The sequence below is a fragment of the Camelus ferus genome, chromosome 5, assembly GCF_009834535.1.
Source record: "Camelus ferus isolate YT-003-E chromosome 5, BCGSAC_Cfer_1.0, whole genome shotgun sequence".
Lineage (NCBI taxonomy): Eukaryota > Metazoa > Chordata > Mammalia > Artiodactyla > Camelidae > Camelus > Camelus ferus.
In genome coordinates this window covers 12,851,160-14,004,592 of record NC_045700.1, presented here as the reverse complement: position 1 = coordinate 14,004,592, position 1,153,433 = coordinate 12,851,160, and the positions used below count along the sequence as shown (strand labels likewise).

At 36.5% G+C, this 1,153,433-nt stretch overlaps 1 protein-coding gene, 5 long non-coding RNA genes and 1 other non-coding gene across 7 annotated transcripts; 2 read left to right on the top strand and 5 right to left on the bottom strand.

Annotated features, from left to right (window-relative positions):
* Window positions 1-75,210: 75,210 nt before the first annotated feature.
* LOC116663581 lies at window positions 75,211-87,559 on the bottom strand. The gene is made up of 3 exons (XR_004319786.1): window positions 87,335-87,559; window positions 86,544-86,549; window positions 75,211-75,221 (listed from the first exon to the last, which is right to left on the bottom strand). It is a non-coding gene; the product is annotated as an uncharacterized LOC116663581 (long non-coding RNA).
* A 39,938-nt stretch (window positions 87,560-127,497) lies between these two features.
* LOC116663860 lies at window positions 127,498-134,372 on the bottom strand. The gene is made up of 3 exons (XR_004320225.1): window positions 134,251-134,372; window positions 132,909-132,914; window positions 127,498-127,512 (listed from the first exon to the last, which is right to left on the bottom strand). It is a non-coding gene; the product is annotated as an uncharacterized LOC116663860 (long non-coding RNA).
* A 62,753-nt stretch (window positions 134,373-197,125) lies between these two features.
* TRNAV-AAC lies at window positions 197,126-197,197 on the bottom strand. The gene has a single exon. It is a non-coding gene; the product is annotated as a tRNA-Val (tRNA).
* A 344,162-nt stretch (window positions 197,198-541,359) lies between these two features.
* DPP10 (dipeptidyl peptidase like 10) lies at window positions 541,360-1,099,812 on the top strand. The gene is made up of 26 exons (XM_032479324.1): window positions 541,360-542,592; window positions 660,930-661,044; window positions 685,186-685,281; window positions 820,240-820,334; window positions 838,822-838,896; window positions 977,149-977,201; window positions 977,302-977,383; window positions 1,006,733-1,006,853; window positions 1,016,881-1,017,035; window positions 1,023,945-1,024,042; window positions 1,031,003-1,031,126; window positions 1,034,271-1,034,309; window positions 1,039,204-1,039,311; window positions 1,049,418-1,049,509; window positions 1,049,928-1,049,975; window positions 1,053,075-1,053,196; window positions 1,054,552-1,054,599; window positions 1,060,187-1,060,285; window positions 1,060,393-1,060,462; window positions 1,078,583-1,078,777; window positions 1,079,469-1,079,523; window positions 1,091,566-1,091,665; window positions 1,091,915-1,091,973; window positions 1,092,086-1,092,158; window positions 1,095,797-1,095,870; window positions 1,097,416-1,099,812. Exons 1-26 carry the CDS (start codon window positions 542,521-542,523, stop codon window positions 1,097,548-1,097,550), a joined length of 2,403 nt encoding a protein of 800 aa, XP_032335215.1. The 5' UTR covers window positions 541,360-542,520; the 3' UTR covers window positions 1,097,551-1,099,812.
* On the top strand, window positions 640,354-657,884 carry LOC116663580. The gene is made up of 3 exons (XR_004319785.1): window positions 640,354-640,489; window positions 654,948-654,951; window positions 657,875-657,884. It is a non-coding gene; the product is annotated as an uncharacterized LOC116663580 (long non-coding RNA).
* LOC116663579 lies at window positions 688,261-746,921 on the bottom strand. The gene is made up of 3 exons (XR_004319784.1): window positions 746,866-746,921; window positions 743,435-743,517; window positions 688,261-688,433 (listed from the first exon to the last, which is right to left on the bottom strand). It is a non-coding gene; the product is annotated as an uncharacterized LOC116663579 (long non-coding RNA).
* LOC116663578 lies at window positions 723,969-736,643 on the bottom strand. The gene is made up of 4 exons (XR_004319783.1): window positions 736,512-736,643; window positions 729,840-729,849; window positions 725,440-725,445; window positions 723,969-723,979 (listed from the first exon to the last, which is right to left on the bottom strand). It is a non-coding gene; the product is annotated as an uncharacterized LOC116663578 (long non-coding RNA).
* Window positions 1,099,813-1,153,433: the final 53,621 nt, after the last annotated feature.

Below are 1,153,433 nucleotides of genomic sequence, written 5' to 3'. Positions count from 1 at the left end.
CGCCACTTTCCTCACAGAACACTGAACAATCCCCCATTTCCCTCACATTCACTAATGCCCACTTCAGACCTTCTCTGTATTACAGCAGAGTGATCTTTAAGTGCAAACATGACCATGTCACTTCCCTGATGTGAACTCTTCAAAGATGTCTTGTTGCTCTTAAGATAGAAATAACTCTGATGTGGCCCTCCAGCCTATACGATCTGGCCCGTCTGTGTCTCCGTGGTTACTTTTATCTCACTTGCTGGGCCCCAGTATTGTTGCCCTTTTGCACATCATTGAAATTGCCAGGTGATCTCCTTCTTTGAGCACCTTCCTGAATTCTCTCCTCGCCTCAGAACTTCCTCTCTCTTTTCTCACTGCACCCCATCCCTACCCTGCAATTTTACATTAAAGGTTTTATTCTCAGGGGAAGCTTCATTCCACTTTTGCCAAAGGAATGTGATCTTTCAGTTAATAGAACACATGTTTAGAACCTTGGTCTGTATGTTTGCTTCAAAGCATTTCTCATAGAGTATCCCGTATGTGTGTAATTGTGTTTTTTATGTGAAACAGGTTGGAGGGTTTTTTTTTGGAGGGTGGGGAGGAGAATGTTCAGTGTGTTATTTCTCATCATTTGCTCCATAGCACTTTGCACAGTTCCTGGCACATGATTGCCGTTTTATAAATATTTACTGGATGAATAATAAAAAGGAAGTATCACTAGCTAAAGCCAACCAGAATAACAGAAACAGAAATAAAACAAAGGCCATATGAGTGAGGCAGCAACAACAGTGGAAGTAGCCTCCTATGATTATTACCAAAATGTCTGTTGTGAGTTAAACTGAAAACTTACTTGAGGAGTTTGGGAATAAACATAGCCCATAGTCAGAGAAAAGGGGCTCATTCAAAAACATTTAGCTGCTCTCAGGTCAATGGCAGGTCTTGAATTCCATTTTTCATGAGCGTCTGCAATAAAACCTCAGAGCACAAGCCAATAACTCAACTACTCAAATCCCCTCCAGGGTTTCTTCCAAGTCACTCTGCTGACCTCAGCTCATCACTTTCATATGATGATTGCTGCAGAAGCATCCGTGGAAGTTCTGTCTTCAATTAGATAGTCAAAGGAAAAAAACCCATTAGGGGCATAATTAGAGTATTAATTCTAAATTTTGTAGAATCAACAAAACAAGAGAAATACTCTTTGGAGTCATCACATTTAGCTATACGGTGAGAAAACCACCGATGGCAAGTGGGAGCAACGGGGGAATCTGTATTATTCATTTCTACATTATGCGACTATCTATTCCAGAATAATTTACTTATGTCAGTTAGTAAAAGAGCAGACATGATTTAATTGAAACCTCATTATAGAAACTCTTTTCATTCAGTAATTCTGGGAAGCAGGGGACAAAGATAGTCCACAGGGGAAGCAGGAAGGCAGCTACAGTAACAGAGCAGACTTCCTGCCGCAGACTGAAATGCCTTTTCCTTACACATCCAGCCATTCAATGCTTATTGACCTCCTATTGTATTCTAAGCATGGTACTTGTCTTTGAGGAGGGAAGATAAATAAACCATGATACTTGCATGAAGAGAACAACCACACCCTACTTTCCTTCATGGACTCAACTCACTCTTGGGAGCCTTCCCTAAATCCTCTGCCTTCAGAAATCCCTATGAAGACTTCTATAATGTTCTGTTTATGTCACACATTACCTCTTTTTTGATGATGGTGACCAAAATAAGTATTTATTATATTATATAAAATAGAAGCAAATAGAGGTTCATGGAGGGTCAGTGGGGTCCAAAAGTGAAGGCCTTTAAAAAGTACATGGTGTTTATTTTTACTTTTACAGATTATGATACATGTTACATAGATAGTGTATAAAACATATACACAATTTATAAATAATAAAGCAACCACTTATCCATCCACTATTGAGCTTAAGAACTAGAATATGGCCAGCGTTTCAGAAGCCTCCTGGGTGCCTCTCCTTGACTGCATATTCTCATTCCACCCTCCAAAAGTACTCACTACCCTGACTTTTGGAAATTATTTCCTTGCTTCATTTGTCATATTGTCCCCAGTGTAAATATCTGCCAATAAAATACAGATTGTTTTTGAAATTTGAGTAGCTGTGTGAAGAAAAGGCAATATTGCCACTATTACCTGAAGGCTCTCAAGAGAAGATACATGGAATGGAATCTGACTAATCATGTGGCTTCACCTTTACTGAATGTTCACCTGAGTCTCCTCTGCAGGGCCTGTGGCAGGGTTAAGGCGTGGACCAGGTACTAGATGTCCTGCAGGAACCTAACTAGGGGAGCGGGTGACTCTATATTAGTTTCTACTTCTGAAGCCTCATGCCCTACTGCCGCTCTTAGGAGTGGGTCAAAGATGAACATTTCTGTGAAGCAAAATGAGTGTCTTCAGCTGATCCAGGACATATGGCAGTGTGAAGAGCAGAAAATTTACCAGCATATTGTCAGAGCAAACCAAAACCAGCTATCAGTAGTGGTCAGGCTTACGCAGGCATTTTATTCTCTTATAAAAAGTAGGGAAGATGGCACTGGCATCTTAGCGAAAATAGGCCTCATGTGCCTGTCTTTTGGGGTGCATTGGTCTATGCCCTTCAGGTGGCCCTTCAAATCTACTGCACAGTTGTCCTATGGAAGTTAACATTTTTTGATTCCCTAGTGGATTCTCTCATCCATTCCCCTATGTGGGTTGACCTATTTTCCATGTTGTCATCTCCTTCCCCTTCTCCTTCTTCTCCTCCTCCTTCTATTTTTGGTGTGAGATGGAACTCATACTCCAGTAACTTAATGAAGAAGGATGAGAGGGAAGTATATTTTTTAACCTTGCATGCTTGAAAATATCTTTATTATAGCAACATAGTAATTTCTGACTTGCTTGGATATGGATTTTAGATTAGACATAACTTTCCTTCACAGTGTTAAAGACATTTTCCCCAATGTTGTTTGCTTTCAGGGTCATTGCTGAGAAACCTGAAGTCACTTCAATCCTCTATTCTTTTTCTAAGTTTATTCTTTCCTCCTTTTTTGAAGTTTGTACAAATTTGTGGTTCCACTGTGCTGGGCACTGATGAGGCCTTTAAATCTGAAAACTCTTGTCATCCATTTCCAGAATTTTTTCTTGAATTATTTTTCTTGATTGTTTTCTCCCTTCTGTTGTGTGATCTTTTTTTTCCAGAACATCTATTATTTGGATGTAATCAACCAATTCTCTACTTTTCTGTTTTACATCTCTTCTTTTCCTCTACTTCATAGTATATTTCCTTTATCTTATAACTCTTCTATTGAGATTTCTCTTTTATTTTCTGTTTTAAGTTTTGAATTTCTAAGAACTCTTAAGTTATATGATTTTTTTTTGTATTTTATCTCTGTGTTTCTTTCCTGTCTGTATTACCTTTCTGAGAATATGAATGTTTCCTGTTCTTTTTCTTTTGGCATTACCTCTGTTTTCTTCCAGTTGCTTCTATATTGTTTGCCACTTTGACGTCTGTACTGCATGTGAGAAGGTCTTCTCTAACTTAGAAGCTTTCCTTCAACCCTGATGTCTGGTAAACCTAGTAGCCTATTTGTAATTGAGAATGGGATCCTAAGAAGGTTGTGTGAATCTGGTTGCCTGGCAGGTCATCACCTTTGAGATCCTGCCTAGGAGAACTCTCAGTATCTTTGGGCCTTCCTTCTTGTGTTATTCAGATTTCCCAGAAAGCACTCTCCCACTCTTCTTCTGGAGCAGTGGGGGTCTGACTTCCAGGGCTCAGGATGCTGACTTGGGGATGCAACAGTCAGCATTCTTGTGCATAGTCACATATCTCCTGTGGTTTTTAGGATGCGATCCACACTCTTAACTGTGTCTGCTGTCCCCAGAGACACTGTGCTTTACTTTTTACCTTTTTTTTTTTTAAAGGGAATATGCTCCAAGAATTTTATGGTTTGGCAGAAATCTCTGAGGATCATGGGGCTGGGGAGAATGAGAACTAGTGATTTACCTGAGTCTCAAACCACTTCACCCATCCCTCTTCTTTACTTTATCCTCTTCTTGTTCCCTCACTGCCTTCCTCCCTACCCTGCAGTTTTCAGATTGCCTGGGACTGGCATGTTTTGACCCTCTTGAGGATCCCATGATATAACTTCTGTTGTTTCTCAGTTTTCCACAATACTGACTTAGGAGCCAACTTTCTCAGTTCTGCTAAGTTACCTCTTGCTCATCTGCTTTGCAGCTTCTAAAATTTTGCTGCTATTATCTTTTTTCCTCTTGTCCCTGTTTGTGTGGGTTTAAGGCTTTACAGACAAAATTTATGGACTATAAATTTAGTGGGTTTCATGAGAGAACATCATTAAAGGCATGTGCTTAATCTGCCATCTTAACCTGTAACCCAGATGGTGTAATTTTCATGTTAAGCCTTTACCTATTCAACAACTATTTCCTGATTTCTACTAAGTGAAGAGTAACATCATCTTGCTTCCATAAATTCTAAGACAAATTTTTTGTACCGTTAAGATACCCTTCCCTTATTACATTTAGGACAGTCAAGCTTTCTAGCACTGAAACTGCTAAGTAAAAATGGGGAATGCTAGCTAAACTGGGGAAAGCAGGTCATCTCTCTACTTCTTAATTTCCTTTGTATCTTGGTAGTTTCCCCCTCGCTGTAGCATTAGACTATGATGTAAACAAAATATGCTCTAAACGAATCATTATTTTCCCCTCCCATGTTAAAAGAGTTACTAAGCCAGGGATTTGTCCTTAATCACTTACTATCTTGCCACTCCCCAACCCAATCATTCACCAAATTTAGATGCTTTTACCTCCTGAGTATCTCCTGCATTTGTTATGTCAAAGGATGAAACCAGAAAGACTCCGTTATGAGACTGATGTTCTTTATTCAAGGGAAAACAATCCATTCATTGGCGAGTACATTTTCTCCTAAATAGTGGAGTGCGCCTCCTGATGGGTCTTGGGTAAAAGCGAGTTTTACAGACTGTTACAGGAGGTGATATGGAAACAGAGAATGACTGGCTAGAAAGTCAGGGATTTCTTTAAAAGGTCAGCAGGCCCTATTTTCTGTTAGCCAAAGCTGAGTTGGAGAACCGTGATTGGTGTTAGATTTCCTTGACAATGAGGTATTTCCCTTTAAGTGCAGGCTGACAAGGGTTTAGATTTGTGACGTGGGTGGGCCCCTGGGGCACCCCTCCTTTATGAACCCCAAAGTATAAATTAATTTTATCAGTTCTTTTTGTATTTTCATTGCTGCCCACCCCTCAAATTCATCCACTTCCTTTCTGCCAGACTGAATTTTCTGAAATACAAATAGGACCACACCCTGTTCTGTTGTAAAGCACTCAAATGAATCCTTACTGCTTTAATCAAGTCCAAACTTAGCAGCAGCAAGCAGAGTGCGGAAGGATATGCCTCACACAGTCTCTCAATCTGTTTTTTCACGTTGGCCTTCCTGGCACATGGTACTTCAGTGAGATCACACACATTTGTGTATTTGTGTATTTGTGCCCATTCTTTTCTGGAGACATCCTTCAAGACCAGCTTGGGTACCTCCAGGAATCTTTCATCAGCCCTCCCAAAGCTGGGCTTGGAGTTTCTTTCGCACTCTTTCCGCATTCCCTGCCCCAGCGTGTGGTCTCCACCTGTACTGACATGCGTTTCCTGCACTTCTGCACCCTATTAGAGCTGCCCTATTTTTCTCTCCCACGTGTCCCACATATAGCCTCACACATAGTAGAATGTTCCTTGCTATGACAGTATTGAAACTGAGAGCTGCCTACAGATGATCTTTTTTTTTTTTTTCCCCTTAAGGGGATATTTACCCATTTCTATAATTATTTGAGCCATTTTGATTTAAAATTCATTTACTGACCTGGGATTGAAGCAACTTTGGTTTATTCCTAATTAACTCTTTAACCTCTTTGAACTACAGTTGTGTCATTTTTATAGTTATTTGATTAGATCTCTATAATTCAACTCTAAAATTTCCATTTTCTTTATAATATCTTTGTCCTTTTCTGCCATCCCCCTCCCCCCACACCCCCTTATCTTGTGTCTCCAGGTTGAAACTTGCCCTCAGCTTCAGGGCATTAAGTCCATCCAGAGTTTTAGCTAATAATTTCAGATACACTCTCAAACGTATTTGCATTACTAGACAGGAATCTGGATGTCTGAAAAGTCTTATAACCCCAAAGAGTGAAACTTCCTAAGGAAAGAAGATTTTGCAGTGTCTATTAAATTAGGGTATTGCACTCTACAAGATACCCCTCCCCTCCCATCACCTCATTGACCTCATAGCATGCCTTAGGTGTGTGCTTGTGTTATGGACCATTGTCTCCAACTCCTTTTGCTTGTTTCAAACATTTATTTCAACCAGTGCCCCTTGGGATGAGAATTGGGTAGAAACAGTCGACTAGACTCCCATGAGATCTGAGGAATAGATACTTACTTTAGCGAGTTTATTCAGTGAACAGCAGATACCCAGGAAGGTAAAATGATTACAGAAATAAAGAAATTCATATATATTCAAAAAGAAAAAAAACCTAGTTGTTTCTTTCTATATAAGGAAAGCCCTCATCCGTGGAAATAGGTTGTTTACATTTTCAAGTCAGCAAACTCCCGTCACCACCACATCATGCATCAAAGAGAGAAGGGAGAAGGGAGGCTTTGGGGATGCTTTTTGTTTTTATTTTTTGGTCCCCAATGTGCGCAAGGAAGATCCCTGGAGATGAATGATCTTGGAGCAGGGGAGATCATGATGGCAAGAATAACAGCAATGCATCAATGATTCTCAAATGCATCTGTGGGGCAGCATATGCCTTTCAAAAGACATTCACTTCCCTTCCATCTCATTTGATCATTATGACAACCCCAGGAGGTACATCAGGTAGGTTTTAGTATCACGATTCAACACTGAGAATTCTGAGGCATGGAGGTGGTAGAGTTATTTGTGGAGAATCACAGAGCTAGTTAGTGGCAGCTTTGGAGACAGAGCCCAGACTTTCTGAGAAACGTTGTCACATAAATGGATTGTATGCACTTCCTGCACACAGAAACATCCAGGATAGGGAGGAAGCCCGAACCTCCCTCTCACTTGGGAGTCCAAATCAGTGGCTCTGAAGCTTTTTAGATTCACCTGGCAGTTCCCAGAAGAGGACAGAAATGCACGCTGGGAAATTCCTTAGCAGTAGTTTAGCAACACCTGTGACCCTCTTAGCTAGAAGAATCAGTGCCTTTCTTTTCCTGCATTAGCTACTGGGCTTGTAAATCTCCAGAGAGAAATTAAGGATTTGTGTGATGGCTTTAGAAGAATTCTGAATTGGCTTCTTTCTTTATGCAAAGAACATCCAGGAGAATTAGTGGCCTGGCTCCCTGGGCCATTAATCTGTTGACCCGGTATCTCAAGAATCTACTTATTTGCCAGATGAAAGAAGAGAAAGGGAAAGTGTTGTCCAGATTTTCGAGCTGCCGGTAACTCCCCTGCATTTCTATCCCATCAACTTAGAATCCTGGGTTGTCAGTTTTGGAGCTAGAGTACACATTCCTCATTCTGTTGGGCAGGAAATTGAGATTCAAAAAGCTGAAGTGGTCACCCAAAGTCCAAAGAGTTATTTAGTAACAGAGCCAAGACTAGAATCAAAAGAGACCAGAATCAAATCAATAATAATAGTTTCTAGCTCCCCTTTTCTTAGCATCTACTATGTCCTTGCTACTGTGATATGCACTTACATAGCCATTAATTTCTTGACTCGCAACACCTGTAAAATTGGGGCCTCTTATCCCCATGTTTTTGTCCGGGTAAGTTAGGCCAGCTTGAGGTAACAAAGTAGTGCTGAAATCTTTGAGTCATTAACATAACACAGATTTCTTTCTTGTTCATTCTACTGCCTGGTGTGGGTTAGTGGGTGACTGAGTAGGTGGATGGGAGGCATCTCTTCTCCTCATAGTCACTAAAGACCCAGAATGAGGGAGTCTCCAGCTTCCAGCACACACCTCCATTCTTGCTGGGGTAGGAGAGGAGAACCCACAGAGAAGTCACACCCATCGCTGTACTTGGGCCCCTAAGTGCTTCACATCACTTTGGGCCATGGCACCTCCACCAGATAGATCAGTCACATGTACCAACCGAAGTGCAGCAGAGCTGGGTAGTGACTGTCTTCCTTGTCCTTCAAAGGAGAAGAAAACAGATATTGATGAGCATGAGAGATGACTACCACCCTGAACTACTTCTCTTCCCCTTCTTCAATCTGCATGTAGCAGCTAGAGTGATGCTCTAAAACACCCATCTTGTTATTTCACACCTCTGATGGAAACCCTTTATTTCCTTCCCCTCACCTTAAAATAAAGTCCAAGATGTTCCTTTAGACCTTGTTTAATCCTGCCATTTCCATTCTCATGCCACTGTCCCCGGAAATCACTTTTCTTTATCACATGTGCACTCTTCCAGTTCTTGAATATGTCAAGCACCTTCTTTGCTCAGGATCTGTCCACATGCTGTTCCCTCTCCCTGTTTGCCCCTCTGCTTTTTCTTTGCTTGGCTAATTCTTAGATAACTTTCATGCTTCAGCTTCAGTGACCAACTCTTAAGTTCCTTGTGTGTAGAGATCATGGCTGTTTTGTTCTCATTATATACTCAGTACATCACACAGTGCCTGGCACAAAGAAGATACTCAGTAAATATCTGCAAGTTGATTACATGCAAGAATGAATGGACTGAGGCCTCCCACATACAATACTACTATTAATCTCCAAAAGCACAGTGATATAGGCACAGCAGATAAACCACTTAGAACAGTAACTGTGCATATTAAGTTTTCAGTAATATTATTGTGATAATGATGCCTATTTTGCAGGTAATGATAGTTCCAAGTATTTCTAACTCATTACCTGCCTACTGCATATTGTCAACATATAATGTATTTTTTTTGAACATTAAAGTACATAATAGGGGTGGAAACCTAAGGTTTGAATGACAGAGGGAAAGGCAGATACCACCAATTCAGCTTTTTTTTTCCATAAAAATTGATGGAGTGATAATATTTTTCAAATCAAAAATCAAATATCATCTGACAAAGGATTTTTGTCATTTCCAAGTGTGGAGAATCATCTAATAAACGGAGTTCTGACACCATCATATTGACATATCTAGGACAATTTGATGGTTTGGAAGGACGATGACATGGAATATATGTAATTAGAACTGTCATGGAAATTCCAAGACAGATGGTTGTCATCTAGTCAGAACTCAACAGAAAAAAAAAAGTCATTGGAAGTTTGTTATGCCTTTTTAAAAAGGTTACCAGCGAATGATGCATCAGTAGCAATAACAATTCAGTATATATACATATATTTATATACATATACATATACATATATATACACATATATATGTACCTGGAATAAACTTGTATAAACTTGATAAAGCTAATAAGTCCTCACTAAAAGCATTTTGAAAATTCTTTAAGTAGTACTGGCCATAATTTTAAAATCATTTAGAGAAGTCATTTCATTGGAATAATTAAACCAAAACTCATTATTGAGCTTCCTTAGCAATATAACATTCAGATGGAGTCATACTAAATATTTCCCTGTGCCTCACAGCCATCTCCTTAATAACATTTGTCAGCATATATTGCACACTAAAATTATTTATGATATTTTGTTATTGCTGACTTTGATTTAATTACATTGGGATTTAAAAGGAAAGGGGTATAAACTGAGAGGCTTTACAAACACTTTGTTATATACCAGTCCTGTGAGCGGGCGTCCAATCTGCCCCTGCCCGCCTCCCCACTCCTAAAACTGGACATGAAATAGGACTGTCCAGTCTCTTCTTAATCTGATCTTCAGAAAAGGCTGTGGACTGCCTTCAGAAATTTGCTCCTGAAACTCGCACAGCCTCTCAGTTACAGCTTAACCCTAATCTCTTTGGATTTTTTAATACTGCATCTCCTCTGTATATTTTAAGAGGTGAATCCTTCCTTCAGAATGTTTCAGATTAGAACTCAGAACCTTCTTAAAGGAACGTTTTGCTCATTTGGAAAATACTTTCCCTGGTGGATAATATGACTTCCGGTGGAGACTGAGTCACAGTTTTTCCCAACTGCTGTATTTTGCTTTTTTTTTAATATGTGGGAATCGACTTAGTCACCTCTCCTAAAATTTAGAATTAGCCTTATACTCCCTGGACATGCTCAAGAGGTCCGGACAGTCTTGCGGTTGACTCGTTTGTGTTCCGTTCAGTGATTGTGTGCGGGTGCAGTCCCGATGGTCAGCGCTGTGAGGCGGCCTTTGCTGGCTGAGCCTCTCCTCTCAGTACCACCTGCCTCTTCATGGGAGCCTCACTCTCCAACTGCCAGGCGCTCCACACCCTCCCGTTTCACACCCACCCCCTTTAAAGCGCACTTCCAAGAAAACACGTGACAAATTCTTTCTCTGAACACACAGATGGATCATCAGATTTTATATTCCAGTCTTCCTAAGGCATTTGAGTAATTGCAGAATGATAAGCTTTAAGTCAAAGGAATTAATCTTTGTCATTTCTAATCAGAAAAAATGGAAACAATTTAAATGACTAACATTTAGGGAATTAAGTAAATTACAGCATATACATGATGGTGTGTTACCTAGATATTAAAATTACATTTACAAATTTTTCAATTTTTCATATGTAATTATTAAACATTTTAAACATAAAATTTTAATGGCAAGAAAATACTTGTCATTTGTTGAGCAAACAGCAGGAAACAATACAGTATGAGAAAAACTATTTAAAATATCACAGGGAAAGACTAAAAGTGAATAGTTGCCTTTGCGTGATAATAGTTTTTATTTTAATTATTGAATTATTCCTCTATTGTTTTTGCTGCGAGGAAAAGTAAGTGTAAAAAGAAGAAAGAAATGAATTGCCAATGGGAGATTTTTAACAACCAATTTCTTTGTGTGTGTGTGTGTGTGTGTGTGTGTGTGTGTGTGTGTGTGTCTGGATATCTTTACTTACTGCCACCTTCACTGCAAGTCTCCCACAAGCCATCCCTGGGGAAGGCTTACTTCGCCTTTCTATGAGGTTGATTCTGGATAAAGCGCTCGGAGATTTGGACCTGGGCTTACGTATAAGTCTTACCTTACTAATGCATGGAGGCTTTTAGATTTCAGCCTTCCCAGCACCCTCTGTGTTGCTGAGGAATACAGTTTCTGGCCCTCTTATCTCTTCATGTAGAGGGAAAAAAAAAGCTTTGGCATCAAATTGGTTGCAGTTGCAGTGGATCCCACTGATAACTAGCTGTGTGGCCCTGGGCTGTCTACCTCGGCCAGAAAGCAATGGCTTTCTCATCTGTTAAGTGCCAGTGACCACGTCTTGTTCTTGTAGGATAAAAATGAGGAAACTTATATAAAAAAAAAATCTTAGCATAAGTTCTCAAAAATGGATAGTTACTTTATTTCTCTTGACTCATGATGGCACTATGGTTCCAAAACTGAGCATCCTGATAGTGTGGGTTTTACCAAAAGTAGATGTAGTCAGCCACTCATTTCTTAGGCTGACTTTTTTCTTAGGAGTCTCTTTGGCTCCACTAAATATGTCTGAAACCTTGAATAAGCAAAGTTCCAGTTTTATTCAAATAAGCCCTTGTTTGGCTCAGAATAGTGGGGTTTCTTTTCCAAGTTAATAGAACAAATTTGCACATGTGTTTTCTCCACAAAGACCAGGTTAATTCTGCTAGAGGCTTTTTCCATTTCCTGCTGGGAGGTCTCTAAGGAGACCGTGAACATGTTAATAATAGTACTAATTGTTAAAATCCACTTGTTACAAAAACAAAGTTTTGATTTTCTTACTATTATCATTTTTCTTTTATAAAAATAAAATCACTTAAATCATTTAGCTCCCCTTTTTGCTTCCTGCTTTTTGGCATCTCTAAGTTTGGCGTCATCTTGTTTCAGTGTTCAGCTAAGTGCAAATCTAAGCTCTCACCAAAGCCTTTTGCCAAGTTGCTAATTTCTATTATTCTCCACCCCAGTTAAACCCCATACTATCAGCATCCTCAGTCTCCCTCAGCCCCTGAGCCAACGTTGACAAATAAGTAGAAGACAGTCGGAGGTAAAAGGTAACCTACTCCATTTCTTTCTAAGTAGATGTATTCCTTAATGGAAATGAGTTGAGAGTGATTGTCTTTTTTTTTTTTCCCTTTCATACTAATGCTCCACTCTGCCTCCTGGTGGTTGAATAAGACTATATATATATATATTTTTTTTTTCTGTCCATTGAAAATATTGCTCATGGCTCCTGTGGGCTGTAGGAGCAGGGAGTCTACAAAAGGTAAGGTCTCAAATCTCTTTGAAGACTTCCCATGCTTGCTTTTCTGCCAAGTCATTAAGCAAGGCAAACTCCTCTCCCATATGGGCTGTTAACTTTTATTTGTTCAGTGCTGGTCTTAAACATGGCTGGCCTGAACTCTGGTTTCTTTCTGGATTGAGAAGAGAGTACCCAGCATCTGCTTTGTTTACTGCAGGCTCTAGTCTGCTGGCCTGTCTCAGATGAGCCATGAGATGTTGCTTCATCCCTTTGACCTCACTCATCTTTCATGAATTCATTTTTTTAATTCAGCAAATTTATTTGGACCATTCTAAGTGATAGGGATATATTAGTTGAATACAGCAGATAAAAAAATCTTCACCTTTCCAGAGGGTATTATCTAGTCAGGGGAGAGGGTGGAGAGTATGTATAATCTACAAATTACTGTGTATAGTATATTAGGATGTGATAAGTGCTTTGGGGATAAAATAAAACAGTGTGTGGGAGAGCAGAAAGTGAAAGTGGAAAGGTTTACAGTTTTAAATAAAGTGATCAGTGTGGATTCTATTAAGAAGTGATACGTGAGTCAAGATCTAAAAGAAGACAAATTTTAGGGATATTATATTCAATTTCTTGTAATAACATATCATGAAAAAGAATCTGGAAAAAAATATGTATGCATATGTATAACTGAATCTCTTTGTTGTACACCTGAAACTAACATTGTAAATCAAATACATTTCAATAAAAATTTTTCAAAAATTAAAAGTGACAAAAAAGGAGCCAAAAACCCATTTGGAGAAAAGATGTTCCAGGCCAGGGCAGAAGTCTTGTGGTGGAAAAAGTCAAGATACACTTATGAAAAAATTTCATATTTTTAGCAGATACAGAGATGAATCAAATATGTTTCTTGTTTCCAAGAAGCTGGTATTCTAGTATAAGAAACAGATGCAAAATAGGCAATCTCAATATATCATAGTTACTGATAAAACAGAGCTATGGATGCTATCAGATGCTTATAGGATGCTATGAAAATGCTATAGGAGCATAAAAAAGATTTGGGGACGGTAACACTGCTAATCATTTCTCTTTGCCAGTATCTGCTAAAGAAGATTGGATAAAGTATAGACCACTAATTACAGAAAAAGATAATATTTTCATGATGGAAAAAAGGATTCAGAATTGTTCAGGAAGGTCTTTATAAAACATCCCATTTTTGTAGGTTCTTTCCAAAAAAAATAGTTTATTAAAGGATCTGAGATACTCTCATTAAAGAAAGTATTGCACTTAGCTTTATGATCTTCCCAAACTTATTGATCAATGGACTCCTTGGGAAAGGCTGCTCTAAATCAAGTTCAATTATGGTCATGATGAGGCAGATGTCAAGGTAACCCAGCCTGAGATGAGTGAACTTGAATTCAACCTGTATGCATCCTCTCTTCACTCCCCATTTCTTTCATCCATCAAATGAGAAGTTTTCCCTAAATGGTCTCTAAAAACCATCATGGTCTTGATCAGATTGAGTGCGTTGAATTCTTTTCTCCAGGCCGTGTGACAGACCCAACATAGATTGATTTGCTCCATAATCTTTATTCTGTAAGTATGTATTGAGCATCTGCTATGTGCTGTGCACAGTTCTAGATTCTGGGACTACAGCAGTGAACGGTACAGGCAGTGCCCCTTTGGGGGAGTACAGTCTATTAGGGGAGTCAGATAATGAATGTGTAAATGTGTGAGATAATTGCAGGGAGTGATAGGTGCCGTGAAGAAGCAACAACAAGCTACATGGGAACGGGTGGGAGAGTAAATGGACGAATAGGGAAGAACCATGTTAGATTGAATGGTAAGGGGAAGGAGCTGAGATGAGACCTGAGCAGAGAGAAGGAGCCAGACATGCAGTGTGTGAACGATGTTCCAGACAGAGGAAAGGATGGAAGCAAAACTTCTGCGGTGAAAAGAGGGATTAGCTTTGGGTTCAGGAAGAAAGTCAGCATAGTGGGAAGGCAGAGGACAGAGGTGGAAGGGTCTGCCCAGGTTTGGCAAACTTTTCTCTATAAAGGATAAGATGGGAGCTGGTTTAGGCTTTGTGGTCCACACTGGTCTTTCTGACAACTGCTCAACTCTGCCACGGTATCCATACAGGTCCAGAACGTCCAGTTGGGTGTGGTTGTGTCCCAACAATAGGTTATTCACAAAAACAGACTGGATCAGATCTGGAGCCATATTTGGCAGAGCCCTGCAGAGGACATTGGGTTTCAGTGACAGATCACATAGAGCCTTGTAGGTTAGAGAGAGGAGCTTCTGTTTCCTCCTAAACATTGGAGGCTTTCAGAAGTTTTTTTAACAGTATAGTGACATGATCAGGTCATGCAAAAGGTGACACTAGTGGTGTCTGGAGAATGGATTGAAGGGCCAAGAGTCCAAGCAGGAATAAAAGTCCATGTGATGGTTATTAAAGCACAATAAGTGTGATTCCTGCCTTCAGCTAGCTCACCATTTATGTGGAGAGACATGGTAGGCAGTAACTATTTAAATCAGCGTATTAAAGGCTCTGAAAAGTCGTGCTGAAAAGAAATTCTTTAAGCTGCATTTATCATAGTGCAGGTGTGTATTGTGAGTCTCCAAGTAGGGACTGCAGTGTGTGTGTGTGTGTGTGTGTGTGTGTGTGTGTGAGTGTGTGAGTGATCAGTCCATTGATATAACCCTCTTTTCTTTCATTTGGGCAGAGTAGCTCTTGCGATTTGCTTTTATTACAGCATTGATTGGGGAGTGTTGTGTAGGGTTAAAACTGGGGATAAGAAAATTTAAAGAGTCTTGAATACCAGACTCATTTTAAAGTTGTGGTAATGTGTGTTTCTTCTCTCTACTGCCCTACTCTTTGTTCCCTGTAAATCTTGCTAGTAGTTCACAGTGACATTTAGTCATTTGTTCATTCATTCACTCATTCATTACATAGGAATGTATATTTTCCCCTTTCCTTTAAAGGGTTTTCACTTATTAGTCTTTTCTGAAGCAGTTAATTTTCTTTCTTATTTTTAAAAAAATGTGTGTTTCATCCAGAATTGTACCAAAGTGATTAAAATGAATTTTCTACTGGGGCTATAGCTCATCAGATCAGAAAAAAAAAGGTTTTTTTGTTTTTTTTTTTTCAGTAAACCACAAAAATAAAACCAAAAGAGAACATCAACAATCAAAAATAATCCCCAGATATTCAGGACAAAAAATAAAGTATTTATTGATCTATCACAGCGAGACACAGATGACAAAGAGATGGGTGGGGCAGGCCAGGGTGAGGAGGGGTGCTCTGAACTACAGTGATGCTCTGAAGTACAGTGGCTTGAGGTAGGGACGGGGGATACAGTACTGCACTGGGGGAGACCCAGGTTGGAGGGAGATTTCTGCTGCCCCAGCTGGCACAGCCTCTCACACCCTGGGCTCCGGGCCTCTCCATAGGGGTGTGTGTGGTGGGCGGAGGCAGAGACATTTATGAATACATATTCATAAACTATATGCATGGCACTGGCCAGGTCACTGATCAGACCAAAAAAAGGACACACATTCTCTTCTCCATGAGCTTCCGGACATAAAGAGCTACCTTGGAATCCATCCATGACTAGGCAGAAGAGAGGGTACCTAAATCCTTGTTGATTGATGGAATGGATTTTAATGCTTAAGAAAGAGTTTAGGCCTGCATCATCCAATATGACAGCCACCAACCAACTGTGGATGTAGAGCTCTTGAGATGTGACTCATCCTAACTTAGATGTACTGTAAATATAAAATATCCTCTGGATTTCAAAGACTTCATAAAATTAATGACAAATGTTAATAATTCAACAATTTTTATTACATGTTAAAATGACAGTATTTTGGATATAGGTTAAATAAGATATATTCTAAAATGAATTCCAACTCTTTATTTTAGCTTTTTTAAAATGTAGCTACTAAAAAAATTAGATTACACATGTGGCTCACATCACCTTTCTAACGGACAGTACTGGTCTAGATTCACTAAGCTGGATGTCTGGTTTCATGGCTCCTTAGCTCTTGGCATGCCAGTTGAAACTAGTCTTAAGGAGACTTCCATTCTGGAACCAGGTAAGGGAATTTTCAGCTTCAGATTTCAAGACAACTCAGTCTTAGGCATTTATCAACTGAGGGACCCCTGGGTTCTCTCTGGCTGAGATCCCCTCACACCAGTGATGGAGACTATTGAGACAAAGCTGAGTTCACCGAGATCAACAGCAAATGTCCTACAAACTGCCTTACCTTGTTCTTAAAAACCAATTGAGTGCAGGGAATTGAGATAAATTGTTTTAAATTTTCTTTCTGTGTGATCACTTAGTAAGGACATGCATTTATGTGACTCTTCATTCTTGTTGCAAAAAAAAAAAAAAAAAAGAAAAAGAAAAAAAAATCTCAAATCTTCCCTACTCCTTAAAGTCCATTTTCTCTTCTTCAGCTTCTCATAGGATTCGTTTCTCGTTCAATACATGCTAAGTGCAGCTGCTGTTTATTTTTTGTGAAATGGTTCTGGTCTTACCTGCAAAGAAAACTCAGTCCTGTCGTAGATTTACTTGTGCCTCCATGCATGGAGCAAATCTGACAAGTGCAAGTCTCTTGATGAAGGTTTTGTTTCTATGCTTCCACCTTGTTATCTGGACACTTGCGCTTTGTACTATGTATGGAAAAACGCACGAAGAATTTCTACTCTGAGACAGATTCCTGGCTTGTAAACTCACACTGGGTCTTTATTTCTTTCCTCGGGAGCAACCCCCACCCACAATGAACAGCACCACCACTCCATTCTTGAGAGTCAGAATTCAGTGTTAGCCAGGCAGCCGAAGACCCTTTCAGTCAAACTCCCTGCGCTGTGCTGAAAGCACTAAAATGTTTTTCCAGTCAGTTGATTTTGAGTTTTCCCTGGACTAGTACTTCCACCTCCAGCAAGAACGATCAAGTGCACTATTCAATTTTAAAACGGTCGGTGACGTCCACATCTCCTAAGATGTGCCACCTCCTCAGGGCACATGCACTTCGTGGAGCCTCAGTGTGTGTCAGATGCTGAGATTAGAAGTAGAAATGACACTAGAAACGTTGTCTGGCTCAACTCTGTTATCTCAACTATAAAGGAAAACTACCCTCCTTCTTTGGCTAACAAAATGGAGATGTAGGGGGGTTCTAGGATTGGGAAATTAAGAATGTGATCTGTCCTGGTTCATGCTCATTCTGACCCCATACTCTCACTATGGTGAGGCTTCCTTTGTTGGCTTCAGAAGGCGCTGTGATTCCATGGGATAGAGCATGGGTTTTAGGGTCAGATATGCTGCAAGTTCTGGCTCTGTCATACACATCAGACATCCATGTCAAGAGCCAGCATCTTGACTTTATAATAGCACAGGACTCCATCAAAAGGGTGCTCTGCTCTTGAGGTTGGATGCCCTGTGGTTGCCATCTTGAAATTCCTAGTAATTTTATCTTTGGATTTGTGTTTTGTAAGTGAACTCCACAGCTCTCTGGCCTTCTCACCTCCTGCCATATACCACCCCCCCAGGGCACTACTTTGTCACTCCTCTGCTCCTGCTCAGTGACTGCTGCTGTCTTGTGCCCCTTCAGAGCCCTGGAGGCAGGCATGGGAAGGACTAAAGTTGGAATCATATGGCTGGCAATGCCAACTTGTAGGGCTGGGCCGCAGGAGCCATGAGGGGCCGTAACTGCTCCTAGGGAGTGTGACATTAAATAGCAAATAACATAAACACCATGACAGGTCAAGAAAGACCACAGAAGGAAGGAAAGAAATTATTTTATTCTTTTTAAATAGGGATCTGCGTTTTCATTTTGCAACAGGCCCTGCAGATTTTGTAGCTGGCTCTGGCTGGGTGACTGCAGGAAAGTTCTTTAACCAATTGATCCTCTGTGTATCAGTCAGGATCATGGTTCAACCAGAAAAGTACTAGTAGTGTGTGTGTGTGTGTGTATATTTATGAGTATATGTATATTTATATGTGTATACACACACACACACACACATATGCATGTAAGTTTGATGCTTACATAAATGACAAAGATACCAGCCTTTAGAGGATGTTTGACTGCTTCCCACCATAGTGGTCCACCTGTACCAGCAGTTCTGTAGCCATCAGAAGCTGAAATTGCTGAAGCTGTCACTATAGAAGAGGACCCCTGCACAGAAGCTATCACCTCTTCTGGGTAGCATAGACAGTCATGCTTTGATCCAGCTGGGCAAGGGAGCTGGTGACCACATTTGCTGACCTCTCCTGTTCACTCATCTCCTCTTGGTGTCTTCCTCTTGCCAAAACAGACCAGAAGCCACACTGCAGGGACCACTGTGATGTGGTCCAGAGATTGGCCTCCCAGGGCCAAAGCAGGGTGGCAAGGAAGAGGGGAGGGGCAAATGAGAATGCCTAGTGGGACTTCAGTACAGGTGCTCTGAGAGTTACGTAAGCTAAAGGAAGTAAAATACCTTATAACTGTAAAGTATCATTTAATCGAGGCAGAGATACTTATTTTCGGTATTCACGTGATTTGTTTCTCAGGAGGAACCAGAGCAAGTTGGAATTCAGTAGTGGGGTTGGTAAAGTGAGACGAGTCTTGCTGCTTTCCTGATTCTGTCACACCACCATGCTCAGAAGTGATGATGTTATATAAGGCACAAGCAAGATGATTCCAAGATCCCAAGTGGTGATGTTATATAAGGTACAAAACAGATTCCACTTGAGGCATAGCCTCAAATCTGCAATACAGAGCTCAAGGTGGTGGGGACCCTTGAGTTCTAATCCCAGCCCTGACATGTTTCTGTAGGACAGCTGAGCAAGTCACTTACCTCCTCTAATCCTCCCCGTACTCATCTTTGAAATGGGATGATTAATGGCCGGCTAAGGATAAGAAATAACAAGAAACTGCCTTCCTACACATGCTTCTCTTCCTGGTATAAGCCTGGAGATCTAGGTTGGTGAGTCTCTGAAGCAGTGGGTTGTTTCTAACCATCTCCTTCACTTCTGGAGCTGTTTTTCAAGTGGTGCTGAAAACACATAGAATTGGTGGCTGTGAGGTCTTTGAGTTCTGGGACTTAGGAAGGTAGCGACCTCCAAGAGGTAGAATGAAATGACATCACTTCTCTCCATGCCTGAATGTTCTTTGGTACCATGTGCTTGTAATGGAGTAAAAAAAAATTGCACTAATTTCTCTGGTGGCATATATGTGAAAGTTGACTCTAAGGAAGGGAGGTTGTCATGTGAAACATTTTGTTTAGTTTTAGTTAAAGAGAGTTAAAAATACTCTGATGTGTGGCTTTAAAAGGGAATAGCTATTAAACAGAAGAACATTAAAATACAGAAGTACAAATCAAAGCAGGTAACATATTTCATTTCCTCACTGACTAAATTCACCTCGTGTTAGCAGCGGAGGGAGAAGAGGAGGATTGAGAAAGCATTAAGATTTCATTTGGGTCACTCTTTTGGCCTCCAGGGAACATTCAGTTCTCAGTGTACACGTGCATGGAAGGAGTGGGCGGATTTGGGGGAGAAGTAAATCATTCTCCTTGGCCCAGATTCACTCGCTGACTCTTCACCGGTGTCTCACGGCAGGGAGGGAATCCACAGCAGGGGATGCAACTCCGCTTAGCCATTGGCAACACTTATGCCCCATCTCTGTGTACCTTGCTTGTTAGCTTGAGAAGAGACAACCAATTTAAAGCCTGTTTCTAAGCAGACCATTGAAAATGTGTCTATATAAACAGGAAGTGAGAGTGGCTACCACAATACTGGCCAGAGAGACAGCTGGGCTCATCCTGTACTTTCGAATCACTCATAATTCACAAGGGCTCTTAGAGCAAGAAGGACCAATTAGGGATCACATCCTGGAAAGCATTCATCTGACAAATAGGGAAACAGCCCAGGAGTGGTGAGGAGTAGAAGGGAAGGCCAGGGATCACAGCGAAGCATTTTACCTTCTTTAGAAATCATCACATCACCAAGCCTAAAACTTAGAGAGGATCTCAGCCTTCATCCATTTAGTCACCTCATGCCGTGTATTCCACTCTCAGTAGCTTTCCAACACATTGTGTTCTCTCCAACTGCTATTGCCTTAGCTTCTGGCCTGCACTATTTCTCACTTAAATTACTAGAAATCTCCTCCTCTAACTTCCTAAAATGCTGGTCCAGAGATTTCACTGTATTAATTAAACCCCCTCAACATCCCTGCCTCATTCTCAACATAACTTCCTATCTCCTCAACATAATACAAAAGGACACCCACAATCAGAGTTTGTTTTGAGTCCAGTCATCCCACATGATATATTTGCCAGGTACCATACTAAGTTCCTTACAAATATTGACTCATTTAATCCTCATAACAATCCTGTGAGACATGTGTTACTATTGTCCCTATTTTGCAGATGGGAAAACTGAGGCACAGAGAGGTTAAATAACTTTTCCAAGATCTCACAGCTGGCAAGACTTAGACTAGACACCTGCTTTCAGAGTCTATGCCCGTAGCCCCTACAACCTGCTGCTGCGCGGTTCCCTCTATGAGCCAGTCTTTCTCACCGCTGGGGTGATAGGCAGGCAATTTCCTCATCCTGAAGCAGCCCTTCCTCCTTCCTTTGCCTGTACATCTTCTATTTATTTATTATTTTCATAGACTTTATTTTTAGAGTAGTTTTAGATCTGCAGCAAAATTGAGCAGAGGTACTAAGATTTCCATATGCCCCCTACCCTGCCACATGCATAGCCTCTTCCATTATCAACATTGCCCACCTTCAGTGATCTATCATTATCATCCAAGGTCCACACTTTACCTTAGGGCCCACCCTTGGTGTTGTACATTCTGTGAGTTTGGACAAATGCAGAATGACATGTGTCCATCATTATAGTATCATACAAGTGGTTTCACTGCCTTGAAAGTCCTCTGTGCTCTGCCTATTCATCCTTCATCCTTCCCTTCCCACTAACCCCTGGTAAACACTGATTTTTTTTTTCACTGTCTCCAGGTTTGCCTTATCCAGAATGTCCTGTAGTTGGAATCATATAGCGTGTAGTCATTTCACATTGGCTTCTTTCTCTTAGTAATATGCATTTAAGCTTCCTCCACATCTTTTCGTGGCTTGATAACTCATTTCTTTTTAGTGCTGAACAATATTCCATTGTCTGTATGTATCACAGTTCATTTATCCATTAACCTACTGAAGGACATCTTGGTTGTTTCCAATTTGGGGCAATTATGAATAAAGCTGCTCTAAACATTTACGTGTAGGTTTTTGTGTGAACATAAGTTTTCAACTCCTTCGGAGAAGTACCGAGGAGCACCATTGCTAGACCGTATAATAAGAATACATTAAGTTTTGTAAGAAGTTGCCAAACTGTCTTCCAAAGTGTCTGTACCATGTTGTATTTGTGCCAGCAACGTATGAAAGTTCCTGTTGCTCTGCATTCTAGCCAGCACATGGTGTTGTCAGTGTTCTGGATTTTAGCTATTTAATAGGTGAGTGGTATCTTATTACTGTTTTAGTTTGTATTTCCTTGAGGCCATATGATGTGGAACATCTTTTCATGTGCTTATTTGCTACATGTTTGTCTTTTTTGGTAAGTTGTCCATTAAGGTATTTGGCCTATTTTTAAATTAGATTTTTTGTCTTCTTAATTTTTAGAAGTACTTTTTGGTTTCTTGAATAATAGCCCCTTACCAGGTGTGTCTTTTGTAAATATTTTCTCCCAGTCTATGGCTTGTCTTCTATTTATTTTTTTAAGACTCACTTCAAGTATCATACAGGGTCTTTTATAAACCAAGACCTGACTGAATTGGTTGCCCTGACACATTATCCCAGATTGAAACCCCTGATTAATTTATCTTGTCCCCCATAGACAAGCTGTGTGCTCCTTGAGGTCAGGGAAAGGTATCTATCTTTATCTGTTTTGCATCTGACCCTTGTAAACACTGGAATAAAGAATGGTATAAATGATCTTTCAGTTTCTGGCTCTGACTCTTACCTGTTGGAGGAATCACTTACCTCTGAGTTTTTCTTTATAATAGGGATACACAGAGTACTTCCTTTAACACAGTTACTGTGAGAGTCAAGTTAAATGATGATTGTAAACCTGTAGCCCCGGGATGTTATGTAGTAGGTGCACCTGTCTAAGTCAGTCTGGTACCCTTGCAACTCAGCCTCCCCTACCTCCATCTTCTCTAGGCTCATTTAACCATTGAGACGCTTGTTCTCCACTAAAGATTTTGCCCTTTTCTGCATCATGATTGCCTCAAGGTCTACCTGTTCCACAAAGTTTTTCTTAACTAAGTAGCTTGCTTTGATCTTTCTTTATTTCCTAAACCATGCTCTCAGGGTCACCGTCTCTGGAATAGTTCCCACTTCCCTTTAAAAATTGACAGGGTTTGTTTCTCTTATATCCTTAGTGAGACTGTACACCCTTAAGTGGTCAAGGCTATGATTTTTTGTTCTTTACTTGATTCACCACTTGAGCAGAATGGCACGTGTTCACCAAATAATAAATACTTCCAGAACTAAAGAGTTAATTGAAGAGTGTTCCCTTACCAGGTGCTTTGCTGCCTCCTAGCGTTGTGGCAGGGCTCTAGGCTGGGAGAAGTTTCCTCTGAGCTTCAGCTCAGTCAGCAACCTCCTGACTAGAGAACAGAGTTGCAAACAATACACTCGGGACAGCCAAGCGCTGCTGGGGACAGATTCGCGTGGAGATGCTACTTACTGCAACAGAGTCCTCTGTAGTCCTGTATCCTAGACTGGCTTCCTTAGGGAAGCCCCTCCTGCTTTGTCCCTGTGCTCTCTGTGGGACTTCCATGGAGAGTTTTTAGAGATTTCCTTCCTTATCTCAGATACCTCCCTCCTTCCCCTCTGTCATCCCCTGACCTGACTGTTCTTTGGAGTTTTTAATTCATTCTTCAATCTTAAGGCTGCAGTGCAGTACATGCCAATATTCAAATGCTCTTGAGAAGAATAAAATATGCGCTGTCCCCACCTCCAGTTTTCCAACTTGTAAACATACTGCTAATCCTGCCAGCAAAGATTTGAAAGCTACCTGTTTTCAGAGAAGGTAAAATGGGGTCACATCTGTGGGGCATAAAATCACAAGAAAGGGGGAGCCTCTGTACTTTATAGATTTGCCAGGCATTGTTGGCCCTAAGCACCCTCAGACATAATACGTAGTGAAAAGAACACAGATTTGGAGCAAATGCTGGGTTCAAACCCCAGCTTCTTTGATTGTTGTCTCTGTGATGTGTGTAAATATCTCAGGTCCTTGGTTTTGTGGCCACTGTGGTGGGGGACAGCAATGCATAGCTCATAGAGTCTTGTGAAGACATGACAGAATACATGCGAGATCAATTAAGGGGTTATTGTTCTTGAAATACAACAAGCGTAGCTTTGCTTAGGAGTAATAGGAATGCACTGATTCCCATTACAAAGTTTATTCGTGTATTTTTCAGCTGCCTTGTCTGTCCCTGGAACTTAATCTCTTGCAGGGAAGAGATGATGTCTTTAATCTTCTTCTATTGATTAGCACAGTGCCTGGCACTTAGGTTTTTTAAGAGTATTTATTGAAGGAATGTAATGCCTGTAGCTAAAGATGCTGACACTTTTTGAGTTTTCATTATACATTCTTAAAATTCTCAGCCTTCATCTTTAATACTTTAGAGTTGGAGATTAATTACTCCCTACATCATTGGGGTCCCATACATACACTTCCCCATGTTCCACCTTTCCTTTGATTTTTTTTCATTCAAAGCACAATCCAGTCTTCATATCCTCCTGCTGCTTAGACCTCTCACCACCTCTCAGTGAAAGCTCCTAGATGCAGCTTTCATTGCATCTGACGTTCTGTAATTTCACTTGTCTTTCCTATAATCATGTCAAGCCACTTATTTGTTAATAGGCTGTTTGGTGGCTTTGCAGTTGGAATTACTGTACATCACATTTCATTTCCACAAGGACATCCTTTATTCTGGTTTCCATGTGTATCATTTGTCTTTTCTTCTTGCTAGGCTGAGCCAGCTTCTCCCACTGTTCCTCCCAAATCAGCTGTCATTTTCCCCCTGCGGTTGTCACTGATAATTTCCAGGTTAAATCTTCTAAGTGGAAATTGGATCCACAGCTGGAGTTGAAACGCAGCCCCTTAGAGTTATTACCATAGTCTGATCCTGGGTAGGTGGAAAAGTTGAAGATGATGGATTTCCAGTGCCTCGGAATCATAATGCCATCCATCCGACAGTAACTACGGTGGGGATTGCTTCCCCCTGGGGAGAGCAATATTATTATTTTTTGACTCTGGGTCTGTAGCAGGGGAATTCAAGAGAGGCGAGTGGTTTTCAGTGGTTTCCTGTCATTTCATGAGAGATGACTTAGGTAAAGTGATCATGAGGGCTGGACAACAGGTGAGTTGTAAATGACTGACCAGCCATCTCAAATCAGCTATCTCAAATTTAGGGAATCCTTTTTTCAGAGTAGAGACATTTGATTTCTTAGATTTAAACAGTAGAAGTTAGAGAAGATCAAATAATAGATTTGTTCTTTCTGAAAATATTTCTGAAAAATATTTATTTCAGGATTCTGTGGTACCAAAGCCCATGCTGTACCTTTGACTTACTCAGCGTTAATTAATACAAATATTAATTATTGCCTATCGCTATTCCAGGACTGAGAATACAAGGTCAATAGAATATACGATTCCTGATTCTCATGGATCTGGCCTTTTAATGAACAAGGCTGATAATAACAAGAAAACAGACAAAATAGATGATTTTCAATGGACTAGGGAGAAAAATAAAACAGGAAAATGTGAGACCATCTTGGATTGGATGGTCACGAAAAACTTCTTATAGGGGGTTGATGTTTGTGAGTCCATAAGTAAGGAAGGATATTTGGGTGCTTTGATGGATCCTGAGTTGGGTCCCAGTCTGTCCATACCCCTGTTTCTTTTATGTCCAGCCCATGCTTTCTTCTCTGACCCACTCCTGCTCCAGTAACCATCCTGAGATCAGGAACCCCAGGACACTTTCTCTTTGAAATGTCAACGACATCCATTGCGGCCTCAGTAAAAGGTGCCCAAACTTGCCCCAGATGTAGGGAATGGTGAGAACTAAACTCTGAGCTGCAAGGAAATCTGGCTTCTGGTCTGGCCTGCCACCAAGGCTGCATCATCTTGGGCAGGTTTGTCCCCTCTCTGGGCCTCAGCTCCTCATTTGTGGGGTCAGTTGGATGAGATGCTCTATGAAGCTCCACATGTAGGAGGCATTGGAAACAAAGAGTCCATGTGGGAGGGAAAAGGGAACAAAGATTGGCGTGAGGGATCCAAATCCCTCACCTGTGACCTGGGTCCATGGAGGGAGAGTCTCTGATACAGATACACTATCACATAAGTAGTGTGATGACATATCCTCAGGTCTCCTTCTTACTGTCCACCTCAGGGCTTTATACCTCCTCCCTTCCCCAGACATTACTTTGACTCTTCAAAGGTTTTAAATCTCCCTCACAGGCTGGGTGTCCTCTGTTTCCTTGGATATTGGAGCAGTCATATAAATTTGCTTGTATGATTTACCCCTTTTCCATCACTCTCAGGTGAAAGCAGTACAGGTATGAAAAATGACTCAATGAAGTGTGTTCATAAAGAGAGAAAATTAGGGACTAGGAGCACAGTTGGCACCCATAGCCACTGCCCATAGCCAGGCAGTCAACAGACATGTGGACCTGGGCTTCAGGGCTGAGAGAACAAGGAGAAAGGAAAGCAGAAGTGCCTATGACTAATTCAGTCATCGTCAGCATCTCCTGGAATTGGTCCTGGGTGTAGATCAGAGACTCAGCCAATTCCTACCTCACCTAGAATATAGTGCACAGTGTATACACTGTGCTGTTTATGCTCAGAGTATAGGAGCAGTGTGCTTCTACGTGCAGAGGACTCCAGCCCTGGGCTATCCAGAGCAGCTCCCACTGGATGTGTCAGCTTCTCTTGGTTGTGCCAGTAATCAAGACTAGTCAGACCAAGAGTATGTACTGAGCAGCTACCATATGCCAAGCACTATTCTCAGCAATAGGGGCTCAACACTGAACAAAACCAGCAAAATCCCCTGCCTTCAAGGGGCTTGAATTCTAGGTGGAGAGACAGGAAACAAACACATGGGCAAATAAAAGCAAATAAATCAATAGGCAATTTATGATATTGATGAGTACTCTGAAGGATATGATAGAGATAATAGGTATCTGTGTTGCTTTTGATCTCCGAGGGATAGAATATTTGAGTTCATTCATTCAGCATGGATTAGTGTGTACTTTCTATGCTCCAGGCTCTTACCTAGGCTGAAAGGATTCATCAGTGAATCAACTAAACAGCCCCATGTACAGCTTCTTCTTGCTATAAGAGGAGCAAAGAAAAAATAAGTTCAAGGTGTAATTATTTTACAATAGGTGTAATAAACTATGTAAATATTTAGTGATTTATATCATTGATATATGTACATTATAATTATTCTTATTGTTTTACTTTACAATAAGTAGATGAATAAGTGTAATTGGAACTCAAATGATGGGAGGGCAGGTCACATGAGGATTTGGGAGAAGTTCATCCCAAGGAGAAGAGGCAGAAGCCCAAGGCTCTGGGAGAAGGATGAGCGGGGCACAGGAGACACCCTTTGTGACTGAAGCATAGGGAAGTGTGGATGGGATATGAGGTTGGAGAGAAGGACTGATCAATTTCAGGGGAGAGAAGATAGGGAACCTTTTAAACAAGAGGAGCAGAGTGGTGACATCTGCTTCAAGGTTTAGAAAATTCTCTTCAGCAGCTGTTGGGGTATTGACTTAGAGGCAAGAAGGGAGGCAGGAAGATTGACAAGGGAGTGGCTGCAGAGGTCTGGGAGAGAGATGGTGATGGTTTGGACTAGGGCTGTAGCAGGAGAAATGCTGGGAGATATATTTATGATGTAGAGCTGCATGCACACATATGTACGTATGATGATATATGATGTAGACCGCACTGTAGGATGGAAGGAAAGAGGGAAAGTAAGGCTGTTCCCTAAGTTTGACCTAAAGAGTTGTGTGGATGTTGGCACAATTTACTGAGAAAGAGGGGGCTTTGGGAGTAGTGAGGAGCAAAGTTAGTGGGGAGAGATAAAGAAATAGCTGAGTGTATCAGCCTTTCAAAGTTTGACTTTCCAATGCACAAGTGTGGGTGTGAAGCCAATAGATGAGAGACTAGAATTTCGAGGAGAGGGGCCTATGGGAGGCATCTGTGTGAAGAGGGTAAGGGTGAGATCAGCAGAAGAAATTGTATAAACAGAGAAGAGAAGGTGTTTGAGGACTGAGCTCTGGGACATTTTAGGAGCTGGAGGTTTCCTGGATGAGTCCCAGCAAGGGAGAGTGAGAAGAGTGGTCTTTGGAGTAGGAGGAAATCTGAATGAGTGTAGCATAGCAACATTCTAGACTCATGTTAAATGATGCTGGGAAGCTAAGTAAGATGACAGGGAATTAGACATTTTTCTGGAGCAGGAATATGGTTATTGGTGGCATTAAAGAGTGGGTATGAGAGGGTGGCACAAAAACCAATGTGAGCAAGTTGAGGAGAAAAACTGAAAGTAAGAGAGTGTCAACAGACAGTATAAACAAGTCTTTTTTTCTCAAAGAATTTTGCTGAGAAGAGAGATACAGAAAAGAGGTATTTATTGGATCTCTATTCAGGGTCTAGAATAAAAATAGATTCTGTGAGGGATACGTAATGGTGAGAAAAGTGGGGGCTGGATTCTGGGGTTATTTTTCTCTCTAGAGCTGGTCCCTAGATTAGTCTGCAATGAAATTGAGCCAGGAGAGTTGGGGGAGGCTTCCCTCAGCAAGCTGATGGGCTAAAACTTTCCTGGCTTGCCTTCTACTCAGCAAAGTGAGGAAGATGGTTGTTCCTCAGGTGAAACGTGGCTTTCCCAACAGCCTCTTCTCTGCAGCCTTAGAGAGTAGATGAGGGTAGGCAGGAGCATAATAGAAATAAAGCATTTAAAAGTGTCCTGACTGTGACTTGGGGCATGGGAGAGTCAAACTCAAAGTAGAAGTGAGATGAACACAGACATCTCTCCATGTAAGTAGGTTCAGGAAGCTGTAGATCCAGAGAGGGTTTACCCTTCTGAGTCTCATCTCTCCTTCTAGCTAACAAGTCAGCAAGCAAGGTCCAGCTTGTATATTCAGTTAGTAACAATGGGTAGTATTCACTATATATATATAATTTATAGTATATTAATATTAACAATATTAACATCAAGTAATTAATATTAATAAACATTAATATTTATATATTAATATCATATATATGCCTAGGAGGGGGTTGGGGAATTGAGAACTAGTGCTCAGTCTCTTGTGAGTAGAAATTGATCAATCATATGGAGAAAATAACCATTATAATGCACATGTATATCAAATGTGCCTTGTTTCTGAGGGTTAGTTCTAGATCATCTGAAAAAATGAAAGCCAGGAGTGTGGATAATTGCCAAGTAGCTGATCTATTTGAGGCTCATTCAGACCACAGTCGTGACAGTCTCCTAATAAGAACCTTATCTCTAAGCCACATTTTCTGGAGAAATTCTTAACGGGGTATGCACTTTTGATCTTGATTATCATTTTGAACTCTCTTTCAGAATGTCCATTCTTCTCCCTCTGTGCATCACTCAGCACCAGATCTTATCGCTATGTGCACAGCATCTCTCTTAGCAGTCTTTTCCATACTCCAGTTGGAGAATTAAAAAAATTCATGAGCATGGCTGGAAATAAAACATTAGGGAACTACTTACTGCTCAGGAGAAGCTCAAAAATAGTAAATATCTCCCCATAGTGTTTATTGACCTCTGATTTGATGTCCCATATGAAGACAGAGTGATGTGAAGTACTAATATTCAGTGTTTGTAATTAGCTGAGAGATCTTTAGAAATACTCTCACTGAGGAGCTGATTCACTTTAAGTCAACCATGAATAATTTTTAAAATGTATAGCTATCTCCTACCCCAGCTTTCTTCCAGACAAATGGCCCCCTTTTTTCACATTAGGCCTTTATGTGGTCTCAGGGCCTTTGCTTTCTGCTCCCTTTGCTCAAAGGCTCTGCCCTAAGCCCATGCACAGTTGGTATTTTCCCATCTTCTGGCATCAATTCAAATGTCATCCTCTCCGAAGGACTGTTCCTGAACAATCAACTTAAAACAATCAAAGGAATCCCACCCATGCCGCTTTGATTTCCTTTATAATATCTACCTCAACTTGTTTACTTCTTGGTTCATTTTTGTGTCTCCTGCATCAGACTATAAGCTCTTTTCAAAGCAGGAATTTCCATCCTCCCTGCTGTATGCTGAATGTCCACCATAATGCTGGACACACATTTGAAGCTCAATAAATGTTTTTTAAACAAAATGGCAAATGCAAGTGCTTTAGAGAATATTATAAGTTTAAAGATACCTTTCCAAGATGTATGCTGACTTTCTCAACATGCTCTCCTTCCATGCCATGAGCTCCTTGGGGACAGGGACCACATGTTCTTCCCACCCATTCCTCTTCTCATCACAGTGTCTAACACATAGCAGACACTTATTTGTGAAGTCAATGGGTGATTCCAAGTTAATTTGTATTTGGCATTTCAGTATAGCCAGGAGTACATCTCATGTCAAAAAAAAAAAGAAAAACCATGTTTCTGTGCACATAGCTTAGTGTGGAAAGCAGAATAATGTCCCCTCCCCCAAAGATGTCCAGTCCTAATCTCTGAAACTGGTGTATGTTACCGTGTATGGCAAATGGGAGTTTGCTTATGTGATTAAGTTAAGAATCTTGAGATGGGGAGATTACCTGCATTATACAGTTAGACCCAATGTCGAGGCAGATGACAGAAGCAGAGGTCAGAACGATGCAACTGCTGTTTGGGGGTCACAGTGGAAGGAATATGGGAGCCCCTAGAAATTGGAAAAGGCAAGGAAATGGATCCTTAGAGCTTCCTGGAAGAATGTAGTCTTACCAACACTTTGATCTTAGCTCAATGAAATACGTTTTGAACTTCTGACCTGCAGAATGGTAAGATATTATATGTGTGTTATTTTAAGTCATTGATTTTGTGGTAATTTGTCACAGCAGCAGTAGGACCTCCCATCAAACCCACCCACTCTATCTCTCTCCATCCTTGTCCCCTTTTAGGTAGGTTCCATATTTGACACAGGTGGCATTTCAAGAAAGGGAGTTCTGGATTGTGGGATTATTTTACCAATCTGTGAGGAAGTAGATCTGAGGTTTATGGAAGACCATCAGTGATTGGAGTTGGTAATACGATTGCATAAAACTTAGAGATGAGAAGTTATTCCGCTCCCAGTTTGGTGAAGAATGAACTTCCTGGAGCATCACAGATAATGTCATAAATTACAAAGGGAAAAGAAAAGAAAAAATAGAGGAAGAGAGAAAGGAAAGAAGGAAGGAGAATATTGTGTTTATGTTATGTCTTTCTCTGATACGTACCCTCAGCCTCTTCAAGCCTGTACTCACTTTCTGTGCCACATGCTAATGCTGTAGACTGACTTCCTCTTTTAGTGCTAACCTGATTTGATTCTGTCATCACAGGTTTTCCTTTTAGGATAAACTTTGGTTCCAATGATTTAGAATAATATGCATCTGACCTTAGAAGTCATCTCATCGGGACTCCGACTGACATGGTGACAGGGCTGTTACTGGTGAAGCACGGGCTATTTTGTGTGAAGTGGGAGGAGGAAGAGGGCAGTGAAGGAGGAGCATGTGTAGGTGAATTGAAGGTTTTCACGTACATCATTAGAAGATACAGTGATGTTAACAGAAAAAGCTTAATCCTTGGGACTAAAGGAATCGTCTAGAACATATGTCAACAAACTATGGCTTACCAGCCATAGATGAAGCTTCATGAGAACACAGCCTCACATATTCATTTATATATTGTCTGTGACTGCCTTCTTGCTCCAAAGACAGGGTGGAACGGCTGTGACAGAGTCTGTACGGCCCAGAAAGCTTAAAATGTTTACTATCTGCTCCTTTGCACAAATATTTGCCAATACCTGACCTAGAAGAATATAATACACATTGGTCAGTGTGGTACAGTCTAAAGAACATGAGAACAAATCATAAATCTACCACTGATGAAGTCTGGGACTGCTGGTTGTTCCATCCTACCCTCTGAGCTTTATTTAGATCCTCATCAATAAAATAAGGTGAATAATCTTAAAGAATTTAAGTTCAATAAGGGCAAGGCTTTAACCTTTTCGCTGTGTACTCCTGTCTCTAGCACAATGCTTGGTGCTTTGTAGGCATTCAGCAGATTCTTCTGAAGTAAATTGCCATCCACCTCATAGGGCTGCTGTGCCGCTAGGCTTGTAAATAATATATGTAAGTCATTTAACATAATTTCTGGTTTATAGGAGCTCAAAGTAACTGGTACTAAATATTTAGACACACATTTTGAAAACATTCAGGTAGCAACATGTAGTAGCATATGAATATATGGAAACGCGAGAGAAATTTTTGGACCTGAAAATACAGAAATAGATATAGTATACTTAGAGGTAATAGACAAAAATCCCAAGAGGAGAAGGATTCTTGAGACAGCAATTTATCTGGGGCATAATTAGGGTTGGGTGCATGCTATTCAAGGATCCCAGGGTATCACATACCCAGGATCTTCTTAGCAAGACCTAGGATATCAGACCAATGGAAATCAAAGATCTGGGGGGAAGAAGTAGATTTAGTCTAGTGTCAGGTAGGAAGATCTTTGCTGGCAGAAAGACAGGACATATACACCCTGTATTGATGTAGGCTTAACACTGGTGCAGGAGGAGAAGGGAGTGAGGCCAGTGATGGGTCAGGGCAGGGATCCCTCCAGTGATGGTATGTACCCTCCCATGTATTCTGTTTTCTTCCACCACCTGTGATCATGTGCTAATGCAGGCCCTCTCTGATGCCTCCCATAAATGTGTTCAGTGTTTGGAAAGCACTTATTTGATTCATCCTATTTAACTACTTTTCCTCACTGACTCTTTGATGAAGAGCCTTACACTTTAGGTAACGGTACCATTTACCAGCTGTCCTCTGGCTCCCTTTTCTTTATGGACAACATCTGTGGTCTCATAGCCTCCCCTTCCCCATCAGGGAATCCTAAGGAAGCCCAGAGAAGATTCACAGCATCTCCTTTCTCTGGCTGTGGGGTTTCCCACTGGCCTAAACCAGCTCTGTCTGTTCTTCTGGGCCTCGGATATTCTTCACCAGACCCATAGGCTCTGCCTCCCTCCTGCCACCTATGCCCCTGTCCCCAGTCACATGACTGACCTCTCCAATTAGATTCCTGATTCCGGTGGCTGCAGGACATCTCAGCTCAATTGCTCTCTGTATGCCATTGGAACAAGGAGAAGGGGGATTCTGTGTACTTGTTGGTTTGTTTTTAAGGCAGAAAAAGGAAAGAACTCTCTCCAAAGTAAGACACACACACACCTTTTGGCTATAGATATGTCATTCCTTTAGCAACTATTTCTCACTTTTGAGACTACTCCTCCCCACTCCCAATTAGAGAGAAGGAGTTTTCCAGTTTGCTTTTAGGGAAGGAAGAAACATTCTCCTTTAGCATCTATTCATCACTTGTGAGGCGATTTTTTTTTCCAATTAGAAGGAAGGAACTTCTAAGTCTACATTAGAGAAGAAATAAATATTTTCCTTCCCCAAATGGATTTTCAGCCAAAATACACCAGCTGGGGTATGTTAGAAATTGTACTAGCTTTATCTTTATTAACTACCTAAACTACATCTGTTATAAATGGCTTCTGACACAAACTGTTCTAGAAATATGTGAAACATTGAACTAAGAATTTTGGACTACAGACTGAAGCATATTTCATCACATTGTGCATTACAGACAAAGAGCTAAAGGAAGTTTAATTAAGAGCATAAACCTCATTTAACCTTGCAAATGAATAACCTTGACTAGCAGAAGATGAAGTGTTAGCCTGGAGGAGAGCAGCATACTCCATGGCTTGGTCCTTCCTTGATTGGACCATGAGGCTCAACACTGGGTTGGCTTGGGAATTAAGTTATTAATGAAGTTAACCCAAATTATAGGTACATTTTTAAGAATGAGTCAGCTGAATGTTGGAGGACAGTCTGTTTGGGATTCAGAGAAAATAAACAAACCTCTTCACCTCTACTCTAAGTTGCCTTTCTCTTTTGAGAGAAGAAGCCTCTAAATCTCTATGCTTTTGCAAAGAACATTCACTGTCATTTAAATGTGTCCCTTCAATTCCAGCCTATTTGGAAAGCATCTTCCTCCCACCACTCTGCTTTAGCAAATATTTATACCCCAACCATCTCAAGTCCATTGGACTCCATCACATGTGTGTTTCAATTATTTAAAATCAGGATAACATCTCCTGGGCAGCTAATGAAGTCTCAATAGATATACAGTATTGAAGCATATTGTTATTTATTCCCCTAATAAATCAAGCCTATTGGGGAGAGTAGATGCAATTCAAGCTCTAGGAATGAGGAATAATGATGGCATAGATCATTTCTGAATCACTCTAGCCCATTTTACAGCCTGCAAAATACACTGAATTCCATAAAAGTGACAAATGACACAACATTGTAATAAATAGCTATAGTTTGTGCATTGTGTATTGGAGCTTAGATTCATATTGAAGCTCTCTGTCAAAGCGGTGGCTGATGAATTAAGTATTGAAATCATACTCTGTAAAAAGGAATTACATATTTTCCATTTATCTTGATTTATTATATGACATCATGTGTTTAAGCATTCGTAACCTTTCCAGATTGAGTTGGTTTAATATTAAGGAAAAATTGTTATGAAGGAAAATTTGGTATGTTTGGAATTCTTTATTTCCCCACTATATTTTTATAAGGCTTTTAAATGCTCCATGGATGCTTAATCATATTAAATTTTTTTGAGTTGAATTCTCAGAAATAGGCAATACCACTTACAGGGCTTACTAAAAATGAATGTGCTATATCACAATTATTTTTACTGTTTCTCATTCAAATTAAAATGTTTGCATATCAAGAATATAGAAAATGTTCAATTAAATATTTAAATATAAATTAACAGAGCCACTCCACTCTGAAGGGTGAATTTATGCTTTCAAAATGATGGACCGAGGAACGAATATGCCTTGAATTTATTCAAATTTCCAGAAACTTAAGTGAAAGGTCTACCACTATCTTTATTATTGGAAAATCATTATTAGAGAGTAAGAAAATACAAACAGTATTATATTGAACTCTGCTATTTCTTCTGCACCTTAGGAATACGGCCATTAAATGGTTAAGAAAAGGAGCAACCCTAAGCTTGTTTCATTAGTTCCTGAGGAGATTATTTGGTTTTTCCTGGTTATGGGGCCCTGGCTTCATTCATTCATTCATTCATTCAGTTAGTTTGCTTTGAAATGGAATCTAAACAAGCAAGGCTCAACATTAGCCAGCAGGGAAGTCGAGGGACAGAGCCAAGCAAAGCGCTGCATCATCAGTATTCTCCACTTTTCTCATTGCCCATTTAACACGACCCCTTCCTTCTGCCCTCTGCTTTACTTGTGAGCCTCTTTGCTGCATTCTCAAAACCTTTCTCTGTGAATTGGCTAATTGGTAGGCTCTCAGGGGATCTGCCATGGGATAGAAAGAGAACCAGGATTGAAATACCAAGACCCAGCGTTTGCCACTAAGTTCTATGACTTTAGACAGTTTTCCTTTCTGTGCTCCAGTTTTTCCAAATATATAAAGCAGGTCCAGTGCTGCAGTCCTGTGCGGATTAAGTGAGGCAATCACACAGTTTTGAGATGATACCCTAATGTGAGGTACTATTTTACGAACAGCTTTTACATCTTATTGTCCCAGCTAAAAACGTAAATTTTCTGGTTTGAATTCCATCAGTAGGCACTATGGACTGAGCCCCTTCTGGAGGTTATGCTAGGTCACCTTATACACCATGTTTAATTAATGTCCACAAGAGCGGGGAGGTAAATAAATATATTCTCTTTCTTTAACTAATGAAGGAAGTTGCCCACAGAGATTAAGGGGGATTTCTCAGACCACTACAACAGTGGTAGGGGAGTTGTTCTCATTAATGACTATTACTTATTTAGAAACTCTATATTATGTGATATAAAGTACCGAGCATATCACAGGATCTTGTGCAAGTTTTATTTTATCTTTTTATTTAAATTTTTATTATTATTGAAGTATAATCAGTTACAATGTGTCAATTTCTGATGTACAGCATAATGTCCCAGTCATACATAGATATACATATATTTGTTTTCATAATCTTTTTTATGAAAGGTTATTACAAGATGTTGAATATAGTTCCCTGTGCTATACAGAAGAAATTTGCTTTTTATCTATTTTTACATATAGTGGTTAACATTTGCAAATCTCAAACTCCCAAATTTATCCCACTCCTTTCCCCTCAGTAACCATAAGGTTGTTTACTATGTCTGCAAGTCTGTTTCTGTTTGGTAGATGAGTTCTTTAGTGTCCTCTTTTCTCTCTCTCTCTTTTTTTTTTTTAGATTCCACCTATGAGTGATATGGTATTTTAATTTCTCTTTCTGGCTTACTTCACTTAGAATGGCATTCCCCAGGTCCATCCATGTTGCTGCAAATGGCATTATTTTACTCTTTTTTATGGCTGAGTAGTATTCCATGGTGTAAATATACCACAACTGCTTTATCCAGTCATCTTGTCAATGGACATTTAGGTTTCTTTCATGTCTTGGCTATTGTTTACAGTACTGCTCCTCATACAAGTTTTAAATGAAGAAATCAGTCATTAAGGACATCAATTTTGCTCCAGATATCCTGGGGTCTCACTTGGCACTAACATAGGACCTTGTTGTACACAGTAGGTGGGAGAGAGGAGAAAGGGAAAAGTGGGGGAATACAAAGAGAGAAATGATGTGGAAAGAATGAGAAAAGGCAAAGGAAGGAATGAGGAAGGATTCCACAGGGATGATTTTTGTTCCATCCTATGAAAGACTTGTGCTGATATTTTACTGCTTTTCTGCTTTGGAGCACTGTTTTTATCACAATGAAGAAAAGAGTGATTAAAGACCTCCGCTCACCGGATAATCTTTCTGTCCTTTCACCCATTAATGATTTTATTCACTTTCCATCACTTAGAGCAGCATGGAACAAAGATGCTTTTACTGCCTTCAAGGAAAGTTGCCTGCGTCGGTATGAAAGGAGTTACATAAACAATACATTCAAGTGCATCTTGGGTGTTCTCCTCTGAACTCAGTTGTGCCTCGTGGAGTTTCCAGCAAGAAGGCACATGAGCCTCTGACTGTGGAGGGGCTCATCTGCTTGGCTGCTCCTGCTGGATCCTTGTCCCGCTGAGACAGGGACTCTGACCCTGCCGTCTTTACCATAGTGGGTGAGTAAGAACATGAGGTCTTGTGTTTTCTTCTGTGTGGCAGATTCTGCTCTTCTCTTGCAGTCTGTAAAATGCCTAGCATAGTGCAGGGTATGAATCGTGTCTTTGGTGAGTACTCATTGGATTGGATTGAGTTGGATAAATAGGAAGGAATGCAGTCATCGCTCTGTTACCACCCTGTCTGTCTGATCTGGTCTCTTGTCCCCAGTACTTAAAGTGTTCTTATTGAGTTAGGGTGACAAGCCACTGTCTTTGGATATGGCTTCTTGAAATGGATTTTAGTTAAGTTTAGTACCAGTGGCCATTAGGAATCCAGCAGTATAAATGCTGTGTACTTGGCAGTTTATTTAGTGTGATCAACTGTGGCTCCCATGGCATGAGGAATCAGGGTGTGCGAGATGCCTGCCCCAGACGTCCCAGACCTGCTGCCTGTGAGCCGTGTGACTTGGTGTGCAATCTGATCTCCTTGTGCCATACACTCCTTGTGTTTCAAATGGATGTTGGTCTAAGATCTGCTGTGGGTCAGGCCCTATGCTGAGTACACATGAATCACAAAACTTGCAGGTAATTACAATCATTCTTTCATTCTTTCCTTTATTCAACAAATATTTATGAAGTGCTTTATTCTGATTGCTAGGGATACTGGCGCTTCCAGAAGGAATGCAGCTTCCAGATTGTAAATTAATATATTTGTAGGGTTTTTTAAAGCCAAGTTTGGGATAATTTTTTACTTTGGCACTAGGAAACTAACATGTCCTGGAGATTAAAAAAGGTGTCCAGTATTGCATAGCTGATTGGTGGTGCAATTTAGATTTGAACTCAGGCAGCTCATATCCAGAACCTGCATTTATAATCTTTAGGCCATGCTGCTTCATGGAGGTTAAAAGTGTTGTCCATGCAGGTTTCTTGTGAAGCCCGAGGAGCTACATGGAAAATACAGTGCTCTGTACACATGAAGATTATCCAATACCATTCTTAACGTGAATGCAGTGGTCTACAGTGTTAGTGAGCTAGTTCACTCAGTGTATCTCCACCCTGCCTCACTCCTCACCCATCCTGACTGCCTCAAACCTGAGTCCAGCACCTTCATGCTCAGATCTGACCTGTTTGACTCCTAAACAAGGGTAATAAGAATGACAATGACAAAAATAATCTCATGCAACTATATAGTGACTTAGACCATTCAAGATTGCTTACAGAGACATGATCTTGTTTAATTTTGAACCCAATGCCCTTGAGAGTGAGATAAAGAGGGAGTCACTGACCCTAGCTCTGGGGGTGTCTGTCCCTTTCTCTGTCTTCACCTTGTCTCTCCTCTGCCTTTGCATTCTGTGCATTCTCATGTGTCTGTCTCTACATCCCTGAGTCTATGCCTTTCTCCCCACCCCAGCCTTTTTCTTGCTTTTGCAGAGGTTGGAGCAAAGCTGTAATATTCATTGTCCTTTGATGTAGAAATAGAATTTATATGTGTCCTTTGATAAACATCAGAGCAGGGCAGGAGGAGGTATTTCATGTTTCTTAAAACTCCAAACAAAGAAGCACAACCAAGTTGGCTTTTTAAAATTTGCTATTCAACAGTTTTTTCTCGTATTACGTATTAATAAATCCTGGTATAGAAAGTACCCCCAAGGAGAAAAGGATGTGCAGGAACAGAGTAACTTAGGCACAGAGGCTTGGTTTCCATGTGCTGACTTGTGACGGTGACTGAGAAAGTCTCTTAGAGGTACTTAAGATGGAAGTGCAGATTTTGGTTCCTAATTCACCTTTTCTCCTTGTTATCCATATGAAGAGGTGGTAACAAGACAGATCCTGTGAAAGTGGGGAGAAGTACCTACTTTTCTATACTTTTCTATTTGTTCTACATTTGGGTTTAAATTGTTGCCAAGTTATTCCCAGAGGGAATTCTGGAGTAACAGCAAGTTACAAATAAATACTCCCAACTTTGCTTTCCACAACGTCAGCATTTTCAGCCCCATAAGAGATGCTCTGAACAAGCAAATGTGCTTTTAACTTATCTCTAAAATATGTCCTGATATGTGGGAGCTATTTTTAAGACAACAGCCAGGACCTGACAGACTGCTATTTGCTGGAACGCATATCGCTTCACATCTCTTCTGACCTCATCCTACAATGAGGCCCATCAAGGCTTTATTGTCCCTGGGGAAATATACTTTGCATTGTTCTGGGCATCACTGCTCCCCCTAAAGATATGGTCATTTTAAAGCTGTTTGATGGAGAAGAGAAAGTGGGTGGCAAAACAAAAGAGTGGGGAAATAACAAGGGCCCTGAGTCGAAAGGGGAAAAAAAGTTGCAAAATGAAACAAGAGCAACAGAGAAAGAGAACTAGAACTAGAGTGTTAATCACACACACACACACACACACACACACTTCTTTCTTTTGATTGAAGTATAGTCGATTTACAATGTTGTGTTAATTTTTGGTATACAGCATAGTGATTCACTTTGTGTGTGTGTATGTGTGTATGTGTGTGTGTGTGTATTCCTTTTAATATTATTTTTCATTATAGGCTATTATAAAGTATTGAATATAATTCCCTGTGCTATACAGTAGGCTTTGTTTTTTTTTATCTTTTTTATATATAGTTGTTAGTATCTGCAAATACTGAACTCCCAGTTTATCCCTCCACCCTCCCTTCCCGCTGGTAACCATAAGTTTATTTTCTATGTCTCTGAGTCTCTTTCTCTTTTATAAATAAATTCATTTGTGTCCTTTCTTTTTTTTTTTTTTTTTTTAGATTCCACATATAAGTGATATCATGGTATTTTTCTTTCTCTTTCTGGCTTACTTCAGTTAGAATGACAATCTTCAGGTCCATCCATGTTTCTGCAATTGGCATTATTTTTATTATTTTTTATGACTTAGTAGTATTCCACTGTATATATACCACAGCTTCTTTATCCAGTCATCTGTCCATAGACATTTAGGTTGCTTCCATGTCTTGGCTATTGTAAACAGTGCTCCTATGAATCTTTTTGAATTAGAATTTCCTCTGTATATATGCCCAGCAGTGGGATTGCTGGGTCATAGAGTGATTTTCACACACAGACTCTTTTTTTCTATCAACCTATCACCTATCACTCTATCAATTATCTAGCTGTCTATCAACTGTCTATCATCTTTCTATTGATTGTTGATCTATCCATGGATCTATCCATTGATCTATCTATTATGTAGGAGCCAGGAGGAAGAATTACATATTTGAATTAAAACAGATCAAAATAGGAAACCTAATTTTTGTATTTCTTTAGTCAAAGAGGGTAAATATGCCCCGATAGTCTAGTTGGGATGGGAGGTTTGTCTCCTCTCCTTCGTTACTCTCAGCAACCTCTCTCCCCACTTCATGTCCTCATATTACACACTGAAAAGCAAAACAAATGTGAACCAGAAGTCAGGGAACCCGGGGTGTAGCCTGGGAATTATACCTCACTCAAAGGTAGACAGGAAAGAAAGGTTCTTCAACTTCAGTATCTCTGTGAGACACTAAGTCCAACCAGCACACCTGAGAAGCCAACCAACTGGATGTTCAGATATAAGCCAACAGAATCCACAGATGAGGGGACCTTGGCAGTAGGTCCAAAGGAGATAGAATGATGAAAAAACTTGAAACTAGGACATAATGAATAGATGAAGGAATTAGAGATATTTAAGCTGGAATAGGAAAGACTCCTTGATGGATGGGCTATATACATATGTGAAAATGTGAAAGGCTTTCACAGACCAAAAGACTTAAATCTGTTCCATTCTACTCTATGCTGGTGGTTCTGACACTTTTCAGCAGGACTCATCTGGTGGACAATATTTACATCGATAAGTAAAGGTGGTTACTGCTTAGATAAGAAAGGTTTGGGATAATGTGTAAGCTTAGCCCTACTTGTCACCCCACCTCACTTCTCTCCCAGGGGTGTGCCACTCAGAGGGGTGGAGGACACACCGAGGACTGATGGAGGGAACCAGAAGGCAGGAGATTGCATTTCTACAGAAAAATAAACTTCCTACTGATGAAAGTCCTTATAACGAATTGATTTGCCTTGCAGGGAGTGAGCTTCCTGTGAGTCAAAGTGTTCAAGCAGAGATTTGATGATTTCACAGCAGGAAGAGGGGCTCTGCTTCTATTTCTAAGTTCCCAGCATTTTATAATTCTTCTGGACAAAAGATACCAAACTCTGTGAAAAACTTTCTTTGATTTAGTAAGCATTCAGAAAAAACAAGGTGTAAGTATTTTGTGATGTGGGCTGACAGAGGAGCTTGGTTTCAGGCTAGGTACAAATAAGAGTGGGCACAGGGACAGTCAGGGCTGAGCTGCACACGTGGCTCAAGAAATCAGCCGAATACGAGGTGCACTTGAAAATCCTGTCCTGAGCATGGAAAACAAGGACAGTGTAATTTTCAGGTTAAAAAAAAATCACAGGTAAATTTTGTAATGAAAAAAATTCTGCATTGTGCCCAAGAGGGAATTAGTTTTATTGAAAGACAGGCAGTGTGCTGAGCATTTTACACACACACACACACACACACACACACACACACACACACACACCCTGATTCTTAAAATTGTTACAACCACTTTGTGAGATGAGTTACTCATTAAGGGAGGGTCAAAGCCAGAATTCAAACCTCAGTCAGTGAGATCCTGAAAAATACTCCCTTTGTCCATTCCCTGCTGGTCCCCTACCACTCTGCACGCTTTCATTGATCGTAGCCTATGGCACATTGTACTGTAATTTTATACTATTCTCATTGGTTTCTTTACCCATCTCTTCCTTGCTTGAGGACAAGCCATCTTAAGTCACCCATACGTCTCACTGATCCCAGCAGACATTTGATGTTCCATAAATGTTTATTGACTGAGTAGGGGGATAAAAGAGGCAGACACACTCGAACCAAATTTAGAAGGCAGAAGTGAAAGACATTTCCTGGGAGACCAGAAAAATTATTTTAATACTGATGACATTGACATCATCAAATCATGTACAGATAGCTCTTAGGCTCACTCTGTTGTCCAACAGATTGGCCACTAGTCACATGTGGCTATTTACATTTACATGATTTCTAATAAAGTAAAATTGAACATTTATTTCCGTAGTCACACTATTCACACTTTAAATGATAAAAAAAAATCACAGGTGGCAAGTGGTTATTTTATTGAATAATGCAGACATAGAATGTCTTCATCAGCACAGTGATTTCTATAGGACAGTTCTGAAAGAGAACAAAAAAGTAGCTAAGTATTTCAGAAGAACTAAGGATAAATTGTAAAAGAAAAAAAACCCCCACAAATTTTGCATGTGCTAAAATACAGCAGGAGAAAAAGAACCAGGTATGAGCAAGACACACACAGGGAATAGACCTTGCAGAGAAAACAAAACAAAACAAAACAAATCTATTGGCTCCAGAGGAACCAGACTTATCTGAGATGCCCCAATTCGAACATTTATTAAACTCTGCTAACCCTAAAATCCATCTATCCTGCTCCTAGGCTTTGCTCCTGGCCTCCAGAGCTCTCCAATATAATCACTCTTTCCCTGACATCTCCACTCCTTTTTAAATCATCATAGTTTTCAGCAAAGCCACTACTCTGCACACATCCAACCCTTCTGGTCTTTGTACCTGAACCCATGCTGCCAAGTGTGGTTGGAGAAAAGCCCGCCATCACTGGCTGCACCCACAACACTAACAAGCAATCAAGTCATATTTCTGTTGGCTGTTCATCCTCCTTTTCCTAGGTGACATTTTAAACCTACTCTCCAACACCTCTTCCCTCACCCTCACAGAGCTGGTGGCCTGGCTTCCTATTTTGCTGGGACATCGCAGACAATCAGCAGAGAACTCCCTCTCCCTCTCCCATCACACCTACTTACAGCACCTGTGCCCACGTCCTCTCCTCTCCCTGCTGTCTGAGGCCAGACCTCTACCCGAGCACTGGGTCTGTTTCCTCTCGGCTACTCAAGTTGATCACTCCACTAACTGTCCCATTTCTCCTCTGCACCATCAATTTCTCCCTTTTCTCATCAACAGATAAACATTCTGTAATTTCTTCCATCTTAAAAAAGTCCTCTCTCCATCCATTACCAGCTTTCCTGCGTAGAAAGTCTCCTTGAAAAAACTGCATATATTTTCTTTCTCTCCTTCCACTGTCTCATTATAGTCATCAGAGCTTCCCTTCTGCTGCTGTTCTCCAAAGTGCCATGTCAAGGATACCAATAACCTCGGTAGTTAAATGTAATGACGAGTCTTAACCCTTGTCTCTTTTAATCTGTCGGCAACAATTGGTGCAGTGGATCAATTCCTTCCTTCTTGAAGCGCCTCTTTCCCCCATGTTACTTTCAGGACACTGCATCCTCCTGGTCTTGTACTTCTTGATTACTCTGTTTCAGTCTCGGTTGCTGATTTCTCCTTTCCTCTCAGACCTGGTTCTCGTGGCTCTCATTACTATCTGGAGGCTGACAACTCCCAGTACTGACCACCATCCTGTCATCTCCCTCATCCTCCAGACTCAGACACCCTGCCACCTTCTCTGCTCCACCCAGACTTGTGGTAGTTATGCACCTGCAAATGTATTCTCACTGCATCTTCCCTCTTCAGTTTTTGGCATCTTCTCAACATGCTGGATTTCTCTGTCTCTCCTCTGTCTCACACACCTCACAACCTGTCTGTAAATCCTATTGGCTCTCCCCTCAACATGTTCCCACAGTCTGAACCCTTCTCACCACGTCCATCCCTCCTACCTGGGTGGCAGCCAGCATTATCTCTCACGCACATAATTACGAGCTCTTTCCAACAGTTCTCCCTGCTTTCATGCTTTGTCTCTATGAGCAGGTTACCTGGCAGCCATAATAGTACCAGGAAAACGAGGACAGATCAGGCTCGTGAAATTTCTCTACTCATTAAGCTCCGATAGCTTTCATCTCACTCAGTACAAGCCCAAATCCTTACAGTGGCTACACAGCCCTACAGACTCTTCACTCTTCTGTAAATCTAAACACCCTTATTATTCTTGTCTCACACTTCTCTCCTCTACACTTTGTACATGTCAGAAAAACTGACAGCCTGGTTGTTCCTTAAACTTGCCAGGCTTGCTCTCAACTCAGGGCTTGTGTAGTTTTTCTTGTCTCTGCCTGGGACAATCATTTCCCCCTGATATTAACATGCCTCAATTTTTTTCATTTCAGATATTTATTAAAATGTTGCTTAGTATGGGATTCTGAGAAAAGACCAAATGTGATTTTTTCTCCCAAGCAACTATGGTGAGCACGTTATAGACATGGATAGCTGTTAAAGATATGGGTCTGTAGAAGAAGGAAACCAGAGACAGAATTCCCATTTAACAGTCATTGTGTAGATTTTGAACATGTAAGATATCTTAATTAGCTTATGAATCATAATAAGCCTTAGATCATTTATATTATGTTATAGTATAGTATAATATATACACTCCATGTCTAGAATAAATACTCTATAATGTTATGTATCATATCATACCATAGAAATGGACAACCATTACCACTCAGCTCTCTCTGATGCATCACACACACACACACACACACACACACACGGAAGGTGATCAACTCTGTTATTTCTTTTTTCGCTACAAAAAGAAGCACTATCATTTGTAAATAATTTTGTAAAACTAATATAATTAGAAGTAACCAAATTGTTACTCTTTGGTTAAATACTCTGAACTGATCTGCTCATACAGAATTTAAGGTGCTTATTTAGATAAATATGCTAACAGTCTGGAACAAACTCAACAAAACATGACGTGGACCAGTAGACATGAGGCAGTTTGTCTCTAGGAAATAAAATAGATGGTAAAATCGAAGACAAAGTAGTACCTATCAGTCTGTAATAACCAAAATTAATTCCTCAAAATCTCAGAGTTTGTCGTGGCATGAAGAAGAAGATAAATTCCTATTAGAAGATGAAAGGTTTAGAAATATAAGAAAAAATGATCAGAAAAAGGAGACCTCTCCACCCCATTCAATCTATCCAACTTGTGACACGTGCTACTAAAGTAGATCTAGAACATGATCTAGATGGGTCACAGAAAGGATTAAAACCACAGGGAATGATAAACCACTGGGGATGTCTCCTGATATTTGAGTTTAATGAAGAAGAAGTAGGAAGAAAACTAACATTTGTTGAGAGGACACATTGTGACAGGCTTTTAAAGTGTGACAATCCTCAAAACTGCAGTGGGTAATGTTATCTCCTCTTACCGATGAACAGACTGGAGTTTTGTGGTTTTGCTGAGATTAATGTCACCCATTGCCAGATACAAAGTCCATGCTGCCTCTGTTCTCCCATCCTGGAGAATATAGTAACAAACTGAAACCATAACACTGAAAACGAGAAAAATTCCAATCGCAAATAAACGAATTTTTATGTTAGGAGTGAAGGATATCTGAGAAATAATTAAAAAATTAGGCCAAGTGCAAATAAAATCATTGCCTGTGGGCATTTGAGAGTGTGGAAGAAGAAAAGAAGGCACTAATAGGCTTACGTAATAAGAAGGGGTTTGGAAAGATGACCCTGAAAGAAGAATTGTGGGCAATGGAGGAGTTCTTTATAGGGGAACAAGTAAGTTCAAGGAAAGAAGCAAGGGCATGGTCAAAATCTCTCAGAGAGAGAAGCAGAAAATAATCCCAAAGCAGGCTTCTCAGCTCAGGAGACCAAGAGCATGAACAATCCCTTGAAAAGGCAATTTGTTGTGGGTGTGCTGACCTAGTTCCTGAGTTCTGAGGGTGCGTGGAGAACTGCTGGGAAAATTGTCTTTATCTTAGACCACTAACCAAGGGAGAAAGCAGTCTCACACATGGAGGGAGTGCAAGGAATAGTTCTTGGCTGACTGACTGATAGTGTCAACAGGGATGAGAAGGAGGGTGAGCAGTCACTGAGAGTAACTAAAAAGCAATTGCAGTATTTGTTTTGGGAGTCTTCTGCAAAACCAGCATTATTCAAAGTGGTTGGAAAGAGAGGATTCTTTGCTGGGAAATCTCCACTTCTGCAGGGGATAGAGGAACCGAAGAATGATTATTACATTTGATTATGTAACAGTGCGTAACAGGAAATCACAACGAATGCCAAAAGATGGTGTAACAGATAAAGTGATGGAAAAAGTGTGACATTTTGTTCCAAGTAGACCCCCAAACCCACTGCTTAATGCATTGATGGGGAAGGCTTTTAAAAGTCTCAGGACATTTTGGGGCTGAGAACAGCAGTGTCTAAGAAGCATCAGACACAAGGGATCTGTCTGTCTGTCTGTCTGTCTATCTGTGAAAGCTGATAACAACTGTTAATCCCCTACTGTTTGCTATTTCCTTCACGTGCATTATTTTATTTCTTCTTTACTATTAATTTGTGTTATGCTCATAAGATTGATGGAAAATTCATATTTTGTTCATAATTGCAGTGCTTATATACTCATAATGCTCATAATAGCTGAACATCTGATTCCAAGTCTGGCTGGTTGGCTGACTATTGTCCCTACTCCTTCCACTGACCCAGTTGCCTTCACAAATAACAGGTTTAAAGATGAAGACAAGAAAAAAGGGAAAGCAGGGTTCAAGGGTATCTGAGATATATGATAACATAATAAGAGAGGAGCTGGTGGGTGTGATTAAAAGCAGAGTTTTTATCATAAGTGGGTGTTGAACTTTAATGAATGCTCTGTCTGCATCTATTGATATGATCATGTGATTTTTGTCCTTTCTCTTGTTGATGTGGTGTATCACACTGATTGATTTGCCTATGTTGAACCATCCTTGTGTCCCTGGGATGAACCCAACTTGATCATGGTGTATAATCTTTTTATATGTTCTTGGATTCTGTTTGCTAATATTTTGTTGAGGATTTTTGCATCTATGTTTAGCAACAATATTGGCCTATAGTTTTCTTTTTTTGGTAGTGTCTTTGGCTTTGGTATCAGGGTGATGGTGGCTTCATAGAATGAGTTTGAGAGTATTCCCTTCTCTTCAGTCTTTTGAAAGAGGTTAAGAAGGATTGGTATGAGATCTTTGTTTGATGGAATTCCCCTGTGAAGCCATCTGCTCCTAAAATTCTTCTGGATATAAATGAAGTGGTATAAAGTAGAAATTACATATCAACAATGTACTGGTTACACTTGTGTGATGTTCTTGGGGGAGAGATGGCAGTCCCAGGATGGTGGTGCCAGGGGAAGTGGCAGTGCCAGGATGATCAAAGTCCTAGCAGTAAAGAAATGGCACACTTAGTGGGTGTAGGTGAAGAGAGTTTTAATGAGTGGACTGTCTGCAGAGATGTGAGAGGGGTTAAAGGATAATGAAACTCCCAGGGAGCCACAGTGGAAGTCCCCTGATTTTTTAAGGAATGGATACATTGAAGAATGATAACCTGTATCTGTAGCAATGCAGTTGGCTTTGGTGGCCTAAACATCAGTTATATGAATATGGAGAATGTGCAAATACACTTTATAATAACCTCTGAGGATCAAAATGAGATACCATATGTGATGGCACTTTGCAAGCTGTGTACTGTTCAGATCAAGGCATTAATTTTATTGTCATCACTATTTCTTTATTTGTATAGGTAGCTTCTTTTTATTGTTATATTGAACATTTCTCACTTATATGGTCCATTTCTTTTCATTTCATTATATCCTGGATTAATAGCATATATGTTTATTTTCTTTTAGGAAACTGAGCCCCTCCCCTTTTTTTCTTGATTATTCTAGTATCTTTTGCAACTGTCATTTAAATGCAAAGTCTTTTTGTTGTTGTTGTTTGGGGAGTATAATTAGGCTTATTTACTTTTTAATGGAGGTACTGGGGATTGAACCCAGGACCTTGTGCATGCTAAGCATGCGCTCTACCACTGAGCTAGACCCTCCTCTGCAAAGTAAAGTCTTGGCACTGGATTGCTCAAGTAGGTAACTCCAACTAAACAGCTCTTTAACAAAAGAACTTAAATTGTCAGCATGTTGATTACAAACCAGTTGAGACAATGTTGTGGGTTCTTCAGTCATATTTGGCAGGTACCCCCAGTAACCTTTGACTCCTTCTTCCTTTGGCTGCTAATATGAATTGCCCTCTCCAATCATAACCTGCTCCCAGGCTGACATGTATCCAATACCCTTCTGTTTCATTCATCTATCTCTCTTTTTTTTTTTTTTTTTTTTTTTTTGCAGAACATAAAAATAGGGGGAAAAACACATGTGTTTTGAGTTTCTGCATCTTACTCAGGACTCAGATATTAAAGCACTCATTTGATTCATGTGAAAATGAAAACTGCATCTGACATAGGTGTCAAAACCTCTGCTTTTCTTGACCCTTACCTCCCCCTCTTCCTTACTCTCAAATGTGGTCACTCTGCCCTGGAGATGAATGGTCTGCAAGTTAGTTCATCCAACCAAAATGTATGGAGCCCCTATCATTTTTCTTGTACCGTGTGGGAGCTATAGAGAAGATGAGGCTACTCAGTAAGTTTAACATTTGGTGGATTTACATTTACTGCTTTGATCAATGACTGAGCACACGGGTTCCCCAGATGCAATACTATGCGATGCTATGGAGACACTGACGTGGCGTGTGCACTGCTGGGCTGAGTGGGAGCCCCTTCCCTGTGTCCCCGTGAGGGAGTGGGCTTGACTGCTCAGCGCCCACAGCTCAATGACTTGATTGTTTTCATTTTGCCGCCACAACCTTGACTCTCACCAATTTTTAATTTCCTGAATTTTATAGGGAGAAATAATGTACTGTAATGACAATCACTGAGAATCTTAAAGTATATCTCTCAAAAATGACAAACCTCATCTCTCCATGTACAATATAATAAAAGCTTATAATCCAAATTAGGAGTTAAGAAATAAGTGCCTCCACATTTTTAACCCCTAAAATAATCTCTTTTCCCCCGTTCCTTAATTTTCTAAAGAACTGACGATTTATAACTAACCAAACATCAAATTACTTATCAAACAGCTATGCAGGAACTGCTGTGCTTGGAAAGTGACTTAACACCATATTAGACCTGGCTGTTCTTTTCAAAGAGTTTATAATCTGGTTGGGGAAATGAAACAGGTTTCTTTTCATGGCACCAACACAAGTCAAGGGAGCAGAGGATGATAAGCAACAAATGAATAGTTCCCCGTGTGCCTTATTCATTATCAGGAGGCTTCAGAGCCAGCCTCTGCGTCTAATCACCACCACAAAACACCTTCTTTCCTAGAGCTTTAGAACTGGGAGCCTCTAAGAGGGTCACCTGACAGAGTGAACTTATCAGCTGAGAAACAGGATGACAAGGACAGAGGCTGGGGTTGCAATTTGAAATGTGAATTTGTTTTCTAAAAAAACTTTCATTAACAAAATGTTTGTGCACTCAAAGGGCAGTGACAGAACTCACCTACTTCCTTCCCTTGTGGGTCAGGTAACATTTAAGAGCTTTACATTTCTAACAGACTTGAAATCACTCAAACCGGGCAAGGGAGATTAAAATCACGTTCTATGATGACAGAAAGTAGTGTGACCACTGAAGCCCCAGCCCTCCTGCCAGCAGAAGAAAAGGTGTTTTCTCCATGTGAAAGGGTTTCCTTCTGGCCCCCACCCTTCCCAGGTATTTGGTTGTGATGGGGGTTTGGTTTGACTGATTCATTTTAGTTCTGTTTCACAGGAGGTAAACAGTGATGAATTGATATATTAAAGATGTGATTAATGGTTACTTTCTATTCAGTGTAATTATCAGGTGATAGTTTCAATGAAAAATGCTAGAAAATGAAACTTTTCACTCCAGATAACTATCCACCCTGTCTGGGAAGAAAAATGGGTCTCTGTTTTCAACATATTACTGTAGAACAAGGCCACGAGAGAGAGTGAGCACACTGCTTTTGTGAGTTTTGTAGAATAAAATGGATTTGGGTGAGTGCTTGTCTCCAAAGAAATTTGTAGGAAATCTCTGGATAAGAAAACTTTAAATTTTACCTTAATCCTGGATGATTTTACCAGTTCCTACCTAGTCTTTTCAATCATTTCTGGCATTTGATCCATTTTAGAGATTGCTTTAGATTGGTATCCCTAAAGCCTGGCATTAATCATACACACCTTTTTCCAGAAACCCCCAACAACTCAGCATTAACATAATAGGAATCACAAAATCATCAGCATGACACTTAACACCCTTTGACAAAGGACAAATACTGTTTGTTTCAATTCCCCTCTACTTTTTCAAGACTTACCACCTCATGGTCATCTCCAAGGGCCATGATCCTGTGGGGTCAACCTTTGCCTTGCCCTTTTTTCCCCATGTGTTTTTAACTGTAAGGAAAAGTTAATATGAACCAAACATTATTAGGCTTCTTCAGGAGTGAAGCTGTGTACTGTGTGGAGCACGTCCTCTAAATTATCTGATTCTGTAGGGTTTGTGTACTTCATTGTCTTGGAGCTATTATACAGCTTTGTAGAATTAGAAGTTAACTTGTAAAAACCTGATAGTAACACAAATAATTCTTTTCTATATACATCTAGATAAATTCTGCCCTCTGGACATTCAATTGACTTTCCCTCTTCTTTGTGGAAAAAAACCTGTTTGCCTCTGGTAAGCAAATTCATTTCAGCATTCCCGATGGCCATGTATGTTTGCTCTTTGGATTCTCCTTTGAATTTATTACAATATTTGTTTCTAATTCCCTTACCAACTGGTGAGTTAAATAAAAATTTTGACAGTTTGTTTTATATTTGTATCAACTCTTCTGATTCACCTTTTTTGAAAATTATCCTATAATATCATCTATCAATTATTCTTAATAGACTTTATATTTTAGAAGAGTTTTAGGTTCACACTAAAATGAGTGGGAATTACAGAGAGTTCCCATGTACCCCCTACCCCCACACAAGCCCAACCTCCCCCACTATCAACATCTAGCACCTAGTGGTACATTTGTTTCAGTTGATGAACCAGCGTTAGGATTCACTCTTGGTTTTGTACATTTGGTGGATTTCAGTAAATGTATGATATGAATTCACCATTATAGTACCATGCCCTGTTTTGTGTGTGTGTGTGTGTGTGTGTGTGTGTATGTGTGTTTTACCACAATTAAAAAATAAGAAAGAATAGATTTACTGCCTTGAAAGTCCTCTGTGCTCCATCTATTCATCCCTCCCTTCCCCACAAATACTGTTAACCATTGATCTTTTTACTGTCTCCATAATATTGCCTTTTCCAGAATGTCATATAATTGGAATCGTACAGTATGTAGCTTTTTCACATTAGCTTCTCTCACTTGGTAATATGCATTTAAGCTTCCTACCTGTCTTTTCATGGCTGGATGACTCATTTCTCTTTGGAGTAATAATCCATCATATGGGTATGCCATGGTTTATTTATTCATTCGCCTACTGAAGGACATCTTGCTTGCTTCCAAGTTTTGGCAATTATGAATAAAGCTGCCATAAACATTCCAAGCACAGGTTTTGTATGAACATGTTTTCAACTCATTTGATAAATACCAATGAGCACAAATTGTAGGATCATATTGTCAGAATATGTTTACTCTTGTAAGAAACTTCCAAACTGTCTTCCAAAATGGCTACACCATTTTGTTCCCTACCAGCAATGAATGAAAGTTTCTGTCAGTATTGGTATTGTCAGTGTTCTAGATTTTGACCATTTTAATAAATGTATAGTGGTATCGTACTGTTTTAATTTGCAGTTCCCTGATGACATATGATGTGGAGCATCTTTTCATATGTTTATTTGCCATCTGTATATCTTCTTGGATGACATATCTTTACCTCGTTCACCCATTTATTAATCAAGTTTTCATTTTCTTATGGTTGAGTTTTAATTTTTAATGTTTAACTTGGTGTTTTCAGTCTTGGATGTACATTAGAATCTCCTCTAGAACTTTCAAACAGTAGAGGTATGATTTATCTACCTCCTTACTCTAGATCAATGAGTCACAAATTTTGTAAGCAACAGAATCACTGGAGGATCTGTTACAACCCAGATTCCTGGGTTCCATCTCCATAATTTCTGATTTAGTAGACTGGGGAGGGCCTAAGAATCTGCATTCTAACATGTTCTGGGGTGATGGTACCACACTTGCAGAAGCATTGCTCTAGGCCAAGTAAATTATTTATTCTGAGAGAGCCAGCCAGGTATAGGCATTTTTGAAACTTTCTGTAGGTGATTCTTCCGTGTAGACAGTGTTGAGATGTACTAGAAGACTGACCTCATAAGGTCTTCTTCATTTGATATAGATTAGGTAAATCTCTTTAGCCTCTTTTTTCTCTATATTACCCTACTTTAACATCAATTTTATGTCATATATTGTTTATAATTACTTTTACAAGGGCATATGTTTGTAATCATAACTTGAAATGGTATTTTCTAGGTTAGTTTTCAAAAAGATATATATTTCTTACTATATTCATACTTTATATTTTTGTTATTAGACCGCTACCAGATGGACAGTGATGCCTGGATTATAATTTTGTCATCTTTAAATCTTATTCTTCCAAAAATTTAATTAAGAAGGTAAAACTCAACAATTTCTACTCAGTTTTACTATTATCCTTTTCAACAGAACTTTTTGTTACAACATTTGGACACAAAATTCAACAAAAGATCATAGATTTGCCAGCAGGGTTATAGTCTATTTATTAAACACAGAATAAAATATGTATATACTCAGACTTTAAAATGAATTTAGGTCTGCCTAACCTAAAATGTAGATGAGTCTGCCTCTTTCTAAAATTTAAAATCAACCTCTTGCAGAGAAATCTGAGGATATTTAAATGAACCTTTGACTTCTTAAATTGGACTTCTCTGAGGTATCAGTTGACAATATTAAAGGTGGGTTTATTACACCATAAGTCTTTGAGTCCTTTCACTGGAGGAGGAAATTATCTGCTATTTTAAATAAATCCAGAACAACAGATCTGCAAAGCTGAATAAAGTCTATTTTCTCATGTATAATATAACATATTTCAAAAGATGATGAGATATGGAGTAACCTCTAGATAGCATTTGGTTCCCTTCTCATTGATGTTCAACTGTTATGAATCACAGTTTAATATAATTCACCTTCTCCTTCTAGGCTTTTCTTTTATCTACCTATAAAATTTTTTTGAAAGCAAATATTATTCTGAAGTGCACAGATATATAAAAGCCCTGGTATGTTATGACTTTAAAATATTTGTCTGGTAAAGAGGGACTAAGGGCAAATACCAAACAAAAAGAAAGAAGGCAATCATGAAGGCTTCAAATGAGTAATCCTCATTTATTTATTTTGAAAACTATCAAGTTGCCACCTTCCCAGTCCCAGTTAGCATTCTGAGTGTGTATTTGCCTCTTTTTTGCATGTTACTTTGATTTTTGCTTTGAGACAAAGACTGAAAAGGAAGCATAGTGTATGTATACCTGTGTGTATGTATATGTTTTCTTTTTTCTGGTTAGCAAACAGAATTCACAGGTAATGATAGGCCTTTTAAAACCGAACTTAAATGTAGGATTTTCTGTGGGTGAACTTTTTTTTTTTTTTTTTTTGCCTGGAATTGACAATCTCAGGTCATGTGATTTTTTTTTTTAATTGAAAGGTCACTTTGAATATCTACAATAGGTGAGCAGTGACTTGAGTAGAAAGACTGCATCAGAACTTGCTGTGGCCTGACAACTGTAGGTCTTAAGCTTTATCCCTGGACATGAAGAGCAGTTTGTTTTTGTGAAGGAAAAATGGAGACTCAATAGGAATGATGAAAGAGTATAGCATAGAACCCTAACCTCATTGTGAAGACTTGAAGGTTTATGGGAGAGGGGAGGTTCTGGACCTTAGTATGAGTCACGCTAGAAGCCCCTCAGGACCAAGCATTGGGACTGTGGAGAAAAATCCTCAGCCTTAGCATGTGAGTAAAAGAACTTGTATTTGTTTTCTATTGCTGTGTAACAAATACCACACGTTTAGCAGCATAACACAATGTGCGATTATTACCTCACTGTCTAGTATTTCATAGCTCAGTTCTCTATTCAGGATATAACAAAGCTGAAATCAGGGTGTTGGCTTCTCTGGAGGCTCTGGAGAAGAGGCCACATCCAAGCCCATTCAGGGTGTTGATAGAATCTAGTTTCTTGGGGTTGTAAGATGGAGTTCCCCAGTTCCCTACTGGCTGTCAAAGAGGGCTGCTCTCAGCTTCTCAAGGCTGCCTGCATTCTGTTCCATTATCTTTCCCACCTTCGTCTCCCTCCTGCTGAATTTCTTATTCTTCTAGTAATCACTTTGACTTACTTGTCTCTGACCGCTAGACTCAGACTTAACAGGACTCATGTGATTAGTCCGGCTCTACACAAAGTATCTTTCAATCTTATAAGTTGTCTGAGAACTTTAATTACATCTGCAGCATCCCTTCACAGCAACACCTAGATTAGTGTTTAATAACAGAGTAGGTGTAGATACATCAGGGGCCAGGAATTTGGGGAACAATTTAGAGTTCTGCCTACCAGTATGCAATAACCTCACTCAAAGGAGACACAACCCTGTCAACCTGGCAGACTTTCAGATAAACAAAACACCACTGCAGAGTGGACATTTATGGACAAATAGAAAATCATACCATTTCAACAGCAACAGAGTGTACCAATTAGAGACAAAGCCAGTGATTCAGAATTGGGTTTTCTCTTAGCTTTGTGTTCCTTTAAGGTCTGAACACTTTGGGATAGAGTATGCCTTCAACATTTGGGGGAAATCCAAAGTTGGTAGGACTTCTGGAGGTGATAGTGGGCTTCCCACCAAAAGGACACATAGAAACCTGAAAATCATGTGAGTATTTGTCATGCAAAGACATGCAGAAGGTCACAGAATTTAAACATTGTTTTATGAACTTGCTGTAAGATCTTGCCCCATATCCACTCTTGACATCTGCTATATAATCTATAGGAGACAACCTAGTATAATGGTTAAGAACATAGTGGGGTTTGAAATCCCCACTTCACTGCATGATTTGGGCAAATTAATCCTAAGCCTTAGGTGGTTTTTTTTGTATAAATTGGGAAACATAGTTGTACTAACCATGTAAAGTAGTTACGAATAGTAAATGAAATACAACGTGTAAAGAGCTGATAAGAGACTTCAGTTAAGTTCTTGATAAATGCTCCTTAAGTCCAGTATAATTTGTCTAGTTCCTAAGCCACATAGCTCTTTGGCCATTTTTTGAAACAATTTTCCATCATAGAGAATACAGTTCAAGTTGATTCATTCATTTACAATCCATTTGTTCATCCAATTATCCAATCTATGTTTATTAAATTGCAAACTAAGTAGTGGAGACACCAATTTAAATGAGAAATAAATCCCCAGTCCTTGAGGAGTTTACAGTTTTTAGAGATTCTAAAGGGAATCATTTGTGCTCTCACCCGACTTCATTCCCACTCAGATTTAAAGAAAAACTTAGAGAGGACATAATGCAGTTTCAAAATAGAGCAATAAAGCAATTTTTCCCTCTTCTCCAAAACACTGTAAACTCTTGGAGATTAGGAACATTATTTTACACATTTTTGATTCCACCAGAATTTGGCATGGTGGGAAAGTACATATTTAGTGAACTGATTTAACCTAAAAATATTAGAAACAGGTGTTGTCTTTAGACAATAAGCTGTAATACTTGCCAGTACCAGTGTCTAATGATTAAATATTGTTTTCCATGAGAAACGTATTGATTTATTACATCAAGATTATGGATGTAAAACACAAGTCAGAATAAAGCAACATTTATTGCAATCTATGCTTTTATGTAATGCCTCTAAACAGGGCCCCAGGTGTTTTAGAAGCTGTGCTATTTTAGCACAAATAATATACTGCTGACTTTCATTCCTTCTAAAACTATATGGTTGTGTTTCTACTTTTGTCTCATTTACTGAACAAATCAAAATCCCTAGATTTGATGAGCCAGTAAATAAGACCCATTTTAAAGAGGAGGCTGATAGTCTATCCTAACAAAATAATTTGAGAGGATGGCAGATATTTATGTACAAAGATGTTACTCACAAAATTATTAGCATTTGTGAAAAATTGTAATTTTCCTATATGATTTCCTATATGGTTAGCAAAAGAGAGGCAGTTAAGTATAGTAAAGGACAGTTATAATATGGCATAGTAAGTAGCCTTTGCCAACGTTTTTGAAGAATTTTTTTTGGTATAGTGAAAAACTGATGACACAATGTTAAGTGAAAATAAAAACAGAATGCAAAATGCATGCAACATTTTCAATGATCATAGTCATATTTTAAAACTTTTTTTCTAGGTAAGAGGCTATTGGTTATTTTATTTCAGCCAAACATCACTTTGGGTAAAAACAACTGCTATAGTGGTTGGTTGCATGGTGGTACCATTTGAAGGATGGAGTCTTCATAACCATCTGGCTGAGAGCAGAATTGTACAGTTAGGGATTTTTGTTGTTCATTGTTGGTTGAAATCAGCATCCAACCTATCTCTTTCTTGTCTTTGTGTTTTCTTGTTCTATAGAAGTGGGAAATATAAAAACTCACGTTTCCCGTTCTTCCTTGAAGCCATGACTCTAGATGTGAATTCGATTCTGCCAGTTAGATATAACTCTGTGCTATTTGGAAGTAAGGCAGGGGTCATTTCCCTGTGTCTTTTCGCTGTTTACAGAAACTGGAGATGTCAAATTTTATAATAGCCCTTTCTAGTGAGCATTCTGTAAATTTTGTGGGTTTGGAGGGTGGTGGCAGTTTCTCGGTCCAGGCATCTCTATAAGTCTAACTGTAGTGGGGGAAAGTCCCTCAAGTAGGTCAGTTCTATGAAATTCTGTGTCATTCCTGAGGACCCACCCTATGAAATGCCCCTGTCCTGTGCCCAATGACGCTATAAGCGCCTGAAGCTCTTTGTTAATTCCCTTTCTACTAAATACCAAGAGTGGTTTCTATTTTCTGTCCTAAATCAGAAGAGGGCAAATACAAGTATAAAGTGAATTCTGCAATTAAAGGGAATATTTTATAATTTGAGTGAACTTATTGATTATGTTTTGGCATGCACATGTTTTCAGTTCTTTTCCCTAAGAAAGTACCAGTGTTAGGTGTATATAGTATTTTGACCTGTAGGGTTTGGGGGAATGGGTGGAGAACAAGCTTGAGGATGATATAACTGCATGTCCTACAGACTCTGAAAGCAGTTTTCAACTGATCAGACCAATATGTTGTATTCATTGGGTCTTCTGGTGATGCACTTTTCAAATATAAAGTTCATAAAAGAATTATAGGTATGTATTCTGGAACGTTGATGCTTTGGTCAACACCCCTCTAATTAGACAGGATAATTAGTCTATGGCTCCCTGGTCACCTTGGACCAGCTGAGAAAGATGCCAATCTCTCTGAGGTTGGAGAGGTTCTGTCAATCTAAATAGTTGAGAATACTATCCTCCTTTTAACTCAAGTCAACAAGCATTTATCAGATACCTATTGGGTATCTGACAGGTGCTGAAGACCTGATGATTATTCAGATACAATCCTAACTCTTAAAAAGCAAAAAAACAAAAAACAAACAAAAACAGAACCTTCTAGTCTCTCAGGGTAGTAGGCACACGAGGTAGTGTACTAGTAAATGTTTAGCAACCAGTTTCCTAGGAGGAAAAAAAAGTATGAATGTAAGCATGTACATAATCTTATTATAAATATTATGAATTTAATGACAGTATCACACATAATTTACAAAAAATAATAACAAAATGTATAATGTTTTTTATTTTAAATTTTATGTAACTAATTGCTCCTCAAAGAATACCTTCATTGGTTTTAGGCTGAACTCTTGTATCTTGTAGCCAACTGATGGTTGCAATTGACAAGTAAGTATAGTTCTAACATGAATAACAACTGATGTTTTTGTTTACATTAACAAATAAGATGAAAGGGAAACCACAAAGATGTGTGTCAGTACTTCCCTTATTCATCAATGACATGGCAATGTCTTTTCTCAATTGGTTAGCAATTTTCAAATCCTGAAAGAATATTTTTTCAAGTTTTTATGTTATTCATAATGTAACATCTAGGAACACAGTGAATTTTAAATTTAATCTTTATTATTAACTTTTTCTCAACCATTCCCATCATGTTGGTTTCTACTAACTATAACAGGAAAGATACTAACAGAATGTCACTAATCAGGGAGATGGAAAGGAATTCACAGTGGCATGTCATTTATAGTATTTCCAACATACATATAAAGTAGAAATAAAAAATTTCAAAACATACATGACAGTAAAATGTAGTAAAATTTCTAAGAAGTGATGAGCTTTGAGCATTTCTTAATTTAGTTTTAATATAATTTATTTTATAAGTGCAATTTTATATACATTTTCTTTTTAATAATGTGTTTAACAATTGGCTCTTAAAATCCCTTAAAATTTAAGAGTCAGCTCCTGTGCTCAGCCTACAGTTGGGCAAAACAGCTAACACAAAGGCTATTTTATAATAAAGTGTTGAATGGCTCATGTAATTTATTGAATACTGTACTGAAAGTGAAAAATAGAATGGTCCTGTGGGTACGGAATGGCTGTAAGTGTTTACCCTTGTGATCCCTTGGCAGATTGGGAGCTGTGGCTGCTGCCTCGCCCAGCATCATGAGAGAGCATCCTACTGCGTATCACTAGCCTGGGAAAAGATCACAATTCAAAACTCAGGGTAGAGTTTCTACTGATAAGTTTGGTCTTTGTACATCATAAAGTCAAAAAATCCTAAGTCAAACTATCATAAGTTGAGACTGTCTGTGCTTGTCTTTGGTCAGCAGATCCTCCTTTACTTTTAGTGACTCTTTCAAATTTGGTTATCTCCTCAGCAAATCCCAGATCCACTCCCAAACAAATGAGGAATTTTTCTGTCTGCCCACCCAGACCAAGGATGCTCAAAAGGGTCCCAACCTCTTTTTAATCTATGGGGACTTTAGAGAGCTATGGCCAAAGAGAGGTTGTTAACTAAAGCATCACTTTACCTACCAATTTGAAAGAGAACTCAAATCAGGCAATATCTGTTGATGTTATTAGGAAAAGTGGTACTAGATACTTTAAAAATACTCCCATTAATGACATGCACCAGATTGTGTCGAGAAACCTAATCAGAGATAATGGGAAATTTATTTTAATTATTTGAGATGCATGTTGGGCAAACATGTACTCACCTTTTGTAATAGAATAGGTTTTCTTTTTAGGCCGCCAGCCCCTTGCTTTCTTTTTATGACACTGAAATTAAAGATGAAGGACTTGTGCCTCTGCTGACAGAAAGGAGACTGCAAGTAGCCCTGCCTGGGGCACTTTCCAGATTATGACTCGGGGCTGCCGGTCCCGGCCTGTGCTCAGACATCGGTCCCCTCTGGTTTGTCTCTTGTTTTCCCTTTATTTTATATAAGGGAATATGCATCACTGGTATTGGAGGAAACTGCTGGGTCACCTGAATTTATTTGGGGGAGGTCAGCATTTCTAGATAATTTTGGTGTCTAGATGCTGTAACAAAAGCAAGAAAGTCAGGACTGGGCTTTTGACTTGAAAATAACTGAATTCAGTCCTTCATCTTAATAAAGGTATTGCTTCTCGGGTGCGGGATTCCATGAGGAATATGGTTATGGAGCTGAGGAACGTTGGAGACATCACATTCAGAGCTGAAACAAACCGTCCAATCAACCGTATCAAAAAGCTGTCACTAAAAGGCAGGAACATGGCAAATGATAAAAAAAGAGAGGCTTGGGGAGCCTGTGATGAGGGCACTCAAACAACTGGTGCCTCAAGAGGGGCATTTTTACTGTACTATATTCTGTTCTGATTAATCTTGATTATGTTAATGACAGATGGATTTGATTTTTAGTAATATTTTTGTCATCAGAAAATATGAAAAGCTAACCCAGATGGTCTAAGGTAGAGGCGGCGGGGGGTGGTAAGGGGGAGCCAGCCATTGATCTAGTGACCTTTCAGAGTCACAGATGAGAGAACTCCTAGATGCTGGGGCATGCATTCCAAATGAACCTCAGGGAAAATGCTTCTGTGTAGAGCTGAGACGTTGTAGCCTGAATAAATAGCTTTTCTATGTCCCAAGAAGAATCAGGTTTACTGCCTCAGACACCTAGAGCGATGGATGTCCTGTGCGTCCCCCACAGGATCCTGGATGGTTATCTGTACTTCCAACTAGAGTTTGATACAAAGAGGAGATTTAATCAGTGAATAGGCCCAGAACGGGTTGCCAAGGCTTGCTATTAGTGGGGAATCAATACAGAAATGTCATCTGAGGATGAAACTCCTTGGCATTCTTACGCCTACGCACAAAGCGGAGACGTACCCCACCACCAGCCCTTCAGAAACAGCTCCTGCATCACCCAGTTTCTGCTGCATGTTTGAGGCATACATACAACAATCACCTGAGAATCAAACCCAACTTGAAATTATGCAAATTTTTTTAAATGACTTCTTTCTCTCTAAGCTACTTCTTAAAAATTGTGGAGACATTGCTACTTCTTGTTGGGCCATTTACATGATTTATGCATCCTTTTATATCTATTTTACATTTGTCTATCTTCCCTCCTTCGAGCAGTTCCATAGTTAAGACTTCACATAACTATGTTTATGGTGACATTATGGCCGCCTTCCATCTTTTGGTTGTCTAAAGGAAGTGGACATTTCCAAGGTCTTTGAAACGAGAGAAACTAGGCATCCTTTATTCTAGATTTTTAGAGGCTGGGGTAGCCACTAAATCTACTGTAACAACCTCAAGTAAACATAAATACGTGGGCATTGAGAGCTTGGTGATAAGAAAATCACATGGATTTCTTTTTTCATGTGTGTACCATGCATCCTCTGAGTATTTCCTGTCTGCTTGGGGGTGTTAATTTTGTAGTAGTACAAATATTAACAGCTATAGCTTGAGTGTTCACTATACGACAAAAAATATGCCATGCATTTTACACAAATCGTTTCATTTCTTTACAATTTTTCCTGAGTATTATTATCTCCACTTACCTGTTTTTTCCCCCACATGATAAAACTGAGGCTGAGAGAAGTTCAGTAACTTTCCAGAGTCACAAAATCAGTAAGTCATGATTTGATACAAATATACCAAATTATCAACTTGGGCCTTTTTGCCGTTTTTCTCTGCTGTTGCCAGGTTCTCCTAAACCCACAGGTTCTCTTGAACCTGTTGACCATATCATTTCAATGAAATTCTACCCACACTTACTGAGCACTTGATATATGTAGCCATTGTCCTAGTCACTGAGCATGTGCAGTGACACCTAGTGGTGAAATTGCAGAGAATAAAAACAAGAATAATGGTACTGTTGAACCATAATGTGTAGGTTAATGATGGGGCTGAGGCTAAAAGGTGATTGGGTAGCAAAAAGAAAAAAACAAAAAACTTACCATTCAGCCTTATAGGTTTGAATTTCTTTCTGTATTCACAAAGACCCATTTGAGGACTTTTAAACATGGGAATGATTAGAACAAGTCAAATCCAGAGTAATTATAGGGCAGCTATTTGTTTCCCAAGAAACTATTTTAGTAGTTTTTGTTATATTTTGTTTTACTGGCAAGAACATATTTAGCAGAGTTCTCTTTTATCTCAGTTGGTATCTCTTAGGAATGAAGAGTTCTATCTGGATTTGAAAAATTTGATAAAGATATCCTACCTATCAAGTATATAAAATTTTTGTTCAACATTCTAATTACATAAATAATGGAAATTGGCTCCTCCCCAAAAATACCACTTCCTCTGAGGCCCTCTTGGCTACAGTCTCCATTTTTCTGCACTACTCATGTTTTCAAGCCAGGGGAAAATATTTGTATTTCCAAGGAAACCATATATGTCCTTTTGAAGTTCACAGCCCTCAAGTTAGTCCACTTTTTCCCTCAATGTCTTTGTCATCCGTCCATATCCCATTTACTATCCAATATTTAGAGAAGACTGTGGAACTTGGGCCAGGACCCTAAATTCCCACCATGATTTCTGGCCACTTCAATGTCTTTGTATGCAAGCCCATACAATACAATAATCCGGGGGTTTGTGCAAGGAAGAGGATACTTCTGAATTTGGCAATACGGGAAAGTTTCAAGGAAGATATGTCGTGTCACTCTGCTCTTGAAAAGGTAAGGGAACCTGTAATGATCAAAAATTGGGATCTAGGGAGATTTCCTAGATGGAAGAAACAGCACAAGTAATGGCACAATGTAAAAAGGATGACAGCAAAAATGAGCAGAAGACCCAAATAGACATTTCTTCAAAGAAGACATACAGATGGCCAATAAGCACATGGAAAGATGCTCAACATTGCTAAATATTAGAGAAATGCGAATCAGAACTACAATGAAGTATCACTTCACACTGGTCAGAGTAGCCATCATCAGAAAGTCTACAAATAATAAATGCTGGAGAGGGTGTGCAGAAAGGGAACTCTCATAAACTGTTGATGGGAATGTAAATTGGTGCAGCCACTATGGAGAACAGTATGTAGATTCCTTAAAAAACTGAAAATAGAGTCACCATATGATCCAGAAATCCCAGTCCTGAGCATTATCTCCAGAGAAAACTCTAAATTGAAAAGATACACGCACCCAAGTGCTCATAGCAGCACTATTTACAATAGCCAAGCCATGGAAGCAACCTAAATGTCTATTGACAGATGCCTGGATGAAGATGGTGTGGTATATATACACAGTGGCCATAAAAAGAATGAAATTATGCCATATGCAGCAACATGGATGGATCCAGAGATTATACTAAATGAAGTAGTCAGACAGAGAAAGACAAATATCATATGATATCACTTATATGTGGAATCTAAAATATGATAGAAATGAAGTTATTTACAAAACAGAAGCAGATTCCCAGACACAGAAAACAAATTTATGGTTACTAAAGGAGGGAGGAGGGAGGGATAAATCAGGAGTCTGAGATTAGCAGATACTAACTACTATATATAAAATAGATAAACAACAACGTCCTACTGTATAGCACAAGGAATTATATTCAATATTTTGTAATAAACTACAATGGAAAAGATATGAAACAAAATACATATACACACATATATATAACTGAATATAACTCAGTCACTTTGATGTACACCGGAAACTAACACAACATTGTAAATTAACTATACTTCAGTTTAAAAAAGAAAGAAAACCAGGAATGAATTACAATGAAAATAGCTGCTGTGTTTAAGCTTTTCTTATACACACAAACCAGTTTAATGTTCTTGACTGTCACTTTTCAATAAATAATGAGATTATTATGAGGGAAAAAAAGGATGGCAGAAAGGCACAGAAACCCATGTAATTGAATCACAGATGATAGAAAAAAGGGGCAGTGTGATACAGGGCTAAGAGAAGTGACCTGTTTCTACATTTTGGAAGTTCTTGTTTTGAGATCAAGAGGAAGAATCATTCGGCTGACTGTGAGAAGGGGAGGGTTGAAGACGTTTTAGAAGAGAAGTACAGTGATCAAAACTGCTTTAAGAAAGTGAAGAAATCATCTTTCTTTAGGATGGGGAAGAGGATGGAGGGAGGGATAAACCCTTTTGTTTACAGACCTGTGTATGGATAAGATTATCTACTAGGGACAGGGAACACAGTAGGAGCACACCGTCTGTGTCTGCGTCTCAAGGAATGCTAACAGCTACTGAATAGGCTTGGCTGAGTACTCAAGTGAGTTTGGGAAGGAGTGGTCGGAGAAGGAGGGAAACCAGGAGGACACTTCATATGTGAAAAGGAGTAAAGGGAGTAGAGTTTAAGTAGAAAAAAGTCACCAGTGCTACATGCAGACAAGAGGTCAAATCAAATGTGGGCTAGAGCATAATAACTATCAGCTTTGGTAACAGGGGAGTCATTGATGATCTTAGCCAGATATTTGCTTATTTGTTTGCTACTTTGAGGGCACAATCCAGGTTAAATTTTGTTGAGGGTAGTTCTTTCAAGTGGGAGAGACATGAGGGGGATTTGGTTATAAATACCAACTGTAATAATTAGGCAGTGAGCAGGAATTGAAATGCTGATTCCCAACTGACTATTTGTGACTTGATTTCTTTGAATCTTAGTTTCCTCACAGTAGATAAGGAAATAAAACCAGTGGGTTTGTATACAAAATATGAGATTATAAGTGAATTCCTGGATGAAAAGAGCTTTACCTGTGCTTGGTCTGAGTCCTCAAAAATGATGGCAGTTATATTATTTGAATTTGGAAAAATGGTGAAATAGTGAAGGAAGGGGTAACAGATATAAAAGTAACTTAAGAGTTTTGTTTTGACTGAGAATAAAGCTGCCATTAAGATAAATGGGAAAGTCAGGAGAGGATAATGTGACTTAAGGGAGAAGAAGATGAGTTTGATTTGTATTTCTTTTTCTTTTGTAAAAATTGAGATAAAATATACACACAGTAAAATGCACAAATATTTTGCAATTTTGTAAGTTTTGACAAATGCTTATATCTCTGCAATTCAAAACCCTTAAAACATAGCCTACTTCTGCTACTTAAGTAAGTCTCCTCATCTTCTTTGTAGTCAATCCTTCTGTCACCACACCCAGAGGCAGCTACTATTTGATTTCTATAACCACAGATTATTTTTTCCTATTCTAAAATTTCTGGAGTTAGATGGTACATACTTTTTTGTGTGTACCTGGCTTCTTTTAGCATAAATTTTTTGGGATTTACCTATGTGATTTTGTTCCCTGTTTTTCTTTTTTACTGTTAGATCTGAATATATTGAATATAACACCATTTTGTTTGTTTGTTTTAAAATCTATCTGCCTGTTCATGAATAATTTTTTTGGGTGCCCTGTTTTAGGCTATTATGAATAAAGTTTCCATGAACATTCTTGTGCAAGGCTTCTTCTGTAAGAAATCTTTACATATTCAAGGCATGTGAAAATTTAAAAATTTTTTAAAAGCTTTAGTTTAACTTTTATGTTTAGTCTTTTATTCATTATAGATTTAATTATTGTGTGTAGTTATAGTTAGGTGTAGACGGTCATTTTTTTCTATATGAATATCAGAAGAGATTTTTTCCTCTATTGAATTGCTCTAGGATTTTTTTTTCTTTTTCTTTGTTTTTTAAGAGTCTGACTATGATGTATCTAGATGTAATTTTCTTTATGTTTAGCCTGATGGAGTTTCATTCAGTTTCCTCTAGGGATTGATGTTTTAAAATCAAATTTGGAAAAAAAATTAAGCCACCATTTCTTTAAATATGTTTTTCTTTGACAACCTTTTTCTTCTGAGATTCCAATTACACATCTATTAGAGCTATATAATATTGTCCCACAAATCACTTAGGCTCTATTCATTTTTAACCTTTTTTTCTCCTCTCTGTTCTTTAATTTTATAATTTCTATTTCCCTCTCCTGACAGTCACTGATTGTTTCTTCTCCAGTTACCAGTCTTATGTTAAGCTCATAAAATAATTTTATATTTCAGATATAATATTTTTCAGTTCTAGAATTTCCATAAGATTCATTAATATAAATTCCCTTAATTTTCTGAGAATCCCTATCTGCTTATTCATTGTATTTATCTTTTCAAAATCCTTGAGCATATTTGTAATAGCTGTTTTAAAGTCTTTCCCTGCTAATTCCAGTATCTGTGATTTGTCTGGACCTATTAGTTGTTTTTCCTTTTGGTTTTGAAAGAAACCAAAGAATTTTATTGTCATGGAATCATGATGTAAATTTTATCTCAGTTTGACTTGACACAGTTGTAAGCAATTTGATCTGCCTCAGCATAATTAATTTATTTCAACTTACTGTTTAATATACTAATAATACTTCTAGCCTAAATTAGAGAAGGATAGAAACCTCAGCTATTATATAGGGAGATAGAAAAATATGATTACACATGATAATGAAAAGCATGGATGCCTGATTATTTACATGTAAATTCTGCTTTATCTTACTAAATTGAGAGTACTAGATTAAAACAACAATACTACATTGAATAAATGCTACTTTGACAGAACTTATTGAACCTGTATGTTTAGAAGTAGAAAAAGGGAGAAAGAAGCAGGGACACTTTAAAAGAGTTCCTACCAAAGACAGATGCCTAAGCCAAGAAAATAAAATGCTCTTCTCTGTTCTCTTCCTCTTCCAGCTTACCTTTGTACATTAGAAGACTTTGTGCAGGTAGCAGATAACTTTGGTTCTCTTCGTAGAGCCTGTTGAAAACTTTTTCAGAACAGTTAGTCACCATGGAAGGACTTGACTGTTTTTATATAGCATCTATTTGCTGATTCATTCAGTACGCACTAGATAACTGACATGTGCTTGACACCCCAACAGACATTGCTATAGGTGGAGATATGTTTCCTACCTTCATGGAGTTTAGAGGTTAGTTAGTATAAATATGTTTTTTTGGAAGGGGTAATTAGGTTTTATTTATTTAGTGAGTTAGTTGTTTGCTTTAATAGAGGTACTGGGGATTGAGCCCAGGACCTTGTGCATGCTGTGCATGCTAAGCATGCACTCTACCACTGAGCTATCCCCACCCCCAGTATATTCTTTTGTGCTGTTAATTTGGCATTTTTGTAGGTACCACCAAATGCTCTAATGAACCACCTTAGGTTCCTGATTCTTAGACCAAAGCTCCTGACAGATACATCTGTTTCTTATACTTGACATCCATTATCTCACAATCTTATGTTTTCCTCGTTAAGGAATGAGGATGGAGAAGGCATTCTATAAACATTATAGTATTCTGGATGTACCTTTGCAATTGTTTTATTCTTCTGTTTTAAAAAGATTGGGGAGAAGGGTGGGTCTTATCAGGTATTCCAAACATGTAAATACTATAGATTCCATTTCAAGTTTTAATGATAGAATAAGCAATATATTGAAAGACAGCAGGTAACATTCATCTCTTTAAATAAGTATGCTGCAGGGCTGAAATAACTCTGGCTTTATTGCTTTTAAACTTCATGAAGCCTGGGTTAAGCTCTTGGCTATGTTACATCTGAGAAATACAGACCTCATTTCACCTGTTCCACACTACAGCTGCAGTTTTACTTGGAAAATTGATGAGGGCTTTAAGTTCTGAACTTGTGTTGATTCTAATATAAATAAATGGCATCATTACTTCATAGTTGGGAGTGCCATTAATCCAGACCTTAAAATTAAGGGTTATTTTGTTGATTGGGGGGAAATTAAGGCAATCAACTTTCAAGGCTTTAATAAATGAAATTGAGCACTTAAAAATCATTTTCAACCTGGCTTTAAAAGTAGATGACTAGAAAATCAATAGCAATAATACATGCCCATGGAAATAGAATGGGCTATATTTATTTTTAAGAATGTTTTCTTCTGTTGTTTCAGCTGAGTTTATTAATATGGAGCTTAAAAGTAATCATATAAAGTACTGGGCATATTTTAATAGGGGAATACACACTGTACGTTTGGTAGTAGTTAGTAGAAGTAGAGCCATAAAAAGTTGAATTTCCCAGAACAAAACCCCGATAATATAGGCTCAGTACACCTAATGTAAATTCATGAAATCAAAGGTTTTTCTAGAAAGGTAAAGGCACAGAGGACTCAGTTCTATGCCTGCGTATAATGTGTGTGTGTGTGTGTGTGTGTGTGTGTGTGTGTGAGGTGTGTGTATGTGTGTGCTGTGTAGGGTTTTTTTGACTATCAAATATTAATAGATTGACCTTAGAAACTATCTCACCTTTTGTGCAGTGCTGGGATATACATTATTCCTTCTCTAATCACCACCATCATCACCATTCCAGCTCACATTTATGGAGTCTTATTGTGTGCTAGAGAGATGTACTGAGTGCTATGTAGCACAAAGTCAGCTTTCAGTAAACATTTATGAACTAAACTTTGTGTTATTCCACACTGTGTGTCCAGCAGTGATCTGAACAAAATCAGTGGGATGTGTTTGGAAGTGTTAAGAGCAGAAGTCAAATGTGTGCTCTCACATACATTTAGGAACGTTTATTGTTCACCTCCTTGGATAGAGTAGAGTATGGGAGACTATTTGTAAAGATTTTTCACGCGTCAGTATGTACCCGGGAACACAAACCTGGCCACTCCAAGACAATGCTTCTGGTAGCTTTCACTGTTGCTTTAACTGTTAGGTTTGGGGCAGATTTGTCAGGTACTTCAGAAACAGTAGAAGAAGGTGAGATTTGCGTATCATGAGTTTGGAATTGATTCAAATAAAATTTTCAACACTCATCAGATGCATATTTGGTGAGATACATACTTTTGAGTGTGCTTTGTTGTAAACGTGAAAAAAAAGTGTTAGAACAGTATGCCCGAGATAGTTCTTATTGTCTGCCTTGCTATGTCCAGCTCGTGAGGCCCTGGACAGAGCAGCCGCAGGAGTCCTGAGCCACACAGATTTCTGCTGAAAGTGTAATCACAGTCATAGGAATAGTAAAAATTCTTCTCATTTATTTCAAGTTTACTACATACCACATCCTATATTACTTACTAAGCATACGTATCTTACTGTATTTTAATAAAAACTTGGTTAGATATTTATCTACAACATTCAGATTTAAAAAAATACATTGAGGCTAAAGACTTGAAAATGAGGGCAATGTAATATAATGGAAAGAACACACAAGTTGGAATCAGATAGACTTGGACAGGAATCAATTTCAAGTCACTGGGTGATCTTGGGAAAATTACATTAATCTTTCTGCATCCCAGATTCTTAAAATGTACCAAAGGATTACTAGTGCCTCCCTGTTATGATAAGTTACTATGTATATAAAACCCCAAACAGCACCTAGGACCTAGGAGGGCATTTATGAGTATTGGTCCTTTCCTTTCTCTCTTCCTGGGACCTGCCTCCATAACTACAATTAATATTGACCTGAGCAGTGTTCACTCTGGCTTGCATGAAGGAAGGAGGAACAGTGGCCAAGGATTCTTTATAGAACTTAGAGTAGTTAATCTCAGTGTACTTAAGTAACCATACTAGGGAAATTTGTTGGGAAGACTTAGGCCAGAATACAAATTTTTCTATCTTGAATGGGGATTCTGTAGAATCAACTTAATGTATTAGAAGTAAGTTCATGGAAAGAGTCACAATATATAGGCAGTCTCAGTCCAATTAGAGAGACTCCTTGCTATTACGACCCCCTGGAGCAGTAGTAAGCACAGTGGAGTTCTAAACAAGGGGGTCACTACCATAGTGCGTTTCAGAAGCCTGAGCTGTGTTAGTCATGATGGCCAACTACTTCAAGCCAGCAATGTTTAACAATAAGTGTAAATCTGTACAAGTGATCAAGACCCAAGAAACTGTATCTAGTCATCAAATCAACATTTATGAGTGAGAAGAAAGGTAGAACTCAAGGTATATTGGGATGGACGTATTCAGGAATGAAGCAGCCAGTGAGGGGCAGAGTCAAAGACAATTGTTTTACCAAGAACAGGGCTTGGGTCTCCACTTTTCATATCTAAGTGTAGCGTACTATACCAGAGGTTCTTCTCTCTGGCTTGGATGTAAATGTGTGGCTTGTCTGTTTCAAAGCCACTGTTTATCATGAATAAGGCTTAACTCATTCAGGTTTCATTCACTTTCTCACAAACTTTGAAATAATCATTGGGAAAGGAGAGTTAGTTTTATAGAGACATCCCACTATAAAAGATATTTAGTATTGAATAAAGCTTCCAGTCCCTTCCTTTAATGTTGTATCTTAATATATTGATTCGGGTTTCATTGGAAATCTGAGACACTGGTTCCATGATCTATGCACTTAATAAACCTTTAAATAATGAAACAGGATATACTGGAAGGGCCAGCTGTCTTGGCTTCTGTTTTATGCTTGCACTTTTATGAGCTTGATGGTTAGGACTCAGGCTGGCCCTTGGCAATGTTGTACAATTAGCAGAGGTCTTTCTAGCCCTCTCCTGACTTCTCCTTTTTATCACTCTTGCTACATGTGAATTCTTTCTTCAGCTGCCTGATGCTACCATGCTGCTAGGATTATAATATCTGCCTTAAAGGATTTGCCTGCTCCAGGGCCATCCCATATACAAGATCAGGATTTAACAATGTTTTGGGAGTCATTTGTTAAATTTTTGATTTTTCATTCCTTGTAAAGGAAGATCTCATCCATCAACTCATGCATTTGAACCAATCTAGGGTATGGTGAATGGAAGTGGTGATCTGGAAGAGAAGATCACAGACGCAATGCCCGCTGTTTCCCAGAAAACTTGTGCACATATAGTTGGAGCCAACTCCCCCGCATCAGCAGCACAGCGGGGAGACTCTCTCACATACTTTTCCTCTTCACATACCTTTCAGGAGGCATGCTACACATTACAAATTCTGTCCCTCTTCAGAGTAGTTTTTGATGTTCACTTCAACCTGGAGTCTCTTATCTAAGTGCCATAACTGGGAAGGACAGAAAATTTTATCAGGCAATTAAGACTTAGTCTGGCTAAGAAACTAGATAAGGGTAATTTGTCAGAAAGATGGGGTCATGATCTATAAATCCTGAGAATGGTCATGGGCTCTGTGTTCCCCAGCCCAGAATGTCTAAGACGGTGTCCTAAAATGCAAAGAACCATCATAGCTCTGGAGTGGCGCTGACAGAATGATGGAAACTTCCAAATAATGTAGGTTGTGGCAGGTGGTTTTGGTCATGAGGTCTTTTCATTTAAAGCCTTCTTCTTAGATTTATTCTTACAAACTTTGTCTTTCTTTCAAAATACAAGTACCCTAAGATGGGCCAAATAAAGAACAGAGTTCTTAGTGGCTCTTACAGAGGAGGCAAAATATCCCTCGGAATGATAGGTCCAGGAGGTACCCAGTTATCCATGCTGGAAGCAGAAGTTAACAAAAGGGAAAGAAAAAGTGTATCCAAGGAATAAACTACTCTTCCTGTTTTGATGAGTAAGTATAGGTGAGGGAATAAATCCCTTGTAACTGGGAGGAGAAGCCACACTGTATGTGTGTATATGTGCTTGTGTGACAAGAGGGACCTTGGGTTATCATGGGCTGGACTTGCGTATGAATCATGCCTATCTCCATATAACTGTCCATCCACGAGCCTTAGAGCTTGCACTTAAGGATGATAAGAAATCCCATGCAATTCACGCAAAAGCCCCCCTTGTATATTTCTTAGTGTTGTCATCATTCATTCTCTTGCTGAACCTCTCTTCATCATTTCACCTTATTGGTCAACAAATTCCTATGGAGCACTTACTGAGCCAAGAACTCTGCCTGGCCCTGGGCTACTGCTGTGAACTAGGCACTTTCTGTTAAGCAAGGTAAGCCACTCCTATACACATCAATCTTGAGCAGGGAGGTATCTTCCCCTCTTCACCTTGTGTTCTCTTCTTCTTCCTGAGAAGATGCTGTAATGCTGTTCTTTCATCTGATTCTGTTTCTTTATAGAGACTTCCAAACTCTTTATAGGTGATTTGGACACAATGTCAGTCTGAATGCCAACTCAACCCACAGACTATGGTTCCATTGGACCTGTCATGGTCTTTTCCTCCAGGAAGACTTCTGTCCATCCAGTGCACTGATTGAGGGATTAGGGAAGAATGTTACTTGGTCATAGTTTATGGACCTGCAAGTCTGTAAGCTGGTCATGTCCCCCAGAGTGTTCACCAACTGTCTATCTCATGAGGCTCTCAGCCGTCTATGTAAATAGCACCATTTCCCCTAAAACCTTGGCCATTATTCTCAAACTCTCCAAATATAAGTATTTACTGTCTCTAAGGGAGCTGATTTGTGGAGGGTCTAAATGAGGTGATAGCCCTTATGCATAGTGAGTTACAGTCTTTTGAGCAAACGCTTAAGAAACCATAAAAGACTAATAATTACCATATAGTTTAGATAATTAGTGTCATTTAAATCCTTGTTCAAAGTAGTCATACTACTACTAAACGCATATTTGTTCTCCAAATTCAGAAAAAAAGACAAACAAAAACAAAAACCCAACTAACAACCATAAATGATGGCCAGAAAATCTGGAGAGGTGTAGGAGAGGGGTCAGAGGAAGTAGTGAGGATGATATACAGCCATATCGTGCAGCCTGAGAAATACAAATCAGGATATAATAAGATGATGATAGTGTAACATTGATTGAATTCTATTTCTAACACACTTCTATGAACTATCGAATTTTATCTCCACATCAATTCTAAGAATAAATATTATGTGTCTTAGCATAAGGTTCCCCAGAATGTAGAACTGCAGAGATTTTATGGACCATTACTGTAACTGAGGGACAAGAGAGAGGATGCAAAAACAAAAACAAACAAAAAAAAAAAAAAAAGAAGAGAAAGAAAAAAGAAAAAAAGAAACCAGAGAAGGAGGAAAAGCCAAGATGCAGATGCTTTATCAAGGTAGTCATGACCAAGTGTTACAGATTTCCTGATCAAGAGTACAGTCCCAGAACATGAAAATGAATATATGTGTGTATATGCATGACTGGGACACTGTGCTGTACACCAGAAATTGACAAATTGTAACTGACTGTACTTCAGTTAAAAACAAAGAAGAGTACAGTCCCCGCTAACCCCAGAAGCTCTCCAACTTGTGTCTCAGAACTCTCTTCAAAGGAGAAGAGGGAGGATGACTTCATCCACGGCGTGTGTCTCCCTTGGCCAGAGACTGTCTTCTTGGTCTTAACTTCCATCCCCAACAGCCGTTCTCGCTCCCTGGGCCCTGGAGCCATGGCTGCGAGCAGGGAAGCCTCAGTGTGGAAGGTGAGAGGCCCACGGTGCTGGCAGCCTGTGGGAAGCTGGCCTGACACCACTCGGATATGCTTAGACCATGACGGGCAAGGCCAACAGGACTTGAAATGATGCAGACCTGGTATCTAGTTCCTTAGTTTTCCCCATTTGATGGGTGAAGAAAACTGAGGTTCAGAAAGAAAACCAGGTAATTTGTCCAAAGTTCAAATCTAGTGAGTGATAGGGAGGAAAATTGAACACGGAGAGATTCTCAGCTACTCTATCCAAGCTCCCAATTACTAATTACTGGTAGAGAGGACTCCCCCCACCTTGCCTTAAAAACTTCCAGAAATTAACCCATGAGGTGACACAGACTGAAATTGCAGGGTGTCAAAAAGAATTTTAGGAAATCTGTGAATGAGAAACTCTTACTAAGGTACCCTGGGACAATGGGAAGTAACAGGTATGTCTCTAACCTGGAAAACATTTAACTAGGACCTTCCCACCCGTCAATCCCAATGCCCGATGCCCTCACCTCTCAGACACAATAGAATGTTAGCATTCTTAGGTGCACTTGACCATATTTCAGAAGAATGGTAAAGCAGGGCTCCTGTTTGTTTAGTAACGTGTTCATGTGAGCGACTATGCTAAGTATGTCACATGAGTAGCACTGAAAGGTAGTAATAGTATTTCCATCTTCCGGATGATAAAACTTAGGCTTGGATAGGGAAGAGTGCTCTTTTCTAATCAAAATTGTCCCTGTGGTATACATAACAGCTGCATACTTGGATTTTTATCTATATTTGCCTTCTACATTAATGTTCTAGAGGAGGGGTGGTAAGCCTTGGCTGGCCATCACGATAGTTAAGAAGCTTGTCAAAATGGTAGGACCCCAAGCCCCATCTCAAACCTGCTGCATTGAATCTTCCAGAGCGACAGGATCAGATGTCTGTAATGTGACTGTGTTTCACAGGGGATCTGATGGGAAGCTATAAAAGGGCAGACTGAACAGAGTGAATGTGTTCTTAAACTGCATGAAATAGATAAGCAATATTCAGAACCAAGGTTTAGAAAGAAGATAGTCATGCTCTTTTTTGCACAAATCACATCGGAGGTGTTTTATATTTGGAGTCGCTTATTTGAAGGGCCAGGTCAGGAGAGAAGGACTGTGCCGAGGGTGAGGGACAGTGTCCAGGTGACTCAAGACAAAACAAGACACAGCCCAAGAGGCTGGCAACTGGGGAAGCCTGGTGAGGGCAATTCTCTCCTGCACTATAAACCGACCGACCAGCCAACTAACCAGCCAACCAACCAACGTGCAAACAAGCAAACAGCTTCTCCCAGCTGGATCTCTGTTCTCAGCAGCCCGCAGCCTGCATGGTTTCTAGAACGGTCTCTGCTCCCTCTCCCCCTACGTATCCCTGCCCAGCCTCGCCAGCAGCTCAGTCTGCACCTGGGTTGTGCACCCCGCCCCCCCGTTAATCCGCAGCTCCCCACAACTAACACGCAGGTTGTGTTTGTAGCAAGGCAGCTATTTTCTGGCGTTGGGCACTGAGCGATCATAATCAGATACAATTTCCCGACCACACAGTTGCCCTGCTCCTGCAGCCACAGGTGTAATTATGAAGGCTGGCCCAGCACCCGCCGCCTACACTGTACTTAACTGGGAGGGACGGCCTCTCATTCTCTATTAAATGTTTTGAAAGAAACCCTGCAGGCATGACAAGGTTCAGGCACCAGGTAGAGATGGGCACTGGAGTGTCCTTATGCTGATAGGCATGTGCACATTTTGATTATCTACTCATCCAGGATTTAAAGTTTTTCATTTTGTTATAAAAAGCTGAGAATGCTGACGACCTGAGTTCTTGTGCACGCAGGGAATAAGATTGCTGGAGAACCTAGTCCACCCTTCAGTCACTGCCACTTTTCCCCTTTTCCCCTTATTTTTAACTTGGTAAAGTTCAATTTTTCTCATTCCATGCATAATAAATACAGAATATATGGAAAATCTAGAAATTCATAAAGATGAACAATTGGTGGTTCCACAGTTTAGATACAACTTCTAATGATATTTTTATACATTTCCATCCAATCTCTTATTCATTCATGCACAGAAAGATGAAATATTCAAGGTTGTATCATAGCAGCTTTATTTTCTGACTTTTTGTTTTATGTTACATTATGAGAAAATACTTATTCAAGCCATTGAATAGATTTAAATAATGACTTTTCTAATAGCTTTATAATATTTCAAGTTATGGACAAGTCCTCATTTATTTCCCCTTATTTTTCTATTGTTGGATATTTCAATTATTCCCTGTTCTTTGCTAATTTCTTATAAATCAATAAATCACCCAAGAAATTGATCAAGCTCATCTTACGGGTAGAGAGTTTTTGATGACAGCACAGGGTAAGGAGTTGGTGCACAGGCTTTGGGGACAGAAAACTGAGATTGACCCTAATTCTAATGCTAGCTCAGAGGGTTTTCTCATCTGTAAAATGGAGTGCATGCTAACTGCTTGGCATATTTTTCCAATTTTTCTCCCTCCTTTCTCTAGTACAAAGCAATGTAAGCTATTCCTTTCCACTCACACCCTGGCTGATGCGGCTTTTCCAGCCTTGCCACTGCACCTACACTCACACACTTCCGTTTTAAACTTGACTTAATTGTCAAGGTCAAATCCGAATCCTGTTCAACTTCTCCCTCTGCTTGTTCTGCTTCTTCTCTGGCCCTTCCTTTGCTGGCCTGACATGGGTTTGGCATCAAGGTGATTCTTTAACCATCAACTGTGGTCCTTCAACCACCCCTTACCATACGCCTGCCTTTGGGCTCTTCCCTTTCCTGGAACCCTGTCCTCACATCCCCACCTCCCTTTTCATCCAGCTCCTCCTCATGCTGGAGAGCTCATCTCCAGCCTCAACTCCTCTGGAGGGTGTTCCAACCCCAGACCATACATGGGGCCGAGCAACCATCCTTGATGATTCTGTAGCCTGAAACCACGTTACTCTAAGTGACAGAGATGTTCTACTTCAAACTTTTTGCATTTGAATGTCTGGTGATTTTTTCTCTCATTGTTTCAACAAAATTGCAGTAATATTTCAGTCTTTTCTTTCTTTTTTCCTCGCTGTGTCTTTAGATATTTCTTCTAGCTGCTCTTGGTCAGAGGATAGACATCCCTTTAAAGGAAAATTCATCGTAAATGTGATTAGTCTACGATATCTACTGAGGGAGTATGAATGAGTCTGTGAGACTTGATCTGTAATATTAGAGAACAAACAGAAACAACCCCAAAAGCCTTATAGGACATGCCTGCAAAAGGCAAAGTAGTTGGTAGTGGGTAAGATAAAGCCAGAGTTCAATTTTCAGCTCAGTCTCTTACAAGATATGTGGTGCCTCTAAGCCATATAATCTTCATTCATTTACATGGAAACAATGTTTGCTAATTCTTACAGTCATGCTGATTCAATAATGACATACAGCAATCACTTAATAAAGAACTTTGATTATTAAAAATATTCTTAGCTATCTGTTTACAAAAGAATTACATTAAAGGATTCTATTGAAAACTTATGACTATACACCATATGTAGTTATATATATATATATATATATAATATTCACTTTTTAAAACATTTTTTATTGAGTTATAATCATTTTATAATGCTGTCTCAAATTCCAGTGCAGAGCACAATTTTTCAGTCATACATGAACATATATATATTCATTATCACATTTTCTTCTCCATGAGCTACCATAAGATCTTGTGTATATTTCCCTGTGCTTTACAGTATAATCCCGTCCATCTATTCTACATTTTGAAATCCCAGTCTGTCCCCTCCCACCCTCTGCCCCCTTGGCAACCACAAGTTTGTATTCTGTGTCTATGAGTCTGTTTCTGTTTTGTATTTATGTTTTGTTTTGTTTTGTTTTGTTTTAGATTCCACATATGAGCAATCTCATATGGTATTTTTCCTTCTCTTTCTGGCTTACTTCACTTAGAATGACATTCTCCAGGAACATCCATGTCGCTGCAAATGGTGTTATGTTGTTGGTTTTTATGGCTGAATAGTATTCTTTTGTATAAATATACCACATCTTCTTTATTCAGTCATCTGTTGATGGACATTTAGGCTGTTTCTATGTCTTGGCTATTGTAAATAGTGCTGCTATGAACATTGGGGTGCAGGTGTCACCAAAGTATCTAATCACGAAAATTATTATTAATAATGAAAGAGATGCCAGGGAACGTGGCATTTATCTCCAAATCTCTAGCACCCAGCACAGTTTCTGACACATGTTCAGCTCCCAGAAAATATATTAAGTTGAATTTACGGTGGAATAAATCTTTAGCGGTTTTGACATTTTATTTATTAAGCATCCGATTATATACACATGTTAGCATTTTTATATGACATTGAAAATATTGGAGAAAACAATTATTAGATTATGGACATTCAATTATTGGAGGAGGCATGAAAGATCAAATAATCTAGATAGATGTTGTCTTTTAGAAGGAGATACTGAGGACCAAAGATGTTTCATGAATTGCCAGGACATAGAGTTTGAGAGGAAACAGGGCTGGGATTAGAATCCAAACCCCAGCCTTTGCCTCTGCACCCCACGGAGGGTTTCTTCATACTTCACCAGACTGCCTTACCTACTCTTATCATTGGAGCTTTCTGCATCTTTCAAACTTCTATTTATGTATCTAGGATAAAAATAAGTTTTAATTTCAATTTTATGTTAAGCATTGTTGAAATTTCCAAAAAGCCTCCGAGTAATTTTATTGTTCTTATTAATTTTCTCTGTCCCCGTCTAGCCTCCCACTGACCTCCACCCTATCCCAATTCCTAAAACTTGGTCTTTTTAAAAATAACTCTCTTTTTATATAAATAAATCCTAGTGAGTTTTTATGTTGTATGTCAAACTCCCTTGTGAATCTATCTGAAACCTCTGAGGAATAAATCCCAGGGCAGGAGATCTTGTATTCATGCATCTAATTAACCTTTGATTGTTTATGTGACTGCCTTGCAGTTCAACACTTGCTTGATTTTTATTATCCGCCTAATTAGTGTGGTTTAAGTGGCTTTTTATGTCAGATTTTATTATATCGGTTTGCTCACACAATTTCGGGACATTCTGGGGAGTTCCAATATTGTAATGCTTAAGTGCTATATATCTACTTGTTGTTTGTTTGATTTTTCTCTTCAGAAAAAAAAGTGCTTTGACCAATTTTTCCCACTAGGGTGTATAAGTAGTCTATGAAATGCCATAATGATGGTAAAAGCCTTTCTGTTAATAGTGTATAAATTATCAACACAACCAGTCAAGTCTAATTAATCATTTTTCTACCCAATAAGCCTGCAGAGGGGCAGACTTGATCCTCGAAACAAAGGAGATAGTGAAAGAAACCCCTCAAAATACTTCAATTTAGGACATGCTAACAAATATGCACATATTTATAGATCAGATTCTATAGTCATGCAAATATAATCTGTTACTGAAATCTATGCATTGTAGTTACATGATTGTCTATATGGGATGGTTAAGATTTAAAATAAATCTAAAATCTAAAATAATTCTAAAATCAATTAGATGTACAGATCTTATTCTTTAACACTGATCTGTATTTCTTCTTCTTTTGGCATGCCAGTTTTATTTCTAAATGAACAATAAATTTGCTTTCAATCATACCATTTACATTTTCACATATTAGTGTACTTTTCTTATTCCATGAAAATAATTAGAATTCACTAATTAGAATTCTTTCTAATTGCTGAAAATGAATATGAATGCCTTCTTTTTTTTTATTGAAGTACAATTACAATGTGTCAATTTCTGGTGTACAGCACAATGTCCCAGTCATGCATATACATATGTATATTTGTTTAATATGAATGCATTCTAATTCTGTCCATATAGCACTGTATGGTTGTCTCTAATACTAACTGTGATTCTAGTTTCCCTTAGCCTCCCTGAGATCTTGCTTTATTTTCTTTGTCTCTTTTCCCTTGGCTTTAAAACAGAATAAGCAGTTTGACTTATTTCCAGATCTCTCTCTCTCTCTTAAAAAGTATAAAAGATCTACTGCTTAGCACAGAGCTCAATTTATTACTAATAGTCAAAATATTCAGTGGCAATTGCCTTATGTATGGAAACAATGGTACAGTAGAGAATGAAAGCGCTGAGGGCATGCTGTGTGATGCACAGCAAAGGAACCAAAAGCATTGGGTTCTGTTCCCTACTCTGTCTTTCATTTACTCCTCAACCTTGGGCATGTCATACTTCTTATCTTTCAATGTCTTATTTTTTTCCATCGAGAAACAAATTGTACTTGTAGGTGAGGGAAAAGGAAAACATGTCATGCATTTCTCTGGATGGAAATTATTTGTAAATTCAAAGAATTATTCTGAAATTAACTCACCCCACATTTACTGGACATCTTCCATGTTCTAATGATTGTGCAGGGCACCAGGGATACCAAGACAAGTTGGACATTACTTTGCTGCTCATTATCTGACAGGGGGTGGAAGAGAGATCTAGACTCAAATGTGTTTGAAACAGTATCTGGAATCTCATCTTAAATCCAATTGAATTACAGTATAAGGATAGTATGTCTTTTAATACATTGAAGAAGGATGGTGAATAAATAAGTTTATTTTGGTAGATTGGATTATTGTTTGCAACTTGTTACTTCCCATTGTGGAAGAATTATATACTAATTTCCTTTGCCATGTGACTTTGTAGTGCCTCCCATTAAAGTTAGCAGAGTGCACATCTCTCTCTTATCCATTGACTGGTTTTGGGAAGGTGACTTGCTTTACCCAGTGGAATATGGAACAGAAGAGACACTGTGCCAGTTCTGAGCTAAGCTTTAAAGAGTCATGGGTGTTTCTGCCAGGCTGTTTGGACTTCCTACTCTTTGCCAGGAAAAGACCATGCCCCCAAGTAACTGTTTCTCCTTAGTCTATGCCAAGAACAAAGCAAGATGGACCGGACTAAACTCCATCCAAGCCAGGATTCCAGTCCAACCCAGCTGATTCCAGTCTGGACCAACTGACCTTCAGACACACCTAGGAACACAAAATAAATGTTGATGTAAGTCTTGGAGACATGGGGGCCATTTGTTACACAACATTACCATGGTTAAACAGAAAACAGGCTAGTAAAACACCTTTTTGTAAGCTTGATTGAAATTATTAAGTGAGGAAGTGATCGTCAGTGAATGATAAAGCTGTTAGATGAAAGATGAATGGGAACCTGAGTAAGTACATAATATCAGATTATGACTCCACATATTTCTTGCTGAGCATAAGAGAACAAACACAACTTCTGTGGAGAGATCAAGCTTCCACTACCTTAGTGTAGTGCATCACAAATTATGGGACAACCAGACACCTTAACACATCGCATCAGGTGACACTAAACTCACCACAGCCTATGAAGTGTTTTTACCAAAGTGACTAGCTTGAATTTAGTAAACCCCTACGTCCAACTTTTTCTTTGCAGAAAATACTAAGTACAGAGGTAGAAGTTAAACAATACCACGAGTTAACGTCAGAAAAATTCAGCACAATACATTCTATAGGCAACTGGCTGGTTTGTTCAACAAGCTGATGTTGGAGAAAGAAAAAGTGAAAAGGAGGCAGAAAAAATATAACAACCAAATGCAGTGTGTGGTTCTAGTGTGTTTCCCAGTTTGAAAAAAATTAGCTATAAAAAACATTTGAAGACAGTGGGGAAATTTTAAATATAGACTGACTATCAGAGCTTATTCAGAAATTATTATTAATTTTATTTAGTTTAGTAATGGTATTGTAGTTAGAAAAATGTCTCAACTTTTAGAGATATATACAGAATTATTTAGAGTTTGTAGCACATTTGTGATTAACTGACTTGAAATTACTTCAAAAATAGATTTTACAATTATGGCAAAATGTAAATGCCTGTTAACTTTGAAGGGAAAAGATAAACATGTCTGTGATTTTATTCTTTTAAAATTTTTATATATTTGAAATTCTTTAATTAAAAAAAGACCAGTGACAATGCACTTAGGACCCAGAGTAAAAGCATTTAGGATGTCATTTTGTATGCAGTCTGGTCCTAAATTTCATGGTTTTTTAGTGTTCTCTAATTTATTTTACCTACTTACAACCTGTACCCAAAAGAGGTCAGTAAGCTACATGAAGATCAGTACCACATTTCATACTTGTTTTTACTTAGCCCAGGCACTCAGTGGCTTTTTGCATAAATACACATTAGCCATTCCATTAAAGACTATATAGAGAATTTTCTTTTCCTTATTGATTATTACATTAGTGACTGTGTATTGCACTCCTTTGTCCTCATCAGTGGAAGCAAAGCCTGTGATTGTGTGGCTTCTCACCCTAGGAATTAGTTGATTGAATCAGTCTAAGCAGCCAACTACTAGAGAAGCCAGTCAACCAGCTGGTTAAAGCTAGTTAGCTATCAGCCACTGCAGCTGTTTGATATTGCTCTAAATGTCAGGTAATATGGAGAACAAGGGAATAGACGGTGTGTTTAAATGCATAATGGGGCTACACAATTTCATTTCCTAGGTCTCTATTATGGGCCAAATGTGTTTTGGAAGGACAATTATATACTAAGATACTCACAATGCTATTTTCTATAATAATAATATGCCCAACACATTAATATCAACAAATTTGTTGTACCACTTTTTTAAAGTCTCTATCAGTTATCCCATACTTGCCATGTAATTGGCAAGGTATTGGAACTGATTGGCAGATTTTGTATATTTCTCAAGCATGATTTTTTTTTTTAAATAAAGGTACTGGAGATTGAACCCAGGACCTTGTGCATACTAGGCATGTACTGTACCACTGAGCTATACCCTCTCCACAAGCATAATTTTTAAAAAAGGAAATGCATAGTAATTTCAATATAATGATTAACCATACATATTCAACCATCAATGTCAAATATACAGGTTTCTCTTTTGTAGTAATACAGAGCTCAGAACAGAGATATTTTTTTGAAAAAGATGAAAAGTGGTGGTTATCTTATCTTTCAAAATATTAGTAATAAAAATGATGATACATTCATTTATTTTGAACCAGCCATGTCCCAGGAAACACACTAGATTTTCTAGGCATATTATTTATAATCTCATTAAAACCCTACCTGATCAAAAAACTATTTCATGTTATTTTTACAGATGAGAAAATTAAAGTAGAATGGAAAATAAATTCTGAAAGGCCATCAATTAATACAAAAGTTAGTCAGAACCTAACCTCATGTTTCCTTGAATCTAAGCAATGTATTCTTCCCACTGCTCCAGATAGTCTCACAATGCTAGAAATACTAAATGAATACAGTACTAATAATGTTATCAGAACTAATAAATGAATTCACTAAAGTTGTAGGATGCACAATTAATGTACAGAAATCTGTTGTGTTTCTATACACTAATAGGGAGCTATATACAAATAACAAATAAAACAGAAATTAAGAAAACAATCTCATTTACAATTGCATCAAAAAGAATGAAATACATAGGAATAAATCTATCCGAAGTGGTAAAAACTTTACTCTGAAAACTGTAAGACATTGATGAAATAAACTGAAGACAGCACAAACAAATGGAAAGGTACACTGTGCACATGGATTGGAAGAATTAATATTGTTAAAATGGCCATAATGCACAAGGTGATTTACAGATCCAATGCAATCCCTATCAAAATACCAATGGCACTTTTCACAAAATTAAAACAAATGATTCTAAAATCTGTGTGGAAACAAAAGACCTCAAATAGCCAAAGTAATCCTGAGAAATAAGAACAAATCTGGAAGTATCACTCACCCTTATTTCAAACTATACCACAAAGCTACAATAATCAAAACAGAATGGTACTGGCACAAAAATAGGCACATAAATCAATGGACCAGATTAAGGGGCCCAGAAATAAACCCATGCTTTATATGGTCAATTAATCTATGACAAAGAAGACAAAAATACATGATGGAGAAAAGATGGCCTCTTCAATAAATGTTGTTGAGAAAACTGGACAGAAATATATGAAAGAATCCAAATGGACTATTTCCTTATAGCATATACAAAAATGCACTTAAAATGGATAAAGGACTTGAATGTAAGACCTGAAATCATAAAACTCCTAGAAGGAAACATAAACTGTACACACTTTGACATTGGTCTTAGTGTTTTTTGGGTATGTCTTTTCAGGAAAGGTCAACAAAAGCAAAAATAAACAAACAGTACTACTTTAAACTTAAAACCTTTTGTACAGCAAAGGAAACTATCAACAAAATGAAAAGACCACCTACTCAATGGGACACGATATTTACAAACAATATTTCTAATAAGGTGTTAATATCCAAAATATACAAAGAACTCATGAACTTACCATCAAAAAAATCTAGAAACAACCCAATTGAAAACTGGGCAGATAGTTTTCCAAAGAATATGTACAGGTCACCAGCAAGCACATGAAAAGATGCTCAGCATCACTAATCATCAGGCAAATACAAATCAAAACCTCGTATCTGTCAGGATGGCTATCATCAAAAAGATAACAAAGAACAGTGTTGGTAAGGATATACAGAAAAGGGAATCCTCATGCCCTTTTTTGGGATTTTAAATTGGTGAAGCCATGATAGCAAACAATTTGAAGTTCATTAAAAAATTAAAAATAGAACTACTATATGATCCAGCAATTCTACTTCTAGGTATTTACCAGATTAAAAACAAAAACACTAATTTGAAAAGATATACGCAAATTAGTGTTCGTTGTAGCATTATTTACAATGGCCAAGATACAGAAGCAACCTTACTGTCTATTGATAGATAAATAGTTAAAGAAATGTGGTGTACACACACACACACACACACACACACACTCACAGTCACACTGAAATATTACTCAGCCATTAAAAATGAAAAATTTCCCATTTGTCACACCATGGATGGATATAGAGTGTATTATGCTAAGTGAAATGTCAGACAGAGAAAGACAAGTACTGTATGCTATCACTTATATGGAATTTAAAACAAAAACAAACAAATCAAAACAAAAACAGAATTATAGACACAAAAGACAAATGGGTAGTTGCTAGAGCATAGGTAGTAGTGGGGGCAGGGTTGGGGGGATGAAATAGGTGAAGAGGATTAAGAGCTACACATATCCAGTTATAAAATAAATAAGCCAAGGGAATGTAATATACAGCATAAGGAATATGTTAATAATACTGCAATAACTGAATGGGGCAGACTTTGATTAGACTTACCATGGTGACCATTTTATAATGTTCCCAAATGTCAAATCACTATGTTGAATACCTGAAACTAACATTACATTGTACATCAATTATATTTCAATTAAAAAGAAGCATCCAGGGAGGTAATATGTATAAATATTATCTTTATCATGACATCAACACTAGCACCCTCATCACTACCAGCACCACCCCTATATTCCTCTTGCTAGTAATACTATGGCCATGTAGCTTACTTTTTCTATTTAAACCAGCTTTCCCCTGTTCTTTTCCATTTGGCCAAAAATGAAATGCTTATATAAATTAAATTAACCTCTGTTAGGACCATTCACCAATTATTTTTAAGTGTCCCAAAAGTCTTAGTTTATGTTCAAGTTGGGGCTCCTTCTATAATAGCATATATATATATACATATATAAAATTGAAGTATAGTTGTGTACAATATTGTGTTAGTTTCAGGTGTACAGCAAAGTGATTCAGATATATATATATATTTTTTTCCATTTCCATTATAGGTTATAACAAGTTATTGAATATAGTTCCGTGTGCTATATGGTAGCTCCTTGCTGTCTATCTATTGTATAAAAAGTAGTGTGTATCTGTTAATCCCATACTCCTAATTTATCCCTCCCCTAGTTTCCCCTTTGGTAACCATTAACTTGTTTTCTATGTCTGTGCTTCTGTTTCTGTTTCTACAATATTTTATTAAATTTAGTTGTTACACTTATTTTTTTCTAGAGACGATGGCATTTCAATGATGGAAATTATGTTTTGTCGGTTTTTCTTCCTCAGTGCTCAGTTGATATTTAAGAAAGTATGTTATGTAAATGGACAAGTCATCAACAACCATTTATATACAAAAACTTGAAAATACAAGATAGAAAATATAACCTCTGCCTTCAAAGATTTTTCAGTGTAGTGGTGGGAAAGCAACATTTATACACAGTAAGGCAAAAGAATTGGATGTGCACCAGGACCTATAGGAGCCAGGAGGGGAGGAGGGACTCACTTTGTAGGACCATTTGAGAATCAGCTACAGCAAGAAATAAAGAAGAAACTTGAGGCAAGGAAAATAAAGGAACCCAAGTGGCCTTGGGTGTGCATTTTCAGAGAATAACACTGAGTGGACTAGTTTGTCTAAAATGAAACCTCTGAATTAGCATGTGCAGAGGAGGGAGTTGAGGGGCTGTTAGAATGATGCTTCTTAGGCTGTTAATTATTGTGTTATTTGAAATCTTCATTTTTCCTATTCAGTACATTAACTGATCATAATGGACTGACATTAAAGGTTCAACAATAATATCTAGTATATAATTAAGGTTGAAAAAATCAATTACAGAGTGTTTAAAAATGACCTGTATGTACTCAACATCTTTATCCCCCAAACTACCTGGAAACTCCTTTCCAAATGACAGATTTTGAAAATCCCATTTTTCCTACAGTATCTAATTCTATTTCTATGTTTTAAAGAGCATATTCAGAAGATTTCAGAGGAAGGCACTAGGCCAACTAAGGAGCAAAAACCTCTTGTATCTATTCTTATAATGGAATCATCATCATAGCTAAACAACCATTGAGAACCTTGGTGACTTATGCATGATTTTCCCATTCCTTTCTCTATGTGTATCAGTGTATATCTTAGAAGCTTTGTTCCTGGCAATAACTACATGATGTTCCCCAAATCTGATGCAGTTGGTAAAATAAGAATCTAGTATCTCTACCAAGAAAGTATCAGTGACTGAACCTCATTTTTCAATTTTAAGTCATTTTTACGGTCCTAGGTAAAGCCAAGCCAAAATGTGGAGACAGAGAAGAAACTCTGTGGGGTTCTAAGAAAAGAGATTACCCTGGTCCCAACTGTCATCTGGTTTATCTCTCCACTGAGAATGAAACCAGTGGAAATAGGGTTTAAAGTTTAAAAAGAATCGGCTATGGACTCACCCAGCTGGATAGCAGGCAAATGCTCATTGTGCACAGTGTTCACTTTTCCCAAGACTAGGGAGACAGTTGTAATGCTTAGATATTGAATTACTCTAATTCAAACCTAATCCCATTTATGCTTTCAATCTTCCCGAATAACATGACAATAAATCTTATCTTTGCTAATCCTTACCTTTTTCTCAACTATGTGTGAAGAAGGCTTTTATCTTCATTCTCACATTCCCATATAGATCCCTCACCACAGACTATAAGGCTTAAAAACAGTTACGTGATTTGCCTGAGTTTATGCCGATTCTAAATGATGACCATGGGGCTCCGTCTAGGTCTGCTGCCAAAATCTAACCTCTTAATGTTTATTTTACCTACTACTGAAGTGTCAAGTATCCATTTTAAATTCTAGTGTCTTTTGGATGCAAGTAATCCTATTGCATATGACAACAATCCATTGGAACTAGAACAAAAGGCATTTGGACCATCCTTATAGTTTCAGCAGGGTGATGCTAAACGTCTCTCCCTATACCTCCTAAAATTTCCTCTGCTCCCTAAGTAAATAAGTACATGCGTAAAGGCTCTTTCATTTTATAGGCACAGCTTTCCCCAGTTAATCATTTCAATATTTGTTACCTTTTCTCCTTGTGCATGCTTCCCTGTGTGCCACCCAATGATCTCACAATGTGACTTGACCCCACAGGCAGTCCAAAGATGCATCTCTTACTCTGTGCAGAGTGTGTGACTAGTCCTGGACTGAGTGCTGGGGCAGGGCACTAAGAACTGATCTTTGCTCATAAGGAGCTTGAAAACTAGTTGATAAGACAAGGTATTTGCATATCTAGCATATGAAGGTGGTACTGCCTGTGAACAATTAAGTGCTAAATTGTGTAATGGACTCTGATATAACCAGGATTCAGGGGGGACAGATGAAAAGACAAGAATAGTGGAGGACGATTTCCTATGAGATGAACCTATCCTTAGTCTTGAAGAAAACTACCTTTTGTTGTGTGCCTACTATTTGGCAAGCAATGTGGTATGTGGCAAATACTTTCCTTATTCTTGCTCATTTGATCTTCATAAAATAGACATTATTGCTTTTCACCTTTTACAGAGAAGGAAACCAAAGTTCAAAAGAAATTGACTGGCTAAAACCACATTCTAAGTCTTTGAATTGGACATTATCCTCAAGTAATCTGAATCAATATTTGTTGCTTTGTGCACTACCAGACAGTTGTCTCAGTGATTGCTGTATCTTGTATAGGTTTCCCAGAATCCACTACCTTTTTGGTGACAGCTCTTCTACATTTCTTTGGAGAGACCACCTCACCCATACTCTGTGTGCATCCTTCAGGTAGTGCTGCCATGTTTCCATCAGCAGTAGGGTTGGGCAAGTGACCCAGGTCTGGACAATCAGAAAAATCAGTTTCCTAGATCAATTAATTGGTTCAACTGGTATTACTGGCCAGGCATATATTGGGATAGAAAGGAGATAGAAAGGTCTGTTTTCTTTTAGGGACTTAAGCTCTGAAGATAGGAGTTCATGGTTTTCAGTTGCCATCTTGCTCCCAAAAGTGAGAGGGTATTTGACAAGTACCCCTTTAGATAAGAAAGCAAGGATCAAGTAAAAGGAACAGAAAAATTTGGGCACCAGAATTTGCTTGCCTGGGCCTGCATGGATTAACTTTTCTTTTTTTCTCAACTGGTTGAGTTTAAAGTTCTATATAAAACCAAATGAACCCAGACATAAATGGAAGTTATTACAACAGTGGTTGACAATTTGGAGGTGGCAGGAGGAAACTAGGTTGGCGTGGGGAACGTGGCATGTTTTAAATAAAGGAATTGAGAACATAAGGCTAAAATGTAGTGGAGGTGTTATACAGGAGACATTAGGCATGAAGCCCCTTTTCATGAGCTTCTGCCTCTCACAGAAAATAATTTGACTGACCTAGGCTGATGGCATACTGACATTTAAAACAACACAGCAAAAATGCACCAGTGTTAAAATGCACTGTAGAAATAATGTGTATCATATATCTGTGATAAAAAGAAAAGATATAGCTGAAGTCACACCATCACAAAGAGAAAATCTCTTGTGAAATGTACTTACAGAAACATGCAATGTTTTGTGTGTATTAAAACATTTTCCAAATGATACAATTGCCAGCAGCACCATAGGTCATTTTAAAAGACAAATACATTCTAAAAATAAAATAGATAAACTAGAAAACACATTGTTCGTTCAAATTGTATTTAGAGGTCAACCAAGATACACTCCTGGTTCCCTGCAATTCGAGGTATTTTATAAAACTGATTTTCAGTTGAGATTCTGAGGAACACTAAGGCTGGTCAAAATCTTTTGTGATCTTATTTAACCAAAAAGTGGCAGCAATTTAAAAAAAAACTTTTGTAAAAAGCCTCACAACAGCAAAAATAACCAAGCAAATGGTTCAACTGAAGAGCTCCATGGCACAAATAATTACTTTTGTTTTCTCCTGAGAAAAATCAAAGTTTCAATCTATTCTAACAGATGGAGCTAAATTAGAACAGTTAATTCAATCTAAACTTTTTTTCCACTAAAAATTGCTGTTGAGAAGTAGCTTTGTTTTAAATAAATTATTAAAACCTCCAAGACAATCCAGTTCAACAAATAGTTACTAATTACTATGTGACTTGCACTATTTGATATCTAAAATACAAAGAAAAATAAAATTAATCCAACCCATCAAGGAAGGGCCTCAGTTTCCTCATCTGTCAAACAGGGATGGTAGTGGTATTTACCTCATAGGATTGTTGGGATGAGTAAATTAGTTTATTATGGATAAAGCACTTAGAAGAGTGACTGGTGCTTGATAAATATTCTATAAATGGTAGTTATTATTATACTGTGAAAAATACATTGTTTGAATGTATGTTCTGTGAATAAGTTTATTCACAAAACCATGGAAGCATTGGAAAGGGAATGGCTAGCTCCACCTTGGGACTAGAGAAGTCTTCACCAAGAAAGGATGATTTTATGTAGATTATTAAGGATGGAGAGCGTTTAACTAAATGGAAAAATGTAGCTAGGATTTCTAGGGAAAGACGGGTTGGTCAAAATTCTGGAATCATAGGAGCGCTTGGTAAGCTTAGGGAATGGTGAGCAGGACATATTAGGTTTGAAGGGTGCTTAAATTTCATCCCCTGGGGAATGCAGGGTAATTGAATTTTTTTCTTCGCAGACTGGTGGTATAATATGGTTTAGTTACAAAATTGCCCCTGAATTATCATGTGAATATTAAACTCTAAGAGTAGCATGGTATGGAATCAGAATTGTCTGGTTCTAGGCCCCATCTGCCTTTTAGTGATTTCTTCTTTTGGAAATGTAAGTAATAATTCTTATCTCAGAGAGTTAACTCTGAGATATTTATAGACTCCCATATGTATTAGGTACTATGCTGTGCTTCCCTATACGCGTGGTGATAAGTAAATAAGATATATGCATTATCAAAGCGTTATACAAATTATTAATATGTTGATGTTCATTTTAAAAGTTGTTGGCTTAATTAATGAATATGAGGCTTTGCTGAACTCTTTAATGAAAGAAAATTTTGAGCGTAACAAAAATAAAATAGAATGAAAATAGTATAATGAACGCCCATCATCCAATCTTCAACTCATGCCAATCTTATTTCATCTATACCTCTACTCACTCCCCCTGCTCCCTGGATTAGTTTGAAGCAAATTTCAAAGAAACGGAATTTCATTTGTAAATAATTAAATATGCATCTCCAACAGTAAAGGACTCCTTAAAAAAAAAAACGTATCCCAATACCTTTACCATATCTAACAGAAAAATAGCAGTAATTCTGTAATATTTTCAAATATCCACGTTTTGTTCACAATTATGTTCAATTCACTTGCTTGAATCAGAATTCAAATACGATTTATTTTGTAGTTTAAAAAATTTTCTCACATCTTTTTGATCTGTTCATCTTTTTTTTTAACATTTTTATTGATTTATAATCATTTTACAATGTTGTGTCAAATTCCAGTGTAGAGCATAATTTTTCAGTTATACATGAACATATATATATATTCATTGTCACATTTTTTCTCTCTGAGCTACCATAAGATCTTGTATATATTTCATTGTGCTATACAGTATAATCTTGTTTATCTATTCTACAATTTTGAAATCCCAATCTGTACCTTCCCACCTCCCGCCCCCTTGGCGACCACAAGTTTGTATTCTATGTCTATGAGTCTATTTCTGTTTTGTATTTATGCTTTGTTTGTTTGTTTTTTTTTAAGATTCCACATATGAGCGATCTCATATGGTATTTTTCTTTCTCTTTCTGGCTTACTTCACTTAGAATGACATTCTCCAGGAACATCCATGTTGCTGCAAATAGTGTTATGTTGTCAGTTTTTGTGGCTGAATACTATTCCATTGTAGAAATATACCACATCTTCTTTACCCAGTCATCTGTCGATGGACATTTAGGCTGCTTCCATGTCTTGGCTATTGTAAATAGTGCTGCTATGAACACTGGGGTACAGGTGTCATTTTGAAGTAGGGTTCCTTCTGGATATATGCCCAGGAGCGGGATTCCTGGGTCATATGGTAAGTCTATTCCTAGTCTTTTGAGGAATCACCATACTGTTTTCCACAGTGGCTGCATTCCCACCAGCAGTGTAGGAGGGTTCCCTTTTCTGTTCATCTTTTTGTTTCTTTGCGATTGCTATTTTGTTCTGTTGTTGAAGACACCAGGTTGTGTGTGCTGTAGTTTCCCACTTGATGGATTTTTGCTTCTTGCATCTGGGAGGTATCTTTAACAGGATCTTCTGGCCCTGGTATTTTCTGTCAGTTGTTGGTTAGATCTAGAGACTGGATGAGATTTATATATGTCCTTTCAGGCCAGATTGTTTCATAGGCAGTACATTTTCAAGAGGTACGTTATGTTGTTTTGTCTTTCATTTTGTAATATTATCAGCTATTGATAACCATTGCTTGCAAAATGGCAGTAATCAATTCTATCATTCCTTCTTCATTTCAACTGAGATAATTCTGTTAATAGAAACCTCTCCTTATCAACCATTTGGTTACCCTAAGGTGCAGTAGGATAAATGCTTGATGCTTTTTATTTACCAGCTTTCAAAATCATGAGTTAATACCTTAATAGTCTCCAAAGATAATCAATGGGTCTTTAAAAATATCATTATGAACTAATGGATTGAGGAACATTTCATGTGTTTCATATCATTGCACTTGCTAACAGTACTGAAGCTCAGATTTCCCCAACTTTGAGCATGGAAGCTAGATCCAGTTAGCGCTGAAACACTTTGGGGGGCTTCCTTTTGAATATATAAGCTGCTCCAACTTCGTTTCATGTATTTCCTGGTGCAGACCTGGAATTTGCCAGTTCTCTCAGAAGCCCTGATTCCTTTTAGTAGAAAATAGAAGTTCTCTAGTGATTAAGATTTAGGAATTAAGAATGTTTATTGCTTTAGGGTTGGTCATTATTTCTAGGTCATTTCATTGGCAGAAAAAAGAGATATAAAAATGCATTTGAGTTTATACTGATGATTCTAATTTAAGTTCAAGTTTGTAAAATTTTGCTTCATTCTCGTCAATCTTTCATTTTCTTACTCCTATGTCAAAAATTCTGGTCCTCGACATGATTGTAATTATTCATTTGCTTTAACCCACAGTACATGAAAAATGCACACCAGAAATCTACAAACAGCAACATGATTAGCCAAAAACAATTTATGATTTATTGTTTTCAAAGTTCATTTTGTCCTTAGGACATATATCACTACAGAACTATAGTGAAGATACTGTGTTTTATGATCATTTGGAGTAGTTCTTCCTTCTGTAGGAATGCTGCCAGTTGGATAAGCCATTAGGTTTATTTATTTCCTTTTACTTTACAAATGTATAGATTTTTTAAAAACATTTTAAATTGTATTTTATAATTATGTAGACTACACACATGACTTCAAAGTCAAATCTACAAACAAAGTATATTTAAGACAACAGGCTATTGAGACATGTGATGTGTTGTTTGAGCTTCCTGCTTTCACCAGAAGAATTTGAAGGGAGGTTGCTGGATGCATACTTCCTTGAAATTTGTAGTTTCAGAAAAGACAGAGGGGTCATCCATCTAGAACGAAGTCTCATCTGGGCACCAAGGGAGTTGGCTGGCAAAGAGCACCAGGGCAAGTGGCAATGATGAAAACACTTCTGAAACTGCTCAGATTTCTCTTCCTGGAAGAAAAAGTACACTCAGTATCAAGTTATATTATGAAGAGTTTGGAAATTAAATAAAAATATCATTCACAATCTCCTTCTACCTTTGTGATATTTTATGTATCTTTTTCACAGAGCTGACATTAAGAGCTTGCCTTTTATTTGCCATTCTGCACTTTTACTTGGCCTTCTGTCATAAACATTTTCCATGTTGTAGCATATTCTTCCTATTATTTTAATGGCTGCACACTATTCCATCTAATGGACAGACCATAATTTAATTAGCTTTTGCACCAGTGTAGAACATTTAGGCAGGTTCTGATTGTCTTGTTGTTCTAATAATCTTGCAATGAACACAAGATGCTCTTTGAAAATAATCTAAGCATTGTCTTCAGCTGTAGCAGCCGTAGCAAGTCATACTTTTGATCATCTGGGTGCATAATACTTTAGCAGGTCTTGTTCACCAATTAGATTCAATATTTGACGATTAGAATGCAAGGGAGAGTAAAAGCATTAACTATTTATTTTTAACTAGCTTCTAAGAGAGCAGATGGAATCCAGTAGTATCTGAAACATTGCCCTGAAGTTGCCCTCTGTGACCATATCAGTCTGTATTCAAGATATGTTTTCCATGTATTCACTTGTTTTGTGAAAAATGTACTTTCATCTTTCTCTTTTGCAGATTATACTGTGTGCTACCTTACTAAATCACCCCCTGCCAGAGAAGTACAACTTAATCTTCCTGTTGATCTAGGTTTCCATAAGGGTCAACTAAACCTGGCAAACAAGCTGCTAAAGTCATTAGCCACAGCAATGAACTCCAAGAGAGCCCTGTGGTCTTATGTGATAACTGTGCAAAAAACATGAAGGTAAATAGAGGGAATAAACTGGGAGTATTTGGGGGATGGAAGTAAGAGTACAGTCAGAAGAAAACATGGGATAATATGGCTAACTGGATAGAAGTCAGATACCTCAAAGGACATTGGATATAAGGGTTGGAGTGTTGCAGTATCCTTGAGTGATCATGCCCTGGGATCTCCCTATGTGGCATTCAGAAATTTAATTTAAGTCAGATTTCAGCATTTGTGCAAATTTAAGACTGTTACGGATCAGGACTAAGAATATCTTGGGAACAGAGTTGATGAACCATATGCAGAGCTGCGAAGGAGAATGCCTGTCAGAAGATGGGGCATGATGGCCTCAGAGAGTCAGTTTCTGGGTAGTTTCAGGCTTGTCTGGAATGGGGTGCTTTCAGCATCCCTATAGATGTTGCCATGGTTGGTTGGAACTTGGATCTTGCAGATCACTCGTGAAGAGAATTTTGGAGATATAAGTGAGTGGAGGCAGGCAATAAGACTTGTGAGTCATGTCTATCACTTGAAGTCTGAGAGGCATTTTTGAGGTTCTAGGGAGTTATAATGCAAGTCTGTGACAGGTGACATTCATCTTCTTACATTGGAACTTGAACTAGATTAATTAAATGACTATGATTTCAGATGGGGAGAGGCTAATATTTTTCTAAATAGTAAGATTGTGGTTTTTGGATGTTTTATACTTCAGAGGTTTAATTCTTGCCAGATTAATTTCTTTATAAACCAGAAAAGTGTCTCTACTTTGAACTAGACATTCATATTATTATGAAGGAGGCATTTTTTCACCAAAGACAATTCCTGCTGAGATTAAATGGGTACAGCCCTAGTTACATGAAACATGAAACAAGTCTAACTGTCCCATTATTTGATTGGAATATCACTTTATTTAAAATTTTACCGACTTCATCAAGACATGAAGACTAAGAAAGAAAGAGCAATTCAACTAAAATAATTAGTTAGAATTTTTCATTTGTGATGTCTTTTGCCAGCCTTCATCATTAACCTGGCCTTTGACAACTTGTACCTTCTTACTGACAGCCTGGCTCTTATCTTGAACTCGCCAATCCAACTAAAATTCTCCCTTGAGAGAATCTATACACTGCCTCTTCAACCATCTGAGCTGCAGGGGAGATCTCAGACAAAGAGAGTAGCAGTGATGTTGAGATATATTGAGAGATGCATAAAGGGGTGTCCTTGACTAATTCTGGAAGCTCAGGAAGCCACCTTATCCTTCTGTGGAACCATCTCTTAATATCACGCTTTGGAATCCAAGGGAAAGTTGGCAAGACAAAGGATGGAGACTTGGGGGTCTTTTTATTTCCTTGTCTTTGTGGCAAATACATTTCACTTTTTCCAAGACCCCTGAGAAGGACAGCTCAGAAAAAAAACAAGAGTTTATTTAGGATAGCGATTTACAATTCCTTTATCATGTCCCACAAGGCAGATGGTAGAGCGTGTGCTGCCTCCTCCCATGGGTTATTTTAAATAGCTCCTCAAGTGTTTGGGATTTGCAGTCAAATTTGAGAACAACTGGGCAGTGTAAAGAAGATGGCATGAGGGTCATAAGGCTAGGCCCTGACGACAACAAACTGTATGATCTGACACCTCTGGTTTAAACTTTCACAACCCTGAATTCATATATCCCTGTTTATAAAATAAAAGCTTTACAGTAGAAGATTGCTAATGTTTCTTTTTGTTTTCCTGAAATTTTCTCTATTTCTGTTTCCTCTAAGATCAGTCATCAGCCTGTCTCTCTGCCCTTGCTGAATTATGTAACAACCTGTCAGTGGTTAACTGGGCCTGATTGATTGCAGGGAAACTTTTAGAGCATTCAAAATCAAAGTGATCACATATTTGAAAAAGTGTTTATTGTACACTTTTAACAATGACTCTAATAAAAAGTTTGGTTAAGATTTTTAAGATGCAAAGGACTCTCATAAACCAATAAGAAAAAGGGCTTGGGTTGTGAATGGACAATTAATAAAAAATGACAATGGATGATAACATGTGAAAAGAAGTTTAACCCTATTAATAATAAAATAAATAGAATTCGAAATAATAATGGCATAGCATCATATGTTGGATCCCATTACGTGGACCAAAGTAAAAGAATGTTAGATGGTGACACTTTTGCAGGGGTCGTATCAATTGTTACTGCCACCCTGAGGGAAGATTCATGAACATGACGTGAACTTAAATTCTTAAAAATGTGCAAACTCACTGAAGCAGCATTTCTAAGAATTAGAGTCAGAAAATATAGTCAAGTATTCAGAAATGCTTATACAAGGCCATTCAGGGTAATATTGTTTTTAATATTCAAAAATCTAAAAACTACCTCAGTGGGCACCAGTTAATAAATTTTCAAATACCCTTTCAAAAGACTTTTCTATTGCCACGGAAAATAATAATGTGGATGTACGTTTATCTATATAAATAGAAGTTTGATATACAGAATTAAGTAAAAAGATACTGTAAACCATGTATATGTACATATATAAACAACTGATAAAATTTGAAAGATTATAAAAGAACACTTTAGTTCTCTTATAATAGTTCTCTTTGAGGTGATTCTATATCCCCTCTTTGAGTCTCTATATTTCATGATTGGGTTTTAAATTTTAAAGTACATTGCTAATTAAATTTTTAATAATTCAAAATTGCTCTAATTTAGACAAACTAAGAAAGTATGCTGATTCAAAATGTGCTGGTGACCTCTTAAAGGTTTATTTCAAGTTCTTTGAAAGTCTTAGAAAGACAGCTGGAACTACTGACTGGGGCCAGATTTTTTTATAGTGTCTAGTTCAGGCCAATACTAACAAAACTAAAATAATTCCAAAGTTACAGGGCAAGTAGACTCTTAACTTGGAAAGATCATTTCATTAAACAAAAGCCTAGTTAGTGTCCATTTTCCTGCCTCCTCATCCCATTCCACTTTTAATTTGGTCATTTAAAATTATATGAAAGGAAAAATATATCATTATCAAAAGGATGTTATAAGGGATCTTCCTGTCTCTGACTTGGTTTAAACCAAAGAGAGGCCTGTGGTGCCAGATCACCAAAGCAGAACTTGCCAAGGTTTCCAAGAGCCGTTTTTTTTTGTTGTTGTTGTTTGTTTGTTTGTTTGTTTGTTTGGAATTCTTAGGTGACCAAGCACCTCTGGTCTTGTAAAGAGATTTGAGAGGTTGAGAGAATTTGTTGTAGATTAAAACACAGTTTTTCTTTATGTATTTATTTTTTAAATAAATGAAGCCTTTTATTACTTCAAGTGTTAATGATTCTAAAAAAGTTTCAGGCCAGCTGTTGCATTTTAAAAAGTGTAACTACATCCTCTATTTCTAGCTTCGTACGCAGGTGAACGTGATGTTTTTGATGTAACAGTAGAACGTTGTACAGTACATCTTAGGAAGACCCATAAATTAAAGAACTGTTGATTTAAAATGAGTGATTATGAAACAAATACACATTCATAGTTTTAGCTTCTTTTTTTGTTTTGTTTTGTTTTTCCTCCACTGTCAAGTGCTCCATCCATTTTACGTTTCTGTGATGAAGGTTTTGGTCCTCTTTTCTTTATCTTTGCCTTCTCCTTTCCTTCAAGTTCTGTGTTTTCTCTTTTGATCAAGGTAGTTAAGGTGTCACACCTCCCTTAGTGCTCCATGACAGTTCTGGACTTAGGACACCAGACAAATCTGAACTGAGGAGGCTGTGAATACACTGTCACAATTCATCATGAATATTTTCTCTGTCAAATTCAAGCTTGTGAAGCATACAGATCAGAAAACGATCCTTAAAAGAGAGTTTTTAGAAAATGTTTATCAGACTACTGTGTGCTTCCCCTGCCATGTCCCCACCCCTCTCTACTGTGGAGGAGAGATGGAGAAGCTTTCTCCTAATTTCAAGTCTAAAGAAAGAGGTTTCCATGGAGCTATTTTTTGAAAACTTGACTTGTGTTTCTTAGAGCTGGGATGCTGGTGCATTGGTGTCCCTTTGATGCCTGAGAGATAGAGAAAAAAGCCGGAGATTGTGACTGGCTAGTTGCTCTCATATGGAGCACAGATTTGCTGCAATAAAAACTGCCTGAATGCCCAGACTTTATCAGGACACTGTTTATGCTTTCCAGGGACCAAATGTGGGCAGGCTGAGGGAGAGAAACAAAGAGAGGGGTGGCGGGTGAAGAACACAGAGCAAGATTGATTGATTCCGGAATTGCCTTATAGAGGGCGTGAGAAAATCTCAATATAAAGAGAGAGATGGGCCGAGGGAGGAGTGAGGAGCCAGAAGAGATGCATTTGCCAGCAAGGGGAAAATTGCAGATGAGATGGTGGGGTTTCTGACAAACCCACACATGTGCCCCCGCTGAGAGTTAACTTTGAAAGCTTGTGTGCTCAAAGGTAAGATCACATGTTGAAAGGCAGCTTTTCTCCACTGCCTCAACATGATCGCCTGTCTGCCTCTTACCTGGATAAACTGGGAATGAGGGAGGAGTTGAATGGGAAAAAATTAGAAGAATCTCCTCAGACTCTCCTTTCCATGCCCAAGGGTGGTCTGAGATAGAGGGGAGATGGCTTCACCTTCAAATATGTTGGAAGTTTTGATTCCTCCAACTGTTACAGAAGTGAAAGTATCTTTGGGACTAAAGTAACTGGAAGACTTTTTATAATACAACAATGACCAGGGCCTGCCTGAGTGTTCATACAGTGTCAAGGAAACAGACTAGCATATGATCCAACAATTCCATTCCTGGGTATATATCGAAAAACTGCCAAACTCTAATTTGAAAAGATACCTGCATCCCAGTATTCATAGCAGCATTATTTAAAATTGCTAAGATATGGAAACAACCTAAGTGTCCATCCACACATGAATGGATAAAGAAGATGTGGTGTGTGTATTCATACACACACACACACAATGGAATATTATTCAGCCATAAAAAAGCATGAAATTTTGCCATTTGCAACAACACAGATGGATTTGGAGGATATTATGCTAAGTGAAATAAGTCAGACAAAGAAGGACAAGTACTGTATGATATCACTTACATGTGGAATATAAAAAATAAAGCAAACTAGTGAACATAACAAAGAAAGAAACAGACTCAGATATAGAGAACAAACTAGTGGTTACCAGTGGGGAGAGGGTATGGGGAGGGGCAAGATAAGGATAGGAAATTAAGAAGTACAAAGACTATGTATAAAATAAATAAGCTATAAGGATATATTGTACAGCACAAGGAATATAGCCAATATTTTAACAACTATAAATGGAGTATAACCTTTAAAATTGTGAATCACCATGCTGTACACCTGTTCACTATATATAGTATTGTACATCAACTATACTTCAATAAAAAAGTAAAGTAAATTTTAAAAAGACTAGCATGATTTGCCATATATTTTTTTCTGTCTCTGTCTCTCCCCATTTTCCTTTTTCATTTGAAATAAATTGTAGACATCAAGACATATACATATTATGCTCAGTTTCTAAGAATAAGAACAATTGCTTTTAGGACCACACTACCACTATCAGGACCAAGAAAATTACTTATCCACAATTCCATACCATCTAATATCTAGTTCACATGCAAATTTTTGTTGCAGGAATGTTCTGTAGCTGTTGTTTATTTCTTTATTTTTTAAACAGTATGCAGTCTGGCTTTACACATTTGTAATTGTATCTCTTTAGTTTCTTTCAGTCTAGTATACTCCCTCCATTGCTTTTTATAATACTGCGTTTTGAACAATCTATGACATTTGTATAGAATGTCTCACAGTCTGGATTTGGCTGATCGTTTCATCTCACCACGTTTCAACATTTTCCTCTCTTCTCTGTATTTTCTATAAGTTTAGGTAGATTAGCTTCAGGTTAAACTTTTCTTCTCTCCCTCTGTCTCTGTAAGATGAAAGTATATAAAATATTATATATCTGCCCCCAGTTCTTGGCACAGAGCTCCTAAATCCCTTTAATTTCCTAAGTGATCAAAGTACTAGGATAGGGTACTTTGCGTTTGCAGCCCCACCCAACATTTTCCTGGGAAGGAGAGGAGCTGCAAATGGAATGAATGGTTGATCATGCCTACTTGAGGAAGCTCCATACAGTCCCAGTAATTGGGTTTCAGAGCTTCCAGGTGAGTGAAAACATCCATGTGGAGGGTGATGCACCCTAGCTCCATGGAAACAGAAGTTCCTGCACTTGGGACCCTCCCAGACCTGGCCCTATGCATCTCTTCATCTGATTGTGTATTTGTACTCTTTACATATCCTTTAATAAACTGGTCAGTATAAGTTAAGTGTCCCCCTGAGTTCTGTGAGCTGCTCTAGAAAATTAATTGGTAGTGAGGAGGAAGTCGTGGGAAGCTTAGACTGTGGCCAAATAAGATTGACGCTGTGGGTAACCTGGGGACCTACTGCTTGTGGTCGGCATCTCAAGTGGGGTGGGAGCAGTCTGGTGGAACTGAGCCTTTAACCTGTGGTGTCTCCAAGTAGACACTGTTAGAATCGAGTTAAACAGTAGAATACTTGGCTAGTGTCAGTTAATTGCTTGTTGATGTTGGGGGGTAAAACTCCAATATTTGGTGATTGGAAGTATCAGAAGTGACATGTTCTGTATGAGTAGTAAAGGAGACACACAGGAGAGAATTGGGTTTTTCTCTGCACAGGAGGTGAACTGAGCTAAGTTTTTCATTTCTCTCTCTCTCTTTTTTTTGCAGGAATAGTTCATAGGTGGCACTCTGTATTCCTTATTATTATGTCATATCAGATTGTCCTACTATTAGAGATTCTGAATTTAATCACTAAGCCAATACAGTGACTGTTACATTACGATGTTCCAATTTCCCTTTGTAATTAGTAAGAAATTGTGACTCCTCTGCTCCAGCCACTTATCAACTAGTAGTTTTAGCATTTATTAGTGATATATTTTGTAATCAATGACAATATTATGGATTTGCAAAATGGTAATGTTGTAAATATATTTTTCTTTCTATGTTTAATAGCTTTCTTCTGTTAACAAAGCTTTTAAAAAATGTTCTCTCTTTCTCTTTCTTTTGTATGAGCATCACTACAGATGTAGGGATTTTAATTTACATTAATGGATTACAATTAATTACTGTTACACTTCTTTTTGCCATTACATTTATTCCAAATTGGAAAATGGATGCTCTTTCAAGCTGGCTGCTTTATCCATTTCTGACATGACTCCAATTGATACCTGACCACTTCCTTATGCCAAGATTCTCTAGTACTTTCCAAACCTCAGATTTGGAATCAGACATTTCTCTGAATAGCTCTGGTTCTTTTCTATGGGGATGGTAATTAGAAAGCAAAATCGAGGTGGTAAGTGTGCTTACGGCTACTCAGATGTCATTGTTTCTGGATCTTTTTAGTGCACAGAGACAAAAGATACATTGAAAAGGAAATTAAGTACTTTGCGTTATTTCCATTACAAATTTAACTATATAGATTTTTTTAAACTTGCTTTATATTTTCTTTTTTTTTAACACTGAACCTTGGGCCTTAAGGTTTTTTTTTGTGGATTTTAATTTATATTTAATGGGTTGTAATTTACTTTATCCTAACACAATTGTATGTGTATGTGTGTGTTTTGTTATTAAATTAAGTAAGTGAAATTTAGATACAACTTCTATTTGGTGGATATACTTTGTAGATATACTTTAAAAAGATATCCCACTAAGAAAATACAGAAGTTATAATACTGTTTTCAACAGTTATTCTTGAATCTGCATGGTTTCATCATCAACTAAATTTGGTTCTAAGTGTGTTAAATTTTAGCATCTGCTATTTTTATATTGTTCTATTTTTCAAATATACTAAAATTTACATGATTCAAACGTTAAAACAATGTAAAAAATTATGTTCAGAGAAAGCTCACTCTGATCTGTCCTTCTCACCCCACTGCCTACGCCCACAGGGAGCCATTTTCTTTAGTTTCTTATTTGTCCATCCCTATTCCTGCATCATGGATTGGTCACTGTGGCAGGGGACTTATTTGCCAAATACATTGACCACGGAGTGATGGAGCCGTAAATCAAAGTGAGGCATTCTGTCTGCTGAGACAGAACACTCAGCTACTTTACAAAGGCGCTAGCAAAGTACTTGGTGGGAAAAACAGGCTTTGAAATCAGCGTGTTCTGCCACTTCATTATCTGTGTGACTTTGGGCAAGTTCTTTGACTTCTCTGAGCTTCATTTTTCTCAGTAATGAATTAGGGATAATAATGCCTACTTTGCAGAAATGTGACAAAGTTTAGAGATAATGTGTACAAAGTAATTAGTAGACTGCTAGGCACATAGTAATTACTGAATATTACCCATTGTTACAAGTAGTGAAACCACAGTCATATGTCATACAGAGGAACACTAGGCAGTTTTGCTGTTGAGTTTATCAAGTGTATGGTGACCTGATTACATGCCAATTCTATTTAATAAAATTGAAATTTTCTAAGAATTAATGAAAAGTGGAGTTATTTGGCTCAAAACAGCAGAAAAAGGAAACAAGCCTGGGACTGGTAATTCATGATTTCAAAAAGGTTAAAAGAATCTCAGGGGATTGTGCTGACATTGTTTCCTTTTCCAAATGAAAGATTTTACTATTTTAGTGGAAAAGACAGTTCTACTACCACTGACAGGAATATAGAAACAATAAGGTAATTTCTGGCTGAAGTGAGTCTTGCTTAAATTTTGTGTTATTTCCTCATTGTCGTCCTTCTCTGTTTGCAATATAAGATATTCTTATGCTCTTTATGTTTTAAAGAATTTTCATCCTGTGTTTAACACAAAGAAGTTGAACCATGCAGAGGTGGAATTTAATTTGTATAAATCCTCTTAATAGCATGGTCTAATTAAGATACCCATTAAATTCATGTAATGCTAATTTAATTTGGAGGCAAATGTAATTGAGCACTATTGGATTTCTTTTAACATAAAATTAATTCAGTGGACATAAAATGGATGTGTTAATTGGATATTGTTATCAGAAATATTACATGAATAAAAATCATGAGTGCTATCTTGATGGAATTTTTTTTTTTTTTACAGAATAAGACATACTGAGCTTACTAGGTTTACTAGCATAATTTATATGAAGCTGTATGAGGAAAACTGTTAGTGACTGCTTCTCTGAAGACAAAGGTCACTGAATAGCTTTTTTCTGACATTTGGCTTGGCCTCTGCCTTAGAGAATTTGTTATATTGCTGAACTTTATAATGGTAGATTGAACACATTGACTTGCATTAAGGCAATAAACTTCAAACTTTTTGATCTCAAGACTCTTTCACACTCTTAAATTAAAACTATGTCTAGGACTTTAAGTAGCTTTCACTAATATGGGTTTATATCTATTGCATTCATAAAGAATTAAAATTCAAAAAAGTTCCTCATTAATTCACTTAAAATATGAAATATATAACACATATTTCTCCAAAAAATTCTGAAATAAAGTGGCATTATTTTACATTTTTGCAAACCTCTTTGAAGTCTGGCTTCATAGAAGATCTCCAGTTTCTACACTCTTTCTCTGCTTTAAACTTGTACTATGTGGTCTTAGTTGATGTATATGAAGAAAATGTAGCCTCACTTAGATATATAGTTGGAAAGTGAAGAATATTTTAGTAACCTTTTCAGATAATTTTTGGATATTTTTCTCAACTCTACTAGTGGCAGTTTCTTAAAAAGCAGTTGCTGTGCAATAGCTGAAACTGCATCAAGGACGTTTTCATGCTCTGTTACACCCTGATCAACGTCTTTATTCATGCATGATCTTATAACATCATGCATTTGGTCATTTGAAAAATATTGGGTTCCTGAGTTGTGTGGATCTTCCAAATGTTGACAGATTTCATTATATGATGTAAGAAAATTACATTTGTTAATATCACACTGTTCTCATCAGAGAACTCTGTAAGTACTGAGCGGCTGTCAATGTCTGGGTGGCAGATAACATATTTTTCAGAATTTGAAATTTTACTTAAAAGCTGTCAGTTGTTTTCTTTGAAGTGACAGATTCGCTAGTTCATTTTTGAGAAACTGTCTGCTAAGTACCTAGGTCTCAACAATTATGGCTTTTGATCATTCTTTCAAGTGAGAATCCTGTTAAATGGCAAAAAAAAAAAAAAAAAAAAAAAAAGCCAGTTAATCTCACAAAATTACACAAGTTCTTTCCTTTGAAATAACCACTTTTCTTCAGTATGTAGTAGAATTGTTTCATACAAACTTTCCAATTCTCAGAAGATAAGAAAAAGATGTGTAATCAAAGGCTGTAAATAAAATTAACAATTTTGACAGCTTCAACAAAGATATTCTTAAATATAATTAGCATTTTTTTTCCCCTGCAAGTGAGTGGCTTTGAAAAATACAGTGATTACTAGTACAGTTTGGTGCTACACCTTGACTCATCCTAAGGCATCAGCAGTTTTACCCACAACTGCTTTTTACATCATTAGTACAAATTCAACACAATGAAAAGGCTAAGTAATGTCTTAGAATTACTATGGAACTAGTTTTGAGCATGAGAACCACCAAAAAGTGTCTCAGGAATCCCCAGGGGTGTGTGGACCATACTTTAAGAACACTATAGTGTGCCCAGATGCCCTTGAATCAAGGCAGAGGTAACATTTTCAAAGCAAGGTGGGCCCATTTCTGTGATGCCATCCGTGCAGCGAGCTCTCTGGGCAGTCTAGGAATGTCAGCCCTTGACCATCCTAGGCCCTTTTCCTCTTCTCCCTTTTTGCCTCCACACCTCAACCACCACCAAACAGATGAATAAATACAACAGAGAATATCTAAATAAAATATTTTTCCCAGATTATTTGGGGGAGGTGGATAAATTGCAATAGATTGCAAACATTTTTTAAACTTTAGAACAAGCGAGTGCTCTTGTGAGTAGATCTTCAGATGAAGCCAAACTGAGTGATCAAGTGGATTAGTCTCCGCTCTCTGGGAGTGGTGGACCCTAGGGCTATATGTAAAACTTAACACAGGTGTCATGAATGTATAGCCCCATCAACTCTGTTTTGAAGAGCTGTCTTGATAAAAGGGCATTGCTACGGAGAATTATTTCCAGTTCCAGTATCCCAGGTGCCCAAGCCAGAACAGTACAGTTAGAAGTTGTTATGAAGATATATCAGATGGTCCTGCTGCCTTCTTAAGGACTGACTCATTCGTTCAAGACAGAAACAAAGTCTTCTGCAGACATTAAAACCTGTACCTCAGTCAGTCTTCCATTCCCATTTTCAAAATACTATTAAGTTACATGTTGCCTAGAAATAAATTAGAAATACAGATTACTTTCTATGTCCCTTGAGAATAGGAGAATTCATATAAGCTTTGGCAGGAAGACCAAAAACTTTCCTAGCCCCAAATATATACAGTGTACCTCCTTTGTTGACTTTTGATATAAGATTTAGGTCAACAATTGTCCAAAAAGAGGACTTCGCTTCAAAAAATTGGAGCATGAGGAAGTGAGGATGAATAAAATCATTTGGGAAGTTCAAATCATGTATTGATGGAACTTTTGCTTTTGCCACATACTTACAAATACTGACTGGAGATAAATATTTGGGAAGAACCACTGGCAAATTGATATACATACTGTACTTTGCTTAAGTCCTTGGTTTTTATTATTTATCACTTAAAGAATGTTGTTTTTCTTTGACTAGTTTGGGAAGGATATTTGCTAAGGGGTGAAATTTTAATTTTTCTAAATTTCAAGATCCTTAAACAAGCAAGAAGGTTTTATTTAAAATATTTAGCCTTGAACTAAAAGGCTAAGAAAATGCATAATTTTGGTAATTGTGATTTTAATGCTTTTTGTTATATAGATGACAATTACCAGGGGAAAGAGAATTTTTATTTAGAGCAAAATTTATATAACATTAAAGGCTTTGAGAAGATCACCTGATCGGTTTCCTCACTACTGTCCTCCAATCCATACACGGGTTGGTAAGCATAATGCAGAACAGGCTGTCAAAAGAAAGATCATTGCCAATAGCCCATAGAAACTGCATTTGAGATTGTATTTCATAAAACAAACAGACAGTTCATTAATCTGCAAAGAATATTTCAGGTTTGAGCCTATATTTCTGTCTTCAGCTCTTCTAAAGATATTCAGTTTTTTTCAAGTTATCCTATCACTGTTTTCTTACTTGCAAAATATTTACTTGCAAATATTTCTCCTTGAGGAAAAATGAGATTTCCAATGGACTTCTACTGATATTAGTTAACACCTAGAGTAAAAACACAGCTGAAGGTACTATGATTTAGTCTTCCAAAGCTTTTTGGACAATCCTGTTCTCCACTGTTTCTAAAGGAATTATGGAGAGAATGAGAATAAATGACTGAGGGGAATGGGACGAATACAGTGTAGTTATCAGAACACTGGATTTTCTAGAATGGGACTTGGATTCTGCTTCTATTTCTGTCAGTAGCACATTGTGACCACAGGAAGTGTTTAGAATAATAATAGACAAGTGGCCCCCTAATTCAAGCTTCTCTGAGGACAAGTGGAGGACTGGAAACAAAGTCTGAGAGTAGTTCAGGTGGATGACAGACTCACTTCCTGAATCATGTGTCAGTGTGCCTTGGAGAGCTGCGTAGAGTCTAAAGGTGATCAGAGAATGTCACACCTTACTTGGCACCCACTGGTGTAACCTCAGAATCATGTCTTCCCTTATTCTGAGAGCTTATCTTTCTTGCTTATTTTACTAGATACCAAGCTGATCTGATTTTTTAACCTCTAATTAACTACTTCCTGTGAATCAGAAATAACTTACATCAACTCTTGTGTATGCAGCCATATCTCTGATTCTTCTATAGTGTATTTGAAGAGCACTAAAGAAGACACACCCAGTCATGTCTTAATTCAGCAATCTAGCTTCGTCTACAGCCCTGATGGCCATCCGATTGTGACTGTCATTACCTGGTCCCTCCTGTCTCCATCCTCCCTTTCCTTTCACCTTCAAGGTGATCTCTTTCTCCACTGGACACCTATGGTAGCCCCAGCCTTGAAGGTATTTCCACCAGTCAACCACATACAGAATGAGGGTAAGAGCTTATCTTTCAGAATCCATCGGTTCCATGGCTCTTTGCATCACTTTAACTTTCCTTCTTGAGGGAGCAGAAGACAAGTATCAAGTCAACTTGGTATTGGAAGAAAGGGGAGGGAGGTGCCTCTCTATCCTAATGATACCCCTGAAGAGCCAAGCATTATAGCTTCCTCAACTGGCAAGATCTGTTTGGAACTTTCCACACCTCTATGGAGGTTTCTTTCATTCTCTGACTTTAATTTTCTGTCCATCTTAAAGAAGAGAAAGCCAGAAGAGATTAAATATATCATAAACACCCACTCTATTTCACGTAAATCAGCTCATTTCATTCTCACAACAATCCTAGAAGAAAGTTGCCATTATCCCTATTTAACATAACAAAATGATGGCTCAGAGAAGGCAATTTTCCCTAGGTGTCGTTCCTAGTAAGTCTAAATCCAAATTTGTTTTCATTCTTTCTTTCTTACATATCATGCTACTTTCCAGCTACCCTATTTCCTTCATTTCTCAGTTACTTTTTAACTCAGACCTTTCTTTTGTTCCCTGATAGGTCACTTGGTTCTTGGCACTGCTCTCCGTATTCATGACTGGGAGTGTCCTTCCCAGCTGCGTGAGGCAATGAAGAACTTTCTCTGATGGGATTTCCCAGTAGAGAAGTCATGAATGGCACTGAGTACAGAGGCCACCTCCAAAGGAGCCACACTTGGGTTAATAGCAGATGAAATAACCTGGCAGAGGCTGCCAAAATGGGTTCTACATAAAAAGTATTTGAAAAAATATCATCCTAAATTTTAAAATGATCTCAGGGTCTTGCTTTTTAATGTGAAGTCAGTGCCATTTAGCTGTCTTATAAGGATTTCTGGCCACAACTAGAGTCTATTTTAAACTGATTAGTGGTCTCTAACGAGGAACTTTATAAAGTCCCAATAAAAGCCCACAATCCAGGAGTTAGAATAATTCAGTGAAATTAACCATGTAAATGCTCAATGAAGCAAATGATTAAAAAAGGAATGGATTAAAAAAAAAGAAGATTCAAATGGGTGAAATTATATTTTGTCTTTTTTGGTACCACTCATAGGTCATAATTAAATTGTAATGGCTCAAAAGTATAAAACCAACCTCATCACTCACCAGGTGTGGAAAATAATGTAGACGTGTTTTTTGAGTTTTGGGGTGACTAAGAAGATCCTATTTTTTCACTTAAAAAAAAAACCTCAAGGCATTTTTTTAAAAATTTGTTTTCTTAATGATCACTAAATGTAGTTACTGTTTCGATTTGGGGTAATTTTAAGCCTTTGCCTTGCTGATAACCTCAGATGCAGGCCAGCAGCCAGAACTGAAATATTTTTGTAGTGAGAGTCCTGCTGTCTTCTCCAATGTGGGCAATATTTGGGTGTGTAGGAAATAATCATATCTATAAATTGAGGTTTAAAAAAATGCTCTCAGCGTTCTCTTTAGTTTATTGAGCTCCTTAACCTGTAAGACCTCTTTTGTTAAATAATTAAACAGTTGTGAAAGGAAGCTAGTATAGGTAGCGTCATCCTCATTTTACAAGAGAACAAACTCAAGATCAAAGTAAAGGGCCTTTCTTAATTCCTTGACTAGAGATTTTGAAGGAAACTGAAATTCAAATCCAGATGGGTTGACTTCAAAGCCCAAGTGTTTTTATCTAGACTGCAACGCTTCCCACGAGTTGAATTAAACAAAATCAAATTAAGTCAAGAACCAAGTAGGATTATATTTTCAAACATGTCCTTTTTATATCATGAAGCAGCTACTAGGTACCCACACTACTCCCAGCAGGCACTGTGCAGACAGGTGAGTAAGATACCGTGTGTGCCCTCCGGCTGTAGGCATGTCAGCATCTATGGAAACCACAGTAAAATAAATGGCTGTCATAGGAACAGCGGGAACAAGTCCCCAGGGGAGCACAGTGAGGAAGTCAAAACCGTACCTTCAGGAATTCCACCTAGCCTAGGAGGAAACACCCCCTCACTTCCAACGTGTTTCCTAACCAAACAGCTGCTTAACGCAGATTGAAACCATTGTTGCTTTGTTGTAGACACCAGTATTTGTGTGTGTGAGTCTGAAAACACAACCCAGATCTCATGACTCCAAGCAGGTACTCTGCTTGGATCACTGGTGGAAGTAATCACCATGGGCTAATTATGTTTTCATATTTCCCTTTATTTCTATCTCATTTCCAGTGCTATTGGTAGGCCCACTGGTCACTGGTAGCCTCATGTGGGATTTTATATTTGTTCCTGCTAAAGGATGAGTCTGTGAAGATAGATGCTATAGTATGAACCCCCAATCTCTTAGTCTAACCATATTCTTCTTTAAAAACATCAAGCTGCTTCTAGGACACATAGGACTCATGGAAGAGAGCCCCATTCTGTCGTCACTGTGCTGCCAGAGTATCAGCCATGCTGCTGTTCTAACTGGTCTCACTTCCTGGCCACCTTCATGGAAGGTCTTTCAAAGTCCTTAATGGTAGCCAGGAGCAAGAGGGCACTTCAGAAGTCAAGGTGACAGCATCCCCAGTTGCTAAAATCTGTTATCCTCTCTCCTATAAAGCAATGTCACTTTGTAGAACAAAAGGGGTGATTTAGATTCAGACTTAGTTTACTCACCCTGGTTTTGTCTCTGACAGTGTAAGACAGGGCAGGCTGCTACCATTCCTAAGGCTCTTCCAAGCATGCAGGACACTGATAAGCTTTTTATTTACGATCCAAGATTTATCCCATATGCACTTGTACTTTATCTCCTGCTTAAGCCTTCTAAAGCGCCATCACAAGCCTTGCTCTAGGTGAAGTTCACCAGACAATACATCATTCCTTCTCGGACTACTATTTCTTTCATGTGCCTGTGACTTTTCTCAGATAACATTATTAGTCTGAGGAGGGGGGCGGTCACTGTAGTCAGGACAACAAGCATTGGTTTCTGTACTGCTGAGTAATAAGGAGATCCTCTGTTACTCTTGCTTAAATTTCATCTGGATTCTGGGTTTTTCCTCTTTTTTGAAAGACTCATGCTCTTTGCCCTTCTTACCGTCTTACTTATATGTTAATAACCAAAGCCACTCCTTCTAAACTCATTTAGTATATTCTATATCTACTTACATTATATGCATGATTTTCTCCATCATATATAGCTATATAATCATGCCTGCACAGTTTTAAATCATACATATAAACATATATATATATATACACACATAGGGTGTACACACACAAAACACTGGTGATTTGCCAACAGTTATATGTTTTTTCTAAATATCCTATTTCCCTATAAAAGAGCTTCTTCCCTCCTAATTGTTATACCTTTCAACTTGGCATCTCAAGTCCCTTGAATTAGGGCTGATAATTAATTCATTGCCTATCAGTCTAAGTCTGTGAATCAGTGTTTCCTTGGTCATATCAAAGTCTCTGGGTTCAGGGCACTGAAATCAGTATTTCCTAAAAGTTGTGCAGATGGTTTTAATATGAAGCCAGGTTCACACTTTCAGCCTTCTGGAAGGACTAGTTGATTTGACTCAAAGAATGCTGGGCTGGAAAAATTGCCTGTGTTTGTCATTTATTTAGTCAGTATTTATTGGCAACAATTATTTGATAAGCAACTTAAATGAAATGCCCTGCCTAATGTGTGGTGACAATGGTGGCTCTGAAGGTAGTGGACGTGCTGCTTGTTGTATCATCTCAGATCCTCCTGATTGAGTGGGATGGAAAACGGGGCAGTTTTAGTTGCTCTTTTCCTGATTCTCTAAGTGTAGGCGTACAAGGACACCTTCTATTTCTTCCTAGTGAAATTCAGTCATCACAAACGCAAATCAAGGCCCTAACCTATGCTGAAAAATCTCTTCGGGTAAAGCAGTAAAAATGAGAGACAGAGCCTACCTTGCCAAATTAGGACATGTAGCAAATGTCGTAAGTGCAATGAGTGACTTGAAGGAGAAGCTCAGGACACTCAGTCCATCTACCAAGTGGACTAAGCTGGCTTTGAATGTGCCAGAGTATATTCCTCTTTCCTTCTAAGTGAACTATGCCAGTGTACTTTTGGTTGAAAAAAACCCTCTTAAAATCCCAAGCCTATTGATTGCTCCCTCTATGGTGGACTAGTATTTCCTATCCATCTATTATTTTCACAGCTGAATTAGGCCCTAAGGAAAATGAATTGGCCTGATCCACAGACCAAGACAGTTAAAGACAATCTGAGGTGACAGGATGTGGATTTTTGAGAAAGTGTTCATGGAAATCTATTTTTTGGGACTTTCCTCCATCAGTGGTTCTCACGCTGGTTATAGCGTGAGAACTGACGGCATATCACACTTCTCTTACAGTATGAATAGCACATTCTGCTCAACTTTTTCTATATATATACACCAGTTCGAATGTTTCCAGGTTGATTTTGAGGTTGTCTTTGACATTTTGGACATATTGTTATAACCTGTTGTGTCTGAGTTCTTTGTCCTCACTGGTCCAGGGCATTAGGAACAGAAGACTCTACCCTGTAGGTGCTCCTGGCCGAGCCTGGGCCACCCTTCCTGTTTACACACTGTTCTTCACACTAGACTAAAGTTCATCAGGGCAGAGCTCTGCATATGGAAATTCTTTCCTTTCCAAAGCCGCAGCTTTTATGCCATCTCTGGAACAAATCAATGTCTCTTCTTAATTCCAAAGCCAGGCATTCCCAGAAAAGCTGAAGAAGGGATTAAAGGAGGGTGAAAGACTCTGATTTTACATCCATTCAGAGCCACTTGTGGGCAGTGGAGTGTCAAGGCTGCCCTTAGTGGTGCAAGACCCTCCAATTATACCAGGTGTGTTTCCCACCCTCCCTTCCTTTTGAATATGAATGAGATAAATTGAATGGAGAAAACACTTAACTAAAATGAGAATTTGGAACAGAAGAGGTCAAAATGGCAGGAGTGTATATATGAGGTGAGATGTTTCACCTGCTTTTCCTTAGTGGGGAGGGACCTGAGGCAGACGGTGCAGGTATGAGTCATGGGGCATTATTGTTGCTGCTTACTCTCCTCGATCTCGGTTAACCGTCTCCCTGCTCCTGTACTTCAGAAGAGCTCCCCAAGAACAAATTAATCTAGTGGTTTCTGCCCTAGACATGGCTCCATCTCCACATTATCTGTCACTTAGTTCCCTTCCAAAGGATATAAATGAACAAGAGGAGATGGCACTAAACACTATTCATCTCCAATGAAGCATGTGTGTGTTATTTCCCAGCATGCTTTGTGTGGACTCCCTTTCAAGATTCTGTGTCTAAATCTCTGAATCAGTCTCTTTAGGACCCCAAGGGAGTGTTCCTTTATTATATGAAATTAAACCTGACTTCTTGAAGACTTATGGCTCCAGGTGTGTGAGTGTGTGTGTGTGTGTGTGTGTGTGTGGCAGGCAGAGGGGGTCATTGTTGGTTTTCCATTAGAAGAAATTTTTCAAAAAATAATAGAATATTAGTGGTGAAAGGGACTAAGGAGATTTTTATTGCAGTGTTTATTAAACTCATTTGGGCAGAGGAGTCCTTACCTAAAATTGTGTCTTAGAGATATATTAAATATGTAAACTGATGCCACCCGAGCTGGTTGAAGCGAAAGCTGAGGCCTGGTTTCTTGATCTTTCTCTCCAACCCATTCCCCTACCCTCCATCAAGTTATCCTTAAAGGTTCTCCTTGGAATTGTCCCCCTTCCCAGATAGATGTTTTAAACATCATAAACCTACTGAACTGCCGGGAAGAAAGTTCACACACTGGACTCCAAGTGCAGTCACTTTCTGTTGCCCTGTGACATCATCTTTCAGTCAGCTGTGGTCATTGCCCCACAGTCTGTCCCGTAGCATCCTGAGGAAAGCAAGCTGCATGCATCTCCAAATCAGCAAGGGCGGCTGTGAATAAGAAGAAAGTTCGTGGAAACCTTATGGGATGTTCCAGGTGTCCAACTTCATGCACTTTTGTCACTTTTTCTTGTCACTTTTTCTGTCTCAGGAGGTCCGTTTCCCGTTCGCTGCCCCTCAGGGTGAGCAGATATTGTGTCTAATTTAGATTTTCTTCAGGTTCCTTGACTTGCAATCAGCACATCTTTGTACAGTATCTCTCCAGCTGTTCTTTGGGTAAAGCTGAACTAACCAAGACTGCTGGAAATGCCGGAGCCATTTAATGTCAAGGTATTTACCCCACAGCTGCAACATTCTTAAAGTGATTAGTTTAATTGGAGTTGTATGGCACCAGATAATAACCATATCCTTTCTCTATGTTCTTAGGGGGTTAAACACCTATAAAGCAGTCCATAATGAAAAGGAAAGTAGAAGTATATTTGGAAAGCAAATCCACTGACTATCTGTGCAGGAGATAAAAAATGTGGCATCCTCACTAATGTCTTAACTTTGGTTTTACCCTCAGGGACCTATGAGTCTGGTTATAAGGTCTGGACATCAGATTTAAAGGGACAGAGGAAAGTCCCATTGAATCCTTGATTTACAGAATATTACTCTAACTCGGGACCAAATCCCTTAGTCATCTGTCATGGAAAACTGGGACTCTAATGTGGACTTCTAATTTTATTTACTGTGATTAATTTTTTGGGTTCCTAGTCTTATTCCTACTGTTTCCTGGGGTTCTTTCTGCTGTCCCCTTTTTCCTTGAGCTGGGGGTAATTTGCCATGGTATTTCTGTACATCTTTTGACTCTTTCTAAGAATGTTGCTATAGCAAACATCCTTGGAAGATAGAGGTATTCTCTCCCTTCAGGGCAGAGGGCAATATAATAATGATACTGCCTCCATGAGGGAAAGACTTGGACAGGTCTGCTTGCAAACCCCATCACAGATTGATTTCTAACCTTAGGGTTCCTCAGCTGTAGTTCAAACTTCCCATCTCCCAAGCCCAGCTCTACATGACCCCTACCCATCCTCTTCATGGGACTGAGGGACAAATACAGCTGATGGAATGAAGCTCATGTTGCTTCCTGTTCTCTCGGTAGTAGAGTCCTTTTTCTCTGATCCAGGAGTCTCATATCTGCATTGAGCATCTATGTAAGTAGCAGGCTAACTTGTAAATCTCAGATTTATAAATCTCAGACTTTTCTGAGTTCATGACATCTGGTTTCTTGTTTTAGAAGCCTTTTAGATCCAGAGTATTAATACTTGCTGCATAGTCTTTGCACCAGCATCCTTCTCCTGTTTCAGAGGTTCAGCTGGTACTTCTGGTACATTTTCCCACTGGGTTATCCCTCTTTCTGTATTCACAACAAAATAGAAAATTCCTATAGGTATATTTCAACTTATATGCCAATTCTAATTTTTGATAGTGACAGCCTGGAGTTTATGGTAGAAAGATTCAAAAGTTATGTCAAGAAAGATTCAGAAGTTATGTTGAAGCTCACGGTAAAAGGATTGCATGATCCTTGGGACTAGGAAGGAGAAAGGGTCCAGATATTTAAAGCCCAAAGCATCTGTATTAGGGCTCTGGTGTCAGCTACTTAGTGCTAAATGACATGGAGAATTGGTGAACAGAGCAGTGCATATCCATAACATGACATGAGCTATTTTTGATGATGGTGAAGCCACTGTCCATCCAAACAGATAACTACTCTGGCTATTTACAGAAGGTAAATAGACTGAGTTCATTACAGTCCTTTCCCTGACTCCTCCATGGCCAGGCAATTAGGATCCTTCTGTTGACTATTAAGGGTGGAAAAGCACAACTAGCAAGACTTGAGTGGTTTAAAGCCACTGGCTTTAGAATGCACTATTAATAGAACAGGCTTATAGAATGCACTATTAATTTATGAAGTTTTTAAATGGACACCACATATTTTTCAACACAAGGAAAATCGGTAAATCTATTGAACATTTGGCCTTTTAAATTTTTTGATATATTTTTATTGAAATATAGTCAGTTTACAATGTTGTGTCAGTTTCTGGTGTACAGCACAATACTTCAGTCACATAGGAACATACATATATTTGTTTTCATATTCTTCTTCACCATAAGTTACCATAAGATATTAAATATAGTTCCCTGTGCTATACAGTATAAATTTGTTGTTTATCTATTTTATATATATTAGTATCTGCAAATCTCAAACTCCCAATGTATCCCTATGTTTCTATGTCTGTGAGTCTGTTTCTGTTTTATAAATAAGTTTGTTTATCTTTTTTTTTTAGATTCCACATATAAGTGATATCGTATAGTATTTTTCTTTCTCTGTCTGGCTTACTTCACTTAGAATGACATTATCCAGGTCCATACATGTTGCTGCAAATACCATTATTTTATTATTTTTCTGGCTGTGTAGTATTCCATTGTATAAAATATAACACAATTTCTTTATCCAGTCATCTGTTGATGGACATTTAGGTTGTTTCCACGTCTTGGCTATTGTAAATAGTGCTGCTATGAACATTGAGGTGCACGTGTCTTTTTGAATTAAGTTTCCCTCTAGATACATGCCTAAGAGTGGGATTGCTGGATCACATGGTAAGTGTATTTTAAGTTTTTGGAGGACTCTCCATACTGCTTTCCGTAATGGCTGCATTTTGTTATTTATTAAATGATTCTTTGCTTTGACTGCTAGGAAGCTCAGAAACACGTTCCTCTACTAAACAGCAATGGATATCGAACTTTGCTACATACTGGAAACCAGAGAAGCTTTAAAAATACTGATGCCTAAGTCCTACCCTCATAGATTTTTACTTAATTGGTGATATGCTAGACCCTGGCATTTTAAAAAAGATTACCATATTATGTAATAGGCAGCAACAATGTGAAAGAATCTATTTTACAGGATTTTCCACTTTGCACTTTAAACTAGAGTTCAGTTTTGGACTGGGACATAATAGGATTCTTTTATTTTATGTTCCCAAATAGCCAATTTTTCTAACATTATTTATGAAATCTCCTGTTTTTAAATTAATTTTTTTTCTTACTGATTTTTTTTAATTTTTCAAAAATTAAAAACAATTTATACATTTTTAAAGGTTACACTCCACTTACAGTTATTACAAAACACTGGCTATGTTCCCTGTGTTGTACAATATACCCTTAAGCCTATCTTACACCTGATTACATCTGCTACTCTGCCACCTTCTATACTCACCTTCCCTCCTGCACCAGTAACCACTAGCTTGTTTTCTATATCTGTGAGTGTTCTTCTTTTTTGTTATATTCACTAGACTGTTGTATTTTTTACATTCCACATATAAGTGATATAATTCAATATTTGTATTTCTCTGCCTGACTTATTTCACTTAGCATAATGCCCTCCAATTTTCCATGTTGCTACAAATGGCAACATTTTCTTCTTTTTTATGGCTGAGTAGTATTCCATTGTATATATACCATATTTTCTTTATCCACTCATCTGCTGATGGACACTTAGGTTGCTTTCACATCTTAGTAGTTGTAAATAGTGCTGCTATGAACAGTCGGGTTCATGTGTCTTTTTGAATTAGTGTTTTTGGTTTTTTGGGTATATATTCAGGAGTAGAATTGCTGGGTCATATGGTATTTCTATTTTCAGTTTTTTGAGAAACATCCATATTGTTTTCCACAGTGGCTTCACCAATTTTTATTTTCACCAATAGCATACAAGGGTTTCCTTTTCTCCACGTCCTCACCAACATTTTGTTATTTGTGTTCTTTTTGATGATAGCCATTCTGACAGGCATGAGGTGCTATCTCATTGTGGTTTTGATTTGCATTTTCCTGATGATTAACAATGTTGAGCATCTTTCCTTACTGATTTTTAAGTGATATCTTTACAAATATAAATTTCATATGTCTGGTTCTGTTACTGGATTCCCTATGCTATTCCATTGGTCTATTTAACTATTTCTTAACCAAGTATTACACCATTTAAATTACTAAAGAGTTGTAGGGTGTTATGATAGTTAGAAGGACAAGTTCTGCCTCATTGTACTACTTTAAAAATATTCTTGGCTATGTTATACATTTTATTTTTCAGAAAACTTTTAGAATAAACTCATAAGGTCCCATAATCTGGTGTTTTGTGCAGTTCAGAATCAGGTAATCCCTGTGATCAGGGAAATACAATATTTTGATGGGCCAGGCCTGAGTTCCATGCTCTAATCTTGGAGTGTTATCTGAGAGCACTTAATTTGAGAACCAGGAAAGGGATTTTGGTAGATGGAGTGTGGTGTCAGGACTGTAGGGTAGAAAGAAATTACGGTCCTCTTAATCCAAAGGGTAGAAATGGCTTTGAAGCATCAAAAATATCAAATGCCCACTACATTTTATTTCCTTCTTGTGGCTTTTATGGCACTGGGAATCAGCCCAAGATGTGATTCTAAATGATAGTCCTCCAAAGAGGAAGCTATATGTACAAACAAGGAACACTACACACTCTTAATTAAGTTTGTTTTTCAACACTGCATTACTGTAGCAACCTTCAAGTTTGTGTTGTAGCATAAAATTTCCCTACTTTCAATTTTTTAGTTATTCAGAGCATCCCACTAGTTTACATTAGAAGAAAGGAATTAGAAAGATGGACAAGGAATAAAGTGAGCTTTAAAAGTTGGAAGAATCCTATTAAGTACAATGGAAAAGAGAGTCTTGTAGAATTAAATTGGAATTTCAAGGTCACATGTCCTATCAGTCTGCCCTCTGTATAATCAGCTTTGCGTCATCCTGACCAATGAGCACTCGGACTTTGCATCCTAAATGATTGCTTCATGGAGATTCTATTTGGGAGTCTGTTGAAGATTCCATGATTTTCCTGTTTTGAGGCCTTTGTTCATGCCTCTTCAGTACCTGAAAGTTTCTCTGTCCTCCTCTTTCCCTTCATCTAGCTAGCTGCAACTCAAACACAAAATAATTTCCTGGTGTTTTTAGAAATACCTTAATGGCTTATAGTGACATTCAAGATCCTCCAGAGTTTAACTACCACCCATTTATTTTATTGTTTGGCCTGTCTCTTAACAAACCACCCTTGTTGCACACACATCCTCTCCCCTCCTCTTATTTATGCTTGTGTCACCTGCATACATTTCCTCTTTCTGTAGAAATTCTTCCACTCAGAAGTAATCTTTTTTTTTTTTCTGCTCACTCACATGTACTTTGCTTATATTTAGTCACATTCTGACTAGAATTATAAGGATCTGAAAGCTCAGGTTGTGTTTGGGTCTGTCTGTATGTTCAAAGTGTTTCCTCCAAGTAAATTTTTGTTACTCTGGGATAAGGACGAGACTTTGTTCATTTGTGTACCTTACATAGAACTTTGAATGAGTGGCAAGAGATACTCAATGGTAGTGTTTCTCAGACTTCAGCCCTTATCAAAATCACTGGGAGGCCATATTAAAACACAGCTTGTTGGGCCCACCTCCAGAGATTTTGGTTCAGAAAGCCTGGCTCAAAACTAAAGAATATGCATTTTTAACAAGTTTGGGTGATGCTGATACGACTGACTCTGGAGCCACACTTTGAAACCAACAGTCTGTGAGAGTGTTCTCAAGTGGGGTTGCACATTAGAATTTCTTGGGAGGAAAAAAAAAAAAAGGCTGTGCCTGGACCCCACCCCAGTCAAACTAAATTAAGATCTCTGAGGGTGGGACTTGTCTGATGAAAAAAAAAAAAAAGGAAAGTAACTACTCAAGTGATTTTAATGTGCAGCTAGGTTTGAAATCCACTATTGTCCACAAATAACAAGTGAAGAAGTGGAGTCTTGAACAAGAGAGCATGCTTGCTGGGAGACCAGTCTACAGCAAGTGTATAACGTAGTAAGCACATCTTAGTAAGTAAGTTGGGGAGCACATCTCACACTTTAATGTGCTTGTAATTAAGATGTGGATGGTAAATCTGGAGTGTGTTGAGGGGCTGCTGGTCTAAACAAGCTCCCAAGAGATTACAATCCATGAGCCACATTCTGATTAGCAAAGAGTTCCATGAAGGCACCTATGAAGAAATGGGGTCAAGGCAAGCAAGGGGTGAGAGAGCCAGGTGCATGGATGAGGAGGAAAGTGAAACAAGGCTGGAGGACCCACATCCAGTAATTCTTTAGGAATTCAAAAGTAGGAAGGAAGGGGAAGTGCTGGCAGAATCTTCTGCACAGGAAATTACTTGAAAGCAGTAGGCTTAAGACTTCAAGTGAATTTTTAGAGAAAGTGTACAATCTTGACAAGACTGGCCCAGGCTAAATATATAATTTATACCTGGTTGAGGAGGCAGGCATGTGAGCAAAAAGGCAAATGCAGCTTCTAGAGGTGTATCTTAACAAAGCCCCAAAGAGATTTTATTAAAGCCCATTTGCTTTCTCCACCTTCTCGGTTACCTTAGTTGAGAAGGTTATTTCCATTGCAAAAAAAAAAAAAAAAAGATTCCACTTTATCCCCAGTAGTTGGCATTAAATTTTTCCTATAGAACATGTTTAGGGACAAAGATGATGGGCAGAGATTGTCTAAGCAGCAGTTGCATCAGATTCAGTTTATCATTTAACCACACACCCTGCACATATTTCAACTTTCTTAGTCGGTTTGATTTTTATTGGCAAAACACGTCTGAAGGTGTGTCACAATGGATGTCTAATTTATGATTCCTGTTGGATTTTATGCTCTATAGAAGCCAAGTATGGTCTTCCCTGATGCATTTTTCCAAATGGAGAGTGGAGCATGTGAAAGAAGTTTAATTCTTTACAGTTTCTAAGCAAGACCCACTCTCTCACAGATTTTAGAGTTCATGTTCAGAGTGGGGAGGAGAAATATATAGTCTTCAGTCTCAGCCTAAGTCCACTGTCCCATTGGTGACACCCTACCCCCAAAAGATATTTCCACATCTTGGAACTGGTGATTATGTCCTTATTTGGAAAAAAAGGATCTTTACAGATATAATTTATTTAAAGATCTTGAGATGAGATTATCCTAGATTATCTGGGTAGGTCCTAAATTCAACGCTAAATGTCCTTAGAAGAGGATAAGACCCGGAGGAGGAGGAGGCAAGGTAAAGATGGAGGCAGAGATTGGAGTGATGCGGTCACAAGTTAAGGAATGTCTGAAGTCACCAGGTGCTCAGAGGGAATGTCCCCTGGAGCCTCTGGAGGACGCTGACCCTATGGACACCTTGATCTTTGGATTGCTGCCCTCCAGATTTATGACAAACTAAGTTTCTGGTTTTTTAAGCCATTCTGTTTGAGGTAATTTGTTTTGACAGCCCTAGAAAACTAGTGCACACCTAGTAACCCGGGCACATGGGAGGAGAGAGGAGAGAACGAAACCAAGTGTCCAGGCCCCCTAAAGGTCATGTGGTTTACACTTTGTTTCCCTGCATATATGTTGTGTCCTCCAGACAGACTTTCGCCGACAACAGGTTGTCAAAAAACCTTCAACAAGGCAGAGCTTTTCTTTCTTTCTATCCTAACTTTGAATCCAAGTACAGATTAGTGAGGCCTGAAGCTAAGGGAATTCTCTGCAGGTGTCATGGGGAATTGTGTGTTTGTGTGGCTGCAGCCAAAGTCTTCAGGTTAAAACAGACTTCTGTGGACTAAATGAAATGCTTGAGATTTAAAAGAACATTCTCTGTGGGAATCCCTGTACACCAGGCCCCCTGGGTAGTGAATACTGTCTTATTTCTCTCACAAAATAAGCAGCTTGAAAGGAACTGAATTTCCCAGGGGGGACCCACACCTTGCCAGGTGTATTTCCAAAAGTCTAGTTGATGTTATTAATATTCAGAGCACCTCTTCTCATTGGTGTTCAGTCTCACTGTGGAATCATTAGTTTCTAGCTCTCAAATATTACTTGGAAATTCATGAAAAAGAAGTTTCAAGTCTGGCCCATTTTTTCCTGCCCTTCCTATCCCATTGCTATTCAGACAAAGACCCACCACTCTCTATATGCAAGTCAACTGTGCTTGATATGGGATTCTAGGTGTTTCAGCTGCTACTTGGGTTCCCAGACAGGTAGGCAGCCTAACTAGACTGCAGATGAGCTACCTGAGTTTAAATGACTCACCTAATCATGTGACATTTGATTCCTTGCTAAACTTCTCTATGGCTTCAGTAAAAAATTATGTTCCATTTTCACAGCATGTAAGAGGCAGTTAAGGCAAGAAAAGTGAGTTTAGAAGTTTGAAGAGTACAAATGTCTGATGGGCTGAAAAATAAAATTAACCCTTCACCGACTAGTGCTCCTTTTTCCTGTCAGGATAAATTCTTTAGGGAAAAGAGTCACAATGGCTTGTGGAAGCCAAAAAGTGATGTGTCCTGTTTGTTTTTTATTTGTCTTTCACCTTCAGGTCCGTTTCATTATCAAGTGTAACTTCTTTTCCTAGTCAATCCTTTCCTAGTCAACCTGGTACCTGGCATAGAAACTTTTTGGTAAGATTGTTCTTAAAGTATTCAGTTTACATAATTAGGTATGGTTTTATGATTACCTTTTATATCCCAAGGTAAGGACCTCCATAGGATCTAATTATTCTTTTCCATTGAAAAGATGTTTCAGAGAAAGAAGCTATAGATCAGGACTCATTACAAAGGCATCTCATTATTTTTAATGAGCAATTCCATTATTCCTGACTCTGCTGAGAACGAGACTTAATTCTGTCAAGGAAAGAAGCTTGTTAAAATTTGGTGGTCAGAAACATATGACTTCTAGTCAAATTCTGCAGTACCGATTATAGAGTTTAAAGACAATCTTGTGTATTTATGTAGGCTTCAGAAAGGTGCATTGACACTGAAGGCATGCTTCCTTTGAAGGAATAATTAGATATGTTGTGATTCTGTGTTATTTGTATGTCTTTGAAATTCCTCTGAAAATGCTGGACATTTTTAGCAAACATTCTCAGTAGTTGAAACCACTGAACTAGTCCAAGTTTTCTATTGCAAAAACATTGGTCAAATCAGCTGATAACTCTAAGATTTGGTCCCCAGTTTCTTCCTGACTTTTGGGATGGATCTCTTGTTAAAATGTAGCTAGGCAATGAGTTTGTTCAAATTTTCTTTGGAACAAGACCAACAGAATGGAGAAAACAAAAAAGGGTCATATATTTATATAGCAGAGGAAAGAAAAATTTGCAGAAGATAAGAAGGAAAATAAAGGAGAGAAAGGGAAAATAAAGTCCCATAAATTGTTTTTTACAGATATCATGGAAATAAGCCATCTTGTAGCAAATACCTTCGGTCTCTTGCTCCCATAGTCTTCAAAGAGAAAAAGAGGCACAGGCGTGTAATTTCACATTGTTACAGGGTATTGTGCTTGGTGATAAGAATATGTAGCAAATAAGACAAGATGTCTGTTTAAGACTGAAGAGTGGGTTTGTGTGTAAGTTTGTGGTGGTGGAGGGCGAGTCAGGTTTGTAGAAGAATGATGAGGAGTGAGTAGTTGAGAAAGTAGTTGTCAATCCAAGTTAAGAGAAAACAAAAACTTAAAAGAAAAAAAAAAGATAAAACCAAGTATATAAGCACCATTTTTGTTCCAAAATCTTAGTGATAAAGCATGGGAAGAAGGACTCTGAACGTGGGAAGACCATAAACCTTGACTTCTTGAGCATCTGAAGAGCACGTAAGGTTGGTGCTAGACGGCTTTCCCAGGCTCAATTTCCTGGTAATTCATCATAGGCCCAGAGCTAAACCTTTTAAGATCAAAAAGATATGATAAAAAGTTTTTTAGTTTGTAATATAACCAATTCTATTTCTATTTCCATATTCTTTCTTTTTATTCCTGGTTGGTGGTCATTAACAGCCATTTAAGAGAAATGGATTTTGTTAGATTTAAACTCAACTTTAAATGACCAGAAATAGGCATGTTTACCCCTATTATTTTTTAAATGACAACCCTTTGGTGCATCCTTTCCTAATGAGTTATAATTTAGCTTGATAACTTAAATTAAAATTAGTCATAGTCGATATTATTTGAATTTTATATTCTTGTTTAAATAAATCCAGCTTGTCAAATCTATATACTAATCTCTCTAATTTAAAAATCATAAAGTAAAAATAATTTTGTTCTTTATACACAATTTAAGAATAACTTATTGTGAGAAGGCAAGGTATAATTATTATTCAATATGTTTATTTTTGCCAAATAACATGTTACTAAATTTGATAAAACTTCTTTGTATGATATGTGAGACCATCTTATTAAGCAATGCCTTGATCAGATGTGTTACCAAGTGAAAAACTGGTTAAGCTTGTTGGTGTTTTCTGAAATTCAAGCACAATTTTATTCATGTATATCTGGTGTTGGCTTAAAAACTCATGTGTTTATTTGCTCTGTAAATATTTCTTAAACCCTTCTTATGTGCGAGATATTATACTAACTTCTGTAAAGTTTATCAAGATGAGTCAGGTTTCAACTTCTTCCCTTAAATGTTACAGTCTATCATATGTGTATGTATATATGCATATATGACCGTAAAGCACTTACAAAAAGTAAAAAAGAAAAGCAGACTTTTATAACAGGTGTAAGGGGATACATTAAGCATCATTCTCCAGATGTATCCCATAGTTTGTGCCATGTATACCCTGTGTTGGTGCCTGCCTTTGCATGGAATTATTATATGTGAGCAATTAGAATTGTGAACAATTAGGAATTATTAGAATGTGAGCAAACACTGATTGATGTTAGACATCTTGGAATGTCTCTGCCCAAGAAATGTATGTATCATGAGGGTCTCAGTGCGCCTGTCAGATAAACATATATGAGAAGAAACTATGGATAGCTTAAATTCCCTAGTAAATAAAAATTTAAAACACAAAATTCAAAAGTAGACGTTCCAGTGAATTGTTAAGAAGGCTGATGGCAGAGCCCATTCACCAGGGACTATTGCCTGATGTCTGCAGTGGCTATGTGGCCTGACACATTAAAGATGATATCTTATTTCTGACTTAAAAAAAAAATCCATATACCAAGCCAGGTAATAGGGTTTGGTATTAGATCTAGCTATTTTGTAAAAAAGGTTTTCTAAGTTGGCTGAACATTTATAATTAGTTCAGAAAACAATCATCCAAGAGCATATCCATTATTTCCTGAGCTGTCTTTATTAAAAATAATATGTTTGGGAGCTGTAGTGTGTTGAATTGTTTCCTCCCAAAAGACATGTTGAAGTCCAAACCTCCAATACTTCTGAATGTGACCTTATTTGGTAATAGAGATTTTTCAGATGTAAACTAAGTAAAAATAAGATTACACTGGATTAGGGTAGACCTTAAATCTAATGACTGGTATCCTTATAAAGACCAGGAAATTTGGAGACACAGAAACATACATCCACAGAGGGAAGAAGGTCATGTGAGAACAGAGGGAGAAACTGGAGTAATGCAGCTACAAGCCAAGAATCACCAAGTATTGCCAGAAACCCCCAGAAACTAGCAAAGACATGTGAAGCAGATTCTCCATTTCAGATTCTCTCTTCAGAGACAAGATGGCCCCACTAACACCTGGGTTTCAGACCTCTAGTCTCCAGAACTGTGAGAGAATTTCTGTTGTTTTAAGCCATTCAGTTTTTGGTGCTTTGTTATAGCATCCCTAGGAAATGAGGACACAAAGAAATGGAAAAGGAAATGGTGGCTCAAGTAATGCTCCTGCCTGACCACTTATCTCCAATAAATGGATGTTTATGTTAAGGGAGTTTGTTAAAAAAAAAAAAAAAAAAAAAAAAGCTTGATATTAACAGCCTGCATGTGTCAGTGTGAGAAAGTTATGATACTGTTTCCTAAAAAAAATTAGACTCTCTCATTGACCTCTCCTTAGATCTTCTGGAAATAGACACCCATGAGAGCACTGTCTTACTGAAAGTCAGTGACCACACAGGAGACCCAGTGTCACCTACTGCCCTTGATCTTGGGCTTGAGATCTTGGACTTGAGATACCAGGAGGATTCACTCAGTATCTAGTATGGCTTGGCCAAGTATTTCTTAGAAAGTGCAAAGGACTCAGAAACAGTAGACCATAATTTGATTCCTAACTTTGTTAACTTATTCAAAAGTGACCTTATACGTGCTGAGGAAACTCTCTAGACCTCATCAGTAATACGAGGGTTTGGTAGGCAGTGAGCTTAATGTTCCTTTCAGCTCTATATTTCAATGATTTAGTAGATGAAATACTTATAAAGAATCTGAGTGATGCAACTGGAATTTATAGTTTACCCACCTGGAAGTACAGGCTTTCCAATAATTTTAATTAGTTCCTGTTGAATTATGAAGTTTATTTTATTTCTATTTTTGTTACAAATGAACGGTACCTCTTATCCTTAGATGATTTTTGCTAAGAATAAAGGGAAAGGAAGTAATTTGAATTTCAAATTGCTAGCCCATCAAATATGAAATGAATATTTAAAGATGAACAATAAAATTAGGCTTACATTTTTTAAAATGTTTCTGCTTGCTAAAGTCAGAATTATACAGCCATGACCTTTAAAATAAAATGCAGAGATTCAGATAAATCTCAGTTGTAGATTATAGTTTCTGGAGAATTCTGCCCAAAGTGATATATGCCCATTCATCTTTCCTTTTAAGGAACAAAAAATTTTTTTCTTTAAGTCAGGTAAGTGTTCTAGAATACTAAAATAATATGAATGGCTTCCCCTTTTCCATCTTAATATGGATTTCACCTACCCCCCCTCAAAGGTTTATAATCTTTGACGTCCAATCATGCTTGACTTGGCATTTGAAAACTCTCCAGTGCATTTGCATCAGAATATGATTAACTCCTGGGGAGTCTGTAAAGAACTTGGTTTTTGCTTTCTCTTCAAATCGCATGTTACACTGAGTGGTCTCTCAGTAGCAGAATCAAGGTAAATGATGCATGAGGTTCCCAGAGCAAGTCTGATTTTGCTTGAGATATTATAATACATGTACATAATATGCATGACAGTTACTCCACAGATCAGGGCGTATGTTAATGTTGCAAGAGCATCAATGGAAAAGAACCTGAATTTTGTAATATAATAGTATTGGAGGGAGTTGTCACATAATTTGTATAATAAGGCACAAGGGAGGCGGGTCTCAGGAAGGTTCACATAATACAATTCAACACATAGCACTTCTCCGTCTTAGTCATCTTCTCTCACCTCCACTTCACCCACATTCTTTAACTAAGTAACTCAGGGCTCCCTGTTTCCTTGTTGTGTATACTCTATTCTGCCACTCCACATGGAGTGCAAATCAATCTTTGACTGATATAACAAAAATATGAGAGAGATACAGGGCATTTATACTCTACTGTAGACTCCTTGGCATTTGGGCACTCAGCAGCGTCCGCATAGTACTTTGAGTAGATGTGCACAGCGGTAAGATTTCTCACTAGGTGTATTCTGGCAACAGTATGAGGACATCTCCTGCTGAATGAAGTAATGACATAGTAATGAAAATTCCTGCTGCGTAATGAGCTCAAAGGTTAACAAAGGAACTTAATCGTGAAGAGCTTTGGTTCTGTAGAGCCACAGTACCTGGATTTACCCAGGTCTGCCATTTACTAGCTGTGTGACCTTGGACAATTTACTTAATCTCTCTGTAGATTAAATGCCATGAAAAGTGAAATGGGAATGATAAGAGGACCTTTCTCTGAGGACTGAGTTAACACATGCGAAGTACTTGGAGTAATGAGTACCCCTTCACATAATAAACACTTGACAAATCATAGCCATTATTATTAATGACAGTTTAAGAATGTGTAACTCGAGAGGCAATTTTGATAGAGGAGTATAAGTGGGCATCATCTGCAAATATCCCAAGAAGCTATTGTGTAAGATTCTCCAGTTGAATCTGGCAGTTTGAATATTTTAAGCTTTGAGTACCAGGTTTAAGATTCTCATTGTGGTTGATCAACCCAGAGCACAGTAAATTGAATTTTGATTATATTTTTGTGCTCACAGCCAGAGCTCAGAGCTGATCTGTGGAACTCAGGCAGCATAGAGACATTGAACTCTAAACTTAGCTCTTTTCTTCTCTCTCACTGAAGAAGCATGTGGATAAACATAAAGGTAGCAGAAGGTCATAACCACTTTGAGACACTCAAGAGTTGAGTAGGAAATGGTCATCTCATTGGCAGTATCTATAGCCCCAGCCACAATATGGGGAAGGAGAAGAAGAGTAACACAGAGCAGACAAAGGATGATATGTGTGCTGCAGAAGGGGGTCTGGAGTGCCCTGAAATAGCATGGGTCTCCTGTAAATTCATAGGTCCTTTGTATCCTAACATATTAGTCAAGGAAAAATGTAGTCTGAAAAGTGTATTTGAATGTTGCCACAGCATTTTGCCCTCTCGAACCTAGCCTTATGCGTGGACTCCAGGAACCAGAGCAACTACCACCACGTTAAGAAGGGTGTTGTCCTCTTGTCTGAGATATGACAATGGATCTATCATTCATGAACCACCTACCCAACAGCCTTTCTACATCCCTGCCCTTCCTTCTCTTCACCTGTACATTATCTCAGACAAAAGGGAAAGGTGCTGGTTCTTTTCATGCACCTTTTTTCTTCTGTAGGATTGTGTGGCTTGGGAAGCTGCCCATGACTGCTACGAGTGATAATACGACTCTTCTCTAGACTCAAAGCTGCTGTGTGTGCTGCCACTTCCTTGCTTCTGAGCAACAGTGGAGGCAACCCATTCCTTCTTCACATGTGTCAAAGAAGGAAGGGCAGCTATCTTTTGAAATGACAGGACTAAAATTTTGTAGAACAGAACTTGCAGAAAATCCTTCTTATCATCAGATTGTAAAGGAATTAGTTTGGAAGTTGTCTAAATAGTAGGGACACTGATATCCTTATTGTGAGCTGCAATCCCTAGAAACACAAGCGCTGTGCTCACAGGTGACCCCAAGAGAATGTGCTTGTTCCAGTGGACAAGACTCAGGAAGACTAATAGATTAGAGGAATGACGTGGCCCAAATACCCTATTGGTAGCAATTACTCTGTTCATATAGAAATATATTTTTAAATATTGTGGAGTGCAGAGTTTAGGAGAATTACTTTTGTTTGAGTAGCCTAAGCAGAATATTATAAATTCATGTTCCTAGCCATCAAAGATTGTATGTATCACTAAGCTTGAGCATAATTAGAGATCTTAATATACAGCTGATCAGGTCAGAACATAGTGGGACTTATTTTTTGCCTTCAGGGTTTAAAGTTTTAATTATCACTGAGCGTCATCATCAAAGTGTAATATCTATATTCCTGTGTTTCTATCTCTCTTCTCTGTGTTTCCGTCCTTAATGCATAGCTTAGTGCTAGACACATATTAGGCATTCAGCATTTTTTTTTTACAAATGAATAAATGAATATAAAATTAGTGCTCTACTTATATAAACATTTTAGTGAGCAAATTAAAAATGTAAAAAGCGAAACATGCTGTGATTTTTCCATTACATTTAATTTCTAAAGTTGATATTATTTGACTATTAGCAAAAAGAATGCCTAAAGGAAGAAAATGTAACATTATCTCCTTTTAGCAGAGCTGAACAGGGCTCATTTCTTTTGAATGTGAAAGCATGAAGACCTAGACCTGCCAGTCGGAGCTGCATGATGGGTGGTCAGCAAAGACCCAGTGTCTTCCATTTTTGCCTGTAAGAGAATTTTGAACCTGGTCTCTCAACTGCCCTCAGATATGTTAGAATTAAACAAATGAGCATATTTGCAACCTCTAAAGTTGCATGTATGTGAAAGATCATGGAAAGGAGACAGAACCAGAAAAAGTCAGAATTGGAAACACCCTGTAGTTTCTTGGATCTGCTTATCTCCCAAATGTGAAAACCAAGGTTGATGAGGGGCAGTCACACAATATAACAACACAACAGGATACTGTTGCAGCTTTTAGAGTAGGAATGAAGACTGGAGTTCATCATGGAAAAAGGTGTATGGTATAGGAAATAAAAAATAAAATACTAAATTTTCTATATGCTTTAGTTGCAATTATGCAAAATTATGCTCCTAAAAAAGATGGCTTTTTTTTTTTTTCTGTTTTCAAGCATTCTCCTTTGCAAGTGTTAGTAAACATTTTCTATAAAGTGCCAAATAATCACTTATTTCAGCTTTGCATTCCAAGAGGCCATATACTCTGCCTTTATGGCATGAAAGTAGCCATAGGCATTATATGAATGCATTAGCATGGCATTGCACAAGGGCCATGCAAATAAAGGATGGTTGGACTTGGTCCAGTGGCCACAGTTCAACATCTATGCATCATTCTTTCAACAAAGTTTGTTTATCAAACAAGTATTATGTACCAGGCACTGTGTTATATACTGGGATACAAAGGTGAATAAAACCTGATCCATTTGGCCAAATGTGTCCCAGTCCAAACTATGGCCATTTGCCCTATAGTTTTCATTAAAAAGTCATCTGTGAATGATTTTTCTCTTTGTCTTGTGGACATCTTTCTAGTTGACGTAACCTAAGGGATAAACTTCTTCCAACATGCCTTAAGAACCTAGGGAAGGGGGAAATGCAAATGAGTAAGGTATGTTTGAGCCTCTATGAATCATAATTCCCCACTGAATATAAATTACCCTCATAATATGGGGTTAGTATTATCACTTAGTTCTGCAAAGTTAGGAGAGAACTCAGTGTTTATGTTGAAATTCGCCTTCAAAGGCAATGGAGTCAGTGAACTACAGAATCCTTGAGATCCTTGATGGAATATTCATGTTTGGCAAATCCCACTCTGTGTACTATTATTGCTCAAAGAGAGCTCAGGGGATATTGAGTAAATGCTGCCAGAGAGGAGATAAGACTTCAGAAAAGAAGAGCGCAAACAGAAATGCAAACTTTTACAAAGAACTAAATTGTGTGAGTGCTAATGAGAATGCAATCTAAGTTTAATCAGGAGCGCCTCGTAGAAATGGGGTAAAGCACAAACCTGAAACACTCTAATGGCTTTGCCAGAGGATGTTCTACATGCTGGAATTGGGACAAACTCTTCTTATCAAATAATGTGAGCTTAGAAAATAGTCCATGAGTAACACTGATTATCTTTTGTGTCCTTAAGTCGGTGACCTCTTAAGGTTTGAAGGAGAGAAAAAATACTTCTTGTTTAAGAGATGGCCCAGAGGGAATTTAGAAATATGACTTATAAAATGTTGGTCATGACTTTCCTTTTCTTCACACAGAAATTTTGTTAGCTCTCCAGTTCAGATGAGACTAAGAGGAAGGGGGAAAAAAAACAACCTCAAAAATCCTTTCCATCTCACAAGAAATAATCTGGAAAATAAACAGTATATTGTAGAAATACCCGCATTCAGAGACACAACTGGTTCTCAAAAGGCAGGTAAGCTTAAGGGTCTTTCAAGATGATTAAAAGATTAAGCTGTCGGTCCTGTGATGTTTTACAGCTAGACACATTCTTCTCCTGCTTAATGACTTACACTGTGCTTGCCAACCTATAAAAGTCTAGCATTGATAAGTTTATCTTTGGCCAAGGAGCCCCTACCTAATCCGCTCTCACTACTCACTTTATTTTGTTGCTTCTAAGGAGCACTGCAGAGGATAGAAATCTGAGCTGCATCCCAAATTCCCAGATTTGTGACCTTGGACATATCCTTGAAGCTCTCTATGGCTTGTTTTCTTTCCCTCTAATAGTGGATAAAAATTGTTCCTACTTTATGGAGTTGCTAGAGGAAAGGAAGGTAAAGCACTTGAATTACCTGGCAGAGTATCTTTTCATAAAAATTAGGAGCTCTTAATTAGAATTCTAATAAAGTACATATTTATGGTTTACAACTAAAGTTTAAGCAACAATTAGATCCTTTGCTTATTCTGAAACAATTTCCAAACTTTTCCTGAATTACCAGCAGGCTAATAGGGCATTGGATTAAGAATCCTAAAACCAAAAACTTAGACATTTTTATTTTTTAAAAAATGTATTCTGTCATTTAATTATTTTGTCTTAAAATAACCTAACTTCTTTTGTAGTTGTTGAATAGCATGAAGATAACAATATAAATTAAATACTTAAATGTTCATCCCAAACTCAGCAAGCATGAGTAGTAGACTAGGGTAGAATCTGATGCTTGTTCCTGGTTCTCACCATCGGTGGTTGGTGTGGGCACAACTCATGCATTTTGCTATATAGAGCACAGCTTTATTTCTATGTGTGAAAGTAAATAAGCTGGCAGTTCACTAGAAGGGAGGCTTCTTGCTTTAATACTATAGAGTGGGTTACACAGAAAATTCAACCCATGTGAAGTGACTTGTTCAGAAGATTGAAAGAATATGACCTGTCCAAGAGGTGCTCAATTTCAGATGTGTCTGTGCCGAACTGAAAACCAGGGATTTAAAAGGCAGGGAGAATTTGTGTTGACTTTTTTTTTTTTTTTTTTTCTTTATTGAGTGATTCTTAACCACTCTTCTCTGATAGAAGAAATCTTATTGTATTTCAGGTTTTGAAAGTCATGTCTTTCATTACCTGATCCCTCCCTCGTTTATGTTTATGTTTCTGTCTTCCATCAGTCTGTGTCCAGGACAAGGCCATGGCTTAACTTTCCTTGTATCTGAACATCCATTTAGTGTTACTTAACACAGTCATTATCTCAAGATATGTTGACAACAAAATATATTATCAAAAAAAGTTAAGATCACATCCACTTTCTGATTGTAACTGCCCTACCAATTTTTTATAATGATGGTCATTTTTAATTCAGATTAATTTATAATATCCAAAATTTCATAGACCCTGGAGTGATAATTGGACTCTAGTGACTATAGCTTGAGACAAAAACAGTATCAAATGCTATTCTGATTACAGTAATGCTTTTTTAAAAACATATATGCGAAAAGCATTTGTATAATTTAATAAAACCGGTAATACATGTATGTGTGAGAACTATTGTTCAGCCTCTAGTAGTTGGTGTGTATATATGTTAGAAATCTGATAATAAATGTATTTCTCCTAAAGCGGCCTTTGGTATGTGGGTGGGGGCCTATTGATTTATGTCAGTAAAGGAGTTACATCTATTTACAGAAACTTTTCTCTTTCCCATGACAGAGCATCAGATTCAGTGTTAGGTTGATGACACTCTAAAATCAAATAGCAATTTCCACATGAAAGATTTTATAAAATACTTCCTTCTTTTCTACTTATGACCTACACAGAAGAACAATTCAGTTCAAGTACTTAAAATAACATATTTTAAATTATTTAGTGATTTGTCATTTAGGCCACCTTTAAGCCATCAATATTTTTGGTAAGTGAAACTGGCATTCTCCCATAAAAAGGACATTTTTTTTAAGATGATGAAGAACAGAGTGTATTTCAGGGGAAAAAACATGTTTAAAACATCTCTTTTTGTCAACATTAGGCTTTTTCTAATCATAGCCCCCACTTAAATTCTACAGAATTTAAAGTGTGTCTTTAAGCATAAAATCTACACACACCAACATAGAGAACAGGTTGCATGTCTGCTTCAAGGGAAAATTGTGTTTACCCTATTACCTACCATCATAATACCTGTCTGAATTGTTGTTGCAAGTCATTCATCATCTTAGAAGTAAGTAATTTTCTTGATATGTTGTAGGGAAAATACATCAATACGGAAAATGATGATGGTGTGATTATAGTAATTATCACATGAAACACGGATAGTTACTACCATTTAATTCTGTTCTAATTCATTATAGAGCTAGTAAAAGTCACATTAGAGAGAATATACACGATGAACCAACATTAAGGAATTTTTGTTCACTGAAAATGAGATGAATAAAAGGCTTTGAAGTAGGTTTGATTTACAGTTTTTTTCTAGCTATCCTCCAGGGCAAATTTTAATTACCTATATTATAGTGTTGAGAGGGATTAAAATAACTTTCAACAGGAAACAGTATTATAAATATCATCTAAAAGATGAGAAAGTAAAGAAGATAACAGATTTTTTAAATATTCTATGTTCCAAAAATTATGATAATCTTTGTTGTTGATTATCATTGTCTTTTACTAGACCCAGGATTTTTCAAAGGCAAAAATGCACAAAAATCAAGCCAGAATGAAAAAGACTCAAAACAGTAAACACTAAGTCAAGAGGTCAAGAATCCTTCAAAAAACAGAAAAAAACTCCTAAGACATCAAAAGGACCTGATTCTATGAAGATATTAAAGCAAAAATGCAAGCAAATATAGAAGAACGTGGCTCTCTTCCTAAAGCGGAAGCCAAGGTTATACATTATGTGAAGAACTGCTTCCTGATGACTGACCGGGAGGCTATTCAAAAGCTCTGGGCATGGAGGAACTCTCTTAAAGAAAATATTTTAAATAGAGGAAATTTTCCACCTTATTTTATTTCTGTAACAGTTGATATACAGTTACCTTTGTTTTATAATGCAGAGAACTCTGTCTTGTCTGATAAATGCTATTCAGGTGTCATTGTCAAGACTGTGTTGTCCAAAATGCCTGTTTTTAAAGACGGAACTCCACCCTTTGCTTGGTTTTAAGTATGTATGAAATGTTATAACAGGAGGGGTGGTCAGACAAAAGGAAATGCTGGGGAGACAAAAATAAATTTTTATATTTAATGTCTTCCCAGTAGAACTAGATCCTTTTGGTGTCTCAAGAGGTTTTTCTGTTTTTTGACTGATTCTTGATCTTTTGACTTGGTGTTAATGGTGTTGAGTCTTTTTCATTCTGGTTGGATTTTTGTGCATTTTTGCCTTTGAATAATCTCAGGTCTAGTAAAATATACGTGTGAAGTAAACTCAGTATTTTAATAAAGTCAGAAAGAAAGAAATAATTTGAGGGTTAAGTAACTTGCTCAATGAGGGTGTGTGTGTGTGTGTATCATAAATAGAAGTAATACTGCTCACCATGCAGTAATATAATGGAGGTTACATATCACAACTCCCAAAATACAAGGGATTGAATAATTGGGATTTGATATTTTTATAAATCAAAAACAGGTCTCAGTTATTTCATATGCACTTTTGTAAGTTAGATCTTTTTTAAAAATTTGTACAATATCTTTTTTTCTTCTTTAACATTGCTTTAATGCACATTAAAATTTATCTACATTAACTGGGAACAGAAAAACAAAAATAGGTATTTCTTTGTGTTTCATAAATAACTACTCTCCATAGTTGAGAAAATCTCAAACCATTATTTTACCTTTGTAAATGTAATAGATACAAAATTTTTCTGAAATAATAAAGGTCAGCAAATTAAGCATATTGAGATTAACATAACCACATACAATTACTGTTCTACTGGCCCAAGTTCCAAACAAAAACAAAGAACTTCTTATCAGGATGCTCTGGGTTTCCTTTTGTTAGTGTTAGGGATTCAGAATTATAATTTTGCCGGTAATAATTTACAGGTTCAAGTTGACTGTCTACAAGTAAAAGTATCACTGGCTCTGAGTTGTGAGTTCTGGATTTGACACTGACACTGATGACACTGTGTGGGAGAGGAGCGTGACAAATATTTGAAGAGGGAAAGAAGGAAAGAGAAATAAAGAAAATTAGAAAGAAGAAAGAATACAGAAGATATTAGAATTTTATTCAATAAAACCATTTGTCAGTATATCTGTACCTATCCCGCCCAATTCCTGTTTACCACTTTCATTGGTGGCTTATACAACAAAAACTAATGTTCTTGAAATTTGACTGAAGGCATTGAAAACTTGAGATGTTTTACTGTACAATACATTTACTACAATTTAAGTGTGTGATGTGTATTAGTACATGGAAGTCCTTTGACAGTGGTAGTTTGTTTAGACTATATTTTTAGGACCACTTAAATACTTTTTTATCTATTTGTATAGATAGCTAACTAATTTTAAAAGCAATACATGTCACAGGACTGTAACCTTACGAAATAGCCTGAATTACCAAGAAGACCACGCCTTGAGTGCTTACGAGATAAAGAGATCTATCTAACCACTAGTCTGTATAGAATTGGTGGCCTGGAGGCATCATGACGCCATTCTAAGTCTTCTGATGAGAAAATGATTCTGTTGTTTTCAATGCTTTATTGTTTGAGCTATGGCTATATAACCACCCCACCCCACCCCCAAGGTGGGTTCACAGTTTTGAAGGCACTAGCCTGCTGTGAGTCCCCTTTGCCTGGCAAAGTAATAAAGCTGCCTCTTTTCTTCTAAGCTACAAAAAAGGAAAAAAAAAAAAAAAGCAATACATGTCTCTTGTCAAAAAAAATCCTAACCATACTGGTTTAAAATAGCTGTGTATCAAGAACAACACATGTAAATATTAATTGGAAATAAATCAAATCACACTGTGCAACCAGTTCTGATGAATGCATTTCAAACTAGCAAACAAGCCATGCTTATCTTTCCACTGAATGCAGAGAGATCCATTTCATATCTTATTTTCACATATGTTCCAGTCTATGGATGAATCAAAGTAGACTAAATCAATCTCTTACTTTCTTTTTTCTTCCAGTTTTGTTGAGATATAATTGACATACAGCAGTGTATAAGTTTAAGGCATACAGCATAATGATTCGATTTACAAGCATCACTAAGGAAATCAATCTATAGAAATCTCTTACTTTTGACTTTCATGAATAGTGTGTTGCCGAAAGATTGGCCCCATCCCTGACAAGCCAAATAACGCAGAGACAGGGTCTTGTAGCTTAGAAGAAAAGAGGCAGCTTTATTGCTTTGCTGGGCAAAGGGAACTCACAGCAGGCTAGTGCCTTCAAAACTGTGAACCCACCTTGGGGGTGGAGTGGGGTGGTTATATAGCCATAGCTCAAACAATAAAGCATTGAAAACAATCAACAGAATCATTTTCTCATCAGAAGACTTAGAATGGCGTCATGATGCCTCCAGGCAACCAATTCTATAGAGGCCAGTGGTTAGATCTCTTTATCTTGTAAGCACTCAAGGCGTGGTCTCCTTGGTAATCCAGACTATTTTTGAAAGGTTGCAGTCCTGTGACCTTCTTGGACCAGAGACCAAGCATGATTATTACTTTCAATCACTGCTCTAAGTAGAAACCATAAGATCAATGGCTTTAGTTTTAACAATGGGCCTGGAGCTGTAAGTAGCAACCCATTGGTCAAGTTTGTTGACAGTTATAAGGGCAAACATAAGAATAAGCAATCTGTTAGCCTAAATGTGGCCATTTCATTATTCCTCCTTCAAGTGCAGCCATGAACATTCATGTGTGTATATACATTTGTGTGTATTTATATATATTTTGTATGTATATATGTAGTTTACATTCATATTTATACATACACACTGGATTACATATACAGCCACAAATATTATTTTCATACATGGGTAAGTATTTTTATATGATGAAATCTTAGAGTTGGAAATGCTAGGCAAATGAGATTTTCCATCTCATATTTGGCCAGATACGACTCAACTGCTCTTAAAGAGGTGGTGCTAATTTATACTTTGTCCAGAAGAGTGTTTGAAACCCTCATATTGAAAAAAAAAACTTCATAAATCATCTCTGGGATATTTGAAAGTTTGATATATGGAAAAAAACTCTTTAATTTGCAATAATTGATTATTAATGAGGCTGACCATCTCCACATATATTTGTTGCTTTTTAACCTTTTTTGTCAACATTTCCTCTAATTTTTTTTGCTCATCTTCCTGTTGGGTTGTAAGGAAACTGTTTTCTTTTTAAATATATCTTTCTGTCAGTATGTTACAAATAAATGTTGACAATTTTTGTTTTTATTTTCTTTTCTCTATAGCGCTTTTTTGCTAGGCTAGCATTTAAAAATTTTATGTAGTGAAATCTGTCAATATTTTCTTTAAAGTGTTATATAACATGCAAATCTACATTTTGCTGCTTTCCAAAAATTTATATGTTTTTATATTTAAATCTTTGATCTTTCTGGAATTTATTTTGGTGAAATGAGTGAACACTGATTTATTTATCACCGAATAACTGGAAGTTATCCCCAAACTTTGTGACTAATCCATTTTTCCCTTGTCTATTTGAAATACTTCCTTTTTTTATATTCTAATTGTCAGTGTGTCTTAGGTATATTTAAACTTTCAAAATGTATTTTCCAGTGATTTATTCTAGTCCTGTACCTACATCATTTGGTTATAAATTTAGTTGTTTTATTATACATTTTGATGTTATTTAGTACGGTCCTCTTTCCCTACCCTTTTTTTCTGTGCAATTTTCCTGGCTATTCTTAAAAATTTCCTCTAAGTATATTTTAAAATATCTTGACACATTACAAACTTAAACACAGAGAGATAGACAGACAGACAATATACACAGTATTTTCATTGAGCATACACTAAATATATTGAGTGGTTTAGGGAGAACTAATGTGATACAAAAATTAAACTCCTGTATCCAAGAATGATAGGTTTCTACCATCTATTTGAACCTCTTGCTTTGACAAAGTTTTGTCATTTTATTAATATGAATTTTGCATATTTATAGTTATTTTCTAGATTATTTTTGTCATTGCTATTGTGAATGGGATATTTTTTAAAATTATGTTTTCTTACCTGCTATTATTTAATTAGTATAGAGGTATTTTTTATATTTATTTTTAACTTTGCCACTATTTTAAATTCTTTAATATTTCTAATAACCTTTTATTGATCTCTGCTGGTTTTTTCATTTTTGCTATTGATTTCCACATATTATGTATTAAATACTTTATATCTTTCTCTATCTAATGATATTGGCAAGCAATTCCAAAATAGTAACAGGAAAAGCAGATATCTGTAACTTAAACCTGACGTTGATGGCAAGGCTGTTAGATTTCACCAGTAAACAGGATGTGTATGGACTGGTGTCATGTGTCATTTGAGGTACAAAATTCACCAGCTCCTACATTCCTTTTTTTTTTAATTTAGTAAGCATTTATTACAACTTTCCATATGTTTCCCCCCACTATTTTTATAGGATAATAATTGCATTTCTAATTAAATTGATGTGTTATCTCTGTTGGTTACATTCTACTGTTCTTTTAATATTGACTTGCTAATATTTTGTTTAGAATTTTTGAAGATAAATGTAAGTGGGAGATATTTGTAATTTTCTTCCTCTTTCCTATCTTCTAAGTTTTACTAATGGTACTATCATAATTTTGTAAAAACAACTGGAAATATTTTTGTTTTTTTAGTGATTTACAACCCTGGCTGCACATTAGAATTTTTAAAACCATAACATTTAAAAATTACTAAGACCTGGGCCCCACCCCAGATTATTTGCACGGAGGTGGGGGTGTCAGTGATTTCAATATTATATGGTCTCAAGTTCCTCTGTCTTCACCTTGTGTTGAACATGTGTGCCAATTTGACTCATTTTCCCGCTGAGCAGAGTAAGGGATATGACATAGATCAGTAGGCAAACCAAGCATCTTCCGTCTTCCTCTGGAATGGAATTAGGAAAGGTTACTCAAGATACTGTCCCTTGGGGACTTTTGTAAGGTGTCTATGACCCTTCTGTAAACAGAACAGTTAATAATACCAAAGTATGAGGACCTTGGCGGATAGCAGATTCTGCTCTCTGAATATCTGACTCTGAACCCATTGTTTCCCAGCCACCTCTTTGTCTGTAGACCTCATTTCTTCTGTGTTCCTTTATCAACTCCTCTCTTCCCTAGATCTTTCCTGCTTGAATTTCCTCTCTCTTTGTGGTAACAAATTTGCTCTCCTTCAAGAGCCTCTTTCTTACTGCTCTTATGTTCTATTTCCCTGTTCATATTGCAGAGTTCCCTCCTCTGCAAGCTGTGACCACACCATATTGTCTGTTGTGTCTCAGAATTCTTCCCTCCAGGGCAACCTTCCCACTCAGTTACTGCTCCTCTGTCCCCAAGAGAGCTTCCAGGCTCTCTTTGGATGCCCCTGTTTTTTGGATAGGTGCAGAAAAACCAATCTCTTGCACAATTTTCACAACTTTTCTTATTCTTGCAAAAGCACTATCATCTGGTTAAGAGCTGACTTCAAATTCTCTTGGAAAAAAATCATAGCCAAGTAAACTGGCTATTCTTAACATCCCTGTTACCCTTGGACACTCTGCAAGATGTAAGTCTCTAGGGTCATCCATGGTTTGTGTGTTCACATTTACCACTATGGTATCCATTCTGGTTACCACCATATCTCCTCTGGACTGCTGCAGTGGTCCCCTGCTAGTCTGCCAGCTCCACTTTTACTCCTCTGCTTTTCTGAGAGACTAAGTCAGATCATATCCCTTGTAACCCTTCATTGGCTTCCTGTTGCAAATATGACATCTCAAATCTTAAAAAATCCTGTAAAATTTATTCCCTGCCAGCCTCTAAGTTCCCATGTCTTATCTCTCTGCCTTAATCACTACACTTCAGTTACATGAATCTTCTTATCTTCTTCGTTTGAAGATGCCAAGCTTAGTCCAGCTAAGGATTTTGTACTTTTTATTCCTCCTGCTTAAACACTTTTCTTAGATCTATGACTTCCTCTTTTGCATTTTTTAGATTTTAGTTCAAATAACCTTCTCAGCAGGTTCTGTTAAAATACTCTCCAAACACTCTCTTTGCAACAAGTAGTTTTTGTTTACTTACATAGTTTTAACCCTTGTTTAAAACTTGTTTTTTCTTGTTTACATATTTAGGTTGCTTACTTATCTCTGTGCCTCCCACTAGACCATAAGGTTCATGGGATCAAGAGTATTTTCTGCCTCTTTTGTCACAGTATCCTCAGCCTTAGAAGAATGTCCAGAATATAAAACATTCCATTAAATATTTACTAAAAAAAAGAACATGAGAGAGAAAAACTAGTGCCATGAGCCAATGCTTTCTCCCTATCCTTTGCCCTCTTTCCTTCACTCCCATGAGTAGTTTAGACTTTCTGGCTCTTCATTTCACTTTTTTCTCTCCTATATGGGATTCCTTGAGATATGACTACTTTCACCCATTGGCAAATTCCCAAGGTTAATCCAGGATTCAGTTCTCTCTCCTGCCTGCACCTAGCCTGCAGAGCACAGCTGAGGGACACGTGGCTGAACCATGTTCTTGCTGTTCATGATAACAAATGCCTTGCATCTGCCTCTGCTCCTTCCTTTCATCCTTTCCTCCTATGATGGAAGAGATGTCCTTTCTTCTATATAAGGATAATACCTCTAGTCTTCTCTGGATCTCATTTTCTCCAGCCTATTCAGAGCCCTGCACCATTATGTATCACCTCTCTCAGCTGTTCCCTCTTTGCTGGCAATTCTTAATAAACATTTGGACTTACTTAGATCTCTGTCATTGCTTATCCCTACTTTGGCAGGACTATACCACTGTTTATTTCCATTTTCTCCCCATGCTGCTCCATCTTGCACAAAGCAGCTGCCCTGAACACCACGTTTATCATATAATTCCCCTTGTATAGAAAAATCTTTTATGCGTCCCCATCTATTGAATGAAGTCCAGATCTTTGCCTGTCCTTCATTTACATTATGCATCCATTTTTTCTTCCATTTGTTCTTTTTCCCTCTTTCTCTGCCTAACATTTTTCTTTCTTCTATTTATTTACTCAACAATGCTTCTTAAGTGTCTGTCATGTAATTACTATTCATATTTGAAAATAATTACCTAGGACCAACTAGACACATTCTTTTGGGAGGGAAAAAGAAGACATACACGGCCATCATCACCAAAGTACCATTTGGTCACTACCTCTAATGCATCCTCTCAAGAGGTATTAATTGTTATCAATTAGTGTGAATCCTTTTACTCACATATTCACTTGTAGAAAATACTTAGTATGATTTATGTTGTGTTTTGTTTTCCTTTTTACATAAATTAAATTATTATGTAAGAATTTTTCAGCAGCTTGCTTTTTTCCCCAAACAGTAGATTGTGGAAAGTTGTTAATATTGGTATGCATATAAATCTATCATTTTAAGCAGCTACATAGCATTCAACAATTAATATAAAATGGCTTATTTATTCCCCATGAGGAGGCATTCAGGTTATTTTTCTTTAGTTTTCATTTTTTTTTTGCTGTTTATTTTGCTGACACAGTGAACATTGTTACATCTAGCTCCTGGGCTTATGTCTCAAATGTTTCTAGGGTAGATAGGCAGAAGTGTGATTTCAGTGACACAGGGTGTGTAGAATTTAAACTTAACAGATACTACCAAATTGTCCTCCATATTGTCTATATTAATTTATACTTTCATCATAATATGAGTTGACTCTCTGAGTATTCTTACTTGCCAAAATTTGTTTTAATGAATTTGTAAATTTGCCATTCTGATAGGTAAAACACTTTTTAAAAAGATATCTTTTGTAAAAGTTTTTCACATTAGGTTCACTGGAAAGGTAGAACAGTTTTAGATGTTTTATTGGTGATTTATATTTCATGTTATATAAGACTTTATATCCTTTGCTTTTTAAAACTGAACTGTTGTGTCTTTTTAAATTATTCATAAGAATTCTTAATTTTTAAGATAATAATCTTGTTATAGATACTGAAAATGCTTTCAACCATCTCTCACTTAAATTTTAGCTATGTTGCTTTATCTGTCACATTTCACTTTCTAATATGGACATCACCTTCTGAACTTTAAAACTTCGACTACTGTGTAAGACGTTCATGTATTTTACTATGACTTTAATATCTATATAGAGGATTTTAGAGGCTATTTCAGAAATTTGACTTGTAATTTATTCTGTACAATTATTTTTGTGTATTTTTTACCAGCTTTATAAAGATATAAGACTTATAACATTGTGGAAATTTAAGGTGTACAATATGATGATTTGCTATACATACATATTGTGAAATAATTACTACAATAAGGTCAGTTAACATACCCATCTTATCACATAACTACTTTTTTTTTTTGTAGTGAGACTATTTAAAATCTGTTCTCTTAGTAACTTGAAGTATATAATACAATATTGTTAACTATAGTTATCCCACTGTACATTAGATCCCCAGAATGTATTCATCTTATAACTGGAAGTTTATGATCTTTGACCAACTTCTTCTCATTTTCCCGACTCACTGGTCTCTAGCAATCACCTTTCTATATATTTCTATATGTTCACCTTTTAAAACATTCTATGTATAAGTAAGATCATATGGTATTTGTCTTTCTCTGTCTCACTTATTTCACTTAGCATAATACTTTCAAGGTCCATCTGTCTCAAATGGCTTGACTTCCTTTTTATGACTGAATAATATTTCATTATATATATATACATATATCTTATCTCATATTTTCTTTATCAGTTCATCCACTGATAGACACTTAGGTTGTTTCCATGTCTTATATGCTGCAATGAACATTGGAGTGCTGACCTCTCTTCAAGATAGTGATTTCATATTCTGAATATATGGGTATACATATATAATGGGATTGCTGGATCATATGATAGTTATATACTTAATTTTTTGAGGAAATGTGGTATATCACATTTATTGATTAGTATATGTTGAACCATCTTTGACTGCCAGGGATAAATACTACTTGATCATGGTGTATGATCTTTTTAATGTGCTACTTAATTCAGCCTACTATTATTTGTTGAGAATTTTTGCATCTATATTCATAAGAAATATTGGCCTATAGCTTTCTTTTCTTGTAGATGCTTGTCTGGCTTTGGTATCAGGGTAATGCTTGTCTTTTAAAATGAATTTGGAAGTGTTCTGTCCCTCCTCAATATTTTGGAAGAGTATGAGAAGGATTGACATTAATTCTTCTTTAAATATTTGGTAGAATTCACTAGAGAAACGATCTGTTTCTGAGCTTTCGTTTTGGGGGAAATTTTTGATAATTGTTTCAATTTCCTTAGTTGTTGGTCTGCTTAGATTTTCTATTTCCTTATGATTCTTGTATAGCTTGTATGTTTCTAGCAATTTATTCATTTGTTATATTATACAATTTATTGGCATGTAGTTGTTCACAGTAGCCTCTTATAATTCTTTGTTATTTGTGTAGTGTCCATTGTAATGTCTCCTCTTTCATTTATTTGAGTCCTCTCTTTTCTTGGTTAGTCCAGCTACAAGTTTGTTAATTTTTTTAAAGCTCTTTGTTCTACTGATTTCTTTTATTGTGTTTCTAGTCTTTATTTTATTTGTTTCTGCTCTAAATAGGTATTATTATCCTCCTTTTGCTACTTTTGGGCTTAGATTATTCTTCTTTTCCTGTATCTTGAGGTGTAAGGTTAGATTGTTTATTTTAGATCTTTTCTCTAAATGTAGGTGTTTATTGCTATACATTTGTCTCTTAGAACTACTTTCCATTCATCCCATAAGTTGTGATATGTTGTATTTTTATTTTCATTTGTCTCATGATACTTCCTTATTTCACTTTTGATTCTTTGGCCCTTGGTTGTTCAAAATTGTATTGTTTAATTTCCAGGTACTTGTGAATGTTTCCATTTTCCCCTTTTATTGATTTCTAGTTTCATACCATTGTGGTCAAAAAAAGATACTTGATACAATTTCAGTTGTTCTTAAATGTTTTAAGACTTGCTTTGTGGCCCATCAATGATCTATCCTAGAGAATGTTCCATATGCACTGGAGAAGAATAAGTATTCTGGTACTGTTGGATGAAGTGTTTTGTATATGTCTGTTGGGTCCATTTGGTCTGTAGTGTTATTGAAGTCCACTGTATCCTAACTAATTTTCTGTCTGAACAATTTATCCAATGTTGAGAATGGAATAGTGAAATCCCCTAGTATTATTATATCAGTGTCTATTTTTTTTCTTTCAGTTTTGTTAATATTTACTCTAAAATTTAGGTGTTCCAATGTTGGGGGCGTTTATATTTACAACTTTATGTTCTCTTAATGATTTGACCCCTTTATCACTGTATAGTGACCATCTTTTTTCTTGTGACTGAATTTGACTAAAAGTCTATTTTATCTGAAAAAAGTATAGCCACTTCTGCTCTCTTTTGGTTACCATTTGCATGAAATATTTTTTCCATGCCTTCACTTTCAGCCTATGTGTACCCTTAAAGCTAAAGTGAGTTTCTTATAGGAAGCATATTATTGGATCTTGTGTTTATAATTCATTCATTTTGTCTTTTGATTGGAGAATTTAGTCCATTTAATTTAAAGTAATTATTGAAAGGTAAGGACTTATTGCCATTTGGTTCATTTCTTATTGTTCATTTCCTTTGCTTTTTATTGCTCTTTGTTTTCTTCCTTTGTAATGTATTTTATAGTGTTTATGCTTTAAGTCCTTTCTTTTAATCCTTGGTTTATCTATTATAGGTTTTTTCTTTGTGGTCATCATGAGGCTTACACAAAACATTTTATAAATATAGCAGTCTGTTTTAAGCTGGTAACAACTTACCTTCAATCACATACAAAAACTACTTACTTCTCACACATTTTATGCTAGTCATGCCATACTTCACATCTTTTTATAATGTTCATCCATTAAAGTATTTTAGCTATAGCTATTTTAACATAGCTTTTACCATACTTACTAGATATAAAACTGATTTACACATCATCTTTACAATATTAGGGTTTTCTGAATTTAACTATATATATTTATCATTGAGTTTTATAGTTGTATATATTTTCATGTTGTTGCTTATTGTCCTTCCACTTCAACTAGATAAAAAAAACCCCTTTATCATTTCTTGTTAGGCAGGTCTAATAATAATGAACTCCCTTAGGTTTTGTTCATCTCATAATGTCTTTATTTCTCCTTCATTTCTGATGTAAAATTTTACTGAGTATAATATTCTTTGTTGCCAGGTGCTCTTTTTTTTTCCCCCCTTTTAGCAGTTTGTATATATCATCCTACTCCCTCCTGGCCTGCAAGAAATCTTCTGATAGTCTAATGGTGGTTCCCTTTTATGTGACGAGTAATTTTTTTTTCTTGCTGCTTTCAAAATTTTCTATTTGTAATTGCTTTTTAACATTTTGATCATACTATGTTCTAAAGTAATCTTTTTTGGGTTGATCTTACTTGGGGTTGTTTGAGCTTTCTGCAACTGGTTGTCCCTGTCTCTTCCAAGATACGGGAAGTTTTCAGCTATTATTTTCATAAATAAGTTTTCTGCCCCTTTCTCTCTTCTCCTTCTGGGACTCCCATGATGCAAATGTTCATTTGTTTGGTGGTATCCTGTAATTCATGTAAACTTTTACTTCATTCTTTCTTTTTTGTTTCTTTTTGTTCCTCTAACTGGCTAATTTCAAATGATCTGTCTTTGATTTTGCTGATTTTGAGTCCTGCATGTTAAATATGTTGTTGAAGCTCTATGTTGAATATTTCAGTTCTCTTCTTGCATTCTTCAGCTCCAGGATTTTTGTTTGGTTCTTTTTAAAATATTTCTATTTCCTTATTAAATTTTTCAGTTTCTTCATGCATTGTTTTCCTGATTTTATTTAGTTGTCTGTGTTCTCTTGAATTTCACTGAGTTTCTTTAAGATGTTTATGTTGAATTCTTTGTCAGGAAAATCACAAATCTCTATTTATTTGGGGTCAGTTACTAGACCTTTATTAACTGGAGTGTTATATTTGACAAATTCATTGTGATTCATGTAGTCTGTGCATTTGGACTGGAAAACATCTTTTCCAGTCTTTAGAGACTCGTTTCAGCAGGTAGGTAAACATCTTCTCCTGTTAGTTTGCTGGGCTGATGGGATTGCTACTAGAATTTTAGTCATGCTGGTTGGAGGCTGCCACTGGGTCTCCATTTGGGTCCACGGCTAGTGTGCTTTTCATGAAGGGCTCAGGTGGGTCTGGATTCCATCTCTTCTTTGGGTGGATGGGACTTCCTCCAGTATCTTCTTCAGTAGGGTGGCCCCTGGACAAGTTTCCATTTCAGGGTCCACAGTTGGATACTCATTCAGTGGGCCTATTACCACATGTCTGGATGGGTGTGGCTCCTAGAAGTTCCCTGGGAGGATTTCTGCCTGGTCACTGGATGGGTTCCTGGATGGGCAGGACTAGCCATCACTGAAAGGGGCTGGAACAGAGCCCCAGGAATATTTTAGTTTCCACAGCCAAGTCTGAGGTTTGCACACTGGGCAGTGGAGGCAAGGATGGGTCCCTGGGTGGTCCGAATTTCCCCACGACTGTGCATGGAGATACTGTAGCTGAGTATAGGGCCCTTTCTGGATCTTTTGATATACAGACAGGAGTGTCCCTGTGCCAGCAGGACTGTTTACAGACTGTGTCTGGGAGGGCCTTGAACTGACTACAGGGCCCTTCTGGATCTCTGAGATTGCATATATGATTGTCTCCTCCTGGATTCCTGGATTGGCAGAACTAATGGCGGACTTTGACTGCGATGGGGGTAAGACTGAATATAGGGCCCTTTCAGGACTTTCAGGTCACAGTTAAGTATCTCCTGCCAGGTCCCTGTGCCAGCAGAAATGTTCATAGACTGAGACTGTCCCTGTTATGGGGCCCTTTCAGAATCTACAGTCTTACCTGCGTTTGTGGGCTCACCTCCTGAGGCTACTGGACACAGGGGCTGAAGCTGAGTCACAGGTCTCTTCAGAGTCTACAGCTGGACCAAGTTCTGAATTCCTGTTATCCAATACACACACATGAGTGGGTGTGACTCCTTCCAGGCCCTTTGGCATATCTTGCTGGTGACAGGACCAAGACAAATGTGGCTGTAACCAAGTCCTCAAGGGCACAGAACTATTTCTGAATATGTATCTCAAACCATGATCATCAAGTCAGCCATCAGGGCGCAAACCTGACTTCTCAAAGTGACTCTTCTTGGACTTGAACTGCACTGGATTTTCAGTCTCTTACCTGTGTCGCAAAGCTCCTAGGAAGACACTGTTGTCTGTTGATGGGTGCCAAATTGTTGTTGTTCATAGGGATACAAGATGGGGACATCTTATTTGGCCACCTTGCTGAAGTCACTCTATTTTTGTATATTTTGTGTGGTGAATGAAAAATATTCAAGCTTATTTTTATTTTCCAAAGAGATATCTTACTGTTTCAGTATCATTTATAGAAAATTTTACCCCTTATGTACTTTATATTTATTGGGACCATGATCACATTCAAATAAGACACACAGAAAGGCACTTGGAAGAAAAATGGGGTTAATGGAAATGATAACATTTTATATTTTTTTCTAGAATCCATGTTTTGTCTTTCTCAGTCTTCCTCCCTACTTCTCTCTCCCGTTTTCCCTACACAGATATGTTTGATAAATAAATTAACTGTTCTTTGCATGAGTGACTTGTTTGCATTGATGCTCAGTGATTGCACATTTATGTCAACACTTTCTGATTATGTTAACATTTGTAAAATTTGAAATCACAAGCTCAATCCCCACTTCAGGAGATAACAGGTGAAAAATGAGGACAAGGAAATGGGGAGGATGTCATGCTGATTGCTTTCTGGAAGACTCAATCTGTAAGCTAGTGGGAACTCGTATCTTTCCCAGTTGACCTTTCTTGTTACACTTTCTGTACTCTTTTTCCTCTAACACAGATATTATCATGGGAATTCGTGGAAGATTGTTTGATTCTCAGAACTGCATATGTTACTTTGTAGAATTTATAGCGGCTTTCCACAAATAATGTATCAGTGCTTGTTGTTAAACACCCTGTGAAATATCTCCACACTCTCGCCATTCATACTCTCACAAAAATATTGAGACCTCTCCTCCTCCATATGAAGATACTTTCTTGATTACATTTAACTCTCGTACTTGGATATTCCTAAAAGTGATGTCAAGGAAGATGGTGCCAGCCTTTCCCTGTGTTCTGTGGTCCCCCCAGCTCCAACAACATCTTTCTGTTGTATTACCTGCTGTTCAGTGAATTATTAGCCATCTGCTACTGGCTTAGTACTGTGATTTAAGTATTGCATCAGATGGCTACAAAGGGTAAGAAGATCGATGGTAAACATTCTCTTCCTCAGCATGACACTTAATTTGCTTGACATATTACACCTTGTAAATTCTTGTGTGTCAGCACACCCTCTTTACCCCTAACCTAACTTGCACAACAAGTCTATGGTATGTTGTTGATTTAAATCTTTGTCCCTCCCATAAGTCCATACAGTATCTGGGATGAACAAACAGTTTCTAATTCACATGTTGATTCAGTTGACAGGAAATAGTAACTGACTGTGCTAGGAAAAACCCAGTGCCATCCATTTGCTATTCAGAGCTCTTCCAACAGGGAAGATTTGGTGACTGGTGGTTTGGTTTCTATTTTTGTTCTTTTTCTGGTGTCATATTAAAAACTTAAATTTTCATACATATAACATTTTCCCATTCTTTGACATACACTCTTTTAGTTATAACAAGTCTAGATCATTTTTTTAAATCTTCATTAAAAGCAAGTTCATTAGTAAATTTATAGCATACCAGTACTAAAATCTATGGATGCTTGAATCTGAATTTTTTAAATTTATTTTTATTTTTTAAAATTTTTTTGGGGGAAGAGGCAATTAGTTGTTCTTTGTTTTTTTGGGATCAAACCCAGGACCTTGTGCATGCTAAGCACACACTTTACCACTGAGCTGTAATCTCCCCTCTGAAACTGAATTTCTTGAATCTTACTTACTTTCTGCTGTAAGATGTCAAGAAACAAGGAATCTTGATGAACTAGACTTACAAGACTGAGAGAACAAAAGGTGTCTTGCTTTAGTTTGAACTTAAACTTGAAAGTCTTATTTTTCTAATAATTGAAGTTTTTCATGGAATATATTAGAAAACTTGAAAAGCATAGAAAATATTTTAAATATTTTAAATTAAAGAAAAGTGCCTTTTATGATTCTGTCCTCACTATTAAAATTTTTGTATACATTGTTGCATTTTTGTTACATATGTTACAATTTTATAATGCAGTATAAAACTATACTGAATAAATAATGTATATCCTGTTTCACCTATCACCAAAACATAAGCATTGTCTGATATTTGAAAACTATTCATAGCATTATTTTTTATGGATTCATAATATTCCATTAACTGAATGTGTTTATTTCACTGAAGCATTCCTTATAATATGCGCTTTCATTGATTTCTCCTTTTTACTACAATTAACAATGTCTCCATGAGTGAAGAATATTTTAGATTAAATGAATTTCAGATTATTTTATTTTACTAGAAGTTAAATCCTTGGAGCAGAAGGAAAAATATTTTAAGATCATTACTACAAAACCTTTTTTAGAATAAACAAGTGAATATAACAAGTTACATCTGTGCAGTGTAGCTTTTCAATTGTGTTATCTTCCTAAATAAATGAGTCATGCAAGGTAATGGCAATGAAGAGTCTATCCTAGAAGTTTACGAGTTTTTAAGTGACAGTGATTCTGGCTTGGATGCACTTTTGGGATCTCTTGTGATAGGTACGATGGAGGAGAAAAACATACGGAATTTTACATAAAACTGTAAAATAAAACTGCATTTTTATTTTCATAGGATAGTTGATCCAGTTTTAAAATGTAGCATCAAACTTCAGACTACACGTTGCATAGTATGCTTATTGAAATTTCTTCTAGAAAAGATGAAAATAAAATTTATAAGAATAATTTATTTAACTTTATAGTCTATAAACTTTAGGTTATAGTTGCAACTATGTATGATCATTGACTGACAAAAAAATTCAAATTTTCAGTCTATATTTCTAAGTTCAAAGTTACCCTTCATTCTGTGGATGGCTTTTGCAGCATGTTCATAGAAAGGGTCCTGTCTACAGAAATCATCCAGTACATCAGTAGTTTTCCCAAGGGTCTCTCCTAACGTTTTGAAATTCAAATGGTTTTTTTTGAACTGTCTTTCCATTATCCCCCACATCAGTTTCCTGATCTCTTCTTGCTACTTGGTCTGGCTCAGTCATTGTCAGTGGCTTTGCATGTGGTTCTTCAATATCAGTTTTACAAAATCCTGGACCATTTGCAGAAATGTGAAGTTCCATGATTCAATCCCATTGCACTTGTATTTTAGATATATGATGTGTGCGTGTGTGTGCATGACAAAGTGAGAAGAGATAGATATCAGTGGTAAGAAGGAAAAATGGTTGACTGAGGATTGATTTGATAAATTGTCAATTAATTATCAATATTTTTGTACCAGGAATCCTGGCCAATAGCATAACTTCAGGATTGAGGCTAACGAATGTTTGGATACAAAGGGCCACGTGTATGTTCTGGCCCTTCTGCTCAATCCATTCTTCCAAACTAGTGTCACAGTTTATGTTTCACTATCAGGAAGTTCTTCACACTAACCATGAGGCTTAGCTTTGTTGAAAACAATGGTTCTCAACATTGGCTTCATGTTAAAATTGCATGGGGAGCTTTTAAGAAATGCCAATGCCCAAAGCACACTCAGATAACCTAAAGTAGAATTTCTGAGGGTGGGACCCAGTCATTAGCATTTTTAAGGGTCCTTTTAAAAGGGAAATATGCGTATATATTCCCTATCTTCTGTATCCACAATTCCTAAGAATTCTTATGAATTGTATTTGAGTATTTGGTGCCTGAGACTGCATTTAAAAGTAGTCCCTAAATGATTGTGATACAACTTGTCTTGGAAAACATTTTAAGACAATGCTGCTCAGCATAGACAAATAGTGATATATAAAGGGGTGGATTGATCTTATCATGGGGAATGACAATATTATTTAACTTGAATTTTTACTTTGTATTTTTCAATTAATATCATCAAACATTATTTTTGACTCTCTGTTAAGACAGTGGCTACTTCTGTAAAACTAAACGACTAAACATACCAATTTACTCGTTTTATGGTAAGCAGTGTTGGTTATAAAGGATTTCGATTCAGCTAATCAAATATTGGAGCATTGGTACAAGATATTTTCTATACATATACTTATTTACACACATACACACACTGTCATAGCCATAACTTGTGGAACAAGTATCATTAAAATTAGGAGTCTGGGATTAACAGATACACACTACTATATATAAAATAGATAAACAACAGGGACCTACTGTATAGCACAGAGAACTATATTCAATTTCTTATGATAACCTATAATCAAAAAGAATCTGAAAAAAAAGTATATATATGTATTACTGAATGGCTTTGCTGTACACCTGAAACTAACATTGTAAATCAACTACACTTTGATAAAAAATTTTTTTAAAAAGTCTCTATCAGTGCTTCTATAACTTGGCTTTGCATCCATATTGTCTGAGGATCTTGCTAAAATTCCTGTTTAGATTCTGATTCATGTGACAGAAATGAGACCTAAGATTTAGCATTTCTAACAAGATCCAGTTTTTGCTAATGCTGCTAAACTTTGACTAAAATTTGAGTAAGTAGGCTCTAGGCCAAGATCTCTCTCCATATAAGATCTATATATGGTCAAGATATATATAGATCTATATATAGTCTCAAAGGACTAAATCTTACAGGATGGACCATTCTTTTGAAATTGACCCCTTATAATCTCCCCATAATTAAATGCAATTGAAAATAAACTTACCTAATATTTATTAATGACCTCCCATGGGCGGAGCACTTTAAATATCAGACATCAAATCCATGATGATCAAATCCATCATACCCACTTATGAGTCTCAGAGACAAAAAATACTTTGTGCAAGTTCACACAGTGTGAACTGGCAGGACCAGAGTTTAAACCCACTTTCCTGGGATCCCAGAGTCTATAATCTTACTACTGAACAGTGTTACCCTGCTCTGGCTGGCCCTCTCCTCACCACCTGCCCTTTTAACATTTTTTTTTTTTTTTTTTTTGGTAATGATCAAAGATGAATGTTTGACCTTCCTCACAAGCTACATTGCACCATGAAGAGGGCTGTAGGAAACACTGTTACTAACATCGCTGTGGAATATAAAAAAGCAAAATATACAGTGGTTATTGCACATTTGGGTAGTGTCTCCGTCCTGTACTCAAGTCCTATTTATACTTTCTCGATTTGGAATTCTCATCAGGAAGTTGACATTATACCCTCACCTTTATTTTTGTATGAGAAAATGGAGGAAATAGATCATCAGTTACTTGGGGGCTAAAATGGATCTTATAGCATCTCCTCTAGTGGAAAAATAATTAATTTATTGATCTCCTAGTCTGTGTTCGGTGTTGTGCTACTTACTTCATGCATAGATTATCCCATTCAGTCCTTCCCAGCCACAAAATTGTTATCTTCTACATCTTACAGATGAAGAAACTGAAAATCGAGGGTTAAAAATTTGCAGATAACAGCTGCTAAATAATGGTGTGATGTCTCTCTTCTTAGTGAATCAATATAGTTAAAAGAATATAGTATTTGTTTCCATATAAACTGCAGAAAACAATTCCGAATGCATTAGATGAATTTATAATACATTGTGCTGAAATAGATCTGTTTTTATTTTAGAACAAATGAAAGCATGTTTAATCTGATGATCACTGCAATAACTCTAGCCTAATTGAGATTCATGAGTGTGGTTATTTATGTGAGGAAGATAAAGTAACATTTTTACAAAAGGCACACCCAACCACCAATCTTCTTATATGTGATTTATAAAGTGAAAGCTTCCTGAAGTGAAATACATGGCGTGTTTTATTTCTTGTATTTTAACCTTTGTAATAAACCGTAATGTGATAAATGAATAAGGTTATGTTGACTAGGTTTTTACTGCAGTCAGTTACCATTTTATTTTCTAAACTCTTATGCCTCAGAGTGGGAATTAAACAAATGGTTTAATTACAATTCCACTTGTACAATTCTTTTTCAATTCCAGCTAGTAGCCATGAAGATAAAGAAAAAAGAGCAGATGTTTCAGGGATGACTAACTTCTAGTATACGATAAAACCATGACTATATCATAAAGCCCGCGTTTGGTTTGCTATGTCTCTATTAGGTCAATATTCTCGATACTTGATTGTTTCTTTTTTGTTGTTGTTAATTGTTTTGTTTTGTTTTCCCTGAAAATTATTCACGTTAACCCTGTATTCCCATAGGAGTTATATGTTCCAATTATGGGAGATGTTTGCAACTTTACTGATGCTGGCTTCCCTTATTCACCAACTGATGATGAGTTAGTTTATAAAAGTCTGTCCTCCAGAATGCTTTTCTTATCCCCCTCCCCACCTTTATTTCATTTCTGCATACACTGTAATTATTATTTACAAAAGTTCTCTACTAGATATAAGCCCTGAGGGCAGTATCTTTTTTTTTTTTTAATATTTGAAACTTCAGGCATAACACAATGATGAGCATTCAGTAAGTTCAGTAAATATTGATGGAATTAAATTATGAAATACTCGTGCAGAACATTGATTGAATATTATTAACAAACTGTCTCTAATTTGGGTTAGGTACTTAGCTCAATAGTAAATTGTAAAAAGGTAATTCCCTTTTATTCTATACTTTTGCTCCCAAATTTCTCATCATGATGTTACGATTTCTATGGAAATTAACTGTGCAGAATAGAAGTAGTCATTTTAAGGATAATTCCTTATATTTTCACTTGGATCAGGCACATGGATACACCTCTTTAAAAGAAGTCTTTTCTCAGCAGGGTATTGCTGACTAGAAATCCGTTTGTGTCCTCAATTTGAGACCTTCATTTTGCTTTAGAGTGCAGCTTTTCTGAGTAGCGGTGGCCATGGTAATATTGTACACAGAGCTTGAACGTGATTTTCAAACAAGGTCTGATTATACCCCAATGGTTTATGAAATTCTGATGCAGGGCAGTTGTTTCAAAGCATTTTATTTGTGAACACCTCAAATGAGATTTCTAAATTTTATTTGCTTGGAGCCCGGATTGAAATACAGGGAGGTGGAGCTGAGATCTGTTGTTGTAATGTGAAAACGCATCTTTGCTTGCAATGCAGAGAACATTTCCAGGGAGAACCATACATGGTCCATGGAATTATCCCTTCTCTACCTAGTATAATAGTAGAATAATTGTTTTCTAAAAGTCCCTGTTTTTATTGTAATGGCACTAACTGGTATTCTTTAGGCCTCTCTTGTTTATATAATAATATTTATTTAGGACTAAATATTAGAGGACTTTTGGGCCAAAGAGGCAATCCAGGATGTGAGTTGCCTGCATGCTTTGTCTGGTTAGTTTCCTAGACAGCTAAAAAAGGATATTTTTAAAAAAGCTTATTCTGTACTAGGAAGAACCTGGTTTTTGAAGAAAAAGATTCTGGAATCAAATCACAGCTGCTCCGTATACAAATCACATATCATTAGGTAATTTTTATAAACTCTTTGGGCCTCTGCTTATGTATCTATAATTTGGAGATAGCAGTAGTTCAATAAGTGATTGTGATGATTTTTAAAAATGTATATACCCAACATGGCCTACTCATACCTTGTACATTGAACTATTATAAATTTTACTCTTCTAAGGCCAGACACTGTGTGCCATCAATGGTATAATATTAAGGGATATTTACTGCAACTCATTGCCAAAGTTAGATTAAAAATAACACCCTAAGGGTTCCTAGTACGGAAATCTGTTTGCATTATTTTAATTAAGACATACTCAGTTCTGACAGTAAGTGATCAGGAATTCCTGATGCAGTATAGCACTTAGACGAAAGGTCAAGGGTAAGCAAACTTTGTCTGTAGAGGGCCACAGATAGAAAATTATTTTAGACTTTGTAAGTCATGCGGTCTTAGTCTCAGCTGCTCAATTCTGTCATTATAACAGCATGAGAGAAGCCCATAGATACTGTGTAAACACGTGAGTGCAGCCTTAACTCCGAATTTGCCACCTGATCCTTGCAATGTAGGTAGTGTAGCTAGTAATTATGAAGTATTAGGTAGTATTGCAAAAATGAAAGCACTACTTACCGTTGGGTTGATGAAGGGATGTGTGTGAGTGTGTGTATGTGTGTGTGTGTGTTTCCTTTCTGAGTGGGTGAGAGTGAAGAAGAGAAAGCTGTCAGCCCTACTTCCAATGATGGTTAAGATGACAGGAGGAATTTAGATAATGTATCATTAATTACTTCTTGGAGATACGTCTGCTAGAATATCTTTTTAAGATGGATTATGAAATTTTACCTTACGCTTCTCTAGCTGATTACAAGAATGTTTCAAACTCTACTGTGGTGCAATCCTAAAATTTTTAAGAATTGAGATGGCAAATCTTGTTCTATTGCACTGTCTTTTATGGAGCAAGGGCCAAGCTCCAGTATAGATCACCTCTAGCCAAGTAAGTTCAATGCACTGAAATATGTTGACAAAGTGCAGGATCTAGGAGACAATTCTGTACTTCATGACAGGTTTCTCAACAAAAAATTCTTTTTAAAATGAGCAACTGTTCTAGGATATTTTAAATAGGATGTAATTGATGAAAATCAATCTGCAGTCTGATGTAGAACACATCTGTTGGCACATCTGTACTTTATATTTTCATGGATTTGTCTCTTGAATTTTCTATATTTGAGGACATCTTCTAAATATTGTAGCATCAATATACAGGTAAAAGACATTATGAAGAACATCTACATTTAAAAAGAGGGAAAGAGCTAGCATGCAGGTTTTAATAAAATCTCTTGATGTTTCTGCTGCTGATTTCCCTTCTGGGGAAATTTGTGCAACATTATTTATAATTTTCATGACTTTGTAATCACTCCAGCCCTCAGGATGACTTTCTTGATCTCCTCTGTGTTTATTATCAGAATCACCTTACACACTTTTGTAAACCTGGGTTCTGTATTATAAGAGCTTGAAAGGAAGATTGAAATAATGAGTTCTCTCATTAGTCTGGTTGCACATTGTCCATCCTGCCTTAGAATTATAGTTTTATTCTCTAAATTTTTACTTTTTAAAAATTAATTATTTTGCCTTTCTTCTTTAAAAGCTTATTGTGTATCTCTTCAAACCTTATAGTAAGTTGTCAATTGAATAAAAATGTGTGTTAAAAATGTTAGTGCAAACCTGTTGTTTAGAGGTTACATGAATGCACTGAAATGATTCTCCCTAAGTAGAGAGTGCAAAAGTATAAGGAACCATGAACACTGTCCTGAAAAAAAATAATGGAGCAAACTGATTTTTCAAAACTCTAGAAAGTCCATCCCCATCAAGATTGATTACGTAGGCTAAAATATATATTTGGTAGGCGTTCAGTCAACCTGCATTTTCATTAAACTAAAATGATGGCCCAGGCACTGTGCTAAGCCCTAGAAAAAGCAGATATGACTAAGACATGGTCCTGGCCTTAGAGGAACTTCCTTGGAAAGGAGATGAATTTTGACTACTACATAGTAGAGTCCTTTCATGTAAGGGGATGTTACTCCATGTTTTCTGATTCTAGGATTCAGTTTCTTTCCATATTGTCTGTATTATAAATTACACTCCATATTGTTCTGTACTTAGATCATAATACTCATCCCGAATTAAGCTATTTCTGTCTCCAAATGCCCATTCCAATCCTGCCAAAATTATTTCAGTCCTACCCAATTTACAAGTCTCAGCTGAAATCTTACTTTATCTCAGAAGTCTTTTTTCCAATGTACAGTCATATCAGCCAACCATGTTACTTTCTTTGAATTGCTCTAAAACAGTTTGTGTGTGTGTGTGTGTATATGTGTTGAAAACATCATTATTCTGCCCATTCCTAGTTCAAAGTATGTGTATGTCTTGCTTTACTAACGGCTCTCTTTATTCATTTATTATTATTATTTTTATTGAACTATAGTCCATTACAATGTGTCAGTTTCTGGTGCACAACATAATGTCCCAGTCATGCATATATCATATGTATATATGCATATATTTGTTTTCATGTTCGTTTTCATTAAAGGTTGTTATAAGATATTCAGTATGGTTACTGGGGAAAGGGGGTGGGAAGGGATACATTTGGGAGTTTGAGATTTTCAAACATTAATGACTATATATAAAAATAGATAAAAAACAAATTTCTTCTGTATAGCACAGGAAACTATATCTTAATTCATTTTGATTCTTCCACACCAAGAGTCTGGGAATTAGTAGAAACTCTGTCACGCTATAATCACTTGCAAATTCTATTTGCATTTACTTATGGATATGATAAGTCTTCTCCTCTGATTCTCTACTCTTAAAATAACATGGGAACCAGATAGAGTCCTAAATTAATATGAGGGAAAAAACAACAGTTACTTTCCATTAGTTCATCCAGTAACATCTAGTTCAGGAATGCTTACTGCTATAGCTGTATTCATTATTTCCAAAAGACCCTTTAAAATATTTACCCCCAGGAATAAATGGAGGCTCTGTGTGGGCTGACTCAGTTATGCAACAGCAGAGAATATCTGTGCATTAACAAAAACAAATGTTTTGAAAGAATGCATTTTATGAAGCCTATGGTAGAACAGAGTAGAGTGAGCATGACTCAATGTTAGACTTTTAAAATTGCTTTGGGAAGAAGACAGCCTGTTTATTATTTATCACCTGACGTTGTTATCATGTGAAACACTTAATTTGCTGTATTTTATGTATTATAATCTGTACTGTGAGACAGAGCTGTGGCATTCCGCTGCAGTGACAGGATGAGATAAACAGCACTACAGTGCTCGGGAAGAGAACATTATTTCTGACTATGGACAGCCTGGAAAATTAGCAATTAGTTGACCTTGTTTCTGGATGGTAGCAAAGCTTAGAAGAGATGACTTAAAGCATTATCAGTTGTCCAGTCCCATGTCTTCAGTGGACCTGCTGGAAACTAAGACTCAAGTACTAGGCTCTGTGTACTGATTTCCAGAATGGTATAATTGACATTTCCTAGAACCATCAACAGGACTGTTAGATTGGTTTTTTTTATCTCTCTCTCTCTCTTTCTCTCTTACTCTTGCTTTCACTCTTGGTCTCTCTCCTTCTCTCTGTCTGAAGAGTAAGATCTCTTCTAAACTATTCCTGCGTCTAGCTGAATTTAAATCTTTAGAACTTCAAACTGGCAAACAGCTTTTAAGGATACAGGAGCCAGCTGGAGTTTGGAAACATGGTTGTAGAGACTCATTCAACTCTGAGATTCTGTGGTTCCATGATAGTTTATCTTGATCTTTCCATATTTTTTTCTTTGAAGTCCAATAATATTTCTGGTGTGCAATAGTCACTATCAACTATTGTAAAACATTATTTTCTTATGCTTTGCGTAAGCCCGCAGTTCCAGATGTTTATCCAACAACCAATTCTAAATGGCAATTGTCAGGTTATTACTATTTTATTAATAGTAGGCTTTCAAATAATACTGAATAGGCTCTTAAAATTAGGTATCCTTTTTTCTCTTACTTTTTAAGGTAAAAGCCTGTGTAGATATTTAAGCTGGGTCATTTTCACCTTCCTTATGATACCATCTTCCCAAAGGATGGAGATATAGATGATACAGATAGAAACATAGATATAATTTGGGAAATTCGCAAAGTGCAAAAAGCATGCACCTCTGCTCAACCTTGTAGTGAAACCTCCACTCTCCAGATGATGTATGACTAATATATTTTAATCAATTCTTGCATTTGGTAAGCTAAAAGATCCTGTATTTCTAAAGCTTTTGTTAAATCACTGCAGTAGCGAACATTTATTGAATATGTCATATGGACTAAACATACTGATAAGCACAATTATATATGTTCTTTCTCCTTGAATCTTCTCAGACATTCTTTATTGAGGTCCAATATTTTTTTCCATTTTGTAGAAGAGGAAACTGAGATGATGAGATGTTAAGCAACTGATTCTATGTAAGATATTCTTCCAACCTTATTTTTCTCCTTTATTTCTTTTCTTTCATTTATTCAACAAATACTGTATTTGGTCTCTATCATGTACCACGTACTGTAATAAGCTCTAGGAATATAGGGATGGGCAAAATCAGAACTGATTCCTGTTTTCATGGAGCAATTTAATAGGTAATGATGGAAATCGCACCCTCACCCTCACTCACTCTACTCCAGCAATGAACTCTTCACCATCAAGGTTTTTTTTTTTTTTCCTTTCTGCATCACAATTAAGAATGTATTAGGGATAGTGAGTTTAAAAGAAGATCTAACTAGTGTCTAGTTGACTGACTGACTTCTGTACCTCGAGGACAATGCAGCTCTTCTGTCTTAGAATCCCTGCCCCTGCTACCCTGGCCTGCAGAGAATTCAGAACACTGGATCCTTATCATAGTGACAGCCTGTCTTTCAAAATTTCTCTCCTGGATCTTGAAGATTTTCTCACTGTCCAAAATCCCCTCTGTGTTCAAACCCACTGTCTAGGTGAAAGGTGACCAGTGCTACTGTTTCCATATCATGGCAGAAATACAAAATGCTTTTATTTGTATAACACCATGGCGAGATGAGGGGAAACCAAAGCTACATGTGGCCTGTGATGATAAGTTCAAGGGTTCCGGCTGCCCTAGACCTCTTCTGGCTGTCCTGGGCAGGGAGAGTTCTTGTCCCAGAACCCTGGAAGCCAGCCATAACATTCTAGGTAGGGAAGATTTGTCTTAGCCATTTCCAGGTTAGGTTGGCTTTAATGGGTTTCATTTTTTCAGGTGACTCAGAGTCAAGCCCTGTAAGAGTTGGAAGCCAAGTGGTCCCTCCTGAGAGTTCCCTAGAGAGACAGCTCTGAGGAATCTTCTCTTTCACCTTCTGACCACTTGATGAGAAATGGAAGTTAAAGGAGTTGATTTCACTCTGCCTCTCACTGTAGCTCCCAATGTGACATTTTCAGACGATGTTCAAAGGTTAGAAAGAAGTGAATCCTGCAGTACAGAGAGAAATAGAAAAGGCAGAAGCAAAGGCAAAGACAAAACGGGGAAGGACAGGACGAAGTTAGCACATGAAAGGGTCTTCTTTCTCTCCTGGGCTGGTTTCACAGCGCTAACACACCAGGGTGCCTGCCTCCTTCAGTACTTTGTTAAAGGTCTCTGATTGGGTTAGAAACTCGACTGTACTAAAGGACATCAAACATCCAGCAAAGCTTTGGTCTTACCCGGTTGCCAACAGCTAGGTCCTGTGCTGCTGATCTCCCATTCACCACATTTTGCCAGAGGAGCCCAGTTTGCTTCAGACACTCACTTACCTGTTCCACAAAAGAAAGAGGTTGGTGGATGAAAAACTATCCTCATTTTTAGTAGATAAAAGCAAAGAGGACCTACCCTCTCTTTTATTATGAGATACCAGTTGGCATATGTAATTCATGTGCAAAGGTATGTTTTTACTAATTTCTGTTCTGTTTTCACTATGCGTAATACTGTGTTTGTAAAACTGAGCAGATTCTACCTAAAGAAACCCATTATGTGGCCGTGGTTAACTGTGATTGAATTCTCAACTACTTAGTGAACATCTCCTAACTAAGTGGGATAGATCTATCAAGGTCAATAGAATTTGCCACTGTCTGAATTGAAAGGATGTATTTTATCTTTGTTTTTACATGAATTGTCTGCCTTGTCTGACACAGATCATTATTCCCTCTTAGCAGTTACCCTGCTTTTCCTCTTTCTAAATTTCTGGTCGCCCTTTCTCAAACTCTTTCTTGGATCCCTCGCCTTCTGTTTAGTTGTAAAATATTGTTACTTACTAAGTTATTTCTCACTTCACTCTTCTTACCTCCTCACTCTGCCGACTTGCCTTCTGATTTCCTTCGTCCCATAACTCATAAGATAAAACCAAGATTTTGTGTGTTAAACCATTCCCTTTGCTTATATAGGTTTACATATTTCACTGTTGACTCAAGAATCACCACCTGGTCACTGCTACCCTAGACTCTTCCTGTTCCTGTTTTGCCAATAATTAAATAATTAACTTTTGGCTATAGAGAAGCATAAGCATAAGACCTACTTTTACCCCAAAACAGGCTTCACTTTTTAGGCTGTAACTAAGGGCTCCCAACACTCTGTCTTGACCGTGAGACAATTCTCTGGAACTCCAGAACCAGCTATCTGCTTGCTAGGATTTTCTATTTGATACCCTATAATCAAAAGTACAAAATTAAACCAGTCCTTTCTTTTATGAAAGGATTTTGATCTAAAATGGAAACAAAGGATTTGAAATGGAGAATCTTATGCATAGACCCTCAGAGGAACAGATCTCAAGAACTGAGAGACTGATATCCCATACATGCTTGATTTACCAAAGATGAGACCTGTCTCCTGACCAATGTACATCTACCAAGAGTCTCTCCCCATCCTCAAGCCAGCGAACTCACTGCTTGGACTCTGGCTGGATTTCTCCATCTTTGAGCTCCTTGCCCATAAATATGGCTCAAACACTCAACAGACACCTGTAGCTTGCTATAGCATGCATTTCCTAAATAAATTCAATTTGGGGTAATTTGAATTTGCCTAGGTTTACTTCCTTACCTAGGCTGTCACTTTACCCTGCACTAGCCATCACTCCTATATTCCCATGTTCAGTGAATAGTAGCATTATCTATATACTTGCTCAAAGAGAAATACGGAAGTCATTTCTGATTTGTTTTCTTCTTCTTACATTTCTAATACCCAGTGATTTGGTTCTGAATAATTAGTTTACTGTGTTCACATTAGTTCAGACACCACCTTATTTCTACCTTTGTTTGGATTCTGTTATTTTTAGTCCACATGACCATAGAGGTCTCTTATCTAGTCTCGCTGTATTGTTACCTTCTTCCGAAGTGTTGTCCTCACTGCTGCCAAAGTTGTTTTTTTCTAAAGCATAAGTGTGGTCTCTTTCTCCCTAGCTTACGTTCTTTAGTATTGTCCCCATCAACTGCTCATACAGCCACCCCTACCAGAGCACTCTGTCTTCTTCCTTGAGTGCTACTTACAATTCCCAGAATAGGACATGAACCTGTGTCTCTTCCCACCTGGAACACTTAAATGGGCATTGCTCCCCTTCTCTGCCTCATCAACCCCTGGTCATCTTCAGAAGACAAGGAAGTTTAGGGAAAAGACTTGCACTCTGAGCATAGTTTTACTTGTCATCTCAGTTCTAAAACTTCTGAGCCTACTGACTTTGGAAAATTACCTCGCTTTGCTGAGTAACAATTTCCATACCTGTTTTACAGATTTAAAAAAATTATGAAAATAGCTACTTTAAAAAATTGTGAGGGTTAAGATACATATGTAAAGTTCTCTATCATTTGGATTTTAAGCAGCAACAAATAAACTCCAACAGACCAAAACAAGAAAGAGTAATTTATTAGTAAAAGTCTAAGATACCTCACAAAATCAAAGAAAAGAATACCAAAACAAGGATAGAACCATAGAAATGAAGAGCTAAAAATGAGGCCCTAGGCTTTTTCATAATCCTAGGATTTCTTCTTCTTCTCTCATTGTTGCTTATCTCTGTTTCTCTCGAAGTTGCCTTCAATTCTTAGTCTCCATGATTCCAAAAGATAGCATTTACCCCATTTACCTATGGGACTAATTCCCATCAGAAAAACTGGGGTGCTAGATCTGACTGGCTTGGGTTATGAGTCTAACATTAGATTTATCCTTGTGGTTGATTGTATGAGGGACTTCAGTTAGCTCATATCAAGTCATATGCTCACCCGTGTGGTAGGAGGCATGAGCAGGGGAAGAATGCAGCTACAATAGTCAAATTCTTGTTGGCCCCATATACAACACATATCTCCCCACCCCAAAAGCATTCTGACAGCTCTCTGTCTAATATAATTCATTATCACACGTGCACTAACGCTCTTCCAAGTAGTGGGCAATTCAAAGTCATGTCCAACTGCTACAACCAGCACTAAATTTAGGGTTTATCCATGACTTCATCCTTTGAATAATATATGGATTTGACACTTATTAGCTTGCAGTATATGAGCAAAAACATATATTTAGCTACTTCTCAGTAGGAAAGGGGGGCAGAGGAATCTCTATACATCTGTCCCTGGTAGAAGGAACTGTTGTGTACTACTGGACTAACCCTGTAAGTAAGGGGTAGCTACAGGATGGCTCAAGCCCTTCCAATTGCATGATTTCCTGGTAATCCTTTCTGGCTCCCCCATATGCTTTCTATGGTACTTCTCTTGAACATGGTTCTATGGGGCCACACCTGAGAGGAACTTTAGAAAGGATTACCTGAGAACTGTGCTTCTTTAGTGATCCTTTTCTGATAGGTCACAGGGGTAGTAGTTGTTTTAGAAGTTAAATATTAACAAGTGTCTCTTTGAAACTTGCTGGATTTCTTCAGTCATTCAATTCCTTAAAAACCAAACTGGCCACTCAACTGGGGTGTTTTTATTCAGGTATATCCCTTTCACTTAAAAAACCAATGATAGAATTCTTACTCAGTTGTAATCTTTATATCTGAACCCTGACTTTGAAAATGTTGCCTTTAATAATAGTCTACAAGTTTTGCCCACTCTTCTAAGACTTATTTTAATAGATTCAAACCTGCTCCTGTCTCAAAATTCTAGGCTGGGTAGTAAGGCAGAATTAACAACAGCCCTGACCCTGTCCAAAGAGAAGACCCTGTTATGCAATTCTATTTTATTTTCTACAGCACCTAGTTCAAGGTTGAATATTAATTAATTCACTCCATATTTATGCATCTATCAGAAATCATTTATTGTATACATATTATTCACCTGATACTATTATGATAGAGCCTTGTGACAGAAATATTAGAAACACGATACTTGAACTCAAGGGTTTACAGTTTAGTGGGTAGGATGGCGAATGGGCTAGAGAAATATAGTAAACATAGATAATGCTGGCTGTACACACAAGGCACTAAGAGAATCCTGAGAGATCTACACAAATAAGCAAAGAAGACCTTAGAAGGCTTTGTGGAAGAGGTGGTATTTGATCTAGAATGAGAAGGGCTAATAAAAACTAGTCAAGTGGCAAAGAGGGTAGGGCCTAGCATGTGGAGAGTCACAGAGGCACAGTGCATTAAAAGTTCTACACACAATCAGCAGAATCAGAGCAATTACTCTCCTTTATTTTTTCTACCTAGTTGCACCCGAGGATTAGAACATACTCCCTTCTGCTGCCTTGTGCAATGACTCACAAAGTGGTGATTCAGCCAAGAGAGGTAGAGGAGGCCACATGCTCTTGGAGGAAATGCAGCAAAAACACCAAGCCTGTGCTTGGTTGGAAAAGCCTCCCAGGTGATTCTGATGCTTGGTCCTAGGAAATAGTGCTTCTCCTTTCTACTTGAGAACCACTAGGCTACATGACTGGAGTTGTGTGGAAAGCTGGGGAAAAGTGTACACCTATGATGAGCTTCTCTTGTATTCTGGGCACAGAGACGTGACAAGCTGTAGTCTTCGTGTGTGTGTGATCCACAGTCCAGGGCTGACAAATGCACATGGGAAGACAGGGCACGTCAAAGAGATGGGCACAGGGTGCTGTGGGGCAGAGAAGAGAAATAAAGTAAGGCTTCCTGGAGGAGGTCATGCTGGGCTGAATTTAATAAGGATGCTGTACCATTATCAACAAAACTAGAGAGATAGAATTATAGGAGGACATATATTCGTATGTGTTCTTACATCAGAAACCCGGATGGTGTTTGGGATCATCAAGAACACGATCTGGGAAGTTCAGCTGAGAGTATCTTTACTGGAAAACCTGAAACCATCAACTCAACTGTTGTCCTATCTCGGTTGGTTTGCTGAAATATGTATGTGTATGAAATATAGTTTTGAAAGCATTCTAGGGAGGCTAAGAAAGCTACTAGATGTCTAATGGGAAAGAAAAAGAAGTTCCACTGACCAGGAATAAAGGGTCATGTCTAGGATTTTGGAAGTTTCTGAGGTGAAGTTTGTTTTCCTTATAATTTTGACTTGAGCCAGATTTACTCTTGGTTAAAATAAAAATAGTGACTGTAAAAAATATTTTATTAAAATATTATCAGCCTGGAGTGCCTCTGTTTGATTTTGATGACAATTATTTTTAGCAAAGAGCAGTATTGTGGGAGAATGGACTCTGGATGAATCAGTCATGTGGAGGTGATGGATTAGAGAGTGGGCTTTGGGGGAGAGAGTGAAGGAAGAGGTGTCTGGTCAGCCAGGTACATCCAGTTACACTGATCTCACCAGGGACCATGATAAAAAAGAAGTGAATTAGGCAAAATTTGCCATCATCTATGTTAGTTTCTCCAGAGAACAGACACTAAGACATAGACAACAGTAATTAAATGTGAAGAAGTGTGTGATTGTGCATGCATGCATGTGCACACATGTGTTTTTAGAGTAATGGAAATAATGAGCAATTAGAAAGGGTGGGAAAAACTCAGATATGTTTTTTCCTAATGTTGGTGTTCCTGGATCATGTTGGTGCCCTAGAGTAACAAGCAGGACGAGTTAAATTCATTTCGTTATCCATGGTATTGATTTCAACATTTTATTGGTTCAGTTCTCTTGAAACATGTTGAAATTTGGGATTTTTTTTGCATTATTTATAAGTCAATATGTGGGTGAGCTTGTTTTCTATTAGCATTGTACAATGTGAAATATTTATATAACGTATTTGCAATGGGATGACATTTGCGCGGGAGGCATCTGCCCTCCTTTAAATGAGGCTAACATGCCTCCTCCCAAAATGTTATTAACATTCCAGGGTGACACTCCTTGGTCCATCTCTGTTTTTTGTTTGTTTGCTTGTTTTCAATTCCTGAGATGGCTTCATTTTTTTTCAGGAGATATTTTATAATTTATAGGCAAAACAAATTCTAATGCTTAGTAGATAGTATCTTTTTCTTTCAGCATCATTTTTTTTTTAATTTTTAAAATTTTTACATAATTTTAAAGATTACTTTCCATCTACAGATGGAAATATTACAAAATATTGGCTATATTCCCCACGTTTTACAATACATCCTTGAGCCCATCTTATACCCGGTAGTTTGTACCTCCCACTCCTGGACCCCTATGTTGCTCCTCCCACCTCTCCCTAGTTTTTTCTCTGTATCTGTGAGTCTGCTTCTTATTCCAGTGCTTAACAAATAACATTTAAAGAAAGATATCTACTGCATAGTTTAGAAATTCTGAGAGTGTTTGTATTTCTATGTGTATGTCTGGATATGATGAAGTCAAGACAATTATATTCTAAAATAAGGTCTAAGTAATATTGCTTTCTTTAGGTTTTCCTCTCAATGCAGAGCCCAATAAAGGAGTATTAGGCATATTTCAAACAATAGAACATGCACTTTGGAGTAAGAGACTTAAATCCTAGCATTGCCACTTACAATCTGTGCAACCTTGGGAAAGTTACCTAACTTTCTTTGAACTCACCTTGTTAATTTTTAAAATGAGAATAATGAAAGTACCCTCCTCATAGGACAATTGTGAGCATTAAGAGGGTTATGAATATAAAACATGTCGCAGGGCGAAGTACATGGTATGACCTCAAGGAATTTTATTTCATTGATTATAAGGTACACATTTTCCCCCTACATTTTACTGTCTCTGTAGAGGAGATATGTTTTACCATGTATGATGTCTTATAGTCAATCTTACAGTTGACAAAGCATAGTATTATCATTTAAATATATGATTAATTATGGAAACATAGCATTTAGTTAAAATTTTTAGAAATCAACATTATGGAATCAGATACCAGCTATCCAATTGGTCATAGTTTGCAGTGAAGGATAACAACTTCACTGTAAATTAGGATGGAATTAATAATTCCACCCTCCACCCTAGTAATAATAATAAGAATAGTTAAATCTCTCTATATTGAGTTTATTCATTTATTTATTCCACAAACATTTCTTTGTTGAATTGATAGCCATATGCCAGGTTGTGTGGAGTTTAAAGATCTAAACATGATCTTTATCCCTAAAGATCTAACAGATGTCTCATGGAAGACAGCAAAACCATATAAATATGATATCAGACATAACCACCTAAGCTAAGAGTTTACATAAGAAAGGGATTTAATTCATAGGAGAGGAGAGGGTGAGGAAAGGCATAATAGAAGATATGATTCCTGAATCCTCAACAGTCTAGTAGAGTAGGTCAGACAACAGGTGAGCATATTATAGAAAGGGGAAGCATTAAAAAGGACTTAGGGGAGGAAGAGAGAATGGTCTTTCTGTCTCAGGGAACTGCATGAGGTTTCATCTGAATGAAGTATATGAGGGAGGAGTGAAAAATCAAAGCTAGAAAGGTAAGAAAGTTGAACTTATGAAGGACCCTGCATAATCACACAGATGTGCCTGGACTGCATCATGACTTAAATGTAAATATTCTGAGTTTAAACAGCAGAGACAGTACGTTTATGATTTTATTTCCAAGATGCTTCTTAGAATGAATTCAAGTTGACAAAGTTGGAGACAAGTAGACCAGTTAGGAACTCACTGTGATCATTTTCAGTATTGGTATTGGGTAGATTTGAGAGATCATTAAGGAGATGGAATCTATGGGACTGTGGTAATTGGATGTGGACTAGAGATAGAAGTCATGTTTGGACGAACACATCTCAGTTCTTTGGACTAGTTTATACACCATTTGCATGACCCATGGTGCCTTACACAGTGCTGGGTTCACAATAAACATTTGGTAAACAGTTGTACGTTGGCTGATCATCCATTTATCTGGAAATTTTTTGTGTATATTGTAGACAGATGACCAAAGTGAATTCAAGAGAAAAAAATATCCCTGAGTCAACATTTTAGAAGTGTTCAATTGTCTAGAGTAGATTTCTAGTTGTCATTTTCCATAACAACATGGTGACTTGGAATTCAACATGACACCAAGAAATAGCAAAATAGAAAAGAATCTTTGAAAAAGTTCCTTTTTCTCTTACCTTATTCTTAACAGCATTTCTCTGGTCTAATTCTTTTTTGGTTTTGAGGAGAATTACATTTCAAATTCTGTAATTGCGTGGGAGAATTGGAGTCTTGTAAAAATTTAGAGTATTCTGTTCAAAGGCAATTTTTATTATCAACTGAACCTATATTGTGATGCAGCCAAAGACATTGTTTAGAGCATCGCTAAAAGAACCCTTTTAAACATGACTGTTTTCTCTTGAAAAAAATGTAGCACACTCTTATTTAATATTGCAATATTACTACAATAGACTATATATTTGTTGAAAGTCTTACAGTATAGTATTTAAGGTATTGAACCACCACAAAATATACATGAACTTTATCAGTTTTCATTTTCCTTTACAAACCAAGAACAATATTAAATGACATTTTATGACATTTGATAGGTATTTAAAATTTGTTATTGCAGCTGTTCAGTGAACCATAAAATACAAGCATAGCAGAATGACTGTGCTTCCATTATAAGAAATGCAGGTGAGAAGCAATGAAATCAGCATCCTATAATATGTGCCCATTTTCCATCAGTGTCTTGCTCCTGACCCTTGCCAAGTTCATTATCTCCTCTGTGCCTGAATTTGTCCATATTAGGACAAAATTAGGAGAAAAGAAAAGCTAAATTAATACTTGCCTCTAGAATGATCTGAAATCCAGGTATGGAAAACCTTCACCACTTTAAAAGACCCACTCATTAACCAGTGTCCTTATTTGTTTGAATCCACCACAATGTTCTGTGGGAAAATAGCTGAGAGGCAGAGGTAATAGTCCTTTTCACACCTTCCATCCATAAAGAGGGTTCTTTTATTTGCATCCAGAGCTATTCTATCTTGAGCCTATGGCTGTTTGGCGCTTTTAAAGATTGGAATTTTAAAGGAGAAACAGCAAGTAAAGCGTGCAAAAGTCCTCTGGGACATTATTTTATTACTATATGACCCTTATCATTTAGCAAACTAGATAGAGTATGAAAAATTCAAGCAGTTTGTTTTGTGGCTAGTTGGCAAAGAACCAAATAACAGGTACTGAAAAAAATAATACTTAGCGAACTTACGGTGTGTGTGTGTTTGTGTGCGTGTGTGTGTGTGTGTGTGTGTGTACAGATGCCACAAGCCAAGTTGAAGTGGTAAATAAAAAAAGTCATCAGAGGACCAGCAAAAGCCATTTGGCCTGAAAAAGCAGCGTGGTGTCATGAAGGAAGAATGGGTTTTGGAGGGTGGCAAGCTTGGGTTTGGATTATGGCATTTCTAGGGCATTCTTAATTTTTTTAAACACCTTTATTGTGGTATGATGCCTGTACATTAAACTGCACATATTTTACATATACAGTTTGATGAATTTTGATTGATGTACCCACCCATGAAACCACCTCCACAATCAAGGTAGTTCACATTTCCATCCTCCCCGAGAGGTGCAAATTTCAAGCTCCCAATTTATCTCTTCTCACCCCGTTGATCCCCTGATAACCATAAGTTTGTTCTCTATGTCTCTGAGTCTCTTTCTGTTTTGTAGATAAGTTCATTTGTGTCCTTTTTTTTTAGACTCCACACATAAGCAGTATCATATGGTATTTTTCTTTCTCTTTCTGACTCTTGTACAGTTTTTTTTACCAGTTTAAAATTTACATATATGTACTGTTCATTGTTTCTAAGAACAGTTTAGAGCTTTAGCTTTTTTAAACTTACATGGTTATCAAAGGAATAAAGCCAACCACAAAATAAGAATCAACAGATGATAAGTTATGCAGGTAAAAGAGATCATATATATAATTAACTAAACAGGGAGGAGACGGCAAAGAGACTCGCTGAAGTCAATCGGCAATTATTTTGCAGGAAGTTCCACCTGAATAGACCTCTTTGCTCTCTATTAACTGGATGTCACATTCCAGCCCTTAAAGCAGAGACAGTAGTAGACCTTTCCAAAATATTCTTCTTACACTTCTATTTTATAGATTTTGGATTATTCTATTTGATGAAAAGTTTCCTGGGTAACTTGATAAGGATTGCATTAAATCTGTCTGATTGCTTTGGCTAGGACTTCCAATACTATGTTGTATAGAAGCGGTGAGAGTGGGCATCCTTGACTTGTTCCAGATTTTAGTGGGAAGGCTTTCAACTTTTCACTGTTGGCTGTGGACTTGTCCTAAATATTTTATTTTGTTGAGATATATTCCCTCTGTGCTCACTGTGGTAAGAATTTTCGTCTTTCGATGTATTTTATGTTCTATCAAAGTGCGTATCCTCCTTTGGAAGTTCATATTGTATGTGGGGACATCTGGATTTTCTTTTTGCCCCCAGGGAGCCAGCTCATATACATATGTAGTAGTCCCCGGTTATCCTCCATTTGTATTCCATGGTTTCAGTTATGTGTGGTCAACTATGATTTGAAAATATTAAATGGAACATCCCAGAAATAAACAGTTCATAAGTTTTAAATTGTGTGCCCTTCTGAGTAGCATGATGAAATCGCACCACATTATCCTTCTTTGTCCTGCCAACCATTAACATCATCTGCCCTTAACATTCAACCATCGACATCATCCTGGCTTCACCATCCTCCTTCTGACTACTGTCAGAAGATCAGTTGTAGCCTAAGGCTGTGTCACAATAGTCTACGGCCATACCATCCGGAACCCGCCCAAGCTCCTGTAAGGCTATGTCACAATGCCCATGCCGTTCACCTCACTTCATCTCATCACTTAGGCATTTTATCATCTCACATCATCACAAGATGAAGAAGGATGATTACAGTACAAATTATATTGTGAGAGAGGGAGACCACATATACACAACTTTTATTACAGTATACTGTTACAATTATTTTATTTTATTAGTAGAAATTGTTGTTAATCTCTTACTGTGCCAAATTTATAAATTAAACTTTATTGTAGTTATGTATGTGTATAGGGAAAAAACATGGTATATATAGGGTTTGGTAGTATCCTCGGTTTCAGGTATCCACTGGAGGTCTTGGAATGGATCCCCTGTGGATAAGGGGAGACTACTGTATACATCTATTACTCTTCATCTTCTAGTTTTGAGGCTTTTTATTTTTAAAAAGATATTACTACTTGCTGTTCCTTTGTCATGCATTTTATATTCAAGAATTCTGGATCCTAGCAGATTTTCTTATAGCCCTAAAGGTAGTATATTTATAGTTCAAACAAAGCGTTTTTATTTATTATTTTATTTATGTGTATTTACATCATTTTCTCACAAAAGTGTGCTATAGTTGGGTTGGAAAATACCAAAATAGAGGAAGAAGAAAGTTTCAGAACTCATAGCAGATGATCTTATACTTCTAAAGCACTTTAGATGTGTCACTTATAGTATAATTCACATGACTTCCTTATCACAGCTCCTTTTTTAACCATTACGTAATGCATTTGAAAGTTCAAAATTTTGCTTTTTGTGAAGAGAGCAGTTTTTTACTCAAATCCACCATGGTGTTTAGAAAACATGGACACATATTTTCATGTATGTGTTGATATTATTGCAGGACAAACACATTTTAGAGATATTCATTCTCAACCCATCAAAGGGTAATGGGAGTTGGATAAAGGCTGTGTGGAAGGAGCCCTTAACCCACTGAGAGTGTGTAGTCACCAGCTTCCTGGAAAGCTCTCAATGATCCCCACTTCTGAGGACTGCATCCTCTTATATTCCCTTTCCACATTATACTAAAATTGGTCTGTACGGCCAAAAGAAGTGAGGGGATGTTACTTCCAATATTAGGTTTAAAAGACACTGCAGCTTTCCTCTCTCTCCCTCTCTCTCTCTCTCTCTCCCTCCCTCTCTCTCTTTCCCTCATTGCTCTTTGTGAGGGAAGCCAGCTACCATGTCACTAAAAGAGGCCCATATGGAAAGAAACTGAGGCCTTGTGCCAATAGCTCTGTGAGTAACCCATCTTGGAAATGGACCCTCCAGCCCCAGTCAAGCCTTCAGATGACTGCAGCCCCATCCAACATCTTGACTGCAACCTCATGAGAGACCCTAAGCCATAATTACTCAGCTAACACTCTTCTGGATACCTGATCTCAGAAATTGTGTGAGATAAACATTTGCTATTTGCAGCTGCTAACTTTTGAAGTAGTTGGAGTAGTTTAGATGCATCAATAAAGAATACAGAAAGATCAAGGGATCAGGTGCTTCTTTCTATATTTACAACATATACAGTCAGAAAGTACATAACAGTCCCTCTAAAAGAAGGTTTAATTAAATCTAAGTCAGGAGAATAAGACTAGTAAAGAAACCTTACAAAGGGGGTGAAAGTTTGGAGAGTTGAGACCAAGGCATTTAAGAGGGACCTATGGCCTGAATGAATTCCAGAGACCAAGTGCAACTACCTACCTAGATTTCTGCATGTTCTCGATATGACTTTGCAAATATGAGCTTAGTGTGTTCAAATGAATGAAGGCAAGAAGGGCATAATATATTCTGAATACTTGTTTGCATAAGACAGGGATGTTTTCCAGAGTGATAATTGTCCCCCATATGCTAAACTTCCTGATTGCTGTCTTATGTTTATGATTTTTGTGTCACATTACCTTAAACTATAACTTCCATTGGTCTGGAATAGACAATTCCCATTTTTAAATGTTCTCATGATGTGTTCAGTAATTTTAGGTCTTACTTGCCAGACATTATGCTTTTTTGTAGACAAATAAGTTTTTTTTAAACAACTAGAGAAGCTGGATCTTATGATCCACTTTAAACGTATGTTTTATGATTTGGTGAGTATACAGACTGCTCTAAGTAGGGTGACATAAAACTACAAATCATTAAATAGTGATAAATCTAAAACACCCTATGAGAAATGTCTTATAGACAGTGAAATTCAGAAGAACATACTATATTCACATTGGTATACCATGGAGCAATGGTTCAAGTTGTATGAATATCTATCTACCTATCATCGACCTATCTATCTATCTACCTGTCTACCTACCTACCTACCTATTATCTATCTATCTATCCATCCATCTATCGAGAAAGAAAGAGAGAGATCTGTCACAAGAACAAATTATGTTAAATAAATTCCAGGCATAAAAAATAAAATGTGGCTGTAGGAGACTTCCACATGCCCATTTATTAAGAATATTGCTCCCTAGTTATCTGTGAAAAACACAAATATGATATGTTATATCTCTCCTTAAAATCCTTCAGTAGCTTCCCAACATATAAAGCACGTACTCCTAGCCTGAATTTATGGATTTTTTGCAAGTTCTGTGGTGTATGGGGAAGGCTCTGATCACACTGCACACACAATTATGGTAGAATGAATTTTTTCCCCCCATCCCCATATCCCTATTAGAGATTTTTTCACTCCCTCTGGGTGTCTTGGCTCATATTTAAGTAGGAAGAAGGTAACCTTAGCAGTCTTTGATAGACAGAGCAAAGAGGCAGAGGATGTTATCATTGTAAACCCTAGAGTTGTGTGTGTTTTTTTTTAAATAATTGACACATAACATTGTATAAGTTTGAGGTGTACAAAGTGTTGGTTTGATACATTTATATGTTGCAGTATGATTACTACAGTAGCACTAGTTCACCCATTTATCACATCACATAATTATCATGTCTTTCCTGTATGTGTTGACAATTAAGATCTAGTCTCTTAGTAACTTCAAAGTTTATAATACAGTATTGTTGCCTATGATCACTATACTGTACATTAGTTCTCCAGAACTTATTTATCTACTAGTTACAAATTTATAGAGTTATGTTTTAAAAGGAAGTTAGTATTAGCAAAAGTAAGGTTTGTTTATTATGACAAACAAATAAAACAACTGAGAAAATGCAGGACCTGAAGGCTTCTGGATACCCTCCCAGCTCCATCAAGGAGAATAGAATTAAGTAACTGAAAGCTGAGACTACACAGTGGGGGAGGAGCAGAGGGACCAAGAGGGAGAGGGATGAGGGAGACAGTACAAAGGAAGCACTGTGTTGGACTCTGTATGGACAAAAAAGAGAGTATATATCATGTTTTGCAATGTATTATTTAGGGTGCTATTGGATATAATCAATCAAGATTGAATTCAGATTTGTTTAACCACAAAAAGGACTTAGTGGTATTGCCGGAGAATAGGTTCTTGTTACGTGCAGGAAAGAATTCAAGAGTGTGGCATAGTAAAGTGAAAGTTAAGTTTATTCAGGAAGATACACACTCCATAGACAGAGTGCGGGCCATCTCAGAAGGGAGAGAGACAGACGGATAGACCATGAGGTGCAGAGTTGTTAGTTTTTATGGGTTCAGTAATTTAATATACTAATGAGTTAGGAGGATTATTCCAACTACTTTGGGGAAGGGGCGGGAATTTCCGGGAATCAAGCCTCTGTCCACTTTTGGACCTTTTATGGTCTACCTAGGAACTGTCATGGCACCCAAGGGTGTGCCACGAAGCTCAAGGTCTACTAGAAGTTGAATATTCCACCATCTTGGTTGGAACCGGTTTGTCCTGTCCTCGGTTGCTGTGTCATTTCTTCAGTAGTTGTGCCCTGCTCCCTTTCCTCCTGTCTCAGTGGCTGCTATAAAAAGAGGGCTCAGTGGTATGTGGACTTCAGAGCTATATTGATTCTGTGACTCAGAAGTATCAGTAAGAGCCATGTTCCTTTTCACCTCTTCATTCCACCTTCTATGGCACCAGCTTAATTCTAAAGCCTGGCTCCCCGTCAAAGTCACAGAATACAGCTGGCAGTAACTCCTGCAGCCACTATCTCCTTAACCATATAGATAAAGAAATTCTGCAATTTGCTTCTGGAATCCCTCCCAGAAAAATCAAGGATGCTTATTTCCCAGAAGCCTTCAGTAAACTTTTTCGGTAAATTTCTTGGTCAAATATATGTTTTGTGCCCTCCCCTAAATCAATAACTGTGGTCAAAGAATAGTATTTTGATGATTAGTTTAAGCTGGAACCAAAAGTCATACCCCTTGATTCAAAAGATTGAGTCAGTTTCTCTTAAAGCGCTTTTATGTTATATGGAGGAGATGTAGCTATTGAAGTACAAACAAACAAATAAAGCAAACAAACAAAAAGCTGCTGATATTGGAGTACTGTAACCACACCCATTACTATTTTGTCCTGTGAAGACTCCATATGCTTGTCTGATAGACTGAATTTTTTTTCCTTGCTAGGGAATCTATTTCCCATCTCTTCCAATATTAAGTATATTTTATAAAAATGTGTATGTGTATCTTTTTCCAAAGAGAGGGTACATAACATTCCCTGGAAACTGAAAGAAACTTGTGATCCCAAAATGTCAGGAATCACTGAACTTAAAGTCAAGTTTCTAGATAAGCTGGTCTTGCTTCTCTTCTCTTACTTACATCCACACCACCAGCATAAAAACAACTCCGTCCTTTCCCTTTGTCATCCTGGGCCATTCCATGCCTCAGGTTCTTTGATGTCATTTCCTCTTCTATCTTTTCTGCCTGATAAACCCTCACTCTGCATTTAAGACTAATGTGAAGTACAGCCTCTCCAGTAGAGGGTTTTTTTTTATTTCTCTCTGTTTGTGAACAGAGCTGATCCATCTCATGTGCACCCTAAATGCCCCGTATCAGTAAGTACATACTCCATGATAGTGGTGTTCTTTATTTGCACATTCCACTCCCAAAGGAGACCATGAACAATTTAAGCACAAGATTTGTCTTTCTTTCTTTACATTAGCTCTCCTGGCTTGTTAAGCCCTTGTTCAGTGAACACACAGCCATTGCAGGCTTACTTGTCACCCAAGTGGCAACAGAGGATGTGCAGGAGCTTTGTGATGCTGCAGTATTACAATTATTAACTTCAGAGAGCCTTTCCTTATTCCTGTATCTCCAAGACAATAAAGTAAAAATAGATCTTTGGATAAATGATGTGATCCTACTTAAGATCTTATGAATTCACACACTATGCCCCTACATCTACATAATGAATATGAGTCTTAACAGTTGACATTTATTGAGTGCTTTCTGTATGCTGGGCACTGTGCCAAATACTCTACAAACATTAATTTATTTTACTTTTACAAAAATCTCAGGAGGTGAGTTCTATTATTATTGTTTTTGTTTTATTTATGGGAATGTTTAGATTTGCAGAGGGTATGTGCCCACTTCCTGTAAGTAGAAGAGAGAGGATTTGAATTCAGGTCTCTTGAGCTATTAATTAAACCCTTGAAGATCAGTTAGAGATCATGCTTTAAGGCTCTTTGTGTGTTAGATAGTTTATTATGAAATGTATCTATTTTTCAATCTTATAACAAACTCCTGCAATGTGGGAGTCATTATTCTTGTTTTAAATATGGGGAAACTCAGGTTTAATGAAGATAACTAAAGTTTACCAAAAGAGCATAATCTAAAAATGGCAGAGCCACCTTTGAACACTAATGTACCTGACTCCCCCATGCACACAGGCGCTTTTCAATCAAAACCCAGAAAAATAGAGTGTTGGCTACAGACAAGGAACTGTTTGTGTGCCTGGAAAGCTGAGGCTGTTATGAAAAGAAGTCTCTGCCTCGCAGGGATTTATAGCTCTGTCAAAATGGCAAAATATAGTATTATAAAATCTCGGAGTTGAAATGGCTATTTGAGGTCATCTACAAAAAGAATGTGAAGACTTAAATACCATTAAATACCAATGAAAACTGTCAACGGCAATTCACCACAAGCTAGAGAGATATCTCTGCATAGAAGGTGATTAATTTTCTATTAGATGAGTAATTATAAATCTGGGTATTTGAGGGAGGAGGATTTGAACTCAAGCTTCACCCACTTAGAGGAAGCCACTCCTTGGAAAGTCTCTAAGTGGCTTCACTGTGGTGTAATATGATTCTCAGTTTCTTTCAGACTGTAAATTACATGAGGGCAAGTGAGAACCATGTATTATATTTTTGTTCCCTGAATTCCACCCAATTAGTAGTACTTGATAGGTAATCAGTAAAAATGTATTGCACAAATGCACTATCACTCTAACTGGAAGATATGGTCAGGAAAACCACCACAGAGGGTGCAAGTTTTGAAGGGAGGAAAAGTTATTGATAGATTATGATGATGTGGGAAGGTATGCTGGGAGGACAAAATGCTGTGAGCCACTTCATGGTGTCAGGAGAGAATCACAGTGGATGCTGTCTGCTCCTGGCACCTTCCTGGTCCACTGGCGGTGGGTGGCCATCTGGGAATGGCTCTGCAGTTGGAGCACAGACACCAGAGAATGTCACAGGTGAGAGGGATTCCAGAGGGGTTCATCACAACTCCAGGGTTGCTATGAGGTCCCCTGGGAAGTACCCTACAGGAATAATCAAGACTTGTGCTCTTCGCTGAGCTGATAATTATATGATACTAGATAAGCCATTTAACTTTTCTGAGCTTCAAATTATATGATAGTAGAATAGGCATTATTATACAGTTTAAGACATTTGGCCTTGATCTTGAATCATTAAATCCCACCCTGTTTCCTAATATGCGTGGCTTTGCCTCCCTGGATTATAAAGCCACTTCAAGACAAATGCCCATTTCCTTGCTAACTGGAACCACGGCCTTACGTTCTTGCGTCATATTTAAGCCCAATGATGTGACCTACTCACGTGTGAACCATAGGAACCTTTCTGGTGTTCAACAGGCTTAAACAGCTGGATTCCTCCCTTATTTCCTTGGACCCATCTTGGATTCTCCCTCCATAAGAGCAGGGTGCAGCTCTAAAGTGGACGGCAGCCCCAGACCGATCAGCTGCATGGGTGGAAAGAAACAAAATCAACCCAAAGGAAAACCCTAGAAGATACTTGACAAAGAAGCTGGAGCCTCTTGCATCTGTGCTCTTCTAACCACAATCTCCACTGCCTTTGTGCCTTGAGCAGTTTGAAGCCTGTTTTGTCTTTGAGCCGTATCCAAGTCCCTCTGCACTGGGGTGAGTAGGGTGGACAAATGAGGTAGGGATGTGCATGGGCAGAGAGATGAGCCTCTCTTGGAGGTTGAAGTGTGTCACCAAACATGTCATTCCATTGCTGGTGAGATCAAATCATTAAAGCATATGTGAAGTCACTTTGAAACAATGCTTTGCAGAAAGGTAGATGGTTTTATTAATATACGGGTTTTACATTAAGGAATCATTTCTAAACACAAACAAACAAAAAGCTTGTCTAAGTCTCTTTCTTCTTAAGAGTTATGCTCTTCATTCTGGAAAAAGCAAATAAACCATAAAAAAAAGAGAAAACAAACGAACAAAAACCCCAGAAAATCATAAATAGGTACACAGAGCTGCTAAACACACATTAGATCACAACTGTGATTTTACAATATGTCTTAATAAAAAGGATAAATTACTTTTCATTCTCACAGACATAAGTTTCTTTCTAGATTTGCCCAAGTGGATTGATACACTTGTTTGAATGTGATTTCCATTCACCTTTATATTAAAATGAATGGAAGTGAAAAGGTCAGGTTTATTCAGAAAATTATTGGCTATCATGGGGAAAAAAATAATTCAGCATGTGTGAGTTTAATCAATTTTCATTCATTGTTAAAGTTCACAGAAAGTTTAGCTTGATGTCCATGGGAAATAGAAATGGTGATGGGTTTTATAGGCACAATAAATATACCTGAATCTAAAACCCTCTAGACAATATTGTTAGTATAAAGCATATTTGTCTGACTCCATAAAATAGAAATGTTTAAATTAGAAGAGCTGCTTGCTTAGATGCTAGGTTAATAGGAGCATTTTCAGTTCTCAATCTTCATTATTTATAATGCCAAGAAGGAAAATTGACTGGATCACACTGTCTGGGCTGTAAATCAAAGTAGTTACATGATGTCTGGGGAACAGACACAGGGGAAGAACTTGGAGGTGGGAGACCTCTAAAGAGAGTCTTCAGCCTTTTGCCTACTGCCTACTGCTGTCCCAGAGTGGGGCTACACCACAGCTTTTTCCAAATTTTCAATTACCTCCCCACATGGTACTCGGGACCATGAGGGCACCAGGGCAAATCTTGGTCCTTTTAAGGTGTGATGAGGATAGGAATAGGGTGACACTCAGAATGATGTAGTGGAGACAATAATTCATGTGCATAATTACAAAACATAAAGATAGGATTAGGCACTGGAGCTGTAAGAGTGCTTGTGAGAGACGTGCTGGTGACAGAGGATCAACGCTGGAAAGGATCTGCGTGGCCTGGAAGAGTGTAAAAGGATTAAGGGAGGAAGAGGTCTTAGTGGAACTGTACAGTAGGTGGAGAATTTGAATAGGCTGACTGAGCTGGAATGGTCATTCCAGGCCATAGAAAACAAGGCCTGAAGAAGAGAGGCAGGGATTAAGGATGCTGAGTGATGGAGTTGTGTAGATACTAGCTTCATCCACTATGGGTGTGTGTGTGCTGGGAAATTTGATTAACTATGGCATGTTGGACCTGAATATATAAACCAAACTAATAATGGCTATCTCAACATAAGATATTGACTGGTTTCAGCCATTTTCAGGGTCTTTCTGACTAAATAGTTGGAAAAGTACTGTCTTTTGTAATTTTTTTTTTATTGAAGTATAGTCAGTTTACAATGTTGTGTCAATTTCTGGTGTACCACATAATAGCTCAGTCATATATATATACACATACATATATATTAAGATCCCTTCTTTCCTGGTAGGTACAGATGATGGATTTCAAACATATAACATACCTGCAAGATGAAGAAGTGTAGTTTACAAACAAGAAAAGTGGTGTTAGGTACTACAGTGTGTCCCTCCCAAGTCCATATGTTGAAGTCCTGACTCCTGATGTAACAGTATTTGGAGATAGAACCTTTACAGAGGTAACTAAGGTTGAATGAGGTCATAAGAGTGAAGCCCTAATCAGTAGGACTGGTATCCTTATAAGAAGAAGAGACACCGGCAGTGCACACATTAAAAGAAAAGGCCGTGTGAAGACAAAGAGATAGGTGTTACTGAAAACCAACCGTACCAGCACCTCGATCTTGGATTTCTGTCCTGTAGAACTGTGAGAAAATACATTTCTGCTGTTTAAGCCGCCCAGTATGTGGTGTCTTGTTATGGCAGACCAAACACACTAATACACGGGGTTATGGTCCAATAGCAATTACACAACGACAGAAAATCAAAAGGCAAATTGAGTTTGATTCCTTCACAGACTCAGCTGGAGGACTGTGACTTTGTCAGGAGAATGGGAAAGTTTAAATATTGGCCTGATATCATTTTTCCAGTACCTTTTAAATAGCCTTATTATACCAGGTACACTCTAAATATATGTTAAACTCATCATTTTAGAGGCAGGTATTCTAACCTCACGTTTTCCTAACCTTCCAAGAAAAAAGTAGCAGGATATACACATAAGAACATTGTTCTGTCTTAACTTTTCTATAAATAATTTCTGACTAATGTCTTTCTTGCTTTACTTGTTTTAAATCATGATGAAGTCTATCATTTGGCAAAGGAAATTGGAAACGCCAACATATCTTACTATGTTTAACAAAATTCTAGCAAATTTGCTGAAAATAATACACTTAATAATACACTTAAATAATACACTTAAAAAAACAGGGAGTATAAAGGGAGTATACAACAATGATTTAATAACTATTGAATTTATAAGTGAAAAAAAAAAGAAAAAGAGACAGAGAGGGTGAGAAAAAGAGAGAAGAGAATACACCAGCTAGGATATTTTCAGTGGCAAGTAATAAAATATACAGTACAATCAGACTTAAATGGCAAGATTTCTTATATTCTAGTTACTGAGAAAATTGAAAATAACATGCTTCAGGTGTGGTTTGATCAGGGTGCCAACTCTATTTTTGTTATATTCTTGGATACATGTGTCAGTTTTTCTCATGGTAGCAAAATGTCTATGTTATTTCCAAGGCTTCACATGAATATCCCACTTAAATTTATATTTTTGGGCAGTGTGAGCTCAAACATGTTTTATTGTTAAGAAAACACAACTTACAAAGTTTGGGAGGTCACTGGTTTAATGGAAATAACTGCACTTCTTGGGATCCAATAGCTCTTTTTGAGAATCTCTGGGGGAAAAAAAAATGGGTCATGAGAGCATGACTAGCCTTTTGGGTAGCTGGAAAACAGAACCACAGCTCAGCAGCCCAGGGTAGGTCAGAAATTCAGTGCCAGGCTTGGTGTGCTAACCTGTTAACCAGTGTCAGTCAAGCAGAGCAAAGGTCAGAGTGGTAGACTCACAGATTCTATTCATGTGATATTTCACCGTCTCTGCTTCTAATGTTCCTCCCCCACCCCCAGCATGGGCACCTATTAAAGGACACTATGGAGACAGAAGACTGAGTGGCCTGCTCTTCCTAGAGGCAGGGCTCCTGAGGACCAGCATCTGTAGTTGCATTGCACCTATGACTCAGCTGTGCATAATTGTAAAAGAAGGAAGGAAGGAAGGAAGGAAAGGCAAGAAAATGGAAAAGGGAGAATTTGAAGCTGATGCTGTGTGGTGTGAGACTCTGAGCAGTGTTCCTCTCCAACTCACTTAGTCAGCAAATACTGAGCAATCCCTATGTGCAGGTTGGGGGCAGTGCAGATATCAACAAGGTGTGTGTGGTTTCCCAAGCCTCTGGGAGTTTATGGTCAGTGTCAATGTATTTCTTCCTATCTGTCCTCTCACCTTTTCCTTTTGTACTGGCTCAGGCATGTTTGCCCTTACATTCATTTCTTCCTCTTTCTCTATTCTCTCCTTTATCACAGGAAGCTGGCCCTTCAGGCTCACTTGCTTTACACCTGGGTCAACCAAGAGGAGGCATTTGTGGCAGATTGGAAAGTGGAAGGAAGGGAGTATCCAGGGCACTTTCTCCCTCTCTCTAAGCCTTAGGGGCAGCTCAGCACTGACTGCTTCTACTCTGTGATCCCCCAGTCAGACCCATCCTGATCCCTTTGGGCTCTGGTAACATGACCTCTTTCCTCTTTAGCTGGTCAACTTCTTCATGACCTATATAAACAATGTCCTGCCTTGAATATCCTCTATTTAAGTACAACTGCGAGTTTCTGTTTCCCTGGATGGACACTAATATACCTTTTCAATTAGAAGTAAATAGGTGATCATTATTGAAATATTATACTTTAGTACTTAGTTGCATGGTGTTTTGCACCAGCCTATGATTTTATTTTCAGCCAAGATATTTTTCCCTTTGCCTTAGGAAATTGCCAAGAACGAATTTCATTTTTGATATGAATCAAAATTAAAGGGATTAAAGGGATATTTTATGAAAAGAGATGGAATTGATTGGTGAAACAAAATCTAAGTTTATAATTGGAGAGTTGCAGATCAATCTATATGATGGAGATAGGTCCTAATAAGATTTTTTCCCCTCATTTCCTCTTTGAAGAGAGATCCTGGAAAGCCCATTATCTTTGATAGGAAATTTTTGTTTATTATCTTGTAAAAGTTTGGAAGGATGAGAGCTGGAAGGGGAAATTGAGAAGATGTGATTAGGGAAAGATTTCATGTAGCGAAAGAAAGACTATAAAATAAACTACAGTAAGGGCTTTGCATATGCAAACGGAGCATTTGATCTGTTTTCTGGAGGCTGCATTCTCTTGGGTTTTTTCCAGTAATGGGGAAGGTTTTATTGATAAATTCATTCTTTCTTCTTGCCAAATCTACTCTTTGATATGTACTAAGAATGTAATGTGAGCACTGCAGAGTGGGGTGTGGTAAGTTAGCAAACCACTGTGGGCTGTGGACCAAATCTAGTCCAGGGACTGTTTTGTAAATAAAGTTTTATTAGCACAGAGCCATGCTTATTCATTCACTTGTTGTCTGTAGCTGCTTCCATGCTGCAAAGGCAGAGTTAACTAGTTACGACGGAGGATGTGGCCGGCAAAGCTGAAATGCTTACGATCTATCCCTTTATGGAAAGATTTGCCAAACTCTGCTGTAGGATAATGTCAGCCGAGGGAGGCTGATGTGGGGTTTTAGGAGGTGAGCGGCCCAAACGAAAAAATGCACGAGGAGTTGCCATACTGCTGGACAGACTTCAGCCGGAGACACCATGGGGTTAACAACACTTTATTGCCACAGGGAGGTGCGCGCCTATGATGCACCTGTGCTGCTTTTATCTGTTTTTTCTGTCAGCACATGCGCGGTCTGAGTTTTTTTGTTTATTAGGCTTACAGAATATCTTTAGCACGTGCGTACTTCTATTTTCTTTGTTTTAAATCTTACATAATTGACGCAGGTGTGGAGCAATTATTTACTGCACACTACAAACATGCTCTGTAGTCGTGGCCTTGGGTCCCACAGCCTTAACTTATCTCAAGGCTCTGGCCATGGCCTTGGGTACCACGGCCTTAACTCGTCTCAAGGCCAGCTTACAGATAAGTTGTGTGTTCTCATGAAGGTCATTTTAACCTTCTCTTCAAAAACATGCCTGGAGTGCCTACTATGCATCAGGTACTGTGCTAGATGCTATGCAGAATAAAAGCACAGTTAAGAAATGGTCCGTGTAGTTAAGGAATTCATCAGGTAGCAGGAGGAAGATGATACCTGCGCACATAGGTTGGACGAGGAAATAAAATGGCTGCTGGCAGAGAAGCAGACGAGGACCATTCCAGGAGAGAAAGAAATTGCTTCCAACTCTGATGGAGGCCAAACATCAAGGGGATTTTACTTTCTTTTCAAACTGTCAAACCAGGAAGGCATAAGGCCTCTTGGGGAAAACAAAAACAAAAACAAAAAAAAGACACTGTTACTCGTGCTTTAAGTTCAGCTTATTGGACCTCACATACTTCCAAGGAAAGCAGGACCAAAAAAAAAAAAAAAAAAAAAAAAACAAAGATTAAAATCAAAGGGGAAAAATAAAACACATTATGAACTCATATACAAAACCAGAAACAGACTCACAGACATAGTAAACACTCTTATGGTTACCGGGGAAAAGGGGTGAGAGGGGATAAATTTGGGAGTTTGAGATTTACAAATGTTAGTCACTATATATAAAAATAGATTTAAAAAAGCTTCATCTCTATAGCACATGGAACTATGTTCAGTATCTTGTAATAACCTTTAATGAAAAAAATATGAAAATGAAAAAGATATCAAGGGAAAACAATTTTGGATTATCAATTCCATTCACCGATTTACTCCCCAATATTTGTATACCCCCTCTTCCAGGCACTGTACTATGTGCTGGAAAATAGACAATAACCATGGCAGAAAAGGTTGCTGCCACCAGTGGGTGGGTATTATACACACTCCCAGCTCAGCAGACTGGCAAGGATTCCCATATGAATCCAGTGAAAACTTTAAGGGGAATTTTCGAATTAAGACACAGGAGTATGTGTAACAGTGTTGGTGACTGAGGAGAGCCGAAAGGTGGAGAACACTGGTTCAACGGATTTAAACTGCCCAGGGTTGCATTACATTGCCCTTTATCAGCTGTGTGACCATGGGGAAGTTATTGAATACCTCTGGGTCTCAGATCCTTCATCTTTAAAGTGGGGATGGTAATAAGAGTCTATCATGAGATTGTCGTAAGGGCTAAAAGAAGGCATGTTTGCAAAGTACTTTGGGTATTTGGCACATAGTGCTCTTTGGGGTTTATTCATTAGAAGAATCCAATCCACTTGCTTGTACTCTGAAACTGCCCACATTTTGATTATTTTATTTTATTTACCTTTGGCGATATCTCTGATGGAATGAGTGAACAAATCTGAGAAGTGTTTTGCTCTTTATTTATATTTTAAATGAAAGTACTTGAGGGTTAGAAAATCAAGCTAGCATGAAGTTATAATTTTATTAGCATACTGTGCTGTCTCTACTTTATTTGGAATAATTCACTCCATATACTCAGAACTTCTGCTTTTCAAGTCTCCCAAAAATGTTTCCTTTGAAAATATGCAGTTTTCCATTGAAACATGAAGAACAGCAAAATCACATTTTAATTATCATTTGTCTTCTGACATTTACTACATACCAGTCATACAAGTTGGTCTAATATATTTATTCACTACTTTTACTACTCATAGAAAAATTCCATAAGGCTAATGTTTATATCCCCATTTTTCAAATGAAAAAGCTCAGGTGTGCAGAGAGCTAAGGTAATATTCACAAGTCACATGTGAGGCGTGGCCCGGAACAAGGAGTCCTTGCTACGAAAACTTGATTCCAATGTGTGTGGTCTTTCTCTTATGTGATGTGGTCTAAAGGATACATGAACTGAAAAGTTGACATCTAGAACACGTAACATATCTTCTTTTAATAATAGGGTGTTAGTAAGCCAAGTTATATTTTTCTATCATTTATCAATTATAAAAGCATTATATATTTACTATAGAAATTTTGAAAAATTCAGAGAATTATGAATAAGATACATATCAACCATAATCCTACCCATCAGAAATATTCATTATTTAATTAGTATGTTTTAATATATTTTTTAAACTTGTCCCTCTGTTTTTCTACATACACACATACTTCTAAATAGTTTTTAATGTATTATATCTTCAGATTTTTTAAATTTAATATGTCATTGAGTTTTATGTGTCACAGTTTACTTAAAAAATCATTTCAGTATCTGCATAGTATATTTGTATGCCTGTAGTACCATGACATTTAACCAGATGCTTTGAATGCTTTCAGCTATAAATATTAGTGAAATTTTGATGTGGTCTTTGACCCTCTGATTTCTTCCTTATAATAAAATGGCTGGGTGAAAGGGTAAAATTGTTTCAAGATTACAGATGTGTATAGATAAATCATCTTCTAGAAAAACCACAGTTAAGTCAATGTCAATTTTTCTATAGAGTTTTTCTACCTTAACCATCAAGAAGAAACATCTATAGAGTTTTTCCACCTTAACCATCAAGAAGATTATTAATTTTCAGGTTATACTTGCTACTAAACTGAACAATACAAAAATATCTAAGACAGCATGCTACCCACCTTACAAAAACATTTAATCCAAGATAGACTCCTTCAGTTAATAAATATCTTTTCAGTATCTACGATTTCCAAAAATAAATACGATAAGGCTAGGTGCTAAAGGTAAAACTGGTAGGTTCTGTGTGTGTTTTTGAGCGTGAGTGCGTGTAAGTGTGTATATGTGTGTGTCTTGAGGGAAGGTTGTGACATGGAGAGTTTCCAGAAGTTTCCAAAAATCTTACAGTGTCTATGGATATGACAAGAATTTAAAGTAGATTAGAATCTCCAGCGGTACAGTGGTAGCCAAAGTTTTGTTGTTCTTGTTTGGTTTTTGTTTTTGCCTAAAACACAGAAGTGAATCTCAAAGCAACATTTCACAATCTTATGCTTTATTAAATTAATACTTATACCTAGGAAATATATAATCACATTCTGGATTTACAGCCTGGATGGATACCCTAGTCAGAGCTGATGATACCAGAGATGAGCCTTTGACTTCATGATACCCAAAATAGGCAAGGAGAGATGCAGAGGACCAGAGAGCAATTCATTGATGGTTGAGCACCAGAGAAAAGCCAAAATGATGCCCTTAAGAAGGAAGTGATGAGCTTTCTTCACACAGAGGCTTCACTTGGCTCCTGGAAAGTTCTTGAACTGTGTTCTAATTTTTTTAAAGCTCAGGCAGGATTTGGTTCTTTCCCTGGGGATATTTTTAAGGTTGTCTCAGGGTTTCTTTCAGACCTAGATTACAGTAAATCTCCATTATTTGGAGAAAGTATTATATCCATTATTTAACGCAACCTGAATAAGACTCTGTTTCATGTTATAAAAGTAAAATAATAAAGCAAAATGTTTTCCAAAGGGTCTGAAATATCAAGCTTTTCCATATTCCACGTGCCATCAGTGATATTTAGGAAGACAGAACCAAGAAACAAACACACAGTAACTAAGCATAAGGAAGGAAAAATACTGATCTTATTCCACTGTAACTTTACACTCTCCCTGGAAAAAGAGACGTCATTTGTAAGAATCCCTTTCAATGTAAAAATTATGAATGTATTAATATTATAGTACATCTTCTAATCTCTACCTATCTGAGCTCCTGAGGAGCAGGTAGAGATTTGATAGCAAAAAAAAAAAAAAAAAGGATATATAGAACTATTTGTTATTTGTGATCAGAAAATGGGCTCTATGAAAAGGATTGCAAGAGACACTGATCCCACTTGAAATTAAGACAGTAATCAAGCACCAAAATAGTGACAACAATTGAGAAGAAAAACGTTCCCTAGTGGAAAATCCTCAGTAATTCAATTTGTATTGACGTAAATAATCTTCTGCAACTTTCTTTTGAATGATGTATAATCTCTTAATGGTCATGTTGTCAGTGGGAGGAAAATGAATGCTTTATTCATTGAAGAGGTTCACATAAGAAAGGATCATCCTCCTTGGTTAAAAGTGCAAAGATAATTCAACATTGATATGATTAAGACATTCTTTGAAATAACTTTGAATGTCTCATGAAAGACAAATATTTTACTCTGCCAGCAAAAATGTTTAAGATCTTTACTAATAATCTGAAAAATGTTAGACCCTAGATATTACTCACTTTATAGTGAACTTCCTAATATAAAAAATACATGTTAGAAATTAAAATGAAAGCTAATTATTAGAGCAAAGTTATTATTGACTGGAATGCAACTAATCAAAATTTTGGTTAACTTAGTAAATTACTTTATTCTCATATAAAAAGAGTGAATACACACAATCACATATACACACAAAGGCACACACACAAAAATAAGACTGGTATATTAATTGATGAATGACTTAATATATCACTAAATATCCATATAGATCACTCAGTACTCAATACAAACAACAGTTTAAAGAGAATATTCCATCTTTGTAGTATGATCATGGAAATGATAAATATGAATGATAAAATAAGAAAATAATTCAGGATGCTACCAGATTACCAAATTATTGGTAGGAATGTCCTATTTCCATACTGGACTGGAGAAACATTAAGTAAAACTACGTTAATATTAGCAAAATTCTTAATGAAAATGATTGTCTTAAAAAAAATAAAAGCACTAAGGCTCTAACTAAAACTTTGCTCTTTTCACTCTGTTGGTCCCCAAAATATTTAAGGAAAAAAACCAAAGTTCAAACTAGGTTATCTTGATTGTGGTAGTGGTTTTATTGGTGTCTACATCTATCAAAATTCATCAAAGTATTCACCTGATATGTGTAGTTTACTGTATAGGAACCATACCACAATAAGGTGTTAAAAAAAAAAAAAGACACCTAAAGCACAAGGATTCACTAAGGGTAAAATGAAGAAATGGTAAATCTATGCTAGGCAAAAATCAAATAAGAACTAATATTTTGGCAATGAAAAAGTCATGAAGTACTGATAAAAGCTATAATGTGGATAACCTTCAAAAACATTATGTTCAGTGAAAGAAACCATACAGGTCATACGATCCCATTTAAATGAAATGTCTAAAGAAAGGGAAACAATTTGAGGCAGAAACTACATTGTTGTCGCTCAGGGCTGGGGATAGGGAGGGGAAAGGCTTGCATGAGGATTCTTTTTAGGATGATGGGAATGTATTAAAGTCAGATTTTGATGATGGTTGCACAACTTGATAAATATACTACAATTCATTAAAAACTGGAAAAAAAAAACCAAAAAAACTAGTTTGCTAGACCTTGTCTACCAAAGTGTGTTTGACATAAGAACCAATGTTTTGGTTATGTGTGACTGGGTGAAGGAAGTTCTTTTGGCATAAAAAGGGAATACACTCATGAAGACGTGGAACTAGAATGGGTCCTGGTGACACACTGGATCATCTCCCCCCTAAACTTCCACACCTAAACCCAAGGCAATGATCCTGAGAGCCTAAGTTGCCTTTCCTCATCCAACTGAGTTTTATCCCTACACCAAATTGTGCATAGGAAATAAGACTTGGAAAAATACACGATGTAGGAATAGGGACCACACCTCGGATGTAGAGCAGTTTCAGCTAACTGGGAAATCCCTCTTCTCAAGCATTCTGATTTAGCAGTGTCTCACTGTATAAAAATAAAATTGTAATCTTGATTATGCCCCAAGCTAGTTTATCTTCCTTATTCAAAAGATAATGGGTAAAGTGGATAATTTGTAAAGTGTCAAAATGATAATATTTCTGAAGTGTAAAGATCCATTAGTTAGGGAAGGGTGGGAATTAGCATCATTAATCCCATTTTATAGGTGATGCGATATATTGAAGAGACTTGTCCAAAATAATGGCTATCATATTTATTCAAATATAAGGCACATTTAAAAACATGAAAACACAGCAACAACCACCTGCCAGTGTAGAAACAGAAAAGAGATTGCAACAGAACCATTGGCCCCCAGACCTACATGAATAAGCATGCCTGGAGGGCTCATCCAGTCATCAACATGGTTCATTTTCCTGGTACCACAGACAAGTCTGTCTTAACTTATTTTTATATTCTTACGTTTCCGCTAAGGTTTCTCTACAAAATTTCATGAGAAGACCACTTTGCAATGAAAAGTTCCTGCATATGAAACAGGCAGCATACCACATGCTGAGCAGAGCAGTTAAAGGCAGTGGAAAGTGCTTGCTCCTTCAGAGTAAGTCTGAGAATTCTCAAAGACCATATTGTGTTTGATCCATGTGCCGTAAAAGACCATCTCTTAGTCACAAAGTATCTCGCTGTCAAAAGCATCTTGCTGCTCTTCTAGAAAAGCCATTTAACATAACTTTTCAAAATACATAATTCAATCAAAGAAAAATAAATGAAAGTAAAGTTAAGCAAATAGAAAATGAAGATGAAATTCTGATAACATTCAATCATACCATCACTTCTAAAAGGGGTTGAAGAAGCTGAGATCCTGAGTTTGGGGAATAAAACACAGCTTTCCCCTATGAAGCTTTACAGACCCATGCTTTACAAAATCATCTATGAGATTTGTTAGACTGTACATGTGGAGAAGCTTTTGACACATGAATGTTGCTACTAAAAAATGTAAAAGTAGAAGCCTATGTAATGAGTGCCATAATCAGTAAGCTAAAAAAATTGTTTTCCCCCACCACTACCTTCACTATCCCAAAGCTGTTATTAAATTGATGGTGAAATTTCCATTAAATGGTAATTTGGAGTTAAAATAGTGATTGATGGTAAAAATGGAACTAAAAATTCAGAGCTCCAAATTATATCCAGTTAACTACTAAAGACTTTTTATCTATTCATTTGGCCTGCTCCTGTCTTTTACAAAGAACCTTATGTAAATATCTCAGATCTCTGATGAGACATATAGTAAGAGGTCATGGCCTTTTTTTTTTTCCCTCAAGGAAGTTTTGATATTTGCTTAGGTGCCTTAGTTACTATTCTGACACACAGAACTAGAATCTGAGAAATTATCAATCTTTTTCCCTACTTGTGGAAAGGCCTGCATCATCCAAGAATAGACTGGTACCTACCTAAAATCTAAAAAGAGGAGTCCACAGTTCCACATGAAAATTAAAGTCAGTGATTTTCAAATACTAAAGTATGCATCAGAATGGTATCGTTACCTCTTGATTTTCTTTCTGTCATTCACATCATAGACGTCTCCAGTACTATGCTGTTCAATACGGTAGCCATTAGCCTCATGGGACTGTTCACATTTAAATTAAATGAAAGAGACCCAGAATTGAAAAAGCAATATTGAATAAAAGGAATGAAGCTGGAGGAATAACCCTCACAGACAATACTACAGAGCTACAGTAATCAAAATGGCATAGTATTGGCATAGAAACAGACATATGGATCAATGGAACAGAATAGAGAGCCCAGAAATAAACCCACAGACCTAAGGTCAATTAATCTTTGACAAAGAAGGCAAGAATATACAGCAGAGTAAAGACAGTCTCTTCAGCAAGTGGTGTTGCAATAACTGGACAGCTGCACGTAAATCAATGAAGTTAGAATACTCCCTTACACTATATACAAAAATAAACTCAAAATGCTTAAAGACTTCAACATACGACAAGTCACTATAAACCTCTTAGAAGAAAACACAGGCAAAACATTATCTGGCATAAATCTTAGCAATGTTCTCCTAGGGCAGTCTACCCAGGCAATAGAAATAAAAGCAAAAATTAACAAATGGGACCTAATTAAACTTATAACCTTTTACACAGCAAAGGAAACCACAAGTAAAACAAAACAACAACCTATGGAATGGGAAAAAATATTTGCAAATGATGTGACTAACAAGGTTTTAATTTCTAGAATATATAAACAGCTCGTATGACTTAATGATAAAAAAACAAACAACCCAATCTAAAAATGGGCAGAAGACCTAAATAAGCAATTCTTCAATGAAGACATACAAGTGGCTAATTGGCACATGAATAAAAAAGTTCAATATTGCTAATTATCACAGAAATACAAATCAATACCACAATGAGGTATCACCTCACACCAGTCAGAATGGCCATCATTCAAAAGTCCATAAATGATAAATGCTGGAGAGGGTGCAGAGAAAAGGGAACCCCCCCACACACTGTTAGTGGGAATGTAGTTTAGTGCGACTATTATGGAAAACAGTATGGAGATTCCTCAAAAAACTAAAAATAGACTTACCCTATGAGCTAGCAATCCCACTCCTGGGCATATATCCAGAGGGAACTCTAATTTGAAAAGATCCATGCACCCCAATTTTCACAGCAGCACTATTTACAATAGCCAAGACACGGAAACAGCCTAAATGTCCATGGACAGAAGACTGGGAAAAAAAATTGTGGTGTATTTATACAGTGTAGTCTACTCAGCCATAAAAAAGAATAAAATAATGCCATTTGCAGCAACATGGGTGGACATAGAGATTGTCTTTCTAAGTGAAGTAAGCCAGAAAGAGAAGTAAAAATACCATATGATATCACTCATATGTGGAATCTAAAAATAAGGAAAAAGAGTACACTAATGAACTCACATACAAAGCAGAAACAGATTTGCAGACATAGTAAATAATCTTACAGTTACCAGGGGGAAGAGGGTGGGAAGGGATAAATTTGGGAGTTTGAGATTTGCATTAGCCACTATGTATAAAAATAGATTAAGAAAAACAAGTTTCTTCTGTATAGCACAGGGAATTATATTCAAGATCTTACAATAACCTTTAATGAAAAAGAGTATGAAAATGAATATATGTATGTATATGTATGACTGGAGCATTGTGCTGTACACCAGAAATTGACACATTGTAACCGACTGTACTTCAAAAAGATTAATTAATTAATTAAATGAGAGAGTAAAATTTCAGTTCCTCTGCTGCACTAGCTGCATTTTAAGTGTGTAATTGTCATGTGTGGCCAGAGGCTATATTGTGTTAGACAGATACAGAATGTTTCCATCAGCACAGGAAGTTCTACTGGATGGTGCTGCAGTTTAGTTAAAAACAAAATCTCTCCGAGGATACGTGGATACTATTTAAAATGAACATCGAGGAAAATGATCTTGCTTCAGGTTGTAATCAGTAGATGCAGACATTTGCATGCTAAATGTGTAAGGTGAGCTAGTCATAGAATTTTACAGCTCTAAGGACCGTAGGAGATAATTCAATATAACTCCTCTTACTTTACTGTTGTGGAAACTGAGGTGCAGAGAGGTTAAGTGTTTTGTGTCATGTGAAATAAAGGGTGTAAAATGAATTCCTGCACTGAAACCAAGTAGAGTCCCCACTTTGGCAGACCCCACCTGGCTCATGCACCCCCAAGAGACCAAATTCAAAGTTCCGGCCTGAGAATTGTTGATTTGTAATTTTTATCCAGTCACTCTAAGTATTCTAACGTTTGGTTGATTCAATCGGGAATGCTAAGTATGCTGTCAAATACTTTATTTGGGTTTAGCAAAATATTTTACTTTTGTGCAGTGTCTGTTAAGCTAGACCTGTTACTGGTTGAGGGTTGAGGATCTACTGAGTGAACGTTGATGACTGATGGGAAGAGACCACTAAGTTCCAGCCTTGGTGTTGCTTCTTCAGGGTTCCTCATTTAGCTTGATACTGAGGTGGCAGACAACTTCACATTTGAATCTCACATGAACATTTACTAGCATTGTCCTCAGTCTGTCTGGGCTGCTTTAACAAAATGCCACAGTCTGGGTGGCTTGTAGATAACAGAGACTTCCTGCTGACAGTTTGGGAGACTGAAAGACTGAGATAAAGGTGCTGGCATGGTCAAATGAGGGCTCTCTTCCTGGCTGCAGACTTACTGTATCTTCATATGGTGGAAGGGGCTGGGGAGTTCTGTAGGATCTCTTTTATAAGAGCACACATCCCATTCAAAAAGGCTCTACTCTTGTAACCTAGGAATATCCCAAAGGCTCTGCCTACTTATACCATCACTTTTGAGGGTTAGAGTTCAACACATAAGTTTTGGTGGGGGACACAAACATGTAGACCCTAGCAGTGACCTTGCACAAGATTAGGCATATCCATGACTGCCTTCCCACTTGCCCCTGTACTGTAGAGGCTCCCCTGTCCTTGCTCCTGCTAAGTCAGGCTGTGCATGTTCACTGCTTCTCCAGTGTCTTTAACCAGGGCACGGGTGCATTGATGCGTGCTTAGGCGGATACCTGATCCAAAGGCAGCTGATCTGTAAGTGGGCCAGTAAGATGCAACTTGCATGGCCTAGTTCACGAGAATAAGCCAGGCATATGGTATTTTGAAATTGGCAACAAGGATGTTGAAAGACAACAGCAGTTAGTAGCAAGGGGAATGGCCATTACTGAGGGTTGCCATGATGCAGAGAGAACTGGTGACTGATTCTGATCTATGTATAAGCAGAAATAATGAAGTGTTCAGAAACTGAAAGCAGAGGTAGTTGGCCCATGGCAGGTGATGGAGGACAGGTATGTGGAGAGAGACTGAAGGAAAGGGACCAGTTGCTTCAGAGAAGGTGAAAGTTGCTCACAGGAGACAGGGCAGCCGTGGAGTGAGTAGCTCCAAATTCTGAGCGAGGCTTGATTCTGGTTTGTCTGAAGTTTGTGTTTCTGATGACATTTCCTATTTGAGTTTCCTATTTGAGCTCTGAATCTCTTTAATTTAATGTCTCCTTTTAGTTCTTTTTTTTAACCTAACATCATTTATTAATTTTATGTAATTTGCAATTAAAGCATTCCTATTTCAATCTGGGGTAGCAGTGCCAATTCCAATAACTTTGTTGTAAGATTTAAAAGGAAAAATAAAGTTGGTATCCCCTGGTAACTCAGTCATTTTTTAAGGTAGTCAATTATATTTGGAAGGAATGAGGTTAAATCAAACAAGTTATTTCCCTAAAATTAATGACAAAAAAGTTTAGAGATGATAACATTAGAGTTTTCAGAAATTTCCAGTTAGTCTTCTTCAGTTTCCAGCATCCATTACAAATAACACCCAGAAGCCATGTCCTAGTAGAAAGAGGCCATAAAGAAATGTTAGTTTGGACCACTTCTTCAGCAGAGATCACTGTTGCCCAGCCATGTCTGATTCTCCTCCACTTTCTGGATATATGGAATACTGCATTTTCCAGATCCTTGCTCAAAACAGTATTATTAGTTCCAGCCAATAAACTGGGCAGAATTTACAAGTCTTTTCTGAGCAGGGACCATGGCTAGCCCTGACAACCTGTCAGCTTTCTTTATCTGTCACAGTGTTTCCAAAAGGCGCATGTGGAAATGATGAAGCCACAAGGTAGAAAACTGCAAAGGTCTATAAGTGTGTTAGAAGAAAGTCATATCTTGGAAGAGAACTGCCCTGGTGAACTGCCCGAATAGCCACAGAATTATATAAGCAAGGAGTATTTTTAAAGGCTACTGTGATGTTGGGGCTTACATGTTACAGGGCATATGCTATCCTATCCTGACTATGACAATTTGCAATGCCTAAGTGAAGTCGTCACTGCTTTTCCTTGTACTCTGATTTCCGGAAGCATCTACAAGAAGAAGTTAGGCTAGATTGCCTCCAAAGACTCTTCTAGGGTGTACCCTCATTCTATAATTCTTCTCTAATGCCTGCCCTACTTATCGTGCCGATTTACTCAGAAGATGCTTTGAAAAGGAACGAGGGCCTTACTAACACATTCTTATAAACAAAAGATGTTGCTGTCAAAGCTGACAAAGCTGACAGCTTCCAAAAGAGATCTTGCTATTTCTGAATTAAGCATTCAGAATGACGTCAATTTTAATTTTTAATTTAGCTATGTGCAAGTTTTTATCCTTTTCATTGGGGATATTTGAATAGACTCCCCCCCACCACTGTTTTGGCATTTTTGAAAGCACGGTTTTGAGAGTGCGAAGAACTGTCACTTTCTGAGCCAGTCTAACTTCTCTGTGGCTCTTCTTAGCCTGTTTTTCTCCATCACTCAATTGTAAATCTTACCTCTGGTGTCCTCAGCTGGTTCTCCGATTCTATAGGTCAGCCCCACCCAAAGGAGCCTAAGAGAACATTGCCTTGACTTACAGAAGCATGCTTATCTAATACACAAATATGGTCTTGATAGGGAAGGACCTGCTAATTCATTCGTACTCAGTAGCACATGACAATCCCAGAGAGAAACTCAAGATCAAAATATCACCTTGGAAATCCAGTAACTCTCAGCTTAGTAAACAACTGTGGGATGAAGAGAATAACCAATGATTTGCATTCAGAAAAACTTCTCCAGTTCTGAATCTGTCTCTCCCTAGCTGCGTGACTTTTTTGTAAGTTACTTCATTTCTTAAAACCTCATCTCTCTCCTTTGAGAAATGAGTTAATAACAACTACTTTACAGTACAGTTGAGAAAGTAAAATAAGACAGCTTATGCAAAGTACAAAGAATAATGCGTGGCTCTGTAAATAACTACAAATACCAGTTCTGTCTTTTCCCTTACATAGGAAAGGAAAGAAAGACTGTAGATGGTACCACCCAGAGAAAGGCTGGATAGAGAGAATTGTACAGTGAGGACATCATAAAGACCCTGAACTTGGAGAGGAGGGGTCAGCAAGAGAATTCATAATTCTGTCCTGAACTGGCACTACACTATTTTTATCAAGAATAATAATTAAAAATCCCTTACATCGGCATGATGATTTTTGTGGATGTTTCCTAATTGAATTTTAAGGAGAGGAGATCTCAGGATCTGATGGATAGAAAGAATATCACCCCATTTTACACATAGGCCGTCAGGAGTCTGGAAACTTTTTGGTCATTCAACTAGTTAGTATCCAAACCAAAAGGAAAACTCAGGTTTTAAAACAACAAAGTAAGAGGACTATTCCTACTAACTGTTAAGGCCTCTTTTCTACATACTGTGTTATGTTGACCAGAAGATTCATGGAAAATAACAATGTAGTTCCTGCCCTCAAGGGGATAAAATTCTGATGAGGAAGAAAATGAAACAACCAATTCTAGCTCAACACAGTAAGTGCTACACCGGAGATAAGCAAAGGTCATTAGTGAAACTCACACACTGGGCGACTAAACCAAAAGGGGTGGGAGTGTTTGTATGCACGTTTGTGGGACAGGGTGGGGAATCAGCATGTTCCTGGTGGGGATGTTCCCTCGCCCTTCAGGCGGGTTGGTTGGTTGTTTGGTGGGTATGTATGTATGTATGTATTTCCTTTTTCAGTTTTACTAGGTAGAATTATTAAAGTTTGACTGCACATATACATTATATTGCCTGTAAATACATATATACAGTATACTGCACATATTTTTAGTTTACATATATGTACAAATTATTATTTCAGATTAGATCTTTAGCTTTTTAAACTTACATAGTTATCAAAGGAATAAAGCCAACCACATAATAAGAATCAACAGAATGCGGTAATCCAATCATAAAGGACAGCCAAGTGTGCTTACACATATTCAGGAAATCAATCATCTAAATTATAAATAATAAGTTTTAATGTTAAGCAGCTTCCCACAGGATGTGGGCAGGATTTCTGATCATTGAAACTTCCAGCCTCCATCATGAAAGATAAAACATTGGGCAAGACCTTCAAGGCAAACAGTCTGTTCTTCGAGGATTAGAATTCCTTTGAACCTTAGAAGTTTTCATTTTTAAGAGAACTTTGGAGGGCAGGAGGGTATAGCTCAGCGATAATGTGCATGCTTACTTAGCATGTACGTGGTCCTGGGTTCAATCCCTAGTACTTCCTTTTAAATAAATAAATGAATAAATAAATAAGACCTAATTGCCTCCCTTCCAAATTTTTTTTTTTTAAAAAGAGAGAACTTTGCTAAAATGCAGATTCCTGGCAAATGTTTGATTTTATCAGCTAGCACCTTTTGGGAAATTAGTGAGCCTTGCTGAAGGTCTGGAGATAAAGAGTTAAGATAAAGGTTGATGGGTGATAGTTGGAGAGATGCCTGGCAGCAAAGACACATGGCAATGACTTACATATTTTTTTTAACTGAAGTCTAGTCAGCTTCAATGTGTCAATTTCTGGTGTACAGCATAATGTCCTAGTCATACTTATTTATATATACATCTATTTATTTTTATATTCTTTTTCATGAAAAGTTATTACAAGTTATTGAATACAGTTCCCTGTGCTATAGAGAACTGTGTCTTTTAATCTATTTTTATATATAGTAGTTAATATCTGCAAATCTCGAGCTCCCAAATTTATCCCTTCCCACCTCTGCAGTGACTTTATTTGGACCAAGGCTGGACAAGGCTCTGTCAGCCAGTTCAGTGAACCTTTAGGTTCCCAAATGTGAAGTGAGAACAGTAAAGAGTCCATTAGCTCAGAGTAAGGTGGCCGAGAGAATTGAAGCACACCGATCTATTTTCCTGTTTGATAGCAGTCATGGTCGAAGGTTTGTGGGGCAATGACTGTGTCCTTATTGATCCCAGCTGACAGGCTGGACCTGCTCTTACTACTCCTCACTCTTTGATGTATATTCCCTTTTTTTCCTTTGACTGCCTTTTCATTTGTTCAATTCTCCATCTTTCGAACAAGGAATTTACAAAGCCTTGGGAAAAGAACTACAACCTCATTTACAATAGTTAATGACTTAATGTGTCATGTCCAAATAAATAAATTGCTAATGACTTAAGCCAACACAACAGTAATGGTAGTCATTTGCATGCTAGAAGCAACAGGCTTTAGCCCATAGACAAATCTTCCCTTTGCGTATTTATGTCGTCTAATGGGCCCAACAAAAGTGATTGATCTAGACAGTGTAAAGGGATCATGGCCACTGGATGTGAGGAATATGGGTTGTACTCTCTGCATGGATTGACAGAGGGCTCTACTATCTACCAAGTCGTGTAAGCTGGAAGCCAGGTTATCTCAACTTCTTTATCTGATACAGGCAAAAAAAGGTGGAGCGAGAGAATGGTCGTGTCTCAGGTCTGGGTTGAGTGCCTGGGATGCGCCCCACCAAATGTGGGTCCTTAGCTTGGAGTAAGAAAGAATTCAGGAGTGAGCCACAGTTAAGGTAGATTTATTCAGAGAGATACATACCCCATAGTGCCGTCCATCCCACTCAGAAGGGAGAGATGCCACAGGGTGTGGGGATTGTTAGTTTTTAATGAGCTCGGTTATTTTATATGCTAACAAGTAGAAGGATTCTTCCAACTACTTTGGGGAAGGGGCCGAGATTCCCAGGAATTGAGCCACTGCCCACTTTTAGACCTTTTATGGTCAGCCTTGGAGCTGTGATGGCGTCTGTGGGAGTGTCATTTACCATGCTAATATATTACAATGAGTGGATAATGAAGCTCAAGGTCTACTGGAAGTCAAATCTCCACTATCTTGGGCCTCAAGGTCTACTGGGAGTTGAATCTTCAACCGTCTTGGTGTTAACTGCCGTGTCATTCCTTGAATGTCTGTGCCCTGCCCTCTTCTTTCTAATTTCACATCCATCTCATTGTCCACATTCCAGACTTATACTAACTTCTTCCAGTTTCCTTTTTTGTTGTTGTTGTTTTGCTTTTTGTTTTTTATTTTTCTTTCTTACTTTCTTTTTTTTTTTTTTTCTTTGTTGGGGTGGGTAGGTAATTAAGTTTACTTATTTATTTTTTTATTTAATGGAGGTACTGGGTTTTGAACCCAGGACCTCATGCATGTTAAGCATGTGCTCTACCACTGAGCTATACCCTCCCCCCAAATTTGCATTTTGAATACTTCTTAAATCCATTTCTCACTCCTTTCCATCCCCACAGCTTCTGCTTTCCATCAAACTCTCTCCTGCTCAAATTAGTAGAATAGTCTCCTATGTAATCTCCCTGCCTCCCATCTTGCCCTCTTTGAATCCATCTTCCACACATTTTTCAGGATCCAAAAGCTGTATCTAATGAATGATCTTTCAGTAACTCCACATCTCCTATAGAAGAAAGTCTGAGCTCCTTTCCATGACATCTAAAGTCTTGGATGATAGGATGAAAATGAAGACGGTAAAGATGGCTAACTTTTGCTGAGCATTACCATGTAATAGATCTACTACACTAGATATTCTTATGTATGTTACTTAAGAAACTACTTTCAAGATTTGTTTGCCTGGCTAGTAAATGTTGGAGAAGAGGTTTTATCCAAGGTCAGTCATTTCCCAGAGTATGTGCTCATAACTACTACATTACACTTCCTTGCCTCTCCTAAACCCAAAATGTCAGACAAGAAGATAGTCTTCTTTTTATCTTGTAGGAAGTCCAGTGTGTAATTAAACAAACATGATTGCTGCAAAATCCGACAATTCATTTGGAAACAGCTAAACTAGCCAGCCAAGTGGCTCAGATAGGACAATGATTCCTTGAATCAATAGTCAGGCCCCCAGGACAAGCAGCAGGAGGGAGTGGTTTGTGCTTGTTAATACTGACTTCCTCAACTTTTTATAGGATGCACACTTTTCTCTGTTTTGGATGATATTTTTAACCCCTCTTTTGTAGGCCAAATGCAGGTTTCCAAAAGGCACTGGTGAATAAAGATTTTTAAGTCTGACCTGGTGGCACTGCCTTCCAGTCAGTAGTTCTATTTCATCGTTATCTCCGTTTTTGTCTGTACTAAAATACTTGTTTCTGGAACTACTGGGAACTTACACTTTGCTTTATTTTTTTGCTCTGAATTATTTTTAATTTCAACTCTAGAAAAATAGAAAATAAATGTACTGAAACATTTTTGTTTCAGAACCAACAATGGAAATCATTAGGCCTTCAATAGCAATGCTTTATTTAGCCTCAGCTGGGCATGCTTTAGATGCAAGCAATTTTTCTGTGTTTTGAATAATGGAGCAAAAAGAAAAAATTCAAGAGTATACTCATATTCCTGGAAATATTTCATGAAAAGATGGCCTGAAATATCAAAGTATGATTAGTATTCCCTAATGTTATAAGCTCTGGAAATGGAAACCCTCCTTTGAACATAGACAACTTTCAAGATTTGTTTGCCTGGCTAGTAAATGTTGGACAAATACAGTTTGAATAATGCATGATCCATCTTTACGTGTATTTTCAGAAAGATGTTATTTCCTATTACAGAGGACATATATGACTCTCCAGGCTTCCTGCCTGAACAAGGAAGGGACTCAAATGTTTGAACCCCCATTTTCCCAGCGTCATCCTTGTCACTTACTCACTCAGTCAAATGGTTTGTTTTTCATCCCTAATAGCAACAGTGTGCTGTGAGCCTGGTGCTTGATTTGCTTTGGACCCAGTAGGCAGGGTCCTCTCTGGGGGAGACTGATTAAGCAGGAATTCAGGGAACAGGTGGATGGCTGGGATTGCTGGTGGAAGGGAGCCTGCAATGAAGGCAGCATCAGCAAACAGCTTATCCCACCTCTGGTGACAAGGTCTTCAGAGACCCTTCCTCCAGGCTGGGTTTGCAGCTGGGAACATCAATCTCCCTCCTGACCAGGGGCTTATTAACATTCTGAGTATCACTTTCAATTAAATTTCTCGAATACTCATTTAGTTTCTAGTTAATAAGGCAGGATTAGATGTCATGTATGATCCAGCAGGTTGTTTTTAAAGGATAAAAATAAAAGGAGCCCTGGGATAAGTTAAATGGCAGGCGTGTTCCTGTGCCAACATGGTGCCCCGAACCACTGGCCACTGTTGCTTTGCAAATGGACAAAGAGCATTTTCAAGGCTTTTTTTTTTTTTTTCCTAATGGAAGATTTCAATCAAACATTCACTCTTAGGAAAACCAATATATTTTTCCCCGCAGGCTGTACAAATTCATTTAGCTTTTTTAGTCCAAATTATTCAGGGTTTCCATAGTAAAGTGCTCCTGCAGATAGGGGCCAGAGGTAGTTGTAAGATGGTACTGTGGATAGGATAAGTCAGGCTAGGAACACCTTTTTTTTGAGCTAATAATGCTAATAAAAATAATTGCAGTGAGAATTGCTATTTACTGTCTATTATCATCTATCGCTGTGGTTAACACTTCAAGTAAAAACCTTCATCTATTTTTTTTAATGTTTTTTGTGTTCATGTTTTTTAGGTGTACTTTCTTTGTTTTATTGAGTATGGTTGATTTATAATATTATATTCATTTCAAGTACACAACAGAGTGATTTAATATTTTTATAGATTCTATTCCATTTGAAGTTATTATAAAATACTGTCTACATTTCCTTTGCTGGACAATATATCCCTGGAGCTTATTTATTTTTAACACAACATCTTGTGTTAATCCCCTACACCTGTCCTTTCCCTCCCCACTTCCATCTTGCCACTGGTAACCATGAGTTTGGTTTCTGTATCTGCGAGTCTGTTTCTGTTTTGTTATATTTACTCATTTGTTTTATTTTTTAGATTCCACATATAAGTGATAACATATAGCATTTATCTTTTTCTGTCTGACTTATTTTACTAAGCATGATACCTTCTAAGTCCATCCTTGTTGTTGTAAATGGCAGAATTTAATATTTTTTATGGCTAAGTAATATTCCATTGTATATGTATGTATGTGTGCATATGTATACATCTTCTTTATCCATTCATTAGAGAAATGCAAATCAAAGCCACAGTGAAAGTTCACCTCACACCTGTCAGAATGGTTATCATCAAAAAGTCTACAAATAATGAATTTTGGCAAGAAGGTAGAGAAAGGGAAACTTTGTAACTATCATTGGGAATATAAATTGATGCAGCCATTATGGAAAACAGTATGGAGATTCCTCAAAAAACTGAAACTAGAACTACCATGTGATCCAGAAATCCCACTTCTGGGTATACATCCAAGGAAAACAAAAGCCCTAATTCAAAAAGATAAAACTCTTATTTAATTATTGCACCAATCCTATGAGAAAAGTATAACACCCAGTTTCAGATGGTGAAACTGAGACACAGAGTTTAATTTGCTCACTACCAAAGAGCTAGTTTGTGCTAATAGAGAAGTGGCAATTATATATATAGAAATCACTCATCCATCTTCAGTCTTCTTTCTTTCTCTCTTCTCCATCCCCTACTTGAAAGTTGAGACCACAACGTGGGACAGGCTTAGCACTCAGTGACTCTTGATAGACTTACTGGCTAACAGTCTGGCGACATGGAGGAGTAATGAGGTGGAAGGCAGGGAGAAAGATCATGGTGCCCTTATCACATGGAAGAGTCATGAGGACAAGATGCAGGACATCATCACTTTTTCCTCGAGAACCTGTGTTTACACCCTACCTACACTTCTAACCCAGGGCAGTGGAAGAATTGTGAAAGCTCCAGAGCTTTGGAGTCAAAATCTAGTCTGAGCTCCACCAATGGCTTTTTCTAGTGATGTGAACCCAGGAGACCTACTTTATCCTGAGCCTCAGTTATTTCTAAGGTGTGACTTTCCCGCCACGTGTTTAAACATCTTGAGCCCTGGTCACAGGTGTAGGCATATGAACCAGGCTTGGTCAGTCATAGTGTCCCATTCTCTTGGACAAGGAAATGGTCCAGAGATGGCGTCGGGAATCCTGTTGTCCAGGTCTGTGCAGGGAAGTGGACTGTGTTTGAAAAGACTGTCTCTGAATATGCATTACTTTGAGTTAACATTTGACCTTTCTCTATATGGTAAAATGATAGGACTGGGCTAGATTAGCTTCTCTCTACTTCTAGCAAGCTCTGTTAGTCTGTCACTCCATCTGAAAAAACAAAAACAAAAACAAAAAAACACGCTCTTGGCTTTTATTTAATATAGTTGTGTTCTATAAAATATCAGATATGGAGGGGATGTTTTGAGGCGAAATCTGTTAGGTGGCTATGAATAGCTAAAACAAAGGGATTTTTTAAAAGAGTTTTACAAAAAGACTTTGCGCCCTAGGAGTTTGGAAGTCTGTTTTTGAAATAGTCTTCAGAAGCCAACCCACTTATAAGAAGCTTTGTAATCTTTGGCACGTGATTTTAGACCCATAAAGGGAGGGAGGTTTCCCTGGGACGGACTTTATAAAATGCTGAGGGTCTGTGATTACAGCACAAGAGTTTTGTATAGAAATGTGCTAACAGGAAACAATAAGAGGCATTTGAAATAGGAAACCCAAGGGAAAAAAAGAATGCATGAAGAAAAGAATGTTAAAATAAATACTTGCTGAGTATATAACACATTCAAAGAGCAACGCTTTTTAATGTATATTTTCAATTGAAAAGCAGAAGGTGGCAGCACTGCTTACTGAATAGACTCAGATGTCAGTTCCAAGGAAACCTGCAGAGAATAAGCCATTTTGTAGCTTATAAGCAGCAATAGACACTTATTGCTAAAAATTAAATGATCATTAGTAAAATGCACCTCTGAAACATCCAATCATCTTTGGGGGTTTGGGATACTGCCCCTGGTAATGGATAGGATGCAATCAATGAAGCCAGTAACTTAACAGAACTAGGAGGGAAGCTCTGGACCATTTCTGGCCTTTGACTCGATTTCTTTCCATCAAAAATCTAAAAAATCAAGGCCCAAAGTATGGTCCCAAGATCTGCAGCATCAAAGTCACCTGGTCATTTGTAGGAAATGCCCATTTTCCAACCCTGCCTCAGACCTACCGATCAGAAGTTCTAGATGTTGGTTCCAGAAATCAGGGTTTTCTAAGACTTCTAGTTATTCTGGTGCATGCTCAACTTTGAGAAGTAAGAGGTGTAGGTTTTGAAAATATTGTTATTATTCATATTTCAAAATGTGAAGCAAGTTCTCAAACAATACCTTGTTGTAGGATTTACCAATTATGTGGTCTTATTTATGGCTTAAATAATAAGATTGGTCAAAGAAGGGTAACCCAAAAGAAAGCAATCCCCTAAAAATGGAATGAAACAATTAGTGAGCAATTTAGGAAGAAACAAGTGTTTTTCCCTTCCACCATTTGAAGTTCTGTATACTCGTAAATAGCACAGAAATCTTCAGAAAAATAACTACATTTAAAGGAATTTTCTCTATCAGAAATATTTGCAGAAATACAACGAGAAAGAACATTTTGAAAATGATTTTTAATTGTTCTCAGAGAAAATACATGCATCATAAAAATATAATATGAGCTGACAGTCCAAAAAAAAAGCTGCGGGTGAAAAGTCGATTACACTTAAAAAGCATAAAGACACTTGGAAGAAGTCATTTTGCCACTTTAAGGGGCATCGACTACAATCTAGTTCAGAAAAATTCATTTCTGTTTTATTAGTTAATTGTGTGGTTTTATAGCAGATGGTAGATAATGGGGCCATTATTCCATTAGATAAAATAGCGCAACCACGGAGAGCAAGACCACAGACAAAACACCCAAAGCAGTGGTGGAGCACTCTCAGCGTGCCTGAGGGAGGGGCGGTATTTGATGTGGCCACACATTTCCAAGGTGTCGTCTTACTTCTGCAGATCCATGGAGTTCATCCTGGCATCTCGTCCAGACTTGCTCAACCCCTTACAGATGGGCTCTTTTTAAGCAAACCCATAACAAATTCACATCAATAGCACCTACCATGCCTTTTTTTTTTCAATTTGCTATGAGCCAGCCAGAGAGTCTGTTACGTGATCCACACATAGTCTTCCTGGTGAATCCAACGAATCCAAATGGAGAGTTAAATTAAAATCAGAAATGTGGTTGGTGAACATAATATCAGGTTGTAAGAAAGTAGCTGGAGATTTTAATATCCTGATGCCCTCATCTCTTCTGTGGAGACAGACTTGTCAAACAAACCTGCTATTCGGGGTTTTGAGTGGCAGCATCACCACCTCTGGGCAGGATGTATCCTGCTTCTCTGACTGATTCATCCATGTTTTATGCTAAGCGTCCTCTCTCAGTTGATTTTTTTTTTGTTTCAAATCTTGGGGTCTTTTTGGTGGAGGGAGTGCTGTAATTACGTTTATTTCTTTCTTTATTTTAGAGGAGGTCCTGGGGATTGAACCCAGGACCTCATGCATGCTAAGCATGTGCTCTGCCACTTGAGCTTTCTTTCCTCTCCCCTTGACACTTTCTTTTTTGAGGTATCTTAGTACACTTCTTAGGATTTAGTTAAGGACAATCACATTTCCAAAAATACCTTTGTCCTTTGTCTTTTTATTTATATATTTGCGTATTTTATTATATAAGTTTCATGTGTACCGCATTAGAATTTGACATCTGTGTTCACTACAGAGTGATCACTGCCGTGAGTCCAGTCCCCCTCCATCACCATCCAGATGACCTCCTTCACCCGTTTCACTCCCCCTGCCAATTCCCCCCAACCACAAATCTGACCTCTGTATGTATGTTTGTTTTTGTTTTATTTTGTTTGTTTGTTTATCTTTAGATTCCACATATGAGTGAAATCATATGGTATTTGTCTTTTGGTCCGTTGTCTTTTTGTCACTGATTAACAGCACTGCTGTACTGTTCTTCCTAATAATAGCTGTCATGGGTGAGGGTCCCTTGGAATGCCAGAGTGCTTGGTCCTAGACCTGCTGAGGTTTACATTCCAACTGAGAAAGCATCCAGGTAACAGGCAACTACAACTCAGTAGTGGAGGACATGCAGTGAGAGGGGAAGTAGGGGCTATGGTGCATGAAAGGGACAGGAACCATAATACTGAGGTCAGGGAAGGCTCCGTCAGCTACTTCCGTCTCTACACTGTGTCCTAGGCTGAGGGAGCGGGAGAGGGAGGGAGAAGGGTCCGAGGCAAAGTCAGTGACAGATGTTAAACTTCAGAAGGAAAGCAGAACACAAAAAGCTCTCATGAACCAAATGGATTAATGTGGCTCCTGCACAGAAGGAATGGAGGGGAGTGAAACGGGGAAAGATCCTGTTAGAGACTTAAGCTGGGGCCAGATTGAGAAGGATTTGTTTACGTTACAAAGAAGTTTGTTATTTATGTTGATGGTGAGGATGAACCAATGAATGGTTTCAGTAGAAGAGTGACAGTATAATTTGTACTTTAGAAAGCTCATTCTGGCTCCTCCTGTATATCCTTATCCTATGCATTGAAAAGGGGCAAAGCTTGAAGGAAGAATGCCTGAAGTTTTCTTATTTTGTTTCTTTTTCAGTATAGTCCTATATGGTAGCTAATAATAAGTTTCTTATCTGCCAAGCATTTTACATGAATTCTAGTTAATGTTTATAATAATGCTATAAGGTAGGTTATCCTAGTATTAACCTAACTGCACAGACAAGAAAATTTACTGTTAGGAAGTTTACGCAACGTGCCCAGTGTCACTCAACTGGTAAGAGTTACAATCAGAATCTGAACTCAGTTTGTGCTCTTACCTGTGTACCACTGTTTCCACTAGAGAAGATGATCTGAACTAGTTAGTGGCAGCAGGAAAACAGAGAAGGCCATGCATCTGAAAGTGATTAAGGCAGAAAGGGCAGGTCTTGGTGATTTCTTGAAGGTTAGGTGGTGGGGTGGGGTAAGGAGATGGTATAAAGAAGTCATGAGGTTGGCTCACGGTCACTACAAATTTTGCTCCCAAATTCATTTGGACCCTCTGTATCCTTGGACAGTCTACTCACTTGTTCTCTGGCCCTATCTCTTTTGCCTCAAAGCAACCATCTCTAATCCTCTCCATTCTTCTGCAGACACAGTGCTGTTCCATCTCTCCTCAACCTCAGTGGTTGCTTACAATTCCTACTTGTTTTTGGATCTTTGGCTAAGATTGGTGATAATATCCTTCTTTTTGTCTGGTCCAAATTAATTAACTGGTTCTTTATCAAAACATTTATAACATAATAGGAAGAGACAGAAGTCAGTGAAAAACAACATCTCTTTATTTTCTCCTCATAATAATATCAAATAATAGCATCTATTTCCAGCCAAGATTTCTCAGCCTTTTGCTAGAGAGGTTTTGTTCTTTTGTTTCAAATGTCTGAGCTGATAAGACTTCTAGCCTCAGGAGGGACAGACAGGGAGGTAAAAAAACAGTGCATCCACAGTAGAGCTTTGCACATATGATGTGGCCACTCCTTTCTCCAGAAATTGCAGGAGGCTGTCTGACCCTCTCCTTTACATTTTTGGTAATTCATAGTAATGACATCCAATAACAACATTTATTTTCTCATTTAGGTCCAGAGAAGCTAGCTTTTGCTCTTTTCCAATAGAATTGCTATGGAGTAGCAAACATCATCATCCCAGAGAATGATCTAAGTGCTTCCGCTTCCTTTCATAGAAAGAACTTATGTAAATTATTAAATAAATGGATAAAATGGACAAGGCCTTGTGCTACCACACTTTAGGAATATTAGTTTATTTAGCCGATCTCTTCTCAGATGCAAGACACTGTCACAGGAAACGTCTAAGAAGATCTTCGAAAACATGTTACCTCTCAATTCTTGCTGTTCTTTGGAGCAGATGGAAATACCCATCTTTGTGGGGTGGCATGCGCATGACTTTGCTGGAGCTGTCATCATAAGATAGCGTAGACTGTGTGGCTTAAACAATAGAAATTTATGTTCTCACATTTCTGCAGGATGGAAGTCCAAGATCAATACATGAGCAGGTCTGGTTTCTTCTGTGGCCTCTCTCCATGGCCTGCAGAGGGTTGTCTTCTCCCTTTGTCCTCACATGGCCTTTCTTGTGTGCGTGCCAGCCCCAGGGATCTCTTCCTCTCTTTATAAGGACACCAGTTAGATTGGACGTACATTCTGAGTTACTAGGGGTTAAGACTACAACATATAGACTTTGAAAAGATGCAATTCACTTCATAAAGTACATCATTGCATTTATTTTTATTACTATCCAAAAATAGTAACACTAAACAGAAAAGAAAGAGCCCCCTAAAAATATAGAACCATTACAATTATGACATCCAGTTTGACCACATTTCCAAGCTTGGAGACCAGAGAGTTTTCAGTACTTGCAAAAGGCAGAGGTGAATTTCTTCCTATTGGGCTAGCCTTATTTTGGATTCCTTAGAATAAGCAAGGTTCCAGAAGTTTCAAGACTCTAGGAAATATAAAAATCTTTCAGAAAGTTTTCACACATTTTGCCTTCTCTATTCTGAGAGATAATAAACATACTGATTATCATCTACATTGGTTCCATCCCTCTGCTTGTGAGTTTTTTTTTAATTAATGTTCAAGCAAATCAGCTTTTTGTGAGGGTGACAGAGGATTTGCTTATAACCAAGGATCACCATTGAAGGGGGAAATATCCTGTCTCTTTCACAGTTGTTCATGAGAGCTTCCTGGAGGAACTCTACAGGCATTTGAGTTGCCAAATATAAAATCTGAATTTCTGAGAAAGGAGCACACAAATCTCGCTCATAAGTTATAGTGTGCCAATTCATTCTTTTTTTCTCAGATAGATTAAAAAAAAATATTGACTAAAGAGTTTATTAAGTTCCCTTAAGTCTTAAAAGGGGAATTTCCTCAAGGTTTACTCCCACCTTGAGTATATGGCCTTCTCCCAAAACCTTTCTAGTTCTACTCATATATTTATTTCTCCCCTTTAAGTGTGGGAAGAAGTACGTCAGGTCCTTCCCAAATTTCCTTCAGCTATTCTCAGGTCTACCACTTCCTCTGGGATTTTGCATTTTCAGCTATCTCCTCTCTAAGCAATGTTACACACCTTCCTCCTCCTCCTACAAGCATGTTTATGCCTCCTCTCAATTACATAATGTTATAATAAGTCTATCTACATGCCTGGCCAAACTCTGAATGTCTCAGTTGCACAAACAGCTATGTTTTCCTGTGTCCCCACTGCCTAGCATGGTTCCTCACTTATTTTCATTCTTCAAAACATCTGATGAATGAATGAATAAATGAATGAATGAATGAATGAATGAGCATTATACAGGGCAAAACATCCAGGCAAAAGCCGAATAGTCAGTTGAACATATTTGAATGATGACAGTTAATTGGATACTGTTTAGAAAAATAAAATAAAATTGAATGTTTGATTTCCTGAAGGTTGAAGTCTATAACATCAGAGAAGTTAATTGTTTGGATAATGAAATTTCTAAAAACAGCCAAGGTGATGATTCAAGTCAAGCTTACTCTCCCCTTCATTTACCTGGACAGAATTGAGGACCTAAATAATTTGCAATGATCATCCAGTTTTCCTTTTGCTTTGGGCTTATGTGCTACATGGTACAAACTGAGAAATAAAGCCTAAACATTTTAATGAATTTTGTTTATGTTTTTGATCATCTAGATTTTTGTCATGCTTTAGAAACAGTCCAAACTTGAGAGACTCTCCTAGAATTTTCAGGATTATATTTAATGATAACTCAGGCTGGATAACTGTCTGTGAGTCAATCTTTCAATCAATAAGTGTTTGCTGAGCTCTTGCTAAATGCACAGGAACTGTAAATATACATTACAAAGAATATGGAAACATGTATGAATGTACTTTGCGTAAATGCTTCCATCTACATTGATTAACAAAAGCAAGAAATGTGAAATAAACAGGAAATAATAGAAAAGAAAGAAATGGGTATAGTCTTTGGGAACTGTTGCAAACTGAAGAAATAAAACAAAAGATTATTATTATTTTCTGCTCACAGTGGTAAATAGGATGCGTACTTAAAATATGCTAGATGTTTGTTGTTTTCTCTTATCTAACTCAACTCATTGGCATTGAATCAGACAAGTCTCTAAGGAGCATGGACAATTCAGTAAGACCTTGTCCTCACCTGACCTAGATGGACAGACTTGAACTGTGATCTGAACTTGGGTCTGATTGAAGAACGTGTACAGATGTCTCCTCCATCAGTCTGGTCCCAGAAGACATCTTTCAGTTTACTACAAGTTTTTAAGGAAGGATGCAGTGGTCTGTGAAAAGGCTAACATTTCTACAGTAGAGAGAAATCTGCCTGACAGATTAACATCCCTCCAGCCTTTCCTGAGCCCTATTTGTAAAGAAAACTTGTTGGAAAAGGGAATCTGTAAGACTTCAAGGAGAAACAGTCGAGAGCTAGAATCAATAGGAGGCATCCTTATTCCCAGCTCAGGAAATCCAGAGATCAGTGTGTTCTTATTTCAGAAGGCTGGCATCCAACAAAGTCACATGGTGACTTGCAATTACTGAAGCCCCAAAGGACAGCACAGGGCAATGCTAAAGGCATGAGACTAGGAATCAAGTGACTGTGGGTTCTGCTCTCAGCCGTGTCAAGGACTAGCTATGTGACCTTGGGCAAGGCACTTAAGCCCTAGCCGTTAGCTATATTAGCTATATGATGCAGATTGCTTTATTCACCTGACAAAGCTTTTGTGAGAATAGAATGAGATAAAATATGTAAAAGCACTCCACACAGTGCTTGGCACTCAGTAAGAATTAAAGCCACAATAGTAGCTAAAGACCTTTTCTCATGCATGAGTGAGCTGCCTGCAGGGATGATTGTAGGAAGACTGGGAAGCCCCCAGCCCACTGCTGTGGTACACCCCCAAAGCACATAGCTTCTCAGCTGATGGCTGTAATGTCTTAATGAGGGACAAACTATTTATTTTACTCCTAGTGGGAAAAAATAAAGACTGAGATCAGTGTGGTTATAGAGCACAGAGTTCAAAGGGGAACATGAGCTAGATGATCTGTGCTGGAATCCCTGCTCAACAATTCCTTAGCTGTGTGGACAGAGGGGTGAGTTCATTTTTTTGAAACTGTTTCTGTATTTGTAAAATGAAGAAGGTAGATATGTGGGGTAGAACATTTGATAGGTACTAAGATGGAAAAGGAGAAGGACAAGTACTGCACATTGACCCCTGGCCCTTTCTGTGGATGCTATACCCATGAATCATACATCTACAACCCCTGATGGGGAGGTGCAGACTCATTAGTGCTTGTAATGATCACCCTGGAATCTCTCCACTATTCCTTTCTCTCTTCCCTTCTGAGTCCGGTCTTCCTTCCATATGTGTGAGATGGTCGGGGTGCCTTGTGGAAGCCTAGGAGCTCACACCTGAAGCCCTCACCTATCCCGGTGTAAGACAGGGATCTCCTACCTTCCTCCTGTCCTTAGAAATGCAGTCTCCTCTCCAGTGCATCCCCAGTTTAGTTTCCTCTTTCCTCGTTTGAAGTTTCAGGATCTCAGTTTGCCAGCGGGATTAAAACATCTAAGTTAATTCTTTGTTGGTATCTGATCAATGCTTGCCATGCTATAAAAGGTTTTCTGTGTGTTAGGAAAATGTAGACCAATCAAAATAAAGGACTCTTCATAGGAGAAACTCTCTGACAAATTTGGGTGTAGGAGTCTTTTTTTCCTAACATCTCTTTCACTCCCTCTTCCACCTATTCGTAAGTCCTTTTAGAAAAAAGGAAAGCCATCATTCATTCAGTTGGTACCATTAATCATATGAATGACATTGAAAGTCAAGGTAACTCTGTTCTTAAAATGATAACACAGTAAACATCTGCCCATTTTACCTCCCAGGCGTTCATTTATGTTCCTCTACTGAAAACACTTAGTTGTCCTTGGGGAACTTTGCTCTAGCGTACGCAGTCCTATTGAGACTGTCAAACTAAGGTCTTCATTCCTTAGATAAGGAGTGGGAGGTGCTAGCTCAATCAGGTTATCTCTGCTCAAAATATGTGTCTTGAGCCAAAATGTCCTCAGATTTTTTAAGCATTATGAAGGCTTGGATGTACATCTCTTCCTGCTGCCCAGCTATTCAGCGAGATCATGTTCCTCTCCTTTCTATGATCCGGTTGTCCAACAAATCTTCTGATTCTGTGGGCTACCCTCCTCCTTTCAATAAATGTTCTTATCGTCTAAGTCAGAAGGCATTTCTATTGCCTAAAACCAAATAATCAAAATGATAAATCTAAGGAAAATACAGCATATTTTTGAAGGCATGATGTTAGAGGCAGAGACAGATGACAACAACAAGCTTGTCACAAATTCATTAGAGCCTTTATCAAAGGAGTAATCAGGTCAGGTTGTTTTCCAAAAGTTTGGTCCTAGATCAGTCATTTAAAGATCCATTTCCTTCGTGGGCTGGTTCTGCAGTATATACTATACCTGCACTGTGGACACCGTGACACTATGGAATCTGATCACCTCACATAATTCAAATTTGGAAAAACTGTTCAGAGTTCCAAATTTTTTTTTAATTATGCGGATTTCAAATTAAAAAGTTAATTTGCTAAGGGACACCTGGATACCAGGAGCTTTATAAATTGTGGCATTTTTATCCTTACAATAATTCTATAAGTTCATTTTATCTTTATTTTTATGTTATAAAGAATTGAAGCTCAAATAGGCAAGAATTATTGAGCTTATAAATAGAGGACTTGGATAGGAATCTAATTTTCCTAGATCATAAAGCCTGCATTCCTCGGTCTACTGACGGAAGCTACTTCCCAGGCATCTGTAACTTTTTTAACCAGACCCAAGCACAACAGAAGGGCATCTGGTTATCAGAAGGAATAAAGATAACCTGAGTCCCTTTCCGTAATTATTCTTGCAGTCCTAGGTGATTTCTGAGGAGTGGCAAAGGCCAGGTGAGAAAGACAGGTGGAGCGCGGGATTGGTGTTGAAGGCTGTGAAAAGGAGTGGTAACAATGAGGGTCTCTTGCTTAAAGTTCCTGGAGGACAGTCCCCCCTCTGTCCTTCACCGTGGCCTACGGGAGTAGGAAAAAAGAGGGGAGAGGTTTCTACACCTTTGTTATATGTCAAATTATGCCCTGTACCAAAAATATATACAGTATATTGAAATCGTAATTCCCAGGACCTGTGAATGAGACCTTAGTGGGAAACAGAGTCTTTGCAGATGCAGTCAAGTTCAGCTTGATTAGGGTGTACTCAAATCAACACGGCTCCTGTTCATGTGAAAAGAGAGGGACACCATGTGAAGACACAGGGAAAAGAGGGTCATGTGAAGACAGAGGCAGAGATGGGAGTGATGCTCCCAGAGCCAGGGAATGTCTGGGGCCACCGGAAAAGGAAGGGACAAGGAAGGATGCTCCCCTAGAGGCTCGAAGAAGAGCCTGGACTTGCCAACTCTTTGACTTCGGCCATCTATCCTCCAGAATTGTGACAGAATAACATTTCTGTTGTTTTAAGCCAACCAGTCTGTACCCCTTTGTTACAGCAACACTAGGAAACTGATACACCCCCTCCTCAGCATCCCTTTCTACCCATTATTAATTCTGGACCCATCTCTGTACCTACTGAAGTATTAAGAGAGAGTCTGAGGCATAGGCAGCCCAAGGCCAAAGGGAAAGAGAAATCTAGCCACCACCAAAGGGTAAGATTCTTTTGCTCCTTGAAATAATACCTAGAACCCAGCTTACTCAGTCCCATGACACACAAATCAAGGTAAACATGCTGATTCTTCAAGTGGATTTTTGGGAGCTTTTTCTTGTGGTGTCTCTGCTGAAGCATGACACATCAAATACAGATGAGTTAATACTGCCCCAAACCTAAGCATATTTCTGTTTAGAAACATGGCAAAACTCAACCCACGTTTAGAGATGGTTTCTAGTGCTTCCCTAGCCCTCTCCAGGAAAAGAGCAATACCATAGATGAATAGCAGGGGGCCATAGAAAAGTGGAATTTGCTTTATTGTTAAAAAGGTTTTTTTTTTTTTAATAGCTAAACCTGGAGATTGGATGAAAATGGAAAAACTTAACTTGTAAAATTAAGAATAGGAGTAAAGACAGGCAAGGTGGGATTTTTAAATCTTGGGTGGGAGGGAATGTTATTTTATTAATGATCAAGTAGAAACTGTAGAACACATTGTAGTTTTCAACAATATTCTATTCCTGGGGGTTTTGTTTCTGAACAAATATACTCAATACCAAAAACATCATAATTCTGACCAGGGAGATATTAATACATAGATGCAATGATTACAACCTTTGTAAGTGAAAAGAAGCGAGATACGTTCCAAATTCTGGCAACCGTAAATCCTGTGAAAGTGTACTGAGAGATGGTCCAGTGCAGCAGCTAAGGGCTCAGGCTCCCAAGCTTTCCTGGTGGGTTTGGACGTCAGCCCCTGCGATCAGCTAACCGTGTGATCTCTCTGTGCCCACGCTCCTCATCTATAAAATAAATATTATACAGTCAATTGGGTTTGCTTATATGTAAAAATGTGGCTTTAAGGATTAAATGATTTAATACTTATAAAATGTTTAGATAGGGAGTTTTATTGTACCATATAGAAGGTGCTTGATAAATATTTGCTCCGAGAATGACGTCTCTTATGAGTAGGATTGTCAGTCCAGGTCTTGGTGATGGTGGTGATGGGGTTTTGATCTTGTCCTTGGGTAGTTTAGGACTGAAGGTTATATGTATTTTAGACTAGAGATAGAGGAAAGGTCTTCCTCTGGCTGACGGAAACCTAGGCTGCTTCCTGGAGACTGTAGCATCTGAACTGGTCTTGAGGCAAACTGAGATTTAACCAGAGTTTAGGATTCATAGAGGGACTGGCACAATCAAACCACAGAACAGTGTAAAGATCACAGGTTGGCTGAGCATAGGATACACAGAGGTCCATAACTGGAATATGCACATAGCTGGAAAGGTCTGATGACAGCCATGTCTTGCTGATGAATCCAAACATTACTTCTCTGGGCAATAGAGAGTCATAGAAAATGTTTGAACAGAGTGACAAGATTATAGCTTCACTTGTAAAAATATATCAGTCTACCTAAGTAGGCAGTATTGGAGGCACAGGAGGTTACAGAAGAGAGACCCATTATTGAAAATAGAGAAGCTATTTTCAACCATCAAAAGAGACAAAATCAGTGAAGACTAAATTGCAGTTAAATCTGGCATTGGAAGGAATCATGATTTGCAAGTTGTCAGAAGTGGGAATGGCCTGTACTAAGACTGGCACATAACGATCAGGAAGGGTGCCATTCTGAGCAGGAAGTAGAAGAAAATGTTAAAAAGAACTGTCTACACTGGAAAATAAATTTAAAACAGAAGCAGCTATCCAGAGAATACAGGCTAAGAAAAGACGTCTCATGTAGGGGAGGGGTTGGCTAACTGTAGCCTATTGGCCAAATCCTCTTTGACGGCTGTTTCTGAGAAGTTCTTTTGGAACGTAGTCACTCATCATTTTGTCTGTAGTTGCTTTTGGGTTGTAAGGGCAGAGCTGAGCAGCTCAACCGTACGGATACAAAATCTAAAATAGTCACTCTCTGGACCAAACATCTGCTGAGCCCTGCTCAAGATTATCTGATATGGAGGCAAATTTCTGACATTGAATTAACTCACTTTGCTATCCCTTTTTGGGGTATATTAGAAACAGCTCCTGAAATTTCAGATACTTTCGTTAGAGGCTTGGGAACCAGCATTTTTAAAAGAAAAAACATGGAGGGAAGATAAATCTGTTTCATAACAGCACTTTCTACTTTACTGACCACAGGCTGCCACATAAAAATGCACTAATAGATTTGGTTTTGTTCCACTAGAGAGAGGAAAAGAAAAGGAAGCTATGACCAGATGATTTTAATTCAATCACAGGACGTTTTAATCAGACCTGAACTCTAGTCTGTGTAGGTGAGTGCTCATAGAACCGAAAGACACACATGGCCTGGTGACTGCTTTTGAGGGCTTTTTAAATCTCCATAAGCAAATGTCCATATAAGAAAAACAAATGAAAACAATATAAGGCAATATTGACTATATGGACAGAGAATTAATTTACATTTTTCTTTCCTTTTTTTCCCTTTTTCTTTACAGTTAGTGACAAAGTCCAGTGTCCATAGAAACAAAATAATGTCTTGAAAATCAGGAATTTCTAAATAAAAATCCTGATATGGGATTCCTCTTGAAATATCAGATCTGACAACACTGGGCTCGCTGACCTAGCTCTTTGGAGGCCCCCGGAGCCAGTTGGTGGCCATCTCTTCACACGGGAAATATGCGTTCCTGTTCACGCAATTCCTATCGTTGCTCCTAGCCTCATGCTGAGCCAGCTTCACTTATTTATATTACCTACTGGTCCTTCAAAGCAATTGATTTGCAGTCCTTGATTTGGAAGCACTGTGGACATCTTCTTGGTGACTAGCAGGAGAGAAGGGAGCCCCTGACAATGTGCCTTGCTGTCTTTGACTCCTTTGTTCTTTGACTACTTCTGTGCTATCTCCCACTGGCCTCTCCTTTTATCTTTCCTTTACTTTATTTCTGCCCCTTGTTTTCCACCAGCAGGAAATTGACCAAAGAGAGCTAGACAACTTTCTCTCTTCTCCAGTCTCTATTTCTTTTCTCTTTCCTTCTCTCTCACCCTATTTTATCCTGTTCTGATCCTTTACCCAAATGTCTTGTGAAATGCCAATAAAAATAACCATGATGACACATAGCTCGATAGATGTTCCAGGGGTTCAAAGAGCAGAGTCCTCTTTGGCTTTATCTACTGGCTTCTATTTCTGCTGAGCCAGGTACATTTAATTCACTCATTCATTTGCTCTGACCCCATTTTCAGTCTTTTTATCCCCTCCTTCTTTTGCTTCTAGAGCAGAAATGTGTATATATATATTTTATATATATTATAAAAATATCTATTTTATATATATTAAAGTAATCTTTAAAGATAATTTTATAATAGTCAAAAAAATGAGGAAACAAAGCCCCAAATGGATGTGTGATCTGCCCATAGCTACAGAATTTAGCTACAAGCAGTCTGTGCTCAGTGGAGAGAAGCCTGTGGGAATGGACTTGCTGTCTCTGGAGCCTGGGCTGCGGCAGAGAAGACCAAGGCTTCCAAGGGGCTGGGCCTGAGAATGACGCTAGAGAAAGTGTCCTGAGTTCTGTCCTCCTCCTCTGTATCTAGTGTGCAAACCACAAAGGAGCCAGGAGAGACATTGCTGTTTAGAACCTTGAATAAGGAATCAAAGCAAACTGCCCTAGGAATTTTCTAATGACAAAATAAAAATGGGAATGTGTATAAGGGTCACAGAGAATAAGGTGCCCTTATCTTTCTCCAGCTGCATCATCATTTAAGCATAAAATGGGTAAAAATTAGAAAAGCAAAGCTGAACTCACCAGTGAAACATCATTTCTGAAACTTAAGTTGAAACATAAAAGAGACGCTAATCCCAATATGTATGTGTTTATATGCATATGTGTATATATTCTTAGTGAGAATACTTTCTAAATATCATATAATTAGTTCTGATACTGGATGATCCAGCAATTCCACTTCTAGGTATTTTTCTGAAGAAAACAAAAACACAAGCTTGCAAAGATATATAGACTCCTATGTTCATGGCAGCATTATTTACAACAACCAAGGCAGAGAAGCAACATAAGTGTCCATTGATAGATGACTGGATAAAGAAGATGTGGTGTATAGATATACAATGGAATATTACTCAGTCATAAAAAAGAAGATTGAAATCTTGCCATAAGACAACATGGATGAACCTAGAGGGTATATGCTAAGTGAAATAAATTAGACAGAAAAGGACAAATTTCATGTGATTTCACTTATATGGGGCATTGAAAAATCAGAACAGATAAACAAACCTAACAAAACAGAAGCAGACTCATAGATACAGTGAACAAACAGGTGATTGCCAGAGGGGAGGGGGCTCAGGGATAAGTGAAATGGATGAAGGGGATTAAGAGGTGCAGATTTCCCCTTACAAAATAAATGAGTCACTGAGCTAAAACGTACAGCATGGGGAATATAGTCAGTAATATTGTACTATCTTTGTATAGGTACCAAGGGTAACCAGATTTATCATGCTGATCAGTTTGTAATGTGTAGAAATATCAAATCACTATGTTGTAGGCAGGTAGGGTATAACTCAGTGGTAGAGTGTGTGCTCAGCATACACAAGGTCATGGGTTCAGTCCCCAGTATGTTTAGAATTTTAAAATTTTTTAATTAAAAAATAAATAAATAAAACCTAATTTCCTACCCACTGCCAATAGATAAATAAAAGTAAAACTCATCTCAAAAAAAAAAAAACCCAAGAAAAAAAATTTTTTAATCACTATGTTGTGCACCTAAAACTAACAAAGTGTTGTAGGTCAATTGTACTTCAATTTAAAAAAGTATAGAAAATAAATATTATATACTTAATTCTTTAGTTCTGAGTGATTTGCTGTCCCACGTTAGAGTAAAGGTTCTGTGAAAGAGGGTTCCCTCTTTCATTAAGCGACTGAGATGTAAATAAGAGAGGGATGGTGGGAGGGTGATAAAAACACCCCTTCCCATCCCCTGTCCCTGGCATTTAGATGTTAGTCACATGCACACAGTATTATTCCTTTAGGATGCATCTTACCTGGCAACTTTCCTTTAAGAATAAAAAACTATGTCCTTCACTAGTAATGCATCTTTGGTTTGTCTTTGTTTTTATCAGTCCTTTATCCTTTGTAAGGGCAATAAGAATGAGATCCTTCATTTAAGGGCTGTTGAAAGGAATTTTAGACACAAATACTATACATTTTGAATATGAATGTACCAAAGTCACCTGCAGTGTACATTTTCCTTCACTTAGCTGCATTCAATTGTGTGGCTATAGAAGCACTGGTCACTTACAGTCTTGTAGCAAGTGATAGCATATAGGTGTAGCATTTTTTAATTATATGATATATGGACAGAGCTACATAAAACTTATGAGTACATTTTTTTTAATATGAATACATTTTAATACATGATTCTAAGGTGGAAATCTGTAACACCATTTCTAGGTCAAGAAATGACATTTTTGGAAAAATACAGAACGCTTCATGAGTTCATGTGCACCGCTGCGCACTGTTGTGCTCTCTTCTTTGGATCATTGCAATTGCAGATCATGTACTTCCCAGCCCTGCACGCTTTTAGTATTGTTCCTGTTTTAATTTTTATTTTTATCATTTTTTAATTGAAGTGTGGTTGATTTACAATGTTGTGTTAGTTTCTGCTATACAGCATAGTGATTCAGTTATATATACATTATGTACATATTCTTTACTATTGTTCTTGAATACAACATTCCCTCCGGGTTTTTCCACTGTTCCCAGAAATACTTACTTTGACTTTGCACTTCTCTCACAGCTTTTCTAGGAAACTTTTTTTTCCCCACTCAAACACTGGATTATCCCGTTTAGCTAATGCATCTCCTGGAGCATTTGCCCTAAACCAGTGCCACTCAAATTATGGTCCATCAGTGCTGAGCTGTAAACTGTTAGTTACTAGCCTGCTATGAAATTGAGTATAGAGATTGAGAGAGCGCTCTTAAAATATTTATGGCAATTTGTCAAAGGAATTTTATGACTCTTGAATCTAGTAATAAAAAAAATGGGCCTTGTATTTTGTATGTCATTTTTATTTCATTTTTCTAGAAATTCATTTTTATACTATTTTCCAAAAGTATATATCCATGAGAAATTGGAAGTAAAACAAAATGAAACAAGCAAAAGTCTGGCCCTCCACCAAGGATAGTTTGGGAAGCACTGCTCTAAAGGAACAGAAACTGCTTGAAAAAGGCTACTTTTCACTCGGTGGCTCCTGTAAGGAATAGATAACTTGAGCATCTAAAATTCTCCCATTCGGACAAGGGGAATTTTCCAATCTGAGCAGAAGACCTTGGCATTGAAACCATGTCTTCTTGGAAGACTCAGCGTCCAGAAAGAATGGACTTGGATTGGAATGGAATGGATTATTTGTTTTTACCAGTGTCCTCTCTACCCCATGACCACCAACCCATCAGTGGTGGTTAAGAATGTTGAGATTTATATTGATATATAAACAACAACACTAGTCCCAGCACTGTTTTTAATAGCAAGCATAATTAAAGATACATAAACAGCAAAGGACAAGGAATTAGCATAGTAAAGTATGGCGCCTACTATGATGGTACACCTCCAGTGATTCGAAGTACTGGTGGAAAAAGAATTATTATTTGTCATGAACATGCTACATAACACTGTGCTAGGGAGAAAAATAAAGTACAAAGGAGTGTATTTAATATGAAAAAGTTTAGTGAAGAAAACGTGTTTATACGTAGAAAGACACATCCATAAAATTGTTCTCCATAATTATCCTTGGGTAGCAGGGTTTTTATTTTTCAGAATTGCAGAAGCTGTTTAAAAGAAAAAGAAAAGATGGCTGGGCTCCACATCAGACCAGACAAATTTGTATTTTTGAGGGACAGGCAGACATCAGTAGTTTTAACACCTCCACAGGTTGATTCCAGTGGGCCACCAAGTCTTCAGAGCCATAATATGCCAGTTCACCAGTTGTACCAAATTAGTCCATGGTGGCCAGCTGGCTTTCAGGAATAGATGGTGCATTATTCCAAAGCACAGGCTAAGACTAGACGTAAGCGATTTCCCTTTCGCAAAAGCTTTCTCCCCTTGGCACTGGTGGCATACGGCTGAGGATTATATGTGTGTGATTACAAATTTTGGAAACACCAGCTGAAAGAATCTAAGCATTCTGAATATGAAAAGGTAATTCTTTAATGAGATAAAGCTATGATCTGGAAGTTGAATGGAGTGATTGCCTTGGGGTACACAGAGCTGTGTCTAAGTGAATCCTCCTGAAAACGTTAATTAGCACCAAACCAAGAACAATGGAGGATGTTTGCTTTCTTCCTTGGAGACCAGGATTGGGACAATCATTTTGCACGTGAACAGGATGTGGAAATGGCAAAGAGATTTAAATAATGAATTGTAATAGGTTTCATCCCACTGGGAGAGACACTTTTGATTATCTATGACCTATACCAATTATCACGCTTCTCCCCACTGGCTGACCATAATTTTAATAACTAATCAAACTCAGCCTGCAGGTTCTGTGAAATGCCACACATGAACAAGCACGTCTGCTAGTTACAAAGCTCCTACTTGCTACCTGACCTTTTCCCAATTTCTCCAACTACTTAGTCACACTCCAGCCACATGTTTAAATGTTCAGCGTTGAGTTGGTCCTTATTGATCCGAGTCCGCTACCCCAACTGACCTTCTGTGGACATCTAGGGAGGCCTGCCCTGCTGTGAGAAGAATTCCAAAGGAAGCTGGGTTGAAAATTTGATGCAGATGTGAAAAAGGGGCTAATGAAGGTTCATGTCATGGAATAAGATGAAGTAAGTCTCCAGGGTGGTCTGGATCCAAGCAAGGACCTGGCACAGCAGGGTAAACAGTGAGCGAGCGTGCGGCAGTGAGAACAGCTAAATGGCCGTAGACGCCCCAGGCTTCTACACCGCTCCCTCTCCCCAGGTTTCAATCCATTTCTTTACTCCAGCCTCACTCCCCGCTTTGTAACTTCAGTATTTGCAACTTAGGCTGAAAACCTCATTAAAATCCGGTTCACTTCTAGTGTTCCGTGATTCAGCCTTTGCATCCTTGATTTTCCACCAGTACTTCTAAAACTTTAATGCACCTTACCAACCATCTCAAGGTTTAGTTAAAATGCAGATTGTGGAGAGGTCAGTCCGTCTGGTGTGGGGCCCAAGATCTGAATTTCTAAAAAGCTCCCAGGTGATGCCGGTGCTGTTGTACTGGACCGTGCTCAGGGTAGCAAGGCCCCAGAAGTGGTTCTCAAACATAAGTGTGCATCCAAACTACCTGACAGAATTTGTTAAAACTCAAGACTGCTGGATCCCACCTCCAGAGCTTGTGATTCAGCAGTCTGGGATAGGATCGGGAATTTGTGTTTTTAAAAAGTTTCCCAAATGACGCTGATGTTTGGGGTCCACACATTGAGAACCACTAACGTAGCCTACGCTGCTCACAACGGAATTCAGCTGTGACTGCAGGATGGGTTGCCGCCCCGTCCCCAGAACGCGTGCTGGTCCCTCCTCCTCTTTTAGCCATTTATTCAGGGATGCTAACAAAAGATAATAATCTTACTCTTCAGGTATCTGTAATATAGAAAGGAAAAGAAGCCTTCCAACCTTTTAGACCCGAAATGCTATAGCAATAGAGAAGAAAACTAAAAGCAAACAAAGCACAATAAAATCATGCAGCCCCTCTGATCAGAGCCTGGAAGGAAAAAACTGAGAGATGTATGTCTCTAAGTGCTGTAATCTCTCAGTCTGTACCATCAGTGCTGACTCAGTGGTCATCCTGTACCCACTGGTACCTGCTGCAGCTGCGCAGTAAGGAACGTCATTTTGTTACCTCCCATCACGGAGCCTAAGGAGACAGGACTCAAGCGCTGTCCATAGCAGTGCTTCTCATCCTGTTGCAGGTGTCAGAATCGTCTGGAGGGCTATTCAAGGACAGGTGATTGGTCTGGGGTGGGGACTGAGAGCATGTATTCCTAAACAGTTCCCAGATGTTACTAAAGCTGCAAGTCCCAGACCACACTTAGGGAACCACTGTTTTAAGGGAGCAAATGAAAAGACACTCCTGTTTTACTCACTTCTGTTTTTCTACCCATTGAGAAAAGACATGAAAAGAAATGCTGTCTGATGTTCCTTTTGCTGATGCAGCTGATATTGGTGATTGTGACATCAGCATAAGTTAACGATGGCTTTCTTAAGGCTGAGTCCCAGAATTAGATAGATGTTTGCACCCATTCACAAGCAGGGCTGAACTCCACAAGCATCCCTACATGGAGACCTGTCCCAGGAACACTGATGATGTGGAGAAGCAGAGTGAAATGCATGTTCCCTGCAGGTAGCTGGTTCCTGGAGGAAATGAAAGGAGAGAGGGACAGAGGGGAGCCAGCTCAGTTCCTTCTGACAGGCTCATCGATCAGGTAAATCCGTCTTCGCTCCCAACGAAAGCAGGAAATGAAGAAATAGAAAGGAATCAGGGATGATAAGCTAATGAGCATCCTTCCTCTGGAAACAGAAGTGGGCAATGAATCAGTAACCCCCTAAAAAGAAAGGCTCAAGCTTGCCAACCCATTCTCACCTGAAATATCAGGCTGACATTCCCTCCGCCATGCGTGACTCCTGAGATGACTAAACTGAGTTTAACTTCTCTCTTAACTTAGGCTAGTTACATAACCTCTCTGAGCCTCAGTTTTACATCCACATGATGGAGAATATAAATCAAATCTCCAAAGATGACTGTGAAACTCAAAGTAACATATTACTTAATCCTTTATCGGGATTCTCTCTATAGCAATTTCCCTTCTCTTCCTTCCTTCTTCATTTCTTAGCCTTGTGACTTAATACCATGAAATATTTTGTATTGTTCTTGACTATGGAGAACTTGTAATCTTAAGGAAGAGGGCACACATATGAAAATGTTAAATACCATATAAGGCAATATATAGATGAGCTAAAAAGAGATTACTATAAAGACTAAAGGAAATAATCCATGAAGTGTTTCTTAGCTCAAGATTTAAATACATATATTTAAATATATATATATATATATATATATATATATATATATATATATACACATACATACATATGTGTGTGTGTGTATGTGTGTGTGTGTGTTTACAGTTCAGGCTACAGAATGGGGAAGGAGCTAGAGCTGCCCTGGGTGGTTCCACTGGAGCATCGTGGCTTTGGTGGGCTGCAGGAGGAAAGACGGGTTGTTAATAGCAGGAGCGGGGGAAAGGCACTTTAGGGATGGAGGATGACATGGGCAGAAACTGAGCACAGAGGTTCAGGGCCAGTGAGACAGGCACCCAGACTTGGATGGGTGATCCTTTGCTCTGCTCACAACCAGTTCCAGTCCTGAGCCAATCACCAGACTTCACAGGTCCCCCAGCTCCAGTCTTCTATACCCATCGCCCATTGAGGTTGCCAGCACCAAGAGCACAAGTAGCAGTAATTTCTCTGCCTTCTGTGTATAATGGCTCGATTGATTTGAATGTCAGAGCAACTCTCAAAGTCTGGAGAGCAGGCAGTCCATTCTCCGCTTGAGTATGTTTTTCTTACTTTAAATCATTGATTCTCAACCTCGGCTGCACATGAAAATCACCCAGGAACATTAAAAATAGTAGACATCCCTTGGCTCCACTCCACATCAATGAAATTCAAATCTCAGAGGATGGAGCCTGGCATTGGTACTGTTTTTGAAAGCTCCCTGGATGATTCTAATTTGCAGCCTGGGTTAGGAAAGTCTTCTAGAGGCCATGGTAGCCTGCTCCCTGGTAAAGAGATGCCATTTCTCTCATCGTTTTTTCTCGGGAGTGACTTTGAAACAATTAACAACAGTTAACCAGACTGTGAGTATCCTATAGATAAGAAGGATACCTTTATGAGATTATAAACTAAAGCGACAAATGAAAACATATTTTTCAAATACAAACTGGGATTCTGAGTTGAGTGCAAATTAAATGGCCCCCAAAGAAAGTGACTGTGTTTAAATGAATACTTACATTCAGTGTTAGTAAATTGTACAAGTCATTTTGCAAAAAAAGAGCCTGGGTATAGAGTAAAAATGTAAAAACGTCGATGGGATGATTTGAGTTTGGATTAGGTCATTTAATGCAGATTTTTATCTTTTTTAAAAAATGATGAACAGCTCACTTGAATGTTTTTGTTGCTAAAGTGTTAAGTTTTTTAAATATATATATTGGAGGAGAAATCTTATTTCAGTTAGCAGGACTGGGAAATGAATCTGTATTAGTGTCCAGACTCTTCTTTTCCATTCATTCTTTCATTTACTCCTTCTTTCATTCATTCCACAAGTATTTATTGAATCCCCCTCCTTTGGGTACCTAAAACCAGACTAGGAAATGGTTATATTGAGGTCTATTTTTTCTTTTTTTAACTGGAGGTACTGGGGATTGAACCCAGGACATCATGTATGCTGAGCACGTGCTCTACCACTGAGCTATACATACCCTCCCCTTATATTGTGATATATTTTGATTTGATTTCTGACCTCTTGGTATTTACAATCTAATGGAAGAAAGATGGTAAATAAGGAAACAAATGATAGGTCCTACTAAGTGCAATGAAGTAAGCAAACATGATTTAATGATTGTGTTGGGGGAGGGGGAGAGGAGTCCCTAGTCCTAGACTCTCAAGGTGCTCTCCACCCTTCTGAGCCAAAATGGCAGGATGAGGTGGATCCAACTGTCAAACAGGAGGAGCTGCGAGGCAGAGGGTGCTGAGACAAGGAAGAACTCAGGATGTCCAAGGCTCTGGAGAAATACGTCTCACAAACATGCATTTATTATTATTTCTTTTATTTTCCAGCTGTATCCTTTGCATCTTTCGTGTGCCTTTTCTTCCCCTTTTAGACTGATTGAAGTTAATATTTATTGAATATTTCCCACATGGCAGGAGTTAAGATAGACTGTGAGAATGCAAGGAGAAAAAAAATCTTGTAGGAAGAAGAATTATGATATAAGAGAGGTACTTCATGCACATCAGGAAGGTATGTTGGTTCAGAAAAAGGCAAAGTAAGGTGTCTAACATTACTTGGGTGTCTGGAGAATGAGGCAAGGACTCATCCATGAGAAGGGCCTGGTAGACTAGGGAATCAGGGTGATGGTCTGAGGTTGTTTGGTTGGCAACAGTTGAAGTTGGAGGGGAGAAACACATGCTTTTACATTAAAAAAAAAAAAAAAAATGTTTACCCCTAGTAAGAAAATTGGAGAACCAGCTCAGTTTAGCTCTCCATATTTGTCACCCAACATGAGTGCTTCTAGGAACAGTTCACAGTCAGAACTGATTTCATAGTGGTTCTCAGTTCTGGGTGCATGTTAGGGTAACGTGGGAGCTTCGTCAAAGCCCTGGGGTCTAAGCTCCACCGTAGACACATAAACTGAATTTCTATGAGGTTACGGACAGGGAAGACCCTGGCTATCAGGAACCCATCTAAGAAAGATTATAAATCACCATCCCTGCCCTCTCAGGGCTTCAGTCTTCATAAAGTGTCAACCCAATGTGTCAATTTGGCAAGAACACAATGTCTCCCTCAAGCTCTCTTTTCCTTAGCTCCTTCCATCTCAACCGTCAGATGTTCCGAAATTGCTAAGCATATTCTTATGAAGTCATTTTTCTTGCCTGAAACACCATTATTTTTTCCTAACTGGAAAAATTCTACTCATCCTTTAAGAAGCAGTTCAAATATTATCTCTTAAGTGAAACATTTATGCACACTTCTGGGAAAAATTCATTACTCCTTGGCAAACAGTGTGAAGAAAGTTCTGTTGAAGTACCTCTCATGCTGGTCATCATGGGCCGACTTTACAGATCAGATTATAAACTTCTCAAGGGCTTAGTCTTATTAAAAGGCGTAGCACCTGGCCTGGTGTCTACAGTGTTTTAAGTCTGGACTACAGTGAGGAGGGAAGGAGGGAGGGGAAGAGGGAAGAAGGTCACCCATAAATAAGAAGGAATAAAGTAGTTCGCACACCTGGGTGTCTTTGGCATTCAGGGGTGCTTGGGTACCAGAGACTTCAGAGAAAGGGTGTACAAAGGGAAAACAGAGGTGCCAGAGAGTCTTTACTAGTGTGAGTATTTGCAACATTTTTAACTTACTGCTTGATCTTTTTAGATTTAGAATACTCGTTTAAAGATAAACTCTTACTAAGCGACCCAGGATATGTAATAGAATTGGGTGGCTTTCCAAGTGTGATCGATCCCCAGACCAACAGCATCTTGAAACTTGTTAGCAATGCTGATTATTCAGAACTACTGAATCAGCTGAATCAGCAGATCTGGGGCTGGGACCCAGCATTCTGATTGTACAGGCTTTTCCAGGTGTTGCTGATGGGTGCTCAGGTTTGAGAACTGCTGGCATAGATAGAGGTAGAGTTACTTTGGTTAAAAAGTGGGTGATCAAGCTGACAACCCCCACACCCTATCCAGGCCACACGCCCTAAGTACAGGGACCCTCTCTACAGAGTCCCTAGGTTCTCACAGAGTAAAACATAACAAGCTGGCCTTGAAGGTTTGGGTCCCTTCTGTGTTAAACACAATTCTCAGTATTGCCTGATTCCAGAATTCCCATGGCTCCCTGCACGTGTACTTTAAGAGTTAATTCTATTGATTGGTTTTAGACCCAGGCTTTTGCTTTCACACAACTATATATACAATAATTCCCAGAACTTTTGCCTGAAAAAAAATGGGTAAAGCAGTTGCTGGTTTGATGTGTGCAGCTGATTCAACCCTGTACACTTTCCACCAAACAATTTCTTTGTAACATCGTAACCTTCATAGGTGGCCATCCTCATTTCTGCAGGTGCCATGGACATAGCCAGCAATGAACACGTCCCCAAGCTACCATTTCAGTAAATCATATATTAGACAGTTGAAGTCCTTATTCTGAGAAGCAGTCTATTCCGAGAGGCTTTTTTCCTCCTCTACTTAAGAATTCATAGCTGTGTTAATTTAGCTTCCTTCCTCATTACATAGCTTCTGAGTAAGTTATATAGTAATGATGAATGATAAATCAGATGGCCAGGCCTATATTACCCATGGCATTTTAATAGTATTAATCTAGGCTGGCTTTTAATTGTCCGTTCTACAGTCTTTAATGCTAAGAAAATATAGATGTTTCCATTATTCTAATTGTATTTCAAATAAATGTATGGGCTCACATTTTCCCTCCAACCCTATAAAAAAATAAGGTTAAATTAGAGATGTCTCTATGCATGAAAAATGGATTATTTTACAGCAAAACCTTGATTAATTGCACTGGAAAATAGCAGGAACCTCAATTAACTGTACTTTGCCTGCACTTAACTTGTCAGAAAATGACATAAAGGGTAGAAAATAAAGTTTCATCACGAAATTTAAAAAAATTTCAAAAAACACTCAAAACCACCGCCTACGCCTTTCATATCTGTATTCTAGTTAAGTGAAAACTGATGTTTAGATAACCTTGTAGTCCAGTAAGATTTTGAGTTACAAAGCAAAGTTATTTTCAAAGGCTCCGTTTGCAGGACAAGAAATGGACTAATGTGTTTACAAAGGATTTTCACCAGGACTATTGAGACTAATTGGGTTAATTTTGAAGTTATCGAAAAGACTATTTTCCAAGTGTTCTACTTAATCTACTTTTATTACAGTAACTGTACATATTGATCATATTTAGGAGAAAGAGGGAGTTGCCCAGAAAAGTAAAGTTTCTAGATAATTGATGCTTTCCATATTAAGTACCAAAATACTTGTATATTAACCATGTTTTCTGTGGTCAGACTGTTTGTAGCCTGATTAAACAGGACAAGGACAGTCTTTAAATATTCCTGATGGCACTGACATTCATAAAAGCACAGTTAATATTGTAGTAACTAGACTATAAAAACATTCTTATCCTCAGACAGTGAATCTCAGCATATTTCTTTGTTTCTACACTAGATAGTCCCAGACTGATGGTCTGTGAATCTTTAACACACACACACACACACACACACACAGACACGGAAAACTCTTCAGTGTATCTTCTCCTCCTGCCATCTCTGAGCACCACGATGGTGTGGAGTAAGATTTTTCTACAAAGTTATTTGAGTCCTAGCATGAAAGTGATTCTGCCCATCCTGCTTCGAAAACAGAAAGCTGTGGGGACAAGCAAGTAATCTGGACCAGAAAAGCAGAGCACAGAAGATTTATAAGTGTCTAGGTGGCTGTAGGTCAGAGGCCAGGGAAATGAGTTGAGATCCAGGGTGCAAAATGAGGTCTCAAAAGGCTGGGAAATTAGACATTGCCTGGGAAGTCACCAAGGATTGGAGGGTCAGGAGAATATGAAGTAAGAGTGCCAGGCAAAATAGTTAGCAACTAGGAGATTTATGGAAATAGAAGCAGATGGAAGAATTTGAAAAGGAGAAACAATATTTGGAACCAGATGAAAGGAAAGGACAGCAACAGAGAGGCAACTGATATATCTTAGCTTCAACATTCATTATTCTTTTTCTTTTTTCTTTAAATTGAAGTATAGTCAGTTTACAACGTGCCAATTTCTGGTGTACAGACTAATGTTTCAGTCATATATATATATATATATATATATACCTTTTCATATTCTTTGTCATTATAGGTTGCTACAAGATATTGAATATAGTTCCCTGTGCTATACAGTAGACACTTGTTTATCTATTTTATATATTGTGGTTTGTATCTGCAAATCTCGAACTTCTGATTTATGAACATTCGTTATTTTTAAATCCTGCCACCACTCACTTCTCACCATCTGCACCGCCGCCCCGCTAACCTGAGCTACATACCTCTTCCATAAATTTGACCTCTTTGTAATCTCTGTATCTGGCCTCCCCATGCAGGGGTGCTACTGTTGGCCCACCCAGACCCTCCTTACCAGACAGCTGCGCCACCTCCAGCAGCTGTGAGCATTGGCTGCTACCGGTCTGCAGTCCATCCTTCAGCTAAGACTTGTCCTCCGCACATAGGAGAAACACCTGGGAGAGTGCACCTCCCCTCTGACTGTGTCCTGCAGCCGAGACCGAACTGATACTAACATGCAAAAGGCACCTTGCCTTGAGGTGAGATAAAGCTATGAATGGATGCCCACTCCAGAGTTTCCTGTGGGTCAGATTTTGGTTGCATTTCTAATCTGGCAGTGTTCCAGTTTCCTCAGTTCCTTACAGGTTGTCCTTCTGGGCTGTCTCCCACTTGTACAAGTCCCTTCTTCTCAGGCCCTGCTTCTGGGAAACCTGTTGTAAGATACACTGACGACACAAGTAAATATATGTAGCTGTTTAACTTAGGATAATGACATGATTTGCCAAAATTCTATTTTTAATTTCATTCTGGAGAGAAGAAATCTCATATCATTAAAATGAGTGAAATTTATATGAAAAAGGAAAAAAGGACACAACTCAATTTCTGACTTCATAGAGATTGACTGTTATCTTGTTTCTTCCTGGATCTATTTGAAAAATATGTGAGGAATTCTGAAAATGAACAAATACATAAAACTGACAAAATGAAGATGTTTTCAGAACAATTTTTTTTAAAGAAGTAAAGCAGGAAAATGAGAAATTCTTGTTGGCTATTTTGACTTTATTGGGTATTCACACGCATATGTAAATTGTTACAGTATTTCAGAGTTTTTCTGTTATTTTCACCATGTGACAGCTGAAAGCATTGAGGCTTGTATGGCTTAAGAAACTTGCTGCAGATCTCATATTAGTATGTCTTAAATTGTCCTTTGAAACAAGATATCTGTTTCCCAACCTTTTGTTTGATCCTCCACCAGTGTATTACAAAGGGCATTAGAAGGAGCATTCATTGAGAAGAAAAAAAATAAAGGACGATGGCTAATTTTAGTGATTTAAGTGGATCTGGAAAATACTACATATTACAGCCCTGTTGGGAGACAATGCTCCCTGAATCGCTCATGTTTTTATACAGTCTTCCAAGCAAAGCCATTTTAAGAATTTAAGAATGTAAATCTGAGGATATTTGTATAAGGAGACAGTCCAGGATAATAAAGTAGAAATGCTTCCCTCACACCCTGGAGAGATTCACTTGTCTTCCTGAGTAATAAAGATAATGCGTCTTCCCGGAGGGGAGATAGATGGGTTTGCCAACAGTCTTCTTATAAGATTGGGGATTTCCTAAGCTCAGTGTTCCTCAGATGTGACACAGATTCCCGGGTCCTCTGTGATTGACAGCCATGGGACTTGAGAGGCAAGTCTCCACGGAACTGGAACACAGGGATCTCGTGTTGCCCGCTGTGATGTATTACTAAACTCTCTAATCCATTGGAGCGCATTGTTTCCTTACTACCGAGTCTGTGGAAATCTGAACGCCCACCTAGCCCCATCCCACCATGCTGCTGCTTAGGAACTGCATGACCGCTGGACAGTCCCCCTCCTGGGAATTTAGAACTCAGAGAACGAGCTCTAAGTCTTCTCACGAGGAAACGCATTCATTTTCTGTTTTACCTAGTGAGACTAGTTTTTCTCTGTCACACATTGGTGTGGGATGCAGCCCCACAGTGACAGCAAGGCAGTTAGCAGAGCAGGTGTCGGGGCTCAGAAAGCACACTCTGCTACCTGCTTCTTTCTGTCTCACTTGAAGGTTGATTCTCCCGTTTCCAAGCACAAACAGAACAGTCCATGAGGCAGTTGCTACGCCTCCTCTGAGTTACTGCTTTCATTTGCTTTTCCCATATCAGCCACCTTCCTGGCTTTAATTACGTGGATTGGCACATTCTTGAAGTCAGGATAAATTCATAACAGAGATTTTTCTCCTCTTAAACAGCAGCTCTGGAGGAAACCCTAACATTAGATCAAGAATCCATTTGTATGTCTCTGCTTCTACATCTTTTCGTCTGCTTTACTCTCTTGCTATGCAAGACTATCTAACCTCTAAAAGGGAATCTGACTTTTTTCTCCTCCCATTGCATCCCTGGGTATAATGGTCTAAACAACTAAGAAGCTGAAATAATGTGAAGTGAGCTCTTCTCAAAGCCTGTCTGAGAATTCTGTGAGAGGAACTACCAAGTAATAAAAAAGAACTCAGCTGGAAATATACATTGGAAAAATAAATTGGAAGATGGCTTTAAATGCTTCTGAGCGGTCCCAAGGAATATAAAAAGAAGCAGAATAAAGAAAATGATAAACAAAACTTTCAGGGCTGACTCAATAAGTAGATCTCAAAATAGCTGTGAGTTTCCCTCCTAATGCCCAGCAGGCTGCCAATAACCAGACAGACAAATCGAACAATTAGATGCTATGAGGCAGCATCAGAACAAATCCATAACATAACATTCTGAGTGGAGCCTCAACTGTTGTCTGAATAAAAATGGTACCAGGAGCAAGAGATTATTTCTGACCTGGACAGAATAGTAGAAAAACTCTGTGAAATGTATTCCTTTATTGAGCATCTCTGATGTATCTGATGGTCTGGTGTATACAAGAGATGCCGAGACTCGAGACATAGACTTTTCCAAAATCTAGAGGAGGACACAGATGAGTCAAATAGTAAAATATGGTTTGGTAAGGGTTATGAAATCAATATATGTGTGCCATTGGGAGTTCAGGGAGAAAGGCACTTCACCCAGACGTGGGGTATGTGAAGAGGCTGAGTCCTGATGCCAGTCTTTTTGGATTAGTACAATTTTTCCACGTTAAAAAAAAAAAAAAGTCAGGAAATTGAGATCCTAGGAGGAGGTAGTGGTAAGTTCAAGGGCAGCAGGCTATGAAAGGGCTGGTGCTTTTGGAGATACTGTGGGATGATCTGGCTGTGTTCAAAACAGATGAGGATAGACTGAGAAATGAATCTGGAGTTCAGGAAGAGGAAAAACCATGCAAGGTCTTTTGTGTGATGCTAAGGGACTTGGATTTCATCCTGAGAGTTGAGAAGAAACTGCTGACATAATTTGCAGTCAGGAAGTAAGATATCACTCTTTTTCTTTCTTTCTTTCTTTCTTTCTTTCTTTCTTTCTTTCTTTCTTTCTTTCTTTCTTTCTTTCTTTTTTTTCCTTCCTTCCTTCCTTCCTTCCTTCCTTTCTTCCTTCCTTCTTTCCTTCCTTCCTTCCCTTTTCTTTTTCTTTCTTTTCTTTTCTTTTTTTTCTTTTCTTTTCTTTTCTTTTCTTTTCTTTTCTTTCCTTCTTTCAGCCTTCAGGGGGCTCTAACACTGGTTGGTTGAATGGCCAATTCAGAATTTGTAGATCAAAGTATGCAATTCTGATAAATCCTAAAGTTGGTTGAATTCTTTTCTGAATATACTGTTTCTCTATCCTGATATAATGGATATTTTTCTTGGTATTTAAATTATGTTTCTAGAAGTGGAGATAATAGTTTTATATTAAAAATTTTTTTTAATTGAATGAAAGAAGATTGCATGACCAGTTACATATGATAAGTTCTGATCAGGAGAAACTTGGTAGTGTTAATAGAGACTCCTGAAAACCAAAGAAAGGATCATATTTAATTGGCACAAATATAATGCCACACATCCCAGTGACAATGGGAATGGGAAAGAGAAAAAGGCAGCAGATGCCTGTGAATTTGGCATATGTGAATGCCAGCCTTAGGCAAACTAATGAATTTCAGCCAAGTTGGAGTATGGCGGCACCGGCAACTCCTTCCTTCTCCATCTCCTGGAGATGGTTCTTCCAGGTGGTCTCATCATTGTCACTTCTCTGATAAGATCTTGGATCCTGTCTACTATTTGAGTCCAGTGTCCTCTTTCCTTTTTATTGTCTCTATAGACCTGGCTCTTTTACAGAAAGACATTAAAAAAAAATATCTGGAACACTCTCCAGAGCATATCAGATAGTAAAAACTGTGTTTTGTGAGGATCAAAAGCTTGCTTCTGTATGCAGCTTCTTTTGGTAAATACTGCTTAAATAGTTACTTGGCTGCCTCAAACTATATTACTAAATGGTATTGCAGTCAACATCAAAAAAAAAAAAATAGAAGGATAGTTCATTTAATCTGAAAAACTGCGTATTTTTATATTATTTATACTGCAGTGCTTGACGTATCTCACTGTTTTTCATTTCCTTGCAATTGCCAGCCTCTTAAATTGCTACTTTTTTTTTTTATCATGATTCTATTACTTTCAGATTTCTTTCTAGTCAAGTTATTCTGAGGGAAAATCAAACACAATTTTGATTTGAATTTTACTGGCATTAAAAAACTTAAAGTTTGTGCCTAGAGAGGATAGAGTTCTTTCAGCCTTTTTATAGAACCAAATTTCCTCAAGTCTGAACCATTGCTTAAATCTGTCACCCAACTAATGTATATTAGATCACTGAATTAGAAGTGCTAACATTTCTGTTTGTGATGTCAAGGCTTATTTAATTAATGATGGTTGTCTCCATGGAGGTCAACAAGGCATCAAAATTACCAAAAGAAATATCAAGATGATGAGCTTATAGTATTTATTTTGCCTTTTTTTGTTTGTTTGTTTATGTATATGATTCTAGAGAAGAAAAGATTTCATTATGTTGACTATAACAAGGATATTGGAAGGGAAAAAAAGCTATCTTCTGTGACCCTGAGGGGTTAGGCTTTTGTAAATACAACAAATGCACTGGCTAGACTGTAGAGGTACCAGTATGATTGTAACTTTTGAATGAACATAGTTTCAAATGATTTGTCTCTGTTGGGTTAGTCATTTCAATCAGGAACCACCAACTCTGTATATTCAGAAGGTTCGTGGCCTGTAACACGGCACATTTTCATTATTTTCTTTCAATTTTTATTGTCTCACAGGTAGGCTAACCTCAGACCATCAAAAGCTTTTAAAAATTATACTTTACAGTTTTGATCTATTTTTACCGTATAATAATTGTATTGTTGTTACAGTAAAATAGTGTAGAAATGTGTGTCGAGGGGTATATGTTTAAAAGTTTGATGTTAAAAACATCATAGCTTCCCTCAGTTTTTTTGGAGGGAACTTTTCTAAGAAAAAGGCTGTTTGAATATGATCCTGGTACACTGTCAAGAGGTTATGAATTGAGTCAGTTATCTACATTTTTTGTCAATTTATTCATTCTTTTGTGTATTCATTAAGTAAATGTTACGTGAATAACAAAGCGCTACTAAGGGCAACCATAACAAATACGAGAAATGGAGTCAAGGCCATGTGCTTCTGGCTATACAGCAGAAGACATCCCCAGAAAAGTCTCCCTGTTAGAGCTTAAAATCTTAGATCAATTAGAACAAACATGTATTTCACTAAATTTCTAAAATTTCTAGAGAAAAAGGGAATTCTCCAGTGGCCTAAACACACTCAGACCCACAATAATTAGTCAAAATTAAAAAAAAAAAAAAAAGAAGAAGAAATGTAGGAATCCCAGTTTTCTTCAGGGCATTTATGCGGTAAGTGCTGAAATGGACTCTAACATGGGACTGTCACTTACAATGCTTCAGGTGAAGCCAGAACAGCTGCACTTGGTTCAGACCTTCAAAGAGGGCCCATGGGATCCCTGGGCAGTGTCCTCTGGTTTCCAGCATGAGCAGTCCGAATCCCACCTGGAAGTTTGGGGATGCAGGGTCATAGCTCAGCAGGAGAGGGCATGCTTAGCATGCATAAGGTCCTGGGTTCTATCCCTAGTACCTCCATCAAAAAGAAAAACAAAAAAATTCCACCTGGAAGAAATCTCCATTTTGGGCTCTCAGGAATCATACAAATTAAATTCAATCAAATGTGAGCTCACAACCTAAATCAGAGTAATAAACATATAAGAAATAAACTACCACCATTGAGAGTCTGCAGAAATAATGAAAATGTATCTAGATTTCCAAGGGTTAAACTGAATAATATAGAATGTAAAATAATACATATGAAATGGTTCAACAAATAAAAGCTGAGCACAAAAATAAGCATGGAATAAGATATTATTGTAAATAATTTAAAAAATGCAGAAAAGACCCAAAGAGAATTGTTAGAACTCATCATCACTGAATTTAAAAACTCTATAGTCACTATACACCTATTAGAGCAGATAAAATAAAAAATAGTGATAACACCAAATGCTTGCAAAGATGCAGAGAGACTGGATTTCTCAGACATTTCTGGTGGGAATTTAATGCATTAAAGACAAGACCAAATCAGAATTACATATTAGACACATCTCTCTGCCTGCCAGAGAGAGAATGGGTTGAAGGTGGAAATCTAGAAGACAGAATTAAGAAATTTAGTTTGAAAGCTTAGAGTAGATTAAATGAAAGTGAGGGTCCCATGAGAAGCCAGAGGTGTGGCAGAATACAACCCAGGAGACAGAATCAGAAAACTTGATTTGGATTAGTGGTTGTTTTGCAGTGGGTACTGCTTGTTACATATTCAGGAATTCTGTGAGCTGATTGTTAGACTGTTGGCATTTTGAAATCAGCTCCAATAGAAATATTTACACTAGGAAATCCTCAAATGCCCATCCCCGAGCCCCTCCCATCTTGCTTTCCAATGGCAGGATTCCCAGCATATCAGGGGTAGAATGATGTTTTAAAAGCCTCATCTTTTAAACAGGGGAATGAATATCATTGCTCCTCTCTTCATAAAGTTGTTTTAAGGCTCAAGGTGAAAAGGAGGTTTTATGCATGAAGAAGCATGCTGGGCATAAGTTGTTAAACTTTGTTTTGATGCTTTTGCAGTCGGAGAAAATGAATATTTCTAGTAGGATCCTATGAGCAGAACATAGGTCAAATTTTATGTCACTAATAATTTTCAGTAGCTCAAACGTGTTCTCATTACTAGAGTATGATTCATTTGGCTAATTACCAGTAGAAATATAAATACCTATGTGAAACAGCACGTTTCCTCGTATGCAAATACACACACACACACACACACACACACACACACACACAGGGGGTTAAGGAAACTTACAAACTTCTCTTGATCTTCAAACTTTACATTCAATTAAGAAGAGATTGGAAAAGAAAGAGAGATTGGGATGATAAAGTCAGTGTTCTTCTGATAAACTAATCGGGAAATAAGGCTTTTGACCTTTGGCCAAAGGAGTTAGCTCACTCTTTCCCTGAATTAGACCAAAACAACCACCTGATCTAAAGGGTGGTGTTTCCTCAAAAGGTAAGGACCCCAGTTCCTGTCATACCCCAAAGATAAATTTATAGTCAGGAGACGATGCATTGTGTAGCGAAAGATTTTAAAAGGAAAGAAAAAGTGGGGTGAATGGGAGGTGGGCTGATCCAAGGAGGAAAAGCGGCAGTTTTTGCCTCTCCTTTTATCTTACACCCTTGCTTGGAGGTAGTCACTTGATTGATTGACAGCTCTTGTCCTTGGAGTGCTTAGTCATATTTGGCCCCTTTTGCACATGTCCTTACCCATGGTGTACACGGAAAAACCCATGGGGGTTGGGGGGGGGAGGGTCTAAACCGCAATGTTAATTACAATACAATGAGCACTGAGTCCTTTCCGATTAGGTTGTTTCCGCTACCGCGCAATGGTGGCTGTCGGGTTCTTGTTGGCGCTCATTTAGAAGTAAAGTCCCTTTATACTGGAGGCAGGCATGACGCCATCTTCCAGACCATCCTCCCTCTCCTCCACCTGTCTGCCCGGTGCCCCCACTTATCTAACTGCCTAACAGTAGGTGACGCTGGAAAACGGCAGTCCTCCCCAAGAGGAGCAAAGCCTTCCACCATGTGCAGAGTGCAGTGGCCTGTCTTCATTAGCAGCCTGGTTCTAATAGGCAGAGTGCAAAAATATCACAACACTCAAGCCAGATTCCTTCCCCCGAAGTCAGCAGATCCAGGGGAAAGTAGTCCTGGTTCCCTGGGGAGGAGTGGCTGAAGGAGAGGAGAGGAGAGCGGTCTGGTGCAGGGGTAAGTGTGAGCTTTCAGGGTCTCAAACTCCTAGGAGGCACCCCATAGTAGAGAAAAGGAGCAGTTTATATTATGGAGGGAAAATATCCCAGCAATATTATTGTACGGCAATTTGAATTTATTTTTAGGGATGACATTGCATTTTGTGTTAGCATAGGAATTTACATACCTGTTGGTCATGATAATTCACGGATAGATGAGATATGAGAAACAACATTCAGACGATGTTGGTAAGCATATGGATTGGTCCCAACTTTGCAAAGGAGAAATAGCTGTATATTTAATAACCAGAAAAGTGCTTTCCCCTTGATTTAGTCATGTCACGTAAAGGAATTTAATTTATATTTAATTGGCAAATAAGCAGTAAAGGAAGACATAGTACTTTCAAGTTTGTGTAATTGGGAGAAGGAGTGGGTACGTGGACTGTAAAAGATAAGAAAATCTTTTAGGTTAAGTTTAACGTTGGCCTTGAATAGCTATGTCATTTCTCTGCTCTGAATTACATTTACAACCTGGGCAGCATATTGAAATTCTTCTGTTTTTCTTTCATCTGTAGGTCATTTTTCTACAAGGAATAATCAGGGTTTCCAGGAACTACTCACAAATTCAAAAAATCTGAAAAAAAAAGTTCTGTCTCAGCATTATCTCCTTGTTGGGCTTTAGCCAGAAATAGTTATAAAATCAAATTTAAAAAAAAGATTGCAATGGGGGAAAATATTTTAGCGTTAGAGATAGTAGAGACCTGTGGATGTCAATGTTATATTTAATTTACATAGTCATCTAAACACTTAGCAATGATGTTGTGATTGTAGCTGGCCTTCAGAGCTAATTTCAAGTCGAATATGTTCTGGAAAAAATCTGTAAGCAGCAGAACTCTTGAACTTTTGTCAGAGAATTGGCTCCACATACCTTATGTATTAACCGAGAGAAAGCTGACAACTTGTTACATCCTGAACTTGTTTCAGTGTAGGTTTTTGTCACACAGGACATTCGGTCCAACTGCAAGGGATGTGCATAGTGGCCGACTCACACCATGCTCAGGTTGTCATGAGTCCCTGCTCAGAAGTAGGTCCTTCCTCACCTGGACTGAGCCACCTGAGTACCCCTCATTGTTTTGTTGGTCTGGTCCATCATTTGCTTCCTGATGGAGCGGCCAGAGTCACTAGAGAGTTTATCCTCATAAGAACAAATGACTTGAGAAAGTCAAAGTCAGTGTGTGGCTTCTTCTTCAAAGAATGCAGGCAATTTTGTGAAGGTAATATCTTGGATTAAAAAAAATATTTCTGAAAAGACCTCATTTTACCTTCAGTGATAGCCTCCACATGTCAGTAGAGGAAAGGAGGCAGCTTCCTTGAGCAGGGGAAACTCACTTGTTTAATACCACTTGACCTTCTGAGTTGAACCCAGAAAGAGAACATGTGATTTTTAATCCTTAGAATATTCCCAAGAATTGCATATTTCCATAGACATGCATAATGTTAATCTGATTTAAGGCTAATAAAATATTAAACACTTCTAACTTCAAAAAAATGTAGAAGTCTCACGGCCTGAATGTGGAGCAAGCACATAAGAAATGCTTGAGATACTTCCAAGGAGTCAGATTCCTTCTTATAACACCCTCATCCTCAGGCCAGTGTAATAAGGTCAGTGATAGTTATCAAGTAAGATTAACTGTTGAAGAAAACTCTTCATCCTAGAGTTTGAATGCTTTTTCCAGGTAGAATTTTTTCTCCCCAGTTTTCACAGTATATCAGGATTACCCTCATCTTCTCTACTGTGATGTAAACTCATTTTTTAGAGAAGAGGGACGTAAAAGAAAAGTATGTTGCCCCAAATCTTTGTCACATATATTATAGTTTCTTTAAAAAACAAAAGAAAATATGTATTTTGCTTAGGCTGTGATCAGACAGAGGAGTTCCTGTACCCGGGCTAGTAATAGTGATGCCATCCTCATTCACAGTATTAGAGGCTTCTCTGTAAATATTGTACTGTGTAGATGAATTTTGCCCATCTCTGTGTGTGTTTCTTGAGTTTTCCACCATATTTTCAGCTAAAGCAAGCATTGTGGTACTGATTCAATCACATTTTTAGAGGAAAGGTGGACCAGAGCTTTAGAAACGCCCGAAGTGGCTAATGATTAATTGCTTTCCTTGTCAATTTTTAAGCACCTGTTGACCTGGATGCTCACATGCTAGAACCAGGTCTATTCAGTGACCTTTCCATTTTTGCTCTAATATTCCATCATTAACTGGATGTGAGCAGATACCTAAATAATAAAATTTGATTTAACCAAAAGTATCATCCTCTTTAGGTATGGGATCAAAACCTGGGTAGATTGCATAAACTCTCTAAGCCTTCATTTTCTTCTCTTTGTAGATAATAAATAACAACACCTACCTCATAGGGTTCTAGTAGTAATTAAATGAGAACATACGCTGAAAGAAGTCAGACAAAAAGATACATGCTGTATAATTTGTTCAGGAATGTGACATTCCTGAAAAGGCAGATTTTTTAGGCACAAATCAGATAGATGGTGGCTGTACAGATAGGAAGTTGACTGGAAAAGGGTCAAGGAAAATTTGGGGGATGATATATTTGCTGTCTATCTCAATTGTTGTGGTTACAAAACTATACACATTTGTCAAACCTCATCATGGTCTTTTACTTTACGTAAATTATAGCTCAACAAACCTGATTCTTTTTTTAATGAACATATGTAATGGGTTTCGCACTTAATGCAGGATCAATAAACATTAGTTCTTTCCACATCCTCTCCCTAAGGGAGCTAAGCATAACAGGTCTTAAATTAATGTCCTTCATCTTGCAAAGTATAATTGGAAACCGAAGCAAGCATTTGCATTCTTAACACATTTCTAAGGCCTTTGCATTCCCATAAAGAAGCAATGCAGTCTCGCGATCTGATTTTAGGAATCTGAACTTACCAAGGTCCCTTGAAAATCACTACAAAAGCCTAAACATAAGATACACAGAAATCCATATACAAATAACTCATGGAGTGATTCATATGGATATGATCCACATTTTTTATTGCTTGTTCTTCAAATAGTCATCTGCCAGTGCACCAAAAAAAAAAAAAAGTCAATTGAAAAGTGAACATCAGTAACCCAGTGACTAAGAAGCATCAAGTATTTATATTTATTTATATTTATTCATTCCACATATCCACGGTGGGTCACATTCTGTGCCAGGAGCTAGGGAAGCCAAGGATGATTAAATAGGATTTCTATCCTCAAGAAACTCATACTTAATAATGATCAAGAGACACGTAAGGTGAAATTGACACTCTTATGTGAGCCTGAGGAGTTTCTAGGCAAGCGAATGTTCTTCAGGCACTGCATCCTATAGCCAACCTGGCATCTCAGTAAGTGGGGCCTCGAGGCTTTGCTTTTATCACCATGTTTGTGAAAGAGCAGCATATTTGGACGTCTGAAAGGGGAAAAAATGTAATCTCAAGGCATGCTTGCTCATTAGAGAAAGACATTGAATAAAGAATCAGGATGTTTTGGGAGACTCTGTTATCAAATAATTTTTTTATTGAAGTACAGTCAGTTACAATGTGTGAATTTCTGGTGTACAGTACAGTGTCCCAGTCATGCATATACACACATATATTCATTTTCATATACTTTTTCATTAAAGGTTATTACAAGATATTGAATATAGTTCCCTGTACTATACCAAATAAATTTTTGAATATATTTTTATATATAGTGGCTAAAATTTGCCACTATAAATCTCAAACTCCCAAATTTATACCTTCCCACCCCCTTTCCCCTAGTAACCATAAGATTATTTACTATATCTGCAAGTCTGTTTCTGTTTTGTATGTGAGTTCATTAGTGTCCCCTTTCTTTCTTTTTCTTTCTTTCTTTCTTTCTTTCTTTCTTTCTTTCTTTCTTTCTTTCTTTCTTTCTTTCTTTCTTTCTATTAAGATTCCACATATGAGTGATATCATATGGTATTTCTATTTCTGATTCTGGCTTACTTCAGTTAGAATGACATTCTCCAGGGACATCCATTTTGCCGCAAATGGCATTATTTTATTCTTTTTATGGCTGAGTAGTATTCCATTGTATAAATATGCCACAACTTCTTTTTCCAGTCATCTGTCCATGGACATTTACGTTGTTTCCATGTCTTGGCTATTGTATATAGTGCTGCTATGAACATTGAGGTGCATGTATCTTTTAAAATTAGAATTCCCTCCAGATATATGCCCAGGTGTGGGATTACTGAATCATACAGTAAGTCATTTTTAGTTTTTTGAGGAATCTTCACACTGTTTTCTATAATGGCTGCACTAAATTACATTCCCATCAACAGTGTAGGAGGGTTCCCTTTTCTCCACAGCCTCTTCAGCATATATTTTTTGTGGACTTCTGAATGATGGCTATTCTGACTGGTGTGAGGTGATACCTCATTGTAGTTTTGATTTGCATTTTTCTGATAATTAGCAATATTGAGCATTTTTTCATGTGCCTATTGGCCATTTGTATATCTTTATTGGAGAATTGTTTATTTAGGTCTTCTGCCCATTTTTGGATTGGGTTGTGTTTTTTTTTTGTTGTTGTTATTAAGTTGTATGAGCTATTTATATATTCTGGAAATTAAACCTTTGTCAGTTGCATCATTTGCAAATATTTTTTTCTTATTCCATAGGTTATCGTTTTATTTTGCTTATGGTTTCCTTTGCTGTGCAAAAGCTTGTAAGTTTAATTAGCTCCGATTTGTTAATTTTTGCTTTTATTCCTATTGCCTGGGTAGACTGCCCTAGGAGAATGTTGCTGAGATATATGTCAGATATGTTTTTCCTATGTCTTCTCCTAGGAGATTTATTGTGCCTTGTCTTATGTTTAAGTCTTTAAGCTACTTTGAGTTTATTTTTGTGTATAGTGTGAGAGAGTATTTTAACTTTATTGATTTACATGCAACTGTCCAGTTACCCCAATACCACATGCTGAAGAGACTGTCTTTGCTCCATTGTGTATTCTTGCTTCCTTTGTCAAAGATTAGTTGACCATAGATCTGTGGGTTTATTTCTGGAGTCTCTGTGCTGTTCCACTGATTCATATGTCTGTTTTTATACCAATATCATGCTGTAGTATTGTCTGAAGTTTGGAAGGGTTATTCTAACCAGCTTCATTCTTTTCCTTCAGTATTGTTTTGGCAATTATGGGTCTTTTGTGATTCCATATAAATTTTAGGATTATTTGTTCCAGTTCTGTGAAAAATGTCCTAGGTAATTTGACAGGGATTGCATTAAATCTGTACACTGCCTTGGGCAGTATGGCCATTTTAACAATGTTAATTCTTCCAATCCAAGAGCATGGGATATTTTTCCATTTAAGTCATCTTTAATTTCCTTAATCAATGTTTTGTAGTTCTCCATGTATAATTCTTTCACCTCCTTGGTCAGATTTATTTCTAAGTATTTTATTGTTTTGGATGAGATTTTAAAAGGGATGAACATAGTTGCAAAAATCCTCAACAGAATATCAGGAAACAGAATCCAACAGCACATAAGAAAGATCATACACCATGATCAAGTTGGATTCATCCCAGGGACACAAGGATGGTTCAACATACACAAATCAATCAATGTGATACATCACATCAACAAAAGAAAGGACAAAAACCATATGATCATCTCAATAGATGCAGAAAAAAAAAGCATTTTTTGAAATTCAACACCCATTTATGATAAAAGCTCTTACCAAAGTAGGTATGGAGGGAACATATCTCAACATAATAAAAGCTATTTATGACAAACCCACAGCCAGCATAATACTCAATGGTGAAAAATTGAAAGCCTTCCCACTAAAATCTGGAACAAGACAGGGATGCCCACTCTCACCACTTCTATTCAACATAGTCTTGGAATTCCTAGCCACAGCAATCAGACAAGGAAAATAAATAAAAGGGATCTAAATTGGAATAGAAGTGGTAAATTTTTCACTATATATAGAAAACTTTAAAAGCTCCACACGAAAACTACTAGAGCGAATAAAAGAATTTGGCAAGGTAGCAGGTTACAAGATTAACATACAGAAGTCAGTGGCATTTATTTACACTAACAATGAAATAGCAGGAAAAGAAAGTAAAGAATCAAGTAATTTTATATTTAAGGAAAACAAATGTATACCCTAATACCAGCTTAAAATTTTTACAAGAAAATTGAAACTTTTACAAAATGCCGAATATAGATTTGAAGTTCAGAGAGTAATTGTGAAGCAAAAGTGACTATATTTATCATGATTGCAAATAGTGATATGTGCTCAGTAAGTTCACTGGGATGTTCACCAACGGACTAGTCATGAATCAGCAATAGTAGCGGCCAAGTAACATCAGTAACATTAGAGAATTTTAGAAATGTCGTAGGAGCCCTGCAGGGGTTAACTTCTTATCCTGGAGGATGAAATTCACTTACCGCTTTGATCAAATGCTAACCTATCACTTAAATTCATCTCCTGTTAATTACGGTCCAGACCCTGTTTTAAACGCGTCATATCATGTAATTATATTCTGTCTGCAATTCTTTTTCTTCTTCTGTCTCTTCTTCTTCTTTTTCTTCTTCTTCTTCCCCTTCTTCCCTTTCTTCTCCATCTTCTTCCCCTTCCGCTTCTTCTCCTCCTTCTTCTTCCCCTTCCCCTTCTTCATCCTTCTTCTTTCTCCTCCTTCTCCTCCTCCTCCTCCTTCCCCTTCTCCTTCTCCTTCCCATTTCAGGGATGGGAAATCTGAAGCCCAGATAGATCAAGTGACTTACCTAAAGTGACACAATCAGAAGGGGGAGGTGTAGCTCAAAGTGGTAGAATACATGCTTAGCATGCACGATGTCTTGGGTTCAATCCCCAGTACCTCCTCTAAAATAAATAAATAAACCTAATTACCTCCCTCCCCCCACCAAAAAAAAAAAAAACCCAAAAAACTAAAGTGACACAATCAGCATGTAGGAGACATGGAATTTGAACTCAATCAGCTTGAGTCCTGATCCTCATCTTTGACTCCATAAGACACAAGTGATACAATGAGAGCTTGGATAGAGATACGACTAGAGGTCGTACACTGTATATATATAGAGGGCAGACACTATATATGCCTCATCTTGTTTAGTCCTCAGAGTAACCCTACAATTTATATGTTATTATAGTTCCAATGGCAGCTACAGGCCATAACATGTCTAAAGAAAGATTATTAATAAGTGGCATATAATAGAAGAAACTGTCTCTAGAGTCTAAGCCAGTATATTGCACAAGTTGATATGTGAGATGTCTTTTCCAGCCCTGAAATTCACTAATTTTAAAAAGAAGTTTCTGGTTTCTGTAGCTGGTCGGGGTAGACTTATGTTGGTGCCAAGTTTATAAATGTCCTAAAGCCAAACACAGAAATTCAAGGATCAGAATATCTGTCTATCCCCAACATATCTATGCTTCTGAGAATCATGGAAATCCTTCCTTCTTCCTTCGTATCAACCTCCCTTTAATACTGCTTGACTGAGCTTACACTGGATTGGTTTCAGCCTGAGGGGAAGTTCTAGCTGGCTGAAAGGGGCTAGTAAGTCTTCATTCTCTAAGTGATATTAGTATTGTTGCTGGAGAATAGAGTCTTGCCTTTCAAAGGAAAGAATTCAAGAGAGAAGTGTAGTAAAGTGAAAGGAAGTTTATTTAGAGAGATACACACTCCATAGACAGTGTGGTCCAGCTCACTCAGAACGGGAAAGCAGCTTAGGAGAAAAAGAGAAGATCAACAAATCATGTTGAATCCGTGTGATTCTGTGCCACAGGCAATACTGTCCTGTGCCACAGGCGGCTTTCTTCCTGCTCCAGCTCTCCCTAGGAATTTCCATGGGTAACACCCTACAAATCATGATCATTAGAGATCTCTGTAGAGACTTCTGGTGTAGCTATTCAGGCTGCTATAACTAAAATAACATAGACCAGATGGTTTAAACATTTATTTCATAGTTCTGGTGGGTGGATCAAGATCAAGGTGCCAATAGATTCCATGTCTGGTGAGAACCCACTTCCTGGTTCATAGACTGCTACCTTCTCCTTGTGTCCTCACATGGCAGATGGAGGCAGACAGCTCCCTGGGGTCTCTTGATGGGTAGTTGCTAATCTCCTTCATGAAGGCTTCACCCTCATCCCCAATCACCTCCCCAAAGCCCAACTTCCAAATACTGTCACATTGAGGATTAGGTGTCTACACATGAATATGGGGAAGGAGGGTGGGGGAAGACAAACATTCAAGCTGTAGCATTCTAGCCCAGGCTTCTAAAAATTCATGTTGTTCTCACATGCAAAATACATCATTCCTACCTAATAACCTCAAAGTCTTAACTTGTTCCAGCATCAACTTTAAAATCAAAGTGCAAAGCCTCATCTAAATATCATCTGAATCAGATATAGGTGAAACTCTAGGTACAGTTCATCTTGAGGCAAATCCTTCTCCAGCAGTGAACCTGTGAAACAGAACAAGTTATGTGTTTCTAAAATACAATGGTGGGAGGGGCATAGGATAGACATTCCCATTCCAAAAGAGAGAAATAGGAAAGAAGAAAGGGGTAATGGATTCTGAGTCAGTCAAAAACTTAAGAGGCAAACAAAATTTAACCTTACTGCTCTAGAAGAATGCTCATTGACTTGATGCTCTGAATTCCAGGCCCACTGGGTGGACAATGGCATTCCCCTTAATGGGGGGAACCTCAGAGCAGCTCTCTGTCTTGGCTGACATCCTGCACTTGTGACTTTCCTAGACTGAGGTCACAGCCCTGTAGCTTTGGGCAGTCCTGTTCTTTGAAATCTAGCTGGAAGCAGACATGCCTCTGGAATCCTGTGCACTCTGAGTATGATGTGTGGCCACTCTGATTACCTCTGAATCTCCTTAGGGTCATTCTTCCATTGTCTTGAAAAACTGCCTGACCTCTGTTGAGATGGCTTATGCATACTGATCTCCAATTCAACCGTCTCCTGACCACATCCTTAGTGTTCTCATTTTTTGCAACATGGATAGGCTGAGAATTTTTCAGGTTTTTTAAGTTCTGCTTCCTTTGTGCTTAATAATTCCATCTTTAAGTCATTTCTCTCCAACATTTTAGTAGAGTCAGAAGAAGCCAAGCCACTATTTCAAGATACTGCTCGGTAATCTCCTCAGTTAAATACCTAATTTCATCCTTTGAAGATACACTTTCTAAAAACACTAGAACACAATCACAATTCAGCCAAGTTCTTTGCTACTTTATAACAGGGATGGCCTTTCCTCTAGTTTCCAATAACATGTTCTTCATTTCTGTCTGAGACCTTATCAAAATGGACTTTACCATCCATATTTCTACCAATATTATGTTCGTGATTAGGTAAGTGTTCTCTAAGACAAAAACTTTCTTTACAGTTCACCTTTTTTCTTTCTGAGTTCTCACCACAATCACCTTGAAGGGTCCATTCATAGCCTAGGCTTTTCTGGCATACATCTCAAAACACCCCCAGCTTCTACCCATTACCTCATTCCAAAGCTTCCTCCACATTCTTAGGTATTTATTACAGCGGCATTCCACTTCTCAGTACCAATTTCTGTTTTAGTTTTTTTCAGGCTGTATAACAAAAATATCATAGACTGGGTGGCTTAAACAGCAAGTGTTTATTTCCCCCAGTTCTAGGAAGTCTAACATCAAAGTGCTGGTGGACTTGGTGTCTAGTGAGGGCCCAGTCCCTGGTTCACAGACAACCATCTTTTCACTGTGTCCTCCATGGAGGAAGGCAGAGAAGAGCTCTGGGTTCTATTTTATTAGGCCCTAGTCTCATTCATGAGGGCTCCACCTTCATATCCTAATCACCTCCCAAAGGTCCGACCTCCAAATACCATCACATTGGGGATTAGGTTTTTAACGTAAATTTGAGGGGGATACAAACATTCAGTGTAGAGCAGTTTTTCATATTCTTTTTTTGAGTATTGCATTTCAATATATTATTCCTACCGAACTATATTTCTTCTAGAAAAAGCTTTGGAAACTTGGCAATTGTCCCATTTCAGTCTCTGATATTAAGCTATATGTTACAGTCATTGACAGCAGGTAGAGAAAGGTGTTTGACCAGGTGCAACTGGCTGTGGAGGCCCAGCCATTTCAGAAAGGCTGAATGCCTCGTGCTGAAGTTCTTTATGACAGAGCTTGAGAAATGAATGTAGAGTAGTGCTTAAATCCTCATCTCAAAGCTACCATCAGTAATAAATATGAGGCCAAAAGCAGTAAATATTTATATGACAACTTTACATCTCTTAAATGCAGTATAATGTCCTGGCTATACGGTAATGACATCATTAAACAAAAATGCTTCATCTGCAGTACCCACATGTTTTATAGGAACTTCTGAAAAGCGGCATACACCTCGTGCTCCCTGCCCTTTAAGTACACTCACGCATACACACAATTTGGTAACAGGTTCTGCCCCCCCCAAAAATGTTAAAAACAAAACAAAACTGCAGGGAACTGGCAAAGTATGGACTTTAGAGTAAATAATCTGAAGGTCTGAATCTGAATTTTTTTCTGTCTTTTATTATTATATAACATTTTCTGGGTTTCAGTTGCAATACCTTTAAAATAGGAATAAGAGTGTTCATCCTGAATATTTTTGAGAGTAAGATGATTTAAGTAAGTAGATTATTTATAAGGATGATACATTCATTAAAATGTTATTATGTCATCGTCATTATCATAATCATCATCATATTTGATATTTTCAGGGGTTATGTTTGTAACAGTAGACTAGGTCTGATTCTTGGGTTTAATCATAGTGGATTTTCTTTTTTTGTTTGTTTTTTTGTTTTTTGTTTTTTAATTTTTTACTTTTAAAATTCATTAATGTTTTTGCATTCTTTATTGAAGTCTAGTCAGTTTACAATGTTGTGTCAGTTTCTGGTGTACAACATAATGTTTCAGTCATACATATACATACATATATTCATTTTCATATTCTTTTTCATTATAGATTACTACAAGATATTGAATATAGTTCCCTGTACTATACAGTATAAACTTGTTTATCTGTTTTATATATAGTAGTTAGTATATTCAAATCTCCAACTCCCAATTTATTCCTTCCCATCTCCTTCTGCTGCTGGTAACCGTAAGTTTGTTTTCTGTATCTATGAGTCTGTTTCTGTTTTGTAAATAAGTTCATGAATGTCTTTTTTTAGATTCCATATATAAGCAATATCATATGGTATTTTTCCTTTCTCTTTCTGTCTTACTTCCATAGTGAATTTTCGAAATACAAAACACTAAATGCATTATTATATATTCAAAAAATTCATCTTATTAAAATGCAAGTGTCATTGGTCATGGTTGGGACCTTCACTTTCACAGAATGTGATTTGATCAGATAAATCATGTTCAAAAACATCTATTCAGTCATACAGCATTAGTTGCAGTGGATAAATCTATAACAACCCCAAGCATTGGTGGCTTAATGCAATAAAGATTTATTTCCTCTTTGTGTTATATGATCTATTTCTGTTGAATAGGGAGGAAGGTTGTTTCTGCTCCATGCGGTTAGTTAGGATTCCAGGTTTATTGTGTCTGATGGCTTTGTTAAGCTTTAGAGTGTTGGAGTGTTTCACTGGACCTGCATTAATCAAACTAGGAGATGAAAAAAGAATCATACAAAATCACATGTGAGAATACATGAGCCAGGCCTGGGGGTGGTATATTCCACTTTCATGCAAATTCTGTTGGTCTAAATTTGGTCATATGACAGCACCTAATCCCAGAGTAGACGGGAACATACTGTTCATCTATTTGCTCCGATAAAAGATAAAATGGAGCTTTGAGTCTTGCCAGTCTCTGCCATAGAGTTTTAGCATATTAAAACCAATCATGAATTTAATTGAACGAAAGACGATTAACAATTTAATACCATCATACTCACTTAAGGCATATACAAAAATAATGTATAATCTATTCTCCTCTTTCTTAGACATGTTACTGTAAAATTTAGCAGTGCTTTGGTTAATTCAATGGCAAACAGCAGCTGTCTTAGAATCCATGCATGTGCCTGGTCTCTGCCTGGTCTCTGCCTTTGGTCCAATGGAGTTGGTACCTCAGGATGATGGTCTTCTAATTAGTATATTCCCCTGTGGAACTGCTAGACAAGACTTGGGTTTTTCTCCTGAGTATGAATGTGAGGACTAAGTGTTCTTCAGAAGAAGGCCGAAATCTTTGTTTCATAAAGATTAAGCTAAGTACTCACAAGAAAAATCATTTAGGCAACCAGACTCTTCTGAGGACCACTCCATATAGATACAAATATAGACGTAGATACTTGGGCATGACTGAGTATTAACAAAATAAAAGTCCTCTCCTTGGGAACTAACCACAGTCCTAAACAGTTTCTCAGTAGTAATATCATATCTCAGGCATCAGAGGGCTCCCAGGTTATTTTTAGAGGACCTGCTGCTTTCATATCTTATACAACTTGAACTCATGATTGAATCCTTCTAAACACGCTGCTGATTTTGACCGTGTTCAATCTGACAGATCAGTTCACTCTTTATATCCTAGCAGAAACCTAGCTTGACCTTATGTTTCATTTGATTCCACGGCCTGCCCATGACATGCCCTGACCTGTGATAACTCCTCCCTTACCATATTCTGGCATTAGGGATGCCCAGAACTGCACTAAAATCGTCTGACAGCACCTTAGAATTCTGCCAGTTTTGTTATTTAATCAAGTGGGATTTAGCCATTCACGCTTATGTGATTGTAGTTGTCAAGAATTCCAAAACTGTTTTCTCGTGAGGATAACATGAGAAAGAGAAAGGAAGAGAGGGAAGAAAGGAAAGAAGGAGGAAGGGAGGGAAGGAGGGAGCAAAGATGATTGGCCCTGCCTCCCTCATTTATATAAATGCATATATAACTCACATACATCGTGCAGGTAATACTGTCGTGATCATGTAGGATGCTGTTGGCATCTAACTCCATCAACCATTATTATAGTTTTGCTTTGAGAAAATAGGCAAGTGACAACTTATCATACTTTATTTTTTTCCCCATGGAACCTCCTTTATATGTGAACTATAGGTTCTTGGAGAATCTAAAAGACTAATAATTAGTCAATGTAAGCACAACTATCAGTCTGATTTCAGAAGTTTGAATCACTGTCTTAATGCCTTAGGGTACAGGAGAGATTTGAATTTAAGATATACTAAAATGCAATGTGTTTATATATTAAAACAAAACTTAGCCAGTTATCATTAAATGCCATTTAATTTTCAGTGTTCAACTACTGTTATCTTAACACACCATTAAATTATGAATCTGCTTATTTAGATTCTACATGCCTCAAGAAAGAAGCTTTTGAAAGGTATTATTATTATTAATAATAATTATTATTATTTACATTTTTGTTAAATTATATTCACATAAGATGTCTTAAATGTTTACAGAATTGATTGGTTAATTTACTGACATAAGAAGAGGGCATTTTAAATTAGTTAACTACCTAGTTAAATTATTTTAATAAATTCTTATTATGAGTGAGAATTTTCCACGTTTAGGATGGATATGAGACCTTCTTTAAGTCAGGAACATTTCAGTGTTATGGGAAAGATTATTCTGCTGAGTGCCATTTGTCAGTTACTAAGAATAAAATGGTGAAGGAAACATTTGCATGTGTTTATCCTGTCTCTCCTAGTAGGATATACATTTAAGTTTCAGAAGACAAGAAGTATATTTAACATCTTTTTTCCCCTTTTTGACCACTCAGATTCTCACAATGTGATATGTATTTGCAGTCTAAAAATAGCTGAATAAAATGAAAAAAAATACAGAAATAAACAAAAAATAATGTTTTACAGAGAGGGCATTATAAGGTCAAGAAATTTCCCATTCAACCAGTGAAATCTCTTTACACATACAGCTTAGAGGCAGAACATTCTGGTTTTTCTAAATCTCCTCGTTGCATCACTGTTATCAATTTGCCATATAAGTGATTAGAAAAGCTCACAGAGGTGAGGTGCTTTCAGCTGTGAACCTCCAAATACTTGAACATTTCCAAATGAAGTCAAAATGCTGTTTAAAATGTCAGTAAGTGATCAGCCATGGATTGTGGGATCCGTGACTCAGTATTCATTTATGCATTTATTCATTTATTTTTTGTGCAAAGGGTCACAGGTGGAGCCCATTCTTGGTCACTCACAGTGCAGACATGTGAAAAGATTCATTGATCACAATTTCAGAGCAGATGATACAGAAGCTTATATTGTTTTTCCATCAAAAGATATGCTGGAACCAGCAGAGCTTGACAGGCTAGGAAAAGCACCCAGGTAGAGGCAACCCATTACCATGGTAGTCTACATATGTCGAAAAAGGGAAGCAGGGCAGATCTAGGAAAACAGAATAATGTTAGCATCCTGAAGAGAAACTGATCTTTTAAAAAAAAAAAAAGAGTCAAAGCTTAGCCTCTGGCATCTTCCATTCTCTCAGATTCGCACAGCCAGCTTCCTGATCAACTAATGAAGGGAAGGAGAGAGGGAGTGTCCCAGGAAGGATGTCACATTTGTCTCTCCTCCCTTGCCTCTTCCATAATCATCACACGGCACTTTCTTATTTAGGAAACATACATAGTTTGTGTTTTTATAAGGCACATTAAATGTTGTATGATGCTTTTTATTCTTTAGATCCCTTTTAAAAATGCATTATCCTATTTTATCCTTAAAGGGGTATTATCCTGATTTAACTGAGGAAATGAGATAAAGTGACCCCAATTCATTCAGTTCTTCAAAGTCAGCTCCTGTAACAAAGCCACAGCCTCCTAAATCACAGATGTGTCTGTGTATGTGCATGTGCCTTCTACGTGTTTCAAGGAATCTTTATGCTAACTATGGGAGTCACTAGTATTCTTTTTTTCTCTCCATTTTGTGGATGAGGAAAGATGAAAGTTAAGGTGTGTGTCTGTGTGTATATAGTTAAATACATATTTTTACATTTGGCTAATATTTATGTTTTCATTTGGCCTTTTAAAAAAATTTGGAGGGTAGGTAATTAGATTTGTTTGTTTGTTTCTTTATTTGATGAGGATTGAACCGAGGACCTTGTGCAGGCTAGGCTTACACTCTACCACTGAATTATACCCTATCCCCTTCATTTGGCTTTTGTAAAAGTCAGAGAGAAAATTCCTTAGGATTACAACACTGGGTTTATGGAATCTGACAGCCCCCATTTGAGTGGAGGAGAAAACTAAAAGTCACACTGACTGCTCTGAGGGGACACGGAAACCAAACGGTCAATTGAGTGTAGTCGTCGTCAAGACCAGTTTAACATCTCTTTTCATTTTATCGTCACATTTACAGATTTAGACCCTTCAGAGCCATGGTAAACAGATTATGCAAAAGTAAGTTTAATTAAGTGGGTAGTGATTCTAGCAGCATTTTATGTTAAGTGCATCTGTAAAATAAATGTTACCATATCCCAGCATTTCTTGAGAATAATGTCGGTGATTTCAAATGAGTTTGTTTCAGTAATTTCACACGGTGCACTCCACACAGTGGAGTGAAAAGAACACAGCAGGAGGACCAGCGGACCTCAGTTTGAAAACACTCCTCAGCTTTCTGGTCTCAAGAAGAGGAAGGCAGTGTAGTTCTGGAGACCCTATGATTTCTACCACCCAGTGTCCGCATGATGATGGAATGAGACAACCTTGATAACTTATGTGAATCCAAAAACATGAAGTATTTCTGTTACAAGGAAAATTAAAGCACAGATTGGAAACAAAAAAGATCTATGAGCAAAATCATTAAAATTAAAAGCTAGTTTAGTAAGGATTTAAAGAAAGTTAATGATATAACATAAAAGCCAAATTAAAACATCTAAAAGTAAACAAAATTTGAAAAGACCCTTAACTCAGTTATTAAAAGTATAAGATTGCATCTAAGCAAAAATGTTAAAAAACTGAGTTAATTAAAAAAGGGAAGGTATTTAAGAGAAGGAATTTTAAATACAGTGATTAAAGCCCACTAAAATGATAGCAAAAACAAGCATTTCAGAACTAAAATACACTCACCAAAAATTCATAGTTGAAATAGGAAGAAAACTATTTTTGTTCTTTCATTTATTCAACAAATATTGACTGGGAACAGGTGTGAAAAGAGTAAATTAAAATCGGGGGAGGGTATATAGCTCAGTGGTGGAGCGTGTACTTAGCATATGTGAGATCCTGGGTTCAATCCCCAGTATCTCCATTTAAAAGTAAAAATAAATAAATAAACCTAATTACCCCCCAAATGAATAAATAAATAACAAAGAAAAAGAAAATGATAATGGTTAATTTAAAAAACTTTAAGAAGAGTAAGAAAATAATTTGCGTGCTCTCATAGAACTTACTTTTTTAGAGACAGGAAACAGTTATTAAATAACTAAACACAGAAACATTAAATGTGTACATCTGCCATTTCTTTCATGACACTTAGAATACTCCCATCCCTCCCTCTTACTCCAGTCCCTGTTGTAGTGACCAGTTGTGCGAAGACTTCTACCAGTCACTTTCAAGGGCAAACTGACACACCTTACCCTGGTACCGGCACCATCCCAGAGCAAGGGAGTTGATGCCTGTGGGGCCATCCTTGACCAGTGGTGGTCTGGAGTTGATGGGGAAATTCTGATATATTAGGTGAGGATTCTCAGAAGGTCCATTAAGATCTCCTGTAGAAGCTCCTGTAGTGACAGCCAACCTGATCACGTAGCAATATTTAGGCTTGCTCTCCCATTCTTTCCGACTCCCTCTTCTATCACTCACTTCGCAGATAAGAATCATCAGGGATCAAAGAGCTTACATAGTATACTCAAAGTTAGTCTGTTTTTAAGGCACAAAACCACCTGTCTTAACCGTTTGTCTTCAGAATGTAAACCAGTTTTTAAGTGTTTTCTTCTTTTACTTGTTCTTAAAGTTGCCTTCTCTTTTCCCCTTTCCTCTAGTGACTTTGAGATACTCATGACCCTTCTCATGTGAAGATTTCAGTAGTGTTTGCCTGCTATAACCTACTCAAGATCGAAAACTATTATTCCAGAGGGCACCATGTTAAGCCAAAGGAGCTAATCTCTAATAATAGAATTCTAGGCATCTTCACTCCTGAAACTGGTCAGATCTTTCTTTCCCCAGATCCATAACCACAGTATGTAGATGGCCAATCAGGTAGTTCCACACAGGAACTCCCTGGTAATAAAAATGAAGAATAATAGTCACTCCTATCTTGGATTGGTTTCAAGTACATCAATAGAACAACTTATAGAACTGTCATATTGTAGGGAAAATTGCAGAAAGCAGTGTTTCCAGTCATTTGCTAACTGAGCCAGAAATTATAATGGCATGCCAAATTAGACTGAGCTGTAAAAGGAAGATATTCAACATTATTCTTTTCTGCCCTTATGACATGCATAAGAAGATGAAAAAGCCAGTAATTTGGAGGTGGGGAGGGGACTTGCTAAACTCTTTCAAATCTTTCCACTCTGAAAGTTGTACTTTTGCTTCATTTATTTTTCCTTGCATCCAATCACCTAGCAGCTGGTGATCCCCTAGGGAAAGTGGGGTGAGGCTCCTTCCTGATCACTGAATATTTGAAGGAAATACACAACTGAATTCTATACCCAAACCCATCCCTCCCCTTGTTGTGTTTTTGAGTCCTGTGTGTTTTATAGAATTCATAAAGACAGAGAGCATGCCACTCGTTTGACCGAGGCAAAGGAAGAGGCAATTTATAGGGCCCGGGGAATTCAGCAATGAATTAAATGGAGTCCCACCCTTCGAAGATTACTGTGTACAGAGCTAAAGAATTCATAAACTGGATTTGAAATTCAGAATGCATTTTGCTTTATTAATACCATTAGGTTTGGAGTCTAGTTTTTCCGTGTTAACCTATCAAAGTTGCCTTAAACTATAAAGAAATTTAATAAACCACTATGGGGAATCTAGGTCTAAATTCCAGATTCTGGCAGCAATAAAAAGGGAGGATGGGAGGTAATCTGATTTTCTGTTCCTGAACTCCAGACCAAGATGTAAAATGATAGTTTGTTTCAGCACACGATGCTCCACTTTCATTTCACCTGCTCTCTTCCTTCTTTCTTATGCTAATGCCCTGTGCCCAGGCGCTCTTACTTGGAAAGCACAAACCGTAGCTTCATGATATAAAATTACTGTTCTCATTCTTTCTAGCAAAGCTTCCATTCCCACAGAGTAGCTAGTTCCACCTGAGTAGTAAGGGGAAAATAAGCCAAACTGTATCACTTCATTATATGAATGACTGAGGTAACTTTGGTTCTTCTAGAGATACTAGCAATTTAAATATAAATCCTTCATTTCAGTTTTTACTCCAGGGATTCTCAAACTTGTATTTGGTGCTTCATACCCCTTTAAAAGGAAGCACATTTTCAAGGACTCCTGAAAACACATCTATGCACCTTTAAGGGTGAGAGAATCATAGTTGGAGAGACACTGTTCTGCTTCAGTGATTCTCAGGCTGAAGGAGTGAGGAGCAGGAAGAAGATGTCGGCCCAGATGGTGAGACGTGTTGAAATTGGGCCAGGGTGTATTTGGAAAAGAATTAAAGTGATTAAAGTGTGTCATCATGTTTAGAAAATGAAAAAAAAGAGTACATTTTTATTTTAATAATCATTGAAAGTATGTAAAAAATACAGTAATTCTCAAGCAGAGAAATGTCTCTTTAGGGGTTTATTCCAGAACCTCCAGATGTTTGATTGTATTGAAAATCATGCAAACCAGTGTTGAGCATCCTTCTGGTTACTGGTAATTTAGTTGATATCCAAGTGAAGTGAAACAAACAAACAAACAAAATTAGAGGAACCATACAGAAGTATAGTGTTTGGTCAAGAAATCCACCCAAACTAGCTTGGGCTGAGACTCTGTAGATAGTTGGGATCTTGGGCTGTCCGTCTTTTCACAGCTGCTCCCCTCAGCCCTTCTAATGATACACAGGAAACAATCCAGACCGCTCCCTTGGTGGCTGTGACATTTATTCAACATTAGATTGGAGCACTTATGTGCCAGGCATACTTCTAGGAACTGGGGATACATCCTACTCTCATGCAGTTCACTGATGAAAAGGAATATCAGATGGTGATAAGTACTGTGACTGTGATGTAAACTACTCAGAAAAAAAGTACAATAGAATACTACTCAGCCATAAAAAAGAGTAAAATAATGCCATTTGCAGCAACATGGGTGGACCTGGAGATCATCATTCTAAGTGAAGTAAGCCAGAAAGAGAAAGAAAAATACCATATGATGTTACTCATATGTGGAATCTTAAAAAAAAGGACACTATGAACTCAATTACAAAACAGAAGCAGACTTGCAGACATAGTAAACAATCTTATGGTTACCAGGGGAAAGGGAGTGGGAGGTGATAAATTTACAAGCTTGAGATTTGCAAATGTTAGCCATGATATATAAAAATAGGTTTTACAAAAACAAGTTTCTTCTGTATAGCACAGGGAACTATATTCAATATCTTGTAATAACCTTTAATGAAAAAGAATATGAAAATGAATATATATATATATGTATATGCATGACTGGGACACTGTGCTGGACACCAGAAATTGACACATTGTAACTGACTATACTTCAATTAAAAAAAAATAAACTGATACAATAGAAAATGACTGGGGTAAGAGTAGGAGGTTATTTTTCTTTGGCTGGTAGTTAGGGAAGTCTAAGCAGGTGATACGGGAGCCCAGATTGAATGACAAGGACATAGCCCTGCAAAGAACAGGAGAAAGAATATCCCTGCTGGAAAAAGCAGCCAGGCACAAAGGCATAGGGGCAGGAATGAGTTTGGTGGGTTGTAGAAATAGAGAGAAAGCCAGTGCGAATGATGGAGAGTGGCATTGGCGAGACAGGAAAAACCTGGAGTCTTTAAAGCCTGGTAGATCCCAGGAAGGAATGTCATTTTTGTTCTAAATGCAGTGGGAAACCATTTGAGAGTTTTCAGGTGGGGAATGACAAGAGTTTATTTTTTGTGAGCACCCCTTTATAATAAATTAAATGCTCATCTGTCAATGACTGCTTAAATATTATACGGATTCCTTGGGAAAATGCATGCCTGCAGAACAGGACCATCTTACTGTTCTCTAAAATAGTGAAGCCTGTGGAAAACTCAGCTTTACTCTTTGGGCCACTGTCACCCGGCCACCCTTTGCATGATTTAAGCTACTTTGTGCATGAATGGCTAAGACTTCTGAGGTTGAAAACTCTCTCTACCTATTTAGCATGCACAATGCCATTTCTCTGAACTATCTTGTGGGCTACCTGCTTTGCTGTGATCTTCTTTTGGAGTGTTTTAATGGATTTTAGAAGAGTGTTAACTCTCTGCTTTGTAAAGCCTTATTCCTATCCTCAAATTATCTTAATTCATTACCTTCTTGCTATGATAGTTTAATTGAGTGTGGGATATAAAGCTAATTTATTTCACATTTTTGCTCTTAATAGTTCTCAGTTTCTTTATTGAAAAAGTAATTACTGAATTCCAGTACAATAACTGGAAATTACTTTTTCTGATAACACATATTATCATGTCACCATCTGCAGAAAATACTTTGAAGTACCCTCAATTTGGGGTTACTGGAAGTGAGCTTCAAATTCTTAACGCAAAAAAAAAATTGCTAATGCGTTAGCTCAACACTGAACTTTTCATTTATTTATTTTGAAATTACACATTTGTGCAGGTTCATTGAGAGAAAAATTACAAAATACAGAAAAGGAAAAAGTAAAAATAATCCCAACACTCAGATATAAGTACTATTAGCATTTGGCTGAAAGTCTTCCATATATGTTTTCTGTGTGCATATATACATATATATTTGCATTTTAATGCCATACTAGTATTCTATTATTTATAGGTACTATATTATTGTTAAATTGTAGTGCCTTTTTTTAGGTCATAGTTGACCAAGTACCAATTATTTCAGTATACTTCAACACAGTAATGTAACAATTTCCATATTTTTAATTATTTTATTTATTTTTAAGTTTTCAATACCTCAAGAAATGCCATATATACATATCCCTGTGTTTATCTAAATATGTGTACGTAAATTATATTTGCACATTCGCCTAATAATTTCTTTAGGATAAATTGTCAGTAGTTGAACTGGTGGGCGTGGAAAAGGGCACACACATTTCTAATGCATTTAATATATATTTCAAATTTCCCTTAAACTTCTTTAAACACCAGCCATATATAAGGTTGCTAGTATCCTCAGCAATACTGAGTATTATTCTGTTATTGGAAGTCTTATTGGTAGAGAGGAAAAAAAAAAACCCTTTTCATTTGCATTTTCTTGACTTACTAATGAAAAGAGTTAAGCATTTTTCATAAGGCTTTTTTCACCACCCTGGCTCTAATCATTTTTTAATAGTGTCTTTCCATAGGCTGCCATGGATCCTTGCACTTTGTTCCAATAGCATAGTTTTTCCAGGCAGAGTCATGCCTCAAATAAGAAAGTAGGACTAAGTAGGTACCATGGGACAGCAAGATAAACTGTGGGGGTCGGGGGAATTCACCACTATATGTTTGGAAAATTAGCTGTGTGTGATCTGAGGGTCACTAAAAATCGACCAGCTGATAATACAGATTTCATCAAGCTCTTGTCTAAAAGCGCCTTGGAGATTTTCCAGAAATGGGATTTTCACCAGGTTAAGACATTAGAATATCTGGGTTAAGAGCCACCAGATATAAATATTTGAAAATAGTTTATCTGAAAAACTCATGATTCTCTGCCTAAAAGTAAGGACTTGGAAATGTTACTTTCTTACCAGAGTAACAGAGGAATATATTTTTGCCTGACTGGAGCTTTAGAGGTTTAGTGGGAAGAAGGACAAGGAAGATTATGGTAACTTGTTTACTGAGCAAAATGAGAAAACATGAATGTATGAATGGTTTACAATGTGGTGTTAGTTTCTGGTGTACAGCATAGTGATTCAGTTATACATATATATTCTTTTTCATATTCTTTTTCATTATAGGTTATTACAAGATATTAAAAATTGTCCCCTGTGCTATACAGTAGGACTATGTTGTTTGTCCGTTTTATATTTGGTTGTGTGTATCTGCTAATCCCAAACTCCTGATTTATCCCTCCCCTACCTTTCCCTTTTGGTAACCATAAGTTTGTTCTCTATGTCTGTGAGTCTATTTCTGTTTTGTAAAGATGTTCATTTGTATCATTTTTTTGGTTCCACTTACAAGTGATATCATACGATATTTGTCTTTCTCTGACTTACTTCACTTAGTATGATCATCTCTAGGTCCATCCATGTTGCTGAAAATAGCATTATTTCATTCTTTTTTATAGCTGAGTAATATTCAGATGTATATATACCACATCTTCTTTATCCATTCATCTGTTGATGGACATTTAGGTTGCTTCTGTGTCTTGGCTATTGTAAATAGTGCTGCTATGAGCACTGGGGTGCATGTACCTTTTTGAATTAGAGTTTTCCCCAGATATATGCTCAGGAATGGGATTGCTGGGTTATATGCTAACTCTATTTTAAGTTTTTTAAGGAATCTCCATACTGTTTTCCAATGGCTGCACCAAATTACATTCCCACCAACAGTGTAGGAGGGTTCCCTTTAAAATGAGAAAACATTGGCACATTGGGATTTATTCTCATGACTCATCCATGGATCAAGCCCTCAGTTCCCCTCACGCAGTCAAGATAATAACTGAGGGTGGAGGGTAGAGGATCAATTCTAGATTTTCTGAGAACCTTATTACTCAAAGTGAGATCCCTCGATCAGCAGCGTGTCATCCCCTGGAAGTTTGTCACACGTGCAGAATCTCTGGACATGCTTTGGACCTGCTGATTCAGAATCTGCATTCTAACAGGATCCTGGGGAATTCATACGTATCTTAAAATGTGAGAAGCCCTGAATTAGCAGATAAAGTTTGCAGAACCCGGTGGTAGGTGACAGATGGAAAATGAGAGAGACCATGGGAAAAGAAACCACCCAGTTCCTCCTGATAAATAAATGTATTGTTTAATATACAGGTGGCTGGAGACAAGAGGTTAGATAATGGTGCAGGGTAGCCTGACTACAGCAGGTGAGTGTGTGGTCTACACACCTTGTGATGCAGAACTTTGGAGAAGGGCAAGTGCCTGTGAATTGGATTAGTTTCTTTGTGATGCATTCTGAAGTGTTTAATTTTCTTGACATCATTAAATGAAACAATGCATTTCAAGTGCTTACAAGGATGTCTGGCACATACTATGCAGACCACCAATGTTACCTGTTATTATGGTTATTATCCTTGTCATCATCTGCATTGTTTGCCAAGTGGAGGCAACTGCACATATCGGAGAGCAATATAGTGTTGAGAGGATGTGGTCTGGTTATATAGGCCACCTTAATTACTAAAAAAGGAAAGAATGGGAAGAAAAGAAAAAAAAAGTTGTCAATTTTAAAAAGCTCAGCAACAGAATATCTCACATCAGCACTTAGTGGATAAGCTTGCAATTAAAACCATGGTGTGGAATTCCTGATTACTCAGCTTTTGCAAATTGAAGAGATAATAAATAGCACAGAAAGGAAAATGGTTACTTCTTCAAAGATGTGTAGAAACAAACATCTAATTTTTGTGTTATGCTTGTTTAATTAGGTAATTTACTGTAATATATATTTATCAGACAAGAGTACAGATAAGGGAGGCTCTTTTTTTCTCTTATATCATTTTATGAGTATTAATTTATACTACATGAAGGACTTGCTGATTCTCACATAATGATGCTGGTGGTTGAAATTTATAGACAAAAGACATAAGCAGAGAATAGAATATAAGGGGAAAAAAAGAAGGTGAGAAAAAATATCTTTAAGGAAAATAAAGAGTAACATGAAGAAACATGAAAACAGCTTTGGTATAGTAGCCAATTCGTGTCCTGGGAGTAAAAAAAAATGTTACTGAATGAAAGTTTGTGTGACCCATGGATAGTGAGGCCAAACAAACCAAAACATTGGCATTTAGAGCAGGGAAAGGTTTATTGCAGGGCCGAGCAAGGAGAACAGGTGGCTCATGTTAGAGAAGCCCAAACTCCCTGATGGTTTGGGGGAAAAGTTTTCATATGCAAAATCGGGGGTGAGAGCTGCAGCGTGTGTGCAAGCTTTCTTCTGATTGATTGGTGGTGAGGAAACAAGGCAGTGCTCCAGGAATCTTGTGTTCAACCTGAAGTTGCCATCCTCCACTTGGGTGTGAGCATTAGTTCCTGCAGAAGAACTCAAAGATATTGTTATGTATGTTCCCTGAGGAGGAACCAGGACCCTGCCCCAAGGTTGCACTATTGTTCCTTAACTGTTCCTCCCTCATGTCTGTATTCCCTCCCTTCCCTGAGCTTCCTGCTCAGTTTCAGAACAAACTCAAGTGTGAGATCACACCCAGCAAAGGAGTCTTGTCCCAGAGAGGTTACGTTACACAGATCACTTTACTCCATCCCTGAATGGAGAAACTGGAATCATCAAATCACCTCAGAAACAGTACCATCCGTCCAATATTGTCATATTCTGTTTTGGAGTCAGGGCGACTGTAATCTGGTCTGTTCACTGAACTAGGCTCTGTGACCATGATCAGATGACCATCTTTGCATATTAACAAATGAATATCAAAATAGTAGAATAGATAAACAAGATTATACTGTATAGCACAGGGAAATATATACAAGATCTTGAGGTAGCTCACAGTGAAAAAAAATGTGACAATGAATATATATACGTTTATGTATAACTGAAAAAATTGTGCTCTACACTGGAATTTGACACAACATTTGTAAAGTGATTATAAATCAATAAAAAATGTTTTAAAAATGTAGAATAAATAAACAAGAATATACTGTATAGCACAGGGAAATATATACAAGATCTTGAGGTAGCTCACATTGAAAAAAAATGTGACAATGAATATATATGTTCATGTATAACTGAAAAATTGTGCTCTACACTGGAATTTGACACAACATTATAAATGATTATAACTCAATAAAAATGTTAAAGACAAAAACAAAAACAAATGAATAAATGCTAGAACCCAAGCAGAGTCAGCAGTGCTCAGATGATTGTTTAGAAGGCTGTCATTGACACTTAGAAGATGCTGGGAGAAGAAAGTGTATGAGGAAGGAAGTACAGTGTTGGGCCTCCCTATTTTTTGATCCTCAGCACCTCTGATTTCTACTTTTTATCTGGACTTCCAAGTGAGCGTTTCTTTAGTAGTAGATTTCCAGTGGGAAGTGGGAGACGGTTTGAAAACTCCAGTACCCATTTTAATGTCCTATGCAAGAAAATAGCCCAGGTCCTCAACTCTTGAACGTGCTCACCGTCTGTTCATTGAGAAACCAATGATTATAGATTATTGAGTGGACATTATAGCTCATGTTAATGACCAATGAACACGGTCAACAGGGAATAAAAAAGGGCAGTAGTCAAGTGGAGGGAAAACACTAGGAATTTGCTGCAACGTTCAAATATGTATAATGTCAGGCATATTTACTGTAAAATGCAAACGTGTTGACTTAGTATTATATATTTACTATTATAAGTATTACTTAGAGTGTTAGAAAACAGTTCCTCTGAGAAAATGCTCAACTATGGCTCTCTAAATACTTATATCATTGAATTTATATGTTCGATTTTATCTGGCATTTGATGATACCCAATCATGTCTTCAATTCATCCTGCCTCTGCTGATTCTTTATGAGAGTTAAGTGTCAGTGAAAGAAATCGACGGTTTTAAATCGACATAGCCTATTTCCTGGGCATTGTAGGCAACTTTGCATTTATTGGTAATTGAGAACTATTCTCAGTTTATGTTTTGTTTTCACTATATACTGTAAAAGAATAACAGTGATTATGAAATTGTGAATAAATAGACCAATCAGATCTTTAGGATTTTACTTCAGTGTGAGAATACAATGCATGGAACACCATTTCAACTTGAGGTACATTAGCAACAAACATGAGGATTTGTAATAGGTGGTGATGGAGACGTGCAAGGACTCATAAATAAGGCACTTCTCTGAAGTGTGCTCACACTGAAAAGTTACACACAGTCAAATTAATTAGGAAACTACCATGTTTCTCTTTCGAGTTGTCATTTATACACAAAATCAGATGTTCCCCAAAGGGAAATATGTAAAATGATTGTGCAGAAAAGACTTAATATAGCAGGCCTGTGTCTGCTATTCTTAGACTTGCTTGCAAGAATGGTCCTTGACCAACATCTGGGAATGTGGATTTTGAGATGGTTATTCTCTGGTAAGAACAGCTCACTGTCCTTAGATTATTTATGCCAACAGTATGGTTTATGTTGAGCACTTGCTTTCCTTCTGGGCAGATGCTAAGTAGAGGATGCCTATGTGACCAGCCCTCAACCAAAACCCCAGGAACTGGGTGTCTAATAAGAGTCCCTGGTAGATAACATTTCACACGTGATGACACAACTCACTGCTGGAAGAATTAAGTGTGTCCCATGTGACTCCAATGACAGAGGATTCTTAGAAGCTAGCACTTAATTTCCTCCAGGCTTCCATCCATGTGTCTTTTCCCTTTGTTGACTTTGTTTTTTATCCTTTCACTGTGACAAATCACAGCTGTAAGCCTGACTAGAGTCCTGTGAGTTCTTTTGGCATAACATTGACCTCCAATGCAACTATAGTATTGTGGGGTTTTTTTTTTTCCCTACTCATTTAAAGAACAGATGTTAATCAATTGCCTACTATATGTCAGATTCTATTCTGGCTACTGGAGATACAGAGGTGTTCAAAAGAAAAAATGCCCAACAAAAACTAAAAGATGTTATAAATTACCTTAGAAAAATGCTGGGATGTCCTACACATTGATTATTTGGGTTCTAAATGTCTACTTCGTCCATCTACAAATTATAAATTAGTAATCAAATTAACAGAATGATTCCTGAAATAATACATCACATGATGCACTCATAGACACAACTTTCACATCTGATACCATGCTAATTCCCTCATTCTCCATCGTTTTGGGGCCAATTCATTTTGACCAAACCATGTAATTTTTTCTAGATTGTTTTGTAATTATTCTCCAGTGCTTCATGTGGGTATGTTTCATCACTCTAGTAAGTTGAGAGCAAACACAATGTAATTTTTCTTTGTTTTTTCTTTTTTTTTTTTTTGCTCCTAAGTTTGCTCAGTTTTTTTTTCCTCCTGTTTTCTCAGTCCGGTGTCCTGCAGATAAAGTGCATTTTAGAAGCATTTAATAATTTTTAAAATGTTTCGAATGCACTAAAACCATGGCTGCACTTCTACTTTTGAACTTACTTTTAATCTCACACCACAAAAAGTTCATACTGCATTTTACTTTTGGATTTTCCCAACAGAACTGCGACTGAAAGATGGCATATTCCCCTAGGGCTCTGTCTAAATTCTCCATGACTGGTAATTCCAGCCTTTGTCCAGCTGTGACCTTTGATCCAGTCCCTGAGCTGCCACCAATCCATGCATCTGTAACAATGCACAAGGCTCAGAGAATTTCTCACTTCAGTCACATGGCCGTGAAGGAGAACTGTTGATACTTGGCCCTAAAGAAAGTTGAGGCAAAATTAATAAGCACAACCACGCTCACACAGATTTCAGAGAATTTAAAGGTTCAGTGAAAGGGACAGTGTCTGTGCCATTGTTGTTTCTTGTTTATACCCCACTCTACCCCAAAATAATTTTAGGCTGAAAAATCCAAAAGACAGCAGTGAGTGGCAGGGGCATTTCGGAAGTGAAGGTCTGGAGAGGAAGTTTAGACTTTCAGTCACTTTTCAACCTGATTTGGACAAGTTCTGTACCCAAATTAATGGGTAAAGTATGTCTTGGTCAATACTTAAATAATCTATTTCTCTTACCACAGTAATCAATCCCCAAACAAAAGATTATGATTTCAGATACCTCCTCCCTTTTTCCAGTAATTCCATGTCATTGAGTGAGAAATGAGATGAGTGTATTTTAGAACAGGACATATAAATCGATCAATGCTTTCCTGGGCTACATTCATAAACACATTCTCAGTTTCAAGTCAAAATTATAGTTTTTAATTACCTTTTCATTGGCATCATTAAACATTATGTGGCTTCAGAATGATGAAATGGATTAATTATATGTCAAAGAATGACAGTACAAGTTCTAAGTATATTGCTTGAGGCATATATCACTATTAATAATCTGGAGTTGTGTAGACTACTCATTAACATTTTTATTTTTATGGTACTGGCCAAGTATTATGTATACCACTCAATTATGTATCTTTTACTTGCCTGATCCTGGTTTGAAAGTTTTTTAAATTTATTTTTAAAAAATTGTTTTGGTGTTTATGGATTTAATAAAAATTAGTTCCACAATCGTTAAAATACAGAGTTTTTCTCTCTTGGGTAAGAAATCTTTATTCAGATTTCTGAGTGAACCACTAAGAGTATGGTAAAGAATTACCGTCTAAATATGACAGAAGTCCTTTGTGTTGATTTAAGCAGAGTTCACTGTTCTAAATTTGCAAGTCATCAGAGGGAAATATTCCTACTGTGCCCCTCGAGTTCTTGTAGCTGGACTAATAATAAGTTGCCGCAGGACCGATCAACAAGAGAAAAAGAAACAAATTTTAATTCCTACATACAGAGGTCACATAGAAATTGGACCTAAGAGGTGACCAAAGCAGGAAGCTTTTATACATTTTGGACAAAGAAATTTGTCAGGAACTGACCTAACAAAAAACTTAGGCTTTGGGTGCTTAGTTAGTGAGGAATCTAAATAAAGTTTGGGCTTAGAGTAGGTTCATTAAAGAAGGAACAACGTTTGTTTATACAAGCTTCTTGGCCCCAAATTTTCAATCTCTGGTGATAAAGGTGTCTTTCCACCTCCAGATGCAGGGAGTACACTTTTCATATGAGAGATTTATTTCCTGCTTTCAGGGAGACAGAAAGGAGGATGGAAGTGTCCCTTTTACATTGGCTGTTCCTTAAGTAATTTTAATTCTAAATAATCAATATGTCATAGAAACACATTTTGGGGTGACTGGCCCTGGGCCCCACACAAGTGTGCCGTTAGTTGCCCATTTTGGACATTTTATATACTTACCCCAATATGAGCAATTTGCTCCTGAAGTTAGGAAAAACATTTTGACTGTTATAAATGTCTGTTTCCTGGGTACGAGTGATGGATTTCCTTATGACTATTTATACTGCCGCAGTTTGGCCAAGCTGACTTGAGGTGGAATGCTTTGGCCAGCTAAAAGCGATACCTATTTCAATGTGTAAATGATGGACCAGAGTCTCTGGCTGGTTACCTCCTGAAAGTTAATAACCCTTCTCTTGACTAGAGAAGCTATAGCGGTGGCAGAAATAGGCAAAGGCTTAGCTGGTTTGATAATAGAACTCTATCTGAAGAGATACATAGCTAAACTATCCTGATACCTAAAACCATAAAGCAAAAGAGAAACCAAAAGCAAGTCAATATTAGTTTTCCATGACCCCAACATGCCCCTAAGAATCCCAAACTAGCACAGAGCCCAGAGCTTCCCCAGTTCCTTAATTGACTTTAACTTTCATGATGAATGTACCACCAGGGACAGAGCAGCCTCCGTTCTCTTCCCAGAGGCTCCAAGGCCGGAGAGCTGTTTCTGAGCCCACTAGCTGCTGTTTCCTGGTGAAGTTCTCCCTACACGGGGTCTGGCCTCTCGTTCGCACTAATTAACTTGTGAGGCAGGTGGTGTATTGCCAAGAATGTAGGGCCTTGGGCGTCACAGTTTCTGTGTTTACACGTTAGTTCTATTGTTTACTTCCTGGTGATCTTGAGCAAGTTACTAAATCATTCTGCACCTCAATTCTGTTTCTAAAATGAGAGTCGGCATTCCCAGGTGATGTTGGAATATTTAAAAGAACACCTGTGCCTGGAAGTAAGAGAACAGTCAATAAATACATAAATAAATAAATATGTAAAGAAGAGTGGTTGCACGACAGAGGGACATAGGAACCAACCTGAACGGACCCCCAAAGGCTAAAACTGGAATGATTTGAGCAACAAAATTAGTGACATGGCACAAGATTACAAACCAAAGTATAAAATCAATGTACATGAGTTCATAGTGATATAAACAAATGTTAATAGATAAGGGGAAAGTGACAAATCTAAACAATTCTAAGCAATAACATAGGTAGATAGTGTCCCCTCCAGGAACGTGGAATGTAATTCCCATGCCTTATGCCTCCTTGAGTAGGGTCTGGATTAGTGATTCACATTCAAAGAATGCAGAAGAAAGGGAGGGAAAGTGTTTTCAGAGTGGAAAAACTGGGCAGCTGCTACTGTAACCACAGTGATCAGGGTAACATCACCAGTGTAAGTCATGTTGGTGTCATGTCCTCCCTGATAAGATGGGAAGAAAAGAACGGGTGATGGGCTTCCTCTGCAAACCCATAACCTGAGTCCAGTCACAAGAAAAACACCACACAAATCCACATTGACAAATGTCTACAAAATATTTGACCAGTATTCTTCAATGTGCCAAAGTATTGAAAAGCAAGGGAAGATTAAGGAACTGTCATCGACCACTGGAATCTCCAGAGACACGATGACTAAGTGCGGTGTGGTATTCTGGATGGGATCCTAGAACAAGAAAAGAAAAAATCCTTAGTGGAAATCTAGTGAAATATGAATGAAATCTGAAGTTTAGTAAAAGTCACGTACCAGTGTTGGTTTCTTGGTTTTGACAAATGTATCCAAAATGTTAATTAGCATTAGGAAAAATTGGTGGGTGTTATAGGGGAAATCTCTGTACAACTTTTACAATTTTTGGGTAAATCTTAATTTATTTCAAGATAAAAAGTTTATTGAAATGGGAAGAGGGAGAGGAAAAGGTAGAAAAAAAAGTCGATTGTTTTATTCTCCTTTTTCCTTAGTCATACTGAGAATAAGGGCTCTCAGATGCCAGTGACATACTGTGTGATCGCGTTGACAGAGGTCAAGAACAAGCAAAGCTACAGGGCGGTGTTGGAAGTCAGGATGACTACTGGCCTTGAGGAGGGTGAGAGTGACCAGAAGTGGCATGAGGAGACTACCAGGGCTCTGGGAATCTCCTGTTTCTTGCTCTGGGAGCTGATTACATGGATGGGCTCACTTTGTGAGAACTTACCTAATCGGACAAAATTAGGTTTGTCCACTTTTCTGTTTGTGTTACATTTGAATTATTTTTTTTAAGTTTATATTGAAGAATAAATACCAGAGGAAAATGGAGAGTACACGTTCAGAGTTCACTTAAGTGTCGGACCATCTCTTTCCTCTAAGTTTCATTGCATTGAAATGCCAACCTCTCCTCAGGGTGATCTATATTACAGCCTGGACAGGCTGCTCTTCAAATCCTAGTAGAAAACAGAATTCACAGTGGCCACCTCATTTCCTGGATCACATCTCAAATATTCAGGAACTGACAGTGCATTCTGATCCCCTCAGTTAACATGAGAGAACAGAATTCAGACAAGACCCACTCATGCGCAGTAAAGACATGGTTCCTGGTAACTCTGGGCCGTGTCCACCTGCATGGATCATGTTTCCTTTCAAGCCTCAGTCGTTTTAAAATTCTCAATCTTAGACTGGCAACAGTCAGAGAATAGGCATTTCCTTCTTCCTGAGCAATTCAGTTAGAGAATGGGGTACTCATCTTTTAATGTAATCTGGAGTTTTCTGAGCTCTGTCTGTTAGCAGTGGCAGGCAACTCGAAAACACTGCTCTTACCCAGGGAAAACTATGGAAGTAGTTTTTGACTCAAAGGCACTACTCACTTAGAGCAGGCTCTCCCACGAGAAATACCCATCAAGTATCTGTAAAATAAATTAGAAAAAGAAGTAGAAAAATATCGAGGGAAAAGACGAGTGAATGAAGAGTCAGCAAATGGGCAGGTTTCCATCTGAAATTTAAATTGGCAGCTGGCACTATTTGAATCATTCTGCATTTAATATAATTTGAATGGGGTAGATGATAGCCTTGCATTTTGAAGAGGCAACGCAAAACCTTGAATATGAGGAATGTACAAACCTCTGTTATTTTGCTCAGCTCAATTTGATACACTTCCCTTCACCGTGTTCAGAAGAAAATGAGGTGTAGGTGTTTTGGTTGTTTACTCCTCGTCAGCACAATGCGTGGACTATGTAAGTGCAAGATGCAAATCACGTGACTTGTGGCTCTAAACTATTAAATGAATTATGAAATAAGCTATGAGCATATATTGTACAACGTGGGGAATATAACAAATATTTTATAATAACTAAAGATGGAATGTATACTTTAAAAACTGTGAACCTCTGCATTGTACACCTATACTTATATTATACATTAACTATACCTCAATAAAAAAGAAAAGAAAAGAAAACTGATTTATGAACACCAGAAAAAATGAAATTATTGAAACAAGGGGCAAAATCGAAACCTTGAACTTGTGATAGATCATAAGGGAAATATCCATAATACAGATAGTAAACTGGGCTTAAAAGATCATCATTAACAATAAAGATATCATATTAGAAAAGGTTAATCAGCTAGGAATGATATGCAGAAGAGAAAATTTAATTAACAACGGAAATATATAAATTACTTTTTATAGATCCAAGAAAATGTGCTTTATTTCACCAGAGCACTAATTTTGTACACTTAATTCAATTAACTTTCTGAATACACACATCACACCCAAGGAGTATTAAAATTAGAATGGAACAAAATAAGAAAACAAAGAGATCAGCACAAAAGAATTTTATGAGCAGGACATTCTAACAGGCATATGAAAATACAGTGTCTTAGACACATCGTATCTGTTTTATCACGCCACATATGAGAGATACTAGTTTTTGTTCTAGAGAGAACAGGCATTTGCCTGTATGGTGACATTTTATCTTCATGATGCTGAGAGATATGTGTTGCCATTCCAGTTTTATACAAGCAATAACTGCAGCTTGGAAAAGTAAGTAACTTTCAGTCCAGGTTAGAGAAACCATTAGAGTTTGAGCAAAGTCCTTCTATGAGCCAGAAGCTACTACTTTTTGTCCAACATTTTGCTGACCCTATGTTTTCTCAGTGGCTACCAGTGAAAATGCAGGAACTGGAAAAAATACCTTAGGGGAATTGTAGTACTTGCTTAGGGTATGAGAAAGAAATGGGGGATTTTTTCATTGCATCCTTTTCCTGAAAAGGCTTATGATGGATACAGAGGACAAAACAAGCAAATGTTGAAGGACACTAGGGGGTGCAATTGATCCTCAAAGAGTGGGCACTGCAGGCCATCAGGTTGGGACCCCAACTTTCTTCCTCCTTCAGGGGCATCTTTGGGATGTAAAGAAACACACTAATCTTGAAATCATCCTACTTCCATTTTGGAGTCTAACTTGACATCACTATTTGTATGAATTTGTGTCAACCTGTCTGTTTCAGTTTGTTTGTTTGTTTAATAGACTTTGTCTTTTTAGAGCAGTTTCAGGTTTATAGCAGAATTGAGCAGAAAATACAGAGTTTGCACATAGCCCTCCCCACCCACACATCTATACTCCCCTACCCTCATCATCCCTCATCAATGCGGCATATTTGGTACAATCGATGAACCAACATAGGCACATTATTATTAACCAAAGTCCATAGTTTACATTAGGGTTCACTCTTGATGTACATTCTATGGTCTTTGACAAATGCATAATGACATAGCCACCACTATAGTATCATAGAGAATAATTTCATTGCCCTAAGAATCCCTTGTGCCCCATCTGTTCATTCCTCCCTCCCTACCTCCCTCTCTCCAAACCCCTGGAAACCACCATCTTTTTATTGTTTCTGTAGCTGTGCCTTTTCCAGAATGTTATTTGGTTGGAATCGTAGTTTGTAGCCTTTTCAGACTGGCTTCTTTCATTTAGTAATGTCTTTTAAGTTTCTTCCATATCTTTCATGGCTTGATAGCTCATTTTTTTTTCACTGCACATATGTTTTTAAATTTACATATATGTACTGTTCATTGTTTCTGAGAATGTTTAGAGCTTTAGCTTTTTTTTTTTAACATTTTTTATTGATTTATAATCATTTTACAATGTTGTGTCAAATTCCAGTGTAGAGCACAATTTTTCAGTTATACATGAACATATACATATATTCATTGTCACATTTTTTTCTCTGTGAGTTACCATAAGATCTTAGAGCTTTAGCTTTTAAACTTACATAGTTATTGAAGGAATAAAGCCAACCACAAAATAAAAATTAATTCAAAAAGATACATACACCTTGCTATTAATAGCAACATTATTTATAATTGCCAAGATATGGAAGCATCCTAAGCGCACATCGATGGTTGAATAGATAATGAAGATACAGCATATATATATGTAATGGAATACAATTCACCCATGAGAAAGAAGGATACTTTGCCATTTGCAGCCCTTTATTCACTTTTTTTTTCACTTCAAAAACTAGAATTTTTATAACCAGCAGAAACATTTCCATTACATCAAAAACAACAAAATACCTAGAAATAAACTTAACCAAGGAGGTTACCTATACTCTGAAAGCCGGAATGACACAAAGGAATGGAAAGATTTCTTGTGCTCTTGGATTGGAATTTATGAAGTGGGGAGAGATTAGTCTCCACATCATTGGAGTTCACTGTGAGATTAAATAAGGTGATATGTATAAAGGACTGAAATGAGTACCTGGACTGCATTAGGCACTTGAATGTTATTTCCTCCTCATTTCATAAACCTTCTCTTCAATAGAATGAAGGACAATGACAGCAAAGGACGGGGTTACTTGCACTGCTACAAGCAAAGAAGAATTGTGAAATCCTATCAGTGATTCAGCATCATGTAAATCAAATGTATAGATCTTGATTCTATTCTTTTTTTTTTTTCTTTTCTGTCCAGATGGTTGGATACATGTACATGGTGCTTAAGGACCGAAGGCTGAAATATTCAAAGTGGAGTTGTTTATCCTTGTAGATTCGGTTCACCAGTTTCTAAATTTCAACTTTGCTGTGTGAATGAGATCCTTGTGGAAATGTCTCCAGGTGTCTGCAGTTCACTTAATTTCCCTAATACTAGGTATAATATGGTGTTAGAAATAGGAGAAAAAATAAGCTCAATAATCAGGCCAGTATTACTCACTTCTCATTTAAGGTGTCAGCCAGGCGAAGACAAATATTTTATGTAAATTCAACAAGAAGTGGAAGGATATAAATTATCGAGTAACCAATATCTTAAATACATAAACTGAGAGTATAATCAGGCATGAGGTTCTAGGAAGGGTGTTTTCACAGTTGTGCATAATTTAAAAGGAGAGGGCGAGTATAAATATAGGTAATAAGGGCTGAAGGTATTTAAACTTTTAAAATATTTAAATGCAATTTGATTACATCCGAAAATAACTTTTTCTGCCCTGTTGCCTGGTATGACTAAATATAGCCTTGCATTCTGGTAGATCAGAGATGTAGCTACTCAGTAGATAATTAGTCTCTTGTATTAAAAATAAAACTTATAAATATCACCTCATTAGTAGCATTATATCCTAACTATTACCTGCTGTCTTCATGATCTGTAAAAACCCGCAAAACAGAAATCTAATGTCCAGAAAGCAATATCCAAGGCTGGGTTTCAGGGCTATTGAGTGTCGTGGGTCAATAATTAAAAGTAACTGCTCCTGGATTTTAGATTAATGGACTCTGAAAGGAAATGAGTGAAATAAGAAGACCTTGGGATTGGGAGATTTGCTGGTTGTCTCAGTTTTACTTTCTGTATATTCTTCCTTGTATATTAAAGAGCTGTGGTCTCATCAAGAAGCTAATGATGAATATTTGAATCTTAGTTCTTTCCTTTCAAGTGAGTCTATAACTCTGTCAAAGGAAATTATAAGACCATAATCCAGTTAGTCTAATCATCAACTGTCATTGGGTTCACACGTGCTCACATTAACATAAGTGTTCATAGTATGACAGTCCTCAATCACTGAGGACTTTTACTGTTTCCCTCAGGTGTTTCAGGAGTTATGAAGAACATGTCCAATTGTATATTGCTCATCTCCTAGTCTTTTCCTGCATTTCATGAGAACTTAGGGTCATTGCATCTGAAGGGCCAAGCATTCTTCTGCCTTCTCCTCTGGGCATAATATTATTCTTCTGTACCATTCTGATGCTCAAAGTTACCAATGCAGTAGTATGCACTTTGCAGTGGGAATGAGACTTTGGGTAACTCCTCCTCTTAACTCGAGTACTCTTGATTACCTGTATCCTGAAGCAGATGCTTGGCTCAGTCACATACAAAATCTAACATGAACAAACTCCTTTGGTCCCTGCTTTAAGCCCTTTTCTCATGTATCTGTCAAGACTGGCTAAGTTAGGCTACTCCCAAATCTCAGTGACTTAAAACCATTGTGTTTCTTTTTTTCTCCCATGAGATGTCTATCAAAGATCAGGAAGGGACCTCTGCTTCTTGGAGGCACTCAGAGACTAAGGTAGGATGATTATCCCCCATCTTAAATTCCGCCCACCCCTTTTAAATAAACAATGAAATGCTGGATCAGAGAGTGGCACGTGTCACTTTCGCTTACAACTTATTGGTCATAACTGTCACATGACCCCACAGAGGGAGGGGTGAGGTCCAAGAAATGCAGTCCTGCCACGTACCCTGATGGAAATATTTGGAACTGGAAATATTTGTTGAACAGTGCTACCAAATTGTAAATGAACTCAAAACCAAGCTAAGTGAGGACCACTGAAGGCTTGTTGTCTGTATTATTCACCACTACTTCCACCTTCTTCCCCAAATCTATGCTCAAGTACCTCTATACCAGACCACTCCTTCTTCAGGCAATAAACAAAATCACCCATCTGTCTCAAAAAATCAATTAATGCAAACAGACATCTTCAGTTTCCCCATGATCTAGGTTCACTGACTAATCTAATTTGGATTCAGCTTGGAGACCTGAGTATAGCACAGCCTGATTTCTGAAAGATGCTCACATTACATGCTATTCTAAAAGCTGATTTTACTCTCAAGAAAACGTTTCAGATTCAAGTAAGCCCATTTGACAGTATGAAGCTAAGTCACAGAAAGGTTGTGTGGCTTAATGGCAGAGTGCAGTTTATAATTTTTGAGTTCAGGCTTAAGTATCATTTTCTTTCTGAACCATTTTAATTCCTTCTCAAAAAAAATGGAATAAGTGGAATTACATCATAGGGGTGATAGAGGTTTTTTTTTTTTTTAACAATTATTTTAGGTATATTGCCTGCTTTTCAAAGTAACTGGGAATGATAGGTGGAAGTTTGAGTAAAATAAATTGTTCTTAAAACTTAATGAATTATCATGAAGGTATTATTTGTGTGATAAACTTAGTAAGTGGTCACCAGACTTTCAAATTTACCTGTTTACTGATCTCAAAAGCACATATTAAAAATACTAGGCATATTACAATAAAACTAAATGCTAGTTGGTAATATTAAAGTGCATATTAATTTCAGTTAATACCATCACAATCCAACCAATTATTCAAGTAAAAACTACATCATCTTTCCTCTTTTGTACTCTCTTAGCCCCTTCTGATCCAGCAGGAAATTTTATTTCAAAATATATTAAAACCAGCCTCCCCTCACCATCTGCACAGCCAGTCCAAGCCACCAGCATCTCTCTCATGGAGTGTAGAAACAGTCTGGCAACTTATTTTCCTGCTTCCCCACTTGCTTTCTGGAGTCATTTTTCACCTAGAAGACAGAATAATTTTGTAATCACTTTTGTATTATGTAATATAATGCACTTATAGAAAAGTGCATAGAACATAAACATGGCATTTAACCAAATATTGTAAGGAGGACACATGTAGTTACCAATGTGATTAAGAAATAGAAGTTTATCAGCAGATGGGCAGAGCTCAGTGGTAGAGCACATGCTTAGCATGCACAAGGTTCTGGGTTCAATCCCTGGCACCTCTTAAAAAAAAAAACAACATTATCTGCATGCGGAAGCATCAGAGCTAGATATCCCTCATCAAAACTGTTTTTCTCTCCCTTAAATGCAGTATTTATCTTGAATTTAGGTAACCACTTCCTTGCTTTGTTAAGTAATACACATTTTCTAGCCTCTTTTTGAATTTTATATACACTGAGTCATATAATTTGTATTATATTTGCATCGAGCTTCTTTTATGATCTGTTTACGCATGTTGCTTATGTGTCTGTGGTTTCTTGATGGAGGTGGTTCCAGTTCTCTGTTGTTGTATAACAGACCGGTCCCACTGGCACTCCAGAGTGACATAAAACAAATAACTACTTTACTATGCTCATAGATTCTGTGGGTCAGAATTCACATGAGGCACTGGTTGGAGATTTCTCTCTATCACATAGTGTTAGGGTCTCAGCTGGAAACACCTCAGGTCTGGGGACTGGCATCATCTGAAGGCTTCTTCATATACAAATCTGGCAGCTGGGCCAAGATGACTCAACTGACACTACAGGGCAGAGTGCCTATGAGTGTTCTCTCAATGTGACTTGGGCTTCCCTACCGCATGGTGGTGTCAGGCCAGACAACTGTCTTCCCTGGCAGCTGAGGACTCCAAGAGCGAGTGTTCCAGCAGCTCTAGGCAGAAATGTAGGCCTTTGGATGACCTAGACTCTGAAGACACATGGCATTTCCACTAAATTCTTTTGTTCAGAGTTGTCGCAAGCCCAACCATATTCAAAGGGAGGACCCACGGGCCCCACCTCTTGACTGGAGAAATGTCAAATAATTTCTGGCCCTGTTTTAATACATTAGTAGTCCATTAGATGAATATACTATAATTTATTCATCCACTCCAGCCTGAATAAATATTTGAGTTGTTTCTGTCTTGGATATTACGAACAATGCTTCTATAAACATTCTTGGGTGTGTATTCTGGTACAAATCAGCATGCATTTCTAGAAGAAATATATATATAGGAGTAGAATTTCTGGGTCTTGGGGTCGGCAATATTCAGCTTTACTAGATGCTGTCAATGTGTTTATTAAAGTGATCATACCAATTTACATTGACCCCAAGCGTACAAGTAGAGACGCTCTTGCCAACATAGAGTGATCTATTTAAAATGTAATACCTTTTGCTTTAATACCTTACAGAAATTCCAACAGCACTTAACATAAAAATTAAACTATTTGACATGTCCTACAAGGGCCTGTATGACTTCGTCTCTGCACATTTCTGTGACCCCCTCAGGTAGCACAGGACCTTTCCTATAAAGCACCACCCCTTCTGGTCTTCTTTCTAGTTCTACAGCAAGACAAACTCATTCCCTACATAGGACCATTGCACCTGCTGTTTCCTCTGCCTGAAAAGCTCATAACCCTCAGTTCAAATACCTGTTCCTCAGCAAAGACTCATCTGGCCACCAATCTAAATTGCATTCCACCCCCCAATCCTAGTTTCTCTTCTTCCTCGTATTCTGTTTTCATCAGATCACATACCACATAAAATCACCTTTTATTTATGTATTTACCTATTTATGTATTTACTTTTTATCTTTCATCACTAGGATTCACAGTGAAGAAAAGATTATTTTTTCTAATTAATTAAATAACTGATTGAGCAGACTCTAGGTGTTTGAAAATAGGAGCTATGTTTTACATTCTTCTTACATTTGTCTTGTGTCTGTTTACATCTTAAGTCTTATTTATGTCTAGTCCAGTACTTGGGACAAGTAGATGTTCAGTGATATTAATCATTTGGATAATTTGTCTAAAATGAATGTTGAAATGGAATGAAATCCCGTGGTCTAGGTTGGCTCTCGAAATTTTGAGTTGATCACCCTGGGGTCTGATGCCCATTCCTGAGTGTAAAAAGGCAGTTTAAAGAATAGAACCCACAGTCAGCCATCATTATCAAAATTTTTGATTTAATCTCTTCAGTTTCTTTCCTTTGTCTCTCTCCCCCACCCTTTGATAGGTAATGCTCAGTCCTCTGCTGCAGGCTATTAAAATGCTGAAATTTGACTCCAATATTTTTGAAACAGTGATAAAAGTAGCAGATGCTGGAGAAACTGTCTTTTCAACACAACAAGCAGCTCTTTGTTTTACACTAAGTGGAGACTTAAAAAAGATTTTAGTGCAAATTGTCCCTGTCTGTGTGACCATCACATGAATGGGTCAGTTAATTATGTGAATTTAAAACTCATGAAATGAAAATGGTTGGGACGCTGTGTATGAAGAAACCGCACTGCTCGGGGGAAAGAAAGAAACGGTCATCTTAGTCGAAGGCAGTCACATCTCAGCTGATGGTGCTTCTTTCTCAAGCTTTAGCTGCATCGGGCTTGTTAAAATACAGATTGCTGGGCCCCATGCCCTGAGTTGGTCCAAGGGAGGTGAGGCTTGTCTAACGAGTTCAGGGGTGATGCTTGTGCTGCTGGTCTGGGTGCCACACTCAGAGAATCACCACTTCCCATTCTTTCTTCCCCAAGAATCTGAATTCTTGCTCTTTGATCCTTCCCTGAGATTACAAAGGCCTATACTAAAATAATTCAAATTTTAACCCCAGTCTTTTGGAATGCAACTCTATTTCTGAATGACCGGTAGATGTTTCTAACCGGATGAGATTTCAACAGTTCAGACTTGTTGACCTTGGGACTATCCCCTAAATTCCAGCTCCACCCCCTCCTTTCTTATTTTGGTAAATAATTGCCCTTGTCCCTCATATTACCTGGATTTAAATCTTTTTTCCACATATCTTACTTCCTCTTGGTCTTTACTTTTGATTTGCCTGATTATCATAAATATGAAGAGTGATTTCTAGCTAGGATAAGTTACCTCTGGCAGATAAATTTATCATTGTGGACAAAACACCTACATCAGCTCTTTCGGAATTCCAGTGGGCTACGTGAGAGCTTCCTGAAGGAGTGTGAAAGTGAAACAAAGATTCACAGGCCTCACCCCAGGTTTACGATCTTGAATTAGAAATTGGAAGTTGGTGCCCAAGAATCAGCATTTTTTTAAAGTAGGGCTTGGACCGACCTTTGCAATCTACTAATTTAGATGGTGGTATAGGGTATTTCAGTGTCATTTCCTCAAGTCTGGACTAACCCAAGCTGTTTCAACCTTTAAGGACTAAGTCGAGAGTCAGATTTTCCAGCCATATCAGTATTTCCAACCCTTCTTCATCCAGCATTCCCTTGGTGTGTGTACAGATAGATGTTAGTTTTATGTTGCTGCATTGGTTTTACTTTCTTTATTCCCTGCTGGTACCCACTTTGGAACTCTGCATGCAAAAAACATGGATAATGATGTGACACAGAGAAGGGTGCTCACCTCTGGTTTCCCTCTGAGCCTCTTCTGCTAGCATTCTTCACGTTTGCCAGAGCAGTTTATTCACGTAATTGATCTTATCTTTACTGTCAATGAAACTAGCCCAGAGGTTTTCCCCAGAAGACTTTTCTGATAACACAGAGGCACAACAGAAAGGGCATCAGGTTAAAAATAGAATAAATAATATTTTCTAGGCAAAATGATTGTCCCTGCTTGTTGACATCTTTCAAATCCCTGAGTTTCTCCTGTGCATGCATTTGTTGTTGTTGTTGTTGTTTTGTTTTTGTTTTTATTTTTTCTGGAGATTTCTTCCAGGGCAGAACCAGCAGGGAGGAAAACAAGCCACTGTTCTGCATTCAATTCTAGGATTTTATGGCTCAGAAGAGGTTGGGAGGACATTTCTGCCTCTTCTCAGTAACAATGACAACAACAAAACAGCATCTCGTATTCAGATTTCAATCAGCCACAGTGGGGGAAACATACATTCTACAAATGATGCAATTTAGTCATTGAAGTGTAACATTTCAAAAAGCCTAAATTAACGTGGCAAAGGAGGAGGTATTTCAGGGAATGAATAACTAGGGAACAATTGAAGTTTTTCTGTAGAATCCTCATTGTCCCATCTCTACATACACTTTTCTTGCTCTGTACCTTTTTCTAGCATTACAGCCTCCACCACCTCTATCATTACCGCAGTCACCTCTGCCACTGCCACTGCTGCCACCACACTATCACCCTTCCCATCATCATCACCTCCACCACCATCACCTCCACCATGGCAATAACTTCCAATTCCTGTTCCATCATTATCACTCCTCACCCTACCACCACTACCCCACCAACCTCAGCTTTCCACTTCCTTCCTGCTCACTTCCCCTTCTCCCTTCTGAGGAAAAGATCTCATCAATACTATAGTTTAAAGATGGATGAGGTCTGACCCATGTTCTCCCTCTACAACTGTGTAAAAGAGATCCATTTTTTTTCTAGGCCCACATGAGTGATTCAGATTCCCCATTTTCGTCAGGCCAGGCTTTCAAGAACAAACACTGTCAATAGGAGAGGCCATCCAGAGACCTAGCATGTCTGTTCTACATTTCCAACCTGTGTGGGAACTGTTCCGGGCTCCGCTCAGCTTTGCTTGGGTTCCTCTCCTCAAGTTTCCAAATGAAAATCAGATCTGTTCAAAAGCAAATCAAAGCCTCTGTGGAGGCACAGTATCAAAGAATGCTCCCCCCCCCCCAAAGATAGCACCTGCACTCAATTTTTTAATATTTTATAGAAAAACATGTTAATCTACATACTATGGGATTGTTGTTTTCAGAAACCACGGGTCAGCATCAAGGGAAATTGAAGTTAGAAAGCCTCAAGACCTCAGTTTGTTGTCTTTGAAAAGCTTCAGTTTTTCTCAAAATGATAGTATCTTTCTGTCAAGAATCAGAGTTTAGAAAACCAGATAGCATCAATATCTTTGTTCTCCATTCCTGCAACTTCCTCCACCCCCATGCCCACCAACTTCAGTTTTTTTTTTTCTTCTTACTGTTGTAAGTATTCTGAGGTGAAAAACTGGGTGACTGTCACAAAAATGAAAAGTTCACAGCTCTGCTCTCGCAAATATATGGTTGGGGGGGTTACAGAGGCCAAATCTCCAGTTTCTAGGACAAAGCAATGGAGTGCATTGCTCGGCTGATGCCCCAGGGTAGCATGCCACCTGTGTTATTCTGGTTCCTCCGTGGTGCTGTGGCTCCCCGGACCATCAGTGTGGAGTCCTGTACATGCAGTGTGCAGCCTGCAGTGTATTACTCATGCACAAGTGGGCCTCACAAAAACTGACGTCCATACAAAAAGCTACTCACTGAGTCCTTCCTTCTACATGGGTCATAATCACCATCCAAATAGTCTGGACACTGACCACAGCAATCCCTGAAAGGATTCTGACCTGTGGATTTCTTAGGACAAGCAAAGAGATGCGTTGATCATAAGAGAAGAAACACTCTGGAAGGAGAAAGATATACAATTTTCTACAAGGAATCATGAACAACAACAAAAACTTATCTATGCAAAGGAAGAAACTATGCAGACTACTCATGGACATATTTGGTTATAAATCCTAACCAAATGCAAGAGAGATATGTAAACCCTGATGGGTTGGTTTCTCAGAGTTTCACTTGCTGAATCTGTAAAGTGGGAATAAAAATACCTAAATTATAGACCATGTTTACAAAGTGCTCAGATCCACACATAGTACTCACTCAGTAAGCCGCATCTCCACATACTCTGGGTTCTGCTGTGGGTCGTCAGTCCCACCTCTGTGACACTATGCCTGATGGGTGTGGGACTGCTAGTTGGCATCTGCTGTACTGAATAGTCTGTCCTATTCATTTTGCTTCAAAGCCCTTACACTTCATTCTGGTTTTGCATCTTTGTGCAGGGCATGGCTGAATGGTGCTGTAACTCTCCAAGTCTCCAGTCCACGCATTTATTCTCACCAGCCTCTTTGGAAGCAGTGTGTCTGTAGGATCCACATTATTCTTTGCTAGAAGGCTCACAAGGCTCTAAGGTGGGAAGGTGGGGAAACTACTTTCAGTGGAAAGAGGTTTTCTTAGCTTGGAGTAGAAAATGAACACGGAGTCTGTATCGGGAATAGGGCTGTCAGGGCACTGTGTATTGTTATTAAGTATGTCCCTAGCAATGATAGCTGGGGAGGAAGGAGTCATGTTGTGTGGCTTATACAGGCAAAGATGCATAAACACACATACACACACATACACAAACACACACACACATGTGCACAGATCATGCTAGCCATTAACTCAATAACCCTCTATTCTATAACTCTACTCCTCTTCTTGTTTTAATTAATCATTTGAGTAATATTTATTGAGTGCTTCTGTGCATCGTTGTTTTGGTAGACACTGTAATGAGTTAAGAAAAATATTAAGGCATAGTCCTTGCTTTTAAAGAGCTTTCAGAGTTTTAGGGGGAGCAAAACGGGATCATTTGATACCGATTAAGGACAAGTCATGGTTTGGATGGTGCTGATTCTCAGTGATGTGAGCTTTCAGCAGGTATCAGTGGGGTAATGTATTAGTCCCTTTGGAAAAGAGAATTAATGGATTAATGACATGCGGAGTCTTTTCTATGTTCACACTGGGAAATTGGGTGAGGACTTTTTATCTTTATTATGGTTACAGCCTATTTCTTCACCTCTCTGAATTTCCAGCTTTTATTTTTTTCCCTCTAGAACAGCACTATACAATGTCACAGATGTAATATGTAACTTAACTTTTTCTAGTAACTGTTTAAAAAATAAGCAAGTGGAATTAATTTTAATGATATATTTTATTTAAACCAGGATATCCAAAATAAGATTATTTTAACATGTCACCCTAGTACTTTTTAAGTGTTCAGTAATCACACATGGCTGGTGGCCAGTGGATTAGATACAACATCTCTAGAGAATCACCATCAGATGACCTTGAGGGGACCTGAGCATCACCACACCCCTTATTACAAATCAGGCTGACTTCTTTGATGGAGGTTCTGCTTTGTGGCAGCAAGAAGGACATGCTCCTAACAAGGGACTTCGTCTTTTCCTTACTCTTCCTCTGTGTGTCCACAGTGGTCCAGGTGAGAATCTTGTCATAATTCTCAACTAACCTTCCTTCATCCTTCCTTCCTTCCTTCCTTCCTTCCTCCATTTGATGCTACTAGTTTCCAGCTGAAGAAGAGGCAGAGCCATGCCTCAAAGGAGTCAGCACAGGCTTTGTAGCCTCGAGCTTTGGGCACAGGACCTCCAGGGGGACCTGGCAGGTGTTTAAGTAGAATCATGGATGAGGCAGAGAGGAAAGCAGTGGCAGAAAAAGGTGGCAAACTGAACAGAAGGATCCTCCCGCCCTTCTGCTCCCTCTCGCTTCAGTGCTCGATTAATATGATCTGCCAAATCCCACATCCTCGCACGGGGACAGTACTGGCAGGTGGCAGGGTCAGAGAGTCAAGAGAAAAGAAAGAGTCTGATTTGGGCATTTTCAATTACACTGCATAATTTTATTCACACTTTGCATGCAAGTTTAGAGTCAAAGAAAATTCTATTTTGATGTTTGATCTGTGATTATTTGTAGCCAAGACATTCTATTACTTCAAAAAAAAAAAAATCGGCTCAGTATCTGAAGCTTGCAAGGGCTGAGGATACAAGGACAGGTCGGAGCTGGTCCCTCTTCTCAAGGGTATCAGTCACATACTGGCCACAAAGTTTGGGGCTGTCATCAAACTGAAACTTTTCCAAAAACCTCTGTGTTCAGGGCAGAAGAGCTGTAATCACTCATGCCTTATGTTTTTATAGAAATGCAGTGCACTTCTTTAATTGCTCTTCAGAAGAGTTAGTACCTAAATGAACAAAGTGAATGGGAACAATTATTCTGTAACCTAAGTGGAGCTGACGAATGGTCGACCTTCTAATAGTGAAATTTCAGGGATCACTAAACACACACAAGATGCATTCAGGGGGAGGCTGTCTTTCTACCCCCCGAATGATATCAGTGCTATCTGTGCGAGCAACCGAGGTGTGCAGGCTTGGAAATCACGTCTCTCTTCTCTCACGTGGTCGTCAGCCTCTTGGATTTGGGCAGGTCTAAGCTTAGACACTTGCCTTTTGATCTCTGACTAGTCATTTAAATCCCCTCAGTTTAATTTTTTTCTCCCCTCTAAAATGAGATCAATTATTTTACCTTGCTAGATATCTATTAGGAGAAAATAAGATTAAAAAACTATATATGAAAACACATCTGGAACATGTTTAGCACCGGGAAAGTAAACATAGATTACTGCACTCTCAGATAGAAATCAGAAACGTCTCCATTCCCCCTGTGGAATGAAATCCAGTCTGCTCCTTATGCTCTGGGCTGCACAGCCCAGACGTGGTTTCCACCCACTCCTCCCTCACGTGCTGCCATCTGATCACATGGGACCTCCAAACTTGTTCCTGTCTTAAAGCCTTTGAAATAGTCCTTGTCTGTCTTTGTAGTCTTCTTCCCCAAGACCAAAGTTCAACAGACTTTCACTGTAGAAGGTCAGATAGTAAATATTTTCACCTTTGGGAGCCACATAGTCTCTGTTGCAACTACTCAAGTCTGCTAGCGTAGTGGAAAAGTGGCCATGATAACTTAAACAAATGAGCATCACTCTGCTCCTCTGTTCCAATAAAACGTTATTTAAAATTACAGGTGATGAGCCAGATTTGGTTCACAGGCCTCCATAGTCTGCTGACCTTTTCCCTAGATCTTTCCAGATCTGGCTTTTTCTGGTCACTTTGATCTCAGATTGAGTGAGATCTGAGGCTTTTCTTGACCACTCTATACAAAGTCTTTCTGCCCTATCTCTTGATTATATTGTCCTGTTTCATTTTCTTCCTAGAGTGCATTTGTATCTTAAATTATCTAATTAGTTTGTCAATGTATTGTACATGTCCATTTTCCATACCATCATAATCCCAGTTGCTGGAGCAAGGGCTAGAACAGGGTAATGGGAGGTGCCCAATAAATATTCTTTTACACATGGGAATAAATAATTCACCCAAAGGAATAAAATTCTAGATGGAAAATTCCCAATTTTAGTGGTAGGAAATCAAAATCCTTTGGGGACAATCACAGACACAGAAGACCACGGATTCCTGCAAATTGTGAATCCCTCCACATAATCCCTTTCACAAATAAGACTTCTAAAACTCCAGACCTATGTGAAACAAAGTAATTTTTTAAACTGTTGGTATCTGGACACAATATAAACTGTGACTATCACTATTTTTTTCCTGGCTGTGAAATAAATGCATTGGACATCACAGTCCAAATCAAAAGCATGAGTAATTCTAGCTCATTAGCAGCCTGTGTGTGTGCTGAAATGGTTTTGATGAAGGCTTTTGAAGGCAGCTTTTAATAAGACAAGACAGTCTATACCCTGTGATATCAATCAGCATTCTCAATCAAATGCCAGTTACATGGCTGTCCAGTGAATACTGAGGATGCTAGCAAAGTGAAGCAGCCTTTGCCTTCTCTGCCATTAAGATCAATTATTGTTCACAGGAGACAGAAATTAGATACGTGGTGATAGCAGCATATCAGTTAGCATCCTGGCAAGAAACAAAGGACTGACAGAAAAGTTTAACCAAGGAGAAGTTAAAAATCTATCACAGTGTTATACACAGAGGTGAGGATAAAGCAAAAGAAACCATCTGGGAAATGGAGGCATTCAGGAGCTAGCAACAACTGGAAGTCATTCTAACCATTTGGCCAGAAGAAAGGAGGGAAGAAAATTATATTATCAGAATCCAGTGAGAGCTGGGGCCTGGAGGAGAAGCCAGCCAACAGAATTGTGACTCTTGTAGGAACCTCAGCAAGATTTCTCACCTTCTTCTCTGTCAAACCCGACAGGAATCCGGAGGGTAGGAGAGCCAAGATATGTATTCTGGGGAAGCCAGGTTTCCTGGACACCAAGTAGGACTGGGAATGGATCTTGCATTGAGAGCTGAGGAGAACAAATGAAAAATAACTAGCTTGGCAGGTAGGAGTAGGTAAGCTAGCTGACAAGAGACTGTATCTTGGAAATCTACGTTTATTCTATGATTTTATTAAGTCTACGATAAGTGAAGGCAATAGAATAAAGGAATCAAAGAAGCTTTTAGGGTGTATATTTTTACCTAAATACTTAAGAAGTAGGTCAAAATAGTTCCAGGATTACTGGCAGGGTTTATCCAACTCAAGCCAATCTGTAGGCAGGCAACCAGAGTCTTGCGGTATTAGGAAGTATCTTTTTACCCTGATGACAGTGGAAGAAACATTCAGAACTAAGTATAATCTTGTGCCTGAGAAGAGGAAACCATAGAATAAAATCCTCCATCACCAGGACAACACAATCCTCATTATTACCAAAAACAGAAAAGAGAGTGATCTAACATATTCCTGTTAATGAAGGTTAATCACTTAAAAGCAGTATTTCCCTTTTTTGTTGTTTGTATTTTTGGACTATTGTCAAGCAAAATGAAATCTCTTTTTAGTCTGCCAAAACAAAAATTGTAAAACCAGGTCCTGTTACAGGTCATATTATAGATCTTTGAAACCAGTCTTTTAGGATTACGATCTCTAACACAAGGTCATTTAGCTTTAACGTCTACTGGCATGAATACGGATTAGATGCTGGTCCATCTCTTTTACAGATTATATGCTGGTCTAGAGGATGAATGTCATGCTATTTCTAAGAGTCTTTTCTACCATGTGCACCCACCCTTACCAACCTTCATTATTATCCAATGCCCTTCCTTAATAAGTAACAGTATGATATTTTGCATAATTGGCACCAAATTTCTTTAAGTATATTTTGAGCTATTATCAAATTATAAATTTGACTTCCCCAAAGAACTAGCTGCTTTTTGAATTGACTTGAGTGGCATGTTGCCTAATCTTGTTGCAAAGTCTTGGTCCAAGTGGCTGCTGGAGGGAAGGAAATGGACATTTCCTTAGGAGATTTCAGGAACACAGCTCTTGAATACCAAGGTGTATATAATTCTTGATATTTATAGCGGTCTTCAGATGATCCAAGCAACATGTTTTGTAATTCCCTCATCATAGATACTTTAAGTTCTTTCTTAAAGAGAAATTTAGAAGAAAACGGAATCTGTATGAAATTATTTCAATGGCTGTCTATTTGTAATTCAAGTTGATTGCAGCGTTATTCTGGCTTAGTCACTAACTCTGTGACCTTAGACCAGCCACTTACCCTCTATGGTCCTCAGTTTTCTCATCTATAGAATGAGAAGGATGGGCTAAGAGGTCCCTAAAGCTCTTCATAATTCTAATAGACTGTGATTATGAGTCGATGTTATCCCTGGAAATATCATGAAAAATAAAAATAAAACTGATTGAGTTGAAAATGGTCCAATAGTTACAAAGAAATATTTGACATTGTAATCATGAACTCACATCAGTGAGTCTTTTGGCTCTTTAATTTGGGAAGCAGATGCTTGATTGCCTGTTTAAAGCCTGTATAAAAAGCCCAGCCCAGCCTTGTGAAAGCTCAAAATATTCTTAAGTAGGGATGTCAATTACATAATTTTCTAGACCTGGCAGTTGGATGGAATTAACCCACAGCATATTTGAAAGCCTTAATCTTTTGTGTGAGCATCTAGCATGTTTCCTATTGCTCTCCTCCTGGGTATCCATTTGTTATCAAAACCAGAAGCACAGTGTGGCATCCAAATTGAAGTTCAGTGTCAGCAGAGGTTACATTTGTACATTTCCCAGAAAAAGAACAACTATTGTCATGGGAGAGGATTAATGTGCCACCATTTTGAGTCCTTATTATAATCTTTTCTTTAAGAATGAGGGATTGGAATGTTAATGCATTCAGTAATCTATGAATTATAAAGGTATGCTATATTACTTTGACCTTTTCAACATTTGATAATTTTGACTGAGTGGCCATTCTGAGCCTTAAAAAAAAAATCAGCTCTGTTATTCTGTGGGAAAGAGGAAGGCTAGCCAGATTCTGAAAATACATTCATCTTGAAGCAAGAGTAGTTGGATTTAGTTCAGTGTACCAGAGACAGTGCTGGGCGTTTTATATAATTTTCTCATGTAATCCTCACAAAATCACTTATGAGGTAGTATTATTATCAGATGAAACAAATTGAGGGTCAGAGAATTGGCCGTAATATCTCAAAGGTAGGAGGAAGAGGAGGCAATAATCCGAAGACGCCATGATACAAAAGACTATGCACTTTCCAGAATATCACAGTCTTTAAGTTTTGAAAGTTGTAAATATACCTAGTGTACAGTAAACACAAGTAAACATTCTATAATGTTTTCTTATTGTAGACTGAACTTTCCGCATTGATATCTTTTAAGTACCTATTAGGTATTGGGTATTCTTCTGTGGCTGGTAGAGACAGACAGACAGACAAGACCAAAATCCCTGCCCTCAATGAGTTTATGGGTGGGACTGTATCAACTCAGGGGTAAGGGAACTCACGCTGGATGATGAAACACCCAGAGAGAAGCAATTTGGGGACATTTGTAGCTAAGCCCTCTGCCCAGATTTAATGGATAAGAGAATAAAACAATGTTACTGGAGTAATAAAAATTGGAACAGTGGATGAGGGGCTACCTAGGAAGAAGCATATTTCTGGAGAGCTTAGCAACTTTAAAAAAATGGGATGCTATGACCAGAAGGGAGGGAAGAAGAAATACTCCATCTTCTCTTTCTCATCTTCTGTTCTTCTGATAGTGCCACCCATTAGCTGAATCCAACCTGATATCAGCCATCACAAAAACCCAGGCTGCAAAGGTCAGCCTGTGGTGAGTCAGCAGAGCAAGAAATGGTGGAAAACAGACTGGGGGTGGGTACAGGGCAAGGGAGGGGCATGTAGCATAGCAACAAGATGGCTTCCCAAAACAAAGGAAGATGTTTCTCACACATCATGAAGTCTTTTCTCCATTTCTTTCAAAATAAAGTAGCCGCCTGCAGTTTTTAATTGACTTCTTTTGCCAGCTTCCACACAGCAAAACTCTTCCATGGAGTTTTAGCTACAGCAGCCTATGATGTGTAGAATGCTGAGGGGAGAAAATGGTACTTGGGATAATAGGATGAACTCAAATCAATCTGTGTTTATGACCTAGGTGTTAAGAGTGAGAAATAAAAGAAATACTGTCCTTTCTTATTTTGGTGTAGAGACTTTACTCCTACACTCCTCTTCAATTACTGAGATAATAGCATATAACTGGTGATGAACTGGTAGATAACGTCGGGCGCTGTGTGCCTTTGAAAGATTGAGAGAAAGACTCATAATATTGATAGTCCATCAAAACTGAAGATGAGATTTCCAAATGACAGTGGTAATGAGGATTCTTTATTGGCTCCAATCTTGATTCAGTTCTATAGAAAGCAAGGAAATAAATACATGATTCCCTTGAGTGAAGTTTAGGTGGGAGCTGATTCTGTGACATTGGCAGATAGCTTTCAGAGTCAGTGCATTCAGTAAGTTTTGTTCTTTTCAGATATTTGGTAAATGATAGTTGTATGTTAGTTTTTATTCTTTCATGTGAAGAATTAATGGCTAGGAAAAAAGCTTACTTAGAATATTGGACAAAGGAAAGAAGATTAGGAAATTATGTCATTGCCAAGCAGCCTCTGGAAATATCATAAATAGGTTAAAAAGTGAGTCATTGTGTAAAGAACCTTGACTTTTAGCACTCATAATCCCAAATGCCAGAAAAATACGTAAAAAGGCTTGTTTAATAAAATTTCAGAAGACCAGGAGAAAATAGCCTTATGAGGTAACTCTATAGCCTCTCTACTAGAGAGTCTGTTGTAGATAAAGAAGAGATATTCTCCAGTTATAAGCAGAGTGAAATTTTGGTAACCCTTCTGAAGTGGTATCTTCCAGCAAATACATCCGAGAGTAGGTTTTGGTTTGATTCACTCAACAAGTATTCTTTGAGAATCTTCTCTGTGCAGTGCTGTAGAAGGCATACCAATTCAATGGTAGACCAGGGAAGAGGAATGCAGTTATCAAAAACACACTTTTTACCGGGAGATTTGGTAACCTCATCTGTTGGCATGAAATCTATTGGGGTCTTCCCAGGAAGCTCCCCAGGGGTGATGATGTGTCTCTCCCTCCCAAGTCTTTTATCCAGGAATAAAATTCATTTAACATTTATCTGGGACTTCCTCACATGCAGAAAGTGCCATGAAAGAGGAGAGTACTTGGAGCCAGGAAGGGAATGATATAAAAGTTGAAAAGGGTGCAAAGGTCTGCTTTGCCACTGGTGTGAATTATATGCCTGCAAGTTCTATTTCCTTTACTTTCACAAGCTGACTGACTGAGTCATTGACCGACTGGGACCCAGGGTGACCACTCAAGCAGGTATACTTGTTTCATTTTTGTGTATAATTGTCCTAGGATTTTCTTGAGGGTATGACATTCTTCCTTAACATATAGAAGATAGTCACCTCTTTTGTTTCTTCTCTGAAGTGTTACTTTCTTATCATCTTAGGCATCAATGAAAGGGATGCTCAATCATTTGTTACCTAAAATAATGATTCATTGAAGCATTCTGTGAATTTCATGCTCCCACCACCCCACATACATGCCCAGGGTTTGAGATAAGTAGATGTATGCCGTTTAATATGATTTGCCTTTTTAAAATAGGTGATGAGCCTGAAGAAAAAGATACTCAGTTTAGTGACCTTAAAGTATGTAGTGGCAAATACAGTTTGCATGTGACTCTGTATAGCCTAAACAATGGAGGGTATAGGAAGGTAAAAATAGCAAAATTGCTATCACTTCTACTAGTGAGAAAAGGAGATAATTTATAGTGTAGCAATGAAATTATCATGGTGTTTCTGTTTATCTATAAAGCGGTTTTGGCTTTCGAATTAAAAGTTACTCTTTCTTCTCAGAAAAAGTGGTGTATAAACACCTTTCAATTGCTGTAGTAATTCAAACAAACTTCAGAGCGTATGGAAATAAGCAGGTCAAAATCCTGTCTCGAAACATAGAGAAAAGCACATTTTTAGTGAATAAATATCTGCTGGCCAGCATTATTGCAGCATATGTAAGGTATACAGTGAAATTTATGCACTAATTAAGAAGAGAGGTTGCAAAGGCTGTAGAAATTGTAACTCAAACTTAAGTGTTTAAAGTCTGAACTTGGTGAAATCACAGCCAAGAGACTGAGAAGTCTCTCCCAGTGGCAAGACATGTGATCAAATATGGCTACAGCCATCCCAGAAAAATAAATTAGGTGAACCTAGATAATAAAATAAGTGAATTAGGCTTGGATAATATGGAATGGAAATGGAAAGCAATTCATTTAGTTATGGTGTTGACAAATGTTGTTTCAGAGCTTTTAATAGGCATGTGAAATGTTACAACAGAGATCAATGTGTAGGAGTGCCCATATTTAATAAGACTAGCGAGTGTTTCTCCTTAAGGAATAAGTGCTTTTGTATATATGATTTTGGAAATGTTTTCTAGGATGGATACCTGACTTGGGTAAACACTAACTGGCATTCCTTCCAGAAATATAACACGTTTGAGTCACAAGGTGAGCAAGTTTAATTAAACTGACTGGGCTCTAGAAACTTGATCTTCATTGAAGTCATTGAAGCAAAATAATTATAAAATTATTATGAAGATTATTATAATTATTATAAAAAAATTATGAAATAAATAAAAAGTAGGTGTTCATCAAAGTCGAAACTATGGAAAGATGGCAGAGAGCAGGAATGGGACCAGAACGTGGTCATCTGGAGATGCGTGTATCACAACTGTTGTGGAATTAGCCCACCCCAACCGTAATCAATGCCAGTCAGGTGATTGGAGATGCCTTCTGCAGAATGACTCAGCAATATCCAATTGCTGAAGCTCTACGTAAGAGACGAGTAAATTGTAGATACTGATTGGTCTATGGATGTATTGAAGAAATTGAGGCACTGGCTAGTGTTCCTGGTCAGTGGGGACAAGGCCACAATTGCAGCTCAATATCTAATTAAAGCTAAATAGAGGCTATCAGCTGGTTAATAATTGTCTACATCCAGTAAATATGTTTACTATTCCTGGATTGTGAGTAGTCTCCTCAAACCACCTTTTCTTTGCCTACTTCATTGTTAATTTAATATGTGTACCTTTATTAATGTCACTTAGCGTATAAAACTTTTTTTTTTTTTTTTTGTAGAAAGGTACATACCTCTTTGGTGGGATGGGGGGGGTGCCCAGGTGCTTAGAACAAGCAAAGTTGACAACCCAAAGCACTCAACATGCCTTTCAAAGGCCAACATGCAACTTTACTTCCCTCCTCTGGCAATAGTGTTTTTAGCTATAAAAAAAAATTTTTTTTTTACCTTGCATGTCACCATTTCTTATTTTACAATATTGAAAAGCAGATTGTTACTCACACATAGAGATGGCTTTATTTTTCTCACTTTGTAGGAAAAAGCTGCATTTATTTATTTATTCGTCTTTTTCTTTTGTCACAGTCAAAATGAAATTTGCTTTTTCCATGTACTTTGACATTTCAATGCCTACGTGCTGTTTCTAAGGAAAAACAACTGGCATAACTCTATGCCCAATTCTTTCAAAGACGAAGGAGAGAAAACACGGAGCATAGTGCAAGTTTCATTCTTTGAGAGCAGTCAGATATTCTCAAAAGGCTAGTTATGTGGAAAAGCTTGATTTCAGAGAAAGAAAACAAACATTTTATATACAATTGTATAATTCCACAGAAGATTAATGATAACTTATTTTTATTAGCACTTCTTTCTGTCCCTGTTACTTATAGAAATTTACAGTGATATAATTAATACGTATACAGTGATAGCTACATAAATAGATTCAAGATAAACTGAGACATACTAAAAATTTTAAAAGTTTATTTGAGCAAAATTGATCTAACCAGGTAGCCTAAAATCTAGCAGATAGAAAGGTGCCCCATGAAGCTGTACAAAATAAAAGACTTTTGTAGGCAGAAGGGAACAGGAACAAGAAAATAATACTCAGCAAAGCAGCGGGTGGGTTATCGCGAGGTTACTTTTCTTTAGGGGATGGCAGGAATCTGTCTGGCAGATAACCTAGTGCTGATCAGGAGATTCCTGACTGACTGGTTTTAGATTCCATTTCCGGGAGAGCTGAAACTATAATCAGGTTAAGCCTCTATTGGGTGACATGAAGCTTAGCATGAGCGACTTCATTTTGGGCCTATTGTCTAATTTTTAACAATCTATATATTCATTTATACCTACACACAACACATATATGTACATGCACACACATAGGGAGTCAGTATTTATCGAGCCTACTACCTTGCTTACGGTGGGACTACAGAGGTGTGCTATCCCTGTTTTGTCTCTCAAAGATCTTGTGGTTGTCGATGGAGGTGACTCAAAATACACATAGAACTGCCTTCCATAAACAAGGCACTCAGTGAATATTCGTGGAATAAATAAATGCATAAAACAGCACAAGTACAAAGGAATATGCACAGTCTAGTGAGCTAAAAACACACTAGAAAGTTTGAAAGTTAAAAAAAAAAGTGGAAGAACGCTTAAGACTGACACAACCATTGGAGACTTAGCAGGGAAGTTAGCCATGGAAATGGCTGAGGTCAGGCAGACTAGGTGGGATGGAATGCACTTGTGTAAGCAGGGCCAGTGAGAACGACCAAAGAGGGAGAGAGAAGAGGGGTTTGCTGTTGTTGTTGTTATTGTTGTTATTTTAAGAGAGAGAAAAAATGAGCAAATAATCCAGGGCATAGAAACTTTTGTGCAGAGGGTGGAAAAAAGCATGTTTAAGGGAGAACAAAAAAAAAAAACAAAAGGACTTAAAAAGGACAGAAAGTTTGTAAATGAGGGGAAATCAGAATATAAAAATGTGTAGAAATAGACTAATTACTAATGAGTACAGTTATTTGCAAATTGATACCTAGGAAGACATAAGAAAATAAGTCAAGATATATGTCTTCTGAAATAGAGAAATCTATTTTATTTGCATCACAATTTTCAGTATTTCTTAAAAGTCTCTTAAATAGCTGAGGTTTCACATTTCCTAAAACCTATTAAAAATACTGAAATAACAATTACGAATTTCCTCAATAAACACATCCATTTTAGAGTCTACATAATCCCTTCTTCCTTTCCCAACTCCTGTTTCTAGTTGCAATCTAATGTCGAGTTGAGTTCAAGCTACTATTGCAGTCTGTCTTAAATTTACCCATTTTTGTCTTGTTCCCACTGTTTTTGGTCTATTAACAGCTACCTCTCACTGCCTTTGACTGTCATCCTCTCCTGGGATGTCTCTTGAAAATGCCTCCTTTGCCATCTCTGGGCCCAGCTAGGTCTCTCCTACCTCCAGTTTAATTTTCACAACCCTATCAGAATTTTCTTTATAAATGCTGGTATGACTACATAATGTCCCATGTTAGAAGCCGTTAGTCATCCTTTATTGCCCAGAAGATAATGCCAAACTCTCTAATACGGTATTTATAACCCTCATAATGTGGCCATCCATCACCCTGCTTACACTCTTCCCCATTCATTTATCCCGTTTAAACTGAGATTCAGTCAACCTGCTTTGCATTTTCCAAATACTCCACGTGATTTCTAACCTCTGTGCTGTTTAGTCATGCTTTTTTTCCCTAGAATATTCGTCCTTGTTTCCTTCTTTTGTCTGGAAAATTCCTATCCACCTCTCAGGACTCAGGTTAATTGTCACATTTTATTTAATGACTCATTGGAAAATACTATAACTTCTTAGCTTTTCTTTGTCTATTTCTATACCACCTACTCTTAAATACCACCTACTGCACTGAATTATTTACGTTAACATGCCTCCCCGCCTTCTTCTTATGTCCAGCACTCAGGATGCCTGGCACACAGTACCTTCTTGTCAACTGCTGAATGGGATTGTTTTAAAATTGAGGCAGATACACCAATCTCTTGTTTTTTAAGGCCACTTTCTCCTTTTGCCAATTTCTTAATCCTCATGGATATTTTCCTGTATCTCTGCCACATACAGAAGAAAGTTGATACATGACTTCTTCATTGGGTTTAATAGAGAACTGTTTTTGATTATAGTAAACATAGAAACAAACTCAAACAACTTGTTGAATTAAATAGGTGACTGATTTGAGCATTAACTCTTTAGATTGCGTTAACCAACTTGGTTAGTCAGTTTTAAATTTATAGTCAGTAATTAAAAAAAATCACTAACATTGCTCAAGTCAATCTGCAGAGCTTTTAATGACATGTTTTATTTTTCAACCTGCAGTGGAAAACTTAGACATCCATGCAGACATTTTTTGCTGTATTTTACAGGGGCATCAGAATTGTTTTGTTAAAACATAGATGATACAGAAATGAAAGCATATTTTATGTGGTAGGGAAAGAAACAGGGAAAATAAAAAGTATTAATGTTATAATTATAGCACTCCATTGTCTCTGCTTTCTCAAATTTTTATACTAAAAGTTCTTCAATAGGCTATACCTCTAAAAATAGTTCTCCTTACAGTGGGTTCATGTATTTGTGTTCCATATTTCACTATAGGGGTTATTTGTAATATATTTTTGGAATGAGAAACTGGTCAAATATCCAGCAGTTCAGTATTTCACATTTATGAACAGAGCCACCAAGCTGAAAATTAGCTTTGGGTGTTTCATAACCTAGGACCAACTCAGAAATACAGGTCTTTGGAAAGCAAATAATTATGACCCAATTTACAGAAACTATGTTTTTTTTTTATGGTAGAGAAGCGTTCTCTAAGTTTTAATTACAAGCATTGAATGTCTCTAGCCAAAACTGTCAGTCTCAGGTGTTTTAGCATGAAAGATCATTTGGAAAAGCTGGATTTGCAAAAAAGGCATGAGAGAAAAAGACATAAGTTGTATAGAGCTAGATATTTTGCACATAATTTGCAAAATCTAAAGCTCATCAAAGGAAGAGATCAAAATTCTATTTAATTGAATTTGAAATTAAGTTGCAAAGAAGTACAGTTTCTCTGAAATATCATTGATACTTCAAATAGTTTGTCAGAAAGAAGACTTTAAAAAAGACTAGTTATGTCTTCAGACAAGGTTTGTTTTTCCTTTTCTCTTTAAGAAAGAAATTTCTAAATATACATGTGACTTTAACCAAGACGAAATAAAAGAGACTGCCTTGTTGATGCTGTCTGACCTGGCACCCCCTTCTCTCTCCTTTACTAAACATAAATTTATAGTTAACATGTTCTTATCATTTCAGGATTTAAATTTCTTCAGAACCTCATTTGGATCCATTTAAATGAGTAGCATCTTTTGCTTACATTTTTTCCATTTTTTTTAATTGAAGTATAGTCAATTTACAATGTTGTGTCTGTTTCTTTTGTACAGCATAATGTTTCAGTCATACATTTATATATACATATATTCCTTTGCATTATTTTTCATTATAGATTATTACAAGATATTGAATATAGCTCCCTGTGCTATATAGTAGGACCTTGTTGTTTATCTTTTTTATATATAGTAGTTAGTATCTGCAAATCTTGAACCAATTTATCCCTTCCCGCTATGGTAACCATACGTTTGTTTTCTATGTCTGTGAGTCTGTTTCTGTTTTGTAAATAATTTCATTTGTGTTTTATTAAAGATTCTACATCTAAGTGATATCATATGGTATTTTTCTTTCTGTTTCTGGCTTACTTCACTTAGAATGACGATCTTCATGTCCATCTGTGTTGCTGAAAATGGTATTATTTTATTCTTTTTTATGGCTGAATAGCATTCCATTGTATATATATATCATAACTTCTTTATCCAGTTGATGGACATTTAGGTTGCTTCCATGTCTTGGCTATTGTAAATGGCGCTGCTATGAGCATTGGGGTGCATGTGTCTTTTCAAATCAGAGTTCCATCGGGATATATGCTTACGTTTGTTTTTGATGGTCTTTTTCCCCCTTTTTTTCCCTCACTTTTCAAAGTTGAATTGGTCTTAGGTTATGAAACGCTCAAAATAGAGCCCTTTGAAATAGCTTTTTATTTCACAGTTAAAGTTAAGTCACATAAAGGTGTATTCTTAAACAGGATAGAACTTTCTCAGATCTTGCTGAGAGTAAAACTTTAAGAATGTACCACATCACCCCATCATTGCCAACGTATCTGGAAAAAGAGGCTAGAAAAGATATTTCCAGATGTTTTCCCACTTAGTGCTTGGAGTAAAGCCAATCAGTTCTAATAGGAACCTTACCCAACAATAGCTAACATTATTTCTTCCCTCTTTGGTCTGTGAGTCTGCCCAAGGGTGACTTGGTTTTAGACAGACAATCCTAACAATAAATTTACCCTCAAATTAGTGATACCATTTTAGATAGATATACAATCTTTTGCCAAAATTGCAAAGAACCTTCATATATAAATGGCTTAGGGTAAATGAGGAAATACTATTTTTCCTAATTACAGAGACATCTAGGAACTTAAGCAAATATTTGAAATTAAAGTTATAATCCAATGTATGTATGATGAATGGATAAACAGGGAGTAATCTGGAGGAGTTCTGAAATGCCGTGTCTGTACACCTTTTGCCAAAAAAAAAGTGACACAAATTAAGACTACCCAAGCATGTTTCTATTTTTTAAGAAATTTCAAGTGATCTAGACATTTATACTTTGAATAACTGTGACTGCCTTTTAAAAATGAAATGTAGCTTCAAAAACAGTATGTATCTATACTATGTGTATGTGTATACATATATATGTGTGCACAAACACACTCATATATGTATACACAGTGATTATAATCTTAGAAAATATATTTTCATTTCAATTTTCAACTAAAATTAAAATAACTAAAATTCACATATTCAAAGTTACAGAAACTGGAAAATGATTTCTTAGACTTATTGATGAAAATCTTGGCATTCTCTTCCTCCAGCTGGATTTTTCTATGGCATATTCATTTGGCATAATTTTCTATAAATCTTACAATAATAGATTAGATACATGATTTGTCCATTGAAAGAAACTGTAGATACCCTTTGGGGAAGAGATAATCTATGATGCAATGATTGTGTTTATACACTCAAAATAAGTTTTAACTATTTAAATGAATCAAGCTAAAGAAAAAAACAAAAACCAGCACCCACGTGCCTGAAAATTTTGAATTTTTTCGATTAAATTATCTAGATACTTCCCAGATTTCAGTTTATATCTTTTCCATAATAAAAAAAAAAAAGAAAGGAAAAGAAAAAATCTTTTATCTCATAACATTCTCTCTCTTGAATCCCAAAACATCTTTTTAGTGGTGAGACCTACCCCACCCCCTCAAATAAGAACAACTTGAAAACGGTGAGCATAGTTCTTTCTCTTCCATGCATACAGGTAGAGTGTGTGCAGTAACAGGGAGAATTCTGGGACATGACAATTTGGGGCACTGAACTGGGGCTGCTTATGTTCTGCTCTTCGGAGTCAGGCAGCTCGAGGTTTGCATCCTGATGCTGCCAGCTGATCTCGCTGAGCCTCAGTCTCCACATCAGTAGATGTGACCACTGTTCCTTATCTCATGACGCTGCTATGAGGATTCCATGAACTGAGCTGCTGCGTGTAACACACTGAGCTCAAAGCCTGACACATAATAAATACCCAGTAAGTGGCATCTCTAGCTAGAACGAGAGAAGGACAAGGATTCGTATACTCAGATTCACGAATCCTCTTTTGTCCCATGGAAGCCCACAGGCAAGAAATTTATGTGCCACGTGGTAGCACTTTTCCCTTTATTTATTATAAGGGACTCAAAACCAACCTGTCAGAGAACAATGATTGAGTTTGCAGAACTGTTGCTGGGAGCTATATATGTATACATATAAAGACATATACGTGTACACATATATATGTAGATTGTTGGTGTGTATATATGCAAGTGTATGTCTATGTATATATATGTTTACTGTTTTTTTTTCACTTGAGTTTGTCATCAAATCATATTAATGACACAATAAATAGGCGATTGTTTCATTACTCGTTTGCTTAGTTCTTGCCAGAACCTTCTGGCTTTTCTAGTGGCAGGCTGATCACTTTCTCCATAAATCCATCTAATCCAGTCTGTTCCTGGAGCAATTCAGGCCTGTTCTCAGCTGAGGTCAAGATCTTGTTTCCCAGTCACTAGGAGTAAATCTTAGTGACTAGAGCATAAGAACAGATTTACTTTTACTTGCCAAGACTAAAAATCAGCTCCAGAACCACTTGTGAAAATCCTTGTCAACCTGACAAAAGCAAATACCTGTCAAGTCCCCAGTAGGCTATGAAACTGTAGGAGAAAAAAATGTGGCCTCAGTCCCTGAGTTTACAACCCTATCAGAGGGAGAGAGAGAAAAAAAAGAGGCTGTACATAATTAGCACTCAGTTGTCTGATTAACCATATAACCAGAACTCCCTCTAATTTGAATTGAGAAAACTGAGAAAACCCTATTGACTGAGTGACTAGTGGTTTTATCCCCTTTTGTCTTGTATCCCCCTTTCATGATTTATCAATCACTTGTGGGGTTTGGATACTTGTGGGGTGATATTGGGGCTCTTACCTCAGATGCTCTCCTTCCAGCATGCCCCTGACTATCCTTCAACTCTCTGAAGTTCCATGGAGGTCCACCTAAACTGCTCCTTCCCCAGTAAAGAGTCTCCTGAATCCTCACCTAGAAATAACCCCTCTCTCCCCTGCCTTCCACACCACAGCATGGCGCTGCACTATTTGTGACACATGGTACAGTCTGTGACAGTTAATTCATAACTATATTACAGTTCTCAGGTTGTCCTTCTCAAGGGCAAGTTTCTTATCTGTCACGGCAGGTAGCAGAGACCTGAAGATAGCAAGTAGTTAAAAAGTATCAGTGAACCCACGAATGCATGTCAATAATTTGGGTACTTCCATCTGGAATGTTTACTACTTTACTTGCGTAATGAAACCCTCCATTTTCTACCAAAAGGTGTGTCAATCTTGAAAAACAAGTGGGGAAAATAGAGAAACGGCTAAGTAGCTGGATGTTAGTTAAATGAGGCTAATCTGTGTGGTGGCAACAAGAAACCCCTAAACCTTGATGGTCATGAATATTTATTTCTCACATGATCTGCCACCCATGTTATTGCCAAAGACAATCTTACCATGAAATATTTATCATTTCCTGGTCTCTGATACCAGTTTCCTCATCCCCCATTGCTCAATCCCTAAAAGGATATCACTTGCTTTAGGTTTTGAATATACTAGCAATCCCTGTATGGTATCAATTTATGTTTTAGTCCAAATACAGTAAGCAAAGTTGCAATAACAGATACATGCTAAAATCTCACCGGCATAGCAAATTAAAGGTTATTATTTTTTTTTTTTAACTCCTGCAAATCTAATGTGAGTGAACCAGTGGCTCTACCTGGTGGCTGTGCCATCTGAAAATGTGCCCTGAAGCTCACCACACTTGGAATGAAAGCACTGAAAGACCACATGGAGGGTTTTGAAGGACTGGGCTTCTAGGCAGCCATAATATTTCCACCAAGTCCATTGGCATGCACCCAGTCACCTGCATCCTAACTTCCAGGAAAGCAAGAGGAGAGATGAAGACCCGGTGACCAATAACAGCATCGGCCACAAGATGCGACAGTGGCATCAGAGCTTCACCTAATTCCAAAGACAAGGCTGATTTTAAAAATTACTGAAAGGTGCCGGCAGTTTCTCCCCAAGACCGTGCCTTTTGTCAGTCCAGCAGATCCTAAAGGCATACTTTAAGGATGACCTTGCATCTGATCCCGGCAGATTTCTTCTGATTTCTGGAACGTCTCTCACCCCCATCCATGTAGATTGGTTCACCCTCTTCATACCAGTGATCTCTCTGGGCTTGGGTAGACAAGATAGGTGTGCTTTATCTGGTATAGTCCTAGCCTTTCTTTGTGTCTCTTTATTTAGACAAAGTTTTATGTTTTAACAAATACTTTGAGAATATTTTTGTTAATGTTAATTATATCTTAGAACCACACTCTGATTTTTAAAATATTTAATATTATTTAATAATATTTACTATTTAATAATATTTTATATATTTTACTGATTCAATGTGACCTCAACTCTCAGAACAGAATTTTGGCAAGTATAGTATTTAAAAAATCATCCTTATTAACAGAGATACTACTTCATTTCACTGCAATTTAATCATTGCTTACCTTATCTTAGCAATTATATCTGGGATGGTAAAATTGTATAATTTGTGTTGCCACGTGGGGAATTATATAGATAAATGGCGATTAAGTACTTCCTATTAAAATATGGTGTGAGAGAGATGGATTCAAGTTGGAAAATAGCTTCCTTGTGACCTTAGAGAGTTTTTAGATTGATAATCATATAGTCCTACAACAGAACCCACAGAGGTATTAATTTAAGGGAGTTCAATCAGCTAAACATATATATAATATTTCCATAAGTTACTCTGTATATCAAATTTTATTAATGATTATCAACAAAAGTTATTAAGACAAAAATATTAAAGTCATTTGAAAAATAATTATCATTTTTTCAGAGACTAGTACTATGGAGAAAATGAAATCTGCCAACTTCATGATTTTTGTTAATTAACCAAAGATTTTCCTTTCATATTTTCCAAGAAAATTCTGATGCTTATCAACTGTCATACATATTAACTTTCTTCTAAAGCTACTTTATTCTGCTTTCATTCTGCAATTTTGTTTCCAAAGTTGTTCCATCTCTTCCCACTCATTTTTGTTCTCTTCTCTTTGTAAGTAGCTAGATTGAAAGAAAGTCAATTTTAGGATAGTGAAGCTGAAAGGGAGAAATCTAAAAGACTCAAAGTCCTTATTTATAGGAAGTATTTCACAAACATGAAAAGGATGTAAAATTCTAATCAAGTAAGAAGACTCAGAGAAGATATAGGATTTTAAGAATTACTTTTAATAAACAATTGGGTAGCATTGCATACTCAGGACACACACAAAAAAATGGGGGCAATTTTATGCAGAAAAAATGCAAGAGATTTGCTGGTCTACATCGTGTTTCAGGAGGTGTGGTGCTTCTCTCCAAATTTATGTAAAAGTGAATTCAGAGTAATATCTTTCCTTTGTATAAAAATCCCTTTTAGGAACTCACGTAAGTCTGTTAATTAGCAAACCAATGTAAATAAGTCAGTACCCAGTACTAGTTTTAATGAAATCTTTGGAAAACATTCCTAAGGCATACATGCAACCTGTGAGTTGGCCCTTGCTGAGTGACTAGGGATTGACCAGGTGGAGGGAAGTGTTTGGTTTGGGTTGGTTTGGGTTGTGTTGTGTTGGTTTGGCTTGGTTTTCCCCAACAGGAAAGATTAGTAAGGACAACTTTTGAAAGGAAAGAGGAATACCATCAATAAAGAGGGAAAAGTAAGGGAATCTATTGCTCAAAGAAGAGGTATGCATACCAAGGGCAAGAGGGATTATGTCCCTCCAGTTGTCTGGGACAGGTTGTAGAATTTGCGTCACAGAGCTGGAAATCAAGTTTAGATTTCCTGACTCTGACCCATGTTCTTTTTACTATGCTCCTCTGCAGCTAACTGAATAGATCTCAGACTTTAAAATAAATTCAAATCCTCCGAAACTTAACAAATGCACTCCTCTTTCATCCACTTAAAATAGGGAAGTAAGTGAAAAGAAAATCTTCTTTAAAATTCCAGCATTCAAAGCCTTCCGCTTAATTTAATAGATTTATTCAAAAACAGTTGTCACTCTGTTTAGAGGCTGACTGTTGTCTTGCATCCTCTAACTGAATTTGATGCCAGAAGTCACTGAGTATTTATGTTCTTTGGTTATTCCCCACCTCCACTAATCAACATAAGGGAAAGGAATTTTATTGTCACACTATTAAACAACTTCCTTGACAAGTTTATGTTTTTACTGTGATTATTCATAAGCCTTACAAGTGACTCATTGAATTATGACTGGAATCCTGGGCAGATGGACTTTTCTGCTCCGTATCTGCATCTGCTCCATGGGCATACAAAACCAGCCTTACGTATGCAAAATATGTTAAACTAAACAAGCAATTCTACCAAACTGGATGCTTCTGGGGAGAGGGTACGCATCATGTTTATTTCTGCATCTCACCCTGAGCCTAACCTAGAACCACACAATAGAGATTCAATAGTAAGTTTTGAACACATACTGTGTTTTTTAAACCACATTGAATTTAATAATTGCTTATTATGAAACAATAACTATTAACTAATTGCATACCAAGAAAAGAAAAACAATCAAAACAATTGTGTAACTAAATTAAATTTCTAACATTTTTCCCCTTCAAATGGGTTTTCAGATTTATTATCAGACTAAATATGATTGAGATTGGGCAAGCTTTAGTTTGGCAAGGTGGATCATTGACCTTATGGGGCTGGTAGCCAAAAATAACAATAGTAATCGATACCAAGTAAGACTAGGGAATCTAGGAACCCCTAGTGAGGTTGGCTTTAGAAGTTTGGTAGTTCCTTGTGGTCTGAGGCAAACATCCATTGGACAAAACCAACTTTGACATAATCTAGTCAATGAATGCCTCCAGGAGATTGAGTTCAGCAAATGATATTAGTTTATTTCAAATGGAGGTTCAATGTGAAAGTCAAAGATGGGTAATGAATTGAGTTGGTAGTTTTCATATGGAGTCAAGTGATGGATTGGCATTTCTCCCAGGAATATAGGTGCTAGCTGGCATTCAGTCAACTTCCAGAATTGAATAAAAAAATGTTAGACCATTAAACAGATCTACCAAAAAATTTGGAATCAAAGTGAAAATTTAATCTTCTGGACTGAACCAGCAGAGATTGTAAACATGGGAAGCCATGAATTGGAGCTACACAGAAATCTAGGAATTGCTTTGGTGCATCAGCTGAGATTCTGTATGAGAGTAAAGGAGTCTTGGGTAGGTGGAAAGAATTAGAGAAACCCAGCACACATGTTGGAGCACACCAAGTTAAGAGGGGAATGGCTTCAGTCCAAGACTGACTCAGTGTTGAGGAATAATACAGTTAGCTAATTTCCTTAGGCATTGCATATGAACTGGACTAGAATTAGAATGATCACATAATTTATTTTCCACACCAGTCCACTTTTGATGGTGGAAGGAGGCCCTTAATGATTATGCTAGAACCCCATATGAAAGCTTGGATTTTCTTAGACAGGTTAGGCAATATTGTCACCTTAAATAGAACAGAATAGATAGAATATGCTGGGAATTGAATTTCACAGACTTTTCTGGGAGGAGTGGAGGTGATGGAAGTATGAGAAACTGGGTTAGCTTTGGCAACAATTATATCTTACCTACATGTGAGGATTATTTGGTTTTCCTTGGCAGAAGGCACCAATGAGCAGACTAGATGGGATGGAGCTAATGATACTCCCACAATGGTGTCCTGGAGGTGTGTAGTGGGCCCATGGGTGGAGTGCTGGCAGGAAACTCTTCATGGCTGTATCTTTTGGGATTTCTGAATCAATCATGAATTAGGTGGCCAGGAGATGACTGACTGAGCCTACAAGATAAGAAGAAAGAGACCAGTCAAGGTGTAGAGGAACTCGCATGAAACCAATGCACATAGATGAGGATACAGTAGATAGAGGTCTTCTCTTCCCCAAGAACATCTCTGAAGTGTCTCTGCAAGAACACATCTTTTTCATGTTTGAGGGATATACATTTGGGGCAATGACATTTATGGATTACCTGTCATTGCTAATCAATCCACATAATTGGGTAAAAGGATCAATTTTATTTTATCATTTATCTTATTTACTGGACGATTCATAGAAGGCTAATAACTTGTGTTTTCAAGCAATATGGCAGACTGCTAAAAAAAAAAAAAGGAAAACTAGAAATATGCTGAGTCAGATAACACAAACATCCTTTAAATGCAATTCTAAACTACTAATCTGCAGAGAGAAAAATAAAGAGACAATGGAAAACTCGAGGCACACAGTGACAGCTGAGTAACCCTAGAGCAAGGGAAAGGAGAGACACAGGTGGGAAGGCAGAGCTTTGAAAGAGTGACGTGCCCAGTAATAGGGTGGGACTTGACAAAATCTGCCCATCTCAGGGTGATAAAAAGGATGTCTGGACACTGGAGTACAAAAATTTGAACAAAAATTGTTTGAGGCTCAAGTCATGAATATGCCCTCACTGCATTTGTGCTTTAATTTCCACCAGTCCCTTGCATGGCTCTGAACCCCTCAAGATGATTAGTGAATTTTAAAATAATCCCAGGAGGGTAACACTCACCAGACTCTTGGCCAAAACCTTGTTGGAGGAACCAAGTCCCTAGGACTTTTAATCAAATGTACATAGGACTTATGTTTCTATCATTGGTCCTCTGGAGAAAGAAATGTGCAGCCTCAGGAATCTTTTATATGCTATTTTAATTCTGGTTTGAATCTTTGTCTTTTTTCACAATAATACATAGGGTTTTTGACTCTCTGCCTTCCTATGCTATGATTGTTTCACAAAATAAAGATAATTTAGGAGTGGGCAGAGTATGTGGGGCTTCCCGAACAAAAACAGTCATTTTCTCTCCACTGCTTATTTTTAGAATGTGTCCTTAAATTTCAGTGTTTGTCATTGTTGTTGGCAAAGCTTATCTATATTGACCTTTACTATCCTTTTTAACATCTTAAAAGCTTCAATCATATCTCTGCTCTTCGATGTTTTTTCTGCAACTATTGTAATCTTGGGTTGTCTAGCTCTCCAAAGTAATATAACCTCCTCTCTCATTTATCATTCTGGTCCCGTCAATCCCTTCTGCCTCCTCAATGTCTTTCCTGCAACATTATTTCTTTTCCTACAGAGGGAGATTGTCTCAAATGGTAAGTCACTGAGTGTATTTAATCAGCCACCATTACAGTGTCTGGCTTCCCAAGACATGTTTGTAGCCTATTTCATAAATTTATTGTTCTTAAAAGCAAACCTAATTTTGCAATGAAACTACCCAATCTCCTTTTCATCAAAAACCAGGGTAAAATATGTCTTTGGTGTAAACAATACTGTTCAGCTACAGTGATATAATTGGGATTAGTTTACACTGCCTGTTCTCTAAAATCATTCCTCCTGGACTTCTTATTAGAGGGATTGCTTTGATCCCCTTTCAGGCCCCTTTTGTCCTCTATTTCTTCTTTTGTCTTTCCTTCACTCCTGAGAGTGGGCACATTCCTAAAGCTGGTTGTTACCCACTGCCCCTGGTTTATTGCATAGACAATCTTTGTATGGTGTTTGCGTGTTTTACACTTGATTCTTGGACCAACTCTGTGAAAGAGGCAGCATGACTACTAACACCCAAAAGAGGAAGCTTCTTCAAAGGCTGAATGCCTTGCCTAAGATTAGATAAGAGGTTACACAGGAGCCAAAATCAGAGGACTGATCTCCCCACTCCTACTTTTCCCACTAAACCAGTAACCTGAAAACTAGAAATATTTTTGACATCTGAGTCTAGTTTGGGGATATTACAAGGTTCTTGGTAAGTTGAGAGAGTACCCTTATGAGACTACAGGAGCAACTAGATTTGCATATATTTACATAATCATGTCAAAGGACCCACTAGTCATGTACCCAAGTTGAAATGTATGTAGTGAAGGTAGTGAGTGGGCATGATTCTCCTAAGAGCTGCCTTTGGGGGTGTCCAAGAACTCATTGTCTGAAGCTCAGATGATCCAATTTCTACTTTCTCCATCATCCTCCTTTATCAATCTCCCTTTCTTTATTATCCCAGCTTCAGTGATAGATGCTATCCATTTATATATTTATACATTTAAACTGAATACTTAGACAAGATAAAAGTACGTGAATTCCAGGAAAGAATTGCTATAAAATTAATGTTGAATAGAGTCAGGGGTGGGAGGGAGCAACAGGAGGGAGAGGATGGTGCCTAAGTTACTTTGCAAAGTGTACTGGTCACATCACATGCACTTCTCCATAGACACATACTCTTATAACACTCCTCATGCCATGCAGTGATATTTTACCTAGTTTAAAGAATCAAAAAGAAGCTCTGAAGAGTACATGAAATCATTAATAAATTAAAGGAGAAGGCTGATTTCAAAGTTAATGCCTTATGCACTGTATTAAGCTGCTTCATGGGATAAAGTTCCTCCTCATGTGACATCATCTCAAAGTCCTATAAAGCTTTGGCGTCTAGATCAGTCAACCTAAGCACGTCAGGCTCCCCCCACGAATGGGAGGCTGAGAAGAGCAACACGTAATTTTCCTAATTAGGAAAACTATCGTCTCATTAGGAAAATAAGAATAGCAGATACAAAATGATAAAAAAAAAAAAAAACAGTGCATAATCACTAAATAATATGCGTATATGGGGACAGGGAGCTCTCTGTACCTTCCACCCAATTCTGCTGTGAAATTAAAACTGCTCTAAAAATAAGGTTGATTGGTTTAAAAGAAAAAATCAGAGTTAAGGATTCCTTGGAATTCTTATAGTTCCCAGAATAAGGTCCTATTGGAATCACTAATTCAACCCTGAAGCATATAAAACATCTCTGTAAGGCAGAGAGGGCCACCAAGAACAGACCTGGGATCTAAGCAATTTTTAACAGGAGTTGAGTCGTTTCTCAGCAGCTTCTCTGTCAGTGAGTTCCCCCAGAGTGTTGCCTCACTCAGCCGGATGGTATGTGAACCACAAAATGAATTGCAGCAGCTTTGCAGGTTGACGTGTGCAAAAGGTGTGAAGAAATATCATGGGTCGTCAAGGGGTGTGAAAAATCTAGTCCTCAGAATATTGCCAGTCACTTCAAAATGGACACTTTTTCAGGAAGCACGTTTCCTTTCTTGTTTCTTACTCTCTCTCGTGGCAGGGCTGATACATCGTTGTTTAAGGTGTTGGAAGAGGTAGACTCCATCTGAACCTGTTTATTTCCCTGGCTGAGATTTTGAAGAATAGACCATGAGAAGCCTGGGGAGACAACTGCTGTTTTTTTTTTTAAATCATCACATCTTCCTTCTGACTCACTGCAGATATTTTTTTTCTCATACAAATATATTTTTATATATTAGATCTCACTGAGAACAAACTTCAGGAACATACTGTGCTGACTTAACCAAGCTAGGGCCCATCACAATTCAGTGTTCTACTATTAACTTCAGTATAATATATTATAGGCATACTGTGCCTCTGGTGTATTAATAAAATCAATCTATTTAAAAAAATTTTTTAATATGTTTATCTTGAATTGAGGCTAAGAACCCGCTTTCTCTAATTCTATCTCATTCCTCTGACCTATTATATTGGGAAATCAAAATACCATGCCATGCCATTCTGATTGTTTCCAAGAATTTAAATATGCTGATGAATTACTCAACAAATATCCTAGGAGAAGGCTGTGAGGATCTACTTGAATTACAAAGTATCAGAAATATTGGTCTTTAAGAAACAAAAAATCATCTTTCGAATGCAAAACAGATCTGCATTGTCCCTGACAGAGTAATTTGCAGGGAACTTACTTATGTCCCTATTTATTCCTTCTCTTTCACAATTTAGAAACAAATTCATGAAGTGCAGTTTTACTGTTTCCTAAATATAAGCTCCACACTCAGATTCTGATTTTTCCATCTTAAAACAAGGATTCAAGAAGGTTAAAGTTGTAGTCTGGTTACAACTCTGTACCAGCTTGGACCCGACTGTGGGTGAGACCTCATGAACAGAGCCCAATTTCACCAAGCACTGCATTCTCCACCAGTAGCCTTCAAGTTCAGAGCTGTTTGTAGAAAAGTAAAGGAGAAGAAATAGCTTTATTGACCACCCTTGTGAATTCTGGCTACGTTGTCTTACACTTGTGCTTAATGGGGTGACCATTAAGATGAAGAAAGGAATTATATGGTGCATGCATATGGTCTGGTATTTAGGTCTGATTGTCATAGGAGGTAAAAATTCTTTCTAAAACATAAAGTCTAATTGTACAGTCCTCTGCCTAATTTTTCTATTAGCATTGCTACCCCCATTTGCTTTCCAAAACTTAGTGTGATTTGGTCCCTAATTACTTTCAGTACCTTGGATCTGGCTGGGCTTTGCCTCAAACTCTGCACCTAGCACACCAGTTTCTAACAGCTCCGTTTTCTACAGATTCCTTTATAATTTCACACCTGGACTACCTACCTCTCTATTCCCCGCCTCCAAACACTGGTCACCCTGAGCCACTCCTGCACATTTACTTTAAGTTCCTGTGCTGGGATGATGGCTGATTTCTTGAGCTCTAGCCACTTCCTTCCTCCTTGTGTCTGAAATGCTGTCTTTGATCTTTGAATCTATAGCATTTAGTTTGTAAATTCCTTGAGAAGAGGGACACATTCTTAGTGATCTCTGTACTTCCAACCCCTACAACCGTGCCTAATGCAACTGAGGCTATGGATAAATATTTCCAGAAAGACTTCTCTAATAAATGAATAGCAAAGAAGGAGTTCATCTCTACAAAACAGATATTATGTGAGTGCATCCAGAGACAGCCTATTGGCATAAGTGAAATAAGCAACTACCTCCTTTATTTACACTGTGTGACTTAATATTCTTGGGAAAAGTTATGTGCATAAAAGTTATCTCCTAATGGGTCTGCTGCAATAATCACTCCTTTATGTAAAGGGGTTGGTTTCACTAGCCAAAACGCACAAAGTAAATGGTAGGCCAATGCTATAGTTAGAAAAAAATACTCAACCATGGCTTAGGTAACAGGGCAAATGAATCTTGCATATATCCATTGACATTAATGCATAATAATGATATAATAATAATAGTAGTAGTAACAAAAATAACAGCATCTGAAAGAGTTTAAAGACAATGAGAAGGAAATCGATGTGTTGTGATAAAATCTGTCTCAAAGTAGTTAACTTCACTTATGCTGCCAGAAAGTTATCAGACCTGAGAAGTAGCCTTATATGTCTAGAACATATAAAACAACAACAACAACAAAAAACAAGGGAGCCAAGACACCTGACTTTGCATCCAGGTGATATGGGGAGCTGGCACCAATTTGGGATGTTCAAAAGATAGCTCAGGTCCATGGAACAGAACCTCGATGAACTTGGCCAGCAGCTAGAAGATTGCAAGGAAGCTTGCTGTCTATCCATTGTTTGTGGAGAAGAAATTTTGCCATAAGAAACTGAAAACTGATGTCTGGTTCTGTGCATGGTAATGAAGTCAGTTTACTCAACACTAGTCAAAGCTAAGAATACATACAGTATCGATATGGATCCAAGATTCATGAAACCTTCGGGGTCTAACAGAGGAAATGTAAAACTATTCTACAGGGACACTTTCACATTCCAGGGCACATAGCACTCAAAGCATAAAAAAGAACTCCAACCCAAAATGAATTCTAAGAAAAATTACAGTCCTCTTGAGGAAGTAAGTAACAATAAGGGAGAGTCAGAAGATGCAAACGATGAAAAAATGATGCCCCAAGGACTGTAAGTAAGGGAACATTATTTGTTATTAAGTTTTTGAGATTCAAATACATGAGGTCACAGAGATACCAGTGGGATCTCTATTGAAGACCACCTTGCTGTAAAGTTGAAGAATAAGTCATTGTGATAAATATCATGCCACAATGACTTCATAAGTCTAGTCTTACTGTGTCTCATCTTGTCTGTTGATTTGAGGAGAATTGAGAAGGCTTATGTTTTAGGGGAAAGTGAATTTAAAGATCAGCAAGTTTTTATAGCAAAAGGGCCTATTAATGAATAGACTTCAAAGACATCTTAAAATAATAGCTATAGAATATTAGATCCAGTGAATATCTCTTGGTGCTCATTTTATGTTGCCCAGTTGGTCCTAAATTGGTTGGTTCCAACTTCAGTCTGATTCTTCATGTATACATTTACTCAGACTACCATACTTTTATTTCTTGATTTCCATGTGGCTGAGTGATGCCCCAGCCCTCAGCCTCTCTGAAATAATCATTCTGGGTCTTTGTTCTCTTTGCTTTAGTGTCTTCTGTCAGGTTTTTGGTATGTAGGGCAGGGCAGGAAGATTTATAAACACCTTTTATGTAAAGTCACTTCTTAAAAGAGATCCATGTTCCACAGAAAATTGAGTATCAAAACACAAATAAATATTTTTCCCACTAGCAATAGCCAAGGGTTAGTTCAGGAACAGCAGTGTGTAATCACAACATACCCGAAGTAATCTAGGTAACACGCCGTTTTTATCTTACCATTCTTGACCCTAATTCCAGACACTTCTTTATTTTTAGGGAATCCTTTGCCTTAGTCTAACATTTTTGAAGAAAATTATATCAATATTCACCTAAAAATAAGAGAGGCCTTAAAAGACTATTAAAAGAACATTCTTTCCTTTTATAGAGCAGAATCCCTTCATATGAATAATGAATATTGAGAATTAATAAATTACTGCTTGTTATTTTCAAAAGTTGCACTGCTTGACACAAATCATTTTTAAAATCATAATCATCATACCTTATGAAAAGGCATTTTTTGGCCTCAGTAATAATTCATTTATCTTACACTGGTAAAAGTCTCAGTACAGATCCTGGAGACTTGGAGGATGGAGATGGGTAAGACCTTTCTAGAAGATGCTCAAGCCATCTCTCCACAGTTTATGCTTCCAGACTTAAGAATGGGAGGTCTACTTCTCTCAGTAGACACCACAGAGGTTCAGAAGGAGAAAGCACACACTGGGAAGGGGCTCCCTCCCCCTAAGGTGACAGTTGTAGAAACTCACCTGCCAGATGCTTCATCCTACCGTTTATTGCATTTAGTCTTAAAGACCTTTTTTTTCCTGCACTGTAAGCAGCAATGTTACGTGTGTGTATTTTTTTCCATATTTTTTTTTCAGTTGGAAACCTTCCAGAGACTCTTCTGTTTAGAACACTTTGTAGGAAAAGAACTTCTACCATTTATAACACTTAGAATCAGAAATGTTTTTGCGATGTGAATGAATTCTCTAGACAGAATTTTATATAACGGCTTCATTTTGATTTAGTACCTTGACTCATTTTTCCCTCATTATTTTTTTATTAGAGAGAGGATAAAAGGCCGGTGAAGAGAAGATCAAAAGCTAATTAAAAGTAATCAAAAACTTTTCTTTTTAACATTTATTTCTGACAGCAATTTTGGCTCCTATCATTTGTAACATTTTTAAAATCAATGTTTGGAAAATTATTACCCTGATCCTTATTCAAGGTTTAATGATTTTCTTATAGATATTGTTAGACAGGAGTTTATGTGTGTTATTGAAGGCAAGGCTAATACAATTAACAGCTGCCATGTACTGAATACTTATTCTGTATCATGAAGATCCAAGTATGTTCAATCTATAGTTTACTTGGACTTAACCCTCACTGCAACACTGTGGTTATTAACACCCTCACTCTCCAGGAGCTGTATTTTGGGTTACTAATTTCATGCACTCAGCAAATGTTGAGAACCAAATACATACCAGACACTGTGCTGGGTTTTAGGAGTTTAAGTCAAAATAAGTAAAATTCCTATTCTTAATGCCATCAGTTTATTACCAAAGCAACCAGATATGATTTAGGTATTATAAAATATCTAAATTGTTTGGTAAAAAACAATAGGGCTAAGTAACACAGTAATTTACATAATTCTATATTTGGACGCAGCCTACATTAATGATCCGTTAATGCAGTGGTTTTCAACTATGTAGATCATAAACCTCAGCTCTGGGAAGGCATATCCCCAACCCCCAGATGCATACACCTGTGACTAATACAATTGCACATGCAATGTCAGGAGACTTGGGGACCTCTAAAATGCCATCTGGGGGCTCTTAGGATTCAGGTGTAGCTGTAAAAATTTCTGTCAGACGTGAGAGTTGTGCTGCAGCCTTTCCCAGGGTAGACACATGATCCCAGTCAGTGCCATCTGCAGGTAACCGTGTAACCCAGGGTGACTTTACTGCATTCTGTGCCCACTACCAGAGCAAGAGTCTAGACCTTTATTATGTCTCTTTTACATCATTATTTACCTCCTTGTTGACCCTCGTGCTCCCATTTTCTCCTTTTTTTTTTAACTCAGTAACTAACTTGCTGCTGGAGTTATTTTCATGCAAGTCTGATCTAGCTACTTCCTATCTTAAAACCTTTAATGGCTCTAGGTAGCCAACAACCTCCAGATGGCTCGTAACCATGGGGCACACAGGGATTCGTGATCTGGACACCACTCACCCTCTCAGCCTCATTTTCTTCCCTCATCGTTCCACCCATGCCATCTCGCAAATATGATATGTATATAATTTTCTGAAAATTTTTATAGCTACTGCATCCTGTCTTTTAGTATGACCTCTTGTTTCCATGTTGGGCACCTGGTGACTCATTTGGTGCCTCCAGAGCGTAGTTCAAACATCACGTCTCTGGCCCTTGCAGACAGCTGGGTCTCCTGCTCTTGGTCTACTTGCCTGCCTGAGAGCTTCTGTAACATTGTGTTATCATCCTCTCAGAGTCAGTAGGCTGGAGCTGCTTTTGATTACAAACGGTGCCTACTGATGTTTATATTCCAATCGTGTCTTTCAATGCCTGGCACATCAGAAGAACACAGTAAATATTTATTTAATGCATTGATATAAACAAAGCTCTCCATCTGAAAAACTTCCAGATGTTTACTCTAGCTCCCAAATATGCTGCTTGTCATGCTACTTTCAGGAAGTAACACCTGATCCCTTAGAAGCTGAGCTTTTTGTGATAAGAATTCCAAACACCTGTACAGGCTGTATTTTGATCAGATGACCTTCTGTCCAGACTTAGAGTAACCATCCACTATACTTAAAAGAAAGACAATATGGAGCTAAAGAAGCCGTATTAATAAACATTCATGGTATGATTCTATGTAAATGAAGTTTAAAAACAGGCAAAACTAATCTATGGCGATAAAGGTCAGAATAGTGTTTTTTGGGGGGATGGAGGGGTCTAAGGGGTGTGAGAGGCTTTCTAGGGTATTGGAAATGTTCTCTAGCTTGATCTAGGTGGTTGTTCCATGGATGTAAACATTTGTGAAAGTTCAGTGTAGCCAGAAATAGCTAAGGAAATGCTATTTCTGCTACAACTACTAGCAATAATTTTATAAGGCTGGCTCTGAGACTTTTAATACAATCAATATCAGCAAGACCACCGTTCCCACTCAGCACTGAAAAGGGAGCACAGTGGGTATTTTAAAAGGCTTGGAACTCATTTTTGCAAAATTTCAAAGGCTTTAAGAGCCTACTAAACTCAACCCAAGTCTCAACCTATTAATAGTTATAGACGGTGAAATAGGTTAAAACTAGGTCCATAGACCAAATTCTTTGATATGCCACCCCTCAAGAGTAGGGCTTAATTTCCCTCTACTTAAGTGTGGGCTATACTTAGTAACTTGCTTCTTTGCATAGAGAAAAGCTAGTGAGAAATGAGAAAAGTGCAATTTTGGAGTCTTGGTTACACAAAGGCAGGGCGGCTTCTGTCTCTCGTTCACTCCCTCTGGGATCACTTACTGTGGACAAAGCCAGCTGCCCTGTCATGAAGGGATCTCTGGAGAAGGTCACTTGGTGAGGAACTGAAGCCTCCATAGCACCTGGTGAGGAACTGAAACAGTCTTTCCACCACCATGTGAATGAGCTCAGATGTAGATTCCTCAGCCCAGGTCAAGCCTTCAGATCCCTGCCAACATCTCACCTATAACCTCTTCAGAGACCCTGAGCCAGGACCACCCAGCTAAGCTACTCTTGGACTCCGGATTCCCGGAACCCTATAAGATAATACAAAATTGTTGTTTTCAGATACTAAGTTTTGAGATAAGTATTATTTTATTTTTTTTTAATTGAAGCCTAGTCAGTTTACAGTGTTGTCTCCATTTCTGGTGTACAGCATAACAGTTCAGTCATACATGTACATACATATATTCATTTTCACATTCTTTTTCATTATAAGTTATCACAAAATATTGAATATAATTTCCTAATTATTTATCATAAATTAAATCAATTGTTTATTTTGGGATAATTAATCAAGTACACAGCAGTAGATTGCTAAGATCTTTACGAAACTAAGGTTAAGTGGCTTGTGAGCGATCACACATGGGGACTGTCATAATCAAGATTAGATTCCAGATTCCTCTCTTATGTCACCAAATCCTAGAGCTTCCGTGAATCTGAGAAGAGATATTTTTGTAAAGCATTTAGCATGGTTTTGACACAACATGAGTTGTCAACAATGTTAGCTTTAATTATTATTATCCTTCACAATTGACCTCTTCTAATTATAATCCACTATAAAGTAAATGTTAGAGCTTACATCTTCACCTTAACTCAATTGCCATTAAGTATTTTGCATAGAAAGGTGGATATAGAGATCTTCCATCTGCAGTGCGCTGAATGAATGAATTCTGATTGAAAACATAAAGCCTCTCTCTGGGAGAGAGGTCTGTCAGTGCTCAGAAGCTTCAAGAAGACTTCACAATCTCAGACGAACAAGAATAAGTGTCATAGTCAGAGGGCAGATGTGACCTTGAGTGGTAAAGAAACAAGGTTTGAAGAAGCTCTCAAAAAAGAAAAGCTTCTCCTTTCCTTTATTATGGAAATTGTAAAGACTTGAAGGATAAGCTTCTTCAGTATTGCTACTGAGTAGTCAAAAAGTAGAATTAGGTGTTGGCTTACCCATGGAGGAATCAGATATCCGGCACCTTTATTTCTTTTATGTTCTTTAATTTGGCATTGAAAAATCATTCAGATTTTGCCTTATTTAACTTGAGCGGCAGAAGTTTGGGAGTGAATATCTGTATGATAGTGTTAAAATTGTACAAATATCAAAATGTTTCATGTTTCCTCCATTTGCAGACCAAGGTGATCCCGTTATCCTGTGTGCATATGACATGCAAAGCTGAGCAGAGACAAGTAGAGACTCCTACTCAACCAGATCAGCCCTTTAGACCATAAAAATAATTTATAAGAGGAAATTTTAAAATCCTGTAAGTCTATGAAATTTATGAATTCTATTTTTTTTTTCTGAGTAATTCTAATTTTCTATGGACTTTATTTTAGTACATAGCCCCGGATGGGATGCTCTATTATCTTCAATCTGATGCAAATACACTCCAGACAATTCCTTGAATATTAGTGTTGCAAAGAGCATTTGACAAAGGTCACATTTTCAGGCATTTCTGAGGCTAGAGGAAATGCCATAGAGCAAACTGGTAATGTTTTCCCTCAATCTGCAAATTATTGGTATCGTGAATATATAAAAATTTTAATAAAACAGCAAGAAAAAGGAAAAAAAAAAGAAGAAAAATAAGAAAAAATTTGAATACTTCAACAGGCACTTTCCATAAGAAAATATTGAAATGGGGAATAAATATATTAAAAGGACCTCAACTTAACTAATTATTAGTGAAATGCCAATTAAAATCCCATAAGATATCATTAGACACTTGACATGGATTACTTGTTAAAACAGTTGAAAATAACAAGTGTTGGTGACAATAGAGAGAAATAGGAATCTAATAATATGTGGGTAGGAGGGTAAATGGGAAGAAATTCCTTTTAAAAATTGTCTTGTAGCATTTCCTAAAATTAAATACACACACACCCTTGACCAGCATGAAATTCCTAAGTCTGTGTAGAATAGACTGTGTAAATGTGTCACCAGAGACAAGAAGGGCAATTTTCAAGGCCACATTATTTGTAGATAGCTAAACACTGAAAGTATTTCAGATGTTCATTAATAGCGTGAATATTCATTAAAATAAAACACTATATAGGAATGAAAGTGAACAAACCACTGTTATACTCAATAGCATAGACCTCACGAGTGTAATATTTTGTGGAAAAAATTACATAAAAAGAAGATTTCTACAAACTTCTTTGTAGAAATTTCAAATACATGCAAAAGTAATCTCTGGTATTAAAAATCAGAATTGTGATTTCATCTGTGTAGGCAGGGAAGACGCAAGAGAGTTGATTCTATTTGTATGGAAGTGGTGGTTATATGAATGTTGACTGTGTGATAACTCATCTAGCTGTACACTTGTGATTTGTGTACTTTTTATACTGCAAACAATAAAACTCAGTGGACAATGATAGTAATAAAGTAATGATTACTATTTTTGAGTGCTTTATGCCTTTCCATTGGAATAAATACAATATAGTGGTTGACTCTTAAGATAATTTTTTAGATGCAAATTATTTTTCCCTTTTGTAAGTAAAGATACTGAGGGTCAAAGAGGGGATGTAACCATCTAGAATCTCCCAGAGCTAGAAATCAGCAGGACCAAAATTCTAACTTTGGTCCATTGGAATCTAAAATTTTTCCTTCTACATCTGCCTGATTTTTAGTAGACATGAATTTAGTTTCTAGTTCATTCAGTAGGGCATCTAGATTGCTACAAGATCCATTTTAACAGCATGTAAAAATATTGCATCCATTTCACTACTTAGTCTGGAAAAGAAAAATGCCCCTGGTTGCTCTGTTTGTTTTTGTTTTTTTGTGAAAGATAGCTCTCTTTCCATCCCAGTGGGAAAGTTTGGGGATAGCTGTGTCCCTTTCAGAGTCTGTCTTCTCACCTGCTGGCCGGCCTCTTGCACGCTCAAGCTTACTAATCAGCAGGGACCTGCATCCTCTAAGAATGCTGTTGCACATAAGATTCCCTGTATCTATTGTCCCAGCCCTGTGGATGAATGCTTAGGCAGATTGTCTGCGGGGATGTTTTTCTTCCAGTTTTTGTCCTCCTTTTTGGATGTTGGCTCCGTGTGTTCTGGAGTTTAGTTCCTTTGCCTCCACTCAATCATCCCAGGCCCTGGAATCCTCCTTGGGCTTTTCTAGCAGGGGCTTTGGGATGAATATTAGTAGTAGGGCTCACGTTATGAAGACTCACAGGTAGGAAGAAGGGAGCTGTGAGAAAAAAGTAAGATGCCTGATTGACATAAGTCCATAAAGAAACTTAGGGATGAAATTTGACGACCAGCTTCTAAGAAGCAGTTGCCTGGGTTAATTAATTAGCATTAATCAGCATTCACTGGGTTAATATCCACCTTAGATTAATAACTCCTTCCTGAGCTTTTGAGGCAGGTGTAGGGTAGTGAGCAATACCTGTCTATTGTCCACATAACCTTGAGAAAATTACTGGGCTTTCTGAGCCTCAGTTTTCTCATAGATAAAATTAGGATGCAGATATCTAACTCACAGCTCTGTGACAATTTAATGAGGCAAAGTACGTAAATACACTTGTGACTTACAGAAAACTCTAAAAATATAGGCATTAAATTCATATTATTGTTTAGTTTTTAAATCTGCTCCTCATCCCTGAAATTCTAGGATATACTGATACTTTTTAAGGACTCTTTGTAGCCTCACTTCTTTTCCTATTGTATTATTTTCAAAAATAATAATCTGGGGTTTTGTGTTTCTATGAGTTAATTCACCATAATCTGTTAAGTGAAGTTGACTGTATTATCTCCTGTCCAATAGATTACTAATTACATGTACATCAGTTGTACTAGGGATGAGCATGTTCTTAAAAAGAGCTTTGCAAAAATTGAGGAAATCCTTCATACTTCACTTAGAGCAGTAACTGAAACTTGTGCACTATCTAGTTGAAACTCTGAAAGCGATCAGATTATTTCATTAGTGTTACAGTTGTGAGTCCCAGCTAAGATTTTAATAAGATGTAAAATAAGACTAGAATTGTTACTGTACCTACCGTTCATAGGATATTTACGATGTACTCCATGAGCGCCCTTTTGTCTCCAAACAACCCACAAAGTGCCTTTTAATAGTCTCATTTTATGCAAATGGAGAATTTTGGAAACCTGCTCGAGGGACTTTAGGAAACTGGATAGTTTCTAAGAGGCAGATTTGAAATTTATATTGAGTTTGTGTGACTCCAAATTCTTTTGTCCCCATATAGAGTGGGGACACACAAAGCCTATCCTTTGTTCATTCGAAGTTTCTACAGGAGTGGTATCTGAAGATTTGTCTTTTGTTTACATAATGCCAGAATAGCTAATTGAGAAATGAAGCATTTGGTGAATCAGTAAGTTATTAAATATACATGTGACCAAACTATATTTTTGCTAGATCTCATACTTTAATGGAAAGTGGGTTCAAATTTATATCCTAATAACCAATTTATTTCATCAGATTATGCAAGAGAAGAAATAATCAAACTAGTTATTTGATTTAAAAATAGATGTAATACATTTGATTCAACATAGAACTTACATCTTCTAAAATTAGTGCAATACTTTTTTTCACAGAACAGGGGCATGTGTGTGTGTGTGTGTGTGTGTCTGTTTGTGTCTCACTATGGCTCTCTGTATCTATTGTCTGTCTTTTCATCCATCCATCCACCTAACTAGGCTCTCTGCCTCATAAGTGATTTGGGGCATTTTTCATTTCTTAGTCAGTTGTTTGACATAACCTTATTGATTTTGAACTGAATTCCTGGTGTTTATTTATTGTTTTGTCATCATTTACCAAAATTTCAGGGTTAGTCTATACCAGGGCTTCTAAAAAATTTTAGATGTTTATGCACCTGAATCATCTGGGATCTTGTTAAAATGCAGCTTCTGGTTCAGTGGATCTAGGCTGGGGCTTCTGCGTTTCTAAGAAAGCCATATTGATGCTTTGCTGATGGTCTTCGGACCACACTTGGCCAAGCAAGGGTCTGGGTATATGGTGTTGAGTAACAGATTGTTTCATTGGAATCAAGTTGGTTGTTAGGAATCCTGGCTTCTCATCTCAGCTCTCATAGGAATTAATTGCATGAGTGATCAAGTCACAACTTCTCTAGGTTTTGATTTAAATTTAACCATGGTTGTATGACTCCATGATTGTTCCTATCTTGGCCACTTTTACTGCTCTGACATAGAATCATGATATTCAATATAACACGACCACCAGTTACACTAACTACTTAGCATTTGCCATGTGCCAGACCTTGCATTAGAAGCTATACATATGTTATTTCACTCTTATCTTGATAGAAACTCAATAAAATAGATACAGCAGACTCGTTTTTGGATAGAAATATTGAGGATTGCAGAATAAATACTTTTTCCAAGGCCACAGGGTGATTCATGCTCGAGCTAAGATTTTATTTTCATAATTTATAGCTTTCTGTTCAAAATTATATTTTATATAATTTTGTAGGGTTTGCATAGACCTATTTTATAGAAGCATTTGTTCTTAGTGGCACTTATTTTTTGTTAACACCTCGAATGTTATTTTTTTGATTAAAAAAGCTGAAAATCAGGGATACAAATGAAGTTTTCAAATTCTAACTTTGGCTCCATACTGAAGCAGGGAAGATAGGCTTCATTATTTAGAGACAAAATTATTGATATTATTATTTTCTCTTTACTGTAGCTGATCTCTTTATTTTTTCCCTATTGTTTTTATTTTGTTTATGGTAATACATCCTCATGATTCAAAACTCAAAGCGCATTAAAAGGTTTCTGATGAGAAGTATCCCTCTAGGTTCTGAGCCACTGGGTTCTCCTTCCCCGAGGCAGTGAACATTTGACTTGTAAATTCATCCGGAGATGTCCTTATATAAGCAAGCCTTTTTTCTTATTTTTTCTAATTAATTCATTGTATTTTAAATTTTCCGCATGTGGAGCTAGGGGTTAAACCCAGGTCTCTCTGAATCAAAAGCCCATGCTTTCAAACTATACAACATACCACCTTGTGCATGATTTGAGTGTAAGTGTTTTATTACAAAAGCAAAATGTTTAGGTACAAAGTGTCCCTGACTTGAACTAGATTCCTTCCTTAGATCCTGCATCGCAGGGAATCACAGCCCTGATGGAGGCAGAGGCAGGCTCCATCCCTCTTTTATTAGCAAGCTTCCCCTGGTCAAACTCCCCACATTCCACGCATCACAGAGTCTGCCAGAGCAGATGCTACAAAACTCAAGGATGTGATTCCACCATTCTCTCACATGATGGGGACACCTAACCTTGAATATTACATGGTCAATAGTCCATAGTCAATAGTCCGTACCATGAGGACTACACCAAACACATAGAAGTTCTTTTCTAACTAAAGTTAAGAATTTGGTTCTCAATTAACTGAAAGGTAATGATATGTTTTCAAAACAACCACCACAAGAATCCAATTCGATTTACCAATAAATACATAAAATATTATTATCATGGATGCTAACTTATTTTTCACTTTAGTGTCAAAGATAAGTTGTAATAATAATAATAATAATGTAATAATAATAAGTGTAAACAAGTTGACTCTTGAGCTAAACTCAGCAACAGTTTTAAGCCAGTAGCACATGGAAACATGGTCCAGATAAGGCTGAATGAAAAAGCTGGCCGGCTGACTTGTCCAGCTTCCAGAGCCAGTGGCTTTATTCACCCCATCCTTTGTGAGTTTAATACTCCTTACTGAGCAGGGTCTGATTTGTATAGTTCTTATTTTTCCTAACGTAGGCTCTTCCACAAAATCGCTAAGTAACTCTGAGCAACATTCTTTCTGTGTTCATTTTTTGAATCATCTATTCAGTAAGGTGTTTGAACTAGATACCTGTAATTTGTTTTGAAGGCACTAGAAAGTTTACTCTTCGGTACTTAGAGATAGGGCTTAGGAAAAATATATGCAGAGATGAATGTCCTTTACTAGGAAGTGAGATATTCTGAGAGGACAGAGATCGTATTTTCCCCCCAAAAAGCAAACCAACTAGCTGATAATTTTTTTTTAAAAAAATCAATGAATGCAAATAGTTTATGTGCATGTAGCACAAAACCAAGGGTGTAATATTTTCTTTCCAGGCGCAGTGACCTTTGCATCTATAAAAAAAATAACTACAAATCCACAGACAGTCAAGTCCAGAATTTCATTACTCATTTGAAAATTCCTCTTCTCCATATAGTATCATTGCAGACAGTAGCAGCAGACACAGATTGCAAAGTCCGAGAGAACAAAGGCGAAACAAAATGGACTTCTAAAACTCTGCAGATACAACTTCATCTGGAAAGCTATCACATACAACTGGCCAAGTGGAAAAAAAATAAAAAAGGACTCACTGCTCATGTAAGATAAAAAGTATTTCTTTCTCCAGCATAAGATGATGGAATTGCATTTTGCTATTTTCTCCCCAACGTTAGAACAGTGTGATACGATATTGGCAATGCGTTTGCTAGCAGAGTGGAAAAACCTAAATCTCACACTCGGGAACCAGATGCTGACAACCTTTTTGGCAGATGGACTGTGATTTTCTCTCCTGTGAAATCAAACATTCCAATTAAAATTGTTCTCTGATTTGGGGGCAATGATAGAAGAAAAAAGAAGCTACAGGAGTTGCAAACAGAAAAGCCAAAAAAGAAAAAAAAAAGCAAAATGGAAAGAGAGGAAAAGACAGGTGAGAAAAATATATGAGAAACAAATGTGAAAGCTATAAAGCAGCCTTTCAGCTAGGAAAGCAGAAAAGGAAAATTTAGGCTGAAGATTATTTGAAAAGGAACAATGTAGAAGCAGCAATGATATTTGACGAACGTCAGGCTATGATGCAGGAAGTTTATTTACTCTTTGTCATAAACAAATTTCTCATTTTACTGACTGCTTTAAGCCCAGTCATTTGGTACTATATGTCGAGAGTGTTGATTTTAGGACAAAAAAAAAAAACACACTCACTTTTATTTTATAGATTTGTTGTGTTCCCTCAGTCTTTTTTCTTTTTTAATGGAGGTACTGGTGATTGAACCCAGGACCTCGTACCTGCTAAGTACGCCCTCTACCATGAGGTATACCCACCCCCAACCTCAGTCATTTAATAAACACGAATTAAGCGTCTTATTTGTGCCAAATGGTCTGTGGTTGGATTTATGGTAGGTGGATTTACCAATGACTCTGTGTGTGTGTGTGTGTGTGTGTGCGCACACTCATGCGCGCAGGCATCTAAAGAGCATCTCAAGATCAACAAGGCTGTCTTAACTTTCTGGGTTACCTAGGTGTCTTCAGTGCTTCATGTGTTCCCTTGAAACAGATATTCCTTGCCTTGATGGCTACCAACTCTCAACTGACCAGCTTCCCTCATAAATAACAAGGGGTAGGTTAGCTAGAATCTCTTCCTCCTGAGTGTACTGGGTTGTTCTCTTGTCACCCTGGTTATGCTGGGAACTACATTTCTGCAGTTTCCTTTCCTGTGTTAGAGTTGATTGAAAGTAAAGTTGCATGAAACTGGGGAGGCAAAGTATAGCAGCCATCAGGTTCTCAAGATCTCTCTTAGCGGTGGTGACAGACAGACAGGGTGGTGCTGGTGGATTCTGGTTTATTGTCAGTCTTTCCTGATCCACTCCCAGCCACTTTTCCCAATTACCGTCCCTGCTGAACAACACTCATCAAATTCAGTTTCAACACCAGACACATGGCTGCAAAACTCACACAGCACCAAAACCTGTCATAGATTTCTTCATTAGCCCCATTCACGATCCTAATGGTACGTGTGTTTTTCCTGCCAGCTCCATCTTGTTCAACACAATCAAGGCTGGTTATTGATTTTGCTCCCTTACTTGGACCTCTACTTCCCCAGCTCCTCCCACAACTGTGTAAGATCTAATTACTAAAATAAATTCATAATTTTGTAGGTGGTTCTGCTTCCCTGAATTAACCCTGATGAATACAGGCAGGCTGACCTACACTTCTGTACCATTTGAGACAGGGCAAAATTAAGTTGAGTTCAATTCCTTTAGACACTGGAAGGATATGGCCATGGTTGAAGACACTATATTTACATTTCCATTTGTTTATAATTAAAAGGAGACAGTATTGTTTTTCTTAGCAGTACAAGCCCCCCTTCCCTGCCAACATTATCCTTGTGCCTGTCCTTTGCACACAGGAAGGTGTACATGATTAAGGGGAAGATGTAGATGAATAATCTGATACATTTCCTGAGGCTGGTGGCTCATCTGCCATCTAGGGAGTGTTAGTTTAGTTAATTGAAGGACTTTTATTTTGTTGGGGAGACAACTTGGGGGCAGAGCCAAAATGCTAAGACAATAGAGGATATTGAAAATATTATTTTAGCAAAATAGACTAAAAAGAAATAAAGAGCTAAGGCTAAAAGAGATATATAAAAGAACAGAAGATCCAACAGAGATTTTCATTAGGTTGCTTGCAGTAGTCTATGAGAGATAAACCCTCTCTTTCATTTTTCTGTGGAAGCCAAAAAAATTGACATCTCACTCTTTTGTAGCATAGATTGACTTTATCAATGAGATATTTGCAGCAAACACAACAATGGATGAACAGTTCTTGAATGCTTATCCAGGCACTGCTCTAGCAGGGGGAATAGACTTTGACCAAGAGAATCACCTCCCCTCCTGACCAGCCCTACCATCATCAAGACTAAGGATAGGGGGTTGTTTATAGCTTAGAGGTAGAGTGCATGCTTAGTATGCATGGGGTCCCGGATTTGTTCCCCAGTACCTCCATTAAAAAAATATTTTTTTTTTAAAAAGACTAAGGGTAGGAACATTATTAGCAACTCACAGTCTGGGCATAAAACATGAGTTACTAAAAAAAACAGGGAAAAAGATCAAGAAAATGCACATAGTCCCCCAAGCTCTAAACAGCTTTTGAGAAGTGTGCTTAAATTTATCATAGCTAGACACTCCATGGATTGTGCTCCTCGAGAGGGAACCCATCCCTGTGCTGCTTTACTCATCAATAGGGAACTTGGGAGGAGACAGGGGGCATACAGTCAACCAACGGTGTGAGAACAAGAGCCATCTGGTCTGAGAAACACCTTGCTGGGAAGACCACTATCCAGGATGGCGAGTGACACCAGTGGGGTGCCACCTAGGAGACTTGTGGCTGCTAATCCAGCTTGTTGCTAAAGGTGGAAGAGAGGTAGTCACAGGGCACATTCAGCATGACAGACTTGCCTCTCCTCTGCAGGTCTTTTCTAAGAAGTACTCACTTGGATAGTTAGAGAAGTGAAGGATAAACCACTACTAGCATTCAGCTAACTCACAAAACCGCTGGACGCCTTTGTTTATCAAACAGGATTCCCAGCGTAAATTGGCTGAAATCATTCCTGTGACCTGGGTGGATGTATCCTAATCGATTTTTAGCATTTCAAATGTAAAATTCCGAAGATTGGGATCAAGATGCCAACACTGGAAAGAATGCTCAGAACAATTTCAAAGAGGTTCATTCCAGTTAAATTCAGAGAGATACATTATGGTGTCTAACTTCAAAGGGACCCATCTCCCAGGTGTTCATGAAAATCCTCTTTATTAACCACTGGAATTTGGCTTGAGAAGAACCTAGACAGCTGCCATGAGACTACAATGACACTTATTTTCTCTTATGTCACATATTAATTAGGCCAAGTAGAAGTTATAACAATATTCTGTTTTGTAAAGAGGTGTACCTCATGTCACTTGTTAAGTAAGTGGATGACTAAAATACACTGAAAAGCCCTATTTAAGTGGCAAATACCTGGCACTTAATTTAAAATCCATTACCTTGGAGCATTTTTAAGCGCCTCAAAATGAGATTACCAATTACAAATGTTCTCACACACAACACACACACGTACCCACGTATATTCTGTGTTATAAGCTTGTTAGTCTTATTTATGCATATTTTATTCTTCTATGTGAGAAGCATCTAACTCACCTAATATATCTCATTTTTTATTAAATTCCTTAGAAATATCAACTGAAAAATAAACAGCAGGTCTCTAGATTCGCTTTCCTAAGGATAACTTCTTGCCCTAATCTTCACAAAACATGTCTCAGGTTTCTCTTGGGAGGCAACTGGTCATCCTAAGAAATAATGTAAGAGGATTCTTTTTCTATAGAAAAGAAAGGTTTCTTTCTAATGTAAGAGGTCATTCTAAGAAATAATAAAATCTGGGGCAGTATACAAAGAACAATAATTCAACCTAGACCCGAGAAGTGGGGATGGAAACTTTTTATATTTATTCTAATTGTAAGCAAAAGTTACTGAGTATCTGATACTATGGAAACAGGAAACAGTGACAGATGCTATTAAAGTTGTGCTGTGATTATAAATTATATTTTCGTATTGAGGACCTTACACATCTTGGGAGGGTGCAGGTCCACTTCAGGAGTCTCAGAAGTAGGGTGAAGCATTAAGCCCTGAATATCTTAGTTATCCATATTAATTGGTCTGAAAATGACAGCTATGTGAAAATTGCAGGGTCAAAGATCTGCATTATTTACTGGTGGAACAAGCTTTCAATTCTTTAAGTAGAACGAAGAAATAAATATTTGCTGCGTGACTCGCTTGCAGAAAAGGTGAGATAAATTCATTAAAAAAAAATCTGTTACAAAGACTGACTGAAAACTAATGGTCTCCTTTACACATTAGGACTTAAAATGCAGCACTCAATAATAGGAAAGGCATTCTTAATCTCTTCACTGTTATTTAATTTAACATGTTGAGCAACAAGTTCATTAATCATTTCATATTAATATTCAAGTGAGAGGGAAGTTGCTGGGACACGTTCTATTCCATTTGGCTGGGTGTTGTCTTAGGCATGATGGGGAGGAGACAGGAAGGAAGATTAACTTTTCTGATACACTTATTTCTGCTTCATTATTCTGAAAGTCTTTTCTGAACCATTAGGAAAACTTAACGAGAGGACAGCCAGTCTTGACATCTGCCCAGTTCTAATAAATAAAACCTCTTTTAAATTCATAAGTTTACATTTGTTTATTCAAAATATAATCACCCCTATAAATCATGACAGGGGAAGAATAATCATTAATTTCATTCTAGATTTTCACTCACCTTTGGGGCATATGGTAGCTAATGAGGAAGGAAAAAGACAGCAACAACTTATTGAGATCTTGTGCTGGGCTCTGTACTCAACATTTAACATTCTTTTCTAATAAATTAATGTGCATGTGAGAAATCCTCTGTGTTCTATACACTGTGCAAAGTAATTATATGGGGAAAGGGTAATGTAAGAAAGACACTATGTAATTTACAGTATTTAGGCTGCCTATTGAACAATTAAATAGATTGTTATTAGTAAATATGAGCTGTATGAAATATTAATGATAATGTGTTGAAAGCATTAGAAACTCGATCTTATTTAGTGCTCACAATGACCCTAGAAGTGAATACTTTCATCCCTGTGTAATAGTCACGGCAACTGAGATTTAGCGATGTGAAGCAACTTGCCCAAGGTCACACAATGAAAAGCAAAATTGAAAGCCTGTACTGTAGTCAGATATGCAAGAAATGGAAGAGTGGCTCATTCAGGAAATTCATCACCCAGCATTTAGTAGGCTGGGACCTAAAGAAAGGGTAAAATCTGCAGCACTACAAGTCTAGGACTTTCCCTTGACCTCTTTGGTTATAAGTGAAGACTGGAGCCTCCCCTAAGTGTATACAGGCTCATTCATAGCCCAGACGTAATCACACTCACAAACGCAGACTCTGTTCTCCTGGTTTGCTCATATTCACTTTGAGCATCTCTCTAGGTTAGGGGAGGTTGTCACTGGTTTCCTCCTTGACCTGACATGTAACTCATTCATTTCCATGAGGAATCATGTGTTCTGTGTTAGTGAATAAGGTACAAAAGAGAAATGTAAGCATCATTACATTTCTTTGTTTTCTTCAAGCTCTTAGTTTACTTCTGCTTGAAATCAAAGTGAATTGTTTTTCCAGGTCTTGGTGCCATCTCTAAAACAAGGTGATTCTTTGCAGGGCTCAAGCATATAGTTAGAAACCTGGGTTAGACTGTCTCTTTAGCTCACTCCTGCTTCTCATTTCCATCACAGAAGACCTTCACCTTTTGAATGATCTCATTCAATACAATTTGCGTGGTGGGAACTGTTTAATTACCCTTTCTGGAACCCTTTGTTCAAAAATCTTCATTCTAGTTTTCAAAGGATAATGCAATAGAAACTAGACTTATTGGATATTAGACATCATCCTGAATCCCTTCTTATGAAGAACACAAATACCAGTTATGCTTTTTAGCTTCTTTTGCCCTCTGGGCAGAAAATGTCATCCAATTATGTTGCTACAAGTTTCCTTATGCCTCTTTCCTTATAAGTTAGAATCTCATTAGATTTTATGAAAAGTTTCAATAATATGCAGCGTATTGCAATTATGAGCTTTGGCATCTGTCATAATATGATCTTGCACAAACTTTGAGAGTATTTATTTATGGCTGTATGTCTCATTATGCACCCAGCTACAGCTTGCTAAAACTGAAACCATTTTTATGCCTACACTATGCCATGGAAGGAAGGAGGGCTCTCCTTTACAGATTGCTCTTTTCCCTTATGAACAAGTCCAAGAGCACAGCATGCTGTTGCTGAAGGCGTCCAGAGGAAACTGAGGTCAGGGTGTGACCAGTCAAGGCCCTAGAATCGCATCCTCTCAGGCTTCACAACTGACCCTCAGCTCCCCAGGCTCAGAAGCTCTATCTTGTCGGGAGTGTCCTGGGACTGATTAGATCTAAACACTGCGTTGAATTAGAACAGTTCTCATAAAAAGATATTCAAAACAAGAATGACCAGGTATTAATTAGCAATTACATAGATGACTGTTAAAGGAAACAGACGTATCTCCTGGTCAGTATTCTTTCCTTGGGACCCAGTGTATTTAAGCCAAGTTACAGTCAAAGTTGCTTAGCATTAAATCAGGATGAATTCATTATGCTTTGAATATTCAAAAGCCTCAAGATATTTTAGCTTGATGCATTTATCTAAAGAACTACTTGCTACCCAGACCATACAGGTTGAGTTTTGACTAGGGTCCCTTCCCCTAGGTACCGCTTGAACAGCGCCAGGATTTGTCTCTGTCTCCTTACTATCATCATGTTCTATTATTCACCAATCCATTTTTGTGATAGACACTTGATTAAAAAGAGAGAGAGAGAGAGAGCACAAGAACTTCTGATGTGGTCACAGTTAAATATGGCTGGCCTTGGGACCATTGTACCTTAAGAGGTTTTTGTAAAAAGGACCATTATATCTTAAGATGATTCTGACTTCATCCATAAGGTGTTTGATTTATAGTTTAATCCTCCAAAGGCAATCTTATTTTCCCCATTGTACCACCTTCACCTTCAATTTGGTCCATGATGGAGTACAGGAAATGGTCAGTTTATCACAGAGGAGTCATGAGGCCAACTCCAAGAGACAAGGAGCAAGCCAAAGGCATATCCGTGCTGTGGGCAGACAAATGGCAGAGTGTTTAGATCTAGAACACCTTAAATTAAGTTGATACGGTTCCTAGGATCCAAGGTAGATCTGGAAGATGATCTCCCTAGGAAAAACGAAACAAAACAAAACAAAAATCTAGACCTGGATCTTAACAGGAACTTCAGGGGCACTTGATCTAGAACTCAAGATAAACTTTAATATAGACGTAAGCCAAAAAGAATTGTTAAATGATTCTTGAGCAGTGTTTATTATGATTGTGAATTTTAGGGTCAGTCAGAGCTGGCTCTGCCACTTTTTAGCTGTGAATTTGGTTAACTTATCCTGTCCAAGTGACTGTTTCTTCACTTGGGAAATTGGGGAAATAATAACACCTACCTCTCAGGGCTCAGACAGTTTGTGAGAAAATTTAGTTCCGTGCCCATACCATAGAGAATACTCAGTAAATGAAAGCTGTTATATTTACCAGATTTAAGTGTTGATTTTATTTTATTTGAGAAGGCTTGTCAATTGATGGCTTAAGAGGAACACTGCGCTTTATTTATAAAGTAAGTATATGTAATAAGGAATGAATTTAGGCTTTTACTGGGGGATGAGTTGCTGTATATAAAATCCATACTTAATTAAAAATCCAGACATATCTTCTGTAACCGATATGCAAGACTAGCTATCACAAACGTATATGCCACAGAGATGAAACCAGTCAGGGTACAGGCTCTGCAGACCAAATGTCCGGCTTCCAACGCTGGCTTCTTTCCCTGCCTGACGTATAGACTTGGCCATGTTATGTACCATCCTTCTAAGTACAAAATAGGAATAATGACTGTAATTTTCTAAAGATTGTGGGAACTAAGTGAATTAACTCTAAAATACCACAAAGAATACCTGGATCATCATGAACATCCCATAAGTGAACCTAGTATTATGTAGCTGGTTTTAGTTAAACATGACAATATGTAGACATTGGTGTTTAGATAAATTAATCTCCCATTATACTTCCTACTCTCGAGTCTCATTTTCTCTTCTATCCAAAGCAGAATTATGCATTTGTCTTCCTGCAGTTTCCTTAGGACTTTTCCAAGTTGCTTTTCATATAAGACCCTACTATCATATGCAGAGAGGCAGTCAAGTGTGAACTCAGTCTCCAGGAGGCAACCCCTAACACATCTTTACCTCTGCAGGAGCCTATTTTTTGTGTCTAAAGAAAAGAAAAAAAGAAAGAAGGAAGAGTGAGAAAGAACAAGCAAACAAATGGAAAATCAATCACCACATTCCAGGGCTGATAACTAGCTATTTCTGTGGGTTCATTAGTTGGGAACATCGGGGGAGGATGCGCTAATATCAGTGATAGTTACTCATTTATTCATTCATTCATTCAACAGATATATACTGACCACCCTCCAGAGCTGGCATTAGTTGTCTGGTGAATGATAGATAAAAGCCACTGTCCTTTCCTCAGAGATGCTCCTAGTCTGGTGGAGTGACCAATTTTTAGTTTGTTGGGGCTGTCTTAAGAAAGTGCCATAGGCTGTGAAGCTTAAACAGCAGAAATTTATTTTCTCACAATTCCAGATGTTAGAAGTCCAAAATCAAGGTGTCTGCAAGGCTAGGTTCTTTTGAGGCCTCCATCCTTGACTCAGAGATGGCTACTTCTCTGCAGCTTTACATAGTCTCCCCTCTGTGTCCAAATTCCTCTTTCTTGTAAGGACACCAGCCATGTTCGATGAGGGCCCATCCTAATGATCCCATTTTAACTTAATTACCTCTTTAAAGAACTTATCTCTAAATACAGTCACATTCTGAGGTATTGGAGGGGGGTTAGGATTTCAAGAAATGAATTTTTAGAGGACACAAATCAATCCATAACACTAATATATGGGTGATTTTCATATGGTGTGTGATGAGTAGGGAGATAGAGTAAGTGTATGATCATATGGGAACTTAACACTGATTGGGGTGTGGGGGTGAGAAGTGGGGAAGGAGAGGGTGAGGGAGGATAGAAACCCTAGAACCTTCTGCTAGTTCCTCACTTCAGGGGCACTTTGAGTCCAAGGGTCCCCAGATCACCACCCAGACTATTCTCTTCTCCCACTTCCAGGACTTTCTTCTCCAAAGATCAGAAATTGACTGACCTGACTTCCTTGCCCCTTCACATACTGCCTTTAGAGAGTGATCCCTAGGTTTTTTACAACTGCAGAAAGGCAATGCGGTTTTTCTTATACAACTTCTCCCAGCTCTGCTGAATAAAGCACACAGCTGTTTGAAGGTTTTTTTTCAGTTCTTATTTTTTATTGAAGTGTAGTCAATTTACAGTGTCAGTTTCAGGTGTACAGTACCCACTAAAAAAATAAATAAATAAACCTAATCTCCCCTTCCCCTCCAAAAAAAAAAAAAAAAAGAAAAAGAAAAAAGAAAAACACTGAATATATTCTTGAGCCAGAAAAAGAAAACATTTAATTAATTCTGTTTCTTATTTTAGTGCAGAACACACAACAGTGATCTACAAAGGAATGAGAATGTTGAAATATGTGGTTTAAAGTTTTTATTCCGTATAGTCATAGAATATTTCACAGAGCAACAAAATTCTATTATTTGGGCAACAGAAGCTATAGAGAGTAGGAAAGTAGAAGGGGAACTCTTGACTGGAGTAAATATACCAAAGGTTGATGAGGCTTTAAAAGGTGGAGATGTCTCCCCAGGTTAAGTGTTACAAAATCTGAAGAAAATAAGATTTTAATAATTATCATAACAAAGGATGGGTTTTCATCTTTGCTAAAAATGGACTTCAGGTGAAGATAGCTCTTAGGAATAATGAAACATCTTTATTAACTCATGAAACTAATGCAAAGTTCATTTTTTAAATCTCAGATGAAATGCCTGTTTTGAATCCATTTTCTCTTAAAATAGGACATTCGTCAGGATCCTTCCATGAATGTCTAGCAGGGTGGGGTGGAGGTGGAATGAGACATTGAGCACAGCTCAGGAGCTTGGTATGTTCTGTTGTGGAACTTGTTGGTTAAATGATTGAACGCCCTCAAAGGGCAGAGGCAGCATCCCCATAGGATCAGAGAGAAGACTAATGTCAGCATCATCCACTCTCCTTTCCTTTTCTTTTCTCTCTCTCTCTCTCTTTCTTTCTTTCCCCCACCTGCTTTTCTTTGTCTCATTAATTGCCTTATAGAAGATGATAAACATATCGCTTCCCTAGTTAGGGTCATTGATGCTCCCTAGAAGACTGATATTTACCCTCCAGAATTCCATATTTGGATCATGTCAAATAGTCACCTCACGCCACCTAGCTCTTTCCCTTCTTTGGAGAGTTTGCTGCCATTAGTTCCTTCAGAAAAAAAAAAATCCATCACCCCTTATAATAGGGAAGGAATTTGAAGAAACAAAACTTACGCCTATGAAACAGTTACAAAGAAATTCCAGATATTGTAAAAATTCCAAAGCACCCTCATTTTTTTTTCCAGTCAAAATGTGCTATATTCATTAGGAATAGGAAAAATTAAAGTGGGTGGAAGAGTCCCAAGGAAGATCTCATAAAGTAAGCAGAGTTTACTTTGAACATTGAAAGATAAAATAGCTAACTCAGCATACTAAACTAGTAAGAGCTATCATGTACTGAGTTCTTAGTATGTGTCTGGAACTGTACTCAGCACTTGTTTCTAAATTTTGGAAATCACAACACCTCCCTGAGACATATTCTATCCTCACCTGTATTTCACAGGTGAGGAAACTGAGACTTAGTACTGTCAACTTGTTGACTGCCACACAGCTTGTCAGTGGAGGAGCAGGCTTTTCATCGTGGACACTTTGACTCAGGAACATCTGTTACTAACCTCTCCCTTGTGCTACTAGAGGTGAGGCAGATGGTTCCGCTGCTATTCAGAGATGCCAGGTCAAACAGCCCCCAGTGTCACTTCTTCATAAAACAAGAGCAAAAGAACAAAAACATTGAGCCACGATCAGCCTGTAATCAGAGTGGGGAGTCTTATTCTTCCATGAGAGTACTGTCAGGCTGGCTCTGTGATATAAATTGGAAATGTGTAGTTTGCCTTTAAGTCATACTAATCTCAATGATTCTAAGTCAGAAGAAGTAATTATCGAAGCTTTGGGAGTTATTTGCGCCAGTGATGTAATGGTTTTCTTCACTATTCATTTATTTATTAGACATTTATTGAGACTCTCCAATGGGTGAGATATTCACTAAAAAGGAGAGGAGACACAGCAAAAGGGGTAAGACACAGCTCTTACTCACAAGGACCTCACAGCCTGCTTGGAGAGCAGACACGTAAGTGTATAAATTACTTCATCACCTCGTGAACGTTGTAATGAAAGTTACTAGATTTTTTTTCTAACTTCAGCTTATTGCAGAACTAAAACTAATATCTTTATTTGGGCTCTGACTTGGAATAAATCTTACTTTGCCTCCTGAGACATTGAAAGCTCTGTTGAGAAACTAATAAGTTCAGCCCAAATTCTCAGCAGTGTGCTTGCTGAGAAATAACATATTTTGAGAAGAAGAAAAGGAATAAGGCAGTTCAGCTTCCTAGAACTTGATTCTAATATTCAGAGGAAAATTCAGGCTCTAGTTATCTAAAGAAGCAGGTGGAGACAGTTAAGAAATTAGCATAAGTTAAATAATGAAACATTCACAATTACACAATTGAATTATTGAAATCCCTGGCATAAACACATTTCTGTGTCATATGCTATTTTATTATTGCTAGTAGAAGGGAGTCATGTATAACTTAAAGAGATACTTTAATTAGAATATCAATTATTTTCAATATATATACATAAAAGAAAAAATAGACAAGAGGCATATTTAAAGCTATAAATTTCAGCATCGCTTGTCTAGTGGAATATGATGTTTTAGAATGAGGTTTCAGAATTTCCAATACATTTATATACTTTGAATTTTTATAGAGTAGAAAATGTCTTGGTCATTTTTTAGGGTTTTGATACTATATTCAGTATTCTGGCAAACTACAGATAAAGTAAATGTCTGTTCAAATATTTGACAAGGAGTTTATAAAGAAAAATATAAATGATATAAAATACAGACTATAATATAATGAAAAGGCACAGCAAATACTTTCTGTTTTATACACTCATATTTCTCAATCTTTGTAACTATCTGCTAAGGTATTATGCAATATTGGGAGATAGATGAATTGACAAGACATAGTGAAAGGGATTTTCATTATTGGCATCACCAGCAGAGCAGGGAAAATCCAGGATCAGAGCAGAAAAAGTCACAAAATTCTTTACTCTGTTCAACCGGCTTCCATTTACAATTTGCTCTGTGGTTTGTAGGTGAGACTCATTCAGCCTGCTGGTTCCCTCTTGGCCAGTAGGACACGCTGCCTTTGAAATTCAAAGACTTTGGATATTAACTATGGCTCTGCCTTATATTAGCTTCAAGACTTTTGACAACCAGTTTTATCCTTCTTTTATAAAATGTGAAAAATCATATACATTTCATATCATGGTTGTAAGGGTTAAATTAGATGATATATGTCATCCACGGTTTCCGCCTATTTACCTGTTACTGAAACCCTCAGCTAGCTGTCCTCACCTTTGAGCAATGCTCTTACGTAATCCATTGGAAAGAGTTACAGAGTTTGTTAACTTGGCCTCCAGGACAAATCTTGAATGTGTGTACTTTTCTACATCTTCCCTGATTACCCTCTAGACCAGGAATTAGTAACACTGGAAACCAGGGTCAGCTATGTAATTTGCAGGGCTCAGCTAATGTTTCTGTCATTAGAGACATTTTTGTTGTTATTGCACAAAAGCATACTAGCCTGAAAACGTTTAGGGTCAAATTCTAGGTTTTGCCACTTACTAGCCATTATCATTTGGACCAGGTCCCTCTCTGGGTTTCACTCCTTCATCTTTAAACATGGTCTAATTCTTTAAAATTCTGTAGGTCCTAAAATTCTGTAGCATTAAAAAAAATTTATAAGGATTGTTTTAGAGTAAGAACATTAACAAAATTATCAAGAAGATGCCACAATAGATAAATAACAGGACATATTCTCTAGTAATCTATTTGCTTTATGAAATGCACTAGGGTTGGTACATAATCTTCAGAAATTGAACCTTTGGGAAACTCTCTCAAAGAACATGTACCCTAAATGAAAACATTCATTCCAATACATCAAATGTGTCAGAGTTAAAGCAAATTAATTGACTTAAAAAATAATTTCCTTCTTGGATAAATTGGGAGTTTGAGATTTGCAGATACTAACTAATATATATAAAATAAACAACAAGTTTCTACTGTATAGCACAGGGAACTATATTCAATATCTTGTAGTAACTTATGATGAAAAAGGATGTGAAAATGAATATATGTATGTTCCTATATGACTGAAGCATTGTGCTATGCACCAGAAACCGACACATTGTAAACTGACTATACTTCAATAAAAAAAATATATAAAATAATAATAATAATCAAGTACTGAGTGTCTACAAAAAAAATCATTTCCAACTTAATGACCTGCCATTGTTAAGAAAGGCCTTGTGGAAAGGACTGATCTTGCTAAAGTCAACTCTGAAAATAGGACAGATAAAACCTTACCTGCGGTACAGTTTTCCAGTTTCTGTGTACATGGAGGGGGAGGGGAGTTTATATACAAATGGATTCCTTCAACCCTTAATGAAGACAAGATGTAGTGCTCGCCCTTGGCAAAATTGTGGTTGACCATTCATCTTGGTGGTGTTCTGTCAATTCTCCATCACCCCAATCTAACTTCCATTCACCCACCATCAATTTCTGCTTCTCTGCTGAGGGAAAAGATTTATAATTGTCAGAAGCCAAGCAGCCTCTTCAAGGTACTGCAGGGCCGTAGCTGTCATGTAAGTAGGGGCTGCAGAGGACAGAAGGAGGTGATGGGCATTGTTTGAGTTTGCCCTCCTGGTCATTTCACTCTGCTCTCCCCTCCCCCGATGTGCACCTGGTTCTGTTATCAGCATCGTGCAGGAATGACTGGTGTGAAAAGCCTCTGGTGAACCATTGCTGAGTCTTCACAAACACCTATGATCACCCGTTGCAGCCTCTTTCCCCTTTGCCTCCGTGGTCGCTGATGTAACTGCTGACTGCTTGGGGGTTGTTGATAGGGCCAGAAGTGCCCCTAGTTGCTGTGCTTTCTATTCGCAGAGGTTCTCTGGTACTTGTCATAGTAGATTCACGACTTTACAGTTGGACAGCAGTTTAGAGTTCATTTTTCCAAAGTCTTACCCACTGCAGAAATTCTCTCCATTATATCTCCAAAAGATCATCTGTCTTTTAGTTTCTGCTTGAACCACATTCTGTGCTAGGGAACTCACTAGTTTCATTTTTTGTTTTTTGATTTTTGGTTTTTTCGACAATTCATTCTTCTGCTAGACACATCTAATTGGTAGAAAGTAACTTCTGGTCCTGACTCAAACTAGACTTTCCTCTGACTTCTACTCATTGATCTCAGTTCTATCCCATCGAAACAACACATAATAAAGTTACTTTTCCCCTCCTAAGTGTCAGGTTAGCTCTCATGTTTCCTTAAGTCAGGGGTTCAAAACTTGTGTTGTGCAGCCTGAATGAAATTCATAATTATACTTTTTTTGGCTTACACAATGATGTCCCTCCTCTGTGTTTTAAAATTTAATTGGCTTATTTTTATGTTGCTATCATTTTATAGTGCTTAATGTCTGCCATTTCAAAAATGGTCTACAAATATTAACTCATTCTCTACTCTTAGCAGCCCTATGAAGTATAGTTTTTTATTCTATTATTACCCCCTTTTTAATAATGAGAAAGCAGAGGCACAGGGGAGCAAGTCAGTAGTGGAGCTGGGATTCAAACCCAGGCACACTGGTCATAGAGTCCATGCCCTTCTTGGACAAAATGCTGTGCTGCACCCTTTAAAATACTAACATTTTATTGGGTAATCCCAATGTCTGCTTTCCCTTGAAATGTGAGATATTTTATTTATACTGACCTCTCAAAACCGTAAGGCAAAAAACCACATTTAGATGGGAAAATGAGCTGTCAGTTTGCCTCACTTTGAAAGCATTCTTCTACTTCCCTAACCTACACGCTTGTTTACGCTTCCCACCTATTTTCGCTAAGTATTTATGACATTGGAGCCAAAGTTTATCTTTTCCATGTTATATATATTTTCTTCAATTATATTTCATGGGCTCAGAGTTCAAAGTTCTTGAATGAAGAGAGACAGTGGAAAACAGTATAGACAAAGACAGGTTTGGGGAAGCCCACTTGTACTTCCTTTTTGTGTGCTGGTATGAGGAGTCTTAAGGAGAAAAAAAAAAAGTTTACCTGATAATAAAATACTTCCTAAAGGTCATGGTATGTGAAAGAATTTGAGGCCAAGTAGAATTAAAATGTTTGAAGGCATTTTAATAATGTCAGTGATTTGAGATCCTGTGGGAACATGGCACTGTGAGTATGGCAAAGATTACTGGCTAGACTTTCTATCTATCCCAGGTAGGAGTTATTCTATGATTTTACTCCTTTGAATGGGTGTCTTTGTCACTGAGAATAAGGGAAGAAACAGCAAAAGGTGCCTTTAAACATATTAGATAAAGAAATGACTAACTCACATGTGAAATCAACCAATCAAACATATGTATGACTACTTAATATTGACAAGAGAATAGTGAACTAAAAGGGAGGGGGAATCAGAAACGGCCTTGTTTAAATATAGACAATAAACTTACAATTACCAGAGGGGAAAGGGGATGGGAAGGGATAAACTGGAACTTCGAGATTTGCAGACACGAGGTACTATATTTAAAATAAAATAAACAGCAAGTTTCTTCTGTATAGCACAGGGAACTATATTCAATATCTTGGAGTAATCTATAATGAAAAAGAATATGGAAAGGAATATATGTATGTATACGTATGGCTGAAACATTATGCTGTACACCAGAAATTGACACAATATTGTAAACTGACTAGACTTCAACCAAAAAAAGACCAAAAAAAGACAACTTTCAGAATAAATACATTATGAAACATACAACTTTAGCCTTAAGAACCCATTATAATTTTGTTTAAATAATTCTAGAAAAAAAGTGGATTATTTATATATAATGGATTTATGTATAAAACTTGCTTTCATATATTCTTCCTTTGATTTATACAACAAGCCTTTAGGTACCCTCATTGTGTTATGTGCGTTTTGCTTTACCCTTCTCTTAAAAACCCATTTCCTTACAACCACAGTTTTGCCATGTATACAAAGCATTCCAAGTAGCTGAATTCAGACGCATGAAATTCTTCCAGATCCAGATTTCTTTCTGCTTTCCCCAAACCTCTTAATGAACTGACACCCTCCTTTCTCAAATTCCTTCAGTTCTAAATCTTTGACTCACTTCTTTAGCCCATATAAATGAAAATTCAGCATCTAGACTACTGGCGTTGAATCCTCACCAGTCCCCGACTTGGCAGTCACATCAGACAGTAAACCCAATGAAACCCATTCAGCCCAAGGTCTCAGTCCCAGTTTAACAAGGTAAGGATCAGACAGTATAAAAGAAAATCAAACAGGTTAAGTCACTGGGCCATCATCAGTACTGTAATGGCACATTTATAATTATAGTTGTAGCTCTTAAGTTTGGCTACAAGTAACAGAAAAACTGCAAATCACAGTAGCTTACACATGAGAGAAATGCCCAGAGATTATTCATTCAAGGATAGTTAGCTAGGCACAGAGTTCGGGAGCTGGGCCCCTTCTGCCTTATGGTTCTGTTGCCCCTGTTCTCATTCCCGTCTTACCTCGGAGTCCAACATGGCAGCAGGAGCTCCAGTCATTTCATTTGCACTTTTAGCTTATAGAACAGAAAAGAGGATCAAGAAGGCTAGGGCCTTTCCACTTAAGATCACTTCTGAAGCCTTGCAGTCATCTGAGTTTGAATCCTGGACCCTTCAGCTGTGTGTCCTGGGTGAGTCATTTAACCCCTGTGAACTCTGCCTTCCATATCTGTAAAATCTGGATATGATTTCACTGAGCTAATGAGAGTTTTGTGACCTATACATTAAATGATCAATTTAAGGTATGTGGAATTACCTGTGCCTGACCCAGGAAATTATCATCATTATCATCATCATCAACAAAATCAGTATAATTATTAATGATGATGATTATTAGTTGATGAGTTGTAAAAATTACCTTAAACCTCAGACTTTTGGAATTGTCATCTCTGTTCTTTGTGTGTTAGTTAACGTGTGTTTAAGAGTTACTATAGTTTACTTGCCTGATAACAAGTTTAACAAAATCAGGTTCACTCCTTTAATGCCTATTTAATGACTAGGTGTTTCCTTTCCCTCCTCCTTTGTATGTATTTGCAAGTATTTTTGTCTTAACTCTCTCCCTACCCGTATTTGCTCATATGTATCTCTGACCCAAGGTGATATTTAAGGAGGAAAGCATTACAGCTCCAAGGTCTACTTGGCCATATTTAATAGTGAAATAACGAATGATCTGAAAAGAGAAGGCTGCTGGTTATCTTTATATCCCACCCCCGTCCCTGCTTGTGCCCAGATGAGGAAATAAAATGAAGACGACGTTGCTAAGAAACATTAAGGATAAGCAAAAAATTAAGTCTTTCATAAATCAATCAATAAAGACTTCAGAATAGGAAACAACACTGAAATGATTTTAAAATGACTTAGGCAGACATTTGCCAAGTGGGAAAAAAAAGTCACTCAAACTGATTGATTAGCTGGATCCACTTAAGACAAGTGAACTTATCTCTTTGTAGACAGAATCCAAAAGATCTGCTGTATGCCCACTCCTTTAAGGATAAAATATACTTGGCCATTTGGTCCTTTATTTGTATCGTGTATGCCTGGCATTTCCACGTGGATGGAACAGGATTTACCAGGAAGTTGTGTGATTCTCTTTTCCAGGAGCTGGTGGCAGTTTGGCAAGTAATTTTATTGTCTAGAATGGTGAATTACTTGTATCATTTGGATTTGAAAGATGATTCAAATAATAAATGGGGTTTTATGGGTAAATTGTTTTTATCATTTTTTTCTATATCTGTCTCTTTCCCTACTTCTTCTCTGACAATTAAACAGAAGTTAACACATATTTATTGACCACTTAACCACAGCACAGGCAGGGCATGTGTGCTAAATGTTTTATGAGATGTAGTTCCTGCCCTCAAGGAATGTACTATCTAGCAATGATTAATGGTTTTGTTACTTCACTAGTTTGCTGCTCAATGAACTGTCTGCTCTTATCACTGTTGTTATTATCATTGTCTCATGAATTTCCTCTTCTGTTAACATTTCACTTTAAAGCTATCTGACCAATTGATCTAAACTCCTAAAAATATTTAACCAGCAGTTTCCAAGGACTATTAGGAATGGAAAAGAAGAAAAAATGGTATCTTTATATTTGCAATGTACCTTTTCTCTCACCAAAAAGAAAAGAAAAGAAAAGAAAAACCCAGATTGCAGAATTCTTAAATGATTTCAAACTGCAAATGGGAAAGCTGCAACTGTAGTGAGGAAAAAAAAAAATTGGAACATAATTCCAAATATTGTAACTCAACAGGGAATGGGTGGGTGGGAGGGTGTCTTTGTGATACCTGAAATATTTGACAGGGAAAAAAAACAAACAAACAGAAAATGTAGTTTAGAATTAATTTAAGAGGATGAATACCTCAAGAGGACTTCTAAATAATTTTCCATACAAGGTTGTGGATTATGGTGACCATGTCTTCTCTTTGGCAGGAAGTTCTCTGTGCTGTCTATGCATTTCTCCTGTGTTTTTAAGATGCTGGGATCTTTTGAATTAGGCAGAAGGGGCCATACTCAGTAACTTCAACAGTTTAGCACTAATAAAGACGAAGATGATTGTATATAATAGGATTTCAGGATTTTAGCAACCCCAGTTTGGATGACAAATACTATCGTGTCAAGTATTTTATGACATATGAGATTATGCTTATTCCCTAAGGGGTGTTTTTCACTTCCATTTTACCTGGTCTTAGGATCTGTACTGAATGGCTGAAGTAGTTAAAGCTGTGAAATTTGATTCCTTCCGAACACTGAGGGGAAAATGTTGAATAAATCTGCATAAAAGTCATCCACAACATAAAGTCTAGGAGCCTAGCGTATGTGTTCATCATTGCTTTGTGCTGTTTGCAAACAACCACCAAATTTGGCCCAAGACAAAATCAAGAATATTGCCTCATTAACAAATTTGGCAGTACTGTAGTGACAGTAATCGCATTTCTATTCTATTTTCATATTCAAGACTTCAAAGAAGCTTAAAAAATATTCATTAACGAAGCAGGTCGCAGCATGCCAAGGAGCTGCATCAGCACTGTTGGATAGAATTTTGTGAGCATTATCTGGGAGGGCAGAGTTTAGTTTTTGCTGCAGGAAATACACACACAAAAACATGCCAGATAAGATAAATGAAAGTGTTCTCTTAAAAATAAATGAAATACATATAACTGAATCCCTATGCTATACACCAGAAATGAACACATTGTAATTCGACTATACTTCAGTTAAAAAAATAAAAAATAAAAATAAATAAATAGAGTTTCTCCATAAAAGGGAAAAAATCCTACAGTGCAATTTGTTGTTTGGATTTTGAGTACAATGGTCAGTCATGAATGAACAATATCATTTAAAGAACTTTTCAAACACTGAACTTCCACTACATACAATTAAGTTATATAAGATAGCTAGAAAATATACCAAATATGCCAAGTTTTTCAACCTTACTCAAAAAGTATATGAGTCAAGTAAATTGAAGGATTTGTTTGTAAAAGTAGAAGATGCAGCGATATGAATGAGACAGGAAAATCAGTTTCAATACCACATGTAAGGTAAATGTTGTAGAATTTCAGGTAATCATATTGAAAAGGGAACGAAAGTGAGAAAATCAGAAACTCTGGTTTCTCTAAGAAGATTGTGGGAAGGGCCAGACTGGAGGAGAAACATGCTGGGACAGGGCATTCCTTGCTTGTCTTCGTGATGTGGTGTGCCTGCAGTTCTGACACAGGTTTTACCTTAGTTTTATTTCACAGTTGATCATCGATGTTGGAAAGGGAGCTGATATTACCTGTATATTTTGTGGATGGTTCACGTGTCTATAATTATAGCAATAAAGATCCTAGAAAATAATTTATCTTGACTTTGAAACTAAATCAGAAACCTCAGTATAGAGAAGGAAGAGGAGTGGCTAAGGTGATGGGTAATTGCCTAACTTACATGTCTAGTGTTTGACTGGAGTGATGGGAGAAATTGTGGCCCCTCGTCTGCTATATCTAGTAGATATCAAGTTTACAATTTCTAGAAGGAAGTTTAGGCTTCTTCATAGGATATTTGGATTCCAGAAAATCATGATCCTTTTGTACATTTGCTCTAGTTCATTGTATTGAACCAGCTTTGAGCTATTTGCACAGGTTTATCTATCATCCATCCATCTATCTATCTATCTACCTACCTACCTATTATCTATCTATCTACTATCTATCATCTATCATCTATCTATCTGAGAACTAATAGGTACAATTAATGAGGCAAATTTAATAGAGTAAAACGTAATTAAATGACCTAGGCTATGGCTAAATTAAATTATAGACATTATGAAACCAGTCCTTTGGTCATTGGATATTATGTCAGTTTGTCCAGGGAATATTCTTTCTTCAGAGAAACTCAGAGAGGTATCAGGGTGCCTCCATAGCATATTAATAGTCCAGAGCACAAATTGGGTTGGTGTACATAAACCCAAAGATTGACCACCACAATAGGTCATGGTATCTTAAAGCTGGATCACACACGTGGCCTCTTCTTTCTCCTGCAACAAGGATGTGTTTATATAAATGTTTGTTGTAAAAAATGCATTTACTTTTTCCCATACAAAATTTGAGGTCATTTAGAAATAATGCATATAATGAGATGAAATAAACAATAAAATAGGATAAAAAGGAATATATCTAAAAATCAAGACTAGGAAACTATGAATTATAGTAAAAAGCTAAGTAGAAGAAAAGAGAACATATAAAACTTATTCAAGAGTGTCAAATCCACACAGTTGCTGGAGTTTGCTTTCCTGATAGATGAAGCTAAAAGAGAAGAATGAGCCAATCCAAGTCTTCTCTTTAAGTATAGAGAATGAAATGGCTGCTGTTCCAGTTAATAAACTTTATCTGTGCTGTTTAGTTCTAAAATGCTAAATTTCATTTTCATATCACTCCTTGAGACCAGGAAGGGAAGTTCTTACTTCCCAATCTGTAAGTAATAAAAAAAAATGCAGGCACAGAAAAATTAGATGCCAAATCAAGAATCACACGATTACTTACTGAAAGCTTTGGATTTAAGACCAAGTATATTGGCTTCTGGTCAAGTGTACTTTTCCTAACATCCCAAGTTCATCCCTTGCTTGAGGACCAGATGGAGAGCAGCCACACCTTGTCTGGGGTTAGAGGAGCCTGATTTTGCTTCTTAAGGGTCAAGTGACACAGAGATAGATAAGTATACAGTATCCCATATAGTCACAGAGGATAATAGGGGCCCCAAAAGTATTGGTTGATTAATTAAATACAGTTTCCCTCCTATAGCATTCATAATTTCCAATACGACTTAGGAGGGTACAATACTATGAAAGGATATCACTCTTCCCATGAGTAGCTAAAATTTCATTCTCAGTGAACTAGGAGTAAATATGAATAAATACATTGTTAACTGTTTAAAAACCCTCATTTCAGTTTGTTTGGCCATATCCTGGCTCATTTTATTTGGCTTCTTTGAATACATTTGTAAAATCCTTCCTTATTCACTTGATCAATGATAGAGCATTCCTAAGACCAGTATTTTGATGGAAAATACAAAATAGATGTGTATCTATGGTGCTAAACCTGTCATTATAAAGCAGCTGAGCATCAAATGATGCTTAAGATGTTCCAAAAGCCATCCTGATCTCACCTAGGCTTAAGATGGGGTCTCAGTTGTCCTCATTCACATGTTTAGCATTTGGTTGCGATAACCGGAGCAACTGGAACCCCAGGTCTCAAACATCTAACTGATAGTTTGGGTTTCTTCATGTGGCATTTGGATTCCAAAAAAATCTGAAGCATAAAAATCAAAAAGTAAAACAAAATCAAGTATTTTACAAGCCTCTGCATGCATAACGTTTGTTAATAAGAGGAATTCGAATTACTGGGGCCTTTTTTTTTCAGTGTTCTACAATGCTAGCTTGATTTCAGTTTTTTCTCATTACCTTGTAAAATACAAACAAGTTGTTAAATTGACTTGACTCTCTTTCTTGTTATCGTATTAAAAATATCTCATAAATCAGCTGAATAAGACTATACTGTGGAGCTGTTGTATTTAGGGCAGTACATTAGATGTTAGGAGGGAGTTAAAAGGGCCCCTCCGTGATTCAGTTTGTTACACTTGGTGTTCTCCTTGACTGGATCATGAGATCGCTGTCAGTGTTTTAAATTTTTTTTTACATGTTGGACAGATTCTGTAGAACAGAAACTCTGCTGCTTCTAACTCTTCTTTTGGAACTGGAAAATCACTACTCATAGAAGGAGCAAAGCAACAAAATGTTGACGACTCATTGCTATAAACCATTGCTACTGTTAGAGACGGGTGGAGGCTAGGATCAATGAGAGACAAATATTCCCTACCTGTGGCCACCCCTTCACTCATATTTTTAACATTTAGTGGGCATGAAAAGAAACTAATTTTCTATTAGAAATATCTTTATCCTTATTAAAATACAAAGGATTTATTATCCACACACAGTGTAATGTGACCTTTTTTTACATTCTTTTTTATTGACGTATACTCAGTTTACAATTTGTGTCAATTTCTGGTGTACAGCATAGTGTTTCAGCCATATATATACATACACATATTCCTTTTCATTATAGGTTACTACAAGATATTGAATACAGTTCCCCATACTATACAGTATAAACTTGTTGTTTATCTATTTTATACATAGTAGTTAATATCTGCAAATCTCAAACTCCCAGTTTATCTCTTCCCACTCTCCTGAGTGGTAACCATAGTTTGTTTACTATGTCTGTGAGTCATTTTCTGTTTTGTAAATAGATTCATTTGTGTCTTTTTAAAAAAAATTCCACATATAAGCCATATCATATAGTATTTTTCTTTCTCTTTCTGGCTTACCTTACTTAGAATGAGAATCTCTAGGTCCATCCATGTTGCTGCAAATGGCATTATTTTATTTTTTATGGCTGAGTAGTACTCCACTGTGTGTGTGTGTGTGTGTGTGTGTGTGTGTGTGTGTGTGTGTACACATACATACATACACACCACATCTTCTTTATCCATTATCTGTTGATGGACATTTAGGTTGTTTCCATATGGTGGCTATTGTAAATAGTGCTGCTGTGAATATTGGCATAGGTCTTTTAAAATTATAGTTTTCTCTGGGTATATGTGCAAGAGTGAGATTGCTGGATCCTATGATAACTCTATTTTTAGTTTTATAAGTACTCTTCTTACTGACCTCTATAGTGGCTGCACCAATTTACATTCCCACCGACAGGGTAGGAGGGTTCCTTTTTCTCCACACCCTCTCCAGCATATATTATTTGTAAACTTTATGATGGCCATTCTGACCAGTGTGAGGTGATACCTCATTGTAGTTTTGATTTGCATTTCTCTAACAATTAGTGATGTTGGGCATCTTTTCATGTGCCTGTTGGCCATCTGGATGTCTTCTTTGGAGAGATGTCTATTTAGGTCTTCTGCCTATTTTTTGTTTAGGTTGTTTGGGGCTTTTGGTTTTTTTGTTTTGTTTTGTTTTGTTTTATGAAGCTGTATGTGCTGTTTGTTATTTTGGAAATTAGTCCCTTGTCGGTTGCATCATTTGCAAATTTTTCTCCCATTCTGTAAGTTGTCTCTTTGTTTTGTTGATGGTATTCTTAGCTGTGAAGAAGTTCTTAGTTTAATTAATTCCCTTTTGTTTATTTTTGCATTTATTTCCACTGCTGTAGGAGCTGATTCAAAAAATATTGCTGCAATTTATGTCAAAGAGTGTTCTGCCTTTGCTTTCCCCTAGGAGTTTCATAGTATCCAATCTTACATTTAGGTCTTTAATCCATTTTGAATTTATTTTTGTATATGGTGTTAGAGAATGTTCTAATTTCATTTTTTTTTTTACAGGCAGCTGTCCAGTTTTCCCAACACCACTTACTGAAGAGACTGTCTTGTCTCCATTGTATATTCTTGCCTCCTTTTTCATAGATTAATTGACCATAAGTGCATGGGTTTATTTCTGGACTGTCTATCCTGTTCCATTGATCTGTGTGTCTGTTTTAATGCCAGTAACATGCTGTTTGATTACTGTAGCTTTGTAGTATAGTCTGAAATCAGGGAGCATGATTCCGCCAGCTTCATTCTTCATTATCAAGATTGTTTTGGCTATTTGGTGTCTTTTGTGTTTCCATACAGATTTTAACATCTTTTGTTCCAGTTCAGTGAAAAATGTCATTGGTAATTTGATAGAGATTGCATTGAATCTGTATATTGCCTTGGGTAGTATGGCCATTTTAATAATATTGACTCTTCCAATCCAAGAACACAGTATATTTTTCTATCTGTTTCTGTCATCTTCAGTTTCTTTCATCAGTGTCATAGTTTTCAGAGTATAGGTTCTTTGCCTCCTTAGGGTTTATTCCTAGGTATTTTATTCTTTTTGATGTGATGGTAAGTGGGATTGTTTCCTTAATTTATTTTTCTGATATTTCATTGTCAGTGTATAGAAATGCAACTGATTTCTGTATATTAATTTTGTATCCTGCAACTTTAACACATTCATTGATGAGCTCTAGTTGTTTTCTGGTAGCATCTTTAGGATTTCTATGTACAGTATCATGTCACCTGCAAACAGTGATAGTTTTACTTCTTTTCCAGTTTGTATTCCTTTTATTTCTTTTTCTTCTCTGATTCCTGTAGCTAGGACTTTTAAAACTATGTTGGAAAAAAAAATGGTGAGAGGGAGCATCCTTGTCTTGTTCCTGATCTTAGAGGAAATGCTTTCAGTTTTTCATATATGGGTTTGTCATATATGGCCTTTGTTATATTGAGGTATGTTCCATATATGCCCACTTTCTGAAGAGTTTTTATTGTAAATGGATGTTGAATTTTATCAAATTATTTTTCTACATCTATTGAGGTGATCATATGGTTTTTATTATTCAGTTTGTTAATGTGGTGCATCACATTGATTGATTTGCGGATACTGAAAAATCTCTGCATCCCTAGGATAAATCCCACTTGATCATGGTGTATGGTCTTTTTAATGCATTGTTGGAGTCGATGTGCTACTATTTTGTTGAGGATTTTTGCATCTATATTAATAAGTGATATTGGCCTGTAATTTTCTTTTTTTTGTTGTTGTTGCTATCTTTGGTTTTGGCATTAGGGTGATGGTGGCCTCATAGAACGAGTTTGAAAGCTCCTTCCTCTGCAATTTTTTGGAACAGTTTCAGAAGGATAGGTGTTAACTCTTCTCTAAATGTATTGTAGAATTTGCCTGTGAGGCCATCTGATCCTGGACTTCTGTTGGTTGGGAGTCCTTTCATTACTGATTTGATTTCAGTACTGGTAATTGGTATTAATATTTTCTATTTCTTTCTGGTTCAGTCTTGGCAAATTATACTTTTCTAAGAAATGTCCATTTCTTCTACATTGTCCTTTTTGTTGGAGTGTAGTTGCTCATGGTAGCCTCATGATCCCTTGTATTATCAATTTTATTTAGCTTTTCAAAGAATAAGCTTTTAATTTCATTGAACTTCTCTATTTTTTTAACTTATTTGTGTTTGCTTTCACTGTACTGTTTTTCTATTGCTCATGAATTGATGGTGTACATTACTGATATTCTAGATGATCTCAAGACACTTGAATCCATCAGAAAAAAATAGAGATATTAAAGTATATCCAGGGGTACCTTAGAAATGAAGACTGTAGAGAGCTGTGGTTTAGGAAATGTAATATGGAGTTGAGTCCTTAGCCATAATTTTAGCTCTTCCACTTGCTATCAGTGTCACACAAGCAACTTATTTAACATTTTTAAGCATCAGATTCCTCATGTGAAAAATAAGGATGATAATTTCAACCTCAAATTATTGAAATTAGAATTAAGGAAACATAAAAATATTTTAATATATATTCAGTACTCAATAAATTAGAGCTATTATCTTAAGTGTTATTCATAACAGTGTCCTGGCCATTATAAAGTTACATATCTTTAAGTCTATACATTTAATAAAATGATTTTTGCCTGTGCACAAAAAGCAACACTGAGAGAGATAAAATGATATTTCTAGAAGAATGTACACTTTTATTTTAAAGCCATGCTTTATATTAAAAATATTTAGGAACACTATTCTTAAATCTGGATAAATATAAATGTAGTGGATTTACAATGTTGTTTCAGGTGTACAACAAAGTGGTTCAGTTATACATACACATACATTTTTTTTTCAGATTTTATTCCATTATATGCTATTATAAGATATCAAATATAGTTCCCTGTTCTATACTGTAGGTCCTTGTTGTGTATCTACTTTACATATAGTAATGTATACCTGGATAAATGTGTTTCTGAGACTATCCTGAAGTCTAGACTCCTGCCTTCAATTTTTTTGACTTTTTAGAGAGAATTTTTAGGTTTACAACAAAAATGGGAGTAAGGAAGAGAGATTTCCCATATATCCTTTGCCTCCCTCATTGTCAACATCACTTATCAGAATGGTACTTTTTTTTTAACCAAAGATGAACCTACATTAACACATCATAACAACCCAAAGTCCATAATTGACCTTAGGGTTTACTGTTGATGTTGTATATTCAATGTTTGGACAAATATATAACATGTATCCATCACTATAATATACTATATAATACACAGTATTTTTTTATCTCCCAAATCCTCTGTGCTCTATGTATTCATCTCTTCCCCTTTCATCCCTGGCAACCACTAATCTTTTTATTATCTCCATAGTTTTGCTTTTTCCGGAAGGTCATATAGTTAAAATCATACATATTTTTTCCATATTGGTGTCTTTTGCTTAGTAGTATGCATTTAAGTTTCCTCCATGACTTTGTATGATTTGATAGCTCATTTCTTTTTGGGGCTGAGTAATATTCCATTGTTTGGTTATACCACAGTTTATTTATCTGTTCACCTACCGGAGGACATCTTAATTGTTTCTAAGTTTTGGCAATTATGAATAAAGCTGCTGTGAACATCTACGTGCAGATTTTTTCATGGACATACATTTTCATCTTTTTTGAGTAAATATCAAGGAGAATGTATGGTGAGTCTGTATTTATTTGTGTAAGAAACCACCAAACTGTCTTCCAGAGTGGTTGTGCCGTTTTGTATTCCCACCAGCAATGTGTGAAAATTCCATATCTTTACCAGAATTTGGTGTCAGTGTTTCAAATTTTGGACATTCTAATAGGGGCATGGAAGTATCTCATAATTGTTTTGATTTATATTTCCTGATGACATACAATGTGGAACATCTTTTCATGTGTTTATTTTCTGTCTGTGTATTTTCTTTGGTGAGATGTTTGTCTCTTAAGGCCTTTGGCCCATGTTTTAATCAGGTTGTTAGTTTTCTCATTGTGAAGTGTTAAGAGTTTTTTATACGTTTTGGATAACAGTCCTCTATCAGATGTGTTTTTTGCAAATATTCTCTTCCAACCTGTGGCTTGTCTTATTCTCTTGATACTGTCTTTCACAGAACAGAAATTTTTAATCTTAATGAAGTCCAGGTTATCAATTATTTCTTTCATGGATCATATCTTTTGTGTTGCATCTAAAAAGGAATCATCAAACCAAAGGTCATCTAGGTTTTCTTTTATGTCGTCTTCTATGAGTTTTGTAGTTTTGTGTTTTATATTTAGGTCTATGATCCATTCTGAGTTAATTTTTATAAAGTGTATAAGGTCTGTGTCTAGATTCTTTTCTTTTTTTGCACGTGGATGTCCACTTGTTCCAGAACCATTCGTTAGAGACTATCTTTCTTCCATTGTATTGCCTTTTCTCCTTTGTCAAATACCAGTTGACTGTATTTATGTAGGTTGATTTCTGAGCTCTCACTTCCCTTCCATTGATCTACCAATACCACACTGTCTTGATTACTGTAGCCTTTCAGTAAGCCTTGAAGACAGAGCATTCACTACACCAATTTCAGTCTTCTTCTTTAACCTGTCTTCAATTTAACTCTTTTTCACCTCTCATGAGTGAAAAAGCAATTCATCCTAGATATCCTCTTTTTTTTAATATAACACTAGCAAGAAAACTTTTTCTAAACTCTTGACATTTTATCATATAAAAATTTGAATCTTAGATTGCCACTGAACATCACTTTTTAAAAAATTTATTGAAGTATAGTCAGTTACAATGGGTCAATTTCTGGTGTGCAGCATGTTTCAGGCATACATATACATACCCATATTCATTTTCATATTCTTTTCTATTATAGGTTACTACAAGATATTGAGTATAGTTCTTTGTGCTATACAGAAGAAAATTTTAAGTCTATTTTATATATAGTAGTTGGTATTAGCAATTCTCTAAGTCCCAATTTACCCCCTTCCCATCCCTTTCCCTCCTGATTACTATAGATTTGTTTACTATATCTGTGAGTCTGTTTCTTGAACATCACATATTTTTTATTAGTATAATGACATAGAACCCCATAATAGTGCCTACACAATAGATTAACTTTCTCATGGAGACTGTCTCTATAGCAGTTTATATTCTAAAAAAAATATGATCTACAAGTTAAAGTAACTTTGTCTGGCAGTGATTGTAAAAATATTTACCTATTGAAGATATAAGCTTAGATATATCTGTTGCATCTGTGTTAGCATCTACTGTTTCCTTCCATTTTAAAATATTATTTTATTGACTCAAATTATGAAAAGTCTGCATGTGTATATTTTGTGTACATGTATGACAATTCCTCTTGGGAATCTTAGGGACTGCTTTTCTTCCTTTTGTTGTGCAATGCAAATTCCACGGTCATGTACCCAGATGCCTTGCCCTGGGTGTACTGTCAAGCAATATACGAAGAGTTGTTGAGGTGTGCATATTACTGAGCTATTCAATGAATGGTTTCTCAGCTTTCTTCTTCCCCTTATGCCACGTGCCGTTTCCTCTAGTCTGTCATTCCTAGGTTTGCCTCATTTTTTTCTCATACTCTCTCCATTAGTGTGGGTTGTTTATTTGATTTAGATTTAATTGTCATTTATAATGGTCTCTTTCTCTCTCTCCTCCCTGGCTTCTTCCTTTATCTCTTCATTATTTCCACCCATTTCTCAAGTCTCTCCTCATATACATATTCTCAGAGCTCTCCCTTACTTTGCTAGAGCACTTGAGTTAGTTTCCTTTAAACTTTCAGTCTCTTCAGTAATGACATTACCTGTGAACACATTGAGTATTGGGCTTTCATATTAAAGGAGATTTATTCCATGATTACAAATAAATGTATTAGTTCAAAGAACTGAATTAGTGACTCAGTGAAGACTAACATGTAGGTTACTCAAAGAGGCTCAAGGGCAAGAGATATAAACCTAACTTTAAAAAAGAAATTGCTCTAAGATTATGTCTTTTTAGAACATGTTCACTTTTTCTTCCAGGGCACCATTTCAATGCATGTGGAGTTTTTCTAGTCTTCTAGATTTACAATTCTCCAATTAATTTAAAACTAGTTAAGAGCCAGGTTAATGTCTTATACTGAGAAGACCACTAAAAGTCTTGGAGTTTGTTTCTTCTTCTGTCTTTCAACGCTTGTGCCATCCTGGGTCACAGGTTGCTCACTTCCTCTGAAGTGGAAATATTTCATCTGTAAAATGGTGATAATTATATTTACTTCAAGAGAAGCTTCTGAGGATCAGAGCATCAATATCAGGGGACAACCACAAATGTTATTGTCTTCCTTGTTTCAGCATTTGGAGAAAAATATTGCATGGCATATTGGAAAGCATAGGTGTTGGTGTCAGGGAAAGCTTGAGTTGAGTATTAGCTCATGGGACATACTAGTGTCCTGACCTTACCTGTGTCACTTATGCATGTGACTAGTCCTCTTGTCTAGAAAATGAGTATCGTAATAGTTATCTCCGTATTATAAGACATCAATACCAGTGCTCAGCATAGAGTGGCATCCTCTAATTCTTCTTTTGGGTATAGTTTTCCAGCACAGTGTAGAACCCACCATGTGTTAATTGATTGATCCCTGTATCTTTGAATACATCATTTAGAAAAACACTAAGTCATTAGATAGTAGTAGATAAAAGAAGATACATTTAATGGAGATGTTGACACAAAATGACAAGTCTCAGAAATATTCATGGATCTGTATAATGATAATGATTAAAGAGCATCTTACTTTGAAAACTAAGTTTAGTAACTCTATTTAACAGAAAATAAAAGATGATCAAGGGAGTTCTAGTTAACAGAGATGATTTAAAGTTAAAATTGGTTTGTTGCTAGAACATAAAGTTTATTTGGGGAGTGATTGAAGATTAGATTAAGATCCTTGAGATGGAGCTTAAAGAATGACAACTTCCCTGCTTATAAAAATTATTGGCTGAATTGTATCCCTCCCCTCTAAATTCTTACGTTGAAATCTTAACCCTCAGTACCTTAAAATGTGACTATATTTGGAGAGAGTCTTTAAAGGGTATAAAGAAGTAATTAGGATGGACTTTAATCCAATATTACAGGTGTTCTTATAAGAAGAGAAGATTAGAACACAAACATACACAGAGGGGAGAGTATGTGAAGTTATCAGAAGACAAAGACCATCTACAAGCCAAACAGAGTCCTCCAGAGAAATCAACCTTGCTGACACCTTCATCTCAGACTTCTAGCCTCAGGAATTATGAGAAAATTAATTTCTCTTGTTTAAGAGTCCAGTCTATGGTGTTATGACAGCCCTGGTAAAATTAATGCATCCCTGGTCATACTGTTTCTAGCTCTGGATTTAGAAAAATTTCCCATATTATAATTATATTCCCTAATCCATTCAATCTGAAAAGTGATATTCAGATCTAGATTTGTATGATTCTAACTAAACTTCAAATTTTTTTCACATAGTTTTATATCTGTGTTGCTAATAATAAACCTATGATTTGAACTTAGGACCACATCATTATCGTTTTATTCATAATATAACTTTAAGCTTGAATGTACAATAATTTTTTTTAATTCCTATATAACATTGCAAGCAGTTAAATTTGTAGAGCAGTTTTATAGGGCTATTCTTTTTATTTTCCTGCATAGCATTTGAGTTTTTATGGAAAGCCCAAAGGAAATTATTATTTTAGGAAAAAAATGGTTTTCTCAACTTGTCTCTGTGTAAGTTGAGATATATATAACTGATGAATGACGTCATCACAATGTTACTTTCAGACATCTGGAAATTTGACAGATGATTGTCAAAATTTTTCCCCTTTTTATTCATATTTTGCACTCAAAAGTAAGAATGCCTAATATCTTAATTGAAAGGCATTTGGCAAAAAGATGTTCTAGACATCTTTATTGAATCTCTTCAAATGTTCTTAAAGTCAGCATATATTTGCGAAAGTCAAATTCCGCAAGCCCATCCTGGGAAGACTGTGGAAACAATTCCATGAGGGTTTATCGGGCTGCCATCAGGTATGGATATATACACATGAGCACACCAAGACTCCGTCACTCCAGGATTTCAGTCTGGTGAGAGAGGCAAATGTGGCTGAATGTCACTTAGTATGGTGTGTACTAGCAGAGGCACCTGTATATTCCAGAGCTGATCAAGATGCTAGGAAAAGTGATCTCAGTCGACGGACGCATTAGCACATAGCAAAATGAAGTTGAGGCAGGAGCACATTTTCTAAAAGATTTTTGTGCGCTACAAGGCAAAGAGAAAACATGTTTTACAAGACATAAGATATAGTTGGAAAAAGGCAATTTGATTGTGAGAGACACAGAAGCAATCTTGAGGGGAAAATGGAGAAAGGAAATAAAATATAACACACACTCCCATGAAGGCAGAGAGGAAGAGCATTGGAAAGAAGAGGGTTTAAAATGAAACACACACAAAAGAGGAAAAAAAAATTGAATTTGGTTCAAATGCAGAACAGCTTTCAGTAATTCCAAGCCAACTTCTCAAAATGTTATAAAAGTCAACCACATTTAGAGCAATTAGAGCAATGGATGTCGCAGCCAGCATTTGGAGACTTATCAGCATCATTCATTCCTCAAGCACTTACTGGATGCTTACTATGTTCCAATAATTCAATGCCAAATGAAATCGAGTCTGGAGCCAAGTGAGGCATTGACAATGCATATCAACTTAGAAATAATAATATCTTAACTCCTCCTATTTAGTGAGTCTATTCAATATGTAGAGCACTGGAGCAGGGGACAATATGGACAAACAATGTCACCGTGTTCAAGAAAACACAGCAAGTTACAGCTGGTCCTTGTTTCCAGCTGCCAGTAGTTCTGGAAAATCACGTCCTGATGAAAGATGCTACTGTGTAAAATCAAAACTAACTTTTTTTTAAAAGAGACAGAGGGATAAAATAAGCCTTAGACAGATTCCAAGGCCTAAAGAAATGCTTATCCCAACTAGTTCTTGGGGAAGAAAACCTGTCAAGAGTGGTTGGGCGCCAAGTGTCCAAATAGCTGTGTGATGGTGACACGAGCTGAGTGTGGAGAGAGGTGAGTGTCACAAGCAGGAGATATTCCAAAGGCATGTTATAGTAGAAAAAAGAGCATAACAGGGTCATAGAATAAGCCTTGTCACAAATTAGGTGGCAAAGGCTGTTTGCCACATGTACTTAATGCACAACTAGAAATCTAATTCTGTTTCTCTTTCCCTCTCAAGGCCATTATGAGTTTGATGTGGCACACAGGTGTTAAAGTACCTTAAAAATGTTAAACACCAGATAAATGGAATGGTTTATTATTAAAAATTAAGCTTAACTGCATCGAGAAATGCCACCAATAGCCAGTCGGGCAGAAGGGTTGTCCTTAAGTACGTGGCTATGGGGAAATGAACCAAGGACGAAACATCACTCTTGTATGTGCTCACATATAAAGCCATTGCCACCAGCAGTGCTTTTATCAAAAAGGAGCAATAATCAGTCATTAGCAAACAATTTCAAATCACCGCAAGAGAATCACGTTACCTTGCTAAAGTGTCATTTTGCAACACTTTTAAATGTATTTTTTCCTGGTGGATGATTAAATAGGCTGTTAATCTCTTTTTGCTGTGAGTGATTGAAGGACACCGAGTCAAAATGACAATTTAGACAAGAGGAAATCTGCACTTACCGTTCAATATCACATGATATGTTAAATGATGATGTATATTCCAGTCCTTCTTGGCAGGATGTCATCCTCCTGCTGAGGAAGTCTCTCTGTCTATAGAAATAACATGTGCCTCTTTGTCTGGAGCTAGCACCAGCTCTGCATGAGGCAGAATCCTTCACCTCCCTTAGAACTAGAACCTACCGTATCTCTGGGTTGGAAACCAATAAGCCCACCAAAATCGTCAGAGGTGGCTGGAAGGCTTTCCCTGCAGTTAAAGTCGTAAACATTTCACGTTCATCTAACAAGTATTCATTAATCACCTGCTCTCTTTGCTAAGTACCAGAGACCACATACCACACAAAGATAAACCTTAAAGAATTTACCAGCTAATAGGGAGATAATTCATATATATCAGTATGTTAAGATAATATTATGTATTAACCGTCCATCTGGTCAGTTTGACTTAAAATATCAATTACTTTGGAGGGAAATTCTCAAAGGAGAACAAAGGATACACAAAGTGAAATTCTTGATTCTTAAATAATATGATCCATTAAGTTATTAGAGAAAATAAAGAAAAGAAAAGGGAAAAAAAAGGAAAGGAAAGAGAAAAAAAGATCTATGACCTAATTTTTGTTATCTCCCAACCAAAACTAGACAAAGGATCTAGAGGCTGGGTAAGAAGATGTGGCCACTGACCACACAAACTCGTATGGAGTCAATAAGGACAATTCTCTGAGCTCTGTTCCAGGGACACAGTTAGTAACCAGCTTCAGAGAGCCAGAGAGAGAACCACACATCTTCATACAGATTGCCTGTGACAAGGAGTCATCTTAGTTGTTCTTTTCCTTACCATTTGAGGAAGACTGCCAACCCATCACAGCATTGTAGTAGCTTTTTTAATCACTCAGATTGCTCATACCCCTTCCCCTCACCTATCTTATCTTAGACAAAACCCGGGATAGAGGATGGAGCCCTGAACACCAAGAGAAATGGCAATGACAGGAAGAAAGAAGTCCCCACAACTTGGGAAGATGGGATTTAGAGAGCAAACTAAAGATCTTCTACTGAGCTGAAGCAGTGGTAAAACCAATGCCCACTGAACACAAATGTTTTCTTAAGCGTGTTCTGTGGAACATGAATATATTAAAAGATAAATGGTCCTTATTATTAAAACATTCATTTCTTAGTTAAGCTTTCAAACAATTTATATTCTACATAACTCCTTGAATGTCTCAGCACCAAGCAATGTTCACTAGGGAAAAATGACAATTTTCCAAATTTAAATGATCATAGAATTCTTTTTCAAAAAACACACCAGTCTCGCAGTACACTAATGCTTAATGTAATGCAGTTTGCAGAACATATATTCATCATCAAACATATCACACATGTACTGCGTGTTATAGGTATCTAAAATAATAAGCTAGAAAGCAGTGTGAGCCTTAACAGAGATGCAGATCAAATCATTCAAAGGAAACAAATCTCATTCCAACCAAGGCAGTCTGAGGAGGTTTCAAGAACCTGGCATTTAGGCTGTGTCTGGAAAATCAGGCAGCTTTTGAACCTCTGGAGGAGTGTCGGGCAGAGAGAATGCTAGGATGAGGAAATAGCACAAGAAGAGGCACATCCATGGGAAGAAAGCCAGCAGGAGGAACAGTAAGTAGCTTGTCTTGGCTAGAGAATGGCAAACTCGCACAGAGCAACAGGGACATCAAGGAAGAAGAGTCTGGTTGGAACCAAATGTGGAGAGTCACGAGTCCTTCCAGAATAATAGTAAGAAGTTTGATTTTCACTTGGTAGAAAACCCACTCCAAGTTTATAAGCGAATTAGTAACTCCTTTAAACCTTAAACTTCATTTCATCAAATTAACATATTAATGATAAAAATATTCTCATGTTGTGTTCATGTAATATAAAGCCAACTTTCCAGTTAAAACTGTGAAACAGAACAGAAGCTATTTTTAGCACTGCCCTTGGCTCCTGCTCTGTACAAACAGCCAGGGTTAGCTCTGGCTCTGTTCTCCAACCACATACTAATTTAGCCCTCTGCCACCTAAGAATCTAAGCTACCATTATTACACTTCCCCATGAATATCTTCCATTTTCCTCACCTCTCTCTGATAATCTCCATGCACCTTTCTACTTTTCATTTATCCCACCTATTTAAACAAACTCCCATGACAGAAGACTGTCCAGCTGGGGCACTTTATTTAATAATTGCTGATATTTGTGTAATGCATGCTGCTATGTGGCAGTTTTTTGCATACATTCATTTTATCCTTATAAGACCTCTATGAAGTGCACATTAATTATTTCCACTGTGCAGGTGAGGAAGGTAAAAAGTTAAAGTCCTCTGTACAGTGTAACGTAGGGATTCCAACCCATACCTGCCAGATCATAAAGGCTGTGCACATTTTTAATACTCTGGGAACATTTTACTTCTGGGTGTCCGGAGACAATGTTGTTTAACCCTCAATCATTCTAGTTAAATGTGGACTCTTAAAAAAAGAGACAAATGAACTTATTTACAAAACAGAAAGAGACTCACAGACATAGAAAACAAACTTGGGGTTACCAAAAAGAAAAGGCAGGGGGTGTAAATTAGGAGTTTGGGATTAGCAGATACAAACTACTGTGTATAAAATAAACAACAAGGTCCTACTATACAGCACAGGGAACCATATTCAATACTTGTAATAGCTTATATGAAAAATAATAAGAAAAGGAATATATATATATATATATATATATATATATATATAATTGAATCACTATGCTGTACACCAGAAACTAATACAACATTGTAAATTGAGTATACTTCAATTTAAAAAATAAAGCAACAACAATAAAGTTTAAAGGAGGTTAAGGATGTAAATTTAGCCTTGGAAAGTCCACAGGCCATCAAATATTGGCCTATTCCCTCCATGCGAAAGACTACTCTATTTAATAACTTTGGAATTAATTTAAAATCCACCCTATTGACCAATATCCACTGAAAAATATTACATGTTCCTTTTTTTGTCTAACAGATATTTATAACATACACCATATTGAAACAACAGAATAGTAACTGCAAGAGTGTTTTTCACAGTAACACTCAGCACATGTAATTTTTCTTAACAATTGTTAAACAGATTTTTTAATTCCTGACTTCATAAGGTGAGCACAATTTACTTAATAAGAAATTAGCCAAGTTTAAAACCTACCCACAATTTACTGGAATAAACTTACTAATAAATATGTGTTTACGTGTCAAATTATTTTTTTAATTTGAATTAGGCCTTCATAGAAAGACGTAAAGACAAAATAAATGAGTAAGTAATGCTATGTAAAAGATGGGTAAGTACATAGTTTATGACAAAGAGAGGTTAAATATAGAAAAGAAATAGTGTGATGCCAATTAAGTAGAGTGAAAATCCAGTTGTTTCTTGTTGCACTTACTAGAAATGCAACAATGAGCAATCTGTTTAAACTCTGTACCTGTTTCCTAGTCTACAAAACGAGAAGACGATGATTTCTACTTTATATATAGTGGTTGAGAAGTTAAAACTAGTTAGTTAAGTTTAACTTGTAAAGGATGGACAAATGCTTAGCATGCAGTAAGAGCCACGCAAGTATTGTCTACTATCATCACTAAAGGACCTGAAAATGAGGGCTGTGACTATTTAGCATATTGCTTGAAAATAAAATACTGAAGTGTGAATGCTAAAATATCAAACGTGCAAAATCCACAATCAGTGAAAAAATTTGCAAATGTGGCTGGCCATTTATGGTAATAAAAGACACTACGGTAATAAATAGAAACTCAGCAGAGCCTTTCCTCTTTTCCATGGGTACATAGTAGAATTCTATTTCTCAGCCTTACTACAGTTAGGTGAAGCCAGGTGGCTGTGTTCTGGCCAATGGAATAGGAACAAGAGATTTGTATTCCATTTCCAAATGTAAAATGTCAAACTCACAAAACTCTCAATGCTCCTTCTCATTCTTCATATCCTGGACAGATGCCAAAGGATTCAGTGGAAGATTTCATAGGCATTGCAGAGCTAGGAGCTAGAGGAAGCCTGAATCCCATAATGACTATGGACTGTACAGCCCCCATTCCTCAACCTGGCATCCAAAACGCTGTATTATAAAACAGGAGCATTGATTGTTTCAAGCCACTTAGATATTGAAGTTGTTTTCTGAAAGAGTTCGCCTACTGTAACGGACACTGTAACAAAAAATTATTCAAACAGGATTTAGGACACCTGTGTCCAAACTGTACCACTAATCTTCACTAGGTGTGTAACTTAGGGTAATTTATTTAAACTCTTTATTTTTTTCTTTTCTTTGTTGTAAAACTCCCATCATTAAAGTTATAAGAATTAAAGACTATAGTTATAGAGCTTGGAAAAGTAGGGACCCTCCAAATGATAGTTAAATGTAGATTTAACGATACCCTAGTCAATATTTACATAGCACTGAGGTATCTATACTACATGGAAAAATTGGTTAAATCAGACTTTTAATAATAATACATCTGTTTAGTTGGAAGAAGGTTTTACTTTTCAGTAGTGTGTGTTGATTTCACATAGAGGCAGCATCTTCATTTACATGGTATCAGCATTCTGAAGAAAAGACGGGGTTTTATTTTCTGCCTGCTGTCGCTGCACCAATTTATCCAATCTCTTCTCTAATAGAGTAGCCTGTATTTAATATGCACAAAAACTGCACATCATTAATTCTCTAAGTCTCTCCTAAATCAATCCTCTGGGTATAGACTAGAATCTTAATGTAGTTTTGGTAATTGGGAATCTCATCTAATTTATTAAACAGAGAGAGGTATGACACAGGAGAAATGTATATTAACTGTTAGGATGAATATTTTTATTTCTTTAAAGAATATGTCTTTTCCAAAACCATCATACATAAATACCTACTTAAGGAAGACTATACATAGTAGTTTAATTAATAGAGAAATTCTATATATGATTATACTTTTTATGCATGCATACATTCTATAGTTAGTTTTCATCTATTTTTTAGAGTCAGCTAGACAGTGGTTAAAAACAAGTTTACTTTTTATCTTAAGCTCTTTTATTGAGAAATAAAATATGCAACCAGAAAAAAATGCGTTAAACATTGATGTAAAGCTTAGCGGTTTGCTATTAAATAAGATAGTGTGCAACTACTGCATAGACCAAGAAATACAACAGTGCCAGCACCTCAGAGCCCTCTGTGAAAACTCCTCCTGCTCCCCTAGATGAAATCACCATCCTGACTTTTGTGGTAATGGATTCCTCACTTTCATTTTACTTTTACCACCAAACTAAGCATCTTTAAGCACCATAGTTTAATTTTTTTATAGATTTTTGAAGCTTCTGTAATGGAATCATCACTATTATGTTCTTCTGATTTTCTTCTTTAACCCAACAATACATTTATATGATGCATCCACGTTAACGCATATGGACATACTTCATGCATTTTCATTGCTGAAGATGTCACATTTTTTATATCTGTTTTACTATTGATGACCATTTGTGTTGTTTCAGTTTGGGGCTATAACTGTTGTGTTGCCATTAACATTTCGTACATGTCTCCTTGTGGCCATGTGTACACCTTCTATACCTAGAAGTAGACTTGTTGGCTCAGAAGTCTGTCATTTACATTCCTACCAAGCACCAATGACTCACCTCTTTACCAACACATGGTATTGTCAACCTTTTTAATTTGGCAGTGTGGTTAGTGTGTTGTGTTATCTTTTTGTGGTTTTAATTATCACTCGCCTCATTATTAATGACATTGATCACATTTTTTCATGTTTATTAACAATTTAGAATTCCTCATTTGTGAAGTACCTATTCAAATTTTTGCTCCTTTTCAACTGGTTGGCTTATCTTTCTCTTTATATATTTGTGTCAGTGCAATGTTTATTTTGGATACAGTCTTTTGATCATGTACATGTTGCAATTTTTTTTCTCATTCTATGTCTTGTATTTTCATTCTTCTATGTTTCATTTGATCAGCAGAATTCCCTGATTTTAATATATAACTTATCAACCTTTCTTTGTATGGCTATTACTTTCTGAGATCTATTTAAGATGTCTTTTTTAACTTGAAAGTATAAGATTATTCTCTTATATAATCTGGAAGCTTTGTAGCAAAATGCTTTTTAAATTTAGATCCATGATACACTTGAAGTTAATGTATTAATATGATATGATGGATATCCAATTGAAAAGAACTGTCCTATTGCCACTGCTCTGCAGTGGCACCTTTGTCATAAATCAAGTGTCTACAAATGATGTGCTTCTGGACTGTATAACTATTCACTTGTCTCTTTTCAATCCTTGTTCTAATACCACATTTTCTTGATCGCTATTTCTTTAAAATAACTCTTGACATAAAGAGAAACTCCCATGTTCTTCTTTTTAAAAGTTTTTGCTATTTTTGGCCTGTTGTTTTCCTGTAAACTTGAGAATCAACTTGTTAAGTTCTGTGCCATTCCCAGATAAAAAGCATGCTTATGTTTTAAACTGGACTACGGCAAATCTCTACATGGATTTGTAGAGAATTGTGATCTTTATAATATTGAAGCATCTAATCAATGAACATATGCTATGGACAGAATCGTATCCTCAAAATTCCTATATTGAAGCCCTAACCTCTAATGTGACCATATTTGAAGACAGAATCTTTAGGAGGTAATTAAGGTTAAGTGAAGTCATTAGAGGGGGCCCTAAATCAGTAGGAGAGACCTTATAAGAAGGAGAGAGAGCTCTCTATCTCCACATACATGCACTGAAGAAAGGCCATGTGAAGACACTGTGAAAAGGAGGCCACAAATAAACCAAGAGGAGAGGTTTCAGAATGAAACCTACCTTATTGGTCCCTTGATCTTGGACTCCCCAGCCCTGAGAGCTGTGAAAAAAATTTTTTTCTATTGTTTAAGCCCCCTCCCAGTCAATAATATTTTTGTTATGGCAGCCTAAGCTGACTAATACGGATTTTGGTACCAGAATTGAGATGCTGCTGTGACAAATACCTAAAATTGTGGAAGTAGCTTTGGAACTGGGTAATGGGTAGCAGCTGGAGGAGCTTTAAGGTATATGCTACTAATATGGACATTAAAAAATCCGTTCTGATGATATCTCAAATGGAAATGAAAATGTGTTATTGGAAACTGGAGGAAAGGTGATACTTTGTTATGAAGTGGCAAAAAACTTGGATAAATTGTGACTGTGTTCTGCTATTTTGTGGAAATCGTCAGCAATGAAAACAATGGATATTTTAGCTGAGGAGAGTTCTAAGCAGAGTGTTGAAGGAGCAGTATGGTTTTTCCTGACTGCTTATAGTAAAATGCAAGAAGAGAGAGATTAATTGAAGAACACATTGTTAAGCAGAAAGGAATCAGAACTTGAAGATTTGAAAAATTCTCAGCCTATCTATATTACAAAAAATGAGAAAGCATGTTCTGAGGGCAATATTAAAGGTGTGGTTCGACGATCACTCAATAAAGAACTTATGGGATTATATGAGCAGAAACACTGCCAGTTCGATTGAAGAGGGTGGAGATGGGAGGACATGAAGGAAAACTCTTAAACTTGTTAGATTTACAGGACTAGCTGATAGAGCTATTTGTGAAATATGCATTCTTCAAGAAGAGGGGAAAATGACCCCAGAGGTGATTCAGATATCACCAGGGCTACCTCCTCAGATTCAACAGACCAGATGACCTCTTCCTGGAGTCTTGGGATCACCCAGCAGAGTCAGGGGTTTCTATTTCCAGATCTATAATATCTTTATCTTATTGTAAATAACCTATGTAGTGAAATTTTATTTCTTATTTATTGCTGGAATTATAGAAGTGGAATTTTATGTTGATTTTGTATCCAGCAAACTTGACAAATTTTCTTATTGATTATAGCAATTTATCTGAGGCTGTTTTATATTTCATACCCAAATAATTTTATCTTCTTACAATAGCAACTAGTTTCATTTTTTTTTCATTTCTTTTTATGGCTTTACCATTCTGACAAAGGTTTCCAGTACAATTTTGAAAAATAAGTAGTGACAGAGCTTTTGTTTCTGCTTTTTTAAAAATAAGACTTCAACATTTCATCAGGTATGTTGTTTGCTTTGTTGTTGTCTTTTTTACAAAAACATTTATCAAATCTCTTTATATTTTTAAACAATTTTATTTAGCTATAATTCACCTACTATATAATTTACACATTTAACATGTAAAATTTAGTGTTTTATAGGTATGTTCATAGAGTTGAGAAACCATCCAAATAATCTAATTTTACACCATTTTAGGCTTCCGCAAAGCAACCTCATACCCATGAGCATTCATTTCCCCTCTCACCCTAAGCATCCACACATCTAAATTCTATCACTGCACTATAGATTTGCTTATTCTGGACATTTCTTAGAACCATACAATATTCTGTTTTTTATGATTGGCTTTTTCACTTAACAATGTTTTCAATGTTCATCTATTTTGTAGAAAATATCTCTACTTCATTCTTTTCTTTTATTGCTGAATAATATTCAGTTTTATGGATAGACCAGATTTACTTATCCATTCATCAAGGTAGGCATTTGGGTTGATTCCATTCTGGCTATTTTTAACTTTATTGGTATGAATATTTGTGTACAAGATATTTGTAAAGATAAAGGTTTTTATTTTTCTTGGGTACCTAACAAAGGAACATAGTTTGGGCATCAAATAATAGCTCTATAATTTTGAAGAACTGCCAAACTATATTCCAAAGAGGTTGTACCTGTTTGCATTTCCTCCAGTATTCTATGAGTGTTCAAATTTTTCTACATCCTCACCAATACTTGCTATTCTCTGTCTTTTGTTCTATTAGCATCCTAGAAATTGTGAAATAGTGTATCATCATGGTCTTGATACACAGTTTCCTAATGACTAGTGATTTTGAGCATCGATTCATGTATTTACTGTATATTTGTATATCTTTGGAGAAATGCAGATACTTTACATGCAGTATCACATTTTTGGTTAAAGAAGTATACACATCTTTACTTTGGTTGTGTTTGTTCCTAAGTGGTTTTTTTGTTTGTTTTGATGCTGTTGTAAATATAATTATTTTAATTTTGTATTGTTTATTTTAGTGTATAGATATATGATTGATTTTTATATATTGATCTGATATCCTGCAATCTTGTTAAATTTATTTATTAGTTCTAACAGGTAGGATTTTCCACTTATAAGATGATGTTATCTGCAGTACAGAGTTTGCTTCTATTTTTTCCTATTTGAAATTATCTTATTTTGTTTACTTGCCATACTTTTCTCTTTAGATTCTCCAGTACAATGTTAAAAAAATTAGTGAAACTGAACATCCTTGTCTTCCTCTCAATAATATTGGAAAAGCATTTACTCCACAATTTAAGCATAATGTATTACCTAGTGTTTTCATAGATGCCTTTTGTTAGGCTAAGTTCTCTTCTATTTCTAGTTCATGGATTATGTTTGTTATGAAGAGGTGTTGAATTTTGTCAGATTATTTTTCTTTGTTCAGATGATCATGTGGTTTTTGTCCTTTATTTATTAATATGGAATTACATTAATTGATTTTTGGCTGCATCCCTGGAATATGTCCCACTTGGTCATGGTATGTAAATATATATAGTTTGTGTGTGTGTGTGTATATATATGTATAATATATATAAATATATACATATAAATACATATATTATCCCTAGAAATACTTTTTGTTTTAAAGTCAATTTTGTCTGAAATTAGTATTAGACACTCCAGCTTTCTTATGGTTGCTGTTTGCATGATATTCTTTTTTCTATGTTTTTTACCACCTAGTTGGATCTTTGAATCTAAGTGTGTCTCTTATATAAAGCACATAACTGTATTTTGATTTTTTAATTCAGTCTAGGAATCTAGTCACTTTGGATTATTTCGTAAGTTCTCTTTTACTGTTTTTTTTTTTTAAATTTGTATTGACATATAGTCAGTTTACAATGTTGTGTCAATTTCTGGTGTACAGCATAATGCTTCAGTCATACAGAAGCATACATACATTCATTTTCATATTCTTTTTCACCATAAGTTACTACAAGATATTGCATATAGTCCCCTGTGCTATACAGTATAAACTTGTTGTTTATCTATTTTATATATATTAGTTAGTATCTGCAAATCTTGAACTCCCAATTTACCCTTTTCCACCCCTCTTTGGCCGCTGGTAACCATAAGTTTTTTTCTATGTCTGTGAGTCTGTTTCTGTTTTGTAAATAAGTTTGTTTGGGTTTTTTTTAGATTCCACATATAAGTGATATCATATGGTATTTTTCTTTCTCTTCCTGGCTTACTTAACTTAGAATGAGAATCTCTAGGTCCATTCATGTTGCTGCAAATGGCACTATTTTATTACTTACTGTTATTAGTGGTATTATTAAATTTACATCTGCTAGTTTTCTTTTACTTTTCTATATGCTTATCTCTTTTTGTTCTTCTGTTCCTTTTTTACTGTTTTCTTTTTTATTCAATGAATATTTTCCAGTATAACATTTTAATTCTTTTAATGATTTTAAACTTTATTTTCAGTTATTTTCTTAGTAATTGCTCTAGGGCTTACAATATACATCTTAATTATCAAAATCTACTTCAGTTTTATGAAATCTTAATTTCATGAGATAAATTTTAATCCTATAAAACTCTATTCCTTCCCCTTTTTTGGTGCTACACTGTTCAACATTTTTCGACTATGCTGTTTCTATCAAGTTTTTTCCTTTGGTAGATGAACATATTGGTAAATTTCATTGTATTTTATTTTAATCAGGATGGATATTAAATTTTACTTTTTCTACATCTATTTAAATGATGATATAATTTTATCCTTTATTTGATTAATATAGTCAATTATCTTGCTATATATTCCTTTGCTAAATCAACCTTGCGTTTCTAGAATAAATCTACATTAATTATGATGTATTATTATTTTTATATAATGTTGGAATCAGTCAAGTAGTAATATTTAGCTCAAGATTTTGTATCTACATTTGTAAGTGAATTTGGTTGAATGATTCTTGTCATATTTTAATATTAAATTCATGTTAACACCAAGTCAAGGTTTTTTTTTTTAACAGTTTCTTAAAGTATATTTATGAGCATAGTGTTATTCCTTTTTAAATCTTTGAAAGAATTCTCTAGTGCTTAAAACTATTTTTAAATAACATATTTAGTGGTTTTTAATAGTTTGCTACTCCTTCATGCATCCATTTCAGTTGTATATTTCTAGGAATAGGACCATTTTATGTAAGTTTTCAAATTTACCTTTCACATTTTAAAAATGTCTTAGTATAATGCTTTTTTCTTAATAAAATAAGAAAATATATTGTAGTAAAACAGACCTGAGTCGAAATCTGGTTCTAGGCACCTATCAGTTATGAGAACTTGGAAAATTTAATTTATTTGTCTGGCCCTCAATTTCCTAATCATTAATGTGTAGATATTTAATAGTACCTACCACATATCTGATGGAATGTTATCTATCTAAAGCATCCCTGATGGTATAGATTATCTAAAACTCTGGATAAAAATGTATAAATAATTGTTGAGCTGGAAGGAAAGTCAGAAAAATCCTCATTCTCACACATCTGGAATACAGAGATAGCTTCGATCTGCAGGCATCTTTGAATAACTGGTGGTTTGGAAATTGGGCAAAGTCTGAGACCTAGAATGTTAAAAACTCAGGTCACAGACCCCATAAAAATTCAGGTTTCCCCAAAAACAGTACTATTGATAGAATCCTAGGAAGAAATCATGCCACATAGAGAAAGCTTATGGAAATACATATCTTTCTCAGTTTAGATCCTGGGAAAGGTAGGAAAAAAGGTTCCTCTAAGAAGGCTTAACTCTAAGCCAGCAATCATTGAATTGGGGTAGAATTCAGATTATTTTTGTGTCTCAGAAAAGGAAAAAAAAACTTAAAGTCATAATTTGTATTTAAAGTTGTTCTGAATTGTCAGTGTACCAGTTATCTGGAAGAAACAAATACAAAACCTTTTTGTAGGGGAAGACTTTCAAGGCCTAAATTAGACTTTCAGGCCTAAATGATTTTATACAGAGAAAATTCTAAAGAACATAAATTTACACACACACACACACACACACACACACACACCCCCAAACACACACACAACATCTGAGGAAATAAAACCATGATCAAGAGTCAGCAGACAAAGCAAACTACAGAATCAGAACCACGGACTGCAGAGACTACAGAAACCAGAACTTAGTAGAACCATCTAATAGTGAATATAAAATATATTACATACTTAGAGGATTAAAATACTATACAAGGGAGCGAGAATCATGCTATAATTTTGGTGGGCCACTAGGCACTTACTTTTGCCTTTGAAGTCTCTCTTCTCTGTGTGTGTGTGTGTGTGTGCGTGCACATATATAAACACATATTCATATATAAATTTATACTTTATGACTGTGCTATATAAAGACAAATTTATTAATATTTTATATCAAAACATTTTATTTGACCTAAAAGCATTTCTTTTTCCTTCTGATTTTAAAATAAAGTGAAGAATCTTTGTAAGTCTCTAAAAGCATTCGTAAGTCTTAGACACTCTACCTACTGTGTCTAATGGATAATCTGGCTCTGGAGGAAGCAACAGGAACCTGTCAACAGCCAGATTTGGAAAAGAACAGAACAGGACTTGTAGATTTTAAAAATGTTCAATTACAAATATTAAAATCCCAATTGATGGATTAATAGTAAATTAGAAGCAACTGAAGAAACAATCACTATAGTCAACCAAGAGGAAGATTTTTTTTTTAACACCTAAAATGCAGCAGAAGGCGGGGGGGTGCAGTGGAAAGAAAATGTGAGTAGGAAATTATAAGACACAGAGGAACGAGTGAGAATATCTAACCTACATCTAAACAAATTTCCAAAGAGTGGATTAGAGGGGATAGGGCTAGACAATGGCTGGGAAGTCTTCAGAATTAATTAAATGATTGAACCCCTATATTGAGGAATTTCAATGGATCCGTCAGATAGACTTCAATTAAGATAGACACAATGGCAAGCTGAATTATTTAAAATTTAACAAATGACTAATTAGGGGAGGGGAATAGCTCAGTGGTAGAGCACATGCTTAGCATACACGAGGTCCTGGGTTCAATCCCCAGTACCTCCATTAAATAAATAAATAAACCTAATTACCTCTCCCTCCCAAGAATTTTTAAAAAATTAAAATTAAAAAAAGAAGTAATGAAAAATTGAAAACAAAGTATGTTCTTATTATTCTCAGGGTCACGAAACTGAAGCGCAAGTGGCCAGAACTAAAAATGCAATTTGATAATCTGTTGGTCAAGTAAATAAAGAATCCATTATATTTAGAATTAAAGATTCAACATGGCACAATTTATTGAATAATTACTTATTGATAATAAGCAGGAGCCACATGTAACCTAAGAAGGTACTGACCACAGACTTTAGAGAAAGTGAGACATTTTAACTATGATTTATTTGTATGAAAATTGAGATGATCTATTTTGCCAGGTTGTCCTGTCTATCAAAATTTCGGTGTTTAGCATGGGCTTGAGTCATGTTATTTTTCTTGGAAGAAGTAGTTTCAATGTATTTTTATTTGTTGCTTATTTGGAATGGTGCAAAGCTCTGCTTTGCTTACAGCATCTCTTCAGATTTACTAAAGCCTCTGAGAAAACTGCCTGCCCTTTATTCTGGAATTAATACTTTGTTGTTATTCTTAGCAGAGAGCATCTGCCTTGCATCTCTGCATTCCTTGGCCTTTTGTCAATTACTAAGGCTTCAAAGAGCCATATTTTCTCGTTGAAAATTGATAATTTCTTTCAAAGTTGAAAGTTTTCAGAGAATCCCCTGCCTTTCAGCATGTTCTTACCTATTTGCAGGATTTTAAATCTGGAAGAGACCACAGGAATAATTTAGTTTATCCTTCTTATTTTACATCTGATAAATGTGAACGATGAGGCCATTTCTTCAAGGTGACAGTGTTTCAAGGGCATGCCCAAGCTTAAAACACATTTTCTTATTTCCCGCTTAATAATATTTCTACTGTATCTTTTTCCTGGCCTATTTGTAGTCAGCAGTCACTTATTTTGTCCTTAGAACTGTGCTGTGTAATATGATGGGACACAAAAGAAAAGAGACAGATGTATAGGTAAGTAGGCAGGTAGGTAGAGAGAGACAGAGAGAGAGAGAGAGATAGATATGAAAATGACAGATTCTTGGTTTGGAAATCCTAAAAAGCTTTGTGCCTAAAAAACCTTTAAAAACAGACTTTAAATATTTATCCTTTAAAATATAGTGGTTCATGCTCAAAAACAATCTAATACTCTATAGGACTGAAACATTAATAAGTTTATTCAACTTTGTTCTCTAAAGTATATCTAGAAAATCATTTTCTTTGATCTTCTTTTGCTCATGAGAGGAAGTAGGGCTGTGAAGAATTTTATGCCTTTTTCTTATTTCTTAACATTCAAATGCAGCTACTGTCCAAACTATAGACAAGCACCTTGCATTTCTGTATATATGCCTCATTCAGTAGATATTAAGCTCTTACAAATCAACAAAGAAATTTAATATGATCTCCATTCTTTCAAGTGACTACTGTAAGTCTAAACACATGCTTTCAAAGTTTGAAGTCATAGATTTCCCTTTGTCCCTTGCTGATAGAAAATTCTTATTCACCTTTGAATTAAAATTTTCTGATTTTTTTATGATTTTTTACTTCACTTGAATTTATATTCATAAGAATTGTCTTGGATGTCCTCTCTGTGTCATGGTGACAAGTAATAACCTCCAAGAGGACATAGAGTCTGTGTTTGAATGATTTTTGTGGATGGTCCCAATGAATCCATATTTTTATCTATTCTATTCTTCAGTAGAAATTTATGAAACACCCACTCTCTGCCAGGTATGCTGCTGAACATTAAGAATAAAACATTAAATAAGACAAAAATGGTCTCTGTCCTCTTGGATCATAGAGGGGGAAGTAAACAGCAAGCAAGTAACACGTAGAACAAATTGAACCATAATCGTGAAGGTGATAATGTATTGAGTGTTGTGATGGAGAATAGGAGCATGGTGTCCTTGCTAGGACAGTGCCATTACCTGATGTCCAGGTGAAGAGAAGAAGCCAGCAACGTCAGAGTCTGCAAGGGAGAGCCCAGCAGAAGTGGTGGCAACACCACAGGCCCTGGGTGAGGGGTAAGCTTTGTGATCAAGGAACTGAGAGAAGGCTAGATCACTCTGGCCTTTGTGAGCCATAGTAAGTGTGTCAGATTTATTCTACTACGGTGGGAAACCTCTAAAGTGTTTTTGTTGTAGTTTTTTTTTTATTGAAGTAGAGTTGATTTACAATGTTGTCTTAGTTTCTGGTGCACAGCATAGTGATTCAGTTATATATATTCTTTTTCATATTCTTACATGTTCATTATAGGTTATTACATTATAGTTTCATTATATTATAGATTATACCTCATTATATTACATATACATTATATTTCATTATACATTATCATAAGCTGTTGAATATAGTTCCCTGTGCTATACAGTAGGACCTTGTTCATTTATTTTGTATATAGTATTTTGTATCTGCTAATCCCAAACTTGTAATCTGTCCCTCCTTCTTCTCCTTTAGTAACCATAAATTTGTTCTCTATGTCTATGAATCTGTTTTTGTTTTGTAAATAAGTTCATTTGTCTCATTTTTTAAAAATTCCACATATAAGTGATATAAAATGGTATTTTTCTTTTTCTTTCTGGCTTACTTCACTTAGTGTGATGATCTCCAGGTCCATCCTTGTTACAGCAAAAGACATTATTTCATTTTTTATGGCTGAGTAATATTCCACTGTGTGTGTGTCTCTGTGTGTGTGTGTGTATGTACTGCAGCTTCTTTATCCAGTCATCTGTTGATGGACGTTTAGGTTGCTTCCATGTCTTAGCTATTGTAAACAGTGCTGCTGTAAACATTGGGGTGCATGTATCTTTTTCGAATTAGAGTTTCCTACAGATAGATGCCCAGGAGTGGGATTCCTGGATCATATGATAACTATTTTTAGTTTCTTAAGGAATCTCCAAGTAGGTGAGTGACAGTGAGATTTATGTTTAAATCACTCAAGCTTGCTGCTCCTTGGAGAGTGGATAAGAGAAGGCAGCAGGTAAGCAGGGAGATGACTTAGGAGGTTGTGGGAGCAGCCTCAGTGAGGGATGGAAGGGATGGTTGTAGCTTCAACTAGGTGTGGAGCTTTAGGAAAAATATTTTATGTTTCTGTATGGTTGGGACTTTCTGAGCAAATTTTACTAAAACTTGGGAACTGGCTTTGAAAAAAACAGGTTTTAGAAATTAAATTATAATTGATTATGTACTGATAGACAATCCAGAAAGATTTATCTGCTCAGAGGTGTGATTTACTTTGTAAGAGGAGGGGCAAATGAGGCCCTGGGGCTATGGAGATAACCCTATGCTATAATGTTGGATATGCTCATCTTATCTTTGCCCTGTCAGTATATATTTATATTTTGAGGAGTAAGAATCAAGGATCCTTCCCAGGTTGAATTTGTTTATACAAGGAAACAAAAGGTTTCTCTCCATCTTTATCTCATAGGAGAAGAGTCAGATGGCTTTATCATTCTTATATAACCATCCAGATTCATACATTCAGGATTCTTCACTTACTCTAAAGATCCTGTAGACATCCAGCTCTTCAAGAATTGGGGTAAATGAGATACAGTGAAGTCATTTCTATAAATAAGTAACAGCTAACCTGCGCATATTCCAGGAAAGCTCATGTTTTCATTCAGGATGATATTGATAAATATAGATATTGAGAACTTAATACTAGGTTAGTCGAGATAAAGAAAAGTAGATGGACTTAAAATATATTTTGAAGTTACAGATTTACTTTCTGATGATTAAATGAGGGTTGGAGAAGGAAAGGGAAGAGTCAAGGATGGCTCCAAGTTTCATTTAAGGAACTGAGTGAAGAGGTGTCAGCCGAGGGAGGCTGGAGAGGGATCTGAGGAGGTGAGCTGCCCAACAGGAAGAAGGTGTGAGGAGCCAACGTGGAGCAAAACAGCACTTTATTGCAGCACGAGGGCTGGCATGCAGTGCTCAGGTGTACGCACTTGTCCTTTTATTATGCCCACGTATGCGTATTGTTCATAATGCTTACTCATGTTACTAGCGCATGCCTACATTTACTTCTTACCTCATCCATATGCAAGTTATTGTGAACTTTGACCTCGGTCCCACGACCTACTCACTTAAGACTGCCGGCAAGAGTGGTGTTATTTATTGAGACGAGGCAGACTAAGTAGGACCAGGATGTTGGCTAAGCAATGAAATTCTATTTTGGCCAATTTAAATCTGAGATATGTAGAAGACATACAAAGACCTGTAAAATTATGTAGTTGTACATACATATCTATGGGTAGGAAAAACAATATGTTATAGTTTTAAGAAAACTTGAAATCACACAGTCACACTTCTTTCTGACAAAAGTCTAGTTATTCACAAGCAAGGTATAATTCCTCAAAGAGATACAGTTGAGTGACTACTTCACTAGCTTAATGTGACCAAAGAGATCTGAAACAATAAACAGAATTCCACAGACTAGCCCACAAACCAGTCTTTTGGCTTTGAAGCTGCTGAATTAGAAACTAGTTAACATCTTGATCAACTCTATAATTCTGTAATTCTATAATTCTTATTAGTTTTATGAATTTCTCATTACTGAATGCATGTTGGTGATTCCAGTTGCAACTATATCTATAATTTTCCTATAAGGTTAGACCCAACTCATTAGACTTTCTTCTTAACAGGAGATAATAGAACCAGATCTTGCAAAAATCACCAGTTGTGGTTAACTACTACTTCAAAAAAAAAAAAAAAAAGCCTAAAATTCACTGTTTTTAAATAACTTATAATCATTAGAAGTCTACTGGCATAGCTTGGTAGTTTGTATTTGATTTCTTGTGTAGTTGCAGTCAGATCTTTTTTGGGCTGGAGTCTTCTGAAGATAAATTCAATCACATTTTCAGTGCCTGGGCTGAGATGGTGTGATACTGTGATGTATAAGAAGGAATATATATTTGGTCTTTGTTCCTGTTTCTGGCAAGAGCTTCTAAAACCCTTAGAATTTCCTGTGTGAGGAGAGCAATCAAAGCTGTCTTTGTTATGTTAATGATGTGACTTTTGGAAAGCACCTAAGGATGGGGGCTGATTGCCCTGAGAATGAACCATGTGATTAGAGGATTGGAACTTTCATTCCCACCCCAGACTCTGGGGAGGGGAGAAGGGCTGGAGGTTGAATCAGTCACCAAAGGTCAATGATTTAATCAAACATACCTATGTAGTGGAGCCTCCACAAAAACCCAAAAGGCCTGGGTTTGGAGAGCTTCCAGGTTGGTGAACACATTGAGATGTGGGGAGAGTGGTGCGCTTAGAGAACATGGAAGTTCCCTGCCTTTTCCCCATCTTTGCCCCATACTTCTCTCCTTGTTCCTGAGTTAGCCTTTTGTAATAAACCAGTAACTGAGTAACTAAAATGTCTCTGAGTTCTGTGAGCAGTCTAGTAAATTAATCAAACCTGGGAGGTGATCTTTGGAAGCTCCACTATCAGAAGCACAGGTGAGAATCTGAGCTTGCAATTGGCATCTGATGTTAGGAGAAAGACAGTCCTGTAGGACTGATTCCCTTAACCTGTGGGGTCTGACTGTCTCCAGGTAGAGAGGGTCAAAACTGAGTTGAACTGTGTTCCATTTTTTCCACATCCTCACTAAAACTTGTGCTTGTCTTCCTTTTTGATTATGGCCATCCTACTGGATTTGTGCTTTTGATTTGTATTTTCCTAATAATTAGTGATGCTGAGTATACTTTCCTATCCTTATTGTTCTTATTGTCACCTTCTTTGGAGGAATAAATGTCTAGTCAAATCCTTTACTCATTTTCTTAATTTGATTATATATCTTTTTATTAAGTTGTGAGAGTTTCTTTTATATTCTGGATACAAGCCACGGATCAGCTATATGACCTGAAACATATTCTCCCATCTTTGGATTGTTTTCACTGTCTTAGTGGCTTAGTTTGTACCACACACACACACAAAAAATGGATGCAGTCCAAATTACCTATTTTTTCTATTAACACTTTTGCTTTTGGTGTCATATCTAAGTACACTATTTGATTTTTTAATTAGCCTTGTTGAAAATCGATATAAATCACTGCCATCTTAATTCACTTGCATTGAGTGGCTCCCCTCACTTACAACGGCAAATGCTGTAGACTTCCCCAGACCTTTAGCTGGACCTGCCATGTGTTTTCTCTAAAACAAGTCCAAAGTCCTTAATAGAGCTGGGCTCACCTTAATCCCTTTCCCTCTGCTGAATTGAGAGGTACAGGCACTTTGTGAAAGGATTTTTGCTTAAAAAAAAAAAAAAGGAGAGAGAAAAAAAGTGCAAAAGAGAAAAAAAAAAAAAAACAACTTAGAAGATAAAAGCTAAGAGTCTTATCAAGCGAAGAATACATATTTTAAGATAAAACCCAGAGAGAGACGTTAGAGAGAATAGTGTGGGGAAAGGAAATCAGCTTAGCCTGGTGGAAGAGACACCAGCTGTTGGGGGTCGCGCTCCCTTATCATCCTTGGAATGGGTTCTCAATTGATCAAATGTATTCCGACCCCTCAGGGTAACAACAACAACAACAACAAAAACACAGCAGAAAAACAAAGCAACAGGAGTGAAATTCATTGAAATCATTTGGTTAGGAAGAGCCGTGCTTCTCAGACTTTACTGTATATACCAAACACCTGTTAAAAACTCAGGTTCTGATTGCGCAGGTAGTGGGTGGGGCCTTGAAAGCCTTCGTTTGTTACAAGCTACGCGAGATTCTGACGTTGCTTTCCGGGACCGCGGTTTGACTACCGAAGCTATAAAAGCCAGAGGCGAACAAGGCGTTAATTGACTTCAGACTGAGAGGAAGCTGCGCTTTTCAGTCAGGCTCTGTTTATCGAGATAATCTTTCCTGTATGTGTTCAAATTTAAAGGTCAGATATGTTTTCTTCTCAGTAGCTGCATGGGAATTGCTCATCATGGAGTTCCTGTGTGGGGTTTGATTCGTACATGGAGCAGAAAGCCACAAAAAACCGTGGAGAACAGCTCTTTCAACAGAGTACAGCGCTCAAGGATTCAAACCAACTCTTAATAGGCAAGTTTGCAAAGGCAACTTTGAATGGCGTCTCTGGTCCGCTTGAGAAATGGGAGCCTACAACTGCCTCCTCCCAGAGTCCTGTGAGTCCTGTGTGTGAGTGGTGGGGAGGGAAGGTAGATTTTAGACCCAGCTAAAATTTTAAAGCTCCCTCTAAGGAGAGGGCTGTTCTCGAGTGTTCCACGAGAAGCATCCACAGGTCAATTGTAAAATCAAAGAGGTCTGTCTTAGGTAACTACTCAGGCAGACAAACAGCCTGACAAACGGTCCTGAATGTCTAGCACAGACTAAGCACTCCGTTGATGTCCTGAGGGCAGAGATGGACGGGTTTCTACTCTCAACAGTGCGCAGCTTGATGGAGCGAGAGACTGACAAATAGACAATTGCAACATAGAAATTAAGGTGGTAGAGTTACCCACAGATTGAAGGGATGTCCAGCTGAGCCTCTGGAGGCCGAAAGTTTAGGAGTCATTTCTCAGAAGGTGTGATGCTTGAACTTGACTCTTGCTTTCTCACTTTCCTCCCAAGTGCTTTTATGCAGCCCAAGAACTCTCCTGCCGAGAAAAGGGGGTCCAAGGAAACTCTTTTAGCTGGTATTATTGATGGGGGCATATCCTCTGACGCTTGGTCCAATAATGGACCCTCATTTCCAAAAATTTTTACTACGGCAAGTTATTTTTAAAAGCAAAGAATGAATTGATAATAATAGAACGTCACCTGTTGGAACGAGAGTCTATTCTAGAACTCTTAAAATCCCACACCACTGGGATGACCGCTGATACTTACCACAAGCCAGAGCAGACCACAAAAGCCTTTCCCTGCAGCAGAGGCCTTCTCCAGGGCTGAGCTCTTTTACCTGCCCTGGCCTTGGATTTGGGGATTGGAAACAGGCACCAGGGCGATGTTAACCGCCTGCTGCCCTGGCCGACTACAAAAGAACAATTTGCAGAAGTGACGGGTACTTTCCTCCTCTGGGAATGAAAGGTAAGCCCTGTGTTTCCTGCATAAACTCTTTGGCAGATGACTTAATTCGGAATTGCATCCCTAGAGGAGACTGGCGAACAAAGGTCAGGTCTGAAAGGCAGCGGGGTCTTGGGAGCTTAAAGCAGCACTGAGTCATAGATTGTTTTTTTTCTTCATTGTGGGGAAGATAAATTTCTAAGTAGCATCTGAGGTTAAAGTGTGAATGTTTGAAGGCAATAAACCACGCAATGCTGGATTAGCAGCCCTGGGAACTGAGGGAGTCTTTCCCTTAGGACTGGGCAGCTGGGTAGCAGGAAAGGGAGGATGGTTGGAGTAAGAGAAATAGGGGCCGTTTGGGGCGGGATACAGCTTTGTGGTGGAGCTCATGCTTAGCATGAGTGAGGTCCTGGGTTCAATCCCCAGTACCTGCACTAAAAGGAAAAAAAAAAAAAGGAACGAAATAGGGGCCGTAATCAGGTAGACTGAAGCTGAGTATTTGCTGCAGCTGTTATTAACTGTATGCCCTTGGGGGGTAACGTAATCAAACTGCACGCCAGGTGTCTTCTATATCAGAATACTCGGTAAAATACTGGCTACCTGGTTCAGTTTGAATTTCAGATAAACAACAAGTAATTTTTTTTTTTTTTTTTAGCATAAGTATGTTCCAAAAATCACGGGATGGAGGGGAGGGCAAAGTTACACTAAAATCTATTCATTGTCTGCCTGAAATTCAAACTTAACTGAGCCTTCTGTAGCTTTATTTATTAAATGTGACAATCTGAGACTCAGGGGAGTCTAGTTTAGGCTGTAGTACATTTAATTCTAAAATCTCAAGGTGAATTCCATTAAGCCATTTTGGGTTTTTTTAAGTGTGGGCCTCGATTGTTTTCCGCTAAAAATAATCCCCATGCCAAATTGATATACTGAGGGTCCTTGGCTTTGTGCAGGAAAGAATTCAAGAGTGAGCCATAGTAGAGTGAAGGTAGATTTACTCAGATACACGCTGCATAGAGTGCAGGCATCTCAGAAGGCAAGAGAGCAACCACAAGGTGTCGGGTTGTCAGTTTTTTATGGGGTTGTTTTTATGGGCTCGGTAATTTCATATGCTAACCTGTGGGAGGATTAGTCCAACTAATTTGGGGAAGGGGCTGGGATTACCAGGAATTGGGCCACTGCCCACTTTGCCACTTTTTTTTGGTCAGCCTCAGAACTGTCATGGTGCCTTTGGGTGTGTCATTTCTCATGCTAATGTATTAAATGAGTATATATTGAAGCTCGAGGTTTACTGGGAGTTGAATCGTGCGAATTGCTGTGTCATTATTTTAATGGTTGTGCCCTGCCCCCTCCTCTCCTGTCTCAGCATGAAAACTACAATTGCCCAAGCCTGTGTTTAGAGGAGGGTATTGAGATTCTCAGGTGTATTAGGAACTGAATGCAGAATTGAGAGTAACCGGGCAAGCAGAAGAAAGGCTAACAAAGCTTAACATTCACTGCTGAGAAAGCACATAATGTAGCCAAGTATTCTGGAGAATTGACTAAATTTGCTCGAATGGCGTCTGTAGAAATGTGAGGGCAAACAGACAACAAAAGATAACAAAGAGTGAGGGCTACAGGATAGAAACTAGGAGGAAGAATACCAAACACCTGGAATAGAGGTTCTCAAACTTGATTCTGCATTACCTGGAGCTACTTACCCAGGTGGCTGGGCCCTAGAGTTTGAGTGAGTAGATCCAGACAAGGGCCCGAGACTGTGCATTTTTGCTAATTCTCTGGTTATGCTGATTCTGTGAGATCTTGGACACACTTTGAGAACCACTAACCTAGAAGAGGAATGTGTAAAATCAAGCTTCTTTCTCTTTCCTCCTCCTTGGAGCAAGCTGATCATTCTCAGACAGGAAACTTAAATCTTGTAAAGTGTGTTGCAGTGAAGGAACTTGAAATCCTTTTATTTCTAGACGTAACTATTCATTTTCCTCAGCATCACTTTAAAAATAATTTTAGTTATTCTAATTTGTACACAAATTAGAAAAGGAAAATAATAATTACCTTGGTTCTTAGTCACCTGGAAAAAAAGATTTTTGATGAAAGACACAAAGTGTGATATAAACAAGATTTTTAGTAGTGAAGTAAAAAAAAAGTAAAAGTACACTCCTGAGAATTGGGAGTGGGCCAATCCAAGAGAGGAAAAATGGCACCGTTCCCACGTTTTTTCCTGTTTTTAATCCTGGTTTCGTGATTGTGATTAATTGATTAATTTGATTAATCAACTAATTGATTGATTGACAGCCCAGGTTCCTTGTGTTCTGGATTGTTCCTTGCCCCACCCTCTCCCCCTGCCCGGTGCGCATTCCTATCTAAACTACCTAATACTACCATTATTGTATACTGAATTTTTTCTACAGATTTTTTTTTCTCCGCTTGCTACTTTGCGTAATTGCTCTGTCATTCTACTCTGACACCCATTTCACACCGTTTAAGTGATTTCAAATCCATCATGATTGTGACTACCATTAAGGACAAACTGTGCCTTATTTCTCTTTTGTAATAAATTTAAACAATTTATGCTAAGCTTAAGATGCTACTGACAATGAAAGAAAATGAAAGGTGAGCCCAAAATAGATGAAATCCATAACAAAATTCAACTCATATCCAACCGTATTTAATCTAATTCACACTCTCATTTTAATTTGGAAGAAAAGTATTCTTTCTCCTAATCATATTATACACACACCTTGGAACTTGTGTTTAGTTATCTTAGGCTAAATTCTGTGATTTTGTCCATTTTGCATCTTCTCTGCTTAGGAGGTAACTGTTGACTTTACAAAATACTTAATTTATATCTATGTAACTATTTACCTAAAACAAATAGACTACAAGTTATTTCTCGAGAAAAAAAAAAGTTTCATTTGGCATCAGCAGATAATTGAAATTTGAGGTCTAAAACCACGGCAGTTACCCTCAAGTCCCTGTGTGGCTAGGGAAAGCCAATTTTTCTATAGAGGACAGAAGAAATCTGGGAGGGCTAGAGAAAAATCCTCGGCTTTTCATTGGCTGAGTAGCTGCCAGGAGAGAAAAGGAGTATTTCTTCTTCCTGTTGGGCTCCGCCTTGGGTGTGGGGTGTGAGAGCTCCCCCTTCTCATCTCCTGACTCTATTTAATTGAGGTTTCTGTTCAATAATTTCTTACAGCTCATACCAGATGTACTAGACCTCTCCGGCTGCCCTAACAAAATACCACAGACTGGTGGCTTAAAATAATAGAAATTTATTTTCTCTCAGCTCTGGAGGTCCATGATCAGGATGCCAGTGTGGTTGGTTCCCGGTGAGAGTTCTCTTCCTGGGCCTTACCTGGTGTTTCCTCGGTGAGTTTGTAACGAGAGAAAGAGTGAGAGAGCTCCCTGGTGTCTTGTCTTAAATGGCACTAGTCCTATAAAATCAGAACCTCAACTTAGGATCTCATTTAACTTTAATTACTTCCTTAGAGGCCCCATCTCTGAACACAGCCACCCTGAAGGTTAAGGATTCAGCATATGAGTGTGGGGGGAGGCACAAACATTTAGGCCATAACTTTAGATAATTCTTAGGGAAATCAATATTTTACTTTATATACAAAATGTAGTTAGTAGTAAATTTTTCTTGAATGCATTATTTTACAAACTGAGGCATGTGGGTCTAAAGTGGATCACAGAATAGATATCCAGAGCAGTCTAATGGGCCTCCACAGTGAGAGACTCACCAGTGGTCTCTTGTGACATATAATCATTCACGTCGCTGATATATTCTGCCAATTTAAGCTTATTTTAATCTCTGGCAGTTGGGTGAACATTCCTAACATATGTGCAAACAATTACTTCTGAAATGCCTTCCTTCCAGAAGCATGAATAATCAAAAGGTTAATGCACATCCTAATATTGGCCTTTCAGGATCAAGCCTGCAACTGTTACACTGTGAAATTCTCAGAAATTGATCTCTTCCACCAAAAGGCTTAAATTGCTCTGTGACACATAACTCTTTGGATCATCTGACTATCTTGCAATGTTCCAGTTGATAAAATAATCAGTTAGAGTCCAGACACATGTTTTATTATAAGAGCAAACAGAGTGCATCTGCTCTGGGGATCAGGGAGAGAGAAAAATACGAGATTGGACAGCCATAAACGCATAAGAACAGACTGGCCCGAAATGAAAAATTTTTGTGAGCTCGAGCAGTTAGTGTTGTGACAGTCAGTTTACATCTAAATATCAGAATCTCCACCAGAGACCACTCAAAAAAAAAAAGAAAAAAAGTTGTGTTTTAATAAGATTCTCACATGATTGTGTTGGTTCAGCCAGGAAGCAGCATAGCACACCCCAGATCAAGGTATGAAACTTTGTCTTTACCTTGTGTTAAGGGAATATCAATTAGGTAGAAGAGAAATGAAGATGTCAGACCTTGATAATATAGCATTAAATGATCAAGTGAACTGCCAGGGGAGCGAAGCCATTATGTTAACAGTATCGTGCGTTACTGTGACTTGTGTTTACTTCTGTGCCATACATGTTTTATTCTGCCCTTGCCTGGTACTCTCCGGCCTCATAACATGATTAAAAGCTGTAATTTTTCCTTAAATATATCTCCTAAGTCACTAATTACATTCTGTAGACTCTTACATCCTTATTCATATGACCATTGTTTGTATTTTGCCATGAGACTATTGTCAGGGCAACGATCTAGCTGTAATGCCCAGCCACACACTTTCAATGCTAAAGTTACATTCCTAAGTACTTGTTTCTTGCAACTTCTTTTATTGACCATTTGAAAAAGATTTAATTGTAAAGGTGCTAAGGGTGAGTCCAAAGAATGTGTACCTTTTTTGTAAGCTAATTTAGAGGTTCTTTGCTTAAAAGCAAGCCTGTGTGGTAGCAAAGAATACCTAGATACTCCTCAAATCTCTATGGGTGGCACCTGTCTTAGGCAGTAATCCTGTGGTGAACTGTTCACTCCCAGGGTATTAGCTGAAAGGTTCAGATTTTCTTTAATGACTCTGAGTTCCCGTTTCCTTTTGCCTCAATTAGATATTACTCGGTTCTAAGACCTAAGCATCAAACAGCTACCCCCAGTGTCTTCTCCCTGAGCAATTGCTTTTAATTCCATAAGTGAACCAAATGTTCCCAGGATATTAGTTATTCCTTGGTTATTAGAAGTTAGGGAAAAGTTGTTTACTAGGGATTACATTATAGGGGATAACACTAGTCATAAGCATAATAATTATATTATTTCAAATGTCTAGAGCATTTTGTGATTCCCCAGATAATTCCTGATCTTTGTCTTACAGGGAGTCTATGATTTAAGGGTCCTAAAAGTTGCTGTATGGTCTTACAGCAGATGCTGAATTCTTGAGATTAAGTCAGTGTCATGAAAATACCCTCTTAACAACTGACAAAATGCTGTCATTCGCTTACATCTGTACCAAGTCATAGACTCGATGTTGATAAACACACCTTGAGCCGCCTGATAGGGCGCGTCCTTGGCTGCCGTTCCTTATTGAGTTTTTGTTCGTTCTGTCACCCAATGATGACCTCCATGGGGGGACCTGAGAAATGTGAGATGTGAACTTTAGGGAGACCCATACAAAAAGGCTTTGGGGACAAAATGGAATCAATAGAGAAATGTAGCTGAGATGAGCTTGGTTCTGGACATTTTCTCAGTTCAGAGTTCAGAATATCACCTTGCTATTAAATATTTTGACAAGTTGGCCAGTTCTATATTGGAAGGTTGGTTGGAGAACTGGGACCAAGAGAAATGAGCCAGATCTGTCTTTTGATGTAACTGGTTAATGATATTTCAAAACTGTTGTTTTGCTGGTTGGATGCACCTCTGTAGTTAGCTTAGGCCCTGCTGCTATGGTCAACCTGCTCTCTGCTGTCCCAGCCTCAGTGTTATTTTTCACAAATAGTTACAAATTAATCGATTAATTATGAAACTCATACAGTTTCAACACCTATTGTTCTTGTGTTCCTTTTTATTACAAATATCTGCGTACATTGCACCCTGGTCTGTGTAGCACAAATTATAGGATAAAGAGCAAGGTCCTTATTGGCATTTATTTTGAAACATTGTAAGTCATTGTTTTCTAAAAGTTAGTAAGATAATTGAGTTAAATGGAAGTCATCATTTTCTTTCACTCTTTGTAAAATAAACTTTTCTAACCGTCATTCAAATCATGAGTATAATAGAAAATATAGACATTCCGAGAAATAGTTTAGAAATCAGCCATCACTCCAGAGAAAACCACCACTAAGATGTTTCTGTATTTATTTTCACTGTTTTAAAAAATTATTGAGCCTATCATCTGTGGAAACTTTCCTCACTGCAGTTACATGAAAGTTTATAGCACAGATACTTTCCCTTGTAATTATTTTGCTTTCAACATTAGATGTTATAACTGCACAATACTCCATTGTGTTCATATGTCATGATTCATTTGCTATCGTGATATAGTTGCATAATAAGCATGTTAGGATAAAATATTTACTAATTTCAGTTTCTGTGTAGTAGTTTTCATAAGCAAAACACCATGTTTTTGTACAGTAAAAACATTCTTGGACACAGGGTGACAATTTGCTTTCCCTGGGTATATGAATTTAGGAAAATGATTAGTTTCTTAGTTTTCTTAATAATGCAACCTATTATATTTCTCAATACCATATTATTAATAATGTGATTCATTGTCACACCAGTATCATGATGTGTATATGGTGGTGGTTATGGATTCTAATTCCACTTCAACTCTTACCAGCTTTGGACAACTTGTCTAGTTGACAGAGTAATGATACTCCATTTCATAAGCATTTCATAAGATGTCATTGAATTTGCCCCATGATATTGTTTGTTAAACATTGATGTCTCATTTTTTAATCGTTTCCCTCTTCTACTTTTTACGTACATTTTAGGCATTCCTTTCCTTACTAGGTCTTTTACATTTTTTTTTTTTCTTACCCAACTGTGGGAAATATCTGGGCATAATTCTTGGTATCAGGAATCATTTACTTCATTACCTGAAGCTTTCTTGAGCTTTCAGCGGTGTTACAGAAGCTTCACCTTCCACTGGAATAGTGTAATGTAATAATGACGACTGCTCTCGGTGCAGTCAGGCAGTTTTACCAGGTGCTTTCCAAATACCATCTTGTTTAGGCTTCCACACTGCATTTCTCAGTTGAGGCTGGATGAAGTTTAATGACTACTGGATATTTTGTTAGATTTGTGTTTTTGTAATGTTCTTACCCAGTTTTCAAATCAGGGATCTATTAGCTTATTTAAGTGATTAGAAACATTTTTCCTGTTTGTATAGCTTTTCTCCTTTGTATTGTTAATATAGTGAATGGCATTGATGGATTTTTGAGTGTTAAATGAATCTTAAATTCCTGGAATACATCCATGTTTTATTTATCATTTTGTGTATGGATGGATTTAGTTTGCTAATATTTGTTTAGGTGTTTTGTTTGCATCTGTATTAGCAAGATATAGGAGATTGTCGCTTCATTTTTTAGGGGTCTATCAGGGTTTGTTCTAGGCTTTTCTCTGGCCTTATCCATTGTGTTGGCAGGCATTTTTTTCCTCTTCCTTTTGCTGTAAGGGTGATGTACACTTGGCATTATTTCTTTCTTAACCGTTTAGAAGATTTTTCCAATGACAACTTATGAGTTTGTAGTTTTCTGAGAATATATTTAAATGTAAATTAAATTTCTTAAATAAATCTAGGAATGTTCAGATTTTCTATTTCTTGTGCCAATACATTTCATCTAAATATTCAAATATTGCTTATTTTTGTCAATTTAAACACTTCCTCAGAGTATCAAAATATTCAAGTGAACTTTATAAAAAAAATTCTATTTCTTTTAGTTCATTAGTTGTTGCTTTATATATTTCAAGGCTACTCTTAGTGACCTGTGTATATTTTCATTATTCGTCTTTTTTTACTTTATCTTTTTATTGAAGTATAGTTGTAGTCTTCCTTTTTTACATATATTTTCCAGTTTTATTGAGAAGTATTTGGCATACAGCACTGTTTAAAGTGTACAGCATGATGGTTTAATTTATATATGCTGTGAAATGATTACCACAGTAGGTCCACCTAACATCTATCTTCTCATATAGATACAGTAAAAAGAAAGGGAAGAAAAAAATTTTTCTTATGATGAGAACCAACAGGATTTATTCTCTTAAAAACATACCGATAGCTATGCATTAGCATTGGCTATAGCCATGGTGTCATACATTTCATCTCTAATACTCATTTATATTAAATTGGAAGTTTGTACCTTTGGTCACCTTCCTACAATTTCTCCTCTTGCCACCCTTTGCCTCTGGTAACCCTAAGTCTGATCATTTTTTTCTGAGTTGATTTTTGCTTGTTTTGCTTGTGTTTGCTTCAGATTCCCCATATCAGTGAGATCAGACAATATTTGTCTTTCTCTGGCTGACTTCTTTTACTTAGCCTAAGGCCTTCAAGATTCATCCATGTTGTTACAAATGATAGGATTTCCTCATTTTTTGTGGCTGAATAGTATTCCATTGTGTGTGTGTGTGTTTGTACCACAACTTCTTTATTCATTGATGGACACTTAGGTTATTTCCATGTCTTGACGACTGTAAATAATGCTACTGTGAACGTCGGTGTGCAGAATTCATGTCAACTTAGTATTTCTGTTTCTTTTAGATACAGTAACAGAAATGGAATTGCTGGATCATATAGTAGTTCTATTTTTTATTTTTTTTAGGATCTTCCATATTGTTTTCATAGTGGCTGTACCAGTTGACAATCCCATCCTCAGTGCATGTGTTTTCTTTTCTCGATATCTATGCCAGCATTGGTTATCTCCTATCATTTTATGATGGCTATTCTAATAGGCATGAGGTGATAGCTCACTGTGATTTTAATTTGCATGTCCCTAATGACTAATGATGTTGAACATCTTTCCTGTACTTACTGGCCTTTTGCATATCATCTTTGGAGAAATGTCTGTGCAGGTCCTTTGCCCATTTTTTAGTTGTGTTATTTGTTGTTTGTTTTGCTACTGAATTTTATGTTTTTATACATTTAGGATATTAATCACTTACCAGATATATGGTTTGCAAATATGTTTTTCCCATTTCGTAAGTTATCATTTCACTTTGTTGTTCAGTTGTGCAGAAAGTTTTTAGTTTGATGTAGTCCCACTGCTTGTTTTTTTTTTTTTTTTTTTTTTTTTTTTAATTTTGTTGCTTCTGCTTTAGCTGTCATATCTGAAAAATCATCACCAAGGCCCAGAGCCAGGAGATTTTCCTATGTTTTCTTATAGGGATTTCATGGTGTTCAGTCTTATATTTAAGTCTTTAATTTATTTGGAGTTAATTTTTGTGAGTGGTATAAGTAATGGACCCAGTTTCATTCTTTTACATGTGAATATCTAATTAGCCCAGTGCCATATTTGGAAAAAAACTAACTTTTCTTCATTGAGTATTCTTGACTCAAACCAAAAAGATAAGGGGTAGGGGAGAAAGACTTGTAATCATACTAACTTACATTTATTAACATCCAAAGCCAAAAGAAAATTCTAACAGCTTCCTGAGGGAAAAAGTTTATGTCTAAGAAGTATATGTCAGAAAAAAACTTTGAAGAAAAATGTATGTCTATCAGAATTACCAGTTTTAAAAAATAAAGAGGTTTTCTAAGTTATAAATATTCAGAAACTTCATCTGATTAGAATCCCTTTTGAAAGGCTTTTTCAAGAAATTACTGCAGTGAAAAGCAAAGAAATATGGGGAATATAAAGTAAATAGCTTATGAAATTTTAATGTTAACCAAAGCAATGACAAAAAGAAGATATCCAACAAAACTTGTTTTAGGATGGAGTTGGCAGAGAGGAAGGAGGACAAGTGGTGAAAAATGCACAAGAACCCTCCTTGTTTGGAAAGAAAAAGCTGAAAAGTAGCTGTGTAGTAGATACATATATATGTGTGTATGTGTATATGCAGATATAGATATATAATTTTTTTTCTTTTTACTAATTTTATATTTGATCATTTCACTCAGAATTCTGTCTACTCCTTTTTCAGTATGCTATGCACATGTGTATAATCTATTAGAAACCTTATTTGGTATAACTGCATTTTTGGTATATAGAAGTTGTTTTATTTTTATACTGTTGCACAGGAGACATACAATCTATATTTCCTAGAGTGAAATATGTAAATTATTCACAGTAAAAAATTAATAACAGAAAGCTTCATACAAAGGAGCTATTTAAAACTGTATGCCTAATTTTGAATTGGTGTTTTTAGCAGTATACATGACTAGCTTTATAAATCTGAATGAATGTGATGATACACATTTCCTTATTTGGAAGGAAAAAGCTGAAAGATAGGTGGTAGATATAGATGTACAGATATAGATAGATAACATTTATAATAAGATTAGGAAAAATAAATGTGGGCCTATAAAAGTTGAGAGAAAAAGAGGAGGATAAAAGAATATAGAAATTAAAACTGAGGAAAATTTATTTTAATCAAGAAAATATAGAGAAGGTACAAATGAAATAAAACCAAAGCATAGAAAATAGAATACTCGAAATAAGCTAACAGAAATAAACATGAATATGCAATTAGAACTGAAATGCCAACTTAAATTATAAAGATCAGCCCTCAGATAATGTCATAAAAAATCCATTAAAGTGATAATACCAAAAGATTAATTGATAAAAACGTGTATCAGGTCAATATTATGGAAGAAAATGCTAGGTTATCAACTTTCTTATCAGGAAAAACCAAAAACGAAGAGTTGGTTCCTTGAGAAGAAAAAATTCACAAACATTTACCTACACAAATCAAGGATACAAGAGAAAGGAACCAAATCAACAAGATTATAAATGAAAAATTAGATGTTACACAGAAAAGAAGAGCATGAAAATGCAGTTTTTGCTTTATATTTCTAATACTGCTACTTTTCTCTGTAAGAATATATCTCATGCATCTGGTGATTTTAGGAAAAGAATTAAGCAGTATAAGACAGAGCCTGGAATATCAGAGTGTGAGCTGAACCACTTCCATGGTTTCCCCTCCACCTATCCTTGACCATCTTTTACCCTAGGGTTTTTTTCTTTTTTTTTTTTTAACGACTGTATCAGATACTACTGTTATTTCTGTGGAGACAGTTTTGCTGGAAGCATACCTGTAGCTGTTGTTAATCACTTCCCACCTGAGCTGGGCTTTAGGGTTTCGGAAACTTGAGTGTTTATCAGAAGTACCTGGAAGGCTTATTACTTATTTCCCCCACCCTCAGAGGTTTCGATTCATAAAGGCCCAAGTGGTCGGGGCCCATATGTTCGCTTTCTGATGTATTACCCTAGAGTCTCTGGTTTGACTGGGGCTAGCCCTGCTCTTTTTGTTTCTGTTTGCTTTCTGTCTTTCAGTGCTAATGACAGAGGCATTGATTCACCAAGTGCAACTTGGTGTCTGGGAGAAACGGTGTGAGAATTCCGCCCCACCCTCAGCTCTGGACCACTAGATGGTTTCTCCCAGATTGACGCTCAACTAGTTGTCTTTAATCTCCCCAAAGCGCTTTTCACACTTTTAATGTGAGTGTCTGTGATCCACCAGATTCCCTCTTTTTGTGGCATCTCCCTTTAGAATAGATTTCAGGGTAGGGAGCCAGCAGTCTATGTTGGTTCATCATCATTTCAGAAATCAGAAGGTTCATTATAGTATAAAGAAAATCCTGAAAAAGCCATTGAACACTGTTTATATATCCATACACCACTCAGGAACTTTGGTACTCACTTGAATTTAAAAGGATCTGTCTTAACTATCCAGAATTAAAATAATGTGAATTCAACCTTACCTTGTCTACACCGAACAATGTATTTCAATGTATTTCCTTCGACACCCTTAGAAGCCTTTTGTCATTAATATCAAATAGCCAATATGACAGCTTTATGTGGGCCAAGAAGTGATGATTTTAATTTTTTTGACTATAACACTTTCAGTAATTTTCAGATTCTAACATCTGTACTACTGAGAAAACCTCTGAGTTTTCTATCCACAGAATGTGTACATAGCACCCTGTTTATTTACCGAGTTTCTAAAGGGACAGTATTAACAAAAGAGAGATCTGTATTTCTAGAGCCTGGAAGATTTTGCTAAATCGGGTGATAGGGTTTCAAAAATTGAAAAATGTTGGAGTCTTTTCAAAGACTGGAAAACAAATGACATAGAAAAACAATACATGACAATGAGACAGATGTGAGCCCATATCTGGTAATGAGAGCCCATAGACCACTTATTCGGTGGGTTGGACTAACATTTACATTTACATCAATTCTATGGATTATAAGGAAAGCGTCTCTTATTGGGGAGACAATAACAAGATACAATGCTAGAATGAAATCTAATTGTTATTAGCTGTTGCACTGGAATCTCAATGAGGGGCTGCTTTGTTGAAAAGCTGGCATTGGCAAAGTTATTAAACTGGTTGGTTCATCAGGGAATACAGCCCATTAGTGAGCTATTTAGCCATACTGAGTGTGTGTATCAGAAAGCATGCCTTCATAAGTTTCCAAATCAAGGTAAGATTTAGTACACAACACTCACAGTACGAGGGAACTGTATATTTTGCAAGGTTTAGCTCAAGTAAGCTAAACCTTCAATCATATTTGCATTAATATTTTATTTTCATAATTTGCTTTATGATGTTGTCAGGTTTATTATATTTGATTCTTGCACGAGAAGGTTTTTCAGGCATGTGAACCTAGTAACTGAGTGATCAAAGGCAATCCCTGCATATTTTGAGTTTCCTCTCTGCTTAGTAAATAAATTGTACTTTTCTGACTTTTAATTATATCTGCTTAAAAAGTGATCATAATCAGCCAACTTTGCATTTATTTCCCAGGGTGCTTCCATAAATAATTACTCTACATTATTAGAAGTAAATCTACGTATTATAAAAAACCCTAAAGCTAGACTGAAAATGAAGGTTTTTAATAATGAGAGGACAGAAATTTTTTAAGTAATAAAATATGAACTTTATTTTCTTAAACTCTTTCAGCAAAAATACTTTCTTCTGTTATGAAGTCTTCTCTGATCGTCCCAGTCAGAATTATTATCGCTCGTTTGGTTTTATTTTGCTTTACATTTGTTAGTGCTTTTAACTCATTTGGCTCCTATTAGTTTTTCACATAACCCTCTCCTTTACTGTGCTGTTTGCTTGTTGAGAGTAGGATGCATACCTGATTAATTTGAATGCCACCTTCCCTTTCCTCTAATTACACTAAGAGATATTTAAAGTCTCTATACACTTTGTAGGTAGATTCATAGTTATCTGATATTGAATATAGGACTGAATAAAATTTTATCAAATGCATGTTTTGGCTTAGCAATACTTATTATATTAGAACTATATTGCTTAAATATTAACTGATGTAAGTAGTTTACTATGATTAGTGATATAAACATTAGTTGTCAAACTAATATACTAACATCTCAATAAAATATATTTTGGGGGAATTATAAAATATATATTATATATATATGTATATATAAAATAATCCCCCCAAATAATCAGAATACCTTGTCTATGATAAAGTTCTCATGGATGCATTTGTAAATACAAGTGCATATATAAAAATTGCATTATTACACAAGCACATATACATATATGGAAATAATAGAAATATATTCACAAGAAACACCCATACACAAAGCAAACATTTTCTATACCCAGCAATATACTTCTCGGCAAACACATGTAAACACACCATTTGTGTATTTTCATGATAAAATACGAACATGTTAAAGACAGTGTGATATGTTAATGCAATAACCATAAGATTTGAGAACTGAGTTCCAGTCTCAGCTATGACGGTCATTTAGAAAGTAACCTGTTTTCTCTGGTGTTAGATATCCTGCCTTTACAATTAATGAATGAATCTCTCTGAGTCTGTAAAATATCTGTGCCAAATGGAAGGGCTGGTCTGACCCTAAATATGTCTCTAAGCCTACTGTGTTCTTAGCACTGTGCTGGAAGGTCTTGGTGTCTGGCTGTGTCTGGACACGTGTGTGAGGGCAGCAGGGGAAAGGGCACAGTGAGATAGGAAATACACACAAGGCACACTCTGTCCTTAGGAACTGCGAGTTTGCTGGTGTACGCCTAGGTGCATACTACTTGCACAACAGATGGTTGGGATATGCCTGGGGTTTAGATTCTCTGGTCAAGCCTTTTGAGGATGTGTCTGCCACCTGAACTGAAACCTAAAGGGTAGAAGTAATTATTCCTGGGCTCCAGGTCAAGCCCTTCTAGCAAATAAAACAAACTACACGTATATGAGGCAGGAGAGACTTGCTGGGGCTTTTTGTTGTTATCTTGTCCTATGTCTCTGTAGTTAATTGGGAGAGAATGCATCAGGCCCAGTAATCCAAAAATCTTTTATAAATAACATTAAAGTGCCAAATACCTTATGCAGACTTTAAAAAGACATTTAAGACATTGCAATCTTGCTTAAGCTAATAAAACAATAGAATTTTTGTTCTGTAAGGAATCTGTGCATAACAGTAGCCTAGTGGTTTTCAAAGTCTATACTATGGAACCCTTCAGCTCAGTGTAGCAATCCCATAAAGCATTTAATTAAAAATTAAATTAATATGATCTATCTTTTTAAAGTTACATTTAATTGTAATTTATAAGAGGCACAACTTAAAGTAAATTAAAACACACATTTTAACATATTGGACACCAGCAATATGTTGCTGCAATTTGACTTTTATTTTGTTGAGTATGAGAACTTCAGAATAAAGCTTTTCCTGCTCTCCCATCTGTGTGCATGTGTGTGCATCCACGTGTCTAGTTGTGTTCAGTACTAATTTTTATTTAGGAAGGTTGCAAGTTGGTATTGAATCAAAGCCTAAACATGTCTACTCCCATAAACTAATGAAGAGAAATAACCTTTTATAGCATACACCTGTTTTTTCAATTGAATTCTAGGCAAAGTTTGGACACAAATTTTTGGCATGTGCTATAATTACAATTAATAATAAATGGTTCAACAAGTATATATAAGACATTGATCATCTTAAGATTATCAGAAAGCTTTAATGTTTATTATTTGATATACCTTGATTCAAATTTTGTGTTTATGATAATGCGATTTTTTTTTGAAATTTAGAAGCAACAAAACTTTCAAATTCTAGAATCATTTAATTGAAAAGGTATACTACAAATCAAATACTTAAGCTTATTGTTTAATTGAATTTTTTTGAATGTTTTAAAATAAATGCAATGAATTTGACATTAGGAGATTAACTTGTAGTTTTAAAATGTTGCTTTTCTGTTTTACATATTTGAGTTTCATAGAAGGAATGCTTTTTAAAATTTGCACAATCTAAAAAGTTTATAAATCACTGAGCTAGACCACCCTACTCCTCAAATGATGTTAGAGGTAAAGCAACTGTTGTTCAGAGGGGGAAAAAGACTCATACTTCTACAAACCAACTTCTAGTTGGCTTGCTTTTAATTTAGCGGGTTAGGTAATTATTTTTAACAATTTTATTTAGATATGATTCGTATCCCATACAGTTCACCCATCTGAAGTGTACCATCCAATTGTTCTTAGTATATTCACAGTCACTAATCTATATTCTGCCTCTATGAAATTGCCTATTCTGGATATTTCAAATAAATGAAATCCCACAATATATGACTTTCATACCTGGTTTCCCTTCGCTTAGCATGATATTGTTAAGGTTCTTCGTGTAGCACATATCAATACTTCATTCCCATTTATTGCCAAATGATATTCCATTGTTACTATATACCATATTCTGTTTTTCTACTTACCGGTTGATGGGTATTTTGAGTTGTTTCCACTTTGGGGCTATTATAAATAATGCTGCTATTAAAATGTTTGTATACATTTTATTTGGACATAGATAGTTTTTTCTCTTGGGTGTAAACCTAGAAGCAGAATTGCTAGGTCTTATGGTACTTCTACATTTAACATTTTGAGAAACTGGCAAATTATTTCGCAAACTGGCTGCTACATTTTATATATTCGCACTGACTATGAAGATTCCATTTTCTCCACATCTACATCAACACGTATTCTCCATTTCTTATTATAAGCATCCTAAGGGGTGTGTACTGGTGTGCCATCATGGCTTTGATATGAATTCTCCAATTACTGATGATATTCCAATAGTTTTCACGTGCTTATTGGTCATTTGTATATCTTCCTTGCAGAAATGTTTATTCAGATCTTTTGCTTATTTTAAAATCAGATTATTTATCTTTATATTATTGGGTTGCCAGACCAGCAGTATATGAGGGTTCTACAGAGCAGTTTAAACCATGATCATCATTTTGTGTAACATGTGTACCCCATTTCTGATTAGGAAAAAATTAGCCAGCCCTCTGGTGCTAAGAAATATTCATCATATGTGTGCTACCCAGCAAGGATATTCCAATGGCTGATACTACTATTTGGAGAGATACAAAACTTCATAGCTTATCAAATTGCCGGCTGGTATTTTAGTGCCTTCCAAAAGGCAAGGTAATTACTGTTTTGTGAATTTTCACTCCAAAAAAGAAGGAAGTTGAAACAAAGATGTTGCTACTATGGTTCTCATTCACAAAAGCCTATTTCCCAAAGAAAATGTTTGTAGCAGATGATAGAGGAGTATGCATTTAGGAAAAACCTCCAGTGTATCTGGATGTGCAGCGTGTATTTTGTTCATATGCACTTTAGTTGGATGGGATGTGATGAGCTATCTGTGAGTGTTAACTCATGGAAAACTAAGATATTGGAAAATTCTTTGTAAAGTTAATATTTTTTACATTTATTTTACTTATTTAAGAAAATTTAAACAATTTTATCAGAGATTTATTTCAAGTAGCTGGACCATGAGAAATCTAAAATATGATTTTGCATTTTTAGCTTGTACAGGTAGAATCACATTCTCTAACCTCAAGACCACTTAAGTGAAAAACTGGGTTCAATCGTAATAATGCTTCACACAGTGGTGATGGGTTATATCCATACAGTTTCTGCTCCAGTGAAATCCCATTTTAAGAAAATACCATATGATATTGACTCACTGGACATTCATTGTAATAGAATGTCATTTGTATAACCAATATGAATTGTAATCTTCTGGTAAGTGGCCATATGTTGAAGTATAGGTGATTTAGAAAGATTCTGTACGTGGTAGCCAACTTGTTTTGCTGGCTACACAACTCACATGAATTTACTGGGTAGCAATGGTTGACACCCTATCAAAAACTGACAAGAATAAACTCTAAAGGTTTGTCTAGACTTCATCTAGTTTTATCTAGATTTTATTTTATTCTTTTTATGGCTGAGTAGTATTTCATTGTATAAATATACCACAACTTCTTTATCTGGTTATCTGTCAATGGACATTTAGGTTGTTTCCATGTCTTGGCTATTGTAAATAGTGTTGCTATGAACATTGGGGTGCAGGTATCATTTTGCAAAGCATATTTAAGTATAAATTCAAAGTTCAATATCATACATCACAAACAACTTCAATTGTTTTTGGAGTCTGTGATAACAAACTCCTTTCATGATTACATTGATTTATCTAGATTTATATTTATCTAGATTTAAGTGGACAGTATTGAAATGCCAAAAAAAAAAAAAAAAAAAAGTGACCTTTGCCAAACAGTGGCCTCCTGTGTGCTCTTCTAACACCTTATAAAATGTAACCAGGGCACTTAGCACACTGTATTTGTATCTCTGTATGTTTGTGTGTTTGAGTATATGTGTGTCTGTGTATTTCATAAAAACCAGAGAAATAAGGATATGGAATGTGTGGTTTATTTGCCAGCACCTAGTACACTGTCTGGCATATAAAAGATGCTCAATTTTAGTCCAGGAGTTGACTACTAAGCCTCCTGTTGTTAGAGGGGCTGTTGCTGCTGCTGCTAGCATTTTTCCTACCACTGGTAACTTATTTTTTTGAGTGCTGATCATATACTGTGATCTTTGTACTTTATCTCAGTTAATCCTCACATGTATGTATAATATCAGTTCTCTTGTGATCCAGATTTTATCAGTGAAAAAAATGGAGCCAGGGAAAATCATGGTGGAAGAGGTTAAATAGCCTTTTGTCAGGGTAGATTTTTAGTGTGTGTGTGTGTATGTATTGATTTGTGTGTGTGCTTTGCATATACAGTTTTTTTTTTTTTTTTTTTTAGAAAATGTGGAAATAAGGAATTAGGATCCAGCATAAGTTTCAAGAATAAGTTAATTACAGTGATTTCACCACATGGGGATTTACTCTATTTCTCGTGTGTGTCTTTAGGGGAAGGATAAGAGGTGTATGATTTTTCAGGTCAAGTATCTAAGAGGAAAGATCATGTCCTCTTCTTGTGTTCGCCTTTCTGCTCCAAAGCCACATCACAAAGCTCGTCCAGAATGAGTACTCACTAAATATTATTGATAGGCAGTCTACCTGCCACACACCACCTTTGTTAAGTGAATCATAATGAAAATACTTTGGGTTATGATGTCTGTCCTCTAAGAGAAAGAGAATGTAAAGTAACCACAGCCCATTTCAGCTTGCTGGAGATATGAATCTCTTGGCACCTATTAGCATAATCTACTTATGGAAGAGACATAAACGTGGAGCGAAAGGCCTGCAGAATGATTTCCTGGGCACTATTGTTGAGTCCTAATTTAAATCACTTGGTTTTCTCAATTATTATTCCAAAGCCTCATCTGAATCCTTCTGATGCTAAATGTACTTTATAGGGACAATATATTTCCATAACTTACAAAATCTTTAATGTAAGATTTATATATCTTTCAGTGAGATGGATGAGAATTATTACGTTGAGCCTTGTTAACTTCCTTTGAGCAATGCTGTTACAAATTTGTATAATAGAAAGAATTAAAATGTCACAAGATATATTTCCAAGGATACCAACCTCACCATTTTAAAACATTCTTAAGCACAGTATTTTTTGAAAACAAAATCCATAGATTGTCTTTGCATATATTTACACATGATGACTGTATGGTTTTCCTGAAATTGTTAACACCTGATATTACTGAGACCCAGATTGTATATTCATTTTCAACGTGATTACCTGATTCAGAAGCAAACATTTTATCATAGTCATAAGGGCACTGAATATAGTTTTAAACAAAGGTGAAATCATGCCATCAGTCTCTGGGTAAAGTTGACGAGAAAGGATGCAATTTTTTGTATCTGGCAAAAGAAACCCAATTCAAAATGCATGTCCTAATAACTTTTAGTTGAAGCAATCTTTTACTCAAAAGAGAAAATTTAACATCAAAGAAAGGCTCTCTTTAAATGGTATCCTTCTCTAAATAGATGCTTAGACTTACATGCCAGGAAAGAGGTACTAGTTCCATAATATAGCATAAATGCATTTTACAATGGGAAATGCAAGTGGAACCAGAAACTCTCCTGGGTGCTTCACTGAATATTCAGAGGCTTGCCGAGCCATCATCTTTAGAAACACATAATTTGTTATGCCTGATGGCAGTCTCATTTCACTTTAACTTAAAAATCCATTAATTTATTTATAGCATATTTATGAAGTACCTACAGTGCTCAGCACTGATCTAGGATCTGAGGGTGCAGCACTGAACAAAAAAAAATAGAGATCCCTGCCCTTCCAGAGCCTGTGTTCTAGCAAGGGAGACAAGACAAACAGGTAAATCATAATCCAGCATTAGGCCTTGACTCCCAGTGCGATAAGCAGACACTGATGAACAGAGGAGTGACGCAGTGTGACTTGGTTCTAATAGATATTCTCGGACTGTTTTGTGGACTACAGACCAAAAGAGAAAGCAGGAGGCTACTGTAGTAATTCAGGTGAGGAGAAGATGGTGGCTGGGACCAGGGTGGTAACACAGCAAGCGGCGAGAAGCAAATCAAGTTGTTTCTATGCTTGGAGAGTAGAAGTAATAAACCCAAGTGTGGATCAGACCAGTTGTGCAAAGACTCCAGGGAGAAATATGCTTGCTTCATTTTCAACTTCCTTGATAGAGAATCTCTCTTTACATTTTTCAGTGTGTCTTATTTTATTTAATAAGACAAAGCTCAAGCTATGTATTCTGCTCGATAGGTGTCTGGGTAGTCTGATATGTGTGCGTTCTCACTTGCTCTCTTCAGCTTACATCTAACTGTTGTAAATTGGGAGAACAAACATGATTTTGCACATGGCTTTGCAGATTACAGCCATTTTCTCATACTAGCAGGAAAATGCTTTGAGTCGTGCGTAGAGTATGTATTTTCAAAAAAAAGATGTAAGCATGTTTGGGAAGGCATATTTTTCTTCTCAAATTAAGGAAGAATGGTCAGGATTATTGTGCAGGTTAAGTCTGTTTCAGATTAGATAGGCTGGTGGGCTAATGATTCGGCTGCAACTATATCTAAAGGCATTGTGTGCAACGTTGCTCTGAAAGAAGGACCCTCTGGCAGCTCATGGGTTGTCATGGCACCTACACAATAAAAGAAGGGGAACTCAACAGATTTCTGCCCCTGTAGAGGTGAAACAAGCTTTCATTACATAGTTCCCTGAAGGAAATTGAGTCTGTAGCAGGATCAGGGTCCAGGAGCATGTGAGATTAAATGTTGAGCAAGATGAGAGAAAGCCTATGCAAGATTAACTTTGACTCTTGACCACTCTTTGGAGTTATAGTAGTAAGAAAAATGGAGAATGAGCGATTGTAATTTACACGACTGTTCCAAATTGAAAGGACTAGTTTTGCCAATATTTAAATATAAAAGTAGTAGCTTTTCATACATTAGTAAAACCTATTTGTTTTAAATGCAAAAGATTTTCCTAAGTTCATTCATTCATTCATTTGTTCATTTTATTTCCTCTAAAGGAAAAGACTAAAGAAAATAACCCTGATTCAAAACAGTGGTCTTTTTAGGAAGAATTCAACTTTAGAAAATGAGTAAAATCTATGTAGCATTTATTCTTTCAGCAGAATCAGATTTGTGATGCAATGCTGGACCACTCCGTATTCAATCAGAGAAGCAGAACCACTAAGATTTTATTTTTATCTACATATAAACATATATACACATATATGGATTATATATATATGGATATATAGAGGTTATATATATGGAATCTATGTTTGGAAGCTGTATATGGAATATATATATATATATCTGCAGAAGCTCAAGTTCTTTATGACAGCCTAAGCTTAGACCTGGCCAGTGGGTGGAAAAGCTTAAAGATTCGGGAGAAGGTGGAGCAGTTGCGGGTCCAACCACTGCCTCCCCTCGAAAAGGTGAACAGCAGGTCAGGACAATGTGCGTGCTCTGCAGTGCGATTGCTCCTTCACTTCTGCTCTTCAATCTGCCACCAAAATCCCTCTAGTGGCCCCTTCTAACTGAAGACACATGGGAAAGAGAATTCTGGAAAATGTAGTTCAGCCTAGTCACCACAAATATAGTTCTTGAGCATGTGGGATCCAGAACAGAAAAATGACTAGTCACAGCCCTGTCACTAAATGTAGAACTGCCTACAGGCATATAAACACTCTGTGTTTATTTCCTTAATCTGTAAAATCTGGTTAATAATGAATAGTTGTGAAGATTAATGCAGACGCTGTGTGTTAAGCACATTAAAAACAGTATCTGACTGATTCTGACAAGTACAAATGTTGATTTGATTTATTCAATTCCTATTAAAAAGCAATGGACATAATTTACTTCTTAGTTAACTTTTTAATAGTAAAATAACATTTTTTCCCTAACAATGCATAAACTGGAGTTAAAATAGTCCTAAGACTCCTAAAATATCTCAGTTAAAAAAAGTTTTTTATTAGTAAAATTAAAACATCAAAGAGAAGTTTTCAAAGTATAAATAATTTCCAAACTATTTTAGTAAATAGTATTTAAAACCACAATTTAGAAGCAAAAGAAAGAATCCAGATTTATCATCTGTTTTGAACAAAAGAAGAAAGATAATTTGTTAGAAAACACCTAAGGGAAAAAGAGAAAAACCACAAATTCAATCAAGACCGAATGTACAAGTAGTGGGGGAAAAAGTTTATGACACACATACAACCAGAGATGTAAAATTTATATGCGGCACTAAAACACCACGATATAGATTCTTTTCTCTCCATTACCAGGCTGATGTCTGTGTCAACGTAAATACCCTGTTATTAACGCTCCTGGTGCAGTAAGAAGCAAAAAAAAAAAAAAGGATTCAGAGTTAATGTTGGCCTCAGCTCTCCCCGCGGCTGCCTCAGCAGGAGTTAGGCTGAGCTTGAGGGTCTGCAGGACTGACCTGAGACTTCCCAGAAGGCAGTGAAGGGCGGTTTCACCCAGACAGTCTGGTCACAAGAGATTCACTGAAGATCAAATCTTGAGGAGCCAGCAGAGCTGAACCAGGGTGGGGGTTTTCAGTGGTGGAACCTGCAGGTAGCCCTTTGTTGTAGTCTGTTCAGGCTGCCATAACAAAATACCGCAGACTGGGTGGCTTGCAAATGAGGGATGTATTTCTCATCGTCCTGGAGGTTGAGAAGTCCAAGGTCAAGGTGCTGGTAGATTCTATGTCTAGTGAAGGCCCTCTTCCTGATTCGTAGATGGCAGTCTTTTTGCTGAGTTTCATGCTCCATGGAAGGAGAACCAGCTGAGTGTCCAGGCACAGGGGCACTGGAGATGGGTATGGTGGGGAGAGCCCTCTCTGCTGAGTGGTCTTAGGTTCTCAGTGAGGCTGGGATAAGGCTGATACTGAGGGTCTAAGGACACAGCAGATAGTGTGAGAGTGAGAGAAAGAACAGGCTAGAACACAGTATGATTGCCAGACTGTAGTATGGACCTAGTGGAGGTGAGTAATGGTAAGTTAAAATGTCCGAATTGTCACTGCTTTGTGCTTGTCTTCAGTTAACTGTTTTCACCTGTGAAATGCAAATAATGAATCGTTAGGGGGGCTGAGTTTAAGTTTTATATATCAAAATAGGTACAATGATGTATTCAATATCTTGTAATAACATACAATAGAAAATATATACATATAACTGAATTACTTTACTGTACACCTGAAATTAACACTGCATTGTAAATCAACTGTTAAAAAAAAAAGCATCTCACATGCAGGTAGTCCTTGATATTAACTAGGGAATACACTTTGAACGTTATGGCTCATGCATTTGATTGGCCATTAATTTTCAGTCATTCAGTACGTTTATGCTGTAATGTGGTATGAGAAGTAATTAAGTCACATTTATAAAGCAAAAGATAAACAATGAGTGCAATGGAATATGGGGCTGTGGGCAAGGCAATGAGGATACGTGCAAAGGAATGATTAGGACTGATCATTTAAGCCGAATAAGATGGAAAATGAGAGGTGAAGGGAGGGAAAGTGAGGATGAAGGAGAGTGAAAAGCTGAGAGACTTGTGCATCCCAGTTAGGTGGGAAGGATTTTCTGTTTTCAAAGCTCCTTATTGAACCTGAGACCCACCAGCTTTAGTTATTCCATCTGCTAAAATACCTTCAGTTTCCTTTTATCCTTATTGCCACTGCCTTAGTTCAGGTAATCATTATTCTTCCTGGGGCATTTTCCTTGCCTCCAGTCCAGTACTCATCAAAGTATGGTTCACAGACCAGCATAAGCATCACTTGGGAGCTTACTGCAAATGCAGATTTTATGGCCTCCACGTAGGTACACTGACTGAGACTCTTGAGGAGTGGGGCTCACATGATTCTTCACGCACAAAACATGGCCTTTGCTGCAATCCATTCTTGTCCAGCTACCCAAGGGATTTTCCAAAAAAAAAAGCCTCATTATGTTACGCTGCCTCTCAAAAGTTTTCATGGGGTCCTCTTTACCTAAAGCACAGCATCTTAAATTCTTTACCTACCCTATTCCCTTACCCTGGCCTTTCACTCTGGTTTTGTTTTTTCGTAGTTTCATGCCTTAACCTCTGCTACTCTGCTCTGATTGGTCTTGCTACACAGACAAAGGAACTCTATTACTCACTCTTGGTACTTAGGCTGAGACCTTCCTGATTCCCCTAGGTTGGCTTTAGGTGACCATCCTTCTTTGCTTCCTTTGAATCATATAGATTTTTAATAGACATCTCATAATCTCATATTTTTTTTTTTTTTGCATTTAGTACTTTCCACTAGAAGGAAGGATTCTTGATTCCTTGATGGTGAGGATATTTGTCTTTTATCTTTGTAGTCCAGTTATTTTGCATTCACTATATACTCTTGGAGGATGAGTGACTGAATACATTATTCCAGAGTAAAATGGTTTCTGAATTTAGATGCTTCGCCATCACCAAATGTGATTCACAATTTAGAACGTGTTGTACTCAGCCAGAAATAATGAAAAATCTATTTTATAGAATACATTTCTTTGTACTGGGTCACTTATGACCAAATTAAATAATAAAATGTTAAATACTTTCTGTCTTCATATGGTAAAACCAAACATTTACTAATTTTTCAATAGGACACTGTGATTTGAGTAAATTACTTTCCTTGAACTATGTGGAATTGTTTCCAAGTATTCAGATTATTTCCCTAAGAGTACCCTTTGGGTCTCTAGAAATATTTGCCTATTACCCTGCCAGGGCAATACAACTAGTCTTGTGGGATTTTGTCCAATTTGAACAACGACTGAAGCCTTGGTAATGATCTCACAAATTTCAGGTCTGGAAAACTAAGCCAGCCAGGCCCATTCAGATTTGTTATGTGGTTCATTTCTTGGAACCATTACTAAGCAAACACTTTACAGTTAATCTCCAACAGCTGGACCAACTGATACTTTTAAACAAATGATAAGATGTTCTTGCACAATGGAGTTATAAAATGACAGAATGATTAATTTTGGGGTCTCTATCCAAAAGCATTAGCTTTATGGTTGGTGGATAAACAAAATCATCCCACAGGTGAACCACCAAAGATTTTGATTTCACTTAAACACTTCTGCCTCATGGAATATACTTTTTAAACAGTAATGTAAATTCTTATTAGCTTTGTATTACAGCAAATGTGTGACCCCTTTAAGAAATCAAACTACATAATACTAATGTTTTAGGATGTACGTAAATTATCGGACAATCACTTGTGTTGTAAGTGTATTGCAAATCATCTAAAGGGATTCACATAGCTTCCATAAGTAGTATTTTTACAACATAAGTTCATTGTTTAAGTTTTGGTTTTCTTTATTTGTACAGAGATTGCAACCAGGATATACACACATCCACACTAAATTGAATGAGCTTGGGGAGGATCCTTTTACAAAGTTACATACCCCTGAGGTTGATAATTCTGAGTATTATCTGCTTGACTTTTTGCGATATCACTGTTGGTGGATTATGTCAGTACTGACAGATTGTGTCCTCTCCCTTCCTGGGCACAAGCTCGAGCACTTTTTCCAGCACCCTTACAGTAATGTGTGGCCATGTGGGTGAGGTCTAGTCAATGCGGTATGAGTGCAAGTGAAATGTGCTTCTTCCGGGCAAGGCATCTGTAGCTTTCTTTTCCTGTTACCTGGCTGGATGTACAGGGCTCCCAGGACCTAGGGGAAACCCCTGGCTCTGAACTGTTTCCATGGAACAAAATCAGCTCATCCTCCAGTCCCCATCAACCCTCACTGAATTGCAATGTGGTTTTGAAATTGGAATTGTTTTAAGCCACTCAGATTTCAGGTTTTATCCTTAATAGAAGCTAGTATTATTTGCCTTCACCTACTAGAATCTACTCTCTGTGGCCAAAAGTCAGTCTTCTCCCAGCCTTCAGTCTTCCTCAGGTAGAGATGAATGTACAGGCTCTGCTTGGCAAAGATGATTTAGACAATAAGAGAGCAAACCTGGAAACTTCGGCAGGGTCAAGGCAGAGTATGGCCAGGCTGAGCCTGGAGCGTCCCCAGGCTTCCAACATGATTGGTGTCTGGCTTAGTCATAGCCTTAGGGTGAAATGAGTGGAGGGTTAAAATGGGGAAATAAATCAGGGCTTCAGAATCTAGATATGGCTTAGATGAAGGTGAAGTTGGAGGAAAAAACCACTTCTCTACTTAGAACACTCTGACACCAAGTGTGTGGAGTTTTCTCCCATATTAAGCAATTCTGACACTACCCAGAGTTAGCCAGACCCCATGGGTTAAGGGATCAGTCCTACAAGACTGTCCCTCCACTTCAGATGCCAATGGCAAGTAGAGGGTTCCAAGGTTACCCACACTTCTGTCCAGTTTGGCTATGAATCTGCGCTTCCCATGACTCCCTCTGAGGTTTGATTTCATGGGAACATGGCTCCTAGAACTCAGGGACACACTTAACTTACTACCACTGTTATACTATTATATAGGATATTATAAAGGATACAAATAAGCAGCCAGAGGAAGAGGTAGATGGGATGAGGTCTAGAGGTTTCCAATGAGCAGGAGTTTAGGGTACACAACCCTCCTGGCGTGTGTGGATGTGTTCACCAGCCCAGAGCTCCTCACTCCTTTGTTTGGGTTTTGATGGAGGTTTCATCACATACACATGGTTGATTAAACCAATGGCCATTGATAATTGCCTCCAGCCTCTCTCCCACCCCCAGAGTTCTGCGGGTGGAGGTGAAAGATGCAACCCTCTCATCTCAGTTTGTTCCCTCTTGCAACCAGCCCCCATCCTGAAGCTACTAAAGAGCCCACCAAGAGCCACCTCTTGAAACTCAGAACAGGGTTTATTATCAATAACAAAAGATGCCCCCCTCTCCCTTATCACTTGGTAAATTACAAGGGTTTTGGGAGCTCTGTGCTAGGAACTGGGGACAAAACCAAATATGTATTTCTTATTAAATCACAGTATCACAGAGGCAATGATGGAAACTTTTTTCTAGAGGTTCTGTACTGCAGGGATTTACTGATGAAAGCAATATTTAGTAGCTCAGACTCTGGAGCTCAACAATATTTTAAAAGCCTTCCCTTATAAGGGTGAAAACTGTCTCCTATATTAGTAGTGTTCTCATTTCTTAAACTCTTCCAATATGCGTTTGATGAAACTTACATGCTGTCTTGACACACTGAAGACAAAATAGCAGTAAGGGACAGGTCATTGGCAGGCCAGATGGTGGCTGATCTTCTAGTACCATCATCAGATTATTTTCTCAGGATAAGGGATAAAGTCCAGGCATCTGAGTTTTGCCTAAAACCATAGCAATTAAACAGAACTCCTCATATTGAACTGTTTTTTTTTTTTTCTCTCCTAACTGTTTATATTAGCAAATATTTGGTTCTTAGCAACAATGTGTAAATGCAGCTTTGTTTACTTCACACCAGATTAAATTAAGAGTTAGCAATAAATTGGTTCAGTTTGTTTATTCCTTCATCCAATCCCCAAATTATTGATGTCTGGTAACCGGATCCCAGCCCTCAAGGGACTCAAAACTTAATGGAGTAGACGGGGAAGTGATGGATGACTGAGTTAAGCACAGGCTATTAAGATCCCACATAGGATGCTCATCTAACTCAGACCAGGAAGTTGAAGGGTAGCAAAGGGAATGATTTGTTTACGAGATCATTAGCATACAAAGACAGCCCAACCAGATAATTCAGACAAATGCATTTTGCAAATGTAACCCAGACTTTGTGGCTCAATACATACTCATTTTAAAATAAAAGAGTGGAATTTGCACATGTTTGACTCAGACATTGTGTTCCATGTTTTACTTGTAGGAACACATTTAGAGCTCACAGCAATTCCACAAAGTTGACATTCAATCTGAAAGATAGGGAAACTGATTTAAATTTTGAGTCATATTTGGACACCGTAATTTATGGTATGCTAGCCCCTCTAACAGCCTGATTCACAATTTAGTACATGAATTTTTACAGCCACAATTTAACTTGCTAGCTTTATCTATTTACCCATTGTTTGGCAAAGAGATCTAGATCTATAAACTAGATTGTAATCATATGTTAGCATTATACGTCCCCTGGAAAAGGGATTTCTTACCTTCTTAAAACCACTACCGTGTGCTCACTTGTAATCTGAATCTGCATTAGAAGGCAAGGCTTTCCTTTTATTATTAGATGTGTGACTTCAGGTGTAAAATCACCATTGGAAGAAGTGACACATTAAAAATTGATTCACATAGAGATAAATGTCAACCTTCATTTAATTTGCTGTGGCATAAACAAAATTACACTTTAGTTATGTTGTGACTAAAAAGTTAAAGTTGGAGAGAGCAAGCAGACATCAAAGAAACAGAGAAAGATAGTATGAAGTTTTATAGGAAACAGGGAAAAAGAGGCAAGGAGCAGTGAATAAAAATCTGAGACTACTTCCCATTTTCCCTAAGGGACAACCTGTTGAGATGTTTAATCTTTCATTGTTAAAGACAATAACCAAGCTTTAAACATCATTGTTTTTCTAGGTTATTTTTATATCTGTTTTTTTATATTGAGACAATCAAGTTTTGCCCATTCACCTCCATGCTAATAATCTGCAGAAGTAAAATGACTGAAAGGCATTCTCTGGTTTAATCAGGGACCACTATGAAAATCAGTCCAGCAAACTTGAATTCACTGGTACCACTCATTATAAGAACAGAATTAAAAACCAAGCTAGACTATTATGAATAAGTTGGCTTTCCACAATTTATTCACTGTTTTGTTAAAATTCCATTTAGAAGGAGGTTGATTTAGATGGTAATCACAACTAATTGCTAATTGCTAGTCACTCTTTGGGTTTTGGTTTTTATTACTGTCCTGGAGAGTCATCAGCTTTGAACTTGTTCTAATTAATTTTCATAACTAGTGTTAGTTTGCGTAGAAATGGTTAGGTCCACACTCACAACCAACTTGACTGAATTAATTCGAAGTTAGGGAAACATCTGATGAGTGTAAACCTCTGAATTTCACAGATTTAGGGCTTGGTTTTGAAGATTCACAATGATTGAAGCTCCATGGACTGAAAAGTTTGTGATCATACTCAGGCATAAATTTGATTATTGCATGTTACTTATGTAGTGAGATGGACTGATGTTCCTGACTAATAAGTGACGGTGTCAGTGAGCATGTTTTAGGTATCCTACTGACACAACTTCACACACAAAAAGACTTATTTGCTCACCTAACAGGAATCTGGAAATACGGGAAGCCATAGGGTTGGTGGCTTCATTGAATCAATTCCATTAAAGATTGACCACATTTCTCCCATGGTGCCAGTTTCTTCCTATATTGATCTTTCTCATGAAGGATGGTTACTATTAGCGACTAGGGCTATATGTTTCCTTGCATATATCAAAAGGTTGAGGGAAAATGTTCCTGTCCAGTATTTTAATTAAGGAGTTCTATGATGTGACCTGATTGGATTGCCTAAGTCACATGTCTGCACTTAATAGTGACTGTGGTTAAGGGAATGAATTTGCTGATTATATTCCTCTGAAGCTCATGAGCTCCATGAAAGAAGAGGAGAGGTCTCAGTGTTCTTTTGGAAGGAGGGAGGTGCCAACTTGTGCTAATCAATCACACAACTAAAAGTATCCACTATCGGCTGTTGCCCAGCATCCCAAATTCAATTAGGCTTTGCTTTTCATTGCATTTTTCTTTTGTTATGTGATTTTATTTACTTGTTTTTAATTTCATAGTCAATGAATAGCAATATAATATTAGTGAATATATATAGTAGTATATCATATATGGTAACAAAATATAGTAATTAAATGATACTTATCATAGATAAAGTAATGAAATATATTACTGAATATATAAACACTGTGGTTTTTTTAGTGAATATAATTTCCAGCCTCTTTCTGTGTATATATGCATATAGAAGAATGACTAACTAGTTAGATACATGTATAATGAAAAATAGAACAAAGAAGTAATTAAGAATGAGGTCACACTTTACATGTTATATTTCGTAAGGAGTGCAGTGGAGGCTTTCTCGTAGACATCCATTTAACTGTCTATGGGCTAATAGATGCTCGTTGTCAGTGTGTCTCCAGTATAACTATACCCGTAGGTTCCTACCAGTTGAGCTATATGATTAAGTGTCAGACTAGTTTGTTCCTAAACCTGTTTATGCAGGTTATACTATTTTTTTCAATTTAATATTTTAACAAAATATTTTATAAGCTGATGAAACATGAAGTTGAAAAAATGAGTTGTACTTACGTAAACTAAGTGGAATGTTTTGAAAGACTTCAGTTTTTTTGCAAAATTAGTATTACAGAAGCAACTGTAAAACATTGGGATAAGATTTAAGAAAAAAAATCTAGAAAGATTTGCAATCAGACTGTTTTGCAAACATTTTCAATGTGAATGGCTTGCTCTTTAAAGAAAATGAAACTGAAAATTGTAGAAAATACGTTGTGGTATGATTATTCTGAAAGAAAATTTGAATTTAAATTAGTGGACGTGTACTCAAAGAAGAAACATTTATCCTAACATGAAATAACTATTGAACAGAGACTAGTGAAGGTGTCTTTTAGGTTAACGTAAAAATATGTATATGCTTTTTATTCCTTTTTTAATTTAGTGGTTTTAAATTCAGTGGCCAGTTTAAATGAGAGTACTTTCAACTTTAAATTAGAACGTTTAAATAAATTTATAATAGACCAAGCAAATTCTACTTCATTTTAGTGGAAGGAAAATAATTTGGAGAAAAACTGAAAATTTGCTGAACTTTACATAAATGCTTTTTATTACAAAAAAATGAAAAATTGCTTAGAAAATTTAATTATGAAAATTAACATCAATTTAAGCTACACATTTCATTTTCAGTGTCAGTTGATTCTTTGCTGTGAAAGATACAATTATTAGCACTTTTTCTTCCCCTATTTCTTTCACCTTTTCTTCTAATTTTGTTGCTTTATTCACCATTTATATACTATTCTATATCAGTAATTTTCCTACTGTTTTGTCTAAGTGTTTTATTTAAATAAACTCAAGGCTTACCACTAGCTCTTCTGCCATGGTGTATCCATTTTTCAGTAATTTTTTAATTTATCTTCTAACTGAATTTCACCATTGGGCAGTTTTTTGTTTTTGTTTGTTTTTTAGGAAGAACATGAGTGCAATATTTCTTACAGTCTTTTTCTGTTCACATTTGAGCTGAATATTTGAATATTCCCTGTTGCCTTTTTGCTTGAATGACAATATAGTTGGAAATAACACAGAATTATTGAATTATACTTTGCTTTTTGAGCTTTTGGATAGTTTTACATTGTCTTTTAGCATACAATATTTCATTGGAGAAGGCTGAAAACAGTCTTTTTCTCCTTTGACTTTTTTTTGTGTTTTTAGAACAGTAAAATTTCTTTATCCTTGAAGTTCAGCAATTAACTATGATATATGTACATACTAGTTGTTCAGTTATAAATTTTTCTAGTATTTTATTTATTGTGCCTGTTTAGTCTACAGGTTCAATGCTCCCTCATTTCAGGAAATTTTTCCTTTTATTGCTTTGTTGAGTACTATTTTCCATTCTCTGAGTTTCTGCTTTGAGAACATCAGGGATCTTTGTCAGTCTTCTTTGTCCACTTTCATATCTACCATCTTCTAATTGTTTTGATGTCTCTGTCTCTTCCTTTGCATTCACTTTGTCTCCCTCTGTGTTTTCCTTGGTTGCCACTTTTAAATGTTTATGTTTATTTGCTGCTGGCAAATCTTGACAATTTCTTTTTGAGTGGTTTTGTCCCTTGTTTTTTGCTAATTTGGGAGAGAGAAATTTTGTAATACTGCTTCGTTTTGGCACCTTGACCCAAAATCCTCTGGTTCCTAAAGTAATAGTGATCATGAAAAAAATGAAAGAGAAGAAAGTAGAAAACTGAGGGTCTTGGAAGTTTTGGAATAATTGAAGGTAGCATTATAAATTCAGCATGAATTTGGAACATTGCCATCATAGGTGATGTTATCCAATAGAAATCTCTGATTGTGAAAATGTTCTTTATCTTTACTCTCTAGTACGATAGCCACTAGTCAAATGTGGCTGATGAAGCACTTGAAATGTGACTAGTGTAACTGAAGTGCTGAGTTATTCTATCCTATTTTAATTAATTTAAATTTAAATCTAAATATCCTGTGTGGCTTGTGGCTACCATATTGCAGAGCTCAGCTGGTGGTTCTCACAGTTTAGCATGCATAACACATCTGTTTGCATGAATTCTTGAGCTCCAAAATCTGTGATACTGTTCAGTAGATCTGGGATATGGCCAGTGATGCTGATGCTGCCTGTCTGGGGCACCACATTTGGAAAAGCACTGCTATGGATAACCAGACTTTTCTTTACAGACTAAGAACACACCATTCGTAAAACTGTCACAGGGAAAGTATCAGTTGGTGCAAAATAGTGGTATTTTGCTGCATAGAGATTCTCAAGACTCTCAGAACATACCTTCCAGTAAAAGATAAAACACTACTCTTTGTTCTTTCCTCATAGGAAATAACCACCTTGACTGTTTCCCAGCTCTTTCAAGTTTTACCTAGTATCATGTGATAATAGTCTTAATCTTCCAAGTCCTGTTTTGAGTCTTAGAAGAACTTTGAAAATAAGAATTGGGTTCATTTTTAAAGAGAAACTAATGATACTAATATTTTAATAAGGATATATATTTAAATGATTCCTCCATGACTTTGCTAGGTCTTTTATCGGTAATAAGAAGCAAATCTTTTGAGAATGGGGATCCGTTTATTTCGTATATGCCCATCATCATCAACAATGTGGAGATTGTAATTATTTCCTCCCCTCACATCTACCTCTAATACAGTGTTGACATTTCCATGTGGCTGGATCATATAGTTCAGTATGGTTCATCTCACAGAAATCAGGACACTTTGTCATGTTCATACACAGAGAAACACACAGCTCTGTATTTTCTAGATATATAGAATTGGCAGCTTTATTTTTTCATTGACATAATCTCATCATGTATTTTTATTGGTCCAACAGATTATTACTTTTCATTAATCTGTTGGATTTTGGAACTGTTTTTCAGTAGTGTTTTGCAGAGATTCACTCCAATTCTAATATTTAAAGTAGGAAATTCCTTTATCTGACCTTATTAAAATGTTAGCAGTGCACATGGGGAAAGAGAAGATGATCAGGAAAGCTATTATGAATGTTTCATTCAGGAATTTTTATTTTTAATTATATGGCATATCTCATAAGTTCTTTCCATCAGTTTTGATATTTCTTCTCACCTGGGTTATTGTTTTGTTTCCTATCATATTATATTTGAGTTAACTGTTTAGTAGGCTTTCCCTAGTCTACCTATGGATTTGTACAGTTATCTTAGATTTCTATCACTAGTTGAGTGAAGGTACTTGATATTTACCAGTGATTACTGACCAGCCTCTCATACTTAATAATGTGTACATACTGTGAATATATAATTTCATAATTTGAAAACCTTTTATTACAATTGATACACCTTTAGCCCTAAAAGGAGACATCAGGTGAGATTTACTTAGGGCTCATTCTAAATTTTTGTATGCACAAACTATAATAAAGAAAAAAAATGATAACAAATAACAAATAAATGAAATAAAATTGTGGTTACCAGTTGGGGGAAGAGGAGGGGTGGAAGGATAAATTGAGACGGTGGGATTTGCAGATACTAACTACTATATATAAAATAGATAAACAGCGAGATCCTACTATATACCACAGGGAACGATATTCAATATCTTGTAATAGCCTATAATGAAAAAGAATATGAAATGGAATATATATATGTATAACTGAATCACTATGCTGTACACCAGAAATTAACAAATTATAAACCAACTATACTTCAATAAAAACAATTTTAAAAAGAATAACAGAAGAAATGATAAATAATAAAATTAATTGGCTACATTCATAACCATATTAGATAATTGATGGCAAAGGATCACTTAAAACTTGTAAAATATAATTGTAATGATATAAAGTGTGTGTTTAGATACATTTCTTTTATGATACAGGTGGGCACAATCCAAACATATTAATTTCCTGCCTTCTGGCACAAATATCACTTGGTTTCTTCCTAAGAACATTTTGTCAGTTTCTGTAGGCTTTTATAATCATGTTATACAACCTAAAGAGTTTTTTGTGTGTGCTGAATCCATTAACCGACTCTAATGAGGATAATCTCCCATAGGGTTTTTGTTTGTTTTTTAAGTAACTTTTTTTTTTTTTTTTTTTACTTCCTATCATTCTTCCTTCAATCAGACCACCCCTCTGAGGGCAGTGATAGGAAGGCATTGTGTGTCTGTATGTCTGTTTCATGGCTTTATCCTCAGTATCTAGGAAAACACATGGAGGCAAGTGGAAAAAATAACATTATATGAATAACAATGAATCTGATCTTAGTTATCTTTCAATAATTAATATGTTCACAAATCTTATGCTTATTAAATTGATTATATTTGTCATATTAAGAAAATATCAATAACATGCAGCAAGCTTTTCTTTGCATGAGAGGATACTATATTAATTTAAATTATTAATGTTTCTTTAAGCATTATAACTAAAATAGATTTTAATTTATACCATTGTAGGTCATTAACATTTTCTATTGCTCTATTTCAACCAATTAGGCCAAATTATTTTAGAGATTCTTCAACTCTTCTTTCTCAACACAAAATTTATAGTGATCTGTAAAAATCCCACAGAAATAGAGCCAATAAATTGTGATAAAACCCTTTATAACCTTCCTAAAGTACTAATCCCACACATTTGTTGTTGTAGTGGTAGGACTGGTTGTAATAAAACAGTGACTAACTGTAATAAGTACAAGCCTTTTTTTTTTTTTTTAAATGAATGAAGTTTCAGCAAAATAATGAGATAATAAAAAAAATCAGAATTATTTTTTACTTCAAACATAATTTTTCAAATTAAACTTTCAAATCTGAAAGATTATTTGTATTACTTAAGCATTACTGTCCTACTAAAATATTTCTATATATTAACTATCCTCCAGTAATTTCAGTTTTGATATTAAAACCCATTTTCTTTGAAACAATATTAATGACACTATTCAGGGCTAATGATGCATTATACATTTGATTATTAATTTTGTGTTTGTTTTAAGTAAATGTGAAAATTGGATATGAAGAAAATGCCAGTGGTCTTCACTGTTGCAGAAATTTCCTTTCCATGATTTTAAATCAGAATTACCAGATGATGCAATTTCTCCCTAGAAAGATTTAATTAGTTAGATTTGTTAAAAAGTTTGACATAGTCCCTGGATGCTTTATATTTAAGACTATTTTATAATTAAATGTCATATTACAAAAGCTTTTCTTGCTTCTGAGTTAACTTATTAATGGATATTGAATTAAAAATCATAAAACTTCATGCTAACTGGTGAATATTTCTTCAATCTTGACTAATAAACAGTTGGCATATGAACATTCTCGTTGAAGTATAGGACATTTTTGCTGGTGAATACAATTTTCTATTTAAAAGTTTTTATGCTGATATAATATAATTGGTTCCATTAAGCCATTATAATATAAATTGCATTCCCCTAAGGTCATTTTAGCCTTTACACATGGTTAAAGGCTTTCTTCCATTATATAAAATTGAGTGCTGTCAAAGAATTTTACTATTGGGTAGGGGCCTGCCCAGTAGACCGAATAACTAAAAAACTGGAGAAAAAGCAACATAATGCCAAAAGTAGATAACACTTATATTGAGTTTACAACAGTCATGCGCTTTAAAATTGCCTCACTCATATTAAATCATTTAATTCTCATAACAGTCTAAGGATTTGATCCTATGACTATGCCCATATTAGAGTTGAAGAAACCCAGGCCCAGAGAGCCTAGGTAATTTACCCAATGTCATACAGGTAGTAAGAAATAAAGCTAGTGTTTGAGCCCAGGGAGCATAGCTCAGCAGGCCATGCTCTGGTTTAACCATCAGGCTACACAGCCTCTCCATACAAATTATATTTAGGGGACTGAAATAGATACTTGGAATCAAGTGACATATAAAGCTAAAGACACATATGGGCCCTATATTTCATAACTTTAATTTGCTACCACAAACCCGTTTGCCAGTCCTTGGAATTCTGGTTCCTCTACTTATTTAATGCATTAATAGACCACACCCGTAAATCTGATTTGCTCCCACTCAGTATTAAACTCTAAAGAGATGTAGTTGGTTGCTTCTAAATTCCTGCCAGACAATTAATGCTGAAAAGGATAAACCTTCTCATCAAGAATCACAGATGCGTAGCCCTATTGTTCTCATCATTTTGCTAGAGTATGTATATTTCATTTAAACTACATCCTTGGGTTGTGGAGTGGGGTGAGTCTGCACATTTGTAATTGCTGCTTTGGGGTTCAAAAAGTCAGATTGAACGAGGAGGAATATTACCTAAGGTGACTGCAGTTTGTAACACATTTGAGCAAAAAGAAAAAGGAAGAAACAAAGGAAAGGAAATTGTCACAGTTATAAGTCAGAGTGTGTCAATCTCATAGGCACGTTAAGAATAAAAACAGGAAAATTACTAGTAAAAACCCCAAAAGTTCGCAGATAAAAATATGTGTTAATCATAACAAAAAGACCTCCTCTATTTGTCAGTAATAGCAAATCCATTTAAAATAACTTTTGTCCAATGTGTATTTTTCTGCTAATATTCTTCTCTAGGAGCAAAACATAAACGGGTAAGAAAGAAAAAAACAAAACAAAAAATCATCAGGTACCATTGCTCTTGTCGAAAACCTCATATTATCTTAGTTCCTTCTTTCCCTCCTTTTCCTACTCTGTCATGGGAGTCATTTAGGAAGCCCTGAGGTTCACCATGAAAAGAAAGTTAGAATGTAGCCACCTCTCGGTTTTCCTTCCCCATTGTCATGATCCTCTCTTGCCTAGACCCAGACCAAGGATGCTGCTGGCTGTGGATTTCCATGACTTCCACTTGGGCCCTCCCCCAAGTCCTGCTCCGTGATACACTCTGGAGAATTTTAAATTAGAAATGAAATTCTATCACTCCTCTGCTTAAAACCTATTTTAGTGGGGGGAAAAAAAGGAAAGAAAAGAAAAATCAATGCATTCCCATAGATACTAGAATAAAATCTAAATTCCTTTTCAAGGCCCAGTGAGTCTGAATAATTTTGTCTTTTTCTAGCCCTGTCTCACTTTTTCCTCACACTTCCCCTCCCTGCCCCATGCTGACTTATTTACAGGCATACTGTTCTCCTAGTTCTCCATGGAGCCCCTGCTCTCTCTTACTTCACAGTCTTTGCACATTTTCCCCCTTCTCTCTGGAATGCTCTTCCCAAGCCCGTCCAATGCCTCGCTCAATCCCAGCCTGATCTCTGCTCAGTATTACCTCCTCAGAGAAAGCTTTGCTGTGTGGCTCTTGGAAAGAAGTCCCCTAAATTACTTCCTATCTCATCACCCTATCAGTTTATTTTCTTCATAGCGATTGCAAATAGCCTAAATTATCCTGTTTACTTATTTAGTTACATACCTGTCATCTGTTCCACCAGACTGACTGTAAAACTTACCAGAGCAGGGACCCATTCTGCCTGCTTTGGGCTGTGCTGAGTGAAACCCCCAGCTTAGAGTGGACATGTGGGAAATGTCCACTGAATGAATCAAACTGGTGGTGAAGTAGGTCAAGGGTAATAGCCCAGGACTGAGACCATGGGTGATGAACGTGTTCTTTACGTGTTTGTTAAAGAAGAGAGACAGGCTAGAGGAAGTCACATTGGACCTAACCCCCTAAATGTATTAGGTGATGAAGACATAGACAGTCAAAGAATAACTGTTTTACATATATATATATATGTAACAGTGTAGGCATATAATATGTAGTTTTATCCATTCATGAAAATGCATTGTATTTGATAGTGTTCAAATGTAATTATAACATGGCAATAATTAAAATAGGGAAATAGATTTATAAAATTAGTTTAAAAAATACACACTCTTCTGAGTGTTCAGAAGTTGCAAAATTTAAATAGGATGCCTTGATCCCTATTGTCAGGTTATACTAAAGATATACTCTGCGACATGGCTGTCAAATTACATGGTTAAGTAGCCTTTGTAATTGAAATGCTTGCATGTAATTCATGTATCATAGTTTGAGACCAAAAACCTTCAGTAGCCATTGAAATAATTTTGATGAAAAGTGAACCAGTCTTTTTAGAAGTTAAAATGATTGAGTAGTAAAATATGACAATTTAATAAATGTCATGTTTATTTTATTTTCCTTTAATTTAAAGTCCAGTAAACCTATTCCAGAAACCTTTAAAAGCATTGAAATGTGTAATAAATTGACATCAAAATGGCTATTATCTGTAAGTGTAGGTTTTCTTTTCAATTTGGGCTGGGACTTAAGTTTATGGTAATTACCACAAAACTTAATTAAGACTTAGGAAGCTTTTAAGGAGGAGGTCATTGCATTCATGTTCTTTCCAGAATTCTCAGCAATATCATTTTCGCCTCCTTCCCTGAGGTTCCATCTCATAAACCCCTTCTGGATATAATTATGTAGGGAGTATAAGAATCTTTGCAAATTACTCTAAGAGCATGATCGTGATTTTATTTTAACCAGCACAACCAATCAGATCTAAAGAGCAACTTATTTAATAAATACAAGTCCATAAAAATAATTAAATCACCAAGCTTATTGTTTAATAGCAGAAAGGTAAATAATACAAACAAATAGCGTAATTAAGTAGTAAGAGGTAATAAGAATCTAGACATTTAAGAATATCTGCAAGTCTAAAGATGACTTACAATGCATTGCTGTAGGGTAGATTTTCTAAATGCTTTTAAGATCTTTGAAAAAAATTACATGTCAAAAACTCATTGAAGTGTACACTTATCTGGATGGATTTTATGATATGCAAATTATACTTCAGTAAACTTGCTAGAAATGTTATATACCACAACTTTTTTTCCAGCTCCATCTGTACTCCACATCGTCCGTTCCTTTCACTCTATGTCATAGAAACTTTCTCCTATACTCATCCTGCTTTCATTTCCCAATCTTCCCCGAACCCAAATTTCATCACCTGTTTAAATAATTCATTCTTCTGGGGCCTTATACTTGCTATAATCTCTCTGCTACTGAGCAATCTTTTTCTAAGTTTTTATAACTTTGTAAAACTTCACTTCTTGATTTCTCTCTCCTCTCCTCATCTCTCCTTTCTTCTTTCCATTTTGTGTTTTATTTCTGGCTGTATAATCCATTCCTTCCATCAGTGTGTTATCCTTTCTAATGTTGTGAAAGGCTGTACTTTGAAGTTGCCCTCCCTTTGGAGTGGAAATCAGAGTTATTAAGCACTTTCTTATGCTGTGATTAGTAGAAACTGCCACTAATCTTGCTCATGTAAAGTCAGAAATATCTTGGATATTATTAGGATGTTATCTCTTGCTACTTGTCCAAGGCTGGTTCTTGAGTGAAGAAGCTGGGTCTTAATCATTTTCACAGCCATCTCATATAATTGAATGCCTGGTATGACACTCAGAAAAGAATCTTCACCAAACTGAACAGCTCCAGAGTAATTTTTGGTTTTTAAGTTTGCAGGGGTTCATTGAAACAATCATGCCAAATAGGAGTGTATAACCCCATCTCTTAATCCAGTTCCGTAGCTAAGGAGGCATGTATCTGTGGTATCAAATGGCCCTTTTGTATATAATATTAGTATATCTGTCCTTTTACCAAGACGAGTAAATAGGCTGGTAGTCTATATGTGAGAAAAAGGAAATGGCAAAAAGTGAAGACTGTCTTTTCTTCTAGAACCAAGGTCCCAGATACTTCAGGACCTTATATCAGAAATTATCCTTTTTTTCCGTACACTCTTACTTGATCTATCTTTTAAGCATGTATTCATACTTCTAAACCCTGCTTCTTAATTAAAAAAAAAAACACACACACACACACTTCCCGTAGCCCCTTTCCCCATGACACAGCTCTTTTTATTTTCTTTATCAATAACAACATACCACCAACATTATCTATACTTTCTCAACTATTAGCTTCAGGCTGGCTTTATTCTACATCACTGTTATGAAACTTCTTGTGAAAAGGTCACATATGACCTCTTAATGATAAAATTACTTGTATGGTTTGTCATCAGCCCTTCTATCTACCAGAATACTTTTATTTCTCACATTTTGTTTGAACCACATAAATACTTAGAATTTGTAATAAATGCAATACAGTTAAAGTCTCTGACGTTTATCAAATTTGCTTAGCTTCAATGGCAAGGAAACTTTAGCCTGAGTTGACAGTGGATTAGTCAATTCAAATCCAAAAATATTTACTAACCACCTGCTCTATAAAAGGTGGAGAGGAAATAAAACTGTAAACCAATAAAACAAACCGTAGTTTCCCTTGGAAAATGATTATGTAGTGGTAAAGATAAACATAAACTAAATTGCATTACAAACCGGACTGTAATGACAGAAGACACTAGAGCCATGTATCAGAGGGGAGGGTTATTCTGACTAGGGGGTTTGGTGGCGCCAGTGTGTGTTTTATATTTCTTTTTCTCCTTTATTTTTCTTTTTCAACATTACTGAGTTTTGAGTTAATCCCATTTCTCAGTTTATGGAGCATTATCAACCTGGATCTATGCAAGGCTCATACTTTGTATATTTATTTACTCCCTGTAACTTCACTCTCCCCTGAGGAAGATTTTATAGAGGATATCATATATGACTTGGACCTGGGTGGATGGAGTAGAAGTCTGCAGCCAGAGGAAGTGTAGGATGCTCCTAGAAGGAGAGAGAAGAAGAACGTCGGAACTAAGAATGGACTGTTGCTTAAATTTGGGGTTGTGATAGCATATGTGTCTGGAAAGATTATTGTAGCCAAGTTGTAAAGGACTTAGTCTCTTGTGTTAATTCAACCAATAGCATCATCAAAGAATTTTGAGCAGATGACTTGTTACTAGATCAGATCCTCTTAAGATCATTCTAACTGAGGTATAGAAAATCTGTTTGAGAAACTGAACAAGGGAGAGTAGTTTGGAGGTGGTCCATTATTGAAATCATAGTCACAATTGCAACTTAAGATAGTGTTTCCCCTTGGTACAGTGTTTAAAATCGAGTGGAGGTCCACTTGCAATTAATCTTTTCTCGCATGCTGTTATCATAGGCTTTACACTAAAAGTTTGGGGGGAGGGTATAGCTCAAGTGATAGAGTGCATGGTTAGCATGCATGAAGTCCTGGGTTCAATCCCCAGTATCTCCTCCAAGAATAAATAAATAAACCTGTTATCTCCCCCTACAAAAAACAAAAACAAAAAATCAAACATAGAATTAATTAAATTTTTTTAAATGCTCACATTTAAAAAAAAAGTACTAGGGTTTTTGGTTGCCTTCAGAAATAGAAGAATGAAGTTTATCAGTTTATTCATTCCTCGTGTTAAACTGTAATGGATCAATTTGTAATGTAGAAGATTCCACTTCCTTAACTTGTCATGTATCTTCTGCCTTGTTTCCTTTCGTCCACCTCCCCCTTCCCTTCCCCTACTCTTCCTCCTCATTTTTCATTTCTTCGAAATGTTTCTCTGGTATTTGTTTTCTTATAAACAGTATTTTTTTCCCTTCCTTTCTGTGAATTAGTTGCTGTCAAGGTGAATATCTGAACAAACTGGCATTAATTATTAATGCGTCTTGTACCAAAGCTAATTAGTTTTCTTTTGTTGCACAATTTAAATAGACTGAAGTCTTATAAAAAGAGATAGCTTCTTCCTTGTGAAACTGAACAGACCATCCCAGTTTGAACATACCAACAATGCAGTTTTCAACACAATGATATAGAGAAATGGAAGCAGGGAGAAACTAAATCTTCTGTGATGAGATCCTATTAAAATCCAATTTGATACGTGAGAAAAAACTACTTGAATACCTGTGTCTGTCTCTCTGTATATCTATCTACCTATCCGCCTATCTACTGTCTCTTTTCAGCGCTACATCTTCTGTCCTACTTTACTGCCTTCCTGACTTTAAATTTATTTATGAGTCTCCAGTTTCCCTTTTCCTATTTGTTATACTTATCAACAGCTGTGATTTGGGACTTGAACTTCTCTGATTTCTTTATTATTCTGAATATAATCTTTTTATGCCCAATAGTTACCTGATAACTTCCTTCTATCCTTTCCCCATTCAAGTATTTAAAGGAATATCCTTTTCATTTTTTCCTCTTTGCATTTTTCTGTGAAAAAGTCTTGACTGCTTTTGACTTGGGAATCTTTCTGGTCATAGTTCAGACATCCCTTTGAAGTTAATATCTTCTTTTTTTCTTTTTTTTCTCTAAAGATAATGTCAACTTCTTCCTTGTATTGCTTGACCTCAGACCAGCCTTCAAGAGTGCGTTACGTTTGCTTTTTCTTGTGCTGCTTCTGCTGATAGTCCATTGCCTTTTCTTTTGCTCTGTGGGGACTCAAACTTTTAGTTATTCTCAAAACACTTTAGTAGGCTTTTATTAGCACTTAATACTATAAACAGCAAACAACCAATGACACTTCTCTTGCATGTGCTATGCAATAAATAAACTTTCTAAACATTGAAGGATACAGTTATTACAGGCTAAACTTTTATGATAGATCTAATAAATATGTAACAGTTAAGAGCAAATCACAGTTATACAAACTGTGTATATTTAGAAATACTTAGATTATCTAGAAACTGAAATGTTTCATATTTTTATCAGTAAATATAGACTTGGTTATACTGCAGAAAAATATCAACCCCTAAATGTCAGTGTCCTAAAGCAAGAAAATGTTTCTCCCCTAAGTCTTCTATAGATACAGCCAGCTGTCCGAGGTAGGGTCGTGGATCAGCAGCCTGGACTCCATGGTCATCAGGAGTGAAGTGGAGAGTTCTAGGTATTCGCACCAGTAATTTAAGACATTGGCCTATAAATGATAAAAGTTGCTTCCTCTGAAAAGCCATTAGCCGAAATTATTTACAGGTTTTCACTTAAAAGCCACAAAAGAACAAGGAAGAAGAATTTCCTTGAGTGGCCACAGAAATTGAGAATTAGGTATGGGTGATGACTAGGAATTTTTACCATATGATACAGTGGACCTCTGTCTTACTGCTAACACGGTATCAGCTTTGTTTGACTCCATGGCTACAAACCCAGGAGGTAGACTGAATTATTAGCAAGGGGCAAAAGAGAAAAATTATTATGGCCAAGGCATTCCAAGCTTGATGAATTTAAATAAATTATATGGGACTAGAATAAATAATGGAAATACAAGGAAAACAAAGAGGATATATCAACGGGAGGGCAGGAATCATTTCAACAGCTTTTTGGGGAAAAGTATGAAAGGAGTAGAGGAAAAAGTAACAGACAGGAGAAATTGTATGGAGGCTTGGATGTAAGTATTGAAAACATCAAAAGACAGTATCTGAACATTCTCATCTTCAGGCAAGTTTTCAAATGGGCAGGGACCTGGCTGGAGCAGAAATAGGGAATGCGCTGTGGAGGTATAGAGGAACAGACCATGAGCATCTGTGTGGAGTGAAAACCAAGTCAGGTATAACAGTTAAGAATCCAAAATCAATGGCCAGAAAGCTGACTCAGGCCCCATAGCGCTATTGCAGAAGCTGGGGTGACTATGGAATCATGGTTGAGGAAATGAAGACAGGTCCAGAAGGAGGAACTTGCTGAGGTCCTCGTAGGACCACTACAAGTGCTCAGAGTGAAACTAAATTCTTCTCCACACCTTCTTTACAGTTTCATCTGGCTTTTCTTGCTTATAGTCAATAAAATTTTAGGCATCTGCCTGGTTCACAAGATAGCTACCCTTGACTCCTTGTTACAGCTCCCCAGTGGGAAGTTGTTGGACCTGAGACACATTAATGTTAGCATCCTGCAGAGAAAGTCTCCAAACTCCTGCTCCTGTGGCTTCTAGACCCAGCCTAGCTCCTGCCTTACACCAGGTTGGTGTTTAACACCCATTCTGATGTATTACTTCCAATGAATTCTTTTTTGGATTATGTTAGCCAGAAGCAGTCTCTCTTGCTTGCAACCAAAGAACCAGAAGTCAGACTGTCCTCCATGCCCCGCAAACAGCTGAAATCTCTGCACCTGGGTAACTGAGAAGCATCTAAAAGTAAATTAGTAGGTTTCAGGTCCTAGACTAGACAGCAGATCCAAGAGTCATTTTAAGGATGGGTTAATGAGTAGATTGTTTCAGTGGGGCAAACAATTTTAAAAAGCAAAAGTGCTAAAAAGAGTCTTAAAACTGAGGGCGTCAGAAGACTGTGATACCATCAATAATTACAGAGCGTTAGCTTGTGAACATTAGTGAATAGTCAGTGGTACCCACTCGTGAATATTTAGCCCATAAACTTGGGTCTTGATAATTCCACCAGGAAGAAGGGGAGTCTGGTTCCTTTCCCTCTCCTCTATTGCTTATCCTCATGGTCACTATTCCAAGTACACCCAGCTCTTAGCAGTTCTCTGACGATGTCAGGTTTTTTAACAGGCACGTATTCATGCCCAAGCTATTTCTCCTTTGTTAGGGTATCTTTTTCTCCTTTGTTGGAGTGTTTCTCTCTCCCTTGTTTGTACTTTACTTTTTAGATCAGTTGTCACTCTGTGAGACATCAGAATCAACACCAAGAACAGCTGCAGAAATAATTGCTCACTGCTTTCTTGCTATAGTTCTTGGAATCTGCTCCTAATATCCCGTTTGTCAAACTGTAGTCTACCATCTATTCTCTCTACTCCACAGTGAGTTCCTGGAGGTGGGCTGTAACTTACTATGCAATGCAACCCTGTTATTTAGTATCGGTATTTGGTATAGTCAGTGTGCGTAGTATTTTTAAAACAAATATATTATTACATGGATCAATGAATAAATCAGTGATCTACCCTTGAGGTTATTCCACATCAAAATCTGATAACATGTACATACACATTTTTAAACCTTTAAAAAAGCAAGTTTAAGTAAAATCAATACTGTCCTATTATATTTAGGCTGTAAATTCAGGGTAGATATTGGATGATTTCTTATTGTGTATTTAGACAATGAGATTAATGCTTTAATATAAAGATCCATTTATTTTTACATAAACCAAATTTTATCCTATGCTTATAGTTTGCATGGAATGCATGCACTTGAAAATAATTCCTGTTACCTCCCTTTAATCTACTTGAAGGTTGAATAACAGTTTGACCATGTGTACGTATGCATGTGGGTTTACACATTTGAGTGGATTTTAAGCAGTTGTGAAACACAGTGAAGTCCAAATTGACTCTCCCAGTGTTTCCATGGCAACCGAATGATCAATCTCACCAGTTCCTCCTTAATTAGCCTTATCCCTCATTCGTAGCCTCTCAGGTATTACCCCATGTTCCTGATCTGCACTTTTATTCCCTCATCTTCTCTCCATTAAGTGTACTCTTCGTGAGGCTAACTTAGGCTTTATTTTAGGACAGTGATTTTTATGTTCATTAAACCAAGCTGGAAAATCCAACTGTAAATATGCTGGGTTTTGTTGTTGTTGCCGTTAACTTCTGGTTTTGTCTTGGCTCTGCACAATCTAGTGGTTAGCATACATGTATGCAATATAAAAGCCATTTTAAATGCTTTTGAAAAAGTGCATTAAAACTCTCAGTCGAAGAGGTGCGGTAAGTGTAATTATTACGTAGAGTAGCACAATACTCCCAAAATTGTAGGAAAAAATGACCCAGGGAAAAAGCCTTTGTATGTATTTTTAATTTAAAATGACCATGATAAGAACTAAATCTCAAAAATACTGGGACGTCCAATATATTGGACGCTTCCAAGTTTGCCGTTTTACATCCATCCCTCCCCTTTCATGTACCTCAAGCCCTCTGGGTATCTCACGCCTCCCTCTCTCCCCACTTCCCCCATTAAAACCTACCCTAAGGAGACTTACCCATCACGGAAATGTGCATTCTGCAGGTACCTTCTTCAGGGCCTGGCTCCCAATTTCCTGTCTCAGATCCTCGACTGCCACTCTTCAGCAGTCATGCTATCCTTGCCACCCACATCTGCACTTGACATATTATCATATGCTGTCCCTGGAGTTCCACTTACCCATTATATTCTTCCCATATAATGACTTTCTACATATTTGCCATATTGAAATGCCCTTATCACCCCCGGGGTCCTGGAACATGATCCTTTGCCTTTAAATCTCAGATCTTCTGAGATGACCTGCTCCAGAGAGACTTTTCTGATGATACAGTAGATTTACAAGTCAGACTACATGTATCGTCTACCTTAGTGATACTAATATTGTACTTGCCACACTGCATTAATTTATGAATGCAGTTTTTGTGTTAGATTGAAAAAATGTTGGATTGAAATGCATTACCCACCCCCGCCAGTTTCATTTTGCAAAGTGTCCACTTGACTTTGAGCTTGACCATGGGATCCACTTTAGCCAATGCAACATTGGCAAATATGATGCAAGCAGAGGCTTATCTGCTCTTGCCTTTTGCCGTCACCATGAGCACCTGCCCGGATGAGCCTGGAGGATGAAAGACACGGAGCAGAACTAGGTTGTCACAGTTATTTTAGCCCCGGCTGTCTCGGACCAACTGACCACCAGCTGCTCAGCAGATAAGCTTGTTACATAACGTTATTGTGGCAAACGTAACCAGTATGATTACTTGGACTCCACTCTGAAATACTAGGGAGTGAGGACTCTGTGCCTTGATTCATTGTTTCTTCCATATGTAGAACAGCATATATGTTTTGTTGGAACTTGATAAAAGCTATCATCTTCCTTTTCTCAAAGGAAGTGATATAGATTATTTATAATAGGTAAAGAAAAAAACTTAGCCTTCTGCTTAAAAAGATTCTAAACAAAAATGAAGTTGTCGGGAAGAGAATTGTATACTCTTCCCTAAAGTAATTGACATGTGCAGGTTACTAATTCACCTAACCCTGTAGCCAATCTTTTTTTTTTTTTAATTGAAGTATAGTCAGTTTACAAGGTTGTGTCAATTTTTAGTGTACAGCTTAATAGTTCAGTCATACATATACATACGTATATTTGTTTTCATACTCTTTTACATTATAGGTGACTACAAGACATTGAATATCGTGCTCTGTGCTGTACGATAGAAACTTGTTGTTTATGTACAATAGTTAGTATCTGCAATATAGCCGATCTTAAGCTTCTCAAAGAGACTCAACGTGTCATATTTTTCCTGCGTGGTCTCCATGTAATGTTCTGCGTTTCTCTAACACTGACTGTGGTTAGGGAGGGAGGCAAGACAAACTTTGGAAACATCGTCAGTGTTCTTTTTTCCTCTTTCCTCTAGTGAACAGATGAGGCTCTGTCCGTTTTCAGTGTAAACTGCATGTACAAATTGTCCCTCCTGATTCATGTGCTTGATAAGGTACTATTTTTCATAAACATATTTAGAATAAAAATTAGTTGTAAATTTACAAGTCTGGCAGGTATAACCAAATACGTAAATCTCTCTCTTTCATGTAAATAATAAATGAATATGAATGTCGAAAGATTTAGAATTCTAGGATTTAGCTCTTTGGAAAGATTGCCCTAACCCCCCTCACAGAGGACTTCTCTTTCAAGCTTTGAAAGCATCAGTCTGTGAGGATATTTCTCTAAGCTGTTAGTGACAAAGTAATAAACATTGAGCTATGGACGGGTTTGGAAACTGAATGGTTTTGCTTTTCTTCTAGGGATTTAATTTATTTTTAATATCACAGGTGGCTTGAGGCGAGCTGTAATCGTCTGTCACTCTTCAGTTAAATGATATCCCCTCACTTCTGAAATACTCCTTGATCTCCCTACCTGTAAATCACATTCCACTTTCTTTGTCATAGAATGCAGTGTATAGATATAATAATGGTATTATAAATTGCTCAGGCAGGTGGGGAGTATATCCATTTAAAAGATGATTGGGAGAAAAAACGCATACAAACATCAACCCCGACATTCGCATTTTTTGTTTTTTTCTTCTTACTTCTGTCACCAGAAAATAGAAACTGTATGAAATACAGATTGAAGACAGTTTTTAATTTCTTTAGTTTAAAAGACACCAGTTATTTTCTTTTTGCTGGCTTTATGTGTTAATATTAGCAACCCAGTGCTCAAACTCAAATCTATGTAGAGGACAAGTAGGGGCCCTGAAACCAGAATCCAGTAGGTTCACATCCTTGCTTGTTCACTTCACTGCCTCAGATGAGCACAGTAGCTTAAATCACTGAGCCTCGGCACCCCCATCTGTTTTTTAAAAAGTCATCGTAATCCTTGTGTTAGTTTCCTATTACCACTGTGAAATAATTCTCACAAATTGAGTGGCATAATCAAAATAAATGCCGTGTCCTGAAGGTCAGAAGTCCAGTGCAGGTCTCAACAGGCTAAAATCCACATGCTGGCAAGACTGCATCTCCTGGAGACTCTAGAGGAGAATCCATTTCCTCTTCACTCAGTTCTTGGCCAAATGAGTTCCATGTGGTTGTTGAACTGAAGTCTCAGTTTTCTTGCTAGCTGTCAGCTTGGGATGTTCCTAGAGCCCTTTCTTTGGTCCTAACACATAGCCCCCGACGTCTCAGAACAAGCAACAGAAATCTTTCTCCAGCTACCATTTCTCAGTCCTTTCTTCTCTTGTCACATCTGTATCTCTGACCACAACTGGGAAAAGTTCTCCACTTTTAAGGGGTCATGTGGTTGCCCTGGGCCCACATGGACAACCCAGGATAATCTCACCATCTCAATATCTTTAACTTAATTACATCTGCAAAGTCACTTTTGTCATGTAATACATTAACTGATGATACAGTATGTAATACAGTCATATCAACATGTAATATCATAACTGAATATGTAACATATGAACTGATTCTGGGCATTAGGATGTGGACATCCTTGAGGCATTATTCTGGCTATCTCAGTTCTGAATTTATTACATCGTTATAAGGTTCCAATGAGACAACACATGTAAAATATTCGGGATAGCGCTTTGCAAAATATAGATCGTTAGTAAAGCCTTGAAACTCTGACAGTACATGTAATGTCATAAGTAAAAAATCAGTTACCTATACGGTATAATTTCAAGAAAGTCAAGTTCTTTTTGTGTGTGTGTTTGATCCCAAATATCTCACCCTTTGTCTTAGTGCTGAAATGCCATCAAAAGTCACGTTTTCCTGTAGGTCCTGCAATAACTAAGCACAGAAGCAGACATTCTGTAAAGTGTGAGGAAGTTGTACTGTAAAGATACCTCAGCCTCCATAAGGGCAGAGACTGACTGACCGCTGTGTCCTTGGTGTTTATAAACGGAGCCAAATAGATACTCATTGAATGAATGAATGAATGAATGAATGTGTGAATGAACCAGCGGGGAGAGCAGCCTGGAAAGAAGAGATGTGCTGCTTGGGGGAGCATGAGGCAGGCAGGCTTCACCAGTACAGCCACTGCCGCTTTTAGAGGCTCCCATCTCCCTCCCAGATTGCTTCTAAGTGTCCCTTCAAGTTCTGAAGTGTCCTCCTTTCCAGTCGGTTCCTCATTTTACATCTGGAGTAAAATTCCTTTCTTCAAATCTCATCACTCACTAACCTGGTTAAATGCCCAGAGGGATTTCCTTTTGCCTGTTGAATAAGTGAAAACGAAGTTCCTGCAGCACCCTGGAACAGCTCGCACTGGCCACCGCTGTCCTCATACTGGCTCTGGGGCTGCGTGAAAAGTTAGCTCTTTCCGGGCTCACCGGGTGTCGCGACGTAACTTGAGACCTTTGTTTGTGTCAGTTCCTCTGCTCTATGTGCTCTTCCCTCCGTCTCAGGACTCCCTTTTCTACATCTTGTTTTCGTTTTAATACTCAACACAAGCTCTACATCCTCCAAGTTCCCTCCCCTACTAGTGGGGCTCCGGCTTTTTTTCTTTTCAAAGGAAATAGCATGTTAAATTCAGATTATTTTTTAAAATTTATTTTGCTGTTTAATAGTTACTGCCTGGCAACGCATTTAAGAGTTTAATATAATTTTTTAGTTGTTATGGTTTATGGGTAGGTTAAGGTTGATGCTAAGACATTTGTTGGGTGACTTGGTCTAAAATGAACCGCCTTCGAAAAGGACCATAAAAAAGAAAGAGTGGGAGCGTGGCCAATGGTATGCAGTGAGCAGCACCAGAGTGCACAGTCTGCTTTGGTTTGTGTTTCTATACAGATTTGGGACTAAAGGTGCCAGGACAGTTCTCAGATTGCAATGTCAGGAGCTTAGTCAAATGCCACATCCTCCAGCAAGCTCCCCTAACACCTGAATTCCAAGGTTGCTCCTGTAGCACCCTCTCTAAGTTTTTTTTTCCTGTCACAGAGGATGCTGCATGTAGTTACTTGGTACTCTCTCCCATCAACTCCTGTGGGGACAAAACTTTATTTAATTTTTTTTTGCATTCCTTTTGTTCCTTTGCACTCAGCACGTAATGAGTCTAAATAAAAAATGAGCTAAAAACTACCAAACTGCAAATATCCTATTTTGCACACACAGTTATTAAGAGAGGCAGACATTAAAAATATAAGAACTTAAAAGGCACATTTCTGCTTTGAGATTGCATACCGGTGCCCCCAGCATACAGACATGAAGAAAAAGTGACAAAGATAAGTTTATCCTCCCTGCTTTGCGATTTTGTGAGACACCCACTAGCTGTGCTTAACCTCCAGCTTCTTTGTCTTTGATATATGTAAGGTGTTCCTCAGGAAGAAAAAAAGGGTCTAGTAATAAATATTTCTTCTCTCCTCTCTCCCAGTATTCAGTACCATTTCCCTTGTTGGGGAGAACCCTGAAGGGCTCCCGTAAAATCAGAAAATTTGACAGCCAAAGTTAGAGGAAGCCTGTTCTAAAAAGCACAATATATAGTCTGAGATCCTTAAACACAGACAATGATTCTTGTCCCTCTCTGTTGCCCCAGGGGCTAACCTATGCCTGGTAAATATGCTGAGCTTCGGTATTCTCACTTGCCAAATAACACTAATATCTAACTACATAGAATTATGTGATTAGATTATATGAGACAACAGCTAAGAAGTCCTGTTTTAAGTGTTACTGAACATGGCCCCACTGCTCGCAGCTCAAAAATCAATACTCGAGAGGCAATGTTGATAGGTAGGAAAATTGCTTTTATTTACTTATGTATTTTTTATTGATGATAAACTTTTGTTTATTTTTTTATCGAAGTATAGTCAGTTTACAGTGTGTTAATTTCTGGTGTACAGCATAGTGATTCAGTTACATGTATATTCCTTTTCATATTCTTCTTCATTACAGGCTGTTACAAGGTATTGAATATAGTTCCCTGTGCTATACAGTAGGACCTTCTTGCTTATCTATTTTATGTGTAGTAGTTTGTTGCTTTTAATCAAAATGCTGGCAATCTGGGGAGATGGTAGACTCTGTTCCCTCAGACAATCTCCAGAGATTCTGCTCAGCCGTGAAAATTTTAAAGGGAAAAGGGGAAGTGATCTCAGTTCATCATTGAGATAGGAGGTCAGAGCCATCACCACCCTCCACTGCGTGCAGGCTTGTAGACTTCTTGTGATCTTTCTTCAGATGTTGTCTTGTTCACACAGTTTATTTGCAAGATGACTGAAGGGGAAGCTAAGGAAGAGATCTGGTCATTTGTTAATTACTTATTCTCCATTTCTACTTCTTTGATCTAGGAAAGAACCAACATATTAGACACGGTATTGTGTGATCAGAAGAAAGGCACTAGGGTGCCTGGTTTGTTACTGGCAAGACAAAAGGGGCCTCCTGCAGAGAGCTTTCCTGCCAAAAGCTGCTTACATAACTGTTAGCTTCATATAATATGCCTATAGTTCGTGAAATTTATTTTAAGCAGCAGATTCACAAATGAGTAAATGAAAAATAGACAATTCTACAAAATAATTCTCAATCCTACTGGTCAGTAAAATTGTAAGTTAAAGCAAATATGAGATTCTTTTTTTTGTCTCCTTCAGATTGTCAAATTTTTTGAAGGTTGGTATCATCTGGTGCTACTGAAAATAATTACACCCAAAACAGATATTTATTGCTGATGAGAAACGTTATTGCAATATGTCTAAAAAAAAAAAGCAAGCTTTCCAAAATTTTATTTGAAGACTCTGATACTTAAAATTTTAAGATATGCAAAGTTATTATCATGGGAAGTCAGAGTTGTGTTGGATTTTCTTACATTTTTGTATTATTAGTTTTGTTTTCACTTAAATTACATGTGTGGCAGTAAAGGAAACTATAATATTTTCAGTGCTTAGAGTCCAAAGTCTCTTTAGCTTTGGGTAAAAATGTAAGTTGCTATAACCTGGGAAAATCAGTAATCATTAGAACAGGTACAGAATGTCTTATCCACATTTTCCAATTGAAAATTATATTAGGGAAATACAAGCATAAATAAATAATTTTATGTAAAAGATATTTGCTGTCATATTACTTGAGGACAAAAATCTGAAATCAAGCATATTTCATCAATGACAAAAATCTGACAAATGAGGGTTGGTACATCTGATTAAAGGAATGAGATTGCTTGAGCATTGATCTGGAGAGCTGTCCCTGTTGTGCAATTGAGGGAAATGGGAAAGTAAAAAAAAAAGCAAGTTGCAGAGACATGTAAGTGGTGATACCACATTTAAAGAAGTACAAACTGTATATACGTGACACGTGTTTAAATAAATACAGAGATAGGTTTGGAAAATTATACATAACACACTTCTAATTTGGATTACCTCAGTGGGTAAGCTTAAGAGTAGAATGTTAGAGGAAATACTATTAACTTAAAAATACAGTTATGCTGTATTTTCCAATTTCAAAAGCATATATTCTTGATTTAAAAAAATCTAAGCTTAAAAATGAAATTTAAAGTCGTAAAGCTCAGTATAGGTAGGAGTATTGACTGAAATGGGGAATGAAAAAAATCGTAAGGGTGACATAAGTGTTGTTTGTCTCAGTTGTGGTAGAAGTTACATGGGTGCATATATTTAGCAAAACTCATCAAAATGTACCTTTAAAATGGGTGCATTTATTGAAATATAATATATATATTTAATTCTATTATATATAATATTACATAATTATTATATAACAATAAATATACATTTAATGACATATACAACATACTTTATATTTATTATATAATTTATAATACATATAATATTTAATATATTTATTACATATAATACTTTATATTTCTATAATGTACACTAAATATATAATAATAAATATATACTAAACATATTTATTATATATAATACTTCAATAATTTAAAAAATGAAATAAGGAGGACTTATAGAACTTATTTTTTTCTAACCCTCCACCCTCACACTCTCAAGTGCTCCCAAGAATTCTTCTCTTGGCTTTGAACTGTTTCAATGCTGGCAAAAGTGTGAACAAAAGGGTATAAGGTATTTATTACTCTTCCTACCAATTTAGTCCAATTCTCTGAGGACGTGCTACATAGGCACTTACGCATGCATGTATTTTTCCTGTTATTTTAAACAACAAGATTTTTTTTTTTTTTTTTTTTGGTAATTAGTCCCCTTTCCCCCCTGGAAAGCTCAGAATCATATTTCCAGTCCAATAACATTGAATCTAGTGTATTTTATGGTCTTCACATGTGTGTTTTCTCTTCTAACTTCTCCATTTCCCCTATTCAAGAAACTAACATTGAGTCCTCTAATTAGATTTTTTTCCTAATTTTATGTATCTATTGTTTCTGTCCTTTCTGAAAAATAAATTGCCTAAAATAATTTGTAGAAAAATAAGGGCACACAATTTAAAAAATCGAATTCATCAGGCTTTCATTTAATGCTTTTTGTACATCAAGGACTGCTTGGGACACAGAAATACACACCTGCACGTAAATTAGGAGATACAAGTCCTAGGGTTGAGGATTTTTACTATAAACATTTTACCTTTTTTGAGGATTAACAGCTCCAGAAAAAACAAAACAACAGAAACAAAAGCTTCCAAAAGAGCCATGTTCTGTAATGTAGGAAAAATATATTTATGGTTAATTCTTTTGAAAGATTTTTTAGTACCTGGAGTTAATAAATTTGTATCTTTTATGTTGGTTCCTTTTGTCACTACAGTCAACAGCCTCGAATGGTTATAACCCACTCTGTTGCTCTTAAAACTAGTTTGATCTGTGTTTATCACTTGCCCTATAAGTAGCTCTTCATTTCTGTTTGTTGCTACCATGGTTATAAAATATACTACCGTGACAGTTCTTACATGCACACTAGCACTATAAAACAGTATTTTTGATGGATATATAAACAGTTTTAATTTTTGATTCAAAATAATTTCCTACCCACATGTTAAATGCTTCAAAAAGCTATGAAAAAACTAAAACCCTCATACCTGAAAAAAAATCCCAATTCTTATCATTTTATTCTTATCATTCTTATTTAGGCTTATCTTTTTATTTAGGCTTATCATTTTATTTAGGCTTACAAGTGTTTGCAAAACTGCTCAAATCATCTCAGTTCCACAAGAAGAAAATAATTAATGTGTAGTCACTTTCTTTGCTATACTTTGTTTCAGAGCTGAGAAAATGAATATGCATTTCAGATCTTGGTTTTGTGACATATTTGACTTTTGAGGAGCAAGACAATAAGTAGAACCTGTCAAACTTTAAGATGCGTTAATTTGTCACACTAACATTTTCCATAGAACTCAGTTAACATTCTTTGTATTGTTACATCAATAAAAATGTTATTTCTATTAATATTCAATATCTGCCTTTCCTCATTTTCAATGCTAACCATCAACATCTAAATAGCTAAGGTTAGATTTTGACATTTTGACTTATTTTGAATAATTTTTAAAATGTCATTATGAAGTGAATATGTGAAATCTTTATTTTGTAAGCTAAATGTTTAACATAAGAATATGGAACGTTTTAGAGCAATGACATCATTGCTGTAATAAGAGTAACTCAAAAACTTCAAACATACTTAATTTTCAAAACAGCCACACATTATAAAAGTAATACATAAAAGTAAACATTTTATATCCACGTAGATATTCACCAACATTTTTTCTTTTTGCAGGAATTAGTGAATAAACTTAGAACAGATTTTACATAGCAATTGTAGATCTTCCCAAAAATACAGACTTGATTCGTTACATTATTATAATAATATTATATTATTAATATATTACATATTAATAGTTTATTCATCAATCCAACAAGTAGTTGCTTTACCCTTACTACCTGTATGTGATTGTGCTATGTGCTAAGGGTATAAAACTTAGCAAAGTCAGTTGTGGCCCTCCAGGAATTTTAAGAAAATTAAGTATTTAGAATGTAGCCTGTTTAGTCTGGTAGTAGGTGGTAGGTCTTCCAAAATTTCCCAGTTTGCCATCTACTTGATTTTGTTAAAATAAAATGGAGTTGAATATCTTTGTGTTTTTCTTGGTAATGTTGCCATTCATAGTTGATTTTTGCAAGTATATAACTTTGATTTTCACAATCTTATTTTTAAACGTCTCTGCGCAGTCAAGTAAAGATAATTCAGGAACCCAAGCACCAAGCTTGTATCAGTGTGGTGACAACACTGTGAAAATGTGTACATGTGAATGTAACAACAGAATCAGGTTGTAACTCATTCCTGCCGGCAGATAATAACTGGAAGTCAGGCAGACTGATGTGCAGTAGCTGTTCATGCAGCTGCACATTGTCTGCGAGTAAGCACAGTACATGAGACCTTCTTTGTGCCTCATTAAATAAGTTAATCATGTAAATCAGAGGGGAAATTTTTAGAAAATACTGGTATACATTTAGACATAACTGATGCATTTTTCATTGCTGAGAATAAAAACAGATGTGCCAATGCCCAGGTGTCAGTCACGAAACGTGATCATTCTTTAGTATCTAATGTGAATGAAGAAGACATTAAAAGGTCAAAGTGATAATATCCTGCTGTTTGTAGAACATAGTCACCAATATAAATCATTCTGCATAATTGAAATAAGTCTAAAGGGCTCCAATGATAAGAATTGAAAATGAGATGCATATCATTTCTGCAAATTGTATTGAGAGACCTTTTCAACAGAAGCTCCAAAAATCCATCATTTAGTCAATGTAAAATCTATTAATATATATTTAGTGAGTTCATGGCAGTAAACTCGACATAGCTGAATCTTTTTATTTTTTCCAGCCCCTCAATGTTCCACATGCCTTTCTACTCTTATCAGGAACAGTAGCCAGACAGGAGAGGCAACACCTAAAAAAATTGATGGAGAAAAAGAGAATGAGTGGAGAGGAAAATGTAGAAATGGTCATTAAGGTGCATAATTAATGTAATGTCCCTGGAGACAAATAATGGACCTGACTTAATGGGTCTATATTTTCATTTTCAGTCAGTTCAAGATATTTCCAAATTTCCCTCTTGATTTCTTACTTAATTAACAGGTTATTTAGACAGCTTTTATTTGGTTTCAAGTATTTGGGGATTTTCTGCTTATATTCTGTTACTAATTTCTAATTTAATCCTGTCATGATCAGAGATCATCATAGTATAATTTTGAACATACCAAATTTATTGAGAGATTTGTATTGTGGCTCAGAATATGGTCTATCATGGTAAATGTTTTTTGTACACTTATGTGGGAGCCTGTGATTGGGTTAACAAATTGTAACAGACCCCAGCTGCTTCTCACCTTTAAGAAGAACAAATGTGCTTAGTAACTGCCTTGCTAGCAGGCACCTGTGCATCCGCACTCCTGTCTCCTTGCAGTAAAAAGCAGAGACAATGCCTTGCTTGCATAGTTGAGGTTTTAGATAGCTCTCTGCTCCTTGCAAAGCAAGGACCTAGGCCCTCAGCTATAAACGCTGGGCGTGCCTGCTGTTTAGATAGTCGATTATCCCCAAGACAAGGAACTGGCTAGTCGGGTGGTCTGCTTTGTAATTAACATATCTAAAGAATGTACCTTGTCCCTGTCTCCCCATGACTTCCCTAAAGATAAATGAAGCATTTGTACTCATTGTGGATTCTACAATTTTGATCCCATCCTGTCTTTCCCTAAATTCCTGCATTCCATCTTACAACTGTTAGTGATTTTTCCTTTGATTGTACACAATAGATGTGGGATGATTTGAGAAGCTCTTGGAGTTGGTCCCCGACTCCCTCTCACTCTCTTGACTTTCCAGAGTCTTGAGTAATTCATTCCGTCTCAGTGGGACTTCTGCTGGTCAGAACCCACACACTTAGAGACTTGCATTCTGCTTTTGAACAGTGTTCTATAAATGACAATTAAGGCACAATGATTGATAGTGTTATTCTTATCTTTTATATTCTTACTATTTTTCTCTCTATTCTGTCAGTTATTAAGAACAAAGTCTTAATTGCCAACTATAATTGAAAATTTATCTATTTCTCATACTTATTTTTTGCTTTGTGTGTTTTGCTTCATTATTAAGCATATAAACATTCAGGACTGTTATGCTCTCCTGATAAAGTGGCTTTCTGAAACTGCTAATATGCTTTGCTCTGAAATCCACTTTGTCTAATATTTAGTTCTTCCAACTTTCTTTGGTTTAGTGTTAGGATGAAATGTCATTTTTTGTTATCTTTAAGCCTACTTGCATATTTACATTTCAGATGGATCTCTTGTTGACAGTATATAGTTGAGCCTCAGTTTTAATCTGATATGACAATCTTATCTTCAGTTGGGATTTTTAGTTCATTTACATATGTAACTTTTTATTATTTTATAATTGAAGTATAGTCAATTTATAATGTGTTAATTTCTGGTGTACAGCACAGTGACTCAATTATACACACATTTATTGTTTTTCATACTCTTTAATTATAGATTATTATAAGATAGTGAGTATAGTTCCCTGTATTATACAGTGAGACTTTCTTATTTTATATATAGTAGTTTGTATCTGTTAATTGCAAACTTCTAATTTATCCCTCTCCATCTCATTTTCCCTTTTGGTAATCGTAAGTTTGTTTTCTATGTCATGAGTCTGTTTCTGTTTTGTAAATAAGTTAATTTGTATCTTTTTTTAGTTTCCACATATAAGTGATATCATATGATATTTATCTTCCTCTATCTGACTTACTTCATTTAGTATGATAATCTCTAGGTCCATTCATGTTGCTGCAATAACATTATTTCATTCTTTTTTATGGCTGAATTGTATTCTTTGTGTGTGTGTGTATGTGTGTATTATATATAAAAAATTCTTTATCCAGTCATCTGTCTATGGACATTTAGTTTCTTTCCATGCCTTGACTATTGTACATAGTGCTGTTGTGAACATTGGGGTGCATGTATTTTTTTCAAGTTAGTTTTCTCTGGATCATATGATGTAACTTAATATGCTTGCTATTTGCTTTCTATTTATTATGATTTTTTTTTCTTTTTTCCTGTTTTCTTCTCTGCCGTCTTTTGGATTAAATGATTTTTTAATGGTTTGGATTTATCTTCTTTTTTGGTTTATAAGAAATTAATTTTTGGTTTATTAATATTTTGTGATTGCTTTAGGGTTTATAGTATTCATAATTGTTAATTAAATGATATACCTATTCACGTATAGTATAAGAATATTCCAAAATTATGCTTCTATATATACCATCCCAGCCCGCGTTATCATTGTTGTACATTTTATTCTGACAATATTTTAAACTCATCAAATGTTGTTGCTACTTTAGTTTGAATAGCTGATTGCCTTTTGCATAGAATTAAATCATTTAAAAAATGCTTTGTATTTGCTCACATACTTACCATTTTGGGGGTGTTTTTCTTTTTTTAATGCAGATCCAGGTTTTCCTCTCGTATCACTTTTCTTCTGTCCAAAGGGCTTCCTCCGGTATTTCTTGTAGTACAGTCTGCTGGTTATGAAATTCAGCTTTGATATGTGCTAAACATACCTTTTATTTCACCTTAAATTTTGAAAAATATTTTCACTTGATCTAGAGCTCTAGGTTGACAGTATTTTAAAGGTATTACTCAGCTGCCTTCTGACGTGCATTGTTCTGCCAAGAGGTTGGCTGTCATTCTTTGTTCTGCTCTGCATATTGTATTGTTTTACTCTGGATGCTTTTAGGATTTTATATTTATCAATTGTTTTAAGCAATTTGATTGTAACATGACTTGGTATACTGTTCTTCATACTTTGTTTGGAGTACTTTGAAACTCTTGGATATGTGGCTTTAGTATTTAAAGTTTTGGCCACTATTTCTTTAAATAGTTTTTGCTGCATCTAGCTGTCTCTCCTCCAGGGACTCAGATTACATATATATTAGGCTACTTGTGTTTGTCTCACAGTTCACTGATGCTTTGCTCATTTTTTCCTAATCTTTTTCCCTCTGTAGTTCATTTTGAATAGTCTCTATTTGTCTTTATGTTTGCTAATCTATTTTTTCTATAGAATTAATCAGCTTTTAATCCTCTCCAGTATTTTTCGTCTCAAATTATTTTAATATTCTTGTGTACTATTCTATCACACTGTCATTTCTGGGAAGGTTTCAATTGATTTTTCTTCTCTTTATGAGTCATTATTTTCCTGCTTCTTTGAATGTCTAGGGTTTTTTTGTTTTTGTTTTTTTAATTGTATGCCTGAGATTGTGAATGTTATCTATATGGGGTGCTGGATATTTTTGCATTCATATAAATATGATTAAACTTTGTCCTGAGATGCAGTTAAAGTTATTTGGAAATAGTTTAATCCCTTTGCTTCTTGCCTTTAAGCTTTATTTGACAGACAAGAGCAGTGTTTATTCTAGGTCTAAATTTGCCCCATTATTGAGGCAAAATCCGCCAAGTATTCCACCCAGTGCCCTATTTATTATGAGGAGTGGTTCTTTTCCTGACTCAGGTAGTTTCTTTAGCTGAAAGCTTAAAGAGACCCTCTGCAAGTCTCTGGAGTGCTCTTTTATACAGTCCTCATCTTTGAATGACTCTTACCTTTTTGATAATAGCCATTCTAACAGATTTGAGGTGATATCTCATTGTGGTTTTAATTTGCGTTTCCCTAATATTTAGTCTTGTTAAACATCTTTTTTTTAAGTGCCTGTTGGCTATGTGTATGTATTCTTTGGAAAAATGTTTATTCAGATCATCTGTCTTTTTTTTAAATTGGATTGTCTGTTTTTTGTTATTGTTGAGTTGTATGAGGTTTTTTAAAAATATACTTTGGATATTAACCCTTTATTAGATAGATAATGTGCAAATATATTCTCCCATTTGGTAGGCTATTGTTTTGTTCTGTTCATGGTTTCCTTTGTTTTGCAGAAGCTTCTTATAGAAGTTTGATAGTGTCCCATTTGCTTAGTTTTGCTTTTGTTTCCCTTGCCTGAGGAGACATATCCACCAGAAAGATATTGCTAAGAACCATGTCAAAGATGATACTGCCTGTGTTTTCTTCTAGGAATTTTATAGTTTCAGGTCTTACATTTAAGGTTTTAATCCATTTTGAGTTAATTTGTGCATATGGTATAAGATAGTGGTCTAGTTTAATTCTTGTGCATATGGCTGTCCGGTTATCCTAACATTTAGCTTTTACCCATTGTATGTTCTTTGCTCCTTTGTCATAAATTGTCCATAAATTTATATGCTTACATTTTTTTCTGGGCTCTCAATTCTGTTCCATTGATCTATGTTTGTTTTACTGCCAGTACCATGATATTTTGATTACTGTAGTTTTGTAGTATAATTTGAAATCAGGGCATGTGATACTTCCAGCTTTGTCCTTTCTCGAGATTACTTTGGTTATCTAGGATCTTCAGTAGTTTGGACAAATTTTAGAACTTTTCTGCTTTATTTCTATAAAAAATGACAGTGGGGATTTCAATAGGGATTGCATTGAATCTGTAGATTGCTTTAAGTAATATGGTCATTTTAACAATGTTAATTTTTCTAATCCTTGAGTAAAGAATATCTTTCCATTTGTGTCTTCTTCAGTTTCTTTCAACAATGTCTTATAGTTTTCAGCATACAGGTCTTTTGCCTCCTTGCTTAAATTGATTCGCAGATTCTTTTTGTTGCAATTCTAAATAGGATCATTTTCTTAATTTCTCTTTTTGCTAGTTCATTGTTGGTGTATAGAAACACAACAGATTTAGTATATTGAATTTGTACCCTGCGACTTTCTGTATTCATTTTTATTTTTAGAATTCTTTGGTGAAGTTTTTAGGGTTTTCTATATGTAAAATCATGTCATCTGCAAATAGTGACAATATTACTTCTTTGTTAATTTGGAGAACTTTTATTTCTTTTTTCTTACCTAATTGCTATGGCTAGGATTTCTAACACTATGTTGAATAAGAGTGGTGAAAGTGGGCATCCTTGTCTTATTCCTGATCTTAGAGGGATAGCCTTCAGTTTTTCACCATTGAGTATGTTAGCTGTGGGTTTGTCATATATCACCTATATTTTGTTGATGTACATTCCTTCTATACCCAATTTATTGAGACTTTTTATCATAAATAGGTGATTATAAATTTTAATAGTTATATCTTATTTAGTTTGTACTTCTTGAATATTATTATTTATCCATAATGAAGAACTAGAGAGTTAGGAAGGAAAGAGACAAATAATAAATATTACAAAGTTATTATGGAAGATCTTTGCAGTGGTCACATATATTACATACACATGCATATGACAAAAAAATTTTTTTTTTTGCTTTCCATCCACATTCTTAAATTTCAGGGGAATTACTAGCTCACTTATTTTTCATCCTTGTTTTATAAAATGAATATACATTTAGCAGCCACTCAGGTCCAGGGGATATGCTAGGCAAGAAAAACTAAAGGCAAATATAAGACTCCTTCAGGAGGTTTGCATTTATTGTTCAGTGATTTTCAAAGTGTTGTCCTTAGACCACTTACATGAGAAGTAACTTAGATATTTGTTAACTGTGTAGCTGTCAGATGCCATTCCAAATTATAATTTCTGTGAATGGGTTTCCAAAGTCTGTATTTATAACAGGTACCCCAGTTTGATTCTTTTGCTCTTCAAAATTTGCACAATCAACTACTGCACTTCAGAATTTCCCATCCCCATACCTTCTGAATTAAAGCCTGCATTTTAACTTGTCTTCAAGGGCTTTTTAAGTCTGAGAACACTGCTATGGTTTATATGATTTCTGAAGCCAACTGTATAATAAAGCTATGTGATATGATTGAAGAATGATGTGGGAGACACTAACTAAAATGTTCTCTAGAACTCAAATTCCACTATTACATATTATTCTATTTTTAACATTTCTCAGGTGAATCTGCTTATTACACTTTACTTGCGTTTCTTGTTTGTTAATTTCCAACAGACACTGAAAATTAGAGTAGTGATATACTGCTTAGGCTGATCAGTTAGTGTCTGGATACTCATTATCAGCCTGATGCAGGGGCATGTGGACTATGAATATAGCTAGAAAATCAGTATTAGAAAAATAATAGAAATAGCAGAAGTCAAAGTTACTGCAACCTGTCTTCAATCATCCATTCATTCATTTTATTCAACACATATTTTATTAAGCTTTTCTTATGAGACACGGATTTAAATAGCATTTAAAATATTAAGTAAAGCAATTCTCTATAGAATATTTTTATAGTGTTTCAATGACTCTTCTTAACTGTCACATGTGTTACCACATTTGATTGTCATAATCCTATAATGGAGTGACTGTGATTTCTCTGGTCTAGAGATCAGCTCTCTGATCAGGAAGCTGAAACCTACAAATATGAATAACTTGCTTGAAGCCACCCAGCTACATAAATTGTATTTGGAACTTAAATCCACCTCTTTCCACAGAGCCCTTCCCTTTTTAACCTCTATGCTATATTACTGCACAAGATGCCAGGAATTAGATCATCAAAGTTCTTAGACACGAAGGTGAAAAAATAATGACACTCCTGCTATATTTGAGGCATCCTAGAGGTTCGGTGGAAGCACAGGAGGAAATAAGAATGCATGGGGTCTACCTATAGGAGTCAGAAGGTCAGAGGATGCTTCCTTGGTATGTGCATGGAGAAGGGGGAGCAGCATTCTGGGTATATGGAGTGCTATGTACAATAGCACAAAATATTAGACAACGAGCCATGTTTAGGCAATTAAAAATTTCTTGGTTTTGTTGAAGTGTAAGTTTTGAGATTGGAGAGAAGTGGTAAATGATGGACAGACTAGTAAGGGCCAGATACTGAAGGGAATTGTATGTCATGACAAGAATCTCAGATGTATTTTATAGAAGATGCAAATCTATTGAATTGTTTTGAAGAGATAAGCCATTAGATTTCACTTTAGAGAAATTTCATTACCATTCTTTAAAAATTATAGTATGAACTTTTAGATAATAATAAATCAAATGTTTTGTTGCTATTCTTTTTAGTCTTCTGAGGGGCAATGCTGAGAGAGTCTGTTGGCATTCTGGCCCCCGGGAAAGGGTAAGAATAACATGATTTCTTACGTGATAGGCAAGACCTTCCCAGCAGTTTTTGACCTGGCAAATTATGTGTGCACATGTTTTTCTCATGAGTTAGTGCACTGAGTTACTCTTGCAGGTCAAGTGCATTAAAAATTATTTTGTATTTACCTTCATAAGCATGATTAATTTCTAAATCATCTTTCTTTTTTCTTTTTCTTTTTTTTGCAGGGGGTTGATACCTAGGTTGTTTGATACTTTGACCCTAGAGGCTACATATTATTGGACACAATAATTAGTAGTGCCAGACTGAGGGACAAATATTCATACCCATTGGCAAGTGTCTATAGGGCAATTTTCAAGCAATGTCTTACTAAAAACACCAATTTCTAGTTACAAACCTTTATCTGATAAAGCCATCTGACGAACCATTTATAGATCATATAAATATCAACATGGTCTGATGCTAGAATCCTGTTTTTTCAACCTGACTCAGGTTCATTCAAGCCACAAATGCATTTTTTAAAGAAAAATAAATCCTTTTAAAGTTTTTGATTTCAACTTGATTTCTAAATGGACTAACTTTACAATTGACTATTTTTTTTTTACCTGGGTAAATTTAGTCACAATTTCAGGTATAAACTGAAGTGAAAACTTTAGCAACACCACATGGTCATAGATACAGCAGATACTCACCCTTTACTTTTGGTATTTTGTGATCAGCTGGCAAATGGAATAAAATTACTTACTGATGTAATCTATTTCCACTAAGTAAATTTCAAGGAATGCCAGTTCTTCTCCCACTGATACGATTTTCAGTATCCGGCACTTTTAATATACGTGACAAATAATCATTGATTTCTTCCTTTGAGTTTGGCCTGGCATTCACCCAGGAATGAAGGGTTTTTCATCATTCTTCCTCACCATGAGATGCTGCTTATGTGATAGGATAAAACAGAGAAGATCTCCAGCTTACTGATTTTTATGACCTATGTCAGGATATGAACTTAGGAACCTCTGCCTTTATGCATTATTGAGACATATTCTTTATACATATTTCACAGGAACAGTGATATTTTTTGTTTTTCTTGCTGTTTCTCTACTTCCCCCCATTTTCTACCTCAGTGAAACTCCTTCACTCTGTCTCTTCCACACAGTATATCTTTCTAGGTCGCACCCTTTCTGCCTCAAGAATTTTAACAAGAGTTATAAATCTACAGTGTCCACATACCTGGAAATCTCCACTGACCTTATCCTTCATCATTTTCGAATGAGGATTTGTTGTGACTTTGAGAAATGCTGTATTTTAAGAAAACATGTTATCATAAATAGGTAGTGCCCTATGGTACACAAAGAGGGTGCTGTGAGACTACTGACCCTCTGTCAATATGCTTTCCTGTTGCTTGTTGCTTTTCCATCAGTAGAGTTGTCATTATGAAGCTCCTACTTCCTTTTTTCATAATTAAGTTGTGTTTTTCTTGCCATCTTATCACTTCTCAATCAAGAATGTGTGACTTAGCTGAGAGAGCATCTAAAATCAAGAAAAGGCAGATATGAATTCTGGCTTGGTTACCTACCTGCTAAGTGATTCTCAGGTCCCTATCTGTGAAGTGGAGAAAATAAAGCTAACCCCAAAGGGTTGCACTAAGTTTTAAATTAGGCAATACAAGTAATGTTTTATCTTTCATAGAATAAATTCTCATAGATGCTTAGTATTGTTGCTATTGCAATATTCTGAACACAATTCAGTTCTGAACACAATTCAAAAAATCTTGATTGTTGGCACATGGAGTGTTAGATCTGAAACATTTCTCAATTTTGGTCCCTCATGTTGCAGATTAAGAAAACATGATGCAGAAAGGATGTTGTTGTTCAAAGACCAGGGAATAAAAATCATACCAGCTCTTCCCAAACTATCATGAGCTTTCAGTGTCAAATCAAGCCATAGTCTATATTTTCCCCAGGTTGATGTTTTCCTACCAATAGTATTATTCGTCTTCTCGCTTCAAAGCATGTCCTTGTGCACCATTTTGAAATTGAACATAATAATCAAGTACTCTGTCTAATATATTAGTTTCTGTCTAATGTTTCATGTGAAACCCTTGGACTTTGTGATAATTTGCATGTAATAATTTCATAATTTTAAGTTTATTTTAATCATGACATATACAAAATTAATTCACTGAGGAAACACAGCAAGTTTCCCTGGCTCAGTGTGCTGGAATATATTTAAGCCTTGCTAGCCAAACTAATTAAAATATTTTGTTTAAGGTGTTCTGAGTGCCAAACTATTTTTTGAATCTCTGACACTTTATGGACTAGTAGAGGAAAAAATATTGTCTATTCTTCTTTCTCCTTAAAATATAATGTGATGTTGCATGATTGGTTTAGCCAGTCTTGATAATTAGAAAATGATGTATAATCATACAAATCTTGGAAAGCTCAGATTTAGTTGAAAAATCAGTTGATTTGGTTTTAATGAACTCACTTTCCAAGATCACAAAATTTGAGACCTCATGGATTTGCTAAGCTGTCATTTGTAAGAGTCTTTATCACAATATGTAGACCTATAAATATTAAAAAATTGTATACTTACTCATTTAAAATTTCTTCTTCCAAGGAAAGCACAATAAGCTTCATAACTTTAAGTTTCTAATACTTATCGTATCTGACTACCAGGAATAATGTAGTGAATTCTTGATTATTCAGGGGTCAACTAGTCACTTGGTACATTAACCAGGCTCTTGATTTTTCCTTTTCTCTCCTTGCTGCATGTCTTGTGGTCACATCAGTATTCACTAGCAATTCAATTAGAATGAAGAAAAGAAACTAAAGGAAATCCAAATTTATATATTATCTTTTTATTAGAAAATTATCTTTTTAATTTAAAAATTAGAGAGAAAATATTTAAAACATTGGCTTTTATTTGAAGTTTTGAGACTATCTTTATATTTAATATATTAAAATTCTTCCTCTTCAGTATTTCTGTGGTGTTCAAGGATATATTTTGGCTGGATAAAAAATGGATGTAGGTGATAATTTTGATTTAGCAATTCTGTTTTTCTTTTGTTTCATTTTATTCCTTTTACTAATTTGATGGGTGATTTTCTTAAGTCTTTGCACAAGAGAGACATTTGGTGGGTGCTGAGAGACTGTGTGTGTATGTGTGTGTGTGTTGCTTAATATTAAATAAATTGGGAATATTGGTAATTTTGGATTGACCAACTCTTTTCATATAAAAGCAATGATAATAGACATTTGTTTTGGTGAGAGAAAAAACTTAAGGTCTAGCAATTAATCAAGGTGTAAGCAACTTTAAATTATATAGGAAATAGCTAGCAAATACTTTGTAAATGCTGAAGAGCCAAAATGTTCAGTTGTCAGAGAGAAGGACATCTCCAGATATAATTGATTTCAAACATACAATTGCACTATATTTGTTGAAAAATATGTTATTATTTCTCTAGTTCTTTTCAATCTCTGCATAAATTTACTATATGTGGATTTTTATTTTTATTTATACTTTGTTTTTTGTCTCCTGTGATTTTTTTTTTTAAAATCAGGATTGCCATTTTTAAACTATTATTACAGATTCAAATGTGTGGCTATATTTTGTATTTTAATTTTGTTTTTGTTTTATAAGCTCCATCAGCAAAACACTACCTGATACATATTAAACATGAGCCATATCTTCATTTAATATGGTTGATGGTTAGAACCAAAGTTGAAGAGATGTCCCTCTATATTATTTTTCAATCATTTTTTATTTACTAGTATTTGAGAATTAATAATTTTAATAGTAGTAATGTGTGTGTCATTCCATTAAACAATTAAGGTAAACCTTGATCCATAAAACATGCTGAAAACTTTATGAATTATAAATATGCTGAGTAGATAAGAGACGTTCATGCCAATGTTAAATAAACCAAATGTATTATTCTATTGATTCTTCTAAGCAGTTATCAGATTTCTACTTATATATTTATCCTGCACTCTTTTAAGTTCATCCATAATATCATTGCTGTTTGCCAGCAATATTAAATGTTAATTAAAATTTCACTATGTCAGTTATATTGCAATTGGAAAAATACTTGTATTCACTCTGATTTTAATGTTTCTCAACTTTGGAAAATATTTGTCTATGGTCATATATTTTATTTGTAACAATTATTTCCAACCAGATTTTAACCATTTCTTTTATTTTTTTAATTCAGTAAAACTTTCATATTTTTCCTCATTTATTTTATGAGTTTAAATGTTGTAGGATATGTGATTCATATACGCATTTTAAAATTTAAGGAAAGGGGTAGCAACCTTGACATCAAGCAATAAGTTAATAATGAAAGAATATTTCGTATGAAAAGAAACACTCACTTGTATCTTTCAAATAAGAGAATAAAAACATGAACGCTTAATAAGAACAATTTCTAAAATAAGAAAATCTGAAAGTAATACATATTATAAATATCAGTAACTAAACAGAGGCTAAAATATTTCTTGCTGATCTTCGCCTATCAGAAATATTCCCTACCATCCCCCAATAAATTTCTTTATTCTTCGACTACCTCCCACCTGCTTACCCAAATCTTACTTTTTACTCACCAGATAAAATTTGGACAATACCAACATTATTTTTATGACAAAAGTAGTCAGCAAAATAAGAATATAATGGAATCTTTTCATCTGGATAAAGGGCATTTATGAAAAGCCCACAGCTAACTTCACACTAATGGTAAAAGGTCGAAAGCTTTTACACTAACATCAGGAACAAGCCAAGGGTGTCTGCTCTTACCACTTTTATTCAACATTTACTGAAAATTCTAGCGAGACAAACTAGATAAGGAAAACATATAAAAGGCATCCAGTTTGAAAAGTGAGAAGCAAAACTATCTCTATTCACAGAAGACATTATCTTATATGTAGAAAATCTTAAATAATCCATAAAAATACCTATTGGAGCTAATAAATGAGTTCAGCAAAGTTGCAGGATACAGTATTAATATACAAAACTCAGTTGTACTTCTATACACTTAGTTTCATTTTTGAATTATTTATTCTAAGAAAACATTTCCATATATAATGGCATTACAAAGAAAACATTTATGAATAAATTTAATGAAGGAAGTGAAAAAATTTGGACACTGAAAACCACAAATTGTTGAAATAAAGATCTAAATAAATCAAAAGACATCTTACATTTATGGATTGCAAGATAAAATATTGTTAAGATGGCAATACTCTCCAAACTGATCTACAGATTCAATGCAGTCTCTATCAAACTCCCACCTTCCTTTTACCAGAAATGAATAAATTTATTCTAAAATGAATATATATTTGAAGAAAACACCAAATAGTCCAAACAATCCTGAAAACGAACCAAATTGGAGGATTGAGTTCCTGATTTCAAAAACTTCAAAGCTACAGTAATCAAAATAGTGTGGTACTGACTAAAAAATAGATATATAGATCAATGAAACAGAATTGAGAGTCTACAAATAAATCCATATATCCATGGCTAATTGATTATCAGCAAGGGTGCCAAGACCACTCAATGGGGAAAGAATAATTAATAGTGTAATGAGAGATAATATTTGCCACTAGTATATCTGATAAGACTCTAGTATTCAGAATATGTAAAGAAATCTCACAAGTCAGCAACAAAAGATAACACAATTGAAAAATTGGCAATTGATCTGAATAGCTATTTCTCCAAAGAAGATGTCCAAATGGCCAATAAACACATAAAAAGATGTTCAGCAGCATTAGTCATTAGGGAAATGCAAATCAAAACTGCAGTGAGATACACTTCACACCCACTAGAAGGCTATAAAAAAACAAACAAAAAAGCAATGGGAAATAGTAGGTGTTACTAAGGTGCAGAAACTAGAGTCCTTGTACATTGTTGGTGGTAGCATGAAATGGTACAGGCACCATGGTAGAACAGTTTGACAGTTCCTCCAAAACTTAAACATAGAGTTATCATTAAGACCCAGTCATTCCACTCCTAGATATAACAAAGAGAATTGAAGATAAATATTTGCACAAAAACTTGTACATGAATGTTTATAGGCAACATTATATACAACACACAAAGGTAGAGACAACCTCGAGTCCATGAACTGACAAAGGGGTAAAGAGTAAGTGGTAGGTCCAGGCAGTGGAATATTATTCAGCTGTAAGAGGGAGACAGTGACAATACATACCTGGAACCTGAAAACATGCTAAATGAAAGAAAACAGACACAAAACACCATATAATATTCCATTAATATGAAATATCCAAAATAAAGACGCAAATTCATGAAGACATAAAGTATATTATTACTGGTTGCAAGGGGCTGTGGGCTGGAGAGAATGGGTGGTGCCTGCTTAAAGATTATGGTTTTCTTTAGGGGGTTGATACAAATATTCTAGAATTAGTGGTGACAGACAATATTGTGATTTTACTGAAAATGACTGAATTGTACATTTTAAAACAGTTAAAATGATAAACTTTATTTGAAATTTTAGAAATTAAAGAATTTCTAATAGAAATTTTCAAAATGAATACAAATGTGGAAAATGTAGTATATCTCACGGCCTATTGTGCATTCAGTATAAGGTTCAATTGAATGAAATGCCATTTTTTAGACTTTTTCTCTGATATTTGTAGGTTGTTATATTAGGGCTCCAGTATGTGTCAGGAGAATATGGTAGAGTGAGTAAAATTTCCTACTAGACTACATGCACTTTGAGGGGAGAAACCATTTTTTTGTTTAACTTAGTTTACTGTTGGCAACTGGTTTAGTTGCTTATAGCTGATGGATGTTTCAGTAAATAGTTGTTGAATGACTTAATTAATATTCTGGCTTAGGAGAAGGAAGCTATATATTATCATTGGCTAGTACCTTGCCTAATTCTTGCTTTCAGGTTCAGGTGAGAAAAACATGATTTCTTGTCATAGCTACAAACTGGGATGGAACAGCCATCCCGTGTTAGGTTCATGGAGATCATTCAGTTGATGACCATAATACTAAAAAGTGGGTCAACTTAATTGTCTGGGACATTACCATATGTAAAAAATATAATTTTTGAAAACTTTTTTTATGTAGTATGATCGGCTATTACTGCCTTTGGTTCCAGTACTAAGTGCTCTGTGACCCACTAAAAGTTCTAAAATAATGTAAAAGAAGATAGAAAAGTGATCCGTTTTCTACTCACTGAGAATTTCAAGCTTTTTCATAATTGACACTGATGAATGTTATTATATCTGACTCTTGTTTCCTAATGGCAGTTTTTAAAAGCATAAGACTGTTGAGCTCAGCTTTAACTTTATTTCCCATACATGATACTTCATTGCAAGTAACATGGTGGACTGTCTCTTCAATAATATTCTTGGGAAAAAAATGCACTATTGAGTTCATTTTTGTAGTTTCTTGTAGTAACCTAAGTTAAACTAAAGGTTTTAACTAAACAACTAAAGTTAAAACTACTTTCCAAATTTGCTTTTGGTCTATGATATTCTCATGCTTGATCTTTATTAGGAATATGTATCATACTCGTTCTACACAATTTCTTTTCAAAATACCGTGTGTTTGGCTTCCACCTTTTACTGTATTTCTTTGCTAACATACTATTATTTCAGCATTCCTTTTTGAATTGCCCACTCTCCTTCAATATCAATGCTACTATTTATTTTTGTCGTGCTTGAAATGAAGCGGTGCTATTGGTCTGCCTCTTCTGCCATTTCTCATCCAGCTTGCTTTCTTCCAGTGAGTCTAGCTTTTCTTAAACCTAAAAGTTTCCTGACACAAACTACTAATGTCTAGACTATTCCAGGCCCCTGTAAACTTTGCTTTCCATTATTCTCTTGATTTTCCATGCAGCCTGTCCTGGTTTTAATCTGTGTTTTATAAGCTGTTAAGCCATGAAATTCAACACAGGAAGTAATATAAGTAAAACTTACTCTAGAACTACCACTGGATATTATTTGTTGTTTTCAAACTTATTGTAAGGGATCAATATAACAGGATTCCCAGTGACTTATCAATGGCATGATCGGAAAAGTGGTTTTCTTTTTTCAATGACGGTAGAACCCACTTTCTTTGACAGAGTTTGGTAGAAAATAAAACAGCAAGCTAAAAACCATTTAAGCAAGTAACTGTTAAGGAGCTTTTCAAACTTGAAATGCTATTATTCTCTCAAGTTCATAATTTGTATACCAAGTCTCAAAAATATAATGGGTATTTGTTCAAAACTACAATGAGGTATCACCTCACACCAGTCAGAATGGCCATCACTCAAAAATCCACAAATGACAAATGTTGGAAAGGCTGTGGAGAAAAGGGAACCCTCCTACACTGCTGGTGGGAATACAGTTTGGTGCAGCCACTGTGGAAAGCAGTATGGAGATTCCTCAAAAGACTAGGAATAGACTTACCGTATGGCCCAGGAATCCCGCTCCTGGGCATATATCCAGAAGGAACCCTACTTCAGGATGACACCTGCACCCCAGTGTTCATAGCAGCACTATTTACAATAGCCAAGACATGGAGACAGCCTAAATGTCCATCAACAGATGACAGGATAAGGAAGATGTGGTATATTTACACAATGGAAAACTATTCAGCCATAAAAAACCTGACAACATAACACCATTTGCAGCAACATGGATGCTCCTGGAGAATGTCATTCTAAGTGAAGTAAGCCAGAAAGAGAAAGAAAAATACCATATGAGATTGCTCATATGTGGAATCTAAAAAACAAACAGACAAAACATAAATACAAAACAGAAACAGACTGATAGATATAGAATACAAACTTGTGGTTGCCAAGGGGGAGAGGGGTGGGAAGGGACAGACTGGGATTTCAAAATGTAGAATAGATAAACAAGATTATACTGTATAGCACAGGGAAATATATACAAGATCTTATGGTAGCTCACAGAGAAAAAAATGTGACAATGAATATATATATGTTCAAGTACAACTGAAAAATTGTGCTCTACACTGGAATTTGACACAACATTGTAAAATGATTACAGATCAATAAAAAATGTTTAAAAAAAAGATGGCAAACAAATGAAAAAAAAGTATAGTGGGTATTTGTGATGCACAAACTATCTCAAAATGTTTCTTTTCAGCCAGTTGTCAAAGAGTGATCTGAAGGTGATGCTTTACAATTGCTGGTAGAACAAGTGTAATTTGTTTGCCACCCACTCCTAGAATGGAGGGCTTACTCTATCTTGTTGCATCCAAGCCACTGTAGGGGAAATTTGGCTCATAGTTACATATTGTAACATTCTATACATTTTACTCTCATATATATTTGCCATTGTTTGGTCTTTCCTGTCATATAAACTGTAGGATTTTGTTGCTATAATACTAAAAATGTGTCGTATTTGTCTCACTCTTTTAAAAAGTAATGCATCAAGCAGCATTTAAGACATTTAGAATTTGTAAAGAATACAATGAATATTCATATCTGCTACCCAGCTTACTAAATAGAATGTTGTTAAGTCATATTTCTTTTGTTTCTCACTTCCTGAACATCTCCTTCAGAAGTAAACATGATTCTATATATGACTTTCTTGAATTTCCCTAGATGTCTACTGTATAGATAGATAGATCTGTAAACAACAGATTTAGGTTTGGAGGGTGGGGCATAGAAACTACAATTTACAGAAAGAATATATGAGGCAAGGACACTGTGGTATGGAGATGAGCATCAGCAAAATAGATCTAAGTTGCTATCAAGATACTATTATAAGGGGAAGGGTACAGCTCAAGTGGTAGAGTACATACTTAGCAAGCACAAGGTCCTGGGTTCAATCTCCAGTACCTCAATTAAAAGGATTAAATAAATAAATCTAATTGCCTCTCCCCTTTGCCCCAAAAAAGAAAAGAAAAAAAAAAAAAAAAAAGAATGAAGTCTAAAAAAAAAAAAAGATACTGTTATGCCCAGAGTCTGAAAAACATGGTTCACTGAGGAGCTCTGTGGTTATTAGGTCCTCGATAACTAAGAACCATGTAAACGTACAAAGAACTATGTAAGTATAAGTCCAGTCTCCATATCTTCTCTCTCCAAATGGTTCAAAATGGAGGGAAAGGGATGGGACTCCAAGATAGAAGAGGGTGAATGGGAGAAAGAGGAGAAACAGAAGGAGCCAAATGGGGACCTCACCTCACAGTCATGCCTGCCTTTCCAACAGCCCTGCCCACGGAAGTAGGCTTTATCCCTTTGCCTCAACAGATTTTGCCTACAACAGTTTGTAACCAACAGTAGGGAATGGATTTTTATTTCTTTACTTACCACTATGGCGTCTAACGTATGTGTCCACAAATGAATGCAGATTGATAAGAGAAACCACTTCAATCACAAGCTTCATTTTCTCAATGTAACTTTAAAAGAAGAAAACCACCCCCAAAACAACAGCAATAAAACTGACTCTTTTTTATAATTCAGTGCTTTTTAATACATTCAGAATTATGCAACCATCACCACAATCAACTTTAGAACATTTCATTACCCCCAAAACAAACCCCATTCCCATTAGCAATCTCCCTCTCCATTTCCCCTAGCCTTTTCCACCCCTAGTCCTCATATCTCTGTCTGTATAGATTTGCCCTTCTGAACATTTCATATGAATGGATTCAAGCAATACAGTCTTTTGTGAGTGGCTTCTTTTACTTTGCATAATGTTTTCAAAGTTTATTCCTTATATTCCATTGTATGACTACATCACTTTTTATTTATTCATCAGTTGATGGACATTTGGGTTGTTTCTACTTTGAGACTAGTCTGAATAATGCTGCAGTGAACATTTGTGCACAGGTTTTTGTATGAACATATGTTTTCAAGTCTTCTATGTATATAAGTGGGAGTGAAATCATATCCTAACTCTGTGGTTGACATTTTTTAGGAACACCTAGACTGCTATGCAAGGTGGTTGCATCACCAGCAGTGAGTGAGAGTTCCAATTTCTCCACTTCCTCACTAATACTTGCTATTAATGTCTCTTTGGTCATGGTATCCTACAGATACTAGTGGATGGAAATAGTATCTCATTTCGATTTCAGTTCCCATTTTCCTAATGGCTTATGACATTAGCATCTCTTCATGTGCTTATTAGCACATCTGATTTGGAAACACATCTATTTAAATCCTTTGTTTTTTAATTGAGTTATTTATTTTATTTTTGAGTTGAAAGGGTTTTTATGTAACTGGATACATGTCCCTTATGAGATGAAGGATTTGCAAATACTTTCTCCCATTCTGTGGATTGTCTTTTAACTTTTATGAGGCTATCTTTTGAAATACAAAAGTTTCTAAATATGACGAAATATATTTTATCTCTTTTCTTTTGTTGCTTGTGCTGTTGGACTTGTATTTTAGAAGCCTTTGCCCAATCCAAGCTCAATTAAGATTTATTCCTGTATTTTCTTCTAAGAGTTTTATAGTTTTAGCTTTTATATTTAGGTTTCTGAGCCAACCTCATTCATCTGCATGTGGATATCCAGTTCTGCAAGCATGCTTTGATGAAAAAAATCTATTTTGTCCCTCACATGCTTTTTCTTGTCACCTTGCTGAAAATTAATTGATCATAAATGTGAATGTTTATTTCTGGACTCTCTTTTCTAATCCATTGATCTACAGATTTATATTTATGCCAGCATCATACTGTCTTATTTACTATAGCTCTCTGATAAGTTTTAAAATCAGGAAGTCTGGGTCCTCAGATTTGGGTTTTTTTTAATTCAAAATTGGGTTGGTTATTCTGGCTTACTTGCATTTTCATATGCATTTTAAAGAATCAGGTTGTCAACTTTTTTAAAGTCAGTTGGAATTTTTATAGGAATTATATTGAAGCTGTAAATTAATTTGGGAAATGTGGGCATCTTAACAATACGAAGTCTTCTGGTCTGTAAGCATGGGATATCTTTTATTTGGCTCTTAAATTTCTTTCTACAATGTTAACTGCATCTCTTTAAAATGTTTTCACTAACACTCATTCTGGAAAGATTTTGACAACTGAAACTTCTATTTATTGATTCCCTTAAACATGAGATAAAAGAAATTATTATAGGACACCACCTTATCCCAGTGGTGGGATACCTACTCTATGTGCCAATCTATTTGTTCTGCTGTCTGAGATGGGAATGGAGTTTTGACTGCAAAATATCCCTTCTTGCATTTGTTATACATGAGAAAAAATATTTTAGAGTTGAATAGTGAAATGGAGGAATTATAAAAACAAACCCTTACAATTAACAAAGGATTTATAAGTTCCTTTTTTTAATATATATATTCAACATTACAACTACAAATGTAGGCAGATGTCCCAGACCCATTTTTAAGATAAGGTAACCAGGAGTCAGTGACTTCCTAAGAAAGTTCAGAGTTGCTATTTTTATTGAGTGAAATTATCTTTCTATAGAAGAAGACAGAAGGGACAGAGGTTTTACTTTGTCCATTTAATTTTGATTTTTAGTAAATGTGCATGCATTTGCAAAGAACAAAACGGCAAGAAAGCAAGGACGTGGTAAATTATTCACTATGACTTCAAAGAGCTTCTGCTTTATAGAGAGCAACCTCATAGATATACCTAGTTAATGGACATAAGAGTCAGAATTTAGGATTTGGACCAAGCTCTTGAGATCATTCAGAGCAACCCCTCCCAAGGGATGATTCTGTCCCAGCATCTCCTAGAAAAGATGTTTGAGCCTGGGGGAGAATTTTCACTTGGATTTGGTGAAAGTTGTTTTCTCTTTAGTTTATTCACAAAGCAGCTAATAAGCAATGCAAAATCTATGCAGGATTTAAGAATGTTTGGGATGTCTTGAACTTCTCAACTGTGGTCTCACTGGGGCAATGTTCTCTTACCCGCACCTGCTCTAGAGGGCTTAGGAGAGTTCTTATTTTGTTCAGTCAGGGTTTTTTATGGGCAGACTTGTTGAACATGACCAAACACAAGAAATAACCCGAATTCTGTGAGAACATCCCCAAATGGGTAGCTGAACATTGTTGTGTTTTGTCTTACCGTTTGGGAAATACAATTGTCAGTCTTTCTTCTGCAGATTTCATGTTGAAATCAAGGCTGGGTTTGAACCTTAAAGTGGTAAGAAATGTATTCATCAATGACTGCTCTGAGAGCAGCCTCTCCCTTTCATGGAGACAGGAAAGTCATTTCTTAAGTTTCCAACTCTTTATCCCATTTTTCAGTCTGAAGCAGCACAGAAAAAGTCACTCTTTTTTGCCAGACCGCCTTCCAGATATTTTAATAAATTACCTCCCCTCCACAGCCACTCTGAACCTTGGTCTTAATCTTTGTCGTTCTAGCCCCCAAATTCTGGTACCTCTCCTCTTAGAAGATACATTCTTTTGCCTTTGTGCATGCTCACCAGAGCATCCTCCAATACATCACATGCGACATTAAAATGTAAATGATCTAGCAGGCTTCAGTCATTCTCTACCAGGGATTCATTCATATCTAGATTGGACATCCTCTCCTGTCAATCATTCCACTGAGTGCTCCATTTAACAGTGGTAACAAAAGAGGGAGGAAGGGAAGAGAGGGAGGGAGGAAGAGGAGAGGGGGCGTGAGAGAGAAAAAGAAGAAAGGGAGGTAGAGAAAGAACTCCCCTAAAAAAATTAGAAAGTGAGTCTGCTGTGTTCTGTTACATTCTTAAATTCATACAAATATTAAGGAGTTTCCTTCTTTGATCTTCTAAGGAGAGCTTAGGAGACTAACAATTTGTTAAATACTGCAATAGGTGTTTGTTTTTTGCCTACTAATATCCATCCTTTCTTTTCTAATAACAATGCCCCAATTTCCCAATGGACCCATACCCCCTCACTTCCAGGGCAAGTGCTTCGGGAGAGCACTGTCTAATGTGAACTTCAGTAGAACACATGAGAGACTCTGGTCTGAACAATCAGGGCACTTTAGTCCTCCACCCATGATGACTGTTTCAGAGATGGGTGTCTGACCCATTCAGAGCCAATCAGAACTCACCCCAGAATTTTTATGAAGAATACCAGAAAATAAATTATCTTTCAACAAGATTTGGAAGAAAGCTTGGGGCTACGAGAGGCTCCAGTAGGAAAAAAGTAGAGGTGGAAATAGATGCCAAGGCAAAAAGGAGCCAGGGGATGGAAACAGTGTCCCGATTGCCTGAAAATACAGGCCAAACACCTTGCTAGAAGTCAGCTTTACCTGTGAACTTTTCAGTTCCTGACTACTTTTTAAACCATTTTCAGCTCGGTTCCTTTTATCTGAGGCAGAATGAGGCATGATTAATAACATTTATTTTCCCCAGGTAGACATTGAAATTTACTAGAGTTTCCAAAATCAGTGCTTTCCAAAGTAAAAGATGAGGATCATGTGTGCACATCTTTTGCACTAATCATTTTTCTAATCATTTACCCTGAATGTAATTTATTAATCGTCTAATTGTTTAGCAGCTCTCTCCTCCAAAATTGTAAGCTACATGAGAGCAAGCAGCATCATATAAGACAACTTATATGTCTAGCACCGTAGAATGCATTCAGTTAACAAACCATAAATACTAAGATAGATGATAAATATAAATAAATATAGAGAGATAGAGGATAGAAATTATTAAACCAACATTCTGTCAACTCTCCCATTCTCTGCAAGTCTTCAGAGTTTGGTGGCATATGCTTTGGGAATTCATTCACAACATCTTGTATTATTCTAATGGGTTTCATCTTCTGATCACATGCTCTCCTGAAATCTTTTTCTCCCTTCTGACTTCATCCTGGATTTTAATTGTCAAATCTAAGGAAGGTTCATCTGATGCTAGTAATAAGCTGAGTTCAGAGAGGTGGTTTTCAAAACCTTTAAGCCTGGTTCCTGGTAATGCATGGAGATGGTGCTCATCCCCAATGGGAGAACAGATAAAGCATTTTCACAACCAGACATTTGATCGTCTCTTTGAGGGGCCTTGCTTCCTGCTGCATCTCAAGACAAATTAGAAATTCCTTGTGATGACTTACTCCCTTTTAAACAATCAGGATCATTTTGATTACTTTGGAGACTCTTTTAAGACTGTAAAAATCCTGTTTGTCTTCTCCCTAGCCACTACAGCTACAAGGCTATGAATTATCACAATTAAGAATATTTTTAAATGCCAGCAATCATTACTCAGCCTCACAAAAAAATAGAAGAGCAAACACAGAGATTTCCCTATTTATGTACTTATTTTGGAAGCATCTGACCTCTGCAGGAGCTTCTGGGAAAACTTTTATGCTTTGTCTATTTGTCATTAAAAATTCATAGATAAATGCAGGTAAAATGACTCATTTACTTTTGTAAAGTCGTGCCAAAATTAGCTAAATGGCTTTAGAAGTGGATAACTTTCACTTTTTGCAATGAACAAGTGCTACCACTTTATGGAGGGGAGCATTATGGTGGTATCTAATAATGCAATTTAGGTAACAATTTATACACAGATAACACTTTGATTACCCTCTCTGTAAAAGTTAAGTCATTTACAATTTGCAAGTATAGACTCACATTGATTTCAAACTTAAGATTTGCAGATACTAACTAATACATATAAAATAAATAAACAACAAGTTTATACTGTTTAGCTCAGGGAACCATGTTCAATATCTTGCAGTAACCTATGGTGAAGAAGAATATAAGAACGAACGTATGTTTCTATACGACTGAAGTACTGTGCTGTACACCAGAAATTGACACGACATTGTAAACTGACTGTACTTCAATAAAAATTTATTAAAAATTTTTTAATGCATGCTAATTTAAATAAAACACATACTATCTATGAGTGGGAAACAGTAATAATGATGACAGTAGTGATGATGTGATAGCTAGAAAGCACTTACAAAACTGCTTTTGAGTTTTACAAGGGTGCCAAGGCACCCTTTTAAATGCTTTATTCAAATTAATCCATTTAATCTTCTGAAACACCATTTGAGGCAGGTAGTGTGATTATCCTAGGTGAGAATTGAGAAAAATATGCAGATTAGGTAGTAAACAGCAAGTGCCAAGGGTCTGAGGTGAGAATGAGCACAGTGTGTTGGAGAACCCAAAAGAAGGTCAGATGCTGATAATTATCTGTCACTTAATAATACTTCATAATTTCAGGTTTCATTTCATTCTAGCTCAAGAGTTATTTTAAAATATATTAAAATTTCCAGGCAAAAAGATATTTGTCATTTTTATTGGCTATTTCTGGCTGTTCCTTTTTTTTTCTTTAGTAACTTTTTTTTTTTACTGAGTTATAGTCAGTTTACAATGTTGTGTCAAATTCCAGTGCAGAGCACAATTTTTCAGTTATACATGAACATACATATATTCATTGTCGCATTCTTTTTCGCTGTGAGCTACCGCAAGATCTTGTATATACTTCCCTGTGCTATACAGTATAATCTTGTTTGTCTATGCTAACATATGCCTGTCAGTATCTACAAATTTCGAACTCCCAGTCTGTCTCTTTCCACCCTCCACCCCCTTGGCAACCACAAGTTTGTATTCTGTATCTATTTTCTTTTTAAGTATTTTGTTCGGAGGGTGTGGCCTTCTGTTAAACAATTTGTTCTGATTTTTATTTGTGATGTATTACATGAAAATTTTAAATATTCTTTCATGAGTATTTGAAAAAATGTATTAAGAGTGCAGCTCTCTTTTCCTCTTTCTCTATACATATATATAGAATATATATGCATTGTACACATGTAATACATATATACATATATTATTTACATATATTATATATTTATACATTATATATAGAATATATATACAACATAATGTATAACTGTTAAATAAAATTGTTAGTTGTGTAGATTTCACTATTTCTCTTTATTTTGAATTTAGTATCATCATCAAATATATTTGAAGTGAAGTATCTTAAAGGCTTTAACATTTAAGGATTAGTAAATATTTCCTTGTATTTTTATCAGCTTAGTTTTATATATGTAGCTGGGTAATATATTTTAGGCATATAAAGCTTTGAGATTTTACTTTTACCAATAAGACATATTTTTAGCCTGTCCTATTCATCATTGTGTTTTCTGCTATTGTAATTGGCTTCACAGCACTGGTGAAATGTGTGGTTTGGTTTTTGTTATGAAAATTTGCCCTACATACTTCTTCCGTTATTTGATTGTCATACTTTATGTTACCATGTTTTTAACTCTCTCACTCTCATAAGCATATAGCTTGATTTGGGATTGTTGTTAATCTGGCTTCTTTCTTTTATCATTTATTTATTTATTGCTTTCCTTATGTTACGGACTTTGTTTTATATTAAGGAAATAAAACTTATTTGTGTTTATTGTACTTACTAGCTTGTTAGCATTCCTCAGGTCAGGCCCCCCAGAAGGGAGAGCAGAGGCAAAGGCTTATGTGCTTCTGCTACATTTAAGTGTGTGATCCCAGGGGAACTAGTGAGATCAAGTGGAGGGAAGAAGGAAGAGTCAGTGGAGAATGTTCCTTCAGCTGATGTTGACCTTCAGAACCACTCTCCCAGAAACTGTATGACTCAGAACAGTATGCCCTATGGAGGACGGAGTGAGAATGCATCCACTCACTCCTGTGCCCACTACTCAAAATTCGGGCTGATGGGCTATCAGTTTCCTGTTACCTTGTATTCTGGCTGGACATCGATGGGCACTGAACAAAAACCCTTAGCTTCCTGCACTTATATATGAAACTCAAAATGCTGGGAACAGGAGCCATGAATGAGGCACCAGGCATGGGCGTTGATGTGCTGTGAGGTCACACCTGCACAAGCTGCTCTGAGTCCACTCAGAGCCCACCATCACAGAGGTGGCTGAGAGAAGAGCAGGTGGGTCTGAGAAGGCAAATGATGCGCATACGAGGTTTCTACCATGGTCTTTGGCCTGACATCTGTTTGGGTGTCTTTCATTTTATTTTACTGGATTGAATTGTCTTTGCCCATTTTTTCTAGTTTTAAGTATTGTGTATCATAAACAGTTACTCACAACTTTTTAGTCCACATATTCATACTATCATTTTTGAAGGATAATTTAAGTTAGTATCTATTTAGGAAATGACCATGACATCCTTTCACCATCCCTCTACCTGTGTGCTCCATCTCCACCAGTCACCCTCTGTTGACATTCTATGGGTTTAAGTTAATAACTAATAAAATTTTTACAATACTCCTGGATAATTACACCAAAACTGTATTACATATTTATTTTCTGAATTCTTGGGGGCAAAAAAAGTCTGTTTGAGCTCAATAGTTTCTTTAATAGCTCTATCCACTTCTCCATTCACTCCATTAATTGAGTTTTCTATTTTATGTCAATTGAAAGTTAAATTAATGGCAACTGCTTGGTATAAGTCGAGACGACGAGGAAGGAGGGGTCCATCTACTCCAATCATCACCCTGATGAATGACCAGGTGGTCCTTCCCTGGCTTAGCGTCCACCGACTCTGACCATGGAGGTCTCCCAGACTGCTGCAACTTTAGCCGAGGTGTGATACAGATGTTGGAGCTCAGAGTTTTTATGTTTGTTTTATTATCTTCATAGTTTATTTTAGTCTCCTTTCTAAATCCCAGGGGTTCCTCAAAATTTCTAGTTCACTAACAGCACTCTTCAGTTGTCTAGTGCTCATTTTGAAGGGGTGTGTGTGCGCGCGCGCGCGCGCCGCAGACTCTTCTCCCAGTGGTACACCCTCCCTCTCATTCTCATCTTATTCCTCTTTCTCTCCATCATTCAGCTTTGCTCTCTGGCTTTTACTCATTATATGAGATTTTGAGAAATAGCAGAGTAGAATTTTGTACTCAGTCTACTCTTTGGTCCAATCTTCAATACACTTTCTAGTTAAGTATATATTTTTGTTACTCTTAGTTTTCATTAAAACATATTTACCCCCTCCCCCAAAAAGCTAGATAATTGAGTTAATATATCTGAGTTTATTTAGTGGATAATTTAAAAATTTTAGATAGTGTTAACCTTCCTGCAGTGGATTCAGTTTCTGAATCAGAGTAATACTTAAGTGATATATTAAATAATCAACAAAGTATTTGGCCCTACCATCATTTTAAGTTACATAAATTGACAAATTGCATGTTATTGCTTAAGGTATATGATAGACTTAAACATTAGAAGGTATAAATTGTTTTTATTAGTCTGATCTAGTGAAGACATCACAAATAAATATTAATTTATACATATAAATGTCTCATTCTTTGTCAATTATGTTATAGATTATATGCTATTAGAATTGAATACTAGTTGTATTTTTGTCACAGACATGGCTGCATGTGTGCATATTTATATATTATGCACATGTATACATGTTTGTATATTATTTCAGTACTAGGGAGAATTCAAGGATTTTCAAAATATTTGAAAAATAAAAATATGAAAGGAGCTAATGTGGTTATTTGCACAATGTAAATATAGAATTACAGCATGTTTTAGGGATCTGATGGGGTCCTGGGATCTATTACATGGCACGGATGGTTTAAAATGATAATATCTCACAAATTTTACATTAAAAGTTACCTTCAACTTAAAGCAAATGGTAATGACAACACGTTACAGTAACATATGGCACTAACCAGTTGATTCTAAATGACCACCTGCTCTGAATATTTACGATTTATTCAACAGATAATTATTGGGTACCTACTGCTGAGCACTGTGGTCGACACTAAGCATATGAAGATGATTAAAAGAACAAAAATAATAACTCAGAATGATTCTTATTGTTGCCTTTCTCAAAAATTCCAGCAAATTGTGGCATCACTGCAGACCTACCTCACTGTGTTGTAACAGGGCAAATGCAGTAGAACGTATCGGGTGATGTGTGTCTGATCCTGGGTTCTTGTCTCCCCCCCCATTGCTGCTCACCTCCAGTTACTGTATTTGTCTGGACTTTGTAGGACTTCACAAGTAGCTGATTTGGTGATTGCTAGGTGGCCTAGTTTGTGTAAATATAAAATGTGGTCTTCTCCATGTTCTTTGGGGTTTTATTAGTTACAAACTTCTTTTTATATTGAGAAAAACAGGCAAAGCATCTTCAACAAAAGGTTCTGCACCAGGCAGAAGACTCTGCAACATAAGCTTGGGGGCCCTTCTTCTTGAAGTGGGGGTCTTGAAGCCCAGTTTCTTTTGAGTTCCCCTTCCTCTATTTCCTATTTTGAACAAGATCTTCTGTCCTAAAAACTAGATTCCTACTCCTCCATTTCCCCCTTCACACCGCACCCCAGAGAATAGCCATATGCCTATACATTTAATTTGTGGGGTGTCTGCAATTGTTAAATGATTTGTGCAGAAACCCTGAAGAAGCTAAGAACTGTCCATCCCTTGTTCTTAATCTTCTGAGTCAAGACCATTCTTTGATGTGATTAATGCCAAAGAGATGGCTGTCTTCGAATGGATTAAACCTACTTTAATCTCTAATCCTAGGGTAGAGAGAGAAGCAGTGAGGGGGGCTTTCCATGTAGAAATTGGGGTCGGGAGACCAAGAAAGGGAAAATAAATGTATATCCAAGTCACTCAAAACTTTTATGCAGATGCAAGAAACTTATGTCACAGTGGCCGCAAGATTGTTTAATAGGAGACAGACGAATGTAACTCCATGTTTACTGCTAGAAACCAAAACTTTGTGTGAAATCTTGAATTTATGGGGAGGGAGGGTAGGAAAGCATGTACCTGTCTGTTCTTTCCCTCATCCATTCCCCTCTTTCCTAAACTGTGGGAGACTAAGCCCCTGGTCTTTGGCAATCCCATCTGGGGAGTGTTTATTTGACGGTTGATTTTGCTGTGCTGTGTGTACTTCCTCTCCCATTTGCTATCATTCTGTAGTGCACATGCCGACCCTTTTTCCCTTCCCTTCTCTTTTCCCTGGGGAAATACAATGAATAAAGACTTAATTGGTACTGAAAACAAAACAAAAATCAAACAATAAAAAAGAATGCCAGCAAATTAAAAACGAATAGTACTAGTAGTAGTGTGATTTTGTTAAACATTGGGTTAAGCAATCCAAATAAAATAAGAAGCTATCAGAGTAACTGATGGATGTCTAAAGCAAGGTCCAGGAATCTTAGGGGTCTGTGAAAATCATAACGGGTGTCCTCCAGACTGTTAAATCATTTCCTTAGAGAAATCAGTGTTTTATTCTTGGTAACTTTGATAAGGTATCAAAGACTGAGGGATCAGTACTTCGCTTTTGTTGGAAATGTATGGACTCAGTCTTTACCCAGTTTAGCATAGTGATAAGTGCACAAAGGCTTTGATATGACTCAAATCTAGATTTTAGTTCTGGCCTTTCGAATTACATGCTGGAGAAATTACTTAATGTCTTTGCAAATCTTTTCCTTTTTTCTCACTTGGCAAATAAGCATACTAATCAGAGCACCCTAATGATTATTTTGAGCAATAGGTATATGTACACATATACATACATATATATGACTACAGATAGAGGAATACATATTCTAAATATGGTTATTTTATGCTGAATAACATATCTATATTTATATAATTCACCATAAAATAACCATAATTACCAGTAATATAAGTGTTCAATGTGGTGTTTGTTATACCTACTGTGTGTGTTTATACAGTATCCAAATGTAAATAAAATAGAATTGAGCTTAATACCCTGGTAGATAGATTTATATCATTGTAATCTATTAAGTTAATATGTGGATGCTCTAAAATAAACACAATGAAACCCCACAGGCTCATAAAAGTATAATGAGAAATACATTATGTGGTGATAAGAGATCATGCATCATGCAAATGTGGCATTGCATATCTCTTTGTGTTTAGGAATATGGTTATCAGCTATGCCAGTGCTAACCATTATTTCTTAACGTACTCTGGTTCTTAAGCAGCACACAGAAGCAAGTTCTGTATTTCACTCGTTTAGTACATTATCACATTGTAATTTTTTAGATAGCACTAAAAAGAATTAGATCACACTAGCATCTTTGATCAATGTTCAGAACTAATATATGGCAGACAATTATTAAACAGCACACTCTTTCCAGAGGGCAATAGATTATTCAGTACCATGTCAAATCACATAAGCTAATTCAGATGTGATAAATTACAGTACAAAAGCAAGCTAATGTTTTGTCCCTCAATCCTATTAATGAGTGTAAAACAGTGTTAACTATAATTAATCAGACATTTATTAGCATGCTAACTCACCGATTACTACAATATTGGCTACCAGACAGGTAACAGTAGATGATTATAAAAAAGATAGAAACATTATTTACAGTATATGGGTTCATTTATTCTAGGAATAATATAAAGATAAGTGTAGAAATACTAATTTGTTAATTAAATGTGTTTTAAGTTCACAATTGTTGACACTTACTGGCTGCTTCCCTTTGCCTCCCTGAATTTTAAATTTAAAAAAATCTGAAATAACTTAGAATTTTCAATTCATTTACCAATGCACTTAGCCTCCACTAGTAAAAATGTGTATTTGGCTTCAGGCATGAAATTTCCCAGATAGTCCAAAACAGATCTGTCAAATAGATGCCAATAATTTTCTAAGTATTTTGAAAATTAATATTTATAAAGGACGAAAGGTTACTTTCCTAACTTTGCAATTAAATGACTATTTTCTCTTCATAAACAGAAATTAATGAATCAATGTTTATGCAACTGTCTGCTTGCCAATTAAACACTTATCTTAGAATTCATAACTGTCCTTGTTCTTCAAGGAGTCAGCAATAGAGAATTCTTCCTTTTCTTCCTTTTTTTGTTTAATACTCTCCTGTCAGCTTTGCTTTAATTCATCTCTGACTGTTTTGGCTCATCCTCTTTGTTTTATACTCCTTGTTCTTTCCTTTTCTTCCCCCTCCTCCACCTCCCACGCAGTGAGGGGCTAATGATAGTGTCATATTAAGCTCTGTGGGAAGAAGTGGGTGAGGGCATGGCCGAGGCAGAGTGAAACAAGGTTCAAAAGCTCAGTCAGAGGAGTGAGTATAGCTGAGGGGTATGCTGAGCATGCACAGGGTCCTGGGTTCAATCCTCAGTACCTCCGTTACAAAAAATTAATGGGAAAAAAAAAAAAAAGTAAAAAAGCTCTATCACTTTGCTTATAAGCTAAGTGGTGGAAGTTTCCTGGTCCCTCATCTCGGGACTCAAATTTGTTTTTCCATTACATTTTTCTCAAATGAATAGAAGATTACATGTTCGGATTGTTCAATGTCATTGGCAGTGATGCCGAGGCAAGACCAGAGAGCGAAGAACTAGAAAGAATAAGAACCATGAGGAGGAATTGTCCAGGGGTGCACGCGAGAGAAGTTCAGCCCAAAGTTGAGCTAATGAGAGTGGATCTGGGACAGACAGGAACCATCGAGGGAATATAAGGAAGAAAGATGCTGGAGGATTCAGCATTCAGTTGGAGAAAGGACAAAATGAGTCACAGATTGGAAATTGAATAAATGCACATTTATGCGTTCTTTCCCAGCTGTTTTTTAAAAAAGCACGTATATCATCTGATGGTTATCTGATTGGGAGCCCCGCTGAAGAGGATGACAATCAGACAAAGCCAAGCAGACAAGTAACTCTGCTACAGGGAACAGTCCTAGAAACAGGTTTTACGATTTAGCATAGATATGTCTTTTTTCTTAAAAGAAACAATCTTGGCTTATATTTTATTCATAGAAGCCATTCTTTACTCTATTGCCTTGAGTGATTTTGGCAGTGAGTAGATGTGAGTGTCGTAGCTTTAAATTCACCTGTGCCCTTGAAACAGCTGCCTGTAGTGCATTCAACATTGTTACCCTGTTGCTTTTCTGCCTTCTTTGTGAGTCTTCTATGAATCTCTTCTTTTCAGAAAATTGTATTCTGGTGCTATTACTGAATTAACACTTTGCTTAAATGTACACACACACACATCTTGAAAGGAATGTGTAAATAATTCAAGAACAGCAAAAAGGCATAGTCTCTATGAACAGCATTTAAAGTGTCTAAAATGTCCTGTTTAGTTGCAAAGGGGAGGTGGGTACTTAATAATGAGTGGACGTGGTGTATATTAAAGAGAAAGTCAAAGTATATGTGGTTTTTTCAGATAGAAATGTAAGCATACTGTTCCTTATTCTGCCTCCCACGTTACATAGTTGTCTGTGTAAAACTTAATATTCATTTGTACATCACATTTTTAAAATAATGATGCATTCCTTAAAAAAATTTTGAGCGGTGCTTCCCAACATTATCTGCACGTTGGAATCCTCTGGAGGGTGGTAAAACTACTGAAACCTGAATTCTGCCCTGAGAAAATCTGATTTTTAAAATTCTCCCTAGTCAATCTTATGCATAGCCAAGGTGGAGAATCACTGTATTAGGGTCTGCCTGTGGCTGAAAAAAAAAAAAAAAAAAAAAACCTCTTCTACCTATTTAACAATAGAATAGGATGTTGCAGGAAAGTTCCTTCTGAACTTTAGATAGGAAATCAGTCTCATTCAGTTTACAGTTTTGTCACTGAATTATACCTGGGTCACCTCTTCTTTGAGAGAAAGAATAACGAGGATTTTGAAATCAGGGGCTTCAGCTGGAGTGTTGGCGCTGCCATTTTTACCTGCTGAGATACTTTGGAAAGTGACAATCTTTTGTAACATCAGTTTTCTCATCTGTGAAATAGAGGAGGTTAAAAAATATACTCAACCACCCAGAGGCTGGTCAAATTAAATGAAGGATAATATGTATAAATATTTTAGCACATAGGAAATATTCAGCATGTGAGTTCCTTCTCCTTTACTACTGAGTTGTAACCTTTCATACTCTCTGGTGCTACTTTAGGATAAAATAGTCAAATGAAATTGATCAAAATCAAGTAGCCTATTTATTGCTTAGACAATATTTCTGTAAAGACTGGGGAGAAGGTTGGCACTTTTATGGAAATGATTTTTTAAAAAACACACAAAGCAGATTTTTTTGTCTTATAGTACTAACTTAACATAGTTGGCTATAAGAACTATGTGATATTGCAAAGATGCTGCTCCTGCCGTTAAAAAAAATCATAAGCACATATGTGAAACTCTTTTCCAGAATTTCCTGCACATAAGGCAGGATGACAATGTAATGCGATTACAGAGTCCTGGGGATACGAACTTGAGAAAAACAAGCTAAACAAGTTTCCTAACTCCCTGGTTTACCTTTTAGAGGATGGTAGGTTTTGATCAAGTAATCCTATAAATAGCTGAAGCAAATAAAATGCTACAGATAGGAGGGAAGCAAATGTGGCTAGGGCAGACCATTTACCAGGTAATGGAAACTGTACAGGTGAGAGAGATGATGGTATTCTGGGTGGATGGTGAAGGCAGAGAACAGTTGATTCGTGTGAACTGTTTGGGAGAGAGAACCAACAGCATGTGCATATAGGGAGGATTTATTTGTGTACTATTTTAAAGGTAAAATCTGTAGGATTTGAAAGAGAAGGTTGTGCGTGATACCTATAAATTTGACTCAAGCAGCCAGATGAACAATGCTACTATTCAATAAAATTGGGTGTACTAAATAAATCTCTCCTTTAGGGTGGAAGATCATGTTCTGATCACGTTGAGTTTGAGATTCTTTTGGGGTATCCATGATGGAGATGCTAATAAACAGTTGGAGAGATGTCTCCATCTCATAGAGGAGGGAGATGGGAAGCAGATAGACATCTATTGGTCGTCAGCTGTAGACAATCAGGTGGCAACTGAAGTTATGAGTGTGGGAGATCGTATTCAGATGAAGCGCACAGTGAGAAGAGTGCATGCATTTGTATTTAGGGCGTACTATAATAATGCTGACTGCCACTCATGCTGGTGCTTTGCATACAGTAGCATATTCTAATGCATAGGTCCTCTTCTGTAGGAGTTGTTTACAAATGCAAACAAAGCTGCTTTTCAGGAAATACCTCTTGCATATGCAGTTGACCCTTGAACAACGTGCATTTGAACTGTGGGAGTCCGCTTAATGTTCAGATTTTTTCAGTAGTAAATACTACAGTACTGTACCATTCAAGGTTGGTTGAATCCAGGGGTGTGAAACCATGAATTCGGAGGAAACGTAGATACAGAGGAACTGTGGGTATGGAGGGCCAACTATAAGTGATACACAGATTTTCGACTACATGGTTTTGGTGCCCCTAATCCTCATGTTGTTCAAGAATGAACTGTCCCTGGGAGCCTGAGCAAGAAAAGCCACAGTTTCCAAATGGCCCTTTGATACAGCCATTGTGTAGAGTCATCCAGTAGAAATCCCAGATTAAGAACTTTGATGACTGTTGGCCATTTCATTTTAGAATCCAGTCCACAATCCCAAGATTGTTTTTAGTCCCTGAAGTAATCATTACCCATAGAGGTGTTGCCAAAATAGTCTCCTTTAAAAAATAATTCTCATGTTCATCAGCTGCAGTATGTAATCTAAAATTTAATTAGGAATTCTAAATCTCTCTTGAATTTCTAATAATCTTAGCAGCTTTAAAGACGCTCAGAGCTTGCTAGTTCTGCCCATCCTTACTGCAGGGAAAAGAGTGAGAAAGCAAAGATGAAGGATTTTTCCTGTGGTACGCAACTCCCTCTACTCCATAATGCAGAGAAACACCTACTTTGTAGTTAATATCCTATTTCTATCCACCTTAGGCAAAGCGGTTGAATTCTTACTGTTTGGGGACAGTGAATTTAAAACTCTAACAAGTAAGATTTAGTGTACCATTTCTTAAATGTAATCTTACCTTTTAGGATCAAGGGTGCTTTGATAATTTGGGTTCCCAAATACAGTGCAGGAAGCACTTAAGCAATTAAGAGAGGTGATGCTGTGATCATGCACTGCACTCAGAATTGAAAGACCCGCATTTCTACTTACCCAGGCCAGTCCACAGGATGTGTTGTGAACTGAACTCAGTGGCAACAGAGACATTTGCTCACTCACCTAACTCCTTATCTTCCCTAGAAAGATTTGGTCTTCTTTGTTGTTTCTCTTTTGGTTGGAGTTTTAAATTTTATTGTGGAATATTTCAGACATTCGGGTAAGAATGAGGTGTTAGAAAAAGTACAAGAATCAACGTGAGGTTTCATTAAGTGTTAAATTAGGAAATAATTATTTCTGATTTTTTAACAGAAATTATACACGTTAATTAAAGATACAGTTGAGGTTCCTTTTCTACCTTCCCCCTGTATCATTTCATTCCCTTTCTCCTTCACTATTAGAAATTCAGTGCTCTTAAAAAGAATGTTTTTGTTTGTAGGGACTGAAGGTCTCCCTTACCTGCGTCCATACAGAGAAGCGATCAGAGAGTGTACTAATCCGTAGGTACTGGCCAGCATATATTAAAACCATAACAATTTCTATATGTGTTGTATTCCATATTTTCATTATATAGTTATGTATTCAAAAACTTCCATATGTACTTTTCAGTTTTTGTTATCTTTCTTCGACTGGTATTATGCGACATGCAACATTGCACACTTTGCTCTTACTTGATATTTTGTTACGAGTTTTATCTGTGTTGGTAGAGGTAACTCTCATTGATTCCAACTGGTACATAATGCAGAGGATGAGGACACGACACCCCAAAATATGGCACCTTGCTATACTGAATATCTGAGTTTGAGGAAATGGCAGAAGCAGGAAGATCACTCTGACTACCTGCCCCCACCCCTGCCCTACAACCCCGGCTCCCCTAAAGTCCTTCTGTACCTGGAGAAAAGGAGCATTATTTCCCTGAAGGCAAGGGGATGTAAAGCAGTAACCAAACAAACATCCTTTGCTAAATTCCCTCCAGTTTGCTTAGCGTGCACGAGGTCCTGAGGACTCCCCCCGTATTCTTTGACCTATCATATTTCTCCACCACTGTCCACTCTTCTTTAAACCTAGCCTACATTACTCAACTTTAACCATTTCTTTGAAGTTTTGTTTCCTTATAATGGAATGTCTCGTGAAACCTATACTAAATAAATATGTATGCTTTTCTCTTGTTAGTTTGTCTTTATCAGTTTCATTTTCCGACTCAGCTAGGAACGCCAAGAGGGTCGAGGAAATCTCTTCTCTCCCATACAGTAGTATTCCATATAAGAATAGAGCACAATGTGTTCTTCCATGTTCCCATGGATGAAAGTTAGGGTGTTTACAATTCTATTACTATAAATAATGAAGCACTGAGCATTACTGTTCTGCTACATGCCTTCTTGTGTTTAAATGTGAGGGTTTTATGCGTTAGGTATTTATTGTTTGATATGGATAATAAAATTGTTAAACTTTAGGGCATATTGCTCAATTGCTCTCTGAAGTGGTTGTAAAAATATATACTCCCAGTAGCAGTTGGAAGTCCTCATTTCTTTTTTTTTTTAAATTATTTATTTATTTTTTAATGGAGGTAACAGGGATTGAACCCAGGACCTCATGCATGCTAAGCATGTGCTCTGCTAGTGAGCTATATCCACCCTCCATCATTTCCTCATTTCTTTACCAACACGTAGTATCTTTGTTTTTTGCGTTCTCTCAATTTTATCTCAGACTTTCCTGGCTGAGTCTATGAAAAGTCTTGGTACCACCACCATTGTCATTATAGCCTTTCCATTAACACTACCAGCTCTCGGATTTTTTCACATAAGCAGTTCTTAAACATTCATGTACAGTGGAATGAGCCAAAGCCTTTGTGAGGTAATCGGCTGTTGTAATCGCACATATAACCATGCCTAATCAAAACAAAAGGAGTAGAATCTTTCATCTAGTACGTTCACCATACGTGAGCTAGTGACAGTGAGAACAATTTTAATTCTGACCTAATAACAGAAAGTAAAAGGATTACACAATCATTGATGACAACACCCTGGATTCACCGTGAACTTCAAGGAGAGAGGCTCAAAATCCTGCTCGTGCTTGGGTTGGGTACATGGCCTCTTACCTCTCCGGTAAACTAGGAAATTGGTCAAATTATCAAATCATTCTTTAGCTCCCTGTAGTCCCTATTCAAAATAAACTTACATCGTTTTAGAATTAAAAAGAATCTACTACAATTTGGCCCAAGCTCCTTATTTAAACTTTTCAAAGGAATATTTTTTCCAAATTTTGAGGCCCGGAGAAGTGAGACACCTTGATCAAGTCACATGACCTTTGACCTTTTTTACCTGACTGTTTGCAACCCAGGGTCCCACAGTGCGGAGATCTGCCCAAACATGCTGCCCATAAAGAACAACTCCAATGATCAAGATTTTACTGGCCCACTTATTTACTCCAACCTTTCACCTATTTCTTTTCTATTATTTCAGGAATTTCCTCCTTGCTAACCAAACTGGTAAACTTGTTAACAAGCACCAATAGTGGGTTAGTGTCCTATCCACCCTAGAAGACATTCACCCTAATTCACCCTTTTCCGTCTGTTTCCTTTTAGGTCTCTCAAAATATTACTCTTCTAAGCATCAGCCTAAGCTTCTTAAATGTAGTAGGAGGACAAAACCGATCTTAGACTCTTTTATTTTAATTCACGTAGGTTCCCTTAAGAAAATTCCTGTACCATCATGCACCTACCCCATAAAAGCCCCAGACAATTATACTTATCATTTAAATTCAAAGCCATAAGCACAGCGTGCTAAGGGAACCAAGGCAAATATGTAGGTAACAGTTTATTTTTAATGGCTATTAAATATTGTTCAATTATAATGAAACATATAAGAAAATATATGTGACATTCAAACGAACACCAAATGATTTCATTTCACACTAGTCAATATTAAATTAACTCCACATTACATGAAAATGTTAAACATTACTGAAATAAGCAATAAAAGAAAATCATGCTCTAATCTCACACATGTATCATGGTTGCAAATTTGTTATTAAGAAAAAAAGAGTAGGGCTAATATTGTAGAACTACTTTAAAGTCATTTATTTTTTCAATAATTGAGGGCAAATAACATCACACCGGTAGTTCCATTATGTGTTTTAAATCAGTGAGCAAATGAAGCACACTAAAATGTTGGCAGACATAAACAAATTGCTATTTGTACTATGCAATACCTACTGAAAGTTATTTTAAGTAGTATACCAGAAATCTAAAAAGCACATAGGGTCTATAAATGCTAACTTGTAGAATTATGTTTCAAAATTAAAAGTTGATGTAGCTGACTGAAGAAACTGCTAACCTAAACAGCCTTGAATTTGTAATATGCACATATAAATTGGTCAACTGACAGGAACGTTTAAATTATTTCAAATTATGGGCTTGATAAAAAGAAGTTTCATTTGTCTTTATACCCATTTCCATTATTTCCACATATTCACTTGAATCAAACATATTTGAATACTATCGAAAATTTAAATTGCTCAAGTGATTAGTAAAATTGCTGAAAGAGTAACACCATAATTACTATACAATAATATTTTGATTAATTTGACCTCTTTATAATCATACTCAATAGATATTTATGGGTTACTTGATTAATGGGTGATTTTGATTTAGATTAAGGCTATGGTTAACTTAAGGTTATCCAGTTTGGATGGGTTTTGTGGTTATTATTCGTGGTTTTGCTTCATCCAATAATGCGTTAAAATACCCACACACTTAATCAAGCACCCACTCTACAGCATGCTGGGAAACAGAAACAAGAGATCCTCAAAGAAATCATAGCTAAATGTGGAAGACAGACAAGAACTTGCTGTGTGGCTTGCTGAGTTGGGGGACATTATGAGAGCACTCTGGGAGAGCAGAGAAATGATGCAGGCTGAATTTGGGGCACCATCACTTTCTGGGGGAAGCATTGCCTGGGTTGAGTCTGAGGAAGCTAGACAGAGTGGGGATGAACAGGATAGTAAAATGAGCCCAGGTAACCGCACAACAGCAGCCAGCACACCATCCTTGGGAGACTGTGGTCCTCCAGTTAAGTGGTGAGATGGGCTTCGATTAGGGGAAGAGAAGTGGCTGGGAAGAAAAGGTAAACACCAGATCACAAGGGCCCTTGTGCCATTGTGAGCAACCTGGGTGTAATGAACAGAGAAGTCCTTCAAAATGTAAACAGGGAAGTGGCATTATCAGGTTTTCCTTGCAGAAAGCTCATTCTAGCTGCCTCCTTGTTGTGTGTTTCCTACAATTAGAGGAGTTAAGTGGACAGAAGCAGCTGTTTGATGATCTCCCAGGGCTTTTCCTGTGGCTGTGGAAGGAGGGGTCAGAGCCTGTCCCCAAAGTATGAGTACTGACCATAGATGTGTTAAACTACAACAGGGAAGGAAAGGATGTGAATGTCCTTAGTTTCTTCCTCCTCAGCATGGAGGTAACTCCAAAGAGCTCAAGAATAGAGCTGCAAGTTCACTTAAGGGAGGGATGTGCAAACTATGACCCGCAGGCCACATTCAACCCGCTGACACCTCCTATAAACAGAGTTGTACTGGAGTCACATTCTCATCCTTTCATATATTGTCCTTGGTTCTTTTTTGCACCACAACAGCAGCATAGTCACAAAAGGGAGCATCTGGTGTGCAAAGCCTGAAATACCTCCCTGGGCCCTGTAGGTGAATAGGAAAAGTCTGTCAACCCCTGATTGAACGAGGTCACTCAGACCCAAAGATGAATATTTTCCACATAGTTCCATGTTCTTTATTCTTTATTCTCTCCTATACTCAGACCTACCAGGGATGATTTTCCTTCTGCCAGAAGTACAACTTTTAGATTTTCTTAAGTGAAAGTCTGCCATGATGATCCCCTCTCTCACCTTTGACTGAAAATACCTTTTTCACCAACATTCAGGAAATGTTTTACACATTGAAGAGATCATTCCTCCATTTTACTTGTGTGTGTGTGGGAGGGGGTGGGGTTAACATTTTTTATTGAGTTATAGTCAGTTTACAATGTTGTGTCAATTTCCAGTGTAGAGCACAATTTTTCAGTTATACATGAACATACATATATTGTCACATTCTTTTTTGCCGTGAGCTACCACAAGATCTTGTATATATTTCCCTGTGCTAAACAGTATAATCTTGTTTATCTATTCTACATATGCCTGTCAGTATCTACAAATTTCAAACTCCCACTATGTCCCTTCCCACCCCCCTCCTCCTTGGCAACCACAACTTTGTATTCTATGTTCTTTTTTTTTTTTTTTTTGAGATTCCACATATGAGCGATCTCATATGGTATTTTTCTTTCTCTTTCTGGCTTATTTCACTTAGAACGACATTCTCCAAGGATATCATGTCGCTGCAAATAGCATCATGTTGTCGTTTTTTATGGCTGAATAGTATTCCATTGTATAAATATATCACATCATCTTTATCCAGTCATCTGTTGATGGACATTTAGGCTGTTTCCATGTCTTGGCTATTGTAAATAGTGCTGCTATGAACATTGGGGTGCAGGTGTCTTTTTGAAGCAGGATTCCTTCTGGATATATGCCCAGGAGTGGGATTCTGGGTCAAAAGAAAAAAGCAAGAGTAAACAAATGGGACCTAATTAAGCTTACAAGCTTCTGCACAGCAAAGGAAACCATAAACTAAACAAAATGACAACCTACAGAATGGGAGAAAATTTTTGCAAGATTTGATCTCCAGAATATATAAGCATCTCATATGACTTAATAAGAAAAAAACAAACAACCCAATCCAAAAATGGGCAGAAGACCTAAACAAGCAATTCTCCAAGGAAGAAATACAAATGATCAATAGGCACATGAATAAATGCTCAGTATCACTAATTATCAGAGAAGTGCAAATCAAAACTACAATGAAGTATCACCTCACACCAGCCAGAATGGCCATCATTCAAAAGTCCACAAATGACAAATGCTGGAGAGGCTGTAGGAGAAAAGGAAACCCTCTTATACTGCTGGTAGGAATGTAGTGTGGTGCAGCCACTGTGGAAGACAGCATGGAGATTCCTCAAAAGACTAGGAATAGACTTGCCATTTGACCTAGTAATCGCACTCCTGGGCATATATCCAGAAGAACCTTACTTCATTTTACTTTGTTGCTGTTAAGAAATAAACTGTCAGTCTAACTCTTGCTCCTTTGAAGATAATCTTTCCTTTTTGTTTGCCTATGGCCTCTCAAGATTTTTCTTAGTTTTTTTTTCCCCTCTACAGTTTCAATATAATGTATTTAGTTACTGATTTCTCTTTAATTATCCTGCATGAGATTTGTGGGATTCTTGAATCTGCCGATAACTGTCTTTCAGAATAGAAAAATTCTGACCATTATCTCTTCACATCTATCCGCTATCTCTCCCTCTAGGACTCTTGATTACATCCGACCTTATGTATGGTTTAAGTGTCTCATGTCCTCTTTTGACCTTTCTGGATTGAACTCTAGATAATGCTTTATAACCTATCTCCGTATAGACAGAATCTATCTTTAGCTCTCCTTGTTTGTTTTTAAGTCCACTCACAGAAATTTTAATTTCTATTATGTATTTTTTCCAGAAATTTCACCCATTTCTTTTCAAGCCTGCCATTTCACTATTTACAGTTCCCACCCCTCTGCAGACATCTTCAAGTTGGTTGTTTTTTATTTAAACATTATCCACACAGTTGTTCTATAGTTGATGACTAATTATCTTAACATCTGATGTCTTTGCCTTTTTGTTGTGTTTCTAATTTCCTTTTCTGCCTTTTCTGTTTATCCTCATAGAATCTAGCATATCTACCTAATTATCATTTTGGATGTGATAAACATTCTATTTGAAAAAATGTTTTAGGACTAATTCAACAAAGAGTTTTTCAAAGACAAAATCCATCACTGCATCGAGCTCAAGACTTGATATGAATAATTCCATAGATGACTATAATTCTTTGCGGACTCTGCCCTTTCTGGTTCACCTTCCCCTGTGGCCTGAGAGTAAACTCTTTAGGGTCCCTGGAATAAAGAGTCCTATTAGACTTCTCATTTTAGTTGAATTCTGGGCTTTGATTTTAGTCGCCTTCTCAGAAGACCAGTGCCAGGAAGTCTACAGGGCAAAATTAGTTTCTGTGCTGGCATAAATCTCTGGGTTTTGGTCTGATAATTTCTTCCTGTCCTGTTGTCTGTGTGATGCTTGGAAGAAGCTCTTTTGTGGTATTTTATCCAGCTTTTTCAGTTGTTTACAACAGGATATATGCCCATAACCTAGCCCTCCCATTCCTAGAAATAAGAAGTCTTTTGAACATGCGTTTTCAAGGTGAGGATATTAGGTTAAATGAGGTCTTAATTTTCTGCTACGGAGAACACTTCCTCTGCTGTCTTGGTAAAATAGGGGGGAGTTTGTCATTTTTTAACATTCCATGAACTTGAGGGCTATCGCAAAACTTCGTGCTCTTTCTGTCCCGACATAAAAATCTCATGCTAAAATAACTACTTGAGGCCACTTTTATCCATAAAGGGCTGTGGCTCTGGCAGATAACCAGAATTCCAAGAACTCTTTGCTGGGGGCTGTGATAAACTGAGAAAATGACAATTCATTCAAGTTTTCCTATCAAGATGTAGAGTGTATTTCTCCACACTTTGAGCTGCTTTGTATCTTACTCTGGTAGACACAGTGCTATAGAAAGGATGTTATATGTGTTCTGAGCAGGGTTTCAGTAATCTTTGAGTACCCCCACTCTTACTTTTGAAACCCTGTGAACTTCACATGAGCAAGCCAGGGATGGACTACTGGAGGATTTGAGACCATGTGGAAAGATGCCCCCACTCACTCAAGCCAGGGAAGCTAGCGGCTGACTACTGACTGGTGAGATCAGTCAAGTCTGGCCCAGACTAGAGGAACCACTCAGCCAAGCCCAGCCAAGATTGCCAACCTGTGGATTCATGAGCTAAATAACTAGTTGTTTTAAGTGACTAAATCTAGAAGAGATTTTTTATTTTTGCAGAGAAAGCAAACTCATATGGCTTATAACTCATATATTACTTTATTAAAAGTATTATTTTAAAGTCACTGATAACCTCTTAATGTTCAAATCAATGAGCATTTTTCAGTTCTTATCTAACAAGACCATTTTGCATCATCTAACAGTGTTGATTACTACTTAAAAACATGGACTCTCTTGATTTCTGTGACACTGTAACTCTTTGCTTCTATTAGAATCCTGTACTGTTCTTTCTCTATTTCTCTTGTAAAAAAATGTTTTATGTTAACATTTGCCAGGTTTCAGTCTTCTCCCAACTTCTCCATCCACAGACTCCCATGTTGCCTCTCCAATTCTTTTTTCAACTAGCACCTGTATGGTTATGATAATATAATCTGTATCTTCATATAAAAAAAACCTCTTCCCACATTATAGACTTGAATATGTAATCTGACAGCTGACAGTGAGAGATATGTCCCAGACCAGGCCCTAAGATTCAACATATCCCAGATTATTTAATCATGTCCTTCTCTGCTGTCTGCTGGCTGGCTGGCCTCCATGTCGCATAGGGTCGTAACTCATCATCCATCCAGCAGCCTGCTCGAGCATCCTCGGCATCACACTGGACTCTGCGAGATGCCACCCTCATCTTATTCATGTTCTCTCTAGTCCTATCTTACTTACCACCCTGGTTCAGGGCTTTCTTTTCTCTCTCCTGAAACACTAACAGCTTCTTGACTAATCTCCCTAACCCCGTCCCATTCTCTTACAGCCATCTCAAACTTTATCTGCCAGAATAAGTTATTGAAAACAAACCAAAAAAACTTTTAGAGGCTTCATATTTACTGTAAGAGATTTGGCAAACCATAAGCACATATGCTACCACAATTATTTTCTCTGCCTCTGACAGTCATCACTAAGTGGTTTTTACATTATTTCCATGTTCAACCTAGAGTCCAACTCTACACAGATAGCCATTACTGTTGGATAGGAGGTAGCTTTAAGGCTGAAATCTACTTGCCTTAGATGGTCAAAGATCAACAAAACTGGACACTAGTGAAAGTGGTAAGGGCAGATTTTAATTGGTTAATATACTATTGCAACAGGGGGTCTAACATGAACTAAACTCAATTTCGATTAGTACAGAAGTAACGGGGCATTTTAAAGGGAGGATGAGGGCAGAGGAAGGGGGTGAACAGGGGCTCAGTAGAATCAGGGAAGTGAACACTTAGAAAGGATTGGTCAATGTAAATGCAGAGTAGGCCAGCCGTGTCTGCTAGCTGGGAAACCCGGAAGTTAGGCTTCCACCCTCCTCATTTCAAAGGAATGGCTTTCAAGTCCTTGGGGAAGATATTCCTGATTTGTAGCAGATACATACACATCTCAAACGGATAGAGGAATGATTCACATCCGAAAACGTCTTTCAGTAAGTGTGCTAAGAAAGGGTTTTGGGGGCCTATCTTTGGTTGTTGAATAGAATAAACAGTAAATTCTTTGGGGAGCCTTGAGTTTTCTCTTAGGCAGGCACTTTAAGGGAGGCTGGAGTCATCCAAAGGATGAGGCCTTGAGCTCTAGATTTAATGGGGAGCTGGAGAGTGGACAAAATCATTCGTGTGTAGTTTTTATAGGCAAAGTTGAAACCAGGACAAAAGAGGACTCAGGGGAGCCTGGCGAGAGTTTGGTCAAGGAGAGAATCTTTGTCAGGATCAGAGTCTACACACCGTAACGTTATATTTTAAGAACAGGGTAAGCACTCAGTAAAGATGTAATGATTGTCCCAGTTAATTACATTGCTGCGTAGCAAATACCCTATCAGCTCAATGGCCTGGAGCCACAATAATAACTTACCTCACTCAAAATTATAAAGGGGAAGGCTCATCGCTGCTCCATACAGCACTAATTGGGGCAGCTTAATTGGGGCTGGTGGATTTGTTTCCAAAATGGGTCGCTCACCTGCCTGGCAAGACGGTGCTGGCTGGATAGTCCAGGATCTCAGCTGTAGGCGAGGAACGTCTGTTTCTCTCTGTGACGCTCTGCATGGGGCTGCTTGTGCTTCCTCATAGCATGGCGGCTAGATCTTAAGAGCAAGAATTCTGAGGGGACCAGGCTGTAAAACAGTTTTTAGGACACAATCTGGGAAGTCCCAGAAGATCACTTTCATTATATTTTATTGACTAAGCAAGTGTTAAGACCAGCCCAGATCCAAGAGGAAGGGCTTTTAGCTGTTAGTGGGAAGAATGTCAAAGAATGTGCATCTATTTTAATCTCCTATGCTGAGTACTTGAATGAATGGAGTCAACGAAAGATTCTTTGTTAGCTGTCCTCTGAATCTTCTGAATCAATTTATTTTCATCCCTCTTGAACACTGGATGCACAAATAAACAAACAAAAATCTAACCCCTGTTGCCCTTCTCTTACATCCTCCTTCCCTTGTCTCTGTGTCTCTATGGATGCTGTGTCTGCAACCCAGAATGTCCGTCCATTCTCCTACTATTCACTCTGTACATCACTACACCTCTTTTAACATTTGACTCAGTTTTGTTCCAGGTATCCTTTTATGAGCCATCTGGATGTTCCTCCTTTGTGATTATGTCCAACCCTGTATGGATTCCTATGAATATACCTGCCATACGATTTTGCAGGTTTCTGATGATGCATCCATTTACCTCATTAGAACTCTGTGAAGCCAAGGACTGTATCTTAAATGTCCTTATATCCCCCACATTCAGCACAGTTCCTAATAATGACAGCCACTCAGTGGTTTTTAAAAAAATCTTAAAACAATGACCTCTCCAAACTCCAACAATACTAGTGGACTCAATGTCATCTGAGTATTGATCATTCAGGCAGGATTATGATTCCAAAATAATGAAGGACTATAGGCAACCTTTTCTCTTATCTTCAAGAAATTCCAAGGAGTCCTATTCTTTGAAGACAAGTGTTGTTTGACGAAAGGTTGTGAAATCAGGCTCACTGCTGTCTCCGATTGTGCCTGGTCCTATGATCCCGGTGCCTGAGCAGCTTGAATTTCCTGGGCAAGGGTACACGATGCTGTAATAATTCAGAAGCTGTTTTTTCTTCTTGAAACATATGGTGCTAGCTCAGATTTATCTTGGGAAAAGCTGGTCAGGAAGAGAAACTGCTGAAGAGCTGAAATCTCTCCCAGCAGCTAAGGAAACGATGGAGGGGTACTGGCGTCCTTCCTCGGAGAGTCAGGCTCCCTGCCAGTTTGTGGTCCATCTGCTGAACCCAGAGAGCCGCTTCAGTTCTAGCAGCGATTGCCTCAAGTTGCGTGGTGCTGACATTCCCCTAGAGGGCTTGCAGTTTCAAGCATACTTAAATGCACTCTGCTAGAAAACATAGCCTCAGAAAAATGGATTAGCACTTATAAGAAGAGAGTTTATTTTTATTCTTCCCGCTTGCAGAGTTACAAGTTCGCTTGTTCAGAAAGAGTTCTCTTTTTGTGCCACACTGATGTTCAGTTGGGTGCAACATTTTTTTCTGGGGAGATTACAGAACCCAGAAGGTGGCGATAGAGAAAATACTGTCTCTTGGCTTACCTCTTGTAGAGAGGTTTGCAGTAAGTCTAAAACTACCTGAAATGCGTAGCATCTTCAGTCTGTATTCACCCCGTGATTTCTTACTTCATTATAATAGACTGAATTTGAGCCAGTAGTTTGCTCAGGACATTTTTTTTTTTAAATCTTACTTGATTTGTTTTGTATACTCTTTAGAAATACTTGCTTAATCTACTCAAGCAATCCCTTTCCCCACTCTCCCTCCCCTGCCCTCCCCCTCCCCTGCTCTCCTCTTCCTTCTTATTCTCTTCCTATATATGTATGTGTGTTTGTACAGGTTAAACATATGGTTATATGTATATAATATATAAATATGCACCATTTGTATATATGCGTATGCAATATAAATCAGACTGTCTGGTTGCATAAATACAATCTTATGACTTGAGTATTACACATTTAGATTCCTTCCAGACAGAAGAGTAAAGGTTAGTTTCCTAGCAGAGAAAGATAGGTTAGTAAACATAATATGTACCCAGGGGAAAAAGTTTTAAGAAAATATTGGCAATAGTAAAAGACATATAGAAAATTGGGGAGAACACCAAATTAAAAAAGGACAAAAAGGTTTTGCTAAATTTTTATTAGGAGGAATAGTGTTATAAGAATATTGCATCTTTAGTTATAATAATGGATTAACAATGGAGAAAAGTTGGAAAAAGAAAATATTTTGATTAAATATTGGAAGTTTTTTAAAGTAGTTTTATTCTAATATGGATAGATCATATTTAATAAAAGAGGCTGACAGAGTATAAAGACTAGTTTTAATACATTCATAACACTAATTGGTACTTGAATTCTTGGGGGATACATATTCTGGATTGGATACCCTGGTTTCTTCTGTATAGAATACAATTTGGGTGTGGGTGTACGTTCACATTCATTCTGTTATGATAACTGAAAGCATGCCATTTGTTGCTGGTTAAATATTTAATGTTTAATATTCAAACATTAATATGCTTAGAAAACTCTTTCAGAAAGCATAAAAGTGGTCATTTCAACTCAGTTTCCCCAAATTATGATAAATTACTCTAATCCGAATAAATGAATTTGAAGTACTATTTTAGGGAAAAAAAATAGTTAAACGGCAGCATTCTACTAAAACGAAACCTTACAAAAAGCCATATTTCAAACTAAAAAATCGGAAATAGATGTAACCTGAATATTTGGCCAATGCCATTACAATATAGGTTAGGAAATCTCAGAGTTCCCCACCCTCCACCTCCTTCAAAAAGAAAAAAATTTCTCCAAAAAAATTAAATCAGACTCCTTATAATGCTTTATTTATATTTTATAAAACATGTTGTAAACAGCTAAAATATCTTAACTTATACTATATAAATAAATGTACAGATATTATACATCTGTGACCCCCACCCCCAGCTATCTTCCAAATGTGCTTTCAGCTCCGGAGAAGAAGCCTGCAGGGTGTATAGCCTGTTGTAATTCCAGTCACAGGACGCATGTTCTCCGCCAATAAGCACTTTGTGCGTTCCAAGTTGAGTGCATTCTTTCATGTATTTTCTTTACTTTGCTGCACTCTCTTTTGGTGCCTACATTTATCTTATTTTATAGTAAACAGTTTTGATCCATAATGGTTCAGAGAAACTGAATCTGCCAAACTGATGCTCCGAGCTGAATACACTGGATGTTAAAATAGCAGTGTTAGGATGTCTGTATGTACAGTCAAGCAATGGTTGAAATTGGTGGAAATATTTTAACGGCTTTAGGATGTCAGAAACATCACTTGATCAGTGAGGATAAATCACGTGTAGAGCAGTGGTCCTTAAACTCGAGCATGCGTCAGAATTACATAGCGGTCTGGCTGACTGTCCATTGCTGGCCCCACCTTTAGAGTTTCTGTTCCGTAAATCTAGGAGAAGGCTTGAGAATGCTCCTTTCTAACAAATTCCCAGGTGGTGCTGAGGCTCTTAGCGGGGAAGCACACTTAGAGAACCATTCTTCTAAAATAACACCTGGAGAGTTCTTCAGTCCGAATTTATCAGAATTACTAAAATATTATTTGGGAATTGTTTGAGAACAACAAAAATGGTGCTACTTACATAACTTCCACACAAGGAATAAAAAACAACTTAAAAATATATATAGTGAGGTTTATATTAAGTCCATATTCCTTTTTCACAGATAATTAGTGAAATACTGAATGAACTTTTAAATTTAACTAAGAAAAAAAAAAAAAAAAACAAACCTCAGTTCCAGCATAGTCCAAATTTCCAAAGCAGCCAACTTCCACAATTTTTTTAGAGTCCATAAGACCTCACACTTTATTTAAATTGATCATAAAACATGTTGAAATATGGCAAAAATGTACACAAGTCTTCCAATCAGTCTTTCCATGTTGGTAGTATACTGCACATCCTGTAAGTGACTGTAAGAACTGTAGTTAGAGAATCCACGAGCAATTGATGGAACTGATTGGTTCACCTTTTAATTCACTTCTAAATGCTGTATATATTGTTCAAATATTATGCTCTTCACCATGTTAGATGCTCGACTTCCACATTTTTAACTACCCTCCCATTTCGGCTACTCACCCCTAGGGTAACGTCTTGGAAAACTGTCATCATCCAAACCTGTTCCACCTCCTACATCTTAAAATCTGACACGTCACCCTCTTACAACCTCCTTGGTTCTGATTGCCTCTTTTTTCCCCCCTCTTTTCTTAGTTTCTCAGTTCATTCTCATCTGCCTTCTTGTTTTCTGAACACAGATCTCAAAACCAATCATCACAATCATCAAGAAATGGCCATTTCTTTCTACTATTAGACACATGCTTGTTCCCTTGTCATTCTTCTCCACTTGGCCAAAATGATCCAGTCTAGTCACATTTCCCCCTTTGACTTCCACATTACTGATCATCACTAAAAAAATTAATGGTAAAACCACCCAGTGAATTTGCAGCTGAAATTGTGTGCGCACCAGTGTTAGTATGACAGCACTCTTACATATCCCCAATTAGTGCTCTCTGCCATTTTCCATGATCTCTATTTCAGATTCTCATCCCTGAAGTCCCTTTCTTACCATCTTCTCCATCACACTCTGGAAAAAAAAATTTTCTTCCCATAACACAATAATAGTAATAAATGATGGCCATCAATCAGATTTCCCCCTCGACTTCCTTCGCCCTTGCCTATGCTGGTGCTCGTGTCTTCAGTCATCTGTGCCTCGTTGCTTCCTTCTTCAGAGGAAAACAAGAGCAGAAGCAAGAGATGGCAGGCAGGTAGTGCTGGATAAGTACCCCATCTCACTCTGCATTTCTTATCAGCAGAGTGGTGCCCAGGGGAAAACAGGCAACACTTAAATCTTGAGAAACAAGGCCCATGCATCACAGTCTGCACTTTGATTTACCATTAAAAACAAAAGCTGAAATCAAACCTCACTCTATGGAAATCATTTCTTTCCTGGCTTGTCTCCTAAACTAGGCTGTGAGTGTTTTATTCCCTGTATCTCCTGCCTTTCACCTCTGTCTCCAACAACTTGCTCAGCACCCACAACATCACAGGGAAGGCTCCCTCAGTGAGTCAGTGGGTCATTTCTCTTTTTTTCATAGTCTCATTTCTGCTGATCCTCACTTTGAGCTCCTTAGTTACTCTCCGCTTATACTTTTCTCTTCTTGGCTATTCCTTTTTGTATTTTCTTTCATTTGCTTATCCATTGCCAAATGTTCACATCTCGTTTTTCAAAATATAAGTAAGACATAAAAGCACAAAGAAAAATCCCGCTCACCCAGAGGTCACCTTTGCTGGCATTTGTTAAATGATACTCTGAATGTAGCTCTATGCGTATTTAAATTTTGCAGTCTCTTTGTCTTCTTTGGGTTTCTTTTGATTATTACATCTGTGTCATTGGTGGGTGGTGGAGTAGTGGTGAATTCTACCCAGGCTGCTATTTGAAAGTGAATAGAGTGGGACTTGTCTGGGAACAACCTAAAACTTTGTTGTTTCAAAACCTGGTATGTCTTCTGTTGACTAAAATAAATGTGCAGCCTAAAAGTTGAGTTCTATTTTATTTGGCAGGGAGGACTCGAGCTGGGATGACAGCCTCTCAGATTGCTCTGAGGTGCTGCTCCGAAGAGGTAGGGGAGGAGCTAGGATACATAGGAGCTTTACAACAAAGACCAGGTAGTTGGAACAATAAAAGATTGTTTGTTATCTAAAGAAAACCAGGCATCTCAAGTTAAAGAATTTAGCGCTTTTCTATGTATGGGAGGAAGCAAACATTTGGGCTCATTGAATTCATTCTTTTGACAAGCATCTAGCTCTCTGGGGCCAGTATCCTGTCCTTTCTTATTCTGAGTCCTCTCGGAGTGCACCATTGTGAGTGGCTGCAGAGGCCGGCCTGCAGGCCTGTCCTCACTGCGGGGTGGTGGCAGGCGCTGATGACTTGGTTTCAGCATTCTTTGTTTACTGATACGGTTGCAGTATTTTCGTTCACACTTCCAACTTCAGAGCATCTCTCTTCAGCGCTTGACTTCCGGGGCGAGAATGCAGTTCACAGTGAAGTCCTGTAATATGATCAGATGATATTTGCTTCCCTTCCCTCTTCCTTGTCTATATCCCACCATCTCCCTGTGCTGAGAAACAGGATGGGAGACAATAAGGTGGCCCCTCGGCAGGCAGGATCCACTTCAGGGGCCTCTCTCCTGTTCTGCCCTGTAGATTGGGTTCTGCACAGAAGTCATTTTCCCTTCCTCCCTCAGACCATGCCCACTTCTGTACCTTGTTAACACTCTCCACAGGTAATACGGAACCATCTGTGATACAGGAAAATGGGGCACAAAAGGATGGCCATGTCCCAGGTCCCAGTCGAGTCCCTGGGGTATAAGTGAGGGTCCTTGGCTTTGTGCCAGAAAAAAATTAACAGTGAATCATAGCTGAGTAAAAGTAGATTTATTTAAGAGATGTACACTCCATAGACAGAGTGCCGGCATCTCAGAAGGCAAAAGACAGCCAGAACCTCAAGGTGTGGTGTTGCTAGTTTTTCCTATGCTAACAAGTGAGAGTATTATTCCAACTACTTTGGAGAAGGGGCAGAGATTTCCAGGATTTGGGCCGCCACCTACTTTTTGACCTTTTATGGTCAACCTTGAAACTGTCCTGGCACCTGTGGGACTGCCATTTAACCTGCTATTGTATTTCAATGAGTGTATATTAAAGTTCATTGTTGAATCTTGGGAGTTGAATCTTCCGCAGTCTTGGTGCTAATTGCTGTGTCATTCTCTTAATGGTTGTGCCCTGCCCTCTCCCCTCCTGTCTCATCTGTAGTTACCCAAAGTCTGAGGAGATAAATATCAGCTTTATGAACTTTACTCATTTTTGTCTAAATTTTAGTATGTGATAGGGTTTTTTTTTTTTTGTATTTTTTTTGGTATGCACTTAGGGTCCTTCCTTGCCACATTGAAACTAATTTGCACCCCCCACCCCGTGTGTGTGTGTGTGTGTGTGTGTGTGTGTGTGTGTGTGTGTGTATGTTCAGTGAGGCTTAAGGGGCAAGGGTAGAATAAAAATGGCTTTATTCTATAATCTTTCATTGGAAGCCCCACCAATTTACTTTGAAATTGTCTTTATGAACAGTGTACTAGAGGAGCAAGTTAACAAAGAAAAAAAAACCTGTTTGTAGCTGTACTTTGCTCTGGGAAAGGCTTCACAATGTTACTCTGATACTTTCTGGGCAAGTCTGTTATATAGTCATCCTGACTCTGGCAATGGGACATCACTGTTACTACCGAGCAGTAATAATTGAGTGTGTGTGACTTGCCAGGCACCCGGCTAAGGGCTCCTATCCATTGTAATTCCTTCAGCAGCCTAGAACTTGTCTGCTATAGCCACATTTCTAAAATAAAGATGCTGAACCTCAGAAAGCTTACATAATTTGTGCTACTTCATCACAAATATAGGTGGGAGATGCTCTCTGATCTATATTCTTAACATGCTACAAACTCACACCAAAAAACTCGCTGTCCAAACAATTTGTATCCACTATCATGTGACTCACACATCAGCACCTCATTCATTTGTTCATTTTGTTGCTCATTTCCAGAATGATTTTGCCACTCCTTTTAACGTAAAACATCCTGTCCAGTTTATAGGTCATCTTGCATCTTATCTTTCCCCTGATTATCCCAGCAGGAAGTAATGTTGCTTCTTCTGTGCTGCTCAGATGTATTTGTTGCTGACACTTAATGAATCAGTTCATGTTAGAAATGCATGCATCACTTTTTGGTCTGAGAGTTGTATTTTACATCTCCCACCCTATCTGGTACAAGACTTTTTAAAACATTTTTGTTTTCAGTACTTGATATCAAAAAATAGTGTGAAATGTGGAGCCATGATAAAATGAAAAAACAAATGTAGCATTTAATATAAGAAGACTAAAGTCCAATTCTAGCATTTACTAGTTGTGTGATATTAAAAAATGCATTGAGGGCCACTGGACTTCATTACTGTCATCCAGAAAAATGGTAATAATGATAAAATCACTTGTTGCCTTTTCCATTGAGTTTTTAAGAGAGAATCAAGCACAGTAATAGATGTGGAAGTATTTTATAACTCATAGAGTGCTACGGAACTGTATTTTATCATTGCTAATAAAAAAAAGTAGTTGATTGATTGTTTAATTGACTTTTAGGCAAGTATATGGTGGGCAGTTAAAAAAAAAAATTCAAAGCTGAGACTATGATCCTAAAATACAGTTGTAGAAGCTGTCAACGCTGTCTTTCCTTCAGCCAAAGTTATCTGGTTCTGCATTGCCTAGGGGCTTTTTCACTCCCCATTAAGATAAAAGGATAGATGATAAAAACCAGAAAAAAAAAATTGTAGAAGTAGGCAAAAGTGTAGCTAGAATTCAATGAAGCAAACCAAGATAAGTAAAGACTCATCTTGAGGTAGGGTAGAAGATTTATAAAATTGTTAAAATAACTACATAGAGAAATAGAGCTGCTCAAAACTTGAAATATGGGTACTCCTGTTGAATCAGCTCAGCTGATTCAATATGAGTCACATATTCAGAGTCATATGCATCACGGAACAACATTCTAAGTATCAACAATGAGCTATCTGTTGATTTGACTAATGTAAGGAATATACCATAGTGATAAAAGACAGTCATAAAAGACAGTTAAAATTTAAAAAGAAATTTTGTTTTTAATCCAGACTTTAAAATAAATAGTGATAAGTTTATTTTGCTTTGGAGGGAAACTGAATTGGTAGAAATAACAATAATCTTGTGTCACATAAAGTCTAGGAGATGGTACATACATAATTTTAGTTGAATCCATCAGTGAACAGTAGTCACTGGCATATAAGCTTAACAGCCTTTCTGCATTAAAGACAAGGCTGAAACAATGATTCTTTTTGGCTCATAAGTACTGAGACACTAATTACGTATTTGAAAAATAGAATTATAAAAAAATTTAAACTTCGGGGAGATGCACAGAGTGTCACTTAATATTTTCATTGTTCTACTAAATGAATTTGTTGTCACTTGTGAGAGTGTAATTATTGCATGTTTGTCTCTGTGCAGACACATTTGTGACCCACTTTAATCATCTTTTCCTTTTTTAACTTTCCAACAGTGAAGAAATTTTTTTATGTCCATGAAATACACAGTTTTTTAAAATATTTTATGAAATTGGATGGGTAATTTAGGCATAAAAGTATTATGTGTCAAAGTGTGATTTAAAACTGAGTGCAGGGGGGCGGGGTATAGCTCACTGGAAGAGTGCAGTGCTTAGCATGCACAAGGTGTCCCTGGTTCAAGCCCTGGTACCTCTATTTAAAAAAATAATTATAAATAAATGACTAAATAAGCCTAATTACCTCTCCCCCCCAAAAAATGAGTGAGAGGTATTTAAGATTCACCTACTGTTTTGTAAGGTGTAATCAAGTAACTTAGAGGTATGGACTAGTGAATTGAGAGTAACAGTTCATGTTTATGTTAACTGTAAAGAGAAAAACATTCATATAGTAGGTATAATGTTCATATAGTAGATTCACTTATTTTACATAGGGATGTGCAAATTAAAATCAAGAACATGTTATTTAAATAGGTTTATTCTATTTAGAGTTAAAAATATGACAGCAGCTGACCTTTATTGTTACGCTTTCCTGCAACAAAAGCTTTTTGGATTTTACTCAATTTCAAGTGTGAATTGACTGAAAGTGATCAAAGAAGTCAAATATCTAGACTGGGGTGTACATTTTGGGAGGTAGAAAAAGTACTTTCTTACCTTCAGCAAAAGCCCTCATTGACCATAAGAGTCAAAAGTCAATCCTCAGTCCTCTAACTTACAATTATAGTACATAAAATGTACTACTTCAATAGTGATCCATAAATGAAATGTAAAAGTGATATTCTGTGAGTAAAATGAGGAGATTCTACTGAACTGTGAGCCCCTTGTCTTACTAATTTTTATATTTCCTGAACCTAGCATACCTATTTTGAAATAGAAGCCCCATGACTGTTTATTGATGTTAACAGAATTTAATTATCTAAATTTAAATGTAGTTGAATTACATAAGCAATTCATTTAGCTTAAGTAGCTTTATTTTGCTGACAGTGACAAAGATAGCATTAAAATCAGCATAGAAATAAGTATACCAGAGTTTTGCAAGCATTTTCTGTAAAAGGCCAGATAATAAATATTTTAAGCTTAGAGTATCAAAAAGCAAAATTGAGAATATTATGTGGTACTTACATACCTATTTAAAGTGTATATAAGTACATTTAAAATATAAATATATAGTAGAAATACAAAACTATAAAAGCCATTTTTAATTCATAGCCCATAAAAGAGAGGCGTTGGGCACATTTGGTCCATAAGTTATAGTTTGCCAAACCCAGGAGACACTTGTGCAGTGGATTGGAAGACTTTTTCACGTAGTTAACCAAGTATTTTGGTAGATTTGGTCCTTCATGCTGCAGATTTATAGATAAAATGATAGATGATGGATTGAAATCAATTTCTTGTGAACTTAAAGTAGACAATTGACACAAAGGGTTTAGTTATGCCTTTATTTTGCCACCTAAGTTAGCAAACTCTGGGAGCCAAGTGGGCGATGCAGACAACAGGGCCGAAGTAAGTGGAGATTCGACTGAGAACGATGTTGTCAGGAGGAAACGTCAGTGGGGTGTCAAGTGCACCTTAGAAAAAGGAAGGGGTTGGATACCGGGAAAATGTCCTTCCTGGCGGTGAGAGAATGTTGCTAAGGGAATGGGCTTTGGGAACGATGTGAGGGTGGGTCAGCTGGAGCCAGGGTATCTGCTCGCTCTGCAAACATGTCAGGCCACTGTCCTCGAGGTCTGACTTGACGTAGGAGCATCTAGTACTGGGAACGTTAGACACGAGTGAGATCAATTTGGGAAACCTTGCTTTCCTTTGCCGGAAGGAATTATGCACCTCTAACAGGATAAACTGTGCAATAAAACACACAGGAGTCATGGAAACCAACTGCAATCAATTAATTTCTGTATTTTAAATGAGGTGAGACTATGGTCCATTGGTCTTCCATTTTAAAAGGAGCCACATGCCATTTTCCAAACTGTAAATTATCTTACATATAGTGCCTTTGAGCAGCATCACAGTAAAATTTAAAAGAAAAACTGAAAAATTATGAAGACAGGCAAGGCCCTTAACCTCTCTGAGCCTTAGCTTCCTCATGGGTCTGGTGAAGAGACTTTACCTAATGATTACTTATGACTTAACTTTTCAAATTTCAGAAGGCATGACTCTTCTCTAAGTCAAGTATCTAACATGCAAAATTACTGAATCACCCAAGGAACAAGGCTGTGCACATATGCACTAATTTAACACCTAGACCCATAGTGTCCAAACTGAGTGTCAGAGCGCCCTGGGGCACCACAGTCAGACACTGTGTAAACTACCAGGTGCAGATAGATCAGTTTCAACTTGTTCCTTTTAAACATGTCACATCTTTCAGGAACTGGCTCTTTGGCAGTTGCTGTGACAAACAGCAGTTACCTTGTGAAAATCAGTGTGAAACAGCGAATGAGAGTGTTAGTGTACAATCTGATGCCAAGCATTGAGAAGTTGCACAATCACCAACAGGTTGTAAGGACAGACACAATTATTGCTTTTTTTGACATAACTACATAATAATAAGAAATTAGATATTTCATTTGTCCTGGTGGCATCATGAAAATATTACAAAGTGAGCTGTGAACCAAGAAAGTTTGGGAACCTCTGAGATTATCTATAAATCATTTCTGGGTCATGTCTTTCTAGGACATTTGATTTTTCTAAAGCTGATAAACCTAAATATTACATAAATCTGTCATACAAATTGTGATTCAAAAACTCAGTGACATTTGTCTTTAATCTGTACTTTTCCAACCACAGTCCCACGCTGACTTACTAAACAGCTCCTGACTCATGAGAGGTTAGCGTTCTTAGAGAAACCTGTGCATCACTAAAACACAACTTTTCATAATAAGAAGTTAATAGTGGAGTGGAAAGAGGAGGGGATTGCAGCCATCCTCAGAGACATTACACTTATTAAAATCTTTTTTTAATATTATACTATATTTCCAAATATTCCTATGATCCAATGAGAATTTACATTCTACAGTAATTTTGCAGGTCCTCTACACATTCGAGTGAAGTCATATTAATGACTGTGATTCCTGGGTCAGGAGGTCATTAAGCTGAGAAAACAGATGTGATCAGGGAGTAAACTGGCCTTTCCATGAAGGTATGGGCAGTGTTTTCAAAGAAAGGAAAACGTTAGACTTGTCTTAAAGTTGTCAAAAGTGAGCTTGAGCCTCCCAGTGGAGAAAAATCGAACATCAGAAATCACTGGACCCAGTATACATGGGAAACTAAACTCAGCCCAAATTAACATAGGGACCAAGGTAACAAATACAAACAAACAAAAGGGTCCTGGCTTTTCTAAGTAGACGTAGGAAAATCTCTTCAGCGGCATGGTGTGTAATGCAGTGGACAGGGGCAAAGGGGCAGACCATGATAAGCCACAGAAACAGAAAGTCAACAGAAAAGCTGCTGTTAAAAGTTGATCTTAACTGTGTGCAGGAAGAGTCAGGGGAGCCCGACAGGAGGTAGATTTCTAGGGCATTTATACGAGTAGAAACACCCAGTCCAGAGAGGACAAGCAGATCCAAGGAAAGGTTAATATAAATCAAGCTTCCAAATCCAAATGCCATGTGTTCACAGGATGGGTGACGAAACTGAGTGGACATGGATTGTGTGCAGAGCAGTGAACTAGACTGTTGCTTAGTCACAAGGTGTCAAGAACTGTCCCGTGTTTTGAATGATTGTCAGGTGGGAAAGAAGTAGTAGTCTCGTCAGATCTTCTAACTTTCTGTAAGCCAGATATTAGATTTTTATGTGAAATCAAACAGTCTTAGTATCTTGGCACCTAACGAAAAAGGAAATTTTGAAGACTACAGGGATCAAGCAAACACGAACCAAAGTGAAATTTTGGTTTTGCATACGTTTTGCTATAAAAGTCTTCCTTAAAACTAGTAGGGAAAGATGAGTGGTTATTTGATATACAGGTTTCTTATTACATAAAATATAGGGGGGGTGTGAGTGTGTGTGTGTGGAGAGAGAGCAAGAGATGGAGAGAAAATGAGTCCACTACTTCTTCATCACTAATAACTCACTTTTTTAGCCTATTTGGGTTGCTGTAACAAAATACCACAAACTGGGTAGCTTATAAACAACAGAAATTTATTTCCTACACTTTTGGAGGCCGGAAGTTCAAGATGAGGGTGCCAACACAGTCCGGTTCTGCTGAGGGCCCTCTTCCGGGTTGCAGGGTGCCGACATTTTGCTCTGTCCTCGGCTGTGGGATCCCACTCAGAAGGAATCCAGCCCGATGATCTGATCACCTCACAAAGGCCCCATCTCCTACTACCATCACCTTGGGCGCTGGAGTTTCAACATAGGAGTTTTGCGAGAATGCAGACATTCAAACCACAGCACTTAACAAAGTTTTAGTTTTCCCAATGTCTTCCAAGTTACCTGTGAGAAAGAGAGCCGTGAACCTGGACCAACTCCTGCCTGAGAATTCTTGGTGACCTAATCAAATTAAGTTGCATTGAAACTGAACACTGACTGAGGAAGGCTTTCATAGAGGCACTGTATATTTTTGCTTTAGACACAACCCGAATGCTATTTTAAATGTAATTTTTCAGCCAATACCTAGGAGCAGAAAATTAGAAGGGAAAGTAAAATCTCAGGATTTTGCTAAACAGAGAATTTAGAAAGATCTATTTGACCATTTAGTTGAGGGGCAACTGTTCCCTACAATTATACTTATCAATAAGCCCTGAACACACTGTTCTATTGAAGCCTCTATAAATAACAATGAAGAATTACAAAGCTATTCATCAACATGAGTCTAGTTATAATTGACATATTCTATATGGGAAGACAGGATAAAATGCCAGAGAATAGTGAAAAATGTCTACCATAAGTATTTCCAAGTTTTCATCGATTGGTATTTGAAGTCTCAGAAAACATTTTATTTGTCTTTTCCTTTATGGTTTATTACAGGATAGTGACTATAGTTCCCTGTGCTATACAGTAGGACCTTGTTTATCTATGTTATATGCAGTAGTTTGTATCTGCTAATCCTTAACTCCTGATTCATCCCTCCCCAACCCCGTTTCCCCTTTGGTAACCATAAGTTTGTTTCTATGTCTATGAGTCTGTCTCTGTTGTGTAAGTAAATTCATCTGTGTCATATTTTAGGTTTCACATGTAAGTGATACCACATGGTATTTGTCGTTCTCTTTCTGACTTACCTCAGTATGATAATCTCTAGGTCCATTCTTGTTGGTGCAAATGGCATTATTTCATTCTTTTTTATGGGTGAGTAGTACTCCATTGTGTGTATGTATGTGTACACACATACACAGACACATATATATATATATCACGTCTTCTTTATCCATTCATCTGTTGATGGATATTTAGTTTGTTTCCATGTCTTGGCTATTGTAAATAATGCTGCTATGATCATTGGGGTGCATGTATATTTTCAAATTAGAGTTTTTTCCAGATAAATGCCCAGTAATGAAATTTCTGGATCATATGACAACTCTATTTTTAGTTTTGTAAGGAATCTTGTACTGTTTTCAGTAGTGGCTACACCAATTTACACTGCCACCAGCAGTGTAGGAAGGTTTCCTTTTCTCCGCACCCTCTCCAACATTTATTATTTGTGGACTTTTTAATGATGGCCCTTCTGACCAGTGTGAGGTGCTACCTCATTGATTTGTATTTCTCTTACGATTAGCGATGTTGAGTATCTTTTCATGTGCCCGTTGGCTATCTGTATGTTTTCTGTAGAGAAATGTCTGTTTAGGTCTTCTGCCCATTTTTGGATTGGGTTGTTTGCTTTTTTGTTATTGAGTTGTATGCACTGATTTTATATTTTGGAAATTAAGCCCTTGTCGGTCACATTGTTTGCAAATATTTTCTCCCAGCCTGTAGGTTTTCTTTTCATTTTGTTAATGGTTTCCTTTGCTGTGCAAATGCTTATTAGTTTGATAAGGTACATTTGTTTATTTTTGCTTTTATTTCTATTGCCTTGGGAGACTGACCTCAGAAAACATTGGTCTGATTTATGTCAGAAAATGTTTTGCCTATGTTCTCTTCTAGGAGTTTTATGGTGTCATGTCTTATATTTAAATCTTTAAGCATTTTGAGTTTATTTTTGTGTGTGGTTTGATAGTGTGTTCCTACTTCATTGATTTACATGTGGCTGTCCAGCTTTTGTAACACCACTTGCTGAGTTTCATTATTGGTGAATAAGATAGAATGAAAAGCAGATATTTAAGTGGAGAATGGAGAGAAGGAAAACGGTAGGCACATTAGAGATACCCTGGGTCAACAATAAGGAAGACCACTAGTCAGAGCAAACAGCTTAGTAAGTTCAGTGCATATATATATATATGTGTGTATATATATATATACACACACACATACATATATACATGTAAGTATGTATGTGTATGTATACTTATTATATATGTACCAATATATTTACATATTTATAAATATATTGATATAGATATAAATTATATAAAATATAAAATATCTTATATTTTGTTTATATAATTATTATATACATTATAAATGTTTGTTTTTATATCTATAATGTGTATTATGTTGATATTTATAGATACACACTTGTATACATGTATGTATTAATGTCAGTTTGTCTAAGAAACATTGCTAGCAAATTCATTCTTCGTTTGTGTCAATGGCTCATTTCACATATGATAGATACCTAGTTTATATTACTCTGAAACTTGTATTTAGGAGAAATAAGTCAATGAATGTCCATTTTAAACCTATTTCTCAAGTTTAAACTCATTCCCTTGGTGCTAGCTCTCAAATAGTAATAAAAGGTGTTGCTCAAGCTGAATGCCTGCCCAATCTAGACATTACACTCTTGTGAAAATAACCACTTTTGATAGTAAGGAGATAGCCAGGCTGCTAGAGATTAAATTCAGACAGCTATGTAACTGTGGGGCTGACATTCAGTAAGCAACCTTATCAAGACCCAAGACATTGCAACACAGTTTTCATATAATTAAAGGTGATACTAGTAATAAGGCTGTTGCAATCTGACTCGCAGAGGCCCTCAAAAAAAAAAAAAAAAAAAAAACTTCCACTTAAGAAATATTTTTCTAACTTCATGTTAAAAAATTGTGTCTCTGATCCCTGTTAAGGATCAAATTTTTAAAATATAGGTACTTCAGATCTGTGTCTGTATTGAATTCTAACGTGAAGATCTTTGCTACAATGCTTTGAAAGAGATTAGAAATATTGATTCTCATTTAAGTACTCTTAGATCACCGAAATCTCACTAATGAAGAATTTCTTTACATAATGAGCCCTGTCGGCTAGTTAACAAACTACATCATGAACGTGTAATACATTAATCCCTCAAACATGACCTGAAATCTCTAAATGAGATGCACTTAGCGGCCGGGCGCTGCGCGTGGCGCCCCCTCTCGGAAGCTGTGTCTGCTCCATCTTCACCTGTGAGCTGCAAGCCTGGACCTCCCCGCTATCAAAAACTTTGATCTTGGCCGCTGCCGCCTCCTCGACGCCACCTGCCCTCCGCACCGGCGGCCGCCCAGTAGATGACTAAGTTTATGGAAGTTTTTGTAATACAATTCTTTCAGGAACTTAGTAGGTATATTACCTATTTTATTTCATCCATGTTTCATGTACTTGTAATCACATCCAGTTTTTCCTGGGCATATTTCTCAAGCCTGATTGATTTCCTTAATTGCTAACCTTCATACTTTGTGTATCTCAGTTAATGGTGATGATTTGGGGGCTTTCTGGCGTAACAGTTTTGAGTGAGATGGCCACAGCCTTAATCTGATCTTTGCTTCAGGGCTGCACGTGAATTGTCCTTTATCATTCAAAATACCTTGTCCTCTTACCTGCTACTGTTAGTGGTCTAAATATAAGTTTTGATAACCGTTTGGCACTCTCAAATCTGGACTCGTTAATTCATTTTTATTTCTTTTGACAATTCAGCCAATTCTTTCCCATATATGCTTTTTATTATATTACTATCTCAATGCACACAATTACTCTTACCCTTTCCAACCGTTTTCTCAAGAGATACAGGCTTTGTAGGTTTACTAAGAGTCTACTTCCCAAGTTACTGTAGACAACCATTTTACTAAATGGTTTAAAACTACATAATATGTGTCCCAGTCTAGACTGTTTCCAGTATCAGTGCCCTTGCTGCTTGCTCCCCAAACTAAGCCACTGCAGCACATTTTAGATGTATAAAAGGACCTTACTTTCTGGTACCAAAATCTCTGTTTTGGGCTTGTCAACAGTACTTCTCACTATCAGAAATAATCATTTTTATTTCTTACTTTTGCTTATTACCTACTCATTCTTACACATGCACTTTATGAGTTTCTGGTTTGTCTTTCATCACTTTACCTTCTGCATCTAGGACACTGTCTGACTCACAGCACACACTCAATATATAACTGTTTAATGTATGAATAAACAGTTTGTTCTGCTCTGTCTCATAGCCAGGATGTTATTTCTAAACCTAATGTAAATGTCTTACATGATCATAGTATGAGACCTTGAAACTGTAAGTATACACACACATACCCTAGCAATCTGTAGTATCATTAGTAACAATACATATGATCTCCCTGGTACTTCACACTAAGTCAAGTCTCATCAGGGTGATTAAGAGGTAGTCTTCTTTTTTTTCCTTTGCCAATAATTCAGTGAGAGACCAATGCCTTCGAACATTTTTAAATAACACCAAAAATATCTGATTAACTAAGTAAAAAATTTACTCAATCTTATCTCTTGTTAGAAAAAAAATCTGTTAATAAAATGATCGTCTGCATGAATTGACTGCATTTCCCCATAGTTACAAGGAAGGAATCTAGTTTGACAGAAAAGACTTAGAATTGATTTTATATTTTACGATTTGTCTTTAGCACTCGTTCAGGCCTAGCTCTGCTTTTCAATTGATTGTGCTTGCTTTTAATTTTTCTCTTAGAGGGCCACTTTGTGATTGTAAAAATCCATCTGATTCAACACATCAAAATGGGTTATAGAAATTTATATTTTTTAACAAAATATGTACTGCAGTTAAGCACACTCGTCTGATGAAGGAACTCATTCACCCTTCTGTTTGTTGTTTCTTTTTAATTACACACATTTTCAGTGATTATATTGAAAAATACTCAGGCAAAGACACCAAAGAAACAAGTAAAAATCCTTGGAAGAGATATTACATACTGATGGCAATACAAAGATTTTAATTTTTATTGTCTTTTGTGACTTTGTTGATTTCAAACCACGGGTCAGATTAACTCCTGACATAACGCAGTTTTTTAAACTTGGTTTCCTAGTTCTAAAGACATGAACATACATATAATTTCCATCACCTAAAGCTATCTTGGCATTCTTGTGATGGCCTACTGTACTTCTGCAAATTACTTTATCTTTCTTACTGCTCCGTGATTCTTGCTGTCAATGCCACGTCTCTGATAATGTCACTCTGAACAGTGATTGTGTGAATGCTTGGAATTACTGATAACTTCCACAGACAGCATCTTCCGGTAAAGGAGTGAGGGGATATGTTTCTATTCTGTGCAAGTGTCTTACAGTGACTGATTTCCTACAACATGGCTTTTTTGGCATCCAAGTGCTGGGACTCTAATCCTGAGAGAGAACTGTATGCACAAATTAGAAATGGATGAAAATTTCTTAAAATAGAACTGCATTGGAAGATGCATTCTCTCTTAAGAAACTCCTGAATTTTTATAATCTCTAATTCACAGAGATGATCATAATTCCAAACACAGAATTTTCTGAGGTAGCAGACATGTCTTTTGTCTTGATAATTTTTATATTACTTTATTGGTTTGTTATAATTTGAAGAGAATAGAAATTCCTTTCAATAGAAACTACCTTTTTGACAATCTATTGCTTAGTCTAATTAAATGTTTACAAAGCTGAATTTCCTTAAAATACTAAAACTCTTTACGTTTAAAAGTAAATTAGTAAGAGAAAGGGGAAACAAGGGAGCTGATGGAAAATATAACAAAGAAAGAGCAATAAAAAAAATGGGTTGGGATTGGTTACAGCTTTGTTAATTTTTATCTTATTCCATTTCTAAGGGCTATTTTAACCTTATTTTTTATGATGTTGACTATATGTCAGATAGCTAGAAACTTCAAGTCTATACGTTTAAAGCCAGGCCCATAAATTTGGACAGATAATATTTTAACAGTGACTCAGATTAGCTAGACAGGTGGATAGAAAAATAGATAGACAGACAGACACATATATATGTTATATATATACAGTGCAACACTTTTTTCAATTTAAGTTAAAATGCTCTTATGCATTACAGTTTGATCATAAACTCAGAATGTGCTCTAAAATGCTAATTTCTAAAAAAATATAATGCCTAAGGCAATTTTACAGTACTTGTGATTTGTGCCATTACTGTCTTACTTATTATAATTTCAAAAGATTTATGGAACATTTCTATTCAGTCTTTTTATGAAAACCTGAACATGCAAAATTTAAAATAAGACATTCTCTTTTAAAAAGAATATATTCACATATTTTCATCTCTGTGTGGAGGGGAAAAGAAATTGAAGCACATTTATTTCATTGAAAATTATTGAACGTGCACATATCTTGGTCAACATAAGCTTTTGAGATTACTTCATACAAGATGAATCTTCTCATAATTATTGTTAATCTGATCGTTCAAGAGAACATTGATTCACCCATTGGTTTTCAAGGTCCTAGTTTTCTCTTTTAACAGGCTATTTCTCAGGATGATACATGTGCCCTCTGAATATTTACCCCTGGAAAAAAATAATCTGTGCATTCCCAATATGTACGTATGTGAACTAGTGCAGATAAAATATGCAGAAGGAAATGGCAGATGTGTGAATCTGGAATACGATCAATGGATCACAGCACTTAGAGACTAGAGTTTTCAAACTTAAATGTCAACAGAGGCTTGATGGGCAATATAAATGGGTTGAACAGGCAGGTATAATCTGGTAGACTGCAGTGAACTTGAAAGCCTATGCCCCCTCCAAAAGAAAGATCTACAAAGGTCAGGCAGCTGTTTTCTTGTTAAAATGTGGACTAGACAGTACAGCACAGGAAGAGAAGTGAGAAATCCACTTTTTTCTCTAAATATCAAATCTCAGTGAAATGTAATTTATTGAAGATTGAAATCATTGAAGATTGAAATTCATTGAGATTGAAATCTAATTCAAATTATTGGACAGTATATAAACCAAACAAAATATAGCTCCATGGACTATCAACATCCAGTTTTAAACCGCTGTCTAGACCTCGTGTACAAATGACAAACTTGCTGTAACAGGAAGTGTGCAAAATTGTTTAACTGAATTTTAATATTTTTCAACACTAGTTAGTCATGGGTCCTATCACTTCTTATTATCTCATACCTGTCAGCTTTATTAATGTCTTTGCTTCCAGACCATTGAATACCCTTGAGATTATAACCAAGTTGGTCTAAAAATTTCTGTCAACGTCAGGGTGACCACTCATGAGTGGAAGAGAGGGTGGGTGTATGGTTGAGAAATGGGAGTGAGAGATTTGGGAGACTGGTTGACAGGTTGTGTCAGAGAACTGAGGCAATTCCTCTTCTCTACCAAGAGTGATACCTCTTCATCCATTTGCATATCACTAGCTATATGGAAAAACATGAATTCATGTCACTAAGGGTGTTTTGTATTGAAACATCAATAGAATTCTGATCTAAAATCCCAGTACTGGGAAATTAAAAAACAAACAAAAAAAGAATTGAAACCACATACAAAATTTTGAAGGCAATAATTAGCAGAACAGACAAATGAAAATTGGCTAGAAAATTATTGTAGATAGACTATGGCTACTGGTGGAACTATTTTTGCTCCCCCATTTATCCCCAAAACACCCCCATCTGCAGACAAGCTCTGCTTCTTGTTAACTTGTAGAGTAAATTAAGATGGTTTCAGGATAGGAAAAACAAAAACAAAAACAAAAAAACCCTACTGAGAGGCTAATCCTGACATGGCTACAAAAGGTCACCTCTCCACAGAAGATCAAGTTTTGGCTTTATATCTAGTCCACCTCTGCACCCTTGAACCCACCTTGTTAATGGTGAGCCATTGCTCAGTCACTGGGGCTGTTCTTGGAGACAAGTTGGCGTCTCATAAATCCAAACCTTTGGGAGACAGTTTTAAACAGTTTCTGTGCCCTGGGCAATGAGTCTCATCACCCTGGTTTCTCATTTAGAATCGCTCACTCCAGTAAGTGATGCCTTGGCCATGTTAATACTCAGCTGGCATGTCAGTCATGTCCTATGCTGACAAATGCATAGATGTTAGTAACTGAATACCTTTTTTTTTTACTTCTGGCCCGAGGGCCCAACCAAGCCCACTTAGAAGATTGTGAATATTAGCAACCTTTGGTGTCATTGAATGAAAGGACATCATTTTTTTTTAATTCAGTTATAGATTTACAATGTATATTCCACATAGGTTTGTTTCTAGTTGAAATTATATTTTAGGTTAAATGCAGCATCTTAATTCTGTTGTAAATGTCAGAGACATCAAAACATTGGCATTCATTTTTGTGTTTTGTTTTGTTCATGTTATAATGTCAAATGAGAAACAAATCTGGATCTAGGTGAAGAGAAACTTTATTTGAAGATATTATTGCAGAGGAATCAGGGGATGGACTTCTACAACAGCAAGAGGGGTATCTCAATAGGAAAAACAAAGGGCTGCTGGCTTCTTAACGGTTAGTGGGAAAGGTTCTTCTCTTCATAAGGAGAAGTAAACAAAGCTACAAAAAACCAGGTTTGAGGAAGTGGATGAGCAAGGGTGAGGTGGAGGGACAGTAGATCAGAGAATGTTTTACATTGCCTTCTGACTATTCTCAGAATGGGACCTTAAGGAGGGGTTGTATGCAGGCTCAGACTAAGGATGGATCAAAATCTAGAAGGCTGGGAGAAGGAGAGAAACTTAACAAAAGTTTGGTTATAAAGCATTTTGTTTTGATTGATCTGTAGGGACCCAATCATTCATCTGATCACTTACAAGGCAAAGAAAGAGACTTTGGAGAGTGGGCATCAGGTCCTGTAAGAGGTAAACAAGGGAACCATCTGTAGTCTTACCTAAGTCATATGGGGAGGGGTGGTTTCTTGCAGCAACACTTTTCTTCAACCCAAAGGGATGAAGGGATTGCTTATCCACTGCTGCTTTCCAGAATCCCAGGGCTCAGGTACAATTAAACATTTCCAAGAATTTCCCAGTAAGTACAAGAGAAAACTGAAGAGAATCTAAGCTTAAGAAACTAGAATTCCACTGGCGGAATGTTCCTAATCTAGTTGAAGAAGATAGTCCATACCAGTAGGGCAGTGGTTCTCACCTGGGGTTGATCTCTTCACCCCATCCCCTGCAGAAATATTTTTGGTTGTCCAGAAGGAGTAAGGATGCTAGTGGCATCCAGTGGGTAGAAGCTAGAGAGGCTGGTAAACATCCTACAATACACAGGACAGCTCCACAAGAAAGATCTATCTAGACCAAGCTTTCAGTAATGCTGAGGTTGAGAAACTCTACTTAGGGGAAAAAATGAAAAATAAAAACACAAGTTAGGAGAACTGGATAATTCTCTGCCACTGTCTGGCTGTGTGGACTCTCATAAGTCAGTTAGCTAGTTTGACTTTCATTTTCTTTATATGTTAACTGGGAACAACGCTATTTATTTCATAGAGATTATTGTGAGGGTGATTGAGGTGCATATCTGTATAAGTACCTACTACAGTGCCTGGGAAATAAAAGTCAGGTAGAAAATATTAATGTTTTATCCATTTCCCAATTTTACTTCCATCTACTTGTATTCATTTCTCACACTGACCCCTGGACTAATTTATTTTTGCTTGCCACTCGTTTCCCAGTGTCGGGCAGAAAGGCTATCCTCAAGAATCTGGGCTTAGGAGGACAGAGAACAGAACTCTGGTACCACCAGCATCAGTTTTACGGCCTTAAGCAAAGTGACTTACTCTCTCTGTGTTTTAGTTTTCTTACCTGTCAAAAGGATAAAAAGACATTTTCCCTTACTGGTCTCAGGGATGAAAATAAATAAATTAATAGGGAAAGCAATGTCTTGCCCAGAAGAAGTGATCAATAAATGATTTTTGATTCAGCAACATGTGAAAACACTTTCAGAAGTTATAAGCATTATTGAAATTGAGGAATTTAAGTGGCCATTAAAATGTATTTCACTATAATTTATTTACCATCCTTTTGACGATAAGGGTGCTCTTTAATTTTTAAAGCTATAATTTACATTAAATAACCATCTACAAAATGTTTAAAAATATGTATGGATAAATCTCCAGTGAAGAGTACAAAATTGCTCACCTACTCAGATCCATTTCTACACTGGATAGTTAATTTCTTTTCATAATTTCTTTGGTTTATTTCATTGGGTAGTTTCTATATTTTAAATGAATGTTTTGATTTTTCCTGATTTATTAATATAGACAGTATTATTTGATTCCACTCTTCAAAGGATTAATCATATAGTGACTTACCTAACTCTCTGTGTACGTCTCTCCTCCTTCCTCTCCTAAAGTTCATTGTTTATATTATAATTTTAAAGTTTGAAAATTTACAAACTTCACATTTGATATGCAACTTGGTGTGTTGTAGTTTTACTTTGGGTTGATTCCAAAAATACAAGTGTGAAAGACAACATTTACAGTTTTTTAATTATGTAAATATTTTAAATTATGTAACTGTGGAACCCAAAGCCTCAAATTAAAACTGTAGAGCAGGAAATGCAAGCCTCCGATACTGAGATTTGAATGCTCGAAGGAGAGTATCCCAAGCATCTACATCTACTGATGTTTCCTTTGTTCTGAGTTTACATTTTTTCCTATATATCTTCAGTGACCCCCTAACTCATCATCATCTTGTCATTTTCTTTCTTAAATGCTTTAAAAACAAAACAAGACAAAACAAAAACCTCTTTGGTAGGTTTCTGTTGCAGGTTGATTCCCCAAGTAGCAGACTCCGAGATAGATTTGTTTTCAGAAAGTGGATTGAACCTTGCTTCTAAGGATTGACTGTGTGTGAGATGGGAGGAAGGGGGGGTGGGTTGAAAAGCAGGATTGGGTGAAAGGAAGGGCTGGGCTGTGAAGCAGTCATAACTCAGCTGATTCCAGGAGGAGCTCTTGAGCTGAGACGCTCCTTCATAATTGTCCCAAATTGGGCCAGTGGAGTAGGCACTGGTGTGGGTTACAGCAAGAACGAGGCACGATGCTGGGCACGGAGGGTGGTTCTCATCAGCAGGACAGTACAGGGGTGGTGGGTGGGGAAGAAGTCAGCTGCAAACTGTCTGACACCAGTAACCCCAGCAGCTGGGGGAAGGCATGCTTCAGACCTGAAAGGGATGACAGCCAGAGGAGGCACAGGGGCAGCACACCATGGAACCCAAGACCACCATCATTTTTCATATGAGGTCCTTGAACACTTGAAACCTGGATTTGTCTTTTTCTTTATGCTTCAGTGATAATTTGCCGAAGGAGATATTTTCCTCAAGTTGTTTCTTCATTGTCTTCACATGCAGAGTCCAGAGGAGAAGTCTGTCTGCCAAGCAGATAGTTGCTGTATTTTGTACCTTTTTTTTCCCCTCTGTGGAAGATTGAGGAATTTCTCTTCATCCCAAAAGTTCTGAAACTTCCCAGGATATGGGTCTTTTTTCACTCTAATTAGCATTTCTAAGCGTTTATAATAGGAAGATATATCTTTTTCTTTAGCAAAAGAAAATCATTGTAAAAAATCATTTATTTTATTGTTTCTTTCCATTTGTCATTACAGTTCTTTACATTTGCAACACTTACTCAATAAGATCTAGAAATCTGGATCTTTCATGGAAAGAATCTTTCTTCTGAGTATATACTTCCCTTTGTCTTTGCTCTTTTTGTCTTCTGGGGCATTTATTCAGTTTTTCTCTTTCAGATCATCAGCTAGATTCTTAGCTTTATTTTACTTCCCAGTCCATATGCTGCCTTTTAAAAATATCTAGGTATTTACAAAAAGTACTCTTTGTTTTTGAAGTATAGTCAGTTACAGTATGTCAATTTCTGATGTACAGCCTAATGTTTCACTCATATATATACATACATATATTTTTTCGTATTGTTTTTCATTATAGATTACTACAAGGTGTAGAATATAGTTCCCTGTGCTATACAGGAGAAATTTATTTTTTATCTATTTTATATATAGTAGTTAGTCTTCTTTTTGAAAGCTGTCTCTTTGATAAATGAAATAAATGCTCTTTTCCTCTGAATACACTAAATCTATTATGTAGATGTTCTTTCCTTCTCTGCATCATTTCTATTTCTGCCAAGTCAGCTGTTTGTTTCCTTACACTGGTATTTGCTTTAATATTTTGTTCATATGTTTGGTGATTCATGGTTCATTGTTTCATGAATAAAAGCATAACTAATTTGATTAGTATAAGTAGTTTCATAAGTTTACTCTGCAGATACATATAAATCTGTTTCCTTAAGTGACTAAATTATGTATGCATGGTGTGTGTGCGTGCCACTGTGGACTAAATTGTATATATATACACACATATATAAAGTATATATTTATACATGATATATTTAATATATACTTATATATTCTATATTAAATAGTTTCATGCATTCAACATTTTATACATGTTGATATGTATTATATACGCTACATTTTATCTTTTGTTTTATGTTTTACATGTTATATATGATATATAGATATTTATATATGCTTATGTATAGTGTATATATATACACACACACATGTTATGTGTGTGTCCTTTTTTTTAAAATCTAAACTCTCTAAATTTTTTTTGCCACCTCTATTAGCCTCAATTTCTCATTATTTTCAATATTTTCATAAGATATATTTTTGGTCCTGTTTTCTGCTCTTTATTTCCCACAGTCTAGCTTTTATGCCTCATCCTCAGTACACCTTGGCCCAGGGAAGACACTTTCTAACTGATTAGTCAGCAATCGAGCAGTAATTAAGTCCATCTCACTAAAGTGGAGTATGCACTAAATCACACACACATGTCTTCTCTCTGTTCCTCTCCTGTGTCTTTTCTGTCTCTGTGGTGCTTAAATGTAGGTGGTGGAGTTCACCAATGGCTAGTTTTCCAGAACCAGCCATCTCATGCTCATCACCTCTCTGTTCCTTTATCAATGTGACAATCAATGTGGTACGTTCTTGAGGTAAAGGTCTTGGGGCAAAATATAACATATTCCACATAGGCTGCTCAAAACTAGACTCTACCAGAGCTGTGAACTAAAGCATCAAGCTTTTCTGCAGCCCTTACAGCTGTGTTTTGGTTCTTATGTAGCTATTATTCCTTTTGTGTATCGCCCTCCTGAAAACATAGACCCAAGAAAGTATGATGGGCAGGCATCTGACTGAATGAAAAACACACCCAACTTCCTAGAAGTACCCATTCATTCTACATAGTAGACATAGAATTAATTAAAATTAGAATATTAATGAAGAATAAAACCCATTTATCATTCAGCATCCAGCAATGCTTTTTTTTCCTCAAAGGATTCTATTCACAATCTAGACCCTCTTCATGTGCTGCCAGACTCCCCACCTTTGCTCCCCAACCTGCTCAGGAGGCTGCATTTTAACTGTAAGTCTACTCATTTCACTCCAACTTGGTAGAGATAAAAGCACTATCTATACAAATGGGTGTTTTTTTATACCAATATACTTTGAAGAAAGTCTTGTTTAAATAATAAAATTCCCTTCACAAAACTTTTGCATTATCTAATATGAGTAACTATTACTAGAATTAATGGCATTACTTTTGACATGCCTCTCTCCTTGTTGGAGCAGATCATTGAGAGAACATGACAGCTGGTTGGCCCTTGGAGCCAGACCCAGGCAGTGGGAGGCTCCTTTCACCCTCCCCTGTCCTCAGAATATACCTTCCGCCGTGTTCCTGTGCTAGGAGCTACTTCAAAGATGCAGTCCTGAGAGACTAATATGTCATTAAGACCATATGGACTGTATACATAACTGAACCCCATTAAGGCTTCTATATAAACTCTTCAGATACTAGTGGGCAGATGTGGACCTCCACTTGAGGCCACCCAAAATAAGACTCATGTAAGTTCCTTTGCTTATAAAAACTGCCACCTATCCTTCTGGAGTGGTCTGCCTCTTTCTTTGGTCTCTCCTTGGCCGCTGTGTACAGGGGTCAGTTTTGAATTTAACTTGAGGAATTCCAGAGATTTAGGAAAACACTTTTGATTATGACATACCTATACATTTCTGCTTTGAGACTTAGGAGTGTAGCATTCACATATTGGCATAGAGTAATTATTTGATTTAACAAGAAAACTCAAAGGTAGCAGGATATAAATGGTTTGTTAACAAAAAAAAGAGTATCTATCTGTCCCTCTGAATCACTGTGCTGTATGACAGAAACTAATACAACATTGTAAATCAACTCTACTTCAATTAAAAAAGAAAAAGAATATAAGGATGATCCAAAACACTCCATTACCTACAAAGGGTACGCTGACTTGCCTGTGTATATGGTTGTGTGTGTGCATTAGAGACCTGGGATCGGGGATGCAGATTTGTAAGGGATGCTATAGAAGACTGTTCTTCTTCACAATTTTGCTGAGAGCTTTTGCTGCCCCCTGACGTCACTGTGTTCAGAGGTAGTGAAACTGTAGAGCCTTGTTTGTGTAAATGACAGCCCTGGAAAAAGGGTAAATGACCTGAAGACAGAAAAGTGTGAAGATGCTCGCCTGGGCTTCAGAGTCTGTCGCTCCGTTGCTGAGGCAACCATCGCTAGCGTAAAAATAAGATCCATGGTTACCTCTCTGGTTGTGTTGAGTTGTTGGGGAAAAATTAGAAAAGAATTTGGATCATCCAGTCCCGGGAGACCCATTTGAATCATCGAAGCGTAGTGTCATTTGTCTGTATCTCTTTCAACTATGCATTCCACATGCCAATTTGCTTAAATTGTGGGTGCACATGCCCAATCTAATTATCCCTTATCTCACAAAGTCATTAATCATTCCCATCCATTATTCATTGACTACCAATAGCTACTCCAATCTTTAGTACGTGAAACTTCAATATGCATCAGAATACCATATTTATAAGTGGCATTTATCTCTGAAATGTGTGGCTTGGCATTTCTTAGTTAGATGAAACATTTTTGGCATGAAAACCGGTGGTGTGTTTTATGTTGCTCTTGTAATAATCTATAGAAATAATACAATAAAAACAGTATGCTGGAGACAATTGTGACGCTGCCAGTGATTATTCATTATGATGTTAATTAGCGCAGTAGAGTGAAGATGTTGTGTGACCTAAATAGTATCCAAGAATCTCAAAGCACATTGAAAAGAGATGATAAGTTACCAGAAGCATCAGGGGGTGAATGATGTGAGGGGAATATTTACCTAATTAAAATTTTAAAATAATATGAAATGGGACATTCTCAAGCTGTTCAGCATCCTCAATTGCTGCATTCTACCCAGCTCACATTGCCCCATATGTATTTTGACTTCTTAATTTTCCTCCAAAATTTTTGAGTGATATTGAAATAGATGTAAACAATGATCAAGTTAAAAACTCACTTTTTTGTGATCACTTAGTCTCTTGCACAGCACAGATTTGAACTCAAAATTTCATGACTTGCAACCCATGGAGATTTAACCCATGGATAGTAAGGGATATAATTAAAAAATTTTTTTTCAGTGCCTCCTACATAACCAGTGACTATAGTCAGCACCATTACACATGATTTTTACTGTTAAGAAGACTAATTATTTATCTGTATCATATCTATACTTCCATCTGTAACATCTATCTGTTGGCTATCTATCTACCTATGGAGATACATAAATATCCTTTGATGAGGAAATAAAAGCTCAACAAGCTTGAGTGTCTTGCCCAAGTTTCTTAGATAACAAATGGATATGTCAAGATTTGAATCCTGGTCTGTCATGTTTAAACTGTAATGTGCCTATTTCCAAACACTCTACCTTTCCGTTAGTTTCGTATAACGTGGGGCAAGGAAAAAGAACTTACTCTTTCTTTATCATAAAAGATAATGGTAAATTTCAAAGATTCTGCAGAGAGCACTTAATACAATTTCTCTGTTTTAAAGGTGAGAAAACCAAGGTCCAACAAAGGTTATTTTGCACATATACATAATTATTATTATTTCCTAACTTTTAATCTTGTTGATATATTTGCTATGCCACAATACTTTCGTCTTGAGCTGTTCATGATTAGAATATCATACCATCTTTTTCTTTCATTTTTCTCCCCTTCTAGCTGAAATTTGTACATATTATAAGACTGAGCTCAAATCTTCACCTTCCTTAAATTCTTACCAAATTTCTAATGCATAATTTTTTTTTCTTTTCTTGGAACCAAGAGAACATATACACACTATAATTAATCTTTTTTACTTACCATATCTTTTTATTTTGTAATTTCTGATTTGTAATCATTCCTCTTTTCTAAACCACGTTCATATCTTATCTCACCAGCTAGACAAAGTTCTGTGAGTAACTCGTCCACTTTTTTTGTAGCTCCTTACACTTCAATGTCAATGAAGTGCATTGACTTTGCCATTTTAGGCACTTAATCAGTATTTTAAAAAAATTTTTTTTATTGAAGTATGGTTGATTTACAGTGTTGTGTTAATTTCTGGTGTACAGCATAGTGATTCAGTTATATATATACGCACACACACACACATACACACATGTATATACATATATACATTTTAATATTCTTTTTCATTATAGGCCATTACAAGGTATTGAATACAGTTCCCTGTGCTGTACAGTAGGACCTTGTTTTCAATCAGTACTTAGTCATTCCTTGATTGATATTTAGTCATGAAAGAGAGCACACTTGTTTATTTCATTTACAAGGTACAGTGAGTCAAATACTATGAACTTTTCGCATTGAAAAAGGAAAAGCAAATTAGAGGCTGGAAATTCATTGCCTGCTACCATGAAGGTGGAAGGTAAAAATAGAAATCTTGCCCACCAGCTTTTTCTTTTGTGTGCTTCTAGGCCAATGAACTCAGTATTTTAACATGGATTGTCTAAATATAACTGCCAGTGTCTATTTCAAAATGTGCCCATATTTCCCACACCTTTGGAGCACCAACTTGCGCATTGATTCCTGAAAAGCTTTTGTAAGCTCAACGTATATGATGTTGAAGACTGACCCGATCATGCTGAAAACATTGGTGGACATGTGCAAATAGATACAATTAGACAAGGGAGCTAGAGGTGAGGGGGTAGGGAAGTAACTCAAATGCCTCCTTTCCCTTTTGGTCCTCTCCTCCCTGTACTGATTGCCTCAAACCCCTTTAGAGTGACCATGTTGTGGGGAGGGTAGAGAACATGGAGGGGAGAGGAAATACTAGAATGTTAAGTAAGTCAGACTCCTGAGTGCAAGGATCCTCTAGGGTAGCTTTTCAGAAAGTATTTTCCAGGATAATAACTTTTATAAAAAATTGAACTGTAATCAGTTACAATCTGTCAATTTCTGATGTACAGCATAATGTCCTAGGAATGCGCATGCACACACACATACACACACAAACACAAACACGTTCATTTTCATTTTTTTATAAAGGTTATTACAAGGTACTGAGTATAGTTCCCTGTGCTATACAGAAGACCTTTGTTTTTTATCTATTTTTATATATAGTGGTTAACATTTGCAAATCTCAAACTCCCAAATTTACCCCTTCCCATCCCCTTTGCTCAGGTAACCATAAGATTGTTTACTATGTCTCCAAGACATGGAAGCAACCTAAATGTCCATCGACAGATGACTGGATAAAGAAGTTGTGGTATATTTATGCAATGGAATACTACTCAGTGATAAAGAATAAAATAAAGCCATTTGCAGCAACATGGAGGGACCTAGACATCATCATTGTAAGTGAAGTAAGCCAGAAAGAGAAAGAAGAATACTGTATGGAATCTTAAAAAAAAAAAAAAAAAAAAAAAAAAGACACTAATGAACTCATCTACAAAACAGAAACAGACTTGCAGAAATAGTAAACAATCTTATGATAATAACTTTTACCTTGGCAAAAGCCTTCTTCACTAGACTTGTACTCTTCTCTGGAATAAATGGACACCATCATGTACCCAGTTGCCCAAGCCCCAAACCTAGATGGTACCCTTTATCCTTTTCTCTCCCTCACCTACTGCATATAATCAACCACCAATTGCTGTTGATTCTATTTCCTAAATAACCCTTGATTTTTTTCCACTTCTCTTCAGTCTGTTACTATCACAATAGCCTGAATCAACACTACCTCTTACCTAGACTATTGACTCCTTCAAACTAATTTCCATCCCTCTCTAACATCAAGTAAATATAGAGGTTAAGATTGCTAGCTTTCAAGTCAGACTGCTCACTGATTAGGCATGTAACGTCGGGCAGATTGCTTAAGGTTTTTGTAAAGTGGACGTAACAATGTTTTCCACCTCACTGAGTTGTTCTGATTTTAGTATGTGAATGCATGTAATATCCCAAAAGAGACCTGGTGTGTAAGAGGTCCTCAGCAAACATTGGTCATTATTACTGCATTCAACAGACCTTGTGATATATAAAATGAATATCTGATCTTTCCCTTTTCTAGCTTAAAACCATTTAGTGACTTCACATTATTTTGGGTATGAATTCCCAAATTCTTAATATGACTTCAATTGAGTTTGATTGATTCAGACCTACCCATCTCTCCAGCCACATCTTTGCTATTCCTGTGTTCATTATCAGATCTCTAGCAACGGTGTTTTAATTTGAATTTCTTAGACATGCAGGATTCATCTTGGTTTAAGCCTTCACATGTGCAGCTTTCTTTGACCTTCCTTGGGCTGGATCATCTCTTGTCTTCCCTTAACTCCTGATGTTCTTTCAGAATCCAGCTTAAAGAGCACTTCCTTGGGGATATTTATTATGTGACATTATCGTGTGACTTATTGAGACTAGATTAAATCCCCTTTATATGCAATTTCATAATACCTAGAATTATAACTAATTACTTGTGTAATTATATGTTATTGTTCCTTTCTATCATGTAAATTTCATTACATTAAATTTGTAGTGAAACAGAGAGTGTCTGGTAACCATTGTATCACTGGTGTCTCAAGCAGTGCCTGATGTCTAGCTGTTTAATAAATTTTTACTAAATCAATCAATCAATCAAAGGATTAGAAAAATAATTGTAGAGCTTGATTCTGTTCCTTGACTTTCTAGGGGCTTCATCCTGGATCTGCTGCCCAGGAAGAGAGCCAGGGATGTCTTAGAGATAATTCGTCCTGACATCCCATTTTACAGATAAACCCACCAAGGCCATGCAGCAACAGGAAAAGTCCCTCTCCACTTTTCTCTTGTCAAAAGTTCATTGCTTTCCTGTTTACTGTCACTGTGGAAAAAAAAAATCCCAAATATCAATCTGAACATTGGTGGAGATTAGTTGGCCAATTTATAAAGTTGTGCGTTGTTAAGAGTGCTAATCCAAAGGTCTAAAATTCAAATGGTAGAAGTAATGAGATCAGTAAAATACTAGGGTAAAAACCAAAAAGTCCAGGGACCATAAACAAGTATTCCTCCTACTTCATCTGATTAAAATCATCCCTGGGTATGAAATATAAACTGTGATAGATATTCTTAAAGATTTCTCACATTAATTTTAAACAGGAAACTCACAGTAAAGGGTAAAAACTTAGATCTTGGCAGGTGCCTTAAAACCTGATCTGTTTTGTTCTTGCCAATGTGGGAAAAAAATGACATTTCCAATCTGAAGAAAACCAAACACATAAAACACAAACTTGGAAATCAGAATAATTGGAAGTCAATTATAAGTTTTAAAAATAGATTTTATTTGTCTGTTTCTTCAAATAGCCTGTTAAAGGCAATAGATCAATAGTTTGATTTTCTAAATATTTCAATAAAACTTTTTAAAAAGTCCTATTATTAGGCTCAATAAAAGGTACTGTTTCATGAGTGGAATTGTATCTATATTTTCACGATGAACAAATACAAAGTTTTGTTGGAAGAGCTCCGTTCGTGGAATATTTCTGCCTTATAATTTTGTTCTAGTCTACACCGTCATTGCTATTGACTAAAATTATAGGGCACTGCAGACATTTCAAGTTATTTTGTGTTTTCTTTCTGTGCTTCGGCAATCTTGACTGAATATGAATGCTCTCTTTTTTTGTCAATCTGGAGTAGTTGAAGTATATTTATTTAAAAGCTATATTAATTATATAAATAGATGAAAGTATAGTATCACCTGGATAGGAATTTTCAGGTAACAGGAAAGTTTATACTTGAAGTGGAGAAAATAGTATATATACTATTATATTGGAGAAAATATAATATGTATATGCATATGGTATATAAAATATATATACCATATTTTCTCCACTTCAAATATATATGTGTGTGTGTTTATATCAGTTGGTTTTTACACTTAAAGCTCAACTGTTGTCTTTGTTCTTGTTTTTCAGATAATCTCTCTCTCGTCCCTTTTTGTGTGTCACAGACATTTCTATTTCTATTTTCTTAACCTAATCTTTCCCTGATTACAGACATTGTGCTAATTACTCACTGCAGTACCAGGTTTCAACACAGCCTACTTTGTTTCCGCTTCCACAGAGGCACACAGCTGCATCAGTGTTCAGCAGGGAGTTCTTGAGAATAACCTAAGTGGCGCTTGGGAATAGATCTTCCTCCAGTGGGTAAATACCTATTCAGATCAACAAAATAGACATCCAGTAAGCATACTTCTGAAGTGTTACACTTCCCAGATGAATCTTTTTACAATGAAAGAGTCATAATATGCTAATACAGACGTAAACATTGTGCCAGGTCACATCCAAGGGTGGAAAAGTCTAGTTAAGTCAAAATGCCCTTGACCCCTGGGTCTCCAAGATTTTCTGCCAGGGAGGATGTATGGTAATGGCACTTCCTGCCTGTAAAGAAGCAGGACGTTTTGTGGCTGTTGTTTTGTTTATTCTGTGGGACTGTATAAGCAAAAGACTCAAACTGTAGAGCCTTGAGGGTGTTTTGGTTCGCTACTCAATGCTGACCATTGTTAAAATGCTTAATGAATTCCTGTTTTTAAAAACATCGAGAAATACCACACAAGTACTGGATTTCTGTCTTCTCCTGAAAACCATGAAGATCTGCAGACTGGGGACCCCAGTTCTGCTTGGTAGCTACAGCTGAGTGGTACCTGTCCCCTCAGCGGGAGGTGGGCTCCTCAGTTCGGCATCCTTCATCATCTGCCTAGAGTCAGGTACCGTGTACCTAGTGTTTTCCTAACACTAGTAGTAAAAAATAAAAATTTCCTTATACCTCTGTTTCCATCAAGTGTGGTAAAATGAAAAATGGACCCGGATGCTTGTATGTTTCAAATTAAAGGAAGGAGCTAGTACATTTCTTTGTGGAAGCAAAGAGCATTCCGTATATTAAAATTGTGATGACGTCTGTTCGAAACTCTTCATCTTCAGCACCTCATCCACTCTCCCCTGCCACCCACATTTACATTAACTTACTTGCCTCTTAGGAGTTTCGTTTACAGCCGCGATGACAGAGCGTGCTCTGACTTTTGCAAAACGAAGTGTGTGAACAACACTCAGGAAAAATTGGCAAAGGAGACTCCCAATGTCGACTACACAATGTCTGGTCAGTGGGGTTGTGAGTGATTTTAGCTCTCCTCTCTTTACTTTCTGTACATTATGAATTTTTCACTAGGTGCTTGTATTATTTGCAAAAACAAAAACAACAGTGACTTTTTTTTTTTTTTAATTAAAGAAGCGGTTTGATCAGAATGCTAAAGACATATTCCCTGTCTGTTCCCCCTCTGGATGTAATTAATGCATATTTCAATCATCACAGAACCTAACGCAAAATGCAAGGGTCTTTATAATCAGCCTGGCCAAATTGATTTTCACTCAATCAAAACCCTCCTCTCCAGGGCATATTGATTTTCTCATTGTTGTTTAAACACACCTGAACCCTGAACTGTTTCCTCCTCTATGTTTTTATTTATTCTGTTAACCCTCTCCACTTGCATCCCAATCCAGAATATCTTATTTTGTCAGTGCTCAGGATACTCACATCATTCAGTGCCACCATTCACCCACCTCCTCATGAATGCCTTCCCTAGATTTCTGAAGTCATCCCTGGCTTCTCTAATTGCAATTGCACTAAACCAACTACATCAAACAGTTTAATCTTTTCCATATTCCTCTATTTGTCCTCTGAGAAATACTAAGTTCTTGAGATAGTAATAGTTTTATGATATAAAAATTTTCAGTGGTTTAAAAACAAAATAAAAACTTAAGAAACTTTTGGCTTAAACAAAGTTAAGCAGATTTATTTACTGCAGCAATTCCCGGAACCATTAAAATGTGCGTGCTCTCCTATTTATATCAAAGAAAACACCATTCTAACATAAGGTATTTTACAAACTCTTATCAGCATCAAACTCATTTTTTGGTGATATTTTCTAGTAGAATTTCTATGGAATACTCTTCTGTGCAAGACTATTGGGGTGATGCTGGTTTATGCTATAGTTTTATGTTTATGCCTTTCTTCCTAACCAGTTAGAAAATTTCTAAAGGCACTGAACTTGCTCTTACCAGTATTTTTGTGCTTCAGAGTCCTTGGACCCCTGTGAGCACGTAGTATGTGCACAACAAAGAGGGAGATAAGAATGACACCAGCAATGCATTGTCCCTTGGCTAAGATAGTGGAGCAACAGCAAAGGGGATGGGGAGGATGGTCCCGATTCTGTAAACAGAAGGAAATGCCTCTTTTAGCACTAGTTAATCTCTGTCCGTCTACCATTATTTCCTCCTTCATGACACCTGCTCTTTGTATCTCTTCTGTCTGGATCAAATAGTTCCAAACTCATGCTCCATGTGGCTCTCCACTGTAAGGATGCTTAAAAAGATAGGATCATTTCCATTCAGAGTGCAACGTCATTTTTCCCTCCACTGTTCACAAATTGATAGGAGCTTTCCACCTGTCATGTCTTCTTTTAAAGATGGACATAGGGAAGGTGGATGATAACACATTCGGTATTTATTCAATTTCAAGATGAATGGCAAGGTGAGAATCCTTCATGCAGCCTCAACCCAAAGAAATTATTTCAAAAAAATATTAGACCTGTCTACCTACCATCTCTAACAGGTTTCAACCATTGTTTTTTGTTTGTTTGTTTGTTTTGTTTTTCTGAAGTACTTACGTGCCTACGTATTCATTACTATTATTTTTGTTTATGTTTTCTTGTACAGAGCATGATATCCTTAAACTAGCCAAGTCTGGACTTAACGTACCTTGTTCTATATGCTCTGTAAAGGAGAGGCATGTGCAAATTAAATGAGAATTTAGTACATTTTTAATGAATACATGAACTCCATGTAAAATGCATTTTTGTTGTTCCTCTTTACCATGTTTAACCACCTTGTTTTCTGTCTTTCATCAAACTATATTCTTATTTTGCACATATTCGGATTACACCCCAAAACCCATTTGCCTCAGTCCTCCACTTCCCTCTGTCCTTGTTTCTCAAAGAGTAATCAGAGAACCAGTAGCATTGGCAAACCCTGACAGCTTATTCGAAATGCAGAACCTTAGGTCCAATCCCAGGCACAGTGAATCAGAAGGTTCCTATTAACAAAACCTCTTGGTAGTTCCTAAGGTCATTAAAATTTGAGGATTTTTTTTTTTTTTAAAGTTTCTTCTGGATTTCCACTATGGTCCCAGATAACCTGGCTGACAGACCTCTTTTTCTCTCATTGTTCTTGTTACTTCTGGGATATTGCTTAAACTTTTCTCTCCTTTTTTTTTTTTTTTTTTTTGTAGCAAGTCAGCTTGTTTGGGACTCACTTAACCACCTTTCCAATTCATTTTCTGCCCAAACTCTCCCATCCATAGATCCTCCACTCCCACTCCAAAAAAAAAAAAAAAAAAAAAAAAAAAAGTTATAGAACCTGCCTTCCTTATAGCCAGCTGACTCTGACAGAGTTTTCTTCTCTTTCAAGATCCTCTGAAGAGGAGACTGCTCCACTGTACAGGCATTTGTAGGCTCATTGTCTGCCTTTCTGCTCCACAACTCTCCTTCAAGCTCCATAAAGTCACAATTACCTTAAATTTCTGAAGGTATTGAGCATTTCCCAAACTTCAGTTGGTGCTTTACTCCTAAGAGCTCTTGTTTCCCCTCAGCTTCTGTGGCCTGCTCTTCTTATGATTCTACAGAGACTCCAATCTTTCATTCTCGTTTTCCCACCTCTGCTTCCATATTAAATATGGCGTCTACGGTCCTCCACCCTCAGCTTTGCTTTTTTGTTTCCCTACCCATTTTCTGTAAGTGACGTTACCTGCTCTCGAGGCTAGAATTACCAAATTCAGTGCTACTGGCTTCTTTTATTTATGGCCATGCCTTCTCCTGGGCTCCAGACTCCTCTCTCTCTCTGCATGTTAGATATCTCTCCTGGTTTTTATGCCCCAAATTAAACCTATTTTCTCCTCCCTCATTGCATTCTGTGTTCCTCAGCTGGTTGGTAGAGCTGAAATGCCCTTTTCAATTCCTCCTTCCCGTTACTCTCCGCATCCAATTTTCTCTGAGTTCTGCCAATTCCACTGTCCTAAATCTCAGCTCTGTCTTCCCTCTCTCATCACATTGTAACTGACCGAGTCCCAGCATCTCTTTGTCATTTCTTACTGGCACCATAATAATTGTTTTCTACTAGGCTTTCTTGCTCCTCACCTGCAGAGCTCTTTCTAATTAATCTTTCTCACTTCCTCCAGAGTGAAAAAGCTTCCTTCCTCAAACTAGTCCCCTCAATGGGTTTCTCCTTGCACGTCCAGAAAAGGCAAGGAAGGTCTCCCGAGATGACAGCAATACGAATGGGCCAGGAAGGTAAACAGCCCAAGTGAGATGTCACTTGTTAGGCAACGTTTCCATCTAACTCCGTGTAAACTGAAAATAAAGCAAAGGTTTAATTTGATTCTGGGTCAAGAACATGATTGCAAATTGTTTGTAAGACTTCTTATCTGAGTCTTCAGCTAGTGATTCTCAAAATAAACCTCACTAATTGCCCATCCAATTTAGGTGTGCTTCATGTGTGTGAAACCTCTTCCCCTTTTACGTCTTTGACTTATATCTAAAGACTCTGCTTAGGGATGGCCTCTCATTCCCAGTTTTTCCACCATCAATTTTCTTTTTCTTTTCCCAAACCTACTTCTTCTGAAAGGGAGTCTGGAAACTATCTTATAGCTTGAATTCATGGGCTAAGATCAGGAAAAAGGAATTATTGCCAGAGTTTGTGAGCGATTCCAAAATCTGAACAGAGAGAAACCTTCAAAATCACCATTGTACTAGCCCAAGATGGGGATTAGAATTACTAAAAAAGATCCTTTATGACCTCAGTACCAAAGCTAAGTTCTTTGAAACCAGAAATTCAAGATCCTGGAAGACAAGAGCATGGACAGGGAGAAAAATTAGAGGCAAGAGCTCATAATTACTTTGCAACATTGTTGAGAAGGAGGGCAGCTGTCTGAGACTGGCATTCACAGTGAAGCACTTGGTGGGTGCAGGGGTCAACCTGCCATGTTTACACCACCTGAATCAGGCAGGCGCCATCCCCTATAGCTTTGCTCTGTGGAGCAGATGCCTTTTCTTACTGCTGCATGCTTTGGTCTACGCTGGAAATGTGAGAAAGCCCGACCTAAATAAGGATGTCCAGGGGTTCTCCAGGTTCTTAATGAAGGTGACAGAGATTCCAGACAGAGGGCCTGGGAGCTCTCTGAGTTCAAGAACTATCTTATTCGCATGCATTCCTGAAGCTGTCATATAGTAGGCTCTCTCAATGCATTAAAATGTGAGTCTGTCATTTGTAATGACCAATTCTACGTGTCTGCAGTTAGCAAGTACCAAACGTGGGATATGTGCTGAAACCAACACAAATGACCATATAGTTGAAACAAATAGAACAAAGATGACACTTATGTAGATTTATCTGTAGTTACTGTGCCCGTATTCATTTGGTTGACAGAGCGTCCATGGGTCACAAATATTGTGTCACTGGATGCCATTTCTTAAATGGGAAAATTTATAAATGCAACTGTGAAATACATCCCCAATAGAAGAATTAGTAGGCAAGCCTGAAATTTCATTACCTGACTACATGAACTGTTAGAAACATTCTATCTTATCAAACCAGTAGATCATCAGATTTTTTTTTTAATTGAAGTATGGTCAGTTGCAATGTGTCAATTTATGATGTACAGCATAATGTTTCAGTCATATGTATACATATATATATTCATTTTCATATTCTTTTTCATTATAGGTTACTACAAGATATTGAATATAGTTCACTATATAGAAGAAATTTATTTTTTATCTATTTTACATATAGTAGTATTTGCACATCTCGAACTCCCAATTCATCCCTTCCCACCCCATTTCCCCCCAGTAACACTAACCTCATTTACTATGTCTGTGAGTCTGTTTCTTTTTTGTAAAGTTCATTAGTGTTTTTTCTTTTTCTTTTTTTCTTTCTTTTTTCTTTTTTAGATTCCACTTATGAGTGGTCTCATATGGTATTTTTCTTTCTCTTTCTGGCTTATTTCACTTAGAATGACAATCTCCAGATCCATCCATGTTGCTGCAAATGCAAGTTTTATTCTTTTTTATGGCTGAGTAGTATTCCATTATATAAATACGCCACAACTTCTTTATCCAGTTATCTGTCAGTAGGCATTTAGATTGTTTCCATGTCTTGGCTATTATATATTGTCTTGCTATGAACCTTGGGGTTCATGCATCTTTTCGAATTTGAATTCCCTCCAGATATATGCCCTGGAGTGGGATTGCTAGATCACATGGCAACTCTATTTTTAGTTTTTTAAGGAATCTCGTACTGTTTTCCATAGTGGTTGCACCAGTTTACATTCCCACCAGCAGTGTAGGAGGGTTTCCTTTTCTCCACACCCTCTCCAGCATTTATTTTTGTAGACTTTTAAATGATAGCTATTCTGACCAGTGTGAGTTGCTACCTCATTGTAGTTTTGATTTGCATTTCTCTTACAATTAGCAATGTTGAGTATATTTTCATGTGCCCATTGGCCATCTGTGTTTTCTTTGGAGAAATGTCTGTTTAGGTCTTCTGCCCATTTTTGGATTGGGTTGTTTGTTTTTTTGTTATTGAGTTATTTGTGCTGTTTTTATATTTTGGAAATTAAGCCCTTGTCGGTCACATCATTTGCAAATATTTTCTCCCAGTCTGTAGGTTGCCTTTTATGTTGTTGATGGTTACCTTTGCTTTATAAAAGCTTATTAGTTTGATTGGGTCCCATTTGTTTATTTTTGCCTTTATTTCTGTTGCCTGGGTAGACTGCCCTAGGAGAACATTGCTAAGATTTGTGTCAGAAAATATTTTGCATATGTTTTCTTCTAGGAGATTTATAGTGTCTTGTCATATATTTAAGTCTTTAAACCATTTTGAGTTTGTTTTTGTCTGTGGTGTGAGGGAGTGTTCTAACTTCACTGATTTATATGCAGCTGTTCAGTTTTCTCAACACCACTTGCTGAAGAGACTGTCTTTTCTCCATTGTATATTCGTGCCTCCTTTGTTGAAGATTAATTGACCATAGGTCTGTGGGTTTATTTCTGGTCTCTCTATTCTGTTCCGTTGATCCATATGTCTGTTTTTATGCCAATACCATGCTGTTTTCATTACTGTAGCTCTGTAGTATTGTTTGAAGTCTAGGAGGGTTATTCCTCCAGCTTTGTTTTATTCCTTTAGTATTGTTTTGGCAATTCTGGGTCTTTAGTGATTCCATATAAATTCTAGGATTATTTGTTCTAGTTCTGTGAAAAATGTCCTGGGTAATTTGATAGGGATTGCATTAGATCTGTAGATTGCTTTGGGTAGTATGGCCACTATAACAATATTGATTCTCCCAATCCAAGTGCATGGGATATCTTTCCATTTCATTAAGTCATCCTTAATTTCCTTAATCAGTGTATTGTAGTTCCCCACATACATGTCTTTCACCTCCTTGGTCAGATTTATTTCTAAGTATTTTATTGTTTTGGGTATGATTTTAAAAGGAATTGTTTAGAAAAAGAAATAAAAGGGATCCAATTGGAAGAGAAGAGGTAAAATTGTCACTATATGAAGATGACATCATACTGTATATAGAAAACCCTAAAAGCTCCACACAAAAACTACTACAGCTGGTAAAATAATTGGGCCAAGGTAGCAGGATACTAGATTAACATACAGAAATCAGTTATTTCTTTACATTAACAATGAAATCAGAAAAAGAAAGTAAAGAAACCATCAGGTATTTTTAATATGCACTCCTTAAAGCCTTTCACATGGACAGCTTTTGGGACATGTTCAAAATAGCATGAGTCAGAAGAGCCAGAAGCTTCATTAAGGAATCCCAGTATCCTTTCCACAAAAGGAAATTTGCAGTGCACTGCTTTTTTTGTTTTCAAATACAGAAACCAATATACAGTCCATGAATGCTTTAGTTTGCTTTCCTCAGTGCCAACATGTCAACCTAAGTTCATACGTGAAAAGTGGTATTAACAGATAATCCTTGAAAATTCAGATTGCCAAGGGACAATTCTCTTTCGGAACTTGAAGATCAGGGAACTGAATTAACGTGGAGCACTTACTAGATTCCAAGATCTATTGTTCATGGGCATTTAGATAGGTTTTCTCACTTGATGTTCATAAAAACTCTAAATTGTTGTTACCAATAGAGAAAAACGAACGAGGGAATATGAACGAAAAGAGCAGCAGCTGAGTACTACTGAATGCTGAGAACTTCATTAGGCATGTGGGTATCTATTAGCTGAAGCTGTTTGCTGATGAAGGACTCCGCTCAGAGGTGGTGACTTGCATACAGAAATACCACTGTTAAATGGTAAAGGGGGACTGTGACATTTTGCCTGCTTGACTTCAACCTCTGAGCTGCTTTCATAAGCACCTGCCATTGTTAAGCTAGGTGAAGACCATTTTGGAAACAAGTGAACGCAACTGAGTATCTATTTGTTCCTTAATCAGGGCTGTCTGCAAAAATGTCCACCAGCTATTTCGTATTCATCCACACTGCCTAGCACTGTGTTTTGCTGAACTTGACAATCAATAAATGCTTGCTGCCTTGATGGATGCTCTTTAGTGCACAGTTAAGGACCACTCCTCAAACTCCAGGAACCGTGTGCCCCCATCTTAAACAATGGATTGTGATGAACCTTTTAAAGAAAATTACATTTTTCTCCTCCCAAAACACAGGCATTTAGTAAAAATGAGAATTATATTATTATGTGATATGTTTCTAAGGATATTGATCTTAAATTCAGTGAAATAGCTAGTGGGAGGGGAATAGGATTATGAAAAAAATTCCTTTCTGAGACAGGATAAAGAATAATGATTATTTGATATGTAGATTTAAGTACAAATTCACAGAAATCCTTATTGAAAAAGTAACTGATTTACTGCCCTATGCTAAAGTAAACGATAAAATGTCAATAGATAATGTAATATATATGCGACTCGTAAGGGTACCTAAATAAGTGTAGTAATGTGGGCCCTCCGCTCTAGACATGAGGAAAGGAGATGGCATTTATTATGTTTACTCTGCATTGGCTGGCTGGCTGGACAGTACACATGGACTTCCTAAAGTTGATGTTCAAAACAATCAGCTGAAATGTATGCTATTATAGTTGCAGTCAATGGGGGAAACTAAGTCAGGAAGACTAGATAGCTGCCCGACTCACACACCTTACCTGTCAAGGCCAGAGTTTAAACCTGCCTGTCTGTCATCAAAGTCTGTATCTCCTCCTCTTAAGGGATGTTAACTGCAATAACACCAAATACAAGGAAGAGACAGTGATGCAAATAGAGCCTTCATCCAAAAGGATCAGAGTAAAAGGGTAATGGATAATAAAATATTTACAATATCTGCAGGGTCAAGAATAAGTGCATTTTTGGACCAAAAAAAAAAAAAAAAAGACTGGAAGGAAACACACCGCAATGTGAACAGTGGTTTCACTGCATTATGTTCCATTCTGTTATTTCAGTAGTGGAAAAATGTAAACTCACAATGAAGTAGGATGAATGCATTGTAGGACAAGGCTTTACATCAAATTAAGGAAGAATTCTGGGACAGGAAGCTTTTGAGGCCATCCTATAGCCTGGGCAGGGGGAAGGAAACTTCTGAGCTATTGCTCTGAGTAAACACAGACCAGAGCAATTAGCACGAATTTTTGAAATTACACTTTCATTTCAAGCCAGGTTGAGAGCAGTAGTCATGGCTGGGTGAGGACGCTGAGGAAGAGGACAGTGGTGAAGACTTCTACTTACCACCTCGTGTAGGCAGGCAGGTACCAGACTGAGGATGCAGGCAGTAGGCTGGATGCTGGAGACGGAAGGATGAAATCATGTAGGGAGGTCCAGGATGCTGTGAGGCAGATGCCCCCACTCCCCCAGGGTCCTACTTCTTTTCAGCTCCCCTGGAAAGGGGCCCTTGGGCTACATCTCAGTGTATTCACATGCCTTCTCACCTGGGCTGCATCTCAGTGTTGGTGATGACATACTAGGAGAGATCGTGACTAGGAGAGATCGTGGCTAGGAGAGCAGACTGGTAATGAGAGCAAATAGAACTTAGTTTTATTCTTCCTTTTGCATAACTTTTACCCTTTCCTTTCTTCCTTCCTCCCTTCCCATTATGTGAGCCCTGCCAGAATTCCCCACTGACCTCCTTGCAGACTGATCAGTTTTGGAGAATGTATTGATTGTGGCCTTCTTTAACAGTGGCACCCAACTCGTCTGTTTTACTTAAAAAAAGAACAAAACTCAGGCTTTTATTCCATTTTTAAGGCCCCCCAAAGAAGAAGGCACCAGCATTGTCAGGGCACTGCTAGATCGAATCACCTACTCGTTGAAACACTGTTCATGATTTAAAACAGAAAATTTTAAAACTCTGTGATATCATTTCAAGTCCCCAGACCAATGAACTTTTGTTCTCTCTCCTCCTGAGGAGGTTGACCTGCACATTACTAAATTAGGGATCTTTTTAGTTCTCCAAATGAATGTGAGTGGTGTTATCCAGCCAGCAGTCCAGCCCAGGAGATGATTTTCTATGAGTCTTTGAGGCTGGGTATCCAATCATTACTGTTTTACCCATAATCCCAGACTCCTCAGCCAAAAGGCTTCTTGACTTCCACTGTCGTGATCACAGGGAAGTTTTCTCAGTTTGCCATTCTTAGGCCATAAGTGAATGTGTGGGAAAGTCACAACGTTTCTCTCACTTCCCTGTTTAACCTGAGCAGTCAGGCCTGCTAAGTTGACCTCCTGCTGTCATTCAGAATCTTCCACCAGGAGAGTTTTTGAAGAAGCATGAGGCAGAGCACTTAGGCACGGAAGAGTGTTTTAATTATTTATTTTTCAGGGGTGGAAATAACAGTAAAAAAAAAAAAAAAAGAGAGAGAGAGAGAGATGCCTTGTGTCTTTGAGGAGTCTTTCAGAGATGAGAAACTTTTGGGTACAAAACAGCAGCTACTTGGTTTATCCTGAAAAGAAAAAAGATGTGAACACAAATGCGGCAAAAACTTAGAGGTGAATTCTGTACACACCCAGATTCCTCCAAGCATATCTCTGTGTTTGAGATTCTTGATTGGAGAAAGTGTGTTGGAGTTTATGGCAGGAAGGGTGCACTGTTGTCAGTTCTGTCTGTATTTCTGTGACAGTGTAGATGTGCCATGAAGACCTTTGGAACAAATGGCCATGTTTTTATTGCTTTTGTGTATTTTCGTCGTATGCAGGGACATGTCAACTGGGCGGAGTTGGAGCTATGAGTAAGCGAGTAAGGCCATAATATTTCAAAAATTATTCTACCCAAAAGCTCATGTATATATCCTCAGAGAGATGTTCCCAGGCGCTAAGTCACAACCAACTTATTTTTATGTGCTGACCTCTTCTACCAAACATGGCTACCTCATCTCCCAGGTCTAAACAGATTAAAGGAGGAAATGCTGCTAGCCATCGGCCAAGGCAACACATGGCAAAGGATAGATGGAAAAACCATCAAGCAGACACAGAGATTTACAGAGCCAAGTAATGTGAGGATACCTATTTTAGGAGCCAACAATTACATCTACACTAATCATCTTCGGGGGCATCGCACAGAAACTGATGTTCTGAATGTTGACCAAGGTCATCATATTTAAAACCCCCAGGGTAAGTAAGCAGAGAACAATGTAATACTTGTAGAAATCTGTCCATCCAAAATAGATGTATCAATATTGTCACTGAAAGAGAACATTTCCATTACCACTGATACGGGATAAATTTGGTCTGAGATTCAGTTAATTCAGTGTTTTCAGTGTTAGGTGCACTGGTGGCTATTCCCTTACATGGCCCAGAGGACTTCACTGTCTTTCAACAAGACAGTGCCAGAGCAGTTAGCGTGTGTACAAATCATATGGGAGTGAGGGATGAGGCGGGGCAGGGAGGGAGGAGTGAGCGGGAAGAAGGGGTAATCTGTACTAATGGAAAATAAACTCAAAAGGCATAGCCGGCATCTCTTTGTATGTGAGAGGCATCTATTTGGGTTTTCATTTTCTGATAGGGAGTGATAGAATTACAGCTAATACAATAAATAAATAGAGCTTTGGGAAGTGCAACAAAAAACACCCCAGCCCTGGCCAGTGATTTGATTTGCTCTAGTGCATCTATCTGACTGAGCCATCTGGCAGGGAACCAGGGTTGCGGCACAGCCATGGGTGTAGCCTGGAGGCAGGCTAGCCCCTTAGCAATCAGGCTGGGGAGAAAGCACAAGATGTGGCAGGACTAAGGCTGGCTGACTACTCATGCTGCAGAGGTGATCAGCACAGGAGAGGAAAAGGGGTCATGCTGCTTTGTCCAGGCTGTTTGGCCAGGCCAGGTGTGGAAGATAACTGGGTTCACCATCAAGGAGTGTCTAACAGCAGGAGGCAAGGAGGGGGAGTCATTCTTGCTAAGAAGACACGGACTAGCACTGTAGTTTGGAGAGAAGTCCATTCACAATGAGGGGGAAGGGGGCACCACAGGAGGCAGAAACTCTTCCCAACGGAAAAGAGGTTGGTGGGACTCCTACTAAGAAAGTCTCTCAAGGGACTGGAGAGCGGGGCAAGTAAATAAAGCAGGGCCCAGAGAATGTTGTGATTTAGAGCCTGTACAGCCAACTACATTCCAGACACAACTGCTCTCAAAATAAGACAAAGAACTCGTTCACAGTGTTGCCGTAGGATAGGTTCTTGCTTATAGAGTTCAAGAGCGAGGCATAATAAAGTGAAAGTCAGTTTATTTAGAGAGACACACACTCCATGGACAGAGTGCAGGCCATCTCAGAAGGCGAGAGAGACAAGGACCAGGAAGTGTGGGGTTGTTAGTTTCTATGGGCTTGATCATTTCACATGCTAATGAGTAGGAGGATTATTCCAACTATGTTGGGGAAGAGGTGAGGATTTCCAGGAGTTGGACCCCACACCCCGCCACTTTTTGGCCTTTTATGGTCAACCTGGGAACTGTCATGGCACCTGAGGGTGTGCCATGAGGCTCAAGATCTACTGGCAGTTGAATTTTCTGCCATCTCGGTTCTAACCAGTTTGTCCTGCCCTCCGTTGCTGTATCATTCCTTCAGTGGTTGTGCCCTGCCTCTTTTCCCCCGTCTCAGAAGGTCTATTTACCTATGGGACTGAGACTGCCAGTACTTTCTGTAACATCACATGTGGTTAGGCCAGTCTTACACTGAGAAATGAAGGTCATTAGTACAGAGATACAAATGTTCAAAGCTTAAGAATAAAAAAATGGAGGATATGATGCAGGGGCTGGCCGAGGCACTAGTCTGCATTACGTTGTGTTAAGTTGAACCTCACAGAACCGGAACAAATAGGTTTTTTAATTCTAATTTGTTTTTCCAAAAGTTACACACATGAACACTTGCCACACTTCACTTCCCCTGTACATGGGGGGCTAGGGTGGCTATCTGGAGGACAGAGAAGGATTATCAATTTTTTTCTTTTTTTAGTATCCTATTGAACACATCACTGCATTTTAATCTGGGACAGAGGGTGGAAAATGGCATCTGGTTAATCAGGTTCATAGATTATTTGGTGATACAACTTAACTGTTGATGATGAAATGAAAAATTGTGTGTCTTCCCTAGAGCAGCATTTTAAAGCATTCTGCTGGGTACTTAAAATTGATTGTGCATTATATTGGTTAAAGAGTGGCATTTTGAAAATAAAATTAGGGCTGATTTGCATTTGTGTTGAAATAGTTGCACATGCATGTAATAAGAATACTATTTTTCTTCTGGAACACATTTACAGTGTGCATTAATTTACATTAACTCAGTGTTTTTACTCAACATTGTTCTAAAAGATAAGATGAATATGGATATGATCACTCATAAGGCCAGTTACTCTTATGAGTCAGATTGGTTGCTCTATATTTCACTTGGAAAAATAAAACGCAAATGTACTCTTCATTAATTAGAGCACAAGCAATATCGCAGTAAAGATACCAAGGTGATTTAATTTTTTTAATTGACAGTTTCATAAAGCAGTGGGAAGCATTCTGTACTCCTGCCTTTCACATCTGGAGTTGCATTTGTAGATGCTATCAGAATCCTCGATCAATATCCGTTTATTAGGATTTAAGCTCCTTGACTTTGTTGCATTATGTTTAATTTATGTGTGTTTCCTTGATTCACAATCTACAGTAAATTCTTATTGCTTAGATCTGGGCAAAAATGTCTTTAAAATTATCAATAACTTCCAGGTAGTAGAAAAAATGAATTTCATATTGATGGTAAAGGAAAACAAACTACTACCTACATGTGATGCACACAGATTTATTAGCTAAGTAAGTCTTTATTCCTTCTTCAGATCTCATTGCGAGTTATAGTCTTTGTAGAAAATTTCATTTTCCAAGAGGGTATTTGCAAAGACACCAGAGTAGCAATTAAAATAGCAACTATTCCAGTAATTATAACAGAGAACTTGAAGATATACGCAAAAAGAACAGGACAACTATCTTATTCAACTTATGGTGCATCACATTATATTTGAAAAGGAACTCAAGAGACTTGGTGTTCAAAAATTTTAATCACATAAATGAAAAATATATTGCTGTTGTAAAATTTGTGTTATAAAATGGTGTCAGAGACCAAAATAATAGGGAAGTTCATAGATTGTGTTATCAATTTTTAAGTCATTTAGTGTAAATCATTAAAGGGCTGTAGGAAGACATTTTCAATTTTTCCACCTCTCTTTCTCTCTCTCTCTCACACACCCCTACCTTAAAAGCTTCACATTTTTAAAGGCCAGGCAAATACTACTAAGACAGTGAAATATATAGTCAGCATCTGGTTGTAAATTTAAGCATAATCATCTAGAAAGATGAGTTATAAAATGGACATTTTGAGCAGAGTATCAAAGGTTTAATAAATTAAGCTTTGTGAGGCAGGAGAGGGAATTGAGTTTCAAAGCAGCCCAGTAAAAAAGCAAGTATCGATAGATACATCTTGGGACCCCCAACAGAATAGCCAATAATTAGAAACTAAATCTGAGACAATAATAAACAAGATCTTAAGATGGTATTGTTATAAAAGAACTGGGTGATTCTGTGTTAATGATACATTAATCAGTCTCTGACCATCAAGACTCTGACCTTGGTCAGTGAATGGGCTCTAATGTGAATCTCTTTGCCCCAAACACATGATTTTAGGCCAGAAAATCTAAGCTCCAGGACACAAGATCCCAATGGGAAAGGCAAGGCATTCATGCATCATGATGTATATCTATTAAATGCCTGGTACATGGTAGACCCTATGCTGGTTACCTAGGGCGTGGAAGTGAGCAAAATAGACAAAGACCTTGAGGTATGAGCTTTGTTAGACCAGGAGAAGAGAGGTCATAAGCAAATAAACACATTTCAGATGGTGATGGGTTTTTTAATCAAAATAATGAATTAGAGTAAGTAACAGAGAGAGTAACAGGGGTGCTATTTTGGAGAAGGTAGTCAGGAAAGATCTTCCTGGCGGACCAGCATTTGACAGAGACTGGAAGGAAGTGAACAGTGAGCTCGGTGGGTGCTGGAAGATGTGTGCTCCTGGCAAACGACACAACAGGGAAGTCCAGGTCCTGTTCAAGGAACAGCAAGGTGGTCGGTGAGGCTGCAGAGGCAGAATGATGGGAGGCGGTGGTTCAGAAGTAGTGATGCAGAAGAGAGCCTTTCAAGGCCACTGTAAGAACTTTGGCTTTTGCTTTCACTGACATAAGAGAATGTTGAACAGTTTTGAGTAGAAGAATGGCATGATCTGGCTTCTCTTTTAAATAGCTCATTGTGACCAGTCTGAGGAAACTGAGGGGAAGTGAGGTTGTAGGAAGGGATAACAGTAAGCTTTTGCAACCATCCCGACAAAAGATAACAGCTTGGACCAAGTTTCTAGCATCGTAAGTAGTCAGAAGTGAAGGAATCCAGGATCTATTTTGAGGGTCCACAGGACTTAAGGATGGATTGGATTGTGGGAAGAGAGAGGAGTGATGGATGACTCCAGGTTTTCTAATCCAAGTAATTAGAGGAATGAAGCTACCAAGTACTGCAATGGTGTAGATTATGGGAGGGAGATAAGTCTGTAGTTGGGTGTGATAGTTTTGAGGTGTCTATTGGACATTCAAACACAGAGGAGAAAAAGTGAAGTACTTATCTTTGAAAGTAGAGAATGAATGGAATAGAGGAATATTTTAGGTAGTCCTGAAAATCCACCAGAGATTGTGAATTTCCCCAAGGGATTCTCATGTTCAGCCAAGAATGAAAACTGTTGAGTAGGATAAGAAGGTATGGCATAGAGGTGTTGTTCAAAAAAAAAAAAAAAAAAGAAAGAAAGAAAGAAGGAAAAAAAGGAAAAAAGGCATGGGTGTTAGATGAAGTGGTCAAGGCTATCAGACTTGGAAATATTTTGCCATCTACACATTATACTGTGATTGGGGTGGGGGTGGGGAGGGGCTGGAAAGTGGGTAGCTTGGACAAGTTCCTTAGTTGATTCTCATAGCTCCTTCCCAATGTGGAAATCACAACATAAATCAGAAGAGAATTTTATTTCTAGCTTCTTTCAGGAGCATTCTCAAACTAACACCCAGATATTTGAAATTTATGAAAGGAGGCAAAGGAAAATCTGCAGAAGGCATGTTACGTCCCAGACACTGTATCTGCTGCTTTATGTCTATTGCCTGAGCTGATCCTTCCCACATACTGCTGAGATGGAGACTCAGCTCTATTTTAGGGATGAGGAGAGTAAGGTTAAATATTAGACCTAGGTGACATAGCTAGACTGGGATGGTGCTAAGATTTTGTATTACCTACTGTCATTTCTGTCTGAAAAAGCTGAAAAGATGCTTCCAAGTATTTTGTTATAAGATAGGGGTTGAATAATTTTTTAAAATGCATATTATCTGTACAATATATTAGACTCTGGAAAGAAACACTTTAAGGACTGTAAGCTTGACAAGGATAGAGTCTACGGTGTACTGCATACAAGTGTTCTTGTATTTCTTTATTCATCCAACACTCATTTAGTGCTTATGATGGGTAAGGAGCTATGTACCCCATAGCTAAAAAAGACACAATTCTTGTTCTCAAGGATTTCCTATTCTATCACGAGAGTCAGATAATAGCACACTGTTCCTGCTTTAAAGGCTGTACTCCTCTTCCCTGTTTAATATTCATCAACTGCCTATAATCCTGGGCTTTGCAGAAATCATTTACTGCTTTCTGCAGTGATCAGTTAATCAAGCAGGGCCACAAAGGGACTCAAGCAGGGGTGGCAGAAATCTAGATTCTGCAATTCAGGACAAGCCTCTGCTAGTCAGAGCCCAAGGTTCTAAATACAGATAAAAGTCAGAGGCCAGAAACAGAGAGGTGTGTGCTCATTGGTAACCTGAAGCCAGGGGATCAGCTAGAGTGACAGGAAGCAGATGGAAGCCAACACTGCTGGTTTCAATAGAAGCAGAGCGAGTTTAGAAATTCTAGCTCAGAAGGTCAACTGTTTCAAAGAGGAGAGTTATGGCTGAAACATATAAACTAAAAAGCAGGGCTCAGATTCTCCCAGAGAAAGACAGCTGACCCGGCACCCTGCTGCGGGTCCGCTTAGGTCTGAGACCCTTCCGAATGGGCTCTACCACTTTCTTTACGAGCACTCAGGGAAAGAGGGGTGCTTCCTGGGAGTAGTGGCTGCGGCACCAGAGGAAACACAGCTACAGTCCCCTAGGTCCCTAGCCCCAGAGTTCCTCGAGAGTCCCCGGCCCACTTCAGCAGACGAACACTGGGCAAAGGGCTGCATCGTTTATACTTAGTAGGATAGCTTTCTGCTAGCACACGCCTGCGTAGATAAACTTAGCTCCTTTCAAAAACTGGAGGTTGAGGCATTAGTTCTGAAATTAAAGAATGTATATATGAGGCAGCTGGAAGTGGTAGTTCGTTATGATTATTAAAACAAAAACAGCAGTGACACTTTCCAGGCTAAGGAGATATTGAAGGTATTGTAGGATGCCTGGGAAGAACTTGCTTAGAAGACCTGAAGACTCATAAAATATGAGGTGCCCTCATTCAGCTGCAAGAAAATCTACCACAAACTGAGCAAGCTCAGAAGCAGAATTCTCCCTAGTCCAGCCCCCAGAACACAACCCAGACAGCATCTTGATTTTTGCGTTGTGCCATCTTAAGCTGAGGACCCAGCTAAATCATGCCTGGATCCCTAATATGTGAAAACTGTGGGATAATAAATGTGTTTTAAGCCCTTAAGTTTGTACTCATTTGTCACACACCATGGAAAGCTAATAGGGGGTTTAAAACTGTTCTTGAAAAAACACTGTTCTTGAAATTTGAGTATTGTAAGGGAAATCAGGGAATGGTTTTCTGATCAGGACACTCAGGAATAAGATGAAATGTGCAGACATCAGAGGTTACCAAGGAGGACTGATTCTGAGTCAGAATTATACTGGCAAGTTACCAATAGGGACTCTTGGAAATGACTTCAGTCCAGAAGTAGTGATTGAAGAAGTTCAGTTATAAGAGGAGATGGAGTATTAGGGTGTGGTCTATGAGATTAAATTGGCCTAGATTTTTTTTTTTAATTAAAACTCATCAGGGGGAAGAATGATAATAGAAAAAAATAAATTTTGACTGTATGTAAGGAAAATAATAAAATTCCATTGCAAGAAAGTTAGGACATTGATGAGTATCTAAGAGACAAGCTAATATTTTGAAGGACTATTATAGGCCAGAAATATTGTTAAGCACTTCATAGATCAGCACTGACCAATAGAAATATAATGTGAGCCAAATGTATCATTAAGAAAAATTAAGAGCCACACTAAAAAAGTAAAAAGGTATGAAGTTTCAGTAATATATTTTATTTAATCCAACATTATCCTTTCAATTACAAATCAGTATAAAATGGATTAGCGAGATAGGTTCCTTTCTCTTTTTGGGGGGTTGGGGGGGGCTAAGTCTTCAAAATCCAGTTGTGTATTTTTCACCCAGAACATTGTCTTAATTCAAAACTAATATTCTGTTTTTGATTTCATGTTTTCATATTTAGCTACACAAATAACCTCTTCTTTTTATCTTATTTTGTTTTGTAATTACTGAGTTTATTTTTAAAAGCAGTTTTAGGTTTAAAGATGAATTGAGTTGAAAGTACAGAGAGTTCCCATATACCCCCTCACCTGCCCTTTAGATGTACGTCCCCTCATGATTAATATTTTGCATTAATGTGGTACATTTTTTTTTTTTTACAATTGATGAGCCAAATTCATGTATTATTAGTAGTAGCTAATTGCCATAGTTGGTATTAGGGTTTTCTCTGTGTTGTATATACTATGGGTTTTGACAAACGTATATGTCCACTACTATAGCATCATACAGAATAGTTTCATTGCCCTAAACATCCCAGTTGTCCCACCTATTCATTCCTGTCTGTCTTCTCCTGAACCCCTAAAAAAACAGTGATCTTTTTATAAACTCCATTGTTTTGCCTTTTCTAGAATGCCATGTAGTTGGAATTATATATGGAATTATAGACTTTCCAGGCTGGCTTATTTCACTTAGCAATATGCTTTTATGGTTCCTCAGTGTGTGTTCATGGCTTGATAGCTCATCTCTTTTTGTCACTGAATAATATTCCATTGTATGAATGTACCACAGTTAATCCATCCATTTGCCTACTGAATAGCATCTTGGTTGTTTGCGAGTTTGGCCAATTATGAATAAAGCTGCTATAAATATCTGGGTGCAGGTTTTAGCGTGGACATAAGTTTTCAACTCTTTTGAGTAAGTAGCAGGGAGTGTGATTGCTGGATCATACGGTAAGAGTATATTTAATTCTGAAAGAATCAGTACATTATCATACAAGGATGACTCAAAATCCTAATAAAAGTTTTAATATTTTGTTTCATCTTGCTTCAGGTATTTCCCTTTGAAGCATATTTACAAAAATACAATTATTTATATAAAATAAATCATACTGGAAACAACGAGAGAATATCTTAAATGTAATTGAATAAGTGGTTCACTGTGTCTTCTGATTAAAGAATACATAAACTCTTTCCCCCCTGCCAATTTCCAAGATTGTATCTGATAATTTCTATGAAAGATTCTTATTATTAGTATAAGCACTTGGGTACAGATCATAAGATCCATGTCTTCTCACTTAGATACAGATTTTAAAATAATATATCTGAATGAGGAAGACTGAATAAAACTAAAAGTTATAATTAGGATCATGGGGAACCTAGATGCAATTTTGACAATAGGGGGGAAAAAAAGCAAGTCCTGTTGAACAATTACTATGCATCCATCTGTGCTAGGTAAATTGAACAAAGATCAAACAAAATGCTTCTAGTGTTATGGTAAATTTATTTAACTATATGTTTATTTATTGTCTTTTTATCGGGGATATATACATATATATAAATACACACACACATACACATATATATGCACATGTATGTAAAGTTTATATTATATTAAACAGCAATTTCACACCAGGCAAAAATTCACATAGCAAGTAGTCTATGAAGTCTTACGGATTAAAGAGACACTTAGTCTTTGTGGCTTTTGATCCAAGACAAGACATTATTAAAGATACTTGCAATAGGATTACTTGTGTTCAAATCCTTGTTATGCTTTTACATAGATTGGTAACCTTGGATATCATCTTTTAAGACTTGAATCACATTTTTCTAAATGGAGGTAGAGAGAGAATCTACCCTGTAGAGTTGTTGCATTAAAATCATTAGACGGTGCCTGGTTCACATTAAGCAGTCAATAAATGTGAGTTATTATTTTCTCTGTTATTATTATTCACAGGGAAAAAAGATTCAAAAATGGGAAGGGACTCAATGGAGTCCTAGAGTGGAAAGTGTGTTAGAATGCTAGTGTGATAGCTAATGGTATAAGGGGATAAATGATATGTGACAAATTTACGACGTAGAAACTAAGTGCTCTAGGAATGGAAAACAGAGGAAATCACTTCTCCCGGGAGTGGGCAGGGATGGCTTCTCTAAGAAGTCTAAATGAATTTGCAAATGTTTTTAAGTGGAGAAAATGTGCATTGGGAGGGAGTGTCTTTTCAGGGATGTACAAATTCAGAGATTTTAGCACTTCATCACAGATGGAAGACCCTCCATCTTGGACCCTCAGACACAGCCCGCTGTGCCAAGGTGTGGCAGTGGAAACAGAGATAGTCCCAAGGCAGGTGCTACGTAAGAAAGAAGCTTGGACACACGTGAGGAGAAGGCACCTTTCTAATACTGATTGAAGCTCAGCTCGAATAGCAACTGCACACCCATTTGTAGCTAGAAAATTGCCAGCTGAGAACAAAATAGCCCTTTACACAAGCATGACACTGAGTTTGGGAAGGGAAGACGCATAGACACCTGAAGCCACAAACCCTGTTCAGAGGAGCATTAATGGTGCTCTGTGTACACGCCTGCAGTCAGTGAGAAAGAGTGGGCTAGCACTGAGACTCACTGCTTTTTCCACCTAAATCTGGAATTGAACACATAGACCTCGACCTCCAATTTTCTCCGTAGTATCAATTGCTAGCCAAGTTGATACAGTATTTAAATATGCAAATGAGCTGATGGCCTTGCAGTGAAGATCCCAATGAGGATGCCCAGGAAAAGAGAAGGTGCCTTTCCCCTAACAACCTCTTTTGTCTATCCCGGTGTTGGCTAACTCCGAGGAGTTCTAAAAGCATAAACAAAGTTAGCATTCCATTTCCAATGCTGTAAACACATTTTGGAAAGACAGGAGCAATTTTGTAGCCATATCTCCATTGAAGACAGAGCATGACACTGAGAGTTCCAGGTTTATCACCACTTACGGATAACAAAAAGCTTTGGAAGGAATCATTCTAGATGCTGTCCCTACCTTTTATTTTATATTCTTTAATAGCTACCTTTTATTGAGTGTTTACTAAGAGCCAAGAATGCTATTAGACATTTTTAAAACCTTTATTTTAAAATAAAACACAAATAGAGGAAATCACACAAAATTATTATAAAGCAAATACTATTTTAACCACCAGCCATGTCAAAGAATAAAGCATCACTAGCTACCCAGAGGCCTCTCCCTCCAAGAGTGAACTGTGTTGACTTTTATACTAATCATTTCCTGAAGTTTCTTTATGGTTTATCACTTAAGTGTGCATCCTGGCGCACTGTAGCTTAGTCATTCATTTTCAAATCAATACTTTTTTTTTAAACTCCATTTTAATTAAGAAGTATCCCTTTCCCCTCCCCCACAACCAAACACCTCCTTTTCTCTTCCTTAAAATGTATCTGTTGATGGACTTGGGCCACTTCCCTTGTTGAGGTCGCTCTAGGGTGAAGTTGCAAATTGTATACTCATAGTGCAGCTTTCTTGTTCTCTCCTCTCTATTTCCTGGATTGACTGATATAAAATGCACAACCTAAAAGCTGAGAGTTATGTTTTATCTGGCAATTTCCTGAGGACTCGAGCCCGGGATACAGCCTCTCACATCACTCTAAGAGACTGTTTCCAAAGTGGCAAGGTGGAAGCCAGGATATATGAGTTTTTGCAACAAAGAACAGGTAGTTGGAACATGAAGATACTACTGTTAACTAAAGAAAACCGATATCTCAAGTTAAGGAATTTAGTGCTTTTCTATGTATGGGAAGGGGCAAATGTCTGGGCTCATTGTAATCGTTCCTTTGCTGTGCATCTAACTATCTGGGGCCAGTATCCTGTTCTTTCAGATCCTGAATTCCCTCAGGGTGCATGGTTGGGGGTGGCTGCAGTCTGGGCTGCCTGCTTGTCTGCATCCTGAGTTCCATCCACTCACTGTCGGGGGTGGCTGTAGCAGCTGGTGACTTGATGACCACAGCATCCTTTGTTTATTGATATGGCTGGCAGTGTTTTTCATTCGCACATGCAAATGGGCAGCAGAACCCTTGGTCAAACTCAGTTTTGATGTCTTTGGCAAGACCATAGGTGGTGCTGTGTTTATCCAGAGGCACACTGATGATTGCTTAGCACATCAATCCATTGTTTCATTAGAGATGCCAAAATGGTTCTGTCCATTATTTTCATACATTAGCTTGGATAATTTTATGTACAAAGAGATGCTTCCTCTTATCTACAGTTTGGTTACCCAGTGTGACAGTTCCAAAAAAGGCAGAATCAGTGTGTGGTGCTTTTCTTTCACCTAGTTTTCATGATGATAAAAATGAGTTCCCTGTCATCCTCAGAAGAGGACAAATAAAGATTTAAATATATCTGGTGGTTTTCATCCACTATAATTTCTATCTTTATCAAAGTTTTCTTTGACTAAGTAGAGTCATTTTAAAGTTGGCTTTGAATTCCTCTTAACATTATCCTAATAGTCTTTGATAGCTTCCAGAGGAGTTGTAGTCAAAGTGTTCTAGGTTTATCTGGTACATTTCTTATCCCAGATTCAGATGCAGATGTTTCTCTAAGAAGCCCTGATTTCTTTTAGGATCACAATCTGGATGTAGGTAATAATCATTGCTATTAGGGCTGCTAGATTTAGCAAATGAAAATACAGGGCATTCAGTTAAATTTCAGTTTCAAATTAACACAAAACGCATTATAGTGCAAGTATATCCCAAATACCTACATAGGACAACTTATACGAAAAAAAATTTATTGTTTGTCTGAAATCCAAAGTTAATTGGGCACCCTACATTTTATCTGACAACTGATCACAATGAGGTAGGTCAGTTATAGACTATATTACTCCAGGTCCTCTGAGAAGCAGGTGTGATTAGACACGGAAGAGAGTTATTGGAGGAAATGCCTGTGAGGGAACAGAGGGCGGGGTTTGAAAAGGCAGGGAGGGCTCTCAGAGGGTGATGCAGGCTTGACTGCCGTGAAAGGCAGAGAGAAGAAAGGAGAGTAAGAGAAGCACCATCTCAAATTATAGTCTAAGAAATATAAGTATTTATAAACAAAAATCCCTGGCTCACATTTTATTTTCTTGGATATCTTAAATATGTAACTTTATTTTTTTCCCCCTAAGATAAACTGTTACTGTGGAAAAAAATTGATGGTAATATAATATTAGTTATGTTTCAAGTCAAGTGTTTTTTATTTTTTTCCTAGATGCCTCAATATTTTTTTTCTTTAACCTAATTTTACTTTATATTGATTGTATTGTGTTAATAATCTCAGGCACACTATGTGAGTTTCCAATGAATAGTTTAAGCTAGTTTTTATTTTTTTATTTTATTTTATTTTATTTTTATTTTGGGATCATTGTTTTTAGTATCTGTTGGCTGCCATCACCCTTTTGATTTGTTCTCACATCCAGAAACTCCCATAATCTGTATGTTGGTCCTTCTTTTCTGTCTACATATTTGTTACTTTCCCTTGGACGTCTTTATTTCTTTCTTCATTTCTTTTTGTTTTTCAACATTTTTTTCCTTCCCACCTTGATCTTCCTTAGATTATCATTTGTTGTGCTTACTATTATATTACTCCTAGATTAGTCTTTATTTCTAATGACATTTTAAACAATTTCTAATTCTTTGAGTTCTGTCCCTTTACTTCTGAGTTTTTCTAATTAATTTTTTTCATGTATAATTTTCTTAATCTCCTTTAGCTCATTTTGCAATAGTATATTAAAGTTTTGAAAGTTTTTGAGCATGATTTTTTGGTAAGCTTTCTTTGTCAATAGCAGAAATTGGCAAAGGGGTAAGTAAATAATTTATGCTTGACAGGCCATTTATTCTCTGTCACAATACTTAACACTACCCTTGCAGCTTGAAAACAATCATAGGCAATATGTAAATGATTACGCATGGCTCTATTCCAATAAAACCTTATAAAACTGGAAGTAGGCTGGATTTGGCCTGTGAGCTCTAGTTTGCCTGGTCTGTTGAGATATTATTCTCTTTCTTTCTTGTAGGAAGTTTGTTTTTAAGGCAAAACTTTATATGGAATTTGACTGTGATGCTTTTCTGTTGCTCATTTTTATATGTGAATTTAGTTTTCTTGAACTTTTATATAGTTAAAAGTTCAGGTAGGCTTTCTAACTTCAAATAAATCTTTTTTGTTTTCATGCAGTGTTAAAAAAAAATGTACTGGTTTATGCTCTTAGATTTCCTGGACCTGATCACCTTTTGTCTATATTTTCTCTTTCCTTCATCTCTATTATTTTTAATCTGACCAATTTTGATTCCACTTGTAGTAGCTTTTCCTCAGTGTGGGATCCTGGGTTGGGAAGAATCTGCAGCAGGTCAATTTCAAAAGTCTGTAGGATCTAGACTGTTCTAGCCACCTGAGTCTTTGACATTGGCCTTTAAAGAGCTATGAAGTATCTGAAATTTTTCAAGGCTTACAAGCTAACAAGTTAACATACCAGTTTTATGGGTATTTTCAAAAAATAGGAGACTCTTGGGTCGGAAATGAAGAACTTTACTACTTGTAGTGCAGCAAATAGCTTAAACATCATCATTTGTGTGTACACTCTGTCCCCAAGTCCCACGGAGTGAATGATTGGGCCCTGGCAGAGGGATGCCTGTTCACATGGTGGGTTGCAATTTGGAAGAGGAGCCCTGAGCTTAAGAGAGTCAAATCTTTTTCAATGGGAAGTAAGGATGCTTTCCCTTTGCTCCAGGAGGAGACACTAGTCCCTCTTAACAGAATAACTGCTATACAAATATTCTTTAAAAGATATTCTGAAACAAAAGACCATTTCTTGCTAGTAAAACATGCAGAAGTGGGAGAGATCAATGGGAAACTGACTCCCAACAGGGTAACTTCAACTCCCTTTTTAAATGCACCAAACCTCTCCTAGTCCTATTAGTCATTGATTCGCTGTGCTTTCTGGTGAATATCCACTGACTATTTTGGGTTCTCTCGTTGAATATTTTGGGGTTGTCAGGTCTGTCATCTGCCCTACTGCTTCCCTCTGCTTTCTCCCACAGACACCCAGGGCGCTCAGGCTGTGTGGCTTTTGGTATTTAGGGATTAGTGGAGGTAATTTGTCATCAAGATTTGTTGTAAATCTTGTGCTTTTGGTTTTGATAACTAGTTCTCATCTATCCTAAACCCATGCTGGCCTCACCATAGTCTTCCCCAAATAACCCTGTCTTTTAAAGAAAATATGCTGAATCTGATTTTACTTTTTTTTGAAGTCCTTGTTTTGCACATCAAGTGTACTATGCTATAATACAGTTGTACTCTTAAGATCTTGCTGATGTGCATTGGGATGTTTGCTTCTCTTCCCCTCCCCCTACAGTAAATGATACTAAATTGTTCTATTACTTTAAGTGGAGATCCAATCTGTTTTCTTTTTATAAGATTATCTATTTTCCCTTCTTGCTATTATTGCTGTATCTCACCGGACAGCAATTCCTCTTACACTCTTTTTGAATATGTGGCCCAAAGACTAATAAATCTAACAAACAAGCTTATTTAAAATGTGTGCAGAGGATGCAAAGCAAAAATAAAAATGCTCTGCAACTGGACATAATCCTAAAAGAGTCTATTAACCTTGTGATAATTTTGGCAGTGTATGAGCAGGCTACAGAAATTTAAGCTATATTAAGATAATAAAACATTGTATACAGCATCAACATTTCTTCATCATTTTACCCAGTATAACTTCTCCTCCCTCAAATTTAGTATAAAATTTATATACCAGGAGGACAGTTAGAATACCTTAAGAGTGGCATTACCAACATAACAGTTATCTCCAAATTCATTTTCCTTGTGAGTTCTCAGCACTGTATCTTACAACACATAGTATCTGCTCACAAGCAGTGGAAAATTCCAAGTTTATCTGGATTTCACTGGATGTTTTGAAACCCAGCAATATCTCATGAACCTTTACCCATACCTAACATCAGTAGATAAGAGGAATATGAAGATTATATAATTCCTACATGCTGAGTAGAAAAAAATAAAATATGAGACAATAGAGAGACAGAGAAAAGATATATTTCCCGGGTAACACTGTTCCTTAAATTAAATTTTAAAAAGTTCATAGGAGATTCGGAGAGGGCTTAATATTGAGGGCATAAGGAGAAGTTTTTTTTTTTTTTTTCCCAAGATACATTGCCTCCAAGACTTCCTTTACTTAAGCAAGGAGACTGATAATAGACTCCCACCCACAACCCCTGAGCACATACAGGTTGTAATTCTGTCTCCCTAACAGGTTTTCTCTCCCCCCACCCCAGTTACAGCTTAGTAGGAAAGAAGATACCACTTACGACAATTAGAGTGCTGAGCAAGCTAGTACAGAATAAAGGCAGACACTGGCTAGGGAGATATTCACTAGAAGAAGAGTTAAGGCAGAGAGTTTCTGTGCACTTGAGTTAGGGGAGGGTGAGAGAGGAGCTGGGTCCCAATGTATCAGTCACATTTGGGAAGAGAGAAAAGTGAGTAGATGGCTTCTCTGCAGGGAGGGGAACACGGAAGAGGCTTCGCATCCATCCTGTGAGGCTATTTGCATGTTCTAGCAAGCAGGATTAAACACTTATATAGACACTGCTGACTGAATCAAATAGCTAATTAAATGCTATTTCTCTAGTCATTGATTTGTATAAACTGTGATATTTGTTATAGATCCTCTCCACCTCCTCCACTGATGCTTACCATCAGTTGTTAAGTACAAAAATGATAAAGCATTACAAGAAAATAAAAGCTTGAGATTGACTGAAAAATATCAAATATAAGTCAACTAGAGAGGAATACAGAAATGAAAATTTGGACTATGCTTTCTAAAATTAAATGAGTTCACAGAATATAACCAATGGCAGGAGTTACACTTAGGATCTAACCAAAAGGAATTAAGCTTTTTTCACAATCCTTATGAGAACATCAATAAAAATATAAAAGACTTAATACACCCCAATATCCCTGCCAACTTTAGAATGCATCCTTTTAGCTTTTTCCACTTTTTCTCTTCCCACTTCCCTTTAATCTCTTCCCCCTCTTCTTTTTTGATTTGAATAAAGATATATGAAGTTAGTAAGTATTTAGATTTATAAGATAGCTATTAAGTGACTCAATCATCCTCCCAAATAGATACAGATAAATAACAGATAGATGAATATAAGAAGTGATCCACACATATAGCAGGGAACCCATCCAGGCTACTAGATTAAACCGTGTTCAGTAATGAGAGATGTATTTTAATGTGCCTCATTTCCATAGAGGTCACGTCCCAAGATGTCCTGAAAACTATTATTTGTATAATCTAAATTGATGGCTCCGTGGTGAAAGAACTGGCTGTGAATCTAAGAACTTGGCCTCAATTTTCTTTGGAGATGGTAGAAGAAAAGCTCCCAGTAGTAGAAACTCGGTGGAGAAAAATGCCAGAGGCCGTTTACTGTCAGTGGATGGTCTAGAGCCTTTTCACCTAAACCTTAGACTAGACTACCTTTTGTTTCCAAGAGGAAAATTTATTGGGGGGGGGGGTGTTGAATCTTGTACTAAATCCTTAAAAATAAATTGAGCGTAGTAAAATTGTTACACTAAATGGAAATCCCCTCTTCCCTCCAAAATTAGTCAAGATCTCACTGTAAGAATTGTCTCTTTCAACCCATAAAAGATTTCCCTGAATGGAAAATGTGCTTTGTGCTAGTCTAGGAATTATACAAGGAAAGAAGGTAACCATTATGAAGTCTTAGTAATAATGTACTTTCCAAAGACAAAGACAAAGAGGTTATTCTGAATCATTAGAAAATTTAGTCTTGGTTAGGAGATGAAAAATACCAGGTTTGGAGAAATTTGTCTATCACAGACACATTACCCCAGAAGAACAAATATTATGCCAATGTTTCTAAGTACTCTTCTGCATCTGACAATCTTTCTGTCATTTGTGGACAACTTCAGATTCAGGAAACTTGATTTTGTTTCTAAAGACTTAGGGAAAAAAAACCCAAAACCTGTTAGCAAAAAGGAAGAATTTTTTTAAACCATGTTAACAACCAATTCATTAAATGATTACTTTTAAAAAAATAAAATACAGATCCCTTGTAAAGCATCTAGTAGGTAAAAATAATCATGATAACCAGTAAATTCCCCACATTCTAGATGTTCTGATGGTGTGAGTCAGCTATATACTGGAGAGAAAGTATTACATGGGAAAAATCATGTTCATTGTTTTCCTTTCTTAATATACTTACGTCAGAGAAGGGCTGTCGGGTTAAAGGCAGATGCGAGGTATGTTAATGTAACAACCGAGAGGATTGACTGCACAGCCCTGGGTCTCAGTGTGAATGAGTGGTTCGTCAATATCTTCTGGTCTCTGGTGAGCAACAAGAATGGCTCTCAGGATACTGCAACTCTGTCTGCCTCCACCAGAGATCATAATTGGGCTATGAATTTTTACAACAGAAAAGTCTTCCTGTCATAGACAGAGACTGACAAAAAGTTTAGTTAAATTAATGCCCAAAGAATCTCAGAACAGTATTAATAATGTATGTGGACATCACTGAGATAAGAAGCCCCTCTATTTCTTTTTCTTTTTTATTAATACATTTTGTGATAGTTTACGGGTTAGAGCTTCTAAAATATAGCTTGTTTCTGAGGATTGCTCAGCATACTGGTTTTCTGCCCAATGACATGATAAGCACTTTGGGGAATTCAAGAAGCCAATTGAGGTGAGGAGAGGTGATTTATAAGTCGAACGGTAATGATAGCAGAGGATGGAAACTAAAATATTTCTTGATCTGCGAAAAGCTAATTGGGCACGCTTCAGGCCAGGTCTCGGAAGGCACAGCTCATGAACTCTGTCTTCCTGATGCTGTGTTTATTACGGACACTCAATAGAGGACTGGCTCATGCTAGAGAAATCGCTATCAAAGTGGCCTTTACGCGACACTGCAGATTTACTTCAGGAAGGAGAGAGAAGAAAAAAGGAGGGAGGGATTACAGGCAACCAGCTGCTTCCAGAGTCCTATTTGCCTTAAGTAATTGATCTGAAATTAAAGAGTTTATCTCTAAAGGCTACCTGGGTTCATAGAGTCTCAGGGGACTTTGTCTTTCTCGAACATATCAGAGTTTAGCTAGGCTTTACTTGCTACTGCTTGTTGTTGAATTAAGGGTGGGATGCTATGGTCCTGGGTCTACTCTTTGATATGGAAGACTGAAAGCAGCACACAAGACCTAAATATTCTGGCACAACCCATGATGGCCACTGATGCTTAAACATTGTAATGACCATCTTGAAAGAATTTAATTCTTACCTAAATCTTATAACCCATCCTCAGTTATTCATAGTTATAATTCTAGATAAAATAAAATATACTGCACTAACATCACATTTTTAAAGAATCAAACATCAAGGAAAGTGCACGTGTTCACAATGTCGTATGTGAGAAAGTTTTTGGATGACGTGGGAAATTTAAGTCAGTATATTAAAGAAGCAACATAGTGGGTTATATCTACATGGGAACCTGAAACTAGGACCTGAGGCAGTGAAGATTTTCAGAAGGGAGTTGTGGAGTCTGAATCCTAGAAATCTTCCTGAATTCTATGGCCACGTGTTGCAAGGTTTGGACATTTACAATCTAGAAGAGAGGGGATTTTGCTGGGCAGTCTCTTCAGGTTTTTGCAGTTACACATGTCTGACTTCATTCCATAAAAACTGTAGGAAAACCTCCTTTATCATTACCTGAGTGTTATAAAATGTATGGTTGTCCATTAGTTCATCAAAAATAATTTATAAAAAAAAGGTACTAAAAGTATTTTATAACTCTCTACAAATTCTCCTTTAATAGATCTTCTTTAATTTTCAGAAATAACACTCAGTAAAGGAATTAATTTTGACTTCCTGAATTTTAAAAATACTGTCAAGACAAGAATCATTACTATATATGTATGTGTAACAGAGAGCAGGGGGAAGTTTGGTGGATATTAAGGATCCTTTGTGAAGTAATTTAGTTACTTACTGATTTTTTAATTTACTTTTCTAAGTGCTTAATTGTCTCTCACTAAATTTTAAACAAATGTAAATAATTTGTCATTCAGATGATATTCTTTTGCTCTACAAAGTTCATACATGGTCATAAAAATTTAGAGAAAGAAGAGATCTTAATGGTCACCTAGTCTAGACTTTTGAATTTGATCAGGTAAAAGCAGAGGCAGTGTTGCCAGTAGATGCAACCGGAGTTCCAGGTTCTTGTCCCATCCCAGAAAGAATTCAGAGTCAAGACTCAGGGGTTAAAACAAGGTAAAGTGAAGATTTATTAAAGGATGGATAGTACACTCTCAGGCGAGAGCGGGCAGGCTCAGGTGAGCGGCTGCCCTGTGTTTCTTTGGTGAGTTAGCTCCATAGGGTGTAAAAATGAATGGGCGGAATATTCATTAGGGAGGGAAGGGTTTGGGGTCATATTCCCTGATTATCTTCCCAACTCCACCTTCCCAAAAGGAGGAGGGATTTTTGTCCTTATTTAGTCTGGATCGGAAGTGTCATGGCGTCAGTGCATGATGGGTACTTCTGATCTGCAAGGCTAATTTTATTGAAATGAGGGCATAATGAGCAAAAGATTCCATTTGGACACTAGAAATTCCTGCCTTTTCTCACCTTTCTTTGTTCTTCTCCAGGCTACTTGTCATCCCAAAGGGCATGATCCCTTATCAGCCCCAAGGTTCCTGCTTTTCTTTCTCTGCCCAAGGATCCCTACTGCTTACATGATGTGTGGTTTCCTGCATTTGGCCTGTGCCCCTCCTTTCTGCCCAATTCCTGCCATTTGGTCTGTGTCCCCCATTCTCTGCTTATATCTAGCTATCTGCCTGGTCTAACATTAGGACGTAAGTGACTGCACTCTGGCCCACACCCCCATGCCCTGATGGAGTTAGGGCAAGAGCGCCAATCTGATGACACCTAGTCGGTAGAGGTCCTCTTGTCTATGCTGCACCAAGGTTAAATCTGCTTGAGTAGTTTTAAATTATGTAGATGTTTGATTGTAAATTGGTGTTTTATTCATTTATTTTTTTATGATAACCTATAATTAGAAACCTTACAAAACTCAGTTGCAGACTTTCTCTCTTAGAATATAGGGTATTTTTTTTTCTTGAATGGTAGAATTTTTTCTTTAATAAGAAATGAAGTAGAAAATCCTACATTGTAATTCAAGTACATCGCATTTCAAAAAATAGAACATTTAAGTTGGGCACATCAGTTTACATGTAATTAAATTTAAATGAATGCCCTTAACTTAGATCCCAGCCACTATAAAATCCTGTTCTTAGCTTAGACAAAATAAGAACCCACCAAAAAGATAAAGACTCAAGTTCAGTCAAAGAAGCTTTCCTTTTAAAAAATGACACATGTACACAGATATATATTATATATGAAACATACAACTTATATCTTGATTTGTGACCAAGGTGGATTTCATACTGAATACTGGAAATATATGCAAGTTGAACATCTTAATTCAGTCAAATAAGCAATCTTAAATAGAATGAGGATAAGTCCTCATCCTGGTCTATACTTTTCCTAAGTGGACAGAAATCTCTGCATGACAATAAATTCCTGCAAGTCAAGTCAATTGTTCAAAATAGAAATACATTCAAACCATAAATACATTGAAATAATGAACAGAAGAGAAAAGGGTAAAGACAAATACTTTTTGAATAATGTTGCTTCCCTTCTCCCAAAATATTACATGTGAGGAAAAATCTGGATTGTCAGATTTAATGGATAGATCGCTCAATAGCTATTTTACTATTGTTTCATTTTAAAAATTTGTTTTGTACCTTTACAGTTAACAAAGTAATTCCTATAAAAGTTACGTGTCTATTGAAATGGGCTAATACACTATTATAGGTCACTCCTAGTATGCCCTTGACTACCTATTTTTGAAAAGCAAGCACTTTCTTCACTCAAATCCTACCTTAGTATACAAGAAATCATTTTATTTTTATTCTCAAATCTACTCAAACCTGGTGAACACTGATTTCTTAAAAAAAAAACACACACGCATATCTTAAGGCACTGTTGTTACAATTAACGCTTAGGACAAGTGAGAAAATTCATGTTTTAGGAATTAGAGTCAGGAGCTCAATTCCTTCTATTCTACACCATTCCCTCAGCTAGGAAGTGCCTGGTTCTTGGACGAAATAACTCAGACAAGGATAGAGTTTGTCCTTAGCCCGTAAAACATGACTCAAGGCTACTTCACGCCCTTCCCCCACCCACATTCTGGGTCCTTTCTGCTGAAACCTCCGCACACCCCGTTCTGAGTCTAGTAACATCGGACATTTAACTCCTTACTTATCGCTGGTGAGCAATCTCCAACAGCACGTTGTCTGAGACTAGGGGACTGCTTGTTGCCTATCTGCTTTGGGCGGGTCCTTTCTAGCTCTCCTGGAAAGCTTCGTGCTACGGAAACTGATAGATCCTCTATTACACCCACAGGAATTCAGCCTTTAAAGAGCTACGTTGATTTGTATCCTTACTCCAGGCTCCCGGTACACACATTGTAACATAAACTCCTTCCCGGCAGGATATTTGGAGAATGTATTTGGCACATGATAGGTGCTCAATTAAAAAAAAAAAAACTTTGAAAGATTTGGGTTGAGTGAAAAGAAGGCTGAAAAGGAACTTAAAACTTAAAATTAGAAGTTTTTCTGCATGTCCAGAAACTTAGGGAAAAAAAGAGAAAAAAAGAAAAAAAAAAAGAAAGTACCGAAGTGTCATCCTTATTGTTTTTATTGAACCTTTCGGAAATCCACTGACATTAACCAGACAGCTAGCAGGGGAATCCAGCCTGGAGGCTAAAGGATCTTTGTCCATTGCCCCAAATCAGGAGTCACAAAACCTTGGGTCATAATCTACGACAACCTCTTGGGTCCCGACAGGTGTTAGTGGCCCGAGTGGGGCCCTAGCCGCCCCCCATCCCTCCCAGTCATCTGCTACCCCCTGCCTTCTCAGGGCGCTGGAGCATGCCCAGTGGCAGTGCTGGAGCCACCGAGGGCTTTGCACCCGTGCACTCCGCTTCTCCGGGTTTTAGCAGGAGCCCGCGGCGCGGGGGTGGGGGGACCCGCGGAGCCCGGCAGCCTTGGCCGCGCGTGTTGGGAGCTCGCGCGCGCGGTGCAGGGTTCTCTCCCGCGTTGCGGTTGCTCTGGAGATGCTGGAGCGCTGCGCGGGGCTGCTCCACCTGGCGAGCTGAGATCTGCGCGGGGAGCCCCCGAGGGCGGGCGGAGGGTTTAGACTGCGGTAGGATGCGAGCTGGGCTCCTCAGGCGCTGCAAGACAACGCTTCAGCGCGGTCAGGTGCCGCTCATCCGCAGCTCACCGCTCCACTAACTTGTCAGTTGGTCGTGTCTGGTCTTCAAGGCTCTCTAAGCTTTGGGATGGTGGGGGACGGGGGGAGTGGGGAGTTAGAGGGTCTGCGATAGTCAAAGGAGGGATCCGGCAAGGGGGAGCCTGCCTGGTGCCGGTGGTTGCTCTTCTTCCCCTCCCTGTCGCTCCCCTCCCCCCACCCCATCGCTGCCGCTTTCCCTTCCGCCAATTCGGAAAGCGTCGGGCGCCTGTGACATGCGATCGCTGCCAAGTGACGGTCCCCGAGTCTGAAGTGCCCGCGAGGAAGTGAGCGCCAACGCGGGCCGCCGGCGATGACAGCCATGAAGCAGGAGCAGCAGCCCACCCCGGGGGCCAGGGCGAGCCAGGCGCAGCCAGCGGACCAGGTGAGAGTTGGCAGCTGCGGCCAGGCCCTCCCGGGGAGGGTGACTCCAGTCCGAGCTCCCCCTGCCCCTCCTCCTGGGCTCAGCTCCCACGCCTCCCTCTCCCGACCCTCCCCCGCCCCAGTTCCAACCTCTCCCCAGCTCATCCATGGACTCCGCAGGAAGTTAGAGCATCTGAGTGCACTCCGGGGCCGGGCGAGAGGATGCGCAAGGCGGAGAGCCGCGGGGAAGGGGGGAGAGAGGTAAAGGCTGGGACTGCCCAGGGTGCCCTAGCGGGCGGTACCCCGAAGGAGGGAGAGGTAGCAGGGGCCAAGGAATGGGGTCCTCTCGGCTCTTATTAAAGCACGTTGGAGGATTGCTGCGCTCTTGAAGGCATCTACTTGCTGGGTTCGAGCCTGGTCTTCACGTAGCTGAGACTAGCGCTGGCCAAAGCTACCGGAGTAGGCAGATGACCTTTAGGCCGGCAGAGTTTTTCCTTTCCTTTCCTTTTTCCTTTGAGGAGACCGGGACGGGGGCGCAAAATGGGTGAAGAGAATGTACCACGCATCTGTGGTCTGCTTGGAGCGGAGCTTGGAGCAAAAAGGCATTTTTACAGGGAACTGGGAAGATACTGGCTTTAGTGATTTGTTGGGTCCAGATGTGCTGTGTCTGCAGAGATGAGGTGACCTGTGCTGGCTGAGGGTTATTTCAGTCCCTTTTCCGTCTTTCCGCTTTGGCTGCCTTCTTTTTGTTTTGGTCTTTAGGGATCTGTAGCATAATCATACGGTGGATGTCCATTTCCGTCCCTGGACTGGGGTGACTCGGGAGTTTGGTGTCGCCTTTTCCCAAAGTTGTAGGGTCAGGAGCGCCGAGGTGCCCTGGCAAAGAGGAAGGAGGCTGTGATGAACCATCTGGAGATGCTGTCACGTTTACAAGTAGAGACCCTGAGCAAGAGGGCTACAGTTAGGTCAGCGAATAACTACAGAGCTGGAGGACCGAGGCGCTGGGGTACAGAGATGGTCCCTTTGCCGTGAGTGCACTGTGGAAGGCCTCCGGACGCGTTTCTGGCAGAGGCACTCCTAGCTTATTGCTAGAAGTGGGCGAAGGGGTGCGAACAGCGAGGATCCATTAGCGGCTCTGCTCTTCGCATATTCTAAGCATTGAGGAGCTACTGAAGGGGAACTGATCAAATCACCTAGAGTGGCGATGAGACAGGAGGCAATGCCAGGGCTGCTGTTAATATTCTAGTCCTGGTCATCTCTCCTGGCTAGTGGCTTCTCTCTTCTCCCCTGCCCTCCCCTTCTCATTTCCCTCACATATGTTTCACACAGGTGGTGAGGATTACTCAATGCCTTAAAGCTCCCCCTCCGTTTACTGGGATGAATGTTGCAATTTTTATAAAGCAGTTCTTTTCTTAAACCATCCTTTTTGCTCCCTACCCTGAGAGAAGTATGAACATATTAAAATATTTATGTTTCATTATATTATACATCCCTTCACCCTTATATGTTTTTCCCCTGCTCCCTCAAACACACACCACAAGGTAGCCAGTGGTTAGCAGATTATAAAAATAATTTCAGAAGAAGAACATGGATTTAACATCCTCTTTCAGGCTGACAGCCCTTAAATTTCATTAACAAGCTGCAGAGCCTCTCTGCTGCTTTGGAATGATGCTACCAATAAGAATGATTAGTCAGGTGAGAGTCCCCACATGAAATCTTTGCTCACTAACCTGTGACACCAGCTGGTTATGTGAGGTGCTGCAAACAGTTCAGTGATGGGGGAGGTGGGGGTGGGGTGGAGGGGGAAGAAGCAGAGCAGCGCACACAGAAGCTGAAATGTATATGTAAATAGTGGACAAGCTGAATATGCACAGCAAAGCCTTTTGTCAGAACTAATCTGATACTTAAAATTCACATGAAGAGAGAGATTCAAACTTGAATCTGGTTTTCTTGTTAGCATGCATCTTTGTTTACAGCCGCTTGGAATAGTCAGGGAGTGGCCATTTGCAGAACTCTTGTTTTAATTGAGTTTTGTAAAGTGCCTTTCTGAGCATTGACATGATTTTAAAATGTCAATTGTATGCATTTTATGCTTGAGTTAAAAATGAAAGAGATTGCTTTCTCAAGGGGAAGGAAAGAAAGACTGAAATATACATAGCAGCATCCCATTGGGAATTTTCCAAGTACTCCCAGTACCTATATGCGGTCTATTCTTCATCTAAAGCTTAATTTGTGAAATGATGGCCAGATGATGTGGACAATTGCTGTGAATCCTTCAACCATTTCTTCTAAGATTACTAAGGTTTTATGAGCAGTATTAGTCATTGTGATCTAATTCTGCAGTTGTCACACAACTCTCATGTGGTCCTAGACAAAACACCTCCATATAGGCATGATTGATGTTCAAGTTTCTGAAAGAAACGATTCATGTATTTAAATAAAAATGTAGCTTTATGAAGTCCTACTTAATGGTTAAATGGGGGGTGTGTTCCAGCTGATCACTTACTAGATAATTGACTTTGAGTGATTTAAGTTTCTGAGTGTTGCCAGAAAGGTCTTTTGCTTTCTGGGGTAGAGATTTTTATGAAACCTCAAAGATGCCTTGTCCTGAGGCCATCAAACACCTATTTCCTCTTATAGCACAGTGGAAGACCATAGCCTTTCCTTTGGGTGAAATGGTTATGAACCACATAATTTGGTTGTTGTTTTGGTCCTTTGGAGAGCCTGATGTCGCTGTGTCATCTTCTCTGCATGGGGTGCCATGAGCAGAGGCAGCCCTTTCTCAGGGAGCAGCTGTAACAAGAATAAAGGGATTGCACACTTTTATTAATGTTCTGAATCATTGGAGATATTTTTATCATCTTAGTAGTCTTGCCTTTAAAGCTTCATTGATTACATAAATGTTTACAAGTTATTTTTGTTGTTTTTATAGCACTCCAATTTTTCAAAATGTCCAAAAATAAATACTTTGCTATGGGTAGACACAGTCATTCCCACTTAACATAATCAATATCCCACTTTATATCAGGGGATACAAAATCTTGAGTGGCTAGCTGTAGCTTATTATTTTTGGAAGTCAGTTTTCTGAATGCTGACCATGTGCGAAGCACTGTCATCTGGGCTGATAAGGTAACATTTCCTGAATGCATTTTTCTATTTGATCGTCAAAGCAACATTTTGAGGTGGGTCCTGTAGTCATTCCTATTTTAGAGATGAGAATACAGGAGATTAAAGAAACCAAGAACTTGATCAAGCTTGTCTTTGTAAGTGGTGGAGATGAGACTTAGCCCTAGTCTGACATTAAATAAATAAATAAATAAAAAAGCTCCTCTAAGTCTAAAGCCTAACCGTCTAACTTTTACACAATCACAGTTCAACACACTCCTGTTAGCATAATGCAAAAGAATTGCAAATATTATGTATATATGTGTTTGTATACAAATTTACCTTGAATAATGGGTGAAGAATTTGCTTAAAGCTTAACTAAAAGTGTAAATAATAACTCTTGAAATTTGCAAGTTAATATCTCTTCTGTTGGTCAAAATAATATGAAAAAACCAACTAGATCCTAATAAGTACATATAAACTTTAAAAAAATGTATTTTTATCATTTGCCCTTGGTAATGATGAGAGTTTCAAGGTTTCTGAAGTAAGTACATTTTTACTAGCTAGACCTGCTTTAAAATTGGCCCACGTTTCCACCAGGTGGCACCCTTCTGCTGAGTCCAATGGGTAAAAATATTTCCTAAAACGTTTGAGTCTTCTAAGCTTCAAAAAAACCCAAACCAAAACCCAACAAACAAACAAAAAACAAAAAAAAAGCTACACAAACAAGAGAAAAAACCTGCAACTTTATTTTCTGAAGTATGACTAAAAAGTGTATTTGTATAAGCAACTGTTCAGCTGCAGAGACCACATTAATTATGCATTAAAAAAAAACCACGAAACTCATTCTGGTAGAAAACCAGTCCCTTACAGTTGAGCACGTAGCAGTCTCTTGATGAAATGAGTTGTGGTCAAAATTGTGATTAAATATATATATATGCACAAAATGCCTTTTGTAAAATAGCTATTGTACTTCTGACCTTTAGGTAATATCAACCTGAAATGTTTCTATAAAGAAATTAGAAGTCAGCATTTTTATTTCAGCTTTGATCTAGGAAACCTGATTAAAATGTTGAAATGTAAACTGAATGTACTTTTATTAAAAGGTTATTTGTTTCCCTAATACATAAACATGCCATAATTTAGTCTATAAACTATTGTTTTTAACACAGAACCTCAAAAATAGCATTTAGAAATCATATTGAAAAACTTTAATAGAGGATTTACTTCTAAGACTTCAACAAAAAATACATAGTATCTTACTGGCTGGAGGATTCTATTTGATTTGGTTGTAAAAGATTGGATAGAGGTGCTATGTAGAAGTCTTTATAACTTAGGAGAGATTATACATTTCCTACCATCCTTTAAATTCTTATTACATATATTTTATGTGTATCTTATTGCATACATATATATATGCATAACATTTTATCTACTGAGTTTAGAACATACCTCAAAACATTGCTTAAAAGCTTCTAATCTGTTTTTTCCAAAGCCTGAGCAAATTGCACATTTAAGAAAGATTAAACTATATAAAAACAAGTTAAAGAAAATTATATTACTAAATATTAAGTGTTGCATTTTCTTATGACATGCATTACATTGGAAACAAAGCACTGAAATAAAATTTCTCCTGGTCTGAGTAAAAATAAAGCTATTTCCAAATTTTTGTTCCTTGAATCATTTATGATTACATAATGTTTTAAGCTTTTAGTACTTAGAGGCATATATTAAATTTACTTACTGTGTACCATGTAGCATACACAAAGTTAGAATATTGCAACTAGGATTGGCAGCTTTTGTGCTGCCAGGAGCATTTATTTACTATTGTCCATGGGCTATACATGGGAAAGCACAGATTCAAGTTCACACCTCAGCTCTGCTGGTCATCGCTGTATTTGGACAGGATAACTCATTTTCTGTAGTTCTTCTGTGAATGAAGGTGGCTATAGATCCTTTACATGCTTGTTGTAAGGACTGAATGAAGTCATATGTAAAAGCATTTTGAATAATGCTTGTCTCATACCAAGTGCTCTCATTAAATGCAGAGTCTGGAAACAGAAGCCTGGGGGGGAAGAAAAAAGCTTAGAGGATCACTGAGTCACATACAGCTGGTATATTACTTTAACACTTTACAGAACATTGCATTGTTCAGTGCATAGGTCGGTATGATTATATATGAGTTTGCACAGGCATATAAATATATTAATAATATTATTATTTGGTTAGACTTTGGGCCTGATTTGGCAGACCAATGAACTTCAGAATATTCTATTACGTCTTTATTTCCACTCAATTAAAATTAACTCCTTTACTGCCCTGCTCTGTAAGGGACCAGGGTGAACGTAAGCATTGGTTAATTCTCAGTAACAAGGGAATTAGCTGCTAAATATCTTACGTATTGTTTTCAATGTAATTCACGTCATAAGGTAATTAGCATGGAGAAAAAGGAAGTTTGGAAAAAAAGCAGTGTGACTTAGAGAAATACACCAGAAGGTGAGATTTCAGTGTGTCCGGAGTAGGGGTCACCTACTGTCATTGAGGGCTGGGACTGAGTGGTCCAATTTCAGGCTCAGTGTAATTCAAAATTTTTTTTTCACATGCATTTTTCTACAGCTCTTCCTATGCAGTATTTAATATACACAACTTTTTTTGATGTTCCAAATATTAAAATTACCTCCATGTATTTTCATACTTGCTGAGTGACTTTATGTGTATTCTAAGCAAGTTCATATATTACTGAGACATTATCATGGGGGTCTGTTCTAAGACATACATCAACTAAGAAAGTGGGGGACTCTTCCCATCTGAAGACCTATAAAAGTTCCAAAAAAGGGCAGATAAATAATGGAAGAAAAGTAAACTTCTTCCTAAACATGGGCCTTCAGAAGGTGAAGTTAGAAATATTTCTGCCCTAGTGTATGGTGCCTTGCCTTGAGAAGTCCTGCAGCCCTTTTTGACTATTCCCAGCACACTGATGCGTTGAAGTTTGTGCTAGTCCTGATCCACAGGCTTTTTGGGAATAACCAATTTCCACTTACTCTTCCCCATTTAGATAGCACCTGTTTTCCAAGGCGTTTAAACTGTGCGCCTAACACCCACTACCTGGTAAACTTCCTAATCATTTATTACGTACGTATTGACTAAAGGAAGGCTTGTCATTTCCAGGCTAGCAGAGAAAGCTGGGAAGTAGGCTCAGTGGGGAAGATGGGACACTCAAGAGAGAGCTCTTCTATTGTAGATCCATTTACATTCAGCTATCGTAATCTTCAAGATTTCAGGCATACGCATGTATAATGGTAAATACAACACCCGCTGCCAGACCAAATACAGAAAACTCCCTTGTATCCAAAACTGATAAAATACGTCTTTTATTTCGACCTGTTCTGATTAGTAATTAATGTTAACAACACTCTTCATAGTGCCTTTTACATAATAAAAAATGATCATTTTCTTTTTCAGTTTGTCCTCTGGTGGCTTATTTGAAAATTGTTAAGACATTAATCGTTTTTAAACCAACTTTCAGATAATATGCTTACTCCATTAACCAGAAGAGTATATTCTACAATATGTTTTGAAACTGCCAAATGATTTTCAGATTTAAGTATATTTTGGAGAAGAAGTCAACATGATATAGGGTTGAAAACAGAGTCCAGCAGATTTCAGATGGAATCCTTCTTCTACCATTTACTATGCAACGTAGGGCGCATAATTCAACCTCTCTAAAACTCTTCTTTCTTCTTTAAAGGAAAAGGATGGGGAGAATGTGGCAAGGGTTAGAGACCATCTATGTGAAAGTGCTTGTGTAACATCTGGACCATGGTAGAACTTAGTGTTTTTATTCTAATTTGCTATAATGCTTCTAAATCATCTGAGAAGATTATTTCATTCTTTTGCAAGGGTAATTTTGCATTTACATTGGTGAAAATGCTGAGTGTGTGTGTGTGTGTGTGTGTATACATTACCAAATGTACATACACCATATATACACACTTATGATCTAAATATGCTGGGTATTTTACATTGGTTTATTATAATGCATTAGGTAAAAATGTCTAACACCCTGACTGACATCCACTTATTTTTAGCTGATAACCTCTTTAGGATCTTCTTTGAAGTGCTCATGGTTAATATTCTCTTTCCACAAGTTTGGTTTCCAGAAATGATTGAATTTCCTTAGAAATTCCTTGCACATGGGAACTGATGATATGTTGAGTTAAAATTTAAGAAAAGTGCATAATCCAAACTGCCTTTAAATCTGGGAAAGCCAAGTCAAGCTGTCTGTATATTCTCCAGCCAAGTTGTATGTTATCTGACTTTAATATTATTGTAATTTATCTTACTCATTGATTTTCTCAGGTCAATACAAACACCTATGTATTAGGTTACAAGATAGCAAACAAAGAAAAGTGAAGCAACAAGCCATTTTTATTACCTTTCTGTCCACCCCCCTTTTGAGATGTAAGTGAAGATTCAATTTCTTCATCCAGTTGAAAGTCTCTGCTCTGAAAATGTAAATATGACAAATCTGAGTCATATCATTGAGAACTCGGATGACAGGCTCTCCTGCAATTTATTTTCCAATAATGGACCAGAGAGACCACTTGAAGCTGCATTAACAATGCTTGTTCAGGGTAGAAGTAGGCCTTTCCTGTTGTTGGCACATGAGTTTACTTTTGGCAAGAGAAATGGAAGTAGGTGAAACTCTGATCCTCATGCTTCCCTTAATCACATCTCACCTCCAGGAAAGGTTTTAATATGAGTTAATGAATGCAAGACATGGGCTGTTTTTTCATTTCACATGTTTTGAAACAAGTGCTAGAAAGTCTTTCTTTTTTTTTAATCAGTGTTTCACAAACTTGATTCTTCTCTTGGACACAGAATCAAAGGTTAGGAATCAAGACACCGTTGGAATAGAGGTCAAAAATATATCTTTCCACAAAGAAAAATCTGAAATTCATGAGTAATTTCTCAAATGTAGAAATAGGTCGTTTGTTTGGCTAGGTTAGCATATGATTTACATTTCCTGGGATCTATGAATTTATGAATAGATTTTTCTTTCCACTCCATTAGCTTTTAGGGATTTTAAGGAGAGAGACTGTACATTTCAGCTGTTTGTTTCTTTTTAGAGTATATAAACACTACAGTGTTTCAAGAGAGAAAGCCAGTATATTCTGAAGGGATATTCAGCATCTTCATCAGAGTTATTCCTTTTCTCTGATCCTGTGAATTAAGTGTATTCCATTTCCTGACAGCCATGTTGGCAGTGATAAGTGGGTGTGAACTAAACCTGGAGTTGAAATGGAAGAGATTCACCCTTGTTCACATCTGTGGAGGTTGCTTGTGATTACTCTAAATGAGGTCTACCCAGTGTTGGTGCCAGGGTGGCATTATGGGTGGGTTCTTCTGCATCTGCCACTCCTTACAGATGTGTCTCTGCTCACAGAGTCAGCACGTCTTGTGTTACAGGATGGTGACGTTGACTCCTTTGCCTCCCTTTGCATCCATGTCATCTCCAAATCCAAACACAGTTTCTTCTCCCTTTGTATATTTCTGACATCATCTCTGTCCAAGATGGATTTCCTGAAGTCTAAACTTCCCGTGATGTCCATAGCTGCCTTGGTTTTTTCAGATTCTTCCTTTGAATGACCACAAAGTCGTAAATGATGATAGCATTTTGAGAAACTGTTCTGGTTGCTGAATCTAATGCCATTGTTTTGGAATCAGGAGACATGCAGTGCAGAGGTGGGTGGTCTGTCTCAGGTCACACAGTTGGCTAGACTCAGAAGCAGTACTTCATGCAGGGTCTTTTCCCTGATGGCCGTTTTTTGTATGTCATCCTGCCTGAGTCAGATATTGACTTAGAGCCTTTGATGGTGTCTTGGTGGCACATATGCCTCCTTTAGTATTTGACATCAGAGTAAACTTGAAAAAGAATTATGTTCTTAAAAGCTTTGATAACTAGACAAAACTTGCCTGACATTTCTTGGTTTCTCCATTGTGATGTGTTGGTTCTAGGCCGGTGGTCCTTAGACTTTTGGCACCCGTCCACAGAACATCACAGAACCACATACGCATCTTCTCCAACCTGCCATGTCAAGAAGCTACCCCAATGCCATAAGGCCATCCTGAAACGATGAGTTGCACTGTTTCAATGACATGACAGCGTCTCTCACCAAATGTGATGACACTGGCATTCTTAAACCTCTTCTCTTCCCCTCAGCGTGAAAGAACGCCCACTGATCTTTACACAGTGTTTGAAATTGCAGTTCAGTGGCGAGTGGATGGGTGGTTGGATGAATCCCTTCTTAAGAAAGGAAGGATGCACTTACGCACTCTAGAAAGGCATGAAGGTGAATTGTAGAGTTTTCTTAGGAAGCTAATAAAACAATAGGGTTCGATTCCCCGGAGTTCTTGGAAGATAGGGCTGTTTCTAGAGGCTGTGGTAATTTTGTCAGAATACCAAGTGCTAATACCAGACCTGAGAAACTTTAATATGCTAAACAAATAAATAAGAAGTTTTGAGACACACGGAAGTCCTTTTAGTGGAAAGAACAATGGCTTTGTATTCATTGAACCTCAGTGTAAACTCTGCTTACTGGTTTGAGTAAGGTACGCTGTATCTCTCTGAATGTAATACTTCATCTGGAAATGGAATGACGCTTACCTTGCAGAATTGTTCTGAGGATGAGCTATGAGATAGGTTTATTGTCCTAATGCCGAAGACAGGTGTGCAACAACTTTGTTGTTGTTTTTGCTATGTGTTGGGTTGCTCCACCAGATGGAAGCAAGGGGAGGGGAAACCAAGCTTGATCTGATGTTGAGGTTCTCAGATGTTGGACATACCGGCCTTAAAGCTATTTTCCCTGTTACTTTGACTAACCTTCAGAGCGCCTTTAATATTGAGCTCTTATTTTTGTTAATATGGAGATTATATGGTTTCATCCTGGCTCCAAAGCAAATGTGGTTGCTGGATAAAATATACGGCATCTATTTGTTTTTATATTCCTTCTAAGTGTAGGAAGACCAACAAAGTTTGTGTTTTGAAGGTGGAGAACTGAATATGCATTTGGCTTTCCCGAATTTTTTTCTTCCCCCTCCATTCCATGGTTAAATTCTTACTCATGCTTATGACCCAGTCTACATTTGGAGCGCTGCTTCATTCCTGTTCAGATCTACAGTCCTTGAGCTGTGATGGCGAATCCAAAAAAAAAAAAAAAGAAAACTAATATAAAATCACAGATGGTGCAAATATTTGAAAATAGGTAAATACAATCTAGGATTATCTGCTTGGGCTCAGAAATGTCAGCTTCATATTGCTTGTTGGTCATTCAAGGCAACTTTCAATAAGGGGAAATCCAGGACCAAAGCATCATGATATAAAATTGCTGGTTTGGAGCAATGCAACCTAACAAGCCCGTAATTGTTACACAAACTCCAAAATGAGTTGCTCTGTAACAAGAAAAGGTGTTTTAGAAGGTCCCAAAGCACCAATAGGTTCTATAGGTGATAAAAAATTAAGTAGTTATGATAACATGGAACTGCTATACATAACCGTCTGCTGAATTACATTTAAAGCCAATTTTTAAGGAGGAAATAGCCACTCTTATGGGTATATTGTAGTTACAAATTAAGTGAGCTGAGCATGGGAACTAATAGACTGCCAGCAAAAAATCTGTAGATGGTAATTATTAGTAACATGTACGTGTGTCCCTATTTCTGACTGAGAGTTTTAAACAATATCATCTAATTTTCCTTCAGTTTTGCCCCTTTAAGAGATGCCATTCTTTTAAAAATGATCTTAGAACTAAGTGTGGCGATTAAGTCACCTGGTTTCCTGTTTGAACAACTAAGAACGATAAAGGCTAACGTGTGTTCAAGGTCGTACCCACTGATGCATTTAGAAACCAGATCAGATTAGAAGCCAAGGCTCCCTCCTCACTTCTAGGTTGGGATTTGATAGAAGGAGACTCACTCAGTCACCTGGATCATAGAAGTCACTTTTAGTTGTCTGTACTGATGTCAGATGAAGGAACAGTGGATGAGAATTAACACTGAAAGGTTTCAGCTGGTTTAAAAGTTTTTTAATTTTAATTTTTTCCCCAGACAGCAAGTTTAATAAGATTAGATCTATTACATATTGATCCTATCTGGAAGCTTCAAGGAATAGGTGATCACATGGATAATGGTTGGGTGAAGCCTGAAATCTCTGCATTTTTTCATTTCTCAGCAGAAGAGCAGAGGCTGGGACGACCAGATCCTATCTGGTCTATAAAACAGCACTGATCCCTATCAAGTAAAAAACCCTCGCTTTCGTACAAGTATATAGTGAACACGCGTCAAAGATTTAACTTATTAATAAAGGAACCATCAAAATGGTAAAGCTGGTTTAAAAAGTATTTGGGGAGGAGAGATTTATGCAGTCAGTCAGGGAAAAAATGGCATACAAAGTTTGCAAAATCAGATCCCAAACTGGTTAATACCTATCCACTAGAGCATTTAGACCATAACCTTTGTGGTTATATTTGGATAGCGGACAGATTTTTTTTGCAACCTATCTATCTTCTACAATTAACATCTAACTTTGCAGATGAGGGATCTATGTCAAAAGTAAATGGTACATCAAAGAAAGGTACATTCTCCTAAAATTGTATATTCCTCCTGTGGGCTGATTAGACAATGCCCCAGTCTGACATTCTAAAGATGGACATGCAGTCATACTTAAGTTTTATTGTTAAGTTCTCAGACTTCTTCTTAACATCTGCAACTTCGCAAAACTGGTGCAATCTGGGTCTACACTTGATGTCACAACCAACTTTTTAAAAAAAATGTATTTGTTATTGATGTGCAGTTGATTTACAATGTGAGTTACAGGTATACTTGCAATGTTAGTTTCAGGTGTACAGCAAAGCGATTCAGTTATACATCTAAATACATACATGTTTTTTCATTTCAGATTCTTTTCCATTATGTGTTATTCCAAGAAACTGAATATCGTGCCCTGAGCTGTACAGTAGGTCCTTGTTGTTCTTAAGCAATCTAATCATAGCCTCCCACAAGCCCTGTGGAACTTTGAACGTCAGACCTGCTTTACCATCAGCGGAGCTCTGGAACGCAGCCAGTTAGCCAGCACCGCTTGTCAGGTTCATCCCGACGAATAGGTCCAGGTGTTTTTGAAGGATAGGAGAGAACAATTTGGTAATTTCAAATAGCTCTCCGTGGAGAAGATGAAGGAGAATAATTGCACACAGGGAGGTGAAAAGCCATTCAGGAAGATTAGGAAAAATAAAGTTCAGATCAAATTGCATGGCGGTAGTGGTTCTTGGGCATGGCTGGTTTCAGAGCTACCCTTTGGAGGAGAGAGATACCAGAGCCACCCACACATTCTGAAGATGTATCATTTTTCCTTCCCTCTCACTCCCTTTCTTGACTGCCAGTCAAGAAAGAGCTCTTCTTATCTATCTGCATATATCTGAATTCCACCGTGCCTTCCTGTGGTCTTTTAACTGTGAGGCTGGGCAGGGGGTGGTAATGATTTATCTCTAACTGAATTTATTTGTTTTTCCATGGTAACTTGGAAAGCCCTATCTTTTTTTTAATTCTTACTTTTTTATTGAAGTAAGTTGATTTACAATGTTAGTTTCAGGTACACTGCAAAGTAATTCAGTTATACATATGTACAGATACTTTTTTTTTTTTAGTTCCTTTTTCACTATGGCTCATTACAAGAAATTGAATATAGTTCCCTGTGCTATTCAGTAGGTCCTTGTTGTTTATCTATTTTATATATAGGAATGTGTATCTGTTAAACCCAAACTCCTAATTTATCCCTCCCCTCCACTTTGCCCCCTGGTAACCACAGTTAGTTTTCCATGTCCGTGAGTCTGTTTCTGGTTTGTAAATACAATTTGTCTTTTTTTTTTTTCTTTTTAAGATTCCACATAGAAGTGACATCATATATTTGTCTTTCTCTGTCTGGCTTTCTTCACTTAAAATGATGATCTCTAGCTCCATCCATGTTGCTGCAAATGGCATATTTCGTTTTTTTTGTTGTTTTTGTTTTTTTTAAGGCTGAATAGTCTTCCATTGTGAATATACTACAACTTCTTTATCCATTCATCTGTTGACGGACACTTAGGCTGTTTCCATGTCTTGGCTGTTGTCTGTAGTGCTGCTATGAACATGGGGGTGTATGTGTCTTTTCGAATTGTAGTTGTCTCTAGATTGGAATGCCCTGTCTTGAGAACTGATATTTGGGGCAAAAGGAAATGAGAACTTTATGAATGTGAGGGGGTAAGGCAGGAGGAAATAAACACAGAAATGGGGCTGGGAATCTCAGGAGAGAATGATTGCCTACGAATGGGACAAGCCACTCCCCTTAACTGGCCCTCAGTTTTCCAATCCGAGTGAAAAAAATAATAATAAAAGATAAGTTTAGATGAGTATTTTTGTACTATGTACAAAGGGTTTGGTGACATACTTGGGGTTTAAACAGTCTTATTGGATTACTGAGTCTTATTTTCCTAAAATATCTTTTACTACCTATAGAAGAGTATCTTACCAAGTTTTAAGAAAGATGCTGTAGGTCAGCATTGTCCAATAGTACATTCTGGGATGATAAAAATGAAAAGTTTCTATATATGTTTTCCAATATAGTAGCCACCAGCCACATGTGGTTATTGATTACCTGAATTGTGTCTAGTGCCACTGAGGAGCTGATTTTCAATTTTATTTAATTTTAATTAATTTAAATTGAAATTGCCATGTGACTAGGAGCTACTGTATTAGACAGTTATCTCTAGACCTTTGTTTTTAAACTTTAACATGCTCATGGATCACTTGGAGATACTGTTACAAAGTAAATTGTAAGCCAGTAAGCCTGGAATGGGGCCCAAGATTTTGCATTTATAACATGGTCCTAATCTTTGAACCATGCTCTGTCTAAGGCTTTATTTCTCAGCATCAGTGATTCTCAAATTCTAATGTATGGCTTTGCCCAGGCTGACACCTATCATCGAAGATAAATCTGATGGGCCTGTAGCAAAGTTAGAAAGTATCACTTTAGAATTATAAAAGGAAAATACTTTAATGATGAAATTATTGGCATTTTTATTATCACTGACAGTAGCTAAAATTTTGAGTGCTATTCATTTATATCATGCAATGGCCAAGTGCATCTCAATTAATCCTCACCATACCTATATGTAATAGGTGTTACTTTTAGTCCAGTTTTGCAAATGGGAGGCTGTGGTTTGGAGGGCTAAGAGATTTCCAAGGTAGCATAGCTGGTAATTAGAGAAGCTATCTTTTGGTCACGTACAATCATGTATGTTATAGTAAGTATCAGCTGCTTTCCTTTGTCACAGTGAGGTCATGATTGGCTATGTGTGGTTGATTAGTAAATCATATTTGATTCTTTTCCACAGATAATAGTAGTAGTAGTTATAGTGGTAGTTAGAGTAGTAATCCCCTTTAGAACTCTGCAAGTTAGTACGTTCATTCTTATTTTAAAGATGAGGAAATTGCTTGGCACAGAGGTAAAGTACTTTGACTCAGAGTTTGACTCGGGCCACGTGGCTTCTAAGTAGCAGGATCAGAGTCTGAATCCTGACTGTCTAGAGTGCATGCTCTCGTCTGCTCTACTAGGTGATTTCTTAGGTGTCTACTGAGTACCTACTGTGTGTCAGGCAGTGTACATGGTTCCTGTCTTCTAGGTGTTCCATGGCAAGTGTAGTTAACTTTGAAAATACTAACCATGAATAATTTCCTGTTTATCCAGAATATTTTAAAACAGAAAAATGACTCTTCCATGTCCAAAATGTATCCTTCAGTTTGTGTGATATATGAAGCCAACTTTGGAATTAGGCATAGAGAATTTAAGTGTCTTTTAAATGTTAAATATTCAGTGTCCACTTTTTTATTAGTGAAAAAGTGATGAGAACTGTTGGATATAGGGTGTGTGTGTGTGTGTGTGTGTGTGGATAAACTTCACAATTTAGCAAAGCTTAAATTTGTCCTTTTCTCTCACAATAACCTTGAGCAACACATGGGCTTCATTACTGTAATGAATGAAAAGGTGAATGCTTTCACCCTGGTTATTTAGTAACCTAGGTGTCAGAGCTAAGCCTTATTTTTCAGAGTTCTCGTCGTTTTGTTTATTTCAGTGACCAACGTTAACTGAGTCTGTGTTTGTATTTCCTGACTTTAAACAAAGCACACAGTCTTCCTCGTTAATTTCTGAATAACATAGTCACATAGTTCAAACATCAGAATCATACAAATATATACAGTGGGCTGTCTCCCCCCTGCAGTTCTTCCCCAGAGACTTAGTTCTTCGTTCTCTCATTCTCTTAGTCGATCACCACTATTAATGTCTTCATTTTTTTTCTTACCTTTGTTCCAGATACATTTTTTTTTGCAGAGAAAAGTTAAATCATCTATTTTGCCACCTCCTTTTTTATATATATGTTAGTATATATGTTTGTTTTAAAATGCATGATATTTTATGTTGTTTTTTGATAAAAATCTGGATATTATCAAAATAGATTTTTTTAACAGTTGGCTTCTTGAGTACATTTTCCTCTTTTGTTCTTGATGAATTAGGTCTCTATGCACCCCATTAACTGATAACCAGTCTTGGTGCATGTGTGTGCCTGTACACTTGTGTGCATATAATAGGTAAGAGCCATGCTCTTAGGACACTGCCTGAAATACAATTGGTACTCACTAAACACCTGAGACATAGACAAGTGGAGCACGTGAGTGAACGCTAAAGGAAAACAGCCAGTATGCTTTTCTGATCACCCACTCACAGTAAATCTTTTAATATCATATAAATCCCTTAATATTATTTAAGTATTTAATAGGTCATTTAACCTCAGTTTAATAAAGGAAAGCAATTGATGGTTATTATGATACGTATGATTACATGTGACCAAAAAGATAATTTTCCCTGTTTGCTAGCTGTGATACCTTAGGTTTCTCTTAACCTCTGTGAAGCTCAGCTTCTCATCTGCAAAACCGGAATTAAAGTATTCAGTTTGTTGGCATTCACTTTAGTGGGAATAGCTTCCCCCCCACCTCAAGAGTTAGACTCAGGAATAAGTGCCAACAGTTACATGTTCTAAAAATTTGGAGATAATTGATGAGCATTTCCCAGTGGATAAAGGGAAAGGGACTTTTATTGTCATATTATTAAAGACAGATTTATACCCTATGAGTTATTCATGTTGAGGAAACAAGCTAGTATTTAGAGATTTTAACATAGAATTCTAACAGTACCCAGGGTTTTCTGTGACAGTAAAGAAGATTTCCTGTTACAAGATGGATGAATGTACTGTGAGGCATAATGTCTGCCAATGGACAGGACTCAGCATTTTGAAAATATTGATTCCTGCAATTTTAATAAGTAATATGGAAACTTTCAATACATGATAATGCATGTCATGCTTGCATTTTCTTGTATCCCGGGGGTTAACCTACTTTGGAAAATGGGAGGCATCTCTTTAAGAAATATACTATACTTCATTTTCATCTCTTATTTAACCTAAAAAGACTGTATGTTGCTGTCAGTCCCTGTTACCTATCCTCCTCGTAAAGAGGAAAGAGAACAATGAGAGTTGAGGGAGAGATGGAAGACCTTGGCCTTTGCAGAATCTCTTTTTTTTTATTTTCAAGAAAAAAATCACTTTAATAAATTACAAATTCATGATTTTTTATGTCCTTACAACCTCCTGTAATGAAGAAGCTGAGAACTGTTTCAAACTGAGAAAATCTATTCAGTCAAAATAATCCACTCTGTTCCACCAAGTAGAATTGAAAATTATTAACAAACACACCAGGAAGAAAAATGGCAGTGATGAAATGTTTTATTAATCCATTAAAAGGTGACCAGGTCTTCCAAGCCTCCAGCCGCTTTCACAGGAGGAAGTTTTAGTTAAACTATTCTTAACAATAGGGAAAAGCAAGTTTTAAAAATTTCTTTTAAGATTCCGTAAAGATTACAGAGCTGTTTAAACTCAAATAACTTTTCTCTGAAAAATTTTAAAGAAAAATCAATTTTTAATGATGCACTTGCTGAATTATGGTAGGTCATACTTGGTGGCAGGTAATCTTTAAACATGAAGGAAAAGCATTTAATTTCTAGAGGTTCTGAAAAGTCAAGCTACTAAATGGGGAGACAGTTATTAGCGTTTGAATCAGGCACTAATCCTTGATGTCCTGTTTGGGATATTAGAAAAATGGGGGCACAGTTTAGGGGGTACGTGGATAGAAATCAAATAGAGCTTTCATAATTTTTTTTTCAATTTTTGTTGAGCTCTTTAAATGACCCAGTCAGAAAAGGTATATGGAACCGTAATAGAAGCATTCCTGATTTTATACTAACTGAATGAATATGACTTAAAATAAATCTTAATAAGGTAATAATTATATACTCAAACATAAAGACTGAGTAGTGGTGCTGTTTGATTTTATCAGAAGGAATTAGTCCTTCCATGCATTTTAATTCAATGTCTCAAGTTAGACCTACTGCTTTTCCCGATTAACCTGGACATCTTAGGTCAGATAATATAGTTGCTGTGAGGCAGAGCAGTTGATCAGGACGTCAGGATTCTCCTGGTCCCTGGGATATTGGGTGGTACACCAAGCCTTCTGTTGCCCTAGTTACCATCAGAGTCTTGTAACACACCCAATGGATGAGTTTTTAGTTTTGCCCCTGGCAAAATCTATCTTTCTGTCAATAGAAATATGTATGCCTGTAGACATCCAGGATTATGTTCCCCAAAATATCTTCTATATTAGTACAGGGAATGTTTACACTGAGGATGTCTGAGGGTGACCCCAGGCACTCTCCCTTACAATAACCTCTCTCCCTCTTTTCCTCTCTTCTTTTCTTCCTTCATTCTCTTCATTCTTTTTTTAAAGAGACAGGAGGGAATACAGAAATGAATAAAAATCTCCCTCATCTTCTTGAACTGGTGTGCCACGTAACAGAAATATCTCATCTTTGTTTTGGTTTGTGAATAAGGAAACTTAAATGTCATTTTCTCACATGATCCTCCTTTACATCAAAACCTTGCAAAGCACATCTGTTCTTTTTATCCTGGACCTTGAAAAATAATTTCCAGGTGAGAATTTTGGTGCAAAAATACTTAAAATAAGCAGCTTTCATTTATTTATTAAAGTCCCAAAAGAAAGTCTGGTGAATTATTGTGCTAACCAGGAGGTATTCAGAAGGTATCTTAGGCAGATTCTGCTTTAATTATCTATGATTTCATAATCCATTGCTCCATCACTTGGTGGCTTAAAACAACAACTCTTTTGTTTCTCATAATTGTGTTGGTCAGGTGTCCTGGCAGCGCTGAGTGGCAGCTCACCTCTTCCATGTGGTGTCATTAACTCAACTCGTAGCTAAGGTAAGAAGAAAGGCCAAGAAGATGTCACCATGTGCCTGGCCCCTTGGGGCTGGGTCACACGGACTTTCTCACTCTGCCCAGAGAGCTTGGCCCTCTTGCCAGTCTGTTGTCTTCCAAAAGGGAACATTCCAAAGAGTGAAGGCAGAAACAGCAGATCTCTTAATGATCAACCTTTGAGGTTATAGACTTTCTCTTCTGCCACATTTTGTTGGTTAAAGCAAGCTACAGGGTCAACCCAGATAACAAAGGGAGAAAACAATGAGCCCCTTTATCTCCAGAAAGGGTGTGTAAAGAGTTTGCCATCATCTCAAATCCACCACAGACTCAACTAATGTTAGCAAAAACAACAGACTTACATCTGAGTATAAATATTCACTATCGGAGCATGTGGAAAATTGAAACATGTTTCAATGATGAACAATATTATAAGAATAAAAGTGATGCTGTGAGATACAGGGACACGGTGGTTGTTGCTGAGTACAGGGGAGAGATGAGTGAAGTAGGTGAGGGAGATTAAGAGGTACAGACTTTCAGCTGCAGAATAAATGAGTCCTGGATATGAAATGTAAAGGTGGGGAAAATAGAACTGATGTACTATCTTCGTATGGTGACAGATGATAATTAGCTTTATTGATTGTGGTGATCATTTTGTAATGTATGAAAATATCAGATCACTGTGTTGTACAACCTGAACCTAATATAATGTAAGTCACTTATACTTCAATTAAAAAATACTCAATACTTTTTAATTTTTAGGGGGTAGGGATCACACTGGAAATTTGAAGAGAAGCTTCAGTGTCAATGAAATTTGTTTAAAAAAAAAAAGTGGTGCCACAGTGTCAATGCTGTGTTTGGTTATAGTCTATCAATGGATGCCCCTTCAGGATGTGAAGGCAAGTAATAATTAATGGAAAACAGTCCTTCAAATGCAATGATGCTTGAAAGGATATGAATTTATTATTTTTATTTAAAAATAGATATAAAGCAATCACCTTTATCTAGGAAAAGTCAAGAAATATATTTATTTGGGAATAAATTTAATGTACTGCTTGGTTGAAAATATGGTATGTCCTCAGTAAACTTTTAACTTCAGGGAAATTATGACCATCTAGAGTAATTTGGTGCCATTAAGTAAAATGTATATCTAGATTTCTGAGAAGGTGTACATTATAAAGGGAGAGACAACGTTGTACATAGAAGTCAGGTGTTACAGCTATAAAGATACTTTAATTCTGAGATTGTAATTACTTTAATGAATTCTGCCACTGCAAAATATTTTATATTGTCACATGTTCTATTGGAAGAAGCAACTAAGCTGGGATTGGTGGTGTTCCAAAGATTTCCCATAAGGTGAGTTTTTTCAGATGGGGAGAAAATAATACGGGAAAAAAGCTTTGGGGTTCTCAGGAAGACAATATCATTCTCGATGGAATATTAAAAAAAAAAATTGTTCCTATCCCTCCTTAGGACTTTAGAGTACATCAAAACTTCCCGTTTCTCAGTGGTATAACTTCAAAAAAATGGACTTCTATGCAAATGTACATACTCCTGTCCATGGTGTATATCCCTATTTAAGATACATTTCTCTTTTATTTACCCCATGGATCAAGTGCAAGTTATTTAAGTAAGGGGGGAGGTGGAGAGGTCATCTCAGAAGATCCCTATATACCTGGAGTGATGGAAAGTTCTTTCTTCTGCTCTCTGCTCCTTCATACTCCCTGTTCTGCTTGAAATACTGCTTCATATCTTCATCTTCATTTTTAGGGAAGATGGGCATGTAGAAGCCAAGATGTCTCTACTGGTAAACTTTACGACCTGAGGAGATACTTTGGCTTATACCCATGGACCAAGGGAGACCTTTTTGGAATGTGAAAAATTTACACTGACACACACATGCTCACACATACAACAGCTAAGGAAAAATAACAACTTACTTGATTTCTTTTGACATGATATCATAGTCCTGCAGAACTAGCTCTGACCACATGTTAGCCCACTCTCAAAGCAGAAAAGAACAGAAAGGACAATTCTTCTCTGCTTTAGTATAATGTCATTCTACCCCAAAATGCCCCATAAGAATTCTTTTATTTCATAGAGATGAGTTCTTCCGTGAGCATTCCAAACTATGAAAAAAAGAATCCTACTCTTTTAGATTGATTTTGACTTGTGGTGCTTGGGAATAAAGTTATGTGTGGCATTTTAAGCATCCCTATCTTGGTAGTTTTGGCTAAATCTCCACCTGTAATCCCTTTAAAATTCTTTTCTGAACTCCATCCTACTTTGACATTATCTGTTTATTGGTCTCTCTCCAAATAGCTACATCTCTTAAGGGCAGTGACTGGGCTTTGTTGATTTTGAATCGTCAATGAGGTTTCAAAAAACCTTTGTAAATTTACATCTGTAGTAGAAATGTTTTGAAGAGAAAGGAGTTTGGCATTCAGAAGAGGGGCCCAGGGCAATCTATATTAAGCTGATTACAGCTCCCAATTTGTGGATCATTTTATGGGTACTAGCCGAGGTGGGCTGATGAAGCTGGAGGAACTCATTTTAATTTTTTTGTTTTAATTGAAGTATAACTGATTTACAATGTTGCATTAGTTTCTAGTGTATAGCATAGTGATTCAGTTATACATATATGTGTGTGTGTGTGTGTATATATATATATATATATATATACACATATATATACACACATATATATATATATATATACACTTTATATTTTCATTATAGGTTATTGCAAGCTATTGAATATAGTTCCCTGTGGTATACAGTAGGACCTTGTTGTTTATCATTTTATATATCGTAGTTTGTATCTGCTAATCCCAAACTCCCAATTTATCCCTCCCCCTTCTTTCCCCTTTGGTAACCATAAGTCCATTTTCTATGTCCATGAATCTGTTTCTGTTTTGTAAATAAGTTAATTTGTGTCACTTTTTTAGAATCCACATGTAAGTGATATGCTATTTGTATTTCTTTGACTTATGTCACTCAGTATGATAATCCCTAGGTCCATCCATATTGCTGCAAATGGCATTATTTCATTTTTTACGGCTGAATAGTATTCCATCATATATAAATATATATATCACATCTTCTTTATCCAATCATCTAGATATTTAGATTGCTTTCATGTCTTGGCTATTGTAAATAGTGCTGCTATGAACACTGGGGTGCATATATTTTTTCCAATTAGTTTTCTCTGGATATATGCCCAGAAGTGGGACTGCTGGATCATATGGTGTTTTCTATAGTGGCTATGCCAAATTCCATTCCCACCAACAGTGTATGTGGCAGGCTGAACTCGTTTTGACAGATGGAATGACCATAGCCTTTTGTTATATAATCTCACACACACACACAAAGTCTAGAGTGACATGATGCACAGCAGAAGGGCAAGAGCTCCAAAGTCTAGATCATAAGAGTGTTAGGGAAACTTGGAAGAACAAGTCTGGGAGAAGCAAAATCCAGTGGGTACCAGACGAGGAGGGGGCTGTGTTTCATGTGAGGTTTTTACAGAGATAATGCCAGTTGGAGACTTCCTATGGGACCAGGTAGCCAAGAGCACAAGCTAAACCAACAGGTAAATGAGTTACATTTGTTTGAACTTCAAATCCAATCAGTGTCTTTGGACTTGAGATCCAGATAGGGTGAGGGAATAAGCAACTCAATGACTTTTCTGAATAAGCAATTGAAAGAAAGTCTATAAAACCTAATAAGAATAGTGGCCGCAGGGGTAGGACCTACTTGAAGGACATCAAGAGTCAAAAAGGAAACAGTACTTTAATTTCATGTTCAGTCATCAGAATAATGTAATTGTTGGCTATTATTATTATTTTTTCCTTCACCATAATATGGTTTATCAGGAAGAATTCTTGTGCTGCCTAATGATGATTAACTGTGCAGCTGAGCTGACTAGGCTGGATTGTATTGAATGGGGTGGAAGAAGAGGAAATTTCAAAAAGGAGGAGAAAGAAGAGAAAAGTTGTCTGAATATCTGTAGCTGGTGTGTGTAAAGTCAGATTTCTTCTGTTTCTTAAATGTTTTCGCGATGATGGCAGCAGCAACCAGGAACTGGACAAGAGCACCATTCTCTTTGGAGGCTGCCCTCCAGGAATGCTCCCATTTATCACAACTGTAGAGCAGTCATATATGGGAGAGCTCTAACAGGCAACGCCAAGCCAGCTGTAATTAATGGCTCAGGCCGGTAGTGGTCTTGGAAGTACTCAGATATTAATAAATGTTAGATAACAAAAGCAGCTATTTATCTCTTCACCCAGTACACTTTCAAACATTTGTACAAGAGATAGATATCCTAATGTAAACATGTGCAGCCTCACATATTATCGGAATCTGAATTGCAACAGGTGGCAGCAGGTTGCCTGAAGAAATTGCAATGAAACAGAATAATCCAGTAGAAGCTATAATCCCAAGTAATATTTTTCTGCAAAACATATTTGAGAAAAATGAGTAAGAGTTTTTAGTAATGCCCGATATGAAGTCAAAGAGGATACTGAAAATCTAAAAGGAATGCTTTATTGCCAAGTTTCGTAGTTGCTTGTGAAAATTTAAATTTTATATAGTACTCTTTCATTGTGTGTTAGGCAAATATTAAATAAGTTATAGCAGGAGAATACAGGGCTTGATTTATTTTTAGAATTATATCAGAATTATAAAATTAGAGACATCACAATTGGTTTTGAACTCTCAACTCTTATAAACACTATGGCTTTTTAAATTTTTTTTTAATTGATGACTAGTCAATTCACAGTGTTAGTTTCATGTGTATAGCAAAGCGATTCAGTTATACAAATACGTACATATATATATATTTTTTTCAGATTCTTTTCCATTACAATTCATTGCAAGAAATTGAATATAGTTCCCTGTGCTATACAGTAGGTCCTTGTTTTAAAAGTATTCCATGCTTAGAGTTCATAGCAAGTTAACTGGCTTGCTTTTATAGATAGGTTTTTGTTTTTGTTATTGTTTTAGCTTTTAGACTATAAGCATACAGTGCATCATAGGAGCCTTTGACCTGCTTGAAAAACTTTTAGAGGCTGAACTGTATTGTATTAATGAGGGAGAAGTTAAAGTTAAGGATTTAAACTTTCAACACCCATTAACATATATGTAGAGCATTTCAACAACAAAAATGTAATGACAAAACTTTTAAACTATTATGGAAGAGTCTGTACTAAAAAGGAACTCATAACTTACCATTTCATGTAATTCATTATGCAGAAAAATTATTGCCAGAGTCCTAAAAAATGATGGATATTTTCCAAAATAAAAAGTATGTAAAATTTAAGTTCGTAGCAAGAAATATTTTAACTTTATGTCAATTTATATTGAAGCTGCAGGTTGGCTAATTTCCGAAGAAAATTGCATTAGGAATGCATGGAATATTTTAGAGTTATGATTAACAAACCAAGAGATAAATAACATAAATATAGATATTTAACATTATCTAATTGAGCATAGATGGATGTGGCTCTAATTCAGTGTATCAGGAACTCCAGGAAGCTAATTTTAACAAAAAGATATAATCTGGACAATATTACATATGCAGGTCACCATATTTAGGGGTAATTACTGTAATTATAAACCTATTAGTGTAGACTGTACTGTAGGCGTGCCTTACCGGAGTTCTCCAGGAATTACCTTCACTTCTCTGGTGAAAAATACTACAATTACTCTCAAGGATAAAGCTGATTGCAGTGTAACAGAGCGTTTCCCCACCACCTCTACTTTGCAGTAAATACACCACACATTATTGTATTAGTTATGAATTTTACAAAATTCATTAATTGGCTGAATTTTTAAAAAGTCTATCATGTTAACTTAATTCTAACTCTTTTGTAAGTGAGTAGTTTCTTTTATTTCTTCCCCTGTTGTCTCTCTCTTACCACTCAGTAATTCCATTCTTTAGATTATCTTCTTTATTCCTGATCTTAGTTCTCTTTGTTTGGTTCTACTTGACCGGTAAACTCATTTTTACATGGATATTTTTCTATGGAGAGGAAATAGAGTATATATTATATACTTGGGGCAGGAAATATACACAGATTGAACCTTATGCACCAGGGACTGTGCTAATTACTGGATTCATAGTTCTGAAGAAGACATGGTAGAGCTCTCAGAGCCTGAAGTGAAATACAGGCAGAAACAGACCAGCTTATTGGTTTGGTGAATGTTAACAGTGACCAGTGAATGCTGCTGGACAGTTGTAAGAGCTCAGCTCATTGGTGTGAAGTGGGAGTCAAAGACGTCCCAGAAAAGGTGACCTTCGACCCGAGACTTGAACTGGAGAAGGGCGGATGGTACTTATTTGAAGAAGTAGGCATCATCATGCACAGATTGTATAGGTACCGATCACTTGGTACTTGTGGAGAAGTTACAAACAATTTCATGTAACTGTCATGTGAAGTTCCAGGAAGTGATATGTAATGAGGTTGGCGATTGGAGGAACCATATAATAGAAATAATTGCCTTTACAGGATATTCACAGCAGCTTGGGCTATACCCTAGAAGATGAGGAGATTGTGGGAGGGGTTTAAGCAAGTGACTATTGTGGTCAATTTTACATGTTTCATTTTGACAACAGGATGTAGGATGGACTTCGAGTAGTAATACCCTAGGGTAAAGATTTTAGCTGGAGGCTGCTCACGAAGTTCTGATGAGATAACAAAGCAGCTGGGCTAAAATCACGGTTGTCAGGAAAGAACAGAGTAAAGAGTTTGAAAATAGAGTTTCAATTTATTAGGTCTTGGGAGTAAAATAGGATGTTACATCTTCACAGCTGGATATTTGGGTATGGAACTACTTCGAGGGAGTAGCGTTAGTCCAGAATATCTCCCAGGGTTTGAGCTCTGTTGACTCAGGGGTGTGATGCGAAGACTCTTAGAATATGTGAGGGGAAACAAGTCTGGCTGAGAAGTTAGTTTTTGATATATGAAGTTTGAGATACTTATGGGCATTGTTGAGCTTAGACTAAGAATTGAAAAAAAAAAAACAGGAAAGAAGACATAAACTTGGGAGCCACCAGTGTATATATATATATATATCATATATATGAAAACTATGAATGCAGATGGACATTTTTAGGTTTAGTGTGCATAGTGGGTAACTTGTGGTCAGCGAAAGACACGTAGGTGGGAAAAAAATCCAATGGGCAGATGAAAGAAAAGAAGTCCATGAGGGTTACCAGCAGCAAATGGCGAGAGAATTAGGAGGAAAACTAGAATAAGGGCATTATGGAACCCAAGGAAGTATGAGATTTCAGTAACAAGGGTGAGATTTCACTGTGAAAGCAACAGAGGTCTGGAATTAGAATCAATACATTTTTGTAACATTTTGGGAAGGAGGGGGTGAAATTGCAATGGGTCGAAGCATGAGAAAGAGCAGATGGGATGTCAGACTTCAAAGAGCTTTGCTGAGCAAGGAAGGAGAAAGACTAAGCGTGGAGGGGGCATGGAATTCAGCAGGTTTTCCTGTTTGTTTGTTTGTTTTTTTTAAGTTTTGTTTTGTACTATTTGTGTGATTTCTCTTCCTTTTTTTTTTTTTTTTTTTTTTTTTTTTTTTTAAGAATAACCAGAATTGGAAAATGTTTATAGGCTGCAGGCAAAGAGTCAGTTGAGACTAGGATTGGAGATATGGGGGAAAAAAGGGGTTATTCAGGGAGCTGGGTTTTGGGAATCAGGTAACTGGCTCTTTCTGTGTAAAGAAAAGTTTGGGCTAATATCTAGAGATTACATTATGATTGTTAAAATTTCATTGACTGTAACTAAAAAGAACCACGACTCAAGTAATTTGAAGTCTACAGAACTGTATTAAGAAAACAGGCAGTACTTTAATGTCGCTTCAGAAAATTCATGGACCAGGTCATTTAATGCAGGAAATCCAAGATATCTATCCAGTGTTAGAAAATGAGTAGAAAGCAGAAATGGAAATGCTTCCTAACTGTACATACAGAGGCTCAGATTTTCTCATAAAGAAGAAACACAAATTTAAATGACACTGTAATACCAATTATAACCTTCTGGAGTGGCAGAAATCCAGAAACTTGGTAATATACACTGTTGATGAGGCTTTGGGAATTGCTGGTGGAAATGCAAAATGGTGCAGCTTTATGAGGAGAAGAATTTGGCAGTATCTAGTAAAATTAGGTGTACTTTTGCCCTTTGACTCAGCAATCACACTTTTAGAAATGTTTCAAAATACATTGGCTAAATGTGAAAAAAATAATATCCCTAAGGCTGTTCACTAAGTCTGTAATAGCAAAAGATTGGAAACAATTCAAATTTCCTTTAATAGCATTGTGGTACAGCTATGCAAATACAGTACTTTGCAGCTATAAAAATGATTGAGATGTATGTATCTAGAATTGTCATCATTATATATATTTATATATATATATATATATATATATATATATATATATATATATGTACACATTAGAGAAAAACACTATATACACACACACAAACACACATGCACACATAGAGAAGTGTGCGCTGTATACAACCATTTTTCCAAGAGGGGCAGTATGTATTTTCTTAGATAAATGGTATATAATATATTTGGATACATATACACACACCTATCAATTTATATTTAAAAATGAAAGCCTAGAAAGATAAACGTAACAGTTAAATATATTTACCTGTAACAAGAAGGAGGAAATGATACAGGTGATCGGAAAAGAAGTATGTTTTTCTTTGAATATACGTTATCTTGTAGAAGTTATCTTAGGTCTCTATATGTAATCTACATAATTTAAATTACAACAAACTAAATTAATAAAGGAATCCCTAAATATTAAAAATAATAGCTATTACCATATCTAAACATGTATCACTAGATAACATAGTCACACAGAAAGGAACAATTCCAAGGGACTTTAAAAAATGTAATTTGAATATGATATGCCTGGTGGAATATTCTTAAGTTAAAAAAAAGTTCAGAAAAATAATTCTTTTTAGCCATCATTTTGGTGTATTGCTGGTGTTACTCTGGGACTCTGTGTGTGTAATGCGAGCTGCAGATCGTGATATCTGATATCTGGATGAGGAAACTGAGTTTCAGAGAAGTTTGCGAACTTGTCAAATGTTAACACTTTGGCCAAGCTGACCTTCAGAAGGAGGTCTGACTTTCAAGCCACTGTTACCTCTTCCCGTTACAACAGGCTATGAATGCTTGCTGTAATCGAGATGGCGGGGGACCAGAAGGGGCATTTATGCGTGAAGTTTAATACACTAATACAAGATGTTCAACGTGATGGGAAGTTCTCAGTGTTTCATATTCTTGTTGGTTAGTCTTGGCAGATGCAGTATCTCAGATCCCTTTAGGAAGATGGCACTTCCTGAAGAGTCTTCTCTGTATTTTGCTCAGGAAGAATTGCCTTGGTCAGCTTCTTAGTGTTGAGTTTTGCCTGTCTGATAAATCTAAATTGGGACAGTGTCTGATGCAGATTTGGGGGTATATTTTGGGCATTCAACAGATGTTAATAATCATCATCACTGGGCAGACTTATTTGAAGAAGCAACATGTAATTAGAAGATGAGGGGTGCTTTGTAATTCAAAAGCCTATTTCACACTCATGAGACATTGTAGGCGGTTCTAATTCTAACTGATGGTGGCTTTCATCAATTTCTTAAAGAAAGATGTATCTTTAAGATCCTGTGATCATTGTCCCTTTCGTGTTTCATAGTTGTTGTGGACTCTTAAAGATGTGAGGAGGAAATATTATTTCTGTTCTAATGTGATGGAAAAGACCCCTGCACCCCTACCACACACACACACATACTTGTAGAGATGAGTATTTTGATGGGGTTGCAACTGGGAAGGGAGAGGCTTAATTTGCAAATTTGTCTCTTCAAAGTGTGAGTATATTTCTAGATATTACTTTCTTTTTTAATGTTTTTTATTCAAGTGTAGTCAATTTATAATATTGTGTTAGTTTCTGGTGCACAGCATAATGACTCACATATATGTAATATATATAGATTCCTTTTCCTATTCTTTTTCATTATAGGCTCTTATAAGATATTGAATATCATTCCCTGTGCTATACAGTAGGACCTTGTTGTTTTCTAAATATTACCTTGAGCTTGTGCTTTAAAATCTCCCCAGTCATTTGCTTCTGCCCCAAGGAGTCTGCACACATTCACACGCTCATGCCTGCCTGTGTTCACGTGTCTATGTGATTGTTCTGTCATGATAAGCATGCTTTTGGCCACATGAACCCAGAAATCATTACTTCTTAAAAATTTTGCTACTGAAAGTTAGATAATGATACAAGCTTGTGGGATCTCGACTGTTCATTTAGAAGTGGTAGAAGCTTTTCATGGTCTGGCAGAATTCTTAACAGCTGCTTCCCCCTTGGTTTCGCTGCACAGTAACCCTCCCTTTAATGACCCTGGCGGGGTACTTCATCCTGAACAAACAAGCAGCTCTTCAGTGGGGACTCTGCTTTTTTCTCACTTCTCTTCCACATTTACTTGTGCACCAGCACTCACTCCATTACCTACTTTACTCCTTCCAGTTTGGTGAAAAAGTGGATTTGACATGACAACCAAGTATTTAATGGAACGAAAACGTAGATAAAGAACTTGTCTTGAAAGAAATACAAGGAGCAGTATTTCATGTCAAGCTAAGGTGTTGTGAGCATTGAGGAAAGAAAAAATGTGCTATCAAAGTGCCATTTTTTCAGGGACCAGAGTTCATTTTATTTATTAATTGTGGACAATCCGTAAAGCACAGTACTCTTTCCCCAGAGATTTCCCCTGTGGTTTTCTAATTTATTTGAAATGTAGGAAAGAAAAATTTCAGCTGGGGCAGAAGAATTAGAGTTCACCTTAAATAGATTTGGTCATTGGAGCATACTCTTCCCTCAGATGACAAATCTTTAACAGAATATATTAACATCCCCCTTGTTGGACTCTTGGCTCTCCATGTGTCTCCTACGAGGGCTTATGTTGACAATGACCTATTAGGTTCATTATTCTTCCCCTCTATTTTATGAATGCATGTTTTTAAATTATTACTTTAAAATTATTACCATAAGGTTATATGTATATTAAACACTTCAGTGATTTCAGGCTTCGGAGTTTTCTGTTTCAAAATATGTTTGCAATTTTGTTTGTGTTGTATTGATCCACTGTAAGCTAAAATTGGAGCTATATTTTTAAAAAAATTTATAATTCCCTCCCTTTTAGTGGGTGGCTATCTTCATGAAAGATAATTTTTTGGAAAGATTGAATTTTATATTTATTATACTGTAAGTAAAATCATGGTCAAGACTTCTGACCATGTCTTCTCAGAGGTTAAGATATTTGTGACTCTTTATTCAGCTCTCTGCACCTCTCACTTTGCTAGAATGTGAGGTATGAGTATGGGGTATGCACGGTAACTGTCCTAAAGGAGCTTGTCAGGGAACATTTAGCGGGCAAAGCACAATAAAACTGAAGCATAAGGTTAAATATATCCACAAACTATGATGAAATATGTGGGGCTGAAAAAAGAAGACCTTCCTATTGGGAGCTGCTTTATTGCAAGATTGGAACTTAAGTCACATCTTAGACATGGATGGATAGATTTAGCCATGAGACGATGGAAAATACTGGTAAACAAGTGTGACATGAGCAAAGGTTCAATCACTGGAACACTGGGAGACTGAGCGGAAAACAGAGAGGAGACTGGCGTCAGTGGAGTTGGGAATGTGGACTCAAACTTACCTTCAGGAGTTGTCAAGATACCCCCCAGTGGAAGTTTGTTAACAACCATTTCCATCACTGTAACTTAGCTCAGAATTCAAGCTTTAGAGTGAGAGAGCTTATTGGCAAAATCTTCAAGTTGTTTGCAGGTTAACAACTTACTCTTTCTGCTGCATTTAAAGCACACCATAAACACTAATAGATGACTTGATTCATGGCCAGAATTTGGAGTGTTGGTAAATCTTGGCCATAAAATTTGAAAGTTGGCTTATTTCACGTCCTGTTTGAATGAAGCAGAAGGATGTTGGGGTCTTGAGCTTAAGAAAATGAATATGCTGTGGCATTTGTAGTCGGTGTGATTCAGAATTCAACTGGGTAAACTCCATGTGTCTATATTCTTTAAGATCTTATTACCAGATTTTTTTTAGCACTCTTCAAAGAGTAATTTTAGTTATTTGTGGTGTACCTATGGTCATGATAAATGCTGTTACTTCCCCATGACATGTAATAGCTCATCTATGCAGTGCTTTTCCCTTTGAAATATTTACTGTTTGCTAATTGATTTAGTGCATTTCCTTTAAAACTCTTTCTGTAGTCCTCATTCACTATAATTTCTCTTTAAAATTTAGTGATCGTATCAGCCTTATTTTCTTGGAAATGATTTGTCTAACTACATCAAGACTAATTAAAATAGATACATCTGTCCTAAATGAACAGGCTAAGACTGAAATGAGCAATCCTCAGCTTAAAATCTTTGAATTTTTCCTCATCTTGCTCAGAGTAGGAGCCAAAGTTTTTTTAATGGTTTACGGGAACCCACGTAATTGAGCACCCTGAAACTTGTCTGAATTTGTCTCCTCAAACTCCTTCTATATGCCATTCAGCGTGATGATACTGCTACGGACTGGGACGAAGGTACCAAATAAAGTGTGTGTGTGTGTGTGTGTGTGTAAATGTAAGTATGTACTCTCATGTCTCAAGGTTTTATTGTTTAGTATAACCATATGTCACTCTATATGTACACCCTGGAATTCTTGCTCAACTTCGTCTTTGGATACTCAGGAGTGGAATTGCTGGATTATGTGGGAGTTCTGTTTTTAATATTTTGAGGAATCCTTATACTGTTTCCCACTGTGGCTGCATGAACTTATTTTTCCGTCAACAGTGCATGAGCAGTCCCTTTTCTCCACATCTTCACCAACACTTGTTACATGTTGTCTTTTTGATCATAGCCATTCTGACAGGTGTGAGGTGATAGCTCATTGTGGTTTTGATTTGTGTTTGCCTGGTGATTAGTGATGTTGAGTATATTTTCATGTGCCTTTTGGCCATCTGAGTATCTTCGTTGGGAAAATGTCTGTTCAGATCCTCTGCCCATTTATAATCAGGTTTTTCTTTTTAATGTTGAATTATATGAGTTATTTGCATACTTTAGATATTAACCCTTATCAGATATATCATTTGCAAATATATTCTCCCATTCAGTTGGTGGCCTTTTTGTTTTGTTGATGGTTTCCTTCACTGTGCACAACTTTTTAGTTTGATGTAGTCCTATTTGCTTATTTTTGCTTTTGTTACCCTTACCTGAGAAGACCTATCCCAAAATTACTACTAAGATCAGTGTTGAAGAGCATGCTACTTATGTTTTATTCTAGAAGTTTTATGGCTTAAGGTATTACATTTAAGCCTTTAATCCATTTTGAATTTATTTTTGTGCAGTATGGGAAAGTAGTCCAGTTTGATTTTCTTGGATGTAGCTGTCCAGTTTCCCCAACACCGTTTATTGAAGAGGCTATCTTTCCCTTCTTGTATATTCTCGCCTCCTTTGTTGTAGATTAATTACCCATGTAAGCGTGGTTCATTCCTGGGTATCCCATTTTGTGTAAATTTTATTAGATTATTCAATAAAGTATTAAGTTCTTAACAAACATTTTGATAAACAATGTATGACAATATTATGCCTATTTTAAATATGATGGAAATTAGCCACAGAAACTCAGAGTAACTTGCAGAAGGTCAGACAGCTGGTAAAGAGTAGATTCCAGGTACCGAACAAGGACTTGCCTCAGACTGCATGCTTTAACCAGTATACTGTGGGGCAGTATTAACCACTATTACGTTTACTGGAGTCTAGCTATTGGGGGGTGCACAGGACTCTTTAATATCATCTCTTATTTATTTATTGAATTAGTTACTGCTTGTATGTATGTGTTCTACTTGGAATCAATTGGATGTTTGTATGTGGGTTTTATGATAGTCATAGCTAATCTGGAGAAGATCAGGGTTAGGCAAATTCTGTTATTTCTTTTGGAATCTATTGGCTTTTAAGCCCTGGGAATCAAAAACTAATATAAATAACTATTAAGTTGTTGTCATCTGACTTTGGTGTTTTGCCTTGTACACTAAGGGAATCATCCTTTATTAGTCATTTGAACTTTTAGATCTTAGGTTTGGAAGTAACCAATACCCGAGGGGACCTTTTGTCTACACAGAACCATGTGGCTCTATCTTTAATATTGTACTTACTTCCCAAAAGTATTTTAGAGGAAATATATCATTCATTTAGGATTAAACATTTTTTGGTTCTCATGGTTGATTTTTTTTCACCTTTTGTGTCCATACACTTTTTTCACTCTATCTCTGTTCATCGCACTGTGTACTTTTAAATTTGTATTTAGACTGGAAGGTGATTTAAAGAAGATAGTCATTGTGTTATGATTTCCTTTTCATTCATTGTCTTCATGAGATGGTTTACAATAGCTGGAATTCAAAAGGCATAGTTTACAGGTTGTAGATCTGAGTTTGAATATATGTCTAATAGTATACGAAGCTCTCTACTTGACGCTTTTGAGATCAAACAGTGTTGTAACTCCCACAGTGTTTTACAAGAAGGCAGGAGTCTGGCCTCCAACATAGCTGACCTTTAATCAACAGGAAGTTTCTACAACGTCTCTAGAGTGGAATGATTGTATTCCAAGCTTAGATTATACAGAAATGACACTAACTCTGGGCACCCTCACTGTTTCTGTGCATCGGTCATTGCATCTGAGAAGCAGAGTACTTTCTGTTCCCCCTCAAAACAGTTCATCTAGTTTGAAGCAAAAAAATTTAAGAGTGCAGCAAAACAAACAGCCTTTTCCAGCTGAACTCTATCTTCTCTGACAGATGGTTTGGTTGGGCGTCTTTTCCGTCCAGAGGAGTGCTGTATTTGAAGAATGAAAGCATTGAGAGAGACCATTTGTTTCATAAAAGCAGAGTTTCAAATAACCATTACTACTGCCAGTCTCTGCTGTAATTCTTGGTTTTTCACATAGGTGTACAAGAAGCCCTGGGGTGAGATTAAACATTCAAGTCATGTTTTGTTTTGTTTGTTTTTTTAACCAAAGTCATTAAACACCAAGCACTTAATGTTTTCTATATGCAAATTAAAAATAAAGGCTGATTAAGTGACAACAAAGGAAGATTCATTCAGGAAAAAAAAACTGCAGCATTCTTGTTGGTTTCTTTGGTGGAAATGACCAATTTATTATGCAGAAGAATGAGTCTTTATAAGAATATTACTTCCCTAAGCAGGCTTGGCACTTACGAAGGTGACAGAGTTCTGTTTACCCTGCTAACCTGATTCTCTGCCCATTTCTCTCGTAATGCCTTTTTCCATTCTGGCATAAAACAATCCACCTACGACTGTCCTGCTGAAGGCACTTTAGGCTCTAGACCCTTCCTAATCCAGTTCTCCTGTCTCATGGCTTCATTATTCCTTATACTTGTCTACCAGAGTCATTCCATGTAATGGGAACTATCTGTTTATAACAATACCTTGTAATGGCGTATAATGAAAAAGAATATGAAACGAAATATATATAAATAAATCACTATGATGTACACCAGAAATTAACACATCATTGTAAATACTTCAATAAAATAATTTTTAAAAACCCGACAAACTAAGATGCCACTGACTTGCTGAAAATATTTGCATTTTCCTGAGGACCACAGAGCTTTATCCCAAAGAAATAACCCGAATAGAGAGAGGGGAAGCGAATGTATTTTGTCATTCCTTAGGAAAGGGAGAAGCAGGCAATTGATCCTTGGAAACGAGAGATTTCCGTGTTCCTCATTTCATAGCACTAAGAACTAGTCCTCTTTTAGGTTATCCTATTAGTCCTCTTAAGAAAGTAAGTGGAAACTCAGCAAACTCAGCCAGCATACAACCTAAAAGATTAAACAAAACGCACTTCCTTTGAAACCACATCTGATCAACTTTCACCTGAACACACTTCACAGGTTTCAGAAAGCAGAGCCATTTTGGTGGCCACTTTGGGGACAGGAGACAGTTGAGACTTTTCATGTCACTTCTCAGCTAATGAAGGGTTGGACCAGGACCTGCTAGTCATGCCTGTGCCCCAGCAGCATAGGAGGTGAGTCCAAGAAAAGGAAACAAGAATGATTCCCTCCTGAGTAGACGGTATCTTTGAATAGCCTGTGTTATCCTTGAGGTCTATGGAAAATGTTTTTTTTTAATTGCTCTGCTTTCTGCTCTGGACACAGTCCCAGGCCTGTTCCCACCCACCACCCCCCGGAACAACAAGAGGAGAGTGATATAGTGATTTGTTTTCAGGAGCAGTGTTTCTGCATATTCAGAATTGCTGCTCTATCAAGAAATCTTGAAGTGAAAAATCCTTATTGTATGTCTTTTACTTCCTCATATTAGTGTTTTTCTTTAAAACATTGTGCTCTTACTCTTAGGGTGTGGATCCTGTGTAACAAAGGATTCTAAGTTTTATGTTAGTGGTTGCACTTTCTTAAAATGCTAATTACCAAGATTATTTTACTTTTGAGCAAAACTCAGCTGCAGATTCTTAATTTATTTCCATTATTAATTAATTAAAAATTAATTAATTCAAGAAATAAAGGCTGCTTATTTTAAAGTGAAGCAATTTCCCATGACCTAGCAACTTAGAGCACAGCCTTCTCTAGTTTATCACTCAGTAAAAAATACCTGCTAATTAACAATGGGAAAATTGTGGTTTGGTGGCATTGACCTTATCTCAATTTTCTGACTAAATGCCCTTGGAATTTTAACTCATCTAATTCAGCTTCTTAAGGATTTTTTTTAATTGCATAGCTTTGGTTTAAATACTACCAGTGGACCTGTTTTTCTCTACTGATTTCCTGTAGTCTATATTTCTGATAGTTTTATTTGAAAGTGTTTCATTATTTTAAGTCTAAATTGAATTCCTTATAATTTTACTTACTTTCCTGTTTCTCTACTAGGAGCAAGACTTTTCTTTTTTTTTTCACATTAGAACAGTGCTGTCTAACCCCACTTTCTGGGATGATGAAATGTTCTATATATGTCCCATATGAATACGTGACTATAGCACTAGAAATGTGGTGAGAATGACTGAACAACTGAATTTTAATAAGATTTTAACTAGATTAAATTAAAATAGTCACACATGGTCAGTGGCTGCTGTATTAAAGAGTGGGGCTCTAGAAATATGGCTTTCATCAAAGGCAGAGAGAACAACATGTTCTTTGTATACTGCAGAGAAATAAAGTCAGAAGGAAAATTTCAATATATGGTCAAGTCTAGTTTGGAAAATAGCTCTACCTGATAATCAGTCAAGGAAGAGATGGGTAGGGAGGCATGGAAGGGGGGCTAGAGAAGGCAATAGGACAACCAGCCAGTGGCAGTAATTCAACTGTGGTGTCCAAGTTCATGCTTTTCTGCAAGAATGGATGGGTCTTCGGTACAAGAAATAGGGTTGGCTTTCCGTCTTCTCTTAGGTTTTTTTCTTATTTATCCTTATTGTTCCCTGAAGTTGTTGCCAGTGTGTATAAATACCCAAAGATCTTTGGCATTTCTCAGAGCTCTGCTGAAAAGTCAGCTCTATTAACATGTGAGAGTGCTATGAAGGTGAGGGGATGGAGAGTCATAGGCATATAGGCTTGACTTATCTTTTGTATATTTCCCCTTTCCTAATGCCAGGGTGAACAGATTGCAGAGGGAGGTGCTGAGTTGCATCATACTGGGCAGAGCTGAATCGATCAGAGCTCAGGGTGGTCTCCTTCCAAATTATTACGGTGTTTTACTTTCCACCACATCCAACTAGTGTAGTCATTTTCCTGCTCTGGAAAAATAAAAAAGACAAGCACACACACACACACACACACAGCACCATAAACTTGACACTTTATCTTTTTGGCCTGTTATTTTTCTTTTTGAATCTCTCCATGACTTATCTCAATCTCCCTGTCTAAACACAGTAGTCCTTATATTATACAATATATTTTATTATGTTCATCTCTTGTTAAATTTTCCCTCCTCCCTATGCAATCAAAACTCTTTCCCTGCCTCTAGGCATTTATCTGATTATCATAGTAAAGCAGTTCATACTTGGTTGTGAATAAAATCTCTAAGTTAGGAGTAAATACAATAGAAAAAATTCTATTCAAATGAATATCTAAATGATGGAATTCTGCAGGGGTGGGTGACTCTGAGCAGAAAAGGGTTCCTTTGCCTATGATTGTGAATTTCCTTCAGTTAACCTGATTTGACCTGATTTTAGGGGTTTTGTAAAGAAAAAGAAAGCTAATTAGTGAAATTGTTTTCTGCAGTTAGAATTCCATTATGCCTTGCCTACCTGTCTCTGCTATAAAGCTGGGCATATAATAGTGGCTCCTTAAAACACTAAGTGACCACTTCTAAGTAGGCAAGGTATAAAAACACAAGTAGCGAGGAAGGTAATCTGACTCGCTCCAGGGAGGTCATTCTCTACGCAGGCATTGAGAACTGGCCACGTGTCAGACATCAGCCTCAGCATTTGCAGAAGAAAAAGGCAAAGCCTTTAGCCCCTTGCAGCTGACAGGAGCAGCAGGTGCCGTGTGGACTGGGTAGTTCCAGCGTGCAGTGGTGGCAAATTCTCTGACAGTAACCGAGAAAAGAATCTATTGAGATTTCAGACGATGCCAGGACTTTACCACGCATTTGACTCAAACTCTAATTCACGGACAACCCACAAAGCAGGTGTGACCGCCTACATTTTACAAATGAGGATACTGAGGTTCAAGCTCAGGGAGTGGCTTCTATGGGCAAACCTTGGGCCCTGATTCTGGTTGTATCCATACTTTCAGGGCAAACAGGTCATCAGTGAAAGAGCGAGCATCTCAGTTTCTTGTCCCTGCCTCCCCTCTCAGGTGGGGACAGCTCCTCCTCTGGCGAGCAGTGAGTCAGAGAGAGGACTCCACAAAGGGAGGAAACAGTTTCTTACCCCTGGGAGAGGCCAGTGTCCATGTTTTCTCATGGGAATTTGAGGATGAGGAAATGTTCCCTGCTCACAGGTGGCGGGGCTGCTCACGGCACGTGTTAGGTCGATATGTTCCTGTGAGACACTGTAGTAGTGGCTGTAGGAAGCCAACTGCATTTTTTAAAGAATCTTATATCAGCACCTTCTAATATGGCTTCCACGTTTATTAATAAGTGTTCTCTGAACAAGCATGTCATGAACAAAGAGGTGGATGTGGTACACATTTACAGTGACATACGGGAGGAACTTCCTGTTAGCGCCTTCTTTCTCAGTGCTCTGAGAAGTACCAGAGTAGAGGAAACGTGATTTTGTTTAAAACATTTCTTCCCACTTTTCACACTGGAACCATGTTGGGTTTTTTTTCCCCTCTCCCACAGTCAACCTATTAACATATTTCTGCAGAACACATTTGAAAAATGTTTCATTAAACTAAAGGAATAAGTGATGTGGAAAATTCAGGCAACTTCAGTGGGACGAGGGAAACATTTTCGCCAGGGGTTAGGTTGTGGGCAACCATTCTGTTACACTCCTCATCTAGGTTTATATCTCTGTGTGGTGGTGTCTGGTACTAAGACGGTATGCTTATGGCTTTCTGGGGTAATAGAACCAGTTGGCTTTGCATATATTCTGTAAATGCTAACCAATGTTAAATAATAATGCAAAGATTCAGCACGTGCGTGTTATTTGCTCAATCTAGATGCAGGCTGGACTCAAAGAATTATGTGACACGAGGGTGCTATCTCCTTAACAGTCTTCAAAGATGTGATCATAAGATTTGTAGAACTAGAAAGAGAACATGCCTGAACAAATATGACTCCTGGAGATTTTTTCCAACTGTCACCAAATGTTTTGTTGACTGTTCCAGACTTTTAAAAGTGCTGTAACTTCAACATTCGAACCTCCTTTTTGTGTGCATAATAAACATTTCTGCTCTGTAATTTTAACTAGACCGAACGATGCTTATACTTTCCAGAGACCAGCTGTTGAAGCAGCAACTTTCAAATGATTTTGCAGATTGGCAAACACATTATATCATTGTGTGTTTTGCAGCTGTCTCTTCAGTTAGCCTTGCTTTGCTTTTTGCAGAGTAACTCATGTACAGTGACAGAAGAGTATTTGTTTTCCTCCAACAGTCTTAGCAATTAGTGCTTTCCAAGCTCCCGTTTTTCTTCAGTGCAACAGGTGCCCTGTATTGTGAACCATTTACAAACCAAGGTAATGACTTGTAAGTTTTTTTTTTTAAGAACAGTTACCATACAAAAATCAAGGTAGAAAAAAAGGAATATGCTCTCTCTTGACTTGAGTCATTTAAAAATTACTTACTTGACAAATATTCAAGTGCCTGTTGTGTTTAAGGCGCTCTGCTAAGTATTTTGCAATCATTGAACAGTGAATAGTATAGATTTTTGCATGAAGAGTAGAAGGGAAGGTCGTTCTAAGGAACACCAACCTTTTAGAGGGGATAGAGTGCACGTAAGTTTAGTGCAACAGAAGGAAACCCAGTGAGGTTGGAGCAAAGAGTCCAAAGTCAGAATATCAAAGCAAAACTTGGAATGCAGCAGGTCGATAGTGGAAGGTCATGTTATAGAGGTTGGAACTGAGCCTGAGCTAATGGGAAGCCTTTGGAGGATTTTCAGCAAGGAGATACCAAGGTCAGGTTTGTGTTTCGAGGCAAAGATGACTCAGTATAGTATGGAGAATCTATTGGAGAGAGTCAGACTGGATGCAGGGAAACCCTAAGGAGGTTATTACCTAGTTGCTTAGCAGTGGCTTGGCCAGAAGGGGGCACTGGAGATGGGGAGTGCCAGTAGTTTCCTTGTATATATACCTATTAACTGATATATACAGTTGTGAGCCAGAGGATGATAGAATTTATTTTTATTTTTATTTACTTTTTAATTTAAGTATAGTTATACTTCAATATTATTTGATTTAGAATATTTATTTACAATATTATACTAGTTTCAGGTGTACAGCATAGTGATTCAGTATTTTTCCAGATTATACTCCATTAAAAGTTATTGCATGATAATGGCTATAATTCCCTGTGCTATACAGTATGGCCTTGTTGCTTATCTATTTTATACATAGTAGTTTATATCTCTTAATCCCATACCCCTAATTTGTCTCTCCCCTGCTTCCCTTTCCCCTTTGGTAACCACTAATTTGTTTTTTATACCTATGAGTCTTGCTGTTTTGTATATACATTCGTTTGTATTTTTTTTAGATTCCACATATAAGTGATATCATACAGTATTTGTCTTTCTCTGTCTGACTTATTTCACTAAGAGGATGATAGAATTTTAGAGCTGGAAGATCTGCTAATCCAAATCCTGTTGATGTGAAAACTAAGTCTCAGGGCACTTTAATCACCTGGCTAAAGCTTTTAAAGCTGGTTGGTAGCAAAGCTAAGATCAGCATCCATGTCTCTAGGGAAACTTTGCTTTGTATCACCTCTCCATCTTGATTGTATTTTGTATTTTATTATCTTCATTTAACCTTAACTGCATAGCATTTAGTAGAAGAGTAATTTCTTTTAATATAATTATAAACTGCTAAAATGAGGTCTTACAGCAGAGCAGGAGGTGTTTAATGGCAGCTGCCTCTGCCTTTGTGTCTTGATGCTTGACTTTGAGCAATGCATTCATTTAGTTCCAAAATCTGCTTTATAATTCTTGACTCTACCAGTCTCACTTGTCTCCATCATTCAGTGGACAAGTACTGATCGCCTACCTATGTTCCAGGGATTGTAGTACGTGCTGGATGTACATTTGGAGTTAAAGTCTGTCCTTGAGGCTCTTGCAGTGTAGGACAAACACACAGGACAATAGAACATCCATAGAGCAGGACATCCAGCCCTCTCTGAGGAGTTAGGAATGGCTTCCTGGGCATGGAACTTGATTGAGGGTAGTGCCAACATCATAGTTGCAAATTGCATGGAAGTATTAATTTAGGAGAAAAAATCTACAAAGCTGAAAAAATACTACTCATATTTCATTTTTGTACCTGACCCTTGTGATCGATGGTGACGTGTTTATTTTGAAACCCTTCCCACCGTTGGCCTTGTGGACAGCAGATCAGTTCTTGGACCAGAGTTGCATCATTGTAAACTGGTACCATATTGAATTTCTTGGGCCAGCCCTCACTCTAGTGCTAATGATGGCAGTACTCACCTCAGAGGCATTCTCTTCTGAACCTGGACTACACCATCTTGATCCTGAGGCGATATCCCTGGTCTGGAATCAACACTTTTCCCAATTTTAAGCTGTGACTGAGTTATAAAAGTTAAACATTTTCATCTTAAGAAAAATGTTACTGGGGAGAGGGTATAGCTCAGTGGTAGAAAGTGTGCCTCACATGTGCAGGGTCCTGGGTTCAGCCCTGGGTACCTCCATTAAAAATAAATAAATAAAAACTTAATTACCCCTCCCTGAAAAAATTTAAAAAAAGAAAAATGTTACTGCCCTCATAAAACCCATATTCTGTCCAAGAGGCCACATATGCCTCTGGATGAAACACGAGCCTCTTGGCAGAACATGAAACTGTTTTCAAAGCTTACGTTGTACTCATTTATGCCTTAATTCCTCTTATCAGACAAATTTGCTTAGCAAAATATAAGATATGTACATTTGTGTGTGTATATGTGTGTGTGTATATATATATATATACACACGCACACGAAATAGTCTACAGCTAGGTTAAAATATGAAAAGTCTTAGTAGATGAAGTTGCAATAATCTCATTCAGTTGCTTTCTTGCTAAAGTAGATTTTATTCTGTGGGTTTTACTTCTCTAGTATTTCTTGTCCACCACGTTTCTTTGTTCAGTCCAACCTTCTTCTTTTATGCCTTGCTCTGGTCATCTTGCTTTTGCTCTTGCTCATTTCCTGAGCAAGCAAACAAACCTCCGGGAAATGTGGTCTTACAGCTCAGAACTGCAAAGAAATAATAAATAACGCAGTAACGGTAGGAAGAAACTGTGTTTCCTGGAGATGAATTCGTGCCAAAGCAGATGCAAGAAAAAGCCACCCTGGCAGGAACAGGGAAGAACTACAGATGTCTCAAGGTTGTGATTCCCAGATTTAGTGACACCGATAGTAACGCAGGTAGAGAGCACTGCATTTCTAACACACAGTCAGTCACCATCGATGCTAAAGACAGAGAGGGAGATTGACTAAATCCAAGAAGTACAAATAGGTACCGCTCGAGACATTTCTATTTTAATGTGATTTATTTTGCAAACAGAAATCCACAGCTATTTGAGCAGTGGTATGAATCTGATTTCATTTTTGTGCTCTAAAGATTCATATGTAACTTAAAGAGTGCAATTTATTAACTTGAGCACCATTTTGCTAAATTTATGGGTGCTTTTCAGAAAGATGAGTTGCTTGCCTAGTTTCTTTTGTTGTTCTTTTGCTGTCCTTTTGTTTTATTTCGTTTGAGACAAAAAAATTTCCTGTGAGGATGTATTTTTGAAATGATCATTTGTCAGTGGGTTGCAAAGCCTCAATTTGCCAGCATAGTTTGAGATTTGCAGATACTAACTACTAAATATAAAATAAATAAGTTTCTACTGTCTAGCACAGGGAACTACATTCAATATCTTGTGGTAACCTATAATGAAAAAGAATATGAAATATTCAAATATATGTATGTATATGTATGGACTGAAACATTATGTGGCACACCAGAGACTGACACAACATTGTAAACTGACTATGCTTCAATTAAAAAGCACAAATATAAAGCATATAATTAAACTGTCCAAAATGAAAAAACATATTCATATTTATATGACATGGAAAATTTGACATTGTATTTTACTTTCCCTAAACCAATCTTTATATTGCTTCCAATTTTCTTTTTACTCATCATTGTTCTTTACATTCAAGTAACATATCTGAAGTTGAAAAATATAAACAAAACCATAGTTGAATAATTAGAGCCAATAAATTGTTTTCTTTAGGTGGTCTTGTTTATTCTAAACTTTGGATGTATGTGGGTATGTCAGCTAGAAAGACCCAGTTTGAACAAGAAAAGAAAATATTTTTCTGGATATGCTTTGGAATTTCTCTGAATTGCTCTTAAAAACCACTGGATTTTTTAGAACAGAGAATAAACAGCCTGGTGAAGTGACTGAAGGGTGGGCATTGAAACATGCCAGCCCAGGGGACTGCCTGCTCCTTCCTAGCTGCGTGACATTAGATTAGTAAGGATAATCGTACCAGGTAAGTCAGCCTCAGGCTTCTTATTTGTAAAATGGCACAAATACAAGCGCCCACCCGAGCAGAAAGTGGAGAGATACCACTCGAAAATCATTTTGCAGAGACGAGCCCGAGGAAGGACTGATTCAATTGCCCTTGGTTAGGAGTACCTTTACCATTTCTATATGTTATACTGGTTCTGTTTATGATATTAGTCATACATGCTCCATTGTCAAATCAAAGTTTGGGTTTAATGACATTGGCTCATTTTGCCCACTGAATTATGTTCAATGTATAATGTGATATGTTATATGTAATTCAAGGAATCCCTCCTTATTTTTTTTCCCTTTCTCCTTAGATTGTTGACACTCAGGGAACTTTCAGTCTATGTTCTTGAGTTTAATATGGCAGTGATATCTCGACTACCAGTCAGTCATAAATATCATCAGAAGCAATATAATTAATACCACTTCAGTGCATTCATATTTTGAAATATTTTTTCCACATATTGCTTGGAACTTCTTCAATAAACAAATGATGTCAATATTCACATTAAATAGAAGAGTGGGAGAAAAACTGTTAGTTACCTATTTACTTTTTTTTTTTTTTTTTGGTGTGAGAGGCAGCAAGTGCTTTATTTGGGTAATTGAAATGTTTTCCCCTTCAATTTATTATTCTTTTCATGATTAACAAGTAAGTGCTAGTTAAAGCTCTCTGATGCAAAAGACAGGTCAAAACCATTGGGTTTGTTGAGTTAACTGTGCGTTCAGTATCACGCAGAAGCAATAACCCAGGATGCATGGCTTAGCTCTGTCATTAACCTGCAATTACTTCTCAATGAAGCTCTGCCAATGCCTTTGTCAGGTACTTGTACTTGATCCACAAATTAGCTAATTTTCAAGTTGTGAGGTTAATCTTTTTCTACGTTACCTTTAAGCTAAATACTTAGTTCCCTTAAGCATGTACTTTAGAAAGCATGTTGGAGTGAACCTCCTTGCCTGAATCTGTTAGGTCATAACCCTTCTCTAGAGGCTCTTTTGAAGATGTGAGGCGGTTTCATATCAAATAAAGATGATCAGAGCACCCAGCTTTATGAAAGCATCGACCCAATATGCATGACATACAGCAATGTTTCCCTTTACCAAAGGGCATACTTCAGTCATTCAGATCAGAGACTGCCTTTTGTTACTATAGCCAAAATGCTCCACCACTCTGACCTGCATCTTCTCAGATTCAACATTAAATTTTGTGGCACAGACCTTTGAAAAGTCCGCACTGGCACCCAGGGGGTCACTATGCAGAGATCGTTCAACATAAGAGACAAAACACTACTTTTGTGCTTGGTGGATTGGTAATCTATGTAACACTGGTATGAAACCAACTTTCTTTAATTGCTACCTATCTGAAGCACACACATGTATGCTAACATGCCTTTTACCTTGATATATTCTTATTATAATATAATGTATCAGTGTGTAGAAACATATTTGGGTATATTTGTCTATAAATTCTGAAGGTAACATAGTTAGACATGCTCTGTCTGAAATGAGTTCAATATTGCAATTTGCAAAATTGTTATACATGAAATTGAGAAAGTCTCTTTTACGTCTCTTTCAAGACCATATAAGCACTTCATTGTATATTAAGTACAAAATGGAGACATATACATGGCTGGCGGTGTCCATTAATATTTAATAGTCATCATTCTGTTATCCTTTAAATGAGTTCTTAAATAGAACCCTTGTGAGTGCTATAGGATACAGCTGAAGGGATGATGAACAGTTACAGTGGAGTGGAACTCCCAAGAGGGTGGTGGGGGGTCTTCACTGGGGACTCATTCTTGATAGCCGGGGTATATATACCCTCCCAGACCTAGCAGGATGCAGTGCATTTTTATTTCACGTATTTTGTTTTAGAATCAGTAAGAGATACCTCAGAGTAGAAAGCTATGTCCTTGACAAGCATTAATTTGGAAAAGACTGAGACTGTAAATTCAAACACATTAGAGACCCATTTTATGAATCTTTTGTTCATAAGATACTTTCTGTATTTTTAACCTGCGTCCCCTGCACACGGGGTGAAGGGGTAATGAATAATGTAATGAAGGGGTAATAAGAGTAAGCAATACCCATTCTTGAGACTTCAGGATTTGTTTTGTATCAGGTCTCCGGGGATGTACTTGTGTTTACCTTATCCATCTTCATCCCGACTGATCATATACCGCTTACCTTTCCCCTTTTCAGACTAAGATCTTTCTATTCTTCCTTTTTTTCACTTCATACGAAAAAGTCATTCCTCTGACATTCTCGTTCTGATGTTACTGTTTGATGATGGTTAATAGGAAAGTTTAAGGTCTGTATTTTTGTTTGTGAACTTTGCCTGATTATTCATGGATTTTGTTTTTAGTTGTATGGTTGCAATTAATATTTAGGTTTGCTAACATCTATGTGCTTAATCCTAAATGAATAATAATATGGTGTATTACAGTGTACAGTATATCAAGGTGACTGGCATATATACCTGTGTCCTGAGCACTGTAATAGTAAGCTTAGGTCTATAGCATGTAAACTACTATTATTTCAGTACTTACAATAATCAATAGATTTTCAATCATATTTAAGAACTTAATAAACTGACTTAGTTAGGTCCCTAAGATACTGTTTGTCATGCTGAAATAAGGGCAGGATTTATCAATCGAAAAAAATCAACAGAATGCTTTTTATTAAAATAAAAAAATAGGGTGACATAATTTTTTTAAACAGCATTTAACATTTGGACTTGTTTTGCAGAGAAATTCTGTGTTTGAGAAGGAAGTCTTCCATGAAGAGGGGTTGGGAAGCCGACTTGAGACTGAAACATAGTATTTTGGCAAGTGCGGCCAGTGGGTTGGAGAGAGCCATGCAAATTGAGAAGGGATGTGGATGTGGGATGAATGGAGGTTTGGTCTGGGTGCCAAGTCAATGTAAGGAACGAAAGCTACATCCCGTGAAGATGGTTTAGTGACAACCCTGGCTTTCAGCAAGTTGATGAAAAGCTTTATTATTCCGATGCAGCTTCAGTGGCAGGATTCCTCCTGGGGGTTAAGCTCACCCAAGAGTATTCCCTCATTTCAAAGTCTAAGCATCAGGTCCTGATAGATGGTATGAAATTGTCAAGCCCCGTGGGTTTTGAATGGCCTTTTGAAATCATCCGTGGCAACAGAAGTGGTGTTAAGATAGACTGCGTTCATTTTTGATTAATTTCTACTGCAGTCTACTTTGAGAGGGAGCAGATGGGGCAATAGTAATCGGTATTTTCATGGGGCAGGCATGCATTTTCTCCATGAAATAATGTGTCGCTGAATGTGTGTTGACAGACATCACCTGGGTGTCACAATCCGTCCGTCCGTCCTTCTTCCTTCTTTATTCAGTAGCACTCAGAGGACCTACATTGGCCTTACTGGGAGCTTGTCTTTTGGCTCTGGAGAAATGTCAGAGGTTTGCTTGGTTTTCTGTATCAATTCATCACCATCACCTACTCCCATACCTCCTTCCTGACTGCATTCTTGTTTGCCTAACAGAATTGTGACCCCATGGCTTCCCTGTGACCTCAGATTTCCAGTCCACTCAGTCTGACTATTCCCAGATCTGGACTTCATTTGTCTTCCCCACACTCATCTTACTGAGATCTCTGTCCTTTTGTTAACTAAAGTACTATCTGTGGTGCAGACATGACACAAATTGGAAAAGACTTTGGCCAAAATTTTAACCTGACCCATTGCCCAATCAGTTTAGTTTTTAAAATCTGTGATTTTCATTCCATACAAAACAACCTGTGTTATGATATGCCTATATAGAAAGAATTTTGTGCATATTTTCAACATCGATGATCCATTATTACCTCAAAATGAAAGTTTTGGTGTAATTCTCTGGGCCGGTCAATGTGGTATGTTTCTATTAATATGATGTCAAAGAGTAATTCATTATAATGTTGTACCAAATAAAAAAACATCTTGTTTTGTGCTAGTCTCAGCCTGTCGATAACCAAGGTTGTGGCTGGACCAGCTCTTATGGTTCTTGTGATTGCAAGACACTCTTCGGCAGTAAACATCGGGAAACTCTGAGAAAATAAAGGTTTATTACTTATAGGAACCTGGAAATAACACAGCACCTTGGAACCACACCGAGTTTGTGGGTAAAGAGAGAGAACCTGTGCCTGCATTTCTGCTCTTACTGGTGTTGAGGGTCAGGACTTAGGGCTTCTACAGGCTCACTCTTTTTTTTTTTTTTTTTTTTTTTTTGCATCTTTAGCTGTCATGTAATTTTTTTAACATTTTTTATTGATTTATAATCATTTTACAATATTGTGTCAAATTCCGGTGTTCAGCACAATTTTTCAGTCATTCATGGACATATACACACTCATCAGGTTCACTCCTTATTGTGAATTTAAAACATAAGAGTGGAAATTTAAAGTTGGAAGGGGAAAAAAAGAAGTGTCCTAAATGGTCAGTTATGGAAATCAACCAAGATCTCTAAAACAGAGGAGACATTGAGGGGAGGCAGCCTGGTGCTTTGTCCGGTGTGGTTGGCAATGTGTTTTCCTGAGATAGCCCTCTTTGATAGCCTCAGCAGTCAAAGCGTAAGTCAGGCTATTTCATTGAAAAAAAAAGAGAAAACCCAACTGTTGGGACTTACGCTACCCATGCTGTCTTTTGATAGTGAGATTTCTATGTTATTTGCCCGACGTGGTGAACACTTGAAGTTGCAGTTTTAACTTGGAAAAAGAGAAAGCTTTGTAAAAGATGCCATTTGATTTTATGTATCTGCAAAGTTTATGAAAAAACCTTTGCCTTTTACAATAGGCCAAATGCTGTTGTAGCTAATACATACAAGCAAAAATTTAAATCTTCCAGGGTCTACGGAGGGACAACGAAACTTTAAAAATTTCAGTGGTTGATTTTATAAACATACATGTGTCTGAATTAATGTAATGAAAACACACATTAAAATATTTGAGTTTAACTGCAATATACCTTTCACATTGATATGTGCCATCTGTTTGGATATATTCCTTTATCTGTCTGATAAGCTTGTATTTATCCTCAAGACCTAATTCACTTATTAATTTCCCCTCTTCTCCCAGATAAACTTGTTTTTACTTCAGGGTTTTACCAAGGTACCTCATAATTAGAAGCATGGAAGAGGCAGCAGATAGCTTAGTTCTGAGTCCTAGGTCTGCTCGTCACCAGCTGTTTGAGTTTTGGAAAATTATTTAATGACTCTAAATCTTAATTTCTTTATCTGTAAAATGATACAATAGTAGCTGTTGAGTAATAATAATTGGTCTTCTTTTGTGAATTATAAATGACAGTGACGTGGTAAACACACATAGAGGGCTTGTCACAAAAGGCTCATTTAATATTAGTTCTGTTTTTGTGAGTGATGGTTGTTATTATTATTTATTTAGGACTTTGACATTTTTGTTTAACTTTTTGCTTGTATAGCTACTTCCCCTATTATACCGAGACTCTTAGAGACAGCAGTAACTTGGTTTGCACTGGTCTTTCCTTGGTAGCTCCCGTGTGCCCTAAACATAGTAGTTAGTTAATTAATTTAGGGTGAATAAAGAAAGAAGGCATTCCCTTGCAAAGTACTTCCAGAGGAACTTACCAGATACACATTTGATCTTATTTTAGTTCAGTGTCACCCATCACCCATCCTAAAGCATCTGATCTCCTACACATGAAAACCAAACTCTTTTGAGGATGACATCACTGGGATTGGCTCTGCTCACTTTGTCCAACACCCTTTATACTGAACTATTTTGTCTCCTAAAACACACTACTGATTCACGTCTTTTTTTTTTAATTGAAGCATAGTCAGTTACAATGTGTCGATTTCTGGTGTACAGCACAGTGTCCCAGGCATGTGTCCCAGTCACATGTATTTGTTTTCGTATTCTTTTTCATTAAAGGTTATTACAAGATACTGAATATAGTTCCCTGTGCTATATGGAAGAAATTTGTCTATCTGTTTTTATATATAGTGGTTAACATTTGCAAATCTCAAACTCCCAAATTTATCTCTTCCCCTCTCCCCCAGTAACCATAAGATTGTTTACTATGTCTGTGAGTCTTTTTCTATTTTGAAGATGAGTTCATTAGTGTCCTCTTTTGTCTTTTCCTTTTCCTTTTTTTTATATTCCACGTATGAGTGATATATGGCATTTTTTCTTTCTCTTTCTGTCTTAGAAAATATCTCCAGGTCCATTCATGTTGCTGCAAATGGCATTCTTTTATTATTTTTATGGCTGAGTAGTATTCCATTGTATAAATATGCCACAACTTCTTTATCCAGTCATCTGTTGATGGATATTTAGTTTGCTTCCATGCCTTGGCTATTGTATATAGTGCTTCTATGAACATTGGGGTGCAGGTGTCTTTTCAAATTAGAGTTCCTTCCAGATACATGACCAGGAATGGGATTGCTGGATCATATTGTAAGCCTTTTTTCAGTTTCTTTTTGCCTTTGCTCACAGAAGTATTACTTACGTCTAGACTTTTCCTTGCCTTATTTACTTCTCTAACCTACTTACTCCAAGACTCAACTCAAGCATCATTTTCTCTCACAGCTCTGCTAGGTTCATGTATACCTCCTCCATGGCCTACTCTGCCTATTTGTTATATGCCTTTTAATTCTTATTGTTATTATTTGTTTTCGTGTCTCACCCATGTGATTATATTCTTTCTTAAGGGCAGGCGAAGTTCCAGTGTCTTAATTAATTATGGATGTTTTGTCCAGGAGGTCATTCTTAGTTTCTTTAAAGGACTCAGTCAACATGTGTTGAGCTGAACTGAATATTTCACATAGAGTTATACTTTCTGGACACAGCTTCTTGACTTGCATTCAGAAGGGCACACTTTCTGTTTTTGCATTTGCTAATGTAAAATGTTACTTCACATCCCTAGTATCTTAGCTGTCAAATATATGTAAAAGGTTCAACTCAAGAGTTAAGTAGCTTTGAGGTCTTAGGAGAGGAAAAAGGATTCTGTTGTTCTTGAAACATGACCTCTAGCCTTACGTATCTTTCCTGTGACTGTAATCACTGTGTAGTAAGGAAGTTCTGCTGGATTCTTACGTTCTCTAGAAAAAAACTTTATTCCTTTACTTGTACTTAGACCTGGCTTCCTTCGAGCGTGGCATTTGAATGAAATATGTACCTCAGGAGAATGTATTTCTTTTACACTATATGGTTTCCAGTTATTGCACTGGCATAAGATTCAAAGCTGTGACCATGCTCAAATTTTGTTAAGAAAGAAAAGTTCCTTTAAAAAAAACCAAGAAATGCATTGATTTCTTAAGTTTTCCTAAGCTCCCCTCAAAAAAGCACAGAATAATGTAAATAATGCTGATGTTGCAAAGATTCTGGTCTCCTTTTAATGTTGTAATTGGAGGCAGTGAGATCTTGTTTCCTTTCAGTCCGTTTGAACCAAGCTGTATATTCCATCTAAACTTTCTCCTTGAGAATGCTGTGAGTAGAATCTTTGGTTTACTTCCCGTGCCCAGGAAATCCTCTGTAGAGTACTAACTATATACTGGAAATAATTACAATAAAATATGTTTCTGATTTCCACGTCTAACATTTGGTTCTCTAATGTCTCTGGACTACAAATCAGTTTTGTGATGATTGTTTTTCAGACCAGTATTTAAACAGAAAATACTACTGAATTGTGTTTTAATTGAGTGAAACACAACTAGATTTTAAAATAAAGTTTTTTGTTTACTAAAGGAAGCCAATATTATATGTTCAGAATGAGGTCAATAAGTTATTGGTTTTAGAAGCACTATTATTACACACCCTGATATCCATAATCATTGCCCGCCAAATTGCATTGAATGCTTACTATGCATTAGGCTCTGTGGTTAGTGATAATATGCATTATATTAGTTATCAAAGTATCTAAAGTAACTATTACTATCCCCATTTTAAGGATGATAAACAGGGACACAGTGAGTTCAAAATAACAGTTTAAAAAAGTGGAAGTGGGTTTTAATTCTGCAGCCAAAGATAATAAACTGCTCATAACATAGGCTTGCGTTTACCTGTCTGTACCCAGTAAGAGGTTGAGGAATTTTAATTTCTAGACTGTAAAGGGAGCTCCTTGAAAATAAGCAACATTAGATTGTATTTATTTCCTCACTATTTATTACATGATAGGGATGCAGTTGATTTTTATAGCTCAGGCTTGAGTATATGTTCTGCTTTCGATGATTCTTGAGAAGTGCAAAAGGGAATTGTAATAATAGTTCACTACTGCTGGACTGCATCACTATACTATGTGTTTATGTGTGTACTTCTAATTCTCATATCCATTTTTCAAGATACAGATCTATTTATATCTATCTTTGTATCTGTCTCTATCTATCTGTCTATCTGTATTTTGAAGAATGGATATAAGAATTAGCAGTGAATGTGAAATACATAGTGTGGTGCCTGGTACATACAGGTAGGTAGGTAGACATACGCATAGATGTATACGTGTAGGTACGCACGGTAATGTTATCTCCACCAAAACTCCAGTTGTCAAGTGTCTCATTTGACAGCACTGGAAGCTGTTATTAGAAGGTGTCAACAAAACTTGAATTCAGTTTCACTTACTCTTCAAAGCACAGAGCATATATACTAAGCATCTTGTCGCTTCGAATGCTGTTGTCATTTGGTTTGCGGATTTCGTTGTCGTGATGCGTTGAGCAAATTCTGGTAGCGGCTGGGTTGGACTCTCTGAAGTATTATGTTCTATCACAATATGTTAACATGCTTTTTGTGCACTGTGAAACTTAATTACTGAGAGCTCTAGCTACATATGCTTTGTGAGTTGTAAACGTGCGTGAATATGTGCCAAACCTTTTTGTTGAATCTGACACATTTCTACAAGGCATTATGAGAAGAAGGAGTCAGCAAGATCTTCCTCCTTTTTGAGTCAGAAAAGTTTCCATTTGGTCATCTTGTGGTTCTAGTCTATATTTCCATGAAAATCATTTGAGATCTATTTAACCCATATTTTTTAACTTAGTACCTACAAACACACTATCAGTTATCCACATGGCAAAATAAATCTTAACAAGCGTGAACGAAATCTTTGGACTACCATGTAATATTGTGTCAGGTAATCTTATTCAGCAGTGAAATATTGAATACTTTTGAAGTGACACTTTACTGAAGACTTTTATCTAAAACTGAATTTATTAAAATGCTCATTTTGACTACTGATAGCTGTTTGATCAATTCAGTATTTCCAATAGTAGTTAGAGAAAGCACAATGTAATTAAATACCCTGCAAGGAGAAAATTGGTTTCAGAGCAAAAGTCACTATTTAAGATTACTTACTTGGACTTCAGGTTTTTCTTGTTAATAGAATCACAAATGTTTGTAACATTTGTAATAGGTTAAGCTTTCCATTTGGCATAATGGATGTGTTCCTTTCTGAAGAACTACAAATTTCAAGAAAAAACAAAACGAAAAAAAATCCCCCAACCAAGGCACCAAAGCAGACTGTAGATATCACGGCACATTTCAAGTTTATACTAAAGGCTGGAAACTCCAGATAAATATTCTTAGAACATTTTTATACTCTCTGAATGCAGGCAGACACTACATCTTGCATTATTACAGCATTAAGACATGTGGAAAGGACTGATGTCCTCAAGATTTAATTTTAAATTGCTGTTTAGAGTTATATTGCAAGTACTCATATGCTTCTTTCTTCGTAGGTTGCATAAAATAAAATGTTCTGAGTATTCTGGATTATGTGAATGTGGGAGATTCTAGGGACTTAATGAAACACAGAAATTGATTTTTCATTCCAGTGCCGACTGCTATACTTAGCAATAAATTATTTGTCAGAGAGAGGTCAGTTTTCAGAGTACATGAAATCATTTAGAAATACTTATCTTGCAAAACAGAAATATACTGAACCTTCCAGTGAGAATCCATGCTTTCTTGTTCTTTTTCTTTTGTCAAGTTTATTGAGATTTAATTTACATATAGTATGAGTCACTCTTTTACATGAACAGTTCTGAGTTTTGACAGCTGCCTACAGTCGTAGAACTGCTAGCACAGTTAAGATACAGAAGTGTTCCCCCAAACTCCCTCTTGCCCCTCTTTAGTCACCCCCTCTTTGACTGTCAGTCCTTGGTAGGTATTGATTTTTTTTGTCTCTATAGTTTTGCATTTCCCTGATCTTCATATAAATTTATGCAATCTATAGCCTTTGGGGTCTGGCTTCTTTAGCTTAATGCATTTCAGATTCATTCCTGCTGTCGTGTGCATCAGTAAGTCCATTCCATTTTATTGCTGAAGAGCATCCCCTTGTGTGGCTATACCACAGTGTGTTCAGCCTCTTTATGCTATCTTTTCATCTTCTAGGTGGAGTTCCTACATGAACACTTAGCACTCTCAGCACTTGGACTAATTATCATTTTGTGTACATCTGTGCATATTTATTTTCCTTTAGGATTTTTCAGTTGAGCTTTCATTATTTTAGTCTTTGAAAAGAGGGAGTATTTTTAGACTTATTTGTAAAGATTTACATTTGAAGAAGTATAGCAGTTAATGAAAAAATGAATCATATTATAAAAGATTCTTTTAAAACCTCAGGATCTGGTAATGACTGATTTTTTGTACTTTTTTGGGGTGTTGTTTTGGGTACCAAATTAATTGTGACAAATTTGAACTACAAACACTTATAAAAGAATATAAGGAGAAAAATTTATAGTGTTCTGACATTGTTTACAGTTTGCTGAAAAAGAAATACAGTAAGCATTTTTTTTTATCTCTGATGTCTGTAATCTTAAACTCAAAAATTGGGACCTAATGATTTATACTCATGTTGGAAGTTTTAAAAGTGAAACCAGAATGAAGTTACTTAGTTAGTAATTAGGTAATTGATTTCGGAAGTTAGAAGCAAGCCACATCTGTGGAGCGTGAATGAGGAAATATGTTTCAATGTTCATAACATAAAAGAAGAAAAAAAAAAAGAGAAAACTGTAATTTATTGTTTAAATTAACCCACATTCTGCCAGGGAGTTCTCTACTTTGATGAGCCCGTGTGTTTGAAGTAGAGGTAAAGCTCACTTATTTAAAATTCTGTAGTAGAAAAATAGTAGTATAGATTTAAAGACTAAAAGAAAATTACTTAACATAATTACCAATCCAAGGTTATGAAGTATAGAAGAATAATTCTAACTTTAGTATCTTAAAACAAAATGGGCCATATTCTTTTACCTTTAGCTCATTCTACATGAAAATACAATAACATGCATTCTGCTTATAAACATGTATACTTATCCTATGGTACATATATTTGTAATCTTTTTTATTTGCTATATTTCTCATATTTTCCCATTTAAATTTTTAAGTATCCATTTTACACTGTGATTTGTATTAATACTTAAGTTTTTGCATGTTCTGTCTATATTTAGAAGGGGAAGGGACTTGAGAAATTATCTTAGTTCAGGCATCTCGTTTTTCTGGAAAAGAAACCCATCTCTTGAATGGTTAATGAATAAAAGAGTTCCAAAAGCTACCAGACTTCCACGTGTCAATTCAGGAGAATTTCCCCTGTTTTTCATTTCATCAGTAATAGGAAATGAATCCTACCAGAAATCATTTTTCTTTATTTCTGTTTAGAACAAGCTCTCGCCCTCAGATCTTTCATTCAAGATGTAGAGACACAGGGAATAAATCTAGTCTCGTAGTTGATGCTTTTCTGTGATTCTTGCCTCCAACTCCTCCTCCTACTCCCATAGCCATTCCTCGAGATCAACCCCACGTCATCTCTTGTCAAAGCATCGCTTCTCAAACTTTGCGGGGTATGGAAATCATCTGGAGAGTTCCTGATGCGCACAGAGGCCTGGGCTTGGACAGACGGGGTCTTTGTGTGTTCATCAAATTCTGTGTGTGGCGTTGGTGCCCACTACCGTTTAGATTCATGGGTCTAGAGTCCTGCCTGGGTTCCCACGTGAGTCCTCCCTGCCTTCCTCACTCTGCTCAACTCAGCACGCAGGCTGACTGGCAGAAGTCTCTTCATTGTGTTCTAAATTTATGTTATTAGCATAAAAGTGTGTTTTCTGCTCTCAGAGTCTTGAGTTACAGTGATGCTTCCTCCTAGTAGAACACTTCTGGGCTTCGTATTTTTTTTTTTTTCTGGAAATTAAAAAACAGAGCTTTTAAAGTGAGCTTTAACTATAATTTACAGAAAACACGAAGCATAGGGGAAAAGACATTGAAGAAACCTGGGGTTGCTAAGGTGACAAGCTAGTTCCTAAATGTGCCACATTGTCCCCTTTCTCATTTAATTATTCCGCTGCTGGTGTTTGATCTGACCCTCTCTTGTCTGAACTCTCACATATCAGTCTTCAGGTCTGATTTCACAGACTCCTGGAATCCTCCTGTGAGTTCCCCGGTGTTTGGTGCTTTCTTCCCCCTCTGCACACGTGTACAGCTGGCACGTACCCACTGTTAGGAGAGGGCTTCTGACACACATGGTGTCAGTGAGCGTGCTGCATAATCCTCACGCAAGGCAAGACAGCTAATTTTATTCCTTTTCATAATCACTGCACATGACAAGCTCCCTAAAATGCGTATTGAATGGAGTGAATACACTCATTTTGAGCTCTTAATCTTATGGCATTAATATTTCTTAGTAATCATAATAACAGCTGCTGTTTACTCAGTAGCTCATATATACCAGCCTGGCTAAGTATTTATTGCATATTATCAGCAATAGACATCCTTACAACAGCCACCCTGAGATGTCGGTTTGTCAACTCCATTTCAAACACGGAGTTGTTTGGGGCTGAGGGAAGTCAAGTAATTTAATATGTGGCAATAGCTGGTGGGGACCCGAGCTGAGTCATAGATACGAACTGTTAGCGACTTCATTGATGGGGTCCATAATCCTCTAATCTTGACTGTAGACTGTCTTTTAATAAAGGCATTTAAAGTGGCAAAGCAAGTAGGTGGCTATCTTGCCATTTAAAGCCTTATCAGGACAGAATGAATTCTGTTATACAAAATCAAAGGTGGTCTTTCAAACAACTGAAAGGTTTGTGATTGTGTTTGGTGCGTGTGTGCGTGCGTGTGGGTGTGTGTGATGTTTGTTTACCTGCGGTTCAGTTGAGGCTAGATGAGTGGTGTTATGTTCTTCAACAACTGCTCCCACTGTGCTTTCTGAAAGAAAACAGTCTGATTCCATATTTCAGGTACTTTTTGCTATTTAAAGAATTTCATCTATTTTCTAAAAAAAAAAACCCAAAAGCCAAAAGCCAAAGAACCTACTTCAGGAGTGTTGTCTAAAGATATAGCCCCCTTTGTGCTTATTAGTTCTCTGTCTCTTCCAACCTCGTCCCCAGTACAGACCGGACTGCACTCCACAGGCATCTTTTGGGTTGGAGAATCCTGTTGTTTCCTTACCCCTTTCCTCTGCTCCCTACTTTTCCTCCCGGTGTTGCAGTTTATCTTGGAGACATTACAGTGCCTTCTCTTTGAGGATACATTTGACTGTTGTTAGAGACTCTGGGTTTCCTGGCGTGGAGACTCAGTTTCTGCAGAGAGCAATCCAGAGCAGAGCCAGTCACAGGTGGGAACTAACCCCTCTCCCGGTTTGCAGTCCTCTTGTGGGTACCCACGCGATGCCAATCCCCGCAGGACTTGTAGAGCATCCTCTGACTCACATAGCACTCACTGATTTTTGCCACATCAAATGAGGGGGTGGAGGCTCTGCTGCTCCCTACCCTCCTGCATACACCCCATCTCTGTTCTCCTGTCTCTCGACCCTTCTCTTGCCCCAGCTGTGCCAGGTGGCTTTAAAACAGAACATCCTGGACACAAACCTAAAATTCATGACATCTACACTAGGCCGCAAATGGGTAGCAAGTTGAGTGAATGGAGTGGAGGAAATGCTTTTCAGGTCACTTCAATCTTAAAGAAAGAGGGAGGATTCTCACAAGTCATAGGATGAAGTTGAAGAAATGGCTGTTTTCTCTCAAATTCTCTTATCCCCTAGTTTTAATATCCTGATCAGTATTTATCATTATTTTCCTCCAGTCCATAATAAGAATTATATTTTGCATCATAATCCAGTTCTGTCTCTTTCCCCCCCTTTCTGTCACACACACACACCTGAAATATTTTTTAAACCCAATACTTACCTATACTATGTGTCCTGCACTTATAATTTCTTCTATTCAATTCTATCCATTTTCAAGACATTTGCTTCATGACCCACTAAACTGGTTAGATAACCTTTGAATGGGTCAACTCTCACAATTTATAAAACACTGTCGTAGAAAGTGAAGACTAATAAACATGTTGATCTTTCTCTCCCTGATACAGTGGAATCTCAGATCAATAGCTGGACTTTCCTAAAATTGACCCTGAAAATTTTAGAAACTTAATTCTTTGTAGGAGTTTTCTCTGCTGTAATTCGTGCATTACTGGGGAACATTTAGAGGCAAGAAAAAAAGCAACTGCTTATTGTGTACACTTTGGTTAGGGGATAGCTCTGTCTCTGTGTGTGCACACATTTTTTTTTAGATCATTTTTGTTGTTTTCCCTGAATATGACTAATGCACGTTCGTTGCTTAAAAAATACTCTAAAATATATAAGTAAAAAATTACCTGTTCTTTCTCACTCCTGTAGAGTAGTGACTGTTTCAGATCTTTTCCAGACCCTACACAATACACATGCATACTCATGCATGCTTATATTTTAGTAATCTTTGCATTTCTGCCAGGACTTTACTTTCTGTGGAACTTGATCATCATTGACAACGTGAGCTTGGCGTGACAATCAACTCTTGCTCTAAAGTTTAAACTGGCACCTTCCTGTTGCCTGGAAGGGCAAATTTAAGATCTCTCTCTGGGATGAGATGCTATTAACTTTTCTCCAGCTTCTTTCTCATTTCACATGAAAATGCTTAGGTTTTCCTTTTTAACTTTTTTTTTTTTTTTAGCTTTTATTGTACACTTGCTAATTTTATTCTCAGTGTGACCTCTCAGATAACTACAGGGAAAGGCAAATTGCTCTAGAAAAACTTCATGCAAGGAAGTTCAGAAAATAGACTTGCCTTTGTAAGAAAAATGGTTTACTGGGGCGCAGAAACACTGGCACGTACCAAGAGAGAGGAGAGTCGAAATCATGATCTGGATGGTAAAAACAATAATACAGACTTTTCCTCAATTATTTTTTAAATATTTATCATCTAAGGTATTGGGGGGTAGGTCTCTGGTTTCCAATTTATGGACAAAAATCACTGTGAGTAGAAGGATGCAGTTTGTGGTACAGACTCATTTAAAACAATGTAATTCTATTTTAAAATCAAGTTGCCTTACTTGGTTATTTCAATGCTGAGTATGTGAGGCCATTTGCTCAAGTGCTCCAATTCTCCTAAAGTTGAAATTTCAGGCTAATACCCTAAGAAGTACATTTTGTGGAATGGGCTGTGTGCTTCAGTCTGAAGCCTGGGCAAATTCTCTGTGAGATGTTTAAATTGCTCTCTAAGCCCCAAGCCTAGTTCCTTACGTCATGACTAAAATGAAGGCTTTTGCCTTGACTAAGGAGTGCAGAAAACAACCAGCCAAAACAAAATCTATATCCACTCCCCTGTCCCCACACACTGAAAGCTGTTTCATGGTTTATGATGGCGATTGTCGCCACGTACTGAGTACTTTTTCTGTGCGTGCCTGACACTCTACTAAACAGTTATTAAATCCTCAAAATAAAACTCCAAGGTAAATATCATCATCTTTTTTTACAGATGAAATACAAAAAGCCTGAGAAGTTTCTGACTGATGTAACTTCGTGAGGGTAGAGCTTTTACCCCAACTCCTTAAGAACACACTCTGGACCTGGTTGGCAGGCAGATATGCTCATGTAGAGTTGCCCTTTGTGAGCTGATGGTAGGTACCCTTGCAGACATCTAGTAGGAATCCAGTAGCTGTCTTCTCTGTTAATCGTGAAAAGCAAGGTGAAGAGTAGTGTCCTCTTTGGTCCTCTTATTTCCAAGCAATATGTTTGTGTTAGTAATAAGCCCCCGAAACAAACACCAGGGATTCTCATTTGCTTTCTTTTTCTATGTCAGACGTTATTAACTGATCACAGCATTCTTCCCAGTGGAACAAAGTCATTCACAGTAGAATCATTCACAAACAGCCTGTTAGCCAGCCACCACCAATCAATTGTTGATGACGTCCAAGTTGACACCATTGTAGCCTTCTTCCCTGCTAGGACCCTCCTGTTCCGATGACTGGAAAAGACAATTTTGCATTTTTGGAACTCAGACCCATGAGAAATATGTTGAGGTGTAAGAGGCACTTATGCAGGAGAAGCTGGACTCAGAGGATGAGTCATGGAGTAAGTAAGCTGGCTCTCCTTATTAATGAAGACTACTTTAACATCTTTGTGTTACAGGGAGTTAAGAATTTTAAGGAAGGGCGTTACATTTATCCCCTAGATTTTGGAATTTGACTTGAATAATTTGCATTCAAGTTAAGACTCTTTAAAATCTTTGTATCCCTTGCAGCCTCTTAATAGCAGCAGCAGCAGCAGCAGCAGCAGCAGCAGCGATACCAACACAATAATAATAAAACCTCTCTGGCTTCCCACTGCCATGCTAAGCTGTGTACTAGGTAAACCCTATATATTTGAATGCAATTTTCACAAAAATCTGGTAAAATGTTGTCCTTCTTTTAAAACAAAATAAAAACAAAAATAACTGTGTTTCATCCTTCAGTAACTTCCTCATCAACAGCACGGCTAATAACGGGAAAAATCCTGCACCGAATACCAAGTCTGTCACTCCATCTCTAAAACTCATGATCCAACAAAGAACTGAGTGATAGCAGCCACTTTTCATGGCAAATGTAAAACATAAGTGATCTTCCTAATATCTCTAAGGCTTAACTTATTACAAATTCCATGTTTAGACATTTTGCTTAACTCTAGTGTTTTGATTGTCCTTGGTAGCTGCAAGCTTCCTATATTTTCTTTCTTTACTCTTTCTCTGAAATAACACAATCCATATTGTTTCCAACATCATCAGAATCTTGCCTTTGTACAGATTACTGGTATAAAACTAATAATATTATTCATATGATACAATATATTCTTAGATATTGTGATTTAAAATGAATCAGTAATAGTACATTGATCTCACTTCCCTCTAGACTGGCTTTAGTGATGTTTGTCCTGAGGATTCTGTAACCATGGCGTCATAAGGAAAGAGGTAGACAAGCTAGACTTGGGCTCCAATCAAGCCAGGTCCAGTTCTCTTTGACTTTTCATGAGACGTACTTTGGCTTTGTGTAAGACAGAAACACTTCCTACTTTGGAGTAGAACTGTACTGACTTGGGTTTAGTCTTCATCTTTGTTAATTGTTTGACTTTGGTCAAATCAGCCAGTCCTCTGTGCCTGAGAAATTTATCCTGAAAATGGGTATCGATTTAAGTCATAGGGTTGTCTAAAAGATTGTAAGATTCTCATGAGAGGATTCCTTTGATGTTATGTGTGTTCATTGACTGTTCTTACTGTCACAGGGACTGCTCTGAAGTAGACAACATTTGGGTGTATAATTTTTAAATAGTTGTTAAAAAAAAGTAAGCCAAGATACAGTCCCATATTGTAAAAATAAGCTTAAAGGGAAAGTGTTTAATAAAAAAAATGGATGTTAATATTTATTATGTAAGTTCTTAGTGTTATTTGGTGATACTTCTATTACCTGACATGAACTTTCCTTATTTCTCAAATAAATTATAATAGTGGTTATATATAGACATATATATATGTATGTATATGTTTGTGTGTGTGTGTGTGTGTGTATATGCGTGTATATGTGTGTGGATGTTTCTAGTGTTTTACTAAGCACTGGGCATATATTTTGGCTTCCAATTTACTACAGATAAGAGTTTTACCAAATATTTTGCCTTGGAAACATAATTTGGAAAATCATCTTGTCAGTATCCAATATTAGTTTCTTGGTACCAGCATCCTTCTAAGGCAGTGACAGTTATTTTTATTTTAATTATGGCAGCACCCCACTTTTGGTACTAGTTTTGGCATAAGGTCAATTATGGTATGCACAATAATCCTAGTTACAGAAGATCTCAAAAATAAATGTCATCTTTTAAGATCTAAATCTTCTTCTGTGTTGGATATTTACTGATCTAGAGAAAGTGGCAACTTAAAATAAAAAAATTAAATACCCGTTACAATTAGATCAGAAAACCTTTTGACATTAAAATGAAATTCTGTGACATTTTTGTGTACATTAGTACCAGAATTGGAAATAAAATCCTAGGAGTCTATTAATATATAAGTAACTATAATATATATGTACAATATGATGCATTGGCCTTTTTAAGTTACTTCTATAATTGCTATAATTAAGCCATAGTCATAGCAAAATATTTCGCCAAGATGACAGGAATATAAAAATATTTCTGGCGTTATAAAAATTGCAATGTTTAAGTTAGAATTCAAAGCTAAAATAAATAGCTTGCATAATTAAAGCAGTGCTTTGTCTGTGGTAAATTTTTTGGCCTGGTAATGTGAAATATTTCTTAATTCTTGCAAGTAATCATTGTGAACACTTCATAAAATGATAGGGTGAAGGAGAATGCCTTGTGTGTAGAAGCTGAAGAAATAAATAGAAAAATATGGCAGAGTAGTGTATCTTAAACTTTTATAATTCTGAATACATTATGAGAATAAAATAAAAAATAAAAAGTATTAGAATAAATTATGTACACGCTATTTCTCCAGCCTGTATCCCGAGACTTTTTCTGTCTTTACCGTTGCTTTCAGATTTCGTTTTGCCGAGTTGTAAACATTCTGTGGTGCAGTAGGAATAGCTACTATATTAATACGTGATAAGTTTTCTCTTTTAAAAGTCAGTCACAAAAGGAATAATTCTTACGACCTCCTTATAAGTATCTTAGTGAGACCAACAATTAAGTCACAGTACTAATTAACTGAATCTTAGGTCTAAAAATAAATGAACTATTAAAAGATGTAGCTTATGTATCATTATAAGATAAAGCTTATAAGTTTTTTTTAAATTGAATTTTGTTCTGATGTTAATTTTTATTAGGAAAGCATAGTCAATGAAATTCAGAAGTTAAGCTCATATGTGTTGTGAGAAGAATCTGGATGTTGAGTACAGAGAATTGAAATGAAAGAGGTACACCTAAAGAAAACTACTTTTGGAATAAAGAGATCCAATTTGTTTAACATTTTTTTAAATTGAAGTATAGTCTGTACAGTGTCGTGTCAATTTCTGGTGTACAGCACAATGCTTCAGTCATACATGAACATACATACATTCATTTTCAGATTCTTCACCATAAGCTACTACAAGATATTGAATATAGTTCTCTGTGCTATACAGTATAAACTTTTAATCTATTTTATATATATTAGTATCTGCAAATCTCGGACTCCCAATTTATCCCTTTCCGCCCCCTGCCCCCCAGTAACCACAAGTCTGTATTCTATGTCTGTGAGTCTGTTTCTGTTTTATATATAAGTTCATTTGTCTTTTTTTTTTAGATTCCACATGAGTGATATGATATGGTATTTTTCTTTCTCTTTCTGGCTTACTTCACTTAGAATGGCAGTCTCCAGGTTCATCCATGTTGCTGCAAATGGCATTATTTTATTATTTTTTATGGCTGAGCAGTATTCCATTATATAAATACACCACAATTTATTTATCCAGTCATCTGTCGATGGACACTCAGGTTGTTTACATGTCTTAGCTATTGTAAATAGCTCTGCTATGAACACTGGGGTGCAGGTGTCTTTTTGAAGTAAGGTTCCCTCTGGATATATGCCCAGGAGTGGGATTGCTGGGTCATATAGTAAGTCTATTTTTAGTCTTTTGAGGAATCTCCATACTGTTTTCAGTAACGGCTGCACCAAACTACATTCCCACCAACAGTGTAGGAGGGTTCCCTTTTCTCCACACCGTCTCCAGCATTTGTCATTTGTGGACTTTTAACAATTTGTTTAACATTTAATAACCCTCCAAGCCCACCTCTCACTAGATTTTTTTTAATTAATTAATTATTTCATTTTTAAATTTAAAAAAAATTTTTGAAGAGTGATTTATTTATTTAGGTTTTATTGTGGGGGGATAATTGGGTTTATTTATTTATTTATATTTAGAGGAGGTACTGGGGATTGAACTCAGGACCTTCTGCATGCTAAGCATGCGCTCTACCACTTGAGCTGCACCCTCCCCCTCTAGACATGTTTTTGAGGTGAATGATTGTGTGGGTCACTAGTCCCAGTTATCCATAGAGTTAATAAGTTGTATTTTAACTCATTGCACAGTTATACAGCCTTCAGTATAGAACAGACATCATGCAACAGGTTAGCTATATAAAGACAGAACATGTCATTCGGAGTATAACTGGGGACACAGATAATTTGGTGAACAGTCTACTAGTGGAATTCCCAACATGTCATGGTCGCATAAAGACTTTCTTATACCTGGAGAGATCAATAGGGTTTTCCCAGAAAAGGTAACTAACTCTTGGTTTAAGACTTAAAAGACCTGGTGAATCTTTCCAAGTACAGACTTGGCTGAAAGCAGTCTAAACTGAATGATTAATGTGAACAAATGCATGGGCCATAAGTAGCCCGGCAGAGAAAGGAAAGATGACTACCAGATGAGAAACCTCTTGCAATAGTCTGGGTGAAGTATGAAAGAGGCAGGACTAGAGGAGTTGGGGCAGGGGTTGGTATAGCTCAGTGGTAGAGAGCGTGCTGAGCATGCACGAGGTCCTGGGTTCAATCCCCAGTCCCTCCACTAAAATAAATAAACCTAAATCCCCTCCCCCTCAAAATAAGAATAATTTCAAAAAAAAGAACTACAAGAGTGGCAAAGAGAATGAGGATGAGGTGATAAAAGAGACATTTCAGTCCTGAAATAGAGCGAGTTTGATACGTGGGACAAAGATATTGCTGGATTGATGGGTAGGATGTTGAATCTGGATTTAAACTCTTTTTATTATAGTTATATGTATTTATTATATTTATAGTCATTTTGCTTATTAGTATTTAATACTATGTAATCTGATAGTAAAACGAGTATATTCATATCTATCATGTTTATGTTATTGAAAAGATCACGTGACCTCCTGATAGCTTCTTCTAAACTGATGTAAGCTAAGCCAGGTAGACTTTGCTCCTGAGGGATGCTGCGCATGCCCAGCTGTGCAAGTGAATGAATGGATAAGACAAGGACATTAGAAAGCCTGCTATTGCCAAAGACGTCAGCCAGTTTGACCGAAGAGTTTTATCGGGAATAAAACCAATATCTGAATTCACAAATGATAAAATCTGAGAAAACATACAAATTTGTCATTATTATTAAGAATGGGTAACTCGAATTAGGTAAAGGAGAGGGAGACATTGAGAAGTGCCCCCACTTTTATTTTTATTTGTTATTATTTATTTACTTATTTAATTGAAGTATAGTTGATTTATAATGTGTGAATTTCTGGTGTACAGCATAATGTCCCAGTCATACATATACATACATATATTCGTTTTCACATTCTTTTTCAGTATAGGTTACTACAAGATATTGAATATAGTTCCCTGTGCTATACAGAAGAAACCTGTTGTTTATCTATTTTATAAATAGTAGATAGTGTTTGCAAATCTCAGACTCCCAATTTATCCCTCCCCACTCCCTTTCCCCCTGGTAACCCTAAGTTTATTTTCTATGTCTGTGAATCTGTTTCTGTTTCATAGATGAGTTCATTAGTGTCTTTTTTTCTTTTTTTAGATTCCACATATAAGTGATACCATGTGGTGTTTTTCTTTCTCTTTCTGGTTTACTTCACTTAGAATGATGACCCCTTGTTCCATCCACGTTGCTGCAAATGGCATCATTTTGTTCTTTTTTAGGGTTGAGTAGTGCTTATTTTTAATTTACATTGTTGGTGGATGGTATTGCAATGAACAGGAAAAAGAATGGAAGAAGACAATGAAGAGAAAGAGGGGAGTGATTTCAGATAGGATCTAATTTTGTTTTTTGACAGTTTGATTGTGAACTGCCTGCATGCTCTCGCCAAAAAGCTAAAATTTTGGGTTAAAGTTAATGAAGATATATAAATTAGGCCTATGATTTGGGGACTCCTTAGTGTACAGGAAACAATTACACCTTTGGAAAGAGATAGGATGTCCAAGCAGTTGTGCTGACATGTCATATATTAGAACCTTAAATACTAAATGCAGACAGCAAATAGATGACGTTAGGTAAATTCGTGAATGATATCTATCAAAGAGAACCGTTAGATCCTGAAATGAGCTAAATGAAGTTGACCGGCAAGTAAAGGGAGCTGTAGGAGGAAGGATGTGAAAAAAGATCAAAAAAAGGTGCCGTAGGGTGAACACCGCATGAGAAATGAATAGGATGAGAACTGAGAAGTGAATGATCTTGCTGCAGAAGAGCCCATGATGTCTTGCTTTGAGTAGTTCAGTAGAGTGGTGGGAGAGGAAGTCAGATTGCAGGAGGGTTAAAGAGTGCGTGGAGGTAAGGATAAAGGAATGGAAATGTAGTTTATTCCTTCAAGAAGGTTGGTAATGAAGGAAAGAAGGGAGATGGTGTTTGAGAAGAAAATGTAGTCCATGCAAGGATTGTGTGCAAAGACAACAAGCCAGCATGCTGGTCCCTCCCACCCCCGGTCCTATTCCAGCTAGCTAATGGGGGTCTTGAGCATCCTTATATGCCCCACTATTTAGTTCAAGTTGACCCCAAGCAGGGCATTACATGGCAGGTCATTTTGGATACCGTGTCCCCTTTGCCAGTTTTCTTTATTCCAATTCAGGGGGTTGCGGTGGCATTTCATGTTATTGACTGCAACAAAGGTACCAAAGATGTAAATGTGCCTTCTCCAAACATACTGATGCTGGCTGGATGGGAGTGGCCACTTCCACAAGGAGAGATTTCTATGTAGTCTCACTCCAGGAAGTATTCAGCTTTGCCTTGTGCTTTCTGTGTCTGACAGATACTCCTGTAAAGCAGCTCTTAGCTTTATATGCTCTTTTATAATTTCATGCAGTTCCCTTGCTCCAAGACTCAGTTATGAGTCCCACAGGGGAAGGGCTGGCAGATGTGTTAAATGCCAGACCATGAGCTGTGGTCCATCATTCCTCCAGCCAGACCTGACTGGTGGTTTTGAATGACATTTGTGTACTCTCACCCTCTCTTCTCTTAGAATTAGATTTTTCACTAGGGGCTTCTCTGATTCCACTTGCAGACTTCTCCTTTGTGGGTCAGTCCCACTTGTCCATCATGAGTATGCAGGCATGGATGAATTAGAGACTACACAGATTAGGCTGCCCACTGGGGTAAGCTGCTACATAGGTTATTATAAAGCAAATGGTGAAGAGGGTGAAGTTAAAGTTGTTACTCTTCTTTGACAGTGCATAAGGGTGCAAAGTGGAATAAGGAGGAAGCAAATCCTTAATGAGTATGAGAAGAAAGAGCAGAACCACTCCTGAATATCTAGAGGAAGAGCATAAACAATTTACTTTGTGCCAAAAGCAAATGGGTAAATAATAGGATACATATTGATTCTACAAGGTATGTCTACAAATCATGCTTCTGTTCCTGCACCATGATCTGAGATGAAAAAAAGAAATACTAGGTATATGATTAAATGAGTTTGAAGACCATAGAAAATCATGATGGTGGTTTGGGTGATGTTTGAAGGAGGGAAACTTTAAAATAAGTGCATAAATTTTTTTTTTACTGCACATGAACATTACATAAAAGACATAATTTGAAAATGGAAATTCTCACATATCATATCGAAGTTTTGGTAACATATAACATATTTCATTGGGGATTGATCAATAATTTTTGGTGTCTTTATACGCTGGGGATTAAACCTAGTTCATAAGGTCATTTTTTTCGGGGAATAGCTTTTCAACATTTAATATGTAAAATAAATGTCACTACATATAGTGATACACAGATGAATCTGACGACGTGTTTCCTATTTAATGTCTTGATGTAAAGTACACTGAGAAATATTAAATCTTATAAGGAGTAAATTATTAGTGGAGTTCAAACAGACGATGTCTATATGAAGTGATTGGAAACTGTCTTATAAAAGATGACATTTTAGCTGGACCTTAATAATAGGTAGTACTTAGAAATGCAGAAGGGAAAATGGTGCATTTCAAGTAGAGGAAAGTTCATAGACAAAACTGGAGAAGTCAGTGAGCAGTGAGCTTAGGAAGTGGCTCATGAGAAAGATGAAGAGAAGTGAGGTTGATAGTGTAATGTGAGGCCACGTCATTGCAACCATACTGAGGAGTTTGGGTTTTATCTTAGGGTATTTTTGAGCCAAATTTTTATATGATGTGATCTGGGGCTTTAGAAATAAGTTACTAAAGATATTATTAAGACTTTTGAGTTACATATTTTTTTAAAAAAAACAACTTTTACAGAAGAAGGAGAATTCATGTCCACGAGCAAACCATCAGAGAAAAAGGAACTTGGCTTTTCTTTTTTAAAGAGCTAATGGAAGTGAAAAGGTCCAGCCTGGTGCCAGGGGAGGAACAGTAATCTCTGGGGTCAGGAAGGCTGCTGTGGTGACTGAATAGCTTCATAAAAATGATCAAGCAGTCCTGAGTGACGCTGATTATAGCTATTGTGTATGACTATAATTATCCTGGATTTGTTGAAGTTGTGCAATAAAGAAATCTGTATGGTAAGCTGATCAAACACTGAGTGCTCAGAAGTGTGATAGTTTTGGCTTTTGAGCTTACTATTTAAGTAAAGGCACTAGGTTTTGTGGGCGTTTTTTTTTTTGTTGTTTTTGTTGTTTTTTTTTCTCTTTCTTTTTTTCTTGTCTTCTTACTCACTGTCTTCTCACTGCCATTGGATAAGACAGTTGCTTATATTAGAATATATCACATGACCCAGATCTTTTTTTTTTTTTTTACATCCCTTTGTGTCAAGGTCTGATTCTACAAGCGATGTCCATTGTTTTATTCTTTTGTAAAATAGATAAATACTGAGAGATGACAATGTGGCAGACCCCTTACCCAAGATCAGGGAATCCACTGCACAGCAATTGACAAGGCAGCTTGTCTGCCACGGCTGTACCCAGACACAGATCTTGCCTTTGTGATAGAGATTAAAATTGAAAGTGTGTGTAAGGAGAGAGTCATTGAAGGACATGTTGGACCATGCACAAGGTATGAGCAGAAGAATCTAGAAGAAGGGAGAAGAATGGACCAGATATGTGTGGGTGGGGCATGTAGGGAAGAGAAAATCAAAGAATAAGAGCAGTGGAAAAAAGTATGAGGCCATGGGGTAGGTCAGTCATAGCCTCAGGTCTCAGGACATTTATAGTAAATACTCTTCTTAGGTTTCTGGAGAAATTTCTCAGAAAAAAAACATAGTGTTGTTATGGAAGCCATCCTAATAACAGTTTCTGTTCCAGAATTGTATAGATAGTTACTGGCCACTAAGAAAACCTTTACTTCTAAAAATAGCATCAGGGCTCCCACACTGGCCTGGCAAAGTCTCTCTTACTAACTTACTTCTAGCATGATATTAATGAATAGTAATAACTTGCTGTTTCAAACATGGTTTCTATGGGGAAATGTGTATTGAACTCTAGGGAAATGCCAACACCTTGTACACCCAAGGTGTGATAGTCTTGTACGCTATTGGAGAATGTTCCAGAAGCTGGAGCTCCCTTCCATCATCAGTGGAGAGGAGAATGAAAGAGAAAGAGTCAGGGATCTGGTCTGAAAAAGTGTTTCATGGCTTTCTTCCCCTGTGGCTTTGGAGGGATGTGTCACTGCAGTTATCATAAGAAGTACAATTAGAAGCAATAGCAGTCCAGCCGTGGCAGCTACCCAAGGCGGGTCTGTGTACTTTGGGAATTCAAGTACTTGTGTCTGTTCACTTATCTTGCTCGGAATCCACAACATTTTGAAACACTTTCCCCCCATTTCCAACAGCTTCACTAAGAAAAGCTCCACAGCTTTCTCCTAAGAAAAGTTTTGAGAAGTAGGTGTGATTGGCCTTATTTTCTTAATGATGGTTTTAAGGCACATTGGGATGGAGGCTGTCACTGCTAAACACAACACCTCTCTTCCCTAAACATAATTCTTCACACATACACACACATCTCACTCTTCTGCCACCTTTCTAGCTGTCTCCAGTGTGACTGTCTATAAATTGAGTCACTAGGGAAGAGTGAGCTTAAAATAATCTTCTTACTAGAAAGCTCTTACCTGAACCTTCAATCCCCGAACTCTTAGCTCTAAGTCTCTCTATGCAGGTTAATTGAAGTGCAACCGTATAAAGAAAAAAAAAAAAAAAAAAAAAAGAGAGAGAGAGAGGTGAGGGAGGTGATGTCTACAAAATGTTGTCCTGAAACATAAAAATACCTTCACAAGAGCTCAGGATCACAAGTAAGAGATAGCAGCAGGTGGGCGAAGCACAGAAACAAGAAAAGATGCACTGAGGAGGGTAGGAAAGAGAGATTGCCTTGCTGCCATCACTCCTCCCCTGAGCATGAGCAGTCTACCATGGACAGAGACAGGTCCAATTTAAATAAAAGGTGACTTTTATTTAAATTATTTGCATCTGTTCAGACTTGACCCCACCGTGGGCTGGTTGACCTATAAGCCCTGAGGATTACGTCTAAAATAATTGTGAACATTATTGTTTTGTTTAACTCTAATTTAACTCAAATACTTATGCCTCATTATGTTTGTTAACTGTATTCTGATCCTTCTCATCTGCTTAATGATGATTTATTGAGAGCAGACTTTTTCCTCTCTGTGTTTGCTTCAGTCCGCTGAGCCTAGAGGAGGGGGACTCTGATGGACTTGATGCTCCGTGTAGTTGTTGGTCTTATACTTAATCAAGATTTCATTTTAAATTTAGTCCAAAGAATAAGTTGTCAGAATTTATTTTATTTACTTGAAGGAAGTTTGCGTAAATTCTTCAAATCTGCAAAATCTCAGATTAATTGGTTTCTCGGATGGATTGTACTCTTTCTTTCTCAACTGCATTCCTTGAAGTGAAACATATCTCTTCTAACCCTCTAGCTATAGGGAGTTTGCCAAAGACAAAGTTGTTAACAAAGATTTTTATTTCTGACTTATGGTTCCAACTTTCTTTTCATCTTAATATAGTTAGTTAATGTGAATGCAGTATGTCTCAATAGGGCATTTTATCTGTAAAAGGTGAAAAACTAAAGTAGCAACTCTGTGATTTTCAAATAGGTGCTTCTTTCTAACTTACAGAACATTACATAAAACTTTATTTTTCCTAAATCATATTAATCTATTCATATACACGTTTTCTTGGATGATATAACCTATGTTTCTGTTCAGATTTAAAATTCTTGATGTTTTCAAGATAATATCAATGGAATTGAATTTAAAGTTATAGAGGGTTCTAGAAGAGGTTTCTGTTCAGGGGAGCCAAAATGTGAAAAGAGAGAGAACCACGTGGAATTTTAGTTGGAACTGAAAAATGTACAGCCTGACTTTTCTTTCTCTCTCTACTCTTAGTACTAATCCTTAAACGGAAGCAGCTGTCATTAAAACTTGGATGTATTTACATTTAAAAAGCAAATGCGATTTATTGATGCCAGAAACATCAATAGAACAAAAGTGCATTTTGACCCCTGAACAACATGGGTTTTGACTGGGCAGGTCCACTTACACGTGGACTTTTCCCAATAAATATGCACTACACGGTCTGAGGCTGGCTGACTGCAGATGCAGAGCTACTGATACCTGTGGCCGCCTGTAAAGTCACACACGACTTCCAACTGTACCAGGAGGTCAGGGCCCCTAACCCCCACATTATTCAGGGGTCAAATATACTTTCAAGTTAATTTTGTTATTGTCGTGGTACATCGAAATAGGATTTATTCTAGTTTGCATACCTAAAGTTAGTGTCTTACGCAAAAGGACTAGAAATGAGAGACTTAAACAAGTCAATAATGAAGATGCTGACGGTATCTGATGTTATTTGGACACTCACTGGGTGCCAGCTGCCTGCATTTTTATCTCGTAATTTTTATGGCAACCCACTGATGGCAAAACTATTCAGAGAGTTTAAGTAACTGATTGGAAAGCAAGAGGTTAAAGACAAGAATCTAAGAATAAATCAAATTTTTAAAATGTTTAAATCAAACCTCTAAAATTCAGTTTGCCAAATTAAATCACCATAATAGTAAGTTAAAGAAATTATAATTCAATTGAAGAGGAAGTTCAGTTCAATAAAGAATAATACTTAATAATATATAAACATGCACTCATTATTTTAAATAAGAAATACAGGTTGTGTACTGCAGGTGGAATTAGGCTTGGTTTTTAACATGTGCTTATGTGTATGTGTATCACCACTGAGGATCGGGTGCAGCCACATTTATCAGAACGCCGCAAATAACAGTGGCTTAGGCAAAGTCAATCCTAATTTCTCTCATTTCTTTCTCTTACGAAAAAAATCGAGAGGTTGACATTCCAGGGCAGGGATGGGCAGTGATCACCCTGCTTGTCCTTTTTCCGGTACCTAACACTTATTTCCCGACTTGCTGCTAGAGTTCCAGGCACTGTGCCTGCATTCCAGGTAGCAGAAGGGAGGAAAGGCAGCAAAAGAAGTATGCTCCAGCTGTCTATAACCTTTTAAGCAGCCTACTCTCAGTTGTCATCAAAGACTTGCTTACTGTTCACTGGCCAAGGACTTTATCACATGGCCACACTTGGTTATAAGAGATTGTAAGATATAACAAAATCTCTACCTGGACATATTACTGCCCTAAGTATTCTTTTTTTTTTTTTTTAGCATTTTAAATATATTCAGTTTATTGAATGTCAAATATATCTCAGTAAAGATGTTTAAAAGAAAATAAAAAGGAGGGAAAAATACATCAAGCAAATATTAACAAGAATGGTAATTAAAAGATCGCTTTTGGCTATGTTACATGAGACAAAGCAGACTGAGGCAAAAGTCTTCATTAGTGATAAAGGTAATGGTGTAATGATAAAAGCTAATTTCTATTAGACGTATGTCTAACAATATAAACTTGGAAATGTATATTGTTAGGTATAAAAATATGAAGTTATATACACAGACAGTCTCAGAATATCTTTTAGCTTAAAAATCTAAGAGAGATCGAAAAACCCTCCATTATAGTGGAATTTTTCCCTCTCTCTCAATTATTGGCATGTTAAGTAGACGCAAAATTGGTGAGGAACAATTCAATTAATACAACTGATTTAATCAATGTAAATAGACTTACCTCCTCTAAGGCTATTTTTTGGGTGGCTAAATAGCAGTCTCTGTCCTGGCCTATTTGCATTAAATGTGCAATGATTTTAAAAATACACAAACACATACACATACGAACTGTATGTAATGTAATATAATAACGGTATATGTGTAAATTTCTATATTTATAAATGTTTAATTTAGTCACACTTGCTTTAGTACATTCAATAATGGTTATTAGTAGAACATAGGGTTTATTTTTTAGCTTATACTTTAAAAACTTTGTATCTTATATATGTAAAATTTAAAAACAAGCTTTTAAAAGTAATAATTTTGAAAATTCGCTATGTTTACTCACTGCTTTTCCCTAAATTAACTCTTCTATCTTTAGTCACTATTTTTCATAAACCATATACATATAATATCAGGGTATTATTTTCAGGTCTTTTGTTAATATCAGAATATCTTGTATAGCAGTTAGGACGTTGACAATATGTTCAAATCACGTTGCTGGTATTACTTGGACTTGCTTCCTCTTTTATGATACAATTATTGTTTCTTTATTTACCTTTTTATCATTCCTGAACTAAGAAACTTGGAGATAGAATCAACGTACTTGCCTTTCAGCTGAGGGTCAGGTATCCAAGGCTGGGGATGACATAAATCAGTGTGCTATAACATGACCCATAAACCCAAGACACACGCCAAGACTAAAGAGTAAATTTATGTTTCTCAAAATCTCAAAAACAAACGCCATTGTTTCCTTTGGCATAAGGTACTCTTGTTCATGAATATTTTATAGTTCATAGAACTATACTTCAAATGTCCATTCCAACTAGTAATAGTAAGTGAGTCAAAAGGGATGAATGTAGGATTTTTAAAGCCCTTTTGTGGAACTGTTCTTTAGGGTTTTAAATTTTCTTATATAATATATATATTTATATTTATAATATCTCTTCATTGTAAATGTTCTTTTTAAAGTGAAACTAAAATTTAGGAAAGGGAAAAAAAATACTTTTAAAGTCAGAGCCTCTCCTCGAGTTCACTAGTTCATTAAATTTGAAATTAAAAGCAGAGAAAACTGACAAGGGAATTGGGGCATACTGCCGAATTACTTTCAAAGCTAAACACGAAAGTAAAACTGTGTCAAAATCATAATTAGTATTTGCCCTTGAATTGTCCTTGTTAACAGAAGTGGAACAGTAGAAAATACTGCATAGAAGCGTTGGCTAGAAATAGTGCATTTCATAGCCAATAAATCCCAACCACCTTAGCAGAATATAATTAAGAGGACGGCCTATAATCTCTGTGGTTTGAAAAAAAAAAAAAAAAAAGAGTGGAGCACATCTTTTTCTACACTTCTAACTTGCATGATAGAATCAGTTGGACCTATGCTTTTCAGGAGATTTCATTGCCACTGGTTAAAGGCTGTATAGAAGCTTTTTTTTTGCTTTTTTAAAATTCCTCTAGCTAGCCTAGTTTTGGTGAGCCTAAAAGGCAGTGTGTCATGCAGTTACTTCTGTTGAGTTATATCCACTTTGGATGTTTCTAGTGTGTACCCTAGGAGTATTAGAGGGAACCTTTGGTGAAGAAGTAGGGCTAAGTGGACCCAGAAGACAGAGATTTGCCTAGGAATCAGTGAATTCCTATCCAGCCTTGAGCATTTTTCTTTGTTGGCTTTTCTGTCCCAACACATCCTACAATCTAACTTATCTCTTGCTTTCTTTTGTTGTTAAAAGAAAATAAATTTGCCACATACTTCTTGAGTGCACATGTTGGAGAGGACTGGGGGTAGAGTTTATTGGTATGGAAGCCAACATTTTGTGTATTGTAAAATCAGTAGCAAATGTTTAAAGGTGATGAATGGTTTGAAAGGTAGATGATTCTTTGTACTATAGGCAGTGGGTGTGTAAAGTTTGCCTCATTTCTCTTTTTGCTTATCTCTATATGGTCATGTATTTTGCAACATTTAGTTATATTATTGTAACTCTTCTCAGAAGACCCAGGCATCCTCCCAAAAGATGCTCCAGTCAGGTTCTCCTGTATAGGTACTGGCCGTCTTAACTTCACCCCAGATAAACAGTGTCTGGGAGTGTCTTATCAGTTTGGGATTTCAGCTATAGGTAATTGACAAAGGATTAGAGAGGGCCTGGCAAGCAGCCTGCAGAACTAATGCTTGGGGAAATCTTTAGGAGAGCTTAAGTGCTTAAGTGCTGAAGCTGAAATAAAACTGTCTTATTGAAACATTGATCTGAAAATGCTGAGCAGTAAGGTAGAAACCAGGTGTTAGACAAAGGAATCAAGACAGAACACGTGGGTTTGGAATATAGATTAGGAAGCTAGAGCCAGGATGCCTGCCTTTTGGTGCCTAAATAACATGCGTATGTTTCCTCAGTTGGAGAAAATAGATTTTAGGATCACTGAATTTATTTCAGTCTTTTTAGGGGGATATTGTAACCTCAGGGGTATAATAGCATTCTCCCATTGGGCCTTGATTGGAAACTGAATACCAGAGTAAATCTAAATTTATGAACCATTGTAGTGAGAGAGTAGATCACATTGATGCTCCATAGAGGGAACTCACAGAACCACATTGAATTTAGAAAGAGTTCAAAGCCAGCAAAATACAAAGAGCTGATATCTTCCCCTTTAAATGGGGGAAATGATGACCTATTTGGTCAGAGTTTCAGGGAAAATTGGTGAAGCTTCATTCTTTATTATATTTTCAGTAAAACTCAGTTATGATTCCCTTTCAAGCCCTTCATACCCCTTTCATCCCCACATCGGAAATGGTTGAAATGATAGAATAAGCCGAATGATACCCAGTAGAGTCATATTCCCAGCTTTCTTTATTTTATCAAATTAAATTGTACTGAATTAATTTTCTTTATTATTAAGAAAATAGATTTGGGAATAAAATTTAGGCAAGAGAAGGAGTTCTGTTGGAGGTCTTTACCTTGGTCTTAAGGCAGACTCAGGGATAGCTTCCAAGTTTATTATTCACTACATTTTGTTTAATCATTTAACTAAATGGTTTTGGATATCTTATTGAGCTAATATGTGATGTATTTATAACAGAGTATCTATGAATAGACAAGATCTATTTGATTGGTACTATGATACAAGAAACAGCATTCCCTACTTTTAATTATTTTCTTTATATCCCTCTTCCTCCACCCAGCTTTTGGAATTGAATGCTTAACTTGCTAATTTTAAACATTATCATTTCTAAAGTATGTATTTAAGTAACTAAATTTATCTGTGAGCATCCCTTTAGCTGTGTTCTGAACGTTTTAAACATGGTATTTCTGCTCTCCCTTAATTCTAAGTATTTCTAAATTTCTATTATTATTTCTTCCTTTTCCTACACATACTTCTAATGATTTTTTAAAAATTCTGAATCAAGGGTTTTTTTCTCTTTATTGTTTACTGGTTACTCATTTTAAGCAGCACAAATAGAAATTTTGTATTAATCATTTGTATTTGGTTACAGTGAATATAAAATTAACCATGCATTTTTTATAAATGTTAGTGTCTATAATGTATATATTTTAATAAATTTGGTGAAGATTAGATCTATATATTGAATAAATCAAGTTGCTTAAGAATACTGTTCAGATATTAAATATTTTTATTCTAAAATTTCTGCTTTGTATTTTTCTAACCATAAAGCAATTTTATTTATCAATAGTGACTGGTTTTTTTTTTGCTTTCTAATCTCCTCATATTTTATTTCTTTTGCATCTGTTTCATTATATAGAAATGTCAGTAGTTCTCATTCTTAAGTATTCCTGATCTTAAAGGGAATTATTAAAGCATTTTCCAAGTAGGCGTGAAGTTTGCTGTAGGTAGGTGATAGCAACCGTTCATTAAGTTAAAGTTCCATTCTATTTCCATATATACATAATATAATATTACCAAATGCTTTTATTTATTTCCTAGAATGAATTGAGAAAAAGATAATCTATCAACAGAATGGATTAATTTATTGAGTTTCTGAAGTTAATTCTCACACAGAATGAAGACTAGATTTATGTTACTAATATTTTGTTTAGGTTTTTGCATCTGTGTTCATTAATTTTCAGTATCAAGGTTATACTGTTTTCATCAAATGAAGTGGAATTTGTGTCCCAGTTATTTATTTGCTTCTTTATTGCATTCTCTGAAAGAGTTTGTGTAATTTTGAAATTACCTACCCTATTGATGGAAGTTTTGTTCAGTTTATCTGTAAAACTGTCTGAAGTAAGTGTTAGCTTGTGGGGGTATTTTTAATTTCTTATTCAGCTTATTTGATTGTTACAGGATTATCCAATCCTCGTGTTACTAAGTGATGACCCATCTCGTATCTCGAACTGTTTATTGCCTGAAGGTCTTTTTTGAATCATAATAGTATGTCTACATCAACTCCCTTTGGGTTGTTTGCTTTCTGGTCAATCATGTCATTTTTCTAAGATTTTATTTTTGATTGTTCTCTTTTTTGTTTTTATGTTTTAGGTATGCATTTTGTAAATAATAATGGTAATATAAGTAATAGTATAACCTCAGTTTCTAGTAGTTTCACAGCCCACCTCAGCGCCCTCTGAAAAGAACCTAACTCCTGTGCTTATCATTCTCATTTTGAAGTTCCATTTTCATTTCTAGAATATGGAAAATTTTTTTGGTAACACAATCAGGTATTTTTAAAATATCTGATAAATGATATATCCCATGTTTCTATGCTTTTTAGCACGAAATGGGCACATATTTCAATGTGTCAATTTGCCACTGCTCAAAAATCCTGGGCTATTATTTCTTTAATCCATTGCTCATTATAGCACCTCAACTTTTGTCACCAATCTCTCCCATTTTCTTCTAGTCTTCTTCAGATTTCATTCACATCACAGAAATTATTTCTTATCATTTTCCTTTACTCACCATTATTTTCTTTGTCTTTTAAAATATTTTCTCAGAAACCTAAAAAGTGGATATGGCTCAATATTTATTTCTTTCAACTGTATGTTTAGAAAGTCACATAATCTGATTCAACTGTTGATTATGATATGTACATCTATACTTATATTTTAATATAACATTTGAAAAAATACTTAATGTTTCTTTCTTGAACCTATGTCTTGGTCAGTAATTTATATGTTGAAAAATTCAATTTTTAACCAAAATTACAGTTATCAAAAACCAGATGAGATAATCTTAATATTGAAGGTACTGATGGTTCTTGGAGAAACTGTGAGCTGAGAAATTCACTTTAATAATAATGTCATATGGCATTCATTTTCATTTTTTCTGTACTAGCAGCTCTGTATTCACTGCTCTCATTAATTACTTTCTCCCAAGGCCCCTATAAAGAAGATAAACTCATTATGACACATTGTGTTTTAATCCCAAATCCCATGTATTTCCACAAGGGGGAAAACATTAACCAAAATCATGGTGAATTTCTTTGGAAGCAGCAGAATCATCCTATGTGTGTACCTCATTCATTCCCCACTAAGTCGCAGTGTGTAGGTTGTGCCTTCCACAGTAATGTTTTGATGGGTCAATAAAACACTAACATTTCTTGCCCTGACTCTGGAAATAAGAGCTGTATCCTAGAGCAAGTCCTTTTATTTCCCTGGATGTAGTTTTTCATTCTACAAAATATTATATAGAGTTCGTCTACAACAGAAATCACACATCTCTTTTCTTACTAAGTTCCCAGTTAAGTAAAAAGCCCAGCCCTTGTTCCTGGGCCCAGAACAATCTTGAAGGATATATTTAGCCATGCTGTCTATGACTGTTTACTTGATGAGTGCTTAGGGCTGCCTTTGTCCTGGCTTCCTCACTGGAGCTTACCTAATCAAGAGCTGTCCTTTTTAAGTATATGACATTGACATGTGATATTCTATATTTTGAAGATCTTCCCAAGGACAGACTTGGCATCTTCAAAAATAACTGTGCTCCTTTAATGATTTTTATCATCTTAACAACTACAAATTCATAAAAGTTCTATTCTTATTTAAAAAAAGACATTTCAAAACACTCTATTTCAGTAGAGTTACTCATTAACACTTCAGAAGCTGCTTTGTTGGTTTAGTAGTTACTTCCACACACTCTCCCTACATACTTTTTATAGAGGTTCTTCTCTATGAGGCTAGATTCAAAACTTCACTTTTCCTTTGAAAAACAGTAGTGCAAAAAAATCCTAAGAGTGTTCAACACATACAAATATGCACACACACATACACACACGAGTCCATTATTAAATGTATTAGCTGGCAGCCAATAAGTCTATATTTCCATATTTTGCTGGTTGTTGTATGTCTGAATTCAAGTAATTATGAATTGCAACATGTTGTATTTGAAATGACCATGAAGATGGGTTTTAATTCATAATGAGAATGAAAAGTAGTTAAAATAATCTCCATACTAAAGATTTCATAGGATTGTATATACCAAGAAAATTATGCTGAAAACTTAACTACTTGAGGCTTTTCAAGAGTGCTAATGGATTTTTTGTGATATATTTTTAGGAACTTATATATAGATTTTCCAATGAATCCTTTGAGTTTGAGGTTGTTAATTGCTGAACGAGGTTAATCTACCACATCTTTCTGGGACTTGTTTGCATTTTAACAGGAGTTAAATTGAATAGTGCTTTAACTCTGAAGTTCCTATTGAGAAGGTGTCCATGGGAATGTCATGCATTCATCTCTCATACTATAAATTCTATCCTAAGAATTTCACACGTTCTTAAAAACAGTATTTCAAGTATGCAGTATGTGTTGAATCTGCTCATTGCTGTCCAGAATGGTTTTATCTTTACTTGTGGTCTTAATCTTTTTTGAGGACTGTGCAAATAAGCTTCATATTTGACCATGATCATAATTTGCTTAACCTTTATGTTTTACGAAATTAATTAACCAGAGTATTTAGAAAGACTCAGTAGCACACAATATTCTTAGTGACCATATTAGTGAAAAATAGTGAGACAGATTTTTCTATCCTCATACGTTACTTTGCAGAGGATACAGGGCCTTTATGATTTTGATTGTTGTTGTGGGATAAGGCCCTATATTTTTTGTTTTATTATGGGCAAAAACACTTATTCTTCAGATCACTGGTAATCATTAATGCCAGAGGCTGCGGTGTTTGACAGCCTGTCGATTCCTATAAGGTTTTGCTGGCTAAAAACATCCTCGATGCTGTGTAAGTTTGTTTAAAAAATTTTGTTCTATAGTCAAAAAAGATGCTAATGTTTATAGTGTAAGAAAATCAAGGGATAGTTTGGAGGAATCATTCCTGTATGATTTAGATGATCATATTGGAAGCAAACAATGTTTTCAGTGAAATGTCTTTACCTGTATCAGAGGCAGAATATAAGGCTATGCTTTCGTGGGGCTGACTCTCTAGGGGAATTTAGCTCAACTCATTTTTAACATGTAAAGGATCGAATTCTGGGAAAATTAGGGCACCTTCATTATCATATAACTGAATTTTCACAGTCCTTTTCACCAATCTGTGATGAACGTCCAGGAAGCTTTATTTTTCTCTCTCTCTACTCTTTCCTCCCTCCCTGTCTCACCATCTCTATTTGTCTTTTAATCTTGTTACAGTTACTTTTCCAACATCCTCAGGACATTTACTCACACAGTTCCCTCTGTCTTGTGTAGCTCTTCTCTTCCTGTAGGTAAATATAATTCCTAACCATTAAGAATATATCTCAAATCACAGAGTCTTCAAGAAGTTTCCAAAAACTCCCATCATATTTGATCTTATATCCTCATTTTCATTGTGCTTTTTCAATGATAATGAGTCTTCTCTTCCTTTTTAAACAGTAATTTGTGTTTGTCCACTTACTCTTTTCATAATGTTCTCCTGGAGACCAGGGGCTGTGTCTTGCTCACACACATCATAGTCATTGATGTGGAAATTTGCCCAGAGTTGACAATCAATAGATAGTTAAACTGAATTTTGACTCTGAATCAATTTTCAATTATGTGTGTGGGTTTAACCATATTTTATTGATGCTTTCATTAAATCACAGGTCTCTTTCAAAAAATGATGTACCTTGTGCTAGTAGTATGTCTCACCCATCTTCGTTCTCCCATGTGTCTGGCTATAATTTATTGAGTTCTTATTTTGTTCCAGACTCACTACTAAATTCTTTGCACTTTTTTTGTACTCATCTTATTTCACCCACAGAATTTACCCTCTGATATAGGTGGGCATTAATATCTCTAATTTATATGAGAAATAAATTATGGGTCAAGGGTTAATTTCACTTCCTAAGAGCCAATAAGTGACAGAACCAGGATTAAAACACAGAGAATTCTGATTCGAAAGCTTCATTGCCTTCTGCAAACACTGAACAATTTAATGAACAAACAGATATAACTTCACATTTACGATGCCTGTCCAGTAGGAGGGAGAAACCACCAGGTGGCTAACTAATATGATGGATTAATTCTATTCAACAAGTATTTGAGGAAGTGCACTATGCTTGGTAGTTCTGTGAAGCATAATCTTGGGCTGTGTGAAATGTAGAGCTGTGGTCCTTGGAAAGGAAGATGCCATTACTCTGTTTAGGAATCAACGAGGGACAAAGATGTTAGTGGAAAAATGGAGTATGAGAGAGTCAGTGAGTCTGTTACTATATATTTAGGTGATTTAACATTATTTCTATGCTATAGATACTTAAAATCACACTTTCCCATTAATCTTTTAATTTCCATGCTATTGTGATTTCATCACATAGAATCATAAGGGCATGACACTTTATTCGTCTTTGCACCTGCTAGACTTACACACGTTGTATGACATAGATGCTTACTAAATATAATTTGGGAGAAAACATTAGTTGGTTGAAAGCTTGGTATCTTAAGCTCAAGATTGTACTTTAAAAAATAACAGAAGCTACCATTTTTTTGCGTTCTTAAGACATTGTGGGATACCAGGAGTAAAAAGGTAGGGTACCTATATTAGTTACCTATTGCTACATAACAAATTTAGCGCCAAATTTCTGGCTTAAAGCAACTAACATTTACTGTCTAACTATTTCTTTGATTAGGAAACCAGTGCCTCTGATTTAAGGTTTCTAATGAGGTTGCAGGAAATCAGTTGGCATGGGCTGCAGTCTTATCAGAGACTAGGGGAGAATTACTTCCAAAGTCACTCTTGTGAGTGTCAGTTTCTTGCTGGCTGTGGCCCAGAGCACCCCCTGTCGGTTGTTTGCCATATAGGTTGTTTCAGTTGTTCCACAGAGCTTTCTCATGATATGGCATTGGTTTCCCTGGGTGAGCGGTCTGAGAGACAGAGAGAGAGAGATCAAGAAAAATCTTTTTATAATCTAATTTGGAAGTGGCATTCCATCATTTCAGTTGCATTCTATTGGTTTGAGGCAGGTCATGAAGTCCAGCCCACATTCAAGGACAGAAGGGCATGAATACCAGGAGGGGGGTTTGGGGCCCCATCTTACAGGCTGCAAGTACCACAGTACTTATCCTGCCATTCTTTCTCCTCATACCCAGTTCAACCTACTGGAAATGCCCAAGCTCTTTCTGTGCTTTCGTATCACTTTGTTGCAGCTTAAAGAGGATTTGCATTTTGGTGTGTGTCAAATATCAACACGTATGTTACAGGTACAGCCAATATTTTATTTCTTCGAGGAAACCAATTTGGACACTATAAAGAGAAACAGGAACAGAAGCATTAACCATATTCCACATTTATGAACTGTTGTTGACAGTTTTAAAATAGCTGGGTATTTTATTAGCTGATAAGATTTTAGAATAAGGGCATCTTGAATAGTGTACCCTTTTTCCTTTCAAACTGAAAACTGTGCACCTTCCTAAGAGTAGATTTTAAGTCACCCAAGGGATCAGGCTGAAAATTGACTTCTAGAGTCATTGCTCTGCAGGTTGTTGCTTTTTTTTGTTTGTTTGCTATTGAACACTCTCTTTTTCATGCTGCTGCTTCTTTTTTCAAACTGCTTTCAGAAATGTAGTGACAAGCTCTAAATTCTCACAGAAAGAATAGGCAGTAGAGATATTAGATACCATCGAACAACTGAGATGTCTTTTGAAAATATTTATCTGGCTAAACTAGAAACCTCAAAATCTACCTGAAAGCTAAAATATAAGTTGTAAAACAAAAACAGGTTCAAATAAGCCATAGGTGAAAAATATTTGAGTAGGAAAATATGAAAAAAAATATGGCAAAAACTTTGGATGATAATTTGATGGCTCCAGTAGAAGAATTAAGAGTGTCAGTGGTTTTTTTAATTAAAATTTGACAAATATTAAGCAAAATGTACAAATGAAAATTTAAGATAGGTATTGTAATTGGTAAAGATGACATTGGCATAATTTTTAAAAATCTCCATGAGTCCCATTGTGTTGAAAACAGTATTTTTATTTAATCAACAATACGTGCAAAATGTCATCTTGATAGTCCTTTTAGAGTTTTAATAAAAGATGCAATCAACGTAGGCATATATAGTCAACAAGTTATATTCATATGCTCTGGAAATAATCTGATAATGATGAAACATGTTTTAATAAAATGCTAACATAATAAAATTGAACAAAACAGCATCTCAAGTAAATGGATGTTACCGTTGCAGAGACAGATGGTATCGTTATAGATCATGCTGCTGCTTGTATCATCTTGGTGTAAGTGTTTTCTGCGAAAGGAATCAACTTCAGCACCTAGAACACACAATAGAAGCTTGATAATAGGTTGTTAGATGCAGAAATGAACATCGGATTGGCATAGTAATTGGTATTGTTAGACTGACAGACATTTTAGTGCCTAAATGGGACGCTCCAGGTTTTCCTTAGAAAAATAATCTTATTTGTATGGTTTGTAGAAATATTACAAATGAGCAGAAAAACTCTACTTTTGACCTAGAGTGTATGAATTTATTAAAGAATAAGTATGTCAGATTTATACTACTTTAAATTTTTTTTTTTTTTAGTTTTTAGTTTTCTTTAAATGGCAGTATTGTCAGTTTACAATGTTGTATCAGTTTCTGGTGTAGAGTGTAATGTCTCAGTCATAGCTATACATACATTTGATAGCCTTGACCTTCAGCCACTGCAAGATAAGAGGATAGAATTAAGGTTATTATGGATGCATGATCCAAATATTTCTTAGCTCAGGTATGACCCTAAATGGTAATAGGAAACAGAAATGCCTATCACATTTGCACTGTGATACTGAAGTAGCTGAAAGACAGGGCTTGCTTTGCTCGAACTTCCTGTTATTGCTTAGGTTAATTTGGTAAAAATGAGCTCGAACTTCCTGTTATTGCTTAGGTTAATTTGGTAAAAATGAACAAACAAACTTTTTGTTTAAAACACGTTTTTCTTTTATATAAGATGGCATTTTTATGATAGAGATAGATTTGGAGAGACAGGGAGAGAACACAACTTTGTATGAAATTTAGCTTTTCCCTTGATTTTTTAGAAATGTTCATCTTTCCCCTTTTAATGTAAGTTGTTTGGATGTTTAAGAGTGGAGTATATTTGTTTGCTAAAAGCAAAATTTTTCCCTTTTTATTTTTCCATTTATTCACTCCAAAGATCCACTTGAATTTACTCTTAGTACTTTCCTGTCTGACCAAGATTATCTATACTTTTTTTTTTTTCACAGTTACTTTGGGTGATTGGCTTTTAAAAGACAGACAAACAACTGGCATTCATGACTGCTTTCAGATCTCAAAGGTGGTATTTCAGAACATAGTACTAGAGATAAATAATATTTTTTAAAAAATCATTAAACTTATTGATGTTTTTCTAAAGCTCAATAGCAAACATTTATTTTAGGAATTGAATTTAGAACATGAGGCAAATTTGGCCGTTTTCCCAAACTGTTTTGAGTAGAAAGCCAGTGCAATGATTTTTATTAGGATTCCATGGACAAATAAATTTGGAAATGACAGAGTTAAGCCATGGTAGCTCTCCTGAGGAGGACCTGAGAGACTTCACTACACTAAGAAGCACCATGCATCCCCTAGCACCTTGGAAAGGTAGTGTCACACGGTGCATCAGTTGTTTGGAAAGGACGGAGAACTCCTGCCACTCTCTGTAGAGTATCCCAAGAAACCAGTTTTCTTGTGAGTACACTTTGGACCCCTAGTTAATAGTTATTATCTAAATCAGTCTTACATCTGAATGATAAACTTATTATATGTAATTAACAATACTTGAAAATACAGTCTAACTGTTGGATCAACTCATTATATTTTTAAAGGTGATTAAATATTTTGCTCTGATGTATGGAGATTCCTCAAAAGACTAAAAATAGACTTACGATATGATCCAGCAGTCTCACTCCTGGGCATATATCTAGAGGGAACCTTATTTGAAAAGATGCATTCACCCCACTGTTCATAGCAGCACTATTTACAATAGCCAAGACATGGAAACAACCTAAATGCCCATCGACAGATGGCTGGCTAAAGAAGCTGTGGTATATTTATACAATGGATTACTACTCAGCCATAAAAAATAATAAAATAATGCCATTTGCAGCAACATGGATGGACCTGGAGATTGTCATTCTAAGTGAAGTAAGCCAGAAATAGAAAGAAAATCACCATATGTAGAATCTTAAAAAAAGACAAAGTTACTTACAAAACAGAAACAGATTCACAGACATAGAAAACAAACGGTTAACAGGGAGGAAAGAGGTGGGAAGGGATAAATTGGAAGTTCAAGATTTGCAGATACTAACTAATATATGTAAAATAGATAAATAACAAGTTTCTACTGTATAGCACAGGAAACTATATTCAGTGTCTTGTAACTTATGGTAAAAATATGAAAACGAATATATGTGTATTCATGTATGACTGAAACATTGTGCTGTGCACCAGAAATTGACACATTGTAAATTGACTATACTTCAATATAAATATATATAAACAAACAAACAAGCAAACAAACAAACAAAAACTTTGCTCTGATGAATGCTACTACTTCATGATGAAGTTCTGCAACACCAGAACCTGCAGAATTAGTTTTATTAAAACTATTACATGGCCATCACTTCTTTCTTTCTCCCTAATTCTTAGGTGAAATCTGAGATCTGGTTTACTATTGCTCTAGTGGTATGGCCAGAGTACTTTTTCTTTCTTTTATTCTTCTTTTCATTTTGTTTAATCTTCAGAGAAGTTCTGGGATCCTCTGGAGCTCTGATGGGAAGAATTGTAGAGTGTATCCACTGCCAAGAGATGTGATAAAAAATTTACACAGTGGAAGCCTTAGTTAAATGAATTATTCATAGACAACTATCCATCCAGGCATTTGAAGTGTATGGCAATATGAGGGGTGGAAAAATAGAAAGAAAAATTACCAATCACCAACTTTTTAAATGGGAAAGTCTGAAATCCAGACAGAATCTGAATTTAACCGAGGCACATAGAAAGACACAATGCAGAATAATGAGAGAGCTTGCAAACTGTTTATGCACCCCATTATTTGATAAATGTATAATTGGCTGTCAATTAACAGCTGCAGAACCTTCCTTCTGGTCTTTCTCTCCCTTCATCAAACATAATAATATGTAGGGAACAAGCACATTCTGGTTTCTAATGTTAACCTTCCTCTGTAAGATTTCTCAGCACTTCAGGCAGGCAGAGCTGTATTCCCAGGATAGAATCCAATTTTGTTTTCTTTTATATTAGAAACAGTCCATTGCATCTTGACAAGGTATTTTGAACCAAAGAGAAAAGGTCAATGATTTAAACAAACTTTAGTAAAAGTGTATAGTTAGAAAGTTGTTCCTTGGCTTTCTGAAATGAATTTTAACAGCCACCTATAATTGAAAGCACATCATGCAGGGCCCTTCACAAAACAGACATTCAAAAACTGCAGGTTGACCTGTACTTCAGTGGAACTGTTTTATGCCTTTGAGAAGTTCCCTGGGATAAATCATGTGCTGACTATATTGAGTTCTCTGATTAAATAGTAATCTGTCTCTGTCTCTTTTCTCTCTCTCTAGCTAGCCATCCATCTATATGTGTGTTTATAGATATACACACACACACTCAAATATATTTTACATAATTTACCTATTGATGTATATTAATAAGTAGTATGTATCCAACAGTTGCTTACAGCCTGTGATTTCATATACCTTTTGCAAAAATTTATGAGGAAAACAGTGAAATTAATATTTTATATATGGCAAACCAAGGTTCAAGGAGTTTAAGGATTTTTTCCATGTTGACAGAGTCAGGGACAAAGTTCCTATATATGTCACTTTCATAGCAAATGCCAGCCTTTCTTTTTTTTATTCTGGTTATTATATGAAAATTGTGTAGACAGGTGTCTTTATAAACCCATGCCATAAGAACAATTCCTCAGATTGTGTCATATTCTTGGGGACAGAAACATCTTTCTTAAAACTCACCTGGAAGTACATCACACGTTCATCTCTTTTTTCTTAATGGATAGATGGAGACGCAGATTACAATTCTGCTTTTCTCTTGGCTTTTAGCATAGCTATTGATAACGCGAAAACTCTCAAGTGGCAAGTTGCCAGTTGGAGAAGAGGAAATAAAGATGTACAGAACCTGGCCAATTCAAATTTGAGATAATTGCCTTTTAAGAAAAGGAGAGTTCACTTAGGTGGCTAGTGAATGTTGTCATTGTCACTTGTGTCACTCAGGAGGATAATTTGTAAGTGGTTGGTGGAGAATCACAGGCTAGAATTTGCACTCTTCTCTGAAACACAGCAAATATATTGGGGTGAGTGAATCTTCCCTGCTTTTTTGTCTAAGAAAAAAGATGCTTTTCTAATTCCACAAATGTGTTTTTGGTTTGTTTATTTGTTTTTGTTGTTGTTGTTGGTGGTGGTGGTGGTGATGTTGGTGAGGGCAAGGAATTAGGTTTATTTAGTTATTTTTAAAATGGTGGTACGGGGGAAGGAACTCAGGACCTCATGTATCCGCTGAGCATGCGCTCTGCAACTTGAGCTACACCTTCCCCCTCTAAATGATTTTTTTTTTTCTAAATATGGGCCACATACAAGAATCTAAAGCTACTCATGCTAGGGAGAGAAAAATACTGAGCTGTGTGTTCAAGGGGAGACTCACAGGAATTGGTATGTTAGTGAGAAAGGCGGCTTTACTTTGGGGGACTTGATGCTGCTCTGAGACACAGCCGCTGTTTAGATGGATTATGCTGAGATGTCTGTAAGATGCTCAGTGAGATACAATCACCTTTATTGGTGGCACTGTAAAGGCAAGCATGGGAGATTTGGGCAAGATTTCCTCTTTTCAGAGACACAGTTATCATTTTTCTTTATTTCTCTTTCCTTAAGTAGGTGCTAATAATGTTTCTGATTCACTGCTGTTATACTCCTAGGATTGCATTAAAAGGATAATTGTATAAGGCTCGTGGCGAAGATGTCCTGCTTTTGACCTATGCCCCTTTATTTTTAGAATGATCCAAAAGATATTTCAGCACAGCAGTACATGCCAACAGAATTTTAAAGTCTACATTTTAAAAAAGTCATATTCTTTTCCTGATTTCCCCCAAAGACATCCTAAAATGAATTTCTTGAGCAATTTCAGTAAGGTTAAAAAAAATAAAAGCAATAAGATAAAGACATAAATTATACTTTGTATCATTTTCCGAATACTTATAACTTAGATATTAAGAAAAATCATGAAGTAAATACTTTAAAAATACTTTCCATTTTCTTTCCTATCTCAGAATTGGGATAAACAGCTTCTGTAAACTAAAGGAGTTAATGTGTTCTCTGTTCTCTATGAATAGACAGTCTTGGAGGATCTGACCCTGTGTTTCTTAGAGACCAGGCAGATAATCTAGTGCAATGCAATGAATCACTGTATAAAACGTCTAGCCTTTAAGGGCAGTGCGTTTGGAATACTACACCATCTTTTAGCGCAATGTACTTTCTGATGTTACTCTAGGGATCTGAAAGAGTGAGAATGATACTTAAATCCTGCCAGGTTCTTTCTCTCTCTTTTTTTTTTTTCCTGTACTCAATAGCACTTTCCCTCTACTCTATACATGCTATTATGTTATAGGGGAAAATGTTTTAGAGCAAAGTCATTTGGGCACTTCAGTCACTATGTCCCCTTGGATCCTTATAAAGAATAACTAGTTTCGTAATAAAGGCCATTCTGGAGAGATAGGTACACTTCGTTGGAATTCCTCATATTCTCTGTTGGCTGTTGAAACTGAGTGAAAATACAGCATAACTTGAGAACAACTTATGTTACAGTATTTCTTTTTAAATAAATTTAATTTGTTGTTATGAAGCATACCACATAAACAAAATACTATGTGGTATGTGTGTGGCCATTTTGAAGTACTGATTTTTAACTTTCCTAAAGTGTGTGTAATTGACATTGTAGGTTGCTACAACTTCTTTTGTTAACGTTATCATAAAAAACTAGGGTTGGCAGAGATACGGGACAGTACTGACTACCAGTCAGCCGCCGTGACCAGCAGATGTTTTGATGCTGTACAGTCTGATAGGTTGGTTAAGACTGTAGCTTGGGAGATAGGAGTGGGTTCCAATCCCATTCAAGCATCTCTAGTTCTGTACAACCTGGGGCATGCCACTTTTCCTTTCTAAGGTTTATTTCCCTACCCGATCAAACTTCGAAATAATACTTACCTTGTATTGTAAGGTGAATTTCAGTGCAATCATGCATGTGCATAATGAAATACTCCACAAAACTAAGTGTCATGATTGCTTCTTATGATAATGTCACTTGGAGCACCGTCTGCTCACTGCTTTTGATGTGAAGCTGTCCCTGTGTGCTTTGTTTAGAGGCTGAGCTCTTCATTTCTGGAACAACTATTGATTCCACCATTTATTTGCTTTTTAAATTCATTATTATGGTTGCCTTTTGAGTCTGGCTAATCAGAAGCTTTTTTTTTTCTTTTTTAAACAATTTTAGAGGTTATTTATATACCACAAAACCAGTTTAAAGTATATAATCCAGTGGGTTTTACAGAGTCGTGTTGCCATCACCATAATGAAATTATAAAACCCTTAGAAGAAAAATACAAGGGTGAATCTTTGTTGTCTTGGGTCACATAGTTATTTCCTAGATTTGACACCGGAAGCACCAGCAATAAAGTTTAAAAATATAGGTAAGTGCTGTTTTATCAGAATGAAAACCTTTGTGCTTCGGTGAACACCCCACCAGATCAGATTCTTAGGCCAAATGACTGATCCAAAAACTGAATTGATTAGTCTGGGGATGGACATTTAACCCAGGATAGGTAGACACAGATTTTCTCATGTAAGAATTTGAGACAGATACAAGGAACTATGATGAAGGGAATCTCGGTGAATTCTTTAACTTCTAAACTTTAGAAAACTGCATTCACTATAGTTGACTCACTGTGTGGAAGGAGGAGCCAGAAAGTCAGTGAAGGAAAAGAAAAAGGAGGAAGAGGAGGAGGTGAGGAGAGTTAGGTCTAGGGGAGTTCTGGTCGAAATGTTGGGCGTCTACATGACGAGGAACTTGTGCTGGAACGTGATCGTTCAGTAGACACTTCCTTTTGATATAGCAGGAGTTGCCCAATTAAAAAAAAAATCACTTGATTACATTTTATACAGTCTTATCAGGGATCAGCTTTTTGTGTGACAGTCTTCTGTGTTATTAGAACATAAGATTTTTTGAAAGTATTTCTTGTATCTTTCCTACAACTTTATGTCTAATGGCAGCAAGCCACTTGCCCTGATCGTGCTCAATGAGTATTGAGTGTTGATTGAATTAACTATGGAAGCGTGAGTACAGTACAGGATCTTGAATTTGGGATTATATGATGTGTGAGGGAAGAAAATGAAGTGACATGGTGAGAGATGTGTCTTTAGGATCAGCAGGCCTGTGTGGAAACTGACATTTTTAATAGTCTTAGAAATAATAACTAGTAATGAAAACTTTATTACTCTCTTACTAAGATATGGACAAAAATGTTAAATCTATGTCTTTTACTTTCACGCATGTAGGTGAAAATATTGGTAAAGTTACAGAAAAACAATTTTATCTATTTAAAAAACTCTGGAAATCTTGAATGTTAGACTTAGAAATTCATGCTTTTCCTAGGAGAACTGTGACTTCTTCATACCTGTTCTATTAACCGGTCTCATGATTCATTGGCCACCTTTAAGATTTCTCACACTGACCAACGTCATGCTGATGAGACGGACACTCATGAAATAGTTTGCACTGGGAACCTATTTCACTACAGAGCAAGATGTCACATTTGCTATTATATATTCCACATGTATTGAGGAGTTGTCTTTTGAAGATTTCTTTAGTTCACCTGGGACAATTAGCCTTTGTTTCAAGGTTTGAAAAAAACGATTTTCTCCACTTAATGTGTTCTATTACAGATATTCTGCCTCTTGGATTTATGAGAGAGAATTGCTATTTTAATCTTGGTTTTCTGGGAAAGGTTATATGAGGAAGTGCCTTGAATATCCTAAATCTATGGCTAACATTATATTTTTGTTATTTGATTTTTTTCATATTCATTAAAACATGAGAATTCTATCCTATCTCCCATAAAAGCTATAATTGAAATAACTATGTCCATAAAAAGTGGAAAGGTTAATCATATGGAGATGAAACTGGAATTCAGCCCCTATAAACAATATGCACTTTTTGTGTTTGCTTGCTTTTTTTTTTTTTTTTTTTGTCACCTAAACCATGAATGAGAGTTTTAATTTTTTACTTTTTATCTGGTTGCTTCTAAACAGATCTTCACTGTATCCTCTAAACTTCAGTTTTCTCTCACTGTTTTCACTCTTGGAATAAAGTGGAGTTTCTTGCATTATTTCAGTGGAAACTAGAAATGGATGCCTTAATGAGGCAACTCCTGATTCCATTTCAGGACTCAGTAAAATTTTGGTTTTCCATTTCAGAAGCAAAGATAATCCCCTGTGCTTGCTGGCGTGTGTTTCAGAGACTTAAAATTTTTTTTTCTCTTTCTACTAGTTAGAAGTGAGGCAGAATTCCCATAGAGTAATTGTATCTGAGACACCACAAACATGAAAACTTCACAGAAAAGGATGCTTCTTCCTCCGTGGAGTTCATTTGCTCATAGCTGCTATGCATGATCGATGCTGGTTTGAAATGGAGCAGACAGTATATCTGTGCCTCTTGGTAAAATCACATGAGCCCACCAGAAATAGAAGGTATCTATAGGAGTGAACATAACTTCTTATTTCTAAAAAGTATGTATGATCATACAACTCTTCTTGTTTTAACTGTTACTGAAATTAATGATATTTTGCCTCTATCAGTGCCTAACAAAGGAAAGTATTCAATAAATATTAGTTGGATTAATGGATACTTTAGTCCACATAGTGTAAGCCATCAGATATAAATATACATGGTCATTATTCCAATGCAAAAAACAAACAAACAAAAACACCCACTGGATATCTTAAAATATCATAAAATTAAAGGCGGGAAATTTTTGCTGTGCTTTATAATTATAAAAATAGGGTCTGTTCTGAGGTTGCGTTGGACCTGTAGGTTGCTTTGGGCAGTACAGCCATTTTGATAACGTTGATTCTTCCAATCCAAGAGCACAAGATATCTTTCCATTTCTTTGTATCATCTTCAATTTCCTTCATCAGTGTTTTACAGTTTTCGGAATATAGGTAACCTCCTTGGTTAAGCTTATTTCTAGGTATTTTGTTATTTTTGATGCAATGGAAATATTTATGCCACTTATAAAATTCTGGTTTTTGGAACTGAAAAGGAAAAAGGAAAAAAAAAGTTAATGAAGGGCTGCAAATGGCAAAATATATGTATTTTATTACATATATGTGCTGCATCTTCTTTATACATTTATCTATTAATGTGCACTTAGGATGCTTCCATATCTTGGCAATTATAAAGAATGTTGCTGTTAAGAACAGGGTGTATGTATCTTTTTAAATTAATTCTTACTTTGTGGTTGGCTTTATTCCTTTGATAACTATGTAAGTTTAAAAAGCTAAAGCTCTGAACGTTCTTAGAAACAATCAACAGTACATATATGTAAATAAAAACAATATGTGCAGTATATTGTGTATATGTATTTACATGCAATATATTGTATATATCAAATTGTAACAATTCTTCCTAATAAAATTGAAAAAAAAAATAGGGTCTGTTCACAATAAAATATTCAAAAATACCAAAATGTTTATAGGGTAAGATGACATTTTAGGAATTTTAGAATCCTAACTGGGGAATAATCTTTAAGTTTATTATTGATTTTTAGATATGTATTTAAAATTTACTGCCTTGGTGTTATTATATTGATAAAAATGTGATTATTTGCAGTGTATTCTTCAGTTTGAGTTGGAGGTGAGGAAATTGTTTAAAGGAGAAAGAGAATCCATTTTGTACTTTCTCACATGCTAAAATGTTTGTATAAACAAGCAATAACCCAAATAACCTTAGTATTTGTAAAAAAGAGATATGAGCCCTGCCAACTTGTAACATATACTTTAATAAGTGAGTTTAAGAAAATAAATATACATCAGACAGAATTGCATGCTATAGTTATGGTTAGCTTTATTGATGTATTTCCTTACAATAAAATTCACCCATTTAGATACACAATGTGATTAGTTTTGACAAATCTGTATAAACCTATAACCATAATGGATATTATTTATAAAGTGTTTCCATCATTCAAGGATTTTATGTTTTCTTTTAAAAGTTTTGTGGTTGAGCTTTTATAGTGAAGTCTTTAACACTTCCAAGTTAATATTTTTACATGGTATAAGGTAATGATTATGGATTATTATTTTGTATATGAATAGCCAGTCATTCCAGCATCATTTGTTAAAAAGTCTATCCTTCTTTTCCAAATACTTTGGCACTTCTGTGTGGGTTTGCCACTTTTTGTGTGGGTTTATCTTTGGCATTATATTCTGTTCCATTCACTTATGTATCTCTCTTGACCCCAGTGCCATGCGGTCTTGATGACTCTAGTTTTATAGCAAGTCTTGAAATCAGGTCGTACAAATCCTCCTGCTTTGACCTTTTTTAATGTTGGTTTGACTATGTAGGTTCTTAGCACTTAAATATAAATATAATAACCAGCTTGTCAATTTCCGCACACACGAAAAAGCCTTCTGGTATTTTGACGGAGATTGCATTGAATCTATAGATCAATATGGAAAGAAATGATATCCTAGTAATATTGAGTCTTCCCAACTGATAACCATAGCATACATCTCATTATAGATCTCATTTATTTTGATCCTCATTCATTTCTCCCAGTGAAAAGTAGTTGTCGGCTAACAAATTTGGCACATAAGTCATTAAATCTATCCCTAAGTACTTTATATGTCTGATGCTATTGTAAATGGCCTTATTTTAACACACACGTATATATACACACACATTATACACACACTTGATTTTCATGTAATATCAATATATAAAAGTCAATATCCTCTGACTTTGCTAAACCTGCTTACTAGTTCTAGGACTTTTTTCGATATTCACTGGAATTGTTTTTCTGTGTAGACAATCATGTCATGTGTGAGTAAAGACAATTTTATATTATCCTTTCTAATATCTGAATGGCTAGTATTAATATGTTTTTCCCCCTGAGGGTGCCATTTGCTTTTGGTTTCTGAAAGTAGAAATATTCATGAAATATTCATGGAATATTTTTTCCCTGAATCCCCTTCTCACTAATATTACAGAGCTATATTTATTACATTTTATATTTATAATGTCTCACCTACAAAAAAAAGAAATTACAGGCCAGGGACTTTCAGGAGACCAAGTCTTTCGTTTGGTGTTTAGAGCCGTGAGGGTTTGCTCCTCAAAGAATCTTATCCGGGAGGTGACCTTCCTCCACAACTGTAGCATCTCACCACCTAACTTTCCCTCCAGTGTCCCAGAGCCCAGTTAAATATCACAGGAGAGGCAAGATACCCTTTGTTTAGAGATAGAACATGATGCCCACATTTAAGCTCTTATTTTAAACCAACAGCATTTGGAGATTTTGAGATTTTTTTTTTTTCACTTTAAGTCTCTTCACCAAAATACCATTCCTGTCTTGTACCTAATTTTCTTACCACTTTGACAGCAGAGTCTTGACTTAGTCTTTAAACATAGACACTCTTTTGCCGCCCCCCCCCCACCCCTTTCTGACACGTTTGAATCAGGATTACATCTGTATGGGCATTTACAATCTGATTTGGACATTTGAATATTTTCTAATTTCTAATGAGCCCCATTCACGTGCCTTTCTTGGATTGGATGCTGTCATCTGGCCGTGCTTTTTTCTCTCGGCTCTGATACTAGCTCACTGTTTCCAATTCTAATCTCGTTTCTGGTCCTGGCCTCTTTCCCAAGTGCAAAGACAGTACACTGCTACGTTGTGGGGCTGCCCAGTGGATGCAGACCACCCCGTCACAGAACTGTGGATAACCGTCTTGAAGCGCACAGGAATAATATCATCACCTTAATGACTCACACTTTATAATCAGATTGAAATTAGTGAATGTAAAAAATTGTGATCCAAATTGTGATTTTTGGATGGAGAGTTCTACTGAAATTCTAGCAGCTAAGAAGTGATTCCTACTGCAGGTGTATGTTGGTTCAGTCTCCACATGCTAATGAGTATTTTAACTGTGTTTATTATTTATTGTTTTATATTGGTCGAGTCTGTTTTTTCTAAGTCCAAATAATAAGTCACTCTTGGTAACTATTGCTTGTGTATCGTAGGTGTGGAGTATATGGTTCAGTTTTATTAGAGGTTTTGATGATTGAGTTTTACTCTAAACTCAGTGTTTAAATTCAATGTGCCATTACTGGGTGCGGGAGGGATCAAATAACCAGCATTGATTTCTAATCAGCGTCGACTGAAATAAATGCGCAGCCTAAAAGTTGAGAGTTATGTTTTATTTGGCGGGAGGACTCGAGCCGGGACGACAGCCTCTCAGATCACTCTGAGGGGCTGCTCCGAAGAGGTAGGGGAGGAGCTAGGATATATAGGAGCTTTACAACAAAGACCAGGTAGTTGGAACAATAAAAGATTACTTGTTATCTAAAGAAAACCAGGCATCTCAAGTTAAAGAATTTAGCACTTTTCTATGTATGGGAGGAAGCAAACATTTAGGCTCATTGAATTCATTCAATTGACAAGCACTTAGCTCTCTGGGGCCAGTATCCTGTCCTTTCTTATTCTGAGTCCCCTCAGGGTGCACCGTTGTGAGTGGCTGCAGAGGCGGGGCTGCAGGCTTGTCTTCCCTGGAGGGTGGCGGCAGCGGCTGATGACTTGATGGCTTCAGCATTCTTTGCTTACTGATATGGTTTGCAGTATTTTTCATTCACATCAGTTTGACCATCACTAAAAAGTGTGGTTCCATGTGTATATATATGATATTGGGTTGTGAATTTTTTTAAAATTACAAGCAAAGTAGCTGTCAGTTTTCTCCTCAATATCAAAAATCTAAGAATTCACAGAAAGGAGGAGAATCTGCATCAATTGCTGAAAATTTTTGTGTAGTTTCTATGTAATCATGGCTGTTAATGACATATTCTATTAATTTTTAGTGACAGATGCAAATGACTTTCACAATAAACCTGTTCTCTGTTAACACACTGAATTGTTTAACCTGGTCATGTTTCTTTTAAACCAATTAAACAGAGAGGGCCCATCAACTTATAAATAATGCATTATCTTTCAAAAGCCCTATTCAGTTTTTGTTTATAATCACTAAGTGGTCCTAGTGAGTCAAAATATGACCTCATATTTTAACCTGTCAGACCTTTAGACACCAAGTAATTATTCCTGCACTTTTAATTAATGGCACATAATATCTGTGAGGCAGATATGTTAACAGATTGTGACAAAATAAAACAAAACTAGCTTTTGGCTCAGTGGGAAAGGGAAAAGTAAATGTATTTTTGTTGTTGTTGTTGTTGTTGTTGTTAGAAGATAAACTCTTACAATGTTACTTTAGAAAAATGAGATGCTTCCAAAATAGGTTCAAGACAGAGGAAACCTATGAGTTAAAATGTATGTTTTATAAACCTCTACATCTAGGTGTGTTGACTGAAAGAAAACACACAACCTAGAAGTTGAGAGTTGTTTTATTCAAGGAATCATACTGAGGACAATAACCCAGGAGACATCCTGTCAGATAACTCTGAGGAACTCTGAAGAGGTAAGAGAGGAGCCAGGATTTATAGGAGATTTTTGCTGGGGAAAACTAAACAAGAATATCAAAAGATTACTGCTAATCACAAAGAACAGACATCTCAAGTTAATGATTTTAATATTTTCTATGTATGGGAAAATGCAGGAATCCAGGCTCATTGGCGTTTTCCTTAGATACACATCTCAACTAAGGCCAGTATCCAAAGCACAGAATACTTCCTATTTTCCTCCATCCTGAATGTCCCTCAGGATGCACCTTTGGTGGGCTGCAGTGGCTAATGACTTGATCCTTGTAGAACTGGGATGGCAGGCAGCATTCTTATTTACTGGGTTGGCACGCAACAAACCTTGCCTGCCATTCCAGTAGGTACAACACAGAGGAAGGGGCTCCCATTAGGATCAGTGGGGTAAATGTATCTAAATCAATTTCAGATTAATATCTTACTTTATCCCTTAGATCATTTCTCTTTATTCTTATTTCCTTTAAAATGTAGCATTCTCCAAAACTGCAACCATTGCACATTTATATCAGATTCTCAGCTTCTCAGTGGTCTATCTTTTCCATTGTGTTTTAATATCTAAAGTGTGGGTTTGTAGCTAATTATCATAATAGGTAGCTAACATTAACTGTGTGTCCATAACATGGTTAGCTCTGTGCTAGGGGCTTAAAACACAGGATCTCATTTAAACCCCACAGCAACACTCTGCAGTTGGTCCTCTTATGAACTCTGTGAATGAAGATACCACGTGTTCAGGAATTTAGTCATAAATTTAGGCGAGTGGCAGTGCAGGTCTGTTACTGAACCACACATAACAAACTCGGGTCCACTTACCTACATGCAGTAAAGCCAATCTACTGACACCGGGTTGTGGTGAAGGAAAATGCAGCATTTATTGTAAAGGCGCCAATGCAGGACAAGTGACTCATGCTCTAAAATCCCCAAGCTCATGGAAGGGTTTTAGCAAAGGATTTTTAAAGGCCAGGCAAGGGAGGGGGGGATCGCAGAGTGTGTGATCAGCTCATGCACAATTCTCTGATTAGTTGATGGTGAGGTAACAGGGTGGGGTCACAGGGGTTAACATCTATTCTTAGGCACTAGGAGGCCTGGGGGCTATGTGCTCAAGGCTATCAAATTGTTAACATTTTCCATTTGGTGGGGGTTTTAGCATCTGTAAAGCAACTCAGGACATGTGCATCAGATACTATTATCTGGATACTTCAGAGGGGAGCTAAAGCAGAAGACATGGGGGAAGGGTCTGCCCCAGGAACGTTCCGCATAGGGTCCTACTCTGTTACTGGTCCAGGACCCCTGTCTTCACAGTGACACAGTGATACTGTTAAGACTAAGTTGTCTTAACAGCTACTCTTTCACACATCACCTACAATGTCTTAGTTGTGCTGGCTTTAAAATGATAATTAACACCTACTACTTCATAAGCTGAAAGATACATTGCCTGCAGTATTAGAGCTGTGGTATGCAGATGCAGGTATTAAAGAACGTATAATAGAGAAATGCAGGTATTAAAGAACGTATAATAGAGAGATGCAGGTATTAAAGAACATATAAAAGAGAAATGCAGGTATTAACGTATAATAGAGAGGAAAAGTGAGGGTATTGTAGGAAGGATAATTATATTCATGTTGATTTATTTTAAAATTTCTTCCAGTATATATTACCACTTTGGAATGTGTGCAAGTTATTCTAGTGCCCTTTCTACACAGAACTCCAGTGAGGAAAGGCATCCCATTGTTAGATGGAATGCTTTTCATTTCAAGCATGTAAGCAGCACCTCACTTGGTGGATTAAAGATCGATTGATCTCGGCGAGCGAAGAACATTGTTAAATTGGTCAGTCCTCCTTCCTGGTGCTCTCTTTCTGCTGGGAATGGAAAAAAGAGAGGGCCTTCCTCTCTACTGTCTCAGAGTCTTAGAGCTACAGTTGCCACAAATAAAACCCAAGAACAACTTGGGATGTGATTTCCACATGTAATTACATTATAGCTGCTTCTCTTTGCCCTGTAGTCACATTTGCAATTTGCGATTAAAATATTAGTGGGAATAAAGGGATGACCCACTGTAGTTAATGAAGCATTTTCTTTATCGGTTTTTTCCTTCATTGCCTTTGTTGTTTTTCTCACAGGTTAACATCTGTATGTTAATTGTTCTGCACGCTCTATGCTGCAGTTACATTCCCGTATATTATTTAGAGAAACTTTTACATTAGCTCTAATAAATAAATTGTTAAGTTTTAAATCATAGTCTTTGCTCCACTTAATTTATTAGTATTTGCTCTTTTTTCATTACTGCAGGAGGGAAACAGCCCCAGTGTTTAATTTTTATAATAAAATGCTCTGAGAAAGAGTTATTATGGGTTCTAACACTGGTATGCAAACATCATTAACGTTTACAAAGCACTGGCTTTTAATATAACATTTGGAGAGATTTGGGCTGATGCAGGTTTTGTGCTAGTATTTTTGCTTCAAGATCAGAGAAACTGGATGTAATTCTTCCTAGGATCCTGTGTAGAGGTAAACACATTTAAGTGAATTTCTTTGTATGGTATACACATATAGTCACATCCTTGTCACTGAAATTTTTAAATATGATTTATTTTCCTGTATCAGGTGGCTTAGAAAGTTTAAAATGAAATATATATATATATATTTATACACACACACACATATATAAGCAGAGGGCTGAAAATTGAAATAGTGTTGACTTATTTTTGACAATGGCAATTGAAATTGGGTTTGAGGAAAGAAACTGAGGGTGTGTGTGGAGGAGGGAGGGTGTGGATTAGGAGTGGTGAGAGTGAGGTGATAGAGAAGGAGGAAGTGAAGTTTACTGTTAAATTCAATTAAAAAATGCTCATTTTTTGAATGGTCATTTTGTTGTTTTGACTCTCCATTAAAAATGAATAAGATCACTGAGGAAGTAGCTAATTTTGATGTGCTTTTGATAGCAAAGGAATTACAATGTGCAAGTCCTTTTGAGGAAATTTCTTTAAGTCTTGCGATGCTGATACATTACAAACCAGACATGCAGTAGCCGCTATCATATTTATGCTTCCTGCTTCTTGTGTGCAAGACCTTTATGTGAGAGTTTGCTAAAATCTTACTGAAATATTCAGGAATACAAATTCAAGTATGTATTTGCGATCTAGAAGAACTGGTGAGGTTTTAATCATTAGATTCCTTCACTCTGAAAAGGCAGAAAATGTAAGATCGTAAAGTCAGCGTTCATGAAATTATTAAGGATGCATATAAACAGAACAATGCATCAGGCCAGTCCCAGCGCATCAGAAAATGGAGGAAGGGCAGGATATGTGGAGGTTTTACTGAAATTTGAAAGAGACAAATATGACGGCAAATGGAAATACACGATACCTGATTCATTTGAGATTTGCACGTTTTATTCTGTGTGAATTTTACCTAAAAAAAGTTAATGCGACTTACACAGCAAAATAATAATTCTGGACTCTAGCCTCTGCGTACATAGGTGTTCACTGTTCATTTTTATCTACTTTTCTGTATGGTTAAAATTTTTCATAATAAAACGTTGGGAAAGAAGATTAAGTTACCTGAGACAGTGATAAGAAATTCCATAATGCCTATTCAGGTAATGATAGTTGAAAATAAACTTATTTTAAAAAAGCATTTTGATAATCATGAATTTTATAAACAGTCCTCACCTCTGAAGTCTCTAATGTTCTCACCTTGTTAGACTCTGGGACTGGATAACCGTGTGCTTGATCGAGTATCCAGTTTCGATATACTTTTTTTTTTTTTAGATTTTTAAAATTATTATTGAAGTATAGTCAGTTTACAATGTGCCAATTTCTGGTGTATAGCATAACATTTCAGTCATACATATATATACATATATTCCTTTTCATATTCTTTTTCATTATGGGTTACAAGATATTCAGTATAGTTCCCTGTGCTATACAGTAGAAACTTGCTGTTTATCTATTTTATATACAGTAGTTAGTATCTACAAATCTCAAGCTCCCAATTAATCCCTTCCCACCCCCCCATAACCGTAAGTTTGTTTTCTATGTCTGAGTCTGTTTCTGTTTTGTAAATAAGTTCATTTGTATCGTTTTTTGATATACTTTTGATACAAAATAAATTGTAGATGCAAATATTTGGCAGAAAAATTTCCTTAAGTCACATGATCTATATTGCAAATCAAATGTGCAGTAGGAGTATTTAAAATGTAAGCTTCCTGCTTCTGGGCATACAGGACCTATATGTGAGGACTGGCTCAGATCTCTGTAAACCATTCAAGGCTACAGACTGATGTATGTATTTGGGACCGAAAGTAAAGCAGAGATGAGAACAAAGTTAAAAACAGCGTTTAAGGGGAAATCATTGTCCTAAATCAAAAGATTCACTGATACAGGATTAGTTGGCATCTCTCTAAGGTGATACAGCATCTATTTGGGAAAAGACATTTCCTTTTTTTCCGCTAAATCATGACACATCAATCATCATGCACATAAAATACGTTTGTCTCTGACTTCTCTAACACTCCCGTACTGCTTGTGATAGCGATGCTTCTTTCTGGCCAGCAGAGAGCTCCTTTTTCCCCTTAAAGGAGATGAAGATAAGACAAATCAGCTTTTCAGGCTCTGAGGCAGGCTAATGACTGCTAGTCTGCCCATCTTGCCACCTCTGATCCACAAAGGAGAGGCTCATGTTGATTGTATCACCACAGATCAGGTCTGCCTCTTTGACACATATCACTTCTTCAGTCTACCCCAGACTAAATATTCAAGGCCATTAATCAATGTTATTAAATTTGGAGACATATAAATTCTGCCTTTAAGCTTTGCTAACCAACATGACATATTGAATTTTACTCACCACAAATTTCCAATAGCTGGTAAGTTAATGGTGTGTTTTGTTTTCCTCCTTCAAATATTGGGTGAAGCAGTCTTGCTACATACTGATATCATAGTACTTGAGTACAGAATAATTTATATGCCCACTGTATCCATATATTTTATTTATTCATATATGTTTTCCACTACTACCTTGACTTGAATGATGGATGTGTTGATTCTTAAATCTGTTTATCAATACGAATGAATTTACTACTCCTTGGAAACGTCTGTGAGTTACATAAGCGTGAAAGTTTCAGAACTGACCTTTTATGAGGATGAAATGGTCACTGACCAGATCTGCATTGTAAGCTCATTACTTTTCAACACATTCATCAACACCAAGACCTTGGTAGTGACTGGACTTTATAAATCTATAGCACAGTGTCGCTGTACATTCCCCCCAAATCCACTACCTACTATAGACTATGTTTTCTCAAGATTAAGGCTAGGGAAATTGATTGCCTTCCCTGTAAAGTTATGGAACTGGAAAGTGTTTTAAGTGGTCATTTAGGTCAAACATTTGCTTCCTGATGGAACTTACAGAACTTTTCTTTAGGTCCTGTTGTAAAATATCTCTGGAGAAAATCTTTATTCTATTAAAATAATACCATATATGTATCCCATCTTTCATTATGTTCAATTACTGCTCTAATTTTCTTTAGTGCTGTTTAAGCCTCTATTAATAAAAGTAAATAAAAATAAATAAAATAAATAAAAATAAATAAAAAATTTAATAAAATAAATAAAATAAATAAAAGCCTCTAAGATTCCATAGAAGTGAATCTCTCCTGGTAATATCTTTCACATAGTAGACTTCATATATGTATAAAACTAAATAACTGGATATAAATCAATTATATATATGTATGTAAGTATATAATGGACAGTTTAAACTTTTTAAATCTTATTTTAAAGCAGCATTCTTTAAACTTGCCTGCTAAACAGTAACAAGGAAGCCTAGGAACTCAATAAAAATTACTTCTTGAAGTATCTTTGGGTTCTAAATGATTTGTCTTTAAAACATACTATGTAGTTTTGCTCACTACTCTGTAATAGATCTATGCTTACTTTAAAACATCACATTTTAACTAATTAATTGGCTAGAAAACTTGTACATGTCAAATGTTCAGGTAGGTTGGATTCTCTGGGAGTGGAATTTGAATTTATTTAGCAGCTTACCATAACCCTGCCAGCCTGCTGTGTCCTCCAAAGTGGTGTGTGTTCATATTCAGGGAGCATAGCTTTAGTGGTTCACAGGTATAATGTATTTTGTAGTTGTTTTACCAAAATTGTTTGCTGCAGCTGCTAAACATGTAGTTATCAAGCTGAAGCGCTTACTTTTAATTTTTTTTTATTTCTACTTTTTTTTGGTGGGAGGGAAAATTAGGTTTATTAATTTATTTTTTTCATGGAGATAGTAGGGATTGAACCAGAGTGTTAAGCGTGCACTCTACCACTGAGCTGTAACGTTCCTCCAGAAGCACCTACTTCTGTGCTTAAGGGTCTTAACATTAGGATGTGCTGTTGCTAAATACACTGCTGGGAATGATGACTGAATCTTGGAAATGTGTCTATTGAATGTTAGAAAGACAGGTGAATGCTAAGCTCAGAAGATCACCCAGTGAAGTCTGCTGGCTGGTTCTCTCATATATTCCTCACAACATCCCATTTATTTTGGTGGATTCACCCAGGTTTACAAGATCTGTCAGTCAAGTTTGGGCCACAGATTCTTTCATGTTTATAATCACATTAAATGGATCTGTCTCTTGGGTACAGATTCACATTAACCGAGGGCATGGAGACTGGCAAAGGTACACATTGACAAAGGAAAGAAAAATGACGTTGCAGCCTGTAGGCCCTGGGTCAGTCTGCTCAAGCTTTTCTGTCCCTAATGGCAGGCATGTCCGGGAAGCCACATGAACATCTAGAAGTTGCTTGGTGAACGTGGCATCAGAGCAAGGGATGTCAGTTTTACAGCTATGATATTTAATAGTCTTAGCCCTGTATTTCCTTATACATTCATTTCTTCAATAGGAATTTTGTGTCTTGAGAATCAGAGTTGTTAAGAGCTAGGAGGGCACTGCTGACATTTGCCACCTTCTGGTTCCTGGACAGCGTTTCTACACGACAGTGTAATCAGGATACAGGCAGCGTCTTCCCCTGTGAACTGGGACCAGTTCTGTTTCTTATGATTCAACTCTGAGAAAGCAGTCTTTCCTTTTATTCCCCTAATTTACTGTGATACCATTTTGTAGTACAGACTACATTCTTTCTGGTAAGGAAAGAATAAAGTTTGCTGTTCAGAAACTGGAATTCAACACAGGGCATCATTAGAGTAATGCATCCAGTAAGTGGAGAGAGAGGTAGAATGAGGATTCAGAAATGATAGAAATGGTCTTTAACAAAGAAAAAATGGAGAGGCAGAATGAGAAGAACAGTTGTGCTGGATTCATATATCCTGAGTGATTTTATGGAAGTTCATATTTGATCGCTGAAATCTAAATCAACATGGACATCTGTAAATCTCTGTTTGTGCTGAAGGAGCAAACTAAGGCTTTTGAGAAGCACTTTGTTTTAATATCCCTGGTCTTCCCCTGACAGCCAAATCAAAGGAAAGAGATGGGCAATTTTTTTATTGAAGTATAGTTGATTTACAATGTTGTTAGATTCTGGTGTACAGCATAGTGATTCAGTTATACATATATATTTTTTTCATATTCTCTTTCATTATAGGTTATTACAAGCTATTGAATATAGTTCCCTGTGCTATACAGTAAATTCTTATTGTTCATCTATTTTATATTTAGTAGTTTGTATCTGCTAATCCTGAACTCCCAATTTATGCCTCTCCACCCCTTCCCCCATTGGTAACCATAAATTTGTTTTCTATGTCTGAGTCTTTTTCTGTTTTGTAAATAAGTTCATTTGTGTCACTTTTTTAAGATTCTATATATAAATCATGTTACATTTATCTTTCTCTGTCTGACTTACTTCACTTAGTATGATAATCTCTAGGTCCATCCATGTTGCTGCAAATGTCATTATTTCATTCCTTTTTTATGGCCGAGTAGTATTCCATTGTATAAATATACCACATCTTCTTTATCTAGTCTATCTGTTGATTAGACATTTAGGTTGCTTCTATGTCTTGGCTATTGTATATAGCGCTGCTGTGAACATTGGGGTATGTGTATCTTTTTGAATTAGAGTTTTCTCCAGGTATATGGCCAGGAGTGGGATTGCTGGATCATATGGCAACTCTGTTTTTAGTTTTTAAAAGAATCTTCATACTGTTTTCCATAGTGGCTGTACCAAATTATATTCCCACCAACAGTGTAGGAGGGTTCGCTTTTCTCCACACTCTGTCCAACATTTATCACTTTTTAATGGCAGCCATTATGACTGGTGAGAGGTGATACCTCATTGTAGTCTTGATTTGCCTTTCTCTGATAATTAGTGATATTGAGCATCTTTTCATGTGCCTATTGGTCATCTTTCTGTCTTCACTGGAGAAATGTCTGTTTAGCATTTCTGCCCATTTTTGATCAGGTTGTGTTGTGGTTGTTGTTGAGCTGTTTGTATACTCTGGAAGTTAAATCCTTGTCAGCTGCATTATTTATTTGCAGATGTTTTCTCTCAGTCTGTGGGTTGTCTTTTCATTCTGTTTATGGTTTCCTTTGCTGTGCAAAAACTTATAAATTTAATTAGAAACAATTTGTTTATTTTGAGATAAACAGTTTTTTTTAACATGGAAAACTACAATAAAACATATTTTTCCTCAGAAGAAAATATTTGCAAATCCTATATCTGATAAGGAGTTAATATCCAAAAATATAAGAAATTCGTACAACTCTATAGCAAAAACAACAACGAAACAACTCTGGATAAAAAATGGGGAGGGGACCTGCACAGAAATTTTTTCAAAGAAAACATGCAAATGGCCGAAAGATCTTAAATGTTCTCCCAAAAAAAGAAATGTTAATTTCATGAGGCAGAACAAGTGTTAACTGATCCTATGGTGGTAATTATTTCACAATACAAAAATGTATCAAATTATCACTTTGCACACTTAAGTCTTACACAATATTATTTGTCAATTATATTTTAATTAAGGTGGGAAAAGAAAAATAAATATATCTTTCCTGGAAAGAAAGACATTCAGTCTCACTATTAGCCTATATTCTATCATTCCCATCCTGTACAATAAATATTTATTGATTAAAGATATAATCTAATGGAAGAAATACATAAAGCTGGACAGTCAGATGCAGTTGAATAAGTGCTACCACGGGAATAAGCCAAGGTGTCATGGATCGACCAGCGAGGGGGCCTCAAGCAAACTTGGCATCAATGAATCCCTCTGGAGAGGCCATCACATCATGATATGGGTGGGCATATGTTAACTAGGAGACCAGATGTACATTGAGATTCTACTATGCATCAGGCTCTGTTGATACAATGAAACAAAAGAAACAAGATTCATGGAATTTGTATGCTAGTTGGTAGATTTTGTTGATTTTTCATTAAGTTTTGTAAATTTAAATCTGGGAGAATTACTACTCTTTTGTTCTCTCTCTCTGCCCCTCTTCCCTTTGAGTTTTGCTTTTTAGAGGAAGGGAGCTTTCGAAATAATATTGACAGCTCTTCTTGGAGGAACCGTTCTTTTTTAAAATGTTTTTATTGAAGTATAGTCAGTTTACAATGCTGGGTCAATTTCTGGTTGCAGCATAATACTTTAGTCACATAGGAACATATATATATAAATTTTCATGTTGTTTTTAACTATAAGTTACTATAAGATATTGAATATATAGTTCTCTGTGCTATACAGTATAAACTTGCTGTTTATCTATTTGATATATAATAGTTAGTATCTGCAAATTAAGAGGAACTGTTCTAAATTTATTTTCACAAATCTCTTTTAAAGGCTTAGCAAGATGAAAAATGGTTCCCTGCTGGTACACTTATCACTTGTGACTATTAACACGGGATCCTTACATTGATGTGTTTTACGAGGAGACAGTTTATGACTGATCTGAGACAACTATTACGCATCCCCAGATTCTCAGAATGCTTTTATTAGGCTAATAAGTATCACCAGAAAATGAGTTACAGATGTTTGTCAAGTAGCCAAAGCAGTGACTGATGTTTTACAGGAGGGACAGACCTGAAGTTGATTATCTCACCCTGGCATATGGATTGTCCCTCCCCCCCATCTCCTCCTTATCCATGTAGACAAAAAGTTGGTAGCTCATTCTCTCTTGGAGAATGAAAAATGACATGCAAGATTTTTTTTAAAAATTGAAATTTAGATTTAAACTACCCATCATCTAATAATTCCTACCAAGTGAACCTTTAGAGCGAACCTCTTTTGAAAGAGATTGGGGAATGGTCAATTTTCAACGAGACGTTCTGAGGGCTGCTGCAGATACTGGCTACTGTATTCACACCCTGAGGGAAAAAAAGACTCTCTTCGGCAGATGAATAGAAACATTGACTGGCTTTGAGAGTAATTGCCTTACTCATCCACACAAAAATCTCAGCCAGAGAAATCCTCTTTTAAGCAGAGCACAAATGATGCATGGTGCATACTTATGCAGATGGAGTGTAATTTACCTTGGATTTATTTAATTATTCTTGGTCCATGGGGTTTCTGAAAAATTGCCAGGATACTGCATTACTGTAGATTTACATAAAAGGTCCACATCTTTGTTAATTTCCTTTTTCTTCATTGCATTGTGTGTGTGTATGGTATATACGTGTTAGAATTGGTTATAACCATCATAGGGTAACAAAGAAGTTACAACACACTCATATTCTTAACATTTCCAATTAAAAGGAGCACAGGTATGTTGATTACCACAGTGGAAATATAATTTATTTCTTTCCTTTTTAAAATACCTGTGTGATACGTATTAACATTTGAATGGCAAAAGCAATACAATAATTAAATATACATTTAGTTCCTGTTCTGCTCCACTTCATTAATTTCTTTTTTTTCCTTTTGAAGAAAAGTTGTAAAATTGATGTCCTAGTGATAACTGCCTTTTTAATGATATTAAATTTCTGTATGTGAAGACAGAATTGAATTTTCTCCTACACACATGCTGTGTTCCAACTTGAAAAAAAAAGTGGCTATACCTCCATTCCTGCTATATAAAGGGCAGAACTGAACATTTTTACAATGAAGTGCTTAATTTTCAAAGTTTATTACATTTTTTCAGAGGAAAAAAATAGATGCTCAGTAAATCAAAGTGTGAAAAAAATGAAGTTTTGAGCTATGTCGTGTGTGTCTATTTCCATTTCAATACTGGTTTCTACTCCTGAGAAGCCCAAAGATTTTCTACTGAGAGAGAATTCTTCCTAACCAACGGCTTTTCGTCTAGTACATGACCCTTGTTCCCGAGAAGGAGAGGGATCTCTGGATCCAACCCAGTGCTGACTCACTGGGTCTTTTCTGGCGTGGGTGTTGGTGGTGGTGATGTAGCAGTACTGTTAGTTAAAATAAGGATAGCTGGTGAATTGCCATTTTTTCCCCCAGATGCTCAGCAGTGGCTAAAGGTCAGCTGTGTTGTGAAGAGCAAAATAATGATGCTGGTTTTGAACTTGGCTTGGAGCTCCAGCAACACTTGCTCTTCTCAGGCAGTCCTACTTTGCCAATGGCTTTACTGTTTCCTTAACCTTTGTCTGAAATCTTATATGACTCCTGGGCAATTGCAACCTTTAACTCACTACTAGGAAAGGAAGCAAATTAAAGATACCTTGTTCAAATTGAAGAGTTAGCCAGGAATGGGGGTCCCTCAGCCTAGTGTGGCTGCCTTCTATCTTTCACCTATCCGTTCTTCCTGATCCAAGTCTTCTTTCACGAATGAAAGCTTAAAATAGATTTGATCTTTAGCCTACCTGACATTTAACACCACCAGGGATCTCTTCTCTTCTCTGGATTCCTAACACATTCAGCTTTTTACACTATAATGTTAAATTTGGGGGAATATTTTTTCTATTTTTTTCTTTTGTTTAATTATCTACTGATCTTCCCAACTACGTTGTTAGATTGACACTTATTTGAGGGCAGTAAACTCATCTGGAGTCCGGACTTCCTTCTTTCCTTCCTTCCTTTCTTTTCTTCCTTCTTTCCGTCATCTGGTGTGAGCTGACATCTATCTTTGCAACAGGCTGAGGCTTCAAAAATGCAGATGTTCATCACGAGTTTACAAAAATCTTATAAAACTGTCTGTTTCAAAAGAACTGCTTTTCCTGACTCAGGGGCAGTTAATACTCATGAACAATTATGTACAGTTTTTTATTCTTCAAATTTGAGAGAAATAGTTACAGAACTTGAACTTCTACAGACTAAACAGTTTATGAAAAGTTTTCACTTGCACTATTTTTTGGAAGGCTCACAAACACATCACCTTTGTTGTGTGTGTGAGCGAAGCAGAGCTGCTTCATCTAGGAGGTAGAAGACTGGGGATGGGTTTTGTGGCGTGCTGGCTGCATCAGAGTGTCCAGTGGCATTATTTGGGGATATGCTGCTATTTGATGCCAAAGAAAGTGAAAGACTTACCTTAAAACACACAAGTAACGTGGGCAGACCAAGATGCTGCATTTACTTTTTTTTTTCTCTCTCTCTACTGTGAACATTCCACGTTAGACATGGATAATCTGTTGTCAAGTTAGTGTTCTATCATGCTTTGATGTAAAAGTAGTTTTTAATCTGTTGATGTGATACTATTGCAAGTTAAGACTTGAAAATCTGGACGTAACTGCTAGGTAAAGACTAAGACTATACAAAGCCCCAAAATACTTTTTGTTTGTTATGTTCAAGCAATCAGCGAATGCAGGTGGATGCAAAAAAAAACGTGCTGGGCATCGCAGATACGATGAGCAATGACTAGATTCCCTGACTTCCTCATAGGTAAGAGGTTAGTTTGCAAAGTATTAGAACTTTGAGAAGATGTAGTGGAAGATGATGTTCGCAGCCTTCTCATCTCCTGAAATCAAGCTCAGAGGTGACTGACTTGTAAGCATCTCATGCTGGCTAACCAGCCCCAGAAATTTAGGACTGTTGACAGTTTGTAGACCCCTGAGACTTTTAGTGTTTTTTAAGCAAAAAACATACAGCTCATGAGATGAGTCGACAGCTACTCTCCTGGGATGTCTTTCCTCTTTAGCTTTTGGAGGCAGAGAGCTACTTCATCTTCTAGGCTGAGATGCCTCCCTCAAGATTAAAGACCCTATTCTTTACTCTTAAAGCATAAAGCTGAGCATAGTGTTTTGGTCCAAGTATTTTGTGGACACCTATGATGTGCTGCAGTAGGTGTTGGGAATGCAGAGGTGAGTGTGAAATGGTCTCACGTTCAACTGAGGTGGAACTCAATGGAGACTAAAACTTGGTTTGGTAAATAAGTCCAGAGAGAGATAATGAGAGTGACCGTTATGTCTCAGGCACCACCAGTTGGGTTTATTACACTTTTCATTAGCACAGATTTATATTGCGTTTTAATATCTGGCATCCATCATTATTTTTCTGTTTTTCAAAATCATTCTATCCTCATGTGATTATTTTCCCAGATGAATTTCAAGATAATTTTATCAGTTTAAGGAAAAAGAATTCTGTTAGGATTTTTACTGGAATTACTTTAAATTTTTGGATTAATCTAGGAAAATGGCCATTTGTTTTCCATACTGAATCTTGCTTAAAAGGAATTCAGTGATTTCCTACATCCTTCAGGTGGTCTTATAAATCCTCCAGTAGAGTTTTGTTACTTTCTTCCTTTGGACCCTAAAACTTTGGACCCTAAAACTTAACTGTATCTGTTGCTATGGTGACTGTTGCTATTATATGCATTTAAAAAATCGTGACAAATATGCATAACATAAAACTTACCATTTTAGTAATTTTTAAATGTATTATCAGTGGTTTAAGTACATTCACATTGTTATGCAGTCATCATCACCGTCCATCTCAAGTACATTTATCGTCTCCTCAAACTGAAACTCCATATGCATTAAACAGTAACTCCTCACAGAGACAGAGAAACTTGATTCCTTTATGGCTCCGTCCTGCCTACTTTCTGTAAACTGTGTTATATAAATGACATCGCTATATTGTGCACCTTTAACATAGACTGATAATTATTTTTTATGTTTTTATTTAAATTCTGTAGAAGAATAAAATGTGAAGTTAGGAGCCAGAATCACTCATTTTTATTTTTGTCCTCACATTTACCCTTAAGCCATACTTTGTATTTTCATATGACTTCAAGTCACTGTCTAGCAATGTTTTCATTTCAACTTGAAGGACTCCCTTTAGCATTTCTTGAAGGCCAAGTGTAATAAGTACGGTCTTTCATCTTTTATTTATCTAGGGATGTCTTAGTTTCTCCCTTATTTTCAAAGCACATATTTACTGGACATATATATATATATATATATATATATATATATATATATTATATATATTTTTTTTTTTTTTTTTGGTTGACTATTTTTTTCTTTCAGTACCTTAATTATATTATCTCACTGCTTCTGTCCTGCAAAGTTTCTGCTGAGATATCCTTTCCAGATACTTGTAAGTGATGAGAAGTGATGAGCCCGGCACTTTTCTCTTTCTTCTTTCTTCTTTCAAGATTATCTCTTTGTCTTTAACTTTTAATGTATTGATTAAAATATGTCTCAGGGTTGGTCTCTTTAGATGTATCTTACTTGAAGTTCATTGAGCTTCTTGTTTGTCTTATATCCATATCTTTCCTTAAATTAGAAAAGTTCCAGTCATTATTTCTTCAAATAAGCTCTCTGACCCTTTCTCCCATCTCTTTTTCTTCTCCTTATGGGATTCCCATAATGTGTATACTGTTCCATTTGATGCTATCCAATAAGTCCCATAGGTTCTGTTTACTTTTCTTTGTTCTCCCCCTCCCTACCCCTGCACCTCCCCATCCCCACTCCTCAGACATGATAAACTTTAAATGATCAGTCTTCAGGTTCACTGATTCTTTTTCTACTCTTTGAGTTGGCTGTTGAATCCCTCTAGTGAGTTTTTTCAATTAGGCTTTTGTACTTTTCAATTCCAGAATTTCTGTGTTTTTTAAAAATAATTTCTATATCTTGGTTCATCTTTGGTCCATACCTAATTTTCCTAATTTTTTTAGTTCTTTGTCCATGTTTTCTTTTTGCTCTGAGAGCATATTTCTGAAAGCTGTTTTAAAGTCTCTCTAGTAAGTCTGAAACCTTTGTTATTTTACAGATAGTTTCTAGAGATAGAGTTTGTTTTTCACTGGACCATGTTCCCCTGTTTCTTTGTATGCCTGTGCTCTTTTGTTGAAAATTGGGCATTTGAAAAAATAGTAACCACTTCTTCCAATCTTTGGGGACTGGCTTTGTGCAGAGGAAAATGCTCACTTATCAGTCCAGTAGGAAGCCTCAAGATAGTCTCGGTTTTTTTTTCCCCCATTTATCTTCCCTGGGCCTGTGCATGCATGTTCCCCTCACCCCAACCCCCCAATGCCCCTGTATACATGGCTGTTTTAAAATGTCTTGATTTCTTTAAGAGTTTCACCTCTGTTTTTTCTTAAGGCCTTAGGTGTTCTACTGTGTTTGAAAACCAGTAACCTCTTGTTTTCAGATTGTGTCTATAGTCCTCCTGAAGTTTTGAGTCACCATGCAGACATCCACTGCCTTCCATGCCTTCCAACCTGAGAACCAAACTATGCTGGCATTTCTGTCAAGCAAGACAGAAACCAGTCCCTCAGGTAGCCCACAGATAGGCCAGAGCATGCAAACAGGTTCTACTCATTTCTTCCATTTGAAGGAAGGACCTGGGAGTTGAACCACATCCTTCTGATCATACTGCTCTGTGCCTGGGAGGGAACAAGGACATGCAGACATGCCGGGAAACGTCCTGCCTTCTTGAGTGTGGATTTTCTTGATCAGGCATTTGCTTGGTTGCTGCAGATCCTTAACTGGTTTGCAGAGCTCCCCTAATGCTATGTTAATCAGTCTATCGTTGTTTACTTGATGTTTCCATGGGGAAATGAGGCCTGGATCTTCCCAGTCTGCCATCTTGCTCATATCAGATCTGTTTGTTTTATTAAATTGCGTTTTTACAGTTTTAGTCGTGGTTTGGAAGCTTAGACAGATTCAGAATCACAGATAATCTTCCAAACCTCTAAATCATGATAGAAATATGACACTATTGCTGAAAAATATATTGATGAGAGCTGTCATCTTTGTTTTGTTTCTAATTTAATGGCGATCCATCTAGGAGTGTGTCACAAACAAACATAATTATTGGGGGGTGATAAATGCCAAATTACAATTGAGATCATTGCTAGCTCTGTTATAAACAAATTAATGGTAAACAAATAAAACCAAAGCAGAATTCAAGGAAAAAGTAATAAATCAAACAGCAATAGAAGACTCTTGCTTTAGATCTCTAACAAGCTTTGAGGTGATACTGAGGTTGCTGTCTATAGTTCACACTATGAGTAGGACTGATTTCAGGCCCGCCTCATGTACACTGACGGCATAAAACAATAACAAATGTAACTCTGAAAAGTGTACATCTTGTGATCATTTACCAAAAAAAATAGGCACTTTACTTAGCATAGGGCCCTTTAATTACAGAAGCATGATAAATGAGGAACTTGTGAATGTCCATGAGTATGATGGTTAAATCTTAAGAAGTAGTACATATTACAAGTATTTAACTACAAATTAAATATGGAAAAAGAAAACCTCAATGATTATATTTTCTTTATTAATATTCTTAAATGTTGTGGGGAACTGTGACTATATCTCCTAATGGTGGACATTATTTCACAATATTTAATTATTATTTATACTGAGGTCCTACATTTAATTCACTAAAATTTTATTTAGTGTATTTGCATTTATTTCTTTATTTAAATTGAAAATTTTTATGCGCTCTCTTTTTAAGACATACTGTGAAGATAATGTAAACTTAAAAATTTGGAATTTTTCCTTCTTTTAATATACTCTAAAATGTCTCAGATGGTACAGGAATTATTTGTCTTGGAGGCAAAATCTGTGGCCCTGTACTTTTGTGGAACTACTTAAACATTATCTCAATTCCTTATATGTTTACTGGTTTACTCCAGGTTGTAAATTATGTCAATTATTATTTTTGCTAGAAAAGAAAAAAATGCTCACTTTGTTGAATTTTCCAATACCTAAGTGTGCATTTTCATATACACTTTCCAGTTACTGAAAAAAGAAAAAAAATTGTATGATTCCTTTTGTCTTTCCAGATTCTGTGTAATCCTACCACATCCAGCACCCCAGTCTTTAGGAAATGCTGCTTGTTGTTCAAAGAAAGAAATTTTATATCAGCACAAGGAAATTAATAACTTTCCCTCTCATTTCCCAGAGAAAAATTTTGTGATTTCCTGTTTTATCTTTATTTATATAATTCTGTACTATATTGGTGGTAAGCGAAATCTTCAACAGAGTTTATAGTCATTGGGGACATTTCTCACTTTAATTTGTATTCCCAGCTGCATCTAGTGTAATAGTCTACATTCTAAAATACTCCAGTACATTTTGCTAAATAGCATGGTTTACAAAGAATTGGCCAACTGCTGAGTACCCAGATCTCATAGTTTTTCAAGCCAAGCTGGCTAAACATTTGTAAGAATGATATAAAAGCATTAAAAATTTTTTTAAATAATTTTTCTAGGTGGCTTTAAAAGTTAACTCTAAAATGCTGTGCTTTTCTAATATCATGGAACAATACAGAATATTTAAAAGTATTTTAACTTCCTTAAAGATACTTTCCAGTTATTAAGTATAAATGTCTTTGGACTGTTTCTTGACCTATTCACAGTTGGAACTACTCACAGCTGTGAATGTGAACACCAAGAGTAAAGTAAAACCATTTAAATAAAAAATAATTCAAACTTCTGAGTTATCAACAGAAAATCCCATAGAAAAATTTTATGGATGGAATGTGCTGCCCCATTGTTTTAGACAAACAAATTTATTTCAGAAAACATTAACAGTCTGTTTTTATGAAGGCTCAAGCACATCAGAATGGTTTTGAAGCAATAAAATAAATACAGGGAAGAGATAAAAGAAAAGTGAAGATTTAAATTTTCGATAATTGTTGTGATGTGTTGAGAATCAAACAAAGAATCTGTGTATTCCATGTTAATATCCAAAGCCTAATGGAGCCAAACGTGTTAATACTCCATGCTTGTATTTTGGGATCCAAGCCTCAGATAAATGAGGCTAAAAATAATTGCAGTCAAATTAATCTATAGCAAGTATCTGTATTTTAAAAATTACTATTAATGTATGTTTAACTAATGGCACTGTATCTCTGAACCCTTTCAGGTAACATTTATACCACTTAATTAATTGGGCAATCATTTTCTAAGTACCTATTAAGAGAACCAGAGATATGTGAAGTGATCTAGGGAATATAAATATAAAGCTATCTAAGATGGGATTCTTACTTTAAGGAGATAATAACGTTGACAAGGATATGATGGCTGTTCATACATGGTTTTAAGCGTTAGCATCACTACCATCACCACCACCATCATTGTATCATCATCAGAGCTGCTTTCATTCATTCATTCATTCATTCATTCATTCATTCATTTTTAAATTATGTATGGCATACCTAGTATGTGCCAAACACCATACAAAATGCTAAGGATATAGCAGAAAAGATGGTCTAGGTGACTGACATCATGAAGCTTCTATTCTAGAGAGCTGAGACAGATAACATGAACATTGGAACAGCTTAATGTATATTACTATAGATGTCTGGTTAACTATAACATGACATATACTCAAATATGGTAATGCTCTGAAGAAAAATAAAGCCGATTGAAGTCGTAGATGGGGATATGGAATGTTATTTTAGAGAGGGTGTTCCAGCAAGGCTTCCCCAAGAAAGGAGCATTTAAGATTGAGGCTTGAAAAGTGAAATGATGAGAAAGAGAGAAAGAGGGATATGTGCACATGTCCTGAGGAATAACATTCCCAGCAGTTTAATTAGTGTGAACTTTCTTATTGTCCATTTAAGAAAGAGCTTTGTATTCAAACAAATTTGTTTTAATCCTTGTTACATTTAAAAATAATTAGCATTATGATTCCAGTTGTTCAGATTTAAAAAAAAAATCTGAGAGTTAGAAAAACGTAGAAGCCTGTTTGCAGTCTCAGAGCTGTTAAGTAGCAGAGTTGGGCTTAACCCTATCAGTACAACGTATGTTGGGTTTTTTTTTTTTTTTTTTTCCAAAAGAAGGAAAATCATATCTGACTTGCATGATTGGGGGAAATTCCCAAGAGGAGAGATATTTGAGCGGATGTTGAATGATTGACAATGTCTGTAATTGGATGCATATGAAAGGCACTGGATGGAGAAAATCTGGGAGTGGAATGGTGACGTGAAGTTTGAAACATCTGAGGCATATGTGGGAAACGGTGATCAGAGCAGAATAGGGCAGTTGTTCTTTCTCACAAAAAAATCAAGCTGGATGAAAAACTGTAGCTGGGCTATAGACAATTGTTATTCCAGACTCACACATTTGCACTTAATTCTTTAGACAGTATAGGGACATTAAAGGACCTTGTGGAATAAAGTGATGTAAGTAAAACCATGCTTCAGAAATATTATAATGGTTACAGAATTTAGGCTGGATGGAGAGGAGAGAATTATAGTAAGAGTTCATTACGTCTGCTCTTCCTAAGCCGAGACTGGTAGATGCCTTGGGCATTGAGCCATTTTAGAGGAGTCACTCATTCTTATGTGTATCACTTTATGAACAGAAAAGTCTTTTTTACTAAAAAAAAAAAAAAAAAAACAACACATTTTACCATTTTTTAAATGGTGTATTTTTTCTAGTCTACTGTTACTGGGAAATATGAATTTATTTGAAAACATTACGGGATTCAGAATAGTTTTTATATAATTGTGAATTTTCTCAAAAGGTGTTAAAGTACAACTATTATTATGTAGGGGTTCAAATTGTCCCTTGATTTACTGACTTACTGATTGACTCGTGCATTTATCTTAGAAATATTTGCTTTTAGAAAAGCATACTATAGTGGGTGTGGTTTCTGAAGCCAGACTTTCTGAACTGGACCCTGAGGTCTCCCCCTTATTGACAGTAAGTGATTTGTTATTCATCTCTCTAAATCACATTTTTCTCACCAGCAAATTTGTCAAAATAATAGTCATTTCAACTGATTCTTAAGAGGATTATGTGAGATTGTGAATATAAAGTACTCAGTGCAATACCAAATCCATAGTAAGATAGCTTTTCTGACTGTTAGACAACGTTTGGTGGACATTACATAGTGACATCATTTAAAAACTGAAAAGCACACGCCGAAGTCACTTCTCTAAAAATCTGCCTTGAGATCTAGTGGCGCTGAAACAAGATCAGAATGAGTAGATTTAAAATGATCATTTACTCTTGTTTCCTTTGCTGGACTGAGAAGAATCACTTACTCGTATTCTTTTCCATTTTTTTGTACCTCCCTTTGAGTTAATAAATAGGAAAGCATTTATGATTCTTGGCCCAGATACACTTCCTATTGTTTGCTGCCCCTTCCTTCATTCTCTCTTAGTTCTTGAGATGAGTGTTTCACAACTTTTGGACCATCACAGGCTTCTGTTTCTCTCTAATCTATCATTCTGGCTTCTGAAAGCCTTAATGTGGAGAATGACTGGCCATCACATCACACAGACTCTGATGAAGAAACTCACCTAGAAACTTGCAGTCACACTGCATCCAGAAAAGGGTGACGGTCTTCAGACAACTCTGGCTTGCCTTGATGTTGTTACTTTAATGCTGGTAATCTACTGTCTCGATTTATGTGGAATAAGTTTATGAATGGAATGCTAACCAAAATGAAAGAGGAATAGAAGTGTTGGATAATAAGCACCAGTAAGAATGCAAGAGAGAGATGGAGTGAGCCGTTTCAAAAAAGGATGGAAGTGACCTCTGCTGGGTTTGGTTCCTCAGAGTGAAAGACAGACCTAAAGCTACTGATCTGAGAAGGGGGAGAACAAACAATAACAAAATGCTTCCTATGCATGCTCTCTTCTTGCATTTATTTGCAGCAAAATTCTTTAAATCCAAAGGGTTTATGGCAGAATTGAATGCCAATATCACTATATGAACATTGGCTTCAGTTCTTTAAACGTGAGTCGTAAGTACCGTTCCATTTATAGTTTATCAGATGTTTGCTGTTTTCTTTATCTTTGTTTAAAGGAAGACTAATGGCTTCTTGGGTGATTTGTGAACACAGAGAACTGAATACCTTTACGTTTTGTTTCATTTGTCCCCAAACCACTCGGCTATTTCTGAATAAAGGAGGCTTTATTAGGAATGAAGGAAAAAAAGGTTGGGGGTTGGGGTAGGGAGAAAGGAACAAGAGGCTTAGTGTTTTATAAACCTGATTGCAAAGAAAATTTGGCATTCATCTCAAACCAGTGTGGTCTGTGCTTTACTTTGGTGAATTATGCTCACGTTTCTAGTCAGCAGAGTAGAGCACAGATCATCTGAAAAATGAAAAGCTTTACTACATGTATTGTAAGAGATGCTCAGGTTTATCCTCCATCATCAGTCACACTTCCTTGCCAATATGCCTGCTGTCCTGGGAGAGGATGTCGTTAACCATTGATATAGAAGCACTCACCTAATTTAGTTACTACATTCTGTTGATTTTTATGGGTGGTGGGGGAACTGTTTAAAAAGGACCTTTCGGGTTGACAAATGTGCGCTGATCTGCAGTGAGGGGCATTTTGAATGATTTTTCCCATCTCTAATCTTTTCTCCCCTCACCAGTTAGAAAAGTAGTCTATAGTGCTTCAGGAATATGAGTATTTAAATCTTTATTGTAGGTTCCATTGTAGCAAGAAAAAAATGTAAATGGGCACACTTTATTTCCATAATTATTTTGCAGAGTATCTTGGCTATCACCCTAGTGTTTATAGTCAATGTATTTTAATGCCACCTATGTTTTGGACAGCAGGCATAAAGCTCTGCTGGTTTATCTCTTGGAGAAATAAGATTGCCCCCTGCCCAGAAGATAGCCATTTATAATATATGCACCTTTGAATAATTAAATGAGCTACTGAAGAGGAAGAGGATTCTAATCACCTTTCAAACTGTGATTCTTCCATGCACTGAATCATTCCTTTATGAATACATTTCTCTTGGAGCATGTATAATTATGAAACTTTTTTTTTTTTTTTCTGTCTCGGTAGGAACTGGGAAGTAACAGCCCTCCACAGAGAAACTGGAAGGGAATTGCTATTGCCCTGCTGGTGATTTTAGTTGTATGCTCACTCATCACCATGTCAGTCATCCTCTTAACCCCAGGTAATCTGTCTTTATTACTCTCTTATGATGGTATTGTGGATGATAATTTCACATTCAAATGCCTTAAGAGGGTCGTCATATGTGGTATCTTAGGACACATTAGCATTGGTTGGAATAAAAAAAAAAAAAACACCTCATAACCAGACATTTTGCAAATGGCACAGTGATTTTATGGTTTAAATATCATGCAAGATATTTTGGGGAAGCTGAAATATAAAGGATATATATTGAGAATGCCAAGGAGATGTTTGGTCTGCAGTGCTACTTCGAGACTCGTTATGTTTGTCAATTTAATAGGGGACATTTGACTTCTATTGTGGGTGGAGATGAGGGAGTGGAGTCTGGAAGTTTCCATACATAGGAGATAGCCCAACTGTAATGACAGTGGTGAAGGAGGATTTGACAGAGAGAATTAGATCAAAAGAGAATGAGCTAAGCCTCTAAATATTAGCACCTCTACTTTCTTTCTCTCTTCCTTTTCTTTCTCTGTGGTTTCTACGTTCCCAGTTGCTCTCTGTCCAAGGACCCTCTCCAAACTGCCCTTGCAGTGCTCTTTATGTTGTGCTCCTTGGGTTAAAGAGTTGAACACTGATATGTAGATTATCAGTAGGTTTTGTTCTTTGGGGATTAAATCAGTACTCAGAAGCTTTACTCCTCCTCAGTAGGTACTGGTATGAAAGGCAGAGAGAGGTTACTCCCACTTTAAACTCCAGCTGTCTTCCAAAAACAAAGAATTGGCATGCCACTACAAGCCACCCAACTAGCTTGCTCAGAGACTGGTCACCATACGTGGCTCAGCGTTAGAATAAACAGTCAGCGCTGTGACAGGACTGAGCTAGTCCCCAAGTCAGCTGAAGCTACACAGCTCCAGCCTGTTGTTAAACGCTGTGTATTTATAGTTCAGTTCCTGCCCCAGCTTTGTTATTTATAAGCCCCTTAAACATGTTGAACTCATTTCCTCTTTACAACATGTGATTAACAGAGGCTCTCTTTTGGAGTCATTTAGTCAACTAGTTATGGTGACTAATTATACAAATTGCAGTATTGGTTGTTCCAATATGGTACTTTGTGAAACACACCATCTTTGAAAAAAAGTTTGACTTTGAGATGTGTAAATTTCCAAAAATATAGTTTGTAGTTTTTATTTAATGTATGAAGAGATTGAGAAAGAAATTAAGGGAGTCAGGAGAGAGGAAAGGGGAAAAGAAGAATAATTAAGAAACAGAAAGAAGGAAAAAAAAATTTCCCTGGTAAGAGCTGGCTTATCCATCATTCTCTCCGGGAATCCTTTGTTAACCGGCTCATTTGTACATCTGCTGTACAGTGTAACTGAGCAATGTGATGGCTGTGAGTTCCTACCAAATGCCAAGAATCTCTGTTAAAGGAAGATGAGCTTATGTTCAGTGTAGTGTTTCACTTAACCATAGCGATTCTGACATGATTATTAAAAAATGAATGACTTGTTTCACTGTCTTCTGTTGGTGACTGCTAACCAGGTGGAAGAAATGAGTGTCAGAATGCCTGTGTGTGTCTCTTGAACTTTCTTCTGTCTGATTCTAGTTTCCTTTTCCCCAGGGACTTGCTCTGCTGCCGTAGTGATTCTTTGATGTCTTTGCGAGTTTGGTATAACCAAGACCTTACAGAGCTGGACACTCACTCAATTAAACCTCCTCTACCCAACCCTTTCCCGGTTGCCCCAGTATAAAAACACAGTATAGCTACATTCATTTTGTCATGCACTTACTCATTTATTAAAGCAAGGGTTTAAACAAGACACACATTGGCTTGAGTTCTGACTCTGTAAGTTACTAGTTTTGTGAAGTTGACTAGTTACTTAACCTTTGCCTGTCATGTCACTCATCTGTGTGATGGGTGCAACTCTTAGTGCCGATTATACAGTGTTACTACGAGATGATAAAATTGAGGTGTCTGATACAGTGTGGAGAGCTGCCGCCGCCATCCCTCTTATTACTGCTACTGTTAAGTACTTCTTGATCACCAGGCAGAATGCCACACACAGTGCTATGTGAGGGGGATTCCTAAGAAAGACTATAAAGTCTTCCAGGAATAGGGATCTTCTGTGATTTCAATGTTAAATGATGGCAGATGGAAAAGTACTAGATGTTGAATCCGGAGTCAGCCTTTCAGTGGTCTGTTCATTTGTTCACACATCAGTAGACGGTTATGGAGTTCTTAACAGCTTCCTAGGGACTATGGGGGTTGGCCTCGCCACCCCCTACTTTATATCTGTCACTTCCAATCCCTTCTGCCCCAACTGTACAAACATACAACCACACACCCCTAACCCAGAGAGTTAATTTCATACAAGATAATCATACAAATGAAAGTGGCAATTATTATTCAGAATTACAGTTTCCTAAGTTTTTCCTACATACCACATATTCACATGTCTTTGGATTTCACTGTTATTTTTGGCAGGGATGTTATGAAATGAAAAAGAAAAGTCAGCATGCTAGTGTGGAAAAAGCATTGCTACAGAAAGCAATCAGCCGGTTACAGATACTCTCTGTTTGTAAACTCAGTGTCACCAGGGGCTGGAAGATAGTCTAAACAGATTAAGTGAGGAGGAGGGATGATGGTGGTTAGGAATCTGCTCGAGTTCTGAGCAGGCAGACACCAGCCTGGCTGCATGGCCTCACACCCTGCAGCAGAATGGGACAGAAGGCCAGGAGACCGACGGTTTCTGGCCCAAGGCCTGAGTCCTAAGCCTTGAAGTACTCTTAGAAGTTATCTGGTTTTGCCTCCCTCATCAGACAGGAAAGAACCCGAGTCTGTTTAACCTCTGGTTCTGAGGACTAGAATGTGCATCAGGACCACTAGTGTGGACTTCGGGCTTGGCAGGTCTCTGGGCCTGGGCACGACCGTGGTCAAACCTCAGAGCGCTAACTGCACCGGGCCTCCCTGTTCTAACCCTCAGACTTGAGACCCCTCAGCAGTGTTAGAAGAGACCCCCCCCCCCAACCCCAGGGGAAAACCTCCAACGGAGGCGATAACAGGAAATATCCCCCTCTGATCTTCCCTTTGTCCACACATATGTCCCCAAGGCCCAGCTTTCTAGGTAAAGCCAGTTAGGCAAATGGCAACTTTCAACCAGGAAGGGAAGGAGAGGAAATTTCTGATCCTGAAATTATACAGCAAGACACTGGGCCTTTTAGAACAAAGGGCTGATTCTATAACAACTTTTCCAAGGAGGAGGAGGATCAGAAATCATTATGCCTTCCTTTTCTAGCTATATGACCTTGGGCAAATCACTTACCTCCTTTGACCTTGACTGATTAAAGAAAAGGGCATCTTTGGTTTGCCAAAATGTGAGGTGATCTCTTGAAGTTCATCACAGCTCTAATAGCTATGATCTAATCAAACAAGAGCACTAATAGTGTCATATTTAGTAATACACATAGCAATAGACTAAATCTGGTAAGCTCTCTCACTAAGCCCCTTCTACCCTGAAAATATATTTAGTGGGGTTTTTTTTTGGAGTGGGTGGGGGAGACAGTGTACAAAGAGTTATCTAGTCTAAGAAATGATTTAGAACATGTTTTGCTCAAAATAGCATCCCATTTTGCAGGTAAGGGATGTAAGCCTATAACCAGAGAATCACATGTTCATTGTAATTTTGGTTTGATTGCAGATTTTATTACAGAAGTAATTTGACACAGGTGTCCTAATTTCCAAGCTTGTCAGCAACTTCCCTGCCTGCCAAGAGAAGTCCTAATTATTTTTGAAGAGTGGGTTAACCATTCAACAAGTATTTCTTTAATAAGGACCTGTTTCTGAAAGAAAAAAAAAATTTCATTCCATTTTATTTTCTCATTAAAGGGCAGACTTATTTAGATGGATTGATCAAGCCCACATAGTTTTTGTTTGTATTAGATTCAGAGAAAAAAGAATATGTAACACGAGATCAATCATTATACTCTACAAATATATGAGTGTACATTCATGCTGTAAGTTGTGGGAACTAGTCTTAGTTAGCTATACGTTTACGTCTGCAGTCTCATATTTATTTTTTAAGGTAGCATGACCAGTGAACATGGCCAGGAAACATTTCACACAGAATACAGTTACCCGTTTTGATCTATTTTGAAATTAGAGATGTGTGTCTTATTAATTAGAATGTGTTCGGTAGAGGATATTCACCAAGCTCTTCAATCTGGTTGCCATGCTGAAATAGCCACCTGTAGGATGTGTTTACTCCACCAGTTCTTCAGCCACAGTGGCCTGTTGCCCTTTGATTGGAGTCTGTAATCAGTCAGTGTCAACACAGGGTCATCAGGTTAATTCACTCTTATGGTTTACAAGAGACAACATGGTGAAGCACTGAAACTGTCTTCACTGTTAGCTCTAGATCTTGCTTGTAGGCATTTTTTTTTTTTTATTCCTTTAGTACCTTCTCTAGGTGAGCATCTTGGGTCGATCTTCACAGGTCTATCAGAGCATAAAAGAAGTCAAGCATTCATGTATAAGACATGTCAACTGAAAAATGAAAAAGCACAATGTGAGTGTTGTGAGTTAAGGGTTTTTTTTGGTGTATTTTTAACACCTTTATTATGGCATGATTCCTGTACTATAAATTATACATATTTCAGATGTACAATCTGATAAATTTTGATAAATGTACACACCCATGAAAACACCACCACAATCAAGATAGCTAACATTTCCATCACTCCCCAAGAGCTGCAGTTTTCAAATTCCTAGTTTATCCCTTCCCACCCCCTCTACCCTCAGGTAACCATTAGTTTGTTCTCTATGTCTGTGAGTCTGTTTCTTTCTTTTTTTTAATTGAAGTACAGTCAATTACAATGTGTCAATTTCTGGTGTACAGCACAATGTCCCAGTCTTGCATATACATACATATATTCATTTTTATATTATTTCATTAAAGGTTATTACAAGATATAGAGCATAGTTCCCTGTGCTATACAGAAGAAACTTTTTTCAAATCTATTTTTTATATATAGTGGCTAACATCTGCAAATCTCAAACTCCCAAATTTATCCCCTCCCTCCCCCTTTCCCCGGTAACCATAAGGTTGTTTACTATGTCTATGTTCTTGTTTTGTAGATAAGTTCATTTGTGTCCTTTTTTTTTTTTTTTTTAAGATTCCACATATAAGCAATATCATATGATATTTCTCTTAAGTTTTATTTGGAGCAAAATGAGGACTATAACCTGGGAGACAGCATCTCAGATAACTCTGAGAAAGTGCTTTGAAGAGGCAGGGGGTACTCAGTATTCTGATTTCAGTGAAGGGGCAATGTGCAGTTAAGCACACATTTTGGCAGAGGCTTGCTCTTGGTCACGAGGAGGAGATGACACTGTTAATGACTTTGGTGCTTTTTTAGATATGAGGAGACACAAGAATTTGGGCTCATAAAATCTTCTCCCAAAATATCTAATTATCTGAAGGCCTGTTCTGCCAGTTTTCCCAGAGCACACGGTGCCTCATTCCTGATCTCCACTCTGGACTCTTCAGAGAGTGTTGAAGGGTAGCAACTGCAGTGACTTGTGACTTAATCCTTGGAGAGGCAAATGGCAAGTGACAGTTTTTAGTTGGCAACATCAGAACTCTGCTTAATCTCAGTTAAACAATCATTTAATAGGGATTGTCCAGTTCCATTATATAGGCTTTATTTTCCCTTCTAGAGGTATCCCTGATAGTAAAACTTTTACACTAGACTTCATTTTGGGAAACAATTTATACAGGTTGATATTGCCACTGTGATGTTGATGGCTAGGTAAGTCTTTAATGTTAGAGAAGGATCTGATCCTTGAAGTTGGGCTCAAAGTGTTCATTTGAGACAAAATTTAGAACCAGGGAAGTAGAGGGAACCCAAGAAATTTAAGGAACCCTTTCTGGAAAGGAAAAGAAAACAAAACAAAACAAAATTAAGTTAACATTTAAGGATGTGTGTCTTAATTTGAAGAAATACAAGCTTATGTATATTTTACAAAGGGAATGCCCAATCATCTCATTTATTCCTCATAAGAAACCACTTAAAGAAGGTAGAGTTGTTTTCTGGATGGTAGGTCTAAGGCCAGCAGAATTTGGATGACTTAGGTACCGAGTTTGCGGAGAACTTACAGCAGATAGTGATTGAGGTGACCTTGCTATCAGACTGACTTCAGTTCATGTCCTCGCCTTGGTATGTGTCTGCAAATATGACTTTGAGGCAAAAAGATCTTTCTTCCTACTGTCTTAGACATCAGGATTTTTAAAAAAAGAATGATTTGACCCTTTTAAATGAGGTTTGGAAAAGATTAATCTGTCTCTATTTATAAAATTTTTTTTCCCCCAATAAACAGTTGATAAAATTAAGTACTTTATTGGACTGGTGACAGCTGATTTGTTATTGTTATGCAAAAACTCAAAATGAATTTATTCTGGTTACCATTATGTTCTACAAAAATAACAGCTCCTGGTTAGAGTTAGTTAAAATGTCATGTTATATTCTGTTGCGAGCAATCTCTTGGCAGCTGTAATTTAAAAGGTGTCATTTAAGCATCTGACCTGTGTTTTAAAATGTCAGAGCAACAATTAAACTATCCCATTATGCCTTTATGAGGGGGGAAATAATGTTTTACAGATTTTGAGATTTGCAGTACTTACTTGTAAACATCAACATCGACCAAGATGCAAATCGTTTATTTTATTTTGTTGAATTAAAAAAAAGAGCTATGTTGTATTGGCACACATAAGCTAAATTGCCTCTGCTTGTTTTTCCAAGAAACCACACAGATGAACACATTTGAATATGGTATTACCCAGACATAATCAGGCTGCCAAAGAGAAAACAATGACAGATTCTAACAGTTTCCTCCCAGATAACACGGATTGCTGTTGCTTTTTCTAACAGATTTATCTCTTATGTTGAATGAAAAATAATTTTCTCTGGAACAAATGAAGTACGAGTAGTTATGTAGTTTTTGTCTTTGCTTTTTAGTGGCATTTCTATTTTTAAGTCAGATTTTATTTCCTCACTTATTTTCATCTTTTTGTATGGCCCAATCAGATAAATCATGGATTTAGTTTACATTATAATGTGTTCATTTTACCAGAGACAGAAGAGAATCTGTTAATAAGTAACATTAATTTGTTATCGGCTTGTTATATGACAGGAATTGTATTCCGTAATAAAATGTACTACTTTATTTATCCTTACACAACTAACATGAACTCTCTACTATTATCTTATTCATAGTCTACATTGTTCAGGTAAGTCATGCAAGTTAAATTGCTTGTCACACAACACAACTAGAACGTGGGGAGGCTGGGTTCCTGTTCCTGGCCCTTCTGTCTCTAATCTTTGAATTACAGTTAAAGATCTATATTATACCTATGGAAACATGGGCAGAAACATTTCAGAAAAAAAAAAGAAGAAAAATGAACTCTGCTTTATTCTGACTTTTTTTTTCTTTCTTTTAATGATTGAATTAATGCTGTGTATTCCTAAAAGGGAATGCAAAGCAAAGGAGAAATTTAAGCTGGGGTGAACCAGAGGTAGACAAGGAGGAAGGGACAGAACCAGGCAACTGAAAAGTTTACATGTATTCTCTCTCAGCTATCATATTTTTTTCTGAGACTTCAAATACTCATGATAAAATATAAGTGAATATTTTCTTTCCTAAATCACATCGTATAAAAATTACAGGTCACTGTACAACTTTAAATATGCTATATTTTTTGTTTGCCTTCTTCTAATAGAAATATTTACTTTAGGAATATGATAGCCTGGCCTTGAAAATGGGGGATCAAGATAGCCTGGTCCTTGAGAAGCAAAGTTTCCTTAGGAGAGGAAGTTGCATCCAATTTCCCCTCCTCCTGGAAAAAAAAAATTAACATGCATTTGCTTCCTGTATTTGTGAAAGGGGATATTTTAATATGCAATTATCTGCCAGGGACTTTAAAATCCAATTCCTTGGCTTTGAAGTGTAACTGAAGCCACCTCATTCCAGAGTTCATTTATTAGGTCTAAGAAGATACAGTATCTGTAAAAATAAATTACCCTTAAGTTAAAACAGTATTTTAAACTAAATAATCTCTCACTTTCTGGCATCCTCTGGAAATTGAAAATTTAGCTGGAGCAATTTCAATGCTTGTTAATTGTTTTGGCTTATTTTTTCACACACTCTTTCTCTTGGTCTAAGATTGTTCATTTGAATGTAAAATCCAGCTGGGAAAATTCTCTGGAAAAACTGGAATCAATGAAATTAGAAAACATCCTTCCTTAAATAGAAGACTGTGCCTTAAATCTGTGCATAATTTGACTCTTGCATGGGGTGTAGAAGGTCTCTGATCCTAGACTTGTAGCCTACCCTGCTTTCTCGGGGACAGCATCAGTAATTATATAGCGTTAGAAAAACAGACCTGATGAATTTTACTTTTTTATACGGGTTACAATTCAGCATTTAGGAGTTCTAGTTACTTGAATTACCTCTTCTTAACACATTCACTATCTTTCTTCTTTGAAATTCTTGTGCTGATAATTTTTCATTTAATTTTAACTCAAATGAAATTCATATACCCTAAAATTATCCACTTTAAAGTGAACAATTCAATGGCATTTAGTATATTCACAAGGTATGCAACCAACTAACTCTATCTAGTTCCAAAACATCTTATTACTCGAAAATATAATGTGCCCATTAGGAAGTTACTCTCCATTTTCCACTTGCCCCAGTTCCTGGTAGTCACCAATCTACACTCTGTCTCTGTAAGTTTACCTATTCTGAATATTTCGTATAAATAGGATGGAAAACTGTGTGACCTTTTTGGTTTGACTTCCTTCACTTAGCATAACGTTTTAGAGGTTCATCCACATTGTCACGTGTCAACACTTCAATCCCTCTTACGGCTGAACAGGATTTCAGTGCATGTATGTACCACAGCTTGTCCATCCATCTGCTGATGGAAATTTGGAATGTTTTCACCTCTTGGTTACTGAGAATGCTGTTGCTATAAACATGTGTGTATACACATTTTTTTGTTTCCAATATTTGGATATGTATCCAGGAATCGAACTGCAGAGTTACATGGTAATTCATGTTGAACTTTTTTGAGAAACTACCAAACTATTTTCTACAGCAACCCAACCGTCTTCCGTTTGTAACAGCAGCATACCTGTGTTCTAGTTTCTCCACGTCCTCACCAATACTTGTTATTTTCCATTTATTTGATGATAGTCATCCAAGAGATCTGACGTGACATCTCAGTTAGTTTTAATTTCCATTTCCCTAATGATTAGTGTGGTTGAGCATCTTCTCATATGCTTATTGGCCATCTGTGTATCTTCTCTGAAAAACTGTCTATTCAAGTCTTGTGCATGTTTTAATTGAGTTACTTGATTTATTGCTGATGAGTTGTAGTTCTGTGTTCTGGATAATAATCTCTCTAGATATATGATTTGCACATTTTTTCTTCCATTCTGTAGGTTGTCTTCACTTTATGACAGTGTCCTTTGATGCACAAAACTTCTTAATTTTTATGAAGTCCAGTTTATCTGTTCTTCTTTGGTTACTCGTGCTTTTGGCATTATATCTAAAAACCCATCACTAAATCAGAGGCACGAAGATTTACGATTTTAGCTCATATAATTAGGGCACTGATTGATTTTGAGGTAGAAAGTCCAACTTCATTTTCTGCACGTGGACATACATTCCACCTAGAAACATTTGTTGAAGAGACTATTCCTACCCACTGAATGTTATTTTTTTACTCTTGTTGATAATCATTTATCATAGATAATATTGGCTTATTTAAGGACTTGAAATTTTAATGCATCGGTCTGTGTCTAACCTTATGCCACAGTTTTGATTAGTGCAGCTTTGTAGTAAGTTTTGAAATTAGAAAATGTGAGTGCTCCAAATTTATTTTTAGTTTTTTTGCCTATTCAGGGCCTTTTACAATTCCATATGGATTTGAGGATTTTTTCCATTTCTGCAAAAAAAGGCAATTAGGATTTTGATAATGTTTGCATTACATCACTTTGAAATATTCTTTCAATCATTAAACAGAAATTATCTTTCCACTTGCTTCTATCTTTAATTTCTTTCAGCAGTGTTTTATATTTTTAAATGTAAATTCTTTACCTTCTTAGTTAAATTTATTCCTAAGTATTTTATTCTTTTGAGTGGATTAGATCGAATTGATTCCTTAATACCCATTTTTGATTATTTATTGCTGACTCATAGAAATACAGCTGATTTTTGAGTGTTGATCCAACACTCAAAATGCACAATGTTAAATTTACTTACGAGCTGTGGAAGATTGTTGTAGAGTCTTTCAATTTTCTATATATAGGAGACAATGACATGTGGAAATAGAGATGGTTTTACATTTTCATTTCCAAATTGGCTGTCTTTTATTTCTTTTTCTTGCTTGGCTAGAATTCTGGTTAGAATGTCCAGTACCATTTTGTGTAGCAATGGTGAACGTGGACATCACTGTCTTGTTCTTGATCATGGGAGGACGCTTCCAGTCTTTCATCACTGACTACTGCCTTAGCTGTGGGCTTTTCATAAAGACTTCATTTCATATTGAGGAAGTTTCCTTCTGTTCCTAGTTTTTAAAATGTTTTTATAAAGAAAGAATGACAGGTTTTGTCAAATGCATTTTAGCATCAATTGAGATGGTCATGTGCTTTTCCTCATTTTTCTATTAAGGTGTTGTATTACATTGGCTGCTTTCCTTCTGTCAGGTTGCCCTTATGGTCCTGGAATAGCCCTCTTTGCTGATAGTGCATAATCCTTTTGATGTGCTGCAGAATTTGGCTGGCCAATTAAAAAAAAATCTGCTGTCTTCTACTAGTATTTAATTGAAGATTTCTGCATCTATACTTATAAGGAATACTAACTTTTTTCATATGTTGTGTTTGGATTTGGGCCAGAATATTTCTAAAACTTACAGAATGAGTTATTAGGTATTCCTCCCTCTATTCTAGTTTTTGGAAGAGTTTGAGAAGAACTGGCATTAATCCTACTTAGATGTTTGGCAGAATTTACAAGTGAAGTCATTTGCTCCTAGAATTTTCGATGTTGGGGGCTTTTTGGTTATGGATTCAGTCTTACTAGCAATTGGTCTGTTCAGGTTTTTCACTTCTTGAGTCAGTGTGGTAGTGTGGGTGTTTCTATAAATGTGTCCATCTTGTCTAAGTTATCTAATTTGTTAGCATATAATTATTCATAGTATTCTTTCATGATCATTTTCATTTCTGTAAAATTTTAGTAGTGCTTCCACTTTTATAACTGACTTACCGTTTGCACCTTTTTTCTTTTTTATCTTAGTCAGCCTAAGTAAAATTTGGTCAATTTTGTTCTTTTCAAAGAACAAACTTTTGATTTTATTAGTTCTTTCCATTGGTTTTCTATTCCCTATTTTATTTATCACCCTTATAATGTTTATTACTTCCTTTCTTCTGCTAGATTTTAGTTAATTTGCTCTTCTTTTTCTATATCTTTTCATTATAGTTAGGTTATTGATTTGAAATTGTTCTTTTTTAATGGAGGTGTTTAGCACTAAGGGCTCGGTGAAAACGTTACTCAAAGAGATACTCTATCAGTTTGGGTATGTCATAGTTTCATTTTGATTTGTCCCAAAGTATTTCCTAATTTCCCTTGTGATTTCTTGGAAATATTGCTTGTTATAAGTGTATCATTTATTATCCTCATATAGGTGAATTTTCCAATTTTCTTTCTGTTATTGATTTTTACCGTCATTCCATCACATTTAGAGAAGCTATTTTAAATAATTTCAATATTTTTAAATGTATTGAGTCTTGTTTTGTGGCTTAACATATGGTCTATCCTGGAGAACGTTTCATGTACTTGAAAAGAATGTATTGCAGTGTTGTTGGAGAAAGTGATATATACATACATATTTATGTATATATCTTTTTTGAATATATATTGATTGATTAATATTGAGATATTGATTTTGGAAAGTCAGTATTCTTTGTGATTTGTGGTCTCCAAAGTCACTGTTCCTATAGTTTGTGTTTAGCTAGTGTTTTTAGAAAGATTGTCAGGAGCCAAGAAGTGGAGGTGGGGAGAAGGGAGGAAGAAAAACCCTCTCATTCTTTTCAAATTAGTTCTGTTCTGAAACACTTATTCAGATAATTTACAATCCTACCTTAGCCTTCACTTCTTGTGCGTACTGAGCTTAGAGTTTGGCCAGAGTTGAAAACTTAGGGTATCTTCAGATCGTTTTTGAACATGCATCCTGCATTGGGCATACATGTGGCTTTTTAAATGCCTAATTTCCCAAAGAACCTCTCTTATTTCCCAGCTTTTCCTCCCAGCTTTGGATGCTCTGAACTGTGCCTTGACGGTGTCTTTTCCCCCATGTAGCTGTGGCGTGTTCATTTGCTTTACGATGTTGAGGAATACCCACTACTTTTCTGCCCTGAGTGTTCTAGGTCAAGTGTAACAGAAATAAGTGCCTTGTGTTGGTCAAGACAGTTTAGAGCAGGCAAACACAATCCTTTGAGAATAAAATCTACTCTGCTCCCTCTAGAACCAGGGGCCAGGGTCCCGTACTCCAAATGCAGGCTGCTGACTCAAAAATTGCCAGTAAGGGACAGTAAGGGAGTTGGGGTGGTGGCAAATAAAAATGCCACAAGCTTTGCTACTGTTTTTAAGTTGCTTTTTTCTTGATTCAGTGTTCGCTTGACTTTTGTAAACATCTGATTATTTCCCAGAGTTCTGACAAAGTTTATTCTGATAGTTTGCTTAGTTGTTTGATGTTGCTAGAGGAAGACTAGCTCTCGGCTCTGCCTGTTCCTTTATGTTCACTGTTATCACTCTAATAACAAGCTTTACTGACACAATTTATGTGCACTGCCCTCTGTCATTTGTGATCAACCTGAGTTCCTTGTTATATTTGAAGCCATTAAGCACAGGTTGGTATCTTTACCATTTACGTTGTTTCCTTCATTTATTGTATCATGCATAATAGTTTGCACTAGCGATACAAACTGAGTTTTCAGTAAATATTGACCAGTGACAAATTTATTCACTTTTGCATTAAAAATTAGACTGTCAAAAATAGTTCATAAAAGTTCTTGATGATGAACATAATAAATAACAATGTAGTATGATCATTAAATCTGATGTTATTACTGAATCAAAAAAGAGTCCACATCTGTAGAGACCAAGAGTAATATTTACTATATAACCTTAGCAGTTTGAAATGTGTGTAAAATAAACTTAATAAAATACACAACATACACAGAGGAAGGCTTAACTGAGGGTACTCTAACAAATCACTGAGGATACAAAAATGCTTTAGGGCATTTGAATTAAACCTATAAATATTTTCTGGAGTAGAAATTTAAAATTAGTATCTGGACATTTAAAACAAACTGTATTCGTTTAAAATGGCAAAATAAAACTATTACCTGTAAATATATATAATATATAATGAAAATAGTTACCTTTTCAAAAATTTGTAAGAATGTCATTTGATATTTTTGCAAATATTTAATGTCTAGTTTAATAGGAGACTGTAGGATTCTCATACATACTCCTGTGTTAATTCTTTTACAAGAATTTGTTTTGGTTGAGGTATATGAAGGAATCCTGGCCTCATAATTTTTAAGTCACATTTTTCCATAATTGCAGATACTTCTTGAAAACTTGATCAGCAGTAGAGTCTCAATGGTTAGTTACAGTGTGAAACCTTCAACCCTATCAATAAATATCAATGCTCTGCTTTTAAAATCCATTGGTCCATCCAGCACTTTGAATGGATCTTTTCCCTGTGCATGACTCTGTAACATTATGCAGTGTGTCATTTGGAAAATATTAGTCCACTGAGTCCATTAGTCCTACTTTCAAATGACGGTAGAGCTTATTATACAGTATTAAAAAGAAAGTTAATATCATTGATGATGTAAGTAGAAAAGTCTCACTTGAAGAGTTTCAGAAAGTAGTCAAACTCAAGGTAAACACAGGTTTTGTAAAATTTTAATTTTTTTTTTTTTTTTGCTTGAAAACTTGAACTTTAGAGTTTGTAACAAATACAGCAATTGTGGGTTGTTTTTTTTTTTTTAAAGTTAGAGGCTCATTTTATTTTGAGGAAAATATTTGCCAAATACTTAAATCTAAATAATCATAGTTTCTCATTCTTGCCACTAAAAATGGTGTTCCAGGAAAAAAAGTGGTTAGTTTAGTTCATAACTCAAGCAGCTGCCTGCATTTTCTTTGGACCAACTATCCTGTTGCTATGCAGTGGAAGTGTTTGTTTTTTTTTTTTTTTTTTTTTTTGGTGGCGGAGGCATAACTCCCTTTTCATTACACAAATATTAAAAAGATCAAGATTTAATATAGTGAACAATTTTTAGAATTGTATTAAGGAAACTCGTAAGTGAAATAGGATTGTTTAAAGCATGTTTTGAGCATTTTAAACAATAAAGAACAAGATGCTATAGTATAGTTTGTCGACTCTCAGTAAGGTGCCTGTAGTTTCATCCACTTCGGTTTTGCTCTGGCAGTGAGAATTTCAACCCAGTGTAAAAAGGAAGATGTGCCTTGGTATGGCTTTGAATATCATTTTGATTTTTAGAACTACTGTCCACCAGTTGCCCATGAACTATGCTCTGCAAACCTCTCCTGTAGGGTAATACAGACATGGACAAAAATTTGCTTATGGTAATGTGATTGAAATAAAAATTCCTGGGGAAGGAACTCAAGTGTGGCTTTCCTCAGAGGCCCAAAGTAGAGCCACAAAACTTTAGGGTTAAAAAGAAGACTTCATTTCCAGGGTGTGTGTTTGTGTGTAAGTGTATACGTGTATCAGTCTGTAATTCGCCTTTACTTCTGACATTGTGAAAGGCCTCTGTGTAAGTCCATTTCTCATATTTAGGTTCTGTACTCAAATTCAGGAGATTTAATTTGGAAAAAGTCTCAGAAAGAGGTTTGAGACTGATTAGTGCTTCGAATAATTGACTAATTTGACTAATGAAACCAATGAGTAAATCCTAAAGCTCTTGATTTATTTATTCAAGAGACTGGCAAGTTTGAGGTAGAATTTAGTAAGTCCTTCAGAACCTGAAAGTGCATTCCTTATTTGATGCTGAAAATAAGGAGAATGAGTACAAAATATAACAGAAATCAGGGCATCTTAGAGATGCAAGCTACATTATGGGTCAGTGTGTGTGTGTAGAATTAATAAAATTCTACATGAGGAAGTGAAAGATTTCAAGACAGAGCTGTCCTGGTTGAAGTTTTAACCATGTAATCCCCACCCACCCAGCTCCTTTCTCTGCCCTAGGAGAGCTTGTTAGAGTCTCTGGAATGCAGCTAGCCATAGAGTAATTTAGTCCAACCTTTTCTCTTTATAAATGAAGAAACTTGTGCCCGAGTAGATGGAGTGATCTAGCCAAGGGCAAATGCACTAGCTAAGGGTTTAAGTACGATTGGAATCTGACCTCCTGACTCTGATTACTGTTACTTCAGCATGCATGCTTGCCCTTTTTTGAGAATACAGATAGGAGAGTAAGTTGATAACTTTGTACTAGGAACCTTGGAGAAGATGAGTGGATAATAGGAGGCAAACTTCTTGTAATCCCTATTTCAGTACTTTTATATTCAATGTAAATTTTCTAGAAATGCTATTTATGATGAAAAAAAGGGGCAGAGTGGGAAAAAACTGACAGATAATATCTTATTTGCCAGCTGTCCTCTTTACTCTATTCAACAGAGACACAGCTTTGGTTATAATTTAGTAACTTTCCACGTAGCTGAATTTTTAAATGACTTTTTATAATTAAAACAGGGCTTTCTCTATGAAGGCTACATGCTGAAAATAGACTCAAGAAAGAACATTCATTGAATTTATTTCCCAATCAGATTGTCTTCCAATTTGAAGAGTATATATAAGCCTGTATAACCCTATATAATTAGACTTTATAATTTTATAAGTCTTATAATGCTTATAATTATATTAGATTTATATAAGTCTACATAATTAGACTTTATAAGACAGAGGGTTAATCTGAATCAAAAATTGTTCTAGGAGATAGAATTGATGAGGATGACAAATTGGCCTCTTTATTCAAGAAGCTTAGCTATTGCCACAAGATACTGAATTAAGAAAAGGCAAAAGAGATAGAAGGAGGAAACTCTTAGCATACCAAGAGGAACAAAGGGAATTTTCTGGGACTATAAAACAGATGGTATACAATACGCTAATTCCCTTTGTGCTGTTGCTTGAATGGGTGAGCTGGCGTTCACAGTACCAAGTGATACGCTGCTTGAAGTTTCCTTCACTGACAGGACTGATTTATAATTTATTATTCCTGTGATTCATATTTTTGACCTTGCAAATTCAACATAGTCAGATGCTCTTCTTTCAAAAAGAGACTTCTGAGTGAACATTACCTTTTATTACATTTTTCTACTATAAGATGCAACTCAATACTGTCCCTCTGGCAGGGTACCTCCAAGAACATAATGGAAACGTTTAGGCTGAAGGGAACTATGAAAGGGACAAATATTCCAAAGGAAGGAAAAATGTTTTGTGTTTGGAAATTTAAAAACTATTTTTTTTTATTGACCAATACCTTCTAACATTTTAATAATAATGACAATGGCTGACATTAATTCAGCTGAGTACTTTGCTTAATGATTTCCATATATGTCTTTATTAAAAAAAAAAAAGATGTAACTGGTACCAGGACATGTCATTCTCTTCTGTTTCAAAGACATGTATTTTATTCTTCAAATTTTCATTCCAAACTATATAGTTCCTTAACTGGAAGTCATAAACCTTTGTTCATTTTCTTGGTGATAAATTAGGAAACATTAAAAAGAACTTGTGACCTTATATCTGATCTCAAAGGACGTAAATGTTGACAATATTTAGTCTGCTATGCTGTATTTCAGCATCCTAGTGAAAGAAAGGAATGGGAAAACAATGTACAATAAGAAGGAGGTTAATGCTTCAGCTATTAAGTATTAAAAATGAAATGTTAAAGTCTAGTTAGGAAATGTACAATCAGCAAATATTTGGAAAGGATCTGGAATTTGGCTGTGACTGCTATGATTTGCATTCTGTATTTTCAATTAGATACATAAGGAGGGGTGGAAGGGGTGTTACCCTTTCCATGAACTTTAAACAATCAATAATGTTTTAAAATGGAAATACACCAGAAAACTAGCTTATACTGACACGAAACATGGGAAATGAGAATAACCTTTAAGGAAAAATAGAGATTTAAATGCAGCAGTGGGAAATAAAGGTGCTGATACATTGGCCATCCAGAGAAAAGAGAATCACATGAGCAGAGAGAGGAAATAGTTTGTTCTTCGTGTTGGAAATTCTGAATAACTACCTGATTCGATTTTTCTTTTTATTACTGCTTTAACAGGAAATTATTTCAAATAAGACTTAAGTTAAAAGGAATCTTTCTGAACCTCTGATGTCAAGAGTAAATGTGATTAAAAAAGTAACACAATTAGTTTCAGTAAAGAGAAACCAAGTACTGAAAGTCACAAATTAGTTTTTCTTCAGTTCAATACTGGAGAACTTTCTTTTCTAAGATTATGCAGCCAACTTATTTCAAAAGACCATTTAAAAGCAAGATTGGATTTTTGGAAGAAAGCACAGAAATGCCAATAGAAGTCTATGATCTTAAATGACAGACTAGAACAGAAAAGAACATGGAGTGTTTAATGTCAATTCTGTTTCTACATTCCTGTTGCCAAGCTGAACGTCTTAGCTAAGGTTCTATACCTTGTAACACTTTTACAAATGATTACCCTGTTCTTTAAATACTTGTGATTGTTGTTAGACTGTGCATCTCACTGGATTTTTGTGTTGCTATTCATAATTATAACCATAATCATGAAATCCTATTTGGTTAACAAATATTTAGACTTATAATAGCAATTATCAACATATATTAGGTTCTCAGACTTTCACACATACATCCACACTCACATATGCATACACATCAGAAGGTATCTAATATTTAGTTAGGTGAATAGTAAACTAAAGTTGTATTTTCTTGATATTAAGGAATAAGTATTGATGTTAGAGTTTCTTCTTTTGAAGATTTGTAAGAAAGGAGTTTTACATGAGGGATCATCTCTTAAAATTATTTACAATCTAATACCAATTTTTGTCTAAGCAAACTTCTCAAGCGTTCAGTGTGCGTGACTGGGATGTGTGAGTGGTACCCAGGAATCTGTTTTCTCAGGAACTTAATTTATGTCAGAATCATCTGGAGAAATCAGGTTGGAAGTGGGTTGTAAATGTTTGCTGATGAGATGTGACAGGTGATGCTACTGACGTTAACACTACGTGGTGTGCAACAATGAGCAGAGGGTAAATTGGTAGCTTCAGGCTGATGTGTTATATTTCTGGAAGAAAACAACAAAAAAGCCCCCATTTTTTGTGAATGCTGTGACACTGTCTATGTGAGAAAATAGAAGGACTGTGGCAACGGTACCTTCATGAGCAAGTGGGAGCAGAATGGGATTCTAATATGGTCAGGAGAGGGTACACTGAGGAGTTGAATTTCAATTAGGAGAAGTGGTCTTGTGGCTAAAATGGAATAAGGATATTCTTAAAATATCACTTGTAAAATTGTATATTTTAAATACCTAATTAACACAGTATTAAAGAGAATGAGGAAAGAAAACTTCTTATGAGAGACAGTACAGCTTAGTAAGTCAGAGATGTAGCTTCCAGTTTCAGTCCTGCCTCTTACTAACCACGTGATCATTGTCAAGATCTTTAACTTTGCTGACCCTGAGTTTCCACCCCCAAATGAAAATACTAACATCCAAATAGGGCTTGGGGGGCATTTAGAAAAGGGATGATTTATTACAAAAGATGAACACCCCAAAAGACTATGCTCAGATGTAGAGAGAAAGGGAGCTCAGGGATAGAAGCTAGCCTCCCAGGCTATTAAAACAGAAGCTTAATTATTCACTATAGGTAGAAGGAAGAAGTCGCTATTCTAGGACTGAAAAATTCAAGAGATCTCAGGGATAGTGCCTGGCAGCTATGAAAAATTTAAAGAAATGAAGAAAGAAAGAAATACAGAAAAAAGAACGAAAACAAAATGAATGAATGAAGTATATAGTTCACTCTTTCAGTAATGAATGAAGACAAATTTATCCTTGAGTTATATCTGATTACTTTTTAAATGGAGAATTTAATCACAATAATTTGAATTACTTTGATGAGTTGATTTTATAATAAATTCTAGGGGCAACTGGAGTTAAAAGAAACATCCTTCCTATTAAAATTATTAAACTATTTCAGATAACAGAAAATGAAGTTCAAAATATTTAATAAGAATATTAACATGTTAAGCACTCAGTGTAATATAAAATGAAAAAAAATGGACCATTAACTCATTAAAAAGAATCTAAACATCTGAATAAACATTTAACATATTAAACTAGCAGTGTAAAAATAATTCACCATGACCAGTTGGGTTTTATTACAGAGAGAGGGCAGTTAGGAATAGGAAATTTCATTTATATCAACACATTAAAGGAAAAAAAATTTATATAAAAGAAGCTGCAAGTGTATATTATGACATAGAATTTTTATTTGAAATTATTACTAAGTGACATAGGAATAAAACATTAATTAAGCATAATAAATATTCCTTTCCAAAAATCTAGAAAAATACCATTAAATAATGAAATAAAAGGATTGTTATTTTCATCATTATTATTCAACATTGTTTCACTAAAATAAATACTTTTTAGTCAATGGTGCTGGAGCAGTCATCTGATATGCCAAAAAAAAATGTACCCCTAATTAATCCTTACATTATAGACAAAAAGTAATTGAAGATGATTTAGGGACTTACATGTAAAATAGAAAGCTATGAGCCTTTCAGGAAAAAATCTTCAGGACACAGAATTAGTTGAAGCATTCTTAGCCTTGAGAACAAAAGTATGATTTATAAAAGGGAAAAATGGTAAACTGGACCTCATCAATGCTGAACTTTTTCTCTGCAAAAGTTCTTTTTAAGAGGAGGAAAAGACAAGGTAGAGGGTTAGAAGAAACTTAAAAGTTGACATATAAAACAAATGATTTGTATGTAGGATTTAAAAGAAAAAGCCTCTCTAAACTCAACAGTTAAACAATCACACACACAAAATCCAATTAGAAAATGGGCAAATGACACGAACAGACATTTCACTAAAGAGGATATAAAGATCGCAAATGAGCACATTAAAAGATGTTCATTAGCTATTAGAGAAATGCGAATTAAAACCTCCATGAAGTATCATTATATGTGTATCAGAATAGCTTATTTAAAAAAAACCCCACAAAATTCTTGCAGAAGAACTAGATTATATATGCATTACTGGTACAACTTCTCCTGCAAAAGCATCGGACATTTTCTTATAAAACTAATCATGTGCACCATGTGACCTGGCAATGGTCTATTTTGGCATTTATCCCAAGGAAAAGAACATTTATGTTCACAGAAAAACCTGTAAAAAATGTTCATAGTAGTTTTAATAATAATAACCCCAAACTACAAATAATAACCAGATTTCCTTCAAAGGGGAATTGGTTCAACAAACTGGGTACATTCATGCTGGGGAATATTAGCAAGCAACAGAAAGGAACAGAGTATAGACTAACTAAGGTGGCTCTCCAGAGAATTATACTGAGTGAGAAATGCCACTCTCAAAATAGTACATAAGGCATGAATCCATTTACACAGCATTCTTGAAATGACAAAATTATAGAGAGGGAAAATAGACTACTGGTTGCCAAAGGTTGCAGAGGGCGGCAATGGTAATAAAAGGGCAGCATAGGAGATACTGGAACTGTTCTGTCTTTACTGATGTTCATCATATTGGATACAACTGCATAGAACTAAACACAGCCACAGATAACACACTTGTACACAAATGAATACACGTCAAGCTGGTGAAATCTGAATAAAGCTGCTGGAGGGTATCAATGCTAATTTCGTCTTGTAATATTGATTATGCAAGGTATCATATGTGATTGATGGAAAGTAAATGAAGGGTATAAAGGATGTACCTTTCTGTATTATTTCCTACAACTGCATGTGAATCTGCAACACCTAAAAATTTTATATATATTATGTATGTGTATATGTGTGTGTATATACACACACACATACATACATATGAATTGTTTAAACTTTAGGATAAAGAGAAAACATTTTCAGATGATATAATTGAATAATAAAAGATTTAATTACCATTGGCATTTTTAAGAAAATCTGATATGGTGAATAATCATTAACTGTGTGTGTGTATAAAATCATTTTGAGAGAAAGTGGGCAATATTCTGTTCACAATAGTAAATTATATAGTTACTACTAAGTAGAATAGGAACTGTAAAGGATCTATATAAAAATGGAAGATAAAGTAATATACATAAAATATAAGTGGAATAAGTTCTGAATGAAAAACCTTAATATTACAAAATGTTTAGTTTTCCAATTTACTGTGTACAGATAGTGCTATTTTTGTAAGATTCCCAACTTAATATGATTTCTAAGCTCCTATTAAATAACACATATTTGTGAATTTCCAAAATCATATTTGACAAAGTAGTTGAAAACAAGATTTTTTAATGTGCTGCATTTGCCTTACAAGGTGTTTTTTTTTGTTTTACATCTGTCAACAAAATATGCGGAACTTACCTAGGAGCAGAAAAAAAACTTTTAGAAGAGAACAGATATATATATATATTATATAAAAGGTTATTCATATGTAATGCAGTTAATTTTTCAATTCAGTTGCTAAGAATTATTAATTTAATAGGTTGTGCTAGCACAATCTACTCTCCTCCCTCCCATGCCTATATAAATTTCACTGGCTCAACTAAATAAATGCATATCAAATAGAGATGGTAAAATATAATCATCTAAGAATTGAAGAGACTGGATGGGACAAATTATGTGCATTTATACAATCTCAGGAAACTTTAAACTGTGCAAACTATCTATATCAAAATCTGGTCTTATTGAGGTATCTCATAGAATAAATGTATTTCTGAAATCCTAATAAAATTAGCTCATCTGATTAAAATCCCAAACTCCTATGACCAAAAGTTAATTCTAGAATCAAGGCTTCTTTGCTTTGTCAAACAACACTCACTCATCCTTTCATCTAAAATGCTCTCGTTCCTTCTCTTGTCCCTGCTATGTCTTTTGAAACCTGTAAGGACCACGTCATTTAACTTAAAAAAAAAAAAAAGTAATAGACTCTATTTTCTAGACAAATTTTAGGTTCAAAGGAAAAATTAACAGAAGGTAGGGAGATTGCCCACTTCCTCTCGCCTTCACATGGGTAGATCCTCCCCTGTGGTCAGCATTCTGCACAGAGTGAGACGTATATTACAACTCACGCGCCTGCACTGACATCACCCAAAGCCCACATTTTACACCAGGGTTCACTCTGGGTGCTGCACGTTCTGTGGATTTGGACAAATCTATAATGACATGTATCGACCACAGCAACTACTGATATTTTTACTGTCTCCATAGTTTCTACTTTTTAGAACGTTACATAGTTGGAATCATACAGCATGTAGTCCTTTCAAATATTTAAAGTCCCTCCATGTTTTTCATGGTTGATAGTTCATTTCTTTTTAATCATTCATTGCATAATATCATGAGGTCTAGATATACCATAGTTTATCCACTCACCTACTGAGGGACATACTGGTTGCTTCTAAATTTTGGCAATGACAGATCAAAGCTATTATAAACATCGATGTGCAGGTTTTCATATAGCTTTAAGTTTTCAGCTCATCTGGGTAAATACTAAGGTGCACAATTACTGGATTATATGTTTAGTTTTGTAAGAAACCACCAAAATGTCTTCCAGAGTATCTATACCAGTTTTCATTCTCATCAGCAATGAAGCCTTCTCTGCACAAGATACTTTCCTTCCTTTCTCTGAACTCACACAGTACTCTGCATCCTAATCCTGACATCTGCCATCTTCTGTCCTGCTTTGTGAGTCTGAGCCCCTCAGGGTGGGGCATAGATATGTGTATGTATCATAAGATGTTGGGAGACATAACACCTTGAAAATGAAGGGTTCCAATATTTGTTGGATGAATAAAGTAAATTTAAGTTTCAGTGTATCAGACTGTCAAGTGGAGCATTTCGTTTTGCAAATCTGTATATATTACATCTTATGCTAGGCTTGGGTCAAACAATTCTCACCAGTTCCATTTGTAATATTTTTTTCAGTTGTTTCTTAATGGTTAAATACCTGGTTGATTCATGTTGAAGGGAACTGCATTTGAAGTCTTTCAGCTGGAAGAAAAAAAACTCTTGCTCCAGTTAAGTGCTGAACCTTTAAGAAACAATATCTAATGAGGTTAGCATGTATCGTTGACATTTTCAACCAGAGTGAAGGTCACAGCTGAAAGGTCGCGGAGATGAGTTTATACAGTATATAAACAATGCTATTATTTTCCCAAGAAAATGAAACATTGCCAACCTGTCTATAGCCTCTTGCCTTATTTTCGGTACTTAAACCATGTTGTCTTTCTATTCTTAGGTCTTGGAATTTAAAAGGCAAGTACACCTAGTTCATAAGTCAGGGACTAATATAAATGTGTGCATTTCATTCATATTCTGGCATTATATTATTTCAATTTTTATATTTCACTCTTAAGTCCACTTGAAATTTGGTATTTATTCAGTTTATTTGGTGACCTTCCTTCTGAGTTGGGAAGTTTTACTCAACATATATGTTTAGGGTGCTAAACTCTCATCTTTGGTGTTTATAACAAAACTGTAAATTTATCATTAGAATATTCTGAAGTGATTTTAGAAAGTATTGAATGGGATTACGGTTGCACAGTGCACAATAGGAATTATTAACTGCTTTCATATTATATATCACTACATAACAAAGGGATCGATCTGTTAAATCTATGGTAGCTGAAGACAATTTTAACATCAAAAATAACCTACTGTAAAATGTCATGAAACAGGCAAACTTCTAATGCCAAAAAAACATTAAAATGATCACTTTCTGTTGTCATCTAGTTAACAGTTTTAAAGCAAAATAGTCCAAATACTGTAATTCATTAGTTTTAAAAAACTGACATAAGTTTCTAACATAAAATTTACTTTATTTTAGATGAACTCACAAATTCATCAGAAACCAGATTATCTCTAGAAGACCTCTTCAGGAAAGACTTTGTGCTTCATGATCCAGATGCTCGATGGATCAATGGTATGTGTACACCTTCTTATAGGTTGTATTTATTTTGAGTTCTGTATAATTAAAAGTATATAACCATGGGGGCAGGGGATGTGTATAGCTCAGTGGTAGAGCGCATGCTTAGCATCTATGAGGTCTTGGGTTCAATCCCCAGTACCTCCATTAAAAAATAAAGTTACTTAAAAAATTAAATAATGGTATTTGTGGTTAATACATTCATTGACACTATGTTTTAATAGTTATACGTACCATTTAATCAAAAGTATATACCTTGGCTCATGTGAGATAAAACCAATCCCTAAGGTACGTACGTCATTAATAAAATTATCCCCCAAACAGATTAACTGCTCTGTTCTGCTGTTCCCTCATAACCATGTGTGACACCTCAAGCATTTCTCTGGGTAATTCTCCTCAATGTACAAGTAAAGAATTTGTGAGCCTGTAAATGCAAGTGCCTCCGATTTGGCAATCAAATTGGTTTTTGTTTCTCTCTTTGTGGCTTTTCTTTCTAAGCTTAAGTGCAAAAAAACTAGGGATACTCTGAAAAGTTCAAACGACAGAAAGCACACGGGAACATACCGCACTTTGGGTTTTTCTGGCCTGGCAAAGAAACTACCTGGGCTTTCCTTAGGTTATTTCTGTTTTGTTATTTTTCCAAAAGTTTAAAAGAATGTTTAGATTATAAATGGATGAATAAAAAATAAATAAACAAAACCATGGACTTTGGGGCAAGGTACTGGGTAATCCAATCATAAGAAATGTTTTGGTGAAAAGTCAGGTTTTTCATTCCTCGAATATTACAATTTGACCATACTAATCACCATGATTAGATAGCTGTTAATCTTTGCCCTTCCTTTGAGTTAGACATAATACCTGTGCTTATTTTCAAGGCATAGAGTAGGTTATTTGTATGACAGATAAAAGAGCTTTTCCTTTTTAACTAATAAAGATCATCTTGCTTACAGTCCATTCTTTCTTCCCTAATATCCTAATTAAGGATGTTTGTGACTGCAAATTAAATATTAATTTATGGAATCTATAAAAAGGATGTAACTTAATTTGTGAGGGCAGGGGCCAAATCATACTTGTTTACCTAGCTCTGATAAGTGCCTGCCGATCTCCAGGAACTATAAGATTTTGACTTTTTTTGAATAAATGAATGAAAGCATTTCAATGAGGTTCAGTTTTGTTTTTCTCAGGTTTCAGTCGAAATTGGTTACGAGTATTATCCATGGTGATAGTATTATAGACGATGTAAGAGAAAACAACATGGCAATTTGATTAATCTGTTTATATGCTTTCATTGAGAATTGTTCATAAATTTGGGACTTGCTGTATTGTTGTCTTTGCACTAGGATTATATTTGAGATGAGCACTATGACTAAATCAAAAAGATATATAATTACCTAGTATTGTTCTAATACATGGATTGCTCACAAATCATTCTCCTAATGTGCTATTGTAATTTTGTAAGCCATCTTTTTATTTGCGAGCAACTATTTGTGAAAAAATTGTTAGTCATTAGATTTAAAATGCTGAATAAATTGTTTTATTTGCCATGATTTTGGCCATTGTGGAGTCTTAAATCATGGGTTTCATCTCCCTTCTCAGGTTAGCTTGGACTATTTTAAGAGGTGTTTTTTTTGTGTGTGTGGGAGTAGGGTGGGGGTAATTAGGTTTATTTATTTATTTTTAATGGAGGTACTGGGAATTGAACCCAGGACTTTGTGCATGCTAGGCACACACTCTACCAAAGAACTATACCTTCCTCCAAAGAGGCATTTACTCTCCTGTGTATAACTGACACTTTGATACGAAAGTGCCAATGGACTAGATGGATATTTCAGCAGTGAACTGCCTGCTAATTAATTAAGCCACATTTCAATATCTAATATACACATTCTATTCTAATGCTTCACAAGATACCAAAATATTATTTGGAGTGATTCATTTTAATCATTTTTTCATAGTTTTTTTTTAACCAATCATTGGTAAACCTGATTTTGAGAAAATACCCTGGGACAAAGCTACAGTGTTGTTATAGTCCAAGTAAAACCTGACATCAATAATATTTATAAAAGAATTTGACATAAAACAACCCTTTAAACAGGATTAAACAAAATCTAAGCTCTCAGAGACTGTCTTTATAAACACCACTGAAGGAACTGACTCACTGTCAGTAGATTGTATGCACTGAGATGCTTTTCAAGTAGGAAAATAGATTTGTGCTCATTTATTCCTTTTCTCCAATCCAGATCACCTTTCTGGGGATCACTAGGTACTTGGCCCATTTACATATTCCTCACAAAGCCAGAAAACACAATGCAAACTATGAATGAAATGTGTCACCCTGGCCTCATGGTCAGATTACATCTAAATGTAAAATGTGAGCTTTTTCTTTATTCTCATGACGTGTGTCACCAGGTTTCTTTAGTATATAAGTGGCTGGAAGGAGTCTAACCTAAACTCACCTGGAAGTTTAATGTAGTTCCTGGAGATCACCACAGGAGCATTCAACGCATTACTGGCCAGGGAGAAGGAGAGCATCTGGACAGCCTTGTCACGTGTGGGCTGTCGTGTAGCAATGTCATTCATTATGCTGCTTCTCAAATAATGTATCTGTGCATGTCATCGCAGCCTTGGATGGATGGTTAGCATAACACCTACCTTTCCCCACAGCTGCTCAGATCCTTGAAACCTCTTTTGATAGCATCTTCTTTCGAGTTACGTCACCTTGAAACCTGGAAATCCACTTTCTTTAACATTACTCATTCCCCACACCCACGTACATGTGATGAGCAATCAATCGTGAAAGGGAAATCTAACATTCAGTGCCTTCTAGGCTTTGCGTTGGATGTGTTCTATAAGTCTTGCATTGATAGCATGTAAGTTAAAATTATTAACCCCAGAAAACTGAGGCTAAAACAAACACCCCAAAACACAGCTGATCAGAGGTGGAGTCTGCTTTAATCACTAGGTTGAAGTGTGAAACCTACCTTCTCTCACTGCTTCACTGAGATGCCATTCTCAGTCTCAAACACAGGTATTAACTACCTCGTTGACAGTCCATGGTTACAGCTCTCACTGTGGCGAATCCTTGCATGTTGAATACTGCAATCATGTCATCTCTCCGGGTAGATCCGCAATGATAACTTGTGCAGTCACTAAAAGAAAGATATATAAGCATATTTACTGACACGTTCATTGTATAAAAAGTGAACAAAGGTGTCTTTAAAACAGAATTGACAGGATGTGATTCACACTGTATTGTACCATTCAGTGTTCCCAGATGGCTGGATTTTGACCTAATTTTTTTTCTTCTTCCTTATTCATTTTTTCCTAAATTTTATTCAATAAATGTGTATGTTTATATGATTTTATAATTAAGAAAAACTCTCTTCTTTGTTAGTTTCATGAGTCTCCAATCCTCCAGCAGTCTCCTGTCAAATACAACTGTATACGGCCCAGCTAAAAATTGTTAATGCACTTATCAGAAGACACCAGAGGAACCCCTCTGCCAACTGAATAAATTCCAGCTCCTCCCTCTGTATTCCAGGCCTCTCAGAATCAAGTTTGGGTTCCTTCCTACTGTTCTCCTTCACATTAGGTTTTGGGGATATTGAACCACATGATATTCTTCATAAGTCTCCAAACTTCTCTTGACTCTTTGCCCACACTCTGTGCTCTACCTGGAATCCCTTCCCTAATCTAACAGCCCAAATTTTACCCACCTCCCAGGTGCAAAGCCAATGACTATTCTTTTTCCTCCCAGCAGTGAGGAACATCAACTTCCTTGAAACCCCCAAGTTTGATTCTCTCATGTGGAAATTTCTTCCTTAATTATAACATGTCTAATCTCCTCTAAGATTCTGCTTCTAAAAGTCCTGTGAAAGACCACTATTTTAAAATTTAATAATCTGTTTTTATTTCCTATTTGGCATGTATTTTTGAAAAATACAATTAAAATAAATTACTAGAAGAATAAAATGATAAATAGATTTCCTAAATAAAGCCCCCAGATAAATTAATTTTATTATAACCAACCATTCTAAAATTACATTACAAAAATATAAATACAAACATAATATTGGTATAAAAAAGGAATTTCATGTTAATTTGTTGCCAAGAGGATATACAGGCAGTTAATATAAAGGACTACTATTATACACATATTTTTTGTTATTCTTAAATCAGAATTAACAAATTGAAAGAAACAGTGGTTATTCACATTAAATGCCAGTTCTCAGATTTTGAACAGGAACTGGTATATCAGTATTTAAAGGTTTTAATGTAGGAAATGAACTTGTTTCCTTTGGTTAAGTTAACTAATTTAGGTTAGACTCATGACAGCACTACTCTCAGGGGATAATGTGTATTTAGACTGTTTCTGTTTTTTCTTTAATGAGGGAATTATTGGAGAATTTATCCCAGGGACACAAGGAGTTTTCAGTATCTATAAGTCGATGTGGTACACCACATTAACAAATTGAATAAAAACCATATGATCATCTCAGTAGATGCAGAAAAAGCTTTTGATAAAATTCAACATCCATTTATGATAAAAACTCTACAGAAAGTGAGTATAGACTGAACATATCTCAACATAATAAAGGCCATATATGACAAACCCACAGCTACCATCATACTTAATGGGGAAAAGATGCAAGCATTTCCTCTAAGATCAGGAACATGACAAGGATGCCCACTCTTGCCACTTTTATTCAACATAGTTTTGGAAGTCCTAGCCATAGCCATCAGAGAAGAAAAGGAAATAAAAGGAATCCAAATCAGAAAAGAAGTAAAATTGTCACTGTTTGCATATGACATAATACTGTACATAGAAAACTCTAAAGAAGCGACCAGAAAACTACTAGAACTCATCAATGAATTTAATCAGGTTGCAGGATACAAATTAATATACATAAATCAGTTGCATTTCTATACACTAACAACAAAATAGCAGAAAAATTAAGAAAACAATACCATTACCATAACACCAAAAAGAATAAAATGCCTAGGAATAAATTTACCCCAAGGAGGCAAAAGACCTGTACTCTGAAAACTATAAGATACTGATTAAAGGAACTGAAGATGACATTAACAAATGGAAAGATATACCATGTTCTTGGATTGGAAGAATCAATATTGTTAAAATGGCCATACTACCCAAGGCAGTATACAGAGTTAATGCAATCCCTATCAAAATACCAATGACATTTTTCACAGAGCTGGAACAAAAAATGTTAAACTTTGCATGGAAACACAAGAGACCCTGGATAGTCGAAACAATTTGAAAAAGAAAAATGGAGCTAGGGAAATCATGCTCCCAGACTCCAGACTATAGTATAAAGTTACAGTAATCAAAACAGTATGGTACTCACACAAAAAACACACATAGATCAAAGGAACAAGATAAAAAGTCCAGAAATAAATCCACACACTTATGGTCAATTAATTTACTACAAAGGAGGCAAGAATATACAATGGAGAAAAGACAGTCTCTTCAACAAGTGGTTCTGGGAAAACTGGACAGCTTCCTGTGAAAGACTGAGATTAGAATATGCTCTAACACTTTATACAAAAATAAACTAAAAACAGAATAGAGACCTAAATATAAGACTAGATACTATAAGACTCCTAGAGGAAAACACAGACAGAACACTCTTCAACATAAATTGCAGCAATATTTTTTTGAACCAGTTCCTAGAGTAATGGATATAAAAGCAAAAATCAACTAATGGGATCTAATTAAACTTAAAAGCTTTTGCACAGCTAGGATATGATCAACAAAATGAAAAGACAACCTACAGAATGTGAGAAAATATTTGCAAATCAACCGACAAAGGACTAATTTCCAAAATATAAAAACAGCTCGTATACCTTAATATCCCTCCCCCCCAAAAAAACAAGCAAAAATAGGCAGAAAACCTAAATCTACATCTCTCTAAAGACATCCAGATGGCCAACAAACACATGAAAAGATGCTCAACATCACTAATTGTTAGAGAAATGCAGATCAAAACTACAATGATACATTACCTCATACCAGTTAGAATGGCCATCATTAAAGTCCACAAATGATAAATGCTGGAGAGTGTGTGGAGAAAAGGGAACCTTCCTACATTGCTGGTGGGAATGTAAATTGGTACAGACACTATGGAGGACAGTACAGAGGTTTCTTAAAAACTAAAAATATATTTACCATATGATCCCACAATCCCACTTCTGGGCATATATCCAGAGAAAAATATAATTCAAAAAGACACATGCACCCACCCTGTTCACAGCAGGCTTTACAATAGCCAAGACATAGAAACAACCCAAATATCCATCAACAGATGACTGGATAAGGAAGTTGTATATGTGTACATGCATGCATGCGTGCACACACACACACACACACACACACACACACACACACACACACACAAATGAAGTACTACTTAGCCATAAGCAAGAATAAAACAATGCCACTTGCAGCAACAATGGATAGACCTGGAGATTGTCATTCTAAGTGAAGTAAGCCAGACAGAGAAAGAAAAATGCCGTATATTGCTTCTATGTGGAATTTAAAAAAAAAAAAGGACAGCAGTGAACTTATCTACAAAACAGAAACAGATTCACAGACATAGAGAACAAACTTATAGTTACCAGGGGATAAAGAGGGTGGGAAGGGATAAATTAGGAATTTGAAAATTGCACCTCTTGGGGAGTGACGGAAATTTTAGCTATCTTGATTGTGGTGGTGGTTTCATGTGTGTATACGTTAAAAAATATATATTATTGGAGAGAAGAAATCAGCTTCCAAAATAACGATGATGGTAGTAAAAGGAGAGATTTTAAAGTAATTTTAGCAATCTCAGCATATTCGTTTTAAGTTTTTATACAAAATGAATCAAGTGATACTGTATTTTGAACTTTATCTTCAACTCTTTATCATTAGCTAATTTCAAAATTTATTCTGCAGAGTATAAATCATTTAGTTTATCTTTTCATCAAAAAACAGATTTTGGATTTTAAGTACACCTGGGTTATAGTGGAAAGACTAACATTAATTCACAGCATCATGTGATGAGGTTCTACTGTGTATGGTTACTCTGTTGCTGGCTCACCTACTGGTGCATCTGCTCAGATTAGTCCATTTGCCACGCATTTGGATCTTGCAGCACTGTCACATTGCCAGGAAAGCTCCTAAATGCTCACCCTCAGTTAAACTTATCCCACTGTGGACCAGCCGCCAATACTTCCCAACTGGATAGAGTCTGCCGGCACTCTCAGCGCAGCTCTACTATACATGCCAGTAAACCTGAGAAATAGGACTTGTGTCACGTTCATATTTGAGTTGCCCCAGGAATTAGCACATTGCCTGGATTCCACTAGGACTCAAAGTAGTTCAGTTATCATAATGAGAGCAACTATTGTATCTTATTTGATGCATGAAAGTGGGCCCACTTGATCCACAATCAGTAGAGAGTTCATTTCACTTCCGTTTTTCATGGTGCATAGATCTTTGATCTATATAAACCTGTCCTTCCCAGTGTCCATCCCACATGTGAGCTGCATACTTTTTTTTTTTTTTTTGGAAATGTGACTAGCTGGGATGAGTGATCATGTGTGAGACTATGGACATAACTGTGATTTTACTGGACTCAGTATTGAAGCCAAGTGAACTCATCTACCACATGATAGTCAAAAACAGATATTAAAACCTTTTTTCTTTTAAATGATGTATTACAGTATGGCATATTGAGATAGGAAAAGTCCTTAAAGGGAGATAAACCAGGGCTTTTCAGCAACATTTTAAAGTCTTCTGAAGTTTAGTTTCTAAATTGGGGATAACAGTTCTTACAGGTAGAAGCATAGCAAAATAAAGCAAAAATACATAAAAAGCAAAGATTAAAAGATTAAAGGGAAAAAATAAAAGATAGGACAACTTAAATAAAAAGCAAAAATATGGAGCCTAGTAGATCTTCCAATGGTAAGGATCCTGTCCTGATAACAGCTTTTAGAGATGCTCTGGCACTGATATTTCTTTATAAATGCCCCTGGTAGCCTCATCCTGATGAATTATATCCAGAAATTGAAAAGAAAGTGAAAACCCATTGTTGCAATATTCATGAAAAATAAAACAAATTATTGAAATAATATCAATAATATTTACAATTTAAAGGAACTCACAACTAGGGGAATTGGATAAATGAATCTAGTTTGCTATTTTTTGCTTGTTGAGTGCAATTTTATCATGCAAGGATTTCTGTCCATCAGTTCAATTTGTGTTGCAAAAACTGTTGGATTTATTTGGGCACAGATAGTTACACTTTTAACAGCATTATCACTCCTAGGCCTGAGTCAGAATTTCAAGTCTTTAATCTTATTTTTCCACTTTTTCTCCAGTTTTTTTTTTAATAATCATCAACCAACCTAATATTTTAAAAAGGTAGAACTGAATTCATGACTCTGAGGTTTAGAGGATGGTTTATATTTTTAGTGAAACATAATTTATAAAGACAAAATATTTAGTAGGTAGTAAATGTGCAGAAGTAGGTATGTGTTTAGAGAAATCATTTTACATCTATTTAATAGAATATTATACAGCCATTAAAACTTGTCTTTTGAAAACATTAGAATGTGTTCAGAATAAAATGTTAAGAGAAAAAAGTAGAATACAGAATTATATGCACAGGACATTCACAATTGCATCACATACATGTACACCCTTAAAGATGCAATAAAAGTGATATCAGAATTAAATATGCTAACATATTAAATAATTTTCTGATAGAGTGAGTTACTATTTTTAGTTTACCTGTACTGGTAGCTATGAGGGCAGAGAACCTGGGAGACACCAGAGGAGAGGACTGACATTCCCACAACTGAAGTGAGGACAAGTGCAGCATCAACATAGATCACTTGAAGCACTCCAAACCTGCCTACCACACTGCAGCTCAGAAATGGGTCTAGAAGTCTCCACGCCAACAAAATGGGAGCAGACTCAGCCCATCAGGGCTGTGACAAACAAAACAAAAAGGAGGTCCTGCTCAATAATCAGGGCAGGCTCTGATCACCACAACAATGGCCACACCCCCAATCAAAGGGATAACAGCTGATACACAAGGAAAAAAGACATGGAAACCATCGATACTAAAATCAGACCTTGCAACAAAATTATTAGACACACACAGTCTACACAGTAACACTTCCTCTTTAAAACAAACAAACAAAAAAAACAGCCCCTTCAAGACCACAGTAGATAACTGACACACTAATCCTTAGAGCCAGAGATATATAAGTAAAACGAAGAAGCAGAGGAACCACTTCCAATTAAAAGAACAACGGAAGTCCCCTGAAAGAACAATCAATGAAACAGACCTTGACAACCTACTAGATCATGACTTCAAAAAGAAGATGATAAAAGTACTGAAGGAAATAAGAGAAACTATGGAAAACAATGCAGAGTAATATAAAAAAAGAAATAGAAATTACAAAGAGGAGGCAAATAAAAACAGAAAACTCAATGGCTGAGATAAGAGCTGAGCTACAGGCAGTCAGAAGCAGACTAGAAAATGCAGAGGGGTAAACAAGTGACTAAGACAGGATAACAGAAATCACCCAATCAGAACAGCAAACAGAAAAGCAAGTGAAAACTAATGAAAGCAATATAAGGGACCTATGGGATAATATAAAGCGTGCCAACCTGCACATAATAGGAGTTCAAGAAGGATAAGAAAGAGAAAAGGGGATTGAAAGGATATTTGAAGAAATCATGACTGAAAACTTCCCAAAACTAAAGAAAGAAATAGATACCCAAGTACAGGAAGCACAGAGGGTCCCAAAGAAGAGACCCCAAACAGACCTATACAAGACATAAGATGGCCAAAGTTAAAGAAATGTTTCTAAAGTCAGCAAGAGAAAAACAAAGAGATAGTTACAAGGGAACCCCCCCATAAAGCTTTCAGCTGATTTCTCAACACAAACATTGCAAGCCAGAAGGGGGTGGCAAGATATATTCAAAGTCCTGAATGAGAAAAAGCTGCAACCTAGGATTCTCTATCTGGGAAAACTATCCTTTACAGTAGAAGGAGAGATAAAGAATTTCACAAACAAGCAAAAACTAAAAAAAAGAAAAAGAAAAAAGAAAAAAATTCAGCAACACTAAAATTATGCTAAAAGACATATTAAAAGGTCTAATCTGAATAGAAAAGAAGCAAGAAGCTATAGAAAGGAGAAAACCATAATTGGAAATGTGATAAGTACCATGAGTTGCAATAGAATAAACAGGAATACGTTAAAGAGAACATCAAAATCATTAAAGGTAGGAAAGCAGAGTAAGAAAATATAGATTCTTTTTCTTTACTTGTTCTTTTTAGGATGTATTTGAACTTATATGACTATCAGTTTAAAACAAACATACATGCAAATGGTTTAATATACTTGAAAAACAGGGTAACCACAAATCAAAAGTATACAATAGGGTTACAAAAACCAAAAAGAAACCAAGATAATACAAAAGAAAATTATCAAACCACAGAAAGAAACAGAAAGAATCAAAGAGGAAATACAAAGTTCAGAATGGCAATAAACACACTGTAAATGCCACTGGACTAAATGCTCCAATCAAAAGACAAAGAGTGGCAGACTGAATATAAAACAAGAGCCTACAATATGCTGCTTACAAGAGACACACAATAAGGTGAAGGACACACATAGATTGAAAGTGAGAGGATGGAAAAAGATTTCATGCAAATGGAAATGACAAAAGGAGAAGGAGCAAAACTTTCAGACAATACAGACTTTAAAACAAAGGCCATAAAGAGAGATAAAGGACACTATATAATGATCCAAGGAGCAATACAAGATGAGGATATTATACTCGTTAACATATACACACCCAATATAGGAGCACCTAAATATATAAAACAATATAAATAGATATAAAGGGGTGATGGGACTACAATAGTTGGAACACCCCACTAGTATCATTTGACAGGTCTTCAAGACAGAAAATCAGTAAGACAACAGAGATACTCTATGACATGGTTGATATTTTTAGGACACTACATCCCCCCAAAACAGAACATACATTATTTTCGAGTGCTCATGGAATATTCTCTATGATGGATCACATACTCGTGAACAAAAGAAGCCTCAACAAATTAAAGAGGACAGAAATTATTTCAAGTATCTTCTTTGACCACAAATTCATGAAACCAGAAATCAACCACAGAAAAACAAATGAGAAAAAAAAGGACGGCATGGAGACTCAACAACATGCTACTAAACAACCAGTGGGTCAACAATGAAATCAAAGAGCAAATTAAAAAATACATTGAGACAAATGGCAATGAAAACATATGCACACAGAATCTATGGGATGCAGCAAAAGCAATCCTAAGAGGGAAGTTGATAGTGATACAGGCCTTCCTCAAAATAAAGTAACAATCTCAAATAAACAACCTAACCTACCGCCTAAAAATATTAGAAAAAAAAAAAAAAAAAGAACAAAACCTAAAGTCAGCAGAAGGAAAGAAATAATAAAGATTAGAAAAACAATAGAAAAAATCAAACAAACCAAATGTGGGTTTTTTGAAAGAGTAAACAAAATCAACAAACCTCTGGCCAGGCTCACCAAGAAGAAAAGAGAGATGACACAAATAAAATAAGAAATGAAAATGGAGAGATTACAACTAACACCACAGAAATACAAAAAAATCATAAGAGAATACTATGAACAAATATATGGCAATAAGTTGGACAACCTAGAAGAAATGGACAATTTTGTAGAAACATTACAGTTCACCAAAACTGAATCAAGAAGAAATAGATCATTTGAACAGACCAAACACTAGAAGTGCAATAGAATCAGCAATAAAAAACCTCCCTGCAAAAAGTACAGGACCAGATGGCTTCACTGGGTAATTCTACCAAACATATAAGGAAGAGTTCAAACTTAACATTCTGAAACTCTTCCACAGGATTGAAGAGGAGGGAATACTCCCAAACTGAATCTACGAAGTCGTCATCACTCTTGATACCAAAACCAGACAAAGATATTACTCCATAAAAGAAAATTACAGACAAATATTGTTGAACATAGATGCAAAAAAGCTCAATAGAATATTAGCAAACAGAATCCAACAACACATAAAAGAGATTACACAGCATGTTCAACTTTGGGTTCATACCAGGGACACAAGGATGTTTCAACGTATGCAGATCAATCAGCTTGATAAACCACACCAAGAAACAAAGGACAAAAACCACATGATCATCTCAATATATGCACAACAAGCATTTGATAAAATTACCTCATTTATGATGAAAAGGTCTTACCAAAGTAGGTATAGAGGGAACATATCTCAACATAATAAAAGCTATTTATGACAAACCCACAGCCAGCATAATACTCAATGGTGAAAGGCTGAAAGCCTTCCTGCTAAAATCTGGAACAAGACAAGGATACCCACTCTCACCACTTCTGTTCAGTATAGTATTGGACATCTTAGCCATAGCAATTTGACAAAAAGAAAATGGATCCAAATTGGAAGAGAGGAGGTAAAATTGTCACTATATGTGGATGACATGACATTATATATAGAAAACCCTAGAGACTCCACACACAAACTACTACAGCTGATAAAAGGATTTGGCAAGGTAGCAGGATATAAGCTTAACATACAGAAATCAGTTGCATTTTTTTATACTAACAATGAAATATCAGAAAAAGAGAATAAAGAAACAATCTCTTTTAAAATTGCACCCAAAACAATAAAATACTTAGGAATAAATCTGACCAATGAAGTGAAAGACTTATACATGGAGAACTATAAAACATTGATTAAGGAAATTAAAAATGACTTAAATAAATGGAAAGATATCCCATGCTCTTGGATTGGAAGAATCAGTATTGCTAAAATGGCCATACTGCCCAAGGCAGTATACAGATTTAATGCAATCCCTATCAAATTACCCAGGACACTTTTCACAGAACTAGAACAAATAATCCTAAAATTTATATGTAATCACAAAAGACTCAGAATCGCCAAAGCAATACTGAAGAAAATGAATCTGGAGGAATAACCCTCCCAGACGTCAGACATTATTACACAGCTACAGTAGTCAGAACAGCATGATATTGGCACAAAACAGTCATATGGATCAATGGGACAGAATAGAGAGCCCAGAAATAAACCCACAGACCTACAGTCAATTACTCTTCAACAAAGGAGAGAATATACAATGGAGAAAAGACAGTTTCTTCAGCAAGTGGTGTTAAGAAAGCTGGACAGCTGCATGTAAATCAATGAAGTTAGAAAAATCCCTCACACCATACACAAAAATAAATTCAAAATGCCTTAAAGACTTAAACATTAAACAGGACACTATAAACCTCCTAGAAGAAAACATAGGAAAAACATTTTCTGACACAAATATTAGCAATGTTCTCCTAGGGCAGCAATCTACCCAGAAAATGGAAATAAAAGCAAAAACAAACAAATGGGACCTAATTAAACTTATAAGGTTTTGCACAGCAAAGGAAACCATAAGGAAAACAAAAGGACAACCTATGGAATGGGAAAAAATATTTGCAAATGATGCAACTGACAAAGGCTTAATTTCCAACATATGTAAATAGCTCATACAACTTAATAACAAAAAAACCCAAAAAACCCAATCCAAAAATGGGCAGAAGGCCTAAACAACCAGTTCTCCAATGAAGACATACAAATGGCCAATAGTCACGTGAAAAAATGCTCAGTACCACTAATTATCAGAGAAATGCAAATCAAAAATACAATGAGGTATCACCTCATACCAGTCAGAATGACCATCATTCTTAAGTCCACAAATGATAAATGCTGGAGAGGGTGTGGAGAAAAGGAAGCCCTCCTATACTGCTGGTGGGAATGTAGTTTGGTACAACCATTATGGAAAAAAGTATGGAGATTCCTCAAAAAACTAAAAACAAATTTACCATATGATCCAGCAATCCCACTCCTGGGCATATATCCAGAGGGGAACTCTAATTCGAAGAGATACATGCACCACAATGTTCATAGGCAGCACTGTATGCAATAGCCAAGACATGGAAGCAACCTCAATGTCCACTGACAGATGACTGGATAAAGAAGTTGTGTTATATTTATATAATGGAATACGACTCAGTGATAAAAACTAATAAATTAAATGCCATTTTTAGCAACATGGATGGACTTGGAGATCATCATTCTAAGTGAAGTAAGCCTAAGCCATAAAGAGAAAGAAAAATACCATATGATAAGACTCATATGTAGAATCTTAAAAAAAAAAAAAAAAAGAAAAAAGAGGACACTAATGAACTCATATACAAAACAGAAACAGACTTGTAGACATAGTAAACAATCTTATGGTTACTGGGAGAAAGGGTGGGAAGGCATAAATTTGGGAATTTTAGATTTGCAAATGTTAACCACTATGTATAAAAATATATAAACAAATTTCTTCTATATAGCCCAGGGAACTATATTGAATATTTTGTAATAACCTTTAATGAAAAAGAACATGAAAATCAACATATGTATGTATATGCATGACTGACACATTATGCTCTACACCAGAAATGGACCCATTATAACTATTTCAATAAAAAAAGTGAGATTTCACCTCATATGTATCAGAATGTCTGTCATCAAAAAGAACACAAATAAATAACAAATACTGGCAAAGATGTAGAGAAAAGGGAAATCCTATACACTGTTGACAGGAATGTAAATTGGTGCAACCACTGTGGAAAACAGTCTGGAGGTTTCTCAAAAAACTAAAACTAGAACTACCATACATGACCCAGCAATTCCACTCCTGGGGTACACATCTGAAAACAACAAAAACACTAATTCAAAAAGATACATACAAAAAGATACATCCCAATGTTCACAGTAGCAATGTTTACAATTGCCAAGATATGGAAACAACCTAAATGCCAGTTAACAGAGGTAGATAGATAGATATTATATAGATAATAATAATAATATACAATATCTGTCTAGACACATAGACACACACACACACACACACACACACACACACACACAATGGAATACTACCCAGCCGTAAAAAAGAATGAAAATTTTACCATTTGCAACAACACAGATCAACCTGGAGGGCATTATGATATGTGAAACAAGACAGAGAACGACAAATACTGTATGATATCCCTTAAATGTGCAATTAAACAACAGCAACAAAATAGTAAATATAACAGGAAAGATGCTGACTCATAGATATAGAGAGCAAACCAGTAGTTACTAGTGAGGGGAGGGGTAATTTTGGGGTCAGGGGCTGGGAGGTACAAACTACTGGCTTATGACAGGCTCAAAGATGAACTGTACAAGAGGAATATAGCCAATATTTTGTAGTAACTGTAAATGGAAAGTAACCTTTGAAAATTTATTACGTTTTAAAGTGTTTCTTGTAAACATAAAAAGAGAAAGTATAACATTAAAGCATATTTACTTTTCTCCAAATTACCAAGAACATTTTCTTTATTTCTAGATGACATATGCTATACTGTTTTTATGAAAGTTTACATTGATCTATATTAAAAGCACTTGAAATCAAAAATAAAATAAAGATATGTACTACAAAAAAATCAAACTTCAGCAACTTTATATACTAACTGCAAATATTCAAACTTTTGCTTGAAATTCAAATCTAAATAGTTTTTTTAAGGAAATATTTTTAAGATTCCAGCTTGTGTTAAAATGACAGTATTTATACTAAACACCAAGAAGGATAGGGAAAAGGATTTAGCTATAAATTCAGTGTTAACATTTCAGGGGCAAAAGGTTTAGGAAAATAATAATTCTATGTTTTAGAAATGCAATGATTGCTTAAGATTATTTAAAGGGAGTTGGAATTTTATATAAACCAAACTTTAGATAACAGGAACTAAACTCCAGTGTTGCAACTATTTTTAAAACAGAAAACAGTATTTTGATTTTTAAAAGAAGGAAGAAAATATATGAGTGGTATGAAACAGTTAAGCTCAGAGTTCATGTAGAAGCATCACTGAGTTCTAACTACGTGCCCTGCACGGGGTTTCATATATTCCAGGTGGGATCTGTTGACATTTAAAAGGTTTGCAGTAGAACAGACCATTTTCTCATAGTTACAGTTTATCCTATACAATGTTGGTTGTTCTTGGCTTTGCTGGCCTAGGAACTGGATTTGTCAACATAAATATATCTTAGTAGACACTTTGGCATTGACATCTATCTTTCCATCAATTTATCCATCTATCATTTTATTCATTCAAGATGTATTTATTGAGCATGGCTTAAAAGTCTTCTAGATACAGGGACATAAAGGTGAATAAACAGTCCTTTTGCTCAGGGAAATTATGAATCCATTTCCCATTGTGCAGAGTATCTTCTCTGCTATCTAGAGCTCTAAGAAGAGAAAGTGGTAATCAAAAGCCTGTGATTGGAGCACGAAGGAGAGATAACTGCTGAGTTGCAAGAAATATTCAATCCAGACTACAATGAGGTTTGATTAACCTTCTTTTCTCCAGAATCCATAAAACATCTCCATGTCCCACACTTCTCTCCCCACTATGATGAAGGACCCACACTGGCACATTTTAGTTTTTGAATACTTTCATTCTTTTTGCTTCTCTTTTACTTGATTCAGTGTTCACTTATATATGACAAAAGCTATGACTAATATATACTTACACTATTGACATGTTTAAAAGAAATAAAATATAATTATGGTACCCAGAAAATTTAGAAACTAGATGAAAATAACATAGCTGAAACAATCAGACGACAATTTGGCTGACAAATTTCTAGGTTATTATTGAAAAAAAGGCATTAGAACTGTAAGAAAACAGAGTGAGTTTGGAAATAATTGGAGTCATCTTTATGGAAAACATGAAATTCACTCTCAATGTAGGGAGAGAAGAGCTTAGGAGAAGAAAGAGGACATCACTGGGAGAACAAGGAAGTATGACTGAGTCATAGGAGTTGACATAGTATGTAAGATTATCAAAAATATCCTGTGTATGTCTGTGTGTGTATTTAAAATTAATGGTGAAAACGGTCAATCAACTCAGTATTGGCACATACTAAGAATATGAATACTATTATTTTACTGTACTTGTTACTTTGATCTCCTTTAGGAGAATTATATTATTTTCAATTATAATTTTATATAGAAGAATTTGAAGTTGTTCTGATGGTTACCAGCTATGTTATTTCTTTAGAATAAGAATGAGAAATGTTGGTAACAGGAATTTACCTAATATGTTTATAATACATTCTCATTTACAGCTACTTTTTTAGTTTTCCAGGATATTTCAATATATGTTACTTATTTGCATTTCTTTGAAAAAAACTTTTTTGGGAGGCAGAGTGAGCATTAATTCTGTCTTACAGATGAGTAAATTGAGAAACAAAGGGTTTTTTCACTTCTTCCCAATTTAAAGTCAGTAATTACTGACTAGCTCTGGCCAGAATCCAGGTTTCCCATGTTCAATGTTTGGCAGGATATATCAGAGTAGAGAAATTATCTTAGTGAATTTATGTTGTTCTTAAACTAGTATTTAATAATATTTATATGCCAACAAAACAAATCTATGGTTTAAGGAAAGCCCTATTAAGGGAAAGATAGATAATAATAAGGAAAGATTTCCTTTTACTTATATTTAACGGTTCAAATTTGACTTGAATTCTTAGGTGATTCTGAGAAAATGTAGTCATTTGTGTATCGATTATAAATGTAAAAAAACAAAAAAAAGCCTTGCAGTAAGCCATAATAATAAACTCATATATACATATAAAATTTTTAGTCAGCTTGCTTTGCATGAGTCATGTTTTCCGCTTGTTTGTGTGTGTGTGTTGGGGGGTGCGTTTCTTTCTAAGGCTAATTTTTCTTAATCATCTTGGTCATGTAGTCATTCTGAATGGACCATTAAGACCTTTAGATAACACACAATCAATGATTCCATTATTTTATACTGGAGAAACAAGTATTAAGCATGTAGGTATATTTCAGAAAGTCTTTAGTTGTAAGAATTTACCACTAAATGACTAAGATCCTCTACAGTAAGCCATTTCAAGCATAAACATTTAGTCAACTGCAATGTTCCCTCCTTTTCACAGTGGTTTGGTTTCACGCGTGTTCACAGAGGCACACATAGTAGCATATCCAGCAGTTTATTTCTACCTCTTTTCTATATTTATCTTTTTTTTGTTCTTGATAAAAATTAGGTATTAGTTTTATATAATATTGTACGGATGAAAAAAATGAAGTTGTAACATCTGCCTTCATTAATTTAGTATTAATGCCAATAATAAAAGTTATGTTTTTGGAGGGCATTTAATAGCAGCCAGGAATCCTGCTCTGCATTTTTAAGTTATCATATATAATGTTTATAGTTCTCTAATTTGAAGAGAGATATGTTCAATTTATAAATTAAGAAACTGGGATCTAAAGCAAACAGGTGACTTGTGAAAGTCCACACAGCTAGAAGATGGCAGATTCACCACCTGTTCTACTTCAGGCAACAATGAGCGCAGTAACCGTGAACAAATGTAAGTTTAAGGAATAAAATATTAAGAGAAAGACAAATAATAGAGAAAATAATTTTAGATATAAGATTTAAGCATAAGCTATATAATGAATATAGGAAAAAGTGAAACTTCTCTAATCAATTTATACAGGAATTCTGAAATAAGATGTACACAGGACTTAATGCGGAATTTAAAACTTGATGTGGAATACAAAACAGAGTATTACACTGGGATTCAAGAGTTCTGACTCAGTAGTTGAATATTCACCTTGGGAAAACTCATTACCCATTACCTCCAGGACCTCAGGTCCTTCATTGTCATGATTAGTGGGTCTGACTGAGTAACATATGAGATCTCTCCAGTTTTCCTACTTTGGGATTATGCAAATGTGGGTGTGGTGGCCCAATGGGCCCTCAAGCAAATGACAATGTGGCTAGAACTTCTCAATGTCATATTACCTGGTTTGAGTGGAAGTTTTAGTACTAGGAATAGTAGCAGTAGTAGCGGAATTTTACAATCCTTTGCTCTCTCTTTCAAAACTTGATTCTACTTTTTCAATGGACTTGCAAACTAGCATGAGTTAAGCTAATAATCTAATTTGTGTTGTCATGTAAGATGTCAACATATTTTTTTTGTTAACAAAGTTTATTCTAGGAAGAGCATTTTATCATTGAGAGAGAAAACCATTTAAAAATTTACATACATGTACTGTTCACTGTTTCTAAGAAATGTTTAGAGCTTTAGCTTTTAAACTTACAGTTATGAAAGGAATAAAGCCAACTACAAAATAATCAACAGAATGCGGTAATCCAGTCATAAAGGACAGTCAGATGTGCTTACACATATTCAAGAAATCAGTCATCTAAGTTAGAAATAATAAGTCATTTATTTGTGTCCTTGTTTTTGAGATTCCACATATAAGTGATGCCAACATTTTTAAAATCTTTTTAATCACTGATAATGGCTTAATGCCCTACACATCTATTTATAAGTTAAAATACTAGTTCTGTCTTGTTTCACATGAAAATTGAGAGTTTTGGCCAGTGAGGGAAGTCTCAGAAAGGGATATTCTGGTCATGCCATCTTTTATGCAACTTTTATAGTGGAACTTTTTCCATTATACATGAAAATAGAAAGAATAATATAATGAACCTCCAAGTAATTACCACCAATTTCTAAATGATTACCAACATCTTATGGTAATCCTTCATCCAAGGATACAAAAGTGAGTAAATATGAAGGGCTGGAAAAGTGAAAGGAATAAATCTAACTGAAGCAGAAAGAAGTAGCAGCCTCAATAAAATATTAGCAAACAGAATCCAACAGCACATAAAAAAGATCATACATCATGATCAAGTTGAATTCATCCCAGGGACACAAGGGTGTTTCAATACATGCAAATCAATCAATGTGATACATCACATCAGCAAAAGAAAGGACAAACGTCACAGGATCATCTCAGTAGATACAGAAAAAGCAGTTGATAAAATTCAACACCCACTTATGATAAAAACTCTTATCAAAGTGAGTGTAGAGGGAATGTATCTGAACATAATAAAAGCTATTTATGACAAACCCACAGCCAGCATAATACTCAACAGTGAAAAGTTGAAAGTCTTCCTGCTAAAATCTGGAACAAGACAAGGATGCCCACTTCTGTTCAACATAGTTTTCGAAGTCCTAGCCACAGCAATCAGGCAAGAAAAAGAAAAAGGGATCCAAATTGGAAGAGGTAAAACTATCACTGTATGTGGATGGCACACTATATAAAGAAAACCCCAAAAGCACCACACAAAAACTACTAGCGCTGATAAAAGGATTTGTCAAGGTAGCAGGATATAAGATGAACACACAGAAATTAGTTGCGTTTCTTTACACTAACAATGAAGTATGAGAAAAAGAGAGTAAAGAAATCATCTCTTTTAAAATTGCACCCAAAACAAGAAAATACTTAGGAATAAATCTGACCAAGGAAGTGAAAGACTTACACGCGGAGAACTGCAAAACACTAATGAAATGAAAGTTGACTTAAAGAAATGGAAAGATATCCCATGCTCTTGTATTGGAAGAATCAATATTGTTAAAATGGCCATACTACTCAAGGCAGTATACAGATTTAATGTAATCCCTATCAAATTACCCAGGACACTTTTCACAGAACTAGAACAAATAATCCTAAAATTTCTATGGAATCACAAATGACCCAGAATTCCAAAGCAATATTGAAGAAAAAGAATGAAGCTAGAAGAATAACCCTCCCAGACTTCAGACAACACTACAGAGCTACAGTCATCAGAACAGCATGGTATTGCCACAAAAACAGACATACAACTCAATGGAACAGAACAGAGAGCCCAGAAATAAACTCACAGACTTTTGGTCAATTAATCTTTAACAAAGGATGTAACAATATACAATGGAGGATAGACAGTCTCTCTGGCAAGTGCTGTTGGGAAAGCTGGACAGCCATATGTAAATCAGTGAAGTTAGAACAAACCCTCACACCATACTCAAAAATAAGCTCAAAATGGCTTAAAGACTTAAATATAAGATAAAACACTATAAATCTCCTAGAAGAAAATATAGGCAAAATGTGTTCTGACACAAATCTTAGCAATTTTCTCCTAGGGCAGTCTACCCAAGCAATGGAAATAAAAGCAAAAATAAACAAATAGGGCCTAATTAAACTTATAAGCTCTTGCACAGCAAAGGAAACCATAAGGAAAACAAAACATACAGAATGGGAAAAAAATATTTGCAAATAATGAGAGTGACAGAGGTTTAATTTCCAGGTATATAAACAGCTCATGCAACTTAAATAACAACGACAACAAAACAACCTAATCCAGAAGTGGGCAGAAGACCTAAACAAGCAGTTCTCCAATGAAGACATACAAATGGCCAATAGGCACATGAAAAAATGCTCAATACCACTAAAAACTACAATGAGGTATCACCCCACACCAGTCAGAATGGCCATCATACGCAAGTCCACAGACTATAAATGCTGGAAAGGGTGTGGAGACAAGAGAACTTTCCTACAGTGTTGGTGGGAATGGAGTTTGGTGTAGCCATTATGGAAAACAGCATGGAGAGTCCTCAAAAAACTAAAAATAGACTCATATGATCCAGCAATCCCACTCCTGCGCATATATCTGGAGGGAACTCAAATTTGAAAAGATACATGCGCCCCAAAGTTCTTGCAACACTATATACAATACCCAAGACATGGAAATAACCTAAATGTCCATCAACAGATGTGGATAAAGAAGCTCTGGTCTATTTAACACTGGAATACTACTTGGTGATAAAAAAAAAAAATGAAATAATGCCATTTGCAGCAACATGGATGTACTTGGAGATCGTCATTCTAAGTGAAGTAAGTCAGAAAGAGAAAGAAAAATACCGTATGATATCACTTATATGTGGAATCTAAAAAGAAAAAAAAGGAAGAAAAAAGAGGACACTAATGAACTCATCTACAAAACAGAAACAGACTCACAGACATAGTAAACAATTTTATGGTTACTGGTGGAAAGAGGGTGGGGATAAATTTGGGAGCTTGAGATTTGCAAATGTTAATCACTATATATAAAAATAGATAAATTTTTTTCTTCTGTATAGCACAGGGAACTCTATTCAATATCTTGTAATAACCTTTAATGAAATGAATATGGGTATGTGTATATATATATACACATGACTGGTACATTATGCTGTACACTAGAAATGGACACACTGTAACTGACTTTTTTAAATTAAAAAAAAAAAAAAGAATGTATTCAAGGAAGTAAACCAGAATTATGAGCTAGAATTCCTGAACTATATTTGAAGAAAGTCAGACCTGGAGAATCAAGGAATTCAGGTTATCAGAACCATCACTGGATATGAAAGGTCATCCTGTGAGAAAGGGGTTGCATTTTCATGTAGACTTTAGAGTTAATTAAAATAGGAGCCAACGGGGATAGATATCTGCTCAATGGCAATAAATCGTATCTAACAGGTACAGTTTTCCAACTTTTGGTTAGCCTGGGGTGAAAAGCAGTGACTTCTTCATCCCTGCTAATATTATAGGGAAGTTGGGTGATCACGTGATAAGGATACCTTCACGGGATTCATGTAATTGATATGAAATTGTAAAAAATGACCTCTGAGTACAACTTTAGTTCCAAGATTTTATCATTTCTGTCTCCGAGTTAACATAAAGCCATGGTTTAACCCACTGTGTTGATAGTTCTTTGGTTTAGCAAACCAGTTGGTACACTGGTGTAAAACAGTTCCTAGGGGATGGTTTCAGCTTTCACAGATGTCTCTCTCCTCCTCATTTCCCCACGAGAAACCCCCAGTAGATGACATAACACTCTTTTACCTCTGACTGGCCATATGGAGTTGCTGAAACATCATCTGAAAGCTGATCTCACATTTTGCACTTCCAGTTGATAACACCTTGGCACACTCCTTTGTGCTGTCAATACAGGTGCCAGTTTTAATGAGGTTGAACATTCGTTACCGGGGCTGTGTACCCAAGCCGTTAACCCGTCACTGCCACGTGCTTGCAAATAGCATCTGAAAGCAGGCAGCTTTCACCTACCAGGTCTCTGATGGTATTCAATATGTAAGTGAAAAAAATACACATATTAGTTGTATGTGTCTGTGTTTCCCTCTCTTCCCAGGAGTGTGAATGTTCACTTGGTTTTCTGCCATTAACAGTCTTGCTAATCGTTTAATTTTTTTCATCTGTCACCCTTTACCCACGACAATTTTTTTTTTTTACTGCACCAAGATGGTATTCTATTTAAAAGATTAAAAAATATATAAAATCTCTTAATTAGACAAGTGAATAAGGCCTTGTGTAGCATTAAGTACTGCATAATATTCTCCAACTGATATTAAATGATTTTGCTGCTCTGTATGGTTCAGAGGTGTTTCCCTCTGAGCCCTACCAACCATCAGGATGGAGAAACATATTCTGTGTGTCACATGGTGTGTCTGACAAGAGCAGTTAGGCCTCTAGAAATCAAAGTTCCGTCTCTGAGACAGTGGGCAAGTCACGTGACATCTCTGAGTGGCCCTGGTGTTACCCCTGCGTGAGAGGATAATTCCTCTCATGCCATCCTTCTAAAGTCATTGTGGGCATCACAAGGGATAGATGTTTTGTAAAAATTTTAAACAACTTAAAAATGTTATCTCTGTTGTTAATGAAGGAGAATTGATTTTCACTTCCCTAGATTGCATGGCCTTGGGCAAGTCAGCCAGAATGACCAGGCGTCACTATTGTCAAACCAACTTAGTGAGAATCACAACACCAGTTATTGACTGGGTGCTGAGCATGTGCCAGGCACTGGGGTAGCTGTAACGTTAAACCTTGTTTAATCTCTACAACAACCCTCTGGATTGTTTTTCTGATCTCCACTTTACTGCTGAAGAAATTAAGCTCGGAGAGTTGTTGCCCAGGCTCACACAGCTAGTACGTAGCAGAGCTGGAGGGAGATTCTTTAGGATGTTAGATGGGATTAGAGGGTTTAAGAGTACAGAGTTCCAGTTATGTGAGATGAATAAATTCTGAGCCTCTAATGTATAGCAACGTGACTGCAGTTAACAATATTGTATTGTTATACTTGAAATTTGCTAAGAAGGTTGACAGTGTTTTCACCACAGGGAAAAAGAAAAAAAGGAAAAATGGTAACTATATGAGGGGATGGATATGTTGATTAGTTTAATTGTGGGGATGACTTTATAACATGTATGTATATCAAAACATCAGGTTGTATACCTTAAATATACACAATTTGTATTTGTCAATTATATCTTAATAAAGTTGGGAGAGAAGTAAAATTTAAACAACTACTTAAAGATTAGTCCAAAATTCTTTGCCGAGGTAGGGTATAGCTTAAAAGGAAGTGAAAGGTAGAGAACAAAATGTTTGCTACTTTAGTCTTTTTTTCCCCTTTTCTCTTTTGGCCACCTCTGCCCAACAGCCCACTTGCACACGCCTTATCTGCTTTGAAATTCCAACTGCTGCTGTCATGTTTGGGGGCACTTTAGTTACTTCCTGTCACGCTGGAGTTTCTAGCATTTAAAGACCCTGTAACTAACTCACTGGATGAGTTGGAGAGCCCTGGTTACAGAGGTCTGGCCTTTTGCTCTCGTGTGGGTGTATTATATCACCATGCTGCCACTTTCTATTCTCCAAGACCTTGCCATACCAGTGAGCAGAGTTCAAACCATGGGAAGAGAAACACTGTTGCATGTTCCCCAGTACATGGGTTTACATCCCCAAACCTACATTCCTTTCTGTACCAAAAGCAGATTCCTAGTTTTCCTTATGAAACATCAGTTCTGTTTTAAATTCAACCATGACTTTCCCAGGCATCTGTATCTTTTAAAAAAAGCTCCCTGGACTCATATATGCCCAGCCATGCTTGAGACCCACATTGGAAAAAAAGCAGGAACATAGTATTTTGTCTGCATTTCCAGATTCAAAAACACTGTCCTGCATGTAGTTACTTCAGCAAATGAATCCGTACTTCAGTGCTACAGACCCTCATTTTATTTAAATATAGACAGAATTGTGAAGGTAGACTTTAAAAGGTTTCCTTACACTTTTAGATGAAATATATATCTATAGTACAGGACATTATTTCTTCTTTCAACTGTTAAAAGGAAGGAAATAATTCAATTTGTTTAGAGCTTAACAAAAGAACTAAATTATTATAACCAACACTGTCATAGCATGTGGTGTGATTACTGATTGGCAAATTACTGTATCAAGTTATGCATATGTAAGACGATTAACATTACTTCTCCGCAACTGCTTAGACAAGTTGTAAGGAGCAGACATATTGGTTTCTGTTGGGGCCCCTGAAATACTCATTTGTGTCGTAGGATTGCACTTGAACTAAACCTCTGGAACAAGACAGACTGCTAGAATTCAATACACTTGGAGAGCTCCTTCATGCCAGTGGGGCAATGGATTTCGCTGAAGCACATCTTTATCTAATTCCAGTTACGCCATAAAAGACAAATATAAACATGGAGACTTTTTAAATATGAATAACGTGGACCCTTGAAAAGAGAAGTTTGAGTCACTGGGTAGAGTGGCTCCCTAGAGACATCCTGGATACCAAGAACGGGAAGAGTCTACAGACATCAGACAAGGGTGTAATCAGGCAGAAAACAGGTGAATTACTGAGAATCTCCCTCATTTTCATGAACATGTATAGAATTTTTAAGTTCAGAAATTTCATTTTTTTTTTTAGGAGTAGGTTTCTCTCTATATATTTTTCTCCTTGATTTTTCAGACTTTTCAATACAATGGCAATTAAGCCCAGATAGCCAAACCTGGAAGAGGTTTTCAAGAGGTGCTCCTCAGTCCACCACAGGGTATTTGAGACTGAGCCACGTGGAGTTTACTTTAACCTCAGTGCCCACCTCGGTGCCTGCACCTTTCAGGTGCTCACTCCTTTTTTTAGCTGCCCTAAACTGGATTCATATCCATTACCTCCCACCACCCACAGTCATCATCCCAAGCCCTGTTTTAGACTTAAAGGAAGTGAATCCTATGATGACAGTGGTATTTCTCAAGGTCACAAAAGCAAAGACAAAGCCATTTATAAAAACAACCAAGTGATTCTCGTTTTTGTTCTAAATCTGTATCAATATATCACTGGCTTTTCTGACCTCTATAATGCGAGTTTCTGACTATAGATCTATTGATTTCATGCGATCTAAAAGGTCAATTGTAAAGGAAGAGGACATGAACAGTCAGTGCCTGGGGTTTTGCTGAGAAGTGACATTTTGATTATAGAATTATCTGGTTTCTGCCCCAAAGAGATCTATAACACTTAAGATGACTCTTTACTCTCAGCCTTTTCTAAAAATCTATCATCATACTCCTTATTACTTTTATCTCTTGACTAACTTGCTTATTCTAAGAGCTTCCCAAATTTACCTTCTATGTTACTTTTGTTCCCTTCTTTTAGGCTTCAAATCGACTTACTAATACTTCCAATGCTGCTTTTGAAATTCTGGTTCCTTGAAGGCCCTAACTGTATTCCTTCTTCATATCATTCTGTAGTCTTTTTAATCTTCATTTTATTCTTTACAGTTTAATGCTATGTTTACATACAAAAGGAGCTATCATATTTCCTTTTAAGTTATGAATCATATTTTAAAAAATTTTTTTTTTTGGAAAAAAAAATACCTAGTCTTCTACAAATAGGTCAGTATCAGCCATTATCTAAGTCCTCTAAGTGAAGTTTGGTAAGTTTTCTTCATAAACATTGTTTCCCTGTTTATCTTTGGGGGAAGTAGTCTATCCACACTCAGTATTTATGCTTCTTGACTTTGCTGGGTCTTCCTCGATCCACACATACACAACAGGTGAGGCTGGGATTATTTCTCAGCTTCTAAGAAGATTCCAGCTTAGAGACATCCTATGAGAACTGATGTAATATTTTTTCCCATCTCTTCCATGCTTGCCTCTCTGACACTTTAAACAGTACTAATGGAAAAAAAAAAATCACATTCTGTTCCCAAATGAATCCATGGGGAGGAGAGAGCTGGAAAGTAAAGCAAGGCTTGCGGGATGCTTTAAGTAGCACCTAAGCAACAGACAGGTGGCTGGCCTAACTACCTGGTTAATAGCATCACTTAAATTTTAGATCCAAGGGACAGACAGTGGTAGCAAATTCAGACCCTTGTGTGTTTTAACTTGTTTTTTTGACAACATAGCCTGGTGTTCCAAATATTGTAGTTTTTAATCCAACTCCAGTGGCATTATAGGTGATGGAAATTCTTCTCAGGTTCTTAGAGGCTGACAGGTCTACTTTTCAGTACAGGATGAATATCTACTAACTACAACTATATTTGTTGCCATGTACAATTTGTCAGAGTTTTGGCAGAACATGTGGAAAGTACTGCTAACAAGGTACCATTTAATATTAATAAACTTACGACTATTTTTTAGTTAAGTTCTCAATGCCATTTTTTTTTCTGCTTTGACTTGATTTTTAAAGTTGTTCACATCACCAAAATATTTATTATAATTTAAAGGGAATTTAGGATCATTAAATCACTGAAACTGTGACGAGGTGCAGTATCAAAGCAGACGTTTTCATTACAGAGGAATTACAATTATTAATTAATAACAAGCACTAATGAGCTTCTACATGTTTTGTGAGATATACACTTGATATCTCTGTTCTGACATCATGATAAAATAAATTTATACAATAATAAAAATAGCTTTAATACTTAGGAAAACAGATGTTTATATTTGACAGATGTTTTAAAAGAAAAAAATCAATTATTATAGGTCTTGGATTGGATTTTAAGATTTCTAACTGACAACAATTTAGAAATTAAAGAAAACTTGCCCTAACTCTACCTCCAAGTGGTACGTAAATTTGGGAAAGTTACTTAATCTCTGGGATATTACGTAGTCATCAATGAATAACACACCATTTTTTATCCCTTATAGTAAATTAAGGTCTGTGGTAATTATTGAAGATTTCCCTGAACTCCTTACAGCATTGGTTTTCCTTCTCCTTTTGTCATGAGACTTTGTTCTAACAAAAACACAGATGAAAGGAGAAAAGGAGAAAAGGAGAGAGAGAGAGAGAGAGAGAGAGAAAGAGAGAGAAAGAAAGGATAACTCCTCTGAATAAAGTTTAAATCAGGGACAGGAGGTCTAGAGTGTGCCAAATTTCTCTCCTTTATTCCTGGCAGCTTCTGGAGGCCTTTGTGAAATCTTGAGGGCTTCAAGGAGCTCAGAAGGGAAACCACAATACAGAGTGGTGTTTTGAGATCAAAGGATGTATTTGAACACTTGTAGTGATATGCAAAGCCTACAAATATAATGTTCAATATTACTTTATTTTTCTAGTAATTCGTTTCATTGTAATGTATCCATCATTTTTTCTAATTCATCATTTCTTTTAAACATTTGAATTATTATATATCATATTTATTCTTAATTATCTTTTTTTGGAATGTTGAATTGAATTTGATCAAGGAGAAGAAATATTAATTTTTTAATGTAATTATCTTAAGGTTAAAGTGTAACAATTCCAGTCTTTTAATGGTCAAGTGGATATGTGGGTAAGATTTAACACAATATGGTATTTTTACTAAGGGTTTGGGTGTTGTTATGCATTGTACAGATATGTGATGGTGCAAAGGTTGTTTCTCTTTTTAAACTGAAGTATTCAATTATTTTCTTTGCATAAAATTTGACACCATTATGGAAATTTATATGATACTTACAAATTTATATGGTAATATACTGTGTAGTAAGTTTATATGTCATGATATCTGTGATTACTAACTGGTCAAATATATGCTTTTATTTGTTTCACTTGCTGGTGAAAATGGACTATTTTCAATAATTATAGCAGTTACTCTGAATAGGCATGGGATCTGCATATATGAACAGAAAGCTGTTTGAGCTTTCATTGAAATGGTTTCGTAATAGTTGACTGCATACCACAGGGCGATTTTTTCCTAAAATAACTGGAAATTTGTATTTTAATATATTTGTAACTAATAGAAAATGATCAGACTATTACCCAGGCAGTGAGATTTATCTGTAACCTTGTTAGACTAAAAGTATAATCAAATAAATAAATGACAGACATTTGATGAAAACAGAATGTTCTCAAAAATATTTCAGAAATCAAAATCATTTTATAAACTGATCTATATTCTCACAATTAAGCAGAAAATTGAAGTCTGAATTCTTATGAACAACAACAGAAAAACCCATTTGCCTCCAGTATAATCTCATAGTTTTCCTTTGAGTCTTTAAAAATTTTACATGAATAATTGGCTTCATTTTCCTCTGTAGTTTGATTAGTTAAATATACATGTATTGAGTGCCTGCACTATATCACACCTATGTCTGGTGTTGGAAATACAAAGATGAATGAGGGATTCTCTCTTAATTCAAGGGTGAGACAGAGATATAGGCAAATAATTACAGTGAAATATTTGGGTATCATGTAATGTTAGAAATACATTCAAGATAAAAATCAGAGCAGCAAATTGACTCTGTGGTGGAGCCTTTACGAAAGAAATAAGAGAAATAGGTTTCCAAGAATGAATAGAAGTTGCTAAATGAATAAAAATGGGTCAGGGAGCATTACTGGCTGAGAGAATAATGGTGTACTTTACACATAGAGATGCAGCTGGAATGCTTTTCTACTCAATGTTTGTGGAATTTGTTTTTCTCTTCTATTGTTCAGTCTATCAGCTGATCATTATATGTAGGCAAGAAATACTTTCTGTCAGTGGTGGTCTTTGTAAATCTATCTGTAATACATACAAAGGATATTCAGAGAAGAAAATGCTTTAGATCAGAGTTTTCAGACCTGACTAGGCTAAAACTTGAGTTCCAAAGACCTATTTCTGGAGCTACAGAAGGAACGAACAACTCTACGAACAGCTTCTCTGATTCTCTGCTTTAACCAGAACAGTTTCACTTTAGACTGGTTTTAATGTTGAATTTCACATCTGGGGAAAAAAACAAAACAAACAGCATTCTGTCACAAAAAGAAAACGTACAAACAAGACGTACAAGAAAATGTACATTTAACTGAAATCCCTTATCTCAGACTTAGCCTTGTGGTCATTTTTTCTTGTTTAATCTATTTTAGATGGCAGGATAATTCAGACCTTATTTATAGACTTGGAAATACTCAGCCCTTGAAATACGTATTTACTTACTTGCAGGTCACTCATTTTTTGCCCCCTGATAATTTTAGAAAATATTAGGGAAAAAGACACAGGAACTGATCATATTAGGATGGAGTTAGTTCATGAAAAATTGAAAGCCTGATGTCAAAACAGTAGTATATGACAATTTGCAGAGAAAGAGAAAATATTTAAGGGCATGAAGACAGAAGAATCAACACAGAGCGTAAGTTGTATAGTGTCAAAGACGGGTGTGTGGTCCCAACTCGGCTCCTTGTAAATAAAATAAACAAAAGAAAGTTAACGTTTAATTCCTGCATCATGTGATTTGTAAAATAAGAAGGTATATTCAAACAAGAAGATACATTTAAACAACCAGTGTTTGTCCTGGAGCCCTTCATTGGTTTGTATCACACAACAGAAATCTATGCTCAGAAAACGTAACATAAACCAGACATTTGATTGCATCAGAATCATCTGGAGGCCTTCTTAAAACACAAATTACTGGGCCTCATTCCCAGAGTGTCTGATTCAGTAGGTCTGTTAGGCCTGAGAATCTGCATTTCTCACAAGTGCTAGGTGACGCTCCCACACTTAAGAGAACCTCTAAGGTAAACAAATCATATGAGCTTGACTTCCTGAAATTCTGCCTTCTTCAAAGAAGGAAACAAAATAATGACCGTACTTCTGCCTGAAGAGTGGCAGAGGTCTTTTTTTATTTAACATATTGAATTAACTTTGTTTTGGAAATTAAAAGCTTAAAAAGTTGGCCCAAATGACTATGACAATATCTATCACTTCTATTTTAATGTTTTGGTTCACACAGCCCTTTTCTATTAATATTTTCCACAAAAATGTGACCTGTTTGATCAAGATCTAAGTTTAATTTATTCTAAATTTTTTGCTTTTGGAATATATGGATCATGTACATTTGAAATTTTACATTTAGATTCTCAAGATGCACTCTTCACACCCCTTAAATATTTTTCCTGTAATTTGACTACCTTGCAACCAGATGGCAGAGGTGATCTCTTAAATAGATACATGAGAATGTTTGCAAACTCCTCTTTTTAAAAACAGCTAAGACTTTTCATTAAAATACATGAACCTGGAGGCTTCTGTTCCAATTGGTGGAGTAGCAGGACCATGAGCTCATCTTTCCTCATGACTACAACAAAACCACAACTGGCTACTAAACAACTATTGGAAAGAAATAAAAAGACTGGAACCTAGCAAAAAAAAAGAAAAAAAAAAAACATGTCTTCAACTGGAAACATAGACAGAACCTCAGCAGGATGTTAAGAGAGGTGGGCTTGTGACATAATCAGACCCCATAGCCCCTGGGGTGGGTGACCCACAAGCTAAAGAATAAGTAAGTCACAGAAGCCCTCCCACACGAGTGAGAGGTCTAAGCCACAAGACAGGCTCCCGGCCCAGGGTTCTGGCATTGGGAGGGGACCCCAGGACATCTGGTTTTGAAGGCCAGCAGGGCTTAACTCCAGGAGCACCATGGGACGGGGGAAAACAGAGACTTCACTCTCTTGGGAAGCACACACAGCATTTCACGCACACCAGGTCCAATGGCAAAGGTATGACTTCATAGGAACCTGGGCCACAACTGCCTGCTGGTTATGGAAGGTTTCTTGATGAGATAGGAGGCAGCTCTGTCTCACCCTGGGACATAAAAGCTGGTGGCAGACATTCTAGTAGTCTTCATCTACATGAGCTTTCCTGGAGGCTTAAATCTTGATTGGATTATTAGCACTGAGATCTAGCCCCACCAAACAGCTTGTAGGCTTAAGTGCTGGGAAGCCTCAGGCCAAACAACATACTGGGTGGGAACACAGCCCCACCCATCAGCAGACTCCCTAAGCCACAAAGGCCTCTAGACACTGCCCTACCCACCAGAGTCCAGGACCAACCTTCACCCAGCAGTGGGCAGGCACCAGCTCCTCCTGCCAGGAAGCCTGTATAAGCCTCTAGTCCAGCCTCATCCACAAGGGGGCAGATACCAGAAATAAGAAAACAACAATCCCAAAGCCTGTGGAAAGAATCTGCAAATGCAGGCCAGGCTCTGAGACTAGCTGGACCCTGGCCCTTGGGTGACAAAACAAAAGTGTACTGCGGGGATACAACAGATGTCTCCCACAGAGCCACTTCACCAAAGTTGAGAAACATAACTCATCTATCTAAAAATACAAATAGAAAGTTAGACAATATGAGGCAGCAGAGGAATATGCTCCAGGCCAAGGCACAAGATGAAATCCCAGAAGAAATAAGTGATGAGATATGCAATCTGTCCCAGAAAGAGTTTAGAGTAATTATGGCAAAGATGTTCAGAGAACTCAACAGTAGTAATAGATACACAGAGTGAAGTTTTTAGCAAAGAATTAGAAATATAAAGTATATCCAAACAGTTTAAGAATACAATCACTGAAATGAATAACAGACGAGAAGGAACCAAGGATAGACTAAATGAAGCAGAAGAACAGATCAGGTAGCTGGAAGACAGATTAGTGGAAATCATTACTGCAGAACAGAAAAAAGAATGAAAATAAATGAGGATAGTTTAAGAGAACTCTGGGACAACATGAAGCACACTAATATTCACATTACAGGGTCCCAGAAAGAGAATAGAAAGAGAAAGGACCTGAGAAAATATCTGAAGAGATAATAGCTGAAAACTTCCCTAACTTGGGAAAGGAAACAGTTACCCAAGTCCAGAAAGTGGAGAGTTCCACACAGGATTAACCCAAAGAGGAAAACACAGGGGCATGGACTAATCAAATTGACAAAAATTAAAGATAAGGATAAAATACAAAAATCAGCAAGAGAAAAGCAACAAATAACATACAAGGAAACTCCTATAAGGTTATCAGCTGATTTTTCAGCAGATACTCCATAGGCCAGGAGGGAGCAGCATGATATATTTAAAGTGATAAAAGGGAAAAAAACTTACAACCAAAAATTCTCTATCCAGCAAGGCTTTGGTTCCAATTTGATGGAGAAATTAAAAGCTTCACAGATCAAGAAAAGCTAAAAGAATTCTGCAACACCAAACCAGCTTTACAACAAATGTTAAAGGAACTTCTATAGTCACCAAACCACAAGAAAAGAGAACAAAAAGAAGAAGCAGGAAAAAAAAGATCTACAAATAATCCCCAAACAATTACCAAAATGGCAATAAGAACATATGTATCAATAATTACCTTAAATATAAATGGATTAAACACTCCAATCAAAACACATAGACTGGGAAATGTATACAAAAACAAGACCCATCTATATGCTGTCTAAAAGAGATCCACTTTAGAGTTAGAGACACATGAGGGGATGGAAAACAAAATATTCCAGGCGAACGGAAACCTGGAGTAGCAAAACTTGTATTAGACAAAATAGATTTTAAAATACAGACTGTTACAGGAGACAAAGGACACTACATAATGCTCAAGGGCTCAATCCAAGAAGAAGGTATAACAATTGGAAATATATATGCACCCAACATAGGAGCACCTTGATATATAATGTAATTATTAACAGACATAATAGGAAATATTGACTATAACACAATAATAGTGGGGGACCATAACAACCCACTTACATCAATGGACAGATCATCCAGACAGAAAATCAATAAGGAAATACAGGCCCTAAATAACACATTACACCAGATGGACTTAATTGACATCTATAGAACATTCCATCCAAAAGCAACAGAATACATAGTCTTCTTAAGTGCACATGGAACATTCTCCAGAATTGACCACGTGTTGGCTCACAAAGCTAGCCTCAGGAAATTTAAGAAAATTGAAATCATACTAAAGTATCTTTTCTGACCACAACACTATGAGGGTAGAAATCAACAAGAAAAAAAAAAAAACTGCAAACACATGGAGGCTAAACAATATGCTACTAAACAACCAATGGGTCACTGAAGAAATAAAAGAGGAAGTAAAAAAAAAAAAAATACTTTGAGACAAATGAAAATGAAAACACAACAATCCAAAACCTCTGGGACACAGCAAAAACAGTTCTAAGAGAGTATATAGTGATACAAGCCTACCTTAGGAAACAAGAAAAATCTCAAATAAACAACCTAAACTTATACCTCAAGCAGTTAGAGAGAGGAGAGCAAACAAAATCCAAAGTTAGTAGAAGAAAAGAAATCATAAAGATCAGAGCAGAAATAAATGAAACAGACTTAAAAAAAAAAGAAAAAGAAAAGATCAATGAAACTAAAATCTGGTTCTTTACAGAGGGAACATATCTCAACATAATAAAAGCTATATATGACAAACCTACAGCCAGCATAGTACTTAATGGTGTAAAACTCAAAAGCTTCCCACTAAAATCTGGGACAAGACAAGGATGCCCACTATCACCACTCCTATTTAACATAGTCTTGGAAGTCCTAGCCACAGCAATCAGACAAGAGAGAAATAAAAGGGATCCAAATTGGAAAAGAAGAGGTAAAAGTGTCACTATATGCTGACGACATGTTACTATATATAGAAAACCCTAAAAGGTCCACACAAAAATTACTAGAGCTGATCGAAGAATTCAGCAAGGTAGCAGGTTACAAGATTAACATTCAAAAATCAGTTGCATTTCTTTTCACTAATGAGGAATCAACAGAAAAAGAAAGTAGAGAAACAATCCCCTTTAAAATAGCACCCAAAGTAATAAAATACCTAGGAATAAATCTAACCAAGGAGATGAAAGAATTATACACAGAAAACTACAAACCATTGATGAAGGAAATTAAAGAAGACTTTAAAAAATGGAAAGATATTCCATGCTCTTGGATTGGAAGAATCAATATTGTTAAAATGGTCACAATGCCTAAGGCAATCTACAGATTTAATGCAATCCCTATCAAATTACCCAGGACATATTTCACAGAACTAGAACAAATCATAATAAAATTTACATGGAACCATCAAAGACCTAGAATTGCCAAAGTATTACTGAAGAGAAAGAAAGAGGCTGGAGGAATAACTCTCCCAGACTTCAGACAATACTATAGAGCTACAGTCATCAAGAGAGCATGGTATTGGTACCAAAACAGACATACAGACCAATGGAATAGAATAGAGAGCCCAGAAATGAACTCACAAACTTTTGGTCAACTCATCTTCGACAAAGGAGGCAAGAATATACAATGGAATAAAGACAGTCTCTTCAGCAAATGGTGTTGGGAAAACTGGACAGCAGCATGTAAAACAATGAAGCTAGAACACTCCCTTATACCATACACAAATATCAACTCAAGATGGGTCAAAGACTTAAATATAAGACAAGATACAATAAACCTCCTAGAGGAAAATATAGGCAAAACATTATCTGACGTACATCTCAAAAATTTTCTCCTAGAAGAAATAAAAGCAAGAATAAACAAATGGAACCTAATGAAACTTAAAAGCTTCTGCACAGCAAAGGAAACCATAAGTGAAACAAAAAGACAACCTACGGAATGGGAGAAAATTTTTGCAAATGAAACCGACAAAGGCTTGATCTCCAGAATATACAAGCAGCTCATACGACTTAATAAGAAACAACCAAACAACCCAATCCAAAAATGGGCAGAAGACCTAAACAAGCAATTCTCCAAGGAAGACATACAAATGATCAAAAAGCACATGAAAAAATGCTCAATATCACTAATTATCAGAGAAATGCAAATCAAAACTACAATGAGGTATCACCTCACACCAGTCAGAATGGCCATCATTCAAAAATCCACAAATGACAAATGCTGGAGAGGCTGTGGAGAAAGGGAAACCCTTCTACACTGCTGGTGGAAATGCAGTTTGGTGCAGCCACTGTGGAAAACAGTGTGGAGATTCCTCAAAAGACTAGGAATAGACTTACCATATGACCCAGGAATCCCACTCCTTGGCTTGTATCCAGAAGGAAATCTACTTCAGGATGACACCTGCACCCCAATGTTCACAGCAGCACTATCTACAATAGCCAAGACATGGAAACAGCCTAAATGTCCATCAACAGGTGACTGGATAAAGAAGAGGTGGTATATTTATACAATGGAATACTACTCAGCCATAAAAACCGACAACATAATGCCATTTGCAGCAACATGGATGCTCCTGGAGAATGTCATTCTAAGTGAAGTAAGCCAGAAAGAGAAAGAAAAATACCATATGAGATCGCTCATATGTGGAATCTAAAAAACAAAAACAAAAACAAACAAACAAAAACAAAGCGTAAAAACAGGACAGAAATAGACTCACAGACAGAGAATACAGACTTGTGGTTACTGGGGGGTGGAGGGTGGGAAGGGATAGCCTGGGATTTCAGAATTGTAGAATAGATAAACAAGATTATACTGTATAGCACAGGGAAATATACACAAGATCTTATGGTAGCTCACAGAAAAAATAATGTGACAATGAATATATATTTATGTTTATGTATAACTGAAAAATTGTGCTCTACACTGGAATTTGACACAACATTGTAAAATGATAAATCAATCAAAAATGTTAAAAAAATAAAATAAAAGCTGGTTCTTTGAAAAGATAAACAATATTGATAATCCTTTAGTCAGAATCATCAAAAAAGGGGGGAGAGGGCCCAAATTAATAAAATCAGAAATGAAAAAGGAGAAGTCACAACCAACACTACAGAAATACAAAGGATCATAAGAGGCTACTATGAGAAACTATATGCCAACAAAAAGGACAACCTAGAAGAAATGGACAATTCCTAAGAAAGGTACAGTTTGCCAAGATGGAATCAGGAAGAAATAGAAAGTATGAATAGACCAATAACCAGTACTGAAACTGAATCAGTAATTAATAAACTCTCAACAAAGTCCAGGACCAGAAGGCTTCACAAGTGAATCCTACCAAACATTTAGAGAAAAGTTAGCACTTATCCTTCAGAAACTATTCCAAAAAATTGCAGAAAAAGGAAAACTTTTGAACTCATTCTGAGGCCAACATCACCCTGATACCGAGACAAGATAAAGATATCACAAAAAAGGAAAATTACAGATGAATATCAACTATTAACATAGGTGCAAAATCCTCAGAAAATATTAACAAATCAACTCCAACAGTGCATTAAAAGGATCATACTCCACGAGCAAATGGGATTTATCATAGGATGCAAGGATTTTTCAGTATTCGCAAATCAATCAAGGTGATACATAACATTAACAAACTGAAGGATAAAAACCATATGATCATCTCAACAGATACAGAAGAAGCTTTTGATAAAATTCAATATTGATATATGACCAAAAAAAAAAAAAGACAACTCTCCAGAAAGTGGGCATAGACAGAACATACCTCAACATAATAAAGGCTATATATGACAAACCCACAGCTACCATCATACTCAATGGCGAAAAGCTAAAAGCATTCCTTCTAAGATCCACTCACCACTTTTATTCAACATAGTTTTGGAAGTCCTAACCATAGCAATCAGAGAAGAAAAAGAAATAAAGGGAATCCAAATCATAAAAGAAGTAAAACTTTCACTGTTCATCGATGATGTGATATTATACATAGAAAAATGTAAGGAAGTGACCAGAAAACTACTAGAACTCATCAATGTCTTTGATAAAGTTGCAAAATATAAAATTAATATACAGAAATCAGTTGCATTTCTATACATTAACAACAAAATAGCAGAAAAAGAAATTAAGGAAACAATCCCATTTACCATCACACCAAAAGAATAAAATGCCTAGGAATTAAACTTCCTAAGGAGGCAAAGGACCTGTACTCTGATAACTATATGATAATTATTAAAGGAACTGAAGGTAACATGCACAGATGGAAAGATATACTGTGCTCTTGGATTGGAAGAGTCAATATTGTTAAAATGGCCATACTATGCAAGGCAATATACAGATGCAATGCAATCCTTACCAAATTACCAATGACATTTTTCAGAGCTCCAACAAAAAAGGTTAAAATTTGTATGGAAACACAAAAGATCCATAGCCAAAACAGTCTTGAAAAAGGAGAATGGAGCTGAGGGAATCATGCTCCCTGACTTCAAACTATACTACAGAGAAACAGTAATCAAAAGAGTACGGTACTGGCACAAAAACAGACACACAGATCAATGGACCAGGATACACCCACAAACTTGTGGTCAATTAATCTACAACAAAGGAGGCAAGAATATAAGAATCTTTTAACAAGTGGTGCTGGGAAAACTGGACAGCTACCTGTAAAAGACTGAAATTAGTACATTTTTCTAACACCATAACCAAAAATAAACCCAAAGTGGATTAAAGACCTAAATGTAAGACCAGATACTATAAAACTCCTTGAAGAAAACAGGTAGACACTCATGGACATAAATCACAGCAATATTTTTTATCAAATCAGCTCTTAGAGTAATGAAAATAAAAACAAAAATTAAAGAATGGTATCTAATTAAATTTAAAAGATTTTGCACAGCTAAGGATATCATTGACAAAACGAAAAGACAGCCTACAGAGTTGGAGAAAATATTTGCAAATGATGTGACCAACAAGGGACTAACTTCCACAATATACAAACAGCTCATACACCTTAATATTAAGAACAAGTGGCCCAATCAAAAAATGGGCAGAAGATCTAAATAGACATTTCTCCAAAGAAGATAATCCAGATATCCAACAAACACATGAAAAGATGCTCAACATCACTAACTGTTAGAAAAATGCAAATCAAAACTACAATGAGGTATCACCTCACACCAATCAGAATGGCCATCATTAAAAAGTCTACAAACAGCCCAATCCAAAAATGGACAGAAGACGTAAACAAAATTTCCAATGAAGACATACAAATGGCCAAAAGGGAAATGAAAAAATGCTTAATACTGCTAATTATCAGAGAAATGCAAATCAAAACTACAATGAGGTATCACCTCACACCAGTCACGATGGCCATCATTCAGAAGTCCACAAATGATAAATGCTGGAGAGGGTGTGGAGAAAAGGGAGCCCTCCCACACTGTTGATGCTAATGTAGTTTGGTGCAGCTGTTATGGAAAACAGTATGGAGATTCCTCAAAAGACTAAAAATAAACTTACCATATAATCTAGCAATCCCACTCCTGGGCATATACCCAGAGGGAACCTTAATTCAAAAATATATATGCACCCCAATGTTCACAGCAGCACTATTTACAATAGCCAAGACATGGAAACAACCTAAATGTCCATCAACAGATGACTGTATATGTCCACAATGGAATACTACTCAGCCATAAAGAATAATAAAATAATGCCATTTGCAGCAACATGAATAGACCTGGAGATTGTCATTCTAAGAGAAATAAGCCAGAAAGAGAAAGAAAAATACCATATGTTATCACTTTATACGTGGAATATAAAAAAATGACAAACTTATTTGCAAAACAGCAGACTCTCAGACACACAGAAAAAACTTGTGGTTACTGACAGGAAGGGGAGAGAGAGGGGATATATTGGGAGTTAGAGATTTTCAGATACTAACTGATATATATATAGAACAGATAAACAATAGCACAGGGAACTACATTCGATATCTTGTAGTAACTTACAGTAAAAAAAAAATAGAATATGAAAACAAATATATGTATATTCCTATATGACTGAAGCATTGTGCTATACACCAGAAACTGACACAACATTGTAAACTAACTATACATCAATAAAAAAAAATATATATATATATATATACACACACACACATACACACACATGCACACACACAAGAAAAAAAAGTCTACAAATGATAAATGCTGGAGAGAGTGGGGGAGAAAAAGGAACACTCCTACACTGTTGGTAGGAATGTAAATTGGTGCAGCCACTATGGAGGACAGTATGGAGATTCCTTAAAAAAACTGAAAATAGACTTACCACATGATCTAGCAATCCCACATCTGGGCATATATCCAGAGGAAAATATAATTCAAAAGACACACACATCTCAATGTTCATAGCAGAACTATTTACAATAGCCAAGGCATGAAAACAACCCAAATATCCATCAACACATGACTGGATAAAGAAGATGGGAGACGGAGACACACACACACACACACACACACACACACACACACACACACAGGAATACTACTCAGCCATAAAAAATAATAAAATGATGACATTTGTGGTAACATGGATGGACTGGAGATTGTCATTCTAAGTAAAGTAAGTCAGAAAGAGAAAGAAAAACACTATATGATATCACTTACATGTGGAACCTTAAAAAAAAAAAAAGACACAAATGAACTTATCTACAAAACAGAAACTGACTCACAGACTTAGGGAACAAATATGGTTACCAAGGGGTAAAAGGGGTAGGAAGGGATAAATTGGGGCTTCAAAATTTGCACTTCTTGGGGAGTGATAGAAAGGTTAGCTAGCTTGATTGTGTTGGTGGTTTCATGGGTGAATGCATCTATCAAAATTCATCAAATTGTACATCTGAAAAATGTGTAGTTTACTAGTTTACTGTACAGGAATCATACCATAATAAAGCTGTTAAAAATACATGAACCTGAACTCTTTAAGAAATACTATGTATTATTCAATACCATTTAAAGATTATTGGTTTTCAAACAAACTAATCTTACCTTATCACATCTCTTTTCCTTTCTCTAAAGACTTATAATGCTATAGGTTGTTTTACCCTTTTCAATATCATTTTGTTTCTCCTGTGTTTTTCTTTATTCACGTTATGTTTCTGAGTATTATTTGAGAACAAACCCAAAGTTACTAATAATGCTGTGATTGTCACAGTGGAAAGGAACTGTGCTAAAGAGTGATCTTGACAGTCAAATATTTTATGAAGTAACATTTCAAAAAGGGTATAGATTTTGATTTAGCATAGGGTTAGTGGAGAGAAGTTATAGGAAAACACATTTTATTCTAATATAAGAGACAACATCTAAACAGAGTGGTAGAGAAATACAGAATGTGCTGACTTTCCATTAGTGTCTTCAAATTATGGGTGGGTGCTTACAAGAAATTTTGTACGAGAGGTTCTTGAATAGTATGAGTGTTGGCAGGAATGCTGTCCTGATTTCCTTGTGGCTCTAACAATGACATTATTATAATTTAAGCTAGTTTTTTTCCCCCATAATACTTGTTTTCTGTGCTATTTTACTAGCTTTTTGATAATCAGTTAGTTAAGAGTATAAATTCTTTGTAGTCTTGCATTTTAAAGTTTATTTTCATTAATAGATGCAATCTTGTTGATCATATTGTTGAGATCATGCTGTAAGTTGAAGAAATGCTATTCTCATCATGAATTAGGGAAGGAAAACAGCTGAAAAGAAAAAAAAGAAAGACCTTAGAAAGAAAGAAGTGGAGTGCATGTAAGAACTTTCTGGTTTAAAAATATGAACAAGCTGATTTCTGGTGGTAGTTTTTGAAAACTACAGTTCTTACTTGGCTATTTCTTTAGCTTCTAAGTATCACTGAAGACGGTGAATGAAAAGCTAATCATTACCTTTCAGAGGTAAGAAAATCTTGGCAGGTTTTATAGAACGTTCTTGATTTCAATAAGCATTAAAAGGCTCTGTAATTTTGTACTGTCCCACATTTGGTGTAAAGCAAAGACTGATTCTGCTCTGAGCTCAGCAGGGTGGAACTCTTAGCAAGAATGAAACTCTCTTAATTGGCCCACATCTTTCAATAGTACTGTTACACAGCCAGAGGCCATTACTTGTGATAACCTGCTATTGACTTGGCAACTGGACCAGGGAAAAAGATTGTTAATGAACCCTGATCAGAGTCCAGATTAGCTGACCAGCCCTGGAGTTTACCATCTAGTCTGTGGAATAAACACATAACCAGTGTTGAAGTCAGAGTGATTTAAGCACTGTACCTAAGGCAGTACAGCATATGAGGGTTGAGTATAGCACTGGGGTCAGGCTTATTCTGGAATCCGAGCCTTGACTTTTACTCTGATATTATGTGAATTATTTAACTTATGTTGGGCACTAGAAATATAAACAATCAAGACATAGTATCTGCCTGCCTTCAAGGAATTTATCACCAGCATAGTTGCTGCTGCAGTCAAATGATTGATATTACAATATATAAGATACACTATGTATAATTATAATGGAATTTGATAGTGTAATGATAAGGGAACTACAGTCTGTCCTTGGAAGCCACAGAAGGGTTGCCTGACTACTTAAGGAGATCAGGGGAAGTTTCCTGGAGGAAGGAACAACTTAGTTAAAACCAGCAGGAAAAACAGAAGTAATATATTTTTAGTAACTACTTACTGAGTGCGTGTCTATCTGTGTCAGACACTCACATGATAGCTATATAAGTTAAGGAGTTTAGTAGGGCAGTTCAATGATAGAGGAAATCTTATTCTTTCTGCTCCTCCACATGAGAACATAGATGTTTAGGGAGATAGGTAACATGACTGATTACATACAGCACGCTGCGGCCGAGCTGGGAGTCCAAAGTTAATGCCATCAGTCCAATTGCTACACTGCGCTGCGTCAAACAGAAAGGCAAGTCTTCTCTCTAAAGGTTATACGGAGGCTGTGGAAATCGATTAGGATGCTCACTGACAGCAGAACGAGGGTGAAAGGGCTGAGCGTTATACCAAGGGGCACTCCCCGCTACTGAAAAGTAAGCGGAGAAACTGGAAATGGGAAGAATGTTTCCAAGAGGTATAGTCAGAAAGATAACATAAAATTATGATGGACTTAACACTTTGTAATTTATTAGTAGTGTCTGATTAAAGAAATTCATTAGACTGTTGAGGGTGACAGCCTGGACACAAAGCCTTAGTGGCTGAATGTTGAGAGAGGGGCTAAATGAAGGAGTGAAGCCCAGTCTTGCTAAAAACGTATTGCGAACTGTAGAAGGACCTATGAACATGCAAAACAAATACATATGGTTTTTTTTTTTTTTTTTCCAAAAAAACAAATGTGTGTTTGTGTGCAGACTGGAGACTTTTTGAAAGGAAATCACCTCTCTTGTTACTGTTAGATCATTTTGCTCTAAATTTTGTGAGATCTGATGGGAACAGGGGTAAGTCGCCTAGAATATGAATTCCAAAATTATAAATATCATGAGTGAATTTTACGTGTGAACATCTAGAAGTATTTTGAGTTTTCTCCTCAGTGTTAGGACAAGGTGTGATTTCACAGTATTCCTTTCAAAGATTAGAAAGACCAACGTTTAGAATATATCAATGAGGTAGTCTATCATTTTTTTTTCCCTTTAGCTCTGCTCTTCGAGACGGCCTTCTGAACCTGAATTTCACCAGTGAGCCCTCATTGGTTCTAATAGTTTCTTTCCAATGCTGTGTCTGTATTTAGTTTCAAATTATCAGGTTTCCTCTCCCATCTAAGGGGAAGTCTCCTCCCCCACCTCTTCCATTTGCTTTGAATGGAGAAGTGGTATGAAATAAAAGTATGAATATTGCACTGTTAAGCAGAGGTTGAGTTGGATGTAAACCAAAAGAAAAAAAAAGCATAAGCTGGAATAGTTTTTGCTTCTATCTTTCCACACTTATCCCCTCATTCAATTATTATTTTAATTTTGGGGGGGAGGTGATTAGGTTTATTTATTTTTAGAGGAGGTACTGGGGATTGAACCTAGGACCTCGTGCATGCTAAGCATGCACTCTACCACTTGAGCTATACCCTCCCCCACTCCAATTATTATTTTAAAAGAGGCTACAGGAAGTAATGGGAGAAGTAAAGAAAATGAAGGAAAAAAAATGTTGGGAAATCAATAATCTAAGTTTTCCCCTTAGGAAACTAGAAAAAAGAGCAAATTAAATCCAAAGAAAGCAAAAGAAAATCAGTAATATGAATTAAAGCAGAAATCAGTGAACTTACAAACAGGAAAGGAATAGAGAAAAATCAACAAACATAAAAGTGGATTTTTTTTTGACAAAGATCAATAAATTAATAAGCCTCCAGACCAGCTAACTAATAAAAAAAGGAAAAAAAATACTAATAACAGAAATGAAAGAATATCACTACAGATACCACAGACATTAAAAGGGTAATAAACGAATACAATGACCAACTTTACACTCATAAATTTGATTACCTAGATAAACAGATCAATGGACCAAATCTTTGAAAGACACAGCCTGTCAGAATTCACACAAGAAATAGATAATCCAAATATTTCTATTCAAAAGAAACTAAATATCGAAAAACCTTCCAAAACAGAAAGCACCAGGTCAAAATAGTGAATTCAACCAAATTTAAGGAAGAAATTATACTAATTCTCTACAGTCTCTTTCAGAATGAAATGCAAAAACTTCTTAACTTACTCTATGAGGCTTACGTCACCCTTATACCAAAACCAGACAAAGACATAAAAAAAAAAACAAAAACAAAACTACAGACCCATCTCTCTCATGAGCATACATGCAAAAATCCTCAACAGAACATCAGCAAATCAAATCTAACAAAATATAAAAAGAATTATACACCATAACCGAGTGAGATTTATCTCAGATATACAAGGTTAATTCAAAATCTGAAAATCAGCTAATGCAATCCATCACAGCAAGAGATTGAAACAGAAAAATTACATAATCATATCAACAGATGCAGAAAAAACATTTGACAAAATCCACTCTCATTCATGATGAAAGTCTCAGTAAACTAGGAATAAAGCGGAACTTTCTCAAATAAGACTAATTAGCAACCTAATCTGGAGCAATTAAAGTTGACCATGCAGGCAGGACTGAGCATTAGGGTTTATTAAATTTTTTAAACGTTCATCATACTGTAGAATAATTAGTCGTCAGACAATTCATACACTTTATATTTATTACTTAAAATTTCCCAGGAAATTACTTGTATTAGGCAAACTATAAACAAGGCACAGATCATTGAAATATTATTGATTAAAAGGATCAAATGAACATGATAAGCAAGCTTCTTTGTTTCTTCTGCTTCAAGTGAAACTAGAAAATTCTGTGTTACAGGATAGATTCATTTTTAAAATATTTTTAGCCATCAATAAATGTTTATTGATTACATGTTAAGTTCTCAAAAAAAAAAAAAAACCCACCTATGAGAGAATACTAAAACGTGAAAGGCACAGAACAGCTCCTTAAAAACTTTTGAAATAAACTGCAGAGCCTGCATCTATATGCATTTTCTTTTATTACTAAAAATTTCAAATATACAAAAAAGTGGAGAGAAGAGAGTAATGCAACTACAGCAGTTCCCGGGTCTGCTTGTTTTTTTTTTTTTTTTTTTAACATTTTTTATTGATTTATAATCATTTTACAATGTTGTATCAAATTCCAGTGTAGAGCACAATTTTTCAGTTATACATGAACGTATATATATTCATTGTCACATTTTTTTCTCTGTGTGCTACCATAAGATCTTGTTTTTCCATGCATTCCACACCTCTGCCTGTTCACTTCCGTGCTCTTTGCAAAAAGAGGCAGCTCCAGTGAGCTATGATTCTCGGCATTTTCTGCCCCTCCCGCTCAATTCTAGCAGTGGAAGGCTCCAGGGGGAATATAAAGAATAGGACTAGAGAACCCCCAGGAGGTTTCTTCTCTTCCTTTCACACTTCTTAGCTTGAAACATGTTAACATGTTGCCCTATTAACCTCATCAATATTTCTCTTTAACTTAAATAACAAACGTCATGCTATGTTACCTATAAATATCTCTCAGTATGCATCTGGGAAAATAAAGACATTGTCCTCATAACCAAACTATCATTATCACATCTAACTAAATTAGCAATGATTTCATAGTGCCTTTTTTTTGGTTTGTTTTTTAATAGTCTTACTTGTCTAAAATGCCCTTTATAATTGGTCTGACACAGCTTCCAATGAAGAGCCCCATGTTTTAGTATATCTCATGCAATATTTGGGGCATGTTTATATCAAAATAGTATTTTGAATTTCAAATTCAACTAGATGTTCTTTTTATTGGGTAAATTCAGCAATCATACTCATATTTCATCTGTTTATTATGTTTTTATAGGTCACAAGTATTTGTCAAGCTCTGGTTCAGTTGCCAGTAGTATATATGATGAGATAGTCAAGGTCTTACGACACATTATATAATTAAGGGTGCTAACCAGACAATGAACAGTTAGACAAGATCTTGACAAGTGCCACGAAGAAAGAAACACAAAAAGTGGTAGAATGTGGAGGACGGGGACTAATGCACACTCAGGAAAAACTTCTGAGGAAATGACATTGACCTGACAGTGAAATTACAGAAAGCATCCACACACACATATGCCAATAAAATGGCTTTTAAGAAGAAAGAATTAAAGATGTAAACTTTCTGAGGTGGGAACAAATTATAGTATTTTTTTCTAAAAGAAAAAAGGTACAATAAAGTATTTGTTTCTGGGGTGTCTTGAAAGAGCTATGAAGGCATTTAGTATGGTTGATGGTTAAGAAGTAGAAAGGTGCCTTGTTATTTAGAGGCCTTTAAAATGCCATAGGGCAGCATGTTAGGTTTTATGCTTAAGTATAATGGGAGCTTTACAGTAGGAGAACAAGAAATTGCTTCCTGTGGAAGGGGATCATTTTGGCTGCAGAAAACTGTCAGAGGGCAAGGGCAGAATCCTGGACTGGTTTGCAGGGTGGGAGTTGTGGTGGATCAGTGGGACACAGGTAGTGGTTCAGATGAGAGTCGCAGCAGTGGAGACAGAGACGAGTGATCGTACCTGGAAAACTGCTTGGACAAATGCGCCACAGCCCTTGACGATGACTCAGCCAGCTCTGCTTACCTCTTTTCCTTGTACTTCTAACAGGCTCATGACTAAACACCATCACCACATCTAAAATGCCATATTGAAATTCCTGATTATGCTGTATTCTCTTCTCCCTGACTAGAAACCTCTTGAGGATGAAATTAATGGCTTTTTTCATAGCATCTTGCTCATATTCAGTGCTCAGTTCCTACTGTACAGAGGAATGTATTTAATGGCAGTTTGCTTCACATTCCATAAATGCTTTTTAATGAATGCGGCTCCTGCAATTCTATTCACTAAAAAATATATGTGATATGTGATGATGGCTGCTACATATGATAAATGTTATTTATGATATATGTTGTAACATTTATATAGAGTGTATTGCTATATATATAGTATATATAATACATAATTATGGAATTATAGAAACTTTAACATTTATTTCTTTTTTTAACACTTAAAAGCTAAGCTTGGTAAATACATTTGTAAGCCACTTGTGGTCACAGCAAGTCATCAAACACAAGTTTTCAGCCTCTTGAGAGAAACCAGATGCGATTTCCTCAGTTTTCCATGACCAAGCTGTGTGACTTATATCTGAACTCATCTTTTCTCCTTTGCTCCTTTTACACTGAAGGCCACTCCCAGTTGTCTTGATAAAGAATGTCACCTGGGATACCTTCACTCCTGTCAACTGAATGAGGTCAGTTTTTGAAACTGTGTCACGTGGGAGGGTGCCAAGACAGCAGAGGACAGGGACTCAAGAGCTTGCCCTTCTCCACAAACACACCTAGAATTACATCTGCAGATCCACTGAGTCGCACAGAACGCCTCCTGAACTTTGGCAGTGTCTCTTGCTTTGAAATATAGGAGGATTCCTCAAAAAAACCGGTATGGGGAAAAAAGGAGGAGGAAATCAGTGCATGACTGGTCCTGTGGGGGGGAATTGGCAAAGGAAGAAAGGCACCCTCGCGCTGGGACGCCCCCTCTCCAGCCGGGAGGTCAGCTGGGGCAGAAGTGGAGCTTCCGAGGCTCGGAAGAGAAAGTGGCAGCCGCTTGGCAGACAGGACTAACAGAATCTGGCACGGATGGGACTTATGATCCCTAGCCCTAGACATGAGCTGGCAGGGACAGGCCTGGGACTGGCTGCTAGAGATCTGTGATGAGCCCAGGGAGACATAATTTAGGGCCCAAAGCACAGAAGCAGCCTCAGGGGACTGGCGGGTAGTGTGAGCTTTGGTTGGGAGGGTGTGCGTAACAGAACATCCTGGGACTACCATAAAAACACACCACTGCTAGTGTTGACGTGGGGGAGAAGGGGTGCAACCCAGCCTGCCAAAGCCAATGTCTCCGCTTGGCTCCACTGTTGGTGTATTCTCACAGGAAGAGAGGTGGCACTAGATCACAGCCATCACATTGCTGCTGTGTGGCTCCAGGGTGAGAGCGGGGCTGAAAGCTGAATCCATATGCAGGGGCTCTGCAACTACACAGGCAGGACTGAGATTTGTTTACAGCCACAGGCAGAGGGGGTGGATTTGCTCTGCTGGTGTGTTTGTGGAACCACACCTCTGGGACAAACATGCAGGGAGTGAAGTTCTGGCACACAGTAGGGGTAAGAATGGGTACAGCATTTACAATAAGCCAACATACCATACTGTATGCAGAGGCAGGGCTGGGGTCTGCGCTGACCCTTCTGGCTCAAACAGATTCCAGGTGTGTGACTGCACACTTGCTACAGTGGGACTAGGGCCTGACATTGGTGGATTTGCATCAATTGATGGCTTTGCAGGTGCAGAATGTGGAGTCACCAGAGCAGGTGGCTGACACATTCTTGTGACTAAAGTGGGGACAAGGGCAGTGTCAAAGAGTACTTTGTAAGCCCACATAACAAGTGACAGACAACACTACAAAGCACACTGTCTGGTGGACATCTATGGAGGTATACTCAGTGACTCTTCTTCCCAGCTGAAGCACTCCAAGCCTGCCTACCACACACAGCAGCTGAGAAACGGGTCTGGAACCCTCTATTTCAGCAACCGGTGAGCAGATCCAGCACCTGTCAGGGCTGTGACAACCACAGAACAAAAAGGAAGCCCTGCTCAACAATCAAGGCAGGCTCTGATCACCACCACATCAACCACAGCCCCAGTCAAAGGGATAACAGTCAACACACATGGAAGACAGACATGGTGACCATTCACGCTAAGAACAGCCCTTGCAACAAAATTATTAGATGCATGCAGTCTACACAGGAATGCTTCCACTTTAAATTAAAAAAAAAACCCACTTCAAGACAACAGTAGATAACTGATACTTCTAAATCCATAGAGCCAGAGATATAAGTAAAAGAAAGGAGCAGAAGAACCACTCTCAATTAAAAGAACAAGAAAAGTCCCCTGAAAGAATGAACAATGAGATAGACCTTGACGGCCTCCTAGATCATGACTTCAAAAACGGGGTGATGAAAGTACTGAAGGAAAAAAGAGAGAATATGAATAGAGATGGAAAATACTGTAAAAAGGATATAGAAACTATAAAGAGGAGCCAATTAAAAAGAGAACACTTAATGGCTGAAGTAAGAGCCAAGCTGAAGGTAGACAAAAGCAGACTAGATAATGCAGAGAAACTAATAAGTAACTGAGAAAATAGGATAACAGAAGTCACCCAATCAGAACAGCAGACAGAAAACCAAGTAAAACCCAATGAAAGCAATATAAGGGACCTATGGGATAATATAAACCATGACAACCTATAGGGGTCCCAGAAGAAGAAAGAGAAAAAAAGGGGATTGAAAAGATACTTGAAGAAATCATGACTGAAAACTTCCCAAAACTAAAGAAGGAAATAGATATCCTAGTACAGGAAGCACAGAAAATCCCAAACAAGAAGAATCCAAACAGACCTACACCAAGACATATTATAATCAAGATGGCTAAAGTTAAAGAAATGATTCTAAAGTCAGCAAGAGAAAAACAAAGTTAGGAACAAGGGAATGCCCATAAGGCTTTCAGCTGATTTCTCAATACAAATATTGCTGGCCAGAAGGGAATGGCAAGACATATTCAAAGTCCTGAATGACAAAAAGCTGCAACCTAGGATACTCTATCCAGCAAGACTATCCTTTAGAATAGGAGAGATAAAGAAGTTCACAAAATGGCAATAAACACACATCTATCAATAATTATTGTAAGTGTCAATGGACTAAGTACTCCAATCAAAACACAGACTGGCAGACTGGATAATAAAACAAGAGCCTACAATATGCTTCCTACAAGAGACCCACTTTAGGATGAAGGACACACATAGATTTAAAGTGAGAAGTGGAAAAAGATATTTCATGCAAATGGAAATGACAAGAAAGTGGGAGAAGCAATACTCATCAGACAAAACAGACTTTAAAACAAAGGCCATAAAGAAGGATACCATAATGATCAAAGGAGCAATGCCAAATGAGAATACTACATTCGTTAATATATATGCACCCAATGTAGAAGCACCTAAATATATAAAACACATACTAACAGACATAAAGGGAGGAATTGATGGGAATACTGTAACAGTAGGAGACTTTACCCCAATAACATCATTGGACAGATCTTCTAGACAGAAGATCAATAAAGCAATGGAAATACTAAATGACACAATAGAACAGTTGGACTTGGTTGATATTTTTAGGATATTACATGCCCCCAAAACAGAATATACATTCTTTTCAGGTGCTTATGGAACATTCTCTAGGATAGACCACATACTTACAAGCACAAAAGAAGGCTCAAGAAATTTAAGAGGATAGAAATTATTCCAAGCATCTTCTCTGACCACAATGGCATAAAACTAGAAATCAACCGCAGAAAAACAAATGAGAAAAAATGACATAGGGACTAAATAACATGCTGCTAAAAAACCAATGGATCAATGACGAAATCAAAGAAATTAAAAAATTACCTGAGACAAATGACAATGAAAACACAACCACAAAAAATCTATGGGATGCAGCAAAAGCAGTCCTAACAGGGAAGTTCATAATGATACAGGCCTCCCTCAAAACAGAAGAACAATTTCAAATAAACAACCTACTACCTAAAATAATTAGAAAAAGAACAACAAACAAAACCTAAAGTCAGCAGAAGGAAAGAAACAATAAAGATCAGGGAGGAAATAAATAAAATAAAGATTAAAAAATAAACAGGAAAAAAATAAATCAAACCAAGAGCTGGTTTTTTGAAAGAGTATACAAAATTGACAAATTTCTGGCGAGGCTCAACAAGAAAAAAAGGAAAGATAGACCAAAAAAAAAAAAAAAAAAAGAGGAAAAAAGACAAAGAAATGAAAAAGGAGAGATTACAACCAACACCACAGAAATACAAAATATCATAAAAGAATGATACGAACAACTATATGGCAGTAAATTGGACAACTTAAAAGAAATGGACAAATTTCTAGAAATGTACAGTCCACCAAAACTGAGTCAAGAAGAAACAGATCATTTGAACAGACCAATCACTAGAAGTGAAAAAGAAACAACAATTAAAAAAAAACTTCCCTGCAAACAAAAGTCTAAGACCAGATGGCTTTACTGAGGAATTCTATCAAACGTACAAAGAAAACTCATACTGATACTTCTCAAAATCTTCCAAAAATGGAAGAGGACGGAATACTCCCCAATTCACTGTATGAAGCCACCATCACCCTGATATCAAACCCAGACAAAGACACTACTAAAGAAGAAAGCTATAGGCCAATATCACTGATGAACATAGATGCAAAAATCCTCAACAAATGTTAGCAAATAGAATCCAACAATACATAAAAATAGCCTAAATGTCCATCAACAAATGACTGCATAAAGAAGATGTGGTGGTACATATATACAATGGACTACTCAGTCATAAAAAAAGAACAAAATAATGCCATTTGCAGCACTATGGATGGACCTGAAGATCGTCATTCTAAGTGAAGTGGGCTGGAAAGGAAAGAAATGCCATATGCCATCATTTATATGAGGAATCTAAAAAATAATAATAAAAAGGACACAAATGAACTACCTTTTTATAACTTAGATGATTGATCTCTTGAATATGTGTACGAACATATGACTGTCTTTTATAATTGGATTACAGCATTCTGTTGATTCTTATTTTGTAGTTGGCTGTATTCCTTTGATAACTATGTAAGTTTAAAAAACTAAAGCTATAACCTATTCTTAGAAACAATGATCAGTACATATATATAAACTAAAAAATGTGCAGTATACTGTACATATGTAGTTACATGAAATATAATGTATATGTGCAGTGGAACTGTAATAATTCTACCTAATAAAACTGAAAAAGGAAAACAAAACAAAACAAAAAAACAAAAAAAAGGTTGGGGAGAATATAGCTCAGTGGTAGAGCACTCGCTTAGCATGCACAAGGTTCTCCATTAAAAATAAATAAAATCTTAATTATCTCCACTCAAAAATAAATAAATTCACTAAAACAATGCTTGCAGCACATGGGTGGACCTAAATTTTATGATACTAAGTGAAGTAAGTCAGAAAGAGAGACATACCATATGATACCACTTATATGTGCCATCTAAAATATGACAAACATGAATTTATTTACCAAACAGAAACAGACTCACAGACATAGAAAACAAATTTATAGTTACCAAAGGGGAAAGGGAGTGGAGGGGGATAAATTAGGAGTTTGGGATTAGCAGATGCAAACTACTGTATATAAAATAAACAGAAAGGTCCTACTGTATAGCACAGGGAACTATATTCAATATCCCATAATAAAGTATAATGGAAAAGAATATGGAAAAGAAAATATGTATATAAAACTGAATCACTTTGGTGTACACTAGAAACTAACACAACTTTGTAAATTAACTAAACTTCAAATGAAATTTAAAAAATACCCAAATTCATGAAAAAGAAAACAACAACAACAAAAAAACAAAATAAAAAAGACCATACATCATGATCAAGTTAGATTTATCCCAGGGACACAAGGATGGTTTAATATATGCATATCAATGTGATACACCACATCAACAAGAGAAAGGACAAAAATCATATGATAATATCAATAGATACAGAAAAAGCATCTGATAAAATTCAACACCCATTCATGATAAAACTTTTACCAAAGTGAGTATAGAGGGAGCATATCTCAACATAATAAAAGCTATTTATGACAAACCTACAGCCAGCATCATACTCAACACAGAAAAGGGGAAAGCCTTTCCACTAAAATCTGGAACAAGACAGGATGCCCACTCTCACCACTTCTGTTCAGTATAGTATTGGAAGTTCTAGCCATAGCAATTTCAGCAGAAAAAGAAATAAAAGGGATCTCACTTGGAAAAGAGGAGGTAAAATTGTCACTATATGAAGATGACGTGATACTATACAAAGAAAACCCTAAAGGCTCCACACAAAAACTACTAGAGCTGATAGAATTGGGCAAGGTAGCAGGATATAAGATTAACATACAGAAATCAGTGGCATTTATTTACACTAACAATGAAATATCAGAAAGGGAAAGTAAAGAAACAATCCCTTTTAAAATTGAATCCAAAAAAATAAAATACTTAGGAATAAATCTGACCAAGGAAGTGAAAGACTTAAATATACATGGAGAACTACAAGACACTCACAAAGGAAATTAAAGATGACTTAACGAAGTGGAAAGACATCCCATGTTCTTGGATTGGAAGAATTAGTATTAACAAAATGGCCATACTACCCAAAGCAATCTAACAGATTTAATGCAATTCCTATTAAATTACCCAGGACATTTTTCACAGAACTAGAACAAATAATTCTAAAATTTACATGGAATCACAAAAGATCCACAATTGCCAAAGCAATACTGGAGAAAAAAGAATGAAGCTGGAGGAATAACACTCCCAGACTTCAGACAATACTAAGGAGAACTACAGTAATCAAAACAGCATGGGATTGGTACAGAAACAGACATATGGATCAATGGAACAAAATAGAGAGCCCAGAAATAAACCCACAGACCTACAGTCAATCTTCAACAAAGGAGGAAAAAATATACAATGGAGTAAAGACAGTCTCTTCAGCTAATGGTGTTGATATACCTGGACCACTGTCTGTAAATCAATGAAGTTAGAATACTCCCTCACATCATACACAAAAATAAACTCAAAATTCCTTTAAGACTTAAAACATAAGACAAGACACTATAAACCTCTTGGAAGAAAACATAGGCATAACATTCTCCAACATAAATCTTAGCAATGTTCTCCTAGAGCAGTCTACCCAGGCAATAGAAATAAAAGCAAAAATTAACAAATGGGACCTAATTAAATTTAGAAGCTTTTGCACAGCAAAGGAAACCATAAACAAAACAAAAAGACAACCTACAGAATGGGAGAAAATATTTGCAAAAGATGACACTGATAAGGGCTTAATCTCCAGAATATATAAACAGTTCATACAACTTAATAAGAAAAAAAACCAAACAGCCCAATCCAAAAATGGGCAGAAGACTTAAACAAGCAATTCTCCAATGAAGACATACAAATGGCTATTAGATACATGAAAAAAAGCTCAATATCATTAATTACCAGAGAAATGCATATCAAAACTACAATGAGGTATCCCATCACACTAGTCACAATGGCCATCATTAAAATGTCCGGAAATGATAAATGCTGGAGAGACTATGGAGAAAAGGGAACCCTCCTACACTGTTGGTTGGTATGTAATTTGGTGCAGCTGTTATGGAAAACAGTATGGAGAGTTCTCAAAAGACTAAAAATAGACTTACCATATGATCTAGCAATCCCACTCCTGGGCATATATTCAAAATATATATATAATTTAAAAAGATATAGGCACCCCAATGTTCACAGCAGCACTATTTACAATAGCCAAGATACGGAAACAACCTAAATGTCCATCAACAGATGACTGGATAAAGAAGTTGTGGTATATTTATACAATGGAATACTACTCAGCCATAAAAAGAATAAAATAGTGTCATTTTCAGCAACATGGATGTTCCTGGAGAATGTAATTTTAAGTGAAGTAAGCCAGAAAGAGAAAGGAGAATACCATATGACATCACTTATATGTGAAATCTCAAAAAGACAAATGAACTTATTTACAAAGCAGAAACAGACTCATAGACATAGAAAACAAACTTATGGTTAACAGCAGGCGAAGGGGGTCAGAAGGGATAAATTGGGAGTTCGAGATTTGCAGATACCAACTACGATATATAAAACAGATAAACAATAACTTTATACTGTCTAGCACAGGGAAATATCTTCAATATCTTGGTGTAACCTATAATGAAAATGAATATGAAAATGACTATCTGCATGTATATGTATGAATGAGCTATTATGCTGTACACCAGAAACTGACACAACATTGTATACTGACTATACTTCAATTAAAAAAAAGAAAGGTTTCACATCGAACAAAACGCAGAGCTGCAACACTCCCCCTGCCTGCAGTTGGGTACACTTACAGTAATTTCACACACACACACACACACACACACACACACACACATTCTGTTTCATTTCAACTACATGAAGTTTACTACATCCCAGTTACAACTTCCTGGCTCTTTTACAATTATAATTAATTAATAATTTGTGTAATAACGTATTTAATTTTTGTTTGACTTTAACATTCTGGGATGGAATCATTTCTATTTTTGCTAAATTTTCTTCCACTTTGCCTCACGTGTGCTTGAAGCTTGGAATACAGCAAGTTTTTCATGAATAAGCAACTAACAATGAACTAAGTATCAGCCTTACTGAACCTAATGACATGAAGTCAAGTGTGATTATCTCCCTGAGTGTGTTGAGGGGGTAGGTGGGTGGGAAGTGTTCTGTTCACAGAAGTGCCCGTGAATTCTAACACCTACTGCTAACGAGGCAACACTCATATTCTTGGGAAGTTCAATATAATGCATGAGGGTGTGGGGAATTCTTAGAACTTTATTCACAAAAGAGTAGTATTCAATACATATTTATTTATCTTAGAGGCTCTGTGTGAATCCTTCTTTGATAACATATGAATTTATAGAACTATCCAACACAGCTTCTCTATAGTTGATTAGTATCTTATTATTTAGTCCAACCCATTTGTTGGAAAACAACCTCTAATCTATCCTGCAGCTAAGTTCTTATCACACCAAAGCTAACTTACCCCTTACTCCCCACAGGCCGGATCTTGGGGCAGTAGGGTGAACTTGACAATTCCTTTGTTAGTAATGGATAAAATACTTCTACATTCAGCAAGATTCTTTTCTATACCCAGTCCCTCACTTTGTTCTATATTTTTGGCTCTCTAGTTCTTACTTCAGTGACTGGAAACTTCTGGATACTGAAGTACCATTTGTTATATAAGCTGAATGAGGAAAATCGAAGTTGAGTTGAAACTACGACAAAGGCAACTTTTAGCAGTTTGTGTTTATGTTCCCAGGGATGTTTGCTGACCACACAAACACCATGCTGAAGTATACTCATCCAAGGAAGTAAAGTGAAGCTGAGATAATGCCCACAAAGGCTATTTTCAGTCCATAATAATTACATGTTAACCAACTGTATCTTCTGCCAAAGGGGGGATGACATTTCTATAGATGACACTGTTGCCTGTGTTCTACAGCTGCACCTTCATCATGGCACAATGGGCTTTCGCTACATTTCTCTGCAATGGGAACTAACTATCAGACAGTCTTGCTTTTTGTTACTGCTTAGTCTGTATGCTCTGCTTGACATAAATAGAAATACTGGCTATTTCTCAAACATCTCTTTATCCTATCTTTCCTTCAGCATCCCAACTGTTCCCTTTAACATTCATGTTTAATGTAGAGAGAGAAATGAAATGTGTCTCTACCCTTCCCTCAGTGGGGGCAAAAAAAAAAAGGGGGGGGTTTGATGGTTGTATTTCATGAGATTAACATTTTTCTTTCTGAAGACTTTATATGATAACTCACATGCTAAAGTTTCACAGTGTACATAATGTGTTTAGCAATATATTAAACTGAATGCCAAAATTATCCAGATCTCATAAAACCTGGAATCTAAGTGCCTCCTTTTAGTAAAGAAGTTTGAATTAGAGATTAAATTGTGTGTCTGAGGTCCAGAGCTAGGTCCCAGGGTTACTGACTGCACCCCAAAGTTTTTCTATCTTCACAGTCAAAATCATCTTATACTAGTATTCTTCCTCGAAAATAACTCACACATAAAATATTATGCTTTCTGTCATTGCTTGAAACCCCAATATTGGTTTCATGAGGACTGTTAGAAAAAAAAAAAAGTAGAGAAATACATGGAAAAAGGAGAGCCGCTCAGGAGGGCTGATGAATATGAGTTTAGGAACCACATGAAGGTATTAGATTCTTTTGGAACTCAGAGTGGAAGTCAACATTTACTTAATATGTGACTGATAATACCATCATTTCTGATTAGCATGCTGTATTTGGAAACAGTTTACTACATTCAGTCTTTCAAAGCACGAATACATCACAGTGGAATGATTAACTACAAGAACACTCTATGCACACATCAAAGTTTTTTTATGAATCCAAATAATATAAAGCCTTGCTACTGGATACTGGTCGGGTAACCAGTGTGACACATTTACACAATCAATATGATCATGGAAAGTGATTACCATCTGAAATCATTCTATTTCATGACAGCTAAAAGAGGGTGTATGCCAGGTGCTATGAATACCTTCAGGGTGAACACTGGCATCTAGAAGGAAGAGAGTTTTGAAATGGCATATGGAATGGCTAACAGATCTATATTTGAGATGTGACTCTTCATCTTAATAACTTTATGAGCTTCATCAACCAACCTCTCTAAACTCAGTTTCCAGATGTACACATCTGGGATACCAGTGTCTAAACCATGATGATGCAATGAAATACGTGTGTGTGATTTTAGCACATGTAAGTAGTAAATAATACTTTAACATAATTATAAATAGGTATCTATAAATAATCAGTCCAGTGTTCATACTATTAAACTGAGGCCCAAATGAAAAAATTAAAACCCTTTTTCTCCTCCAAATGAATGGGAGAAAAGTGCAAGGTGAGCTGTGGGGTGACAGATGAGGAAATCAAAATATCTTCAGTTATACCAGTTCACTTCCTCATTTCCCTTTTTTAATATAACTGGCTCTTAGTGAACTGAAGAGCTAGATAACAAGATTGTCTACTGCCAGAACCTTAGTGTCACAACAGAAATATACTGACCTGCAACAGTGGGCATCTGAGTTCTCCCAGCAAGTTCTCCCTATATGACCCAGGACCAGTCAGCTGTTTGTCCATCTTCTCATCTGTATAAATAGAAAGTAGGCCCTGATTTACAAATGTTAGCCACTATATATAGAAATAGATTTAAAAAATTTCTTCTGTATAGCACAAGGAACTATGTTCAATATCCTATAATAACCTTTAATGAAAAAGAATATGAAAACGAATATATGTATGTATATGCATGACTGGGACATTGTGCTGTACACCAGAAACTGACACACTGTGACTGACTGCACTTCAATTAAAAAAAAAAAAAGTGGGTCCTGAAGGTCATTAAGGTCACTTCTAAACACAAATTTCCATGGTTCTGTGACAATCCATATTTTCTGCTTGCTGATGTAAAAAAGCTCCCTCCAATTTATTTATTCTTGTGTTGTCAAGTGGGAAATAAACTCAAGGCCTCACATTTTAATGTAATTTTAGATTATTTTCTTCTCTTTCCCCTCAAGCTTAGAATTACTGGCCAGCAGAAGAGTCACTAAAACATACTGAGGCTCTAATCTTTGGTGAACTTTTGTTTTATAAGCTGTGCTGCGTTTTATTGTCAATAGCTAGTTGCTTTTAAAGGAGAGGTGGTCACTATGATACCATCTTAATAGAAAGGTCAAAAAAGTGTCAGCCTTAAGGATACATAAATTGTTGAACTGTGCTTTGTTATTTTCAGTTTCCCATTTTCAATTTTTATACTTCACATATAAAGCTGTGTGCTTTCACTGAAAAAAAAATACATAATTGCACTCATAACTTGAATATATATATATAAAACTTATTTCTGGGTATGGGTGAAAAAATGCTATACCAAGTGAATTTAATCATACAAGATATTTTCAGGACAGTCTAATAGATAAGCAAGCTAGTTACAGATCAGGCTGTAATTCGTTTTTAATTTTAGTGGTCATGATTTAGACTATAATGAATCCTAATATTTCCACACAGATACATTGTTTTATAGAGGTTCAATTCATTCTTTATATGCATAATTATCCTTAAATGAATTTTTCAGTATAGTGAAAACAGTATTTGTAACCCTTGGATTCCAGCTGCTGCTAGAAGTCCCATCACAGGGTAAATTGGGGCATGTGGTGAAAGGATCATATTGAATTCATTAACGGTCAGTTCAGTTTCTGGGCCCCCGTGCATCTTCAGTGAAAGAGACTGAGCTTTAGAACTTGTTATTTTTTCCAGCTCATGGGGAGGCAGGCCTTTCTTTGGTCTGGCTTGGTTAAAGGACTTAATATAGAGGCAGATCGACTTCCCAGACTGGATCTGTCTGGCATGATTTTTGAAAACTGCCAAATCCAAGCTGAGAAGCATGAATTGGCATTGTCCAGGCCAACTAAGTAAAGATGATGTATTAGGGCACTCAATCCAATGAACTAGTGTATACCATATGTAGGGTCATGGATGAGAGAATATGGTTTATTCTAGGGTTTGAAAGAAGTTTGTACTTAATGGTATATAGACATAAAGGTTGTTATATGTAAGAGGTTGATACTGATAGAGAGCATTGAGATGAGGCTGGACCATTATACAGAGAGTGACTTACTCAGGATTTCATCAAACATATAAAGAAATCTGGAATTGATTCTAAAAGCCATGAGGAGACAACAAAGTATTTTAAGTGAAAAGTGAACTGATCAAATTTCCATTTTAAAAATTGGAATTTGAAATGATTAGAGTCTTCGTATCTTAGAACTTCTGAAGCCAGAGGACAAAAAATGGCTTGCAGACTTTGTAAGACTACAGATCCCCAAAGAAGTGAAATGACTTGTCTCAGCATTACCGCACTCCTGAAATTCAAGTGGAAGGATTGATGAAACCCGGCCCACTCCTCTTGATGACTCTTTTGAGAATGTGGAAGATGTTAAAAATTATTTTTTAATTCAAAAATAATACTCCATTATAGGCTGCTGTGAGTAATTCAAAGTCACGAAAGAAAAAAAAGCCTCATTAAATGTTACTTCACCATAAAACTAATGAAATGCTTGAATAATTTATTTTTAAAGCATTTATCTTGCATGTAACAATCTTCTATAAGAGCAAGCTGAAGACAAAACAATCATAGTAGTTAGTATCAGGTGTAATCACTTTTCCTAATTACAAGATTATATTGTAAGGTAAGGGTCTAATCAAAGGGGTTTTTTGAAGGTTAACCCTGTTAACAACCGGGCCCTTGGACTCTTTAATCAATGGAAATTGGTAAGAGGCCAAGGAGAATTTCTGAAAAGGCCTTCTTGGGGCTCCTGCTGCAGCACAAGGGAGTGAAAGCAAGAAACAGGTACCAATACCTTCTCTCAGGGTAGAGAGCAAGATCAGCCCCAGATGGAGAGGGCTGGGCTGACGGACGGGCTGGGCCAGAGGTGTGGCCTGGGCGGTCTGTTCCGTCCCTGCTCAGGTGCCCTGCGCAAAGGTCCGCCTTTGGGGCAGGATCCTGTGCAAGGAGCATGCGCGGTCTGTTGCTTTTGCACCCAGCCCTTCAGACCTGAACAAGCTGACTACGAAGGCCACCCCAGGAAGCGCCTTTAGCGGGCAAAACTGCCTTTTCTGAGCATGCGCGAAAGCCGCGGGGAGCAATCCCTGGTGGCAAGCACAGCTCTGGCTTCCCGTTAAATGAGGAATTTTCATCCCCAGGTCCTGACGCCTCCTGGCCTGCTGGTGGTGAGTCAGCTTCCTGTTTGTTCGGGGAGGCCCTGTCTAGATGCTGTTGTTCTGGCAGGTGACTCAAGGTTCCACCCTATCCCAGTATTAGGTTGAGCAAAACGCACCTGGGTGGACGCACTGTGAACGGGCCCTACAGCCAATCACGGATTTTGCTTTCACTCGATAACCCCAGTGTGAAGTCAACTAAGCAGCCAATGTTTCCACAGTAACCTTACAGCCCAGTTTCTCTGAGATACTAACCCTGGGAAAACTTTCTCGCTTGTCTGCAGCCCCGAGTCACTGACCCGCGGGGAAGGCCCTGTGTAGAGCCTGGGTTTGGGGGAGAGTCACGGACCTGTGGGGCCGAAAGGCGTGGTGCCGTCCTCCCCGGCGCACCCGGCCGGGAAGGGCCACCGAACCCCGTTGTCCAGGGGCTTGCTCGCCTCTGACTCCATCCGCGGAGACCGACTCCTGTGACCTTGTCCCGGGCCTGACCGTGCGCCGTACCCCTCGGGGCCCTGGGCCTGCCCTCTGTGCTCACCTCCAACCGCGTACGCCTCCCGGACCTCCAGAGGCCAGACTTTCCCATGCCCCGCACGAGCTGACCGGCAGCGGCCCCAAGGAACCCCCCCCACACACCGTGTCCCCCTCACCCCAGAACTCCAGCCCCTTTGCCTTCCGCCTGCCGAGGTCTGAGGCCCTCGGGAGGATGCGCCCCGCACACTCACCTTCTTGTCCTTCTTAACCTCCTCTGTGTAGCCCCGCGCCGCCCTCCCGACTGCAGCCTCTGCTCCCAGCCTCTGCGCACCTTCCACCTGGCGCCCCTCGCCCAGGGCCGGAGCTTGGCCCGGCCCCCCGCGTGCACGCCCGCCCCCTGCCCCTCCCGCCGCACGAGCAGCTCCAGCTTTTCTGTTGCGCCGCCGTCATTAGGGAAATCAGCTACCCGGCTTAGCTCAATTCCAGTATTATTTGGTCTTTGCAGCACAGGTGTTATTACTCTGTAGATCAAAGGACCATCTGCGCATCTATATGCAGTTCTTATAATGTATTTCTTACTTGAATGTGGGAGGCTTCCATACATAATAGCAGCGTTAGAATTTCTTGCTAAGGATAATGGTATCAATGTTAGGAAAAGTTGAGTGTCACACTAGAGTTAAAGATCAAGAAGGATTATTTTGATCATGGAAAAACAAATGATTTTATCCTTTTATCCTGTTGCTCAACTTCTACTTCTTTAGAGGGAAAAAGAATACTCTTGTATTCTCAAAAGTGTTTTCATGTGACTCTTCACCTGTGAATTATTTTGCTAGGGCTGAGTACAGGCTGAGTGGCTTAAGTAAGAGAAATTTATCTTCTCATGGTTCTGGAGGCTGGAAGTCTAATATCAAAGTGCTGACAGACTTGGTTCCTCTGAGGCTTTTCTGTGAGGGTTATAGCCGGCTGCCTGCTTCCTGTCTCTCTGTGTGGTAATCTCTATGCATGTGCTCCAGAGGGTCTCTTTTTGTGTCCACATCTTCACTTGTAAAAATACCATTTAGACTGGATTAAAGCCTGCACTAACAGCCTCATTTTAACTTCCTCCTCAAAGGTCGTATCTTCAAATATAGTCACATTATGAAGCACTGGGGGGTTAAAGCCTCAATGTATGAATTATGGGGGTACATAATTCAGCCCATGACAACTATCAGAAATTTCAGTGACACCTTAATACCAATTCGGAAATACCTCTGATTTTTTTAATCTAGTCGTTCCTGTATTGCTTTATTTCACTAATAAAGTATGCCCATGCTTGAGTATGAGATCCTTTACTCCATAAAGGTCTACAATTTCATTTCTATTTCTCTAGATTCTGCCTAGTAGTGGCTTTACAACTCAGATTAAAATCTTCACAAATTCTTTTGTAGATAAAAATCTCTGCTGTAGATGAAACTCATAGGTAGCTTTGATAAAGAAATTTCCCCTTAATTTTGCATACTTTTACATTGGATACTGGTTGTTCCATATATTTTCATTGTCTCCCCATCTCGATTTTAGTTGATGAGCATGGAAATGACACTTGATATTCACTTTATATCTCATAATGTCCACCAGAGTATTGTGTACGTATTATTTTCTCAAACAATTCTATTTGATTGAATTTCTGACTAGTGAAGTGTGCAGCTACTTGAATCTGTTTATTTTCAGTGTTACGTTAATTGGCTTTGTGAATTCCCAGCACTTTCATTCAGCATATTACTTTATAATCATCTACAATGCTTGAGTAGGTTAACTGTTGAATGATTTCAATAGCACTCTAGGCATGAGGGTTACCTCAGTGCACTGCAATACAATGTGTACCTCAGTGCATATTTATTACCTCGTAGATTGTCACGCTTGATTTTACTGACATGGATGGATGGCTACCTAAATGTCCTCATCATATCTAACTTTTCCTTGTACGTTCTTTCAAGAAGGTGGCTCTGCTTGATAGACAACTATTTCTTTTAACCAAGGTTATATAAGCATCTGTGGACTTTTGTGATTAAAAAAACGAAAAGGACTTTTAAACTGTGGATCTGTGGACTTTTGAACTATGTCACAGTTTTAGGTGAAAGATTCATACTGATCTCTATGAATTACCAGTGTTTGTTTTCAGAACACTTGTGGAATAATGTTTGAAAATAAGCTGATACCTGAAATAAGTATTCAATAACTCAAGCCAGTTCCCTGTGTAATTTCTTTAAGTGGAAATTCTTTTCTCTGGTTCCTTCACCTTGGAATAATATACAAGATGTCAACATGAGTAAAGAGCTCTTGGAAGTCATTATTTAATTATTGTTTATTCTTTATTTATATATAGTCATTCCCTTAAACAGAGAGAGAAATAGCATGCAATGTCAACATCTCTTACTGTGTTAGTCTTTTACTGTCCCAACATATGTCCTAAAATTTAAAAAACAATAAAACTTTGCTGCTTCCACGGTCATTAGCTTTGGTCATTGCAGTCAATCACCCATTGAAGTCAGAGCCATATTAATTTTTTTTTCTTCCTCATTGCACAATCTAGCCTTTGTCCTCATTTATCATTAAAGGAAAAATGAACCAAGGAAACTGCCAAGGTAATTAAGTGAATCTGCAATGTGAGAAAGCTCTCATCACTTTACTTGAGGAAAGGTACTCCCATCATGTTGAATAAATAGTAAAAATATATGAGATTAACATTATTGATAGAAGTATTATTCCATCTACTTTTAATGATATGATTGATAGTTTTCTAGTTTTAAAATATATATTTATTCAAGAAAAAATAATATTAATTGCTGACAGAAATATTTAGATAATTTCAGATGAAATTCACTCTTGCCTCAGTAACTTGAATACTTCTGCTGAGATATTTAGGAAGGCCAGTAGGATTATTTCAACAGAACTTGATCTATCTATAAATTCAAGAAGTAAAATAAAAATATAAGTTGGACATGTTTGAGTGTCCTTGCTGGGTTATGTAACCTTGAAACAATTTCAGCTGGGTTAAGGATGGTAATGGAATTTTTTTCAATAAGCTCGTTGTGAGAAAATAAATTAGAAGCATAAGCAATTTTATATTTACTTGTATTACCCTTTTGTTTTCCACACTTTACTTCATTTGAACCCAAGAACATTCATTGCCAATATATTTTGCATTTCTTACATCATTCCAAAAAGAGATACTGTACCATAGTCATGTAATTACAAGCAGCTAGACTTAAATTTCAAATCTTCTGACATTCAGTTCAAATTGAGTTAAATATATGAATTATAAAACATGAGTTTGGAAGTGGGTATCCAAGCACAATTATGAAAACTATATACAAGTAATCTTACTAAGTACAGGTTGTATCACTGCTTGAATCATTGGTAAGAAAGAGAAATGATGTATTGTCACTCAAGTTCAGCTTTTCCTTTAGTTTCTGACCAGTCCTGGTCTAGAGTATTTTTTTCTGTGCTTTTGACCAAAACTTTATGATTGTTCAGATTACTGATCTGCCTCCTTTGAACTATGATGTTCAGGGTTAATGTTTGTAAGGTTTGTAATACTGCCATAATAGCTCCCCCACATGTGTATTTGTATTCTTAATCAATGGTCCTTGCTTCTGTCCACATAGCTCTGAACAATCCCAGATTTGTCAGCTCTGCAAACTGCTGGGTTATCAGTGTGAGAGTTGACTTGGTAATATCACTTGGAGTAAGTGTTTACGACCATATTGTGATTTGATAAAGTGATAAAATTTATGGACGCTTTCCTCATAAAGATACTCTTCACATAAACAGTTGCATATAATTTCAAGACTCATTTATGAACTTGACCTTAGAACTCCTGGTTTAGAGGTGACTGAATGCATTTCCTTGGATATTTTCATTATATTAGTGCATTTTTTTCTTGTTCTTTCTCTCTTGGTTATATTAAGATGCTTATTAATAGTAAGGAAAGCAGTGTTTAAGAAACTAGAGTATCTTTTTTATATGAATATATGGTAAAATTAATTGCAACTTATATGATTTATTAAACTGAGTCATCCCTGAAGCAAATGCATTATTAAGTAGTTAAAAAATTCATGGCATGTCCTTAACACAGTGAGAGTGCCTTGGAGGAGCTCATTCATCTGATAAATATGTGTTTAACAAAATTGCTTGAAATGAATCTCTTTTATGGGTTTTTTGGTAATTATTATTCTTATTTAAGACTTAGATATATATATATATATATATATATATATATATATATATATCACATTAATAACAGAATCTGTTTTTCACATAGGGTCGTGGTTTGTTTTTGAATACAAATGGTCACAGCCTTTTCTTTGTGAGTGTGTAATAAACTGCTGTGTTGCATCATGAAAACTGCTCAGTAGACTGTGGTGTCCTAGAACATATTCTCTGCATTGTACATAGCTGCCTTTCTATTTTGAGATTTAAAGGAACGCTGTGATGGAAACCATCTCTGATTTCTTATTGTGCATGTTAGACTCTATTAGACTCTAGCCTCCATCATTTGGTTGCAGAATGAAGATCTTAAATTTTAACTTTCCTGAGATTTCAGTCAGATATGTTCAAAACTAAAACGCTATTCAAAACTGTTCTTTTCTCTGTACCATCTGAAATAGAAGTCGTTCTACTTATGTCGTACTTTGAGATATAATGAGTCAGTGGCAAGCCTCCCCGAGAACCCAGTGTCATTTCCCCATTGCTGCAGTCACATAGGGAGCACCACCCTTTAAGAACTGCAGCTTTCCACTCTTTTAGCACTTATTTATATTCAGATTTGTGTTATTGCTTAAGCATTTTGTACTCTGACTCTATATTTGGAGTTACTCTCCATGATCTTTTCATTGGTACCACCTCTTGCCTCATTACTACTATTACTACTAGTACCATCATCCCTAAAAATTACAATTTAGTGAGTACTCGCACTGTGACTGACATGAGGAAAAGCACTTTATTTTAACCATGTTGCAGATAAAGAAACTGAAACCCAGTGATGTTTAAATAACATTCACAAAAGCACACAGAAAAAATGTATTGGGAGAATAATGCCTTTTCTTTTTAGTAATCCACATATGTAAACCAAGAACACACAATGATAGTATAATAAACTATTGCCTGAACTCTTAACGGGGCACTTAAAATGCAATAGAATCCATTGTTTGGTTTTTATTATTTCTAATTTGCCTAAGCTGTCTGAATAATCTTAAAATTATTCTCTACTTTCCAGCTTCCTTATTTGCCTCCAAAAGAATCTTGAAATTTTACCTTAAAAATCAATCTACATACCATTTGCTGCAGTTTTATGCATTTATGTATCTTTTATTTCAGAAGTTTATAATATATTAATTGATATGCTTAAAGATCTGTTTATGTATAGTCTTACTTTTGCGTAAAAATGTAACCAGAAGACAGGAAAGAACATACTTATTTCATCACAATTCCATCCAAATCCTTTACAAAATTTCTCAGAGAATTCTCTTGACTGAATTTATCAGTTCAATTGTGAACGGAAAGAAGTGAATGTATCCCAACAAATAAATGAATTTCAGATTATTTTAAGAAACTGGAAGTAAATTCTCTCATTTAAGTTAATTACAATAGTATAACTAAAGCATTGTGCTGTACACCAGGAATTGACACAACATTGTAAACTGACTATATTTCAATTAAAATATATTGTATATACAAAAAATAAAGTTAATTACAGTGGCTTTTCTATTACGGCAGCGTGAAGATGTCAAATTACCTCCCCCAAATAAACACAATATTAGAAGAAAATTATCAAAAACAACATTTTAGGGTGCTGGATACCATCCAAAAGCAGACAAAAGGTTAGTAAGAATTTACTCTTGTAATAAATGCAAGAGCTGTAGGCTGGAAGACTGAGTTATCCATGGCTTTTTTGCCTAGTTTATTTTCATCTTTATTCCACACTGAATAACGTCAGCAAAAACTGTTGCAATTGACATTGCAACCAACAGCCCTGAGGCCATAGGGAACTGACTCTATTTGGAGCTGTAAGTGAAAACCTATGGCTTTGGCAGGTAAAGGTGGGAACCTAGATGGGAACAAATGGAGAAAGAAATACTCACATATTTGTTAATCCAATGTCATCATCATCCTGGTGAGTCAGCAGTGAACCAGGCAGAAATTGAACTGAGGGATCCTAGAAATGAGAGCCATAGAGTGTCTGAGATAAGCTCTTCACATATCGCTGGCTGATGGCAAAGTTTGTACATCTGTCAGGGAGACCTGAGAGGCCTTTGAGAAATATAAATGCTGATGGAGACTTGAGAACTAGCTGCAGTTTTAGATGTATTTCCCAAACCACTCACTCACCACTAAACAGGAGAAGGAGAGGGGGAGGGGGAGAAAACTAAGCAGAGAATCACAGGCTGCACATCATGAGGGAGACGGAATCCACAGTAAGTTTAAAGAAATTAATTTTAGAAAATACAACAACAACACAACAACCCACAGAAATATAAAACACGTTTCAGAGATGGTGTAATATATTCTCTAAAATGTTAACTTTTCAACCCAAAATTATGAGACATTCAAGAAAACATGAAAGTGTGAGCAATACTCAAATGAGTACTGAATCAATAAAAACTGACTCTATATAGGACCAGGTGTAAAATTTAACAGCAAAAAGGAAATTCAAAGCAACTATTATAAATATGTTCAAAGAATTAAAACTGTGTTCAAAAAAATAAAAAGAATATAATGACAATGACTCAACAAATAGGGTATCTCAATAGAGAAATAGAATTATATTTTTAAAGTGAAAATAAAAAGTGTGTATTTGAAAAGCGCCATAACTGAAGTGAAGAGTTCATCAGATGGACGCAATAGCAGGTTTGAAGTTGTAGGGGAAATAGAAATTTGAAGATAGAGAAGTATAAATTATTTAATCTGAAGAAAAGAGTGAGGAAACTCTGTTTCTGAGGGAAAATTAAGAGAGACTTTGAGGCAAGTGAGTCAACATTAAACATTCTTAGTATAACATATAATGGGAGTGCCAGTGGGAAGGAAGAAAGAGAAAGGAGAAGAAAAATTAGTTGAAGAAACAATTCCTTACAAGTTCCCAAATCAAATGAGGCAACAATTATTTGCAGGTCCAAAAATTCAGTCTTCACCAAGTCTGGTAAACACAGAGATCCATACCTGGAAACATCATAGTCAAACTGCTGAAAGATAAAGAGGAAATGTTGAAAGCAACAAGAAAAATGCAGCCTTTTCCCATACAATGGTAGTCAGTTCTTAGGATGGACTGAAGAACCTTGTCAATAATAGCTATGTTGGTGAATATAAATATGAAAGACTGTGTATGTTTTTTAAATTATTCTTTTATATCTTAAAAATAAGATCACTTACAGCAAAGATTATGACACTACTTTTTTAGAGTCATACGTTTGACTTTCTCTCTACGTATGTAGATTTGTAACATACATGAAATGTACATAACAATAGTACAAAGAGAACTGAGGTCAAATTTAGCTAGCATTAACATAAAGTGGTAAGTTAAAATTGCTTATAACCCCTAGAGCAAATACACACACAAAAACAGTCACACACACGGAGGCAGTCAGATACCTACACATAATCAGTAGAGAAATTAAAATCGTAAATTAAAAATATTTGTTTAATAGAAAAAGAGTCAGTAAGTGATAAACAGAGGGACAAAAGACATGAGATATACAGAAAAAATGGTGAATGCTTAAACAAACTGGTACATCATGCAATGGAATACTAATTATCAATAAAAAGAAATTAACTATTGCATTATGCAACAACATGGATAGACTAAAAAACAGTATGTTAAGTGAAAGAAGCCAGATACAAAAGCCTACATATTGTGTGATTTAATTTATATTAAATTTCTTGATAATGAAAAGGTATAGAGACAAAAATCAGTGTTTTCCTGAGCCAGTGTGTGAGCCTGACTGAAACTGATGCAAGGTAGTATTCTGCAGTAATGAGAGTGTTTAAAAACTGGATTGGGATAATGGCTGGACAACAATATAAATTGACTAACTCCTCAAACTGCACAATTAAAATTAATTAATTCTATATCATATAATTTATACTTCAAAAAGGTCTTAGGATATTTCAACTCATTTTCTTAAAATTTATGCATGGCATGTTTGCTATACTTTAATACATTTTTAGTGAAAAGCAAATTGTAGGTAATCACTTACTTTATAAATAAAAAAAGTTTTTATGATTTGTTAACTTGTTTCAGCTGGGTGTCATTTTTCCAAGTGAATAATATAAATGTTGGCTAATTTTTCAAATAGCCTAACAATTTTATTTCAGGTCATAATACCTTCCACCTTGGTTTTCCTTGCTTCCTATAGGTTATAGTTTTTACCCATTTCTGCATTATCCATTAAGTGTTTATTTTGGGGGGAAAGAAAACAATTGCAGAAATAACATTACTTTTCAGATGTTTATTAAATCTCAGCACAGATTTACATGAGCACCTACTGTGAATGATGTGTGGTCCTGTGCTTTAGAGATAACACTGATTTAAGAAGAAAAAAACCACAGCATTTTGTTCCATATAAAACCTCATTTTAAGATCCAAATTAGATTGGTGAAGCACACAAACTACAGGGCTTTGGGAGGAGAGAGAAGTCTCTTTGTACTATGATGATATTTAATTGTCTTATAGACAGCTGCTCCCTGCTTGATCAAATGACTACCTATAAAGATTTTACTATTACACTGGAAAAATTTAAAAAGGATCATGATATAATATTTACGTAAATTCTAAATTGATGGAGAATAGATCATCTCTAGACAATTTGACTAAAAATGACAGACATTGAGGAACAACAAAAACAAAACACCCTGTAAATACAGGCGTGTACTCGTAGAGTCATTGAAATTTAAGCTTCTACTGAATTCTTCACAATGAGTTTTGAGTAACATTTTCATCTGGATACTTGAAGTCTTAATGGTCCAAGGTTGACGTACAATTGATTTTTGTGATTTTGTGATGATATCATGTGACTATAAAGTGTCTCTGAATGACTATATTAAGAACTTTTGTTGACAGAAAGCTAAGCTCTTCTGATCTGTTCATTGAAGTGTAAATACCTGAATGTATTCATTCTTTTCTACGTAATATATTAAGGTTTTACTCTCACTTATTTTTTTAAACATGTTGTTTGGGAGAAACGGAAAAGACTCTTACCTTTTATTGAGAGAAGAGATGAATTCTCTAATCCAGGTATATGACCACTTGATGTAAATAGAATGGGTGTTTTCACTTACTATTTAGGGGGATTCAGAGGGTCCCTGTCGTGTACAATAGAATGTTCATGATTATTGGATTTTTATTTTAATTTCTTTTATTGAGTTATAATCATTTATTGGATTTTTAAAATAGTAATACCTTAAGAAATTGTGTGTAAAATACTAGTGTCCTCAAGCCTTCTGCCACATGTAATTTCTCTTTTCTGGGATGTTTCACCGTGTATGCCAAGGCCACATCCCATTTTCTGAGGGGTAGTTCCTTACAATTGGGCCACCCACTACAGTGCCTCGGATTTCTCCCATTTGAAACACAGCTAAATGGACCAGCGAAGGGCATCTGAGGAAGAACTGTTTTGGGGAGGCCTGCTAGGAGATCACAAAGTGGCCTGGTCCACACACTCTGCCCCACAGCATTGTTTTGCTGAAGAGTAATTGGCAGCCATTCAGATACTCTTTCTTATGGTGTCTGAATGTGCAGCATGTGGAAGAGAAATGCAACAAGAAACAGAAACAGGAAAAAAACAGTAAACAGAGACCATGAATCAATGGAAATCATGAAATAGAGTTATGTGATTGTCAAAAAAGCAGAAAATAGTGGCAGAGGCCACACAACAGTGAGACAGTAGAAAAGAGTATCTCCTCATAGTAAGCTTTGTGTGAATTAGATTTCTTTCTTTATATTTTCTCTATTTTTTAAGATAGTCTACAATAAGGAAATATGACTTTCACGATCAGAACAATATAGTCAAATAACATAAGTGCATCTAACACTTTGAAAAAAAATTACTAGCTTGATTTAACTAGATTTTCCTTTGTTTATCATCATGACTCTGCAGAAGCTACTGCATCTGTTGCTTTATGAATGAAATACTGATTGGGCGAACTAAAATACAGTTTTTTAGATCTCATATTTAGGCCTCTGTAGAAAGCCTAGTTTCTGAGTAAAAGCCAGACATAGGTTTCTACCCGGTGTTTCAGCTCAGGGACAGTTTGTGGATGATGGGGAGTTTCAGCATGTTAGTCATCAAGTTTCATTCTCCAGCTGTTGTTTTTACCATTTGGCTTTGTATAAGGAAGGTAATGCTACATCTCTCAGTGATTTTTTTTTTCCCCAACTTAGGTTTCTCTGTCATAATGGATGTCTCTGACATTGTGGCTGGATAAGGGATGTGATCTGATTCAGTGGTGCAGGGTGTTAGAGAGACACTTTTTTTTTTTTTTTTAACCTGAGGAAGAGCCTTGAGCTTCTTCCTTTCTTTAGTATAAACTAGGTTTATGCCAGGTTTATCCACGTGCTACCAGATGATGAATAAGAACATATAATTGCCATGCCCAAATTCTGTCAGTGTAGGGTGGGATTTCAGAATCAGAATCTTATTTCAAACCGGGACTTTAAAAAATATTTTAATCTAACTCTGTTATTGTGAAGATGAGTCAGTGTTGTCCAAGACAAGTAAAGTGACTTGCCAGGATTGTAGGAAAGTACATGATGGAGCAGAGTCTCGATCTGCATCCTCCCATTCTAGCCAGATGCTGGCTCCGCCGTGCTCTAGGAGATGCGCACCCCATTCGTCTCTTACCCTAACATTTAATATAGTTCCTGACACAGAGTGTGAGATCAATTAATGCCATTCCTATGTATAATTTATACTGAACACATTCTGTAACACGTATCACATATTGGAGAAGCATCTGTTTCCACAGTACACACTGTTATGGCGATTTTTGAGACGGATATATATTTAACATCAAATAGCATTCATTAATATACATGAAACTGCTCCTGGCACTCTTCCAGGATCTGTCCAAAGTAAATAATATAAAATTAGCTTTGCCTTCCTAAATATTAAACATCTCACACAGTCCAAAGAGAAAGAGAGAGAAAAACTTCAAGAAAAGTGTTGAGCTCATCAGTACCTCAGGCAAAGCATGTATCAAAGACCAAAACTACAGAGCTTCTATTTCCCAAGACAACATCAAGACATAACACTGCCTTCAGGAAGATCCTTAGAAGGAAAACACTGCTGTTGACTCCAGATTTCCACATTCTCACTGACAGGTCATGTTAAGATGGGGGCAAATTTGTCTGAAGTGCTATTACCAAGATGAACTTTGAGTCTTCCTGCATCATCAGAAGGCTTCATCATTTTCTCCAATCTGAGCTTTCCTGGTGCTCTCTTCTGCTCTTAAACTTTCACTTGTGCCTGTGATCTGTGGTCGTCTTATTGTTTAGCCTGTTTATCTAATAAGAGACATTTCATTCTGCTCAAATTTCTCCTCTTGCCTTCCTAACCGGACTTATGCTTTCTTTCTGTTTATTGTTACTCTCTCAGCATCTGTTTGTCTAGCTGTACGTTGGCCGATTTAATTGTTTACGATAATTTGATTTTGATGTCTGCCTATTTGATCAATTCAAGATTCAGCTTTGCTGGAAAATTCCAAGGCACTATCATAAACCAGACGTGTACACTAACAGCTGCTACCAGATCTATCTTTGGCATCTGTGCTCTTCTACATTGTTATTCTTTCAACAGTTTTTCCTGAAGGGTTAACCTCTAAAGTCCATCCTTGTGTATATGATCTCTGGTTAAAATAAAAATAGGAAGTAGTGTGGTCTGTATTAATTAAAAGGTCCTTTAAGGGATCAATGCCAAAAGCTGGATAGACGAAAGCTTGCCAAGGACACAGGACCAGAAACTTAACTGCACCTTTAGCAAGAGTCCTATGGATGAGCATACTCAAATGTATGACCTTCCCTTAATTTTGCACTAAGGCATAAAATAAGGGTTCTGCACTTGCCAATTGCGTGATATATATGCATGTGCCATGAATGAAGTTTGTGTATGTGTATGTGAAAGTAGGGCTCCTGACCTGATGTCAGTGGGAAATAGATTGTGTGGATGAGTCTGTCTGTATACTTGATATGCTTATGTAAATATACATGTATGTATATACATTCATATTTATTTTAATGACCCAAATATTTCAGAATTACAGTGAACTTTTAATATAGTAGTCTTCTAATTCTAGGATTGTTGCTATTTCTTTGGACAGCTTCAAAAGAAATCATTACACAAATCTGAAAACGAAACAGTCAACTTGAAATCATTTGTATTTACTCTGTATTCTGAGACTATCATGCTAATTGGACTGCTAGATATCCTTCCAAAATTGACATTATATTTTACTGCTTGCAACTGGATTGTACTACAAAATATTTTGCCATGGAATGACCACTCCAGTGGCTGTCCAGCAGACATTTTTTCTTAGCCAAGTCACAGAGGGAAATAACAAGGTGGATATAATGTTGACAGAGTGCAAAGGCCTATCCATCTACACTTCCCGGTGCCCTGGTGTGCAGCAGAGTACACGCTGAGATTTTAAAGAAGAGTAAATTAAGGTATTCTTCCCTATATTCTCATAATTTTGCCAATAATGGTTTCATGACTATTTCAAGTAGAAAACAAATCAACTTTAAACTGGTAACTTCTTCAGTGAATAGGTAATACAGATGAATAAGCAAAATGGAAATTATGGCTGAATCGAGCCAAAGCAGGTGCATTGGAAATTGATAGCACATTCTGGAAGATCCTGAGCCACATTCCTCTGAAGCATTTGCTTGTACTTACCTTTCCTTGTATCAAGTACAGAACTACTAACTTAGGCTTATAATGAAAAACAGGAGCTTAGGAAATCTCTCCAAGACATTCACATAACCAAAATGCCATTAATTGATTAATCAATCAATCATTTAATCAAATCATAGTTTATCTGTGTGTCTTTCATGTGGCAAGCATGCCACTAGTTCTGGTTTTATAAGAGATAAAACATGAGAAACCACCTCTGTATGTCTACTGAGAGCTCAAAGGCTTTTGTGGGAATTCAACCAATAAATGGACAATTATATGGCTGTGTTCCAGGTTCATGAATAGCAATTTACACAAGGAGATTGAAATCTATGAGAAGATTTATAGAATTCAGACCTGGAACGGACTGCTCAAGGCCAGGGAGGTTGCATCACTTACTGTGTAACTGCTGCCTGGTAACATCCTACTGGCCTTTTTATTTTATAACATTTCAGGGACTTGTTATGTAACTTTTATATAGGGAGCAAATTCTGTCATTTCCACTCATAACTTGCTATAGAAGACTGATATAACTTTGTGTTACCCTTTTCTAAGAGGAATGGATATTGGACACAGGGGCATGGGAGTGAATTTAAATAGTCCCCAGTGCAAATATTTCAGAACTCCCCAACATAGATCCAGGCCTTTCAATATTAATTTCTTGGTACTGTATATAGTAGGTTGTCAGGGGGCCAATAGGAAAAAAGATAAAATCAGTGGATTTTAACTCCCAAAATAGTGTAAAAATGTCACCTCTGTTAGCTCTTAGGTAGTGGCGTCAGCTTCTTTCTAAGGGATATGTGTATTATGGTGATTGGAGAGGAGACAGTGTGGAGCGTATTGGGAAAGCATTTGCTGTTTGGAAAAGGGATGACTTCATATAAATTTTAGTAATAGTTTACTTCAATATTAATAATAAATATCATAACAATATACTTAGTATAGCAAACTCTTCTACATTTAACCAGCATTTCCTGTCCTTAATGTGTATTAATATTTTGATAATTATAACAACTCTATGATGTACTTTTTTACATTACCCCGTTTTATACGTAAGTAAATAAAGACAAAAGGAAGTTAAGGTTGTCTAGGACCACAGCTAATAAGTGTCAGAATCTGGTTCTCGGTATCCACGCTTCAGCAGTATATTTAAACGCCTCTGAATTTATGATGCTTAGCTATTTCTCCCGTGCTGTGCTTGGTGTTTGCTGTAGTTTATGTTAATTTTTCAGTTGAATCGTCTGCATTTTCCAGGTGTTTAATCATGCTACCAATGTATTTTTATACCATTACTTTTTATTTTTCTCTCTCTAGTTTATTTTTCTTATCTAATTGTTGGCCAGTACCTCCAGAATAACAGTTGTAATAGTGGGCATTTTTCCTAATTGCAATGCCTCAGTTGTTTCCCCCAAATGTGTGTGATGTTGGCTTGGAGGTCTAGCTAGCTAGATTTTATAAAATTAAGGTTCACATGAGAAAGCAACATCAGTCATCCAGGTGAAAGTGTGAAGAGAAGTATTGAGAGTTCGACTTACTTTGAAGGTGAAGTTGATAGAATTTTCTGATGGATGGATTTGGATTTGATGTGCAAGAGAAAGAGAGGACTCAAGATTCAAGGGTAACTCTTTTTTGTTGGTTTATTTTGGTCTGAATGACTGAAAAGAAAAAAATACGCTCCCTACCAAGGTGTGGATAGTGTGGGAGGAGCAAGTTTGGGGGAACTTTTTTCTTCAACATATGTATTAGTCAGGGATCTCCAGAGAAACGATCAGTAGGAGATGATATATAGATTTTAAGAAATTGGGTCATGGGATTGTGTGGTTGGCAAATCTAAAATCTGCAGGGCAGGCCAGCAGGCTGGAAATTCTGGCAAGAGTTGATGTTGCCATGTTTAGTCTGAAGGCAGTCTGGAGGCAGAATTCCTTCCTCTTTTGGAGAACCTCAGTCTTTTTTTTTAAGGCTTCAATTGATTGGATGAGGCGCATGCACAGTATGAAGGATAACCTGCTTTTACTTAAAGTCAATCGATTTACATGTTAATCACTTCTAAAAAATATCTTAACAGCAACATCTAGACTGGCGTTTGACCAAACAACTCGGTACCATAACCTTGCCAACTTGATACATACCATTAACCATCACAACACATTAAGTTTTAGATGCCTATTAAACATCCAAGTAGAAATGTCAAATAGTGAATACATCTGTCTAGTTATCAAGAGAGACATCCAAGCAAGAGACATGAATTCCCCATCCATTACAACGTAGAAGTTAGTAAAGCCTTGCCACTGGGTAAGAAAGTCTTGGCCCAGAGTCTGAGTGGAGAAAATGGTTCAGGTGGTGCAGCTGATACGTCTCGGAAAAAAATTGAAGATTAGACTATTGGTTACAGTGTTGTAGAGGTTATCCTTGTCCTTGGCAAGAGCAGTTTCCATGGGAAAGTAAAGACATAAGCTTGCCTGACGTGAAACCAAGGAAAAACGAGAGGAGACAAATTAGAAACAGCTCTTTTAAGCAATGTTGTTGTAAGGAAGGACATCAAGAAGAGACAGTAGCTGTGGCTGAAGGGAGATGTGGGCTCAACGGATTGTTTTTAAATAAAATACATTTTAGCATGCTGTATATTGATGAGAACGATGTAGGAAAGAGGAAAAGACCGATGCAAGAAAGAAAAATGCAGTTGATAGAAAGGGTTAGAATTTAGCTCTCAAAAGGAGGTATGCTCAGAGAGTGGCGCAAGACAGTTGATCCACAGCCACAGAGAAGGCAGAGAAAATAGGAGCAGACAGACAGGTGCATAGATAGGGTGCTGGGAGAATGAGATGGCACTTCTGATGTCTTCTGTTTTCTCTGTGAAGAAATGTCATCCGGTAAAAGTGAAAAAGAGGAAGGAGGTATTGCATATCGGAGGAAAGATGGAAAAATATGAATTGTCTGAGAGTGGTACATTTGTACAATCTAGAAACAGCTGTTCCTTCAAAATGATGCTTTTCTGTCATCTACTAGAAAATTGCTAAGATAAATACACAAATCTACAGTGATTGTGAATGTAAATGATGCCGTCTACAGGTGGGCAGTGCCCCACAGATACACATTGATGCCAGTCTTAGGAAAATGACGTAAGAGATCCTAGTATTCACTTGTTGAGTGAAGCAATATATAAACAGATAAAACTACCTTAAAACGAAACTAATGGGATCTATTTAATTTATGATAGGTGACAGAGGTTATATGTATAATTCGCTCGTTGAAGTACGCCAAAATCAGGAGTAGAATTAAGAGATAAACCCCACCACCAGCTTCATGGTTTAATATTTTGCTCAACTTATCACAGTATCCAAATTCTTAAAGTAAGTTTTCAAACGTTTATTTTAAAATAGGCCATCTTTTCCCATTCTTTATGACTTAAATGAGTCCATTTTCCCCCAAAATGGATGTGCAGCTTGAATTCTATAGAAAAGAATGAACTAAAATACATTTTAAAAATATCTAAAGCCATTAAAATGTCCCCTGGTGATATTTAAAATGAGAAATAGGACACTACTTATTTAAGCAGTGTATTAATAACGTGGAAATGGGTTGAGTCTTCTCTTGGAGTTCTGGAACTTTCCTTTTACAATTGTATATATCCATAGATGACATATATTGTTGTTAACTGAGAGATAAAGAATGTCTTTGAAAGTACTTTTGACTCAGGTTAACATACTTTATGTAAAATACCAAGTGCAAATCATCAGAGGAAAAGGTGCGGCTTTGGTGTTTTTCTAAATTATTTTGGCCCAATACTTAGTAAACCTAAATCATGTCCTAATCATGAATCCTCCCCCATGGATTCCTGTACGTGGAGAATCTGTCCATTTAGGTATCAGAGTGTCACTTTAACCATCGCCAGGTAAGTGGCTTTTGCTCCAAAGCAGATATCTGGGCTAAGAAGGAGCTGGCCAACTGACCTAGACTCAAAGCTTGAGGAGAACTTTCTGTTTTCCCTTTAATATGTATATACACAATCATGCTTGCAGGGAAGAGAAATATGACTAAGCCAAAAAGAACCTATTTATATAGGTGCCGCTGAGTAGAGTTGAAATGGAAATGCAAGGGCAGGGAGGGAATGAATCATGGACGATTGATTATTAAGGCACTATTTTATCCCAATAAGCGCCTTATGCTCTCGCCAATGATAGATGCAACTCGTCTTTCATAGGGAGGTCTGGAATATGCTGCGTAGAGCCAAGACCAGTTTGAGAAGTATGCCAGAAGCCAGATGTAGTATTTGGAAGACGTTGGACCTCTTTGCATTTTGACCTCAATTGGTTTTATTTGGGGAATGGTAATTACTTCGTAGGACATAGACTTTAACTCACTGATAGTGTCAATGAGTTAATGTAAATCCAGAAGGCTTAAACATCTTGTTCAGAGTTTCAGAGACATTTAATAGAACCAGCATCAGAATTTAACTCTTCTGAATTTTTCTAATCCATATAGTTCATATATAAAATCTCCAGCTGCTTTCATAGGGATTCTGGTGGGAATATAACACTAAGAGTCTACTTTACATGGAAGACTGAGATGTGTCCTGGGGAATAACTATACCAAAAGTGAGTTCCTTTGTAGTTTTATCCAATAACTAATACTGAACTTGATAGAATCTTTTGTAAAACGGGGGTGGGGTGAGGTCAGGAAGTGAATTATCCAGGTAGCTGAGTATCTGATTTCCATTTATTGCTCTGACACAGCTCACATGTACTAGAGATCAAAGAATTAGAAACTGTGTAAAAAAGTGAAAAAACTGTTTTCAGTACACGTAGTTTACTAGAGATCAAAGAACTAGAAACTGTGAAAAAACTGTTTTCACTACAGATAGTTTAAAGCATAGAGTTCAAAAGCTATATGGTTGGGTCTCTGTCAAACAATGTAATCAGAGTGAAAACAGTAAGTTTCTCTCCTTTGGTAGGAGACATCGTGTTGCTTGGACATGTTGAAGGACCCCCAAATATAGCGTAGTTATAACTTTGATTTATCAAGAATAGGGGGATTAGAAGCTCTTGAAAGCAAAGTCTGGTGGAGACCTCCAGACTGTGATTGAAAAGACGGATGGTTCTAGCGCCTTTCCAGGTGTTAGTGGTCAAGAGGCATCAGCAGGAAGCTCTCTGGCAGCTGGCACCTTGTGGGAAGATGCCGGTAGGAGGATCAGGGCAAAATATGGGGGACTATCAGATACCTAAGAAAATATCAGATGACTAAGAAGTGACTCAGAGAACACTAGGATATCACAACAGTATGTGGAAACAGAAGCCAAAAATAAGTAATTTTACTGTTAGTATGACCCAGTTTGTAACCTTTCTCTCCGTGCTTATCTGAAATTAGAACTGGTGGCAAACACACGGGTCTGTAGCTACCCCAACTCCAGGGGTCAACATTCACATTTTTATTCTATAACACAGTGGCCATATTTAAATTTATTACTTCCTTTTTTTCCCCCAATCTCTCTATCTCCCTCTCTCTCTCAGGTGCATTTAATTCACCAATTATTTATTAAATCCTTACCATACTCTTATCATTAAGAGCTTTGTACCTGTATATATTTGTAGAATATCAAACCTGAAAATAATCTTCAGCAGCATCAACTTATTTACATTAATCTGAATCAATTAGAATTAGGCAAATAGTGAATAATATAGGAGGGAGATTTCTTGAGGGGCTAAATTAAATATGCATTTACAGTTTTTTATGCCTATTAAAATATAAGGATGTCAAATTCAGGACTGCTTTCTATATCAAAATTCCTTTCCATCTGTAAACAAGTTGAAAGCACTGTCCTTCCAAAACCCTATGTAGATTAGGTGATATAAATAGGTCCTTCATCTCACTAGGTTTCATTCCTGGAGCAGATGAGAAGTGACTGCTCTGTGGTGACTCTGTGGGAAATTCCTTAACACACTCAAATGAATTTGAGGGAGAAAACTGTTGATGCAAAGCTGTTTAATGGGTTACGTTACTTTGAAATAAGATCAGTTCTATAAGGGATCATTCAGTTTGATAAGCAGAATGGAAACTTCCTTAATATTATAAATTATTATATTTATAGGAAAGGCAACATAGAGTTCCCAAGTTTGAGATTTCTTTTTTTCAAATGAATACATTTTAGTATTAGTTATTTATCTCAAGCAGGGGTGTTTGAGAAACCTATTTCATTTCAGGGGATTTTCTGAACTTGACAGTTTAGGTAAGAAGTCTGTGTGACTATGCCACTAGCATTTCTTTCTGATAAGGATGTGCATTATTCTGCTAAGCAAATGACAAAATTAGTTACTCCAGAGAAGCCAAAATTGTTGGAAGATTGAAACTGCAAATGATGAAAGTTATACTACCCATAGGTCTAATTTCCCATGACTTTGTTTCTGTCCTTACAAATTAGAGTGATTTGCTATATTTTTGGTAAATAATCACACTTTATATTCATAACTTTTTTTTAATCCTACATATACTTGGGTTGATGATAAGGAGAATGAATTATTTACAATGATATCAGTTCTGATAGTGGGTTAGTTCAATTAAGCTGGACAGAGAAAGACATATCTTTATGGTATCACTTGAATGTGGTATCTTAGGAAAAAAAATGAAATGTCATAGAAACAGAGGATAGGATTGTGGTTGCCAGAGGCTGGAGGAAGGGGCAAAATGAGTGAAGTAGATCAGAGTATAAATTTTCAGTTATAAGAAAAATAAGTTCTGAAGATCTAATATATAGCATAGTTAATAGTAAAGTACTGTATATTTTAAGAAAAACAAACAAATAAAAAAACAAAAAAAGTATTGTATATTTGGAAGTTGCTGAGAGTAAATCTTAAGCATTTTTACACACAAGGAGTTAACTATGTGAGCCGACAGCTGTGTTAATTATATTATTCTTGGTAATCATTCCAAAGTCATCATAATGTACAGTTTGTCATTTTTTCCTTGGAAAGTTTAAAAAAAGAAAAATAGAACTATTGACATGTCTCCTAGGAGTCTGTTTCATCAAATTGTTCCTTTTTAGTCACTTTGTTACTTCTCATTTGCCTCAATATTATTTTTTTCTAATAGGATGTAATTTTAAAATACAAATAAGTAAAAAATAAATATATTAAAACTTAAAATAGTTCAGAAGAATATAGATTATATATGAAAGTGTATTTTAGTGATAAATGTGTTGGTGGTAGCTGATTTATGTAGTAATTAAACCTGGATCTTTGTTTCACTGGCATCAGTCTCTAAGAGAAGGCCATATTATTTATTGCTGAGGTCAATTTAAGTGATTTGAGGTTCTGACTAATAGGTTATAATCGGTTGTCTGTGGAAGGTGATTGTGTTGAGTCTGAACCAAGGGACTGTTTATAAAGGGCACCCTACCTTGCCTAACAGGCTCAAAAGGCAAAAGATACGCGTATGACCTGACTGGGAAAGAGAAGTGGGTTAGTTGGGAATGAATGGAGGACGAAGATGGTGCCCTTCAAAATGTATAGAAAGCTTTGCATGGAAGCAACCCCGTGACTACAGTTCTAAGGAGAGCAAAGAGCACAGACAGAAGGGCTCTAGAGGAAACTGCAGATTGACAGAGGGTGCTGACCCCTAAGAGGTTTATTCCATTACTGAATAGGCTGCTTTCACAAGAGGAGTAATGAGTTTGCCAAATTTAAATGAGATGGCAAGTGACATAAGGAAAAAGTTTTTAGATTAAATATATGTTGGACAATTACAAGAACTGCTTTGAGTATTAAAATGACTTTGAAATTGCATTCAAATTCTTAAGATAATAAATACCTGACATGGTGACTTTTATTAAAGAACATCTTCCTTTCCCCGCCGAAACCTCTGTGGAAACTACATCATTTGCTCAAGATTATTTACTCTTGTCTCTTAAGATATTGTTACCTAAAACTAAAGTAAAATAAAGATTCCCTGTCTTGCATCAGTGCTAGTTTTATTCTTCCATAGGTGTTGGACAGAGAGGGGTCATGGTGAAGGAAAGAGGAAATTGTTTTATTACCAATGACTTGCTGTAGACCAGTCTTTCCCTGTGAGACTGGCTAGGCTAAGCCATAAATTTGGGACGGATCTGAATCTTTTCATCCACACAATGAATTGTAGGAGAAAATGAGGTGATACAGATTGTCAAAAAAAGGGAGCAGCTTAAGACTGATTAAGAATCCACAGAGAGTTCATGAATACCCATAGTTGTGGGGTGTATATTATAAAAGAAACTATTGTATACTCTTGGTGAAAGTGTAATGTTCACTTTTTTTTTTTTTGAGGAGAGTGGATGACCTAATACTGCAGTTTCAAACATAATTTTAACGTGCAAACTTTTAACTGACAATACTACTTATAGGAACTTTCAAAATGATATTTCCTACAACATTACATAACTATGCAGCAAAACTAAAGTTCTGCAAATAAAAAAAATAGCTAAAAAATTTAATTAGCTCCTTAGAATTGTATGTCACTTTTAAAAAATGAAGTGCATGTATATAACAAGATGAAAAGTAGCTCAATCTGCTTTTTTAAAGATACATGGTTGATTGTTTGATAGGTGGTTAGGTGGGGGAAATAAAGGGAAAGTAGAAGGGACTGATGGAGGTATAGAAGGAAGAAAGGAAAAATGCATAAAAGAGAAACTGAAATAATACATATTTAACCATGGTTTTTTTTGTGAGTAAAATTTTAGTGAATAAGGGAGAAATTTCAGGGCTTTTTTTTTTTTTTGCTTTTATATTTATTTTTTTTCCCTCCAAACTCCTCAAGTTACTTGTGAAATCTGTTAAAAATATTTTATATACGATTATGTTTTTCTTATTTGGGGACTACTATTGTATTTCAATGGAATTTTGTTTATTAATATACCCCTCACCTTATTTGAAAAAAAAAAACTTAAGGTTTATAAGGATGTGCAAAATTCAACAAGCTAGCATAAATATAGTGTTTGGGAAAAATAAATGAAAAGGTAGGACCTGATCATACAGTAGAGTAGTAATGAGGCCTAAAAACACATAGCATAATATTAAAAAAAAATGATTCTATGCTGTCTAGCTTATAAGAAGAGCTCGAAAGAGGAGAGATTTATTTTATATGCATATTAATAAAAGCCAAATGCATTGCTCAGACGCAGTATCTGTAGTGTCTCCAGGACTTTAAAAAATTTATGCATATTTTACAATTAGAGTAAGTATTAGGTAAGAGATCAGTTTATATGCCCACTTCTCCAGCGTCAGATCTTGTCCGGAACCTTCACTTGGTCCACTTTGTTGTCTTACGTATGGAAACGTAATCTTCCCCTGAGAAGAGCCAGCAGTTAATTTGACAGCATTAACAGTATAAAGAAGGTAATGGAACAGATTTTTATTAACAGACATACAGAATATTGAATGACTCACGATTATCATGCTCTGTTGAGAAAGCCATGCCTGTGTTCAGTTTTGTTTCCATTTTTAAAATATGTATATAAACAACCTGGACCAGGTTCAGACAAGTATGTGTAACTGGAAGGGTAAAGGCACTGTATTGGACAGAGACTTGAAGGAAATGTTTTGTTGGAGAGGTCTGAAAAAAAAAAAAAAAAAAAAAGGAGGAGGAACATGAGAACTGTGTGACATCTATTTTCAGATACTTAGGAGGAAATTGCCAAGAGGAAAATGAATGAGTAAACTAGGACCTGCATTTTGAGGTTAGAGGGCAACAGATTTGGATTTGATCTAAGAAAAGGTTTTCTAAAGAGCAGATCTGTTCACAGGTGAAATTAATTGCCTCACAAGGTGGTTTGCTATTTAGCTTTAAGTGAATGGCTTCAAGATCAGTGCTGACATATGGGAAAAGTTCCTGGACTAGATAATTCTAAGATCTCTATAATGTTACCAGATCTATGGTCCGGTTTTTCTTTTTCCTTCTTTTGTAATGGAATGATATGAAACTAATGTGATATATGATGAAACACACACACATAAAACACAAACATAATATTTGATCTATTAACGTAGTGCAAGGAAAATGAGATTATTTAACATTAAAAAAATAGGTAACACTAACATTGTGATTCCTCTTCATCTAGGTAGATTGTGGAATTCAGCTATTTACCAGAAATAGGGTAGAGCAAGTGAAAAAAATAATAAACAAAATTTAATGTATTCTAGGAAGAACAAAGTAGAAGATAGCACTCCTTTTGCAACACATATGAAGAATCAGCTAAATTGATAATCCCAGGTTTTTGCTTTCGATTGAATTTTCTAACTGAAAAGCCTCGGGCAGTCCTTTTTCAAGAATGGTGTTCTTTTCATATACGGCGTTAATAAAGACAGCACACTGCCAAGATCCATGAAATGGTAAATGAGCAAATTGCTCTGTGTTTTGCTGCTCACTCGACTCCTGCATTCATAGTATCTGACAAGTAGGACTTAAATCGGAACACTTTTTTTCTTATTCTTTTTTTTTCCTCAGAGAGGGCAGTTACTCTGAAAACTTAAATGAAACATATTGGAGTAAGGTGGCATAAATTTCCCTCCTCATTATTAAGATCCAATCTGCATGCAAACTCTGCCAGGCATATTATATTAGGTTGGTTAAACACATATAATACTAGCTTTTTAAAAGAAAAAAAAAAATCAGATGACATCAAAGTAGAGACTTAAAACTATTATTCATGCCAATGCACTGTTATGCCTCATAAACTAATACCTTGCAAAAAAAAAAAAAAAAAAAGGAATCCAGGGATGCTGTAATAAATACTAGATGACTGTCCTGACCAGAGATCTAAGGGATCAAGCTAGGCATGATAGACTTTCAGGAGCTTAGAGGACAAATCCATGCATTTCACTAGGTCAGTGAGAAACAGACAGATACTAGCACCTAGGTGTGGGCTCAGGCAACAAGGAATAAAGGACCAAGTGAAGGGACCCAGGGTCAGTGACTCTGGTGGAGTCAGTGATCCTGTCACCAAATCCTGGAATCAGCATGCCAACAAAAATTCTCTATATAGGTCAGGATCTAGATTACATAACAAAATACAGACGGACTGCAAGAATGAAGTTTGATTCTGAAGTTACGTAAAGATGACCCTACCAAGCCCTTTCTAAACTGGAGGCCAGCATCCTCTGAGTGGGAATCACGAAAAGCAATTGACTCTTCATAACTTTAGGACTGGGAATCTAAATATGATAGAGAAAAATCACAGCACATTCCTTACTCCTCCACAGACCCTGACCTTTCTGCTTTGCTCATCATACTCTCTTCTGGTCTGTCACACTTTAGTGGTCGAACTAGCTTGCTTTCTTGTGTCTGTGGCCCCACTTGTCCAAGTGCACATGCTCTGGGGATCAGCCCTCCATTCTAGACACAACAGTATCTCTTCATTTCTTGGAGATCTGTATATGAAAATAGGACAGACAGCCACTTGCATCTGCCTGAATATTCGTGTGAACCACATTTTGAACACTAGTATTCTGAATCTCCATTAGTGCAGGAGGTCTGTAAAGTTGGATTTGGAATTTGATTAGAATAATGGCAGAATTAGTGCTAACAAGGCAAACAAGCTGTTTTCAAACCTGAACAGGAAATCCATATACTTTATTCTGAGAAAAATAATCAAAACTGTATAAATTACCTATACTCCAAGTGGAAAAAGCAGACAAAACACTGTTAACGAAAAAAGGGATTTCAGGCAACATAGTCAATATTTGTGCTCAGTTTTCTACCCTGGGATTCATTGTTATCTACCAGTTAGTTGCCATTCCAGCAAACACCGAGTGTATGGACAAGTACACTTAATTACGTTTGCTGGAATGTTCAGCTCCATGACAGCCCTCATCAGTTCACTGCTCTTTTATTTAAGCTCTTACAGACTTTGCTAAAATCTGAACGAAAATAGAAGCAATTACTTGTAGGAAATAATGCTTGAAATTAAAGACTTGATTTCCAACAAGAAAGATACAAGTAAATCATCTTACTATACAGAGTACAGGCCTCCCACAACAAATGTCTATTCAGTTAAAATTGTTAATAATGTCAAGTTTAAAAAATCCTGCAACTAGTTATGGCCTAGACTGACAGCATACCCCATATTTCTGGATATTGTGACCAGTCCAGTTGTAGCTTGACATCTAAATCATACACAGCAGGATCTTTCCCCACTCCCACAGAGAAAAGATTTCTTGGTTTTATCTCAAGCACTAAGGGTTGGAGGCCACGTTTGTTCCTGTGGTTGAGACCCGCCCCCTTATTATGAGGTTAACAGTCATGATTAGAGAATTCTTTCCGTCTATGAATTTTTTTATGATTAATCGATATATTCTTTATGTCCTTCCTAATGTATAAGTTTTTAAAAATGTTTCAAAGGCTATGAAAGAAATGTGTTCTTCATTTTCATGTTATAGCATTAGACATGTATTAATACAATTGATATTACGGATTGCCATTTAGGTTTTATATACATTAACAGCCAACTGAAAAACCATGAAAGAGATTTTCATTGAATTCTGTAGTTTTAATGATTTTCTATATTTAAGCAGGATTAATTTGGCTATTTGTGGATCTATGTGGAAATATATATATGCAAAAGCACATCTGTAAATAAAATAACTAAATTTTCTATTTCTATGTATCACAATTTCATTAGCAAGATACTGTTTTTTTTTTTCCGTGTAACACACATTTCTTTCTGGTTAAGATTGACATTTACTAAATGTTTTATATTCTCTTGATTTCACTTTGAAAATAGAACATCGGGCTAACATATGGCTGCCCTCCACACTCAATATACCCACAGGGCCTCAGGAAATTAATACACTGAGTGTTTTGCTCCTGTTTCTTTTATTAACTCCATTTATTTCTTTATTTCCCTTAAACAAAAGGACTGGTATTTTGAAAGATGAAGTTATCTAAGTGAGCTTCTCACTTAACTTTAATAAAGATTCGTCCTTCATGTATCATTCATATATCATGACATGCTCATATCCAAATTCAAATTTTTGCCTTATGAGATTTCATAAGTTTTTAATGACTGGAATTCCAGCCTGGCTCTAACAGTCATTTTACATGTCTTTAGAGAAATAACAGCTGTATACTATGGCTCATTTTCTTCTGTGATATTCTGGTCATAGTTTTCTGCTCCATTTGCCTCAGAAGTGGTGAGATAATAAATATTAAGGGACTTTGAAAAAATATTAATGGCCACATATACTGGTGTTGGTGGTAATATAATTATACACTAGACAGCAGTAGCAAGAGCAACAAAAACATAACATTGACTGAGGCAAATTTTTTAAAAAAGTGATGGTGTAAAAGTTTCCAGGTAATTTTACATTTAGATCATGATTCATCTATAACTGGAAATTTGAATAATTACTTCAATCTTCATCACCAAAGCTTCTGAAAACAGGCTCATTTCAAGGCCAAGTAAATTGTGTCCATTTTCATTAAGCACAGTTGAGTGAACACCTGCTACTTACCACATGTTGAGGTATGTCCTGGGAAATACCCGGGTGAATCAAATTGGTTCCTTGTCCTTGAGATGCTCAGGTGAAATGGAGTGACAGATGCAGTAATAGGACCATAGACAACAAGAGTGGAACACCAAGGAAACACAGAGAAACTCTCCTCGGTAGGAGGGCTTGAGACAAGCTTCACAGTGGAGGAAATGTTTGAATTGGTATTTTGTGTGTTTGTACTTCTCTCAGAGAAGGCACAAATATTTGGGGACAATTTTTACTTTGAAGCTCTGGCCGGTTTTGAAGCAGAGGTCTTTGGTTAGTTTCTACAGCACTATTCATGGAGACAGGACAGCTATTCCTGGCGCTGAGTCTAGATTCTCGAAGATTGGAATCTGCCACTGCCTTTCGGGCTGTGGGATTGTCTGCACAGTCATTATGACCATGCACAATCTGTAAGCTGTACAAAAAGTCTTGAAGAGTTTTCTTGGGATTAGAGATTATGCATTTTTAAAACAATTTAACTATTCTCTTTATGTTTAATGCTTAATGAATTATTTTTGTTTTCTGGAGGAATATTTTATTCACCAAGAAAAGACGTTTAACTGTTACACACACACACATACACACACACACTTTGGTAAGAGTAAATGTATTTTCTGTATTTCAAGGAAATATGGAGGAAATTTCAGTTATTGTTTTCTTCTCAAGGTTATCAATAATATGAGTAGCAATGTAACACATCTTGCCAATTAATATTTTCCCTGTGCTTAACTTCTGTCTGAACTATTATACTATCTGGAAATTTCTCTTATAATTACACATTAAAATTATTTTCCAAATGCCTGACTAAATGTACTATCAACTTCAAAAGTGCAAAGTATTTCTTTTAACTGTATCGTAAAAAAATAGGGTGCATAAAGATAATTTTAGCAGATAAAAGCTTTTTGAAAATAATTTAAAATGAGGAAACATGCTCTACAAGTGTAATCTGAAAAATTTGGGGCACTGTCTTATCCAGAGCCAAGAACATCGATTGGATTTCAAACTTCAGTCTCTTTCAATGGCAGTGTGGGAGAGTGTTGAAGAACTCAGACTCTGACGGTAGATGGACCTAGATTTGCATTCCTGCCGTGTCTGTGATTAACTGTGTGCTGGCATGTTGCTTAACCTTTCAGATCTTCACCAGGTTTCTCAAGATTGTCAGACTAAAAGTAATACCTTTTAAAAGGGTTGTTGAGACAATCCAACAAGATTGTGTTTGTGTTTGTGTGTGCACATGTGTGCTTAGCAAAGTGGCTGGTGAATAAGAAGCCCCTGGTTAGGGTTAACTGTTATTACTGTGTTATTGTTTCATTGTTATCATTATGGACTTGGGCTGAAATAATATACTGTAAAAGTTTCTCATTCTCCTCTCCAGCTGTGTACAGATGTCACTTGTTTGAAATGAATACCCAGGACATCCTTGAAGGGAAGGATATGACAAAATAAAGATGAAATAATGCCCAAGCAGTATGCAGGGAGGGAGAAGAGCCTCTATTTGAAAAAGCAGGGCCAAACCTTTGTTCACGTGGCTGTCTCTCCTGGAAATGGCCTACTTTTCTTTCTCTACTTGCTAGTGCTAATTCGCTTTTCATGACTTTCCTCGGGGACTTTTTCTTGATCAAACCTCTGTTTAACTTTTCCCCTTTCTGTTCCTTCCTTCTATTGCCAGCCTTGTAGAGCTGACCACTCCCCCGTGACCCCACACTCTGCTATCTCTAGTGCATGCTTGGTGATTCTTAAGTGGAGGCTTAAGTATATGTATATAGTCTCTTAAAAGTCTGTAAATCATTCAGGCTTTATTTCTATATCTCTAGAACTTAGTAGGTTACAGGCGTTTCATGCAGTTTTGTTGTGTGAGTGAATGTAGCAGATCCCCCGAGTCATGGGATGTGGACAGGAGTTGATTGCTGTAGCAGGTCGAGTATGCTTGGGCTGGGATACTGGCCGCTATGGGCTATACCACTGACATATTTCTGCAGTTAGAATAAGCTATCAGAAAGTGTGTCGTGATCACCTGCTGTGAGCCCAACGGTCTATTCTGTGGCCTTAAAAACCCAATGGCATAAATTCATGTGAATAAACTCTTCTGAAGGAAGTCAGCTGACCCTTCTGAGGATGGATCGATGACTGTAATTTCAGTACCACAGACAGCGATTCAGGATTATGTGCTCCATGGACTCAGAGAGTGGATGGACAGTCGTGTGCTTCATTCAGCTGGAGGGCACTGTCACTGCTGCACTTACTTAGGCCCTGTGGAAAAGGGATGTGGGTGGGGACAGGGAAAGTAACTTGCTCAGTGAGAGTCTTAGAAGTTCTCATGAATTTTGAAACTTACAAATGGGTCAAGAAACCTAAGGGCAGTTTCACAAAAAAACAAATGCGTAGAGCAGACTGATTTTGTCATTGAGAATAGGATTCTGTGGAGTGTCAGGGATAATAGAAAATTTGTTTTGGTCTCTTCTTATTTCTCCTTTTTTCCACTATTAGCTCCCTGCCCAGGACAGCCTTCTATCAACATGCCTATCTTTGTACAAGTATGTTTCTTTTATCTCGCTAAAGCTTACTCATATCTATTATCATTTTTTTGTTCTTCATTTCTTCTAAATATCCATCCTTATTGTTATCAATAAGCCTTACTATTTTTAATCCCCTCTCCTCATTCCTTGTACATGCTTGGAATGGCCTGCTATTCTTTGACCTTTCTCTCAAGTTTTGCGATTTTCCCACTTCTTTACTAAAGCAGTCTTTAGCAAGCCATTCACTATATTAATCCTCACTGATTGTCAGAGCTTGTGTACGGTCTCTCCCAGTGGTGTCCAAATCCCACTGATCATCAAAGTTTTAAGACTTCATTCATGGAGATTAGGTTTTGATAGCTCTAAGTTTGTTTCAAACACTGTCTAACTTTATAAAGCATTCCAAGTAATTTTGATGGTCAGCCAGGTTGATGATCAGAAAATAATATACTATATATTTTCTAGTTAACCACTGGCCTTTTATATCTAATATAGTTTAATTATATTTTAGTTCAATTATTAAATGTTTATTGGTCATATCTTCTAAAATATATTAGAAACTCCTTGAGTGTTAAGGCTACATATTGTGTCATTCTCTTTAACAATAGGTAATAAAGAAAGGTATTTTGAATTTAGCCGATTTTAAGGAAAAACTTCTGTTGTGTATTTTTTTTTTTTACTGTTTATATATTTAAATTAGTGGAGGGGAAAGTTCAGTTTTAGCTCCTAGAGTGAGACACCTATTTAATCATAGGTGTTTTTGGATAACGTATATAAGAGGAAAGCAGTCTCACTGATGATATTTTATATCCTCTTAAGAATCATGAGGCTAGGGGCAGAAAAGTCTCTGAATTATGCTTCCAACATTAAGAGTTCCAAAGTGATCACCCTGGTACTAAACACAAAAAGTATTACAGTGCATACACACATACGAATTCACACATACATACATACACACACACAGTCTTTTTTTTGCACAGTTCTGACATGTATGAGTTCACTTTCCATGGTTTAGCTAAGTAGCATCAGTCCTCCAGCGCTGTGGTTTGTTACAATTACCATGGTATGTTAGTTTTGTGTAATTTGCAAAACATACATTTTACTGTTAGCTCATTGGTACCACAAATCACTATGTAAATAACAGATGTGCATCATGATCAGTGATCAGTTATGTCCTTTCTTAAAAACCTGTCTGTGATTGGTCACTGAGCATCTCTTATTTAATTCACAGACAGATACAAAGCATAGAGTTGTTGCCTCCTTGTCTAAAATTGATAAGCCCATGTGACATTTTACAAAAATGAATGACTGAAATAAGAAACTGGCCAGCAAAGATAAAAGTGCATCAAACATTCTTTTTAGATTCCACATATGAGCGATCTCATATGGTATTTTTCTTTCTTTTTCTGGCTTACTTCATTTAGAATGACATTCTCCAGGGACATCCCTATTGTTGCAAATGGTGTTATGTTGTCATTTTATGGCTGAATAGTATTCCACTGTCAGCGGGGAGGGGTTGGGAAGAAACAGACTGGGAGTTCAAAATCTGTAGATACTGACAGGCATATGTAGAATAGATAAACAAGATTATACTGTATAGCACAGGGAAATATATACAAAATCTTGTGGTAGCTCACAGTGAAAAAGAATGCAACAATGAATATATGTATGTTCATGTATAACTGAAAAATTGTGCTCTACACTGGAAATTGACACAAAATTGTAAACTGACTATGACTCAATAAAAAAAAGTGCATCAAACACATGAGAACTGATAATGCTGGAAGTGGAGTTTGAATGGAACATAAAATAACTGACGTGGGAATGTTGATACTGCTGCCATTCAAGAGTCTGCATAGGACGCCAGAGGAACTTAGTGAGGGGAAACTAGGGAGGAAGATGAGGAACATACTTTTGACAAAATGGATGAAGATGTCCCAGAGGCAGTGATGTGGCCATAAAAGACTTAACACTAAAGGAACTCAGAGATACTTCACAGCATTTAAGGCACAAAAGGAAATATGTTAGAAGCATATCTAAACATAAAAAGGAGTGTGACAATTCCCCAAGGCATAGAAAAGACAGTTTATATCATTAAGTTATATGATGAGAAGAAAGCATCATTCAAAATACTCAGTAACTTTCTTAACAGGAAATACAAAATAAGCACTTTAAATTTCTATATTTCTAATATTTTAGACTATATCATACTGAGCAGATGTATTTGTTTTACTACTTTTCTCATTTTTCCCATACATTTATAACCAATCATAAGAGAGGATTTTTTTTACATTTTGAAAAAAATTTTCAGGGGCTCCAGAACAATCATAATTTTTCCCATTGATTAAGATTGCTTTGCACAATCAAAGCTTTCAAGAACATTTTTGCTGTCCCACCTACTGTGTAAAGAGAGGATTGCCTGGATATCCTTTACACGAAATGATTGAACTTGTCAGAAAGTAAGGGAAATCCTTTGGACCTGTTAAAAAAACACATGTGCCAACTATGTATGTTAGCACCGATCTTAAACTTTGAGTTTCTATGAGGCAAGGGCATTCTATAAGGGTGCCCCATAAAAGCAGTGCTATTACTGCTACCAAAAAAAAAAAAGGACAAATGTGAAAAGATATCATGTCTTTGTGGCTTGAGCAAATGGAACATTGGTGGGTAGAAAATTAGAGGTGAAATAGTAAAAGGGATAAGATTCTGGGATTCCTTTTATCTAGCAGATAAACCTAATTTTTCTTTAGATGAATGTTCTTGTGAAGTGACACTATCTTTTTGTTGTTGTTTTTTGAAACAACTCAGATAATAGATTAGGGCAAAAAGATACTTTTTTCAGACATATCAACAAAAAGTCTATTGCAATGAGAGATAATATCAATATATTGAATGTGGAATAGTGATAAACATCTGGAATCTCAGTTCAGAAGTGATTACTCTTCAGTGACATGTTGAGCATATTCTATGTGCCTACGTCTGTGTTCAGTATCACATATAAACTAAGTACAGTGGATGAAATTGATGGTATTTGGTCTGAATTCCTGTCTACGGATTTAGCTGTAAAAGCTAAGGGGTTTGATGTGATTAAACGTTTTTGATCTTTAGATAAATGTATTGTAAACTGATTATTTTATTTTTCCATAATGGTATTGAATTTAACTTACATAAGCACTATATCAGGATGCTTGTGTGATATAAAGATTAAAAGATTGAGTTAAGTGCAGGTTGTTCTTAGAAAACACTTGATTCCAGATGATTGATGGATGCTTGGGCACACTCAGGGCTCAAATATTAAATGTAGTCTGTTAACCATTTTTAAGTAGGATTTACATGAAGCTTTCAAACTGACCTGTATTCAGTTCAATTAGTGATTTTTCCATCAAAATGATAAATAATAATACCTCCTATTAATAGTCAACACAAAATTTAGGTTTAATCACCTGTGACATTCAGCAATTTCATAAAGTAGAAGATTCAGTATTTCTCTAAAGGAAGCATGGAGTCTTATTGGTGATTAATCAAATGACTGCATGAAGGTAACTCAGGATATAATTTATTGAGAATTATGTATCCTAAAATGCAGAGGTTTTAAGAATCATAAGAGACTTCAGATGTCATTGAATCCAGCCCCCTACATAATTTCATCTAATGCGTGATTTCCAACGGAAAAGATGATGTTTGAATTTACCCAAGATGATGGTAAGACATTATTTGTTGCTTGCCAATGAGATTCCTTGTGAATTATTCTTCACGATGAAGATGGAGTGGCAAACTGAACTCTCTGTTCCTGCTGTGTGGCTCCTTTACAACGCAAACTGCCCTTTGATTTAACCACTTAGATAAGTTTTCAGCTTTAAAGAAGAAATAAATGTTACCGATTTCTACACTTCATAGGGCAGACTGAAGCTGTGACCCAGAGCTCTACCCACCTTCATCTCAACGCCCCTTTCTTCTGGAGCTGCTTAGTTGTAATACAATATTTATGAGCCCAAGTAGCTGGAATCCATCTCACTTCTTCCCTGGAGACTTCAAATCATGACACAGATTAAAAAAAAAAAAAAAAAAAAGAAGTCTATGGATTCAAAGTGGAGTGAATGTGATTAAAGAGGCACTCCCTCAGTCACATTAATTGTGTAAACGAAGTGAAGTGTGTTAACAGATGGTCCAGGTTGAATCTGAGAGACCAGAGTTTCAGTCCCCAAGTGTTCAGGTTGATAAGCATGGTTTTAGTATTTTTTAAGTTATTAATGACGACAGCAATCTCAAATAACTGTCTCTGTGATGCTTTTAAAAGTGGAAAATGATGCTGGATAAGAAAGCAGATGGCAACTTAAATATTTATAATCCAGTGTCCCTTTACCTTAATTGTGTAGTAAGCCACGACATGCACCACAGTGTGTGGAACATGTTAAGAATATGACTAATATGTTTAAGTTCGTTCAGTAGGAAATAGGCATGAATTTTGAAAGTGATAAATGACTCTCTTTGGTGGTATTGTAAAAGCTGTCACTAAAAAATGAACAAAAATGATACAGCATTTGAATTTTCATTCAAACACAATTTAACTTCTTTTGCAACATGCATTTTATCTTATTGAATGCATTTTTCGCACCTCATACTGCAAACAGGTGATATTCATGAACCTCAAGACTAAAAGTTATATTTGTTTTATAGCCTATATTAAAAATAATAAATCCCTTTATATGACTAGGGGTTCAAACTGAAAAAAAGAGATTTTTAAAAAAGAAGAGATAGGTTCTTTAATGTGGATGGAATTTCGAATTAAACAAGAACTTTTATTAAAATATTGTGGGAATAAACACATGAAAAGATGCTTAAAACACTAATTAATGGAGAAATACAAATCACAATCACAACAAAACATCACTTCTCACTCATTAGGATGGCAATTATGAAAAATAAGCAAGCAAACAATGGTAAAATTACAAGTGTTGGCAAGGAGTGGCAAAGCTGGAACCTTTATGCTTTGCTGGTGGGAAGTAAAATGGTGGAACTACTGTGGTAGACAGTACAGTGGTTCCTCAAAAAAGTAAACGTAGAATTACCATATGATCTGGAATTCCATTTCTATGTATATGTATAAAAAAACAGAAAGCAGAGACTCAGTACACCAATATTCATAGCAGCATTGTTTATAGTACCCAAAATATAGAAACAAGTCAAATGTCCACCAGTGAATGAATGGATAAATAAAAATGCAGTATACACATGCAATGGACTATTATTTAGCCTTAAAAAGGAATGAAATGCTGATATGTGTTACAACATGAATAGATTTTGAAAACATTATGCTGACATCAAGCCAGACACAAAATGACACAAATGGTATGATTTCATTTATAAGAGGTACCTAAATCAGTCAAATTCATAATAGGTTGGAAAATAGAATAATACCAGGTCTTGGGGATAGGGAGTAATGAAGAGTTATTTAATGGGTACGGACATAAAAATTCTGAAGATGGGTAGGGTCATGGTTGCCAACTGTGTGAAACTACTTAACACCCCTGAACTGTACTTAAAAATGGTTAAAATTGGGAAATTAATGTTATGTATCTTCTACTACAATAAAAATAGTGAAAGTATTTTTATTTTGGAAAATATGCTAAACACAGCTAACACAAGAATTTCAGACACTTTTACTGCATATTAATAAATTTTATTTGGAGTTAAGGAATGTAATTCAATTTCCCTGAATGTAGATACCTTTGTCTTTTACCTACGTGGCAGTTATTAGAAACAGATGAACTTTTTATTAAAATATTATCTGATTTTCCATAGAGTTGGGAAGAATGATTTTACTAACCTTATATAAAATATAGATTACAATGCTTATTTATCCAGATAGTTGTTTTAAGTTAAATGCAAAATGGAGCTCTTATTGAATAGCGGGAATAAATTACATTTAATCATATAAAATCTATAGACCAAATATTATGAAAGAGTAAATAATATAAAACTTGATAAATATTTTACACCATATTAGAAATTGCATCCTGTCCCTCTAAATTCTAGTTTATACTGAATGCTGAGTTACCACTATTAAATTTTTGAGTTTCTGGTTTTGATTTTTACAGTAGTAATTGCACACTCTCAAAATGACATACTTTAGGTGCTGCTTATTCTAATTCTGCATTTTATGAATCCACTAGTTCTTTTGATTATCATTTTTTTTTCTTAATACGATGCCATAAAAAAAACGCTTGCTCTGGAAGAATTTGTACTTAGAAAGATAGGTAATCTATGTATGTGTGTGAGAGAGAGAGAGAGAAAGAGAGAATGTGTTTCCATACATTATATGAAAAGCTAATTTTAGTGACGAGAATGTTTTTTTCTTAAAAAGTGTATGATTTTCATTAAGATAATAAGTTTTATTGGACTGGAATTGCTTTTCTCTTCCATTGGATTTTAGAAAGTTCAATGGCATATTCAACTATGTGAGCTATATAAAGCTTCATGTATCTATTTTTTCTCTCCTTTTTTTAGATATTCCCCTTTTACCTGTATTTTTCTTCTTTCTAATTTAATATTATGCATATTTTATTATTACACAGTACAGTTTCTTATTTTTAACTGCAGAAAGATTTTGAGGGAATTAATCAACCCAAATCCAATAAAATAGAATGATGAAGTTAGTCACAAGAAAAAAAAAAAGGGAAATAAATAAATGTAGTGTTAAGAGACAAAGGTGTAGCTGAATAATCCTGCTGCATGAATCCAGAGACAGGAGCAGACTGCCAGCTGGGCTCTTCAGCATGCTGTGGTCTGGATGACTCAGATCTAACTGCTTGATGAGGGGCTTGAGGTTGTATCATGTGAAGTGGTGAGGGATGAGATGGGAGGGGATTTTGTATGTGATTAATAGGTGGCTATTTGCCATTTGAAGTCAGATGAACTATTACCTTTTCTAGGAAATGTCTCTGCTTCTGCCTGTTCATGTTGAGGATAAATGGTGACCATGATTTTCTAGGAAGCCCTCTATGAGTACTGCCACTTACCCCTTCTGGACTCTAGACCTGCAGTGTTCAATGCAGTAGCCACAAGTCACATGGCTCCTGAGCCCTTGAAATGTGATTATTTCTTGGCTTTGAGTTTCTGAAATCATGCATAGTACAAATTTAGACTCCAAATGTGTTCAAGAACACAGACTTAGTAATTTGATTCATCGTGGGATGCTTGTTTTGTTTATTAATCATTCTTAGACCCAGATCAAGCTGCTTCTTAGTATTTTGCTTGGGTAAGTGAAAATTTTTCTTCACTAGACTTGCACGCCTGTAAGGTCACAGATTTACTGCAGTAGTCTCAGTTCTGCCCTGTATGGACATCAAAATCCAATTCTTGTACTGTAACAAAGCCCAGCGCTCCTCTGCCCCTGCTTTTCAGGGCGATTGCCAGTCAGACTGGCTGCCTACTACTCTAGATCTCTATTTTTCTTTCAATCTTGTGAGCATAGCTGCACAATGGCCATGTGTGTGTGTGTATTTAATCTAGTATTTCTTGGTGTTATTGTTGGAATGTTTCTGAGTTAGCCTAATTCTTGATTTTTAAAAAAAATAGTATTCAGTGTTCAGAGGAGCACTGCTTAAGATTTATGAGAGAGAAAAGAGATCAAAGTCATGTTTTAGGAAGATTACTTTGGTTCACACGTGAGTATGTGAGTAGATTACAAAGGAGATGGCAGTAATTCAAGATGTCATTTATTTAATGCCTTTGATGGTTACTGGGATATTTCAAGTTTTAAACTGAACACAAATCAACAGGAAATAAATTAATATGCAGTCTGCCTTTTTTAATATAACATAGAGTAGCTCCCCTTGCAACTACATTATACAGACTTTTTTTTTTTTTTCCTCAAGAGGGTTTCATAATTGAAAGAAATATAATGTGGAATAGTTGAGCATTTAACACTTGCCAGAATTGTGGATGTTTGGTCCCTCAGCCATAGAAGAAGAGTTGTCTTTGACAGTTATGTCCATTGTGGGGCTTTACTTTGATCTGAGCATACGTGATTAGAAACGAGGGGTGGCATTGTCTGGATAAGAAGGGAGGATTTAACGAGGATCAAGGTTATCTGTCTGCGTTATAAACTATTTTACTTACTAATCTATTTTTTGTTTGTCTTTTTTATTTTACATTCATGCTAATAAAAAGCCTCTTTAAAAACTTAATGGTATGTTCTGTTAAGTCCTTTCTTTGATTTGGGTTTAAGTTATGAGAAACTCACATGATTTTCATTAGTACCAATGACTTCTATAGTATTTTAAAGAGAATTCATCAAGACTTAAAAGAGTCTGAGCAGTTTTTTTTTTTAATGCTTTTAACCTTCAAGGCAGGAGATACACAAGCAGTAGTAAATACTCCCCTCCCAGACTTTTGTCTCTTAATGTTAAAAATCTATGATTAACAAGTGTTTTGTTGTTGTTGTTCTATAAGAAAAATGGGCTTGACTCTTAGACTTTGATATTTTATAGCAGTATTCTAAACACTTAAATTTAATAATTTTTAATTGAAATATAGTCAGTTTACAATTGTTGTGTTGTGTAATAATTTTTTATTCACTGGAGATTTGAGTGCCTGTTATGTAAATAAGCTATGATGAACTGAACACTATCCTTGCTGTAACTGAGCTTAGAATCTAGAAAAGAAGATGGACATTGCATTTGTGATTATAGATGTGATATGTCTTATATAAGGAAATGTATAGGGTTTTATGAGTGGTTATATCAAAGTGATTTAAATCAAGAAGGTGATCCTCAAAATGTGGTTCCCAGACAAATAGTCTTAGCAACACTGAGAAGTCTTTTAGAAATGCAAATTCTAGGGCCCCACCCAAGACCTACTGAGTCAGAAATATTAGGGATGAATCTAGCAATCTGTGTTTTTAACAGGTCTTCCAGGTGTTCTGATGGCTGAAGTTTGGTAACAATGATTTAGGTCAGGATTTCTCAACTTGGGCACTGTTGACATTTGGGACAGGTCATGTGGGCCTCCCTTGTGCATTGTAGTTTGTTCAGCAGCACTCCTGGCCTCCAACTGCTGGATGCCAGTAGCATCTCTCAGTGCTGCCGGCCAAAAATGTCACCAGATATTGCCAGACATCCCCTAGGGGAGATTCTTGTGGCCGGTTCCTTTCCCGTCCTTTCTCCTTACACACGTACCAGGCAATGTTTAAATGGCATTCTCAACTCTTTATCTTACAACCTTATCGTGTGTGGTAAAGTGCTCTGAAACCAGTTAAAAAGGAACTCTACCCTATTTATTCAACGTAGGCATCCTAAAATAATTTGATCTCAAGTCTAAACAGAGAGAATCTAAATTTTGGTCACTTTGGTGTCTCTCTTGCTGTATTTTGGGTGTTTTTTTGTTTTTGTTTTTGTTTTTTTTTTTTTTGCTTTACAACTTTGCAGTTCTTTCCTGTTCTGCCATCTGTATTTTTCTTCTCTTTTTTAAAATAGAGAGTGAATAAATACTCTTATAGATTAGTCCTGTTTTGACCTTAAATAGTAACTCATTCTGTTTGTGTTCTAAGCTTAGCAATTTGATGAATCTCATGCAATTAAAATGGAGTTTATTTTCACATAAATTAGACTGAAGCACCTGTTCTTTCCCAAGACTTTGAACATAAAAAAGCGAAGAAAGTGAAGGGTGCAACTTTCATTTTGTCTTACATTAATACAAAATGAAAATATTCTCACTGATGGATTATCTTATATAGAATCCTCTGTCAATCGTAGATTAGTTGGGAATTCATTTATTTTCAAGTCTTTTTTATTGTATTTACTCATCCATTGTGTTCCAAAAACTTTTCCTAAGCCCAGGTTACAGAATAGGAATATGTTCCAATTTCTTATGTCTCTCCAAACTCCAGAGTGTTTTAGTTCTCTGATTTTCTGAGTATAGGAAGTCCTATTTAAGGACAGGTTGCTAAGAGCCAAGTAGGTAAAAGTAATTGCAATTAAAAAGCAGAAATTTCTGCCAGTGTAGCAGTAATGCATTTTGATAGGTTCATAAACATGTGTACACTCTCTGAAATAGTTAACAGACCTGGATTGATGTCATGTTTCCACACGTTAGTTACGCTTGCAGGCCCATACCAAGAGTTAACTCTCATTAACCTTTGGCTGATACTAACTGATAAGGATCAGTGAGGGTCAAGGAGGTTTTTATCTCCACTAGTAATGTTGAGCAGGACAGTAGTAAGGTGGTTGTGTACTAAAAGATGTTGGATATGATGGTGATGATAATGATGATGGTGATCATAAATAATATGCAGCTGGATCAAGCTGCAGACAGGTGTGTTTCAACATAACATCACCTGCGGTTTTTTTTTTTTTTTTTTTTAAGAGCTCTTTATTGGTGACTGTGTAGAACTGTCGGGGGAGGGTAGTGGCCCAATACCAGCCATTCCCAACCCCCTGAGCATCAGGGACAGAAAACAAAAAGAGAATCACAGTAGAGATGGGGTGGGGGTTGGGAATTTAATAAACTGTAGTCAGCAGGGGTAGGCCCTCCTCACAGTCACACTAGCACCCAGAATTCTTGAAGATGCAGCTTGTACAAATCTGTGTTCCCTCAGGTTTACTCACACAAATAAAATCTCATGTCCTCAGCGAATCCAGAGTCAGAAAGCAACTGGAGGATCCGAGACAGTCAGAAAGGAGACAATGAAATGATCAGGTCCAAGGAGGCAGAGGAAAGACAGAGGGGTGGAGTGCTCGAGAAGGAGGCAGCCAGAGACAGCCAGAAGGGCCCGAGACAATCAGACAGCAGAGAGCTGAGCCAGTCAGACAGAGACAGCTGGAGGAAAGAGAGCCCGAGACAGGCTGACTGAAGTTTGCAGAGCAGTGAGTGTTCCAATTCAACAGCACACTTTGTGGGCCAGTGTGGCCTAGGCCGAGGTTGCAGAAGCACGCACACACAGCCACATGTAATGTATTAATTTATGCATAATGGATAGAAGTGCCTCTCAGAAACCAGGAAAGGAGTGCATAAGTATAGGAGGGGTCTGGGTTCAGGGCGGGAACCTCGGCACTGGGCAGGTGGAATGCTTTCTTTGTATCAGGGAGGCAGCAGAGCCCACGCCCACCCCCCCAATATTAAAAATATAATTTGCTTCATAATAAAATTCCCATGAGGTGAAGCACAAGGAACAGTGGGGTGGGGGGTCCAAAGCCAAGATTTGGGGCTGGGAGACATGGGGGAGGAGAAGCTGGGATATTTGGAGCCAAAACCCCTTCGAGTTTGCCTGTCCAAAAATATCAGGGGTTGGGGGTCAAAGCCTCAGCCCTTGAATAATAAAACTAAGTGCAATAAAAGGACTGGCTACTGGGAAGGCAAAGGATGATGACCTGGAAAGTGTACAAGACAAGGAGGACAAGGACCAGGAGTGGTAGACTTGGACGATTCCAGTCTAGGGAAGAAGTAAGCACAATGGAAAGTAAGGATGACCCTTTGAGGCTCCAGGGGGTAAGGAAAGAAAAAAGGACCTAAGAAAAATAAAACCATATTTGAGTAAAACGTCATCAAAAAATAAGATGCCATATAAAAACAGGCTAATGACAGCAACCAAACAGTAACAGCAAAATGGACCTGTATTAAAGCTCCACAGATGCACTTCAGCGTAGCACGAAGCACATGTGCCTTTGCACTAAGATGCCTGACGAGCCACCCCCACCCCTCAAGCATCATCTACTAGTGTTAGAGCAGAGCTACTTCAGAGCATAATTCTGATCATTAAGAAACTAGAACCTAACCTTCGTAAAACCTACTGTATGAAGAAACGTATCACCTACGATTTCTGGACGATGAAAATTCAAGGTAAGAAATCCTAATCATTAGAAAGGAACCCAAAATTCACAAAAATTACTACATGAAGAAAAGGCACTCAATAAGTATTTATTGAATGAATTCCTCAATTTTTCCTTCAGTTCAAAAGTGCTCATGAAAATACATGGATAAACTTAAAAAAAAAAACCCACTGACTTCATTTTATTCAAGCTCTGCTGAACTGAAATGTCCACAGAGATGTCTTTGCAGACCACACTTTCCCCATCACACTCTTCATGGCAAATATTTTACTGTATAGTTTTTACTGGTTTCTCTCTCTTCCACTAGAATAAAAACACCATGAAGTCAGCAAACTCATGTGTTTTAGTATATCTCTCAGACCTAAAGTAGTGCTGGCTTAACAGAAGGCACTCACTAAATATCTGTGGAATGGATAAATGAATGCATGAGTCCATTACGTATTTTTGAAGGGATTTGTATACAAAAGAAAAATGAAATAGAGTTTTCAGCAAATTCACTCATAGACTTGAGATGGGGCTAATTCCTCTGCTTTAAGTTGTAAAATATTGTGACTTTGTTTTAATGCTATAATTATAATGGGAGAAAAATATTTCTAAATGAGTCAGCTAGTACATTTTGGAAAACATTTGGTGCCAGAAGTACTGGGAGAGAGCCATGAGATCAGGCCAACGGAACATTTATTTTACTGCTGGAAATTTTAATGAAGCAGTAGGATTGTTGATGTTGCTTCCTGTTAGGAAGAATTATCAGAGCAACATATGCTGAGTGGATAAATAAGGATGAGGAGTTATAAAGTCTAGCTGATCTTCGTAGTTGAGGTGATGCTGTTAACATCAGGAAAAGAAAAACAGTGGTCTGATTTTAGTGTTCACTGTACTCCTACTGTTGATGCTGGAAACTGGCATTTGACATTGCATGAGAATGGTTTATCTTCATTTTCCCTCTTGTTAAACCTATATCTGATACATGAATGTATAATACAGTAAAGTGTTATTGACTTGACTACATGGGGCATCAGATTTGCGGTCCTGTGTTGAACAGAGCTTGCTTCTGTCCTAAATGTTGAAACCAGCATTTAATGGCCACTTTAAGCTCCATCCCATGCAGTTATGGATTCCAGATCATTCCTGCATTACTGTAAAGGGTGACTCCTACACCCTCCATCAGATACTCAGTGTATATGTAATAGGAATTCGTGACTGCAAATCATAAGGTAGTCCCAGAAGTTACATGAAAATCAGTGTGTATTAGAGTCAAGAAATATATATGGTAAAAGTTATGATTAAATTCAGGGCATTTTAGGTCTGGAATTATCCTTTCAATATTCAGGAACAAATAAAATAAAAACCCAGAGAAGTGAATTTATTTTGCTGAAGTCCAGGGATTATTCATTAGCAGAATAAAGGCATAAATCGGGGTTTCTTGAACCCCAGTTCTTTAATACTTTCTACTATATGACAATCCGTCGAAAATCATCTAGAATCTGATTAATAAAGCTCTCAGCTAAGATTTTTTTCTAATGTAAAACATTGATTTGAAAAAACAATACAAAATGCAAAAAAAAAAAATTTGAAACAAAGAAACACTGAACTTTAAGATCCAAAAATATAAGCCAATATTTAAGATATAATAAAAAGAAAACTCTAACAGTAAGACTCCCAGGCCAGGATGCAGTCAACATCACCCTTCTGTCTCTTCACCATGTTATTTAGATAACCAAGACAGGCAAAACAGAGATCAAATATGGCATTCACTTGTTCTTCCTCATAGCTCTGAATATTTGCTTTTTGTTTAATGCATGTCTTTTAGCTGGGAGAGGCTACTAAGCTATTTTTTGACTCTTTCTGTTCAGGCAGTAGTGCTGAGCTATAATGACACAGTCATTTCCAAGTTACTCACCTCTCTTTGTCTGTCTGTCTTAACTGTACAACTACTCACATTTTTAGGTTTTATTTGTTGTAATATTTAAAATTCATGGTATTAAGAACATGAACATGGAATTCTCTGGCATATAAAGTATTGTTTCTCACTTAATATCACATTCTGTGCAATAGGGACCGGTGTTCCTATGGTCGTCTTACTCATGAGGAATCTGAGGCTCATTGGTGGTGATTTGACACAAATGTAAAACCTACTAAGTGACAAAGCACAGGACAGGTGAGGTGGGGGTGGTGAGGGAAGTGATCTGAAACTAGATTACAGTGATGATTGTCCAACTCTGCAAAGTCATTACAAATCTTTATTAATTTTATACTCATAGTAGGTACATTTTAATAATATACATTATACCAAGGGCAGGATGGGAGAGCTTAGTGGGTCTTGGGCAGGAGTATGTGGAGCTGCAGCTGTGGATGGAGGACGACGAGCCACGTGCGCCGCTGCAGAGGCTGTCGGCCAGGGGGCGTATGAAAAGGCTCAAGCAGCCCACTTTTGAAGAAGCAATGAATAAATTATTTTAAAAAATAATAAACATTATATCAAAAATGAGAGAGGAGGAGAGACAGAGGGAGAGGGAGGGAGGGAGAGAGAGAGAGACAGAGACAGAGCCGCACACTTAGAGGCTATTACCAACTGGAGGAATCATTGGAGCCATTTCCTGATGTAATCTTAGTCTCTTAACTTTAATAAGAATGATTTTGATTGGTTGATTGGAAGAAAGTTTTAGAACCATGATTATTTGACTTGTGACAGGAATAAGAGAATTTTAAAGAATTGCAAAAACATTTTAAGGATAACCCATGATTCCATTTATGTATGAATTTTATAGATAATAGTTTAGAAAATCTTTTGCTTGATACAATGCATCTAGGCTGTCTTCTTGGACATGTAGAAAACTTCATCTGGTTAAATAAAACCTTCAGTCACTTCATTGAGTCTTATATCAACACTTAGAAGGAAGGAAAGTGAAGAGAAAAATATGATGGGAGAAGAGATTTTATTCAACCACTTATTTTCACCTGGTACATTTTGGGTTCAGTAAAAGTCAGTATTTGATCGATATTTTTTTGTGTATAATATATATATACATATAGTCCTGTATAATGATAATAAATATTCAACATGGTAATTTAGAAGCAACATCATAAGAAATATTATATGGATAGTTACTATCTTTTACTCACCAAATTGAAAGCACAGTCTAATATTTTAGAGAAATGCTTACCTATTATGTTTGAAGTAGAATATGAATTAATCAGAAAACTCCATCAGTATCTAATGTCACCCCATTTTTTTCCTCCCTAGTTAAATCAGACATTTTAGTAAATTTGGTGACTACTGAGGTAAAATAATGCATTTCAACTTAATGACCATCTGAGATCTACTAACACACTGAGTCCACATTTTTTTCTTAATTTTAGCCTTGCTGTGGATTTCCTCACAGCAGTTGTGTTCCCTCCAGCACTAAGACGACGTTCCTATCTTGATGATGTTGTTGAGTATTTCACTTCTCTCTCATTAATGTCAACATCTAAATTTTAAAACTACCCAGGAAGGTATCATTTTAAGATCTCAACAGTGGAAACTGAGATGTTCTCAAAGAGACAAACCACAACCAATCTATATTGATTGTGCATCGTGACTTCAATGTGTTTGTACATAATCAAGTCTCTAATGATTAATTACAGACCATTTTTGAGCATTTTTAAAATATTGAGACTTCTGGAATTATCAGGCATACTGAAAGGAACTAGGATATGGAGGACCACTAAAAGAAAAATAAATTTCTAAAATGAAAGGAAATAAGACAAGATGTATTTGTACCTTGCGTCTATGTAGCCTGTCTACAAATCTATTATTTTGTGTGTCTCTTTTAATTGAATATATAGTATAAACCCTTTAATAATGTTAAATGTAAAATATACATGCTAACAGTGTATGCTTGGTTTATATTTTGCTGGGTTTTCTTCTAATCACAAGAAAGTTTAGCCTATTTAATACACAACTCTTTCCTTTTTGCCTACATCCTGAGAGCAGAGACAGACAGACACCTTGAGTGCCCCCTGAGTGCTAAGGTAGAGGCTCACCATTGACAACTGCCATTGCAGACAGTTAACATTGATCGGCACCTCTGAGGCCCCATTGCTGGCTTGGTGGGTATATGTGGTGGTCAGTTATCCAAGTTCGGGATAAGTCAGTTTACACTCTGCAAATCTGATTTTATGGTTTCTTAATTATGTGAGAGGCAGTTTTCATTATTTCATGATCATGGTTATAATTGACCTTTTTATTCTTCCAGGAAGACAGTGTTAACATTATAAAACATAAAACATGTACTAAACTTATGTTCACCAGCCCTTCCCTTAGATGGCTACTCTCTAGGGATGAAAAAGGCAATTTGAGGAAAGGTGGATCTCAAAGTACTTTGTAAAGAGATCAACAAAAATAAAAATTTTGAGGAACAAAACTGAACACAATGTGAATCCAAATCCGAGGGTATATTTCCAAATAAGTGTTACCCAGCTTCCAACAATTGAATAATTGGAGTTATTTAACTTTTTATATTTAATTTAATCCTTTAACTAGAGTTTAAAAAAAAACTAGAAAGATATCCATATCATAAGGCCACCCTTAGGCATTATTATTTGCAAGGCTTACATAAGGAAACATACATACTGAGCATCTTTGTTCAAATTGCTATACTGGATGATGTGGACATAAAACAGAATAGAAGATGGAATTTGTCCTCAAGGATAGAAAACTACATTAAATTTTTTCTTTCTTCACAGCATATAGCAATAAATGTAGTAATTTTCCTTTTTAAAATTAGTTACCATGGTATTCATTTGAATATTCAGTGGTGATGAGAGTTTCAAATTTTCGCTTTATAGGTACTTTCTAGTGACTAATGTAATAGGTTTCAGAGGCCCATTAACTCTACCTGGTGTCCACATAAGTAATCACACACTCTGTTGTATGAAATGGATTACATTTTTCATAACGACCTGAAAATATAAAACCTGTCTTTCTCTCCCTATTAGTTATTCTCTTTTGGCACATAAGTAGAAGAGACATAATGAAGTACCAGGAATTTTATCTATTTGAGCTCAAGCAATATCTCCCAAGGTGACATTCCATGGCTAAAGAGACAGTCTTCTTGTTTCGAAAACACACTTTCTTAGATCAAGATTTAAGATGCTGCTTTGTTTACAGGAATTTGAAAATGCTTAACAAACATAAATTTCATTATTTCCAGTTACAAATATATTCAGGCCTCTGAGGTTCTCTAATTAGCTCTTTTTTTTTTCCCCCAGCCATTTGCCTATACATCTCTCTAGAAAATTTGCATCACAGTGACGATAGTAGTTACATAACTGTGTAGATCTGGGTCTTACTGTTAGATCCTGGGTCTCTCACACTGCCCTATCAGAATCTTGGGAAGAGGCTGAAGAAAGTCACTGCAGGGTTGCAGTGACCATAAATTTGACTTGGTCACTGCTAGGTTTTGTGAATGGGAAGAAGAGTTGTGCATCATGAGCAGTTGGAGAGCTGTCAGATGACTTTGATCTGGAGATCGTCCCTGGCCTAGCCGAAGTCTGCTCATCCATGGCATTATCCCGCATGAAAATGGAACCTCTTACAGGATGAGTTAGGGAAGTGAGCATTTCAGATTAAATTTCAGAGTTATGGGGGGATTATCTGTAGAGTACATTCTGACTACAGATCCAAAGGAAATGTGAAATTAAACCAGTAGAGATTCATGAATGCATATTTCATTATTTTACCATTTTTGTATTGATGAGCCCCTCTCTGCTTTCTATGTCAAGGGGATAAAAAGATGAACAAAAGGAATGTGTCCTTATATCTTGTCATCTCAGAAGCCCCAAATACTCTTACACATAGTAGTGTTTATTTATTTTGTTTTTCAGTAAAATTTAAAACCTAGTGACTAAAAGGGAACTTCTTGGAGTAGTTGAGATGCTCTATATCTTGACTGTGATGGTGGTCACATGTCTATGTATGTTTGTCAAAACTCATTGACCTATGCTCTTAAAATGGGTGAATTTTATTATATATAAATTATACCCAGAGAAAGTGGATTTGGAAAATACTAGCTTATCTTTCTATCATTGATGTGATAGAAATTATGTGTATTATTTAGTTTGGGTAGAGTATTATATTTATTTATTGCCTTGATGCAAAAGCCAATATTGCTTTGATGCTCTGCCTGTAGAATAATTACTGATTATAGAGTAATTTCCAATCTTTCTCCCTCCTTCCATCCCTCCCTCTTCCTCTTTTTCAACCACATAAACAATAAGCATTCTTTGATGAAGAAATGCCCTTTCCCATTGTCCTCTCAGACACCATGGTACTTGAAATTTCTTTGAATTATATCTTTTGGATATTGAATAGTATTTTGATAATTTAACACCTTGCTTTGCTTTACTGTTTTTTTTTTAACTAAAGAATTGAGATTTTAACTATCCAGAGACACCTCCAACTCAACATGTTCAAAGATGGACTCACTATTATTCCTCACTAACTCTTTCCACTGTTTTCCAAACTATATGAGTGATACCATCACCTGCTAGTCATGTAGAATTCTTCCATGACTCCCTTTCACTGATTCTTTACATCCAGATGGTATCCAATTTCAGTCAGTTCTACCTCCTTACCACTTCTTGGTCTCATCCCCTTGTAGTCATCCTTGTGTTTCCACCTTGAGTCACACTCCATTCATCTTTTGCCTAGCCTACTGCTTCTTCTATATGTTCTCCTGAAAGTCTTCTTAAAGTCAATCTGTATGCCTTTTGGCAGTTAGTTGATCACCAAAATATCAAATCAGTTATATCAGTTCCTGATTTAACCTTTTACTGATTCCTCTTTGCCTACTAGGTTATAATCCAAATTCCTTGGTATGACACACAAAGTCCTCCATGATATGAAGTCAGTCTACATTTTCAGCAGCAGTTACAGAACCCAACCATGTGTATAGTTTGGTCCCTGTTAAGGACTGAATGTTTACATTCCTCAAAAATTCACATGTTGAAATTCGAACCCCCAGTGTGATGGCCTTAGGAGGTGAGACCTTTGGGAGTTAATTAAGTCATGAGGGTGGAGCCCTCATAAACGGGATTAGTGCCCTTATAAAAAGAGGCAGGCAGAGCTGCTCTGCCTCTCTGCTCTTCGCCATGTGAGGACAGACTGAGACAGCCATCTGCAAACCAGGAAGTGAGCTCTCACCAGATGCCAGGTGTGATTTCACCTTGATCTTTGACTTCCCAACCTTCAGCACCGTTTGTGGGAATAAATGTTTGTTGTTTAAGCCACCCTGCCTATGATAATTTGTTATAGCAGCTTGAACGAAGACAGTCTCTAAACGTGATAAGTTGTTTAACTCCTTTGTATTATTATTTAAGCTATTTCCTCCACCTTGAATGGCCTTCAAGGTAGATTAGTTCCAGACACGTGGAATAGTTCCAGTGTGAACCACATTTGGAAATTATTCATATTCCTCTGAGGGAGAATTGAATGCTTCCTTATGCCTCCAACAGCATCCTATTTCTGTCTACCTTTTCTTGTAATTTCTTTGAGGTCAAAATTCATAATTGAGTCATCTCTGAGATTCTTACATCTAACCTGGCATCTGACCCATGGTAAATACCAAACCTTGGCAAGGTACTGGTAGCTATTTATAATTTATGTGAGTCTTTTAGGCTAAAAAAATTATGATGCTTCTAGTGTTTGAATATCAGGCTTTTAAGATCAGTGTAACCTAAAAGAGATACTTGAAGAATCAGTTTCTGAAGTGTTTAGAATGGAAGAAACTTAGATAAAAGATCATAAAACTCTTGGCAGCCATCTCTTTAAATGTATCAGTGATTTATAAACAAATATTTATCCATGAGCAGTGATATTACAAAATTACTAATACTTCACTTAAAATACACAGAGAAAATGTAATTAAAAATTTTTAAAAACTTATTTTGTCATCCTTATGAGGCATCACCTCCTGTGTAGTGGAAAAATATACTTTATTTTGGTCCATTTGTGTCCAATCTATTGCATTCACCTATAATGCACTAAATTCAGCTTCCTTTTAGGTAATGCTGATGCCCTTGATTAAACATGCTTAATCTCTCAGCTCGTCCCCCTCTTCTGACCCTCACCTTAGAATGGTATCTGGGGAAGAGTTGATTTCCTAACCTCATGCTGCTGAGATAATATTCATACATTGTAATGCCCTCTGGCATTTCTGGACTCAAATGTTTTTATCCTCTATCTCTGTGGTTATGGCTCTCTCTGTTGATTTCAGTGGCTGAGTTCCTAAACTGGTGGAGCCCAGACTAGCATGTCTCATCTACATTGACTAGAAACTGGTGGTGCTTTCTTGTCTACTCAGCCAGCACTTGATGGTTCTCCAGACTCTCTGAATCATGACTTCAGCCTCCATTGGGGTCTCACTGTTTAATCTCCGGGCCATTTTGCCTATCCAATTCTACTCACATCCCTCTCAAATGATTCAAATGGTGCAGTGTGACTCTTCCCATTAACCAGAGTGATGTGATCAGAACAGGACCAGTCATGATGTCTTTGGGGCCAGAGCAAGAATAGAAAGGGAGATGCTTTTCACACTAAATATTTAATGCATAAATCAAGCTGATGGACTGTTAAATAAAACACAGTTCAACCTGCCACCTTGACAAAGATATCTCCCTCACTATCCGGAAAGTTGAGTTTGATTTGAGAATTATCTGACTCTTTAGATTTCTGCACAAAACTCAGCGGCGAAGGAGAACCAGCATCTGACATCTGGCCCTGTGTCCAACCTCTTTTCTTAGAGCCTTGAGAAGCCTCAGTCAAACATGTGTGGATACCCAAGCTTGCATGTTGAAAATGTTATACAGCCTCCTACAGTTACCCACTGCTATTTGTCAGTTTTAGAGATGCTCACATAGGTGGTTCAATCTAACCTAAGGAGGAAGGACCCAAGGAATGAACTCTGGCAGGCCCTGGAATAGGGATTAGGTAGAATTTTCTAGAGTCCTGGGCAAGTATGGACTCCAGATGGGTATATTACCAACAGATAACTATTGCATCCTCTTGGCCATGGAATCCCTGCCTCATGAGTAGGAGTGTGGCTGAAAGAGGTATACAGAATCCTACAAAGTGTAGGTGTTTAAGTGTCCTTTGTCCAAGGTCAGTAGTGATCAGTGCACAGGTGTTTTTTCCACAATCTCAAGGGAAAAATGTATGTTCTCTGACCCACCACTACCCTTATAAACACTCTGTGGTCTTCTCTTTAACCATCGTGCTCCAGTTCTCCTTTTATAAGACTAAGGAGGACAAGTCACCAGTGCAATACATTTTTGGCCCCATCTTAGAGGAAAAAGATTCAAGGAAAAAATATAAGTATAGAATTAATAAGTATTTCATGTTTACAGTATCTTTTCCCTATCATGTGTATAAAAATTGCATGAGGCTCTCTCTGGGTTGTAGTAAGATGCATTCATAAATCCACCACTTAACTCCTCTGGCTCTGCAAATAATGCTGATGATTATTTCTTTAAAGAATATGGTTATGCCCTGGTGCAGTGTGAATTTTGGAATAAAACTATATACCAAAACAGGACTAAAATGAGAACAGATCTTAAAGGAAGCAGAAATGCCGTTATTTTAAAAGATGTAGTATATTTTCCATACTGAGGGAGAAAAAAGCTATTGAAACAAATTGTCCTGTGTCAGAATATTTAGTACAGGATATAAGAGTTAATGGCAATCGTTGAATATTCTTGCTTAACTATGGGGAATTATATTTTATGATTTGAGGAAATTCTAAATGTATTGAAATGGGAAGTGTGTATTAATGAGCAGAACATTTTAGTTATTTATCCATAGGTTTTTGGTTTGCCATGAATCAAACACTGTGGTTTCCCAAATTAGCTTACTTTCATATTAATTTGCTTTCTTTTAAAGACTTGATGTAAAATTCTGTTATAGGTAACTATGGTTAACATTTTTTTAAATCACTTTTACTAGCTATTTAATTAACTACTGATTTAAAAGTATGAAAAACATTGTTTGGAATCAGTATCACTAAGATGTTCACCTGAAAATCTGTGATTGAATTATTTTCTTCCTCTGAAAAAAAAAATAGACCTATGCTTTACATTAATAGACCTATAAAACAATGATAGATCTATGCTTTCCTTAGCTATACAATCCTTATCTATATCTAAAGCAGTTAAGTTTGAATTCAGGGATCTACACACAAACAAAAAGAGAGGATTTGCCTGTTAGTGCTTTGATATATTGTGGGCATTGGCTGTTTGATTTTAAAACTATAGAAGAATGCATTTCAGGGCAGGCATGTTGATTAATCTGTTTCTGTTGCCTAGAATATGAGGACAGCCCAACCTTTCATCATGGTGAACCTCATTGATCATCCTGTCACTGCACCATCTTTTTCCAGTTTCCATCCTGGACCAGGATTTCATGGCACAGAAAGAAACCTGGGCATCTAACCATAGCATATGAACAAGTAAATGGCCCAAATATTTGAAAGTGTAAACATGCCTCTTTCACTGGGCACTGGTTAAGAGTTTTGAAGTCCATTTGTTGTAACTGCAGTTCAGACTAGGAGAAGGAACTATGTCCAGATGAGAAACAATTTGAGTGTTTGTGTGGAGTTGGATTTTAATCGCTTCTGTCACATTCCATCACTGTTTGCTTGAGCATTTCCTGATCTGCTGTCCCAGCACCGAGGCCAGGTCCGCATCCTTCTTTACTCTCTGTTGTCGATTGTTTTCCAAATGTGGTTTTCCATGCTCTCCTCCCCAAACAGGCTCAGTTAGATTTGCCATTTAATAAATAGTCAGTAAAGATATAGATCCCTGGGAGCTTAAGTCCTGAAATAATACTAGAGACGATTTAGTGTAATATTTACTTACTTTTACATGTTTCTTTCCTTATTAGCTCTTTCTTTCTCATCTGAATATGCATCTCAGTCTTAGCTAAAATTTTGCTCTTTTCAAAATTAGCTGATTGTGTCATTAATTTCTAAACTTGAAGGACCCTAAGTACAAAATTCTTACATAAAGAAAAGACATACATGGAAGGGAGTTTGTAGGGTTGAGCCACGGATGAGTGATAAATCTGGTCTGCTAATGAGACCGTACAGGACAGCACTACTGACATGAGAGAAGGAGCATGCCTTTCCTCAGGGCAAAGCCGCTGGTCTTCCGGTGGCACATTCAACACTGAAGGTGGGGGTGACAAAGCCATGGACATAGTAAACACTGAGAAGTGTACGGCTAACATGCCACCAAAAATATTTAGGGTGGGTACCTACTGTGATTTCGCCAGTTGGAAATGTGTATTTCGGTACTGTCATAGAATGTTGGCAGAGACATGCTATTTATGTCTAGCTGTTGAAGACACTGAGGACAAACAAAGCAGTGAATCTTACTAAGGAAGAAAACAAAATAACTCTAATCCACGTTGAAAGATATTTCAGATATTATTGCTTGTTGCCCATTGTCATAGGTTATCCTGTCACAAATTTAGTATACACTGAACATAAGTCTATTTGTTCATTTCACTTTTTATAACGTTATTTTATATCAACATATTTAAATTTTAATCCACCACATTCCTTCCAGAAGAGTCTCCTTTCTTATTATTCTATTGCCTTCATGACGTACCATTGTGACTACTGTTAACGTGATTCAACAAGGAGGCCGTGAGACCCAGGGGACTCTAATGCCTTGGCAGCCTAACCCTAAGTCAGTGCACCAAAATCAAAACAAACAAAACAAAACTTAAGCACAGCTAATCACAAGCAGCCCATTAGACTCTCCCAAACAGGGCAAATGCTTAAGCTATAGCCAATCAAATAGTGCCTTTGTTTTGCTTCTTTGTCTTTTTTATGAAAATTTTTTCCATAGCCTCTGTCAGCAGGGAGCTCCTAACCCCTTTTGGTTTGGCACTGTGCAGTTCGAACTGGTTTGCTCAAATAAACTACTGAAAAAAAATTTTTTATTGTGCCTCAGTTTACCTTTTAACACTACCTATATCTCTTAGACAAAAGGAACCTTTGCCTGAGAGCTTCCAACCTTTTCTACCTTTTCTCTTTCATTTGGGAAGTAGGTCTCTGATTCTATTTTTTATTTATAAGTTATAAACAACCTATGAATGTTGGTGTCTATCCATTCTCATATTAGAATATGAGCATTAATATTTATTTTGCTGGCATGCCCAATTGACAAAATGCAATTTTTTTTCATAACTTAGCTTACACTGGGTATGTTAAATTAGTACTAGTTTTGAGGCTTCTTAGCTTAATAGGTTCACTTAGTAGAAAAGGGTAACTGGCTAGCTATCAGACTCATCCTGCCTTGAGAGTTAGCAGAGTGGGGAAGGAGAAAATATGCTTACTCCTGAGAAATTCTTCTATTAAAACCATAGTAATCTCCTACATGACATTGCTTATTCCCATTTCAGTTCTTCTCTTTGTATATTTCCTTTGACTCCCCTAGAACGATATGGTTAATTTTATAGAAGGAATTTCTAATTCCATGAATTCTTTGGAATAGTATTGGGCAGTGTAGTGACCTAGCTTTTCCCACCTCTTCAGAGGTCTGTCTTCCTGTCACTGCTTCGAATAAGTTTGCAGTTTTCCACCTTGAAGACCGCTTTTAGTTTCTGGAATGGACCATGGTTCTTTTACACTTTTATGACTTTATTCATATTGTCCCTATTCTTGGAAATATATCCTCCTGTTACACTGGGACAGCTTTCTATCCCTTTTGTGAAAGGTTCAGTAAAAGCATTATTATTTTTTTCTTTTTCTTTTTGGAATTCTTCCTCGAGTTTACTTCTCCTGCCCTGAGTTTTGGGTACTCTTTCCATATGCCTACTTAATGCTTACTTATTTAGTAATAGTAGCCATTTAGGGGTTTTAATTCACTTACCTATTGCAGCACCTTTTTGAGTAAATGACTGTAATTATTATCAGCCTCTTCTTATACATCAGGAAACTGAAGCAAAGAAAACTAAGTACTTCCCTAAGGTCTCATAGCTAGTAAGTGACAGAAAGGGTTTTGAAGACAAGAGGTCTGGCATCTGAGTCCATGCCAGTGCTATCCAATAGAAATCTGAGTTACAAATGTGATATACTTCATAAATTTTCTAAAGAGCACATTAAAAATGAGCAGGTGAAATTAATTCTATTAATATATTTTGTGTAAAACAATATATCCCAAATAGCATTTCAATATATAATTGGCATTAACGATGAGATATTTTATATTACTAAATCTTCAAAATCCAGTGTACATTTTACACTTACAGTATATCTCAATTTGGACTAGTATTTTGAAGTACCTGTGGCTAATTACTACCTTAGTCAGTAACACAAGTCTTTACTCTTTTTTTTTTAAATGGAGGTGCTGGAGACTGAACCCAGAATGTTGTGCATGCTAAGCACATGCTCTACCACTGAGCTATGCACACCCTGCACAACTCTTTACTGTTAATCACAGTACTCCTCTTTGTATTGAAATGGTTTTATTTGCCTCTTACCACCCCCCATTGATCTCTGAACTGCTTTACTGGGTAAAGATGTGTTATTCATGGTTTGTATCCCTGGCACATAGACTAGTTATTGTCTGATACATGGTAGAAACTTAATAAATGTTTATTGAATTTTGTTGCTGAAGTACATTGTTAAGTTGAAAATTCGGGAGACTCAGAATACTTGACCGAATGCATACATTTTCCACTCTTGAGGAGACATGAGAGCAGATTGAGAAGATATTGGAAAGATGGTAGTAGCTCTCAGGGACAACAGGATATACTTAAGGTACCACTTTGAGAACGTATATAAATGCTGAATTTCACCAAAATCATTTATTAAAATAATAAATGAAAACATGGTCTAGAAGTGTCGTTTTTTTACTGTTATAGAACACTGTGTTCTTTACCTTTGTTTAGTAAAGAAGCAGTTAGAATTAGCATTGCATCATCATATTTGATAAAACCATGAGTGGAATCATGTCTCATGCATTGTAGTTGCCTAATAAATGTTTTTCAATTTGACTTTTTAGAGCCAGGGGTAGTAACCTCAACTCCTACAGGTATTTATTATTTATTTGAATTCCTACCCAACTTGCCATCAGTTTGGACAAGCTGGGACGGTTCCTCAGAATGAGCTCCATTATAGTCAGATTGTTCCATCTGTTTTCCCTAAATGAAAGACGCTTCCCGCGATGCTAGTCAAAGAGTGAGGGCTCCTTGACTCAGAACCAGATGCAAGCTTAATACCAGACTTCCGTTTCAGCTCAATTACATTCTTGGCAGCCTATGAGGCTCATGGGGTAAACTTTTTATAACAATTATCAATATCAGCCAGTTTTTCAGAATGGGCAAGAATACACTTCAGTAGCTCCAGAATGAGTTTTCTGTCTTCCAAATCTTCTCTCTGGCTAACTGCCATGAAGAATATTGTAGGAGCATAAAGAGTTTTATGTAACACTCTAGAAATCAGCTAACTTTATGTTTACTTAGATTGTAAAGATTTTATCAAGCTAAATTAACCATTTAATGCTGTTTAGGGTATTGTTTTTGTGAGATATGGGAAATGATTATTTTCTTGTGATATTTTATATACAGAATTGTGACTTGTGTGTGTGTGTGTGTGTGTGTGTGACCATTATCTCGCAATTCTTGGAGGCTGGTCTGTCATTGACTCTCTCATCAAATTATTATGAAAGAGAAAAAACATCTTATTGATGGACTGTAAGCTCAATAATAACCTGGAACTTTTGGATTTCCAGTGGGCTGTTATTTTTTTTTATGTTTACTGGGGTTGAAGTTTCTGTTAGATATTGAATTGGAATTTTAGGTGCTGTAAACCATATCAAGTTGTTGAACTCATGAATGGCTCCTGTCATTATCTAGTATTCCCTGTACCTGTGACCTCAGGTAGATCACTATAGAAAGGAATGCCAATTTTGAACAAGTATTACTCTATTATTCACTGAATGTCCCTAATCACAAAAGTGAAATTCTCTTTTTAATTGCAGTAGGGCATCTAGATTTTTCTCAAGGCTTAAGGGAAACCTTTCCTTTCCTTAAAAAGTCTAAATTTTAGCACCATGCTGCTTTTAAAAATGAAGCAAATATTTTATTTAAAAGGGAAGATGGTGAGAAGTCATAAGCATCCTCTTGCCTCTCAGCCAGGATCTAATAGGTTCAGCTCATGGAGGCAGGAATTTAAAAAGACACCAGAGACCACATGGACTTGGCTTCTTAGGAATTCAATCATAGAGATTAAGAGACCTGTGGGACTTTATTGAAAATGTTATGTATGAGGGAGTCCCAAAATAAGAGAAAGACAAACAGAGAGAATATTTGAATAAATAATGGCCAAAAACTTTCTGAATAAAAGATGCAAATATAAACATCCAATAAACTCAATGTACTCCAGTTGAATGAATTTAAAGAGACTGAGATACAATAAATCTGTCAAAAGCCAAAGACAAGGGAGAATTTTGAAAGCAGCAAGAGAGGAGCAACTCGTCACATATCATGGATCCTCAGAAAGATTCTCAGCAGATTTCTTAATGGGAGTTTTGGAAGCCAGAAGGCAGTAGACTGATATATTCAAAGTGCCAAATGAAAAAAAAAAGTCAACCTAGAAGTCTATATCCAGCAAAATTGTCCTTCAAAAGTGAGGGAGACATTAAGACAAGGAGTTCACAACCATTAGAACTGTTCTGTAAGAAATTCTAAAGGGAGTCCTACATGTTGAAATCAAAGGACACTGGACTATAACTTAAAGCCATATGAAGAAATAAAGATCTCGGTAAAGGTAAATACAGGGACAATTATAAAAGCTAAAGTTACTGTAACAATGGTTTCTAACTTCATTTTTTGTTTTCTACATAGTGTAATAGATTAATACATTTAAAAATAATTTTTTAGTCTAAAAGCTAGTATTACTGTAAATTTGGTTTATAACTCCACATTTGTCTTCTACATAATTTAAGGTACTAATCCAATAAAAAATGGTTTGATTTTGGACACACAATGTATAAAAATATAATTCTGTGATGGCAACAACTACAAGAGATGGGGAAATAAAGCTATAAGGAAGCAGATATTTGTATGTTATTGAGATTAAACTATTATAAATTCATATTAAACTGTTAAAATTTTAGGGATGCTAAGTGTATTCCCTATGGTAATCACAAAGAAAATAGCTGTAGAGTATACACAAAATGAAGCGAGAAAGGTATTTTAACATTTTACTATAAAATATCAGCTAAGCACAAAAGAAGACTCATGCAGGAAATGAACAAAAAAGCTGTACGTCACATAGGAAATTTTAAAAAAATGATAGCAGTCCTTCATTATCAGTAATTAAATATAATGGATTAAATGCTTCAATCAAAAGACAAGATTGTCAAAATGGATAAAAATATGTGATCACTGTGTATTGTCTACAGGAGACTCACTATTGATCCAAAGACACAAGTAGGTTGAAAGCAAAAGGATGTAAAAGACGTTCCATGCAAATCATAAGCAAAAGAGAGCATTGTGACTATACTAATATCAGACAATATATACTTTAAATCAAAAAGTTTTACAAGAGATAAGGAACAACATTATATATTAACAGATTGCTCAGTATAAGAAGATACAACAATTATAAACACTTACATTTGTAATAATAGACTATCAAAATACATGAAGCAAAAGTGGACAGAATTGAAGGAAGAAATTAGATAGCTCTATAATAATAGCTGGAAACTTGAATACTCTACTCTCAACAATGGACAGAAAAAACAGAAGATAAATAAAGATAGAGGACAAGAACAACACAGTAAACAAACTAGCTCTAACAGAGAGAACACTCACCCAACAACAATAGAATACACATCCTACTCAGGTGTACATGGGGCGTTTTCCAAAGCCACAAATTAACTCTCAATAGATTTTAAAAATTATATGTCATACAAAATACATTTTCTGATCACAATGCAAAAGTTAGAAATCAATAACAGAGAAACAATAGAAAATTCTCAAATTTGTGGCAATAACACACTTAAAAATTAATAGATCAAGGCAGAATCACAAGGGACAGTAAAACATACTTAGATATGAATGAAAATGAGAACAGAACATGCCTCTAAAGTACATCAGATACGGTGAAATCAGTGCTGGGGGAGAAATTTATAACTATCAGCAATTACATTAAAAATAAAGAAAGCTTTCATATTAACAACGTAATTTTATAATTTAAGGAGCTAGAAAAAGAAGAAAAACTAAACCCAAAGCTAGAAGAAGAAAGGAAATAATAAAGGTTAGAGAGGAGAAAAGCAAAATAGGTAATAGAAAAAAAAACAATGAAATGAAAACTTTATTTTTCTAAAAGAGCAACAAAATTGACAAACCTTTAAATAAAAGGACTAAGAAAAAGAGGAATGATCAAAATCACTAAAATCAAAATGAGGGTGAAGACATTACTACTGATTCTAAAGAAATAAGGATTTAAGGGTGTACTATAAACAAGTATACATCAATATACTGGATAACCTAGATGAAATGTGCAAATTCCTAGAAACACAAAAGCAACCAATAATAAGTGATAAAATAGAAAATCTGAACAGAACTATAGCTAATAAGAAGATTGAACCAGTAATGAAAAATTTCCTAACCGAATCTAATTGCTTCAATGGTGAATTCTACTAAAAGTTAAAGAAATCTCATGAATCCTGAAAGAAATTAAAGAAGATATCAATAAATGGGAAAATATACCATGATTGTGGATTGGAAGACTTAGTATTATTAAGGTATCAGTACTACCCAAAGTGATCTACGGTTTAATGAAATTCCTACCAAACTCCAAGCAATGATTTTTGCAGAATAGATAAACCCACTCTGAATTTCATAAGGAATCATAATGGACTCTGAACAGCCACAGCAGTCTTGGGATAGGAGAACAAAGTTGGAGGATGTACATTTCCTGATTTCAAAACTAACTACAAAACTACAGTAATCAAAACAGTGTAGTACTAGCATAAAGACAGACATACATAACAATGGAATAGAGAATCTAGAAATAAACCTTAACATACGTGATCAGATGATTTTCACAAGATGCCAAGAATGGGAAGAAGGACAGTCTTTTTGACAAAGGGTGCTGGGAAAACTGGATGTCAGCATGCAAAATGCTGAAGCTCGATGTTAACCTTACACTGTTTACAAAAATTAAGTCAAAATGGAACCATTACCTAAACTGAAAACTTACAATGATAAAAACCTTAAAAGAAAACAGTACAAAAGCTTCACAGCATTGGATTTGACAGTGATTGTGTGTGTGTGTGTGTGTGTATGACACCAAAATCACAGATGAACAAAAGGCAAAATAGATAAATTGAACTTTATGAATTTTTAAAATGCATATCAGAAGACATTATTGACAGAGTGAAAAGGCAGCCCACAGAATTGGAGAAAATATTTGCAAGGCGTATATCTGATAAGGGATCAATATCCAGAATGTTTAAAGAACTCCTAAAACTCAAACATAAAAACACCAAACAACCAGATTCAAGAATGGGCAAAGAACTTCAATACACACTTTTTCAAGGTATACAAATGGCCAATAAGTGTATGAAAACATGCACAGCATCACTACAACACTAAGGATATGCAAACCGAAACCACAATGAGATACCACCTCACACTTATTAGGATGATTTTTGTCAAAAACAAAAAAAACAAAGAAACAAAAAAAGCCAGAAAATAATGAATGTTGACAAAGATGTAACCCTTATGCACTGTTGGTGGGAATGTGAAATTGTGCAGTCACTGTGGAAAGCAGAATAGAAATTCCTCAAAAAATTAAATGTAGAATTACCATATGATCCAGAAATTCCACTTCTGGGTATATTACCAAGACAATTACAAGCAGAGTTTTTTTTTTTTTTCTTTTGTGTGTGTGTGTGTGTGTGTGTGTGTGTGTGTGTATTGAAGTATAGTCAGTTTACAATGTTATGTCAATTTCTGGTGTACAGCATAAATGCTTCAGTCATACATGAACATACATATATTCATTTTCATATTCTTTTACATCATAAGTTACTACAAGATATTGTATATATTTCCCTGTGCTATACAGTATAAACTTGTTGTTTATCTGTTTTATATATATATTAGTTAGTATCTGCAAATCTCCAACTCCCAATTTATCCCTTCCCACTCCCTTCCCCTTGCTGGTAACCATAAGTTTGTTTTCTATGTCTGGGAGTCTGTTTTGCAAGCAAAGTCTTAAAAAGATATTTGTACACCCGTGTTCACAGCAGTATTATTCACAATTGTTAAAACATGGAAACATTTCAGGTTCCTATTGATGAATGGTATATACATGCAATGAAATGTCTAAAAAGGAAGGAAATTCTGGCATTAACTAAAACTTGGATGAAACTTGAAAGACATTATGCTATGTAAAATAAACCCACCACAAAAAGACATCTACTGTATGATGCCACATACAGGTACTTAGAGTAGTGGAAATCACAGAGACAGAATGATGATTGCTGGGGGAAGAGGGGATTGGAAAGTTGTTACATAATGGATATAGAATTTCAGCATTGCAAGATGAAGAGCGTTCTGGAGATGGACAGTAGTGGTTGTACAACAGTATGAATGTACTTAATTTGGTGTACACTGACTGTACACAATTAAGGTGGTAAATTTTGAGTATTTTAATATAATAAAAATGGAAAAAAATAACATAATTACTTTTTAAGTGAAAGCACACATATATTAATCTTTGATATGATGACAGAGGGTCTAGTGTAAGAGTAGGAAGACTCAAGCTTGCTCCAGTGCCATGGTCTTTTTTCAGCCCTTTAGAAGTTATCACCCTGTCCATGCTGAGCTTCAGAGGTGGGTCTGTCTGCACCAGTCAAACAGGGAGGAGCTCCATTGTTGGCCACAGACTGTTATGTTGCTGTCTCATTTTCTGACCAGATTCTGATCGCTGACACTGACAAAGCTGAAAGAAGCAGCAGCAGGCGCCCTGCAGACTAGACGTGGAAGCATACACTCCTGAATTTTCCCTGGTCAGATCTCAGTTATTTCCCATAATGGGACATTGCAAGGACTTCTAGGAGGTGCCCCTTCAACTGCTGTCTCTGTGTTCAGGACAGCAGCCAGCAGTGGGCGGAGTGTGAGCTGGAAGGGGTTAGAGATCAGGCAGTAGCATCCTCTGGAGCAGCTCTTTCAACTCTTGTTGCCAAATTGTATTGAAAGTCCGTCTCCCATCAAAATTCTGGCTCCACTGTTCTCTTCATTGTATAATATTAGTCCAGTTAACTAGGTTTCCTGAGGCTCAATTTTCTTATGTAACAGGGCCATTACTGTGAGAATTCAATGAGATAAGTACAAATGCCTAATAAAATGCCTTTCCTATTGTAGAAGTTAATAATTTTTTTTTAGTATGCCGCATAACTTTATTTTATTTTGCTGACTAGATCTTAGTTGCTATTTTCTTCCCCTTCATATTCTCAGGGAACATGGTAAACACTAAATAGTTGATTGACAATTCTAACCATACATTGAAAAATTGTGTGTATTATTTCGTTCATTGTTTATCAGAACACTTTGATAAGGACAAAAAATATTACTTGTTTTCTATATTCTACCTGCATCTGTGAACACAGTTATCTATTATTAGTTTATCATTTTTGTGCTCCCAGAGCAAATGTTACGAAGGTAAAATGCAGGTGAAGTGAGGCAGGACCTACAGATGAATCTCTTATCTGCTTAATGAATCGTACAGTAAGTGTCATATTAGGAAGAGGGACAGGAAGGTTGAGCATTTTGAAGAAGAAGCGTAATTTTCAATGCAAAGCATCTATGTTTTCTAAAAGATCATGGGGGACAAAAAGGGTGAAATAAAATCCTTCAGGAGAGACATCTGTTCTCTCTGATTCTTAAACTCACTTCAAACTTGGAGAAACAAAGCGAAGCGACAGTTAACTCATGTTTTGTCAGCCCTCGATCTTTAGCTCTTGTATAAAAGTAGGCAAGCAGGTGCCCATCTGTGCAAATAGGTGGCTTGAATTAAACATGATGTGGATTTAAAAAAATTACATTTGGAGGTATGGCAAGGAATAGAGAATTTAAGAAAACCCAGAGTACCTTTAGTAAGATGAGAAATGTGAACTGTTGGTTGTGTCTATTTTAGAAGATAAAATGTGTGGGAGAGAGTATATAGTTCAAGTAGTAGAGAGCATGCTTAGCATGCACAAGGTCCTGGCTTCAATCCCCTGTGACTCCACAAAATAAATAAATAAATCCAGTTACCTCCCCCTTCAAAAAAATAAATAAAATAAGATAAAATGTAGAAATATTTGTCCCAAAAGGCTCTGTTTAATCCACATTTCCCCACAGTAATTCTATCATCAGTACACTCACCCCAAGGAGTGGATGGAGCACCATTACCCTTGGGCCCCTCCCCCAACAGACTTCCATGAGGCCATCTTGGAAACAGCAGTAGGGAAGATGCTTCATGTCGCAACGTAACTAAGGTAGTGCTCACCCACGACTCAATTATGACTTAGTAGTGACTCTCTTAGCTTCAAAAGGAGGTTCTTGAGACCTTGAAGCTGAGCAGAAGGAGAAGAATACACAGACTGGAGGGTCTGCTTTAGGAAACAGCATAAGAATCAGATATTAGCTAACAGATAGCCAGCATTGCAGAAATTGGACTGGATTTGGAATCCTAGTCAGGAGTTTAATCCTGATTTCTCAGTGTGTTCACCTAACTTTTGGGGCTTTATTTTTTCATTGATAAAATGAAGGGATTAGGCAAGATGACCTTTCTGGTTCTTCCAGCTCTTCAGAATATTTTAGAGCTGATTAGGTTGTCAACTTTTTTCTCAGGACTCCTTTTATAGAAGTAATCTGTAAAATTACTGATTAAGCAGTTAGATACTCTCATATATCCGTGTGACTAATGTTAAGTATTTATAGTTTATTGACAATCTATTGTGTGTCGATCCCTGCATTAATAGAAGTAAGGATGAGACAGTTCAAAGTAAAGGAGAAGGTGAATTACAGGTAGCAACCATAACACAAAAACAAACCATTTTTGTTTCAAAGATGACGAAGAGTTTGTTTAGCTTTACCTTGAATAGTTGGGACAAACACCAGGTAAATAGTGCATACATTTCTTTTTCTATTCCACTAACAGTTTTGTCTTCATAGCCAAAACAAATCTAAAAATTTTTACTTTAAACTTTTGGCATCTCAGCCTTCTTCTCTTCTTTGGTCTCCTTTAACTTTCTCCTAATTAATTTATTTTTTAATATCAATTTTATTGAGATACAATTCACATTATAAAATTCACTCCTTTACAGTATACACTTCATTGTTTTTTAATGTATTCATAGAGTTGTACAACCATCACCTCTGTACATTTCCAAGGTATTTTCATTGCCCCCCAAAAGAAACCCAATATTCATTAGCAATAATTTCCCATGCCCCTTTCCCCATCACCCATGGCAACCACTAGTCTACTTTCTATTTCTATGAATTTTCCTGTTTGAACATTTCATATACATTGAATTATACAATATGTGGGTCTTTTAAACTAGCTTCTTTCAGTCAGATTGTTTCTAAGGCTCATCCTTTATGTAGCATGTATCATTAGCTCATTCCCATATATTACAAATAATCTTAGATTGTATGACTGTATTACAGATTTGTTTATCTATTCACTAATTTGCAACATTGAGTTGGTTTCCATTCATCACTGGCTTTAGACCTTAATATCTTTTTTTTTCTTATATTGTTGAGTGAGTAACTAACCCTTGGAATTTCACTCTATTCTTCTTGTCTAATCGTCATCAAATGTATATGGTGATTACACAGTGCAGAAAATGGAAATATTTAGACATTAATTCAATGAGACACATAAATGGCAACTCTATACTCAGTTCTAAGTAATGTGGTAAATAGGGAAATTTGACTATTTCCTTTTACAAAGAATACATGACCTTTTTAAGGATTAATGGCAAGACTTAATGAGGATGGAATATAGGACAAGTGGAAAATATTTTTTTGAGTGCTAGCTAAATCATCATAATCCGCTTTGCTACCTTCATTATCAGCAAACCCGGGATCACTTATTGGGCGTGTACTCGCTACAAAATATTGCATTTTTTAACATGCGTTAGAGTATTTTATGTTCCAACAATTTAATTTGAATTTTTTTTTCATATTTCAAATGACAAGGGTAAATTACAGGTAGCCAATATCCAAAAATAAATGCTCAAGAAATGGAAGAGTTTGATTTTATCTCACATCTCTAAAACATACTCCTTTCATTTTATATATATATATATATATATATATATATATTACAATATAATATATATTACACTTATATACACACATATATACACAATATATAAACGTGTATATATTTAAATAAATGATATAGTTGTTTGAAGAGGAATCATCATGGAGAGATGGACCTCTCACTTACTCACGATGTTTAGTTTTCAAGATTTGGTTAATGATGATCAGAGTTTGGGTTGAGGTCAGTAGCTTGAGGAAAGTACAGTAATAAAAATCATCCTTACCACCACAATAATGTTATAACACTAAATGACTGATTTTAAATAGTATGTTTAGAGTTTATCCTTGTAAATTCGGTCCGTTCCTTGGCAAATCTGATATCTCTTAACAACTCAACAGGAGACTTGAAACTGTGATGGAGATTTGTGATTCTTCCAGGACATACATCTACATCTCCTCAGCAGTCTTCAGGTTGATCTGCTGCCAACATGTTTTCCCCACTCTCAGTAGAAGGAATCTCTGACTACACATCCTGGCAAGCACACACATTCCTCCTGGCAAGCTTCCCCAATGGTCCGCAAAAGTCTTGTGCTTTGGGGCAAAATCATTTTTCTCTAAGGGAAGTGTGCCTTGGGAGTATGGCAGGACCCCAAATAAACTGAAAAAATTTCTCAGAATTTTCACAGTGACTAAATATATATTTCCTTTTATGGACCTATTCTTTTGCTACTAAGTACTCATTACACACATACACACACACACACAATTAATTGTGCTACTCTTTCCTGCGTGATAAAATGCCACTTTACAATAAGCTTGGAGAGGCCTTCTTTTTGTAAATAACACCCTTCGTAAACATAGTCAGTCTTCCTCAATGCACATACACTGTATAATAGATCTGTTGTCTGTTTCACTTAGCCAACCTTGACCCTTTTCTTACATCCACAAAATGATTTCTCTTTTTAAAATCAAATACCCAACCCTGAGCAGAAGTGGACATGAGATTTAGTCTTGTGCCTGTTAGTACATCACATACCCCTAAAACCCAGGGCAAGAATGTTTACCCGGCCCCATCAGGACCAAAGAGAGCAGCAAATCTCTGATTGAGAATTCTAGAAAAAGAATCTTAATTTTTCCTGGTGGTCTTGAAAGTTAGAGGCCACAAGGTTTTAGTCACCTTTTGATTTAGAAGGAAAAGCCTGTCTGAATGAAACCGTCTAAGGGAAAAGTATAAGATAGTACCCATGCCCTGATGACATCATTTGAGCTCCAGCATCAAGCAGTACCTGGAAGCCAGACATACAGTACAATCATTTTTTGACTTAAGTCCATTTCGGTCAGGGATTCCAATACTTGAAACAGAAATAATCCTTTACTTTTCTCCCAACTCCTACCCTGATGTAGAAAATGGTAACAGTAGTTTATCCATGTGTTCATATCTGATCAGTCTTCTCCTAAGAATGTAAGTTTGTATAATAGCTGCTTATAGTTAGATAAATTGCATTTTAGGCATATAACAGAATATGATTAAGTTCCAACTTGGACTCAGCAGCATTTTTCTTTAATTAACTGAGTTTTTCTTATGAACTTTAACACTGTTTAAAAAAAAATAACAGCTAAATATAAGAAGTGGTTTCATCCAAACTCAAAACCCAAAGTTATCGTCCAAAGTTATTGCCTCATTTCCACTAAACTTAACCATAGAACTGACTACAGTACTCTTATATTGGTAATCATCCTATAAGTATTTTAATGTATTTTATATTTCTGTTATAATTTCCAGGGTCTGATTGTTTTTGAGTATGTGCATTTTTAAGCAGTCTTTTTGTCACTTTTTTTCAATGTTGTTTCTGTTTAAATCAATGCAATACTTTCATTTTACTCAACTAAGTCAATTTCCTGTTCAATTAAGTCTCAGATATGGTTTAATTTATATACTTCTTGGAGTGCAGTTATCAATTTTAATTTCTAGACATTTAATTGAAAATGTAGAATTTGATAAAGATATGCCATTATGCATTTGAAAGTCACAGCATCTGTTGTTTAGATGTATGAATTATTTGTCAGACAATAGAATTCCTCAGTGCTGCTTTGTAAAACTGTTCAGGGCTAAAACATCTACACTTTTTAAAATTCTCTTTCTAAATATTATCACTTATCTCTTTTTATTTCCAATTATCAAGTTTTAATTTATTTATTCTTTCTATAATGTCAATTGGAGCTGAAAGTATTAGGCATTTAAAATAGCCAGTGCAGAATTTTTAATGATAGGGCATAATGCCTAATTTATAATTGTAAGTGAAGAGAAAGGGATGCAAACCATGATGTACCTTGAGATTTCAACTGCATGTTTTATAAGGGAACACATTAAAAGTTTCACAGTTATTTTTCCTTGGTATGTTAGCATTATTCAAGTTTTCAATGATGAATATATATTACTTTATAATCAGAAAAGAAGCAAAAAGTTACTATCTTTGATCACCTATATCTTTTTCTTTTGTTTTCTTGAGGGTTCTAATATTAAACATGACTAGAAAAACATTTTTATAGGAAAAGAATCTGCCTAAGATGAGCTACCACTAGATAGGCAAAGTTTACAAGATTCATGTCTACTGAACTGTGAGACCAATTTCAAGACATCACATCTTGGTAGGAAGAACATAACTTTATCGAATATACTAGAGAGTAAATATGTTTGTCAGTGGGACAATGTCAGGATTTAATCAAAACTGACTAAAATGCATGGACTGTCCACAAAGGATCCAAGTAGGTTAACAAAATAGCCAAGTGATGACTGGTTAAGTCTGCACAGATATATATATATATATATACACACACACACAAACACATATATATACATTATACATATATATGTATAATCTGTTCAATTTAAATGGTAGATTTAAGAGCTTTAAATGACAATGTTTCAAGATTAAAGCACAAATTGGATGTGTAGAGTTAATGTCCATTTTGAGTCTCTAATTTACAAGTTTGGTGCAAGATTATTTGATTTATGGTTAAGTTAATGAAATGTCACTATGCAATTTGAGGCCATGTTATTAGTGATGTAGAAATTAATATTAAAATTAAAACCTTGAGAGAAAAAGGGGAGATGTTTATAATTGAGGAAAGATAGCTTGTGGGTAACTGAACGGTCTGAGGTTTCACCCTACTTGTCAAGTAACATACATATAAACATGAGGCCTTTGGATCAGAGACAAAGAGTTTATTACTCATAACAACAGACAGATTATCACAGGGCAATATGGTGGGGGCTGGATGATACCTTCTCATATAGTGAGGCGCCTTACAGGAATGGGATCCCGTAATATGAAAACTCTTTTCTTGCAAAGGATTACTGGTGACCTGCCATCCTCCAAATGTACATTTGAAGACTGAGATCAGCCCAGTTTAATCTTTACAGAATGAGGTAAAATGGAGACAAGTTAGTGGCTGACTAAAACAAAAACAAAATTAGACAGAGGAATGATTTAGATATTTTCCCAGCCTCTTATTTTTTCTTTACATTTTTCAGTTCACATTTTTCCTTAAAATAAGCTCTATTCTTTTCAGGTGCCAGTGTAGACTTCTAGACCTTTATGATCATAGAAACACAACCAACATTTATGCTCATTTCACATGAGATGCTCAGTGAAGAGAACACGTGAATGTTTTCCCTTTGTTCACTGACTTCAGTAGACCAGACCACTCAAGCAGAGATAGTTGAGTCTGAAGTTAAAAAAGCTTTGGTAAAGCTCTAGTGATTTTGAAGGTTTTAACTGAAGAAAGTTAAGAACCAGTTACAAGTAGGTACTTACGCTACTGCTGTGCAAACAAACCTTTTGGTTGGAAGAGATATTTGAAAGTCTGGAGAGTGGTGTTTGTTTTTCTCTTATGTGTACTTTTTTGAAAATAATCAAAAGAATGAAATAATCATATGAAAATTACTGCTATTCACAATTTAGCTGCAAATCAAAAAAACATCATTTAGTTGAGTGGCCATCAACTGCTCCATTATCTAGCCTGGAAAGGGCTCTTTATCACAGGAAGTGCCATGCATAAGATACACTTCTGTATGAATTAATGATGATTACTTAGAATTATGACAACTTTTAAATGATGATGGCTTTTATCCTGCTTATTTTTTAGAAAAATGCATTTATTTTGTACACTTATCTTTATCCTATTTCCCAGGAACTCAAATCATTTTGAGGTAAATATATTTCTTATGCCAGATTGGAGAACAAAAATTCTTTCAAGTATGTAGGTATTTTGGGGACCCGAAAGTACATTCTTCTAGTGACACTGCAGTGATTGGTGACTAAACTCAGATTTATAAATATGGTAAGTAAAAAATATGTTCTTTGAATGAAGCAAACGATCAATAGTTCAACACAGAAGTTAGCAGACTTTTTCTTTAAAGAACCACAGAGTGGATATTTTAGGCTTGTGAACCATACAGTCTGTGTTGCAGCTACTAAAATTTGCCATTATTGTGCAAAAGCTGCTCCAGTACACAGTATGTAAATGAATAAATGAATAAACGTGGTGTACCAAAATCTACCACAGCCATAGCCCGGGTTTGCAAACCCTGATCTAGCATACTAACATACATACTCTCTCTCTGTATATATATACATATATAAAATATAAAACTATATTAAATATGTTATCAAATATTTTATTTAATATCTTAATCGAATCACTAACACGTACCATTATATTGATTTATATTGATTTAATCAGTATTAATTAGTTTATGTCAACCTATAATCCACCATTTAAATTTGATATCAGTATGAACGTAATGAAAGTGGATTATCTAAATTTGGATTTGTAAGGTTGTGTTAAAGAAAAATTATTCCCTCCACTCGTTAAAATTGTAAGGAAGACTTCATTCAAAACTTATTACAATAAAGGAGAGACCATTGCAATAGAGGAAAAGAGAATGAAGTCAACTCTAAATACTCTGGGGTTTATAGCCCAGAAGCAGAGTGTGAGGGACAGTAGATGGAACAAATCAAGGGTCATCAGTAAACTGACTTATCAGGATTCTTGCTAAAGGCAGGCCAAGGTGGAGGTCTAGTGGTGAAGAGGGATCAGAGGAGCCTGATTAAATTTAGGTCAAGAAGGGAGTCTTTGTCAGTAGTGCTAAATGTATTTCTAAATAAAATTATAAGAGGAAAAATAAAATATGAATGATAAATGTAGCGGAAAGACTTAATGTTGTAGCAGAGAGAAAGAGTTAAGCCCCTTCGATGCGATAGGTGCCATATTATATACTACAGATGTGACAAACTGCTGAATACTGGTTCCCCTAAATTAGCACCCAAATAACCTGTTAAATGTGATGAAGCACAGTGGAATTTGTTGCTTACTTTGGTAAAGGAGATCGCTGTCTTGACCAACAGTAAGCAGCATACTCCCCAAAAGGAATGGCAAAGGAGGGATGTTCATGAAGCTTTTGGGGGTCTATGTTGACAGGTCTTTCAATAAGTAGAATTGATTAGTATTGGATGAAATTTGTGTTTAAGATCTTAGGATTGGTGAATTTACAGAGGTGAGGGTTTGGGAGAGGTTCTTGAATAGTAAACAGCCATTTGTTTGAGCTATGTATTATTCTGAGAAAGAGAGATTTACTTTAGTGAGCATTAGTTGAGTAGCCTATTTTTCAAATAAATGGATTTTCAGAAAGTCCCTGAAAAAAAACGACGAAATTATTTGCAACCTCATCTTCCTGGCAAGGATTTTCTGAAATATTAAAGCCATATTAATGCAGGCACTTGGAATAGTAAATTCATGTTAATGTAGACTGCAAGATGTGTGGGTGTGGATACATTCACTTCTGAAAGGGACAAGAAATAGGGCCTTTCTTGAATGTGTAGAGTAATTGAAAACCCAAAACAAACACATCCAATGAAATAAAAAAAAAGTAAAATCATATGAAAGGAATTATATGATTAAATATTAAATGACTGGTATAGGATCTCAGAAAAGAGGTTGAGTGAGCACTTTTAAAAGTGTTGAAAATCTAATAATACTTTGAAAAAGGTGAAAACTCTGGGCAGGACCTTGCCCTTTGTTCCTGGGTATCATAAGCAAAATAGAATGGGAGGGAAGTAGGAGACAGTTGTAAACAAAGGATGCTCTGGAAGATTTTATAGGATATCAGGAGCTAATAACTATGGAAATATGTTGTGGTCACACAGTGAGTAATCTGAGTGCCACGATTGTATTCAGAATGCAGAAGAGAATTCAAAGTGTTGTTTAGAATATGTTAGACTGTGTGATTGGGAAAAAAGTAGAGACATAGAGAACATTTAAAAAACTCAAACAAAATTCTAAGTGAAATGCTATAAAGCACAATATTAATATGGGAGATGAAGAAATAGAGAAGATGTAATGAACTTAAGTGTGTATAAATATACACACTTTGAGGGAGGATGTAGCCAAAAATGTAGGGAGTCTAATTTTAGTCTACTGGGTTTTAGGAGAGATGGTTGAGGACCTTCAGTGTTTCAGTTATGACTGGCTCGGTATTCTAGATTTACCATTGATATGTTTAATTAATGATTAAATCTTAACTTGATATTTAACAAATCCTTCCTATATTTATTAGAGCATTTTCAGTGATAATCATTTCATTATTTTCTTTTACTGTTTCTTTTTCAATTTTTCAGTTTGTGAATTAAAAAAATTGATGCTGTAGAATTTTTATTTTAGATACATTAAGAATAGATTTTTTTAAACAAAAATCATATTTGGATTAAAATGTTTCAAATAATTGAATTGCCAAGATTGTTTTCCACTTTTTCAAAAATCCTCTCCACAGGTAGATGATAGATAATAGAGATCTAATTTTGAAGCATTAAACGTGAATCATCATGTCAAAATTAAATGTATAATTTCATAAATAACATAAAAAATAAAGTGACTTTATATTGATATTCATAAAAGGTGAGTTTTGTCAACTGTCAACACCCACAATAGCCTGTTAGGCAAAGCAGAATTTATTACCTACCGCAGTCAGGGAGAACAACCTTTGACAGTCTCAGAGTGTCCATAAGGAGGAGTTAGTTGGGTGGGGGTGAGGTTATGTATAGGCTGGGAATCTAGACTTGAATTGTTAAGACAGGTCTCTCAATCTGAGGGGCTGTTTATAGAGCTGGGTGCATTTCATAATGTAATGGTCTAGGATGGGTGAACACAGGGAGGCAAGCATCTTGAAGTGAATCTTAAGTGAACAGTTGCTTGATAATTAAGAAATGTGCTCAGTTTTAGGAGCTTATGACTCAGGTAAATTATTTTTTAGCAAGTTTCTGAAAAAAAAAAGTTCTGTACTGATTTATAAGCCTTTTCCTCATGGACAAGAACTTGCAAGCATTAAAAGTAAAATCTTACAGATTTAGGTCCTGACAGTTGGGGTGGATACAGAGGCCTCAGTTCTCAGTTTCAATAGCAAATTGAGAACTGAACTGTAATGTGAAGCATGTTACTGCCTGCTTTGTGTGGACTAGGTATAAAATAAAAGGTTGCCTTTATCTGAAAGAATTTAAACTAGGATATTACTACGTCTTTCCTTTGGCTAGCAAATTATGGAAAAAGGAATTGGACAGAAATGACAGGAGAAATCATTTGTGGGGAGGTGGGGCAGGCAGACACTAAAAATACATTTTTGTAGATCAAATGGAGAGGCTAGACAGTGATTCTGTCTTGTCACATCCTCTCATTAAGAAAAAAAACTAATTGAATTGAATCTATGTTCGGGATAATTGACTCTTGACTTTCAATGAGCTGAAAAGGAAGAAAAAGTATTTAATCAAAGTACTGTATAGACATGCATAATACAGTGTTTTAAGAATGTTTCAAGTACACCTACCTTAATCTTCCTGTATTAATGCACTTTACTCATTGATCTGATTCACTCATATTTCATTACCTAATATTAAACAAAATATGAGGTGACAGTTTTGAAATATGGTTCCAGTAGGTAATTTATTAATGCAATAATAGCAGTTTCAAAACTGGGAGATTCCACTAGTGACTATAAATCAAACAGTAAAGTAGGATAAATATGACAGCCAGAAGACCAGATTGTAAAGACCAGAAAAAAATTAAAACGAATTAATAAAAGCAGATACTAGATGCTTTTAAAATAATTTGTGCAGAAATCTGTATTAAATGTTAACCTAGAGAGTCACGGTTAAATTAAAAAAAAAGTTTCTCCCACTAATGCAACATGGAAAGTCTAATATTAATATTTGCAGGAGGGCAGATCTAAAGGTATTTATAAATCTCAAATCTCTGTAGATGTTTTTCAAGTCTAAATAATTGTCCAATGAAATTTACTTTAAAAATATTAAATGTAGTCTTTATTTTCTCAAACAAGCTTCACTTTCTTCTACTTTGAGTCTTAGAGAAATAAAAATTAATTTTCCTTTCTTCACCTTAATATAATCCATCACCTGCTTGGAGTTTCTTCTTACTATGAAATTATAAGGCTAGATGTTATTTTATCTCTTCCATTGAAGAGAAATTGCTATTCGTGCTAAAGGGCTCTTCTTTCTCCCTAAACCCACAAATTCCATTCCTATTTAGATTTCTGCAGTGTGTTGGTGCCCTGGGAGAAGAACCACTCACTGAGTGGCTTTTTGCTACATTTATCTCCCTGGTGCAGTGGAAAGGGAAAGTCCTCTTTCTCTTAATTTATTGTGAAAATATTATAAGGTTGATTTGTTAAGGCATGCTATTTATGCTAATCTGTGATGGGAATATCCATCCATATCAAGAAGTGGTCCAGAGTTGAGAATACGAAGAAAAGTAACAGGTGCCAGTTGAGCTAGGACCACTGATTAAGCAAGCATTAATCAAGAGCAGGAAGGCAGGAGACCAGAGTCAGCCGGCAAGATCAGATGAGTAACCCGGGTGACCAGCGTTGCTGTTGAGCTACGTTCGTAAATATGGGATAGAAAGGAAAGAGAAGAGAGGAAGGAATACAAGTCAAAATAAATATTTCTTATGTGTGTAGACCTATTATCTGTTTAACATCACTAGAAAGGACAGCAGGTAAAGTTAATAACAAAAATAACCCAGTTTATTTGTGGGCGATAAAGTCCTTATTTTAAAGATCGTAGAGGATCATCTTTCAGTATGCCTAAAGGATAACTCAGATAGAGGCTTGGAAATCTTTACTTGTCTCTTTTTCTCCTTTCTTATTTGGAAACTGGAGGCACTTCTCTTTGACCCTTCTTTCTCATCTCAGAATGGGCAGCCGATTGCCCGGATTTTAATTAATTTTCATTTGTCAAACCAAGAATCTGAGCAACCCTCTCACTAACCCTGTTTTCACTGCATAATAGACCATGTGCTAGGCGGGCTTCCTGATCAGTGAAGAGGATTAACGTGAGCCAAGTATGGAAATCTGTTCAGGTTATTAAAGGCTAACAGTGATTGTTCTAATGCGTCTGTTTATTACGCACATTTTCTCCTCTGTAGTCATAATATTACCTCGTCAATGTGTTTGTCAATTGTTAATATCTTTGTTGTTGCAGATACAGATGTGGTGTATAAAAGCGAGGATGGACATGTCATTAAACTGAATATAGAAACAAATGATACTACATTATTATTGGAAAACACAACATTTGTAAGTAATGAATAATTAATTACTTTAATCATTTCAGTATTGTTTAGAATGCTCTCTCTGCGTACATATCTGTCTTGTCCTCAGCTTCAGCACTTGCAAAGCCTTTCAGGTGAAAAGCTAGGGCTGAGATATCATTAGAATCAGTTGATCTGTCGGTAGAAAATACCCATGTGACCATCTGCTTTGTTTTCTCCCCATTTATCCTTTTCAGTAAATGAATAAATGTGTTTCTAAGAATAATACTTCCTTGGAATGAATATTTATTCCAATGTTTCCTGTGTAGGCTTAGCCAGACAGATGCCAAGATTTTAAAAAAAATGTTAATCTAACCCCAGTTATCCTAACTTTTTCTCCCCCTTTACTTTTCATTCTTTCTGACTTCTTTCAAATTCTGTTGTGGTTTTCCAGATCAAGCAAAAGGCAGGCTTTATAAAACTGGCCTTTTGCTGAGGTTGGTGTGTTTTGATTTTATAATTTGGGATTCTATCAATGTCATTTTCCTTCTCCAGTTTCACTGTTTGGCCTCAAAATGTTCAGATAACAGTGTATTTATTTTGCTCGTACAAATTTATATGAACTTTGTCTTTGTGACAAATTCAGTCCTCTTCAGGTTAAATTTAACTATGATAACCTGTTAAGTGACAATGAATTAGCTATTGCAGATGTTCAAAATCTAGCTATCAAACACCACTGAAAAATAGTGCATAGTTATGTGATCACTGTTTTATATGTCAGAAATTCAGTGTGTTGCCTATTAGATGAGTTCATATGATGAATAGACACATTATAAGGCCTCATAAGACCTACACAAATTAAAAGGATAAGCAAATCATCAGATACTTTTTGTAATTATTCCTACTTGTACATTTGGAATAAATATTTAATCTTCATGTTAATTACAGGATGGCCAGGTAGGAGAGATGAACTGAAAATTTCTGTTGTTAAGTGTTTTTATTTAATAAGAAAAAAATGTTCATGGAAATCATGAAGTGATTATGTACGTATATATCTGTTCGACTAAATTAAACCAACCAGCTGATGAACATTTTTTGAATGACATTTTTTTGTTTTTAAATGAATTAGTTATTTCACCGATATTAGGGGAACAGCTCCTCTGAATACAACTCTTTATAATTCTTGAGGAATCCCAAAGAAATATAAGACATAATGCCTATTTTCTAAGAATACAGATTTCCTTGGAGGAGATCATGCTAACCCTCCTGAAAAAGTTGAACAAACAGTATAGAGCAGTATCTATTATTTCCTAATTAGATGGTCTTAGGGATACCAGAGAAAGTGCTAAGGAATCACTGAGAGAGGCTGAAATCAGTAGAAGAGAAGCCCTCCATATGGGATAGGACAGGAGGCAGAAAGCAGGAATGGGTATTAATGACAGGGTATGCTATGATTTGCTGATTAAAGTCAAAGTGAATTAATTTCATTATGACTCATTTGGAGACTAAAATTAAATGCATTTTTCTAAAGTAACAATCATAAAGTAACATTTTTGATGAGGAGCATAGGCCTTTGGTGGTCAAGCAGGTAACTCAGGAATAGACACTCAGTTTGTGACTGTCTGGTTGTGTGACTGTTCCTTACTGATCATCTCCTTGCATAAGCTAATGAGGTCTTTCCTCTGGTCACTAATTATCTACTTTTTTTCCAGCATTTATTCTTTGCTTTCCTAGTCTCTACGATACTTCAAAAAAGAAACAAAACAAAGAAAAGCTTTTGGTTATTATTCTATTTTGTTGGTATTTCATACTTCACACCAACCCCATCTCATTGTAGTTCTTCTCATATGTTGATTAATGCCATTTTATCTTTATGCTTTTATATTCAATCTTTTAAAAATCATTTCAAGATCTAGTTCTACTCTGCTCTGTGTTGGCCATGACTCTTAATTACCACCGAGTCATATTTAACAAATACTCTACTTTACTGATTGTCTACGATTCACAAACTCCCTAAAGACATTTATCTCACAATACAGGTAATCAAGCAATTTATAAGTCCTAGATGTGTCAGAATTCAATGAAGGGCGTGAGGATAAAGATTGGAATGCAGCTTATATTTGAAACTAGTTAACTCAGAACTGTAAATAAAAATACATGCCATGATTCCAGCTGAATTCAAAGGAACTTATTTAATCCTTTTCTCCTCCTAACTCCAAGACAAGCACTATTAAACACAGTTGTGTTTTTAAGCTCATGCTAGACTAAAGTCTGGATATACTTTCTCTCTTAGGCCATTTTCTTAGGGGAAAAAATATCTTATCAGAGCATAAAAATTGTATTCATGTGTATATTTTTATTGAGCAATTAGCAATATTTTAATTATAATTAATTAGATTAGATCACTATGAAAAGCTTTGTAATAAAATTGTAGCAGGCAATTGAGAAAAAAATATTATTTAAAATGTGATAACAGAATAGCCTATCGTTTAATAAGACTTATTTTGCTAAAATGTGACTGCCAATTTATTTTAAAAATTAAGATAACCTCACATTGTCATTTCCCTGCTTATATACATTTTACATATGAATTGTGGGCACTTTAAGCTATGTAATCATGGTTAGCAGACACTATGAGTAACAATGATATTGGCCATGGTTGTCAAAAATAAAACAAAAGTAAATCATTTTCCTGAAATAATTGTCTTAAGGCATTCTTTTGGATTGAAGATAATTGGACTTCTAATGAAGGAGGAAATTAAAGGGTATATAACTTTTTGAAGAGGAATTATGTAAAAAAAGTGATTTTAGCCCCCAAACTGCTCTTAATCATTTCTAAGTGTTTGGAAATGTTATCTCATAAAACCAGAACTATTTCAAACAAAAGCTCATTCACAGTGTCATAATGAGGAAAATGTTTCATAACTATTAGCTGTATCCTTTCCACTGTCAATAATTTGAATATCACCAGTGGTCTTGGCAGAAAACACCAGCAGTCATAAATAGTTCTATCAAATCACTTTTTGAGATTAGAGAGGGATTGTAAACATGATTCCAAGCCATATGCTTAAACATTATTAAGATTAAAAAATAAGAGCTTATGCACCAATATGGAAAGGGAAACTGAGTGTCTGGCTTTAAAAGGTATGCTACAAAATAGCCTAAAACAAAGAGAGGGAATTCATATATAGCAGCAGAATGATATCAAGGAAAATGTTACCTTCACATTTTTTGCTCCAACTATTTATTTATAGGTCATTACGTAATGCTTGTTTTGACTGGAACCAAGCAGTATTTTTGGAATTATCATACATAGAGATAGCATGAGTTGATTTGCATACTACTTTAGAATTTTTCTTTGTTGAATTTTCACTTGTTCTGCCGCTGAATATTTGGGATGCAGGGATAGATAAAAATCTTTGTATCACCATGAAATCAAGGAACTTACTTTCTAATTCATGTTTGAAGAAAGAGCTGAACTATGGGGGAAAAAAAATGCACTGGCACAAGCCAACAATTGTTGGATGAAGGCAACCAAAATTTCACCTCTTAAAATTTGAAATCAAGAAAGGTTATCAGATTTCTGACTAGCCAGGTGGTACCACATGCAGGCTATAATCATGGCAAATCTATTTGTTAAAACGCTGTCCTCAGACAAGGCATACAAAGATGGCAGAGTAGGAAGACCCTGAGCTCATCTCATCTCATGGGCATGCCAAAATTACAATTTATGGAGCAACTATAGAGATTGGAACCTAGAAGAAAAGATCTTCCACAAATAAAGACATAAAGAAGGAACCACAACAAGATGAGTAGAAGGAGCAGAATTATGGTAAATTCAAGACCCATATCCCCCGGAAGGGCAGTCCACAAACAAGAGAATCATTACAACTGCAGAGCTTCTCCCCAAGGAGCAAAGGGTCTGAGGACCGCATTGAGTTCCCCAGCCTGGGAGTCCTGGAGCAAGAAGATAAGTCCCCTTTGAAGGCCAGAGAGGCTTACTTTCAGGAGACGCAGAGAGCTGTAGGAAAGAGTCCACTCTTAAACGGCACACATAAACTCTCACAGCCTCAAGGACCCAGGGCAGAAGCAGTAATTTGAAAGGACCATGGGTCAGACCTACCTGCTGATTTTCGAGAGTCTCCCAGAGAGACAGAGGCAACGTCAGCTCACCCTGGGGGCACAGACACTGGCAGCAGCCATTTTGCGGAGCTCATGCTATCATGTGGACACCGATGCTATCAAAGGACATTTTGGAAACCTCCCTCCAGCTTACTAACCTTGGGACTCAGCCCTGCCCCCACCCAGCAGTCTTTAGGCACCAGTACTGGGACTCCTCAGGCCAAGCAACTAGCTGGACAGGAACGTAGCCCTCACATCAGCAGACAGGCTACCTAAGGATCCCTGAGCCCACAGCTGCTCTGGACCCAGCCCTGGTCTCAGACCCACACACCAGTACCCAGACACTAGAACCAGTACCCCTAGGACCCTGCAGCCAGAGACTCTGGGACCCAGCTCCATCTACCAGTGGGCAGAAACCATCCCCAAATCCCCCTGGGTCCTGGCCCCACCTACCACCAGCTAGCTCTAGCCTTGGAACCAGCCTTACCCAACAGTGGTCTGACACCAACTCCGGGATACCTGAACCCTGCATCCAGAGACCCTAGGACCCAGCTCTGCCTGCCAGCAGGATGATACTAGCTTCAGGACCTGGCTTTACCCCACTGGTGGGTGAGCACCAGCCCTGGGAATTTTTTGGACCCCAGTTCCGCCCACCAGTGGGCAGACACCAGACCCAGGAACACCACAGCCTCACAGCTTGCCTTTTCAAGACACAGTCAATACACCAGCAGACCAGCACCAGCCCTTTGAACCCCTGGTCTCTGTCTCTGCCCACCAGCAGGCCAACACCTGATTTGGGACACTTTGGGCAACTCAGCCAGCAGCCTCAGGATCCAACCCCACCCACCAGTGTGCTGATATCAGCTTTGGGACACCCAGGGCCCTGCATCCAGAGACCCCAGGACCTTTCTTTGCCCATCAGACAGCCAGGTCTAGCCACAGGACCTTCTGGACCCTGGCCCTCCCTTCAGGGGCCAACACAAGATCTGAGATACCTTGGACTCCTCAGCCAGTTGTCTCATTATGTAGCCCCACTCACTAGCGAGCTAGCACCCCAGCTTTGGGACACCCCAGAACCTATAGTCAGCCATGTCAGGAACTGGCTTGACTTACCAGCAGGCCAACACTAGATCCAAGAATCCCAGCCCCAAAACCATTCACCTCAGAACCTAGCTCTGCCCACCAGTGAGCCAGCACCAGCCCCAAGTAGGGGTTCTATACCCAGCCACCTCGTGACATGGCCCCAACAACCAATAGCTGGCAGCCTCTGCACAAGAGTCAGGGCCTGACAACCAACCAAACAAGGAGCCAGCTGCGCTTCCCAGACTGCCAAAGTAGTCAGCCCACCACAACAGAAGAACCCATGCAGCCAAAATAGGGGTCACCTCTAGAGCATGTAGCTCCGGTGACCAGAAGGGAATATGCTATTGAGATGCATAGGCTGTGTCCTACAAAAGGCCACTTCTCCAAGGTCGGGAAACCTAACCAACCAACCAACTCTGGGACAACATCAAGGATAGTGACATTGACATTCTAGAGGTCCTAGAAGGAGAAGAGATAGAGAAAGGGGCAAAGAATGTATTTGAAGACATAATTAGCTTAAAACTTCCCTAACCTGGAAAAGAAAACAGACATCCAGGTCCAGGAAGCACAGAGAGTACCAAACAGTGTCAACCCAAAGAGGAGCGTACCAAGACACATTGAAATTAAACTAGCAAAAATTAAAGATAAGGAGATGAATATTAAAAGCAACAAGGGGTGGGGGAGCGTATAACTCAGTGATAGACTGCATGCTTAGCTTGCACAAGATCCTGAGTTCAATCCCCAGTACTTTCGTTAAAAAAAAAAAAAAAAAAAAGCAGCAGGGGAAAAGAATAAATACAAGGGAACTCTTAACTTTTCAGCACAAACTCTGCAAGCCAGAAGAGTTGCACAATATATTTAAATTGATGAAAGTGAAAAACCTACAACCAAAGAAACTCTAGCCAGCAACACTTTCATTCAGAGTTGAAGGAGAGATCAGAATTTTATAGACAAGCCAAAGTTAAAAGAGTTTAGTACCACCAAACCAGCTTTCCAAGAAGTGTTAATGGGACTACTCTAAGTGAAAAAAGAAAATCCACAACCAGAAACATGAACATTATAAAAGGAAAAGGCTCATTGGTAAAGGCAAATTTAGAGTAAATATATTTTGGATATTAACCCCTTATCTGTCATATCACTTGCAAATATTTTCTCCCATTCAGTAGGTTGCCTTTTCATCTGCTGTGCAAAAGCTATTAAGTTTAACTAGGTCTCACTTGTTTATTTTTACTTTTGTTTCCTTTGCCTGAGGAGACAGATCCCCTCCCCCCCAAATATCACTGCAATTTCTGTCAGAGTGCTCTGCCTATGTTTTCTTTTAGGAGTTTTATAGTTTCCAGTCTTACATTTGGGTCTTTAACTCATTTTTCTTTCGTGTATGGTGTGAGGAAATGTTCTAATTTCATTTTTTAAACATGTAGCTGTCCAATTTTCTCAGCACCACTTACTGAAGAGACTGTCTTTTCTCCATTGCATATTCCTACCTCCTTTGTTGTAGATGAATTGACCATGGTGTGTGGGTTTATTTTCTAGGTTCTGTATTCTGTTGCATTAATGTATATGCCTGTTTCTTTGTACCAGTACTATGCTATTTTGATTACTGTAGCTTTGTGGTATAGTCTGAAGTCAGGAAACTTAATGCCTGCAGTTTTCTTCTTTTTCTTCAAGATTGCTTTGAGGTCTTTGGTAGTTACAGAATTTAAGGATTCCATAATTTTAAGATTATTTGTTCTACTTCTGTGAAAAATGTCATTGGTATTTGGATAGAGATTCTATTAAATCTGTAGATTGCTTTGTGTAGAATGGCCATTATAATGATATTAATTCTTCTGGTCTTCTGTCTTGGATACCTTTCCCTTTCTTTGTATCATTTTCAGTTTTCTTCATCAGTGTTTTATACTATAGGTCTTCCACTTCCTTGGTTAAGTTTGTATTTTATTCTTTTTAATGTGATCTTCAAGGGGATTGTTTTCTTGCTATCTCTTTCTGATAAGTAATAATTAGTGTATAGAAATGCAGCCAATTTCTGTATATTATTCTATATCCTGTAACCTTAGTGAATTCATTTATTAGGTCTAAATTTTTTTGTGAAAACATTAGGGTTTTCTATATATAGAATCATGTCATCTGCAAGTAGTAACAATTTTATTCCTTTCCTTCCAATTTATATGACTTTTATTTCTTTTTCTTGTCTGACTGTTGTAGCTAGAACTTCCAATACTAGGTTAAATAGAAGTGGTGAGTGTGGGCACCCTGTCTTGTTCCTGATTTTAGAGAAAAGGCTTTCAGCTTTTCACCCTTGAGTATGACATTAGCTGTGGGTTTTTCATAAATGGCCTTTAATATGTTGAGATATGTTCCATCTACACATTCTATTCTTTATAAAAGAAATAATAAATAAAGATTCAATTCATACAGATGAGTAACCTTACATATTTATATATACCCTTATATGTTATTTTTTAAAGCAAAATAAACATATTCACATGGTAATTTCTCTTTGTTAGAAAAAAAGCATTTATTTTTATAAGCTCTCATTCAGTTTAATACTATTTTTACAATTCTATGGCTTTCTTCTTTCTTACCCTTGGCTATGTACCATAATTATATATACCCCTTAAATAGAAACATTTAATTGATATTTTATAAAATATAATATAATTAAGAATATAAATATTATTCTTAATTTCCGTCACTGACAGTTTTAAGAACAGTATAGTAAAGATGTTGGAAAATATATATAGTATATTGACCTATGCAACATGGCTACTTAAATTCATTTTTAAATTAATTAAAATCATATAAAATTTTAAAAATTCATTTTTAGTCAGAACAGCCACATTTCAAATGTTTAATATCCAGATGAAACCAGTGTATATCACATTGGACAATGCTCATACAGAGACTTTCCATTTTCACAGAGCATTCTTCTGCACAGTGCTGGCATATATGCATATAGAATAAAAAAAGTTTTTCTCCATATCACTCAGTATTCCTTTTTGAAGGTAGGCATGTACATATTTGTCAAAGAATTTCTCCAGAAATATGTCTGTGGGTCTTCATACATCTGTACATAAACAGTATATTTCAAAATACATACACTCATGTGTGTGTGTATATTTAATTTCAGCTGCATGGATGGTCTCCCCATTTCATCTACTTAAAATATAACTTGAAGATTTTATTATATGAACCTTTTTGTTTTTCTCTAATACCATTTAATGGGTACATAGGAGTCTCTTGCATAATCTACTACCATATATTCATTTCCTATTATATTCCTGTAAATATACTTGGAAATCATTCTTGGAATATATTTATAAGCTAAATTCATAGCAGTTTTATTGCTGGGTCAAAAGAAATGTCAATTTGAAATTTAATAGTTTCAACTTCCTTTAATCAGATTCACGAATAGTATATGATATTGCTTGTTAATCTACTCTAGTTATCACTATACCAACATTTTAAATATTATCAGTTTGGCTGATGAAAAATGGCACTTAATTGTTACATTGATTTGCAATCATTTAATTATGTGTGACATTGCGCATTATCCTGTCATATGTGCATTGGCAATTAGTCCATTTTGTCTTCTAGGAATTCCTTTGCATATGCTCTTTAAATTGGGATTTTGCAAGTGATACCCATGTGTGGCAACATTTTTTTTTTTGACATATTTCTACTTAGCCTGAATCTCACTGGAATCATTCATTCACCACCATTTCAAAAGTCCAGTGAAAAGATATTTTGTATTTCAAATTTCTTATTAGACCTGTATCTATTATTCAGTGGTCAAAGAAGGAATGAATAATGAGTGTTGGGGAAGGAGGAACAATGTGGGGAGTTGTGAGTAAATGTCTGTAATGAACTCACTTAGCTGTAAATACCTACTTAATAAGAAACACCTGCCCCATAAAGTGTTAGAAATGTACCGCTAAAGTTTTCCCTCAGTTTTCAAAGTGAAATGAAATTAATACTAAAAGAAAAAGAAAAGAAAAATGCACACTGAACATATTCTCCATGCCTTAAGCTTAATCTGACCTTGGTCTGGCCATTTGAAGCTAATAATTCACATTTCTGAGAAAAGGGACAATATAAGAAATAACTTTTGACTTCAGACCTCTAAAATGCACATTTAGTAAATAACAATGCAACTCAAACTAATTCACCCTGGAGAATATTTTTATATCCTTACATTTTTGGAGAATTCCTAACGGAACTCCTAAGCACAGTTGAGGACACCCAAAATGTTTTCAGTTGTGACTGAGGTGAGAATAGAAAATCCTTTTCTTGCTTTAGAGCTGGGGATTTGGACGCAAGACATTGAATCCGGAGGCAGTCCCTGATTATTCCTTATTGTCATTCCATTGGATTTGACTTGATTTTACAGGACCTCCTTCTTTCCTCAATTAAGCAGAAAGTTCTGTGCCACCAGGGAAGTAAATCTGAAATTACTCTTTTCTTTTACTATTGCTCTTTACTTGGGCTGAGAAGGGTCATTTGTGATTTCTCTGCTTGTTAAATGGATACTGACAAATGAGACAAATGGAGAATCAGTTTATTATTATGAATCTTGAGCATGAGGTGTAATAGTCCACCTGTTAATATACTGAAGAAATTACTGATGTTCAAAGCTGAGAATCTGAATCTTGTTATTCTTTGTTTTTTTTTAAATGAATTGTATATTCAAATTCTTCCTCTGAATTGTCCATATCCTATAATTTTTGTTGTTTGCATCCTGTATCTTTTATAATCTCATGTTAAAATTAGAGATCAGAGACAGATATTTCAGCCCACTAAAGAATGCCAAGTAGTAAATGAAAAAGTCATGGTGAAAAGCATCTATTAACTGAAGAAATGTTAGTTCAATTAATATAGAAAACTCTTTCAATTCAGTTGAAAAATGAATAAAAGATACAAATACATTGTTCATAAAAGAAACACATTTTATTGATGAACAGATGAATAGATGCTTAACATAATTTACAAACAGAAAATTGATAGTCAACAAAGATGTAGTTATTTTGCACCTACCCCATTGCCAGTTTCACTCTGATGTTATGAAGAATTGGAAAGAATGTTGAGAGCAGGGCCTCCATACATTGCTAGCAGGAGGGTAATTGTGTTTTTACTTTGGGTGACACTTTGTCATTATTGTGTGAATGGGACATTCCCATGCCCTATAACCCACAAATTTCTCCCTGGATGCATACCATAAGAAAACAGTTGCACGTGGGCATCAGGAGACAAGAACACAAAGGTCATTCAGTCATAGTTGCAAACAGCTGGTGTTCTCTACTGAGCTTAGGATCTATTAGTAGACATTTCAGACAAAATGAACAGTGAATGACTTTTAGCTTTGGACCATTAAAATGCAAGTTTAGTAAATGACAAACTTCAATTCGCTCTGGAAATTATTTTTATATCCTTTGATTTCTGGTGAATGTTTAACTCAGTTTGGTTATATATATATTTGCCTAAATGACATACTATTTGGTTTTGAACTTTTAATAGAGGCATCCGGCAGTCTGTGATCTTCTTATATGTGCTTTTATCACTCAGCATTGTTACTGATTTGTGCGTATTTACATTTAGCTGTAGTTCACTAATTTTCATGACTACTGTAGGATATTCCATTCTTTTATTTTATTTTCATATTATTATATGGTTTGTTATTATTTTCATACATTATGATGTTTTTGTTGCGTATCTGATATTCAAGTGAAAAATACATCTGTATTTTTAATGGCCATCCCTATTACGAATGACACTATGTCAAGAGATAAAAGTTATTATTAATCTAATTCTGTGCATCCAAGGCCCATTAAGATGAATGCAGCAAATATATGTTATACCATTTATACAATAATTTCATCAACGATAGAAGAGAGGAAAAAGTAGATATCAAACATGGTATTATTGAAGAATATGCCAGAATATATTAAATCTCAACAAGTAAATTTCTTTTTAGTTTCTAACCAATGTTCCCCTTTGTTCTTTGGGATTATTATGGTAATGCTAAGCTAACGATGTCATACCAAATTTAAATGCGCCTTTGATCCATAAGAAAATTTCATCACCTCTCAATAAAATTTAATCTTTCAAACACTAGTATTTTCCTATTTTTTCCATTTTTAAAGAAGATTCAGCCAAGTTAACTTTTTATTTTTTTAATAAAGCAATGTTGATCATTATCGTTTCTCCTTTTTTAAAAAATATGAAAATTGCAAAGCTCTTGTTAGCCATCTCCTGACCTATGCCAGATATAAAATCACATTGATGGCATAAATACTTGAATTATCCGTGTCATACTTTAAAATATTAACTCTGTTAATTAGGTCTACCCTCTAATATTTACCTGATGGAATATCAAAGCAAAAATGAACTTAAGTAATGTGTTACTGGAGAGACCTAGTCAACCTATCTTATCTTATAAGCATTATATTCTATAAATTATCATACGTCATGATTAGGAAGACTCATCCAGAAATTCTAATGTGGTATTTTTTGGAACTTCTGTAACTTTTAATTTTTGTCTACATGCAGTATTCTTTAGTGCATTACATTCTTTAGCTGAATGTAATAGCACCATTCAAGAGAAAAATATGTTTGCAATATTGTGATTAGAAAACATTGACATCAATATCTTGTAGTAACCTATAATGAAAAAGAATATGAAAACAAATGTATGTATGTACATGTATGACTGAAACATTATGCTGTACACCAGAAATTGACACATTGTAACTGACACATTATAACTGACTATACTTCAATTAAAAAATAATAATGTTTTTTAATTTTAAAAAATTAAAAATATAAAACATGAAAACACTAAGAATTGGATTAGCACAACCAAGAATGTCCAAGGAGTAATTTACGTAAATATGCAATTTATAGTAGCCCTCTTTCTCCAGCTGAAACCTTTCTAATTTGTTATATTTTTGAGTGGAGGAATATTGACATTCTTCTCAAAGTCACCTTGTTGGCCCTTTTTATTTTTTAAAGTTATTAATATAATTCAGAGACCATTAGTTTTCACCTTCTATTAAAAATTTAAAAATTGATTTTTAAATGTTTTAGTGTGTAGACAATGATCCAAATCAACAGAATGTTAATTTGGCTGTTCTCATTTAATGAGCAATAAAGATATATGTGAGGCATCCTACATGGGTTAGTAAGTACTGATTCAAAACTCTTAAAAACTGCCTACTTGTACTATGTTATTTTCTGCATTGAAGTTGTTTTAAATAAAATATTCCAGGATTAATAAAATTCATGGTGCCAAGAAAAAAGAGAGATCATCTATTATGTTTATACAATGTGGATGTCCTAGGTATCATGGAGAAATATAATTCAAACACTATTCTAAATAATAGGATAGCTAAGAAAAGAGAACATTAAAAATACAAATAAAATTTTTGATTTTTTAAATCTTTGCATACAAACACAGTTATGGCTATAAAAAAAATCATGGCTGTATTTAGAGCTATAAGAGAAAAAATAATCTATTTGCCTCTTCCTTGCTTCTTCCATTTGAAGCCAGGTGGAGAAGAAGAGCCCATCTTGGGCATCACACCACAGCCTACAGTTTGGTTTGTCTTCTTTTCTGCCTTCTCTTGATCTTCTGTTCCTTTTTATCAACTGGATAGTAACCATTCCCCTCCTACCATCTACTTAAGGTCAACTGACTTTTGAAAACCTCTCCTCATGCTCACTTCATGGTCATTTCTGGACTGCATTGTAAAAGAAATTTATTCATAATATATGCTTATTCCTAATATATATACTTAATTGAAAAATTAATGTTTTATTTTTCTAGAATAAGAGATGGCTTTTCTAAACATTTTTTACAAGGTATTAATAAACTAAAAATGATATTAAGTAATGAGGGAAGTTATAGCCAATAAATTATATGTAAGGGGTGTATGTGTATGTGTATGTGTATGTGTGTGTGTGTGTGTGTTTGCGCATGCAAGTGCATGTGCACATATGTAGGGATTTTGGTTGGGTAGGGGGGGAGGGAGCAGGAAAAAAAGACTATAGGATCCTCAAAGACTGTTTTCATCATTCTTTATCTGTTGAAAATAAACCCACCTACACTTTAAGACTTAGAGCATTCTCCAACTCAAGTTCTTTTTTTCTTTTTTGTAGAGATGCCAGTACATGTTGTTATCACCAGCTTGTTACAAGATCTAGAATACTACTCACCTGAACCGCACAGTTCTTAGGTGTCTGTCATTTCTCTATCTTAAGGCAACCAAGTCCTTTTACCAACTTCTCTTGCTTTTAACCCAATCTCTTACTCTCCTTTTGCTCAGTCCTTTCTCTGACTTAAGCCATAAAAATGACTACTTTATATTTTCTGGCACTTCTAACATTTAAGTTTGGGTTTAATGATTCCTTGCCATGATATTCAATATCTGACATCTTAGAATACCATCATTATCTATTTCTACCTCTAGTTATGATGTTTCTGACAAGAATGAATCATTGCGATGGAGCCTCTTAATAGAAGCATTACTGTGGCAATAGATGTAAACTGAGGTTCTAAACAACCTAGAAGAGCAATCATGAAACAGTGATCGATGAACTGCACATATAATTATATACATATGACTCAGATGAATCACTTGCACTGGAAAGGACAGAGAGGGCTTAAAGGGGGAGGCTCTGAATGATATTTTAGAGAACTACTACTTGAATAAGGAGCAGGGAGAGGTGAAGATATTTACAGCAGGTGGAACAGGTTGAATAATAAAACAAAAGAAAGAAAACACATTTAACGAATGAAAGTAATAGTAAACATTACTCATAATAACTACATTGTTACTGAATTCATCCACAGTAGGATATGTTTTAGAGTTTCTGCTCCCTTTTTGATGAGACTGAACTTGCATTGAATGTAAACTTTCATCTAATACTCCATAAAACTGATTAATGATGACACTCCCAGATAGCTCTCTTAAACTCCACGCTTTTGTACAAAAATCTTGAATATCCCCTATTGGATACCCCACAGGGATTGTAACCATAGCACATCCAAATTGGTATGTCTAAAATGTTCCTCAGAAATATGCCTGATTTTGCTTTTTCCCAGCGTAGGCTGCAGTAGCAATATATAGCCAGTGATAAAAATGTGAAAATCTAAAATCGTTCTGTACGCTTTCCCAGTTTTCAGATCTAATCATTAAATTCTCTTGCTTTTATTGGCCATCTCCCTTGCGTATGACCCCTCTTCTCTGTGCCCTTGCATCTTCCTTAACTTCTTGATGTCACATGCCTAGATTGTCATAGGAGCCTCTTACCAGATCTCAGTGACCTCAAGATGTCATCAGATCCTACGTATTTTCCACCCAACTGCCACAGGAATCATTCTAAACTCAAATCTGATTTTGTTGCTTCCTTGGTTTTAAATATCATCATTCATGAAAACAGTGATTAGCTCTGCCATATTCATGTTGTTGATAATGCTTGCATAGTATTAGCAGTGATACATGGGGCTGGCCCCTCTCTCCAGGAATCTTTTAAAGCTACCTGTACACTTTTTGAAAGTTAGTCTCATAATGTAGTCTATAATTTCATTTAACTAAAAAACACTGGATCATGAAGCTTTCACTTACATTACCATCAAATATATGAAAAATCTACCAGTCTCTTCTTTAAATCTTACAGCATTTTTTTTCCTCCCTTATCCTTATGGCGATTATTGCTTTACCCCAAATTAGGAGACTAGCAGCCCCTCAGCAGAATCTGGTACCCATATATATTTAAAAGTATTGGGCTATAATTTTTAAATCATGAGGTTGTAAATTAAAATTGTGATTTCTAGCTTATCTTGAAAAAAAGTCGAAAGTTAGAAATACTGTATACGCTTTCCTATAAGATAATGATTATTTGAAGCTGGGGGGCTTTTGCCCCTTTTAAACATCCTAACAGCTCTATTTGTCCACAGTTTACCAAGCTAGCTCCATTCTTCCACTATCCTGCACACCCAGGTTTTTAAGGCATTTGGGTTTTGGACCCCTGCTCTGCTATGGTTGTTGTCTCCTGCCCAGTATGAAAGGGGAAAGTCCAGTGACTTTGTCAGCTTTGTAACACTTTCACTCTTTACCATGGTGTTTGCCTTATTTTGAGTGGTCAGTAAGTTAGTTTTGGTACAGTTGTGTGATATATAGAAACGAAGCGCTACAAAATCTTTCCAGGCTGCCTGCAAGAATGCTTTTGTTTCTCAACTTGTTCAACTAGCTTGTGTTCCTTGATCATTGGTTTAGTTAACCACCGGCATGTTTGTTTTTGTTTATCCTACCTTGCCTGCTTTATTTCATTCATGTTAATGCTTTTTCTCCAAAAACGCACTAGTAAGCATCCATTGCTGAATAATTCCAATAAACATATGTGGAAAATATTTCTGCATCCTTTTATTGCAATAGTAATTAAATAATTAAATATGTAGGTAACATAGTAGCATTATTGGCAATAATAAACTTCCCCAAACACTAATTTTAGGCCATATTAAGTTAGACTCCACTGGAACTTTATTAATGTCTGTAGTTAGGGTCAGCGTAGACCAAAGGGTCTCCAGTGGCTGCTAGGGAGAATTAATCTTCTAGATGCAAAAGATGGTAACATTAATGGCTTATGCTAAGAGGGACTGAGGCTTCAATGTCCCTTGACTAAACTGCAAGGATGTGTTTCTTATATGCGTATCATCAGCAAGTGTCTTTCCAGCACCACCTGCGCCCACCTCTCTAAATTCAGAGAAGTTTCAGCAGCTTGGGTCTCTGAAAAGGTATTTGGAAGATTTCCCAGAGTGTGTGCTGCATAAGCTGGAGGCAGTATAGTGATAATTAATAAAGTGCCAGACTGGATAATTGTAGGAACTGTAAAAGATACTCAAATGTTGTTACCGGAGGCACAGATGCACCTGGGAACGTGTGAAGTTAATTTGCGTGAACAACATCACATGAGAGTGGATGGGGACAAGGGAGGTGAGATTTTCTTTAAATAATTCAGACTTCAGAGAGGGTAGCTCTCCAAAAAAAAGAAAGGAAGGAAAGAAGAAAGGGGGAGAGAGAGTGGGGAGGGAGGAAGGAAGACATCCCCACTAAGGATGCCGTCTTCAAGTCCTGAGACCAGAACCTCCCACTGGTGAGGTAGTGCAAGGCTTGCTTATGAAAGGAGTTCCTCCTGTATTCTTCCATTACGTATGCTTCTCTGTGACCTTAGAAAAGTTTAACTGTGGTATTAGAGTTTTCTTATCCCCATAGGACTGGAATGATGGCATTGCCCTTTTAACCAATTTTTAAATAACAATTAACTTCCTCTTCCTGTGTAACAATACACCTCCTGCTAGTGCAAAGTTGAGAGAGATAACTTTGTGTTCTGTCACCCTGAATTCCCCACAGACTGATATTTATCAAGTTTCAATATCCAATAAGTTAATGAGAGAGAAAGAAAGGATAAAAATGAGGATACCCACCTCCTAGTTTTGTTGTGGGGAGGATTATTGAGAACTACAGAATTTGAAGCAGTTTACAGAGTTTGTGGTAGATGACAGATCAATGGTAGCTCCACTGTTGTTTGTTGTGGTTATTTTCATTATTATTGAAATGGGTTTTTTGAAAAAAATGAAAAGCAAAATATTTGAGATAAATTATTGGCAGTGATTATTCTGACCTTCTTCTAAAGTGGATGATACAGGATAAATGTACGTAGGCGAAACCTCTTTTTAAGTCAACATTACCTGAGACCCCAGGCTGCCTGCATCTGTATCTGACTTGGTTACAAATGTGATGGTCCTCACAATCCCCCTTCAGATTTGATGATTTGCTAGGATGACACAGAAAGAGCTTTACTTACAATGACTGGTTTATTATAAAGAAAACAAATGAAAAGCCAGATGAAGAGGTAGTAAGCAGGGTGAATTGAGAAGGGTCCCAAGCACAGTCTCCATCTCGGTGGAGTTGGTATGTGCCCCTTCCCGCTACACTGATATGTTTATTAACAGGGAAACTTCTGCAGATCTCATCGGTCAGAGGTTTTTATTGAGGATTGGTTATCTAGGTCTGATTGATTGAATCATTGGTCATGTGACTGGACTCCATCTCCAGCCCCTCCACCCTCCCTGACCTCCAGTAGGATTCAAAGTCATAACTCTGTAATCAGGTGGTTAGTTTCTCTCCAGAAGTTATCTAGCCACTCTCCGCCCCCACCCCCACTTTTTTAGTCACCTCATTAATGTGACCCATGTGTTATTAATCACAAAAGACCCTTCTATCACTTAGGAAGTTCCAGGTGTTTTAGAAGCTCTGCACCAGGAACCAGGGAAAAAGACCAAATATATTTTTTATTATACCACACAAACTTTGCCCAGTATTGGTTAGTGTGAGTTTCTTATTTTTTGTACTGTGTTTGGAAATTTGTAAGTATTAAAACCTTGACATTTCTGTTCTTAGAGAATAGTTTGTGGAAACTGCCCTGGCATAAGTTGTACACTATTATTTATACTTGTATTTCTTTGCAAAAACCAAACAAATCAGTTTGCTTAAAATACACATGCAGTTTTTTATTGTATTTTGTAAGCTTTTAATGCATCAACTCATTTTGCTTGTCTTCTCTTTAGATATGACATTACAAATAATCCCTATCTCAAAGCCATTTTTCCACTCTCAATGTATTTATCCTTCACTTTATTTTCTATTCTCTTTAACATCAGATCTATTCAAAGGTAAAATTAAAGGCTCAAAATCAATCATTTACAGTGTGGTTGTTTATATTTATATACTATATTTATCCAGTATAATCAATTATGTATTGGATTCTAATCTGCTTCACTCTAGGGGTTTCCTTTAAGGAGATTTTTGTCTTTAGCATATGTCTTTTTAAAAATATAAACACATAACATGTGAAAACACAAAAGTGCAGAGACAGAAAATCATGACACTGAAGAATTTTGCTATTTCTTTTCCTCTTGATTAATCCAACATGCAAATATAAAAGCAATTTGATTACTTATTTGCTTAAAAGAAGTTAAGTTGTGTTTTGCTTTTTATTCTTGTAATGAAAATATTAATGTAGTCTTTGATAACACGTGGAGGAAATATGCTAGCAAATTTGTTCTTAATGAAATGTCTAATATAGCCCCTCCAAGTTTTTATACCCATCTATTTAATCACACATATGCATACTTATAATAGGAATAAGAATGCCTATTTCACAGTGTTAAGAGGGAAATGAATATCTTTATTTGGTATTTACATATCCAAATGAATATTAATCTTTCTGTTATTAAGCTTTTTAAGATTTGTTTGTTTGTTTGTTTCTAGGTAACCTTCAAAGCATCAAGACATTCAGTTTCACCAGATTTAAAATATGTTCTTCTGGCATATGATGTCAAACAGGTAAAGGATCTTTGAATTCTTTTTTTCTTTGTGATTCATTCAGGCGACAGTTCATAGTTTTTCTTGATTATCTACTCACCTAGAGGAAATTTGGCATGTCCAATAGCTGCAGGGGAACACTCATAACCAATGTTGCAGAAGAGAGTTTTGGCGACAATGTCCTTTCTTCCACTCCTAGCTGGCAAATAACTGGAGCCAGCTAGGTGCCTGTGCTGGTCCAAGTCTATCTCTTTGAGAGGAGAGTGTGGCAGCATTTAGCAAATCCACAAAAAATGGTGGCTTTTGACATTTTCAGTACAAGCATGACTATCTACTTGAGTGTTGCATGTGTGTGTGGATTAAAGGGTTTCCTAATGGTTGTTCCCTGAGCTGCAGTGTGTAGTGTGGGAAGGAGCTAGTAAAAACACTATGGACAATGGATTCTTTGGTGGTATTTGAGCATACGCCTTGTGGTTGTAGAATATTCTGAAAACAGGGCAAGGCAAGGAATTGATTCTGAATAAATGAAATGTTCTAATTGCAATTAGTGTTGCATTTTTCCACGTCAGCCCTACAGTACAATGAAAACAATATGTATGGTTGTTAAGTATTTTGCACTTGGATATAATTTGCATTGTTAAAAAAGCAAAGTAAATGTTGAAAAGGCGTTTCAGCAGGTTAGTTTCTGCAGAAAATAAATGATTGGAAATTATTCAAGAAAGTTTTGTGTGCTTTAAGGCAGACACTAAAATTTTATAGACTTAAATCAGGAAGCCTCATATAATGCATTGAAAGCCTTTGAGCACATGAAATTTTACAGTTCAAAGAACCTTCTATTTGATGGTTTTAGTCTTTTGAAATATACATGTCCTATATTTTTAGACAAGTTTATATTTGTTTTTTAAAATAATTAATTTACACTACAAAAAGCAGAGAGATGGTAATCAAAGACATCTTTTCCTATTGTAAATTTTGGCCCTTTTCCTTTACCTTTGTTCTGTGTTCTATTTATTGAGATTTGGAAAATCCCACCTAATAGTAGGAAAAGTGCTTGAGTTTTATAAACAAAAATATTACAATATCTCCAAAAGTTTTAAAAATAATATTGTTCATCCAAGGAGTTCTAATTTAAAATGACTGTTGCATTAAATTGACAATGAACTTTTAAAAATCAGGTTTTAGTAGCTACAATAATTACAGTTATATGGAACTAGCAAAGAGATAGACACGTAGATCAGTGAAATGGAGTAGAGAACCCAAAAATAGATCCACACAAATATGCCTGATTTTTGACAAAAGTGCGAAAGCAATTCAATGAAAGAAAGGTAGTATTTTGAACAAGTGGTACTGGAGCCATTGGACATCCATGGGCAAAACAAACAAGCAAAACCCCAGAAATACCCTGACCTCAGACTCACACTAAATAAAAGCTCAAAATGAATTATGGATTCAGTTGTAAAATATAAATCTATAGAACTTATAGGAAAAAATACCAGAAAATCTGTCATATCTATAGCTAGGAAGAGTCCTTAAACTGTATATCAAATGAATTACCCTCGCAGTGATATTGTGAACATACAATGGTATAGCTATACTCTGGAATACAATATACAAAATTAGCTTAACCTTGGATATTTTAGCAAAATATGTCGGGAGGTTGTGACGATATAATTAACACCAAAAACATACACCCATGGACTAATCTTAATATACCCCCTTTTTTATTTTTGCTTAATTTCAGAAATAGTAAAAATGCTTTATGACATATCAGTCTCTGGAAGTGAGAGAAAGCTATTATTTTAAGAATTTAGAAAATTATCAAACTAAATTCTACGATTTTATACCATTTCATATATTCTTATTTATCTATCATCTATTAGATACAGACTGCTGGGCTGGACATTTTGCAGGGAATGTTTTTGTGTGTGTGTATGTGTGTGTGCGTATATATATACACACACACACGATTGAACCATCCCCTTCAAAAATATACGATCAGGTAGAGGTGATATGACTCAAACACTTACATTTACCACATATAGCACTGAAGGAGTGCTGTAGGAGTGGTAATATTAAATAATAGAAAAAATTCCATTCAAGATAATCATGTTGGAGAAGGAGTCATATATTGGGTTCTGAAGGTTAAATAAGTGAAGCTAAATAGAGGAACTTTCCAGGTGGGCAGATTACATGTGACTTCATGGAAGCAGCATTAAATCTTTGAGGTACAGTAGTCAATTCAGACTAGCCCACAGGTTGACAATTTAGAGAGGGAAAAAATATACCTATAAATCTGGTTGAACCTAAATTAAATAGAAAATAGTAGAAACTATCCTATTCTATGCGGTTTACACTGAGATAGCAACTTGGGGTCATTGATGGTTTTAGAGTAATTAAATGACCACACCCTGTGTGGGTGTCAGTGTGTGTGTGCAGACACACATAATGCCCATTAACAAAAATGGGAAAAAAACAATCATACAAAATCCAACCACCCAAACATGTCCACTAAAATTATTTTGGTGTGTTTTCTTTTTTTTTATGCTCCTATATATGTATATATATTTATAAAAGTAGAGAAACAAGAATTATCACATATTAAGCATGGTTTTAAGAAGACACTGTTAACCTGATTTCAAAGAGGAGAAAAGCCAGCCTCAGAAAAGCTGGAAAATGCAGGATCTGACAGACTTAGACATTTCCTCAAGGTCTTTCAAGTAGGCTGTCATAGCTGCACACTAGCAAGTTGGCTTGTGCAGTGATTTGCCTTTAATGTCATTCTATGGCAGATGAGCTGAACAAGAAAAAACTCAAAGGCTGGTTTCCCATAACCACTCTCTATTGTTGGACCTTAGTTGTTTCCATGTTTAAAAAATGTTTTGAAACTGTTTTTGAGTATATCCATTTTTTTCTTGAATTGATATTTTTATGGGATCCACTTCCACAAATGGAATTTATGAATGAAAAGATACAGCAATTTTAATTGAACTGAGGTTCACAATAGCGAACACAAAATTAACTATTCTAAAATGTACAGTTCAGTGGCATTCAGTACATTCATGATGCTGTGCAAACACTGTCTCTATTTAGATCCAAAACATTTTAACCATCCCAAAAGAAAACCCTGTGCCCATTAATCAGTCGTTCCTCATTCTTCCCTACCCGACCCTCTGATAATCACTAATCTGATTTCTGTCTGTGGATTAATTTATTTTGGGTATTTTACATTGGATATTTTACGTCAGTGGAATCATACGTACCTCTTGTCTGGCTTCTTTTTCTGGCTTCTTTTTAGGTATATCTACATGTGTATCAGTACTTCATCCCATTTTTTATGACTGAATACTCTTTCATTGTATGTCTGTACCACATTTGTTTATCCATTGATCCATTGAAGGATATTGGGTTTATTTCCACATTTTGGCTATGATGAATAGTGCTGCTGCGAACATTTGTGCACAAGAATTTTTCTGAGTACCTAATTTCAACTTTGAAGGTGCATATTGAGGTGTGGTATTGCTGGGTAATTCTATGTTTATCTTTTTGAGGAACCACCAAACCACTTTCTAAAATGGCTTTCCCATTTTACATTCCCATTGGCAATGTGTAAGAGTTCTAACTCCTCTGTATCCTGCCCCATAGTTGTTATTTCCATTTTTCTTTTTATAGCTATTCTAGTATGTATGAATTGGCACCTCATTGTGTTTGTTGTATACCTCCCTGATTAGGCTAATGATGGTAAACATATGTTCATTTTCATATGCTTGCTGGCCTTTTGTATTTCTTCTTTGGAGAAATGTCTATTCAAGTCCATTGCCTTTTTTTTTTTTTTTTTTTTTTTGCTTTTTGTAATTGAGTTTAAGAACTGTTTATGTATTGTGGATAGTAGACCCTTATCAAATATATGATTTGCAATTATTTTATTCCACTCAGTAGACTGCCTTTTCACTTTTTTGATAATGTCTTTTGATGCATAAAATTTAAAATTTCTGACGAAGTATGATTTATCTATTTTTTCTCTGATTACTCATGCTTTTGGTACCGTACCGAAGAATACATTGCTATATTTAAGGTCATGAAGTTTTACCCCTGTGATTTCTTCTAAGAGTTTTATGGGTCTAATCCTTGTATTTAGTCTGATTATATATTTTGAATTATTTTTTTTTATTTGAAATAGGAGTTCGGGTATAAAATGTTTTAAGGCTCCTATTATAAATTGAAAGACTGTTTTGCAAAATGGTTGTGTTGGTTTATACAGCCCTTTGGCAATGCATACCATCTTAGATTACCATCTTTACCAACAAAAAACTGTATCTTAAAGAGTAACTATTAAATTGATAGATTATATATAACTTGACTACTAATTGAATGCATACACACCCACATGTGCATACATACACATGCACACCATTCAATAAATTACCCAAAACTTAGTCACTTTAAAGAAACCATTGACTGTTGCTCACAGTTTGTGTGTGTCAGGCATTTGGGATTGGCTTAGGTGGGTGGTTCTTGCTCAGGACTTTTCATGACCAGGTGTCAGCGGGGGCTGTAGTCATCTGACGGCTTGACTGAGGCTGGAGGATGTACTTTCAAGGTAGATCACTTCCATGAATGGGTCATTGGTGCTTGCTGATGACAGGAGACCTCAGGTTTCTCCATGTGAAACTCTCTACTGTACTGTGAGTGTCCTCCTAACATGTTACTTGGATTGTCCCAACGTGAGTAATGCAGAAGGTAAAAACGAAAACTTCAGTACCTTGTATGATCTATCTTTGAAAGTCACCTATTGCTTTCACAGTATTTCTTTTTGTCGCCCAAGTCAGTTCTAATTTAGTGTTGGAGGGAACTACCAGGAAATGAGGATTTGGGGGGCCCATCTTAGAGACTGGCTAACATAGTCCCCAGATATTTCATATCCATCCTACATGCAAAGTATACTCACTGTTTCCAAGGCCCCCCAAACATTTATCCATTACTGTCCAGCATTTTAATCAAGCAGATCAGATCAGCCTCCTTAGACATGGTTTCTTGGCTGCAGTCCTTTGAGTATATTTGCATGATCATATATAAAGTTGAATCTAGTCAAGATGTGCACATGTATCTTAATATATATTTAAATGCCAGTTTGACTAATATTCTCAGAGTTTTTTTCAGTGAATAACATTTTTTTACTCCATTTATCTTTTGTAATCATCGAATTTTTGTAAACATCCTTGTGTATAATTCAATTATTAGCTTTATTATTCTTTAAATATATCACTATTTTTTAGCTTTAGTTATTTTTTGACTTGGAGAAATGAATTTTGTGATAAAATTTCTCTTTCACTTTGTTGTGTTTACTTTCGTTCTAGGCTTAGAAAAATGCCCACCAATATAATAAATATCTAATTGTACTTTTTTCTACTTTTATATATTTTATGCATAAACATTGATTCTACTTGCAATTGTTTATAGTGACAAGTGACCAAAACCTCTCTTTCTAATGATCATAATAATGGATTTTTCCACTTCATTTTTCATATGAATAAATGTAATCATAGCCAGTCACCTGGGAAGACTCCAAAGGAATATTTTTGATGTAGTATTAGAAAAAAGCACAAAACACAATTGAGAGATGTGGACTGATTCCTGGGATGCCATACATGTCCTCAGTTTCCCCATGGCTACAGTGAAGAAAAGGAGAATAGGAATACTTTTGAAATACTCACTATCTTGCAGAATTGCCTGGAATAAAGAGAAAACCATGTGAAAATAAGCCTGCCTCCAGGATTCTGTGAGAGGACAACCCTATGGCTCTAGCCTTGTAGTTATGGAGTCAGGGGAGCTCGCCGGAGAGAGCTCATTTAGTTTTCTTTCCCTAGTCATGTCCTCAATGTGAGTCAAACGTCAATAATTTAGTGTAGGCTAAATTTAGAAAGTGTCTTCTAGGTCAGCAACTAAGTTCTTCTGTGTTACCTGTGGGCTGCTGGTGTTAATACACGAATCCGTGGGTTACCCGTCTTGAAATGCTTTATTCAGAGCTTGAGTTAACACAGTCATTGTTCCTAAAGTATGAAGAGTATGATTCTGACCTTTTTTCTTAGCCTTTTACGTGTTTACTGTATTATTTTAGCAAACATCACAATGATATGCAATAGTATCTGTCATCATAAAGCAATTACAATTACGAATATAGGGTTACGGACAGTTTTTGAAGATTCTGTATCACGAGTTGCATAATAAATAAATCATGCAAAATATAAACCAATAATTTTCTTAGTCCTTTGCAAAGAAGCCAAAAATAATATTTGTTCTTGTATCAATATCCATTTTTATTGAACTTGGGCTGAATCATTTCTCCTGAGATGCATGATTATTAATTAATTCTAATATAATAATCTGAAGACTCTTCTCCCATGCAAATTATCTGTGCTCTGTAATATCAAAAATGTGATTTCAATGATGTGAGAAGTTGCTTTTCTTTTTCTGGCCCGATGAATGTTTCTCATAGTTTGGGCCAATAACATGGTCCCTGACTCATCCTTCTGCCCCATAGAATTTGAGAATGTTCTGTGCTTGTTGTCTGTAGGTATCTGTAGACAGATCAAGATGAGTGTGATTTGGCTGTAAGAACCTTACAGTGTGGTAAAGGCTCTAAGATACATGTTCCACCAGCTTATTACAAGGGGAAACGAGGTAGATAAGTGAGGAAAAGGGGAAGAAAAGGATCATTTATGATTGGGAGGAAAGACGAGTTCTCCTGTAGAAAGGTAGAGAATGAACATTTGAGTGATCGCCCTGCTGCAGGGGTACTTTGGGGTAATCTTGTGATCTTTAAGAGGGCAAGAGTGATCTTTATTCCCTTTGCCCCTTTCCAAAAGGAGAAATGGACTCGCAGTAGTAAAGCTGAAGCCTGGCTGCCCCTGCCGAAGTTCCTTAGTGGCTGGTGTGAACAAAAAATACTGCCAGCCATATCAGTAAATAAAGAATGCCAGGGCCATCAAGTCATCAGCTGCTGCCGCCAACTCAGGATGCAGACAAGCAGGCAGCCTGGCCTCTGCAGCCACCCCCAACCATGCGCCCTGAGGGAACTCAGGATGAGAAAGGAGAGGATACAGTAGGCCCTAGACAGGTGCATAGCAAAGGAATGATTTCAGTGAGCCCACACATTTGCACTTTCCCATACATAGAAAAGCACTAAATTCTTTAACTTGAGATGTCTGGTTTTCTTAAATTGATAGTAATCTTTTGATGTTCCGACTACCTGGTCTTTGCTGAAAAAACCCCTATGTATGCCGGCTCCTCCCCTACCTCTTTGGAGCAGTCCCTCAGAGCGATCTGAGAGGCTGTCATCCTGGGCTGAGTCCTCAGAAATTCTGCCGAATAAAGCATAACTCTCAACTTTTAGGTTGTGCATTTTATTTCAGTCAACACAGAGAATCTTTCTGATAGTTTGATTTTATTTTATACTCGGACTGCTTGTCACAATTGCAGGAACTGTCTGACCCTTGTAGGCATCTCAGTTGATGACCCTGTTTACACAGAAACTGAATCCAAGGCAAAAGCAAATTTATAAACCTCTAGGTGATGTCCTTGAAATGCTGGAGAAAGGGGGAGAAAATCAGATCATCTTTAACATTTCCCTCTTTTGTTTAAGAAGATATTGAACTTGCGTGGTCGAAGGGAACATAAATAAACAAAACCGAAATAAATCCCATCTCATATATCCAGATTGTTGAGTTTATCCAACTACTTTTTTAGGATGTAACAATTTTTGAGAGAAATATTTCTAAAATAAATGGTGTATTTTCTGCATTATTAGACCAAGGAAAGGGAACCCACTAAATCCTTTTCTCCCTGGCTCATGGCCATTGTTATGAATACTGATTACTCTACAGTAACTCAGCAGGAGTTTTCTTGCCTGCATTCTCACACCTGTGTCCTTGTCTGAAGGCTGTGGTAAGGAATAATGAAGGGCCTGGAGAGAAAGACAAGTACTGTATGATATCACTTACATGTAGAATTAAAAAAAAAAAAAAAAACTTGTAAAAACAGAGAATGAAATGGTGGTTACCAGAGGATGGCAGGTAGAACAGGACAGATGTTTTAGGGGGACAAATTTACAGTGAGTAGTAAATAAGTCCTACAGATCTAATGCACAGTGTGGTGACTGTAGATGGTGATACTGTGTTATCATCATCAAACTTGCTAAGAGACTAGAACATAATGATTCCAACCACTAAAATGCAAGTTTAGTTATGTAATGTGATAGAGGTGCTAATTATCACTACAGTGACAATCATATCACAATATATAAATTAACACACACACATTAGGTTGACATGATGTTATATGTCAAATATATTTTAATTAAAAAAATGCTGGAGATGGATAATGTGCTTATAATATCTCTTCTTGGAGGAAGTTTCTGTCATGGCCCTAGCAGGTTTTCCTTCAGTCACTCTTGTTCCTTTTAATCAGTTTTCCACACTCAAGCTAAACAAATCTTTAAAAAAAAGAATCTGATTGTCATTTTCTACTTAAAATCTTCCTAAGTCTTCACGGGATAAGGAAGTCGTAACACAGCCTACAAGGCCCTGCCTGCCTTTTTAGCCTCCTCTTCCGTAACCCCACTGCCCTCATAGCTTTTGGAATTTCCTGCAGTACATGGAAGCACCATACCCGTTCCCATCCTGGGGCTTTCACTCTTCTTCTGCCTGGAACATCCTCCTGCCCCTTCTCTTATTCTAGTAGTAACTTTTACTTTTGTTCTTTAGATGTCAACTCAAGCATCCTTGCCCCAAACACCAAGGCTGTTCCAGATTTCTCCAGTTTAGTCAAATTTCCCTATTGTAAGTTTCACAGTTCGCTCCCTCCCCTTTGTAGAATTTATCACAACTGTAATTGTGTCTAACACAATGCCTGCCACAGTTTGCTCAAATAAATATGTAAACACGTAAATAAAATGATTTATGAATTAATAAACCAGAACCTCTAGTAAACTTGACCTTAAAGTGCCAGGAGAGGGTAAGTTGTCCTTCTCTATGCCTTTATGGGATCTGGTTCATACTTACATCTCAGTATTTCTGTCATTGTATTGAACACTTCCATTTATGTTTCGTCCCCTTGACTAAACTATAAAGTCAAGAACTTGGCTCCGTTCATTTTAATGCCCGTAGAGTTCTCTGCAGTGAATGGCCCATAGTAAACAATCAGTGTATGTGGAACTAAAGCAGTGATTCTCAATCTTGACTGCACATCAAAATCACCTGGAGAGTTTTAAAAGTTATTAATGCTTAAGTTCCGCCCTGCAGACATCCTGATTTAATTGTTCTGGTATAGAGCCTGAACATTGGAGTTTTAAAAACTCCCCAGGAGATTGTAATGTCAGCCAGGCTTATAGACCACTGAATTTAAGTGAACTGGTCTCTTCCACCTACTGAAGACTTTTCAGACTTCAAACAAAGGAAAGACAAGAAATAAAGATAAAATACCCACTTTATTTTATACTGCACCCAGCCGGGACCAAAGCCGGTATTCATACGTCTTCATTCCTTGCCATTTCTCTTTACAGTAGCTGATGTTATTTTATTAATGAAAATACAGAGACAAAGGAGATTCCCAAATTTGCATAATATGACTTAAGAGTTTTTTCCCCCTGGAACAGTAGTTCTCAATATATGGTCCCAGAATAGCAGCACCAGGATATCCTGAGAATTATGAGCAATGTAAATTCTTGGGCTCTACCCAGACCTACTGACAGAGAAACTGGAGATGGGGCCCAGGAGCTGTGGTTAAGAAGCCCTCTGGGTGACTCTGGAACAGCCCAAGATTGAGAACTGATTCCTTAATATCTAAGAGCTCCGCCTGGGAAAAGACCTAAGCCAGCAGAACTTAACCACATCCATGGCAGTAATTTACAGAAAATGTCATAGAAGGAAGAAGATCTACCATTTTTTTCTTTAGTACTTCGAAATAATTTAATCTTGGATTTAATGTTCAGCTCTTTCATTCTGACCTTGGCTGTTAGTCTGGCCTCATTTACCCTTCAAGGTTGATGTGTAGTCTGTCATATTATAGTTACACATGGCTTAGTAGGGAATGCATGGAATTTAGAGGAAAATTAGTTAGTTTATATTTAAGTTATTCATACTTGAATGTTTTTCTGAAGCGCAGCGTGTGTACAGGATCACACTCGTATTGTGAGAATAGTCTGACGAAGTTTTACAACTGAGCACGTCCCTGTAACTGCGACCCAGATCAAGATCAAAAGTCACTGTGCTCCTTCCCAGTCACTACCCGCCACAAGGGAGACCACTGTTCAAGCTTTTCACAGTTCAGATTATTTTCTTCTTTTTTTTTCTTTTTGTATATATAGTTTTTATTGAAGTACAGTCAGTTTACAATGTGTCAGTTTCTGGGGTAAATCATAATGCTTCAGTCATACATGAACATTCATATGTTTGTTTCCATGTTCTTTTTCACCATAAGTTACTACAGGATATTGAATATAGTTTCCTGTGCTATACAGTATGAACTTGTCATTTATCTATTTTATATGTATCAGTTAGTATCAGATTATTTTTTACTTTCTTTCTATTTAGATAGATATAGATAGACTCATACAGTGCGTACTGTTTCACGTATGTCTTCTTTTACTTAATAAGTTTGTGAAATATATCCATAGTATTCAATAGTTGGATGGCACCTTGTTCATTTCCCTACTGTATGACATTCCACTGCACATAACATTTTACTGCTAATAGACTATAAAAGTATATCTGAACAATATATTTTTTGTGTTGGATTATTTCTCTGATCACTCTCTTTTCTATTACCCTGCTTCCTTTTTTAGCATCTATTTCAAAAAGAGATTTTAGTAGAGGGCACAGATTTCTGTTGAATACTCAAAGAGTGCCTCTTATATGGGAAATTTGTCAATTTAAACCTGCCCAAACCCTTGCTCCTCTGCCAGTGATATCAGGCTGTGCAAAGGTGGGAGACTCAGAGGTGCTAAGTAACTTACTTAAGGGCCCCACCTCCCAGTTGCAGGGATTGGACTCAGTCCCATCCTTCTAGCCCCAAAGCCCTGAGCCTTTTGATTATACTGCCATTTTTTGAGAGTTCTTGCATACCTTCATAAATTTATTCTGTAATCTGACATACTTGTTTTTCCATCCATTTGCAATTATATCAACTGTATTCTAATTAGGTAATTAGAAGACAAATGGAACTTGTGTTGCATATTATTATTTGCAATATTCAGGTAGCATTTATTATATTTCTCTAGGCTCAGTGATTATGCATTTATTTTTGTATTTGCTTCTTAGAAGTTGTTTCTCAAAAATAGCCAACGAAATCATTGTGGGATTCACTCTGATAACATAAATTTGAAAATATTCTTAAAGAAGAAAAAAAATTCCAAAATATAATGCAATTTAGATTTTATGAAACCTGGATTATCAGAATATTTGTGGTTAATAATTGTCATCTAGTATTTGATTGATTTTCCAATGTCAGACAAAGTTATTTTTCCGTTATTTGGAGTCATCTTAAATCATAGTTTTAACCATTTAAATCAAGTTTATTTTATATATTATTTCAATATGCTTGAAATTATTAGTCCATTTGAATTCTTTAACAATTGAATTTTAAGCCATCTTTGAGGGGTCAATGGTATAGTATATACAAATATACTTAAGACAAACAAGAACTAAGTAGAAACAAGTATTTTGAAAAAACTTTAATACTCATTTATAGTTTTCTAATTGTTTGGATTAATAATACACATTAAATAGACTAATGAATAGTTAAATTAACTACTAATTTTACATTACAACATCTTTATTATGTATTATGTTTGGAGTCAGAAACTTTAATTACATTTACTGTCATTTAGGCATAATTAGAACTGTCCTTTATGTATAATGGGACATAAATCTTGATGAGAATAAATGCTTTCTAAAAAGAAAAGCAAAAACCAAGTGAATCTTTTAAGTCATGCCTAACAGAAGAAACAAATCAATTATACATGTGCTACAGTCAGTGTGTTGACATCTGTTCTCCAAAGTTGATGGTCTGCAGAAGAGCAGTCTTGTTATTTCCAGACTTAGAGGCATTCCCTTCAGTTTATATTTCTGCTGGTCTATAGCTCTGTAGACTAGACCCTCTTTATGATAAATAACCTATTTTAACTAAGAAGCAATCACTGTACCATGAATCCTGCGTGCACCACTGCCTGAAAAAGGAACCCTTCTCTAGTGAATTATCTGATTAAATTCTGGACCTTAATACTTCAGTGCTTTACAATTATAGACACATATTTAAGAAGTGTGTGGGAGTACATGATCTGGTCATGGGATTACGGAAGCTATTAAGACTTGTACACTTGGAGAGCACTAATAATTCAGATAATCCTATGAATGATAAACTCAGGGAAATCACAGCCTAGGAAAGTTTTCAAATATATGGGATTTGGAGTTGACTCTGACAGCCCTCCTGCCTTCCAGTGCCCACAGAAGGCGCCCTCTTTATCCTGTTGTAGCCGCCACTGCTAAACGGCCTTCCTAGTAACCTCCTCCTTTCTAAAGAGGGATAATAAGGCATGAAATAAATGTTAATGTCAATTTTGGATTTTTTTTCTTGGTTAAAGGAGAAGAATTCTAGGAGGAAAGAAAAGGAAGGAAGGAAGGAAGGAAGGAAATTTAAGTTTTAGAAGACAGTATTTACAACTTTTCCTTTTTGTGGTAGCTATTAATGTGTTTATCAGTGTATTACTCATTCAACTACACAGCATTCATTTTATTTTCATTTTGAAAATAATATGTTAAGTATAGAGAATCTGAAAATTCTGAAAAACATGAAGAAGATGATTACAATGCCTATATTTATCTCTTTTAGAGAAAACTGCTATGAACATATTGATTTAGCTCACCAAAGTCTTGCTTTTGTCATAGATACATGTATTTTTTCCACATACAGACAAAATTTTTTTATTTATTAGAATACTTTGAGAACTACTACATTAGCAAACTATTGTCATACTAAGCATTGAGATCTTGTTCAAGTCACCTGTTGGTGTGTAATTACCCCAAACCTTTGTGACATAGAACAGCAGTTTATTATAATCACGCATTCTAGAAGGGTTCTGCTGTACTGTTCCCATTCCCAATTGTGTTCTCTCACGTGCTTGCTGTCAGATGTTGGCTGGGGCTGCAGTCATCTGAAGGCTTGACTGGGGGTGAAGGATCTGCTTCCAGGGTGGCTCACTCACATCACTGTTGACCAACAGCCTCAGTATTTCTGCATGTGGACTTCTGCACGGGGTTACTTGATGTTCTCACGGCATGGTAGCTGGCCTCTCCTAGAGTCGGTGATCCAAGGGAGCCAGGTGGAGTCTGCAAAGCCTTTTTGGGTTCTAGTCTTGGGCCACATAAGCCTTCACTACCACTCTATTCTATTGGCACCACAGGGTCAGGTGGGAGGGGAATGTACTAGGCCATGAATGTCAGGACACGAGAATCATTGTGTGTCACAGATTCTGGGATGAAGAAATCAAATTGCTTGAAGGTTTTGGACAGTTCATTATAAAGTCACTGTAGCATTAGTGGAGATTACATGCTGAATGCTGGTGAAGTCAGGTGGCTTTGAAGCTGGCTAACTACCGAGAGTTAGATTAATTAACATTGTGTGTGGGCATCTCTATCAGTATATCACAAGCCGGTGTTGTAATTTTTCTTCCCTATTCCATGGGATTAAATCAGTTTTAAGTGAATGGATAAAAAGTACTTATAAAAATTTAGAATGAGAGTTGATTTAGTGGACTACAGAGTCATGATTACAGATAATCTAGAGGCAAGAATACTGGCCCAAGTCAACACAATTAAACTGATTAGTGGTTAGAGAGCATTTAAGCATGTGTTTTATTAAAATAATCTGGTTCTTAAAATATAGGATGAGGGATTCCAACTTAAGTATTTTTATTGATCATAAACTCAGTATGAACTTAGACTGTCACGTGAACTTTAAAAACACTAATATATTTTTTAGGCTGATTTAATAAAATTAAACTATCTAGGAACTGTGCTGTCCAATAATGTAGCCACTGGCCACATGTGCTGATTGAGCACTTGAAATGTGATTAGTCTAAGTCAAGGTGTACTATAAACATAAAATACACACTCCAGATTTTGAAGGCTAATTAAAAAAAAGAAAAATGTAAAACACATAATGGGTCATATTCAATATATGATAAAATAATATTTTGTGTACATTGAGTTAAACACAATATATTAGTAAATTGATTTTGCCTTTTTCTCCTTATTTTGCATTAACAGCGCTACAAAAATTAAACTTATATATGTAGTACTTGCATTATATTTATCTTGTTCAGTGCTGTTCTAGAACACAGGAGGTAAATATGCCAATGTTCTAAGTGCCAACTAGAAAGCACCTGGGATGCTGTACCCAACTGGAGACTATATAGGAGACAATCATAATTCTCAAAAGATTTAGAAACTACAAATGAAGGAATGAGATACATAGCTATGAACAGAGAAAACTTGGCAAAATACAAGGGGAAAGAATAGGCATCTTGAGTATTGAAGGGCTATCAGAGAATTGAAATTAGATGTCTTAGTGTAAAACTAAGGCCAGAAATAACAAACGGCATCAGGAAGGTAGATTTGGCTCAGCATAAAGAAGGTGTCTCCAACAGTTACTGGTTCAGTGATACAGGGGCCAGCGTGGGAGGCAGCAAGCCTACTTCCTGTAGACATTTCCACATGGTGGATCAATAACTCTCCATTATAATCACTATGGAAAGGAATCTTGCATGGGTGGACTATGGTGGGATAGTTAAATTTCAAAGTCTTTCATTAATCCAAGAAAGATAACAATCCTTCTCTAAGAGGCATCATACCATAAACACGGGAGGAAAGGGTTGTGTGATTCTCCCACTAACATGTCAAGTTTGAAATCTTGCAGAACAGACAGTCCGTGATTTTTCCTTCTAGAGATGTCAGCCAAAAGCAGTAGACTTCGCTTTATTTAGTCATATCTGTTTCGAAAAAGATCAAACACAGGATAACTTTTCAGAAAACTGTAACAATAATAATTTTTAGTAGCAATCGAAAACTTCAAGTAAAAAAATGAGTACAGAGTATGTACACATGGAAAGAAATTCAGAACTAGTGTTTTCTGATTTTACCAAGAGACAACAATGATATGATTCCTAATTGGAGTTTACACTAATTATATAATTGCTTTTATGTTGCCTATTTTAAAAAGAAAAAAACAGTTAACTATTGTGTTAGTAAATTAGCCAGCTCAAAGATAGTGTGTGGTATGAGCCTCTTAATTAGCCAAATGAAGAGGACCTTAGCGTTTCTGAATAAAGAGGGGGCAAAGAATGTGACTAGAGTAATGACGCCATGAATTTTTGAAAGAGCTCAGCTAGAAGGTGACCAATCCTTACTGTCCAAAAACTAAGACTTCATTTTTGAGACCACGTTTTTTTGTTGGTGTTGTTTATATATGAGATTTAAACCAGCATACCTGAAACATAAGGAAATATTGCATAATCATACTTAATTTTACACATTTAGACTTAATTATGCTCAATTTTACATTTTGACACATTTTTCTCCTCTTATGCCTTTGAGATCATTCAAGGCTGTAACTAGGGCTTAAATCGTGTGACATCCCCAACACCAAGTACCATGCAGGTGCGCACTGTTGTCATTCTTTTCTTGAATAAGTGAGTGACTCCACAGAGGGAGACAAAGATTCACCACTCAGGGAGGGAGGATGCATTCCCTCCTTCTGCTTAATAGCCTTTCAAGACCTTGTCTCAAAATAAAAGATACTTTACAGAGATGATGAAAAGTCCATGGTATTCATGTGAAGTTTGATCTTCGTAAAAGAGAAAAGTAATCAAAAGTCTTCACATCTAATTTTTCACCTTAAACTAGTTTTTGCATTGATTTTGCACTCAAATTTGTGAATGTTGTCTGACTGACAATGATTTAATCATTTTTCTTTTTGAATAGAAAAATATTTCTGCCTATAATATTTCAAATGCAGAAACATTAGCAGTTTTCAAATATAGGGCATCACTTTGTCATTAGTATTTTTGGGATTGAGGAGCAAGTTTTTATTTTTATTTTTTGCTGTTGCACTTCACTTACTATATAGGCCTGGCATGCATACTAACACATTCTAGAAAGAGGACATTCTATTAAGAACTTACATTGACCCTTATTTCCAAATTCAGTAATATTGTGAGACCAAAATAGTGGTATGCTTGCTTACCTACTCTCCCTTTAAATTAACAGACAAAATTATTTTAGTGTTTATTGGTGTAATGCAATATACTGACATGTTTGAGGCTGTATTGATAGTCATGATGTTAATAAAGAATAGAAATTTTAAAACTGACCATAATTGAGTTATTATTGGCTTGCTCTGTACTTATTAATTATTCATTCATAAAAGAAAACAAAGTCTTTGTTCTGAGGAAAATGCTCCAAATTGCTGTACAGTTCACCAAAAACCTATAGCCCATTCTCCTGATATTGGCCATTTAGGTTATTTTCAGTTTTCTCACTCTATAAATAATGTTGTCATGATCATCCTTGCACTTAAAACTGTGTCCACATTTGTAATAAATCACTGAGGTGAATGGCATTAACTTTTGTAAGGCTTACTGAAACGTATTATTATACTTATTTCCAAGATGTTTTTCTCAAATAACACTTCAACCATCTCTGTATTATTGTATGTGTCCTTTTAATTTCACCTTTTTAGCATTTTTAATATTTTTGATGAGAAAATTAAATAAAAAGCTCAAGAGATTTGATGTAGATCTACTACATAGATAATAGCAGACCTGGAATCAGAACCAAAGGTCATGCTGTTAATCACAATGTTAAGGTAGTTTTTTTAATATAAAATGTTTTACTCATCAAACATAAATTTGTTCAATAGCTATCAATAGAGAGTTTGTTTTGTGCCCAACATCATTGTTCTATGCATCATGAATGCAGCCCTGAACAAAGATGAATGACATTTTCTTGTCCACATGGAGCTTACATATTGAGAGACAGAAAGTAATTTATACAGCATGTCAGATGGTAAGTTCTGGGAGGCTTTTTAAATTTTACTTTATTTTTATTTGCTTTTACTTTTAAATATAGATTCATAAGAAGTTGCAACATAGCATGGAGATATCTGTCTTCTGTACCCATCACCAAGCTTCCTCCAGTGGTTATATCTTTCATAACAATAGTGCATTATTGTGGAATCTAAAAAATAATGACACAAATGAACTTAGTCACAAAACAGAAAGAGACTCACAGACATGAAAAACAAACTTATGGTTACCAAAGGGGAAAGGGTTGGGGGAGGGATTAAGTAGAAATTTCAGATTTGCAGGTACAAACTACTATGTATAAAATAAACAAGTTTCTACTGTAACAGCACAGGGAACTATATTCAATATCTTGTAATAACTTATAATTTAAAAGAATATGAAAAAGAATATATATAAATGTATAAGTGAATCACTGTGCTGTACACCAGAAACTAACACAATATTATAAATCAACAATACTTCAGTTAAAAAATAGTACATTATTAAAACCAGGGATAGTGCATTTATCAAAAATTGTACAGTAAAATTAAATAGGCAATAGATCTTAGATTTTACCAAATTTTGCACACACTCATTTTTTTGGCATGTCTTTGTGTATATTTCTGTTGCATTTTATCACACATAACCAAAATCTCTACCATAATTGAGGCACAGATCTGATCCATCAGCAGGCAGGGAATCTCTTATGCTGCTCCTTAATGGTCACACCCTCCCCCCACTTCTCTAATCTCTGGCAGCCACTGTTTTCCATCTCTAGAATTTTGTTAACTCCAGCATGGTATATAAATTGAATCATACAATATATAACCATTTGAGATTGATGTTAGTTTTATTTTTTTTCAGCATAATGCTCTTAAGATCCACGTAAATTGCCTTGCATATTAATGGTTTGTTCCTTTTTATTGCTGAGTAGTATACAGAGCTATAGAAATCAGAAAAGGAAATGTTAAAAAGGGTGCAGTTTTCAATGGAGTGGCTAGTGCAGGCATTCCTGGAAATGGCATGTAGGCATAGAGTTAAGGATTGAGAGAGTTAAGCTCATGTGCATACCTGGAGAAGAGCTTCCTAGTTGGAGGGAATATCAAGACTTCGGTCCTGAGTAAAAGTTTGGAGCAGCAAAGAAGCCCAGTGCGGCTCGAGCAGTGCAAGAGAGATGCAAACAGGAAGAGAAAACATCAGGGCTAATGGAGTCGGGACGGAGGGTAAGGGGACAGATCTCTTAAGGTCTTCAGAGCCCCCACAATTAATATAACTGCAGTGACCGGATAACTCCAGTAATTATATCACTTTGGTGACTCAACAGTTTCCCATGAAGTTATTTTTAAAAGCTAGGAAGAGTGGGTAAAAATGAGTGCTCTATAATAGCAAAAGACCTTGATTGGAATTTTATCTTTAGAGGGGATTTAGTGAACTTCGTATTCCATTTATGAAATGTTTGTTCTGATTTTATCAAACTGTTTAAGTAACCTTGGCATGAAGTAGAAAGCATACCCATTCTGTTCATTTTCATCATTCATGACCGACTGGTGCCTGCAGACCTTGCTCAGGGGGTACGGAAGTCTTAAGAATTTACTGGAAGAACAGAGATGGCATCTCCTGTGACTCAGAGGCCGTCGCATCAGAGTGTGGTCTCCATCATGGCAGAATCTCATGGGAGACCAGGCAAATGGAGATGAAGTCTTATCTGACAGTATCTAGGGTTCTTTGCAGTCATGTCAGATGGCAAACGTTAAGTGGGCCACCAGGATATCCAGTCCATTTGGAAAATTATAGAAGCTGAGCCATGTCTTAGTCTATCATGCCGTCAAAGAGTAAGAGGTGGAAGATCCTTTGACAAGTCTCAAAAGCAGCTCAGTAAATGAATAAAGCTCAGGAAGTTAAAGTTGTGGACTTTGAACAGTTCTGAATCGAATTGGTGTTGGGGAGAGCCAGCAACCCTAATTTTGTTCACAAACATGCTGATAACAATAAACTCTTACATAAAAGCACAGCCAGACACATAGAATTTCATTCATTTCAGCTAAATACTAGCTTCTCCATGAAAACTTTCTCTCCTCTGTTCTGCACTATGCAATTGGAAACATACCCCTCCACAGTGTTATATGTTGTATTTGCACCATCAAATATAATTTCCCTGAGGGCAGGCACTGTTTTTTTTTTTTAAGTTTCATTTATTTTTTCCTGCCATGCCTAGACTGTAGTAGAAAACAGTAGGCACTCAGTCACTATTTGTGAAAAGGATATATTTCTCTTACATCAAAGAACACAAACTAATTCTTGCAGATGCACCTGGAAATGTGACTACTGCTGTAATGATTTCTAGACAATTCCCTTTATGAGCACCAACATCTGATTATTACCCTTCCTGCTTAAAACAAAGAATTAAGAGATGAAAACTAACTGCCAAGAATCAGTAGGGGAGAGTAGTGATAGTGTTGATTTGAATGCCTGCTGTGCAAGTGACACGTTAATATTAAAAGGGTTTTTATTTAACAATTGTATCATCAAAGGGGAAAAAATTAATTATCTGAGATAATTCAGAGCATTTACCCCCCACTGTGTAGGTAAAGAAAAAAATATGAAGAAACAGTAACTCTCACATGCTTATTTTTTTTCTTGAGTGTGTGAGATGATGAAAACTGAGAAATAAATTTAAATGTGCTTTTAACTATTTATAATAGTGTCATAAAAAAGTAATAAAAATAAAAATTCCTTTGTGGGGTTCATATTATAGAATATGAAACAATCCCTAGGAAATTGTCAGTGTAGTCAGCTTTCTGGAATTACAGGTATTTGTTGTTATTGTTTTGATTTCTTGTTTTTACATTTAAACTTCCTAGGCTACCGGCCACACAGGTGACCATGAATGATATGATGGAAGATTAAAAAATTGCTACTTCTGCAGGTCCTTTAATGCTGAGGTCAAGTTTACCATTTACTACATATTAATTCCTAAGATCTCACAAGTTTATAAATTTGGTATGAGAGTGCAATCCCAAAAGAAGCTGTAGGAAATACAAGACAACTTGGTCAAGGCTGTTAACTTAACATAGGGAATTATCTGGTATTTGTCCCAGAATTCTTTCTAGTGCAAAGTTTAACCATACATCCAAACACTATTTATTCAGCCCTTTCCTCCAATTAAGAATAGAGCTCTGATTAGAAGCTTTCAGTCTGGCTCAGTTTAGGTCAGGCTCATTTGAAGAGTCAAAGCCAAATTAGGCCAATTGTATTTATTACCAGTTCCCCCTAAGGGCAATGTAACATATGATATTTAAGAATATGCCTTCTAAAAATTAGGCTCCATATATAAAGAGGTGAAAATGTTCTTCACCTACTGCCAGAGGTGAACTGATTGGTGGAAATGGGCTTGTTCATAGTTTGGGAATATTTCCTTTGGCTTAATTTCATCTTGTATTTTCTGTCTGGTAGACAGACTGTTTGTCTACTGAAAGTTTGTCTTGAGTGGTTTTTGCCCAAGTTGTTTCTTTTCTTCTGGATTAAAGAAGGTGCCCTGGGAGAGGTACCGAGAAATCACAGCATTTTTGTGTTAGGAGTGACTTAGAACATCCTGATTTATTGCTGGGATATCAAGGCCCAGAAAAGTCAAATGACGTAAAGCTCTGTGGTGGCAGAATTTGACCTAGATATTAGGTCTATGAATTCTCAAGGACTTTTTTACATTATTCTTTAAAATATTCCATATCACTGGAAGAGAGAAAATTGTATTCCCCCCAAAAAAAGTTTTTAAAAAAAGGCACATGTATCTTGATCCCTTTCAAATACTAGTATTGCACTTTTTCCATGCATTCTGTGCTTGGAATTAGGAATAAAAATAGTTATGTATAATTCCCACTTTTCATTTGAAAGGGTCACACTCTAGTAGGGAAATCTATATAAATAGAAGAATTACAATAAATAGGAACAAGGACTGACCTTCAAGAGCCAAGAAAGCTCAGAATTCCCAGAAAAGAACATCAAAACTCTATCTTGAAGATTGAGGAAGAGTTTTCTAGGATTGAAAAAATAAAGTAGGGAGATGCCTAAGGCACATACAGAACCAGAGTCATGAAGGGTCCTAGCATGTGTACAGAGCAGTGAGATACTTATGTGGCGGGAATCTTGACAAATGAAGTGTGGAAGGGGTTCAGAAGAAGTTTCATTCATCTGCTTGCTAATTGTTTTCAATCTCTGAAGTTTGTTGTGATGAAATAAAATCATGAATCCCCAAATCCTCCATTGCGTACAGGCTCACAATGAGTACATGAGTTTTTGATATAAGCCAAAGCCGCGCATTTGTTATTGGAGAGTTTTTGCCTCTGTATGGCACCTCTAGGCCTAATGAGCTGAGCGAGATCACAGGAAACCACAGAGTCTCCTTCTCCCCCTCTGACCCAGGACTGTCAGGAACAGTTGGTGTCTTGGTCCCCCATCTTCCATCTTCTCATGCTTCGTACTCAAGGCTTTTCCAATCCAACTTGACCTCTCTAATACCCTTTTTATTTGGGACAGGAAGACAGGGGCAAGAAGATGCTCTGAGCAACCCCTAACATTAGGAATGACCCTCTTACACCTGCACTGGGGCTTGGCATCATTTTTGTTAGGTTTTCCACTTCTGAGAGGTAGTGACACTGATGGATTCCATTCCCTCCTTTCCCAATTGGTCACTAAAACTTCTATCAAAGTTAATACAGTTAGAACCTACCTGACTGGCTGTTTCCAGTCCAGATGAACATTACTTTGGTTAAAATTAAAATAAATTAATTGATTATCAGGTTCTATTCTAACCCAGTATTAAGTAGGAGATCTGTTTCCTTCCCTCCCATTCATTTTGGGTTATCCACATCATATTTTGTTTTCTTTTTTCTTCAACATTCTTACTCCTCATTTATTTTGCATCCTGACAACAGTAACTAAGGGGTCGTCTACTCTCATTAGAATGAATGAAATAATCATGGTTTTGATAAAATATAGGTGTAAGGGTAGGATAAAAAGGGAGACACTGATAGTTGAATCTCTCAGAGACTAGCAATGTCACCTGCATTCAGCTCCTTTCTTTGAAGATAGTAAAGGGCTCAGGGAATGTTGTTTGAGGAAATGAAGGTCTCAGTCCTTTGGAAGACCTGTCAAAGACGGACAGTATAGTAGATAGCATGAAAATGTTGGTGAAGACAGATTTTTTTGCTTATTTTACTATTGTGAGACTACAGGTTTTTCCAGCTCCTCCTCTTCCTCCTGTTCTGTTTGCAGCATTGCCGCTTCCTCACATCTACTCATGCAATTTAATTTGAACATTAATTATTAGCTCTTACTCACAGAACTAGTATCTGTTGAGCCTGATGGGGAATGATTATGAAATCCTTCGATGTTATGACCCTAGCCTTTGAGAAGCTTCTAATTTGATATTCTTTCCTTGACTCATGTTTAGTTTTGCATTCTACCCTTTATCCCTGACACCAAATGTCACCTCATATCCATTTCCATCCCACTGTTGCCCTACAGAAAAACTCTAAGCCAGACATGAATGATAACTTACTATAAAATTCCCAGTGAGGTCATTCTTCATCTTTCATTTTGTTAAATAACTAGAGAACTATTTTAAAAGCTGTCTGGCTGTAACATATAAAACCATTTTGGAAGGATGCTTTTGCAGAGTTATGGCACTGAAATCATTTTTATTAGAACTTCAAGATCTTTGAAAAAGTCTTTTTGTGCATGAGAATATTTAAGGCTTCCATGATATATTAGTAGCTTATATTAAAAAGAAAGCACAATGCCTTATCTCATTTGCCATTTCTAAGTTTGTTTCATAAGTCTGTATCAGATATGCTTTTCTTGAAATGGCTTATAAATGATTTTCTTAGGGAAAAATGTTAGAGGAGCAGGCATATTTTATATTTCTTTACACGTAAGAAAAGCACTTCCTTAATAGTCTTGAGTAGAAATGACATCTTTACTTGTTAGAATAAAGTCTATTTCTTTTATGTTTCATTGTTACTTAATAACCCAATTAGACTTGAAAATACTACTTGTGTAAATAAGTCCTTTTAACTTCTGCACAATAAAATCTTGATTAGCTAGAACAAAACTGACAAGAAATATCAATTTACTAGGATGAATTAAATTATCAGGCAACTTAAAAGTACCTGAAATTTAGAAAGCTATAATAGAACATTTGAGGGGGGGATTGTGCTGAAGGTTATAGTCATCGAATCTCATTCTTTTGCATTTTATATTTTAAAAATCACAAATTAAATATTTAAGTCTTCTGAGATCCTTAAAGCAAATTTTCTTCTGTGCATCAGATTCTTCCTACAAACCAGGAAAGTGGAATAAAATTACAATAGTATAATCAACAAAGAATGAAAGGAAAGCTTTTGATGACTCCTTGGTTAACTGGGGTCAGCATAATTTCTGCTTTTGCTAGAATGTGTTGAAAATAAATACAAGAGGAGCTGATAAGGGAGTTAGTCAAACAGACAAACTAGGACACAAAAGTACAGAGAGAAAGACTTAATGTGGAGGGGGATATTCTTCACAAACGTCAATGTCAAACAGTCAATGATGCCATGAGGAGCTTTCACTACTTCCTTAACAGACCGTGAGACTCTTTATGATTCCAAACATTTGTGACTCAAAAAACAAGACACAGTGCCTGGCCTCTAGGAATTTATTACTGAATGATGGATAGTGGAGGGAGATCAGTAATTAGACACATTTGAAATAGCCATCACTAAGTGACTTAACCATGGTGGATGTGTCCACAATGTAAACACATGTGCACTTTGAAGCAGCTGTTATTCATTTGAAAATAGCGTTTGTTCCCATCTCAGTTACAATTAGTGTTGCTTGGTTCTACAGAAATAAGGCAATGACATCACATAACAAATGTATAATATTTATATATTATCCTCTTTTTTCACCAAATTATAATATTCTCTTAATTTTTCTGTTTCTGTTAACAGTGTCATTGCCTATCTAACTAACAAAACTTGAACCTTAAGTTATCTTTATACTCCTGTCACCATCACTCATCCAGTTGGGTTTTGATATCAACAAATCAACCTAATGCTTCCTCTAAATTTCAACTGCAAAGACCTACCAAGGCCCCTTTTAATCGTTTCCTTACCTCAGACTCCGGAAACCATTTCCCTATTACTGCAGATACATACTATTAAAGCATAGCTTTGTTTGGATAAATCCATTTCCTGAAAACCCTAAACGGTCCAATGCCTTCTGCCGAATAATGTACAAACAAGTCAACTGGGTGTCAAGGCCAACGCAATAAACCCAGATCTGACTTTCTGACCTTGCATTCTATGTCTGAATTAAGTGCTCCCTTTGTGTCTCAAATGTGCATAATTACTCTTCGACGTGCCCCAAACTGTTTGTCTTTTCCTTTCTTATTGACTGTGCTCACAGATGTTGCTTCTCTGACCTCTGTCTCTTTCATTAAACTCTTCTATCCTTCAGTGCTTAGTTCAAAGATCTTATCTTCTATGCATTCTTGCCTTATCCCCCCATTTCACAAAGACCTTTTCTGTCACTGAGATCTTACAAACTTACCTACCACTGCTGTGATTCTTTATAAATATGGACTTATAGGAGTCACAGTATCTATGTGCTGCTTGACCGTATCTGTTAACTACATCCTTACAATACCACACTCCTCACAATCTCTCTCATCTTTTCCCTGGATTGCTACAAGGGCCTCCCAGTCGGTCTTTCCACTGCCAAGGCATCCCTGCTCCATTATTGTCACTGTACCTCTAAAACATTTTTCTTCAGATCTGACAGCTATACTGAAATATACAATACATACAAAATGTACTTGAAACCACGCTCAGGGAAATACACGCAGCACATTACTGAAGTAGATGACGAGAGCCCCCAGTGCAGTTTACACCACAGAAATATCTGCTTCAGTTTCTAACTATTTTTCACGCAGAAACTGACCCCCATTTTTGTTTTGTTTCTCGTGAAGTTCTCACTAGCCATCTGTTTAGCCTGTGACCTATTTTATTTCTCAACTTTTCAGTTGAAATGAGAATCAACTTAGAAGCTTATTTAAAGGAATGTGTAAAAGCTAAATATGGGGTTGCAGCTGGTTCAGACTTTCTATTGAAATTCTTATGGCTTGGTATAATTTAAGATCTATTTATGTAATTGTCTAGAACCAGGAAAAACAATCTAAGGAAGCTGCACGTGAGTTACGTCGTTTTGCCGAAGTGAGATAAGTCAAAAGATACTGTCTTTGTCTCCTTGTTTAAAGATTTTAGCTCCAAAATAGTAATCTGACCCACCACAGATGTGTTTAGATTGACCCCCATGGTGTTGGTTCAAATATTGACTAGAAAAATCCAAAAAAGAATTAGTTGTCACTGTTTACAAATTGGGAAATTTTACATACAAATCCTTATTTCTTTTTTTCTAATCTTCGAAACTTGGAAGATCTGTCAATATTAGCATCTTGAGACGGCATTTCCTCAGCAAACAATGACGGGCCTTTATTGGTAGGTTATTCTCTCTTCAGTTAACTCTGGTACTCATCATTTTAATTTTTTGTTTTTTAATCCTTGCACACTTCACTTATTTTAACTACCTGACAAACTTCTGCAGACGTTTCAGCTTGTAACAATTACTTATCACAATGAGAACCTCTGAAACAAAGAATATGACCAAAGTGAACAGTATAAGGAGCTCAGTGTGCAATATTAATACCAATTTCAAGCTTATGAATAAATCACTCAAGTGTTGAACAAACTGCAAAGTGAATAAACTAGAAATGCTTTCAGCTTCAAGTTAAAGAAAATTCAAGTACAGTTGGTTGAAGCAATTGTGAGTTATTCGTTTCACATAAGAAGAGGTCCAGAAGCAGGCAGCTACTGTTTTTTGTTTTGTGACCCTACAGTGGCTGGGCTGGTATCGCTAAGTGCTCTTATGTTGGTCACCTTGTTGTTACAAAACAGCTACCATAATACCAGGCATCCAATATCTACTCCAAGCAGAGAGGTGAAGTAATAACAAAAAAAGTGAAGGGCTATTTCAATTATGTTTGCATCTTTTATCAATAAAGCAAAATATTTCCACGAAATCCTACCTAGCTAACTTAAATTAAGGCAAAATCTCTGTTCAAGAGGAAAGAAATTATAATATTCATTTAGGACAATCAAAATTTATCCCCTTGGGATGATGTAGTGTTTGTCCTCCCTGAGATTAAGGTATCTCCTAGAATTTTCTTAGCAAGACTATGAGAATGAGCAGGAGAGAGTTGTGTAGGAATTGATCAAAATCTATCACACAAGACTTCTATGCCCCATCAACTTCAAAGGACTTCACTATAAATTTTGTCTTGTTCTTTAGGAAGCCTCCTTCCAAAATAACCGTTGTCTCACACTTACAGAATTATTATCAACTCGATCAATATTTTCTGATAGATGAGGCCACTGAGTCGTTTGCTCTGGGAACTTCATACTTTTCATCTTTTATCTTGGATTGAAGTTGACCTTAGCAAGTGATATGTCTGTCGAGGGAGGTGGAAGATTTTCTCAGGCAGTGTTGTTTTAGGATGTAATAAAGTCAGGGGGCAAAAAATTGTTTTGAAAAGCATCTTTATAAATTTAAAGAGCACCATGTGATATGTATATTGAATAATCATTGATAAAAAACATGATTAGTTCAGAAAAATCAAGATCATTATTTCTAGGCTGGGATTGTGTTAAAGAATGGATTAATCAGAAAGACAATGCAGGGAAGACCAAAATTTCTTTATGACTCCAATTTTTTTAAAACATTCTTTGTCCTTTGATTTTTAGCAAGATGGGATTACACAATTAATGCAAAAATTTACTTATACTTAAAATTCCTAGATTTGGCAGCCTGAAATTCAAAATTAGGTTGATCCATCTGTGATGAATCAAAAAAAGATAAAAAGAATAGAAGACTCCGACCAAAACCTTCTTATAGTTGTTGTTGCCTGGCCTAAGAAATGAACAAATTTAAAGGAATTCACTGTGACAAAAGCAGTTCACATAAATTTAATGTGAACATTATTTATATTCTTGCATTATTCATGTTATCCAGATATTATCATTTTATATGTAAGTCTATAGTCATTTGGCTTTCAAAGCATATCCTGTAGATACCATTGGCCTAATATACTTGGTATAAATTATGAAATTACAGGATAACATTACCATGAACCTTTATATTCAAAAGCAGATTATGTCTTTCCTCATAGCTCTTCTTCTTGCTCTTCTAAATAATATGAAGTCAATATAAATTATATTTGTAAGGGAAGTTTTCATGATTAAAAAGTATATAAACACATATTAACAAATTGTTTTCAAATCTGTAATTGCACACATTTATAGTTCTTCCTTAAGAAGTGTATAACTTTTTCATTTTAACTTTGGATGGATAAATACAATGGTATATTAAATTAGCATAAAGTATTTTGATTATTGAGTGTAAGACATTTGCATGAGCTTCCTACAAGAAGAGAAGAAAGGATCCTAATAGGATTGAGACATTGATTGAATACCTTATTAAGTAAATTGAAGCTAGTATTTACTAAACAAATGGCATATTTGACTTTGTGCTGAGATTTTTATAGCAAATAATTTATTCTGATTCCTCTATACAGACCACTCCATAAGCACACGACTTAGATTCCTGACTGGGCTTGGAAGGCACTCTTACAGATGCTCCTTTGGCTCAAAAAATTATGTTGGGGTGTGCTTTTCCTTAGATGATTTTTTATTATACCATTCAAGCAACTTCCTAAATAAGCCACTACAAACTGAATTATTCAACATTTCAGGTGGAGTGAGTAGTAGAGAGAACCAGATCCAGGTTGCTTTCTTAGCTCTGACCTCTTTCTGTTTCTCTTTCACACACACATGCAGGCACAACAAATGAGCAGTTCTCTCTGGGCCTATAAACATAGTCACTGAAAAGCTTTATCTTAGCTTAATGCCAGTGGTTACTTAAGTGCTGTTCTTCCAAACCTATTATGCTGTCTACCTAGCATTTTGACGTGACATTTGGCAAAACTTTAGGAGTTAACATTGATCATAATTGCTGAAATTTTATTACCCATGAGAAAATAGGATTTAACTCACAGATATACCCTTACGTGAGTTTACCAAAGAAAAGCAATTGGTGACAAGCGAGTCAAGTTTTTGTTTTCAGTTACATTATCATTTTTCACCAGAAGACACTCATTTATCATTTTTGAAAAAGGACACCATCAGAGGTGTTATTCCCTGGGTTTACAGTTATAGTAAAGACTGATATTTATTTTTGGCCAACAACAATTTGAGCACCTACTGTGTGATGGTGAGATGAAATAAATATATTGTATATATATGTCCACAACCCTCCATGACTACATGTATTGATCAGAGTAGACTTAGTCTATACTGTGTTCATAAATCAATCCTGGTCCCAGTGGTAACTGTTGATAATGGTTCCTCATGGGTTCTTCCAGAATCTTGTCTCTTCGATAAAAACATACACATTCAAACACATATAGTCTTTTATACAAAGGGGGAGTGTACTGCATGCCTTACTTATATTTAACCATTTTTATCAAATAACTTTATATGAAAAAACACAAATATGATTCTCTTCTTTTGCATGAAATTATTTAAAAAAATTTCCTTGGTTTGTATTATATCTTTGCCCCTTGTGCAAACCCTGCCTATTTTGCTGTATAAATCACTCACTGTGCATCGGACTGAACTCTGTTGAGGTTCTTTCCAAAAACATTCCCATCTAACACAGAGGCATCTCTGACCCTTCAGTTCCCGTTGGGTGCTGGGAGAAAATGTCTGATCCCTCCATGAATGTCCAGGTGTCCATGCCTCTGAAACAGAGGAGAAGGTGACTGTGCAGGACATCAGTATCTCATTCCTGCCTCCTTTACTGTGGTAACTGATGTTTGATAGAGACATTGATGGTGGAATCTATTCCCAATCAAAAAATCAGAGGCAGGAATAAGTCTTCTCCAAAGTCATTACCTCCTGTCTTATGTACTGTGCTCTACAAATATGGAACATGTGATTATTTTATTTTCTCTTCTCTAAAAACTGTACCCCTAACTCATTCTCAACCTTCTGCTACCTTCTTACATACTAGCCCTTGAGGAAATAGTGAAAATGCTAACGTTTGGAAGCCTGATGCTGATGAAACGTGTGTCCTTTCTGTTGTGAGTGTGTGTTTGCAGAGGGTGTGGGAAAGATTTCTCTTTCACTTCTGGTTTCTTCAAATGTATTGCCAAGGTGTGTGTTTCTTTCTGTTTCTGTTTCCAAGGCACTGCCATTAACATGCACTAACTCTTGAATAATCACTCGAGAACCTTCAGGATCTTTTACATCCTTGAAGTAGGAAGAATTTCTTTGAGTATTAAAAGCATAACTGAAGGTTAACTTCTAGGTTATTTCTTTCATGTAACTTTAACTCAGTTGTACAAAAGGTGAGAAACCTTTGATTAATAGACTAATACTCTTTATAATATTAATATGATTCTGAGAAAAATAAGAAAACTAACTAGAAGGTGAGGAAAGAAGTGCCATTACACTTTTGAATGTGCCTTGCTTACCAGTGACCTCAACATCAGAATCCCAATTGTGCACCAAATAAAAGGACTATCAGAATATTTCTGCTCTTAAAAAAAAGGGTTTCACTTTCAAGCATTAATCCTACACATTACACATTCTCATATTGTTGTTTTAGCCAACAGAAAATATAATGTATCCCATATCCATTTCTACAAGGACATTCTGGCTAGATTAGTTTAACCAAGGTGCTAAAATCTAATGTTTTCTCTCCAAAGTAACAAAAGCATTTTAGAGCTACTTTCACTGCCTTGAAATGACTCAAAAATTGATAGAACAGCTTTCTGTTTGCCACTTTATATACTATTACCAAGTTATAAAATGTAAAGCTTGCACAGTCTTGTGATAGAAACATGTTCATGCCATTTCTGGTGAGGATAATAAGATATTGTGTCACTTGTCCAAGGTCATAGAATGGTGTTAAACTCAAGATTCAAATAATTCTTTTTTCTGACTACAATGACCATTGTATTTTCACTTTGCTAGGTAAACAATGAAAACCAGTGGCTTTACAATTACAACTTGGAACTACTCGAGAAATTCCACAAATAATAAATTGTATTAATTAAAAGTTAAATTTCACCACATGAAGAACATGTTTGTGTGTGTGTGTGTATGTGTGTGTTTGTGTGTGTGTGTATGTATGTACTTAATTGCTTGATGTAATAAAATGCTGTCAGATGAGTTCTAGTGGCATCACATTTTTTTCCAGCATGTCATTCATGAAGAGAAAAGCAAAAAAAAAAAAAAGAGATGTTTCTGTATAGCAGCAGCAAGGAAGTTGAAGTACCTTTCCAACAAATTACCAAACCAGCTGCCATTTTGATTCTACATAGGACCATCTTAGAATTATCCCTCACTGAGAATTTTTCCATCAAGAACCCCACCTTTCATCTCTATAGAGACTGCAAATTGAAACACTGCCTCATTCAGAATCTTCTCTATTGCCCTAAACCTGACTTCTTGCAATTGCCCTTCTCAATTCCATAAGAACCTCCATTCCTAGGGGTATAATTCTCTATAATCCACTAACCTGGATTTAAGATTTGTGGACATAGTGTAGAAATACTCAGAGATTCCCAGAATATTTTTTCCAGATATTCTAGAGGGCACAGATCCATCATGGGTTATAAGGCCTTTGGGGAAGAAAAATGGATCAAGGTCAAAGAGAAAAGAGAATGCCCTGTTCCCATTTGTCACTGATTCTGAAATGCAGAGGCTTATACTTGGGTAGGCATTTTCAGGTGTTGAGAGGACTTTGGGGATTTTATTTACTGTGGAGTTTTTAAACTGTCAAATGCAAGATTAATGCTCAAAAGGAGGAAGCAGCATTGTCTTGTGAAAAAAGCATGCGCTTGGAGACTTAGAGGTCAGATGTTACTGGGTTTGCTCTTCCTCTCTGTCGCTTAGTACCTGTGGGAACTTGGACAAGTTGCTTAAATGAAGGTGCTAATGTATTTATAAGACATTGTATTGTATACATTATATATACATTATACTCTGTGTGCTTGTATGTGAGTGGAGGGGTTCCTCCAAGAAGCAGAGCCAAGAAGAAATTAGACATGCAAGAGGCTTATTAAGGAAAAGCCTGGGAAAAAACATGAAAGTGTAGAAGTACACAGAGAGAGTCCTAGACCTCAGTGCAGATTTGACACTTGTAGAAGTAAAGGGGCAGTGAAGGAGCTCAGGAAGTATCTCAGACTGTAGAGGGGACCTAAGAAATTCTCAGACAGGATTGTCTTAGGGATCCCCTGAGCCAAAGTTGCCCCTCAGGGAATTCTGCCTCCTGCAGGAATGGGCTTAGTCTCTTGTACCCCCCTGAGAACATCCCTCAAGGAACATGGCCTCGGTATGAACTTGACTGTGGATCCAGCGGGGCAGCATAATGGGACTCCTAATCCAGTCTACTTCCTCAGCAGGGTCTCTGGAGGGAGATCCAAGTGGATCATCTCCATGTACTATGGTGTGTGAGCTAGAAGTTGCACAAATAATTTAGGACAGTGAGAGACAATAGCTTTGTACATTATAAAAATTACTGTCTTTACTGAATAATGGTAGGGGCAGCTATTAATGAGAATCATCAGTCAGAGATTTTCAGATTTTAGGGTACATAAGAGTACACTTCAGGGTCTGGCTGAAAATGCTGGTCCCACTCTCAGAAATTATGATTCAGTGGATAGGTAGTGAGGAGGAACAATGTACTTTATGTGTGTGTATGCGTGTTTCCTAACTTTATTTTACTTTGAATTTTTTCACAGCTTTTTTTCCCCCCAATATTACTGACTATATCCCCATGCTGTGTATTTCGTCCCTGTGACATTTATTTCATAACTGGAAATTTGTAACTCAATCTCACTCACCTATTTTATTCTTCCCTCCGTCTCCCTTTTAACTGGCAACCACCAGTTTGCTCTCTGTATATATGAGTCTTTTGTTTTGTTATGTTTGTCCATTTGTTTTGTTTTAGATTCCACATAGGAGTGAAATCATATGGTATTTGTCTATCTCCAATTTATTTCACTTAGCATGGTAAGGTCCATACATGTTGTTGCAAATGGCAAGATTTTATTCTTTCATATGGCTGAGTAATATTCCATTATATATATTATGTTATATATATATATATCTATATATGTCACATCTTTATCATTAATCTATCAATAGAAACTTAGGGTGTTTCCGTATGTTGGCAATTGTAAATAATGCTACAGGAAATATAAGGGTGCATGTATCTTTTCAGCTGAAGGTTTTTTCTTTGCATAAATAACCAGAAGTGGAAATGCTAAATATTTGGTGGTTCTTTATAATTTAATTGTGTGAGGAAACTCCATACTCTTTTCTGTATCAATTTACATTTCCACCTACAGTGTAAAAGTAATCCCTTTTCTCTGCTTCCTTGCCAGCACTTGTTATTTGTTATCTTTTTTTTTTTTTAAATAGCTATTCTGACAGGTGTGAGGTATCTCATTGTGGTTTTGATTTGCATTTTCCTAATGATTAGTAATGTTGAACATCTTTTCACGTATCTGTTGGCCATCTATGTCTTACTTGGAAAAATGTCTATTCAGGTCCTCTGTTGTTTTTTGTTTTGTTTTGTTTTGTTTTGTTTTGAGATTCCAGGAGATTTTATTGAAGTATAGTCAGTTTACAATGCTGGGCCAATTTCTAGTATACAGTATAATGTTTTAGTCATACATATACATATATATTCATTTTCATACTTTTTCATTGTAGGTTACTACAATATATTGAATATAGTTTCCTATGCTATACAGTATAAACTTGTTTATTTTATATATAGTAGTTAGTATCTGCAAATTTCAAACTCCTAATTTATCTTTTCCCATCCTCTTTCCCCCTGGTAACCATAAGTTTTTGTCTATGTTTGTGAGTCTATTTCTGCTATGTAAATAAGTTCACGTGTGAAAAATGTCTGTTAAGGTCCTCTGTTCATTTTTTAAATCCAGTCATTTTGTTTTCTTTTGTTTTTGATGTTGAGTTGTATGAGTTCTTTGTGCATTTTGGATATTAACCTCTTATCAGGTATATTGTTTGTCAATATATTTTCTTATTCAGTAGGTTGCCTTTTTGTTTTGTGATAGTTTGTCTTCCTGTGCAAACCATTTTAATTACATATAGTCCCATTTGTTTATTTTTCTGTATGTTTCTTGTGCTTTGAAGAGACAAATCTAAAGAAATACTGCTAAAAGTGATGTCAGAGGATGTACTGATTATATTTTCTTGTAAGAGTTTTATGGTTTCATATCTTACATTTAAATATTTAATTCATTTTGAGGTTTTTTTTTTGGATGTGGTATGAAAAAGTAGTCCACTTTGATTCTTTTGTATGTAGCTGTCCAGTTTTCCCAACACCATCTATTAAAGAAGCTGTGTTTCCCCCAGTGTATGTTTTTGACAACTTTGTTGTAGATTGGTGGACCACATAATTGTGAATTTATTTCTGGGTTCTGTATTCTGTTCCATTGATGTATGTGTCTGTTTTTGTGCCAGCACCATGCTGTTTTGATTATTGTAGCTTTGTAGTATAGTTTGAAATCTGGAAGTGTGATACCTTCAGTTTTGTTCTTCTTTCTCAAGACTGTTTTGGCTGTTAGGGGTCTTTGTGTTTCCATACAAATTTTAGAATATTTGTTCTAGTTCTATTAAAAAGGCCACTTGTATTTTGATAGGAATTGTAATGTATATCTAAATTGACTAGGGAATTATGATCATTTTAATAATGTTTCTTTTTCTAAATCATGAGAATAGTGTGTCTTTCCCTTTGGGCTATCTTCAATTCCTTTTTTCAATATCTTATAGTTTTCAGAGTACAGGTCTCCTATTTCCTTGCTTGGTTAGATTTATTCCTAAATATTTTATTCTTTTTGATGGAATTGTAACTGGGATTGTTTTATTAATTTCTCTTTCTAGTTTTTCATTTTTAGTGTTTAAAAACAACAGATTTCTGGGTATTAATTTTACATTCTACAGCTTTACTGAATTCATTTGTTAGCTATAATAGTTTTAATGGTGTTATCTTTAGGATTTTCTATATATAGTATCATGTCATCAGCAAACAGTGACAGTTTTACCTTTTTTTCTAATTTGGATTTCTTCTATTCCTTTTTACTATCTGATTGTTGAGTCTAGGACTTCCAATACTATGTTACATAGAAATGGTGACATTGGTATCCTTGTCTTGTTCTTAGAGAAAAAGCTTAAGCTCTTCACCATTGAGTAGCTGTGGGCTTGTCATATATGGTCTTATTATGTTGAGGTAGGTTCTCTCTATACCCACTTTGTTGAGAGTTTTTATCATAAATGGTTGTTAAATTTTATCAAAGAATTTTTCTGCATCTATTGAAATGGTCATATGATTTGTATTCTTCAGTTTGTTAATGTGGTATATCACACTGAATGATTTGCAGACATTGAGCCATCCTTGCATCTCTGAGATAAATTTCTTTTTATCATGTTGTATGATCCTTTTATTGTATTGCTTATTCAATTTACTACTATTTTGTTGAAAATTTTTGCATCTATGTTCATTAGTTATACTGGTCTGCAGTTTCCTTTCTTTGTGTTCTCTTTGTCTGATTTGGGGCAGGGTGATGCTGGCCTTGTAAAATGAGTTCAGAAATGCCCTGACAACCCTGCATTTTCACTCTCCTCCACACTTAAATATTTTTGATATCGTATTTTACACCTTTTTGTTTTGTGTATCCCTTAACTACTTATTAAGGGTATAGATTATTTTGCTTCTTTTGTCTCTTAAATTTCCTACTAGCTTTATACATGGCTTATCTACTACATTTGCTGTATATTTGTGTTTAACATTGTGATTTCTTTAAAATAACTGTATCTCTTATTGTGGTCTTTTCTTTCCCACTTGGAGAAGTCTCTTTAATATTTCTTGGAAAGCTGGTTTAGTAGTGTTGAACTCCTTGAGCTTCTGCTTGTCTGTAAAACAGTCATCTTTCATTCAGATCTGAATGATAGCCTTGCCTGGTAGAGTATTCCTGGTGGTGGTGGTGGTGGTTGTTGTTGTTGTTGTTGTTATTGTTATTGTTTTTTCATCACTTAAAATATATCCTGTTACTCCCTTTTTGCCTGCATAGTTTCTTCTGAAAAGTTAGTTGTTTGTCTTATGGAAGTTCCCTTGTACTTAGCTAGTTGCTTTTCCCTTGCTGCTTTTAAGATTCTATCTTTATCTTAATTTTTGCTATTCTAATTAAAATGTGTCTTGGTGTGGACCTCTTTGGGTTGATCTTGTTTGGGATTCTCTGTGTTCCTGGACCTGGATGCCTGTTTCCTTTCCTAAGTTAGGGAAGTGTTTAGCTAATACCACTTCAGATAAGTTTTATGCCTCTTCTCTTCCTCTTCTGTTTCTGGGACCCCTATAGTGCAAATGTTAGTATGCTTGATGTTATACCAGAGATCTCTTAAACTATGCTAATTTAAAAAATTCTTTTTTCTTTCTTTATTTTCTTTTTGTTCTGTTTAAGTGATTTCTAGGACTCTGCCTTCCAGTTCACTGATCTGTTCCTCTGTATCATGTTTACTGTTGATTCCTTCTAGTGTATTTTTTAAATTTCAGCTATTATTTAGCTCTATTTGATTCATTTTTTATATTTTTCTATTTTTTGTTAAGCGTTTCACTGTATGCATCGATTCTTCTCTTGAGTTTGTTGGGTATCTTTATGATTACTACTATGGACTCTTTATTGGGTAAATTGGTAACTTTACTTCACTTAGTTCTTCTGGTGTTTTATCTTGTTCCTTCATTTGGAACATATTCCCTTGTCATCTCCTTTTGCCTAATTGTCTGTTTTTATTTGTATATATTAGGTTTAGTGCTTCCTGATCTTGGAAAAGTAGCCTTCTGTAGAGTATGTCCTATGGGTCCTACTCCCCTCTGGTAACCAGTTATATGCTCTAGAGGCTAAGTGGGTTATGTGGTCCCTTCTCTTGTGGCAGGGCCAACTAATGTGGGTGAGCTCATTGATAGGGCTTGACCCAGGCCTGGCTGGCTGCCATGTCCTGCCTCATATAGTAGCTGCCAGCCCTCTGGAGGGCGAGACTGTGTCCCAGCACAGCTGGCCACACAGCCCAGGGAGTCCCAGGCCTGTGCTGGCCTACCTGTGGATGGGGACTGGTCCTTGGCAGCTGGATGTGGGTCTCAGGAATTCCAGTGGATGGTTGTAAGATGATTGGTGGACACATAAGCCCCCAGCACTAATAGACTAGTGAGAGGACTCCAAAATGCCCCTTGCCATCACCAGTGTCCATGTGTTCAAATGAGCTCCCCCAAATGGCTTCCTTTAAAATCTGTTTTTGTAGGAGTGTCCCATTTACCTCCTGCCTCTCTGAGAGTCTCTCCAAAATCAGCTAGTGGATCTGACCCAGACTCCTTTCAAATTACTTCCTCTGCACATGATCTTGGAGAGTATGAGGTTTTGCATTAGCCCTTTAAGAGTGGATTCTCTGTTTCCTATAGCCCTCCAGCTCTTCTGTTTGCTAGCCCCTCTGACCTTCAAAGCCACATGTTCTGGAGGCTTGTATTCCTGGTGCAGGGCCCCAGGCTGGGGAGCCTGCTTTGGGGCTCAGACCTCTCACTCTTTGGAGAGAACCCCTACAATTATGATTATCCTCCTGTCTGTGGGCCGTCCATCTAGGGTTGTGGTTCTTGTTTGTATCATGTCTTTGTCCCTTCTACCCATCTCATTGCGGTTCCTTCTTTATATCATTAGTTGTGGAATTTTTTTTCTGCTAGCCTTTAGGTTATTCTCATCAAGAGTTGCTCTATAAAAAGTTGTGATTTTGGTATGCTCATGGGAGAATGTGAGCTCAAGGTCTTCTTACTCTACCATCTTGGCCACCTCAATGGTGTGCATTTTTAACAAACAACCAAGGAATTCTGATGTTTGTTTACCATAGTCTGAAAAACACTGACCTACCTAAGTCATATAGAATATATAAAACTACATTGATTCTTCAATACCCTGTTAAGATCGGATAAGTTAGGTTTTTATATTTTAAAAATCTACTTTGGGAAATTAAGAGTTATTTTTATTTATCCAAAAAATTGTAATTGGTGTATGATATCATACAACTGAGGCATCAATAAGTTAGTAATTTTTATGGAAGTTCACAAAGACAGAAGAAACTAACAGCCATTTGGAGGACTTCATTTTCCTTTCTCAGCTAGTATCTCTCTGCTAGCCTAAGTGCCATTATCTACTTTAATCATAATGAATCACTGCATTTGTGAATGACAGGTACTTACTTATGCAGATGAATTGCCCACACTGAGCTAGTTTAGTTGATCAAGCTTTCCAGGTTAAGTAGGGCATTTCCCTAGATAAGACTAAGAAACAAGATAAATCTCTTGGGAGATAAAGAGAAAATCATTAGAGTATATCATTCTATTTGGAATTTCAAGTAGTATTTTTATCCTTAAATTGTTCCTCAGTTATTGGTCAGATTTACTATAAACATTATTTCTTGGAATATTCATTATCTTATTGAACTCTTATCATTTTCCTGTTGTTCAACCTCACAAAAAATGTACTGAAATGGGATAAATATTCCAATGGAAATATTAACATTATATGAAAGGCAGGTTCAGTATAAATGTAAATTGCTTTATAAAAACATAGCAGTACTCTAAAAGAGACTAATTTAATGTGAACAAAACATGTTAAAGTGACTTTTAATGTTAATGTATCTATAATTTTTCACTAGCTTGAAAATAGTAATTAGTGACAAAGTTATAATTTTATGACAATACTCTGCTTAGTTTGAGATCATTGAATGACCTAATAGAGGTCATTCTTATTTGTTTTATGGTTTCATTTCTAATTTACAAACTTGAATAAGACTGCTTTCTTGGTGCTTAAGTTAATCTAGTGTAATATAAATGATGTTAAAATGACAGAATGGTACATTAGACTTCATTTCATTTTCCATTAAAAATTTAAATTATAGTTTGTGACTTGCATTTTTGTTTTTATAACTGCCTGAAAAGAATCACACGTCTATTTTCCAAATGATGTGCAACCTAGTAGAGGACCCCTATCAACTTTACAACTGCAGTGCTCAGACAGTATCCTGAAATTTATTTTATATGTAATAAGATCAAATGAGGATGATGGGAAAACCATTAAATAAATATTATAATTTGTTAAAACATTTTAAGTTCTTGTGCAAAACCTTATACCAAATTATTTCTAATATTCTTAATGGCTTTGTGGTGATTCTCTGTTAGACATGATGTGTGCAAATGGTGCACTGTTACATGGTTTTGGAATCCTGACTTTGATCTACTTATGAGCATATATTCATGAATCTAAAAAGAAAAGTCCTTTATTCCATGTCTACTGATCAGGTCTGTCTGCTTTGAATTCTCTCTCTTAGGCTTGAGGTCTCTATTCAAAGAACTCATCGCTGCAAAAGGGTTCACAATGTCTTCTTGCTTCTCAAGATAGCAAGACAAGCTACCAGTTGTCTTGTTGGCAATGTATTTACAGTCTTCAAGATTGTGTTGTTGTTGCCAAGTACCTAAAAAGAAGTGCTCACAGAGATCTAGCCCCTACAGGTAGTTCTGTTTAGAATAATACATTCCCTAACTACCTAACCTCATCCCAAATATGCAAGTGGTATGACCTGCTGAGACATTGGATTATATAGAAAAAAATCAAGCAAAATGACACCTGATCATTCAAAAGAAACAGCAAATAAGAGTGGATATTTTAGGTTCATTATTAAATTTATCTTACCATGGTCATTATACCATTTACTCTTCCATTCTAAAATTACTAGAATGTTTTAAAATGGATTACCAGACCACCTTTGAGTCAGTGATCTTGGTGTCTCATAATGTGGGCACCTCTGTTCATTTCGACATTACCTCCACCCCATGCATCCTAGTAGAATGAACAGAAGAAAGAGCAGGCCATCAATGGAGGCAGTTCTTTCTAGAGCAAAGAGTATACAGGTTTCAGTGTTTCGTTCTTTATAACAGGAACCCTAAAGAAACTAGCCCATTACTTACACTGAGCTGATAGAAGATGCCTACTGAAATCTCAGGGGTGAAAGGACTAACCTACTAACAAGTTATAGAATTTGCTTACTGAAATCTCAAGGGCAGAAGGACTAACTCATTGACAAGTTAGCATGTCCAAAAACAGTGGGAATATTTACACATTACTTTGAGGGAATTTCGATAATTTTATGAAAAAGTTATTCTAGCATATAAAAAGTATTTAAATGAAGGAATATATTAGAGAAATAGTTATTTCATATAACATAAAGCATTCTTAGAACAAAATCGTTAAACTACTTGACATAATAAAGAACAATTATCTAAAATTTGCAGTGGGTATTAAATTTCCTTATGAAAAGAATATACAAACACATACTATTGATCTCTTTCAATCTCAATCTTCTGAAGTTTTTTTTTTAACATTTTTTATTGATTTATAATCATTTTACAATGTTGTGTCAAATTCCAGTGTAGAGCACAATTTTTCAGTTATACATAAACATATGTATTCATTGTCACATTTTTTTCTCTGTGAGCTACCATAAGATCTTGTATATATTTCCCTGTGCTATACCGTATAATCTTGTTTATCTGTTCTATATTTTTGAAATCCCAGTCTATCCCTTCCCACCCCCCACCCCCTTGGCAACCACGAGTTTGCATTCTATGTCTATGAGTCTATTTCTGTTTTGTATTTATGCTTTGTTTGAATCTTCTGAAGTTTTGAGGGGAATAATTTGGAAAAAAAATGTGTATATATCGGCTGTTACATTTTGGGGTTGAAATATATGCTCTGAATCAATATGACACTTCTTAACCTTCCCCAAAACAAAACAAAAGCTACTTCTGTGGTGTCTTTAGAATTACTTTTCTTTGATCTCCCAAACTGTTCTGTCTTTAAGTGTTCTCTGAATATATTCTTCATTTTCTTCCTTCCGAAATCTGACAGTTGTTTGTTGAAAACACAATCTCTAAATCTTCTGTAGGGAACAACACTTCTTTCTTCCATTCTGCATGGGTTATAGAGCCAGGATGTAGAGTAGATATTTTATCAGCTCCTTATTGCCCCTTCAAAATCATTCCTCATCTTTCCTCTCTCAAGAACTCAGATTTTTGAAAACTCAAGTCACAAAACTATGTACATCTCTCCTCATAGTAATTATCTACCAATATATTTGTCATTCACTGCCATTTATTTGTGGCGTTAGATTCTGTCTCTTCTCTTCATCTCTTTTCTACTTGACCTCAACATCAAAATGCTTTAAAACCTTAGACATTAATCCCTTGATATATTTGCTTCCAGAATCTTTTTCTCTCCCCTAATTCAGGTTATTATTTCAAGGCTCAGACACTACACTTATTTATCACCATTAGCAGCAACCCTCTATGATCAATCATGACTCAAAAAAATTCCATACTGTAACATTTTTTACCCCTTTAAATTATCCTCCCATTGTTAATTGTTTCTATTCCTTTTTTACTCTCCATCATCTCCTTCTGTTCTCACCTCTCTCTTTAATTAGCATAGATTCCAAAGTCCAAAATAATAACTATGTCGTTGCAGGGAACCTTTATTATTTTGTCTCTCTCTTGCTGAATCATAGTCATCTTTCAGATCTGGGTTTTATTTAATCATTTACTTAGTTTCACCTTAACATTTCTCCAAATGCAAACCCATTTCACTGAACAGAACTAATTCAATTCCCCATTTTCTAAGATTATTTCATACCTTCTATTGTCTATAAATTTTAAATTGTTTTCCTAAAATGACTTATGAATAGTCAAATAAGTTTCATAGTTGACAATTTCAACTCATTAGTACTTGATGACCATCAAGAAGCTGAGTGATCAGAAATAAGTTAATAAAATCTTCCGTCATTAATGTATGAAGACAGTTTCCTATCTCTCTTTCTGTGTGACAGACATTCATGCATAGAGACATGAAATATTCAACTATCTTTTCTTGAATATAATATGTGAGTATGTATCAGAACTAACTTATTTCTCCTTCAATGAACATTGTAAGCAAAACATGGAAACATAGAACAATCACCTCTTAAGCATGTTAACCGATTATAAAACTCATGTGAACTTTGACATTATGACTGTTGCTGAAGCAGGTACTGTTTGTATTTCATTATGCCCCTCAGCATTTTTCCTATTTGTGACTTATGATAGATGTCTTCAGTATGTTTATCTGAAAAGTATGTTTTATTTGCCAGTAAAACTATTTAGTCTATATCAGGGTTCTAAGATGGTGACTCTACAAAAGTCTGATCTTATGTTTATTAAGTTATTTTAGTATATATCTAAAAGAAATAATATATCATATGTCTTCTGATAGGAAAAAGCAAAAGACTTCTCAAAGCCAAGACAGCAGCTATAATCAAATGAGAATATGGAAAGGCAAATAAATAGGACAAGAGACTCACTTAAGCTTTAAGGACATTTATAAACTGAAAGTGAAGGAATGGAAAAGATATTTCATGCAAATAGAAACCAAAAGAGAAGAGGGGTAGCTATACTTATTTTATACTAAATGGACTTTAAGTCAAGAGCTATAATCAGAGACAAAACCTGTAATGAGAGACAAAAATAAAAGTGTCAATTCATCAAGAGGATATAACAATTTTAAATATATATGACCCCAATATTGGAGGACTTAAATCCATTAAATAATTATTAACATATCTGTAGGCAAAATTAGACAGCAATGTAATAATGGTAGCAGTCTTCAGTATCTCACTTTCAACAATAAATAAATCATTCAGACAGAAAATCAATAAGGAAATAATGGACTTGAACTATACTTTAAACCAAATGTACCTAACACACATATACAAAATATTCTATCAAAAAAAATACACATGTTTCTCAAATGTACATGGAACATTCTCTAGTACCGGTCATAGGTTAGGCCACAAAGCAAGTGTTAACAAATTTAAGAAGATTGAAATCATACCAAGTGGTTTTTCTGATCACAGTGGTAATACACTAGAAGTAAATAACAGGAGGAAAGATGAAAAAGTCACAAATATGTGGAAATTAAACAACAATATATATGAATAACCCAGGGTCAAAAAAAGATATCAAAAAAATAAAAAATATTCTGAGACAAATGAAAATGAAAGCACATCATACCAAAACTTATGGGATGGAACAAAGTAAGTTCTAAGAAATAATTTCATAGGATAAATGTCTACATTAAGGAAAAAGAAAGATTACAAATAAACAAACTGATCTTACACCTCAAGGGTCTAGAAAAAGAAGAACAAACTAAACCCAAGGTTAGCAGAAGGAAAGAAATAACAAATATCAGAGCGAAAATAAACAGAAGTTAAGAAAACAATAGAAAAGATCAATGAAACTAAAGCTGTTTTATTTTTTAAAGCTAAACAGAATTGACAAGACTTTATCTAGGTAAACAGAAAAAAAGGGAGGTGTCTAAGTTAATAAAATTATGAATCAAAGAGGAGATATCACAGCTGATGCCACAGGAAATACAAAGGATCATAAGAGACTACTGTGAACAACTGCACACCAACAAATTTGATAACTTAGGAGAAATGAATGGATTGCTAGACACAAACAACTTACTAAAAGTGAATGAAGTAGTAACAAAACCTGAGCAGACTAATCATGAGTAAGGAGATTAAATCAGTAATCAAAAATCTCCCAACCAATAAAAGCCCAGGACCTGATAGCATCACTGGTGAATTCTACCAGATATTTAAAGAAAAGAGTATCAATCCATCTCAATTAAATGTAAGGCCTGAAACCATAAACTCCTGGAAGAAAACAGGTGAAAAGACCTTGACAAAGGTCTTGGCAGTGATTTCTTAGAACACCAAAAGTCCAAGCAACACAAGTTAAAATAAATAACTGGGACTACATCAAACTAAAGAACTTTTGCAGAACAAAGATAATAATCAGTAAAATAGGTCAAACCAGAGAATAGGAGAAAATATTTGAAAACCTTATATTTGATAAAGGGTTAATATTCAAATTATATTTTTTAAAAAAACTCATGCAGTTCAATAGCAAAATGGCCAATAATCTAATTTCAAAATCGGTAAAGGACCTGAATCGACATTTTTCCAAAGAAGTCATTCAGATTGCCAATAGGTATTGACAAGGTATTCAGCATCACTAATCAGCAGGGAAATACTAATCAAAACCTCAATAAGCTATCACCTCACACCTGTTAGGATAACTAGTATCAAAAAGCAAGAGATAACAAGTGTTGGCAAGGATGTGGAGATGAGGGAACCCTTTCACACTGTTGATGGGAATGTAAATTGGTACAGGCCTTATTGCAAATGATGTTTGTTTCTAACAAAATTAAAATTGTAACTACCCTATGATCCAGTAATCCTACTTCTGAGCATATAACTATCCTCTGTTTTTCAAAAGTTAACACCACTTCACTTTTTAAAAAGATCTACTTTAGTACCTGTTTTTGCCCATCTAAAGAAACTTGAAGAAGATTTTTGCTTTTATGAACCGTGAGAAGCACAAATAACATTCAGGGTTCGTTTTGCAGTGAGCCATTATAGAGGCCCCCCCTGAACAGTGGCAGTGGCACCGCTAGGCTCCTTCTACACTCAGCATCTCAGCACCAAGCCACCATCCCTCTGAACTGTGTCTGTGAGCATTTGTGCTTTGTACAGATTTATATTTTACATTCCTTAGCAAGATGTGTCCCAAGGTAATTGCTCCTTTGTTTTAGGCTTAGGAAAGATGTCATAGGAACACTCATCTTTCAGATCGGATGAGAAAACCTGTATCTTGAAAGGAAACAAAATCACCGTCTGAAAGCGGTATCCGTACACCTATGCTTATTACAGCATTATTCATCGTAGCCACGATTTAAAAACAACCTGGATGTCTCTTAACAGATGAATGAATGGATAAAGAAAATGTAGTGTGTTTACACACGTGCATGTGCACGCACACACATACACACACACACAGGAATATCATTCAGCCATGAGGAATAAAGAAATCCTATCACTTGAGACAATATGATGGACCTTGAGGTTGTTGTGCTAAGTGAGATAAACCAGACATTGGATGACAGATACTGCATGTTATCACCTGTGTGCTGAATCTAAAAAGCCAAATTCATAGAAACAGACAATGAAACGATGGGTGTCAGGTGCTGGGTGTTAGGGGAAATGGTGAGACGTTGGTTACAGGGTACAAACTTTCATTCATAAAAAGAATCAGTTTTGAAGATCTAATGTACAACATGGTGATTATAGTTAATATTTCTGAATTGTGTACTTGAAAGATGATGAGAGTAGGTCTTAAGTCTAACCATAAAAAGGTCTAAACACAAAAAGAAAAAAATAAAATCAACTATATGAAGTAATTCATATGTTAATTATCTTCATCTTGGTAATCATTTCACAACATATATTTATACCAAATTACCATGTTGTACACTTTAAACTTATACAACCACATTTGTTAATTATCCCTCAAAAGTTGAAAAAATATAAAATTGAAAAAATTGAAATAATAAAAAAGAGGGTATGCTTCTGTTACAGCTATGATCAGTGACGTGGAAAAGATCCTGGCTTTTTGGCCAGATAGATGTCCAAATTTTGTCTCTACCAGTTAATCCTTGTGTATTAGTGTAAAAAAACACTAAATCTCTCTCAGATAATTTTTTAAAAGCCACAGAATCTGAAATATAATAGGTACTTGAATCAAGTTGGTTTCTCTTTCTTTTCCTGATCCTAAGTATTGTTAAAAGTTATTTCTGAGATAGAATCAGTTTCATAATTTAAATCATAAAATGCTTGAGACATTTTTGAGAGAAAATAGCAAATTTCAGGAGGCTACAGAAAAATATCTGAATCATATCGATCGGGTAGAACGTGCCCAAGCCTTTGTATGGGTGGGAGAACGGGAACAAGAGTACAGATTTTCTCTAAAATCAAGTGATCCAACCAGAAGTTCTAAGGTGGTGAAATAAAGCTCCTCTTCTGTATTCAAATTTCTATCTGAATGCTAAGATAGACATATTATATATGGTTGTTTTTATAACTTCTAGACGTAGTCCTTGACAAAATTTTTAAATAAGTAAAGTTTATATTTATTCATTTACCTTTCAACTGTTTGCTCTTTCTTCCTGACTCCAAGTGTTTTCTGTGCCCCTTTCTAGAAACTTCTTTCAGTAACTTTTTGGAACATAAATTGTTTTTGTTTAAAAATACAGAGGCTTCAATATCCAAATAAATTCATCTTCATTCATGGAAAAACATGGGACAGAGTGCATCTAATTAAGTGAGGTCTCTAATAATTTTTCACTCAAATTTTATCATGTAGGCATTTGTGTGTTTTTAATTGGCTTTTAAATGATTTTCTTCGGATTCTACTGAACTTCATGTTCAGGTAGAAAATTATGACAATAAAACTCATTTAAAGATAAACGATTAATAATTGTTAACATAGAGAACATTCTTCCAGAGTATTTTCCATATGCAAATATGCTTTCCCTTGAATAGAATCACGTTATTTATGCTAACTTATACCCAGATGATTTTTTTATTTTTTAAATATCACAGAAAGATTTCTGTGTCAATATATATATATGTATCATTGTGTTATTTTTTTCTAATGACCTTGTAATATTCCAGGATATAAGTGTACCTCTAGTATTCTTGGATATTAGGGATCAAATGATTCAAAATGAAATGAATTCTTTAGTCATAACAACTCTCTGAACACTGAACTCACACTGTCTGGCATTTTCAGTTGTTTTACTTCAAAGAAAAATCTTGGAAAGCACATCATATGGTGAAATGTCATTTTCAGACAACATTTCCCACACTAAAATTATTGGCTTCTTTATCTTTTCCAAATTTAACTCCCAATTTAAATAACATTTTCAGACTAATTTGCTTTCTTATTTACAGAAAAATTAAGAGTCTTAGTTGCATCAGAGTGGGAAGAGCTGGAGTTCTAGAGGCAGACTCTGGACTCAGACGTGGTCTGTGATGCTTGATTTTGAGAAACTAAGTGTATTTCCCTCTCTTCATTCAGACAGTGAGTGATAACCTGAATTTCCTTACGTTGATACCAAATGACCTACTTCTTTTTATGATACTATGAGAGCAACCGTGAAAACACATTAAAACAGAAGCACAAAGCAGAGAACTCTTTCCTACCCCCTGAAAAGCAGGAGGTAGCAAGCATATTGAACTTTGTGATTATGTGTATGTGCGTGTGTGCATGCAGATGACCCTGAAAATACTTTTTTTTGTATTTCAAAACTGTTGAATTCAAAATAATTTCAGATTTTAAAAAGTCACAAAATTATTTAAAGAAATCCTGTAAACCTTCACCCAGATTCTTTCTTTTACTATTTATGTATGTACATAAACACTTATATATACACAAACATAGATTTTTTTCCTGAACATTTGAGAGTAAATGATAATGCCCCTTTAACCTTAAATACTCTAAATTTTTATTTATACAAAAAAGGATATTCTTTTATAAAACTGTAACAGAATGATAAAATCAATAAATTTATATAGGTACAATACTATTAAATCTACAGACTATGTTCAAGTTTTGCCAACTGTTCTACTAATGTTTTTCAAGGTGGAGGAAAAAATCCTGGTCCAGGATCCAATCTGAGATCACACATTGCTTTACTTGGTCTGGTTTGTCTTATTTTATCTAGAAAATTTCCTCAGTCTTTTTTTTTTGTCTTTTATGGCCTTGACATTTTTAAGGAGTACAGGTCAGTTATTTTATAGACATTTCTTCACTTAGGTTTGTCTGATATTTTCTCATGATTAAGTGCAGGTGATGTATTTTAGGCAGTGATAATATGGAAGTGATTTTGTGTCCTTCACAGTGAAATGAATCAGGAACCACATAATGTCTGTTTGTCCTTTTAATGGCAGTAGTCACTTTGGTCATTGGGTTAAGATAGTGTCACTTTGTAATTTATAAAGTTCAATGATTGCCCCTAAGAGAATACTTTGACTCTATAAAAATTCCATATTCTTTGTCAAATTTCTTTAATGTTTTAGCATCCGTTGACTTTTCTTGCCTCAAACAATTATTACTCTGGTATTTTTAAACTTTTCTTAGTGATTTTTTTCTTCCCTTTATTTATTCTACATTTATTAATTTGAATTCTACTAATAACAAAATACTTTCCATTTGTTCCCACTGGTTGGTTGGTTGGTTGGTTTTTATTACTATAGATTTACAGATTTCTGTATTTATCCTATGGGTTATAACATATTGCCATTAAGATTTATTTTGGTGATCTCATTTTCCAGATTTTGCCAATGGGATCCACTCCAAGCTGGCACTTGGCAAAATTTTGAATGTGGTCGATAGATTTGATGATAATATTTTATCTGTATTAATTTCCTGTATTGGTTCATACGATAAACATTTCCTTCCTTTTTGGTAGTAAATGTTATTCTAGGCTCACCTTGAATATTCTCTGCTCCAATTTAAGAATCAATTGTTTATTCAGTTTGTCTTTTTTTATTAAAGAATGATATTTAGGAACCAAGATCTGGGCTTGAGGTATGCTCATTAGTGCTGTAATGACAAATAACTACATCTATGTACATACATTTATAGACACTTTCCTATATCTATTTCTAGCTTTATATTAAAATTCACTAATTTATACTGATATTCCAATTGCAGTTTAACACTACAGGGTTCATTTTAGCCTTCCCCCTTTTTATTTTTTTTATATCCTTACTTAGAGAGAAACTCAGTTTCCATTATCCACAAATATTTGTTATTTCTTCAGCCTTAGAATATGCGTTAAATAGTTTTAAATTGCTAAATCATGCCATTGTGGAAAGCAAATTGACATATGTATGTATATATCATACATATATATACATGTGTGTATATATAATTTTTACTTAAATCTGAAAATATATGTTAAAGTATGAATTTCTAGTATTATTTGAATCAGATTTTTTTCATGTAGGTTATTAATTTGAAATGTTTTTACCTCACATGTAGATTTTATGTATCTTTTTTGTGTGTCTAACATTAAAATTATTCTGAAAGTTAGAATTATACAAAATGATATACTTAAGGTATTCTTACTGCCCCTGTTCCTTTCCACCCTTTCCTAAACTCCCAAACTTCCTTCCAACTCTCACTCACCCCTTATCCATAGCCAGTTTCATTAGCTTCTGGTTTCTCTCTCTAGTGCTGCTTTTTTCTCAAATGCACAGATACCAGTACCTTATATCCTCTTTTCTTTTACGTGAAGCATAGCATGCCTTAGGTATCTTTTTGTACTTTCCTTTTTCCACTTAACACTGTATCCTGGGTATCACTCCATATCATACCTCTTTAAGATACCCTCTTTTTTTTTTTTTTTTAACAACCAAAGAGTGTGGATGTATGCAAGTTTACTCACCTTCTCTTATGTATTGGTGTTTGGCTTGTTTTCAATTTTATGTATAAGCTTTTGGCTTGATTTCAATGTTTAGCAATTACAAAGACCGCTTCAAGGAGAATTTCTGGATGTTGACTTTCTGGGACAAAGATAACTGCATGTGCAGTTCTATTAATTAAATGTTGCCAAATTCTCCCCTACAAAGTCAGCACCAGTTTGCATTCACAATAGCAATGTTTGAGAGGGCCTGTTTCCTTGAACTACACCCAGAGAATGTGATCATACTGTTTAATTTTTGCCAGTATGACTGGTAAATGATATTTCAGTGTATTTGCATTTGCATTTGCATTTCTTTTATTACAGTGGGGGATGAACACTTTCCTTAAGTTTAAAGGCTGTTTTGGATCATTTTGTGATCTGCTTTTGCCTTTTGCTCATTTTTCTATCTTGTAGTTCATCATTATTCCAAACCAATCAGTAGGTTAGATATATACATGTATATGTTCATAATATCATACATATGATGTTAACTCCTTATTAGTAATATAATTTACAAATATTTGCACTAAGTTTGTCTGTTGTCTTTTGGGTTTATAGCATTTTATTTATTTTTGAATGTAGTCACATTCATCAGTCTTTTATTGTGTCTGGGTTTTGAACTATAGTTTCAAAACCTTTCTATATAAACAGGACAAATAGGGTTATAGCAGAATTCATATATGTTTTCTTGTAATATGGTTTCATTTTTCACATTTAAAACTCTGATTCATTTGAAATTTATCCATGTGTATATTGTGAGATATGGATCTAATTTGGTCCTTTTTGACAATTGGCTAGTGCCGATTTATTTATTAAAATATTTAGTGAAAAGATCATCTTTGCCCAGTTATTTGAGATTTCCTCTTTACCATTTACTAAATTTCCTATTTAATATATGTTTTGTTGCATGAGGGGTTTTTTTGTTTGTTTATTTGTTTAATTCTGCTCCATTGTTGCCTTACTTTATCTGTTTTGGAGAAGTGTAATGCCTGGTTAATTCCTTTGATCTTATAAGTTATGTGATATAAAAAGCCACAAAGGCACCAAGAATGTTTTCTTTGTCAATTAAATTAGTGCATTTATTTACACAAATATGTCCTGCAGTTGCTAATTCTTGGCCAGTTTTTCTGGATATCCATTGGGCCTTTCTGGTACGCAAATTCCAATCTATTGTTTTCAATAAATTTTCCTGGATTTCAGTCTTAAATATTAATAATGATCCATATTGTATGTCTTTGCATATGTTCAATTGCAGCTACTTTCTCTTGATCTGTTTTTTATTTCTTTATCTCATTCTCATTTTCCTGGTGTTTTCTCTGCCTTTCTTCAACTCCTTACTAGATTTTCATTTGAGTCTGTTATCCCTTGACATTTATTAAATTTAGTCTTCAGGTCTGAGATCATTTTTGTCTTTTTCTTCCATTTATTTTTGAATTTAATCAACTACTTCTCTTTTTAAAAGCTTTTTCCTGCTTATTGTCTGTTTTTGTTTTTGTTTTTTTTAACATTTTAATTTCTGAGTTAAGGTGTTTTTCTTCATATGCTTAAGTGTTTAACTCATTTTGAGGTGTTGGGTTTTAGTTTTGTTTTGCTTTGTGGTTGATTTTTGTAGTTGGGTATGAGGAGGTGGGATTTCATCAGCCTAGGTGCCTCAGTTCTCATTTTCTGTTCTGTTATACTTGTGTTGTGTAGATTTATGTAGTTTTCATGTAATCCTTTAGAATATTTTTGGTCTATAAAATTCAATATTTAATGGTATTCTTTTATATTTCTTCTGTTTCTGTTTTTATGTACTGGAGAGGGAAAGGGATTGAATGACCTCTAATTTGTTGCTTCTTTTTCTTGTAGGAGGACCCTAAATTTCCCATTTGCTCATTTTTTTATCAACAATCCCTTAAAGCACCTCCCTCTCCTCTCTACCTTCTTTCCCAGACATATTATGACTTCAAATTGTAACCTCAAATGGCACGTACTTTCCTGTAGTAAGTGTTCTCAGCTACCACATCTCTTTTTCAGTCTTTGTACACTAAAAGTGAACTTTCTTTCTCTTTTTAGCAGCATTTTATAAGTTCAGCTGTATATCTGCCACTGGCTCTCCTCTTCTCTCTTTACTGCCTTCTTTACTCCTGGCAAAGGTGATTTGGGGTTTTTTTCGTTGTTGTCTTTGTTTCTTGTTTTCTTCTATTTTCAATCATGAGCAGTTTAGTGTATTTCTGTGGTTTTGTTTTACTTGTTATTTATTGTTTTTGGCATATACGTGGGACATGTCATTATTCTCCACTGTTTGAACGTCTTTAAAAATAAACACACAGATATTTCGCTGTCATTTAATTTATGTTCCCTGGAACTCATGAAATCATGATTTTTCAAAACTGTTTAGAACAACATTTTTAAGTGATATCCCCTCTATAATCTCTTCCTTCCTCCCCATTCAGTCCTACCAGGGAAAGCCTAGGAGCCTCATTCTAGTTAAGTCACTTCCCTACTCAGACGTCCTCAGGGGTATCACTATTCATCTTCAAATACACTTAAAATTCTACACAGGAAGTTTGTGGGATCCCAGGTCGCCTGATTTTCCACTTCGTTTCTGCTTATTCTCATGAAGCTAACCCAGGTTTGTTCTCTACTTACAGTTCACTCAGACTAAGCTGCCAGTCTGTTCATTCCATGGTGTTACCTTGCAGCTGTCACCGTTTTCTTGTCACCTGGAAAACAGTTCTCAGGAATAACGTTGAGTGAGCATTACCAGAATAAGTTGACTCTGTACTGGCCACATTGGTTAATGGAAAGTCCATTCATCCTTTTGTGGCATTTTCATTCTCTCTTATGCTGAGTTTCTCTTTTCCTTGCCATCAGTATTTTAACGTGGATACTTAGCAGTCTTCCTTAATTCTCTCTATTGTCTATGCTATAAACAAAGGGCCTTCTTTTGGTTGATGTGCTCAAGTCCTAAGTCCTCTGTCCGTGCTATATCACTTTTACTCTACAACAACTGTATGAGGTGTGTACTTTCACTAACCCATAGTTTAAAGATATAAAAGAGAAATCAATTTACAGGGAGAGGAAGTCACTGAGTTCCTACAGCTAGCAATTGATACAACCAGGTTTTGGATTCAGATAGCCTGCTTTCAGAGTAATCCATATGTTGCATAGGGTGAATGTATTTCACTTGATTCTGAAAATTTCACGAAATATAACACAGCATCCTAAGCTTTACAATAAGAAAAGTTTGCCTTACAGAACAGTAGGTAAATGAGATATCTGATTTTAATTAAAAGGGCAATAGTATGCTGTAGTTCAGATATTAAATAATTATAATCTGAAATATCAGTGGTTTTGAAAATTAATTTATACTTAATGAGATATAAACAAATATTAATTATACTTCGAGAGGGAGAGGGATTAATACAGAATTCATTAATAGGAGATTGCCCTGATTTATTTTTAAATTTATTTAGATTGTGTCTACGTAATTGAGGGATATTTGGGGTTTTTTTGGTGCAAGAGTTGTCTGATTCAACAAGAAATGATTAGACAGAAAGTACACATTCACCTGATGAATTTACTTAACAGAAGCTATTACATTCAACACAGACCACTATTTATAGGTATTCGCAGCCACATCCCCATGCAGACTGCGGACCGCATAAACACCTGCCCAGGCTGGGGATGCTACGAAGTCGTGAGTCAGAAACCAGGGAGAACCTGAAAGGCTCATTTGACACTCGGTCAAGATCACAACCCTGTTTATTATTAATGAATTTTATCACAAATATGAATTAAAATGAATTTGAAATGAAATGGTCATGCACCATCTATAAATACAAATTATTCAAAATTTAAAAACTTAAAAGTAAGGTCATCAAAAACCATGTTTTTATATCATCAAATTTTGTTTAAATGAGGCCCGTTGCGAGTGAAATGACCTTACAATCATCTGTGTGAAACAGAGACTGAGGTCTATAGTCTGAGAGAATTTGACGTAATGTGTATCTTCCAGCACCGAAGTGTTCTTACTGAAGAGTCTTTATTTTTGCAGAGAAATCATGACAGCTGAAAAACTCTTAGCGTTCATGCCTGCCGTTTTCTCGTTTTATGACAGTGACATTCATCGTAGGTTAATTGATAGAAACTGAGCAATTAATGAGATTGTGAGACTTCATCTGCAGGAGCAGAGTAAGCAGGAGACCCTAAAATTTGAGTCCCACAGACTCAACAGAGTCAAAACAGAATAAGAGAGGAAAGTCCTGAATCCACATTTACCTAAATTGGCCCAACAGTTTCAATGCCACACCGACAAAAAGCCACTCCTTTCTGTGCTAGATACTTTCCTTACATTTCATCAGGAGCAAGATACTCAATGGGAACTTCTAGTATTGAATGCTTTGGTATTTCAAATGCTGTCCACACGTCGGAATCTACCGTAGGGATTTCCTCTTAAAGAAATCACTCCTCCTCACCTTGGAATGCATGACAGATGCTTGTCCTGACTGTGTGCTGTGGTATAACTATTTTAATGTCCTAACAGGAAAATGCCAGTTAAAGGAGCAAAAGGCCTGAAAATAAAGTTTTTGTGTCAACAGCATAGCTTTAGAAATGCTTTTCTCCTAAATATATTGATTAACCACACTACTGAAATGTAAACTGTAATTCTGCATGACCAAAGACTCTATATAATTTGAGCATATAATATGCATATAAATATAACAATAAATGAGACAAAATTGTCCCTCAGGATATCCGTGTCCCACATACTGCCTAGCATCATTCTTTGCCGTTTGTTGACTCACTGACTCTCACCAGCTGGGAGGGGTGTTGATGTGTGTCAGCCACGGTGTTAAGTCAGGGTGTGGGGATTCAGCCAGTCACCGGCCCCAGGCACTCACATACCCACTTAATGTTCAAAGAGGCCAGGACTAATTCCCCTGTCACTGTGCTCCCAGCCTACTTCTTTTCACTCAACTCACTAAAAGAGCAAAATAGTTAGATCCACTGAGACATTAAGTATGAGTCAATGAACTGCAAAAACTCAAAGCCTTCAGTCACTCACAGCACCTTGAATATTGACAGTATCTTTAATCACGTATGCAGTGTGGAGAAATGTGTTAGGGAAGGCAGTGGCCTGAGAAGGGGGCACCACTGTCATGGCACTCTGCTCTCCCTTAATCACAAGGACCCTAAGAAGGTTTAGCCCTCAAAATAATGTATATAGTTGTTTGTTGTTTTTTCTGACTTTAGAAGTTGAAATATGTTCTCATTTTGGAGAACATGGAAAATGGAGAAAAATGTAAAAAGCCGCAATCAAAAACCACTCATACCCAAAAAGAACCCCCTGAACAATTTTTAAGGTAATTTTCTCTAAAATCTTTGTGTGCCTGTGCATGTGTGCACATATTTGTATGTATGTCTGTTTTGTACAATAAAAATGTGCTCTCCAAAAGGGGATATAAAGGAAATCATTTTCACCTTTCCAAACTAAATTGTTAAGGGTCATTCTTGTATTGGAAAATCATATCACTCAATTTAAATAGAAATTATTTTACCTAGCAATTGTCTGAACAAACCGAAGCTGTCTAATTACAGTCTTATATATTATACTCTTAAAAACCTTGCTAGATTTACAGATCAAAGCATGTAACGTAACACCTGGGTTACTACAGAGATGTCTAATTTTAACAAGATTTTTTAAAATAACAGTAAATTCATTTTTTTTTTTAATCAGTATGCTGAAGACTTACCATAACTTAAACACCCACAAACACTTCTTGGATTTGTTTTGTGGGACGAATACAGTTGCATGATATTACATGCCTTTTAATTTGCTACATTTTCCAATCTCAGGTCTTTTATTCTTCTGATGCATCCTCTGTACTGTTTTCTCAGTTTAGAATTGTTGGTGAAAAAGTTATATTCTTCAAGCTTTTTATACCTGACTTGCCAAACTGATAATGAGAATATATATGTATATATATATACTTATAGACATGATGTGTGCATGTGTGTATATTTGTTCATTCATATCTCTGTTTTCTCTCTCTTTATGTATGTGCTAACATAACACTAATATGAAGATACTTATAGCATTCATAGATCAGAATCAAGGTCATCTGATTACATAAGACATCATTCAGATTCATTTTTTTGAAATTCCCTGAGTGTTTGAGGAGGATATTTCTCTGTCGATCTAGAAGCTTAGCATTGGGGCTGTTGATTTAACAGAATCTTTAAGAAACCATTTAATTATTAATGAAACCAAAGTTTACCATCATTATTCTATTTTTTGAACTATCTTTGAGAAGCTCTGGGGTAACTCTGCGTGTTTCGGGAAATACCTGACTTGTGTCAACCATGGCAGTTTCATGTTGCCACTTGAAGGAAAGAGAGTGAAGAAGAGAGTGGATGTTAATTCTATCTGTAATAACAGCACAGCGATGGTATATTGATTATGGCTTAAGCTGTGCCTAAATGCTGTGCTCGAGTCTTGTAAAAAGGCTGTCATCGTCCTTTGGAGGTACTTCCAGCAGAATTTGTTAGCCTGATTCCCAAGAAACAGAAATGTTAGGATGCTGGAATGAAATTCAGGGTAGAGAGTGAGAAAACCTATTAGTAGCACGTGGGAAATAGACCATTCGTCAGAGCACAGCGGAGCCGTGTCAGTGAGCAGAGCTGCAACGTGAACACCTGTAGATTCTTCCTGCTGCAGTGCTGGCCCTGCCTGACAGAGAGCCTGCGGGAAGCCCAGGTCTCCCGGGATTGGTAAGCTCCTGGATTTCCCGTGTGATTCCCATCTTCGTATTGCTCTGTACATATCTTATAATAACCCCTCCCTTTATTGAGCTAGCCTGGGTCTCTGCACTTTGAACCATTGAAGCTTAACTAAAACTGTGTCCTTCCTCACCACAATTCATGCTAGGCATGCAGCATGATTTTCTTGAGTTACTGTAAGCTAATTCAGTCACCAGCCATCCATTCACCTGCATAATCCAAGAACCTGGCAGTCATACTTCACTTTTCTCTCTGCTTCACCAACTCCCTCTCTTCCCTAATCACCACTGTATCCCCTGTCCTGCCACCCAGTTCTCAGGATTAATTAACCCTCTCCCTCCCTAATACTGCTCTCTCACCTGGGTAATACCTCTTCCCTGGACTATTGTGAGAGTGTGGTAACTATTTCCCTCCAATCAATTTTGTTCCCTTATCACCCTTCACATTTTATTTAGGATAATCCACATGGGACATAAATATGACTGTTTGCTTTTCTGATTAGAGACTTATCTTGCCCTCTTATACTAGGTTTCTGTGATATGGTCCTCTCCACCTCCCCATCCTTTACCTCTGCCAACGAAGTATTGCCTCAATCAGAGGCAGACTGTTTGCTCAGGCATCTCTCCCTTGCCCTTCAGCCCTTAACTGAATGGTCATTTTCTCCCAGAGGTCTTGCCTAAACGCCCAGGTCATACTTTCCTTGGAGCTTCCATAGCTATGCTACTTCCAACTTAGCACATAGAATTGTTGCTGAGTAATTATAGTAATTGTCTAGCTTTTCACAAAGCTGTAAGCCTGTTGATGGAGAGAGCTACTATTATGATACCCAAAACCTGGAGCAGTGCCTGGAATATGCCGGTGACCTGTACACCTTTCTAGAATGTACTTAAATCCCTTGCAGTCCCTTGGATTTAAACAGCCCCCAGGGCCATCTCCCTGCCCACAAGGCCGCCGCCGTCTCTGTAGCAGGAATGGCAGTGGCAACCTGTTTACCTGTTGTGCAAGCCCAGTTGTGGCCGGCACGGTGTCCTCGAGGGGCTTGGAAGGAAGCCCTTGTGGAATAATTGAAACTCCTTGATGGTTTCCCCAAAAGCTGGTTTTATTAAGATCATTTTTTTCCCCCTCAGTTTTATTTTAAAGCACCTTCAGCTTTACTTTCCTTGATTAACCATGCATGGAGAAGAAATCTTCAGTTTCTGCTTGTTATCTTTGCCCTGTGATTAAAAAAAATCTGCTCTTTTAGAAGATTGTCTTTTGATACTAACAGAAGGGGCTGTGGAGCCAGGACAGAGGGCAGAGAAACAAGAGGCACATCAGGGGTCAGACTGCATACTTGGATTTTGGGTAAACATAAATCATCATCATCATCATCATCATCATCATCATCATCATCATCATCATCATCATCCCTCCTTTTTGATATATTTGGTTTTGATTTTGGGGGGGATAAAATATATCTTTAAACATCATCATAAGGAAATAAGTTTGGTACTGTTTCAGACCTTCATCTTGAAAGGAACTTCAAGCGTGAGGAGTCAGTGTCCTCGGAGACCTTTCGCAGACACCATCATTAGTGTGAAGTGGAGCAGCCCTGGGGGCTTCTTTACATGTACAACTCTTGTTCCTGAAGGATCAGAAATAGTTTTTCCTTGTACATACGGCAGCTAGGAACTTGCCACTTCCTCTGAGAGTGCCAGCTCTGGGGCTGAGTTCAATTTGTGTTCAGAATTGCCTAAAGCAGAATTTCAGACCTCAGCAGCAGCCAAGGATCTTATCCTTGTAATTACCCACAGTCGATGATTGTGGTGGGCAGAAAAGCAGTCCCCCAGAACGTCCACATCCTGGTCCCTGGGACTTGTGAATATGTTGCATTACGTGGCAAAAGAGAATTAAGGTTGTAAATCCGTTGATCTTTTTCTTAATTGAAATATAGTTAGTTTACAGCATTGTGTTAATTTCTGGTATACAGCATAGTAATACAGTTATACATATATATAAGCATATGTATTCCTTTTCCTATTATTTTTCATTATTACAAGGTTATTACAAGATATTAAATATAGTTCCCTGTGCTATATAGGAGGATCTTGTTGTATATATATTTTACATATAGTAGTATCTGCAAACCCCAAATGCTTAATTAAATGTGGGAAAGGGAGCAAGAAAATGTAGGGTTTTTTTTCATTCTTTTTAGAATGTGTTTGAGCCTGTGTGACTACCAGTCTAAAGCAAATAGATATGATAATGGGTTAACATACTTGAAAAATACGGTAACCACAAATCAAAAGCATGAGACAGAGTCACAGAAACCAAAAGAAAAGAAAAGAAAAGAAATCAAGCTAATTCAAAAGAAAATGATCAAACCACAAAAGGAAAAACAAAAAGAAAGGGACAAAGAAGAAATACAAAATCAACTGGAAAACAAGGTTTTAAATGGCGATAAACACATATCCATCAATAATTACTGTAAATGTCAATGGACTAAATGCTCTAAGGAGATTAGATAATAAAACAAGAGCCTACAATATGCTGCCTACAAGAGACCCACTTTAGGGCGAAGGACACACGTAGATTGAAAATGAGACGGTGGAAAAATATATTTCATGCAAATGGAAACAACAAGAAAACACTCATGTCAGACAAATAGACTTTAAAACAAAGGCCACAAATGATCTTAAAACAAGACTATACTGGATTATTCAGGTGGGACTAATGTAATCACATGGGCCCTTAAAGGCAGAAGCAGCAGTAAGAAAAGTTATCCAAAGAAAAGACACAAAGGTGGAGGAAGGACGTGAGCCAGAGAATGCAAAAAAGCCTAGAAGCCTCTGGAAGCTGGTAAATGCCTTCAGCTGACAGTCAGCAAGGAAACCTTGACCGTAGCCCTACAACTGCAGAGAACTAAATTCTGCCAATGCTGTGAATAAGCAGGGAAATGGATTTTTCCCTAGAGCTTCCAGAAAGCCTCCTCGCTCACACTTTGATTGGATTCTGGTGAAACCTGTCTCATACTTTTGACCTACCAAACCATAAGATAATAAATCTGTGTTGTTTTTGGCCACTATGTTTGTGACAATTTGACGTTACAACATAGAAAAGTAATATGATGATCTATCGGACACTTATCCTCGGTAGGGACAAAATGCCTTCAAGAAGACAGCAATTTAATTGTCAGGAAAGATATAAATACATGGAAATTTCATCAGTGATGAAAGAACAGGGCAATATTTTGAGACAGGTAATTGGTTTAGTGGCATATAACAGTGCGTGATAAATTGCCAAATGAATCCCGCTAAGTTTTGAGCAGAGTCTTAATGAAGAGGTCAAAAGAAATGAGTTTCAGGTTCATGGTCTCAAGTATATACTAAGAGGCTGAGCACAGAGTTGGGAGATAACCTCACAATGTTGCTTTATTTAATGTAAAATGGCATTCTATAATTAAGTTAAATATTTTATGACACTGAATGTAGGAATTCACAGTATTCAGTTGACATTTTGAGGAAAATACTGAGAAGGAGACTGAATAGGAACCAAGCACTCATGTCTAGGTAGGATCGATTTGGAAAAGGAGGGGACAGAGAGGCTTTCCAGAAGAGAATAAATTGATCAGAGTGGGCAATGTCTCAGAGTGCATTACCTCATGAAACAATTAAGGATAATGCACGTTTGCTGAAAAACGCATGCAAAATCTGAGTGGGACCTCCCATTCTAGGTACACACACAGTCACAAACACGTCTTTCCCTCACCCGAGCAGCTGGCAACACACAGTTACTGAAAATGAGACCAAATAAAGAGTAATCCATTAATCCAACAGAGGTAGAGCCTGAGTTATAAGAAATTTAGGAAAAGGAACCACCAGTATTTTGGTTGCTAATCCCTTTCAAGTTGGGACTCAGAAACGGTCACTGAAAATCCTCAGATAATACCACCCTTCCAGCCAAACGTGAGAGGACTAAAGAAGCAAGGAGATTTTGTGTGATGAACACAGTTCTTGGATAAGCCCCGAAAGCTCCTTCTCTGTCCCATCAGGGATGATCACCAAGATAGTGAGGGCCCCCAGCTGTCAGAAATTGTCCCTGCAGATGCCCCAGCTGCTCACTGGGCTCAGTCTAGAGAAAGACACTGCATCTACTGTCTCTTCCTACCTGGGGACCCATAGAGCCGAGGTCCTGGGAAACAGGTGGACCAAGAAGACCATGTAGGGAAATGAAAAGAATGTGATACTTTTAGTAAGAAGACATGGATGTAATTTGTGTCTTCAGTGCTAATAATAATGGAACTTCTTGCCAATCACCAAACTTCTCTAGCCTTTAGTTTCTTCATTTGTCAAATGGCACTGGTGATGCTAATGTACCTTTCTCAGAGTGAGCATTTATGGGCTCGTGTGTATGTGTGTGTGTGTGTGAGTGCATGAATTTTAATGAGATCGTGTAAATCTTTGGTAAAACATAAAGTGCTATAAAACGTTAGTACTGTTGTGGTTATCATGGTATTGGTGTTTCAGGACTGCCATAACAAAGTACCATGGGCTGGGGGCTTAACCAACAGAAACTTATTTCCACACAGTTCTGAAGGCTAGACGTCCAAGACCAAGGTGTCTGCAGGACTGGTTTCTCCTGAAGCCTTTCTCCTTGGCTTGTAGATGGCCGTCCCTTCCCTGTGTCTTCACATGGTCTGCCCTCTGCTTGTATGTGTCCACGTGTCCTCTCTGTTGTATGGAAACCAATTCTATTTCCTCTTCATTTACCTCTTTGACGATTCTGTCACCAAATACAGTCACATTCTGAGGTAGCAGGGGTTAGGACTTCAACATATGGAATTCACATTGGGGAGGGACACAATTTAGCCCATAATAATTACTATTTGATGATGATGATGATGATGATGATGAATACCAGTTCAGTGGCTAAAATAATATTGTTTTATATTATGTCAGTTAAGAACTTCATCTATAAAACTAGTTTGCACCTATGTCATGCTCCTTTGAGGCCTTCAGGTCACAAAGTCATTGTTCCTCAGGGACAACCAAAGCTGGCAGCATGGCCCCGGTGCTTCCCCTTTGCTCATATAGCCACACCTTGAAGTTGGTGCCTAGGCCTCTGGGGGTTTTGTCCCCTGCAGCGAGGAAAAACTCCTCAAAGTTTGGTCCCAATTTTTGCACTTCATAAAAGTATTCAGTTCAACTGTAGAAATTGCTTCCAATGACAAAATAGATGTGGAAAGTAACAGCTTTTCTCCAGCAACTCTGAATTCCCTTCTGGAAAAAAAAGATATTTGGTAAAATCGTCATGCTTACTTGGCATTCCCTTTCAAGGGCTTCTCTCTGCCCAGGCACAGAGACTGGACTGAGTAATTCAGGGAGAAGGACCGTACCCCAAACACCCAGGAGCCCCATTTGTATCCAGTTCTTAGACAAGTAAAGATACGGGCAGTCAGCAACATTTATCCTGGGGAAACTGCTCGAGGAAGAAAAGCCACCTGGAAAAACAAGGCAAGGAAACCTGCAGCCTCAGAGCCACAACTTGAGATGCCTAATCATTCCAGAAGCATGTTTTATTAGTTCATTTAATTTGATTTGGGGAGAAATCTCCCACAAGGATTTGGGGATTTTTCAGACCAAAGATACCGATATAAAAAGTAAAGTTTGATTTACTATATTAGCTGCCCCTGTGGAATCAGTTCATCAAGGCTCCTAATAACCAAAGCAGTGGCTTTCAAACTTTAATGTCTTTAAGAATTATCTGGAGAGCTCGTTTAAATGCTTTGGCAAGCTCAAGGGATTCTGACTCATCCAGTCAGGAGTGGGGCTCAGAAACCTGCACTGTATCAAGTTCTCTTTCCCAGAGGCAACTTTTATGTTTGTAACAGACACATGTATAATGTTTACTATATACTAGACACTGTTATAAGCATTTCGTAAATGTTAACTTATTTCGGGTCGCAAAACACTGCATTTTGTTATCTGGATTTTACAAGAGAGAATTGGAGGCAGAGTTGTTTGCCCGAGGACGTAGTGCTAGTAAGTGGCAGGGCTGGGATTTGAACCTGGGCAGTTTTGTGCCAGAGGCCACGCTCTTGGCCACTATGTTGTGCTGACACCTCATCTTGATGCAAATTTTCCAGCAGTCATGTAATGAGAAACACCATGGCAAAGACTTCACACACATATAACAACTGACCAAATGATGTCTGTCAATCGTATATACCTGTTTGGGGGGGAAAAAAAAACACAAACATTTATTGAATACCTATTTTGTGTCAGAAGCTCTGATAGCCAGAGGTTTTTAAAGCCATTGCAAGAGAAATTTTTTTAAAAAATCCTAAACAAAACATTATTCAACTCCACAGAGTCTCTCTGTGGTCCTAATGAGTGACTCCAATCAGGAAGCAATGTGAAAGCCAGAGCTTGTTTCCAGACACTCAAAACGGCTGCTGGATACAGTCTTGGACTCCATCCAACACGTGACCTATGCATGTGCCCTGATTTTTGTTTTATTTTTCTTTTAAAAGCAATTTTTATTTGGGAATAATTTCAAACTTACAGAGAATTCTTGCTGCAAGAGTTAAGAATCCTATAAAAGGCCATCCCTCATATATTCCTCACCCTGGATCTCCCATTGTCAGAATTTGACCTCATTGTTTCCTGCGTTTTTGTCCAGCCACTTCTTCCCTCCTTCTCTCCCTCCTTCCCTTGGTGCACTGCTGTCTTCCAGCCCTGGGAAGTGTGCCTGACATAGTTGTCCTCAAGAAATATTTGTTGAACAGATATCCATTGGACAGATCAGGAAAAGGAGGCCCAAAGAGATTAAATCACTCGATCAAAGTCACATTTCTGGAAAATGACAAAGCAAAGATGTGTTGCAGAGCCCACTGTTCTTATCCACTATGCATCTAATCATCTGAGAAAAAGAAAAGGACTGTGACTGGGGCTCATTTTTTAGAGTTTTCAATAGAGAAGCTTCTATCTTCTCAGTGGAGAAGCTGAATATTCACTGTCTCTGTCTTCCTGTGATCGCTGTGCTCAACTCAACTGCAGAACAGAATCTGACTCAAAAATAATAAGCACTCTTAGTAATGGTGTTATAAAAGTGCTTTTCTTTTGCAAATCTCTTCACCGTTATCCTGGTATGGGTATGTGCATTATGTCATTTTATTTCATAATGGGCCAGTGAATCAGGACTTATTATCACCTTTCTGTGAATGAGGAAGTTGAAGCTTAAGGTGTTAGTGATTTCCTCAAGGTCATGAAGCAACAATGTGATTGAGTCAGAACTAGGGCCCAGGTTCCCGATTTCTGACCTGATCTTTTCACTACCAAGCTTCTTACTCAGCCACACATATGACTAAACTCTGTTATATAAAATAATCGTGCTAAACAGAACTAACAAGCCACTGACCCATACAGAACTGTAGATCTGACAACAAGAAGGTTCTCATTCGTACCTGCAAATGACCATACTACTTGGAGTGTGTTACTCCGAAGTGCTCAAAGTTTCTAGGAAGTTGTGTGAGACTACCTGGTCATTTGAGGATAGGCATTTAGAGGTAAATTGGACCTGAATCTTGCTATGACCCCAGAAACTGGCTTCCTGAGTGACTCAGGAGAAGTAGAATTCAAGGAACAGCATCTTTCCCATAGATGCCACCATTGTGCTCACCGCACATCACAAGGACTTAAAACTGACACGTGGATCAGGGAATAGTAGACTCCGTGTCCTCATCAGTGGCCAACTTCAATATTTCATATTTCCTAGCAGTTTTTAACTTCATAAACTTACTTAATAGCAGTTGATGTATTTGAATCTCAATATAAATGACCCAGTTAGGTTAGTAGATAATGTAACTCTCTCCCTCACTGTCAAATTCCAACAGAACTTCTCAGAGATGTTAATGATTTATCTACTATCTCATAGTTAATCTTGCTCAGTCTCCTGACACTGTCTGTCCTCTCATCACTAGTCTGCAAAGGGGAAGAAGAGTAACTTGGTAAGTGGGTAGGTGCCTGCCATATACTAGGCACTCAGCGTCCGTTTTCTTTCTCATTCTCCCTGCTCTGTAATTAAATTATTTTATCATTTTGTATCTCTGTGAGATGATCAGGTATTTTAATCTTTTTTTTTTTTTTCCAAATGAGAAACCAAGGATCAGAAAGCTTTTTCAATTATTCTTAAATAGAGGAGAGATTGAAGTCCAACAAACAAACAATGGGAAAGTAGTATCCTGAGTATTTTCATTAGGTTTTTCATATGTTCCAGGGCACATTCCAAACAGAGTGACCTCCTGCTTAGATCTCTCTGTTGTCAGGACTACTAGGAAATTAGTTCCTTTTTAGCCATTTTAGAATCATTTGCACTCAGAATTATCTCATTCTGTCCCAGTTATTTGTCATTGCATAGCACCATCTCCAAGGTTACTAGCATAAAACAACAGGACTGCGTTGTATATTATAGTTGTACGTGTCAGGAATTTGAGTCAGGAGTTTATTCTCTTACTCTGGACAATGACAGAGATTACCTAACAGTGTTCAGTTGTAAGCATGCTGGCGTGAAAGGTCCAAGATGGCTTCTCCTTGGTGCCTCAGAGTTGATGATCCCTTGGGATGGAAGGTGCCTTGGAGTAGAGGACTGGGAGTCTGGGTTCAGCTGAAACTATCGACCGAATGCCACATGCTTACATATTGACACATGGCTTCTACAACATGATGGTTTCAGTGTAGTTGGATTTCTTGCCTTGTCACTCAGGGCTCCCATTAGGAGTGCTCCATGACATAGGCAGCTGATAGTGCCTTAGGGCCTGGGAGCAAGGCTAGGAGTGTCACTTCTGCTGTGTTCTACTATTCAAAGCAGTCACAGGGCCTGTCCAGATTCAAGGGATAGGGGTATAGACATCACATTTTAATGGGAAAAAAATGGCATAGACTTTGCAACCATCTGTAACCTTTATATCTTGTATATTTCTACTTCATGATGGTGAGCATGCCGGCCTCTGACTGGGTCAGTCTAGGCTATGCAGCATAAGGAAGAGAGTAGGTGAAAAATGTACAGTGATAAGCATTAAAAGATGTTTCTTGCCTCTGAGGAAAAAGATTTCCCTAGGCAAAAATTGGAAAGTATTTAAAGTCAGTGTTTGCTAATCTCCTAACATTTTCGCTATTAATCTCATCTGTGGGGTAAAGATTTTGGCAATTATATTAAATAACTGAATTCTTTTTCCAGCAACCAACCCCTGTCACAGCCATGTCTGTGAGGTTTCCTAGGTCAGTGGTTCTAAATTGCTATAATTCTATATAACACTGATCATTTTTTTAGCTGTATCAGACTTGTATTATTTTTTAACTTTAAGTCCATATACACACACATTATTTACCACTATAAAGCTTTGACTTCAAGCCTGGAATTGGGCTAGAACATATATGATTTGCAAGAATTTCCTTTGTTCCTTTAGTGTGAGACCAAGAACAGCATTTCTCAAGTTGCAGTTCAATGAAGAATTGGTGTTCAAAGTTCAGTGAGATGTTAATGAGTTCTGGAAATGAACACAAAATACAAAAGCTCCCAATGTGCCGTGATTGACAACCCATTTTGAAAATTCATAATGTTCTTATTAATATATAAAAGTCATTAAGTAAACCAATTTAACTCAGTCTTTCCCAGACTCTTTGACCATAGGAACCTTTGACCATAGGAACCTTTTACCATGGACCTCCCAAATTTCATTCAACAAATATTTATTACATGCCTACATTGTACCAAGCGCTGTGCTAGACTTTGGGACTAGAGCAGTAAACAAAGCAAACTCCAGCCCTCCCTCAAGATTATACAGTATAGTGGGAGAGCCAAATGTGATCCAGATGACCATCCAACCAAAATAAATATTCTAAGAATGAACTTCTTAAGAAGAAAGCATAGTGAGTATTATATATACATATCATATTTGGAGGCCCAGTTTAGCCAGGAGCAATCAATTAGATGAGGGACTACTTATTGGTGTAGCCCATAGGCTGCATGTAGTTTCAAAAATAGCATGCGAACATTATTTTGGAAAATATTGGGCTTCCTATACTGTCCAATATAGTAGCTAGTAGCCATGAGTGGCTAATTAGATTAATTAAAATTAAATTAATGTAAAAAATTCATTGCCTCCTTTGTACTCATCAAATGTCAAGTGCTCACTAGCCACATGTCCCTATGGCTACTGTAGAGGGTCATGTAGATTCAAACCCTTCTATTTTTACAGAAATTTTGATTCAACAGCCTTGATCTAGAGCAGGTGTCAGCAAATTAGTCCCCTGGTCAAATCTGGCTGTGGCTGGTTTTTGCATGACTTGCAAACTAAGGATATTGTTAACATCTTGAAAGGGCTTTAGAAATAAAGTTGGGGGGAGAGGGAGAGACAGAAAAAAGAAGAAAGGGAAGGAGAAGAAGAAGCAGAGGAGGATGGGGGAGGTGGGGAGGAGAGAGAAAGGAAGGAAGGGAAGGAGGAAGACAGGGGTGAGGAAAGAAAGAACATATATTGCCTGCAGAAGCTAAAATATTTAGTAGCTGGCTCCTTCAGAGAAAGTTTGCTAACCTGAGCTAGAGCTCACACCCTTCTTGTAACTTGTCCTTCCAATGCAGTATCATGAGCTATGAGTATCATGTTTGCCACCTGTTTAAAAAGCTGCATTTGACATTGGTTGGTGACCAACTAAAAACCATGGCCCATTCCGTGGTATAGAGTCGTTACATGCAGCAGGAATCCAGGCCAGAGATTCCTGTTCTGAGCCTTACCTCGTACGTTGGCCTCTAGTGAGGCTATCAGAATCGTTCTTACCAATGGAAGATAAGCGCAAGTAATGGATGTTCATTTTGGGTTCAAGATGTTTAAGTACTGGTTGCATGACCCTCCATAATCTTTTTCATCTCTTGCCTTTGTCTGCCAGTTGGATGATTTCTATGTTTAAGGAAATAAGACCTTTTTCAGCCTATCCTGTAGGATCTGATCAAGAGTTGTCAGCTTTATAAACTAAACATACCTGTTAATTTGTATTGTGTCTCATTGGCCATAAATATACCAAAAGATTCACACTGATAAAAAAAATAGTAGCAGTAGTCATGTTACAGAGTAATTATTCTGTGGGCCTCTATACCATAAAAAATCAGTAGTTAAGAAAAAATATTCCTTTAAAGGCTACAGTGGCAACATATTGATTATCAAATTCATTCAGGGAATATTTCCTAAATCCCCAAAGCAGGTGTGAGATGAAAAGTAAATTAATCAGTTAAAATCATATTAAGTGAAATTCCAATAACTTTAATTTTAATAAATTGCAATGATTGACCCAGACATTAGTTTCAGTTGCAGGCATGGGTAATCTAGATAAATGACATCTTGAAGAGATACAACAAAAAATAGCCCATGCAGTACTGAAAAAAATATATACATAAGAATATGTTTCATTACATAGACGATCCATCCAGAGTCTTGTTCACTGTTGCAAATTGCACTGCCTTCTATATGCAAAGCAACGCCGTTTCTCCCGTGTGATGTCACTGGAGCCTCAAGGTAAAAAATTTCATCCAGTTTTCTCCCTCCCTCTCTTTCTTCTTTTCTTCTTCTCCCTCTCATTCTCTTTCCCCTTCCTGCTTCCCTTCCTTCCTTCCTCCCTTCCTTTTCTTTCTTTCTTCGAAACAACAAAGATGCATGATGCATCGTGTAAAGCAGCTAGCCCACAGTCTAGTGAGAAATCCTAGCTTCCACTGCTGCCTTCTCCATTCTTTTCCTCCAATTTGTTAACCTTTTAATTCATTTTCAGCTTATATTTCTAGTCTAGTGTTTGTCTGTTTTTAGCATAAGCAAATATATGTCTGTAAATCCACGTATCTGTCAATGTCCTCATTTTCTTACACAAAAGGTAGCACTCTATACATGGTTCTGCATCTTGCTTTTGCTTGTGTCTTTTCTACCTAACCACATATTCTCCAGATCACTGCATAGCAATATCTATTAAAAAATTAAAAATAGAGCTATCATATGATCCAGAAATCCCACTTCTGGGTATATATTCAAAGGAAACAAAATCAGTATCTCCAAGAGATACCTGCATTCCCATATTCATTGCAGCATTATCCACAGTAGCCAAGATATGGGAACAAAATATACAACATCTGCCTACAGATGACTGGATAAAGGAAATGTGATACACATATACAATGGAATATTACTCACTTGCCATTTGCAAAAACACGTGAATGAAAGAATCCAGAGGATATTATGTTACATGAAGTAAGCCAGACACAGGAAAACAAATACTATGTTATCACACCTGTATATGGAGTCTAAAAAAGCTGAACTCATAGAACTAGAGAGTTGAATGGTGATTACCAGGGTAAGAGTGTGGGGGATATGGGGACATGTTGGTCAGTTGATACAAACTCAGTTATAAGATGGATAAGTTTTATGAATTTAATATACAGCACGGTGATTATAGTTAATAATGCTATATTGTATATTTGGAATTTTCTAAAAGAATAGATCTTAGTTGTGCTTACCACATACACTCACCCACCCACCCACCCACACCCACACACACACACACAAGCACACACACACAAATGGCAACTATGTGAGGTGATAAATGTGCTAATTAACTTGATTGTGGTAATTAGTTTATGATATATTAAATCATCACATAGCACACCTTAAAAATTGCTGTACAACATAAATATATACAATTATTTGTCAATCATCTCTCAGTAACGCTTGGGAGAATGCTTTTTAAATACACTGTCTTGATTACTGTTGCTTTACGGTAAGTATTGGAATCTGTAGTGTTACTGTTCAAACTTTGCTTTTTAAAAAATCACTTAAGCTATTCTTGGTAATTAACATTTTCATAAAATTTTAGAATCACTTCTAAAAATCTGAAAAACATCTATTTGAATTCTATTTTGTTTGCAGTAAACATATAGGTCAATTTGAGGGACTTTAAATCCTAAGTATTGAGTTTTCTAACCTACAAACATATCGTCTCTATTTAGTTTTTCTTTAATCTTTCAGCAGTCTTCTGTAGATTTCAGTGTACAGATCTTGCACATCTTTTAAATTTATCCACATATATTATTTTTGATGTTCTTGTAAACATAAGGATTTTTGAATTTTGTTTTGCTTGCTACTGGCATATAAAAATAGATTTTTATATTAACCTTATAGCCACTGACTTTGCTAAGTTTACTAATGATCGAAGTTCTTTTGCAGATTCCTGAGGATTTTCTATGTAAATAATCATGTTATCTGAAAATAAAGGAAATTTACTTCGTTTTTTATGACTTTTTTTCCTTGCTTCATTGCAATGTCTAGAATTTTTAATATAATCATGAACAGAAATTGAAAGAACAAACATCCATGGGTTGTTTCTGATTTCTGGAGAAAAGTCTTTAACATTTTTCTATTAAGGGTGATCTTAGCAGTTGAGATATTCTTTTATAGATGTTGTTTATCAGGTTGAAGATATTTTCTTCTATTTATAGTTTGCTGAAAGTTTTCATCATGATGTTAAATTTTGTCAAATGTTTCTTCTACATCTTTTGAATAGACCGTGTATATTCTCCTTTATTTTGTAAATTATGATGGGTTATTTTTTAAATATTGAGTCAGTCTTCCATTTCTGAGAAAATTTCCCGGGAATGGTTTGTTAATAATCTGCTAAGAATATTTACATACATGTTCATGTGCATGTGTATTAGTTTGTGTTTGTGTTGTTTGTTTGTTTGTTGTTATGCCTCTGTTATTATCTAGAATGTCAGTGTCACAAAAGGCTTTGAAAAGTGTTCCCTATTTTATGCAAGAGTTTGTGTATGAATGATTTTATTTCTTCCTTAAATGTTTGGCAGAATTTACCCATGAAGCAAACTGAACCTGTAATTTTTCTTTTAGGAAGATATTTAATAGTTCAATTTGTATCATTAATGTAGGACTATTCAGGTTATCTATTTTTTTTTCTTGACTGAGATATCACAGTTTCTATCTCTAAAAGAATTTTTCATGACATTTAAAATGTCATTTTGTGGGGCAGGATGTGGTTTGTAGTATAACATTATTCTTTTAATATCTGAAGGACATTTTATTTCTAATACTGGTGATTCGTAGCCTCTAATTTTGTTGAATATTTTGATCTTTTTTTTTCAATGAACAATTATTTATTAATTGGCATTAATTATTTTCTCTACCATTTGCATCTTTTCTATTTTGTTAATTTTTCTTTCGGCATTAATATGTCCTTTCTTCTCTTTACTTTGAGTTTACATTGATCTTCTTTTTCCATATCCTTTAGCTGACATTTAAAACTAGAAATTACCCCCCTAAATTCTACCTCAGGCTCAGTTCAGTTTTTTTCTTAATCTTTTTTTCCCTCTCATTTTTTGATTTAATGGAATCTATTGGTAGGCCCTCAAGTGCACTGGCCCTTTTCTCTGTCATCTTTTTCTACTATTAAGCTCATCTAGTGATTTTATTTGATACTTATTTCAATTCTAACATTTTCTTTTATTTCCTTTTATGTTGTCTATGTCTTTGTTGAGATTTCCTGTTTTCACTCATTATGAAGGCATATTCATTTACCTTACAAACTATAATGGATGCTTACCATCTGCATCTGATAATTCTAACCTCTGAGCCATCTGTTGGTGATCTTTTACCTTAGAATTGAGTCACACTCCTGGCCTTCGTATATCTAGTCATTTTGGATTGTATCCTGGACATTGTATGTAGACTCTGGATTCTGTTCTGTATTTTCCTGAAGATTGTTTCTATTTTTTCACTTTAGCAATTTACTTGTTAAGGCCCAAACTGCAGATTGTCGTACCTGTAGTGCACAGTGGCTCACGTTTTCCTTGTTTGGCAGTTCTTAGTTGTAAGTTGCTTTAATTTGGCTCACTGCCCACCACTCCCAGTATCCATGATTCAGTGATCAGCCAAGAACTTGGGCTGAGTTTGTGTATGAATGAATGTTTCCTCTCTCCAGCTCGCTCCTCTCTGCTCCTTACTCTTTGGCAGCATTTGTTACCCCAGAGTTTTTCCTCCTATTCCTTTGACCAGAAATCATTTTAGCCTGTCTCCACTGAAATTGCATCTACCCTAAGGGTAAAGCACTAATAAACATGGGGATCTACTACATGCTGGTTATTTTCTCCAAGTCTTAACTTCTCTTTTAGAAACGTCCTATTTTGTTCAGCTTCCAAAGCCCTCAGCTATTTGCTTTTTGTATGCTATCCAGAATTTAAAGCTGTTATGTGAGGAAAGTTTTGTTAGGAGCTCACTTCTCCATCTCAAAAGTATAAACTTCATGTTCAGTAATTTTTAATGACTAAAAGAATAATGAAACAAATTTTCCCTCAAATGAAATACATGAATTTTAATATACTTTTTCAGATTCATTAATAAACATTTGGAAAAGGACAGTCACAGTGGTGCTTTTCTGAAATTTTTATTTACATATCAATCCCATTAAATGCATTAGTTGATTTCAGTGTATGTGTTGAAATGCACAGGGCAGAACTGTTCAGGTAATCTATTCTTGCACATCACTGAGGAAATGATTTCTGCTTGATTGCCTCTAAAGCATGGTTCATTCACATTTAATTAGCATAAGAGTAGGCCACTTATAACATTAATCCACAAAGCTGAATTTATAATTTGTAAGAGATGGCAACTTTGAAGTTGACATTTCTTTTACATCAATGAGATTGCAGCTGTAGATGAAGTGCAAATGGCATATTATGCAAAATAAAAGTTTAATTATGAGGAAAAACTTCAGCTGAATATTTCTGTTTGATTAATAATCTATAAGCAGATACCATCTAATTTAAATTTACACAAAAGCATAACTGCTGTTGAAAAACTGCTACAATTTAGTAGTGACACAAATCCGAATCTTTTTTCCTCCATCTTTTTGTGTATAGGCAAACTCGTATGTGAACTGTCCTTCTTAGAATGAATGCCTAGCGAATAGGAAAACCATAAACCTTTACTTTAAGCCATTCTATTTCATGTTCATTCATGTATTTATCTTGTAGATATCCTTTTTTTGGTGGTTATGAAAGTAGAATGTTTTTCAACTAGGTATAGTTGCCTACTCTTAGAATAGCACTCATTTAATTCAAACTCTTTGAGAATTGTTCTAGTTTGCCAAAGACCATCTTCACAGATTGACTAGAATTAAACACAGAACTTACTCAAGTAAAATGGGTTCTAAGTAAAATATGATGCATTTCACTTTTTCCATTGTCTGGACTTCAAAATAGTATTAACTTATAGTAAGATTTAATTAGTTTTTGTTTTAATGTTTTTGTTTATCGGCCTTGCTCTTGTAACAGCAACTACAAACACCAGCTACTGAAGTATAAATTGATGATTAAAGGCTACATCTTTTTCATATTAAATGCTTTCAAGTTACAAATCCCAGAAATCTGTCACACAGATAAATAACTTAAAAGTATTCCTATTAAAATTGATCATGGTGATGGATACAGATATAGATATAGATATATTTACCATCTGGTGAAGTTCTGTCGCATTAAATAGGAATGTATAGAGGAAAAAAGGACTTGGGCTAATGAACATTAAATAAGGAGATAGAAAACCTTATTCTTTACTAGCTGAACAATACTAATTGCATAACTTTGAAACTGAGTCCCTCTAAAACTGAGTTTCCCTGCTGAAGTTATGATTAATCTCTCTATATAAAACTCCATTCCCTTTCTTGTCACACCCCTGTTCTTCTCAGGATTGAGAAGTATCAAAGAAAAGTTGGGCCCTATGTGGCGCTCCAAGGTAAAAAAGACCCTCTGTGTCCCCTGCTTCTTGATTGTGGGAAAAAAAAGTTTAGTCTCCTAGGCCTCCCTTGATTTCCAAATAGCAGATTCAAGCGGTTAATGTTTAGAACGATAGAGTAACATGCCTCTTGAAGGAAGTATATAGCTATCTGTTGCATGTATTTGAGTTGTTCTGCAGAATCTGAGACCCCCACCTAGTGGAGGGTGGTGACCACATGCTGACCACAAGCATGCAGACTCCAGACTGGTTGGAACCAGAAAGCTGATGATTGATATTCCTGAAGCACCCACCTTATTTCCTCACCACCAACCAGACAGAAGAAGGTCCTCAGGCTGATCAGGCATCCTACCACCCCCTCTCCCAACACTGTCTTTAAAAACTCTTGCCTTAAAGTCAGCAAGGAGTTTGGGTCTTTTGAGCATGAGCTGCCCATTCTCCTTCACCACCCAGTGTCAGTAGATTGGCTTTGGGGCAAGTTGAATGAGCAGACCTGAGTTTTATTTGGCAACAACTTTAGGCAAATCATTTGACCTCTCAAGGCCTCTGTTTCTTTAACTGTGAAATTAGATATATTTTATATTAAGTCACTCTTAGCTTTTTTTTTTTCCTCAAAAACTAACATTTCCATGAATAACACCCCTGAATGTAAGCAGGAATTTAACAGTCTTTAGGTACAAGTCTGCTTGTTAAAAGGATAGAAGGCTCAAAGCAGTGATGCTTTTCACAATCTCATTTACCTGTAAATTTTATTTTTATTCAAGTGTAGTTGATTTACAATGTTAGTTTCAGGTGTACAGCAAAGCGACTCAGCCATACATATACACAAACATATATATGTGTGTATTTTTTCTTTGAGATTCCTGACAGCAGGGACCTACTGTATGTCACAGGGAACTGTATTCAATTTCTTGTGTTAACATACAATGGAAAGGAATCTTAAAGAAGGCACTTGTGTATATGTTGAGGACTCAAAGATCTATTAGACACACAGTCTATTAGACAAATCTGAAGAAGCTGGCTATTTTTATGGAGTAATACGGTTATACATATGAAAACATAATGAATGTTTCAAAAAGTGCCAGAGTAATACATATTTACAAAGTCAATGTGTGTGTATGTGTGTGTTTTATTGAAGTATAGTTGATTTAAAATGTTGTGCTAGATTCGAGTGTACAGCATAGTGATTCTATATATAGACACTTTTCCAGATTCTTTTCCTTATAGGTTGTTCCAAGACATTGAGTATAGTTCCTCTGTGCTATACAGTAGGTCCTTGTTGTTTATTTATTTTTATATATGGTAGTGTGTATCTGTTAATCCCAAACTCCTAATTTATCCCCCCCCCCACCTTTTCCCCTCTGGTAACCATAAGTTTATTTCCTATGTCTGTGAATCTGTTTCTGTCTTTTAAATGTTATAAAGACCTTATAATCAGATATATAAGACATTAAATAGTTCATTTCAACCCCTTATTTTCTGGCTATACTTCTATGCCTAGTAAAAGAGATTATCTCATTCAATATCTAAAAGCATCTCTTCAAAAATACTTTCTTTAGCTTTTCTACTTGCCCTTTTGAGCCATATAAATTTTGCCCTTATTTTTTCCTTTCTACTTTTTGATATGAAGTTGCTGATCTTATGAGACTGGGATTTTTATGAAAGGAAGGGAAAGTCTTCCTTGCAGGCAAATGTTCTATGTGAGAAAAAAAAAATGCATGTGTTTGCAAGGTGACAGCTCTTCGACGAGTCATTCGTTGAGCAGTCAGAGTACACACAGATTATACAACAATGGCTGCGGGGAAGGCAGAGCTTTGCAAATTGCTTTAATTGTATCTACCAGGGATTCATTTTGTGCTCTGAAAAAAGCTACTAAGTCACTGACTGTTTTAAATAATATTGCAATGAATACATATATACATAAATTGGTATATGTCTCTCTTCTTATTTCCTTGAAGTAACCTCTGTGAAGTATAATTATCATAAGCAAGCTTAAAAGCAAATAATTTAAGAGAAATGATTATTATTAAGGTTCTTTATACACATTGACATGTTACCTCCCAGAAAGTTGGTACATTGGCTGTTTTACCTGGAATGTTTAAGAGTCATATTTGCTTTCACCTCTCTCAACATTCTAGGTATTATCACTGAAGTGATTAAAAATCCATATATAAATTTTCCCGTATGATAAATGAACATGGTCTATGGGGGAAAAAAAAAACCAGACTAGATTTATGTCAGAATTTTCTGGTCAAAATACAGCCTGTCATTCTCGTTTGGTGACAAAGATTCCATTTTGCTTGTGATTTGGAAAAGGCACAAAAAAGAGTCCAGTCTCACCTCTGAGAGTGGCAGTGACCAAAACACGAAACAGATCTTTTCTCCCCCCTGGTGTCTGAAGAGGCAGGTAATCCAGGGTGTCAGCTTAAGCTCCTGTGTAACATGTGGGCATAACAAAGCTTGCCTGGAAGGGCTTGGCCTCCCTTCAGCTGTGCTTTTCTTCAGTTTCCTGACAGCTATTACCAGGTCAGCCAAGCAGCGGAGAAAAGGAGAAAAGGCATCAGTCCCGCTATGTGCAGTACTGGCATATTTTTAAAGCTGCACTTTGTGCAAAATAAATCTTAACTATTTCAGAGCAGTGGTATTTCTTCATCAGAATTTGGATCTATGAATGAATTTGATCCACTGTCCCGGGGGTACGATCAGCAGAAAGTTGATTTTTTTTCCTGAAAGATAAAATATTTATGCAGTATTTTTTTTAATCAGGAAACATTTATTAAGCAACACTCTTTGCAGACCTGGTGCAGAGCTATCTATGCAAACTTAAACTGAGGTGAACACTTAGGAGTTTACTTCTTAAGAAAGATATAAGGTGCATCAGAAACTGAATGCTGAATAAGAACACGCATTTATAAAGACTCAGTTTATAAAAGCAAAGAGGGGAATTTATCTTAGGTTGATGGAGAAAACACCAAGAAAGGGACAAGCCACAGTTTAAATCAACCTCCCTGCAAGCTATTTTATGTGACAACGGTAGCTTTAGAGAAGGTGCCATCTTCCAGATATAAGGACGCCCTTTCAAACAAATTGATGCTCTGTGACAAGACTGCTTCTTTTTGTAAAAAGGGGTGATGACATCTGATTCTTGAGGTTGTCCTCCTGAGAGAGTACCCTGGGACCCTATTTTCAGAATTTGTCAACATTCTAGTCTTCCTTGTGTATCCCTCAGAAACTTCAGTCTCCTGGCATCAGTCTTAGAACAACCTGTCTTATATAAGGAGCTATCCAACTGCTGATTTAAAATCAAGCTGCCTAAGTGTAATCCTCACACCTGTCATTTCAGCTCACACTACTCACCCACTCGTTGCAACATAACAACATTCTCTGAGCCAGAATCGCACCCCCCCCCCCCAGTTGTTGTATTCTGTCAGGGTAATTGTTGTCATGACTCACAACCACTGTCTCTTTCCCTCAGGAAATGCCACTTGGATTTATCCTCCTTCCTTCTTCCTGAACACCATTCATTTCATGACCCTGCACCTGCCAGAGTCTCTTACCTATTACCTCACTCGCTTGCAGTGTGCCAATATCAGTATTATTGTCCATTATACTTTTTCATCAGGTCATTTATTTTTTGAAAACATTAAGTAACCACCTTTCTTACCAAATTGTCAAAACTCCTTTAATGAGACAAAGTCATGCGTATCCAAAAAGTCTTCAATTTCATCTCTCATTCTTACCACAAATAGTTCGGGAAACATGAATTACCCAGTGAATTATGCAACGTGTAATTGAATTTTTTCAAAAAATTTAAATGGTTTTTGTAATTTAACAAATGATTTCATGACCCACCACTTTTTTTTTTATAACTTCTTGCTTAAAGCTGAGTTCTATTTCTACAGAGTTTTCCATGATCTTAACAATAGTCTAAGAGAATGAGAAGATAATAATCTTATAGAGAAAATTAATCACCAGTATTTACCTGCTTTACAGACTAGGTCATGGCTATACTTTGGAAAATAAAGGAAGTTTGAGGTTGTCTTCTTGGGTAGATGAGAATTAATAGGCATGTGTTCGGTATAATCTGGGTCTGAGACACCACATATTTTGTATCATTTAATGCTGATAGGAAACATGCTAGTTAACATTCTTTCTTCAGTGCTGAAGTTGAGAAGACTATAGTTAGACAATATATCATAATTTTTCTAAGATAACACAATTTGTGAACTGGGGGAGGGGGTTAAAATTTTAAACTTTTCTATCACCCCATGCTATCTCTCTGAATGTTGAAGATAAGCATTTTAAATAACAGCATTGCTTCTCTGATCAACTCAATTTCTATTTCCTAATCTATCCAAATTCTCATTAATTGACAACTCTTAGAATCTGAGACATTTCTGCTTATGTCTCAATATAGCAGTTAACTGTGTGCTATATGTTTTAATATTTACAAACTTACTAAGGCATGGTAAATAGGATCTATTAGCACCTGAATAATTTTCTGTTGAACTTCTTCAATAATGTTTCCAAACCAGAAAGGGTCAGTTCTTTCTTGCATTTCAGCGTTGTAATCTGAGGTAAAAAACAAAGATGGATGAAGAGGTAGAAAGGGAAAAACAAGAGGAAGAAAAAAATGACAGTGACAAGAAAGAGAAAAGAAGGCAGAGAGGGAGGAAGGAAGAAAGAAAGAAATGTTTCAGTGCCAGCACATAAGTAAAACCTTGGACTGCCCATTATTAAAATTATTAGACTCTCAAATATCTAGAGGTAAGCATGCTGAGTCCTAACTGACAAGTTGTGCAAGGTGTCTATGAAAGGAAACAAACCAATAAACATGAACAACAACAAAACTGCACTCTCTCACCTGCTTTGTACACCCAGAATAAAGTCCCACTTTATATTTATTTTCTAAATATCTTTATTGAAATTGAAGTTGGCATAGATGTAATTGAAAATTATTGAAAAATACCTAATAAGGGATTTATCATTTTTAAGCACATTTTTCTTACCAAGAAACTTCATAAATGTTACTGAATTTATAGTAGATTTATTTATTCCTCTCATCTTGCATCTAGGTCTTTCTCCTAATCTCTCATTGCTTGTAGAAAATAGATTGTGTATTACTTGACTTGCCACTTACTTAACCCATGGTTTCTAGAAGACTTTTCACCCATTTTGGTAATTAAATGTGACTGTGAAGTCCTACAAAATCCAGTGACTTAATCATATCACATAGTAATTGAATAACCTTCCAAACTGTGAGTTCAATTTTTCGTGTTAACCAAGAGCTGGAAACTCAAGTTTTCGTGGTTTCCTTTTATTTACCATTTTAGGTAAATATTTTTCCAGTTGTGCATGATTTCTAGCTTTTCCCATATTCTGATTCTGTCCATACTGAGCAGAAACGTATTTTCCTCTCAAATTCAAGTGACATACTTGGCCTTTGTCCTTGGTTTACCTTTTCCCCAATGTAGAATAAACTGCAGATGAAAGAATAAAGAGGGAGAGGAAGCCAAGAGATACGCAGAGTTTCTACCTATTGTCAAATCATGACATATTCCAGATGAGAATATTCCCATATTGTGTTCATAGGAACTGAAACTTACCCACATAAATCATTTTAAAAACAGAAATGTTTGCCTTGCCTTTTAAACTCAGATTAGGCCAACATTCATGGAGTACCTCCTATGTGACAGGACCATCTTCTCTTTCATCTTCCCAACAATACCATGAATGGGATGGCAGTCAGTCTGCATATTATGCAGAATCAGCAAGTAAGCTCTGACAGGTTAAATATGTGATTAAAAGTCACACAGAGATGCAGACCCAGATCTCATAATTTAAAAGTTCGATATGTCTTTGCTTTTTCAATAAATCTTTAGATGATAGCGTGTCTGTCAAATTCATGGTGTAGAGATGGTAATATGAAGATCTCTAGCTGAAGTTTCAGTTGACATACAAGTTAATAAAAATGATTCCTAATACAAAATTTTACTAAGCATTTTTACATTAACATGTTCCTATTGTATTAAAATTTTATTGTCTGAGAAATTATTGTTCAATCAAGGCATTTTTAAGCTCTGATAACCATTTGAGATGCAATCTTAATTCCTGAAAGAAAAAAAAATGTGTTTTAAGATTCTACAGAAGAAACTCAAGCATTAGACATTTATTTCTTAATATGTACTTTCACATTTTTTTCAAATTTTTGAAAACCTGCAAAGAAAAGAATATAATTAAAAGAGGTTTTTATTAATATCTCAAGCATTATTTTAGCTAAAAGAATAGATTCAAATTGAAGCTGTCAGGTCTAGAAGACAAAACCAAGCTAAATCAAATAGCACTCCCTAAAAATATGTCAATCAATGTGTTCCTGTCTTTTCTTGCCTGCTTCATCCTGTGTACCTTGTCACTAGGTACTGATTAATTTCCTTTGAATTGTTTTTCCCACTTTCGTCTTGAGAGCTGGATTGTTGCATCTGGCCACAGATCACAGCTACTTGTGAACACTTGGCTTAAGGACTCTCCACCTACTAGCAGAGCACGTTGAGTTCAAATGAACCCAGGCTTTCTGAAGGAATATCCTCAAGCAGTGAGGGAAGAAGGTTCATCTCTGTTTATTAGACTCAGTCCTGCTATAACGATATCACAAAAGTAAACGTTAAAAACACAGGATATGAATGCCAGAGTTGATTCCTGGGTTTGTTCTCGAGGTTTCTGCTTGCCCGGTGAGAGGCTGGTATCAGTGGTCCTACAATAAAAATGGGAGCTGTATACCTATTTTTTTAGTTCATAAGAAACCATGTCCTTTATCATTTTGGGAGATAAGTGAAGAAAAGCATGCCAGGCAAAAAGAAGAGAAAGAAAAGAAAGAAAAAAAGCTTTTAATTTCCTTCTTCTGAGAACTGATCAAATGCAGTCCAGCCCTTGACTATCTCAAGCTGAGATGACACTTAAGTAGTCTGTGACTCCTCAATCTAAAAGAGGGGAAGAAAGAAGTTCTAAGAAAGAAAAACCAAAGATTTCACAGAAAAAAAAAAAAAGCCTGAAGTTGATTAATGAAATTATGTTAGCCCAGATGAGTACTCTTATGGCTTTGCCCTGATCTCTGCTACCGTCTTGTCAATGACTTGAATATTAATGTCAGAGAAAGTGTGCCTGTCATGTTTGGAGATGGTATCAGCATGGTAGACTTGGCCAATGTATTTGAAAAAAAATACAAATTAACTCAAATGTATTTCAACAGTGTGAGAAATTAGACATTTCCTCACAAGAGGAAATTTAATGTAAATAGATATAAAACCTCACATTTAGTAAAAACAAACACATGAACACAAACATATTTACACAAATATACAGGGAGAGATGCTATTTAACAACTGTTTATGTGAAGCAAAATACATGAGAATTTTAGTTGATTACCTTTAGCAGAACATGAGCCAGTAACATGATGTAGCTGTTAAAAACATTCTCAAATCATTTTCAGTAGCATGTTTAGAAGCAATGTGTAAAAATAAAAGCAGATAATCCTTCCCTTGTGTTCTCCCTTTTCTTGTGTCCTTCAGCATTTGTTATAATCTAATATTATCAATTCATTTCTTTACTTGATTATATCTTTTTCACTAGATTGTTAGCTCCACATCACATCTGTTTTATTCACTAATATGTGTTTAGCCCATGCCTAGTAGAGCACATGGTCCAAAGTGTATGTCCAAAATGTCTGATATATGGTATATGAGGACACTTTAATGTGGGCAACATAGAAAAGTTGGAGCCTTGATAGATATATCATATATTGTAACCCAGGAAACAGACTCAGACTCCAAATGTAGAAATCATGGAGAGATTAATTTAAATTCAACATAGTTTAACTATTCTAAAGCTTAGAGATAGTCCAAAATGGAGTAGCCTAGACTTCTAATTAAACATGGTGAAATCAAAACACATTTGTGTCTCTGGCCTTGGAGCCGCCAAGTCAACTGAGGGAACGAGTGCTTATACTAAACAGGGAGAAAGTGACAGTTTATATCCTACATGATGAGATGTCTCCCACGCCTCTCCCCAGCTGAGATGACAAAACTCTGCCTGCTAACTGTGCTGTCTTGTAAATGAATTTGGAAGACTCTTATCTGAAAATGGAGCAATCTAAGAGAAGAGAGGCATGGATACTGCCACATAGTTATCACAAATAAAATGACTCTGGCTGGTCACTCTACAGTAAGAATCATCATTCCTCAACTGTGCCTCTGATAAGAAATTCCATTCATCCTTTAGTGTCTTTTTCTTAAATGCAAGTGATTTCGTAATGGTCAGATAATGTAAGTAAGCTTCTACTATGAAAGAAACAAAAATAAGCAAACCAGAGATATAAAACATGAAAGAAACAGAGACATTGTGGGAAACATAAGAATAGAAAACTACCATTAATACCCACAGAGAATATTTTAAAATTTTTGTTAATAAGAAGATGCTGTATTGAGGACCATTTGGAAAAGGAAAAACAAGCATTGGAAATTGAAAAGAAGTATGGATACAGTGTTTAAAAAATTATACAAATTCTATTAAAATTGTTAAAAAGAATACATATTAGAATCTATAATATATAATATAAAAGGGAAAATTAAAACAATGACCAATCCATAAAGGTCGATATGAATTCCAGAGAGAAGAGAGAAAATAAAAACAACTATTTTCAAAATAATTTTTATTAATTTCTACATTTTAAAGATATATTTTTCTAGACTGAGTACTAATAGCAATTGATAGAGGAAAAGAGATTCATAAGACAGCACATCATGGTGAAATTCCAGAACGGAGAAGAGAAAGAGAAAATTCTAAAATTTTACAGAGAAGAAAATAGATTTGGTAGTACAGAGGATAGAATATCAGAAAGAGTCCTCACATTGGCAAAATTACACGTTAGAAGACATTGGAAAGTACCTTCAGAACACTGAGGGAAAGTTATTCCCGAGCTGCACATTCATACCTAAGTCAGTAGAGCGTGATTTTATAAACGAGGACATTTTCAGATAGATAGGATCTCAAAACAATGACTTTCTCAGGAAACTACTAGACAATATGTTTCAGGGAAAAAAAAATGAAAAATCACAAAGAAAGAAGACATGAGATTGGTGTCCTGGAATCATAGAATCCCTCACAGGAGACATGAAGACTGAATTATCAGGGTACTAGTGAAGAGAGATCCCGGGAAGCCATTGAAAAATCAAGAGCATGGTAGGGTCACACATGGGTGTGTCCAAGTTGATAATAAGTAAAAATAAATAGGTAAGTAAATAAAAACAAACACTCTGGTGGAATAACAGAGCCTACTGTGACATTTATAATCTGAAGAATTTGGGGACAAATTAGTTTTCATTACATGGAATACTAAAAAAAAATGTTTTAAAGAGTGAATTATTTGCTTTAGTGAAACCAAAATTGTTTTGAGTAAAAAAAAATATATAATTTAATGACTTTGATGTGGATAACACTAACATGACCATGAATAGTAAAACTACTAAATATGTATTTATTAAAATGATAATATACCTATATTGGATGGAGAGATGGATGGGTGGGGAATAAGTGGTTCTTGGTGAGGATGACGGTGAATATATGAGCGCAACATCCTCCTCTTCTTTAATGGGAAGTCAGTAGAGAATATTTAAATTGTTTTAATCAAGAAAATGCTGTATAGTAGTTATCAATTGCTTCAAAGCTAATTATCCAATATGGTAGCTTAAACAACGTTAAAGATGTATTGTCTCATAGTTTCTGTGGATCAGGAATATAGGATTAACATAACTGCGTGGGTCTCTCATGAGGTTAGAGTGAAATGTTCACAAGGGTTGCAGTCATCAAGGCTTGAGTGGTACTCAAGGGCCTGCTTCCAAAATGATGCACTCGCGTGAATGTCAGGTAGACCATTGGAGGGAGGCCTCAGTTTCTCCCACATGAGCCTCTCACATAGGGCTGTTTAAGACTCAGGAAGTGGCAGCCTCCTTTCCCGGGAGTGAGTGATTCAAGACAGAGCCCGCAGTAGAGGAAGTGTCTTCTATGACTAGTCTCTTAAGTCACAAATCATTTCCATAATATGCTATTACTTCCTGAGAGCAACTCTCAGTTCACGGTTGGAGAGGACTTGATGTGAGTGAGAATACCAGAGGGGGAGCTCATGGGGGCTGTCTTGGAGGCTAGCTGCTACAAGCAGTATATGTGTGTGTGTGTGTGTGTGTGTGTGTGTGTGTGTGTGTGTGTATGTTCAATGCGAGGTAAATTCTAGAACCAATCCCAACACAGCTAACAAAGAGCTTTGAAAAACAACAAGTTTTGTAATTACCTGTGTAAATAAAACTACATGTCTTGGACCTTCTCTTCTTAAAATGCTTGTAAATATTTAGCAGCTTAATTACTGAAGGAGCTCTTCAGTTACCTGAGGATAAGCTATATACGTCCTTTAACTTCTGTTTATCTGCTCCCCAGCCCCGCTACTGTGGTGCAAGCAGGATGTGAGTACTTGGAATCGGCTGTTTTGTATTGTCTTTAAGAGAATTGAAAACTGCAAGTACTGAGTAGAATGGTAGAAACAAGCTTAAAAAAAAAAAAAAAATGGAGAGAAAAGAAAAAAAAAAAGGGAACAATAGTGACCAAAATAAATATCTTTAGAAAGTGTACTTCTCCGTAGAACATTGATATTCGTAGGCATTTCAGGAAATTAATCCACCCACTTGATAATGGTTGCAAATTAGCGTCTTAATATCTTTTTCCCTACGTATCTTTATTATATCAAATCAATGTAGCTTACATCCTCACAGCAGAAAGGAAATAGAATTTTTATAAAAGCTGGTCTGTGTGACTACTACTCTTGAATTTTAGGGCATAAAAAAAAACTTCATGCAGGAAATGAAAGAAAAAAAAACAGGATCTTAACTTTTCAGAAGGGGAATGAAATGTAAAATGATTTTAGAAAATAGATCATTTTCAAATTAGTATTCTGCACTTTAGGGGAAGAGCATATTTTTCTCCTGCATAAATTATGTGGGAACACATTTCAAAAACCCAGTCTTAATCTAGGCAATGAACATTTCAAAAAGTAAATTAATATCTTCAAGGGAGTGAAATATTGCATGTAGGGAGCCGATTCCAGCACCGTGGTAATTATGGCTTTGCCAACATTTCTGTGAAAAGCCAATTCTGAAACTTTATTTTTCCTACCCTCCTAGCTTTGTTGATGACTGAATTTAGTGTGGATCCCAGGCTTGGAATACAAAGCTGTATTCCTCTTCAACTGAACTTCAAGTGGATTTCTCCCCTTAAGTGAAACCCCTCTACAGCAATAAGACTTTCTAACTTCTTCAAAGAAAATACATATGGTTCCAGATTTCTCCCATGCTTCATTGATTGTAACTACAAATTTGATAGCATCATAATATCATAGAATGACTGAGTTTTAGGACTGAACTTTGGAATCAAGTTGCTGAAGCCATATCATAAGGAGGGAAGCAGATATAAATGTTTAAAAAGCACTAATCTTGGAGCCAGCACACTCACACACCTAACACAGACTAACCCCTGTATTAGCCTCACTTTTCTAGAGAGGTTGCCTTGAGTCAGTCACTTCATTTTCAGAAGTTTATGTTGTTGTTGTTGTTGTTGTTGTTGTTGTTTTAATCTGTAAAATGGGAACACTAAACTAACGGCTTCTAAGTTCTCTCAGGGCTCTAATACTACTCAAGGTTGAATGGAGAATTAAGGTTTGAACCAAATCTTCAATACTTATTTCTTGACTCTCAGTTTGGTATCTTTACAGATATTAGATTTATGATTTGGGGATTTTTTTTCTCTTGTCTTTTTTTCCTTTATTTGTTTCACTTTATTACTTTTGTTTTATTATGGTAAGAACACTTAGCATGAGGTCTACCCTCAAACATGTAAGTGTACGATACATTATTGTTGACTACAGTTGAATTGTCATGTGGTAGATTTCTAGAGCTTATTCATCTTGTTTATGCTTGTTGACTAGTAACTCCCCACTCCCCCAAGCCCCTGGCAACTACCTTTCCACTCTTTGAGCCTATGAATTCGATTACTTTAGATGTTACACATAAGAGAAATCATGCAGTATTTGTCTTTCTGTGGCTGGCTTACACCACTTAGCATAATGTCTTCAAGGTTCATCCATATTGTCACCTACTGTAGAGTTCCCTTCTTTTTTTAAGGCTGAAAAATATTCCATTGTATATATACATTTTCTTGATTGATTTGCCCATCAGTGAACATTGAGGCTGTTTCCACGCTTTGGCTATTGTGAATGGAACTACTATGAACAGATGAGTGCAGATAGCTCTTTGAGATTGTGATTTCAGTTATTTTGGACAGATATTCAGAACTGAGGTTGCTGGATCATATGGTAGAGAAAATGTAACTATTCAGAATACATTTCTAGACATATGAGATATATTACAATATGGAACGAAAATGATGCCCACTTGTAACACTTGCCTGTGGCCCTAATCAGAGAACTATACAGGAAGACTGAACCATGTATCTGACCAAAACTTGTGTTTTTATATCCCGATCAGCTTCTTACTATATGCTTGACTTGACTTCTTTTTAACATGAGCAAATGAACATCTTTGTGAAACCTACCATATCCCAAACAAAATCACATTTACAAAAATAAGACTCAGTACTATAAACATTTGGTGATATTCACCATGATTATTTCCCCTGGACCAAAGACGGCAAGCCATTCTGGAAACCAGGCATTAGCTTAGTATGCCTTAGCTTAGTGTGATGCTCATCCTTATGAGTTTATAGGTAAGTATTTGCAGGATTTATTTTACAAATATAGTTGACTAAATGACTTTGAGTCTAAAGATACATTTCTGTGAAATCCACTAAAATAATACATTATAATTTCATAACCATAATTTCAATTACTTATTCCACATGTATTGTGAAGCAGAATGTATCTCTCTAGCTCCTACCGATAAACTTCTAATATGCCGATACCTTCTGCGCAAATGTAGCAAGTGGGAAGCATGTGCTTTGCAGGCAGGAAGACCTGGGTTGTAATCTTGTGTCTGCGATTCATAGTTATAATAATCCTGGGAAAGTTACTTAATGTCTCTGAGCCTGTTTCCTCCTTTGTAAAAATGGGACTAATAGTACTTCTCTCATATATATATCCATATATATTCTAAATATATTTACAAATTTATATGAAATTATGAAATAGAGATATTGGAACCCCTAACACAGTTAGATGCATTAAAAATGCTGAACACATATTTGTGTGTGTTTTACCCTTTTCATCACTTTCCATTTAATCACAAAAACAGTATCACACCTCGTAATTTTAGGATCAATCTTACCACTAGGCCGAGTTGATAAATCAGTTATATAAAATGGGACATAAAGCAAAGCATGTTTCTTTGTTTAATGACAGTAACAATGACTGCTACATGACTTTCATACTTCGCTCCTGAGACGGTGCATATTTATCCAAGATCTCAAGGAGTTATATTCTCACAGTATTTAGTGGTTTGTTTCTGTGACTCGGTGCTGAAGAGACTTCTCGGAGAGCGGGATGCTTGAATGCTGTTTTTATTTTAGACAGGAAGTGAGTCTTTCCATTTATTGGAAGTTGCTGGCATGGTATTTTTCTCTTTTGGTAGTTGGCCAGGTGGGAGTCTCATATTCAGGACTGGACTTTAGGAAATTCCAGTGTTTAGTTCAGTGTTTAACACACACTCAGAAAATATGTGAAGGCCAACATTAGTATAATGTGTCACATGGTTTCTGGTTTATATCTGATAGAGTATCTTTTGGTCCTTGGTGTATAGGAATTCTTGCATTATGTTATCATCAAATCAAGTCTGTGTCTCAGTGCCCATGGGTTCTTTGATTGATTGATTGATTGACGTATAGTGGATTTACAATGCTGTGTTAGTTTCTCGTGTTCAGCATAGTGATTGAGTTATACATACATATATTATTTTTCAGATTCTTTTCCATTATAGATTATTACAAAATTTTGAACATTGTTCCCTGTGCTACACAGTAGGACCTTGTTTATCTATTTTATATGTTGTAGTTTGTATCTGCTAATCAGTGTCCATGAGTTCATTATGGCTAAGTGCCTCCAACTTGCTTGTCTAACAGAGCTACTGCCCTGTTGTGATGTAAAATCTACCATGTGATTCAAAGGCATCCTCTGCATAGAGCAGGCTCGGCACTCCGTGGTTCTCCTCTCCCTTGTCCACTTCAGTTCCCTCACACAAGCCTCCGTCTTCAGCACACCCTTTCCTGTCAGCTGGAGCAGATACTGCCACGACACAGCCCTTCTCTGAGCCTCTTTGACACTTAGAGCTGATTTATTACTGTCCCAATTTGAATTCCCACAAAAGCAGACTCAGGTGTAGATCTGAGTAGGAGTAGATTACTGGGGATATGATCTTAAGAAACCCCAGTGAGAAAGTGGAACAGGGAAGGAGAGGTGCAATGAAGAGTACATTGACAGATACGGTAGGCGGTGGGCAACCAGAGTTTAGTCCCCCTGAGGAGCTCTGGGAAATGGTGTTAGAACACAGGGTTTGGAGATCTCACCATGCTTGCCCACAGGAGGGAGAAGGGTGGACTTAATCCTTGATTTAAAGGTAGTCTCAGGACATTTGCTACCAACCACTTCCATGGACTGCTGAGGGGAGGCCCAAGAGATCGCTGGAGCAGAGCAACAAAGGTAGTATCAGATGGAATTCAGAGAATGCACTGAAATGGTAAGGCCCAAAGGGATATGAGCAGAAAACTGAAAGATCGGCTGTCATCACCTTAAAAACTTATCCCACATGCAATTTTAGAACTGGATGTAACTTTAGAGATCAGTTCTCAGCTTATGTCTCTTAAAAAAATGTTGTTGAAGTGCTTTTGATGGGACAGTTCTTCATTAGTGGAACTGTGTGTGCACATGGCCAGACTTGCCCGCTGGGTGCCGTTGAGGCACCCGGTTACTGGGACTGTGTGATTCATCCCCACACATTGCCAGGTACCTCCTGACAATAGTGTGATGTTGGTTAAATTTTTCTCTCAACTCCACAATTTTATAGGGGAAGGAATTCTACCTTGCAGTGGTTAAGTGATTTGGTTAAAGGCACTAGGTAACCAGAGTGCAGTGAGGACAGAGATCATCTCTTTGAGGGAGACCGTGTATGAGATTATTTTGGTACCTAGCTGGCAGTGAATACATATAAACATAAAATAATGAGTGGATATTAAATATTAAATTATTACACAGACTTTGACAGATGACTGGATATAGAAGCTGTGGCATATTTACACAATGGGATACTACTCAGCCATAAAAAACAATAAAATAATGCCATTTGCAGCAACATGAATGGACCTGGAGATTGTCATTCTAAATGAGGTAAGCCAGAAAGAGAAAGAAAAATGCCATATATCACTTATATATGAAATCTAAAAAAAAAAAGATAAACTTATTTACAAAACAGAAACAGACTCACAGACATAGAAAACAAACTTATGATTACAAGGGTGGGGCAGAAGGGATAAATTGGGAGTTTGAAACTTGCAAATACTAATACACATAAAACAGATAAGCAAGTTCACACTGTATAGCACAGGGAACTATATTCAATATCTTGTAGTAACTTATGGTGAAAAAGAATACGAAAATGAATATATGTATGTTCATGTATGACTGAAACATTATACTAGACACTAGAAATTGACACAACATTGTAAACTGACTACACGTCAATAAAAATATATATATACAAAAACAATTATTACACAGACTGACTAGTCAAATAACCCTATGATACCTTATCTAGAATTTTCTACTCCCTTTCTTAAGTATAAATAATCATTATATGCCCAAAGGCAAAAGCAGAGATAGATAACCCATTTAAAATTATATTTCAATTCAGGAAAAAAAATTTGCACATTTAAAAATATATATTTTGTTGAAACTACCTTGTTATTGTGACCAGTGAAGCTTCCATGATACCTGCTCTAATTCCAGGATGTCATCACACAAAAAAATGCTTGTGTACCTGAGTAGCTTCATCTCTGGCCATATGCTCTCCAAATGCTTAGCGTTTTCTAGCTCAACAATTGGGTAATTTTTGTATCCATGGATTATTAAGCATATGGAATCTAGTTGGGGAAAAAGTGAGAACTGATCTCTCACTTCCCTGAGGGCATTTTAATGTTTTAAATATACATCCCTCTTCTCTTAGTGTGGATTATATTTCCTTCCTCTTCGTGGCTTGTATTATCTATCTTTTCTATAGACAAATGCTTTCAGAATCATCACTGATTCCAAGAAGAGGTGATAAGCTATTGGGTCTGTAAAAATTTTTTTAAATGGCTAAGAGCCATCAGGATGGAGAATAACCCCTCAAATTGTTGGAGATAACTAGGAAGACATAAAAATTTAAGTGAGTAATTAAGAACATGCCAGGATCAGGAAATTAAAAAGTAAAATTAAATAACTCTGATGTTAAGCAAATGAGAAAAAAATGAAAGTAAAAATGTCTTTTTCCTTTACCCTGTGAAAAGGAATAAACCAAATTTCAAAAAAATTAGTGAATACTGAAATTTATAGAGACTATCAAGAAAGCAACACAATAGTAAACAAATAGTAAGATTATAGTTATAAAACTGGTTATATTTTTGTTATACCTGAAAATTTGCTGGCCAATTACTATAATTATTCAGTCCATTTTAAACATGCACATGCATAAACAGATACACACACATTTTTTTTTCATTTCAGACTGTTTTACTTCTAAAAGAAAAGCATGTGTTTTGAAAAAAATTATTTCATCTGATTGACTGATTATAAATTCTGGAATGGCATGGAGTTATAAGTTGCATCACATGTGACTCCACAAACTAGGCAAATAACAAATTCTGCTTATAAGATTACAGCGTTACAAAATAAAGGTATTCTCAAGTTGCTGTAGTTATCTATGAAAATATAAACTCAAGCAGGAGGGTAATTGTTAAAGAAAAGTGTGGAGCAACGTATATAATATTAAACAGAAATCTGGAAACCACTGCTTCTTGTTGGAAGGTATATCTGTCTGAGATTATTGCAATTATTTATGACGATTAGGAAAATGAATGCTAGACCTAACGAGTTGGAAAAATAGAAGAGTTGATCATTTAACATGAAATTAGAAATTTCATCCTGAATTTCTATTCCTTGAAATGGAGATTATATTAGAGAATTGAGTTTGACAGTACAATTAGAAAAAAAGTAGCAAGTGTTAATTAAATAGAAGTGAGAGATACATGGAATTAGTTTTCTTGATCTGGGGTGTCTTATTTCTCACAATTTTCTACCACTACCTTTATGCTACATCATAATATGTCACGTTTCCATACCTGTAATATTCTTCCTTCTCTTTGTAATGACTTCTTTGTCTGGTTAGCTCCCGTTCATTCTTTGAACGTTAGCTCAGATATCACCTACATTAAATAGCCTTCCCAAGTCTAGATTAAATACCTGTATTGCAGCCTTGCTCACTTGTCTTTCAATCACTCATACCATTTATAGTTCTGACATTCAGGTCTGGACATACTAGTTCCCTGCTTAAAATACTTCATTTGTCCCCATTACCTATAATAAAATGTCTATTATTCTTAGCATGGCATTGCCTGTACTTCTTACCTCCTTACAGTGCTCTCATCCTTTTAATGAAAGATCAGTACTCAAGAACAGACTCACAGCTTTCTGAACAGGTCCAAGCTGTGTCTGGCACTCCCGCCGTTACCCCTGCTGATCTCGCTTTGTGATCCTCCGCTATTTATTCTAGTTGCCTGTCCTCCTCTCAAGTCTCAGTCAAGTGTCACACTGTGAGCCTTTTGGTGACCTACGCATAGAACTGACTTTCTCAGTGCACCCTGCGTTACTGAGCCTCCCTTGTTGATCCCCCAAAAGGGACCTTATACCCCATGTGGCTTGCACCAATAGAGACTCATTTTGGTTCAGAGGTAGAGGAAAGCTTTATTATTTGACCGAAGGAATGGAGAAGTACTAGCTGGAGCTGCAGACTGTAAGTTCTTGCTGGCAAGCTGTGGGCAGGGCTGCTTTACAGGGTTCCCTCCAGTGGGGAGGGGAGGGGGCGGAGTTCTGGCTTGGTGGGCGCATGCGCATTGCTCGCGAGGCTCTGCGCACAGCCTGCCGCCGCCGTCTTCAGTTGCACCATACTTCTGCACATAGCGGGGAGCTGAGGTGTCATCTCGCGCCAGGGACTCCAGTCTGAAGTGCTGGGTGTAAGGCCCCTGCACTCGACACCCTATGAGCAAGTGAAACTAGACTAAGCACAAAGCGGAAAAAAAGGTTAGACTTGATTACCCGAATTGTTTGTGTGCTTTGCTGCTGACCCCTGCTTTATTCTGTGTGGATTTCTTTCAAGACACCTGTCATCATTTATTGAGTTCAGTCATTTTCTATTCTGTTTTCTTCAGTAAACTCACTGAAGATGGAGCTTTGTCCTAACTTTGTTTTCTAAGATAGAGTGGATACCTGAGAGCTGGTTGCTATTTGATTGAGTAGATAAATGAGTATGTTTTTAAATTTGGAAAGAATGTTGAGATGGATTCCAGAGTCGAAACTATATTCTTAGTAAATAAATTAAGAAAGGAGATTTATTTCCATAAGTCCAGTTTTGCCCTCGAAGTGAAGTAGCTTTGCATTTCATATATAGCATATTGGAACGTTCTGCCCCTGCTGCTTCACTGATGAGCATTCTCATCTCCTGAGATCTTTGCTCACTGCCATGGATTTACATCAGCTCTCCTCCAGGAAGACCGGCAGTACAACTGGAAACCAAGCCTTGCTTCCCAAGCAGAGCAGTGGGCCAGGTTCAAACTTGGAACCTAGTCACCCATTATGTGCTGAGCTAGCAAAGCCTTTCTGCTTTGTTTCTTTACTTTCTGCACACACACCTACACTTTTTTATATTCAAAAGAATAATGTTAAGTTTAAGTCTTAATGTACATAGCAATGTTTTAAAGAGGTATGATGGTTCAGATTCAGAAGCTTGTAGCTATCAAATTTAGTTCTCCTATTGGAAGTATGGAGTAGGATTTATAGAACATTGGTCTGTCACTCTTTTCGGATTAAAATATCTTACATGGTCACCCAGAAGAATAAAAGAAACCAAAGATAAAATGTTATCCTCAGAAATCAAACCTGCAGAACACTGTCAACAACAGAAAGTGTGTCATATTTTATGGATAAACCATAATTTTTACCTGCATATACTAACAATTCTGGTTATGTTGATACTTTTGGACTGCTCAGAGAGTCATAATTTTCTACCCATTTGCTTAAGAGGATGTATATTTAACGTTTTAAATTTATTCATATACAATAAAGATCAGTAATATCTTCTTTCCCAAAAACTTATAGTGTAATCAGAGCACTGCCCAGTTATTTAGATAATTTCTATGGGAAATATGATATCAGGATAGAGTGGCCGTGTAATTTATTATCCAGGTCAAGTCACTTTGAGAATAAGGAAAGCTCTATTTATAATTACACCAGTAGAGAAGACAAAAATTGGAAAGTATGGTCAACATATCCCATGAGGATTATTTGTTATAGGAAGAAGTATTTCCAAATAACACAAATAATAAACACCTCCAGAGACCTAAAGCCCATTCTGAAAACATAATTTGCTCTTTATATTTCAAAATGACATGGTTAGCACTGAGGAGTAGAGAGATGGCAAGGACACTGATGTGACATGAAATCCTTTCTTGTACTTAATTCCAATTGTTGGGTCCAAATAGCATATGCGGGGGGCTGGGGGGAGATGCTCAGAGCTGTAGCGCTCAAGCCTCTCTTTTTGGATAAAGGTAGCAATTAACTTTTACACTATTTTAGATACAATTTCTGACACTATTTTTTATTTGGAGCTTCTTTTTAACTTAAATGCCAGTGTTTAGAAGAAATGAAAATAAGTATAAATACCAGAGTTAGCCTTCTATTATAAAATATCATGTTTTTAATAATAGTAATTACTTCTAGCTATAAATCTTCAAAAGCATAATATTTTGCTTGTCTACGATATTAAATACACAATGCTTTCTGACATACTGTTTACATGAAACATAAGTAGGAAAACAGGGAAGAGGAGCCTCATTCATTTTAGAGGCAGATTATTTTTCTTCATTGACTTCTCTGTCCAGTTCTGTAGGTGTAAGCTTCGTAGATGGTAAAACAGAGATTTTATATGTGTAAGGAATATTTTTAGAATGGAATTCTATCATGTAAAACCTACAAGGTAAATTTCAAAATGGAAAAAAAATTCTGAGGATGTATTCCCAATATCAACATGGTTCTTTAAGTGGACTCAGCACCATTTGGAGTGCTGTCTACTTGTAGTGTCTTGGTAAATACTAGAGATCAGTGGACTCATATTATTTTCCTGAATTGGCCCTTGAGCATGCATGAACATTTTCCTCATATTCCTTCACACCTCTAATATGCATGGCCTTGGCCCTGTTTGGAAGAAAACAGAATTTGTTATATTTGTTTTGGGACATTTTCGTTTATTCTCTATAAAGTTTATTCTAAAGAAAAAAAGAACATTGCCAAAGACAATGAACAACTTTAAGACTGAGTGGTTTCTTTAAATGTTAGAATTTTTTGTGTGTTATGTTTTTTTTCCGTGCAGTAAGAAGACTTTCAATACATTTCTTTCTTATCTCCATTAAGGGCAAATCGATTTTAACTTTCTTGGATGACCTATAAATGAAATTTTGCATTCCTCACCTTTGAGCTAAAGCAATGCTTTTCAGAGTATAATGCAAAAAATAACTGGCTCTCAAGGATTCTGAGGACAATCACATTTAGGGAATGTTAAATATGTTTTATATAATACCTATTAGCATTGCCTGGAACTGGTATAGCACAGAACATGGTGGGGTGTGGGTGGAATATTGATTTAGAGCGACTGGGAGCATTTTCAAAAATATCTCCCAAAGGAAACCCCAATAAATGAACCAAATGATTACTCTTACCATTAAATTAGTACATGGGGCTCTCAAAAAGCTGGTTTTTGCCAAATGTCATTGTGTTTTAGGAAAATGGATTCATTTCTCTCTTGAATCCTCTGTCTAAGTCATTCTAGACTAGCTGCCAGTAAATATACCCCGTTGATCATGAAGTCAACTGAAGGAAAATCCATTTCCACTGCAGGAAAAGAATTTCCCAGAAGGTGTTGAGTGTAAGAGTTTGTTATAAAGGTTATAAAAGTGGTAAAATAATTCTTAACACTGTGGCATAGGTCACTTTGGGAATCTAATCAAACTGTGGACACAGAAAAATGCAAATAAGCTCATAAATGCATATATTTGCATATAATTTCAGGGCTAACAACTCCAGTAGCTTATCCTTGGGTCCATGGTTTCTAGAATAAGACCCTTGCTACTGTAAGGCTTGAGTCTGTTCTTTCAAGAATGCTTATTAGCATATGACTGTAATCAGTACATCAACTTTATAAAAATGATTTTCATGTATTTAGTGGGATCGGGTATTGTTGTTTGTCATTTCTGATTAAACAGACCTTTATGAACTAGTGACATGCTCTAATTTTTCATATTTTAAAATCAGTATTCAAAGAGTTCAGATCATGCATTATAAGACACTTATTTTAATAATATAAGAGGGCAGATTGTTCAGGAAATGTTTATGAAGCATCAGCCAAATGTCAAGCATCATTCTAGCAATGTAGTTACAGAGATTACTGTAATAGAACACCTGCCTTTAGCAGTCAAAATCTAGATGTAATTATAATCTAAATATAACTGATTTTTTCCATATAATTGGATTCCCCAGCCACATTCAGGTGTCTGTAATTACTCTTAAATGTATTTATTTTATTTATATAAATATACCTCACTCCAAAGTTTAAGAAAAATAAACCTAAAAAATACAAAGACAATTGAACAAAGGCACATCTGCAAAAAATAACCATATCAATCATTATATTGGATATTTATATGGTACTTTTTTTATAGTTCACACAGATCTTTCACATGTATTTTGTAAGTTGAGTAGGAAAAATTTTTTTTATCATTCTAGTTCATTTTCTCTGACTGGGGCTTAGATGGGACCAGCCATATACCAAAGGTCAGGATCCTAGAAGTTTTAATGTTGGCCTTTCTAATTCTAAAATTTATAAACCTTTTCCTTTCCTGGTTTCAAGTGTATTAATTAAGAATGTAAGTTACAGAGCCAAGTTCTGTAGACTGCATCAAGGAACAAGTCAGTCAGAGTACTTAATGCTTAGACTCTAGAGGGACCCAAACAGGGAAGTGTACAGTGAGAATCAGAGGCAATGGCTAATTGAAGTTAGCAGAGTTAAACTAATTCCTTCATTGTCAAGGGGCAGGAGGATGTATTTATTTGCATCCAGATATTTTCCTGAATTCATGACTGTGGTTGGCCTGAAATGTGAACCAAAAGCTTTCCATCAACTCCCATGTTCATACAAGTATGCAATCTCATAAAATGCATGGATTCTGAAAGATTATAATAACTTGGATCATGGCAAATTGAATTATCTCGCTAGTAAAAGGAAGCCTAATGAATCAATTCATATAGGGATTGGAAACACTCTGCCACTTTAAAAAAAAAGTATGTTTTCTAACAAGATAATATTTACATGTCATAAAGTTGACTCATTTAATGTATACTGTTTAATATGGTTTAGTCTATTTATAGTCCTGAGTATCCATCTTCATAATTTAACTTTAGAACATTTTTATCATCCCCAAAAAGAAACCTTAAATACATTACTAATCATTCCCTATTTTTCCTACTGTCCACCCCTCAACTCTATCCACAGACAACTACTTATCCAATTTATGTCTCTATATATTTTACTATTCTACATATTTCATATAAATGGTGTTTTATAATATGTGGTCTTTTGTATCTACTTCTTATACTCAGTATAATGTTTTGGAGGTCCATATGCATTGTAGCATGTATAAATAATTAATTACTTTTTATTGTCTAATATTCCATTGTATGGATATACCACATTTAATTATCCATTCATCAGTTCATGGAAATTTGAGTTGTTTCCACTTTTGACTATTAATTCTGCTGTTTATGTAAACATTTTGAATTTGTTTGTTTACTTTTGATCTACAATTTCATTTCTCTTGTGTAGAATTCTACCTAGGAGTGTAATTGGTGGGTCACATGTTAACTCTCTCTTTGACTTTTTGAGAAACTGCCAGACTGTATTCCAAAATGGCTGCACTATTTTACATCCCCCCCGGCAATGTATGAGGGTCCTAGGTTTTCTGTATTCTGGCAACACTTGTCCATCTTTTTTTTTTTTTTTTTTTTTGATCCATCTTTTTTTAATGTGGACATTTTAGTGTTTGGTTCTCAAAAGTTAGGAATATCATTTATGCCTTTTTTTTTCTTTCTAATATTTTTCTTTCTTGAGCAATTCATGGCTGGAAAAGTCTCAAAAATACTCTCATAATCCCTTCGCCAATTTTTTTCCAAATTTCTCAGAATATCAACCACACCAAAAACATTTTAATAAGTGACTAATGATATTGAGCATCTCTGTGTATTTGAATAAATAAAATTAACTTGGAACACAGCTACACCCATTCATTTATTCTTATTATCTATGGTTATTTTTGCAGTATCATGGCAAAGTTGAGTAGCTGCAGCAGAATGTATAACCTGCAAGGTCTAAAATATTTACTATCTGGACCTTTACAGAAGAAGTTTGCCAACCCTGCTTTATCAAATAAAAAATCCACATCCTCAGCTAGGTTTCATTTACAAGTGAATTTCCATACATCAGGGTGCTTAATGAAAGATACAAGTGTATCTAATGTACATGGAGGAGAAGATTGAAATGATTTTGAATACACTTGTGAACTTGTGGTTAGTGTTAAGTTTCTATTTATTCATTCACTTATATTTATTTAAAATGTTTATTAAATGTTCACTTATTCCATATACTTTAATTAAAGTCTTTCTATGTGCCTGTAGCTGTGTTAGCCTCTGGAGATATTGCAAGGAGGATGGGCAATACCTCTGCCCTAACAGAACTCATAATTTATGTGAAGAATGCCTTTTATAGGGTGAAAATGATGAGGTAGAGGGTGCACAGTGGTCCCATGGGCATGAGGGAAGTTGGGGAATGAAAGTAGGTATGGATTAGTGGAGGAAACTGGTAAAACAGTATTCCCCAAAATGTGAAAATATTTCTCAGTGTTGTGAGAGGGGAAAAAAGTCTCTGGTGCAATATCTTTGGGTCAGAAGAACAGATTTTTTTCTTCCTATATTGTATCTCAGAGGCTTTAATATGTAAAATGTGCATTGCAGATCTTTAGCAGGATTTCCTAAAATAACCTTTTAGTTTGACAATGCATTTCATAGGGGTTAGGGTTCCATGAAATATTTTCTGGGGAAAAAAAAAGATTTAGAACTTTGCTGTTCAAGAATTCAGTTGAAGATGGAAAGGAGTCATAAAAGTTCCTGGAAACAAAAAGAGATCACACACTCAACACTTTTGATTTCCGTGTATGAGGTGACCTTTTAGATAGTGAAATTTTCCCTTGTGTAGATATTAGACCTGTAAATTAGTTATGGTAATGCCTCCTTCAGAGGGTCTTTGAAGTTAAGTTTTTCCATTATTAAATACCTGTCTTTCATATGAATCTTTCTAAAGCACCTTAAGAACATGGAGAAGAAAGTTCAAGGAAAGATAATATAATAGATTATTCTTCCTTGGGCTTTAACACTTTTAAAAGAATTATTTCTTACCTTTTTGTTAAATTGACTTTAGATAAATTTTTCAAAGTAAAATGTTTGGTTCTCAAAAGCTAGTAATACCTTTTCATCCCCCTTTTTTTTTTTTTTTTCTTCTCCTTTCTTTCTAAAATCTTCTTTCTTTGACCAATTCATGGCTGGATAAGTCTCAAATATACTGTCATAATCCCCCTGCCAATTTTTTTGTCAAACCTTTTAGAAACAAACTTCCAAAAAGCACAAGCCAGCACTGTCAAGGAGGTTTGATTATCAGGATTAGAAGTGCAGACAGCAAGCAACTTATGAGAGCACCTAAACTTTGGCTGTGTGCAGCCAGTTCCAGTTCTGAACTGTCTGAAGCTCCAGCTCAGTGACTCACACTGCCATTTGGTGCCCGTGTAGTTGGTATGAATAACTGCCTTCCTCTGAAACTCAGTTTCCTCTGTTGTATAATCAATAGAGTTAATGATACTTATCTCAGCTTATTGTGAGATACCAAGTAGATAGTTGGCATGCAGTATACATAACTATGTATATGAAAAACTGGTCTCACAAATGAAGAAACATCTGTTAGGTTGGTTTTGTTTTGTTTTGTTTTTTGGTTTTTGGTTTGTTTGTTTGTTTTGCAAAACCACTGTTAATGCCTGGAAGCAAGATTCATCTGCCTAATTGTGTCAGAGTTTGTGAAAGTATTGTGTCACTTTATCATTGACTTAAGGCTGGAAGGGGATGATAATATGTTGGATAACCTAACGATGACTGTATCATATTGACAGAAGTATTAGGCACCTAATGTATTAGGTGATATTAAAAATAAATAAATGTGAGAAATACTCTTATTTGGATCAAAAATACCATCTGAGAAAAAGGCTATGAAATGGAAGTGTAGAAAATAATTAGAGGATTAAAATGACAGCAAGAGGAAAATAAGAGTTAATGACGTGACAAGGATATGCATGTGCCCAAACGTATCCGATGTAATTATGATTATGCTAACCACCCCAGATAGATGAAGACTGCAACCATGGAGATTATTGCCTGCTCAAATTTGGACTTGATCACTAGAGTGTGAGACTCAGCTGTAGTCCCTCCACTCTGAGAAATAAAGATAAATGTGAATGTATTCCGGAAAAGTTAAATAGTGTGGCAGCTCTTGTTGAAAGGTGAAGACTTTAGGGGCAGTCGTGTAGATTTGAAAATCAAATACAAAAATTATGTAACTGAAAATAACTAACAAAGCTACTTCACTCCAGCAACCCCAAGTCTCTGAATTTACCATGACAAGAGCCCTCCATACCTAAAAGCAACGTATACTCAAGGTATTGAATGTCAGCTTTAGTTGTAACTTTAAAATACTGGAAACATCCTAAGGTGCTGGTTGAATAATTTATGTACAACCACCTAATGAAATACTATTTTTCCCATTAAAAGGATGAGGTAGTTTTCTATGAACTGATGTGACTAGGACATATGGTATAAAGAATGATGATAGTGTACTAACTTTTATGTAACAAATAAGTGGAAGTAAGAATAATTGATTCTCTCTTTCTTGAAGCATCTGTATCTCTCTGTCTGTCTATAATTTTTGGCAAAAAGAAGCAACGGAGGACTAAATAGAAGCTAATGAAAAGAGTTACCTACTAGGAATAGATGAAAATGGGAGAGAGGGAATAGGAATGAGTGTGTGACTTCTCTGAAGCTCCTTCTTTATATAGCTTGATGTTTAAATTCTAAAGATATTTTGTATATTCAAAAATTAATCGAGTAAAAAGGATGAAAAATTAATTTAACCAAATGGAAATAAATGATCCTGACTATGCAATTAATAACTACCACACCAAGAAAATAATTCAAGTAACTGTTAGTTTAATCATTAATTTACCAGTGAACATACTAATTAGTCACAATGTTTAATTGTCATAATTTTATTCATAAAACATATGTTTAGAAAGGTGTTATTAAGTCCAAAACCAGTGCACAAAAATGAACTTTTTTGGTAGGTTTGTTGTTGGTAGTTGAATTTGGTGTGGTCATTCTGAAGCTATATTATGTCTGTAATGTAGGAAAAATGTGAATGAGTAAAATTACAGATATTGTTGGGAGAAGGGAGACATAAATATGGGATAAGATAGTGTAGAAGAACACTGTAGTACTGGGTTTTATTAAGAAGTCTTAGCATAACCACATTACACACATACACACACACACACTCACACACACGCGCGCTTACTATGTCCTTCATGCACAAGCAGATATTCATCCATCTTGAACCCATCCAGCTGTTCTTTGTTCTAGTAATATATTTCCCTCTTGATTAAAGGACATCGTCATATTTTTTATGCATCTAATGACCAGGTCATGACTTCAAATTACCGTTCACCACCACATGCATGTTAAAAACTAAGAAACTTAAAGAAGTGTCTGGTTTCAGGTCTGAACAGAAAAGAACAAAGTGAATCTGGTGCTCAGAGATGAATAGGATAAGATAGTGTACAGGTATTGTGTATAGGGGATTTATTGAACTAATTTGTAATGTATAGCATCAATAAGAAAAATATAGAATAGCATGTTAAATTAAAAATATCCGTGCATGTGTTCATAGTGACACAAGAGATACAGAAGGGGAAAAGTTCAGGTGGGGGCTTTTTTTCAATAGAATAATGCATTTGGCAGGACAACAGATCTGGACTTTTCAAAGGATTTAGGATGAGAAGAATAGTGGAAGTCAGATCAGTCATTCTAAATTAGAGAAGACTAAAATGACATAGTCTAATCTAATATATGAACTTTGTATCATGTATTTAAATATATATATAGTATGACTACTGGTGAAATTTGTGTGTTGGGCAATGTTAAGATTGATTTTTCTCAGGTGCGGTAATAAGTGTTGTGGTCATACGTTCTTGACAGAGACATGCTGAAATATGATGTATAGAGTCTATTTTACATTGCTTGACAAAACAGCTCTATGTGTGTGTATAGATGGAGAAATAGAGATGAAGCAGATATGGGAAGATGTTGAGAGTTTGTGAGTCCAAGTGAAGATTATTCAGGTTTTCATTATACTACTGTTCCTTTGATTTTCCTTCAAGTTTGAAAATCTAAAAATTAAAAAATCATAATTATATTATACCTAAATTTGAAAACAGATTAACTATTATCAAGAAATAACATAAAGGGGGAGACAGATTTTTATTCCCATGTCATACATATCATAATATAACTGTAGAATTCAAAAGAAAATGGAATATTAAAATACTCTCCTGAGAGAATGACAGATGACAGAAGATGGATAATTAAATAAACAAACCTCTCACCAACAACCAAGAGAAACCCCAAAATAGTGAAATAATATCTTCTATGAGCTCAGTAGTTTACAGTTCTATAGCCAGTAATACATCTTTCATGAGTAAGGATAGAAAAAAGATATTTTTAAACATGCAAATTGAGATAAAACGAAAGAAGAGGTTCTTTTAGAAAAGAAATTCTAAAGGTATAATTTAGGCAGAAGGAAAGTGGTAGTATATGGAAAGGCAGAGATGCAAGAAGAAATTATGAACAATTATATTGGTAAATATGTGGTTAAAGCTAAACAAATGATAACCGTATAAGACAATAATAATTTGAAATTTTGTGAAGAGAAAAAAATCTTCTTAGAACGTAAAAAAAAAAAACAAAACACCACCCTGGTGACAGAATCAGCTGTAGGAACACGAACGAGTAAGGTAGTAGTATCCAATGGTCTTTGCATGGTATGGAAAGTGGGCAACTTAATTATCCTCGTTAGGTTAAATTAGTCAAATTAGGATAACCACTGAAAGGATGAACATAAAGCACAAATGTTCAAAACAAGAGAATGAAAATAGAATAAAACCTCAAGAAGCATGAAAAATGCAGTGCATGTGATAGAGGAAGATTGGACAACAGTGACATTATAAACACAGGGGAGCTGAGAACACCAATGCAGGATCTTATTGGGAGAGGATTTCTAATAGCTGAAGAAAATTGTCAGCACCAAATTATGGATAAATGTTATTTTATAAGAATTAAGGATGAAACTGTTATTGAATTTACTAGTGAGACCAGAAATAGAACATGTTGCATAGGGGCGATGGAGGTTACTTACCTTAGGCAGGTCTAGATACAGCTCTCACTGACTGACATGAACGGTGATGATGCCGATCAAACCAAACTTGTGTGAAGTCCGATTAAGCCTGAATATTAAAGGTCTGTGATGTCTAGTATGATTCTCGTGACCATGGCATATATGGCATTCAGTTGGTATAATTCAAATGTAAGTTAAGAGTGAAGGCATTGAATTGTGTAAAGTAAACTGTGGCATGTAAAATAATATCCAGAAATCTTATTCCATGTTAGATTTAAGTATAGGACATAGATGAGAATCTGAAGGTTAATAAAATCTTTGAAATTCAGAGATCACTCTTCCACTGAATAAGCCTTGTGAAAATCTCTGATATATGCAGTTTCATATGCATCTGTGATTCTGCCTAATTTTAATGGGAGCTGCTTTGTGATTCTTCGGAAAGAAAAGTAACATGAGACTTTGAGATCTATCAGTTGATTGCACATTTCTTGTTCAGTCAAAACTTGCTCAGAATTCTAAGTGTACATTTACTAAGACTGTGCTTGAAGGGTTGATAATGGGTGATTTAATTCTGAGTTGTTATATGTGATTGCAATTTGGAAGGCTGAACTCTTTTGGTGATGGCCAGCCATGAAGTAAGAAGGTTAACACAGTTTGCACCGGTAATCTCTCCTATCTATACATTTCAGTCAGCCTCGGCATTTATCTCTAAGGGCAGATACAAGTGCCTTTAAACCAGAAGTCCAGGAGAGAGAATTCGGCTTTCCTCTTTTAATTCTTGAATTCAAGGCCAAAATGTCAGGTAAAACGTCTGTGACTAAAATATCAGTATTGATTTCTGGGAATAAAATAGGAATGCCCAAAGAATTCCATGTATTTTCCCCATAGGTCACTCAAAATAACCTGGTATGCTATTTAAAATAATGTTAGGTCTCAGCTGTCCTACTGAGTTTTCCTTTGATGTTCCCCTCTGGACTGTAAAGTGTGAGAGTTGAGTTGGTTTCATAAGTGTGTTCATCTGATATCCATCAACAAGACAGAGCTAGTTAAATCATTGTGGGTGTAGGGATTCATTATAGGAATTACCCTCTAAACAAATATGAGAGCAGCAGAGGAGGTGAAAGTCTTTAATGGGGAATAGGAGGATTAGAAAGGAAATCACTAACAAGTTTGTCTATAGCACTGGCCCAGGTACGCAGTGAAGAGCTTTCAGGGAATTGGAAGAAACCAAGCTGTCTACCTTCAAAGTGGAACTCTAAAGAGGGCACTTAAGGCAAAATCTATAAGAAAATGCTGCTTTGGGGAGCTGCCACCTCTGTGGGTCCACAGCCATGTGCTCAGGGATAGGTCTGAGGCTTCCATTGGTCAGCAGGATCAACAGTTGGAAAGATGCTCTGGATTCAAAGAGGAGAATGGGCTGGGACGTGCTCTGTACCTCTCTGTCCATCCATCCATCCATGTGTCTTTCCTGTGATAATCTTCTGAAAGTGGTGGCTTCTGTTTCTCGTCCACCTTCCATATCTAATAAATATTTTTCTTCCAGTCATCTCTAGCTAGAACCACAAGAAATAGGGTATTTTGGAAATATGGTACACCTAGTATTAGCCTGATGAAACAACCCAGCCACTCTGGTGAGAAGCTGATGATTTCCGTGTAATTTAGGGTGATTAGGCGTCTAAGATAGTAGGCAAACTAGGAAGAAAGAGACCAATCATGGTTACAGGGAAATAAGTCAGGTGCTAAACACAAAGAATCCATCACCCAAAAGAGAACAGACGGGAAGAAAAGTGTCCAGGCAGACGACTTCTATCCTGATGTTTTATGTCATGCTATGTAAAAAGTCAAGGTTGAGTCAGTTTGTGCTAAGAGCCAAGGTGAAGAAAGACTTATCTCCAGCTGATAAGAGGTCATAGATGAATGAAGGTCAAATTTGTTGCATTTTTCTTTGTTTCTCCAAACATAGTTAGAAGAAAATTAATTTCAGCAACTTTTGAGGTGCTTGTTAAAAATACAGATTTCTGGAACTTCCTTGCATACCCAGGAATCAGAATCTCTGGGGATAGGATTCAAAAAAATCTGCCTTTTTAGCAAGATTCTTAGATGGTACCTCTGTACAGTGTTGTTTGGAAACATACACTTGCGGAGTGGCTAATTCATGCCAGGCACCTGCCAGGTCCTTTGAAGGCACTGCTGTATTTCCTCACTGAGACCAGTGACTGAAATAGAGGCACAGAAAAATAAATTAAGCTGTAAAAAAACTGAAATGGAGATTGCTATTTTTTGGAGAAGAGAAAATTGAGGCTAGAGATGGCAAATAAATTATTCTTGTCATATATCTAGTAAGTAATCGAGTCCATATTCTAATTTAGATCTTTTTGGCTCCAAAGTGTATCCTTGGGGTGTTGAATGTGGTTAAAAAAAAAGAAAAAAGGCCAGATTTGCTGAATTATGTACCTTCTTGCTAAACAAACATGAGTGAGACCCCTCCAGGAAGGAGTAATGTTGTTCTCCCATTAAACTTAGTCTGTGTGGATTTCTAAGGAAAGTCCTAGAGGCCGAGATGCCTCATCCTGCCCCCAAACAAGCAGCAAGTGACAGACAAAGGAAGAGTCTGAGAAAAGTCTTCCCAGGACAGGCAGAACTTGACATTTGTCCTGTTTCCTGTTCCGTCTCCTCCCTCTCTGTGGACCCACCACCTACAACAAAAAAGTCCTCTCTGTGACTGTCATCTTTGTGTGTGCTTAGCATGTGGGGTGTTCACATTTCTTCTCAAAAGAAGTATGGCTTGTTTAAATGACATTAATTTTACAGTTAGTAAATAAAAGCTAACTCTCTTTACCTATCTTTTTGAGAGCAATACTGTGGACTCACTTTGGCCGAACTGTTTGTCTTTTTGAAGGCATAGGTGAGTGTGAGCAAAACAGCTGTGAAATCAGATTGCAGTCCTAGAGGTAAGCCTGGCCGTGGCCACTGAAATGTGACCCCGAATGCCTGTATTCTAATTTAGGCTCTGCTGGGAGGCACTGCAGGAACTACTGGGTTGCTGGGTACTTCTTGCAATCAGAGCTGGTCCAGTTGGTTTGAGTTGTCTTGGTAATTCGATAATTCTTTCTATATGAAAGGTATTTTTTTTCAGGCTCTGGTCTTTACATGGGGATGTGATAAACGATTAATTAATGAAACACAAAGTTTTAGTCCCTCAGCCTTAATTTTTTTCTGTCACTATCCATTCACCAAATAATAGTAAAGCTATCTTCCTTCCCATATCTTGCTGAATTCCTGCTGAGTCTAACAAGATAAAAATTGTAAAATGGTTTTGAAAATACAGAGAGTTATATATATTATATGATGTACATACAGCATATAGGGAAGCACTCTTACATCGGCAACAATTTCATTGGTTCTGATATCTCAAATCTGGATGCCTTTTGCTGTCTCTACTAGCCCAAGCCATCATGTCTCACTGGCTCACTAACAGCATCCTAAACGAGCTCCTTTTGTGCTGTCTGCTTCCTCAAGGGTCCAAACACCTACTCAAGTCATTCAGAACCTATCGTTCCCCTGCAGTAAGAATGTATCAGTCCAAGTTGTGCCGTGGCTTCAGGGCCCTACATGATTTGTCCTCATCTGTTTTTCCAGGTCACATCTCCTCCCAGTGTCCCTTTAGTTCTATCCTTTCCAGCATCACACACTTGCTTTCCTATCATCACATGTGCCCAACTCATTCCCACCTTGATCTTTGCCCCTTCCGTTTTGTTCATGTGTTACCTCTTCAGGGAAACCTTCAACCAGCCTAGTTCAATTAGTCTAAACTTCCCTCTCCCGTGACCCTCTTTTATTTCTTCAAAGTACTTACCACTACTTAAATGTACTTGCCTACTGGTTTATGTGTTCATTATTGGTTTCCTGCTACTTACGCATAAGCTCAGTAAGGATAATGCCTTTGTCGTATCACTAGATCCTGGAAGAGTATCTGTCAGATAGTGGGTTCATTGCACATGTTGAATAAATGAATAAACAAATGCGAGGGATTCACTTCTATGTGATAGCTCAGTAACTGGCAGATTCAGGGAAATTACGGGATATGGATGGCTGCAATGAAAACCTTTTTTTTATGTTACCCCATATATCATAGTCTTAAGAAGCATTATGTTTTTCAGCCACAGGATCTGAAATAATGAAACAGAGGTACTAGTTGGCCTTGGAACCAACTTCTCCCTTAGGCACATGGAGTAATGAGCAGAAAGCTCATGCAGGATTTAAGTTGATCACTTAAAAATAATCCTCTGCAGCACACTGAGGAAGGCTGAAAAGGACATTAGTTTCCAAGTCACTGGATTTGCAGATGCTAGATAAAATAATTATAAATGTTATTTGCATGTTATATTATTATAACTCGAAGCAAAATATAGTTTCTGTTTTCAAGATGGACACACATTTAAACAGAAAGACAAGCCTCATAGATACAATTTGATGGTTTTTAACAGTTAAGATACTGTGATGTTTAATTTTATGGGTCAACTTGTCTGGACCACGGTGCCCAGATGTTTGGTGAAACATTATTCTGGGTGTTTCTGTGAAGGTGTTCCTTTGGATGAGGTTGATGTTTAAATAAGAAGACTTTGAGAAAGTGGAGTGTTCTCCATAAAGTAAGTGGGCCTTCTCCAATCCGCTGAGGGCCTGAAAGAACAAAGACTGACCTCCTCTGAGCAGGAAGGAATTCTGCCAGCAGACTGGCTTAGGACACCAACTACATCTTTTCTCTGAGTCCCCAGACGGTCAGCCTACTCCCCCAACTTTTAGACTTGCCAACCCTCTACAGCCATGTGAGCCAATCCTTTAAAATAACTACGTCATCAGTAGCATTTTATCAACATCCTGCTGGTTCTGTTTTTTCTGGAGAACACTGACTAATACAGACATATTTCTGATTATGGGTTTAAAATACACCACTGAGAAAAGTTTACACAACTTGTCCAGATATTTATTTGGTCATTAATTCAATTAAAGATATTGGCCCTATCTGTCACTTCTGAAAGCCTGTCAGTAGATTGCTACTAAGAATCAAAAGATGAGTAATGCTCCATGAAATATGAAGCCATTTAAATTATTTAACATATATTAAGAAAAAAATGAAGGAATAAACTCAACTTAGTTCATTTCCTCTGATTTACCAATTAAACTCAGACTTGGCCCTAAAAATAAAATTACCTGGGAAAAAAAGGTAGAAAGGGCAAATGCGACATTAGTATTCCGTGAAATTGATGGCCATTGTGGGTTAGGCTTATATAAGCTGTTACGGTAGGTACAGCTTATCCCTGTAGTTCAAAGTTACGCTCAGCACAATTTTTCTTCTTAATTGCTCAAGACACTCCACTGTGACATTGGCTACTTCGGCTGCATAGAGAATTTAAAGAATCAACTCATTGTATTTTATAGTTAACCTGATTGCCAATAAAGAACAGTAATAGCATGAAAAATTGCAGAGAGACAGTAAAATGGAAGGCTCAAGGGGTCTACCTGTGTAGATTATGAAATACATATTCTGCACAAAGATTTTGAAAGGGGGAATAAAAAGAAACCATGGTAAGGTGGCTAACTTAGAAAATTAGACAACATTGGGGGGATAGGGCACATACGAAATTGTATAAATAGAATTATTCTCCAAGGGCCTTTTAAACTTACAAGAATTACTTGGAGTCTTCATAGTATTAATTTTTGCTTGCAAATATATCTATATTCAGCATACTTTTTAAAAGCTGATCACAGGGTTTTTTTGTCCCATGAAACGCCATCAGTCCTGTCCCCAGGTCTTCGTTTTTGTTAAGGTAAACCTTAACTAATCAATGCATATGTGTTCTCACTAGGTACCAGACACTGATGGGCTTAGTTATTTTGTGAATGGTCATGTTAGCTTGGGACAAGGCACATCATCTTCTGAAGACTCCAGTTTGGAATATTTGGTGAAAGCATGTGTTAGGAGTCTACATAGAGATTCTTCACATAGTTCTCATGCTCATCTCTGCTGCTGTTCTCCTGTCATTGTCATCATCACTGACCTCATCAGCACCTCATTGGCCAACTGGGTGATTCTGATTCTCTGCAGTACACTTAACATTGCTAAATCCAGTTCCCTGGTGTAAACCAACCGTGGTTAACCACCACATAAGTTACAAAAACTTTACCGTGTCTAACCTACAGGAAAGAAACATTTTCTTAGTTTTAGTTATTTATTGAACAGCAGTGGTTATGTGAGGTGGGGTTTGGCAGCCAGTATAAGTCCTCATAATTTGATAGTTTGTGTAAGCAATACTCACCAAAGCTGTAATTATTTATGTTGAAATACCAACATGTCCAACCACATGGACTTGCTGGCATCGCCCCCTATTCTGGCTGATGGCATCGCCCCCTATTACTTTAAGTGTTCTCCTTGGTGACTCTATGGAAGCTGTCCTGTAACGGAGTCAGAAAGGAAGCCCAGTCACAGGCTGTTTGACTTAAAAGGATCCTGAGGATTGATATTGCCTTGAAGGACTAAACTCTTTTCTGAATGGCCAAGGCCAACCCCCACATGTGTTTTGCCAACTAATTAGTTGCCAACTAAGATTAAATTGGTAAGGTTTGACACAAAGGTGGTAATTTTCAATTTATTTTGAAAATTTAGTGGATCTGGTGCACATTCTTGCATGGCCATGAGCAGGTGGAGCTGAGAAGCTACATCCCCTTTCAGATGCGTCCTGTGATCCCCAGGGCTTCATGAACAGCCCCTCTCAGCCACTTTTGTTTTATGTCATCCACCTGGACTTTGTAAACACATGAGTTTGCAATCCCTTATTTAGACTAAACCCTTCATTTTCCTCCTGTAAAATTTTGGGTTATGAAGGGGAAATGGTCTGCCTCAAATTGTGGAAAATGAAACTCACCTGTACCAAGCCATTAGGTCATATGCCCTTCTTCTTTACTATAAAAAAACTTTATATCATTCAGAGTGGCTTCTGTCTATTTTGAAAAACAAAATTTTAAAAATCTTTAAATTTCCAGCCTTCCTTGCAAAAAGACTTCACCATATGACATACTTCCAATATTTTATAAGCAGAAATCTATTGGGGATTTCTAGGAAGGTTTACCAACTCTTTCTACCTCCTTTTATTTTTTTTTTCCTTTTTCCTACATAAAACATTAAGGTAAAACTAGAACAGCCATATCATGATCATGAGGCAGTAATTATTGGGACAAAAGGCACAATATGGGTTTCATAGTCAGGAAATATGGAAGAGCTTGAGTGTTTTAAGCCCCTATGGTTGGCTTTCGTTAAATGGACCAGATATATAACCCTGACTAATAACTTACTGGCATATGTATTTCCCTCCCTATCTCACACACACGCACGCACGCACATTCTGTTCTCTTTTCCTCTTTCTAGTTATGATTTTATTTAGTGCTTATTGTAAGTCATTCACTATACTTGTCCTACTTCTGTCTGAAAGTGATGGAGATCAGACTGTGGCACATTGCTCCCGGGTCTAATACGTTCATGAAGACCAGAAAAATCAGACAATATAACACATTCTGATTAGACTTGTAAACATAGTTATAATGAGGATATTAGCACTGTGAATGGGAACACAGCCTACTCTTGGTATAAAAAGAATTGAGGACTTGGCATAGAGGGAATTCACTAATACATCAATAAAATTAAGAGATGAGGGACCAAAGATCTACAAACAAAAAATAAAATTGATTCTGAGGAGGCCTGTGATAATCCATTCAGTCCTATCTGCATTATTATCTGTGCCGAAACCAGTGTCCTATACATGGGATGTAGGATGCAGTATGATTAAGACACAAGGTGACAATGTGTTGTGTGCGTTTTTTATGTGTGCGTATAGTTAGTATACATTTAGATATTTCCTTTGCCCACATCATCTAACAGGTAAAGAATATCGTGTGAGTGGCTATAGTGAAAGATTTTGTTTGACACTAGTTTGAAATATTATTAGGTCTTCTGAATGAATCTTGTTATTGATATATTTCACTTCGGCAGTTTAAAAAATTAAAGCAAATTTTGAGAAAGCTGAAAAGCTTTATCTTCAGTTTCCTCCTGTCTAAATTGAAGAAGTTGAATTGTACCAAGTTCCTTTCAGAGCTAACACTTTCAGAATTCTATACAGTCTCTTCCTAATGCAGTTTTTTTCCTCTGCCGCTGTGTGCACGCTGCTTGCTCCTGGGTCAGTCTCAACAGAGAAGGGAGATCATTGTATATAAATCAATCAGAAGTGGTGGGTCATGAATAGGAAGGAAGACACACTCCTTTTATGGTAGCCATAAAAAAATTATTCCCATCAAATTGGCATGAAGGAAAATCATTCACCTCACTCTGGAGACTACAGATTTATTTATATATCTACAGTTGCTCTGGGCTCCAGAAGTGTGGACAGAAACAAGAAAGAAGGCAGCAGAGACTAAGAAGTGACATCAGGGCCTTTGCTTTCCCTGGTGTGGAGCAGTCGGAGGAGGAAGACTGCCCCTCTCATGGGTATGAGCGACTTAGTACGCATGACTCATAGAAGCGCACTCCTAATTCTGGGATTCCAGGCACTGAAGTAGGCGGCTGAGGATGAAATACTGGCTTATGGGAACCTTTCTAAACCTCCCTAAGCAGCTACACAATTGTCACACTCGTTCATTTGTTTTTTCAACAGACAGTAATTTAGTGGCTAGTATTTGCCAGGTACTATGACAGGGACTTCAGATTTTGTGTTATACAAAGGAAGATCTTTGCTGTAGGGAGTACAAATAATTAATATATAACAGGACAAATGCTGTGTTAGAAATAATGCGTGATATCTTTAAGCTGTTAATTTGTATGACCAGAGGGACTGCAAGTGACCACCCTCCCCCAGCTTCCCAAGAGGAATGAAAGCAATTTCTCACTTAAGGGGCCATGAGAAAGCTTCATCAGAGCAGGAAGTATGGTGAGCCTTTATGATTCCTGTATTTAAAATTCATCCCTCAGAACTTTGTAAAGCCTAGAATATCCTAACTAATTCACATCAGCTTCTCCAAGGGAGGGGAGCACCTATATGAGAACCTGTAAAAACATAGATGGTGTAAGACTAGCGTTCACAGATTAATGGAGGAGAGACTCCAACCCAGCTGCAGAGCAAACAATAATTGAAATCATATGGAGGCTCCTCACCATTCATCTTTGTTTCCCCTGAGCCTAGCAAAGGAAGAAAGAGCCAAGTCTAATAGATTAATGGAGCAGAGACACCAACCCAGTTGGAAAGCAAAGCAGTAATTAAGACTAGGCAGATACCAGCACAGGTGAGCCCATGTTATTATGATTATTCTCCTAAAAATGCATCTTTCCAGCACTGGTGGGAAGAAAAGAGTGAAACCTTGAGAGAATGCAGTGGCATGGGGAGAGAAGGGAGGAAACAGTGTAACAGCAAGAACAAGAATATTAATGACAGGAAATAGTGTCTCTTTCCTTGGAAGGACTGGTGAATTAATGCTTATAAATGACCACAGTGCTTGGGTCAAACATTCAATATAAATAAGAGGAGATATTCTTATGTTACTTTTTCTGAGTTCATTAGCAATCAAAGGGATAAAATGGGCTTTGACAGAATTAAGTGACAATCCACAAAGTAAGAAGGGAATTTATTATGGGGAATATTTTTATTTCATGGTTAATATTCATTTCACAAAAGACATTTTAGAAACTACAGCTTAAATTGGCTATATTCATATTTTTGTAGTCAAGTCTTTATTTCTCCTTCAAAATGCTCCTTATTTGGGAACATGGTTTTTTTAGGAAGTCATTGATCAACATCCTATTAATTTTTTTTATTCTTTTATATTACCTTTTAAAATAAGATTAAGTTGCTTTTAGACCCCTTTAAAATAATCTTTGGGTTTTACAATGTTCTGCTTTTAGTGGTAAAAAAGGAAATAATTTAATTAAATTTTACACTCCCTCACCATGTGGATTTTTAAGTAGTATGTGCCATGTTTTGTGCTCTATACTATTTAATTTGAATTGTCCCTTATATTTTCAGAGTATATACTTTTTAGTTATTTGTATTAGTTCAAATAGAAAATAAATATACCTCCATTCTTCTTTCTACACTCTATCCTTATATTTGGCTTCTAAGCAGCTACAAGACTTTGTTTCCACCTATAATACCTACAAAAAAAAATGGCTGCTCTTAGAACCAAGACATATTTTTGTTCACATCTTGTCAAATGTGTAAATTCAATGAGCTTCTAATTTGTTGGCAGAAAGCAGAGACTAAAAAAACAGTGTATGGTATTTTCATATGGCCTGTATTAATTTGCTGGTACAAGTAATTTGTATATTATATTATATTATATTATATTATATTATATTATATTATTATATACAATACTCAATTTATATATTATATTATGATACTCAGTTTCTTCTCTGATGACCTCATTTTAAGATTAGGTTTTGAACCAAGAGATCTTAGCCATACAGAATTTCAGTCACTGGAGTGTTTTTTTTCCAGAAGTTGTTTGATACTCAAAAGTGTCTTTTATTCACTTCAGCTTGAATCTGTGTGCTGCCAAAAGATTTCCTATTAATTTCGATTACTTCAGGGAACATCTTAAAGTTTTCACTGAGTAACTTTTTTTGACATGACAACTTTTATCTCCTTGATCTTGAAAATATGTCAGGATGAAGGTACATGCTGACACAGGATAATGAGGGAGTCAAGGCACTTGGCATCCAGGAAGGATAATTGTATTTTTAGTGTTTTTCAAAAAAATAATTGAAGTGTTAATTTATAAGCCTCATTATCTCTATAGTTTCTCCTTTTAATCCATTCTACATATTGCTACCAAAGTGATTGTTCTGTCTCATTTATTTTGTCATATAACCTACCTGCTGAAAAAAAAAAAATAGAATGTCTTTGGATTGCTTTCAGAATTCTTTTTTTCCTGAGACTAGCGCACTGGTCCTCCCCTGCTCTCCTCCCCACAGTGGTTCCTGCTCTGGCGGGCCTGATCTAGTCATCCTCACACACTCCCTGCTCCCCTGGGGGTCCTGCTTTTGCCCGTGGACTTTCACTTCCAGCAACACTTAAACAAAAACAAAAGAAGGAGGAAAGAAAGAACTTCTACTCGTTTTGGAGCACTCACCCCAGTGTCCCCTCACATCATGCCACTCCAGAGTCCCGACAGACAGCCCTGTTCCACCTTTACATTGTTCTGTGTCACCACCTAACAGATTCATCCAGGTGTGTCAGGTGTTTTCAAGGTTTTCTTTTTCTTTTTTCTTACAGATGATTAGAAAGTTGAGGGAAGGATCTGAGTCTTGTCTATCTCTGTCTTCACTATCACCTAGTAGTAAATAGGGATAAAACTTTTTTTTGGAAGAAGAAACGAATGGAAACCACATGTTTATATTTAAAAAAAAAACAAATCAGCAAAACAATGCTGGTTCACTCAACTCTATTTGTATAATAGAAGTTGACATCTAAATTAGTCTTTCTAATTGGTAAACTCGACGAAAATTAATGATCCTGAAATCGAAAGGGTAGGGTACCACATTATAAGCTTTCGTAGACTATAAGCAGGAGCTTTCATTCCTTCTGTTGTCCTCCTTTCCCTTTCCGCTCTGAAGTATCTTCTAAAATGGTTCACCCAAGTAGAAAGCTAATTAATTTTTTATTAAGCAATTAGAGGAAGAAAAGTAATTTTCATTTTCAAGGCAAACAATTGGAAAGATAGGAACTGATAGATTTTTCGAAGTGGCTGTTTTAGAGACCAAAAGGTTGCCCACCTCCAGGAAGATAAAAGGAATGAATATGACCAGGATGATCCACAGGTAACGCCACGCTGCCTGTCAGTGTGGAGAGAGCTGGATCTCTGTGTCAACTTTGATCACAGGATGTAGGTTTTAGAAAAAGAGAGAAGTGGCATATTCCTTTAACCATATTCTCTAGCCTCCATTTATACTGAAAACTTTAAAGAAATTGAGAAGATAACTTCCATGGTTGAACAGATTTTTTTAGGTTTCGCAAATTTTCAATCTTTCTACCAACAAATAGTGGCATATTCAATTCTTCAAGCTATCAGAGTTAACCTGAATTGGATTTTAGAGTTTCTCTGGCTATAAAAAGTAATGATCTTTTCTCAAAGACTCTCTGGAGTGCATCACTTCAAGGACATCTATAGGTTAAGAGCTAACACTCAGACATACGTGAATTCTAATCTGGACCTTGTAATTGACTTGTCTGTCATGTTGGACTAATTTAATTTTCATCTTTAAGGCCTGGTTTTCTCAGCTACAATATAGAGTCTTGTGAGGATATAATGAATAATAAAAATAGCTAATGTTATTTGGGTACAGAGCACATGCCAGGCACTCCTCCAAGTACTTTATACAACTTAATGCATTTAAACTACCCCAGTAAATTTATTATTTATGTACAATTATTATATCCATTTTTACAGAAGAAGAAACTGAGAACAAAGGAAATTATGAATTATTTGGTAAATGAAGTATATAGCACAGGGTCTGACATACAGTAAGCAACCAAAGCTGGAAACAGATACTGTTTATTTCTATTATTTATGTATTATTTATATTCATAGAGATTCATATATACATATATATGAGAGAGAAAGAGAGATTCTTTATAAGGAAAAAACTCACACAGTTATAGACACTGAGAAGTCCAAAGACTGAGAAGTTTCCAAGCTCAAGACCCAGGAGGGCCAGTGTATAATTCTAGTCCAAATCCAAAGGTCTGAGTACCTGGAAAGCCAATGGTTTTAAGTTCTAGTCCTCCCCCAGTCCAAAGGCAGGAGAAGACCAATGTCCCAGTTTGAAGACAGACAGGTAGAAATGTCAAATTCTTTCTTATTCTGCCTTTTGTTCTGTTCAGGTCTTCAATGGATTGGATGAGGTTCACCCACACTGAGGCGGGCAATCTGCTTTGCTCAGTCTATTGATTCAAATAAACACCCTCAGAGACACACTGAGACTAATGTTTAACGAAGGACTCAGCACCCATGGCCCAGTCAAGGTGACACAGAAAACTGACCATCACAGTAAATTTCAAAGGAGGAAAATGTTTGCGGAATCTCTTAAAAATGAATTCTCAAAATGAAGGTTATAATTATGTTTTACAAATGAGAATGGAGTCTGTCTGGTCCTTACTTCACACACAGTAAACACTTCTTCAATGAATAATGAGACCCTCAGTTAAATTTAGAGCATTGTTACAGGTAATTGAAAGAACAAAATACAAAAGGAGGTCAAGAGAGAAGACAATATAGGAAAAGCAGAGCAAATGAGATGATGGGAAAGGATTTATCTACCTATCTCAAGTAATTGAGGAGTCTCCAGGAATAGGTATGGGTTTTAGGAATCAGACAGTTGGATAAAACATAAAGTAGAATTTGTCCATACAAGTTTGAAAACATAATTTAAAAGTTACCTAAGAGCAACAAATGATGGCTACCCAGAGGAAGCTACACTAGCCTCTCCTGTTGTACCCCGTTTCAGTCCATCCTCATTAGAACCAGTAGTTTGCTTTTAAAACTAGGAATCTAATTGTCACGCACATGCTTAAAAATGTCTTAGGGAATCCCCACTGTCTAAATGAAATTCAAACTCTTTTTTATGCCATGAATGCTCCTAACATTCTGCCTTACTTTTCATTTCCAGACCTGTTTCTTGCCAGTTTCCTCTGTATACACTAAATTCTATCCACAGTTCACTGCTCAAACTCCTTCTCTTGCCGAGATGACTCCATCTCCCCTTTTTCAGCTGACTTTCCTTGAAAGCCGAATTTATGTTGGTCATGACAATACTGGGAATGATAATACAATGAGGAAGAGGAGGGTGGTGGTGATTACAGCTCTCTTTTTTGGTTATCTGTTTCTGGCCAAACCTTTTAGAGAATGTCTTTACTTCACTATTTCATTCAATTCTTACAACAAACCTTGGTTCTGCTATTCATAGTTTATTGATGTGGAAATTATAGCTTAGAGAGATTGAATGACTTGCTCAAGGTCACCCACTTAGTAAGAACAATTTTAATTTAATCTGAATACCAAATCCACTCAGCAAACTATCAAAATGGCTTTTTCTAAAAACATTTTTATTAATAGTAAAATTTAAAAACTCATAAAGCGTTCTAATAGTCATTTTGTATTGTATCTAATTATATAAGAATTATTTACACATTAGGCTAGTCGATTGATTTGATTTCCTTAAGTCTGGGAATGAGCTCCATCCAGGCTGCTTCCCCCATACCCTGCACAGTATTAGGTTCATCGTAAGTAGTTTATAATTTGTTACTCATATAAAGAAATAAGAAATAAATTCTAAATATACCCAAATGAAGGCTACAAACCCAGTGGTAAAGATAAGAAATCAAAGCAAATTGCCTGTGCTATTTTAAATATTAGGAGAGATAAAACCTTATTAAAATTCCCCACTACTGGAATGTCAATATATAAACACATTGGATGAAAATAAGCATGAAGCTTAATTATTTTTCTTAATTATTATTCGGGGAAGGTCTTTGAAAAGAGAAGTATCAAAGGATACAAAAACAGAATGATCAAGAAATGTACCAGAATGGCAGTGATTGCCTAAGCAAACAGAATAGTTTCCTACAAAATCATTGTTTGGGGCTAGGGGTTTTTCTTATAGCCATCACAAAAAGCATGAATTAAATAATTTGTTTTAAATAATCTTGTTATAAGGAAATGCAATAGGCTTCTTTCTACATTTAAAAAAGTGACTTTCTTGTGTGGTTGCCCATTAAGAGGCAGGATAATGGTCTTTATTGTTTATAGACCAATCAATATCTTTCAGTCCCAATGTGCAACCACTTTGTCACCATTAAGACAGCAGAGGGCAAAGGAGGTGTAATAAATGTTAGCATAGACAAGATGGAGTAGCAGATAGACTCATTAAGAGTAATTATCAGAGACAGAGAAAGCTGTCTCCTAACATTAATTCCCACAACTTTGACCTTTTGATTGAATTTCTTCATGGAATGCAGCCTGACTTTCCTAATTTTTAAAAATTGTACATTTATTCTCTAGTTTCCCTTGTCTTTTCCAGAATTTATTTGTAAACATTCCCTATGAGTAAGTATTTGAGGTGCAATTAAAAAAAATTTTTTTGGAACTTCACCCTGTGGTGGTTTTGTAAATGCATTCACCTGGAGATAGAGGTGGGTTGAAGTTTAGATCTCATTATCCTTTTTACTGAAGTATACATTGCCATTTTGTAACATTGGCAGTGCCCCAAATACATCATTTCGGTAGGTGTCTTCGTTAAGTATTTGGCCAAATAAGGACAGTTGAAAGTTCTAATCTAATCTGGGACTCAAATTTTAAACAACTCAGTACATGCATAATCTGTATTCCTTGTGTGCTACATGTTAAAAAGCACTTGGGAAGAGCGTACATGTATCAGAGTGAAAAATTTTTTTGGCTTTAATCAAAGTATACCAAGTCCTTTAGAAAACGTTTTGCATCAAAAGATATAAAACTTAAATCATATTATATAAATTTGGAATCTGCTCATCCATGATACTCACTCGCACCTCGTCTACTCCATCCTGCGTTTCCTTCTGAGTGGCTCTACTGAGTGAGCGGTTCAGGTATATAAAAGTAAATTATCAAGTCATATGGATCCTTGTCCTCATCTTCCTTTGGTTATTTTTTTTTTAATTTCTTTCAAATTCTAATCACTTTCTTAAATCAATAACAGAATAAAATAAATATACAAATTATTAAGAAGTTGATTATATAATGGCTCAACACCTCCCTAACTGAGTTGGTTCTAGTTTTCAGAGAATTCATTCTTTATTTAAAACAAATAAGTTTCTAGGGGAAACTGGGAGAGAACACTGAAAGGTAAGGAGTTGGTGACTGGGTATTAATACTATGGGAAAGTCAGTACGACTGTGATGCATTGCAAGGTACTGTTCATATTTGAATTGTTTTTCCTGTCTGAAGTTTAAAGTTTGGAGCTTACTCGGTTTTTTTTTTTTTTCTAAACGAGAAATAAATAGTATTAAAAATTATCTTGGAGACATTAAGCATGTATGTGTGCTTGAAGGGAACTCTCCTCAGCAGATCTCAATAGAGCATATGTCTGTGTTGCCTCTTCTTTTTCAGTATTTAAAGGCATTATATGTGGTATCTAGATTGTATGATTCCAAGACAGTGAAATGAATGACTTTTCTTTTCAGCAACTTGAAACAACACACATTTATTATCTCACAGTTTACAGGGGTCAGGAGTCCAGGCACAGCTCAGCTGCGTCATCTGCTCAGGGTCTCACCAGGGTGCAGTCAACGTGTCAGCCAGGGCTGCAGCCTTATCTGAGGCTTGGGGTCCCCTTCCAAACTTGCTGGTTATTGGCAGAATTCACGTAGGACTGCAGCCCTCAGCCCCAGCCTGCCTTCCTTTTAGAGTCTGCCTGCCATTCCCTGTCATGTGACTCTTTTCATAACACAGCATTTTGCTGCTTCAAGGTCAGTGGGAGAATTGAGTGTCTTCTGCTCCTAATCCTGTCTCTGAACTCCAGTCCCAGTTTTAAAAGAGCTCACTTGATTAGGTGAAGCCTACCCAGGAAAGTCTCCTTTTGATTAACTTAAAGGCAACTTAACAAGGAGCCAAAACTGTGCAAAATCCTTTTGCCTTTGCCACATGCATAGCATACTCACACACTTATGCGAGTGAAATCCTATTATATTTCCAGATTCTGATCATACTCAAGGGGAAAGGATTATACAGGGTTTATACACCAAGGAAGTGTTTTAGAATTCTTCCTGCCACAATTCTGTATTCTAAGAAAGGAATGATTTCTCTAAGTATGGAAGTTACGGGAGGGCCTGCTATGCTTTCAAGAGGCTGTTTATTTCCTCTTAGTTGGCCTCAAGTTAACATTTAATGCCAAATTAAACCTTTGGTCTTCTGGTTCAAACACCTTGTCCATTAATGCATAGTCTCAAAAGGAGTATTTACATGTTTTTGAAACCTAATTATGCTTAAAAATCAAAATAGTAACTTCTCAGGATTAATTTTTTAATACAATAATAACACTCGCTTACATTTTTATTGTCTTTTTTAAAATTGAGATACAGTTGATGTACAATGTTATATAAGTTACAGATGTACAACATAGTGACTCAAAATTTTTAAATGGTATATTCCATTTATAGTTATAAAATAATGGGCCATATTCCCTGTTTTGTACAATATATCCTTATAGCTAATTTATTTTATACATAATAGTTTGTACCTATTTACCTCCTACCCCTATTTTGTCCCTCACCCTTCTCTCTCCCCAGTGGTAACCCCTAGTTTGTTCTTCATATTTGTGAGTCTGGTTTTTTTTTTTTTGTTATATTCACCAGTTTTTTTTGTTTGTTTTAGATTCCTCATGTAAGTTATAAGGTAAAGTTCTTGTCTTTCTCTGTCTGACTTATTTCACTTAGCATAATACCCTCCAAGTCCATCCATGTTGTTGAAAATAGCAAAACTTCATTCTTCTTATGGCTGTGTAGTATTCTATTATATATACATACACACACATATATACAGTAGAGCATATGTTCATATTGCCTCTTTCTCTTTCAGTATTTAAGATATTATCTGTGATATCTAAATTGAATTATTCCAAGATAGTAAAACTAACAACATTTTATGTGACAATAATATGTTAATTTTTTAAGATAAATTGTAAAATCTATTCTATTTGGAAAAAATTTACCTATCCTGGGTTGTTGTTCTCTGTTTAGCAGTACATATTTAAATGCTAGCAACATATCTCTATCCTCCAAGCTTAGTAAGTGCAACAGGGATCTGAAAAAGGCAACTGAAACTGCTTAAAATAAATATAATTGATAGGCACTCTACAGAGGTTTCTTTCCACCATCCCATCAGTATCTTTTTGTTAATACTGTATAATTCTCTTGGTTTGACCCATTTGCTTTTCCTTTCTCTACCCAAATTTCTTTCCCTAACATATTTAGTTCTACTTGACAACCTTTTTCTTAGGAATGAATTAGATGCCTTAACACCCCTCTCTCTCTTTTTATATTTATTTTAGTTTGTCAGCAAATATTAGTTATGACTTGCTATATTTCAATCCTCAAAGTGTTAATACCATCTATAAATTATGACTCATGGTAGGCACTGGCTGTTATCAATCATCAAGGCCTAACTGATGCTGATTGAATCAAGTAAGTGTGATGTTTGCAAAGTTATGACCTTGTCAGTTAACTTGGGTGGAACAAGTCTATTAGATCTATAGGAACTGAATCTAAAGATAACTGAAGAAGGAAATTCTCCATTAATTAAAAAATTAGCGGTCTTTGTCTTTGAATACTCCTTTATTTGTAACATGGGATTGCCTAAAAGCTCTGCAAAAAAAAAAAAAAACAATATATATATATATGTGTGTGTGTGTGTGTGTATATATATATATATATATATATATATATATATATATACATATACATATATATATATATAAAATTTCCCTTATGTGGAATCACGAAGTAAATGAAAATTTATGAGACTATTAAGCATGAAAGAAAGTTGTCCAACCTCCCATTTTATAAATAATTATATAAATGTAAGAACCAGAGAGGGGGAATTGTCCCAGGTTGTACAGTGAGCCTCTAGCAACATGGAACCAGAACTCTGTTTTCCTCACCAACTCCACCTTCCATCTTCCATGAAGTACATTTTCTTTTTTTTCTACACTAAAAGTGACTTACAAAACATAATTTAGAATTAAATCTATTTCCAGTTAGCTTCAAACTGCAAATACAGTCCACTTTTGCATATATATATATGTGTGTATGTATATATATATTTAGCTGTAATTCATTTGAGGTCTTAAGGCTGCATTCAGATATGAGAAGAAATAAAATTTGCATCAATTGTGTTGATTTAACCACAAGTTGATGGTTTGATTTAGCCAACTTTTTTCTAAAATAACCATGAATTTGATGCTGAGACATAATTTCCATAGCATGCACATACATGTAAGGTGATGGCCTTAATAAGAATATAATAATTACAATAGAATAGATGTTTCTATCTTACACAGAGAAATGTCCAAGGACATTCAGTCTCTGTTTGACAAAAGAAATTCAGTCAGTAATTGTTGCAAGGGAAAATTCATCAGTGTTCTTTCATTTGTCAGTTGTACCAGACAGCCCCAGGCAAGTTTCTTTCTGTTTTGACTTTTTATTAATTAACCATATCCTAAGTGCTAAAAGCAATGAGTCATTTCAAGAGTTTATTTATGTTTTTGTATGTCATCATTTCTAGTTTTGCCACTTTGTACTCACAAACAGTCCCTGAATGGATTAGTCATTATGTCATCCAAGGATATAAATCCATAGCATGAAGGTTAATTTAAGAAATAGGTTGTTACAGAGTTTTATAATAGCTTTCATTTATTGAAACCCTGCTATATAATTATATAAGAAAAATGTGCTGGGCATCTTCTATATATAATTGCCAATTTCTAACTGGCAACTACTGAAGGATTATCTAGTTGGAATCCTTCCCTTTGCACAATGAGAAACTGAGTCTCAGCACATTCAAGCATATTGCTAAAGGTTAAATGATTGGTGAGTGGAAAAAAACTATCATTCGTTCTAGGCCTTTGAATTCTAAACCTTACGTTTTTACCTCTTCACCAGTCTGATTCTGTACATCTGAGAATTTAGAGGTAGTGACTCTTGCTTTTCAAGGCATCACCTCTTGACCAAAATAATTGGATGGATAAAAAAACATTTCAGTAGATACCGTGATCTCTCCTGAACATCAGGTTTCTTATTGTTGCGAATATTTTGACACCAAAGCTGATTTTCTGTTCACATGGTTTGAAACGGAACTTAATTAAATGAATGCCTGAAGAAAATACAAGGAGAGAAACACACCAGAGTAAATAATGCCAACAAAATCTAATTCTCAGGGCGGTCGTCAGATGAGCGACATAAATTGTGGGTCCCAGGGCAGAATGAAAATGCGAGATCCCTTGTTCAAGAGGCAGGAAGAAAGCACCATTAAGATACTAAAATAAAACTTTTTTCCTCTTCTCCACGGTCTCTCTCAGCTTGTCATGGTGTTGAGGTTTTATTACTATTGTTTGCAACTTAATGTCATTCTAAATAAATTAAAATTTTAATTATTAGCATGAATTTTAGCATGTGTACTTGTATTGTGCAATGCCACTTGTAAATGAAAACAGTAGTTCTTATCTCGTATGTAGAACTGAAGTTACACGATTCATACTTCTTAGCTTGTGTATGCAAAAGTCTTTCTTACTTGGCAGAGGAAATGCTGAACAGAATGAATTCAACTGTTTTTATTTCACTTTTTGTTCACTTTTTGATATGCATATATTCTGCTAACAGTCTCTACCTTTGACTTAATGATGTGTAAGACAGAACATCAAAGGAAAAGGAATTACGGGTTTTCCCTTCGGCTTCCTTCAATGACATCATTTTCAGCTTAAGCAGCTGACTAACTTAGGGAAGTAACACAAGTAAAAATAATACGATATGGTTCCTTGGTCACTCGTGTTTCTTTTCTTATTCAAATAAGTTCTGTTTCAAACAGAGAGCATCGCCTCTTGGTACTGTTAGCATCCTTGCCTACTCAGTTGTAGAGATGACACACTTACAGTTTGAGTACCGCTGACCTCCCGCATGGCATGGATTTACCATAAACACCATGTAGGGACGGGATGGCGAACAGTAGAGGACACGTCTGTCGTGCATTTCTCCTTTGCTCACACACATGCTCCGCTGGCCCAGAGGACTTCTGTTATAAAACACACGTTCGAGGATCTAATTGTTAAATTGTCGGGATGTTGAAAGCCAAGCACAGGGCCTTTCTGGGTGTGGGGTCCAGCTTATACACTCAACCTTCGGTGGTAAGAACATGCTGTGTCTAAAGAACGCGTGTTATGTAAAGGGGAATTCAAGAAAGACTTTTTCATTCAGAAATTCTTTTTTTTTTTTTTAAAAAAAACATAATATTGGAAGTCTTAGCCACTGCAATCAGACAGAAGTTTTTTTTGTTTTTTTTTTTTTTTCCTTTTTTGTTTTTCTTCCCTACGTGAATGCCCCTTTGAAATTGGAGAAATTTCAAGAAGTCAGGAAACTGTTAAGAGAATACCTGGTAAATATGACAATGTGCCAATCTTGGCATCATTTTGTTGGGTGGCTCCAATGACTAAGCTGAATTGAAATTTAGGTTGTATTGGTCTTAGGAGAAAGCACATGGGCTTTAGACTCAAAACACTTACACTTCTACTTACTAGATTTCTAGATGTAAGTAAATTCTATAACCTGATGTGTAAAATGGGAATGATCATGCTCATCTCTTGGGAGTTTTGTGAGAACCAACTCTAATCATATAGGCAGGGTTTTAATAACAGTTCCCAGATGAATATGGAATTTGGAATAATAAGCATTTTATAGATCATAACTACTTTTTAGAAATATTGGAGATATTCTATATTTGAGAAAAAAAATCTTATTAATATGCTCTAAGGGTCAAAAAATAATTTTGGAAAGAAATCAAAACTAGGGCAGTACCTGTTGGAATCTTTGAGAGTACCACCAGAGAGAAGAACAGCAAGTGAGAAAAATGAAACAAAGCAAAACAAAAGTGAGATTTCATGATGAAATCTGCAAGGAAAGAATCACACCAATCACTCTATTCCAGAAAGAGAAAATTATTTGAGGAGTGTATTTTAGAGGTCTGTTCGGAGGGTCCTCCTGGAGCAAGGGTTCCATGAGGCCCTTTCTGCTTCCTATAGCCGCTATTAATCTCACTTTTCTCTGAATCGGCACCTTTCAGTATATCATTTAATTCTGTGTTTCTCTCATTATTATCTATTCCAGATGTCTGTTTCTCATGTTTATTGCTACTGTATAGAGTTCTTGATCATAAAAACCAACTATGGTAATTGAATTTTTTTTCTCTTTCTGAGCTCCAGTATTTAGCACAGTCATGGTGAATTGTTTTTGAGGTGCTTGCCTTGTTTTTCACATTTATGTGACCATTTCTATAGTTATTATAAAAAAAAAATGATAAATCAGGTACTTGGGTGTAAAATGAGAGACTTAGGCTAAATAAATTAGAAAGTCCTTTCTGGATCCAAAATTTTATTAAACAAATGCCTCTGGAAAATGGGAATGTCTTTAGTAAAAACAGAGTATTCGAAGCCTAGTAATTCAGACTGCTTGTTTATATAACCTCATTACCTTGGAAGACAACTCTTCACTCTGTTTAAAGTCTAGTAGCCTAGCTGAAATTACTTTCTTGTCCCAGGACACTTATAATTCTTGTTCTTACGCTTTCCTTTCTTTTTCTTCATCTTCTCCATCAGGTTGTGTATTGTTTTTCTGATTTTATTTCCATAGTTACACTACATGGAGGTGTATTTTTTTCTGTTCTATTTTGCTTTGTTTTAATTATGACAGTGTTTATATCTATTTGGAATTAATAAAATGTATCCTATAAATAATAATATTATTATTGTACCACATTTATAGACCAATTTCTTGACTAATTATTGGACCAACATGTGTTCTAAGACCGTTTTAAAAAAACAGTTTTCTGTGTCAACATACGAAGGTCTGGAACAATCATAATGAGAAATGTGTGCAATCAGTTGATGATTCATTTGCTGTAGACTCAAATTTTATTTTATTTTTTACATTAAATGCTATATTCCTAATTGGCTTTATACTGGGTAAATAATTCAATTGGTTTTCCAACATCTTTTGATTAGCCTTTCTTTAGTTACCATAGTTCTCTGTTCTCAACATGGAAATCTCCTACAGTCAGGATGTAGGCATGTAACCTAGACCACCAACCAACTGAACTTCAGTTTGGAAGTGATCAATATGAGAGAGGTGGCTCTCTTTGATGTCTCTAAGTTTTGCAAGGTTGGTGGTCATAGAAGTGTTTGGCTTTCATTGACGTTAGTTGTTACAAGTCACCTTCCTAGCACTAAAATGGCTTTTTCAGGGTGAAGAGGTGGAACTTTTCTACAGGATCCATGTAGCAACAGTGTTTTGTGTTTCTTGTTTTTTTGTTTTTTTCCCAGTAGTCAGTTTCATTGTGTAGTTTCACCTGATATTCCTAGAAACTTAGCCCCCACCGTGATTTTTTTCAAATCTTCCCAACTATTCTTTGAGAACCATTATGCCTTTTTACTACATGCCTTTTAGTTTTAGTTAGCTAAAATGAAATTCTGTTACTTGTAATCAAGAATTCTGGGAGAGCCTTCCTTAAGCCTTTATTCGGACAATGGAAACCTAAAGATTTGTGAACACGGTGTGATACATGGAACATGTCCAGAAACATGTCAGGGCCTCTGCATCTTTGTATTAAAAATTGTACTCTCTCTCCACATAAACAAGTTGTGAAAAGTTGTGCCTTCTGAGCACTTGCATTCATGAGTACACTGTTTGGCTAGGACTGGGCAAGTTGTGTGCTGAAAACGATGCTTTTCCTCTGGTAGGACACAGCTCCAACCAAGAGGACAACTAAGATACAGACTGGCTTTCAGCCTCCACTTGTCTCTTCAGCTGGGTTGTTTTGTGTTGAGAACAAGGTGCACAGTCATGAAATATCCATGATATATATACATATATAACACATATGCGTATGCAATTATATACATGCACACATTATGCCAGTGATGGTGTGTATGTAAGACTGGTAAATCATTAAGTACTGGAATTAAAATTACTATCTTACAGTTTAAACACGTGAAGACACTTTGGAAATAATCTGAATTTACTAGTTTTTATACTGGAAAACCTTTTTAATTGGCAAAACTTTCCATAGCAAAGTATATAATATATAAAAGTACAAAAATATACTGGAATATTGTGAAGTAGAATAATCAAAAGTGATATAAAATATTGTTGTTACTTTTTACAAATTTTGGGTTTATCAGTGGGAAAGATTATAGCCTGTGCTTAATCTTAGCTCAGATCTGGGTCACAGTCCTGAACCTCATTCTCAATGTTAATTGTTGTATATTTATAAAATGTAACTAATGATAGAGCTTGATCTGTATCTCACAAGTTTATTCCCACCAGCACATTGAGAACAAAAATAAAAATAAAATTGAGGCAGGTAGAGATTTCGCTGGTTAATTTTATGAAAAACCTGAAAGTTTGTAAATAGGATGTGAGAAAGAAGGAAGAGCTGGTATTCTTGCTGCTGGCCTAGTGCCTCCTGTGCTTATCATTTTCTTAATCCCAGTTTATCACTTTCTTAATCCCAGCTGTCTCTCTCTTATCCCAACTAGGTTGATGATGTAGGGCCATGGAGACCAAAGCAGCACTGATACTTTCAGACCTGTGAATGGGGCCACCAACCTCTTCGTCCTTCTATCCTAATCCGAAAGATGCTCCAACCCAGTGGCTAAGCCTGCTCTGTGCACTGCAAGCCTACTAGTTCCATGTGGCTACTTACATTTAAGTTAATGCTACATAAAGTGACATGATTAGTTCCTCAGTTGCATGAGCCACATTTCGAGCACTCTGTAGTCACGCATGGCTTGTGGCCAGTGCAGACTGAACATGTCCATCATTTCAGAAAGCTCTGTTGACCACGCTGGCCTAAGCACTTACTTGGAAATTAATTTTCATTTTTAACTTACAGTTCCCTGGAATCTTGCTTTAAATACTTCAATGACTTACTAAGCGTCTCAATGCCATATTGATTGTGCTTTCCCATTTAGCAGTTGCCATGAGGGTAATTGGTAGTGTCTTGTGGGATGAAGGTCAGCAGAGTGCAGCAGTCACAGCGTTTTAACCCATAACCCTTTGACAAAGATACACTTCCCTTGACCAAAACTTGTTTGCTAACAGAGAACAATTACTGGATTTCATCGAATCTGAGAGATCATCAGTTGAAAGATGTGCCATTATCTTGCGTTCCAGTAAGCTATTCAATTATGATGTTCCACTTGTTTCAGAGTCATCTTAATTTCAGAGATGTTAAAATGTGAAAAAAATCCACATCTTGGATTTATTGAATTATGATAAAATAAAAAGCCCATCTTCCTTCATTTACAAAATCGTATCTTGCAACATAGAAGGAATAAGACAAATTTAATTACAAAAAATTATACTTGGTAGTGTCTTAATGGATTGAGAGTTTTTTTTTAAATACCCTATGTTCTTTTTTTCTCTTATATATCTGGCTTTATCTCTAACAACAAATAACTCTCTCTCTCTCTGTATATATTTAAATATAAGAAAATTCAATCTTTTTACTGTTTAGGGCTGCAAGTTTTAACAATGCATATAGTCATGGAACTACTACCATCATCAAAATATAAAATAGTGTCCCAGCCAAAAAACTCACTCCACATCACTCTGTATTCAGTCCTTTAATTCCAGCCATGGCAACTGTTGATTAGTTTTTGTCTCCATAGTTTTACATTTTTAGAAAGTCCTGTAAATGGATTCATACAGTATGTAGCCCTTTAAATCTGATATCTTTGAATTTTCATAATACATTTGAGGCTCGTGCATGTTGTGGGTGTTAGGAGTTTGTTCCTTTTTGCTGCAGAATAGTAGTTGATTATATTGATACACCACCATTTATTCATGTCACAGTTGAGGGACATTTATGTAGTGTCAAGTTGTTGATGATTATCAGAACAAGGAGTATAAACACTGAGACACGGTTCTGTGTGAACATTGATTTAAATTTCACTTTGGTAAGTACTTAAGAGTAGGAGTTGCTGAATCATATATTAAACATACATCTAACTTTATAAGAGACTGTGAAACTATTTTCTGAAATACCATTTGACAGTCCCACCAGAAATGTATGAAACTTTTCAGTTACTCCATGTAATCACCACTTTGTATCATAAATACCATTATTGCCATTCTACTAAGTTTGTAAGTGGTATTTGAATTTTCCTAATGACTAATCATTTTGAAAATTTTTCTCTGTCCTTAATTGCTTCTTTGGGTATACGCTTGTTGAAACTTTTCCTCAATATTGGTAGGGGAGGGGATTGTTATGTTTAATTATATGAGTTCTTTATTTCTTTTGGATACAGGTCCTTTATCATAAGTGATTTGCAGATATTTTCTTCTAGTCTTGGGTTAACGATTTCATTTTGAAATAAGTGATTTTTCTTGAAAATCAGACATTCTTAATTTTTATGAAATCCAGTTTAGCTTTTTTCACTTATGCATGGCTCTCTCTGTAGGAAATTTTGTCTAACCAAAACTCACAAAGATATTTCTTAGTGTTACTTCTTTCAAGAACTTCTAGGTTATATATTGAAGGTCTGTGATTCATTTTTGTTTAATTCTAATACATGTTGCAAAGTATGGATAAAGTTTATTGTTTTGTTTATGGGCATCCAATTATTTCAGCATCATTTGTTGAAAAGTCTGATTTTTCTTTCTCCATTAAATTGCCATGGAGACTTTGCTTTAAAAAAAAGTATTGAATATGTATGTATATTTATATCTATGTCTATTTCTGGACTTTATCTTATTCTGTGATCTACATGTCTATCATTTATTTAACATACTGTTTTGGTTATGGTAGCTTTATAAGAAAATAATTGTGTGAGTCCTCCAACTTTGTTCTTTTTAAAAATTGTTTTGAATTTTCTCTTTAGTCCTGTTTTATTTGCCCTTCCATACACATTTTAGACCCAGTCTGTCAGTATATTTTTTGCTGGAATTTTAAGTGGAATTGTGTTAGATCCAAAGATGGTTTTGGGAGAACTGACATCTTGTATGCCGTGTTCCAATGTATGAATACCATATATGGCAATATACTTAGATCTTCTCTTTTCTCATCAGTAAATTGTAGTTTTGAGTGTATAGATCCTGCACATATTTTTTAATCTTTATATTTAAGTATTTCACCATTTTTGACACTATTGTAAATGGCAATGCTTTTTGAAATTCAACTCCCAATTGTTCATTGCTAGTGTATAACTTTTGGACTCATTTTTCTGTATTGACATTTTATTCTTAGACATTACTAAACTCATTTATCAATGCTGGAAAATATTGTAAAATTTCTTGGGTTTTTTATGTACATAATTATGTCAGTTGAGGATAGAAACATTTTTACTTTGCAATAAGTATGTATTTTATTTTATTTTCTTGTACTGAATATGAATTCTAGTGTGATGTTCAGTAAGAATGGTGAGAATGGAAATTCTTGCCTTGTTTGCTTAGTAAATGTTGAACAAGAGAAACAATACACACAGACACTTTAATACTAAACCCACAGTCTTCACTATCACACCACACTGCATATTTAGATTAGTAAGATGATAGAAAGCATTAAATACAAACATGAGCAAGTAAATTATTTTCACAACCAATAAAAGTATCTTTCAAGAAATAAACTCAAGAGTTTTTTAAAGGTAATGAGCAATAAAATTTTTATTGGAGAATAATTAGTCCTTTTCTTGGTTTAACTAAAATTTAATCAGGAGTTTAAATAGAATTTAATCAGGAGATTAAGACCTGCATTTAAATGGGCAAGATTTAAAGTATATATATGTCACAAAAAAGGTGAAATGAACTAATCTCAGATGTTTCAAATGTATTTTAAGTTGTAGTGATTCTAGTTAGAAAAAAAAAGATCAGTTACATAAGGGATTTAGGTGTAATGTTAACAAAATACATAAATTAGAAGCCAAGTATATTGGAGAACTGCCTTGTTATTTGGAGAGGATTAAAAAAAACAAAACTGAATTTATACTTCACAGCTTAAATAAGAAATAATTTTAGGTGAATTGAAGAGATCCTGGATTTTGGAAGTACCAGAAACAATAATTGTTTAAAGTTTATTATGTGGAATTAGTGAAGCTTCTCTTGACATACTATTAGGGTCTGAGATAATAAGTAACTTTTAAAAATAATCACAAAAAGATTTAGAATTTCTCTCTAGAAAACACATACAGAGACAAAGAGAAAAGGCAAACATTAATTGGATAAAATATTTACTGCATTCACAAAAATAAAGTTGCAATTTGTAACATAAAAAGAGCTTTTAGAGATCAACGAAGATGAATAATCCCATAGAAAAAACATTGATAGATAAATCACAAATGAAGAAATGCAGAATGTTAAGAACTTATGACAATAGGGTAAGTCAATTTTCATTTTTCAGGCATCTCCATACTGTTTTTCATGATGGCTGCACCAGACGACATTCCCAGTAACAGTGTAGGAGGGTTCTCTTTTCTCCACACCCTCTCTGGCATTTATTGTTCGTGGACTTAAACAGTATAGTGATTCCTGAAAAAACTGAAAATAGACTCGCCCCATGGTTCAGCAATCCCACTCCTAGGCATATATATGGAGGAAACTCTAATTCAAAAAGATACATGCACCCCAATGTTCATAGCAACACTATTTGCAATAGCCAAGACATGGAAGCGAACTAAATGTCCATTGACAGATGAATGGATAAAGTTGTGGTATATATATATACACAATGAAATACTACTCAGCCATTTGCAGCAACATGGATGGACCTGGAGATCATCATACTAAGTGAAGTAAGCCAGAAAGAGAAAGAAAAATACCATTTGATATCACTTACGTGTGTAATCTTAAAAAAATAAATAAATAAAAAGACACAACTGAACTTATTTACAAAACAGAGATGTACTCACAGACATAAATAACAAGCTTATGGTTACCAAGGAGGAAAGGGGATAGGGAGGGCTAAATCGGGTGTTCAGGATTTATAGATAAATATAATTTATAGATAATATATATACCAAGTACTATATATAGAATAGATAAACAGCAAGGTCCTACTGAATAGCACAGGGAACTACATTCAATACCTTGTAATGGCCTATAGTGAAAAAGAATATGAAAAGGAATATATCTATATATACATAACTGAATCACTATGTTGTACACCAGAGACTAACACAACATGTAAATTGACTATACTTCAATTAAAAAGAGCTGTGACAAGATATTCAAGTTTAATCATAATCAAACTGCAAGTCTAGATAATGATGTTTGTTTTTGCTTTTGCCATTCAGACAATCTAAACCAGCACAATGGGTAACATTATTTTACTGTGGCATTAAAAAAATTAAGATACTTGTATAGCACATAGCACTATAAATTGTTTCTAATCTTTCTAGAAAATGACTTAATAATATGAAGCAAGATGTAAAATGTGCATATCTTCTGACCTACAAATTTTACTGCTGGGAATGTATCCTAAGGATATGCATAAACATGCAATGAAAATAATTTCAGTATTTTATATACGTGAAAAATAATATCAACCTAAATAGCTATTAATATGTAAGCACTATCATATATTCTGGAAAATTATATTCACTATGTTTTTCTAAAATTTTAAGAAGTATTCAACACAAAGAGTCTTATTTATGGGGATATAGTGTAAAAAGTGACTAATACGAACTACATACAACTAATTTTATGTTTTTTCTCTTGCTTGATAGTAAGACTTTTATTTTAAAAATTGTATAATTTCAATTTAAGTAGAGTTTTTTTCTGATTTTGATTTGAGTTTTGTTTTAGCCTCCTAGTATAACGAAGTAATTTGTTGTTTTATAATTTGTCTTATATTTATAAGGGAACAGTTGGATATATTTTGCTTTCTCCATTTTTCTGATGAGTAAAGTAAAATTGTTAAGTAATCTGCTCAAGAAAACACAAGCTAGGACTTGAAATGAAGAAAGAACATTTTCACCAAAGTTGCTGGAGAATGAAATGAATAACTTCCTAAGTTACATTCTTGGTTCAGTCAGCAAATACCTTCAAGTGCTGTTGAATCAGTAATGTTCATCCTTGCCTTTCAAATTCTAAATAGAAATAAGTTTGAGATTTTGTCTTTCACGCTGTCCTATTGCAATGTATTTATTTATGCATTAGCATGCTAGAGAGAAATATAATGTACAGGTAGTTAGATGATGTTTCAATTTTTTTATAGTATAAATTGAAAACCTACTTGTGCCACTGTCAGCAATTGACCTTTAAGTGCTATTCAGGTTATCAAACCAGATATTTTTAGTATTGGTACATAGGAAATAGTTTAATGCCAATTGGTGTGAAAGTAGCTTATTTGCATTAATTAATGCAGAAAAGTCTGGTACATGAAAATAATTTATTGCAAAGAATGGCACTGTCAGTGAGGTTGGGACTTTATTCAGCAGTCTATTACCGTTAAAGTTACACGTTAAATATGAATAATTTAAAAGCTGATGCTAGGGAGCTTCTTTGAAATGAAATTTTGCATTATAGAAAACATCTCATGAACTAAATTCTAAGAGCAAGTCAAAGGAGGTTTTTCTATGATGATTAGTTAATTTATTTAACAGGGACTATATCAGAAAATGATTTATTCTTCTCACTCAAAGATCTCTTGATGTATAATAAAGTGTATTCTTCTCATGCTTCTATTCAGGTCAGTTGGGGTATATCCTGGACACAATATTCCTACATGAAACTGAAAAATGATGCCTAAGTATCTTCGGTGTATTGTCTGCTTATAAGACTTTAGTCATTAGCCATCCATTTTCTTAAATAAAATAAATATATTAAATGAAAACATGTTTACCTTATACAATTTCTTATTAGGTTGTCTGCTTTCATAGTGTGCTGACAATATCATATTTCAATTCAGAGTGAATACACTGTGAATACTAAAATAAAACAATATCTTATCTTTTCCAAATGGGAAGCCTACTAGACTCAAATAAAGCAAGAAAAAGTCAACATATTGCTTACTATATATCTTGTGTGGTGTTGGCACCATGATGCCTGTGGGCTAACAGAATGACTGTATTCGATTTGTGGCTATTTTTTTTTAATTAGCAAGTTTACTGTTACTTGTTTTATATAGATTCTGCAAAATCAGAGCGGAATTTAAGCAACATCTAGACTTTATCTTTTTAAGCATCATTTATATTTAGTCTCGCCATCTTGAGTATTTTACTGTGTCTGCCATTTACCATAAGGGTGACACAATGAAAGAATCTTACATGGTTCTGCACGATAACATGTTAAAACAATGCTTGCGTGTTTGAAATCTGTAAGATCTTAGTTCCAGTCATGGTTTTACCAGTTGTGTATCCCAGATGGATAATGCTTTAAAGGTTATGGTGATCATTAATTGAGAAAACAAATGAAAGTAGACTAAAATACTAACAAATATTACTTATACCTTTAATTCTCTCCCATATTTATTTTTCCTTTTCACCAATACTTGTTGTTCGAAAAGCCTTTTTTTATTGAAGTATAATTGATTTGCAAAGCCCTTTTTTATACAGTGTCTTAAAAATATTTTGGTATAGTTGCATCGTGTAATTTTTGTGAACTGTATTTACTACATTAGAGAACCCTACATGATAGTCTAGTTCTTCATAGCATAATAAAGATAATTTTTTCCAACAACAGAACTACTACTTCCCTCATCATAAAAGGTATTCCATTATCCTAAAACCAACTTGGCACCATCCTACCACTTACTTCCAGGAGAAACAAACATACTTTTGCCTATATTGTCTTTTCTCTCACTGCCATTCTTTCATAAATACTATTTATTCAGAGACTTGCTTCCTTATAGTTTAGTTTTCCTAACTGAGTCGATAGCTAATCCATAATCCTATTTTAAATATTCTCAAGGCCATGAAAATGCATGCTATTTATTTCAGTTCGGCAGTTTAACTGCAGTGCAGAAAAGGTTTGGCACCCAGAGATTTAAGCCTCTGTTTTAAGCGTAAATTACTGAAGTACCCTGTTCTTTTTTCTTGTAAGTGTAACTCTCTTTGACATGAATCCCCATAGATGTCTTAGGTAATAACTGATACTACAAAAAAAAAAAAAGTGAAAAACAGCTAAAGGAGAAGAGGATTTACATTTTTAATCTGATATATTAGATCATCGTTCCAATGAAATCTCTCTTAACTGTGATAATCACAATTAATTCATGCCTACTCCTGTCTATAAATCTCTGGATGGTGCCTTAAAAGGTCTTTCAGAAATAAATCTTTTGCAAAGCTGGAGTCATGCTTCCTGTCCCCAGCTCCCTGAAAGAGAGTGTTCAGAGAGATTAAGTCATAAAATGGGTTGTAGTCAGACAGACGTAGGCTCAAATTGTGGCTGTCTCCTTCTTAAACTTCCAGGGCTTCCAGAGCCTATCCCATGAGTTATGAATTATAGTTTCTACTTCCTGAAGTTGATTTAAATGAAAATAATATAATATATGTAAAGCACTCAGCAGAGTTGGGATATAGTAAATGCGTGATTCAACCATCGCATTAGTCCCTTCAATGACTAAGTTATCTGTTGTCTTCTCTATGATGTAATCTTGAAACAGATTACTAATTGCTTCTTGGAAAGCCTGTAGGTTCGTAATCTAAAAGTCCTAATTTAACCAAGACCTGCAACTGGATCTCTTTATACTAATGTAATGTTTCCTAACCTTGTCCCCACAAATGAATTAAAAGCTCTTTGATGGCAGGGATCATGTTTATTATAGTCTTTGCATTTGGCGAGATACTTAACTTATGAACTTGCATGTAATTAGTATTCAACATATGTTTATAAGCTGACAGACAATATATAGGAATAAATAAAAATTATCAACTGATACTCTTGTATTTTATTCTGTTTTGAAAAAGACTTTTATCACCATCTTTTTTTTTTTTTTTAAACAGTACTTAGTCCAGTGTCTGTGTTGAAGAGCTTGCTTAACAGACATTTGATAAATGAATGGATGTAGCTGCTTTTCATTTACAGAGCATGAACCGTTCTGGATAACTTCTATACGTTTCTTGTGTTTTATGTTCTGGCAGGCCTTGAATATGCCTGTTTTTTCTTTCTTCCAGTAATATCGCATGCTATGTCCATGTTACATGTACAGTTGGTCTCCATTATTTAAAGATTCTGGAATTGCAAACATGCCTATCTTCATTATTGTATTCAGAAATCCACACTGGCTGCATTTTCTGTCATTCACAGGCACGTGCAGAACAGCAGAACGTTTGCACTGCCTGATGCACACTTTCCCAGCTGAGATTAAAGAAGGCAGCTCCATGCCTTCCTGTTCCAGCTCTCATACTGTAAATCAGTGTCCTTTTCATGGTCTTTTAGTGCTATTTTTCCACATGTTCATGCTTTTTTTTGATGATTTTCCTATTTAAAATGCCCCTAAGCATAGTGCTGAAGTGCTGACCAGTGTTCCTTAGGTGCAAGAAGGCTGTGATGTGCTTTACAGAGATAGCGCATGTGTTAGGTAATTTTTGTTCAAGCATGAGTTATAATCCTGTGACCAGGAGTTCAATGTTAATGAATCAACAATATTAAATACTAAGTACAGTATCTTCAAAAAGGAAAACACATGAAAAAAGGTTATGCATTGATTGGTTGGTGAAAATATAACCAGAGGCTCACAGGAACCTAACCCTGTATTTCTCCTAGGAGCAATCATTCAGTATTTGCTAATTCAGTTTTTATGATGACTGATGAAACGTAACTACAACGAATAATGAGAGTCGATTATACCACACTTGATAATCAACGTTTAGTAATCTTCATCTTCTTAGGGTTCTTAAAGTAACGCAGAGGTGATGGGGACCAGATTGGCTTGTAGGATCTTATGCTTTCTGTGCCTCCCAGTACCTTTTGATACTATGAGAGTGAATGACTGGACATCTCAACCAGCTTCCAGGAGGAAGTTTAGATCAAGTTTTTACACAGTGGATCTCAGTTTTGCTCCACATGCACTACCTTTGCCATAATTATTCACACTTTGTAACAAGCATTTGCAGAGATGGGATGACTATGTAATTTTTGACTGTGAAATGTTTTTGTCCCCAAGGACCTCATCAGATGTTCATTTTGGCTCTCATTATGCAGCAGTCAATCATTTCAGGAAAGAGACTGTGTTCTAACCTTAGTGACTCCAATTTTATTCTCTCATCATAAAACAAGATCTACCTAGCCAATGTAGAAGAGAAACCTAGGATAAAAGGAAATAAGGAATGTTAAAAAAAAAAAAAAAGAATAGAAATGCTATTCAGGGAAGGAGAAAGAAAAAGAGAGAGAGAGATACTGAGAGAGGGAGAGGTGCAGATTAACACAGACTGAACTTAGCCCAGTGTACCTGAACACAGATGTTCAGCAAAGCTAAATCTGATTCTCATTGAAAATTCCTCCCTTTCAAAATCTCTGCAACACTCTGCAAACAAACATAAAGAGATGTCTTACCTCTAACCCTGTTCAAGATCTCTCCTACCTTGTACTCTTTATATTCTATGGTGGACTTAGAATGCAATTTTAATTATGGAAAGTTGCAAAGCAAGAAGTAATTGAGATCTGCCAGAAGTTCACACACACACACACACACACACACACACACACACACACACACACACAACAAAGACAGTGGATTTAGTGGAAAGAGTTCTAAGCTAGGAGAAAATGGCTAAGTTCTAATTACTTGTAAATGGCAAGCTACTGGCTTTGTAGGGCACCTATACTATTTGTGGCTGAAACTGCAACTTGTTAGCTGTGTGTTTGCAGGTTACTCAGGGTTACATCTTTTTTTCTAATATTTTATTAGTTTCAGATATACAACATAGTGATTCAATATTTGAGTAGTTCATGTACATACAATATTATTGACTATGTTCCCTGTACTGTATGTGACATCCCTGTGACTTATTTATTTTTTAACTGGTAGTTTGTATCTCTTAACCTCCTTTACCTATTTTGTTCATCCCCTGACCGCCCTCCTTCCCCTCTGGCAACTACTAGCTTGTTCTCTGTATCTGTGAGGGTTAAGTACTTTATTGTGATCGTCCCTCACGACAAACCAGCTGAGAAAAACAAGCCCTGTATCAGGCTAAGAACTATGAAGCAGAAAGTGGATTTATATATCTCCCTCTCTAAATTACATCATTGGGAGGACATCTCAGTCCTTTGAATTCATACACTGAGAAGAGCCAGCAGTCTCTGTAACAAACATGATAGGAAGAGACCAAAATTCAGTGGTTATATTCATCTAGTTTTGTCTCAGTGGTTATTTTGGCTTGCCTTGACTAAAACAGTAATGCACAGGAACTCTCAAGATTTGTGTGAGCCTGGAATTCAGGTATACTAATTAAGAGAATGGATGAATAATTTCTTTTTATCCATAACACTGTTGACACATTTGAATGCTTTGAAGACCAAATGCTCACTTGGCAATTTGCTTTGGCAGTAGAACTTTCTGAGATGGCAAAAAAAAAAAAAAAAAAAAAAAAAAAAAAGGGTTTTCAAAGATGGTCACATTTCTCACCTCTTTGTCAGCTATAGTAGTAAATTCAAGGTTTAAAAATTTTAGTCAAATATGGAATTTTATAGAACACAATGTGAATGCCAAAACAGACACCAGTAAAAATTATTTTCACTTCTATGACTATAGTGAAGCCAATCTCAGATTTAATAGTTATTCTAAAGGAAATGGGAGGATAAAGCTTCACTGTAAAATGCAATACTATAACAAATGGGGGATGGATTGTAATTTCAACACAAAGAGAGAACACTAGTATCGTTTTACCAAATATGTGGCCAATCACTTTTAATTAAAGCAGTGAGAAGAGAGAACAATTTGACCTCTAGGGAGATTTAATTGACAATATTATAATATTTGTGCAATGTACATCCACTACAGGAATAAAAGAAGCTTTTATAGTTGCAAGCTGAAAAATGAAAGTATCAATATCAGTTCTATAAATCCTGCAAATAATGGTATAACTTAATATAGCCAGATAGAGAAAGATTTTCTTCACTATATCCATATAGCATAGAGAAAAATAATTTCATTGAAATGTCACATACTTATCATCTCTTTCCCTAACATCTCTTTTGCAGTTTTCCTCATTTTCTCTCTTCCACTATTTTGAAATCTCTAATTAGTAAGAACATAAATATAGGGATATCTTTGCATTATCCACTATGGTCCTTAATGTCACCCCATCATGGGTGCTATGATCCTTGGGAATATGACCTTTAAAAAGGAACAAGCTTCTTTATAAGATGGTACTAAAATCTCTTGAAGACACGTACTTGAAATCAACTACTTAATTTGTAATTTTCAACTATTAATATGATGTGGATGGGTGCGTTAATCCCATTTTATCTCTGCAAACACCTCAAGCTGCAAGAGTTTTTTCCCCCATCAGAATCATTACTCAACAAATATTGATTGCATGTTGCATGCAAACATGACACTGTGTAAGGTAATGTGGAAGATACAAAGATAATACACACCTGGACCTGACAACATTCTAGTGGGAAAAGGAAACTGGTACTTAAAATATTGATATCCTTACACTGCAGGGTGAGAAGTGTCTTAAGAGTCCAGGGTAAACTGTGAGAGGAGTTTTCAACTGAAGGCTATGCAGAGGCTGTATTAGAAGGAAGGAAAAATTTTTCACCTGCATTAGCATAGGATATCCTAGATAAAAAAAGAGAAAAATTCAATATATGCAGAAGGAATTTGTCTAAATGATTGATGTATAGACTAGGTGAAGGGAAGTTATGGATGAAAAAAGTGAAAAGCATGTAGAATCCAATATACCAAAATCCTTGAATATCAATGAAGTGGTTTGAACTTTATTTTATAGGCAATGAAGAATCATTGACTATTTTAAGCAAGATAGCAGTGTAGTCACAATTATACTAAGTATAGAGTGGATTGAATGGGGGATGGGACTGATGGTAGGAAGAAGAGTTGGGAGGCTGTTGCACTAAGGCTCAACGAAGGTAATAAAATCCAGAACTAGAATATTTCACACTTTGAATTCTTTCTAAAACCAATTCTTAGATTTCTTAGATTTTGTCAAAAACATATATACGCATTAATACAGAGTCTTTATTCCAAACTAGGTCTATAACTCTTCTTTTTTTTATTTCAGATTTTTCATTATTCGTATACTGCTTCATATGTGATTTACAACATACACACTAGGTAAGTTCCTTGGTTTTCTGCTTTTCAGGGGCAATTGTCCAATGAAATTGTTGGTGTAGGTGTCAATTTGTTCATGTAAAAATATTTACCTTTTTTCAAGGGAAGTTTGGGAGTTAAATCCTCCAGAAGTAGAGGACTCCATCTTGCAGTATGCGGCCTGGGGTGTCCAAGGGCAGCAGCTGGTAAGCACAGGCATTGATATGCACCGAGTACTGTCAGCCACGGCCCTATGGAAGATGCTTACAGAAGCCACTCCCTTGTAAAAATTGTCCTATTACACTGGGTGGTTTTCATTTACCTTAGTATCTTTCATCTAGTGTTCTAATTTAAGAATATATCAAATAGTACTAATATTATTTTAACCATTAATTTACAAAAAGTTTATAGTGTAATGTATGATTAAGCTGCTATTTAATAATGAAACCCAGAAGATATCCAAGAATACCAGGGCCTCATCCTATAAAATTTCTGTTACATAATGTTTTCAGTTTTATTGATTCTTAAATCTGTGTTCAGGGTAAACGTTTAAGAGAAAAATCTACACCTGACAATGTTCTCTTAAGATTTTTCATCATATATGTTGAAATTCTCACAAATTCAAAAAGAGAATGATTGAGCAAAAGCAGTTTGAGCAAAACGTTATTCTCGGACATGTGTCATGGGAGCCGGATAATGGCTTTAAGGGAAAACTGCTCTGGAAGTGGTATCGCTTGCTTATCCGTGCAGCCTGAGCACTCTCAGAAGTACGATGCATTGCCAAGATGATTCCTAAATTGTGTGTGTGCTTATACTCCTACTAGCAGCACTATGAGAATTCCCTTTGCTTCATGTCCTCACCAAAAGCTAGGTTTTCCAGATCATAGTATTTGTTAATAATGACATTATGACTTCTTCCATGCCTTTTTTTTTTTTTATGGTCTTTTTTTTTTTAACTTTTTTTTATTGAGTTATAGTCATTTTACAATGTTGTGTCAAATTCCAGTGTAGAGCACAATTTTTCAGTTATACATGAACATACACATATTCATTGTCACAAAAATTTTTTTTTCGCTGTGAGCTACCTTAAAATCTTGTATATATTTCCCTGTGCTATACAGTATAATCTTGTTTATCTATTCTACATGCAATTTTTGGTACTTTCTATTTTACTAAAATCTTCCTTCACTAGCTACCCTATGAATGTATGGTGTGATCGTTTCTCTCTTTTTGTGTGGGCATATTTTCAAAAACATCCTCTATTATGCTTGTATGATTAAGGTTTACATTTATTTTGAAATAAGTGTTGGTAACTTGTGCAGTTCTAAAAATCCATTTCACCTACATTTTCAGAATTTTAGCATAATATTTTTATGACTTCTTGGTGTTCTTTTAATCTTTATAATAGTTGCTGAATTTTTTTCTTTCCTAGCATTATTTATAAGTACTTTCAATCTTTTTCTCATGATCAACTTTGGTTGATAGGTATAAATTTTACATTTGTCTTCTCAAAAAGCCCAATTTTAAATTTATTTGATACTTTCTAGTATAACATTAGTGTTCTCTTTTTATTTTCTAATACAATCACTGAAGACTATAGAATTTTATCTAAAGTTTGCTTAATCTTCATCCAATATGTTTGATAGTAATATTTTTAATAGTATTTAATTTGATTTTTTTTTAAGTTTCATTGTATATTCTTATGTCAGGTAAATTATTTTGGTGCTTGTTTTTAAATTTTAAAAAATACGAAATTGGTTTTGAAACTAATTTGTAAAGTTCAAAACCAGATCTTTGTAATAATGACTTTGAAAATGATAAGACTTGATTTATGGCCTAATATAAACTTTTATAAATGTTTTCTGTGTGACAGGTATAGTGTTTTAATGTGCCGAGTAGACCTATCTTGATATATAATTATGCTTTTAAGAGTTTTATTTCCTTACTAGTGATAGGAGATATGTGATCTTTTCCTTTAGTGTTCTATAGGTTTTAGATTATATAACTAAAACTTTTATGATTTTAAGAATGAGGCAGTTTAAATGTTAAATACATCTTTTAGTGCATTGAAATTCTTGATACTCTTATCAATGTGTTCATCTTCTTTGCCTTTAGTAATTCTGATTGACCAGCCCTCACTCTAACCTTTTACAGAGTCCTTTGACAGACGTTAGAATCCTGTAGGTTTTGTTTTTTTAATTAGAATTGCTACTTCCACAACAGCTGGGTGGGTTGAGGTATGTTTATTCTCCATGAGTCTCAATTTCCTCATATATAGAAGAGAATTATCAACACCATCATTTCATTATGAAAATTTGAGAAGTATAAATATTTTCCTTAACAAAGTGTATATTATTATTATTTTTATTGCATTTTATAAATCTAAGAAATACTTCCTTAAGCTAATGGTGAAATAGGAAGGTGGTACTAGATATTTCACATCAGGAGAAGGCTATAGAATAATATCCTGTAACTAAACAGTGTGTCTTTTCATTAAAAAACACTTCTGAACCCTGAAATATTCTGAAAGTGAACATGCCTGAGGTAGAGACTGTCAGTGGTTGGTCTTGTGACCTTGACCAAATCCTTTTTCTTCTTGGCATCTCGTTTTCATCAGTAGTAAAATGAGGGCATTTGACTGTTTTTTAAACCTGCTTCATATTATATCATATGTAATATAATTCTAAATATTGTATTCTGTTTTTTAATACTGAGATTATTTAATTTTCAGAATGGGTTAAAGAAGGGAGAACATGAAAGGTTGAAAAGAATTAAGGATTGATTGTTGCGACAGGTTTTCTTAATTTTTTAAATCATAGTTTGCCACTCTGAAATATTTAGAGTCAGCTCTAGAGTGGAGTAGTGTTCCGGAGTAGGAAAAACACTTTTCACACGCAAAAACAGCTTTCACTGTGTCTTGGTGAATATGCTCCATTAAACATGTAAACTAAGTGTTAAATAATAAAATAAGAAACTACTTATTATATAAAAAAGAATCAACAATAAAATAAATTTTAGCCCTGGTCCTTAATTTTCCACGTTTTTAACCTGGTTTTATGGACTCAGACAAAAGGGATATTCAGAAAACAAAGGTTTACCAATAATATTGAGAGAAACATATACACAGCAGCCAGACATTAGACCTGAAGCTGCTTAAATATCTTTATGGTTGTGTTTTATAAAGAAATCTGATATAAAACTGTGTATTCACTGCCATATGCACACCAAATGTTTGAATAATTGATTAAATAATTATGGAATAAAACAAGCCAGTGATTTAAAATGAAAAAAAAAATAATGCAGTGGTTCAGATAACATAGGTTATAAACAGTGTGTATGCCTTTATCGTGTGTATGCCTTTTTCATGTGTATATTTTAAAGGAATGTTTAACAACGTATTTGATACACCTGTGTAGGGCTGTCTCTAGATCGATTCTATTATGATATCCCTGAAGAGTGGCTGCAGAAGCTGTGTAGGATGTGCTAGATGTGAAGATGCCAGGTGGGATTCAGAGAAGGCAAGAATCAGTGTATTCAGGGTCAGTGGTGGGTGGGCACGAGGCAGTGGGCAGGTACTCTGGTCCCACCTGCCTCACTCTGATGCTGTCAACAAGAGAGCTGGTCCATTAGGGCAGGGGCAAATTCCAAACACACAGAATGCCAGAACACAGAAACCCAAGAGAACTTCATGTTTGCATCACTGGGGAGTCCTCAGGAAAATCTTTAAAACTTTGATTGGTTTTAAATGACTTTTTCTCCAAGCCTGAGAGCAACGTACACCTAAATGCCCAAATAATAGTTTGATACTCTCAAGGAAGTAGCAGTAGTCGCATGCATTTTTTTAATGATTCTTATTTGTAATTGATTCTTTATTCTTCACTATATTTAAGAAAATCATAAAAATACTAAAAGTTTATAAAAAAAATCATAGATCCTCTCATGGGAGTTATTTGGCAGGTGATTGAATCCTGGTCCATTACTTACTAGCTGTGGACCTTGAGAATATTACTTAATCTCTGTATTCCCTAGCCTCCTTATCTTTAAAATGCTGACAATAGCAGTGCTTTACTAACAGTACTGCTCTTGTATTTAATATATAAATACAAAGCATTTTGAAAAGTATCTGGCATATAGTATTTTAAAAGTATTCATTTTTATTGTTTTACAAAGATTTACGAAAACTTTGTCACTTGAATTTTAACTTCAGCAATGTTAGTGTCTGTAGCCCTTTGTAATAGCATTTTCCAAAGTCCTTTGGGAAAGTTTTGGGATAAATTCCATTCTTGTTGAGGTTATCTTTTGTGCATGTAAACATAAATTCAATAGAAATTAAAGGAAGTGTCTCTACAAATGGTTAATGGTGCATTTCATGTGAATATGACAGGCTTTGTCAGTACTTGAAGCCATCACCCAAGTCAGCAATCTGATTTTATTAGAGATGAGTCATCATAGTACTTTAAGTAGTTTTGTGTTAAGTTAATCAGTCTTGGACTCTTTATAAACTAAGGATAGTTAATTTTTCATCTTTAATTTTCAGTTTCTAATTTCATTTGCTGTCAGATAAACCCCTGGCTGTGGAGAAGAGAAGTAAGAGACTGGACATAATTTCCAGACAAAGAGGGGCTGAATTAGAACACAGAGGATCCGGAATTTTTTAGTAACACTAGGTGTGGGGGAAGACAATTTGGATGTGGCAAACTTTGTGGGAAAAAACTGACACAATACAATGTGCATTATTTAGAGAAGGCGGTGAGTAGCCACTCTAGTTGTAGCAAATGTTTTGTAAAAAAAAAAAAAAGTAGTAGATCCTAAAACAGGAAAAAGTATGTTAGACATTTGATTGGAAAGGATTTCAGTTTAAGAGGGTCTGGCCTTTTTCTTTTCAAAAATAAGTTCATCTTATGAAAGTTAAAATCACTCATTGTAGAACATTTTGAAAGTTCATATAATTATATGAATTCATATGTAAAAATTAAATATGCCTATCTAGAATTCTACCATATGAATTGAAAGATTTTGAAAATCAGATGAAGTCTGAGCTTGAAAAAGGAAAAAGATTTCACTGATTAAAACATGCTATCTACACTCAGAAAAAACTCAGCTCAAGCCCAGATCCTTTGCTTTTTGTTTTGTCACTTACGGAAGGTCGAACGCTCTAAGCTTAAACTGAGGCTTAAATGAGATATGCCATGTGCACAAGTCAAGTTTCCAGAACACAGGCTTAGTAATGTATATATACGTGTATGTGTATGTGCGTTCAGAGAGAAAGAGATTGAGAACTTGGCTCACCTAATTATGGGGGCAGCCGGGTCAGCTGGAAACTCTTGATAAGAATTAATATTGCAATCTTGAGCTTCAGTCTTGAGGCAGAAATCCTTCTCCAGGAAACCTGGTTTTACTCTTAGGGCCTTCAACTGATTGGATAAGGACCAACCACATTATTTTTTACTTAAAGTCAACTGATTTGACTCAATGTTAATTAACCATACCTACAAATGAGTTTCACAACAAGACTAGCATTTGACCAAACAGCCAGGGAACATAAGCAGTCAAATTTACATATAAAATTAGTCATCACAGCATAGTACGTGCTCAATAAATGATAGCTGTTAATTTGGTTGCCACTTGTCCTTTCCTGAAATAGCACATTTAATTCACAATCTCATCTTCTTTCACCTAAAAATTTTTGCAGCTTATTTTCTTATATCCCTCCTTCAATTGCTCACCACTCTAATCCACACCTGCAGAGATTTGGTTGAAAATGCAGATCCTTAACAGCTCCTGCAAGGTTATGAAATGTCATTGAAGTGGCTCACAGTGCAGTGGATGCGACACACAAGACATGACTAAGGTGTCACACCGTTTGGCTCCTGACATTTCATCATAGAACAGCACAGATTTTTCTCTGCTTGAACCAAACTCTGTGTAATTCCCAGAGGGTGACACACGGCTGATTTGTGTCTCTGAATTATTCCCCTTTCCACACCCAGTCGTGTTTTCTTCTCATCAGAACTCTCTTGTCAAATACTTTCCCCCCTCTTCTCTGATAATTTTTCTCAACATTCTGCTTGCTAAGTGAGTTGCCTACATCTCAAGATTCTAACATTCTTCTATCTCAAATTTTAAAAATATTTTATTTACTTGGCCATCTTCCACCACTGACCAATAGTCATTTCCAGAGCAGACAGAATAAAGAATATGATAAATCTCTCTGTCTCCCTCTCTCCCCTCATCTCTTTTCCTCCATCTCTCTCTCCCTCCTCTGTCTTCCCTTCATCTTCCTCCCCCTCCTCCTTCTTCTTCATAAAATTCATCTTAGCACAAGGCAGAATATAGGTTTATTAAGTATCTGGTTGCATTGAGAAATTAATGAAAAGTTGACTGTTGTTTCTATGGATAATGAGATGCCAAAGAAAGTTTTGAGGTTGGCATAATATGAAAAGAAGTTATACATGAAAAGACAGGTCTGGTGGAGAAGTTTATAATAAACTGTAAACAATCGAGTCTAAAGGCAGAGAGCTACATTTAGAGGCCATTATTATAATCTAGAGCTGATTTGATAAATAACAATATATGTAGGAGATAAATAAATCAAGTTTTAAACTGAGATCTAAAATTTGACTTTAGTCCAAAATGAGAATTGTCTTATAAATATGTATTCAAGTAAATTCAATTATGCATATATTATATGTGTATTTCTACACTTTTTAGGCAAATAATGTCATTTTAGACTCCTAATTTTTTAAAATCACTTTATTGAGTACAGATAAAAGATTGATATGGGGGAGGGGATAGCTCAAGTTGTGGAGCGCATGCTTAGCATGCAGGAGGTCCTGGATTCAATCCCCAGTACCCCCTCCAAGAATAAATAAATAAGTAAACAAACCTAATTCCCCCCCCAAGAAAACCAAAACCAAAACCAAAAAAAAAAGATTGATACATACAAAAGGCTATACTTTGTAGTGAGTATATACAAAGGACTGTACATATTTAACATGTAAAACTTGTTAAGATGAGAATAGAATCATCACCACATTCAATGGCATAAGCATATCTGTCACCACCCAAAGTGTTTTCTACTCTCTAATTTTTTGTGTGACAAGAACACTTAATATAAGACGGACTCCTTCTTTGATGTTACTACTATTTTTTTCAGCCTATTCAGAGTAAACTAAATCACCACACCCATTCTTTCAATGGCATAAATCTTTAAAAATATCCAGTGTGTTGCTAAATTTATCACAGTCTAGGTTTTTAAAGAAATAACTTTTCCATATTTTATTATCTGTGTTTTTGAAAGATGTAATGTTTAGGTAATTCTCCAAATACAAATAAAAATTATCAAACTTTTCTATCACCTGCAGTTTTACTACTACTAGAAATTTACCTTAAAATTGCAGTAAAACCATACTTGATTTGCAAAGATTCCTTGCCTCTATATTTTCAACTGATTTGGTGTGACTGCTTACGTTTTCATTAATAGACAGTTTGGACAATTTTGTTGATTTTCTAGTATGACTTTAGTCCTTCTTGGTTTAAAGTCTGATGTTTAAGACATTTTCCAAACATGTCATTGAAATCTCATGTTCCCTACTAAAAATCAATATGATTTTGCTTCATATTCCATTACATAGCTATGTTTCTTCAGTATAAAAGTCACTTTAATAATCAATATAATTTCAGTATAAAAATCATTTTAATTGTCATAAACATATATTCAAGAACTATATGATAAACATATCTAAATATAGTATATACACATGTGTACTCATACATACACATAGCCACACACACACACACTCACACCCCGCAGCTGGCGTCATGCACACTTGGTGTAAGTCTTGGGTTTAGAGCCCTAATACTCCAGCAGACCAGAGATGACACTGAAGTAAGTAAGAAAAGAGGCCACTGAGAGTCAAGTTCTATTTCAAGTCAGCTCTTCACTGTGGTGTGTGCCGTGCCCATTCCTAGCCGGTACGTCGGTGCAGGACAACCACTCAGGAATGAAGCCAGGAAGTTTACACCATAACATCCTCAAGTGTTTTTTGTGATGATCTTTTCCCATAGAAATGAATTTAGACCTTTTTTTTTTTTTTAGCTTCATTCATTTTCATTAATGGATATATTGAAAAAAAGGTTATGTTTGTGTTTTTGCTTCCAGGAAATAAAAGTAATTCTTCATACTGTATTCTAGTTTTAGGCACACCTAAGGTCTAATGGATCTCACTTCAAGTTTGGCATCAGGAAAATCAGTATCAAGAAGCTAATATAATTTCTTTAATCAATATTCAGACCATAATAGGATAAGTATGTTTGGGTTTAACAAAAACAACAACAAAAATACCCCTAAAATATCTCAACCATTTTGACTGATGCATTTGCATTGTATTCAGGTATATATTTACATTAATGTATCATGTATGTAAATGTGACAGGAAATACATTCTCCTATAAGTAAAATACTCTAAGAGTATAAATGTTATATGTAGAGAAGAAAAAAATATGCAGTTACAATGTATAATTTAAGGAAAATTAATTTGTATTACTGTATGATATCAATCCCTTAGTGTCTTATAATTATTTAATTAGTATACTTATGACTTTTCTACCAAATTCAGAGATTTTCAAAAGAAATGGAAAATGAAATTCTTATCCTTTATAAGGACACATTTCAGATTATTTCTGCCCAGTTAAGTGTTGCCTATTTCAATGTAAGGAGACCATTGAGCAACTGGCCTGCTGTTAGCTCTACTCCTCTTAGAGGGTTTGCACTGGCCTTATTAGAAGTCTCCTCATAAATATATGTTGTCTTGACTTTGATGACCCTCTTGGACTGTAAACAAACTCTCTGAAGACAGGAGTTCAAGGTCTGTGATTCCGATAGCATGTGTAAACTGGGTATTGAGCTATGGAGGTAGCCGTCTTGGGTATTCAATTGAAAATAATAAAAGAAAAGCTGCTTAAGGAAGATGTTGTAACCTGTGCCAGTGTGTGAAAATGGAAGATATTTAGATACTGACAGTTTCTAAGTGAGGCCAGCCCTGATTTAGATTTAGATGAGAGAAATTAGAAATATCACCAAGCTTATATGAAAATAATAATAAAAATAATGATAATTAAAAAGCAAGAATAGAAAGCCATCAATTCACTGTATGCTATCTGAGAGTACCTTTTACCCATGCTATGTTTGTAATATTTCACTCATTTAGAAAAATCAAATGAAATCAAATTCCGTATTATAAAACGTACCAATTTTAATGATGGGCATCTGAAATTTACTTACCTCTTTTGTGGGGAGGGGAGTAGTTTTATCCTGATTTAAAGTGTTTCATTGTGTTTATTCAGCATGAATTATAAGATTTTATAGAGCTCCTAAAACAGGTCACTTAACATGTGATATGAACATGCTACTTATTAGGGGTATAAAAGGCATAATATTCCAGGAACTCCCAGAAAATAGAGTTAAAGGTGAGAATACTCAGCTCTGGGAGCACCTAAAACAGGAAGATCCTAACGTGGACATCACCTTGCAGGGGTGTCCTCTCTAGGGTGTCAGAGCAGTTTCCCGAAGGAAGAATCCTGTAAGTTGAGTTTTGGAGTTACATACCAGGGCAAGATTTGGACCTTTATTTGAAGGCATTGCTCTGAACTGTAAGGAAATTCTCAGCATGAAAAGAAATAGAGTAGGCCTGTATGGAGTCACATGCTTTAATTATTTTTATACTGTTAATAACAGAAAGCTGTAACTTACATATTACTTCCACATGTGAAAAGATAAAACAATCAAACTAGAAATATAAAACAGGTCAATAGATTTGTGCTAGAAAGAAATTACATTGTCTCCCGGTTCTAACAAAAATTAACTATATTTCCCTTAACTTATATTTAAATAATTTTGAATTATTTAGTAATAATGAGGTAAATGCAACAACCGTATAGTTTTCCCCTATTTTTTATTTTCCAACACAAATAGCAGTTTCAGTGGCACTTCTTGGCTCCTGCTGCTCCTAACACTGAATTAAGTGATACATGTGGAATAAGAGCCAGAGAGGCTCCAGGAGTGCGGATTTTTAAACTATAAATCTAGATCTTGCATAACCCAATGTACTGAATACTTCATGCAGTTCCAGCTAAGCAAACGGTTGGACTGGAATAACAAAACACATGATGATCAGTGAAAGTTTCTAAACATTAGACTGTTTCTGTTTCATTGCAGCTAAGCTTTTGCATATCTATTATTCTTACTTTTAACCATACAGAGTTATCCTACCAGTGCCTTCAAGTCATATTCCATCAGCAGTCTAAATAAAAACTTTAAAAAGATTATAATCGTGTTTACTGTAGGATGTGGACCGTCCTACACAACCCCTGAGGTATAAAGGGTCCTCCAATTAGGGAAAGTTCAGTATTTTAATGATTTACAGTTTTTTACTAAACAGCAGGAAAACAACTCTCTGAGGGAAACTGTGGTCTGCTTCAGTGTCAAGACTTCTCATGTCAGAAAGAACTCTGGGGAGTTGGGCATAGCTCAAGTGGTAGAGCGCATGCTTAGCATGCATGAGTTCCTGGGTTCAATCCCCAGTGCCTCCTCCAAAAATAAATAAACCCAATTACCTCCCCTTAAAAAAAAAAAAGAAAGAAAGAACTCCAGACATCCTTTAGATGGTGTCGTAGAGGAGCTCTCCCCTTGCTCTCCTTAGAAACAACAAAGAAACTGAAAATGTGAAAAGAAACTGTATATTTTATGATACTACGAATCAACCACAGCCTAAACTGTAGTCTCTAAGGAACATGAAGTAGTAATTCCCAGAGTCAGGAAAAGATTGAAAGCAAGTATATGCTTCAACTCTTGCTTTACAGTGAAACATATAACAAATATATAGGAAATCAGTAAGGATATAAAAGATTTGATCAACACAATCAACCAACAAGACACAATTGACATTTACAGAGCACTGTACCCAACAATTACAGAATACAAGGCACTTTTAAATGCATACACTGGGCCATAAAACAAATCTCAGTAAGTATACAGGATGGGAATCAAGCAGAGTATGTTCCTTGACCCCAAAGGAATTAAGTTAGAAATAAAAAGTAAACAGAAATTATACACACACATGCATTTTTATTGGACTAAGAATATATACAATAAGAAATATAGTATTGTATATCTAGCAATTCCAAATATAGGGTGTATCTTGTAGATTTATTGTACATATGTTGAAGACATAAAAATAAAATTCACTGGAACATTATAATTTAAAAGAAAAAAAAAGAATAGAATCAACTTAAATCATCATTATGAGACTAGTAAAAGAAATTAAGAAATACATAAAGCAAGAAAATATTGTCATTAAAATTAATATGATTCTTCTACATGTGCATTTATGTAATACCATCCTTTAATGAAAGTCAATGTATGTAATTAATGTGCTCTCATTACTTTAACAAGCAAAACAAAAACAACTGTGTATGTACAACTTAAATATTTCCAGAATTCACAATACATTGTTAAGAGTAGTTGTCCCCTGGGAGAGAGCTGGGGTTTGAGGGAGATTTTTCGTATTATTTAATTTAATATTTTTTCATGAGCATGTCTTATATTTTAAATAAAATCTATTTTAAAAATTGTTATGAATAACAAAACAAAGTTTAAAGAACAAAATTGATTACTTTTAACCCAACATACGGAAACTAAAGCCCATCAGAAACTTCCTAAGTAGAGAAAAAGAAATTCGTATGTATGAATTATATGTCAGCAATGGTCATATAAAATGAGATTTCACCCGTGCTACAAAAACAAAACATCACCAGGGACAAAGGTATCAAGGGGATATATTAAAGTAAAAAGTAACTACTGGTTTAGAGTAGCAGTGTAATAGGTAATTTAGTCTTTAAAAAATATTTGATGTCATTATATTGTTTTAATTGTTAGATGAGAACTTAGTTTGAGGAGGAATGAGGGGCATAAAAGAATTATGTATTTAAAGCCAAATGAAAAACAACCATGGCATGAATCTTCAATTCTACTTGTTAGAAAAAGATCACTGATGTTGAAGATGAATGTTAAAAGATTTTGGTCACTATAGGCTTCCCCCACTATTCCAAAGCAGAGCATTCCTATGAAACCTTTTATGAGCCGAAATGGCATAAATGAAGAAGCAATTACCAGAGGACACATCATGCTAATGGATGCACAGAACAAGTCGAGATAAAGCACAGATGCTCACAGAGTTCAGAGCTGTGGTGGCCTGGTGCTCACGTTCTGGGTGTAGTTCCCCGGGGAAGGATCGTGGTGGTGCCACTCTCGCTGATTGCAGTGTGCACTGCCTCTGTGGTGTCCTCGCTGCAACACAAAAGCTGAACGCTATTTGAGTGTTCCACTGGTTTTTGTCAAAACAAAAATTCTCTTTGGATTTCTTTCAGTTAGTGAAAACGGGTACCAATGTAGTAGGTCTTCTGTAAAAGTAAAGTGGCATAAAGCGAATTTTCAAAGGGGATACCTGCATCTTGCTTGTTTGTAATGTGTCCCAATATGAAAAATAGGATGAAGATAATTATATTAAAAATTGGCCCCCAAATCTTTATCCATTCAAAATTATCTAAAGAATTACATTTTATGTCCCAGAAGTAAACAAGAAAGTGGGAATGAACATAGCCAAGTTTGGCTGTTCGTTTAAAAAATCTTGTTCACTAATTTCTTAGACTTTTCTCCATGTTATCCAAATTGAATAACTTCCAAAATAACTTTCCCTCAGAAAACTTAGATTACCTTCTAACCGGTTTTATGGCTCTAAAAAGAAATCCTTATCCTGTCCCTGAAAGCATAGTGACAAATATCTATTAATATATCAGATCTTTAAGTGAATCGTTAGAACTAGGGTTGTCCTCAAATTTAAAGCACTGTTGCTTTTTGAAATGATGTTATTTACCTGATATCAAGAAATTCAATTTGAAAAGGGAAAGAAAATATTACACCAAGAATATGATAAATCTTATCCTGGAAAATAACCTTCCATTTCCAGGGCATTCTCCAATTAAAAGAACTTTGACTAGAGTTGAATAAATGGTTTCTCAAATCTGATATGGAAGATTGAGCTGCTAGCAAAGCAATCTTCATGCAAATTCAACTATAAACTCTGGCCAATATATTTAAAAAATAAAAAAAAGAGAAAGAAACTACTCAAGGATTCGAGAGCCATAACAAAAGCAGGCAGATTTTGGAAGGAAGTAAAAATTAATAGCAACGTGACTTACAAGGTTTAAACCCATTATTCTGCGTGTTTTGTTTGGGGTTCTATCCTAAGGCCAGTGATATTTGAGGAAGAAGTGAACGTGTCGGGAGCTGAATCTTTGAAAGTAAAACCCCGCTGCCTTTCAGATAGGAGCAAGAGGAAGAGTCCCTGGGTGACCATGAGCGCCAGAGAGGAAGGGGGAGGACCCTGAGAGTCAGAAGAGAGGATAGTCAGCTGTGGGAATAAAGTCAGCTAAGTCTGACTGAACCTGAACTCCAGACGCAAGAATGTTCAAGCAAGGTCCTTAAAGTTGCTTTCTGTGTTCTGGGAGAGTCACGAAAACAAATGCATAAAGAAAAGAAAAGACAGGATGTATCAGCATAGAAATATATATAAGTGTAAATGTTTGTGTGTGTGTATATATAAAATATATAAAACCTATTTATCCCATTCTTCTATGTATTTATTTAGCTACTTATCATATATATAGATATAGATATATAATAATTTATATGCGTATGTACAAAAATCTTAAAAAGAACAAAATGGACACTTTTAGAGTTGCTAAACAATATCTAAAATAAAACAGTAACTGGATAAGATTCAAAGCATGATTAAAATGACAGAGCAGTGATACACAGATCAATACATATCATTTAATCTGAAAAATAGTGAGAAGGTTAAAAAAAAAGAAAAAAACAGAGCCCCACAAAACCAGCAGGAAAACTGCAAAAAGTCAAACATTATGGTAATGGGAATTTTAAAAGGAGAGGATAGAATGGGATGGGAAAAATATTTGAAGAAATGATAATTAGAAATTCTAAAATTCAATTAAAGACATAAATTTACATATTCAAGATGTTCAGTAACTCCTCCCCCCCCCCCAAAAAAGGTGAAATCCGAGAAAACCACTCCTGGGTACGTGTTAGTCAAACTATTGAAATCTTAAGATAAAGAGAAAATGTTGAAGCTGCCAGAGAAACACTGCAACAAATAACATGCAAAGGGGCAATGATGATAATGCTTACAAGCATCTGGTCAGAAACCTGGAGAATCAAGGTGAAATAAAACAGTATCAGATAAAGGAAAATAAGGGAATTTACCTCCACTAGACCTATGCTTAAGAATTGTTCTTCAGTTTGAATAAAAATGACACCAGAGGGAAACTCAGATCTTCAGGAGTGAAAGAAGAATATTGGAAATGTTAAATATATGCATAAATATTAAGCACTAAATTCTTTCTTAATTTCTGTATAACACATGCCACTGTTAAAAGTAAAAATGATATTCTTTGAGAGCTTATAATGTATGTATATGTGATGCTGTTGACAACTATTAATAAAATTTTGACAAAATTGTTGACAATTATTAACAATAAAAATGGTGGAGGAGTAAGAGAACTGTGCATTTACAATATTTGTATATTTTACATGAGCTGCTCAATTTCCCTAATGATAACTTATACAAGGCACTTCACTGACTAGTAAAAATCAGATGGTCAGTTAAGTAATTTTAGAATTTAAAGGTTTATAGTGGTTTATTCCCATCAGTCAAACAATAGGTAGAATCATGCATTCATAAGAAAATGTTCACTTTTTAAAACATTTTTGTTCCCAATACATTTGAAAAGTTGAAGCAAGTCTTTCTGAAAGTGCCTCCTAAATGATTAGTAATATATAATTGTTTCAACTTTTCTCTAAATCCTTGTAAACATTTGAGATTTTGGTTCTTTTTGGTCTTATTTCTAAAACCAGTATATACTCTCTTGGTAGCTGATCCAGTTTTAATCATATAGCTAATGAAATATTTATTAAGTGATTCAGTTAGCATGAATTCAGTTCAGGTAACGTGTATTACTCCCAAAGGTCATGACCTTCGGTACTTTAGTTAGTAAAATGTGGAAAACTGCCTGTAAAAAAAAAAAGCACCTTGAATTTTTAAAGAACAAGAAGTTTGTCTTTAGAATTTGCTATGTTAGTCACTAGAGAATTCATTTGGAGTGAAATTAAAGATATGCTGAGATATTTAAATTCTAGAAGCAAAAGATGATAAATCTAGAAATGCTTTGGGCAAATCTGCAATAGTTATAGCACAATAACATACAGATAAGGCTAGTTGAATGCATATATATTTTTAAATAAGAGAAATAGTGGGGTTTTTTTTATTGGAATCACGTTTTTTTGTTTTTTTTTTTAATTTGGGGTTTGAAAGTGATGTGTGTTTACTCCCAGAAAATAAAAAGAGACTTTATGAAAGAAAAAAAAAGTTATTTGAAAAGACTTTTGGGGAATATTTGATAAATTTGCTCTGGATGTTTGACTTGTTGGATCAGAAAATCTAAAAGATGAACAAAAATAAAGGGTCTTCTGGGACAGAGTAAGTTTGGTTTGGTTGGCCTGGAAGGCTATGGTGGCTAAATATTTGGTGGGGTTGTAAACCTTGTTTTTAAGAAAAATATGGAAATACTGCTTAAATCAGTCAATTCCAGTCAATCCTTAATGTTTAATTTCTCAAGATGAGTTTTGTTATTGTTTCTGAACTTTGCTGACAAAAAGTTGACCCATATCTTAGAGAAGTGTTACGCAGTTTGACAACTGAAAATAATAGGTCCTTAAGGACACAAATAATGATCCACATACCAGTTAATTTTTTATACAGGACAGATACAGGACATATTTTAAAATGCATTTTTTAAGTTTTTCTTAAAACATTTGGCCTGCAAGATATTCTGATTTTTAAAAAATTATGGTCAAATGTATTTAGGAAATGTTATATAATCTCATGGATCTCAGTGTTTCACAATGAAATTAGCAAAAACTTTGAAGGATCTTGAATTGAAAGGAAGCAAGGAAGGAAGAAAGGAGGGAGGGAGGGAAGAAGTAAGGGAGAAACTATCTAATATTGTTTAATTCAGTGTTTCTTTGTTGTTTACCCTAGACCAAGGGTCAGCAAACTTTTTCTGTAAAGGGCTAGACAGTAAATATTTTTGGTTTTGCAGAACAAGAGGCAAAATCAAGAGTATTACATAAGTTTTTATATAACAAGACAGAAAACAAATTGCCATAACATTTTATTGAGGTAATCCAAAATAGAATAATGTTTAAGTCGATGTTTCATAATACTTACCTACCACTGAAAAAAAATGAAATTCTTTTTAGTGGGATAACTTTTAAATGAGCGTTCCAAGTAAGTGTTCCCTCTTAACAAATTCATTACAGATTTTGATCTGCAAAAACCATTCTTAGCTCATGGGTCATACAGAAGCAGGGGCGGGCTAGAATTTACTCATACACCGTAATTTACTGAACCCCACACTAGACCATGGAACTCTTCTTTTTTTTTTTTTTCAAATAATGCCTATTAGAACTAGTGTTTTTAGACCTAGTGTTTTAGAGTATTACTTTTCTACGTTGATGAGGCAGAGAATGGTAAAGCTGATTGGCATGAGCCTCGTATGAAAAGGATTTTTTCTAATGGAGTGGAAAAGTGATATTCTAAAGGAACAAAAGAGAATGATGAGCATTTTGAGATACGAGATAATAAGTAGGTCTCTAATAGTCTCTAATGACTATTACAGAGGGCACTGGGTAATGATGTCCTCAAGCAAGATCAGGGTTCAGACATGGCAAAGAGGGAGAAGGAACCTTTAGAAAAGGAACTAAATGGAGGGAAATTGGTTGGTTTTGGAGTGCCAGTTTTCAAATGTAGATTAAAAGGGTATGGAAGGTAGAGTCGGTAAAGGGCCTGGGAGTATTGAGTAGTAGTATAGGGATGATGACGTGGTGGGAGGTCAGTTGTTAGCGGCAGTAGTTAAAATCTAAGGATGACAGCTGCAAACAGGAATAAATGACCTGGGAGATTTTGTTGATAAGTTGGATGTGAGGAAGACAATCACTGAGCCTGGGGCAAGGAGACTTAATTGCCGCAATGATGTGATGCATACAAATCTTGACAGTCTTTGGTAGAACAAAGGCTATTGCAAGACCTCCTATTGCTTGAACTGTGTGATGCAGGATCCTGGACAGGGGACTTGCAGTCTGTGCAGCCTAAATGATTTTGAGGAAGTAAATTCTGGGAGTATTTCCTCAAATCTCATTCTCCTCCTCCTTTTTGCCCTCTTCCTCTTTTTCATCATCCGTTCCCTTCTTATTACCTTTAAATTCACAGAAAAGTTTTATTCAAGGGCACTGTTTTGAAAGTTTAAATCAAGCCATCGTCTCTTTTCATCTTTTCTTATTCCATCCTTCACTTATAAACCCAGAAATGTATATGCACTGGTGACATCCCGTAGACCCCTCAAATCACACTGTTCATTTGCTTCCTAATCACTTTATATTTCTTCAGTAGTTATGATACTCAGCCATCAGTGGAGATTTAATTTGGATTTTCCCATTAAAGCATCTTGCTATCTGTCTGAACGTCTGCTTTCCTATTTCTATTAGTCTCTGTTTGGTCTGTTCTAACACTAGAATATTATATGCATCAAACTTGGAAACATTCCCACCTCCTACCAAAAGTTAATGTGAAAAGTTGTCTGCAATTTTAAGAGAGGGCATATCATTTGTTTACTGTATTAATACCTGTAGAATCAGGAGACCCATACAGGAGAGGTGTTTGGCAGTTCAATTTTTACTTGTTAATACTATAGTATCATTGAGACCACTGAGATCTCATTTCACTTCCTGCTTCTCCAAGAATAGAGGGTAATTATTTAAATGGATTCAAAATGAAATGAAAGATTCTACAATCATGATTAAAAATTTTTCAAGACATTTTATCCATCTTTGTATCTCCACAAGTGGACCAATATTATTCTAGTCAGTTTTTAAATAGAGCTGATTTTTAGAATGATCATCCAAACTAGTAAATGAATAATTGTCAAGAAACATTCCTATTCTTACCTCCCTATGTTTCCTTCACTTCTCTCCATCTCTCCAGTAATTCTTCCCTATGTATAGTCTGGCCCCATTCACTGTCTAACACACATCTCTTTGCCTTGTCATTTCTCCCCCCTTTCCTTTCTGTTTTTTACCTGTATAGTTGTTTTCAATGTCTGATCCCCTAAGTCTACCTTTTCTCATGCCAATTCCTCAACTTGAATTTTGTTTTACCTTTCTCTTCCTAGGAGATTCTTCTGAAACTTGTAAGTTCAATCAAAATGTCATGCCTCATCTGAAGCCTTTTCTGACGCTCTTATTCTTCAATCAGATTCAAGCTGTCTTGTGTCTTTCATTCACATTCTAGTAATACTTTGTGCATCAATATATCTTAGAAATACCATATTTTTAATTAATTAGCTTTTTTCTTATCTTTCTCATTTTAAACTGTGAATTCATCAACAATGGGGACTAGGTACCTTGTCAGCATTGTCTCATAGGCATGGTATGTAGTAGGAGTGGAGTGAAATTGTAAATACATGAGTGAACCGTCGTGCCTCCGTGTATACCCCCTTACACCTAGCTTACCATCTTCTTTCATCTTTAAGCTTTTCTTCATTAAAAAACTTAAACATATTTCATAAGTGATAAATACATATAATTACATGCATCTTTAAATAATACGAAATGTACAGTATCGTCTGACATTAGCATTTTTTAAAGGTGTTGTTTCACAAGGAACTCTGTGTAACTGTTCTGTACAAGGTAGATTTTTCTGTTTTGTGTGTCAGTGTCTCCCCAAGGAAGAAGCAAATAAAATAGATGCAGACAAGAACTGTACTATAAGATGGCAATTGGATGAGATTTACTAAGGCAGATATTGCCTTATAGGCAAGTTAATACGTAAATCCTATAGAGTACAGTTTGCTTAGAATTATAGTGTGAAGAATTTAGCTTTTATTCTTCATGGAATGCTGAGTGACAGAAAACTTTAATTGGGCAATGTCACCGTCGAAGCACTGACAGAGTCTGTTTTGTCATTTTGTTGGATGAATGCAAGTAAGGAGAACTGAAGGGAGAGAAGCAGTGAATAGCCTACTTCGAACACTAAATGCGAAATGCTAAGTAAGAATCAGAGATGACTCTTTAAAACATTCTCTAACATTCTTTCATCCACAAAGTAAAAAGTTGTTAGCTGTATTGTGTTGTAGCTCTACATACGTTGGAGATAGGGTCTAGTAATACCCCACTGTAACAGACAGATCACTGGAGCACAAGGGGTAGTCATTTCTATAGAACCTCACATGCAGAAGAAGGAAGCAGCAAGAAAGTATGTCAAGTGCCTTTTGTTCTGCGTTCCAAATTCTGCTTTAATTTAAATGACTCTCCTCCTCAGTTGATCACGAACTCAGTTAATTTAAGTTCATAAAGACATTAACTAGAATAAACAAATTAACTCTAGACATAGACATTTCATTACCAAGTTGGATTTTTTTATGGTTATTTTATTGATATCCAGTATTTGGGGAAGATATAGTAAAAAAATGTTTGGGTATATCTGTATTGAAAAAAAAAGACCTGTATTTTTCACTTGTGGCCAGGGATGCCTTGAAATTGCATGAAGTGGAATAAAGAGTCCAGAATTGTGGGTAAAATGTGCATGGGAGATAGCCAAGGCTGGTTCCACCTTCTGCATTTTTCAATTTGTTTTCTTATCAACATGCCCATAAACTGGAAAGCATTAGGCATAGACACATTGATAAGCATATGAGAATGAATTCCACTCTCCCTCAACCCTCTGTCATGGAATCTCTCTCTCTTTTTTTTTTTTAAATTTTGGAGTCTCCATTTGAAATACAACGAGTTACAGTACAAATATAAACACAAATTTTTTTAACATCAGAGACTAAAGTGCATATGCACCATGCTTTTTGCTCATCCTGAGATGAATGAGAGCTGGGAAGAAAGAAGGGTTAATTCAGCGTGCTGCCAACATAATTGACAGTGAAGGACTTTCTTACCCTTGAGGGTTTGAAGGTTAAGCTGTTGCGTGCCACCTGGCAATTAGGATTCCTGGAAGTAAGCAAGAGGCATGGTCGCAGGTTCATTTCAACTGAAAACGAATCCATTAAGAAGATTTCTGAAAGCTCTCAGAAACAGTAAGAAAGTTGGAATTCCAGGACTGGAAAATGAACAGGAGCAATGAGGGGCCAGGCATTGTTGAATGTAGGATTTGTTTAGGATGCCCCAGGAAAATACAGTTAGGATACTGCAAATGGCAGCTACATCAGGCTCACGAAGAGCACTGCCAGGATTGGATCCCATGTTCCTCTGACGGAAATCCCATTTGCTGCATTTTTGCTGTTGTTTTTATTTCCCATTTAAGTTCTGCTGCCATGACACATATTAAGCAGTAACATTTTCCCCTAAATTGATGTCCTCATACATTGGTTTTATTTTTCTTTACCAGCACATCTGCAGTAATTTGTGTGTGCTTATATTAGAAAGTAACGTTAGAGCGTAAGATCTGCCCCTTATATCCCCAAATCTTAGCACAGCATCTAGCATATAAACGGTGCCAGATGTATATTTCATTTGTGATGAAGGACTAGGAAAAGGGGAATAAAGTAAGAAGATGGGGTGGTGAAGAAACAGTGAATAAGGAGAAAAAGGAATAGAGGAAAATATGAATACACAGTGAATAGACAATACCACCCTCCAGCATTCTGACACATACAAATCAGTACATAAAGGGTTTTTAATAATATAACAAATGTTGATAACTGTCTTCTATGGGTCCCAATTTATTACTTGTGGCCCATATGTATTTTTAATTTATTTTTTAATTATCAAAATGATCTATTTCTCATAAGGTCTTCTCTTACCCTAAATGAGTTTTAGGGACTGATGTCGCCAAGAGATAGTCTGCTGTTAGATTTCATTGATTGGAGTTGGTTTTCAGTTATCTCTTTGCTAACTTTTATCTGGTATCCATTTTTCTCTTAAAAAATCATGGATAAAAGGGCTTTGGAACTGAAGAGTGGCTTACATAATTATGAATTTAAGACAAAGGGACATATTTCATTTCTTTGAGAATGCATAATGTTCCATAAAGGTTTTAAGAAATAAGAACTCTTTGAAAGGACTTCCTGATATGAATAATTGCAAATGTCAGGGGATGAAAGTTCTCTGATAGTGATTCTATCTCTAGAATGTCAGGTACTGGTGCAAAGGTGACATGAATGATTTGAGTGAGTTGTTCTTTCCCAGAGATGGTCCTGCAGAGAAATGAAAGCAGTGCTCTATAACCCACAGACAGATTTATTCAAAGCCAAAATGTCAGAGATAATCAAACTATTTAACTTGTGCTCATAGCCTTACTTTGCATTATATAAATGGGCACTCAGAATTTATTACATACAGGCAAATTAAAGAAACAGAATTTTTATAAAGCTGAATGATGCACTGTGGCTTTCAGCAAAATATTGATAATCTTTATTTTAGCATTTTCAATGAACTATGATTACTGATTAAAATCCTGCATAACATTTTTTTCCTTCTTCGTTAAGTTTAACTTACACACAGCAAATATGCAGAGCTGATTCTTGTGAACACACCCATTTTCTCAGTACCCAGAGGAGAACCAGGGCATCATTTATATCCCAGAAGACCCCTGTTTTGCTCTTTATTAGTGTTACCAAACCAATCCTTAGGTCTGCTTACCCACCACACAGCAAAGCCAATCTAGTGACGCTGGATTGTGGTGAAGGAATGTGTAGCGTTTATTTGCAGGGTGTCAAGCAAGAATGGGCAGCTCATGCTCAAAAGATCTGAACTCCCCTATGGCTTTCAGGGAAGAATTTTTAAAGACAATATTTGAGATGAGGGTTGCAGCTCATGGACTTTCTTCTGATTGGTTGGTGATGAGGTAGTAGAGTGATGTTTCAGGAATCTTAACGATCAGTCTTTCTTGTTCCAGTCAGCTGGGGTCTACAGCATGTAGTTGCCTTCCTCCACCTGGGTGGGGGTCTTAGTTTCTACAGAAAAACTCAAAGATACGAGTCAGATCATTATGTATTTCCTTGAGGAGAAACTGGGACTCTATTTTAATAACCTCTGAACTATTGTTTCTTCACTGCTTTTCCTCTGTTTGTGCATTCCCTCACTTCCCTAATTAGTAATTGCTTGAGTCTGTTCTTTGTAACTCAGGGAAGGCCTAGGAGACTAAAGCCTTTTCCTACAAACAAGAAACAAGGGACACAGAAGGGCTTTTATACCCAGAGGGCCCCACAGAGTCCTACTCAGTTTCACCAGCCTATTCCCCTCCAAGAAAAATCACTGTCAAGACTTGCCACATCGTTATGAACTATTACAATTAGTACTGCTATGGGCATTCTTGTATATGTTCCTTGATATATTGGTTTCCAATATATATCCATATATTGGACACATATCCATATACATTTCTGTTAGGTATATCCCTTGGATGGAGTTGCTGAGTTTTACAGTTATACATATGTTTTATTTTGGTAAAAACTGTTACAGAGGTTTACAAAGTGATTATACTCCAATTCATTCTCCCACCAGAAGTGCATGAAGGTTGCAGTTGCTTTACATCCTTGGTAACACTTATTATTGGCTCTCGTTTTTACTTTATCTATTCTATTTAATAATTTTTTTTTGGTAGGAGGAGGTAATTATGTATGTATGTATTTATGTATTTATATGGCAGTACTGGGGATTGAACCCAGCACCTTGTGCATGCTAAGCATGCACTCTACCACTGAGCTATATCCTCCCCCACTTTATCTATTCTCAATATAAAACCAAAATACTCTGATTTTTTTTGTCTGCTTATATTCTTTCATCTTACCAAAATAATCTAAGTTTTATAAATGAAAATAGGGACTTTTTATTTGTAAGTTTATACTTAAAGTCTTCAAAGAATAATTCCTCAAAAATGTTTCATAGAGTGAAATGTACCATGTTGCTTAAAAGGGAGAATTTCAAATTCAGTGGAGCCATATTCATTAATGCAATATGGCTTAAATATTTCAAACAGTTTTATTTATTGAAAAAAATTAAATATCTTGTGTCATCTTATGTATATGATGGAGTTTAAGATGGCTTGTTAAAAAAGTATTATGCACATAGTTATATGATTTAATACTATCTGTATGACAGAACTTTATAACTAATTGAAAAATAATAGTATCGGTCTCTAATAAGGACTCTAAATCACTGCAAAATATTTTTGTCATTTATTTCCAAAGTAATATTACATTAAATTCACTTTAATAATATATATTTAGTTTACCTTAATATAAATTATTTAAGAAATTGATAAGCTTGCATGGTTAAAAATTGAAATCTTTTCCTAGTGAAGCAAAAGGCAAAGATAGCACACAAATTTTAAAGCCAGTATTGGACCAGGACATATGATGAAGCTGGAGTGTGGTTAATGGACCACCAGGAGCCAAAAGGAGTCGAGGATGTGTTTATCTGAATATTCAGATTCTATTAGGGCAGGGCAAAAGATAAGAACTGCATATGATTTGAAGGGTATGAAACTAGTGTTAAAAACTGCAATGACTGACTGGAGAGTGATGACTAAAAGGCTCCAAGTGAGAGACACGACTGAACATTGGCATTAGAATTTGCAGGTGCTTTCAACATAAGCAGGAAGTCATCCGCTGGGAACAGTGACTCCACTTTGACCACTACCGTCCCTACCAAGGATATTTGAATTATCCTTCTGCCTCCAGTCTCCCATTTCCACCTTCCATTCTTTTATTGCCACCAATTATTTCCCTAAATAATTTCCTAATCACTCACCTGCTCATAAACAACTTAAAGCTGTCAATGTCTGAAAACGTGGGGTACAAACTTTCACCCAGCATTCAGGCTGCTCTGTGGTTTGGCACCATCGTGCAACCATAGGTGTACAGGATGTACCAGAATCTCACAGAACTGTGCTCCTAATGTTTCCATAGTTGTGCTGCAGCTTTGGCTTTAGCCTGTTCTGTTCCCTCAGCCTGGTGTTTCTTCCTCTCCACCTTCCTAATCCTGTGGACTCACTCCTGTCCTTTATGACACAATTTACACTCAGTAATTCTTAAGTCTCCATGAACCAATTCCTCTCCCTGATTCCTGCTGACTCCTGGCTGAGCCCTGTAATACCTGTTTTCCACTGGATTTCAGAAGCTTACTTACCTATGTCTCACACAATATCACAGTCTTCTTGAAGACAGGGACTACACATTAAAGAGCTTTATAACCCCAGGCACACTTAGCAGAGGTCTTTCTTACAGCAAATCACAAATTGCCTTTTAAAGGTGTGAGAAATTAAATGATTTCATTCATGGAGCATACACATGCAAAAAATGAAATTATCTCAAAATCAGTAGTTCTCAGCAGGGGGTGATTTTGCCCTTCCCCTCCAGGGGACTTTGGATAATGCCTGGAGACATTTTTGGTTGTCACAACAAAGGGAAGGGGCTGCTACTGGCATCTTATCCATAGAGGTGAGGGATGCTGGTAATCACCGTACAACGTCAGGGCAATCCTCCACAACAAGGAAATAGCCGATCTTAAATGTCAGTAGTGCCAAAGTTGAACGACCCTGCTCTCAGCTAAAGAAGCACATCTATTATGAGTGGTTTCAAACTTAAAGATAAATAAATAAACACCTACTGTTCATGTAACCCTGATGCCGACTGACTTCTACATCACTCTCATAATTTTTTTATTATCAATGAAATTAATATTGGTTCTTAATTCAGACATATACAAGCCTGTATAATTTACATACACTCATAAATGTGATCAAGTCTTTTTAGTATATCTTCCCAGTGTTTTCTGTTTAACTACCTGTTTTCACTCTTCTCTCTCACTGTACATTTACTTTCTAAAACGTACACCCATATTAAAAGACAAGCATAGGTCCTTCCATACGTGTTACTATAATTTCCTAATGTATGTATATGTGTGTGTGTGTGTGTGTGTGTGTGTATGTGTGTGTGTGTATAAACTGCCACTGGGTCACTATTGCTGAAGCTGGCCTGCAAAAGCCACTGCCAGAGGCAAATGCCTTCCAATCACTAACTAGCAACTAACTCTCATTTTTGCAGAAAGTAAATAAAACCCATCTAGCAAAGAAGCTGAGAAAACTAGTTGGCAAGGGAATCTTAGAATTATAGATTTCAGGTTCCTGAGGACACACAATAATAGAAGAGTGCAGAGGGGAAGATGTGGGGATGAGTCCCAACAGGCAATATCCAATGTACATTTGTTGGTGAGATTTCTGCTAGCGTTAAGTTTGTTTTAGCATTGTCATCGTCGGGTGCACAAAAACGGGTTCATGTTGAAATCATTGTTTTGTTTTGTGCTTTTGTCGCTTGACAATATCTCAGTGAAACATCTCCAAGTCAACTCATGCAGCACGAATTTATTTCTCGAAGCCTGGGTGCTATTACATGATGTGGGTGAATCATAATCCATCCAGGCGTTCACTTTGGTGGGTTTTCACTTCGACTCCTCTTTTTGGCCATCATACACGCGGCAGAAATAAGTATCACTGCATCATTCTTTACATATTGATGGGTTTTTTTTTTTATTTTGTTTTGTTTTGTTCTTCTTACAAGATGAGGTCCCAAGTTTGGAATTGCTGATGAGATGGAATGTGTTTTGTTTTCAGTCACCTTATTGCTTTTCAGTATGCCTATAACACTTTATATTTTTACAGTCAACATAGGAAAGGGACTTCTTTGACCACATCCCTTCCAGTAATATGTGTTATCTGGGATAGTTTAATTCCAACTTTTTCCAGAAAGCAGGCCACAGTAGAAGGCAACCCAAATACTATCCCAACTTGGCTGTAACTTTATAGATTCTCTTACACCGTTACGGAGTACAGGGATTTTTGAATGCTTCACAGTTTTCTAATTTAAAATTATCAAAACAAAATCACTCAAATCAGTGAAGGTGGAATAGCTTTGCAGTAACATTTCAGCTAAAGTAGCTCTAACATTCAATAATATTCCTGCTTTATTCTGATGTTCTTTTTCCATTAAACTGGTTAAAAGTTTGTAAGAGTCCGCTCTTACAAGTTTGTATTAGGCATTGTCTCTGGTTCAGTCAGTCACAGTGGGCTAATTTACATTTCAATTGCTCTCAAACCCCAAATCTTAATGACTTTTAACATCAAATGTTCACGTCTTGCCATATGTCCATCACAAACTGGCTCTGGGTGGGTAAGGAGTTTGCTCCATGCCTCTTCACTCAGCGGCCCAGGCTGCTGGGGCACCTGTCATCTGAAACTTTACCGGTGGTTGTGGCAGTGGGAAGAGATGGCAGAAAATTGAGAATTGGCTGTAAAGACTCCTGCCCAGTGATGACACGTATTGTATTTGATCACTTGGTAATGAGTAACATCAATAACGCTTGGATTAGAATAATTTCATGGGCTATTCATTATGTATTTCTCAATTTGTCATGATTCAACACATAGTATTTCAACTGTCTTTCTGTTCTGTTTGTGGTGACTTTACCAGTTTTGAATTATTTAGTAAGTGTATTAAGACCATTGATTTTGAAAAACTGGGTAGTTGGCTTGCTCTATTAATTGAAAAATTAAATGGTCATATAGCTATCCATTTCTATTTATTATACTGTTTAGGTAGCTCATTGAAGGAATTGATTGATGGCATCAAATATTATGACAGTTTAATCAGTAACATTAGGATAAATGGCCTTAGTGTTTGTCATATTTTCAATGTGATTTACCTCTAGCTGCAGCCCTTGACGATAGTCATTTGGATCCTGTTGATTTCATCAGTGTGCCCAGCTAGTCCCCGGGAACATTTGCAGCTCCTATATTGCTAAGGCAGTGGTGAGAGTATGTGATTGTTATTTGAAACTAGTATAATTCAAGTAAGAAATTTGGTCATTTAATAGGGTTTAGAAGATTATAAATGTACATTTTTCATAAATGCAGCCACTATTTTTTATCCACAGAAAAAAGATCTTGTGGCCATTCCCTGGTATTGCAGCTTTCAGCAACTGGCATTAAAATTCTGATTCCATATTGCTTGTTCTTTTACATTGAAGCAGATGTCAGTTTCATATGGATTTTGAAAATCATCCAATCTGTTCTTCAAATATAAATGTAATTACTGGTCAATGGTTTTGGATAATTTATACATCTGCTGAAATCGTGGAGGTTTTATTAATTGTCTCAACTTAGAAGTTGTCCCTTCAAAAGCTGAGGATCTGGAACAATATTCCATTGGGTTAAGTCACCCCTACTTTTAGTAATAGTCACATGTGCTTAAGTAGCCTGGGTGTGGATGATCTGAATTTCTATTTACTTACAAATCCTAATAGAAGATTCTTGTACAAGAAGAGGATTCCCTCCAAGTAAAGATGATTCTGTGTGCCTATTTCATGTGCTGTTCATGAGGGGCAAAAGGAGGCAGCATATAAAACATGTAACGCTTAAGCTTTAGATAGCTAGAATAAAGTTAATATTATTTCTCAGTTATAAGGGATTGTGAAAGTCATTAAAAAACCAACTTCCATCTAGTTTTAAGGTACCTGAGATACAGTTCTCAAACTTTTGCCTAAGTGTGACCCCCATACTTTCAATTATAAGCTTATTTCGTGTATCCTTATCACTTGAAAACTTTCTAAATAAAGTGAAAGCAGTAAATATCATTTGTTAATTACCTCTCCTCCTAATAATGATGATAATGCCACCATTGCTGCCACTATCTTACTGCTACTTTTGATGCATGTTTAGTCACCATAATCTAGCCAACTTAATAGTCAATAGTTTGGATAATTTATGCATCGGCTGAAGCCACAGAGGTTTTATTTTGATTTAGAATCTGTAGCACCTCCAAAAGGTGTAAGATTTTAAACCAAATTGTCTTGTGTGAAGTCAGTCCTGCTCCTAGTAATAGCCACATGTGTCATATGTTCTACATTCATCATCTTAGTTTATTCTTCATATCAGATCTCTGAAGTAGGTGTGAGACTTACCCACATTTTATAAAAGAGAGAACTGAGATTTAAAAAGGTTAAGCAAAGTATCAAAATCATTTGGATTTTAAATTTCGGCTGCCTGATTATAAAACCCATGTTTTAAGCATCTGTTGTATCTTTCTTTCTCCCTGCCCACCTCCCCCCAACAATCCTTATTCTTACATTGGCATCTCACCTGTGATATAAACAGCAGGTAGTGGTGGAATGATTAACTAGATATGCTCACTGTTAAATGCTTGCCAGATCACCAGAATCCAAACAGAGTGTCAATGTAATCTTCTGGATTTTAGGATTGCTTTCATCACTGTACACACCAAGACTTAAAATCCAGAACCTCATAATTAATCAGTCATTTCAGAAGTTCTTGTGTTTCGCTCTATTAGCTGTTGTGTCATGATCCTACGGGATGCCGGGACACACGGACACTAGGCTGTCTCTCTCCTTCTTGGTAGAATGTTCTATCTAAGTAGCAATTTGGCTTTCACTAAACTATATTCTACTGCCCTCAACTCGTGGATGAAACATGGTTCCGAGTCAGTTATATTATCACATAGACCAGCAGTTTGAAATGCTTGGCATTAAAAATATTTTAAAGTGGATTATAAATAACTTTGTCCTGAGTTATCTCTGTTAAAGCAAAGCCGTTTGTGTGGACGGCACTGTTTAGTTTCTGGTGATGTTACTGTGTTGGGGTGGTGGTTGTTATTGTCATTGCTGATGGTGTTCATATTATTTTGGAAGACTTTGTAGTGTGTTCAAGTTAAAACTCTTTCTTGAATCCTCAGGCACACAGTTATTATTACTGCTATGTTATTTAGGAAAGAATTACCAGGGAAGATAGCAGCATAGGGAGGTGTGTTCCACTTACCAATTTGAAGGAATTTTGTCATCCTTGCCTTTCACCAGCGGATCTGTGAGTTGAACTGAATAGAATCAGAGATATTTTCTAAAGGTTTATTCATTGAGCATCAAATGCATTTTTTATAACAGTAAGGACCCCAAATTGAAGCAGTTTGCTGTTGCTAAAATGGCATCTGGTCCAGTTGTCAGTCTCTTACGTCTGCAAAATGTTATCTCAAACCCAAGCCAATTTTACAGTATGAGAAAAAGATGATTAAGTAGATGAAACATTGCTGTTGAAAATATGGATTTAAAAGCATCAATACTGAGTACATGTAATTTCTAAATGATAACTTGATATTGGTATGACAGAGAAAGAAACAACCACTAATAACTGAAAGCAATACAAACATTGCACAAAATAAAAGCAAATTGAAAGCAGGCAAATAATAAAACACTTAGCTCTTTAGCTATTATTCTGTAATATGAAAGTTTAAAAAAAGACTCCCTAATATTTTTGGTTTTTTGGTTTGTTTCTTTTACATGTTTCCTGGTCCAGATTTATATCTTTGAAAATAACATCTACTATCAGCCTGATATAAAGAGCAGTTCATTGCGACTGACATCTTCTGGAAAAGAAGGAATTATTTTTAATGGAATTGCTGACTGGTTATATGAAGGTGAGTTGAATAGATTTAGTTTCGAAAGAATATAAATGGCATATTTTTATACAAATTCTGTAAGAAAAATCTGTTCATTCTGGAACAATACTTATAGCACTATTTCTTCTCCTCATTTCCTCTCAAAATTGCTTTCATGCTTTCATATCTTTGCATCTGCTCATATTTTGACTGGTTGTGATTTACATCTTCTTATATGATTCCAAGTTTCTCTCTCTTACACACACACACACACATTTTATTCAGGCTAAATGGATTTTATTTTTGGTGATGCTTAACTAATGAAAGTGAATAATTACCTTACATCACTCTGGAATTTAATGCTGAATTTTTCTGACTCTCAGGAAAAGAAGAAACAAAAACCTTAACTGCTGAAAAAGTACATGAAAGCCACTTGATTTTAGTCATTCCCATTAAGAACATTCTGTCCCATTTTAAAAGCCATTGCATCAGTAGCAAAATCAAACCTACCTAAAAAGAGTTATTTTCAGTAACTATTGAATCAAAATTTCATAATAGCTGAGAATATAAGAAGGAATCAGGTGATGAAAACCTCTATCTGGTTTTATCATGTACCAATTATCAGCTAGTTATAGGTACACATTTCCTGGGGAGGACTCAGAGTGTGAGTTTAATACCTAGGTTTCAGGCCAGAACTGATCCTGGCAAAATATGTCAAAATTTAAACTAAATTAGGCTATTTGATTAAAAATTAAAAGCTAAGGATCTTCCAGAAAATAAACTTTATTCTTGAGTGCCACTGGCAAATACAATCCTTCTACCTCAGAGCTGCAATTTTTAATTATGTAAGAAAAGTAAGTCATATAGTTTATTCATTCATTCACGCCCTAATTAAACAGGTATTATTGAAGACCTACTGTGTTCCAAGTACTTGTCTAAGTGCTGAGATAAATAAGGAAACAAAACAAAGTTCAGCTCTCAGGACTTTACATTAAAGAAAAATGTTGCTGTGTAGAGCTATTTTATTGAGACACTGTAGCCCTCAAGACTTACATGTATATGTGTACTTGTATATTTATACCTATAATACATTTTGTGTATATGCTAGCATCAAATAATGAAAGATTTTAGAAGCCACAGTTTATTCTGAAGAGTAGGAGAATATATTATGGAAATATCAGCAATAATTATGCTATGAAGTTTTAAAAAATGAAATACACAAATATATAAGTAGGGTTTTGTTTGAGAGTGTCAAAAGCTGACTCTGGCTTTCTTATTTCAAAAAGACAAAGTATTGAAGGGGCCTGAGATGGCCCAATGAGTTGAAGAAACAGGTAAGGAACAGATTTGAAATCTGGGTACTTCTGAGAATTCAGGTAGTAGTAACTAATCACCACTTACCTAGAGAAGCTAAGAAACATATACTGTTTATTTTCTAAATATTCTTTGCTATTGTGTGAGACCCTGATAGAAGAAGAAACAATGTATGTCAATGTAGTGTGGTAAGTAATTAAATCACAGTAAATATAGGATTCTATTAAGAAAATAAAGGAGTGAGACATAGCCCATTTTAGGGATTTTCAAACATTTTCCTAAAGGAGAAAACTTCTGAGCTCAGCCTCAAAGATTAAGAAGTGTAACACATAAGAAGAAACCAGTCCAAGCAAGAGGTAAAAGCTTGCAAAAGCATAGAAGGGTTAAATATTAGAGTGGGTGCCTAGGGAACTAAAATCTGCTTGGTACTATAAAGGCGTAAAATTTGAGGAAAACAAGATAGCAAGAACCAAGAGGTAGTAACCCCCAAATAATCTGGAGATTCAATAATTTTCCGCTGTTAAATTGGAAAACTTATACAGCCTTTCAAGAAGTGTCAAGATTAGATCTTCCACATAAGTAGATCATTTTGGCTACAATGCAAATTTGGAATCGAATAGCAAACAGAGCTATAGCACCTATAAGGCTTTTTCCATGTTCTTTCAAGAGATAATGAACAACAGGACTAGGATTAAAGCAGTGAGAAAGAGGAAAGATTCTAAAATTGATGAGGTAGTAATATAGGTAGATCTTAATGGTTAAATGGGTAAGATGGATAGAAGCAGTCAAGAACGATTCTTTGGCTTCTGGTTTGGATCACTAGTAAATAGTGGTGGCAGACACAGTGAGCAGGCATTCACAAGGAACAGTAGGATTAAGGGAGGAGAGAATAATTTAGTGGAAACATTGGTGCTTCACAGTGTGCTGGTATTGGGTGACAAACTGATCCTTACCCTTGTAGAAATTTTGAGTCAACTCAATGTAGAATGTACTGACTTGACTACTGATCAAGATGATTTGGGCCACTGTCCTTTGTGGAAGGCTTCATACAGTTTATGGAATTACATTTTTAAGGAAATTGTAAAGAGGGAAATTAAAGACCATTATCTGGGAAATAAGGTTATCTTCTTAATTAGAGAATAAAAACATATATTTGGGCTTGAAAGTGAACAGTGTGTTGGAGGATAGGCAGGATCAACTGGTAACAAAAATTTTGTGATGACAAAGTAGGTCTGACACTTGCCAAAAGGAGGAAGTGGAAAAATTATGGTTTTTGCCATTCAATTTAAACTCAATCCTTTGGACTCATATGTCCTACATATACTAGGAAATTCCAGATATGCTATGTGAGTTAATCCTTACAACACTAGCATATCTAACACTTACTGAAGAAACCAAGACTCAGAGAGGATGTCTTCAAAGCCAGTCTTAGTCCTGGGCTATTCTGCTTGTTACAGTGCAGTGTCTTTCATTATTCCCTAATGGATGACATGCATTATGGACCTAAGGTGTTAGACTTCCCAGGACCGTTTCATCAGCCACAGACTCTGAACCCTGCTGTCCATGGACTTACCTCAATTCTTGCTTCCTTTCCAAGAGAAGGGGCCCTACTAATGTAACCAATGTCAAGGTTTGGCAGAAGGATTTAGGCAGTTCAGATGTCACTGATTTTCCCTCTACATTTTTCCTGCCACACCCAAGCTAGGCTTCAAGAGTCCCATGTGGACCTTAAGGAATCACTTTGCTTGTCCAATGTGCCAATAGCTCCCAGAATCCAGACCTTCTCTTTTCCCTTCAATATACTCATGAAAATGCAGTGGTATCTGTTAGGAATGCGTAAGATCTTCAACAGTATGTGTGTGATGCCCTAGTGTGGAGATTTCCTTTTTAATACTTAACAGAAATCAATTACAGTCTGAAATAGTACGTGTGGGAGATTCAAGAAGTAACGTAACATTTCCACTTACTTTTTTAAAATAAAATTTACCTTCTATAATTGTCATAGGGAAAAAGAGATTAGAGGAGTCACATAAAAGATAATAAAATGTTTTTGTAGCAAAATTTTAAGTGCATGGCTTAATCTTTATGGGGCCAAGCCAATCTGTGATTTTGCTGTTGCACCCAAACTCAGTCACTAATGTGGAGTCTTTAAAAGTCTTTTAAAAGTATATTGTAAAGCCTCTTTATTTCTATGTCTAATACTATTAAATTTTTAAAGAAAGCAAAAGAAAATAAAATATATTGTGTTTCAAAGAGTTAGTGAAGTTCAGAAGGAAAGTAATAACATCACGCTCAAAATGAAATATTTTAAATATAATTTACACAAAATACTCATCTTATTCATATAAACTGGTATATTTAACACTGTAGCTTAACTGAACAAAACATTAGATCAATGTTTTGTTTACAAAAAATAAAGTTCACAGTTGCAAAGTTTACAACTTTGAAAATTTCCGTGAAATAGTTAATCTATCAAATAGAAACAAAACAAAAATGACTGTCACTTTTAATTATTTGAACATAAAAAAATAATGGAACTAATATGCCTAAATGATTTATAAATATACTTAGAAACTCAGATTTGTAAAGAATTCTTTGAAATTCAGTCCAACAGCTATTGAGCACATCCCTCTGTCAGGCATTATCTGAGAGCAATACAGCGAGAAATATGGTTTTCTATGTTCTGGGCATTTCCAACCTCCAGGAGTGAAAAACTGGAAAAAAACTGTTATATAGGGAACCATTTGCAGTATGGTATATAGAAATATAAATAGAACTACATGTCAGCAAAGTAAATATACATAGAAATAGAATTAATTCTGATGGTTGGAAGAATATAGGGTGGTTTCATAGGAGAAATGGTTTTGCATTGAGCTTTAAGAATAACAAGAATAAAGTGAGAGAAAAAAGATTTACAGGATAAACAATATCCTTATCAACAAATTGGAATTGTTATTTTTTTGTTATTTAGTGAGAACAGTGGGAAATGTCTGTATTTATTTCATTTTGTGTCTTCTCATAGACACAGGAAGTCACATTCATTGATTCAACAAATATTTATTGAGTACTTACTAAATCCCAGTAAACCTGGACTGTGACAGATAAAATTAAAAAAAAAAAATTAGAGATACAGCTATGGAAGCCAGAGGAGGGTAGGATAATCAATGCTGAGTCTCAGGAGGTCAGACAAGCTAAGGATTCCAGAGTTACTGTTGGATTTGCTACCAGAACTTGGCAAGAGCAAAATCGGTTAGTCAGGCGTGCCAGAAGCAAGACTGCAGTGGATGGAGGTGTAAATGGGAAGTGAGGGGGTTATGAATAGAGACAATTCTTTAAGAAAAGTTGACAGTGAGATATGGAAAGTCAGGAGGAAAACATCAATTACAGACCCAAGGGGCTGACAGCAGCATCCTCAGGAAACCCCATCCAAGTCAATAAACTACAAAGGATGAAATCAGCTTACTTTTCAGAATCACATGTTAACCTGAACACACTGCTTGTATATGAGTTAGTTTTTTCTAAGTGCTTTGTGTTAAAGCTATATTTTTAAGTGCCTGTGATATAAAACAACGTATGTTGAAAACTCCATCTGCTCTGCAGTGAGGTTTTCTACATCAATGTAATAAAGACAATGAAGAGCCAAACCTCCATTGAAATGGAATGGAACGCAACTTGTAAAAATAAACTGTTTGTAAATAATATGATGTAACTAACACAGGAAATTTCAATCTGTAGTAAAAGTCCTTATTAGTTGACAATTAAAGAATGTGTGCCTTGTCCAAGTAGACTTCTAAGGAAATGCATATTAAAGATTCTTGTATTTATCTTCTTTCTATTCAGGTAGCTTTACTTTTGTACCTGGAAGTCACATAACTCTTTGTATGTACTGTTTTTTTGTGAAGAACAACTTTAGGCATAAATTACTTTAAAATAAAGAAGAGTAGATGATGAGTAGTTTCCACTGAATGATGCCTTCAGATTGGTGCCATTCCTATTCTTGGGATGTACTTGTGTACACATACTTCAGCACCAGGGTAGAGCCTGCTTCTTAGAAACCCTGAGAGTTGATTTTGGAGAACACAGTCTGATCTCTGTGACACCATCAAGTGTCATAAGTCTGAAGAGTTTACATTCAGTTGTCACTTAGCATGTTTTCCTTCAGTGTGTTGTATAGATGACTCATGTCTCCTCAACTGAATTTTAAGTTACTTGGACAAATCAGGATGAGGATCACTACTGAAAAAAAAAAATGGCACATTCAAAATAGTATTCAGCTTTATCTATGAAGCGGCCACTTATACAAGACAAGAAATATACGGCCATCAGGGGCTAGTAATGATTCAGCCATTAACACCTGAAGAGGGAAGGAGAGGCCGCTGTTACTCGGGCCCAGAAGGTGAGAATCCTGTCATTTCCACAGTAATAGAAGCAGTGAGTTTTGGTGGAGGAACAACGCCAGACCCACAAAATACCATGCACTAACTTCTTTTCCTTCATTTGATTTTTGCCTGGTTTCAAATTGGCCATACCTAATGTAACCTCAGAAACCATGGGAACACTCTTATTATCCAAGTGAAACATGTGTGACCCCAAAAGAGGAGCATGCAGAGTCCCATCTGCTACTGTTTCATTGCAGAGTGGTCTTGTCCAGTTATACACCTGTCTGAAAGTTATAACTACAGCCAATACTTGTGTCTTTCATAAAGGGTTTCAGAGATTTCCCCCATTAAGAAAAGAAATAATTTATCATATGACCTTAATTGGGAATCATAGTTCCTTTCCCTCAACTGTTGGTCCCTTTTTCCCTTTACTTTCTGCCAGCGTTTTGAGTGGACAGGTTATTTACCTGGTGCATCAAAACAAACTTTATTCCTGCCAAGTCTTATTCCTTTGCTTCCTCTTCTTGATTAGGTTGCGACCATTTCATTTTTCCGTTGAAATGGAAATTGGAATGTAGGAATGCGGAACTGGAGAATGAGATGGAGTTAGACAAAAGAGTATTCGTGAATCTGCTAAGTTCCAAATATAGTTTTCCTTGTCTTCCTTTCTGTAGTAAAGACACACTTTCTTGCTGGCAGATGAGATTAATGATCGGAGCTAGCACAGTGACCACGTTTTCAGTCAGGTTTCTTTTTTCCAGTCATACTGAGCCCAAAATGGTCAGGGAGCAATTTCAGCTTGCAATTCAGAGGAACAGAATTATGACTGTATTCCTTGTTGGAGGCAATCCTCCTCCCTTAGGCATTAGGACTTCTAAACCCACCGTTATTATAAAGACAAGAGGCAAAATGTATCCAGTGGATTATTGGTGTGACGGTGAAGGAGAGCTCTACACCTCCACCCCTCACCCCTCAGATCTGTGCTTCCCGGCTCTGCAGGAGGGACACAGAGCCCCCTCTGCCATGGATGTACTCTGGTGGACATTAAGTAGGACATTAATGTCTATAGGATAACATCCCAATTTCAAGGACGTTGTCAAAATAATAGTGCCAGAATCAAGGTAGAGGAGGTTATTTGACTGTTCTGTCAAGCCAGGGACATACAGCTACTGGGGAACATGGTGATACCAGTGGATGCCATTCTGAGCCTATTATCTTTCTTTTTGCTATAAAGTATCTGCTGCATGGAGGTGACATAGCTTGGGTATTGCAGTAATGGATAAGTTATTCTCTAAGTGCGTGAACAGCAGTACTGATAGGACTACAGGAAGCAAAGGCATTGCCGTATCTAGAATGTGTGTCTACCTGTGTAATGGCAAAATGCTGCCCCTTCTTGATGGAAGAGTTTCCATGCAATCCACCTGTCACCAGGCAGTCATGGTCCTGCTGGGAAATAACGCCAGATCAAGAGTTTGGTAGTGACCACAATTATTGGTAGGTCACGGTGACACCCAGAGGCAAACTGACATGCAGTCCGTGGTCATATTGTCCATCTGATTATTCAGAACCTCCTCTGCTATGGCTGTTCTCTGGACGGCATTAAGCAGGACACTAGTATCTTCAAGGTTTTAAATTTTTACCCCTTCTGAAAAGTCTATTCATTGACCTTTCCCTAAACTTCCTAAACTTCTGTGATTTTACTCTTTCTATCTCCCTGATCAGGTGGCCATTTATTAGCTCCTGTGCATGGGTCTGCATGGATCCATGCTTCAGGCCAAGTCTCCTTCCACATGAAGTGGAGAACTAAATATCTTGTTCAGAAGTCTTCCAATATGTGTTTATTACAGTCTTTTAATGCCACTCCTGGGTCAGATTATAGTACAGAGTCTGTCCAGTTCCAGCTTGTTCAAGTACATCATGCAAACCTCACCATAAAACGGGTGTACATTTATTCCTCCTCTGCCAACTTATGTTAGAAAACACATCCTGAGGCATCGATGATGTGAAATGAAGGAACGAGGTTACAGCAGAGGATGCAGTACTGTGGGCAGTTCACTTGCGTGTTCTGGCCCAGTTCGATATATGCCACTTCTGTCTTACAGCGGAACGGAGCTGTATATATTTCGCTTTATGGTCAGTGAATCAGATAACAGTCAGTTCACAATGGGCAGTTTCGGTTGTGGAATCACTTGGTATCCCATGGTCAGGCTAATTATTTCTGCCAGAGCTCAGCAGAAAGCTGCCTTTGAATTGGGAAATATTTATCAGCGCAGAAGAAAACGGCCTTTCTCCAAAGCCTGTCATGACTGTGTTTTGATTGTCATATGGTGATTGTCAGAAGCTGCACCCATCATCTCTGTTTGCCACGGACGCTTGTATTACCATTGTATCTGCTGGGTCACAGGGTCAAGACCTTGTACCGTGACCTTGATCTGCTGCACAGCTGTCTCCTTCTCAGGTTCTGCTCAGAAAGGGCACCTCTACAGATTACCAGTGAACAAAACCGGGTAGCAGATGTGAATGTGGTTTACGGTGTTTTTCAAACTCCAGAGTCCAGTCCCTCTTTACTTTTGAATAAATACAGTCCCAACAGATTCTCTCTTTATTAGAGACAGCCTGGTGTATCTCAGACTACTAGCTCTCTAAACTCTTCCCGAGGGATGCAGACACTTAAACTTCACAGGAATTAATCTTCCATTCTGCCTTTATGAAGAGGAGGTCTAGCTCCCTTGGATACAGGTTGCCTCTGTCAGCAAGAAGATGTGTGGAAATTTTGAGGTTCAAAATCTTAAGCCAACTTTTCACTATAAAATGTGTTATTTATGAGACTGGTCCAGAAAGCGTAAGTGTATGGCACACGTCTACCCCGAGCATCCTTATCCTGTGTGTCAGGGTCCCAGTACTTCTCCACCACTCTCTCAACTTTAAAAATAAGGTGGAGTTGAACCCCTAAATTGTGTGGCAGCTCTGCAACACTTACTGTGTTCTCTTGGTCCTCAGCCTTATCAACCCTTCAACTACAGAAGAAAGGGACTCCTTCAAAGTTCCCATGGTGCCCTTTTGTATATTCCTAATGGAATAGTCATGGTTTCAACTTCTGTTTATTCCTATGTAACCTCTCTGAAATGTCGTAAGAACCACGTGAACATCACTTAACAGTCTTTACAGTTGCCATGGTTGTAGCAACTGTCACAGTGGCTTGTCCTCCCAAAGCTTTTCCTCTCTAGATGCATCCCGTTCTGTGTCATCACCAGTGGCAGCTGATTGCTCATGATGCTGTTCCTTGCTAGGGATTATCTATACTCCAGTTCCCCCTGAAAGGCTATTATTACAGTAAAGATACAGATATAAATAGCTATAGATTAAAGATGTAGATATAAATATAATTATAGATATATATATATAGGTATTTCCAACCTAACTCAAAATGTAATTTTGAAAGTCTCTTCTCTGAGTCTACTCCTGGTATTAATCACTCTATCAGTCAGAGTCTTGAAAGAGTTGTCATCTTCAATAATTTGAAGAGGATTTATTTACAAAAATGTTATTTACAAAAGTGAAGGTGTAGGGAATTCATAAATAACAGAACTATAATCTAGACTAGTAGCAGCCAAGCTGTGACCACCCCTGTGACCATAGAGATGAGCCGTTACCAGATACCAAAGCATAGATGAGGTGGCATTGACGGGAGGAGTGACATCATTTAAAACACCCAGTAAGCTCAGGTAACGTTTCAGGACAAAGCCAGAGGAATACATACTCTGACTTCACTCTCTTCCTCCTCTTCTCTTGCCAAAGGACCATAATGGTCATGCTTTAGAGGGGATGGGAGCCCTTTTGATGGGTTCATGTAGGTTAATTTCCCGGGCCAGAAATCAGGTATAGAAAAGTGGCCAGTGGATCTAAGGTCACATGAAAGCTACCCAGTATATTTCTTATTTTATTTCCTTAGAGCTTAAAATAGTTTAACAAATCTAGTGGGTTTGGAACTTGTTTGATGATAAGAGGATGGAAATATGATTGAATGCAAATATGAATGAATGGTGACATGAATATGGTTTTATGCCGTATTTCAGTCTTCAGTTACTGTCATCATTCTTTTTACTCCAATAGTGCATTCATATTCTCTGTTCACATTGCTGACAATCCATGAAATCCTGACTTCACTGCTTTCCTCCTTCCTTCCTTGGCATCTGCTTTTCCTGGGATTCAAAGGGTAAACTCAGACATAAAGCATTCTCCATGAAGTTGATAAAATCCAATGCACTGCATAGAAAGTATTTGTGTACAACGGAGATTTCCAGGACAGATGTTCGTGGGTCACTGAGCCCACATCTCTACAGCTGGTTTCAAATAACGCTCATTTATTCTAGAGGAACTTCTGCATTCTCACATCGCCCACTGGTGGTCACCAGATGGAGAAAGGCTTGCCTTCCTGATGATTAACGATTCCTTGGTGCCTAACATGGTTATCCCCCAGTTCACTGGAGCTTTGTATCCCAAAGGAAAGCAGTACCCATATCCTAAGGTAAGTAATGTGGGAGTGCTAGTTTCTTCCCTTTCTCTCTGCACCAGTGACTTGACTGATGGTATTCTCTGTTCATGAACAAGTTGTCTTTGGAAAATAAAATAAGCCTCCTTCCTTGTCGACAGACACATCATTTTAGAGCCTGAGTCGTCTGCACACAGTGTTTGTGTAGGAAGAGGTAAAGATGATTCAGGGGTGCAGGAATTTTGCTGCATTTCTCTCCTTTTGACGCTCTCATTCTTTACCCCTCACCTTCCCAGTTGAAAAGAGGATGAGAAAACATCAGAGGCAGCGCTGCCGCCAGGGCAAAGGTTTATCCAGCGTATATTCTGAGAGTGGTTAATAGATATTATTAAGAAGCAAAAAGTGCCACAGTCAAATAAGTTGGGAATTCACAGTTAAAAAATAATCTAGCTTTTTTCCAGATGATTTCTTAGAGCACTTAATATACTATATGTTAATGTGTATTATAAATCTCCTATAAAAAGTAGACTGAGCATAAAGAATCCCCAGTAAGGAATAGACTAAGCACAAAGAATCTCAATAAAAAATATACTAAACATAAAGAATCACCAGTAAAGAACAGACTAAGCGTAAAGAATTTATTAGTATTAATTTTTTTAACATTTTTTATTGATTTATAATCATTTTACAATGTTGTGTCAAATTCCAGTGTTCAGCACAATTTTTCAGTTATTCATGGACATATACACACTCATTGTCACATTTTTTTTCTCTGTGAGTTATCATAACATTTTGTGTATATTTCCCTGTGCTATACAGTGTAGTCTATTCTACAATTTTGAAATCCCAGTCTATCCCTTCCCACCCTCCACCCCCCTGGTAACCACAAGTCTGTATTCTCTGTCTGTGAGTCTATTTCTGTTCTTTATTTACGCTTTGTTTTTGTTTGTTTGTTTGTTTTTGTTTTTGTTTTTTAGATTCCACATATGAGCGATCTCATATGGTATTTTTCTTTCTCTTTCTGGCTTACTTCTATTAACATCCGTATTATTTTGGCAGCGCATACTCTGGAACATACTTTATAAAATCCTGGGGCAGAGCCATAGCCAGGCGCAGCTAGAATAGATGGAATTGTTTTATTGAGTGAAGCAAATCTGGAAATCCTGCCCGGATAGCAAGACTATTTCTAAGCATTGTGTGAGACCTCTGGAAGCAGGCTGCAAAAGCAACTGGAATGTATTGGTTTTTCTATTATATGCCTTTTTTTTTTTTTTTTTACATTGAAATATAGTCAATTTACAATGTTGTGTTAATTTCTGGTGTACTGTTACATGCCGTTTTTAATTACTTAAGGTCTCTTGTTTTAGAGTTTATTTTCGCCATGTTTACATAACAAAGAAAAAGTAAAGCCCCCCCTTAGCTTTAATCATGTAGAGATGTCTTATAGAAAACTTCCTAAATTTCATTTTACACGTTTTAGCTCTTAATGAGGTAAAAGATGTCTGCTGATTTCATTTAGAAGCAATTTTGAAGCCATTTCTTTAGGGAGTTGTATGCTGTGTTTCCCAAGTATGATGGTTTTATACCTTTAAGTTTGTGCTTTACATGAACTGGGCAAGGCACTGAAAAAATTACCCACCACATGTATTTTTCTACTGGTGCAGTGAAGGTGTGGTCAGAGGGGAGATGACTTTCTTTATTTTCCTATCATCCACAAGACTCAAATTATCCAAAGTGGGGAGAGAGGGAAGGAAAGGAGTGAGTATGAAGAGTCAGGAATATGACTGTCTCCCTAGTGAGATTCTGTGCTGTCTCCCTCCCCATCCTGTCTTCCTTCCAATAGGCTGTCATATCAAAATGACTGACAGCTAAGGAAGACAGTGGGTTTGAGAGGAATCTGATTGCATGACTTTGAAATATTTTTAGAGTCTGCTCTGAGCATAGATCTGAATGCGCAAATACTCAGCGCTCCTCAGGAAAAAAAAAAGGCAATTTGACCTAACAACAAAATAATTATATTTCCCAAGACATTTGTATTGTATATGTCAATAGGCAAGACCGTCACCCAGAACTGTTCAGTCTGTGCACTGCGTGAAGGGAATAAAATCAGCCCCAGGAGAGAGGCCACTTTCTGGAATTCATTCCCCAAGAGGTGTGGGGATTTTAGGGTTCACGTGTAAGAGCCATATGTAGTAGCTGCATCTTCAAGCTGCCTTCCCAGTTACAGTGCTTGAACTCGGACACTTGGAGGCCTCATAATTTTATCACAATGGAGGCAAACAAATGGACATATAGAAACACCTGAAAAAATCTAAATACATAAGCAGTAAATCAGAAGATACTGGGTTGGCAAACCTAGACATTTTGTTATTATTTAATTAGTTAATATTTATTAATAGTAAAGTGACACATAAAATAGTAACAATGTTTGTTTATTAATTTTGTAAATCGTGTGCTAATAATATGCTATATATTTTCAGAGAGACTTAACTATTTCTCCTCATTCGGCCGGCTTCACGGCTACATCTATTATACAGATGGGCAAACTGAGCTTGTAAAAGGCTAATAAATCTTTTTATAAAAGTCATGGTTATTTTGAGAACAGAGAAATACCTCAAATTTATTGATTGTGTCTTTCTCTCTAAAACTACCAGAAGTTAGTATCTGAGAAGATAGAGCTGGAATCAAAATATCTCCTTGTCAAGTTAACAAATATATGTGGTTTGCTCCATTAACTGCTAATGACTTAGCTCTGTCTGAGTGGCTTTCTTAGATATCCTCCCACATACTGCATGGACATATGTAATAAATGACGTGTGTAATGCATGATGCATGTAATACATGATGAAGGTCCTGAGTGTGTATTAGTGATTACCCTTGAGGGAGTATTTCAAGAAAAGATCAATATTCTAGTGGCCAAAGCCGAGAGAAAGAATCTCGTCTTTGGGTGGTTGTCCCTAGAAATACCTGCCCAGGTACTTAGGGACAACAGGACTCAAAGAAACTCCATCTGGATTTTGGTCCTTGTTCTCAGAATAAATTTCAGTATCATTTTGGGCATGTTACTTGAAGTTTCAAAGCCTCATTATTTTCTATTCTGGTTTTAAAAAAAATGTTCTTTTTTTCCCGTAACAGATACGTTACTTTGATTTGCTTTTACTTATGCAGTAAACTTTCAAAAAGTGGTACATTAGACACTGAAGTAATGAACAGAGCTCACACTAAATTGTGCTTCAAATTAAACTAGATTAAAAAGAGTGCAGAAAATACCCAGTGTGGTCAGAGTTACTAATGAAATACTTACACTAAATAAATATATTTGTGTTTTTACTTAATTCAGCATGATTTAGAACTCATAAAATACCCTCTCATTAGCAATTCAGCACAAAAAAAGATGCACAGTTCTATCTCAGCAACCTGAGGTTAATCTTCTTAATTAAAACATTATCTCGTTTAATAACAATTTGGTTGCCCATAAAATAAGGTTAATTATTATTGAGGCTTGTGTTTCAGAATCATAGAGGAAAGATTCTGTGGATTTACAGTCTTTGTAGCAAATGTGAATATAGAAAAACAAACAGATGAACTCCTCTAATCTGCAAACTATTGAAACAATAAAATATGAAAAAGGTACAAATGAATTTGCTTGCAGTGTGCACTTAATTTCAAAGCTCTATGGAAAGACAGAAATCAAATTGAGATTATAGAATGCTAGACAGATGAATTTTGGAAACAGCTTAAAGTTTGGTTTTTGTCTAAAACTGGCCACATGTGTTTGCAACCCTTACCTTGTTTTCACGTAGAAGCTAATTGGGGTATCAGTGATCCTGTGCAGGAATAAGCTTACAGTCCTACAGACCTGAAAAAAGCTGCCTCCATATATGCTAATAACCGTCTATATCTGTGACAAACTATGCCATAAAATTACGCATCGTTGATAAGAACTCACAAAAAAATTGATCAAACTTGGTTTATCTTTGTCTTTAATCAGTTTATTGAAAGATAAAAAAGATAAACACAGGTTTTCACTAACTAGAAAAATCAGTGCCTTAATTATAATGATTATTTTTAATTCATGAGTTAATGATTATTTAATTAATTACATACTATCAATTAATACACTACTTGGGCACTCACAAATTATATCATCTTTTTTTGTTTATCCATATAACAAAACGATGAGCTAGTATTATCCACAGGATGAAAACCTGCTTTGGCTCAAAACTTCCGACTGTGACATATTCTCAGAGAAATGTCTCATTTTTGATAATCAAATAAAATAATACTTGAGGATCTTTAACATCCTGTCCATGGTCCATATCCAGTAAATAACAGTCACAATGTGAACCCTGACTTCTCTGATTCATAGATTAAACTGAACCAGTTCTCAGAATGGTGCCCTTGGACTACCAGTGTCAGCCCCACCTGGGAAAGGATGAGAAGTGCAAGTTCTCATGTCCCATCCAGGCATCGGAAACGTGGGAGGTGGGCCTCAGTAGGCAGTGGGTTAATAAGCCTTCCAGACCCCCCGGATGACTTTCTTGCAAGTTCATCCTTGGTAACTGCTGACCAGTTAACACTGACATAGAAATATATACATGATTATCAGTGTTTTATCAAAATTCACATACTAGTTATAATTATCTGGAAATCTTGTAAAACACAGATCCTTAGGTCCACACCTGGAAATTCCGATTCTGGGTCTGAGTACTGGTCTGGTTGGGGCCCGTGAATTTGTGTCTCTAAGGTTCTAATCGATGCTATTGGATAAAGAACAGCACTTTGAATGACACCAACAAATACTCTGTCCCAGCTCTAAATCCTACCATACTAGCTAGAGAAAATTTACCATACGAGCTAAAAAAACCAAAAACCAAAAACCGAAAACAAACAAACAAAAAAAAAACAGGGAAAGACCAATATTTTCAGGAAGGAAGCAAGCAATTTAATTAAAACAAAAGTGGTGTAAAAGGGAGCTCCTAAGTGGGGTAGAAGACGAAATTGCCCAAGACGTACGTGCCCAGGCACTGGAGGGTTTTAGAGCAAGAAGCAGCTTTACAGAATTTGACACCAGAGCCTTCTTTCTGAGACAGGCTCATAGCTTATCTTCCAGGAAGCCCTTTATCATAGGAACCATTTCCATAATCGCTTTTTATAGTCACTGCATTTCTATAGTGAAAGCCTTTCCAGACTCCTGACTTTGGATCAAACTTCTGACCTGTGTGTGATGCACTCCCACAGATGTGCTAGTCATTTTTTAAATTAAGACTTTATTTCTTAAGAGCAATTTAAGGTTCACAGAAGAACTGAAGGGGAGTACCTACCCTCTGCTCCCACTCAACATCTCCCACCACATGCTGTGCATTTGGTGCAATTGATGAAGCTCCATTGACACATCGTAATCACCCCAAATCTGGAGTTTACATTACGGGTCAGTCTCGGCATTGTACATACTATCAGTTTGGACAAATGTAGAATGACATTTCTCCATCATTATGGTATCATACAGAGTACTTTTCACTGCTCTACAAATCCTCTGTTACTTCATCTATTCATTCCTCTTCCCTCCCCTCCATTCTAGTTACTCTTAATAACCTAACAAAACATTCTTGAGGCGCTATTACTGATTATTGGTGGAATGCATTATGTTGTATCTGGTCCTGATTTAACTCTGGGTTTTGTTGGTACCAGTTCCTTGAACGGGAATCTTTCTTTGTTATCTTTAAATCCGTTTTATCATTCTCTTTAGATTTTTGCCAGGCCTTCTAAGTCAACTCAGTCTTAATTTCCTAGTCCTTCTCTGTGTATCTCACATGGTCTCCTCTTAGCATACCCCTTGTACCATGGTGATATCGGTGTATCACTCAGAAACACATGGAGCCGCAAACAGTCCATTGATTCTGTTAATCATTTATTCACATAAACATTCTTTCATTCATTCATTCAACATGCACGAGATATGTTGGTGTAAGTTCCCATTTCTTCCTTGTAAGAGTTCATAGTATATTTAGAAAAACTCTGAAGGCCATTACCTGTGAATGAACTGAAGCAACACTACAGCAGTTAAGAGATCCTGGGCTCAATGCTGCTTCCCTCAGTGACTGGATATTTGACCTTGCACAGTTTGCTTAGCTTCTCCATTTTCATCTGGAAAATAGTATAAATACATCTTAAGACTACAGTAGGAACCTGTAATAAGATAATTCACGTGATGCTTTAACACATGCTGTGAGCCTGGAACATGCTAACTACTATACAGCCTAGTTATTATTGCATAAAAGTTGACTTAATAAACTTAGATTACATTTTTTTAACCACTCTGTTTCTACTCTTCCTGCCAGGTACATAGTGAGGGCAATCTACTCCATGGCGCACATCCCAAAACTCACTTACACCTCATCTAGCATTTCGTTAAAATTTAAAATAAAACTTATGATGATTAATGCATTGAATAGATTAGCTGTTGTGGAATTTTAAGCATGTGGCATCTGGATTGGGTAGATTTTCTTTTTCTTTTTCTTCTTCTTTCCTCTTCATCTTCCTCTTCTTCTTCCTCTTCTTTTCCTTTTTTTAATTAGCCATGCTTTCTCCCCATTGCATTTCATATCCTATAGTGTGAGTAGCTGCTTGATCTACTGGTTGTTTTGTGAAGCCAGCTCTTTGGGTGTCATTCTAGGGAAAGAACTCAGCAGCACTGCCTAATGAACAAAGCGTCATGATTTTCTGTCACCTTTAATTGTCTGCCTAAAATGTGAGAAGCAGCAATCTACAAAAACAATTGAAAGCAATCAAGTTGTTGAATTTAAAATCATTTCTACTGCAGAGAAATTAAACTTTTTCCCCATTCTAACACAAAATTGTAAAAGAATCAAAATGTGTTTTCATTCTTTCTCAATATATTCTAATGCTTAATGTATTTGCGTTACGACTTTCATTTTCTCAAAGGCAGGTCAAGTGAACCCAACAATCAAATTATATGTTGTAAACCTATATGGACCAACTCATACTTTGGAACTCATGCCACCTGATAGCTTTAAGTCAAGGTATGTAATTTCAATTTCACTTTTACCAGAAAATAGATCTTTTAACTCCAATTATCATTTTGTTGCAATTTAGAAAGAGATGTGATCAGCTCAACAAATTCACTTGAGAATAAAGCTGAGGTTGACTCCATTTGTGCAGAAATGAACTCATTCTGGGTCTCTTGTTGTTCCCTGGAAGCATTTAACATTTTAAGGTGATTAGCAACACCACAAAATGACTAAATATACTGGTACCAAGAATTAGATCTTTTGCAGGAGATATAACAGAGAAATGGGGGCAAAGGATAATTTTCCATTGAATTGTCTTCCTGAAAATAGTCACTCCATGTTTTTAAATGGCCCTCTTTAAAAGAATACGATCTTCCTAAAATGTGTGTAATTTTCCAACTTTTCCCCCGTAACTTGCCAATGATTCCCTAGCTTTGTTCTCTAGGCAGAGAAATGTAATGAGATTTTGCTTTAAAATATCTTACCTAAGAGTCCTGCTTATTTAAGTCTGAGTGGGAAGAAAAGAAACACATTTATGTGCTCAGAAGCATAATGTTAATGCTAGCAAAATCTCTAATATTTGAACAACTAATCAAGTAACCACGTGGGTTCTGAAATCCCCAGTGGTCTCAAACTTCAAAGGTAATTCTTTCAAATTTTGTAACCCTTTGAAAATCTGCAGTAGCCCTGGAGATGGAACAAGCAGCTGATTTAGGAAAATAATTTCACACTATATTGAATAACATGAAGATACGTTTAAAGTTTGTTTTGCTGACATCACAGTAAATACAGGGTGAATGCTTCAAGTAGAAAGTCCACTCACATGCTGTTGCATTGATATGCTTGGGAAAATTGCATCATATTTGGCATTTTCACATATAGAGCAGTGGAGATTTTTCCTCCTTGAAAAGTTATTAAAAGTTTATGGAACGCTTACACTGGAAAGGCCCCCATTAACTATCTAACATAAGCCTCTCCTATTATTGATGGAAAAGATGGGGCCCAAAGGAAGAGTATGCTTGAGATAGAATCTTAAGATTAGTTGGTGGCACAGGTAGAAAATGAAGTAAAGCCTGTTTCGAGTTACAGAGCGTTTCCTCCAGGCTGTGATGAAAGACCTTAAAGGGCCATCACAGTGGACAAATAGAATACAGTAGGGTTGACCAAATCAGAGAGAAACTTCAGCTTCTGAGCTCAGTCTACCAGCCATGAACGATTTAGACATAAATGAAGCAATTATAGAAATTATTAACATTTTACTTGGTCTTTTTGTCTTATTTGTTGAGTGCTCTGAATGAACAAGAAACGGCACTAGACTGGAGTGTTTGAGTCACATCTCTACCACCATTTTATCATATGACCTTAGATAAGTCACTTTACCTCGCTCTGAGTCTGAATACCCTAATCTTGAACTACTAATTTCTAATTTTCATCAGGCTTTTAAATGTTTGAGATGGAAGTCAATTTTTTAATATCAAGGTTTCTTTCTAATAGAAGATAATGATTTCTGACCTTGATGTGGCTACCTAAGAGTCTTTCTGATGAGTTCACAAGATAGGAGATGGCGGGGTCATCCAGCACAAAGGTTCCTAAAGACAGAATCGGTTGTCATTTATTAGAGTATCAGTTAAGTGTATATCTCTTTAGTATCTGAGGTAAAATATGACAGAATTAATCACCTGTTGCAAAAAGATACCACATTTCCTTAGATGTTGGAACTCCAGTGTGCAGAATGACATACTAGATCTCTCTAAGAATGGGGAAGAATCCTGTGAAGAATACATTCTTAAATGTAATTCAGGTATGCTGGTTTAGCGCTGAACTTCGTCTGCATTTGGGGAGAGTCACGTAATGCCTTGTCTACACAATACATGCAGTGAGTTTCCTTTTTCTGCCTCATGTTTATGTAAGTGCCAGTTGTGGCATGTGAAATCCACCAAAGTGTATGATTTCTTCTTTTTGTTGGAAAACTCAAGATCAAAATTTACTTCAAAGTGGTGCTTTCAAATATTCTCTGTGCTTCAGATTTCGTATTTCCTTAGTCATTTGTTCCTGGTGAAAGCTTCAGTCCAGTTCACAGAAAAGAAGAGTGATTGATGCATTTCATGTCATCTGCGTTTAGCCACTCTGAGCACAGGTATTACTTTGATGGGCCTAGAAACACACAAACGTGAACAAAATAGAGATATCCGTGTGCAAATCAAAGAAAGCTGCATTTATCTGACTGCATATCACACGGAAATCAAACTCTTACTTTTCCTTGACTTTTGTACTTTAGGATTATCAATATTTATAATTTTTAACACTTAGTACTTTGACCATATGGAAATTTACCATGAAACTGTTGTGCCTCCCTAGTTGTATAGATATTTGAGATCTAAAAGACCATATCATTTTTTATAATTCATCAGTTAAGGTCCTGAAAATAAAAGATGACATACTCAAGAGGGATAATTGAAATGCAGTTAATTAAGAGACTGTTAACAAAGATATGGGCAGGTTTAAAAGGAAACTCACAAAGGATGGGAAAGCAACATAGAATCTACACTAGCAGAAAGCTTTTACTGCCCCAGGACAGAAGGAGCAAGGGGCAGGCTCACTTATGAAACCTGAAGAGGCCCGTAGCTGAAGAACAGGATGGACCAGCAGGACCTGTCCATGGACAGAGCAATTCAGCCATTGCAAAACCATGCCTGAGCAGGGCGTGGGTCCTGGAATAAACCCTCTGTGCCCTCCAGCTTCTCCAGAGGTCTCTCGGGCTGGGCATCCTCACTATAGAGTCCAGCCTCTGCAAACTGCGGGGGTGGATTGTGAGGGGCCAAATTGGAGAACAGATCTGACAGATGGAGAATACTCAACAACTGCCTTAAGAAATGTATCGTTATTACTTTAGGGATCTGCTGGAGACGTCCACAGGCACACACGAGAAATTGTCTGAAGCCATGTCAGAAGTGTTCTACCTCTGTTTCTGTCCCTGTCTTTTTTTCTCCAGCTTTGTGTGTGTGTGTGTGTGTGTGTGTGTGTGTGTGTGATGCAAGTGTCTTTCAATCTCTCACTCTCTCTCTCTCTCTCCACACACATGCGCACACACACAAGCACACACATACATCTATGATTTACCTAAGTAATACTTGTGCTTTTCCTGAAAAACTGCCATTTTTTTCCAAGTACATTGTAGATCATGTAACTGAATCTTGTTTCTGTCTATGTTGGACATGGAGTTTCTTGGTAACATCTGGTATCCTCTATAACTTGTTTTCCTTTATCTGCCTTCCTAATTTTCTTTACTGTGGCATTCTTAGATCATGCTAAGCTAACACAAATTTTTATTTTTTTTGAGAATGTTAGATATACTGATACACAACTCAGTACCAGGACTAGTAACAATATCCCCACTTTTACTAGTGGCAGTGTTCCCATAGGTGTTGCAAGTCTAGGCACCTTTATGGGAAAATTTAGATAGGAACTTAAAAATATATAGTTCACTTCTAGAGGAAAGTTTTTGCAATCATGAACCATGCAGATTTTGCTACAGGCTAGACATTTGTTACATCGTTTTGGAGAAGTGATTATCTCCTGTGTTCACGCATCTCCAGGCCGAAGGATAAAGATAGTGGTTTGCCTTTAGTTTCTCCGTGCTCTCTGTCCTTGACATTGTTTTACTTACCTGAAATCTTTAGTCATCTAACCTTTGTGACCAATTGTTTTCAGCCTGTTTCATTGATACGACACTGTCATATTGCCCCTGCACTCCGGGCTTGACACTGCCATGCTTTTTCTTCCTATTTAATTGAAGTTTGTCTAATCTACATCTCTTATTCTGCCAATGAATATCTGGGCCTTCTAATACAGTCTAATCAATAAATTTATCTACACTGATGGAAGTGACCCTTCATACAAGTAATGCATAGTTATCAACAGAGGTCTTTGGAGGACACTAGCTATGCGTTGGTTATGAATGCCGTGACAATGCACTTATAAGCAGAGATCTTGGATTATCTGGAAGAGAGTGAGCTCAGAGTAACCAGATGTGAACAGAGAGTAGTGATTGGACAGGAGTGAAAACACAGGTGTGACTGCTGACATACCTGTGTGCCGGTGATCCTGGGGACTCCGTTCCACACACCCTTGTGAACAATTAGATCTGTGCCAGACCACCCAGCTAATAGAAAGTCTTCCTTGACTTGAGTGCAATCCCTCTAACCCGCTTGTCTCTGTCTCTGTGGCTCAAGAGGACCAGATCCTTGAGGACTTCCTGGGTAATCCAGAGCCATGGAGACTAGGAACAAGCAGGAGACCAGTTATAAGGAAGGGACATTTTCGCTGGCCACTGGTCGTGGGACACCAGATCTAATGTGTTCATGAGATGGAGTTCCAGGACAGCCACATCCGCAGCAGGCAGGCCAAGGAGTGTGGCATCTCCGGGTAAGGGTACTTCCTTACTTCCTCATCCGGAGGAACCCTGAATACTTACAAGCAAACTGAATAATTTGGTATGAATCATAAGGAGATGTGCGCCTAGGACCCTAGAACAAAGAAAGAAAGAATATAGGATGTGATTTAGTTAGTAAATGTATCTCTCCTCCCTCCTTATGTGTCAAGTTCTACTTTATCTTTCATTTTGGATGTTTCCAACACTTCATCTTGGAAATTTCAATGGTTTGAAATTACCCTAATGAACTTTACAAGTTGTATTTTGGGGAGAACTGTCATCCTTATAACTATAGGTACCAAGATAACTCACACAAGACTAAATTTTGCTTATGAATATAAGATACATTATGTACAAACACACAAAACAATCATACTGTTTAATCAAAGAGAAATGCGAGTGATATGACTATGAATAATTTTAACTTAATTTTACACCTAAGTTAATGTTCTCTTTTAAAAACCATTTATTCACCAGAGTTGCACCAGCCGAATTTTAATTGTTTTTTAAGTATGAAGTTTTTAAAAAGTCAAGATTTTCTATGATACATAAAAAATATAATGTGTCAATGTCTGGGAAGACATTGAAAAGATGCTCTTGCAATATTTCAGTTGAGGGCTACTTTGAAAGGAAAGACACTCAAGATGAATATTTAAATTTGGTTGTTGTTCTGTTGTTAGTTATTTCAAAAAGTGCTCATATTAGTTCTCATTTGGCACAAAATATAACATTATTCGCTTTAGCTAGTTGAGACCAGTTTCTGATCAAGTTTGAAATTTTTCTGTATGTCAGTTTTGTTCAAATTTTTCAAAAAATATGACCACGTTGATTTTGCAGTCTTCGGTTAGTTGTTTACAACAATCAAATTAATTTTACTTCAATTTTGTACAACATTTATGGCAATTAATCAGAAATGCATATTATCACAATTCATCATTTTCTTTTCCTGATTGATTTTAGTACCCACTATCACTTTTCTCCATGCTAAATCTTCTAGGTAAATTTCTTAAAAAATTAATGCCTATATTTTTCCCTTTTTAATATTCACACTGCCAAATATGGTTGTATATTTATGTAAAATAAATCAGTTTAAGCAAAGCACAGTGAAAGTGAACAAGACATATTTCTTTAAAGAATCACAAGATTTGACCAAAGATTAATCCTAAACCATCACATATTTGATTCTAAGTTGCCTTGTTAGCTCTAGTTAGGGAACTTTATTTGATGATTTACTGAGTTTCTAGGCAGTTTTCAAGTGGGACTCTGCTGGTGATGAAAGCTGCTGGATGTCTTGGAGAGATTGTTGGAGAAAACAGGGCAGGTCTCATCATATGACACTTATGTTTGCCCTCCCACTGACGTCTTCACTCTGATGGGCTAAGAGGTTTTCTGGAGGAAGTAGTAACTACTCAGTATTGCTAGAAATGTGAAATTCATGTAGCTGAAGGTCTAACCCAGATGTGTCTAAGGACAGGTGACTTGTATCACAAGGTTTTTTTCTTCCATGGGTGATTTTTTTCTAAGTCACATAAAAACTGGATGGATTAATTTTAAGAAAATGTTCATGGAGGGCATTTTATGAACCATTTCTAAGACATCGCATCTGTTCTGAAACTGGGCAGGTTTGTTGGAAATGTTTTTTCCTTTTTATCATAAATTGAATTAGTATTGAAGATTACATTTTGTTATGTGTGGGTTGAGGGATTTTGTGATATATTATGTAAATTTCCAAATGCAGACTCTATTATGAAAGAAATATAAACTATAAAGGGAAGCATGTAAGCATTCCCAATCTAATACCAGCTTGAGGATACTGTAGGCCCCACTAATTAGCGTCTTCACTATGCCAAAAAGTCAGTAGCCCTTCATCTCCTTCAATTTGATTCCTTCTTTGTTTTGAACTTTTTCAAATAAATTAGATTTTTAAATTGTAAAAAACAGTATGAATAAGATTGAGAGTGGTCTTTGTCCCGTTACTGAAAAGACTGAAATAAACTATTCATGGCTCTGTGGCTCAAGTCCCAATGGATGAAGTAAAATAACATGAAAGTCTTACATAGTAAATAATTATTAAGTCAGTCATAAGCTTTGCCTTTTAATTGGTTGTTGTATGTATTTTTGAAGAAACAAAATAGAATATAACTTAGAAAATGTATATTTTACATATATGTTAGTACTATACTGATCAATAGAAAATAACAAATTATTTATAAATGTCCTAGCATCTTGATTATTTTGTTTTTCCAAAAACTCTCCTGTGAAATCATTCACTTTCAAATTTATTCTCAAATTTTCTGTATATTTATATATGTATGTATATGTGCATATGTTTGCATACATATGCCTACACATATATTTGTATTCATATATGTGAATATTTGAAGAAGTGGATATGTATATATACATAAATAGAAATTAATGTGATATGACATCCTTATAGTGTTCTATTTATTCTGCATATAAAATAACCAGTATATATTATTGGTACTATACAGGTTCCCTGGCTCTGAATGTAAATTTCAATTTTGTTTCCAAACTAGAGAATACTACATCACTATGGTTAAATGGGTAAGCAATACCAAGACGGTGGTCAGATGGCTAAATCGACCCCAGAACATCTCCATCCTTACCGTCTGTGAGACCACGACTGGTGCTTGTAGTAGAGTGAGTATGATTTACTTTCCTTTATGCTTAAAATAACACAGATTATGCTACCTCTCTAAGGAAAATTAGACAATCTTTTGTGCAAAGACTTCAATATTTAACCTCTAAAGGTAGTAGAAGAAGAGTCATTCTATTAGGAGTGTATACTTTAATCCATAACTCTTTCATACTTTGAAGTAAGAAATATAGATGATAAACAGAAAAGCACAAACTTAGCTTTAAAACAATGAATTCTTATGTAGTATAAGAGTAGTCCAGACCATCTGAGTTTCATTCTCAAATATGGGCTTTCTCTCCACATTTTGGCAGTGATTAACTTGAGAATATGGGATGTTTCTTTCCTGTCTTCTTTAAACACATTCCAAAAATTCAATTTTTTCCTGTAGTTCAGATTAATCTTCTAAAATAACGTCTCTGTCTTTAAATCAAGTAAAAGTCATTAAAAAATTGATTCTTGAACAATTGTGTTTTGAAAGTAAGTTATATTTCAGTTTCTATAATCTATAGAGTCCACAATAAGTTATGTATAATTTTCAAGGTTCTTAGTAAAGGAAATACTTTAATAAGTTTAAATTGTTATATTACATACTTGGTAAATGATTCTCAATTATTTAACAACAGAATTTTCAATGTTATGCTTCTGGACAAGATGGAGTAAATGTTACCAACTTACTATTTCTATAGTAATTAACTATAAAACTTTACAAAATACATTTAACAACTATATTCAGAAGTTGGGCAATAAGAGAATCAAGATATAAATGGTGAAATAAACTTAGGACTTTCTATTGGTGAGACGTTTGAGACCACAGTTCAAGGAGATGGAACCCAAGAAAAACACAAAGGTATCACTGATCCAAGAAGGCAAGGAGAATCAGTTTGAGGCTATTGTGGTGGCTGAAATTTGCAGGACAAGTACCACAAGATGGGAGCTATACAGAAAGAACTTCGGCAATTTATGTAAAGGATCTATTAAGTTTTTATCTCAGTGTTTAGGTGGGCAAGTACAGGATATGCCAGAGAGAAAAGCAAATAGAGAATCTGCAGGTTGTACAATGCTTGGAGTCTTTGGAGTAATGAACATCAAAAATAGACATTTCTCACTGAAACCCCTATGTCTTCAATTCAGAGTCCAGAAAGAAAATGTATTAGGAATAGAGCTGTTCTAGACTCCTTCTAGTAAATCTTTAAATTAAACCTTGATGGAATCAAGTGATCTGCCTGTAAACTAGCTGCCTACCAGCACAAAGTTTACCCTTAAAAAATACATATTAACTATAAAAAATGTAGTATTCACAGTATCAATCACACAATTTAAAGGTACCATATATGTAGAGACACAGAAAATATAACTCACTCACCTCCCCAAAAATAGTAAATAGAAACAGACTTACAAAGGATATAGATATTGGAATTAACAAACACATTTGAAGAAAAAAGCTATTAGAATAATATTTAACAAATTAAAGGGTGGTCATAATTAGTAAACAGATGAGAATTTTCAGGAGCAAAATGTAAACTATAAAAACAGAACAATGGAATTTCAGGAACTGAAAAAGATAGTGTCTGAAATGAAAAATTGCCTGGATGAGCTTAATAACAATTTAGACACTGTTGTAGACACAGAAATAGAAACAATTCAGACAGAAATCCGGAGGAATAAAAGACTGTGAACAGATGTGAGCAATGTGAACTGGTGTATATGTGAAATTATATACACACAATGGAAAGTTTTAGATATCAGGGCAGAAAAAAGGTAGAAAACAATGACTTAAATATCTCAAATTTAATAAAAATGATTAATCCATATACCCAAGAAGTTAGCAAATCCCAACTAGAATAAAGACAAAGAAAAAAATGACTCAATACATAATAATCAAATTATTGCAAACCAAAGATTAAGAGGAAAAAAAAATTAAACTAGGCTGGGAGAAAAACACGTAACATACAGGGAAATACAATGATGAGAATTACTACCTATGTTTCATGAGAAAAAAATGTAAACCAGAAAGCAATGGAAAGATATTGTGAAAGGACTGAAAGGAGAAACTGTCAAGCTACAAGTCTATGTCCTATGAATATATCTGTCAAAATTGAGGACAAAGGAAGATATTTTCAAATAAATAGAAACTGAGATAATTTGTGAAAATAGATCTACACAAGTAATAGGAAATGAAGTTATTCAGGCTAAAATAATTGATATCAGATGAAAACTCAGATCAAAATAAAGGAAAGAAAAGTAAATATGGTAAATATGTGAGTAAAATAAAATACTTTCTAGTATTCTTGAAAAGAAAAAGTGGTCAATTGTATTAATAATATGGTTTTAAAATTGGAAATTGGTAAAAAAAAATGAACTGATAAGTAAATAATAATTATTATTTACAATTTGAAATGAGTACCTTTGCATATAGGTAAAATCTCTAACATATTGTGATTTAGTTTTCTTCATTTGAATACTTTCATTATAGAATCATTTTTCTCCAGAGAAACCACAAGATATTTCATAAATTCCTACATGTAAACAGCATTACTAAAATTTATTTCATCTACATGTATTTAACTTGAGATGAAATTAGTCTGTTTTTGTTTTCGGAAATGTAATTTTGATTATGATCCTGCGCAAGATTATTTTAAAGAACACACAATCTTTGTCATTTCAAATGTCTCACTGTTTTCCCTAAGGGAAAAAAAATTGACTGTGATCAAGAGTGGATTGAATGTTGACAGGATATCAACTTTTTAATTTTATGCCTGGCTGTTTGCCCAGTTTTATGGAAGGACTTAATAATTTTGTCCCCTGATGACGCCTAGAGGTGAAAAGAGACAGTGTCAAAAAAGTCTGAATGAGGTAATCAAACAGAGCTGGAAAATGATCTTCTGTCCCTGGTGGCGTACTACGGAGAATTCTGACAGAGTTCACCAAAGAAAAGACTTTACAACTGAATGATCATTTAACCCCAATTCTCTACTTACTCATTCAGTGGAAATCAATGATGACAATGTGTTCTCTCATGATATTTCACCAGCTGAAGGGGGGAAAAGCATGCCTGAAGGATAATAATGTTTAAAAAAAGAAAGTTAGATGGATGTGGGCTCATTTTGTTCTTTGGATGCTTAATGGACCTAATTATTTTATTTCAGAAATATGAGATGACATCAGATACCTGGCTCTCTAAACAGGTAGAGTATAGGCGGTCTCTTCATGTCACATTTTGTCCGTCATGTCCATCCTATTCACTCATTTGTTATGTATAACTTTCTCTCAAAAGTTATTTCAGTCATGTGAATTTAAGACTCTGCTGTGTTGGACTAAGTGAGTCTTTTCTATTAAAATATTTATGACGTGGACTTTCTATGACATCATTTGTGAAAAAGTTACTTCTATTTTTTATGACTTGTAATTTGTAGAATAAGTACCAGAATCCATTTTCAGCATCATTCATGTAAGTAAATGTGTAGAAGAAAGAGAGAAAGTTGTGACCCACTAAAACGAGAAGCCATCGGCATGGCTCAGATAGCCCAGAAAATTGACCAAACGTCCCCATAAATTGGTTATGTGGCGATTATTCAGATGAACATTTCTTTCCTTAGATATATCCCAGCTTCAGTGCTAGTTTGTGATGTAATTGATGCTGCAATCCTGATAATCACAGTAGAATCACTACCAGTTATCTCCACAACTTGGTTTTATCCTGGACGTTTCAGAATGAAACACATGTAATTATTCAAATATAGCTGAGCCCATTTTACTGCGAACTTCATCACTGCTTTTGCAAAGGGAAGTGTTTTGTTTGGCTTGTTTGGTTTTGATTTGTTTTGTTCTTCGTAGTGATCTTTTTATATTCTCTCCCCAGGTGCCATATACATCTGTGGTTTCAATTACCACCTCCAAATGTATAGCCCCAGGCATCTCACTTCTCTGAGTTCTGAAATATCCAAATTCATGCTTAGCATCTCCTCCTAAATCTGTAAAAGTAACTGCGCACTCCACAGATTCAAAGTGAACACATCCCTCTTCTAGTCAGTCTGTGTCTGCTTATCACAGGAGCCAAGGACATATGTATCCATCCAGCCATCAAAGTCAGAAACCTGGTAGTCATTTTTGAACATTTTCTTATCCCTGTCTGCATATGTTATTCATCGCCAAGTTGTTTTGATTTTAGTTTCAAAGACCTCAAGTCAGTTTACTTGTCTCCAATTCACAAACGCTATACACGATCAGGCTGCAGGCCCTGCAGATTCTCTTTCACTAGTGAGCTCTCAGTCCCCTAGGAACCTGCCAGCCTGTTGTCCACACTGCAGGCTGGCTGAGTTACCTTTTCAAAATATATGTTTGATTGACACTACCCACAACACCCACATAGCATCGTACCATCAACACTCTCACAACTGAAACAATTTTTATCCCCTTTGTTCTACAGACAAAGACCAGTATCCTTAAAGGGTATCTAGAAGGGATTAAGTTGAAAGCTTGTCCAGCTCTGGGTCACACCATCTTTTTTCCCATTTTCTCCATTAGCCCTCATATTCACAAGAGCTTTATATGAACTCTTTCTTCTCATCAGAATTCTCTCAACTACTTTCTTATGTGAGGCTGCTCATTTTTTAAACCTCAGCTTAAACCATCTTCTTAAGAAGTCACTTTCTCCAACCCTAACCAATTCACCCCCCCCAGTAAAGGCTGAAGTCAAATATAAACTTTGTGTAATGCTTACACAGTTAGTTCTGTGGTTTTTTTTTTTGTTGTTGTTGTTGTTTTGTTTTTTTAGTTCACAAGGGCAGGAATGTTACTCATTTTTTTGTTGCCCATTGTAAAACAGATGCCTCATATAGAGTCTGGTTATAAGAAGAGATCCATATATACTTGCTGAATAAATAAAGAAAAAGAGTAAGAAGGATTGTGAATAGGTTAAACCTTTGCTTGTCTGAAGTATAGGCATGTCTGTCTGCTTGCCTGTCTATCTATCTATCTACCTATCTCTCTACCTATCTACTATATATATATCATCTATCTATCTATAGATATCAATATGAACTATTTAATCTTAGGAAATGGTCAAATTGAAATTGGGAAAAAGACTTTGATTTTTTTAGCCAATAATGGACTTTTACAAAATTAAGTTACTGAAAATTTTTTAAAAATGTGAACAGTAACATAATGTATTCTAAACTGCCTGCATTACTAAGCCTGTTTTGCTATCATTCTTATTGCCAGTAACATTCATAATAGTCCAACATTCAACAACATAGTGCTCTTTTAGGATTATGTTATCTACAGCTTAAATCCCAAATTTATGAATATTTAATAGAAACTTTTTAAAGTAAAGAAATCAGTTACCAATTATTCCATAAGAGAATGCAGGGACTGGTTTGTCACAGTCGACTTTTTCTCCAGAAGCTCTAAGAGAATTTCATTAAATACCTAGAATTCAGTGAAATTTAAAGGATGAGAATGTCGTAGTAGTAATTAGATGAAGCAAATTTCCAAAAAATTAGAACTTCCATGTAATACTCATGTGCTTGTCTTCTGGATAGTGAGAAGAGTGGAGAGAAGGGGGCATGTTTGCCCTAGCTTTCAAAAGACTTACCGTTGGGATAACCGGTTTGAAAAATGTTTGGTCAGGAGATAGTGTTTGGTATCCCCAATTCGTTGTCCTGTGTGTCATAAATACTGACTTGTTTAAGGCCATAAATATGGACAGTGAGATTGGCTCAACTTCTTTATTTGATTGTAGGAGAGGCTCTGCATGGAGCTGAATGTTTATAACCACTTACAGTCTAAGAGTGAGGGTTTTTAAGCCCAGCAGTGTATTGGAGATCATGGTCTCCATCTGCTCCTTAAATGGACTGTTTCTAAGATACCAGAATTGGAGGAGCGGGGACTAACATAAAAAGGACAATGCTCAGATATCTCCATACCATAAAAAGCAACTTATTTTTGGAACAAAGCACAAGCGGAGAGTGTTAAGGGAGGAGCCAATAGTTTGGAGTAAATGTGGTGGATAAAATGATATATGTAACAAATATTTTTGCCCATTGTACACATGTGTTCATCTGTTCAATTATATGTAGGTCTCCCACTGTGTCCTAGGCAATAGAGCTAAAAAAGATAAAGTTGCGAACTTAGTTCAATTATTACTTGCCTAGTGAAGGAAGTCAACCACATAACAGAGTGCATTGAAAGTCATGATGGTGATGAATGCAGAGTATTAGTTAGAATCTCTCTGAGGAGAGATTTCCTAACTAGGAGAGACTCTAACTTGAGAGATTTGGAAATGGTTTCTGTCCTGAGTTTAAGTAAAAAATGAATAAAATTTAGTACAAAAAGAACAACTGAAGGATTAGTCCTGACACAAGAAACCCCAGGTGCAAAGGCAAAGGGAGAGCTATTCTAGAGGAACAAGAGACAGAGCATGCAGAATTATTGACTCTATCGTAGTTGAAAAGTGTGATTCACTCAGTCAGGTGTCTTGTCAGCATTTATTACATGCCCAGTAATGCAATTTTCCCATCCTTGAATTGTGTTTCTTCAGAGTTTTAAATTATTGCACGTATCATCTTATATCTTCATGAGTGTCCATGAAGTAGACAAGGAAAATGATATCCTTATATTTCTATCACGAGATGTTCTTACTAATGAAGCTAGAATCAGACTCTTGAGAATACTGAAGTAGTTATTAATTTACTTATTCGTTCAGTAAATAATTATTAAACACAGTCACTGTTCCAAGTGCTGAAGACAGAGCAGTGATGACTACAATGTTCCTGCCTCATGGAGCTTACATTCTAGAGGCACACTTCCTACTTCCCTATCTACCTACCTACCTACATGCAAATATACACCCATGCATTCATATACAAACAGATATATACTTACATAAAATATAATATGTTGTGACTCAATAAAAAATATTAAAAAAAGTAAATAAAAAATATATACTATGTTGGATGGGATTAGGTGGTATGGAAAAAATAGACAGTAGATAAAAGGGGGATGAGGGATTCAGATAGAGTTGGATGGTCTGGCTTCCCCATCACACTTTACATGGCACAATCAGGAAACAACTCATTGATAAGGTAGATGTACTGCAGAGATATGAGAGAGATAAGAGAAAGAACCACACAAAGGGAATGAGAAGTGCAAAGGCCCTGGGGCAGGAGCACATACAATGAGGAAGCAGGAGAAGGGGAGACAATGAAATCAGAAAGACAGTGAAGGTTCAGGTCACCTAAAAGCACTTGTAAGCCAAAACCTACTGAGAAAACCATACCAAAGCCTTTCTTTATCCTTATGTATAGGCACTCTCACTAATCCAAAAGAAAGAACCCAATCTTTTGTTTGACATATCTATTTTTCTTACTGCTTCCCCTGGAGCAAAAGAAAGCACTATGTGTATAGCCTCCACCATTTAATTTTCAAAAACAATGATATTGATTTAACATCCCACTGGAGTTCAATTCAAACCTCATCCAGTGGGCATCTGTATTTGTGTGTTTGTAAAGGGGTGAGCAGTGAGGATGGGAAATTTGAATTAAATTATTTTCAGTGGATTCCTTCCAGTTTTGCAGTCTGTTCATTTTTGTATTTACAGTAAATTCATGTATACATTATCAAAAATGCATCTTCAATAACTTGAGTTGCTGAGTAAACGATTTTAGAAAAATGTATTATATATTGTATGCAATTACATTTTCTAAATTAAAAAAATGATTTTGACAAACTGGTATAGATGTTCACATTTTCTTTATTTTTGAAGGATAAATTTCCAAACACAATCTTATCTCATATGAAGGGATGAAAGTTCCTTCCTGAACCAATTTAAAAAGTGTCTTTAGTCTGGCTGTGAATCACTTCTATCCAACATGCAAGAGACGTTCCCATCCATATCACCACTCAAACACACACATATACGTAATCCATCATTGTGTTCACTTTAAAAAATGCTATCATACTTTTATTTTTTAAATAATTTGACCATTTGCCAAGCTAAACCAATTATTGGTCTTAGCAATAATTGACAGCACAGTTTTCACACGCCCTTCTGAGATTGTTCTATGCACTTCTGTATTTTAGAATGAGGAGCCCGTGTTTTCTAGAGATGGCAGCAAATTCTTTATGACCGTTCCTGTTAAGCAAGGTGGCCGTGGAGAATTTCACCACATAGCTATGTTCCTCATCCAGGTAAGTGCTGGCTTCTTCCTGTGGTTTTGTTTCACTGCCATCATGTTCCTGAAGGCCCATTTCATGTGGCACCTATAGTTCATGCCTGTGAAATCCAGCCGTGGATCTAACCCAAGGATGTTTTAGGAAGAGATCCCCATTTATAGCCATAAATTCAAGATAGACACAAAACGGCCTCAACACTCAATAAAATTTAGTGAGCTACACATGTGTGCTATGAGTTGAGGGCCTTGGGATATAGAATTTAATAAATGAAAAGTACCCAACCCCTACTTTCGAAGACCTGAGGAAAATCTAGAGAAGTTTTTTCATTCAACAATATCACCTATTTGGTACAAGTAATATTTTCAAGCTGTAATAAAAGTTTTAAACACCTGAAGCAACCTAAATGTCCATCAAAAATTGAATAGTTGAACAAGTTATGGTACACCCACACGAGGAAATGCAATGCAGATTTTAAAATAGATTTAAAATGGGAAAAAACAGATTTTTTATGTGTTGCCAAAGACACAAAATCTGTGTTATATTTTTATGGACTTTTTGATTAAAATGAGGGTAAAAGGTTATTTTTCTTCTACACTTTCAATGAATGTTAACCAGTTTATATAGTTTTATCTAATTATAAAAAGACTCAGTGAATTCATAATAAGTGATTTAAATACAGCAAGATTAATGAGTCAATTTGGATCTAATTGCCAATAACAGAGATTCATGAGAAATAAAGTTTCCTTCAAAATCAAATAAACAGTCTAATCTCACAAGTAAATGACAATTTATAAGGATAAAACATTGTGGATAAATAAAAATCTTCCATGAGAGTTTTACAAACACACTAGACAAGAATTAATTTCATAGTTAACAAAGTATAGAATAAATATAGATGTGGCAAAAGATCCCTAAGCACCCGGGCTATTTTTATGTTACATGCTGTGTTTTATGAACATTCAAGTCTTGTGCATGTTCTCAAACTTTTATCATTATCCATATTCATACTCACTTTGGGCAACTCAGTACCTTGAATTCTTAAAATCTTATGTCAAGAGTGTAAAATGTAACAGTTGTTCAAGGTTTGTACTATTTGAGTAATTGTCATGATTTTAGCATTAATTGTAATCAAAGCAGAAATAAATAATTTGACCATACATGATTTCCACAATAGAGATGTAGATTAATTTTTATAGTATTATCATTAAATTAGGAAAATAGGTTATAGACTAATGTATAAAGTGATATCCTTTACGTTCGAAATAAATTAATGTATTCATTTATGAATAAAATTTTTGGTGATTCTATATTCAACTACTTAAATAATTATATCTGACAAGTGGAATTAAGAAAACATTTTTTGTTTTTTATGTGAACTGGAGGAAGCTTTACTGGCAAACTGCTTTACCTGATAAACTTTGGTACCGAATCATGAATTTTGTTATCATAAATACTGAGGAGATATTTTGGCCAAAAGAATAAATCACACCTTCCAAGTCTTAAAATTGACTGTAACATCTTATTGAATTTTTAAATATCAGAATTTATATTCAAGAAACTGTATGTATAAAAAAGGTAGTCAAAATTACATACAAATTGTGAATTTTTATGATACAGTGAAAGTAGAGAAAGAGATGTATAATACATCTATTATATACAATTCTAAGAAGATAATCTATTCAACAAAGTAAGAAGAGAAATGGTATCTTTTAAAAAGTGTGGGATTGGCAGACCGGGAGTCTGGGGGTAAAGATGTTGGCATGTAGGAACTGAGAGATTTATACATCTAACAGAAGTTTCTTTATAAGCCTTGGGAAGAAATACCTTCTGTTCCCCCCAATCAAACCAGTCTGACATGCAGTTTAATTCATTATTTCTGAAACGTTCAAAGGAACAACTTCATAGAGCAGATGTGTTTACTTTGTTCCTCTTCCATATAAAGATTATAACAAAGCTTCCATTGAAGTAGAGAACATTTTGATCTATTCTGGTTGCAGCTCAGAGAATTCGTGGTCTGCCTCACTGAGAAATGAACAGGACTGCATGATTATTTATGGATATTTTGGCAATATAGCTAAAATTAGCTTACTTTGTTAATGAGTCAGAGGTCAGTTTTTAGGTAAATACAGTTTATACGAAGTTCACACATACACACACAATTTCAGTAGTTTGAATCTCCTTGTCTCAATTTTTAAATAGTTAACAAAAGGCTCTTTTATGAATTGTTTATGATTACCATATTAACATCTATATATACACACACTATAAAAATTTGTAAAATTCTATGCTGAATGAATTAAATAAAGGACTATATGAAATCAAACAACCTCATTGCCTTACACTCTCACACTGTAAATCAACTGTTGTATATAGTTCCAATTCCTTTTTACATTAAAAATATATCATTTTCTCTTAAAAAGTGAAGTTAAAGCACATATATTGCTTTGAAACATTTAAAGAATAATTTATGAGCATTTTCTCACATCATTTAAATACATTCTTAATATTTAATATTATTTGCAAATGATTTTAATAGTCATTCAATACGCTGTCAAGTAGATATACTTTATTTAAATGAATTAATTTTCATCATCATTAAAGTGACTTCTTTTTTTGATATTAAAAATTATTCAAAGATAAATATTCTCATTATAAAAATACATTCCTAGATATCAAAAGACACCTAGGCAAAGCGTTCATGTTCATATAGGCATTTGTTTAGGTTTTGATATGGAATGCCAAATCGGCCGTCCAAAAATAGTATAATAATTTACCATCTAAACAGTAGCTCATACCAACAATGATGACTTTTTACCCTTCTTCCTTCCCTTGACATGCTAGAGGATTTCACTTAAATGGATGTGCCCAGAAAGTGACAAATGACAGGGACAGAGAGCTTGGCAGCCAGCAGTCAGGAAGACTACCTTTTCAGTACTTGATGTTTATCTGTATTTGGGAGCTTCCCCATTGGCTGAGAATGTATTTATCTGTTTGAAGTATCTTACTAAATGAAGTTAGGAAATTTTCGCAAGCACTTTGCTCTGTTACACAATTAGTAGGTAAACAAAAAACATTAATTAGAGATGAGGCTACAAAATTAGTGTTTTCAGGATAGTCTCATTGTAGAGAGTGGTGGTTTTCCTTACAAATATTTGTGTTTTTTCCCCCTCATTTACAAGAATGATGCTTGTTAAAATAATTCCAAAAAATAAAAATAGAAAAAATACATGTGTTTCCTCCAGTCCTCTTTTAAACATGATTACAATTTTATATAAGTTACAGTATTTCATGCTGATGTTTAAATTTAAATTTTAAAGCATAATCTTCCCCCTAATGCTAAACAATTAAAAAAGCATTTCTTTAAATATTAACATTTAATATCATATTTAAATAATAATATTTAGTTGACAGGATGTACATAGTTAACCATTATTGTTTAATGTTTAATTTAGTGACAATTTATTATAATTATAGATGTCAATCTGCATGAAGGTTATTTATATTATGAATTATTTCTTTATTTTTTGTGAAGAGAACTGGAATCCCTGCATCAAAAGTGAAATATTTCTAAATGTATATATATAATTTTCCAGATACAGTCAATATGAATATATAAATGCAGAATATATAAGAAAGGTTTCTCTTTTATATATTCCATTAAAGATAATAATAAAAATAAAAATTAGCTTTTCCAACAATCTGTCTAGCTAAAATAATTTTCCTTCTGAGTGTGCAGTATGCAGTATTCATATCAGTTTATGTAGTTCTTCAAACAATGATGCAAACATTTTTTTACTTCTGACAATTAAACTTTTGATCACTTCAGATATTTCCCCCTCTCCCTCCCCCACCATAGCATTCTTTATGTAGACTTCTAACTTCTGAATAGACGTATCTGGAACTATTACACCCTATATCCCGCAATGCAAGCTGCACTTAAGAAAAAGGTTTTTGTCAAAGACTTGGCCACCGTTGTCATCTCTAATGTAGGGACAAGCAGAGTTTCTGCTATGTTAAGGGGTTCAGATTTATAAGAGTAAGCAAGTGCCTTGTTATCTTCCAAAACTGTGTTAAATGAAAAATTATATACGTTGGTGAATTCATTCACTTTCTCTATTCAGCAGTACAGACTTTTGCTCACAAAAGCTGATGAATTCACTTGGAACAATTTTAAATGCCACTATTCATTACAGATACTATGGGAAATCGCATGCCCCCAATCCAGAATTCTATCATCTAATCAACCCAATACGATTTTTTCATTACATTTCACTGCTGTGTCTGATTAGGACCATTGTCTAAAAACAATTAGCTCACCTCATGTGATGAATAGACGATAAATTAAAGCATGCTATTTTAAGCACTACAATATTTCCCTTCTTTAGAAGCTGTAAAAGTTAAATAGAATTTAATATAGGAAATTTGAATGAACAGTGTGTAATCAGGTGAAAAGCATGTGCGTCATTAAATTTTTACTGATCCCAATATGCTTCCAACTTGTAAATAGAAATATAAAATTAATATTTAACTTTCTTGAGTAAGATAAAATCTCTGTCAATTCAAGGAGAGGGGCCTGATGTCTAATGTCCCAAAAGCACTCTATTTCCTAGATTTTTCAGTTCTCTTTTGAAAATGAAATTACTAGTTTTATTGCTGTTCCTTCTAAAATTAAAAGTGAAATATGTGTTCAATTTAAAGTATATTGCCATGTTGCCCTTGTCAAAAGTCCGCTCTGGTTTTAGAACTCTGTGCTAGCCGTTAGGCTGTGCCTGTCTCAAATCTCAGAAAATAGATTTCATCACTGCATTTATACTTTTATTCAGCAGATATTTGCAAAGTATTAAAATGCTGCAGATGCTATATGAAGAACTTAAAGAAGTTGCATGCTTGTTGTTGACTTTGAGCAGCTAGAATTCTAGAGAAGTCCCTTTAAGACTAAGGAATAGATGATTTAGAGAGACGTGGAAACACAGATGTACACCAAAAAGACACTGAATTTTTCTTTGAAGGAAGATTCTAATACTACATATACATAGTGGAATGACCTTATGGTTTCTGCTTCCAGTAGTACAGGAAAGTAGATATTTTAATAAAACTCCCCCACATCAAAGATTCTAGATTCTGGATATATTTATACCAAAAATGAATTAGAAGTATTGTTCAGCTAATAGATTACAGTGTCTAAAGACAATGCTGTTGAATTAGAAGTGAGTAACAACAGTTGTAACACTTAAAAAGCCATATATTTGAAAATAAAATATAGTTTCTACATTATTTGTTGGTTAAGTTTTTATATATATTTTAATTATAAATATACATATATGAATAAATTCACATGTAGAAGAAGGACATGAGAAGTGCAGTAATAGAGTTTAATGAAATAGAAAGCAAAGATACAATAAAGGAGTTTAGCCAAATAGCTGGTTCTCAGGGGAAAAAAAATTGAATCTATAATGTATATCAAGGTTAATTTTAAAAGTGGGCAAATAAGGGGAGGGTATAGCTCAAGTGGTAGGGCGCATGCTTAGCATACACAAGGTCCTGGGTTCAATCTCCACTACTTCCTCTAAAAATAAATGCGTGAACTTAATTACCTCTCCCACCAAAAAACAAAAAATAAAATAAAAACTTTAAAAAAAAAAAAAAGTGGGCAAACCCCCAAAGCATAAGTTATAGAAAAAAGGCATAACTTTAAATTTTACACTATTTAAAAAAAATACTATGAATAACATGGCAACAAATTTGAAAGACTGAGTGAAACAGATAAACTGTAGGGAAAAAAATACCAAATCTGGTTTAAGAAACAGACAACCCGAATTACCCCATAATATTGAGAAAATGGAATCAATGTTTTAAAATTTATTCACATCAGGCACAGGTAGTTTTTAAGGGTGGGTTCTACCAAATATTCAAAAACCTTAGAAATTTAAAAATAAAGGGAACTTTTTATGGCTGATAACGGCATTCATCAAAAGCTTAGATAATATCACATAATCTATAGTGGGACATTAGTAACATTTCTTTTAAAAATCAACATTTGGGAAAAGAATCAGAATGAAGTAACTTGAATACACATAAAACCAAAGGTAACATTTTAAAAAATTACCATCTAAGAAAGCGGGGAAAAAAAAAGTTTGATGGAGAGAGGCATCTTTTAGAATACTGTTGGTAAAGGGAAAAGTGAAAACCTGTGATAGAAATCAAGAATTCGACAGGAAAAGAATTATTACCCACTACTAATGATGCCACATTTGGATGCTTCTTGGGTTACTAGTTCTTAAATAACTAGTGACAGTACTCCTTAGGGACACTCCTCCTGTAACAATCAAAGGAGTCACCTAACCCTTCAGCATGTTTATGAATCTGTATCCTGGAAAATCTAAGGTACTTATAAAGAACAACATATGGTTGGCAATAAGGATTTACAAAATTACTATATGAGGAAAACAGAAAGTAGAATAAAAAGTTTTCAACAGATAAAGTTACTCCCTCCTCCCCCCAAAAAATGATGAGGCAGAGGAATTCTAGAAAACGAAACTCAAAAAAGAATTAGCTGTCATTAACTTAGCATTTGTGCTACAAAATCATCAAATGAGAAATTCAAAACTTAGAAAAGCCCTCATAAAGTAGAAAGAAAAGTTGTAAACCAAAAAGTGACAGATTTCAGGAAGGAAAGGGAAAGAATAATACAAAGTAATAACAGAAATTAATTAATTGAAAGACAACCAAGGATAAATAGATATTGCTGAAAATACACTAATGGATATCAAGAAGAAATAAAAACAGCCAATAGAAAGAAATGAAATAAAGTAGAAAGGATCAGAGTTAGATAGTTAGTAGGTCAGGGAAATAGGGTCCTCCTGATACTTAATTGATGTTTTAATAGAAGATTATCAAATAGTGGAAGAGAGGCAACATTTAAAATTATAATCCAATGACAAACCAGACCAAAAAGTATTCTAGAAACAAAAAATACCCTTTAGGGGGAGAAATAAAATTATTAAAATTATCAATCGAACTATGACATGTAAAATTAAAATAAAAATAGCACAGGATTTCAAAACACTAAAAAGATGATAAAGACTGCCTCAAAAAACTTATTAAACATAATACTCATAAAATATGATAAGAGTTTTTTTAAGAAGTATTAGTCATATCAATAAATGTAAATTGGCTTAAAACTATGTACTAAAATTTTTAAAAGTATTTTTCAGATTGGCTCATGAAACAGAATCCAACTCAATTTTTTAGCAAAATACAAATCTTAAACAAAATGATTCAGAAAGGCTAAAATCCTGATACCAAACAAGAAGAGCTTTCAATGCTTCAAAGCATTAAGGAGACCAAAGAAGATACTTTATACTGTTCAAGGCCACAAATCAAAAGGAAGATGTAATGGTCAAAGTTGTCTGTATCTGTGCCCCAGAAATGTGTGGAAACCTTCATAAAACAGAAATGTGTGGAAACCTTACTGTACCTACAATTCATTCTCAGTCCAAACTTAGTCAAGTGGACCAAAAATTAAATAAGGTTATAGATATGGTATATAAGTGTTTATTTATGTATTTATATATATATGTGTGTGTGAACACATCCAAACAAGAGATATTATATATCTTTTTTCAAATGTATGTGGAACATAAACAAAAGTTGAGCATACATCAGGTCATTCATTAAAAAAGCTCAATTAAGTTCTACAAATTAGAAATTATATAAAAACATGCTATAATCACAATGTAATAAGCCTATAAATCAATAATACATTTTAACAGGTTTTCCAACGAGTAATTTTTAAGTAGATTTAATTAATTGATTGGAGAATTCAAATCAAAATACCAAAACGTATAAAATAAAAATAAGAAGAAAAAGAATGGCAACACTTTATATCAGAATCAGTTGTCAGAACAGAAATCATCACTTAGCAAACTAAAAGTGAAAATGGAAGAATGACATGAATTCCCAACTCTGGTAGCTAGAAAATTATCAGCAAAATGCTACATACTGAAAGCTGGAAATAATTAAATTTGCAGTAGAAATGAAGTAGATTATAAACAGAAAAAGTGAATAAGTGAAAAAAATAATGCTCACCCTTTGAAAACATCAATACATACACACATACACAGGAGACAAAGCACATGCTTATCCCATCAAAGAAAAAGAAGGAGAAAGCAAATGAATACAAATTTAGAAATGGCTTAGTGAGAAATAAAGGACATTTTAATAAATCATAAGGGAGTATTTTGCAGAAGCTTATGTCAATTAGTTTGAGAATTTAGACTAAATGAAAAATTTCATGAGGAAATACACTTAGTCAAAACTGTTCCCAGGAGAGATGCAGAACTTAAACTGACTAATGACATAGAAGAAGCATGGTTACCATTCAAAGACCTGCACCACAAATGAGCACCAGGCCAAAATGATTTCATAAAAGAATCTTGTCAGACTTTCAAAGGCAATGCTAATACAATTTAAATTGTTCTATGGTATGAATGTTCTTTGTAGTTGCTATAAAAACCTTTTACAAAATGTAATACCAGTTCCAGGTTTAAAAAAAAAATTATATATATATAGGAATTGGGGATACCTAGTACCAATCAATTCCTGATTTTAAAAAATATACATAGGAATTAGAAATATTTTTTAAAGTGATAAAACATGTGCACCTCCGCTCCAAAGCCAGTCTTGTGTCATTTCCATCAAGGTCAGGAGCAAGGCAGGATGCACACTATTTCCACTATTATGTAATATGGTTTTGGAGGTATTAGCTAATGTTAATGAGACAAGAATAAATAACCAGCCGTAAGATTTGGAAAAGCATCTAGTGAAACAACAGGATACAGAAATCAATAGCTTTCATACATGGAAACAATGACCAATTAGAAGGTATAATGGAAGAGAGACGCCTATAGACAATGGCCACAAAATGTAAAATACTTACTAATAAATATGAAAACTAAATGTCATATAAATGTGTATAAAATGAAATGTACAAAGGAAGACAATTAAAACATTCTGGAAAAACATAAAGTAGACTTGAACAAATGGAAAAATATCTCAGTTCTTGGAAAGAATAACTGAAGATCATAAAGAAGTCAGTATTAATTATAAAATTAATATTATCCCGGTAATATATTCCAGTAAGTTTTTATTTGCTTGAACTAGATACGCTTATTTATTCCTTTGAGAAAATAAACGTAGTAATATATAGGGAAATCCTGAAAAAAAGAACAATGAGCAGGGATGAGTCCTAAATAATATGGATGTTAAAAAAATGTTTAACTAAAAATGTGTGGTATTGGTGACTTAACAGAGACTAATGGAGCAGTGTAGACAGTGCAGAAACTCATATTGCTAGTTGACTTTCAGTTGGCACAACTCTGGAAAATAATCTGTTACTACTGAGTTAAGTAGAAGACATAAACCCTTTGACCAAGCAATCCCATTTATTGGTGTTTATCTCAAGAAAATCCTGCCATGAACACCAGGAGACATAAATAAAACTGTTCACAGACAACTTGACTTTAAGAGCAAAAATTTGGAAATATTCAAACGTCAAAAAAGAAAAAACCAGAAGAACTTTGCTATATTCATACATACAATAAAATATTCTCTATCAGTGAAAATAAACTATGGCTACAAGCATCAACATGAATTAATCTCAGAAATAAGTTATTGAGTGAAAATGGAAAATCGTATGCACATGCTGTAAAGGTTAAAAGCATCTAATGCTTAGTATGTACTTGTAATGAAGTTTGTTCAAAATGTTTTCTTTAAAACTCTCCAGACTGCACAGTTGTCGATCATTTAGGCGGGAGTTATCAAAGTCCTGCATCTGTACCAAATGCCCAGATGACTGCCTGTGGCAAGGTGATGATGGGCAGGTGGACCTCACCTCAAGGTGTTTTCTGAATGGTTTCCCTGCAGCATAGCAATAAAGGCACCGTCCTACCTGGGTCTATGTGTATATGAATGTGTATGCATTGTTGAGATTGAAAACGAGAAACTCAACGTTAGCTGAGAATTAAAGAATTAAAAGTGACACAGGCAGTTACTACTTTTGTGTTGACCAGAGAGATGCTGTTTAAATAAGAAGAAAATCAATATTTTCTATTTCTTTGCAGAGTAAAAGTGAGCAAATTACTGTGCGGCATCTGACATCAGGGAACTGGGAAGTGATAAAGATCCTGGCATACGATGAAACTACGCAAAAAATGTGAGCGTTTTTGATTCTCCAGTCAGGTTGGAAGTCTGTGTTGTTAAAGGCAATCTTTGCTGCCAGATTTATGTTTTGCTTACCATGGCCCTAGTCCAAATAGCCTGGCCAAGGAAAGACCAACCTTGTTTAAAAAGACTCTCTATACATCACTTACACAGACACACTTACATTAAAGACACATGCACACACACACACACACACACACACAGACTCAGAGAGACTGAGAGAAATCATGGAAAAGGGTGACAGTATTTTAAGAAAAAATAGATGTTTTCCAAGTGCATCAAAGTTCCACGGTTGAATAATAGAACAGCTCTTGCGTGTTCTTTGACAGTTTGAAAATTCAACTGAAAACTCAGTGTGGCAAAAATTGATTGGTGCCTGATGTTTCTGTGTTGTTTTCTTTCATGGGCAGTTACTTTCTGAGCACCGAGTCGTCTCCCAGAGGGAGGCAGCTGTACAGGTAAGCAGTGTGAGAGCATCTTCCGCACAGGTTGATTTCCCCAGTGGCCGTCCACACGGCTGAACGATAGGATGGAGAAATCTGAAGTTTGATTTTTTGATATGGCTAGTGGAAAGCCAACTCGAGACGACAGAACCTCACACTCTTGGTCCAGTCCCTCAGCTCTGGACCTCGGAGTCTGAAGGACTGAAACTAGTGTGGAAACCATCTTGCTGCTCCTTCATTTTTTTTCCTCTCACTTCTTTTCACAGTCTTAAAAATATCTTTTTTTTTTTTTTTTTCCGAGGCTTGCTTCTCTCAACTTCCCACATCACAAGCATTTACATATTTTCAACCCAGTCGTCTTTGCTTCTGCTCAGCCTCATTTTACATTTTCAGTGCATGAATATTACACACATGGAATTTATTCCTGAACGAAATAAAAGCATTGTGAGCACTTAGTAGAGTGGATTAAGTGGTGGTTTCTCTCTTCTCTCCTACAGTGTGTAAAATCCATTAAGACTGTTACTTAAGCCAGGAATGCTCTGTGCTTACTAAAATAAAGCAGTGGACGGGTAATATTTCCCTCTGTCCAGTTTTCCCGGATGGGAGGTTATATTCATGAAAGGGGCTTAAAGGTCATACCTATTTATTATTAAAATGTCTCCTCACTCAGAAAGCTTTCACCAGGCCCTCACAGAAGTGACTTTTATTTTTGTCTGTCAAGCAACTTATTAATTCCAGACTTCATATACACTTTCTAATTTCCATTTCACAGATCCATTTTTAAAGTGTCAAAACTGCCACGGCGTATTCTCAGTGGAAATTCATCATGTTTGAAGAAGTGTCACCACTGATTCTTACCAAGTAGTCCTGACTTTCCTTTGAGAGTCAAAATGCATGTTTAAACTCTTCTAATTCCCACTAACTCACCCACACACTCTTCTCTATGCATAAATCGCTTTCATCTGAAGTGAGCCTCTCCTTTTTATCACATACCCCAGTATGTCATTTTCATATTATGTGTTTTTTCTCTTAGAGTTTGGAACCCATGTTCTCAATTCTCATGACTTCCAAAGGAAGAACAGCTATTGATCTAAAGAGACTGGTTCTAATTTTGGTTTAGAGGTCTTGATTAAAGTACTGATCACTTTTTCCATTTGGTTATTTGAAGCTTATCTTTCCTGAAATTTATGCTGTGGTTGATACTGGCAGTCCTGAACAATCCTTTAGAGATGTGGAAATCCTTGACTGATGTTTTATTTCTCTAATTTCATAAAACTCTTAAAGAAAAATGACAGTGTCAGAAGATTAGACTTGGCTGCGTTCAGCTAACAGAACTGCCTCACCCTCTCCTCGCTTTATTGGCCTAAAATGTGATTTGAATCACAATGAGCTCTTAGATTTGTGTGCTAGTCTTCTGTGGCTAGTGACCGAGGCGGAACATTAGAACAGTCAATATATCTGTGACCTGTACTGTGTAGCAGGCTGTGTTGGAAAGAAAATATAGTACCAATAAATTTCCCCTTAAATGCCCATCAAGTGCCACTTGGCTTGATAATGTTAGTGTTTAATCCAGAAAACTCAATCAATGTCTTGTCCAGGCCATAAAAATAATAGTTGATTGATTTAATTTATGGGATTAGATACTTCAGCACAATCAGAACTGCTACCATATTCTGTTACAGTTTTGTCTCAAAATTTGTGTTTCTTTATTTTAGTGATTTCATAATCTAAATCATGAGAAAATACCAACCTAAATGTTTAGGCAGCTTGGATCTGAAAAATTATATGAAAGAATAGAGAGAGAAAAGGTTTTAAATTCTAGGCATGTCACTCAGTAAGTAGCTCTGTGCGACTGGCACGCATTCATAGTCTCTCTGCGGTGACGGTTGTGCAACACTGTGCATGTAATGACATTGAACTATATACTTGAAAAATGCTTAAAGTGGTAAACGCTATTTTATATATTAATTAATTAATTAATTAATTTATTTATTTATTTACATATGCACACACCGCAATTTTAAAGAGAAAAAATGGGTATGATTTATCATAAGGGTGAAACTAGCTAATGTGTTTAAGTTCCTAGTGTCTGTTAAATACCTTGACTAACAAAAGAAAATTCTGGATTATAATGAGCTCAAAATGTTTCAAATGTGAAGCTGTGACCCTGCGAACTATACTTGACAATGATCCTCCATTGCTCTGCATCAACACCGTGGCTTCCATTCCCACGCCTGCAGCACACTGCACATCAAAGTCAGCATGACTATGATTCATTACAGATGCATCACCGGACTCATGTTTTATTGCCAAAGGGAACTGAGAATATCTTGTCTAGTCAACTTTTAAAAAATGTGTCGTCTACAGTATTTTCATCTATCAGCACAGATAATTTACAGTTCATCTCTGTTTATAAAACAAACGAGTCTTCTACATGTGAAATTTAACTTTGGGTAAATACCTCAACCCTTCTGACCATCAGCACCATTATTTGTAAAATAAAGGGATGAGTGCTTTTCTCTTTCCTGACCTCCCTGATGTCTCAAAGTACGTATGATCATTAACGTTATATACATTATCATACAAAAATAGCTTTTCTTTACCAAAAATTATGAAAATTTAGTGCAAGTATTTAGTGGGAAAAATCTGCTACTAATACCAAATTCTAATGTTGAATTCAGGAAATCATAAGCTTTTGTGTGTGTGTGTGACATGTGAAAACATTTATTAGTTCTTTCAACTACTATTGCAGTTGACTTTATGCTTGTCTCTGTGGGTAATTTCTTTGAAGACTTTACAAAGAAATAGCTATAAAGAAAATACAAATAAGAAGTTATATTGAGTCCTGTGGAAGTCAGTTTCTTTATAAGCATATATAAATACATATATATTACATACATGTAGGTGTACATAATTTTAATTTTATTACAGAGAAGAAAAATACGTATGTCTTAACATTAGTAATGGAAATTGACTTTGCATTTTTATGGTAAGTCATAATTTACAAAGAACCTCAATATAAGTACGGCTGTAGCTTCTTTGTTCAATATTTAAATATTGATACTACACATTCAAGTACCTGGAACAGTAATGTTTCTTTTTTTCTTCCCCCAGTGCTTCTACTGAAGGATTATTGAACCGTCAGTGCATTTCATGTAATTTTATGAAAGAACAATGTACATATTTTGGTGCCAGTTTTAGTCCCATGAATCAGCATTTCTTGTTACTCTGTAAAGGTAATAGATGATTTCTGATAAAACTTATTTTATACATTTTATTTGATCAGTACCTATTACTATCATTAGTAACTATCATTCTCCAGCTGTATGATTTGATATTCTTAGTTTGTAAGTTTTTGTTTAAAAGTTATAAATTAAGGATTTATTGAGATACAGATTGTATCTGTTACTTTATTTGAAAGAAAGAAATTGGGAGTAAGTCAATATGTACACATGTGCAGCACATAGCAATAATTGTGGTTTGACACTGGACCTTTACAAAAGTGAATAAACATATTTGTATCGGCAAAGCCATGCTAGAATAATAAACTATTTTACTTAGTCTCTAGGAAAAGTATTAGTCTTATTAAAATAATGACTTGATTGTTGAGAAATTTAGATCTACAGAAATTGAATTCCCTGGGTCTAACCCTCTTCAATTTTGAGAAATTATATTCACCCCAGTTACTTCTTCTACCTGGTAATAGTGTGCTGTAGTCTTACATAATGGTATGGCATGTCTGGGTTATTCTGGTAGGAATCAGTGTCCTTTTAATAGGACACCGTATTTCCCAGAGATGAAATGGGAGATGTGCCCAATTATAATGTGATGGATTGAGTGCTACTGCTTCAGCTGGTACCTTAAGCTGTTCACTTTTAAGATACCATGAGGTATAGACCAACACTTGCTCTTTTTAGTTACTTTTTTCTCTTGGCATCTAAATAAAGTAATCAGAAAAGAAGTACTTGTTTTATGACATCAGAGAAAAGGCATTAGACCCCTAGATAGAGTTTCTTAGAGAAGTGAAGTTTCGAGATAGTATCTTATGGTTACACCTGAATTAACCAGTATATTAGAAATAATTGACAATTTCAGTTCATATACTTTTTAGATGAATATATATTAGCTCCAATTTTTTTAATCTTGTGGATGAAATATTTCTAATAATAATATGCATGCACTCTTTCTTTCTTGGTTGAGTGGTAAACAGAATTTAATCTTGGATGAGCAGATGAGAGGTCACAGAGTTGTGAATCAACTTTCTGAACATCAGCAACTAGTCTATAAAAGACTAGAGAAAAAGAGAATAAAATACATAAGATTGGCTAAAACCATAGAAGTATAGATGTATGGGGCATTTTGGAGAAGGGAGGATCTTAAAAATAATATTGCAAATAGTTGAAAAAGGATTTACTTTTCTGAATAATGTATCTATAGTAACAAGTTAACTCAGTCTGGTTTCTGTTTCATTATGTTTTAACTATGAAGTGCTTACATTTGGGAAAAAAAAAAAGAACTCTGTCATGTAACCTTCCAGTAATTGTTACTTAGATGCCTTTAAAATATTTATACATACATTTCTAAAATCCAGGTCCAGGAGTTCCAGTGGTCAGTCTACACAGCACGGAAAACCCAACAAGTAAGTACACGAACACAACAAGGCAGAACAGCCATGGTTGGACATTGGTCGTTGGTAGTGTATTATTTTATTCTAAGTGTTGTTTTCTATAGAACCTTCTTGAAAGGAGTCTCCAGCATGGGGAAAGCTGTGTAGGGACCATCAACTTAATCCTCTGTGTGTGAGAGAAAGTGTAAGCAAGTGGTAACTGGAGTTGGATCTTACATGCCTACAGTAGGGTGTCTACTGAATCTGTATTGAATGAGAAGTAATTGATAAGGCTCATTAAGGTTTCAATTCAGCCTGCGGGCCCCTTAGTGTGCTAGTTTATTCTTTCCTGAGCCTCATACAGATTATTCCTTCAGTGCAACACATTTACTTTTGGGAAAGTTATGAAAAATATATTATTTTGTATATTTTCTATCCTATTTGTTTCAGTTTCCCAAGTATTTCTGGTTTCATATATTCATTTATTCTGTTATATATTTGTTCAACAGTACATAGTCTATTGAGTGAGGGCTTAGTTTATCAAGCAAAATGACAGTGGCTGCGTGTTCACTGCTAGTAAGATATGGTCAGTGTTTTTAAGAACTTAGAGTGTGTAAGTAAAAACATGGTTGAGCTGATCTTAAAAGTGAATGGCCAGATTACTTCCTGCCTCCTTTTTCCTTCCTTTCCTCCAATTTTCTTTTTCTTCTTTCAATTTGAAAAAATTATTTAATCAATACTCTGATGCTCTAACAATTTACCATAGGCTTGTAACCCTCAGAACACCTCCTGATATAGTTAATTTTATTATCCTCTTTTACAGATGAGGAAACTGAGTTACAAAGAGGTTAAAATACTTGGCTAGGGTCACTTTAACATAAAAGGTGACAGAGGCAGGAATCGAAAAACAGTCTGACTGCAGCATAGGGTTTGTTATCACTACCATATGATGACATCTCATTCTATCGTGTTTTGTCTGTCTCATCACATACTTAGGTTTAAGGAGGAGTTTTAGCTAAATGCTTTGACTTAAAGGAGATGTAGGCATTAAAGTGTAATTTTGGATGACAAATGTCATTTACAGAGGACAGAGAAAGACCTCTTATACTCCAAATAACCACCATATGGAGACTTCCTGCCTATTCTAGAAAAAGATAAAATTTCTAAATTTGTTATGGGGTTCTGTGTGGTTGGAAACAGATTTGCACATCTTTTAGCTCCTACTTATCAGTATAAATCCTAAAGAGGTTATGGTAAGCAAATTAAGTATGTTGAATATTAACATTAACAGCAACAATAATGATAATAAAGACAGTATATTTGATAAAACAGAAGGTTAGATTTCACAGATAGAAAAATTAATGTATAAAATTAGTTCATTGCATACTGTTTGTGGGGTCTGAGACAAGTTAATATGTTGTAGATTTAATTTCCTTGTAAGAAAATTAGCAGATGAATTTTCTGAGGATGAGATATAGTCACAACATAGGATGCACTCAATAAACAGCAACTATTTGTGTTTCATTGCTTATTCTGCCAAAATGATAACTTTAAAAAAAATTCCCAGGGCTGACTTTAACTAATTTTATTCTACTGTTACAAGGTATATTGTTTTCTAACAATATCTGCTGTAAATCTTGAAACATTTTTGTCTATGGGAAATCTTTCTGATTTTCCATTTGTATGAGATTTTCTTACAGTCTCAGAGTCAAGAACAACAAAAAGGAACTATGAACAGTGGTCAAGCGCTTAATTTTCTTTACAAAAGACAATTATTTGTTGAAATAAAATTTACATTTGGTTGCAAGTAAATCTTTGAGTTAATGGATCTTCAGGTTAATCTTTGTTAAACTAATGAGTCAATCATAACTCATTTTGAGGCCACATGAAGTAGAATACAGCATGGAAAGTATACTGAAAAAAGAAAATGAAAATATTTAACAAACATGGGAAACCTTTAAACCCACTAGTTATCAAAGAAATGCAAAGTAAAACACTGCCAAGTAATTTTTCCTAATAAATTAACAACATCAAAAATTTACATTGCTAATGAGGATATAATGAGGCTCTCATAACTTGCTGGTAGAAATATAAATCACAGCAAATCTTTTGGAAAAAATAACTCAGTCATAAGCATTAAATCTTTTATATCTATTTACCCAATATTTTTTTCTCTTAATGGTTTATACTGAAGAAGTAATTCTAAATAGAGAAAATTATAACCCATGCTACTAATGGTAGTGAAAAAACATAATATAAATAATGAAAAGGGGGATTTGTAAATAAACTTTAATGGAATATCAGTTTGTGCCTTGACTATATTCCATTTGTTTTCCCAGAACCAGTCTGGACTGTTATTCCCTTTCTCATGGTCTCTACTCCAGAATGAGTTTGTATTGATGATAAGCTCTGTTGCCATTTGGCTTCCAATTGGATTGAGCTAAAGTGAATCCTGTGAAGAGAGGGAGAAAAGTGATTCTGGAGTATTTGTCCAGCCGAATGCCTTTAGAGTCACCCCAGGTTGCTATGACTCTTGGCTGAAGGTCATTGTGTACCTTTCACCCAGTCACTTCCATGGAACTGCTCTCTCCCCTGGAGCTGCAGGCTTAGCCACTGTCACAAGCCCTGGGTTATGGTCCTGTCACTATGGTCCCCCTGCCCATTGTCCTGTACTTGTAAATAGTCCTTTATTAAAATTTCATCAAATTGTTCTAATAAATTTACCACCAGTTCCCCACTAGAATTAAACGTTTTTAAATGTTTACAAAAGCCAATTCTTCAAAAATGTTTAAGCCATATTTCTAAGTGATTAAGTAGTCCAAATATTTATCCCACTTAAATAAAACTATTTGAAGATGCATTTAAATTTCCAGAAAACAATATTTGAAAGGTTAAAAGTCTTGCATAAAGCCTGGCAGCCTTTAAGGTGATTTTTTTTTCTTGAGTATTTTCCTGATATTCGACAATGAACATATATTACCTTTATAATTAAAAAAGAAACCATTTATTTAAATATTCAGTGACTTGAGGAAGGTATAAACATGTAAAACTGTACTTGGCATTTCAAAGGTCCTTTGGCTCATATTACTATCATTCCTTTTCCTCTTTTTATATATTCATCCTTTTTCTTTTTCCTCATTTTTGCATATATGATTGTTTTCTTTCATTTACTTTAATTCATTTTTTAGTCTCTTATCTTTCTTCCTTTGTCTCCATTACATCTCTTTCTTCTCATCCCTCCTTATACTTCTTTTCTACTTTCTCTCTCCGTTTCTTTCTTTCTCTCAATTTTCTTTTCTCATTTTAGCCTCTTTTTCTTTTCAATCCCACAATTAAAGAATTAAAGTCATACCTTAATACTGCCTTCTCTTCATATTGTTTCACAAAGAACTGTATATGAACCATATTTTCTGAATGTATCATGAAAAAATGCTGTCTGCTTTTGAAAAATAGCTTTATTAATTTCTGTATTTCTTTTTCTTAATTAGAATTTTATATTCCTATGACCATGGATAGATTTTTTTTTCCATGAGCAAATAAATGGCCTTTGATTTAGAAGTAAAAATTTCTCAACTACCTATACTGACATAATTTATTGTTTCCCATTCATTTTTGATAATAAACAGACACCATGAGAAATTAATAATTTGTGTATGACAGTTATACTGGTACCTCTAGCTGTATCTATTCATTTACTCATTCATTTTAAATTAGTCATTTTCAAACAATAAACTATTGATCATAGAAATCTTCACCCAACAACATAATCTCTAGTTAGAGGTATAAAGTTAAAAATTTAACAGGCTTTAGCTTCTAAAAATTTGCTAACCCTTTGCATTTAGCAAATATCAAGTGATTTTGGTTTCTGCTAAATACAAAAAGAATGCTTTATCCACAAATACGTGCATTAAGTGCATTTTAATGACAGACCTTACATTATAAATGCTTAATACTTAATGAATGCATACAAAGTTGAAGTATTTACATTTTAAATTTTATAATTGAATGTTTGGGATAGCTTTTTTTGAAAATATAGTATTATTTAAATAATCTGAAATTTCTTACATTTGGAGGATAGAGAAATCTCTGAGAACATTTAATTTCCCAAATTTGTATTATAGAGGATGACACTTATTTACAAGAGAAGTGGTTTGATGTGCCTGAAATCACACATAGAATTCACAGTCCAAAGCAAGAAATAGAAAATTAAATGGTTATAATATATCACAATAATTTATCTGGTACAGTAGACATAGTTCAAAAAAGGAGGGAGTCAGTGAAGAGGCATTTCAGGAAGATGGAATGTGAACGTACAAACATGAGGCAAGAAAATATGTTCAGTGTGGCTGGAATGAGACATTTAAGATAAAAGCAAAAGATACAGACTATAGGGCAGGTTGGAGCCAGATCATAAAAGTCTTATGTTTCATTCTAAAGAGTTTGGATTTAACAATAAAGCATCGATGATAAATTATTGACAATTAAAAAAAATTCTTTTTCTGGCCATGGAGTAACTGGAAGTATGGCCTTTTAGCAAAAAGGAAAAAAGGAATGAAAGAGAAAATAAAATTTAAATTAAAAAAAAGTGGATAGAATACATGAAACAACAGTTTTCAAGCAAGGGGTAATAGTCAGGATAGCTCTGTGATCCCTGAAAGAAGGGAAACACATGACATTAATGTCATTGTCCTGGCCTTCTGCCTGGAATTATTTTCTGAACTATAGTGTGATGAGGAACAATTAAAGAAGAGAATAAGGGTATCTCAGATTCAGAATGGATTAGAAAGCTCACTATTTTGGGTATATAAAATATCCCTGATAAATCTATAAATTTAACATATCAGTCAAAATTCCAGCAAGTTACTAATGCTTTTCTTCCTTCATGCTTTGTCAATTCTTTTTTTTTTTTTTTTTTGGCATTTCGTTTTCTTTTTGTATTGTCCATTGCTATATTGTCAAATTCATTAATCTTTTCTTCTGTAGTTTCTAATATGCTATTAACCCCACTGAGTATTTTTCCCTCTTAGATCTTACAGTTTTTATGTATCTCAAATTTTGCAATTTTTATTTTTAGAATTTTAAGTCTTTTATTTTTTTTTTAGTATCTTTCTTTTTTTTTTAATATTAATGAACACATGGAATGTAATTAAAATCTCTGTTTTAATGTCACTGTCTATCCACTATATGCATCAGTGTCATTTCTGGGTTATTTCTTTTGAATACAATTTGTACTCATCATGGGTGATGTTTTCCTGATATTTTTGCCTGCCTGGTAATTTTGTATTAGAATTCAGGCATTACAAATTTTATATCATTGGGTGCTAGATAATTCTGTATTATTTTTAGTATATTCTTAAGCAGAATAATAACACAATCAGATTTACATTTTGAAAATGTATATGCTAATTCCAAGTATAATGGCAACTGGAGACAATTTCACTGGAATAAGGAATCTGAGTTTAAAACCTGTTGCAGTAGTCCAGGGGAGAGATTAGGAGAGATTAATCCGTGCCTAGAACAGTGCCTGCCAAATGGTAACGCTGGATAATGATTTGTTGTGTTGCACTGATTCTTGATCAACACAGAGCAGTAATTTGCACTACCCTTTTTGGATTTATAGAATATTTTATATTGGAAAACAACTCTATGCTGAAGGAAGCTATCCTGAAGAAGAAGATAGTAAAGTCAGAAATTAAAATGCTTCATATTGACGACTATGGTAAAGTTTTGTGCATGCTGTGTTATTCAAAAACAACTTTCTCTGCACCTTATGGTTTCACATGTAAATGACTCTCCATCTTTAATATTTTGCTCTTTCTTTAAAAGAACTTCCTTTACAGTTGTCCTTTCCCAAAGATTTTACGGACCGAAACCAGTATGCTCTTCTGTTAATAATGTAAGTATTTTATTTGTTTTTGAAATAAAGGAATCTAAAGATTTTATAATTTTTCTTATGCCTTACATGACAGCATCCTGATTAAAAAACAACAGAAGAAAAGAAATCCTATGTGTGTAGTTAACCGGGACAGCTGTCATTTGCATGAACTCCTCAAGGACACCACCAGTAAATTATATGGAGGGGTGTGTAACTGTGCTTGTTGCATCCCAAACCGAACTCAATGTTACTATGGGGAATAATGACACATATAGCTGGCTTCTGGATGTCTGCTTAGAAATTACTCAAGCTCTATGCTCCCCCCCCTTTTTTTTTTTAATAAATGATATTGTTGGTCTATAATTTTATTTCTTTGGTATGTATTTGTCATATAAAGTTACACTAGATTTATAAATGCAATTTTTAAAATTGTACTAAGAACACTTAACATGAGATCTACCCTCTAAACAAAATGTTAAGTATACAACATAGTGTTAAGTATACAACATAGTTTTAAGTATCGGCACAGTGATGGGCAGCATATCTCTAGAACGTACTCATCTTGCATGACTGAAACTTTATACCCAATGAATAGCAACTTCCCCCTTCCCCCCACCTCCAGCCTCTGGCAACGAGCATTCTGCTCTCTGCTTCTGTGAGCCTGACTATTTTAGATGCCTCATGTAAGCGGGATCACGCGGTATTTGCCCTTCTGCGACTGGTTATTTCACTTAGCATAATGATTTCAAGGTGCATCCATGTTTTCGCGTGTAAGCCCTATGCTTGTGATCAGCGTTTGATGCAACATTGAGGAAACACTTATTTCCACTGCTGAAACCACTGGCTATATTTATATCACTCTTAATCAGTTTTCCTTCCTGGATACATGACCAGCAGGAAGCAGCTCCCATCCCCCGAAAAACTTGACTCTTAGGTTTTTCCAACTTGGAATTGGCTTTGGAAATGAATCCATTCATACTTTCTGTGACTATATAGTTCTGGGCACAGAGGTCTCTAACATCTGTTGGTTGGAGTAGATAGATAACTAACTTGATATTGATGTAAAATTATATTTCTGAAAGTTATTTATTTTCCTTTTTAAGAACTCAGCCAACATAGTGCTATGACAGTGCTTAAAATGATCTACAGTTGTTCAGAGGCTTAGTAGGAAGAGTAGAAATGAAAATAACATTACTTGTTATAACAACGACTGAATGTGGACAAGTATTCAGTCTGTGGAATCAAGCTTCCTGGCTTCAAATTCCAGTTACGTCATTTACCAGCCGTGTGTCCTTGAACAAGTGACTTAACCTCTTATAAGGCTCAGTTTTTCCAAATATAAAATGAACATTACAATACAGCCTATGTTTTAAGGCTGCTTTTTAGATTAAAGGAAATATTTTAAGTGCCTGGTGCATATGATTCTAATGATTATTGTGATGATTATTCATTCTTTTTATATGGATTGCATTGACTTAGATATTTTAATAAAAAGGAAGCAGTTTGTCACTTCATCTAATAAGCCAATTAGTACAGAAAATACAATACTTAGTATTTTTCCTTACTCCAGTGTTTTTTCCCAGCTCTGATGCCTTGAACTCAATTAGTTTCTCATGCCCAGACCCTTCTCCTTTGTCCTGCTGCCTGGAAGGCCTTGAAAGGTTTAGGCGTTTTCCTGGGGAAGTTCTTCTTCGGTCTTTTCTCATCTTAACTCCTTCTCTCGTCTTTTCTCTTTCAATTAGTTGTCTTCAAATCTTATTTGAACTATATATGTGATTTGTTGGGGAAATATTCAAGGCATTAAAATGAGAAAACAATGGGAAAAAATCCTCAAACACACCTTCCGTCTCTGTCACGTCTCCTTTGGGGGAAAGGAATTGTTCTTTTCATTTCACTGAAAAATAAGGCTTCTGAGGGAAAGGAACCTTATCAGGCATCCTTCCTTGAAGCCGGACTCACATGCACGTGGATGTGCGGACAGTTCTTCCCACTCGCGTGGCCATGCAGAGTGTGTCACTCTTCGGAGGAAAAAGTAGACAAGAGTTCAAATTCTCTCTGTAGCCTTGAGTTAAAGAAGCCAGCTGGCTCATTCTGCCATTATTTGTGCTCTGATCTGGGTGATTTTTAGATCAGAAGAGGAATCTAAGAACTAGCACAAGACTCAATTCTCTTAAAGAAAGGAATAGTCAGGTCTTTTTTAGAGGCAGGGTAACAAAGTGAACATCCTGGCTTAAGAGTCAGATAGGCCTGGGTTCAAGTCTCAGCTCAAAGATTTACCAGTACACTGCTTAATTTTTCTAAGCTTCAGCTTCCTTATAAATAAATAGAAGACAATCACATGGAATAATTTATATAAACATGTCATCATAGTGTCTGGAAGAGCATAAACATTTGCACTTAGTGTTTAATAAATTGTAAGCATAATCATAGTTATTTACTAGTAGTACTAGTTTCAATTTTTAAAAATATCAATATAAATATTTAATAACATATTTTAGCATCCATAAAATTATTTGAGACATTACTAAAGCAGATAAAATAATGTAATTAGGCCCATAGAATTTACTTTGCTACTTTTTTTGTTGATGAAAGGAAGAATGAAAGTGATTATTAATAACATTAGTTTTCATTTGTTTTTATATGCTGATTATACAAAATATTAATTTACTTTATCCAAACTCTGGTTTTCAGAAGTAAAATCTCAGAAGCTTAACAAAATATGATTTACAAAGCCAAACTGAGGATTTTTTCTTTTATGATTTTATATCTATAAAATGATCTATTGCTTTCAGCTGCATGACCATTCCTAAAATATTTATGCTTGGAAACCTATATCAGATCAGAAAGGCTTAAGTATAAAGTTTTCTTTAAATGTTTTTTGTTTTAGATTGGTTATAACTTAAGGGCATTTTTTTTTCTTAAGATTAAACCCTGTGGTCAGTGATAAGTGGACTCTCCACTCTAAAAAAGAAAATAACTGGATTTTTCTCTAAATGGGCAATTTGACAGTGAAGAATAATAAATAAACTATTATTTAAACAATGCTAAGAGATGCTTTGGTGATTTTTGGTGTCACTACTTTATTGCTATTCTGTGCAGAGCATCTAGTACCTAACAGACTGTGAATCATTTCTTCATCTGTAGAGATGGGTTTACATCCAGGAAATTCTCTAATGAATGCGTGAGCTGGAGACAGACTGCAGCAAGTCTGAGTAGCTGAAGGAGGACTAGCCTTGAGGAAAGTAGCCTCTGGCAATTTGGGAATCCTCTATCTGCTGAATCTTCATTATGGAACCTCAAAAGGCATGGTCCTTTGAGGACCTCTCTGTGGCCAAGTTTTTTGAAACTCTAACCTAATGTCATGATACTGAAAGTACAAGTGAAGCAACGGCAACAGAGTATTTTACTGTAATTGAAAATCTAAGAAGTGTCGCCACTACAAATGCTTCTCAGTATCCGTGATGTACAGCGGCCTCTATGGGATCACGACGCCCTTTTCCTTTCCTACTCCTATTGTCCTTCCAGATGCGTAACTGTCTTCTCCAGGCTCTCTCTAACGTTATAGGAAACACTTAAGAGCCCAGCCGTCTACATTCATGTTTATACCAATTCTGTATCCGTCTAGTGTACAGTATATGAGCTATACCCATCCATACCCACTTCAGCATTTATCACCTTGAATTACTGTTTCTTGTGTTTTTCTTATTTTCTGTTCCTGTACGTGTAATTTAGTACAATGCACATTTACCACGTTGCTTTTATGGGCAAGAAGCTGTGCTAATGGCTGTGAGGAGATAAAAAGATCACAAGCATCTTGAAATCTGTGGTCATCTTTTAGATTTATAAGCATATCATCTCCTCCATGCCTAGCACACACAGAGGGACCTTATGAAAACTTACCAATCTGTGATTCTTTTGACGGTGCAAGACTGAAGATCACGTGAGACAGCCTACAGCTATAGATGTTTATTTGATAAATAAATAAATATGAATCTAAAGGCCTGGACCCTGGTAGGAAGCAGTCCAGACAGATGTACTGTTATTATAGATAAAAATTTTTTTTCCCTGTTTGCTGTGTCCACAAAGGCAAGCATATCGAGCTGAGGAGTTTCATTAATACCAAGGAATCATCACATCTTCCCATTTTCTGCTTTTTACTCTTTCGTGTTCAACTTATCCAAGCCACACTTGATAAAGGTCTAACTCACGGAGGCAGTGACTGTTCAATGGATTATACTAATTTCCAGAATGCAGCATTCTCCATCATTCCCTTATGACTTTGTCCGTCTTCCTGAATTCATCTTCCTTGAAATCCTAATGTATTCATGGTCACCCATTGTCTTAGCTTCCTGAGCTTTCTTTAACCCTTCTCATCAGTCCATCTATGCCCTGTAGCAGTCTCAGATCTATGCCTCCCCCACAGCCACAGCCTTCTGTCCAAAGGCTCTCCATATATCTTGAACTATATGGATCACATTGTTACTTTTCCAACTTTACACTGATTTTCTGAGGATGTTTTTGTATACTAGTGAATTTCTGACTCACTAGATTTCACACCAGTGCTACTGAAGGAAAATCCAGTCTAGAAGTATTTACAGAAATAAGTTTATCTAATGGCTTACAAAATATTTCAGTATTTTAAGAAAACAGAAATGTTAAAATCTTTATTTTATGCATTCCATATATTAAACACTGCCTTATTTATTTGTATATTCATCACAGCAATTAGTTTTTGCAGTCACTCCACAAACATGTGTTGAGTGATATCCAGAAACCACGTGAACTTGGTTACTATTACAGTTTCCCACTGAACCATTTTAACTAAAGAGCATTATGCATTTTTATCTAGATATTTTAATTACTTAATCGATGTTTTGCATATCAGAGTCCTACAAGTTTGTCTTCTTGCTGGAAGTGAGCTGTTTGTCAGCTCTTTTCTGCATAGTTATTCTGTTAAAAAGCAGGCTCTAATTAATTGATATATATATATATATATAATCAATTACTATGATATAATAAACGTTATATATATTATTGGAAATGTTCAATAGCATTATGCTTTTGGGACCATGGTGTCTTGCCTTGACCTTTGAACCAGTGGGGTTGTCCAAGAGCCCACACTCTTCTTCAAAACCCGCACAGGTAGACAGCACATCTGGACGCGTCTCTTCTAGTGGGCCACCCTGCTCTCTACCTGCACTTCGTTTTCGGTAGTTCATTGCTGTGTCTTCTCTCGTTTAGCTTCTTTCCCACTCTGCTGCTGGAGGGAACTTTGTGAGGTCTGTATCTGAAAATGCGGCTTTGCTGGCTAGAACCTTTTCATTATTATTCTCTGACTGATTAAACGTTTACGTGCCCTAGCACAGCAGGCAAAAGGCTTCCTCTGTTTTCCACTTATTCCTCCAGCTTCATCTGACTCCACCCACCCCCAAAAGAGAGATTCAGTGCTCTAGATGTTTTAAAAAACTGTCTTATTCTGGGAAATACCAGCTTCTCCTCATTCCTCTGTGTTGTTTTACACAGTCTTCCAGTACCTTGGCTTTCTTTTCCAACTGGAAAAGTTCTATTAATTCTTCAAGATGTATTTTTACATAATTCAATGCACACCTGTTATGACATGTTACCCACACCAGATTACATTATTTCTTTGCCGTCTCTTCAATGAAACTGTAAACTCATTGTTGATAACAATTCTTTTTGTATTGTTTTGCCTCAATATAGTGCTTGAGGCATTGTTTATGTTCATAAAATATTGATAGAATGAATGAATGAATGAATGTGTGAATGAATAAATGAATAAAGGAACACATTAATGAATAAACAAAGAAATTAATCAACTCTGAGTTACTCATCAGGAATGAATTAAATCAAAGCAGAGAAAGACAGAGAAATAAATGATTTGAGAGTTTATAATGTGTTAAAGTCAGCTTTTTGGATGAGTCAGTTTCTCTGCAGTTTAGTTTCCCTCTCAGAAAACTGTGAGATGAGTTTCTCATTTCTCTTACAATCTTTCTGGATAAAGCTAAATAATGATTGATTTCATGCTGTCTTTTTGTGTTTCTCTTTTGCATTTGATTATGGAGCTTATCTGCTTAAAATAATAGGATTTAACAATAGCTGCCATTTACTGAGTATTTATTATATAAGGGGCATCATGCTAAGGATGTGTAGACACCATCTTTAATCTTAACAGAAATCAAGCGAGATAAATATTATTGTCTTCATTTCAGAAAGTACAAGGAAACTATGACTAAAATATGGCATGTGTTATCACCTCCAAGATCATGAGCAGGGCAAAATTCGAGTTTGAACTCAAGGTTTTTAAAATTTATTTTCCAGATCAAAAAGCTCTGCTCTTTCTATTACACAATTCTCTCCTTACTTAGCTCATTGCATGATAATTAGTATTGGAAGATTATCAAAAATGCTGCCCAGAATCAATCAGAATCAAATGCTCCTACAAAACCAAATTGGTATGACCTTTTGTTCTTTCCACTTAACAGTTATGATAATCTCTAGAATGTAACATTTTCCACCTGTACCATATTCATGCTCTGGTATAAAATAAAGATTATAAAAAGCATGAGTAAGTTGCTAGATATTCCATATGAAAGATCAAATAGCCCAGACTATTCCATAAAATTGCAAATTCTAATTGAAGGGTTCACTTTATGGGGAGCCTTTACCGTCTTCATTTATTTTGTGGATCCATAGACTTTTGAGCAAATCAGATTAACAGAATTACATACATACTCAAATACATACCCATTTCACTCTCGGTTTTTTTTTTTTTTTTTTTACAAAAGTTAACACATTTACTAAATGTATATGGACGAGAGCTAGAACTTGTCTCAAAGAGTAATTATTACTGCTTTGCCATGTAAGGAGGGTCAAAGTTTAAATTTAAGTTTCTGATTTTTCTCATTTTTGTTCATGTTCCTCATTTAAGTGGTTGGAAAATGTACTCACACTATAATACACAAGAAATGATTAAGAAGAGAAAAGACAGTGGCATTTAATCTTGGTAATGGAAAGGGAGAAGGTGATCACGGCTTTTTATATTATCCTTGAACAAATTAGACCTTGTTCTTTCACAATCTATAGATAACGCATCTTAAACGTCAGCATTAATTTCTTCGTTCTATTTAAAACTTTACACACTCAAAGTTGACGCGTTGAGAAAGTGCCACAGGGAAAAAATTCTACATGTACAAAAAATGTGTATCTAATGTATAAGTTACAACATTCTCTTTGGCTATTCTTTTAACTTGATAAATTTATGTACATATAGTATAAAAATATATAAAATCATTTCTATGACTAACATAGTCATACTGTTTTAGCTCTTTTTCTTTCGAAATACAGGTCTCAGATATTGGTTTCATATGAATGACATGAGTGAAATGATATAGTTTCATATGATTGATATCAATTGATTCCCTTTTTAAAACATACAAGCATATTCTATATTTCAAGATACGCATCTGAGTGCTTTTCATAGGAAATACTTCCTAATTTACTGTTTCTTTTAGGTTTGGATGGTCACATATTAAGTCATAAATGTAAGGGTATAACTATATATAAGTCATTCATTTTTCTGTTTTAATGATTTATTTTTTTCTGAAATCTATGATAAGAGAATATGAACTATGTTACTAATTTGACATGTCTTTGAAAGGTTATACCAAATATGACGTTTTCTCCTTTGGTGATCCAACAAAGCCAAGATAAAGGAGGCATCAGTGACATTAGGTTATCCAGGGCTCTGTCCTATGTTCTTCTCTTCTGCCTTATATATAAAAACATTACCTAATGAATCATATAAAGCTGTGTAGCACAGAGGCAAAGTAAAGAAGAACTGAGGGATGTCAGTGATGGTGAGAAGCTATTCCAGGAGTGCAGCCTTTCTCTTGCAAGACCCCACATGTATTCCTGAGAAACAAGTATGACACAAAATCACACACAAGGTACCCAGGAGAAATGAGACTGGGGAAGACATTCAAAACTGGTAAACTTTTTAAACAAAATTCAAACAATAATATTCCTGTTAAAATACTAGTAGCAATAAATCTTAAATAACATTTTTATCTGGAATTAGTCCTTTTCAGCCTTAAAACAGGCCTCTGTGCTTCCTCCATGAGAGCGTTCTCTTTTAGCCATCTTTATCATACCATCTGTATCACAATTACAAACCTGATCCGGGTGTGGCCTTCTTCATTAGTCCACTGTTCTACTGTAGCCCATGGCTACAAGCAGAGCGCTCAGTTGTTACCATAGAGGGACCCAAGGATTCCGAAGCTACTAGACCAGCCTCAACTTGCCCGAAATAAGATGCTTCTGATGAGTTTCAGCTCTTTTCTTAAGGTCTTAGTCTGTCGCTAATGCTTTCTCTTTAATTGTGAGAAAGTGTGTTCCTGACACATCCTAACATTAATGTATTGGGAAAAGCTGTGCAGGAACCATGGTGACATTTGTAACAACACTCCTTCCCTCTTTATTCCATATGAAATACATCACATGGGATGAATGCATGTTGAATAGGATGCACTGAAACTCTGAAAATCAAAACTGCTAAAAGTTTTATATATATATATGTCAATGTATAAGGATACTCTTGAAAAAATTCATCTGTATAACATGCAGTTTAAAGGATACTTTCTGCATGTTCTTTTACTTTTTTCTCACATTCCCATGAATACAACAGGGCAGGTATTTTAATTAGAAGTGTTAAGTAGCTTGCCACCTGTCAAACATCTACTAAAAGGTGAAAAATTGGTACAAAAAACATACATTTTCAGGCTTTTATTACTTTTCCTTAAAAATTTCTAGGGATAAAGACATTCTAAAGATATGGTGTAAATTCAGAAGAAGACCCATAGTTAGGACTTAGTGAAAAAATAAGAGACTTTCAAAACCTTAAATTTTTAATTCTATTCTGGCTAAGAATTCCAATTTTCTTTTGGTTTGAGAATGTAGTTGCTTATATCAAAGATATTAAATTAATATTTTGCTAAGATCAACTCTTACAGTTGTGTTTGCTCACATGACTGAATTATTTCTTCATCTGTGGTTTACCGTTGTTTACCTCTCTGTGTCTCAGTTTACTAAACTATAAAATAGTTCCACTAATAATACTTGTCCATAATTAGCACAGTAGTTATTATTATTTCTACTTAACTGATACAACAAAGTAAGCTAAGATAAAATTGCCTGTGTTTGCACCACCACATTTTTCAGTTGATAAACTGACTTCTGGAATCCAGCTAAAGGAGTCTAGTTAGGAAAAAAGTATTGTGTAACCACTGTGTATTATTGAAGGGGAATAATGCTCTATCTAGGATAAAATGTAAGTTCAAAGTTTGTATATAATTAACATCTGTCCCCATATTATAAATCCATTATATTTATAATATATTATAAATTCATTATAATATATGACAATATAGTTTAAATTCATTATAATATATATCATAAATCATTATAATATATAAATCCATGCAATCCTTGATATATATTCTATGTATTGCATGTCTCAGAGTTACACCCATGACATTCCCATGCTGAACTGTATTCTACTTTAGAAAATTAAGAAATACGAGATTGTTGTGAAGATTGTCACAAGCTTCTTTTTTTAAGGTAGACAATACTTTTTCCCGTTTTCTTTTAGAGTATGACTGTGTTCCTCAAGCCAACATGTAGAATGTTTTCCATTGTAATATCTAAAGCAGACCTTTTGTATAAGAAATTTACATAACGACTATATGCACATAAAGAATGAGGTAGAGTCTCCTGTTCTTGACCTGCTTATACAATGTGCTAAACTTTATTGTGACTGAGAATGATTTCGGTGTGAACCACTTAAAAGGACTAGGGGGTGGATGAAATGCTTTTTAGCTCAGTGGTGATAATATAGCCATTCCCAGAAACTGAAAATAAAGATCACCAAATCCCCTTCTCTTTCTACCTCCTCAGCCACTCTTAGAAATCATCCCAAATAGAAACTGGCCGAAGAATGAGAATTAATGTACTAAGACTTCGACGGTAGAAATGATTAGGAGATTGGAACTTTCTCCTATTTTATTGCACAATTTCTGGCTGCAAGACATCCCTGAGGCCCTTTTCTAGTGGCTCTCTTCTGATATTTTTACATGTTGTCTCAGATGTTTATCCCGAGGTTAACTTTGTGTGAATAATACTAAGTGTCCAGTTTTGAGTTTTATAGTCGGCTCATTAATATCCATGCTGTTCAGCATTTCAACCTGTGTTCTGATGAGCTATTTATTCTTCAGCTTCCTATGACAATATAAATAACTTGATTTAAAAAGATGAACTTTCTGCTTTTTTCCCATTGTTCTAATGATAGTTGTTATGCAGTTTTTGTATCATGCTAAGGAGACAATCTCTAGCTTCTATTGAAGAGAAATCAAAGAGCAAAATAGAATTGAATTTCCTTCAAGACAAGGAGAAATACCTTTAGCAGACATAAATTGACCCTGATATAAGGAAGCCTAGTCTATTAAAAATAAAAGGAAAAAAAGAGAAATGAGGACTAGAATACAGATGAAAAAAAGATGTAGCTTTATTAACACAAAATACCCTCCCAAATTCAGAGATCCAAATGATGATCAAGACAAAAACATTAAATTTATAGTCTGTGCAGTTTTTTGAATATAAAGAAATCCTATTGAAAAGAAATAATGCCTCAGAAAAAAAATGACCTAAAGTCTATGTCACAAATTCTGTGAATCAGAAAGGTATATCACGGTAGCATTCTCTTGTTTTAGTGGTGCCAGAAGAAGTATATACCTGTGGAGGCAGGAGAAGAGAGAACTTACACGTACAGAGATCTGCAAATTACACTCAGTGCACAGACACACGTGGCTGTGTGTGGAGAGAAATCAAGTATACACACACAACAGAAATACATACACATACACATCTTTTCATTCTAAATTAACTGAAAGACCCACACACAGTGAAAAGTAGAGCATTTTTAATGCACGTCCTTTGAACTGAGCCAAACGAAAAAAACTTGGTTGTTGTTACATAGAAGCTCAGGAATTATCAATGCAGAGTTGCCTAGGGATGGCCAGGTTTGAGAGCTCAAAGTCAAGTCCCATAGCATTGACCAGAACGTTGGTTTAATAACATTTAATACTTACTATCAACGGGGACACTTTGCTAAGCAACTTATATATATTATTTCATTTAATCTTTGCCATAACTCTACCAGGTAGACACTACTTATTATCATTTTCCACACTGAAGATAAGCAAACTTAACGCATAGGGAAAGGAAGTGACTTGCCTAAAGCCACTAGTCCTAGGCTCAATTCTTTTGGTTTTATCAATGTATCACCTGTACCCTCTTCATGATAACACTCCCACATCACTATAAGATTCAGATCGTTAACATAGGCAGTTTTTCTAAAAGGTTTAACATGGACAAGATCTTTGAATGTCAGTATATGAATACAAGTGATGGAGGGTAATACAACTTGAGAATTTGGTTGATAAGCCAGCCTAACTTTCCATGTATTATCAGGTAGACCTCATCACACTCCCTGCCAAAAACATAGGCTTAGGAACAGTAAGATAGTGTCTGGTTAGAGGCATAAATAACCTTGTCTATATTGAACACTAACTCCAAGAAAGAGTAATTCAGCCAAAAATTATATGTAAACAGAAGAGGGATCAGATATTTGTACATTATTTTATATTATAATATTCCTAATGGAAGAAGCTGGGGATGTGGACAAGAAACAGTTCTTTGACAGGAAAACATATTATTATTTCTCATACGACGTAGTACATAGGTGAGAAAGCTCAATTCACCAATCTGCATGTAGGACAGGCCTTCCATGAGAAGAAATCTAGGGATAATAAAATGAGAAATAGAAGACATCGGCCAAGAAGCCCTTAGCCAATGTATGCATGTGTGTATGTATACATTGCTTGAAATAGGACAGGCTTCATTAGCATGTAGTTGTACCTACGTTGCAACTAAATCATCACTGACTGTACACTTCTATAAAGTAAATTTTAGGTTGAGACAAGACAAATACTGTTTAAGGTTACTCTCCTACGTCAAACTCATTCCAGTGTGAAATGAATTCTCTCCTAAAGCATAAAATCGAAAGCATTGACAGTTTATTTTCCTTAAGAATTTACTGTGATTCCCTTATCTTGCCTTCCATGCTGTTCTTCATCCTTCTTCTCATACTCTTTTTTAGTTTATTATATCTAAAATAAAATTGTGACAGCTCTCAATGTTTCTAGCACTTATGTAGCTGAAGTTGATCTATTCTAGGCTCAGAAAGAGCAAAGAACCACGATGACTATCGGCTATTTTCTCTGTGTCCCTTCCTCCCATGACCCAGTAGACACAGACACGCAGCTGTCAGTATAGCAGTTTTAAAAGTCTGCCGTGTAGGGAAAAGATTAAAAAAAAAAATTCTGCCATTCAATAGATCACTCATGGAAAGTGCTTTCACTGGAAGATATTTTCTTTCCGTTTATTCTAGCCAAAGGTTTAGTGGTAAGGAAAAGGCTTTTAAAAATGTACTCTGTGTGATCTTAACTATTTACACCATATTATTCTGTATGAAAACAATAAATAAAGAGTAAAAGAGCATAAAGTTGCCAGGGTAACTCAGCATATTGGTAACAAAGTCAAAGACCAAAACCTGTGTCTTCAGCCCCTCTTCTCATGAATTTAAATAGCACTTTGTGAACCTGGCCAAACATGCAGTCTGAACAATTCTCTTCACTTTAATTCAATTTTTGATATAGATGATGTTTTGTTATGTCATAAAGAAGTAGCTTGTTTTGTCATTTGAAAGGCTATTGGGTATTGTGTGTTTCATTCAGCTTTTTTCCTATATTTTATCGTATGCTCATAGCCTGAACCCTTCATCCACACAGACATGTTGCGTATTCAAGGTATTGAAACAGATGAGAACTCTGCCCTCGGAGACCTTAACTTCTAAGAAAAATTTAGTCCTAATTTGGTTTTGCTGCCTGTGTTAGGAAATGGACACATTTCATATTGCTGTGGCCTTTTCACTGCTTAAAACACATGGAATTGTTCTTTTCAGACAACTTTCAACAAAATTTTATGTCCCCATTCTCAACCTTGAAACACTTGTCTTTCAATAAGTCCCCAGAGATTTCTGAAACAGAGATTAAAGCAAACAGTGTAGGAAAAAAGATGAGACAGAAACTCAGGGAGAAACAAAGAGGAACCAAATGAATTGGAGCTCCCCAATTCTGTACAGCCAATACACAGCGAGCTGTGGTACCCATTTATTACATGGTGGATGCTTTGACCTATAGTACATTCCTTGTGGTCATCCCTCCATCACATATCACGCTGTTCCTACCTCATCAAATAATTGATGTTTTCTTGTCTTTATTTGCAGGAAAATATCTAGTATTTTCTGGTCAACACTTTGTGAAAAATCTCCCTTGGTCCTACAGGTCTCTGACTTGTTCCTGATACTGGCAATGCTTAGCATCATGATCCATTTTCTTTTATAATTCATCTTCAAATAGATATGCCTATGTTCTGCACCTAAAAAGACAAAACACTCCAAATAGACAAAGAAATGTGTTAAAATTATTGGCTGATAATGAATTGATAACATTTTGTGTTCTAACATTGAAAGCATGTGAAGTAAGGTCAAAGTTAAAAATAGCAATTTAGAAAACATAGCAAAGGAGTAAACGTCTGTTTTTTTTCCTGGGTATTGCAAGCATGAGTAAAGAATTGGGTTTTTGCTTTGAAAAATCTGCAATCAAAATATGACAATATTTCGATATGATAATATGACAATAATAAGTTTGAAAAATGTGCCTTATTTTAAACTATACTTTTTCTTTTTTTATTTTCTTCTTTTTATTGAAGTATAGTTGATTTACAATATTGTGTTAGTTTCAGGTGTATAGTATGCAATTCAAGTTTTTTGCAGATTATGTATCATTGTAAGTTATTATAAGATATTGAGTATAATTCCCTGTTCTATACAGTAAATCCTTGTTGCTTATCTACTTTATGTATAGTAGTTTGTATCTGTTAATGTCATTCTTCTAATTTGTCCCTCCCTTCCCTCTTTGGTAACCGTAAGTTTGTTTTCTATGTCTGTGAGTCTCTTTCTGTTTCGTATATAGATCCATTTGTATTATTTTTTAGATTCCAAATATAAGTGATATCATAGAGCATTTGTCTTTTTCTGTCTGGCTTATTTCACTAAGCAAAATATCTTCTAGGTCATCCATGTTGCTGCAAATGGCAATATCTCATTCTTTTTTATGGCTGAGTAATATTGCATTGTATGTACATAACACCACACCTTAAGCCAAAAGACTGTTGGCGGGCACTTGGATTGCTTCCATGAATTGGCTATTGTAAATAGTACTACTATGAAAATTGGGGTGCATGTGTCTTTTTGAATTAGACTTTTTGTTTTTTCCAGGTATATGCCCAGGATTGGAATTGCTGGATTGTATGGTAGTTCTATTTTTAGTTCTTTTAAGGAAACTCCATACTGTTTTCCATAGTGGCTGCACCAATTTACATTCCCAACAGTGTAGGAGGGTTTAATTTTCTCCACACCCTCTCCAGCATTTATTATTTGTAGACTTTTTGATGGCAGCCATTCTGACTGGTGTGTGACTCATTGAGGTTTTTATTTGCATTTCTCTAATAATTAGCAGTGTTGAGCATCTTTTCATGTACCCTGTTAAGCAGCTGTATATCTTCTTTAGGAAAATGTCTATAATTAGATCTTCTGCCCATTTTCTGATTGGGTTGTTTGTTTTTTTAGATATTGAGTTGTATGAGCTGTTTGTATGTTTTGGATATTAACCCCTTGTTGGTCTCATTGTTTGCAAATATTTTCTCCCATTCGGTGGGTTGTCTTTTCATTTTATTAAAGATTTCCTTTGCTGTGCAAAAGCTTTGAAGTTTGATTAGTTCCCACTTGATTACTTTTGGCTTTATTTCTTTTGCCTTGGGAGACTGATCTAAGAAACTATTGCTACAATTTATGTCAAAGAACATTTCTCTTTTGTTCTCTTCTAGGAGTTTTATGGTGTCATGTCTTACATTTAGATCTTTAAACAGTTTCAAGTTTATTTTTGTATATGGTGTGAGGGAATATTTTAGTTTTATTGTTTTACATGTAGCTTGTTCAGCTTTCCCAAAACCACTTGTTAAAAGAGACTGTCTTCTCTCCTTTGTTGAAGATTAATTGACCATAGGTGCATGGCTTTATTTCCAGGCTCTCATGCCTTAATAACTAACAGTGCCCTGGTAATCACTCCAAAGGATCTGATGATTTCACTTTTAAATTTTCTTGTAAGTCTTTAGGTAGCTTTGTCCATCTAGAAAGTAGAAGACCTCTTGACATAACAGCTTCTATTCCTTGGCATAATATCTTTCTTTATCCATAGATATTGCTCAGTTTAATTTCTGCACAGCTGGCCAAAATCTTTTATATAGTTTTCCATTCTGAACTATAAGGAAATATACTCAATGTAAGGCAAAAGTGACTTCAAACAAAAGACTAATAACAACTTCTATTGTTTGATAAATCTAATAATCATTTTATATTGCTTACTGTATTTCATAAAGTATTTTCAAATATATTATGCCATTTAATGCTTACAGATCTCTTTGAGGAAAACAAGACAGTATTTTACCATTATTAAAGATAAGGAAACTGAGCCTTAGTGTTTTAATATCTTCCCTACCTTTGTTCAGAGTGACGTTGGGACTTAAACTGTCATATTTTTACTCAGCTTAAATGTTGAAGTTAATCCTTGTATCTTGTCCTCTGTAAATCATGTTTTGCTGTCTAATATTTGCAGTAAATACCCCAGCTTCAAAATACAGGATTTATTAGGCTTTTTAAGGCCCTTCCATTTTAAACTTCACCTGGTTCTATTTTCCCTGTAAGTGTCTAGTTCAACAAGCATTTTCCATGTTCTCCATGCACCAGAAGCTGTGCTATGCATGATTCATGCTAGTGCTCAAGTGGTAGACAAGTTATATCAGAATCACTTGGGACTCGGGAGAAGAAACCGCAATTTCAGATTTCATTCTGGACAAGGCAATTGAAATTCTAGGCAAAAGCACATGGATATGTTTAGTAACAATTTCCAATAATCTGATCAAGAGCTAAGTTTGCAAAAATGAAAAATAATTTAAAAATTTTAGATTAAATTTGAAAAAGAGATAAAAGATTGCAAACACTGGAAGGACAAGGCAGATCTAGGTTTGGATCACAGGATCACCATTAGATGTGTAATTCAGGAAGGAACGGAGTGGGGTCTTTATTCAAACCCCTCCGTGGCGCAGTTTCTTCATTTACAATGTAAGAAAAATAATACATGGAGTAATTCATGCAGCAGACAGCCTCCTCCCCAGAAAGGTTACATAAATTGTACTAGGGTGTAGGAAATATGATAAAGGATCTTAAGTGCTTAGAGCACAGAGGCCTTTGTCTTCGTTTACTAGGGCTGACATAACAGAACACCACAGACCGGATGTCTTAAACAACAAATTTATTTTCTCACAGCTCAGAGCCCAGACATCCAAGACGAAGGTGTCAGCAGGCTTTATTTCACCTGCGCCCTCTGCTTGGCTTGCAGATGGTTGTCTCCTTGCTGCCTCTTCACATGTTCCTGTCCCCATGCACACACGCCACCCCTAAGGCCTCTCTGTGTGTCCTGATGCCCTCTTGCAAGGACACGTGTCATGCTGGACTAGGGCTCATCCTAATAGCCTCATTTCAACTCAATCACCACCATAAAGGCACTGTCTCCAAATATAGTTAAATTCTGAGGTAGTGGACATTTTAGATTCCAAATGTGGATTTTGAGAGAACACAATTTAGCCCATAACAGCATTCAATAAATTTCAGTTGTCTGACATTTTGCCCTAGTCCCTGCTTCCTCCTTTACCTAACTTAACTGGTCCCACACAACTTCTGTATCTGCTCAGTTCCATTTGCTGCCCAGAAGTCATTTTCTTTAGCAAATCTGATAACCTTAAACCTTGTTAATGAGAATTAGTTTGTGTATTGGTATATTTCAGTGCTTCTCAGAAACACATTTGCAGAAGCATGAAGCCAAGTTGGGTGTCTTTCCAGGAGAGTGAGTAGGGTGCAGATTCCTGGCATGTAGCCTACCTAAAAAATGGAGATCCTTTCAGAGTTAGATGTTTTGATGCCCTGTACAGCTATCACATGGACAACTGTGTGTCTGAACTCTACCAAGGTCTGGAACTAGATAACCTGTGTGATTTTATGAGAGTCTGTTTTTGGGTTTTTTTTTGTTTTGTTTTGTTTGTTTGTTTGCTTGCTTTGCCTTTTCTATATTCTGGAAAATAAAGTAAGAAATACCACTGCAGTGTGACATTTTTTAAATCATATCACCTTTTCCGTCTGGAGAGAATGTATGTCATGCTTCCTTATCTGTGCGTCCTTCTCTACTTACAGCTTTCAGATTTTTCCAACGTGTATGTCTCCGCCTCCTTTTCTTGCTATCAACTTTAGTGATGAAAAATAATTTTTTCTTTCTGTTTGCTTAAATTCCTCTCAATGAGAATTCTATCACAAAAAGAAATTCAGGAAATATTAAGCAGCATTTCTTCTTGAGTCTGATGTGCTTTAGGATTGTACATTTCTTGTTAAATTAATAATATTTTAAGGCTCCATAAGTGATTCTGCTTTCCATCAGACCCTACAGCCCATCTGCAAGACATTTTTAAACACACTGTCTGGAAGAAATCCAATAAAGTAGGGCCTGTGTGTCAACTTGACAGTCACTTCTTCGAAATGCCTATGGAAAGAACATGTATTTTTCTTTATTTTTGTCTTTTGAAAATGAGTTAAAATAATCTCTCATGAACAGTTTTAAATTCTGTTTTATATTTTCATGCCATTCAAAGAGTTTTTCATTTGGAAATTTACAAAGGAAGATGGCATTTATACTTCCAGGTTTACTATCAAGAATTAACAGAAATTTTAATAGCCAACATGGGTCTTTTCCATAATTTTTAACTAATAAGTGGAGAAGCTAAAATTTCAACTACACTCTCAGTTACTCTTGTTTTGGTCCAATGTGTGGGTGTTTGCAGGGATGAAGAACCAGGAGGCCAGCTGGTTACAGATAAGTTCCACGTTGACTGGGATTCAGTGCTTGTCGACACAGATAACGTCATTATAGCACGGTTTGATGGCAGAGGAAGTGGATTCCAGGGCTTGAAAATTTTGCAAGAGATTCACCGGAAGTTAGGCTCAGTGGAAGTAAAGGACCAAATAGCAGCTGTGAAGTAAGTGGGTACACATTTTCTAACTGTTTTTTCCTGTATACCCAGAAGCAGAATATATAACACTACTAATGCTGACTTCAAGATTTGCATTTTAGTGACTGGACAATTTTCTAAGTTACTCATATAGACAGTGGCATTTTTTCTCAAATACCTTTCACTCTCAGTGACATAATAAGAGAATTATCATACCTCTTCCTCTAGAATTAGATTCACTTTGGATTTATGAAAATGAGAGCAACCTTAATTAAACCACCATATTATCTATTTACAATAATCTACAATGTTTATTATTTTCCCAGTTAATTATAATTCTTGAGTTTTCACAGATACCTTTCCCACATTGGGATGAAAAAGTGACCTAAGAAAGCTAGTAGATTCTTTAAAACAGTATACAGACATTGGCTAGGATATTTTTTCAATGTAGATGTTGATTCAGCAGGCAGGGAATGGGCCCCCAGATTCTGCATTTGTAACAAGCTAACAGATCTCACACCCAAACTTCTGAACCAGTTCTTTGAGTAGCAAGATTTTGGTACATAGGACCTTTCTACATGAATAGAGCTTCAACCACTGAAGTCTTTCCAGTTTGACCTCTGTTTACTTAAAACTTTTTTTGGTGCCAAGAATTAATTCCCATGGTGCATTTGACTCAAAAAGGTGTTAACTGTATTTTTTTTCTTTTTCATTGCAGATTTTTACTGAAACAGCCATACATTGACTCCAAAAGATTAAGCATTTTTGGAAAGGTAAATAATAGAAATTTATATATATATATATATATATATATATATATATATATATATATAATTATAATTATATATATATATATAAAATTACTTTTCTCATTTTATTATAATTTCTCTGTATTATCCTTTAAAATGTGCTATTATAATTAATGTAACATTCAGCTATTTATTAATTCAGCAACTATTTGTTGAGTATCTCTAAGTGGTGCCTAGTGACTGGCATAGAGCAACGTCAGGACAAAAAAAAAAGGATTTGTTTTCATGAAGCTTATCTTCTAGAGAGGAGAAATAGATAGTAAAGCACATTTCATATAGTAATGTCTTGTAAGGAAAACAAAACAAAACAAAAAATTGATGAATAAAAGTTAATTCCAGAAAGGGCCAGTGTTACTGGATTGAGTGGTCAAGTAAGGGCCCTCTGATTAAATATTTAGACAGATACCCAACTAACAAAAGGGAGCCAGTCGTACAGATCTCTTGAGGCAGAGTGTTCTCGACAGAAGGAGCAAGCACCTCAGCTTTAGGGAAGCCTCCATGACTTAGAAACTGAAAGATGACCAGTATGTATTATTATGCCTTTTGTGCTTTCGGTGCGTTATTTACTTCTTATTGCAATACTTTTTTTAATTAGGTTCAACATGATTTTCACAGTAGGAAAAGATATCATATAGAAATTTATTGAGCACCTAATTTATACATATCACATATACTATAAGGATACTAAGATGAAAGGAAAGATTTTGTACTGTTTTAGTATAGAGGCAAAGCAAATTCTTGGTGTTCATGGATTTAAACATAAAATATGTTCTACTGTTCATTAGTGAACCTAGAGACACACCACAGCAAATCACGGGTAATTTTACTGGGACATCAATTTTGCTGGTGCGCACTGACAAGCAGGTACACGGAAAGCTATTTAATACGTGTGTAAAATATAAAACGACACAAGTCACTACCATTCTCCCCCATTCCACAGATCTGCAGTGCACCGCGTCTTTGCTGTGTTTAATGCTTGGTGTCAATAATATTCAAGAGAGCAATAGAAATATTTTATGAACAATGTTCCTTTCACCTAAGTGCAAACAAATAAATCAATGAAAGCTAATCACCAGTAGTAAAGATATTAGTAAAATGTCTAAGAAAGTGATCGTTCCAAAGACATGAAGATGCTAGACACATTTACAAGTGCATGCAGTAAAAGTCTTACCACCTGCTGCAGCCCAGATGAACCTTGAGGACCTTGTGCTCAGGACATACACTGTTTTATTCAACTTATATGAAATATCTAAAGCAGTCAAGTTAATAAAGATGGAGAGCAGAATGGTGGTTGCCAGGGGCTGGGGGGAGGGGAAAATTAGGAGAGTTGATTTTTAATGGGTATAGAATTTCAGATTGATGTGAATGCACTTGACATTACTGGACTGCGCACTTAGAAGTGGTTAAGATGGTACATTGTATATTATGTGTTACTCACCACGGCAAAAGGTGCATATGGTAGAGAACATTCTACTCCTCAATGGTCCCATGTATGTACTAACTTACAAAGGACTCAAAGCTTACGCATTTCAGGACTCTACTTACTATACTCATACATAAGGGTAAAGGACCAAGTGAACTATACAAACACTAATTAATATGGGAATTTAGAGAAGATTTGGAAAGTTGTAAAATGCCTCATGGAGAAAGTGGAACATGAACTGGATATTGGTGAAAATCATTTCAGCAAGCAGAGGGCAAGGAGAAGCATTTCGTGTAGATGCACAGTGTCAGTAAGGAGAGTGTGTTTGGACAACAGGAAATAAAGTGACTGACTAAAATTAAGGCTCATACAAGGAAGTGACAGGTGACAACACTGAGAGGAAAAATGGGCACAGACCTTAGAGGGTCCTCCATATTAACTAGAAAATTTAGATGATAGTTTGTAAACATGGGAAAATGAAACTCTAGGCTTGGGATCTAGAAGTTCAAAATCTCATGTCTATCATTGTATTAGGGGACTGATCATTCCCAGGGCAACTGATTCTGGCAATCTAAATATAGGAAAGACTGACGTAGGATATAAACAAATGAAAACATAATTAGATTTATTTTAAATGGAAAATATTCCATTTCAATTAAACAAGTATGCATGTCTGTGACTGAATTATAACTTAGAAGGTAGCTTTCTGAGCCTATAAAGGAGTGTTAGCTGTAAGATTTAGTATGTCTTGTAATTTTTTTGGTGGGGTGGGGAATGTACTTGTTTTATTTCATTATCAAATTACATCAGCTAAACTCATAAAATTGGCTGAGAAATTATGTGCAGCCTTTTCCTATTGTCTGGGAAATCTTGCTTAGAATTGGAATTAGGTTGTAAATGTCTGTGGGGCTATTGCTTTCTTTGTTGGAAAATTTTTCATTAGTGTTTAAATTTATTTAATCAATACAAGACTATTAAGATTTTTCCGTTTTAGTGGTTTCTGTTTTTCTTCCAGTTTTATTGAGATATAACTGACCTACAGCACTGCATAAGTTTAAGGTGTGCAGCATAATGAGTTGACTTCATACATAACGAAATGACTGTCATAGTTAAGTTGAGTGAACCTCTATCATCTCATATAGATACGAAATTAATTTTCTATTTAGAAAAAAGTTTTTCCTTGTGATGGGAAATTTTAGGATCTCGTCTCTTAACAATTTTTATTTGTAACACACAGTAGTGTTAGTTATATTTATCTTGTGGTACATTGTATCCCTAGTACTTACTTATCCTATAACTGGAGGTCTGTACCTTTTGACTGCCTTCATCCCCACCCCTACAACAGTACGTTAGTTCCTGTTATACAACCTAGTGATCTGATATTTCTATACATTTCAAAATGATGACCACGCTAAGTCTGCTTACCGTATGTCATCATAGAAAATATTACATAGTTAGTACGTATTTTCCCCACACTGTACATTTTATACCCATGACTCATTTATTTTGTAACTGGAAGTTTGTGCCTTAGTCTGTCTTTAATACTTTTAAAAGGGTTGCTTCCATTTCATACGCTGTTCAGCAGTGTTTTCAGAGCATATGTATCCTCTTATTACATGTGTAATCATTTCTTTAGCGGTGATAATGTCCCACTGTGACTCCCAGGCTGGCTTGTTTTGGGCTCTCCTGCTCTCACTCGAGCACCTCTTCCCGAGCTCTTGGTTGGTGCTCTCTTGCTTGCTCTTCTTCTCCCTGTTGTCTCCCTTTTTCTCTCCCTCTGTTGTTGCTGTCGCTGTTTTTAATAGAAGTGTAGTCGGTTTGCAATGTTGTGTTAGTTTCTGGTGTACAGCAAAGTGATTCAGTTAATTCAGTTATATTCCTTTTCATATTCTTTTTCATTATAGGCCATTACAAGGTATTGGATATAGTTCCCTGGGCTATACAGTAGGACCTTGCTGTTTATTTTATATATAGTAATTAGTATCTGCAAATCCCAAATTCCCAATTTATCCCTCCAACCCCTCTTATACCTTGGTAACCACAAGTTTGTTTTCTATGCCTGAAGTCTGTTTCTGTTTTGTAAATAACCTCATTTGTGTCCTTTTTTTTAGATTCCACATGGAAGTGATATCATATGATATTTGTCTTTCTCTGTCTGACTTTGCTTAGTATGACACTCTCTAGGTTAATTCATGTAGCTGCAAATGGCATTATTTCATTCTTTTTTTATCGCTGAGTAGTATTCCATTGTATATACATACACCACAACTTCTTTATCCAGTCATCTGTCAATGGACATTTAGGGTACTTCAGTGTCTCAACTATTGTAAATAGTGCTGCTATGAACATTGAGGTGCATGTTTCTTTTCAAATTAGAGTTTTCACCTTTTCTGGATATTTATCTAGGAGTGGGATTGTTGGATCATATGATAGGTCTATTTTTATTTTTTTTTTAGGACTCTCCATACTGTTTTCCATAGTGGCTGCACCAAACTACATTCCCACCAGCAGTTCCCTTTTCTTCACACCCTCTGCAGCATTTATCATTTGTGAACTTTTGAATGATGGCCATTCTGACTGATGTGAGGTGATTCCTCATTGTAGTTTTGATTTGCATTTTTCTGAGAGTGTTACTGAACACTTTTTCATGTGCCTATTGGCCATTTGTATGTCTTCATTGGAGAATTGTTTGTTTGGGTCTTCTGCCCATTTTTATTATTGGGTTGTTTGAATTGTTGTTGTTATTGAGCTGTATGAGCTGTTTGTATCTTCTGGAAATTAAGCCCTTGTCAGTCGCATCATTTGCAAATATTTTCTCCCATTCTATAGGTTGTCTTTTCATACTGTTTATAGTTTCCTTTGCTGTATCTCCCTCTTTTTCAATGAACCATACTTTTGGCTTAATTTTTCTTCTCTACTTATCTTTGTTTTCATATTTCACTCATTTCTGCTCTTCCCATTATTATTTTTTCTTCTACATTTTAAATCAATTTTGTTTTTAAATTACTATGTTGAATGTTTAGCTTATTAATACTTAGCATTCTTTCTTTCAAATACAAGTATTTGAGTTATGAAATCCCTTTGCAATACTCCCTTAGGTACTTCCTACTGGCACTTGTATGTAGTACTTTTAAAAATTTAATACAAGTATTTCTTGATTTCCAGGATAAGTATACCCTCTGAATTATTTTTATTGTTTTTTTTTTCCAGTAGAAGAGTTTTGCTAATTTTCTGTAATTGACTTGGATTATCTCTGAATTGTGATCATAGAATTGACTGGAATAGCAGAAATCCTTTGAAACATCAGTTGATTTATGACTTAAGAAAAGACCTTTCATCTCTGCTTAAAAGGTTTAGTGTTACATATATGCCCATCATGTTGTTCAGATTATAAACTTACTTAATGATTTATTTTGTCGCTAATCTCCAAGAAAGTTGTATTAAACTATCCCATTATAATGATGAATTATTCAATTTCTCCTTAGGTTAATTTATGCATGTTTATTTTAAGGCTATTTTTATCATTCCCTCAAAGTTCAGAATTACTGTATCTTCTGAGGAAACTGAATCTTTTACTGTTTTGCAATGATCCAGTTTATATCTATAATTTTTTTTAATTTATAGATGCTTTTTTAATATTAAAAGTACAACACTGTAATTCTTTTGACTAGTACACATTGTTTTTGCTTTTCTATCTTACTATTTTTAAACCTTGTCCTGGTAATTTTTTTAAAGGTATGCCCCTTTAAAAAAAAGAAAAAAGAAAAATAATTTTATCTCTTTGCCAATTTCTGTATTTTAATTAAAGATTGTATTTATTTATGTAAATTTTGATTACTGATACATTTAAATGTTTATACTGTTTATTATTTGTGCCTACTATCTTTTATTCTATTTTATCTCCTTTCTTCCATTCATCTTAAGTTTTTGTTTTTCTCTTTTTTTGTGTGTGTTTTTGATGTTTTTGTTTAGTTGTCTGCCGTTACAAGGAATTGGCAAAATTTTTCCAAAGTAGTCATAGCATTTTATTTTGCCAACAGCAGTATGTGAGGGTTCAGGTGCTCTGCCTCCTCACTAACACTTGGTGTCATCAGTCTTTTTAGCTTAAACCATTCTAATGGGTAAATAAAGGTACTCACTTTATTTCCCTTTTCAGTTCTCTGATGATTAATAATATTGAGCATTTTTTCATGTGTTTATTGTTATATATGGACATAATTTAACACAACTGATTTACTGACCATTTATGTTGCTCAATAGATACTTTCATATTAAGGCTTACTAAAGCACAGGAAGCATATTATAACCACAGACCTATCCCCCTCTTTTTTCATTTTTTAAGTTGAGATATAATTGACATACTAAACATCACCGTTAGGTAATAACATTATATCTAGAAACGAGATGGAAGAAGTTCTTCCATCTTGTTCTTTTTCAGAGTAAAAGAACTTTATAAATTTTAGAATCACATTTTGTAATTTTACAAAATAGACAGTAGGGATTTTCATGGGAACTGTACAGAGTCTGCAGATCACCTAGGGAGAAGTGAATCTAAGAAATACTGACTCGTATTTTATAAGGTATTTTCTTTGGTGTTTTATAGTTTCTCCAAATATGTATATTTATATCTATCTTTTAATTAATCATATTTAGGTTTTGATGGCTTCTCTGAATCTGTGTTTTGTTGTCTTCTATTGAAATTGGAATTTTATATATGGAATTTTTTAAAGTTTATATTGCATTTGTATTTTGTATTTGTTTTTTATATTCTTTTCTTCCTTTTTTGGGGGGTGGGTTAATTAGGTTTATTTATTTATTTATTTATTTAGGAGGTATTGGGGTCGAACCCAGGGCCATGTGCGTGCTAAGCATGTGCTCTACCACTATGAGCTATTCTCCCCCCTCTATTTTGTCCTTCTTTTAATTGCACTTATATGATAAATTGGGTCTAGAAACACCTGTGTGGACTTACGGCTCAAATTTTCAGTCAAGATTAATTTTTTTTTTTATTGGCTCAATACAAGTCTATGACAGGAAGAAAAACCAAAATCATTTTTACCAATTATTTTGTGCAACAAATTTATCTTGTGTCATCTTAGACAATCCTTCAGGGGTCTAGCTTTGTGCAGTCTCCCTTTCGACTCATTGTGTGGAATCTATGCACTTTGTGTACCCTAGGCACTGAGTCATCATAGCAGAAGGTCAGAAATCACTTGCACTTGAAAAATAAACAAACATATCTGGCTTTACGCTTGTCTACCTCTCTGGTTTCCAGTTTTCAGTTTGTGTCTGGCCTCTGTGGTTCATAACCTTTGTGCCAGTTCAGTGTTGTATTCAAAATTAGTTTCAGTTGCTGTTTTAGTTCTCCTTATCTCCTTTTTTCAAACTATCACTTTGTATTTACTTTTTCGTTTTGTTTAGTTTCGGTTTTGTTTTCAGTTGAGTCACCAGAGATACCGATTTTACCAAATGCTGGGAATGGAATTGACAAACATATGTTTCTACCGTCAGTGAGGCTGAAGCAGTGTTACCTTGTAAGATTCCAGGCTGAGTTAGAATTTAGTATGAAAAGTGTTATGATTCATTTGAGATAATCCCTCTGAGAAAAGGAAGATGAACGGAAGCCCTAGGGTCAGGAATTTACCATCTCTAATCAACTTATTTCCGTCACATTGATCAATATTTGATTGAATTTCCAGGTCCTGCTTTTTCTCCCTTTGGTCTAAAACTCATCCCATTTTTCATGGTCTACATATCTAAATCTACATCTGCATCTGCCTAGCTAGATAACTCATCTCATCCATTATAACTGACTTTGTCAGCATAAATTAAATTTACTTCAAAGTTTTCAGGCGTATTACATGGCTGGTTTCCATAAAGCTGAAATAATGAATTCCAAGAAACTGGTTGATATTTTTTGCTTTGTCTGTAATTCGTTCTAGTTTGCTCTTTCAGAATTTGGAAAACAATTCTAAACTATGCTGTCTGGGTAGGCTGAATAAGGAATATAAATTTTAGTATGTCTAAGAACGTGTTTTGTGTCAAGTAATATATATTTTTAGACAATATTGCTACCCATTTTCTATTTATTGAAATATTAGGCCTGTAAACACCAGGAAAGCATCCATTAAATGAATGTGTTCTCATCTAAAACTTTCACATGGATACTAGCAGACATAGAAGTTAACTTTCGACTTTTTATATCCAATTTCATTTCTATGGGCAAAGAAAATTGTACTTAAAAATTACCTAAAGTGGATCTTAAGGACATTGCAAGTGTTATTTACTGCTCCACCTGAGTTTTCTACAATATAGTTAAACTGAAAGTCTTATTGATTATGAGTATTCCTTCCATCTTTCTGCCTCACTGTTTTTGGTCATGCCTTTTAATTCATTTCTTAACAGCCTCAAGCTCATATATTGCTTTCATAATTCTTTTATTAAGCCTCATTCAGAGGTCCTTTCCTCCATAAAGCATTTACTAAATCTCTCCCACTAGAAATCATCATTCTCTCCTATGTACTCAAAAAACACTTTGTTAGTGCCTTCTCATTTTCATTATACTACTATGCAATGTATTGTATTTATTTGTATTCTCATGTCATTTCTTATATCAGACTAGAAGACTTGTCAGGGTACTTATGTTTTATTTGATCTTTTTGTTGTTGCAAAAGAATTTGAACTCATCTCATGTTCTTTCTCTGATCTGGAATTCTCTCTTTCCCTGCAGATAGCCAAACCTTATTATTTTAGGGGGTACATTGAGTTTCTTGGCTTTCTGGTTTTAGCGTTTTCATTAAATTTGGAAAATGTTCAGTTGTTATTACTTCAAACAAAATTTGTTTTTTGGCTGCCTCTTTCTCCAAGGATTTCAAATAGGTGTGTTTTAGGCCAGTTGAATTTTTCCTTACGTGCACTTACACTACCATTTAAAAAAAATTTTTTTTTTCCCTGCATACTTTATTTTGCATAGTTCTGCTTCTTTGCCTCAACTTCACTTTTCCAGGCAGAAAGCTGTAGCAATCCCAGGGTTGACTTGTTTTCTTTCAGTGATCACTGTCCTTTCTTGCCCAGTGTCCAAAGTCTCAAAAGTCTCTATTTCATATACTTTGCCCATATTTTTAGTTGTTTCACTTGGGAGGGTAAATCTCAGTACTCCATCATGATAGAATTAGAACTTCCTACTTAAAATGAATTTATTATTTTATTAATCATTTTATAATATACCTTTCTTTTAGTCATGTAATAGTTACTATTTTTTAATTGAAGTATAGTCAGTTACAATGTGGCAATTTCTGGTGTACAGCATAATGTCCCAGTCATACATATATTCATTAAAGGTTATTACAAGATATTGAATATAGTTCCCTGTGCTATACAGAAGAAATTTGTTTTTTAGATAATATACCTTTTGAAACGTCAGTTTATACATGTTTATATGCTTAGTTTATATCATTCTCTGATATGTATGAATATATGTATTTGTTTTCATATTGCAATTTTTAAACTTTGATGCATTTATGACAGCAATCTGTTCACATTTGTTTGAAATATTCCCTCAGCTTATTAATTGACTTTCAGTATTGTTTATGATCATTCAAAACCTGAAGTGTTAAAATATTTTTCTTGTCTTTAGGCAAAATCTTTCAAATCCTCTCTTTCATGATTTCTTTCAATGATTTTATCCTGTAGATGTTTCATTTCTATCAAAATGATTATTTATTATGTTTTCTCTTTATGTATCTGAGTGGGGCAGAGAGAAGTACGTAACACTGTATGCTGAGTGTTTATATTTTTCGTTTCAAATAGCTAGTCAGTTTCACCAGCTCCACTGATTGACTAAATCATCCTTAACACTTTGATTATGATGCCAAACAATATTAAGTTCTCAGATATTCTTGGATTTCTTTCCAGCATAATCTGCTATCTTGTGCTAATTTTATAGTCTTTTAATTATAATATCATGTTTAATAATAATACATTTTAATATTTTTAAATATTTTCCACTCTTCATGCTTTTCTTTCAAAATATCCTTGGCTTACCTCTCCTATTTTCTCCACTTTTTCAAATTCTCTCAAAATATTCAGCTGTAATTTTTTAATTAAAATTTCATAAAAACAATCTCTGTTTTAATTTGAGAAGAATTAAAATTTTCAAAAGATGTAGCTGTGATCTGAATCACATCATAGATCTCTTTTATTTAATGCTTCTGAAGGGGAGCAGAATATGCCACTCCTGAATAAGCCTCTTTGGCATAAAGATTATTTTGGGTTAATTATTTGAAGAAACAACATAAAGGAGAAAGTGTAAACAAGAGAAGCTTTAAAACCAGAGTAGAAGTTACCCTTTTGTATGGGACATTTACACTCATAAAGGAGATCTCTATTTGTATCTTCCTCTCTGAACTGAGAAGTGAAGGATGACTCTAAAAAATTATACGAAACTCCTATCAGTGGAGAAGGCACTGACTTAAATCTGCATGACAAACCTTACCTTTGTTTATAGTTCTTTTCCTGGTAACTTCGTTTAACTGACCTTCACCAACATCTTTCTTTTGTCTTTAGTTGAAGATGGTATTTAAGATGGTGGCCTGGGCCATCTCAGGGAGTTACTCAGTTTTCCTGCTGATCTCCATGTATAAATGAGATATACATGTAAATAAACCTCTGTTTGTTTTTCTCTTGTTAATCTGTCTTTTGTTGGAAGGCATCTCAGCCAAGAACTCAGAAAGATAAAAGGAAATTATTTTCCCTCTCTTCCACTTCTTTCTTTAGCTATGTTAAGACATTTAAGCTTGTTACTTTTTTTTGTTTCTAATTTTGCTGACCTAAGGCTGTTTTTGTCTCTCGCAAAGAGACTGAGCAAAGTTACTCTGTGGTGGCTTGACTCTATAAAGGATAATTTTATTTCTCTTAATTTCTAATTATTGGAGAAACTTTGCTCCAACATCTAGGCACTAGCTAAATATTCCAGTGCAAAATTAACACACATAGGGGAGGAAAGATAATTTTCTCTTTATCCTTCTGAGTTCTTGGCTGAGACTCCCTTATAATAAAAGATAGATTAACAAGAGAAAAATGAACAGAAGTTTGTTGACAATGTATACTTCCTGTATACATGGGAGATACCCAGGGAAAAATGACTCTTTGAGGTGGCTTAGAATTCAAGTTTAAATACCATCTTAATAGGAAAAGGGGAGAGGGGATGTAGGTCTTTTAGGAAAGAGTAAATTATTGTTGAGAAAGACAGTGGGGCCTTAGAAGAATAGATGGGAGGTACAGTTTGTGACAAAGTCTCTCTGGGTGTGGTGTAGACTTCTGGTCTCCTTTCCTGGGACAAGAGTCAGTCTTCCCTGGTTGATGAAACTTGCAGGGAGGGGTTCTAGGACAATTGATTTCCTTTCAGAGGACCTGTCTTTAGGCAGATAAGGGGAGTTCAGAGAAAGCTTCTCCCTGCATTTGCTGTTTTTTTTTTTCAAGTGCTTACAACTCAGAATAATCAATGTGCCAAGTGGCATATGTGGGTGGCATGTTTTGCTGCTCTTCACATATGTTCTCTCAGCCACTTCAGTAATGTCTGTATTTTTGGACTTTCTTCTACCAATTTTGAAATGATGCTCCAAATAAACATAAATGAAATTATTTCTCATCTCAAGAGTTTAGAGAGAATAACAGATTCCTATAGCACTGGGCCACATTAGATTCATCCAGAAATCTTCCAAAAGTAGAGCCCATCATGAACCAAATGCATCAGAATTTCTGGGGTGAAGGCCTGGGTGTTAATTTTTTTTTTTCAATATCCACCCAGATACTCTGTGGTCCAGCAAAATGAAACACATTGCCCAGGGCACAACAAAAAATTAATGTCTAAAATGAACAGACAACTCAGCAGGGCATTCCCTTAGCCCAGCATTGCTGTAGTTATTAAAATCTCCTCTGGAATTTTTCTAGTCAGAACATGGTCTACCAAGGAAAACTGGACACCTTGATTTATTTTTAAGAACTTATAGTTAAATTACTTTGAAAACATTTCAAGAAGCTATTTAAAGAGTAAATTTTAAAATAATCCAACTCATCTAACTACCCATAGTATTTATCATATACCATTTCTTTCAAATATTTAGTTGTGTGGAGTTGAAAACAGAATCTATATTTGTGATAACATTTTAAATAGTTAATTTTCCTTTCTTAATTCTTAATAATCCTAATTATTAAATGGTTTATTAAATAATATACTGTTTTATTAAACATATATTGCCTATAATTATATATGATTTAGTAAGTGTTATGTTTCACTAGCTTCAAATTGTTTGGAACTATTCCAAGATATACTGCATGAAATCAAAGAGCAACTACTTAACACTTGGTGATACTATAATTAATTTTATATTTTATCTAAAGTTATTAAAATACTTGTTATATAAAAATTTAAACAACTCTTCAAAATTTTCACCTGGACCTAGTGAAGTCAGTGTATTCTTTGCTCAAGTCTGGGACATTATGAGACGTTCTGATATGTATATTACCAGACAGTAACCAAAAACTGAAAATACCTTCAGGAATATTTTTTTTTTTTTTGCCAGGGGTATGGTGGCTATATTGCATCAATGATCTTAAAATCAGATGAAAAACTCTTTAAATGTGGATCAGTGATTGCACCCATTATTGACTTGAAGTTGTATGGTGAGTACTTCCTACAGACTGACCTAATATAATGTATTGATTTGTAGACAAGAAAGTCCCAACACAGAGGAGCTTAACTGAGCTCATTTACCACGTGTTATGAGAGATATTTTTAGCTGTTCAGCCCCTCTCTGATTCAGTTTTTCTGGAGCATGACAATTAAATGTGAAATGTAGAAACCAAACAATGATACATGCTAGCCAAATGGTTTTTAGTTTATCCTTAAATTTCTGTTTTCTTGGGTCACAGCCTCAGCTTTCTCTGAAAGATACCTTGGTATGCCATCTAGAGAAGAAAGCATGTACCAGGTAACTAATTTAAAGTTAATGAAGAAAGAAGAGTATTTTTGTTCTAAACACTCAGCCAGAATGCAAACATTGGTAAATCTCTACATACAGATTTTTGTGTTTTCCTTTATAGGCATCCAGTGTGCTGCATAATATTCATGGCTTAAAAGAAGAAAATATATTAATAATTCACGGGACTGCTGACAGTAAGTATTATATATGCTGCCAATGACTGATGGGGTCTGAGCTTGAACAAAGGGGTACATCCAAGGACTTGCTTCCAGGAGGCCTTGTAAACCTACTGGGGAAGAGAGCAGAGGAGAGTGGTGCAAAGAATTCCATCCCTGACAGGAAGTGGTAAGAAGGACAGAAGGACATAAGGACTAAGAGGAGAGGACGCGATGGCAGTACTGCCCAATAAAACTACTGGGGGGGTGGAAAGGCTCTCTGTGCTGCTGAACACAGTAGCCCTGGCACAGTGCGGCTCTCAAGCACTTGACATGTTTAGTGTGACTAAGGAACCGAGTTTTTAAATTTCATTCAATTTTAATTAACTTAAATGTAAATAAGCCCATGTGGTTAGTCACTACTACTACAGTGTTACTCAGCACACCTCAACTGGAAACTAACCTGGAAAACAACAGGATAGCAGGAGGGAACCATCTCAGTGAAATGAGATGAAAGTCTGATAAGGTTCACCATTTAAGTTAAAACAAAAACCTTTTAAAAAAGCACTTTTCATATCACCTCTCATTTTTAAAATTATTTTAAACATTCGAGATGAATGTGATTGACATCACTAGTAATAAATATTATCATTTTATATTCACATGAAGTGTTTGGGGCTCCAAAAATGTGTATTTTTTTTATTATTTTATGTGACATTTTACAACAGAGGGCTGAGTATTTATAGCTCAACTCACAGATGAGAAAAATCAATTTCAAGGAGGAAACTGATTTATCCAAGGCTACCTGGCAAGTGAGCAAAGAGAAGGAAAGCCTCGAAGCAATATTTCCTAAATCCTGAACTTGTTTTTGTCAGTCCTCCCTGCCCTGCCTCAGTATTTTTATCCCATTTCCCAGAGACTATCACTAAAAAGTTCTTATAGCAAAGATAATACCAGTGCTCAAACTTAACTTTTAAGCATGTCAGGTCATAGTTAAATGAGAGCTTAAATCAATACCGATGAATATATGTATAGAATATCTGTTTGAATAAATAGGTAAATTTTGGAGAAGAGACAGATCTCCCTTCGGTAGATTTCCAACAATTGATGTAGGTTCCCCTGCCTCTAGTAGGCAAAGCTTAGTTCTCGTCCCTTCCCCCTTCAGAGTGTGTTGCACTTAGTGATTTGCTTGAAAAGAGGATGGTATGGAAAGGGGGAGAAACGGGAACTTTTGTGGCAGACAAACTTGACAGCCTTGACCTCAGCCAGGTGATCAAGGTCAGTATCAACAGGGACAGGTAGTGTTGACAACACGCACCCTGGACAGGGCTGCATGAGGACAGGACTCTATATGGCCTCATCCCCAAAACCCATAACCCCAGACAGACCCTAACAAATGAGGAGCATCTTAGCAAATCCCTGACCAGGACTTCTCAAAACTGCCAAAGTCATCAAAAACAAAGGAAAGTCTGAGAAACTATCACAGACTGGAAAGAGTTAAGGAAATCTGATGTCCAAATATTTCTCAGTTATGACAGATGTGGCATAATAATGTAAGAAGTTAACAACAGGGAAAACTGGAGTGAGAGCTAAACAGGAGCTTTCTGTACTACCTTTGCAACTTTTCTGAAAATCGAAAACTATTACAAAAATTTTTTTAAAAAGACTGAGATGATACCATATCCTATGTTCGGGTGAAACATGATGAAAAGAGAATATTAACGTTTCGAAGGACATTTGAATGTCGTCTTAAGGTATTGAGAACTTACATATAAAAACATAGTAACAAGAAGCAATTATTAAGTACTGACTATGTGTTAGAAAATGTGCTAAAAGCTTTTAATATTGTATTGTCTGCTTTTCACAAAAACACTGTGCAGTGGGCATTCCTACTCTTTTTATTTAGCAAATAAAATTTGGAAAATAAATATTACAGAGTTTATATAACTTACCGAAAATCACACAACTGTTCATTGGTTAGAAGGGGATTTCAGTTCAACTTTGAGGTTCTTATTCACTGTGCTCTAAAGCTTCAATTGTGGGAATAAATTATATTCAAGGCTAAGTTATTTTACATCTAGCCATCACACTAGAATATATTAGTGGTATTCAAATTTTTCTGTCAATATGTTGCAGCTGTTAAGGTAAATTATGGTGCTCCTGACTCATCCAGTCATGAGCCTGGGGCTTCACCTACTCGATAAAATGCAAGCGGACGTTCAGCACTGGTCACTTCAAAGGAAATGCAGCTGTGTGTCTGCATACACACACACACACACACACACACACACACACACACACACACACAAATGTACTCACACATCACACACATTCCATATGGGACTGGTGGATGATAGGTACTCGGTCAGTAACACTATAATACCACCATTATTAGTATCATCTTCCAAAATTACCAGCAAATCAGGTGACTCAACCAATTAGACTTAATGCCTGTGTTTAGTCTTAGGAAGGGGACAAAAAGCAAATATTAACAAGCTTTGCACTAGAAACTAAACAGGAAGAAAAAACAAACTAATTGGAAAGTCCATTTAAACACTTACCTTTTCAGCTGTATCCATACAGAGAAACTGCTGGAGTCCTTTTCAATTTTTTTCCTGCACTACACAAATGAGGTATCTAAAGGCTCATTCTACCTCGGTCATTGCCCTATTTATTAGCATTTCTAGGAGCTTACATTTCCAGAGCAATTTGTACACTTACTTAGAGATGACATGGCAATTTTCCCATTAAGTAGAATAAGAGGATGTTGGAAAAATTGTGGGTAGACTTTTAAAAGATTAAAATGATCATTTGAAGTCTTTCATTACCTGCTCTGTAGCAGGATTAAGCAGTACCATAGAATTAGAGCAGCGAAGAAGCTTCAACTATGGACGCAGCTGCCCTGCTTTTACAAAGACAGGTACAAAATGTTAGCCTCAGAGTTATTTCCAGACGTCTGAAAATACACAGCGTACGAAGGTGTAGCCCAGGCAGCACACGAGCAAAGTGCCGCCCAGACGTATCTGAGCGACTCGGGTACGGATTTCACAGTCAGGTGCTGCACCCAACCTGTGCACGCAGCCTGTGCACGCAGCCTGTGCACGCAGCCTGCGCCCTGTGCTGCTTATTTCAGAACTTTGGAACTTGGGTTCAGGGGGAAGGAAGCTAGAGGGAAAGAGGAGAAACCAATACAGGTCCACTTGAGTAATGGGACGTGTGTGCTATTTTCTCATCGTGAGGTCTTTTCTAATTTAATACAGAGCACAGCGCCAGTGTCTCAGACTGGCCCCAGTGATCCTCAGAGAGGAACAGACAGCTGGTTGGCTGCATTACTATCCAGGTAGCCACCCACTATATTAAAGTTATTATCATGGTATAAAGTATATGACCAGTTAGAAATCATAAGTGATATCTAATGAAGTAAATCTAACTGCCATTCTGTACAGTAAGTAGGGCCTTAGTAGTCACTCCATTTCAATTTACTTTTTTATAATATGAAGCTCAAAATTTTATTACCATTGTACCTACTGGCTTTCCAGGTAAAGCCAGACATCAGTCTCTTACATGTGCGGTGTACGTAAGTAAAATAGTTCATCTCTTTGGAAAAAAAATATATAAAAACCTACTGATTCTGAAAAATGTATTTCCTTCAAATATCACAATGTATTTTCTTGCAGCAAAAGTTCATTTCCAGCATTCAGCAGAGTTAATCAAACACCTAATAAAAGCTGGAGTGAATTATACTATGCAGGTAAGCTACTTTTTCAGAAGACTGTGTTTTTCTACCTCGGTTTTTCAGTTGTGAGATACGGAACCCAGCTTCTATACCACTCCATCTCCCAGCCTAGTATTTTTTTACTTCTGTTTTTCCAGCCACCAAATTGTGTTTCTATTTCCTGATTACAGTGAGAATGTGGATCACCTTATGTTTTACAAGTGAATTGCATAAACTCTTTCAAAAATGCGTTTTTCTCCTCAACTTTAATTCCTATCACTGATAACGAATTCTTTTAAAATAACAGTTTTTATTTCCTTTCTAGTCCCTTTGTCTTTTTGTCAGTTTCCATCACTCTTATTATAAAAAGTGGGGGGAAAGTGTTTTGAGTAAATATTATGAGAAAAAAAAGGGAAGGGCAAAACATTCACATCTGTGCATCCAACCATATTTAATAAGTCTTTATCAAGGACTTACTTTACAGGGGTCTCTGTGCTAAGTGGGTCAATAAGGCGAACACATCAAGGAAATTTCAGTTTGAGGGAGCAGTCATAGAAGGGGAAAAGGTTATTTTAATTCCTCAGCATTTGGAAAAACTAAAAGTGATGCAGTGCATCTAAAACACAGAAACTGGGGTTAGAATGATGAACGATGAAGATGTGGAGATAAACAGATGGAGGTTCGTGGCACTGACAACGTGAAGGATTATGAGGCTTTACTCAGAGGACGAGGAGGCACCATCTGAAAACTTTACGCCCAGGAACGGATATGGCAACATTTCATTTATATTTTAGAAAACTCACTGGTGTCTTTTATATTGGAAAGGACACTGTCAAAGTAAAAACTGCATTGCAGAAGATTAAAACAGACAAGGAAGACTCTATTCAAGAGTGCGGCAATAGCGGAGAAAGACTAAACTCAACTCTGCTGGAACGTAGGGCTGGAGAGTTTTTAAGAACTTCAGAGGAGGGACTCACTGCCCTCTGTGTCTGGTCATTGGTTTTACCAAAAGGGAAAGTAAACTTCTTGTATCTTCATGACAAGAGGTAGTTTTACAGCTTGGAGACAGAGAGATAGGAGTGCCTTCTCTCCTTCAGTGTTTAAAGAGATGATTCCTGAGTCCTTGAAAAAGACATTTCCTGGGTTGTAAAACTGACAAGAGTCTGGAAGAGGATTTACATACATTTCAAAGGGGGAGTGAATTAACTCAGAATTGCCAGTTTTCTAAATTAAATACTCTAAAAGGGAGGTCAGGGGCCTATAGTCAGGAGGAAACTGTCCACAGTTCAGCTAAGCCGCCATCTTGTCCAGTGTGAACATAGAAAGCTCTAACTTTTTTAGCCGATAAATCCTAATTTAAATGCATGAAATTGTATTTTGTCTCAAATGTTGATTTTGATATGATTATGATAAAAGAGAAAAAGTTTACCGTGAACAACTCAGAGTTGAATTATGAGAGATTTGGGTTAGATATTATTTTCTGAAATTCCCTTACTTTAAGCCATGGGGCTAATGTAATGAATCCTGAGGGAAAAGACCTGCTTTGATCACTTAAAATCTCCTTGCCCTTCAACATCTTAGGTCTACCCAGATGAAGGCCATCACATATCCGAGAAGAGCAAGTACCATCTCTACAGCACACTCCTCAGATTCTTCAGTAATTGTTTAAAGGAAGAAATACCCATGTTACCACAGGAACCAGAAGAAGATGAATAAAGGACCCTGTTTACAGAGAACTGAAGGGGACATTGAGGCTCAGTGACACCTAACCAAGAGACTGTAATATTGTAGATGCTCCGGAATCTCAAGGGCAGCTTACGGAGATGACACTGGAACAGCACACTCAGAGACAATGAACTAGAACTTGAATACGGAAGTCCACGTCTACTGTGTTGCCAAGGGTGCAGAACCTGTTTGTGTGTGTAAGGAAGGTCAGAGGGTTGGTTTCCCAGGAGAAATCAGTTTTGCATTAAAGTAGGAGCACCGCATGTTTTCTTCTGTTATCCCCCTATTTGTTCTGTAACTAGTTGCTCTTATTTTAATTTCAGTGGCCACCATCATCTTTGCGAATAATGCACAACGTATCAGTACTACCGTCCCTGACCTTTGATGGCTGAGCTGCAATCTAACACTTTACTGTACCTTTAAAATAAGTGCAATTCCTTCATCGTCTATTATAATGCTTAAGAAAAGATTCAGTTAATAAAAACCAGAGTATTTTACTTAATTCCTGTTCATAAATAGACATTTTTAAATGGGTCACAGGTCATGTAGAAATATGGGTTTCAGCACCTTCCAAAGTTCAGCCAGTTATCAGTAGATACAATATCTTTAAATCAACACATGAGTGTACTGTCTCCCAATATCTATACACGCGTGTGCATATACAGTCAATAAATCTATCTCTACGTGTTATTCATGCTACAGAGGATGAACTTTCGATGAATTAAAAGAGATGCTCTTTTACAGGCTGTAATGGATGCTTTGTTTAATGAGCCAAATAGGATGAAACTTTTTTTTTTCCAACTCAAATTCTAGCTATTGCTTTCCTATAAATGTCTGGGTTGTGTTTGGTATTGTTTTTAGTGGTTGATAGTTTTCTAGTTGCAATTTAATTTTTTGAATATGATACCTTGTCACATGTAAATTAGATACTTAAATATTAAATTATAGTTTCTGATAAAGAAATTTTGTTAACAATGCAATGCCACTGAGTGCTATTTTGCTCTTTCGGTGGAGAAAGCTTTTTTAAAACACTTAGTGCTTTTACTTCTCTCGACGAAGAATCAATTCTCATTTTCATTGTAAAAGCAAAGAGCTGGATGATTTCATTTGCCAGTTCCTATTTAGTATTCCGTTCCTATTCAATTCATCTGTTACTGTTTAGTTTAAATCCTTCTGGTGAGAATTAGAAATGAAATACTTTTTATTCATTGGCCCCAAAGTCCACCAACAGCAGTGTTTACTATTTAATTTGAGTTGAAGGCACAAAATGCATCAATTTCTGTGCTGTGTTTGACTTGCCGTAGTAAGTAACTGAGAGTGTAAAATAAACTTGACTGGATGAAGTCTATTTAAGTCATGAGAACATTAACTTTGGTGACTAAAGTCAAAGAGTCTCTTCTCACTTCACTGGAAGGATCTTCCAGAAGAAGCTCAGAAGTTCAGATAAATCTAGGCAGCATCCTGTGTTTTTGTGGTTTTTAAAGATTCCTTAGGACAGGCTGGATTGTCGGGACATCAGGACACCAGGAGGAAACTTTAAAATGTCATGAAATTGCTCAGTAATTCTCTTGTTTTATGAAGGGATCAACCCCCAAATCTGGGCATTTGGAAACACATGAATCGTTTTTTTAGGTATTCTGCTTTTCTTCTGGATTCTTTGGAATTGCATCTTCACTGCTCCATTGGATTAAATTTAAAATTCGAAAAGCTCTCTTTTCTGAAAGACCCATTTCAGGTCTTTTTCAAGGATAGTAAACACATTTTTTTAAAAAAATACGTGTAATGTTTAAAAGGAAAGTTTTGCCTATTTTATTAAGATGGAAATTTCTTTCTAAGGCTGATTTGAACTCCAATTGAAGCTTTTTAATCAATATTTTAAATTTCAGCAACTAGGGGTTTTTATGATGCAAATAATTATGTTGTCTGAAAGATGTGGTTTTATTGATTGTCTGAGTAACATTTAAAAAGTATTTACCTTTTGCTGTTCATCATTTCTCTTGTTTTATTATTATTATCAATGTTTATCTATTTTTCAAATAATTTAATACAGCTTCTAATGTGAAAGACATTTGTCTGGAACCCACTTACACCTTTAACGCTAAATAGATCTCAAATGAAAACTACTGATTAGTAAGAAGGTGGAAAATTTTGACCTTTGTTGATTCTCTGAGTTTTAAGAATTGGGTATTTTAGATAAACAAGATGCTCACCAAAACACACAGACACCAATAATTAAAGGAATCATGTACCTGGGCTTTGTCCTTCATACATTTGTCCTTGATCATAATCTCACTATTTCATATATTCTGAGATTTTCCTAGAATTCCAGTGACAAGCCTTCCAAGTGTTATTTCCCTCTTAAAGTTAAAAAAAAAAAAAAAAAGACTCAAGATAAAACTAAAAGTTCCATAATTAAAAAAAAGTAAGCACTATAAAATCATCCACAGAGATAAATACATAATCTTTTGAAACTATTTTAAAAGGGAACAGCAGTTTTTCACTTTAATTGCCTCCGTTGAGGTCTCTGGCTCAGCCCTTGGAGACTAAGGAGATTGCTGATTTGTTTGAATTTCCTGACAGCCTTAAGGGCAGAGGACTCACTTGAAAACGTGACTCTTTAGCTCCCCTCAAGAATGTGTGTTTTCTGATTGGACGCTTAGCATAGTAATCACCATCCAGGGTCACGCAGGTACCAGCTGTAGATTTACTAGAATGAGGTGATAAATACTGGCCTTTACTGTGAAGACAATTATTGAAGCCAAATGGTGGGCTTTGAAACAGCTACCCGGGACTGGATTGCTTTCAGATCTCCAGGGTCATCAAGGGCACATGGCTTCTATAAAGACTCGCATATGAAGTGCGTCTTTTGTCCTTCCTCACGTGGTTGGATCACCTGCCCATCCTGCAGCAACCAGCATTGCATGCATAAACCTGACACCTCAGCTGGGCTCCCCATCTTTCGCTTTCTCTTCTGAGGATTCTCTGCCACTAGTGTTATCTATCTACAAGAACCAACAGGCTCAGCATTTATATCCTACAAACCTCCATGACAATGTGAATACCCCACTGAAGCCCAATGAAAGGAAGACGGGAGCGGGTGACTATACATTCCCCTTTTTCTTCCCTCAGACGTTCCGCATGGTCCTTGGGAGGCCCTGTGAAACTCAGCAGTCCACGGCTGCATACCCTTCTATCTCCTCCTCCCTGTCTCACTCTTCTCAGTCCTGCTTCCTAGAGTCACTTCCCACAATAAACTACACCTACTGTTGACCCAGGCTTTCCTTTCTGAGGAAACCCTTTCTTCCCACAAGAACTTATCACTGTGACTATTACAGGAGGAAGACAGAATGAGGAGAAAGAAGTGGTTTCTTTCCAGGTTTGAAGCTGTTTCTACTAAAACTTTACTGGACACTTACTAAGTGCCTGGCATGCAGTAAGTTCTTGATGTTGACTGTCAAATCAAATCTTCTCAACATGCCCTGAAATAGGTATCATGGTTCTCATTTTACAAATAAAGAAACTGAGTCTCAGATAAGTACATAACTTGTCAAATTTACATAATTAATAACTAAATAGCATAAAACCCAGCTGCAGCCAACTTAGAAGCCCATTCTGCTGTACAGTACTTGGGAAATGAGGAAGGTTTTAACCCATGTTCACCTCAACTGAGAAGGGATTCTGAATATTTAAACAAGGAGTTACAGGTATTTTTGAGAATGAGTTGATAGCGATGATACTGAAAGGTACACAGTAGTCTGGGACACAGCTGTAGCCATGTTTGACGTTACATGGATTCCCTAATCTCAAGTCGACACACGTAATATTAAAACATGTTTTCTTTTCCTGTTGGAGATATGTAAGAGTTATTCCTATCCATGGAAACCCCTGCTCAGAAGATCATAATACATACCTGGGAAGTCATAAGTAAATTCCTTTGCTCTGATATTAGGCCAAGGACATTCTAAAAACCTCTCCAAAAAGCATTCAAAGCCTTATATTGATCAAAGCACCCAGGCTTATAAATGTGAACACACGAAGACCTCACCTGGTGGTCAAGCACTGCAAATCCAGAAAGCACTTTGCAACATGTGGAGTGACAGCTTCCAAGCACCATTCCATCTGCATTCCATTTGCAATCTGAGTTAAGAAAAATCCATTATCTTCCACCTTCCTATCACTATAGATGGTAGATTTTGCTTACCACTGACCAGACCCGTTAACAATACTTTCATTGGATAATATTCCAGTAATTTACAGGGCATACAGTTGCTGAATTAAAAAATTTCCTCTTTCATCAAAGACAATGCAGACAGGTTGTAAAGAAGAAATAATTTATGTCAGAGTACAATGTTGATTATTTTTCCTTTTAGAATTCCAACTACGTTTGACATAGTCTGATACAGGCATCACGAGCTTTTGATATCGCAGCTTGGTTTCAAGGAAAGTCTCTTTGCTGATTGCCACAATCGACCTTTCTCTATCAGAAATAGTATCATTTTAACTAAGCAATCTTTGGCCTGAGTGAAGAATACAGAATTCCTTCCTGCCGATAGCATCATAGGAAAGGAAGTCACATTTGCTCAAGACCTGGATCTAGGAGCTTTTTATCACATGATCTCAACCAATCTTCAAACCAACCCTGTGAGACAGATGGCATGATTCTCTGAAGATACCGAGACTTAAGAGAGGTTAAACAACTTGCCAGTGGGGTCACTGTGAGCTGGCCTTGAGATGAGTTAGGGCTGTGGGACCCAAGGCCACGATCAGAGCATGTTCGTAAGTATGCAGTAAATACTTTGCTGTACCATGCATCAATTATATAAGATTTAGAACAAAGAAAATAGAAGTACGCATGTGCTAGAGATATTCTCTGAGCCTAATGAACAAAGAAACTCACATTGCGCATGTGCTGGCAGAGAACAGGTAAAAAAGCAGGACAGGTGCATTATAGGTGCGCACGTCCCTGTGGCAACAGAATAAAGTGTTGTTAACTACATGGTATCTCCTGCTGAAGTCTGTCCAGCGGTATGGCAACTCCCCATGCATTTTTTCGTTTTGGGGCCGCTCACCTCCTGGAACCCCACGTCAGCTCCCCTTGGCTGACAGTCACATAGCATGTAAATGACAGAACCAGGATTTGAACGCAGATCATGATGGCGTCCAAGTCCTCCCGTGCGGTCGTATCTATGCATTTTTTTAGCTGGTTAATTCCTAAGGTTTGCCATGTGCCTCTTTATATTGGATTCAGCTCTCAAGTCCCTCTCTATTCAGTGTTGCCATTTAGTATGCCATCTGGCTTCAACTGAATACAAGTTCAAAATTTGCCTAAATACTTGTGACTCAATACATCAAGCAGCTTGGGCAGCTTGGAAATCAGTTAGAAATTCAGACTCCTAGGCACCACCCCTGCCCTCCTAACTCAGAATCCAAATGTGAGCAAGATTTCCAAGCGATTTGTACGCTCAGCAACATTTGAGAAGCAATGGCTTAAATGACAAGAAAGTTTATTGACTCACGTCTCAAGATAGCTAAAGTTGGGTACTTGTAGGGGCAGCTTAACAGATCAAGGAGGAAAACCAATTCCCATTTCCCCCCACCCTTCCACTTCTCCAGCTTCACTGTGCTGTTTGTCTGCCTCATTGACTTCAAAACAACTGCAGCTGCCCCAGGCAACATGTTCTTTCACAGAAACATCCAAGGATAGATAGGCAAAGAGTGTCTATTGTTTTTATCAGGAAAGAGAATAGGTCTTCAGCTGAATTCCCCTCAAGTCCCTTTCTCCAGGCTTTGGTTGCAACCCCCCATCCTAGATATAAGGGAGGCTGGGAAGTTCTGAATTAGCAGTTTCCTTAGTGAGGGAGCAACAAGAATGGTAGGAAAACTGGTGTAAGATAGGTGCCCAATGGACGGCACAGGAGAGATAAGGACACCCTCCTAACGGCGGCGGCATCCCCCGGGCTGGCATTTCAGCTCGGAGCATCGCCAAGGCATTGAACAGTGAGGTCTTTATTTTTACACAAACCCCTCATTTGAAGGTGTCTCACTTTTACCCCCCAAAGATGCTGAACATCTGCTTCACCCTCTGCTCCTCAGAGTTAGGTGGTACACCTTCCCTAGTCAACATTTTCCCTTTTCGCCTCTGCTCTCCATCATTGACACACTGTCTCCTGCAGGCAGGCAGTTTTGAAATTTGATCGCTGTGCCAACAGTCCCATTTTGCAGGCTTTATTTGCTCTAACACGATTTATGAGGGCTTGATGATCTCTGTAGGGCTGGAATGGCTAGTCATACCTTGGATTCTCCTGATTGATGGCTTACATAAGTCATATTCCAGTGGGAAAAGACAAGTTCTGGCAAAGAAACACAGGTAACACAGCCTCCCCATTCATACGTGCTCTGAATGGGTGTCACTGTCGTTACACGTCACCTCGCTAGCCCTCTAGGACAGCATGTGTGACTTTCAATGATGTGTATAGTATAATTGGATCTGAGCCTTTGGGGGGAATAATGGAAAATTTCAACTTCCAACTTGGCTTCAAATCACAAAATAATTCAAAGATATTTTGTGCCTATGATGTGCCAGAGACTGTCCAGCATTGGGATACTATTTTACCACTTAATCTAATTAACATGTCTAATGCGTAAATGGATATCTTAGTTCAAATGTTTTATAAAGGAGCCATCATTTGCTAAAAATTATTGGCATATTTAATCATATTTTGATTTTCATTGAGTCCTTTATAATGTTCCCCATATTACATATGGTATTCCCTTGGACTCATCCCCTTTGAATATATAGACCACAAGGAATCTACTTGTTTTATCCAAGTCAAAAGGGCTCCATAACCCACTGTCACTGAAGAGCAGTTGGCCCAGACATTTATAGGTGGATCATTCAGCTATAGGAGCCCTTATAAAACGGCTTCGTCCAACAAGACCCTCAGTGTTCTACTGTGATGGATCAGCCCACTCTTTCCCTCTCCTGGGAGTTCTGAATAGAGCCTGTCACTGGGACACACAAAAGCATAGATAGATAGATAGATAGATAGATAGATAGATAGATAGATAGATAGGTAGATAGGTAGGTAGATAGACAGACAGACAGACAGATAAGAAGAATGACTGAATGTGCTGATTGTCAAAACCCTAGAGAAAGGAACAAATATTTTCATGTTCAGTACATTAAAAAACAAAGTCATTAGAGTCATATCCTGAGATGTATCTTATACTAAATCTCCATTTACTGAAGTATATTGTCTTTATTCCTTGTGACTTGGAAGTTCCTGACTCATGCAAAGAGTGAAAAATGTGCATGTGATGAGCTAAATTGTGTCCCTCCAAAACTCCCATGTCAAAGTCTCAATCTCAAATGTGACTGTATTTGGAAATTGGGCCAATCAGGAGGTAATTAAATAAATTCATGATGTTGGGGCCCTACTCCAACAGGATGGGCATTTTTAGAAGAGGATGGGGAGACACCAGCTCTTTCTTTTTCTAGACACACACGCTCACACACACACACACACACACACACACTCACAAAGGCCGTGTGAGGACACAGTGAGGAGTCTGCTATCTATAAATCAGGAAGAGCGGCCTCAGGAAACTGCACCCCAGTCCTGACTGCAACCCCAGAACTGTGAGAAAATAAATTTCAGTTCTTTAAACCATCCAGTCTGTGGTGTCCTTCCGTGAGCGCCTGGGCAGACAAGTATTAGTGAGTATTTATAATAACTAATGTGTCTTGGGATCAGCACACTACGCCTGCTATTTCTTTTTCTCCTTTTGTCTTAAGAACCTCTTTCCCCCAATTTTTTTTGTTTCACAAAAGAATTACTGCTTTTTTCTTTTTTCCTTGGATTTCACAGCTTACAGTAGTATAATGGTTAGAAGAGCAACAAAGACAATCCACGGGTTTTACAAAGTAGAAACACTATGAAAATGTACATATTTTCAGTATTTTAATAATCCTCATGGATGCTGATATGGAAAATTGTGGTAACTACATGGACCAATGGCCCCTGATATTTACCATATATGTAATTTCTTTTTTGTACACTGCTTCAATTTTCGGAAAGCTTTTCTCTAAAACAAGCTATTTTTTTAATAATAAACTTTTCCCTATTTTAGTAATAATTACTAAATTTATACAACAAATTTTGAGTACTTACCACATATCACACACAGTCCCAGGCACTGAAGAGTCATTATTCACTTAAAAACACACACATCCCTACCCTCATGGAGCTTGGTAAGAAGAGGCAGGCAATAAATATTATAAATATGCTAAATAATGTGCTATAAGATGATGTGCTCTGTCACGTTGGAAAGGAGATTTAAGTGGGAGGAATTCCAATTTAACCAAAGATGACATCTGAGTAGAAAAGTTGAAGGAGATGGGAGGCAGTCACGTAGATATCTGAAGGGAAGATCATTTCAGGCAGAGGAACAACAAAAAATGCAAAGACCTGAACTCAGGGCATGTTGGTCAAGTAGCAAGGAGGTCATGGCGGCTGGAGGAGTGTGATGAGCGGGGAAGATGAGATCAGAAAGGCAATCATGTGGGTCCTTGTCTACTGAAGGATTGCCTTCAGAGAGATGGAAGCAACTGAAGAGTTGAGCAAAGCAGTGACATGGCCTGACTTAGATTTTAACAAGACCACTCCGGATGCTGTATTGAAAAACAGCTGAAAGAAGGCAAGGGGATAGACAGGAGACCAGTGAAGAGGCTACCTCAGTCACCAAGGAGGGAGAAGATAGTGGCTTGGATCAGAAGACATGGGGATGGAGGTATTGAGAAGTTGTCTGGTTCTGGGTGTACTCTGAATACAGAGTTATTAGGACGTGCTGACATACTGCTTATAAAGTATAATGCAGAGAGAGGGGTTAGGGTAACTCCAACAGTTTTTTTGTTTGTTTGTTTGTGTCTTTTGAACAAATGTAAAGAGGGTCATTTACTGAGATGAAGTAGGTGGGAGCCAACACACATGTTGGAGACAAGATAATGAGCAGTTCCCTTTTGACAATGTTAAGTTTCACATATCCAGTATATATCTATGTTTCAGTGTTAGGTAGGTAGTTAGATATCTAATTCCAGGATTGAGAGGATGGGACATAACACTTGAGAGCTGTCAATAAATAGGTGATAGTTAAACCCGTCACACAAGATGATATCACAAAGAAGAGTGAGTAAAGTAAAATAAAATTAAAGTAAAATAAAATAAGTAAAAGGAAAAATTGGAGACTCTGATTAGATACAATGACTTTTATGAAACTCATCAATTATCATTCTCTTATCAATTCTTTATTCCAATACTTCCTGATTCTATTCATGTATTACACCCAAACTACTTTACAGAATAACCCTGAAAACTTAGTTCCTTACATTAAAAATAAATATTTATTTATTGTATCAAAAATTGTGTGCTTTAAAGTTAAGCCAGTTGAAATATAGCTCCTGTTTTGGTCTTGGCAAATTTTTATATTCTGAAGTTTACTGATTTTATGAGCATTCTGAAGTACTTTTGTTTTGCACTATTATTCCATATTATCAAGTCTATTTTGTTGCTACTTCCGAATATAATTCTGTGATAAGCATGATGATTGCAGATATCAAAACAAAATATAAGTGAAGGGGGTCGACATTCTAATTCTTTGAAGCAAGAGCATCATTGTATCATTACAAAACCAGCAACAGGGAGAGTGCTGGTTGATAATAGGCACACACAGATCCTTGTTAACAGAGCAGAGCAAGATATAAGAGAAGACAGATTCCAAGAATAGGGAAGTGAACAGAGCTGGTAAGAGGTTGTTCCAATCTAATTAGAATTAACTGGAAAAGAAGAGTCAGAATTAGCCAAGACAATTTTAGTTGGTGTTTAAAGAAAAACCGTTTCTATTAGTATAATTGTATGAAAGAATTTGCAATATGGTAATATTATAAGTGCTTCTCTTCAAGACAGTAAATGTGATCCTGTATTTTCTTACTTATGTCTGTAGAGGGGAAGGTAGAGAAAAAATCTGGGAGAGCTTTCTGCTGACCAGGCTTTTAGTCCAATGCTTATTTGGTAACAGGGTCTAGCCAGGGTCAGACTTAATGCTATCCACATTATCATGACAAATAATTGGAAATATTACTAAAATGCCATGAATTCATTAATCAATTTATCCATCAAAATTTTTATGGACTGTCTCCTGTGTGCTCACTAGTAGCTTAGATGCTAAGAACTTGGCAGAGAAGAAGCCATACAAAGTCTCCACCCTTGAGATGCTTACATCTTAGTTGGTAATAAAGAAATATATAAATACGTAATTTTAGATATGTTGTGTTTTAAAAAGAAAACACAAAAGGATAGAGGGAGAGTGACAGCAGTGGGTGACAGGTAATGTGTTTTCTGTAGCGATCAGGAGAGACCTCTCCAAGAAGGTATTTGAACAATAGCTAATGGTGAAAAAGATCTAGTGTGTATGCGCACACACACACACACACACACACACACACACACACGACATGGAAGATTATTGCAGAGAAAGGAAACCATTGCAATAAATGCATATAAGTGGTCATTCATTCTGTAGGAAATATTTACATAATAACTGTTAGATGCTATAATTTAAATAGTCCCAATTCTTGAATATCTTATTGTCTTTTGGTCTAACAAACATTCTTATCAAGCTTTAATCTTACTGGAAGTTTTTATTCATTAAGAACTAGTCTCAGGCTCATTAGGAACAGCTGGGTCATGGTGTCTCGTTTTCTCTGTGCCTTTCTGCTGCTTCTCCTTATTACACAAGGACTTACACAATCTTTGTGAAATCCTTTCAGTCACCTCACTGATGGGACATTGATGCCCTTTGCATTTGTTTTATCCCCCTTCCAAACTTCCAAGGTGTCCACTTGGAACCTCAAGCACTTCCTGCATTTTCCATACTCTTGTCTTTAGTATGTTCCGTTTCCTGCAGAATGGAACTTGTTGGCTTGTCTCTTCCTCAGTGTTATCATTGGTTTCTATGTCCTATCCTATTCTTAAACAACCTTTCCATTTTAGAATAGTTTCAGAATGACAGAAAGTTGTGAAAATAGTACAGAGAGCACTTATATACCCCACAGCCAGAATCCTCTACAATGAACACATCCCGTTAGTGTGGTGCATCTGTAACAATTAATGAACCTATATTTATACACTGTCATTAACTAAAGTCCACACTTTATTCATATGCCCTTAATTTTTACCTAGTACATATCCTTTTTCTCTCCCAGAATCCCACCCAGTACATCACATTATTTGTAGTTGTCATGTCTCCTTAGGCTGCTCTTGGCTGTGACAATTTCCCAAACTTCCCTTGTTTTAATGACCTTGACAATTTTGAGACGCACTGGTCAGATTTTCTGTCAAATGTTTCCCAATTTGAGTTTATCTGGTATTTTTCTCATGATTAGACTGGGTGTAGATTTGGGGAAGAAGATGCCATTCTCATTCTATCTAGGGTACATACTATCAAGGTGACGTCTCACTGCTGCTGCTGACCTGGATCACCTGGCTGAGGCAGTGTTTCTCGTCCGGTTTCTCTCCTGTCAAGTTACTCCTTCCTTCCCCTGGATATACTGCACTCTGTGTACAAAGTCACTCTGCACAGCCCACTCTTAATGAGTAGGGAGTTGTGATCCACCTTCTTAAAGGCAAAGTATCCACATAAATTATTGGGAATTTCTCTCCACAGATTTGTCTCTATCTGTTATCTTTTCAATTGTTTATTTATGCTAATGTGGACTAATACATATTTATTTTATTCATTTTGCTGCTCAAATTGTTTGTTTGTTTTACTGTCTTGTCCTACCTCAAAAGCAAGGGGAAACTGCCTGCCTTTTTTTCCCTTTGTTAATTTGCCTTTTGTTTGTCAGAGGAAAGCCAGAGCACTATTTTGGGGCTCACTTTGCATGTTCAGGCCAGAGATGCAGAGGCAAAGATCTTGCACAGACCTCACCACCAGCAACCAGGAGAGCAAAGTGTAGGGCAAGTGAAAAAAAAAAAATCATTTTAAAGAGTAGTATAATTGAAATGGTAAGAGAAGAGAAAGTGGAATAATATCAAGTATTCAGTTACAACTCTGGGAAGCAAGTAAAGAAGGAACAACAATAAAAAAAATTACAATGAATTAAGTATACCATTTAAAAGCTAGAGATTGTCAGAGGGGATACAAAATAAGACCCACCTATAGATTATTTTTAAAAAGAACACTTTAAATATAAGAACTCAGCTAGGTTAAAAGTAAAGAGATGAAGAAAGATATATTGTGCTAAGACTAATCAAAAGAAAGATAGAATAATTACATTTATTTCAGACAAAGCAAACTGTAGAGCAGGAAAATTATCTGGGATAAAGAGAAGAAATACATAAGGATAAAGGGATCAATTCTCCAAAAAGACAAATAATTCTTAGTATATATGTGCCTAATACCAGAGCATCAAAGAATGTGGGGCAAAAACGAATAGAACTGCAAGAAGAAATGGACACAACCAGCAGACCAAAGCTAAGTAAGGGCACAGTTCGACTCAGTGGAGCCTCTAATCAACCAGATCTAGTTAGCATTTATAGAATATTTCACCAAATAGCCGCAGATCATACCTTCGTCTCAAGTTCCTATAAAACATTTATCCAGACAGACCACATTCTGGGTCATAGAAAATACCTTACTACATATAAAGGCATAGAATTAAAACAACGTGTACTCACAGACCGCAATGGGATTAAGCTAGAAATCAATAAAAGGAAAATAGCTGAAAAATTATAAAACTACTTGGAGATTAAAAACACACATGGATCAAAGAAAAATATTTAAGAGGAATTTTTTTAAATTTGATTAGATTAACAGATAAAAACTAGCATACATAAAATAGATGAGCAACAAAGATGTAATATATAACACATTCAATATATTCAATATTTTGTAATAATCTATAATGCAAAATAAACTAAAATATATACATATATACATAACTGAATCACTTAGCTGTACACCTGAAACTAACACAATATTGTAAATCACCTATATTTCAATTTTAAAAAAAGAAAAAAATTTTGAGCTAAATTATAATGAAAGTACATCTTACCAAAACTTGTGAGATGCAAAGAAAGTGCTGCTTTTTTAAATAAAATTTTAGATTATAAAATTCCTCCTTAATCAAGGTTTTAGTACAGAACATATTTTTTGAATAAAATGGAAAATTGAAATAAAAATATAAATAACCCTGAAATATAAATCACCACACATACAACACCTGACAGATAAAAACAAAACAATAAGATTATATAATTTCTGTACCAGCCATAGTCTTATTCTCAGATGCTTTCATCATCTGGCTGGGCCATGTGGTGTTGGCTCTGCTCAAAAGCAAAGCAGTCATGAGCATATTCAAAGAGTACACCGAACATCCTTTAAATATCAAAGTAGTGAACACGAAGGCAGCATAATGTTTTCAGAAAGATGTTAGCAAGTAAGCACAGCTGTGTGAAACTTGAGGCTGAAACTGTGGTTTGCTATTTCATTCATTTCTATGCCTTCTTGGGCAGTGCCTACTGGAACTGCAAAATATGAGGCAAATTGTAGCATTTGGTAGATATAATAGAAAGGAACAAAAGTCTAAAATCAACAATTGAAGCTTCCACCTTAGAAGATCAGAATAAAATAGCAATTTAACTTAAAGGGATCAGAATAAAATCAATAAAAATAAGAGCAAAAATTGAAATGAAAACAGGGAAACAATTGGTAAAATCAACAAAATCAAAACCTTGCTCTTTGGAAAGATCAATAAACTTGATAAACCCTTAGCCAAGAAGACAAGAGAAAATACAAAATAAAGGCCTAAGAATTAGGAGATTCTTGATGGAAGTTCCAGTCCAAAAGCTGGACCTAGTTTGGTCCAAAGGCAGGAAAAGTCTGATGTCCCAGCTCAATGCAGTCAGGAAGCCATTACCTCTAACTCGGTCTTTTTGTTACATTAGGGTTTCCCAGTTGATGGAATGAGTCCCATCCCCACCAAGGAAAGCAATTATAAAGATGTAATTTTTGACAACAACAGCATAAATTAGGTGTGGAAGTAGCTGTATAGGAGCAGAATTACTGAAATTAAATTGCTATCAACTCAAACTAGATTGTGATAAATTCATATTAAATGTAACCTCCATGGTAATAAAATTTTATAAAAATATACACAAAATGAATGAGAAGGGGATCAAAACAGTTCTCTACAAAATACCCTTCTAAACACAAATAAAAGCAATGAAGAAAATTAAAATAAAAAAAAAAACAGGATACAAGGCATACAGAAAACATAGCAAAATGGCAGAAGTAATTTCTTCCTTATTAGTAGCTACTTTAAACATAATTTACATTTAAAAAGAAAAAAGATCTCAGATCAATAACCTTACTTTACATCTTGAGAAACTAAAATAATGGCGAGAATCAATAAAACCGAGTTGATTCTTTAAAAGGATTAATAAAACTGACAGAAGTTGAGCTAGAGTGACAAAGAAAAAAAGGGGGAAGACACAGATAACTAAAATCAGAAGTTGAAGTGAGAATTTTATTGCTGAACTTACAGTAATAAAAATAATTATAAGGTAATACTATGAACAATTACATGCCAACAAATTATGTAACCTAGAGGAAATGGAAACATTCCTAGACAAATTACCTAAACTAACCTAAAAAGAAGTAAAAATCTCAGCAGATCTATAAAGAGTAAAGATACTGAATGAATAATTAAAATCATCTTGACAAAAAGAGTCCAGGACCAGGTAACCTCACTGATGAATTTTACCAAATAGTCCAAATATTTACCAAAAACAAACAAACAAAAACTAATACCAATCCTTCTCAAAATCTTAAAACAAACAAACAAAAAACATGAGGAGGGAACACTTCTAACTCACTCTACTAGCCTAGCATCGCCTTGCTATCAAAGCCAAATAAAGGCATCACACACACACACACACACAGTTGCAAAGGAATATTCTTTATTAACATAGATGCAAAAATCCTCAACAACATACCAGCAAACTGAATCCAACAGCATATTAATAGGATTCTACATCATGACCTAATGGGAGTTATCCCAGGAATGCAAGGGTCATTTAACATCAGAGAAATAATGTAATGCACTACATTAACAGCACAACAACAAAAACACCATGATCATCGCACTCAATGTAGAACAGGCATTTGCCAAAATCTGACACCTTTTTTATGATAAAGATACGTGAAAAACCAGGATTAGAAGGAAACTTCAACATGTTTCTTTTGTCTTTTATTCTTGGAAACTGGAGCTTTCTCTTCCTTTTGAGTTCAGCTATGTGTTTAATTATTTATTGTTTTTGAGTTACAACTTCAAAAGACATGGTGATTTTTGTTGAATATAATACCAAGCACTGAATAAATTAATAAACAGGGGAGAAGGGAAAAAATCTCCCATACAGTTGTGTCCCAAATTAATTATGTAGGATTTGCACCCTAACGGTGGAGAAGCATAATTCTCTACACCGAAGTGTGAGCTATGCATAGTGACTTTCTCCCGGAGCGTGGAAAGGAAGGGAAAAATAACTTTACAGGAGAGAAACCTGACCAACGCTACTTCAGCCAGTGACCAAGGTCAACATCAAGAGTCACAAATCATGTTGATCATATCATCCTCAAAATGACACGAGGTAAATGGCACTTCGCCTCTGTTTTCTTCCTCCCCAAACCCATAACCCTGGTTTCATCATGAGAAAACATATCAGACAAATTCTAACAGAGGGATGTCTTACAATGGACCTGACCAGCACTCTGTACTATTCAAAACTGTCGAAGTCATAGATAACAAGAAAAAAGTCTGAGAGACTGTCACACCCAGAAGGGTCAAAGGAAAGATGATTGAACGTAATGTCATCATGCTGGTATGTATATATCTCACATCTTTATCCAGTCATCTGTCCGCGGACATTTAGGTTGCCTCCATGCAGCCCATTTTCTCACTTTGTCACCTTCCCTTCTCTGATCTCAGTGCATTGGGTTTGAACATGCCATTGTCTTTCACGATCCACACCTAGGAGTGTTGGGCACAGCTTTCCACGCTGGGGATATTTGGTCTGGATAGTTGGGGGAGTCCGTGCCGCAAAAGAACAGTGAGGACAGAGGCTTTTGCTGCTCTTTGAACTCAAGCTTCCTCACTAGAGTGCAAATTTGAATTAGGTCTTCAAATAAGGTCTATGAAACTGTGTGTTCTCTTGTAATTTTCTTCTAAGATGATGATTATTTTCCAATAGGACAGACCCAGCACTCTGAAGCATTATATTAAACTAAATTACATCTTCCCAGGCTTAGCTGTGTGTTTTCTGTTATTCCCTGAAGAGTTCCCTTACACTTCTCTGGACTTAGCCACATTTTTATTGATGTACGGTAAAAACACACAAATTGTGGATACAGAAAAAAAATTTTTAACAAAAAAAGTTATTATATTTTATTTCTTTCTGACAGTGCTTAAGCCTTATGTTCCATTTGCCATTTAGCTTCAGGATCATATTGAGTTGAGACCCTAAGGGTGGCTCACAGGACTCACTCTAGAATTTGGGTGATTGCTTAGAGCCATAATTTTATAAGCAGTTTTAGAGAATTTATTCTCATTTGCCACTTTTCTCCCCTAAGAAATTCAATTAACCAATATTTATTGAGCAACCCACTCAGCACCAGACAATATTCTGTAAAATGCGAGATCAGTAACAAGACCAACAAGTTACCTGCTTTGGATTGACTTTCCATTCTAGTGAGGTTGTAGACAGCGAACAGACAAACATTAACATATAATACAATGCCAGGAATGACTATTAAGAAAGAAAAATCCGTTTTAGAAGATAAACTCAGAGCCACCATCTTATAGAGAGAGTCTCTGAGACACAATTGATCCAGGACCTTCGTAGGAAGAGGTAACGAGTGACACAAAACCTCAACCTGGAATCAGGCAGAAAGAAACTCAGAAAGATTCTAGTTAAGATCTTTGCTGATTTTTTAAAAACAAAAAGTATGTTGAGGCAAATAAAGTTAGAGATGAGGTAGCCATTGGCCAGATCATAGAAGGACACAAGGTAAGATCGCACGTGCTCCAGTATTTAGTATTCAGTCATTGTGGGGCCTTGGAGTATCTCTTTGGAGCTCATGTCTCTTACCTGTGAAATTAACTAAATTTGTGTATTCACTACTGTAAGTCAAGGATAGAAATGTGAAGTGGGGTCTGGGCACTGGCTATACTTTGTTCTTTGATTTAAGTGATAGCTACACTTTCTGTACATTACTGCATGTATATTATACTTCAATAAAAAGTTTAAAAATATATAGCTATTTAGCAGTGATCTGGTAAAAATAAACAAGATAATATGTGTGTTTATAAGTGTCAAACAAAGTACCTGGTACCTGTTGGGGCATATCTCTTATCCTCTTTTTTCCCTAGGCCAGCAGTCCTGGAGATTTCAAAGTCTTTCTTCTGGCTCACATTTGACTCAGAAGAGCTGAATATAAAGTAAATGAAACATATTTTAGAAAAAAAAATAATAATGTGCTCAAAGATAAAAAGAAAATGAACTGAAATTTTACCTCTGGCCACCAAACTATTCCCACCCTTACCAAACATTACAACCATCCTTTCCCTTGCCTACGAGATATTTATTTTCTTCTGTGAATAGTTCAGGGTTTTTTTTTTTTGCATTCTTTTTAATTGACGTTGTGAACGAAAAATACTGCAAACCACATCGGTAAACAAAGAATGCTGAAACCATCAAGTCTCCAGCGGCTGCTGCCATCCCCCAGGGAAGACAAGCCTGCAGCCCAGCCTCTGCAGCCATTGACAATGGTGCACCCTGAGGGGACTCAGAATAAGAAAGGACAGGATACTGGCCCTAGATGGCTAGGTGCTTGTCAAAGGAATGATTTCAATGAGCCCAAATGTTTGCTCCCTCCCATACATAGTAAAGCTCTAAATTCTTTAACTTGAGATGCCTGGTTTTCTTTAGTTAACAAGTAATCTTTTAATGTTTCAACTACCTGGTGTTTGTTGTAAAGCTCCTATATATCCTGTCTCTTCTGAGCAGTCCCTCAGAGCGATCTGAGAGACTGTTACCCTGGGTTCAAGGGGTTCGAGTCCTCCTAAATGTCTGCCAAATAAAACATAACTCAACTTTTAGGCTTGCATTTCTTTCAGTCGACAAAGTCTAGTCAGTTTACAATGTTGTGTCAGTTTCTTGTATATAGCATAATGCTTCAGTCCTACATATATATGCATAGGTTCATTTTCATATTCTTTTTCATTACAGGTTACTACAAGATATTGCATATAGTTCCCTGTGCTATATACACTATCCATTTCATTTTTCAGAAACATTTATTTAGCTTTCCAACCTTCCTCTCTTTATCTTTCCTAAACATTCTTGGTCAGTTACTGGAAAAAAAAAAGGAAGAAAAAAAAAAAGAAAGGCAAAGGTAGCAGTCAGAACGCATGCAGAATCCTTCAAAGCAATGAAAGTTGGGGAAGGACAGGGCATATTTAGAAGCTATTAATGCTCCTTTTGAATGTTTCTATTACTCTCTATATTCAATTCTTCACTATTTCTAAACATTTAGTTTTATTTTTTCCTAGCTATTGGCGGCAGTGGCTGATGACTTGATGGCTTCAGCATTCTTTGTTTACATACTGATATGGCTGGCACTATTTTTCATTCTCAGTTGAGAATCTAAAACTCGAATTTACCTTACCAATATCAATTAATACCATGTAAGTAAGTCCTTCTGATTCTAAAGCCTGGATTAGGAAAAACAGAAAAAAAAAATCAAAATATGAATAAAAGACCTGGAAAATAAAGTAGCTCTTTCTGAGGTACAACGAACAGAACAGGAGCTAAAAACAAAACAAAACAAAAACATGATATCAGAAAATCTTTGCCGATAATTATTCATGTTAAATTTCCAATAAAGATTGATTTGATTTACAAATAAACAAACAAAGAAAAAGGCTGTATTGACTGGATATTTTGGCAACAAATTTTCAACGCTTATGGAAAACATTATGAGGTATACACATGGGCATATGGAAATTTAGGGAATTATCAGGCTAGTTCTGCTGTAATACATCTCAATTCACCCTTAGGATATCATCTCTGAAGGAGGCTAACACAGCCCAGATGGCAGAATCAATTGCCCTCCTTAGAGTTGGTCACTTGGCCAAAGACAATAGAATTTACATATAAACAGAAAACAGCTAAACCTCTGCCCCTGAAGGACCAAAGCAGTAAACTTTATCTTAAATAGAATCATCCCTCCAGGTTAAATCCTTCTCTATTAGTCTCTTCTTCTTGAAGGTCAGACTCTAACAGATTGAAAGCAGGAGGCTGAGGAAACAACTAGTAATAGATTAAGGTTTTTTGTTTTTTGGTTTCTTTCTTTCTTTCTTTCTTTTTTTTTTTTTTTTTGAGGGAGAGTAAACATTTGTAACTGACAAGTAGACACCTTAGAGTTTCAAAACGCACACTTGTCATGGTGGAAAGATGATGGAAAATTAGACTTCAGTTTTAGGTGAGGAAAGTCCTCAGACTGTCGGGGATGGGACATGGTGGACATAAAACAAGGAGTTAATGAAACAACAGCTATGATTTATAATTTTGTTTGTTTTGAGAAATTCAGGGTGCTGAGCCACGGGAGGAGAGGTCAGGTGCCTAACAGCAAGAGGTCCCAGAACTAGTAGAGGATGAAGCTTCAGATTTGAGTAAGAGTAAAGCCTCTGAGGCAGAAGGGGTAGAGACCACATCCAGTCTAAGACAGAACAAGCCTAACTTCAAAATCCTGCAACAGTGCTCTGTTAGCAGCATGATTCTTACACCTTCCATAGTGTCAACAGAACAGATTCCCAAATGGCCAGCAAAACTCAGAGAAACAGGGAAGAGCCAGGCCCAAAATGCAAGGAACTAAGTAGACTTTCTCCTACTTTCCATTTGGTCTTCCCCTCACAGTCACTAGATGTCAGCTATGGTATACCTACACACCGTCTAGATACAAATTTGGATTTCCCAAACCAAAATTTTAAGGAAAAACAAGAGACACAAAATTCAGCAAATAAAAGAACTAACATCTAAAGAAGCAGAGTTACTCTATGAAGCAGAAAACTTGAGAATCTTAACTCATGTCTTCATAGATGTGCAAAAGAAGATTGCAGCAACAGAAGATAACCAACCGATGTCTTAGAAATCAGAAACTCACACGTTTCTCTGAGTAGTGGAATGTGTGCAGCTGAAGAGAGAACTAACAAGATAGAAGAGCGAATTGAACAATTATAATACAAGGTGAGCAGCCAAACAGAACTAAACGAAAAGAGTTTAAAAGATACAGAAGATAGTGTTAGAATATTCAACATCTGTCTGATAGGAATTCAGCAGAGAAAATAAAGAAAAAGAAAGAAAGAAAAAAAGAAATGGAGGCAAGGAAACAAGTAATTTTTAAAAAGTTTCAAAGCTACAGAATACTTTGAACCTTGAGATTTTAAGTACTTACAGAGTACCAAGTAAGCCTGATATAGAGATACTTACCTATAGACACTTCCAGACAGATGGTGAAACTTTGAACTTTAAGATAAAAGAGAGAGAAGAGGTAACCTACAGAAGGAACAAGAATCGTATTGATAATAGACTTTACTGGACACATTAGATGTTAGAATTAGACAGGGTAATATCATGAAACTCTACAAGAAAAGTTATCAAGCTAGAATCCTATACTCAGACCAACTAGTATTCAATTTTAAGGACAAGACAAAGACACTTTTAAACATATTTTGGAATGGAAGAAGAAGGTTATACATATTGTAAAGATGGTAAAATTTTAATGGATATATTCAGAATCTAATGGTAACCATGGAAGCTTATATAGAAGCAAAATTTCCATACAAAAAGAGAAGAATTATGTATCAGTGTAACTAAGACAGCAAAGTTGGAGGAGGCAAGCAACAGGAAAGTGCAGAAAAAAGGGTGGCAAAACATTTAAATCTATCAGTAATCCAAATATTTAAAAGATGAGATGAAGACCCAGCTAGACAATGATACAAAAGATGCATGAGACTAAAGGACAACACAATGAAAATAAAGGGAAAGAAAAAACATGCCATGTATACTAGTATACAGACTAGGCAATGGTGATAAACTGTGTAGCAATCTGAGCATTAAACAAACTAAAAACCTGCACACAATGCTTTGATGATTGAAGAAATGAGTATTTAATTAGAAATAAAATTCAAAATGGATATCTGGCTAAGGAATCTCTAGATATCATAATGTTGGCAAAGAGAGTAATTTCTTTTAAAGATTGAATTTCATTCAAAGAAAGAGTAATGAGACAAAGAGAATCTTCCCATTTATTTATTGTGACCAGCAGGTGGCCAAAGGCCTTTGCCCCATGCTATTCCCCCAGATACTGATTTTTGGGGCATTCATAGAGCCCTTTAAAGAATCCAAAATTGGCCTCAAAATAGAAACAAAATTGTCAAACTGCATGAAGATAATCTCTAGCAATTCTTTGATGTCTACCTGGTCGTCCTAGAGTATTTCAAGTGGAACTTTGCAAACTTCTTCTATGAGGTGGCCCATCCAACAGAGATAAGTTGGTCACCATTTTCAATGCACACTAATGAGTAATTTTGATAAAATCTCTAAGACAGTCTTCAGCCAGTGCCTCATCCGCCCACAATTTAATTCTAGGAAAGCCATAACAGGAGACATGATTGAAATCCAATCATCAGAGCTCATTTAGATACATCAAAAGATCTTTACATAATTAACCCCTGCTAGAGGATTTTTACTGTGTTCTGGTTGTGAGGTGCTTTTAAGAACAGAACAAAGCCTTTCCCTGCCAGAAAGCTATGGTTCTTACAGATGCAGAAGAGCTATTAAATTTTGTGTTTCTTCCTTGGGGATCCCAGGCTATCTTTCTAGTGATAAAGGTATTCATTTTACTGAGACTGTCATTAAATAGCTGTAATGCATTGCCACTTACTAAAAATCTCCACTGTTCATGAATCACCCATATTCAGGCAAAGTAGAAAGAAAAAATGAAATTCTCGATGTTAGCCAAGTTTCAGAAACCCTTGAACTTTTTTGGCCCAAGTTCCTGCCCTTGACTTAAGGGTAGTAATATTAAAACAAAAAAAATTTTTTTGAGAGCTTATTAATTCTCTCCTTTCAAGGTAGTAACATACTTTTCCTTGTAACTAGGAGTACTGTCCCTGATCTTATACACTGTCACATCACAAAGATGGCCAAATATTGTGAAGGACTCTGCAGTACCCCCAGTCTTGTCATCAACAGGTAGGAACACCTTTACCTCAGCATCCTCCTAAGCAAACTTTGTAAAACCTAAAACTTGGAGACTTGGTTTTCTGGAAAAGATCTCAGAGAACAGTCCTTGATTTCTGATAGAAAGACCCTTAAAAGGTACTTTGAACAATTGACATAGAGGTAAAAACTCCGATTTTTTTGGAGTTGGAGTTGGATCCATGTCTTTCCAACTAAGGAGACAGAAACCATCCTAGGACAACAGCTAGGGAAGTCTGAAACAGAGATCCCAAACAGAATTCATGACCACCCACCCCCTGACTCTGCCCGTAGCCCGAGATCTTCTAGACACTTTTCCACCTCAAGTATACCGTGATGCAAAGGTGACAAGTTACATCACAGATCTTTGCAATAAGACCATCTAGATGTGTGGAGCCTCAGATTAACAGAGCCTTATTCTCCTGCACTCTAATTTTATTTTTGCATATTTCTTTCCACTTTGCCCAGTTTACATTAAGAGATCGCTTGATAGCATAGCACCTATGTTATGACCTTGTTGAAAGCCCTTTTCTTAAAGCATTGTAACAGTCTTCTTTATTGTTTCCAAAGGATTTTAAGTGACTATCCAACTCTATTATTAGAGTCTCGGAGACGTTGAACACAGTACTATACCTTACAGATGGTGAATTTTCTACCCATTACCTGAAACTTTGGATGAAAATCAAGCTGACATCAGCTCGCTTTGGACTCTTCTGGTAGCTGAAATAACTGAACATTATTAATTCTAATGTCCTATCATGTAACACCTGGACTGTAACCTCAGAAGAGGAAAATGTTTATACCGAAATGAATACAACACTATCCTGGCAGCTGGGGACACAACAGAATTAAACACACTATTAGGACTATAGTGTCATCAGCAGTTCATGTGTTCAGGAGAGTTATTTTCTCCTATGAGTTTCTTTCTTCCTATGAGTTATTTAATTCCATCACAGTAATTTGCCTTCCCCAACAAAGAGAAAACAAATGCTGTGGTGTTCAATGACTCGTATTCTTTAATTGCTTTTATAGCACTATTAAAATCTTATTTTGTAAGGGAACTCCAAATCTACATTCATTTTCTACTCAAAAACCTTGTCGGTGACTATGGGGTAATTGTTAGAGAGTGTCAGGCATACAAGAACCCCACATTCCCTGTGAACCATGTCCCATTGAATGTGTATTCAGAGACTAACAATGAAGCCAGCATAAGCTAGTTAGAAGGATGACCCCAAAGTGTCATTAACTCAATTTTACGCACACCATCCACAAGCAGTGATTCCTATCATAAAAATCATAAAACTGGAAAATATGCTAAGAAATGTATCATTAACCTTGGTCAAAATTATGAACGATAATTCCACCATTCTCAGGGATTGACAGATGAGTTAAACTCTTTGGATCAAGTGATATTGGACATGCCAATAATGTTAGGGTTTCTGTTAGCTAGCCAAGGCAGTTTCTGTCCTACTGGTAAACTCAGTGTTGTACTTGGTGTATTACTCTGCTTGGGTTGCCACCACAAAGAGCCACAGACTGGGGGCTTAAACATGACACAATTCATTTTTCAAGTTCTGAAGCATGGAAATCCCAGATCAAGGCGACGGTAGGTTTGGTTTCTGGTGAGGGCCCTCTTCCTGGCTTGTGGATGGCTCCTTCTCTCCTTCTCACTGTATCTTCACATGGCCTCTCCTCTGCGTGTGTGTGTGTGTGTGTGTGTGTGTGTGTGTGTGTGTGTGTGTGTGTGTGTAGGCAGAGCCCGAGCAGATGAATACATATTTTGTACTGAGAAGTGGGGTGCTGCTATACAAAATACCTAAAACTGTGCAAGTAGCTTTGGATCTGGGTAACAGGTAGAGGCTAGAAAAGTTTTGAGGTGTGTGCTAGAAAAAGCCTCGGTTGCCTTGAAGGGACTATTGGTAGAAATAAGAATGGAAAAGGCAATCCTGGTGAAAACTCAGAAAGGAAAGTGGAGACCTGTAGATAAGGATTCTAGCATCTTAAGAGAATGCATGTCATTACCATGAACACATACTGGTAGAAATGTGAACTTTAAAAGTCCTTCTGGTGAAGTCTTAGATGGAAATGAGAAACATGTGATTGTAAACTGGAGAAAAAGAGGAACTTTGTTATAAGTGGCAAAATAATTTAGCCAAATTGTGTTCTAGTGATTTGGAGAAAGTAAAATTTGTTTGTGATGAGCTCCGATATTTAGTTGAGATTTCTAAGAGACATGTTGAAGGTGATTTCTCCTTATTGCTCAGAATAAAATGCAAGAGTGGGGAAATACATTGAAGGAATTGTTAAATCAAAACCTCCAGAACCTTCAGATGTGAAAAATTCTCAGCCTATCAATATTGCAGAAAGTAAGAAAGTATGCTCTGGAGAAAAGGCCAAAAGTGTGGCTGAACAATCACTCCAGAAAGAGATTACTGCAGATTTGATCACCATCTTAGCTGAAGCCAGGAATAGAGATGGAATTACACCACAGAATCCCTGCCAGCCGGGACTGAAAGGGATGGATAAAATAGAACAGAATGAAGGAAGGCCGTCTGACTTCTGGGGTTCTATAGGATGGGACAGCAGAGCCATCTGGCTGCAAACATGCATTAGTCTTCAAGAAAAAGGAAGAATGATTCCTAAGACAATTCAGAGATTAACAGGACTGCCACTCTGAACAGGCTCAGAGGGCAAGGCTGTTTCCTCCTAGATTCAGTCTGTGGGGTCAGCCTGCAGGTAGTGAGGGTGGTGACTCCCCAAATAGCTGTGGGTTTGGGGCCACTGCTAGGGCCATGGGGGTGATGCTGCCCCGTTAGGCTTGGAAGGAAGAGCATCTAGGCAGAGAGGATTTATCATTAAGATGTAACAGAATTGGAGGGAAAAAGAGCAAAATGGTGGACTAGGAGTTACCAAAACAACAAGAACAACAAATCAACGACTCCAAGCCAATGAAAATAACTCTGGGAAAACTCCCGATACAAACAAGAAGCAACAGAAACCCTGTGGAGCAGCGCAAAGAAAGGGTGTCCACGTAGAACAGCATAGGAAGCATTTTACCAACATCCTGCAATCCCCCACGCAGAGCACCTCACTGCCAAGAGGGGTCCTCGCAGAGGGATTTCACTGCACAGGGAAAGGGGAAGCAGCAGGATCCAGAACTCCTCCTCACTCCATGGACATCCGTAGCATTTGTACTGAAGACCCCTGCAATCTCACTGACACTGAACACAGCTGTCAGAGCCTAGAGCCCCGACCCCCGTGTCCTCTCCTCGGGGCTGAGGGCTGGTGTGGTTGCCGTGCTGAGACCTGCCCCAGGGACCCAAGTCTCTCCTGTCCTCTGTTCCCTGGGGTCAAGACAGCAGGCATCTCAGCATCCATGGGACCAGAGCTGCCGCCCCCTACCCCTATGCAGGGCTTGAGTCCAGGCTTTGACCTTCCATCCCCCGGCTGCACTGTCTCTGTGCCCAAGCCCTGGGGCCCTGGCACCCCTGCATTCTGCCTGTGCTGCTCCTTCTCTAGGCCCAAATGATCACAGTGAGACCCAGAGTCCCCAGCTCTGGCTCTTTCGTGGGCTGTATACACAAGCCTGGGCCTCGGTCACTGGAGCCACCTCTGCAGCGGATGCCCCTGCGCCCCACAGCCCAGGTCCCGGGGTAGTTTCACATGCTCTTGAGTAGCTCTTCTCATTGGATGGAAAGACTGAAAACAGCAACCACAACCCTATCAGTTATGGGACTTCACCTGCAGAATGTCTTGTGACTCGCATAATGCTTGCTTTTTTTCACTCAGAACTTCTCCTATAATAATTCTTGCCTTAAGCTATCCAAAACAACGAGGTCCTCCTGTAGAGCACAGGGAACTATATTCAATAGCTTGTAATAACCTAAAATGAAAAAGAATATGTATGTGTATAACTGAATCACGTTGCTGTACACCAGAAAGTAACAGAACATTGTAAATCAACTATACTTCAATTTAAAAAAAAAAAAAGGAAAGAATTTGAGCCATCTAAAATCACACCTGAGCTCTGTACTTCTGCCTGAGGAACTTCTGAGCGCAAACCATATGCAGAGACAAAGCACTAAAAATATATTCCTTTCCTTGCAAAAGAAACCTTTATGGAACCATCTGTGTAGTATGTCCTAGTGCTGCATTAATTGATAAAGTGCACTTTGCTTATATCACGGGTGTTTTAATTTAAAAACAGGGATTTCAGTTTCAAAACTAGTCTTGTTTTTGGTCATCAGTTTTATTAGCCCTCCCACCCCCATCCCAATGCCTTCACATATGATTTTAACATTATTAATTCATTCTGCATTTTTAGGGTTTTTTTCGTTGTTGCTGTTATTTTCAAATGTTGTTATCTCATGCATAACCTGTTTATAAATTGTATTTAGATAACATGGTTTATAGTATCTCCATTTTTTGCAAAGTATTTGTATGCATTATGGTATAATATATAATCTATTTTGTAAATGTTTGATAGATTCAAACATTTTCAATTTTTAAGCAAATTTCAAAGTAAATTTGTAGTATCTTTCATAAAGATTGATTTATATTGGTCCCTCATTTAGTCCTATATATATTATCTATCTACCTAATGTATCTTAAAGATGTATGGTAAAATATGTAATCACTGAAATTATTTTAATAATTTATTATTTATTATTTGTATTAAATAATTTAATTATTTTAATAATTTCCTTTATACATTTTCAGAATTTTTTATAGACATTCATAAAGTATGAACATGAGAAGACAAGAATCTCTTTGACCAGGCTAATTTTCTATTGAATTTGATTTTACTGTAATTCTGCTTTCTTTTACTGCATTAAAATAAAATGTATTTGCTTAGGTGCTGTTTTCAACATTGCAGGCATACCTCAGATATTGCAAGTTCAGTTCCAGACCACCACAATAGAAGGAATGTCATGATAAAGTGAGTCACATAACTTTTTTTGGTTTCCTAGTATGTATAAAAGTTTTGTATAAACAATAATGCGGCCTATTAACTGTGGAATAGCATTATGTCTTTAAAAAGTACATATTTTAATGTAATAATATTGCTAAAATACACTGACCATCATGTGAACCTTTAAAGAATCATAATCTTTTTGCTGGCAGTGGGTTTGAAATATTGTGAGAATTACCAAAATGTGACACAGAGATAAAGAGTGAGCAAATGCAGTTGGAAAATGGTACCAACAGACTTGCTTGACACAGAGTTGCCACAAAATTTAATTTTTAAAAAAATGCAATATTTGTAAAGGGTAATAAAGTGAAGAGAAATAAAACAAGATATGCCTGTATGAATGACAAATTAATCTCATTGTTATCTTTAATTTTTATCCAATTAAGAATGTTTCTGTTTGACAAACCCGGTAGATATGCCAGTTGCCAAAGCAACAAATGTCCCATCCTTCTTCGTGGCTAAAATAATCTAGATAGTGTCAGGAATCAGGAAGTAAGATGTCCATTCCCAGGGGATGTGTTGTAATTGATCTAAATCAATTGTGATAATCTCATTCTCTTTTGCCAGTGAGTTTCAGGGACTGTCACGTGACCCAGTTTTCCAAGAGAAATAAAAAGGGAAATTAGCTTATTAAATTCTAGAAAAAATGTTTCTCCTTGATTCAAGTCAACAGACCTTAAATAAGGAGCCCTTTCCCCTGAACACTCTCAACTAACTTCATGGCCTTTTTGTTACTGAGCAATAACCTAATGCTTAGAGCTGTAGGGGTTATATTGGGGTTATATTGTTGCCATATGAGGAAATCTAAAAAATTGCAGAAAAACTGATTGACAGCCTTGAAATAATTTAATTGCTGAATTAACCAACTCTTGACTATCTACCTGTGGACTTCTTATCATATGGGGACTTTTCTGATCCATGGTCTTCTAATACTATTGGCCTCCGTTTCCTTATCTTAAAAATGGATAATAAAATGGAGACCTTAAAGAGGTATCATAAGGGTGAATAAAATAAAACAGGGAAAACACTTAGAAAAATGCCTATTATATACAAAGTGCTCAAAAATGCCAGTTATTGTTATATTATCATTGTGATAATTACATTTTGTTTATCAGTTGTTGTGTTATTTGCAGACAGATGCCACAAACTGTTACAACCACCATATCCTTCACACGTGTAGCAGGGTTACCTCCTGGCAAGTATGAATACAGTCCCTTGGTATCTGCCTGCAGGGGGGACTGGTTTTAGGACCCCCGCTGATGCCAAAATCCACAGATGCTTAAGCCCCTTTTACCAAATGGCTCAGTATTTGCATATAACCTATGCCCCTCCTCCGCTATACTTTAAGTCACCTCTGGATTACTTATAATACCCAATGCAATGTAGATGATATGTAAATATTGTAGGTATGATGCAAACGTTATGCAAATAGCGGCTGCTGCACAGCAATTTCAAATTTTACTTTTTGGAACTTTTTGGAACTTTTTTTTTTTTAACATATCTTCAGTCCAAGTTTGGTTGACTCTCTAGATGCAGACAGATCCTCTGGATGCAGACAGATCCTCTGGATACAGACAGCCCAACAGCAGTTAGCAGTTTCATGGCCTATACTATAATAACAGGTTAGGTTTAGGTAGTTTTTCCTTCAATGACAATCAAGGTGATTCTCCATCTAGTCTCCTTAATTTATGTAAGATAGTTTCCTTATTCTTTACTTATTCAAAAGTACTGAGAAACTAAGCATCCCCCCCACCCCTCTGGCAAAAAAAATAAAAATAAAAAAAGCAGCGAAGTAGAAAAGTAGAGCTAAGTAGAGACTTGACCTCTTCCTGTCAAAACTACACTGAAATTCTTAATATTGTTGCCATGGTGTTAATCCCCATTCAAGAATGTATGTTTATTTGATTTTTTTTTTTTTTTGGTTATCTAATTTAACTTGTCTTTATCATGAAAAGTATTTTGGAAATAAAATAGCCCCAACATATAAGGAGAGTCCAGATGCTGTCTGCATCACTTGTAGCTTGGCCTGCGATGTCCCATGGCTGTGGACAAGCCAGCATCGCTGTCTCTCTTCTGTTAGATTGTCTGGACTTGTCTGGTTCATGCACAGACAATATAATCAGAACTAACAGATGGACGAGTGGCTGTTAACAGCACACAATTCAATTCCCAACTTATTTTTTTTTGATGGAGGGACTGGGGGTTGAACCCAGGACCTCATGCATGCTAAGCATGCACTCTACCACTGAGCTATACCCACCCCACCCAACTGCTTTTAAAAAGTCAAACCCCTTCCTTCCTGCTCCCCAACCTCTCACTCCACCTCCCTCCCATCCCCATCTCTACTCAGTGTGATTTTTACCTAATTTATGAAGGGAATAAAAGCATTGCTCTTTAAGAATCACTCACTGAAGTCATGCAAGAGATCTGGAATTCGAGATGTCAAAATATTTCCAGGGCATCATGGTGTACCATATGACTCCTTTAGTCTTTTGGGAAGTAAAACTGTACCACTTTAAGGGCAGAAATAGAAATGCTATAGTGAAAATGGGTTGAAACCTGCACAGTATTATGACTTTTCATTTTTATCTTTCAATTAACTTGTAAAAATGAATAATTGTCTTAACAGGTTTTTTTTTTTTTCTGCAGTCAGGCTATACTTGGCATTATCATATCTTTTCTCATTTCCCACAAAAGTTTAGCGTCTTAGAAGCTAATGGCTGCTATGAGGAAAACAAAAGGAGACTGAGCAATCAAGTTGAATCATTCTATTCCTTACACCACACAGCCTTTCAGAGAAAACTTGATTGCACTGACTGGTTTGTACCTGTTCCTGCCAAAAACGCCAAATGCCAAGAACCCACAGAATGTCTAGAGAATTCATGTAATGCTTAGTGTGATGGACAATGTAAAGCTCCATTTCTACTATAGAAGTGGCAAGAAAAAGAAAAAGGGTAAATCAAATTTTAATAAAAAATGATTTTAACAAGAATGAGGTATGAGCCATTAATTTGATCTTGTTAAAAATGGAAAGCCAAAGTGAGCAATGAATAGGGTATAAACATCATGGAGAATCGAAAGACACATTAGAAGAGGTGGGGGTGTAGCTCAGTGGTAGAGATCATGCTTGGTGTGCACGAGGTCCTGGGTTCAATCTCCAGTGACTCTGTTAAGGGGGAAAAATTAAGGAAAAAAAAAAAAAAGACACTTTAGAAACCATATTTGAAAAGAGAGCTGAGTGAAGGTTCAGTCATCAACACCTGCACTAGGCTTAACCTTGTTATTCCACCATATTCCCCTTTGCAAACAAAATTCATGGTGTAGCAAGTGGCACTAAATGCTGTATAGTGACAAATGCACGTGATTTTGCCCCCAGTTCTCTTTGACTTTTTCCACCCTTGAGGCCTTTCCTAATATATGGTTTATGCCTGCTACAGATTAAACCATCATGTCCTTCACACATTGGTATGTTGAGGTCCTCAACGCCCTTGTGATGATATTTGTGTGGTAATTAAGTTTAGATAGGATTAGTTTTATGGAAAAAATACAAAAATATTGAGGATCATGAAAGATCTAAAGAAATGGAGGCGTATACAATGTTTCTGGGCTGGAAAACTGAGTATAAAGACTTTAGCTCTCTCGTCTCTCATCACTGATCGCTAGATGCAAAGCAATCCCCATAAGAATTCCAATAATTGAGGTATGTGCGTATTTCAGTTGACAATTGGAATTCCGATATTTTTATAAAAGTGGAAAGGATCACTACTATGGAGATATATTTGGGGGAGAAAAAAATGGGAAAACTTACTAGTTGCAAAAGAGTGAAGAAATAAAGTTGTAGTAATTAAGATAAAATGGAAGTATTAAGAAATATAAATAAAAAAATGTAACTGGACCAGAAGCCGATGGACATACATATGGCTCCTGATAAGTCTATCAGTCTTTGTTCTAGTCACCAAGTATCCGACATACTGTCTCTCCCACTGACAAAATACACTCACTCCAAGTCATATCAACAAACTCCAGCACTACTATCTCCGGCAATATTTCCAAGCAATGTAATTAAATCTGGCATGACATCCTCTTATACCACAAAAACTATTAATACATTAGCTTCTCAGATTCATTAGTTGTCACCTGAAAATCTGAAGGTTCTTCATGGGATGTGGGAGGGAGAAGAAATAACTTATACAGAGTGGAGGCACAGCCACGTACATATCACTTAAGAAGAAAAGCATTTTGGGGTCCTCAGCACACTATGGAAATGGACAGTGTCTCAGTCTATTAACGATAATATTACATTTCTCCCGCTTTTGCAATGATCAAAAATTTATGGGAGAAGAGTGAAGAAATTTTATAACAATGAACTGATTTTTTTTCTTTTTACTCTCTGTTCTCTTAAATCTTGGCACCAGCTGTAGGTTTGTGCCAAGTATGGCCTTATATGGCAAAGAAAGTTTCCGTAAAGCTGTGACGTCCAATGGACAAAAACCAAGAGCCACTTGCGGCTACTTAAATTAGTTAACATTAAATAAAATTAGAAATTTGGTTCCTGGGTTGCAATAGCCACGTTTCAAGAGCTCAAGGATGAAACTATCTCTGGGTGAGGTATGGAAAGCTATAGCTTGAATTGTAGATAAGAATCTTACTGAACTAAAAGCGCAAGTTATGTACTTTCCATACACCTCATCTATAACTGTGGTTTAGAAAAAGTCTAATCACAACAAACACTGCTATTTGGGAAAGAAAAAAGCAGGAAACATGCAAAATTCATTAGTCTGTAACAATTCTAAAATCTTGTTGAGCAGACATTTCAAAGGACAATTATTCTGAGATTTGTGGGTAGGAACAACATTTTAAGATCACGTGGATGGACCCGGAGATCATCATACTAAGTGAAGTAAGCCAGAAAGAGAAAGAAAAATACCATATGATATCATTTATATGTGGAATCTTAAGAAAAGAAAAAAGACACAAACAAACTTATTTACAAAACAGAAACAAACTCACAGACATGGAAAACAACCTTGTGGTTACCAAGGGGGAAGGGAAGAGGGGAGGGATAAATTGGGAATTAGGATTTGCAGATACTACCTACTATATATAAAATAGATAAATAACAAATTTCTACTGTACAGCACAGGGAACTATTTTCAATATCTTGTAATGGCCTATAATGAAAAAGAATATGAAAGAGAACATATATGCATATAAATGAATCACTATGCTGTACACTAGAAATTAACACAATATTGTAAATCTGCTATACTTCAATTTAAAAGAATTTAAAAAGAAGAAATTCCTCACTATACTATGTGAGTTTGTGTGTGTTGCCTTGACATCATCCTCTGTGGTCTCGCCTATCAAACACTCTGCAAGGTCTGAGATCCTACCATCCTTACAACTAAACAAGTTAGCCTGCTATAGTGTCATAGATGTTGGCAGAAAACTGCGACTCCTGGAACAGAGACAAAGAATTTTATTATTCACAGCAATAGCACTAGCCAGAAGATCAGCATTTTTGTGTACCTGTCCCCAGAGTCCCAATTCCCACAGTGTGACACTAGGTGGCCAGATGATCCCTGAATATACAGTGGGTGATATTGTAAAAGAAAAAAAAAACCAAAAACATGAATTTAAGGAACTCAGGTCTTTTACAACAGGCAGTGAGAATACCTGATTCAGAGGAGACATTATCTTTATCACACTGGAGAGTAAATATTCTAGACTTTTGCCTGAAGAGACATCATTTCTATTTTCCAAAGCTGCTCACGCCGCAAACATCTTCGCAAATATAGTCCGACACTATACAGTCTCCTAACGCTTGCATTTTTATCCTTCTCCTTGGCCACTTTTGAAGTGGGCACTGGAGAATAAGTTCTCCAGGGAAGATGGGGCAGGGAGTTGGGAAGTTATTTTTAGCTTGTTTCCTGTTTGTAAAAGATTTGGGTTCCTAAGGATTTTTGTAAATCTCATGCAGTTAGGAACAATTTTGCAGTTCAAGATTATTGTGTTTTTGGCAGACAAACTCTTCAAAACTTAGTTCTAAAGATGTTGCTTGTTACCTATTTGATTGTGTGTAGTTCCCTGTGTCCTAGTCATATGCATAGATCTAGATATTTCCCTTTATCTGGATTTAATGTGTCTATTCTGAGCCTAACAGTTTGGTGTGAGAGTAATATCCTGACCCTGAAAAAAATTACGGTTAAGACTACCTGGTTATCTCAACCCATTCAGGCATTTTAACTATTGGGGTCTGGATTTGTCTTAGATTCACTAGCTGTCATTATACTGCTTTCTCATTGGGCTTTGTTGATCTACTATTTAGGATTAATATGTTGCCACACCCAACTCTCCCCATCCCTAAATTCCTGAACTCTTTCTATTGCTTATAATGCCTCTTGCAAATGAGAGATGTGACGTTTATCTTAGAATAACTGTATCAAATGCAACCAAATGGAAGCCAATGTACAAACACTAGTAACATCCTCTTTTCCAACCTCTATTCCTAAAACCATAATATGTATTAGGTATGTCGTCTGCCTTTCAAATCCCAGGTAAAACATTACCTAGTATTTGCGTCTTCGTTCCATGAATTGCCATGTTTCCAACTCTCAATAATAGTTTTCTTCCTGCTTACAGCCAGTCATACATTTTAGGTGTTTTTTCTTTTTTTTTTTATGACAGTAACCTAATTCTAGGTTCCAGTTTCTATAACATGTTCTGTTTCAGTTTCTTTCACAAGCAATCCTCAAAGTCTCAGCTGTTTCTAAAGAAAGAGTCTTTTCTCACACATCACGTATGTCTTTTGAGCATTGGTAGGGGTGCTCTGCTTCTAATAGTCTGTTAGTAACCTGAGCAGATAAATCAGATACCATTCTGAGTGTTCCTGGACACTGAGCTAGAGGATAAAGAAGTTGTAGGGGTAAAGGGTCTTACACTGGCTGTTAAAAGTTCTAACCCAGGGGAGAAACATGGTTTTCCTTATAACTCATGGTCTTGACTGGTCAGATATGTCAAACCACAGAAGGTCAACAAGTCCCACTGGCCCAGGTGTCTACATGGTGAATATTCTGAAATATCTGGCCAACAAAGTTCATGCTAACCACCATACCCTGTTGAAGTGGCTCCAAACTCAGAGCGATTTTGCCTCTCAGGCAACATTTAGTGATATGTGAAGTTATTTTTGGTTTGCAGAGTGGAAGGGAAAAAAAAAAAATCTTACACAAATTAGTCAGTAGAGCTGAGGTGGAGAAATCCTGCCCTGGAGAAACTCATCTACAAACACATCTCCCTTTATTGTGCTTCTTTGATTGTTTCAACATATTGTTTTTCATAACTGGAAGCTTTGTGACTTGCAAAAAGCAAGTTTATCGGCACCATTTTCCCTATAGTATGTGCTCACTTTGTCACTTTGTATGTCTGTGTCATATTGTGGTATTTCTTGGAATATTTCAAACTTTTTCATAATTGTTATATTTGTCATTCTGATCTGTGACCTTTGATATTATTTACTTTGATTAATTACTATTGTAATTGTACACCACAAACTCCACCCATGTAAGATGGAAAACTGAATTGATGATGTTTTGTGTGTTCTGACCGCTCCACTGACTGGCTGTTCCCCCATCTCCCTCTCTCCTTCTCTTCGGGCCTCCCTAATCCCTGAGACACAGCAATATTGACATTAGGGCAATGAATCACTCTACGGTGGCCTCTAGGTGTTCAAGTGAAAAGGAACACTCACATGTCTCTCATTTTAAATCAAAAGCTAGAAATGACGAAGCTTGGTGAGGAAGGCATGTTGAAAGCTGAGACAGGCTGAAACAAGGCCTCTTTTTCCAAACAGTTAGCCAAGCTGTGAATGCAAAGGAAAAGTTCTTGAAGGAAATTAAAAATGCTACTCCAGTGAACCCAGGAATGATAAGAAAGTCATGCACCCGTACTGTTGATTGGGAGAACGTTTAAGTGGTCTGGATAGAAGATCAAACCAGTCACAACATTCCCTTAAGCCTAAACCTAATCCAGCCCAAGGCCCTAGCTCTCTTCAATCCTACTAAGGCTGAGAGAGAAGAGGAAGCTGCAGAAGAAGAGTTTGAAGCTAGCAGAGGTTCATTCATGAGGTTTAAGGAAAGAAGCCATCTGCATAACATAAAAGTACAAGGTGGAGCAGCCAGTGATGATGTAGAAGCTGCAGCAAGTTATCCAGAAGACCTAGCACAGATCCTGAATGAAGGACCTACAATAAACAACAGATTTCCAGTGTAGACGAACCAGTCTTGTATTGGAAGAAGATGTCATCTAGGATTTTCATAGCTAGAGAGGAGAAGTCAATGCCTGGCTTCAAAGTGTCAAAGGACAGGCTGACTGTCTTGTTAGAGGCAAATGCAGATGATGACCTTCAGTTGAAGCTGATGTTCATTTACCCTTCCCCAAATCCTAGGGTCCTTAAGAATTAGGCTAAATCTACTCTGCCTGTCTACAAATAGAACCATGGAAACTGAATGAGAGCACATCTGTTTACAACATGATTGACTACATATTTTAAGCCCACTGTGGAGACCTACCGCTCAAAAAAAAAAAACAAAAAAAAAAAAAACAAAACAAACAAAAAAAAAAAAACCCATCCATTCTGCAGCATATGGGTCAAGAAGTAATTTCAACCTTCAAGACATTATTTAAGAAAAACAGGTGTAAGGCTACAGCTGCCATAGATAGTGATTATGCTGATGGATCCAGGCAAAGTCAATTGAAAACCTTCTGGAAAAGACGCACCATTCTAGATGCCATTCAGAACAGTCTGTATTTGTGGGAAGAAGGAAGCACATCAATATTGACAGGAGTTTGGAAGAAGTTGATTCCAACCCTCATGGATGACCTTGAGGAGTTCAAGACTTCAGTGGAGGAAGTAACTGCAGACATGGTGGAAATAGTAAAAGAGCTATAATCAGATCTGGAGCTTAAAGATGTGACTGAATTGCTGCAATCTCGTAACAGAACTTTAACAGAGGAGGGGTTGTGCTTTATGGATGCGTGAACAAAGTGGTTTCTTGAGATGGAATCTACTCCTGATGGAGACACTGTGAAGACTGTTGAAATGACATCAAAGGATTTTGAATATTGCATAAACTTAGTTGATAAAGCAGCAACAGACTTTGAGAGAACTGACTCCAGTTTTAAAAGAAATTCTGCTGTGGGTAAAAATGCTATCTAACAGCCTTGCATGCTACAGAGAAATCGTTTCTGAGAGGAAGAGTCAATTGATGTGGCAAACTTTATTGATGCCTAATTCTAGGAAATCGCCACCACCACCCCAACCTGCAACAGCCACCAGTCAGCAGCTATCGTATCGAATCAAGACCCTCCACCAGCAAAAAGATTACAACTCCCTGAAGGCTCAGATGATGGTTTGCATTTTTCAGAAATAAAGTATTTTTTTAAATGAAGGTGTGTACCTTGTTTTTTAGACATGATGCGATTGGCCACTTAATAGACTACACCATAATGTAATCACAACTTTTATATGCGCTGGGAAACCAAAAATTCTGTGGGACTTGCTTTATTGCAAAAATCATTTTAGTGGTCTGGAAATAGACTTTGCAATATCTCCAAGGTATGCCTGTATGTATGGTATTTAAACATTTATATATAGTTTAAAAGCAAGCAAAAGTAAAACATTAATTTTAAAGACTCATTTATAAATGGGTAATTAGAAATAAATGATACAAAATAATGATCATAAAAGTCTTTTTTTTAAATTTTCACTGAGTAGGGGGGAAAAAGCATGTGATGTAGGAATAGTACATGGTAGGGGTGTTTCCGAAGTTCTAGGGAGTTCTGTGTCCTCATCTGGTAAGGGGTTATACAGGTATTGACTTCATAATGAAGGAGGAAGAGAGAAAGGAGTTTAGATCAAGTAAGGCCAGTGACCTATCCCTTTCAGAAAGGTACATGAGACCGAGGACACAGGCATTTTGGGCAGATATGTTCTGTCCCTTCTCTGGCTGAATGCTTCGCTGAATCCTGCTTGCTGGAATGTCACTACTTCTGTTGCAGAGGCTGAGGTAGGCATCACACCCAAGGCCTGAGCAGAATATTTAAACAGAACATGAATAATAATATGGAAGTTTGGGCCAGAGAGAGATAAGCTGAGGCTGCAAGAAGATGATATAACAGGGCGCTTAAGAGCTGATTTGAGAAAAGGTATTACGTGTCTCTTTCAAACGGTCCCCTGAGCCAACAGGTCTTCTCCTTACCTACGCGGCTTGTTTAATCTACACAACAGAATTGGACACTTGACGAGACAAATACAGCATCGTTAAAACTGAGCTTATTTGGGATTAGACAAACCTAGTTCTACTGGAATGTCAGTTCTCTTGTTTACTATATTTGTGAACCTAGGAAGGTAATTTAACAACGCCCAAGTCTTTATTTATCTCTAAGAATTAGGGATGCTGATATTCATGCACTAGGGCTTTATGAGTTAATGATTTAGAAGCACTTGGTATGATGCCTGGGGCAGGATAACTAGCCAGTAAATACCAGCAGCTTCCATCATATTATTATTATTATAATAATAATATTATTATTATTATTATTATATAGTATCATTAGTAGTAGCATTTTTACTTGCAGTTGTAGTACTTGATGTTGCTTCCTTGTCCTCCTCAAAAGTCAGTTAAAACCTTGGATTTACTGTTTGATCTGATAGACCATGGATTTTATTCTTATCTAGTCCTTGTTGTTTTTCTTTTTGTTGGACAGTTGCCAAGGCAGAGAAATAAAGAGGAAATGGCACTTGGGCAGAACACAGCTGAGATGATTATTTAATTATACAAAGGTACTTTGATTGATAAAACTCAACAATAAGAAAACAATGCAGATACCACCACCTACTTATTAGAATGGCCACAATCCAGAACATAGACAGCACCGAATACTGGCAAGGATGTGCACCCACAGGCACATTCATTCGTTGCTGGTGGGGATACGAAACAGTGGAGTCACTTTAGAAGAGAGTTTGGCAGTTTCTTACAAAACTAAATATACTCTGGCCATTCAACACAATAGTCACACTTCCTGGTGTTTCCCCAAATGAATTGAAAACTTCTATCCACACACACACCTTCTCACAAATGGTTATAGCAGCTTTATTCATAATTACCAAAACTTGGCAGCAACCAAGATGTCCTTCAGTACGTAAATAGATGAATAACTCTGGTGTATCCTGACAACAGAATATTATTCAGCAGTAAAAATAAATGAGCTACTCAGCTACTGAAAAGATGTGGAGAAACCTTAATGCGTATTATTAAGTGAAAGAAGCCATTGTAAAAAGGCTACATACTGTATGAGTCCAAGTTTATGAGATTTTGCCTGGAAAGGGCAAAATTACAGAGATGGTAAAAGGGTCAGTGGTTTCCAGAAGTTGGGGGTTAGGGATGAAGGAAGGGATGGATAAGCAGTGCACAGAGGATTTTTAGGTTGTATGATATTACAGTGGTGGATAAATGTCACTATATATTTGTTCAAACTCACTGAATGTAAAACACCGTGTGTGAACCATAATGTAAACTGTAGGCCTTTGGGTGATAATAATGTGTCAATGTGGGCTTGTCGATTGTAACCAATATGTATTGTGGTGCAGGAAGTTCATTGTAGGTGAGGTTTTATGTAAGTTGGAACAAGAGTATGTGGGAATTCTCTATACTTTCTGCTCAATTTCACTGTGAACCTAAAACTGTTCTAAAAAAGCAAAGTTTATTAATCTGAAAAAAAAAGAGAGCACTTTGGTGAGCTGAACTGAATTTGAAAAAAATGTCTAAGTTATGAAAGTGTATTTGATACCTTGATTAGTTGGATATCTTTATTGATTCTTGTGGCATGATATATAGGATAAACTGTTCTAGTGAAGAATCATACAATTAATCACAGGGAGATGAGGCAAACAGAAAGTTAATCTAACATTAAATTATTTGAAATGTTCCCCGTTCCATAAGAGCAGGTTGAAGAACGCTGACATATAGCTCATCTCTCTTCATTCATCTTGCTTCTTTAGAAAGAGATGTGCATAATTAAATTCAAGTTGTCAGTACTTCCAGAAATATGTAGCTAAATAAGACATTCATGTCACTTTGTCTTTCGGATAACTTCCTGGAAAGTTATTCAATTAAATAGGCTAACATCCCGCTATACTGGGAGACGTCTCTATGTAAGTTGCCACAAGGCAGGAGTGACTAAATCAGACTGCTGGTGTTGCCCCTGAGCGAAGTTTTGACAGGAGTTTTGACTTCTCTTTCGTTCTCTCTTTTTCTCCCCCCCATGGAGTTTTGACTTGTTCAGAATGTGACAGTGAAACAGAAGAGGCTACGGTTGATTCTGTTCCAAAAAAAGGAAAACATCCCATGGTGCATGTCTGATCTACCTGATACTTCCTGTCCTGGTTGTAATTAATTGCCAAACCTCTCCTTTTGTTGTACTTGGCAGTGCAGTCATCCCTCTGTAGTCACAGGGGATTGGCTCCAGGACCCCTGTGGACAATCTGCAGATGCTCAAGTTCCTTATATCAACCGGCAGAGTGTTTGCATATAACCCATGCCCATCTTCCCATCTACTTTATTTATTTATTTATTTTGGTTTGGATTTTTTGGGGGGGAGGTAATTAGGTTTACTAATTAATAAATTAATTAATTTTTAATGGAAGTACTGGGGATTGAACCCAGGACCTTGTGCCTGCTAAGCATGTGCTCTACCTCTAAGCTATACCCTCCCCACCATATACTTTAAATTATCTCTAGGTTAATTATAATACCTAATATAATGTAAATACCATGTAAATAGCTGTGAATACAATACAAATGCTATGTAAATAGTTGCTCGTAGGTGGCCAGTTCAAGTTTTGCTCTTTGGAAATTTCTGGAATTTTTTTTTCAAATACTTTCTGATAGGAGGTTGGTTGACTCCTGGGATGCAGAACTCACAGATACACGAGGCCCAACTGTACCTATAAATATTTCATTTTTGCAGCTGTCTCAGTGTTAAGCTTTGTCACTAGAAAGAGCTGATAAGATACCGTAGGAAGGGGTTCCTGCTTCTCCAATGCTGGGATTTGAGGGCAGGAGAGCCAGCAAATCAGCTTCCGGGAGGTCTAACGGTACTCACTTTAGAGACCTTCACAGACTAGCTGTAACTCTCACCATCCAGCAAGTGTTTCCCACTTGGCGGGCCACTCTTACATACGAGCTCTAGTGCTTCCTCAGGCAAGACGGATGAACTAGGGAGAACGTTCTGCCCATCACATATGCAAGTGTCTCAAGGTTCTGCAAAAACAGTTTTTCTTTTGTGGAGAGGACTGAACAAGGCTAGAAAGAACGGGGTGTGGGGAAGTGGGATGGAAGGGTGTGTTGTGACTGTTCAGCAGATCAGACACTGTCTTACTCTGAGGCCGGCCTAGTCTCAGGAGGGCTGTTAAGGAGGGGTTGGATGCGGTCTCAGGCTGAGGGTGGACCAAAGCTCAGAGACCTGGGGAAAAGAGAGAAGCTTAACTGAAGTTTGCTAACAAGCTGTGGAAATAAACAAAGGCCAACTAAATGAGATAAGCAAAGGTTATTTTTTCAGAGCTTGCTATAGCAAGTGAGTCAGCTGCCATCACTTGGGTTTGGCAGAGACTCAAAATCAGGTAGAGAAATGGTAAAGCTTCATAGTGGAAAAAACAGAAGGCTTCAGGCATGACCTGATTGGAGGCTGCTGACATGGGGAAGCTGTAGGCAGGCTAACCTGAAGTGAGGTTGCCTATATGATTGGTTAAGGATGTTTATCTGGATTTCTCTGCTTGGTCCTAACTTGAAAAACAGGAACAAAAATTAGGTATGCTATTGGACCTGAGCAGAAGCCTGTGCACCCCATTCCACCCAAGTACAAAGGTCCTCTATGTCCCCTGCCTCTTGTTTGTAGCAAAGCTGAAATCTCCCAGGCTTCCCTGTGTCACAAAGGAGCAGGTTTAAGCAGTTAATGATCAGGACAAGAGTCACAGACTCACTGTCTGATGCACATTCCCGAGTTGTTTTACAGACACTGTAACAGCCACCAGAGGGAAAGGCTAACTGTATGATGGCCAGATGGTAGCCATGACATAAGCTGCTCCATCTTGAGCAGGACTGAATCTGTGACCAGCACGATTCCAAGGACTGGCCTTAAGAGAATGGGATTAACACTACTGCTCATAATAACCTATATCTTTGTGGCCATCCAGATAATTGTAGCTTGTTCTGCCTGTATATGTAAGCTGGCAACTAAAACTGTCTGCAAAGAGATGCTTCAAACCCATGTCGATATCTTTTACCCTAAGTCTCTGACACCCTTTCTCATTACAGAAGACAGACCTAATCTCATAGAACTGGAATGACATCTGGCGGTGGGAGTGGTTTGTAGGCCTCCCTTTGCAGGAAACCGCTCTCAGCAGGAAAGCTCTTTGTCTCGTCACTTTAGCAGAACTATGTTGTAACTATCTTAAACCAGACATTCCCCTGGGCTACTTGTCTCTGGTCCAAGCACATCTTTCAGATCTTTTGATCACAAAATACCTTGCCTGACCTGTCGGTTCTTTCCATAGATCAAAGAAGTAGAAATAAAGAATAAGTAACAGATGACCAGACAGATGTCTTCCCTAGCTTCCTCTTCAGTCATCTCACAAACAAACTCTGTGAACAAGACAGCATCTAAAGAAAGATCTCAAGAAGTTGACAGGCCTGACGCAGCGGGGATGGCAACGACTCTGACCCCTCATCTGAATGATTAACCGAGATTACTTTCCCTTTTCCCTTTAAAAACCTTCGCAGTTGAGCAGAATCTTGCGACACTTCAGGGAACAGTGCTTGGGACGGGTATAACGAGACACTATGCTTTAGGATCTACCATGATTGCATTCTCATTCACAGCTAAAAAGAAATGCAGAAAAGGTTCATTTCTGGGATTATTCATTATCACTCCCATTGATGTCCTGAAATTTAAATACACGTGGCCATAATGACTCAGTAGAAGAGTCTCAGAAAAATTCGAAAAGGCTGTTTAAAACAGTGTGACTGCCTTGTTTATGCGGACATCTCTTTGATCATCTAAAAGTGAAATAAATTAGATGGTGGTGTTTCCACGGTTGCTGTCTCACTGTTTAATCTATATCAGACCTGTATACACGAATCAACCCATTCCCATCTTAACTCGATGCGAGGCTGTCAAAATTGAGCCATAAATCATTTTGAAAAAAGGAATCCAAGAAAGGAAACAAAGCTTTTAATGTAGGAAGCAGCATTCTAAAATTTAATTTTGCAAGAATCTTATTTAGAAATGCGAGATCTAAAATGCGTGGCATTGACACAACATTGTAAACTGACTATACTTCAATAAAAATACATTAAAACTGAAATAAAATAAAATAATATGCGTGGCATGAAACAGCCAGTGGACAGCACAAGGTTGTGTGAGGACAAGTATGAGAGAAGTGGTCCAAGACGTATATCCTGGTGTCCCTAATGTGAAAGAGACCACTTACATAATCTAATTCAAAAGATGCTAGAGAAGCTCCCTGTCTCCCCAAGGTCAGTGACTACACCTGATTCAGTGTTACAGGATTCCATGTATATATTCCAATCCTCAAATATAAATGGGGAAAAATAACTATGATCTATGAATCATTAATCTTTGCATATGAAGAGTTTTTGTTTGTTTTAGATCAGTAGGGATGTATAAAATGAGAAAGTTTAAGAAGGAGAAGATTTTATAAAAAGCATTGTGGTGCATGTTAAAGGTCCAAATACCCAAATATGGGCATCTTTAAAATGAGATTAAGGCAAGACTTACTGTATGATCCAGCAATCCCACTCCTGGGCATATATCCAGAGGGAACTTTAATTCAAAAAGACATATGCACCCCTATGTTCACAGCAGCACTATTTACAATAGCCAAGGCATGGAAACAACCTAAATGTCCATGGACAGATGACTGGATAAAAAAAATGTGGTATATATGTATACACAATGTAATATTACTCAGCCATAAAAAGAATGAAATAATGCCATTTGCAGCAACATGGATGGACCTAGAGATTATCAACATTAAGCGAAATAAGTAAGACAAAGACAAATATCATATGCTCTCACTTTTATATGGAATCTTAAAAAAGATACAAATTTCATTTACAAACCAGAAATAGACTCAGGAACATAGGAAACAAACTGTGGTTACCAGGGAGGAAGACGGGGTAAGGACAGACTAGGAGTTTGGGGCTAACAGACATACACTACTATATATAAAATAGATAAACAACACTGTATAGTACAGGGAACTACGTTCAATTTCTTATAATGAACTGTAACAGAAAAGAAACATATATATACACACACACACACACACACACACACATATATATATACACACACACACACACACATATGTGTATATATGTATATATAGTATGTATATGTATAACTGAATCACTTTGCTGTACACCTGAAACTAACACTGTACATCGACTACACTTCAATATAAAATAAGAGTTAAAAAAAATGAAATACACTAATCGATCACCTTGTCCCTTGTGTGGGTAACTTGGAGGCATGACTTTGACACTGGCTCCTAAGGTTTTCCCAGCAGAACTAAGCTTCAGTGATCCACAGAAGTATCTGGTTTGATGTGCCTTTTCCTCTTTTTCTTATTACTCACCCTCTACTAACCGTTTCCTTCATCTTTCACATAAACCAGTTGCAAGAGATCCTGGGCTCAAGATCTACCGCTGGGGAACTCAGACAAAAAATCAATTGAGCAAGTGGTTTTATATAATGTGAATATATCTCAGTTAAATCCTCTTACTGCAAGGATGTTATGATAAAATAATCTTTTTGTCTGATGATTGGATCTCTGAAATGTCTGGATTGAGAGAGGAGAGAGAGAGAGAGAGGGAGTGAGATTGTTTGGGTATTTTAGTGATATGAAAATAAGATTCATTCTGATGCAGCCATTTTCAAGAAGCAAGGGATGCTGTGAGCAGCAGCTCACAGTTGAAGTTAGTGATACAGGCACATGTACTGAGCCATCGTTCTGGCCTCCTATCCATATGCACTGCACAGCTGGCCAGGATGCTGGAGGAGCCTTCTGTAGAAGGATAGCCTGCTGGGCTTGTGATAAAACACACCTGCTCCTCATTGCTTCCTTCTGGGACCTTCTATGCTAAATAGCATCATCTCTTTTTCAATAAACACTGGGCTCAATTACAGGCATCCAGCAGGTAGTGGGTGCCAGGACTGGGGGGAAAAAAGCCAGGATCTGCAGAGGGAAATTGATAGGACATTATTCTAGGCAAGAAGAGAGTTGTATCTGCCAATGTATATTGTTCTCGTCCCCACCAGTATTATTGAGTCATCCATAGTCCTAAAAAGACTTTTAGGAGAAGAATAAGCTCCATTCTCAAAGGACCACAGACTCGCATTTGGTGCCAGTGGTCCCCTGCCAGTTACATAGCTTGAGATATTGAGACCTTCGAGGCAAATATATTAGAAAGACCTACTGGAAAATTTAATTGTTAGATAAGTAGGTAACCAGTCTCCTTAAAATTCAGAGTACCCCTGAAGAAGTATTCCCCTCCATGAAAAATTAACTTAATTTAGTCAACAGTACTCTGTGGTTCAGATTCTCCCAGATTTTTTTTCTTGTGCTTTTTCTGTCTGTAGACTCAAGAATCAGAAATTACCACTCAAGAAAGCTAGAAGGCTCTTGAATAAATATGTAAGTTTTGCCTGACACAAGCATTTATAATAAACGCATTGTTTCATGGTGTTATGAAGCTATTATGAAGCTCAGAAGCTATTACTGAGACTCTCTGTCTCTCAGGAGCCAGATCCATCTGAAAGTTAGGCCAGGGGACAGGGATCACATCCCTAAAATACCTCTGGGTTGGTGAGACCCTCCTCCCATTTCTATTCCTCTGCTGAAGCATCTTTCCAAAGGCCAGCTCACTGCCCCTACCTTTTGCATGTTCACTCTGATATACGCCCTGCAAGATTTGGGATTTACAGGAACACTAAATTTGAGTGCTTTCTTTTTGTCTCCTGGAGCTATTTCTTCCTGACTCCCAGGTATCCAGATTTTCTTGGTTTCACAAGCCTGTTTCACAATGAGGCCACATTTGGTCAGAACGTGGCTACAGCTCACATGCATTGGAAAAGCCAATACAAGGTGGAGAGAGGCTTCACAATTTTCTTTGGGATCCTACCTTAGTCTTCAGTAAGTCATTACACAACAATGTTTCCTCTTCCTCCTGTTGAAAAGTTAAGAGCCATTTGCTAAATTCAGACCAAGTGAAAAAGTGGGTGACAATTACTCCCAATATTAAGGAACTCTAACCATTGGATAATTACAGAGCTTTGGGTAAATGACATGACTTAGTGTTTGCCAGTACTCTATTATAGCTCTTTTGATGATACCTTCAATCAGGAGTTGTTTCTAAATGTCTGTGTACATCATTTTGAGAAAGAGAGTCTTGTGAAAGGATAGCTCAATTTCTCTCAACAATATTCAGGGTAAATACAGTGCAAGGCACATACGTGATTCCAAATGTTCTAGCTGCCACATTAAAATATTTTTAAAAAGGTAAAATTAATTTTAATGATATATTTATTCCAATGCTGTCACAATGTTTATTTCAAGATTTAATCAATATATAACTTCTTAATGAGATACTTCACATTATTTTTTGCATTAAGTCTTTGAAATCTGATGTGTGATTTACAATTACAGCACATCCCAGCTTGGACTGGCTACATTTCAAGGACTCAATAGCTATATGTAGACAGCAGGTCTACACAGTATCTAGATACAAAATCCATGAATGAAAAGTGTTGCCATTGTCAAGCCCAGTAAAATACTCCATTGCTTTGGTGGCATTTTGGGGAAAGAAGGGAACTTATACAGTGATGAAAACTCATGGAAGATAATGCCTTTTCCAAAAATAAAACTGCTTACATTTAAGAATTGGGTCTACTGCTCAGCACTGTGTGTCTTGGAATCATCTCTACTGATTCCTTGGCATCAGAAGGATATGTCGACTTTTATTTCTTCTAGGACAGGACTTGTTTGGCATTTGAAAGGTAAACAATGACAAAAAATATGGAACGCCTAAATATTAAGAGGTGTCTTCATTGTACATTTAGGAGTTTTCAGAATAAGAACAGAGTAATTTATTTTGCCTCCTCCACCCTAGAATCGTTTTGTTAAGATAGCAGCATGACTACAAAGAATGCTACGACATTATTTATCCGGGCATCCTCTCCTCTACCAAATTGCCTTTATAATCAGTCAAAAAAGAAAACAGAGTAGCTCACAGAGAAAAATAAAATGTGACAATGAATATATGTATGTTCATGTATAACTGAAAAATTGTGCTCCACACTGGAATTTGACACAACATTGTAAAATGACTATAACTCAATAAAAAAACACTGAACAACTTCTTTGTCAGGATATTAATACCACTTTATATATTTCTGACTATTGGCAGCAAAGATGTGAAGCTAATATAAGCTAATGAGATTTCTTCCTTATTTGTTTCTGTCTGACCCCTTGACTTCCTTCTTCAATTCCTTAAGGGTTTTGCTCAAACAAAACAAACTGTATCATCCTGTCTGGGAGTGTTCCTACCACCTTTGTTTCAGGAGTAAATATAATTGGGGAATTCTATTTGTCAATACTTACTTCTTAGCTCAACAGGACCTGTAAGAGTCAATCAATAAAATTTCAACTACAGAAAACCATTTTATGGTGACAAATATTCTATATTAAGGTATCTCAGTTTTTCACAAATTGTACATAATATTTCTCACTAAGCACTAAGTCAAATATCAAGGGGACTTGTAATAACTCATAAAAAGTAAAAAATTACAAAAAGAAAAAAAAGATGTTTATAAGAATCCTTGGAAAATAGTGGGTTCTATTTATAACTGAATCATGATATACTTAAAATAAACTCTAGAATTTTGCCCAATATTACCAGTAGACATGAGACTTTAAGTTAGGTATAACGTAGGTTCAGAAATCTTTCCCCAACCACGGGAGCTCCCAATATATAGTTCTGGAATATGTGCTTTTGTGAAAGAATTAAAAATTCTGAATAATGAAGTCACATGACCTACAGATTTTTAGGAATATAATATGGTTAAAAAAAAAAAGATGGGAGGAATGTTAAAAGTTGATGAGGGACGACATTATTGAAAAACTCCTTTAAATCATTTTTTAAAGCTGGAGAATAGTTCAACCAAACCTAATATTGAACTTTAATTAGTAGATAGAGTTTGGGGAAATATGTGCTTTCAGGAATGTTCTAAATCACAATAGGCATAAGGGTAATATTTTCCTAAAATAAAAAAGGGATTTCACGTTTGGATGAAGACACACTTCCAGAAACATAGTCATTGTAAAGTACCTATTCTATAAAGAAAAAAATATCCACTTGAAACCAGCAGTGATGAGAGGAATGTACAAGTAAAAAGTAGAAATTGATGAATAAGTCATTTTTTTAAGTAAAGTGTATTATTCATATATTTATATAATCCATATATGTAGATTATATATATATATATATATATATATGTGTGTGTTTGTATATACACACATACATACCCCTTTTTGGTGCTTGTGTGTGTGAGTGTGTGTGTGTGTGTATGTGTGTGGTTTCTCAATAGGTTCACATGAAATCTGTTTCCCAAGCTGTATTTTCCAACAAGGTCTTAAGTTTTTCAAAATGACTTTTTCCTACCCTAGAGAGTTTTATTTGCTTCAACGACTTGATTCTACAATGATTACTTAATGCATTTTTTACAACATATGTTCCAGTTGTCATCCATTATAATACAGGCAATACATTCTGATAGAAAAAAATCCGACCCCAGGACATTATATTCACACTAGGGTCTCAAAGTTCCTACCAAGGCACGTCTTGCTTTCCCTAATATGATGCCTTTCATACGCCAATATTAATCCTGTCTAAAAATCAACATTCAGTCTGCATTATCTTTGCACAAGTATTCCAACTACATTTATATTTAAATGTGCCTCACAGCTAATTACTGTTTCCTAGAAGTTCTGCTTGACCCCGTAGGACTTGAATGTTTAAACAGTTTCACTCTCACACTATTGCTGCCCAGTAATTTCCTGCCAGGAGGCTAGCATTTGATTCAGTTTTCAAATAGTTCCATATTATCAGGACTAGAGAAAAAACTGTAAATACCTTATAAAACAGAAGTACTTTTTTTTTTCCCTACAAACATGCAATTCTGCTCAGAGGGTATGTTTTTGTTCATTAATTAAGTGAATCAACTAATTAATTTAATATTCAGTTACTGAAAATAATTCAATAATTAATTATCCAGAAGCTACTATGGACATCAATAATGAGCTAGCGATGATGATGTGGAGGTAGAAGGGATATAAAAATGAGTGAACTTTGTGATATCAAGGAAAGTTTAAGATATTCATAAAGACAAGCTATTCATAAATAACTACATACAAGGAAGAAAGTATTAATTTCCATGAGGATGGGCAGAAGTATTTTGTCCTCAGAGAGGAAAAGAACACACTCAACTGTAATGATTGAGAAGATTCCTTACAGTACGTGGCATATTAGAAAAATACAAAAGGGGAATGAGATTTAAACAGAGAGTACCATAGCCAATCACAACAACAAAAATAGTTCAGATTTGGAAAAGCCCACAATGTTTGCAGGAAATGAAGCCCACCATGAGGACAGCACAGGGTCCTGCAGTAAACAATTTTGTGAGGGGACCTGTAGGACACAGGGGTCCATCCTTGGCTGAGGTGGACCATTCACAATGTTTGAGCAGAGAAATCACCTTACACAACTGTGTTCTTGGAGGGGCACAGTACTGTGTGATTATCACGAGAAGATGGGTGGCAGAGCCTAGGAGAGGGAGGAAAACTTTGTGAAGGATGCAAAAGATACTGTGGAAAGCAATCATCCAAGTGTTTGATATGAAAGAGCAGGAAAAAAATCAAATGTCCACTCTCAGAGGTTGGTGAAATCATTAAAAACAGAATTAGAGGCTAAAGGAGAGGCTATTTGGTGAGAGGAAGACAATCTAAAGACAAAATAGAGACTGGGGGTGTTCCATGGGCCAGACAAAATGGGGATTAGAGCACTGGATTGATCTGGGTCATTCGAGATGCAAATCTTTATTTATTTAAGCATGACTTTTGCAGGCACGTATTCACTGATGTTGAAGTATTCCGTGAAGATTGGGAGGGCTGGCCACAGGGAGGATGACAAATCTAAGAATGTGAGACATCCAGAGGCACAAATCCCATCTGAGCTCTGGCTGATTATGTGCATGAAAGCACAATGGGACAAAGAAATGGAATGTGTTCAAAATCAGAACGAGTTTCAATTCTTTTCAAGTTCACACTAATGTCTTTTTACTTTACTTGCAGCTAGTCTCAGGATCCTACAGATTTGGGGTGAATATTCATCGATGTGTGATATTATGTCACTGGTACCATAGAGATCAAGATGGAGAATGCAGAGAAGGAGCTGAACATGGTAAAGATGAAACACTCAAGGGATCCGAAAAGTATCAGCAGTAAAGCAAGTTTGGAAAAGACTCAAGAAGGCAAGCCATAGGCAGAGAGAGGATGATGGGCAAAGATCAGAGAGAGCAGTGGTCCAGCATTTGAGAGGTTCACAGATTGTGGAGTGCAGAGTAAAGATGAGGTGTTCAAAGCCCAGAGAAACGTGTGTGCACCAAAGAGCAGATCAGACCAGCAAGTGTCACTTGGAATGAAGTACTGACTTAATGTCCAGGCAATGTCTTACTGGTGTGAATTTAGGCATGTATGAACTAAGGACTGAAATGTCACTTGGCTTTAATATGTGCTCATGCTTTATTTTCTTATTGTTTTGTAGCAGCAGGTGAAAATTCTTACAGAATCTCTGGATGTCATTGACTCTGAACTTTGGCTACTTATTTGAATGACCTGAAGATCTTTAAGAGATACAGAGGGACAGAGTCCCTCCTCCAAGATTTCCACTTTAACTCTCTTGGGTGTAGTCTGGGCATCTGGAGTTTCAGAAGATCCCCAGGCAAATCCACCAGCCTCAGCTGAGAGCTCCTGCGTATGAAAGCTGACCACAGCAGAGGTGCTCACGGGGAAGGGGAGTAGGAGAACTGAAGTGCCACTGCATATCTCCTCACAAATCCATTCTAGTTTGTGAAGCAGAATCCCTGAGACATACTTGTGAAAATACAGAAGCCTCTGTCCCTCTCCATATCTGCTGATTATGAACCAGAGTGTTGAAGGAAGGGCAGAGCCTGAATGATTCTGTTACACACCCCTGTTGAAAATCCTCTACCATACCTCTACTTAAAATACAAACTTTTTATTTATTTATTCATATTTTTAATTTAACTTGATATTTTTATACTTTATTGTCTGCTAATCCCAAATGCCCAATTTATCCCTCCTTCTCCCTGCATTCCCCTCTGATAACTTTAAGTTTGTTTTCTATGTCTGCAAGTCTGTTTCTCTTTTATAAATAAGTTTTGTGTCATTTTTTTATATTCCACATATACATGGTATCATGATATTTGTCTTTCTCTGAGCTACTTCACTTAGAATGATGATCTCCAGGTCCATCCATGTTGCTGCATATGGCAGTATTTCATTCCTTTTTTTATGGCTGAGTAGTATTCCTGTGTGTGTGTGTGTGTGTGTGTGTGTGTGTGTGTGTGTGTGTGTGTGTGTGTATACCATATCTTCCTTATCCAGTTATCTCTCAGTGGACATTTAGGTTGCTTCCACATCTTGGCTATTGTAAACACTGCTGCTATGAACATTGTGGTGTATAAAACATACTTTTTAAACCACTGCTACAAATAAAAATGGTGACTTCTGCTGAGTTTCCAAGCTTCTTCTCAAAGATAATACTTCTGCCTGCTTAGGACAGATGATTCAGTGCTATTTGTTTCCATCTCTATATTAAATATTTATAATTATAATTATTATATATATTTATGTATATATAAATATATATATTATATATATAATATATAATTAAATAATAATAATTATTTAAGAATTACGTGACCAGATATTGCTAGTCTCTGAAGATGCAAAAAGAGTCAAGCCACCATCCTTGATCTCAGGGAAAACAAGTAAATATTTACGATATGGTGGGTGAGTGCTCTAGAAAACCTGGAAGAGCATGCAGGATGGGCACAGGCAAGGAGAAGGTCAACAACACTGCCCAGAGAGTCCGGATGGAAAAGCTTCCTTGATGGGACACATCAGGAGGCTCTATTTCTTCCTTAACATATTTTCTCCAGACTGACACCATGTCCAGCTTCGAAGCAACATTTACCAGTCCCATCTGAAGTACTGATGTCTTTGGGACAGACTTCTGTCCTGTGTGGTGTTACTGGAGGTTGCTGGGTAGAGCTTGCAGAAAGTTTCCCTACCAGAGTGGCATACTCTAAGGACATACTAGCTTTTATACTTGGCTTTGCTGTTTCCACTAACTTGGAACTCAGATGTGATGGCTGCCGGCACAGCAACCATCTTATGAGAATGAATATGAGGGTTAGTGGCTGAGTTATGCATGACAACATGAAGTTGATACCAGTATCAGATAATCTATCTTGAGACTTATCCCTAATTTGTTTAAGCCATTTTTTTTTAAGGAGTGATTGTGTCTCTGCCACTTGTAGGAGAATTATAATTCTTAACTGATACTCTGTTCCAAAACACAGGGAGAAATGACAAAATAAATTCCCTTCTCCATAAGGCAAGACCAGAAAGTTTGGTATGGAGGTACAAGTGCTTTTCTTTCTACTTAACCTCAGCTAATAAAATTTATTGTCTTATAAATGTGTATACTACACCAAATTCCAGACCAAACAATAGCTGGAAAAACACTCTTTACAATCTAAAGGAAGACATTACAAGATTCTCAGAATCTGAATTAGTTGTCTAAACAAGTAAAAAATCTCATTCTTAAACAATGTTGATACAACTAGCTTAGTGTTTCATGTTAAGTGAACTCCTAAAATTTTTTTGAAGAAAACTTCTTCCAGTTATTAGGTGAACAATTTGCAAAAGGTTGCCCCAGGAAATGTGCAAAAGAGGATGTGTGGGTCCCTTAAATGGCAGCGACAGGTGCTTGGATGATGTTGGAATTCTGGCTTTTGCATCCCGTCCACTCACTGTGATGATGTCATGATGAGTGACCTTATGCTATGAGTGTAGACGTAGCCCTAATGAGGCAGAATGAGAAAAATACCAGCCCTCTTTCTTTCTTTTTTTTTTTTTAATTGACTGAGCAATTGTAAGAAATCTGCACAATTATCCTCACAAGTTTCTAAGGAGCTGTTAATCATTGTGGACATTTCATGCTCGTGTGGTTTTAATTTAATGACGATTCTCAAACCCTAATGATCAACTTTGCAATAATGTTTTGCACCATGATTTAGGGATGCACCATTAGGCACTGATCTGGCATGGCTCAGCAGCTGCAGTCTCCCACTATAGAGACTGACGCTTAAGGAAAACAACAGTAACAAAAAGACATTGTTATTGAGAAGGAAAAGAAATTAACCATAGAAGAAATGTTGTTTTCCCCATTGTTTCTTCTAATAGAGAATTGCATTTACAATGCCTCCGGTGTTCTTCTATAGCACTCAGTCCCAAGAATATCTGAGGCTTGTGCACACAAGGATTTAAGGTTCTTAAATCAAGACACTGGGTGCATATTGTGGGTTTGTAGTCCAGCTGTGAGATTCCAACATCAGACTTGATCATTTTCAAAAATGTTTTTGCTAGAAGCAAATGTGTAAACTTTTTTTTTTAATTTAGGGAAAAATTAGTTTGGTATCTCTCTCTATTCTTTAGGGATCACATTCTCCAGATTATTATTAGGTCTTTAAAGACCATAGCAATTAGAATGAACTACTGAGCCCACATCCCAGCTAAATCCACCAACTGAGAAGTAAATTAAAGAATCCAGGAGGGATGGGAGGGTATAGCTCAGTAGTAGAGCACATGCTTGGTGTGCAGGAGGTCTTGGTTTCAGTTCCCGTGCCTTTCTTAGGGGGGAACAAAAAAAAAAAAAAAGAATTCTACAACCACCTCTGTGATATTTCAGATTAGGATAGAAGTAGACTTAATATTTTTAGTGTCTTAACTAGGAAAAACACTGGATAAATTTTACCACTAATCAATTCAGCATAGCTGGGGACAGGGGGAGGACCAGGAGTTCCACAACTGTTTTTCCATACTCTACTCATTTAACAGGATTACATGGCCTTAGTTTCACACATAATAACTATTATGAATATCAACAAAGCAGAAAACTCCAATCTGGTTCCGCCAGCCCTGTTTACTCAAACAATTTCTCCTCCATCAACGGGCACATTTTTGTCTTTATGTTTATCAAAGCTGAACACAGTGAAAACTCTTCTCTCCTTTACACTCACTCTACATCTCTGTCATATTAGGACCGACTTGAGCCTGCTGGAGACTGTAAGACACAGAGGCTCAGAAAAATGCCATTGTGTCAGGAATGGTTGGTTTTCACTAAGCGCATTTCCCAGAGTTCTCTGTAGTTAGACGTGTCCAAAGTACACATCTTCCCTTTTCCAGCAACTTGATGTAGGTGGGTTGGGTAAACTTGGAAGTCATGTTTCCAAAGATGATGACGATGTGAGCTAGAAAACTGAGTGTCTACATTATCAATTGGAGGAAAGCTGCCTGCCCATCGCTGTCAAGAAATGAACTGTCATGTTTGAGCCTCGATATTTGGGGGGATTTGATTGTTACAGCGGCTAAGATCACTCCGAACCGAGTAAGCAGCAAAGAAACATTCATATTCCTTTATCTCAGTGATCCCCTCCTCAGTTTGAAGATCTCTCTAGGAAACCTGTCTCTTCATTTCTCAGCTATTTAGATGAAATCTGCCCCAACCCATGTTTGCCTATGATCAAGATTTATACACCTCTTCCAATAACCCCAACCTAGTCCCTCTCTCAAAACTGACCTATTTCTACCTCATGTCTACATGGACATTTTGTGTGTATGTCTGAAAAATAATTAACCAGTTCACTCAAATGTGTAAATATGTGATTTGAAACATTGCCCCTCAAGTGCTAACACCTGTATAAATTAAAGCTTCAACACACTCATTTAAATTAATAACTAATATTAGAAACATAAACCAAGTGACCAACTTTTGGAAGACATCCTAGTTCAGGAAGATTGTGGGTCCTTTCTATTCACATGGCATAATGTGTTTCCTATTTAGTAATGCATGGGGTGAGCCCTCAGCCTGGCAATCGTTGGTAGCACCAAGTTACAGATTATACCCTCACTGCATCACTCTTACCTTCACCATCTACCACTCATAACTACTATTCTCTCATCTACTCACCCCACCCCTTCCCAGGCATGAAATCTACATTTTCTAGAAATTAAAAAAAATTACTATTACTTTTTTAATGGAGGTACCAGGGATCAAACCCAAGACCTCATGAATGCTAAGCATGGGCTCTACCACTGAACTATACCCACCCCCCACTCCTTTTTCTGGAGATTTTGAAATTGCTATTCTTCTAGTGCAGCCATTAACTCTCAGCTTGTTTCTTCCTCCCTAAGATACCCTGTTAACCCAGCCTCCTTCCCCAGATACCCTGCTGACCCATGAAGCAGGAAGCCAAGTTGATTTCACTGGGGGATATGAATTGTTTTTCTGTGAATTTCTCAGCTTACAGATCAGTTTGAAAATACTTCATGGAGATTTACCAAATAATGCCCTGCCCTTAGACTTGTCTGATTAAAGCATACTTGATTTATTAGAGGGATAGTCCGTTGAGAAAGTCAGGTCCATTAACACAGTAGGTCAAAAGCATTAATGTGCTCTTCAGAAAGTTTGCCCATGCAGCCGCATGCAAAGTGGCCATCATGTAGGTGATTTGTTCCATGCAGACGGCTGTTCTGGTTAGTGTAGCCTGAAGAAAAAAGAATCTGTAAACCTGGAAATGCCCAATGGCCCCGAGTATTCTGTCTGACTGCCTACGTGGGTCTAAAAACCTAGCAGCATATTGGATTCTGTTAAATGCCTACCCTGTCAGGCTTTTCTCTGTTCTTCTTGGAAGGGACTGGACTGATTTCCCGGTGAGCTTGTGAAAGTACAAGGGCTGGGAGTGCTTGCCAAATGGCCCCGTCTTATTGGGGCCCCTAATACGCAATTCATTTGTATGTGGCCCCCGTGCATTTGAGTGAATGGCTACAGTTGCCATGAAAAGAGTTATTGTAGGGTTATTGAAGTTCTGATAGGTGATTGATGCCTTAATTAGGCCTGTTAATAGTCTTCATAGTGGTATGTTGTAATAATTCAACAGTCTGGTTGGGATTTAGGGTCACTATCTTAGTTTCATTGAGTGGCGCTAAATGAGGTTTCCTCTTCATAACCAAATTATAA

Bases quoted from the DNA above. Each gene is read 5' to 3' on its own strand.
- DPP10 (XM_032479324.1), top strand. From the start codon at position 542,521: ATGACAGCCATGAAGCAGGAGCAGCAGCCCACCCCGGGGGCCAGGGCG. The intron at 661,045-685,185 runs GTAATCTGTCTT...ACTTTATTTTAG, and splicing joins AGTCATCCTCTTAACCCCAG to ATGAACTCACAAATTCATCA. The intron at 1,031,127-1,034,270 runs GTGAGTATGATT...ATTTTATTTCAG, and splicing joins CGACTGGTGCTTGTAGTAGA to AAATATGAGATGACATCAGA.